Source organism: Megalopta genalis, chromosome 16 (assembly GCF_051020955.1).
Source record: "Megalopta genalis isolate 19385.01 chromosome 16, iyMegGena1_principal, whole genome shotgun sequence".
NCBI classification, from domain to species: Eukaryota; Metazoa; Arthropoda; class Insecta; order Hymenoptera; family Halictidae; genus Megalopta; species Megalopta genalis.
In genome coordinates, this window is record NC_135028.1 from 4,065,651 (window position 1) to 5,003,587 (window position 937,937).

The 937,937-nt window shown below is 37.3% G+C and overlaps 2 protein-coding genes and 4 long non-coding RNA genes across 16 annotated transcripts; 3 read left to right on the forward strand and 3 right to left on the reverse strand.

The window, feature by feature from the left end:
- Nucleotides 1–18,073: 18,073 nt before the first annotated feature.
- LOC143260658 (uncharacterized) lies at nt 18,074–19,421 on the reverse strand. Its single transcript, XR_013034942.1, has 2 exons — nt 19,296–19,421; nt 18,074–19,161 (listed from the first exon to the last, which is right to left on the reverse strand). It is a non-coding gene; the product is annotated as an uncharacterized LOC143260658 (long non-coding RNA).
- Nucleotides 19,422–50,489: 31,068 nt separating this feature from the next.
- On the forward strand, nt 50,490–54,222 carry LOC117227225 (uncharacterized). 2 transcript variants are annotated; one of them, XR_004492021.2, is made up of 4 exons: nt 50,490–50,771; nt 51,134–51,249; nt 51,357–51,678; nt 52,736–54,222. It is a non-coding gene; the product is annotated as an uncharacterized LOC117227225 (long non-coding RNA). The 2 variants fall into 2 exon arrangements; XR_004492020.2 differs by lacking the exon at nt 52,736–54,222 and having other exon boundaries at nt 51,357–52,069.
- Nucleotides 54,223–67,195: 12,973 nt separating this feature from the next.
- On the reverse strand, nt 67,196–91,403 carry LOC117227313 (glutamate receptor ionotropic, kainate 2). 5 transcript variants are annotated; one of them, XM_076526912.1, is made up of 16 exons: nt 91,264–91,403; nt 86,693–86,774; nt 86,200–86,358; nt 85,677–85,858; nt 84,874–85,040; nt 84,425–84,566; nt 83,702–84,001; nt 82,645–82,863; nt 79,497–79,703; nt 79,331–79,415; nt 77,534–77,810; nt 75,350–75,548; nt 72,013–72,256; nt 68,878–68,993; nt 68,656–68,805; nt 67,196–67,499 (listed from the first exon to the last, which is right to left on the reverse strand). In XM_076526912.1, exons 2-16 carry the CDS (start codon nt 86,763–86,765, stop codon nt 67,317–67,319), a joined length of 2,703 nt encoding a protein of 900 aa, XP_076383027.1. In that variant the 5' UTR covers nt 86,766–86,774; nt 91,264–91,403; the 3' UTR covers nt 67,196–67,316. The 5 variants fall into 5 exon arrangements, 4 of the variants coding, with proteins under 4 accessions (XP_076383027.1, XP_076383028.1, XP_076383029.1 ...); XM_076526913.1 differs by having other exon boundaries at nt 91,294–91,359; XM_076526914.1 differs by lacking the exon at nt 91,264–91,403 and adding an exon at nt 87,482–87,505.
- A 148-nt stretch (nt 91,404–91,551) lies between these two features.
- On the forward strand, nt 91,552–95,951 carry LOC117227166 (uncharacterized). Of its 2 annotated transcripts, XR_004492003.2 has the most exons (3): nt 91,552–93,169; nt 94,712–94,859; nt 94,971–95,951. It is a non-coding gene; the product is annotated as an uncharacterized LOC117227166 (long non-coding RNA). The 2 variants fall into 2 exon arrangements; XR_013034955.1 differs by having other exon boundaries at nt 94,712–95,951.
- Nucleotides 95,952–100,372: 4,421 nt separating this feature from the next.
- On the reverse strand, nt 100,373–919,850 carry KaiR1D (Kainate-type ionotropic glutamate receptor subunit 1D). Of its 5 annotated transcripts, none has more exons than XM_076526907.1 (18): nt 919,409–919,849; nt 662,731–662,951; nt 649,800–649,955; nt 486,514–486,698; nt 404,082–404,239; nt 270,151–270,292; nt 226,023–226,190; nt 184,421–184,441; nt 176,820–176,972; nt 153,505–153,726; nt 142,401–142,692; nt 139,163–139,301; nt 134,535–134,672; nt 131,602–131,800; nt 127,735–127,966; nt 122,567–122,682; nt 118,399–118,554; nt 100,373–103,638 (listed from the first exon to the last, which is right to left on the reverse strand). In XM_076526907.1, the coding sequence occupies exons 2-18, from the start codon at nt 662,801–662,803 to the stop codon at nt 103,444–103,446; spliced, it is 2,745 nt and encodes a 914-aa protein (XP_076383022.1). In that variant the 5' UTR covers nt 662,804–662,951; nt 919,409–919,849; the 3' UTR covers nt 100,373–103,443. The 5 variants fall into 5 exon arrangements, with proteins under 5 accessions (XP_076383022.1, XP_076383023.1, XP_076383025.1 ...); XM_076526908.1 differs by lacking the exon at nt 134,535–134,672 and adding an exon at nt 138,416–138,553; XM_076526911.1 differs by lacking the exon at nt 100,373–103,638 and adding an exon at nt 106,315–110,900 and having other exon boundaries at nt 919,409–919,848.
- On the forward strand, nt 283,654–286,818 carry LOC117224661 (uncharacterized). Its single transcript, XR_004491369.2, has 3 exons — nt 283,654–285,750; nt 285,818–285,937; nt 286,015–286,818. It is a non-coding gene; the product is annotated as an uncharacterized LOC117224661 (long non-coding RNA).
- Nucleotides 919,851–937,937: the final 18,087 nt, after the last annotated feature.

The window sequence follows — 937,937 nt, forward strand, 5'->3', positions numbered from 1 at the left end:
GTGATCTATCGAATGGCATCAGCATTTATTTTAAGAAATAAAAAATTCTCTTACTCCTTTTTTATTTCTTTATTTATTCATTCATTATACTGGTAAAAATGGCACTAGTACACGATATAAGAAGACATCTACTCAGTTGCAATAGGAAATAAAGTTTACAGGAAACGAAAAGAAATGTAATAGAATTACAAAATTACGCATTCTACAAGCTATAATGGATATTGATATACATATTTTAGTCATTGATTGTAGACTCGATAGACAAAAGTTTTATCGAGTAGAAAGTATTATTAGGACAGTCGATAAAGAAAATATTGACACGCCATTTGAAACGGTTAACTTTTTTAAAACTTGACCGAATGACTCGAATTTGTTGAAGATGTTATAGAGACCAGTTTACTAAACAATGACTAAAATACTTCCTTTAATTTTGCTATTACTTGGACTGACAAAAAAAGAAATAAAAAGCTTATATTTTTTCAATTTTTTTATCCGAGTCTATGACGAAGATTTAAAAAATGCGTTTTATATTAAATTTTATATATTATATATATTAAATTTATATATATAATATATATATATATATATATATATATATAATATTTATATATATAATATATATATATTAATTTATATTATATATATATATATATATATATATATATATATATATATATATATATATTATATATATAAATTTAATATATATATAATATATAAAATTTATATATATTTTTATATATTAAATTTTATATCGCAATCAGTTGACACTGTTATGAGGTAAAAACAATTAATATCCGCGAGACAGTTTTGTCACGAGTTTCGACACTTTCGACGCGTTTTGTAAATTTCCATTCCAGGATCGGATAAAATTATTTAAAAAAACAACAGCTTTTCGTCCGTTCTGTTATTCCAAATAATAGCAAAAATAAAAAAAAAAAGGTATCTTACTTATTATCTAATAAACCAGTTCTTCTGTTATCTAAACATAAATTCAAGTCAGTTAGCCCCGTTTTAAAAAAGTTATTGCGTGCCGAAAGTGTGGCGACGCATTCTTTTTACCCGCTGTGCATAAAATCTGCAATCGTTACCGAACATCAAGGTACATGTTCGAATGACAGTTCTGCACCTGTCGGTAAACATATTTCAACTATTTAATCTTGGTATGGTATCGCGGGTATTTCTTACACTCCGCCGTGTCGTAACGATAAAAGAAACAAACGGGAATAGGCTGCGTAAACTTGAGAACACGCTAACAAGAAGAAGCGTACGAAGTGTCGAAAAAATTGTAGCCACGGCCGTTCACGCGACACGCACGTCCAAATCGCAAATAAACGCCCCCATTTGCATTTTGATCTTTCGTTAATTTATTCGACTGAACCGGATGGACACGCATTCGAACGCATCTGAACAACCAGCCCGGGGAATCTTGTAACGTTGGTCTGCGAATGAATGCTGACGGGTTGCGTGCTGGCGTTTGCCACGGTTGTAGCGGTTACATGCCATCGTTTATTCACCTTCCCGATCTACCAGATTAGCGACAAAATCTTGTAGAATTTTGTACATTTATTGTCTGTTGGGATTATGGAATGAAAAATGAATATGATTCTAATTCTTTTCTTAACACTTTATCGATCGCTAGCCTATTAATCGGCTTTTCGATTGCCAATGCTTATCGACCGATAGCCTATTAATCGACTTTTAGCTATCGACGGTTTTCGCTTCTTTACTGTTTTGTTAGTAGCTGACCTCCTGTATGCTGACCTCCCCATATCCTTATGAATTATAATTATAATAATTATTATTATTTATTATTATTTTTAAAGGAATAAGCACAACACAATGAATAGCGAAAATTTAGCCGGTACTGGGAGCAAATGCGCGCGCGACTAAGCCAGTCCTTACTGAGTGGCAGCCTCAACCACGACCGGACGCGATAAAGTGTTAAAAAGACTTTATTTTATTCCTTTATTGAGAGAAGGTATATGGGCAAAAACGATCGAGCGACCAAACTCTACTGAGAGTCCGGTAAGAAAAAACGCTTCTTTTATACCCTTCTTGGGTTCGTCTTATCCACCAATCGGAGACGTTTATTTGTCGCGTTTCACATTGCATACGTGACGCTGGGATCCCCAAACAGTCAGGGCACGATGTGTATCTAATGGTACCGGTGATGATGTATCGCGGTCATTCGTTGAATTCTGTTCGTACACGGAATTATTTAAATTAAAATATCATTTACGAACTTTGTTAATCTTCACTGTACACCTTGCATAAAAATTTCATATGGTACACATAAGGTGTCATGCACACCAGAAAATTAAAACGACTGTCACGGTTAAACTACATATTATTTCGAGTCCGAAAAATTAGTGAATATTCTTCAGACGTTCTAAAGTAAAGGTGAACAGCGTTTTTCTTAAAAATATCACTGTTATGGAGTTAAAAAAATCCGGAAAGTTCTCGCTTCGTGACTTGTTCAATACTTCGAACGCGGCTCGAGTCCGTCCCGACCTTCTGTCAAAGCCTCGTGCTGCGGACTCTCTCGCGGACCCTCTCTCTCGCACCGTCACCTCTCATTGGCCAGTGTTTTTCGTTAATAACTCGTAAACAAAGCCGCGGATTGCATTTTCGCAAAGGAAAAAGTTACTTCAAATGACCTCAGCTACCCCTCATTTTCGGCTGTTAAAATAATTGTGGGACACCCTGTATACAGTTTACATCACCGTCGTTGCCCGCTGACGGAACCGACGAAAATGTAAACCGATATCTTAGTATCTTAGTACTAAGTAAACTATAGATTAATTTTTGTTCGAGGCTAAAATTTCCTTTTTTTTCAACATTGTCCAACAAAAAATACTTTCAAAATACGATTCTGTTTCCAAAAAGACAGCTCATCTTTATATCTTTTCAACGCGTTCACACACCTGTGTTTGAAAACTTTGTCTGCACTGTCGCCCGTACATGGGCGACGGAACTGTTTGCTCAAGTATAAAAATATATTTTCACGCCAATTTATTATATCCATATATTTATTATACTTTACATATCTTGATCAGGATTCACGAAACGTAGGAATGTTGAAAAGTAGTTGATTTTTCTGATTTTTTAATTTTATTGAATGAGATACTTTAATTTGACAAAATTTTTGAAGTTTTGATGATAACTCAAACAAGAAAGAAATTCGTTTTATAGATCAGAAAATTCATTGCGGTAAAATCGAGTAAAATAGTAGGCAGCGGCGAGGTACCGTGAAAGGGCACTTCTATTTCGATATCGATATCAATAAATATCTACCTTTTACTGTCTAACGAAAAACGTACGTGCTACCATTAACCTATTTTTACATTCACATGTCATATTTTTTCCATTTAAAAAGTGTGTTTTATTCCTCTCATAAAGTGATAGTACTAAGAGGGATATTTTGATATTTATGAATGGGACAGTCTATTAAATGACAACAATATTAGGATAATTTCTTCAATTATTATATAATTAAATTGTAAAGATACACATACATATCAACCGATTTCGCAATTGATCTAGTTTCTTCCTGTATTTTTTCGTTTTCCGAATCCTATATTTTATTTGCAGTGACAGGATCTCGTTTTAAGGTGGCATATTTGAAAATGAAAAGCTCTGTGAATAGATATTCAAAATAAGAACGTTTGACACAAGATAAGTGTATATTCAAAATCGTAATAAAATTTTGAAAGAACAAGTGCGAAAAACACGCCCGTTGGAATAGTCTTAATTAGTAAAAAAAAAAAATGATCCGCATAAAATTTTATCTTAACACGTTTGACTAACACGTCAAAATAATTGATTAAATGCTTATAAAATCGATTTTCTGGAATATCTTTTAAATAATTGATCATATCGAAAAATATGTTACACAAAACCATGTCTGTTACGTCGTATTACAATTTATTCTAACTCGAACGATTTTCGAGAAAGATTACAATTTTTCAGATGATTTAAAAATACACATGTAGACGCGAATTCACAAATTTTATTTTACTTTTAAAATTAATGTATTCTGCAATACTTTACAACAGATGAAGTACAGATTCTGTAGTCAACATTTAAACACAAGAATTTAATGAAGAAAATAATGTTGCGTTCATTGAAAATTTTTCTGACATTATTCGAGCACAGTCACATTTCTTAATGCCTGAAACGGATTAAGAGGAAGAAAACGGGAAGGTGGATCGCAACGATGTCAAAGAATGAATATTTCTCGAACAATGAATCTCTTTCGCAGCACGTTATAATCGTGGAAAGCCTCGCGTAATTAAAATCGCGTGGTCAAAGGACGCCGCTCGGCTCTCATCCCTTCCTGAATGGCTGCGCCCGGTAAACGAAAAGGCAGGATTATTGTAAACGCGATAGCTAATTCCGTTCAATTGTATATGATTATGGTATCCGCGGAAATTTACGGTCTTGCGATACGGCGGACGATGCTCCCGGTATCGTAAATGAAACCTTTTTCGCCATGTTGTTCGCCGCGAGCGGCGAGCCGCGATGCACGTGCCGCTAATTGAAAAATGAGCCTCGAATTAATGCAATGATATTTATCGTGTGAATTAACATAAACCAGGACCGCCTAATAAATCGAATAAACGCGATAAGTCCTTGTTGCGCGTTCTGGCGCGACCGCGTTGCCGTACGCATGAACATTTTTCACGAATCCCCGGAGCTTCGGTGAACACGGCTAATAAACGCTCCGGGTTATAAAATCGATGGTGCGGCACCGATCGAATCGATTCGCCGGGATCGCGCGGGTTTCCGCGATAGGAAGAGAGTACGCCATTCACGGGGCAGCGCGTCCTTCCACCCGGTCGCCGATGGCAAAAAAACGTAATTACCAGCGATCCGTTCGCGGAATCGCAGTCGATACGAGGCAGCGTTGTCCTAAGAATCAATTTGCTATTTTTCTGCTGCCTCCCTGCCGGTCAGCCAAGGAGACGACTTGATAATCTGGCTGAGATAAGATCAGCCGATGCACGCAGCGATTACCATGCCGGCCAATAGTCTGCACATAGGCGAACGTTTCCCACGACCCACGCATGGTGGCCGAATGGGCAACCTGCGTTAACAAAAAGTTTTTAATTATTTCGCGTCGTTCGGACTTGAAATTTATATTTTGATTTATTGCTCGAAACATGGTTTTAATAGGCTCGTGAACATTGCTTGGTATGTTACCGTCAAGTCGTTGAAGCGATAACAGTACACGAATTCTTAGACTTCGAACTTTCAATGGTGTACAACATTTTCTAAACGCTGCTTACAGCGTCAGACATTGCGCAAAATCTTGTTTGTCGTATCAATTATGCTGATATTTTAGCATCGAGCTGGAAACAATACTGAATTTCGTGAACCTCTGGCGAGATTCGAACTGGATAAATTAACCCTAGAAAGATAACCATATGACAACGTACGTAAAAGATAACCATACGCTTCAGAGGCGCATGCTTTTCTAAGGCGTCAATTTTATACTAACAATGGATATTTATTTAAGTTAATCTAGTCATTTTGAAGGTTTGGCATTATTGCAAAAATAAAATGCATTTATATTATATTTTTTTATATTTTAAGTAATTTTAAACTTAAATCACTAGACCTCTATGAAAAATTAACAAAAATCAACAGTCTTCGCAGGCGCCTCTGCGACGTAGGTTCTTTCTCGGGTTAAACGATGCAATCAAAGAGAAGCGCCCAGAACTGGTGAACCGCAAAGGTGTTGCGTTTTACCAAGATAACGCTATACCACGCACAAGTTTGGTCACTCGTCAAAAACTGATACAGCTCGGACAGAATTTGTTACTATGTCCACCATATATACCAGACCTGGCAACATGTGATTATCATTAATTTCGTTCTCTACGAAACACGTTAAATAGTATATACTATTACTATATACTATACTGCCGATAAAGATGTCAAATTGTTCTTGGAACAGTTTTTCTTTTTGCCGAAAAAGATAAGAAATTCTTTGGACACGGTATCACGAATTTGCCTGAAAAATTGCCAAATGTAATCGAACAAAATTGAAAATACACTATTGATTAAAGATTTTATTTTCGTGAAAAATTTGTCTTGCATTTACCGATAAAGAAAACGCAATAACTTATTGGCCAACCCAATGATTATGGGAACGAGTCGAAATTCTACCACTACCGTTCAAAAGTTGTAGAAAACGTGAGCCGATATTAAATTTACGCAGAGGCTGCGTAAACCGTCTAGTAGGCTTCGGTCACCCTCGTTCACTCAAGGTGACGTTCCTTGGTCCGACTCTGGGGCTATGTAAATTCACTTTCCACCATCAGAGACGCGGTCGCATTTCGCAATTAGCGCGGAATGCGAGGACCAAGTTGAAGGAGGTGGGCGGTGGGGGCCACCAGCCGCGGGATGGAACGATTCGCGTTGTAAAACCGCGAGACGAATGCAGCCAGACGAAGGCTCGCAGACCACGATGCCATTTCTTCGAAACTCCGACGCGTGTACGATTCCCAATTTGGTCTGCGAATGTTCCCTCGCTATCCCGTTAATCGCGCTCGCTATCTGCTGCTCAGCCATTACTCGATATGTATATGTATAATTGGCTGACTGAGTCACCTAACATTTACACCGAAAGTGCCTCCGTTGTTTTTAGCGATGCCCAGGACAAAGTATTTCATTCGGTGAGACATTTATCAATTAAAATAAAGATTCCTTCCTTTTTTGCGGGCCCTCATTTTCGTGATTTTAAATCGACGCCTTTTTCAAACAGATGTATTGGGTTGGCAACTAAATAATTGCCGATTTCAGTTATAGATGTCTCACTCCGTTATAGGAAACTCAAGAAAAGAAAATATCTCTCCAAGTAACACATTGAAGGTTATCACCCACCACATTTAAATTCCAAAAAACATATAACTTACTCGCCAAAAGTAATGTGAAGCCTTTTATTTCACACATGGTCTATTGTTTATTGTTATCAACGTGTATTCGGAAACGCACATACTCAGGTTTTTGAATCAAATTAAGTGGAACTGGAATGTAGACAATTGGCAACAATATTTAAGGGTTAAGGATAACAAGAGACGAATTAATTACAAAAATCAACATCGCCTGCGAAGAGATTAGACAAAATTACAAGCAACTGAAATCAAGAATAAATTCAATGACTCGTCGATGTCAACTTTGTGTCAACAAAAGCGAGCGTCACATTGAAATGGAGATATACACACATACACACAGTCCTCACGCTTATAGTATAATCTTTATAATATAATATAACCTTTGTTCCCGTTTACTAATTGTCTCCCTGCCGCAGCTATCGTTTTCACTATTAGCCGAAAACGGTCGACGGCGGTCAATAGCGGCCGATAATTGTGGCAATGGGGTAGTTAGTAACAGGAGGAATGTAAATACAAAGGTGCCTTCTTGTCGCGTGAGGACTATAATTATATTTAACAGTGTTTAAATCATACTTCGTATTTTTGTCACAATTTCATAACAAAATATTTATGGATTTCAGTTATAGATGCCTCTCACTCCCATTTTTATGATATCCGTAAATGTTATATTATAAAATTATTATTATTATTATTATGTTATTTTTTATTATCCGTGAATGTTAGCAACTGGACAAATTGAATGCAGCGGACAAGGGAAAGCGACCAGAATTGGTCAATCGTAAAGGTGTCATTTTCCACCAGGACAATGCTAGGCCGCACACGTCTTTGTCCACTCGGCAAAAATTGATGGATATTGGTTGGGAATTGATGTTACACCCACCATATAGCCCCGATCTCGCGTCATCGGATTACCACTTATTTCGATCCCTGGACAACTCCCTTCGTGGTAAAACTTTGAACGATGATGACGCTGTAAAATCTCACTTAACTCAGTTTTTGGCCGAAAAGGACCAGACTTTCTACGAGCGTGGAATTTTCAAGTTGTCAGAGAGATGGCAAAAGGTCGTCGAACAAAATGGAAAATACATTACAGATTAAACTTCATACCAAGTAAAAAAAATTTTTTTCTTGCATTGAACAAGTCGGCAATTACTTAGTTGCCAACCCAATATTACCGTTTGCGTAACGTGAACACGTATAGACTGCAGATATTCAAGCAAAACACAACTTTTTCAAGGCATTTCTAAAAGACAGAACTTTAATGAAAATGTACCCTCTCTTGTGATAATTCGAACAGATCCAAAATAAGTTAACAATGTTCTTAATTTGTTGTAATGTCTTTTTCGTACTCTATTTATTTGTTTTCCTAAGATAAGGTGATGTGTCCAATGAATTAACATCTCCCAATGAATGAACATTTCTCGTATTATGTAAAAAAAGGCTAACGTTTATCATCTGTTTTCCATATTGAAATTGATACAATAGCTCTATTATACATCTATAGACGTTTTGCAGATACGATTTTCTTTTTGCTCATAATTTATTTTCTACTTCATTTGTATAGTTGGCAGTAGTTTTAATATTGCTGCTTGAAATCTGGTATTTGTATTTTAAGATGCGTTCAACGAAACGACGACTTGTAGAATATCATTCGCTAGAATATTACGGTCCATTCGTTAAAATCTTCTTTATTCATTGGTCTCAACAAAATCTTACGTTACACTTTCAAAAACAGGTATAACTTTCAAAAAATGATAGAACTTTAGTCAGGGACGTATGGATTTATTGTTAGTAATAGAACAGCTTGCTTGCGGTAATATCATTCCGAGGATTAAATAACGATTTCTTAGTGATCATTTTAAGTTTGAATGATGGGGGTGACTCATCCTATACATATGTACGTTATGAAACGAAACATTTTGAAAAATGATAAAGTCACATGACTCATTCGAATGATAAGAATGATTTCAAGATTTACATTCCTTCGTAATAAAAAACGGAATTAATACTTCGGAGGAAGAACTTTCCATGTGAAGTGCAATTTTAACCTCTCCCGTTCATTCTGTTGATTGGTGCAGACATCGAAGTCAGATGGCTATAATAAACCACGATCAAAATTAATTACATAGGTTTGCTCTGGTTCACTCAATTTAATATCGTAAATCCTTGTTGTATATGTATTACACCTCTTCTGTAATTATTTACTTACCACCTTGCGATTAATTATTGAACTACTTCGATGTACGTTTCGTGAGATCCCAGGCTCAGATAGCGATCCTATACAATTAATTAAAAAGACCATCTAGTAAAATAAACTTATTTGTCCGATGCTTGGATAATAACCTCTGCGGATAATTGAGGCTTCCAATTATAAACTTCCAACTCGATAGAAATTATGTAATTACATGATTTACTCAAAGTTTCATTTTTGTTTCAATTCAATTTATTTTATTGTTGATTGTAAAATAGCTATATTTTTCTCACGTTTGAAACTGTAATGTGATGATCGTCGTAAAGTGTTTCTGTCGCGTGACGATCGTATGGCTGCGGATACGATGTGTGAATGTGGTTGGTAATGCTGTCCCATGTGTGAGTATGCCGTCGTAAGCAGCGTGCTCAACACAATAAGTTACGCAAGGAGTGGGATTGGTGACGCTTGCGCCGAGACTCCCGCGCATCGACGTGGCGCGTCTACTGGGTGGACATTAACACGTTCCGTGCCGAGCTTTTTTTACTCGAATCTTCACACTTTGATATTTTACTAAAACTTGATGTATTACGTGCAATTATTAATTCTCGTACACATAACAACGTAACAAAAACTTATCAACGCCCATTCTTGCGGTGGAAATTGATTCTTCGGTTCTAAATTTCTTGTAAACAATTTGTTCAGTTCACTAAGTAAACATGCAAGCGTGTACCATCGATGGTACACGTGGCACGGAACGTGTTAAAATTCTGAGCTACGCTCGCGACGCGATGTAAGGCGTCTGTCTGATCCTAGTCCAGAATTATAACGTTCACGCGGTAGACGCGCCACACCGCTGTGCGGGACTCGCGCACGTGTGTCGCCTGCCCCCACTCCTTTGCGTAACTTATTTTGTCGACCACACCTCGTAAGTCGTATATCGAAATGTCACAATTATAAGAGAGAATGGTTCTTATTGAAAGTGTTCAATGTATAATATTGTACAGTCGCTGACAAAATTGAGCGTGCACCTAAGTTGGCAATGACGATTAGCTGGAAAATAAACAAAAACGGACATTTTCAAAAGTAAAAACACAATATATACTTTATCTGGAAATTTCAACAGGTAATTCTATAAAAGAAAATTTGATAAAATGAATTATTTATCTATATCTAACACCAAATTTAAAAATATTCTTATGTCATCGCTACAAAAATTTGAGTATACAGATCTTATATTATACGAAAGTAATAAACTTAAACGCAATTTTAATAAAAAATACATAACAAGTTTCACAAAACTCAGGCTTTTAAATACATCATCACCCGTACGCTCAATTTTGTGACGACGAAATAAGAGCATTTTTACGTTCGGAGTGAAATATAGATAAATAGTTCGATTTTAGAAATGTTTTTCAAAGAATTGACTCTTGAAATATATCCAAATAAAGCATATATTGTGTTTTACTTTTGAAAATGTTCGTTCTTTGTTTATTTTCCCGCTAGTCATCATTGCCAACTTAAGTGTACGTTCAATTTTGTGAGTAAGTGTCGATATTAATTATCTCTTGATAATATACAATAACTCTTATTAATATTCGGGCACCTTTTAGAACAGAATAACCATTTTAAAACGACACTAAACGACTTAAATTTTTTTTATATGATAGAAGGACTATTCTACCAGACAATGACTAAAATTCTTTTCTCAATTTTGCTATTATTTAGAGTGACAAAACAAAATAAAAAAACTGTCGTTTTTTTTAACTTTTTTTATCTGAGCCTAGAACGAAAATTTAAAATTTCTCGTAGATCTCGGTAACTTGTATGCGTGCTGAAAATACGATCGAGATCGGTTAGCCCAGAGTCAAGCTATAAGCGTTGAAAGATTTCAAAAATCGCAGATTTCTGATAGTTACTGGTCGAAAGTGTCAAAAATCGAAGCAAAACTGTGATTTTCGCGATCTTTAACACGTTCCGTGCCACGTGTACCATAAATGGTACACGTTAAACTTGACCATCAGGCCACGTGTACCATAAATGGTACACGCGGACATATTTATTTAAAGCGCTGAAGACATACATTTTGTGACAAATTTGATTGTATAAAATATATTTCCACCAAAAGGATGAGAGGCATTGTAAAAAATGCTGCATAGAACAAAGCACATAAATTTGTTTAATCGTTATATACACAATAACTATTAATTACAATGTTTGACTTTTTTAAAGCAAGAGCTGCATAAAAACGGTTGATTCGGGCAATCACTACTTATCTACTGATGATATAATGAAATATTATGTGATAATGTATCAATCTTTAGTCAAAACATCAAATGGCCTGAACGACAAGTTAGGCAAAAATGGCTTGGCACGGAACGTGTTAATTGTTTACAACTCGTGTCGAGGACAACCGATTTCGATGAAATTTTCAGCGCGCACATAAATTACCGAGATCTACAAAACGCATTTTTTTTTAAATTTTCGTTATAGGCTCAGACAAAGAAGTTAAAAATGAGAGTTTCTTTATTTTCCTTTGTTATTCCAAGCAACAGCAAAATTTAAAGAAGCATTTCAGCAATTGTCTAGCAGATTTGCGTCTCTATCATCCAAAAACAATTCAAGTCGTTTAGTCCAGTTTTAAAACAGTTATTCTGTTTTAAAAGGTGTCCAAATATTAATGAGTCACTGTATGTATATAATTCATAACAAAAAGTAACGTTACTGCAAATACTTGATCGTAAATATAATCGTAACAGAAACATACCGACTAAAAGATAACAGTAAAATATTACCAACGATAAGGAAGAATAAAAACTTAAAACGAGTTAGGATAGAATCGTTATAAATTATATTTTAAATCCTCTTAACTTTAATTCTTTCGTCGCCAGACTGTATCCCTTCATCGTTTTCTTTCGTTGTATTTCAGAAAAAAAAGTCTTTCCGAGGCTGATTGCGTTCAGTGACCTAGTCCACCGAGCAATCGTGTGCAACGTCCAGCCGTGAAATCTGACATAATAAATGTCTTAATAAATTACGTCTTTCGTTCGGAGCATATATTTTTAACCAGGTGTTTATCCGCGCAACGGGGCGAGGACCTGATTAACTCGCGGCATAATGTTTCTTTTAGGTTGGCAATGCTCATACGAAATAATCTCGGTGCACGTCCTTTCGTCCCCCAGGAACTGGTTCGGTAGCGGTCCTGCATTAAATCGAGAATGATTAATATCTCATCATCGGACGCCACCGAGAGGAGGCTGTAATGCGCTGCCCAAAGTCGCATTTAATAAATGTAGATGTTCCCGATTACATATTGAAACATCCTGCGTCACGTATCACAAAGTGGGTCCTGTCAAACGACGTTTTCGATCATCGCAGAATTATTAATCGGCTGCAACAACTCGCGAAAAATAAACCGGTTTCGTTGACGTAGGTTTTTGTCGAGAACTTTTCCTACAAAATAAGATAACTACCAAACTTAACACCAAATATGATCTAAACATACGACGCATCCGATAAGCAATCTTGTAAAAGATTGCACCAATCACGACCGAACAGTAGGTTAAGCTTGTTAAGTTAAGCAGGGACTACCCAACAGAACATGTCTACTAAGTATTATTATAAGTCTAGTGATAAACTGTATTTGTAATAGTATATTTTTGTTAATCATATTAATAAATTTTATTCAAAAAGGTTTCGTTGACGGGTCATAGGCTCGATGTTATTTGGCCGGATACAAAATCACTTTTGGTTTCGCTGATACTCGCTGTTATAACATTTTGTATGGATCTGCATATCGAGTGTAGACACTTTGCGAGAATCTGTTGGCAAATAAATTATTGTAGCGACCGTTACAATGTAACGTATCGACGGATCGAATCATGTTGGAGAAACTGAGATCATACGATCGTCAAATCGACGAACGCTGGTGGTCTCTCCTTTTTTTTATTAATTGAAAACACGGAAAATTTGTCTTTGTTTTTACTAGAAAAACAAGCAAAGATGATCATCCGCTTTTTCGACGCTCGTCTGACTCTGGCCGAACTCGAAGTCGGTCAGTAGGGACGTATACGAAACTTGTAAGGATTTCGAATATACATATTAGATGTACAAACTAATTTTCGGTTTTGTTCTTAAGATAGGTATTTATTTATAAATAGTCAAATTACTTTTTAATATATATATATTAAACAAATTGTGCATTTCGAAGCCAATTCATTGAACTATAACACTTTGGTCTTCGAAAATCGTTCAAGATCATTTACTGCTGTTTAAATAGCAGAAGAATATTGATACTGATGAGGATTATTTCGACGATTAAAAAGTAATTTGACTATTTATAAATAAATACTTATCTTAAGAACAAAACCGAGAATTAGTTTGTGCATCTAATACGTATATTCGAAATCCTTACAAGTTTCGGATATACAGGGTGTCCCAAACATGTCTTGCATTACGGAAATGTGGAGTAGCTGAAATCATTCTAAGTAACTTTTTCCTTTGCGAGAATGCAATCTGCGGCTTTGTTTACGAGTTATTAATGAAATGGCGCGAAACACAACGTGGTCAATTGATCGAGTGCCATGTGCTCTTACCATTGATTTTGACAGCATTCAAATCAATGAACAAGGCACGAAAAATATCAACTTTCGATATTTCTTTTTATCACGTGGCAGTGATAATCTTAAGAAAAACGCTGTTCATCCTTATTTCAGAATGTCTGAAAAATATTTACTAATTTTTCGGACCCGAAATAATAAGTATGACAGCCGTTTTAATTTTCTGGTTTGCATGACACCTCATGTGTACCATATGAAATTTTTATGCAAGGTGAAGATTAACAAAGTTCGTAAACGTCAATTTATTAAATTTTAATTTAAATAATTCCGCGTTCGAACACAATTCAACGAGCGATTCGCAAAGCTCTAATTTAATAAATAATAATCGCGTTAGAGGACGTAAGAGATTTGTTTGATAGAGAAATATGAAGAATATTATCAATAAGAAACTCACCCATTTAGTTGTAAATCCATTACAGGGTCGGAAATGTGTGCTAGAGGATAGTGCATTGACCTCGAACAATGTATGACGAATTGCACAGCTGATCTGTATCCGACGGCGACGAACAGAAGGATGTTTCCAGGCAGGCTATTCCAACGGTCACTTTTACTACATTATCACTAAACATTGATCACATATCAATAATATCTGCGGACGAACTTTCCTAGGTTAATATGTATGGCCCTGAAAAGAGCCAATTTTTTAATGCCGACGACGTACCCTAGAAGCACCTAGGATAACTACGCTGGCGAGTCCCCACCAGAAGCACCTGGCTTAGGGAAGTTCCCGACACAGCTCCCCCTCCCGACGACGAACCCAAGAAGCACCTAGGATAACCACGCTGGCGAGTCCCTACCCGAGAAACACCTGGAAGAATGTCAGTACGCACCGATTCTGGATCAGAGGATCGCTTACTCGCTTACGCTTACAATATGTTACCGTGAATGACCGAAATTGGAGAATGTCGACTTTCACCGGTGAATGTCAACAGATACCAAATACGTCGGTGAAAGATCGAATATTTCATTACATTGTTGTACATTGTCGGCCATCGTAAGATTATTTATTATTAACTTAACTTTATGAATCGTTTGTTGAATTCTGTTCGAACACGGAATTATTTAAATTAAAATGTCATTTACGTACTTCAACGATGTTACTTATTGTTAATTTTCACTGTACGCCTCGCATAAAAATTTCATATCGTACACACGAGATGTCACGCATACTAAAAATTAGTAAATAAATATTCTTCAGGCATTCTGAAATAAGGAGTTTTAATAATAATGTTTTTCTTAAAATTATCACTGTCACGTAGCAAAAAAGAATCGGAAGTTCACGCTTCCGTGACTTGTTCATTGATTCGAACGCTGGTGGGGCGTCACAGCGTCGTCAATAATAGCGACGAATTATGACGCTATACTTGTGGACTGTATCAAATAAAGAACCGGATTCTGCCTGCTATTTTGTATTGAGCCCCTGACTACAGTACACCCTTGGTCAGGATGTCTTGATGCTACGACTTCTATTACAACTCTGAAGCTCTATCAGAGAATACCCTCGCTCGTAGCAGACTACCATCCCTCCAACGCACCTACACTATTCGCCGATTGGTTCTGCCCGATTTTGGCAATAGCCAATCAGCTGGTCCGTTTCAAAGCAGACGGCCGCAAGGCCCCGGCAAAGACAGGAAAGTTCCTCCAGGCATGACCGTCATAAAACAATGTCAGGCTGACCCTTCGGAACCTTTCCTTCTTTATAACTAGTCCCGGCCATCGAGACCGAGAGAAACGATTTCCCAAAAAACCTGGGCTCGAAAAACAGCCGGTTCTGCAAGTCCGTGTCATAAAGACATTAGTGCTGTGCACTAACAAACGCAGTTAACCTATATGACTGGACGAAGCCGTTTGGACTTATGTCAGTGATAGAAAATCAGCGGTAAACAGACTGCCAAGGGTTCGACGTTGGTCCAACTAGCGTGTTGGAAGACGGTCTCGATTCCGTGGCGCAGTAAAGATTGTTGCTTTTCTTAGCAGCAGTTGAAATTACTGATAATCATGAATGTTGGCCGTGGAGGGACGAGCCCTGCACACAGCCTATGTGAGACTACTCCGTACCATTATCTTCAGAGTGTCAAAAGACAATCTCCTCAATGTTAATTGTCCAAAGGAGTTGTCTCAAGTTATATCGGAAGACCGATTATTTAGCATGAATAGACGTGAGATGTATCTTCATGTCCGCAGAGCTACGATTTTTCGTTGCTCCCCCGAAAAAAATCGGATGGGAGGTCGTCATAGCTCCGTTATCCGCTCCATTGAGGGAGTCGTTGCCCGGTCTCCACTACTTCGGAGGTGGGGTTGGACTTTAGAAACCTGATTCGAACGCAGCGCGGAATCCTCCTTCTTCTATCACGCTCCACGGTCAAAGCACGTTGCACACGATCGATCGACTACGTTGTAATTCGCGCCCTCGCCTCTCATTGGTCAGTGTTTTTCGTTAATAACTCGTAAACAAAGCCGCGGATTGCATTTTCGCAAAGGAAAAAGTTACTTCAAACGACATCAGGTAACCCCCATTTCCGTATTGCGAGACATTTTTGGGACACCCTGTATCTACTGTAGTTGACTGAAGCTGAGTTGACTGACTAACTGAATAGTAGACTAGCGTGAGCTGTAGTCTACTGAAGTTGAAGAGTTGAGTGTAGTAGACTAGCGTGAGCTGGAGTCTGCTGAAGTTGAAGAGTTGAGTATAGTAGACTAGCGTGAGCTGGAGTCTACTGAAGTTGAAGAGTTGAGTGTAGTAGACTAGCGTGAGCTGGAGTCTGCTGAAGTTGACTGAAGCAGATTGACTGCGATTCAGAACTTAGTTGAAATGGACAGCGCGTGCCTGATGAAACAGAGTCGCGGACTAGAGACCGAGCGAGAATGACTGAGTTTAACTGACACTGACTGACCGAAGACCGACGAATGACTAAAGACTAAATGACGAATGAACTCACATGGTGACAAATGACAACTGACAAATGACTAAGAGAAGAATCGGTTTCGAGTTTTTATACTGTTTCGTGGACAGAAGACTAGAAATTGATTGGCCAGTGACGCGATGGAAGGGGATGTAAAAGTGACGTAGCAAGAAACCCTGGACGGGCGACCGAAGCGGTGCGTGCTAACGACCCTGTTATAAAAAATGCTGCCGATGAAGGTGTGCATTATTCGAAAGTGCAGAAATGACTATATTGCCGGAAAGAAGACGGCTCGAAAAAATCATAAACTTAGAAACTGCAATGAAGAAGGCTATGGCTCTACGAAATTGAAAGTCTAACGAACGTGACCGTTTGTCGATTGCACGTCGTTCGTTGAAGGACTGTTAATCTGTCTCGCTGAGCCGAAGATTCCCCGTCAATAAATGTTTTTTAGGGATCAAAGGAAAAGGTAATTCGTCCCGGAGAAAGTAGGCGTATGCGTAGGCGTATATATGTTTACACTCGAGGATCGCTGTTTATACACGTCTGTACTCTTCGACGGTTCGCACGCGACTGGTAGCAAGAATTTCCGTAGGAAATCGAACTACACGCGTGCGTGCTCGAAATATGGGAATTTGTCGCGAAAGGGTCCGCGTGTAAGACGGGTAGCCTCGTTCAGGAAGATATTGCGATCGCGAGAGTTTGCCGCAAGACAGACCGCGTGTGAGATGGGTAGCCCGGTGCAAGGGGTATTGTGAGCGCAAGAATTCGCCGCGAGACGACCGCGTGTAGGGAGGTTAGCCTGAGATTAGGGGCACTACAAGTGAAAAATTCCGATTGCGAAACCAGCCGCGTGCGAGACGTGTAGCCTGAGGGGGTATCGTGGACGTGTCGCGAACCGTTTCGAGCCGCTGTCGATACGTGAAAAGCCTGTACCGCCTGCGCGGACTTTCCTATGTTTTTAGGTACTCTTCGCATCATGGGACGAATGGGACGATGCGACGCCACACTTGTAACCAAAGAAACTGGTAAAAGCTAATTTATTACTCGTTTTGGGTTGTATAAATGTATGTAATTGTTCGCGGACTCTAACGCGTTCTCAGCTTTTCGCACTGAGTCGGCGGGGGGCTTCTCTGACTTGATATCTAATTACCAATTAGATTGTTCGAAGGAGAATTGAAACTCGATTTCACTAGCGTTTCCACGTCGACGAATGACTCGAAACTAGCCCGATTCCCGATCGCGTTTGGGCCCTTTATATAGTCAGATTTTCTCTGGAAAAATGGTAGTGGGGGTGTTCCTATGTGGTCCGATTCCAAAAACGTTCGTCGTCGTACCCCCTTGGAGCTACTCGACTCGCGATATACAAATGAACCCCCGGCTGGCTGGCGCCAGCCTGGCGTATGCCTTCAGGAAGGAATATAAAAAATTCGTAGGAAGATTCTCCGTGCGTTACATATCCATGGTTAAGAATCGACCCAAAAAGTCGACTTTATTCCTGTAAAACATCGCCAAACACTCGATTGAAACATCCTCGCGACGCTGTTTTTGTTCCATTGTGAGCAAACGCGGCACCCATCTTGCGCACAGCTTTCTCATATCAAAATTTTCGGTCAATGTGCGATGTACAATATTTTTTGAAATGCCTACTATGTCCGCAAGCCCGCACACTTTCAGTCGACGATCGTCCAATACCGTTTCGTGGATTTTCTTCGCCATTTCCGGTGTGATCACTTCATTTAATCGACCACTGCGGCGTACGTCTTGGCAGCTCGTACGGCCTCGTTTAAATTCTGCCCCTCAATATTTTATTGTTGTAAACGAAGGAGCAGACTCACCTAGCGTAGAATGTAGCTCAGTTTTGATACTACTTGGACTGAGACCTTTCAAATGAAGATATTCTATCACGTAACGATGACCAATTTTTTTCTATGTTTACAAATTCACCGAGAGCGTTCATTATTAATGGTTGTCAAACAAATACTAAACATTGTAGCGTCTTTAAACTTGAAACTTAAGCTTTGTAAGGTTGGTATTTTCGACCATAGTAATTTTTTTAAAACAATAACCGCCATCTATACCTCAGGTCGGATACTTCTAGGACCACCCTCGTATTACTGGTCTGGAATGATGGCAGACGGCACCTAATACGTACGGAGCTGCGAGAGCTGTCAGAAGCATAAGGCAGAGCAGCAAGTACCGGCTGGAAAAATGCACGTAACTCTTGTACAACAGACTTGCTGAAATGGTTTCCGTGGACTTAGTGGGACATTTGCCGCGTTCCGCGGCGGGCAATACGACACTGTTGGTAATGCAGGACCGGTTCACGAAGCTGGTAGAACTGCGCCCTCTATGGTGAGCCACATGAACTGCTGTTGCACGGGCCATCTACGAACCAATCGTCTTCCGTCACGGATGCCCGCAAACGATTGTCAGCGATAACGGACGGCAATTCATTGCCAAAGAAATGGAACGGATACTGCAGGATTGTGGAATCGAGCATCGTCGAAGTCCCCCGTACACTCCTCAATGCAATCCCGTCGAGAGGACTAACAAAGTTATCAAGACAATGATTAGTTAGTACTCCGGGAAAAAGCATCAGGAGTGGGACCGCCATCTTACGGAGATCACGTTCGCGTATAACACCGCACTGCACTCTTCGAGCAGATATTCACCGGCGTACCTTAATCATGGACGGAAACTACGTCCACCAGGTAGACTCCGCTGAGCAAGGGACACCACGACGACCACTGACTCCGAGGCTCGGCTGCGACGGATCACCGAGGCAATCGAGATGGCGCGAGCAAACCTTGCGCGCAGTTTCCAGCGACTGCAGCGACACTACGATCGCGCTCGGCGAAGTTGGATATCTCGAATCGGCGAATATGTCCTTCAAATCGCGCCAAAGGATAGAATGCAAAACTGGCAGCGAAGTGTGATGGGCCGTTCGAGGCACGACAACGAATCACTCCGGTCGTTTTCGATCTGCTGAGACCATAGTCTCTAGTGATTTTACGTGCAGCACCTGCCCAAAGGCTTATCCACACGGCCCCCATGGGCGCGGAATTGAGATACGCTCAATAAGCGCGCTCCCACATGCCAAGCCATGCAGGAGCTACCAGTTACTACGAGGACGCGGACTCTCGTCAGCAGACAACTGGTGGTGCCGAGCCCTTTCTATGCTCTACCGGCTCAGCAGGTCGGTTCCCGAGCTGAATACCGCAGCTCACCCGTCGAGGCCCCCAACAACTTTAAGGTGGGACATAACGAGGAGGGAGGGAAGAGGTAAGGAGAGGAAGGGAAGGAGCCTCTGGCCAGCTTTAGCCATTTACCACTGCCCCCTCGATGGACCTACCCACTGCCGGCCCGAGGTATCCCGGGCCAGATGACCGGGACCTCGTGGGCACGCCGACACCCGAGGTACCAGTATTTAGAAGGCCGACTGGTAAGACCTGTCGTAGCAACGCTACTACCATGTTCAGAGACACCGCATCTCCAGCACTGGTCGGCTAGCGCTTCGGGATCGTGTAGTCGCTACTCTACAACGCCTAGCACTTAAGGAATCAGCAGAATAGGACCCGGCAAGCCGTATCCTACCCGCCTTTCTGCCTGTGTTCAGCGCCCTGCGCCGATCTGCTGAGACCAGGCGGAAAACTGACCCGCGGAATCCATGTCGGGGATCTTTGGCTATACCAGCGGCCGAACCCGGAAGTCGCCGCAAGTCGAGCCGCCGAAACACCGTTTCCCCACCACACGACTAAGGGCCAATCACAGGACCGGGTCTCACCAGGAGCTTCTCTAAATAACCTATATAAGGAGGCAAGCAATGAGCAGGAGCTCATTAGAAAAGATGGAATTCCACAACTTGTTCGAGAAAGTCTGTCGAGAACTATTTGGCGAAATACGACGAACGGCGCCAGCCCCAAGCGCCGAGATGATGAACGAGGCTCGGCGGGGACGAAGGCGGTCCACACGACCAAGGATGATCACGCTGCATCAGCGGTCACTGGACCAATAAACTTTCCCACTTTCCTTTCCTAAACTCGCGGCTATATTGACACTCGTCTGGTTCGTTCCATGTAACCGATCGCGAAGCAGAGGCGATCGAGTAGGGATCTCGCGGCGATCGAAAGTGACACGAGGCTGGAGCACCGCTACCACCGACTGTGAAATACGTACAAGTGAAAGTTCCCTGAGTCACCGAAGGCTCTTTTCCAGATTCTACTTTTATTATAAAGGTAGCTATTGTTAATGTGAAACTGCCCTGTTGTGAACAACTCCTTAAAAAATAATAGAAGATAGGGGTTGCCACGGAAGAGTATTATCAACGGACAGTCGAAGAGTCGAAATCGGACCATCGAACGAGCAATATTTCAAATTGAAAGATCTGAAATATAATCGTATCGCGTTGTGTTATAGTTTATATTCTTTATTGTAAATATAAAATGTCGCGACGCGAGAGAGAAACGGAGTGATTCCCAACACTATATTTGTTAGTGCACAGCACTAATGTCTTTATGACACGGACGTGCATAACCGGCTGTTTTTCGAGCCCAGGTTTTTTGGGAAATCGTTTCTCTCGGTCTCGATGGCCGGGACTAGTTATAAAGAAGGAAAGGTTCCGAAGGGTCAGCCTGACATTGATTTATGACGGTCATGCCTGGAGGAACTTTCCTGTCTTTGCCGGGGCCTTCCGGCCGTCTGCTTTGAAACGGACCAGCTGATTGGCTATTGCCAAAATCGGGTAGGACCAATCGGCGAATAGTGTAGGTGCGTTGGAGGGATGGTAGTCTGCTACGAGCGAGGGTATTCTCTGATAGAGCTTCAGAGTTGTAATAGAAGTCGTAGCATCAAGACATCCTGACCAAGGGTGTACTGTAGTCAGGGGCTCAATACAAAATAGCAGGCAGAATCCGGTTCTTTATTTGATACAGTCCACAAATATAGCGTCATAATTCGTCGCTATTATTGACGACGCTGTGACGCCCCAACAATATTGATAAACCAAAGACTTTTATTTTCCTTTCTCATTGTTAGAACCGATCAAATAACGATTATATTTTTGTTACTTTCGTATCTATCGTCGAGATTATTTAGAAATCTCCCCACCGAGCCGAACCCCGGTGTTACAAATTTGTACGCTGTAATATTGCAATGGGCAGTTCGGAAGTGGTCGATTGTTTCTCCCAAGAATCGTCTCCAGTGTTTCCTTATCGTGGAATAATTTTTTATATCTTGCTGCCTAATTGATCGCCTACTTGTTTAAGATTCTATATTCAAAGACGCCGTCTCATAATTTCGACATTTTGCTTTGCTTGCATTGTTGTTTATTTCTGAGCATCGACTAAACACGGTTATAAATGCGAGAATGCGACCTACGTATTTAAAATATATATGAAACTATTGTGGCGGACCAGACATAAAAAGCCACGTCCTCCAAAAGCGGGGTGTGCAGATGCCTTTTTCGGGTTTTCCCGACGCAAGGCGTACACACCGCCATAAAACAATAAAAACGTTGGGACACAGCTTCGGACCTTAGGTTCCGGATCACCCCGGTCGGAAAATCTTCGGGAAAGGCCTTCGCCCTTCCCAAGGACTTTCCCTTACCAATTTCAATACGCTCTCCCCAATAAATACGAGGACCTCTCGACCGGGAGAAGTTAGTTAGCTAGTTTTCCTCCGACTCTCGACGTGTCCGTATTTCTATCTCATCCGTCACTCGCTTACCTTTCTCTTTTACACACTGTACCCTATCGCCTTTTGTTACAAGTTATATTAAAGTTCTCGTTATATAAAAACCAAAAAAACTCTCTCGGATTATTTTATATAAACCGTCGCAGTAACCCCTGCGACAAACTATTTTTTAAATTATTCCTCGATTGAGAAGAAATTCATCGTTCAAATATTATCCATACTACTACTAAATCTCTTGTTAAGAAACCAGCTTGGAGAATATTATATTTAACCCTTGTACGACGAATGCAGTTTGACTCGTTAGTAATAGAACGGTCTGGAATTCAGTGTATCAATAAAATGAAATAAATTTATTCGTAAGAAGCATACAAAAAATACACTCACTTTATGTATTAGATGTACAGAGAACTAAAAGGCAATAGAGTACAGTGACTCGCATTAATATTCGGACACGATATTATTAGAAAAATTATTGCTCCTTTTTATCGTTTATGATAGTATTATTGAATCAATTGTTTTCTCATATAATAAAGCACTTTGTGGCGTCGCATCCCTCTACCTGAGCGCGGCCGCTAGCAATAAAACAAGTACCGTTCCTAATCCTCAAAATTCCCTAAAAATCACGCACCCCTAATAAAACAATTCTCCTCACATCTGGACACCTCGACCCGCACGGGACTTTCCCAACTTTCTCCCTTCCTACGAAAGCCCATCTATTCCTTTCTTCTCTTCCACTATAAAAGAGACAAACGCGCAACTCCAAAAGCTCAGTCTGTCCTAAGTTGCTAGTGCTACGACACCACGCTAGTCGCGCCCGCGCTCATCGATAGCAATTCAATAAACTGCATTAATAGTAACCTCAAACACGCTCTCCGATTCGCTAACCTTCCCTTCAGTGCTAAAACTTCTTAAAGTAAGTAGAGACATAAATTTTCTTTATTTACTGCGCATGTTCTTTTGTATAATAAGCGATAAACAAGATTGTGACAAAATTTAATGTCGCAAAAATATTCGAACACAACATCTTAGATGCCAGAGTAAAATACTGTACTACATTGACGACGCGTAACACACATTGTTTATAAACAAATTTTATAAACAAATAAAAATTCGTTGTGAGAACTCGGTACCACAGAAATTATTGGTGATATCAGACGCTTTACTTGTGAAAATGGGATGAAAAGGAAGAAATACGTTGTTTGAAATCCGACAATTGGTTATTTATCACAAGGAAAAGGGAAAATCGTATAGAGGTATAGACAAATTATTAAATATAAGCAAGAGTAGTGTGGCAGATATTACACGTCGGTACATTCAGGAGGATTGAATCGATTTAATCCCTCAGAAAGGTCGTCCAAAATTATTAGACTCTCGCGACCAACGCAAGGTAATAAGAAAAATAAAGAAAACTTCTAGACAAAGTGCTACAAAATTAACAAAGAAGTTGTTCGTAGAATCTGGGAAGAAGGTACACCCGGGCACAGTACGACGGGTATTAAAAACTTATGGTTACAACGGAAAAGTTCCTCGTAGAAAATCATACATAAATGAAGCAAATCGCAAGAAAAGATTGAGCTTTGTAAAAGAATATTTTTACAAAGACAACTGGTGGTGGAATGATGTAATATTTTCGGATGAAAGCAAATTTAATCTTTACGGATCCGACAGTCAACAAATGGTGTGGCGTAAAGTAAATACAGAATTAAACATTTCAAATTTAAGACCGACAGTGAAATACGGTGGTAGGAGTGTAATAGTGTGGGGGGTTGTATCTCGCCTGTAAGTGTAGGTGAACTAGTTTTATCGATGGTATTTTGGACAAAATGAAGTATTTGGACATTTAAAACAAAAATTTAATTACAAGTGCTATAAGTATGGGTATACGTACAGTTTTAAGTTTTATCAGGACAACGATCCTAAACACGTGGACAGAATTGTACAGGTATAGTTATTATACAATTGTCCAAAAGTACTGCATTTTCCTCCTCAATCGCCTAATTTAGATACGATTGAAAATTTATGGGATCAATTGGACCGCAAAATTCGTGCAATACCTACAAAGACAACAACAGAGATAAAACAACGTTTGTTAGACGAATGGAAACGGATTTCGCCGGATTATTTAAATAAAGTCATCTGTAACATGCCCAAGCGATTACACGAAGTAATAAAACAAAAGGGTCAACCGACAAAATATTAATATTATGATAACATGATTAAAAAGATTTTCATTTTATATAAAATTAATGTAATTCATTCACTGTCCGAATATTTTTTCGACGTTAAATTTTGTCACAATCTTGTTTATCGCTTATTGTACAAAAGAACATGTGCAATAAATAAACCAAATTTATGTCTCTACTTACTTTAAGAAGTGCTTTATTATATGAGAAAACAATTGATTCAATAATACTATTATAAACAATAAAAAGGAGCAATAATTTTGCTAATAATATCGTGTCCGAATATTAATGCGAGTCACTGTATATGTGCTTCAAAATGAGTTTTCATATACAATTCCTTTCCGACATTAATTTGCAATAAAAACTTTAATAAGCAACGAAATGACTCTTCATTCGTCTTGCGCTACCATCGAAAGTTATCCGTCTTCAGAAAGTTCGTTAATTATTTATTGTTGAAGAAGGAGGAGTATGCGTTTGCCTATACTACATCGAACAGAAGAATGATTCTACGGCTTCAACAAATTTCTTCTCATTAACTGAGACGTTAGAAAATGAAGATTCAGTAGCACTTGTCATATACAGGGTGTCCCAGTTTATGTCTTATGTCGTATAAAATACACATAGGCTAAATTATGCTCTATTAAAAAAATCGCAAGAAAAAGTAGGAAGTAACAACGGATTGATTTTCCTTCGATGTAGAAATATGTTAGTGGCATTTCTCTTATCTGCATTTACTTACCCAAGTTATGTTTACTAATCCGTTCAATTTTTCACAGATGTCAAAATCGAGCGACACTTCGAAATGCAGCTAACGTATGTAGATATATATTCCCGATTAGTCCGTTGTTCTTTCGTATTTCTCTTATAATTTGTTACTAAAGCATTCCTCAGCCTGTGTTTTCATGACATTTTCTTCTTATTTTTATCCATAGAGCATGTTGATACTGTTTCGCCGAAAAACCTAAGGGCACTGTGTATAAATTGTGTGAATGCGAATTTAAATTAGCAGACATTGCCATAGAAATTACAGTATAAATTAAACTGATTTCTTGTCACACAATAAAAATATTAAACAATGTTATAAAACTGAAATGGTGACAAAATATTCAATCAAATAATTCGACAGTTCAGTATATGTCTGAGATTTTCGTGAGTGCAGCTTTCCCAGAAATTTACGAATTGCTATTAACGTAATGACTATACTAATCCTGAGCTTAGTAGCTTTTCGGGACCATTCGGGTCTAGGGACAAGTATCGAACATTTCTCAGGACCTCTAAGGATGACCTGGATCCCGTCAGTAATAATGTTGGATTAGGCAGAAGCTTTAAGTGCAATTGAATTTAATGAAATCTTCAATGCTCGGTACGATCCCTAATGACACTTCACTGACCAATGTTGAATGAATCGTTCGCTTCATACTGTAACCACGAATGGGCGGTTTAGATGATCACGGGAATTTATAGTTGACTTCGATGATCCTTAGATTGATTTATGAAAATTTGAATTTTCATAGATTACTTTATGAGAACCAGAATAGCAGTATGGGACACAAAGTGACGAAATAAAGACAGTGGATTATAACATGAAACACTGCACACGGCCCGTCGCCTAACTGCGGCGATCGCTCCAAAGATCGACTGCGACAGAAGTATTTGCTCTTTGTTATTTAGAACCCTTCCAAGTTCAGATATGACATTCGGTAATGCCCGCAGTATTCCAAGTTCCCAAGAGTTAGCTGTTTATTCATTGCTTACATTGTTTCATTATTTACAATGACCCCGTTATTCATTTCGAAAATTCCCATCCTCCGCTAGATTATCATCTTGAGATCCAAAGCGAGACGATCATCGTCTTGCTGGCTCTAGGAAAAGATATCGCCATAATTCAATCACTTCCAGACTGAGATAAGACATTTAATAGAGCGTAAAAGAAGTTCTCACAGAGTACTGTAATTTTCTACTCTAGATCATAAGATAGACCGATGACGGTTATAACATGGGAGCGGTTGTAACACATTAATTATTTCAAAATATGCGATAGATATTATTGTATAGGTCAGATACATTGGGTTGGCAACTAAGTAATTGCCGATTTCAGTTATAGATGTCTCTCACTCCCATTTTTATGATATCCGTAAATGTTATATTATAAAATTATTATTATTATTATTATGTTATTTTTTATTATCCGTGAATGTTAGCAACTGGACAAATTGAATGCAGCGGACAAGGGAAAGCGACCAGAATTGGTCAATCGTAAAGGTGTCATTTTCCAGCAGGACAATGCTAGGCCGCACACGTCTTTGTCCACTCGGCAAAAATTGATGCATATTGGTTGGCGCCATCGGATTACCACTTATTTCGATCACTGGACAACTTCCTTCGTGGTAAAACTTTTAACGATGATGACACTGTAAAATCTCACTTAACTCAGTTTTTGGCCGAAAAGGATCGGACTTTCTACGAGCGTGGAATTTTCAAGTTGTCAGAGAGATGGCAAAAGGTCATCGAACAAAGTGGAAAATACATTACAGATTAAACTTCATTCCAAGTAAAAAAAGATTTTTATTTCATTGAACAAATCGGCAATTACTTAGTTGCCAACCCAATATAATGTGAAATGACATTTGGAATACACTTGTCTAACATACTTAAGTAAATATGAAGTTCTCCCTAATTGACCCTCAGTTTGCACACAAACGTAGATAATTTGGGAAGAGGAAATACGATTATTCGAGCCTTGAGACTCTTTTTTATGGTTATTAACAATCGGTAACTATAAAACTTTCAAATTAAATTTCTAGTTTCACATGTCCTGAAGAAATATTGATAGTTATTTTGCATTAATAAGCATGTTATTAATGACAATTTATAATTAAAGTTTGAAAGTGCAATTAAAGGCGCAATTGCAACACCGACAGTCGGGGTCAATTGCAAGAGATTTCTACGTCTTTCTAACTAATGAATTTCAGATTGCTATAATTTGATATCATAATAAAACTTTCAATTAAACTGTTGAAGGAACCATGGATATATAAAAATATACGAAGATGGCTAGGAACCTTATAGCACAATCAAATTTAATGAAAAATGATTCCAATGTTGTGGCTGTAATAAGTGGGCACACAAACAATGCCATGCTGTGTTAGAACCAGAGATTGAAAATGATATAGGTTCTGGTTCTTGAAACGGTTATGGAGAACCGAAATATTCTCACAACTGATATGATATACATATTACACATGTATATCGATTCTGGCTTATATCGATTTCGGTTCTACATAACCGTTATTATATTCGTTCTATAACTATTATTTTTTGGTTCTGAGCTTCGATTATAGATTTCTGTTCTAATTCTATTTCACGTAACAAATACATTGTATTTCCTTTGGGGATTAGGAGTATGGGTTCTGAAATCCTTTGGCTCACTGACAAGCTGCGCCTCTAAACGTGCGTCAACGAATGCGCCCCATAAAATATCCGTATAACTTTGAGGTGCCTTCAAACCCATGACTCTACCATAAATTGACCGAAAGCAATTGTAAGATATAGGAGCCAAGTGTAATCTTGTTTCTTTCTTAAATAATTATAATAATTTGTAATTATCGCATTCACATTTTTACTTTCTTCCAATTTCATCACTATTCTATGTTTCATCTATACATTTTTCTTATAAATGAATAAAATCCGCCGTCTAATTATAAGTTACCACACGTATAATACACATATATTTATAAGCAATTTAAAACTTATGCATAAATATTTGGCTATTGTAGAAATAAAATGTATATTGTATGTATATTGTGTAAAAAAAAAACGTAAAGCATTAAATTCGGAATATAAGCGAAATCCAGAACCGGAAGGTAACAGTTACAGAATCGATATAATATCGGTTCTTAAAAACCGAAACCGAAATCGATGTAAGTCAGAACCGATATACCTCATAACTGTTATGATACTTTATTAGTTCTCCATAACTGTTTCAGTCAGAACCGACGTATAACAGTTTGAAACAACTATTTTCGAATCCTTTTTAATCCCTGGGGTCGGGGTCAGTTGTAACATTTTACCCGCTACCTATATTTTATTAATAACTTGAGTACTCCTTAATGCGCAACAAAACCACCGTAACTGAATAATCTCAGACAGGTAGGTGAAAAGATACGTACAATAATTGTCGTTGTAAATGAAATACTTTATGCGTAATCGTGTTTTAAAATCAAAGTGTTACAACCGTCCTTGGTCTCCCCTGCGAACAGGTAAACGAGCATCGTCTTGCTAATCGATAGAAACTAGATCGCCATAATTTCAACCCCTGTAGAGTCTGCATCCCAACGATGACCTCATTATTACATTCGAAATGTTCCGTACTAGATCCTAGCTAAAGTCGCGCGAACAGCTATCTAGCTGTCCGAAAGAAAGAGGGTCGCCATAATTCGATCCATCAAACGTCTGCCCGTGCACGATTTCGAGCGTATTGTTCGCGGGCAGCATCCTTGTTCGCTGGAAGAGGTAATCGTGATCGGTCGACTCCGAAGAACTCGGCCCTCGAAGAGGGCGCATCGCGCCGCTGCCAAGCGTATTCGGCATTCTGCATTCTGCATGGTCGTCGGCGCGGCTCCGCACATCTAGGCCGAAGGTTAACTCGCCCGATGTTCCTCGCAGCAGCGGAATATAGATGTTCGGTACCGTTCGCCGCTTCATTTCCTTGAGTTATGGTCAATTACGTGTGTGCTTTACTCTGCCGGGTCTGGGGCCATGACTACCGTCTGGTCGGGGCCGCGGACAGGGATAATCTACTGGCTGGCATCTAGCAGGGAAGCGTTCTGCTGGCAGGCAGCGCCGGTTCCTTTTCCATGTTCTCACGCGGCGAACTTTCCCTGTTTCGCTAACTGTAGTCGGTCGGTTGGATCGTTCTCCTTGCGAAAGCTTAACTTCGGTATGCAAACCCGTACCGATGCAAAACGGGCCAGGCACCGGTTAAACGAGATTAGACCGCGAGCACCGGTTCACGGTTCAATCTCGTCCCGAGGTGTTCGCCACTATGGACTCGGTCCTCCGGCCTGGCTCTCGTGTCTGCCAGCCATTCGAACGCGAGCGTTCCTGTTGCGCCGGTGTAACGAACGCTCGTTCGCTAAGTTTTCCTCTCGGGGAACTTTGTTTATTGGGAACTACATTACGGAAATGACGCGCAGGATCCTCCGCTAGAGGATCGACGGCGATCAGCAAATCGAGCGATCGGCTTACTCGGCTCCCGATCTTGGGGCCGACCGTTCGACGCGACGGAGGGATTATCGAGCACCGAGGATTTTCAAAGCCCAGTATGCCTCCGGTACCGAAGCCGCTATTTCTAATTGGTACTCTCGTAGCTTACCGTACCGCTTGACTCTCTTATCTCTGAATTGTAAGTGACCGTTCTGTAAAATGCTGGGTAATTGGAAAAAATGCTTGATCCCGCTCGTGCAGGGTGTGGTTAGTTATTCTGGATTTATTTTATTTGACTGGTGATAGGCGGTGCTGCTTCGTCTTCTAATAGAACCTGCAGATTGCTGTTATTTCGTATCGGTGCCTCGGTGGGTTGTGATATTAGCTGATATACAGTAGATTCTCCCTGATTGACCTTCAGCTTGGAAAGAAAAATGGATAATTTGGGAAGAGGAGGTACGATCATTCGAGTCTTGCGACTTGTTTTTATAGTTGTCGATTGTCGACAACTATAAAATAATCGTATCTCCGCTTCCCAAATTGTCCATTTTTGCGTACAAGCTGAGGGTCAATTAAGGAGAATTTACATTTACATTCAAGGAATGTTAGAGTTTTCTTTAATCCTTTGCAATCCAAACTTTCTTTCAATATGGGAGCCACATTTAAAGAAAAATAAAATAAGATTTTACATATTCATAGTCAAATTTAAAATAACTTAATTAATCAAAACGTTACAATGCCACGTCAATATTGACTGATTACGCTTATTTTTTTATATTGTTATGATATTACTTTACCAAAACAGAGCATATCGAGCAATAATACCGTTTTTTATAACGTCTTTTGTTTTTATCAATCAGTCTTGTAGTAATAATAGCTACAGGATACAGTTTTGATACTTATTTTACCACATCTGTAGAATTCCAATTAGATCGCTTCTGTAATATAAATATTAGTGTAGAAATTTGCTCAATATTGAAACAATATTGAATCTGTAGAGACTAGGAAAGGACTGAGCCTGATGAAGACAGAGACTATCGCGTACCATATCTACAACTAAGATTATAACTACTCGCTTAACTCTACGACTCGTAACGCTCCTCACTCAACGACTCTCGAACACACTCTGCTTGCCTTTTTCTCAAAACGTGGCGATCGCATCCGCCGGGTCTCCGTCGCCAAGGGTTTTTTCCATCTGTCCCGGCCTTCGCCAACGTTTCTCTTTTTATTGCCTACCCTAAACACAACGTCTTAGAACTACGGTCTTAAGCCTTACACTCCTCCTCGTCCTAAACATATATATATACCTCTAATAAATTACGATACTACATTAGGTCTACCGGAAAGTTCTGCCCGTTTAAGAAATGTGAAAGGAAATAATAGATTTTTCATAAATTTAGTAATATTTATTGTACAATATAATTTTCGTCGTTACTTATGACCTCTTGCCAGCGTGATGGCAATTTGTGAGTAACATTTTTCAAAAATATATGTCTCAAATGAACATGTGCATACCTATCGAAATTTGCAATGACATTATCGGACAGAACTTTCCGGTAGACCTAATAGTAGCACAAGATGTAAGAACCAAGGTTAGAATTACTGTAAATTAAGATGATGTTAATGCAAAGAATAGCGTGATGAATGAGACTCGTCGTCAGAGTGCAAACGGTTCAAATTGCATAAATATTCTTGATTGGGTCTCGTTATGAAAATTCTATATTGTATAGTATACTTTTTGTTTTATTTCGTGTAGCTACAGTTGCCCAAAAAAATGTTCGTGCACCAGAACGAAATTTGTTTAATCCAATTTTATTAGTATTTACATATCGTTTCTTTGGAATGTGTTTACATATAGTTAAAGAATATTTCTTCATCTTCAAAACTATATAGGAGTAAATAAAAACGGACCTTCTTTCTTCAAGGGATCTCGGGTCACAAAAGTCTTCGTATACTTAATTATAATACGAATTTAAAGATTATTAATACTTCGTAGGGTTACCTTTTGCTTGCATTACAGTTTGTAATCGTCGCTGCATTGATTGCACTAAGTTGGAAGTAATTTCATTGCTTATATCCTCCTAGTCAGATTTAAGATATTTTTTTTAATTCTTCTCGGTTCAAAATCGGCGTAATTCTAATTTTTCGGTCGAATTCTTCCCACAGATGTACAACTAGATTGAGATCCGAAGACTGAAATGGTGTTGCTGTCACATGGGGAATATTATAGATAAGCCATTGTTGTACTAAACACGATTCGTGTAAGAATGTTGGTAGAAGTTGTATCAAAATTCCGAACTTAGCACTAACATTTAAGCTATCTTTAAGTATACTTAGATGAACAAATGTATCCATAATATCGTCAATTATGTGCAAATTGCTCAATCCCTTTGCACTCATACAATCCCATATCATTCCCGACCCATCATCACCTTTCACACTAGCTCGCAAATTCTTTTTGCAAGTAATTTACCTGGTATTAGAACAAAACTGGATCTGAACAAAAATGAGTCGATGGTGCCTGTTCATGGACTAGTAATTCTACTTCTTTCAGTTCGTATTATATTAACACTTTGTAATTCAATAATATTAGTAATGAAACAACTTGTAATTTAAATAAGAGTACCTATATTTATTTATTTATTTATTTATAAATTTACAATTGCTACAATTTAATATCGTAATGATACTTTTAGAATGCCTCGTAAAAAAATCAGAGAAACCAATAAAGGAAGCATGGGTATAAAAACATACGAAGAGGTCCAGGTACCTTATAGCACAAGCAAAATTGAAGAATGGGTCCGATGTTGTGGCTGTGATGGCTGGGCACATAAAGAATGTCCCGAACGAAACGATTTACGTATTTGCCATAATTACCGTTGTTTCAAAATGGAAAAAAGATATAACCTTTCATTTTGTATTTTTTATTTTTCATTTTTGTATGTATCAGAACACATTGTCTTTTTGCATGCACTATTGCAATGTAATTCATTAAATATCTTAATTTTCCAATATTGAATTTGTATTACTGTGGACCCCATACTGTGTTACAACCGATCCGGGGTCGGAGTCAGTTGGAACATTTTACCCGCTTCCCATATTTTATTGATACCTTGGAATATCTGTTGTTCGCGCACCGACACTGCGACCGTTGTTCGGTCTACGGGGGTTGTAAATTCCCGACTCTAATTTGACAATGTGGTTCGCGATGCTCTGTGCCCACTTAAAGTAACAGAGCTGGTAGTGAAGGGTATTGACTGTTGCACTTTTTAACAGAAATAACGACTTTAATTTAGAAGACTAGTTATAGTACATGGAGTGTTTTCGGTCTGTGTGGTGTCGAATGATTGTTGAAGACTATCCGCGCCTCGCGATGTACCGGCCTTTTTATTGAGGAAGCTTCTTTGTGAAGCTCCCCCTTCCCGGATAGAGACGTGCACTGATTGGTTTTTGCCGAAAGTTATGTTTGTCCAATCAGTGCCCTTTTAAATTTTAGCAACTCCCCGAGAGCGACTGGTCTCGGAGAGGACGTGATTGTTTTATGACACGGTCGAAGGGTTTCCGCCGCCTTCGACGACACAACGGAAATTCCTCCAGGTCAACTCACGGTAGCCTCGAGTACCGTGTTACGCACTCGGCTCGAGATGACCCTTCGGAAATCCTAGGTTTACGACACGTTATGATTGGTGGAATAGCCGAAAATTAGTTTTGGAGGCCGGATGGTCGCCAGACGTAAAAAAGGTCTTTATCCTATTGTCGAATCCGTGTCGTAAACCTGGTCGACGAAAACTCGACGGAATTTGTTCTTCCGTGCCGGAGCAAATGTGCGGCGCAGATGTGCTGTGGAGTGTCTGATTACTTGTTTTATGGGTTGAAAAATGCGGATAGTTGTACTGGCATGAAACGTTCTACGAGAACGGAACAATATCCTTGAAGCATAAGAAAACCGCTGTAACTACTGTAACTAATAATCTCAGATACATGTGGCATACAGGGATTCGGGTCGGTGGGGAGATTTTAAAATAATCTCGACGATAGTTACGAAAGTAACAAAAATATTAAACTTTATTTGGAACATATATAGGGTGTTCACCGTAACGGTCGCCACGATTTTTTAGGCATTTAGGCCAATCTGACAAAAAAATATTTCGAATAAAAGTTATTCAGTACTTTGATGGGACTAAAGTTCATTGATAAAAATTGCGACAAAATTAATTAATTAAGGTTAGTGAGTAATCGTCAATCTTCACTGTACACCTCGCATAAATATTTCATATGGTATACACGAGATGCCATGCACACCAGAAATTAGTAAATATTCTTCAGACGTTCTAAAGTAAAGGTGAACAGCGTTTTTCTTCAAAATATCACTGTTACGTAGAAAAAAAATCCGGAAAGTTCACGCTTCGTGACTTGATCGATATTTCGAACGCCGCCCGAATCTGACGCGACTTTCTGCCAAAGCCACGTGCTGCGGGCTCTCAAACTTCGCGCCGTCACCTCTCATTGGTCAGTGTTTTTCGTTAATAACTCGTAAACAAAGCCGCGGATTGCATTTTCGCAAAGGAAAAAGTTACTTCAAATGACCTCAGCTACCCCTCATGTTTGGCTGTTAAAATAATTGTGGAGCACCCTGTATTTATTGGTCCGCAGCCGCAGACTATCCTGGTCGAACGGAAACAGTGCCAGGTGTAACGCGAGTTTTCACGACTTGTTACCAGTCTGTGGATCAGCTGCAATCGATTGGATCCCCGACGGGCAGACATTTACATTCGCGTTCCTTCCTGGCTACAACGTACAAGTGCGATGCACAGCGCAGCGCAATTCAATGCAGCGCAACACAGCGTAGTGCGATCCGTCATGCGGCGACGTCTGACGCATCGCCGCGAGTTCTCTCACTAAATTGCCCGCATTAATCGCGCGTGGGTGCTTGAACCGTTAGAGTCCATCGGGATTTTGCGCGCAAAACTCGTTGCAGGTCAGTCAAACCCGGTTGAGCGGTTGCTTAACACGATGAACTCCGGTTAGCGCTGTTCGAACACTTCGCGAGAAATTTCTAATGGATTTAGCGCGTTTGCACCGGGATGTAGAGGCTCATCAATTACGAGATACAAGCTTCTACAGAAACTATGCAAACACTGCCGATGGTAACTGGTTTGCGAGTGCTGCATCTGTCCTGGATTCCGCGTTCTAATCGCGAGGAAAACACATTTTATGTTTAATCCTCTTGTTAGAATAGAATTCTGCTATGTCTGACCTTTACTATCGAATACCAAACTCGAGCTGCATGTACGTGTTTTCGTGATAACACGGTTTAACCCGAGAAAGATAACCTACGTCGCAGAGGCGCCTGCGAAATAAACAACTGACTGCACCGTGGATGACGCAAAGACTGGAAGCACCCACTTTGCCAAGGCATGTGCGAAGCAACATTGAAAATATTCTTCCAAAATCTGCTGTACAGGCTTCCACAGATGATGAAGAAGAACCCTCGGCCAAAAAAGGCGTTATTTGCAGTCTTTGCACGTCTAAAAAGAAAAGAATGTCAAAGATGACCTGTGCCAAATGCAAAAAGACAGTTTGTGGTGAACACAAGAAAGACGTTTGTCATGACTGTCTCTAAAGAAATTTTTTATAATATTATAGTTTTTTTTACACTGATTATATTATAGTCTACTAGTTTGTAAGGATAAAACACTATTTTTTGTGATATTTTACGGGATTTGTTCCCATAAACCGAAGACTGTTGATTTTTGTTAATTTTTCATAGAGGTCTAGTGATTTAAGTTTAAAATTACTTAAAATATAAAAAAATATAATATAAATGCATTTTATTTTTACAATAATGCCAAACCTTTAAAATGACTAGATTAACTTAAATAAATATCCATTGTTAGTATAAAATTGACGCCTTAGAAAAGCATGCGCCTCTGAAGCGTATGGTTATCTTTTACGTACGTTGTCATATGGTTATCTTTCTAGGGTTAAAGTTATACTGCATTTTGTAGATCGTTTGGATTGATGAATATCACAGCGATGTATTTTATTTTAGTATTCATTTTATCTAGCTTACAAAGAGATCCGTCAGAGTTTGAAATCGTTTTCTCGAAAGGAATATCGAAAACGTGTACAGTAGAACCTCGATTACCGGAATTCTTATTAATGGAGCGGTCGGTTATCGGAACATTCATTAAGCGAAAACTCCATTATCAAAATTTCTGAGAGGTGCTACCGCCTGCCCTCTCCGCCAGATGAATTCTCCTTTCCCGGAAGTAACACTGTCCGACACGATTTTTGATTTCCTATAGCCACTATGAAATTCTTGTAGAGCTTCACTTCCCGATCGAGGATCCGAAAACCGAATTGCTCCATCACTCTCAGTTTTCGAAAAAAACGAGCTTGTGTAAAAACCCAAAATTTTCGACAAAAATGAGGTATTGCATGAAAAGTAAAAACGTTAGAAAGTTCTAATCGGTGTTAAAAGACAGACGAGAATTTCCGGAATACAGTGGCATGCGATTTATTAATTGTTTTTGGTCCTAAATAGCAATAAATTAATGTCAAAGTTTAAAAAATTGTCGACGTGCGCAGTTTCTGCGCAATATTTTTGTACTTTTACGAAAAGTTGTTTGTCCTGCACAAAAACTCTACTCAGGATCGGATTCTGTGGACATTTCCGAAGAAGAAACGGCCCGGTAACAGTGTCGGAACGATATACATTTCGAGTAGACCGAGAAAATGTTCGACGGCAACATGTACACGACGTTTTGCCGCCATATCCTTCGCTGCTCGCTTCTCTCTGTCCGACAGGGCGGAAGCTACGCGTAATCAACGCCGATGGAGGGATCCAATGGGGCACCCACTTTTCGTAAATATTTGAATTTTTTTTGGTACTATAATGTTCTGTTTTTTTTACATATTTCTATGGATAGTAATCACCAAACTGTGATATATTTCACGAAAAAAACCAGACCAGAGTATTTGCAGTGGGTAACGAAATATAAACGCCACATAATTAAATAAATATTTAAATATATATTTAACAATTTGTTTCAAGAAGTTAAACGTTTTGAAAATGATTATTATCGTATTATCGCTATAATTTAAATGATAACTGTATACTATAAAACTTTCAAATTAAATTTCTAGTTTCATATGTCCTGAAGAAATATTGATAGTTATTTTGCATTAATGAGCATGTTATTAATGACAATTTATAATTAAAGTTTGAAAGTGCGATTCCAAGTAAAAAAAAATTGTTATTTCATTGAACAAATTGGCAATTACTTAGTTGCCAACCCAATGTAATGTGAAATGACATTTGGAACACACTTGTCTATCATACTTAAGTAAATATGAAGTTCTCCCTAATTGACCCTTAGTTTGTACACAAACGTAGATAATTTGGGAAGAGGAAATACGATGATTCGAGCCTTGAGACTCTTTTTTATGGTTATTGACAATCGGTAACTATAAAACTTTCAAATTAAATTTCTAGTTTCATATGTCCTGAAGAAATATTGATAGTTATTTTGCATTAATAAGCATGTTATTAATGACAATTTATAATTAAAGTTTGAAAGTGCGATTCCAAGTAAAAAAAAAATTTTTTATGTCATCGAACAAATCGGCAATTACTTAGTTGCCAACCCAATATAATCGGCATAATATTGGAAAATTGTCAATCTCCAGAATCAGATATTGTCAAATTCTACGAAATAATTCTTCTATTTATTTCCGTGTACTTTTGTCAATTTTGATGCACAGTAGATACAGTACGCAGAAAATCACAGAATATTTAATACATTTCTGTAACCTTGCCCAAGATTTCTGCTCATATCCGTTGATATAAATCCTACCGACGCAAACCAATTAATTTAAAATCAATCCATAGATTCATAACGCAACGCTTTTATTCACTATCTCGTTGATACGTATTGAATTTGCCATTTTCAAATGATTCATTGCTAAACCGTAAATGTCCGCGCTACAAGTCATATTCAAATCAGCATAGATTATCATTCATAGAAACTATCCAATACTTACGCAGTTGCATCATAGCGAAACGACATCGGGAACACGAGGTGTCACAGATTCCGTTTAAAATGACCATTAGTCGTGTTTCGTTTGAGACGCAGACGGACTCGCGTGCAACTATAAAGAAGGGCGGACAGCAGTTAACCCTAGAAAGATAACCATATGACAACGTACGTAAAAGATAACCATACGCTTCAGAGGCGCATGCTTTTCTAAGGCGTCAATTTTATACTAACAATGGATATTTATTTAAGTTAATCTAGTCATTTTAAAGGTTTGGCATTATTGTAAAAATAAAATGCATTTATATTATATTTTTTTATATTTTAAGTAATTTTAAACTTAAATCACTAGACCTCTATGAAAAATTAACAAAAATCAACAGTCTTCGCAGGCGCCTCTGCGACGTAGGTTATCTTTCTCGGGTTAAATAACTGGTATCGCGGATCACACGAGCCCCGTGCGCCCGGGAATGACAAAATGAATAATCGCTTCCGTATGCGGTCGATGAATCATTCCGGAAACAGAGAGTGCAGCTGGGGACTTGACGCGGGAATTATAGATGGATTCAGGTTCGGTGACAGTACAGGGGAAATCTCTTTGGACTTATTTTTCGCGCGTTCGATTTATTCGGTTCAAACGCGGGACAGAAACAGCCGCGACAACATGACAGGCTACACTCACGGCTATGCGACGCACGTCGTATTGTCCACGACTGCATGCCACTTAATCTTGTTTCAACCTTCCAGATCTCTCTTCCTTCTCGTTCCTCTCTTTCAGTGCTTGAAACATTCGTCCAGCTCCCTCGAATTTGTTGTCCGTCAAGCCACTTCTGCTGTCCCGAGAACACGAGAAACCTGGAACACGAATTGCCAACGGACGCTCGACAAAAGTTTGCCATTCTAATCCATTTGCCGTTCGGATCCAATTTCCATTCAGTCTAATCGGCCAAATTTTTCTTCTGCTTACAAAGTACGCGTCTCGAAGCAAAATTAACCTGCTCCGTGCTTTCGTGGCACTTGAAAATTTCTCAGATACGAGATAGTTATTTACAAATACATTCACATTGGCGAATCAATGTTGTTTCCACTCTCTTTACATTGTAGGCAATTTTCTAGTTGGCAACATCAATCTTTCTCCCATTTCGCATTTGTAACTCTTTTTCGGATTATAATTCTCAAACGATCAAAAAGCTTGATTAATCATTCGCTGTCACACTGGGTCAAAATGTCCCACATTTTTTGTTCGACAAAATGATATTATCGTGAGAAGAATGAAATTCAGAATTAATTCAATGCGCTTGGAACCGAAGTATCGAGTTCTAATAAAGGAAACGATGTTCTAGAATGTTCCAATAATATTCTCACATTTTTAGGACTGAATAGTATTGCTGGTTTTTTGGCGACAGTTAGTTTATTACTAACATTATTGTAGACGTAAACAAATGGTCATGTATTTATATTATCTACTAGTATAGGAATTTTCACATTATTTATAAATGAAATGCAGCAAAGCAATTGCGATGTTTGTTGTGACACAAAGCAATTAGATAAATCACTCCTTTATAGGAAACTCGAGGAAAGAAAATATCTCTCCAAGTAACACATTGAAGGTTATCACCCACCACATTCAAATGTCAAAAAACATATAACTTACTCGCCAAAAGTAATGTCAAGTCTTTTATTTCACACATGCTCTATTGTCTATTGTTATCAACGTGTATTCGGAAACGAATACACTCAGGTTTTTGAATAAAATTAAGTGGAACTGGAATGTAGACAATTGGCAACAATATTTAAGGGTTAAGGATAACGTACAAGAGACGAATTAATTACAAAAATCAACATCGCCTGCGAAGAAATTAGACAAAATTACAAGCAACTGAAATCAAGAATAAATTCAATGACTCGTCGATGTCAACTTTGTGTCAACAAAAGCGAGCGTCACATTGAAATGGAGATATACACACATACACACAGTCCTCACGCTTATAGTATAATCTTTATAATATAATATAACCTTTGTTCCCGTTTACTAATTGTCTCCTTGCCGCAGCTATCGTTTTCACTATTAGCCGAAAACGGTCGACGGCGGTCAATAGCGGCCGATAATTGTGGCAATGGGGTAGTTAGTAACAGGAGGAATGTAAATACAAAGATGCCTTCTTGTCGCGTGAGGACTATAATTATATTTAACAGTGTTTAAATCATACTTCGTATTTTTGTCACAATTTCATAACAAAATATTTATGGATTTCAGTTATAGATGCCTCTCACTCCCATTTTTATGATATCCATAAATGTTATATTTTAAAATTATTATTATTATTATTTGCGTGAAAGGTGCTGAGTCAGATAACTCTTTAGTTGTCTGATGACGAACATCGGGGATAGACACCACGGATACGAAATAAATGTACGAACGTTCTTGGATATAATATCTGGTATTATTGAAATTACATCCTGCCAAGAGTACACATCGAAACTGTCGAACAAAGTAGACTCAGCAATGATAATAACAACCGACACATCGCGTTTGCGAAAATGCCGCCCCATTAAAACTGGACTGCGGCGGTGAAGAAATTGTTGGTGTATATCTCAAGTAAACAAGCGATTTCGGTTTTTTCCAAAAGCGAACAGTCCTTTTACGCAACGGGATTCGCGCATCTACTGTAACAGGTTATTACAACGAATCCGCCCGAGGCGAGCAATGGCAATAATTTCTTAATCGAATCTGCGCGCCTTTTATGTAAAGCAGCGCGCGTTAAAAGTGTCTCCAATTTAGTATACCAAAAAGACGATTTTTCTTTACGTTTTTCCACAACGCTTCGCACTGATAAAAGCTCGTGTCGAATTGGTATACGTAAAATACAAGTGACCACGAAAATTGTAAACGTTTTCAAATCAGCATATTATTTTCGAGGTAACGCGTCGATAAGGTGCCTCTTTTTCGATATTAACGGGACTCTTTCTAATCACTTTCCTTCGATCCAAGTGTAAAATAAAAAATAAAAAAAGATTTGATCGAATCACGGCGACCTTGAAATAATATAAAACACTACGAAACTTTGTAAATATGGCATGTCCTCGTGGCTTTAGGACTGCGTAATATCTGGATCCATATTTCACGATAAGGAAAGAAAGATGAGGATCTGTCATCCTACATTGCGGAATATCAATTTCAAAAACGATGTAACCATCCCAAAAGAAACACTGTATTTTTCGCCGTAGCCGCCAAATTTCAAAAGAGATTTTTTACAGCGATATTGACGAAGCTGGAGCTACCTAACGCTGAGACAAACACAAACTCGCGCACTCAATTCATATAATTTATACAATTATTTATACGTAAATATAATAAAATAATAATTTATACGTATATTATAAAACGTAATAACTTTTTTAAAATTTAACTGGACGACTTGAATTTTTCTTAGATGATAGAGGAACTAGTCTACTAGACGATGACTGAAATGCCTTTTTTAAATTTTGCTATTTCTTGGAATGATGAAATAAACATAAAAAGCTTTCGTTTTTAACTTTTTTTTTATCTGAGCCTATGACAAAATATAAAAAATGCCTTTCGTAGATCTCGGTAAATCATGTGCATGCTGAAAATTTGATCGAAATCGGCTAACCCAGAGTCGAGTTACATTTGAAAGATTTAAAAAAACTGTAGATTTCTTCCAATTTTTGGTTAAACTCGTGATGAAATTGCGATTTTTGCCATCTTTAATTTGTTGTAACTCGTAACTACGTCAACCGATCTCGATAAAATTTTCAGCATGCATGTAAGTTACCGAGATCTACAAGAGTTATTTTTTTAAATTCCCGTTATAGGCTCGGATAAAAAAGTTAAAGAAACGAAAGATTTTTCTTTTCTTTTTTCATTCCGAGCAATAGCAAAATTTAAAAACAGCAGTTTGGCTATCGTCTAGTAGATCAGTCTTGCTACCATCTAAAAAAATTCAAGTCGCTTAATTCAATTTTAGAAAAGTTATTAGGTTTTAAGAGGTTTACGAACACTTTTGTGGGCCACTGTATGTATGTGTAGATTCATGGGAAAAATGCCCACGGGTTTCGAACCCGCGTCCTTCCAATTCTTCTAATCTCCATACGTTTAATTTATAAACTAATAACTTCTTTAATAATAAAATTTTTAATTAGGCGAAGCGGTCTAAATTTTGTTGGGATGTTATACGAGTTAGTATACTAGACAATATGTAAAAACTAATTTTCAACAACTGCAATTGGTTGTGATGACAAACAAAATAAAAACAATGATGTTTCTATCGGATCCTGAACGAAGATTTAAACAGTGTATTTTGCAGATCTCGGTAATTTATACGCATGCTGACAATTTCATTGAAATCGGATGACGCATAACCACTGAAAGATGTAAAAATTACCTGTTCTTGGTTGAAATTCGTGAAAAGCCGCTATTTTCAGCAACATTGAATGATAACAGCTCATAACAACGTCAACAAATTTCAATGAAATTTTCAGTATAAGTTATTAAGATCTGCAAAACGCATTTTTCTAAATTTTTGCTGCTGGCTCGGATAAAAAGTTATGAAAAAACATAAATTTTATTGTTTTAAAATCCCAATCAATTGCAACGGTTGAAGACTGCTTTTTAGCCATTCAATAGAAAACTAATCCCTCTAACGTCCTCCCAAAAAATTAAATCGCTTTACTCAATTATAATAAATTTGTTCCGTTTAAAAATGTCTAAGAATACTTTTTACACCGACAGTACATCAAAATAAGGTGATTAAATGAAATCCCGTCAAAATATTAAATGGTACACCTTACCAGCAAGTTTATCGATTTTTGCATATAATGTAGTATTGAACTTAATAGTTTGATTTTTAGCGGTTCCAATTTTATGTTTACGGTGAAGACGAAAGCATTGGTTTAATAATTCCTAACAGCATTTTAGTCAACAGAGTGTGACAAAGCGTGAAATAATGTTCCGTGTGTCGTTTCTGAAGATTCCGAATCAGATAAGACGACATTAAGAAATTCAACCGAATACATCTTTTGACATTTCGTTCTGTTCGGTTGCACGTGTACCTGCAAAACGTGTTATTTCCGAATGTTTAACTATTAACACTTTATCGTCCGGTCGTGGTTGAGGCTGCCACTCAGTAAGGACTGGCTTAGTCGCGCGCGCATTTGCTCCCAGTACCGGCTAAATTTTCGCTATTCATTGTGTTGTGCTTATTCCTTTAAAAATAATAATAAATAATAATATAATTATTATAATTATAATTCATAAGGATATGGGGAGGTCAGCATACAGGAGGTCAGCTACTAACAAAACAGTAAAGAAGCGAAAACCGTCGATAGCTAAAAGTCGATTAATAGGCTATCGGTCGATAAGCATTGGCAATCGAAAAGCCGATTAATAGGCTAGCGATCGATAAACATTGGCAATCGAAAAGCCGATAAATAGGCTAGCGGTCGATAAAGTGTTAAATCGCTTTGACAGATCTCGACAAGAAAGAAGTGGCGAACTGCCGAGTGAGGGACGAGAGTTTCAGTTACCTCGGACGTGCACGCAACGATACTAACTCCGTGAGATACAATGTGTATTAATTTTTATATCCCGTGAGTGCCATGCCCGACGACAGAGTCAAAGGAAACTGGTTCTGAATACAGCAGATCTTTGCGTGCGCGAAACCATTGATCCCGCCGGAGCAGAGAAAGGATTTAAATTCTTTGCGAGTCTCCGGTGAATTAGGGTATTTCAAATTCAAGCGGACTCGGCTCCCTTCAGCTTCGTATTATTATTATGGTCTTCCTCTGCAATTGGCGGCGAAGCGAGGACACATACACTGACGTTACCAATTATTCGAGTGAATAATTGAGGCAGAACCGTGTTGCGCTCGAAACGAAATGATTTTGTATAGGAAACAACTTGATAACTGGACTACAATATTTCACGTTCGGAAAACAAAATTGAATCATGCGGTTAATTTATTTGTTGGAACAAATTATTGTAGTGCAGTATTTCTGTAATTGCTATTTAGGTGGTTTTTTTTTATTGAACTTTTCACATCGTGTTGTCATTACTACTTTTTATACAAACATGTAACTTTTCTATCTAATTTTAGCTATTTTCGAAAACCGTTTCTTCTATAGAAAAATGTTTCAAGCGAAAGTTGTAGGATATGGAATGGGCCATACACTGATATAATTAATTTTTTTTCTATATTGCCATTTTATCGAGATTTGAAGGTCCATTTGAAAACATGTGTTGCTCACAATTGGCAATGTTTTGCCAAATCTTCTATATTCAGCACTAGTTGATCAATATCTCGGTAAGCATTAGATTTTAGACACATATTGTCTTACAGTTTTTTTATTCAGTTTCACATACTCTTGTCAGAGTAATTGGATCAGATATTATACATTATAATTAAAAAATTCAAAATGATCTTCAAATCTCGATAAAAAAGCAATATAGAAAAATATTAATCATATCGACGTACGCCTTATTTCACATACTACAACTATTGTTTCAAATCATTTTTCTATAGACGGAACAGTTCGAGTAATTTGGGTGACAGATCATGGTGGACCATCCTGTACACCTCTATCGTCTTATCTGAAAGAAAGCATACTTATTGACTTGTGTATTATGTACAATTTTGATATATGATTCAGAACCGCAGCTGTACGATAATTGTAAGTAAAAGTGTCGACTGTCCTAGTAATAACATAAAATTTATATACTCGTTTTGAAGTAGTTAGAAAAATGCCATACACAAGATGTTCCGCATTTTTCCGTACATAGTTCAGGAGTGTGTACTCCAAATAAAAATAAGACTAAAATATTGAGTTGGCAACTAAGTAATTGCCGATTTGTTCAATGAAACACAAATTTTTTTTTACTTGGAATGAAGTTCAATCTGTAATGTATTTTCCATTTTGTTCGATGACCTTCTGCCATCTCTCTGACAACTTGAAAATTCCACGCTCGTAGAAAGTCCGATCCTTTCCGGCCAAAAACTGAGTTAAGTGAGATTTTACAGCGTCATCATCATTAAAAGTTTTACCACGAAGGGAGTTGTCCAGGGATCGAAATAAGTGGTAATCCGATGGCGCGAGATAAGGGCTATATGGTGGGTGTAACATCGATTCCCAACCAATATCCATCAATTTTTGCCGAGTGGTCAAAGACGTGTGCGGCCTAGCATTGTCCTGCTAGAAAATGACACCTTTACGATTGACCAATTCTGGTCGCTTTTCCTTGACCGCTGCATTCAATTTGTCTAGTTGTTAACATTCACGGACAATAAAAAATAACATAATAATAATAATAATAATTTTATAATATAACATTTATGGATATCATAAAAATGGGAGTGAGAGGCATCTATAACTGAAATCCATAAATATTTTGTTATGAAATTGTGACAAAAATACGAAGTATGATTTAAACACTGTTAAATATAATTATAGTCCTCACGCGACAAGAAGGCATCTTTGTATTTACATTCCTCCTGTTACTAACTACCCCATTGCCACAATTATCGGCCGCTATTGACCGCCGTCGACCGTTTTCGGCTAATAGTGAAAACGATAGCTGCGGCAGGGAGACAATTAGTAAACGGGAACAAAGGTTATATTATATTATAAAGATTATACTATAAGCGTGAGGACTGTGTGTATGTGTGTATATCTCCATTTCAATGTGACGCTCGCTTTTGTTGACACAAAGTTGACATCGACGAGCCATTGAATTTATTCTTGATTTCAGTTGCTTGTAATTTTGTCTAATCTCTTCGCAGGCGATGTTGATTTTTGTAATTAATTCGTCTCTTGTACGTTATCTTTAACCCTTAAATATTGTTGCCAATTGTCTACATTCCAGTTCCACTTAATTTTATTCAAAAACCTGAGTATGTGCGTTTCCGAATACACGTTGATAACAATAGACAATAGAGCATGTGTGAAATAAAAGGCTTGACATTACTTTTGGCGAGTAAGTTATATGTTTTTTGGAATTTAAATGTGGTGGGTGATAACCTTCAATGTGTTACTTGGAGAGATATTTTCTTTTTTCGAGTTTCCTATAAAGGAGTGATTTATCTAATTGCTTTGTGTCACAACAAACATCGCAATTGCTTTGCTGCATTTCATTTATAAATAATGTGAAAATTCCTATACTAATAGATAATATAAATACGTGACCATTTGTTTTTGTTGCCAATAGTCTACATACAACTTTTTTTCAAAATATATACTCAATAATAACTAGGTAATAATACCTAGATTTTTCAATTTATTTTTTACGTAACCTATGACTACATTCCTATAAAAAACGATTTTTTAAAATTCAAAACAAAAAATCATGCATTTAAGGGTTAGCTTCCCGAACAAAGCATTTATGGACTTTCTGTCATATAACATTTTAGTCTTACTTTTACTTACAGGACACACTCCCGCAGTATGTATGAAAAAATACGGGATACCCTGTATTTTTAGCTGTATCGAATTCTGCATAACAATATACAGCGACTTTATTTCATACTGTTTGCAAAATGGTTCTATATTATAATGTAAAAATAGATAAACATCGAGTACGTAAAAGTGTGTACATTTTTACTTATTATACTTATTGTCTTATAATCTCATGATCTCATGATCTTATAATCTTAATACGGTCGAAAAGGAACAGTTGAAGGAAATGCCTGTTTCATTTTGTAAGTTAAGAGGCCATGAAACATACCAGCTGCTTACACGCGAACGGGATGCCCGTGGATTAAAGAATGAATTCTGATCTTAACGAGGTAATCGCACAGCCTCCCATCTTTGTCCCGAAATGACCACGACATTCTGCGCTGAAAGGCTTAAGGAAAGGGGGCGTCAACGAGGCGTCGCGCGTCGGTATACTGTGCAATCGTTTACCGTTGCAGACGCGAGTCATAAAATCTAACGACCTAAGGAAAGTATATAGGGTGTAATGTAACGACGAACAGAACCTATGATTTAATGATTTTAAACGCGAGAGTTAAGTGAATTGTAGTGTGGATGGTTTTTGCGGAGATCTGTATTCTCCGAATGAGTGGTCTTAGAAGTTGATGTGAATTTTATATTGTTGACTAATAAATTTCAAGTGGTTGGGTCCGTTTCTTATGGCGATTAAACACTTGATTGACGATCATTTTAACTGAGCATGATAAAAAGATCAGGCCACTTCTAAGAAAATAATTTTCTCCTTATAAATTATGTTTATCCTTTATTACTTTTCACTGCCTCCGAGACATTCAAAAATGTATGTTCGAGAAGTCTATCGTTTTTCACGCGATCTGTATGCGTATGTTACTAGTTTGTTAGCCACATTTATGATGAGAATAGTTTTATTACGTAATTCATTTATTTATTAATGCTCTAAACTAGACGATTCGTTTAGCAAATATAGGATTGTCACATATATATAGACTCGATAATACTTTTTATTCATTTGCAAATTCTTGCTGAACATTATTTAAGGAAACCATAAATTAACTTAGTCGTTCCATATCGGAATTAAATAAGAAGAAACTAATACAAAGAGAAAAACAGTGCTTGATTTTTAGAAGCTTTGCTATTAGTATAATACGTTCACATAATCTTCTATCTTGTCAGTGCTCATGTAATTGATCAAAATAATTTTCAAAATAATTTACAACCACCAATAAAAGGAGACAACATTCTGAAAAATTGACCTATTAGATAACTTTTGAATAGATTATTAGTGCAAACATTTTGTTGCGACATATAAAAATATTAGTAAAAATGGCATCTTAACTTGATGAGATGTTACTCTAACAGTTTTCTTCAAGTAGTGCCACAAACATTTTTTTTTCAGAAAAAGTTTCATGTGACCTTGAGGGAGTTAGCTATACGGTTCAAGGTCACCATGGTCCTGTGCAGTCGCGTTTCTCTGCCGTGGTAATGTAAACTGTTACCACTGACCATTAGATCGAGGTTTAAAACGATGACGCGTCGCTTTACTGGTGTTATCCATGATTAAAACTACATTTAACAGGATATTTTCGTAGAAATGGCGGCGATACCTTTCATTTCCGCGGCAATTTTAATGTGTTCCCTGTGAGACACGATGACAACATCGCAATTGTTTACGTGTTTAAAGCAGTCGTTTTTCGTTTCCAGCCAACGCGTCTAAATAAACCATTTATCCTTGCGAGAAGCCTTCAGACGTTATAAAACAGGACAAATAGGAAAATCGCTAATGTAACAACCCTAATACAGTTTTAATATTCTACCTTGTGCTTGCGAGTAGCTTTACGAGCGCGTTGATTCTCCCCTTTACTGCATTCCTCGTTTCCTTGGCGTCGCACAGTGAGGCAAAGTGACGAATTGTGTAGAAATCAAAGATCTTTTCATAGAAATGAGATAAAGCGACGATCTTTGTTCATTATAACCCTTAGCACTCCGAACCATTCTGGACGTTGGTTACCAGCTATTCAGCGCCACTTTTCGGCAGAAACGGGCATTTACAGACCCTCGTATTATTTAGTATGGTTTTGGAACTAACTAACATATTATAATGATATTGGACTTATATGAATTGGCTGAAATCGAGAAATTTGCAAAAAAGTCAATATTTTATTTTTTGTAATTTTGTTATTGTTTGTTTTATAATTTTATTTTGTTGTTGTAATCGCTATCTATGCGAACTTTTTCTCTCGTCGCCTTGTTGCTTGGACGATATCACTATCACTGCTATCAAAACGATAGACTAACGGTAGAAGAAAACCTTCTACATATCTGTAGTAACATTTCTGTGTAACATTTCTAACATATCTGTATAAACGTCTATCTGGAGCTCATCTTCACTACTACTTGTGTCATGAGACTCATTCGTGTTTGAACGTTTTGCGTATTATAATATATTTGCGTAATGTAATATAGTATAATATAGTATAGAATTATATTATAATATAATATAGTATAGTATAGTATTATGTTATAATATAGTATAATATAGTATAGTATAGTATTATATTATAATATAGTATAATAATATAGTATGGTATTATATTATAAAATAATATAGTATAGTATAGTATTATAAAATAATATAGTATAGTATAGTATTATAAAATAATATAGTATAGTATAGTATTATGTTATAATATAGTATAATACAGTATAGTATTATATTATAATATAATATAATATAGTATATTATAGTATTACGTTCTAATAAAAAATATGAATAAATACATAGGTTGAAAATTTCTAATTGTTCTTACTAACTCACAAGATGATATTTACCAAAAAAACTTTTACCAAACAATTTATTTACCAAGAGAAGAATCACTTTTCCGATTTTCTCACTCGTTAGATCTATCTATACCGCTCGACGCTTCGAACCAGACCGAGTTCAGCTTTGAAAATCTTTTCCTCCAGATTTTATGATTATAAATCTCACTGTACAGTGCGTGCTATGTTCGCATACCGATCTTTCTTCTACAAACTTGTCTTATCGCTCTTTTCAAGTGGCGTTTTTGAAGTGCTCGGACCATCGTGAACACGCCTCTCACGTTCTCGTCAAAACCCGCTGACATTTCTTGTATATATCTTAGTAATTTTACTATATTTTGATTTGATTTCTTGCGCCATTTCAAGAGAAAACTTCAGGGAAACATGCATGTCTTAAAAGGTTGCGCTGAAGTAACTCAATTCCCCGTAATCACTAATAAACTTTAATGTCCCACGAGAGGGGACATCCGAGTGATATGCTAGAATTACGATGTCCCACGAGAGGGGACAGCGGAGTGCAAAAGGTTAAAGCTGAAATGAGAGAGCTAGAGAGACTGTAGTATGCACACTTTTTAGCCGTGTTACGAAATTATCACTAGATTCACTAATTTTTTAAATACATATGTTGGTTTTTAGTTACGTAATGAAATATATGTAAATAGTAACTCCTCCTCTGCGGTGACCGTTTCATTTCGCACTGTCGAATGTAGTATACATATTTTTACGATTATAAGCAAATTTGACTCATGAAATGATTTAATAGTTAATCGCTTTAAACACGCGACATTTATGGCTTACATGAAGAAAGTTCTTATCAGAATTCTGAAATCACCTGACACGTAAACATCCATGTTCAATCTTGTCAATTTATTAGTTAGCTGAGACCAAAAAAGCCTTATCTAACCACATCTTTCATCATTCCGATACATTTTTAGCGAATAGAAATAAAGTCAATTTTTTGGAATAAAAATTTGGTCCACCAAGGTAATTTCGATATTTACTTGTAAAAGGTATATTCCAACTGATATTTATTTTACATCTAATTGTAGGGTTGCTATTACGGGAAAAAGTAAAAAAAAATTTCTTTTCCTAAAAGAACTAATAGAAATAAGGGAAAAACTAATTAAAATAAGGGAATCAGATAATGAATCGGATACAACGGATATGGAACTATGATAACGAAATTGAAATAGAGGAGGGAGCAAAAAAATGTCTAATTCTGAAACCGAAAGTAAAGACGAAGTTTTTCGTTATATAGCATAAAAAATGTTTTCAATGTTTGGCGGCGGGTCGAAGTGTCGTGGGTTCGTGGTCATCGGAAAGGAGAGGGGAGACGTTTCGTCCGGGGCCCGCTAGAGGACTCATCAGTAAGGCTATTGTGGCGTGCGCACCTGCAAGCGGCACACAGCGCCACCTGCAACTTTGTAACTAGCTGTTGCTAGGCGAACCACTGGGCTCCCCATCAGTCTAATATCAACCTCCCAAGAGTATAGACGTACAATCAGTCTAAGGACGTACGCATAAAGTTAAATAAAACACGTTACAAGTTAGTTAAATTAACTGTTTCCTTTATTACCGAAAAGCCATCGTCCCCAGTTCTCAGAGAATCCAATTTAAGAGAACATAATACCAAGCAAACCGCCACACTATCCTAGCGGACCCTTGCCTTAGACGTGGGGGTAGTAAGGACGAAGTCTCTCTATATATAGGGATCGAGGCGGATCGGTTACTAGCCGGAAGAGGAGCCCTCTGCTGGCGGTACGATTGTTTCTTTGTGTTATTTGAGATATTTATGCGGATATATTTGCAGCTAGTTAGAAATCGCATTCAGCATAGAAAAACTAAAATTTCTTGCAAGTTCTCGGAACGTTTCCTGAATTATCGTTACTAGTAATTCATATCTTTTTTAGTACATCTGTATTTGTTCTATTTTGTATTTGTACTACAAGTCAAGATCACCTTGACTGTTTTAAATGCCGTCCTGCATATCATTGACTTGTGTAGTAGAAAAATAATAGTTTTTGATATTTGGTATAACTGAGACTTCTCAGTAAACATACTACTTATGCGCGTCAAAAGACGTTAATAAACATAGTTAATGTTAATAGATTACTTTATAGTTTAAAGATATTCGAAGAAAACTGGTTGTGCCAATACTTTTTTGACCCACTGTACATCGTTTGGACATTACGCACGCATTAATTGCGTTAGAAACTGTAACGCATTCCACATTTATGTATGTATTTTCTCTAATTATTTAATAATTTGCGTAAACATAGCGACGTGAAATCTCAATGCTACAGATTATTAGATTCGCTGCTCTACTAGTCCATTGTATTTCAGTAACTAGTGCGCCCAGATTAACTGTGGCATTAAATCGTAATGCATTTCCGAGCGAGGATTACAATCGTAAATCTAATTAGGCGTGTACTTGCGTGACAGCGTGGAAATTTGATACAACGAAAGACGGAATCGATTCTATAAATAACTGCAGTGTTCTGTACTTTCTTGATTCCATTAATAGTGGGAGAATGCATCACGCGATCTTCTCTCACCCTGCACAATGCTGTATTTGTTGCTGTATCGGGTACTATGTTGAACTGGAAATTGAATTTGTAACAGGAAAAATGGATAGCAAAATGTATTTGGAAATAATTAACTCAAGGTAAGGAGACTGTGACAATGATAACATATCGCGATAATTTTACAAAAACAATAACCTACAAGGGAAAACAACAAATCAAACGGGAAATTGTTCTTGAATACGATCAGCAGATGGGCGGTGTTGATTTGAAAGATCATGTACTCCATAGCTATATGATCGAAAAGAAGCGTTTACAGAAATGGTATTAAAGTGATTTCGTCACTTCTGCGTGCGTGTGCGAGCGTACGCGCGCGTATATGTGTGTATACATTTAAAACAGTCACCTCCCATTGTTCAGTGTTTTCCGTTAATAACTCGTAAACAAAGCCGCAGGTCGCATTTTTGCTAAGGAAAAAGCAACTTCAAATGACCTCAGCTACCCCTCATTTTCGGCTGTTAAAATAATTGTGGAACACCCTGTATATATATACTATAGTATATATAGTATATATATATAGTATAGTATAATATTATATATTATATATTATATATTATATACTATATTATATATTATATTATATTATATATTATATATTATATATTATATATTATATATTATATATTATATATTATATATTATATATTATATATTATATATTATATATTATATTATATTATATTATATTATATTATATATTATATATATCGTCTGCCTCAAGTATTTTTTTATATACTTTTTCAATATATCTAAATTTCTAAAAAACATCTGGATTTATAAACAGTCCCCAATCCGCCTTTTCGGAATTCGGGTACCCGAACTTTCTGGGTATTCAAAAGTTTCGGATGACGACTCGAATACAAAGAAAATGCCCGACCCGATTTTAACACGAAATCTCGGATACCTGCCCACCTCTGATTGATAATAACCCCGTTAGGAGTTCAATGACGTAATAAAATGAAGTTTTATGAAGGTGAAATTTTCTTTCTCAGTTTTTTTCTGCTTTATATCCAGTTTTTAAATTTCATTCCTCCCTTGCTACATGTTGTTAAACATTACTACCTTGTCAGGTAGTTAATTGGAAGATAAATGTTTGACCAGGTATGCTGCGATAATTATGTTTTCTTGCTTTCGAATCAGCCGAGCACGAAGGACTCAATCCCGCAGTCGTTGACGTGGACATTCAACAAGTGGTCGACGATTCATCAAAGACAGCATAAACTCCAAGGACTCCGTACGTACGCTAATTTGACAGCGCCTGCTTCGCGAAACGACGGAGGACTTTCTAAACCGATTCGTTAGAACGAAGACGCAGTAAACAATTTGATCGAAGATAATATTCATTCAACTGACATCGTATTGCGCGTATAAAGAATTGATAGTTTATGACCGTTTGATGTCTTAGAGGTGACTAATAGAGAAGTATAAACGCTGCTTGATTGCGGAAGCTACTTAATCCGAATCATAAATACAAGTCTGATGTCTATACTAGCTGACCATCGGTATTGAAACTTCGTATGCACGTTGCCTTGTCAAAATTAATTTCTGAAACGGTCGATGAACTGATAACCGCGAACTGGTATATTTTAGGTAACAGGTATTACAACGAATAGAAATTATTCGTACACCTTTTAATACGGAATAGCCTTTTTATAATTGGGTCAAGCGGCTGAGTTTGTTTAAAATTATTAGAGGGATTAGTTTACTAGGCAATGGCTATAAAAAATTATTTTCAAAAATTGTAATTTGTTAGCATGATAAAATAATTAAAAACTGCTTCTCAAATTTTTCATCTGTGCCTATAACAAAAATTTGAAAAATGCATTTTGTAGACGTCGGTAACTTATATGCCTGCTCAAATGACCTTGACACGAGCTGTAAACAATTAAAGATCGCGAAAATCGCAGTTTCTCACTAATTTCAACCAAAAACATGTGATTTTTACGTTTTTCAGTGTCTCGACCATGCATCGACAGATTTCGATGAAATTTTCAACATACATTAAGTTACGTAATTACATAGTTACATAGTTAATTTTTCGTTGTAGGCTCAGATAAAAAAGTTGAAAAACTATTTTTTAGTTCTTTGTTATATTAAACTAATAAAAATTTAGATCGCTTCTTTCAAAATTATAAAAAAGTTATTCCGTTTAAAAGGTGTACGAATACTTTCTACACACTCTATATACAGGGTGTCGTGATATAATCATAGAAATTTATAATTCTATTTAAAAAAACATTGATGACCTTGAAATCTCGAAAGATATGACCTTTGAAGAGAAAACGATTTCAATCACAACACGTGTTCTTTTGAATCAAACAATTTGTTTCTTAAGTATTTTCGCGTTATTTATAATCGAGTTACTGAGACACGCTGTGTACAAAGTATATAATCGACTACTTTTTTCTATCAAAGTCAATATCGATATTTATGATTCATAAAAATATTGTAATCACATGCATATTCTATTAACTTTCTATACCATTGCTGAAGAAACAAAATACATGTTGAACTAATGAAAACATACCAAGTCGAACGCATAGTATGTACAACAATCGTCCCAATTTTCTAATAAAGAGCACTGCTGCTAAATTGGTAGCAGCTGTTGCCAGCGGTCGTATAATAAATTTTTCGCAGGTGATACAGTCCTGCGAATCATAACGAGAATGCGGAACACCTCATACAGACCAAAATTCCCTCTACCAATTAGGTTATGTAATAATTTCCAGAAAAATTCAGCGTGTCTCTCTAATTTGAAACCTCTTATACAGGGTGATCCATCTAAATAAGACCAACTAAATGTCTCCCCTAATTGTTGAGGTACTACAAATATTATATATGCTATTTATAAATGGTTTGAAAAAAAATCATTGTATTGCAATAATATCTTTTTTCTAAGGTAATATTCTTCGGGAATTTTTTGCGTATAATCGTATAATTTTTTTACTGCATCGTGTAGCTCATATAAAAATATGTTCAGATATGTACATTAAATGACCTTGAAATGATCTTTGAGTTCAACAATGAAATGGAAACGAAAAATTGTTGTCTATCGAGACTTTAAAGACGGAAACGTTATTCGGGAATGTGCAAGTATCACTGAAAAAGTGTTACTATCAGTCCACGTCTCTAAAGTCTCGATAGACAAAACTTTTTCGTTTCACATTTAATTTTCGAATTTAAAGATTATTTCGAGGTTATGCAATATACAAATCTGAACAATTTACACAATGCAATGGAAAAAATTATACGATTATATGCAAAAAAGTCGATGATCTTGAGAAACTTCGAGGAAGATTATCTTAGAAATTAAAAAAACTACCTGCACAATTGAAGGAGATATTTAGGTGGCCTTATTCAGGTGGGCCACCCTGTATTGTATTTCTTTTATTTTATTCAACTAGGTTTATCATAATTGGTCCGTCACTTTGTAATTTGTTTCTAAACTGGGAGGAATCCGTAACTTAAAATGTTCGTTCATAACGAAAAGTGATGTCTAATAATTCTTTTAAAACCGCCTATCTTCACTGTCGCGATCAATCTCATCACCGGCTCCAATGATGATGAATAAGAACTAGGGTTAAACGAATGTTCATTCTGGATAACTACGATACGTTAACGTTCGCAGAAAAACGGTATTGAATTTAATTGTAAATCACGCTTTATGGCGTTTCCGTGGCATGTGGACCGTTTATTTTCGAGAAAATTGAATGTTAGCAAATCTGACAATTAAAAAATATAGGTTAATTATGTGAAGTCTGGGAATGTTTGTACTAATTTATCAATATGTAATTTGATTATTTAAATTTCTTTTAGGCGAATTTAACTAAAATAATATACAATTTTCAGGCTGCAAATGGACTTACATCACTTTCATAATTAGTCAATTGTAAATATCATTTAATTTCAATTTTGAAACAACAAATATCACTTTCTTTTTTTGCTAGAATGAATTTTCCTGTTTTTGTAAAGTGCTCTCTTGTCCGGCATTTCGCTTAATTTTGTTTATTCGTTGCGTATATTTTCCTTTATTTTCTTTTACAAGATCCAAGCTCTCTCAGTAACAATATCCTCATCTGATGAAGATTCTATCTCTATAATTCTTCTTCTCTTTTTACGCTTCATTAATTTGTTTTTCATAGTGGAATTATCTTCATCCTCCGATTCTAAGATTAATTCTTTTGTTTATATTCATGGGTCTTATTTCTGTGTAAATTTATTTAAAATAAAATAAAATAAATATTCTCAATTGTCATAAAATAACATTGATTTACTATTTCTTCTATCCATTGTTGGAGGAAAATAAAATAAGTAACCTAAAATAGTAACGTTCGGCACGCGAAATAACACAATTGTGAAGCCACCGGTGGCCACTAACCCCGCCACCTGTCTATGGAAATTGGACTTACACCATTTTCATAATCAATGGTTACGCAATTTCTTTTACCGGCCAATTTTAAATTGAACAAAGCATTGGCATTTTTTAAGATATTAAATACTAACTAGTTATAAACAAAAAGTTTACACTAAATAAAGCATAAATTACGTCATATCTCATTTTTTTTTAAAAAAGGACTTACACCACTTTCAAAATAAACGGTCCATATATAGTGTCACTTCTTATACTAATAGATTCGATACGGTAAAGATTACATAAAAGCGAGTGAACATCTATCAAAAGCATTATATTTCTTTCGCAGATTTTTGTGAATAACGAATGCAAAAAGCTCCACAGTCTCATTATATTTATTGTAATAAAACACGAAGAGTATCACGGGTCAATTAACATTGTGTAACGCTGAGATACAGCTACAGATTCTATTGAAACATAATATGATACAGAGTTTCCGTCTTAATATAAGCCGTCAAAGACAAAATAATGTATAACAACAGAGGACGCAGTTTATGAGAAAAACATTGGAGAGTTACCTGGGTTCATTTATCCCAGAGTTCATTTTGAATTTTAGCATCAAAGGTGAAGATAACGAACTAAGCATTGGCATTTTTTAAGATATTAACTACTAACTAGTTATAAACAAAAAGTTCACACTAAATTAAGCATAAATTACGTCATATCTCATTTTTTTAAAAAAAAGGACTTACACCACTTTCAAAATAAACGGTCCATATATTTGATATAAATGCATAAACATCACCGACCTATTCATAACGCTCTTGAAAACAGCGAAGTGTGATCATGCCCCGGTAATTTTCTATGGTTTTATTAGCACTGGCGGCAAGTAGATTGCCGTGGTGGGAAGGGGTAGATTCGTTTGCGGCGAAGTAGAACCAGCCGGGGGTCGTGGGCATACGCACAAAGCCACATGTCATGTCGGCCTGTTTAATGGCCTTTTAATACTACCTCGCCGGTAGGGATGGGATCAAGTTTAATACGTGCTCACGAATCCGAATCAATTTCAGTATGCAAGTTTCGTTCCACATGCTTCAACTATGACTCGTAAACAGTCTGTAGGCTAAAGATCGGCATTATGGAACATACGATTTCAAGAGATTTGCAAAAGTAAAAGACGTTCCCTCTTAATGAAATGGTCTCGGGATCATGACCGACTCATTGCCATATTTTAAGGCTATCTTTGCGTAGCATTTCTTGCACGCTTCGCGCGTTTCTCTGTACAGACATTGCTGCCTTTTATTATTCATCGTTTTGCATGGCGTACGGTAAAACCTCGACTATCCGAACCTTCTAAATCTTCCATTATCGGAATACGTTTCAGACATAAATAGATCGGTCTAAGGTGATTTATGCACGATCAGTGGAAATTTGTTGTATAATTAAGTAATCGCCCTGCTATGGAAACGTTAACAATCTCTCGATTAGATCGGATAAGTAAGACTCTACTGCGCTTCCAAAATGTTGCAGATTCTACGTACACTCTCCAACAGAATTTTGCCCAAAAATGTTTATTATCCAATAGCGGATATTCTCATCCGAAATGCTCGAAATCCTTGATGCAAATTAATCAAATTGGTACCCGAAGCATTCTAGATCCTACTATTTCGGTTTGCACACGAGACAAACTCCACAGGTTCGTTTATGCTATCGACCGAGGAATTAATTTTCGTTCGACTCGTTTCATCGATTTTAATGACCTCGAAGTATGTTTAAAATACATTTCATACACGATACGTATTTCTTGCTTACAACATGAATGTTATTAGTCTGTGATGTCCTACAGTTCACATTACATAGATTTAGCACCGTTTACATGCGGAGTTACATACGGAGAGAACATTGTGTCGGTTTCATTGCCGAATTTTAATTTCGTCGCCGTTGTGATTTCGACAACCATACAAAAGCATAATTCGAAATAATGGCAGAAATATTCGCTTCAAAACATAATATCATCTACATTATAATTTAATCATAAATATAATAAATATAAATTTCAATTACTTCTGAAAATACCGTTTTCATTTAATCTAACAAATGTTGGATGAAATGTTAACGAACACTAACGTTGACGTCTCTGGGCTTTACTTTTCGGGATGTTTGCAACAAACTTTAGTTAAATTTAGATCACAAGTACACTTTATTCTAGCTGAAACTGTCGACAAACGATAATTAATATACACAGAATCACATGTGTACAAGTTTTCAAAGAAAAGGCAGAGTGGTTGGTAGTGTCTATAAATGTGTGAAGCCCGGCTCGACTATGCTTGCAATGTTCTATACATCGCATAATTTTTTGAATGTATTGTAGGTCCCCACCACCCATCACACATACCTAACCCTAACTGAATACGTGTGTAAATAGTACTAAAACTGTGTAATGTGGACTACAAAACGCCGCAGACTGATAACGTTCACGTTTTAAGAAGGCAATATTGTATATTATATTTGAAATGTATTTTCGTGAATAGGAAAAGGTTGTTCAGAACGATTACCTTGGCAACATATTTCAAGGTCATTGAAATCGGTGTTGAGGGCCCTATTCCGAACAATCACCCAGACTTTTACTTCGCAGTGAAAAGTTGTATTATCCCGCTTAAAGTAATAACACAAATCCCTTTTCATTTGTTGATTACTTATTTTAACAAAATATTTTACGACATATTTAGAAAATATATAAACCAATGTTTCCAATACACGAGGGATTAATTAAACGAGCTGAAGTAATTATTTCGCGTCGTGATATTTATCGAAGTAATGAAGCAGACGGAAAGTAGCATTACAGACAGGACACCGAAATTTGTATTTTTTTGCAAACTTTTTGAATAACACGATTTGCATCTTGAAGAATTAGATGGTAATAATTAGGTCGATATAATCGACGAAATGTCTCGACCTTGAAATATCATTCGCCATTATATCAATAAAAAAATTATTGACACTACCTGAAACATCTCTTTATACTGAACACTTTTTGTATGAACATTATTTTCGTAGCTTTGATCTATTCCGAGATATTTCTATATTCCTATATAAAAAACATTAAAGCGGTGTTCGAAATTAAACAGTGCAAATTCGAACACACGTGGTCACACTAAGTTTCAATGGGTAAGAACGACGTAAAATGTAACGCGCTTTACATATTACCTTTAAAAATTTCTATACCGAAAAAAGCCGTCGTGCCAACTGGAGTTGTCTGCCTGGCGTGATAATAATCAGTTACTCACAAAATTGTGCGTACACCTTTCAAAACGCAATAACTTACTTAAAACCAGAGTAAGTGACTTGAATTTTTTTTAGGTGATAGGGACACACACACTAGTCTACTAAACGATGACTAAAATGCCTTTTCTTAATTTTGCTATTACTTGTGATGACAAAAAAAAATAAAAGCTCTCTTTTTTTAACTCTTCGATATCGGTTAACCCAGAGGCGAGCTACAGGCGTTAAAATTTAGAAAACTGCACATTTCCTCCAGTTTTTTGGTCAAAATCATGATAAAACTGCGATTTCTGCCATCTTTCCATCGATTTCGATACAATTTTCGGCATGCATTTATATGCATTACTTAAGTTACCGAGATCTACGAGAGGCATCTTTTAAATTTCCGTTATAGGCTCAGATAAAAAAGTTAAAAGAAGGAAGGTTTTTTATTTTCTCTGTTATTCCAAGTAATAGAAAAATTTTAAAAAAGCATTTTGATTATCTTCTAGTAGACTATTCCCGCCATCATCTTAAAAAAAATTCAAGTCACTTAGTCCAGTTTTAAAAAAGTTATTGCGTTTTTAAAGGAGCACGTTCAATTTTGTGAGTAATTGTAAACAACACTGTCCAATATAATTTTCTGCAAAAGTGTCTACTGTCCAACACCTAATGTTCTCGTTCGAACGCTGAAAGTGCTCGAAGGAAACGGTCCGATTGGAACCTGCTTGCAATACGCTTGGTCCCATCTCTACTTGCGAGGGTCCCCACCCACGAGGTGTGCGTTCGATGGTACCTTTGAATAGGCGCCTGGAAGGTGCGTCTATAAAGGTGGGCCGACGCTGTTCAGGTCGGCGCGGCCCGACAGGCACAGAAGACGCCGGCTCTCTCGGCAATCCGGGATTCCTGAGTGTCTGTGTCATCGGTTCCGACCGTAACCTCGTAAACTCGCGGGCCATTAAACACGGCTTTTGGCGGCCGTGGAATGGGGCGACCGAAGAATGTAGACCGATCGAAGAGTAACGCTAATGATGCTCATGAGCTACAGTCTGCGACGAAATGATAGGACACCCTCCGATTTTTCGATTTTTTCAAAATCTGTTTTGTATTTAAGTACTTTGTACATGGGTACGTAAACAATGTACCTTTCTTAATAAGTTGTAAAAAAACAGTCACTGTTTGTGTGAAAAGTTGTTTATGTAAAAACTGAGTGCGACCAAATGATCGCTATTTCGATCCCTGGACAACTCCCTTCGTGGTAAAACTTTGAATGATGATGACGCTGTAAAATCTCATTTAACTCAGTTTTTGGCCGAAAAGGATCAGAATTTCTACGAGCGTGGAATTTTCAAGTTGTCAGAGAGATGGCAAAAGGTCATCGAACAAAGTGGAAAATACATTACAGATTAAACTTCATTCCAAGTAAAAAAAGATTTTTATTTCATTGAACAAATCGGCAATTACTTAGTTGCCAACCCAATATATCCTGCAAATTTCATTGCGATATCTCTGAAATTGGCGAAGTTACGGAAAATTTTGTATCGTTGTGCGACGTTCACGAGTAAGGTTGATCGCCATGTTTCGTAACGCTGCGTCTGACAAACACGAGTCTTTGGTCAAGTAAGCATTTTCTGGTATCTTTTTGTGCATTGTGAACGAAAATTTGTGCTAAAAATCGGAGAAATGTAGTCTCCTAGTTCAAACTTCGATAGTGAACCAACTAGATCTACGAACCCTGGTCGAAGAAAACTTCGCCAAGAGGATACTTGGAAACGGACATAAAAGACGGAGAACTCGAGCGATGTCATATGAAAATTCAAGTGGGCAGATTGCAAATAAGAACTACAGTAAAGGGCAAGCGCTTTACGATGCAGAAATACTACCGTATTAAATACTTAACTTGCGACGATATTCTTACTAGTTCATCCTATAGTGCAAGCTATGAACAACTTTCACCTTTTTTCCAAGGTGCAACACATTTGTAACTAATTTCGCAATGCGAATTCCAATCGCACGAAAGCAAATTATAAAATCAGGAAAGCTACAAAACGTTAGAAGTTGGCTTGAAGAGCAATTGAAGAGCAATTTAAGAACAATTTATCAGGAGACATCCAATCTTTGACTTTGATTCTGTTTTGGATGAACCAAGTGATATTCAAAATACTCTGGATGAAGCCGAATTAATTGATGCAGATAACCAGCACTTTTTCATTTTTATATTTCGAAATTATAATTTTTCTAATATTAAACATGTACATGTTCTCAAATATCATTTAAAAATCACAAGCAATATAGAATAATGTTAATAAATATCATTTTTTACCACATTTTTGTATTTTATGCAAGAAAGGACTAAGAATACTATAATTAATAATTGTCGTATAAAATATATTTATTACGTAATTCATGTTATACTAATAAAATGAAAAGGAGAGAAAAAATGAGGTTATTAATATCCTAAAGAATTTTAAAACAACCTTATTAGGTATAAGAAATTTTTGTCTTCATAATGTTTTTAAAACAACTTTATTAGGTATAAAAAATTTTTGTCTGCATAATGTTTACAGACTCTTCTCTACATACTCACTCTTGTCACTGAGGCCCTTCTTGCATCCAACGATTCAATTCTATTCCACTGTGAAAGGGTTAATGCATTCCACATGGAAATGTCACTAGGCGATGCGACGTTGGAGTGGTGCGATGGCGCAGCCGACGATTTAATTATCGCTGGTTCCATTGGAATATTTCACGGTGAATCTGAAACGCACGCCAACAATCGTAGCGAAAGTAGAATGACGATCGATCGGGTTCTTAACCATTTACGCCTCATTTTGCTGAATTTCAGATCGGCGTTGCTCGCTCCGCCTGCTGAGCTTGTTACTCTGTAATCCGGTTAGCGCGCCCCTACTCTGATCATCGCGCGATTAAATCACTGATCAATCTTTGTAATTAATTATCGGACTGCGGTTAGAATTATCGGCCGGTGCAAATTACCGAGGAGATTCTGTTAATTACCAGTCACCAGTGACTTATTAATTATTCGAAAGGTGATTAAACTTTTCGTTATTGTTGACTCGATAACACGGATGATAGAGTGGTAACTTGATGAACATGAAAATGAACGAATAAATTGTTAATGGAACGCATGTGCTAATGAGTTCGGTGATTATCGATCTAGGAGAAAATGCGGGAATGAATGGTGAAAAATATGTTCTGCTTGAATACAGTTTGGACCGTGAAAAGAATCGAACAAATAGCGCTTGGCGATAAATAGAAATTTATTTCTTCTTTTAGGGATTTTATTATATATATATATATATATATATATATATATATATATATATATATATATATCGCAAGTTAAGTATTTAATACGGTAGTATTTCTGCATCGTGAAGCGCTTGCCCTTTACTGTAGTTCTTATTTGCAATCTGCCCACTTGAATTTTCATATGACATCGCTCGAGTTCTCCGTCTTTTATGTCCGTTTCCAAGTATCTTCTTGGCGAAGTTTTCTTCGACCAGGGTTCGTAGATCTAGTTGGTTCACTATCGAAGTTTGAACTAGGAGACTATATTTCTCCGATTTTTAGCACAAATTTTCGTTCACAATGCACAAAAAGATACCAGAAAATGCTTACTTGACTAAAGACTCGTGTTTGTCAGACGCAGCGTTACGAAACATGGCGATCAACCTTACTCGTGAACGTCGCACAACGATACAAAATTTTCCGTAACTTCGCCGATTTCAGAGATATCGCAATGGAATTTGCAGGATTTATTGGGTTGGCAACTAAGTAATTGCCGATTTGTTCAATGAAATAAAAATTTTTTTTTACTTGGAATGAAGTTTAATCTGTAATGTATTTTCCATTTTGTTCGATGACCTTTTGCCATCTCTCTGACAACTTGAAAATTCCAAGGGATGAAAATATAATATATATATATATATATATATATATATATATATATATATATTATATTTTCATCCCTTGGAATTTTTTGACATCTCAAGCAAGGTAGTCTATTATGGAACGTTTTTCAGGAGGTATAAGGATACTGCTCGATAGATTGATGTTTCTAGATGACGTAGTGAACTTTGAAATATTTATTTAATATGAATAAAAAATAATACGAGTAAACTAGTAAGGTACGAACATGTCCTATTGCGGAACACCGTTTTCGCACCGTGTTCCCAAGTTCCACAAATCGGAACAATACAAAAATTGAAATGGCTACACAATATGCAACAGTACGTTCTTGCTTATGAACACTTGATCTCGATTAAACATTCTTTTTACAGTATTTATGCGAGTAAAATTATAAAGAACAATGTTCAAAAATATGAGTAGAACTTTTACATACGCTTTCATGTGCTCTATCCATTTGCTATTGTATTGTTTGCGCTATTGTTTCAGGTAGGGGTCACAACTGAACGGTGTTTTCTAATATAAGTACTTTTACCTTAATAAAAAGTTAAAAAAGAACATTTTCGTCGTTTCACAGTAAACCTGTTCCTTTAACGTTAAACAAAAGTTCGAGTTGCTTGATCCATTAAAAAAAAAATAATAATTGCGTTTTAAAGCAGTTCGAATACTTTCTGCGAGGGATTATACAATGCAGACAGGTATTACAATTATTTAAGTTTCTTTTCTCACCGTAATAAGCGCTGTGATCTATTCTCATACTCCGATGGTAAACGAGCCAAATAAACGGTAACGCGTCCCACGAAATCGGACCACGAAAATCCACTTGATATTTGGTATATTTTCGCAACCACGTCCGCAGCAGGATCAATTATTCGACTCGTATCGACGATTGGGAATCAAATTCGGCCGCTACCTTACCGATGAATATCGCGGACGCTTCACCGAGTCGTAGGAGATAGCAGCACTCTACGAGGATAAAGGAATCACGGTTGATTGTAATTAAGCGGTCGCGTGTACGTACTCGAAACGAAAGGAAGGCGAGAAGGATTCGCGAACCGTCGATAAATTCGCTGATTGAAAATCAGTGAGACGTCCCGTGGCGATCGTTCGCCGGATGAATTTCAGCTATTCTCCGGATCGATATCCTTTTTGCCTTTTCGGAGCGAAGAAAATCGACGATCCGCGGCGCATACAGCTGAAACCGGAAAAACCAGAATACCTACGCGCGAGCATGGAATTCCTTTTACGACGCCGTTTTACACCGTTGCAAGGACAAAACGAAGTTTTTATAGTTCAATTCGGAACGCCGTGCCGATAACTTTTACGGTTTTCAAATGTTCCTACGGGGCTTCTCCACTTATTTTTTTCCATGATTCTGTAGGCGTCGATTTAACAAACTGACCGTATCCCTCGCAATCCACGTATTTGACTCTGATATCGCAGTGGTAAATCGATATATTTTGTTAACGAGTTCCCATTTTCAAAATATTAGCAGTAGCGGTCGCAATTCTCGATTTCGTGTATGTTTCGGAACATACTGTAAATACTGTAAATTGTACAAAATGGTATGTATATTTAAAATGTGTATATATGTATATTATTATTATTATTATTATTATATATAATAATAATTATTATTATTATATTATATATATTATTATTATTATTATTATTATTATTATTATTATTATTATATTATATATATAATAATAATATAATACATGTTCTAAGTATTCTATGCTCAAAAATATTACGCTTGTTTAAATATACATTAATAATATATATATATATATATATATATATATATATATATATATATATATATATATATATATATATATATTAAATATATAAATATATAAAAAAATATATATAATAATAATAATAATATATATATATATATATATAACAAGCGTGATATTTTTGACCATAGAATACTTAGAACATGCATTATATTATTTTTGCAATAATTGATGCAGTTTTATATGCAATGTTTGTAAAGAAAAGAGGTTAGTTCTACGCGCACACGTGCGTTAGTGTACAGTGAAAGTAGAAATGATCAGCCATGGTCAGACACGTGAGTCAATGTAATCGACTAGACAGCACACGTAGCTTACATAATTGGAAACTGGTCTTTCCATAAAACGAAAACGTTTTATTCCTTTCATCTAAACTTTCCTTCTTCCTAGTTTTATTATAAGTATTGTAACAACCTGACATCCTATATATAACATGTAGTAAATACTATTTAAATAATTATACCGTTCAATAATGTGTAATTAAGTTTCACTCTTAATAGAAAATATTATTCTACGGAATTTCAATTTAAAGAATAAATTAAAATTGAACGCGACAGATCTATACAGGCTGTCCCAAAATTATGGTATTTCCGGGAAATGATGGGTTCCTAAGGTGATTCGAAGTAACTTTTTCCTTAGCGAAAATGCGATCCGCTACTTCGTTTACGAGTTATTAACAAAAAACAATGACCAATGAGGGGCGAGCTCGCTTGGCGCTAGGTGGCCGAGCCAATGAGCGGAACTGGGCTTCGTGCGCTCGTTGGCTGGGCCGCCTCGCGCCAGCCAAGCTCGCCTCTCATTGGCCAGTGTTTTTCGTTAATAATTCGTTAACGATGTCTCGGAGAAAATTTTTGTAATGGACAAAGTTGCTTCGAATAACCTCAGGAATCTCTAATTTCCCGGAAGTACCATAATTATGGGACACCCTGCATACAGGGTGTCTGATGGTACAGTCGGATAGAGGCTTATTCAGCGCTAAAAAATAAAAAGAAGAAGATGAAGAAGAACATTTTTTGATTTGAGACTTTGTTTTTGATAAAACTATGTTGGGAGATGCATTAACTTCACGTAGCTTGTAGCGTGACGAGAAATGAAATTCGTAGGCAATCGCCGGATGCGCCATTTGATCTCTATTTAATAATATTATTTTATCCATTTAATTTTTCTTAAAAACGGAGCCTTGACTGAAAAAATGTTTAAAGCTCATAGTGTCGTAGATCATTAAATTCGTCTTGATATGCGCTACAATGCTGTATTATAAACAAAAAAATACGCAAAAAAATGACGATCAGCTTAAAAAAACTCGGAAAGAATGATCTTGAAAGAGGAAACCCATCGATCATAATATTCCTACCTTTGAACCAAACGAATTTATTACGACACATTTTCTTATATGAGCAAAATTAAAGAAGATATTTAAATGTTTGCAGGATAAAAGAATCCTCTATATACACCGATACTATAGCTGTCATTAACCCCTTTGTATCGTTCCGAAATTCGCAATTACCGTGCCGACGCAGTCCGCTGAATTTCGTTTTAATATCCTCTTTATGAGAGAATACATAATTTAATTAAGCTCTATTGTTTCGTGTTCAAACAAATTTCGTTTACTCGTATAAAGCGGTTCAAATACAGTAAAATAATCTGCTAGACATTCTCGCACAATTGGTAAGCTTGCAAATTTCTCATTTCCGTCTCTTGACGCCACTCATATTATTATATTCAATTCTACGTGCTGGTTTCATAATCCTTTTCTTCGATATCACCTTTTCTCTCTTATTCTGATTATTATTGGATCCATCATCTCGATAGTTCAATGCTTCGTACTCAGGCTTATAAATAATAAGGACTGTTTACTACAGGCCGATAAAAGTAAGACTGACAGAGAATGTCATGAAATAGCTTAAAAATCACAGGGCGGGCGTCGTCATAATCTGGTTTGGCTCCGGGATCCCGTGACGGGCATTGCCCGTAATATGATGTGAAAGAGTTAAATTGCCATAAAATATAATTTAGAGCTCAGAGCGGTGTCATCATTTCAACTTCAGTGAATCCTGCTCTTATGCTTCTGTTCAGTAATCTGTGGGACAGTGTAACCTGTTATTTCCAGAATGTCGTGGTAAGAAAATTGCACGTCGGAGCATAACAGATGTTTGTGGCCTTCTCGCATGTTCAATTGTGCGTGGCCAATCATGTGATGTCGAATGTCACGCGATGAGAAAGTTGAGTAAAGGAGGGTCGCGCGGCAGCAAATTGAAAATCTTATTTACATTCGAGATGGATGAATTTTATTTACACGTGCGCCAGTCACATTCTGCTAAACAACATCTTCGAACATTTTTGTTTTGATATTCGTATCGTTCATCGCATTCGACTGTTTGAATCACTTGTCGTCGGAGCTCGAGGTTCTAATCACAGGTATGAAACCGTAAGGTGGTGTACAGCCCCTTGTACTGTCGTCTCTGCTCCTGTTCGATGATCCTTTTCTTCTTCTCACCGGTTTCGAGTCGCTGTTACACTTTACGATGAACTTGAATTCAGCCATGATTTCTTCTTTGAACGAAACCTACGCACAACGATACATGGTAATACAGGAACTTCGAATTTACAAACTGCAGTGATTGTGCGTAATTATAGACTCAAAGTAACTTTTACATTGTTACTGCTATCTAAACCAAAACTTAACCCGAGAAAGATAACCTACGTCGCAGAGGCGCCTGCGACAGTTTGTGATGAACACAAGAAAGACGTTTGTCATGACTGTCTCTAAAGAAATTTTTTATAATATTATAGTTTTTTTTACACTGATTATATTATAGTCTACTAGTTTGTAAGGATAAAACACTATTTTTTGTGATATTTTACGGGATTTGTTCCCATAAACCGAAGACTGTTGATTTTTGTTAATTTTTCATAGAGGTCTAGTGATTTAAGTTTAAAATTACTTAAAATATAAAAAAATATAATATAAATGCATTTTATTTTTATAATAATGCCAAACCTTTAAAATGACTAGATTAACTTAAATAAATATCCATTGTTAGTATGAAATTGACGCCTTAGAAAAGCATGCACCTCTGAAGCGTATGGTTATCTTTTACGTACGTTGTCATATGGTTATCTTTCTAGGGTTAATACAATATCAAATTTGTATATTTCTATTTCCTATTATATATTTGCTATAGAAATATACAAACGTAATTGTCTTGTTAAGTTCTTTTTAAATATATAGGGTGCTGTGGATAATACACACTGCTGTGGATAATTGTAAACTCATGGTAACCTCTACATTTTTACTGATATTTAAACAGAAACCAAGAAACACGCTATATTTGTATATTTCTATTATCTATTAACTGTAATATTGAAATATACATGCTTGAAGACTTTCGTAACGAAAATTTTCGTCATTATTTCCAATGATATTGTCGCAATGTATTATTATCGAAAGTCTAGACGCGATGAACGGTTTAAATTCAATATCTATTTTGAAGTTTCTAAAATCATCATAGAATGGGAAGAATCTCCAATGAGATGCAAATCTGTTTTTCTTCAATTAATTAGCGTATTCGTATAAGATCGTATTCGTCGCAATTTATGGACAGAAAATTGCTATAACGTTTCATCAAGTGGGAAGAGTCTTTAACGATACGAGCGATGTTCCTTCAATTAGTAAATAAATTGAGACGATACTAAAAAGTCGAACACGCTTCGATACTTACGTTTTCTCGTCTGGATGTAAGAGCAACCTCCCAAAGAAGTTCGAGCAGAGTGTAAAAGAAGGATACTGCAACACCCACAGTCAATACCAAGAAGACGCCTCCTACGTTATCTAGATCCAATTCTTCTGCTTGACTGCCACCTCCATCTTCCTACAAAACGTTCCTCAATTAATTTACGGTGCGTTTATTTCCACCTGGATTTTTTCCGGCGCATCTGCGTACCCGACATTTTCCGCCTCCTCGTTTTTGCGTCCACCATTTTTTCTTCAGTTCTGTGATCAAACCACTTTGCTGCAGCTTCAGCACGGCAGTGTTTAATGCATGGCGGTAAGGAGAATCTGAAATACAATTATTGGAACAATCAGTTATAGAAGATATATATCGATTGCTTCGTAACATTGTTTCAACCGTATAATTAACTGATACGATTTTAACGACACTACGCGATACAAGATTTTAATACCGTTTGCGTACTACGTAACACTGTTGAATATTTTCTATTTGTTCTAACCATTACGATGACTGTATTTTCATTTGGATTTTAAATTGGATTCGTTTTGTAATTGTACATACACTCATACACGAAAGTATTCGAACGCTTACGCGTTTCTAGCATTCAATTAATAAAATATATGTGTTAAACTGAAGCATTTGATATAATATGACACATATAACAAGGGATGGGTCTTAAGACCGCGTAAGCAAAATTAGAAAATAATTCAACAATACATAGCGTTTTTACAGTACATTGATTGTAAACACGTGCCAGAAATGGCTCACAAAAGTATTCGAACGAAACAATTAACAATTATTTAAATTGAACAACTAAAGGTTTTAATAGGAAGTTGATCCACCTTTTGCTTTTATAACAGCCCTAAGTCTGTTTTCCATTGAGTGGGCTAACTTAGAAGTAACATTTGCATCTATTGATTGCCATATTTCAATAATATTTCGTTTTAACACTTCTTTCGAAGTAATAACCGTATTTCTTAATCATCTTTCTACTTCATCTCATAAATGTCCAATGGGGTTTAACCTTTTAGGCACGACGCGCCACTATAGTGGCTTCCGCGGATGTCACCTCTCTGAACGACGCGCCACTACAGGGTGTCCCAGAAATGTCTCGCAATCCGAAAGTGGCGGGTTCCTCAGGTCATTCGAAGCAACTCTTTCCTTTACAAAAATTTTCTCCGAGGCACCGTTAACGAGTTATTAACGAAAAACAGTGACCAATAAGAGGCGAGCTCGGCTGGTGCGAGGCGACCGAGCCAATGAGCGGAACTGGACTTCGCGCGCTGGTTGGCTGAGCCGCCACGCGTCAGCCGTGCTCGATTCTTATTGGTCACTGTTGTTCGTTAATAACTCGTTAACGGTGCCTCGGAGAAAATTTTTGTAAAGGAAGAAGCTGCAACAAATGATCCGAGGAACCCGCCATTTCCGGATTGCGAGATATTTTTGGGACACCCTGTGAGCTGTATAGCTCACTCGGTCATCGTTTGAATCAAATAATCGTCTTCATATGCATTGTTTCACACTTCTTTTGTCTTCACATCGATTTACAATATACAGACTTATCTTAACAATATAGCTGTTAACAATATACAGACAGAATATACAGACACTCTGTACAGTACATGTCAGACTCTGCCGTCCAGAGAAATAGCCTCGCGCAGAATTCAGCCGTACCTAAAAGGTTAAATCGGGACTTTGCGGTGGATGTGGCACCACGTGTGGAACATTATGTAATATCCATTCTTTGACTAGAGGCTAGATGTCCCAGTTACTGTGCCTGTTCCAATTTTTGTGTTCATGGATTGAAAACGTATAGAAAAAGAAAAATGTTACAAAAAAGGTGATACCTCTCCCTGAATCTTACACGTTGATAAGTAAACATAATAAAAAAATATAATTTGTATATAAAATTTTTCTTTTTCTATGTTTCTAGTCTGGGTGCACAAAAATTGAGACAGGCATGGAAACTGGGACATCTCTACCCAATATACATATTATGACTATACATATACAGAGTGGGTCACAAATTATTCCTCACGATTTTTCAGCCTCTTCCAATGGTCTGACAAAAAAATGTTTCCTATCAGAGTTAGTTACTTTAACCGACAAGAAATTGCAATTGTTTGAATTTAAAAAAGAATTGACTTTCGGTAGAAAAAGAAGGTCGCCACTATATTTTTAAATGAAACTAGGTAATTTTAACTTGATAGTATCGTAGGCGACGTCGAGACGAATTCAACGATCTGCCACACGATGATCTTCAGATGATATGGAAGGAAAAATTGCCATGCATCGATTGCCACAATGCTGTAAATTCTCCCTAATTTCCCTTCAGCTTGTAAACACAAATGGATAATTTGAGAAGAGGAGATGCTATTATTCGAGCCATGCATCTCGTTTTTATAATTGCTGACAATCGATAATTATAAAAATGAGCCGCGAAGCTCGAATAATCGTATCTCCACTTCGCAAACTGTCCATTTTTGTTTACAAGATGGAGGAAGATTGGAGAGTATTTACCGTATTTGGTTTTACATAAATTCTTCTTTGTTCTGCGTTAAGATCTGAAATTGAATAAAAAAATGAGCATTTATAATGTTTACGATCATTTGTTTATGTTTACATGCGAAGCCTTGATGTTATGTATCGCTGAATTATTTCAAATATTGTGGCAATTAATTCCTGACAATTTTTCCTTCAATATTATCTGAAGGTCATCATGTTGCAGGTCGTTCAATTCGTCTCGCCTACGATATTATCAAGTTAAAATTACTCAGTTTAATTTAAAAATATAACAGTGACCTTGTTTTCTATCGGCAATCAATTTGTTTTTAAATTCAAACAATTGCAATTTCTTGTCGGTTAAATACTAACTAACTTTAATAGGAAACATATTTTTGTCAAATGTGGGGAAAAGTAGGAACTAATTTGTGACTTACCCTGTGTGTTTAATTATTATAACTATATACATATATTATATATAGAGAGAGAATTTATATATATATATATATTGTGCTATAATACTACAGCAAATAATTATCCCTCGTTAATATTTTGTAAGTGAATTTCTGATTCAAAGACAATATTCAAAAATAATTCTTTAAACAAACTTTTCTATCACGGTTGGAAAATTACATTTCGTGTTGAAATTATATAAATAAAGTTATATTATATTACATGAAAATGAAAATGACATTACATTAAAATAAAAATTTGTTTAAAGGATTGCCTTCAAATCAGAAAAAAAATTCAGCCTCAAAAGATAAACAAGGGACAATTACTTGCTGAAGTATTGTAGTAGAAAGTGAAAGGTAATCTTTTTGTCAACTATTATGACTCACTTACATTTTTTCATAGCGATCCCGTAGCTCTTCGCATCGAGAAGTCCACCGATCTGCGTTACGTTGCAGTATCTCTCAGTTATGTACTCAATCGAGCTCGACTCCATCAAGAAGGCATAGTCTTCCCTGAGTACCTTCTTCAGACCGGAGTCGTTGTCCGAGGTCAGGACGTCTTTGGAGTTCGCTTTCATGTAGTCGTACATCTGCTTGTACGTCGGGTAGTTGGAATCCTTGGAATGGGCATAAGTCTTTCAAAAAACTGAATTAGAATGGCCGGCTCCATCTATCATTTGCCTAATCCGCAACGCGAATAATATTTCACACTAATATACAATTAGTAGAAGGATCTAGACACTGTGGGCGCCCTAAGTTAAATTGTTTGATTGGCTGAGACGATGCTAGACAACATTGAGTTTAGTTCTCTGTTATATGGATTTTTAATAATATGTGTAATTAGTAGATCGTGGATTCATATGAAAGCGATGATCTTTTGCATCGGTTCCAAGAAGCAGCAGGCACAGAATAATTGCTTTCTTATCCCAATAGCTTTAGTAAATTGAAAAAACAGTGTAAGAATATTCTTAACATCTTCTAAAGCTTTTACTGTTTTGTATTTCACTCATTCACTTTTGTGATAAATGTATAAAATCCGAACTCCAATAACACTGTCCGACACGATTTTTGAGTTTCTATAGCCACTATGAAATTCTTGTAGAGTTTCGCTCCCTGAACACGAATCCGAAAACCGAATTGCTCCATCACCCTCAGTTTTTTAAATAAACGAACTTTTGTAAAAACCCAACATTTTCGACAAAAATGAGGTATTGCATGAAAAGTACAAACGTTAGAAAGTTCTAATTCCTGTTAGAAGATAGAGGAGAGTTTCCCGAATATAGTGGCATGCAATTTATTAATTGTTTTTGATCCTAAATAGCAATAAATTAATGTCAAAGTTTAAAAAGGTGTCGACGTGAGCAGTTTCTGCGCAATATTTTTGTATTTTTACGAAAAGTTTTTTGTTCGGCACGAAAAATCTACCCAGGATCGGATTCTGTAGACATTTCTGAAGAAGAAACGGCCCGGTAAAACTGCCGGAACGATATACATTTCGAGTAGATCGAGAAAATGTTCGTCGGCAACATGTACACGACGTTTTGCCGCCATATCCTTCGCTGCTCGCTTCTCTCTGTCCGACAGGGCCGAGCTACGCGTAATCAACACCGATGGAGGGATCCAATGGGGCACCCACTTTTCGTAAATAATATTTGAATCTTTTTAGTCTTCAATGTTCTGTTTTTTATTACATATTCCTGTGGATAATAATCACCAAACTGTGATATATTTCACACAAAAGATCACACCAGAGTATTTGCAGTGGGTAACGAAAGTATATTCTAACACTAGTATAATTTTGACTTCTACGCCATATAATTAAATAAATATTTAAATATATATTTAACAATATATTTCAAGAAGTTTAACGTTTTGAAAATGATTATTTATTCATGATCGTATTATCGTTATAATTTAAACGATAACTGTATACATGATATACTTGTAATTCGAACAAATTCAGAATAAAATGAATATCTTTGGTTCATTATTTTTCTTTTATTATTTCTCCATTTTTAATTTATGATTCACAGTTTGGTGATTATTATCCATAGAAATATGTAAAAGAAGACAGCACATTGAAGTATCAGAAAAAATGGCACGCCCCACACGCTAAGTGGGTGCCCCATTGGACCCCTCCGTCGGTGTTGATTACGCATAGCTTCGGCCCTGTCGGACAGAGAGAAGCGAGCAGCGAAGCATATGGCGGCAAAACATCGTGTACATGTTGCCGACGAACATTTTCTCGATCTATTCGAAATGTATATCGTTCCGACACTTTTATCGGGCCGTTTCTTCTTCAGAAATGTTCACAGAATCTGATGCTGGGTAGAGTTTTCGTGCCGAACAAAAAACTTTTCGTAAAAATACAAAAATATTGCGCAGAAACTGCGCACGTCGGCACTTTTTTAAACTTTGACATCAATTTATTGCTACTTAGGACCAAATACAATTAATAAATTGCATGTCACTATATTCGGGAAACTCTCCTCTATCTTTTAACACCAATTAGAACTTTCCAACGTTTGTACTTTTCATGCAATACCTCATTTTTGTCGAAAATTTTGGGTTTTTACAAAAGTTCGTTTATTTAAAAAACTGAGGATGATGGAGCAATTCGGTTTTCGGATTCTTGTTCAGGGAGTGAAGCTCTTCAAGAATTTCATAGTGGCTATAGGAACTCAGAAAAAAAGTTTGATTTTGTCGGACAGTGGAAATATCTAATGTAATCCATTTACAGTGAGATTAAATATTTGGGGCGACGCCTTTAAATAAACTAATTCGGTTATTTCAAAAGTTCAATAAACCAACTACCTTGGTCGTTGACAAATTTCATTGTAAATAGCAAGTGGATAATTAGAGTTTAAATTATGTTTAAGTATTGTTCTTAATTAATCTCGCGACTGTATATCGTGATTATTATCTCGTGACTGTAATCTGTGTTTGCGATATTACTTCAAAATTAGTTCGTAAGCTCGATCGAATGACCTAATAGTTTCAACTTTGGTGGTGTTAATTGTTTTCGAATATTCATACAAGCATTGTTTAATGGATTTACCTCACTTGACAACATAAAAAATCAGATGCCATCACGTACTCTTACAGTTTTAAAGAATATCAACTCTGCGCTGTGAGCTTTGGAACGGAGTGCCTAATGTATTTTGACCAATTATCGAATTTATTTCATCAACAGAAAAGCAAATTGAACACTACTAAATGTACTGCGTGACTAACTGACATATTGAAATCTTGCAGCTTTATTTAATGAATTTATTGATTGATAAATTCAATAACACCTATGTATTTATGTAAAACACATAATTGTGATTATGATTTCTTTATGTAACTGTTACTTTCGATAACGTGCCGTCGACTTTAGTCATCAATGATTAGTATTCCGTGCGGCCTCTCAAATGTGGTAATAATTAAATTAACAATAAAAAATCTTTTCGAAGGGGAGGAGGTTAATAAATCGGAGTTAAACAAAGCGTTTATATTAATATATTCTGTTTTAATTCACTTGTTCTAAGGTTGAACTACTAAACCAGCATCTAGTTAAAACTAGTAAATATCTCTTACATTTGAAACAAGAACGTCGGGTGCTGTAACGAGCCTGTAAAATTTGTTGCAACTAACAACTAAGGCAATGTAATCTTTTTAAGTCTTCACGTACGACGGTATTCATTGATACGTCCTTGAGGAAGCTATTGGTCGATACATCAACTTACTTTGAAAAAGGTGTACGTCGATCCTCCATCTTTGGCACCATATTTAATTGTCTTCTTTCTCGCCAGCTCTTCGACATCTGAAAACGGCGATACCACTGTTTCGACCGTCAGAAACGCCGCCAAGTTGGCAGTGTACGACGATACCATGATCAAGCAAAAGAACCACCAGGAAGTAGCTATCATCCGCGTTGACAGTCCACTGAAAACCAGAAACATGCAATTAGTTGAGAGCCTCTGCGTCGCGTCACGTTCGTAGTTTAAATTATAATGTACACCCATTGTACCCCCCCACTCCTCTGTACGGGAGTCCCAGCGCATCACGTGATGCGTGACCCATCCCCGTTCCTTCGATTTGAGATCTGCTTAATCTACTACGAACGCACAATGGTCCGACAGACAATAATTTATTATTCAAATTCAATTTCTCAACTTCCATATTTGGATAACACTTTTTTCCCTATACAAGGTGATTCAGGGAAAGATAAGAAGTTATATTTCTGTTTTGATTCGAGTTGAGAAAAAGTATTAGGGGAGAAAGACGAATGGACCCAAAGTGGTAATAGTATGAAATACATAGTTTTCTCATAAGGGTCATGTTAAGATACATACATATTAAGATACATTTTTTTCACATATATTGAATTCATCTTTCTCCTGTAACATTTTTTCCTAATTCGAAACAAATCGAAGATATAGCTTGTTACTGCTTCGTGAATCACCCCGTATATTGATAAGTCCTTGGAATTTCGAAATCCCGAATATTAATAACCTCATATTACTCTGATTGGGATATAGCTTTATAAAGGCAAAGATATGAAATTAAGATTAAAACTAATTATTTTAATTACTCGTTATAAAATATTAAAATGAAAATTCATGATATAGTTTTATACGTGGAAGGACTTATATTTCAACTGTTTATGCGTGTCAAAAGCATATTTAGTCCACGCAGGAAGAATGTTAGGTTTTTAACAATTTAAACTTTAACAAGGCTTATAAAAGAATATCTAAAAATGTTTAATGCAGTTTTTTGCGGTTTTTATCTATTGCTTAGGCTCGTATCGATGCGCACTGAACGCTCGTATACAATTTCAAAACGAACTATAACTTTTTAGACATTTTCGATGATATGGCAAAAAAATGTTTCCAGTAAAAGTTGATCTTTTGACTATTCTAGTTGACTTTTCTATATGTTAGGATATAGAGACTTTGGAAAAGATTTTTTTTGTATAAAAAACGCTGGTCACCTTGATTTTTTATATGCTAATACATATTGTGATTTGATAATATTCTTGCTGGTATCGAGTTGAATTCAACGACCTACTATACTACGAGCTTGAACCTTAAAACAATGCTAAGATAATTTAAGCCCAAGAAAGTGAATTCCCAGACTACTGTAGAAGAATTGGCTACATCTAACCTTCGACCTTGCCATAAAACAACCGGCTGAGAAATAGCATCGGGCTATCTGCCTGTGATTTCTTTAAAAAATAAGTTGTCCCTAACATATTAAAAATAGAAACATGTGAAATTAGTATAATATTGTACAAAAGAAGAAGTTAATGCAATGTACGTTGTTGCTTAAGTGTACCATTTAGAAAATTTCCTTTTTCTCTACGCTTTTTTTTGTTAAACTTCCTCCATACTATATGAAATATTATATGAAAGATAATAGAAAAACGGTAGGAAGTAAATAGAGTCAGCAATATTAATACTTGTAGATGCAAATATAATAAAATTGAAATATATACCAAAAATAAATAAATAAATATATACCAAATAATTGATTTTCGATATATTTTATGAGAGAACGGAGCATATCTTCTTTGAGGATCTAATATCGTTTCGACGGGGTGTGAAATCATAACATTAATTTCAAATTAAATTAACTGGTCAATAGTAGCTGTTAACGAGGAGAAGATCAGCAGGTCTATGATAGACATCAAAAAAGATGGACGTACAAAATGACCTTGAATAGATTTATAATTAATTATAAATAAATAATTCAGGTGAAAATTTGTATGGTGTTGAATCAATAAATAAATGTGTTCACCGGCGAAGGGGACCAGAAGTCTATGCAATATTATGGAAAATCATAACAATATGAAATATTAGTACTTCGCTCTGAGACGATAGAGTTTCGTTAGTGAATGAAAAATATTAGTATTAAAACATTCAACTCACATGGGTGCAATTTCAGAACCTTGCTGCATAATACTGCCAATGGTGAACCACAGGGAATTCTTAAAAGTGAACTGATTCTCCAATTCTTCTGGTTCCTCTATACATGGATAAGGGTTGTTCCATTCAGCAGGGCAGAGTCTGCCAATTACGAACAGCAACAGTGACACGGATATGTAAGCTCCGATCAAATACCACCAGACTCCGGCAGAAAATGGCGACAAGAATGAGAAAAGACTGGGCGGTGTCTGAGTTGGCTTTCGATACAGGATACTTATCCCTGAAATGATTCAAACAAATGTTATCCCCCCGGATTAAAATTTCATTGTTTCGACACGATTGAATCGTTTAACGTTGTAAATTACTATCACGAATGTAAATTACGAAAAAGACTTTATGAGTTGACTGAGAAATATATACAGGGTGGGGCATTTTAAACAGGTCACCTGAATAACTCGCTTGTTTTTGAAGATACGAGAAAATGCATTAGACCAATAATATATATATGTATATACAGAATAATAATATATATATATTATTATTGTTATATATAATAATATATATATAATATAATATATATATAAACAGAATTGACCTTCATATTACCAATTTTTCTGTAGGTGGAGGCATCAAGGAGATATGAAGGTCAATTCTGTTTTTTTAAATGGAAAAGTAAGTTTTTTTACTTACATTCTGATAGAGTGTTTCGAGGCGAATATAATGAACTATTATGAAGGTCATTCAAAGTCGCCCAAAATGACACAGAAAAGCAAAGCTAAAATACAGTAAAATGGCAAATAATCACACAAATTTGTTCATAAATCTAGTCAAAAAATAATGTCATCTATTTACTTGTGTGCAATTTTTATCGTCAAAAGCTAAGATCAAGTCCAATGCAACGACCACAACACTATGACCATATGATATTTAGTACGAAAAGTCCAGAAATATTTAAGACATTTCTAATCCTTCGCTGAAATGTATAAATCTCCGAATTTTTCTTCAAATTATTTTCTAAAACAGATAATTTAAAATTACCAATAATGTTTGAGGATACAGATAAGCGTACAATGTGATTGAATGTTTGTTTATCTTTTGTGGCCCGTGTCACGTAATACACACAGTGATACACAAGTATTCGAAAAGTACTCTGAGACAATTTATTTTTTCTTGCAGTTGACTTTGGGTGACCTTGAATGACCTTCATAATAGTTCATTGTATTCGCCTCGAAACACTCTATCAGAATGTAAGTAAAAAAGCTTACTGTTCCATTTAAAAAAACAGAATTGACCTTCATATCTCCTTGATGCCTCCACCTACAGAAAAATTGGTAATACCAGATTATATATGAGCCCCCCGATACCAAGTAAGTTTGGTCTAATGCATTTTCTCCTACCTTCAAAAATAAGCGAGTTATTCAGGTGACCTGTTTAAAATGCCCCACCCTGTATATTAAAGGTGTTACTGAATTTTATTCCAAATAATTTCGAAGGCGTATTGGAGTTTGTATATTTTAGAAATATTTTTAACGTTATATTGGAAAGCACACGATTTGTAAGTTTAAAACAAGCAGCGCAATACTATGAGACAAGAGATCTTGAAAACTCAATTCCTTTACTTTATTCATTTCTGCTATTTCTTTTAAGATTACTATCGTTCGAAGCAACGAATTATCTTGCAGTTCAACAGAAAAGAAACCAATCCGTGAAATAAAAAAAATGTATCACTCGTGCACGGATATTCCAGATCACAAACCCATCATTTCATCGAAGCATATATTTTCGAATGCATTTTCATACCTAAATTCATAAAAGGCATCGTAAAATCGACCGCTGACTCTCGTTGCGAGGTAATTGTCAGATCGGTAATAGCCAGATGTGCCTCCTGCAACATAAAATTACTGGATATTGCATTTCAATGCCTTTCACAACTATAGCATGCTTTTACGTCGATATTATAACTAACACCAGCAATAACTTTGCCGAGCATTCCAGTCCATTTTTTCGCCTTCGCAGAGTAGGATCCGTACACGTTATCGCTTTGCACTTCAAACGTGTAATTAAAACCGAGCATCTTGCTGAGCTCGTGAATTATATCGATTCCAAATCCCTCGTAACGATCATTTCCGGTCATCGTTTCCGCGGATTGCTTCAGCATTCCGTAAGGGTGACTCTGCAAGCATCATAAACGTACTTCACTTTTACGACACTGATTTCCTCCCTCTTATTTATGGATTATTCTATGAAATGTGACATCGCCAAATTTGAGATCCAAAGTAATCTGTCACTCTAACTTTAGTTATACATATACGGGATGTTTATTTTATCCTGCATTTTGAGATGTCTTTGTTTAGTCCAAAGCTAAGAATATTGCGAATCATGTTCTTTCTCTCTCAAGACAATTTTTTTTCAAGTAGTGAAGGTCATCGCTATCTTTTGCATATTAATCCTTATCTTTTAATAACACAGCAGTGTTGTGCAGATCAAGACGAATTTAACGATCTTCGTCACTATGAACTAAAGCCGTGAACTAAATAAAGTTGTCCTGACACATTTTTTATATCAGCAAATATAACGAAGATATTTCCGTGTGCAGGCTAAAATAAACACCCTATATACTTGAAATCTTTTGTAATCTACTTATTTTAGACGTACAGTGTACCTCGATTTAGGCTTATCGACCACGCAATTATGACCAAGTTCAACTTACTCTCTAGTATTACCTTGGATTTCTTATTTAAAAAACGTGTAGAACGTGTATATAACAAATAATATAAATTTATTAGAAAATATGTAATTAATATGCGGTAATGCAAATGGAGCTTTGTAAGCTGAACTTCTTGTGTTATGATTTATTTACATTTGTCAGTATCAGTAAGATATCGATATTAACTGAATAATGCTGTGATGGCCGGTGCAGTTAGGAAAAGTGGCGTGGAGCGTCTACCGGGTGAGCATTGTAATTCGGAATTACGATGACGATGCGACGCAGAGCCACTTCAGAATTGTTCGCCCCACGCCGCTACACGGGACTCCCTATGCATGTGTCGCCTTGCGTAGCTACTTTTCCTGACTGCACTGGTGACGGCTACTTCCGACGCATGCTAGCAGATCGGTACCTTTCCCGCTATACCCAGATCCATCGCTGATCCCTATACGGGGTGTCCCAAAACTACGTTATTTCCTCGAAATGAGGGGTTCTTGAGGTCATTCAAAGTAACTGTTTCCTTAAGGCAAATGCAGTCCATGGCTTTGTTTACGAGTTTTTCACGAAAAACAGTGACCAATAAGAGGCGAGCTCGACTGGCGCAAGGCGGTTCAGCCCGCGAGCGCACAAAGCCCAGTCCCGCTCATTGGCTCGGTCGTCTCACGCCAGTTGATCTCGCCTCTTATTGGTCACTGTTTTTCCTTAAAAACTCGTAAACAAAGCCGCGGATTACATGTTCGCTAAGAAAAAAGTTACTTCGAATGACCTATACCTATATCTATACCTATATCTAGATAATTTTTACATCGACAAAGTTTAGATTTAAAAAATTGTTAAGAGTGTAATTGTTGTGTGACTTCCAAGAGTCAACTTCATATGCATAAAATGCATTTTGCCATATAGCATAAAAACATTGTAAATTAGAAAAATGATCTTATATTTACAGTTAAAATAGCTTCGAGTGCAAAGGTTTAAACTACTTATTATTTCGGGTCCAAAAAATTAGTAAATATTCTTCAAACATTCTGAATTAGGATGAACCGCGTTCTTCTTAAAATTATCATTGTTATGTAGTAAAAAAGTTCGAAAACTTAACGCTTCGTGACTTGTTCATTGCTTCGAACGTGGACCGAAGCCGTCGCGCCCCACTATCGAAACCGCGGCCGCTCGCTCGCTCGGCTACTTTGCTGTTCGCGCGCTCGCCTCTTATTGGTCACTGTTTTTCCTTAAAAACTCGTAAACAAAGCCGCGGATTACATGTTCGCTAAGAAAAAAGTTACTTCGAATGACCTATACCTATATCTATACAGAGTGCCCCAAAAATGTCTCGCAATCCGGAAATGGCGGGTTCCTCAAGCAGTTTCTTCCTTTACAAAAATTTTCTCCGAGGCACCGTTAACGAGTTATTAACGAAAAACAGTGACCAATAAGAATCGAGTGCGGCTGACGCGAGGCGGCCCAGCCAACCAGCGCGCGAAGTCCAGTTCCGCTCATTGGCTCGGTCGCCTCGCGTCAGCTGAGCTCGCCTCTCATTGGTCACTGTTTTTCGTTAATAACTCGTTAACGGTGCGTCGGAGAAAATTTTTGTAAAGGAAGAAGTTGCTTCGAATGACCTGAGGAACCCGCCACTTTCGGATTGCGAGACATTTTTGGGACACCCTGTATAATCACCTAGATTGACCTATAATGGCCTACTTATACGTGACGAGTATACTCGTCATAAGAAAGTATTGCCATTACTACGTGACGAGTATATTCGTAAAAGCTGACCGGTTAACTGTCTTACCGATATCCCCGCGTCTAACAGTAAGTATCGCTCTAACACCGCTAGATAGTCTTGCTGATGGATTCTGTAGCGGGCCCAGAACGACACGCACCCTTTCGTATCCTCCCCTCTTGCATTATACACGGCGTCGCCAAAATTCCATTTAACGTAACGTACAAACTTCAAATGTTATGTTAGAAAAGTACAATTTGTGCCGTGTACGAGAAAATGTCTCGAGGATTAACGTCCATCTTGACTATTAACACGTTCCGTGCCGAGCTTTTTTTACTCGAATCTTCACACTTTGATATTTTACTAAAACTTGATGTATTACGTGCAATTATTAATTCTCGTACACATAACAACGTAACAAAAACTTATCTACGCCCATTCTTGCGGTGGAAATTGATTCTTCGGTTCTAAATTTCTTGTAAACAATTTGTTCAGTTCACTAAGTAAACATGCAAGCGTGTACCATGGATGGTACACGTGGCACGGAACGTGTTAAGCAGATATCAAGTTGGTGTCATAACTTTCAATGGTCGTCCCGTGCCAATCCCGCCATCATCAATCTTTGTCCGTCGGAAAGTTTAACGAAAATTGAAGAACGTAAGACGTTTCAAATTTCATTCTGGCACGTACGATAGCTATCATGACGATGAACGTTGTATTCTGCAGACTCAACTCGAGCTGTGACTTCGGAGGACGACTTTCCGACACCCATTCGATGGCGTTCGTGCTGTTCCACATTCCGATCTTCTTCAAGCCGTCTTCCGTCACGCGCACCACGTCCAACTGGAAATCGCTGCGGAACCCGGCCGTGTCGAACTTAATCAAACCGGTCAAACCTTCCATTTCGCCCTGAAAGTGTAATCATCGAGAATTACCTAGGGGGCTCTCCGCACATACATATACTCTCGCAGTATGATGACAATGATAGAGAGAACAAATTTTATCGTGGTAACGGAACACTTTGCTCTATTTTTGAATTCTCGATGCACGTTCCTATTCCTCTGTCAAAAATCTATTGTTTTCGGTGCTCAGTATCGAATCTTATCATCAGTATTAAATTCGTATTATTTCCACCGTACTGAACTGCGGATTTTATGCACTTAGGGGGGCAAAAATGGGTAAGTGGAATGCAGATTAGACATCAGAAGAACTGAAGAATGTCGTTACACTGCTTTCAATTTATTAAAACTACTAGAAGAAAATATACATCTTTATTTCGCTCTTGCAACCTGAATCTTAAGTATGTTTTATGTTCATCGAAACTTACGCTAATGGTGTTCGGGTCACATAGCCCTCACTTTAAAAATACACGTACACGTTGGAAACTGCGCTATTCTACAATGATTTTAAACTTATTCTGCGGAAGGGTTAACATGTAACATATAAAAAAATGCAAAATGAAAAAGAAATTGATTTTCAGATTTCAACGAATTTAGCTTCACTTGAAAAACTGTAGAAAGACTAAAAGGCAACGCGTTTTATAATTGTATTAGTTTGATTCCGGATGAGATACAAATGAGATACAACTTTGAAAACAGTAAGAAATATGTTTCTTCGATTCGCCTTGTTTTAATCGCTTTAAGTCTTAGGCAGCGTTGTATGTGAAAACGGTAGGAACGATTGCAACGAGGAGATATGCAAGGAGATGATGCAATGCAAAATAAATAATAATTAACAACAATCTTACGAGACGCATAAAGTTGCTCAAACTGTAGCCATGCTCCCAACTTAAACTGCCGTTGCAGGATAATTGTTTCACGTCACCCTTAATGGCGTCCTTTAAATGCTTGAAGGCCCTTGCGAAAAGTTGCACAGCGTCATATATGAGAGCAGGCTCAACGCGTAACTTAGACGCCTCTAAACCCCATTCATTTTTGTGCATTTCCACGATGCTCGACACCACAGTGTTCTCAGGGTTTATCAGCCTAACCCCGGTAAAGTTCACCCCGGAGAATTGATAGGGTTCGAGATCTATCGTTTGAAGATCCTGCAACGATAGAATTCACAAATTAGCTGAGATTTCGTTCAAGACCTGTACAATAAAGAAGTCATTTCTTCGTTGCTAAATACAATGAGCATGTAATTCACTGTTTTTTCTTAACACAACGACAACATAACTTAAACTTAATAATAACGTCAACAATTCGACTAAAATTTTGTTCAAAATTCACGTGAAAATTAGCTTCTTGAATTCTTAATAAGACAGCGATATCGTGTAATAATGAGGTATGATAATTAGGAGATAATCTATTACTGACTTCTTTTCTGGCACAAAAGACTGTTCCTGAAGAAAAATGGCGAATCAGTCATTGTTATTAGTAGGTATACATTTCGAATCTGTCAGATCTTCAGTTCGAAACTAAAAGGTGTTTCATTCATTTGAGGTATTGAATACTGTGAATCATTTTACCAGAGAAGTCACTATGACTCTGTTCTTCTCCGACATAATGCCGACTTGCTGCGCCTGTTTCAGCACCTCCGCGAGAATTTCGATTGAACAATCAATCACAATGTTCTCAGTTTCCTCCTCTTTTATCTCCTGCATCACCTTCCTGCAGAAAATTTCATGCAGCATTGTGTGATTAATTATTCTCTCCCTTGAAGAATATCGATTATGACCGGATGTGAAAGCAGAATCGACAGCTCGAAGTTATTGTTCGCTATGAATTTATTTAACATTTCGAAAATTGATGTGTATGTATATTCATGAACATTTTGGCGATCAATTCAATCTATTCGGGCAGCAGCTATCGTTCATAGATTCTTCATCGTTTCTTAACGTATATCGCGCATGATAAATGTATTATAAATTAATCGATACTTACTGCGCTTAATGAATGATAATTTCGTGTCATGTACCTGTAATTAGGACCGTCTCCCAAATGGTATAAGAAGATAATACGTCCACGCTGCGCGCGAGCATCCACGCGTTCCAGTATACGATGAACACGTATCAAGCTGTCTGTATCTTGGTATAAAATGGCAAACGATTTCCACTCAAATTCGGTGATTAATTGATCGAAGATCTGACGACATACGAAGATTTCTGTAACTCTATACTTTTCTCTTCGTTAACGAATGCAACTGTATGCAATTAACGTGTACGTTTTGCCCGAAATGAAACAGATAAACGTGTATCGATTTACTGTTGGTACCAATATCTAATATCGAAATCAATGAATTTAGCTTCACTTGAAAAACTGTAGAAAGATTAAAAGGCAACGCGTTTTATAATTGCATTAGTTTGATTCCTGATGAGATACAAATGAGATACAACTTTGAAAACAGTAAGAAATATGTTTCTTCGAAGTAACATAAATACTTCTAAGTAACATTTCACGATCAATGTAGTGTTCACCTTGATGTAACAGCCAATTCATTTTCGCGGAAACAATGCACTACATATTTCCCTATTAAACACATATTTCATTCAATTATAAAATGTAGCGAACCATATAAATTATGCAGTGAAATCAATGTTTTCTGTGCACGAAAGTAATTAGTTCTATTGCAATCTTGTTTATGATGCTTTCGCTTATGTTATCGTTGGTTCAAGTAACTCTGTGGAATTGCTCAGACTTCATCTGTCGCGAGCTGATAATAGAATGTCGCGATAAATATTTCAAATACAGTATTTTATGCTACCCTTAGGTTTTACGCACCTTCGAAAGTGTTTCTGCGTGGGGGTACAAGTTTATTCCTTTTCCACGGACCGGCAAGGGTTCCCACCTCGCATAAATATGCGGTATTTCCATGGTGTCGCATATACTCTGCACGTGATCCGAGCAGATTCTATTCTTGGGCCCGAAAATCGCTGCCACTCCAGTGCCCATCATTTCGCAAACTGAACACGTCAACAAGTCAATCGGATTGAAAACGTTCCAACAACGTTGCAAATCAAAATGCAATCCATGAGTGTACACTGCAGTCAATACTGGGTAAAATGTTATTTCAACCAGTAAATACAGTTCGGTCTGTTTGTGTTTAAGTTATGGTAACTGCTCTATCCCGATGACAGCAAAAGTAGCTAAATAATGTTTCGTTTGTTTTTAATTTTGGTATTTTTGAAGCGTTAGGTAGGTTTAAATGATTAGTAAATTTAAGATAAGTTGAAATGGTATTTGAAATATTATCTTTTCGAGTTTTACCTGGCCAGCTCTAACTGCAATCAATTTATGTTTATACCTTTGAGTGCCACGTCATATGGATCTGTATCGACTTCCATGGAATCTGCGACGAGGAACACATTTGCGAACTCCTGGTTAACGTGGCGATCTTTGTTGATCGTTTTAACGGACGTCTCGAAAGTTCGCTGCATCTCGTCGCCATCGTCGAAGAGCCCTCCTAAAAGTATCACGTTTACACACTTATGATCCTCGATTCATGGTGAGTATTAGTATAGCCCTTGCGCGACAAGTTGGCGTCTTTGTGTTTATATTCCCCCTCTTACTAGTTGCGGCAGTGGGGCAGATAGTAAGAGGGGGAATGTACCCTCCTGTCGCGCGAGAACTATACGCCATTCTTTAATACATCTGTCACTTTACATAAAGCTGTATTTACCAAAATATATTGTAACTACGAACATGAATCCTAACATTTTAAAGTTAATATAAATTTCTAACGTTTCTCTAAAATTTATATTGCATAATCGCTCTTAATCATGGATAAATTTTCTTACCTATATGCACCCTCTTGGAGAACGCCAGGGCACACGATACGAAGACGAATGGCAGACACTTGATCAGCATCATATGGTCATTCTAAATATATATATATTTAAATATATTATATCTAAATATATATATATATATATATATATATATATATATATATATATATATATATATATATATATATATATTATTATATCTATATATATATATATATATATATATATATATATATATATATATATATTATTATATCTATATATATATATATATTATTATATCTATATATAAAGTAACAATAGAAAAGCATTGAATAAACAAAATAATTTATATTCAATGGATTGAACATTCTTTGAAAGCTATATTAATCTTGAAGCGAATGCTTTGAATGTAAATAATGTATCGACGTTGGTGAATTTGCATATTTTTGGTGATTCAATTTCAAGGAAGTACAGGTAGTTTTTTCATTACTTAAATAATAGTATGATGAATCAGAATTTCAGAGTCTATCGCTTTGCGTAGGAAATTGTAAATAGTTTCAAGGCAGAGTGCGGAGACTACGAAGTTTTGGTCGTAAAAATTCATCAAGCAGTAATTTGATATTTCATGACTTATTGCTTTGAACGTTTACCAAACTGAACAGCGTAATTTTATTACTACCCAACGTTAATAAACACTTCTCCATATTTTCACATATCGATGAAAGCGTGCAAGATTGAGAATACACGATCGGTCGTTGAAATGTTTCCAAAAATAATCCGAAATGTGATAAAATAAAACAACGTTTGGAGCCATACACAATCGATGGAACGTTTCTCAATCGTTGAATACCGTGGAGAAAAGAAGCGGACTCGACGTGACCTGTTGAAATCGGCGAGTCGTCAAGCATAAGCGGACAGTCTGGCGCAGATTTATTTGCAATAAGATCTCGTATACGCGTATTCAGTGTAAGCCGTTCAAACAGGCTGCCGGGATTCAAACGAACACTTAACAGTGCGACGTTGTGTAAACCCAACGGGAAGCATACACGCTCGAATTCTCGGCGCGCGTAAATATTTAGACCCGTCTAAAATCAATCCTCCAATATCGAGTCTTGCTATTTATTTGAAGCCATCGAAGGGGGCTTCGGGCTTGTCAAATTCTCCGCCGACATCTGAAAACCAAACTTCTTCGTCAGTTTCCTTCAGCGCTCTAGTCGTCGGAAAATACAAAATCCGTCCAATTCATTTTCTTTTCCTGAACGACCGAACGCGGACGTTTGTACAGGCACGAAGGAAGCCCGTCGCAGAGTAAAAATAACATATCCGGCGTGGGGATCGGAAACAAACTCGCTAATGAAGTCGACGTTCCGTGGACACCGTACTCGTTAAAATATAATCGAAGTGATTCACTGAATGTGAACCAGAATGACACGATTTTAATCGAGCACGCGAGAATAGCTTTGTTTGAATGTTTTCGACGTAGAAACAAATCTCATGTAATCTCACGAATCTCAAACAATACCTGCAAACGATTCAAGAATTATAAAAATAGTGCAATACGAAGGATTGTCAGTTTTTGCACGCCACATCCGTGAAATCGCGAAATCACAAATTCCACAGTGCAGTGAAGCCGAAGCAATCTGACGAATCAAAAACACTCATTCCAGATTTTCTACTTGCCGCTTGCTGGAAATCATATTATTATATTTTCTCGAGCCATTATTAACAACGTTCGCATCTCTATCGTTTCTTTCTTTATGACCAAAATGACTTATGACTTATGATGACATCAAATCAGGTTAATTTGTGTATATTTACGTAAACTGCAAGTTTGCGGAAGTCACACATGTCCAACCATGATCCCGAACGTGTTAAACTCATCAATTCTATTTTATTAACAGATTAACTGTCGAATGTTGACTCTAAAAATTCCGACAATATCAGAGTCACTTAATGAATTCGAAACTAGAATGATAGAATTTACCACGGAAAATATTAGTTCAATCCTTTTGTATTCTAAAGATCTTAATAACATTCAATTTGCTCAACATATTACAATTAAAGAGATTTTCGATAGCTAGTTAAAAAGTAGACATATGACGCAGCACTCAACGTGTTAAAGGCTGCATCATTACCTGTAAAACATTAAAGATGCATCATTTGAGGGGGTATTCTATTGTGAATTTTTAAAGAAATCCAATTTTTTTGGATATTCTTAAAGGATATCGTTTATCTCTGAAACATTACATGTGAACTCCAAATTTAACGAAGTTAAGATATGAGCTGTTTATTTTGAAAGTGGCATAAGTCACTTTGTTGTTAAGTCGGTCACTTTGATTTTAACCCGAGAAAGATAACCTACGTCGCAGAGGCGCCTGCGAAGACTGTTGATTTTTGTTAATTTTTCATAGAGGTCTAGTGATTTAAGTTTAAAATTACTTAAAATATAAAAAAATATAATATAAATGCATTTTATTTTTACAATAATGCCAAACCTTTAAAATGACTAGATTAACTTAAATAAATATCCATTGTTAGTATAAAATTGACGCCTTAGAAAAGCATACGCCTCTGAAGCGTATGGTTACCTTTTACGTACGTTGTCATATGGTTATCTTTCTAGGGTTAAGTCGATATATTTAAAGGTTTGCGTTTTAACACGTTTAAAAATATAGATGCTAACTTTCGAGAAGATCTACTTGTATTTGTTATCTCAGGATACTGATATTTTTCTCAGTATCAATAATTTCGTGTAAACATTAAAAAATCATCACTTTTCATTGCGGTAAAGTGACTTATGCCACTTTCAAAATAAACGGCTCATATACTAAAATTTAAAGGCATTTTTCTAGAAGCTGTGTTTTTCAGAACGATGTCCATGATATTTCAAAAGCTACCAGAATCAACCAAAAATTGTTATTCTTTTCTATTTCTTAGGCCTCCACTCTTTATCTTTTGTCCTAGTACCTGCTATAGCCAAATTCATACTAATTAAGGAACTTTCGCGTTCTTTTTTATTTCAGACAAACAGAATGGCCGGAATGATGAACACCGTGAGGCGATCTTTCGTAAAAGCGACTATGTTTGAGAGTATGCAGTGGCACTAATTTTAAATTTTTTTGTTCCAACGTCGTTGAAACACGTACAAATAAATCTTGTCAAATCGACTGCAAAATGTTTAATAGTTTCTTCACAAAAAATGCCCTAACAAAGTTAAAAAAAAACCGCGAACTTTACACTAGAACATCCCCTTAAACTCCGGCGACAACTAAATAATTTCGAAAAGAGAATTTCACGAAACGGGGACAATCAATCCCATCGACGCGCGGCGCACAAAACAATTCGCGCAGCGCACAATGGCTAGAGAAGGAGCCGTCATCGCATTTTAAACCGTCCGAGCACCGAAAAACCAGCTATCAAACGTCGTCCTCGAATTGACATTTTGGCAGCGCCGATGGATCCACGGAGATTTTGGTCCGCCGCGACGTGACAGGATAATTTTGGTAGTGACGATCGTCGGCGTGCGCGCGTTCTGCTCGCGGCGCGGCGCGGCGCGGCGCGTCGGAACGCGTCGGAACGCGTCGGGACGCGCCCGGTGACAAACGGGGGCCACAGATTCCGAACAAACACGCGAATCCTGGCTGCATTCAGTGTTTCACGGAGGCGGACTGTCACCTTGCCAAACGCACGCGTTCTTTTCCATTCATTCATCCATCGGCCACACGCGGCTCTTTCACGGGGTGGTTTCCGCGCGCGCGGAATCCATCCCTCCTCGTCGTTGACGGCGCGGACGCGACGCGACGCGACGCGGCCGCGTGTTCGGTGTCAACGTGCCATATTCGAACGCGCGACGGCTTAAAAAACACACGAAAATGTTGGAGTGCGCGTAACGAGGCACGATATATTTAGACGGCGAGCATCGTCGCCAGTGGCGCTTGTCGCTTATAAGCTCTGTGACATAGTTACCGCTGAACTGCAATTAACGACGCCTACTGACCGTCCCGACGTTTCGGCCTCTCGTTTAATTTTGTGATTCCACGAAAAACCACGCGTGCCTTCGCTCTTCCGCGAATTCTTCCGACCTCCGTTTAAAAGCTCGGCCATTCCGCGAGAATTTTCGTCTCCGAAACGTTGGCTAAGCTTTCCGTGTTCAGAATTCGTCGATCACTCGGCTAATTTACACAATAATCATCGGTCAGCTTATCGAACTTCAACAGACTCCGTTCTCTGTGAAGCTGACTTGATTTCTCTGGAATAATTAATAATTACCTTAGGCAATTATTTCCATCCAGCCATTGATTGCTCTCGAATTCTGACAAACGTTTCGGAAACGTTCGATATTCTAGACGATTTCCAAGAATTATTTAGCTGGCGTGTAAGCGTACAGACTCTGAGATTACTGTGAACTCTTTTGTCGGGCTCAACGGTACAAACGAGTTACTGGATGGAGGAGTTCTGTATATTTTTGCAGGATTTGGAAGAGGAGCTCTCACTCGGGAAAAATGTTTCTCGTTTCATGCCGGGGGAAGAGTTAGCGAGCGTTAAAGAGGAACAAAGCGGACGTCCGTGCGTCGAGCGTTAAAGGAGGAGGAACTTACCTAAAATTGCAATTACACACGGCTTGTTACCTGGAACAGAAGTTTGACAACCGTGCTTTTCCGAACGAACGTCGCGGCATGCACTCTAATTCCGAACGCCACTTCCCGAGTGGATTTTCACTGCGCACACGCGGCCCTCCCTTCCAAACCTCTTGGATTCATTTGTACACCGTAATATGGCGGGCACCCCGGTCTCGGGTCCCGACTTATTGTTAGACCCGCCATCGGAGCTTTTCCGACGACACGCGGATCGTCCGAAGGTTTCGTACGTACTACGTTTTTCATTCGCTTTTCATCGACTTAATTTCATTCTTCGACATCTGGTACGACGAACATCCGAATTCTGTACATTTTAGTATTACGTAACAACGAACGTTCATTCGATATCTATTCTACCAAGCTTCCAAGTCGTACTTGAATCTTCCAACACACGTTTCAAACATTATTTAACCCATCGCAGTCGGAGAATTCTCCCGGCAACTGAAGCGTATTTAATCGCAAATTAACACGTTCCGTGCCAAGCCATTTTTGCCTAACTTGTCGTTCAGGCCATTTGATGTTTTGACTAAAGATTGATACATTATCACATAATATTTCATTATATCATCGGTAGATAAGTAGTGATTGCCCGAATCAACCGTTTTTATGCAGCTCTTGCTTTAAAAAAGTCAAACATTGTAATTAATAGTTATTGTGTATATAACGATTAAACAAATTTATGTGCTTTGTTCTATACAGCATTTTTTACAATGCCTCTCATCCTTTTGGTGGAAATATATTTTATACAATCAAATTTGTCACAAAATGTATGTCTTCAGCGCTTTAAATAAATATGTCCGCGTGTACCATTTATGGTACACGTGGCCTGATGGTTAAGTTTAACGTGTACCATTTATGGTACACGTGGCACGGAACGTGTTGAGCAGCAAGTACATAAGTAGCGCTCCGAATAAAATGGTATAACACTGGAAATAATTACTCCACCGATGTAGATTTCACGAAACAAAATTCTTAATCTAATATTCTCGTTACATCCGAGTGCAAAGGTTCATATTTAAATAGTGCTCTTCTAAATGTTCGTGTCTTGTTTCAATTGTATCGCCGAAGGATTCATATCGGACCGACATTCGTACGCTTTGTTAGTTACTCGTTGGGTTTATTGTTGCGGCAAGCTCTTCTCTCGTTTAAAGTTTAAAATTGCAGCTTGCAGAAACTACGAATTCTCTGCTTGAATATATTTTTGGAAGTAATTTAAATATATCGCGCATGCGAGCGATCGTGCATCACGTGGGTTCACGTTCTTGTTTTTCGTTCTTTATCTCAGAGACTCGTTCTACACGCAGAACTCAGATTAGAAAAATTTATGGAAACGGCAGTGCAGTTAACGGCACGCTGTAAAGTGTAGTTATTTTCCCGGTAAAGGCGCGGTACACGACAAGAACGCGACGTAAAACCAAGATGGACGACTATTACTTTTGACACTATGTTCAGCTTATTCGCAGAATAAACTTACTTTTTAGGTACGTTTCTTCTCGTAACAGTTTCAAGGAGCTATCTTTTGCTTTAGCTCTCTCTCCTTCTCTATCTCTCTCTCTCCTCCACCCTCCCTACCTTCTCACTCTCTCTTTCTCTCTCTCGTTTCGGCTTTTGTTACAATTCTTCCTTCAAACATTCCTGTTTGGAACTGCGAAATCTTGGCGAAAGCAGAAGCAGCGAAGTACTTTGACGTACTATAATTGTTTTCATTTGAAGTAAAATGTTTGCAGCACTGTAAATTCTCACGTAACAGAGTGGAACTTCATTTATATGAGCACAGCGGGAGATGATCAGGTTCACATAGTAGGAGCCCGCTGATTATTCTCACTAATCGTAACTTTTCGTTCATACAACTGGAATTCGCGTCCAGGTAAATAAATGTAATCAAACATTGAATTCGTTTCTCAGATGATAACAATAGTTACATCTCTTTACGAGCATGAGGACAATAATTCGATAACTCGTGATAAATAACGTGTTCTTGAAACAACGTATATACCAGGTGTATTTATTTTTTATTGCTTAATAAACATGAAATACTGTGTACAGGTGTCTCAGTTAAAGATAGTCACATAAGTATCTTTGTTATGTTTGCAGATTTTGAAAAATTTTGTTAACAAACGTTGTTCAATTCTGGGAGATCTATAATGTGGCGGTCATATTTTTTTACAACTGAAGAGTTTTCGGAGATTTCAAGTTCACCTTCACTTTTCTAATCAAGTGAATTAAAATTAAAACATTTTTTTTATACATTAGTTAATGCAGCTCGACAATTTCCATGGAAAAGTATTTACCTATGTATGTGGAAAAATTATTAGATTAGCAGACATTTTAAATACAATTTTGTGAATTTTAATATGGATTTTGCTGTGTCCGAAAGTGCATAGTATGCATATTAATGTCTTCACTATCCGTAAATGTACTTCCCTCGGATAATAACACTAAATGCCTGCTAAACTAATCATTTTTCAATGTGGATACTGTTTACATCTTTTGTACATCTTTTAAAACGGAATAACATAAAAAAATGTAATTGGTTGATTTGATTAAAGAATTATATGATGATGCTTTTTCAACTTTTTTTATGTGAGCCTATATCGAAAATTTAGAAAATGCATTTTGCAGATCTCGGTAACTTACATAATTTTAGAAAACAATGTGTTAGCTATTGTCCAGTATAATATTCCCGCTAATATTCCGTAAAAATTTAGATCGCTTATTGTATACAAAATGTCGCGCTGCATCATCTAATGTATAATGTATAAGAAGATTAATTAATCTAATGTATAAGAAAACATATGATCACAAGGAGGTAACCCTGAAATCTCCGAAAATTCTCCAATTGTAAAACAATTGTTGCCACTATATCATAGATCTTCCTGATCTGAACAACTTCTGTTAATAAAGTTTTTCAATATCTTCAAAAACAACAGAGATATTTGAGTGCCCTCCTTTAAATGAAACACTCTGTATATATAATGAAACAGAAGTGTTAATATTAATAAATAGATCCATAATGTGTGTTTATTAAATGTAAACAGAATTACAAAATTAATTACTTCCATTTGACTTTGTTAAAGCCAAATCCTTCACATTTTTCGAACATTGTAAAGTTGTATTCTTTTTTGTCTAGCTGCGACTTTAAACGTATAACTAAAAAATGTATAAAGAATGCAGGATGTCAGTTAGGAACTAATTAATTTTCACAATCCTCATTAGATACTGATCTAATTCAATTATTGCTGAGTTTACAGTTGTTCACGTTCGCAATATCTAGGCGTTCACATAATTCCTTCTGGTTCTGCAGAAGTTCATTACGTCGGGCATTGCTCAAAATTTCGTTCCAATAAATGGACTTCAGATAAATGGAGTTCTACTGTAATAATTGTGTAATTCGAACGATTACTTTTAGCAGTGGAAAAAGTATCTATTTGCCTAATGATCTGCAGTCTAACTTTTTAATTGAATTTCTTCTTCGCCTCAACGTAAATTCGAAAAACTTACTAACCGAGAAATATTGCTTAAACCCTAACTTGACGATAAATAAATTATATCCGAAGGTACGTACCGCAATTTACTTCCTAATAATCGAAAAATTTGCCTACATTACGTTCTTCGTTATTACACATTCTCTTTATGTTTCCGATCAAATGTTTCTTCGACGGTCGCAGACAACGAACGGGAACCGATGCATCTGCGTAGGTGACAAGCCGCGCGGTGTTTCTCCGCATGTAAATCCGCAAACGCAGATACGAGCACACAGGAGAAGAAAGCATCGGGAAACGCGAGGAGATCGGACAAAGTAAATTAAATGGTTACCGTTCGAGGTTCAAAGAGAAGGCGAGAGGCGTGGAAGTTGGATACATTAGTGAATTAGTTACGTTAGCGGTTTGGGATTTAGTTCTCTAATCAAGAGAACGAAGAGTGAAGGCTGCGGCAATTGATGTAAAAGTAGAACTTCCCGGGGACCAATTACGTGGCCGTGACGGAGCTAGAAGTTCTCTGTCGTAATCAACGAGGGGATTATGGCCGCGCGTTAAGTATATTACGCCTGGAATAATTTTCTGTTTGAACGAAAGAACCCGACAGCTGGCAATTAATCACAGAAACGCGTAGAAAGCGTTTGTGAACCTGCCACGAATAAATCCCGAGGGCTTTTCATGAGACCGGAGATCTAACGGATGGTTTCCCTGCTTAAAGCATTAACAAAATAAGACGTAAATTCCCGGAAATGCCATAAATGAGGCATTGTTTGTTTTCTAAGAATAGCTCTATTGTGATAGACCGTTGCTAAATTTCATTCCAATACCTTGAAAAACGTGCTTGTTATTTCTCGTGTTATTGGAAATGATTTACGATTCATTAATAAATGTAGACGTACTAACCAATTTTTCTGTTATGCAACGGTACGACATTCATTGAAAGCAGTTCTTAAAGCATAGTAGAATAGTAAATAAAATTGGTATCGGATATTTCTATTGAGCGATATAAATCAATTATTCTAGAACTATAACTAAATGTTCAAATTGTTTCACTTTGACTGTCAAAAGAAACTATATGTCATTCGATTTTTTTGTATTAAAAATTCTTGTGTACGCACAGAAAATAAATTATAATGTCGAGTTAAATAAAGATTTTATGGTTTAAAATTATTCCTTGTTAATTTGGAAATTTAATTTAATTGTTATTGTTACTTTGAATAATTTTATATCAAACATCTGATGTGTGTGTGTGTGTGTGTGTGTGTGTGTGTGTGCGTGTGTGTGTGTGTGCATACAATGGGTAAAGGAAGGTGTTCGGTTACCTTTTAAAACGGTATTACTTTTTTCAAACTGGACTAAACAACTTGAATCGTTGGAGATGTTAGAGAAACTAGTTTACTGTACAATGACTAAAATACTTGTCTTCAATTTCGCTATTATTTGGCATAACAAGAACGAAGTACTCATGTTTTTTCGACTTTTTTATTTGAGCTTCTAACAAAGATTTAAATAATGCATTTTATAGATCTGTATATTGAAAATTTCATCGAAATGAATTGACGTTGTTGCAAAAAATTAAAAATCGCGAAAATCGCAGCTTCTTCACGATTTTTATCATTTTTTATCCATCACTATAAGAAAGCTTCAGATTTTCATGTCTCTTAATGCCTGTAGCTTAAGCGTATGTCATCTGATTTTGATGAATTTTTCAGGTTACTAATGAGTTAAGGTTATGTCAAGGTGCCTGTTATGCTATGCTTTTCAGGGCGCACAAGATTATCAGAATATTTATATTATTGTTCCCAGATAACGTAATGAACTTTTAAATATTTATTTAACATGAATAGAAAATAATACGAGTAGATTAGTAAAGTACGAGCATATACCTATTATGAAATACCGTTTTCGTACAATGTTCCTGTGTACCATATTCAGTGACCCTATTCGTTTATTGAATGTAAGATATGTCTCTTATCATTATATCTTTTAATTTTCCGAGAATGGGTTTAAATGAATAATTTATTTCCTCTTTCATTCTTTTATATTTGTTAATAAGAAACATATATACTTTAAACTCTACAACATTAGCATTATGAACTGTACAATCGCATTCTTTCATTTTTAATGTTTTTTGTTCTTCTGCATGCATTTTTTGCTACAACCTTTTTTTCTTCTCGATTAGGGTAAATGTAGGTATTACTGTGGTTTCTCAATGAAGACGAACTTTGATAGAGAAAATAAAACCTTTTATCCGAATCAATCGACATGCTGAGCTACACTTACCATTCTTGAATCTGAATATTTACTTTTCTCAAAAATATTAGCTTTATGAAAGCTGCGGTTATGTATCTATTACTGCGAGCTAAATACTGCGGACGTTCCGATTACTGCGTGTCAAGGTTGACATAACCCATTATCATTTAAATGTACACACATAGCTACAATTTATGGGATCAAGATATTCTCACTATAGCACTTTACAAATTAGGTATAGGTACTCTACGATCGAACGTGTTCTCACCGGCTTATCAAGAACTGCACTGTATAGGTTAAAGTACGCAGTTCAGTAAAGCACTGCAGTAGTGTATGAGCTGTTTATTTTGAAAGTAGCATAAGTCACTTTACCGTAATGAAAAGCGGTGATTTTTTAATGTTTATACGAAATTATTTATACTGAGAAAAATCTTCTCGAAAGTTAGCATCCATATTTTTAAACTTGTTAAAACGCAAACCCTTAAATATATCGACTTAAAAACAAAGTGGCTTATGCCACTTTCAAAATAAACGGCTCATATACACATAGTTAAGTAGTATGCGCCAAATACTGTGTTAATAAATAATGTTTGAGGATAGATGATAGCGACATTGTACGTCACTTCTTTATCAAAGTAATGATTACTTTATCTAAAAATAACACTAAAATGAATAGTTTATTATTAATTATCAAAATATAAATGCCATTCGCAACTACCATTACGAGTATTTCATAAGACTTAACATTTTCAAAATCAAATGAAGAGTCAATAAATGAATTAAAACTGCGATTGCTGCATTAATTATCGATATTAAACACGTAAAAAATTATAAGATACATTTTTAGAAGATTATACACTATAAAATGTTCGATTTTATTACTTTACAAAATACCGCAGTAATACCCACACTTACCGTAACTTTGTTTTTTCTTCATGCAACTGTTTCTTCCTTAACCCTTAACTACTATTGCTGGTCTGCGAGACAGCTATTAATTACATATTCACCTATAGTAACAATATAATTGTGAAAGAAATTGTAAAAGAAAGGAACGTTTCTAACACACTTGCTTCTATTCAATCAAACCGTCCAAGTTGGCCCCTTTCATTATTGATGTGCAAAGTAAGAACAACAGATTGTGTTTCTCTATTTACCACTTTTACGGCTTAAAACCAATTTTACCACTTTTCTATTATTCGTCGCACTTCTTTTACTTACCCGTATGTAAGACGAAGACTTGAGTTTTACCTACTATCTACACTCTTATAGTATGTACAAAAAGAATTAAATTTGGTTTACTTTCGCTGTAAAAAGTTCGATTGAGAAAACCGCACACGCGTCTCATCGACTGCTACAATCAGTAACAATACTGTTCCTGCATGTGAAACATGGATGCCAACTGTTAAAACACGCGCATTCGAATAAACTTTCCTTTTTCACAGCTGATTTTTACGTAACAGTGAATTTCTAACGAACAATCTCCAACAATATGGGTAGAACTTTTACATCCACTTTCATATGCTCCATCGATTTTTTATTCCATTATTTCAAGGGGTCGGAATCGAGCGGTGTGTCATACAGAGAAGTTTCGTCATGGGGTCAGATAAAAAAAAGTTGCAAAAACGTGAAGTTTTTTATTTCTTTATCGTTCCAAGTAGTAGAAAAATGTAAAAAGAAAGAAATATTTTAGTCAGTGTGCAGTAAACTAGTCCGATTAACATCTCCAAAAAATTCAAGTCATTTGCTCCAGTTTGAAAAAACTTATACCGTTTTAAAAGTGTCGGAATACTTTTTGGAGCCACTGTATATATGTACATATTCAAATCGAATTTCATGTTAGTACAACAAATTTTGACACATTGCACTTTTCGTTGTTAACCCTCCGCTGTTACACTTCCTATGAGAAACACGTATGTATGTCAAATTGGATCGCGCAGACCTAATTCAATTTTCAAACAACTTTCACTCATAAATTAGCAATAGTATCGAGAACGAAATTTTTGAAAATATAATTCGAACATTTTGGAACATCGTTTCCTTTGCTAGAACCCGACATCTCTCTCTTTTTCTTTTTCTCTCTCTTTCTCTCTCTCTCTTTTTCTCTCTCTTTTTCTCCCTCTTTCTTTTTCTCTCTCTCTCTATTTCTTTCTCTTTCCCTTTCTCTCTTTCTCCTTCTTTCTCTCTCTCTTCCTCTCCTTCTTTCTTTTTCTCTCTCTTTCTCTCCCTCTTTCTTTTTCTCTCTCTCTATTTCTTTCTCTTTCCCTTTCTCTCTTTCTCCTTCTTTCTCTCTCTCTTTCTCTCCTTCTTTCTTTTTCTCTCTCTTTCTCTCCCTCTTTCTTTTTCTCTCTCTTTCTCTCCCTCTTTCTTTCTTTCTCTCTCTATTTCTTTCTCTTTCCCTTTCTCTCTTTCTCCTCCTCTCTCTCTCTTTCTCTCCTTCTTTCTGTTTCTCTCTTTCTCTCCTTCTTTCTTTTTCTCTCTCTTTCTCTCCCTCTTTCTTTTTCTCTCTCTTTCTCTCCCTCTTTCTTTCTTTCTCTCTCTATTTCTTTCTCTTTCCCTTTCTCTCTTTCTCCTCCTCTCTCTCTCTTTCTCTCCTTCTTTCTGTTTCTCTCTTTCTCTCCTTCTTTCTTTTTCTCTCTCTTTCTCTCCCTCTTTCTTTTTCTCTCTCTTTCTCTCCCTCTTTCTTTCTTTCTCTTTCTATTTCTTTCTCTTTCCCTTTCTCTCTTTCTCCTCCTCTCTCTCTCTTTCTCTCCTTCTTTCTGTTTCTCTCTTTCTCTCCCTCTTTCTTCTTCTCTCTCTTTCTCTCCCTCTTTCTTTTTCTCTCTCTTTCTCTCCCTCTTTCTTTCTCTCTCTCTCTCTCTATTTCTTTCTCTTTCCCTTTCTCTCTTTCTCCTTCTTTCTCTCTCTCTTTCTCTCCTTCTTTCTTTTTCTCTCTCTTTCTCTCCCTCTTTCTTTTTCTCTCTCTTTCTCTCCCTCTTTCTTTCTCTCTCTCTCTATTTCTTTCTCTTTCCCTTTCTCTCTTTCTCCTTCTTTCTCTCTCTCTTTCTCTCCTTCTTTCTTTTTCTCTCTCTTTCTCTCCCTCTTTCTTTTTCTCTCTATTTATTTCTCTCGTTCTCTTCCTTTCTCTCTCTCTCGCTCGCTTTCAAGTACATTGAATTAATTTTCAATTTCACTCTACTCAAGACAATATTTGAAATTTTCGAAGGAAGAATGTGTGACATTTCAACCTAGCGTGACAGCGAAGATTAACAAGTGGACTGTGGAGGATTTTACGTATTTACTAAACGGATGAGGAAAAGGTGAGAAGGCGAAGAAAAATCACCAATAAAACAGACGAACAATTAGAATTTACAGACGATGAGTTTATTCACGTTTAATATGATGCTCGTAGTACATTTTTACGTAAGAAGTATAATCAATAGGCTCTTAACAAACTCGTTACGACGTGAACGTAGTGTCGTGATACAGACAATATTTACAATAACGTGTTTGAATACGCTCGGTGCGTCGTTAATGTGTATATATATTCAGCGTTTGTACGTTTACGGTTCGATTTCGTCGGTGTACGTCGACAGGGTAAATACTTGAGTCAAGAGTAAAAAATGACGGAAAGTTCGCAAAACGGTGACAGAGGTCAGACCGGGGGCCCGAAATTACCGGGCACGACAGCCAGGTCCGAGCATAGAACGTTCCAAATATCGAGGCTAATTGCATCCCACTGATCTATCTGCGCCCGGAAATCGATCATTCTGCCGGGGCACCTGTGCACGTACGACATTCAAGCCTGTTTACGCCGTAAGAGAGGGAAGACGGAAATTAATACTGTTCAGTTCGTGGCGTTCGCGAATAGCAACGTGCTGGCTGCAAAATCGACTTTCTGTTTATTCTGTTAACTCGAAATCTGACTTAATCCTTCGAACACGGAGCGATTCAACGAGGACTATCGAAAGACTGCAATCGGCCGTATTGGGTCGACACAAGATATTATTACGGTATTTTTCGATCAGCCTTCCTCTAAATGTCCCATCGAATCGAAATAATTTTTATTTTCAATATTTCATCTGTTCACAATCAGAATTTTCGACGGATCAAAATTATATTTATTATTTCGATATATTCGGGGAGGTTCAGAACGTGTTACACAACTTTTCCATAAATTTTTATAAGGAGAAAGAAACTGTAAATAAAATATTGCTGCATTGCAACAATGCTTAAATAAAAAGTAAAACTGTTCATTTAATAATGCCACTCTGCGTAAAGGTCGTCGTGCGTCCTAAATAAATACACAGCAGCATTGAATAACTCATTCGAATATTTTCCACAGTTATTCGTAGACACACCGGCGAGTAATTAAGAATGATAATCGTGAAAATATTGAAAATTCTTAAAGTTACCGCACGATAAAGGTAGCGTTGGATAGCGTACAGTAAATCGTGCGAACAATTTTTTGGGAAACCAATCGTCTGCAAGAAGTGCAAAATTAACGGTAAAAAGCAAATCGATTTTTCAAAGTTCGAATAACCACAGAGTACCCCACCGAAATTAATACCAAGTGTTACGCTACGTGCCCCGTTAAAGTTACTATCGAGACAAGCAGAGGCGTTCGTATTCGCTTGAGACCAGAGTTTTGCGAATTTTCGTCTCGGGAGTAGAAACTTTTGCTGCATTGTTGTCGGGCTTGTACTCTCTGAAGCAGCTACCGAAAGTCGAACTTTCAAGTTCCCATCGTTACCTTATTTCCCTACATTCATGCGTTCGTTTTTGGTAAACGAAACATTAGGTCAGGTTGTCCCTTCGTTAGTACATTAGCGAGTACGATTACGGAGCGTAGTACATAAAACGCAGTTCAAAGAATTAATTCAGTCACGCTCGATGCACCGATAAGTATAGCGCGGACAGATCGGTGGGATTCGGTGAAATTCGAACACTGACGGAAGAATGGATTCCTTGATGCACGAAAAAAAAAGACAACAACAAAATATTTATATATAAAGTCACTTGTCCTATCTACACCCGATGAAGCGTCGATATAATCGTCGAAACGGAAACACTTCACAGACATTTTATTTTACAGTATGGAAATCATGAAACACGTTGTGGCTAGACGTACGAATATGTTCGATTAGATGCGTTCCCCGTGAACGTCCTATAATACAACGCCGTGGCAGAGACGCGATCGTGTAATTTCGTAATCTTAACGGTTAATACGATTATTTACACTAAATCGGAGTATCTGAACGATCGCCGAGCAGATAGCGACATTTGTACAGCCTTCTTTCCTCGATTTCGTGTAATAAACGGATACTTTCTTGAGAAATTAAGAACGTGGTCGATGATATCGATTCACCTCGAGTTCGCTCGGTGACACTTTCGTTCGCATGACGCCCACGCATACATTTAATGGAAGGTTTGACCCGAGCCCGTGACATGTCGCGCGGGAGACAACGACGCGCCATTCAACTCGTTAATGAATGAAACGCGTTCGCCGTAGAAACACTTCGTAGAAACCCGTGAAACGAATCGCGCGGCTTTTATGACAATTAAAGAAACGTTATCTCTTAATAACGTACTTGATCAACGAATACTCGAACGAACGCGATGTTGAATATTCTACGACTTTATTCGGCCGATTGTAACGGGATCGATTGAATTTAATCGATTCAAATCTGTGATATTTCGCGCCAATAATTTCCAAAACAGAAATCACAAGAATCGATACCACAGATATCGTAAACCATCGATCCTATTCGTGCTAAGAACATCCGTATCCGTCGCAAGCATCGGTAGCCAGGATATTAGGCCAGATTTCGCATCGAAGGAGTGGGTGGCTAAGTCATTTGACGCGCCGGGCCTCCCGTACAGAGGAGGATAACTGGTGTACATTGTAATTCTGAATTACGAACGCGACGCAGAGCCTTATCCTATCAGGATAGGAACGCTCGTTCCGTTCCCCAGTGGTCTCTCTCCTGGTTAATCTTCTGGCTACCATGACCGCGGGCGACTCGACGAGAGACAAAGAAGGCCAGGTCGTGTTACCTTCTTCTCGTTAACCCTTCCGCACGAGCTGCGCGCCAATGTCTCCCGCGCGGTACAATCAATTCTCAACGAGCTTCGATTAACGATTGACCGGTGTAGATCCTGCGGACTGCATAGCCGTGGGACCTACTGCGTACAGCCTCGGTTCGCCGGCTGCGAAAAAGTGACGGCAGAAACTGTTGCGATAAAAAGGAAAAAGGAAAGTCGAGAGGCGAGTCGCCTCGGCTCGTCTAGGGTCTAGGGTGTCTAGACCGGTAGTCGGCTGGATTCGCGCCTCGTTGCTTTCATCGCTGATCGATCGCGTCTTTTAGTCCGTTGGAACGGGGATCGGATTATCCGTCGCGTCGCTCTCCCGTCCGTCTTGATCGTTTTGGGCTCAGGTTAGCGGCGCTTTCCCGACGAAGTGCCTGTACTTGTTGCACGCCGGGTACTTGCCCTCCTCGGAGACGATCGACAGATTGGACTGCTCCCTCTCGCGACGGCACAGCGGCTTTTTCACCGGCTTTTTCGTGCCGTTGCCGCAGTCCAGGGCGTAGCGGAGCTCGCTCGCCATCTCCGAGCACACGGACTTCTGGAAAGTGCGACGAATACCAACGCTCCAGACGTCTCTCAATGCCGACCAGCCCATCAACGGTCTACTACAGTGGGTCAAGAAAGTATGGCAGTGTCGTCTCCTTCGTGATCGCTTCGGGCATGATCACTCGCTCGCAACCGTTTCATCGCCAACCGCTTCACCAATGCAATATCGTCGACACCGACGATATTTACGTACCAACGCGTTCAGATTATTGGCCAGCGTTCCTTCGATAATTTTTACTTGTCGTCTACTTGTTACGGAACTGCGAATCTTCGTGCACTTATGACAATGATACACGCGTCAAATATATAGCAGACGAAACTTTCGACGATTCTAAAAATACTCTTGTGTTCTCCGTAACTTATCGAAGTTAACCCTTTGCAGTCGGAGTCATTTTAACTCGAAATCTAAAATAGCTTTTCTGACCTATAGTGTTTCCATTTTATACGAAATAGAATTTCGTAACTTGTGCAACAATTACGCTATTGAGAGTTTCATAAATATAAAGAAAATTTGATAACGTTAACATTATTTTCAAACGTGACATAACAATTTTTAGTGGCGTCGCATAGTCGCCATTCGACTGCAAAGGGTTAATATAGGAGAAGACATTAATCTCTGTACAGTACAGTGAATTCTCTCCAGTTGTTCTTCAGCTTGTAAAGAAAAATGGACAATTCGGGAAGAGGAGATACGATTATTCGAGCCTTGCAGCTCGTTTTTATAGTCGCCGAATGTCGGCAACCATAACAATGAGCCACGAGGCTCCTCTTTTCAAATTGTCCATTTCTGTTTACAAGCTGAGGGACAATTGGAGAGAATTTAATGTAATTGTAAGTAATACAGTCACAATTTCCCTTCTACACAAAGATACGTAGTCTACTTATTACGACAATAAGAGCTGGGTAATATTTATAGAGAAAATATTTAAAATACTATTTTAGATAATAGATTCTTTAGAATTCAAATAAAATAGTGTTTCAAGTAGGATATAAAATTTTAGTAGATAAAATATTTTAATTTGATAATATACAACGTAAAATAGAATAGCTTATTTTGGTAATTTAAAGTTCTGATAATCTAAACTAAAATATTTTATTTGGATAATCAAAAACATAAAATAAGACAGTTTTTATTTTAATAACATGAAACATAAAATAGGATACATCGTATAGTTATTAATCTTAAAATAAATTCTGAAAATGGTTAACGTAAATTAAGACGAGATAACATAAGAAATCGTGTTTGCAAATGATATGTATTGTTTTTTTAAATACAGCTATTGGCATGTTATAAAGTCCATATTTTATGTACGTTTATAATACAGAGGAAAAGTATTTCGTTATTTTTAGTTGTTGCTAATGAATTAAATGAATGAAATATTCCGAGCTATGGCACAAATATTTTCAGTGCTTTTTAAATGTATCGGTCGATAAGTGAATACAGTCGATTTCTTCATAAGTGAACAACAGATAGCAGTACTTATATTGACCACGAAATGACTGAATAAAATTTAAAAAATTACAGAAGAAAATAAAAATTAAAGAAAATATATAGATATTAATATAATAAAATAATTAGATATTAATATCAATTTATTTTCAGCTAATTATAATAAAATCTGTGCTTTGCATTATTAGTGGCAATATTATGTTTTTACGGCTAATTTGCAAAATTCTTATTTGTCTCAATTTTAAAGTTAATGGATTTACATTGTAACATTAATGGACTTCGGAGCCGTCCGTCCATACATGTAGGTGCTGTTATTGTTACACGTCATAAAAAATTTCACTTTATTAATGTGATAAAAATGCTGTTTCGGAGACCCATCTACAATGATATTAATTTTTGATCTTCAGAACATTTTTACCGTTGCTCGATAATTATTCAAAATCGTTTCATGCTCCTTGTAGAAAGTGAAAGAAAAATGCTGATTAGGAGTTAGATCTGGAGTTTTAATGTAATATTACTAACAAGTGGGGAATAGAGAGAGAAGTTGGTAACATAAACAACATTTTTAACAAGAATGTTACCAAGGAACTGTAACGAACGGTAATCATTGTGCGTAATAGAAGTTGACGACAAATCTATAAACACTGTCGAGGAAACAAGTTTCATATTGTTAGCAAAATTAAGCATCGATTAAATCGTATCGGTGAAGTGATTGTCGATGAAACTATGGTCCACGAGATAAGGATGATCCGATCGTTTAACATACAAATGTAGCATATTTCTGTCATTTTTCTGTCGCAGAAATTAATTTCTAGGTTTCTTGTGTCGTCAATTATAAAACCCTTTTGAATTTAAATATTTTTCTGAAATTCTTGAATTACTTTGTTGCTATACCAGTTGCTTCGGCAAGAGTGTTTTATGATTAGATCGAAAATTTGTTTACGAATTACTACTTTTAGGGATCCTTTTCCAAAAAAATTGAAGAGATAAAAGAGGTTTCTCTCATTTTTAAATATTCTACATAGAAGTACAGTAAACTCTCTCCAATTGACCCGCAGTTTGTAAACAAAATCGACAATTTCGGAAGATGAAACAGGATTATTTATGTCTTGCGGCTCGTGTTTATAGTTGTTCACAATAAAAAGTTGTCCAGTTTTTATTACAAGCTGAGGGACAATTCGAGAGAATTTGCTGTACTTTGTAGTAAATGTAAAGAGATTAAATAATAGATCATTTTATTTGACGAAACTATTAATAAATTCATATACAAAACCATAAATGGCATAGTTGATAGTTCGTCTATATTAGAACTGTTTAAACTAAAAGTACCATGTAAATCACTGCGTATTATTGAACTTTTTCATACTAATAGAAGCAGGACATTACTAGAGTATCAAAATTGAACAACCAAAATGGCTAGAATTGCAAGGAAACTGAGTTTAAAAACCATTTTAATATCTTTAACACGTTCCGTGTCACGTGTACCATCGATGGTACACGCTTGCATGTTTCCTTAGTGAACTGAACAAATTGTTTACAAGAAATTTAGAACCGAAGAATCAATTTCCACCGCAAGAATGGGCGTTGATAAGTTTTTGTTACGTTGTTATGTGTACGAGAATTAATAATTGCACGTAATACATCAAGTTTTAGTCAAATATCAAAGTGTGAAGATTCGAGTAAAAAAAGCTCGGCACGGAACGTGTTAATATTTCTCTGTCTACCTTATCTATCCCTGTATGAGATTCGTCTGTGTATAAACTGTCCGCGTCAAAAGGGCTTACAACGCTCGTCGAATAAAGAATAATAACAACAATGAATAATATGTCTGAAAATATAACCCTTCCTATATCTCCGTAAATAACAAAACAATTGCGACACCGTTGCATGTACTTTACATCACTGGTGCGTCGATGTTCTTGTATTATTTTCAAGTAATAAATTATCAACATTTCGACAACAGCGTAAAGTATTAAAAATTGTGTACAGATTGTAATATGCTACACTTTGTACGATAGCATCACAGGGAAATTAAAGACGTCCATACCTTTTCGAGCCAGTGTACGTCAGCCAAATGCGATGACGCGTGCCAGCAGATCCGCGGGCCTCTCGTCCCGACCCGCCCTTTGCTCGACGAAATCGTGATATCAAGTTTATCGAGGTTATAACTTTTTACGACCGCGGAACGTGCAGGCCGGATCTGGAAACGACAGTGGAAACGCGGAAATCTCGCGCCCTCGCGCAATCTCGCGCGGAAACGCTTGCCATGTCCTGGAGGACTGCGAGAATTGACAAAAAGAGGCTGTCTACGGCTGTTCAGCCGAGTTCCCGGAGAACCGTCTGAATATCGTGAGCCTTGATCATACGAATTTCCGTAGGAATTTCCAGCTCTTTTGTTCTGGTGATACGCGTCATTACACGAAGCTGACTTCTTTATTCTAGGAAGAAATTGCTGTAAACGTGCACTGGTTGCAAGAAAGTTCCGGAGAACTTTTCGAGATATTTTGGGGTATCAGGCGTGGATGGTAAGCAGTTCGAGTTGCTACAGGTCGTGCTGGTTTCGCTTGAACGGTGCGCGCTTTCTCATTTTTGCGAGGGAAAAGAGAAATGGGATTATTGCATTTCTACGGATAAGCAACGAACAGTCCAGTTGACGTGGAAGGTAAGGTAGTTTCGCAAGGTGCTCGCTGAAAGAAAAGAAATTATTTGAGAAACCGTTTCCTCCGGTTCTCTTAACAATTTTTGCGTTACATGGGATGTTAGCTAATAATGAAAATAGAAAAAATAGGAGTTCTTTTTATAACATTCAATCCTCCTATATGAATCCTTTGCACTCGGACGATTTTCTGATTACCTACTGGCAACTCTCGAACGTATTTATTCATGAAGTAGAGTGCAAAATTTCGAATATAAAATCTAAAACGATGTAACGTCAAAAATAATTATGAGTTTATATTGGTTCACGTTTCGTACAACGAAAACTTTAGATCTGAGAAATACCATAAAAAATGCCATAATACAAAAACCATAATTACAAGAAGTCCTGTTTCATCTCCTGAGAGGGGACGTCCGAGTGAAAAGGGTTGATAATGTTGCTTTTAACCCTTTCGCTACGGGCGGATTTTCCGCCGCGGTACTTCTGCTGGACGGCGCGCTGCGACATCGCTGCACGCTACAAGACGCCGATCGTTGCGGGGGTACCGCAGCGGAGAACCCGTCCGTAGCAAAAGGCTTAATCCAAATGAAGTTAAGCAAAATGGAAAAAAATAAGGCATATCTATTTATCCGTTGTTGAGAGAAAAATAAGGTGAATTAGCTTTCTGCAGTAAGCACTGACTTTATTCGCTACAAACGATCGAACTTATGGAGGGCCACTATAGTGGCCCTTAGTACCTCGATGGCATCTTATGGAGGGCCACTATAGTGGCTCGTAGTACCTCGGTGGCATCTTATGGAGGGCCACTATAGTGGCTCGTAGTATCGAAAGGGTTAATTGTACAAATTTATGCGACATGCTCAGTTTCCATAGATCAATAACGTTTGGTTTTGGTATGTTGTCTGTAAATCTATTTTCATCGTTGCACAGAAAGCAGGGTTTATTGAAATAAGCAGAAATGGACTGGTCGTACAGAACGAACGCTGTTTAGAAACTCATGCTTGACAATTTATTTCATTCCGGTGCTGTGACACAACAAGTAGAGGAAACAAAGTACAAAAGTTGCTCACCTCCTGCGTATCCGTGGCGAGAGAGGAAGAGAGGCAAGAAACATTGCGACACAACTAACAATGTCATACTAAACTGTCACACATCGTGCGCGTGTCCTTTCGTATCGTATGTGATCCACTTAAACCCTACGTTTTGCAATGCGACCGTTTCTAATTACCGTATTGACAGCGTATCGATCTGTTCTCAACTAAAATTCTAAATTCCAATCGTTCGAACTAACGAAACCAATTTAATCGGACAATACCGTCTCTATTTCGAACGAAACATTTATTGAAAATTGTTTTCGCTCGGAATTTCTGCCCGATCTTTATAAGTCAGCCAACGAGTTCGATACCGCTATGAATAATAATTTATGTAATGGCAGTCTGTCGATACGCGAAATAAATAATTAACCGGTTAGCTGTATTTGACTCGTCATAACGCGAAATGCTGTCATTCCTTCGTGACGAGTATACTCGTGAAAAACAGCTAACTGGTTAAGAAGGATATAAACTTTGATATTCTTTATTAAATTAGATATTTGATAAAAGTGTTGTATTTAAACGAAACATGAAGGAAATGTAAAAACGGTAACTTACTTTTCAAGCAAATTACAACAGCTAACTGGTTAATAGGGACGACACATCTATGGCGAACGCATTGGAAAACAAAAGTACAGAAAGGGGACGTGAAAGAACAGAACAGAAGTTGCATTATAAGTAAAGTGAGGAAGAAATAGGCTAGTCCGAAATGTGAGAATACACGATAATCTCGAACACGTGGGCAATAGGAAAGCCGATGAAAATAGACGAGATACGCACAGACGGCAAAGTGATTAAAAGTATGCACGAGATGGTAATTAGGATCGCGAGTGGTACTTACTTAAACAGGTCGAAAGAACAAGAAAATTAATTAACGTTCTTACGGCGCGGACGAGTTATGAAGTTACAAGTCAAAGAAAAATTAAGATTGAAAACTCAGGAGTCGGTTGAAAGGGTAATCCCGGGCCGGAAGAAACCGAGACGCCACCATTACGGTAATTCACGTGATGCAAGTTTTACGAGCCGAAACACAGAGAACCGTCTATCGTATAAGTTCTTTCGCGTGTCTCGCCAAGGAATTCGTGGGCTTGTTAATCGCGGTCCGAATTATTCTGTGACGAGGAGACAACATTCGATCCGAGAGAGCCGTTCACACGTTTTCGTTTAGGTTAATCGGAAACATACGGACTCCGGCGCGGTGGTGGCGTGGCTGGGCCACTCCCTCGAAACTACACAGTATGTACATACACGATAAAACGTTAGCAACCTCACACTATACATTAATTATCTATTCGGTATAAAATCGTGATTGTTTGTAAATATTTTCGTTAATCTCCAGCACTTAATTCAGTCGCGGTACGCGGCGCGTCGGCTCGGGGGGAGAGTACGCCGCGAGTCTCTTCGGTTTTCTCTTTACATTAAGCAAATTCAACCCGGGAGACCGTTGCTTCTCGCTGCGAGGCTTGAAGTCGTCGTCAATTAATCTAAGAGTTTTGATATGAGCAAATGGCAAACGCGTTGACCTTTCCAATTTTGGCGTGGCATTTCGATTGGCGACGAACGTTCGAATGTAAATCAAATGGAACGCAAGGATTTCGAATCGGGAGCATCTCCGTGACTTTTGGCTATCGAACGAGAACTCGAAGGATCGTTCCGCTGACTCTGGGCCGCGCCGTTTGATTGTCAGCGAGCCGTGTAATTAACCAACGTGCTAGATTGTCTGCTGGGATTTTTCGACGACGAGGAGAAAAAAAACTGGAAAGGTCGAGGATCGTTGCTCCTTCGATTATTTTTTTTTTCTTTTTGATTATACGTTTCGTTTCTCAACTTTCTACACGTTTTCTTTTTTTCGACGTGTGTCTGTCAGTGTTTCACACAGTTCTCGATCACTCATGGTGGAGTTCCTCCTTAGGTCCATCGGGTCAGACACGGTTTTCTCGGGCTTAGGATTCTGTGAGGCTTTTTGTTTGTTCGCTTTCGAACGGGATCGTTTATACCGTCCGCTAGTGTAGATCGGTAAAAGCTTCGCAGATCGGTTTCCCCGAGGATTTCTGCTTCTAAAACAGAACATCAAAGTGTTCGGGTCAGATTGCGGACAGGTGAATCAGGATCGACGAATCAAATCGGCGCGGTACACGCGCGGAGACGCGTTGCCCCCGGCATGAAAATGGCACTTAAAGAACCGGCGCAGCAACCATTTTCCAATCAAATTTCTAAGAAGCAAACAAGCTTAGCAGTCACAAAAGGGATGGAATTTATAGCCGGGAAATGACAAACACGGTGTACGATTCCTCTCGAGTCAAAGGACAAAGGAGTACGCCGGGGATGGAGTTAGCGAAACAGCAGTAGCGGCGAGCGCAGGGAACTCGTTTTAATATTCCTCTTTGCCAGTCAAGAAATTAACGGTGTGTACTAGATGGAATGAAAATTGTAATAAGCTCAATGGAAAGCGATTCGCCTGGAATAAGACAATTCAGAAACGGCAACGAAGTTTCGTCCATGCAGTGCTTTCTTTCTTCAACGAAGATCGTGAACGCGAGGACTTCCACTGAGATTTCCGTGTTTAATGCAGTTCCTTCATTGATACGAATAACGTTCTTGTAACTGCAACGGGAGCTACTGCAACTCTGTTTCAATCGGGCCAGACAATTTTTAATGAAAACGTTAAGGATGAATGGGATATTTAAAGCAACGATTAATCGGATAAAATATTAGATATGAGCATTTAATGACACTGTCCGACAAAATCAAACTTTTTTCTGATTTCCTACAGCCACTACTTCTTGTAGAGCTTCACTCCCCGAACAAGAATCCGAAAACCGAATTGCTCCGTCACCCTCAGTTTTTTAAATAAACGAACTTTTGTAAAAACCTAAAATTTTCGATAAAAATGAGGTATTGCATCGAAAGTACAAACGTTAGAAAGTTTTAATCGGTCTTAACAGATAGAGGAAAGTTTTTCGAATACAGTGGCATATCATTTAATAATTGTTTCTGGTCTTAAATAACTATAAATTAATGTCAAAGTTTAAAAAAGTGTCGACGTGCGCAGTTTCTCCGCAATATTTTTGTATGTTTACGAAAAGTTCTTTGTTCAGCACGAAAACTCTACCCAGGATCGGATTCTGTAGACATTTCTGAAGAAGAAACGGCCAAATAGGAGTGTCGGAACGATGTACATTTTGAGTAGGTCGAAAAAATGTTCGTCGGCAACATGTACACGATGTTTTGGCGCCATATGCTTCGCTGCTCGCTTCTCTCTGTCCGACAGGGCCGGAGCTATGCGTAATCAACACCGACGGAGGGGTCCAATGGGGCACCCACTTAGCGTGTGGGGCGTGCTACTTTGAATTTTTTTTAGTACTTCAATGTGCTGTCTTCTTTTACATATTTCTGTGGATAATAATCACCAAACTGTGAATCATAAATTAAAAAGTACGAAAAACATGGAATATAGAATAGGAATATAGAAGTAAGATTATTAATTTTCAAATGGAGAAATAATAAAAGAAAAATAGTGGACAAAAAATATTCATTTTATTCTGAATTTATACGAATTACAAGTATATCATGTGTACAGTTATCATTTAAATTATAGCGATAATACGATAATAATCATTTTCAAAACGTTAAACTTCTTGAAACATATTGTTAAATATATATTTAAATATTTACTTAATTATATGGCGTTTAATTATATTTCGTTACCCACTGCAAATACTCTGGTGTGATTTTTTTCGTGAAATATATCACAGTTTGGTGATTACTATCCATAGAAATATGTAAAAAAAGCCGAACATTGAAGTACTAAAAAAAATTCAAATAATATTTACAAAAAGTAGGTGCCCCATTGGATCCCTGCATCGGTGTCGATTACGCATAGCTTCGGCCCTGTCGGACAGAGAGAAGCGAGCAGCGAAGGATATGGCGGCAAAACGTCGTGTACATGTTGCCGACGAACATTTTCTCGATCTACTCAAAATGTACATCGTTCCGACACTTTTACCGGGCCGTTTCTTCTTCAGAAATGTCTACAGAATCCGATCCTGAGTAGAGTTTTTGTGCAGGACAAACAACTTTTCGTAAAAGTACAAAAATATTGCGCAGAAACTGCTCACGTCGTCACCTTTTTAAACTTCGACATTAATTTATTGCTATTTAGGACCAAAAACAATTAATAAATTGCATGCCACTGTATTTCGGAAATTCTCCTCTATCTTTGAACACCTATTAGAACTTTCTAACGTTTTCACTTTTCATGCAATACCTCATTTTTGTCGAAAATTTTGACAAAAGCTCGGTTTTTTCGAAAACTGATGGTGATGGAGCAATTCGGTTTCCGGATCTTCGATCGAGGAGTGAAGCCCTACAAGAATTTCATAGTGGCTATAGGAAATGAAAAATCGTGTCGGACAGTGTAATCGAAGCGAGTACATGTAAATACTTCTGTGAAACGAAACAATTCTGATACACAATTCGAAACAATACTGATTTCACAATGAATTTTTTTCTGACACGTGTTCGCCGATGCATACTAACTTATTTCGAATAATTTATAACTAGGCGACAGATCGTTATGTTCTCATCAAATTCTCGAATCCAGAAATTGTAATTGAGAGTAATAGAAGTTTCGGAAAATTACTATTGCACATTCGTCGTATTTAAATTGAGAAAAGCCTGCGGTCTAGATATCTAGACTGCGAATTTTACGCATTTATGGCAAAAATCGGTTACTATGAAATACAAAGCGGGAAAGACATCAAAAGAATTTATGAATGTCGTTACGCGACTTTCAGTTTATTTAAAATTACCGGAAGATAAAGTACAATTTTATTTAACTCCTGTTTTATACAATCGATTCAAATAATTTTTATTTGGCATAATGGTCCGCAGTCTGGCTATAACAAATCGTTTTGTTACATAATTTATTAAAACTTACATAACTTATTAAAACTGGAGCAATAGTCCGTATTTGCAAAAAGTTCTTGCTGAAAATAAGGTAATTTTTAAGAATTCGTTTTTAAGAAACTGCTCGCCATGTTGGCTTTTAATTTATATGATACGTTCCTGCACATCTTTAAAAGTAGAAAACAATTTTTTTCTTGAGCAATGTAGAACTCATCGAGATCTGCAAAAGTATCTGCGTTTGAATTGTTTCACGGCGTGCAACGTGCTGCAAGTAGGATTACTTATAAGCATCAGACGTAAACGGCTGGCCGTTCGCGTTCGCCGCCTACGATTGGACGCAACGTCTGCGGTCAGATATTTTTTGTTAGCCTCAGACGCATGCTTCGCATACTATTTGCGTACGATGCATTTGGTATTCAGCGTATTAGCGTCCACCAAATAGAAAACTGTGTGTAAAAAAGGTAAAATAACTTTCTGAAATGGATCGGAATTGCACTTTTTCTATTTTGGAAATAGAGGAGATATTAAAAATGTATACAAAAAACTAGACGAAGAGGATTATTGAAGCATTTTAGTAAGGAAACATTTACTGGATAACGAGTACACGTATAGGCAGTATTTTTGATTGAGTAAAGAACAAGTAAATTTTATCTTAATCCTCATTATCTTAATCTCGAAGCCATTTTAAGTCTACATCCAAAATAGTTAATCTAATCAACAATATTCCCATTTTATATGACAGTACATTTTATACATATAAAATTGAATGTTACGATTCATAAAACGGTTACACTTTCAACAGTTTTTAAAAATAGAAACAACATTAATAATGTAAAAATGATTATGGAACATGATATAACAATTTTTAATGGTGCCTCAGAGTTACTGTTCGAGTGTGACGGATTAACTCTTATCGTCAATAACTTTTTCGACATTTTTATACGCAAACGTTGAAAATAACCATTTCGAAATCACGTATTGGAAAACAAAAATACTTATGTCCCACTACATTGGTATAAACGCGTTTGACGCATACGTCGAGCACATGCGTCGAGCGCGGATAAGAAATCCCGTCTTTCTTTTCAAAACCAAACCTTTTTATACTTCTGCTGTAGTTTTACGGGAGTGACTCTTCGGTTCACTTGTGATCAATGTTTAAACGCGGGCAACTAATAAATACAAATTTTCTTCGAAAAAATAATCACAGTCGAATAAGTTCTAATCAAAAACTGTCTGGTTGAAAAATTCTAAAACAAGTACTATTTAAGCCGATTATTTTGAAAGTGGCATAAGTCACATTACCGTAATGAAAAGTGGTGATTTTTTCATGTTTATACGAAATTATTTATACTGAGAAAAATATCAGTATCCTGAGATAAGAAATACAAGTAAATCTTCCCGAAAGTTAGCATCCATATTTTTAAACGTGTTAAAACGCAAACCCTTAAATATATCGACATAAAAACAAAGTGACTTATGCCACTTTCAAAATAAACGGCTCATTTGAGGAAAGTGGTACGGCAAGCACGAGCGTATTACGAATCTAATTAACTTTGCCATTGATCGCCGTATAAAGATGTAACATCGAGTTTCCAAATGGTAGCATATCGACTGCTCTAGGTTACGCGACAATTACGTTCCACCCTCCGTCAAGCAAGAACGATTAACAGTTTCACAGAATCGGGGGTAGTATCGTGGCCACTCTGTTGCGGTCTGAAGTATCGTGGTCCGAAGGGGAACAGCGATACCAACGTTTGTTGGCTTGTGGGATTGTTTGCTCTCGAGTACGCGGGGTCGCCGTCGCAAAGCTGCATATCCGTATTTGTGGACGAGCCCTTCTCAAATACTTGCCTATTTGCTTACCGCTTGAATGTACGCAAACGGTAGCTCGAATACATATTGTAGACGCGCGATCCCCACCGTACGCGAGAGTTTCCAGCTACCGTATCACCGCGTCTTAATTTCATTCCCGCAAAGGAATGGTCCTCTCGCAACGCTTCCCTTCGCGCTTCGCAACTTACGTAACAAACATTTTTCTTCGCGATGTTCTACCGCGTCAAAATTCATTAAACGTCGGAGATATCGCTTCGTTTCTCATATTTTCCTGTTTAACGAACGCTTTGTTATCGATTACTTCAATGACATTCAATGATAGCTCCTGTTTTAACCTTTTAGGCACGACGCGCCACTATAGTGGCTTTCGCGGATGTCATCTCTCTGGACAACGCGCCACTATAGTGGCTTGCTCTAGTAGCTCACTCGCTCATCGTTTGAACCAAATAATCGTCTTCATATGCATTGTTTCACACTTCTTTTGTCTTCGCATCGATTTACAACAGTCTACAGGGTGTCCCAAAAATGTCTCGCAATCCGGTAATGGCGGGTTCCTCGGATCATTTGAAGCAACTTCTTCCTTTACAAAAATGTTCTACGAGGCACCGTTAACGAGTTATTAACGAAAGATAGTGACCAATAAGAATCGAGTACGACCAATTCCGCTCACTGGCTCGATCGCCTCGCGCCAGCTAAGCTCGCCTCTCATTGGTCACTGTTTTTCGTTAATAACTCGTTAACGGTGCCTCGGAGAAAATTTTTGTAAAGGAAAAAGTTGCTTCAAATGGCCCGAGGAAGCCGCCACTTTCGAATTGCAAGACATTTTTGGGACACCCCCTGTATATATAGTATCAGACTCTGTACAGTACACATCAGACTCTGCCGTCCAGAGAAATAGCCTCGCGCAGAATTCAGCCGTACCTAAAAGGTTAAAAAGAATATTTCACAGGAGAGTGAATATATTGGGTTGGCAAACTAAGTAATTGCCGATTTGTTCAATCAAATAAAAAATTTTTTTACTTGGAATGAAGTTTAATCTGTAATGTATTTTCCATTTTGTTCGATGACCTTTTGCCATCTTTCTGACAACTTGAAAATTCCACGCTCGTAGAAAGTCTGATGCTTTTCGGCCAAAAATTGAGTTAAGTGAGATTTTACAGCGTCGTCATCATTCAAAGTTTTACCACGAAGGGATTTGTCCAGGGATCGAAATAAGTGGTAATTCGATGGCGCTAGATCAGGGCTGTATGGTGGGTGTAACATCAATTCCCAACCAATATCCATCAATTTTTGCCGAGTGGACAAAGACGTGTGCGGCCTAGCATTGTCCTGCTGGAAAATGACACCTTTACGATTGACCAATTCTGGTCGCTTTTCCTTGACCGCTGCATTCAATTTGTCCAGTTGCTAACATTCACGGATAATAAAAAATAACATAATAATAATAATAATAATAATAATGTTATAATATAACATTTACGGATATCATAAAAATGGGAGTGAGACATCTATAACTGAAATCAATTACTTAGTTGCTAACCCAATATTTTTATTTAAAAATATCTATTAATTGCAAAGTTATGACCTCCTTCTATGTTCCTCGAATTCCTCGATAGATTCACTTCATTCTTATTTTCGATGTAGCCGTTAGAAGTTCAGTGAACGGTTAAATTGAAACAATTTAGCAAAGAGAAATATGCGCAAACGTGAAAAGGAAAATAGAATAATGCACACAGGTTTGCTTTGAATTGTTCCAGATCTTTATGTTTTATTCCAGCGATTCGCAATTCTTCGAACGAACGAAAGAAAACTGAGTGGAGACGAAGTCAGAAATAATTATCATAAACTTTGGAAGGAAGAGACGTGTTCAGTATCGTCGCACCCACTCGGTGCCCTTATCATTCGAACATAAATCGTACAGGATTGACATAAAGGAATTATAAAGAATAATAGAAGGACATGTTTAAGCTGCGTCTGATGATCAATGATTTTGTAATATGCACATATAGTAGGTCAGTCTATAGCTCCGAACAAACATTATAAAAATTCGTTTCGAAACGGAATAAATAGGTGATCAGACGTTGCGTCTGGAATTGTAGCAAGAGAATTAGTCTAGGCATTTTAATCTATGGCAGTATGGAGTATTGGCAGTACTCTACGTACTATCTAAATATAAATTCTCTCTGTAAATACCGAAATCGCGAATCCGCGTCGTTCGCAGTTTTTCAAAAATTCTAAATCTAATCGCCGACGCGCAAAATACAATCGTCTTCCAGCCATGCAATCATACTAGCTAACAGCTTGTTCAATAACTTTGCGAAGTGGCGTCAGCAGTAAGAAGCCATCGATGCAGTTCAATTATTGAGCACTCACATTTTACGAAACGAAAAGCAAAAGGCGTTAACGTACCCAGTAAAACGTGTAAGCAAAACATGATCCCAAACATTGATCCATTATTTATGGAATACTCTGTACAGATAGCACCAACGAAGTGAAAGAAAGCCTGGCGTTAATGATACTCCTCGTCGCAAACGGTTATGATGACAGGCTGCAGAATGTTCGCTCAGAACATTTGAAGATGTTTCGCCGCGCGCCGCCGTGATTCATCGATCGGGACGGTAAGAACGATCAAACCCGAGTGGTTCTGTACTTGCACCGTGACCATTAAAGAGGAACTCCACCATCGTGCGAACATCAACTGATATATTCGCGCGGTATGTCGGGATAGATCGCGTCGGGATCAAGATGCGTGTTGGACGAAGTTACTTCGGGCGCGATCACGCCCTCTTCGACGTGCTATCTGACCTCACTCACCCGTTCCTCAATGGCGACCTTCCGGCTTTTCCAAACGAACTCGCACACTGCTATCACGCATGCGATGCCCATCCCGCCCATCAGAACCACGAACACGCCGCCGACGTTGGCGAGGCCCAGTTCGTTCGCCGTCGAGCTGCTCTTCGATGTGTCATCCTGATCACAAACAAATAACTCGAGTCGTCAAGTCTGAAACACCCTGAAGAAACCATCGCACTTCGAAGAACCGACAGTTAGTTAGTGGAGCCAGTTACTGTGGGCTAGCCAATTACTGTGCCTTTAGTTTATTTTCAAGCAGAATCAACTTTCCATTGATCGAATAGGGCATATTAAGTTTACCTTATTTAAAGTCACTTAATTATTTATTTGTTAAAATCAAACATGTAGGAGACGGAAGTTCTTGAAATACTGCAAAAGTTATTTCAATTTTTCCGTACCGAATTCGCGATATGTTCTGCAAAGCTAATGAGAAAGCTCAAGAAAATACTGAACAAATGAAGATCAATATTCAGTAAAATAAATCGTTTCAGGGAAGATATTAAGATGTTAATTGTATTCGTAAAAACAAATTAAGATTATGGAAACACAAAACAGTGATTATTTATTCGAATCTTTGTTTTTCGTTTCAATTTCAGTGGTTCAGTTACTGTGCACAGTAAATGAACTAACTGAATCCTATTGCTCACTCGATGCGTTTAGATCTGAAATCTCAAATCATCTCTGTCATATACTTTAGGAGAAGAAATGAAATGAAATTTTATTAAAGCAATCACCTATATAATATAAATCTTTAAATGACTTATTATAATATTGTAAGATTACAATTATATTAATCGTTAAATTAGGAATAACGAATGTGCAATTACTAACGAGTAATTAGCAGAGGATTACGAGAGATGTGGACGAGCAGGCAGAGAGACATGCAACGTGCGGATTGCGAGCGACACGATCGAGGGGTTGTTATTAAGAGATTTTATTGTACGGTGCCACGGAACGTAAAGCGAAGAATAAAATATTGTCAAAGAGAATACTTCTCACGATATTACATTCATTCTTCTAGAGAATACGGTTTATTAACGTATGTTAAATATGAAATTTTTATTATGCACAGTTATTGAGCCCGAGCATTCAGAGTGGGAACACAGTGACTGAAGCACAGTATTCAGGGAGGGACACAACGACTGAGGCACGATAAATAATCTCTGTAGGCCATAGAGACACAGTAATCGACTCCGGGATGTTCTGTGTTTTCTTTCTCCTAATATTCAAAGAAGATCTGATGTTTGATTCATGAGAAAAATTGTATCGATAAAAGAAACTTGGAAACCTTTAAGTTCTTGACGAGTATAGATTAACCCTTTCGCTACTACGGGCTACTATAGTGGCCCCCCATAAGATGTCACTGAGGTACTACGGGCCACTATAGTGGCCTTTCGTATGATGCCACTGAGGTACTATGGGCCACTATAGTGGCCTTCCATAAGATGCATTATATTGCATAATGTTATTTCCTCTCATACTGTAAATTAAAGAGCGCATGCTAAGACGTTATAAATACCCTGGAATTCCCTTTATTTATAAATACCCTTTGGAGAGAAATTTTTTCGTACGAAAACATTCAAGCAGTTTGGGTTCTCCGCCGCGGTACTCCCGCTGACGATCGGCGTCGCGTAGCGTGCAGTGATGTCGCGGCGCTCCGTTCAGCGGAAGTACCGCGGTGGAGAACCCGCCCGTAGCGAAAGGGTTAAATTGCTAAAGTTACTTTTCTCAGCGAAAACTTTTGTAGTCCGAGAACAGGGCTACGTGTCTTTGAAGAATTCGTAACTGTTGATTAGGGAGAATCCTCCCCCTTAATACTTCGCGTATAGTCGCGGACACGATACTTTGAGGTCGTAAACCAACGTTTTCTTTGTTGTTGTTGTATAAGGTGCATGAGAGTTACAGAAGTAATTGCTGCAACAACTCTTATTTTTTCAGTGCTTACGTATTATAGGATAAAATGTGGCAGTACAGTAGATTCTCCCGGAAATGCCAAATTTCGGATGTGAATCAGGTAAGAAATATCGCGGTGCTACAAGCCGCGCGACCAGTCTCCGTCGAATCGTGGCATGTGGCCTCCAAATTGCCTTCAAATCGTGGTATGTGGCCTCCGAATTGCCTTCAAATCGTGGCAAAAAATTAGAAATAAATCGTTTGTATTATGTATTCATATTAATGTATACTAGTATGCTGGTCGCTGTCCTGTTTTGCCGACTGTCCCGAGTTTCTATAAAAACGAACCGCGGGACTCGATGAATCATATCCGAGTGTCTGACGATTACTATTTTCAATTCCGAGCTCCGGGCCTTCTAAGGAGAATTTACTGTATTTTCTATCTGTACATTTGAGGAACGTAAGTAATCATCAACATATGAAAATATCGGCAAAATTGTAAATGTACTGCCCGTCCACGAGAATATTTCCTGTATAGTAGTAATGGTCCCCGTAAATTTAGGACTTATTTTAACACGTTCCGTGCCACGTGTACCATCCATGGTACACGCTTGCATGTTTACTTAGTGAACTGAACAAATTGTTTACAAGAAATTTAGGACCGAAGAATCAATTTCCACCGCAAGAATGGGCGTTGATAAGTTTTTGTTACGTTGTTATGTGTACGAGAATTAATAATTGCACGTAATACATCAAGTTTTAGTAAAATATCAAAGTGTGAAGATTCGAGTAAGAAAAGCTCGGCACGGAACGTGTTAATAACATTCCTAGATTCAGGACTTCGATTTTTGGACTTTTCTCGACAAAATCCATTGGGATGTACACTGGAAAGTCAAAAAAATTGAAGCCCTCAAGGAAAAGTTTAATCAAATTCAATATCTTCTGCTTCACAATGACATTCTTAAATGTAAGCAAAATTAGTGTGAGAGCACAGTAACAAGGGGGTAGCACAGTAATTGACACACTTACTCTAGATGACTTTTATAATTAAACCAAATAGAAATACAATGGTTATTTCTTTGTTATACTGAATATGAAACAAAAATGTTCCTTTCATGCCAGCTCTCACCTACCACGTGAATTAATTTGTTATTAACAACAAGTTTTGTATTTGCAGTACATTATCTGTATAATAGAACTATTTTTTCATAGTAGTACACTTCAAATGGAATTAAACGAACCAAGTTTAACGTTTATAGAGCGATCTATACAATGAATGAATATCCTCCAGTAAATGATCATCTTCCATATTCGATGAAAAAATCATGTTTATCCTTGAAGTTTACGCATTGAAATTTATATCGCAGTTTTTTGTACTCCTTCAGATGTCTTGAAGACGCCATATATTGCTTTCGCTTATATTTTTGAATAATTTACAATTGTTTCATTTACATTTGTTTAGTCAGCTTAACGACATTACCTACGTACAGGGCAAGCATTGTTACTTGAAATCTACATTTTGCATTTTGAGATGCGTCGAATTAAACTCTGACAAAGTTTATCATTCACTGGGATATTACTGTTAATTCAATAAAAATTTTTGGTCATTTATTGATTTGGTCATGCATTCTTCGCCAAATTTTATATTTCGCTTTTAAGAAAAATTATAACGAAAATATTATAATTAAAATTGAATCAAAATTGAGTTGCTATCATACGATAGTATCGTCTAGGGAATTAAATAACGATTTGTGGATGATGAATTTAACTGAAGTGTTTATTTACTGGTCAAGTCACCCTAACTTGAATAACAACGTCTACAAGAATATCTATCTACGCATCTTAGCTCTTCCATTATTATTTCACCAGATAAATTACTTTGATTTTATAGAATTTCCGTCGGCAAATGTGTTGATAAACACCACTGTTTTCTCCATTTGGTAGCTTGAGAAACTGAATTTTCAGCGAGAAGCAGTTGCAGGAATTCATCCTGGCAGAATAATACTGGCAAATAAAAGCTGCAAAATAGTAGTGGCCATGATTTCACGAATTTATGAAACTGTCTCCCCGCAGCTACGCTCTCTAACCACCCACCCACGCTACGTGTCCGTGAGCGGAGCCTAGTCAGAACGAAATATACCAGCGGAGGATAAAAATTTCGGAAGGTGTTATTGAGTACACGAGCGTCGGGAACGCTGCCCAAGGAGAATAAGGGAGGCTGTATTTGCATGCTTACCCTGCAAGATCCACCGCCGCGTTTCTCCTTCCACCAGCGCGTCTTCAGCAAGTGCAGCTTCCCCTCTTCCTGCAGTTTCAGGATCGCTCCGCTTATAGCCGTTCTGTATGGTGAATCTGAAGTGCCAAGGTCATATTGAGAAAGTCTTATCTCCTCCCCCAGTCGGCTTTTATCATTTCCGAAAGTATCGGAAGCTGTCAACGCAGTTATCGCTTTCGACCAGCGAACGTGCCGAGTTGACAGTCGCAGATCTTTCAGATGTTCTCGCTGATAATAGTTCTCGTAAGAAATGTATTTCTATAACTGTTATCATTTATGTTCAAGAGACGGAAGCAGTAAAATCTAGGAAATCGTGAATGATAAAAATATGCAAGTTTTATATAAGTAGTATCAACTGAGCAGAGAAACCTGTGTATTTGTTTAGATAGTACATTAACCTTAGAGTGGTGACGTACGTTAAATTAACTGTCATCATTAGTGGTCATGTTTTATACATCAAGTTGATTTCGTATCACGACGATAGCACTGGCATGATGGCAAATTGACACCAGCAGTGATTTTAACGCTAAAGCTATCGAACCAGTCAAAATTTCTGGTTTCTAATTTGTACACTCCCCTCCAAGAGTATTAGGACACCTTTTTATTTAATATAAATTGTAGTTTTTTAAAGCATCTTATTGTCGAAAATACATATTACGTTATAAGTGTCTGTCGCTTGTACGATTAGCTTTCCCATTTATTGCATTCTGTTCATTGAAAACGTATGATTAGTTCATTTCATACTACTCGCTTTTCTAAATATGTGGAACATAGTACAAAACACATGGAATCAAATAGGAACAAAATAATAACCGAAATTGGTTGAAGAAATAACTAAAAACGCGGTGGATATATTGCCGTAAAGACAATTTAATTCCCTTTTATAAAATTCACGTTATTTGTATTATACTGTTAAATATGTATAATCTACTTGTTAAAGTTTCATAAAGTTAAGTTGAAATAAATTGAAGAAATTATAAGAATTTTCTATCGGTTTCTCAAATTTATTTAATTTTCTGTAAATGTTCTAATACTTTTGGAAGGGGGTGTACAATTCCTTATAAACCTAATCTTGTCATTGTTCTAAAACAATATACAGTGACTCGCATTAATATTCAGACACCATATTGTTAGAAGAATTATTGCTCCTTTTTATTGTTTAAGATAGTATTATTGAATCAATTGTTCTCTCATATAATAAAGCACTTCTTCAAATAAGTAGAAACATAAATTTTGTTTATTTATTCCACATGGTTTTTGTATAATAAGCGATAAGTAAGATTGTGACAAAATTCTACGTCGCAAAAGTATTCGGCCAGTGAATGAATTACATTAATTTTATATAAAATGAAAATCTTTTTAATCACGTTATCATAATATTAATATTTTGTCGGTTGATCCTTTTGTTTTATTACTTCATGTAATCGCTTGGGCATGTTACAGATGACTTTATTTAAATAATCCGGCGAAATCCATTTTCATTCGTCTAACAAACGTTGTTTTATCTCTGTTGTTGTGTTTGTAGGTGTTGTACGAATTTTGTGGTCCAATTGATCCCATTAATTTTTAATTGGATTTAAATCAGGCGATCGAGGAGGAGGATGCAGTAGTTTTGGACAATATATTCCTGTACAATTCTGGCCTTGTGTTTAGGATCATTGCCCTGATAAAACTTAAAACTGTACGTATACCCATATTTATAGAACTCGTAAAGAAATATGTTCTTAAAAATGTCCAAATACTTCATTTTATCCATAATACCATCGATAAAAACTAGTTCACCTACACCTACAGACGAGACCCCACTATAACACACTATTACATTCCTACCACCATGTTTCACTCTCGGTCTTCAATTTGAAATGTTTAATTCTGTATTTACTTTACGCCACACCATTTTTTGTTCAGCAAATTTCAAGAAGAATATTTTTACAAAGACAACTGGTGGTGGAATGATGATTTACGGATGAAAGCAAATTTCATCTTTACGGATCCGACAGTCAAAAAATGCTGTGGCGTAAAGTAAATACAGAATTAAACATTTCAAATTTAAGACCGACAGTGAAACACGGTGGTAGGAGTGTAATAGTGTGGAGTTGTATCTCGTCTGTCGGTGTAGATGAACTAGTTTTTATCGATGGTATTATGAACAAAATGAAGTATTTGGACATTTAAAAAAAAAAATTTAATTGCAAGTGCTATAAATATGGGTATACGTATAGTTTTAAGTTTTATCAGAACAGTGATCCTAAACACAAGGCGAGAATTGTACAGGAATATTTATTACACAATTGTCTAAAAGTACTGCATCCTGCTCCTCGATCGCCTGATTTAAATCCAATTAAAAATTAATGGGATCAATTGGACCGCAAAATTCGTACAACACCTACAAACACAACAACACAGATAAAACAACGTTTGTTAGACGAATAAAAATGGATTTCGCCGGATTATTTAAATAAAGTCATCTGTAACATGCCCAAGTGATTACATGAAGTAACAAAACAAAAGGGTCAACCGACGAAATATTAATATTATGATAACATGATTAAAGAGATCTTCATTTTATATAAAATTATTATTCACTGTCCGAATATTTTTGCGACGTAGAATTTTGTCACAATCTTGTTTATCGCTTATTATACAAAAAACCGTGTGGAATAAATAAACAAAATTTATGTTTCTACTTATTTGAAGAAATGCTTTATTATATGAGAAAACAATTCATTCAATAATACTATCTTAAACAATAAAAAGGAGCAATAATTTTTCTAACAATATGGTGTCCGAATATTAATGCGAGTCACTGTATATTAGTTGCGTTTTGCCCGGTAGTTCTAGCGTTTAAACAGTGTGGTCATCACTTAAAGGTGAAAGCTTGAGCAAATATAAAATACTAATAGACTGAAAAATCTATATTTTTAAATAACGAAGGAAACATTCTTGTTCCATTATCCGCGTAAACTTTTGGTTGTTATTGGTAACGTTGCAAAATCATTTGTGCTGTTTCCGGTGGTAACAATTTCTTCGTACGAGTATATTTCTCAGTTCTCTACATCGTGTCCTTAAATTTTGCTACGGGTATCTCGTTCGTAGATCACCAAAACAGAACACCAGAGATTACACAAACAAAAGTGAAAAACTGTGACCTACAGCACCGCTCTTCCGAATGTTTACAGTTGCAATATTTTTACAGCGAGCGCCAGTGATTCGCTTTTTAACGAGACAGAGAATATTTAGCGACCGAGCTTGTTCCCGCGGAACAATGCGCAAAGCTTGGAATCGGTTGAAATTCCCGTTGGAATCGTATAGAAACCGGCGTTTTCCTAATTTCCCTATAAATCCGTGCAACGAATGTGAAAAATTATCTTTGCGATTCGACGCCGTTTGCCCAGAGCCAATAAATCAGGGATATACATGTCGATCGGCTGGAATAGCTCGCGTCTCTATCGGTCGTGTATAATCGGCTAACGGTGCATCTAGGTGACGAGTTTATACTACCAACTGTACAAGGATTGCCAAAAATACGGGACCGTCCGAAACGTACATATTCTTGACTGAGGACTATTTGACATTGACATTGACACTGACTATTCGACATTAGCATTATTTGTAATAAAGCCATTCGATGGTATTATTATCTAATACCATAAAAATGCTAGAATACCATAAACAAATCTGTGTGTATGTGTGCCTTTTTTTCTGTAAATTATTTACTTATGCTACTTAGATATACAGGATGTCCCAAAAATCGCGATACAACAGAGCAAGAGGCGATTTCACACATGTAAAAATAAGTTAAAAAAAATAATATTAAAAAAAAATAGATTGAAAAAATACTTTTGAATTGGAATCGAATAGCACGTCTGACCATGACATACCAATTCTATTTCTCGTTATACTACAAGCCACTCGAACTTGACGCACCTACCAGCTCACTTGTCTCGAAAATAAAGCCTTAAATGAAATAATGTTGCACCCTTTCTTCGACTTATTTTTGCATGTACAATCACTGTCCGGTCGGTTGTGTCACGATTTTCGGTACACCCTGTATATAATATAGGTTGAGTCTCGCAATTGGGATAGGTTATATCGTGAAATTAGCATCAGATAGAAAAGAAGTTTATAGAGCAAAAAGTTAATTGGTATCACAGTGTCAATTTTTCTGCGTTCTCGTTCTTTCTATTAGTCCAGCGATGCATCTAAAAGTGCCGATGCACATTGCTTAAAAATGCAATCGCGTAGTTTTGTTCATCTGTGTCGATTCCACCGATGATTCTGCGTAGAAATCGTTAGGACACCATGTTAATAGGATCAATATTTCTAGTGTGAATCTTTGAAAAAAATCGACTTTTACATTTTCTCGAAATGCGTCCACAAAATCTTATGTTTGAATTCATCAAATTAAGGAAGTTGCAACCGGCTCTCGAAAGTATGTTTTCGAAACGGTAACCATGATGATATCTCAAAATCTACTTATCCAATTGCCTTGATAATTTAGATGCACATTCTGTGTAATTATGTTGACAGATCGTTCTGGAAGCAACCAAACATTTCTATTCTGTAGACTTTCTAAACTCTTAATATTGAAACGTCAATGGGAAAGATCGATAATCAAATTTCGAAGTATTGCTACTTTTTCAATAATTGATTCTTTTCTTTTGTTCTAGTACCTCTCCTGTATAGCCAAACTAGTACTAATTAATGATCTTACACGTTTTTTTTTTCACTTCAGATAGACAAAATGGCCGCAATCGTGGCCAGCATGGGTCGATCTTTTTGAAAACCAACTATGTTTCAAAGTATCCAATGCCAACAAATCTTAATTTTTTGAACCCAAATAATTTTTGAAATAATTATTGAGACTTCAAATAATCATTGAGACATGCGTAAATAAACCTTGTAAATGCGCGACTGCAAAAGATGTTATTAGTTTCTTCGTAAAAAAAAAATCCCAAAAAAGAAAGTAAAACAGAGAAACGCGACTTATACTGGAATATCCTGTTAAAACTAGAAAATAAGAGCCAGAGCCTAGTGTGCACGTTTCGGCAGTGACATATTTTTGCGGCAGCTTGTACGCGTGCATACAATATACATTGACGTGCGCTAGGATATTTCGTAGCACTTACTAGGCGGCATAGCTATGCCATATCCTTTCGAGTCCAGGAGACCGCCGACTTGAGTGAGGTCGCAGGTCCTCTCGATTACGTATTCGATAGAAGTGGATTCCATTAGGAATGCGTAGCTGCCTTTACCCTTGATCACTCGATCCACGCCCTCGACGTTGCTATTTGTAAATACCTCTGGCTTTGCCGAATCCATGAAGGACCACATACGCTGGTACGTCGAGAAATTGGAATCCTAGATCACGCCAGGAATTTCATCGTCGATTGCACGTGCCATTAAACGATGAAACGTCGGCCGAAATTGGTTAATCTTCAAGAAGGGCTATTACACGGTGCCTGCGTGTCCGCAGTCCGATGGAAATCACGCGGCGAGCTGTCTTCGCGGCGATCGACAACAACGATTATGGTCGTTCTCGCACTTTGCAATTCGAGTTTTCCCCGCCGCGCCATCAGAGTGAGTTGTTTGGTTCGATCAGCGCGCCAAATGTCGAGGTATTTATTTTGTATGTTTTATTTTTATGTTATGTTCGAAATGAATGAAACTGTTTTCTTATGTTCCTGAATGTGTATACAAGTAATCTAGAGTAATATTATGACATTAACCCTAGAAAGATAACCATATGACAACGTACGTAAAAGATAACCATACGCTTCAGAGGCGCATGCTTTTCTAAGGCGTCAATTTTATACTAACAATGGATATTTATTTAAGTTAATCTAGTCATTTTAAAGGTTTGGCATTATTGTAAAAATAAAATGCATTTATATAATATTTTTTTTACATTTTAAGTAATTTTAAACTTAAATCACTAGACCTCTATGAAAAATTAACAAAAATCAACAGTCTTCGCAGGCGCCTCTGCGACGTAGGTTATCTTTCTCGGGTTAAGAGCAGTAATTGGTAGAAAATAAATACTGGAAACTAGCCTAACCGCGTGATACGGAAACATGTCGAGAAACGTATGAAAAGTGAATTTTTACGAATGTTGTGCTTATGACGGAGACAAATCATATGCAGGATGTAATAGTAGGTAAATAAAGTAATCTTACAAGCGGTTTCCTTCATTTTTATCTGAGATTTTGTTCAAACAAAAAGCGAAGGAAATGCTTTTTTGAAAAAGTAATATACAGACTGTTTCCTTAACTTTTGCCCACGTTGTTTCGTCCACTTCTGTTAATTTGACGACAAAATGTTTCGAATAAAAGTTAAATAGTATTTAGATATCTATATCTAGATATATCTAGATATATATGATATCTAGATATCAATTTCGAAATAAATTTTTTTTACAAAGAACCCAAGGTCGCGTTGATTTTTTATATGTTAAAGTTTATCTTCTATTCCATAACGTTGTAGCTGACGTTAAAACGAATTCAGCGTTACAAATATTATGACGCGTGGACAATAAATAACGCTGTAATTTTTTCAGCGCGCCAATCGGACCAAGTACCCTACTGTGCGCCGCCCGCGTTCTTCTGATTGATTCGGGATCAGTTACGGGAACCCGTTAAACGCATTTCGACTTTGAACGTTAGCCTTTGAAGATCGACCCTTCGCGCTAAATCTACGTTCCCGCCCATAAATCGTCTTTCAATTGTATCGCTAATTGTAAATATTGGAGTTCAGTTGATTGAATCTAATCAATGTGATCGTTTATGCGAATCTACATTATCAGACATTCAGCTTAACCCTTTCAACCTTAGATTATTCCATTGATATTTTAATTACTTTTCTACTAGAGTTTCCATTGATATTTTAGTTACTTTTCCACTTGAAATTCCACTAGATATTTTAGTTACTTTTATCACTGTGCAACGATTTTAAAAATTGGGACATATATGTTCCTTCAGTTTTTTCAGTGGGGTTGTTTTTACGGTAAACGCAAATATACATGTATGTACTATGTAGATTGTATATTATACAAATTAGTCGAGATGTTTCATAACACGCGAGACCCACTTCAGATGCTGATTGTATGTCTAAAAGCAATTTAAAAAAAAATCATATAAATACATGTCTTATTTGCCTTCGTTTTTTTGAGATATAATGAATTTTCTGTTTTAATTATCTTCATAGAGGATGCTCAAAATCACCATCTTATATTTGAAGACAAGCCTGCACGCATCTATCATTCTTAGTGTTTCTCGCATTTGTCTATTTCGTAGTATTTCAGCATTTTCAATAAAAAAATATTTTATTCTACTTCTTTACTTTCAGAGACGTTGCTCTGATTATAAAATGCATTGTGTCTCATAAACGTGGGCGGATAGGACATATATTTATGTGACTATTCCTTAATTGTTTTTAGATGTGCCGTAAGTAGGTCCAACATGTTTGGAAAGGAAGAACTTGGAAGTAGGAAAGGAAAAACCTGAGAGAGAGAGAGAAAGAGAGAGAGAGAGAGAGAGAGATTGTTCATATATGCCCCCAAAAACGCCCAGGCACTTCAGTGTTCAATAACATGAATAAAACTGCATATAATAATTTCGAACTTGTTCATACGAAATGATGACTTTCTACCGTAGACGAAAAGCCTATGCTGCGAAAATTATGATAAATTTTCTAATTTATGTGTGTAAAAAGACGAAATTGTTGCCATTGTAACCATGTATAAATAAAAGCTATCCAGCATGGTATGCTACTGATCGTCACTATTACCGCACCAAACCAATAGTATTCAAGCAGACTCATTAGATTTGTGCAAAATAACACATTTGTATGTATTAAATTTCTAGCAATCAGAGAAGATCGTTGGGATACATGCGTTCTTCTAGGGTTGAAATGGTTAAATGTCATTATTTCTAGTTCCCGAAAATATGCTTCTAAATCGAAATTTTATTTTGCTAATAATCACAATCAAGGATTACTTAATCTAACACACTAAATATACCGGCCTAATAATAATTAATATATTCAACATAGAGGAAATAATTTCATATTATATATAAAATAAATTTAGAAAATCGATTAATCAGTTCCAGCAATCAAAGAAATTTTTTTGTTGGCTTTCAGGAAATATTAGGTCTACCGGAAAGTTCTGTCCGATAGTGTCACTTCAAGTTTCAATCCGTACACACATGTTGAAATGTCTCATGTCATTATTGCCAGACCGATTATCACTTGTTTCTCTCTTTTTGCAAAACTTTTTACAGGAAAAAAACTCAAAACTAAAGCTGATGTCGACCAAGCACTAGTTGAGTTCTTCGCCTCTAAAAATAAATTAGTTTTTAAAAATGGCATTTACAAGTTGCCATCACGCTAGCAAGAAGTCATAAGCAACGATGGAAAGTATATTCTACAATAAAAATATTATTAACACGTTCCGTGCCACGTGTACCATCCATGGTACACGCTTGCATGTTTACTTAGTGAACTGAACAAATTGTTTACAAGAAATTTAGAACCGAAGAATCAATTTCCACCGCAAGAATGGGCGTTGATAAGTTTTTGTTACGTTGTTATGTGTACGAGAATTAATAATTGCACGTAATACATCAAGTTTTAGTAAAATATCAAAGTGTGAAGATTCGAGTAAAAAAAGCTCGGCACGGAACGTGTTAAATGTATGAAAATTGTGTTATATTTCAATTGAAAAACGGACAGAACTTTCCGGTGGACCTAATATTTCTAAATACTTCTATTTCTAATATTTCTAGACTGAAAATACCGTGATTACTGTTTGTTTAACAGTAATAATGCATAATCGTAGATAACAATGATTTACTTCTGAAACAATCAATGGTTCAAGTGTCTCTCGATCTATCCGTTCGCGTCTATCGACGCTATCATAGAAAAATATTGAACGAAGTTCAATAAGACGATTACGCGGATGTTTGTATAGGGTTCATAAGATATTCATGCGATCTTACCCTGAAAAAGGCCGCGGTACTGCCTCCTTTGAGGGCGCCGTATTTGATTTTCGTCTGCTTTGCGAGATCCTCGGCGCTCTCGATCGGCGAATCCATCCTCTCGACGGTGAGGAACGCGGCCAAGTTGGCAGTGTACGAAGAAATCATGATCAAAGTGAAGAACCACCACATCCCCGCCACTATGCGAGTTGACACGGCCCTGCGATGAGAATTTGAACGGTGCAGAGGTACCTTGACGCGAAAATATTCAGAATATCTTCTCCACCAACGAATTCCCTTGCAATTTACTTCAATAGACTGTTTCAACACTGCGAGACTTTATTAAATTGAACAATATCTAAATTTCGTATATTCTCTCGTAATCAAGTTTGCTCAGCTTCACAGATTTCACCGCTGCGATGATTTCAATCTAATATTGGCACCTCGGTACGTACTGTCTACTTTTTGTACCCGTGACAAAGGGAGCAAGGTATGCGCGTGTATAGCGCGTAGTTTGTTTAATTCAAGTTGGAACCGTACCATTCATGCTCATGCTCAAAACGGGACCAAATTGAGAGATATTTGTTCTCTGCATAAAGCTGCGTTATTAGTTAAACCTTCTACGATTTTGCCGGTGTACACTAGATTTCTTGTGTAATTTTTTCAATTACCACACCTTATTGGAATCTTTATCGACTTTGCTTGCTTTTAATCAGTAAATTTGTACCCTCCCCTGTGTTTTTACATCGATTATTATAATCCTTTAATGCAATAAGTTTAAAAACATAGTCGAATTTATGTGATTCGATCATCATTTTATGAACATCGTAGAAAGATTAAATAATCGATCAAAGCTCTACCACGGATCTTTATGCAAATTCTCATTTTCGTAGATATTTTTTGTAAAATCTCAGACAAAGAATAATGCAAATTCTGTCAATTAGTAAACTCCGCGTGGGTACAGATATAAAGAAAATATATGAAATTCCGTAGTCTAGTAGTCGCGTATGAAGTGGTTCTTTCTGGTTTCTCGCCTCTCATTAGTCCCAAAACTCGATTAGCCAAATTATACCCAAGAACACTCCAAGCTTCTACGTTTACCGTCTCATGCAACTCACGCGCTCTACGCTACTATGAACTATCCGTCTAATGTAACACACATGACACCAACTTAAGCGTTAATCCTACTAAATAAGGAACGACGATAACGACTCGGGGAATAGGGGCTGCCTCGCGCAGAGTGTCGGAAGACAGAAGCGTCTAAATACAGTCTTCTCCGTCTAACGAGTAGTGAAAGTGTCAGGTGTCCCGGTTTAATCGCGTGGAAATTGCTGCTGTCTCCTTTAAATAATTCAGATACCTTTTCTAAGCGTGGAACTCGTAAAATTTGATTCGAATCGATGCTCCCATCGATCTGTTCGGATGAGTCAAAAATAACTTTCAGATTTCTTTCTAAGAACAACGAGAAATTCGATGCTGACAGGATGAGTGAAACTATTATCCTCTCCCCTAAAATGTAAGGCCTTGGTTCCGTGAACGTTCGTTCTCTGTGAAAATTAGGTTGGATCTCTCAGTTGTTCGCGAAAAATTCAAACGAATGAGTAAAACTGAATTATACCGTCAGGACGTTCTATTCGAAGAAGGACCATGTATTCGAATAGTTCGGCAACGTTTGAAAACGGTAAGCCGCATTTGATGAAAAAAAAACGTTCGAGAGGGATTTAAGAATTCCACGATTAGATGGAAATTACTAAAAGTATCTATTGAATCTAGTTATTATACTTGCACTCGAAGCTGTTTTAACATTCGTTTCTCATGAACGTCTTCAAACCTAGAATCTAACGTTAATATTAAATGCGATTCTATGCGATTCTAACGTTAATATTAAATGCGATTCTATGCGATTCTAACGTTAATATTAAATGCGATTCTATGCGATTCTAACGTTAATATTAAATGCGATTCTATGCGATTCTAACGTTAATATTAAATACCGTTTCGTTTAATCTGCAATGGTAATTTCGGTCCGATTGCCAATTGATCGATCATCCCTCGATAAAGTATTAAAAGCAACATTTCTTCCAGTTCGAAGAACTGACGCGAGCCAGCAAGAATCGCGAAGATTTGACGCTAAATGCTCGCATGCCCGCAAACCGATTCAATGTTTCATGAAATGTAGCGACACGAGCGGCGGTCCCCGTCGCGCGGCAAGTTCGAGCAACGGCTCGAAAATAGCATTCGAGTGCGAGGAGCTAATGGCGCTGAACGAAATTGTAATAGAGAGTGGCCGAAATAATTTCAAACTCGGCCGGGTCTTCTTATCCAAACATCCCGAGAATTCGTTCGTACCGGAACGGCACGGCATAACGAATGTTTCCGTTTCCGTTTTCGTTTCCGGCGTTTCCAATTTCAGCGAGATTCCGTGAAAACTCACCGGAGCCTGGAAGTTATCGAACGTTCGGCGCTGTCGTTCCCGTTACCTCGCCCCATATCATTATCTTACGAGTTCCCGGGAGAACAGCAACAACTTCCATTAAACGTCGTCGCTGTGACTGGCGACGAGACAGAACGGTTAGCGATAGCGATAGCGAAGCACGGCCGACGTGTCTCGACACACGATAGAACGTGATCGGTTGCAGCAAGCCTACGATATAGCATATCCAGGCTATCGTTACAGAAGAGTAGCACCTATCGACCCCCGAATCTCGTCTTCCTTCCGGCCGAACCCTCTAAAACTTCTATTTCGCCGTGTCCGTGTACGTATACCGTACACGTGTGCAGGTATACCAAGATGAACCGTTCGCGAACCGGTTAACTAGTTCGACACCGCGTTTCAGTTCGAGTTCGAGTTCGTGCCTCGGAACACCGACCGTCGCCGCGTCCCCGTTAACTGAAATATCCGCGCAAGACGCGGATTTGTAGCAAACAGTTAGCGTGCTCCTTCGGTGACTTACTTCGGCGCTATATCAGAGCCTTGCTGCATGAGCGAGCCTATGGTGAACCAGAGCGAGTTCATCAGGGTGAACTCGTTCTCGAGGACCTCGGACTGTCCGTTGCACAGATGGGGATTCTCCCACTCGTAGGGGCTGAACCTGCAGACACGTGAAAGGAGAACGGGGAGGATTAGACCTCAGAGTCGCAACGTGCGTAATAACTCGCGGCTTACGGACTCGAGCTACGCGTCTTCGCGTCGCTCGGTTTCGCGTTCAGCGACAGTCGATGCGGAATTTTTATCGAAACCGGTCCTCGATTTGTACCGTTCTCGGAGAACAAGTTAAACCCTGATTTTCTCCAAATTTTCTACACGTGAAAACGAACTGCGATCGAAGTCGTGGTAAACTCGCTTGTGATTTTTCAGAATCGACAAACAGCAGGAGAAAAGTATTCGTACAATGGCAAACCTCGAACTTCGGTGAATAATTTGGCGAGAAACAGTTTCGGTAACTTTCGTTCGCAAAACGTTTCGGATGATTCGGTTGAGAAATTATCTTCACGCGTCTGACTATAATATACCGTTCCCACTTCTTCTAGAAATCGCGGTTTTTACACGTATAATTACTAGATTGTACAGTTTTTCACGCACAATGTATAAAAATTAATGTCGAACATCGAATGTTTCTGATAGCATACGAATTCTTGCATCCGTTTAAAATATTGACTTCTATTAATTTCGTCAATTTATGTATTCATTTACGTTGACCGTAACAGTGTATATTGTACGTTCAAATAAAATTATTTACTTCAAGACTACAACTCTCGACAATGTTTTCTTATTGTACAAATATTTTTCACCGTTTTCACGTGTACGTACATTTATTTCAATCAATAAGCAAAAGTATATTTTATTCGGTGCCCGGTGGACGATTCAATTCGCAAGAATATATATCATCTTACAACCATGATTCACTTACTGTAGCTGCTGTTAACAGCAATGCAGATATCGGAGCACAATATGTTTCAGCGATTAGATGAACGTATTATTGGAGCAGAAGCGAGTCGTAAATAGAATAATATTTCCACAAGGAGAATACGAACGCGAACATACCGTTAACAGAGGTATGCCACATACGCGTGTTTTTTCAAGTTTGGAATCGTAGCTGCGACTCTGAGAATCGCTGTCCGCTTGTTAATCGATTGTCTACGAAGATCTGTAAATATTAAACGCCTTAAGGAGAGACTGCCGTGAAATTAACCTCCGCTATCTCCTCAGCGGAACATCATTTTCTTGGGAACAAATTGATATTTTTCGAAATATTAATTGACATCTGACAATATTTCAAGGAAAAGAGACGAGGAACGTCCATTCGAACAAAAGGGGTAGTCTTTCCTCGTTTCCCGTCCATTTCTCATAAGCTTCTTCTTGAATTAATTTGCCCAATCACTAGGAAACTTTTACGCAACTCATAATTGCTCCAGCACTTTCTCTCCGCAAATACTTAGCGGGAAACGAATAGCGGTAGCAAGTTTGTACAAGACGGAAGTTTCATTCGTCGTTTCCCTTTCTTTAATTGAATTTTTGATTGTTTTCTCGGATCACTTCTCTCCGAACCAACTTGTTTGCGGTGTCTACGGCACATAAATGAAAAAGGTCTAAGACTCCGAGAAAATTCTCTCATTCAATGAAGAACCACTATTTCAGACAACCGTGCGAACTCGATCTTGATTTCAGAGCTGCGCGATAAAAATTCGACGTTATAACAAACCTTTAAGTGGGCGGTACAAATTGACTGCTTGATTATGACGTTTCAAAGAACAATTGCGTTTTGGCTCCGGAGAGTGAACTATTTTTTCCGACAAACTCGGCCGCCTCTCCTTAAGAACATGCTTTCTTTTTCGCAAACTCTCAATTCTCGTGTCGAGCGTCCTTCATCTACGAGAGACTACAACAGTACCAAACAATCCGGTCCCGGCTGGCGCACGGTGAGCAGGTTCGTAGAATTTAATGACGTTTTGCTAGAACATTAACTCTTTCATGTCGGTGACTTGCGAATTTGAAAAAGGACACGCGTTTAAAATTGAACGTACCCACCGAAAAATTGCTTCGCTTCTTCAAGATGTCCCGGCGAAATTGCTCTGTGCTTTCTGTGAACGAAAGCGCTTTAAATGAAAAGCACTCTTTCGTTTTGGAAATGCACACCTCGAATTGTGAATCACTGTTCGTTATCAATTTGAAATTAACGCGTTAATAGACTGACGCTTATTGTCAAAGTTTTGCGAACAGTCATAGTCAGTTATAAATCAAAGTATTTTCAGTGTACTTATCTATACGTGTTAGCGTCTCCTGTCATCTCCGTTAGATAAATAATTATTGCTCAGTGAGCTGAGAATCATGTTGCACTTATGGACATCGTGAAAGATGACTAGAATAAATGCATACAGAAGGTACTACTGTGATCAAAAAGTAAGGTGAAATTGTCATTTAAAACTCCCGGACATTAGGAAGGCAGGCAATTGTTTTTTTCCTAGGTTGGTAGGACTGTCTATAACAATTGCCAAGCGTCTGTTTGTTAAAAGGTTTAATTATCTCCGAGTTACACGTGTTTTAGTAAACGACCAAAAGTGAATTTTTCGATTTTTACAATGGGTGATTTTGTTGAGCAAAGGACTTGCATCAAATTTTGTTTGCGGAACGAATATTCTTGTGCGGACACGTTGAAAATGTTGCGGAAGGCCTTTGGTGATCAAACTATGGCACAAAAAAACATTTATAAGTGGTACAACGAGTTCAAAGCGGGCCGAGAACGCGTTGAAGACGAACCGCGCTCTGGACGACCATCAACGTCTACCGACGAGGGCCACGTCAAAAAAATCGAAGATTTGGTGCTTGAAAATCGTCGATTGACAATGAGAGACCTCGCTGATAGTGTTGGAATATCATTTGGCTCAGTCCAAACCATTTTGAAGGATGTTTTGTGTCTCAAACGCGTCAAGTCTCGATTGGTGCCATGTCATACTGCATTGGTTCTTCGCGACTTTTTTGCCAAAAACTCGACTCATATCGTTCCGCAACCACCGTATTCGCCTGATTTGGCTCCGTGCGACTTCTGGTTATTCAGCAAACTCAAAAGGCCGATGCGGGGACGCCGTTTTGACACGATTGAGGAGATAAAAACCGAATCTTGAAGGCTATACCGGAAAAAGACTATTCCGACTGTTTCGAGGACTGGAAAAAGCGTCGGAAACAGTGCGTTTTATCGGACGGGGATTACTTTGAAGGGGATGAAATTGATTTGGAAGAATAAATAAAGAATTTACATTTTATAAACAAATTCACCTTACTTTTTGATCACAGTAGTAAGTTTGTAATGTCAGGTAAGAACGGAAGATTGAAAAATATATAGATTCTACTTCGAACGATACGAAGAACGATAATATGCAATTCGATAATGCACTGAATTTATGAAACCGCTTTGGATAGCAACGACACGAACACCTTCCACAGATATCGTGAGTTCTGAAGTAGCAGCGAAACGTCACGAAACTCTGCGACGCGGATCGCCGTGGGGCGGTTTACGCGAATATTCGTTTCGTTGAATAATTCATCTGTAGTCGGAGTCTATCGGAGCGGTGCGAGTTGGGGCGCGGGGCAAGTAAATCGCTACGCGAAAGTCGATCGTTAGATTGGTCGTCGATCGTCGATGCGATCCCGATTACATGCGTCCCGGTTGGAGGTGGACGTGTGTCGCGTGGCATGGGTCTGAGAACGCAGCGAGTCGAGCTGGAGAAAGGGGGGTTGGTGGCGGTCGGGAAACGAAACAAAGGTGGACGAGAATAAACGAAAGAGTAAACAGGTAGAAGACGTTCAAGCGATCTTGATGCCAATCTAACGGCTTACTTGGGCAGAATGTCACAGCCCTGCCGCATTAAGGATCCGATGGTGAACCACATGCAGTTGAGCAGCTTGAAGCGGTTCTCCAGATGGTCCGGGTTTTTGTTGCACGGATGAGGATTGTACCACTCGTACGGGGTGAATCTAAACTGATCAACTCTAGACAACGTCTGATCCCCTTCGGCCGGACGCATCTGTCTTTCCCGGGCCGGCCGATCGCCATTTACGTATGAAGATTAACCGCGTCCGGGCATCGAGAAAAAGAGGTCGAACGGAATGCGACAAGTGACCGTCCCCTGTCTGTTTCGCCGTTCCCCCCCCGTCCCCCGTCGATTTAATGCGGGTTTTTTTTTATGCGCGATCGACGCCGCGCGATCCGTCACGATGAATCGTGAAATTAAAACCGGCCGCGTCACGGTTTCGCGGAATATTCGCGAGCCACCGTCGTCGATCGATATACTTACATGTCGCACGGCTATGAAAAAATGCGACCTTTTAGTTTTAAGGGAGCTGCGCAAGCTGCACCTCGGCGCAGGGTTGACGTCGACCGCCACGGCCAATTTCGAGGTTCTACTGCAGATTGAAAAATCTCACGAACACGCGAGAAGCTTGTTAAACTCTCGATACGTGGTGGAAACGATATTTTTACGTCGTCGGGACCTGCAGCTAGCGGATCGTTCGGGTACGTGGTGGTCTAGTCGGTGCTGTATGTATAATACTTTTATCGAGGCTCGGAAAGGTGGATTCACTTGCCTGGCGAGTATGAAGAGCAGCACTGAGACGCCCAGATAAGCAGTTGCCATATAAATCCAAACGTCGAGGCTCAAGGGACTGAGGAATGAGAACAGATTCGGCGGCTGCTTTATAGGCTTGCGATAAAGTATGCTGATACCTGGAACAGCAGAACCGAAAATTAATTCTAGAAACACAGTGGTGAATGTCATTCGTTCTTAACCCTAGAAAGATAACCATATGACAACGTACGTAAAAGATAACCATACGCTTCAGAGGCGCATGCTTTTCTAAGGCGTCAATTTTATACTAACAATGGATATTTATTTAAGTTAATTTAGTCATTTTAAAGGTTTGGCATTATTGTAAAAATAAAATGCATTTATATTATATTTTTTTATATTTTAAGTAATTTTAAACTTAAATCACTAGACCTCTATGAAAAATTAACAAAAATCAACAGTCTTCGGTTTATGGGAACAAATCTCGTAAAATATCACAAAAAATAGTGTTTTATCCTTACAAACTAGTAGACTATAATATAATCAGTGTAAAAAAAACTATAATATTATAAAAAATTTCTTTAGAGACAGTCATGACAAACGTCTTTCTTGTGTTCACTACAAACTGTCTTTTTGCATTTGGCACAGGTCATCTTTGACATTCTTTTCTTTTTAGACGTGCAAAGACTGCAATAACGCCTTTTTTTGGCTGAGGGTTCTTCTTCATCATCTGTGGAAGCCTGTATAGCAGATTTTGGAAGAATATTTTCAATGTTGCTTCGCACATGCCTTGGCAAAGTGGGTGCTTCCAGTCTTTGCGTCACCCACGGTGCAGTCAGTTGTTTATTTCGCAGGCGCCTCTGCGACGTAGGTTATCTTTCTCGGGTTAAGAGGGTATTCTACCGTATATCATTATCGATATACCAAACTTTAACACGTTGACTGCCACGCGTATTTACAACAAAATCTCCTACAGGCCACCCGTGCCGCTATAGGAAGCGTGCGCTGTTAATTCATGTCTGTTTCTGTTCCTGCATGAACAGTTGGAATCTTTGCCGAGTACCGAATGGTATAACTTAAAATCTCTGCCCTTATTTTTTTTCAATAATGGAAAGAGATCGGATTGCCCGGAAGGAGAAGCATAAATAAAATTACATCGTCAGATTCTGATTTGGATACTGATAAATATAATCTTAGTGATAATGAATGTTATGAAGATACTATTGACGAGATTTTACGAGAATTGGTCATGGAAGAAGAAAGAAATGTTGATAATACCGAGGAAGCTACAGTTCAAATAAAAGATACGAAATGGACCGATCAGAGGCACGAGCATATCTGAAAAAACAAACAACTTTTTGTCCAAGCTGTCCTGATCAATCTCAACTTTGCAGAGAACGTTTTAATGTTATACACTGCGAATAATTTTTTCAATAAACCATTTTTATAAAAATTCAATAGTCTCATTACCTCCTGTAGAATATTTGTCGAAATATTTTCGGAAATCCTTTGTAAGTAGTCAAATCAGCGTCACCCGAATTACGGGTGACGTGGCCTGATGAGAACTTTTGCTGTCACCCGAATACGGGTGACGCGGCAGTCAACGTGTTAAAGGCATTTTTGTGGAAACTATGTTTTTTAGAACGGTGTCCATGATATCTCAAAAGCTACTTGACTGATTCACGAAAAATTTTAAGTGTGCACCAAAAATTTGTAATTTTTTCCATTTTTTAAGCTCCCAAAGTTTAACAAAACATACAAAAATCGATAATCGAAAATTTCAAAATATCGCCGACACTTTAATTACCGACTTTTTTCTTTAGTTCTAATACTTGTTATAGTCAAATTCCTATTAATGAAGGAACATTCAGGTATTTTTCTTTCAGACAAGCAGAATGAGATCGCGATCATGGACACTGTGAGACGACCTTATATTTGAAAGTATGCAGTGCCACTAATTTAACCTTTTTATTATTCTAAAACACTTTTAAACGTTGTTGAAATAGGTAGAAATAGACCTTGTCAATTTGACTGCAAAAGGTATAATAGTTTCTATGCAAAACACACGCACTTCATACTAGAATATCCCCTTAAATTCTTTATCAAATCGCAGACACGTGTTCAGCAATATTTCACACGGTTTTCATCGCAATATGTCCTCGAACAAATGAATAATAATGAATCGGTTTCCACAATAATACCGTTATGATTTTGGTAAAGGAAAAAACATTTGGAACGTATTCCTAGTGCGAATACGAATATCACTGTACAGGGTGTCCCAGGTTTTAATGTTCAAACTTTGTCAGTATATTCTCTGGCACGAAGTAAGGAAAAAATGTTATGTAAACATAGGTCATATAGAATTTTATTAAGAAGTTATAACAAAAATTCGTTCACAATGAAATGAAAGAGAATAGAAACGAAATTCGCAACGGTCATAAATTCGATCTTCGATCGATGTCAATCATGTATTGTCAACAACGGTAGACATTTCGAAATGTATTAATAAACATAGCTTACATAAACACACGGCATGTGCTGACCTATTCAAGTCAATGCTCGCAGTAACAGCAAGTTGATTACTATTCCTATTCTGAATTGTTGTTATAACTTCTTAATAAAGCTCTGTATGGCCTATGTTTACATAACATATTTTTCTTACTTTGTGCCATAGAATACACTGACAAAGTTTCAACATTAAAACCTGGGACACCCTGTATACACGAAATAGTGCAACTAGTACGTGCCGCTACTAGATCAATATACATATTTGATTAATAGTACGTGTAACATTTTAAACAACCTTGATAGCCATTGAAAATAATGACGACTAAGTACCGATGCAAGGAGATTCATTTTAATAAGACAATACGATGTATTTATTGACAAGAAACTTTCGCGCACGTTCAATGTTCGTCCCGTTTCTAAGAATCTCAGATGCGGTCCAATAACTCGAAATATTTTCTAATTCGATGTGCGCAACTAGTTCCTTTTTTTTGAAATTGATCGCGAGAATTTCAGCGCAGAGGTCTGTCTGAAACAAGCACGATTTCCTCGGATCACAAATTTCATCGCAATTGAATTTCCATGCTAGCGGAATCCACCCCTAGAGTCTCCACGAGCCACAGGATTCCCAGCACGAATGGTTTTTCTATTTTCAGAAATCAGGGGAAGCCAGAGGCGAGTCGTCATTAAATCAATCCTCGGGGCCAATAAGCGGGATCAAAGCGTACCCCCTGATTAAACAGATCGCTCACCCAGGTTCATGAACGGCATGGTGAAGTCGACCGCCTGCTCCCGATCGTACGTGATGGTGAGATCGGCGATCGCCAGATCCGCCTTCTGATCAAGCAATTCTTTCATCATCCCGTCCCACTCTTTCGTCTGCTTGTTGTAGGACCCGTACCGTCCGTCCGGCACCAACCGGAATGTGTAATTGAAGCCGAGGATTCTCGATATCTCGTAAATCAAGTCGACGCTGTAGCCCTCGTACTGCGCATTTCCGGTGAGCGTATCGCTCGAGTCCTTCCTCATGCAGTACGGCGCGCTCTGTAGGGTAATGAGCTGACGTCACAAGTCGGATACCGCGATACACTCGTGTATATGTGTCTGTACCTGTGTCTGTATTTACGCCTGGTGTCTCTGTCTGTGTTTATGCAGAATGGCACGCTTTGCGCAGACCATATTAATATTTTCTTGTGAGACCCGGCTGAGAGACACGTATTACCGGCTTACCAGAGAATAGCCAGTTTCGAGAGGTCAAGAATATGAATACACAACGCGGCTCCAGAAAGTCTCTCCATATTAAATATCCGATTTTCGACGAATATTTAACCCGTTAACCGGAAAAATAACTTCTGTTCAACACGTTTCGCAATTGAGGATTTTTCTCTTCTCATCTGAGAAGTTATATTGCCACGCTTGACGTAACAAAAAAAAATCTTGATCATTTATTTCAACAAAATATTTGATGGCAAATCTAGAAAGTGTATGTATAAATCGGAACAGTAACAATGGTTCGAATTAGGAAAAAATGTTGCAGAAGAAAGATGAATGGTTTGAAACGGGTCATAATATGAAATAAACAATTTCTCCGTAGATGGGGACGCGTGAGAGTCACACACACATGTGAAGATCATCGACGTATACAGGAAGTCCCGAAAATGCCTCGCAATCGGGAAATGGGAGGTTCCTGAGGTCATTTGAAGCAACTTTCTCCTTTGCGAAAATGTTCTCCGAGGCTTCGTTTACGAGTTATTAACGAAAAACACTGACTAATAAGAAGCGAGCTCGGCTGGCGCGCGGCGGCCCAGCCAACGAGTGCACGGAGCCCAGTTCCGCTCATTGGATCGGCCGTCTCGCGCTAAATGATCTCGCCTCTCATTGGTCACTGTTTTTTGTTAATAACTCGTAAACGAAGCCGTGGATTGCATTTTCGCTAAGGAAAAAGTTGCTTCAAATGGCCTCAGGAATCCCCTACTTTCGGATTGCGAGACATTTTTGGGACACCCTGTAATTTAAATGGATACCTTCATTTTTTTGCATATATCGAATTCTTTTTTCATTCTATGTAAAAAGTGTTAGGCTAATATTATCGAAAAATGAATGGTCTAAATGATCTTTTGAAAAAATGTCTTTATAGCCGATACTCAAACGCTTCATTCTAACGCTGTGTAAATTCGCTATATCATCATTGTTTGTTTTTATAGTGGAAGAAAAGAATAACTCGATCAAATTTGGAATATTTTCACCAGGATGGTGTACGAGTATAGTACAAGCATAGTTACAAAATTCCTTACATTTACATATGGCGACAAGTATTTCAATACACGTTTGCTAACACCGTAGCCATCTCATTCGTCTGATCTGAACCCTCTAGATTTTTTCCTATGTAGACACATAAAAAATAAGGTACACGCATATCCTACTAATTCAATGGCTTTATGAATGCACCATACTTTTTAAAATTATTCTCTGATCTGTAAAAGTATGTATGTGACAGCTGACGACGTTCAGAATATTTCTCTCGATACACTCGAACTGCTGTAGACGCATTTTTGTTCCACTCCACATACACGTCATACATATTAACTCTTTCATTGTTAGTAGAATACGACATTTTACTTAACAATAGACTTGACACTCACGATAAGACAAACAATGACGACCTTGCAATGAAACGAATGTTTACATACCGTTAGAGTGAAGCCTTCGAGTGTCGGCTTCGATAATCAGTCGATACAAGACATTTTGAAAAAAAAAATCATTTAAACTATTCATTTTTCAATAATGTTACCGTCACACATTTTTACGCAGAATAAAGAATATCCAAAGAGTATCCATTTAAAAAAATGTCGATGATCTCTACATGACCTTAATTTTTCCATGTCCATCTATGGGAGAACTATTTATTTCACATTATGATCCCTTTCAAACCATTCATCTTTCTCCTGTAACATTTTTTTCTAACTCGAACAAAAAGAAGGAGCTTGTTACTGTTCCATAAATCACCCTGTATATCCCGGTAGTTGTTACACAGTTTTCTTTAGTATATTCTGACATCCTTAGTTAATGTATTACATATAAAAAACGTTATAATGGAGTTTGAAACTGAACTGTGCGTGTGCGAACTGTTACCATTTGGTCACGCTAGGTAAGAACACTGAATAAGGACGACTTAAAACGTAATAATGCGCTCCTCACATTATCTTAAATTTTTATTAAAAAAATTAAACTAAAAACTTCGATGACGAAAACAATCGTCATGTCCATTGGAGTCGTTTTCCTGGTATGACGAAATATTTCCGATTAACAAATTAAACTGCTGTAATTTTTTAAAAGTTTGAAGCTTCTATTTTTACTGTCCATCGTTCATTCTTTTGTAACATGTCTCTGTATAATATAGACATGCTGGGAAATGGTGCTGATCCAGACGTCTGGAGATACATTGAACAATTTTTTTCGTCACTGATCCAAACACGAATTCGAAGAGCGAAGCCTCTTCTTTAGAGCAATCCTTTAAACTTTAATGTACGATTTTTGTAATCACTCTATTCAGAGCTTTGAGTGGGAGGTGTTCTACCTACTTTATAGTAATAGAAAGTACGATTTTGTTTTTCTCGTTTGTTTTATACACCGACTGAAAAAATCATACACCAAGTTTTGAAGTGTCGTCGTAAAAGAGCTTCAATCTTCAAATGTATAATAGATTCAGTTAGTCTTTTCATTTATGAAAAGAATTTTCAATGTTTTTGGAGATGCTTTAATTTGTACCATTTTCGAGTTAACTATGTCTTCAGTTTTTCGCCTACTATGTGCTATGATGAATTGTGAAGGCAGAGACGTTTGAATTTGTAACAGATTTATTATTGCACGACTCGTTTTTATGAAATTATAACAGTGCGGATATCGGCAAGATCTTAACGTAAAAATGAGACGAAATTAGAAGCAAGTTTGTTTTTATAGCATGAGAAAATTGGAAAGTTTACTTTATTAAGGATTGGATTACCTCAATTTTTTTTGTATTGGAAGTGCACAGGATTTTTTCTTAAATGTTAATGTTTTTCCTGAAAACTGTTAATAGTGACAGAGACATAAAAACCTTTTGGAAATAGGATTTTCGTTATTTAGACAAAACCACCCAAGCAGACGATACATTTTCAACACGTCGAGATAATCTAACCCCGTGTAGAAGGGTAAGTCTGGTAGTATGTACAGTGATGGTAGATATAAAAATGTGGTAAAAAAAAAAAACGTGACAACGCAAGAGAAGTCCAATTACAATTTTACGAACTTTTTATAGTCCAATCTGATAAAAAATAGAAACCCTACTCAGGACCCTCATCATATTTAAGAAAGATTTGTAACCCTCATTGTGGATGAAAACCGCGGGGTGCGCTGCAATGTCATCTGCACTTTTTTGCAAGATTTTTGGTAGCTATGTGTGCCCAAATCAACGATATAACCCTTCTATGTAGTGTTGAATATTGAATTTAAATATCGCACGTACAATTCAGTCGACAATTTTCTGTGAAAAGATTTCCCAATTTCTGAAACTTTTGCTGAAAAATATTGGATATCGAAACATCCCATAAACCATTATTGGAGAATGTTTGCCGTGATTGGATCTACCACAGATTTGAAAATTAATGTATCTCCTTCCAACGGACTGATCAAAATTTGTTATACGATTATTTTCTAGCGAATTTGTTCGGCTTTGTATAAAAAGTATATATACTGCGAAAGTTATAACAATACGGCGTATACCACGGGGGATTTTCACGATCGAACTTAATCCTCGTTTTTGTACCATCATAGAGCTAAAAAAATCGTGTGCGTATGTGTGCGCGCGCGCGGAATTATTGAAAAGCGGAAGCTATAATCTTCAAATCTATGGTCGATTCAGTTCCAAAAAAAGAGACCTCGAATGTTTCTAGACACGTTCCAATTTGTAGCATTTTCGAGAAAAAACGTATCTTCAATTTCTGTCTGCTATTGCCGTGCAATTCCTTTTTGTCAAATTGCAAAACTTTCCGTAACAAATTTTTTCACAGTTTTAACCAGAATCGTGGGAAAATAAAAATTCTGCAACTATAAGAGAAAACGCCGCAAGTCACAATTTCAGAAAATTTAAGTTGAAGCATTAATTGAACTCTAGCATACAGGATTTACATATTTATCAGAAAAAAAACATTGTGGAAACTAAATTCTACAGATTCAAAAATATTATGCAATTTGAAACACTACTAATACGAAGCATCAGTGGTCAGAGCTTTAAGCGAAAATATCTCGAAAACGGAAACATGTGACTTGCAGCGTTCGTCCTTGAAGAAAATGAAACACTTTCTTAACACGTTCCGTGCCGAGCTTTTTTTACTCGAATCTTCACACTTTGATATTTTACTAAAACTTGATGTATTACGTGCAATTATTAATTCTCTCGTACACATAACAACGTAACAAAAACTTATCAACGCCCATTCTTGCGGTGGAAATTGATTCTTCGGTTCTAAATTTCTTGTAAACAATTTGTTCAGTTCACTAAGTAAACATGCAAGCGTGTACCATCGATGGTACGCGTGGCACGGAACGTGTTAATACGATACTAGGTATAATGATTTTAAGAAGAGGTACAAGCATAATTAAATGAGAGGCTACATATATGGTTGACGTTCACGGAAATAATTCGCGACACTTTTTTTGCATTTCCAGTAATATGTGCACCGCAACATCGAACCAAGAAGGGATATGACGGCCAGTTTTTAGTGTCCGACCCTATAGGTACGCGGGCAGGTAGCACGTACACACGTGCCCTCGTATGGCACACGGGGTTTGAATACGTGCAAGCGAACGCGAACAGCTAGGTCACTGGTTGAACCAATAGAGGCGCACGTACGGACGCGCGCGCGCTCGCAACGCCATATTCTCTCCGTGTAGGGCTGGTCGTTTCGGCAAATATGAAAATTCAGAAGACCGCGGCTCCTTTCGCGCTCCGACGCTGCTTAATTAACGCAACCGTGATTTGCAGCGGGTACAAAAGAGAAATGAAATATGCATGCGCGGCGCACGTGTTCGCGATTAAAAGGGACTCGCTCTTATCTCAGCTGACTTTCTTTTCCCGCTCATCGATGCAACAGTGCGGCGGTGTGTTACGCCGATTCTAGAACCTCTCTACTGAAAAGGAAGCAGGGAAATCTCGAGATGGTCGCATAGTATATCGCTTCGATGCTCCGATTTCTAATATTGAATTCGTTATCTCAACGTAATTTGGAGGAAACATGGCAATAATGTATTATTAAGAAATTGTGGATGCTCGGGGAAATTTGCTATGCTCCCATTTGTTGGAAAAGTATGTAGGGTAATGGAGTCGGTTACTACGGAGTGATTAATTGCTGTGCCTTCGGTTTATTTTCGGACGTAATTAATATTATATTTGTCGAATGAGACACATTAAAGTTTTTTTAATTCAAAAATAAAGAAAATATAAGAATATAGACAAATTTAATATGTTTTATTTGATAAACATAAAGTTAATTGTGCCCATAATTATGAAAGTGGTCTACGTCATATATTTCTTGTTTCGAGATATTTAATGAATCGCATTTGAATAAATTAAAAAATATTTTTACGTTATGCGACATTTTAATTTATAATTTTATTAGTCTTGATTATAATGGAAATTTATTATAGATATGAAATTTTGAGTGAATTTCATAAGAAAATGTTGTTTTTAAAGCTTGAATTGACTTAGACCATTTTCGAAATTAACTGAATATCCTATAATCGACTTAAAGTAATAAAAAATTGTGATTTTTATTTGAGCCGTTTATTTTGAAAGTGGTGTAAGTCCAATGTCATCGAAAGAAATTGTAAGTGGCGTTGCGTGGGGTATTTAGACAATACAAGCTCAGATTCGGCATTTTGAATTTCTTTAAAAAAAAGAACTTATACCACTTTCAAAATAAACGGTCCATTTGAAACAACAACTTTAACGAAATAATTCATAAACATTTATTAATCATTTTTAAAAAGTAATCCATTTTTATCATAATTTCGAGTTTTTAAGATTTGTATAATGTTCCTGAAAAACTGGAGGAATGTATGGTAGTAAACACATAAGATCTTTATGTTTTTCTTCCGTTACTGGTCTAGTGGTGTTGTATAATGGAAGTAATTGAATATTTTCGTATATTTTTGGTCTTCCTCTTTTAGGTGAAAGATCCAAACCTTGGAATTCAGAATCATGTAAAGAAGTCTTATAAAACATTTGATAAGGTTCATTTTTCAAGAATCTCATCCATTGAATTTTTAGCCAAGAGACAGATTCGTCCGCGGTAGAGGGCCACGCGGTATTTTCAAGTTACGTTTATATAATTTCTTTAAATTGTTGACTTAGACCACTTTCATAATTAACACTAAATGAATTCCGTATAACGTTGTAATTACAACTACTATCTAAAGGTTCATTTTTGACGATATCGTAAAAATTACATTGAATAAATTTAGTTTAAAATCATGTCGTGTGAAATAAGTGATAAATTCATTTTTTTTTTTAATTTTGACTTAGACCACTTTCATAATTATGGGCACAATTATTCTCGAAAAGAAACCAAAGGTGATCAGCAATTGGTGGTCCCACAGTAATCGATTCCACTATCACTTGATTCAATATTTCCTGAAAATAATCTGCTTGCAGTGATTTACTGTTTATAAAGTAAAAGTTCGTATTGGGAAACACGGTTCAATTGTGACCCCTTCTTGAAACAGTAACATAAAATTCTACCCATATTTTTTTAATATTGTTCTTTATATATGCTGTTGAAATACAGCGGTAAAAAATATGTTTGTTCGAATAAGTGTGTTTGTAATTAAGAAAATACTATTACAAATTGTGTACTTCACTTCGTTCATCGTCTCGACTTATGGAACACTGGGACATGGTACGAAAACGATGATTGGTACATGATGCTCGTACTTCACAATTTTATTCGTATTATTATCTGTTCATGTTAAATCAGTATTTCTGAGTTCGTTACGTTACGCAGGAACATTTATCTATCGAACAGTAGTACGAATATTCAACAATAACACTCTTAAATTGTAATAAAATCGATGATAATTTTATTCTCCCCGAAAAGCGTTTCATAATAGGTACTTTTACCTTATATTATTCTACATCTGGATACTGCCTAGAAAGTACTTTTGTTTTAAATTATGTTCGTCAAGGTCAAATTAAAATTGGAACGTTCAATAATAAAAGATGTGAAACAGCAAGATAAAATTTTTTTCCGACGAATAACATTTAACACGTCATCCATAACATGAGAGCATAATATTATTCACCTTCGTTAATAAATATAAAATATTTGCCTCTGTTTATATATATTAAGCATGATTTTACACACTGGATGGTGGTATCGATAAGCTTCGCTATTAATTTTCATTAAATTGAATGTTTACTCGCAATAAATAAAATAAATATTTGTTGAACGGGTGGCTTCTCAATCATTAAAATTAATTGGGAGGATACAGTAATACAAGAATTTGTACCCATAAATAATTTACAAGTTAATTTAATGAATTTTCAAACATCGAATAATAATGGAGCTGTAGAAAAAGGACTTATCGTCTATTTAACAAATATTTAATATTATATTTCGGGTCAAATTAATTATGACAATTCCGAGTAGACTAAAAATTAATCGTCACGCATAATACATCTTCTTAATTACGAGTGAATGTCATCCGAGGTAGTCAATGGAACGATAAATTAATAATGAGTACGAGTTTACTTAAACGTACATGCAGTTATTAAAATTCCTTGAAAGCTTATTAACACGCATCCGTCCCACATTTTAGCATCTTAATGCGTCCCTTGGTGTCCAAACAGCGATAAAAATTCATTCTGATAACCTAATAAAGTTTCAGCTGGACTGAAAAGCTATCTTCTTTCAAAATTAACTTTGTAAGTTCTATCGTTGAAAATGAAACAATGAAGCTAGCTGTGATAAATTTGAACCAGGATTGTATCGGCATTCACAGCTAATAATATAACGTGAAAATGTATCGTTAGTTGTAGAAACAAGTTCTTTCCAATGATCTTCATACAATGATTTAGCTATTGAAATAAAACCATAGCTTCGCCCAATTACTATCTCCTCGAGTTATTACATCATTTAAAAAACATATATATCTTGAGTTAGTCGACAATATCCAAAAATACTTGCACGAATTCAGGAATGAAAAAATATTTAGATCGCTTGACTCGATTAATTCCGTTTTAAAAGGTGTACGATATTACGAATAGTTTGTACACCGCGACTGTATGTACTAAATTCTCTATCTACAAGTTCCAACAAAACTATCGCGACACCTTTATAAACTTAATCGCGACCTCCCATACATTTAGATTACTCGCGGCGCTGCGAAAAAACCTGCGCAAAAGGCAAACCCATTGGAACGAACACGTTTGCATAACAAATCCTCCAGTTCTAGCCTTGCCGAGGAGCCAATTCCTACTTTCTAGAATCAATTTCTCCTTTCTCATTCTCGAAGCTACCGGTAAGAAGTTACGTAAACTTGTCGTAACTCAGAAAGGGGGGCTGTAAACGTCGCGGGAACGTCGAATTCTGTAATTGCCGGGTCGCCTAATGCCCGAGTTAACCGGAGTCTCTATTACCGTGCGCAAACTTCGCGATTTTCGGCTGGCAAAGGAGCTTCCCGGTTCGAGGGAGCGTTCAACGACGCAGGATCCGATTAATATTCCCCCTAAACAGGGGATGGGCGAACGGAGACGTTTTCGAAGAACCAACGTTACATCGTTCAAGTTTCCAGCGGCGCGACGTCGCGAGCGTCGCCTCCTTCGGTGTACTACAAGGACTCTTATCTCGTGGCTGCGCGACCGGCGAGGCTCGACGTTCTCTCCTCGCCCGACACTTCTCCTCGTGAACTTTCGAGCCAGTTAATACATTCGCGAGTGCATTACTTGTCGCCGCAATTAGCGCGAGAATAAGTAACGCCGCGCCGCGCCGCGCCGAGCCGAGCCGAGGCGAATCGAGTCGAGTCTAGTCGCGTCGAGTCGAGTCGAGTCGAGTCGAGTCGAGTCAAGCCGAGCCGACCCAGTCTCTCGCCGTGAAAACTTCAATTAAATCGCGTATACCAGGCGTCCCCGAGTTTCCTTTAGCCGGTGGCTTTCTTCGGTCCCGCGACGAGACGCGACGGGGGGAAAAAATCTAACAAGCCGGCAGAGGGCGGAGGGAACCAAAAGGAACAGGAAATAACTCGCTTCCGCGCCGCGTTCGTTCAACTCCGTTTCTGTTTCCTTTTCATTCCGGGAAAACAAACAGCCGAGGTTTTAACGATACGCGGATGATTTACCTACCCGCCGAGCCGTCGAGCCGTCGAGCCGCCGAGAGCAGCGCCGGAAGACGCGAAAATTAAAAATTCAGAGGTCGATGAAGTGGCAAATAAACAGCATTTCGATATGCGAAGGTTATTCGAATTCGTCGGATGAGCGCGATGCTACGGTCACTCGGAATGCGCTCTTACCTAACGTCTGAATTCAGAATATTTCTGTCATTTTTTGTTATTCCAAGCACATATTTTTTGGATGCATTTAGATGTATACAGGGTGGGGCATTTTAAACAGGTCACCTGAATAACTCGCTTGTTTTTGAAGGTCGGAGATAAAAATATAGATGTTTTACCGTTTCCAGCAAGATTGCAAGACTTGAATATCATTGAAAACTGTTTAACCGTTTGAGTCCCAAGCAACGCGATCGCGCTGTTCAGATTTTGTGTCGCGTCAAACTTTAGTGACGCACGCACATCGCATAGCTGCTTTCCTTTTCTTTTTTTCTGTTTGTTTTGTTCGTCAATCTTAACGAGCGCTATCGCGCCACTTGGTTCTCTTCGCAATCAATTAAGACAAGCGCTATCGCGCTGTTCGGCACTTTTCGACCGCGTTTCCTGAATAACCCCTGGGACTCAAACGGTTAAGAATGCCAGCTGAAGAAGTATACTCAACAGGAAAGCACAGTTTAACACGTTCCGTGCCGAGCTTTTTTTACAGGAATCTTCACACTTTGATATTTTACTAAAACTTGATGTATTACGTGCAATTATTAATTCTCGTACACATAACAACGTAACAAAAACTTATCAACGCCCATTCTTGCGGTGGAAATTGATTCTTCGGTTCTAAATATCTTGTAAACAATTTGTTCAGTTCACTAAGTAAACATGCAAGCGTGTACCATCGATGGTACACGTGGCACGGAACGTGTTAACAAAAGGGATACTCTATATATGTTCATATACAAAAACTTTGTACACTATACACTATACAACTTTGTCCATGGTTTTAAGAAACACTAGAAATTCAAGAGTATGTTATAGTTTTGTTGCGGTCTGTATGTGCAGTCGCTGTGAAAAGTATTCGTAGACCCTTAAAAATGGAATCATTTTTTTATAATTAAGCCAAGGCGATCTAAATCCTTTTCGGGTGTCAGAGGGATTAGTTTACAAGACAATGGATAAGAAATTGTTTTGAAAAATTGCAATCGGTTGGGACGCTAAAAATATTAAAAAAATGATGTTTTATTAACTTTTCATTCTGATTAAATTCCTGAAATTGCGAAATGCTATAATATTTTCAGAGCTTGTACAATTATCAAAAGTTTATCCTGCATTTAACAACAATGTTTGATACGTAATGTAAAGAGAAGTTTTACAACAACAATTTAATTAAACGGTAGCAGTTGTGCAGTAATCAGAAAATAATTAACTGTCCTACTTTTTCTTCATGTTAATTCATCAAAACCGCTTTGAAATATGCATATATACACGAAAGTGTATACTCACCAGTATGGTTGTCACGATGAAAGTTTTATTTTGCAGATTCTCCACGATCTGGGTGTACTCCTCTTTGTAACTTCTTGTGAAGTTTATCCCCTTCGTGCTGTTCCAAGTTCCTATTTTCTTCAGTCCCTCCTTGTTATTCAATTCGATGATATCCAGGATGAAGTCCGAGCGGAATCCTTGGTGATCAAATTTGATGATTCCTGTGAGTCCAGTAATTTCGACCTGGGAACAAATATGGAACGTGTTTTGTAACGAAATGCTACTTCAAACATCCAATTGCAAACAAATCTCTCTCACTCCATACTCTCCTAAAACGAACAAGAAACGTTTAAAAGTATGTATTTTAAACCGAACATAGTATAAATAAATTATATAGTAAATAAAATTACGTTTCAATCAATTAAGTGTTTTAAGTAATGTTTTAAGTAGTGTTTCATTTGAAATATCCTAAAAATCTCTGTGCGACAGTTTGAAATACTGTGACAAGATATTATAACAATAAAATATTTTATTTAGTGTTATATTTATTATTTGAAATAACACCTCATTTCAGTGATGGGGAGTCTATTATTTAAGCTAGTGTTTGGAATGTTTTCCAACCTTATGTCTGTAAGTAGTACTAGAAACAACACCAAATTTTTGTTTTTTACATTCTTCTAGATCTCCAATATTGAAAAATCAATGAGAAAAGTCAATAATCAAATTCCAAAGTATCGTCATTTTTCTAATTACCGACTTATTTCTTTCGTTCTATTACCCATTATATCTAAACTTATACTATTTAAGAATCTTACATGTTTCTCGCTTCAAATAAACAAAATCGCAACAATCATCGATAATTAAGATAAAAATAATAAAAATAAAAAGAGTCGAGTCAAACAAATGTCTAAATGTTATGTGAACACTTATGAATAAACATTGTGAAATTGACAGCAAAAGATGTTACAGTTTCCTCTCAACAAAATATCGAAGAAAGTTAAACCAAAGCGCAATTTACACTCGAATACTCCTTGAATTATTTAAAAATAGAATGATGAGATTTATGCAAATGCTTAGAAAATCGAAAATTCGAGGCCACGTAAATGGTAATATAATGGAGCCGGTTATTGTGGGCTGATCAATTGCTGTGCCTTTGATCAGTTCTCGGGCAGAATTAACTTTATATTTATCGAATAAGACACATTAATTTTTTTCATTCGTCTATTTTGCTTATTTCTCAATAAAAAGATTTAATATGTCTTGTTCGATAAGAATAAATTTAATTATGTCCGAAAACAAACCGGATGCATAGCAATTGGTCAGCCCACAGTAACCGGCTCCGCTAGCCTATTCATTAAAACAAGTCCTGAAACGGCTATTAAATTCTAAGAATTTTCGGATATTCCAATACTTTCGAGGAACACAATCTCGACATTTACTGGACCCCGTACCAATCCCGAAAAAAATGACTCTTCCCGAGCCATCCCAACATTTTCGGATTCTCTCTAGTTATCGGCTATCTCTCTTGCCGATAGTAAAGTGCTCGTAACCAGGAATCTCACGCGATCGACTCGTGTGCAGCACGATGACACGGTCGGTTTTGGCTCTATTCGGCAGTTGGTCGACAGGGGTCAACGTCAACTAGGAACCACGCTGGCAAAACCGCGAGGGCTATAATTTGTCAACGAGGTCCGACGGGACGGGTTCGTTTAACCCGTGGAGTAACTTTCCATTGTTTGGGCAGAACAATCGGTGGAACATAGGGAAGACCTGGTCCCGCCTTCTGCGCCGGCACAGTTTACTGGCATCGTCCGTCACCGTTCCAGGGATGCTCGCGGTGCGTTGCACATGGCAGCACTCGTGGCGCTCGTTAATAAGCGACCGAACGCCAGGGGGGAGGAACAGTCAGATTAAGCATATCGTTATAATGGCTTATTACGTTGCCCGGACGGCCGATCGATGTCCATAATTCCGCAAAATTAATTTCCTCTTCCTCGGCCCTGCACGCCTCGCCCCTCTCAGCGCCGCGCCTCTGCGCGCCCCATCGCGCCGCTTTCGACCCCCTCGCGTACCAAGCCGCCGATAAACTCTGCTCTCTGCGAGCAGAGATACAGAAGCCAGCGACCGAATTAAAGATCGCCGCCGATAACGACCGAACTGCAACGTTGTCGCATCGGTTACGCGAGCTTTTTGACAGACTGCGAGCGCGTTCGCTCTCGAGCCTGTTCGTGCCGGGCCACTGAGCCGAGGAGACATATCCGCACGCAATGATGGTAGTTATGCGCCACGACGCACAGTAGCACATTTTGTCGAAAAGCTGGTCAAGATACAGGTTTTCAAAGTATAAAGCAGACTTATACTAATATGAGCCGTTTATCTTGAAAGTGGCATAAGTCACTTTTTCTCATTTTTTAAAAATTTGCAATCAATAAGTTGAGAACTATTGAGATTTGTTCGAGAGAAGTTTTGCTAATTAACGGTATAACAAACATGTTTATTTTGAAAGTGGCGTAAGTCGCTGTACTCAGGAAATTAATTGCGGCGCTTAGTGTAAAAGAAATAGAAACGTGTGATAAGTGTGTGTGAAGTATTGTTTTGAATTATTTTTAGCATTTTTAAAAAAGTTGTGATCACTGGACTTATTTTTATAAGTGCGAAAGAATAGTGCAGTTTTGTAAATTATATTATAGTGATGTGGCGGCTACCTCCAGACCCGCCAGCAGATGGCTATAAAATGTTTTATAAACTAACTTTAGATGAAAAAGATAAATTTCTAACTTTGGATTTGTCACCAAAAAGAGGAAGACTTAGGCGTTATTCACAAATAGAAATGGATCCGTTATATGCTGGATCTCGTCCTGTTTCTTCAGCAAAATACAAAGACATGATGGATTTGCTTAATTATATACCCCCAATATACCACAGTTATTTTAAAAATTTGAAATAAAACACGATTTCCAAGAACTTAATCGCTCCTATTAATGACGAAAATTAAATTGAACTGATGTATTTTCATATAAATTACTTATACTTATGTTTCAAAATGTACTAATTATTTTTGTATTTTATGAATATTAAAATAAAAAATACTTAAATCAAACGTTTATATTAAATATGTTCGTGGTATAAATTATTATTATATATGTAATTTATTCAACAATTTGAGTAAATCACTGTCCTTTCAAAACATCACTTCGGTAAAATAGGTCGGACAAAATTAATATATGTCAGTCATTTTTCTAAACTATTTATTTTGAAAATGGCTTAAGTCACTTTACCGTAATGAAAAGTGGTGATTTTTTAATGTTTATACGAAATTATTTATACTGAGAAAAATATCAGTATCCTGAGATAACAAATACAAGTAAATCTTCTCGAAAGTTAGCATCCATATTTTTAAACGTGTTAAAACGCAAATCCTTAAATATATCGACTTAAAAACAAAGTGACTTATGTCACTTTCAAAATAAACGGCTCATATGTAGAAACACGAAAGATTGGAATGATTTTTAAGTAACGAATGATGAGGGCAAATTGGTATTTTTAAAAAATAGTTCATGGGCTAGCATAGTACAGCTCCATAAACGGGTGTTCCATAATTCAGTCAATAAGAAATCGCAACAATATTCCTTGTGTAACAATTGTCTGCTTATAAAAAGATCGCCGATTTTTATTCACTTATAGCATGACAAATTAATAGAAATTAATCGCATCCGCACTATTTTTACCATGAAAGATAAGTGTGCGAAACGAATTTTTATTTTATTGTTCTCGTGAACAAAATTGTAAGATACTCGAGAAGATTGAGAATGCTCGGAATCATCCATTAGCTGCCCAATTTTCATAAAATTTTAAAGTTTAATATGAGAACAATAATGGGCTTTTATCCCGATAATTTTCAAAACGACTTATAATTTTATTGAATAATATAATTTTATTGCTGACCTGCCAAGATTTTATCCTGATGGTTCAAGCGATGTGCCACAAAAGCGTCGCAGACTCGTTAATAATAATAGTGAACAGTTTCAATTACAAAATCGTAAAGAACGAACTTCTTCAACTAATAACAATCAAGAATTTCTTAACCCGTCCATAATCAGCGGAACCCTTCCCTATCCATGTTGCATCCGCCCATATCGCGACATCTAAATGTTCTCCGCTCGTCTGTATCTCATTAAACGGAAGGCTATCGACGTTAATCGATATCGTGTGTACAGTTTAAGTGATATTCCTCGAGCCGCATTATCCGCCCCTCTGGGCAAGGTAACACGATAGTTTCCACATAACAACGACAAAGAGAAAACGAAGAAAAAGTGCGTCGACACAATGCGACGCGACGCGGCTGTGGAAATCGTTGGAGACTAAGAAAAATATCAGGACTACGCAGTATACAAAGCCGAACCTGAACGGCTCGTCGCGTCGGGACGTTGCACACTGTTTCAGGTTGTATGGAGATGCGGTCTTTATTGCTTTTTTTAAGATACCAAGTTTTCTTTTGTTTTTTAGCCTTTCATTTATCTTTACGCGTCCAGTGCAGCTATAATTAAACGTTACTGTAGCATATATTTTTTAATTATTTCTTTTTATTTTCTTTTATTTTGTTCCAGCTATTATTATATATTACATATGACCATTAATTAACAAAACATGCCTCATTTGAGCTCATGAAGCAAACAACTAGTTAACGATTGTATTTTCCTTAATAAGCAATATGATAAATAAATAGGTTCTATTGAGCAAAACCGCAAGTTATCGCATCTAATCTTGATAACATGTTATTAACTACATTGCAATGCATCGTTTAAGACAACACTCGAAACGAAGAACAGAGGAAAAACGTTGTTTTGCTTCAATGGAATTCTGATAAATCTTTATTTTTTGGTGATTTACTAAATCTGTAGCCCACTAAGTAATTAAGATGCTTTTATAAAAATGTTTATAGTAATCATTATCGTAAAACACAAAGCTACAACAGACAAGAACGTTTATTCTGTTATGTTTTCTTTATTTTACATTTGAAGGAGCAGCAAAGCTATTCAGGATAGCAGAACATGAAAACAGCACTTTACTGCGATCGAAATTCAATAGTCGATTAATTTCGAGAAATGCTGATGTGAAATGGGCCACCTGATTTGTGTCATTTGACCCCATTGGACTCTTTTCTTTGGGAGATCCAGCGTATATCAGATCCATTTCTATTTGTGAATGACGCCTAGGTTTTCCTCTTTTTGGTGACAAATCCAAAGTTAGAAATTCATCTTTTTCATCTAAAGTTAGTTTATAAAACATTTTATAGCCATCTGCTGGCGGGTCTGGAGGTAGCCGCCACATCACTATAATATAATTTACAAAACTGCACTATTCTTTCGCACTTATAAAAATAAGTCCAGTGATCACAACTTTTTTAAAAATGCTGAAAATAATTCAAAACAATACTTCACACACTCTTATCACACGTTTCTATTTCTTTTGCACTAAGCCCCGAAATTAATTTCCTGAGTACAGCGACTTACGCCACTTTCAAAATAAACATGTTTGTTATACCGTTAATTAGCAAAACTTCTCTCGAACAAATCTCAATAGTTCTCAACTTATTGATTGCAAATTTTTAAAAAATGAAAAGATACCGTTCAATTGTAATTAGTGTTACCATTAACTCGATTTTTTTGAAAAAGTGACTTATGCCACTTTCAAAATAAACGGCTCATGTAATTGTATTATAGTTCCCAGTTCCCGTGCCTGTCGAAATTTCCGTATCCCCTGATTGAAAAGTATAGAAAAAAAAGTTTCATATATCAATTGATAATCTGTACTTTTTTATTAGGTTAACCTATCAATGTGCAAAATCCAGGGAGAGGTTATGTCAAGGTTATGCCAAGATTATATAGGGGGTTTCTTTTATCCTGCACATTCAGATATCTTCCGTTAATTTTGTTTACATGAAAAAGTTTACGTTGAAATACATTGAACAAATTTGTTTTCTCGAAGGTAGGAATATTGTGATCGATGAGTTTTTCTTTCAATACGCAATGATTGACGATACGTTCAGAACTCTGAAAATATGACCTTGAAAGAAAAACCCATAAATCATAATATTCCTACCTTTGAATCAAACAAATTTGTTACAACCCTTTTTTTCGTACAAACAAAATTAACGAAGATATTTGAATGTACAGGATAAAGGAAACATGCTATATTTCAAACTTTTCTTTTTCTATACGTTTTTAATCCGGGGGCACGGAAATTGAGACAGGTGCGGAAAACTGGGACACCAGCCCTATACTACTAAAATTTAATCGTTGCATATATTATAATTTTATCCGTTAATTCCTGTCACCCTTCTAGCACTACAGAAAAAAGCGTCGAATTATTTCAAAGTATAGGAAAAGGTAATGATCGGCAAGATCGTGTGCCGATTCTACAAACAATGTTTCGTCAGCGACGATCGCGCGGCTGGTATTTCCGCCGGTGGGAGAAAAAACTAAAATAAAATGATCAACTAGCGAAATGCAAATGAGCATACGATATCGCGGCAAATAACGACGTAAACGCACGCGACACGACTGAAAATCCGGTTACGTCAAAAATCAGTCGCGCTGATAACGAGATACGACATCGATAACTAATTTCTCTGTGCTTTTATTTTTTTAAATATTTGCGCTCGCTAACGATGTACCGGACGTTATTATTGATCAAACACGGAAACCGGACGCCAGATTTTGGTGGTCGCGGTCCGTGCTCGCGCTCGTCCACCGTTGGAGTAATGTTCGCCGCGATATAAAAAAAAATAGCTTCCGGCCGGTCGGCAACAGGACAACTGGACAACGGGCCCGCCTTCAATTTCGCTAATTACGAAATGTAACCGAGAACAGGAACGGGGCTTCTGAACGTAGAAACGCCGGCCGCGTAAATTGTTCCCGAAAATTCGGTCGACGCATCAAAGCTGACCCAGTAATTGTGCCGGTAATGACCGCGCTCGCCAATTTTCGTACGCCCGCAGTAGTTGTAGTATTTGGCCCGATTAGCACGTGAAAAATATTGCGTCGTTATTTATTGCCTAAAGGTCATAGTAATTATATCGTCGAATTCGTTTTAACGTTAGAATGGTATGAAAAATACATTTCGACATATACAAAATTAAAACCATATTTCTCGGGAAAAAATGCTTTTCGAAATTATCTATATTAGAGTTTGTGGGGTAATGAGCATAATTAACGATGTATTGATTGAAAAAGGCACATTCAACTTTTTAAATCAAAAATAAACAAAGTAAAGGAATAAAAAAGTTTAATATGTCTTATTCGATAAATATAAAGTTATTATGTTTGAAAAGAAATCAATACTACACTTGATATCTGAACACTGTTTAACATTTGTTGGAAACATTTCCTCGACAGATTTTCGGAAAATCTTGAAAAAATCGTGTTATCAGTGGAGTACTTGCACGGCAAACTTGAAAAATATTACTGTCTAAAATACAGTTTCAATGTTTTGTGCACTTTCACGTAGTTTTTTTTACACCATGAACCTATATTTTTTATTTGGGAATCGTATTTCACGTAAAAACATACGCAACTTTTGTTTGAAACATTTTCTTGTAACATGATGTTCTTAAATGAAATAAAATATCTTTTAGAAGAAAGTAACGTTTTGTCATTTTAATAGAAAAACAAAATTATCCTTCACATAAACGCGAAAAATCAGCTGCCTTAAAAAATACTGAACTTACAAAAAAATGATTACAACAAAAGTTGCTCATTTTTCAACGTATAATATGATTCCGATATAAAAAATATAGGTTTATGATTTTTAAAAAAGGAAGATGATATTGAAATAAAAACGCCGACGCATAAAAAAACTAGTAGTGCTATTTGACTCTCCACTCGAAATACTAAAGGACATATGAGCCGTTTATTTTGAAAGTGGCATAAGTCACTTTTTCAAAAAAATCGAGTTAATGGTAACACTAATTACAATTGAACGGTATCTTTTCATTTTTTAAAAATTTGCAATCAATGAGTTGAGAACTATTGAGATTTGTTCGAGAGAAGTTTTGCTAATTAACGGTATAACAAACATGTTTATTTTGAAAGTGGCGTAAGTCGCTGTACTCAGGAAATTAATTGCGGGGCTTAGTGTAAAAGAAATAGAAACGTGTGATAAGTGTGTGTGAAGTATTGTTTTGAATTATTTTCAGTATTTTTAAAAAAGTTGTGACCACTGGACTTATTTTTATAAGTGCGAAAGAATAGTGCAGTTTTGTAAATTATATTATAGTGATGTGGCGGCTGCCTCCAGACCCGCCAGCAGATGGCTATAAAATGTTTTATAAACTAACTTTAGATGAAAAAAATGAATTTCTAACTTTGGATTTCTCACCAAAAAGAGGAAGACCTAGGCGTTATTCACAAATAGAAATGGATCCGTTATATGCTGGATCTCGTCCTGTTTCTTCAGCAAAATACAAAGACATGATGGACTTGCTTAATTATATACCCCCAATATACCACAGTTATTTAAAAAATTTGAAACAAAACACGATTTCCGAGGACTTAATCACTCCTATTGATGACGAAAATTAAATTGAACTGATGTATTTTCGTATAAATTACTTATACTTATGTTTCAAAATGTACTAATTATCTTTGTATTTTATGAATATTAAAATAAAAAATACTTAAATCAAACGTTTATATTAAATATGTTCATGGTATAGATTATTATTATATATGTAATTTATTCAACAATTTGAGTAAATCACTGTCCTTTCAAAACATCGCTTCAGTAAAATACGTCGGACAAAATTAATATGTGTCAGTCATTTTTCTAAACTATTTATTTTGAAAGTGTTGATTTTTAATGTTTATACGAAATTATTTATACTGAGAAAAATATCAGTATCCTGAGATAACAAATACAAGTAAATCTTCTCGAAAGTTAGCATCCATATTTTTAAACGTGTTAAAACGCAAACCCTTAAATATATCACTTAAAAACAAAGTGACTTATGCCACTTTCAAAATAAACGGCTCATATGTCAGTTTTTTTATTTTTAAATCGCGTGTCTACGAGACTTTCTACAATGTCAACTGAAATGGGTTGTATATATTTATAGGTTCTAATTTGAGTGGTGGGGATTTAGGAAATTAGATCAGAGTTTTGAAGATGACGTGGCGAGGCAAAGGTTCAGATATGATGCGACAAGAACGGAGATCAAGAATGAGGCAGAGTTTGAGGATAAGTTAAAGGTGAAATCATGGCTGACAGAAGACTCGATATGTTCGATAAGAACATAGTGGAATGAAAGTTTGTATACAATATAACATTGACAATAATAAGTGATGTTACAACAATAATAGTAATAATAATAATATGAATATGAATGAATCTAATTAGAACTAAAATAGTAGAATAAGATATAACAGTATGTACTGTAACGTTAACAACAATAAGTGATGATCGTAACAATAACAGTAATCATAATGATACATAATAAGATTAGTGAGAATAATAAGGATAAAAATCTAATTAGAACTGAAATAGCGTGGTAGGATGTAACACATGTTTCATTTATTTTGAGCAGAATAAAAATGTTGATTTTCGGCGCACTGATCGGACGAACTATCCCGCACAGCGTCTCGCCACACCGCTGGTTGCTGTTTGACGGCCGCCGGGTACGGCGCCGAATTTATCGCGGTATCGGCACGAGCATTCACGTCGCGATCACCGCCGCGCCCCGGTTACACGACAATTCCCGGTAACCGGGAACACGCTGAGATATTTTTCCGCTCGATGGCTCTGAAATTTTCGAAAATTCAAGGATTTAGCGCCGCGCGAATGATCATGACGTTGAATAAACTAAAATGCATGCGAACGAACGAACGTACCAGTGAACGAGTGAACGAGTGAACGAACAGGCGTGCACGACGAACGTTCCGGCCAGATGAATTCGAGCAGAACGCGCGCCGCGTTCGTGAGTCATTGATTAGCACTAGTCGCCGAGAATATCGCGTGTAATTATGCCGAACATGCGGACTCGCAAACCTGCAGTTCATATTACTCTCGCGGCTTGTTTCGGACAGGATCCGACGATGCGAGGACGCTTACTTGAACGTTTCAGGTCGCCGTGACGTGGAAACTATCGAATCGAATCGTGCGCCAATCGACTCTGACAGCCAATGATATTCGATATTGCCGTGTAGCACTCGACAGCCGACCCTTTCAGTTTATTTAGCCTTCCCGCTGTCCAATGAAACGATGATGGGTGAGCAATGTTTTTGAGTGATCGATCACTGCGAATGTGCATGCAGATGCAGATTTTTTGGGTGGGTCGTTCATAATGAAGCGGTATTTGTTCTGCACAGTTTTGCACATTTCGTATTGTTTGCCTGCGTTCCTGTAGGAGCGTATACAAAAATATTTTGCATGTTTCGTAAAATCGGATATTGTTCATCAAACTCTCGAATGTAGATGTTGCATACGTAACCGAACGTTACTCGAGGATATCAGAAGAAATATGTATTGCACAACTTGTGCAAATGCGTAAGTAAGTAGTAAGTACATGATGTATAATACATACTTGATTCTATTAGTAGCACTATAATGCTGACTTGAACTGGAGACAGTGAAAAGTATAGTCCTCACGCGACAAGAAGGCACTTTTATGTTCATATTCCCCCTCTTACTAGCCGCCCCACTACCGCGGCTATCGGACGCTGTTGTTCGCCGTCGATCTGCGTCACTGTTTTCCATCACTGGTAGCTGGATCAGTGGGGTAGCCAGTCAGAGAGGGAATGTTAATACAAAGGTGTCTTCTTGTCACGCGGGGACTATTCTTGTGCCAGCAAAATGCTACAGAGCATTTGATATGTAAATTAGTGCTTTAAACGTGGTGCATTTTATATTGATAAAGTTGTAGAAATCTCATAAATTCGGAAAGCTCTTTTTACTGTAACACAAAATTGTAAACCAAGATATTATTGTATCGTAAACCTAACTTAGGACTCGTGTGTTCATTAATGAATATAATGACAACAATTTAATTATTCTGTTACGTTTTCAATACAATTATTGTATCTCAGCTCGGTTGCACCACCAGTTTCGCTCTACCCTGTATTTGATACCTTCGCAGGATTTACTGTGCCGTAGAAGATCTAAATGATTTCCGATACCGCAAAGTTCTGCAAGATCGAGCAGAAAAATGGCTGCAATGGCCGGTTCGAAAGCACAATGTTAACCCGATAACTTGATTTCCACTTCCGAGCGCGACGGTCCTTTCTTTCTCTTTGCCAATCATGTTATAGGCCGTTTTCCCATCGGAACGACGAGACTGCGATGCCATCGTTACGCAAACATCGATTTCTGATCGTTTGCGTCGCTTTCAATGGGGGCGTCCCAAACGACATCATGATGAAATTAAGGGCCAAATAGAATTATCCTCTTTTGTCGCTGTGCAGCGGATCCCTCGTTTCGATGCGGCATTTGAAAAACAATTTTTCGAATGCTCTTGATGGGTTTCCATGCGTTGCCATAACCGGATAGCGTATTGTTAACCGGAGGACAATATGTAGAAACGGTTATTTTCTTTAGCACGTCTTTAACCCGAGAAAGATAACCTACGTCGCAGAGGCGCCTGCGAAATAAACAACTGACTGCACCGTGGATGACGCAAAGACTGGAAGCACCCACTTTGCCAAGGCATGTGCGAAGCAACATTGAAAATATTCTTCCAAAATCTGCTGTACAGGCTTCCACAGATGATGAAGAAGAACCCTCGGCCAAAAAAAGGCGTTATTGCAGTCTTTGCACGTCTAAAAAGAAAAGAATGTCAAAGATGACCTGTGCCAAATGCAAAAAGACAGTTTGTGGTGAACACAAGAAAGACGTTTGTCATGACTGTCTCTAAAGAAATTTTTTATAATATTATAGTCTTTTTTACACAGATTATATTATAGTCTACTAGTTTGTAAGGATAAAACACTATTTTTTGTGATATTTTACGGGATTTGTTCCCATAAACCGAAGACTGTTGATTTTTGTTAATTTTTCATAGAGGTCTAGTGATTTAAGTTTAAAATTACTTAAAATATAAAAAAATATAATATAAATGCATTTTATTTTTACAATAATGCCAAACCTTTAAAATGACTAGATTAACTTAAATAAATATCCATTGTTCGTATAAAATTGACGCCTTAGAAAATCATGCGCCTCTGAAGCGTATGGTTATCTTTTACGTACGTTGTCATATGGTTATCTTTCTAGGGTTAACGATTTCAATGACCTTGGAACATGTTATCGGGGATATACTATTTTTAGTTAACTTTTCCCTATAGAGCGACGGTTCGTCTTTATAGTCGCCGATTGTCTATCAACTATTGGGTTGGCAACTAAGTAATTGCCGATTTCAGTTATAGATGTCTGTTCCTCCCATTTTTATGATATCCGTAAATGTTATATTATAAAATTATTATTATTATTATTATGTTATTTTTTATTATCCGTGAATGTTAGCAACTGGACAAATTGAATGCAGCGGTCAAGGAAAAGCGACCAGAATTGGTCAATCCTAAAGGTGTCATTTTCCAGCAGGACAATGCTAGGCCGCACACGTCTTTGTCCACTCGGCAAAAATTGATGGATATTGGTTGGGAATTGATGTTACACCCACCATATAGTCCCGATATCGCGCCATCGGATTACCACTTATTTCGATCCCTGGACAACTCCCTTCGTGGTAAAACTTTGAATGATGATGACGCTGTAAAATCTCACTTAACTCAGTTTTTGGCCGAAAAGGATCAGACTTTCTACGAGCGTGGAATTTTCAAGTTGTCAGAGAGATGGCAAAAGGTCATCGAACAAAATGGGAAATACATTACAGATTAAACTTCATTCCAAGTAAAAAAAAATTTTTATTTCATTGAACAAATCGGCAATTACTTAGTTGCCAACCCAATATAAAAATGAGCCGCGAGACTCGGATAACCGTATTTTCTTTTCCCAAATTGTTCATTTTTATTTATAGGCTGAGGAACAATTGTAAGTAACGGTCTGTTCTAGTTCTGGATTAGGTCTGGATTAAGTCTGAGTTAGGTCTAGATTTTTCATGAATGAATTCACGGCACAATAGTTTGGTAATACAGTAATTCCTCTCACATTGTCTCTCAGCTTCGGAACGAAAATGGGTAACTTGGGAGGAGGAAATACGATTATTCGAGCCTCGTTTTTATAGTCGCCGATTGTGGACAACTATTAAAACGAGCCGCGAGACTGAAACAATCGTATTTCACTTTCCCAAACTGTCCATTTTTGTTTATAAGCTGAGAGACAATGTGAGAGAAATTATTGCACTTGGACTTCTGCACATTTTTCTGCCTCCCTAATAAAGTGTTCGTATTTCCACTATTTTACTGTGCATCTAATTCGCATCGAATTCTGCCGGAACGATGAATCGTAAACTAATCGAGGCAAAGCAGTTCCTGCCCGGAAAATGTGCAGGAGTTCATATATGACGGTATTTTGATGTTAAATAGAAAACTTTTATGCACTCAACGCTAATTAACATTACCGAAAGTTGATTAAGAATTGCAATCAACTCCTGACACACGTCGCTTGCAACGCAGCGGCCGGCATAGACTTCTACATAATTAACTCTTTAACTCTTCTACTGCCAGGTTTACCTACGCGGTATATGCGAAAACTGCCAGGGCAGATTTGCTACCTATGTATCGTCTATAAATTGCTTCAGACAGAAGAAAACATCGATTTTCTAGAAGAAAGTCTCCGTATTTATTCTTTTCAAACTTAGAAGATATGAAATACAAGTTTAGTACATTCAGGTGCCTCGCATGAGATATATATTTTTAAATTCATACTTTCGATTCAAAACACTCATATTACAAGCAAATACGCATTTAAAACTAAAATACGTATTTGTTTACAATCTACTGAAAAATAAATACAGAAACAGAATTCGGCTTCTTCGTGATAAAGAAAAAGCAAAAAGTATGCAAATTCACAGATTTTAAACCTCTTCTAACGCGTGACCTAGTTTTGCTTCCTCAGGAAAATTTTGGTTGCCTTTCATTCGCGCGTTGGGCATACAAAATTTGTAAATCTTAAACTTTGTAATATACACAGTGCGACAAATAAGTTTCGAGACTGGCCGAGGAAAACATCACTCAAACAAGATATATGAATATTTTTCGATTTTTTTATTCAAAATATTCTCCTGCAGTTTCAATACACTTGTTACAGCGATTCAACGGTGATTCAAATGCGTGTTCTAGCTCATTTTGTGGAATTGCCTCTGGCGCTCGTGCTGTAGCTATTTTGATGGTCGAAATGTCATAAAAAAACATCCTTTCAACTTCAATTTCAATTTTGGGAATTGAGAGAAGTCACATGGGGCCAAATCAGGCGAATACGGTGGATGATTCTCAACACGCGGACTTGATTTTGAGCCAAAAATTGACGAACAATGAGCGAGGTGTGACTCGGTGCATCATCGTGCAACAGACACCGGGTCTCTGGATCTGAATACGTCGGATTCTGGTCATCAAACGCTTCAAAACTTCAAGATAATATGCGCCAGTTATTGTTTGGCCAGTTGGAATAAATTCCCTGTGGATAATTTCTTTGCTATCGAAGAATCTAATGAGCATTGTCTTGATTTTTAATGGAACTTTCCGTGTTTTTTTGGCTTGTGGTGCATCTTTCGACTTCCATTCCGCACTTTGACGCTTGGTTTCTGGGTCGTACTGAAAGCACCATGTTTCGTCACCAGTACCAATTGATTTCAGGAAGTTTGGAACATTTCTGGAGGCTGCAACGACTTTTTTGGAATGATTGACACGCAACGATTTTTGCTCATGTTTCAACATCGACAAGAAAGTTGTTTAGGGAGAACTGTTATAACTTTGATATTTATCAACCGATTGAACCAAAATTGATACTGCCGGAAAGAGGAATGTCACAACTTTCAAACGCCGGTCTAAAAACATAGATGGCGCTATTAGTTACTGAGTGTAGCGGTTTGCTTGGTATTATGTTCTCTTAAACTGGATTCTCTGAGAACTGGGGACGATGGCTTTTCGGTAATAAAGGAAACAGTTAATTTAGCTAACTTGTAACGTGTTTATTTAACTTTATGCGTACGTCCTTAGACTGTGGTACGTCTTTACTCTCGGGAGGTTGATATTAGACTGTGCGTCTACACTCTTGGGAGGTTGCTATTAGACTGTACGTCTACACTCTTGGGAGGTTACTATTAGACTGTGCGTCTATACTCTTGGGAGGTTACTATTGGACTGTGTGAGAGTCCAGTGGTCTGCGTAGCAACAGCTAGTTACTAAGTTGTAGGTGGCGCTGTGTGCCGCTTGTACGGGCGTACGCCACATGAGATATGGTCCGAGTCTCGAAACGTATTTGTCGCACTGTGTATATGATCAAACTCTTTCAAAAACATTTCGCTACGTATCTTAAAAGAAAGAAATGTTGTTACGACACTGGAGACATCTACAGTCGGTCACGAAAATATTCGGACACCACTATAATTTTAACTATTATAATCCGTACTTTAGACAAATATTTAAAAAGAACAAAAAGAGGCTTCACGTATGTTACTATGCAGTATGTAGTTAACAAAAACATAAAAAATATTTATTTACGATACGTGGTTATATAAATAATTAATGAAATATAGAAAGAAGGCCTATTTTAATGTCAACTAAAATAAGTTAGGATTTCATATTACGCAATTTTACCTAATATAATAAATAGTGTAAACATTTATATTTATATTATCGTAAAAAATTGTCACTCAGAGAAACGATGTTTTGAATGGAAACAAACGCAGCTGATGCATCGACCCGTGGCAGTTCACGCACATGTTCTGTGAGGCCGATAAATCGAACAGTCAAAGATTTAACGGTCATGTCCGCGTATGTCACGGGCTCACTAAATTAACACAGACTAGTCTCGAACCTTATAAATTTTATTAAATTCCAAACTATGTTTTCCTTTTCATACGTGCGAAAAATCTTCCAGTACCAGAAAATCAAATTACGTCAATTTTCTTTTGACAATCGAGTGAAAACAAGTTGAAAAATTAATTTGCAATACTGGAAGGACATGGGGTAGTTAGGAGCCGCTTACTGTGGGGCGGCCAATCGTGTCTTTGGTTGGTTTTCGGGCATAATTAACTTAATGTTTATCGAATAAAACACATTAAATATCTTCAGTATAAAATTAACCAAATAGAAGAACATAAACATTTAATACGTCTCATTCGAGAAATGTCAAATTAATTATTCCCGAAAATAAACCAAAGGCACAGCAATTTATTACCCCACAGTAATCGGCTCCACTATCCTGTACAGAATGTTCAGGTCAAATCTAGCCGGCGTTTTTCTTGCAGATAATAAACAGTAGAAAAAAGAAATGAAAGAGGAAAGAGTGTACTTACTTTTTGCTTGTATATGTACCCGAGTCAAGGTTGCAGTAAATGTTCAATATGATTTCTTTGTGCATAAATACCTCCATTTGACTTTGCGAGACCTCGAAGGTCATTATGTCGTGTACGAGTGGTTTCATTTTGGCACATGCTTTCATATGATATACGAAAATAAGTACAGTGGCCCACAAGAGTGTTCGTATACCTTTTAAAACGCAATAACTATTTCAAAACTGAACTAAATAACTTGAATCTTTTTAGACGATGGAGTGACTAGTCTACCAGACGATAACTGAAATGCTTTTTTCTTTAATTTTGCTATTACTTGGAATGACAAAAAAAAATAAAAAAATCTCGTTCTTTAACTTTTTTATCTGAGCCTATAACAAAAATTTAAAAAATGTCTTTCGCAGATCTTGTACTTATACGCTTATATGCATGTTGAAAATTTTATCAAAATCGGTTCACATTGTTATGAATTACAATAAATTGAGGATCGCAAAAATCGCAGTTTTGTCACGACTTTGATCAAAAACTGCGAAAATTCTACAAAATTCTTCAACGCTTGTAACTCGACTCTGGGTTAACCAATTTAGACAAAATTTTCAGCACACAGATAAATTTGTCCACTTTCATTTCATCTCATGTATACTTGCAAGACAAAGGTTGGCTGGTGTTAATGAAAACATCCTGTATAGATGAAAATATTTGTGCGTTAAAGGGGGTAATAAAATTACATTGTGAGGTTGAGTAAACCGAGTGAAGCAAATTGACACTCTAGTGCAAATGACAGCTATTTGTCAATAGGTACAGATAGGATGCCTCTTCAGACCTTTCGATATACTGCTGGCAATGTTTAAATCCATATTTCGTATGCATTTTTATCTCCTATTTAATCATTCAGACTGACATTTATATTACACTCATTTTTATCAACAATAATCGCATTACAAAATATTTCACGCCAACCGATGCTATGGCCCATACAAATCTACATACTCCATCCATGTAGATAATTGATAACCTATTGATATAATTGTAATAGATATTGTTGTATATAATTGTGTAACCTATTGACAAATGGTTGCCGTGCTTCACTTTGATACCCTACGTAAAACGTAATGGTGGCTCGGTGATGGTGTGGAGATGCATCGCAGCAAATAGGGTTGAAAATCTCATATTTATCCATGGGATTTTGAATGAAATGAAATATTCGTAAAATTTGAGAGAAAATTTAAAAGATAGCATAAGTAAATTAGGATTACCGGAAACTTATTGCTTCCCAAAGCATTCGGCAAAAATTGTTCAAGAATGGACATTCGCATATTCGCATAGTAGAAAAATCAACAATTGAATTAATCAGTTGATGAAATACATTGATCAATCATTGATTGAAAAAGACTTTTTGAATGGGGAATTGAAAGGATATTTTATTATTCTTATAATAGCCATCAATTGCGACTGACAATTGAACAAAATTTAATCTTTCATTGCGATTAACGATTAACAGTCGTAAGTCATGAATTAAGTTTCATCCAACTCTGTGCAACGTGTATACGGAATTTATTGCAATAGTAATAAGTTTTGTGCAAATATCGCAGCAACTCAAGCGAAGCGACGGTAATATACACAGACTCGTGAAAGTATTCGAACGATGACGTATTCCTAATTGAAATTAAAACAAACCGTATGGTATAGTATATATTTTGAAATTGTCGTATATATCGTGTATGTGCAACACGTGAGAATAATGTTTATAAATTTCATTGAAATCAAATAACACATTTTCGAGTTAGAAAGAATTTATGAGATGTAATAACACATCGTAAGTCACAAAAGTATTCGAACTGTACATTTAACATTAATTAATAGCAACGTCAATTGGTTTTTTTGGTGTAACTAATCAAATATTTAGAGTATGAAGTTGAACCTCCTTTCGTCGTTATTACAGCCCTAAGACGGTTTTCCATAGAAAGTGCTAACTTTGATGTAATATTTATATCTATAGACTGCCATGTTTTAACAATCTCCTGTTTCAGTTTTCCTTCTGATGTGTAATCATTATATTTCTTAATTTTCTTTCCATCTCAATCCAAACATGTTCAATGGGATTGGGGTGGAGACTTTGCGGTGGATATGGCAATGTCTATGGAGTGTTGTACAGTAACCATTCTTGAACAATTTTTGCCGAATGCTTTGGGAAGCAATAAGTTTCCGGTAATCCTAATTTACTTATACTATCTTTTAAATTTTCTCTCAAATTTTACGAATATTTCATTTGATTCAAAATCCCATGGATAAATATGAGATTTTCAACCCTATTTGCTGCGATGCATCTCCACACCATCACCGAGCCACCGTTACGTTTTACAGTTGGCCGTAAATTCTTTGATTGTAATTTGTCCTCCATACATTTTTGCGACCATCACTGTCGAAAATATTACATTTGTTTTCGTCAGAGAATAATACCATGCTCCAAAAAGAATTATCCTTATTAATATATTGTTTGGCATACTGAATATTTTATTCCTTTTGCTATAATATACGCTTTTCTTCTTGGAATTCGTGCATTAAAACCGTATTTTTGTACTAATCTTCAGCATAATTCCGAATGAACTTCTTTTCTAAATTCCGCCACCACTATCGCCGCCAATTTTTGTGCACAAGTTAATGGGCTTCTTTTTAATTTCCGGAATCAGTGTCTTTTCTTCTCTCTCCGTTAACTTCTTTGGTCGACCACGGCGATGTTTATTTGCAATGTGATTTCTTCATCATTAAACTTTTTAGGAATACAGTGAACTATAGACTTACTCCCTTACTCTAAAAGTTTTGCAACTTCATTCATAGATTTTTCTTCTTTGTATCGTTTAACCCTTTCGCTACGGGCGGATTCTCCATCGCGGTACTTCTGCTGAACAGAGCGCTGCGACATCACTGCACGCTACGCGACGGCGATCGTCAGCGGAAGTCGGTACTCCGCGGCGGTCGGCGGAGAACCTAAGCTGTTTGAATTGAATGAATTTTTCGAACGAAAAAATTTTTCTCCAAAGGGTATTTATAAATAAGGGGTATTCCAGGGTATTTTATAACGTCTTAGCATGCGCTCTTTAACTTACAGTATGAGAGGAAATAAAACATTATGCAATATAATGCATCTTATGGAAAGCCACTATAATGGTCCGTAGTACCTCAGTGGCACCAAATGGAAAGCCACTATAGTGGTCCGTAGTACCTCAGTGGCACCAAATGGAAAGCCACTATAGTGGTCCGTAGTACCTCAGTGGCACCAAATGGAAAGCCACTATAGTAGTCCGTAGTACCTCAGTGGCACCATATGGAAAGCCACTATAGTGATCCGTAGTACCTCAATGGCACCAAATGGAAAGCCACTATAGTCGTCCGTAGTACCTCAGTGGCACCATATGGAAAGCCACTATAGTGGTCCGTAGTAGCGAAAGGGTTAACTGTCAGTTCCCTTTCTGACTTTTTCCAATTCAGTTTGCAAAAAATCGATTTTAAATCTGAGTTTTGGACAGTGTTTCTCTTAGACTAGCTACGTACGTACTGAATAATGTTTGTCTACATTTTCCGCTGCCTAGAAATGTTACTAACACTATGCCGTCCGGTGGTGTCATGCAAAAACTATCTGTTGTATACCGGTGGCACCACTTTGGTGCCATTTTAAAAAACTGAAATAACATTTGAACTATATTTCTTGGGTGTTGAAAGGCAGCAAACTAACTATAGCATCGTGCTTATTTAACTAAGAATTAAGTACGAAAATTCTCGGATGACTTATCTTAATTTTAGGAATTTATATTACCGCCATCTTCGAAATTTTTGTTTCAATCTAAAATTTTCAAGCTATTATGCCGGCGTCAAACAAAAAAGTCATATCTAAGATCTGCGGACGGCATAGTGTTAATACGACGAATGCCCTTACAGTTCAAGTACTTTTGTGACCTACGATATGTTATTAAATCTAATAAACTCTTTCTAACCCGGATATGTGTTATTTGATTTCAATGAAATTTATAAACATTATTCTCACATATTCAACGTATACGACAATCTCAAAATATTTGCTATACTGCACGTATGTACAGAGAAAAGACGTTCGAAATGATGTTCTAAACCTAAATATAATAAAATAAGAATAAAGTATAATATATATATAATTAAAGTATAAGTAAAATATATGTATAAGTAAAGTATAATAAATATAAAAATAAAGTATAATAATAAAGTATAATGAAATAAAAATAAAAATAAATAATAATATAATATAATAAAATAAGAAAAATATGCTGAACCTAATCCAGATCGAACAGAGATCTAACATAAAACTAATTCCTTCTTAAGAACGCGTCGAAAATACGAAAATACATTTTTGCGTGTGCCTCGGAAACAAAGGCAGAGCGGCGCTAACACGTAGAGGAAAAAGTTGTTCAGGATGATGAGCCGGACAACATATTTTAATGTCATCAAAATTGGCGAGGAAACTAGAGCTAGAGTAAATAATACCCCTGAAGCCCGTACCAGGATACAATGCGACGTACAGTATCTCTTAATTACGATCGATGTACGCTATTTAAACGATCATTATTCTTATTCACGATACGTTTCAGATGTCTCCACAGTTTAATGTTTATTACCTGACAAATTGGAGTCTTTTCATAAAATGAGAACGTAAATCATTCATGGCTAACTTTCGCCAACTATACTCCTGGCAATCGATAGACCAAATATGTATGTATCGATTTCCTCGTAAACTTTATAGCCATATCAGTCTACATCATCGGAGTATCAACTTGCCCCTTAGTGGTGTAAATTGATACGTTTTAGTTTGAATAAATGGACCTGTCTTCATTTACATTGCATTATGCGTCTCAAATTTTCATTTACAGTGTCTGAAGACAAGGAATGAATCTACATACATTCAACGCAATTTCTCATGCAGATATTAAAATTCATGTGTCGCGTCGTCCTTGAATAAATCGATTTTTATTATGACTTCTAGGCTGCTGAAGGCAGAAGAAAGTTTCAATTACATCAACAAAATTACGCTGAATTCTCTTCAAGTTTTCCGCAGTTTCTAACCAAAAATGGACAACTTTTGGTAGAGGAGATACGATTATTTCGAGCCCACTCTTTCCAAATGGTCCATTTTTGTGTACAAGCTAAGGGACAATTCGAGAGAATTTACTGTACTTCGATATTTACGATACGCCTGACAAAAGATTTCCTTCTAAAATACCTTACCGACGTACATTGCTTTGTAACAGCGACAAAATTACGTTTGTTTAGGCTTTATACGGCCGTTGTTATAAGGTGTGCTGCAATTAAAGAGGTCATTCCGAAATTTCTAATGGAAACATTAGAACAACATCGAGGATGTCTCCGAAGACAAATGCATATTGCTGCACTTGCAACACCTTATTGACTGTACACACATTTGGCGGAATGTATGATTGGATCCCTAACAATTTCTGTGATTGTTAACACGTTCCGTGCCACGTGTACCATAAATGGTACACGTTAAACTTGACCATCAGGCCACGTGTACCATAAATGGTACACGCGGACATAAATGGACATATTTATTTAAAGCGCTGAAGACATACATTTTGTGACAAATTTGATTGTATAAAATATATTTCCACCAAAAGGATGAGAGGCATTGTAAAAAATGCTGTATAGAACAAAGCACATAAATTTGTTTAATCGTTATATACACAATAACTATTAATTACAATGTTTGACTTTTTTAAAGCAAGAGCTGCATAAAAACGGTTGATTCGGGCAATCACTACTTATCTACCGATGATATAATGAAATATTATGTGATAATGTATCAATCTTTAGTCAAAACATCAAATGGCCTGAACGACAAGTTAGGCAAAAATGGCTTGGCACGGAACGTGTTAAAGAAGAAATCGGAAGCATTTGCACTCAAGTGTCTCCTCAGAGAGGACATTGCAAAACTGCTGATAATTATGGTACTTTTAAACGTTAAACTTTAATTTAATTTTCACATTTAAAATTAGCAATTTTTGTTTTATAAGATTTGTGTTGATACAATGTTTTATCAAATTTTATTTTAAACAGATTAATTACTTCCGAGGATCTATCTTCTTCAAAGCGTTACCTGCTATGTTCTCCGTGAGTATGCATATGGGATGTTCTCGTTTGGAACCTTTAAATCTAAATATATCTCGAAAACAACACATTTTCGGGACAAGCGTTAAATACAAAAATTACTCGATTTCAAGGGTGAAATACGATTTATTTCTGTTTCATCGATCGCTTTTAAGGCGATTTGAAGGATATATTTGTTTCTTTATACGGAAACCAATATTTTTATTCATAGATTTTTAGTCTACGAGAAGAAAAAATTATTCGTTTGCTTATGAAACTTCGTTTCTTATTTATGACCGCGTGTTGATAAATCAATAACAATTGCACTTTCCCGCGTGACATTTTTACTACACAAAGAATTGAAATAGTCGCTGCAGTAAAAAAGCGACGCGAAAAGTACAATCGTTATTGACTTCTCACAGCGACCAGTCCTAAAAAAATAAAGAAGTTTCATAAATAAATAAATCTTTCATTTCATTAAATATCATTGTAAGGTAAAATTTGATTAAAAAATGTCTCGTACGAAAGTTTATTCTTTCTTCGCGTAGAATAGCAATATGTAAATAAAAATATAGATTTTCATTTAAAGAAACAAAGTTATCCTTCGAATAATCTTCGAAGATAATAATCAACGAAAGAGAAATAAACTAGCACAGTCTTTCAAGAACAAAACCCTAAACAACTGACATACGAAAGTACGAACATCGACGCGTCTGAATGAAAAAACACAGATGGTACTCACGATCTTCATGTAATTGATCAGCGAGTATCCGTGGGGCCAGGTGTCGGTCGACTCGCAGGACAGCGGGTTGATGTCGATCTGCTGCGTGGTATCCAAATTGTGGAGCGCTTTCGCGAACAGGTGTACGGCGTCGTACATCAGGGACGCCTCGGTCTGCAAAACATTTCCAAAGGGAAAATTGCGGCGCGAACGGTCTACCAGCGTAGTATCGGGCACGATAGGGGTTGCGGGCGAGCGTGGCGTACAAATTCACGACAAATTCGTGCAACGACCGAGCCAATGTAAATCAGATCACGAGCGCGTTTAAAGCGAATCGATTCGAGCGAAATTCGCCTGTTACCGGACGGAATTGCCGTTTATGAGCGGGGACGAACGAGCGGCATTCTTGCTCGTAAAAGGGAATCCGTATCGCACGGTTTGATCGAACGATTCCGTCTCTTTCGGCGCAAGCGGAATTTCCACTGACGAAAACGAGGGGGAATCGGGCACGGCCACCGTCGCGCGCGTTTCCACAATTTCATGGGGAATCAACGCCTCTGTTCGCCTCTGTTCGCCAGGCCGCGCCGCGCCGTTTATATATTTCGCGCGCACGACATTCGGCCGGCACCAACAAAACCCTCGAGCGTCTCGCGTTCGCTGTTCGTTCCTCTATTCCGGACAGCCAATATCCTTACAGGATTTTACGAGGGTCGCGGCTCAAGAGCTATTTACCCCGAAACCAATCGTCTTTCTGATTCGCGTTTATGTTGCGACGCGAGATTGCCCGGCCCCGAGCTAGCTCCTGATCCGCGAAATTAAAAGACCTAGTTAAAAGAACCTGTTCCGAGGCTCTCGTCGGAGTCTTTAGTATTCGAAACGCGGCCTCCTTCTCCGCGCGCTTTCGCGTTTATTTTCGTGTTTAACCCTTAAATGCATGAATTTTTGTTTTGAATTAAAAAAAATTGTCTTTTATAGGAATGTAGTCACATAGGTTACGTAAAAAATAAATAAAAAAATCTAGGTAATAATATTGAGTATTTATTTTGAAAAAAAGTTGTATGCAGACTTTTGGCAACAATATGCGTTTATTACTAAAATTATTGTAGACGTAAACAAATGGTCATGTATTTATATTATCGATTAGTATAGGAATTTTCACATTATTTATAAATGAAATGCAGCGAAACAATTGCGATTTTTGTTGTGACACAAAGCAACCTTGCATTTGATGCACTTTCAGTCCGTGAAACTCGAAAAAAGAAAATATCTCTCCAAGTAACACATTGAAGGTTATCACCCGCCACATTCAAATGTCAAAAAACATATAACTTACTCGCCAAAAGTAATGTCGAGTCTTTTATTTCACACATTGTCTATTGTCTATTGTTATCGACGTGTGTTCGGAAACGCACATGCTCAGGTTTTCGAATAAAATTAAGTGGAACTGGAATGTAGACAATTGGCAACAATATGCATTTAAGGGTTAAGAGATCGATGCGGTGGTATTCAACGATAATTCTCTGCGCGAACTTCGACAACGTGCGCGCTTGAGTAACTCCGAGCAAATAAATCCTAGGAAAGAATTATTCCAGCGAGTATGGAATGGACCTTAGTTCACAAGCATTGGGATATTTCTGTGGTTATGAGGAAAAACGCCACCCCATGCGCAGAAAGTACTTGGAAACGGTAAAACATGTTTTCTCATTAACCCGAGAAAGATAACCTACGTCGCAGAGACGCCTGCGAAGACTGTTGATTTTTGTTAATTTTTCATAGAGGTCTAGTGATTTAAGTTTAAAATTACTTAAAATATAAAAAAATATAATATAAATGCATTTTATTTTTACAATAATGCCAAACCTTTAAAATGACTAGATTAACTTAAATAAATATCCATTGTTAGTATAAAATTGACGCCTTAGAAAAGCATGCGCCTCTGAAGCGTATGGTTATCTTTTACGTACGTTGTCATATGGTTATCTTTCTAGGGTTAAAATTATTTATGCCCAATTTTATGATTTGATGATCTCGTTGACACCAAAATTTAGCAATATTATTTGTTCAATGACATTTATAAGTAAGAATATAATTGTAAAAATACATATACAATAACGAATATTCGTTATACGATATAAATGAAGTTTGAAGAGACATTTCGTAGCACCATTTTTTATGGGGCAGGTAAAATTTAACCTTACGTAATAGTACCAATTTTATTACTAAATTTTACTAAATATACCTCAAAAATTAAAAATACAGATAATATTCAATGATATATAAATCAACAAAAATAAATATTATAAGAGCGAAATTTTACACAATTCAAATACATATTTAGTACTCTTATTTCAATCAGCAATTAGTTAAATTAAGAAAACTGTGCAATAGCGCAACTGCAATAATTATGTACTTATCAAAAAAAGTCGGGACAACAAATTCGATAGGTTCAAAGCTATTAAAAAAGAAATAAGGAAGCGCTATCGATAATGATCAGATCTTCGTTCAGTTCTTTGTAAATGTTTATTCGTAGAGATTCTTTTAACTACATTAACAAGGGAAGTTATTCAGGTGTCTCCAATTAGTTTAGAAAAACTAATGATTAGAAATTATAGTGTTCCACATCCTATCAACTAATACGAGTGTCATTCGTCCGGAAAATTTGTTATTCGTTAGAAAAATGGAGTCAAAGTCCGCCGTAAGTAATTCTGAAAATGATTTTAAACGACCTTTTTTCGTATGTTTACTTTCTGGGTTTTTTTACGATCTTGCGAGAAGTACATATAACGACTAGAATAGACAAAGAAAACTCGGGTCTTGATTCTAACGGTGGATGTTGAACACTTTTTTATCTACTCCTTCCGAAATTCAAGTTGCATTTCGATATTGTAAAAATTGGAAAAATGTTATTTAATCAGTTTTCCTATAACGAATAGAGAAATTAGAAATACATTAACATACATATTAATACGTATACGAAGTAACTGTATAATACGGAATGTACGTATTCAATATACATATAGGGTGTCCAATTTAAGTTAAGATTGTAAAAGATCTCGTAGACACGTGATACAAAAAATACAAACTGGCACATATCCTTTAATATTTCGAGTGGACAGTCAAATGGTACTACGAGTTTTTTAATACGTGGGCGTTTTCAAGATTATTTCAAGGTTATATTGCTTTTTTTATCATAAGCCTATATTTTTTGAAATAACCTTGAAGGTGCCCACACATTAAAAAAGTAGCAGTGCTATTTGTCTCCTCACATGAAATATTAAAAGACACGTGTCAGTTCGTTTTATTTTTATTCGGGTGTTTACGAGATTTTTTTTCGAATACTATAATTTCTAATTGTTATTTTATTAAAATCGAACATCTGAGTAACTTCCCGTGTAAGATCTACGTATGAAATACTATACTATATACAAATCTTGCAGATTACGTTGCATAAAGTTACGTTAACAAGATGGATTAATGTCCATCTGGCGATGCTTGTTACTAGCAATTTTATTTAATACCGCGTTAAATACATATGTGGAATGTCTCCACACTCTTCAAGAAGATACGATCTTCCAAATGTGCGTGTTAGGCGATCAACTTTATGTACGCGGAGCCTTCATAGCATTCGTTCAAGTTGAATTCAATCTAAGCAAACTCGAACTTACGCGGTCAAGCTTGATTAAATTCAACAGCATCTGACCAGAACTTTGACAAATCGTAATTTTACATTAAAACTGTAAAACGAAGATCGTTTTCGAAATTTGGAATATCGCTATTATGAACGACAACATTTACAAATTGTAGAGAATATAAAAAAATACGAATTATCAACTATGCTTTCATATCGACTGATAAACTTCAACGAGCGAATTCGCTTAACCCTTTGCACTCGAGTGGTGACTCTGAGGCACCACTAAAATTGTTAGTTCGCGTTCTAAGATAATTTTTATATTAACGAAGTTTAAACTTAAAAAATCGTTAAAAGTGTAACTGTCATCACAAGTTATCGCGAGATTCAATTTCATATACATAAAATGCACTTCGTCATATAAATATGGAAATACCATAAGTGAGAAAAATTATTTTAGATTTACGGTTAAAATGGCTTCGAGCGCAAAGGTTTAATTATCGCTTCATTAAAAAAATTGATGGTGTTCATGTTCCGGCGGAGATCGTAGAAAGTATATGCTCGCGTGCCTGAGAGAAATTTCGGTTCGCATAACTTCCAGAACATGTGCAATGTGCACGCTCCTCGAATAATAAAGTTTCAATATCCTTCTTACTCCGGAAGTATAAGTTTGTAAGTTTTACTTTCTCGAATTTTTCGACCACGTCGCCGCTCTTATACCGACGATTTTATATCATGCTATTAACTGCATTCACGTTGACCACGGACCAGAAACACGGCGCGGACCTCGCAATTGTGTAGTTTCGTGCGAGCGTGACTTTTCACAGTCGTGCGTACGCGCTCGCGTGTGGTTTTCACGGCCGAACAGTTTGACATCCGCGATCAAGCCGTGGTAATAATATTTCATTCGTAACGGACTGTTTTGTAGAGACTCACTCGGCATTACGTTTATCTATTCATTAATCGTAAACGCGATGTCAACACGTCGCGAGTTACGGTTCTATCGCGAGGCATAACTTGAGCATAATTCTTCGAGAGTACGCTTTCACGTTGTACGTTTCACGCTTCAAACCATAATAATTGTATTCACCAAATGAAACTTCTTTCATGGAAATGTTTCACAATACTCGAGGATATTTAAAGATAATTGAAAATAATTAAATGGTTATACATTTTTATAACGTATTTACATTTATGATTGAATACAAATTGGCGTTATTAACTCTCATTCGTTCCTGATGCAAATTTGACGCTATTTTCAAGTTTTAAACTATATTATTGTGTCATTTTTAAGAAAATCGATCCCGGATTGAATGACTTTTATATTATATATACATGTAACGTCAAGATGTGGTAATATTTGTTACGAAATAGTTTGAACGAAAATATGAAAAATTTTCTTTCTTTGTCGAAGAAATAACTAGAAGCTATAGAGAGTTCAAATCTAATACTACAAACAGGATGAATTCAGTAATCACTTTGCTATGCGTGTTAGACTGTGAACGACACAAAGACTCTAAAAAAGCAGTTTATCTGACACATCGTTTCATTTTATGCGAACAGTGTGAAGAGAACATTGCGCGAATAAGTTTTCTTTATTTTCAATAAAATATTTTTTAAAAGAAATTGTTTTCCTCTTATCATATTGACCTTTTACGATAGTGTCGATTTGACGCACGAAGCACAGGGGACGTATTGAGTCGGAAAAATGAGGGCCGGATGAGGGTTTGATGTACTTTATTTCGCTCGGCGTTCAAGTTATGGAGAAACGTTGGAATAAAGTTCAGTTCCCGTTTATTCTTTGATTTGCCGATTGCACAAACAAAAATTTTCTGTTACGGTCGTGGATACTGTTGAAATTTTAGCCTCGAACAAAAATTAATCTATAGTTTACTTAGTACTAAGATACTAAGATATCGGTTTACATTTTCGCCGAACGACAAGGGCCCACGGTCGAGGCCTCTATTTTTTGGCAGTGAAACGTCGACTTCCGAACGAACGCGTCGAATAAACGATTATCCGCGAACGAGTCTCAGTGATCTTTCTTAAATATCCACAAGTGATTCGGATTATCAGTGATTAATTAAGTGATCAGTGTTTAGTGACAGTGCAGTGAAAGATCAGCTGTACGTTGTACAAGGTCAGTGCCCTTCGACATCATGAATTTCAGCCAGCAAATGCATCCTCAACTAAATGGGTGAGTTTCTTACTGATAATATTTTTCATATCTCTCTAATAAACAAATCCTTTACGTCCCTTATTTATTATTAAATCAGCTTTGCAAATCATTCGTTAATCTTCACTGTACACCTTGCATAAAAATTTCATACGAGGTGTCATGCACACCAGAAAATTAAAACGACTGTCACGGTTAAACTACATATTATTTCGAGTCCGAAAAATTAGTGAATATTCTTCAGACGTTCTAAAGTAAAGGTGAACAGCGTTTTTCTTAAAAATATCACTGTTATGTAGTTAAAAAAATCCGGAAAGTTCTCGCTTCGTGACTTGTTCAATACTTCGAACGCGGCTCGAGTCCGTCCCGACCTTCTGTCAAAGCCTCGTGCTGCGGACTCTCTCGCGGACCCTCTCTCTCGCACCGTCACCTCTCATTGGCCAGTGTTTTTCGTTAATAACTCGTAAACAAAGCCGCGGATTGCATTTTCGCAAAGGAAAAAGTTACTTCAAATGACCTCAGCTACCCCTCATTTTCGGCTGTTAAAATAATTGTGGGACACCCTGTATAGTAGATACCGCGATACATCATCACCGGTACCATTAGATACACATCGTGCCCTGACTGTTTGGGGATCCCAGCGTCACGTATACAATGTGAAACGCGACAAATAAAACGTCTCTGATTGGTGGATAAGACGAACCCAAGAAGGGTATAAAAGAAGCGTTTTTTCTTGCCGGACTCTCAGTAGAGTTTGGTCGCTCGATCGTTTTCGCCCATATACCTTCTCTCAATAAAGGAATAAAATAAAGTCCTTTTAAGCAAAGAATTAGAATCATATTCATTTTCATTCCATAATCCCAACAGATACGATTATCATCGAAATACGAATTTAACCCACCGAGTATTGGGCGCGCGGTGCTGTGCCAGGGTCATTTCGAACTCATACCAATATTTTAGTAATACGGACGCATTCATGGTTCCGTCAGGTTCCCCCCACGTGCAAAGCTTTAACCCTTAAATGCATGAATTAATGAATTTTATTTAAAAAATAGGGTTATAATTTTTCAAATGAGTGGAAATCGGGAAAAATATTAAAAAAATTATAAGTCATATCTTATAGGGTTTTTATTGAAAAATATTAATGATTCATTTTTGGTACACTATGCAAAATAGACATAAAAATTCTTTAGTTAGTATGACATATCTATAACAAAATTATAAACCACATGCATACCACACCAAAACAAAACCAACAAACCAATAAAGGAAGCATAGTACTAAATACATGTCGTAATTATTACCATTAGTGCATGTTGTCCCATTTTTGCATCAACACGAAATAAGCCCTCCATACACATGATAGTTACGGAATATAGACAAAAGTACTAGCAAATTAATAAATAAGAGCCTTACCTTTAGAAAATATTGTTTGTTTAACGAATACACCAAAATATTTCTAAATAATCCACTTCCAAAAGTACGTAAATGAACCCGCTATCAAAAATGCGCGCCAATTGGTATAACGTCAGAAAGATACAAATATTGAAGTCAAATGTCATTATTTTAGTTAATTTTTGATAAGTCAATGGACAAAGGAATCACTGCCATTCAGCCAAATGTATCGATATCAAAACTGTTGTCGGGTATCCGCGCAAAAAGTTATTGATTCATTTTTGGGACTCTATGCATTTAAGGGTTAAGACAGATGCAGAAATATGCCTGAAGCCGGCGCGGATTAAAAATGACTGCGGCACAGTTCACAAAGGATTAATATTGTTGTACACTTTTCTGTTTTACAAGCTTCAATGGTCTTACCTTTATGCAAGTGAGGTTGTTCTGATCCGCGTGTGCATGAAACAAAAGCTAATTGTTATTACATTCATTTACAGTGCATACAGTTACAAATCATATTATTTAAGACATTATGAGGTCGAGAAATATGGAAGAATATCGTGAATCCGAAATGTGAAATTATATCAGGTCTACCGGAAAGTTCTGTCTGTTTGAAAAATGAAAGGAAATAATAGATTTTTCATAAATTTAGTAATATTTATTTTACAATATAATTTCCGTCGTTACTTGTGACCTCTTGCCAGCGTGATGGCAATTTGTGAACAACATTTTTCAAAAATATATGTCTCAAATGAACATGTGCACACCTATTGAAATTTGCAATGACATCATCAGACAGAACTTTCCGGTAGACCTAATATCTGTAGACATTATACATATAGAAGACAATTATCAATTATGCTATAATAAATTCAAAAGTATTCATAGACGGAAGGTACACACCACGACAAAACTATAAGACACTCAAGAACATTACGAAAAATTCTATGTAACTTAGAAATTTATTTTTCTTTCACTGGTGGTATTATTGTTCACATTTTCAGAAAGCATGTCGCTGTATTGTGTATACGTTACTACAGAAGAGATACTCTGTATATGCTCATATACAAAAACTTTGTACACATCCGTGGTTTTAAGAAACACAAGAAATCCAGGAGTGCTTATAGTTTTGTTGCGGTGTGTAGAAATATCTGTCATGGGAGATGCATGGCGGTGGCAAGAAATAGGTATTACATAATTATACAATGATTCATTAATTTCAGTGAGATCAGATGGCTATCGAATGACTATAATACCTACCTAATGCCCATTTGTAGTTTTCGGATTATCTATAATAACCGATATTCACCAATTTACGTGTAATTCTAATGATCATTCGTCATGTGCACGTGACTGTAGTTAATTAGTACGATTTTACTCAGGACGTTGCCTATGACATGCCGATAATTGGACCGCATTTATTAATGGTATATTCAATGATATTAAATGAAAATGTAACGTAAAATTAATGACGTATGATCTTTTCTCCATTCTAATAAAAATTATTCAGATATCTGAAATTTTACCGAATCTCCGCTTCTCAGAATCTGTCGATAAAATTACAAATCTGTGTTGATAATAAATGTTTATTTATTCATTTTTATCTAATCTAATATCGGTTCTCATTTATTACGTTCATGTAACATTTTTCTATCTGGAGAAATTCTCAGCTTATTAAAATTTCCTAATTTAGAAATGTGCAAGGAAATTGTTACTGATTTACATCAGATGGTATAACCAAGAAAGTATAGATTTCTTTTACCATATTACATATGAAAGCTCGAATTGTCATTCTATGTCGATTCAATTGTTATTTCTATTTTTCTATTCAAAAATATATTTGTTACTGTTAAATAAAGATTATTCGTTGAATACAAGCTATATATGTATCGTAAAATCGATTCGTATTATTCGTACGATTCTAAATCGTATTAAAATTAGTCAATATTTAAATTCTTGTTACTCCGAACATATTTTCGTTCAAACTTTTTCGTAACAAATATTGCCACATCTTGATATTACATGTTTTTTTATTGATAATAATTTATGCATATTCTTCGTGTTAAAAATATAAAAGTCATTCAATCCGGGATCAATTTAAAAATAGCGTTTCTTTAATCTCAATACAATGCTTCGTTCACCAGTTATCATTGTGTAAAGACATGGATAATTTTTTTACGTTTGGCTGTCTCTTTCTCGTTCACACTTTCTTGCATTCTGTTCGTACACGGAATTATTTAAATTAAAATATCATTTACGAACTTTGTTAATCTTCACTGTACACCTTGCATAAAAATTTCATATGGTACACATAAGGTGTCATGCACACCAGGAAATTAAAACGGCTGTCACGGTTAAACTACATATTATTTCGAGTCCGAAAATTAGTGAATATTCTTCAGACGTTCTAAAGTAAAGGTGAACAGCGTTTTTCTTAAAAATATCACTGTTATGTAGTAAAAAAAATCTGGAAAGTTCTCGCTTCGTGACTTGTTCAATACTTCGAACGCGGCTCGAGTCCGTCCCGACCTTCTGTCAAAGCCGGGTGCTGCGGACTCTCTCGCGGACCCTCTCTCTCGCACCGTCACCTCTCATTGGCCAGTGTTTTTCGTTAATAACTCGTAAACAAAGCCGCGGATTGCATCCTCGCAAAGGAAAAAGTTACTTCAAATGACCTCAGCTACTCCTCATTTTCGGCTGTTAAAATAATTGCGGGACACCCTGTATGTATCCTGAGAATGGATCGAGGTATCAAAATGGAATAAAATTCATTGGAAAGAGCATTCACTACCTACTGTACACACCAACCGTGATATTTTCTTCGTTCTAACAGGTGTGAAGTAGTTTAGGCCAGGTAAATTCTTTAAGTCAACCATCTAATACATGATGTCTACATCTGAATTAGAACGTAACTGGATGTTTATATTTGATGATTCAAGACACGATTCAGCTATTATTAAATATTGTTTTATGTCTCTTAAATCATGTGTCTTAACTTTCCCGCATTTTTACTTGTAGTGAGATATTATTGACTATGACTTTATAATAAGTCGATTTAACAAAAATTTCTATCACTATTTATTCTTAACCCTTTCGCTACTACGGGCCACTATAGTGGCCCTCCATAAGATGTCACTGAGGTTCTACGGGCCACTATAGTGGCCTTTCGTATGATGCCACTGAGGTACTACGGGCCACTATAGTGGCCTTTCATAAGATGCCACTGAGGTACTATGGGCCACTATAGTGGCCTTCCATAAGATGCATTATATTGCATAATGTTTTTTATTTCCTCTCATACTGTAAATTAAAGAGCGCATGCTAAGACGTTATAAATACCCTGGAATACCCTTTATTTATAAATACCCTTTGGAGAGAAATTTTTTCGTACGAAAACATTCAAGCAGCTTGGGTTCTCCGCCGCGGTACTCCCGCTGACGATCGGCGTCGCGTAGCGTGCAGTGATGTCGCGGCGCTCCGTTCAGCGGAAGTACCGCGGTGGAGAACCCGCCCGTAGCGAAAGGGTTAAGTTACGAGATTACGAGTGGAGACTTAGAATCTACACTGAAAGCCTTGACGTAGTCAATAATGATTTCGACTATTTTCTCCACTTTGAGCAGCTAAATTTGACGTGAATATGAAGCGATAAGACACCAATATCCGATGCAAACTCTATTATGAGTCAAAATGACCCCGCATTCGTCTCTCGCGGTCATGGGGCCGTATCCATGTGTAGACACGTAAGAACAAAATGACGAAACTATTCGATTAGTTTAAAATATGCGACAAAAAGTTTGAGGAAGTTAAATAACAGAAATGTGATTGTTTGAAACCGAGGTTGAACGACGGAATGCCCTAAAATGGCGATTAATCTCCTTTTCTGTAGCGATGATTCCGTTCAAATATCGGGAATCGTGGACGTCTTTGTGACGACGCCCACCCCGGTACGACCGAAAAGGCACGATAACCCCGCTGCGAAAGAAACTCGCGGAACTCTTCGTGAACGAATTCAATTTCACGAAATACAAAGTGCTCGAGATCAACGGTGCTCGAATCGCAAGAACGGTGAATGCCCGGCGAAACTTTCTCGAATCGGCTTGTAAAAGGGTCGACGGGATTAACTCGCCCGAGTTTTGTCTGTCTTCGCAACCGGAGCCGAAAACAACGATAAAGGCTGCACGGTTATTATTAAATTCCATTGAAGGAAATTTTGTCGGCGCGACCGCGGCCGCTACGGGTCTCAACTTCCATTCTGACTGTATCGGTGAAGCGCCCGGAATTCGCCAGTGCCACAGAGACCGCCACGGTTTCCTCTGATAAATTTCCAATGAATGAGACACCTAGTTTGAGAGCACGCTTTCCACCGATAGCACGGTTTTAAAAGGATCCTCTGCAGGAAACCTTCTCGCAGAGAGTCATTTCCTCTTTCAGTTTCGTTCTGAGCTCGGAGCTTCGTTTCGAGCTGGTTGCCAAATGAGGTACCATCCATATTGCCGTTAACCCTTTCACCATGGATTAAGTATTTTTTATTTTAATCTTCTTACTCCTATTAATTAGTCCCAGAAGTTCTCGGCGATGCGATTTCTTAAAAAACGAAAGAAACGAAAAACGAATCGAAACGAAAAATCTCATACTTTAAACTCTGCCCCGATTCCTTTGACTGTTTACATCAAATAAGGTAGTCAATCTATTGATAAACGAACGAGAAAAAATAGGGGAGACCGGGATCTCAAGCAATAGCGGACGAGAAAGTAACACACACAGTGTAAGTAGTATAAAATCTAATACAATTATCACTGCCAATTTTTGATATATTATGCAAAGTTACTATTCCAGCATATACATTGTTATTTTAAAAATATGGATATGTAATTAACGTGCATACTAACCAAAATGACTTTTCGATAGCCTAAAGTAACTTCCTCTTCAAATCGTGATTAATTATTTCATGTGCACGTACTGGCTTGATTTTTTTCAGGCAAACCTTTAACTTCATCATTTTAAATTAATCATCAGTTAATGCTCTGAAGTACTAGTCAGTGAAAATTTGTAATTCTAGCCCGCGATCATGGTCGGGGACGATGCAACAATAGCGGTCGTGGTCGAAGTAAAATCGACCATCTACGCTAACATTTGCGAAAAATAAAATGTGTGAACAGAATGTAAAGAGAAACAGTGAAAAACGAGAATAGAAAGTCATGGGAAAAAGCAAGCATATATATATATATATATATATATATATATATATATATATATATATATATATATATATTCATGTAAATGTAATAGTTTTTGCTTATTATAGTTTTTATATATATATAAGTTGTACGAGAAAATGTTACCTACATACTTTCATTCACGGTATTTTTGATTCATAGTTTCACCCTCATTCTTGCTTTTTATAAATATAAATATAAATATAAATATAAATGTAATAGTTTTTGCTTATTATAGTTTTTGTTTTTAAAACGCGTAGAGTAATCGTACGATGAATGAATACCCCTCAGTGACTGTAGATTTTGCGTATTATAAGAAAGGAAAGAAAATCAAGGAAGAGAAAGAAAAATGTATATAGAAGATATCAAAACCGATGATGAAGAATGCTACAATGCGAGAAAAAGATTCTGCAAAAGAGGATTGAATTCAGTGTTCGTATTGCTGTTCATAGTGGCAAAGAAATGGAACATTCTACGATATCAACCGAATGTTTATTTGCGACAAACGTGACTAATTTATTATACAAGGTGCTCCGCAGTTTTATATAACAAAAAGTCCAAAAATGCTTTGTTAAAAAGTTATATCAAAAATAAGAAATGCAATAATATATGATAACGCTGATTCATAAGAGACGAATTAGTTACAAAAATCAATATCGTTTGCGAGAAGAGATTACACAAAACCGCAACCAATTGAAAGCAACAATAAACTGAGTAACTTGTTGATGTTAAATTGTCGTCAACAAAGGTGAACATTACTTTGAGATGAAGATACAGGTACATTTAGCAGCGTTTAAATGATACTTTGTTCTTTTGTCATATATTCATAACAAAACATTTATAGACTTTTTGTTATATAATATTTTTTTTTTTTGGTCGTATCTTTACTTATAGAACACACTGTGGGAGTATATATGTGCCGTTCGCAGACCAAATCGATTGATTCCACTTTTTGAAATATTTTAAATTTAAGTGTCAAAGTTTTTTTATTTATAATAAATTTCCCACGTAATACAGATTCCTTTCCGAATAATAAATGATTTATTTCAGAAACCATTCTAATTATTTGAAACTGTTCTATCTTCTTCATTCTACATATCTTGATTGTACATGAAAGCCACATCTGTATTTGTGCATTATGTAATGTTTATTTCAATTTTTATTTTAAAGAGAATTTAAAAAAAAACAATGAATATTATTTCATCACATTTCTCCACTTTCTGTTTTTATGGTGTTAATCGATTTGGCAAGTAAACAACTCGTATGAAAAAATGCTGGTCACCCTGTGCATGTAGTTCATTTCTTCTTCTTCATTTCTTCCATATAAGGATATTAAACGTTTCTTTGAGTAGCTTTAGATGTTTAAAATACAGAATTACATTAATTATGTTCAATATTTCGTGAAATATTGTTTTTATCCCACTGACCATAACCGAAGCCCTAATTAATCGAGAGGACTAAATAAGTAGTTTGCAAATTACATTTTTTTTCGAAAACATTCTGCTGATCATTCCCTGCTCGCTTTCAGTATCATCACTCAGGATATTGAAAGTGAATAGGCTAAAATACTGCCTTTCAGTATACAGTATTCAGTATTCATTTACAGTCATCATAGTAGACTAATCCCTCTATCATCTAAAAAAATGGAGTCATTTAGTTCAGTTTTAAAATAGTTATTCCGTTCTAAAAGGTGTACGAACACTCTTCTATGAGCCACTGTATTTTCTGTCAGAAAATACTCGATAAAATTGTGTCCGGTCGTATAAGAATTATTTCGACGACTAAGAAAATAGAAAATGTCAAAATTGTATAATGCATGACTAACAATAAAGATATGAATTTTATCCACGTTTTCCAACGAATTGACCACCGTGCGTGCGGAGGTAAAATCGTGAGCGCCGATCGATGGTCACTTTTCCCCAGCCACAGCGGAAATCCAGCGTCACAGGACTTCCCGTCTGGCGCCGGTCTAAGATCGGTCACGTATGATCATTTACTCACATCCGCTCAATTTTCCCGCATCCACGTGTACACGTATTTACATACTTGTCGGCGCTCGCCTATCCGAGGACTCGCGCAGAATCCGTAATGCGCTCACGCGAGTCTTCACAAGTCTCCACGAGTCTCCAGCAGTTGCCAGTCGCTAATCGCTTCCATCGGCGATCTCCGCTATAGGCTAACGACTTTCTGTTTCGTATAATTGCGCCGAGTTACGAGTACAATAAACGCGATTCCGTATTCGTCGAATTTCCTTGCAGTGCCGTATCCCTCGTTTCCGCAGCTTTTGTCCCGACCGTGGCCAACGCGCGGCGAATCTTCATCGGTGCCAGGCATCGCGCTCGCCGGAATTAAAGCGCCCTTTTTTGCAGCTCCGAAATTCTTTCTGCCGGTCGCGCAACGGGAATCGAGTGGCCGACATGCTTCGCAGAAATAAATCGGGTTAGCCAGCGGACCGAGGGAATACAAATTTTGCAGGCAGCGCTCTTTTTAATTTTCGGACGAATTTCTTTGATAGAACAGCGGACGCTTCACTCTTGTATGCTTATTTCATTGGGGCAAACGCTGGGAATACTGGAAGTTCGGGCGCCACGATAATTCTATTTGGATTAGTCATCCTAACGAAGTTGTTTCCATCCCCCTTTTTTGTTCTTCATTCGATTATGCTAATTAAGACACTCCTCGTGTTACGATACCAGAACGAATAATGCACGAAAGAATCGACCGAGTCGTCTGGTTCATTGCGCCTTCGTTGCTTCTCCATTGCCTCGACCTGGTTACACCGATACGATACGATTTCTTTCTGGAAAATGTACCCGAATCGCGATACTGTCGAAAAAGATTTTGTTGGGATTGGAAAATATACGGTAACGAGTTGCAATACGTAAAGATATTTTCAACTGATTAACTCCCTTAGGTTTGCATTAGTAATGCAATGTTTACTTTAAAATATTTGTCTCCTTGGTCTTGCATGCAAGTGTACCGCATCGGGGCCAGTATCCATGACATCACAAACCTTCAAACACCATCCATCTGACCTCTTGAGTAAGAAGAACAGCCAAATGATTCCATATGGCATCTGGCTCAAAAATATTAAATGATTCAGTAGAACGAAGGACGAACTTCGCCCACTATCCTTTTAGGATAGGTTAAGTTAATATACAAGGACAGCGAAATAACAGCGAAACAACAACATAAATTAGTCTTGAACTGAAACCAAATACTGCGCGTCTTACAACCGATCCTTCAAACACCATACTATTGGGTTGGCAACTAAATAATTGCCGATTTCAGTTATAGATGTCTCTCACTCCCATTTTTATGATATCCGTAAATGTTATATTATAAAATTATTATTATTATTATTATGTTATTTTTTATTATCCGTGAATGCTAGCAACTGGACAAATTGAATGCAGCGGTCAAGGAAAAGCGACCAGAATTGGTCAATCGTAAAGGTGTCATTTTCCAGCAGGACAATGCTAGGCCGCACACGTCTTTGTCCACTCGGCAAAAATTGATGGATATTGGTTGGGAATTGATGTTACACCCACCATATAGTCCCGATATCGCGCCATCGGATTACCACTTATTTCGATCCCTGGACAACTCCCTTCGTGGTAAAACTTTGAATGACGATGACGCTGTAAAATCTCACTTAACTCAGTTTTTGGCCGAAAAGGATCGGACTTTCTACGAGCGTGGAATTTTCAAGTTGTCAGGAAGATGGCAAAAGGTCATCGAACAAAATGGAAAATACATTACAGATTAAACTTCATTCCAAGTAAAAAAGAATTCTTTTTTAACCCAATAGAATGTAGATCGAGACTCCTAGGTAGGAAAAAGGTGCTACAAAAGGGACATTGATCAGGGCAACTGTCTTTTGTTTCGTAGTGGGTTTCATACTTATGTATTTGCGCTTACCTACAACCCCTGGCAAAAAGTTTTCAATCATATACACTAATATACAATTTATAAAAAATATTCGCATTTTGGAGTTATAAACACAATCTTTCATGTATTATAAAAGACAAACACAGAGAAAACAAAATGTTATATGGGAAAAAGTTTCTGATCACTACAAATATTTGAAAAAAGTTTCCGATCATTGAGTCATTAATATTTTTTGAAATATTGTACGTCACTTTTGATGCGTTGGAGCATTGACCTTGCTAAGTTTTCACAATTCCTAGGCGAAATTTCTTTCCACGACAATTTTATCGCATGTCGAAGTTCCTTTTTAGTTTTTGGTTCTTTATTGTGAATCAATTTTTTAAAATTTTGCCCACATGTTCTCGATTGGGTTCAAGTCGCGACTGTTCGCAGGCAACTTCAATATTTTAATATGATTTTGTTTTAAATAGACTTTCACACTAATTTGCTGTGGTGACAGCTAGCGTCATCATCTGGGAAAATGAAATCTGAAGAATCTCCGGACCAGCTTAAAATTAAGAAATCTTCTAAGATATATTTCTGCGTTCACGTTCTGATATAGAGTGCATACTTTTCCCTTTTTCGTCATACAATTCCATATCGTGAAAGACCGCGGATATTTTTGTTTATAATTCATGCAATCTTCATTCAATTTTTCGTTAGATCTCCGCCAAACAAATTTTCCTTCGTCATCCCCTGCTCCACGTCAAACACGAGACTCGTCACGAAATATTACTTTGCACCAATCATCCAGAATCCAATTTGCGTATTCCTTACACCACTTTAATGCTTTCTTCTTATATTCCTTTCTGTGAGTAAAGGTTTTATTTTTACTTTCCGAAATGGGAAGTCCATTTCATTTAATCGATTTCTGACATACGGTCCCCCGCCCGGGGGAGCGGAGCGGGGGTAGTGCGAGGACATGTATTACTCTCGCAATCTCAAAGCATCTAAACGAAGGTAACAGAAATTACAAGATTGATATATATATATAGTTCGTGAGGTTTTCAAATGATCTAATCGATTCACCGACGTAGAGTTCGGTTGTATTATAAATCAGAATAGAAAACAGTGAACGAGAATTGCTAAGAAAGATCTTCTGCATCGCAAGCAGTTACCTCATACAATAAGAGAAAGCATGTACATCGCTATATATGTAGGTACTGCGATCGACGGCACATAAGGTCTTCTGAAAGTATTCCGAGCCGTTGGTCTTTAGATAACCGGAGGCTCCGCGAGGGGCCGATAGAAACGCAGAAAATAAGATCAGGTTCGCCTGTGAAAACGCAAACAATTGAACGAGATCAGCGGCGAGAGGTTAAATAATGGGTGCTCGAGTTGGTGGAAGGCACCCCAGGGCATCCTAACGTTGCCGAGCTTTATATCTTTCTACCCACGGTCTTTCTAGCTTTCCTATACCTCCATTCATTTCTTTCCTCGTAGAGGCACGCTTGTTTGATCCCTGACCCGTTCATAACGCGGAGGAAATGACCCGACGAAAGCCAACCCTTCCCGCGATGGATACTCCTCGAGATGCACTTTTCTCTGGGTCTTCGTTAAATTCGGTTCTACCTGCTCGATTCGTTGGTACCAAAATTCTCGTGAGCAAATCGTCTCTAGGAGACCAACTGTTTCGATCACGTTGCGTGACTTCGAGAATGTAATTATGCTTACCAGGAATTTTCTAAATGATCACCAATGTCAAAGAAGCTATACAATTTTCTCTTCAAAGCATCATCTTCGCAGATTCTTTTAGAAATTCTAACTTTATACGTGTTTTCTTCAAGAGCGTGTTCATAAACATTAAGAGATTTCGTAGTTGTTTCATATACAAAGTTATTCATATACAATAATAATTAGTCATAATTCATATACAAAGTCATAAATAACGTTGTTGCCTTTGAACTAGAGAGAAATCTCAAATGAAAGTCTATGTTGCATTTATAACTTTCCGCGGCAACACGGTTTATAGTTATACCGCATTTGATAGGTTATTCAAACAGTCCCCGACAATGTAGACCTTTATTTCAATGAAGCAATCAATTAATTTCAATATTCGTTATAATGAAATTAAATAATTAAATACGCCAATAATCACAACCAGCGAAGCCAGAAAAATAAGCTAGATTTCGAGCCGAAAGAGTGGGGGTAGGTAAAGTGAAGCGCGGCCATATAGGAACACCCGGTATGCCCCCCCCCCCATTTCGCTCCACGGTACGTGACAACGAGGCACGCCGCGTGAAATTACTTGCCCCCACCCCTTCGGCTTGGAATGTATTTTATTTTTCTGGCGATGCTGATCATAACCCTTCCATGGAACAATATATGTAGTTTATATGTATTAGGTCTACCGGAAAGTTCTGTCCGTGTTTGAATTGAAATATAACACAATTTTCATACATTTAATAATATTTATTGTAGAATATACTTTCCATCGTTACTTATGACTTCTTGCCAGCGTGATGGCAACTTGTAAATGCCATTTTTAAAAAATGATTCATTTTTAGAGGCGAAGAACTCAACCAGTGCTTGGTTGACATTAGCTTCAGTTTTGAATTTTTGTTCCTGTAAAAAGTTTTGCAAAGAGAGAAACAAGTGATAATCGGAGGGTGCTAGGTCTGGGGAGTATGGTGGATGTGACAAAATTTCCCAGCCTAGCTCTGCGATTTTCTGACGAGTCGCCAAAACAGCATGTGGTCTGGCATTATCATCGGTAGCCATGTTTTCGCGATCGCCTCTCACTTAATAATGACATGAGACATCTTTGTTTCAGTTTATTTAGGAGAGTACATGTGTGTAAATGCAATGATAAAGAGAGATAGTCATATATGTCTCAAATCAACATGTGCATATGGATTGAAACTTGAAGTGACACTATCGGACAGAACTTTCCAGTAGACCTAATATTTATAATTTTTTTATCTATTTTCCTTTAAGTTTTATTTCGCGTGTAGTTCATGTTTGCAAACAAGTTTAGCCAATCTCAAAATTAAAATAATTATGGAACTTTGCATACAAGCAAACTTTATAGTTTATTTACATGAAAATTATTAACATAAAATTTTTGTTAATGTATGACAAATATTTTTCTTTTAAGTTATTTTTATTATTACTTTACCAACGACAAGACATGATGTTACAAACATTTTCGATATAAATATAAACTATATCATGACTATGACTACTATACAACATTTTGATATGTTAGTATATACAAAACATGCAAATGTTATGTATTCATATCATTAAAATGTATTGCGTTGGTGTTATAAATAAATTTTATAATTAATTACTTTCATATAAATATACCAAAAATAAATTAAAATTTTATAAGTATATCTTTATGAAAATCAAACATAAAATAATTGTAATATTATTAATTTCACTAAACTTGAAACTTATTATTTATACATATATTTATTGAGATGCGCTATTCAGTTTAATCCTTATATATTGAAGACCCTTTTTTCGGTATTCAGTAAATTTTTATTTCATTTATGCAATATGTATTTTCTTTAAATGTACATATTTATATCCACATTCACTTTCATAAACGTCAAATTTGTATGTAAAAAAAATACTTGCAGCCTGTAGCTAATGTTAATAGTTATGTTAGTAGTATTCTGGTAGATCTAATATTATAATACAGTAATATAGAGTGTAGCATCATAGCAAACTTCTAACAAGTACAACTGTGAGAGTCAACAGTGACACGCACGTGATGCCAATGTCTGCGAGCATCTCAAATGCTTCCTCTTCTTCTATTTAAGATCAACTACTGGCAGAATATTTACAACTAGTTTACACCAAGGATATCCATAAAAGATCGGCGTCCCTATGGTACGCTAAAGTGATCCACAGTGACTGTAGAATCATACTACAGTGTTGGTCGTATACTGAAGGTCACTTGAAAACTTTTTCTCGAAAAAAGAATCGAAAATCAAATGAAATAACTATTCTTTCCCCTCAGGTGACGGAAACCACGCTGGTAGTTTAACGATTGTGTCGAGCGCAATCGATTCCTGGCACGCACGGAAACTGCCAGAAGTTTACCGTTGGCGGTAACTCGAACGTTCGGCGCTTTTCAGTATTCGATACGAATGAAATGAACTAAATTACTCGAATTTTTTAAAAATCATAATCCCAATAAGCACTGGACGTCTTTAAGACGTTTTAAAGATATTCCATATTGGACGCCCTATTAACATCTCAAACAAGACGTCTTTAACCCTTAAATGCATGATTTTTTGTTTTCAATTTCTACTTATCAAACTTCATTTAAAAAATGAGTGCGTATTAAGGGAAAAAAGCGAAGAAAAAAATTATATCTTTAGGAAAATAGTTTTTTATTACAAAATTATCGTATATAGCCAATCGGCTACAAAACAAAATATTCTTCTGTATGTTGCCAAATGGCAACACGGTGCATTTAAGGGTTAAGACACTTGAAAAGCGTTTCCCTTGAAGAGCGTTCTTCAAGGCGCTTTTTATGTTCTCATGTTTTTTTTTTTTATTAAATTAGTCAAGTGTTTTTGAATACAACGTCAATGTGGACGATAGAATCAAAAGATAAATGTGACGATGCGAATTTTGTTTCTTTCTATACAATTTGGTGGTCGTTAAGAGCACACTGATCAGCAACTTGTTTTCTAATAAAGATAGCTTTTCCAGAAGTTCGCCCGTTATAATAACGGCCACCTGTAAAAGTGTCGTTAAAGTGTCGATAATCGAGATCGGTACTGTTCGAGCGTGTAGCGAGCCATGTACTTTATAAGTTACCGACGTCTACAAAACGCACTTTTTTAATTTTCATTAGAAGCTCAGATATGAACAAGTTGAAAAACATGAATTTTGTACTTATTTCTGTCATTTCAAGTAACAACGAAATTAAAAAGAAGTCACTGTTCAATTGGCTAGTCCATCTGTCATATAAAATCTAAATCAAGTCATTTAGTCAAGCTTTAAAAAGTTACACCGTTTTTCAAACGGTCTTAAGTATACATTGGTAAATGGAATTTCGACGATAATGTAATATCGACCCTTATATTAGAGTTCCCCATTCAATTCAATATCTTCGATTAGGTACCGTAGGATTTACAATTATACAGCGATGTTAACCCGAGAAAGATAACCTACGTCGCAGAGGCGCCTGCGAAATAAACAACTGACTGCACCGTGGATGACGCAAAGACTGGAAGCACCCACTTTGCCAAGGCATGTGCGAAGCAACATTGAAAATATTCTTCCAAAATCTGCTGTACAGGCTTCCACAGATGATGAAGAAGAACCCTCAGCCAAAAAAAGGCGTTATTGCAGTCTTTGCACGTCTAAAAAGAAAATAATGTCAAAGATGACCTGTGCCAAATGCAAAAAGACAGTTTGTGGTGAAGGCAAGAAAGACGTTTCTCATGACTGTCTCTAAAGAAATTTTTTATAATATTATAGTTTTTGTTACACTGATTATATTATAGTCTACTAGTTTGTAAGGATAAAACACTATTTTTTGTGATATTTTACGGGATTTGTTCCCATAAACCGAAGACTGTTGATTTTTGTTAATTTTTCATAGAGGTCTAGTGATTTAAGTTTAAAATTACTTAAAATATAAAAAAATATAATATAAATGCATTTTATTTTTACAATAATGCCAAACCTTTAAAATGACTAGATTAACTTAAATAAATATCCATTGTTAGTATAAAATTGACGCCTTAGAAAAGCATGCGCCTCTGAAGCGTATGGTTATCTTTTACGTACGTTGTCATATGGTTATCTTTCTAGGGTTAAAACTGTTTGTTTTAAAAAGATCGAAAATCAACTGAAATAACTTTTTGTTTTCCTCAGGTGACGGAAACCACGCTGGTAGTTTAACGATTGTGTCGAGCGCAATCGATTCCTGGCACGCACGGAAACTGCCAGAAGTTTACCGTTGGCGGTAACTCGAACGTTCGACGCTTTTCAGTATTCGATGCGAATGAAAAGACGGAAACGAAGAGTGAATTCGTGCCGGTCTTGTTCTAGGAAATTCGCTCGACATGCTGCGCGGAACCAACGAGCAAGGCACGTTTAATGGCGATCGGAATGGAAACACAATGCAAATTAAATTGCACGTTCTACGCTGACACGATGACTCAGTCGGCAAGAGTGTATGTGATTGACCGCTAGTTAATCAACCATTATAACAATTTAGTATTTCTTCACGGGTCCGGAAAATTTGTGTCTATTTTAGAAACTATTGTTAAATACTGCAGATGCGAGATATAGTGATATGCATAATTATAGATTCAAAATAACTTTTACATTGTTGCTGATATCTAAACGAGAATTTAATAATATATTAAATTTGTATACGTCTATTTTCTGTTATTTTTAATATGGAAGTATACAAATATGATATTCTGTTGATTTTTTTTTAAACATGCAGGATGACTCAGCTAAAAGAGACCACCTACAGTGCTATGAATAATTATAAACTGAAAGTAATTTTTACATATTTACAGATATTTAAATAAAAACCAAAAAAAACTATATTTTTATGTTAGAAATAATAGAAAGTAGAAATTTACAAATATGATATATCGATAAGTTTACACCAAAAGTGTAAAACTTATATTGAATCCATAATTATTCATATCGCAAAAATATTTAATTAAAGTAACTAACATTTAATTAAACATTTAATTAAACTAACCCTCCTAACCTATTATGAATGAGTGATCATGCGAAAAGGGATTGGAAGGGTAGAAAGATTTCAAGAAAAACGGGTTTGAAGTTAGACCAATAAAGTATTATTGAACGTGTAGAACAAGTTTGCAAACTATAGTTCTACACTCAATACTTTCAGTATAACTTTAAGCTCGTTTTTCTCGATATCAGTTTCTTTCCCTTCCTGTCCCTTTTCGCATGGCTATTCACATGTGTATATTTGATCTTATTTTAATTAAAATTTATGAACCTTGTATCCACACATCCTTAATACATCCTGAATGAAAAACAGACGCCTTTAAGACCTTTATAAGCAGTCTTTGTGCTATCAGGAAAAATTTCCGAAATATTCACACACACAAAACAATATGAAAAGTAAGTAAAAATATTTCTTTTGGAGAGTATTTTCTAACTCCATTTCTAACAATTTTTAAACTTTTTTTTTAACGAGAGGTGTTGTGTATGTCGGCTGGCAGTGGAGTATATGTACTATATTAAACTAACTTTATTGCTTGCAAATAATGGCGTGCATACCGCTCTGACCAGGGTAAATTTTATTTGAAATAAAAGTCAGAAATACACGGTAACTGTTTAAAATAATTGATTTCGAACCATTATGATCAACGCTATTATTTGAAAATAAATATAATATCGACCAAGTTGAAATAACAACAATTTCAAATAATGATTGTTTCGTTATTTTTTTAATTTCAGATATTTTAATTTGATTAAAAAAAATTCGGGCAACGATTTACTTTGAGCAAAACTCTTTCTTTGAAAAATTCATCTTTAAGGAGGGTCTTAAGCTGAAAATTAAATACGAGTAATTTTTTAAATAAAATTTTGAAAAAATATATTTCTATAGTATTTTTTACTCAGAATCGAATTATGTAAAAATTAATTTTCCAACCATACAAGCGAAACTTTTATATCTCGCGCCCGAAAATATCTCGAAGTCAATCAACAACATTTTGAATATTTATTGCAGAATAAATAAATTTATTATTTATAGAAAACAAATGTTTTGCAATTTTTTCATCGCCTGTGATGCTGTATCATAAACAATAGGTGTTAATGCGCAAGAAATAACGACGACCTTCAAAACTTGAAAAGAATGATCTTGAAAGAAAAAACCCATCAATCATAATATTCCTACCTCTGAACCAAACAAATTTATTGCGACACATTTTTTCATATAAACAAAATTAATGAAGATATTTCAATATGCAGGATAAAAGAAACACGATGTATACAGCTATAGTGCAGTTAATTAATGTTAAAATCAAATTAACTCGAACAAGAATGAAGTTTTCAAGCTGAAATTTTTACTATGATTTGTTTACGTGATATCGATGAAAATTATGTATGGATTTTGCAATTCGATAATTTTTTCACAGAAAAAATTGTTTTTGTTACTCAGAGATGGAAGTTGGAAAATTCATTTGCACATAATTCAATTCTGTGTGAAAAATACTATAGAAATATAATTATTCAAAATTTTATTTAGAAAATCACTAACTTGTATTTGATTTTCAGCTGAATGCCCGCCTTAAGAGCATCTTGACTGGGTTCATCTAATATCGTCGCAAAAGAGCAAAAGAAAATGCTCGTTCCACTGATTGTTGCGGAAGGTGGAAGACGGGTATTATTCGTTAGAAAAATATTTCTTACTATTGGATAATCATTTAACCTAGTCGAATCGATCTTTCTATCTCACACCAATATCAACGAGGATCACAGGATAAACCGGACTCAGAGTTCGTAATTAGATCACCGTGTAATTGTCAAGGAGAGTTTCACAATTAGAAAATAATAGAAGATACGGGTTGCCATTTATATTGTATTACCATCTCGTATTATTGTTGTTAATAAATAAAATTCCGCGACGCGTGACGCGAGGAGTGAGTGGAATTTGCAAGAATATTTCAAATAATGTAATTTCTCATGTGCGCAGGTATGATCAGTGCAGCCACGAAAAGTCACTACGCAAGGAGTGGGGGCAGGCGGCGCATGCGCGGGAGTCCCGCACAGCGGCGTGGGGCATCTACCGAGCAAACACTATAATTCTGACCTACGATGAGACAGAGGCTCCGCGTCGCGTCGCTATCGTAGTTCAGAATTACAATGATCATCCAATGTTCATCATTCTTTGTCGAAACGCTATTCAACTTTTACTCTAGAATTGTTGCAATACATCGTTGTTTACGCTTCCTTCGTTAATTATCGCACGCGTTCTCTAACATTCGAGAAGCTTCATACGCGTTCCAGAAGCTTCGCAGGCTTCCTCTGCTATTCCAGAAGCTTCTTACACGTTTCCTAAAAATAGGTAACTAATAATATCAGAACGAAGCATTAGGAGGGATCCATCAGATTTGCCGACATCTTGACGTATCACGTAGCGCTTCCAGGAAAAAGTTAGTAGGAAGTTTTGCGCGAACGTACGAGGCAACCGATGCAATTTAGCCTTTTTAAAGGCTTGCGCCGGGTGCGGCAGATGTTGCTTCCCATGAGATGACCGGGCGTTCAAATTCGCTGCTCAACTTTCCCGCGGTTGATACCATGCCAGATGCGCACAATGATATAATCTGCTGCACTGATGTCGTCTCGTCGCCCATTCGAAGAAGCATCAATTAGGTGGCTACTTGCGCGAAACTTTATACTATAAATATGTTTTGCCAGCATCAACGCGTCGATAAGAACTTCCGCGGGAAACTCGGTGCCTGGAAAACTTGAGACATCATTTTTACACCAAATTACTTGCCGATATGTATAGCATGCGATGATGTTCCCGATATTAAAGTGTGCGAAGAAGCGTCTAGATGTGAACGGAAGCAAAAACTTCGTACGCTGTAGACATGGAATAACAGTAAAATTCAGAATATATAATATTTCATAATATACATATAATATTTTAGAATTTACCATTGAAGTAGTAATCGAATTGCTATAATGAATTTATGCTACACTACGTATACCATAGGTTGAGAATCATTGTACTAGACAATACATCTAGTAATTTAAAGATTTTACACAGTGCAACAAATAAGTTTCGAAACTCTGACCACATCTCAGTAACTAATAGCGTTTTAGATTAGCCTTTTTAGACCGGCGTTTGAAAGCTGTGACATTCCTATTTCCGGCAGCATCAATTTTGGTTCAATCGGTTTATAAATAGCACAGTTATAACAGTTCTTCCTGAACAGCTTTCTTGTCGATGTTGAAATATGAGCAAAAATCGTTGCGTGTCAATCATTTCAAAGAAGCCGTCGCAGCCGCCAGAAATGTTCCGACTTTCCTGAAATTAATTGTTACGGATGACGAAACATAGTGGACTCCAGTATGACCCAGAAACCAAGCGTCAAAGTGCGGAATGGAAGTCGAAAGATTCGGAACAAGCCAAAGAACCCGGAAAGTTCCATAAAAACTCAAGACAATGCAATTACATTCTTCGATAGCAAAGAAATTATCCACATGGAATTTATTCCAACTGGCCAAACAATTACTGGCGCATATTATCTCGACGTTTTGAAATGTTTGATGACCAGAATTCGTCGTGTTCGACCCGAATATCGTGATCCAAAGACGTGGTGTCTGTTGCACGATAATACACCGAGTCACACCTCACTCATTGTGCGTCAATTTTTGGCTCGAAATCAAGTCTGTGTGTTGAATGATCCACCGTATTCGCCTGATTTGGCCCCATGTGACTTCTCCCTATTCCCAACATTGAAATTGAAATTGAAAGGATGTTTTTTTAACACGTTCCGTGCCTCTTGAGTATACTTCCTCAGCTGGCATTCTTAACCGTTTGAGTCCCAGGGGTTATTCAGGAAACACGGTCGAAAAGTGCCGAACAGCGTGATAGCGCTTGTCTTAATTGATTGCGAAGAGAACCAAGTGGCGCGATAGCGCTCGTTAAGATTGACGAACAAAACAAACAGAAAAAAAGAAAAGGAAAGCAGCTATGCGATGTGCGTGCGTCACTAAAGTTTGACGCGACACAAAATCTGAACAGCGCGATCGCGTTGCTTGGGACTCAAACGGTTAAACAGTTTTCAATAATATTCAAGTCTTGCAATCTTGCTGGCAACGGTAAAACATCTATATTTTTATCTCCGAAATGAGCTCATGTTATTCTTGCAGTACGCACAGCTGCGTTATCATGTTGGAAGATATACTTCTGCTTAACACGCGCGTTCCGTGCCGAGCTTTTTTACTCGAATCTTCACACTTTGATATTTGACTAAAACTTGATGTATTACGTGCAATTATTCATTCTCGTACACATAACAACGTAACAAAAACTTATCAACGCCCATTCTTGCGGTGGAAATTGATTCTTCGGTTCTAAATTTCTTGTAAACAATTTGTTCAGTTCACTAAGTAAACATGCAAGCGTGTACCATCGATGGTACACGTGGCACGGAACGTGTTAATGACATTTCGACCATCAAAATAGCTACGACACGAGCGCCAGAGGCAATTCCACAAAATGGGCTAGAACACGCATTTGAATCACCGTTGAATCGCTGTAACAAGTGTATTGAAACTGAAGCAGAATATTTTGAATAAATAAATCGAAAAATATTCATATATCTTGTTTCAATGATGTTTTCCTCCGCCAGTCTCGAAACTTATTTGTCGCACTGTGTATTCATTCGAGTATACCTCAATTTTTCCGAAAAATAATAATTCGAACGATTGCTTTATTGGATCATTGCTATTCTCATTGTGTAATGTTTACGTTCTCTGTGCGAAAATGTTTGAACCTTATCCGTAGACTTTTCCAGGTTATTCTACACGATACAGTTTCGAACGATCATAAAAGTGCCACGGAATTATTTAGAAGTTTGCTATGCAAGTTTCAGTGCGGCTTAACGATGTCGAATACTTGAAAGTTCCGTAATAATCCGTTCCAGTATAAGATTAGTTTTCTTAACTGGTGAAGTCGATCAGTGTTCGAAGCATCTGCGTCTCTGCTGGAATTCGAGTAACCCAGGAGGTGTATTTAACCTTTCCGCCACTAAGCCCGATTAAAAGTGCTCCGACAGAAGTTTCTTCCATGATCTAATTGGGCCGTAGCCGCCGTACGAACTAAGTAGAAATTCCTTTCGCATTGTACCTCGATACTGTTTCGTTCTTTAGCCGTGTACAAACGTAATGAAGTTCTTATTCCTATTACCGAAAGCTTCCGCGTACTTATTTTCTTGATACCTGCGGGAGAATTGTTTCTTAAAACATTATTATCGTTTATTTGGTATTTTATGGGTCAAAACTCTTTGTCGGACACATAAAGAGAATACAATAGCGTAGTTGACGTTTGAACAATAACGTAAGAGTAGGATGAATGCGGATGTTATAAGATTACAGGAAAGTTAAGTTGGTTGTATCAAATTCGTGACGGAACGTTTAACCCTTAACACACCGAACCATTCTGGACGTTGGCTATCAGCTACTCAGCGCCACTTTTCGGTAGAAACGGGCATTTACAGACCCTCGTATTATTTAGTATGGTTTTGGAACTAACTAACATATTATAATGATATTGGACTCATATGAATTTGGCTGAGATCGAGAAATTTGCAAAAAAGTCAATATTTTATTTTTTATAATTTTGTTTTGTTGTTGTAATCGCTATCTATGCGAACTCTTTCTCTCGTCGCCTTGTTGCTTGGACGATATCCCTATCACTGCTGTCAAAACGATGGACTAACTGTAGAAGAAAACCTTCTACATATCTGCAGTAACATTTCTGTGTAACATTTCTAACATATCTGTATAAACGTCTATCTGGAGCTCATCTTCACTACTACTTGTGTCATGAGACTCATTCGTGTTTGAACGTTTTGCGTATTATAATATTTGCGTAATATAATATAGTATAGTATAGTATTATAATATAGTATAGTATAGTATTATAATATAGTATAGTATAGTATTATATTATAATATAGTATAATAATATAGTATGGTATTATATTATAAAATAATATAGTATAGTATTATGTTATAATATAGTATAATACAGTATAGTATTATATTATAATATAATATACTATAGTATACTATTATATTATAATATAGCATAATATAGTATAGTATTATATTATAATATAATATAATATAGTATAATATAGTATAGTATTATATTAAAATATAATATAGTATATTATAGTATTACGTTCTAATAAAAGATATGAATAAATACATAGGTTGAAAATTTCTAATTGTTATTACTAACTCACAAGATAATATTTACCAAAAAAACTTTTACCAAACAATTTATTCACCAAGAGAAGAATCACTTTTCCGATTTTCTCACTCGTTAAATCTATCTATACCGCTCGACGCTTCAAACCAGACTGAGTACAGCTTTGAAAATCTTTTCCTCCAGATTTTATGATTATAAATCTCACTGTACAGTGCGTGCTATGTTCGCATATCGATCTTTCTTCTACGAACTTGCCTTATCGCTCTTTTCAAGTGGCGCCTTTGAAGTGCTCGGACCGTCGTGAGCACGCCTCTCACGTTCTCGCCAAAACTCGCTGACATTTCTTGTATATAGCTTAGTAATTTTACTATATTTTGATTTGATTTCTTGTGCCATTTCAAGAGAAAACTTCAGGGAAACATGCATGTCTCAAAAAGTTGCGCTGAAATAACTCAATTCCCCGTAATCACTAATAAACTTTAATGTCCCACGGAGGGGACATCCGAGTGATATGCTAGAATTACGATGTCCCAAGAGAGGGGACAGCGGCGTGCAAAGGGTTAAAATCGAACACTGAGTTACAAAATAAAGTCAAAGAGTCAGGATAACAGTAAGCATTTTTACATACAGAATTTAGACAATTGTATTCACCGAATGTTAGTCTTACGAGTCGGAAGAACAAAAAGAGAACGGTTTCTAAGGCGACGGAACGGAATATGCAAGTTTAGCAATCGTAGAACTTTAGAAGACGCGGCAGCTGATGAACCAGTTACCTGCTTTTGACGGGTTAGTTCGAAATCATAGACAATCGCTTCACTGACTACGTTTTCGTCGACACGAGTTCACCGACACCGAATTTCAGCAGTAGCTTGCATTCACTGACATTATTTCATATTTATTACCATTATCATATTTAACATACTATTAGATTCAACGACAGTTGAGCTCATCGACGATATTTTCATCGATTTGAAATTTCTTCGATACGAAACGACGATGTGTTTCCATCGACACATTAACAACGTCAACAGTTCCTCAGTCACGTTCAGTGTCACCAATATCAAATTCGCATTTGCGGATATCGGTTCGCCGGAATTATAGGAAACATTTGAATAGGATAACAAAACAACGTGTGTAGATCACATATACAGAATTAAATAAATATTTAATCATACTTTTAAATTTTCTTGCAAACTTCTCTAACTCTCGCAATAGCAGTTGATAGCAGTCGATTGTATTTTTTGCAAAAAGATAAGATTTCGCTCTTTAAAATGCAGCCAAAGTTAACACACTGCATTCCTCTACATTTATAATTGAAATATAAAATGAAAATTTAACATATAATACTTAACTCAAAAAGTATCAAAGACATAAAAGCATAATTTGTGGTGCAATTTAAGTGCATGCTAGGTAAACTTATTTCTATCGCTTCATTTATTTTAATTTCAGACGATTTTGAGATTGTTTAGCTCGAAGTCGTTTAGTTCGAAACAGACGTAAGTTAACTATTGGTAAAAATTCCCTTCATTCTGAGCACAATTTTATAAAATGACATTTTACAGCGTTTGGCGCGTGACTGTCCCATAGTGCGTCGACGCCAAGATTCGATATTGTTTTCCATTCGTGGAATTTCGTAATAATCAATGTCGAAAACAGACCATATCTTTGCTCTCATTAGGCTTCTGCTTTATTCCGGAACTGGCATAATATTTTTCGAAGCATTTTAAATTTGGCTAACAGTCCGGTGAGAATAACACATTTAATTTCTTGAACTGAGTCCGGAATTTCTTCGGGTTTTAAATATGCTGAACATGGAAATCGCCTTATAAGTAAACTAAGTGACTCGTGTGTACCACATTCCTTTGCTATTCTGTTGCTTTGTACTTTTCTGTATACGCTTTCTTATAAACTAAAGAAACATGATCTTCTTTGTGCAGATAGGAATATGGATTTTATAACGTTCATGGCAACAATTTCAAAATCTGAGAATGAGTCTTGTATTTAATAAAACTTCTAATTCTTCAAACAACAATTTATATGTTTATTGTTTTCTTACGTGCATGTATAGTTCATAACTGTTTAAACAGTTTTGGAATCATTTCAAATGTTCCATTTACCATCCAACATTTGGACTCAGCTAGAATTTGTATGCTGTCACCTGTTGTACATATTATGATATTTTTCGATTTCTCCGGAAAAAAATGTGAACTTATTATCCAAAATTTTGCTTAATTCTTCAGATAAAAAGCTTCCCGCTTCGAAACATACTCCGTAGGAAGATAAAGCGGGAGGCATTTTTCTGTGTTCAGAATCGCAATAATGGAGTCTTATCCAATGATGAATAATTCTTTAACTCTATTGGAGCGTTCAAAAATTCGTATTCATGACGCTTCTGCAGAATGATTAGGTTTTACTGGATCGTGAAAACGGATAACATGTCTTTAATTTATTAATGTCGTGTTCATCGCAGCTCGACATCCGCAGCCGTTTCCTTTGAAACCAACTCTTTTCACAAACCTGTGAGGATTGCGCACTAGGAATAATGCGTGGAGTATAGTAAATAGTAAGTATTTATACTTTCTGCTTCGTGTGCTGGTTGGCTGGGCCGCCTCGCGTCAGACGTACTCGATTCTTATTGGTCACTGTTTTTCGTCAATAACTCGTTAACGGTGCCTCGGAGAACATTTTTGTAAAGGAAGAAGATGCTTCAAATGATCCGAGGAACCCGCCATTTCCGGATTGCGAGGCATTTTTGGGACACCCTGTAGACTGTTGTAAATCGATGTGAAGAGAAAAGAAGTGTGAAACAATGCATATGAAGACTTTCGGGTAGGATTTGTTCGTAATTAATAGTACTCTCGCGTGCGGTGATAGAAAGTTCTTTTTATTTCGCGGACTATGTCTGCGGACGAGTCGCGATACAGTGATCGAGTTTGATTTTTCGTTTCGCCGTTTGCCCTGGTAAAATTCTTGAACAACCCTGATTGGTCAACCCCACGCGTTGGGCCTTTCCAATCAGCGTTGCTCATTTTGTCCTTTTTACCGCCCGCCCCTTACGCTCTTTGCGTATTTTCGGGACGGCTCGGTAATCGGAGGGGATGATGAGTTGTACGTGACAACGTGTGGAAATTTTCTTCCGGGTCACCCACGTCGGACCACATGGCCTTTGGGTCGCTGGGCCCGCTTCGAGTACCCTTCGGAAACTCTCCTAATTTATGACGGTCTCTTTAGCTATTGAGGAATTTCTTAAAAGACTCTACTGCAAACATGTGCTATCAAGTGGTGAGCTTGTCTTCTCAAAAATAGCTTCTTCGAAGGAGAGTCATAAATTACGTTGGCCGTTTGCACGAGGACTGGAGATCTTATTGTGCGCACGACTGGTCGCTACAAGACGATTATTTGGTTCAATCGATGAGCGAGTGAGCTACTAGAGCAAGCCACTATAGCGGCGTGTGGTTCTAAAAGACGATACCCGCGGAAGCCACTATAGAGGCGCGTCGGGCCTAAAAGGTTAAGGAAAATTTGCGAGAGAATCTTTTGGCGGCCGATTATATTGGAACGAAACGTGGAACGATCGATATTTTCATACGCGGAAAACTTGCATTTTCATCACGCGTTGATTCGATTGATCGCTTCAGCGATTCCCACTAGTGCGTTTCAAAATATAAAGCAACTAGAGGAAACGCAAATAACTCGTCTAATGGATGGCGAAACGTGCGCGCTAGTGTGCAGGCCTCGCAACACATTCGCGAATTCTGTAATGCAATGTTATTTCGTTAGCAGGTCTAATGCGGCCGATGCGAGCGTCGAACACGAAGAGGAAGTGGGTAAATTGCATAGGTAACTTCCGTGACGAAATTTCCTCGATCAATCGAACAGTACACCGAAATTGGCTACGAATTTCGTTTGTCTATGAAAATAACAAGAACATGCCAACCATCGGAACGATTCGTTTATTTTGTGCAGCGGAATAATTCATCCTCCAAATTGTTTCGTCGTCGATCCTGCTGAAATGAATTCGCATTTTCACATTTCCATGCGTTACTCTTTTTGCTCTTTTTATGACTGCGTATCTATTTAGTTCTCCTTTGATTCGTTTTCCTTTGATCGATGTTGATCAACCGAACACGTAATTTGAAGCGAAATGTTTATTAAATTGGAAACTCGATTCATGTTGTAAATGCTACATTGTACGCGATGTCTTCGAACAATAACGCAAGTCGAATTAAAGCTGTTTATTTTACTTTAGACTTTTGTTAAGATAGCGATTAATGTTGAACAAATATTTAAAAGATGATTACTTAAAGTAGTTTTTAGGTATTTCCTTTTACTGCAACAGATACCGGAGTATCTGTATCTTATTCGACATCGTCGAATAGATATTGAATCGAATAAAAATTTATCTGGATAACAATTTATCCGAATAAGATTATATTCGAATAAAAATTCATTTCAATAAAAAATTCTTTGTTGTTCGAATAAGAATTTATTTGTACAGGAATTAATTAGAAAAGTAATCGATTTGAATAAAAATTATAGAATATAGTGTTTTTCCATAGTTCATTAATTAATTACTCTCACGTTAATTTTTCGAATTATCTTTTCGAATAATCAACTACTGTATCGGAAAGTTTGTTGTTTTTAAGTAGACTGATTTCTGGATGCATAGCTAAATAATCTTCAATCGGGTTCAACGGAAGTTATCGTAAATTCTAGCATTCATATCTTCAAGACATATGTATGTGCTTAAAAAATTACGTAAGAAAGAAACGGTCAACGATTATTCGCATTATTATTCGAATTATTTTACAATTTATATTCGAATAAAAAATTAAAAATTAATAGATTGGATAAATAGATAGAATAATTTGTTACGAATAATGAATGATTGTTATTGGAATAAAATATTTGGCTAAGAAGAAGTCATTCGAATAATTATTTTAGATAAATGAGCTGTTTATTTTGAAAGTGGAATAAGTCACTTTTTCAAGAAAATCGAGTTAATGGTAACACTAATTACAATTGAACGGTATCTTTTCATTTTTTTTAAATTTGCAATCAATAAGTTGAGAACTATTGAGATTTGTTCGCGAGAAGTTTTGCTAATTAACGGTATAACAAACATGTTTATTTTGAAAGTGGCGTAAGTCGCTGTACTCAGGAAATTAATTGCGGGGCTTAGTGTAAAAGAAATAGAAACGTGTGATAAGTGTGTGTGAAGTATTGTTTTGAATTATTTTCAGTATTTTTAAAAAAGTTGTGATCACTGGACACATTTTTATAAGTGCGAAAGAATAATGCAGTTTTGTAAATTATATTATAGTGATGTGGCGGCTACCTCCAGACCCGCCAGCAGATGGCTATAAAATGTTTTATAAACTAACTTTAGATGAAAAAGATGAATTTCTAACTTTGGATTTGTCACCAAAAAGAGGAAGACCTAGGCGTTATTCACAAATAGAAATGGATCCGTTATACGCTGGATCTCGTCCTGTTTCTTCAGCAAAATACAAAGACATGATGGACTTGCTTAATTATACACTCCCAATATACCATAGTTATTTAAAAAATTTGAAACAAAACACGATTTCCGAGGACTTAATCACTCCTGTTGATGACGAAAATTAGATTGAACTGATGTATTTTCATATAAATTACTTATACTTATGTTTCAAAATGTACTAGTTTTTTTTGTATTTTATGAATATTAAAATAAAAAATACTTAAATCAAACCTTTATATTAAATATGTTCATGGTATAAATTATTATTATATATGTAATTTATTCAACAATTTTAGTAAATCACTGTCCTTTCAAAACATCACTTCGGTAAAATACGTCGAACAAAATTAATATATGTCTATCATTTTTCTAAACTATTTATTTTGAAAGTGGCTTAAGTCATTTTACCGTAATGAAAAGTGGTGATTTTTTAATATTTGTAGGAAATTATTTATACTAAGAAAAATATCAGTATCCTGAGATAACTAAATACAAGTAAATCTTCTCGAAAGTTAGCATCCATATTTTTAAACGTGTTAAAACGCAAACCCTTAAATATATCGACTTCAAAACAAAGTGACTTATGCCACTTTCGAAATAAACGGCTCAAATATCGATAGATATTTTTAATTATAGTGACTTAATATGTGTGAAAATTTAGACATATAGAATATACACTATCAATTTTCTTGATCACTATGAGAATTCCAACAGTATTTTCATCGGGGATGTGCAAACAACGTAACAATCGCACGAAACCGCTTCGATCTCACGCTTCGGCCACTCTGATTCACTTCGTAAAACGATCTCGGGCGTCTATATAAAAATGCAGATTGATCGCGCAGGGCCGAAGGGAGTCCTGTGGTGCCGGTATTAAGTTTTCACAAACTGGACGATCTTTTATCGATCGTTCAGTAGCCGACAACCGAAAAGTTCGGACAAATAGCATCCGGCACGAGACTCGTCGCTTTTACGATATTTGCATTCTTATGAGCTGCGGCACGTGCTACGGGAAATTCAATTTTCCGCGGCACTATTCAACTTTTGAATAGTTGATACCCAATTATCGCGCTCGGCGTCTCATTCTTGGTTGGCTTTTATACTGCCGTCATCGTTGTCACGGTTGGGAACGGTGCGAAGTAAAAAGGTTCAAACCTAGGTGATAGTTCCGAGCATTTCATGAACACTGTAATTATAACAACTGACAAGTTTTAATTGTAAACATTTAGGCATGTTGCATATTGCATAACGAACTATGAATTTAGTTAGATCGATACCCGTGATACGTCCAATTTCGTGTCAAGAAGTAATATCCCATCTGTAAGTAGAGGCAATTAAAGTGAAAAGAGGCCAGAATTGGCAAATCGCGAAGGAATCGTGTCCCACCACGACAATGCGAGGCCTCATACATCTTTAGCAACACGTACAAAATTATTGGAGCTTGGTTGGGAAGTGATGTCGCATCCTTCATATAGCCCCGACCTTGCACCAACGGATTATCATTTCTTTCGAAGTTTACAAAATTTTTTAAATAGTAAAAATTTAAATAATAACGATAGCCTCGAATCGCACTTGATCGAGTTTTTTTTTACTGATAATGACCAGAAGTTTCATGAGCGCGGAATCATGAAATTACCAGAGAGATGGCAAAAGGTCGTCGAACAGAATGGAAAATATTTGACTGATCTCCTGCCAATTCAATATCCATCTCGTATTTGATAAGTACGACAATATCAACGTATCTGTGTTATTATGTCAATAATTACGTACTTAACGATTACTTATTCATTATTCACACGATATCGCAATTTTTCAGTCGTTTTCAGTGCTTTGACAAAAACATGTTTCGAACAAAAATTACTTAGTACTCAGTCTTCTATAAACCTCGATATAAAAATTTTATATTAATTAATTTTATTTTATATTAATACACTGCAGACCTCTGAGTAACATCAATATTAACTGAATCAATTCTAGAGAACAGAAGGTGAATGAAGATGTACTTCCACTTTTAAGGATTTCAATGAAATAAGGAGAATGTAAGCATATTCCTAAATATTTCTAATAACTTCACTTGTTTTGTGTGCTTCTAAGTCATTTTTATCATAAATGCATAAAAAATACGCAGTTCTAATATTAATTTGAAGGTTCGAATTTGAGTTAACAAGTCCAATATTCACTTCTTTAGAAATGCGACTTTTGAGTAGAACTTATTTCATTACTTAATCACATAATCGTTGTATATTGTCCTTGTGTGAACAAAGATCGTGTTCGTTTGAACTTACTGAATACGAATTCTTTGTATAAATCTCGTTATGATAAGCGTTTGCATATGCTCGTACACCAAAAAGTAGTGGCTGTGTTTGTACGTTTATGTAACAAAGACAAAATATTCATTATCTTTATTCTGACACTAGTAGATAATAAACTTAATTCGCACGCATAACAACAGTAGAACAAAACTTTCGATAATTATTAGGAAATTAAATAAATTTGTCGTTACGTATAGAACTAACTCGTCAGTCAAAATCGTACACTGTCGGTAACATTGTAAAACCGGTGAATTCCTGATTGTGTTTTGTTTAACAATACTTGGAAACAATAAAAGTATGGTTTAGTTATTGTTTTTTTGGGGGGGGGGCTTTTAAACTATTTTAAATTTCACGCTGGCAACGATCCGAGGCACAATTCTTACATGGCAAGAGATTGATTATTATATAACTAAAGTTCTTCAAACACCATCCCAATCGCCGGATAATAATGTGATAGAACATTTGTGGAATAAATTGAAAAGCAAAATACGATTACATAATATTACAAATAAAGGAAGCCTAAAAAGTGGGTTACAAGAAGAATGGCAAAAAAACACTCCAATTTTGCGAAAATTTAGTCGAATTAAGTCTTTGGCAACTACAATGTGTCGAAAATGCAATGAATATTAACAGAAACTCTAGACATTAAATATTCTATACGTAACGACAAATTTTATTTAATGTACTAATAATTATTGAAAGCTTTGCTCTTTCGTTGCTATATATTATAAATAAAGAAATAGTGAACTACATATCTGTACATGCGTTTTAGTCATTTCCTACAATTATCACGTTTTATAAGTAAAAATCGGCTGAATTCCTAGGTGTACGATTTGAAGTGACAGTCATTGTATATAAAAATCGATGACGAATCAGGTAGTTGCGGAAAGGTGTCCATGGGCTGGTAACCGCCACAGGCTTGTATGATGGCCATTACTCCTGTTGATGTTATTAGGGTGTTTCATTATCTCCAGTGTTTCCCTGTATTTTCTCGGAAAGTATCCCTTGGTTTTGGCTACGATTATTTCAGCTTTTTAAGAAAGTACTACGTGTCCTGTTTCAATATGATGTTTCGCTACAGCTGATTGAATGTAACACAAACTGGGACAACGTTCGTGTTCCTTAAGTCGAGTGCTCACGCTCCTGCCAGTTTCACCAATGTAAACCTACATCAGTGAAAAGGAACACTTGCCTCAGGAACTCAACCACATTAGTACTAGCCTTTAACAAAATGGTTTCTCCAGAAGTAAAATAGATCGCGTAACCTTTTAGACACGAGTGAGTTCTGCGCGAGACTATTTCCCTGGACGGCAGATTCTGATATGTACTCTGTACAGAGTCTGATACTGTATACTCCGTCTATGCAGGGTGTCCCAGAAATGTCTCGCGATCCGGAAATGGCGGGTTCCTCGGATCATTTGAAGCAACTTCTTCCTTTACAAAAATGTTCTCCGAGGCACCGTTAACGAGTTATTAACGAAAAACGGTGACCAATAAGAATCGAGTACGGCTGACGCGAGGCGGCTCAGCCAACCAGCGCGCGAAGTCCAGTTCCGCGCATTGGCTCGGTCGCCTCGCGCCAGCCGAGCTCGCCTCTCATTGGTCACTGTTTTTCGTTAATAACTCGTTAACGGTGCCTCGGAGAAAATTTTTGTAAAGGTAAAAGTTGCTTCAAATGACCGGTGGAACCCGCCACTTTCGGATTGCGAGACATTTTTGGGACATTCTGTATATTATTGGCACTGTTGTAAATCGATGTGAGAAGACAAAAGAAATGTGAAACAATGCATAGGAAGATGATTATTTCATTCAAACGGAGAGCTAGTGAGCTACTAGAGTGAGCCACTATAGTGGCGCGTCGTTCAGAGAGATGACATTCGCGGAAGCCACTATAGTGGCGCGTCGTGCCTAGCAGGTTAAATGGGCAGAATTATACATATCAAAAATAGACATTCTATCTCGAACGAAAAGAACAACAGAAACGCCATCTTCCTACCATACATACAAGGCATAACCGATCGTAGAATAAAAATATACGGAAAACACAATATGGAAACCATTTTCACCACGCGGACGGATCTTCGCATCTCTCAAATCTACAAAATCCCTGCTCGCGCGGCAAAGTTTACATTGGTGAAACTAGGAAGAGCGTCAACACTCGACTCAAGGGGCACGAATATTGTGCCAGATATAGGTTACATTCGATCAGCTGTAGCAGAACATCATATTGAAACAGTACGGACAGTATTTTTGAACGAAGCTAAGGTCATGGCCATGGTAGCCAGGAGATTGAGCCAGATTTCAAATCGAGGGAATGAGGGTAGGTCACGTGACGCGCCGACACTCGCGTACAGGGGAGTTGGCGAGCATAACGGTTATTCCTATCCTATTAGGATAATGTCCTGTGTCGCGTCGCAGTTCAGAATTATAATGTACACCCGTCGACCCGTTGTGTTTCCCACTCCTACAGACGAGATTCCGAGTGCGCCACGTGGACTACTCTCGCCCCTACTGTTTGAAAACTGGCTTAATCTTCTGGCTACCGCTGACATAGCCGAAACCACGGAATACTTTCCTAGTAGGTTTAGAGAAACATGGAAGATAACGAAGTACCCTAATAACATCAACAGGAATAAAAACCATCGCATAAACCCTACCAGGATCTCGCTACTCCTAGTGGGTGTCCCATAAGTTTCTTCCGTTTTTTGGGTGCGGAATGAATACACGATATTTTTTGTTTATGTTGGAATTTCAACGATGACCCACCTAACAGTTTTATGGCCCCTTGCGAGGGTGAGCCGTTGCCTACAGAGGCCCAGGTGGGCCCAGACGACAGTTCAAAAGTAGACACCGAACCGTGAGGTTGCCACCTCGGGATTTTCACCAACACCAGATTTCTGTATCTCTGTAGTTTTGCAATATATCACCACCACTTAATTTACTGGATACGCGAATGTTCTGGAGTAGAATTTGTAACTCTAAATAAAGTGCTTTTGAGTATCCTTTCATTCTACAACAGTTTAAGATGGATTTATTATGTTATATATGAACCGTTCTGTTCTATAACCTTCTTCCATCTCTCAGGAAGCCTCAATATGTCCTCTTTCCAAAATTGTTGAAGCTTATTTGTAAAATATCCATCTAGATGCGTTTTTATTTCGCCTATGGATTTGTGGCGTCGCATCCCTCTACCTGAGCGCGGCCGCTAGCAATAAAACAAGTACCGGTCCTAATCCTCAAAATTCCCTAAAAAACACGCACCCCTAATAAAACAATTCTCCTCACATCTGGACACCTCGACCCGCACGGGACTTTCCCAACTTTCTCCTTTCCTACGAAAGTCCATCTATTCCTTTCTTCTCTTCCACTATAAAAGAGACAAACGCGCAACTCAAAAAGCTCAGTCTGTCCTAAGTTGCTAGTCCTACGACACCACGCTAGTCGCGCCCGCGCTCATCGATAACAATTCAATAAACTGCATTAACACGTTCCGTGCCACGTGTACCATCGATGGTACACGCTTGCATGTTTACTTAGTGAACTGAACAAATTGTTTACAAGAAATTTAGAACCGAAGAATCAATTTCCACCGCAAGAATGGGCGTTGATAAGTTTTTGTTACGTTGTTATGTGTACGAGAATTAATAATTGCACGTAATACATCAAGTTTTAGTAAAATATCAAAGTGTGAAGATTCGAGTAAAAAAAGCTCGGCACGGAACGTGTTAAATTTAATTTTTAAATTTAATATTTTAATTTTTCAATTGACCGATTAAAAAGGCTTTTCGATTGGTTTGCAATGAACCGGAACGTGAACAAACTCCAATTGTATTTATACACAGCAGTATCAGCGCGTCTTTGACCCCCTGACGAAGCGAGCTGCAATGCTTGCGAAAATAATTCCTCCAGGTCGCACGGCTTATACCCGAAAGCCTCGACAGTAAGAACTTGATCCCGTCCGCAGACATTCATTTGTTCGTTAGTAGGTAGGAGAGGATCGATGGAATGCTGTCAAGGTTTCTCGCGCGAAGAATGTAAAATTAGAATTTTATTAAGGCGGGCGGCGGTGTTTCAAGAGTGGCGCGGTTATTACGCTTGTACGTCACGGAACAATCTCGGTGCTATTTGCATGCACACGGGCCGATCCGATGAGTTCGTACGCTCGTTCACCGAGAAAATTACATCGACACCGCACAGCGGTGCAGCTGTTAAAATCCCTACGCCGTCTCTACGAGCGTCTGATAATTAAGCTCGCACGCGTGCACGCTAAAATTCGCCTCTGTACCGGTTCTTAATGCCCCAATCCTACGGCACGTTGCGAAAACAATTGCGCGAGACGGGGGACACGCTCGTGCTGCTGCACGATCGGGTCTCGATGGCTGCTTAAGTACACTTAGACTGGCAGACGTGTTTTCAAAAACAGATCGCTCGGCAACGCGTATAGGCTTGTTTTACCGATTAAACCGAACAACGAATTCCATCGTTATTTTCTCGGTAGATGGCTGTAATGATCGATATCTCGTAAAGTATCGATCAAACAATTTCAAGTTTATGCTCGTTGTCAAGGTGACATTTCACACTAAAAAACTTCTGTTCCGTCTTGCAACGGAATTTTCCAGCTGTGTCCGCCCGACTTTCTCCGGGACGGACTACCTTTCTTCAATCCCTAAAAAACAGTTTGTTTACGGGGAACCTTCGGTGCAGCGTGGCAAATTGACGGTCCTTCAACGAACGACGTGCAATTGACAAAAGTCACGTTCGTTGGGCCTTCAATTTCGTAGAGCCTTCGCCTGCAGTTTCTAAATTTCTAATTCCTTCGAGCCGTCTCCTTTCCGGCAATAAAGTCATTTCTGCAATTTCGGATATCGCACACTTCATCGGCAACATCTCCTTAATTTATGACAGGGTCGCCAGCACGCATCCCTTCGGTCGCCTTTTCCGGGATTTCTTGCTACCTGTGACACTGGGTACGACCGGGACTCCTAAGGTCCCTTTCCACCTCGCGATCAACCAATGATCTTCAAGTTTTCTCTCGGCGAGAAACATATAAAAACGAGAACTCTTGACCACCTCGACCAGTCATTTTTTACTCCTGCGTAACCTCGTTCATATCGTTCAACGTCGCTCGTCACTCTAGTCTACGTCTCATTCAGTCTATCAATTCACGAACTATTAAGTAAAACAGTTGTTCATTTTTAAATAAACGAACAACGATATCGTCCTATTCCGTCGCGCAGCGTAGTCGGCCTTACAACCCGATAGATAGTTGATATCGCGGAATAACGATATCAGGTGCTCACACGATGCACCTCAACAACTTCTTTTGCTGTTTTTTGTTTGTTCCATTCAGTTGTGAGTTACAGGGTGTTAACAATGAAAGTCAACAAAGAGAAAATTCGGTACATTTTACAGTTTTTCTTTAATAAAGGCGAAAATGCAAGCCAGGCCGCTGAAATTGTGAATGGTGTTTATGGTGCCGATACTGTAACAGCTAATTACGTGCAATTTTGGTTTCGTCGATTCCGTTCCGAACAAACACGTGGAGTCTTTGCGACCGGGTTTACGACACGGACGTGACCATAGTTGGGCTGCAGTCAAGGACACTTTCACAACCATTTGGCGTCCAGATTGTCCGGATGCCATCCGGACATAGCATAAAATCACAAGGCAGACGTTTTTTCTTTTTTTTTGCTCATCGTAAATAAGCCGTTTTCCTTGACAGCCATAAGGTCCCATAAACCCGGAATTTCCGAAGGGTCAGCCGACGTCGAGCGCGCGACGGGGCCCGCTACCTGAGTTGACCTGACGGAATTTCCGGGGCATGAACCAGGGTCGCAGAGATTCCACGACCCAGCGACTAGCGTTCCTACCCCCTCCAGGACAAGTTCCGACGAGGAACTACCCACATAAATAGTCGAGCAAACCCGAAAAACGGTCTATTGCAATTTTCCCGGTACACGCGAGCAGTCATCCCGCGAGCAATCATTCACAAGGCACAAGCCCTCAGTCTTTCAAATCACGCAACAGTACGCGCAACCACTAATCCGAAACTTGAATCCGATAGCCCAAAATTAATTTGGCGGGCAATCAATCGGCGACTTAAGAACATACGCGTCCACCGTGCAATCCGGGCCTTACAACCCCGGAAGGGTTCATTTCAACGCCCGCGCGTTTCCTAACGTCTCCGAGTCAATTCAAGATGCACCTCGCACAGGCAGGCCCGTCGTCGAAAATGTCGATAAAATCACGGAAATAATCGAAGTTGACCGGCATGTTAGTAGTCGTAGCATCGTCCAGGAGCTAAAGATCGACCATAAAACAGTTTTAAACCATTTGCGCAAAGCTGGATTCAAAAAGAAGCTCGATGTTTGGGTGCCACGCCAATTAACACCAAAAAACATGATGGATCGAATTTCCATCTGCGAAGCCTTGGCCAAACGTAATGAAATCGACCCATTTCTTAAACGGATGGTGACTGGGGATGAGAAATGGATCACATACGACAATATTGTGCGAAAACGATCGTGGTTAAAGCGTGGTGAAGCAGCTCAAACGGTGGCCAAACCAGGACTAACGGCCAGGAAGGTTCTACTGTGTATTTGGTGGGACTTGAAAGGAATTGTAGCGGCACACGGTCGGCGACCGTAATAACCATAAAACTGTCCGCTTGCAGATGTCAAGGGGTCGACGGAGAGAAAACGTCCTTGACGTTTGCAAGAACCGGAAATTCCTTTGTCTCTTTATTTTTTATCACTGCCAGATGTACTGCATGCCTGGTCGCGGAGAAAGCCGCCGGCCGCGTACCGCTACCTGGCCGAACGGCCAGCGCGCCCCTACAGCGAGGGTTCATCGATGGCTGTCTCCCCCGCCAAACTAAACGGGGGTAAAAGAAGACAGCGAGTCCTCCAAAAAAAGGCGTGGCCTTTTTGGGGGACGTAATATAAATAAGAGACCCGAGTCAGTCAACGGGACAGTCGATACTTTTCAGTTTAGTTTTTCTGAGCCCTCAGAATCATTTATTATGAGTTGCTTCCGTATAGCCAAACACTAAATTCAGATCTCTACTGTCAACAACTAGACCGTTTGAAGCTAGCGATTGACCAGAAACGGTCAGAATTGGCCAACAGAAGAGGTGTTGTATTCCATCAGGACAACGCAAGGCCACACACGTCTGTAGTGACTCGTCAGAAACTCCGGGAGCTTGGTTGGGAAGTTTTAATGCATCCACCATATAGTCCGGACCTGGCACCAAGCGATTACCACCTTTTTCTCGCATTGCAAAACTTCCTAAGTAAGAAGATCGTGAAAATCGATTATTATAGTTTTCCGCCAATAAGGACCAAGACTTCTATGAGAGAGGCATTATGATGCTACTATTAAAATGGCAACAAATTATACAACAAAACGGTGCATATTTGACCCAAATCGGACAATCCGAAACATCTTTGTGGCGGCTACTTCCAGACCCGCCAGCAGAGGGCTCCTCTTCCCGCTAGTAGCCGATCCGTTCCGATCCCTATATATACACCGAGACTTCGTCCTACTCTTACGTCTAAGGCAAGGGCCCAAGTTTAAAAATTACGATGCGAGCTCCGATTTTGTTAAAGGCTTTTGGGGAGCAAGACTGAAAAAGATATATTTGCGACATTTTTGTGCAATGCAATAACTAGTTTAACGAGGGGTAATCTTCCGATACTCCTCCGGCTAATAAATAATAATTGGTAGACATAATGTTCATCTATACATTAGCGATATTTTATAAGAACTTTTCGTTTATTTTTATAGTTATTTTTAAGTCCGCTATAATTCTGTATGCCTTATAAATAAACACTTTACAAACGCAAAAAAAAGGCAAGGGCCCGCTAGGATAGCCTTACCGATGAGTCCTCTAGCGGGCCCCGAACGAAACGTCTCCCCACTCCTTTCCCTTTCACGACACCCAAACAGCCGCCAAACTGGTGACCCCGGACGAAACGTCTCCCCTTTCCTTTTCTACGACATACGAACCGCTTAAATAAAGTCTTGAATTTCACGCAAAAATAATGGATTTCTTTTTCCCCAACCTAATATTTTTTAGTTTCGATATTTTTTAGTTTCGCCCGAACGTTTCGGTGCGTTTAACGCGCGCGAGAGATAGAAGAATCGAACATTTGATCGGTACTAGTTATTCATTGAAATTTCTGGGTTCGAGTAGTAGAATTGAAAGGACGTCTTCTCAGTTTTCATTTCATTATCCTGCATTTGCTATTCGGTACAGTTGCTAGACATAACCCTATTCGATATCTCATTCTATGGATTCATTTCTTAAACGGAGATCAAATCGAGCATGAGAATGGAATATGAATAGAATACGTCTACCTTTGTAGTTATCCAATTTGGGAATACAATAATTTCAGGACTTTGGATTCGGTATTTATGTACTACTGTGATCAAAAAGTAAGGTGAAATTGTCATTTAAAACTCCCGGACATTAGGAAGGCAGGCAATTGTTTTTTTCCTAGGTTGGTAGGACTGTCTATAACAATTGCCAAGCGTCTGTTTGTTAAAAGGTTTAATTATCTCCGAGTTACACGTGTTTTAGTAAACGACCAAAAGTGAATTTTTCGATTTTTACAATGGGTGATTTTGTTGAGCAAAGAACTTGCATCAAATTTTGTTTGCGGAACGAATATTCTTGTGCGGACACGTTGAAAATGTTGCGGAAGGCCTTTGGTGATCAAACTATGGCACAAAAAAACGTTTATAAGTGGTACAACGAGTTCAAAGCGGGCCGAGAACGCGTTGAAGACGAACCGCGCTCTGGACGACCATCAACGTCTACCGACGAGGGCCACGTCCAAAAAATCGAAGATTTGGTGCTTGAAAATCGTCGACTGACAATGAGAGACCTCGCTGATAGTGTTGGAATATCATTTGGCTCAGCCCAAACCATTTTGAAGGATGTTTTGTGTCTCAAACGCGTCAAGTCTCGATTGGTGCCATGTCATACTGCATTGGTTCTTCGCGACTTTTTTGCCAAAAACTCGACTCATATCGTTCCGCAACCACCGTATTCGCCTGATTTGGCTCCGTGCGACTTCTGGTTATTCAGCAAACTCAAAAAGCCAATGCGGGGACGCCGTTTTGACACGATTGAGGAGATAAAAACCGAATCGAAGGAGGTCTTGAAGGCTATACCGGAAAAAGACTATTCCGACTGTTTCGAGGACTGGAAAAAGCGTCGGAAACAGTGCGTTTTATCGGACGGGGAATACTTTGAAGGGGATGAAATTGATTTGGAAGAATAAATAAAGAATTTACATTTTATAAACAAATTCACCTTACTTTTTGATCACAGTAGTATAACAGGCGATATGAGAGTCTCTGTTATCAATTTGATAATATTCGTCCATATTCTCTAACTGGCTATGATATTTTATTACAATTCGCATGGCATCATCGGATCCGTTTAATACCGATATGTTTAATACAAATGATCCATTGGCGAGGGAAGGAAATATTACGATCTGCATGAATGCTGATGTATTAAAAATGAATTATTGAACGTTGAACTGACATTTATGCATGAAGATAGAGATTTTAATGAAAATGGAGTCATATGATTTACATACGAAATCATGGAACGTTTCAATCATCGTTTCAACCATTACTCAGTTATTAACTGCTCATCGATATTCATAATCAAATTGTCAACCCAAAGCTGTAGTATGAAAATTGTAACATAAAAGTACATTTGTGACTTCGGCGTTGGAAAATGAATGCTTAAAATATGAAAAGAAAACGTAGCTATTCGAGTGGAATAAAACTGTCGATGCGTCTATATAGCTTTGGCGAAAATAAGAAGAATGAAATTAATAATTTCGCAATAATTTAATTAGAAGTGCGCTACATGGTAATTTAATTTACTCTCCCCTCCCCAGTTTTCTAATATGATCCATCTAGTGTGAAGTGACCCGTGAACAGAACACAAAAGGGCAAAATTAATATTCATACTCGCGTGCGCATTTGATAGTAAATCTCCATTAAACAACAGGAAAGTGCTCCTCTCATAATTATTGATACAGTTTTACAGGCATCATACGAGCGGCAGAAACTGGTTTGATTCGGTCTGGTTCCTCTCGCCGTAATAATTTTCACGCAGAACAGTGTATTAATTTTACAGTTGAGAGAAAATGAATTTGGAACTCTCCCGACAAAGTACTGTCTCATCAATTATAAAATCTGGAATGAGGTACTTTAATTAATAGTCGAGAAATTTTTAACTATGTATCCTCTAAAAATCTGAAAAAATTCATGGAATACAAAACTAATGAAAAAATACAATGTGTAATACAAGTAGCACACAGTGAAATAAAAAATGGATACGTATATTAGATTGTTTCATTTGGAGTCGTTATGGACTGATGTTTACAATGCGAATTCAGAACTATTTTTTGACCCACATCCGTCCTTGGTTTGACACTATTTTAATTTATTAGAGTATATTATTCTACTATTTTTAGGACAATTGATATAACATTATTTGCTACGGAAAGGATCTTTCTGTTTCAATTTGACATACATGAATTTCACAAGCAGGAGCTTTTTTTCGAAAGTCAATAAATATCTAGCAGCTACAGGGTGCTCAAATCTAATACTTCGGAAGAATTTTCACTGAACGTGAGCTATAACAAATGAGCGAAAATTTGAATCGAAATGACGAAATGAAGAAACGGGCACTTTGCCATACACAGTGGCCCCACAGAAGTGTTCCTACACCTTTCAAAACGCCATAACTTTTTTAAGACTGGCTTAAATGATTTCAATTTTTTAGATGATACAGAGACTAGTCTACTAAAAAATGACTAAAATGCTTTTTTCTAATTTTGCTATTACTTGGAATGCCAAAAGAAATATAAAAAGCTCCCGTTTTTTAACTTTTTTATCTGAGCATATAAGAACAATTTAAAGGATGCCTTTCGTAGATCTCGGTAACTTATTAACTTAAGATTGAAAAAACTGCAGATTTCTTACAGTTTTGATCAAAAGTGTCAAAAATCGTGACAAAAACTGCGATTCTTGCGATCTTTAATTGTTTATATGAGCCGTTTATTTTGAAAGTGACATAAGTCACTTTGCTTTTAATTGGATATATTTGCGTTTTAATACGTTTAAAAATATGGATGCTAACTTTCGAGAAGATTTACTTGTATTTGTTATCTCAGGATACTGATATTTTTCTCAGTATAAATAATTTCGTATAAACATTAACAAAATCACCACTTTTCATTACGGTAAAATGACTTATGCCACTTTCAAAATAAACGGCTCATATATCAAGATCAACCAATTTCGATCAAATTTTCAGCATGCATATAACTTACCGAGATCTACGTAACACATTTTTTCTCTTCTTATAATAGGCTTTCAGATGAAGAAAGCCATTTTTACCATTCTTCGAAATTCCAAAGCAATAGCAAAATTAAATAAAGCATTTCAGTCATTGTCTAGAGCACTAGGCCTATTATTTATTATAATTTTTTTATTAAAAACAATTCAAGTCCAGTTTTGAAAAAGGTATTGCGTTTTAAAAGGTGTATGAACACTTTTGTGGGCTACTGTATGCCCACGTAAAGAAGCCGCAAATGTACATAGTGCACACTGTGACAAGGGTAAAAACGCAGTTTGTTCGGCACATCCTTTCATTCTATGCACAAATTGTGAAAAGAACATTGTTTAAACATCTTTATTTTCGAATAAAATATCTGATAAAAAAAATTGTTTGCCTCTTGTTGTAGTATCAATTTGATGCTACAATTTGATACGCTTGGGGCGAATTAAGTTGAAAAAGTCAGGACCGGATGTGGATGAAACGGGAAAATAATGTGATTGAAGATGTGAAACTCCAACCGCGAAATAACAGAATATTCACGAAAATATGACTATATAGTTGTGGGACAACCTAGTATTTTTCGTGAGTCTTGAAATCATTACGCAATGAATGGATCAAATGAACGAATCTTTCTGGTATTCGCGAAATAGAGCCTGAAAGTGCATGAATCGATAAATTATTAGTCTTCTCTCGTTTATTCTGTTCACGTTGCATTTACTCTGAAATATCGACGCTGTTACGTGATCTGAATAATGGTTAATTAAAATTTTGGCATACCTTGTTGGAGCTTTGTCCCATATCGAGCTCCCGATTATAACGTTTCTCCCCATAGATCCAATCTTGCACGACCTTCTGAATTTCTGGCTTCTCCGGGTCCACTAATCGAAAGGCAGTGATATTGGTCCCGCCGTGCTTGAATTCCTCCAGGTCGACGCTGTGCAGGTCCTGCAAGGAATTTAGATCGCTTTATGAATCTCTCGAAGGTATGACCGCCTTTTTGCATGCTGTCCGGCAAAGACATTTTATTGCTCTTCGTCTATAAACCTTTAATAACGGCCCTACATCGTCCCCTGCGGGTCGCAAGATTTGTAGACCCACGTTCCACTTTAGCGGCTTAAAAGAATTGTCAGGCTAGCAATACCTGCAATGATTATCGTACTAGATCGAGGACATCGGAATTTGCGCACTCGTTGTTAGAGCGTTCCGGAATTCACGATTATACCAGAACGCATTGTTCATTGTTCGATCGTGAACAGGAAATCATTGAGATCGAAATTCATGCAGAATATTCTGCAGTAGATGAATTTCAATTATTCTGAGTTACACTAATAATCAATTGATTATTAACTGCTTTTGACACTTTCCTATTGCTCTATTAGTGACTTTGCGGATTCTGATGCTAATTCTCAATTTCGTGGATCATTCTACGAATATTCGAATGAAGAAGAAGCCCCGATGCATGCGAATACACAAAGAAAAAGTGAAATTATCGTATTTATTCCTAAGAAAATTGCACAAAAATTTCGTTTACTGCATTAAAAGTAAACATTGTGTGCATCGTAAAGAACGCTATATTTGAGAATGGTTGCAATTTCTTTACTCTTAAAGTGTTACTGCATCCAAATAGAAATAGAGTAGTCAATATTAATATTCGGACATCTTTTAAAACGCAATAACTTTGTTAAAATTGCTCCAAATGACTTGAATTCTTTTTTAGATGTTAGATGGGCTAATTTATTAGACAATGTTTCAAACAATTTTTGTAGAAATTTTCATCGGTTGCAGCGACGAAAATGTTAGAAAATTCTGTTCGCCAACCTTTATATCCGAGTCTGTTGCAAAAATTCGAATCACAATAATTATACATACTGGAGATATCATCCAGATTGGTTAACGCTGTGTGAACGATTAGAAATTTAAGGTCGTAAAGAAATAGCGCATCTTTCAATGTCTACAGTTTATTTTTGCGTCGATCGATTTCGATATTCAGCGTGCGTATCAGTTACCAGGATCCACAAAACACAATCATTATAAATTTTCGTTACAAGTTTACACATATTCTTATTCCAACCAATTGTAATTTTTGCGAACATTTTCTCATCCCTTGTCGCATCTAAATAAAGATTAACCCTAGAAAGATAACCATATGACAACGTACGTAAAAGATAACCATACGCTTCAGAGGCGCATGCTTTTCTAAGGCGTCAATTTTATACTAACAATGGATATTTATTTCAGTTAATCTAGTCATTTTAAAGGTTTGGCATTATTGTAAAAATAAAATGCATTTATATTATATTTTTTTATATTTTAAGTAATTTTAAACTTAAATCACTAGACCTCTATGAAAAATTAACAAAAATCAACAGTCTTCGCAGGCGCCTCTGCGACGTAGGTTATCTTTCTCGGGTTAAAAGTATTATGTTTTTGCCACCTAATGTAACTCCACTCATACAACCACTAGATATCAAGCAGTAGTTGTGTGCTTTAACCCTTAAATGCATATTGTTGCCAATTGTCTACATTTCAGTTCCACTTAATTTTATTCAAAAACCCGAGTATGTGCGTTTCCGAACACACGTTGATAACAATAGACAATAAACCATGTGTGAAATAAAAGACTTGACATTACTTTTGGCGAGTAAGTTATATGTTTTTTGACATTTGAATGCGGTGGGTGATAACCTTCAATGTGTTACTCGGAGAGATATTTTCTTTTTTCGAGTTTCCTATAAAGGAAAGTTTTGCGTCACAACAAAAATCGCAATTGCTTTGCTGCATTTCATTTATAAATAATGTGAAAATTCCTATACTAATAGATAATATAAATACATAACCATTTGTTTACGTCTACAATAATTTTAGTAATAAACGCATATTGTTGACAAAAGTCTACATACAACTTTTTTCAAAATAAATACTCGATATTATTATCTAGATTTTTTAATTTATTTTTTACGTAACCTATGACTACATTCCTATAAAAAACGATTTTTTAAAATTCAAAACAAAAAATTATGCATTTAAGGGTTAAACGACTATACAGAAATGATTAGCTTAAAAAATTTCTGTTTACATTTGAATTGAGTGAAGAGGGCGTGACAGAGCAATATAAAAAAATTATTTTAAAAGACTGCTTTTACATGATAGCAAATGCGTGGACTAGCATTGAAAATACAACGTTGAAAAGAGCATCGAGAAAACTTTGATCGCATGAAATTGAAGAAATTAGCAAACAATACAAAATTTGAGCCGTTTATTTTGAAAGTGGCCTAAGTCATTTTTCAAAAACACCGAGCTAGCTATTTTAATACTTACATTTCTACGTTATACACATAATTTCATGTCAGCAAAGCTGAAAGAATGCAGTGACCCTTAGGAACACGAGAACATTGTACCACCATGTTATCAATTAGCAATATTTTTAAATTTATTAAAACGTAAAAACCTTAAATATCTGGATTTTAAAATAAATGGACCTAGGCCACTTTCAAAATAAACGGCACATTTATGTGACTTAGCAGCTAAAAAAATATGGGAACCTTAAATATTGAAAGAAACTACAAATGTTGTTAATTTCTACTTGAATAAATGAAGTGTTTGATGCAAAAGAAGATGATCGTTCTATTATCCGAAACTTCTACTATCTGGCTACTTTAATCACCCTATTAGTTCGGATACGGGAGTCTCCACTGTAATCTCCTTTCACTCAATTTTCAATGTCTGAGTCTGAATGCGGATTCTACTATTATCAATTTTGCCGAGGAAATCCATCTGTTATCGTTACGCAAACCACGCCAGGACGATCTATACCGCGGCATTCAATTTAATCGCCCCTTGCTCGCACAGTCTAATCCTGTGTTGTCCGAGCTTTGCCCGCAAGTAAATCGTGCATTCCCTACTCCGGCTCTGTTGTCTAGGGGACCAAGACGCTAAGCATGACGCGATCTACCGGCATCTGCCTTGAACGGGAGCATCTGAATACTCTGTCCTTCGTTGGCGATGATAAATGGAAGGAGTCGAAAGCGCGCGAGGGGCCCAACCCTGGACAGCAAGGCTCTAATCTGCGAAGACTAGGGCTGGGATCAAATTCAATATGTACTTACGAATCCGGATCAATCTCGATAATCGGATTCGAGCTTTAGAACATTGGCATTTGAACACTGCTGAATGTAATATATTAACGGCAATACATGTTTAGAGAGAGAGAGAGAGAGAGAGAGAGAGAGAGAGAGAGAGAATTTAATAATGATCGAACGACGCTTGGCCTTTGATAGATTTATGATAGGGTCTTGACATGTGTGAGGCCTAAGGGATGAATGAGCGTGAGGCGACAGGCGATGAACTGTGATCGATTTGACCCGAGAAGGCGAACACGATAATTTCGTTAATGTTCATCGAAATCTAATGGACCAAACACCATTTTAAAATTGATACTTCCTACTTTTTAAACCTTTAAACGGTCTTTATCACAATTGGTGTCTAAAGCATAAAACTAACGAATAAAGAAATGTGTTAAATTGAAAGAATTTCTTGATATTAGCTAACAATATTAGCGACATGCTACTAACATAACTATTAACATAGTTAAGGAACTAGTAGTTGCAAGTATTAAGTTGCAAGTATTTTTTTTTACATTCAGATTTGACGTTTATGAAAGTCAATATGGATATAAATATGTACATTTAAAGAAAATAAATATTGCATAGATGAAATAAAAATTTACTTGATACCGAAAAAAGGGTCTTTAATATATAAGGATTAAACTGAATAACGCATCTCAATAAATATATGTACAAATAATACGTTTCAAGTTTAGTGAAATTAATAACATTACAATTATTTTATGTTTGATTTTCATCAAGGTATACTTATAAAACTTTAATTTATTTTTGGTATATTTATATGAAAGCAATTAATTATAAAATTTATTTATAACACCAACACAATACATTTTAATGATATGAATACATAACATTTGCATTTTTTGTATATACTAACATATCAAAATGTTACAGTAATCATAAGAATAGTAATCATAGTCATGATATAGTCTATATTTATATCGAAAATGTTTGTAACATCATATTTTGTCGTTGGTACAGTAATAATAAAAATAACATAAAAGAAAAATATTTGTCATACATTAACAAAAATTTTATGTTAATAATTTTCATGTAAATAAACTGTAAAGTTTGCTTGTATGCAAAGTTCCATAATTATTTCAATTTTGAGATTGGCTAAACTTGTTTGCAAACATGAACTACACGCGAAATAAAACTTAAAGGAAAATAGATAAAAAAATTATAAATATAATATAAGTAACTTTAACACAGCATTCGATGTTTCTTAACGTCTCACGTTGGTATGCTCCGTGAACGCGAACGCACAGGCTTACGCGTAAAGTGCTGCGACATTTCAACTTTAATGATCTATAAAACTGCAGTCCAGGTGAGTCCGTGCAAAAATTTTACGCCATTATAATCACGAATCTTTCCTGAATAAAATGACACCAATGAAAGTTCGCACAAGATATGAATAGATTAGTGTGTGCTTCCGAAGTTTAATTACTATGCAGGTATAGATATTAAGACTAGATTTACGGAGCACAAAGAACAGCTGTTTTATATTAGTTCACGAAAGTAACAATAATATATTATATTATATATTAAATTATATATTATATATTATATATTATATATTATATATTATATATTATATATTATATATTATATATTATATATTATATATTATATATTATATATTATATATTATATATTATATATTATATATTATATATTATATATTATATATTATATATTATATATTATATATTATATGTTTTATATTATAAAAGTAACAATAAGACATTTATTCTGATTTTTAATAAGTGTTACTGTAACATTTGTCGTAGGTAACGTATAAAGTGAATAAATAACTCATAAATGTATCTTTACGATATGAATAATCGTAAATTAAAAAATTAGTGACCCGTCATATTGACGGGTTCCGTAAATATAGTGTTAAAGAAACAAACCCTGCATGAAGTATAGAACTGTTTTAAAAGCTTCCATAAGCAACAATCTGTGAAACTTCCTTACAATATTGAAAAATCGATAGCAAATGAAAGACCACTGTGCAACGGTTAGCGACCACGTCAGTGTCGTAGGCTGTTTATGGAAAAAAACGATGTTTGGGGAATGCAGGCAACCCGACGTGGCATTGTTAAAGAATAAGCGCTTTGTTCTCGAGAGATCTGACCATGTAGTAGGGAAGCCTATACCTTTTAGTAAGACGATTGTGTTAGACCGCTCAGCACTTGCCCTAGAACCTCGAAAAGGAACGCATACTTATTATATTTCAACTATATTGTATATTTCAACTGCACCGAGCACAGAATTCTAACAAATATACAAGTCGATCCACCTGAAACTGGATATCTAATTATCTTTTACAACTGTTTCTTTTTAATATTTATTTCTTAATGACTTAGAACAGTCGTTTTTATTCTTAGACTAGAAATAATATATTATTGAGTCCTAGCTTGGAGGGACGAAAAGCTAGAATACTATGTGTATGTATGTAAAAAAATAGTGATTTTGTTATATTCATTTTTGGATTCTAGCTTATATTCTAAAGGAACAATCAGACTTTGTGATCAATAATGGCTGGTATAAATGGTAAAAGATAAGTTAGTAAAAAGACACTATTCTTTTCTCTAACTGAACAGAAAATTTCATCCAAAATAAGTTTACTGTTAATTGAAAAATTGTCGAGCTCAATATCATTTGAAGATCGTGCTATTATAGTGGATGAATAGGCTAGGGAAGTTTTCTAATGTTCTTAGAGATGTTACACAGATCATATACTCTAAATTCATCATCCTGCAATTTATATTCGTCTTTTTTCAAATCAACTTCACCCATGTGTATACCTATGTGATTCTTTTGCGAATCAAGATTTTCTACTTTCTTCCTTGAAACTGAAATTATTTTAATACAAATAAACCCTGACACTTTTAATTTTATTGTATGTATCTATCAATGAACTTAAAATACTTATCGAATAGTAAACAAATCTTTATCTGTTTTTTTTTAATAGGTGCAAAAATACTTCCATAGAATTTAATTATTAAATAAACCTCGTTTGGTTTACTATTGAAAGCGGTGAAAACAGCAGAGCCATGTCTGACGAACAAGGTCACGCGGTTCCTGAATCTTGTGCGGACTTACATTGTTCAAAACTAACTAGGGTAAGTGTAAATATTACTGTGGACGCCCCAGACACTGCGGTAGTTTATAAAATACAATCTAACATTTTATAGTGTGTAATCTTCTAATAATGCATCTCATAATTTTTTGTGTTTAATATTGATAATTTATGACATGCAAGTAACAGTAATCGCTGTTTTAATTCACTTATTGACTTTTGATATTTGGAAGCTTATGAAAACGTAGAACCTTATGAAATTTTGCTAATTAATATTCTTTTTGTAAATTTATTAATTTTTCATGTTTTGGTAATTAATAATAAATTAACTATTAAATAATTAACTATTCATTTTAGCGTTATTTTTAGATAAAATAATCCTTACTTTGATAAAAAATCAACATACACTATCATTACCATCGTATTTGGCGCATAGTTTTTAACTATGTGTGTATATTGCTGCGGTGTTTTACTGAACTGCGTACCTTAACCTATAAAGTGCAGTTCTCGACGAGTCGGTGCGAACACGCTTGATAGTAGAATGCCTATAAATAATTTATAAAGTGCTGCAGTGAGAATATCTTGATCCTAAGAATTGTAGCTATGTGTGTACATTTGAAAGAAAATGGGTTATGTCACCTTGACACACAATGATCGGAACATCTGCAGTATTTGGTTCGCAGTAATAGATACATAATCGCAGTAATATATGCACACGTATGCTTTCTTTATATTAAGCTTCTTAATGAAAATTGTGCTATCAGAGATTCAATATTTTGAGAAAAGTAAATACTCAAGTTAAAGAACATAGGTATAACTCAATTTGTCAATTTATTGAGTCAAAATATCCTACACTTAATTAACTAACTAATTAACTACTACACCGAAATTACCCTAAACTTCGTACAATCGCGCACAAACTATTAGAAGTTGCATTTCTATTATTTCAGTCTCGCGACATCCACAAAAAACGACCTTAATTTATAACAGGATAATCTTAATTTGAAGAAAGGTGAATATGATCTGCAGAAGGATGAATTCAGCGCGCAAAATCTGTAATTCGTAGTATTTTTTAACGATGAAATGTAACAATCGATGCCTCGAATTTCGAGGTAAGTCCGAGTTCATCATTGTACGATATTTGTTCTGCAAAAATTGTAACAGTTCAAACATCGATAACTTTTTAAAAATGGGAAATTAGGGGATGCATTAGTATCCATAAAAATTCGCATAAAGTTCCGCAGTTCCTGCTCGTAAAGAATATCTGCGGAATACCTCAAGAGGAATATCAATGGAAGGTTTGAATGTTAGCCAAAAGTTTGGGGCACGTACCTCGTGGGCAACAATAGCTCAAATTCAAGAGATGAGATTTCCTAGCGATGTTCGATATCTGTAAGCCTATCTCGGCAGCGGTTCAAAACGCGACGGGGTTTTTTGAATGTAACGTACTATAGTAAATATAGGGCATAGCTGTATCGTAATCGCGTCTTAACTATTCGATTTGCCATCGTCAAACCGTGTAAAACTTCACAATTCAATTTACCCACAGCAACGTTTCAGATATCGCTAGGCTATGCCGCAGAGAATCGTAGCAGAATAAAAGTTAGGACGAGAAAGTTGATAAGACTCGGTTAACAATTACCTCTCCGAAAACGAAAGTATAGTTTGCCCTAGTTCGACCAGTGCCTATTAAAAGAGTACTATATCGGAGTTGCACAACTCTATACGAGTACAATCAACTTCAAATATTCTATCATCGCGTGATTATTCCATTTTCATACTTATAGAAGGTACAGTAAATTGACGCTCAGATTGTGCACAAAAATGGACAATTCGCGAAGAGGAGATACGATTATTATTCGAGTCTTGCGGCTCGTTTTTATAGTTACCGATTGTTAACAACTATAAGAACGAGAGCCGCAAGGCTCGAATAATAATTGTATCTCCTCTTCGCGAATTGTCCATTTTTGTGCACAATCTGAGCGTCAATTTACTGTACCTTCTATAAGTATGAAAATGGAATAATCCCACAATATCACAATATCCCAAGTTACAAAACTGTATCATATACAAATAGTAACAAAATGATTATTGAACTGCAAATAAATAAATTGTTATTGATATACGAACCCAGAGATATTATATATGCTTTTTTTTATTTAGTAAACACCGACAAAAGCACAAATAATCTCAATTGCACAAAATGGTCCCTTTGGTTTCTATCTTCAGACAACTTCCAAGGTATTTATTTTGACATTTCAGATTGATGGTGCTGCCAACCGTCATCAATATTGTTATTTGTTAATGCAGAGGCATCTTGTGAAAGAAACTAAAACTATTTGGTAAAATGTGGATATATTAGCTTGTGACTTGAAAGTTACATGGGCCCATAGAGGGTTAAATAACAAACCCCCAATTTTGTATTGATTTTCTTCACACAAATTTGACGAATAACTGTTACTGTGCTAAAATGATGCGCGTTAACAAGAACTGAACCTAATCATCCCGCGGATTTGCTGGAAATTTCAAATGTTTGATTATTCAAATACGCGCCACACATTTTATCGATTGCGCTCGGGCTAGTAGATCGACAGTTCGCGTGAAGAATGAGCGGACATCCCGAGGCGCGGCGATGATCGATCACCGAGCGAATCGATGGGTGCTGGTCCCGATCTGGAGTCTTGTTCGTCGATCGGCGGACTCGTGAGGCCGGTGGATAGGGTTGGGTGAACTTATCTCTAGTAGCATAGTCGTGGGACAAAGGATAATAAATGGGCACGCTCGAACTGCTTGAGCATTCGAAAAGGTGGACGGAGTTGTGCTTTCAGGCCGGACAACCTTAAATCACGGCTGCTGCCACCGCGATGTAGATAGCCGACCGAAGGAGCCGGTCTATACTATCCCGGGATGTCTTCATTTCTGCCGATAGACACTGGCTGACTAGTCGAGCAATATCTGTCCTAGGAGACCCGATCGGTCTTCGCCAGTGACGGGATCAAATGCGATATAGATTCGTCACGTAGCTCATCTTTCAAAAGCTCCTTTCAAAGCTAGATGAATTTGATTTTTCCAATTCCAGATTAGAACTGGTTTTGTTAAAAGACGAAGAAGATTTATTAAGATTATTATATTTGCTCGCTCATTCCTAGATTTTGATAACGAAAGAATCAATCAATCTGAATTCAAGCTATTATCATAATGGCCATTTGTTCAACATCGCGTATCCATTTCAATGGAACAACTAATATATTGACCCTGAACGCACATATGTACTCCTACGAAACATTGCGAATTTAACTCAGAAAACGTAACTTTAATGTTACACTGTTACCGAACACTACGGAACAGGCATATGTAATGATTGATCATTTAAACGTTTCTAAAATATTGTTACGAATTACTACACTTCTCCCGCGTCGCGGCATTTTATTTACAATAGAGAACACGAACTATAATACAACTAAATTAAACTATGTTAGAGATCTTTGAATTAGATGGTGTTGATCGCTCGACGGTCCGATCCCGACTCCTCGATTGTCCGTTGATCAAACACCTCCGTGGCAACCCCTCTCTTCTATTTTTCTTTATGGAGTTGCTCACAACAGGGCAGTTTCACATTACAGCGACTTGATTTGGACAAGTCGCCGTAACAATATGATTAAAGAGAGCCTATAACGCACCAATTTTGTGAAACATTTTACAATGTGTTTTGAATATTACTGTATTTGAAGTAGTATATGTACACGGTAATCTGTACAGTTTTTACGATTTACAATTTCTACACCTTTAAGTGAATTTTTTGTTTGTTGAAAGTATCATTAAATATTATAATTTTAATTTAATCCGCTGAAAATATATCTCGATTTTTCTAACATTTCTAATTTCAAGCATACTTTTTTCCATGATAAGAATTAGCAATTTAATGATGTTTTTAATGAAATAAAAAGAGGTGTTTTTGACTATAATTCCGTGGCGTTCCAGGAGCTCTCTGCACATGATTCCGTGCCCCGTATTTCTGTATCTGTCCATACTTCTGTGCCCTGTATTTCCACCTTATAGGTATCTCCTGCAGTTATTGTGCTTCTTGTAATGACATTTATGACCTGTTTTTCTTTTCTCATAATATTGTTTTCACAAAGTGAAGTTCGGTTTGATCACGCGATCTAGTACAAGAGGGCACTGAAATACAAACTAGTTCTAAAATCTGATTCTACATATGGATTTATTTAAAAAATATAAAAGCATGCATGATTAGTAGTTTTTTTATAGTTGTAATTCCCGTGCTTCTTTTAATTATCGTTATTAGTGCTAAATAAAACGCTCTTACGACAAAATATTCATTTCGTATGATGCACAGTGGTCGATTTCCATACACAAAGCGGAAAAAACACATATATAACAACTAAAATTATATACTTAAACCTAATTTTTTCATTTTATATTATTAATACATATAACTGGATTTTTATTGGGATAGAATAATGAAAGCAAGATGCGGTGTTTTAATTGTTTATGAACAGATGTTTAAAAAATACAATTTTTGTTTTCAATTCACTTCAATTAAATTGAACATGCTCTCCATTTTCATGTTGCGAACATTGTTCCGAAACCGGTAGTTCGATTGTTTCTTTGAGAAATGGTTTCGATTTATTTTCCTCATACTCGACATGAACGAATCGGATGTGAGCAAAAGACTGCATATAATAAAAAAAAATTTATAATTATTGTCATTAGTTTCAATAGAGTGCGAACAGTTGAAATATTGATATTTTACTTAACCTATATTCACAAAATACCTCGCGTAATTCGATATCCCATAGGTATCACGGTATGCTTCGTGGCACGTGCCATTTTGGAATTATTATTAGATAATTTCTCCAACAGCAGCTACTAGCAGCTAATTTTTAATTTGTTATTAATGAAGGACTTCACTCTTTAAAATTCAATGGAACATAACTCGAATAATGTGAGAGATAAAGATGTGTCCTGTGACATAATTTAAGTACAATAAATTCTGTAAAAATTAGTTATTTTAGAAGAATAAAATAATTATAAACGATGATATAAATTTAGGATGATTTAGACATGATTTAGAGAGCTACTTTGAAGCTATGTAGCCGTGTCCAAAATGAACAAATGCTAAAAAAGGTCATACTAAATAATAAGCCATATGTTTAATTGACCACCGATGGATAAATTATGTACTATGGGAATATTCTTCAAAACTGACCTTATTCCGCTTTCTGAATTAAAACCAACCACTGTGTGCAACGTAAATCACACTAATAATTAATTTATACGAAAATCTCCAACAAGCGTCTTTTACGATTTTTGACAAGACATACGCTACTTGAATTCCTCAAAACTGATTGATCTTCGATTGAAAAATGTTTATTTCATTTCAACATGTGAAAAATATAATACCCATCCCTGATCCTCCCTAGTCGAGAATGTGTAACTTTCTTTCAAATCAAAGTACGACGATTAAAGCGCTGAATGCGAAGGGGTTAAAGGGGTACATGCGCCTTCGACCGACACGATCGCGAAGCTTGTAATGCTATAGCGCACCGCAGGGCTTTAATCATTCTGGCGTTCGCGGCACAGGGGCGAGCTAACAATTCCCAAGTAAGCCATCCGTCTAAAGTATCCGCAAGTCCTGTCCGGCGAACTTGAACCATCGACGAATTAGCTTTCGCTTATTAACCTCGGCTCCAGGAACCACTGATTCCGGGCCCGGAATTATGGCCGGTCGCAGGCTGCCCCGCGTTTCGTGGCCACAAATTTCGACGTGTCCACCGAATTCAGGAACGGCGACGTATTATCGTATCCCGCTGGTCATTACGGTTATTATGCCCCGTTACGGTTATGATGATTGTTATCGTCGTTATAGCCGGGCGTTGCCATTAAGCTTCTTATTACGAGCGTTTAGTAGGCGTAACCTCGTGCTACGAGAGTGCCCCGGCTCCTTATTACAGTCGAGTTATTTAACCGGTGAACACACCGCATTTCCCTTCCGTTTCGTCTTCCTTTTTCCTCGCATCGCGGAAACCTCGAGGAGCGGCCGCGTTTTAATTATCCCGCGAGCGGATCGGCCGTCGTTATCGATAATAAGATCGGTTTTTCGGACCCCACCAGTCGTTTAACGAGACCACGATCAACGCGATCAGTCGTTTATCCGTGTTTGTTTAACATCCCGACGGGATGGAATCTGGGAGCAGCCTTCTTGTCCGAGCCCACGATGAATCATTCCGGCGATCCCAACGATCTCGACAGCGAGCAATTGATTCCCAACGATTTTATCGGTAATAATGCACAGCCGTTTAGCGGATCTACCGTCGCAGGCTGGATCGCGGCTAGTAATGCGGATATTATTTACCACTACACTCGAGGTTTCGATGATTAACCCATTATACCTCTCTTATCGCATGGTTTCAACATCGGGTCGACCGGTGGTGCCACCCCCTTTGACCGCTCACCTCTCGTCAACAATGGCTAATGGTGATTAGCAATCACTATTCGTATAGCTCATGGTGCAAACAAACAGAGTTTGGTAAAAACTTCATCGACGACTAACCATCGAATTATTACTGTTACTGATTGATCCGATTAACGATTACAATCTTTTTAGCCATTAATTGGAATTAACGTTTGAAATATTACTGTTAATCATTAATTGGAATTTGTGATTAAGTTTCTTTCAATTGTTAGTCGTGATCAACGACTAAAATAGGAATCCACCCCGCACCATCTGATAGAAAAATATAATAAAGTAATAAACGTGACAATGACAATTCATAACGGAGTTACATCAAAATATCCATCCGGTTCTATTAAAAAGTCAATAATTGTTAATTGTCTCTCTCAATGGACGATAACGAATAACGATTAATTTCATCAACTGATCAATGCCTTTAATCAGCGCGACTGGCGATTACATTCATCGTCAACTTTACGACAATTAGTACCTTTAATCGTTTTCATGAATCATGTAATCGAATTAAACATTTTTTTCGATTCATAACCAGCGTTACATAAAAATCTCCTTTGCGTAGTTATCTATAAGTTTCTTGCGTCTGCGGCATCTTTTTCCTTTTATTCGATGCTTCTGTTTGATAGCTGCTAACTTTTCTTTTTATCAAATTGTCCGAAAGGAAATGTTAGCACGTGGCATACAGTTTGGGGCTGCATGGCATCTAGTGGAGTGGGGAACCTTGTGTTCATCGATGGGATAATGGACGAAACGAAATACTGAAAAATTTCGCAAGAACATTTAAAAAGCAGTGTATCAAAATTGAATTTACCTAGCGATTATTGGTTTCAGTCTGACAATGATCCGAAGCGTACCGCTAAAATAGTCAAAGAATGGGTATTGTAAAATGTTCCACACGTGGTGCCACATCCACCGCAAAGTCCCGATTTAAACCGCATTGAACATTTATGAGATGAAGTAGAAATATGATTAAGAAATACGGTTATTACTTCGAAAGAAGTGTTAAAACGAAATATTATTGAAATATGGCAATCAATAGATGCAAATGTTACTTCTAAGTTGGTCCACTCGATGGAAAACAGACTTAGGGCTGTTATAAAAGTAAAAGGTGGATCAACTTCCTATTAAAACCTTTAATCGTTCAACTTAAATAACTATTAATTGTTTCGTTCGAATACTTTTGTGAGCCATTTCTGGTACGTGTTTACAATCAATGTACTGTAAAAACGCTAAATATTGTTGAATTATTTTCTAATTTTGCTTGATATCAAGAAGCCCCATTTACCTTTAATGGCGGTATCTTTGGTTCAATTTTCTTCATAGCAACAGGATTTCATGGACTACATGTAATTCTCGGTATTATTTTTATAACTACTTGTCTAATCCGTATAATAAAATCTCATTTTTCAATAATCCACCATTTTCATTTTGAAGCTGCAAGATGATACTGACATTTTGTTGATATTATTTGATTAATCTTATATATCATAATTTACTGATGAATGTATTAATATTAATATATTAATATTAATATACTAATATTAATATATATAGTATAAATTCAATACAATTAACTTCCAATTAAATAATTTTTAACAAAAATATATATATAACTCTATGTATAATCATATTTATATTAATATTATTTTTAATCCCAGTCTGAATCTTCTCTATTAATTTTATATTATCAATAAAATTAGTTAAAAATCGTGAAAAATCAACACCATTTGAATGTGGATTTGATCCAATAACCAATTCCCGTACACCATTTTCTATCAATTTTCTTATTATAACATTATTATTCCTAATCTTCGATGTAGAAGTAATTTTAATGGGTCTTGCAAGCTTGAGACCCATCCCTTGTTGTATGTGTCATATTATATCAAATATTTCAGTTCAACACATATATTTTATTAATTGAATGTTAGAAACGTAAGCGTTCGAATACTTTCGTGTATGAGTGTACACGAATGTACATTATTTATGTACAATTTTGAGAAAGTGTTTGCCAGAAATTTAAGTGAGCAGGGTGTCTTACCAGAAGACATCCCTGCCTTCCTTATTCCGTGGTCGTGGTCAGATCCTTCGTGATAACTATCCATGTTCTTTAAGGTAGCGGTACGACGTCGGTCGCCTGCATGTTTAAAGATTCCTAACTTTCTAAACATATGTTAATGAATGCGCCCCATCGAGTAGAACTTCGAGTTGTCAGACATCATCTGAGGTTTCTCGGTTGATGTAACTACGCCTTGAAAGGCTACGCGAACCCCTACCCCCACCGTAAAGTAACCGAGCTATAGCTTGTCTATGGGTCGACCGATTTGGATGAAATGTTTAGCATGCATATACGTCACCGAGATCTACAAAATGTATTTCTTAAATTTTCGTTCTGTACTCACATAAAAAAGTTTAAAATGCATCAGTTTTTAATTCTTTCATCATTGCAACCAATTGCAATCTTTGGAAACAATTTTTTGGCCGTTGCCTAATAAATTGATGCTTCTAATAGTTCCTAACTTCTAATTTAATTAATTTTTGACCGAAATGCCTTAATGATTTGTCAAAGAGAAAATACAAAAATGCATCGATTTGTGTAAAAAAAAACTATATGGTTTCATAAAAAAAATTGTTGTTACCTTTATTTTTTATCGAATAAAAACTTTTATGCTAATTTTTATTAACACAATTTTTATTGTTAGTCGAATACTGAATAACTTTTGTCCGAAAGATTGTTTCATTAATTTTACCTTAGTGCCTAGAAATTCGTAGCGATCCTTTCGCATATATGGGCTACATATATGCAGCTTTTCGCCAAATACGTATATGTATACATGTCGCATATATAATATATATACTATTTATAATATTGTACATATTATATATGTCAGAAAAGAAATTCCAGGATATTTTGAGCCGTTTTCTTTAAAAGAAATCTTATCTGAAGTTTAGGAAAATAAATCGAACTGAATTATTTCATTTCGGGTCAATTATTATATTGCATATAAGTATTATAAAATTTCTATAGATTAATTACAATCATGTAACCTTTGGCAACCATTTTCTATAAAGGTTACTTCGTAAAGTGGTCTTTTGTTCATCAGACATTCTGAACAGACTGTACTGTGAACTAACGTACTATTTGATCTTCCTAATATTTGTTTTGGAGAACTATTCATTCTGTTCCTAAATATAATTATTTAGACATTGTAACACACTATATACAGAGTTTTGAATAGATATGAAGCAGTAACATTTCTAAGTTTTGTTCATTGTGCGCTTTTGTCCACCGCCTCACTGTACGCTTAGCCTAATTACAAAAAAGTTATTCTGTTTTAAAAGGTGTACGAATACTTGCTACACCCATTGTACATATTTTGAAGGAGGCAAAATAAATAATAAATAAATAATAAATACAAATTCCAGGTACATCTTTTACAAAATGTATATTTAGCAAACTATGTATGAAATCTTCGTCGTGATTTGTTGTTATTGTCGAAAATGTTAAATTAACATAAGCCAATTATTAAATCGGTAGAAATAATTGGGTCTCTGTGCCATTATTAGTATTATGATTATTTACTTTTCCGGATTCACAGTAGGAGGCATGATCGAATATACATAATGCTGAGTCCCAGCAGGTGAATTTTCACGCGCGCCGCGTATGAACAGAACGAAACGAGATATGACTGTTGAGTCAAGCATCGATCGATAACCATCATTCTCCGTGATTTACGTAGCTCGACGCGTTCCACATACCTAACCTCCGCTTGTCTTACCCGAGGAGGACACCCCTGCGAGTCGAAGAGAAATGTCGTGTACAAGCTTTGAATGCGAATCGCGAGTGCTTGCGTAATGCTTCTGAAAACTCGGGCCAGAGATCGCATGAAATATTCGCGACGTAGTATTGCGGAAATGCCGCTGAAGCATCTAACTCTCGCGATATTGGCGCACGACGATTCGATAAACTGCGCGAACGACCATGTCTGGGTCTACTCGGACCCGTAATGTTCTTACCCCCACACGAGCATTATGAACTGAATTTCCATTACTGGATTATTCTCTTTTTTTTACATTTTAATAATAATAGTACAATGAAATAAATATTAATAGTACATATATAGTATATATGTACTTAATAGTACTATAGTATATAATAGTACTATAGTATATAATAGTACTATTAACTAACTTAATAGTACTATAGTATATAATAGTACTATTAACTAACTTAATAGTACTATAGTATATAATAGTACTATTAACTAACTTAATAGTGCTATAGTATATAATAGTACTATTAACTAACTTAATAGTGCTATAGTATATAATAGTACTATTAAGTAACTTAATGGTGCTATAGTATATAATAGTACTATTAAGTAACTTAATAGTGCTATAGTATATAATAGTACTATTAAGTAACTTAATAGTGCTATAGTATATAATAGTACTATTAAGTAACTTAATAGTACTATAGTATATAATAGTACTATAGTATATAATAGTACTATAGTATATAATAGTACTATTAACTAACTTAATAGTACTATAGTATATAATAGTACTATTAACTAACTTAATAGTACTATAGTATATAATAGTACTATTAACTAACTTAATAGTACTATAGTATATAATAGTACTATTAACTAACTTAATAGTACTATAGTATATAATAGTACTATTAACTAACTTAATAGTACTATAGTATATAATAGTACTATTAACTAACTTAATAGTACTATAGTATATATGTATAGTATATATATATAATAGTACTAACAGTACAATTCTACGAAACAAAGATTATATGGGACAGTGGAACCGGTTACTGTGGGGACATCAATTGCAGTACCTTTAGTTTATTTTCGGGTAACTTTATTTTAGTTTAATTCATTTTATATTTATCGAATAAGACATAACACATTTTTTTGTTCAGAAATAAACAAAATAAAAGAATAAAAAATTTTAATATTTCTTATTTAATAAATATAAAGTTAATTATGTCCGAAAATAAACCAAAGGGAGTTTGGTTTATTCTGTCTCTTTACAATTTATACAAAAAAATTGTTACACTAGAAACCCATCACTTTTACATTATCACTTGCCACGTTTGCTGGAATTGTATACACCGTTTAGGAATGTGTTTGGTTCATTAAAAATCTGGTCCTTCTGAAATAAGTATCACGTGTTTCGCGTGTTTGGAGAAATACAATTTACATAAGTACAAAAATTTAAACTAAACGATTGCGTAAAATTGAAGGAATGAATATAGAAGTACAAGGTTTTAATAATAACAGCAATGCTAAGTAGGCATTACTGTGTGAAAATAAGGATAAAAGATAGCGTGAATAAACATAACCTCACTGTGAGCTCGTGGATAGTATGAACACATAATTCTAGGAAAGTTACATAAAGGACGATGTAAAGAATGAACAAAATGATTGATAAAATTCGTATTTTAAAAGAAATAGAGGATGGAGAGGAAATTAATGAAATTGCACATGCTAATGGAGTTTCGGGGTAAGGTATTCTGTATCATACAAAAATAAAAGACAAAATTGTTGAGCGTTTTATACTAATTCCAGCAATCAACATGGTAATCTACTAAAGTGTAAGCTCCAACGTTCTCAAGACAAGGTTCCGAATGATGTTAAAATATTAGCATTGTATAAACACACAAATATTTTTTCAGTAAATATAAATTCTCACAATATACGGGATGCCCTATTTAAAACACTACAGTAAAGTCTTCCTAATTCACACTGAGCTTCGAAACAAAAATGAACAATATAGGAAGAGGAGATACGATTATTCCAGCCTCGTTTTTATAGTTACCGATTGTCAACAACTATAAAAACGAGCCGCAAGGCTCGAATAATCGTACCTTTTCTTCCGAAACTGTCCATTTTTGTGTACAAGCTGAGCGTCAATTAGGGAGAATTTACTGTATATGCTATTACCTCCAAAACTATTCGTTATTCGCAAAAATGTTTTATACGATACTTTGTCTATTTCGAGGAGGGATATGATCCAGTGTCGCTATTTTGTTCGTAAATGGACGCTTAATGGACGCACGAAGGTTGTATCAGCGCTCATTCGGCGACATGGCAGAATATGTTCTGAACGTTTCAAAGTTCAGGGTTCGAGAATAATTCTAGCAAAACATCTTTCGAAAGGCGTATTTTAGGGAACTTTGGTGCAGAAGGAATTGTTTGAAATTCATTATAGTAATATTACATTGAAAGATCATTTCACGTGCTCTATGGAAAAATATAGTTACAGTAATGTCTCTCTAATCGACGCTCAGATTGTCCACAAAAATGGATAATTTGGGAACAGGAGATACGATTAGTCGAGCTTTGCTTTTATAGTTTCGAATTGTCAACAACTATAAAAACGAGCCGCAAGGCTCGAATAATGTCTCCTCTTCCCAAATTGCCCATTTTTATGCACAATGTGAGAGTCAGTTAGGGAGACATTACTGTGCTTTCATTTAAGACTGCAATATAATTCAGAACTCTCTCTCTCTCTCTCTCTCTCTCTCTCTCTCTCTCTCTCTCTCTCTTCTATAATGCGTTTACATTATAATGTGACCTTTTAGTCAAAGTGCTATAAATTGGTAACAAAAATTGTGCATGAAATTTTATGGTGCCATTGGAAAGGAGCGACTTTATTCCTTGAGCTGGCGATGGTTTCGATCGCAAAGAAAATGATGTATTCTTATGTACTTCGCGGAGATTAAATTTGTAAAACTTTCAGGAGAAACCTACTTTGACTGTTCAGTTCCCATCTTACCACTGTACAAAAGCATCCACGAAAACACCAACTCGAGATAGTAAGAGCGAAAGGTTCCTTTTCAAGATGAGTCCAGCTTGAAGTTCATTTCTTTATCACGGAATGTTATCATTGATTGAAAATTAAATATTTTTTGTGTCAAGAACTTTTCCAAAGCCTAAACAAAACTATTAAATTATTATATTTTGACGGCCAATGTTAAAGTCAAGACCAAAATTATGAAAAACTAGTTAATTATTGAAATAGCTAGTATCAGTAGTACAGTTGTTTTATTTACAAATTAAAACTGTGCACATTTTCTTTTATGTTAAAATAAAATCATGGTGACTTTCACATGGTAGATAGAATGACTGTAACATTTTTTGGAAAAGTGGTTTAAATCCAAGTTTTGGACTTACTGCATTATTCCATGCAACATGTGCATATTCAACGAAAGTTCTTTCATACACGATAAGCTTTTCTTATTAAAAAAATGTATTAAGTAAATTCCTGTTTCTGTAGCTAAAAAGAAAGACATGCTGGATTTCCAGAAATTTATTCCTCCAATTGGTCATACATTTTCTTAAGTATTAGAAAGCGCTGCGAATGTAGAAAGTGACAAGGAATTCCACGACAAACGAGTTATATTATTGTAATAAATGAGATACTTAATGTAATAATACCATATCGTGTTTATTGGAAAGTGTTGATTACTTTTCTTGCAGCGATTTCGACATGAAACTAATCACTTGTACATTAATTGTCATGTGACGTAAGACACCTTTTTTTACAGGAAAGAGATATCAGAACTCAGTGCAATAATAACGCTTGATTATTCGTTACGATATCGTTCGTCGATTGTCAAAAGAAATGCAGTGTATCCTTCAGATTATGTTACCATAATTTGCTATCATTTGAGAATGATAAAAAAGATAACGATAAAATTTGTCATTTTATTTGCTTAGAATAAGATTACATTCTGTTCTTAACGTTTTATGCAGTATTACACAAATGTGCAATTTTCGCAATACTAAGAAACAGGACGTACGCCATTTATCAACCAAGGGGCTCAATCGTAATAGACATTGCTTTGTCATGTTGTATTGCCTAACAACTTAGGAATAATTAATTTCGTTTCAGGTTGTCGATCGATTTCCTTCCGTAGCTTTTGAAAGGTAGATTTTTCCAGTTTGACGGATGCAACAGTTTCCTGTCGATTCGAGTGACAGAAGAGCATTTAAGCGCCATGTAGGAAAATAAATAGCGGCAAGAGACAGATTGTCGTTCTTTTGTAGACAATATTAGTTTTAAATTTACGTTGCGAGCATCGTTCACCTATTCGCCATCGTCCGCTGGTAAATGTAACGCACTCCGGTTGCAATTAGCCGTGCGTCCATCTTGCTCTGCCAACTGGAAACGCTGCGCTGGTTGTTTGAACAGCAGATTCCATAATGTTGTAAACATTAGCAGCGGCGAACAATGCCGGTGCTGCGCGAACGCGATGTTTAACTGGCAACCAGCATTCACGCAGAAAATCATTATTCACGAACAAATGTTTGGCAATTTCGTTGCTTAGTGAGGTGATCAGGTTTCGATGAAACGCTGTGCTCGCGCCGAAAGAAATCGCTGTAGGTGTTTGCCGACGATGAAAAATTCATTCCGCGCTGTTTCTCCTCCAGCTTTTTGTTTTCAATTTTCTTCTTCGTATATTAGATCTTTTCGCGCGAGCACGTTTTTCACTATTATATAAAGCCTCGCTCGAACAGCGACTTTCTAATATTTATGGGAAAGACAATGACTCTCACAATTCATTTTTAATGACGGCGTATAACAAACTGACATTCGCCAACTTTTATAAAGCTTTAGTTGGAGGTAGCTCGAACGAAAATATTTGACAACTAGTATTTTATCGGCCGTCGCTCGGATATTGAAGAAATACAAATGGTCTCCCAAATTAAAGGCGGGAAATATACAGGGTGGGGCATTTGAAACGAGACACCTGAATAAGTCACTTGTTCGTGACAATAGAAAAACAGTGTCTTATTAGATGTATAATATATATAATAATATAAAAGTTGTAATAATATGTTTAATATATAAAAGTTGCTTATTAGATGTTAATAATTTTGTACAGGCGGAGGTGTAGAGGACATATGAAGGTCAAACTTATTGTTTTAAATAGAATAACCTAATCTTTTATTCGCATACTAATAAAGCCTTACGAGACAAACGCAATGACCTATAAATGAAGGTCATTCAAGGTCACAATATATGAACAACAATGAAATATCTAGAATGAAATACAAATTTTAAATATCTTGTGTGTTCTATTATTGTTAATATGTTAATATGTTCCTCACGTTATCACTATGATAAGCCGTAGAACATAAACGTAATCACATTGAATCAGATTGCACTGGTATCTGCATCTACGTATCCTATTACTAGTTTGTCCTTCGACTAAATTGCGACTTTGCATTAACATTCGGTTTTCAAAAATGCGTTATACAAATACAGATGAAGTAAATATGATTTTCATTTACGACGAGTGTCATAAATACACATAAAGGATGCAGTGCGTGTCTATGGTGAAAGATTTCCCGATCGTGTCAATTCATTGTCGGTCTCGTCACATATTATAAAAAAGTTTCAAAAAGCAGGAAGTGTAGCAAGCAAAACACCCAATCGATTTAAAAGAGTGGATAATGAGATGAATGCGATAAATATTTTAGCCGCTGTAGAACAAAATCCGCATGTTAATATAATACAAGAACTATAATATAATGCTTGAACGCGACAGAAGAATTTGTTTTTTATAAAAAAAGGAAATTTTAACAACGAACAAAAATTAATCTATAGTACTAAGATACTAAGATATCGGTTTACATTTTCGTCGGTTCCGTCAGCGGGCAACGACGGTGATGTAAACTGTATACACGGTTAAACTACATATTATTTCGAGTCCAAAAAATTAGTGAATATTCTTCAGACGTTCTAAAGTAAAGGTGAACAGCGTTTTTCTTCAAAATATCACTGTTATGTAGTTAAAAAAATCCGGAAAGTTCTCGCTTCGTGACTTGTTCAATACTTCGAACGCGGCTCGAGTCCGTCCCGACCTTCTGTCAAAGCCTCGTGCTGCGGACTCTCTCGCGGACCCTCTCTCTCGCACCGTCACCTCTCATTGGCCAGTGTTTTTCGTTAATAACTCGTAAACAAAGCCGCGGATTGCATTTTCGCAAAGGAAAAAGTTACTTCAAATGACCTCAGCTACCCCTCATTTTCGGCTGTTAAAATAATTGTGGGACACCCTGTATAGTAGATACCGCGATACATCATCACCGGTACCATTAGATACACATCGTGCCCTGACTGTTTGGAGATCCCAGCGTCACGTATACAATGTGAAACGCGACAAATAAACGTCTCTGATTGGTGGATAAGACGAACCCAAGAAGGGTATAAAAGAAGCGTTTTTTCTTACCGGACTCTCAGTAGAGTTTGGTCGCTCGATCGTTTTCGCCCATATACCTTCTCTCAATAAAGGAATAAAATAAAGCCTTTTTAAGAAAAGAATTAGAATCATATTCATTTTCATTCCATAATCCCAACAGAAACAAATTAATGTGACTGTGGCGGACCAGACATAAAAAGACACGTCCTTCAAAAACGGGATGTGGATATGCCTTTTTCGGGTTTTCCCGACGCAACACCGCAATAAAACAATAAAAACGTTGGGACACAGCTTCGGACCATAGGTCCCGGATCACCCCGGTCGGAAAATCTTCGGGAAAGGCCTTCGCCCTTCCCAAGGACTTTCCCTTACCAATTTCAATACGTTCTCCCCAATAAATACGAGGACCTCTCGACCGGGAGACGTCAGTTAGCAAGTTTTCCTCCGACTCTCAACGTGTTCATATTTCTGTCTCATCCGTCACTCGTTTACCTTTACCTTCTACACACTGTACCTCATCGCCTTTTGTTACAAGATATATTAAAGTTCTCGTTATATAAAAACCAAAAAAACTCTCTCGGATTATTTTATATAAACCGTCGCAGTAACCCCTGCGACAAATGACTATAGTTATCATAGTTATCATAGAAATACTAAACTGTTTCCTAATAGTACGTGTTCATCAGAGAGTTCTCATCGACAGTTGTTCTCGGCGATAGTCTCACATTGCGTGTCCATCCGCGAGCAACCTCAAAAGTTTTGACTTCCTGACAGTTACTGAAATATTCTCTCAAAGCATATTATCCGGTGGAATTCTCAGATCTGAATCCGCTGAAGGTAGGTCTATGTTCGCTCTCTGACATTTTTCTTGTGTCAGTTCCATCCAAGCAACGGGCGAGATTATTCGCGATTACGAATATAGTGCTTGAATTAAGAAACCTTTTTTTAGACTCGTTTTCGCTTTCTCGGCTGACCTGCATTTTTTAAAATGTCTCAATCTTCATTCTTCTCGCAAATTTTTTGCTTAGCCCAAAGTCGGGGCTGCAAAAATGTATTTTGTTAAATATCTCGTGAACGAATGGAGATTATTTGGTCAAAATAAAGAAGTCTGTAAAATATTAGTCTAAAGTCTAAAGTCTGTAAAATATTCCGACGCATTCTATCGTCGACGGAAGTTTCCTCACTGTTTAAGTGCTATAAATGGAAAGCAATAACCTTGGCAAAAAGTTTATGATCATATACACTTATACAAAATTTACAAAGAATATTCGCGTTTTAGAGTTACAACGTAAGTGGGATCTAAATAAAGTAAATAAGTACAACATAACGCAATTTTTCATTTATTATCAAAAATAAACCACAGAGAAAATGAAATGTTGCGTGGAAAAAAATTTCCGATCAGTACAAAGATTGGAAAGAAGTTACCGATCATGGTTCAAAAAACTATCTCTATCTCAAGCGAAGAAAGCAAGCGTAGACACAACACGTGTCTGTAAAACTGTAAACAAACGATTTTACCACTAAGGCACCTGAAATACAAAACATTTAAGTCAGTGGATAAGTAAGACGGACGCGTGGAATACGCCATCGTGTAAGTTGTATGCAAATGATTTAAAATTAATAGTAATCGAACTTCTCAAGCAAGGTAATAATCAAAGAAGGGTCACAGAAATTATAGCATATAGTCAGGGTTCGTTGAGTGACATGAAAAAGAAGGATAATGAAACAGGCAGTGTATCTTGCGGTAAGAAAAGTGGTTCTCCTCGTGCAACGAGTAGATAAGACGATAGAAAATTGCGTGCAATTGTTAAAAATATGTGGCGAGCAACATCAAAACAGATAAATGAACTAGTGGACCTCGAGCGTCTATGACCGTACTGTCAGAAATCGATTAAATGAAATGGGCTTCCCATTTCGGAAAGTAAAAATAAAACCTTTACTCAGAAAGGAATACAAGAAGAAAGCATTAAAGTGGTGTAAGGAATACGCAAATTGGACTGTGGATGATTGGTGCAAAGTAATATTTCGTGACGAGTCTCGTGTTTGACTTGGAGCAGGGGATGACGAAGGAAAATTTGTTTGGCGGAGATCTAACGAAAAATTGAATGAAGATTGCATGAATTATAAACAAAAATATCCGCGGTCTTACACGATATGGAATTGTATGACGAAAAAGGGAAAACTATGCACTCTATATCAGAACGTGAACGCAGAAATATATCTTAGAAGATTTCTTAATTTTAAGCTTAGAGGACTGGTCCGGAGATTCTTCAGATTTCATTTTCCCAGATGATGACGCCAGCTGTCACCACAGCAAATTAGTGAAAGTCTATTTAAAACAAAATCATATTAAAACATTGAAGTTGCCTGCGAACAGTCGCGATTTGAACCCAATCGAGTACATGTGGGCAAAATTTTAAAAAATTGATTCACAGTAAAAAACCAAAAACTAAAAAGGAACTTCGACATGCGCAGAAACATATATTAATATTTTAGAAGATTTCTTCATTCCGAGCATAGGACATGTGGACAAAATTTAAAACAAATTGATTCACGAGAAAAAAACCGGGAATTAAAGTGGAACTTCGAGATGCGATAAAATTGTCTTGGAAAGAAATTTCGCCTAGGGATTGTGAAAACTTAACAAGGTCAATGCTATAATGCATTAAAAATATCATACGAGCTCGTGGTAATGTAACAAACTACTAATAACTCAATGACCGGAAACTTTTTCCCAACATTTGTACCGATCGGAAATTTTGTTCCACGTAACATTTTGTTTGTTCTGTGGTTTCTTTTTGATAATGTGTTTATATAACACTTATATTTGTTATATTGTACTTATTTATTTTATTTAGATTCCATGTACGTTTCCCATTCGTCTTATGAGCACACACACACACACATATAAGGACATTTTATATCTCCAAAATGCGAATATTTTTTACAAATTGTATATTAGTGTATACGATCGGAAACCTTTTGCCAGGGATTGTACTACTGTAATTACAAAGCAATATGTACCATTGCTTCATTAGCTGCTACGTTAAATCCAGGATTGAAAGGTATTATGAGGATAATTTTCTCGATTTTTCTGCACTCCGAATGTTTTGCATTCCACAGAAATTGATATTCTTCATAGTACGCAATTAACGCAAACGTTTGGTTCTTCGACCATTCCTTTTTCGCAGACGCAATGCTGGACGAACTTCTAAAAAAAAACTGCTAGAATTGTGTTCAAGAATATATGAACTTAGCAGTAAAACAACTCGCTTACGATAATATCATTTAGGGGATTAAATACCAATCAGTTTAACGAACATACAGTTTAAGCGGTGATGCTCAGTCAGAAATCTAAAAATTTGATTGTTTTGATTGTTTGTGAAAGTATTACATTTTGAGAATTTTCTCCGCAAGTTTTATTGTATTCGAATGAAACTTGACGGAGATATATATAATCGCTTCATTATTTAAGAGCTAAAACTTTAAGAAATTCTAAACTTTACGGTACGAGCGAATATAACTGCTATTTTTGAAGACTACGAAATTTTCAGTTTAGTATAAAATTTAGTTTATCAGACAGAAAAAACGGAAACAAATTTTTAATCCAAAAGCCGCTGAAAATGGTGAGAGGAGCGCCAGTACAGATAGTTCTATGGAATATAAAATTATCAGTTTTCTTTCAGTTTATGCAACAATTTCAACAGTCGTGAAGTGCGTGACGGGGAAATAAATTTTCAAACTGGGGCAACATACGTAGACTTGTATTTAAAATTGTTGTAAAATCAACGTACGATGGTAGAGTGCTCCGTCGTCAACAACAAATAAATGTTTAGGAGGATAATATTTGAACAGAAGATGTTCAATATTGGCCTGAAATTGATGATTTCACATGTGAGTAAAAAATAAACATTTAAGAGTAAACAGAAGTTGAAACCTTAAACACATATAAAAACCTTGTTCTTGTGCGAAGGATTTTTTTCGGTTGAGTATTTTGGTTTTTATAGCCTAAAAACTAGATATTTTTCATCAAAAATAAAAAATTTCACTTTGAACGACTGCCATCATGTCAAAAATCAATATCTCGAAAAATCCTTCGTTTAAAGACAAATTTAAAAAACCGAGTGAAGCTGCCCACCGCGAAGTATATTTTTTTTGGAAAGCCCTCAGGAGAACTGCCATAACTTACACATTTCTGCATATTTTTCAAATAAAAGATACAATCAGTAATAAAATGCCTGATCTTTCAAATAAAGAAACATTCTTTTTTAACTCTTAACTGAGCATGACCCCATAAGTGTTCATTCACTGAACAAGTGACTCTATAAGTTGAAAACGTTAATAATAATAATTTGAATTGCAATTTTAGAGTTTTATTAAGTTGTCTACAGAATAAAAATGTAGGAAGATGAAATATAATTTTTCTTTAGCCCTTTTGCTATAATAATTTGAATTTGCAGAAGGATACGGAGTTTTCAGGTTAGTAAACTGCGGAAATTTCAATTGAGACTTTTAATTCGCAATTAGTTTGCACCCATTAATCGAAACGATGTAAAAGGATAACGACGATTTTGATTCGTGTTAAATTGACTTCGAAGCTTGGCCAATCTATTTCTCCGTGAAATCGAAGTCTCGCGTGCTTGATGCGTCTTAAACTGAATCCCTGCCGGCGCCGGCAGGGATTAACTGACCAAGACATTTGCGCGGCGTTAATTGCAATTAAATCCGAGAAACCGGTGACAGTCCCTGGTAAACATAACCTTCCAATTATTATTCTTCTGTTCCTCCCTGCGGGCATTCTGACTTACATCACGATTACTGGCCCGGTGCAGAGATGCTTCGACGGAGCCAGCTAACCATGAATAACGATAAATTGCTAATTACCCTCAGGCAGCTTTTCCTCCCAACTCTGGAGAAAGTATAGAAAATTTCCCATTTCCGAGGAAACGGAAGGAAGATAAGCACGCGAAAGGAGGCGTCGGTGGTTTAGCCTTGTTTTTTTAAATCGTCAGCAAATTATTATTAGAAAATTGTTTCACTATTTTATCTTTTAGATGAGGGGTAAATTTCACTCCGCGATGCAGGAATATTAACTACGAGAACTTCTATTGGAATTTTCCCCCGCGTGGGATCTCATCCTCAAGAAAATCGAATTTCAAATTTTTTGATCGTCGAAGTTGGTGATTTCCAAATGTTCAAACTTTGAAACTTTCAATTTCTCAATCTCGCGAATCTTCGCGGTGTTAAATTTTCAGGCGTTGAAACTAGCCGGGGAGCCGAACTTTTAAAATTATCAGGCCGCTCTTTTATTCAAACAAGACTACAACAAAATTCAATTTTACACTTTCAACCAGTTCCTCTGGCAGAATTTAAATTAGGAAATATTGAAATGGAATCTCTGTACAAGATTTTAGAGTTCCTAATAAGCAGTGAGATATTATTTCAGAATTTTCTAAAATCTTTTTAATTGTACAACTTTAAATATTTACATTCTAGCATTTTCTCTGATCGAGTGAGCAATGATCAGGGTTAAAACGTAATTCGTATTGTGCGAATCCGACCAAATGGTTCTCACAACATTTCTTGATCAACCATAGATCCATTTCTTGATCACGTATTACTTTTTATGTCACTGTATTTGCAAAAATTTGTGCTGTCGAAGTTTCGGCATTCCACTGACATTTCATCCATTTACTAACTAAATAAGCGTATTAAATGATTACTGAATTGCCTCACGCGAGGCAAAACGTATGTACAATCTCCTCCAAAAGTATTAGCACAGTCGCAGAAAATTCAATCAATTTGATAAATCTGTAGGAAATTGTTATAGTTATTAGTTAAAAGTCTCAATTGAAATTTTCGCAGCTTATTAATCTGAAGATAACGAATCCTTATGCAAATTCAAATTGTTATAGCAAAAGAGCTCAAGAAAAGTCAAATTTCATCTTCCTACATTTATTTTTTATACAGCTTAATAAAATTCTAATATTGCAATTCAATCTTTCATTCAACTTTAAAAACTTCGAAGGTAATATATATATGTATATGGTTTCATTATAGCAGTAATAAATGAGACTCATTTGTGCAAACATGCGTATAAAATAATTCTACTAAAATGGAATTCACAAATTACCATCGCGCCGAGAAGAAGGAAATTGTATTGTTCGGTAAATTTTAATAAACGCATCGAAAATGTATTATTTTCTGATTATAATATCTAATATTAATATTAAAACAGACGGAACGTTTCGATATGTCTACTAATAAAACACATTTCAATGTCAATTTATAATATTTTTCTATCATGATTTTTATATTTTCTTATTTTTCATTTTAATATTTCACTATACTATATAGTTTTTAATTCATAGAAATAAAGATATCTTACTATTAAATCGTTTGTAGTCGCATACTCTTCTTAACAAATTATTCCACTTTCCCCTAGTCAAAGGTTCGCTTAACATTGCTATTGAAGCCCCGCGCTTTTTACGTTAGCGCATTCGAAATTCAAGTGTTCCGTTTTACCTTACTATCGCGTATATCATAATCAAGATCGCAAAAAGTTCGAATAAGTTGTTATCATAATTCGGAGGTAACACAAAGTCATTTAGTGATCGGTAGTTCCGGTGTGAAAATAATCGTTTCTGGAATTAAACGAGGGTAACATTTTTCCACGAGTGTCCCGCAATATCACCGTATATTTAAGACCGTCTTGCTCGGACCATTATTTATTGAACGACTTGATAAACGCGCGGAGGTATACGTCCGGAGGCAAACGAATTTTCCAATTACGCGCGAGCGATTCCAGGGTGAAACCGATGGCCGCCGGCTCCGGTCAGATAGTCTGAACTTATTCTCGTAGAACTCGGAGGCAGACGCTCTTTTATCCCTCATTTCTGATCGTGTCGTGAATCATTTTCTAGGTGTATCCCCCGAATAATTGCCCGCCGCGTGTTAGACGAGATGGCTACAAATTGCCGCGGCATTACGAGTAATTTATAATTATAAGCCTGGGAAGAATCCGAGGCCGGCCCGCGGCGCCGCGATTTCACGTTGTCGCAACCTGTTTCGCGACCAAGAGCAAAGTCACCGAGGAAATCGCGCGAAAGGAAACTGCCTCTGTCCTTCCCGACTTGTTCCAGTCTTCGCCGTAACGTGAATATCGTGGGCCGATCGTTACGTATTTAATCGACGCCCCGCTCGGCTTAACGGCGTTTAATGCCGATCATGAGCTGGATAATTAAGGAAAGATGAGATACAGTTTGATAAGCAGGACGATCCAGAGCGCTAACCGTACCTTTTAGTCACGGTTATAGTGGCAACGATGGTAATGCTCGCGATGCTGCTACGATTTCGGCGCCACTATGGAGGATCCGGGCCGTTACGATGGTATCCTTATGTTCGTAAAAGACCTGGCTGGAGCGCCATCCACGCCTTCGTTATCGTTCGTGCCACGTTGCTTATTCTATTTTTCCTCTAATTACCTTACAACTACGGTGCTTATAGGTCGTTTCGTGCAACCGAAATTACGCTAATTTATTAACTGAGCCGTTCTCACAGTCGAAATCGGCTAACTCCGCTTTCTGAACTCTCTTTAATTTAGGCTGTTGATCGGCTCTTAGCTTTTTGTATGAAAAACGGTAACAGGGGACTTCGATGATCCGATCAAAAATTAGAGATCATTAAAGAGCACAGACCAAAATGTCATATCCATAACAGAGAACACGTAGAACATCGATCCACGTTCGCAACAAGTTAAGCTTCGATCTGAAACATATACTGGTGCAAATAATTATAGACTTGAAGTAATTTTTACACTTTTAGTGCTATTTAAACAAGAACTTAACGATATATCATATTTGTATACCTTTGTTTTTTATTATTTCTAATATTGAAATAATAGTAGTATTATAATATAATAATTATAATTATAATAATTAGTAAATAAATAAATATTGAAAGGACGTTAGGAAATAAGAATGCGTTACGAATGTGTGTGTGTGTGTGTGTGTGTGTGTGTGTGTGAGAAAGAGAACGGTTGGGTTTAAAAGGTGATGAGCGACACAGTTATTGAACGTAAGCGAGAGAGAGAGAGAGAGAGAGAGAGAGAGAGAGGGAGAGAGAGAGCGTAATAGAGTTGAGGATCCTACTAACTCAAAAAAGAATACGCGGTAGAAATGGCCATTTATTGTCATTTATTGTACCGAAAAGAACGCTAAAACTTTCAATAACTATACATATTTAGTAACTACCTATATAATTGTAAACACATTTGTTATTATAAATATATTTTCCACATTAAATTACGAATATCTAGTTATTTTTATATATTTTTATTGGTTACTTATAATGTCTGTAAAATTCATATTATCAACGAAAAAGTTAATATCAACAAAGTAACAAAAATTTCATTGTCTGTGGATTATTAAATAATTATACATATGTATTGAATAATTTAGCTATTGTTCATACTGACCGTCTTCGTGTACAATGGTATGGATAATTATAGATTCAGAGTAACTTTTACATTATTAGTGATATTTAAATAAAAAATTAATAAAACATCATTTTTGTATTTTTCAATATTAAAAATAATAGAAAATGGAAATCTACAAATGTATAGCTTTCTTTGGTTTTTGTTTAGATATCAATAAAAATGTAGGAGTTATACTCTTTGAGTTTATAATTATTCACAGTACTATAGGTGACTTCGTTTAGAAGAGACACCCTGTATATTTAGAACAAACCCAACGAAATATCGTATTTATATATTTGTATATTGGAAACAATAGAAAATAGAAATATACAAATACGATAATTTGTTAAGTTTTTGTTTAGATGTTAGTAACAATGTAAAAGTTCCTTTGAGTTTATAATTCTGCACATAGCTGTATAATGTCAAGATTCCTGACACCTTCAAATCTAGAAAAGTGAAGCGATTAGCTTCGATGTCTCCGTTATAAAACTAAAAATAATTTGATTCATCGACGACGGTACCAACTCCAATTCCTCTGTATTGTGATTTCTGCCATTTCATTTATTTCAATAAAACTTTTTTTAATTTATTCACCGCATACATGTTGTTAGGCTATAGCTGTGCTCATAATAGAAAGTTTTACGTACAATGTTTGTTTGAGGTTATGTTTTGAATGGAACTTTAAAACGCAGTATACAATTCTATCACTTTTCTCTACTTTTTGTTTTGTAAAGTTAATCGATTTGGCAAATGAGAGGTTCAACTCTTCAAGAGCCAGTCGAAATTACGGGTTTCGGATTCTTTATTTTGCAATTCTTGCGATTTCAACGATGCCTTCCCGTGTAATTGTTATATATATTTATTTCTATTACTTTGGAGAAGCAAATTCGATTCTTAATTTTTTGAATAAATAGATGCAATGGTTACCGGAAGCATGCAAGATTTGAAATGAGAAAATATTTCAAATATTTCATGTACCAGTGCGTTTACCAACATTTCTACAGCATATGTAATTATTGGTATTGGGTTGTTATTGGCTGACAGAATATTTATTTGAAATATTAATAGTGCAGTATGAATTCGGTACTACGTAATAAACTGTTCATTAATATCCTGGGGCAAAGTATCGTTTTTTGGTAAAAGTTATGGTAAATATGGTTTATATTTATAACGAGAACATATCAAATTAAAAGATGCAGTGAAATACCAAATCAAAATGAACTTCTTTTTTTCATAAAATGTTTTAACGAAATTGCCATTCCATCGAAGTAATTTTGTGATCAATCATCAATATTGTAGTCTTGGCAACAGAAAATACTAAAAAATGCAATGGTAATTTGTTTCTCCAGAAATACAGTTGACACAGAAGACTGCACACGTCATTATATCGTCAATGATTTGTATAATATTTTTTTCTTTCGTTTATCCCGCCTAGTCCTCCTTAGGTATACTATAAACTAATTTTAGGTATACTACATATTAACCATAATTTTTCTGGTTTTTCCAAGTATCCGTTTAAAATATTAATGTTTTATCATGATTTTCTAATTGGCATAGTAATTTTCTAAATTGGTTAAAGTTTCGATTTTGTTATGGTTTTGATTTCAGTAATTTCTTCAAATTCAAATCAAATATGAAGTGGATAACTATTCCTAATTTTAATACTTTCTTCGAATGAAATGAAGTAGTAATAAATATATCCTTCCGAAGTTTAACATTTTACTCAGTATTTTTGTGAATTAATATTTCATTTCTTGTGCCTGGAAGCATTTTTTTGGCAGGAGAAAGTTAACATTTCTTTGTTGGTTCATTAGTAACGTTTAAATGCTTTTTTGGGGAATTAATTGTTTTTAGTTGATTTCTTTTGGATGCTTGTTCGAATGAATTCATTGATGTGGAAGTTTCTTGTGGGTCAATTTGTTTGAAACTTTTTGTGGGAACCCGAGTCCAAACCGAACTTTACTTGGTGTTTTTACATTGCACTGCAAATGTTTTTTGTGGAGATTTACTATTTACGAGAAAATCCCTGGTTTGTAACGTGGCAAACGCACGCTGTATGTAACATGCATTTTGCACAGCATTGCCCATTATTGTGTAGGCTTTCCTTTGACTTGTTGGTATCAATGGACTACTACGAGCAGCTACCTCGTAATCGCATTACATCGATACTACACGAGACGATATCAAACGGATTTTACTAATACCAATGGCATGTTGTAGCAATACCCATTTGATATTGTAGCGTGATACTCGGGAATTGATACATATTCGCATTGACGAGTTTGTTATTGAATTTGTCCCGCGACCAGCTCCCATTAGCAGTATCTCCTGGTGCAGAAAATTAATGATCTAAGAAAACTAATTAAAACGAAGAACTGTACAGGATATTGCAACTAATAGTAGATAGTAATAGAACAAAATATTATACAGAGTGAAACATTAAAATAGGAACATCTAATTTGTACCTCCGTTATCGTTAATCGTAAGAAAAAATTACAGTGGACAAAATTGCACTGTCTCAACGGGTTAATTCACTGACGGAAAACAAGGTGATCCTTTTATAAAATTTTATAAAATTTTATGATCCTTTTTTTTATGATCCTTTTATAAAATTATCGTTTTCTCAAGGTGATCCTTTTATAAAATTTCAAGGTCATTCGTTGTTTTTGTTTTAATGGAATACAATTTTTTGTTTATGTTCTTACAAAGAGTAGGGATAGGGACAAGTGCCTCGCAAACAGGATCGAACTTCGATTGGTTGAATTCGAACTCTCTATACGTACCTCGAAAAATAGAAACAGTACTCCTAAATTGTATACTTCAACCTATGCAACACAGTTCCGAACATTTTACGAATACTTTGGTAAACGAAAGTATGTACTTGTAAGTACAGTAAATTCTCCCTATTTGATCCTTAGATTTTATATAAAAATGAACAATTTCGGAAGAGGAGATACGATTATTCGAATCTTGCGGCTCGCTTTTATAGCTACCGATTGTGAACAGCTATAAAAAAGAGTCGCACCTCATCTTTCTCATAAGTAACTTTATCAAATAATACAGACATCATCCTGCTTTCTGACGATCAATGCCATTTTACATTGTACAGTAAATTCTCCACGATTGTCCATTAGCTTGTAAAGAAAAATGGACAATTCGGGGAAAGAAGGTACGATTATTCGAGACTTGCAGTTTTCGTTTTTATAGTAGATTATCGTCGACTATAAAAACGAGGCGCAATACGTAGCTCATCTTTCCAAATTGTCCATTTTTGTTTCCAAACTGAGGGTCAATTAGGGAGAATGTACTGTACTTTTAGTGGTTGAATTTGTAATCTCACTTTCTATAGGAATATAAACAAAAAAATATATGGTTCCATTTTCTAAAAAAACTGGTGTACTTGAAATCTTGTTAAAAAATGATTTTGAGAAAAAAATGTTTTCATGTTTTCATGTTTTTTTGTGGAATTTTTGCACGGAATTAATAATAACAGCGATGTTTAGATGTTCCCATTTGAATGCAAACGTAACATTAAGTGTGTAAGTAATCGAAGGAATGAAAAAATATTGATTATGAGAAGGTATTAACTACACTAAAAATGTGAAAATAAAAAAATACGAAAAACGACGGTTCTGTCGCCGTTAACATTTCGAACTCCTCTGATGTACGAATGTTTATTCTACGACCACATTGGGCCTTAAACATACTATAATGATACCATGTAGTAATTTCCATAACGCAGACTATCACACGATGATAAAAACAAACAAAGCGTGCCGCATAACCCATAATTACAGACGCGAGGTCTCTGAGAACGCCGCATTAACGTGTCAACTGGACTGTCAACTCAATTATAATCGTTTTTTAGCAGATCGTTATAATTGGGACCGATTATACATTCTAAAAAACTCTTATAAGGAATGCACTTTTTCAGTAGAGGAATTCTCGAATGTCGTTCTCATAAAATTAATGCAGCAAGTAATCATTTGCACGGATAATCAGTCATGTAGTGTGACGTTGCAAAAATGATAGCATCTCCGCGTGGTTTGAGCACGTGCTCCTATAGGTTAGTTTGAATCGGAACGCCCTCTGGCGGAGATCGAGTTAACCTTAGGGCATGTGGCGCTCACCCTGGGACGTCGTTAAAATAGACGTTTGAAAATAATATTGTTGGGGCGTCACAGCGTCGTTAATAATAGCGACGAATTATGACGCTATACTTGTGGACTGTATCAAATAAAGAACCGGATTCTGCCTGCTATTTTGTATTGAGCCCCTGACTACGGTACACCCTTGGTCAGGATGTCTTGATGCTACGACTTCTATTACAACTCTGCTGCTCCATCAGAGAATACCCTCTCTCGTAGCAGACTGCCATCCCTCCAACGCACCTACAATATTCGCCGATTGGTCCTGCCCGATTTTGGCAATAGACAATCAGCGAGTCCGTTCCAAAGCAGACGGCCGCAAGGCCCCGGCAAAGACAGGAAAGTTCCTCCAGGCATGACCGTCATAAAACAATGCCAGGCTGACTGTTAGGGATTCCCCATCTGGGCTTCACGGCGGGGGCCAGGCACATAGGTCCTTAATGGCTAGGGGGTGGGCCTGTCACCCCGTGGCGGAAACGTTAGTTTTCGACATGGTAAAACTCATGGGCCCCGTCGACAGTTTTATGGTGGTCCTCCGTAAAGGACTTATCCTTGATTTACGACCAGGCCGTTAGCGGAGTTGGGACTTGGACCACTCGGCGTAATTGCTTCCAGATGGGGTAGATTTCCAAATTTTCCCTTGAGGAGGAAACTCATCTGGAGGCGTTCGCAGTACCCTTTCCAAAGGTCCCAACCATCTTCATTTTAACCAATTAGCGCTCGGTTTTGAGCCTGCCATGATTGGGCAGTTTTTCCTCGCCGCCCACCCTTAAGTAAAGGTAGGGATAACCGAGGTGACCTAGTGGATGTCACACGGTTATTCGACAGTCCTGATCCGTCCTGAGCCGTCAGTGGATACAGAGGTCTCCCGGGAAGCTAATTGTTGGAGCACCCGGTTAGCAAAATAGAGTTTTAGTCGGCACACTAACGTGCAAATTACTACAAGGCTCGAAGCTCACAAGGAGCACCACGAGCATTAACAATCCTATGGATCGTTTTATGAAATAAATGAAGATCTGGCAATCGTAAACGGTCTGTTATAATTCCGCGAGGTCCACTTCCGCGTTGCAGAGGACGCCCTACAACCCTTCCCGCTGAACCCTAGCCATTCCGAGTCGCACAGATATTCCGGTCGACATTCTGTGGCTCTCCGTTGTTCGCGATGAATACCGCTAGTTTTGTGTAACATCGATGGCGATGTCTGGCGCCTGAACATTTGATTCATTATTGTAGGGAATCCGCGGAGGCTGCGGCAAATCTGTCTTTATCCCGAATAGATTGTCCGCGCGCGACCGCGTGCGGTTCTGCCTCAGCGCCCGCAAAACTCGGAGTCCGATCTCTCTTCGCCCCTAATTAAACGGGCCTGGGGAAATATACGGCGTGACTGTAGTTATGACCACTTTAATAGAATTAAATCATAAAATAGAAATATATAAAATAGAATACCGCCATCAGGTGTTAATACCTCTATAGAAATCAAACGAAAAGTAGTTTTATTCCTACTGACTGTAGTTACGGTTATAAAATTTTAATCGTAAGAATGCCAGTATAAAATTATAGTCTGCTGGCGCGTCACACAAATGCTTGAATCACCCAGTACTCGGTCAACAGTTATTCTAAGATCCATTTGCATGATTCTTAGCGACATTGGATTCGTCAGAATATTGGTGCAGTTCTTAACAATCGAATACAAAGGAAGTTTTTTACGTAAAGAAATATATTTATTCAATTATATATAGGCCATTGTTACATACGATCTTTACCCAAATCATTTACATAATTTCATAATACCCCGTTTACAAAAATCCTCTCCTTTTCCATAAAAAAAACTGTTCCAGGTGACGAATTCCAGGTTCCCTCTTCGAATTCAAAATTTTGTTCATTAACCCTTTTGCTCCGGTGGGCGTATATATGCGCCCTCGAAGAATGACCATTCATATACGAAGAGCGTATATATACGCTCTGGAAAAGTGGGCGCGCGAGTACGAAGAGCGTATATATACGTTCATACCATATATACCTTTATTTCATACTTTACATGAGATACTTTTGTTAATCGAGTATCTGGCAACGCTGCATGCCTTAAACAATTGACTATCATGAAATATAACACTATTGATAAGACGATATTGTGTTTTATTCCTACGATACACAGTTTCAGTCTTCTTTAGAACATTGCCAGCGACGGATATATACCAGCAATTTATAATAGTAGTGATTAAAAGGTTTACACGAATTTATAATTCTAAAATAATTTTGTTGGCTTGATTTTAATAATTCACGGGTAAATACTCAATTTCTGTCTTTGTGATAATATGTTGAGTTTTAAAGTATTTAATTTTTGTAGACCCATTATCAAATAATGGGGAAAAGAAAATTTAGGAGAATATTTTTCACGAGTCATAGTGAAAATACTGAAAGTGAAAATACCGACACTGAAAGCGTTTGCCATGCAAGACAAACAGTAACGTGCTCACGATCACAAAAATCGGAATCATATGTGCCCATAATTATGAAAGTAGTCTAAGTCATATATTTCTTGTTTCGAAATATTTAATGAATCGCATTTGAATGAATTAAAAAATATTTTTACATTATGCGACATTTTAATTTATAATTTTATTAGTCTTGATTAATGCAAATTTATTATAGATATGAAATTTTGTGTGAATTTCATAGGAAAATGTTGTTTTTAAAGCTTGAATTGATTTAGACCATTTTCAAAATTAACTGAATGTCCTATAATTGACTTAAAGTAATAAAAAATTGTGATTTTTATTTGAGCCGTTTATTTTGAAAGTGGTGTAAGTCCAATGTCATCGAAAGAAATTGTAAGTGGCGTTGCGTGGGGTATTTAGACGATACAAGCTCAGATTCGGCATTTTGAATTTCTTTAAAAAAAAAGGACTTATACCACTTTCAAAATAAACGGTCCATTTGAAACAACAACTTTAACGAAATAATTCATAAACATTTATTAATCATTTTTAAATTTCATTTTAATCATTTTTATCATAATTTCGAGTTTTTAAGATTTTTAAAATGTTCCTGAAAAATTGGAGGGATGTATGGTAGTAAACACATAAGATCTTTATGTTTTTCTTCCGTTACTGATCTAGTGGTGTTGTATAATGGAAGTAATTGAACATTTTCGTATATTTTTGGTCTTCCTCTTTTAGGTGAAAGATCCAAAACTTGGAATTCAGAATCATCTAAAGAAGTCTTATAAAACATTTTATAAGGTTCATTTTTCAAGAATCTCATCCATTGAATTTTTAGCCAACAGACAGATTCGCCCGCGGTATTTTTTACTCTCCTTGTTATTGATTTTTCAAGTGATTTCGTTGAAATAAAATCCGGCTGCGACATTCGTTTGATCGAAAATGTATTTCTTTTTCTACAATTTTCGATCAATTCATAGTAATGTTGACTTAGACCACTTTCATAATTAACACTAAATGAATTCCGTATAACGTTGTAATTACAACTACTATCTAAAGGTTCATTTTTGACGATATCGTAAAAATTACATTGAATAAATTTAGTTTAAAATCATGTCGTGTGAAATAAGTGATAAATTCATTTTTTTTTAATTTTGACTTAGACCACTTTCATAATTATGGGCACATATTTGGACTACGGAAAACTTGGAACCAGAAATACATGTCGTACTTCAGTGCCAACTACTCGATAATACGCTCCGTTCACAGCAATCACATTTTGACGCAAGCGCTCCGTAGCGAAAGGGTTAAGGGAATTTTGTAAGGAGCGAAACAGATGGAAGACTGTCCGACGAGTACATAGGATGAGTGCAGAACATCCCAGGCCAACTATTGTAGTCTCTGTCGCATCTAAAAAGTTGTACGTGGTCCGGCATTGTCGTTGTGGAAGACGATTAATTCTGAACGTTTCTCTCTAATCAAAAAATCCCCATTCTCGCCGTACAGCTCACAGACCTTCTTAAATGTTTCCGTCGCGTTTCGGCCTGTTTTAAAAATAAAATTTCACAATGTGCTGAAAATGTTCCTTTTCGTTTCCCATCTTTCAATATCCGCCAAACTTGTCAACTGAAAATTTGCGGTTAAGTGTTTCTTGTTAAACTGCTATCTTCTTTAGACAAACAGAGAGATTGCAAATTGAGATTGTAAGTGAGATTCGATGCATTTTGGAACGTTTAATATTAGAGATCGTCAAAAATCGTAACGCAAAAGAAGTAACGAAAATAATACAAAATAGGCAAAATTATCGCTGCACTGCGTGTAATTTGCAAACCGGAAATAAGCAGGAAAGTTTCAAGAAATGGCAAAGCTTTTGTTTCGCGACAGCGTCACGCGCAGTTGCTTCGTCGCGAACTCTAGCACGCCGTCGTATGACACGATACGTAGATCCGATGCATCCGTCTTTCAAGAACTTTATTCGCGTGTTCCCGACGTTCTTTCGCGCCGCTGTGCCAGCAGGAAAGTTGTGGAAGAAAAAATATAAAGGGACGATCGACGATAGCGCAACAATCGTGCCCTGCAGCCATTCCGCAGCAACACGTACGACGGTTCCGCTTCCTCCGCTCCCTCTTTCAACACGCGACGACCCTTCCTCCCACGACTCCGAATCTCAGACTGCACTCGAACCTCCAGGACGTGCCCCCTGCGTCGAACAATGACAAAGAGGGCCGGTCCCTTACGTGCATTAATGCATGAACGTGATCGAGGAAATCGTCGGAGTCGGAGGAACGAGAAACTGCGTTACAGATAAACATACACACGAGCCCACTTCGAATCTACATCGTTCCGGGAACTGGTTTAACGTTACACGGTCTTCGGGCTTTAATGGATCGTTCCAGGCTGACGAGTGATTCCATGTAAAACTCAAGTAGAGTGAAATGTGCCGGCATTAAAGGATTTCGTATGCAGTTTACGAGGAAATTCGCGAGAGGCGAATGCACGGACGGAAGCTGAATTTTTCATGGGACTCAGAAGCGATTCCCTGCTCTTTGAATCGATAGAGATTTGATCGAGAGGCATGTCGGTAATATTATTTTCGTCGCAATGAGCGTTCTATTTTTCGTTCGCGATTACGAGTACCGCGAGCGAAGGTAAAAATATCATCGCAGGAAAGGGAAACATCAAATGCTGCGTTTACGTGTGTACAGTTTAAGCGCCTGGAATTATATTGATGCTGCCGAGAAGACTCTGACGGAGTTGAAAACAGTAATAATTTATTTATCAGTGAATTTCCCACGACGAAATATTAACAATTTCAAATTGCAATTGCGAACTGAGACAATCAAAGCCAATTACTGTGCTCCGTTGGTGGATTTCAGGAGTTTTTGCTACTAGAAACGACTTTAGAAATGTAATTGACGTTTCTTAAGAACTCCTCGGTAAATTTCAAAGTTGCTTTTATCGGTATAAATTTTTCCATGACATAAATATGAAATCTTCTTTGAACATTGGGAGAAACAACAAGAGAGAGAGAGAGAGAGAGAGAGAGAGAGAGAGAGAGAGAGATATTGTAAGTTCTGGAACCAGTTACATTGTGTCTATAATTTACAAAAAACAGTTACTGTGCTCTGTCCCTGAATGCTGTGTTTCAATAACTGTGCACAATAAAAATGTAATATTCGACATATTTTAATAAATTGTTTTTTCTATTATAAAAATGTAATATCAAAATGTGTTATTTAAAAGTTCACATTAAAGAGGACTGCTTTATGAAACGTCATATTTAATCTTTTTCTTTAACCCTCTTCTGAGATTATGCGAGCCTATATTGTGGTAAGTGACACAGTAACTAACGCATCGACCAAAAAATAAGTTCAGTTACTGTGCACAGTAAATAAACTTCTGAAGTTGAAACCGGAAACAATGTTTCTTATTTTTCCGTAATTTTAATACGACTTACCAATACAATTAACATTCCAACCTAAAACAATTTATTTTAATGAATATCCATTCTCATTCATTCAGCATTTTCTTAAGTTTTTTCGTAAGCTTTACAGGACATTTCACAAATTGAGTAGGTATCAAGAAACTGAAATAATTTTCGTGATATTTCAAGAACATTTGTTTTTTACGTGATTAATTTTAACGATTCAATAATTAATTGAATTTAAGTTTTTAAAAAATGTGATATGTATTATTCGGTAAATATAAAATTAACTATCCTTAAAAATAAGAAATAGAAAAGATCGAAAATTTGCACACTTCGAAGATACAATTCATGTAGCTTACGAAATCATGCATTCGTGAAACAATAATTTGAATGTTCAAACCAGTTTCCACTTTAAAATACCTACGAATGTTGTGCATCTGCAAGGGTCGCAAACAAATGAAATCGATGGGTTGCGTCTACCGTAACACAGTTTCACGACCCAAAAAACGATCTGTGGCGTCGCATCCCTCTACCTGAGCGCGGCCGCTAGCAATAAAACAAGTACCGTTCCTCATCCTCAAAATTCCCTAAAAATCACGCACCCCTAATAAAACAATTCTCCTCACATCTGGACACCTCGACCCGCACGGGACTTTCCCAACTTTCTCCTTTCCTACGAAAGTCCATCTATTCCTTTCTTCTCTTCAAGTATAAAAGAGACAAACGCGCAACTCCAAAAGCTCAGTCTGTTCTAAGTTGCTAGTCCTACGACACCACGCTAGTCGCGCCCGCGCTCATCGATAGCAATTCAATAAACTGCATTAACCCTTTCGCTACGGCGGTTCAGTCCGCCGTAGCGCCCCTCCTGAACGGAACCACCCGCCGAAATTGTGCACATTGCGCGTGGATAGTGTATTTGGGAAGAAAAGGGATTTTTCTTTAAAACAATATAGTTATAATTTCTGCATAAGGTATAAAGTTATTTAATAGGTAAAAAAAAGTTTCATTAACAATGGGAAAAGTGAAGAAATAATATATAATATACAGTAATAAAATAAAACATAATATTCATAATACAAAACATAATACATAATAATTAGTCCTAAAGTTAGTACTTTCGATTTTCTATCCCTTTATGACATGTAACACAATAATAATGGGAAATGCAGGTAGAACAAATATAACTTGAATGGTGTGTCGTTTATTTCGGACTGTCGTTTGTTTGTTTCGTCAAAAGATTCACGCAATAGTAACAAGAGGCGGTGCAGTCCAAAAATTAGGTCGCGATTTTACCAGCATGTCGGATATATCCGGCGTTCGTCCCCAGAGGGCGATCATGTGGATGTCGGATATATCCGGCGGTCGGCTCCGCGAGTGTTCATATGAATGACGGATATATCCGTCGTTCGGAGCGAAAGGGTTAATAGTAACCTTAGTCACGCGCTCCGATTCGCTAACCTTCCCTTCAGTGCTAAAGATCCTTCGCTAGAAACCACGCAAGATTCCGAGTCTCAGGACCATTTTTCTTTGACAACCGCCCTTTCCAGTTAAACCCATTTCACTGTTATAACAATGTGCAATCGGTTTGTCTCCGTACCGCAGCCAATCTCCTCGGTCTGTTTGTGAAACAAATTAAACGACGCAGGTTTCCGCGGTTTAATTCAGCTGGTTCAATTTAAAACCAACATCCGTGTTTCTTTAAACGCGGGGAAACCGTTTACAGCAGAAAATAATATCGCGGCAAGAGAACGTATTCAATATAAGAACGTACAATATTTTTCCACGGCATCCCGTATTTGTTTCCCGGGCAACCGTAGAACGAACAGGCCCCGTAATTTAAGTCTAATAAAACGCGGGTGCGTTCATCGCGTTACACGAGTACCTCTGTCGACGCGAAGCGCTCCGCTCCGCTCCGCGTGCCGCGCCAGCTTCGTTCTCGCCTGAAAGTTCCATTAAAGTCCAGGCCAGCTAGCTGGTAGTCAGGCATCCAGGCAGGCAAGGGAGTCAGCCAGCCGGAGAAGCAGTCAGGCAGTCGGGCAACGAATCCGTAGCCTCACGTTCACCCCGTTAACGTTGATTCGAGCGACGGAGGCCGCGGACAAACGACAGCGGAAGCCAATCTAACCGACAGTCGGGCTGTGTCCGTGCGGTTATCGATTCCTTCTCGCGTTCTTATCGATAATTTACCACGACTCTCTGGCCCGGGACTTATCGATTCCGATCACGAACGCCGCCCTGCCGTGCCCCGCCGCGTCGCGTCCGGAGAAGAACGTCCCGGGAAAAGATTGGCGAGTGATAAACGAGTCAGCCCCGGCGATAATTAGTTTATGTACGCAACCCTCACGCGCGGAAATGACAGTTCTAATTTCAGGCGGCTAGGCTGGGCTCCGCCACTAGGCGACCTATAGCCTCTCCCGATGAGGAAAGACTGTCAGGGGACGAGGAGCCGGCCGTTAATTACATTCCCATTTAATTAAAAGACTCACCAGAGAGGTGATGAGGTAGCTGTGATAGTCGCTCATCATTCCTATTTGCTGCGCCTGCTTCAACACGTCGTAAATCCTCTCGGTGGAGCAATCCAGTACAATATGCGACTCCGCGGAGTTTTTTATCTGCTTCAGCAACGGCCTGGAACAGAAAGGGAACGGGACATGCGTTAGCACACAAGCTGCGTATTCGCCTCCTGGGTGTTCCGCGAATATGCGTGCACCTGCCGCCGGTGATCCGCGGCCTGTTATTTCTGTTATTAGCAGAAAAGCGATGTTTTTGATCATTCGTATGGCACGTCGCGAAGCTATATTCTTGTTGAATCGACAAATATGTGTGCAATCGGTTGATAGAAAGCGACGCGGAAGTCTTTCCTGACAGCGATTGTTGTCTCTTTTTGTTTTTCCACAAGCAGACTTGAACGAATACTTGACATGAAAATAAGAAATGACTAATTGAAGTCAAATTCATTTCAAATCTTCGATGCTGTCATTGGAAAATAAAAATAATTACGATCCGTTTGAAGTGGTTGGAGTTTCAAACGGATTTGAATTGGGATGAATTATCCGCTTTTATCGGAGTTCCTCTCTCTACCGCATAAACAAGAATATTGGTCGACGAAGCTCAATAACAGAATGCTTTCCTTTCCTGTTGTATTCACACGAAAATGATATAACCAAATATTTTGTATGCTGCATTTGAAAACAACTAGTCACCAATGGATAACGTGTCAGATCTGCTGGGTAACGTTATTGAAAAAATAGTAGGAGCATTAAGGGTTAAAGAAGACGTTATATCAATTTGCCCTAAACAGTACTCTTTCTTCATAAAGATATATTTTTTGAAATGTGCACTTTGAATATTGAATATCGAATATTTACTTTGAACGAAACACTGTCTTCAAAAAAGTTTATGCTGAAGAGATGTTTGTTTAGGTCTGTTTAATATTGTCGCGAAAGAAAATTGTTCCACTGTTTGACGCAAAAGATGGAAGATTATTATTCGTCAGAAAAATATTTCTTATTAGCGGATAATCATTTAACCAAGAAGAATTTCACAATTATCTAAAATACTTATTTGACTTGCATTTTGTTAAAAATAATATTTCAAGTAACGTTGTTTCAATAGCTATCACATGCATGGAAATAGTTATGACACAAAATAATATTCGAAATAATATATTAAATTATGTTCTTCCAAATGTGCTCGGGTCAGATCAGGAGGCGGCGAATTTTGCACGTTTACGATAGGCGAAAGTACCTGACAGTTTAATTAAAGAAATAGATTTTTATTTGGCTTCTATTTGTTGTATAATTGATGCACGCAACATTTGCTTTGCGTAAGAACTGTAATCTATTTGTGAGATTGCAGATAAAATGATCGATTTCAAATTGAAATGGTCGATAAAGATAAAGTGAAAACTGTGATCGAATCTATGTAACGCTGATTAACCCGAGAAAGATAACCTACGTCGCAGGGGCGCCTGCGAAGACTGTTGATTTTTGTTAATTTTTCATAGAGGTCTAGTGATTTAAGTTTAAAATTACTTAAAATATAAAAAAATATAATATAAATGCATTTTATTTTTACAATAATGCCAAACCTTTAAAATGACTAGATTAACTTAAATAAATATCCATTGTTAGTATAAAATTGATGCCTTAGAAAAGCATGCGCCTCTGAAGCGTATGGTTATCTTTTACGTACGTTGTCATATGGTTATCTTTCTAGGGTTAAGATGTTTCAGATACTGCAGTGAAGACAAAATCAAGACTATGACGATCTAGCAAACAGTCTCAGGATCGCATATTTAGTGGAACATTATTGAACTGGAGATTTTATGCAGTTGTGATAATGATGCATACGTAAGATAAAAGTACGTGACGACATTAGTAGAGTTTATGAATATTGAAGAAAACAATATTTATATCTATTTAATTTCATTTGGATTAAGCCATACTTTAGGGGACCAAACATTTTCGACATTTTTTGCAGAATCCCGTAGGTTTTCACGAGAAAACTCTAAAAATGCAAGTTTTAAAGGTTCATTGGTCTCTCTCCACTGGGTCAACCAATTCATTAGTTCAAAAATTATACACGTGTAAAGTTGGGAGATTTTAAGCGTTTCTGATAGGTAAAGGTGCTGCCGTATTGGTACGTACACATACATAGTCATCAACCAATGAAAGGAGCCACTAAGTGACAGCGCGAGCACGAACTACTTGAGAGGCAATTCAAATTCCGGAAAAAGCCGAAATTGATTCGACTTAAATATCGGCTCTTTGTCGCTTGCGTGGCTCGGGAACTGTAACCCTAAACCCCAGTCCTAAACCCCAAATAATCCTAACACGAATACAGTATTTTGTACATGATCTGCAATACAAAAGTACTTTTCCCACTATCGATTCAGGCAATAGTCCGTATTCGCGAGTTCGAACAGTAAGCAGCTTTATTTGTAATGGGTAAATTGTAAAAGTTGTATTTCTCCTGTTCTCCAGTTTTGTATTAACTAAAAGTTGTACTGTTGACAGAGTCAACTGCCACCTAGTGGCTCCGTTCATTTGATGTACTTACTGTACTTCTATGTACTTACTGTATCTTGCTCAGAAGATCCCCACCAACCCACCCATTCCAACGCCCTCGCAGAAGTAGGACAAACGCGTTTCCCTTATTGACAGAAATGATCCCTTCCTACTAGCCCTAAGTGCACGCAATACGTCCGATGTCGAGGACTACCTGACTACCGTCGTAGCGTCTCGCTCCCTCGTGGTCGACCAAATGCTACAGGCAATAAAAGTGGTTTCGCTAGTGTTATAGAAGAGTGGGGATTAGGGGCATGCATGTCAGGAGTGGAAAACTCCTCCGGCCCCTCTGCCGTAACGGTGGATTTCTTTTGAGCAAGGTGCAGTACGTGTACGCGCCGATATGGTACGCACTCTTACCTGTCAGAAACTCTTAACACCCCTCAACTTTGCACACGCGTGTAAAGAATCCTTTGCACAATGAGTCCCTAATTTTGAAACTTGTATTTCTGGAGTTTTGTCATCAAAATCTACGGGATTATACAGAGAAGTCGAACGATTTCTGGTTCCCTAAAGTAAAGTTTATCCTTCAAGAACATTGTTCTTTTTATAAGTGAAATGATTTTACGAATGCGGCGTTAGATGTCAGTATTAGATGTATTCGTGGAGCGTTTTGTTACTTTGAATGAATTTGAAGGTATTCTTAGTATTTTCAGTATTCTTGAAAACTTCTTTCAGTCAGTTGGGAACCTTCGTCTAGGTTTGAGAAGTTTCGTATTCGTTACAGAAGAGCAAAGTGTATTCGATGGTTAAGAGATGTTGGCACGTGTTGCAGTAGGATGGAGATATTTTCTTCAGGATCTGTTCCCGCTTAATTCTTGTATTAGGTCTACCGAAAAGTTCCGTCCGATAGTGTCACTTCAAGTTTCAATCCATATGCACATGTTGATTTGAGATATGGTGATATGGCGATATGGTGATCGAGACCTGCGAAGAGTTAATTTGATTTCCAAGCAGTCGAATATGAATTACGAAAGGGTTAATTTGGTGTAGAAAAGGGGAAATTATGTCTGCACGAGGATTGATTTGGATTGCGAATGGTAAAAATGGTAAAAATAGTAACGTGAGCCTTGTCTGACGAACAAGAAACTAAGAAACTAGCAACACTTGGTAAAAACATATTGATTCAGTATTTACGGTAATACCGAAATCAATTTGCAAAAAATATTTCAAGTTATATTCATATTATTTCACTCTCATGACACTCGCGGAATGAATTTGATTCTTCAAAACAAAGTATTCGATTTGAAGAAAAAAAATGAATACGACGTGATGAATATGAAGGAGGATAAATTCGAAGCGCGAAACTTGTATTATTCAATGTTCAAGCTCAATTCGAGGCCAATTCAAGCCCATATTGTTCATTTTTGTTTCCAAGCTGAGGTTCAATTAGGGAGAATTTATCGTATTCGACGAGATCATGCACATACGCTGAAAAAACGTTCACTGATTCGGTGATTCGGAGATTCGGAGATCCAAACAGTCAAAAATCCAAAAATCCAAAGACCCGAAGATTCAAAGATTCAGAGATTAAATTAACCAGAGATTCGAATCTTCGAAGCTCCGGAGAATCATTATTAAGAGATTCATTACATCGATTTTTATGTTGAAGTCATAAATTGATGTATTAGATCTACCGAAAGGTTCTGTCCGATAGTATCACTTCAAGTTTCAATCCATATGCACATGCATAAGATTGTTTTTTAGGTTTAGGGTCGACATTTGAATCTTGTTCAGTATCGTACCCTTCAGGAGTCATTACAGTCACAAATACTGGTTCTTCTTTCGTTTAAGTTGTATATTAATTCTCTCAATAAGCAAGGAACGATGACGTCGTACTGCTGAGCTCCTCGATGTTATTTTATGTTATGTATATTGGGTTGCTATTTTGGATAGCAACATGTGTCAAACATTCCGGATGTATTTTTAAGAAATAATTTAAAATGATTAAAGTTTAGAACATATAATAGTAGTCGGGTTTTGTGTCCATTGTACACATGTTTTAACGGAGAAACGAGATTGTCTATCACTTGAATGAGTTGTTAACACATATTCGTCTGCATGACGAAAATTCGTCATTTCGCAAACAATCGCCAATAGTCAAATGACGAAAATTCGTTATTTGTATATTACAGAAAATAATTGTGATTCTTGTTCTTTTAATTCTCATTAAAACCAAAATTTGATCCACCTGGCAGACTAAATTATGATTTACGTAAACATAAATGCGTTAAAATAATGACAGCACTTTTTCCCCTGTATGAGTGCGATTTACGAGAATGTTGTTTTTTTTAGTTTGTCCTTCGACATAAATATTTTATTAACATCGGTGTCCTCGGAATCGGTGTTCGATGCGCCGGATGCAGGGATGTCGACTCGGCCAATGGTGTTAGGCAGAAGTATAGATCCGTGACCTCGCCGAAGTTCAGATCACGAGATCAGTAATAGGAATCAATGACGGGTATTGCCAGGTCTAGTGCGATTTCAGTTCTTCTCGCGATGGAGGGGCTAACGAAGTACCACGTATACCGAAAACTGGCGCAGACGTAGAGGGTGATGTCGCAAGGGGATTAAGGGGAGTGGGAGACTACCTAAGCTAATTCTGAGCGTTATATGGATATATGGTTATTGTTGTCGAATAATATCTTGCCATCGCCTGCAATAATCGAATGGAGTAATGGACGCGTTCGTAGGCTAGTTGTTTGCTAGATATTGTAGGTTAGGTGAGTAGTCTCTATGAGCCTTCATCAGTTTGCGCATCACGGAAAGCACTGAAAAGCACTGATCCTACCACTGGCAGTGATTGCGCATCGCTAGATGCCGGGACGATAGATGTGACCTAAACTTCAGTGACGTCATGAATCTATCTCTCTGCCTGGCATCATTAGATTCCACAAGCATTTGCGGAGGAACTGCTTGAACGGGGTTTACTTTTTGTTAGTGTTTGTTGCTTTCCCTTTTGGTTAAGGGAATTACGGTAATTTCTCTCACATTATCCCTCAGCTTGAGAAGAAAAACAGATAACTTCGGAAGAGGAGATACGATTATTCGAGCATCGCGGCTCTTCCCAAGTTATCCATTTTTGTTCTCCAGCTGAGGGACAATGTGAGAGAAATTACTGTAGTTTGTACGTCCTGTGTATTGCCCAGAATTGCGAGTTTTACTCGGCGTTCATGTTGCAAGGACTTACAGTATTTTTGCATGATCTATCTGGTTACAGTTAGAACAGATAATATTATAGGTGGAAATATATATACATATACAGTAAATTCTCTCACAAATTGTCCCTCAGCTTGTAAACGAAACTGGACAATTTCGGAAGAGAAGACAATTGGCGGCTATAAAAACGAGCCACAATGCTCGAATAATCGTAACTCCTTTTTCCAAATTGTCCACTTTTGTTTACAAACTGAGGGACAATTAGAGAAAATTCACTGTATATGGGAAAAGACGATAATGAATGAAGTATGCCATATTTGAGATTGCACCAAAAAATAATATTTTTCGAAAAAGGAATACATTTTGTTCAGCAAAAAGGAATACAAACAGAAGAAGATTAATATATTCCTGTTTAAATTATTATTGAAACACTTGGTGCACAAAATTCAACGCAAAATACAATAAAATGAAATTATAACAATAATATAGTAATGCGCGAGTCCACCTTTATTTTCAAAGAGTCCAAATGTTTGAATTTCAATGCTTTCAACAAGTCTTTGTTAAAATAAAACTGTGTTCTGATACACTAACGAATCAGTGTTTGCTGTGTTCTTGTTTCAGAGTAAATGTAATCTGTTCTAGAAAGATAGATTAATTATCAGAAGGATTTCAAACATGATATTCATTATTATATTAACTTCTATGCATAAAAACCAAAATCTTTTGGATGGTTTTATAGTTACGAGACGCAGTGTATATTCATTTGTCTGATATTTTCTTCTGTCACAACATAGGGGATGATTTGACAGACGCTAGATATGAGCCGTTTATTTTGAAAGTGGCATAAGTCACTTTGTTTTTAAATCGATATATTTTATAACGAGTAATTAAAATAATTAGTTTTAATCTTAATTTCATATTTTTGCCTTTATAAAGCTATATCCCAATCAGAGTAATATGAGGTTATTAATATTCGGGATTTCGAAATTCCAAGGACTTATCAATATACAGGGTGATTCACGAAGCAGTAACAAGCTATATCTTCGATTTGTTTCGAATTAGGAAAAAATGTTACAGGAGAAAGATGAATGGACTTAAAGGGGTCATAATGTGAAATAAGTAGTCTTCTCGTAAATGGACGTGAAAGTTACGTAAAGATGATCGACGTTTTTTTAAATGGATACTTACATTTTTTTCGCATAAATCGAATTCTTTCTTTATTCTGCGTAAAAAAAGTATTAGGGTAATATTATCAAAAAATGAATAGTTTAAATGATATTTTTGAAAAAATATCTTTATCGAAGCCGATATTCAAACGCTCCATTCTAATATTATGTAAACATTCGTTTCATTGCAAGGTCATCATTGTTTATTTTTGTAGTAGAAGAAAAGGATGACTCGATCAAATTTAGAATATTTTCAACAGGACGATGCACCAGTACACAATGCAAGGATAGTTACGCATGAGCCGTTTATTTTGAAAGTGGCATAAGTCACTTTGTTTTCAAGTCGATATATTTAAGGGTTTGCGTTTTAACACGTTTAAAAATATGGATGCTAACTTTCGAGAAGATTTACTTGTATTTGTTATCTTAGGATACTGATATCTTTCTCAGTATAAATAATTTTGTATAAACATTAAAAAATCACCACTTTTCATTACGGTGAAGTGACTTACGCCACTTTCAAAATAAACGGCTCATATATTGACCCTTTTGAATTTAGATATAAACGGCCTTAATTCCACTAGATTATCCTTGACAGATATAGATTTGTATTACTGCGTTAGTATGCCGGCTATGTCTTTACTCGATAGAAACGTGCACATTCGTTCGTTAGAAACACGTGAGAAAAATTTAACCCGCTTCGGATATCTTGTTCATTAACGTAATCTTTGATGATAATTCTATTAAATCATTCAATTACATTAACCTGGTCTTTTTCGGAGAATAAATCATGAGCTGTCGCGAACGCATGTTTTGGCCGAAGGCCAGATTTTATTGAAATTCCATGGAATATGTGGAACGATAAATTCTTAAATGTTGGAAAGAAAAGAAACACGTCCAAATTAACCAGCACTAAATAACGAAAATCATTGTTTAAACAACTAAAAAATAATAAAAGTGGCACACGTATGTTTTAACACGGTGTTAGTGTATTATAAGCCTCGTTCGCTGCTCATTCTCTCAGCTGAATTTATCTTTACGGGACAAATTGACACATTGATAAAATGTTAACATGTTCGAGAGAATTAAAGTCAAGTTATCCTCTTCGTTCATAAATAATAATTTTGTTAAATCGACCTAAGCAATGAATCGAGGATGATCGATTTGCAGCGTTACGAGTACGCACAATATTACCATTACATTTGTTCGTGTAACAACGAGATATCGCAATCGACGTTAATAATCCGCGAGCTCCACGCAGCGTGGATTTTTAAAATAGTTTCAGTAACACCAGTTGACCAATAACTCGACATCAATCGGCCGGTTAACACAATGAAACAGGACGCAGACAGAAACACCCTTAACAGAGTTTGCGCTTCGTAAACAATTTAACAGGCAGAGCAGAGCTGTCAGGTGGACCAACAACAACGTTCAACAATTCACGAGGAAGCGCATCAATAATTTTTGACATTGCCCATATGTTCGGTGCCGATACCGCGGGATCAAGTACGAACCCACCGCGATCAGAATCCGATTATCTCGTACGTATGCGACGACGCGACGGTGCATCGGGGTGCGCATGTAAGCGGCGCGGTTGCGTGAAACCAGACCCGCGTGATATGTTTTAAAAGTTGCAGAGCCCCGCAGCAACCGGGGTCGGAAACGCGACGGGGATTAGGATCGAGCGACGCGAATTGCGATCGCGGATCAAACACAGCGCTGACCTTTCGGCGGTGTTCGCACGCGCTCGCTCGCACAGTTCTACCCTCGGGACGAGTAACTTCCGATTCCGGAGATACTCCGGCGCCGAGCGTACTTCTCTGATCAAAATTTCATATTGCTAGCCCAGCCGGCGGGTCTCACCGAGCCCGGCCCCGCTTCCTCTCATCCAACATGCACGATAATGCGAATCTCCTTATGCGCTCCGTGGAAGTTGGACTGCCGCTCATTGTGGGAATTTTTCATGCGGCCTGTATAATTTACCGGAAAGTCGCTTTTACGCGCGTCGTCCTGCCACACCCTGGCCTTCTTAGAGTGCCCGGTCCCCCCCGCCGCGGCACCCCCGCCTTTCGTCCAATCTCCCGTGGAACAATGAAACGCGTACGTGCTATCAGCAGGGACACCGAGAAGCGGTACATACTAAAGAGTCAGGGCGAGAAGGACCTCGTATAAAGGTGTCGTCGACGTTTCCACGCCGTTGAAACTGTCCGACGTAGAATTCTTCACGATTGTTCGGACTTATGGGAGTGTATCGCGAAGTGGCCGCCCGGTAAGCTAGATTTATTGTTGCGGAATCTCGTCACCGCGGCACCTGCTGACTGAACAAGAGCCGCTCTTTAGTCGAATTTGAGAGCTATTAATACGGCCATTAGGAAGTTTGAATGGAGGCGATAAATCTGACACAGCGGGCGCCTTTCTTCGAAGATGCTCGTCGTTGGACTGCTTATACAGGGTTTCCTAGAAATGTCTCGTAACCCGGAAACGGCAGCTATCTGAGGTCATTTAAAATATCTCGATAGTGTTATAAATGTTATAAACTTAATATTATGTTTCTTTTCTTTTATAGAACTTGATTTTCTAAATTGATTCTAAGGTGCTGTAAGAATTAATGCGTTGCTTTTTAGGTCCGATTTACAAAATCGAGTTGCGCGATAAAGAAATAGCCTTTACATTATGAATGAGGATATAAATAGTATCTCGATCGATTTTTTCTAAACTGAAAATCATGTATGATGTATCTACAATGAGACTTCAAAGCCTGTTTTATCTTTTTTTGACATATTATCGTTCGACTGCTGATCTTTGTGCATTTATAATATATGCAAGTTTTTAAAATGCACGAAAACCTGCACACGGAAGTAAATTATATTCACCATAAAGAATTTTTTAGTAGATATACGAAATTTTTCATTTCTTCGGATATTTAAAAAATAATACTTGCAAATGAGAATTTGCATAAACATCCGAAGTCTAATTGTCATCTCTCATACCTTGTAACTAGTTTTATTATCATCCTAAAATTGCTGTACTAGAATATTATTGAATGTATATGCAGCGTACTTGCGTACACTATCATAATTGCACACAATTGCATCAAGAAAATATTTAACACTTTGCGTACGGAAATCACGTATACATGATTTGAGGATTCAAATGTTTATTTGTAGAACAAAGAGAGACAGAAGAAATTAAATTTCGTTGACCATGGTAGTTATAATCCTTTTCATCTGGAAAATGCCTTGCACCCAGTTTTGATCGTGTTATGCGGTGAGATTCTTTGAAACATATGTAGGATTCTGGGAAAAAAGAGAGAAGCGAGCGCCCCAGGACTAAAACTCGCGTCCTGATATATCGTATCCAATCAGTTTTTGCAATCATCTACAGAAACCTCTTGCTCTTTCCAATTTCCATAGTGATACTACTGTTGATATGGGATCAATTTGATGTCAAGTTCCATTATTGATAGGGTGTCAATTTGACTTCCAGTCACAACTAGCGAGAAAGAGTTAATTTAACAAGTCTCATTATTGATAGGTAGTCAATTTGACATCAGGTCACAATTATTGGTACGAAATCAAATTGACATTAATCACTAGTGATATTAAAACAGCGGTTACCATTTAAAGATTAAATAAATGAGTCGTTCATTTTGAAAGTGGCCTGAGTTCGTTTATTTTAAAATCCAGATATTTAAGTATTTTATGTTTTAATAAAAAAAATATTGGTAACTAGATAGCATGGTAGTGCAATGTTTTTATATTTCTAAGAGTTATTACGATGTAAGGGCTTTGCTGAAATGAAATTGCCCCCGCAATTAGAGGAGATATTTAGGTGGACCACCCTGTATACATAATGATCCATTTAAATCGATCCAGTCAAATATCTTCGAAACTGTCGAGGATACTAAAAAATGTTCCAAACGAAATTTGAATCGTTTTAGGGGGCACGTAATCTGATATTAACGAGATTTTTCTATCTGAACGCGTGGAGGGCATATGGTCAACTTTATTTTTTCAAATGTCTCGTAACCCGGAAATGGCAGCTACCTTAGGTCATTTGAAATAACTTTTTCCTTGGCGAAAATGCAATCCGTGGTTTTGTTTACGTTTTATTAACGAAATACAGTGACCAATGAGACGCGAGCGCGCGAACCGCAAAGTAGCCGAGCGAGCGAGCGGCCGCTGTTTCGATAGTGGGGCGCGACGGCTTCGGTCCACGTTCGAAGCAATGAACAAGTCACGAAGCGTTAAGTTTTCGAACTTTTTTACTACATAACAATGATAATTTTAAGAAGAATGCGGTTCATCCTAATCCAGAATGTTTGAAGAATATTTACTAATTTTTTGGATCCGAAATAATAAGTAGTTTAACCCTTTGCACTCGACGCTATTTTAACTGTAAATATATGATTATTTTTCTAATTTACAATGTTTTTATTTTACATAGCAAAATGCATTTTATGCATATGAAGTTGACTCTTGGAAGTCACACAGCAATTACACTCTTAACAATTTTTAAATCTAAACTTTGTTGATATAAAAATTATCTTAGAACGTGATGTAACAAATTTTAGTGGCGCCTCAGAGTCATCACTCGAGTGCAAAGGGTTAACCATTTCAATATTCTGGTGTGCATCACACCTTATGGGCACCATAAAAAATTTTTATGCGATATGTACAGTGAAGATTAACAATAAGTAACCCCGTTGAAGTACGTAAATGATATTTTAATTTAAATAATTCCGTTCCCGAACAGAATTCACAGAAATCTAATTTAATAATAAATAATCGTGTTAAAGAACATGCAGGATATGTTTGTTTAAGAATTGTAAAGAATATCATTAACAGTAACAAAAGTATCCTCAACTAAATAGATGAGTAACTTTTAACAATATTTTAATGATAATTTATAGTAACTATAATTTATGAATAGTAATTTAGTATAATTATAATTTTTCAATAATAACTTATAATGATTATAATTTAAGAAAAAATGTTGTATGATAAATATTGTTTCGCTACCGATTGCAAAATACTTTTACGAAAGTAATCACTCAAATTAAAAAGAATATATGTGCAACATACTAGACTGCCAAAAATCTCCATCCATGTATTCGTCTTAATTACAACCTTTCTATTTTCAACGATGGTGGACATTTGGGAAGTGGTAAAAATTTATTACAAAACGATACAAAGAAGTTGGCCGGATTTTTGCACTTTCATTGTGATCACTTTGTGTAGAGATAGAGCTGAGAGTGTATAGGGGTCAACTGTACAGTCATAAAGACATTCGATGCTTTTATGACACGTGCGGCGGAAATTCTATTCGACAAGTGGGGCATCGCGTTATGAGGTGATGCAATGAGGGTCGCCACTCGACTAATCTGGAATCTCGCACTCGAACCTGGCAACCAGGTTTATAACGCAGCATGGGATCGATAGTAACATAAATTCAATATTAGGAAATCAAGATAACTAATTAACTATATTGTAATAATGCATGAGAAAAACAAAGGGTTTTGATACACACAAAATTGAAGAATAAAAAATACAAAATGAAAGATTATATCTTCTTCTCATTTTGAAACATTAGCAATTATGGCAACTATGTAAATCGCTTCGCATCTTCGTATTCTTTCATATCTCTCATGAGAGGGGTTCGAAGTGGCTGCCCGAATGATTGTGCGAGTTGGGATGCGTTTACGTATTTCTGACGTTAATCAGTTGTTCGAATGAAATCGGCGTCTGTTATGTAACAGAGTCGAACGCATGAAAATCCAAGAAGCTAATAAACTATTATATCCGTGAATACATTTTTTACGTATATGTAGTCCAACGTAGTCCTTCCAACAACAATATCAACAATATCCATGACGTCTTTATTGTTTTTTTTCATTTTTGTACATGGCATTCTAAAAGTTTAATTATAATATTAAATTATAGCAATTGCAAATTTATTGGTTACTTAATATTTATGGCTACTTGTTTAAATTATAAGATGAGGAAAGTTAGGTGTAAAAAGCTCTAAAACTGTAATTACGACGCAGGGATCTATTTATTACAAACTGCACGACTACAGGAAAATAAGTTACGCAAGGAGAGTGGGGTAGGTGATGCATGCGCCGGGAGTCCCGCACAACGGCATCACGTGTTTACCGGGTGAACATTATAATTCTGAACTACGACCAGACAGAGGTTCTACGTCGCATTACAATCATAACAATCATAATAATGAACATAATGTTCACGCGATAGATGTGTCACGCCGCTGTGCAGGGCTTCCGCGCGTGCGTCGTCCGCCCCCACTCCTTGCCCAATATTATTCCCATGGATACGTTGCTTAGGAGTGGCTTTATTTATTGTTTTGTTCCTCGGAGTTGGATATATTTTTTATTGTAACAGTTTATACTTATATGGCATCTTTTATAATGTACCCGATGATTTCCGTTGCAGTTTACACATTTTGAACATGTCTGTCTAATTTAGTATTTTAGTATCGTATTTATATTTATTGTATTTTAGTATTATCTATTTTAGTATTGTTTATTTTACTTTGTTGGAGACAATTTGCTGTTAAGTGCCTTTGTTCATGTTCCGTCCTGGACGGATCAACACCGAATAATCTGTCAGGTCACTTGAGGGCCTACGGGGTCTAAACTACGACCCCGAGAAAAGGTGCCTGACAGACCAATAAAATAAACCGAACCCTACGGGACAAGGTTCAAATATTTCGGATTTACAACGACGACCCGCTGTAACGACATTTTTTTACCGTTTGCTTTACCGGTTAGAACCGGTAAAGTAAAAAAAGGGAAATAGTTTTATTGCTGTACTTTAGCCGGAGACCCAAGGTGGTCTCCAACTGCCTTCCGTCGACTTGCCCTTTCTTCAAGGCCCTAGAGCAACGTCTTCGGAAGTGGGGGCAGGTTGGGGGTGAAGCCAATCAGGCTCCAAAAATTGGCCGCACAAAATTGACTCCACCCCGAGCAAGTCAACCTGCAACCCAAAATTTGTCGAGACAGTGAGCCTTGTCGGTAACTCTCACGAGAGATGGTCAATCACTCTCACGCACAACTGTAAACCCCTGGACCTTCTTCAAATAAACTGTGTTGCCTTGCGTTTTCAACCTAGTTTAAACCTTTTTTACAAATCAACTTCACCGCCATTAAGTTGACGTTGGAGGCGCAGCATTTGGAGGAGCAACCTTCAATCTGCGCACCGTACGATACATTCGTACGGCCCTAACAGTTCATATTTACGCAAGCGGGATTACGGTTACAATAGTTTCTTGTGTGTCGAAAGGCTTGGCAGCGGGTGCATTGTGATACATGTTATCTATTTTTGGTCTATATCAGGGCTCGGAATTAACCAGCACGCAACACGAGGATCGCGAGAGCTACGCCTCCTGAGCAGTGTATGCATGCAATTTAACCACACACGATTACGCAAGTGCAGGGCGTCTACCGGGTGAACATTGTAATTCTGAACTACGATGGCAACGCGACGCAGAACATTTTACAATGTTCACCCAGTAGATGCTCTGCACATGCGTAGTCATGCGTGATTAAATTGCATGCTCCTGATTATCGTCGCGTCTCGTTCCCCGGTGATCGCTTAACTCGCACACATACACTCGCGATCCTCGTGTTGCATCCTAGTTAATTCCGAGCCCTGGTCTAGGCGATTCTACTTTTATTAGCATATTGAATAATTTTGTAATTTTGTAAATATCTTCGTTATCTTTTTCCGGTTCAAAATCAATAAGAAAATGATGGTAACAATTGTATAGTGTCGTATTTGACTACGACGAGTATTATTTAATGTTCTTATTTAGAGATTTAGTTTACTTAATGCTTCAATTATTTCAGTTGTGTTTATTTCCGGATGTAACCAACCACTTTGTATCTTTTTTCGTTCTTTTTTATTTGTTGATACGAACGATATCCCGTATTTTTTGCTGTAAATGCATTAATTACATTTCAATATACATTAGATGTGATAGTGTATATTTTAATTTGGTTATTTGTGAGTTATTTTATCGTGTAATTGGAACCCTTAGATGTTTCGTCTAATAATGTAAGTAACGGTTCTATAATTTGTGTTACTACGTATAGTAAATTCTCTCCAATTTTCCCTCAGCTTGTAAACAAAAATGGGCAATTTGGGAAGGGGAGGTAGAATTATTCGAAACCCGCGGCTCGTTTTTGTAATCGTCGGTTATCAAAAACAATAAAAACGAACTGCGAGGTTCGAATAATCGTATCTTCCCTTCCCAAATTGTCCATATTGTTTACAAGCTGAGGAACAATTGAAGAGAATTTACTATATATTACTGGCGGTTTGATGATACCGTTTGATTTATTATCAGTAGCTTATGTTCCTTTTAATTCAGAGGGTCTTTCGTAGGCGTTACAAAGTGGTATATCCTGTAGCCATTTGTTGCAGTGTGGTTTACAGATATCGCTATTTTTATCATTTTATTCATTCATTTTTTTTGTTTTCAGATTTACGAAGTTTCATAGGTTTTACTGCATTCCAGTCTTAATTATTTAAATGATCAGAGCATGTTTCTATTCAGTCTATCGTATCGGTTGAACAGGGATTAATCACTTTCCTTTGATTATCTTCTGCAGTTCTGTTAGCTGGTTTCCATTACATGTTGACTTGTCTTGACGTTCAACGATTCTTGCATGGTATAATCATCATTGGTATTCTTGATTTTTAACGGTGCGATGTTGTTTGACGACATAGTGATTTCAGGCGCTGTTCCCTGCGAGATATCTGCGAGTTCCCGCGAGGCCAGGCTATTTATCTTATTATCGGACTGAGATGCGAAGAGCAATTGTAACACACCAACGACACACTCGGTAACAAGAGCAGGTTGTACACAGTGCGACAAATAAATTTCGAGACTCGGACCATAACTCAGCAACTAATAGCGCTATTTATGATTTTAGATCGGCGTTTGAAAGCTGTGACATTCCTCTCTCCGGTAGTATCAATTTTGGTTCAACTGGTTTATAAATAGCAATGTTATAACAGTTCTCTCCAAACAACTTTCTTGTCGATGTTGAAATATGAGCAAAAATCGTAGCGTGTTAATCATTCCAATGAAGTCGTTGAAGCCGTTAGATATGTTCCTAACTTCCTGAAATCAATTGTCACGGGTGACGAAACATGGTGCTTTCAATACGACCCAGAAATCAAGCGTCAAAGTGCGGAATGGAAGTCGAAAGAGTCACCACAAGCCAAAAAAACACGGAAAGTCCTATAAAAAATCAAGACAATGCTCATTAGATTCTTCGATAGCATAGAAATTATCCACAGGGAATTTATTCCAACTGGCCAAACAATAACTGGCGCAGATTATCTTGAAGTTTTGAAGCGTTTGATGACCAGAATCCGACGTATTCAGATCCAGAGACCTGGTGTCTGTTGCACGATGATGCACCGAGTCACACCTCGCTCATTGTTCGTCAATTTTTGACTCGAAATCAAGTCCGCGTGTTGAGAATCATCCACCGTATTCGCCTGATTTGGCCCCATGTGACTTCTCCCTATTCCCAAAATTGAAATTGAAGTTGAAAGGATGTTTTTTTTAATGACATTTCGACCATCAAAATAGCTACGACACGAGCGCTAGAGGCAATTCCACAAAATAAGCTAGCACACGCATTTGAATCACTGTTGAATCACTGTAACAAGCGTATTGAAACTGGAGAAGAATATTTTGAATAAAAAAATCGAAAAATATTCATATATCTTGTTTCAATGATATTTTCCTCGGCCAGTCTCGGAACTTATTTGTCGCACTGTGTAAACACGTCCGCACTGTGCGATGCAATGATTGAGACTGATTAAGAGAGTAGAGAAAAGCAGATCCAGGGGATAATCAGAAAAAAGAATAAATTATTATATTATGTGAAGTTGGCGGACTTAAAATAATGTAAGATTATGTTCGTTTGTTTAGTGACAGAGCATTGACCAAGTGTTTCATAAGTCAATGATTCACCACTGTTTTTCCAGTGGATATGTCATAAGTGTAGTCTCCAATAATTATGAGGTTTGCGTTCGTATTAATTTACCATCTCTCCTAGTGACAGGACATGCGATTTTTAGAGTGGTAGAGTTCGGAGGTGCAGTGACTCCCGTTAATATTCGGACACCTTTTAAAACGCAATAACTCTTTCAAAATTGAACCGAACGACTAGACTAGACGACTTGAATTTTTTTTAGATGATAAAAAGACCAGTCTACTATAACATAATTAGAATGCTTTATTAAATGTTGCTGTTGCTTAGAATGACAATCGAAAATAAAAATAAAAATGCGTTTGTAGATCTCGGTAAGTTGTATGCATGCTGAAAATTTCATCGAAATCGGTTGATCTTGGTATGAGCTGTAATCAATTAAAGATCGCAAAAATCGCAGTCTTGTCCTGATTTTTTACATACTCGACCAATAAGTGTGAGAAATCTACAGTTTTCAAAATCTTTCGACGCTTGTAACTTTGCTTTGTATCTTCACCGATTTCGATGAAATTTTATCGAGATCTAGAAGACGCATTTTTTAAATTTTCGTTATAATTTCAGATAAAGAAAGTTAACAAACGAGAGTTTTATTTTGTATTGTCATTGCAAGTAATAGCTAAATTGTAAAAACGTCATTGTCTAGTATACTAGTCCCTCTGTCATCTAAAAAAATTCAAATCGTTTAGTCCAATTTTAAAAAGTTATTGCGTTTTAAAAAGTGTTCGACTATTAGTGGGGGTCATAATGGCAGTCGACAATAATGAAATGAAATTTTATACGAACTTCGACGAATATTTGTTTCGCATTCAAGTAGGAAGCATTGATAAAACGATTGGGAAAAGAGTTACTTACAGAAATTAAAACACCACCTCCTTTTCAAAAACCAGTTCTCACTTCATTCTTATCGAATCGATCTGTCGTCGTTTGACACGCCGTTCTTGTACGAGATTAATACGTTTTTATTACAATACTAAAAATCATGTATGATATATCTACAATGAGACTTCAAAGCCTGTCTTATCTTTTTTTGACATATTATCGTTCGACTGCTGATCTTTGTGCATTTATAATATATACAAGTTTTTAAAATGCACGAAAACCTGCACACGGAAGAAAATTATATTCACCATAAAGAATTTTTTAGTAGATATACGAAATTTTTCATTTCTTCGGATATTTAAAAAATAATACTTGCAAATGAGAATTTGCATAAACATCCGAAGTCTAATTGTCATCTCTCATACCTTGTAACTAGTTTTATTATCATCCTAAAGTTGCTGTACTAGAATATTATTGAATGTATATGCAGCGTACTTGCGTACACTATCATAATTGCACACAATTACATCAAGAAAATATTTAACACTTTGCATACGGAAATCACGTATACATGATTTGAGGGTTGAAATGTTTATTTGTAGAACAAAGAGAGACAGAAGAAATTAAATTTCGTTGATCATGGTAGTTATAATCCTTTTCATCTGGAAAATGCCTTGCACCCAGTTTTGATCGTGTTATGCGGTGAGATTCTTTGAAACATATGTAGGATTCTGGGAAAAAAGAGAGAAGCGCCCCAGGACTAAAACTCGCGTCCTGATATATCGTATCCAATCAGTTTTTGCAATCATCCACAGAAACCTCTTGCTCTTCCCAATTTCCATAGTGATACTACTGTTGATATGGGATCAATTTGATGTCAAGTTCCATTATTGATAGGGTGTCAATTTGACTTCCAGTCACAACTAGCGAGAAAGAGTTAATATAACAAGTCTCATTATTGATAGGTAGTCAATTTGACATCAGGTCACAATTATTGGTACGAAATCAAATTGACATTAATCACTAGTGATATTAAAACAGCGGTTACCATTTAAAGATTAAATAAATGAGTCGTTCATCTTGAAAGTGGCCTGAGTTCGTTTATTTTAAAATCCAGATATTTAAGTATTTTATGTTTTAATAAAAAAAATATTGGTAACTAGATAACATGGTAGAGCAATGTTTTTATATTTCTAAGGGTTATTACGATCTAAGGGCTTTGCTGAAATGAAATTGCCCCCGCAATTAGAGGAGATATTTAGGTGGACCACCCTGTATACATGATGATCCATTTAAATCGATCCAATCAAATATCTTCGAAACTGTCGAGGATACTAAAAAATGTTCCAAACGAAATTTGAATCGTTTTAGGGGGCACGTAATCTGATATTAACGAGATTCTTCTATCTGAGCGCGTGGAGGGCATATAGTCAACTTTATTTTTTCGAATGGAATCATATATTTTTATAGTAAACTAAGGCATTTATTGCGAGAAATCGTTGGTTTAGAAGATATTTTAATTTTAGTACATTTTAAAGTCTGTGTAAATTTTTACGTTCAAGCTGATGGTCGTATTTTTGAACACTAACTTTAGATAGGTAAGTGCTAACACTATGCATTACTAAACATTCCATTTTTATTCTAGTATTATTGTATATTTACATTAATGTACACCGATATGCTGGCCAGTGGCTTTTAAATTTGCCGACTGCTCCGATTTTCGTTCTTTCTTTCTCTCTTTCTCTCTCTCTCCCTCTTTCTCTCTTTCTCTCTCTCTCTTTCTCTCTTTCTCTCTTTCTCTGTCACTCTCTCTATCTTTCTCTCACGAAATGTCGGCAACTATAAACGCGAGTCGCGAGGTTCGAAGAATCGTATCAGGTTTGCCTTAAGTTGTCCACTTTCGATTCCAAGTTGCGGGATTATTAGGGAGAATTTACTGTATTTCCAAAATATTTACTTGCGTTGGTATGCAAGTACAATTAGGAACGCATTGATCGATTTAAATTTTTGTTAAAACACAAACAAATCTCGTAGAGTTGAAAGTTCCATCGCACTCGCATCCTGGTCTAAAAATCGACAAATCCAACTCCGACCATAAACATCTCCGTGGACGCATTAATGCGGAGTGCATCGGTCTGTTTCTATGAATTTTTTCCAGCTAGACTGCGCGGTGGCATTCCCTTTGAGCCTGTGCAACGATCAGGCGGTTCCGACGGCGCGTTGGCGCCGCTTTAAAAATGCACGTCCACTTTGTAACGCGGCCCTCGTTTAAGCGCGACCTGCGCACCCGGCCACACAGAAGCGTACACGTGTCCGAGGGTGCAGGGTCACCTCGTTGCTTCTTTATTCAGAAGCGGTTTCGCGTGACTTCCGGGCCGACGAATCCTCGGCGAGGCCGGGTCATCGGTGTCGGACCCGGGCGTTAAGCTTCCGGAGACGTTCGAACAGCCTCGATTTTACTGCAGATCGAACGATCTTACGGGGTCACCGAATAGTCGGCCAGACTAAACAATGTATCACGGTTCATCTCGCTTTACGAGCACTCGTAAACCGGGCGTTTCCGGTAAAAAGGGGTGGGTGGAAGTACCCGAGGAATCGTTCAAACCCGCGGAACTTTTACGGAGTGCTCCCGGACACGGACTCTTAATCGAAGTTCGCGGGCCCTGACAGCCGGGCTTATTTCGAGCGAAACCCGGGAACAAGGGGCATAAAGTTTGCATTGGGAATGATAAGGAATCGATAGGACGCCGGATGAGATCGAACCAGTTCCCCGATCGGCCCCGTTTCTCGTCTTTCTTCCCTCTCGGATCCCGGCCTCTCCGCTCCTCAACGTTAACTTAATACCATCATCGAGACTCTATTCTCAAAAGGCTCGAACGGTCCAGCGTAAGCCGAGCAACGTCTCTTATTTCTTTTCCTTCGGCTCCTCCGGCTCTCTCCGCCTCGCCCCACCGTCAGCTCCTCGCCGCGCCGTGCCACTTTACTTGGCTCGTCACCGTTCTAGATGGCTTTCAAGATACCTCCCGAGATAGTAGTCCTCCTGGGAGGATAGGCTGCTCTGCGACCGAAAGATACTGCCGCGGAATCGTTGGCGACAAGCCCAGTCTCTCGGAATTTTTTAATCCTTCGGGACGGGAAGCAGAGACGAGTTCGTACGCGAACGGCAGCAAAAGAAACCAAGGGATGACTGCGATCGACCGAGTGATCCGGCAACCGGCGTAGATCGCCGTCGAAAGAATGAATGAAAGATGGATGGCCAGTGGATACGTCGGTAATCAACGCGTTCGTTACGATGCTCGTTTAATCAGATCCTTGGTTGGATATTGAGATCGATGAATGGATTAATTATTGCATAGCCGACTGCAGCGGATTGATGAGCTTGGTATCTTTTCAGCCACGTTTGTTATTTGATCTCTTGTAGTACTACGATTGCTTTCACAGTTGCGGCAATTAGAATTTTGGAGTTCATAATTTGAGCCGTTTATTTTGAAAGTGGCATAAGTCACTTTGTTTCTAAGTCGATATATTGAAGGGTTTGCGTTTTAACACGTTTAAAAATATGGATGCCAACTTTCGAGAAGATTTACTTGTATTTGTTGTCTCAGGATACTGATATTTTTCTCAGTATAAATAATTTCGTATAAACATTTAAAAATCACCACTTTTCATTACGGTAAAGTGACTTAAGCCACTTTCAAAATAAATAGTTTAGGAAAATGACTGACATGTATTAATTTTGTCCGACGTATTTTACTGAAGTGATGTTTTGAAAGGACAGTGATTTACTAAAATTGTAATTAGTGTTACCATTAACTCGATTTTTTTGAAAAAGTGACTTATGCCACTTCAAAATAAACGGCTCATATAATAATAATAATTTATACCATGAACATATTTAATATAAAGGTTTGATTTAAGTATTTTTTATTTTAATATTCATAAAATACAAAAATAATTAGTACATTTTGAAACATAAGTATAAGTAATTTATATGAAAATACATCGGTTCAATTTCATTTTCGTCATCAATAGGAGCGATTAAATCCTCGGAAATCGTGTTTTGTATAAGAGAGCCTCTACTGTATTTTTAATAACTTCATACATAAAATACAAACACTGAAAATTTTTGTAAAACTAGCAGGTAGAAACTACACAGTTTCCAGGAGAGGACAAGCTACGCATTATATATACTGTGGGGATCAGGACCCCCCCTCCCCCCAAGAACAACACTGGGAATAGAAATTGGCAAAGAGGAGAAGGTTTTGTGCGTGTTTGAGGAAGTCAATCGACTACGATGCGAAGAGGTCATGGGTTCGAGTCCCGTGAGTGGGTTTCCCCTCTTTTTTCCCAAAAATCCTACGTTACTATATGTACCAGGTGTGACAAAAATTAATGTTACGACTATGTCGGATCGAAACTACACCCTTAATTTTGAAAAATATTGTAAGCAAGGTGCCGCAAAATTGACCTCGACTAGTTCCTTTTTTTTACGAACAAAAAGTTGACATTGTGCTTTCTAATCGTCTCGAGGACCTTAATTGATCTTAACAAATTTGGTTCTTGGAGTGGAAAACGATAGTAACAAATAATTTTCAACATCTTCACTTTGAAAAAACTGGCATGGTCAATTTTGCGGCATCTAGTTAATATTATTCTGCACCAAATCGAGGGTGTAGAATCGATCTAGCATAGTCGTGACATTTATTTTCGTTACACTCTGTACAGGGTGCATACCAATTGCATATGTCACGATCACCATAAGAAACAACTTATATACAGCTATAGTAGAGTTGATTACTGCTAAAATCAAAATAACTCGAACAAAAATGAAGTTCTCAAGCTGAAATTTGTACTATGATTTGTGAACGTGATACTGAAGAAAATTATATATGGATTTTGCATTCTGATAATTTTTTCACAAAAAGAACTTCTTTTGTTACTCCAAAGTGAAAGTTGGAAAATTATTTTGTAGGTAATTCAATTTTGTATAAAAAATACTATAGAAAGATATTTTTTTCAAAATTTTATTTGGAAAATTACTAGTATATATTTGATTTTCAGCCAAATGGCTACAAACAGTAATAGAGAAGCGCGGATGGAAAGTCCGTGCATTTCGTCAAACTTGGCAATTTTCAATATGATAAACATGACCTCACATCTAAATGATTACAATGGTGAGGATACATGAAACTTAAAATCCGGAAACATTATCTTAAAGTAGAGATTTCAAGCTTTAATTTAAAAACAAAGTCATCATCCTACGATGATTTTTCGCGGAGTTATCGTCAGTCAAAGGTATCCATTTTGTATACAAAATCTTTTTTAAATTATTCTATAATTTTTTTAAGCAGTATATGTTTTTGCATATGTTGTGCATATAGTCTTTGTATATATTTTGTATATACAGAGCGTCCTAGGTGTCTCATGTTTATCAGTATGTATATTCTATGGCACTAAGTCATTCAGAGTTTTATTGAAAAGTTATAACAAACATACGGAAATACAAGTGGAATAGTAATCGATTTGCTGTTACTGCGAACATTGGCTCAAATAGTCCAGCAATATTTACATTGAGTGTGTTTATGTAAACAGTGATTACTAGCTGAGATCGTCTAAGATTTTTAAAGTAAGTGACGATGTCAAGTAGAAAATATTAGGTCTACCGGAAAGTTCTGTCCGTTTTTTAATTGAAATATAACACAATTTTCATACATTTAATAATATTTATTGTAGAATATACTTTCCATCGTTACTTATGACTTCTTGCCAGCGTGATGGCAACTTGTAAATGCCATTTTTAAGAAATGATTTATTTTTAGAGGCGGAGAACTCAACCAGTGCTTGGTTGATGACATCAGCTTCAGTTTTGAATATTTTTTCCTTGTATGATATTTTGGACATTATAAATCTAAGTATGTATCTAGAACGATCTTTCCAGGCTGCTTGATCATTGAAACGATCATTACTTAATTCCCTGAATGATAACATCGTAAATAAACTGTCTCAGTACCAAACTCCTACAACACTTGAAGACAAGTGTAGCATTTTAATTTATTGTAGTTTCCTTCGACCTGATTCGCTCTCTCTCTCTCTCTCTCTCTCTCTTTCTCACGACATATCGGCAACTATAAAAGCAATTCGGTCTCTTGAAATACACTTTCAATTCCGACTCTGCGACACTCGTACAGAAATTACAGTATTTAGGTCTACCGGAAAGTTCTGTCCATTTTTTAATTGAAATATAACACAATTTTCATACATTTAATAATATTTATTGTAGAATATACTTTCCATCGTTACTTATGACTTCTTGCCAGCGTGCTGGCAACTTGTAAATGCCATTTTTAAAAAATGATTTATTTTTAGAGGCGAAGAACTCAACCAGTGCTTGGTTGACATCAGCTTCAGTTTTGAATTTTTGTTCCTGTAAAAAGTTTTGCAAAGAGAGAAACAAGTGATAATCGGAGGGTGCTAGGTCTGGGGAGTATGGTGGATACGACAGAATTTCCCAGCCTAGCTCTGCAATTTTCCGACGAGTCGCCAAAGCAGCATGTGGTCTGGCATTATCATCGGTAGCCATGTTTTCACGATCGCGTCTCACTTAATAATGACATAAGACATCTTTGTTTCAGTTTATTTAGGAGAGTACATGCGTGTAAATGCAATGATAAAGAGAGATAGTCATATATGTCTCACATCAACATGTGCATATGGATTGAAACTTGAAATGACACTATCGGACAGAACTTTCCGGTAGACCTAATGCATTGATCTATTCGAGCCAGTGCTCGGATACTATTCGAATTTTGTTATAATCGTTTAATAAAGCTCTGAATGATCTATGCTTACACAACATATGATACACTGACAAAGTTTGAACATTACAAATAATTGTTCAGGTCTTGGGAAATTCTTTTGCAGACGTGCTTTCGAAATGTACAGCTGATGTATAGAAAAGGAGGCTTCTTGGCTCTCCGTCCAGGAAATTCTTGGCAGAAAAATCGTCGACGACGAGGAGAGAATTATAAAGTAAAATGTTTTAATATCGTATCATAAAGATCGGAGATCTTTAATAAATGAGAATAATTATTGTCAGAATTGCTAAATTTATCGTGGCAGTAAGAAAGTAAGTGCCGCATAAATTGATATTAAAGACAGTCTGCGGGGCGAAGTATTAACGGCAGCCGGATAGTGAGCGTCGATACCGGGCACTTTTATGGTCACGGCGGAATACGATCGAAGAGATTCCGGAATTATACTGATATCTTCGGCTTCGAATTTGCGAACGTTATGCTTTTATTAAAATTGCGAAGTTCTAGAATGCGATGGAAATCAGATCTTTGAAATTGCGATAGTAATATTTACCTTGCACGGACGACAATGTTGAGTAGTATAGTAGCATCGTGGAATCTCTAGTCACTAGGATGACCACTGAATCGGTAAGGATCTCTCAATCTTCAGAGTAAATACTAATTTACATCTTGAGTCGTGACGAGCGATGCTAATGGCCCCTTAATCCGCGGAGTTAACAGTAATCAAGGCTAGGATTTCAAGCTGAAATACGTTTCTCAAGCTGAAATCTTTTCGAACTGGAGTAGCTGTCGCATATTTCTAAGAACAGGGATAATTTTTCAAAACTATTGTGTTCAGAGAATTTACAAAACAACAATCGTAGTTGTCACGTTTAGAATTTACAAATCTACATTTATTTCTACGTCTTATTTAATACCTTTATTTAATCGCGTCAGTGGGTTAGAATCATAGTGGCCTAAGTCACATTATCCTCGTTGTGAAAAATAAGCAGTCTTATTGTTTACTAATATGTGCATTGCTCACTGACCATGGTAATTTTCAATATATTTGCATGTAGGATAGTGGAGTCGATTACGGTGAATTGATCGAATTACCTTTATATTTATCGAATAAGACGTATTATAAATTTTTTTATCAAAAAGAAAATAAACAAAATTTTTATATTTTTTATTCAAGACACAGCAATTGTTCACCTCGCGGTAAACGGCTCCACTACTCCATTGCATGTGTTAGCATTACTATTTACACTATTTTGAAACTTCGAAACTCATTTCGATGATTTTTTTTTTAAGTCTTGTGTATCAGTGATATAATTTTCCAGTAATTAAATCTAATTTTCGTAAAGTGTACAAATTATTTTCGGAACTTTAAAATATCGTGTCACAAATATGTTGAAAATTTTCTATCGAATTCATTTCTAGCATTCATGATCGAAAATCCCGAAAAACTAATCATCGACTCCGCGGTTAAATTAAACGGTGATATGATTGAAACTAAAAGGTGTCGTTCAAGAATTGATACACGGGACTGCTAAAGTGTTGAAACTGGTATCGACTCGCCGACCATTTGTAACAGAACCGCAATAAACGTCTGAATATTAAACCACGGCATTGATAACTTTTTGCGTATTCACGTTCGCCACTAATAGCCTTTAAATTTTTGAAAATCAGTGATGCGATCCGGTCGCGAGCGAAGTTCAACGAATATTTGACACTGATGTCAATGATCCCTTCGCAAGTACATACGTATGTATAAATGTGGCGTCGCTATAGAGAGCTCGACGCTGTACATACACTCGAACCGTGGAAACTCGGTCGGACAACTTGTCCGGCAATTTGAAATTCATTTTGTTCCGCCGGTAAACTTCCGTGGTTACGGGTGGAAAAGTTATATTCGCCGCTGAATCGAGCGCTCGCAAAATTTCTCTCACTTAAAAACAATCGTTGAAATGTGCAAATTCTCGTTCCGGCCGCGTTTCATATATGTAATATGCGAATAAAAGTGTATATCTTTACGAGCGGGAACCGTGTCTCAATCAATTTTACTTGTTCCGAGTGTCGAAATACGTGTTTCCATTAATGTAATGCGAAATTTCTCGGGGCTGTCGCGATTGCCAGGAAATAGACTGTTTTACGAAATGGAGGACGCCCGTGCCAGAACAACATTTAATCGCGTCCCACTACCGCTTGCCCATGATACTTAAGCTTCCTTTCCCTGTTCGAATGTTTCCAACAATGCCAGGAACTCGACCATACCTATTCCCCGCGAATGCACACCGAGGAACAAAGCGCTCGCCGACAATAAGTTTTACCAGCTATCAGGGAAACGTGTACACAGTAATTACAAAAATGTGTGCTCATCGTTGTCCTGAATGTACAGATTTTATGGAATAGATGCATTAGGTCTTCTATTTTTTCGTCGATATAAATAGGATTACAATTATCAATCCTGTGAGATCTTTGTTAAAATTGTATTGGACAATTCTTGTAAAAAATTATTAATACGTATTGTATTTATGCTCTTATAATATAAAACAACGATGTAAAAATATATTATTTTTGTAAAAAATCACATTTCTCTTCTTTTCAAAGTTCCTGTTTTCGCATACCAATCTTACAGATTAATCGCAAGAAATAAAAGCTTTTATGTGTATTCAGTCACGTATTTATGCTTGAGAAAAATGATACTTTGAAAAATGATAAGGTACCCAAAATATGGAATTGATACCCGAATACGGAACACTGATAATAAGTACAATATTTTCATGAAAAATAATCACGAAGTTTTCTTTATTTATTATAGCTCATTTGTTATCATTTTACATTTAATACAAATTTAAGTGAAAATTTATTTGAAAAAGTAATTGTTTTTGTAAAAAAACATATACGTTTTATTAATTAAATTCTTTGCTTGTAATTACTATCATACTGCTATTGTCACCATTTATCATTATTGTTATTGTTAACGTTATTTCTACATTAAACATTTTTATTGTATCTCCACAGCTATGTAGATCTACGTTCACTGCTCACTGTCTATAAAAACTATATTTTCCACGGAACTACCACATTAGCATTCAAATCTTGCAAACGTCAACTCAAAATAACCCACAATCCGACTCGACGTCCAGATCCTTAGACCATTTCAACCCCCAACATTCCTCGCCAAGTCCCAAACGTTTCCTCTGCTTAACTACCGAATTCCCTATTTCCCGAGGTTTCCTTGTTACGTAAGTACGAAAGAAGATCAGAATTCTACCAGACACGGAACCATCAACATTATTTGAATGAGTTGCACGAACAGAGTTCTAATAAATAAACAAATACAAGATCGTGGAACTAATTATTCTGGAGCGGCCAATTCCTGTATTATTGTGTATGTATCAGCTATTCATTGAGCCGTTTATTTTGAAAGTGGCATAAGTCACTTTGTTTCTAAGTCGATATATTGAAGGGTTTGCGTTTTAACACGTTTAAAAATATGGATGCTAACTTTCGAGAAGATTTACTTGTATTTGTTATCTCAGGATACTGATGTTTTTCTCAGTATAAATAATTTCGTATAAACGTTAAAAAAGTCACCACTTTTCATTACGGTAGAGTGACTTAAGCCACTTTCAAAATAAATACTTTAGAGAAATGACTGACATATATTAATTTTGTCCGACGTATTTTACTGAAGTGATGTTTTGAAAGGACAGTGATTTACTAAAATTGTTGAATAAATTACATATATAATAATTCATACCATGAACATATTTAATATAAAGGTTTGATTTAAGTATCTTTTATTTTAATATTCATAAAATACAAAAATAATTAGTACATTTTGAAACATAAGTATAAGTAATTTATATGAAAATACATCAGTTGAATTTAATTTTCGTCATCAATAGGAGTGATTGAGTCCTCGGAAATCGTGTTTTGTTTCAAATTTTGAAACTCTTCCATTGTGTTGTGACAACATAACAATCAATACATTTACTTCAATGAACACTCATAATAACAAATATCGGGCAAGATCCAAATTAAGGTACCCTCTTATTATTTGTGTGGCATAATATAAGCACAAAATATTCTTTATTTGCGTAAATATTTGCAGTTTATTAATTATCTTAGTTCTCCTTAGATATTCAACAACAAATACCAAACGTGCAATTTGTCACTACGAAAATGGCGACACGACGACGCAGTCCGTGGCCTGAAAATTGTCGTCCCATCGCGTCGCAGATAAAATGATCGTTAAAGTAATAACCCTTCCCACGAGGCATTTAGTTTGCCGAGTGGAATGTTCAAACGATTTCGTAGTTCCGTTTCGATATGACGAGCCGCGCGATGTCTTCTCGAGATGAGCACCGATTTGCGGAAAGTGGCGGGTGTTTACGGCGAAAGGAAGGATTCGTATAAAATAACCAGCCTTAATTATCGGGGATAAAGCTTGGTGGAGAGAGAGAGAGAGAGAGAGAGAGAGAGAGAGAGAGAGAGAGAAAGAGAACACTTTTATATTTAGTACAGTTCTCGTCAGTACTCGAGCGCCCCTTGAAAACAAAACTGCAGGCACTTGGTAACAAACAGAAACACCAGGTAAACTGTCTCGTGCACTTTGGTAAACGATTTATCAACTGTTCTTTGCAAAAGTTATGCAAACCATTTGAAAAAGTTTCGATTCCTGAGAGAGAATCAAACTCAGATTATTGCGCTGTAGAATATACATACATATATTTTGATCAATCGATAGTAACCAGGGGTAAAAGCCAAAGTTGGGCATTTCAAAGAGAAATGTTTATTTAGGATAATTATTCGAATGAATTCTTTTTACTCGGATATTTGATTAGAATAACGATTACTCTTAATAAGTCTGTGACTTATTCGTCATAGATTGTTCTATCTATTTGTTCGAATAATTTATTCAACTAGAGCTTATAAAATTACTCGAATAATAATGCGAATTCACTGTTTTTGTTGTCACGTAATTTTATAAGAGTATATTTATACGAATACATTCAGGAACAGTTTAATTTAAAATACTTACAGAATTATAAAAATGGCGGATGAAAAGTTATTTAGTCATCCATCAATGACCAATGTTTCCAAAAGTAATAAACTCTCCGATGCAGCGACGAAATAAATCGATAAACTATGAAAAAAAACACTTTAAGCTTTATCAGTTTTATTCAGATCGATTATTTTCCGTATGAATTCCTTTACGAATAAATTTGTATTCGTATAAGTTTCGGTCTAAATAAATTTGTATTCGATTGGAAATTTATTCGATAGTGTCGAATAAAATTGTCTTCGTTAGTTTGCATTTAATTTTCTGCCATCTGTACAGAATGCAAGATACTCCACTGTCAAATGTTGACAGAAAAAGGTACGTTTTAACGTTGTTTGTTAAAATGAATATTCCATGATATCATTCTTTTGATATATGTATGTTCGCACACACACACACACACATTATACATTTGTTGAATTCACTCCACAAGAGAGATTATTTCGTAATACACTATCATAACACATTGAGGACGAACGTCTGCATATTTACATTAAATTATTATATTATATGTTGTAGAATGAAAGGTTACTCAAAAGCACTTTATTTAGAGTTACAAATTCTACGCCAGAACATTCGCGTATCCAGTGAAATAAGTGATGGTGGTATATTGCAAAACTACAGAGGTACAGAAATCTGGTGTTGGTGAAAATCCCGAGGTGGCAACCTCACGGTTCGGTGTCTACTCTTGAACTGAACGTCTGGGCCCACCTGGGCCTCTATAGGCAACGGCTCACCCTCGCAAGGGGCCATAAAACTGTTAGGTGGGTCATCGTTGAAATTCCAACACCCTTCCTCAACGATGATGACACTGAAACTAATTTATTTATTAGTCAATCCACACTTCTCGGCCATACATTTTAACTTTATTTTTCCCAATGGTTTTGTAAACATGTCAGCCGACATTTGATCCGTAGGACAGTATCTATAATCCACCATCCCTTGATCCTTTAAATCCTTTATGTAGTGAAACTTTGTGTCTATGTGTTTTGTCCTGTTACTGAATTTATTGTTGTCCACGAGTGTAAGACAACTCTGATTATCTTCATAAATAATCATTTTCTCCTGGATGTTTTCTCCAAAATCTTCCAGCAGTCGATTTAGCCACACTCCTTCCTGTGTCGCCTCAGCTAGAGCAACATACTCCGCCTCTGTCGAAGATAATGCGACACTTGTTTGCTTTCTGCAACTCCAACTTATTGATGCTCCGCAAAATTGGAATAAATACCCACTGTTGGATTTCCTATCGACTTTGTTTTGTGCCCAATCAGCATCTGCAAAACCAATCAATTCCCTTTTGCTATTTCTTTTACCAAGTCTTAATTCATGACCTATTGTCCCTTTCAGGTAACGGACAACTCTTTTCGCTTCCGCCCAATCAACTGTTGTAGGTCGCTTATTATGTTGACTTAAAATTGCAACGCTTGCTGATATATCTGGTCTTGTATTTACAGCTAGATACAATAATGCACCGATCAACTGTTGATATTTGGTATTTTCTGGCATTGGCAATCCGTCATCTCTATATTTTCCATAGCCTTGATTTAATGGTATACTAGAAGGTTTTGCATCTTGTAATCCAAATCTGCATACAATTTTCTTGATGTACTCTTCTTGCTTTATACAGAAAAAACCATCTTCATTTTTTCTGATTTCCATACCTAAATATTGCTTTAATAATCCAAGATCACTAAGCTGAAAATGTTTCTTCAAAAAATCAGCCACTTTATCAATTTCATCTATGTCCTTTGCAGCAATTAAAATATCATCTACATAAATAATGAGATAAATTTGTTTCCCTTCAACAATCTTTATATATAAACACGGATCTGATGAACTTTGTTCAAAACCATATTTCTTTAGTAATTCGTTTATCTTATCATTCCAAACTTTAGCAGCTTGCTTCAAACCATAAATGCCCTTTTTCAATTTGCAAGCGTGATCTTCTTTACCTGGTATGATGTATCCTTCGGGTTGCTGCATGTAAATGGTCTCCTTGAGTGTCCCATTGAGAAATGCTGTTTTCGCATCGAAATGCTTCACGGACATACCTTTCTGACCTGCCAGCGCTAAGAAGGTTCTAAATGTCGTTTGCCTTACTACGGGCGCAAAAACTTCGTCATAGTCCATCCCATACTTTTGAGAAAAACCTCGAGCGACAAGCCTAGCTTTGTATCTCCCAATGCTACCATCCGCATTTCGTTTTAATTTAAAAACCCACTTACAAGTGACCACGTCTCTATCCTTTGGTTTGGGTACAATGTCCCACGTGTAGTTTTCTTTCAAAGAGTCTATTTCTTCGTCCATAGCTATCTTCCAGTTGTCCTTATCGGGTCCTGATAACGCTTCCCTTACGTTTCTGGGTTCCCTTCCTTCATCCATAACCATGTGTGAAAAAACCATGTACCTGTCCGGTGGCACACCTTTATTTGACCTTTCAGATCGTCTGCATTGTTCGGGTCTCGTTTCTTCATTTCTTAAAGGGGTTTCGTGTTCGCTGTCTTCACTCTCATTTGTACTGGATTGCTCCTCGTTGTCAGATCTATCTTCTTCCACGCTTTCTAGATTTTCGTCATCGTGTTTCTCGGTATTAAAGACTATGACTTCATCATCATGCACTTCATGAGTTAATTTATCTTCATTACTCTTATCTAGGAAAATTACGTCGCGACTAACTTTTATTCGATCTGTTTTTATATCTAACAATCGAAACGCTTTTGACTCTTCAGAATATCCGACAAACATGAATTTTTCAGCCTTATCGTCTAATTTTCTTCTCTGCTCCTTATGGATATGTGCATATGCATCACATCCGAAAGTGTGCAAATGTCCGACATTTGGTCTTTCTGAATACCATAACTCATGTGGAGTTTTTCCAATCGCTTTTGTAGGAAGTCTATTTTGCAAATAATTTGCGGTATTCACTGCTTCTCCCCAATACTTTTTCTCCATATTTGCATCGAGCAACATGCATCTTGCCATTTCGATTAACGATCTATTTTTTCGCTCTGCAACTCCGTTTTGCTGCGGAGAATAGGGAGCTGTGTACTGTAGCTTTATCCCTTCCTTTTTTAAATAACTCTGTAAAACTGAATTCACATATTCCCTTCCTCGGTCCGACCTTATCATTTTTGGCTTCTTTTGATATTGTGTTTTCATCATTTCCACAAACTCCTTAATACATGCAGTTACTTCATTTTTGTGGCTCATGAGATAAATCTTTGTATACCTTGAAAAGTCGTCAATAATTGTAAGAATATACCTTTTATTTCCGGGCGTTACCGTCTGCATGGGCCCGCAAACATCCGTGTGAACGAGATCCAGAATTGAATTGCTTTTGGTACTTGATTCCTTTGGAAAAGGTATGCGTGCCATTTTTCCTTTGACGCAGCATTCGCAAGTTATTCGTTGTCCACAGTCCTTTATCCTGATGCCTGTGGCTAATCCTTTTATAGCCAAATCCTTAATTGCAGAAGGGTCCCGATGTCCGAAACGTCGATGCCAGGTATGCAGACAATCTTCTGTGTGTCCCGTATTTATGACTCCGTTGGCCGCACAAGCCCTTTCGACCGTTTTTACTACGTACAGCTCTGGTGAAAGTTTCGCCGTCGCCTGTAGTTTCCCGTTTTTTACAATCTTGCAGTTATCATCTTCGAAGGTTAGCTTGTATCCTTCTCTGACTAATTTCTTTACTGACAATAAATTAGATCCAAAGGTCGGAACGTACAGCACGTTGCTTATTTTCATTTCGGCAACCTCGCCTGAGCCTATTCTACACTTTATGGCCCCTGAACCGATCCCTTGCACCTCCGCTGTCTTTCCTTCATCTGCAAGATACACGTGGCCTTTTCTTCCTGAGTCGAGTTCGTCGAAAAAGGCCTTCGATGTCACCATATGGCTTGTTGCGCCGGAATCGACGATCCACGAGTTATTCTTCTTATTAACCTTTGCACCTAGACATGCTTTTCCAGAAATTTCATCCGAGGCTATTGCATAAAAACTGTGATCATTGGAAGATTCATTCTCTGTAGTTTTATTGGCTTTCTCATTTTTATGCTTCCATGACTTATACTTTATGCAATCACTTTTAAAATGTCCAGATTTCTTACAAAAATAACACGTTTTCTGGGATACACTACTTCTGTGGTGAAATTTCGTTTTCATTGCTGCTTCCTTATCTTGAGAATCCTGTCTTGTATCTTTAAGCCCTATTCGCCTCTTGTACTCGTCTATCAATTTACTTTTCACGAGCTTTAGCGTAAGATCAGCTTCGGGCCTACTTTCCAACGCTGTCACAAGATTGTCATAGGATTCCGGAAGGCTTCCGAGTAACATTGCTGCCATAAGATTGTCCGGTAATACTTGTCCGAGAGCTGCTAATTCATCGAAGTAATTTACCATTGTAGTGATGTGTTCCTCCATATCACTATTGTCTTTCAACAGTGTTCTACATAACCGCTTTAGCAACAGTACCTTGCTTGTTAATGTAGCCTTCTGGTGATGTTCCTTTAACGAATGCCATGCTTCCTTCGCTGAACTTGCACCCTTTATATGCTGTAATTGACTATCTTCTACTAGTAATCCAATCGTAGCACGTGCTTCATCGTCCTTTTCAGTCCATGCGGTAGTCACTGGATTAGGTTTTTCTTTCTTTATCACATCCCATAGTTTTTCTTTAACCAGCAAGAGTTCTAACTTGTAGCACCACACTGAATAATTGTCAGCATTTAACTTTTTAATTCCGAAATAACTATTTCCACCGTTTGCCATTTTGATTCACTTTACCTTTCCTTTAACTGTAAACTTCTCTGTATTAGCCTTAATGTTCTGCACTGTCTTGAGTCACTCAAATCACTATTCACTGGGTTCTGGGCCCATAACCTGTTGTAGAATGAAAGGTTACTCAAAAGCACTTTATTTAGAGTTACAAATTCTACGCCAGAACATTCGCGTATCCAGTGAAATAAGTGATGGTGGTATATTGCAAAACTACAGAGGTACAGAAATCTGGTGTTGGTGAAAATCCCGAGGTGGCAACCTCACGGTTCGGTGTCTACTCTTGAACTGAACGTCTGGGCCCACCTGGGCCTCTATAGGCAACGGCTCACCCTCGCAAGGGGCCATAAAACTGTTAGGTGGGTCATCGTTGAAATTCCAACATTATATATTAAATTATTATACATTTATACAACATATTTCGTTCCCACAGTGCTTAAGGCTTTGGTGCACAACATACTTGATGGAAACAATGTTTTTAATATTTTTAAAAATCATCGTCCGTGAAGAGTTGATCATTTTGACGCGCATCCCAATTCGTCGAAGAATTTATGAAAATGCAATTCGTAAAACTCTTTATACATGCTCAATTAGCTGCAGAATTTCCTGAGTCATTTGTCAGGAATCTCTCCACACGTTCTTCGTTTATTTTCGTTTAGCTCGTTTGCGCCGATCTGTCGTCACTTATCATGAACGATACACGACATTATCGTAAACATTTCCCATTGCCACGGTGTTATCTTTAGAGCAAATTTATGCAGATCCTTATACCCGTTAAATGGACTGTTGATAGAAGATTAATTGACTCTTTATGGATCACTGACCCAAACACGGTATCCTTAAAATCCGACAGCTTGTTAGTGGACATTTAAATTCCGTCTGCAGTAGTTCGTAAAACATGTATGACATGCTTGCATACATTGCCATTCAAAAGTATGGGATTGAATGTGATTACCGAACGCGGTAGGATTACTTTATAACCTAACAACCCGTCCCATTACGAAATAGAATTATGAGTCTGGTATAAGTAGAATAAGGTCGACAATTAGTGGGACAACGTCGATCCACGTTGCAGGAGAGATCGTCGCAATTATTATGCACAAATTGAAGCATTATTTTGAACGATTTAGAGGGTAAAAGTACTAAGTTTTGTAAATGTGTTTCGTCATGTTATCAGTTATGTTAACTGCACTAAAAGCCTGAGCTAAATATTATGCAAATATAGCAAATTTGTACTTTGCATAAAGATCCGCAGTGTTCTAACACAAACATTGTACAAGTTACTATAATTCTTGTTAATATGAAGCGATTATTATACAGTTATACTAAAAGTAACGATTATATTCGAGAAACTTGATAACATTCTGAAATTTTCCATTGCAAAGCAACAATAATATTGCAGTTGCAAAACAACAGAAACAATAATTAAGGTAGATCGTAACTCTTGGTATGCACTGTACGTATCTAAGTAGGGTAGATTTACTGGTTGTGGCTACGGTTATTTAATACTTTTATTTTTGATATCTAATATGCAATAGGATAACACAATGGTTAAAGAATTATTACAATACAAAATTAGTAAAATATTCATTTTTTACTGTTTGTAATCACTTATACATCAGTTCTGCTCATTTTCAGCCAGCCCTAAAAATTAATATTACACGTAATGTAAATTTATAACAAGGAAGTACATAACGAATAAAAATGCAGCGTAATCTTAAAAAATGTTCGCTTTTCTATATTTTACTTAACAGTATTTGAAAACGCTGGTGTTACAACATACAATGATAACGTAAAAGTTTGTTCTATTTTACTTATTTTTTCCCGTCGTTCCTTTATGTTTTTTTGTTTCTTTCATTTTTAGTATTTCTCTTTCCTTCCAATTTCCTTCATTTTGCGACAAATTTGTTTTTATCCATTTCTTTTGTTTTCTCCTGTTTCATCCTTCTCTCTTGCTATTTATTTTATTTGCATCGCATTTTCTTCTTCGACTAAATTTCTTTCTTCCTTTTTCAGCTTCTGTTCAGATTATACATATCGTATAATTCCACATATTTCGTACCTTTAATTAGTGAATGTAACTATTCTACTTAACGTGCAATTCCACAGGTCCTTTATCAAGAATTCTTTGTGGGAGTAGAAGAAATGGTTTTTCATTCATTGTATGTATCCGTTAAAACGTAGCCAACTACAAATAAGGAAATATGAATAATAATATAAATGGTCAGAAACGGTGTATACCGACCACCAGAGTTGAGCAAAAAGTAATCTGATTGCTGATTAACGATTATTAATAACGTGAAATCATGGTCACGGTTTAATGATCACGATTACCAACTAATCATGAATAACGAAAAATTTAAGTAATCGAAGCGAATGTATCATTAAACATATACAATGATTACATTTTTTATCATGATTAGCTGAAAAATTTGATATTATGGTAGTTAATAATAACTCTGAACAGTTTTTAGAAGATCTTTTCTCTTATTTGAACTCTCATCCTGGCCCAAGTAGCAAGCGATAATAAATAATAAATTAATCGTTCTTCCGCGGATTGTAGATTACTGATTGATGATTAACACGTTCCGTGCCGAGCTTTTTTTACTCGAATCTTCACACTTTGATATTTTACTAAAACTTGATGTATTACGTGCAATTATTAATTCTCGTACACATAACAACGTAACAAAAACTTATCAACGCCCATTCTTGCGGTGGAAATTGATTCTTCGGTTCTAAATTTCTTGTAAACAATTTGTTCAGTTCACTAAGTAAACATGCAAGCGTGTACCATCGATGGTACACGTGGCACGGAACGTGTTAAATATTGCCGAATGTAATCACGATTACTGATATATTCTAGTCAGAATTAATTAAATTAACGATTATGAACACAAAATAATCGATTGCTGTCCAACTATGCTGACCACAACGAGTACATCTGCCCTACAGCCTTATTTACACAAGATTGTTTGTCGACCAACATTGACTAATACCAGCGTTTATGGCGGAGACCGTGCAAAGTAAATTCGTTCCTGGTAACCCGATCTTCGTGAAACGATTGGTTATCGATTTGCATCGACTGGAAACGACGAGGAAATTATCACGGGCATTAATCAGACTGATCAATGATGCTTCGATATCGAAGTCCATTAAATTGTTTCCACGCGAGACCTCGGGACTGCCTCTTAATGAATTATTCGAGCCGCGACGGAGTTTTGCTTACATTCCCGGGATTGTAACTTTTGTAGAAGTCCGTTCCGTTGGACGCGAATTAATATTGGAGAAACAGCGAGGCGATTTCGCGCAAAAACAAAACGGCGTCGCAATTATCGCGAATATCGGAAGCTGAAGAACTTAATGAACTCACTTTGCCCGGGGGCTGATTGATGCCGGTTTTGAAACGAAGAAATTGTTTGAAAACAATAATTAAATGCGTTTGGTTTGAACGTAAGTAAATCTTCGTTCGACGCCGCTAAGCATTCACGCTGCTGCGATAAATAGACTTCTGTCATAATTAAATTGCACAGACATTCCAGAATTAGCGAGGCAAAAGCTGGCGATTTAATTGTGTTTTTCATACTGTTCAGTGTACCGTAATATTTCAGATAAATGTACACGTCTCGTACTTTTATGTTTACGGGGCTAATGATCATTAATTATACGGCAGAGGCTCCCTCAACCGAACATTTATTTTTACAATATTCTGTCTACGCTGCTGATCATTTTAAGTAATAGAATGTTTTGGGGTCAGGTTATTACAAAAATAAACCTCCGTGAAAAGTAGAACAACATGTTTTAATAGTAGCAGCGTACCGGTATACCTTATATTTTGTCTGAAGCAAGGTCAGTTACGTAGTTTCACTTTAGTACTTCCTATTACCATTACTTTTATTTATTGCTGCCAACTTCCTTTCTTTCCCTTAGCTTTATTTCTCTCTCTTGTCCAGCTTAGTAGAAAATATACGAACGACCACTATCGTTTTCAGTCAATCATGTTCCCTTGGGTAATTTTTATCTCAAATTACAAATATTGTTAGAATTGTTGGTAATGTTCAATGTGCTGAGACTGCGTGAGAAAATAAATATTAAAAATTGTCATGACAAGTAACTTTCGTACAACCAAATACAATCATTCAACAAATATTGACTACTTCGAGGATACAACAATTATGGTATCAGTATTAAGTACTTCAAAGATGCATGTAGATGATGAAGATATATAAATATTAAGGACATCAAAAAATACAACAATGATTGTGTCGATATTAAGGACATTAAAAAATATAAAAGTAATCGTATCAGTATTAAGTACAGTACTACGTAGATAGAAGCATTATTGTATCAATATTAAGTACGTCATAAAAATACAATCATTCAAGAAATATTAAAAATGATGCAGGAAACGATGGGTCTACGATGGTACAGTAGACAAAAGTTGTCAAAATATGAAAAAGACTGATGCTCGAAAAACAAGAACTCCGTTATTAATGCATTTACGAAAAAATGACGAAGGAGGAGGACAAACGGTTCGAAGAGCACTACGCTAGCAAGCCCTAAAATCTTTGCTAAATGCATCAGTGCATGTGCAATCAACAATTGCATCATTTCCTGTAATGGAAATGAATATCTTTGATTGCACTGATGGATTTTACTGTTCGTTCTACGTAAAAAATTATTAGGATATCATGACAAAAAATTATTAGCTCTTGAGATATTATTAAAAAACTAGACTGAGGATTTTATGCGTTTATGGTAGAATTGAGTAGCTGAAATATAAAATTGTGGTGATATAAGAAGAATTTAATAACACTATTTGCAACTTATCAAAATAATTAAAACAAACAATTTATGTTTATTTAATCTCTGTTCCATGGAATCGTTTTGGAACATTTTTATCGTGTATACAGGCCCGCAGTTTACTGATAACATTAATTTTATTGTTTTCGTAACTCCGTTTAAATTTTCTGTACGTGTTGCTGCAAATTCCAGTATGTTGCTTTCCCTCAGAACCTCCACAGAATTTACGGAGTTTGAATAAATTCTGGAAAAGCGCGGATCGTACCGGAATGTGCAGCAATTACTACAGAAAGTTTAAACGCAGTTATGGAAATAATAAAAAGGAAACGTTATCAGAAATGTTAGACATGTTTGCAACGTAATGGACAAGCGCGCGCGCGCGTTCGAGCACATCTTCTTCAGTAAAGTCATCTTTCGAAAATATCTCAAGAGCTAATAATTTTGTTTACATTGCACCCTATTGATTTACGTAGAATTAACAGAGGAATCGATCCGCGCAATCGAAGATACACATTTCCATTGAAGGAAACGATGCAATTGTTAATTGCACATGCACCGATGCATCTGAAAAAGATCTAAGGACCCACGAATGTAGTGCTCTTCGTGTGATTTATCTTCTTCCTTTAGCATTTTTTCGCAAATGCATTAATAACGTAGTTACCACCCGAAACGATTGCCTGGACCACCCTGTATACGTGTATTTAACCCTTTCGCTCCGAACGACGGATATATCCGTCATCCATATGAAAACTCGCGGAGCCGAACGCCGGATATATCCGACATCCACATGATCGCCCTCTGGGGTCGAACGCCGGATATATCCGACATGCTGGTAAAATCGCGACCTAATTTTTGGACTGCACCGCCTCTTGTTACTATTGCGTGAATCTTTTGGCGAAACAAACAAACGACAGTCCGAAATAAACGACACACCATTCAAGTTATATTTGTTCTACCTGCATTTCCCATTATTATTGTGTTACATGTCATAAAGGGATAGAAAATCGAAAGTACTAACTTTAGGACTAATTATTATGTATTATGTTTTGTATTATGAATATTATGTTTTATTTTATTACTGTATATTATATATTATTTCTTCACTTTTTCCATTGTTAATGAAACTTTTTTTACCTATTAAATAACTTTATACCTTATGCAGAAATTATAACTATATTGTTTTCAAGAAAAATCCCTTTTCTTCCCAAATACACTATCCACGCGCAATGTGCACAATTTCGGCGGGTGGTTCCGTTCAGGAGGGGCGCTACGGCGGACTGAACCGCCGTAGCAAAAGGGTTAACAACGTTTCAACTAACTGAGCCACATAAGGATTCGTAAGGTTGGTCAGTGACTCGCACCTTTCGTCTCGTGGCCAAAGCGCGCATCAGTAAAAAAAGTAGATCTTCCTTTGCTCCGAGGAGCGCGCTCCAACTAATCGATTTCTATCGCTTATTATTACCGCCCGATCGTTATCGACTACTACACTCGAGATGATTTCACAAATCATTCACTGCATCGAATGTATTTGCGCGCCCGCTGCGCAGATCACGAATTCCGGAGTAAACAGTTCGTTGGAAGGCTCGCACGAGTCGCGGGACAGTAAACGTGTTAATGAGCTGCATCAACATTTGTGTGCGTTTAGAAACATTACGGACACTCTTTCCATCGTCGCACGTACTCGGCGTGGCGCAGCAGCTCCACTCTATCTCGTTTCCCTCAGTTTCTGCTTTGCTTCACCTTTCAACGAGTCGGTCATTCAATGAACGTCGTTGGGCACACCGTGCCAACCAAAAACGAGAAACCGTGGGTGCAGTGGATAAGAGGAATGCGAACAGAGAAAGAGCATTGGAGAGATAGGGAGAAAGAGAACGGAAGAGAGAGAGAGAGATAGAAAGAGAAAGGGTACGAGAGAGTAGCCAGTACTGGCGTAAGCCAGCCGTGGGTCCACCCTAGGGGAGAATCACTGCGTCAGTTACAACGGAGTCGCGTACGCTTCGCCTTTCTTTCCGCAAAACCCCAGGGAGCTCTGCAGCGGTAAATCGGTGGAATTTTTCTAAGGTCGTGCACACGAAGAATTGTATATTCTTCAGGGACTACTTTGCGCGGAGGAGCTGTGCACGCACACGCGTGAATCGACGACATCCCGGGAATAAAAATTGGCAAGCCGCATTCAAAGAATAATGATTTCTCGTTGGAGCATTGCCAAATTCGCCGCTTTTTCGGCACGATCGCATTCTTCATTCATAAACGCCATTGCGACCGTGACTTTGTAGTATCTCTTTCTAGCGCATTTTCGAACCACGGTTATTCAAGCTGGAACTTAACGAAATTCTCGCTAATCCGCGCGCTGTTTTGAACGCGCAGCTAAACTGTGGGTCGTAGCAAAGTTAACTGGCCATTTATTTACATTTCCTCTACTTTTGTGTCGTTCATATAGATCCTTCAGTAGAACAACATAATTGCTAATCGTACATCAGTTTGCGAACCCTGATTAAGCCCGATTAAGATGATTGTTTTACGACGCAGTCGTAAAGCTTTCCGAGATCTTCCAGCGAATCACCGAAATTAGTTTACAACTGTCTTACACTGAAACGCGAAGTAGATGTCAATATTTGGGATATTTAAGACACAATAGCGTGTAATCTCGAGATTCTTGCAGTTAATGCAAGGACATTCCCTAGAACCATTTTAGAGATTAACTCGTCGAATCGTTTCATTGTAAGTGTGACTGTGTTTCGAGAACATCTTGCATTTTCATTTCTACATCCTCTTATTTGTAATATCTTGCTGCAAAATCTAATAACAAATAATTTATAATGAACTGCTGTCCGTTAATTTGCGCGAGTCCTTTCTTTCGAACCTGGTAAATTATGACACTACTTACGCGGCATTTCGTGTACGCGATATCGAATTAGCCATTATTATTATATATTAGCCATAATTAGAAAAACTCTTGAATTAGCCAAAAAATTGGAAATCGCCATTGTAGACATTGATCCAAACATTTAACGAGCTTTCAAACTTCGACTGCATTTAGTGAAATGATGCAGCGTAGGATAGTTGTCCCAATTTCCGTGTCTTCGAGCCAATTTTTGCTTTGCTGAAACTGTCATTAAATATTGTAATTTTCATTCAGTGCATTAAAAGTGTATTTCGACTTATCGGGCATTTTTGATTTTAAACATATTCTTTTGCAGGATATATGCTAGTAATTGAATAAGGTTTTTAATGAAATAAAACAACTTGTTTCTGAGACTATAATTCCTTGCCCTTCCACGAACTCTGCACACAATTCCGTGCCCCGTATTTCCGTGCTTTTTCTGCGTCTATCCCTACTTCTGTGCCTCCTATTTTTACCTTATAGGCATCTCCTGCAGTTACTGTGCTTCTTGCAATAACGTTTCTCATCTGTTTTTCTTTTCTCATAATATTATTTTCACAAAGTGTGGTTAGGTTTAATTACGTGGTCCAATACAAGAGGGCACTGAAATATGAACAAGTTCTAAAATCTGATCCCATATCTGGATTTACATTAAAAATATATAAATATGCGTGATTAGTGTTTTTTTATCGTTGTGAGTACTAAATGATATCCTCTTACGACGTAATATGCGTTTTGCACGACGTAAATCACATTAACCCTTTGCACTCGAGGGCTCCGGAGCGGAGCCATTTAAAATTTGTCTTCAAACTCGAGGGCTCCGCTACGGAGACAATGCAAATAATTTTCAGTTTTTAACATAAGAACAAAAACAAATTGTAAAAATTAGTTATAGGATGTTTCGCTGTTGGTGACAAATGACGTTTGTATCCATAAACAATTAAAAAAATAATAACATACAACGATGACTTTTCTTTTAATGCTTATATCATGAACTTACATGTGAATATGATCTTTTCACTAAAATGGCTTCGAGTTGCTGGTAATATGACTCAAAAAAAACTTCGAGTGCAAAGAGTTAATAATTAATTCATACCAAAATCTTCAGCAAGCGTTTCTTACGATTTTTGACAGGACATACTATTTAAATTCTTCAGAACTGCTGCAGCATCGATTGAAAAATGTTTATCCCCGAATCGTACGTATTGACAGGTAAACATAATAAGAAAAAATAGATCATTAATTTATACGTAACATTTTTCTTTCTCAATATGTTTTTAATCCGCGGACACGGAAAATGGAACATTTACTCAGCAAAATTATGAAACCTTAGTAAAAAAAAATATTGACAAATAGATTATACAGGGTGGGGCGTTTTAAACAGGTCACCTGAATAACTCGCTTGTTTTTGAAGGTGCGAGAAAATGCATTATATATATATATATAATCGTATATATATGCTCATATATATATATATATATATATATAATCTGGTATTACCAATTTTTCTGTAGGTGGAGGCGTCAAGGAGATATGAAGGTCAATTCTGTTTTTTTTAAATGGAACAGTAAATTTTTTTACTTACATTCTGATACAGTGTTTCGAGGCGAATACAATGAACTGTTATGAAGGTCATTCAAGATCACCCAAAGTGACACAGAAAAGCAAAGCTAAAGTACAGTAAAATGGCAAATAATCACACAAATTTGTTTATAAATAACAAGCGAGTTATTCAGGTGACCGGTTTAAAATGCCCCACTCTATATGTATGCGATTTTTTTAAACGCGATTGTAAATATACAATTTCTAAATTCAAACTTATTGCTGGTATTGAGTAACAAATATCTATTTGAAGCCTCCGTATGTAATAATACATGTAAAAAATCGATGACTGAACTTCAAAGTACCACTATTTTTTAAATTATCGACTGTTCTCTTTCGTTTAAGTCTTTATCAATCCTTCAAATCACGGATGATATGAGACGTCCCGTGTCATCAATTTTGATACTTTCTCGATTACAAAAATTAGAAATGTCACTAAAAAAAATGTGCTACAGTTTTCCTGTCAAAAACTCCCGGGCAAGCACTTAAGCAGAGCGCGTTACACGCTAGAATATCCCCTTTAACCTATCCCTCTAAGACAAGAAACAAGTTGCCATTTCAACGAATCTACAAAAGAAAGCTCATTAATTATTTCCAAGCGTAGGTTGAAATACCACCTCCAGAATGTTATTTCAACCTCGAAACCCTGAATTCTTTCTCACCTGCAACGAAATAGCTCGCGTATCTGCGTTACTACTGTGATCAAAAAGTAAGGTGAATTTGTTTATAAAATGTAAATTCTTTGTTTATTCTTCCAAATCAATTTCATCCCCTTCAAAGTAATCCCCGTCCGATAAAACGCACTGTTTCCGACGCTTTTTCCAGTCCTCGAAACAGTCGGAATAGTCTTTTTCCGGTATAGCCTTCAAGACCTTCTTCGATTCGGTTTTTATCTCCTCAATCGTGTCAAAACGGCGTCCCCGCATCGGCCTTTTGAGTTTGCTGAATAACCAGAAGTCGCACGGAGCCAAATCAGGCGAATACGGTGGTTGCGGAACGATATGAGTCGAGTTTTTGGCAAAAAAGTCGCGAAGAACCAATGCAGTATGACATGGCACCAATCGAGACTTGACGCGTTTGAGACACAAAACATCCTTCAAAATGGTTTGGACTGAGCCAAATGATATTCCAACACTATCAGCGAGGTCTCTCATTGTCAGTCGACGATTTTCAAGCACCAAATCTTCGATTTTTTTGGACGTGGCCCTCGTCGGTAGACGTCGATGGTCGTCCAGAGCGCGGTTCGTCTTCAACGCGTTCTCGGCCCGCTTTGAACTCGTTGTACCACTTATAAACGTTTTTTTGTGCCATAGTTTGATCACCAAAGGCCTTCCGCAACATTTTCAACGTGTCCGCACAAGAATATTCGTTCCGCAAACAAAATTTGATGCAAGTTCTTTGCTCAACAAAATCACCCATTGTAAAAATCGAAAAATTCACTTTTGGTTGTTTACAAAAACACGTGTAACTCGGAGATAATTAAACCTTTTGACAAACAGACACTTGGTAAATGTTACAGACAGTCCTACCAACCTAGGAAAAAAAATTACCTGCCTTCCTAATGCCCGGAAGTTTTAAATGACAAATTCACCTTACTTTTTGATCACAGTAGTATGAGCATAGCTGGCTCGCAATTAGGTTCCCGAAGCCATCCGTTCCAGCCGCACATTTAATATCCACGTCGCGATTTCGATCATCTTTCTCGGAAGCTAGTAACCCCTGATTAGACGATCGTTCCTAAAACACGGCTACGTGATCACGTGCAAAATTCAGAGCTTCCAGGTTAGGGAGGCGGGAAGATTCCCGTCGGCGTGAACCACGATTATATCCCGGGCCGTAATAATAAATCGGCTGAGGTGTTGCAACCTCGCGAAGGATGCTAACGCTCGAAAATTAAGACGACGCGAAGGGTGCAATCCGGGTGGATGAGAACGGATAAGGGGCAGGGAGGAGAGGCGCCGGCGGAGAAGTAGCGAGCAACGAGGAAAGAACGAGACAAATGACGCACGCGAAGAGTAATAAAAGAAACCGTATCCGGGAACGGTCTCGAAAATTTCTCCGCAGGAATACGTACAGATGCGAGGGGGAACAAATTTTCTCGCGTTGGCAACGTATAATTTCAAGGCGGAGACCACGCGCAACCGAGAGATAAATATCCCTTTCCAGCCGCGAGAACACTCTTCGTGGGGATTTTATTTCCTCGAATCACGCAGTTTTATTCGCGACTTCGCGATGTCTGATAAAGCTGAATGCGATACGAATCGAACGGAAGACAAGCAATTGTCCGCGTGATTACTGCTTGTACGAGTGTTCCGGTATTTCGAGCGAAAATCTGCGGAATGCCGTAAGTATGCAAAGCGTTTGATTTCTTCATAAGTGATACGGTAGATCTGTATGTAGAGTGAAATGATTTTGCATTAGAGAGCTAGGAAAGAATTAATCGACGACTAACGATTGAATCGTTACTTCCGGGGGTAAGTTGTTCCGATGATAATGCATTTGAAATAAAAAGAAAATTTATAAATGTATAAATAATTGTTTTCGTTTAAAAGATTGCTTTTATTAGGTTTGAGTAAAGTTATTTCAAAATTATCACAGTATTAGATTATTATTTTCATTTTACTATATTAATACTTCTGCCAAAGATGGTATACTTTTTTCTTTCAAAAATATTGTACATTTTCACGTCACGTCGCCAACCAGTTTAGTAGCGTCCGCGAATGTGTAGTTTTAGACAAGATAATAGTCACATACCAGAGGCAAGTAAATATATCGCAGTCGTTATTTTTTTGTCTAATTCTATTATTTAATGTCAATATCGTCTACTGCTGTGTTCTTATAAATCAAATAACATTTAACACGTTCTACCCGGCGCATTTTTTCGATGTCTCTATGAGCGGCGTGCACGAGATGGCGGCACTTGTTTACTCCAGTATTTTTGCCGATATCAGTTATCAGTGGCTGTCAGCAGAGTCTCAGTGATTGTGTGAATTGGTTAGAAAGTGCTTGCAAAGGTTTATTCCCGAATTTTGAAATATTTTAATAAATAAAATACTTACGCTTACTTTTGGTAATTCCATAGGAGCCAAGTTCTTCCGTAACATACGCTGAATCATTTCTTCCCTGGGCTGTGATTTAGAAAATGCATCGCAATTATTGCATCGCATATATTATTTACGTGCGATCCACGCCGGGTAGAACGTATTAAAAACATGGTGTAAGAGCATTTATTGGAATATTTGAATACATAAACAAAATATTTGTATACTTTGCCACACATGTCCATTAAGGCTAGTTGTTCCCGTGACTCGGAGCATATTATTACTGTAACAACATACCCCACCTCAAATGTACAAATAGTTCCTTTTGTTGCGATGCATTTTATAAATCACAGCTCAGGGAAGAAATAATTCAGCGTATGTTACGGAAGAACTTGGCTCCTATGAAATGTATAAATAATTGTTTTCGTTTAAAAGATTGCTTTCATTAGGTTTGAGTAAAGTTATTTCAAAATTATCACAGTATTAGATTATTATTTTCATTTTACTATATTAATATTTCTGCCAAAGATGGTATATTTTTTTCTCTCAAAAATATTGTATATGTATTTCTGTTAATCCGAAATTAATAAACACATTTTAATAATAAAATTGTGTTTTATTTCATCAGAGAATAAAATATCTCATTAGGAAATAACAGTTATTTCTTAGTAACAACTCATCCAAGAAGTAATGCTTGAGATGGCCACAAAAAAGCAGGTTTCTATGAAATCTTTTTTATTGCAATATATTAAATTATATTAAAAAAAGCAGTCTTAAAGTAAAATCAATTTAACAATAAATTAGTCAGGAACGAAAAAAGTAACTACATTATTTCTTAATCAATTGTTATGTTTTCTCAAAATCGGAACTTCTAGCCCCGCTCTCCCTTACTGTCAATCGTTAATAGCAATTTATGATTATATTTATTTTAATTGGTAATCGCATTTAACGATTGACATATGTTAATTGATATGTTAGTCGCGGTCAACGACTAAAGTAGAAATCCCCATATCTTCCCTAAAACAAGAAAGACAGTTCTTAACGTAATTAGACGAAAATATTGTATATCCTTCAAATTCCACTAAAAAATTAAGCATCATTAACTGTTTCTCTCAATCGACGATTGACGATTACACTCATCAATCGATTCATTTAATCTTCGATTTTTCGACGATTAATGTCTTTTTATTAGTGTTCATCAATCATTTAATCGAATTAGCAATTTTAGATAAATAGAAATTGGTCTCTTTTGTTAATAATTTTAGTTATTCGGTATATTACAACGACTTGAGCTTTCTTTAAGTGTTGAGAGGACTCGTTTACTGGAAAACGCGTAAGAAGATTGTAGTTAAAGTTACAGTTCGTTGAAATGACAAAAAAGACACTTTCTATTTTCACCGTTTTAACCAACCCCATAATGAATATTTAAGCAATGCATTTTGTAGGTCTCGGTAACTTTACATGCATGCTAAAAATTCCATCGAAATAAATTGCAGACAGTTGCAAATCGCAGAAATATGCTGTTTGTAATTAGATCAACCGACTTCGATGAAATTTTCAGCATGCGTATTAGTGTCGAAACTTACATAATGCAATGTTTAAATTTTTGTGAAGGGCTTGAATGAAAAGCTGAAAAATTTCGTTTTTTATTTCTCTTATTTATATTTCTATTATTCCAACCAATCGTAATGTTTGAAAAATATTGTTTTTACATATTGTCTAGTAAATTAGTCCATTTAATAGAAGTCAAGTCGTTCAGCATCATTTTAGAAAAGTTATTCCGTTTTTACCCTTACTGTACATAAAACGCACAACAATTTCATATGGTACATGTAACGTCTGAGTCTGTCACACCCCACCATCTACAAACGACTGTAATGTTTAAACTATTTATTATATTAGGTTTCAATATTGACTAAATATTTTTTACACATCCTATAATAAGGGTCGACAGTGTTTTTCCTCAAATTATTACTCATAGGTGATAAAAGAAAACGCGGGAAGAGAACGCAGAATGTGATTTGTTTAGCAACAAAATTTCATTGAGGTGACATACATCCCAGCTGCAAGTACTACCCTTGACAATAAGTATTTTGCTAAAAGCTATAGTAACGAATTAATTGAAGAAAACGAGATTGTTTGCACCTCAAATATTCCGACATAATTATAAGTGTCTTGGCAACTCCAAATTTAACATATATTGAGTAAATACGCAGTACACAATAATTAATATTTTAGTTTACTTTCTTAAAAAAATGCGATGAACAATGAAAACTATGCTTGAGGAAAGGTATTTGGCCATGTCAGATCCTGGAAGAAAGTATTTGACCATTCAAGTCTGCATAGAAGCGAACAATAATTTGTTTTATATGCGCAGTATCGAATATTTCAGAGCGTTTTTACGAGTACGTATGACTGTTTTAATGAGTCCTGATGCCGATTTTATAAAATTTTCCATTTTATCGATGAAACTTTTCTCCATGGTAACGTATTGCTTCGCTATTCGCATTCTTATCGTCTGCCTTTGTTTTACTGAATTCATTTCTCTACGTTATTCGCAAAGAACAGTGGTAGAAATCGTCCAATTTTGGCCTCGACCATGGCAACGAAGATATTGTTTGGGATATGTCATGAGAAATCCAAAATGCATAATTGTTTACCCCGGAGACGATGGGAAAATTATAAAAGAACAAACGTAAACTTCGGAGGAACGAGCCGACCAAATAGGATTGTCATCGACCATCGATGAAATCGCTTCGACTGCACCATCAATATGTAAGCGTTAAAAAATCTATTTTTTACACGACAAATTTTCGTCCTTGCTAAGAACTCGTTAACACGTTCCGTGCCGAGCTTTTTTTACTCGAATCTTCACACTTTGATATTTGACTAAAACTTGATGTATTACGTGCAATTATTAATTCTCGTACACATAACAACGTAACAAAAACTTATCAACGCCCATTCTTGCGGTGGAAATTGATTCTTCGGTTCTAAATTTCTTGTAAACAATTTGTTCAGTTCACTAAGTAAACATGCAAGCGTGTACCATCGATGGTACACGTGGCACGGAACGTGTTAAGGAGGAAAACGGCACTAATCACTGAACGGGGAATAACACGGAAAGAGGTTCAACAGCTCCGACTATCGAAAAATCTTGGAAGACGTGATTTTAAGAGGTCCGAGAAATCTGGACGCGAGGGATTTGAAAGTCAAAGTCACGTAATGCCGTTCGAAGACCATCGTGTGAATTAAGCTGTGGAAGTTCGAACGGAAGGGAACTGTTTCCCTAAGATCCAGTCCGCGCGTCTGAAATTACAATAGCTTACGGCGAGGCGCGAGCAGTCCTCTGCGATTCGCGAAAGCGGATTACCATTCGTAATCGGGATAGAAAAATATGAACGGTCTTGGTTGGGCCAAGCTGGAGACACCAGTCATCGGTGTGAAAATAATGTTATTATTCGGCACTCGTTATCTCGAAATTCCTGGCACGGAGTTAAAACGGACGGGACAGGCCGGGGGGGGCATAGGGGGGACTGCGATATTTCCAGAGGGCAAGAGTGAAACGTAACTCTCGTGGATGCTACCACGCTAACCGGATTCTTCCATCTATTTGTGCTCTTCTCGGCCACGTGATCAAACTTATGGAACGGGTAGTCGCCGTTTTTAACCTCGCAAGAAATTTTAATCAAACGGTGCTTTTCGCTTCGTGCGAACGCCCGACTTCTGCGCTGCTCTTTTTGATGCAAGCTTTAATATTTCATTCGCCATTAATTCGCGATAAATGTGGAATTCTCCGATTTCTGTATTATGTGATCGCGTGGAAAATTTAACGTATAATCCTGTAGAGTTGGAATTATGTACGGAGAGTGATCCATGAAACATATCCGCTTGAATATTTCCTCCTCTTGCAATAATGTATTCAATATTTTCTGTCTAATTTGTTGGAAGTGAATTGCATATTCGCGTGTGTAATTTTAAGTTAGGGTGTCGAAAGTCATATCGTTGACATTCTTAAACGTATTTTAATGTGAGCTACAACATGCAATACACTCACAGTTCAAGTGGCTTTATTTTTTTGCATACAGCGAGACCCAGCAAAAATCGTATATCACATATCGGAAAATGTTTCGTCTCGTAGAAAAGTGCGGAGATATGAACTTTCCTAGGCATTAAAAAAAAGATAAAGTTAAAGTTGTTGTTTCAAATGGACCGTTTATCTTGAAAGTGGTATAAGTTCTTTTTTTAAAGAAATTCAAAATGCCGAATCTGAGCTTGTATCGTCTAAATACCCCACGCAACGCCACTTACAATTTCTTTCGATGACATTGGACTTACACCACTTTTAAAATAAACGGCTCAAATAAAAATCACAATTTTTCATTACTTTAAGCCAATTATAGGACATTCTTGAAAAATAATATATATAGGACATTCAGTTAATTTTGAAAATGGTCTAAGTCAATTCAAGCTTTAAAAACAACATTTTCCTATGAAATTCACACAAAATTTCATATCTATAATAAATTTCCAAATTATAAATTAAAATGTCGCATAATGTAAAAATATTTTTTAATTGATTCGAATGCGATTCATTAAACATCTCGAAACAAGAAATATATGACCTAGACCACTTTCATAATTATGGGCACAAATCATCTCCAATGATTTTGGCTATGACTAGTAGTGTAGGTAATTAAAAATCGTCACGCTGTTCGACAAGTTTGAAGTAAAAATTTCCGTGCAACATTGTTTTCGCTTTTAATAAACGTCAATTTAAAACGAAGCAAACCGGTATCGTGAATATTGTAAGCCTCCGCGTACGAGCCAGCTCGGCTCCAAATTGGAGCGGCCAGTGGGATCAATCAGGGAACGTTTTCGAATTTAATAGTCGCAGCCCGCGGAGTCGATAGAACGAATGGGAAGCGAATTGTTTTCATTCCGTCGACGCACAACAGAACAGATAATTGTGGCGGCCGGGCCGGATAATATATGGCAACGAAGAAAAGTCGGGAACAATATATTCGCCATAAACCGTGCTACGTGACCGAGCCCCACGCATATATTTCGCGGGCAGCGTGGATTTCGTATTCAAAGGCCTTATCCCCTAAAAAATAACCGCACGCATTCACACGGTGTATTTATACGGTGCACTTTGTCACCGGCACGGCGACCCAGTAGTTATGCCATAGTTAAGCGGAGGCACGTGCACGCGCATAAAGACGACGCGGGGACCAGGCCCTGCCGTTTATCACGCGAGCCGAGGGACAGAAGGAACCCTGACAAATATCAAATGCTGCATTACCGTGGAACACTAACACCGCTGGAATCAATTGTAAGGAAATTATTGCGGCCAACTACCGCGGGTCTAACTTCCCCGGAATTTATGGTCGCAGCGGCGACTTACTTCCAGCATGTGTATACGCGGCACCGGGAATGTCGGAAGAAAACTGAACCTGGTAAAGTGCATTAGAACCATTAGAATAATTATTCTCTTCGGTTTATAATTGGAGATTTATCGTCCGCTGAATTTATTTTTATATCGATGTACAGTGTAACATCATGTTATATAGTCGGAGTTGGGCAAATTTTATTTTCAATAATAAATAACCTGTTACGAGTTAAATTAATATTTCATTTGCAAATAACGATTGCATTTTTTATGCGATTAAAAAGTTGTTTAAATCATTCTACAAACAATTCATTTATTATTACTTATTTGCAAATGTGAATTGTTATCTTTTATTTCGATTTTAGAGAAAGACGAATAATAAACAACTTTTGCAATAGGTATTATATAATGGATATTCCGTACATTAGAGCCTTGTAAAACTGAAGTGTTCGTTTTTATTCGGATTCAGATGAGAAACCAATAATAGGTGATTTTCTTTTTCCTTTATCGTGTTACGTATACTAATTTCCATTTATTATAATTGAAAAACTTGCATCTTTTTTTCGTGAACACAATGATGTCGCTAGAGCGATTGCACATCATTATTTCCTTACAATGACGTGTGAGCCAAATGAATAATAAATATTACAGGCTGAGTCTCGTGACGACGATCTCAAATAACTCAAAACAAATATTTGTTGTATGAAAAAATGTTTCAGATAGAAGTTGCATTGCTTCTAGACGAACATATAATATTCTAATTAGTTTTATGCTATTTTGCTTTTTTTTATCAAGGTATGAAGGTCACCTTCGATTTTTTTTTAGTATAATAGTTAATATTTCTTCCCGAATTCGAATAAAGCGTTAAATTCTATATAAAAAGGTACTACACTAAATGCAGTTCGAGATACATAGTACAATATAATTACGTAGTCTCATTATTAGAGAACGAGGAACATTTTCAAGAGTTTTTGCTATTATTGCAGCACATGTACGACTAATACGTTGTTGCATACTTTGTTACCAGAACTGTGTTTTCCATTATTGATCGGTCGCTCGTAAACAAAGTTGTCCGAGTACGTTGTGTTAACTTTGATTGATGGTCTTTCCTAATAAACGTAATTTAATTTCGCCAATATCACAGTTACTGTGTATCTTAAACCTCCCATTTGGTGTAATACTTTTTTAATGAAAAATTTTTTTTCATTGCTTTATCCGAATTAGGGAAGAAATGTAACTATTTAATTTAAAAAATTGATGGCAACCTTCATGTCCTGATAAAAAAAGCAAAATAACATAAAACTGATTAGAATACTACATATATTCCCTTGGAAGCCATGCAACTTCTGTCTGAAACATTTTTTCGTAGAACGAATATTTTATGAGTTATTCGAGGTCGTCATGTTACGAGACTCAAAACTGTATAATAAATATTCTGTGCAAATGACATTTGGAACACATTCATCTATCATACTTGGTTACATACGAAACAGACATCTGTGCAAGGAAGAAAATAACTTTATGGCACCCGAAGGTTAACTTTCCTTACTTCTTTAAATTTGTGATATTTGTGTAATTCTTTTCTAGCAAACATATCCTTCCTTCACGTCTAAAATCTCTAATTAGAACTTCTTTCAAAAAATACTGATTGTTACTTGACATTCATAAGTGTGATATTAATGACAATTTATAACTAAAGTTCTAAAAGTGTAATCGTAAGTAAAAATCAAGAGGTGTGTACCAGGAAGGAAGGCACTTAGAGCATAATCAAACCAAAGAAAAATAGGTCTAATGCTGCCACTGCAAAAACTGGACACATGAAGCATGTACCGGTGAAAATAGTTCATACAGGGTATCCGATAATTATGTTAACAGCTGAAAAGGGGTGATTCCTGAGGTCATTTGAAGTAATTTTTTCCTGAGTGAAAATACAATCCGCGGCTTCGTTTAGGAGTTATTAACGAAAAACACTGACCAATGAGAAGCGAGATTGCTTGGAGGAACTGGAACGAACTGCGCCTCGCATCAGTTGATCTCGCCTCTCATTGGTCAGTGTTTTTCATAAATAACTCCTAAACAAAGCCGCGGTTTGCATTTTCGCTTAGAAAAAAATTACTTCAAATGACTTGAGCAATAATCTCTTTCCAAGTGTTAACATAATTATGGAACTCCTTGTATGTTCGCTATAATGAACAATGAAGAAACGACACGGTAAATTTTCATACTGTATACCTTATTTTACCTTTTTTCTGTATTATTATAATTTTTTCGACTGAACGTTTTGATTTCTGAAAATGTGATTCTGAAGACCGGAGTCGGAGACGATATTTTATGCATTTATGACAAAAATTCGTAGATCAAATACAAGTCTGTAAATACTTTACAAGAGTTTGTGGATATTATCACATTGCTTTCAGTTTATTACAATCGGTAAATAAGGAACGATATTTCCATGCAACTTATATTTCTCACAATTAAACCAGGCAATTTTTATTTTATATAAAGATCCGCAGTCTAGTAAGAACATTTTCTCCACGTCCTATGTTTTTATTAATAACTTGGATATTCCAACATGTATAACAAAATAGCTGTGCTCCGGTACTCTTAGACAACCAGGCAACACGTCCATACCAGAATCGTCGTTGTAAATACAAGTATTAGGTCTACCGGAAGGTTCTGACCGTTTAAGAAATGAAAGGAAATAATAGATTTTTCATAAATTTCGTAATATTTATTGTACAATATTTATTGTTCCGTCGTTACTTATGACCTGTTGCCAGCGTGATGGCAATTTGTGAGCAACATTTTTCCAAAATATATGTCTCAAATGAACATGTGCATACCTATCGAAATTTGCAATGACATTATCAGACAGAACATTCCGGTAGACCTAATATTATGTATTAATGCAAATACAAATGAAATTGTATAATAATTATACAAATATCAAGGTGGGACACTCATGTGGACAGTGAGCTAAAAATTGCAATTGAGGAAGGTTGAAATTTCATTCCAAGAAAGTTCATAAAAAAGTTGTATAAAAGTTTATCTAGGAGATTATTGGAAGTCGTAGAAAAAAAGGAAAACATACACACTCCTGAACATCAAATATATGTCTCAAATGAACATGTGCATACCTATCGAAATTTGCAATGACATTATCAGACAGAACATTCCGGTAGACCTAATATTATGTATTAATGCAAATACAAATGAAATTGTATAATAATTATACATATATCAAGATGGGACACTCATGTGGACAGTGAGCTAAAAATTGCAATTGAGGAAGGTTGAAATTTCATTCCAAGAAAGTTCATAAAAAAGTTGTATAAAAGTTTACCTAGGAGATTATTGGAAGTCGTAGAAAAAAAGGAAAACATACACACTCCTGAACATCAAATATATGTCTCAAATGAACATGTGCATACCTATCGAAATTTGCAATAACATTATCAGACAGAACATTCCGGTAGACCTAATATAATCGTGTTTTAAAGTAAAAATTTTACAGCCGTAAAAGTAATGCCAGACTCGTGTCGCTGATCACGTCAACAAAAAGCGTAGTTTCATCGTGTTCGCGCAGTCTGAAAATCTTTTTAACGAGGCTGAAAACGCGTAATAATCGGACGATGGAGAAATTGATGAAATTTCGTTGAAAAGCACGTTTCGAAACGAGAAAAGTAATTTATTCTGCTTGTCTGGTTCGACCGCGTTACAGGTTGAAGCGCCGCTCGTTCTCCATCTTCCATCGCGGATGGTTATCATTGTGGAAGTATCGACAATAGTTATAGCAGAAAAAAGAGAACAGCTCTCCTTCGGGAAAGTTTGAGCGTCGTACTTCTGACTCGTTCATGCAACACGTCTCGATAGTCCTCTCCCCCTCTTTCTCTCTCTCTCTCTCATATTCGTGATTTATGCTCGCGCTAAAGATGAGTTATTCTCGCGTCTCGTTTCGCAGGTTTCACTCCGAACATTTTGTTAGAAATAATTTGCGAAACTATGAGTTCTGAATTCGCGAAGCTGGCTCTCTGCATGCCCGGTAACTTGGAAAACTTGTTAACAACATTTCCAGAATTCTTACTGTCCGTTTATTATACTGCTGAAAGTGAAATTCCTCCGTCGAGAATCTTTCCTTTAATGAAATGAAAATTGCGCGAATCGAGATTAACTGAAGCTATCGTGTAATTTTCTGCAAAATAACTGTGTTGGCGACGCTGATTCTGAGAATTTCTGTCGCAAGAGATCCGCATCTGCAGGAAAGTAAGGAAAGTAAGGTTCGAGTTTCGCTTTGACATTCTTGGAATTAAATGAATGCTGTCTTATCTACTAATTAAAAGATTATCGCAGCTTCATTTTTATTTGTAACTGGAATCATTGAGAATCTATTAGGAATCGTTATTCTTGAGTCTATTGCATACGTATGCCGTTGCTCTAACCACATGCAGAAGTATATTAATTATTTCTGAACCAAATTAACCATTATTAAATTCAGCGCACGTTATTGTAGAAATTTCCGTCTGTCTGTGGCAGAATGTTAAGCACATCTGCAATTAACATCTCGGCAAATAGAATTTAATATAATCAAACACGGAAGGTATTTTGAGTAATGAAATAATTATGCAATTTTATACAATTATGGGAAATTTAATAACTCTTAATTAAGCCAGTTTGATGCTCATGAACATCGTCTTTTTACGCAATTACATAATTTACACTTTTGATATAATTATATTTTATTCACTGTCGTATAGTTCTTGACTTTTACCTCGAAATCTATTGTTGGACTATGGATTTTGTATTTTTAAGTCAATGTTAGATAAACGAAAATGTGAGACGCATCGTTGCTTCTCTAGAATCCGCAAAATTCATTTTTTAGGATCGATATGCAAAAATTTATAAAATCTTTGTTTTCTCGTTAACATTTGAATCTTGACGGGTGTATGTGAGCCTCAGGAATAACTCTGACTTTTTGATCAACCTTTGCACAATGGTAGAGCTTTTAGTACTGGAACTTATGGTACGTACCTCGTTTTGAAGTCGGACGGTTAATAGTTTTTGAGATATTTAATGTGAAGTTTTGTTCTGGAAATACACTTGTAACTGACTCTTTTAAAGCTACCGCAATTAAAATAAATAAAATGAGAAAACAAATTAAGAAATTATTGAATTTTAAAAATTATATTTTATTATATTATTATTAATTATATTAATTATTATATAATAATATAATTAATATTATAATAATATTACTATAATATTATTATTTTTTATATATTTTTTATATTTTAATATATTATTATAATATATATAATATATATAATATTATAATAATATTATTATTATTATTATTATTATTATATATATAATATATATAATATTATAATAATATTATTATTATTATTATATATATAATATATATAATATTATAATAATATTATTATTATTATTATATATATAATATATATAATATTATAATAATATTATTATTATTATAATATATATAATATTATAATAATATTAATTATATTATGATTAATATTTATTATATTTTGAAATATTGTACCAACCTTTAGTTTAATTATAAGAAGTACAGGAAGCAGGGCGGCACTTGCAAAAACATAAAAAGCACAAAAATTGAAAGCACCATATAAGTCGAATGAAGCTCGACTTTCGTAGCTGGTTCGACTACAAATTCATCTTTCTCGGAAGTACCGACTAATTTACATTCATAAGATGTAAATGGCCCCGTTTGTCTATTTTGTATGACCCCCAGAGAGTGTCGTGGCTATAAAAGTCTCCCATTATTAGGAATAGTGTGGGAAGTTGGTTGATAATTTCTTCTAGATCTATTAGATTTAAAGCCTGGCTATTCGGTATGTAAATATTGCAGAAACTAATTATAATTGGAAGTGATGTGGTTATTGCGATTGCTTCAAGGTGTGTGTTGAGTGGAAATTCAATGGCATCAAATTGTTCTTGTCTTTCATTGTTTCTGTTTTTCACGAAGATTTTATACCCTTTGAGGTTTGGTTGTTGCAGGATTTTTAAATTTGTTTTTTGTAAAGCTAAAACTATTTGGATTATGTTCCGTTGTCAAGATTTAGAGCTGTTCGAGATGTGTGCAATGACTTGACTGCAGATTTTAAGCATTTATACTAAAAATCAATAGCTGAAATATACAGTTGTGATGTCATAAGAACAATTTAATAATATTATTACACTATTTTCAACTTATCAGAATTATTAAACGGAATAATTGACTTGTATTTAATTTCTATTTTTCGCAGCAGCCTTGGAAAATTTTTATTTTGCATAAAGATCCACAGTTTAATAATAACTATTTACATTCCACTGTAATATTTCTTTCATTGTGTTTGGTCGGATATTTCAGATGTGTTATTCGAAAGAGTTGTAATCCATACTCGATGTCCAGTTTGCTGAATTAGTGCAGGCTAGATCCAAGTTGATCTTTTTACACAGTCTGTGTAATCTGTAAAAGCTGCAGATTTCTTCCAGTTTTTGATCAAAATCGTGATAACACTGCGATTTTTGCCATCTTTAATTTATCATAACTCATAACAACGTCAACCGATTTCGATAAAATTTTCTCTCAGCACGCATATAAATAACCGAGATCTACGAGAGGTATTTTTTAAATTTTTGTTATAGGCTCAAATAAAAAAATTAAAAAAACGAGAGTCTTTTTATTTTTTCTTTGTCATTCCAAGTAATAGCAAAATTTAGAAAAAGCATTTTGGTCATCGCCTGGTACCGCCTAAAAAAATTCAAGTCACTTAGTCCAGTTTCAAAAAAGTTATTGCGTTTTAAATGGTGTACGAACACGTTTGTCGCTCACTGTATATACGAGATACCTACGTCGAACTTAACAACAGAGACCAATATACACTGTATACTATATACAGGGTGGGACATTTGAAACGAAACACCTGAATAATTCGCTTGTTTTTGGCAATAGAAAAAAAAAGTGTCAGACAAAATTTATTTGTAATAAATAATTTATTTGTAATAAAAAATTCCAATAATTTTTTTGTAGATGAAAGGACATATAAAGTTTTTATAGAGGACATATAAAGATCAAACTCGTTTTTCTAAATGGAATGACCTAATTTTGTAAAGGTCATTCATCTAAATGAAGGTCATTCATGGTCACAACATATGAACTACAATGAAAAATAAACTCTTCTAAGACATTTTTCAAATATTTTCGTTACTTTCAAACCAACGCTCAATCTTAGAATAAATGTTCAAAACAGCGACCATAAACATTAATACAAGATATAAAACGTTGCGATACGGATAGTATTGCTTGCCGAATTTCATTTGGATCTATCATAGAACGAGGTCTTCTCTTATTCTTTCTTGCATATACTCTATTGTTGTCGATATCTCTTGCTCCTTTAATTTTCTCCAGAAATAGAAATCTAAGGGTATCAGGTCTGGAGAACGCTGGCCATTTGTTCCTCCTTCATCGACCAATCCAATGATGAATATTCAAGAGCAGTTTTTGGCGAACGCCGTGCAGTATATTATTAAATTACTCAGTTGCTTCACTCATGCGTCGATTCTGGTTTGTTTACTATGTTCAAGATACTCTACCTTCCCACCTTCTCGACAGTGCCAGTAACAAAATTGCGTCCACGAATTAATAATCCACATTTCAAAATAAAACGTTCTCTTTCTCAGCTTGCACATAACTGTTCAGTTGAGCCAAATTAAATAGTATTTTTCGGACGCTTCAAATTCCATTTTATTTGTATGTCAAGGAATTAATATGTACTCCCACCCCCCTTTGAAAGTACATGTTAGGATAACCACTGATTTAGTATAAATTGTAATTTCTCATTCAGTTAAATATGAAGTTTTATGATATCGTATTGTCAAAAGTATATATTAAGTCAGAATTGTACGGTCGTTATTTGTACTTTTGCAATTAGTTCATCCACTTATAGCATTTTATTCAATGAAAAGGTACGCTGAGTTCATTTCATACGATACGTTTTCGAAATATGCGGAACATACTACACCATGCATGGAATCAAATAGTATCAGAAATAATAGACAGAATAACAAAACGGATGCCGAAGTTAGTTGTAGAAGTAGTTTAAAAACTCGGTGGATATATCGGCGGAAAGAAAATTCCATTTGCTTTTATAAAAGTAATGATTATTTGTATTACAATGTAAGAAATATATAGACATATGTACTTGTTATAGTTTAATACAATTAGCTTTGAAATAAATTGAAAAAATTACAACGATTTCCTATCGGTTTCTCAAATCTATTTAATTTTCCGCAAGTGCCCTAATACTTCTGGAGGGAACTGTACATTGTATTCATTAGTACACCCAGTTTGTCATGTTTCATACTTGTTTCTGAACTTCCGAGTACTATACGAATTTTTCTTTGTGCTCAATTATTCTTCTCGAAATTGCATTTTTTCTCTTTCTTCTTAAATATATAAAATCCACAATCTGCTAATGTCATAACCCAATAAGCACAGGACGTCTTAAAACGTCGAAAAGACGTCTAATGGACGTCTAAAGACGTTAAAAAACGTTTCTGGACCTTTCGTGGGCCGTTCTTAGGCCGTTCATAGGACATTCGAGACGTCGATAAGACGTTTTAAAGACTATCTAGAACGGTATTTTATAACAACAAAGTATATATTCAGAAAAAAACATTATATTACTACATAATGTAAAAAGGTAACATACAAATTTATTGGCGGTATATAAAAGAGAAGGGAAGACCAGTCTCGCCCGGTTCTCCTTAAATACTTCTAAGTGGAAATTCGAAATGCCGTTTGCACGATCAGACTCGATAAATAACACTGATCCTTGACATATAGAATGCCCTAATTGGGCATATACTCGTCGGATATGCGTAAGTAAACACAGTTAGCTGTATTACTGAGATAGTCATATATGTCTCAAATCAACATGTGCATATGGATTGAAACTTGAAGCGACACTATCGGACAGAACTTTCCGGTGGACCTAATAGTTTCCTTGCAAAAAGTTAGGATACCCCCTCAACAAGCCATAGAAGAACATGCCCATTTTCTGTCCCATTTTCGGCGTTATCCTAAGTCTCGGTGGTTGGCCACCGGCATTATTCTTGCAGCACACATGCCGCGGCGTGGGCGCAGGTAGCGCCTGGATTGGAATAAGCGAAGAGCTCCCAATGGGGTATGAGCGCCGGAGTAACCGTGGAGGATAACTGGTTGCAGTCTGCCGAGCGTTTCGTCGAATATATCGCGTGCACGCTGCACCGGCGCCGCGCCGCGCCGAGCCGAGCCGAGCCGGCTATTGCACAATAAATATCGGCTCTCCCGGCGAAAGTGGCAAAAAATTGATACAACTTCCGCGTCGACGTGGTCCCTGATTTTAACGACTTTCCGATAACGCGCGTTTCGGTATCGTACCCAACTGGCAGATTTAATGAACCGTCAGGTCGCCGATGGAAATATTAGCGCGATTCGGGATTTAATGAAGGTGAAACGACGTGCGCGCCGGGGAATTGGCAGATTTGTGATGACCGGCCAGGTTATCGGTGAACTTGATTTTCACAGTTATGATTAGACTGCGGATATTTACGCGCGCGATCGTATTTTCCTCGGGCAATTTAAAGAGACAGGAGTCGACTGATAATTTCTTCCTTTTCTTAAGAATTCTACCATGTTCCGTATAGAATAAATGTCCTCGAATGCTTTCGGTTTATTCGGTTGTCCATAAGCGATGTGACTTCATTTACGCTCATGTGCGTAAATGAATCCCGTAATTTCAACGATCTAAAACTGAAAAAATGGGCGACCGTTTGCTGCGGCCGGTGTAATACAGGTTTGGGAGTGTTAATTCATTAATATTTCCTTAGCTTCCATTCGACTCTACGATTTGTCAGTAGCTACTGGTCGAGTCTAACGCATTCTATTTCATATCTCGCGCATTTCGGTATTTTATAAATCCATAAAGTATAGAACCTAGTTATCACTACGAAGGTGATACTACTTCTTGTGTCATAAATACGGCGATTTTGTGGGTCACCGTGAAGCACGATAACGCAGAACACGCGGATGTCGAAGGTGAAAAGTTTCAGAATCCATCTGGACCGATCTTCTCCGGTGCTTGTAGGTATCTACATGCGAGCAAGTCTCGAGGGCTATTCACACGACTCTGCTCACCGGTGAGTAGACTCCTGTGAGTTACGCTCTCGAGTGTAGAAACGACAACTATCGGAGAAGAAGTGGTTAAAGAGTTGCTTTCGGATCTCCACTGGAGACACATGCTCGTGGGAGTTTTGCTTTTCACGGTGAAACTCTGAAATCAATACCCGCCATTAACCGTTGCATAGATGCTTAGTACGATCTCAACGTGGACTCGCATATGATGAAATTCGAGGAGAAATGAAACGACCTGATATGATCTATTTCATAAGTAATATATACACATACATTCGTGACATATTAACTTTTTTTTCTTATTTCTTGTTTATCGTCAAAGCATCTTTCACATTTATTTTTGTTTATTGCTCATAACTGGACTGCGGATCATTATGCACAGCAAAAGTTGCCTGAGTTGTAGGAAACCAGAATTAAATGTGAATGCGTTTCCTCATTTAATGAATTTAACAAGACGATAACATGATAAAAATAACATGATAATATCATTGCATTTTTCAAATGTATTTACGATTTTATATTTAACATCTTCATTTTTGTCATGAATTCGTCAATTCCGCAGAATAGAAAATAGTACTGATATTATTAACTCGATTCAATCGATTTACTGTTCTAAATTGCATCATCACATTTTTATGATAGATGAATACACTGTTTGTATAAAAAGTATGAAATCAAGAATTAAAGTACAAAAGAGTTGTATTTCATGTGATGAAGTTCTAAATACAGGGGTTTTATACTACAAATTCATCTATTTTTATATTACATTCATCTTTTTTCACTCCAAATCCACTTCAAATTCAATCTTTTGCATATTACATTCAACCTTTGCCAGATAAAATTGAACCTTTTACAAATTAAATGAATCCTTCTGCACGATATATTTAATCTTCTGCACATCAAAGTCACCTTTCTGCTAATGTAATTAACCCATTCATAATTGACTGCTTTTTATACAATTTCTAAAGTTAATATGAATTTATATACGTACACGTAAAATAATATATTACAAATAATTATCATTCATAAATCCTCAATAATAATCAACAAAATGTCATTCAATTTTTTAAATTTAATATTAATTTTATTAAAAATAATTACGAATAAATAAGTTTAATTTGAGAAAGGTTGAATTTCATTTGCGATATGGTGATCAAGACCTGCGAAGAGTTAATTTGATTTCCAAGCAGTCGAATATGAATTACGAAAGGGTTAATTTGGTGTAGAAAAGGGGAAATTATGGCTGCGCGAGGATTAATTTGGATTGCGAAACCTGTAATGGACATATTTTCGTCTGCGCAGATAGTAATTTCAATAGAATGATTATTGCATCCAAGAAAATATACGTTTTCTATAGAATTTAATCGACAAACAAATTTCAATTGGGATATCATTAAAAATGGTAAAAATAGTAACGTGAGCCTTGTCTGACGATCAAGAAACTAAGAAACTAGCACACTTGGTAAAAACATATTGATTCAGTATTTACGGTAATACCGAAATCAATTTGCAAAAAATATTTCAAGTTATATTCATATTATTTCACTCTCATGACACCCGCGGAATGAATTTAATTCTTCAAAACAAAGTATTCGATTTGAAGAAAAAAAATGAATACGACATGATGAATATGGAGGAGAATAAATTCGAAGCGCGAAACTTGTATTATTCAATGTTCAAGCTCAATTCGAGGCCAATTCAAGCCCAAATTGTTCATTTTTGTTTCCAAGCTGAGGATCAATTACGGAGAATTTATCGTATTCGACGAGATCATGCACATACGCTGAAAAAACGTTCACTGATTCGGTGATTCAGAGATTCGGAGATCCAAACAGTCAAAAATCCAAAAAACCAAAGACCCGAAGATTCAAAGATTCAGAGATTAAATTAACCAGAGATTCGAATTTTCGAAGCTCCGGAGAATCATTATTAAGAGATTCATTACATCGATTTTTATGTTGAAATCATAAATTGATGTGTTAGGTCTACCGGAAAGTTCTGTCCGATGGTGTCACTTGAAGTTTCAATCCATATGGACATGTTGATTTGAGACATATATGATTATCTCTCTTTATCATTGCATTTACACACATATTGCATAAATGAAATAAAAATTTACTGAATACCGAAAAAAGGGTCTTTAATATATAAGGATTAAACTGAATAACGCATCTCAATAAATATATGTATAAATAATAAGTTTCAAGTTTAGTGAAAATAATAATATTACAATTATTTTATGTTTGATTTTCATAAAGATATACTTATAAAATTTTAATTTAGTTTTGGTATATTTATATGAAAGTAATTAATTATAAAATTTATTTGTAACACCAACGCAATACATTTTAATGATATGAATACATAACATTTGCATTTTTTGTATATACTAACATATCAAAATGTTATAGTAATCATAAGAATAGTAGTCATAGTCATGATATAGTTAATATTTATATGGAAAATGTTTGTAACATCATGTTTTGTCGTTGGTACAGTAATAATAAAAATAACTTAAAAGAAAAGTATTTGTCATACATTAACAAAAATTTTATGTTAATAATTTTCATGTAAATAAACTATAAAGTTTGCTTGTATGCAAAGTTCCATAATTATTTTAATTTTGAGATTGGCTAAACTTGTTTGCAAACATGAACTACACGCGAAATAAAACTTAAAGGAAAATAGATAAAAAAATTATAAATATTAGGTCTACTGGAAAGTTCTGTCCGATAGTGTCACTTCAAGTTTCAATCCATATGCACATGTTGATGTGAGACATATATGACTATCTCTCTTTATCATTGCATTTACACACATGTACTCTCCTAAATAAACTGAAACAAAGATGTCTCGTGTCATTATTAAGTGAGACGCGATCGTGAAAACATGGTTACCGATGATAATGCCAGACTACATGCTGCTTTGGCGACTCGTCAGAAAATCGCAGAGCTAGGCTGGGAAATTTTGTCAGAGCCACCATACTCCCCAGACCTAGCACCCTCCGATTATCACTTGTTTCTCCCTTTGCAAAACTTTTTACAGGAAAAAAATTCAAAACTGAAGCTGATGTCAACCAAGCACTAGTCGAGTTCTTCGCCTCTAAAAATGAATCATTTTTAAAAAATGGGACTTACAAGTTGCCATCACGCTGGCAAGAAGTCATAAGTAACGATGGAAAGTATATTCTACAATAAATATTATTAAATGTATGAAAATTGTGTTATATTTCAATTGAAAAACGGACAGAACTTTCCGGTAGACCTAATATTTGGACGGTGGGCAGGCTTATCACGACCACGGTCACGACCACGATAGCGTCAATTTTTCAAGTTGCAGGAGTCACTTACTGTCCAGTCCCTGGACACATTGCAGTAGCATCTGCACGGACAACGTTCCGGCGGAAACGCCACGTTCAAGATGGCTCGCACGAAATGAGGTTTCCATCAGTTAGTTTGCAAATTTCCAAAAGTTACTTCCGCTCGAGTTTCGTCCCGGCCGGATGGCAGTGCCGCCGCGCTCAAACTCACATTAGTGCGATCGGGGTAGCACGGGGCTAAACTTTTCCGACGGGGCTGCTCTCATCTTCGAACTGCCGCGGCAAACACATTCCTTCGGGAGAGAAGGGTGGAAGACATTCTTCCATGGTTGCCTTGCCTTGAAACGTGTACGTGTGTCGATGGTACAGCACCAGGAACCGTGTACGGCGCAGGGTCTTGGCTGCGCCTTCCTCTAGGTGTCGTCTTATCATCTCTACCTTTCGGGGCTACGTAGCCTGGAAAAACCGGAGACAACTCCAGCTCCACTCGCTTTCTCGCGTTCCAGTCGGATTTCTGTATACTGTCCGACGAGAACGTTCCCTTTGAAGCCAGTTCCTTGATAACGCGGGAACTTCGTGCGCGGTGCTCCAGATAGCCTAACCGTGCATTGAATTTTTCCACATTGTCAGTTCAGAATGTCTCTATTTGTCTCGGGGAGGAACGGTATCGATTATTCCGAGATTTCATACACTGCAGCGTGCAACAATAATTGTTTATCATCGGAAAACTTTTAGCGGCGCAAACATGTCGGCGTCTTCAGCGTGTTCGGGAATAATCGAGCTAATCTAAGTTTCGTTGGTCTACCGGTGAAGTGTCTAAATATTTCGCGACCAACTCTCCTTTATACTTCTTGCGATTCTTCGCAAAAATATCGTCTTGATTTACGATCGGTTCTACGATTATCCTGTTATAAATTTCCTCGATGAATGTCTTCCAGAGGTGTAAAAGAGGCTCTTGCGGTCGCCTAGAAGATTTTACGTGTTCACTATATCCTCTCCATTAACCTTAGCCATCTCCCTTATCTATCGTACAGATTCAGACTAAATTTGAGTGCAATCGTAAAGAAGATATTCATGTTCCACCGAGTTTATGCTGATCACTATAAAATAGCTTCTCGGTTCATCAGACCCGATCACTATCGCGATAAGGCAAAACCGTGATATATTCCAGCAGCTTAATGAATCGTATCTTAAACCGTCGTGATAATAATCTTAAAATCCTTAGGTACGAATTTGTCGATCCGTTGGCTTCGAATGTAACAGTTTTGACGTTTCCATGCAGATAGTATTTATTGCACAGTGTTATTGATTAGCTCCAGACATTGAAATAAAATTATTTCAAAGTTAAATTAAAATTATTTCAAAATAAAATTAAAATTATTTCAAAATAAAATTATTATGCTCAAGATAACATAGCTGCCCCCTTAAAAATTTTCTCATATATTTTAAACATATCCTGTGGGTGTTGTGCATAAGTGCAGAAATCCGCATTTCAATCATCGAACTCGAATTCGTTTTGACTTATTACTCCACCGGGCTGCCACTTATAGTTTTTCCAGGACCGTTGCGGTCCCACAGGTTCTAGAAGGCTATTTCTTATTTTTTGTGCGGGAATTTGAAGGGGTAAATATGGAATCCACGATTATGTGATGTAAAGTGATGTGAATCGACTGACTTTATTTTAACCCTTTCGCTACTACGGACCACTATAGTGGCCTTCCATATGATGCCACTGAGGTACTACGGGCCACTATAGTGACCTTCCATATGATGCATTATATTGCATAATGTTATTTCCTCTCATACTGTAAATTAAAGAGCGCATGCTAAGACGTTATAAATACCCCGGAATACCCTTTATTTATAAATACCCTTATAAATACGCGCTCCGTTCAGCGGAAGTACCGCAGCGGAGAACCCGCCCGTAGCGAAAGGGTTAAAGAGTTATTAGGTAATATTAAAATTAGAAAATCCTAAATTTTAATCAACGAAATAATTTCCATCATTTTTTCACCTCATTCACCAGATCTCGGCGTCGTCGGATTATCACCTTTTCAGATCGTTAGAGCATACATTGAGAGATAAAAACTTTAACAATGTTGAAGAAGTGAAAACGCATTTGGAAAAGTTTCTCAATGCAAAATCGAAGGACTTTTTCAAAAAAAGAAATCGAACAACTGCCTATATGCTGGAAAAAGGTGTCCAAAAATGATGGGAATTATTTTGTTGATTAAAATGTAGGATGTTTTTAATGAAGAAATGTTTTTCGCCAACAACAAAAAATTTTGATTACTTTTCGGTTTACCTAAAGTTTTTGTGTGTTCTTTACAGATATTTTCATTGCACGGGGCCCGAACCCGGGACCATTCGTACTATGTACAGTGAGACACGAAATTATTCGAATATGTTTTAAAACGCAATGACTTTTCTAAAACTGGTGTAAATGACTTGAATTTTTTCAGATATTAGGGACTAGTCTACTAGATAATGGATAAAATGCTTTTTTTCAATTTCGTTATTGCTTGGAAGGACGAACTCACGTTTTCTAAACTTTTTTACCTGAGCCTATAACGAAAATTTAAAAAATGCGTTTTGCAGATCTCGGTAACTTGTATGAATGCTGAAAATTTCATCAAAATCGGTTTTTTATATTTGCGACCAATCAGAAATCTGCAGTTTCTAAAATTGTTCAACGTTTGTAACTCGATTTTGTGTTAATCGATTTTGATGAGATCTACGAAAGGCATTTTTTAAATTTTAGTTACAGTCTTAGATAACAAAGATAATAAAAACTCTTAATATTTCTTTTTATCATTCTAACCACAATTGTAATTTTTGAAAACAATTTTTTGATCACACTGATTCCTCTGACATCTCAGGAAAGGTTATATCACTTGGCCCAATTATAAAAAAGTCATACCGTTTTAAGACGACGTTACTGTTTCTATAAATATCATATATTTCTAAATTAGTAAGTGCAAGTAAATTTACGTAAAAGCGTTTTAAAAAGTTGACGAATTAATAGAGGCTTACATTTTTTTTAAATAATTACATTAACGTATATCCCCCCTCCCCCAAAAGTGTTAGGACACTTACAGAAAATTAAATATTAAATATTAAATATTCAATATTAAATATTTAATTATTAATTATTTCACGTTGAAAAATAAAAATAACGTCAATTTTATAAAGAAAAATTAAGTTTTCTTTTCGTCGATATATCCACGGTGCTTCTAAATTACTTGTTGGACTTATTTCGGCATTCGATTTATTAGTTTTTATATTATTTCTGATTTTCCTTGTTCCTACGTATTTTGTAATATTATATGTTCCACGTATTGGGAAAATATATTAGGAATCGATACGTGTCGTATCGAGCGAAGAATACGACATCAATTCAGGATACGTTTTCAATGAATAAAATGTAATAAACGGATAAACTAATCGCATAATGTATAACTTAAACACACTTTAACTTAATATGCACTTGCGACAATATGTCGCTATATTGCAATCTTACAGACATTACCTAAACTGAATGAAATATTACAATTTATACTAAATAAATAGGTGCCCTAATACTTTCGGAGGGGCCGGGGCTCGGGATATATAATAATGCGTAAACTTTTAAAGTTGCGTTCATCACAATTCGATCGAGGATTAAAGATCAGACAACAAATCTTTAATCATGACGAAAGATTTCAAGGCTTTTATAAAGCACAGTTCGTCCTTGTTCCACAGTAAAAACGAAAGGCATTCGGATGTCAGAGCGGATGAATCTCCAACTATCATTGTTCACGATTATTACACACAATTCGCGGAAACTTTGCAACGAAAGTTTCATGTAAAAAGCGTCGCAACAGAATGGAAACTGCGCCCTTTCTCCTGCAATTAATGGAAGCATCTTTCCGGCGTGCTTTGCGACATCGTGCACAATGAGGAACGCCGCCGGTCCACCGCATTACCTAAATTGCTAGCAATTTATCGGCCGCCGGTCTAGCCTATCCGCCTTGGTCTCGCGAGTAAAAGTTCTTCAGCGCCCGGGCTCGGTGTCTCGGCGTCCAGATTTCCGAGTCATCAAAGACCGTCGCAGACAATGGTTCAAAAACGTCGCCGCGCCGCGCGCGGCACGTCTTGTCTAGTCTCGGCGCGGCTTGGCGCCGGCGTCATCGCGAGGAAAGCCGACCTCGTTTCAACGCCGTCAAAGTAACTGAATCCTGATGCATTGAAAACGAAAACTTCAAAGGGACCACTCTCGTCGCATGCCGGCTATCCAGTCTCCGAATAATCGCGTCTGCATCTGTCGACACTGTCGGGATCCCTCGAAGAGGTACGCGCGCGCACGCAGCGCGAGCATACGTAATCTTGTTTCGTGATCGAGAGATCTAACAAAGTCGAGGCAACTGTTTCCCGGTGAACACGCGCGATCACGTTTAATTCGGCGTAAATGAATCCGAGGAGTCTGCTCCTCCCAGATCCCGGGAGTTTCTGGAAATCCGCGCGCCTTTCGGTGTGCGTGGAACGAGCTACTTAAACGATTAGCAAAACGATACCGCGCGCAAGGTATCGTCGGAAGCGGAGAATCGTTGAAATTTGCGGAGAAATTCTTGAGAACTGTGATGGATGTCAGTAATATCGAGGCGGCTGATTAAACGCGGCCGGAGAATTTTTTCGATCCGCCAGTACGTGAGAATATCCTGTCCGAGGTGTTTAATCCCGAGAACATCGTCCGACGACTCCGCGACGACACTTTTTTCCGATAAGACACGCAGGCAACGGGGTTCGACGGCCGCAAGAAATTTCTCACTTCGAGGATGGATGGGGACGCGTCTTCGGTGCTTTAGCAGTCACGGAGTCGAGTTGGATTGCCCTTACTGGATTCTGGTTTTATTGTTCTGTTTGACCCTTTGACTGCTAAAAGCTTGTATGTAATACGATCGCAGATTATGCTGTTTCTTAACTTTTGTCGGTAAGTGTATATTTCTATTGTACAGATGATGCATTGAAATAATTTGTCAATCAAATGATACACAAAGCGAGAAATTATTCAACTTAATGGCATCAGCAATGTAACAATCTACTACTGTGATCAAAAAGTAAGGTGAATTTGTTTATAAAATGTAAATTCTTTATTTATTCTTCCAAATCAATTTCATCCCCTTCAAAGTAATCCCCGTCCGATAAAACGCACTGTTTCCGACGCTTTTTCCAGTCCTCGAAACAGTCGGAATAGTCTTTTTCCGGTATAGCCTTCAAGATTCGGTTTTTATCTCCTCAATCGTGTCAAAACGGCGTCCCCGCATCGGCTTTTTGAGTTTGCTGAATAACCAGAAGTCGCACGGAGCCAAATCAGGCGAATACGGTGGTTGCGGAACGATATGAGTCGAGTTTCTGGCAAAAAAGTCGCGAAGAACCAATGCAGTATGACATGGCACCAATCGAGACTTGACGCGTTTGAGACACAAAACATCCTTCAAAATGGTTTGGACTGTGCCAAATGATATTCCAACACTATCAGCGAGGTCTCTTATTGTCAATCGACGATTTTCAAGCACCAAATCTTCGATTTTTTTGGACGTGGCCCTCGTCGGTAGACGTTGATGGTCGTCCAGAGCGCGGTTCGTCTTCAACGCGTTCTCGGCCCGCTTTGAACTCGTTGTACCACTTATAAACGTTTTTTTGTGCCATAGTTTGATCACCAAAGGCCTTCCGCAACATTTTCAACGTGTCCGCACAAGAATATTCGTTCCGCAAACAAAATTTGATGCAAGTTCTTTGCTCAACAAAATCACCCATTGTAAAAATCGAAAAATTCACTTTTGGTCGTTTACTAAAACACGTGTAACTCGGAGGTAATTAAACCTTTTAACAAACAGACGCTTGGCAATTGTTATAGACAGTCCTACCAACCTAGGAAAAAAACAATTGCCTGCCTTCCTAATGTCCGGGAGTTTTAAATGACAATTTCACCTTACTTTTTGATCACAGCAGTATATGCAGGAAATAGAGACACATATGGTACTGTATTGAACGATAGCAATATCGAAGAAAAATAAGGTGTTAGATATGTTCTGGGATGTATGAGAACAATGCGTCTCTATTATGTGATATGTTGTACAGCCACATATCAAATTGCCACTTCGTATTCCCGTGACTGTGCATTTGCATGACTATGCAACGCGTTATGGGTAAGCGTTGTTCGCGTTATATGAGTATTGCTACAATTTCGAAACTGCGTTGTATTAGCATCGCGTTATGCAAGGGTAACAAATGGCAGGTTTTTGATTAAAATGCAGGATATATACGGGAATACTATATCTTCAGTAAAAAGTTGTACTCAATTTTACATTAGGTAACTGTGCTCAAAGATAAATGGAGAGATAAATTCGTTAAATGGGGCGTGATCAAGAAGAAACGCACGAGTTTACATTTTGCTATATTTTATTACTGAATTCTTTTGTTATGCTGATTCGATCACATTGTAAGAAGTTGTTAGAAAATGACCTATAACTTGAACAAATCTTTATTCGCAGCGATGTTTCGGATTATAAAAAATTTTATGCGCTACGATCCAGCGCGTGCAGTCGAGAATCGTAACGGTTATCGGTATCTTTCATGCGTCCGCATTCGAATAATCATAAACTGTGATTCTGGGACACTTGCAGGTCACGTGCAAATAAATTTCACATTTATGATCTTCCCACTAGCCGAGACTTCCATTTCCAATCGTCACCAACCGTCCTGTACCTTCGCAAGCATCGATAAAGGCTCGAATATGGTTAGCATTCCACGTAACGAGGGAACATAAATATTTTCAACGAACTCTTAGATGCATGGTCCGCTTGTTACACACTTTCTTTCGAATAGTACATCACAAAATAAGAAGAACTGGCTACGTGTTAATTAAATTTCGGAAGCTGTCGTAATCGAAATAATTCTGTTTCGCAGACTCAATGCACGTTTCGGATAAATCAGATGGATTTGCAACGCATCAAATCATAATAGCTTCAACAGTGTAATGATGTAGTTGTCTCATCATTTTATTGGCATTTCCTCAAAATTGAAATTATTCGGTAATTTCGCTAGACGTATAATCCGATATTGCAAATTGAATGGCAGCCACACTGTAGGAAGCATGAAACTAGTTGTAATAATTCTGATGCATTAGAATCAGTTGCCGTGTAATGCTCTGTCAGCAAATATTCCATGTTTGTAAACACCAGTGAGGATGCAGTATGTCATTAGCATGAGCTTGCATCATGCTTACAAGCGAGTCTACGAATTATTACATCAACGAACACCTTTTAGACGTTCATCGCGGGGATTGCTTGAACGATCGCAAGTGATCATTGCTCCAACAAAGACGATTTTATTTGGATGATCGAAGTGCACTTCGAAATTTTGGCAGCATCTTATATATAACTTAATCATTATTTATCTAAGTACATAGTTCTATAGACAATTAGTCGTCTTAGATTTTATGACATTAATTCCCAAATAAGCAAAAACGGCCCCTCAAGTCCACCTTAGGTGTAATTTTTCTGGTTCTTCCAAGTATCCGTTACATGTGAATCCGATTAAAATATTAATGTCTTATCGTGATTTTCTAATTAGCTGGTTACGTAACACACTGTGCAAACGGAACAACTACTTCTGATTATAGTACTTTCTTCGAATACAAATCAAATATAAAGTGGACAACTATTTCTGATTTTAATACTTTCTTCCAATGAAATTAGATGGTAATAAATATTTTTTGTGGTGTTTTTTTTATATCCTTCCGAAGTTCATCATTTTACTGAGTTCTTTGTGGATTAATATTCCAATTTTTGTATTTGAAAGCATTTTTTGGGTTGGAGAGAGTTAATTAATATTTCTTGGAGGTTTCTCAACGGTTCATTAATAACTTTTGAATGATTTTTTGGGGGATTAATTGTTTTTAAATAAACTTCTGTTTTTAATTAACTTTCTGGATGCTCGTTAGAGTGACGTCATTGATGTGAAGGTTTTCCGTCGGTTAATTTGTTGGAAATTTTTTGTGGGATTTTTCTATGTTTTTATTCTCTAGACCACTACTAATATAATATTTTTACTCTTTACATGAATCGGTTTATTCCATCGCGTAGAGTGTTCGAGATTTTATAACTTTACGAGGTTACAACATTAAATAGTTATATGTCATGCTGCTAAAACAATGTTTTTATACAAAATTATTGAATTTTATAAAGATAATATAAACATTAACGTTTCCTACACAGTTGTAACAATTACACACAGGTCATAACTTCGTTATTAATGCATTTACTAAAAAATCGCAGAGGAAGAAGGTAAACGGAGGAAAAAAAAAAATATATATATATATATATATATATATATACTACATCAGCAGGCCCTTAGATTTTTGTTCAAGTGTATCAGTGCATATGCAATTAACAATAACATTATTTCTTTAAATGAAAATGCATATTTTTATCGCACAGATCAATTCCTTAGCTCTTTCTACGTAAAAAATTATTACGATGTCATGGTAAAAAAGTGATACTTAACAATTGAGCAATTGTTATAATTGAATACGATACGGTTTAAAATTAGTGGCCTTGTGGTCGGATCGCGCGCCACTCGACAATTTGGCGCGAGACGCTTCCACGTTCCATGATCAGATAGCGGATCCTTTATAAAAATTTTCTCCGAGGCACCGTTAACGAGTTATTAACGAAAAATAGTGACCAATAAGAATCGGGTACGGCTGACGCGAGTACAGTTCCGTTCATTGGCTCGATCGCCTCGCGCCAGCTGAGCTCGTCTCTCATTGGTCACTCTCATTGGTCAATTCGTCCCATTTCAAGGTCATCGCTGTTTGTTTTTCTATAAAAAGGAAAATATGTCTCGGTCAACGATAACTTGTCATAACGTGAGATTCGAGTCCACCATTAACCTTTTAGGCCCGACGCGCCACTATAGTGGCTTCCGCGGATATCATCTTTCAGAACGACACGCCACTATAGTGGCTTTCGCGGATGTCATCTCTCTGGACGACGCTCATCGTTTGAACCAAATAATCGTCTTCATATGCATTGTTTCACACTTCTTTTGCCTTCACATCGATTTACAACAGTCTACAGGGTGTCCCAATGATGTCTCGCAATCCGGAAATGGCGGGTTCCTCGGATCATTTGAAGCAACTTCTTCCTTTACACAAATTTTTTCGGAGGCACCGTTAACGAGTTATTAACGAAAAACAGTGACCAATAAGAATCGAGTACGGCTGACGCGAGGCGGCCCAGCCAACCAGCGCGCGAAGCCCAGTTCCGCTCATTGGCTCGATCGCCTCGCGCCAGCTGAGCTCGTCTCTCATTGGTCACTGTTTTTCGTTAATAACTCGTTAATGGTGCCTCGACGAAAATTTTTGTAAAGGAAAAAGTTGCTTCAAATGAGAAATGAAAGGAAATAGTAGATTTTTCAAAAATTTCGTAATATTTATTGTACAATGCGATGTGATGGCAATTTGTGAGCAACATTTTTCAAAAATATATGTCTCAAATGAATATGCGCATATCTATTGAAATTTGCAATGACATTATCAGACAGAACTTTCCGGTAGACCTAATATATTGTCAGAAACAGGAGTCACTTAAGGAATTGTTCACTACTTGTAATAATATTCCTATGTCGAGAGCATTGTATCGACACTTAAATGTTTCGGAACATTGAAAAAATCCTTTCCTGTTGTAAACCGCAGTTATGCAGTTTTGTCCCAGCTGCGCAAAATCCGCAGTCTAATTGAGCCGTTTATTTTGAAAGTGGCATAAGTCACTTTATCGTAATGAAAAGTGGTGATTTTTTAATGTGTACACGAAATTATTTATACGGAGAAGGATATCAGTATCCTCAGATAACAAATACAAGTGAATCTTCTCGAAAGTTAGCGTCCATATTTTTAACCCTTTGCGGTCGAAGCTACTCGAATTCGAAATCCAAAACATGATTTCTGATCTACAGTAGTTCTATTTTATATAATTTATTGCGACTTATGCACATGAAATTGAGCCTGTTGACAAGTACAATGCAATTTTAATAGTTTCTTTTCAAGTAGAAACGAGTCCGATGCTCTTAGAATGATTTTGAAAAATAGTACACCAATTTTTAGTGGCGCTTCAGAGTCGCCATTCGAGTGCAAAGGGTTAAACGTGTTAAAACGCAAACCCTTAACCCGAGAAAGATAACCTACGTCGCAGAGGCGCCTGCGAAATAAACAACTGACTGCACCGTGGATGACGCAAAGACTGGAAGCACCCACTTTGCCAAGGCATGTGCGAAGCAACATTGAAAATATTCTTCCAAAATCTGCTGTACAGGCTTCCACAGATGATGAAGAAGAACCCTCAGCCAAAAAAAGGCGTTATTGCAGTCTTTGCACGTCTAAAAAGAAAAGAATGTCAAAGATGACCTGTGCCAAATGCAAAAAGACAGTTTGTGGTGAACGCAAGAAAGACGTTTGTCATGACTGTCTCTAAAGAAATTTTTTATAATATTATAATTTTTTTTACACTGATTATATTATAGTCTACTAGTTTGTAAGGATAAAACACTATTTTTTGTGATATTTTACGGGATTTGTTCCCATAAACCGAAGACTGTTGATTTTTGTTAATTTTTCATAGAGGTCTAGTGATTTAAGTTTAAAATTACTTAAAATATAAAAAAATATAATATAAATGCATTTTATTTTTACAATAATGCCAAACCTTTAAAATGACTAGATTAACTTAAATAAATATCCATTGTTAGTATAAAATTGACGCCTTAGAAAAGCATGCGCCTCTGAAGCGTATGGTTATCTTTTACGTACGTTGTCATATGGTTATCTTTCTAGGGTTAAATATATCGACTTAAAAACAAAGTGACTCTTATGCCACTTTCAAAATAAACGGCTCAATTATAACAAATCAACGCGCCATTATTTCTGAAGGTTATCTCGATAATTATCGGACGTCACCGAATTCGTCCCCACGTACACCAGTTTACCTACACCATTCTCATTTACACGAGCATATTTCGACGACACCGTTTATTTCCAAATTTTCCACTGTTCCGCGTCTCCGTTCAAATTTACATTGGATTAAACTCTCGAATTTCCTGTTCATTAACATTCCCACGTCTTCGATTTTCCAGTACGTTCCGAATTTCACGTAACTCATAATATTTCCAGACCTCTGTGCAGCATGCGGGCAGTTCTACGGTTTTAATCCTTTAATCGTTATTGTACTTATTGACGGCACGGACTCGTGCTGTACCAACGAACTGTTATTATTGAATAAATTACATACGTATCGACAGATATTGTTATTATCCGCTAAATAACCAGCTTCTCGAATTACACCGATCCCCGTCCAATACACATTAAAGCCGTGCAACACGCCGTAATCCAGCTACGGCCGCGATATTTATTATGATCGGTCGTTCACGCGAGAATTTAAACGCGTGCCCCGGTAACTTCACACCGACGAATCCCGCTCGACACGCGTCCAGCCCGTGAAAACGTTTCCACGGGGCCGTGAATTGTTACCGAGCGTGTACCGTGCACCGTGCACCGTGCATCGTGCAACGTCGACACCGCAAACACATTCGATGCCTACTCAATAACACGGTAAAGTGTAGCTTTTTACGTGGCCGCTCTTTCCGCAGCCGGAGGATCTCGACAGCGGTATTGTTTACCTTTGACTTTTTCCACCGCGATGCCATTTCCCGGCGAACCCCGACGCGAAACCGGAGAAACCCTGCTTTTCACCGGAACTATCGTTTTCTTGGTTTCCGTTTTCGTTTCCGCATCGGGAGACACGGCCACAAAGGTGAGCGTGGAACATTCGGCATCGCGAACCAACTCGGACCGCTGGATAACGTTGAAAATGTACCGCGGATTCAGCAGCTGGAAATTTCTGACCGACACGAAAAAGCGTTTTGCAGCGTACTACGTGGCAAACTAGCCCCGGAAATAATGCGCGTCGGTCGAATGATTTAAATATTTATGACTGAAAATCGTTCCATTAAGAGCGCGTTCTGGTCTGGAACTTTCGAACAAACGAAATGATTTTTCTGCATTCGCTTACAGTGGGTGCGTGCGCGCGCGCGCTTGTGTGCGTGTGTGTCGTTTTAGATCTTCCATTGAATTAATAGGATATGCGTGTACCTTCTTCTTTATGTGTTCCTATAGGAAAAAATCTAGGGAGCTCAGATCAGGCGAACGAGATGGCTGCAGTATTGAAGAACATGTACTGAAATACTGATCGTTATACGTAAGTCTAAGGAATCGCGTAAGTATTCTTACATTGTGCGTTTCGAGAAAATTGAATGTTAGCAGATCTGACAATTAAAAAATATAGGATAATTATGTAAAGTCTGGGAATGTTTGTACTAATTTATCAATATGTAATTTGATTATATACATTTCTTTTAGGCGAATTTAACTAAAATAATATACAATTTCCAGGTTGCAAATGGACTTACACCACTTTCATAATTAGTCAATTGTAAATATCATTTAATTTCAATTTTGAAATAACAAATATCACTTTCTTTTTTTGCTGGAATGAATTTTCCTTTTTTTGTAAAGTATTCTTGTCCGGCATTTCGCTTAATTTTGTTTATTCGTTGCGTATATTTTCCTTTATTTTCTTTTACAGAATCCAAGTTCTCAGTAACAATATCCTCATCTGATGAATATTCTATCTCTATAACTCTTCTTCTCTTTTTACACTTCATTAATTTTTTATTTTTCATAGTAGAATTATCTTCATCCTCCGATTCTAAGATTATTCTTTTGTTTATATTCATGGGTCTTATTTCCGTGTAAATTTATTTAAAATAAAATAAAATAACTATTTTCAATTGTCATAAAATAACATTGAATTACTATTTCTTCTTACCTATATCACTATCTGATGTGAATATGAAATTACCCATTGTTGGAGGAAAATAAAATAAGTAACCTAAAATAGTAACTTTTGGCACGAAAATAAAACAATATAAATAGCAAATAAAGCAATTGTGAAGCCACCGGTGGCCACTAACCGCGCCACCTGTCTATGGAAATTGGACTTACACCACTTTCATAATCAATGATTACGCAATTTCTTTTACCGGTCAATTTTAAATTGAACAAAGCATTGGCATTTTTTAAGATATTAACTACTAACTAGTTATAAACAAAAAGTTTACACTAAATAAAGCATAAATTACGTCATATCTCATTTTTTTTTTAAAAAAGGACTTACACCACTTTCAAAATAAACGGTCCATATGACATTTATTAGTCGGTACATTCGCAACGTGATAAATCATATATAATTGATACACGTGCGTGCGTGTACGGAGTGTTCTAAGTTCTTCGTATGTGGTGTATCTACAAGTGAGATCTTATCTTCACTGAAACACCTAGCGAGCAAAACCAGAATTACCTCATTAAGATCACAGGAGTGGAAATGGCGTCGGACCACCTCTTATTCTTACATTGCGGTGCTGCTCGTCCGCGAAAAGATGGCACAGAGTAACTTGTAGGGATTCATCCCCCCATCACCTGATATCCACCTATCATCTACCTACTATAGTAGAAGAGTGAAGCAGGTCCCCCCACTTCCCACTATCGAAATCTTGATAGGAACCTTCTCTTTCAAAATCTTCGAAATTTTCGTGGACGGGCAGTACATTAATCGTGTTGGAGATTACATAATAATCGTATACACTGTCTATCTAAACCTTTTAATCACTTATAAACAGTCAATGGAAGAGTGAAACAAAAACTAACACTTAACTATCTTCGGTTGTTGGTACAAAATTTAACGACAGAATAAATTGTTCACACTCTACATGGTGTCCCATAATTATGTTAACACCCGAAAATATCTGAGATTATTTGAAGTAACGTTTTCCTTAGCGAAAATACAATCCTCAGCTTTGTTTACGAGTTATTAACGCTACATTTACAGAGCACAAAAAATTTAAAGTTAAAATTTGTAAAAGTAATAATAAGACATTTATTCTGATTTTTAATAAGTGTTATTGTAATGTTTGCTATAGGTAACATATAAATTGAATAAATAACTCATAAATGTATCTTTACGATATAAATAATCGTAAATTAAAAAATTAATGGATCCCGTCAAAATGACGGGTTCCGTAAAAATCTAGTGTTAACAAAAAACAGTGACCAATGAGAGGCAAGCTCGGCTGACGCGAGGTGGCCGAGCCAACGAGCGATCGAAGTACTGTTCCACCGATTTACACGGCCGTCTAGCCCTAAGCGAGCTCGCCTCTCATTGGTCAGGGTTTTTCGATAATAATTCGTAAACAAAGCCGCGAATTGCATTTTCGCTAAGGAAAAAGTTACTTGAAATGATGTAACGCTCCTCGCTTATTTCTCATACTTCTACTATAAATCAATTAGTGAACGACTTCACACCTGAAGAAAAGATTACCAAACTTTAAAAAATCGTTGCCTGAATCGTCACTAACTTATTTATTTCCACCGTGTTGCGCATAATTTTAGACTTATTGCGGCTGCTGCGTCAATAAAACTGTCACCGTATCATGATTACGTACAGCGTAATACGTACGTGTACAGCGTATTTAACCCTTTCGCTCCGAACGACGGATATATCCGTCATCCATATGAACACTCGCGGAGCCGAACGCCGGATATATCCGACATCCACATGATCGCCCTCTGGGGACGAACGCCGGATATATCCGACATGCTGGTAAAATCGCGACCTAATTTTTGGACTGCACCGCCTCTTGTTACTATTGCGTGAATCTTTTGACGAAACAAACAAACGACAGTCCGAAATAAACGACACACCATCCAAGTTATATTTGTTCTACCTGCATTTCCCATTATTATTGTGTTACATGTCATAAAGGGATAGAAAATCGAAAGTACTAACTTTAGGACTAATTATTGTGTATTATGTTTTGTGTATTATGAATATTATGTTTTATTTTATTACTGTATATTATATATTATTTCTTCACTTTTTCCATTGTTAATGAAACTTTTTTTACCTATTAAATAACTTTATACCTTATGCAGAAATTATAACTATATTGTTTTAAAGAAAAATCCCTTTTCTTCCCAAATACACTATCCACGCGCAATGTGCACAATTTCGGCGGGTGGTTCCGTTCAGGAGGGGCGCTACGGCGGACTGAACCGCCGTAGCGAAAGGGTTAAATATCGAAAAAATGATATTCCGAATTAACGACGGAATTTTCTGTTAGGGACAGTAAACGCGTCCGCGTAGTTCCCATCGGAAACAAAAGGCGAATCGCAGCGGGAGTACAATTTGCATAATATCTGCCACGGAGGCTCGTTCCGAGGAAAAACGCGGATCTTTGAGGGGCATTGTACCGTTCTCAACTCGTGAACCTTTAAACGCCTCTTCAGCAAGGAGCATAGGCAACTCGAAGTGGGTCGTCGTGACATTTTTACCGCGACAGCCTGATATTTCCGCGGCGCGAAAACAAACGGCCACTTCGACGCCGCGACTGGGTTCTCAGGTATTTGCGGGCCGACGTATAGCGCGTGCACGGGCTGCAATGGTGATGCATTGTCGTGCAACGGTTCCCTCGGTTTACGACGGTTCGATATTCCGCCCGGTGTTCCCGTTGCTTCATAACAACGATTTATTGCCGGCGCCGCCGTCGCCGCCGTCGCTTCCTTGCCGTCCTCAGGAGGTACGGTTGCTATTTCCAGAGCGTCATGCCCAATTAGGGCATTCTATATGTCAAGGATCAGTGTTATTTATCGAGTCTGATCGTGCAAACGGCATTTCGAATTTCCACTTAGAAGTATTTAAGGAGAACCGGGCGAGACAGGTCTTCCCTTCTCTTTTATATACCGCCAATAAATTTTTATGTTACCTTTTTACATTATGTAGTAATATAATGTTTTTTTCTGAATATATACTTTGTTGTTATAAAATACCGTTCTAGATAGTCTTTAAAACGTCTTATGGACGTCTCGAATGTCCTATGAACGGCCTAAGAACGGCCCACGAAAGGTACAGAAACGTTTTTTAACGTCTTTAGACGTCCATTAGACGTCTTTTCGACGTCTTTAAGACGTCCTGTGCTTATTGGGTTATGACATTAGCAGATTGTGGATTTTATATATTTAAGGAGAAAGAGAAAAAATTCAATTTCGAGAAGAATAATTGAGCACAAAGAAAAATTCATATAGTACTCGGAAGTTCAGAAACAAGTATGAAACATGACAAACTGGGTGTACTAATGAATACAATGTACAGTTCCCTCCAGAAGTATTAGGGCACTTGCGGAAAATTAAATAGATTTGAGAAACCGATAGGAAATCGTTATAATTTTTTCAATTTATTTCAAAGCTAATTGTGTTAAACTATAACAAGTACATATGTCTATATATTTCTTACATTGTAATACAAATAATCATTACTTTTATAAAAGCAAATGGAATTTTCTTTCCGTCGATATATCCACCGAGTTTTTAAACTACTTCTACAACTAACTTCGGCATCCGTTTTGTTATTCTGTCTATTATTTCTGATACTATTTGATTCCATGCATGGTGTAGTATGTTCCGCATATTTCGAAAACGTATCGTATGAAATGAACTCAGCGTACCTTTTCATTGAATAAAATGCTATAAGTGGATGAACTAATTGCAAAAGTACAAATAACGACCGTACAATTCTGACTTAATATATACTTTTGACAATACGATATCATAAAACTTCATATTTAACTGAATGAGAAATTACAATTTATACTAAATCAGTGGTTATCCTAACATGTACTTTCAAAGGGGGGTGGGAGTACATATTAATTCCTTGACATACAAATAAAATGGAATTTGAAGCGTCCGAAAAATACTATTTAATTTGGCTCAACTTAACAGTTATGTGCAAGCTGAGAAAGAGAACGTTTTATTTTGAAATGTGGATTATTAATTCGTGGATGCAATTTCGTTACTGGCACTGTCGAGAAGGTGGGAGGGTAGAGTATCTTGAACATAGTAAACAAACCAGAATCGACGCATGAGTGAAGCAACTGAGTAATTTAATAATATACTGCACGGCGTTCGCCGAAAACTGCTCTTGATGAATTAGACTCGTCAAAGTCAAAAGTGACACATGAAATGAATGACGACCCCAACTCGTCATTGTTTGTCAAGGGGTTAAGTATAATATGTCTAATCACAGCTAACTGTATCTACTTACACATATCCGACGAGTCCTTCATCTTCAATTTCTCGAAAACAAAGCTCTCGCATGAAATCATTTGATTCTGTATCTTTAGATCATAGTTTCGTGCGCAAAAGCTATATTTTCCAATTTGATCCCACTTAATTTATTACGATTTTAAGGATAAATTCATGTTAGATCAGAGGTAGCGTTCGAAGTGACGAAACAAATAAATAAATCAAAGATACAAAAAAAGATATACCGGATAAGAACTCCGCATAAGTTAAATACAAATCGTGAAGCAGCTTCGAACACCCAACTTTACTGCAGTTCCGCGACAATAAAATGATAATGCCAGGGATCAGCCCTGCACGTATGAAATTAGTATTAGGTCTACCGGAAAGTTCCGCCCGATAGTGTCACTTCAAGTTTCAATCCATATGCACATGTTGATTTGAGACATATATGACTATCTCTCTTTATCATTGCGTTTACACGCATGTACTCTCCTAAATAAACTGAAACAAAGATGTCTCGTGTCATTATTAAGTGAGACGCGATCGTGAAAACATGGCTACCGATGATAATGCCAGACCACATGCTGCTTTGGCGACTCGTCAGAAAATCGCAGAGCTAGGCTGGGAAATTCTGTCGCATCCACCATACTCCCCAGACCTAGCATCCTCCGATTATCACTTGTTTCTCTGTTTGCAAAACTTTTTACAGGAACAAAAATTCAAAACTGAAGCTGATGTCAACCAAGCACTGGTTGAGTTCTTCGCCTCTAAAAATAAATCATTTTTTAAAAATGGCATTTACAAGTTGCCATCACGCTGGCAAGAAGTCATAAGTAACGATGGAAAGTATATTCTACAATAAATATTATTAAATGTATGCAAATTGTGTTATATTTCAATTAAAAAACGGACAGAACTTTCCGGTAGACCTAATATCTATCCATCGAACAGGCCGTTGTTCATGGTAATGGTTCGCCGAATGGAAAAAGTCAAGCGGATCGGCGAGAGAAAGTTTTCTAATTAATCGAACGAACAGCCGGATAACGGGGCGTGCCCGATGAAAAATTCTGTCCTGTCGGCGCTGTTCCCGTGAAAAATCCGTAGATGTTGATCGAGATTTCCAATCGATAGGAGATTATGGGTTATATGGCCCGGTGGAAAGGTAAGGAAGCCGGTACGGGGGACGCGGATCGTTTCTTTCTAAATCGCAAGGTCCTCGCGCTAAATCAGATCCACCCCGTCTCAAGTCGCACCTTTTCGAGAAGCTATCGGGAGCTCGTTAAAAAGGAATTGCCCAGTAATCGATACCCCTAGGATCTTGGGAGCACCGTGGCCAACTGTTCGAGAGAGGGGTGTGGAGGAAGAGGGTGGCCGCTGCTATAGAAAGCAACGGAAGACCCATATAAATTAAGACGGCCACCGCGTGAACCGGTGGGAGAACGGAAACAGAAACCTTCGACCCTCTTCCTTGGACAGAGAGAAATGAGAATTAGATGAAGAGTGGGCCAGAGACCGTGGGGAACGACTCTATCTGTCGGCGACAGCTGCTTCATCAGGTTCTTCACCGAGCAATTTGATCTATGTAACGCATCGCGGCAAGAATTATGGCGCACGAGCCAGTGGTTTCTCGAATTATCAATTCTCACGGCGCTGCTCCATCGACCGTGTACACCTTATCCAATTTCTTGGTGCCGACGAACCGAATTCTCCTAGCAAAGTTCCGCAAAAATCAAGCCCGACGATGTTCTACTCCCATGCGGATGCAAACGTTCGAAATAAAGGAAACGGTAAGAAATATGTGTGTATTGCTGTGCCGGCGATGCAATAGCGATGCGGGAAATACAGTAATTTCTCCCAGAAACGTTCAGAGGTCGGAATTGAAACCGGCAGATCTGAGAATACTAAGTCGCGATTCCTCGCGTTTCGCGGCTCGTTTTTATAGAAACTCGGGGGCAGTCGGCGAGGAAAGGCAGCGGCCAGCATGCCGGTTTACATCAATATGAATACATACTAATGCTAAAATAAAAACGATGATTTAACTTTTTCATTTCTAATTTTCTGCCATGGTTCGAGGGCCGTTCGTAGGCCACATGACACGATTCGAAGACTCGTACCCAAACAGACAATTTTGTGTTGTTTTCCGGGAATTCGAGTCAAAGGAGCCGCGTCGCGTGTCGCATCACACGCTTGACCGAATTCGTCGACCTTCAGCATCAACGTAGCAATAAATTACATAGGCGTACAACTAGCACAAAGAAATTCACAGTAACCCGAAATTTGGCATTTTCGGGAGAAATTACTGCAGTGCGTCTCGGTGTGATTTTGTGATACAATTCGCGTATTGCGACTAGATAAATGCTCACTTTTGCAGGGATAATACTTTATGGCATGGCTATTCTATTATCGTATTATTTAAAAAATACTAAGAACTGTTTAATGTTCTACGATTGAATTATTTTATTGTAGTAACGGTCAATATACGTAACATTCATGCATCATCTACTACTGGGATCGATTTATTAGATGAAGCTTCTGCTTTCATTTTTCTAAATTGTATACTTTTGAAATTCTTTGGTGACACTGGGTATGTTGGAGGATTGGAAGAAAAGAGAGAGAGAGCTTTGATAGGCCAGCTAAAGAGCTATCTAGCGGATCTTGCCTTAGACGCGGGGATACCGGAAAAGCAGTCCTGGCCGGAGTACAGGGTGTCTCACCTAACTCGAGCGTGTAAAATATCTCGCTTGATTTTTATGATGGAAGAAAATGTCAAAGGAAAGCATCGGTTGGTTCAGAGTATAATCATATCTATGATCTGCGGACGGCATAGTGTTAATATTGTCGGTGAAATCAATATAAGTTAAATGATGTATGTACAGCTGTAACGCAATGTGTTCGGGGTACAACGGAAGGACACAGAGTGAAATTGCACTAGATTTTATTCGTGGATGTATATAAAATGACGCGCGGTGCTGATGGATACTAGATGGAGCGCGGCGGAATCGTTAAACGTGTAGAGGCTCGGCGTAATGCTTAGACGAGAAGAAGTTCAGTTTCTTGCCGCTGTTATTTATATTATGTCCCCCAAAAAGGCCACGCCTTTTTGGGAGACTCGCTGTCTTCTTTTCCCCCGCTTAGTTTGGCGGGGGAGGCAGCCATCGTCGTACCCTCGCTGTAGGGGCGCGCTGGCCGTTCGGCCGGGTAGCGGTACGCGGCCGGCGACTTTCTCCGCGACTAGGCCTGCAGTGCATGTGGCAGTGATAAAAAACAAAGAGACAAAAGAATTTCCGGGTCTTGCAAACGTCAAGGACGTTTTCTCTCAGTCGAACCCTTGACATCTGCAAGCGGACAGTTTTATGGTTATTACGGTCGCCGACCGTGTGCCGCTACACAGCTATTATGCCGGCGTCAAACAACAGAATCATAGCTAAGATCTGCGGACGGCGTAGTGTTAATAAAAATAACATTCTACAATTGAATGAATTTTGCAATCAGATGGACTCACGAAAGTATTCGTACACCTTTTAAAACGCAGTGATTTTTTACAAACTGGCTTGAATTCTCTTTAGCTGACAAAGGGCTGCTCTTTCACCAGACATTGAATGCTTTTTCTTAATTTTATTCTTACTTGGAATGACAAAAAAGTAGAAAATTCCAGCATTTTAATCATTTTAACTGATCATGTAAGGAGATCTATGAAAGGCGTTTCTCAAATTTTGATTACAGGCTCGGATAAAAATATTAAAAAGCTAGAACTTTTTACTATTCAAAGTAAGAGCAAAATTAAGAAAAAGCATTCATTGTCCAGTGCGCCAGTCCTTCCATCATCTAAAAATAAAAAATTCAATCATTTAATCAAATTTAAGAAAAGTTATCGCGTTTCGAAAGGTGTGTACGTACACTTTCGCGAACCTCTGCGCATTCAAGCGAAACAGGTTAACGCCCGACACAACGACGAATATCCCAACATTCTAGAAAATAGAGTAAACAGAGGATTGAACGTTTTCCTCGACAGCGACGAAGACTTCAGAGGGTGGGACGTCGAGCAGAAAAAATCCTATTTCCAGTCCATATAAATAAGAATCGCGCGTTCATCGGTTCTCGCTGGAGTAGAGCGTCATCGAGCTTGCTGTGTCATTTATTTCCCGTTTATTCGCATCCTCGGCCCGTTTCGAAAGCCAGCCGGTTCGCTGACTCGGAGCACGAGGGTTCGACTGCATCTCCGGGTCCCTCGATCAAGAGAGGCGCGCGTTAAAATTCAATCCGGTAGGATTCGTCGAGGCGGAGCCGGGAGAACGATCGACTACCCTGGAACCGGAGACTAGGTAAATAAGGTGTGAACGATGAGTTATTGCCGCGCAAACTTTCTCGCCTCATCCGTTACCTACACCGAATGAATTCTTCTGGCTAGCGCGCCGGTTCCCCGATGTCCCGGGATCGCGTGCCACTGGCTGTTTCCACCTCCGTCCCCATCTCCTCCTTCACCGGCTCTTCTTCCTTTTCTTTCGGAAGTCGAGACCGGCTTCAGACGCGCCGTTAGGCAGTCAGAATGAGAAATGGTCTCGCGGGATCCAGGCTGCGTGTGGGTAACACCGACGACGGGTAGCTTGTTGAGACAAGTGGTGAGTTTAGCAAGCTCAAGCTAACACGCTGGAACGATCCCGGTGGTTGGAAGCCGAAGATGACGAGATGTTGATGCGTCGAGTGCTCGAGTGCACGGCGAAGTCAATTGCCGATCGATCGAGAGTCTTCGCGTGGCAGAGTTCAACGGAACCTATGTTATTCGAAGCGGTCCGCTTCGCCGAGCAATTCTCATAATACCTCGGAATATTGATACTCGTTTTTCTCTAGGATATTGTGTAATAACCTACGATTTTCTTGTAAATAAAACACGTTCGAAGTTAACAAATTCAACGAATTTTTTATTGTTACTTTTGTTACGATCGTTTACCAGTACACGCGAAATACGATATCGGTCGAATGACCATCGAAACTCTTTTTGCACTAAATTACACTGTTTCTAAAAATGTTCGCTGTATACTGGTTTCCGAAATGCCTCCGAAATTTAGAGCGGCCAATATGTGGGGAATTTTACACAGTATTTAAAGAACTTAAGAAGCAATCAGATAAGTTTCACGAGTACTTCGTTTTATTATTCATTAAATGTAATTAAAGGTGGAATTTTAAGACAATCGAATTTTCGGCCACGAAAATGTGTCTTGCGAACACGTTAAGGTAAAAAATGTTTCCATTTTCATGATATTCGAATTAATGCCAATAATTATCAATAACTAACTTAATACTGGTAACTAAAAATTATATAAAATCTGTAGAACCAGTACTCTCTGTTCTCGCATTTCCTTATCGTAAAATACCTGTTGTAATTTCATTCTTATTATTAATTTTCTCTCTGCTGGTACTTTCCGAAGGAAAGGAACCAAACTTAACATGAAATTATTATCAGCATCATCATTATTATTGACCCGTGTACTGTCCTATTTCTCTGCTTTTTCCATTCTTCTTTTCTATTTGAATTAAATTTTCTAAAATCGCTGACTTTTTATCTTTCTTTCGTTCACGAGCATTCCCGGCAGGCAATGGAGAATCCCATGTCGCACTCATTGTTTCTGACATGTAGTCTTTGTTTAATTTCTCTTCCATTTGCTCAACACTTACTTCTTCGTCTTGTCAAGTACATACTTCCATGTGTGTGTTTGGTAATTCATGTACCTCTTCAATATTTCTTTCAAATGTGGATGGTGTATTTGCGCGTTGTTTCCAAATGGAATTAAGTTTGAACGAAGTCGCTGGTTGCTTTTATGTACACTTTAATATTACAGTACAGCTATGGTCTTAGCGATGCGTTATTTGCGTTCTATCTGCGTTCTTAGAGTTCTACGAGTTCTGGGAGTTCTAACAGTTCTGGTGGTTCTAACAGTTCTGGTGGTTCTAACAGTTCTGGTGGTTCTAACAGTTCTGGTGGTTCTAACAATTCTGTCTAACGTTCTAGGTGCCTTTCCGCTTGTCACCTCGGTTTTTTTGTTGATTGGTGGATGGTGGGTTTTGGTGGAGGAAATGAAGCGTTTTTGATTGGAGATGGGTGTGTCGGAAGGAACTTGAAATGAGGAGTGGGAAACTGTTCGAAAGTTCGGGTTGTAAATTTTCCGTTTTGGGAAATATGGAATTTATGAGTCGTGTTGTCCGTTCGTCGGGTCGAAGGGTATTTTCGTTCGGGTGCATTTTTTACTGTCGCAGGTATCGCGTAATTGCTCAAGGGATGGCCAGGGACGTTCGACCTTCGGTGTTGCTGTCGCAACAGATGGTACTTATATATATTTAGTGGAACACTGCTATGCAGTTTCTTTGATACAAATTGATAAGAATTATTTCACTACCTAAATTCGGACTTCTGACAGCTTTTAAACTGTATATTGTACAATGCGAATAATAATAATGCTTGAAATATGTACATTATTGTAAATATGATTATTAATGGTATCCATTTCTCGATCAATCCTCTCCTACTTTATTTGAGTCAAATATGAGTTATGGTATTCTTTAGTTTTTAAGTCCCATAAATATCGTCGTTCACAAATTAATTTTATTAATACATCTGTGTGCATAATTATATTCATTTTTGCGAGGGATCAAACTCGTTTGAAAGGCAAATTCGCGCTGTATAAATATTGCGCTGTGCATATATGCGACAACAAAATTAATACTAAAACAATAAAATTATATTACTACTACATTACAGTTTGCGTTAACATCCAGACACGTTTCACGGAATAGAAGTCGGATATCGTTTATCACACGATGGATCAAACGTTCTGACGAATTCATACGTTCCTGTTCTCAGGAAACGCATCCAATGTAATCACTCGCATAAAAATCTATATAATTGATTTGTGGCGTCGCATCCCTCTACCTGAGCGCGGCCGCTAGCAATAAAACAAGTACCGTTCCTAATCCTCAAAATTCCCTAAAAATCACGCACCCCTAATAAAACAATTCTCCTCACATCTGGACACCTCGACCCGCACGGGACTTTCCCAACTTTCTCCTTTCCTACGAAAGTCCATCTAATCCTTTCTTCTCTTCCACTATAAAAGAGACAAACGCGCAACTCAAAAAGCTCAGTATGTCCTAAGTTGCCAGTCCTACGACACCACGCTAATCGCGCTCGCGCTCATCGATAGCAATGCAATAAACTGCACTAATAGTAACCTTAAACACGCTCTCCGATTCGCTTACCTTCCCTTCAGTGCTAAAGATTGTTCCGACGTGCACGTCAGAATGCTAGCTAAATGATTAAATAATTGTCGGAAGTTGAAGCATTTGCACACGACAACACAAACAAAAATGGCACCGCGTGAAAATCATTTTCATTGTTTTACAGATTTGTGATATTTGAACCTAACGAATACTATTAAAACTTTTTGAACGAATTTAATAAATACACTGATTGAGTTTCAAATGTTGCAACACGTGTTGCAATATTTGTAAAGTATTTGTAAATTATTTGCATCCAAGAATTGTTAACAAATAATATCGTAAATGAATTTTGATTTACTGTACACAGTTTCCAAGGAACGCAGCTGCAGTTATGTTCTTCGAACGAGGAACTAACAGCGCTTTCGAAAAACGGAAAACCGGACGATAGACTTCATCCAATGGAACGAAATTAGCTACATTTGGTCGGCAGCGGGTCCGTCAATATTATTCTTAGCGGCTCGTCCACGCGATTGCAGTCGACAGACATCAAGTTCGCTCTGTTTTCGCAGCTCAACTAGTGAAAAGAAAAGAATGGTACGCTCGGCGTCCTGTTTGCAGAAGGATAATTAACTCGAAACTCCGACGTAGTCCGACAATTCGCGCAGACACGTTGCCAATTCCTCTACCGACAGTGGACCCTGGTTGGGAGTCGTTTCTCTCCCTCCGGACGACTAATTCACCGAAATCAAATTTAATTATCGAAACGGCACACTTCCCGCCTGAAATCTATCCCTACTAATTTCAATCTCGCGGCTTGGCTTGATTAAAGCAGGCTCCGCTCCTCGGCTACATTGTTCGGCGATTGACGATTCCATCATGGGACGTTACAGGCGTGCTGGCCCGTGAACTCAGCTGGGCCAACGGCATTTTCGATACGGAGAAGTGCACCATCAGAATGAATCATCTCCTCGATTAAACGATTGTTGACGGTACCTACAGCTTCCGCATGTTTCGCTTCCAATCGCTGTTTATGTGCTTCGACCGATTCGGCGAAACGTTCTTTCTTTTTCTTGAAACGGGAAAAGAATGCCCGAATCCGTTTTCATAGTTATTCCACAGTCTGAAATTCGATTCTCTGATCTATGACGAGAATAATATACTTTTCCACTTAAATAAAGGAAGTTGACCTTGAAACTTTGGAAAATACACTATGTGCAAAACAAATACGTCGTCACCACCCCTCCCTCAAAACTCTCCAACTGTTGCATCTCAACAATCTCTAAGTAGACGCATAATTTAAAAGTTATTTTAGATGTGCAAGTTATATGAGAGTCACCTTGTATACTCAGATTAAATCGTTTTTTAGAGGAATAAATTAGTATCGTCAATTTTGGTGGTCACCTTTTATTAGAAATGCAATAATTGTCACAATAGTAAGATTATGATATTGAATGTATCATTGTTGACAAAATGCAATGAAAAATTCAATTAAGAAAACTTATCGATTTGCTGCATATCTCACTGCAAATTGTGCGTTATCAGGGTACATAAACTCCATAAAATTTACGCGACTCATTCCCACGGAATTTAGGCACGAACGTATTCAATGTGCCTTCGATTAGGTTTTGCAAACTGTAATAAGCGGACTTTCCATATGCCATTTTAGAAAAATTACAATTAGACAATAATTATCTTCACTAACTAAAGGATTCTTCATTACAAAAGTGTAATAAAACAATATCAGTTGTTGCTAATTTACACATTTTCTTGCAGTTTACTAATCCGCATATGTCATGAATGCATAAAGATCCGCAGTCTAGTGATAAGCTTAAAAGAGTAACCGATAGGATTAAATGAATTAATTCGATTTTACCTTTGACGATGCCAGATCGACAATCTAACTATAGAGAATATAGAGATAAAGAATACTATAGAGATAGAGAATACCTCCATATCATATAATATTTTTACGTAACTGTAGGGTGCACAGAGAGTGAACCCGATACTAGAACTCCGCGATTATAAAATCTCTCGGGTTGTAAGACCGATTACGCTAAGCGACGGAATTGATTAGTATCGCCGTTCGTCTAATTAAAGATGAACAGCTGTTTTAATTTTGAAGAATGCATCGAAGCACCATAAAGCACTCAATTCTGGTCGAAGGTTGAAAGATTATCTGAGTAGAAGACCAGCGTGGGCTGGAGTCTACTGTAGTTGACTGAAGCTGAGTTGACTAACTAACTGAATAGTAGACTAGCGTGAGCTGGAGTCTTCTGAAGTTGAAGAGTTGAGTGTAGTAGACTAGCGTGAGCTGGAGTCTACTGAAGTTGAAAAGTTGAGTGTAGTAAACTAGCGTGAGTTGGAGTCTACTGAAGTTGAAGAGTTGAGTGTAGTAGACTAGCATGAGTTGGAGTATACTGAAGTTGAAGAGTTGAGTGTAGTAGACTAGCGTAAGTTGGAGTCTACTGAAGTTGAAGAGTTGAGTATAGTAGACCAGCGTGAGCTGGAGTCTACTGAATTTGAAGAGTTGAGTGTAGTAGACTAGCGTGAGCTGGAGTCTACTGAAGTTGAAGAGTTGAGTATAGTAGACTAGCGTGAGTTGGAGTCTACTGAAGTTGAAGAGATGAGTGTAGTAGACTAGTGTGAGTTGGAGTCTACTGAAGTTGAAGAGATGAGTGTAGTAGACTAGCGTGAGCTGGAGTCTACTGAAGTTGAAGAGTTGAGTATAGTAGACTAGCGTGAGTTGGAGTATACTGAAGTTGAAGAGTTGAGTATAGTAGACTAGCGTGAGCTGGAGTCTGCTGAAGTTGACTGAAGCAGATTGACTGCGATTCAGAACTTAGTTGAAATGGACAGCGCGTGCCTGATGAAACAGAGTCGCGGACTAGAGACCGAGCGAGAATGACTGAGTTTAACTGACACTGACTGACCGAAGACCGACGAATGACTAAAGACTAAATGACGAATGAACTCACATGGTGACAAATGACAACTCACAAATGACTAAGAGAAGAATCGGTTTCGAGATTTTATACTGTTTCGTGGACAGAAGACTAGACATTGATTGGCCAGTGACGCGATGGAAGGGGATGTAAAAGTGACGTAGCAAGAAATCCTGGACGGGCGACCGAAGCGGTGCGTGCTAGCGACCCTGTTATAAAAAGTGCTGCCGATGAAGGTGTGCATTATTCGAAAGTGCAGAAATGACTATATTGCCGGAAAGAAGACGGTTCGAAAAAATCATAAACTTAGAAACTGCAATGAAGAAGGCTATGGCTCTACGAAATTGCAAGCCTCACGAACGTGACCTTTTGTCGATTGCACGTCGTTCGTTGAAGGACTGTTAATTTGTCTCGCTGAGCCGAAGATTCCCCGTCAACAAATGTTTTTTAGGGATAAAAGGAAAAGGTAATTCGTCCCGGAGAAAGTTAGGCGGATGCAGCACGAAAATTCCGTTGAAGGACGGAACAGTAATCCTAACTGAAGACTCGTACGAAAAGCGTTGCGCTGACACTTGCTACATGCTCCGTCAAACCAGCACATCACCGTCGAACTAGTGGTCGTCGTTTTACGTTAGTAGTATACATTTAATCCCCTCAGTTGTCGAACTCGTTGGGCCGGATCAGCGTTCCTCAATACCTCGAAAATAGTTGGACCCCCGGTGAGCCGAAAATTTCGGCTATGGGTGTACTTCGGCAAACACGGTCACACGTGCTGATACCTTGTCACGCTCGCCAGAGAGGAGGAGCCGGCAAGCGCACAGCTTATCGTCCCGAGATTGTAAGTAAATCTCGCGCCCGGTAGGGGCGACTTCCGGGTTGAGCGGAACGCTCGCTAACTCGGTAGTTCGGTAGCTTGGTAGCTCGCTCGCGACGAAAATTGTTCGCCGTGAGAGGATTTTCGGGCTGTCTCGCGACTGCATCGCCGAAGGGGTGGAGGGTCTAATACAAATAAAGCGTGGCTTGAACGTGAAGTCGGGCGAAACCCCTGACGGATTCGCTGTTCCGTTTAATCGCCCCTTTTGTTTTGCTGCCGCCGGGGCAGATACGCCACCCCCTGCCCGACGAAGAAACTGCGCCGGTGTGCAGCACGGGCGAGGGGGTTGGGGGTCGAGTGGAACGCGACGAGGGGGCAGACAGTTATATTGCCGCGACGAACTCGGTCAGGTGAAACTACATCGAGAATAAACCGTAAGATACTGCTAAAACATTTACTGAACCGATCGAGATTCTGTTTCCACGAGCCCCCGACTACCTCGGTTCTCTATTCTTTGAAAAATTATTCTGCTTCGTTAATTCTGTTGGCGCTCCTAGCCCGGGTAAACGTGAAACCATGTACGGTAACTTCTGTTAATATTCGGGCACTTTCGAACCTAACGGGACACATGTGTCCCAGCGATATTTCTTGATTACCAGAAAGACAATGCGCGTCTCACAGATGCGTTATTTTGCACTAATTTAATGTGTCTGGTCGTATACTACTATTTTTGATCGATAATAGCGACAATTAGTATCACATCGACGTGCTATATAGTTTTTATTCAGATGTGTTTTGTGATTACAGGGTCATAATGGCAAACATTTCGTTTTTTTTTATACAGACAAATTAACAATTTTCCATAGACTTCGGATCATAGGCTCTCAGTTTATATGATTTATATGATATCAGTGCTTCACGCCTTCTAGGAAGGACTGTATTTCGCAAGTTTTTCACCAAAATAAGTTATAATATAAGAAAAAAATCCAAAAATGTCATTAGACTCTTTCTTGTATTTAGAAATAATTTTATTTGTTCTTGGGTACTTTTACGTAAGTTATTTTTCTCACAAACTACACAATGTTCTATTGGGTGAAGTTTCTTTCTTGTTGGAAACACATCTTGATCTGAAACAAAGCAGTCCCAAATGAAACCTTTTGTCTTTATGAGTTTCCTGCAGGCGTGTGATATCTTTTTAGCAATCAGATATTATATATGAAATCATATAGAATTGGAAATATACGTGGTGCGATTAAAAACAAACTGGACCGTGTTTATATATCTCGGTATCGGTGTCAGATAACGTTTTATAGCTTTGGGTCGCAGTTCTCTATGCCATCGGTATGCTACGTGCCATCGAGCAATGAGCACAGCGACGCGAGTTAAGAGCAATTTAATAGAAGCGCGATTGTGTGCGATATCAAAATGGACCTTGAGTTTAAATAAAAGGCAAACGTGATGCTCTGTGTGAAACTTCAAAAATCTACCACAGAGACGTATAAAATGCTGCAGCGAGTCTATTCACCAGACTTAGCCCCTTGGGACATCTTCTTATTTCCAAGGATGAAATCGATGCTCAAGGGACGACGTTTCGACACTGTAGATGAAACACAAAGTCAATCGCAACAGGTCCTAGACGCTTTAAGAGAAAACGATTTTCGAAAAGCGTTTGTAGCATGCCAGCACCGTTGGGGATCGCTGTATTAATGCAGAAGGGAACTATTTTGAATGGGACGGAAGCCAAAATTTGGGTTTCACGAATAATATTTTTGTAAGCACAGGCCGGCTTCGTTTTGATCACACCACGTGTTGATATCATTGTGAAATGACACGCCTGTAGCGGCCAGTCGGCGCGCATAAGAAAAGATTTATTTCTCGCGCAAACGACTAACATATTTATGACTCTCCTTTGAAAAGGCTATCTTTGAGTAAGCTGTTTCCTGTCCGGATGGCAATAAGCCAGTAGAGTTTCTTTTTTTACCTGATTCTCGATAGTCAACGAGACCGTCATAAATAACGGGAAATTCCGAAGGGCACGCAAAACGGACCCGAACGCCGGACGTCCGAGCGCAACAGCCCTGAGGAAAACCCAGGCCGTTACATCATAAAAAACGCACCCACTCCGATCACCACGCGGTCCCAAAACGGGACGCGCTCAGGGCGTAAGGGACAACGCGGTGAGAAGGAGATGGACAACGCTGATTGGGAAAACCCATTCGCGGGTCAACCAATCAGGGGGTGTCCAGAGCCCTTGCCGGGGGCAAACAGGATAATATAAAAAGAGCAGTAATGAAACGCTCGCTCTCATACCTCTCATACCTCTGATACCTATCTTACCTCTCATACTTCTCATACCTCTCTTGCTACGACGTCACGCTACCCGAAAGTGATAAATAAAGTTAATAGTTACACCGCACGCACCAGTTATTTACAAGAACACACTCCGTAACTAAACGCCCCTCAAAGATGTTGTCGAGCCTACCTGCCTAAGAGTCAACCGAGTGGAGCGGTAACGGTCCTTTTTATTGCATATCGCTCTCGGGGAGGTTAGGGTCTGCGCTCGGAGGAAAATATTCCCAAAAAAACCCAGGTAAGGAGAAAATTAGGCAGAGTTGTTTATGGAAGTAGTCGTGTCGGCGAGGGAGTCTCGTTTTAGACCCGGTGGAGAGTACATCGGAGCCGCTCACGTATCGAATTCTATCTTTTATACAGTGTCTATCGTTGTTTGGTAAGTAAGATATACTTGTTCGTCAATAAATTCAGTTTAGGTCATTTCAGTTATACACTTTATCATCCCAGTCATTATCCTAAAATAACAATCATCGACGTTACCGGAACACGTATGTCCCACTGTCCTACTGAGAAAAACTGATGCGACACACGTTCCAATTTTCATAATCGTTGCATAGCTTGAAAAATCGACACGTAGCTATCCCTGACTTAGTATTATCATTTTCTGGTAGGCAAGTAACTAAAATATCAAGAGAAAAAATTCGACTTGAAAAGGTTTAGGGAGAATTACTTTTTTCAAACTATATCTAATAACTTTAATATTTTTTAAGCGTTTTGTGTAGGATAAATTTGTTAAACATTGGGATTGGTCGAAATTATGGAGGAAATGTGTACTATGGGTTGCTTACGTAGGGTCACGTAAGGATTATGTTGAGGACCAGCAAGGCCTCAACAGATGATTGACCAACGCTGTCGGTCAAACTGTTTATAACCGTCGGTAATCACGACCCAGCGTGCAGATACAGTAAATTCTCCCAAATTGTCTTTCAGCTTGTAAACAAAAATGAACAATTTGGGAAGAGGAGATCCACTTATCCGAGTCTGGCACCTCATTTTTATAGTTGCTGACAATCGTACCTCCTCTTCCCAAATTATTCATTTTTGTTTACAAGCTGAAAGACAATTGGGGAGAATTTACTGTATGACAAGCTTTCGGGTCACGATCCGGCCCGACCCGACCCGAGGCTCTTGTACCTGAAATTTCGGGAATCTGCTCACTCCTAGTAATAAGTCAACCGCGATGTTAGCCGTAACTAGATTTCATGGCATACGTAAACATAAACATTGTATGGGTCAGCATGGACCCTGAGTCCGTCAGGCGAGGGTTAATATTGGCGCTAGCGAGTGAAGCGGGATTTACGACTCCGCTAAATTCAGCACACGAATTTACAATATTCGAGGAGGCGTTGCGTTAATTAACACCTTACACTTCGATTTCTGTCATAACTACGTTGATTAGCACTCCTTCGTCCATAGTAATTTTTCGAATAGAATGAGACAAGACGCTATTGTCAATATATTAAAGTAATTAACCTTTTAGATACGGCTGAATTCTGCGCGAGGCTATTTCTCTCGACGGCAGAGTCTGATGTGTACTGTACAGAGTCTGATACTGTATATACAGGGCGTCCCAAAAATGTCTCGCAATCCGAAAGTGGCAGGTTCCTCGGGCCATTTGAAGCAACTTTATCCTTTACAAAAATTTTCTCCGAGACGCCGTTAATGAGTTATTAACGAAAAACAGTGACCAATGAGAGGCGAGCTCAGCTGGCGCGAGGCGATCGAGCCAGTGAGCGGAACTGGGCTTCGCGCGCTGGTTGGCTGGGCCGCCTCGCGTCAGCCGTACTCGATTCTTATTGGTCACTGTTTTTCGTTAATAACTCGTTAACGGCGCCTCGGAGAAAATTTTTGTAAAGGAAGAAGTTGCTTCAAATGATCCGAGGAATCCGCCATTTCCGGATTGCGAGACATTTTTGGGACACCCTGTAGACTGTTGTAAATCGATGTGAAGGCAAAAGAAGTGTGAAACAATGCATATGAAGACGATTATTTGGTTCAAACGATGAGCGAGTGAGCTACTAGAGCAAGTCACTGTAGTGACGCGTCGTCCAGAGAGATGACATCCGCGAAGATATAGCCCAACTTTCTTGCAACCCATGCAGGTTAATCTAGTTATTACTGCACGTTAAAGTTTTCAAGCAAATACGAAAAATGTCCCCAATAGAAATTTTAGCATATTACGATGAAGATGAAGATGTCATTGAATATTTTTAACATATTTTTTTTGAGGATCAAAAATCCTCTAAGAGCAGAAAATCTTCATTCCGATTTTAACCATTTGGGTCTCAAGCGGCACGATTGCGCTCTCTAGATTTTGTGTGCAAAAGTCTCAGGACATTTGAACACTATGGGCTTTACTGACGCACGTACATCGCGTAGCTGCTTTTTAAAATGTAAATATAAATGCAACTAACTAAATAATACAACTAACCCATTTCATATTTCATTATTATCTCCTCAATAATTTTTACTAAACATAACTTGAAATATTTATAAACTAATAGTACGCATATTAAAAGAAGCGCTATTGTACTGTTCGGCATTTTTCGACCGAGCTTTTTCAATGTTCCCTGGGACTCGAACGGTTAAGTAATACATTTAATCATTCATCTCTCCAATCCATCAGATTTGGTTTCACGAAGAGAATCGCATAAAAATGAAGTTGCAGATAAATTGTATTTCATGATTTCCTATATTGCTCCGAGAAAGATTTGCATCGTGTACACGGCACAATAATGAAAACCGATATCAAACCGATCGAAATTGCGCCTATACTCTTCTGCGGTCGGTTGCCTTCCACGCGGCCCGAACCGCCGCTGCCTATTTCGAAATCGAACGGAGTTGGTAGCGGCGTCCATACGTCGACGGGGCTCGTTTTTTTCTCTCGCCGGCGAAAAGGCTGACATTTCGCGTAGATTTGCATGTTATGAATAATTATGAGGGCCCGACCGGACCGGCGCGGCTGCTGGGTCTAAATCTTTTTTATGGAAATCGCGACTTAGCTGGAAAAGATATTCGAGCGTGAAAAAATTCCGCGCACCTCTGGTATTTCGATACGAGGCAGGCGCGTTGCGAGCAGAAAAAGAGGAAGTGGAGGGAAGAAGTCAAGGGCCCGGCAAAGCCGAAAGATTAATCGAGCCCATTGTTACGCTCGAGTTAACGAGTTTATTTCGAGATAGCCTCTTCGCCTCTCCGACAGCGAAACGCGCCATGGCCCCTGGGTCGCTCACAGACTAGCAGAATTTAATAAATCATATTCGATGGATTATTCCCGGTTATCCTCGTCGATGTTTGAGTGATCTAACTCAGACCTGCAATGACCGAAGTGCCCCTCTTTGAATTGTACATATCCGGTCGCTAATCGCAGATTAATCGAGAACAGTTGTTCCTGATCCTGGGATACGTGTACGAAGAACACCGACACTCGGTAACCTCGATACGTTTGTGTCTCGAGTCCATATATTGCGTATTGGTTTAATCCATGGAATGCTTCTAAATTATTTGAAATCCAGTGGAATTGATTCGACCAGTTAAGACTGATTCTATTATTGCTGAGCGTGTATTTCGTTAGAGTTAAAAGTGTTAAGAATCGAAAGTACGTTATGATCAATACAACATTTTTAAGGATTCTTCTGTTTACCGAGTATGTATATATTACAGTGAAACACCGAAATCTGGAGAATGTCGACTTTCACCGGTGAATGTCAACATTCACATAGTCGCTTGGTGTATGTCCGAAATATTTGCTAAATACCCTTATTTCTGACTTACACCGGTAAATGTTGACATTCACCATGCACTAATGGCGAATGTTGAACATGTTGGAGATTTATATTTTCTTCTCCGTAATTCAGTCGCTATAAAACGCCACAAGGGTGACGTAACTTTTTCGCCTCTCTTTCTGGAAGGAATGACCAAGAATTTAAAATACACGGTACATTCTACATGAGAAAAGAAAATAATAGTAATAAAAAATTACTTATGTGATTCAAATCTTATTTATTGCAACAACTTAAACTATCATGACACTTTGAATTGCACAAGAGTCCCTTGCTTTTACAACTGCATTTATTTGTGGAACACTTCCTTTTGCAATGACAGGTTTTGGACCTCCACCGGAGCATATCTGTGATTGTCGACACACACCGGAGAGGGTCCGAATGTACAACAATGTAATGAAATATTCGATCTTTCACCGACGGATTTGGTATCTGTTGACATTCACCGGTGAAAGTCGACATTCTCCAATTTCGGTCATTCACGGTACATATACATCTGATCGTGTGTGTGTGTGTGATGGCTTCATGAAAGATGTAAGGCACGTTTTAAATTAACACGTTCGTTCTCCCTCCAGCTACATCTGGGTGACATCTATGGGATCCCGTCACTCTTAAGTGGGTGACGTTCTTTTTCATCCAGTTAAATAGGCTTTTCTAAGTAATTTATAAAAATTTAATTTGCAACACAAACGTAACTACAATTCATCATTTTCATTTTATGAACATTCGGACAACGGATTGAATCTTATCGCTATTCCAGCTAATTGTTCTGTTTACGCTTTTACGATCCGACTAGCGAATTTGGGCCCAACGAAAAACTCGATCGATTCACGCTGGGCGACGAAAGTGTCAAAGGACACTTAAAGATACACAAGAGACAAAGTACAGAATATTTTACACATGCAACACTCCCATTGCTTAATCGTCTACATGCTTGGATTGATTGTAATGGACACAACATTTAGAACATTTCTTACGTTAAAAATTAACTAAAGAAAAAAAAAATATCTCGATAAATATTAATTTCTGAATCCTTGCACCTTGATAACTTTTTATCCTGAATTTGACAGATTTTCGAATTGACAAATGATGCACATCATAGTTAACAAACTCAAGGTAACCGTTATTGGTTGATAAAATTGGAAAATAGCAAAAAATTAATTGTTTTTCGGTGTTCGCTCCTCTTTATATCAAACGACTTTTGTTGGAAATATTTTTTGATGCACCATGTAGTTTACATGAAAAATTAAGGTGAATGAGTTAAATGTCTCATCCTATACAGGGTGTTCGCGATAATTTGTACCAGCGTTCGCTTCGTAAATGGTAATCATTAGGAAAAGACGGGAAAGGAGCACGTTTTACTATATTTTACTGGTAATGTGATAGTCTGTCTCAATTTTCCATATTTTTCATATTTTTCGAGAGACAAAGGCGACCTTCATTTTTTTTAATGGAATGTTAAAAATGCTATTTTTCTTTAGATCGTATGAGTGCGTGCGTTTAGACGAATTCAACCGTCTAGTATACTGTGGTCTTCAGAGTTATACAAGGACAGAAATAAAGGAAATAAACTTAATCTTTTATTTGTTAGTATGCGTAGCGACAAGACTACATATCGTGTTCAATGTGATTTCCATTAGCAAGAATGCATTTCTGAGTTCTGTTAACCACACATTTGGTAGTTTCTGTCAATGTTGCACTAGATATGGATGCGCACACTTCTTTTATCTTTGTTTGCAAGTCGTCTAAATTTCATGGTGGTGTAGTGTAAACAATATCTTGAATATGTCCCCACAAAAAGATTGAACGTTGACGAATCGGGGGATACAACATTTCGAAATGTTAAATATACAGTAAATTCTCCCTAATTGACGCTCAGCTTGTTCATGAAAGTGACAATTTGGGAAGTGGAGATACGATTATTCGAGCCTTGCGGCTCGTTTTTATAATTACCGGTTGTCAGCAACTATAAAAACGAGTTGCAAGAATAATCGCACCTCCTCTTCAGAAATTGTCCATTTTTGCGTACAAGCTAAGCATCAATTAGGGAGAATTTACTGTAATTCTTTTATTTCTGTCCTTGTGTGTATGCCCCTGAAGACTACACTATATTAAATGGTTGAATTCATCTTAATGCACGCTTTCAGAACGTTTGCACGATTATCTCATTCTCCATATGCATGATCATTATAACAATTGATTATCGTTTTAAGCAAACACGTTTCAGGTAACTACCGGTGTGCCATTATAACATGTCCTATAGACAGGGGAACGTCGTACAAAGTCGGTACGCGGATCAAACCGGATATCACCGTTCTTCGAAGATGAGAGCTGTGACACGCTAAGGATACTATAAGGATGCGGAATAAATAAAAGTTAATCTATAAGTGGTGATCACTGTTATAATATCACTAGCGGTAACGTGACGTCAATTTAACTCCATGTCAATAATGTTAATGTGATGTCAGATTGACTGTGTGTCAAGAATGGCGACTTGACGTGAAATAGACTCCTTACCAATTAATAGTGACTTAACGTCAAACTGATCCCATATCAATAGTGATAGCACCGACGATACAGAGTCACTTCGACGTCACCATTAATGCCACCATTAATTGATATGGAGTCAATTTGACTTCAAGCCATCACTATTGATATGGAGTCAATTTGATGTGAAGTCACCATTATTGATACGGAATCAATTTGTCGTCAAGCCGCTATTATTGTAGCGATACGGAGTCAATTTGATGTATAGTCCTTACGCGACAAGAAGACACCTTTGTGTTCACATTCCCCCTCCTACTGGCTGCCCTACTGCCGCAGTGGCGGCGGTGGGTAGCGACCAATAGCTGCGGCAGTGAAACAGCTAGTAAGAGGGGGTGCCTTCTTGTTGCGTGAGGACTGTACATCACTAGAGTTAGGTGTGAATTTGGCACACGTCACCACTCTAAGGTTAAGTTCATAATAGTAATAATATAAATTTTAATTGATAACTATTCTCTCTCTATCTGTCCACGTATTTTTGTCGACGACTGTAAATCCTCTATAGTCTGTCTTCTGCCTTATTGAGATAGTCACAAATGCCTCGAGATCGTAGTTAACATGTATTTGATACCACAGTATATTATCCCAGAATTGATAGGTATTAGCATTAATGAGTATGGCATCGAATCGATCCCACCAGATTGACCAATGTTTCCCATCAACGAATGGGTTGGTTACATTTAAATGGCACAAAGGAAGAATATCTATAGAGCTTATATGAACACGAGGGTGAAGCGCTTTTAAGTGGTCAAACCCAGATCGATTTTCGGCTCACTTTAACGAGATGAATTACCGGACATGGTCGCGAGTGCGCATTTCTACCGTTGAAATTGTAACTCTTAATTTCGCGTCAGTATCTACGGTTCTGCTTTTTCGATTGACACCTGTTCCTTATTTTTCCAGTTTAATTTTTACCTCATCGTGTCATATTCACAGAATCATGAAAAACCAATATGATGAAAAAATTAATAATCTTTCTGGAGTTCTTCCCTGAAAATAAATCTGCGAACAAGAAATAGACGGTTGTTCATGAGTAAGAAACAGATTGCGAAATGCAAAATGCAAAATGAAAATTATTTGCATCAATTGCAAGAGTTAGAAACCAAATTTCCTTCTTCCTTTAATAACGTTAAAAAAGCTGAAAGTAGTACATTCATGTTTGTATATTCTTTTAATCTGCCTACTATTTGAAGAAGCATTTTTGCCGTGAATGCATAAAACCCGCAATCTAGTAATAAATCAATCTACAAAACATATTATTTATACATGATAAAAAGTGTGATAGTTTTGGATAAGAGACAGACGAGATCAAAGTTTTTAATAATGTTGCTAATACCATGTTGACTATACATTAATGCCTATAAAAATACCGTATCCTGAAACATCCAGTGTTTTAAATTTTTTGTGAGAAATGTAATTTTCTCGAGAGCTAACAGTGTTTAGATTCCAAGAGTTGATCGTACCGTTGATATCGGTATCTTATTTCTTGGCTGCGGGAGTTCTGCAGCGATAAGCCGGAATATTAGTAAGTCTTCCCCGCCGATACTTTATCCGAGCCAGATAAAAGATATATTGCCAAAGTTTGAGAGAACGTTCAAGTTCGAAGCCGCAGTTTCTGCCGGCGGAATTTCAGCACGCGTCCGAAGCACCGGGGATACGTCCACGCAATGATATCAATACTTTCGCTTTCTGCGATCCGATTTTTATTACCGTAGGGAGGAATTACCGGAGAAGTTATCGCAACCATAAACTACGCCGAAGGATCGCTATTTGTGATTTCGAACTACCTCGAGGATGATCGCATAACCGGGATGTGAATTGCATCGCGCGCCGTGAATTTGTTATTTATACGATGTGTTTCACGATTCATTGCCTGAGGTAATATTTCTCTTCTGCCCTGTTCGGGATCGGAAATAAATGTGAAAAATAATACTTTCATACGTGGTTTTATTTAATTCGAAAAAAATATCGATTCATTGCCTTCTACGGTGTTTTATTAATTCATAGCAATTCGCAATGTACAAGGCCCGGCGGTGAAAGCGTGGAACGAAAATTCGATATTTTTCTTCAGCCAAAAAATACATCTATCGGAATATTAACTTTGTTTCAAATTTCTGCTTTCATTTCAAACTAAAAGGCTTGTATTTAATTCCCGTTCTCGTTAGACATTCGAAACATCGAATCTAGTAAAAACCAACGGACTATTGATCAATATTTTTTTAACATTTTCATTTTGTAGACACTGGAAATCAATTAGATTCGATATTACGTTTTGTGCAGAGATGTAACCCTCGTATTTTAGAAAGATGCAAATTATAAGTAATTCCTGCTTTCATTTACAATAATTTACAATAAGCATTATTATAAGCATTATAAGTAATTCCTGCTTTCATTTACAATAATTTACAATAAGCATTATTATAAGCATTATAAGTAATTCCTGCTTTCATTTACAATGTGTAAATTATAAAAAGATTATACAGGGTGGACCACACAACGTGATCAATTTAATTTATTCTGTTGCCAGTGGTTCTATTGGAAACGTTTTCAGCTAAAATTACATGGTTTAAAGAGAGCTTTAAGATGATTGCATCAAATTTTTTGTGGAACCTTTTTTTCCCGGAGTTGTTAAGATGACACAACCTACAATTTTGCTGTACCCAATGTTTAGGGGATGCTGCTCATAACGAATAATTTCTTTCAGAATGTAAAAAAGAAAACTGCAGGTTTTTACCTATATATATATAGAAAACCTTGTAAACTCCGGAATAAAGGGTTGACAAAAGATTCGGTAAACAAATTTCAGGAAATTTTTGAGCTAATATAACATGGTTTAAGGAGAGCATCAAGATGATCAGTGCAAACTTTTTGTTAAGTCTTGTTTTAATAATCTAAATACATTATTTCTCGACTATTCAGAATTTGCTTTTTCAAGTTTCCGTATGCTTTCCGCATTACAATTGCGTTTGTATGTGAAATCGTTTTCAATATTTCGCTACCGCAGGCACGCGTAAAAATACGATAACAGCATCTGAAAAGGAGTGCGTGAAAATCCCGCGGAGTTATACGACGGTCGTTTACATAATAATCCGAAAACCTCGAAACGTTGTGTGACCGCCGAGCGGCGTGCTAAATCAGATTTAAAAAACCGTGTCCCCTTTTGAACCAACGAAATTCCATTTCGCAGTCATTAAAGAGCCACCGACCGCATTCATCGTGCGAAACGTTACTGCCCCACGTTCCGGAATTAAATCACGCCCATCCAAAAGAAATTCCTGGAATATCAACGACAGGTTCGCCACATCAGCGTTCCTTTACGTTCCGCCAGTCGCTGGTCGAATTGACCGGGGAAACCTGACAGTGGAAAAATTGACGCTGATTTCAGACGTCATTTGTGTCACTCGCGATTCTGTAAACTACCACGATGTTGCGAAAATTAGACGTTGGGAGAATAAAATAGACCGCGTTAATCTTTTGCTTCGCGCAACAACGAGTCGGTATTGTTACTAGAATCGACTAAACGTGTGTAATTCCTTTTAACCCTTAACCCCTTAACGTGCACGCTCGAGTTAACTCGGGCGCGCTAAACTGGCCAAACTGTGCACACTCGAGATAATTCGAGCGGCGTTGTACTTTATGTTGCTATAATTTTTCACACTCGAATGCAATCGAGAATTGAAAATGACAATGTGAAAGCAAAAACAAAACAATCGTTTTATTGATATTTATCATTTACATGGGATTGTAAGCTATAACACTTACTTATTCAAGTATAAAATATATCCTTTTTCTACTTATCACTTACGACTTATCTCTTCCTTGTGAACCGCTTTCCGACAGCGTATTCATATTCAGATTCTGATTCGCTCATTTTTCAATATATATTTTACTAAAATATAATGTAAAATAAAATATAATAACAACAATAATAATAATAATAATAACAACAATAACAATAATAATAATAATAGTAATATTCTGAAAATTAGAAATCATACCAATTGCATAAATATCCATTATTTTTGTATTTTCGTAATTTTCTTGCCAAGACAACGTTCTAAATTGTGTTTTTTTACATTAAAAAAAATTGATTTTTTTTTGGCCGGCCTTTTTCAAAAAAACTGTGCATTAAGGGGTTAATCGGATTATGACGACCGTGGTGTCGTCATAATCACGGTGTCCGTTTAAACGAGTCATTAATGCATGACTTGTTTAAAGTTATCTAAGTCATGCATTAATGTACGTTAATGTTCTTGAATTGATAATAATTTTATTCAAGTAATAATAAACTATATAAATATTTAACTAATAGGAAATAACATCTTTCAACGGATTTGATACACATTGCAGATACCATAAACAATAATTCATTTATATTCAACTATTGGGTTGGCAAGAAAGTAATTTCGGTTTGCACCAATAGATAGTTTTATGTTTGTATTGTCAGCCTTTTGTTAAAGTTACAATTGTGTTTTGTTTTCAGCTTTGGTAGTTGACAGGTTTAGGTTACTAGAGAAACAGTTTACTAGAGAAACTCTTTACAACTGATAGTTGCTGTCAATTCGAACATAGAGTGCAAAAATGAAGAACATTTGAAATACTGAAATTATTTTCCTGCCAACCCAATATTTTCTTCTGCATTCTCTCTAAACGTTCTATCACAGGGGTGTCAAACTCGCGGCCCGAGATGAACATTTTTGATGTCAAGTATCAGGACGTAAACAATAATTTAACTTTATATATGTTTATTACAATGTATTAGTCAAAATAAAAATATTTGTTTCTATGAACATTGATTTTTTTTGCGGCCCACCTAAAGTTAAGCATTGTTCATTTATTATTATGGCCTAAGATAGCTTTTGAGTTTGACACCCCTGTGATAGAACGTTTAGAGAGAATGCAGAAGAAAATATTGGGTTGGCAGGAAAATAATTTCAGTATTTCAAATGTTCTTCATTTTTGCACTCTATGTTCGAATTGACAGCACCTATCAGTTGTAAAGACAACTGTTCTATCACATGACAACCACCAATTAACATTTATACCAAGTTTTTAATTCTCTATAACATAACCTCTCTCTCACACACACCTTGTTTTATTCATAATTGAATTAATAATCCTCAATATTTTTTAAGATAATCTCGTACAAATGTAATTATTTGAAAATTCAAGTATTTCTTTATTAACTCATCAAGTTTGCAATGTTTCAACGTAAATTTACTTGCACTTACTAATTTGGATATACGCAATATTTACTGAAACAATAACATCGTCGGAAAGTCAAGGCCGCTTCGGCGCTGAATGTAACAATATATGTCTGAAATCAATATGTGCATATGGATTGAAACTTGAAGCGACACTATCGGACAGAACTTTCCGGTAGACCTAATACATCGTCGAAAAATGCTCGAGATCGCTGCGTCGTTTTGTTTAGCGCAAATGAAATGGGAAGGAACGATTTATCAGTGCGATAACTGCGAGACAAGTCCATCTGTTGATTAATTACTCTGTTCGATATATTTTCGTGTAGGATGCGAGCAGTATTTTTATATACTGCTTTTTTTATATACTGCGCAATTTTCGAGAGAATTAATTTTAGTAGATAAACAGTTTTCAAGGCAAGATTGCCGAGAGCTCTTGTACCTTATAAACGATTTTCACGAAATTGACACATTTTAGACGAGTTTCCCTCTTTAACCGTATGATGACTAAAGGTTTAGCGATAGGACGAAAACCGAGGCCGGGTCGATACATACTTTAAACGCGGGGGAAAAAAGGCAACAACTACCTCTGTTCCGGAAAAGGACGAAGAAGTGACACTATCCGACAGAACTTTATATCAATGATCATACGATCTTGTTGGCAGCGTTTATCCGCGGATTAAAGTCAAGCCGATAATAGGGTGCAAATATTTTTAAGAACAACTGCTTTAAGAGTAACTGTCTGCACCGAGATTTTGCTGCAGAATGTTGCTGCTCGTTCTCTATTCATCTTCTCCTCGGGCGATAATGAATTCGACGATCACCAACAGCAGTGAAAAGAAAGAAACAATCCGATAGAAATTGCGTTCCTTATTGTCTCTCATTACTCAAGAGCCCGTCTTCGGATAGAAGGCGTAAGGAATGTACACACTTTACTCACAGAGTAAAACGTTACTGCCCGGCGTTCTCGCCTCGAATGACGCCGTTCGACGCGAATCTGAGAAATATCAGCGACGTATTCGCCGCATCAGCGTTCCTTTTATGCGTCGTTAGACGGATTCGTTGGGTAAACGCGACGGCAGATGGAAATTTATCGACGCTGATTTCAAGTCCTGTAATCATCGCGTCGACAGCCGCCTGCTCATTTAATATTCATGATTCGTCGGCGACGGTGCACGTTCCGGCCGGATGAAGAGGTTTTTCCCTAATTCGCCGGCCCGGCCGGTCCGGCCGGTCTGGGCGTCGCGTCGCGTTCGGCGGTGTAAAACAAAATCGACGCCGAGATTTCACGGTACACCGGCAGCAAAAGGGGTACAAAGTTGCTCGCTAATGGAGAGAAACGAAAGGATGAAGGGAACACACCGGGAACCGAGTAAGTAATTGAAATGTTACGTAGCTCCGGGAAGGCGTTCGAGCCGTTTCGAGCCGGGGATAGGGTATGCGGGAAGCATGATAAGAAGCCGAGGGCAAAGACTTCAAACGCATCCGGGCAACTTCGACGCGGCGAACTTCGAGACGAGCAATGGCCACCGCTTCGAGTTCGGCCACGGACTCGGTCCACCGCAGATGTTACGTCACGTCCGTGAAACGCTGGTCTGATTGATCAAAGAGATCTCCCCGGATGGGTATCTCCCGGTCCAGGTCCGCTTTCTTTTTCCCACGTCCTCCCGCGTCCACCCGCGCCTTCCCCGCCGCACCGTCCTCCGGACGTCAATTACGCTCATCGGCGGTCCGAAATGAAGGCGCAGCCGCGGCAAAGTTTTTTCGCTTTGGAAACACACTCTCGTATCTTCGATTCAAAGGTAAATTGGATTTTCTGCCCGGGCACTTTTATTTTACTTCTGCCCTGTACGAGGCCCTGGCCATTCCCCGCCTGCGCAGCGTAGCGCGGTGCAAATAAAAGACAAGACGTTCCGTATGCCGTTTCAAAGCTTCATTCGCTCGTCCGAGGATAGCGAGTCTGATAAATTCGGAATTGTTCCGGGGTGCGGAAGTCCGGCAACTATTTCAGCTAGCGTTCCAAGTTTCTTGGTAATATCAGATTCCAGCTTAAAGCGTCGATCTTCGTCCAATTAATTGCATGTCGCGCATTTTCGTTTATAAATTAACCGGCCACTTCTTTCAAACGTTTGTCCTGAAATGTGTCGCAAAAAGTAAGCGACGACGAGTATACTACCTAACTCCGACAGTGTATACAGTTTTTTCGTAATAATTCTTTATGCTTTTTTATTTGTTCGTTCTACTTTGTCTTGACTTCCAAATATTCAAAATATCTCAAACTCTGCGAATATATTATAGCTTCCACTAAAATTGCAATCTAAACGGCAAATTTTTACGCACGATGAGTATACGCGTCATAACACAAAATGTAGGCATTTATTTATGATGAGTATACTCGTCATAACACAAAATATTGGCATTTCTTCATGACGAGTATATTCGTCATAACACAAAATACTGGCATTTCTTTATGACGAGAATACTCGTTATTACACAAAATATTAGCATTTCTTCATGACGAGTATATTCGTCATAACACAAAATACTGGCATTTCTTTATGACGAGAATACTCGTTATTACACAAAATATTAGCATTTCATCATGACGAGTATAATCGTCGTAACACAAAATATTGACATTTCTTCATGACCAGTATATTGGTCATATCACAAAATATTGGCATGTCTTCATGACGAGTATATTCGTCATAACGCAAAATATTGGCATTTCTTTATAACGACAATACTCGTTATTACACAAAATGTTAGCGTTTCTTCATGACGAGTATAATCGTCGTAACACAAAATATTGGCATTTCTTTATAACGGCAATACTCGTTATTACACAAAATGTTAGCGTTTCTTCATGACGAGTATAATCGTCGTAACACAAAATATTGGCATTTCTTCATGACGACTACATTCGTCATAACACAAAATATTGACATTTCTTCATGACGACTACATTCGTCATAACACAAAATATTGACATTTCTTCATGACGACTACATTCGTCATAACACAAAATATTGGCATCTCTTCATGACGAGTATATTCGTGATAACACAAAATACTGGCATTTCTTTATAACGACAATACTCGTTATTACACAAAATATTAGCATTTCTTCATGACGACTACATTCGTCGTAACACAAAATATTGGCATTTCTTCATGACGAGTATACTCGTCATAACACAAAATATTTGCATTTCGTTATGACGAGTATACTCGCCAAAACCAGCTAACTGATTAAAGAATGATTGCGAGTTCGAATGGAAATAGAAGTAGTTGTTTGTTTTCTTACTATCCATGTGTGTGTGGAATATAATTTATTTATAATCGTATATAAATGTTTTTTTTAATGATATTTGTTTAAATGTTACGATATAATTTAATGTACAATGTGTCTCGACACTTCTGGTAAGCTACAAGTGCACATTGGAATTTTCAGTACAGAACTATATGCCTACGTACTATTCTATATGTCTGAACAATGCGCTCTTTAACTACTCATATTTTTTGCTTACATCAAAGTTTAAGAAGTAGTAGAAGTAGTCACAATTACTCTATTACTATTAATCTTGTCTTTTAACAATGCACGCCAATTTTTATTATTATTATATTTTATCTCAAAGTTAAAGTTTGCATTTATGGTGCTGGTTCATAAAATGCAAGGATTCTAGTGTGAATCTTTGAAAACTCTATATTTTGTGGTTAAGTTTCTTGAAAAATATAGGTTTGGAAATACGTATAAAAAAATCTTATGTCCGAATTCTCATAATAAAGAAAGTTACAGCTGGATGATCGGTATTGATATCCGAAACTTTAAATGTACTTTTCTCGAAACTATGTTTTCCAGAACGATGGCCATGACATCTCAAAATCTATTTGACCAATTGCCTCAAAAATTTAGGTACACATTCGGTATAATTATGCCTACAGCCGTATTAGAAATGATAAAAAATCTGTATTTTTTTGCATTTTTTAGGCTCCCAATATTAAAAAATCAATCAAAAAAATTGATAATAAAATTTCAAAACGTTGACATTTTTTTAATTGTCGACTTCTTTCTTTAGCTCTAGTACCTGCTATAGTCAGGCTCATATTAATTAAGAACCTTACACGTTTTTTCATCTCGGTTAAAAGAAACGGTTACAGTCATGGACACCATAAGACGATATTCTTAACATTTGATTATGTTTCGAAGTAATCTATGCCACCAAATTTAACTGTTTCTAATCCAAACACTTTTAAATGTTATTAAAACATGCATAAATGAACGTTATAAATGCGACCGCAGAAGCTGTTATAGTTACATTATAGTGACTGAAAAACCGAATCTACAGTAGAATAATCGTTCAATAGCGTTTTTGTATCTCACGTGTGAGGAACATTTCTCTCCTTCAAATTTCTACAACATAGTGCATAAAAATGAGAAATCGCATAGAGATAGTAATAACCGATCAGTGGCAGCCGCGATATCGTTCGTTTCATTAACACGTTCCGTGCCACGTGTACCATCGATGGTACACGCTTGCATGTTTACTTAGTGAACTGAACAAATTGTTTACAAGAAATTTAGAACCGAAGAATCAATTTCCACCGCAAGAATAGGCGTTGATAAGTTTTTGTTACGTTGTTATGTGTACGAGAATTAATAATTGCACGTAATACATCAAGTTTTAGTAAAATATCAAAGTGTGAAGATTCGAGTAAAAAAAGCTCGGCACGGAACGTGTTAACGAGTTCTTAGCAAGGACGAAAATTTGTCGTGTAAAAAATAGATTTTTTAACGCTTACATATTGATGGGGCAGTCGAAGCGATTTCATCGATGGTCAATGACAATCCTATTTGGTCGGCTCGTTCCTCCGAAGTTTACGTTTGTTCTTTTATAATTTTCCCATCGTCTCCGGAGTAAACAATTATGCATTTTGGATTTCTCATGACATATCCCAAACAATATCTTCGTTGCCATGGTCGAGGCCAAAATTGGACGATTTCTACCACTGTTCTTTGCGAATAACGTAGAGAAATGAATTCAGTAAAACAAAGGCAGACGATAAGAATGCGAATAGCGAAGCAATACGTTACCATGGGGAAAGGTTTCATCGATAAAATGGAAAATTTTATAAAATCGGCATCAGGACTCATTGAAACAGTCATACGTACTCGTAAAAACGCTCTGAAATATTCGATACTGCGCATATAAAACAAATTATTGTTCGCTTCTATGCAGACTTGAATGGTCAAATACTTTCTTCCAGGATCTGGCATGGCCAAATACCTTTCCTCAAGCATAGTTTTCATTGTTCATCGCATTTTTTTAAGAAAGTAAACTAAAATATTAATTATTGCGTACTGCGTATTTACTCAATATATGTTAAATTTGGAGTTGCCAAGACACTTATAATTACGTCGGAATATTTGAGGTGCAAACAATCTCGTTTTCTTCAATTAATTCGTTACTATAGCTTTTAGCAAAATACTTATTGTCAAAGGTAGTACTTGCAGCTGGGATGTATGTCACCTCAATGAAACTTTGTTGCTAAACAAATCACATTCTGCGTTAATAAATAAGATAGATGTAGGAAAAGGTGAACCCATAAGTTTAGCCAGAAATGTCCAATCACTTTCGGACGCATGCATAGCGTACGCGGCAGAGAGCACGAATTCTGTATAAATCTCGTTTAGGATCGTCTCCTTTTCGTCAACCGTTTCGTCGTGAATCCCGTGCGAGCTCTGCGCGACCGCTTCCGTCGCGGGCCATCGATTTCACGAAGACAGACCAACGATTGGGACGAGCAGCTCCGGAGCGGCTCCCATCGGACCCATTTTCGAAATGAAGCCTCGGCTGTTGTCGCTCGCACTTCGCCGCTATCGGTTTACAGTTTACGGTGGAACACAACTGCACCGCAACCTCCCGACCGAAGTGTCCGCGTCCCGTTCACGGCCGGCTAGGATGCTTCGATTTGATGGACGACACTGTCGATGAAACGACAGCAATTGCTCCCCGAATGCCGGCCGTATCCCGCCACTCGAGGACTTTCGATTGTCTATTCACCTTGAAACCGCAGCCGTTCACGAAATTACCGTCCGCGAAGCGATGCGACGTCCCCTCGCGCGACAAGCAACCGCGAATGCACACCTTGACGCGCGTCGATGCAACAAACCGAAGGATTTTAAACGTTTCCACTCGTCGAATTATCGCGAATCACCTAGCAACAACTGCAACGTATTTATCCGCGAAACAGTAAGCGGGGACCCGTACCGATGGAATTACACTGCGGATTTTTATGCAAAATAAAAATTGTCATCGGTAATTACAAGATGTAAAAACTATGTATTCTTAAGCAATTTGTATTTATTTGTGCAGTTAACACTTTGTCGAGAGGTCATTTTGCAAAAGCAGTTGCAATAGTGTTCAAAAGGTATGGCTGCAATTCTTCCATAGGAAATCGTTTTAGTATGACATGTTTACAACGTGATAACACAACAATAGAATTTCTATATTTTCAGATCGCAGCCTTTTAAGATAATATTAGTAATTTATAAATAATATAAATATAAATAATATTAATAATTAATAATAATATTATAAATATATAATAATAACATAATATAAATATAATAATATAATAATAAAATATTAATAATATTAATAATAATAATCATATCATAATAATATAATAATAATAAAATAATAATAATAATAATAATAATAATAATAATAATAATAATAATAATAATAATAATAATAATAATAATAATAATATAATATAAATAATTTTAATAATTAATAATTCGGCGAGTTACAGTAATAGGCTTCGATAATGGGATAGACGATAATGGGAGAAAGGAACTCTGCGATTTCAATTGTCCACTAAATTTTAATCTTTGCATATCGTATACTGGACATTGCCACGGTATCTATATTCTGTTTTTCCTATCCATACGCACAATGTGTCCTATAATTATGTTAATATGTTAATTATGTTAATATTAATAATCCGGAAAGAGATTATTCCTGAGGTCATTTAAAGTAACTTTTTCCTTTGCGAAAATGCAATCCGCGACTTTGTTTACGAGTTATTAACAAAAAAACACTGACCAATAAGAGACGAGCTTGGATGGTGCGAAGCGACTCAGCCAACGAGCGCATAAAGCCCAGTTCCGCTCATTGTCTCGGCCGTCTCGCACCATCCGATCTCGCTTTTTATTGGTCAGTGTTTTCCGTTAATAACTCGTAAATAAAGCCGCGGATTGCATTTTTGCTAAGGAAAAAGTTACTTCAAATGACCTCGGAAATCCTCATATTTCCGAATTTTGGGACATTTTTGCTACACACTGTACAATCCTTGTTCTATTCGAAATGGTTGTTACTATTTTCTTGTATAATTTTTGTCCACGTTTAAATAGACTGCGGTTTTCGATACACAACGCATGTTTGACATGCATATTTGACATGTATGTCGAAAAAAACCGATACTACCGCATGGAAAGCTATTTTATTAGAAATTCTTTTTTAAATCGATATAAAGTAGAGCAGAATTGTCCAACCCAGCGAAGCGAGTGCTGATGAATGCCTAAAACTTCGCGTGGCAGCGTAATATGCTAATAAATGTCCTTTTTTATAACAGGGATATTTTCTAAAGTAGTATTCTCATTTTGTAGTCTCGGGAGCGTCGACCAAAGTCGAGACGTGAAAGCCACTGAAAGGACCTTATCTTTAAGATGCTTTAAAAGCGGAGGAAAATATACGAGGACTTCAACGATACGATTTTTATTCTTATTACATTTACTCGTGCCTGAAGAGTTGTCGGGTGTCTAAAATTTTCCCAAAACGATCACCCAACTCGTGTCAGTAACGTAACAATGCCACGTTACATTCGGCTTTGTAAATTTAACGCATCGTACTTTGACAAACAGATTTTGTTCTTCAAATTTGCAAGTATTATGACCAATGTTATATTATCACGTAACTTCATTCGAACGGCTCAATCAATTCAAACCAGAAATTACTTGAACTTTATTCACAATGAAATGAATTTGTCTGTTAACTCATTGCAGTCGGATGTGTCTCCTTTCAGAAGATATAACGAAACTTAAGCAGAGGATAATTATTTCCATGTTCTTATCATTTTATATTTTCTTTAGAGCGTTACATGCTACTTCACAAATATACAGGGTGACACATTTAAATCGACCCAGTCAAATATCTTCGGAGCCGTCGATGATACTAAAAAATGATTCAAATGAAATTTGAGGGGGCACGTAATCTGCCACTAATAAAATCTATCTTAGGTGAATGCGTCGAGGATCTATGAAGGTCAACTTTATTTTTTTTTTAATAGAATCATGTATTTTGTATTATACTAGTTGATTCGGCTCGTCAATCTCTTCATAAAAATACTAAAAGCATTTATTGCGAGTAATCATTGGTCTAGAAAATATTTGAATTTTTTAGACAAAAGTTTTTTGCATTCAATCTGAAGGTCGTATTTTTGAACACCAAATTTAGATAGGTGAATGCTAACACTAAACATTACTAAAATTCAAATATCTTCTAAACCAATGATTTTTCGCAATAAATCCGTCAGTATTTTTATGAAAAGAGTGACGAGCTGAATCGACTAAAATAATAAAAGATATACGACTTCGTTCAAAAAAATAAAGTTGACCTTCATATGCCCTCGACGCGTTCACCTAGAAAAATCTTATAAATATCAGATCACGTGTCCCCTAAAATTTCGTTTTTTAATTCAAAATTTGTTCGAAAGATTTTTTAGTATCATAGACGGAAGATATTTGATATTTGAAGATATTTGACTGGGTCGATTTAAATGAATCGGCCTGCATACATTCGAGTTTACGATAGATGATCTGAGAAACTTCTCCGAGTGCATAGAGATAATTCTAAAATATGGTACAGAAATTACTCGATTTCACTCAATGATACATGTTCCTGAATGGTTCCGAGGTAGGTGCCAAAATCCGCTTATCAGAAGACGCCCTCGCCTTGCTCACTTATAGTGACTTTTATTCTTATAAAGAAGGCACGACGCTAGGTTATCAATCATCGCAAAGTTCTCTAATTTTCTAAACAAATCGTAGCTTTATATAAATATAAAATACCTATATTTATATAAATCGTTCTACTATATCTTTTTCAATATACATTAGTACAAAATTTAGTCAAAATAATATTTCATTATCTTCGAAAAGCAAATTATTATTGAGAAAATTAAATTTTAAGTGCCTTTTTTTAGTCTTCATTCTAGTCTTCATATCTATATAGATATCTATATATAATATTGGAATATTAAAATATCTATATTTATATAGATTATCTATATTATATATAAATATTCTGTATTTATATAAACATATCTATACAAATATATAAATATAGATATATATATTTATATAGATATAATTAATATAATTTATATGAACATATCTGTACAAATATATAAATATAGATATCTATATTTATATAGATATAATTAATATAATTTATATAATATAAATATATAATATAAATATATAAATATAGATATCTATATTTAATATAGATAATCTATATAAATATAGATATTTTAATATTCCAATATTTCTACAGATACGCACAAAGAAGGTAGGAATGGAGCAGTAGGATATAAATATAAACATAGAGAAATATAATTAAAAAATCGAAATAAATATATATTTTTTAATATATCAATATTTCTCCAGAATCATACAAAGAATGTAGAAATGGAACACTGGGATATAGTGATAATGCTTTTGCCTTATACATTTAAAGATTTGTCAGTATTGCATTATCCCGATAATACTACTTGGTATGAAATAGCAGAATATTCCAAACTCACGTTTTCTTTTTTTAAATGTCTCAGTATTGGATTAGTACAGCGATGTGTTGACGAATTCGCTCCATCGAATACAATTAAAGTCTAAGTACAATTTAAAGTCCTAAGTCATCGTTTGGAGTTTGCGCGTCAACGAAACTACACCTTAACAGGCTACTACAAATATTTTCACAAGTGTTTCGGACCCTGTCCCAAAAGTTTACCAGAAATTAACCGAAAGCGGAGCAACGTCGAACTATCTGTCTTGAATTTCTCTGGAAAATACGTCGCTAACAAATAAAAATAAGCAACAAATCAATTGTTTGAGCTAAATAATTATTTCCATTTCATCGTCGGTAAATCCTTTTTTACTTTCAACGTCTCAATTAATGGCACAATTCATAATGTTCCGCACGCACATTACGAGAAAGTATAGTATTAAGGAAGAATTTTATTCTTACCGTGTGCGCACGCTACCCTCGTCTTCTCCATTACACATATCCTGACAACTAGACGAATTATTACAAGCCGAAACGGGCATCCCGGTTTGAAATGCGATATCCAGACAAAGAAGAAGGAAGAAGAAGAAGAAGAAGAAGAAGAGGAAGAAGAAGAAGACGAAGAAAAAGAAGAAGAAGGAGATGAAGCGCGCGTTGGGTTCTCGGAGTTCCTGGACCGAAGGTTGAAGGGTTACCGCAGGTTCAACGTCAGAATGCGAATGCAGAGAGCGCGCATAAACAATTTCCTCACAATGCATTCAATATTAGCGGGTGCCTGGAGGAGCCGAGCACACAGGGAGCAATGAATTTTAAGCTGGAATGGTTAGGTTGCGCAGCGCCGACCAGAAAATCTAACTGAATTTATTCAAATCCCTATCGTTCTGCCCTTCATGCCAGAGGGCAGCCGCAATAAGTCACTGTCGCTGGTTCGGCTTTATGAATAATGCAGCAACCGGCTAGGGAAACTTATTTTCGCGTGGATACGAACAAGACAGCAGGAGGACACCGAGCCGCGGGAGCGCGCGGAGATAAGCGTAGGTGTGTGTTCTCTCAAGAATCGAGTCCCGAGGCCCGAGACCCGAGGCCGCGGAGCAAGAACGAAGATTTGTCCTATTCGACCGCGTGAAACGCAGTTGACACACTTTCCGCTCGCGATCGATACGTCACCCACACTGTGCACGCGTAAGAAGATCATTGCGGCTTCGTCTGCTGACGAGCAAGCCGCGTTTAATTCGTAACGGTGCACTCCCCGACTATGGGCGAACATCGACCGCCACAAGCCTCCGTGTTGCATTACGCTGACTGACGCGAATGCATCGATCATCGGCGATCGTTGTTCAATTTACAATGGACCCGCTGTTTGCAGCTTTTAGAGCCGAATTGTCCAGAAACTCAGCCGGATTTGTAAATAGTTCATCGGAGAACATAGACGTTCTGATATTGGCAGCGACGAGAAAGGGTGACGCCGCGTTCATTTTTCGTTCTTCAATTTTTCTTACCACCGGACGTCGTTACGTATTCATACGAGTTGTGGCGTCGCATCCCTCTACCTGAGCGCGGCCGCTAACAATAAAACAAGTACCGTTCCTAATCCTCAAAATTCCCTAAAAATCACGCACCCCTAATAAAACAATTCTCCTCACATCTGGACACCTCGACCCGCACGGGACTTTCCCAACTTTCTCCTTTCCTACGAAAGTCCATCTATTCCTTTCTTCTCTTCCAGTATAAAAGAGACAAACGCGCAACTCAAAAAGCTCAGTCTGTCCTAAGTTGCTAGTCCTACGACACCACGCTAGTCGCGCCCACGCTCATCGATAACAATTCAATAAACTGCATTAATAGTAACCTCAAACACGCTCTCCGATTCGCTTACCTTCCCTTCAGTGCTAAACAGTCAGCGTTTTTAATTAATAAAGCGTTTATTAATTGTTCGCATTCTCGAGAAATATGTTATCGTTAATGTTACACAATACCGCCCGTTCCACGTTTTCAATGACAAAAAGTCCTTCCGACGGTGTTTGGGCTAAATAAACCCTTTAAACTTGAAGCAACTTCGTGTCTAAGTTTCTCTGACCAACGGTATTCCTATTTTATATGATTTAGTGTATTTTACGCATACGAAACTGAGTCATTGTGGCTCATAAGACAGTGTTACACTTTTAACAGACTTTTAAATGAAAAAAAACTTTAACCCTTTGCACTCCGCAGTCCCCTCTCGTGGGACATTGTAATTCTAGCATATCACTCGGATGTCCCCTCTCGTGGGACATTAAAGTTTATTAGTGATTACGGGGAATTGAGTTATTTCAGCGCAACTTTTTGAGACATGCATGTTTCCCTGAAGTGTTCTCTTGGAATGGCACAAGAAATCAAATCAAAATATAGTAAAATTACTAAGATATATACAGGAAATGTCAGCGGGTTTTGACGAGAACGTGAGAGGCGTGCTCACGACGGTCCGAGCACTTCAAAGGCGCCACTTGAAAAGAGCGATAAGGCAAGTTCGTAGAAGAAAGATCGGTATGCGAACATAGCACGCACCGTATAGTGAGATTTATAATCATAAAATCTGGAGGAAAAGATTTTCAAAGCTGAACTCAGTCTGGTTTGAAGCGTCGAGCGGTATAGACAGATCTAACGAGTGAGAAAATCGGAAAAGTGATTCTTCTCTTGATAAGTAAATTGTTTGGTAAAAGTTTTTTTGGTAAATATTATCTTGTGAGTTAGTAATAACAATTAGAAATTTCCAACCTATGTATTTATTCATATTTTTTATTAGAACGTAATACTATAATATACTATATTATATTATATTATAATATAATACTATACTGTATTATACTATATTATAACATAATACTATACTATACTATATTATTTTATAATATAATACCATACTATATTATTATACTATATTATACTATATTATAACATAATACTATACTATACTATATTATATTATAATATAATTCTATACTATACTATACTATATTATATTACGCAAATATTATAATACGCAAAACGTTCAAACACGAATGATTCTCATGACACAAGTAGTAGTGAAGATGAGCTCCAGATAGACGTTTATACAGATATGTTAGAAATGTTACACAGAAATGTTACTACAGATATTTAGAAGGTTTTCTTCTACAGTTAGTCTATCGTTTTGATAGCAGTGATAGTGACATCTTCCAAGCAACAAGGTGACGAGAGAAATTGTTCGCATAGATAGCGATTACAACAACAAAACAAAATTATAAAAAAGAAAATATTGATTTTTTTGCAAGTTTCTCGATTTCAGCCAAATTCATATAAGTCCAATATCATTATAATATGTTAGTTAGTTCCAAAACCATACTAAACAATACGAGGGTCTGTAAATGCCCGTTTCTGCCGAAAAGTGGCGCTGAGTAGCTGGTAGCCAACGTCCAGAATGGTTCGGAGTGCTAAGGGTTAATAATGCGAAAATTATTTTGAGACGTTATGTAACAATTTTTAATGGTGCTTCAGAGTCGCCGTTCGAGTGCGAAGAGTTAAGTCTGCGTTCTCAAGTTTCTCCGTGACGAAACCGTAATGATACGTTGTCTCGTACTTTCGAAAATCGGAAACTTGTTGTCAGTTTAATGTTACTTTCTGAAGCCATTGGTAATCATTTGTTTGTCTTCAGGGTTCTTCATATCTATATGCATAATTTCTTCTAATACTGGTAAATGTATAATGTCAAATTACATTGAGTGCAAACATTTTGGAGACGATTTAGCGATAGAATTTCGTTATACAAGATTCCCAATAACATATGATAAATTTAATCATTTTTCAGCTGACGCCAAAACTCGAATAAGTGAATATTTTTCATTCATAAAAATTTGCTTAATCATTTTTTGTATCGTAGTGACTATGGCGTGAAATAATCGTGCTATTTTTATGGTCTAATTTTAGATTGCACTTTTAATGATGATTTATCCTATTACATTTCCGTTTTATCTGGAAATGATATTAATACGACTGTTTCACAGTATATATACATAGGTATAATCCCTTGTCAAAATCTCAGCTAAATACTCTAAACCCGCTAAGTCGGTACTCTGTTCCTAGTTTCTCTCCTCTAAACTCGCTGGATAATCACTCTTTAATCGCGGGCTCTCAAACTTTGATCCTAACCTCTCAAAACCTCTCAGGCTACCTTCCGCGCAGTAGCTTCACTTAAGAATGTTCATTCCGTACACATGGGAGAGCACACAGTACAGATGCAACATCTAGTATTTCAACGTTTTTGTGCTTCCGAATACGTATTCGAACGTTGCGCGTCCTCAAATACGAATCCCCAAATATAGGAAATCGGAGTACAAATGTAAATGATGTTCGAACTTGTTAAAACAATAGTTTCTCTGTATATCAGAATTTTGAACATAATGAAAATTTGGTAATATTTCTCTATACTTGTGTTATGTCGTTTCTCCCTCGAACATTGCAGTTCTCTGTTGTGTTGTTGTTATTATTACTAGTACGATATCATTACATTTTAACACATTGCGGACGGCTCACGAGATATCTCGTTTTTAGCAAATTGAACGTTGCGGACGGGTCACGAGATATCTCGTTTTCATGTTTTTTTTTATTTAATCGGCAACAAGCAACCAGCCGCAAATATTTCTGTTACGTAACCATGGTAACGAAGCCTCCCGCATTCCTAAGTAATTTTAGCGAAACAAATGAATCATTCCAAGCATGTAGAAATGATCAGTCATTATAGCTGTTTTGTCCGTACGTTCGGTTAGTCGCCTAACGTATATGCGCGACCGAACTATTGTACGCTCGATTCGCGCTTCCTACGGCAAATTAATGACGTGGAAGGGTCTCTAGTAGTCTTAGAGAACTTTATTTTTTGTGTTGTACTCTCTGCGAGCGCTGGTGGAAGAATGCTCTTCCAACGCTGGAAAGTCGTGGAAGAGCACCCGTGGATGGAGGTAGATTGTTTATTATTGGTCAAGGCGCGAATCACCCCTTGGAGGGGGGTGTCTGCCTTGACCCTTGTTGGGGCCTGAGAGGGTTTCCCCAATGGTGGGACCCTTTTATGGCCCTTGTCTCTGGACGCAACAATAGCCACTCTAAATCAATATTCAAATTTGTATAATAAATAATAGTTAAAATGTAAAAAATCTTATATAATAAACAGATATATAAACTATGTATATATAGTATTATTTAAGAATACTAAATGCAAATTAGAAATGTGCGTATCCGCTTCCTGTTACTTGCCAAGCATGTTTTTGGAGCGTTCGAAAATGCGCGGTCTTTGAGGGCGTGTTGAACGCGCAGAGCCCCGTCCGCAATGTGTTAATATACAAATTAATTAAATACACAATGTAAAAGATGATAACGAATTCCGTCGAGAATAATATGGGTATTCGAGTTGTTTCAACATATTCTGCAAGTTGTATCGAAACCAACAAAATCCACGAACGCATTGTTTACGGAGAAATTCATTTCTCAATACAGCTCATTGTGCATCGTATGACTGGAAACAGTGGTTGATAAAATTTCAATGCTGCTTTCCTCGAAATTGGAATTGCATGGGATAAACCATATTTCATAGTAGTTATTCTATCATTTTGATTCGATTTCAAGAGATTTCGACATTGACTTTCGGTGGTAGTTGATACTCGAACGGCGGGACTTTGGGTACATCTGCACTCCGAGTATGAATATTGATAATTTCATATACTAGGTGTCCCAAAATTATGGTATTACCGGGAAATGAGGGGCGCCTGAGATCATTTGAAAGTTATTTCAAGGAAAAAGTTATTTTTCCTTAGCGAAAATGTTCTACGAGGATTTGTTCACGAGTTATTAACGAAAAATTCTGACCAATGAGAGGCGAGCTTGCTTAACGCTAGGCAGCCGAGCCAATCGGCGGAACTAACAGCTCGCCTCTCATTGGTCACTGTTTTTCGTTAATAACTCGTAAACGAAGCCCCGGATTGCATTTTCGCTAAGGAAAAGTTACTTCAGATGATCTCAGAAACCCATCATTTCCCGGAAGTACCATAATTTTGGGACACCCTGCATAGTTTCTGTCAATGTACGTGCCTAGGAGAATTACTTTAGAAAATATACCGATGAAAAAATTGTTAAATAAAATTATAAACGATTCCAAGCATACTCAGTAATGTTTTTGTCAAGATGGTCCGCGTCAACACGTTGAAGTGTTAATTTCATCGAGAATCGATCCATCGAAATTCGCGAGATATGCGATATTCTGATGCGAGATATGGAGCGAAAAAAAGTATAAACATGATTCACTTAAGAGTTATGAGGAACGAAGAGCAAAATGGTGTACGATCGCGCTTGTTAGAATTCGCATTTTTGGAGGCAGTTATGTTGCATGACATTTGATAGATTGACTGCATTTTGCGAGTGATCTTGATGGATCGACCGGATGCAGCCGGTTTTATTGGCCGACTTTCCCATGGCGAACGTTCGATGAAAACTCCTGGACCGAGTTACACGGCTCGCAGACGTTTCGTAGCTCAGAAACCGAGTTTTAAAGTTAATAGCGCTGTTACGTGGATCCGGTTAAGTTAATAGGACTTCGCGGAACTTAGCCGCGTGAATAATAGATAAAGCAAAATTTGCAAGAACGTGGTCGCTTCCGGTGGCTTGCAGATGACAGAAATGTACGTCACTTCGAGAGTCGGGAGAGACATTTGCGTATCTGCTTTAAGATCTGTTAAAAGCTTTTAGGTATTCATGGAACGTATACATCTGGACAAAGTTCTTCGCGAAAGTATGCTTGAATTCTCTGCTAAGTTTTCTTTCGCAAAAGTAGAAAATGCTGAGATTTTATTTGATTCGCAGTTTCTTAAAAATTCAGACACTCCGAGACTTGTTGCCATATCCATACCTTGTAATAATCTCAATTTAGATGTTACAACGAGAAGATACATTAAGCTGCATATTTGTTGAAATGGTCGTTTTTTTTATATTAACGCCATTTGTAATTATTTTTCAATGCGGAAGAAGATTCTCTATCCACAATACAGTTCTGTAAAATATCAGACCTCAATCACTTCGTTGAAGAGTAATATGGGGTTTAGTAAACCAAAATGTTACCTTTCATTTTCACAGTTGGAACTGTATGCAAAATAAGAATTGTCTATGATAATTGTAAGAAATAAAAGTTAGACTTTTTTTCTTTTAACAATTGTAATAAAAGTTAAAAGTAATATAAAAATATCCTCAAATTTTTCTAATGTCTTTACAATTTTGTATTTTCTCTATTCAATTTCATTAATTTCTGTTCTGCATGAAATTCGCAATCTGGTTACTACTTAAAATATCTAGATGAAATGAAGCGAAGGTGAAATTGCAAAGTAGCTTCATTTAGGATATTATAGGATATATATTTTTAGGATTTTTATATATTATAGGATATATATTTAGGATATATATTTTTCACCATTTTAAATCAGTTACAGGCAACCCTTTGATTACCCATTATTAATGAAGTTAAGGATAACGTTCCATTCGACAATCATATCGGTGAAACATTGCTACATAATTCTATTTTACTAAAAACCTCGGATTTCCATTATTTTTGAATATGTCGCAAATGACTATATTTTGAACAATTTTTTCTTCATTCTTGAAAAATAAATTACTTTTTTCAACCCTTAACCTGTAGAGGTCAGTAGTTTTATTCTAGAAGTTATTATATGTATATGTGAGATATTTCTTCCACAATTTCATTGCCATGATCCGAGCCAATATATTGGTTTTCCGGCCTTCTAAGGATTAATAATTTAAAATTCTAAAAATTATCACATATGAAGCTATTTTGCAGCTTGAATTTCGCTTTTATTGCACCTAAATATCTGAAGTAATAAATGAGAAAACAGAAAATCAAGTTTTGGCTTCCTAACCGCATATCACCCTTGAACGAAGGGGTAGGGATATGCGAAAACATTGATTCACACTCAAGAATAGGGCAGTGTATCATTTATTGCGCCCCTTCCTGGTTACTCTGCTCTTACAATAACTTTATTAAAATTTAAAAACAACCTTATTTAATTAAAAAGTATTTTCACTCGGATATATGAGCTACCTGGGTAGAGCAAAAATACCGGAATATCCATAAAATATTATAAATAAAATCTGCAACCTACTCACAAATAAGATCTTGCAACTGGCTGCGAGAGCTATTACTATTTTCATTAAATATTAATTTCTTTTATAATTAAAAAGTCTTTTCAGTCCCACCGAGAATACTGAGCTTAAGCTTGGATTTGTACAGAATGCAAAGCTTCGAAAATGTTTCTATAGTAGAAATTTCATTATTTTATTAATGTTCCATGTAAAATGATGCAAACATATAGAAACATTAATTAATAATGAAAGAACATACAATATAATAAATGATCTTTTTCATATCCCTTTAATAGATTGGATTCTCTTTACTTGTTATGTAATTTAATTAACACTGCGCCTGATTTTCGTTTCAAATAATATTGTAAGCGTTGAAACATATATAATAAATGATGCGAAATAATTTAATTCGGAATATTTCATGTGTTTACATTTTTCGTACATAAAAGCCATACAAATTTCAGAGTTTAACATTTAGCTTGGACTGATCTGAGCAATAAAAACGCAGTAATTAATTCAATCTACAAAAATTAACACGCAATAATTAGACCAGTGTACAGAAATTGGCACATAGTAACTAGAAAAGGCTCAGTAACTTGCTCAATATCTATTTTGTATATTTTGTGTTCTTTATATATTTTACGTATATATCACGTATAATTTAAATGTTTTTAGAAATGCGATAAAGGTAAAAAAGATTATTTAATTGGGTCGACACTTTAATGGACATAGTATTTGAAACAATTACCCTAATTAAAAATGGCGTGTGGGCTGATGTCTCATGCTATTCCTGTTAGGTTCTTTTCATGTGACAAATATGGTAAATGTTACATTTTTATAAAATAGGGAAAACATATGTGCGTGATGTGATAATCATTGGATAGATTATCCTGTACGAATTGTGATATATTAGAAATGAATCTCCTGTATGAATCATTGTTTGATGTTTACAACAAATCTGCAACTATTTTTGAAGCACAGTATTCCGAAACATTTTCTGATGTATGCGTTCACTACGTTTTTAACATTTCGAATAAACTGCGCTGATTTCACTAATAAAAAGTCAAAGATTTCATTCCAACGGACACGAAAATCACAGAAACATATGGACCGTTTATTTTGAAAGTGGTGTAAGTCCTTTTTTAAAGAAAATGAGATATCACGTAATTTATGCTTAATTTAGTGTAAACTTTTTGCTTATAACTAGTTAGTATTTAATATCTTAAAAAATGCCAATGTTCTGTTCAATTTAAAATTGGCCGGTAAAAGAAATTGCGTAACCATTGATTATGAAAGTGGTGTAAGTCCAATTTCCATCACGATGCCAAGCCTATTACATACGAAAAATATAAGGATATGCAGCAGCTATTACCTTATATACCTCCTGTGCATCGGGTATGGGTAGGTATTATATACCTACTGTGAAGAGCATAAATAATTAATAATACCAATATCTTGTGTTAAGTTTAACAATATATAAATATAATTAACGTTCGAAATAAAAAATGCTAATCCTATTTTATAGGATTATATTATAAAATTGGATTAATATGAGATATATTTTAAGTGATATTTGTTGTTTCAAAATTGAAATTAAATGATATTTACAATTGACTAATTATGAAAGTGGTGTAAGTCCATTTGCAGCCTGGAAATTGTATATTATTTTAGTTAAATTCGCCTAAAAGAAATTTATATAATCAAATTACATATTGATAAATCAGTACAAACATTCCCAGACTTCACATAATTAACCTATATTTTTTAACCCTAGAAAGATAACCATATGACAACGTACGTAAAAGATAACCATACGCTTCAGAGGCGCATGCTTTTCTAAGGCGTCAATTTTATACTAACAATGGATATTTATTTAAGTTAATCTAGTCATTTCAAAGGTTTGGCATTATTGTAAAAATAAAATGCATTTATATTATATTTTTTTATATTTTAAGTAATTTTAAACTTAAATCACTAGACCTCTATGAAAAATTAACAAAAATCAACAGTCTTCGCAGGCGCCTCTGCGACGTAGGTTATCTTTCTCGGGTTAATAACGTACTTTTCGTAACGTACTTAGATTATATTTAGTTTCCAAATAAAGTTTAGCTCTGAAATGTGTTGAAGGACACCGTCTAATCCCTTCAAATTGATTTATGGAATGTTAAATATTACATAATACATACAATTTTCAATATAACGAACTGATATTTGCATTTGATCGAAATACGAACATAGAGATTAAAGCCACCAAGGTGTCCACTTTTTGTGGACCAAATGCGTCCGAAATCATTTATAATTCCAGTTTCATTAGACCTCATTCACTGGCGGATACAGTAAACACGAAAAAAAAACAATCGGTCAAACTAGACGCCTCTGCGACGTAGGTTATCTTTCTCGGGTTAATTGTCAGATCTGCTAACATTCAATTTTCTCGAAACGAAAGAAAGTGGACTTGCACCACTTTCAAAATAAACGGACCGTATGAACATAGCTGGAAGACAACGACAGATCGCGTAGGCGTTCTGATCAAACCAGAATGAGTTTTGCAATGGATACGAGAGCGTTAACGGGTCAAATAGAGCGCAATCGAAATCGGAACGTAATTCGATTAAATCCACCGGCGGCGAATACCGTTCAAATAGATCTCATTTATCACGCTCAGCGAGATATAAAGTGTCCAAAGTAATCGGCAATAATGGATTCGCCGCACAGCGTGAAGAACTGGGAGACGATGACGCATCGCGTCGCGGCGCCGCGCCGCGTGGGAACAAACAAGAGCGTCTTCACCGTCACGTAGACAGAGGGGGTAGGAGGGGGGCCATTTTATTGACACGTCGCATGCAATCGAATTTAAACGCACCTTAAATTTCACCGAGTGCGATCGGCGAATTCCTGTTACGCTTCGGAAGCTGTGCAGATTTACGAACGATATCAGCCGGATTATTATGTTTTATTAAGTGACTACTATCAACATTCAGAATGATTTGATTTAACAAATATTTTTGGGAATGTCGCGGGAGGCCTTCGAAATATGGATCAAATATAACAGATTTAGTCGTGCATGCATCGAATGGTTTTCAAAGTTTGTCAATATTTATTTGCAGTAATGAAAACAAATCGTTCTTTTACAACAGACGAATGAAATCGTATTTGCCAAATGCAGTATCCATGATTTAATTTTTTAAAAAAGGGTAACAATTATTTTACATTTGTATACGTACCTGTAACATTATGAACAATTAGTCTTAGCTTTCCGCTACGAACACTCTGTACAGGGTGTTCCGTATATTTTCATAAAACGTCTCATAAAGCTGAGTTATTTGAATTATTTGAACACACCATTTATAATTGATTTTCCAACTTGTTTCTTTTGTGGATTAATTTCTATAAATGTGCAAATTAATTCGATCAACGTCACAAACATTTTGATGAAATCATGCGACTGCAGGTTATAGTCATGGAAAGTCACGGGTGAAAAAGTTGAAAAAGTTCACTTGCCCCTCGAGCAAAAATTCGGCACCGTGCAATGACTCGTGGAGGATGTGACGATAAACAAAATAGACGCAGAACGCGCGACTACAAAATGGCGGGCATTTCAAATCGGGTACTTTATTATGACCGCCTATACTATATATATTAATATTAGTATATTAATATTAATATTAATGTATTAATATTAATACATTCATCAGTAAATTATGATATATAAGATTAATCAAATAATATCAACAAAATGTCAGTATCATCTTGCAGCTTCAAAATGAAAATGGTGGATTATTGAAAAATGAGATTTTATTATACGGATTAGACAAGTAGTTATAAAAATAATACCGAGAATTACATGTAGTCCATGAAATCCTGTTGCTATAAAGAAAATTGAACCAAAGATACCTTCATTAAAGGTAAATGGGGCTTCTTGATATCAAGCAAAATTAGAAAATAATTCAACAATATATAGCGTCTTTACAGTATATTTATTGTAAACGCGCACCAGAAATGGCTCACAAAAGTATTCGAACGAAACAATTAATAGTTATTTAAATTGAACGATTAAAGGTTTTAATAGGAAGTTGATCCACCTTTTGCTTTTATAACAGCCCTAAGTCTGTTTTCCATTGAGTGGACCAACTTAGAAGTAACATTTGCATCTATTGATTGTCATATTTCAATAATATTTCGTTTTAACACTTCTTTCGAAGTAATAACCGTATTTCTTAATCATCTTTCTACTTCATCCCATAAATGTTCAATGGGGTTTAAATCGGGACTTTGCGGTGGATGTGGCACCACGTGTGGAACATTTTACAATACCCATTCTTTGACTATTTTAGCGGTATGCTTCGGATCATTGTCAGTCTGAAATCAATAATCGCTAGGTAAATTCAATTTTGATACACTGTTTTTTAAATTTTCCTGCAAAATTTTTAAATATTTCGAATGTCCATTATCCCATCGATGAACACAAGGTTTCCCACTCCACTAGATGCCATGCAGCCCCAAACTAATACAGATCCACCATTATGTTTTATAGTCGGCCGTAGATTTCGCGGTTCTAATTCTGTGTCCTTTTTCCTCCAAACACTTTTACGTCCATCGCTAACAAAAACGTTAAATTTACTCTCATCGGAGAATAATACTTTGTATCTTCCGGGTGTACGTGTGTAGTAGAGCATCATTGTAGTGGATAAATAAAGCCTCATCCTTAAACGGTAAGTAATTATTCGTTGCCAGAATTGCAATTATGACAGACGCGCGCAATACAATAGAAGTCTATTAATATGAACCTGTGGGGAGACAAATGGGTTCACGTAATCGCATAATAAGAGTTTATCTGTCTACCATCACTGATTAAGATTACTCGTTAATTTAATAGAAGTTCTAAATACAAATGGAGTTTCATTGTAGTCTAATTTCCACAGGGTTTTCTGCTACTGTATGGTTCGACGTAAACCAAGCAGAAATTCTCATGTGTTTCAAGCAAAAAGTTTGTTACGATTTACCGCGAGCTTGAATTTTTACATTTTTATCTTTGCAAACAAAACAATCAAATACAAATTCCTGAAACGTGTACACATGATAATAATGTGATGCCTAGGGATCCGTTTGCAGCAAGAAGGCGCAAATTCGAACGGTTTATTACATCGATTAATTGTAAAGGAAGTAAATAGAAGTCTAATAAACTTTATTTACGCGCGTTAAGTAATCTTGGTTATGATGTTAAATTTCGTCAATACCATAAACACTAGTGACGACGCATGGGTTGACATAAATTGGTCAATTGGTCATAATTGCTCGCTATCTATAATAATTACTTCAAATAGAGAAAACAAATGGTTCCAAAGTTACGATTAATTTTTGAAGAGTTGAAAAATTTGATTTCTGCACTATCGCTTAACCCCTTAATGTACAGTTTTTTTGAAAAGGGCCGGCCAAGAAAAATCAATTTTTTTTAATGTAAAAAAACACAATTTAGAACGTTGTCTTGGCAAGAAAATTACAAAAATACAAAAATAATCAAAATTTTTATTGCAGTTTTGGATTTTGATAAATTATTATTATTATTATTGTTATTATTATTATTATTATTATTATATTTTATTTTACATTATATTTTAGTAAAATATATATTGAAAAATGAGCGAATCAGAATCTGAATATGAATACACTGTCGGAAAGCGGCTCACAAGGAAGAGATAAATCGTAAGTGATAAGTAGAAAAAGGATATATTTTATACTTGAATAAGTAAGTGTTATAGCTTACAATCCCATGTAAATGATAAATATCAATAAAACGATTGTTTTCTTTTGCTTTCACATCGTTATTTTCAATTCTCGATTGCATTCGAGTGTGAAAAATTATAGCAACATAAAGTACAACGCCGCTCGAATTATCTCGAGTGTGCACAGTTTGGCCAGTTTAGCGCGCTCGAGTTAACTCGAGTCAAACATGTCCTGAAATATTCTAATGTGACTTTTGTCGATCGAAAGCACGCAGTTAAAAAGTCATTCATTGTTTTACACGCTTTACCTCGCGAGATATCTCGATTTTGAGAGTTGTTTTCACTGTCAAGATAAAGATCGTTGCTGATAAAAAAAAGTAGGTGTGAAATATTTCTTAACAAACTATATACGAAATTTTTATTAAAATCAACGTGTTACATTTAGATGTGCTTCATTGTTAGAAACAAGCGCGCTTCTCACGGAATTATTCTATTTGTGTCTCCTTTCGCCATCGAAACTCCGTTTCCGTGCTATTAACAATTAAAAGTTTAAAGTAAGAGTTCTGGAGCACGCCATTTAAACTCCAATCAGCTGAGTGCTCGACTATATTCATTCGCTTACATAGTTGCAAAGTATGTAGCAGTGCAACCTATGCGTACTTAACTGTTTACGGACTGGAACATTATGAATTAACTTTTATAATATGCTTTATTATACGAAAGCCGCGTGGAAATTGTCTTTAACACGTTCCGTGCCACGTGTACCATCGATGGTACACGCTTGCATGTTTACTTAGTGAACTGAACAAATTGTTTACAAGAAATTTAGAACCGAAGAATCAATTTCCACCGCAAGAATGGGCGTTGATAAGTTTTTGTTACGTTGTTATGTGTACGAGAATTAATAATTGCACGTAATACATCGAGTTTTAGTAAAATATCAAAGTGTGAAGATTCGAGTAAAAAAAGCTCGGCACGGAACGTGTTAACGCGTTGAAAAAACAATCTAGCGACTTCAGTACGTTGAAACGCAAAATTCTCTTCATCTTTGCGCCGTTTTAAAGCTTATCCACTCATTGTTACCGTAATTGCACAAAATACGCAATGTACGTGAGAGCAACGAGGAATTGTTAAAAAGTGGTTATCCTTTTCAATTCAGCTCCGTACCAGTCACCGAAGCTGCAACCACGCGATCTCGGCCGTTAAGTAGTTAATTCTATTCGTTCCTCCGGCTAGCCGCGATTACGTAATGCGACGTATTAGCGGGAAATTTAAATCTTATTACGGCCAGCGAAAAATGTGTTTCCCCATCGAGTGCCGAGCGCTCGTTACTTAAGAGGATTAGACGCGGGGAAAGAAACACCCGATTCTCTTATCATTCGTGCAATTAAAGGAGACAAAATCTCCAGGGTTCACGCCGCCCCTTTTTGCCAAACAAGAACCCCGACTCGCAATTCCGCGTTAATTACAAAGCAGTCGCTTAATCGCGAATTCTGACTACGGGGGAACTCCGTCTCGGCGCTTTACGGGATTTTGGGTACCGCCAGACTTAAATGTACCATCCTGCGTACTGAAAGACTTCCTCCTCCTAAGAGAGGGGCTGCTGTACAAAATATCACGAAAACGTTGTCGCTGAATTGAAGGAACTAAAGGTATCTCGAAGTATCTCTGTTCCTTTCAACTGGTGAGAAACTTATCAAGGGAAACATTGAAATCAAAATATTATATATACAAGTTGTGTCGGCATTTAAAGTTGACGCTTACGCTCTTCGGGAAATTTAAGGTAAAAAATGTTTGATAAATGCAAACGCTATTTGTGTTGGGACCAGAAACATTTTTAAAAAAAATGAATTTTGTATTTCATCTCATAACAGAAATAAGTTGACGATGAATATCTCTGAGATACAACAGAAATGTGCAATTTTTATCGTCATAATGTAAAAGCTAAGATCAAGTCCAATGCAACGACCACAACACTATGACCATATGACATTTAGTGCGAAAAGTTCAGAAATATTATATTATTCTGTATATTATTATTATATTATTCTATATATTATTATTATATTATTATATTATTCTATATATTATTATTATATTATTATATTATTATATTATTATATTATTATATTATTATATTATTATATTATTATATTATTATATTATTATATTATTATATTATTACATTATTATATTATTACATTATTATATTATTATATTGTTATTCAAGTATTTAATATTGTCTCGAATTTCTCTACCATCACATGGATGAGAATTGTTATTGCATTCCGACAATTTAACATCCACGTTCAAGCTAAGTTGGAAGAAGTTAATGGTCGCAGAAATTAATTAAGATTAATTAAAGTTGAAAGGTCGCAGAAATTGTCTCCTACGGCGGTTGACCTTTTCATGCGTGACGATTGATTCGATCAGAGTTTAATTGAACGAGGAACAATCAACATTTTCGAACACTTTGCTCTAGGGTGATGAAAACTCACCGGTATTCGGAGTCCTCGCTGAGTTGTCGTACCGTAATGGGAAATTCGCTGGGCCCGTGCGCCTTCAGCAGTTCCTGCAGCCGCACCAGCCCTTCGTTGTTCTCGTAGATGATGGTGAAGCTTTTCCAGCCCCAGGCTTTTACTAAATCAACGTACGCCTGAAACATACGTAGGTAATCATTCATTGGCCGTGATCGTTGGGCAAACAATGCCACGGGATTTTACAGGAATACTTTCCTCGGTCCACTAATACCGGACTCACTCTGCTCGTTTGCATACGAGATACCGGCGCGATTCGAATTTCAATGGCGTAATGGGTCGTGTCGGAGAGTGCAGGGTGATTGAAAATGTTAGAGACGCAAGGTCTATTCCCAGGCATTTAACGAATTGCTTAACGAATTCCCAATTTGCTAGGAAACTTGGCTCTCGTGTAACGTGTCTTTTCAATTCTACAGTCTTGTTTCTAGTAGATTTTCGCTTTTCGTTCTTAACCAATTTCTTGGTCAACATTACATCTGCAGAACAAGGGGGCGTTGTTTCCGGAGGAATGTTATTAGCATGCTATTGTTTTAGTATCTTTTATTAAACCCTCGCTGTACCATATTTGGGTTTTTTCAAACCGAAACCTCGGACCGAGAACTGCCTTGATCATTTGACACTTCATGCTATCTGTCGTTTGTTTATGTTAGGACAACGACAACGAATGTAGCAAATGTAATGACTATGTGATAAAAAAGTACGGAAAGTTAAATGTAATATTATTATTATATAACAATAATGATGATGATATTATGATAATATTAATGATAATATTAATATTATAATAATAATGGGGATAATAATAACAAAATTTTAGTTCAAAATGTTTGTAAGGGGGATGTCCCAGTTTCCGTGCCTATTATCAATTTCCGTGCCCTCACATTAAAAACGTGAAGAAAAAGAAAAGTTTTATATATAAATGGATGATCTGATTTTTTTATTATGTTTACCTATCTACATGTAAGATTCACAGGAGGAGGTATCAATTTATATATAAATCTTTCATTCTTGTATTAGTTTTAAATCCGGGGGCACGGAAATTGATGATAGGCACGGTAACTGGGACATCTGCACTATACATAAAGTCGTGGGTCCGTTTGGACCCGAACGTGAGGCTGGGTGAGTATGCGAGGACTGCGAGGATGAATATATCTTTATTTTCCCACAGATTGCTTTGAAATTTAAAACGATCAAGGAAAAACGGTCTCAATCAAGATAAACGTTCTCAATTATTGTACAAGGTTGCTGACACGTAATTACTTTTGTGAAGTACAGTAGAACATTGTTTATCTTGCATCTTGTTTATACGAGTGAATTAATATTCTACCTCACATATAAGAACTCAACTGTGTGAGTATAATAAGTACATATAAGTACAGAATTATAAGTATTATATATTACATATAATGTGATATATGTATTTTATAATATGTAATATATAATAGTTATAATAAGTATTATATATTATATATTATAATTACAATATATATATAGATACTCCCAAGGAAAAGTTTAGCCCTGTTGTTTGTTACTAAGAATTAATTGTTTTGTTACATTGTAAAGCAGAATAATTAACAAAACAATTAATTCTTAGTAACAAACAGTAGGGCTAAACTTTTCCTTGGGAGTATCTATTTTTTTTATTTTCCAGTGAACAATCCAATGGATTTTGTCAAAAAAGATCTAAACATCGAAGTCCTGAATCTAGGAATGTAATTACAACAAGCCCTGAATTCATTTGCTAAAAATTTATGCGCGTCCAAAATTGACGAATTTCCAGTGTTCTTGAAAGGTTATGTCAAAGTTATAGATTATTAGTGGTTCTACGTTACACGTGCTGCCAGCTAGCGGCGCCACTCATAAACTACGTTTAAAGACTGACTACGCATCAAAATGGCTCGCTAACCTATCAAAAATGCTGGAAATTCGTCAATTTTGGACGCACATAACTTTTTAACAAATAAATTCAGGACTTATTTTATTTACATTCCTAAATTCAGGACTTCGATTTCTGGACTTTTCTTGACAAAAACCATTGGAATGTACACTACAGAGTCAAGAAAATAGAAACTTCCAAGGAAAAGATTAACCTAAAACAATCATTTTTATGAACGACGAATAAAATAATTAGCTCTTAATACATCTTAAGCGGGAAACGTCTAAACTCGTTTCCTGCTTATTATTATTAAACCGCAGGAGCCGATAAAACTCGCTTTTACGAGATTTCATTGAGGAGCGGAAAACGTGTTAATACGAGCTTTAGGAGAATAATTATCACGCATCATCTATTGCTCGATGGTGTACTATGTACTTGTCCGTTGCTCAGAAGAAGTCCGCTGAAAAAAGTGTAGAACCGATTCTCATCAACCAAGCCACATCAATGGCCTCGCAGAAGTAGGTTAAACGCGTTTCCTTTATTGGCAGAAATAATCCGTTCCTATTAACTCGAAGTGAACGCAACACTGAATTTCTACGAAACGTGGGACTCGAGTTCGGCCGATTAAAAACATATAACACCTCCTGACTTCCGCCAATGTCTTGCTCCCCCGTGGTCGCCATTTTCGGTTGGGAGCACAACTGCTTACGCTTTGATGTGTGTGCGTGCGCGTGTGTGTATTATTTACGCGATCATGGGTGAGCGAGACGCACAACGGGAGTCAGGAGGCGTAAAACAATCGAGACAAAGTGAAACAGACGCAACAAATGCAAGATGCAAGAGCGTTGACTTATTCCTAAAGCATTCATTTCAGATTCTTCTGATGAACACATGATCATTTGTGATTACTAATCACTAATTAGCATTAGCATTATGCAGCTAACATACTGTACTATACACATATTTTTTATATTTATGTTGTATCATATGATATCTTGAGCCTAGGTTAACGAATCACGTTAAGAATCTCTAGGTAATATCTGGAAACGAGAAAATGAAACATTGCGCATAAACTGCATGACACAAGGGGCAAGGGGCAAGAGAAATCGGTCGCCCACTCTACCTAGCCTCTCCCAATTTTTTTTACCCTAGACTTTCGATCATTATTGGCTAAGTTACGCGCTGAACAAGAGACGTTCCCCTTGCATTTCGCGTCAATTAGCTTATTCGTCTCTTCATTTACCAATGGAAGTGGGGTGAAGCGAGGACTATGATCAGGCGTGCAGGTCAGGCAGAGCGACTGGAAAATCCCTCTTGCCCCTCGACAGAAACAACGGACTTCTCCTGAGCTAGGGACAGTAGCTACCTGCCGATTCTTAAATAAGTACAATTTTATAAAGTGATAAAAATCTCATTGTCACTGTTCCGAGATATACTACTGTGATCAAAAAGTAAGGTGAAATTGTCATTTCAAACTCCCGGACATTAGGAAGGCAGACAATTGTTTTTTTCCTAGGTTGGTAGGACTGTCTATAACAATTGCCAAGCGTCTGTTTGTTAAAAGGTTTAATTATCTCCGAGTTACACGTGTTTTAGTAAACGACCAAAAGTGAATTCTTCGATTTTTACAATGGGTGATTTTGTTAAGCAAAGAACTTGCATCAAATTTTGTTTGCGGAACGAATATTCTTGTGCGGACACGTTGAAAATGTTGCGGAAGGCCTTTGGTGATCAAACTATAGCACAAAAAAACATTTATAAGTGGTACAACGAGTTCAAAGCGGGCCGAGAACGCGTTGAAGACGAACCGCGCTCTGGACGACCATCAACGTCTACCGACGAGGGCCAGGTCCAAAAAAATCGAAGATTTGGTGCTTGAAAATCGTCGACTGACAATGAGAGACCTCGCTGATAGTGTTAGAATATCATTTGGCTCAGTCCAAACCATTTTGAAGGATGTTTTGTGTCTCAAACGCGTCAAGTCTCGATTGGTGCCATGTCATACTGCATTGGTTCTTCGCGACTTTTTTGCCAAAAACTCGACTCATATCGTTCCGCGACCACCGTATTCGCCTGATTTGGCTCCGTGCGACTTCTGGTTATTCAGCAAACTCAAAAGGCCGATGCGGGGACGCCGTTTTGACACGATTGAGGAGATAAAAACCGAATCTTGAAGGCTATACCGGAAAAAGACTATTCCGACTGTTTCGAGGACTGGAAAAAGCGTCGGAAACAGTGCGTTTTATCGGACGGGGATTACTTTGAAGGGGGTGAAATTGATTTGGAAGAACAAATAAAGAATTTACATTTTATAAACAAATTCACCTTACTTTTTGATCACAGTAGTATGCGATCCTGTTAATCAAACGCATTCATCGAATGGCTTTTTCCAGTGGTTCATTCATAGCTGTCCATTGCACTAACCAGACGCGCTAGAGAGTAGCAGCTTCCGAATAGAAACGACTACCGACGTTACCATTTTCCTCGCTGAATCCGACGAACCGTGACCAGTTAGTTTCTCGCGCAACCGCAGAGCGTTTCATCAGCCCCATCGATGGAAAGTGAAAAACCGAGGAGAGCGGGCTCGCCGCTGCACGTCCGGCGAGCGGACTCGAGAAATCCGGAAGTTGCCATTGCGTTATCAAGGGCACAGCCGCGGATATGGTGGTTCCGCGGGGCCAGGGTTTTACGTGGAAAACGACTATAACGGTAGTCCGCTCTCCAATGACCGAATCGGCCCGAGAAGCAACTTCGCAGCTGAGTTTTCACGAGGATCCCCGCCTTGGCAGTAACTTGCATTTCGAAGCCGCTTTTCCGATAATCCGAACTTCCTAAAAGCACCGGTGTATATTTTCCGGCGAGTAACTTTCGCCGTACCCCCGGCTTCAACCCTCGAACCCTTGCTGCTCTCTCGTGCCCGTTTCGCCCGCTTTGCCCGCCGCGCCGCGCCGCGCCGCGTGGTTACGCTTTTCAGGTTTTATTTTTGCAGTCGGCGCAAGCTCATTTTCAGATCTCGCTTGAACATTTTAAACGAGCGCAACGCGCCGCTGCACACCGTAAACTGCAATTCATCGATGGTAATTTGTGGCGAGCTGCTTGATTAACGTATTGACCGCCGATACTTCCGCGCACGGCTGTATTAATCTCTCGAACGCGACGCGTCGGACTGTTCCGGCGATACCGGTTTTAATTAGTTTTTCCGGTCGACGTAGTAATTAATCGAGTTGCTCCTGCTCCTGCTGTTTAATTAGAATTTCTTTTGATACCGGCCCGCGACACTTGAGATTGATTAATTCGTTGTGAATGTCTCGTGTCGCGTGAAGGTGCGCGGCCGACGGGGACGGTTCTCAAAGAGATCAATCGATCTCGTCAACGATTGTTAGTAGAGGGCTCTCGATTCAATTATTTCGCCGATACCGATCGTTAGATATTGCTCTGTTCAATTATCTGTCAATGTTTCGCTCGGAGCGTTATTTCCACGCAGTGATCAACGGTATACTGTAAATTCAGAAAATATTATCTGATAATTAATGTGTGGCAAAACGGAGTAGGAGTATTTAAATTGCAAACAAATTCATGCGTGCAGTGGTGCATTTAAATTGAATTAATTATTTTAATACGTTCCAAATAATTTGAAGGAAATTCTGGAACATTCTCAGCGTTTGTCTGCATGAAATTCGCGGTCTACTCGTAACCGAAGTAATTAGTAATACCGAAATACAAGATACAATTATTGCATACAATGTATGCGTGTTGCAAAAGTGAAGTGAAAATACTTCCAATTCGATTTGCGGGCATACCGTAACAATCAGAGCTCCCCTAACCCGGACCGTCGTATTTTGAGTACACGTGTGTTGCAGCTGACTATTCTACGGTTATTTAATAAGCATCGTTCAATGTTTATTGCTATGATCGAGGTGGCGTTGTATGAATTCAGTATCCAATTAATGTCTTCGGAACACCGTTAATTTAAATGAGCTGAAGTTTCGTTCATTACACGTTCGAGAATGATATATCCTATTTTCATGATGAATGCATCGACCAGTGTTTTTTTCGCAGATCGCAGTTTAATGGGAACATTGATCGTTTCCACTAATTACGAGAAGACGTAAATTCAACAATTGAAAAACCTTGAGGATTCATTATTTTGAAATGCGAAAGTATTTTCTAGGAGAAAATTTTGAGAGAAAAATTAATGGTTTTAGGAGCATCATTTGTAAAAATTAGGAACAAATGCACCCGTTCTAATCTAGATAGATCGCAATAATATATCTTTCGCAATAAAGCGTAAGGTTAATTGGAGCTAAAGCTGGAGATGTTATTAATAACTTATATATCTTTTAAACACAGCTTTGTTCTAAAACAAACGTTCTTCAATGAACATAAAATTGAAGTAATTAAGCGAAATATTAAATAATTATCATGACACGAATTTAGTTGATAGAAAGTACAGTAGAATTTCGCTTATCCGAATCTCTGGTTATGTTAATAACCTCTGGTGCCTAAATTCTTCATTATCTGAATATGTAAATAATAATAATAATTCATGTTGTTTTATACCTCTATTTTACACGATTTTTTTATTCGTTTATAGTACGTATCTTTTTTGTTGCAACTTGTACGATCGAAATCACTTTATGGAGGTGAACTGTCATGTATAAGACACGTGTAAATATAATGTGTCCATGCATCTGAAGAAGTTTGTCAAATTGGAATGCATTTTTGGTTGATTTCTTCCATATCACATCAATTTGCCCAGCTAGCCAAAAATGCATTCTAATTTCACAAATTTCTTCAGATGCATTAACAAATTAAAATAATAAATTATATTTACATGTGTCTTGTACTCGAGTCACGATCTAGGCGAAAAATCTCGGACGCAGATCCAGGCGGAGCGTTTCTTTTCGAAGCTTGCTCTCTTCTTTCATTTAGTGTCCAAAGTATTTGTGTTATTGCTTTTCATAACTTCCTGTTGCTAAACATTATAAATACCGATTTCGGCACTAATAGACTTCCAGTAGATTTCTCCGATCCCACGCAAGATTACTATAGATCGTGAGAACGCAGTTCCCCAAAATTCACCTTCGCTCTTCACAGCGCAGAATCCGAGTGTTTGCCAAACTTATATCAACCAAGATTTGTCTTGTTTCAACTCGATTATCAATTCGACAAAGTAACAATCTTCCTTCCGAGCCGTGTCAATCAGGCGCTCGCATCATCCGTCCGGAAAGTTTGCGCGCGCGAACAACGAACCCCATCCGGCATCTTGCGGGGGCGTACATTGAATTTTCTCGGAGGGTGGCAACGGGAGAGCCGTATGTAGAACGACCGATTCCTCGTCCCGCTGCGTCGTCGCGAGCATTACGCGCGAATCTGAGAGTTAGCCCCGTTTTCCCGGGGCACAAGTACTCGGGATTAATATCGAATACAGCATGAAAATCGTGGGCGAGCGGCGGCGGCAGCGATACGGAATGACAAATGCGAGCGTGCGCCGCGAGCCGCGCGGAAGCGTATGCAAATGCCGGGGCGGTTTCGCGGCATGTAGTGAATCTCGTCCGGCTCGGTCGAGCTCGGCAGGGCTTCGCTTCGGAGGGGGGAAAAAAGGGGGTCGCGGCTGCGAATAAATCGGCGAGCATCGTGATTGTTCAAGGCCGAGCATACCATGCGTCTCCCATAATCGCAGAAAATACGCTGTAAATCTGACTGCGACAACTATGCCCGGCATTTCAGCCCGGTACACTCGCGGCGGTCCTCGTACTCCGGTTTGTGCTCCTCCGTGTCACAATGTATGTGGAAATCGTGAGCCGTCGCAGTCACGATTCCACGCGCAGTTCCCCACGTTTCCACCCCGTCGTGATGTGTGCATGCATTTCCGCGCCGGTAACTTGCCACACCGACACCAACACCATCCGGTTAATTTACTCCTCACCCCTTTTAAACGCCATCGTTCGGGCTAAACTAACCGATTTATCGCGACAGTATTCGTCGACGCCTTGTTCATCCGCCGCCTAAGCGGTCCCATTTTTCCCGTAAACGCGCGACGGCAAACATACCGGTCCTCGCGCGAATCGCTCTATCGCGGGCAGAATGGTTTTATGATTACAACTTTCCGGAAATATTGTTCTATTCGCATCGCTGGCGTGATGCACGCGTCTGCGAGCTTCATTTCCCTAGATTGAAACTATTAGGTCTACCGGAATGTTCTGTCCGTTTTTGAATTGAAATGTAACGTAATTTTCATACATTTAATCATATTTATTGTAGAATATACTTTCCATCGTTACTTAACATTGCAAAACATTCAAAAATGGTGAAATGGCATTTACGGTTCCACTTCGTCAAATTTATCATTTTCACGACGGGATTCGCAGCTTATTTCATAAATAGAGTAGCTAATGTTCTGTTTAATAAGATAGGGTCACATGGAAATCATAGACACAGGCTTCACTGACAGCTGACAACACCGACAACAATCTTGGTCAACAATGATTTTTAATTTCAGCCGGTCAGCCATTGTATGGACATAGTTACATAGTTGTCTATTGCATCTCATTTATTCATATGAAACTCTTATCCTTTGTTGCCCAAAATCTATGATCTCAACAAAATATTTCCGTTAGATTGGTTAGACAATGGTATGAATAATTATAACTTTTACACTTTTAGTAATAGTTAAACAAAAACTTAACTATATATTAGGTAAAAATCGTGGTACAACCGGTCGGTTAGTGATTCCACATGCAAAAATAATTCTAAAAAAAGTGTAATATTCTATCGTTAAAGGTTCTGTTTTTAAGAAAACTGAATTTGAAGATGCATCAAGTTCGCATGACTTGTATTTAACGAGAAGTAAAATTGGTATGATATGGCCAACTTGATTCCTATTGCATAGTATTATTAGGTCTACCGGAACGATCTGTCCGTTTTTGAATTGAAATATAACACAATTTTCATACATTTAATAATATTTATTGTAGAATATACTTTCCATCGTTACTTATGACTTCTTGCCAGCGTGATAGCAACTTGTAAATGCCATTTTTAAAAAATGATTCATTTTTAGAGGCGAAGAACTCGACCAGTGCTTGGTTGATGACATCAGCTTCAGTTTTGAATATTTTTTCCTTGTATGATATTTTGGACATTATAAATCTAAGTATGTATCTAGAACGATCTTTCCAGGCTGCTTGATCATTGAAACGATCATTACTTAATTCCCTGAATGATAACATCGTAAATAAACTGTCTCAGTACCAAACTCCTACAACACTTGAAGACAAGTGTAGCATTTTAATTTATTGTAGTTTCCTTCGACCTGATTCGCTCTCTCTCTCTCTCTCTCTCTCTCTCTCTCTCTTTCTCACGACATATCGGCGACTATAAAAGCAATTCGGTCTCTTGAAATACACTTTCAATTCCGACTGTGCGACACTCGTACAGAAATTACAGTATATTAGGTCTACCGGAAAGTTCTGTCCGTGTTTGAATCTAAATATAACACAATTTTCATACATTTAATAATATTTATTGTAGAATATACTTTCCATCGTTACTTATGACTTCTTGCCAGCGTGATGGCAACTTGTAAATGCCATTTTTAAAAAATGATTTATTTTTAGAGGCGAAGAACTCAACCAGTGCTTGGTTGACATCAGCTTCAGTTTTGAATTTTTGTTCCTGCAAAAAGTTTTGCAAAGGGAGAAACAAGTGATAATCGGAGGGTGCTAGGTCTGGGGAGTATGGTGGATGCGACAGAATTTCCCAGCCTAGCTCTGCGATTTTCCGACGAGTCGCCGAAGTAGCATGTGGTCTGGCATTATCATCGGTAGCCATGTTTTCACGATCGCGTCTCACTTAATAATGACATGAGACATCTTTGTTTCAGTTTATTTAGGAGAGTAGATGTGTGTAAATGCAATGATAAAGAGAGATAGTCATATATGTCTCAAATCAACATGTGGATATGGATTGAAACTTGAAGTGAGACTATCTTACAGAACTTTCCGGTAGACCTAATACATCGTCGAAAAATGCTCGAGATCGCTGCGTCGTTTTGTTTAGCTCAAATGAAATGGGAAGGAACGATTTATCAGTGCGATAACTGCGAGACAAGTCCATCTGTTGATTAATTACTCTGTTCGATACATTTTCGTGTAGGATGTGAGCAGTATTTTTATACACTGCTTTTTTAATATACTGCGCAATTTTCGAGAGAATTAATTTTAGAAGATAAACAGTTTTCAAGGCAAGATTGCCGAGAGCTCTTGTACCTTATGAACGGTTTTCACGAAATTGACACATTTTAGACGAGTTTCCCTCTTTAACCGTAGGATGACTAAAGGTTTAGCGATAGGACGAAAGCCGAGGCCGGGTCGATACATACTTTAAACGCGGGGGAAAAAAGGCAACAACTACCTCTGTTCCGGAAAAGAACGATGAAAAGTCGAAAAATAGTATTGCTTCACGCTTCTCTTAGGATTCCCTACAAACCTGCAAAGTTTTCAAAAAATCGGAATATTCGGTCGAAGTTCTTTTGCAGGAGCGTAAGAGAATACGGAACAAAAGTTCGACATTTTAAAGTCGCTAAAGTAGGAAGACCACTTAGGGAACAATCTTGACTTATCAGACGGTGGAAGCATAAAATGTGAGCTTCCATCTTTTAGCGAGTACGATCCGCATTCCCCTCAGTCGCCGACTTTTGACCCCGCTGTTTATTTGCCCCCTGGAGCAAGCCCAGAGACGCATTAACCCTCGGTCGCCGGTGGCTAGGTGAAATTTGACCGAAGCGTCAAATGTTTACTCGAAAGGCGATTGGAACAATGGAATGCGTTTCCGTCAGGTCTTGCAGTTCAGTCTGAATCTTTGAGGAAGAAAAACATGATGAAACACATTCCGTCTTGTCATTTTGATGTGATACCATATTGGTTTTATAGCATTCTACTTTCAGATTTCATTTACATTGTATAAAATTATTGTATCATAGTTTTGATTATATTCATTCGTATCATTGTGTTTAGCAATTTTTTACTCGGTGTAGTTTAATGTGTAAACAATTTTGATAGATCTTCTTCGTTTCGTTTGTTCATAATTTCTCGGGTTTTTCAATTATATTATAATTATTAGTTTATCATAATTACTATGTTTAGATTCTAGTTATAGATAATACAATATACATATACACGGTGCCTGTTTCATTTGAAAATCCAGAATATATCAGGAACTACGAGAGATAGTGAAAAAATGTTTGAACAAATGTTGTTTGGTACGAAAGTAGTATTATGCGATACAAACAGTTTTCTACTTCACGAAAAAATCTGAGGAGATTTCAATTCAGATTTTTTAAAAGTAGAAAAAATACTGTATTCTTGTATATACACTGTATTATAATACAATTTAATACTAATCCAATGATCTGCGTGGAAAATCGTCGTTCAATCAATTACTGATTCCCTGGATATTTATAAACATTTGTAATGCGATGTACACAAAAATACAACATTCTATAATATTAAAAAAAAAACAACATGATCATGGAATCTTTGTCATTTGTTGGCCAACGAGAAAAATGATTATATCACACGCTATGCCTCTTCCATACTGAAATATAATTTTCAATTTAAGAATAAGAAGTTGACCTTGAAATTTCAGAAACTACACTACAGGTTAAGTCATATAACTTGCATATCTCAAATAACGTTTAAATTATGCATCTATAATTAACTCTCGGCGGACTCAGGGTCCACGCAGACCCAATCTGATCTGATCGAAAATTTTCTGTATATTATTTATAAATTATTTATTATTCTTTATTATTACAGCTAATGCATAAAATACTATTTTTTTTCGTTGCATGCGTATTGCATATATGCATCTGGCAGTCGTCGCATTTCTGCGCATATTAATTATCATTACCATTATTATCATTATACACGGGCTGCATCTTCCACGATCCAATAACGACGACTGTTATCTCACGAAGTTTGGATTAGAGAGCAGGGGTAATAAATTAACCGCGCTGCTAGCCGCAACTACATTTCGCGGCGTACGTAAACATAAACATCGTATGCGTGCGTATGAACCCCGAGTCCACGGGGCGAAGGTTAAAAACTGTCAAATGCAACAGTTGTAAAGTTTCAAGAGGCAGGAGGCGATGTTGCATTAATTTTTTCGTACACAGTGTGGTTTTCATGATCTCAAGGTCAACTTCCTTCTCTTAGCTGCTTCTTTTTCTTAACAGTTCGCCAACTTCCCCTCAGTTGGTAAACGAACATGCGCAATTTGGGAAGAGGTGATACGATTATTCGAGTCTCGCGGCTCGTTTTTATAGCCGCCGATTGTTAACACGTTCCGTGCCGAGCTTTTTTTACTCGAATCTTCACACTTTGATATTTTACTAAAACTTGATGTATTACGTGCAATCATTAATTCTCGTACACATAACAACGTAACAAAAACTTATCAACGCCCATTCTTGCGGTGGAAATTGATTCTTCGGTTCCAAATTTCTTGTAAACAATTTGTTCAGTTCACTAAGTAAACATGCAAGCGTGTACCATCGATGGTACACGTGGCACGGAACGTGTTAATAAACATAAAAACAAGCTGCGAGATTTGTAAATAATCGTATCTCTCCTTTCCGAATTGTCCATTTTTGTTTAGAAGCTGAAGGACAATTGGAGAGAATTTTTTACTGTATTTTCTCATCGTTCATCGAAAGAATATTAAATTTTAAGTAGAAAAGTATACATTTATGATGACCCTAAATCTACTGATTAACGACCATTTTAAGATAAGTCGACCGGAGAATGCAAGTCGCGCGTATGGCATATAGTCAGAGAAGTTCTTCGTTGGCTAAAATCTCGTCAAACATTAAGTTTAGGCTGAACTTAGGTTTACGCTTTTTTATTTAAAATTTAATATTCATCGGATCTACAATTCTTTCCCATTCGAAGAAAGGAAGTTGACCTTGAAATTTTGAAAACTATACTACGTACTAAAATGGTGAATATGACATCGCGTCCCCTCTCCCTCCCCCTAGAATTCTGCAATTTCTGTATTTGACACTTTTTAATCAGTTGCACAATTGAAAAGTTATTTCGGATGTGTGAGTTACATGAAAAATGAGTAGCGAAAATATAAAATTATGAAGACATGTGAATTATGAACACTGTTATAGTATTTTAAACTTATCAAGATTATTAATAGAAACAATTTATTTTCATTTAAAAAATTTCTGTTTCTTACCATCGCCTTGGGAAATTTTTATTTTGCATAAAGTCTAAATGTTTTATTTGTGTGAAAAAATCGACATAAATATACAGTGGGGGTAGAAAGTATTCGTAAACTTCTTGAAACAGAATAAGTTTCTTATAATTGGACCAGGCGGTCTAAATTTTTTGCGATGATAGAAGAATTAATTTACTAGACGATGACTAAAAAATTATTTTGAACAATTGCAATTTGTTGCCAGGATAAAAGAATTAAAAAATGATGTTCTTCCAACTTCTTCATTTGAGCTTATAACCAAAATTTAAAAAATGCATTTTGTAGATCTCGGTAAATTATGTGCATGCTGAAAATTTCATCGAAATTGGTTAACCTTCAGGAATTTCAACCGAAAGCAAGTCATTTTTACATCTATCAGTGGCTTGATGCGTCGGCCGATTTTGATGAAATTGTCAGCATGCATATAAGCCACCGAGATCTACAAAATGTATTTTTTAAATTTTCGTTATAGCCTCAGATAAAAAAGTTAGGAAAACGTCAATTGTTAATTCTTTTATCATGCCAACAAATTGCAATTTTTGAAAATAATTTTTAGTCATTGTCTGGTAAACTGATTGTTCTAATATCCCCCCAAAAATGTAGAACGCTTTGCCCAATTTATAATAAAGTTGTAGCGACCAGTCGTGCGCACAATAAGATCTTCAGTCCTCGTGCAAACGGTCAACGTAATTTATGACTCTCCTTCGAAGAAGCTATTTTTGAGAAGACAAGTTCACCATTTGATAGCACATGTTTGCAGTAGAGTCTTTTAAGAAATTCCTCAATAGCTAAAGAGACCGTCATAAATTAGGAGAGTTTCCGAAGGGTACTCGAAGCGGGCCCAGCGACCCAAAGGCCATGTGGTCCGACATGGGTGACCCGGAGGAAAATTTCCACACGTTGTCACGTACAACTCATCATCCCCTCCGATTACCGAGCCGTCCCGAAAATACGCAAAGAGCGTAAGGGGCGGGCGGTAAAAAGGACAAAATGAGCAACGCTGATTGGAAAGGCCCAACGCGTGGGGTTGACCAATCAGGGTTGTTCAAGAATTTTACCAGAGCAAACGGCGAAACGAAAAATCAAAACTCGATCACTGCATCGCGACTCGTCCGCAGACATAGTCCGCGAAATAAAAGAACTTTCTACCACCGCACGCGAGAGTGCTATTAATTTCGAACAAATCCTACCCGAAAAAGTGATTACGTTTTAAAAGCTGTACGAATACTTTCTATGCCCACTGTAGTAACGTTTGTGACAATTCTAAAGAATATGTTTGCAATACGCATGGAATGAAAGAACGTAAAACTAAGTATGTGCTCGATGCAACAATGCATAAAGGATTTTCTCTTTTGAATTTACACGCATAAAAGCTTATTGCTAAAATTAATCCTTTGCACTCGAAGTTTTTTTTGAGTCATATTACCAGCAACTCGAAGCCATTTTAGTGAAAAGATCATATTCACATGTAAGTTCATGATATAAGCATTAAAAGAAAAGTCATCGTTGTATGTTATTATTTTTCTAATTGTTTATGGATACAAATGTTAGGATATATAAAAAAAATTATAAAATTATTACATTTTGTAATCTTCCAAAGTGTGATACCTCTCGAAGCAATTGCCAATATGTTGTAATCTTGGCTTCTCGAGACAGGTATCACAAAAATAATGGGTCTGCCGTCTTTCGCCTGGAATTTTTCTATTCGAACACACTACACAATCTTTCTTGGTTCCAGAACGTATAATATGTAGGTGGTTGTTGAGCCTGGCCTCCGTATTTGGTGTGTAACTGTATTCTCGAGATGTGCTGTTTTGTCGGAAATTTCCAATCAATTGGTCCACCAACAATTTTACAAACTTCACTTCAATATCACTTTCAATTCTCGGTATGTGTCGTCGTACAGCAGGAAATATATCACTATCATTAGAATCGGATTCATGGCTTAGTTCAATATTGTCTGCTTCATCACGGCCAAGAGCGTCTATATTATTTATGTAATGTTCACTATGAACTTCAAATTCTAATTCGTCGCTACTACTTTCAATATCACTATAATTTTCACAAATTTTTCTTTTATTTGCCATATCGGGGATATAAATATGTATTCAAAATATAAAAACAACAGATAAACTAGAATCTGATATACACTCTACTGCTGAATAACACGACTTAACTCAATTGCATCCAAGTGCGGAATGCGGAATGTTGCTCAAACCGCGATTGTGTGCTGTTATCGAGAGCATAACAATCCGCGAGCCGCGACCGTCATTTGTCACCAACAGCGAAACATCCTATAACTAATTTTTACGATTTGTTTTTATTCTTATGTTAAAAACTGAAAATTATTTGCATTGTCTCCGTAGCGGAGCCCTCGAGTTTGAAGACAAATTTTAAATGGCTCCGCTCCGGAGCCCTCGAGTGCAAAGGGTTAATAATATAAAATTATTATATGCAATAATTATATTTACGCACATGCAAAAATTTCAACTGCACATGTCATCTCATAATAAAGTCGAAATAGCCGCAGGGGTCAGAATTGACCTCGCCACCCGCCGCCGCGGCCCGCCGTCCGAGGATTAACGAATCGTATCCAGGAGAGCTGTTGTTTCAGAATCATCTTTGCTTCGTCGGATTTACGGAACAATGAAAGAGGTTCCGCGCTCGTAACGAGATGACCGGATAAATGGTCTTTGTGACATCTGAGAGCGAAGAATAATATTTCTAATGTATTGTACGAAATTAAAGGCAGGCGAAATTCGAGCCGGTGCTTAAAGACAGGGAGATCGTAGGAGCTGCAAACGAGCGCTTTCTTTTTGTGGTCATCGTCACGAGAACGTTGCCGAGGGGTTCGTTAGCAGGGAGACACCGTGATATGCTGTGCACTGTTACGTACGTTTTATGCACGAGCAGCTGGAGTTAGCGGCTTGCTTCTGAAAGAAGCACCCGGACAGCGATCGTTCAAGAAATCGTCGAGCTTTTAATCGCCCCCCTGCACAGCCGTTTACGACGAAAAATCGATACTGTTTCTCTTTGGGGATTCACCTTTCTACCGATGCGCAAAAATGGAATTGCTTTTTATTCGTTTTGCTCGCGCACGGAAACCGGTCGCGCCTCTATCGCGCTGCGTTTCCTTTTACCTTTCCCCGATATTCAATTAGTACTGTTGCGCGAGTAAACATACTACCGAAAGATTCTATTTGCACTGATTCGTTTTAACAGGAAAACGCTATGCGTTCTAGTCTGACCGATTGTTTTTTTTTTCGTGTTTACTGTATCCGCCAGTGAATGAGGTCTAATGAAACTGGAATTATAAATGATTTCGGACGCATTTGGTCCACAAAAAGTGGACACCTTGGTGGCTTTAATCTGTATGTTCGTATTTCGATCAAATGCAAATATCAGTTCGTTATATTGAAAATTGTATGTATTATGTAATATTTAACATTCCATAAATTAATTTGAAGAGATTAGACGGTGTCCTTCAACACATTTCAGAGCTAAACTTTATTTGGAAACTAAATATAATCTAAGTACGTTACGAAAAGTACGTTATTAACCCGAGAAAGATAACCTACGTCGCAGAGGCGCCTGCGAAATAAACAACTGACTGCACCGTGGATGACGCAAAGACTGGAAGCACCCACTTTGCCAAGGCATGTGCGAAGCAACATTGAAAATATTCTTCCAAAATCTGCGGTACAGGCTTCCACAGATGATGAAGAAGAACCCTCGGCCAAAAAAGGCGTTATTGCAGTCTTTGCACGTCTAAAAAGAAAAGAATGTCAAAGATGACCTGTGCCAAATGCAAAAAGACAGTTTGTGGTGAACACAAGAAAGACGTTTGTCATGACTGTCTCTAAAGAAATTTTTTATAATATTATAGTTTTTTTTACACTGATTATATTATAGTCTACTAGTTTGTAAGGATAAAACACTATTTTTTGTGATATTTTACGGGATTTGTTCCCATAAACCGAAGACTGTTGATTTTTGTTAATTTTTCATAGAGGTCTAGTGATTTAAGTTTAAAATTACTTAAAATATAAAAAAATATAATATAAATGCATTTTATTTGTACAATAATGCCAAACCTTTAAAATGACTAGATTAACTTAAATAAATATCCATTGTTAGTATAAAATTGACGCCTTAGAAAAGCATGCGCCTCTGAAGCGTATGGTTATCTTTTACGTACGTTGTCATATGGTTATCTTTCTAGGGTTAAGCAATAGCTTGATGGAATTGTTAAGAATTTCCGCATCGTGTTATTTGCTGCAGAAGTAAGGCTGAAGTGACATGGACTTTAATAAGAACAAAGCGAAGAATGTGTAAAGCTCTCACGAAATGAGAAGTCCTTCTTCAATCCTTTTAACGAGATGGCATACATCGCGGGCGAATATTTTTGCATTTTATTGTGGTGGCTTTAAGTTATCTCGTGCCTTGGGAGTAAGTCGAAAAGTCATGTTAAGGTTAAATCTCATGTTTCTTGATTTCAATTTAAAACTAAGGTTCCTAGAAGCATTGAATAAAACTTTAATGCCGGTCCGCTGAATTATTGCCTCTTATCTTGATTCGATAACAATCCGTTCGTTAACTTGATTTAAATTCGATACAAATTCCCGGTAAAAGGATCAGTATTACTAATTCTAATAAATGCAATTTTCTGTCTCTTTAATTCTTTACCAAAGTTATACGGTAATACTTTAAGAGTTAATGCAATGATACGTTTCTTTCAAATTATTCTGAAGAAATCACGTTACAGCTTTCAGTGAAAGCAAAAAAAGGAAACTAGGAAGTTGCAGATACACAGTGGCACCGGAAAGAATTCGTATACGTTTGAAAGGGAATAACTCTTTCAAAGGTATACCAAACGGCACGAATTCTTTTGGAGATAAACAATGTCTAAAAATTTTGCAGAATTTGTATTTCGATAGAATGACGAGAAAATTAAAAAAAATATGCTTTAACATTTTTATCTGACTGAGGGTAAATAATATAGGATGGAGAGGATAAACAATGTCTAAAAATTTTGTTAGAATTTATATTCAAATAAAATGATGAGAAAATTAAAAAGAAATATGCTTTAACTTTTTTTATCACGGAACAGAAATTTATGCAACCCATTTTGTAGGTCTCTCTAACTTATATGCATGCTGAAAATTTCATCAAAAACAATTAACATCTTTTTGAGCGACAAACAATGAATTATTATTATTAGATAGCGAAATTCGCAGTATTTTCACGACGTTGGACCGTCAACTGTAAAAAGTTTTGAGATTTTTACATTTTCCAATGCCGGTGCGTGTCTCTTCATTAACCACTTTTGATGAAATTATTATATATTTACGAACTTTTATTCTATGCAAGAAAAAAGAATGAAACGATTTATTAATCAGACTTTGTTTTACAAGGATATTTAATAAAACGACACAATTATTCTTTTTCTTTATGACCGAATGCTAACAAATCAATGACAACTGCACTTTTTCACGTGGCTCTTTTTCTACATCAAGAATCATAGTAGTTGCTTACATGTCTAAAACTATAGGACATTCAGTTAATTTTGAAAATGGTCTAAGTCAATTCAAGCTTCAAAAACAACATTTTCCTATGAAATTCACACAAAATTTCATATCTATAATAAATTTCCATTAATCAAGACTAATAAAATTATAAATTAAAATGTCGCATAATGTAAAAATATTTTTTAATTTATTCAAATGCGATTCATTAATTATCTCGAAACAAGGAATATATGACTTAGACCACTTTCATAATTATGGGCACATATAGCTAAAACTGTACAGCTATCTGTGTTTCAATATTTTGAAATGGATTATCGTTAACTCCACAGAACGTCGCATCCTTTTGTCTATAGTTCTGCGGAAGATGTACGCATTTCGCAGACGTTTCAATGCTACCTTTTTTTCCGTTTCCATGCCACCGAATATCGTATTTCTTCACGGATCCCTTCCTCCATTCGGATCGTTCAACACGCACACACGATTCCTTTGTTATTACGAATTCTCCAATGCAATGTAAGGAAAAATATGCATTCTGTAGGTACAATATCGCGAATACGTTCACTAGGTACGGTTCATTACTTCCAATAAGTTCCATAAAAGTGTACATTTGTTCTCGGAAGAGAAACAAACGCGATGTCAGTGATGTAAACCAGAACGTTAATTATGAAATTCACATTCGCAGTTAATGCTTCGGCTGTCATGTGTGTATGAGTAATATAATTCTGTGTTCGGGTTTGAAATTTATATTTACGGCGCGAGACGCGCGTTCCAACGAACGTGAATCTTTTCGTTTCAATTTTGTATGAATCCTTTTATAAACATTGAAAAGAAACCATATTTTGAAGCATTAGCGAAGAATTGGTCATTACGAGACTGCGTATTCTATGCATTTATAGATAGAAGAATTAGAGAATGCAAGAATACTGTTTCACTATTTTCGACTTATTAGAATTATTGAAAGAAATGTACATGATTGATTTAATTTCTCTGTTTCTGACAATTTATTTTAAGAATTTTTGTTTTGCGCGAAGATCCGCTATCTCGACATTATTGTATAAAGTTGAGTTATTAGATGATATAGAAAACGAATCTCCATGTGAATTCATAAAATGCAACAGAGAATTACAAATATAATGAAAGTACAATTGCAGCACAACAAACGAAATTATGGCTGGTTTTCGTTTCTACAAATTCATGTTCCATATTATGAATTCGTGTTGTCTATATGAATTGCGAGAAACAGACAATTCTTTGCAACTCGGACAACGAATCTCACTCATCATCTTAATTTATATTAATTCCAACGTTAATGTTTACTTAATTACTTACTGTTCTTTCGCTTATATTAAGGAAGGGATCTAATTAGAATTTGTAGAGATGTGATAAAAGTAAATATCCAAAAATGTTATAACTACTTGTTCCTGAAACTAAAACTGGCTGATATCATAAAAATAAAATTTGACGTTATAAAAAACGGTATCATCATTCGATGCGATTCTTTTTGATGAAGTAATGATATAACAATGTTACAAGAATAAAACTGGTACTCGGTATAATCAGTATAATCAATATAATCAGTGCAATCTTGTGTCATTAAAATGTATTGATTAGTGCATTTTTGTTAGAAGAAAACACATTTGGTGTCGTATTTCTAACATGTCAGAATACATAAAACATTCAAGTAAGAAAGTTATTTTCAATTTTGCTAGATACCCATGGTTGTCCCATTTAAGTTGAGATTGTAAAAAATCTTGTAGACATGTGATTTAAACAAAAACAAAATGACGCATGTTCTTTAGTATTTCGAATTTTATTATAAATCTATATTTTTCATTTCGGAATTATATTCTACGTAATAAAATGTACTTTTGTTTGGAATATTTTTTTGTAATATGACGTTCTTAAATGCAATAAAATTATTATATATTTAACAGAAAAACAAAATTGTCCTTTACATAAAGATAAAAAATCAGCTGAATATCTTTAAAAAATATGGAGCTTACAAAACATAGGTTTATTACAAATAAAAAGCAAAATTAAAAAATTAGTAGTGCCATTTGAATCCACACTCGAAATACAAAAAGACACGTGTTATTTTGAAATTTTTTAAATCACGTGTCTCTACGAGATTTTGTACAATCTTAACTTAAATGGGACACGCTGTACACGTGTGATTTTATTTTATTTTTCTTTAAGAATGTCGCGGCGTTGTTGGTTGCCACGTGGAAAAAAGCTTGGAATGCAAGGGCCTTATAATCCAAGATGGTGCATTGATCTTCTAAAATTCTTTAAATGATATTACCGTATCAAATTTCTGCTATTGATTTTTGTTACGAATGCACAAAATCCACACTCTGCTGTAACTCCTTACCCAACGATTTCTTAACCAGCTGTGTAAATTAGCGTCCCTTCGTGAGAAAGAAAATTTATATTTATCGTATTCAACTTTTTTACTTGGACACGTAAATATTGATAACAGAAGGGTAAACTTTAATTACGATATAAAAAATGCGAATAATATTCCACATTTAATTGATCATATTCGAAATACTCAAAATGTGTCTGACACGATATTATAGGGGTTAAGTAAATCTTTAGAAAACAAACCCATTATCGCAGGTACTTTAAAAATACGGCAATAAATTAATGTATGGACTCGTCGAGAAAGATAATGGGATATGTACGAAACACTCGGTCACAAACGTGCCCGAAATGGCAAGGTAATAGCGATGATAAATTTCATTGCTGCCTCTCGCGTGGACGGGCTCGTCCGTGGACTTGAATTTCACCGATACCGTGATAAAGATAGCTGGCGTGGTTCGCCTGCCGGAGCCGGTAGTGAGATATTTCCACGCAATTTACATCGTCTGCGAAGTCCGCGGGTCGGTCCCTTACACGCCCATCGGCCGCGCAGGGAATACGTAATGTCCGAGCGGCACCGCGCTTCAGCCTTCTATTTTACAAATTACTCGGCGATCGTATCGCGGGCAGCCGGGAACGGGGGACTTTTGCTTCGAAAGCTGTCCGCGTAGGATTCACTGGATCAACGTTCCAATTCGCGACGAATACGCCGCGCCGCGCCGCGCCGAGCCGTGTCGTGGAACGGTAGCGGATAACCGAAGGGAAATTTATATACGTGACACGGATTATCGTATGCATTTTGCTACAGTGAAAGTCCATTTATCCGAACGCCATTTGTCCAAACTAATTTTGTTGCAGTGTACCATATGCGACTAACGCTTAATGTTTTATCGACACGATGTCATCATTGTGCATCGACTAGTGTTGCAATGGCCGTGTCAAGACACGAATAGATAGGCCACGAAAAATTGTAAAATTTGAGACGTTTATTTTGAAAGTGGCATTGAGTCATTTTTTCAAAAAAATTGAGTTAATGGTAACACTAATTACAATTGAACGGTATCTTTTCATTTTTAAAAATTTTGCAATCAATAAGTTGAGAACTATTGAGATTTGTTCGAGAGAAGTTTTGCTAATTAACGGTATAACAAACATGTTTATTTTGAAAGTGGCGTAAGTCGCTGTACTCAGGAAATTAATTTCGGGGCTTAGTGTAAAAGAAATAGAAACGTGTGATAAGTGTGTGTGAAGTATTCTTTTGAATTATTTTCAGTATTTTTAAAAAAGTTGTGATCACTGGACTTATTTTTATAAGTGCGAAAGAATAGTGCAGTTTTGTAAATTATATTATAGTGATGTGGCGGCTACCTCCAGACCCGCCAGCAGATGGCTATAAAATGTTTTATAAACTAACTTTAGATGAAAAAGATGAATTCCTAACTTTGGATTTGTCACCAAAAAGAGGAAGACCTAGGCGTTATTCACAAATAGAAATGGATCCGTTATACGCTGGATCTCGTCCTGTTTCTTCAGCAAAATTCAAAGACATGATGGGCTTGTCCCCAATATACCACAGTTATTTTAAAAATTTGAAATAAAACACGATTTCCGAGGACTTAATCACTCCTATCGATGACGAAAATTAAATTGGACTGATGTATTTTCATATAAATTACTTATACTTATGTTTCAAAATGTACTAATTATTTTTGTATTTTATGAATATTAAAATAAAAAATACTTAAATCAAACGTTTATATTAAATATGTTCATGGTATAAATTATTATTATATATGTAATTTATTCAACAATTTTAGTAAATCACTGTCCTTTCAAAACATCACTTCAGTAAAATACGTCGGACAAAATTAATATTTGTCAGTCATTTTTCTAAACTGTTTATTTTGAAAGTGGCTTAAGTCACTTTACCGTAATGAAAAGTGGTGATTTTTTAATGTTTATACGAAATTATTTATACTGAGGAAAATGTCAGTATCCTGAGATAACAAATACAAGTAAATCTTCTCGAAAGTTAGCATCCATATTTTTAAACGTGTTAAAACACGTAAACCCTTAAATATATCGACTTAAAAACAAAGTGACTTATGCCACTTTCAAAATAAACGGCTCAAATATCGTAAAGTGTTTAGAAAGGCGTGGGGCAAAAATAACTTTTCATTATAATGGAATTACAATAAATTCTCCCCCCCCCCCCCTAATTGACGCTCAAATTGTGCACAAAAGTGGACAATTTCGGAAGAGGAGATACGATTATTTGAGACTTGCAACTGGTTATTATAATCGATAACTTTAAAAACGAGCCGCAGGGCTGTATATAATCGTATCTTCCCCCTTCTGAAATTGTCCATTTTTCTGCACAATCTGAGCAATAATTAGGGAGAATTTGCACTATTATCCATTGAAGTAAATTTTTATCGAGTAGTATAGGTGGCAATCGCTGAATCCAGTCAAGTGTCAGCAAACACGTTCGCCTTCTCTACAACGAAGAACTCGGGGAATTGTTTCGCCATAAAACGAGTTTCGATGTTACGGTTAACCTTTTCCGTTAGGATAATTCGAACAGTGTCAAGCTTGCAGAAGATTAGCGGTTAGTGTGACAACGCAACGAGCCCAAATTCCGCTTTAATTTTGAGGTTCGAATAGTGCATTAAATGAAATTACTCTCACGACGGTGATTCACAGACGGAATTAAACGAAATGTCCGCAACTGTTGGGAGCGGAATATTTTCGAAAGAGCTGGCAAAGAGAAAATGGAGGAATGGAATGAGAATTGGGTGTTACACAGATTACCGAGATTGTGTGTTTGAAGGGATTATTCAGATTAACTGGAGAAATATTCGGAATGGAAGATTTGCCGTCGACTACTGCTGAGATTTATGCGCATACCCAATTAACTTGACCCTTGGCCGCCACGCTATAGAGCAACAAATTTAAAGAGTTAGAAGTGTTAATCACTTGCTCTTATCGTGGCGTGGATCATCATCAAGTGGTTTATATTTAAAATTATTATAGTAACATTAGTAACTAGTAGTAGTAACATTATTATAGTAACATGATTGGGGGGAGGTAGTATGAAAGGGACATTATAAACATCTTAGATATGAGAAAACTAGTCAGAGAAATTGCATTTTTATTATTAGTAGAGAAGTTCGTGCGGATGCATTTGAAGTTGTTTGATAGTGAAAATAATTCCTTTAGTACACTCTCGAAACGTTTCTCGGATTATTGTTGTGCGTGACTAATTTCTTTTTCACTACAGCTGAACGAACATTTTTTGATGAACCACAAAATGCACTTGCTCCTCATCTTCCCTTTAATATTATTCTAATTATTGGTTTCCAATTTACTTAATAAAACACAAAGAGTTGATACGAATAAGCCATGCCTTTCATAACAGTCCTTTCAAAATTTTGCTACAATTTCGAATATACATTTCTTTTATGTTTAAAAAACTCTTATTTTGAATATCTCGTTTGAGTTATTTTTCAGTGAAAATATGTTATCTAAAAGCGAGATGGTGTTGGTGCAAATAAAATACAATATTTGCCATAAACAAAATTGCCGATTGTCAGCAATTATAAAAACGAGCAAGGTTCGAATAATCGCATCTCCTCTTCCAAAATTGTCCATTTTTGTGAACAGTCTGAGCGTCAATTAGGGAGAATTTACTGTAATTGTAAACGGAAGTGGAATCCTTTAGTCTTCTTATTCATTAATTCGAAACGAAAATGCCCCTGTTGTCCCACCTCTTTCTCTTACTCGTGTTACGAGGAAATTCAACATAAAATCTGATGTCATAGAATGCCAATTTTTCTTTATATATCGTACAATAACTGTAACATTTGATTAATGTTGAACAGAAATAGTAGATCGAAACGACCTGTGATTGTCAGCAACAACAGCAGCATGTTACTTTATTTCTTGAACTTAAACTATTTCTACTTTCGCTCCAGGATTCTACCGTTGGCGGATCTACCTTTAATGACCTCCCGAAACAGTTTTCAATTGGTTCAGTAAATCGTACTGTGCTTTCACGCTAAACTAGCGATGACACGATGAATCGATTAATTCGCGCAAATGATGTTGAATTGTATTCCGTGCTTATATCCATATTTACGTACCGAACAAACATCGCATTATTGCTCCTGTAAAGGAAATCACATTTCATCAAATGCTAGTACAATATTCATAAAATTATCGGTTCAAATAACGAAACAATTTATTCGACAGTGATTGTAATACGCACGATAAACACCAACGAGTTGCATAATAAAAACGTAACGCGACGCGTATCTGCGATATAATAGCTGCATAATGAATCACGAATTTACATTTAGGAGAATCATACCGACGTTAATACCTCTAAAGATTGATGTCCCGCTTTCATCTTATTCGAAATGCACAATAATTTTATGGAAATAAATAGCTTTTCATTGATAACTTTTTCGTTACTAGATCGCGGATTTCGTGTGTTTATAATAAAAGTGAGTAGGTAAATGTTGTGAAAATATTAGAATTATTAACCCTTAAATATTTAACCTGCGAAACCGGGGAATTAACTTTTGTTCAATTCGTTTCACATAATGGAGACTTTTATCCTTCCAGTGAGAAGTTATATTATCACGTTGAAAATAATAACTAAAATTGCTGTTTACTTGTTGATTATTTACTTGGACAAAATATTCTACGACAAATACAGAAAATATATAGTCCAAATATTTCCAATGTACAAAGAATTAATTAAACAAATTGAAGTAACTATCTCGCGGTATGATAATTCTTGAAGCAATGAGGTATGTACAATAAATTTTTCCTAATTTTCCTTCAGCTTGTAAACAAAAATGGGCAACTTGGGAAGACGAGATATGATTATACGAGCCTTGCGTTTCGTTTTTATACAATAATTGCTGATAATCGGCGACTATAAAAATGAGCAGCGAGGCTCGAATAATCGTATCTCCTCTTTCTAAATTGCCAATTTTTGTTTACAAGCTGGAGGAAAATCAGGGAGAATTTACTGAACGCGGCTACTAAATTTATAATAGTACATTTAGGATCGTTTACAACTTTAATTCTCTCAAGCCAGAAGGCAAGACTGTAAAGCCCGGATATAATTTTGTTGACTGTGGTAATATAATTCCACGAGATAAATCATTAAAGAACCAGCTGATTATTTTCTTCATACAAATGCTCAAAATGGTTAATCCTTTTATTACGCTCATTGGTGTTAATAAAAGCAAACTGTTTGGAAATCTCCCTAAGATTAGTACAAGGAATTTTAGGTGAAACTATTGAAGCTACATTCAATCCGTAGCTAATACATCTGTAATTTTATTCCCATTAATACGTTATATATATATATAGGGATTGAATATATAATATATAATATATATATAATATATAATATATAATATATAATATATAATATATAATATATAATATATAATATATAATATATAATATATAATATATAATATATAATATATAATATATAATATATAATATATAATATATAATATATATATATATATATATATAGGGATTGAATATTTTTGGATTTCTGTACGTATGGGAATGAATATAATATATATATATTATACGTACAGAAATCCAAAAATATTGAATCCTCTTTCGTTTGAATTCCTTCTATGACAATTTTAGAGTTTATTTCCTATTTCCAGTATAAAAGGGGGTTGATTTTTGTATTGTAGGAAGGGTGAATTCGGGATGTTAAGTAACTGAGAGACTCAGCGAAGATTATAAATCTTTGATTAGCATTGTTTGATGCGACATCGGCAACATCGTTCAGGGTGACACAGTCAGCTGTGTATATTGATGAGCCCTTACTTATGCTTCTAGTTATTTAAATATGTAAATCCTTACGAACACAGACACCTGCGAACTGAAATAGAGTCCTTATAATTTTCGGTGCTATCCTTATACGGCGAGGAACAAATACAAGGTGTCGCAGAATTATGTAATTTCCGGGAGTGAGGGGTTCCTGAGGTTATTTGAAGTAACTTTTTCCTCTGCGAAAATGCAATCCGCAGCTTTGTTTACGAGTTATCAACGAAAGACTGTGACCAACAAGAAGCGAGCTCGCTGCGGATTGCATTTTCGCAGAGGATGAAGTTACGAAAAAATTACTTCAAATGCTCTGAGGAACACCTTATTTCCCGGAAGCAACATAATTTTGGGACACCTTGTAAATGTGGATATCCTTTAAAATGAAATAACTTTTTTAGAACTGGACCAAATGACTTGAAATTTTTTTTAGAAGCTAGAAAGACTAGTCTAGTATGTAGACAGTGATTAAAATACTTTTCTTTTAATTTTTGTATTACTCGGAATGATAGAAGAAAATAAATAGCTCACCAGTTTTTAATTTTTTTCCTTGAGCCTATATCGAAAAAAAATTCAAAAAATGCATAGACCTAGATTTATAAACAATTAAAGACCGCGAAAATCGCAGCTTCGTTTCGATGTACAGTATTTGTTTTTCATCTATTAAAGCTTGTAGCTTGACTCTGTGCGATTTCGAATTTCGAAATTTCCAGCATGCATACAAGTTAACAAGATCCACAAAGCGCAGTTTTTTTCAATATCCGTTACAGGCTCAAATTAAAACGATAAAATCTAGTCTTTTACTTTTCATTATCATTGTAAGTAAAAAAGTATTTTAGTCATCGCAGAGTAAATTATTCCCTTTAATATTTTTACACAAAATTCAAATCGTTTAGTCTAGTTTTAAAAAAGTTATATCGTTTTAAAAGATGTCATAAATATTTGTCCCCCACTATTTATGTTAAGTGCTTTCTTCTTCTTTGTAAGTTGCTTGATTATAAGATTCGAATCGATCAAATAAGAGATCGAATCAATGTAAACGTCACGCATTAGAGTTAAGTGTGGAGGCCTATAAATGCCGTAAAGCGCAGGGGAAAAGATAAAATTAATGGTTGGAATCCTCATTAGCAGTCGTTTGCTAAATTTACATTGTCTGCATTGGTTCATCGCAATGTTTTTTTTAAACTGAGAGATTGTTTTATGGACTAGGAGCTCACTATTAGAATAAAATTTTGCTTAGGTAATTATTACACGGAAATCGTGTACATTCTTTTGTATGCTGTAATTTAAACTCGATTATGAGAATATTAATAGGAACACTGCTCCCACGGTGGCGAGCAAAAGTATTCATACACCTCTTAAAAAGATATAACTTTTTCAAAATTAATAGAATTTTTTATAAGTGTTAGAGGGACTAACTCACTATACAATGACGAAAATACTTTCTCTTTTAAATTTCGCTATTACTTGGAATAAAAAAAAAATGTAAAAAAACTCTCGTTTTTTCACTTTCTTATCTGAGCCTATAATGAAAATTTGAAAATTGTATTTGGTATTTCTCGGTAACGTGTATGAATGCTGAATATTTGATCGCAATCGCAATTAAGCTTGACATAAGCTGTGAAGAATTAAAGATCACAAAAGTCCCAGTATTATGTGAATTTCAACTAAGAACAGGTAATTTTTGCATGTTTCATTATAGGCTCAAAGAAAAGTGAATAAACAAGAGCCGTTTTACAGTTTTATTATTCCAAGTAATAACAAGATTTAAAAAAAATAGCATTTTCGTCATTGTACAGTGAACATTTACGAAAAAAATCAAGTCATTTAGACCGGATTTTAAAAAGTTATACTGTTTTAAAATGTGTGTGTGGACACTTTTGCTCGTTACTGTATAACCCAGAGTCAATCTTACGTCAGCGTATTGGATTTTCTTAAGTTTGTCATTCTGACTGAGTAGACAAAGCATCAAAATCATAACCAAGTATCTCAAAGAAATCAGCCGTTTATTTTGAAAGTGGCATAAGTCACTTTGTTTTTAAGTCGATATATTTAAGGGTTTGCGTTTTGACACGTTTAAAAATATGGATGCTAACTTTCGAGAAGATTTACTTGTATTTGTTATCTCAGGATACTGATATTTTTCTCAGTATAAATAATTTCGTATAAACATTAAAAAATCGCCACTTTTCATTACGATAAAGTGACTTAAGCCACTTTCAAAATAAACAGTTTAGAAAAATGACTGACATATATTAATTTTGTCCGACGTATTTTACTGAAGTGATGTTTTGAAAGGACAGTGATTTACTAAAATTGTTGAATAAATTACATATATAATAATAATTTATACCATGAACATATTTAATATAAACGTTTGATTTAAGTATTTTTTATTTTAATATTCATAAAATACAAAAATAATTAGTACATTTTGAAACATAAGTATAAGTAATTTATATGAAAATACATCAGTCCAATTTAATTTTCGTCATCAATAGGAGTGATTAAGTCCTCGGAAATCGTGTTTTATTTCAAATTTTTAAAATAACTGTGGTATATTGGGGGTATATAATTAAGCAAGCCCATCATGTCTTTGAATTTTGCTGAAGAAACAGGACGAGATCCAGCGTATAACGGATCCATTTCTATTTGTGAATAACGCTTAGGTCTTCCTTTTTTTGGTGACAATCCAAAGTTAGAAATTCATCTTTTTTTTCATCACTATTCTTTCGCACTTATAAAAATAAGTCCAGTGATCACAACTTTTTTAAAAATACTGAAAATAAATCAAAACAATACTTCACACACACTTATCACACGTTTCTATTTCTTTTACACTAAGCCCCGCAATTAATTTCCTGAGTACAGCGACTTACGCCACTTTCAAAATAAACATGTTTGTTATACCGTTAATTAGCAAAACTTCTCTCGAACAAATCTCAATAGTTCTCAACTTACTGATTGCAAATTTTTTAAAAATGAAAAGATACCGTTCAATTGTAATTAGTGTTACCATTAACTCGATTTTTTTGAAAAAGTAAATAAAATAAACGGCTCATTTTGTCATGAATTTCATCAATTAGGCACAATAAGATTGAACACATCCGTAGCGTTACGAAACTAATGCTTCAACCATCTACTAACTTAATATACCTAAGCGCGGACACATGCTGTAACAGTATCCATTCAGTAAATTCAAAAAATTGAACTGCGGAAATAGTCTGAATCGAAGTTATGCAACAGCACAGACACGGCACACGTTTTTAATAAGCCACATTTACATACAATACATGGGCAGAATAATCATGTAAATAGTACCTTCATTGCAATTCTGTGGAGATTGCTATTCTCCATAGTAGGTACTATGTGCAGGATCTTGAACACCTCGAATTGACTGATTAGAGTAACTTCGTACGTTATGTTGAATTAATCAAGACTTGATTATGACAAGTGTATGAAATATGAAGAAATAAGTAACGGTAAGGTCTATATTTTTGTTCCATACGTGCACGTATCATTCAATATTTTATAAAATTTATTTTTCCGATGGGCTGAAAAAATTAAACGCTCACTAGACCAAGCGTAAAGTTTCCAACGCAGATTATATTGACAAATGAAATCGATTTTTCTCGAAAAGAACTCGTCCAATTTCCTTTTTTTTTCCCAAACTTTTCATGCGACCCTCGTAGACAAATGAATGTATGTGTTAGGTTGATAAAAACGACAAAAAATTTAAGATTCTTGATATAGTAGACTGCGGGTCACTATACAAAATAACAAATTTTCTGCATCTATTACAAGTTACAAGAGCAAATTTAGAATTTCTTTCTTTTTTTAGTTATTTGAAGAGCACGAAAGTCACTATTCTGTTCTTTCGATCGTTCTTGTGCTTTCATTAATTTAGCATTATGTTCCACCGTAATTTTGTAATTGTAATTTTTGTATAATTGTACTTTTAATTTCATTTTTTCTCGATCTTTAGACGAGTATTAATTCTGAAATCTTTTACAATAATTTACAGACTATTATTTACTATTATTTACAGACCAGCGTTTTAGTTAGAAAAGATTTACATTTAGAAAGGATTTACAGACCAGATTTAGTTAGAAAAATTTGCGCCAGGTATAGCGGGCTAGATATTATTGTTCGACAGTAAAATAGTGAACGGAACGCGGTGTGCATCAGGATATGTAGGGTAAGTGTAGGTATTGCTCCGGTTTCTGAATGAAGGCGAACTTTGACAGAGAAAATAAGACTTTTAACCAACCACTTTTACGCCAATAAATTGATAACTTGAGCTATACCTATATTTTTTAACTTGAATATTTAATTTTTTCAAAATATTGAATCTCTGAAAATATAAAAATTTCATTAAAAAGCCTAATGTAAAAAGACCATACGTGTGCATATATTACTGCGGTTGTACATGCGAGCGAAATATTGTGAACGTTCCTATTACCGCTTGTCAAGGTTGACATAACCCATTTTCTTTTAAATGTACACACACAGCTACAATTCCTAGGATCAAGATATTATCACTGTAGCACTTTTCAAATTAGGTATAGGTACTCTACGATCAAGCCTCATTGAGAACTGCGATGTACAGGTTAACACTTTATCGTCCGGTCGTGGTTGAGGCTGCCACTCAGTAAGGACTGGCTTAGTCGCGCGCGCATTTGCTCCCAGTACCGGCTAAATTTTCGCTATTCATTGTGTTGTGCTTATTCCTTTAAAAATAATAATAAATAATAATAATTATTATAATTATAATTCATAAGGATATGGGGAGGTCAGCATACAGGAGGTCAGCTACTAACAAAACAGTAAAGAAGCGAAAACCGTCGATAGCTAAAAGTCGATTAATAGGCTATCGGTCGATAAGCATTGGCAATCGAAAAGCCGATTAATAGGCTAGCGATCGATAAACATTGGCAATCGAAAAGCCGATAAATAGGCTAGCGGTCGATAAAGTGTTAAGTTACGCAGTTCAGTGAAACATCACAGTAATGTACACGCATAGTAATAAATGAATCGAAGCTGCAATTGTTGTTACTTGCATGTCATAAATTATCAATATTAAATATATCAAAATGTTAGATTTCAATATTTTTATAAAATACCGCAGTATTTGGAGCGTCCGCAGTAATACCCACAGTTACTCTACATTGACTTGCCGCGATAACGATACTTCGTCAACCGCATTACATTATTCGTTGACGGTGCACGTTTCTACTTCTGACACCCAGTCTTCATTCAGTCAGTGACACAGTCACCGGTAATCCTGAATTCGTCTTGGCTGTCTGCGTTTCAGTTCCAACCGGGGCAATTCCGGCTGCCGGTGTACGGAACGGCGCATTTCAACTGACTAAGCGTTCATGGGATTAGTTGTTTAGGCGGTTGATTCGGATCTTTGGAATGTGAACGGAATGTGCACGTTTGCTTGAGACCGACAAGATGTGATCGATAGCCGCTTAGACAATGGTTCGTTGTACACATAGATCCGGGTAATGCTGTTCTTTGTCGTGAAATGTTTCACGCAACAGCAGCTGTCGATATTTTAGATAAACAGCGGCGCTTTAGTCTCGAGCGCGATATCAAAAATCTAAAAAACCATTCGACTTGATACCATTGGAAAGATCAACTGTCTTAGTATAAATTTAATTCTAGAGGAGATACCATTAACCTGCTTTCTACATTTATCCGTTATTTTTGTCCCTTTCATAATTGAAATTATTATTTTGAAAGTGGTGCAAGTCCACTTTCTTTCGTTTCGAGAAAATTGAATGTTAGCAGATCTGACAATTAAAAAATATAGGTTAATTATGTAAAGTCTGGGAATGTTTGTACTAATTTATCAATATGTAATTTGATTATATAAATTTCTTTTAGGCGAATTTAACTAAAATAATATACAATTTTCAGGCTGCAAATGGACTTACACCACTTTCATAATTAGTCAATTGTAAATATCATTTAATTTCAATTTTGAAATAACAAATATCACTTTCTTTTTTTGCTGGAATGAATTTTCCTTTTTTTGTAAAGTACTCTTGTCCGGCATTTCGCTTAATTTTGTTTATTCGTTGCGTATATTTTCCTTTCTTTTCTTTTACAGAATCCAAGTTCTCAGTAACAATATCCTCATCTGATGAAAATTCTATCTCTATAATTTTTCTTCTCTTTTTACGCTTCATTAATTTATTTTTCATAGTAGAATTATCTTCATCCTCCGATTCTAAAATTATTCTTTTGTTTATATTCATGGGTCTTATTTCCGTGTAAATTTATTTAAAATAAAATAAAATAACTATTAAATTAGCGAAACTCACAGTTTTCCACGTCTCTCGACCAAAAACTATGAGAAACCCAGAGATTTTGACATCTTTCAACGCCTATAGCTCGACTCTCCGTCAACCGATTTCGATGAAGTTTTCGATATGCGGATATGTGAGCTACCGAAATCTGCAAAACGGATTTTATAAATTTCCGTTATAATATTGGGTTAGCAACTAAGTAATTGCCGATCTGTTCAATGAAATAAAAATAACACAATTTTCATACATTTAATAATATTTATTGTAGAATATACTTTCCATCGTTACTTATGACTTCTTGCCAGCGTGATGGCGACTTGTAAATGCCATTTTTAAAAAATGATTTATTTTTAGAGGCGAAGAACTCAACCAGTGCTTGGTTGACATCAGCTTCAGTTTTGAATATTTTTTCCTGTAAAAAGTTTTGCAAAGAGAGAAACAAGTGATAATCGGAGGGTGCTAGGTCTGGGGAGTATGGTGGATGCGACAGAATTTCCCAGCCTAGCTCTGCGATTTTCTGACGAGTCGCCAAAGCAGCATGTGGTCTGGCATTATCATCGGTAGCCATGTTTTCACGATCGTGTCTCGCTTAATAATGACATGAGACATCTTTGTTTCAGTTTATTTAGGAGAGTACGTGTGTGTAAATGCAATGATAAAGAGAGATAGTCATATATGTCTCAAATCAACATGTGCATATGGATTGAAACTTGAAGTGACACTATCGGACAGAACTTACCGGTAGACCTAATACTTAACCGGGGTCGCGAGACTCGGATTGAGCACTTGGAGACGCAAAAGACTCCCGTGTCGCTGATACAGTAAATTCTTCTAAATTGTCCCTCAGCTTCAAAGCAAAAATAGACAATTTGGGAAAAGGAGATACGATCATTCGAGTCTCGCGGCTCGTTTTTATAGTTGTTGACAATCGGCGACTATAAAAACGAGCCGCGAGACTCGAATAATCGTATCTCCTCTTCCTAAATTATCCGTTTTTGTTTACAAGCTGATGGACAATTGGAGAGAACTTACTATATTAGGCAATCCTATCCAAATGGTGGAGCGATGATTGACTTAATATTTTGTTCAACCTATTTTTTCTTGAAAACTGAGCCTTAAATCAAACAATTTTTATTCTTTTGTTTCGAGTTATCATTGTAAGTTAAATCACTTCCCGGTCTGTTGTTGTACCACGATTTTGAGAATACCCTATATCATTTTTATATGTCTTTCTTAACATCGTTCCTTTTGTGAAGGGTTGACTCGAGACTAATGGTTCCTTTCAGACTTTTGTTTCTCTCGATGAGTACTATACGTTGCAATAAAAAAAATCTACTCTTTGACCTCGATTTTCAAGATCAAGAAGAATTTTGCGGTCCCTTTTTTTAAGCAGATCTCCACCGATCCAGAGGTGTAGGATCACACTATGGTGGTCATGATATATAATTTTTATACATTCTCTACACACATGAACGACTCTACACATCATAAAAAGAATCGCCCTAACTAGTTCTCCCATCTGCAGAATCTTCACCATCATCCTTTCCTGCCCCTTTTATACCAACTCTCGTCTATTTCTATTGGAAATGTACAAAACAATTCATTGAAAAAATAGTTGTTACACCAGCAGTGTTCAAGGGTCTGCATTAACTTTAGACAAACACAATTTTTCTCTAACAAAAGTCATTCGTACAATTTTGTGATTGTAACATGTTTTTCATTTAGAAGGAATGAAATTCTTTTCTCGTTAAATTGTCCATACTATTTCAAAACAATTCATTACGAATCGTGTGAGAAATATTTGGAATTCATGAAACATAAGTTTAGCAAGTGTGAAAGTGCGCATTGGAGACGTGAGTCAATTATACGTAATGGCGAATACCATTAAGGTAATAAGGTATTGTTAGTAGACAGACTGTGGGTCGTTTAAGACTGACTGCACAATTATGTATAGGATACTCTAACTGCGATTCCATGAACATTCCATTACAATAGCAATTCCATAGTTCACTCCTGAATTATTTAGAATCGTTCGTGTATTAAAGTTCTATTCACGATAAATGATCGTGATATACCAACTAAGGTACGGCGGAGTCACAGTAATAGCATTGACAAAGCATTATGTAGCGAGAGAATACCTCACCATCGACAATTAAATCCATTACAATATGAGACCCTGCATTCTACCAATCCTGAATCTCATCTGAAATTTACCGATTAAGGAAAAGGTTTCAAAACTGGAAACAGATAAACATTTTCTTAAAAGAATATTAATTTTACTTCTGTAAATATTTTAGTCGTCTCAAAATATATAGATCTTGGCCGGTATACAAGCTAGAAACAATTACAATAAAGAAGTTAAACAAGTTATGAATACAATTAAAAATAGTTGAAAATTCAAGTTTCTTACATTTCTCTTTCTCCAACGTATAGCAATTTTTGAAAAAATATTTTAGCCGTCTCGAAACGATGAAATTTCGCGACGCGCCTATGCCTAATTAATCAATTAAATCTATTCCAGATGTCGCTTGCTCATCGTCTTATTCTATTTTATGACTATTCTCAACACATACGAATTTGCAGTCTAATAACAAATTAATAAAAAATTGCAGCAGTTTGTAAGAAAGTAGAGGAAAGAATAGTTTTAGGCTAATAAATTCAACGGTTGAAGTTAATTGGAAGGAGATTCTCTGCGCGGCGGAAGCAACCCCGAAATTATGACGTTGTGATTGCGAGTTGCCATAATCGATAGAGGATCCCCCATTCTCCCCCGAGTTAATTAGAAAATTAATGCTGTCTAATACGTTTTGTCGCGTTCAAAGGGAAATTCGTTGGCCATTGTGTGCTTAAATCAAAGTTTCCCGAACAAACAAAGTTGCGCGCGCCGCTGAAGTTGTTAGACAGAACGGTGGCGAAAGTTCAAGGCCCTTATCGTCTCGTCCTGTGCTAGCCCCACGCTAGCCGGAGTTTCCCGACGTTTCCGGAAATAACGAGTTACTGTCGTCAGGGGTTGTCGATTATAATTTCGCAGGTTCCCACGGAATCTGCCTGAGCATTGTCCGTCCCAACGGTTGCGGTAAGTTTACCGAAACTTTGGTGAAACCTCCCTCCATTTTCGTCGCTACATCGTTGCGACGGTTCCGAAAAAAGAAGTGGATAAATGTTGAAAATACAGTGACGGCGAACATCGGAAAGAGAGCACCAACCAAACCGCGGAATCAAGGAAAAGGTGAAATTTGAAGGACTATTTCATTTTTCGTTCACAATTTCATTTTTTTCCTGATAATTCTGAGATTATCAATTTATCTAAGTATAACATATGGTATAATAACGAATTTTATTTGTTTTACTTCTTAAAATACAACCGTTTCTCAATTTGTACGCAATATTGATTTAATCGCATAAATTGATATCGCATTAATTTACGCGATGTAAATTTACGTGGTCAGTAAATCTCTGCAAAGCTCTTGAATTGGCGAAAAAATTGAGAACTACCATTATAGACATTGATCCAAACATTCAACGAGCCTCCAAATATCGATAAAATTTAATGAAATGTTGCCGCGGATATCAGCGAATTTATGAGAACTTAATAAAAGGAAATATTGAGAAAAGATGGCTCGAAATAATTTACATTAACAATGAAAATGCTTCCGAATATTTCAGGTCGAATATTTCAAGAGATGATAATTTTACGCAAATTAAAAAGAAAATGTTGATTGTTTTAAATTACAGTAGCGAGAGTTACGTCGAATAAAATTTACTTTTATTTTCTGAAATATCATAATTATTTTTTTTGTTAAGTTAGGTGAAATAAATATGCATTTATTTCCAATATCTTTTCCTTTGCACTAATAGACTCGAGTTTTGTTCGCGTAAAATAAATCCACGTGGAACGAAAATTCGCGTAAATTGAGGTACAGGACTCTACTTATGCGATTTTCATTTGCGCAAATCAAATTCACGTGGAACAGAAATTCGTGTAAATTGAAAGAAGGGTGTATTATTTTATTTGTTTAGACTCAATTTTATAATTCACCCGCGTCACTCTTCGCCACTTGAGAAAGCATATAACTAGCTTTTTTTGTTTATAAGTCGAGAGTGGCAATGGCGTTCGTTCTGTCCGAGAGGCCGAGATCAAAGAGCATGGTGTTTAAAGATAGTTTAGCCGTTCTATACTGTAAAAATATTACTACTATCCCATATTATTCCATTTCGTTTAACCTGTGGCACTTATAAATTTGTTCTATTGACTAAGACTGTGTAGCAGTGTAAGATATTAGGATAGCAGTAATATCACTTGTGTTAACTACTATTTCTGCCAGCATCAAAATCGCAATACAATCGAGTTTCCATTCAATTTTTATAAATATATACCATAGAATATTTTAAAATACGAAAAATACCGTTTAAAAACAAATTTGAAAGACTAACTTTTATAGTAACGTTACTACACAAAACGCATCTGATATTTCACACTATTGATCTTGATTAAATGATGAATTGTCAACAACAACAAAATTGATGACTAAAGGAATCAGTTGATAATGACACTATTTTTGAAGAAGTATCAGCGAATCTCTTAAAACGAGCAACATAAATATGCAATAGAGTATTATTGCCAGCTTTGGTACGACAATAGATTCATTTAGTCTATTAAATAATAAATAAATAATAAATAATAATAAATAATAATAAATAATAATAAATAATAATAAATAATAATAAATAATAATAAATAAATAATAATAATAAATAAATAATAATAAATAATAATAAATAAATAATAAATCTAATAAATCATTGCGTCTTCTGCAATAGATGGTAATAACAGCTTTTGTAATGTAACTAACCTCATTTTAAACCACAAATTCGCTGTATATCCTGATAGATTATAGTTTACACTTGATTTAAAAAAAAAGGTTTCCGCAATTTCGTTTAAGATTGTTTATTTGGCATTGATTTCGATACGTATAACTTCAAAGAGCATTTTCGTCATATTTTGCTCTACTATTTTCGAAAAGTTATGTTATGTGACGCGTATACGGTGAAAAAGTTTTAAAGATAAAACAGTGACAAAATTGATTTACAAAATTTCGATCAGATCGACTCGAATCGCCGTTTGACAACCAGAGAGTTTGCTGAAAGATTTAGCATGTCAAAATCGAGTGTCGAAAACCATTTCAGACAACTTGGACACGTTAATAAGCTCGTTATTTGGGAATGTAATAAGCTCAAATAAAATCACTCCGCTGAGCGTGTCAACGTGTGTGATTCTTTGTTGAAACGTGTGATAACAGACGATGAAAAATGCGTCGTCTGCAGCAACACTAAAAGGAAATGATCACGAAGCAAATATGATGAACCTGCTCAAAGCACATCAAAAGGAGATATTCACTAAAAGAAGATCATGCTGTCATACTGATGGAATTTCAAAGGAATTGTTTACTTTGAATTGCTTTCAAGGAACTAAACCATTAATTTGGATGTATGCTGTCACCAACTGGATAAATTAAACGGTGCCATCAAAGAGAAACGTCCAGACCTGGTGAATCGCAAAGGTGTTGCGTTTGACCAAGATAACGCTAGACCACGCACAAGTTTGGTCACTCGTCAAAAACTGGTACAGCTTGGATAGGATTTGTTACCACATCCACCATATTCACCACACCTGGCACCATGTGATTATCATTTAATTCGTTCTTAAATGGTAAAACCTTTACTGCTGGCAACGATATCAAATTGTTCCTGAATCAGTATTTTGCCGAAAAAGATAAATTCTTTGAACACGGTATCATAAAGTTGTCTAAAAAATGGCAAAATGTAATCGAACAAAATGGAAAATGCGTTATCGATTAAAAGTTTTATTTTCGTGGGAAGTTTGTCTTGCATTTGTGCGGAGAAAGAGAACGCAATGCCTTATTGACCATCCCAATAGTTGGCTAACAGTCAGTTTCTTGAAACTTATTTCAGATAAAAATGATTTAGTGCCTAAAAGAGGTTGAGAAATGAGATATTGGAATACTTTTCTGTTTTATGCTGTCTGCAGTCTGAAAAGTCGTCAATGCTTTCCAGTCATTCTTAATCATTATTGTTGAACTTAAGGAAAATTTTCTTCCTCTCCTTATTGTGAATTATTTATTTATTGTAAACTCGTCGGCTTGACTTCTGCGAGATCAAACGAAGTTACAACACGAAAATTTGAAACTCCTACTTTACGATTTTCGGCGAGATTTTCTACGGAACAGAAACATTCATCAAAGATCCTTCATTTTTCTTTTTTCATCGTTTCTTTGTATATTCACCGATGATATTTAAAATTTGTATTCCAATTTTGTTGCTACTACTTGCTTCTATCCTGATTTTAATATTCATTTAAAAGAGACAAGTTACTTAAAACTATCAATGAGATAATAAAAGACCAAGGTTTCTATAAAGGACAATTTTATTTTCACAGTTATAAACCATCTCCATGGTGTCTACAAAAAGATTAACTCGTCACTTTATTATTTCAATAAATAATAGTAGACTGCGGATTTTATGCATTTATGATAAAAATGGTTCGGCAAAAATGAAAACAACGAGGATATTAAATGAATTTAAGGACATCCATATATTATTTTGAACTCACTGAAATTATTTAACCCGAGAAAGATAACCTACGTCGCAGAGGCGCCTGCGAAGACTGTTGATTTTTGTTAATTTTTCATAGAGGTCTAGTGATTTAAGTTTAAAATTACTTAAAATATAAAAAAATATAATATAAATGCATTTTATTTTTACAATAATGCCAAACCTTTAAAATGACTAGATTAACTTAAATAAATATCCATTGTTAGTATAAAATTGACGCCTCAGAAAAGCATGCGCCTCTGAAACGTATGGTTATCTTTTACGTACGTTGCCATATGGTTATCTTTCTAGGGTTAAAGAAGGAAGAAATTTCTATCTGACTCATGTTTGTTGCAACGCATGACAATTTTTATTTTGCACAAAGATCCACAGTCTAGTTATCAGTTTCTCTTGCTCGTATTGGAATCAGAAATAATTCCAAATCAAGTTGCAATCTTGAAGATGGAGCACTTAACCATGCATTACCAACTGTGGTAATGCAGTCTGTATAATACTTAATATGCGAGATTGATTTTCGACCTTCGTAAATTATTTATTTCTTAGATGTATGTATACCCACGCCTGACACCAAAACGTGCTGTTATATTTTGGCCTTTCTCGACAGTCATAATTTACCACTTACAAAAGAAAAGTCAATACGTTATCACCTCCCACCCCTAAAACTGTATAACTTTTGTATTTGACATTTTTTAATTGGATGCGTAAGTTAAAAGATGTGCGGTGTGCAAGCTAAATGGCTCACCCTGTACAAAAGTGTTTGCAATATGTAATGTATTAAGCCATATCCGGCCCTCATTTTTCCAACATAATCCATCACTCGCGTGTCAAATTGATATGACTATCAGAAAAAATGAATATAATAAGAGACAAAAAAAAACATATTTATACAATGTTTTACATGAGGCGAAACGATGTTCCGGACAGACAGCTTTTTTTACTCATATCGCAGCGTGCACTATGTACAGTTGCGTTTTTTTTTATACATATGCATATATGGCAACGAGCCCGTTTCATTTCGCCCTTTACCGTTGCTCATCGTTCAAGTTTTCACTCACTTGTTATCGCTCGCGTCCATTCAAAACTCTCGCCAAATATTAGATTTAAATTCCCTATAGGTTCTACGTATTTTTTCGACAAAGAAGGAAGTGACATGTCTGAATTGACGATGTAAGTACTAAAAGTAACGTGCAGGTTTGTTTGTATTAGGTCTACCGGAAAGTTCTGTCCGTTTTTGAATTGAAATATAACACAATTTTCATACATTTAATAATAGTTATTGGAGAATATACTTTCCATCGTTACTTATGACTTCTTGCCAGCGTGATGGCAACTTGTAAATGCCATGTTTAAAAAATTATTTAGGCGAAGAACTCAACCAGTGCTTGGTTGACATCAGCTTCAGTTTTGAATTTTTTTCCTGTAAAAAGTTTTGCAAAGAGAGAAACAAGCGATAATCGGAGGGTGCTAGGTCTGGGAAGTATGGCGGATGCGACAGAATTTCCCAGCCTAGCTCTGCGATTTTCTGACGAGTCGCCAAAGCAGCATGTGGTCTGGCATTATTATCGGTAGCCATGTTTTCACGATCGCGTCTCACTTAATAATGACATGAGACATCTTTGTTTCAGTTTATTTAGGAGAGTACATTTGTGTAAATGCAATGATAAAGAGAGATAGTCATATGTGCCCATAATTATGAAAGTGGTCTAAGTCATATATTTCTTGTTTCGAGATATTTAATGAATCGCATTTGAATAAATTAAAAAATATTTTTACATTATGCGACATTTTAATTTATAATTTTATTAGTCTTGATTAATGGAAATTTATTATAGACATGAAATTTTGTGTGAATTTCATAGGAAAATGTTGTTTTTAAAGCTTGAATTGACTTAGACCATTTTCAAAATTAACTGAATGTCCTATAATTGACATAAAGTAATAAAAAATTGTGATTTTTATTTGAGCCGTTTATTTTGAAACTGGTGTAAGTCCAATGTCATCGGAAGAAATTGTAAGTGGCGTTGCGTGGGGTATTTAGACGATACAAGCTCAGATTCGGCATTTTGAATTTCTTTAAAAAAAAGAACTTATACCACTTTTAAAATAAACGGTCCATTTGAAACAACGACTTCAACGAAATAATTCATAAACATTTATTAATCATTCTTAAAAAGTAATCCATTTTTATCATAATTTCGAGTTTTTAAGATTTTTGAAATGTTCCTGAAAAACTGGAGGGATGTATGGTAGTAAACACATAAGATCTTTATGTTTTTCTTCCGTTACTGGTCTAGTGGTGTTGTATAATGGAAGTAATTGAATATTTTCGTATATTTTTGGTCTTCCTCTTTTAAGTGAAAGATCCAAAACTTGGAATTCAGAATCATCTAAAGAAGTCTTATAAAACATTTTATAAGGTTCATTTTTCAAGAATCTCATCCATTGAATTTTTAGCCAAGAGACAGATTCGCCCGCGGTATTTTTTACTCTCCTTGTTATTGATTTTTCAAGTGATTTCGTTGAAATAAAATCCGGCTGCGACATTCGTTTGATCGAAAATGTATTTCTTTTTCTACAATTTTCGATCAATTCATAGTAATGTTCAGGATTGTATAAGTAATTTGCTTTTCTTATTTTCATCTCTATCAAACCAAAATCACGGCCATTCGGTAGAAAGGAATGACCCGATTCCAAAAATTTGTGGTCTATCGTTTCAATAGTATTATTCGATGACTGGGCAATTTTCAGCCATGTCAATGCTACTTTAATGTTGCGATTTTGGCCTGAACAAGCATCACTGTAGGCTATTACGTGTTTTTGAGAAGCTAAGATATCCTCCACGCGGTATTTTCAAGTTATGTTTATATAATTTCTTTAAATTGTTGACTTAGACCACTTTCATAATTAACACTAAATGAATTCCGTATAACGTTGTAATTACAACTACTATCTAAAGGTTCATTTTTGACGATATCGTAAAAACTACATTTATGACACGCCCTGGCATTGAGTAAGAAGAACGAAAAGTTGGAGATCGTATGGTCGCCAAATATAAAAAAGGTCCTAATCTCAAAAATAGCCTTTTGTCACGTCCGTGTTATAAACCCTGTCGACGAAGTGTTTCACTTATGTCGTTCCCGTGAGACGGAACAATATCTCTTCTCTTGCTCGTGAAATTTACGTGTGTAAAATTGACACACGAGGCCTTTTTCGTAACATATACTGTCGAATCTTTACGTTGCATGTTATTTCATTGATAACAGTAGACACGTGTACTTTATGTTAATAAAACAATGGTCGTGAAGTCTGAGGATGAATTCTCCTGAATGTAACAGAATAATATTCTTTGAAGCATGAAAATAATGTTAAATGGACACCGGGAACGCACGAGGGCTAATAAATATCACATGAGATTCTGTAAAAAAATTCCTTCGCTTTTCCGATAATTTCAACGTTCCGTTCAATGCGTGTTGCTATAGTGCCACGCTTCTTGCCTGCCATTAATTTCTTTCGCAGTTATTTCCGGCGCGATACGTAACGTAGAAAGAACGTGAATTTATAATGCGTTGCGCGTATAATTTATTTTTCAAGAAAAAGGGGGATTTTCCGGTTCGCGCAAGCTTCACGGCACGGAGTTTATCTCGTTAATTTAAATTTATTGGGAAAGTGCGCGAGCTGAACGTGAACGGTTCAGAAGTTCTTCGGCGTAAATCATATCCTTTACGGCCGTCAGACGCAAGAGTCGTATTTTGAAACAATGCCCTCCAAATAATGTCCTTTTATTCGGATTCTCCGATGCTCCCGGGGAAAATGCACTCCGCGAGCCCCTCCGCTGTTCCTCGCAGATGCATTTTTCGCGGGATCCTCCCTTCGATTCATCGTTCGATTTCACAACGGGGCGGCGGTTCTCTACGCGACGCTCCTCCACGAACTTCCGCGAGTCCCATTCTCCGGCGAAGCGAGAGAAATCAACGGAGTACTGTTCGCTTTTAATTCTATTCCTTCCACGAACCTTGCTCCGCTCCGCTCGATCTCAAATAATGCATTTTCCAGCTGTCTATCTGTCTGAATCGATGTTCTACATTTTCGAAACATCGGGATTCGTCCGCCATTGTGGAAATCCCTGGTGAAAATCGAATCAGAGAAGTGCCGCGGAAACTTTGAAAATTAAGATACGTTAAAGCTTGCCAAGCTTGAAATGTGTTAGGATTTACGCTGACAGGTTATATTTGATTGTTTTCGAGCAGAATGAACTTTATCTTTGCCGAATAAGACATATTAAAATTTTTATTAAAAAATAAACACAGCGAAAAAGTACGAGTATTAACAAAAAACAAGCGAAAGCCACAGAAATTGGTCAATCCACAGTAGCTGACTCCACACTGCACTATGCATTACTAAAATTTAAATATCTTCTAAATCAATGATTTTCCGCAATAAGTGACTTAGTGCTTGTTTGTAGAAAATAATGAGCTGCATCGATCGCTGCGGCAAATGCTATGTGACTCCATTTTAAAAAATGAAGACGAACTTCATATTTTGTTTACGCGATGTTCTGGAAATTTTATTTGATACATCAATGGTTTTGCAAGATATTTGACTGCATCAGTTTAAATAGGTCACCATATACATACAGGATGTCCCATAATTGTGTTAATACCCAGAAAGGAGTGATTCCTGAGGTCATTCGAAGTAACTTTTTCCTTAGCGAAAATACAATCCGCGGCATTATTTACGAAATATTAACGAAAAACAGCGACCAATGAGAAGCGAAATCAGCTGGCGCGAGGCGGCCAAGCCTATAAGTGGAACTAGACTTCGACCGCACGTTGGCTCGGCCGCCTTGCGCCACCCGAGCCCGCCTCTCATTGGTCACTATTCTTCGTTGATAATTCGTAAACAAAGCCGCGGATTGCATTTTCGCAAAGGAAAAAGTTACTTAGAATGATCTCAGCTACCCCACATTTCCGTAATGCGAGACATTTTTGGGACACCATGTACATTTCTAAGGCTACACACACATGCTTTAAGAAAATGAAATAAAGAATAATCTAGAATACCCCTTTAAGTAGAATTTTATATTTACACAAATTTGTTCAGATGTTTCTCAAATATGTTCTCTCTTTGTTGGCGCAGGGCTTTTCATGGAGATTTCAATTTTTATTCGATGCATGTGCGAACAAAGAGTTATTTTCTCGCAAGAAAACGAAGCTGCAGCAATATTTTTCGGGAAGATCGTACGAAACGTAAGATTTATGAACTTGCATCCATCAGAGTTTAAAGTTTCATACTAAATCGTTACTCTCTGAATGAATTTGCGAGAATCAATTGCTGCTAGAAGACACTGTTATGACGGAAGGAGATCCAGGGTAGTAAAACGAATTTTATGATATTCGGGGATAGAAGACGCGTCTGTGTTTTAAATCCTCGTGACGCTATCAATGTGTCAAACATGTATCTTGTTTAAGGTGTGGATGCCACAGAACAAAGCGCACGAAATGGCCACTGACTGCGGTTTATCGCGCACACGAGATAATCCTTTGGCGACGCGGCTTCGATGTTTTGATCGTCCTGTCGCTTTCTGTCATCAGTTATCCCCTATTATAGTCCATGTTTCCTCTGCCAGAACCGTCGGACGCGAAGCCAACCGCTTTACGATAAAGTTATTCACTTCGAAGGAACTAAAACCGCTTTATGGTATCGCGTGATCTCTCAGCGTGCTCTCCCCAACAGACTATATACGGCTCATATACACCCCCCACGGTCTACGTTCACGCGACTTTAGCGATAATAAAATTCACCCGGTCCGGACATGTTTATGAAATATTTTCTTACCCATCTAGGAACGTTGTACGAGATTCTGACGACGCATTTAATAAATTGCTGTCGCCTTTACGCGCTATCACGTGCGTCTGACCAGTGGTTAGCCCGTTCTACTCAAGAAGATACCTTTCGTTACTCACTATACAGGTTTCGTTTTGTAAAAGAATTGCCTTTTTCTATATAGCTTGAAGAAATTAATTTCATGCGTATTTACAATGTCTGGTCATTACCTTGAAAAGTGAGAAGGTCGAATTCAAGTTTTTATTGTAAAATCTGCTCCAATAAAGTTATTCATTTAAACATTCCTCATGAACGAGTCTGTAAAATTTGTAGAATTGTCAAATAATTCTACAAACATGTATAAAAACAGATTTCTACAAATATATGTAAAATAATTCTACAAACTAATACAAAAGCAGAATTCTACAAACAAATAAATAAATAACTCTACAAATATACATAAAAATAGATTTCTACAAATAAATGTAAAATAATTCAACAAATAAATATAAAAATAGAATTCCACAAAAAGACGTAAAATAATTCTGTAAATATACATAAAAATAGATTTCTGAAAGTAAATATAAAATAATTCTAAGACAAATAATTATAATATAACAAATAATATATATAATATATAATATATAATATATAATATAATTATATATATAATTTATAATATATAATAATATATATAACAAATAATTATAAGAACATAATTCTACGAAGAAATGTAAAATAATTCTACAAATAAAAATAGATGTAATTTCTAAGTACTATTATAAATTAATAAAATTACAGAATTGGTATTCCAAATTCACCCTTTTTATAGCAGATCATTTAAATCTTTTCTCAAATAAAATTCATCTTTTTGCAAATCATATTCTCCTTGTGTCAGAGCAAATACTCTTTGGAAATACTCTTGGAATACTTAAATACTCTTTCTGAGTGTCTGGAGAGTGAAATAATAGAAATATTTAAATTGCTTCAGATATGACTGGAGAAACTGATTGAAGACAATCGAAGCATAATTCAATTTTTGTTTACAAGCGGAGGGACAATTGGAGAGAATTTACTGTATATCGATTATTTGATTCTCCAATATCGAAATTCCCTATCGTCAGCGTACGTTTTACATGCGATCAACTCAATCTAAGGCAACCCATATATGCAAAACAATTTTTTGTACGAATCAATAAAGATGAAATCTGGCTCTGTATCTAACTCTAAGTATCTGATCTGAAATCTGATAATTTGTGTCGCCCTACTTAGCAGGATAATCGAGATTCCACTTTACTTGTTTATATGCACACTTGACCCAAAATCATTATTATATCAACTGCTAAATCTTACGTGAAACGTACATATATATATATATGGACCGTTTATTTTGAAAGTGGTGCAAGTCCACTTTCTTTCGTTTCGAGAAAATTGAATGTTAGCAGATCTGACAATTAAAAAATATAGGTTAATTATGTAAAGTCTAGGAATGTTTGTACTAATTTATCAATATGTAATTTGATTATATAAATTTCTTTTAGGCGAATTTAACTAAAATAATATACAATTTTCAGGCTGCAAATGGACTTACACCATTTTCATAATTAGTCAATTGTAAATATCATTTAATTTCAATTTTGAAATAACAAATATCACTTTCTTTTTTTGCTGGAATGAATTTTCCTTTTTTTGTAAAGTACTCTTGTCCGGCATTTCGCTTAATTTTGTTTATTCGTTGCGTATATTTTCCTTTATTTTCTTTTACAGAATCCAAGTTCTCAGTAACAATATCCTCATCTGATGAAAATTCTATCTCTATAATTTTTCTTCTCTTTTTACGCTTCATTAATTTATTTTTCATAGTAGAATTATCTTCATCCTCCGATTCTAAGATTATTCTTTTGTTTATATTCATGGGTCTTATTTCCGTGTAAATTTATTTAAAATAAAATAAAATAACTATTAAATTAGCGAAACTCACAGTTTTCCACGTCTCTCGACCAAAAACTATGAGAAACCCAGAGATTTTGACATCTTTCAACGCCTATAGCTCGACTCTGCGTCAACCGATTTCGATGAAGTTTTCGATATGCGGATATGTGAGCTACCGAAATCTGCAAAACGGATTTTATAAATTTCCGTTATAATATTGGGTTAGCAACTAAGTAATTGCCGATCTGTTCAATGAAATAAAAAATTTTTTTTTACTTGGAATGGAGTTTAATCTGTTATGTATTTTCCATTTTGCTCGATGACCTTTTGCCATCTCTCTGACAACTTGAAAATTCCACGCTCGTAGAAAGTCTGATCCTTTTCGGCCAAAAACTGAGTTAAGCGAGATTTTACAGCGTCATCATCATTGAAAGTTTTACCACGAAGGGAGTTGTCCAGGGATCGAAATAAGTGGCAATCCGATGGCGCGAGATCAGGGCTATATGGTGGGTGTAACATCAATTCCCAAGCAATATCCATCAATTTTTGCCGAGTGGACAAAGACGTGTGCGGCCTAGCATTGTCCTGCTGGAAAATGACACCTTTACGATCGACCAATTCTGGTCGCTTTTCCTTGACCGCTGCATTCAATTTGTCCAGTTGCTAACATTCACGGATAATAAAAAATAACATAATAATAATAATAACAATAATTTTATAACATAACATGTACGGATATCATAAAAATGGAAGTGAGAGACATTTGCAACTGAAATCGGCAATTACTTAGTTGCCAACCCAATACATTCGACCCGCGCACAAGACCTTGGGCTCGCTATTGTTAGCCTGAACGAGCCGTGTCATCATATTTCTGCAATTCAACAAACAGGATACAGCGCACAGACAACTGGATTCGGACGCGTAAGATTGTCCGATCGACGGCTGGCGTTCGTTAATGGCGCAAACATGTCCTCGAGGGATGCATCGGCTGCAACGACCAGCGTCTCTAGCCTCGATCAAAACAGGGGCCGCCGTTTTCACGCGACCCGTCACCGGAGCAACGATTATTGCGTCCGGATTCCGGACAGAGCTCGGTATCGGAAGGAACATGAAACAGCGCGGGAGGCGGCGGGGGGTGCGGGACGAGGATGCCAGTACACCAGCAAATAACTGGTTCTAACAAACATTCCCGAAGGGTAGCCGAGGCAATCGGCTTTCAATCGGGCCGGGAGGGGACGGCGGTTCGTGCTCGGCCGCGCGTTCCCTGAATGGCGTTGATTAGTAACTACTTTCGGAAATGAACGAGAATGGCCGGGGCTCTGTGTGTATTGCGATGGTCAGCTCGCTGGCTAGTAAGAAAGCGGGCAGAGTCGAAAAAAGACAGAATGGAAGGGGGAAAGGCGAGTGGAAGACGGGATTCGCTCTATCGGCGGGCCGCGGCCGCCGTCCTGAATACACTGTGTACAAGTAACTGGATCGACCTGAAAGTGCTTATCGATGGATCAGTGTACTATGCGCGCGCGCGCGCGCGCGCGGCTTCTCCGTGTTCCCCTTCTGCGTGCCCCCGTCTGTGTGCGTGGATGCTGCAGGCGTTGCGGGTGTGTTCGACGGAAACCGTAACGAGCAAAGGGCCGACTGCGAAACAGTACAAATTGAATTTCAACGGCAACGTAACGGCTGATTCGAGCGATCGCGCAACCGAGTCCGGCCTGAGAGTGTACGGCGGGGATGGAGGACGGGCAGGGGTTGCAGCCGAGGGGGAAAAGCGAGGAGACGGCGGTCCATTATCGGTCAAAAGGAGGATCGTTAAATCATTGGCACGGCAGCGGCAATTCCGAACTTCGTGGTTCATTAGAGCGGCACGGATATATCGGCCGCGTCTATACTTGCGGCGACTCTAGCTGTCGACGGTGTCGACCGGCAATGAGATTATCGTAATTGTCAAGGCGTAAGATGATTTTCTGCTTCTGCTTCGTCGAGTTAATCCCCGGCCCGCTTCTGCTGCTTCTTCCCGGCGTTCGCGATCCGCCGATCGATGTGACCGTTCGCAACTGTGGGGTTGTGACGATGGACTTGCCGATAGTCGAAGAGGATACAATTGAGCATCGGTTATCTAAATTAATGAGCAGGGTAGTCGGTCTAGAGGGACGAAACCAGCGAAATTAGCTTCGACATGAAACTGGCAGAAATAGTTGTACGAAGAAGATTTATGATCGGTCGAAATGTAAAGAACGAACTCATTAGTCTCGGGCATTGCCTAATGTTGCATTTGTAATGAAATATGAGAATTAATATGTCAGAAATCTTGAGTGGATAGAAATGTGACTTCTTCATTCGCGGCTTTGGGCTAATTGCTGAGTGGTATAACACAGGTCTCTTTAACATTATTTCTTTCTTCTTTAACATTATTTCTTCTTCTTTAACATTAAATTTACGGACACGGGTCACTAATTTTTTAATTAGGATACATTTAATTAATCTTTTAATTAGGATACATTTAGGAGTTATTTATTCAATTTATACGTTACTTGCGGCAAATGTTAGAATAACATTTGTTAGAGATCAGAATAAACGTCTTATTGTTACTTTCATAAACTGGTATGAAACAGCTGCTTTTGTGCTCCGTAAATCCAGTGTCAAGACAGTGTTACGATGTCGCGCCGCCAGTTATAATTAAAAATTCCTGACTTTCCAAACATACGCCAACGAATGCACCCCATCGAATACCTGCACAACTTCGAGTTGCTAATCGACATCTGAGATTCGTTCATTGACGAAACTACGTATTTAACCCGAGAAAGATAACCTACGTCGCAGAGGCGCCTGCGAAATAAACAACTGACTGCACCGTTTTTCATAGAGGTCTAGTGATTTAAGTTTAAAATTACTTAAAATATAAAAAAATATAATATAAATGCATTTTATTTTTACAATAATGCCAAACCTTTAAAATGACCAGATTAACTTAAATAAATATCCATTGTTCGTATAAAATTGACGCCTTAGAAAAGCATGCGCCTCTGAAGCGTATGGTTATCTTTTACGTACGTTGTCATATGGTTATCTTTCTAGGGTTAAAACAGGCCTCCCGAACAGTTCGTTTACTCTTGAAGATAAAAGAAAACGCATTAGTCCAAGCTCACTTGGTATCAAGAGAATTATAATATGTTGTTGCTAATTACTGTATAGGTGAATGCGTCAAGGAGATATCAGAGTCAATTCTGTTTTCTACATTCTGATAGAGTGTTCCAAGATGGATATAATAATCTATTATGGGGAGGATATTCGAGGTCGCTCAAGATCAACTGCAAAAGGAATAAATTATTTCAAAGCACTGTTCGAGCACTTTGACAATTTACATGCAACATGTTATTTAACGCACTCACTGCTACTACAAGTGCTCGAAATAACGACGGTAAACATGAATACATAGTTTAAAACGATATACTGTAGACGAGTTTTGTTTGATATTGAAAACGGTAATCGGTGGATTCTCAGACACGATTCTTCGAGCTTCGCTGCTGTACAAACGTTTATAGTTTCCGACATCTCCTGAGAGAGAGAGAGAGAGAGAGAGAGAGAGAGAGAGAGAGAGAGACTGGCAGCGGCCAGTATACTTGCGAACATTAATATGAATACACAGTAATGCTAGAATAAAAACGATGACTTAACTTCTTTATTTCTAATTTTCTATACAGGAAACTTTATTTAATATATTGATTAAATTCTTGCAATTATATAAAATGAGACCAAACACGACATGCTTTAGACCATATTTATTCATTATACGTAGCATGTATCTTATTTTATTTCATTACACAAATTGTAATTACAACAACAAAAGCATTAGCATGTATGTATGTCGTTCAAAAGAAAATATCAGTGGAGACACAAATAGGGCCTACGTTATACGACGATATACCACAATTCAACGGCAATTCGGAGGCTACATACCTCAATTCGAAGGCAATTCGGAGGCCATGTGCCTCGATTCGCAGCAATCTAGAGGCCACGTGCCTCGATTCGCAGGCAATTCAGAGGCCACATGCCTCGATTCGAAGGCAATTTAGAGGCCACATGCCTCGATTCGCAGGCAATTCAGAGGTCACATGCCTCGATTCGCAGGCAATTCAGAGGCCACATGCCTCGATTCGCAGGCAATTTAGAGGCCACATGCCTCGATTCGCAGGCAATTCAGAGGCCACATGCCTCGATTCGCACGCAATTCAGAGGCCACATGCCTCGATTCGAAGGCAATTCGGAGGCCACATGCCTCGATTCGAAGGCAATTCGGAGGCCATGTGCCTCGATTCGAAGGCAATTCGGAGGCCATGTGCCTCGATTCGCAGGCAATTCAGAGGCCACATGCCTCGATTCGCAGGCCATTTAGAGGCCACATGCCTCGATTCGAAGGCAATTCAGAGGCCACATGCCTTGAATCGACGGAGATCTTGACCATCAACGGTCGTTGCGATTGTTTACGTAGCTTGCAGCTCTGCGGTTTTACATATCTAACTCACGCCCAAACAGAACGTTTTGTGTTATCTTCCGGGAATTCGAGTCAAAGAGACCGCGTTGCATACCACATCACACGCTTAATCGACTCCTTGGCCCGTCCTCCTTAACCAACTTGACCCTTAACATCGACGTAGCAATAAATCACATAGGCTTAGAACTAGCACAAGTGAATTCACAGCAATTTGAAATTTGGCATTCTAAGGAGAATTTACTGTATTTTTGGTTTCATGGTAATTGTTTCTAATGTTTGTAAATGAAGGTCACACATACCAGTTTCCTAGTAATTGTACGTTATCCATCATAATTGATAACCATTTCCATTTCATTTGCAAATGTTTCCGAAATTGACCAGTTGGATTTAAAAAAAAACGTATTCTAGTCGGTAGTCAAACTACTACGTGATTTCATTTTTAGAAATACAGGTAAATATACATACATTGTGATTGAATATGATTGAAAATACGAAAATATTTGAAGTGCTTCTAGATAATCTTTTTCATATTAAAGTTGACCTCGACTGACCATATGACTGATTTATTATTACATAATATACATAATATATATAATTTATTACACATGTTTCAATGTTCACGATATTATTCAAAACAGGAAAAATGTCATGTACAGCATAAACACACTTCACGGACCAGGAAAGTAAGGTTAAATGTATTTAACACGTGGTTTGGCATGAGAGGGTTTCATTAATCAACGCACAAAATTTGTTTGAATTATTGAATTACTTTAAATAAAAGCCGATGGTATTATTCTATTTCTGTAATTTAGACAAGTTTTATGAATACAGTAGTTTAATTGTTTGTGGAAAACATCATTTTCGTATTTATTTCATTTTTATCTGCAACGTGTTTCTCATTTAAAAAGTTAGTTTCTGCATTTTATAGGCCTCAAGTAGTTAAAGTTTTGATTCGGTTACGAGAATTACAAATAAAATTTTATTTCAAATCATTCGATATAATTCACTTAATAATGTTATCTTTAAATATATGTATAATTATTGTGAGGGCACAGTGACACAGTAATTGATACACTTGCCCTACGCATGTTATTTAGCAATAATTGGCAGACATGTCTATCACCTGTGACAATGGCGGTTTTTCAAAATCGTTTTCCACTAAAACCGAATTTTTCTATAAACATTTAACAAATTTTGTGATGTATTCGTTAATTACTTGTTCACATGAAATCAGCGCATTTCCAGTTTTACCACCAGATCGAAAATGCCCTGTACACGTATAACAGTGTGTTCGACTACATGTGTCAAACATTAACAAGACTGGTTCTACCAACCAATCTACCAGAATAATCGAGAATGACATTTTCGGTAAAACAGAATTGTGTCGAAATCATTAACAATGGAAGTCAACTAATAACGTTGCATGAGCCAGCCTTCTGTTTCCGTCTTTCGCATGATACGTCACTGTCTGTCACTGGCTGTTAGTCGTTGATCGTTCAAAAACGAAGATTTCAATTGAAATTTTTTACTTTCGACTTGAAGACCTCGCAAAATCCTCCTGCAAAAAAATATGTATTCGACAAATGATCAGGCATCCTGTAAAGTCTAAACTCTAAACCAACCCTCATTTTTCCATCTTAACCCCTTAACGCGCAGAAACGTATTAACACGTGCAAAACCGGCCAAAATGTGCAGACCCGTATATATACGGTCGGCGTCGCAACTTATGTCGCTAAAATGTTCAGATTCGAATATATCCGGGCAGTAAAAATAACTTAATAAAAACCAAGAAAAACATTCAATTTATTGATATTCATCGTGCAATTCTGTATTGTAAGCTGTAAAGTTTGTTTATTTGGGATTATAAAATATGGCCTTTTAGGGTGACACTTATAAGCATCTCTGACCTGGTAATTGTTTCTATCTATCTATATCCATTATTGCGTATCTAATTAGCGTTGGCACTTTTGTGAGTTTTGTTATGACTAATTTATTTATTAGTCTCCAGTTATCTCCGATCTCTTTCTATTTTTTGCTTATTCAGGAATAAAATATGCACTTTTAGGATGGAAGTAAAGTAGACGTTATCAAAGTGAATTTCTTCAAAGACAATTGTTTTTTATTTTTTACAAATATTATTAGTGTCAACATATAAAAACGTTTTTGTTTTACGGTGTATTTTTATAGAGAGTAAATTGGATTTTTAGTGTATAAAAGGTATGTTTTCTAATGTTGAAATAAGGAATGTTGGGCTATGTACTGCACCTTGTTTTGAAATTTACCATACAAAAGAAAATTTTGAATAGTTTTAGTTTATTATATATTTTTCAGCTAATAAATATTATTATTATATTATTACAAATTTAGGTAAAATTAAATATTTTTCAGTTTTTTTTTTCGTCTCCTCCTTCCCCTTCAAAATAGTAACTGGTAATTGAAAAACAGTACACGATGGGTACAAAATTCGATCTGCAATGCGATTCAATATTCACTATAATTATTTATCCACTATTTTTATTGAATTTTTAGTAATTTTTGCATTTTTTTTACATATTTATTGAAATTAAGGTCCAAATATGTATTTTCTTAGATAAAAAAAATTGATTTTTTTTGGTCGGTTTTTTTTTTTAAATTGTACATTAAGGGGTTAATGTGTCCCATCTGTATCAAAAAATTACACTATCGTAAAAGATCAATACAACGAGAAGCAAACAATTTCGTTTACAAAATAATTTATTGAAAATAAAGAACACATTATTCACATAGAATAATGAAACGGGTGTCACAGATAAAAAGCTTTTTTTAGTGTCTTTGCACTGTTCTTTGCTGTTCTTGACAATATAATTGTAAGACGTACAGCAAAGTGATTACTGTATTCATTCTGTCGTTTACCGTTGCTCATCGTTTAAGTTTTCACTCGCTTGTTATTGCTATGTGAGGTGTCTTCTCCTGCTCGTGAAATCCATGCGTGTCAAATTGACACAGGAAGACCCTTATCGTAATAAATATCGTCACATCTTTACGTTATACTGTTTTCGGGTTAAAGAAATAAACGACATAAAGTCAGAGATCAATTTTCCCAAAGATATCAGAATAATATACAATAATTTCTCTCGGAAATTCCAAATTTCGGGTTGCTGTGAATTTCCCTGTGCTAGTCCTACGTCCATGTAATTTATTGCTACGCCAATGCTAAGGGTCGACGGAGTCGGTTAAGCGTGTGATGCTGCACGAAATCCCGGAAGACAATACAAAATGGTCTGTTTAAGTGCCAGTCAGATAAAAAAAACCGCGGAACTACAAGGTACTAGGTACGTGACTGTCGAATCGTGGTATGTAGCTTCCGAATTGCCTTCGAATCATGACATATAGCCTCCGAATTGTCTTCGAATCGTGGCATGTGGCCTCTGAATTGCTTTCGAATCGTGACAAAGAATTAGAAATAGAAAAGTTAAGTCATCGTTTTTATTCTAGAATTACTATGTATTCATATTAATGTACACTGACATGCTGACCGCTGCTTTATTTTGCCGATTGCTCCGAGTTTCTATAAAAACGAACCGCGAGACCCGAAGAATTTATTAATTCACCTGTCAGCTAAAGAAATATTTAATTTATTTCTTAACAGTGCATTGCACCATTACGTTGCAAGCGAAAGTAGGTCCACAGACTTTTTCCATGTGTTTCAATTACTACAAGAAGAGTAAGTCCGGAAAAGTCTGACCACTTTTTGAAAAAAGAATCTTATTGCTGTGGTTTTTCAGAATTTCACCGTATTAACCAAATTACAACAATGTCTAAGTAATTTAACATATATGTATAAACAATATTTTGCGTCAAATTAAAATACAGTCATTTCTCCCAGATATGTCAAACTTCGGGTTGCAGTGAATTTCCCTGTGCTAGTCCTACGCCTATGTAATTTATTAGTACGTCGCTGTTAAGAGTCGGCGGAGTCGGTTGGGTGTGAGTCAGGTAAGAAAAACCGCGGAGCTATGAGGTACATGATCGTCGAATCGTAGCATGTTGCTTCCGAATTGCCTTCGAATCGTGTCATGTTGCCTTCAAATTGCCTTTCAATCGTGTCACGTTGCCTCCGAATTGCCTCCGAATAGTGGCATATGGCCTCCGAATTGCTTTCGAATCGTGGCATGTGTCCTCCAAATTGCCTTAGAAACATGGAAAAAATCAGAAGTAAAAAAGTTAAGTCATCGTTTTTATTCTAGCATTACTATTCATATAAATGTATATCGGCATGTTGGTCGCTGCTTTTGTGCCGACTGTCCCGAGCTGAAGGAAAAGTAGGGAGAATTTATTGTACTACTGGACCGTCGAATCGTGGCATGTGGCCTCCGAATTGCCTTCGAATCGTGCCATGTGGCCTCCGAATTGCCTACGAATCGTGTCATGTGGGCTCCGAATTGCTTTCGAATCGTGTCATGTGGCCTCCGAATTGCCTTCGAATCGTGTCATGTGGCCTCCGAATTGCCTTCGAATCGTGTCATGTTGCCTTCAAATTGCCTTTCAATCGTGTCACGTTGCCTCCGAATTGCCTCCGAATCGTGGCATATGGCCTCCGAATTGCTTTCGAATCGTGGCACGTGTCCTCCAAATTGCCTTAAAAACTTGGAAAAAATCAGAAGTAAAAAAGTTAAGTCATCGTTTCTATTCTAGAATTACTATGTATTCATATTAATGGACACTGACATGCTGGTCGCTGTCTTTTTTTGCCGACTGCCCCGAGTTTCTATAAAAACGAACCGCGAGGCCCGAAGAATCGCGGCTTAGTATTCTCAGATCTGCCGGTTTCAATTCCGACCTCCGAACACTTCCAGAAGAAATTATTGTACCCTCAAAATTGAAAATAGTGTCAAATTTCCACCAGGGACAGATGAGGGTTAAATAATAATTACCGTGCTCGCGCCATTAAATAATAAATAATTTTAATCGACTCTTTTAATACAGTGATAAATAATGCCCATCGATGGTCTCTTGGGGCACGCGCTGTTCATCATCGATCTAGGTCATCGTCTTAAAAACGTTGAACTTGTTTGCCGTAGGCAGTGCTATTTGCGTTTCGGACATGCGGGTTATTAGGCTTCCGCTTTGCCATCGGCGTAATACCGGCAAAGAGCAGCCTACCATGAATCCTGTCTGCAGTTTGCAATCAGTTTTGCAGTCTCGATCGAGGGAGCGGCGACCGTGGGCTTCTTACAAAAGATTTTCGATCAGGAAAATTCCTTTGATACGGCTGGCTGCCTACCGAGCTGCGGCGTGCCTCGTCATATCGTCGAGTATTACACGGTTCCATGCACCGTGTTTACAGACGATAGCCGCTTCCCCCCCCCCCCTGGTCCGCCTTTTCCACTCCTACAACGTTAGGAAATGGCGATTCATGCAGATCCAAGCCCGGGCAGCAAAAGCCAGATGGTCCACTAACGAACCGTTTTAAATTCTGTGCCGAAATTTCATCTCCGCGGGAATTTCCTGACGCCGCGCGCCGCGCGCCGCACCGCCGTCTCGAATGCTTTGACCCGCTAGGACGAAATTCTGCATGGTCGCGCGTGTAACCGTGCCGCCGGATTATGGAAAACGTTCAGATTTTCGACCGGAGTAATTTTCAATTTAGTTGTAATATCCAAACGACGCTGCTGCACAGAGAGCCTTCCGCCTGAAGTTTCACCCGCTTTCAATTTCACAGTCGGAGATCCTCCTCGTATGTGATCTAGGATAATCTGGAACGGTTGGGCTGCGACAGTCTTGAAAGCCGTCGTCGAGTATCGATAAAAGAAAGAGATGCGAAAGGGTCCGATGGCAAGAGTCGCTCAGCTATAAAAGGATTTTCAAGAAAGTTAAACTATATATCGCCAGCCGTTCCATTAACAACGTTTCCGTCGAGTTATTGACCTCTGTATGCTTCTATCAACCTAAGTAGAGGCTGTACTCCGTGCCGCGGACACAATTCACATTTATGGGAGAGAGAACCTCTCCGATGAAAAGCGTGTTTCAATAAATCATTCTTTACTTGCTTGTTGATTTTTCACCGCGTGTTTCTGTGTCGCAGATAACCTGCGTTATTATTTTACAGCATGTAATAAACACGTTAAATATGTAAGAGCGCGGTGAGTGCTATCGTAAGTCCCTTGCTAGAACCACTTCGAGAGAAAAATGGCAGATAAGACGATTAACAGTTGAAATATTCAGGCACCCACAATTTTATGTTACAAGGGCTTTCAACTTTATTTTATATATAAAATTGTCGACTTGTTCACTGTACAGCAACTAAGTAATCGCCGATTTGTTCAATGAAATAAAAAAATTTTTTTTACTTGGAATGAAGTTTAATCTGTAATGTATTTTCCATTTTGTTCGATGACCTTTTGCCATCTCTCTGACAACTTGAAAATTCCACGCTCGTAGAAAGTCGGATTCTTTTCGGCCAAAAACTGAGTTAAGTGAGATTTTACAGCGTCATCATCATTCAAAGTTTTACCACGAAGGGAGTTGTCCAGGAATCGAAATAAGTGGTAATCCGATGGCGCGAGATCAAGGCTATATGGTGGGTGTAACATCAATTCCCAACCAATATCCATCAATTTTTGCCGAGTGGACAAAGACGTGTGCGGCCTAGCATTGTCCTGGTGGAAAATGACACCTTTACGATCGACCAATTCTGGTCGCTTTTCCTTGACCGCTGCATTCAATTTGTCCAGTTGCTAACATTCACGGATAATAAAAAATAACATAATAATAATAATAATAATAATAATAATAATAATAATAATTTTATAATATAACATTTACGGATATCATAAAAATGGGAGTGAGATACATCTATAACTGAAATCGGCGATTCCTTAGTTGCCAACCCAATAGAAAGCATTTTTTTATGTGAAAAAATATATATGTCTTTATATGTTCATGTATTAGTCGTTGTTACACACGATTTTCTCCCATCTTTTGTACTTTTGTATAATTTCATAATTCCCCGTTTATAAAATATCTCTCCCTATCTATAAAAAATTGCTGCAGGTGTCACTAAAGCCATCATGGTTGATGTTTGTGCAGCATACAGACTCTCGTGTCATTCCCATATGTATTGATAATTTTTATAATTCGCCATGAAACATTCAAAATAAATAGCACAGGCTGTGTAAAGTTTCTCCGGACAAATGTTCTCCAGATAAAATTCTCATGGATGTATGTGATAAATGGATGTATGTGTGCAGTGCATAAAAATAAAGAAAAGTGCCTAAAGAAAGGATAAATTATTTCACGGCATGATGGGCTAATTGAGCCGTTTATTTTGAAAGTGGCATAAGTCACTTTGTTTTTAAGTCGATATATTTAAGGGTTTGCGTTTTAACACGTTTGAAAATATGGATGCTAACTTTCGAGAAGATTTTAAAAAATTACAAAATTACACGAATGCCGGTTGAATTCATATTCTTACGAAATTCGAAATAAATAACAGAATGGAACACTTTTGAGGAAATCTTCTTTGTTGAAATGCGACTCTGGCAATGGACAGCACGACTATGAACGGTGTTATGCCAAAGCAAAAGCATAACGAAAACAGAGAGACAAACGTTCACATGTAAAGAAAATCCGACATTTCATATGCACCAACCTAACATAAAAATCTGCAAGAAGCATCTTCAAAAATATGTTTTGAAAAATTGCTGAATAAAGCTCAGAATTCTTAACCGTTTGCGTACCAGATGGTTCTGAAAAAACAGGATTGAAAAGCGCCGAGGAACGCAATAGCGCTCCTTCGATTATATGTCGAAAAAAGCCGAAGAGCGCAAAAAACATAGAACGTAAAACATAAAATAAAACGTAATGAATGAAAATATATATATACTATTAATTTAGAATAGGTAACAACAAAATGCAAATTGGATTACTGACAGCGATGCGACGCGCGACGTACACATGCGTCTGAAAGACTGAGCACTTTTCAACAAATTTCGGGTGGGCCGTAAGTCGTCTGTTTCGGCCGAATGCCCTGGCTTTTCTCGACACAAAATCTGAAGAGCGCAAAAGTGGCTCGTGGTACGCAAACAGTTAAAAGCATCGTCAATAGTACAGTTGTGAAAATGGTCCGCCGTCCGAGGATCAATAAAGTCTCTTTATATCTTGAAAAACAGCGAAGACATGTAAGTGCTAATTCTCGTTGGACCACCCTGTATATAGAGTAACCATTTATATGATACACTTTTCTCAGAAAGAAGGAACCATGTCTCTGCAGACGAATGCACCTCATATTTTTCGTGGAAAGACTATTGTCATTCGTATGCAGCTGTCTATTTGCAAACGTGAATATTTCAAATTTGCCGTGCCATCCCTACAAGGAACACCTCGCAGCGCTCGGTCAATTCGAAGACGTATCGAAAAGTCGAAAAGAAAACCCGAAGTCGAAATTTGTGTCCCGGTTTGATGCTCGAATTTGGCCGGGCACGAGTTTATGAAAATTCGCGCCGCTGGAGACGGGTGGCGGGACGCTGGAGGCGGGTTCTTAGAAGCCACCATGAAAACAGATTTCTTCGAGGAAGGTAGAACGAGTGGCAGGCACGCGGTAACCAGACATCTCGGTCGGCAGAGGAAGAGGAACCGGGGATCCGGGAGTTTATTTGTAGTCGGTGTTCTCGCGCGCACGTTGAGCCCAGATTTTTCGCGTTTTGGTTGGCGGCTCGTAAGTTTACCACGGCGAAAAAGGGAAGTGGCTCGTAGGATGCCGGTCTTTTCAACGCTCGAGCCAAGGTGATTCCTTTGACTGCATTTTCTCAGTCGGTGTTTCCTTCCGCGCCCGTTCCCGTGCTATTTCCAACGGAAATACAAAATTCAGCAGGAGGAAGTGGCTCTGTGATTACGTTGGAAAGGAACCAAGCGTCGATTTTCTCTGCGCGGAACATCGGTCTCGTTCAGTCACCGCGAACCGAATATTTTACCTTGACATACCCGAGGATCGAGATTCATCATGGTGTCCGGTCAGCGGTGGGATTTTTTGAGATTCCAGAGCCAGGCTTAAGACTTCAAAGTAACGAATTTCTGTTTTTCAAATTACGAAGAGCGATGCTCCACGATGTGGGACAAACGACATCGTTATATTGACTGAAACAATTCAGACGGAAAGTAAACTTCGAAAATTAAAATTTTGAAATCTTTATCTCTGTGCGCTTCTGGGTCATTAGAAGCGCCCTAGCCCTAGTCCTAGTCCTTTAACGATGATCATTATTTATAATGTTCTATATTAATTTTATTCATCTCAGTTCAACCTCAAAATATAAAAAATAATAATCTGTATTTTGTTGCTGTCATAGAGACAGAAACAAAGATCAAGTTATGTATGTGAGTGTCAAAGAAATTGTACCAAGTATTCTGCATGATATTGTACTTGTAGACCCCAAAATCGTAGGGATTAATTTTTTACTCACATATTTTGTGTATAGGACTCGGCTTTCTGTTCTTCACCCAATCTAAATATTCCAAAATCTTTTACAAGCCTACGATTTCAGCTTCGATTCTTCCTCAAACTTTGTCTCATCCTCGACCTCTGTCCTTGATTCGCTGTTTCCAAAAGGTATCCCAGCGAACAATAAAATCCTTATCCAAATTCAAGAAACCCACCATAAAATTGTTTAAATCGGAAATAAAATGTAACTCACATAACTCTCGAGACATGTATAGTCCTCGCGCGACAAGAAAGGACGTTTTTGTTTACATTCCTCTCATACTATTTGCCCCACTGCCACAGCAATCGGTCGCTAGCGTCCGCCATCGATCTTCGTCACCGTGTTCGGCCAATAGCGACCGACAATGGCGGCAGTGGGGCAGCTAGAGTAAGGGGGGGAATGTAAACACAAAGGTGCTTTCTTGTCGCGTGAGGACTGTAGGCATTCCACGAAATGAAAAGCCGATCAGGCTGCAAAAGAAGCCATAAATTCAGCAACTTATTATCACAATAATTCCACCAAAGATGATCTAATCAATGAAACTGAAACCAAATTAGACTTTCAACTCTCCTCCTCACTGACATCAGAGATTTAGACGACTACCTTTATCAAATATCCAACACGATTTCCTTAACTAGAAAAGAACAAGTCGTTATAACTCGCATAAAATTAGGCCATTCCAGAATATCCCACTCCCATTTACTGAACAGTGAACAAGACTCGATATGTAAACTTTACAATCTACTACAATCTACTTTTACACTGCCCGAGATACATCCAACAGCGTTAAAGACACAAACTGTTGCTTCTTGCGAAGGACAATTACGACTCAACGAAAATATATAAATTATTTGTGTACATTAAGAACACGAAAATAATAGAGAAACATAATGGAACAATAATATGAAGTTGTCAATAACCATAGCAGTTGATGCGATGGTAAACCAGATGGAGAACAATATTTGTGTGATAGGTTTAGGATAATGGGTTGGAAATAAATATTTTTACACTCGAATTTCCGCGTAGGATAGTAACAGTATATTAAGACCAAACAACGTTAACAGTACAACGATTGCTAAATGACAGCAAGAAAACTCAACAATGGTAATGAAACTTGAACGTCGATTTAAATAGTCAATAATGTACAATAATTTTCAGCATGTAAATAAGTTACCAAGATCTACAAAAAACATTTTTCAAATTTTCGTTATAGGCTCAGATACAAAAATTGAAAGAACATCATTTTTTAATTCATTTGTCATGCCAACAAATTGCAATTTTTGAAAATAATTTTTTAGTCATTCTCTAGTGAACTAATCATTTTAACATTTTCACAAAAAATTTGGATCGCTTGGCCCAATTATACAAGAAGAGTTATTCTGTATTAGAAGATGTACACCCACTGTATATTGTTTCTAAACTTCAGTGGTGGAGATTCAGGAATTCTAGGGGCTATAGTATGGTAAGGTCAAAGTTTTGAAGATGACGTAGCCGGACCAAGGTTCGAATATGGTATTGCAAGGACAGAGGTCGAGGATGAGACAAAGTTTGAGGAAGAATCGAAGCTGAAATCGTAGGCTTGCAAAAGATTTTGGAATATTTAGATTGGGTGAAGAACAGAAAGCCGAGTCCTATATACAAAATATGTGAGTAAAAAATTAATCCCTACGATTTTTCAGTCCATTCCGATGGTCATACAAGAAAATCGTTTTCAAAAGAAATCGCAATAGTTTAAATTTAAAAACAAATTGATTTTCGATGAGAAAACAAGGTCACCGATATATTTTTTAATGAAACTAGGTAATTTTAACTTTACAGCATTGTAGGCGAGAGAGAGAGAGAGAGAGAGAGAGAGAGAGAGAGACGTCGAGACGAATTCTATGACCTGCTAGATGATGACTTTTAGATAACATTAATATAAAAATTGCTATGAATCGATTGCCAAAGTATTTGAAATAATTTGACGATAGATAACGCCAAGTGAACATAAACAAATGAACGTAAACGTTACAAATGCTCATGTATTCAATCTTAGATCTTAATACGTAAAACAAAAGAAAAATTTATATAAAACTAAATTGAAAACGCTCATAGAAATGAATTAGTAATTAAATTAAATGTGTGTGTGTGTGTGTGTGTGTGTGTGTGTGTGTGTTCGAATTGCATTCTACCTTATGCAACGCGAAGTTCGGCTCTTTGTAATAAATGAGCATTTGCAATATTCAAGTCGATCTGTTCATGTTCACATGCGAGGCCATGTTGTTATTTATCGAAAAATTATTTCAAATATTGTGACAACCGATTCATGACAATTTTCTCTAGCAGGTCGTTGAATTCGTCTCTACGTCGCCTGCAATACTGCGAAGTTGAAATCACCCAGTTTCAATTAATATTGTAACGGCAACCCTATTTTTGATCGAAAATCAATTTGTTTTTAAATTTAAATAATTCCAATTTGTTCTCGGTTAAATACTAAAATTAACTTTCATAGAAACACATTTTTGTCAGACCATCGGAAGCGGCTGAAAAATCATGGAAACTAATTTCTGACTCACCTTGTATAATGGAATGATGTTGGTATACAACATAACGTTATAAATAACAATAATGATAAATGATGGTTCTTAACAATACTATCAATAATAAGAAGAAGCGGAAATTTAATTATAACTGAACGCGATAAGGCTGAAACAATGGGGTAGAATGTAACATGTAGCGAAATAAATTTGATTACCTTTTCTGGGTAAAATATAATCCAGCAGAATCTTCCATCCAGTAATGAAGCCATTTATTTTAAAACGCAGTCATAATAAAAATATAAAATTTGCGAGAGGAATGAAATAACCTGTATTCTTATCGATTCTAGAAACATCTCATTAATATTGATGTATTGTAAGTAGAATATTTGTATATCATTAAATCGTAACAAATGAAAAACAAACAAGCTTTATGTAAATAAATATCGAACGAAGATGAAGTTTTTTGGTCAAGAGAATCGGGCTCTTTTGCCGCAGTTTAAGGCATATAAATAACATGGCCCCAGAGGTTGGAGACCCGTAGTATCGTTTGGAGAACGGACAAATGCATAATCGTAAGATGCGACAACAAACAATTGTATGGAAAACGGAGACAACCGTTCCTTTCAGAATCTCTAAAGCCGGGGCTTAGTCCTTGCAAATAACTTCGTCCTGTTGTACCGTGATACTAGATAAGAAGCAGCAGCGGGACTGTCTGTTACAACTTACTTGCTTTCCATCCTCCTACGGGAAACATTAGCGACTCAAAAGGGGGAACATCTACAGGCAACGGTCCCCACCTACATCACAATGTAATGCTTGTTCTAGGTGCCCCGAATTCCTAAACTGTAGTTGAATTCAATTTAATTGTTCGCGTTACATCTTTAATGTAAATTACACGAACCATTGAACAAGACGTAAACATTTCAGAATTAAATGCAGTTAACTGGTGCTGCTAAAACATTGTCATAGTGATAGGGGAATCATTCAATATTGAACTCAGAATTTCAACTCTTCTACATCTATTTGCATAGCTTACTATAATAAGGTACAACTTCGTTCTTACTGTTTTTCAACCTTCAACATCAATCGTGTAATTTAGAAAATGAATTTAGTTTCCGGTAAAAGAAAATACGTCGAGTTTAAATTCGTGCTCCGAAAATTCGAAAAACTCAAGTTTCACGCGTAAAATAATTTTGCTTCCGGTATAAATAGTAGCTCGAAAAAGTAATCGGACACCTTTTAAAACAGCATAACTGTTTTAAAATTGGACTAGATGACTTGAATTTTGTGGAGCTGTTAGAGGAATTAGTTGACTGTACGATGACTAAAATATTAGGTCTACCGGGAAGTTCCGTCCGATAGTGTCACTTCAAGTTTCAATCCATATGCACATGTTGATTTGAGACATATATGACTATCTCTCTTTATCATTGCGTTTACACGCGTGTACTCTTCTAAATAAACTGAAACAAAGATGTCTCATGTCATTATTAAGTGAGACGCGATCGTGAAAACATGGCTACCGATGATAATGCCAGACCACATGCTGCTTTGGCGACTCGTCGGAAAATCGCAGAGCTAGGCTGGGAAATTCTGTCACATCCACCATACTCCCCAGACCTAGCACCCTCCGATTATCACTTGTTTCTCTCTTTGCAAAACTTTTGACAGGAACAAAAATTCAAAACTGAAGCTGATGTCAACCAAGCACTAGTTGAGTTCTTCGCCTCTAGAAATAAATCATTTTTTAAAAATGACATTTACAAGTTGCCATCACGCTGGCAAGAAGTCATAAGTAACGATGGAAAGTATATTCAACAATAAATATTATTAAATCTATGAAAATTGTGTTATATTTCAACTCAAAAACGGACAGAACTTTCCGGTAGACCTAATACTTTCTTTGTTTAATTTTGCTAGCTCTTAGAATGACAAGAAAAATGAAAAACTCAAGTTCTTTCAACTTTTCATCTTATATTGTGTTGGCAACTAAGTAGTTGCCGATTTCAGTTATAGATGTCTCTCACTCCCATTTTTATGATATCCGTAAATGTTATATTATAAAATTATTATATTATTATTATTATTATTATTATTATTATTATTATTATTATTATGTTATTTTCTATTATCCGTGAATGTTAGCAACTGGACAAATTGAATGCAGCGGTCAAAGAAAAGCGACCAGAATTGGTCAATCATAAAGGTGTTATTTTCCACTCGGCAAAAATTGATGGATATTGGTTGGGAATTGATGTTACACCCACCATATAGCCCTGATCTCGCGCCATCGGATTACCACTTATTTCGATCCCTGGACAACTCCCTTCGTGGTAAAACTTTTAATGATGATGACGCTGTAAAATCTCACTTAACTCAGTTTTTGGCCGAAAAGGATCCGACTTTCTACGAGCGTGGAATTTTCAAGTTGTCAGAGAGATGGCAAAAGATCATCGAACAAAATGGAAAGTACATTACAGATTAAACTTCATTCCAAGTAAAAAAAATTTTTTTATTTCATTGAACAAATCGGCAATTACTTAGTTGCCAACCCAATATTATAACGGAAATTTGTAAAATCCGTTTTGCAGATTTCGGTAGCTCACATATCCGCATATCGAAAACTTCATCGAAATCGGTTGACGCAGAGTCGAGCTATAGGCGTTGAAAGATGTCAAAATCTCGGGGTTTCTCATAGTTTTTGGTCGAGAGACGTGGAAAACTGTGAGTTTCGCTAATTTAAAGTGTTTGTGACTCATAACAAAGTCGACCAATTTCGATGAAACTTTCAGCACTTGTACGTGCTTTCAGCTCATAAGTTACCGAGATCTACAAAATGCACTTTTTACATCTTAGTTATAGGCTCGCATATGAAAATTGAAAAGACGTAGATTTCTTAAATTTTTTTATCATTCCAAGTAATAGTAAAAGTGGCACTAAAAAAGTATTTTACTATTCCCTCTAAGATCTTCAAAACATTCAAGTCATTTAATGCAGTTTTAAAAGAGATTAAATCCCGTTTTAAAACGTGTCCGAATACTTTTTTATCCACCAACTATCTTTCAAACACTCGAATAAATTTGACTAGTTCACGCTTGATGCCGTAGCAAGATTTCTTACGTTTTCTGGTGGTATGCATCGGATTATCGAACTTATGCTCATGCATCAAGATTATATAGCAGTGTCTGGTATTGACGTTGATTCAATATGACCCAGCAGAATCCGAGCCCTCGATGCGCGAGGGTCTGATAAAGTGACAAATTGCAAGCCGGATGGCCTAGCAAATCGTTATTTTTCGCCCGATCGCAATATGTTCCTTTATCAGGCGGCACTGCCCGACTTGAAGCATTTCGACAGCCGGCATTCCAGGAATTCGCGCTATCGTTGCCGTGATATGGAACCCGGTGACGTCTACCGCATGACTAGAGTTCAATTTCGTAGTGTGCGTTTAGACTATAATTGAAATTCTTACTCTGACGCAGTAATTTGTGTGCTCTCTGTGACGCGGGTATCGCTTGCCTCTCTTTGATCGACGTTCTTCAAAGTCGGGTCCGCGCAACCGGAAATCATCATTTATTGGTCCAGGCTCAGGATATTTTGATCCTGGTCGAAATACATTGCGAGCGGTCTTTTAAGCATGCTCGGATTTGTCTTTTTGCAGAACTGTGAATCATTTCTACAAATTCGAATTACGAAATTCTGACGCGAGCATGCATAAAAAAACTCATTTATTACAAGTCGCAGTGAAAATATTGCGAAGGCAACCGGTAGGGAAATGATTCATAGATTTTTAATGCGATCGTGCACGTTCCGGCACGTCGCGTTTTACGGACAAATATAAATTATGAAAATTAACTGCACGCTTTATAACGAAGAGAAAAAAAATAAATTTTACTATTTATTTTCATTAAACTTTCTGTTCATTTAATTTCATAAAGGTCTTAATAACGAGACTAACGTTTTTCTTTAACCCCTTAACGCACAGTTTTTTTGAAAAAAACCGGCCAAAAAGAATCAATTTCTTTTTTATGTAAAAAAAATAATCAACATTTTTATTTTAAACTTGGATTTTCATCTACATTGCAGAAAAGAGCCGAATATTGCAATGTTACACGTACATCGACTTTTTTATCTTTCTTTTCGAATTGCTATTTCAGAAAAAACATATTTTTATCAGTAAAAATATTTATTTATACTTTTACAACATAAATAATAGTAATATTAGTATTTATTTTAAAAAATTATTCAAAAGTTTCTTTTGTGTGATATATTTCGAAGCAAGGTGCAGCACATAGCCCAACATTACAACATTGCATTGTTCCATGGAAAAAGGCTATATTTTATTCTCGAATAAATGAGTGTTATAGCTTACAATCCCATGTAAATGACAAATATCAATAAAACGATATTTTCTTCTTTGCTTTCACATTGTTATTTTCAATTCTCGATTATATTCGAGTGTGAAAAATTATAGCAGCATAAAATACAACGTCGCTCGAATTATCTCGAGTGTGCACAGTTTGGCCTGTTTAGCGCGCTCGAATCAACTCGAGCGTACAAGTTAAGGAGTTAATGTTCGTTAATAATTATATTTATCATTGTTAGTTTTATCATTATTATATTATTGCATCATTATTATATTGGTAGTGTTTAAACTTACTGTAAATTAAACTTACTATATTGGTAGTGTTTAAACTTACTTTCTACATTTGTTGTTATAGTTTCGGGAAACGATTAACGAAGTCTCCATTTGCGTGATTGGAGTGTTTCAATTTTTCTTTCCATTTTTAAAAGACAGAGCTGAATTAAACCATCATAATGAAATATTTACAGTAAGTTTAAACACTACCAATATAATAATGATGCAATAATACAATAATGTTAAAACCAACAATGATAAATATAATTGCTACAAAAAATTGTTATTTGTTATTTCGCGTTGCTACGTCAAATAACGAAATCATTTAGAAAATAAATTATTTGAAAGTAATCTATTTGTCGAATATATTGACGGACAAAAATAACATTGTTTCAAATACAGTAATAGACCAGATAATAAATAAAATAAAAGTTTTATTCGAATAATTATTTGAATAATATTTTATTTCAATAATGCCCATCCCTGGTACAGATTACATTTCAAGAGATAAATCAACATCTTCAAAAATGTGATTTACGCTACGTCAAATAACGAAATCATTTAGAAAATAAATTATTTGAAAATAATCTATTTGTCGAATATATTGACGGGCAAATAACATTGTTTCAAATACAGTAATAGACCAGATAATAAATAAAATAAAAGTTTTATTCGAATAATTATTTGAATAATATTTTATTTCAATAATGCCCATCCCTGGTACAGATTACATTTCAAGAGATAAATCAACATCTTCAAAAATGTGACTTACGCTACGTCAAATAACGAAATCATTTAGAAAATAAATTATTTGAAAATAATCTATTTGTCGAATATATTGACGGGCAAATAACATTGTTTCAAATACAATAGACCAGATAATAAATAAAATAAAAGTTTTATTCGAATAATTATTTGAATAATATTTTATTTCAATAATGCCCATCCCTGGTACAGATTACATTTCAAGAGATAAATCAACATCTTCAAAAATGTGATTTACGCTACGTCAAATAACGAAATCATTTAGAAAATAAATTATTTGAAAATAATCTATTTGTCGAATATATTGACGGGCAAATAACATTGTTTCAAATACAGTAATAGACCAGATAATAAATAAAATAAAAGTTTTATTCGAATAATTATTTGAATAATATTTTATTTCAATAATGCCCATCCCTGGCACAGATTACATTTCAAGAGATAAATCAACATCTTCAAAAATGTGATTTACGCCACTATGATTCGAACCCACTCGTAGATTCATTGTTAACGCTTTTCCTATTAAGCCACCAGTTTCGGTAAGGATCATCGACATTTCCAAAAATTGTATCAACTGCAGTGGATTCACTTTATGAAACGTTCGAAAAACAAACAAACAAACAAACAAAAGTAATTAAATCTATGAATATCGCATCACACGCGAGGACAGAAACGGTACGCGTCTCATGCAAAATGAAACATGAATGCTTACTGAATATTGTTTCATGAATTATGCATTAACCATGACACGAATCGTTCAATTTTCAATGGAATCACTGGCACAATTCTTTCTGTACACAAGCGAGACGATTAATGACACAGTTTCCTGTTTTTCAGCAGTATGCTTGATACGGCCATGGTCTGCCCGTCTGCTGACTGCTCATTAAACTTTTATCGCGCGATCAAGGTCACTTTCCCGCCGAAGACGCTTTAGTCCTCCAACTTTTAATCGAATCAAGTCGAAGATGAACGATCACCAGCCCTAATCGAGCGGAATAATATCATAAAGGGAATGAAGGACGGCGAACGTCTTTTATAGCCCCTTCTTTTTATGCTTAAAACACATGGTTCATATAGAACGTTATCCTTTACGCCGCGTTAATCGCACAGAAAAAGCCTCTGAAATTGATTCTCCTCGCTCGTAATCAATTCTCAAATGGAACCTGGTGCTGACTTGAACGTTAAAATCAAGCGCCAAGCAAAAGCCTCGTATCTGTGCACAGAATCAATTACACGTCGTTTAGTCGAGGAAAACATCGGCTGTTTAACCGTGCACGAAATTGCAATAATTTTTTAATATCTTTATACAATCTGGATAACGACATTTTAACTCAAACTGAAATCATGATCGCTTTACATTCGATCGAATATACATATATAAATATTCTCTCGAAATACAAAATAACAGAGAATTTAAATACGTACTGAAATGCTCTGTGAACATATTTCACACGATTGACGCGACTCTGAACAATACCGAAGCAATTGCAGTTGCACGTAAACGGCTGTAACGTTATTACAGTAGTAACGAGCGGTACTTTTAAATGCTGAACGAACTTGTTAGCCGCTACGTAAATGTTTGATACGATTCTCTTCACTCTTTTTCATGAAACGGATACGGATGATTCGGTCGAGTTATGTCAATCAAATTTGCGGTTACAAATCACAGTATTTTCTCGCTGTAGCCCCGACGATTCTCATCGTTGAAATCGCGCGTTTCGCCGAAACGGGAGATGCATAATCCGGTACATTATTCCTCGTCCGTTCAGGGAGCAGCATCTCTGCAGGCGTGTTTCAAATTTAAAGCATCCTGTTTCAGTGTTCCCCGACCACGGTAAAGCGATGTCAATGTTCAGTTTCCCGTTGGCGATTCATATTTTACCGAGAGATTTGCAGTGGCCCACAAAACGTACACGTTCTAAAACGTAATAACTTTTTTAAAACTCTCAACTAAATGACTTGATTTGTTTTTTAGATGGTATAGGGAAAGCAAGAAAACTCTGACCGTCGAAATACAGCGTCCTACAGAAGTTTTTTTGTACACCTTTTAAAACATAGTAACTTTTTTAAAAACCGGACTAAGTGACTTACAGAATTAATTCCTTTTTTTTAAATTTTGCGATTACTTCGGATGACAAAAAAGAATAAAAGACTCTCGTTTTTTAACGTTTTTATCTGAACCTATAAGAAATGTTTAAAAAATACCTTTCGTAGTCTCGTTAACTTATACGCGTGCTGAACAACATTTCGTCGAAATCGTTTAACCCAGATTCAAGCTAAAGGCGTCGAAAGATTTAAAGGACTGCAGATTTCTTTCAGTTTTCGGTCGAAATTGTGATAAAACTGTGGTTTTCGCCATCTTTAATTTATTGTAACTCATAAGAACGTCAACCGATTTCGATAGAATTTTAAGCATGTATATAAGTTACCAAGATCAACGAGAGGCACTTATTAAATTTCCGTTATAGGCTCAGACAAAGAAGTCAAAAAACATGAGTTTTTTTCTTTTTTCTTTTGTCATTCCAAGTAATAGCAAAATTTAAAATAAACATTTTGGCCATCGTCTAGTAGACTAGTTTCGCTATCATCTAACGAAAGTCACTTAGTCCGGTTCTAAAAAAGTTACTGCGTTTTAAAAGGTGTACGAACACTTGAAAGTGATGCAAGTCCACTTTCTTTCGTTTCGAGAAAATTGAATGTTAGCAGATCTGACAATTAAAAAATATAGGTTAATTATGTAAAGTCTGGGAATGTTTGTACTAATTTATCAATATGTAATTTGATTGTATAAATTTCTTTTAGGCGAATTTAACTAAAATAATATACAATTTCCAGGCTGCAAATGGACTCACACCACTTTCATAATTAGTCAATTGTAAATATCATTTAATTTCAATTTTGAAATAACAAATATCACTTTCTTTTTTTGCTGGAATGAATTTTCCTTTTTTTGTAAAGTACTCTTGTCCGGCATTTCGCTTAATTTTGTTTATTCGTTGCGTATATTTTCCTTTATTTTCTTTTACAGAATCCAAGTTCTCAGTAACAATATCCTCATCTGATGAAAATTCTATCTCTATAATTCTTCTTCTCTTTTTACGCTTCATTAATTTATTTTTCATAGTAGAATTATCTTCATCCTCCGATTCTAAGATTATTCTTTTGTTTATATTCATGGGTCTTATTTCCGTGTAAATTTATTTAAAATAAAATAAAATAACTACTTTCAATTGTCATAAAATAACATTGATTTACTATTTCTTCTTACCTATATCACTATCTGATGTGAATATGAAATTATCCATTGTTGGAGGAAAATAAAATAAGTAACCTAAAATAGTAACTTTTGGCACGAAAATAAAACAATATAAATAGCAAATAAAGCAATTGTGCAGCCACCGGTGGCAACTAACCCCGCCACCTGTCTATGAAAATTGGACTTACACCACTTTCATAATCAATGGTTACGCAATTTCTTTTTCCGGTCAATTTTAAATTGAACTAAGCATTGGCATTTTTTTAGATATTAACTACTAACTAGTTATAAACAAAAAGTTTACACTAAATAAAGCATAAATTACGTCATATCTCATTTTTTTTTTAAAAAAGGACTTACACCACTTTCAAAATAAACGGTCCATATATAGTGTCACTTCTTATACTAATAGATTCGATACCGTAAAGATTACATAAAAGCGAGTGAACATCTATCAAAAGCATTATATTACTTTCGCAGATTTTTGTAAATAACGAATGCAAAAAGCCCCACAGTCTCATTATATTTATTGTAATAAAACACGAAGAGTATCACGGGTCAATTAACATTGTGTAACGCTGAGATACAGCTACAGATTCTATTGAAACATAATATGATACAGAGTTTCCGTCTTAATATAAGCCGTCAAAGACAAAATAATGTATAACAACAGAGGACGCAGTTTATGAGAAAAACATTGGAGAGTTACCTGGGTTCATTTATCCCAGAGTTCATTTTGAATTTTAGCATCAAAGGTGAAGATAACGAACTAAGCATTGGCATTTTTTAAGATATTAACTACTAACTAGTTATAAACAAAAAGTTTACACTAAATAAAGCATAAATTACGTCATGTCTCATTTTTTTAAAAAAAGGACTTACACCACTTTCAAAATAAACGGTCCAACTAACGCTGACCGGAAAACATGAACCAGCCTGCCGCGTCGTAATGTGTCTTCGGTATTAAAAGATGCAGCGCGTTCGTAGGCTGCCGCATTAACTGCTGCCGCGCTCCGTTCGCCATTTAGCTATTCATTTGGTTTATCGGACGTGTACATTAATTTAAAGAAGGCGTTCTGGGGGGACGATGCCATGTACGGCGGGTGACCAAAATGACGCGTAATGTAACCGTGCATTTTACGTGCGCATTAGTAGCGTAATTAACTATTGTTCCGGTGCATTTGTTTTTGTTACGCCTGGTGCCGTTCGCGCGAATTTTCAGCTGCGCGGAATAATGTTGGAAAGATTAATATTAATGACGGAAACTATTTGACGATGTTCTGCGAATATTTAATATTTTATTATTTTTTATCATAACTTGGACAATTTAGAAAATTTACACATTGCCTACTAGTCATGGACATTATAAAAATTCTATCGAATTTATCGTTTCGCAAGAAAGAGTATTTAAACGATGACAAAATCGCACAAATCTACAAGGTGATTCATTTAAATTGAACAACTAAGTTATTTCCGTTATTGCGAAAAGTTCGAAAATATGATAAAGTGATATTTAAATGGTTTCGAAGCGCAAGGTCGCGTTAATGATTTCTTCAAGGTCGTCAAAATTTTTTTCACATTAAAGTTTACTTTTTATAGCGTAATGTTATTGTTTGCATCAAAAAGAGTCTAATGAGCTATATCATCATGACCTTGTGATGACCTTGACAATTGAAAATGAGTTGAAATTTAAAGAGTACAAAATGGTGCTTGATACTTTGTACATTTGTAATAAAATAAAATAAGTTACACCGTTTCTGTGTATTATCTTATTATATAAATATATATATTGTTATTTATCGCTGAACTATATCTAATTTACAGTCATTGAACCTTTGATATTCTAAGCGAGCTGCTTTATTACTATTAATGAGTTCATACACCCCTGAGCACAACTCGAGCATTCCTTGATAATTACAGCTTTTTTCAAAAATTGAAATATAAGATTTAGTGAAAAATACTTCAAATGACAAGTCGATGAACTCTTAATCAAATCGATATATTCGACACAAAGTAATACATTTTTACAAAATGTCATTTGCGAAACACCTGCAGGTATATACAGGGTTCGTGTATAAAATTAATCTTTTTGTTGATCCTGTTAAACTTTTTGCACATGACATTCATTATTTTGCAGATAATATTTACTCGCCTGCAATTATTTGTAATAAATTTCGTATTGAATTAAAAAATTAAATAACATTTTAAGTGAATACATAAATTCATACTACACATTTGATTGACAAAAGAGTGAACAAAACCTTTAAAAGGATTATTTTTAAATGTAAAATCTGTCACACACAATAGAACTGCTACATCAATTTCTATATGATAAACGTTGGTTGTTATGTAATAAATGTTCGTTCACTTGGAAGTCCATTCATTGGATTTGTAGTAGTGAGGTTTGTAGGAGTATGCAAGTGTGTGTATGTGTATGTGCCTGATGTATGAAGTGAGTGAGAAGAGTGAAGGAATAAATGGCAACCGGTTCGAGAATATTGATTGTTTGATTGATGAGATTGTGTCCGAACGATTCTACGAAAATACAACTATTTCACGTCTAACGTTTAGAAACAGATCACCCCAGTTTACACGTTTCATTCTCTTGTTAGTGCAACTGACAACACTGAGAGAAACGTTCCTTTCGAATTTAAAATAAAAAATCTATGAAGCTTAGGAGCATTATATTATACATAGTGGCTCAAGCAACTGACCACATACCATTTAGAACAGAATAACTTCTTATAATTGGATCGAATAACTTGTATTTTCTCAAATTTTAAAGAGATAAACTAGTTGTCCATAATTTGACTATAATCTCAATTACTTGAAATAGCGAAACAAAATAAAATATACTCGCAAATTTTTTAAAAATCTTGTAACTTTAATCCTAAACTCTAAATTCTCAAAAGTGTTAAAACTCGCGAATTTAGAAAATTTTAAAATGCATTTTATACATCTCAGTAACTTATATACAGGGTGACCCATTTATATCGACCCAGTCAAATATCTTCGAAACCGTCGATCATGCCAAAAAATGTTTCAAATGAAATTTAAATGATTGATAAGATTTTTCTAGGACATACGAAGGTCAATTTTATTTTTTTAAATAGTATCATACATTTTTTATTATACTAGTCGATTCAGATCGTTATTCTTTTCATGAAAATGTTAAGGTATTTACTGCGAAAAATAATTGGTTAAGAATTTTTATTGCAATCAGCCACCGAGAGATGTAAACGTTAACTATTCTTGGTAGAAATTTGTGAAAAACTGCTTTCTTCACGAATTTTAAATATTAACAGCACCTAACAGCGTCAACCGATTACACTATCGATTACTACCGAGATTTACAAAATGCATTTCTTTAAATAGGTTCAGATATAAAGTCGTAAAAACAAACGTTAATGTTTTCATCATCCTAACCAATCACAATGTTTCAAAAACCATTTTTTAACCATTGTCTAGTAAACTAATCGCTCCAGTATCCCCAATAGATACAAGTCGTCCGGTCTGATTCCAAAAGAGTTATTTAACACGTTCCGTGCCGAGCTCTTTTTACTCGAATCTTCACACTTTGATATTTTACTAAAACTTGATGTATTACGTGCAATTATTAATTCTCGTACACATAACAACGTGACAAAAACTTATCAACGCCCATTCTTGCGGTGGAAATTGATTCTTCGGTTCTAAATTTCTTGTAAACAATTTGTTCAGTTCACTAAGTAAACATGCAAGCGTGTACCATCGATGGTACACGTGGCACGGAACGTGTTAATCATGTGTGTAATCGGTTTAGTGAGCGATTGTTACTCTAAACAGCTTCCCATAAGGTGTCGTACTACAGTAAATTTTCCCTAAATGACGCTCAATGGACAATTTCCCTCTTCAAATCCTCTTCTCAAATTGTCCATCTTTGTGCACAATCCAAGCCTCAATTAGGGAGAATTTACTGTCGCAATCACTCTCCTGTCACAAATAAAAAGGATATTCAATCTGAATAAAATTACCGTCCTTCCCTTCCGCCCAGTTGCAATAGTCCCCGACTAAATCAGGATGCTGATAGCGCCGGGTTTGTTCTGGCAGAGTCAAGCTTGACAGTCCGCCAAAGATGTCACCGTCAGCGGAAAACATCGGAACTCGAAGCCGCTGATTCGTTATCGTCGCCCGCTTCGTTCACCGGAAAACACACCGAGCTCATTGAAGCCTGACACCATCGAACGTTTCCTTCGGCAGCTTGATATTTTCCCCTAATATCGCTAACGATCTCGAGCAAGTTTCCCGAGCGGAGAAGATCCTCCGTCGATAACGGCGGCTGGCTTGTTGTCGAAGTTCGTGGATTTAAGGGGAGTGTTGCGTCCAGAGACAGGGGCCATAAAAAGGTCCCACCATTGGGGAAACCCTCTCAGGCCCCAACAAGGGTCAAGGCAGACACCCCCCTCCAAGGGGTGATTCGTGCCTTGACCAATAATAAACAATCTACCTCCATCCACGGGTGCTCTTCCACGACTTTCCAGCGTTGGAAGAGCATTCTTCCACCAGCGCTCGCAGAGAGTACAACACAAAAAATAAAGTTCTCTAAGACTACTAGAGACCCTTCTGTTGCGTCCAGAGACAAGGGCCATAAAAAGGTCCCACCGTTGGGGAAACCCTCTCAGGCCCCAACAAGGGTCAAGGCAGACACCCCCCTCCAAGGGGTGATTCGTGCCTTGACCAATAATAAACAATCCCCAACTTTCCAGCGTTGGAAGAGCATTCTTCCACCAGCGCTCGCAGAGAGTGCAACACAAAAAATAAAGTTCTCTAAGACTACTAGAGACCCTTCCACGTCATTAATTTGCCGTAGGAAGCGCGAATCGAGCGTACAATAGTTCGGTCGCGCATGTACGTTAGGCGACTAACCGAACGTACGGACAAAACAGGGAGGACACGCCGGCGATTCTCGCGCGGAAATAAGTCCCCGGCTGTCAAATACTAATAGAGAAGTCGGCGTAGGAAATGTCACGGTTACACGAGTATTTTCGCGGCCGGCAAATATTAGGTTCGCGGGATCCTCGTGCCGACGTCGCCGACAGAACTCTCGTTAAGCAGGGAACGCGGCCGCGTCGCGGCTCACGGCGTCGCTTTCAGCCACTTTACGCCTGGAACTTTCCGTTTATTAAGAGAAATTCGGAAACTTCCTGTTCTTTTGTTGGAACTTCTGACTGCCGGCGAACTGGCAACCAGAACGCGTAACTGGAGGCGAAAGTCTCTTTCGCCGGAACCGCGACCTGGACGGTTTGCGGTGAAAAAGCGCGCCGTATCGTGCCGCTTAACACATTTCTTCTGATTCCCTCGAGAATATGTTCTGGCCGGTATTTTTCCGGGCACCGTTTACGGTGCGTTCTTAATGTACGCACCGGAAGTGCAGAGCCTTTGGGATCTCGCCGGCAGAAGTGCAAACCGTCGTTCTGCGTTAGGAGGATTTTCCAAGAGGGATGAATAAGTGGTCTTGAGATGCCTGAAAAGGCTGTGGAAAGCCTTGACGTTTCTTACGGAATTGTATTGCAATGAAAAATGAGATCACGATACCAACAAGGGTTAGAAATTTTGTTCGTTTTTTTTGTGTAAACTGTTGATAATATTGAACAATTCTATTTCTTTGCCTCGAGTAATTTTAATACGACGCGCTCTTTTCTCTTAAGCATTTTGTGATTGCTATTCATCCTACGGTCGAATATTTTTCGTCAAAATGGTCGTGTAGAATGTTTCTTTGTATATGGGCCAGAGAATGGTAATAAGAATACGCTGGCTACATTGTTAGTAACAGAGGTCAGGTTTAAATGAGAGCCGTGCAATTATACCTCGACTCTTACGCAGGCATAAAACATTTTTACGCGCATTCTTTCCACTTCAAAGCCGCATAACGAGAACATAAGTACAGTCAACGTGGAAAGTATACGTTCACCGTTTAAAGCGGAATAACGATTCAGAATTAGGCCAAGCGGTCTCAATTTTTGTGTGATATCGGAGGGATTCTTTTACTAGACGATGGCTAAAAAATTGTTTTAAAAAATTACTTTCAATTGGAATGACAATGAAAAGTTTTACGCAGGCATGCGTATTACCTATCCCACTCCTTATGTAACTTATTTTCCTGGCCGCGTTGGTCGTAACCAGGAAATATGTATGTTTTTCCGCGTATTTGATATTCTACAATTGACGAATTGTCTTTATTGTCTTGAGCACTGTGTTTGCTTTGAAAAAATGTATTTCTATCAAATTTATCACTTTTTCTTGAACAACAAAGTGTGAGATAGACGGTTGATTATACCCTGTGGTAAGTTTTCACCGATAGCCTCGTACCATACTGCCTCATATCATGAAGTATCGACACGTGAAACTAGTCCCTTGTCCTCGACCTGGCGCAAGGTAACAAGTAACAAGACCATGAAAAATAACTTCGTCGCTTTTGATGATACAAGAAAGTGGTTGAGGGAAAAGTTTTGCGAGATTTAAACTTTGCCTTACGTCACAATGCGGACCCGTAGCGAACATTGCACAATCTCAATTTAGTAGACATGAATTTTGCACATCACAGAAGAAAAATATTCCATGTTACGCATCGAATTGATGCAGTATATTTGAAAAAAATTCTGTCTTCTATTAGGTCATTCCATAAGTTTCGTGCCGAATACTGTTCCCATTTTCATGAAATACTTGTGCACAGATGATTTTGGGATGATCAAAGTTTCAGCCATCTCTTGAACCGATGAATTCCGCGTTCCATCCACTGGATCGCAAATTGTGTTCTCGTCTAATTCAGTTAGACGTCTGGAACGTGGTTGATCTTCGAGATCAAAATTCCCTTTACGAAATCTATGAGCTTGCAATCCTTTGCTGCATCATAGAGAAGCGTTGCAGCGTACGTCCCGGCGGATCGTCGCCCGTCGGGCATAATCGAAAATGTTCGGAAATAGGTTGTGTTTAAGGTTGCAGCTGGCATGTGAGCGGTACGTTTTACGGATATTTTGTGTTTAACCCTAGAAAGATAACCATATGACAACGTACGTAAAAGATAACCATACGCTTCAGAGGCGCATGCTTTTCTAAGGCGTCAATTTTATACTAACAATGGATATTTATTTAAGTTAATCTAGTCATTTTAAAGGTTTGGCATTATTGTAAAAATAAAATGCATTTATATTATATTTTTTTATATTTTAAGTAATTTTAAACTTAAATCACTAGACCTCTATGAAAAATTAACAAAAATCAACAGTCTTCGCAGGCTCCTCTGCGACGTAGGTTATCTTTCTCGGGTTAAAGATAGTTGATTTTATAAGTTAAGTGAAATGGTTCTACACTGTTGTTTTGTATTTGTTATTAATTGAAAACAGTTTCTGGAGTTATAAATATGTATTATTTCCACCAAAATTTCCACGCAACTTTCTTCACTCATAACCGAGAAAATTCAATCAAATTATTTTCTCCAAATACAGGGCGATAAAGCGTCTTCTCCGTAAACGGCACGAATATTGTTTACGGTAATTATTGCTGTATTGCCATTACAAAACTCGTGCCGCACCGATGCCAGAAATAAGTACGCGTCTCGCTCTTGGCTTTTCACTGTAGAAAAATGTGTGCGGTTCACTTACTTTTTGTCTCGAGTGTGTTCGCAATGTTCTTTTCAAGTTATGTCTCACATTTACGCGTTCAGTGCTGCGTCGATTACACGTGAGTAGAGCTAATTTTTTTTTACCAGTATTCAGAAATCATTTTTATTATAATAAACAAGGTTTTCGTCATAATTTGTACCAGCGTTTCTTTTGTAAATGGTAAACAATAGAAAAACACAATATTTTTTGTGAAACAATGATGACCTTCATTTTTTGGAATGCTACATATTTGTATACATCATATTGAGTCATATAAAATAGTAGGAAGTTTTTTTTAAAATAAAAAACGAACTATCTTGAATTTTATTGTTTTTTTTATTCAATTATCAAGTATCATCTATGACAATTATGTGTGAAAAATGGCATCTGTCAAATGACCACCACGACTGCATTTACAGACATCGATTCGATCAAAATTTTCGATGACGTTTTGGCATATTTTCTCGTTTGATTTACCAATCTTATTTCTAATGTTGTTTTTTAAGCCATGAATTGTTGCTGGTTTGTTAGCATAAATTTTGCTTCTCAAATAACTCCAATGGAAGTAGTCCAATAAGGTCAAATCACATGAATCAGATGGTCAATTCAGATCACCATTTCTTGAAATTAATCGACTATTGAATTTCGATCGCAATAAAGTGATGTTTTCACACGTTGTGTGTGTGTGGCGTAGCTCCGTCTTTATGAAAATGAACATTGCTTATGTCGATTCCATTTAATTTCAGTCATAAATAATCAATAACCATTTCATTATAATGTGCACCATAACTTCGTTCTCATTTTCGAAAAAGAATAGACTGATTACGCCTTTCGGCCAAAATTCACACCAAGCAGTAACTTTTTTTAGATAAAGTGATTTTTCTTGAATGGACTTTCATCTCCCCATAAGCGACAATTTGCTTAATGCGTTTATTGACGACAATGTGCAATTTGCGACAATGTGCTTATTGACGTGTCCATCCAATGTGAAACGAGCTTCATCGCTGAAGATGATGTGTGAAAACAATGCATCAATTGAACGTTATTCTAAGCGAAATTTCTGCGTTGCAAACTGTTACTTTTTTCAATTCTTGTGTAAATTGAATTTTTTTAGGCATGCAAATGCAAACCTTTATACAGAATTCGCCACAAACTGCCGTAAGAAATGTTTAATTCTTGAGAACGAGCTGTTTTTGGTCTGCCATACTTTGGTTTATCATGTAACAAGTCCAGTTCTATCAAATTTTTCGACCAAATTTCAAATTGTTTGCTCAGATGGGTGATCATGTGTGCCGGAAAAATCACGTAATTTACGAAGGGTATTTTTTATTGAACACAGAATTTTAAAATAAATATGAATAACTTTGACACGCTGTTCAATCGTATACGAATCCATCGTTAAAATTGTCTATCATAGTCGGTTAGAAAAAAAAAGAAAGTGACAAGAAAAAGACATGGCGTCCGGCAGATATCTTCATTCGACATCCTAAAGATACTTTTGGATAACCCTGTGAGAGCATGCATTAAGACGAATCCAACCATGTAGTATACTATGGTTATCAGGGTTCGTGTTGTCAAAAAATATTAAAACCATAAAGAAATGAGATAGACTATCATATTGCCAATAAAATAGAGTACAACTTTTTCTCCTTCCATTTTCTTCTAATGTTTACTGTTTAAAAAGAAAGCGCTGGTACAAATTATCGCGATCACCATGTATATATTCGAATAAGCTGAATTTTACTAGGATGTTTAAAAAGGCGAAGAAGTACCATCCACTACGATAGATTTTAGCTTCCTAGTTCCAGTTTCATTGATTCAATGACCTCCATTTTCTGGAAATTTGTGGAGTCGATTTCCGGCACTTAACGTGTTAAAGCGGACGATTGATCACAGTCCTCTATTTTCCGGTACAGTAAACACCAATTACGCGAAGATCCCGCAAAAAAGCAGAGCGGCGGGCATTGATAACGTATTTTCGTCTATGTCTCTCGACGAGAATATTACTGTGGAAATGCATGTATACGTACCTTGGAGAGGGTGGTGGGATGCGGATAAAGGTTTACGAGGCAGTTCTGCCGTCTCAGTCGGTAGTCCCAGCGTGTCTCTAGATGCGGGATTTCCATAGTGTCGCAAATGCTTTGCACATGAGACGCGGTATGCGCGCTCTGCGGCCCAAAAATCGCTGCAACTCCGTTCCGAAGCAAATGACACACTGAAAACAAATACATCGCGTTACGTACACCAAGCTTACAGCCGGTTATTTGCTCTTACAGTTTGTTATGAGCAATTTTGGAGGCGCGCAAACAACCCCTTTTGAGATTCGCGTCGAAGAAGGCACGGATAGATGAACGTTCTCTACGCGGATGAACTCGTTTTATGAACCGTCCATCGTTCCCCGTGTCAATTTAATACGTTTTTACAGAGTTTTGATCTAAACAAGCGGCATTATTATCTAGAATATCTGAACTTCTTGCGCTTTAACGAGTCAAACTGCGGAAGATTTCATACGTAAGCTACTAAATATAAATGTTACTCATTTCTTCGAAGTGATATATTGATATATATATATATATATATATATATATATATATATATATATATATGTTTATAATATATAATTATATATGTTTATAATATAATTATTAACAGTAGTATACATCATATATATATAATATTACATTACATTATATTATATTATATATATATATATATATATAATATAATATAATATAATGTAATATAATATATATAATATATATAATATATAATATAATATAATATAATGTAATATAATATATATAATATATATATATAATATATAAATATAATATATAATAATATAATATATAAATATATATATGTATATATAATATTATATATTATTATATATTTTATTATATTATATATATTACATACACAATATATATGATGTACACTACTGTTAATAATTTTTTAATTTCTTAAAAAGCACGACATACATCCTTAAGCATTAAATACAGTACTTGATAAGTTTCATGTATCTAAAGTAATGTGTAATAATATTGTATAATATATTATATATGTAATAGTAATTTTGTAATAATATATTACAAAATATAAATCTCGTAGGGGATTTCATAGCTTAATAAAAAAAAAGTATATATGATATATATAATGATATAATATATAATAAAATATGTAAATATAATATATATATAATATATAAATTAATATAATCAATAGTATATAAATAAATATAATATATATAATATATAAATAAATATTATATTTTACAATATGTGTATAAATATAATGACATATGTAATCTAAGAATTATAGTAAATGAAGACGTAGCTTCTGCTCAATAAACTTATTAAGCAGAAAGAAGTGAAAATCAGCGAAGCTGCGAAAGAAATCGCAGTACAATCGTTAAGTTCTATATTTTGGTTATTTGTCTTTCTCTCACATTGTTCTTTGTATCGTGGTCAGTGTAGGCATGCAATTTCACCATGAACCGCTATGCATATGCAAGACGTCTACCGGGTGAACATCGTAATTCTGAGCTACAATGGCAACGCGACGTAGAGCTTCAGGTGGTTTCACAATGTTCACCCGGTGGTTTCACGATGCAAAGTCGTGCGTGGATAAATTGCATGTCTAATCACTGATTGTAATGTCAGCTATTAAAGATCGCGAAAATTGCAGTTTTTCACGAATTTCAACCAAAAACAAATGATCGTTCAGTGGCTGTATCTTGACCATGCGTCCACCGATTTCGACGAAATTTTCAGCATGCATATAAGTAATCGAGATCTACAAAATGCATTTTTTAAATTTTCGTTGTAAACTCAGATAAAGAAATTGAGAAAACATCGTTTCTTAATCTTTTTATCATGCCTACAAATTGCAATTGTTGAAAATAATTTTTTAACCAAAAAATTGAAACCGCTTGGCCTAATTATAAAAAAGTTATTCCGTCTCAAAAAGTGTGCGAATACTTTCTACAACCACTGTAGCATATTTCCAAATTAGTAAGTGGAAGTAAATTTGCGTTGAAACATTGCAAACTTGAAGGGTTATTAGAGTATAGTACATGAAATTTTAAATAATTACATTAACGTATATTAATGCATGACTTGTTTAAAATTGCATTGGGCCGCAGCGGCCGCCATAATCCGCTTAAGGGTTAATCCTACATAATTATATTTTGAAATCTCAAATTTTGTTCCAAAAGCTAAAGCTTGGCAATAAATACTTATTACATCATTTCAACTTGGTTCGAGCTGCAGAAGCTTCTTGTTAAGTGAACTACGGGAGAGAAGGATCATTTTCATGTCGGTCACATCCACCCGAAATCTTCTTGCTATGCAAATGGGAATTAATTCGAAAATCAGTGGTTATGCGAAACAGGCATTCGCGGTTTAAGTTCAGAATATCGAATTAAGGTTCGTAACTTCGGAATCAAGGAGTCCGAGAACTTTTCCTGAATTTAACGCCGCTAGGAAATCCAACCCCTCTGTCGTTGACACACTTGTTAGCAGGGATCTTTAACTTTCTGTTTCTGCTTTTATCTTTTCTCCCCTGAATATGAAATATAGTCGACGCTGAAAGAATCACGCGATTCTCTGTGACGAATCGTGTTCCAGCAAGTTTCTAAGAAATATCATTTTCGGTTCGGCAATCGCAGACCTCGCGGGAACGCTCTCCGTATAATTTAGGGGAGACTGGGGTAAGTTGATACAGTGAAATGATTAAGACATTGCGGATTTTGTAGCTAAACAAGCAACAGACGTTTCGAGGTCATTAGTTATTTGTGTGTTCTATGTTTACAGTCGGTGTGGAAAGTATTTTTCTTTTTTGTACAGTGATCAATTGAAAGTAAAACTATCTACATCCACACCACCAATAAATTTTATAAGAGAACAGTGATTAGTAAATATTCTTACATGCTTTGTAGTATACATTGTTTGTAAACAATATGTTATTTCCCTTCAATATTATAAAAATATCAACAAGTGCAGACACACGAGCAGAAACAGGCATAGAAAGGCGCATAGAAAGTATTTGTAGATCTAAAGAAAGTGTAAAAGCTGCTTTACCAAACGAGTGGAATCGAATAGAGCCTGCTACATCCAAGTTAGTATATTCCACGACAAGAAGACTCTCTCTCGACGCAACTTTTATGATTTTAAGGGGAGATTTTTACTGATTTTAAGGGAAGATTTTTACTGATTTTAAGGGATGATTATTACTAAGCTGCGAATCTTTATACAAAGATTTCTTTAATAATTTTAATAAGTTAAAATTAATACACCAACACGCTTGGTTCTGCATCTCTTCGCTGTTTACATAAATGCATAAAAATCCGCAGTCTAATTATTACATTTTATTACATGGAGTCTATGGTCCAGATTATTTTCTGGAAATGTTTTTATACAATAACCTCTTGCGGGGGCCATACCTTTTCTCTGAGGCATGTTGGGGCAGTGTACTATAGAAAATGAAGCCACGGAACGAGCTAAAAAGAATTGTGTAAACGAAGAAAGAGTGCTGAATGAACTGCAAAAGTTCTTAAAAGAATATCAGAGACAAAGAAATTAAAGCCGATAATAGTAACAATAGAAAAGCATAAAAAACAGAAATTAATTAAAGAAACTAATAACAAATGTGTACAAAAGAAAAATGTGTCAGAATCAGAAGATGAGTCATTTTTCTTGAATCATTTTAGAAAGCGCCTGGTTTTTGTGCATTGAATACGCGCATGTACAACTGAATCAAAATTACATTACAAGAATATGCATAATTAAATAACATATTCTGAGGAATGGAAACAGTTATCAAAAATGCAATGCAGGTGTTTTGGATAAAAGTCAACCTACTTTCGAGACAATATCAACTTGTCCCGTAGTGGGGTACGTTGACATATTTTGCATTCGCTTAGGAACATTTTATAATTCATGGTTGCACGTATTTTCTCAAATCGTAAAAAGGTAGGATCAAAGTAAATTTTTAATTCTTTGTTTTATTAAGCGATTAGCTCAATTTTCCAGTTAGCAGCGACGAACTACATTTTATTTAGGGTTGCCGATGCTCATGAAGGACGCGCTTCGAACGAACAGAGTGATCCGCAAACGTAATTCACGATTATGTTCCAAAGAGCTCAAACTTTCCGAACGTGGAACTATTGCTCGCCGGTCGCTATCGATTAATCAGCCAAACTTTGGGCAACTTTCGACATACTAACTTTCCACTATACCCGGTTCCCTGTTTCCCATTTCCCACAGACTTGTACAATCGTTGTCGCGCATGACAACCCAACTGTCTAGCCCGTCAAGACCTTCGCCAGATAAATCCGCAGTCGCGACTTTAATGACATCCTCCCGAAAGTACGGGTTAAACTGCGGAGAATTGGCGGCGGCGGATGTCAGCGTATTCAGTTAATTACATTAATACGTTTAATGCGATTCGGTGCATCGCCGCATTTTACCCAGCGACGAGCCACGAGTTTTCGAAGTCGGTAATTAGTCACGAGGGGCAAAGCATTTTCTAAATTGGGTTCCTTCCTCGTTAAAACTGTCCCGGAAAACTCTATTTCCTCGGCATCCATGCAAACGAAACAAGGCTACAAGTTCCTCTGGAACAACATTAATTTTTTCTCTCTCCCCGAGTTTGATGGTTTTAGAGGATTTCGTGAGATCCTCGAGCTCCGAGACCAGTAATCTTCCGAGTAGCCGGACTTACTCGCGTTTGGATGAATAATTAGGGTAGCGTGAGACATCAATGCCTGGCGGAGTTGAATTATTCAATTACGGGCAGACTGCTAGTGTTTATGCAAATTTAAATTTATTGGATAATTTATGAAAATATAAATTGAATGGCAATCTGATTATCTCGACTAATAGTTTTAATGAGCGGGGCACAAATTGCTGTTCCGGACTCATGTTGGCAGCACGAGATGCAATTATAGAAAGACTTTGTGAATTTCAAAGCGGTTCGGACACGATGTGATAACTTGATCCTTAATAATTGTAAATATCTTAACGTTGCGCGTTCTATTAAAATATTTTCTATAATTTAACATGCGAATAACATCCGGTAATTTTCTTCTGAATTTAAGTCGACAACATTCGGCATTATTGTTTAATGAAAATTCTTAACGCTTTATCCTGAACGAAATTATCAAATGATATTGCTCGGAGCGGCTTGATGGGGACTATACGATTGAAATAATTAGTGCCACTAAACGATTTATTAAGAAGCTTTTAGCAGTAAATTGTAGACTTTCGGAAATTATAAAATGATGGCTGGTTGATGATGCATTGATCTTCTATAATCCGAGAGTGGTTCCGAAATAATTAATATATCTTGAAACCAATAAATGCAGGCACGCAACCATTAGGTATAAATTAACAAGAGATGTACAATTTTTAAAAGGCGAATGTAATCTGCTCTGCGAAGTAAGACTCGAAAGTTATAATGCATGATCTTTTCTATCATGAAGGAGAAACAATAGAACTAGATACGTCGTTGAAGCTAAAAACGAAATGAAATTAAAAGACATTAAAAAATCAGTATGTAACATCAAAGTTACAGCTGCAGAGGGCTGACAAGTGTCGTGCAACAACCTCTCATTCGGTGTAAATACGTTTAGTCCATCTGTGCGTGCGCCGCGGATTCGCGACGCGAAAAGTTTGTTCAGAATTTTTCGTCCGGTACTTTTCGCCTTCGCATTATGAATATGTACGGACTCGTTACGCCGGAAAGTTGTGAAAGTTCGAAACGCGGTCGACGGAGATAGCGACTGCTTTCACAGAATAATATATAAAATCAAGATAAAACTATCCGGGGGCATCTCTGCAGAGGGACACGAAGGAACAGAAATTACGGGAGGACGAGATGCGAAGAGAAGGATCGCGGGCACAATGCACGTGCCGCCGGTATAATGCATGTTGGCCATTTCAGACGGAACGATCCTTTCGGATGGGGAGACCCAGGCGACGCCATTAAAAATTGTTCAGGCATGCAGCGACCGGAAGAATTCGTGAATTCCACAGCGACCGCCCGTACGAAACACTGCGAGGCACAGAGAACGGGCCCGCGGAGCTCGTCACCGATAGGAACAGCTTTAAGCGCGCGGCTTTTGATCATCCATTCCGCGGAAATCCACCTAATGTCCCCCACAGGCTTGATTTTCTGCCACAAAAGAATCGACCGAGGGTTCCGTGGCCTCCCCCGGTAGTACTTACGTACATCCTCTCAATCGGAATCTCTGTAATCGGCCCGCAAGTCAGCTTTTGTGAGCTGAAACCTCAAAGTAATACCGGACAACGCTGCCGGCGTTTTAAGGTGGAAGTATGATATGCGCTATATTGAAATTCCAGATGCAATTTCGCTGGCCGGCCTCGGGCTAACCGAGCGGCTCGCGGGAAAAGATATGGAGGATATCTAATCCTAGCCGCGTAGGAAAATCGAGAGGGAAAAAAAGGAACGGTGATTGCCCGTTGGGCCAGGGCAAACGTATTCTTTAAAAGAGGGATCGTCCCCGGAGAGGAATTAATACGACTTGGAGGAGGAATTTCGCTCGATGGAGCCCGTATCCGAGGCGTCGCCAGTGTATTTCGTTCGAGAGGGACCGGCTCCGCAGTGAAACGAACGGGATCCCCGCCGTTGTCAAAACCCGCTCACTTTCCCCGTAAAAAATTCACGGTGTTTTCCCCGTGGAAACAAAGAAGGAACGTCCTTGCGAAGGAAGTTTCGCCCGCTCGCGGAATATTCCTCTTTGTCCAATAACAGCAGGACCGTCGGGGAAGGAGGAAACACTGGAATGGTAAAAACGGGCTGGGAAAATGTGTTTCAGGCGTTTTCGACATCAGCCATCCGCAGTCCTTCTTTCTCCGGAGCGCGTGGAAACAGATGCGGATGCTTCGAGATATTCCGCAGCGTGTCTGGTTGCGAGGAGAAAGACGGAAAGAGGGAAAGAGAGAACGTCGGGAATAGGGGCAGTGGGGAACGGGATGCTCGAGTATTACATAGTGGCAGCCAAGTGCATATTTCGCGGGCTGTGCTGTTGCTTGCATCCGGTTGGTATCATCCTGGATTTGCAAGCGGATAGGATTATCGCTTGCTAATGTATCAAAGCCACTTGGCAAGCTGTGTGCACCTCGAGAAACGCCAGACCTTCTCTTTTGTCTCGTGTGAAGTGGTTAATACCTTGGTTTCCCATCAGGCTCCGCATACGAGACAATTAACGGCGGTTTGTAATTGCAATCGGTCTCGCTCTAGGGACAGCTTTACGCGGACCAAGACCACTGCCGCGATAAAATATGAACTTGTAATTGCGGCGACTCGCGTGTTCGCTGATAAACAAGCCTATAAGCGATAATCGATGATCGCTGAAATTCCACGGAAGCAAATTCCTTTCACTCTTTGGAGCACGGTGAGGTTGAAAATGTCCCTTCTTTTTGATGCACGGTAATGCATGGTAGGACATTTTTAGACCCACTTGGAAATATTAGGCAATAGCCTAATATTATATATATTAGTTATATTAGCAACAACTAATGCGCGTTCATGAACCCAGGTAGCATGGTGAGACTATTTGAATCCCACCCTATAACAACATATTGAATTGAGTTATTGATATTTTTTTGTTTCTATATTATATGATTCCTTTGTTAATAAGAATAAATCAATTTTGTTTAATTTAAAACGCAATAATAATATTAATAAATAATATTAAATATATATAATAATAATAATAATAATAATATTAATAAATAATAATAAAAATTTCTGTGCAACATGGGTCTATTTTATTTCCTGGAATCCTGTGCCCTAAAGGGTTAACAATGTTTCGGTCAAACAGGAACGCTGCTGGGTGCACAAATTAAAATACGAACAGAGAAGGCATCTGATTTGTGATGAATGTTATCTATAACGTGATAAATGTTACTCGCATTTAGAGTTTACTTTCGAACACAAGAAGATATTATTTTTGTTCTAGAGAAAACTAAAAGAATATTTTGTTGTAAAAATATACAGTACATTTAAACTCGCTTGAAAAGGCAGAATTTCTTGGATCGTTTGCATCTGGGATTTCAAAGAAAAATATCGGAAAAAAATTCCGTAATATGTGCCTCGATGTCTGCGATGCCCGTGATTTTTAGCAGAATTTTTACACGGGATTCAATGGAGAAATGAATGAAACCCGCGGGTAATCGGAACTTTCTCTGTGTCTACATTCCTAGTCGAGATAGAAAGTTGAAATTTTTCGTGAAATGTTTTTCCTCACTAAGCTACAAAACTCATGCGTCACTTATTCGATAGTTTCCTTCGTGTTATACGGTTTTCATAAAATAATTCGTGAAAATAGAAATTTCTATAGAGACCTAATTAGAACCAGTGTACGAATTGTACTTATGATTCTGTTGCTCACGTTGCATTGATATAATGTTCCTACTCTTTCCCAGATGGCAGTCTATCTCTTTTAAATTGTTAACAATTTGGCACCTCGAAACGATTCAGTGTCTCTCTCTCCTCTCTCTCTCTCTCTCTCTCTCTCTCTCTTTCAATATTACTGCCAACAAAATTATCTTCACTGGCATCAAGCACGGGTTAAGGTTCACCTCATGATTCAGCATGTAAAAGCAAACGAAGCTCGATGTCCGTAAAGCCGCGGTGGTTCAGGTGAAATTATTATTTCTCATACTTCCTGAGCACTTGAGCAGAGGAGACAGAGTTCTTCTCGTGGAAACGATATATGTCTTTATCCTCCCGAGGCTTTTCTGTGTCGGAACCATTCGAGCGTTTCAGTATGTCTGCCGGTCGAGTCGTTGTCCTTCCTGCTTCCTAGACCTAACCCAGACTGCCGGTACTCTTTCCTTATTCAAGATTAGAGCCGGTGGTCGGCGTACACCAACCTTTCCAATCCCTCGAGCTCCTTTTATCCACCGTATTTTCGTCTTCGTTCCCGAAGTATCTAGCCCTCTTCGATTTTAAGGAGTTCAGACTCTTAAGGGGTTACGCTGCACCAGCAGTTAAAAAAAGGTCAGATTTCTTCCATTGCTCATTTTTGTTGGAGTTTCAAATGCATCGCGAAATAAAATCTCATCGTCATTTCGACTTTCCTATAATAGACATTGCAAAACATTCAAAAATGGTGGAATGGCATTTACGGTTCAACTTCATCAGATTTATCATTTTCACGACGGGATTCGTAGCTTATTTCATAAATTTAGTAGCTAATGTTCTGTTTAGTAAGATAGAGTCACATGGAAATCATGGACACAGGCTTCATTGACAGCTGACAACACCGACAACAATCTTGGTCAACAAGGATTTGTAATTTCAGCCGGTCAGCCATTGTATGGACACAGTTACATAGTTGTCTATTGCATCTCATTTATTCATATTAAACTCTTATCCTTTGTAGCCCAAAATCTGTGATCTCAAAAAAATATTTCCATTAGATTGGTTAGACAATGGTATGAATAATTATAAATTTTACACTTTTAGTAATAGTTAAACGAAAACTCAACGATATATTAGGTCTACCGGAAAGTTCTGTCCGTTTTTGAATTGAAAATATAACACAATTTTCATACATATAATATTTATTGTAGAATATACTTTCCATCGTTATTGTCCTGGTGGAAAATGACACCTTTACGATCGACCAATTCTGGTCGCTTTTTCTTGACCGCTGCATTCAATTTGTCCAGTTGCTAACATTCACGGATAATAAAAAATAACATAATAATAATAATAATAATTTTATAATAATTTTATAATATAACATTTACGGATATCATAAAAATGGGAGTGAGAGACATCTATAACTGAAATCGGCAACTACTTAGTTGCCAACACAATATAAGATGAAAAGTTGAAAGAACTTGAGTTTTTCATTTTTCTTGTCATTCTAAGAGCTAGCAAAATTAAACAAAGAAAGTATTACGTCTATACCGGACAGTTCTGTCCGTTTTTGAGTTGAAATATAACACAATTTTCATAGATTTAATAATATTTATTGTTGAATATACTTTCCATCGTTACTTATGACTTCTTGCCAGCGTGATGGCAACTTGTAAATGCCATTTTTAAAAAATGATTTATTTTTAGAGGCGAAGAACTCAACTAGTGCTTGGTTGAGCTTCAGTTTTGAATTTTTGTTCCTGCAAAAAGTTTTGCAAAGAGAGAAACAAGTGATAATCGGAGGGTGCTAGGTCTGGGGAGTATGGTGGATGCGACAGAATTTCCCAGCCTAGCTCTGCGATTTTCCGACGAGTCGCCAAAGCAGCACGTGGTCTGGCATTATCATCGGTAGCCATGTTTTCACGATCGCGTCTCTCTTAATAATGACATGAGGCATCTTTGTTTCAGTTTATTTAGGAGAGTGCATGTGTGTAAATGCAATGATAAAGAGAGATAGTCATATATGTCTCAAATCAACATGTGCATATGGATTGCAACTTGAAGTGACACTATCGGACAGAACTTTCCGGTAGACCTAATATCATATTTGTACATTTCTATTTTCTATTATTTCTAATATAGAAATATGCAAATATAGTTTTCTTCTTAGTTAAATATCTGTAAAAATATAAAAGTTACTTTGAGCTCATAATAATTCACTATACAGTAACTGTCATTTCAAATTGTACACCTAGGAATTCAGCCAATTTCCACATATAAAACATGATAATTGTAGAAAATGACTAAATCGCATATATAGACATGTAGTTCAATACTTCTTTATTTAATATATTTAATATATTTTGTTGTGTTCGTTTAGATGTAACAATATAAAAGTCACTTTGAATCTATAATTATGAACACCACTGTATAAGACGATGTCATAGTGGAGACCTTGAAATATAGACTAACTGTTATAGAAAAACACATACTTTTTTATCTCAGACGAACGGACAAGGGCAACGAACAATATTTCAAATTCGCATTTTGCCCGAACTTGACGTTGTCAGTCAAAATTGTTATCGAACTCGAAACGGTAATTTATCGTCGGCGATTTCAATGGGGCCCACTAATAAGCTATAAGATTGATATTCTACGAACATAAACGAATGAATTCTGAAAGTCGGCCCATACAACAGCTCCTATTTTAATAATCGAGGATAGTCGTTTCTTTGGCACTCCGGGGGAACCCCTTAATTCTTATTCTCCGCGGCAAAGGGCTCGGTTTGTAAATTCCAGCCTGTCGCGGCCGGTTCTATGGAATTTCATCTGCGGGAACGCCGAATGGTTTCCGAGCCGATAGCCCGGCTGAGATACGACACGCTCCGTCTCGCCCTGTCCCACAGATTTCCCGCGATGGTATCGCGGCGAAGATCGATAGCACGTAGCCGCGGTCACCGACATAAATTGTTCCTTAAATATCCTTAACATAATAGTCAACGATACGGGCCCGCGAAAAACACCATCGCTTCCGGCCAGTGGATATCGGCGCGGTTAATGGGGTACTTTATTTTACGAGTATAGAATCCCGGGGAAGAGAGCGTGGAACCTAGACATTTATAGCTTCTGCGCTATTGAGTCCTGATCACTGACCTCGAATGGGGGGAAAAAACGCGAGGTTCCGCCGGCACAGCTGAACACTAACCAATCTGTGTCGCGCTTTAGGATTCAATCGGCATCGCCTCGCCTCGGCTCGCACGGCCACGCTCCGCCTCGCGCGTCGTCCGTGCTCGATTCAGGACAATGCGTATCGCAGTCAAAAAGTCGATCAACCGTGCTCTTTGAAAAAATAGTCCGCGCCGCCCCCGTTGTTTACCTATTGCTCTCCCATCTCCCCCGCGTTTTTCCCGCGAGTGTTTCCCGCGCCGCGTCGCTCGCACGCCAGGCCGCCACTGAAATTCCGTGGCAAAGACGCTCGAAGCGTGCAGCCGAATATTCCGCGACCATTCACTCGCTCGTTCGTTCGTTCGTTCGTTCACGAACGCGGAAACATATCGTTGCACCGCGCCACGCCGCGAACACAGAAGATCGGTGTGCCAACACACCGACAACGCCCGGTAACGATCGGTCGGAAAACGCGACGGTAACAAATGGCGATCCGCTCGTCAACGGCCTGTCAAAGTCTTAGCCGTCCGCGGCAGCGCTAATTGGCGAATGACATTTTATTTTCGCTGACGAGGCTTTGAAAACGCTTCGTAAACTAGCTGGCGAATGTTGTCGTGATCCTATAATGCTTAAATTTTATTTCCTTTCAGAAATCATCTCGTTTTGTAATAGCACAACTTTTTCTCCGAAAGCTGGGTGTAAGCGTAATTGATAAAATCTTGCGGTTGTTCTGACCATTTCTGATAAAGTGATTTTGGAAATGCAGACGACCCTCCTATAACACGATAGATCTCGCGTTGTATCGAAACCCTAAGTAAACCCAGAACTGTGTTCCCGGAATTTCGTATTACAGTAATTTCTCCCGGAAATGCCAAATTTCGAGTTGCTGTGAATTTCCTTGGGCTAGTCCTACGCCTATGTAATTCATTGCTACGTCGATGCTAAGGTTCGACGGAGTTGGTCAAGCGTGTGATGCGGTACGCGACGCGAATTCTCGGGAGACGACTCAAATTGATCTGTTGAGTGTGAGTCAGGTAAGGAAAACGCGGAGCTGCAAGGTGCGTGGAAGGTACTAGGTACGTGACCGTCGAATCGTGTCATGTGGTCTCCGAATTGTTTTCGGATCGTGTCATGTGGCCTCCGAATTGTCTTCGAATCGTGTCATGTGGTCTTCGAATTGCGTTCGAATCGTGGCACGTATCCTCCGAATTGCCTTCGAATCGTGACAAAAAATTAGAAATGAAAAAGTTATGTCATCGTTTTTATTCTTGCATTACTTTGTGTTCATATTAACACGTTCCGTGCCACGTGTACCATCGATGGTACACGCTTGCATGTTTACTTAGTGAACTGAACAAATTGTTTACAAGAAATTTAGAACCGAAGAATCAATTTCCACCGCAAGAATGGGCGTTGATAAGTTTTTGTTACGTTGTTATGTGTACGAGAATTAATAATTGCACGTAATACATCAAGTTTTAGTAAAATATCAAAGTGTGAAGATTCGAGTAAAAAAAGCTCGGCACGGAACGTGTTAATGTACATCGGGATGCTGGCCGCTGCTTTTTTTCTTGCCGACTGCACCGCGTTTCTATAATAACGAGCCGCGAGGCCTGAAGAATCGCGACTTAGTATTCTGAGATTTGCCGGTTTCAATTCCGATCTCCGAACATTTCTGGGAGTAACTATTGTCATCGAAAACCCTAGAGAAGCAATATGATCAAGGAAATACTTTCCGTACTGTATCGAAACCGTGTCATATATTAGGTCTACCGGAAAGTTCTGTCCATTTTTGAATTGAAATATAACACAATTTTCATAGATTTAATAATATTTATTGTTGAATATACTTTCCATCGTTACTTATGACTTCTTGCCAGCGTGATGGCAACTTGTAAATGCCATTTTTAAAAAATGATTTATCTTTAGAGGCGAAGAACTCAACTAGTGCTTGATTGACATCAGCTTCAGTTTTGAATTTTTGATCCTGCAAAAAGTTTTGCAAAGAGAGAAACAAGTGATAATCGGAGGGTGCTAGGTCTGGGGAGTATGGTGGATGTGACAGAATTTTCCAGCCTAGCTCTGCGATTTTCCGACGAGTCGCCAAAGCAGCATGTGGTCTGGCATTATAATGACATGATGCGTCTCACTTAATAATGACATAAGACATCTTTGTTTCAGTTTATTTAGGAGAGTACACGCGTGTAAATGCAATGATAAAGAGAGATAGTCATATATGTCTCAAATCAACATGTGCATATGGATTGAAACTTGAAGTGACCTAATACTAATTTCATACGTGCAGAGCTGATCTCAGGTATTATCATTTTATTGTCGCGGAACTGCAGTAAAGTTGGGTGTTCGAAGCTGCTTCACGATTTGTATTTAACTTATGCGGAGTTCTTATCCGGTATATCTTTCTTTGTATCTTTGATTTATTTATTTACCGCTATTTAACGCTACCTCTGATCTAACTTGAATTTATCCTTAAAATCGTAATAAATTAAATAGGATCAAATTGGAAAATATAGCTTTTGCGCACGAAACTATGATCTAAAGATACAAAATCAAATGTTTTCATGCGAGAGCTTTGTTTTCGAGAAATTGAAGATGAAGGACTCGTCGGATATGTGTAAGTAGATACAGTTAGCTGTGATTAGACATATTATACTTAACCCCTTGACAAACAATGGCGAGTTGGGGTCGTCATTCATTTCATGTGTCACTTTTGACTTTGACGAGTCTAATTCATCAAGAGCAGTTTTTGGCGAACGCCGTGCAGTATATTATTAAATTACTCAGTTGCTTCACTCATGCGTCGATTCTGGTTTGTTTACTATGTTCAAGATACTCTACCCTCCCACCTTCTCGACAGTGCCAGTAACAAAATTGCATCCACGAATTAATAATCCACATTTCAAAATAAAACGTTCTCTTTCTCAGCTTGCACATAACTGTTAAGTTGAGCCAAATTAAATTGAAGATGAAGGACTCGTCGGATATGCGTAAGTAAATACAGTTAGCTGTATTACTGAGATAGTCATATATGTCTCAAATCAACATGTGCATATGGATTGAAACTTGAAGTGACACTATCGGACAGAACTTTCCGGTAGACCTAATATTAAGAAAGTGTTTTTAACGATTTCGTACAACAAAAACAAACATTGAACATTTTTGTAAAATTAAAAATTACGAACTTCAGAAATGCTGAAGACTCGCGAATTACTATTGGCTTCGTCATCTTGCTTTTCGAACATCCTGGTCATGTCAACAAAAATATGAGTGACGCTATGGTCAATATTGAACTGTGCCAGCAAAAAGTCGTGTTGTAAAAGAGCTGTTGCAATCTTCACACTGTGTTATATCGAAACCATGTCCCTGAAGTACATGGTTATATGTGAGGGCCGCCCGTATAACTTTGCCCAAAGTTTGCCAAAAATATTATTACTATTACTACTATTCCTATTACTACTATTTTGACTGAATTTTTGGACACACTTTACGTTCTTTGTTGCACCTAACCCTGATCTAAGTCTTATATTTATTGCAGCGATATTATGTTGAGGTGAATAAATAAATAATAGATATTATTTTTTTCATTAGGGTTCCACATGGACCCCCTGTGTGGATAATCCCGGATTAACAGACGCATAATTGGCCTATCTGACCCTGTATTAACTAAAGGCCCTTATTTCACGTGTATTAAGCGAATCCGGATCTGAATCAGTATAATTTAAATACACTGTTATGTATATAGTCTAGTAGATAATGGGTAAAAAATCATGTTTAAAGATTACAATCTGTCGACATGATAAAAGAATTCTTTTTCGAAAGATGTAAAAATTACCCGTTTTTCGTTGGAATTCATAAAAAAAAACTGCGATTTTCGCGGTCCTCAAGTGTTCACACCTCATGTCAAGGTCAACCAATTTCGATGACATTTTTAGCATGCACATAAGTTAAAGAGACCTGCAAAATGCATTTTCTAAATTTTTGTCAAGGCCGCGATTCAGCTTGCCGGCCGCGTTAGCAAAAGAAATTCGTTGCCGGTTAATAGAAACCCACTCAAACTAACGAAGATCCTTTTAATCGACCACAAGTATTAAAACGCATCAAATATTTTCATTCGACGTACTTTCAAACTAATCAACATTATTTCTTACGAGAATGTCCGTAGACTTTAATCAAGCCTGCCTTTTGTGAGCTACAATTAACACCGGACAGTTTTATGCAGCCTTGTGCAAAAGAAATTGCACACCGAACGAAAAATTTTCCCGTGATCTGGTTTCCGTCGAACAGACTATGAGAATGAAACTTCGCATAAAGATTCGCGGCCAAGATATCGTCGTTCGATTATCCGAAAATTGCTTACTCTAAGCAGCGCCGATAACCTAGATTCCAGCATGTTTCGGATTCGTTTGTCGAACAAGTTTCCATATTCCAGCTGTGCGCGAAGCGTTGCTCGGGTAATCGAGTACTAAACCCGGGTCTCGATAAAGCGAATTTCAGCTATTCTTCCTGATATTTCCGGCGCGGGTGGGTGGCGTTCGCTGTAGTTTCGCGAGCGCAGGTGGAACTTCGGTATCGCCGCAGCATCCGCGGCCAGGCAAGGTATAACGCGCGACGCGGTTTATGGAAATTTACACGTAAAACCGCGATAATTTTATAGTGCGGGTCGGAAAGTGTCGCTAGGCGAGCCGCCTTCCTCTCCGCTCGCGTCCTAAAGTTTCAGCCAGGCGGACCCATTTCCGCTGGCCATTTATGGCCGACGAGCAAATTCTGATTAAATAATAGCAATTAGCAGCGGCAGGACCGGGCGATTAGATCGCTTCAGATTTAATACGGCGCATAATTAATCGCGGTGTAACGCCCTGCGGGAAAATTGAATAACGACTAATTTGCTGCATAATCCGGCCGACGCATTCGATGAGTTCCCACCGCCGGGAAAAGTTTTACGGGTTCGTAAATTTGTTGGACGATGATCGGAGCCCATCCTAGTGCGCGCACGTTTATTAACTCCTTGACATACAATGACGTCTGGGGGACTGTTTAGGATTTCAAGGCGATTTATGGTGCGTACGTGACTTCTCGTACCATGACAAGGGGGCCTTTCTCAGCATTCATGGGAACGTTCTCATCTGGCATCATAAACAGATAGAGCGTCTAAATTCGACACTCGAACTTTTCCTTAAAACTCCAAGAACCGAACGACGCACCATAAATCCCTCGAAATGTGAAGAGCGCTTGCGGAACCCCGGGACGGACCCCAGGTCGCACTCCACGCCGGACCACCGGGGTGGGAAAATTACAAGGCCCGGTCTGTCTTAACGAACAAATGGGCGGTACTATTAACAAATTTAGGATTGGCTAGTGGACATCCCCATCTTGCGGAAAACCTCCAAAGGGGTAGGGGTTGGAGTCAATGTGGGAGGTGGGCCAAGAAATTTAGAATCAGAATCAATTCTCACACCGAAGGCAAACGTGCTCTTCGTGTATAGACCAGTATGGTCATCACACATACAGTAAACTAAGTATAGAAACAACGGCTCTTGCCGGCCATCTCTTGATGGTCATCTTCAATATACGAGCGTGATTGTGCACCAGCCACAATTCATCCCGCGTTTGTTAAACAGAGACGTTATTTCTTTCATGTGTCGTTATAGACTTTGACATCGCGCATTATACACGTGTCCCGAAAGTCACTCGCAATCGGGAAATGAGTGGTTACCGAGGTCATTCGATGTAACTTTTTCCTTAACGCAAACGCAATTCGCAGCTTTATTTACGAATTATTAAATAGAAAGTTAAATAGAAAATTAAATAATTTGCTGTTCACAATAATTTCAATGATGTCAAGAATTCCTTTCTTGATCTCATTGTAACTTAACACAAAAACATGCTTGACAAGTAACAGGAAGCGGATACGCGCATTCCTAATTTGTGTGCATTTAGTATTCTTAAATAATACTATATATACATAGTTTATATATCTGTTTATTATATAAGACTTTTTACATTTTAACTATTATTTATTATACAAATTTGAATATTGATTTAGAGTGTGATATTTGGAATGATTCATTTGTTTCGCTAAAATTACTTTGGAATGCGGGAGGCTTCGTTACCATGGTTACGTAACAGAATTATTTGCGGCTGGTTGCTTAAGTTGCCGATTAAATAAAAAAAACATGAAAACGAGATATCTCGTGACCCGTCCGCAACGTTCAATTTGCCAAAAACGAGATATCTCGTGAGCCGTCCGCAATGTGTTAAAAACGTTATTTCTCCATTTTTATTTAATATTAGCATTACTTTATTAATGTGTTTTAAGTCTTTAAGTGTTCATATAAATATATTAAATATAAACAATAATACGTTAGTTTTATTTTACGATAACTTTAATTCCTTCCACATTTCTTTGAAAATAAATCGTATGACAAGCGGTTCACCCTTATATCAATAATCGGGTATTCTTTTTCACATTTTCTTCAAAATATTTTCTGTTCCCGATCAAATATTTCAATGACCTATTAGACCGTTATTATTAGGCATAATTTCTATTGATATACAGCGGCCCACATAAATGATGGCACACCTTTTAAAACGCAATAAACCTGACTAAAAATGATTTTAATTTTTTTTACCTACTGAATCGTAATAACTTTTTCAAAACTCAACTAAATGACTTGAATTTCTTTTAGATGATGGAGGGACTAGTCTGTGCTAGTCTCTTCTGCTACTCTGCTAGTACTAGACTCTCTCTAAAAAAAAATAAAAGACTCTCGTTTCTTAACATTTTTATCTAAGTCTATAACAAAAGTTTAAAAAATTCTATTCGTAGATCTCGGTAACTTGTATTCATGCTTTTGCCGAAATCGGTTGACGTTGTTACGAGTTACAACAAATTAAAGATGGCAAAAATTGCTGTTTTGACCAAAAACTGTATGAAATTTGCAGTTTCTTAAATCTTTCAATGCATGTAGCTCGATTTTGAGTTAACCTATTTTGATTAAATTTTCAGCGCGAACAAAATTTTTTGAAATTTTTGTTATACGCTCACATGAAAAAGTTAGAAAACGAGACTTTTTCATTTTTTTTGGCATTTCAAGTAATTGAAAAATTAAAAAAAAATGCATTTTGGTGATCGTCTAGTGGAAAAAACAATTAATAAAAATAATATTTTGTTGCAGTCATAAATACAAAATAATCAAAAGTGAATGTTTATATAATTATATAAAATATTATACGTAACTTATTATAATTTTATATGTAAATTTTATACGTAAGTTATAGAACCACGTAAATACACATAAAGGGTTAATAACTAGTAGTCTGCTTACGGACGTCTTGGCTTCAATTTTTAATACGAAATACTTGAAATAATCATCGATGTGTTTTCCATAAAAATTATTTGAGTGTCTAAGGATATTTTGCGATAGTGGAGATAACTTAAATATTCATTGATTGTTCTCTATAAACATATTTTGATTCGCGAATGTGGCTCGTTGATAACCGTTTTGCAGAAATGCACATGCATAATAATAATAATAATATTTTTTATGTCAACGGGGTGGAGAGAGAGAGAGAGAGAGAGAGAGAGAGAGAGAGAGAGAGAGAGAGAGAGAGAACCTTTATTTCAGGAAATGTTACAAAGCGAGCATACGATACACGGATAGGAAGACAGAAAAGTAATAATAATAAGGTAACAATGAATAGAGTTATAATTAGTAGTAATATGTAGTAATATGTAGAATTAATAATAATATGAGAATTAAATAATAAAAATAGTAGTAATATGAATAACATTAATAATAATAATAGGCGGAGCGAAAGTACGTAATAACAACAGTAATAAAAATAACAGTATTAGTAATATCGATTCTAATCGTAAAATCAAGATGGTTGCGAACAATAATTATGGTAGACTGTTTAAATGAAGTAAAGGAATTAGGAAAGGAAACAGGAGTACAGTAAATTCTTCGTAATTTGCCTTCAACTTGTAAAGAGGAATGCACAATTTGGGAAGAGGGAGATACGAGCCTATTCGAACCTCGCGGCTCATTTTTATAGTTGCCGATCGTCAACAATTATAAAAACGAGACGCAAGTCTCAAATAATCGTATCTCCTCTTCCCAAATTGTTCATTTTTTCGTGTATAATCTGAGCGTCAATTAGGGAGCATTTACTGTAGCATGACACCCGGCAAAGAGTATTCGGTCAGAAGCAATAATAACAAATTAATTTAAAAAAACGAGATTGTTTGCACATCAAATGCTACGATATTGATGTAAAAGTTTTCACAACTTTATATTAGGCACATATTGTATTTCTTCTTCCCAAATTGTCCATTACTGCTTACAAGCTGAACGAAAATTAGGGAGAATTTACTATACTGAGATACGGTCTTCAGATGATAAATTGTATTCGACTGTCATTTCTGAATTCACAGGAATTATCCAGATCGAATTACCTGCAAAATGCATGGTTCTTGCACGATCGAAACCATGACTTCGTTCAGTCTGCGTGCTACCGAAAATGATTGACACAGTTCCGTGTAAACAATTTCCACCCGACCCGAAATGAACAATTCCGTTACGATGTACAAAATGGGAAACAGCTGCGACGCCCATCACGAAACAAATAGCGTTAATAAAACGAAACAGAACCGCCGATAAAAAAAGAACTGTTGCGAAGTAAATAACGGATCACCTCGCAAATTAAACAATCCACTCCATTGTCATCGCCGTCATCGGCGCGATCTCAATTCCTCGAAGCTACGCGAAATTGAATCAAGATACAATCTAACGAAAAATAAAGCGGAACAACAACGCGCATCGATGCTTTATCGAGCACGAATCTGCGTTGCTCGAAAAATTACACCTGAAACACGAACGATCGAGCCCGGCCCGCAGACCCGATATCTTTCTGCACGCTCGAATAAATACAGTAACCGGAATAAATTCAATTCCGTTTCGTTTCGTTGTTCTCTGTAACGGAGTCCATCCAATTCCCCGCATCTCCGTATCTAAGACCCAGTTACGCTGAAAAAGCTACGCCGTCGTCGGACTCGCGACTCGGATCGAAGTGGAATCGATCACGCATCCTTAGCGGTGATCCGAGCTCTCGACAAGACGCATTCGTTTGTCAGCGAACACGGGATTATGCTAATTCTATCTGCACGATGAACGGCCCAAGCGATATCCACGTGCAACGGGAAAATGCCGAAGATAAAACTGGCGTAGTATTCTATGCCGAGCGCTAAGTAGATTTTCGTGTGATTTTAATCCTTTCGCGAGGAACGCCGAATCGTCCTTTAATCTTCCTTCTAACGTGCTTTTAGACTGCCGCATCTACAATTTACGATTACGCCAGCTTTCGTCTTTTTTGTTCGCGAGAGATTCGAGCACCCGTTGTGCACTATGTTGTATAGAACACTGTAGAAGCGATTCCTAAATCTAAACATAAGTGAATATGTTTACTATAGACGTTATATGTATAGAATATATATAATTATATATATATATATATATATATATATATATATATATATATATATATATAGTTATATATATAGTTATATATATAGAATATATAGAATATATATAGAATATATATAGTTATATATATAGAATATATAGAATATATATAGAATATATATAGTTATATATATAGAATATATAGAATATATATAGAATATATATAGTTATATATATATGTATATGTATAGAATGTATAATAATAACGGTACGCTCGAAGAATGATACAGTGGGTGTAGAAAGTGTTCGTACACCTTTTAAAGCGGAATAACTTTTTTATAATTAGGCTAAGCGATCTAAATTTTTTTGGGATCTTGGAGGGATTAGTTTACTAGAACATTCTTTGGAGAAATTGCAATTGATTGGCATAGTAAAAAAATGAAAAAATGCTATTTTTGCAACTTCTTTATGCGAACCTATAACGAAGATCTCGGTAACTTATACTCCGTATCATTTCCTCGGACGACCGAACGACGAACAACAAGGGCCCATGGTCGAGGTCTGAATTTTTCGGCAGCGAAACGTCGACTCTCGAACGAACGCGTCGAATAAACGATTATCCGCGAACGAGTCTCAGTGATCTTTCATAATATCCACAAGTGATTCGGATTATTAGTAATTAATTAAGTGATCGGTGTTTGGTGACAGTGCAGTGAAAGATTGAAAGATTGAAGATTGAAATGATTTTGCAAATCATTTGTTGAATTCTGTTCGGACACGGAATTATTTAAATTAAAATATCGTTTACGAACTTTGTTAATCCTCACTATACACCTTTCATATAGTGGTACCTGGCCTCCGAATTGCCTTCGAATAGTGGCATGTGGCCTCCGAATTGCCTTCGAATAGTGGCATGTGGCCTCTGAATTGCCTTCAAATAGTGGTACCTGGCCTTCAAATTTCCTTCAAATAATGGTACCTGGCCTCCGAATTGCCTTCGCATAGTGGCATGTGGCCTCTGAATTGCCTTCGAATAGTCGCATGTGGCCTCTGAATTGCCTTCGCTTAGTGGTATGTGGCTTTCAAATTTCCTTCAAATAGTGGTACCTGACCTCCGAATTGCCTTCGAAAAGTGACATATGGCCTCCGAATTGCCTTCGAATAGTGACATATGGCCTACGAATTGCCTTCGCATAGTGGCATGTGGCTTTTGAATTGCCTTCAAATAGTGGTACCTGGCCTTCAAATTTCCTTCAAATAGTAGTACCTGGCCTCCGAATTGCCTTCGAATAGTGACATATGGCCTCCGAATTGCCTTCGAATAGTGGCATTCTGAATTGCCTTCAAATAGTGGTACCTGGCCTCCGAATTGCCTTCGCATAGTGGCATGTGGCCTCTGAATTGGCTTCGAATAGTCGCATGTGGCCTCTGAATTGCCTTCAAATAGTGGTACCTGGCCTCCGAATTGCCTTCGAAAAGTGACATATGGCCTCCGAATTGCCTTCGAATAGTGGCATGTGGCCTCTGAATTGCCTTCAAATAGTGGCATGTGGCCTCCGAATTGCCTTCGAATAATGGCATGTGGCCTCCCATAGCCTTCAAATCGTGACAAAAAATTAGAAATAAAAAAGTTAAGTCATCGTTTTTATTCTAGCATTGCTATGTCGTTGCCTTTTTTTGTCAACTGCCCCGAGTTTCTATAAAAACGGGTCGCGAGACTCGAAGAATCGTATCTGAGTGTCTGGCGATTATCTTTTTCATTTTCGGGCCTTCTAAGGGAGAATTTACTATACTTTCATGTTATATCGGTATTGCAACCGTCACATCATCACATGCAGTATGTTGTACGACTGGTGTTACTGTAGAAAATGAAGAATTAAATCGAAAGCAAATATTCAATTTTGTATAGAGCTGTCTAATCATAATTTTCCGTTTCTACATCTTATAGAAATAAAACTTAGAATTATTAAATTGTGGATTTTGGTGCCCCCAAATAAATTGTTATACAGTAATCTACATAAATTAAAATTAAATAAAAGTATTGGTTTCTTATTAACGATTTGACTAATATCCATAGAGAAATCTTTAATTTCTTCTTCGAGTGATTTAAATTACCGAGTCTGTAATACAGGAATACATAAAATCTGCGATCTAGAACGTTCAGATCCAAATTCATCCCTATTAAAATATGCCATTCTGTGTTCTACACTTACTTTTTCACATAGAATCGCTTCATTTCTGACTTCACCACCACTTACGTAGTTCAACGTACAATTTTATCAATGATTATCCACAAACGAATTCCTCCCTTGAATCATTATTATCGTCACAGAAAGAAGATTAAAATCAAATGCATGCCTACGAAAATCCAACAAAGTGTCTATCAATTGGCTAAATGTGGCGCGCAGAATTCTGTTAGCGGATTTTAGTTCATTATTCAAAAGGACGGCGATTCGCCGAGCGATAATGACGCGGATGGCGAATCAAATTTATACGCGTTCGGCAAACGGATAACTTTGTTAACCGGAGTCCTTGTTCAACGTTAGAAAATCCGGCGTACTTCGTCTCTTGGCGAAGTGGATCGATACCGGCGTGGATAACACGTCCTACCTTTAAATGAAGCGGACATTGTCGCGCGAAGACGTGCTTTATCTATTGTCGCGCGCGATTCTTTGCGATAAGCCAGCAGCGTCGATGAGAAATCGAAAGCTCCGGGGAGCCTTCGAGATGAAACTAATTCTCCAACGACCGTAGCTGCAACTCGATGCTTTGTAGAGCCTTGAGTCGTGTCTTAAATAGTCGCAGCTGCCGCAGGAAATGACAGCTTGAGAAATAGAATGCTTTCCTTGAGAGGCGCAACGACGAATCGGGATATTCGCATTATTTCGGACAGAAATAGCGAATACTGACTTAACCCGAGAAAGATAACCTACGTCGCAGAGGCGCCTGCGAAGACTGTTGATTTTTGTTAATTTTTCATAGAGGTCTAGTGATTTAAGTTTAAAATTACTTAAAATATAAAAAAATATAATATAAATGCATTTTATTTTTACAATAATGCCAAACCTTTAAAATGACTAGATTAACTTAAATAAATATCCATTGTTAGTATAAAATTGACGCCTTAGAAAAGCATGCGCCTCTGAAGCGTATGGTTATCTTTTACGTACGTTGTCATATGGTTATCTTTCTAGGGTTAAGAACGCCTAAAGTCCTCGCTCTAACGGTCGATGCTGAAAATATTATTTTTCCGTTAACGATGCACAAAAGGTGAAAACCAATATATGTACACAGGTACGAATTGCAATCGTGGGAAAGGCAGATTTCAATAATTGCCGACGGATTTTTCTCTGAATACCTTCTCGTTTAATTATATATGTTCCGTTCGAATAAAATCCCAATCACCTGATTTATTTGCAAATGTAAAGTAACGTTTATTTTTATATTATTGCGTAGTATTCTTGTTGATAATAGCGTTGGTATAGGAGAAATTTTAAGTGGCAAAAATATTAGGACAGTTCATTAATTTAAGCAATAAAAAAATGAGAAAGATGCGAGAGAAGAAAAAGAGAAAAAAACGACTGAATTGTACGGAGGATTTGCAGTAACAATGGGTGCGGGAAACGTTCGAAGAATTTTTAGGTCTCCACGATATTTCAGTCGAATACGGTAAATTCTCTCAAATTGTTCCTCAGCTTGGAAATGAGCCGTTTATTTTGAAAGTGACAGAAGTCACTTTACCGTAATGAAAAGTGGTGATTTTTTAATGTTTATACGAAATTCTTTCTACTGAGAAAAATATCAGTATCCTGAGATAACAAATACAAGTAAATCTTCTCGAAAGTTAGCATCCATATTTTGAAACGTGTTAAAACGCAAACCCTTAAATATATCGACTTAAAAACAAAGTGACTTATGCCACTTTCAAAATAAACGGCTGAAATAAAAATGGAAAATTTTCTTCACCAACAACAATAAAAACGAGCCGCGTGAATCGAAAAATCATCTATCCTCTTCCCTAGTTGTCCATCTTTATTTCCAAGTTGAGGGACACTTTTGGAAGAATTTATTGTAGTCAGATGAAAACAGTTCGTTAATGCTATAAATAGACAAGAAGTGGCTCCAATTTCCAATGGAGTATACAGATTGTCCCATTTAAGTTGAGATTGTAAAAGATGTCGTAGAGACACGTGATTAAAAAAAATATATATTTCGAGTGGAAAGTCAAATGGCACTACTAGTTTTTTTAATGCGTGGGCGTTTTCAAGGTTTTTTCAAGTTTCTTCGGTTTTTTATATCACGAATCAATATTCTTTATTTCGGAATCGAATCAATATTTTTTAAGATATTTAGCTGACTTTTCATGTTTATGTCAATAATTTTATATCTCTATTAAAATGACAACGTTATTTACTTCTGGAAGGTATTCTCAACTTAAATGGGACATCCTGTATACTAAAGGCAGCTGAATGATGGGATACTGTGATTTTTGTAAATTTAATGTTCGTGATAGTGACGGAAGACTAAAAGTTTCGAGAAAAAGAGTAGTGACCCCAAAACATTTGCAACCAATTGTGCAGCACGGCGGTGGATCAGTAATGGTGCGGGTAAAGCGTATCTAGTAATGGTGCGGATGAAATTGTATTTATTGCGGATATTGTAGATAAAAATAAGTCTCCAACAGAATTTAAGAAAAAGTGCCAAAAATATGAGGATAAGATGGAGGTTTAAATTCTATCACAATAATGACTAAAAACATGAGGCTGAGTGGTGCAGGAATTTTTGATTGTACAATTGTGCAAAAATATTGCAATCCCTTTCCTAATCCTCTGACTTAAATTCCACCGAAAACTGATAATCAACAACAAAGAATAATTAAAAAATAGCTTAAAAGTAGAATGGCATGAAATTAGTGAAGATTATTTGCAATAATTAATTAGTAATATGTCAAATCGCCGGAGACACGTTTTTTAAAAATACAGGATACCCGAAAAAGTATTAAATAATTATGCTACAGTTGTTATTTTTATTTTATTGCTGAAACATATGAAGTAACCCAATATTTTTCTGACATAGAAGTTTGCATTTCTCAGATTTTTCTTTTACACTAACGCTATTATCTATACCAAATCAGCCGCATGTTAAGAATATGTAATTTCTACTGTAATTTAACAGAAGGCAACTCATGTTTGTACGTAGTTCCATAACTACTCAAAATACAGAGCATAGATGTCAAAGTTATGCTATAACTTTCGTGACCAACTGTATGTAACACCGAATTGTAATATGTAATCGAGCTCCGGCGCAGATAAACATAAATTAATGAACTCTGAAATTTCGGTTCCGTTCGACTGAGACCTCATGCACATTCTCAGCTTATTGTTGCATAATCAATCCCCAAGTATGTATTCGCAACGGCGCGGCGCGACGCACAGTGTTCGAAAACGGCGATTTAAATGCGAAAAATAATATTTTACCACAAATGTGTATAAATCCCTGCAAACAAATATTTCAACAATGTTAAATGATGATTGAATTATATAATGAATGAGAACAACAGAAATGTATTTGTGATAAATATTTCAATGTTACATAACATTTTTATATAATTGCATAATGTATACGAATACTGAAAAAAATAGTAGAACTTAAAGAAATAATAATAAAAAAAAATATATATTTTTAGAATAAATTAGTCCATCGTCTATTACTAATTGTCGTCTTTAGAAATAAAATAAGTCCATTCTTATAATTCAATGTGACAACACTTTTTGAAAGTGACATTAGAACGTCATTCCGTAATTAATACACTATGCAATATTCAAAGTTTACGTTGCGATGTTCAAAATAGAAAACGATGAGATCGTTGTTTTTTATCTGTGTTTATTTACGTTACAGCAACGAGGTAAAATGCGGCAACACTTCTGAAGATACTGCTGCAGTTTCAAATGCACAAGTACAACATTGTAAAGTGTTAGGCGTTATTAAACGACATTATGCGATAGTAAATACACAGCCTAAAGAAGAGTAAATAGGAAATAATTTATAATTTATTTATCTCGTGATTAATAAAAAATTACTGATCACATATATTCAAAATAATATATTTAAAACTCAAATTCCTAATATTGAACTTCGAACCTTCACATAAAATTTGCATGCTGATATTAATGTTAATTTATGTTTATGTTATCCTTGATGCCAACACTTAGAAATTATCCTGTACACAATAGGATCCAGATGCAGCCAAATATTATTCTTCGTACACTGCGAATCCGCGGTTCGTTAACTTTACAGTTTAATTATTGAAAAAATTTGCGAAAATTAGCAGCCAATTTCCACAGAAATCAAATGATTGAACCAAAACCACGGACTAGTGGTTTTATTTTGACCAATGCATATCGATGTGATAATTTCTATTCCATAAACTTACGATAATTGCATCCTATAATTGGCTTTCTTTGATAAAGTATGTTTAAAACTTCTGCAGATTTTTATGAATATACAATGAAGTACCTACCTTTGTATGCAAAAGTTATTAACTACAAAAAACAATTACAGTAAATTCGCCCTAATTGACGCTCAGCTTAACAACAAAAACGAACAATTTGGAAAGAGGAGGTACGATTCTTCGAGCCTTGCGACTCGTTTCTATAGTTGTTGACAATCGGTAACTACAAAAACGAGCAGCAAGGCTTGTTTAATCGTAGCTCCTCTTCCCAAATTGTCCATTTTTTTGGTGCAATCTGAGCGTCAAGGGAGAATTTACTGTAGTGTTTTTGAATATTGGAAGGACCAAGCAGAGCTGAACTTTCGTTGCAATGCATGAGGGCAATGCCCTAACGAACAGCGTTGCATGGGAAACAACGGAAAATAGGTATCGGATTCGATATTAGGATTATTGGAAGGATGGCCCAGGCTACAAATACATCGCGACGATACAAACAGAAGAGCGTTTAATGTGTTCAGTACGGGTATATTATATATTATATATATAATATATAATATATAATATATAATATATAATATGTAATATATAATATATAATATATAATATATAATATATAATATATAATATATAATATATAATATGTAATATATAATATATAATATATAATATATAATATATAATATATAATATATAATATATAATATATAATATATAATATATAATATATAATATATAATATATAATATGTAATATATAATATATAATATAATAATAATATATAATATATAATATATAATATAAAACAGCTGTGTTTTGTGCTCCGTAAATCTAGTGTTAACTTCCTCTCTGTGTGCCCCAAGAGAACATATTTATTTCAATTACACCGTTTACGTTCTTTACTATACAGTCCACTATCCATTTCACGAATCTGATAACATCAAATATTAACATCGCGTCTAAATTCCTGTTTTCGAACGCTGTGCGTCGCGGCGCCATAAATCAGCTCGTATAAAAATTGAAATTGTTTGGATTACTCCCGACTGTAAAATATTAATAGATAATGCAGTTCCTTTCACGGAATTATGATCAAGGTGGTATAAGCTCGCATTTCGCCGTATTTCCGGCAGTGTTCCTTTCCCCAACGAAAATAGTAGTTGCGTTGTGTGCAATTAAAATTTAAAATTCCATCAGAGAAACCCGTTTCATTCGAAGACGGCCGCAACGTAAATATTGTATTTGCATCTTCACAACGTCTGTTATCTTGTATCCCGATGGGAAAGACGCGCGAGCGAGCCGCTGCCTTTTGATTCGACTTTCAGAGGAATTCGAGGACGCCTCGATGCGCGTTCGAACAGTTTTTACGGGCTCGCCTAAAGCGTGGCATGGATGCCCGAATTTCCCCGGTTTCAATGAAAAACTCCCATCCCCCTAACGGTTCGAGCGAGAGCATATTTGACAGGGATTTATTTAGACACGCCGAAATGGAGGCCGAGTAACTGTAGTTCGGAAACCGCGGATTCGCGGCCACCTCCATTTCAGGCGTGTTCATTGAGACAGGAACAGGCGCGTGCTCTCGACGCTTATCAGAGCCTCGTAGGAAATCGACGAACCGGGCAATAGCAGCGTGAAAAGCTTGATCGGACTATTCTCTCGGAAGCAATCGCGAGAAAAAGCGAAGCGAAGGGTGCTCGTTTCACGTTCGGAGCCGACGACGCGAACAAGAGACGTCGGGCGTTCAGAAAAGGACTCTGTCGTCTTGCACAAACGAAAGAGTTACCGTAGCCTGAACGACGCCGCGTGACACAAAGTGAGCAGAAAATCCCGATTCAGGAATCAAAAATCAATCTCCCCGCGTCCGCGAAAAAATTGGATTTCATTGAGTTCTTTAACGAGAATGTAATCTATCCAGTTAGGGCGACTCTTATCGGTTCAATACAGGTGAATGAAATAAGGTTTTCTCGTCACCGTTTGCTGCAATGACTGAAAGAGTGTCTGAGGATAGAATAAACCAAGTAAAAATAGGTGTTGCGTGAACGAAACACTGCAAGCATGAATCGACAAGTATCTATTCTTTACTATCACAGGACACGTTTGTACGATTGTTTTCTAGTTTGTAAGTATTGACATGAAGCCAAGTATTAACATGAAATCGCTTAGCGAGTTTTATGATTTTGTGATAAAGGTTTTTCATTGCGACAAATTGCAACGAAGTGTGATTTCAGCCATGGAGTATTGGTCAAATTAAAAAAAAAAAACTAACGGCCTTGCACCAAGTTTAGCACGAAAAGGTACAGTATTATTGATTTCTGGTAGAAACGCGCGTCAAATTGGACATCGTATTAGGACCGAAGATACTAAAACGCTGAATATCGCAGCAAAAGAAGCTGATACGAATGCTTGTGAATGGTCCACTCGCCGATCTTCAAACAGGATTGGTTGAAAAGCGAGGTACGCGCACCTGCTGTTTCGTATAAAAATATTAATTTAAGAGAAAAATTCGCGGATACGTTCAGATAATGGAGAATGGGCAATCGGAAAAGAGCCGTTTGGTCTGATGAAACAAAAATGTGCAGATTTCAATCTGATGGACGGCCTTCGTATTGGACATCCGATAATACAAATCTTCAAATGACAATTGTAAAGCGGACAATGAAGATCTGGGGAGTATCTATAGGATGTCCCATAATTATGTTAACAGCTGGAAAAGGGTGATTCCTGTGGTCACTTGAAGTAACTTCTTTAGCGCAAATGCAATCCGCGGCTTTGTTTATCGACGAAAAACAATGACCAATGAGAGACGAGCGCGGCTGACGCGAGGTGGCCGAGCCAACGAGCAGACGAATCTCAGTTTCGCTGTTTGGCTCAGTGTTTTTCGTTAATAACTCGTAAACAAAGCCACAGATTTCATTTTCGCTAACGAAAAAGTTACTTCAAATAACATCAAGAATCACCCCTTTTCGGGTGTTAATATAATTATGAGACACCCTGTACAATATACATATATACACATATATACAATCTAGATAGAATATCCATAGTTTGGCAATTTGTATCTACCACATCTCGTATACAGAAATTCAATTTGAAAGCAACGAATTTTCAAAATCGATTTTAACGAAAACGAAGCTAGGAACGAAACAATTGTTTCTCCCGTTTCTGTTATTTTTGTCTACGTTTCGTTATCTTTTTTTATATTTCCGAAACGACTATTAAAGTAGCAATTTCGCCAAATATTCCATTCGTGTTTATTTATCTGGCCTACCACATCCAATAATTAATATACGCATTTTCAATCTGAATATATCTTACAAAAATACCGCAATTTATTTAAAAAAAAAATACTGACTTCTAGTCTGAAAATTGCAATACCAAAAATTGCAATTATTACCATTCAATGGAACGCACACGAGTTAGATTTCAGTCAAAAATCCAACATAGGAGTTTTTGGAATGTTCGTTTCACGTTTCATAGTGTTCCTTTTATTGCGTTCATGTAAACGATTGGAAACGAATTTTCCGAACAACCTACTACATACATAAGGGGCATTGAAGAAACAAATTGTGTTCAATGATAAAAATAGCTGAAAACTTGTTTCAAGTCCCCAACAAACTTGCAAAGATTGAAAAATATCGGAATTATCGAGTTGCCGAACTGTTCTTGTGAGTAAAACTGCGTCACATTATCTAATATTTAGGTCAGCTTCTCTGGGTATTAACCTTCGCATAGCCGACACCGGGTCACCGTTTATTAAATTCTACATACTTTTAATAAACTCTTCTCCTGCCCGTGTTATAAAGAATTGGGCTTCGACCGCTCGTTGACCCGACCGCCTTGTGCCAGCCGAGCTCGCCTCTCATTGGTCAGTGCTTTTCGTTAACGATGCCTTGGAGAACATTTTTGTAAAGGAGAAAGTTCTTTCGAACGACCTCACAGGAATCTCTAATTTCTCGGAAGTACCATAATTTCGGGACACCCTGTATGTGAATTATTGTGTTGAATTGTGTTGAAATCGTGTGAAAATTATCGTGCCTTAAGGATTCGATACGCAGTGCTCAGAGTTGAGCAGAAGGTAATGCGATTAATGATTAACAAGTATAACTCGTTAGCTATTATATATATAGATTGTTCCAAATTAGTTATAATAACTAACGAATTAAAATCGTTAATCATTGATCAGATTACGTTTCGGCCAACTCTGACGGTGCTATTACTGTTACTCTGACAAATTATTTTGAAATAAAAATTGAAGTTTATTAATCACACATTAAATAAATGAGGAAAGTAAAATCTGTGTACCGAAAGCGCGCTCAAGTTCAGGAGCAGACAAATGACGTCTGGAGTTTAAATCCGGCCTAACTTTTGTGCCAACACCGCTTATTCCAGCAGAATTGCCTGGGGGACAGCGATTTTCTCAGCTACCTTATCACGGAACAATTTAATTCTTATCTGCCGCCACATTACAGAGCTTAGAAGTCTTCTCAGAATAATTCCGTAGCAGTCGATGTTCTCGCGTTCGACATTCGATATCGTTTACTTCGCTTCAGATAAGTAGATATTCATTTTAGACGTTGTGCAATTGCAATTACTTTTTTCAGTTACTGCAAGAAATATTATTTAATTAATAAATTCGGAAAATGTTTCTAAGATAACGTTCACGTATCTAATTGCTTGTCGATGTGTATGGTAGTTCAGTATAACACTATATTTAGTTTACACAGTAGTAACAATATATTTTGCACAACGGAAATAAAATGGTATTGCAACAGCAATAAAAATTTCCGATTTACCAAATCCCTGCCATAATAAAATAGCCACGTTGTAGATTTCACGCGAATTTCGCTTTAAAATGTACCATATCGTTTTCGCTCAAATAAAGTATTTATTTATAAAAATACAGTACGAACTTCTTTCGCTCAAACAGTCGGGGAGGGGAGGTATGAATAAGATACGTATGATGAGAAATATAAATATTCGTAAGATGGGAAAAGTAGTAGTCAGATCGATTGTTCTTCCGTTTTTTGGAGACATTCTGGCGTATGCATTTATACTCAATACGCGCGTGTATTTTAAGTTCTCGAAAGATTTCCCAAATTATTATTATTAGTGAATAATTTCTTTTTGACATCTGAACGCTCACTTCTTGAAGAATTACAGAGACACTACAGTGTCACTTAAAATCGTACACCTAGGAATTCAGCCGATTTTGACTTATAGAACGTGATAATTATAGGAAATGACTAAAACGCATATATATAGACATGTAGTTCAATACTTCTTTATTTAATATATAACAACAGCTGAACAAAACTTTCAATAATCATTAGTAAATTAACTAGCCCGTAAGCAAAAAAAACGTACAGTGTTAATAATTCTTAATTGCAATATGTTGAAAATGGGATATCTTACAAAATATTAACATAAGCTTTATGTATTAAATATTATTGGAAATATGTACTATATGATTTTTACTGACTTTACTGAACTACATGTCTGTACATGCGTTTTAGTCATTTCCTACAGTTATCACGTTTTATAAATGAAAATCTGCCGAATTCCTAGATGCACGATTTCAAGTAACAATCACTGTATATTTAGCATTAATTTAATTAAACTCAATATGATTGCATGCCAAAACTGCTGTAAAAACTCATTGACATCAAAGAAGGGCATATGTTTTTCGAAAAAGTCAACATAAAATGTATTTCTCTATAAAACTGCATCCATAACGACCGAAGTATTTTTTATAACGAAGTAACTCGTCTTACATTGATTCGCACAATACTCTAGAACTCGAATAGTCATTTATTTTATGTATACTGTATTCAAAAAAGTGCTTATTTCATATTAAATACGCGTGTCTTTTCCCTGCCTCTAAAACCATGAATTTCGTATAAGACTTGCAATGTAATAATAACCGGCAGGGTAGTGGAACAATTTCCTCTTGCTCGCCGTAGACAATACTACACCTTTTCTGCAGTCACTTACTTCCTATCACTCTAATCAGCTTTTTTTTAAATATAGAAGACTGGTGCTGCTTCCGTTAAAATTCCGCTACGAATTTGCTCCTCCTTTGTGTGTTCCTCTGTACAGTGCATTATCATCCCCGGAACTGTTTCTCGAAAAAGGAAGGAAAAAATGGAAGAAAGAGAACCAGAGACAGAAGCGGCCGGTTCGGTGTGCAGAGCAACGAGGTCGCAGTTACTTCCCTCGGACCGGAACTTGTAACCCGTGGAACTTACTCGCAGTTCGCGGCGGTAAAATTAAAAGTCGCAACTTTATCGGTAACGGTGGGCGTGGGTGGTGCGACTGCGAGAGGTGAATGAAGAAGGCGAGAGGGGCAGGGCCGCAGAAGGACGAGGAGAAGGGGATTCAAAGTTCCCGGAGGCAAATCCGCCAGGGTGATCGTTATTTTTACGTTCACGGTGAAGTTTTAGCAGCGACGCACGAAATAACGGCGCCCCGGTCAGACGATTCGAGGGAAACTGCTAGCAATTAGGCAGCGGAACGATGGGCATTCGCGACGGGAAAAGTTGCCCCTCCGGCTGGAAGAAACTCCGCTAACGCGATCCGACGATAGGCTGGACTACCGACACCGGGGACCTGTTTAAACCCATCGAGTGGAGTTCCACAGTTCCCGGAAACGGAGAGAGAAAGAGACCGTCGGAGACGTTCCCGTGTTAATGTGTTAAGGTAATTCCCGAAGTTTCGCCCGGCGCAAAAACTGCAGCCTACGATAAGAGACGGCGAATTAGACGGCTTTAGCCGGATAGGGGGGAACGGGGTCATGTTTAACTGCGGGCGAAAGTGATATTACACGGAATACGAAATCTAGGGTAGTGGGGCCCGTTACTTGGGATCGCTAATTGCTGTTTTTTGGGGGGGTTTGTCATCGGGCATTAACTTTACATTTATCGAATAAGACGCACTCGAAAGCCTCAATGCTATGAACTGAATAATTTTATCAACTGTAAAAGAAAAATTCAGAAATCAGTCAGTTTGACTGCTTTGAAAATTCTAGTGCTTTTTGCCATATTTTGACGAGTCTGACAAGTGATGGAGATTTCTAATAATAACCTAATTAATACTGGAATTAATGGATTTACGGGACCCGTCAAAATGAGGGGTCGTTTATGGGGTAATTATGGAGTAATTATAGGGGTAATTTATGAGTTATTTATTCAATTTATATATTACTTACGGCAAATGTTACAATAACACTTGTTAAAAATCAGAATAAATGTCTTATTATTACTTATATAAACTGATATAAAACAGCTGTTTTTTGTGCTCCGTAAATCTAGCGTTAAGTATGATCGCTCTTCTGTTTTTTTAGTCTGAATGAAATTCTGATTTCTTGTCATCAGTATTGAAACATTTAAATGAATGTACACACACAATAAACTGAAAAATTACTGCAATCGAAGAACTTTTAATCATTGTAACTATGAAGAAAGAAACGGTACGACAAGGGATTAAGAACATTATAAAACATTCGTCGTGACTGAATTTTACAGATTCGAAGATCCGGGTTCTCCCATTCCAACGATCACCTCAAACTTGATGGACGATTGTTCCTCATCGTTTATTCGGTTTTGAATAAAATCAGACTGCTAACTTCACAGTAATATGAATCATGGCTTCCTGGTCCTCACCTTCATTCCGTAAAACTGCTGAAAAACATCTTATAGCAGGATTCGTGCGATCGTTGATTGAATCGCGAAAAAGCCCCAATACTTCCGGAAAGATTCGCGGAGAAATTGCGAGCAATGAAATATTTTGCAAGAAGGATTTCCGTCGGAGATGTATGCTTTTGTATACTGGTGATCGAAAGTCAAATTGTTACTTTTGACCCCGGCCTCCCCGCAGAGGGGCATAAGAACATTATAAAACTTTCGTCGTGACTGAATTTCTCTCATTCCAACGATCACCTCAAACTTGATGGACGATTGTTCCTCATCGTTTATTCGGTTTTGAATAAAAGCAGACTGCTAACTTCACAGTAATATGAATCATGGCTTCCTGGTCCTCACCTTCATTCCGTAAAACTGCTGAAAAACATCTTATAGCAAGATTCGTGCGATCGTTGATTGAATCGCGAAAAAGCTCCAATACTTCCGGGAAGATTCGCGGAGAAATTGCGAGCAATGAAATATTTTGCAAGAAGGATTTCCGTCGGAGATGTATGCTTTTGTATACTGGTGATCGAAAGTCAAATTGTTACTTTTGACCCGGCCTCCCCGCAGAGGGGCATAAGAACATTATAAAACTTTCGTCGTGACTGAATTTCTCTCATTCCAACGATCACCTCAAACTTGATGGACGATTGTTCCTCATCGTTTATTCGGTTTTGAATAAAAGCAGACTGCTAACTTCACAGTAATATGAATCATGGCTTCCTGGTCCTCACCTTCATCCCGTAAAACTGCTGAAAAACATCTTATAGCAAGATTCGTGCGATCGTTGATTGAATCGCGAAAAAGCCCCAATACTTCCGGGAAGATTCGCGGAGAAATTGCGAGCAATGAAATATTTTGCAAGAAGGATTTCCGTCGGAGATGTATGCTTTTGTATACCGGTGATGGAAAGTCAAATTGTTACTTTTGACCCGGGCCTCCCCGCAGAGGGACCCGGAATAAGGTTGGGGATAGTGATCGGAGTCCAATAGCGAACGAGGAAATTCGATACGAGTCGATCGACCAGAAGTGGCTGCTGCGAGTGGCCTGGCCCTCTCGATGAATTATGTACTCTCATATGTGGGTCGAGCTGATATACGGTACGCTCTTCTGGAACGCTATTCTCTTTTCATTGCAGCTCGTGGCGCGCTTTACCGCGCCGTAAGGCTCGCGAACACCCGGAGAAAATGGCACGTTCTTACTGGCCGAGTGATTGTAAAGTGTACTCCGAATGATAGCGTAAATCACAGTGTTCAAACATTTTTATCGTTGCGAATTATAATGCCGAGACGTAAACACGGTTCGCGATGGCGCGGCGTTCACGCTCGGCGATCATCCGCGCGGCGTTCCGTTCACTAATTCATCGGCCCGCTTGGCGCGTTGTTCCGTTGCTTTATTCTCGTGTCGCGATTCTTTTCGACCGGCGACATACGTATCGGATGCAACCGGCGCGGCGGGAGCAGACACGTAATTACGGCGATCGCCACCAGGAAAGTAGCCCATTCCGGGCGCGATCTATTTTTCACCGGCGAGCATAATCTCAAGGCAGCAGCGCGCAGCTAGCCCTTTATAGCCCCGGATACCTGTACTTACGTTGCTTCCTATTCCGTTTAACGATCTCCCACAGCGCAATATCCTCGGCGACGTGATGTCGACGCGATGTCGTCGCGACCGATTTGATGGATGACAGCGCTGTAATTCGCGAGTACATTCGGCGACCGAATGTGGGACTGTTAAGTTATCTCGATAAGGAACTGATCCCTCGGCTGACCCGCAGACAATCCACGTCCAACGAAAATAGATCGTGTCGGGATTTTATGGCGGATTCTCGAATCAGATCTTCTCCGAATGTTTCTGTCTTGCAAATGAAACAGACCGACATTTTCAGAATATTGATTTATCTTCGTCTTAGCCAGTTTGATTGACATTCAGTTATCGATAATAAATTACCGTAAAAACTGATGTGATATTGCTGAATTATTAACGATCAGACTTGGGATTTTACGCTAAGAATTTCTGATATTAAGCTTTTATATTACTTTCTTTTAAATTTATTCAATTATTTAACACTCGAACGGCAGATCTTATTGACAAAAATATAACCGAGTATGCTTAGGCTTATTTATATTTTTATTTGCTAATTTTTTACTCTTCCTAGACACGCGTGAGTTTTTCTGCAGACCTTAACCCTCCGGCGGATGCGTCCATGTATTCCTTGCACGCAGGCCGGTCTTGTGAAAATAAAGCATACGAAACCGTGTGCTTTAGACGCGTTGTTGTAAATTAGCTGCAATTAATCGTTAAAGGTATTTTAACTTCAAATGAGAACATCGTTTAAGCGTCTCATTGTGTAATGTGTTTATTAACGTTCCCAGTGGTACGGCGTTCAATCTTTATGTTCGAAAGAACCATAAAATCATAAAACGAGCCAGGCCGCGAAGAAATTGCACCGTGATGGGGTCGGCTCGGGTCTGAGTCGACTTGCCCTCTCGAGGCTTGTGCGTACCGAAATTGTTAATAGATAATAAGATTTGTATCGAATACTTTATCGTAACACCCTTATGAAACATGTAGAACAATCATTTGGATCCCAGACATACTGTGTACAATGATTATTTGATGAATAAATGCAGAATTCTTTGAAATTATCCTAAATTTAATATACATTGTATTATATTTTTAAATTAATTACATTACATTACATTAAATTTAATGCATATTATATATACGTATTAAATTTATTTGACTAATCGCAGCTATTAGCAGCTAATAAGATTATTATCATAATATAATATAATAAGATTATTATTTAATACGTATATATAATATGTATTAAATTCAATGTAATGTAATGCAATTAATTAAAAATGATATGTATTAAATGTAATGTAGTGTAATGTAATTAATTTAAATAATATGTATTAAATTTAATGTAATTTAATTAACTAAAAATAATATGTATTAAATTTATTTGATTAATCGCAGCTATTAGCAGCTAATTTTTCTACATCTTAGAACCTTGCTACTGAAGGAGTGAATTTAGCTAATTTAAACCTTGATTGGTTTTGAGCAAAGCTTTAAATAATTAACTGAATAATGATAGTATTGAGTGCAATTGATTCTTATTTTACACAGTTGTTAAACTATGTAATTGAAATTAAGTCGGAATGTTTCTCGTAGAAAAACATTGTTAATAAGATACCCAGTAATACGTTAAAGATTGAGAAGTTATAAGCGAATTTTAATTTTTCAATATTATTTATAAAGTCGTGTAATAGGAAGACAAAAAGACTGGAATTTCATAGCAGTCAGATTCGCATGGATTTGAATTTAACCTAATGTGAGTGTAAAGTTAATTTCTTCGTGTTTTCTAATGCTACGATCACTTCTTAAAGATTTAATGAAGTTAGAATACAAAATTGCGACACAATAAATTTTCATCGACGATTTGCAAGAAAATAAGTTTTCGTTCCACTGTGCGCCGTCCATTGTTAAAGTGTTGCGAGATGTGTGCACATTGGCAATTGAGAATGAATGTAACGAGAGCTTATTGGATTATCGATTTTTCGCGATCAGTTTTCGTGAATTCGATTAGCGTACGTTCTCGTTACATTAATTCTCATTTACATGTTAGATCTCGTTCATGTTTTTGTTTCATTAATTCTTGATCAGTTCTTCTGATATCAATACCCGTTGCTGCAAGTTTTTTACTTCGAGATATTATCGCTTTAAAGTTCTGATCACTGATGCATCGTATTAGTAGTGTTTCAAATTGCAAAATTTTCTTGAGTTTATAGAATTTGTTTACATAACGCTTCTTTCTAATAAATACGATACAATGATAAATTTAATTAATGCATTTACTTAACCCGAGAAAGATAACCTACGTCGCAGAGGCGCCTGCGAAGACTGTTGATTTTTGTTAATTTTTCATAGAGGTCTAGTGATTTAAGTTTAAAATTACTTAAAATATACAAAAATATAATATAAATGCATTTTATTTTTACAATAATGCCAAACCTTTAAAATGACTAGATTAACTTAAATAAATATCCATTGTTAGTATAAAATTGACGCCTTAGAAAAGCATGCGCCTCTGAAGCGTATGGTTATCTTTTACGTACGTTGTCATATGGTTATCTTTCTAGGGTTAAAGTTGAATTTGTGAGTTGCGGCATTTTTCCTTGTGGCCACAGATATTTCGTAAAGCTAATTTGTCCAATTGGTATTGTGCAAATTCTGGTTAATATATATTATATTAACCATATATTTTTATACAAATAAACCCAGCCAGTAAGAAAAAGAAATAAAAGAACTACGCAAAACTGAAGGGATTTTACGTAAATATGGATACTAAATTTACTATTCGTAGAAATTGTGTAACTTTGCAATGAAAAAATTATAATTGCTAGCTTTCACTGAATCAATTTAATCATTTGACGCAAAATGTCCACATTTCTTTCGAAACATATGACACGTTAATTTAATTTATCAACCACCATCTTTCGTTAACCAATTTTCCAACAACAAAGTATGTATTCTTAACAATGTCGACCTTGCAACCACTGCAGCATTTTGATGCTCAAAATGATTCCACGTTGTAATTAATAATTATTAGGAAACTATGCACATCCATAAAATAAGTTGTTTCACCCATCGATTGTTCATCGCTAAACTAGGAGTTTTAGAGGTTAATTACGAAAATAAATAATTCGTGTCGATTGTTTCGCGACGAGACATTAGAACAAATTGTATTGTTATGTATTCATGGATTTTATATATTTAGATATATAATTTATTTTCGTAATTAACCTCTAAAACTCCTAGTTTAGCGATGAACAATCGATGGGTGAAACAACTTATTTTTTATGGATGTTATATATTTAGATATATAAAATCCATGAATACATAACAATACAATTTGATCTAATGTCTCGTCGCGAAACAATCGACACGAATCTAAAATATGATCAAACGTTTAGATCGCCAGCCACAACCTACATTTCTCGACCATTCCCCGTTGGCAGGCGACGACGCCGGCTGAGCGACAGAGGGTTATGGCAGCTCGGGAAATAAAGAGACAGGGACATCGGATTCGTTATTGGCGCGCGTGCCTCGTAACTTTCGTCGGGGGTTACAATGGCCCGAATGATAAGACTTTATTGGTAGGAGAAGCAGTGAACCGTCCCGTCCAACGACTTCCTGTACTCATAACGCGCCTTACGTATCCGAGGATGGGGGCGAGCATATCGTCGACGGGGCGCACGGTCGTCGATCTAATTAGAATAAAATTCCCGTTAAGGCCCTACCCGGCGGACAGATTCAATAAACGTGCCCGTTGATTTCCAATACAATGCGAACGATAATATCGCCGCTGGGAAGCGACGGGGATGCAGCGGTTTCGGCAATGGGGTGCTTCTAGCCCGATGCAGCCATCCATGTACTTTCCGAAAGAATACAGCCTCGTTACGTTAATAAATTAAATATATATAATATAAATGTAAAAAATATATATATAAAAATGTAAATTAAATATATATAATATAATATATATATATATATATATATATATATATATATATATATATATATATATATCTATTTTACATTTTAATGTATAATTTATAATTTATTTTATTTTAAAATTGTCACTTTCGACCCCAGTCTCTCCTACAACCGTTCTTACATTTTATATAAAATATGTGTATATGTATATGTATATAATACATATATATTATAATTAAATAATTATAATTAAATATGTACAAATTAAATAAATAATAATAAATTAAATAACCATTATATTTACAATAAAACGTTTTATGCCAAAATATAATTTGACCACAGTATTTACGACTTGCGTCAAGCAATGTTTAAGTTCTTATCAAAAATTGGACACCGTGAAAAGTGTTGTGAAAAAAACGTGTACGAGGTGTGTGATCGATTGTAACAAAATATTGTTTGAGAATTAAACAGTTCGTGAAATTGCAATGACAAGTGAAATAATTCCGACCAAACAATAAAAATGTTTATTTTTAGATAACAAATAACTTTATTTATTTCGTAAATTCGCTGATTGTTTAATTGGAATGTATCGAGTGACTGTTTGCCTTCGAGTGGTGCTTCGTCGTCATTGTTCGTCAATCAGTGTGAAAATGCTGGTATAGATACAATTTTCGTGGTCGAAAAAAGCACCAACCTCGGTAAATGCCTTTTGGTGGAGTGGCATGGCTGCCGGTAATTGCTGGAGGTCGTCGTGTCGGTCGGAAGATGGGTACACGAAAGAGATGCTTCGGGTAGTTTGACTTTACAAGCATGTCTTGTTTGGCTTAGGGTATTTTGTTGTAGACTCTTTAGGTGAAATGTTGGCTACTTTTTAGTTCATAGAGAAAGATAAAAGAAACACGCGAAAATAATCTTTGCTCGGAGATTGAACGTTCGAACTTATTGGCTATTCTTATTTCTTTCTATTATTAATGGATTTCTATTCTCTTTCTTCCATATTTTTCTTCATATTAAGCAAATCGTCCCCGATGCTTGTGAACTGAGATTACAAATTTTTACCAACTAACTGTTTAAGAGTAATAAGCGACGATCAATTTTACACCTAAACAGATCAAATTAAAGATTACTAGAAAGAAAAATTTCATTGCGTGCACATTAAATTAGTAATCACAATTTAAAGCCTGTAACAAAGAGTTACTTTTGAATATCGGAAGGGGTCATTTTGGTTAATGGACGTGTTAATTACATATCTATGCGATTAAAATGTGTAAATAATAGTAGTTTCTCATAATATAACCAGCGAGGATAGCCGTATTTGATTTTAAATTATTTACAATATTACCTTCGAGCACGTTCTCTTCTACTCGAATTAAAATGAATACCATTGGGATTTCAGTTATAGTTGTCTCTCACTCCCATTTTTATGATATCCGCAAATGTTATATTATAAAATTATTATTATTATTATTATGTTATTTTTTATTATCTGTGAATGTTAGCAACTGGGCAAATTGAATGCAGCGGTCAAGGACTACTGCATGCCTTAAACAATTGACTATCATAAAATATAACACTATTGACAAGACGATATTGTGTTTTATTCTAACGATACACAGTTTCAGTCTTCTTTAGAACATTGCCAGCGACGGATATATACCAGCAATTTATAATAGTAGTGATTAAAAGGTTTACACGAATTTACAATTCTAAAATAATGTTGTTGGCTTAATTTTAATAATTCACGGGTAAATATTCAATTTCTGTCTTTGTGATAATATGTTGATTTTTAAAGTATTTAATTTTTGTAGACCCATTATCAAATAATGGGGAAAAGAAAATTTAGGAGAATATTTTTCACGAGTGATAGTGACAATACTGAAAGTGAAAATACCGACAGTGAAAGCGTTTGCCATGCAAGACAAACAGTAACGTGCTCAAGATCACAAAAATCTGAATATATTTGGACTACGGAAAACTTGGAACCAGAAATACATTCCGTACTTCAGTGCCAACTACTCAATAATACGCTTCGTTCACAGCGATCACATTTTGACGAAAGCGCTCCGTAGCGAAAGGGTTAAAACATTCGTAAAGCTAGTTATTTGAACCGTGATCGAAAACCTTTTTCCAACATTTGTACTGATCTTTTTGAAAGTAAATGAAAAATTACATTAATTTGTATTTATTTACTTTATTTAGATCCCGCCTACGTTCTCTATTCGTCTTACCAGCATAAAAATGATTTTATAACAGTAAAACGCGAATGTTTTTTGTAAACTTTGTACAAGTGTATATGATCAGAAACTTTTCGCTAGGGTTTGTATGTATCATTCTCGACCTGGACTTCTTCGCTGGGCGAAGGAATTTGTCTGTTGTTACGCTGGGAACAACTAATTGTAACAGAAATATTCTAGTCGACAGAATCAATGTCTCCCTTTTCCCGCAAAACGAGGATATAGTGAGATCATTTATACAACTAATAACTTCCCAAGAGAAGTGTAACAGCATCATTGAACTATTGGCAATTTTCAAACGTCGATCATAAAAATATAGTTAACAAGAAAAGAAACAGTATAAAAGAAACAGTAAGCAAAATATAGTTAACAAGAAGGAGAAAGCGGACGAAATTTGTATAGAAGCCATACAAATCGTTCATGAGTGAACGATGTTTCCGGAAATAATTAGCAGAGAAACATGTACTATGAAAGCTCTCCGCTTTTAACGCGGAATGAATTTTGTGTAATTCGTATTTGATAATAGTGGCCCTTTGATGTAATTTGTAATGGTGGCCCTTTGATGTAATTTGTAACGGTGGCCCTTTGATATAATTTGTAATGGCGGCCCTGTTGTACATCTGACGCTGGTATAATTTCACTCGCATAAACGATGTCCTACCGTGTTTGATTCGACCATCATTCGCCGAATTCATAGCAAGATATTGCCTTATTTGCAGACCGCATGCTCGGATGAGGCACAAACGAAGCTCCGGGGCAAGCTTGGGTAGAAATTGCCGCGTGGATCACTGTTCCCTCGCAATCGAAACCAACAGCAACGAAATCATGCCTGGTCGCCGCACTCTACACGGTAAAAGAGAGCAAAATATACATTCTCCTGCAGCTAATCTTCCGTCGCTTCCTCTGACAACATTGCTGCCGAGGGCAATCCATAGTGCTCTCAGAGCGAAGAGTGCTTGTTGCTCATGCCTGTTCTAGGGGAAAAATCACCGAGCAGCAGTCTCCTCTGCGAGAATTCTCACGCCGAGCGCTGCTTTCTCAATTTTTCCGTTCTAAAAGGGTTACACCATCATGGGCGAGACCGGTTCGCTTCTCATGCAAAATTACGAAAAGCGTTTCGCTGCGAATAAAATCGGCGAGCGGGGACCTCCGCAGGATGTACGGAAAACGGAATAAAAAAAAACATCACAGAATTGGTTTGATACTTAATCTAACTAATTGGAAGCATAAGCCTGCCGGCGTTAAAAATAAAAACGGAGTTCTACAAAACCGATGCCAGGTCGATTCTCATGTGTGAATTACAAATCTGGGACACGGCGGCAATGGTATGTCCAATAAGCATAGAGGATATAAAAACTGAATTTTTGAGATAACACTGAAAAAGCAGAGACCGCTCTGAACAAAAGCAAAAGCGCGATCAAAAAATAAAAAAATCGAATCTTTACAATATCAATCACAAAGTTTAATCATTGATACACCGTCTCTGTGAAAAAGGGATTTCTATTTCATTTCTTTTTTTATTTCAGAATTTGCTATAACATCGTACAATTTATATTCCTGTGTGTAATTTTACAACCTAGTTAGAATAATTGTGAAATACTACAATTGTTTTTGCATACTGTTGTTTTTACTGTATGAATATAATGTAAATCAACGAAACAAGTAACTGTTTGTGCAAAATTTGATGTCATGAGACCGGAAAGGGTTAACCCTAAGTTGTCATCAGTAACTCGAAGGTTGCTAGTTCGAAAATGTGGCCATTGTCAAAAGTAGGATTTTCGCAGAGTATAGTGAACAACGATTCTCGTAATATGTGGATTTCAAAGGATGTTATTTTGAAGTGTCAATCTCATTGTATAGTTTAATCATATTCTGCAAAATCTCGAATATATAAATATATAATATATAAATAATATAATAATAATATATAGTATAATAATATATAATAATATAATAATATATAATAATATAATAATATATAATAATATAATAATATATAATAATATAATAATATATAATATATAAATATTCGAATCTATTATATATCTGAAGTCTCTGTTCTATCATCTTAATATCAATCCATATACAGTAGTATTTATTGTACAAGCCAGTATAGATTTGATTTAGCACTCTGATTGAGTACAAGTAACTGTTCTATCATAATCTCTTCAATTAACTGTGATAACCGAGATTCTATTCTATTCTATTAACCGAGTTCTGTCCGATAGTGTCACTTCAAGTTTCAATCCATATGCACATGTTGATTTGAGACATATATGACTACCTCTCTTTATCATTGCATTTACACACATGTACTCTCCTAAATAAACTGAAACAAAGATGTCTCGTGTCATTATTAAGTGAGACGCGATCGTGAAAACATGGCTACCGATGATAATGCCAGACCACATGCTGCTTCGGCGACTCGTCGGAAAATCGCAGAGCTAGGCTGGGAAATTCTGTCACATCCACCATACTCCCCAGACCCAGCACCCTCCGATTATCACTTGTTTCTCTCTTTGCAAAACTTTTTGCAGGAACAAAAATTCAAAACTGAAGCTGATGTCAACCAAGCACTAGTTAGTTCTTTGCCTCTAAAAATAAATCATTTTTTAAAAATGGCATTTACAAGTCGCCATCACGCTGGCAAGAAGTCATAAGTAACGATGGAAAGTATATTCTACAATAAATATTATTAACTGTATGAAAATTGTGTTATATTTCAATTCAAACACGGACAGAACTTTCCGGTAGACCTAATATACTGTAATTTCTGTACGAGTGTCGCAGAGTCGGAATTGAAAGTGTATTTCAAGAGACCGAATTGCTTTTATAGTTGCCGATATGTCGTGAGAAAGAGAGAGAGAGAGAGAGAGAGAGAGAGAGAGAGAGAGAGAGCGAATCAGGTCGAAGGAAACTACAATAAATTAAAATGCTACACTTGTCTTCAAGTGTTGTAGGAGTTTGGTACTGAGACAGTTTATTTACGATGTTATCATTCAGGGAATTAAGTAATGATCGTTTCAATGATCAAGCAGCCTGGAAAGATCGTTCTAGATACATACTTAGATGTATAATGTCCAAAATATCATACAAGGAAAAAATATTCAAAACTGAAGCTGATGTCATCAACCAAGCACTGGTTGAGTTCTTCGCCTCTAAAAATGAATCATTTTTTAAAAATGGCATTTACAAGTTGCCATCACGCTGGCAAGAAGTCATAAGTAACGATGGAAAGTATATTCTACAATAAATATTATTAACTGTATGAAAATTGTGTTATATTTCAATTCAAAAACGGACAGAACTTTCCGGTAGACCTAATACTTAGGTGCTGCATACTAAAGTGTTTCGTTCTGTCCCACGTGAGATAATTTAATAAGCATGTTATGTTTATGCTTCAGCATCATATAAAGATCTGGCTAAAATCTTAGAATACAGTCTAAGGGCTATGAAGTCTAATGCAGTACTTGTCGATATTAATTTCTGCAATAAAAATTTGAAGAGATGAGTGAAACGCCAATAGAATAACGGAACTTCGACACCGCAAATTTTGCAAATATTTCAAAACGATTCTATCGTCGATCACAAAACGTTGTGACAGCCGTTTGGTCCGATGTCACGCGAAACCAACTCATTCGCAACTCTTCAGATAACTAATAAGAAGAGATCCCCAAATCTGATGTTGAATTCCGATGAAATTTCGCACAGTGTGTGGTAGAGATTTTAAAACTGAATCTAATAATACCCGGTTTCATTATTATAAGTTTTATAGTTTTTGAGATATTCAACGTTAAAGTTGTTAGTAAGGAAGCCAGAAAGTTAAGCTGGATTTCGGGCCGTGGAACCGTGCGGCGGGTATGCCAAAGAAGTGTTCACGAGTGGCGGAGTGAGGTACAAGAACCTATGAGAAGACTCGGTGACTCCCATTCCTAAAGTTCCCGTATGAGCACTTCTCTGGCATGCCTGAACGTTACGCGGCGCAACACAACTTATCTTCCTGACTTTGTTTCGAACAACTTTAACGTCAAATATCTCAAAAACTATAAGCTGCCAGCGCCCAAAACCACTCATCAAAGTCAACATCAGGCTTGAAGATGACCTCTCCCTGTAAGAGAAATACTCATGTTCCGTTTTAACCTACTCTCCCCTGCAGCAAGCATTAGTCAATAGTACGCGGTGCCCGAAGGGTTAAAATCGAAGTCGGACAGTTGGAGCCCCGCCCTCGTCAGGAGATCGGCAGGTGGCTAACAGGGCAGGGTCCTCGACCACCCAAGCGAAGTTCGCTGGAGCAGTAAAGTCGACGGAGAGGTTGCCGAAACGCCGGAGCCGTGGCGGCCACAAAGACAGAGGCGCGGCTCGTAGCGAGTAGAAGTAACGAGCACTCTCGCCACGCTGCTATTCTTAGGATAAAGTTCGCCTCCGACCGCCTCTTTATTTCCACTTGGCTGCCGGCTGTCTCGGATAGGGTTTATTATCGCCCCGGCGCGACGCGCCGCGCCGCGTCGCGCGCTCTTTGCAAATAGATGCTTAAACGCGCGTACTAGCTGTCGTAAACAGTTCCCACGACGAGGAGAGCCCGCTGCCCGGAGCCCGCTGCCGGTGAAAAGGCGCGACGTTCGGAACGATGGCCCCAGGATTTCGCTGTTGCACGACCAAATTGAGAGGAGCGGGGCTGGGGATATGAGAAGGCGATAAGAAACACGTGTACGAAACTTCTGCGAAAGATACGGCCGGCGAGGTTCAAATCGCACGTATCTTGTCTCGAAGATTTGTTTTATGGTCTAACGGGGAAACCAACACTCTGAAATCTTTGGGTCGTGAATATTACTTTATTGCACACCTCTCGGGGTAGTCTAAACTGTTGGGAGACTGTTTCCCTTGAGGGAGGACCACTTGACACCGGCTACGTCCTCCATCGCTTCCACTTGTATTGCACGGTTTAGGGAAAGGTTCCAGCTATCTGAGATTTTGAAAACAATCATCGTGACTAATTTGCAATGGCTTTACATATTTATCAATTATTGTATCAATGCCATGTACTGTTTCTCGTCCTTTGTATAACGTAATTTGAACCCTCTTGATTACTATTTTTGATCATCTTCTATTACTTCGTTATAAGATTCGTAAATCTTATGAGAGAATATAGGCACTAGAATTGCTTTTGCTTAGATTAGATTAGATTGGATTAGATTATAATTTTAATTAGATTAATTGCACTAGAATATATATATTGCACTAATTTGCAATGGCTTTACACATTTATAAATTATTGTATCAATGCCATGTACTGTTTCTCGTCCTTTGTATACTGTAATTTGAACTCTCTTGATTACTATTTTCGATCATCTTCTATTACTTCGTTATAAGATTCGTAAATCTTATGAGAGAATATATGCACTAGAATTGCTTTAGCTTAGATTAGATTAGATTGGATTAGATTATAATTTTAATTAGATTAATTGCACTAGAATATATATATTGCACTAATTTGCAATGACTTTACATATTTATAAATTATTGTATCAATGCCATGTACTGTTTCTCGTCCTTTGTATACCGTAATTTGAACTCTCTTGATTACTATTTTTGATCATCTTCTATTACTTCGTTATAAGATTCGTAAATCTTATGAGAGAATATATGCACTAGAATTGCTTTTGCTTAGATTAGATTAGATTGGATTAGATTATAATTTTAATTAGATTAATTGCACTAGAATATATATATTGCACTAATTTGCAATGACTTTACACATTTATAAATTATTGTATCAATGCCATGTACTGTTTCTCGTCCTTTGTATACCGTAATTTGAACTCTCTTGATTCTTATTTTTGATCATCTTCTATTACTTCGTTATAAGATTCGTAAATCTTATGAGAGAATATAGGCACTAGAATTGCATTAGCTTAGATTAGATTAGATTGGATTAATTTAATTTAATAGATCAATTAGATTACATTAGATATTAATTTTAATTAGATTAATTGCACTAAAATATTGCACTAATTTGCAATGACATTACACATTTATAAATTATTGTATCAATGCCATGTACTGTTTCTCGTCCTTTGTATACCGTAATTTGAACTCTCTTGATTACTATTTTTGATCATCTTCTATTACTTCGTTATAAGATTCGTAAATCTTATGAGAGAATATATGCACTAGAATTGCATTAGCTTAGATTAGATTAGATTGGATCAATTTAATTTAATAGATCAATTAGATTAGATATTAATTTTAATTAGATTAATTGCACTAGAATATTGCACTAATATGCAATGACTTTACACATTTATAAATTATTGTATCAATGCCATGTACTGTTTCTCGTCCTTTGTATGCCGTAATTTGAACTCTCTTGATTACTATTTTTGATCATCTTCTATTACTTCGTTATAAGATTCGTAAATCTTATGAGAGAATATATGCACTAGAAAACCATCATTTTTAAGTTATCAGGACTGTGAAGGCTCGCCACTTTCATAGAAATTGTTTATGTTCATCTTGAAATGTGATTGGATTCCCGAAAATTCGTTGTATACCTATTTAAATAAAAAGGAATATTTAACTTGTACTTTGCAAAGAACACTCAGTAGGTCATAGCATAAACTTTGACAAGATTATTGCCCATAGAATCGTAGAACAATTAGGAAGATCTGTCAAACGATACTTAGCGCGCGCGAAAGCTATGTTTAAGAACGTCTAATTCTCTCAATGGAAACTTCATCAAAATTCGCGGGCATTTTCGTATAAAACGCCTTCAACGTGTTTCGTTCGCAGCAACTGCGTCATGGCTTCGGTTTAAATCAGAGCAATGACGTTCACAAATGCGACGTCCAAAGCTTTAAGGACAGAAGAATTGAAACCGTGGCAGTAATAGTGAAATAGGGCATGAAACGTCGCTCGGCTGAAAATAATCGTAAATTGAGGAGCACAGTTGCGCCGTGATACCGGAATAAGAAGCCCACGCATACAATCCTTGCATTTTCTTCCGAACGAATGCCGGAAAGCTGTCGTAAACAGTTTCACCGCGGAACGTTAGACCGTTAGACCCGAATATCTCTTTCGCTGCAAAGAGACTGTGTATCCGCGCGGTTTATTATTCAATTTCTCAATTTTCGGAACGGCAAGCGCCGTTTTGTGCGATTAAACGGGATTCGTAAAATTTTTAAACCCCCGAACGCGCCCCGAGCGTAATAACCGGAACGGCGACAGGAACTTCGAGGGCGAAACGCGAACTATCAAAGTGGAAACGACAGTAATGCGAACATTACGTCCCGCTGAAACACCGCGGATAAGGAGTTTACGTGGGAAACGTATTACGCCGACGAATATTCAAAATTAAGTTCCGAGCACGACGAAGAAATTCTATCCACGGAACCGCTCCACCCTTGCCTAGGTTACATCGCTGAATTTCAATTTCCGCGCGAGCTGCGCCGCGGTTTAATCCGTTTGTCTACCGTTTCCGTATTTTAGACACAAGTGAAACCCAGCGGCGGCTGGAAAACACGGACGATTGTGACTGAAGAATAGTCACGCGATGGAGTCGTGGAAACAGTTGCGCCAGGCGGGACGCGAATCCTGAAAGGCTTTTGCACATCACGTAGCGGAGCTCTAAACGGCAATGAAACACTTAATTGACCCAGCCTCCGTTAAATGCGGGACACACTTTTGTACGCGCGATATAAGCATGTTTGTGTCATTTGCATAGTGATATCGGACTTCTGGACGAATATAAGTTCGTCGACGACCACTTTGTGATTGTCGCGTCCTTGGCAAGTTATTTTATGGTCAGGAAGTGGGCTATATATTTAAACAAATAGTGATGCAAAATCTATAGAGTGTGCGAACAATTCATAATCCAATTTGTTTAATCCAATATAACCACGATTTTTCAGGCACTTTCGACAGTCTGACAAAAAAATGTTTCGAATGAAAGTTAACTAGTGTCTAGTCGGCTACACATTGAAATGTAACAAATTTTGAAAACCATTCTCACTTTTTTATATGGCCCCTTGAATTTTTGGAAACTATCGATAGTTTGTGTGAATGATCAGAAACTATCGATGGTTTTTGTAAATTATACGTATATTAGGTGCGTATGAAATGTCGGATATTTAAGTGAATATATAGAATTGCATATCTTTTATAATTATATATATATAATTAATTATATAATTATATAATTATATTATAATTAATATAATTCTGTACTACTTCGTATTACAGAAAAGAAAGAGTCTTATGGGAAAACCTAATATTTAATTATTTTCGTTACAAACAAATCAAAACCGCTATCATTTTCTTTCTCATCATTGATACATAATCGTATTAAAAAATTGGCACTCAAAGTGTTTCATGTCCTTTTGCATAAATATGATTTTGTGCATATGTGTTAAGTATGAGTGTGAGATACATAGAGCGGCAAAATCTTTTAAAGAATTTAAGAGTGCCGTTATATTCTCCTCAACTTATTAAAATTAATAGAAACAGAAGACACCTGTTTCTCATGATTGCTTCAATAAGCTTCGATCTTATATAAAAATTCGCAATCAACTACCAACTGCGCTCTGAATATGATAACTTCGAAGGAATAAGTATTAGGTACGTGCGTATGAAACGTTAGACATTTAGGCGAATATGCATATAAAACTGTATATCTTTTTTCAAAAGCTGTTTATAGAATCAAAATATGCTCCATTCGCCGCAGTACACTTTTCCCAACGAGATTTTAATGCATAAATGCCTGTCTTAAAAAAATTCTAATCTTTAGAATCAATGAACTCCGATATGGAATTTTTCAGACTGTCTTCATTTTCATACTGTTTAGCCCGTAAAAACTGTTTTAAATGTTTAAAAAAATTAAAGTTGGTTGGCGAAAGATCCGGCGAATAAGCTGGGCGCTGCAAAATTTCATTCTTTAATTCATTTAATTTCGCAATTGTTTTGTACGACGTATGCGGCCGAGCATTGTCGTGCAGAAGTATTGGACCATGCCGATTAACAAGTGATGGGCGTATAATTTTCAATTTTTCGGGCATTTCATCAATGTACTGGCAGTACTTTTCGGCTGTAATTGTCTCCCCAGTTCGAAGGAATGAGTAGTGAATTATTCCAGTCACATTCGTCTCCATCAATGCTTTCAAAGCATCATTTTTCAAAAACGTTTTGGGTCATCCACGCGGTTCATTTTGTAGGGAAAAATCACCAGACCGAAAATTTTCAAACGAACGCTACACTTTTCGATCGTCAACAGTATTCTCCCCAAACGCCTGGTTTATATTGCGTGCAGCTTTTGCAGCATTATTACCAAGTTTATACTCATCTAAAAAGCTTACACGAATGCCGGTTGAATTCATATTCTTACGAAATTCAGAACAAATAACAAAATGGAACGCTTTTGAGAAAATCTTCTTTTATGAAATGTGATTCTGGCGATGGATAGTACGACTATAAACGATGTTACGCAAAAAACAAAAGCGTAACGAAAATTTTCGTATAAGAAAATTAATGGTAGATACGTTAAAAATACTGCCAATTTTCAAGCGGTTTGAAAAGAAATAACATTTACGAAACGAGTTTGCTAGAATGAATAAACTCGCGACGCAGAATCCGTAATTTCGCATGCAACGAACAAAATGCCAATTTCACGTTTTACCCGCGATTTGTGGTTTTTTAACAGCCGTTGCGGTCGATAGTCAAATCTCGTCGACGGTTAATAACGTATCCGTTCATCGTGCAGGTCGGCATTCGAAAAATCAAGGAACTGTTGCCGACGAAATAGAGCTCTCAAAGCTGGAGAGCACTACAAAACGTCGAAGGGAATTGGAACGGTCGAACCTTATTTTCGGAAAGTTCACTTTATGCTTGCGAATGGTGCGCAAAGCCAACGACCGTAACAAACTCAGCGGTTTCAATAACAGTGTAGATTACGGATACTTTGCCTCTGATTTTGTATTTAGTTGAACGATAATGGGGTAAATGTGGCTATTACTGCGAACGCCGCAAATCCTGCGGTATCTTATAAAAGTAATAAAATCTAACATTTTATAGTGTGTAATCTTTTAAAAATGAATCTCATAATTTTTTTACACGTTTAATATTGATCATTTATGACGTGCAAGTAACAGCAATCGCAGTTTTAATTCATTTATTGACTTTTAATATCTGGACACTCATGAAAATGTTGAGTTTATGAAATACTCGTAATGACAGCTGTGACCGCTGATTCGGGAGGCATTTATATTTTGGTAATTAATTAATTGGTAGTTAATTAACACGTTCCGTGCCACGTGTACCATAAATGGTACACGTTAAACTTGACCATCAGGCCACGTGTACCATAAATGGTACACGCGGACATATTTATTTAAAGCGCTGAAGACATACATTTTGTGACAAATTTGATTGCATAAAATATATTTCCACCAAAAGGATGAGAGGCAATGTAAAAAATGCTGTATAGAACAAAGCACATAAATTTGTTTAATCGTTATATACACAATAACTATTAATTACAATGTTTGACTTTTTTAAAGCAAGAGCTGCATAAAAACGGTCGATTCGGGCAATCACTACTTATCTACTGATGATATAATGAAATATTATGTGATAATGTATCAATCTTTAGTCAAAACATCAAATGGCCTGAACGACAAGTTAGGCAAAAATGGCTTGGCACGGAACGTGTTAATTAATTACTTTTAGATAAAGTAATCATTATTTTAATAAAAAATCGACGTACACTGTCATTGTAATCTGTCCTCAGATATTATTTAGTAACACAGTATCTGGTGCATAGTTTTTTAGAGCATGCGTACATTACTGCGGTGATTTACCAAACTGCGTACCTTAACCTATGCAATGCAATTCTTGATGATATAGTGAATATAGTGATATAGGTGAACACCTATACCAAATTTGTAAAGTGCTACAGTGAGAATATCTTGATTCTACGAATTGTAACTGTGTGTGTACATTTAAAAGAAAATGGGTTATGTCAATCTTGACAAGCAGTAATCGGAACGTTCGCAGTATGTAGCTTGCATGTACAACTGCAGTAATTTTTTAATGAAATTTGTGTTTTCAGAGATGCAATATTTTGAAAAAATTAAATATTCAAGTTAAAAAATAATCGGTATAGTTCAAGTTGTCAATTTATTGACGTGAAAAATCTTATTTTCTCTGTCAAAGTTCGCCTTCATTGAGATACACTTGTCCTATAGAATCGAATTTCATTCAGAATTATTATTCGAAATTTACATTTAGTTCGAAAGGATAATTTAGACCTAGATTTTAGTTTAGTATCTCAAGAATATCATTTAAAGTGAGCTAATATTTGAACAGTTGCTCTAGTTCTGCAAAAAATGGATGTACGAGTATCGCTCAAGATAAAAAATTCACCCATTCGTTTCCAGATACTATGAAACTTGGAGAATGCATGTTTGGAACGGTTGTTGCTTTGAAGCGTAAATCAAAATCGGATAAAGTAATATTTGATCTAAGATGATCTGTCCAATGAATGAACACACTAAACATATCACGAATTATAAGAAAAATTAAAGTTTATCTATTCCATTGAGTGTTCATTCATTGGTCGTTTAACGAATCATTCACTGAATCTTATATTATACTTTGAAAGTAATCTACAGCTGATAAAATAATGCTAGAGTTGCAAACGTGAGATTTCGTTATACAGAGTTGTTAGGGCCAAGTGGCCAGGATTTATGGCAGGGGCCATGTGCTTGGGTACCCGGACGGTATGGGTCTGTCCCGGGCCGTTCCCGGGCACATGTGACACCGTCATAACGTCTCCTGGTCCTTGATTACGGTCCAGTCAATGACGGTTGGGTCTGGCATTGTTCGGGCACGTAGGCCCATCAGCGCGGGAGGTCTCGCAGGAGCAGATTTTGTCACTCTCCCTCCTAACTCCCGGCCCACCGTTTTGGGGCAGTCTCGCTGGATTTGGGATTGCAGTGATTGGACCGTAATTCCTTGCCGCCCACCCTAGGTTAAGAGAAGTAGGGAGGACCGAGGTGATATGAGACATGACTCCGGTCCTCTAGAGCACAGAACAGCCTCAGAAGTATAGACAGAACATTCTTACAACACAGATCATTCTCAAAAGAAGAACAGAACAGTCTTAGAGCGATAGACAGAACACTCTTAGACACACAGAACATACAGAGAGTACAGACAGACAGATCATTCTCAACAGTACAGACAGAACATTCTCAACAGAAGAACAGAACATTCTTACAACACAGAACACTCTTAGACGCACAGAACAGACAGAGAGTACAGATAGACAGAACAGTCTTAGAGCGATAGACAGACAACTTCAAACAGAACAGAACAGAACACATAGTGAGATCCGCGTAACGGTTAGGTTGCGCGTTACAAATAGTCCCACTACAGTGGGTGGTCCTTCGAGGTAGTCGGCACCAAGTGCAATATTCAGAGGATCTCCGTCATCCATCTGATGAGTCCTCAACAAGAGTCGAATTGAAAGAAAAATCATTATGCTGCTCGAAAATTTTATAGGAACTAATAAATAGAAGATTTTGTGTTTTTAATTATGCATTTCACGTGATCACCTTACAATATGAAGAAAAATAGTAATTAAAGAGAGATGCCACTTTGACATGAATACATTGTGTCAGCGTATTGGCGGCGAACTTTTGAAAAAATCAATTTCCTTTGCACGTTCTTGAAGGACAGGGTTTCAAAACTACATCTTTAAAACCTTACATGCGAACTCCGAAAATTAACGAAGTTATGGTTGTTTAAAAGACGCGACGACCTTGTATCATTATTGATATACTAAACTTTGAAGGCATTTTTCTGGGGACTATGTATGTTTTTCAGAACGTTGTCCATAATACCTCAAAGCATGCTTGACCAATTGACTCAAAATTTTAAGTACGCATTTAGTACATGTTTGACAACGTAGCCCGTACTAGAATCAATCGAAAATTTGTATTTTTTTTCTATTTTTTAGGCCTCCGAAGTTTGACAAAATATGCAAAAATCGATATTTGAATTTCAAAGTATCGCCACTTTATCAGTTACCGACATTTCTCTTATGTTCTAATACCTGCTACTGCCAAATTCATACTGATTAAACAACTTCCACGTTTCCTTTCGCCATGAGACGACCTTGTTTAAAAGCGAGTATGCTTGAAAATATGCAGCGCCACCAATTTTAACTCTTTTCTGTCCCAAAAAATTTTTAAATGTCGTCGAAATACGAACAATTAAACCTTGACGATTTGACTGCAAAAGGTATAATAGTTTGATTGCAATAGATTCCCTGACAAAGTTAGGAACACACGCATTTCACATTGGAATACCCTTGTTGCGACGGCAACACCGAAGGTCGAACGTCCCTGGCCATCCCTTGAGCAATTAACACGTTCCGTGCCGAGCTTTTTTACTCGAATCTTCACACTTTGATATTTTACTAAAACTTGATGTATTACGTGCAATTATTAATTCTCGTACACATAACAACGTAACAAAAACTTATCAACGCCCATTCTTGCGGTGGAAATTGATTCTTCGGTTCTAAATTTCTTGTAAACAATTTGTTCAGTTCACTAAGTAAACATGCAAGCGTGTACCATCGATGGTACACGTGGCACGGAACGTGTTAACCCTAGAAATATAACCATATGACAACGTACGTAAAAGATAACCATACGCTTCAGAGGCGCATGCTTTTCTAAGGCGTCAATTTTATACCAACAATGGATATTTATTTAAGTTAATCTAGTCATTTTAAAGGTTTGGCATTATTGTAAAAATAAAATGCATTTATATTATATTTTTTTATATTTTAAGTAATTTTAAACTTAAATCACTAGACCTCTATGAAAAATTAACAAAAATCAACAGTCTTCGCAGGCGCCTCTGCGACGTAGGTTATCTTTCTCGGGTTAAGCAGTATACCTGCGACAGAAAAACTGCATCCGAACGAAAGTACTCTTCGACCCGACGAACGGACAACACGTGCGACAGACTCATAAATTCCATATTTAACAAACGAAGAAATTACAAACCCGAACTTTCGAACAGTTTCCCACTCCTCATTTGAAGTTCCTTCCGACACACCCATCTCCAGTCAAAAACGCTTCATTTCCTCCACCAAAACCCACCATCCACCAATCAGCAGAAAACCGAGGTGACAAGAGGGAAGGCACCTAGAACGTAGCTAGAACTCGTAGAACTCCTAGAACGTGTAGAACTCTGAGAACGCAGATAGAACGCACATCGAAACCACAAATAACGCATCGCTAACACCATAGCTGTACAGACTGTAATATTATTAACCCTTCCGATACTACGAGCCACTATAGTGGCCCTCCATAAGATGCCACCGAGGTACTACGAGCCACTATAGTGGCCCTCCATAAGATGCCATCGAGGTACTAAGGGCCACTATAGTAGCCCTCCATAAGTTCGATCGTTTGTAGCGAATAAAGTCAGTGCTTACTGCAGAAAGCTAATTCACCTTATTTTTCTCTCAACAACGGATAAATAGATATGCCTTATTTTTTTCAATTTTGTTCAACTTCATTTGGATTAACCCTTTTGCTACGGGCGGGTTCTCCGCTGCGGTACCCCCGCAACGATCGGCGTCTTGTAGCGTGCAGCGATGTCGCAGCGCGCCGTCCAGCAGAAGTACCGCGGCGGAAAATCCGCCCGTAGCGAAAGGGTTAAAGTGTACATAGCAGCAACCAGCGACTTCGTTTCAACTTAACTCCGCTTGAAACAACGCGTATATACAACCCTCTTAAATAGAACAACCTCGTTTCGTTATTTAACGAGAGCCGTTCCAAACATTGGTGGGCGATGCATTTGTGGAAAGTTGCGATATGGTAACGTTGCGTTTCAGGATGCTGCAGCGGCGCATTCGTGTGTACACGGCGGCGCGCCGCGAGCCGTGCGCCTCTGGCAGAAAGATGCGTAGCCATGGCGCGGTGTGCAGAAATACAGGGGTCGCAAACACGTGTATCATAGAAGAAAGGTAGGTTCCGCGGCAGAAGCGAGGACGCGGGGGGTCGGGCTCCCGGGTTCGCGGAATTTTCACGGTTGCGGCTCCGGCACGGACCATGGTTTATGGATTTTATGAGCCGAGTCCGGTATAACACTGGCCCCGTGCATCGTAAGCAAAGTGCTTATTTACTCCACGGCTCGTTAATTCTCGTCAGGCAAAATACAGGTGGCCACGGCACGTCTATGGCTGTCTATGGGGACGCCGAGGTGGCCGTGGAATTACGGTGTTTATGCGTGTCCCGATAATTTTATGTGGCATCAAGCGGGACATCATTCCTCGGTTACCGATACGCCGACAGACCCCGGAACCATTCGAAATTTATACCGCGCGCCGCTTTTATCCGCGCTTTAAGACGCGGCGATAAAACAAATTGGCACGCCCCGACGATGTTGGTCCCGCTGTTTTACGATTTTCCATTGTACATGAAACACCGAACCGCCCCTCGTATCCCTACGTTCTTCTTAGGTTTGCGCCGCGACGTAAATAATTGGCCGAACCTCCGAGGCTTATTTATCGCGCCGTTTGAAAATAAACTGCGGCCGTCGTTCTGAAACTGGGGCTAACGGATGATTAATTTACTTTCCTAAATTCAGAGTCGATATTTATTAAGTCGCTTCTGCAGAAAATGTCGTTTTATCGGACCGCGTCTACGCGCATTATTAGAATATTAGAGTTATTTGCTCAGAAAAATTAGTAAAAGAATTCGGAACATAATTCGCACTATTAATAGTGCGAATGTTCCGTATGCAATTAATTGTATACGGAAATTACCGTAATTATTATTATTATCATTATATATATTATATTATATTATATATATTATATTATATTATATATATTATATTATATTATATATATTATATTATATTATATATATTATATTATATTATATATATTATATTATATTATATATATATTATTATTATATAATATTTATCTTTCTCTACCCTACTTTCTCTGCGAATGAATATCTTGATCAAAGTCATCATGGTTCAAACCAATAATTCATTAACGCATAAATATTTTTATTTATATGTGTCATTCCAGAACTGAAAACAAGTTTCTGATTTGGTTTTATTTTTCGAAACTTACTTTTTGATTATAGTTTTTCCGAAAGAAAATTGAATAAAAGTTGAATTCTATTCCTTCGTGGTGGAAATTCTTGCGCGCAGATAGAAAATGGAACATAGTTTCGAATGTAATGAAATTTATGCGATTTTTTTATACTTTGACTGACATGTTATTGACATGTTACATGAATTTGCATGTTAATCTGTCATCTTCCTAATTTTATTAGGATCCGCAAAATGTGAAAATGTTAAAAATATATTTGATGTAATACAACTGAGGTTACCAATTTTTATTCGATTTAATAGAATACGTCAGTTTTAATGGAAATTTTGAGGCGGCAATGAAAGTGTTAAAACTGCTTTTTGTTAATCTAGTGTGCCCGAGACATACACGAGAATGGTTAACACAAGTTAAGAGAGAGTCCTAAATTTTATATATATTTTCTTCTAAAATATTCATGTAATCTTGAATTTCTTGATAGTCTGAAAAAATTCTATTCCCGATAGGATCTAATCGAAATACGTTAATTATGCGTTTTCGCTGTAATCCTCAATTCAATTCTGCAAGCCATATGAGATATGTGGATACTAAAGAGATTTACCGAACCAATTAGCGCTTAATCAGCTAGAGAATAATCCGTGATCAATGTAATAGAACAGAATACGAATCGTTTAAAAGATTACATTAAATCGAGTGAAACAATTTAGGGTAAATGCTGTTTTAAAAAAACGTGAGGAAGCAGTTAGAGAAGCTTAGTGATCATTAACCAGCTCAGGACAATTGTTAGCGTAACATTAGACCCAAGGAGGATTATATTCATAAGCTGTGAGTGAAAACCTATTCACAAGATTCCGTGTTTGCTGTGTAATGTTCGCAGGACGTAGCGTTCCTCGAGAATTCTGCGAAATATATTGGACACCGTCCCGTTTAAAATTCGTACTTGACGAGATTTAGCCCGAGAATTACTTATTACACCTTGTTTGAATATAATTTTAGACACGATAAATAAGGACGAAGGATTCAGATACTTAGGAAGGAATAATATAATGTGTTGAATTTTCAATGAATTTCCAAAAAATGTGTACGCTATAATCTAAATGTTATTTGCTTTCTCGCAGACGAAGTGAAATTACTGTAGTGCTAATTCATGATTAAGAAATATGCTTTTCTCTCTAATTGATTGTACACGTTAATTTTGAGACTCTAGACGTTTATGTGTACGTTCATGTCGAGTTAAAAATCCTTGTAGGAAATATTGCAGATAAAAAAAGTTTTCGTATAACCTTCGAAACCGCGGATCTTTTTTTGAAATTGGAATGAGCAACTCGAATCTTTTTTTTAGATGATAGGACTGGTCTACTAGACAATGGCTAAACAATTATTTGCAATCATTGCGATTGGTTAGGATGATACAAACATTGAAAATTGTTTGTTATTATTAAATGTTTATATTATTATATATTATATATTATATATTATTATTAATTATATATTATTAAATGTTTTTTAACTTTTTCGTCTGAAACTACAACGAAAATGTTAAAAAATGCGAAATCGCTTAACGTTTCTACGAGCTACAAGCAATTGAAGACAGCGAAAATCGTTGTTTTTCACAATTTTCGACCGACAACTCCAAGAAATCTCGAAATCGTCGCATCATGCAATGACTGTAGCTTGCCCCAGCATCAACCGCAATTTTTACATTTTGGTTGTTATAGGCTGACATAAAAAAAGTTGCAAAGACATTTTTTAAAATTTTTGACCATCTCAACCAATTGAAATTGTTGAAAACAATTTCTCAGCCATTATCTAGGAGGCTAGCCCTTCTGTCATCTAAACAAAATTCAAATTTCTTGGTCTTAAAGAAGTTATTCCGTTTTAAGAACTGTTCGAATATTTTTGTGACCGATCGTTCATACACGATTTCAACAGACAATTCTGTTCCTCGACAACGATTTGCGCTAATCTGCAATTATCTTCCGTCGAAATTAGCATCTTTCATCTTCTAAATGAATTTCCAGCGATTCCACTTCTCAATCACAACACAATTCATCTTCACTCTTAACACTTTATCGTCCGGTCGTGGTTGAGGCTGCCACTCAGTAAGGACTGGCTTAGTCGCGCGCGCATTTGCTCCCAGTACCGGCTAAATTTTCGCTATTCATTGTGTTGTGCTTATTCCTTTAAAAATAATAATAAATAATAATAATTATTATAATTATAATTCATAAGTATATGGGGAGGTCAGCATACAGGAGGTCAGCTACTAACAAAACAGTAAAGAAGCGAAAACCGTCGATAGCTAAAAGTCGATTAATAGGCTATCGGTCGATAAGCATTGGCAATCGAAAAGCCGATTAATAGGCTAGCGATCGATAAACATTGGCAATCGAAAAGCCGATAAATAGGCTAGCGGTCGATAAAGTGTTAAAATAGGGAACCAGACAACACTAAATGCCACGGTAACCCTTTTGCTAGCATGCAATCAATCCGAAGAGATTGCAGCGAAGCGACTAGCCATTATAACCGATGGTGTAAGTCGAAACTCCTCTTCCCTTCTACAAAAGCATCCAGGCTTAAGAAAATCACTCCTGCTGCATCAGTTCGCAAAATCTACCGGATCTTCGCCGCGAGTCGAAAGAAAAAGCTTTCTCTGTCGACGCGAATTAAGTAAGTGCTTCCGGGAGAGAAGCAAAATTCGTCTCGAAATTTTGAATAAAGGAAGCCGAGTTTCCGGAGCAATGGATCGTCTCGACGACACCGCGAGGCGGATCGAAGTTACGCTTGGGAGCACTTTTGTCGTATTGAAATTCATTCGTTTAGACCGCGGGAACAGACGCAGCTACTCTTTCTCGTCGTAGGCGGCGCACGATATCAGAGCACCGATCCGAACGCGATTTATCGCTCTTGCTTGTAGTTCCCGTTACAGACCAAGTTCGCCCTCTCCCGCGCGATCCAAATCCGTCAGCCGCGAAAGCGCTTTATCCGCATTAACTCACCTCTCGATTATTGATGCCAGGCCTCAAGCGACATTGCAGTCCCCGTATAACCGGCGGAATTAAAACGGATCGCGCGAAACCAATTTACTCGTCGGATTTCAATTCCGTCGGGCTTGTACCCGTACGACGACGCCCGATAACACTGAAAAACGAATTATTTTTCCTTTTTCCTATCCGCCTACCGTCGCGCCGCCGGACAATGATTCGCGAAAAACCGTGGGATAGTGCAAACACGCCCCCGTGCCGATGACTAGCGCTCGTTTTGTAGACATTGACGCCACAAACTGGGGCCGAAATCATGATTGATCTACTTCCGGGCGTTAACAAATTGAACGCCGCGCTGGCAACTGCGTAGATCGGTTGGAAAATAAATACTGATGCTAAACGATAGTTGTTGTTAGCTTTTTTACACTTGTAGAATGGTACGAAATTGTCCGTATCGCGACATTTCACACGGAATTTTAGATGAAACATGTGTACTCGGTATTTTACTCAGGGATTGATAAGGTTCTGAAAATAATTGTTTCAAATTGTTATATTAACACTTTATCGACCGCTAGCCTATTTATCGGCTTTTCGATTGCCAATGTTTATCGATCGCTAGCCTATTAATCGGCTTTTCGATTGCCAATGCTTATCGACCGATAGCCTATTAATCGACTTTTAGCTATCGACGGTTTTCGCTTCTTTACTGTTTTGTTAGTAGCTGACCTCCTGTATGCTGACCTCCCCATATCCTTATGAATTATAATTATAATAATTATTATTATTTATTATTATTTTTAAAGGAATAAGCACAACACAATGAATAGCGAACATTTAGCCGGTACTGGGAGCAAATGCGCGCGCGACTAAGCCAGTCCTTGCTGAGTGGCAGCCTCAACCACGACCGGACGATAAAGTGTTAAGTCTACCGGAAAGTTCTGTCCGTTTTTGAATTGAAATATAACACAATTTTCACTAGGTTAAAACGTCTCTCACCAAGACATTGCGTCCTCTGAATAGTTTTTCATCTTTTCGCGTTCAACTGGTTTCAACATTTCTGGAAGATTAACTAGAATGCTAAAATTTTATAAAATTATATATAATATAATTATATATATCATATTAAACTCTGGTTTATAAAAAAGAAACGGATGCTTGCTTTCGTCTAATTCTTTTGTATCAGTTAATCAACACGCTCAATCATTACTTCTGGTTTCTATTTATTGCGAGGGAAAAATGTTACTATGTCCCGACTTATCTTTTCACAGATGTTTCATACTGGAGGAAGGGATTTTCGCTGCGATTAGAAGGGACGAAATAATTTGGACAGTCGTGTTTAATGGATAACAATAGTCTACGTATTTACACGAACGGGCAAACACTCGAAATTACATTTACAGCTTAAAACTAGGCAACTAGTATCAACTAAATAACTAATACCTGAAGCAGGGCTTCTGAATAAGGCGCAAGGCAATAATTTCCCAAAATTATGGTACGTCTGGGAAATGAGGGATTCCCGAGATCATTTGAAGTAACATTTTCCTGAGCAAAAATGCAATCCGCGGTTTTGTTCACGAGTTATTAATGAAAAACAGTGACCAATGAGAGACGATATCAGTTGGCGCGAGGCGGCCGAGACAATAAATCGAACTGGGCCTCATCCGCTCGTTGGCTGGGCCCAAAGCCGAACTCGCCTCTCATTGGTCACTGTTTCTCATTAATAACTCATAAACGAAGCCGTAAATTGGATTTTCGCTAAGGAAAAAGTTACTTCAAATGACCTCAGGAACCTCTCATTTCCCGGAAATATCATAATTTTAGGACACCTTGTATACTAGAACTGATCAACATCGCAGGGTACCGTTAACTCCGCGACTTCGTTCGCGTTCGAAAGTCGGGCGTACATCGACCCGTGAACCTGCGATTAGGCCCGAACAATAGAAATTCATCGCTTCTCGGACTAGGTGCCGTCAATTGGACAAATAAATAAAAACTTCATTTTGTTATTTACGGTTTTGCAGAACTTGGCCATTGTGCTTCGAATGGCGGACTGCACGCGCGTCAGACAAAGGCGAATTTGATTCAGTTAAGATGTTACAATAAATTACAACACTGCCTGTTTTTTGTATGGTATTTCAATACTTCCAACTATGATTAATAATTTCCTATAGAAAATAATGAATAGAAACGTTAGTTTCTTCATTGAACAATTAGATAATATTGAAAATAAGATCTCGAAATACTTCCGCCGTTACGAAGGCTTTGAACAGGTATGTGTGGGATTCTATTAAACAATTTTCATTAATTACGACATTGTCCAAATTAGTTGTAACGTACTAAACATGCAGCATTAACAGTACCTAGGGCTTATGCTGAAACCATCTCAATGGCAAACACGGTAATGCTAATATGTATGTATCATTTCTGAAGATCAAACACGTATCGAAATAATGTGCTGTTGATGTTGCTAAGCTCCATTTGATTCTGTCCCTATGGTATCGGGGTAGCGTATTATAACGTAATTTGGTGGTGGTTTCAACATAGAACATAGTCTGTTGTTTAGATACGCGAAATATCACACAACGTATGACAGTCATATTGATGAACAATACTGCAGGTGCTAGATCATAAACTGCTTTCTATGAGATAGTAGCGGCCCCGAGCCGGGACCAAGCCGGGGCTAAATAACTTTATTTTCAATTAAATGGGACAAGGATGCTAATTACTAAGCGTGTAACAAATATTTCTACCGTGGTCATTTGGAGAATAAAATAGTCCTGTAATAGTTTTAACTCCTTGCACTACGATTTCTTTTACAGCGGTGTTGATTAGCACCTGTCCGTCATTAATAATTCTCTGAATAGAACCAGACAATTTTTGTTTTCTCTTTCATATATTTTCTTTCATTTCCAGATTTTGTTAACCGGAGAATCAATAACGTTCATGTTTGGTAGGTTAAGTATGAAAATTTACATTGTGAGTCTAACACGTTGTTGTGGTGCCAGTGGTTAAATTAAATGCCAAATCAGTCTTTCCTGTTCCTACTACTCGTTCTTAAATTACGAATTTGATGCATTCATAACAAAAACGAGTAAATTAAATTTAAAACAGTAGAACCGTTAGAAAAATTTCAGTGTATTGTCTTATTGTTCTGAACTCTCCGTAACATTACTAAAGAAAGAAATTGTTTCTTGTAATTTACGATGAAAATGATACAATTTGAAAGAGTGAAAAAATTTAATTAATCGAAACGTATCGATGTAGCATAGTTAACTTTATAAAATGAATAAAGAGAAATTGTTTCTCGTAATTTACGATGAAAATGATACAATTTGAAAGAGTGAAAAAATTTAATTAATCGAAACGTATCGATGTAGCATAGTTAACTTTATAAAATGAATAAAGAGAAATTGTTTCTCGTAGTTTACAATAAAAATGATACAATTTGAAAGAGTGAAAAAACTTAATTAATCGAAACGTATCGATGTAGTATAGTTAACTTTATAAAATGAATAAAGAAAGAATTAACTGTATATGTATACATATATACGTTTGTGTAGCTTCTGTCTTGCAATTTGCGTGCGATATTTTATACGTAGCTGCTCAGAAAAATTGTGTTCGATGTTCCTATCGCTTAAGCCTCGTCTCTTCCTGCTGTTAATTTGACATTATTTTTAAATTTCAGAGTATATTATTTTGCTATTTTTAGGAAAATTGACCTCGGTCATAAAGTCATAAATACTTTAATTTTGTTAACATGAAGTATGTGTGTCTATGAATATCAATGACGAAACATATAGTGACACATATATGACAATATTTGTTACGAAAAATTTGTCATGTGTGTCACTTCAACACACATGAATTTCACGAGCAGCAGAGGACATGTCACTCCCTTTTTGGTGGAAAAAATATCTGGAAGCTGTAAGGAGCTCAAATCTAATACTACCGAAGAATTTTTAATGGATATGGACGATAACGATTAAGTGAAAACGTGAATAATGAGCAACAGTAAAGGACAAAATGAATACAGTAGCCACTTTGCTATAAGTCTTAACGCAAATGTACATAGTGCACGCTGCGATAAGTATAAAAATGCAGTTTGTCCAGCACATCGATCTATTCTATGAGAAAAATTTGAAGAAAACATTGTGAAAATATGTTTCATTATTATCAATGGATATTATCCTTCATGCCGCCGTCATTTTTCCAACTTAATGTGTCCCTCTTTTAGCGAAATGATACTACTGTGAAAAATCGATCAAACAACTTATTTCAGTAAATACTTATTGAAAATAGAGGAAAACATTGTGAAAATATGTTTTCCTCTATTTTCAATAAGTATTTATTAAAATGAGTTGTTTGATCGATTTTTCACAGTAGTATCATTTCGCTAAAAGAGGGACACATTAAGTTGGAAAAATGACGGCGGCATGAAGGATAATATCCATTGATTATATAGACGGTCTGGTGTCGCTGTTCAGAGAGGAAGAGGATCACGAGGCGAGTGTCACTCGACCGAACGAATGTAAAAGATTTACCGGGAATTACGTATTCAAAATGCCTGTGCGATTTTTGATCGGCCGCCGATCGAGAAATGATTTTCCAGTGGAGTCCGCGGTATGCAAATACAGCAGTGCGGTTATATTTGCATACGCTGAAAGGTATGCCTGGGGTGAGCTGCTCCGCCCGGGCATATAGGCTCTCCCGGATGAATATATGCGCGCATTTCCTCATCAGATTCCACGATCGCCGGGGCAAACACGCGTCGCTGGCCAGAAAAATATCTCACACCACTACTGGCAAATGTGTGCAAAGTTATTTTACATCGAACACTCCTATTTCGCTGCTGTTAATCGGATCATCCCGTTTTACGATGCAGAAGCTCCTCAACGATAAGATTACGAAAACAATTTCTGTGAGAGATTACTGAATATAACTTACAGCGCAAAATTTATGTATAAAAAGATATGTACATATATGAAATCTGTATAACACGTTCTACAACCTTTGTTTAATATTTCCTTGTGTTACTCTTACCTCGTCTTCTAAAGTGTGAAAAAAGAAAAACAAAGAAGAAATGTTCAGAATGTATTTAAAACGAATCGAAGGAAAATAGAAATTCATTTCAGAGTTGGTAGGCGTTTGAAATATTAGTTAATTAAAATATTTAGTATTATGTAAGACTTTCAAGTGCGAGACAAACGACCAAAAGAGACTTGATCGTAATTCCGTTCATAAATATGTGCCGCTAGAATTGATGACAAAAAATATTATTAGTCTGTTGTGTTGCATTTTCTACTGATTTTTAATGGAATATATTACATGAATTAATGGAAGATAAACTGTGTAATATATAATGATAATAGAAATATATGATGTCTCTTCGTTTGATCTGTAAAATGTCATGGAAGATTGAAACTGGACACGTTTGTCATCACGGTGCTCGTTTCATTATACATGTTACGTATCTTTTGCTTCTCGCAACATTCTACTAAAAGTAATTGCAATTCTGAAATAATTAAATTACTCGTACTACTGCGACATTACAATTCTTCTTAACTTTTTCATAATTCTGAATATACGTACTTTACGGAGTCAATTGAGTTTCTCTTTATAACCTCCGCAGAGAACGGAATTCGCTGCAATTATTATTATTATGTTCTCTACAATTTAATATCATATCGCAAGTTTGATCTACTAAATAATGTCAACCATTGCTTTCATCTGCAATCAGAAGACACGTAACAAGAAATTCTTTTAAATACGACATACATTGTAACATTTTCTAACAGATTGTTTCTGCTGTATGTGATTTTAAATCGGAGACTTATTTTTAGTATTATCGTAGTTAAACCAGTTTTAAGTCGAAAACATCATGTTTAATTCTAAATTAATGGTATTAAGAGTTTCATTGAACTCGAATAACTCTTATGATTCGAGTGACCCTTTCAGCAATTAAACTTTGCGAGAACTGCTGCTTAATTCTTGCTTTTTGAAAACTCAATCAATCCAATAGGGGAGACCGACATCGGTTCTAACATTTTGTCTTTAAAATACGATCGTACAAAAACAATTGCATTTACAACGACGATTTTCGTATGAACATATCTGAGATTACTGCAGCACAGCTATTTTGTTATACATCTTGAAACATCCGAAACGTAGAAAGCGGAGAAAATGTTGTAACTGTCCCTCATCGGGAATTCGAAAGAATTGTAACAATACAAAAAAAATGGCGAAATAAGAAATACAGTACGAAAGAGTATCGTCTCTCTTTCTCGCAATCAAGTGTCGCAAGTTATAACAAACGCATAAGTTATTGTGGCCAATGCACCCTTAATGTGCACAAGTGACACAATTGTACTCATTTCTCTTTTGGTTTGCTTTTGCCGTAATATTCCTGGCACACGAGACAATAATATTCTTCATTTTCGTGCTCTTCTTCTCCTAATTTTTGCATATTTTTTTCCTTATATTTTTTCCATCTTTGTTGTTGTTACAATCGTCCCTGATTAAACCTTTTGTATTTCACTTAAAAATTCTCATTAATGAGACTCTTAAGAATGCTAATCAGTACTTCTTGAAGGAAATTTTAATGAGAGATTTAAAAGAAGAAGAAAGGAGCTTGCTAGAAAAGCATTTATTTCACAATTTTAACCCTTAGCGGACGACGACTTTTTCGGCAGAGGCAGGTAGCAGGATGAGGCGATTTTTGCAAATATGTCGAGTCTCTTATATGGTACAATAAAGTAATCTTGCATATAAAAATTATCTTACAAAAACGTTATATTTCGTTAGTTCATCTATATTCACATTTTTATGAATATAATTTTACACAAATTATGATTTGTAGTTTCGTTCGGTGTGATAGTTTAATTTATAAACTTATATAATATATATTTATAACTTATATATTTATAAACTTATAAAATTATAAAACATTGACCAAGATGCATTCTTGGTTTATCTGGACATGTATCATAGAAATAGGTCGTCCCATGTCTTCCCTCTGGTTCGTTTCGACTGGAACAAACTTTGCAATCTTTCTTTGTGCCAATAACAATTACATGCAGTTTTCCGTTGACGAAAATCTCCTCGCAATTTGTTGATCAAAATTTTGCGAAAGTTCAAATGTGTAACCGGCTATTCGCTTCTCTGCCTTTTTACATGTTTGAAGAGAATATACGAATTGATTAAACAAATTTCCAGTCCACGGAAAAATAATTTGCGCCACCACGTCAGGGACATTCGCATAAAACAGTACGTTGAATAATGTTGGAGATAATAAAATCTAACATAAACACCGTCTGGCGCCTCTCACTCGCTATCCGACCTGTCGCGCGAAACGCCGTGTCGAGTGAGACTCGCCATCCGACCGCAAAGGGTTAAATCAGTAAGAAAGCTGAATTTTTCGATACCGAAAAATTATTTTCTTCTTCGCAGAGATGTCCATTTCGTGTCTACCCGAATGTAATAGACGAATTCGTTTCAAACGTCATTTTACATTACATATCTGAATCGTGTATCAATCTCGTTCATACATTTTGAGATTTTTAACGTGTTACTAGCGTCCCGGAGTTATCGGTTACAATTAATAATAGAATAACCTATAGTTCTTCAAAAAGCTGTTTTTCCAAACGATGTAAAAATGTTTTGTAAAACAATGAAACAACTTTCATTAAAATGCCCACCATTCGCGTTCGAAATAACACGCGATAGTCGCCCCAAAACAGATAATAAAAATTACAATAACTTCCAACGTGTGCATTGCTGGTTCCAAAACACAAAACGTGTGTGCATTATGCAGACAAATTCAAGCGTGAAACCAGCTCCGTGTAGAGAGACCTCAAAGAGGCTGGAACAAGCAGAATTAAATTCGCAAACTATTGAAACGTTGTTTATACGTGCATGTCCGACCATGGCCTGCCATTACCACTTTCAGGCTCACGAAGCAATGCACTCGGTTGGAGCTGGTCTGCCTCCATTGTTTCGTGAAAATGGGCAAACAATGGGAACTTTCGTTGCGGTCGAAAGTCTGCAACAATATTTCCGGCCCATAACGGGCGCGAACGCGCGTGAAAACAGGTCGCGAGATCACGCCCGAGTCCGAGCACGACCGGAAAGCAAACGAAATCAATCGCCGCGAACGCAGACGGAAACCGGCGTGTAATGTCATGTCCACATTGGGGAAAACAGTTCGCGAATTGTTTATAAGCTGCTCGCCGACCGTATCCGCGTTGCGGCTCGAAAGCAGCTCGCGGATAAAATGCAAAATTGTTCCTAGGCAGTTCACTGTGCTTCCTGTGCAGGTTTTGCCGCTTTTGTCTCACTTTTGAGAAAATAAAGAATCAACCAGTTCAGATTTTTACTGAAATGTCTGTTTTTAAAAGAATTATATATTCATATGTTTAACCCTAGAAAGATAACCATATGACAACGTACGTAAAAGATAACCATACGCTTCAGAGGCGCATGCTTTTCTAAGGCGTCAATTTTATACTAACAATGGATATTTATTTAAGTTAATCTAGTCATTTTAAAGGTTTGGCATTATTGTAAAAATAAAATGCATTTATATTATATTTTTTTATATTTTAAGTAATTTTAAACTTAAATCACTAGACCTCTATGAAAAATTAACAAAAATCAACAGTCTTCGCAGGCGCCTCTGCGACGTAGGTTATCTTTCTCGGGTTAATACAGGAGTTTACGAATCACTCGAAAACGAGTTTCCATGTTATACGAGTCGAATGGAAATCGCTAATAAAGGTGCATATTGCATTAACGACATTCTGGGATAATGCAATTTATACAAGGTGTCTCAAAAATGTCTCGCAATCCGGAAATGAGAAGTTCCTGAGGTGATTTGAAGCAACTTTTTCCTTAGCGAAGATGCAATCCGCGGCTTTGTTTACGAGATGTTAACGAATAACAGTGACCAATGAGAGGCGAGATCAGCTGGCCCGAGACGGCCGAGCCAGCCAAGCTCGACTCTTATTGGTCACTGTTTTTCGTTAATAACTCGTAAACAAAGCTTCGTCATAAAGTTTCTGATTCAATTACCCTTCCAAGAAAAACATAGCAAAGATGTTTCGGTGATGACTGTGGCTCTGGCAATTGTTACTTTATCGCCCGCACTCGACAAGAAGAAAAAGTATCATATGCAATATTATGTTTCCCACACTTTAGAAGGATACGTCTGTATGTCTTAATCCTTAAATGCATGATTCTTTATTTTGAATTTTAAAAAGTAAATAAATAAAAAAATCTAGGTAATAACATTGAGTGTTTATTTTGAAAAAAAGTTGTATGTTGACTTTTGGCAACAATATGCGTTTATAACTGAAATTATTGTAGACGTAAACAAATGGTCATGTATTTATATTATCTATTAGCATAGGAATTTTCACATTATTTATAAATGAAATGCAGCGAAGCAATTGCGATTTTTGTTGTGACACAAAGCAACCTTGCATTTGATGCACTCATTCCGTGAAAATCCTTTGCAACCTGGAAGTTATCACCCACCACATTCAAATGTCAAAAAACACATAACTTACTCGCCAAAAGTAATGTCGAGTCTTTTATTTCACACATGCTCCATTGTCTATTGTTATCAACGTGTGTTCGGAAACGCACATACTCAGGTTTTTGAATCAAATTAAGTGGAACTGGAATGTAGACAATTGGCAACAATATGCATTTAACCCTTTCGCTACGGGCGGATTTTCCGCCGCGGTACTTCTGCTGAACGGCGCGCTGCGACATCACTGCATGCTACAAGACGTCGATCGTTGCGGGGGTACCGCAGCGGAGAAACCGCCCGTAGCAAAAGGGTTAATCCAAATAAAGTTAAACAAAATTGAAAGAAAAAATAAAGGCATATCTATTTATCCCTTGTTGAGAGAAAAATAAGGTGAATTATCTTTCTGCAGTAAGCACTGACTTTATTTGCTACAAACGATCGAACTTATAGAGGGCCACTATAGTGACCCGTAGTACCTCAGTCGCATTTTATGGAGGGCCACTTTAGTGGCCCGTCGTACCTCGGTGGCATCTTATGGAAGGCCGCTATAGTGGCCCGTAGTATCGAAAGGGTTAAGGGTTAAAAACAAATTTTCTTCACGATAAATGTATACGGAGAAGTGCGGGTGTTCGAGAAGCTCTCCTCCTTCAGTGTTTCGTGAGACAGCTCATGGCTCATTAATTTTAGGCTTAACAGCGGCTCGCGTATGACATTAATACGTTCTGCGTCGACACTGAAGTGATCTACAGAAACTCTGGAATCAGAGTATACTGTTAACACTTTATCGTCCGGTCGTGGTTGAGGCTGCCACTCAGTAAGGACTGGCTTAGTCGCGCGCGCATTTGCTCCCAGTACCGGCTAAATTTTCGCTATTCATTGTGTTGTGCTTATTCCTTTAAAAATAATAATAAATAATAATAATTATTATAATTATAATTCATAAGGATATGGGGAGGTCAGCATACAGGAGGTCAGCTACTAACAAAACAGTAAAGAAGCGAAAACCGTCGATAGCTAAAAGTCGATTAATAGGCTATCGGTCGATAAGCATTGGCAATCGAAAAGCCGATTAATAGGCTAGCGATCGATAAACATTGGCAATCGAAAAGCCGATAAATAGGCTAGCGGTCGATAAAGTGTTAACTCGACCAAAATGTAACGTCGATCCTTCTTCGAGGTACCCATTCAATTGTCGTTCAAGAAGAGAGTAAATAATAACTAAAACGAAGAATCCTTGTTCACTAGTGCTGACTAAACTGCGAATGTAATTTGAAACAGCACAGAAAGAAGTATTAAAGTGTACCAATGCGTTACTTTCACATCTTTTAAAATCATTGAAGAAAGAAAGCTCTAACAGTAAGAGAATGAATATTATGCAATAAATTATATTTGAAGTACCTGTAGGGAACGAAAATTGTTCTTCCTTAATATTTTTCGACTTGTTAGTTCCAGGTCTCATTTAAGAATTCTGGCTTCTCTAAGGCTGAAGGGTGTTCCCGATCAATCGGGTGAGAAGGGTCATAAGACAGTACCAAATGGCTGGCCGTTCTATTAATGCGCACAAATTGCGTTCCAGTTCAGGGAACGTCAAAGAATGGCCGGCTAAATTGATCAAGAGCAGTTTCGCCGTTTTAATTACAGTCCCTTTTAAAGGTGCACGCGTTTCTACTTTAATGCTACCGTACTGCTACCATTTCTCGTTTATTAGCTTCCTGCGCTGTCATTCCGCCGAGTGGAAAAAAAGCCACTTTACCGGCCCGCTCGAGCGACAGAGAGAAAGAGAGAGAGAGAGAGAGAGAGAGAGAGAGAGAGAGAGAGAGAGAGAGAGGAAGAGAATGGCACGGTCGATGAAAAGCGTATTGAACGTTGCTTCCTTGGAAAACGGAAGCGATAAACGGTACGTTTTCTTGTTCTGCAGGTGTAAAGGACGCGTCACTCGACACCTTTGTTCTTTCATGATACACTTCGCTGGTGTGTTGTGCACGTGTCTCAACAAACGGGCGCTCGATTGAAATCTATTGTACTTCGTGGCCGTGTAGTCAGCAAGAAAGTAGTAAGATTCAAATGCTAGGAACAAATGAGCGAGAGTTGGAATTCTAGTAGCAAAAGTCACATTTTTTTTGACTTATAAAAATGTTGACTTATATATTCGAACGTAATCTGTACATGCGAAAATGTTAAACAGGCAAGTGAAATAAATCATAAAATAACTACGAATTCACTTAACTGTAAATTATCTTAACGATAAATTTGGTCAGTAAACGATACACATGTTAGAAAAAAATATCATTAAAACAACACTAAATGTGACTTAGACAACTATGGTTCTAACCCACTCAAATAATATTGGAATAAAGCATATTTATAATGTTTAATCGCAAGTATTTATCTATCAAACTGCGACACCATGAATATGAACTGTTTTTTTCTTATCACGACGAAGGCTTGAAGATCAAAGTATCTGCCATACAATTGAAAAATTGATAACGTCTCGAACTAAATCGCACCCATTTGTTTATTCCTTTTTTATTTGAAATGCAATTCTTTCTTGCAAAGTTCGAAACGAAATATTGGTTAATCAATCCAGTAGAAACGACTACTTTCCGATTTTTTCTTTCACAATTACTGAAATGATACAAATGCTTCTATGAGAAATGTTTTGATATACTTCTTTACCCAAGCATATGTTGCAATAGAAATCGTACGAAATTCGAGTGAATCCAATCTTGTCATTTTTATAAGATAATACACATTATTCGCGTTTAGAGCACGGTAGTTCAATTCTTGAAAGAGTTATGTCCATATTAAGTTCGCTTAAATCTGGGGCAATATTGCTTCTGTAAGTTTGTTGAGCAATTTTAATTTCAAGATAATTTATTTACATCACGATTGTACGGTTCGCGATCCTATTAATTTCTTCATGGAATTTAGTCTCTCAATTAGATTTCGGATGATGAGAAAACGATGTGCAGTGTGACACAAATCATCGGCGAAGTTGCAAGTCAGCGGTCGCCATTAAATCGAATGTAACGCCAGCTATGTATCACAATAAATTACGGTGTAATATGGCCTGTAATATAATCTGATGTTAAACCAGCTGGTCGCTGAAATCCAGGTCAAATCTTAAGGTGGGATTGTACGAAATCTTGAATCAACTTGAACGTGCTGAACCATTAATTGGCTTTGTCTTGATCGATCGTGCATAATTCCAGTCGGCGAAGTTGCTTGGTGAAGTACTACTGTGATCAAAAAGTAAGGTGAATTTGTTTATAAAATGTAAATTCTTTATTTATTCTTCCAAATCAATTTCATCCCCTTCAAAGTAACCCCCGTCCGATAAAACGCACTGTTTCCGACGCTTTTTCCAGTCCTCGAAACAGTCGGAATAGTCTTTTTCCGGTATAGCCTTCAAGATTCGGTTTTTATCTCCTCAATCGTGTCAAAACGGCGTCCCCGCATCGGCCTTTTGAGTTTGCTGAATAACCAGAAGTCGCACGGAGCCAAATCAGGCGAATACGGTGGTTGCGGAACGATATGAGTCGAGTTTTTGGCAAAAAAGTCGCGAAGAACCAATGCAGTATGACATGGCACCAATCGAGACTTGACGCGTTTGAGACACAAAACATCCTTCAAAATGATTTGGACTGAGCCAAATGATATTCCAACACTATCAGTGAGGTCTCTCATTGTCAGTCGACGTTTTTCAAGCACCAAATCTTCGATTTTTTTGGACGTGGCCCTCGTCGGTAGACGTTGATGGTCGTCCAGAGCGCGGTTCGTCTTCAACGCGTTCTCGGCCCGCTTTGAACTCGTTGCACCACTTATAAACGTTTTTTTGTGCCATAGTTTGATCACCAAAGGCCTTCCGCAACATTTTCAACGTGTCCGCACAAGAATATTCGTTCCGCAAACAAAATTTGATGCAAGTTCTTTGCTCAACAAAATCACCCATTGTAAAAATCGAAAAATTCACTTTTGGTCGTTTACTAAAACACGTGTAACTCGGAGATAATTAAACCTTTTAACAAACAGACGCTTGGCAATTGTTATAGACAGTCCTACCAACCTAGGAAAAAAACAATTGCCTGCCTTCCTAATGTCCGGGAGTTTTAAATGACAATTTCACCTTACTTTTTCATCACAGTAGTATATAATAAATCAGATAAATCTCTCGCGAAAATGAACAGACACGATTCTTTAATTACAAGCCGTGGTTTGTCGCGCTGATAGTGTACACTTTTCATTTGGAATATTAAGAAACTTGATTTCATCCAGAATCAAAGTGGAAAGTTCAGCGTTCGCGGCGCTCGTTTCATTGTTGCCTGTACGAGTCTCTGCGTTATTTCTCGGTCGTTCCCTTTAAAAAGGAAAGCAAATGGAAGGTTAACGAGGAAACGGATATTGCTTAAGCAAATGAAAAGTTACAACGGTGATGGTGACGGCGGGGTACGCTGCCGCAATGGAGACCTGGACAGTTTCCAAGTACTTAACAGACCTATCGTTGTTCGCTCTCTACGTGAGATATTAAAATTTATCGTCTAATTGGGCCAACCGTAAATTAGATGTTACAAAAACGAGACGCCGGTTGCAATAAAAGCAAGGGAAACATTGCTTGTCTTCTCCTCGATAAAATACAATTCTCTTTTCCTCAACTGAAGTACAACAAATACAGGGAAAATTCACGTAAATCATGTTCATTCACATAACTGTCGCCACGATTTTTCGGGCACATTCGACGATATCACAAAGAAACGTTTCCAATGAAAGTTAATCAGCACTTGGTCGACTATACAGGGTGGTCCACGCAATTGTTTCGGATAATAAATCCGTTATTAATACATTTACAATGAAATGCCAAAGGAGAAAGGTAAATGACTGGCAGAGCACTACATCCATAGGCCCTGAGATAATTTTAAGTGCAACAGTACATGTATAATTAACAATTCATTGTTCATTCTACGGAAGAAAAGTTATTAGACAAATTTTTGGAAGACCCTGTATAATCGAATGCAAAACATTTTCTTCAGAGAAAATGTCTCATCGAACATGATGTACATGTTTTATAGTGGAAAGTTAGTACACTGCGTTTCATTAACTCCAGCGGACAGATTTTTATATATTCAATAATATAATAATAATATAATAATAATATAATAATAATATAATAATATAATAATATAATAATAAAATAAATAAAAATGAAATGAATCAAAAACACGTTTACAATTGAATGTTCAAATATTAGAATCGTGAACATGATGTACATGTTTTATAGTGGAAAGTTAGTACACTGCGTTTCATTAACTCCAGCGGACAGATTTTTATATATTTAATAATATAATAATAATATAATAATAATATAATAATAATATAATAATAATATAATAATAATATAATAATAATATAATAATATAATAATAAAATAAATAAAAATGAAATGAATCAAAAACACGTTTACAATTGAATGTTCAAATATTAGAATCGTGGACTTAGAAACTGAACTGTTGCTTCACTTTATCCTTTAGTAATCATATTTATGAAACTTTATTTCGGATAAGAATGCAAACCTCGAATAAACAAATACGAAAAAAAAGTTTTCCAAGGCATTATTTGTTCAGGAATTTCCCACACTTCTTTGTAAATTCTACGTTTCATTAAGTGATTCGTATGTTCACGTTACTATTATCAAGTGGTGTATATTGTTCAAGTGTTTCTTGCGTTTGTTCGTGTATCTTACGCTTTGTTAAGTAATTTACAGTGTCCACGGGAACACCATTATAACGGAGCTTTTAATTTTCGAGCCGTTCGAGGACGCAGCTTGACAACTGAATGAAGAGGCCCCCGCAGCTATCGACAATTTTCGAGGGCCTCTACCATCGGCTTATATACTCGTTAACTCGCGCTGTAATTAAATTGGAGTCTATAAGCTGAGTGTAGCTGTAGCCTAGCTGAAGAGGCTTTTCAACAAACGTGGTCCACTGCAGACACCATGGGTTATTATATACCGTTCACATAATGGCCCCGAGACCATTCTAGGTATATTGTAAGACAACCTCTACTATCTGCATCATCAATGAATTTCGGTTCTACATGGTACGCCCATAGTTCACATAAATGCTATTTCACAAACTAGAACATGTCACGGTGTTTATACAACAAATTTCAACACAATTCGAAGCCATGAATATTAATGTTTTAGTAATGAGTAATACTGCTGTGGATCTTTGTACAAATTTTCATTTCCAAATGGCATTTTACAAAAGTTGGAATTAAAGAAAAGTTCTCGTCGCAGCTGAAAGGTTACTCGTTGTAAAAATCAAATAAAAATGCTATTGGACCTTGTTAATTTATATGTTTTCATGCAAAAAATCTGCACAAGCTAGAAATGGATAAAAATCCTAATATATATAAAATAATAATTTCTTACTGTAATACAAAGTTAATTTTGATTTTTCGTAGTCATTATAGCATGAAAGTCATGATAATATCATTCAATTGTTCTTGTTCTTTACTAAGCCATAACACACACACAGTGATAGTCATTTTTGAAATAATATCAATGATTTTATAATTTCTTCAAGAACGGCGGTGAAGAAAAAATTGTTATTCATAAAACTAGGGTAATCTGTTTTTTTAGTAAATGAACACTTAAGCTGCACGCTTATTAAAATAATCGTTATTTAATCCCTTGAATGATATTATCTTAAGCGAGCTGTTTTATTTTTATGAACACGATACTAATTATTTTCGGCTTATAAGGGCAACTTACGATCGTGGAAATCATACAGTTCATACTTAATATTAAATAACCCTAATAGGATTATTTAAAGTGGGTCTTCGTTTTTGTGATATTTTTATTTAAGGTTTGTATAATATAGTAATTGTAATTGGATGAAACCTAAATAAAAATGGAATTAGGTAAAAGACAACTACTATTAATCGTTCTGGAATAGACGTTTCACCGCATTATCAAATTGCTGGAAACACAATTCGAGATGGCTTTTGGCAACTGGCAACATGCGAAATGTTAGTTCGTGCATATAAGAACCTACATCTAAAGTTTCATACATTTCCAAAGAGGTTGAAAATTTGACTTTAGTTCGTGTTTTCGTGAATACGTACCACTGTGCGGCGTGCTTCAGGCCGGCGCTGCGCGGTGGTACGCGGAAAGCTGGTTTCGTCGAAGTAAAAATTTATGGAAACCGAAATACGGTTTCGCCCGCACGAAGATCGGATAACGAGATTTAAGGTACAGCTCCTTAAATTGGCTCCGAGGAATGCCGGGATTTCCAGGGAAACTCCGCCGGTTACCAAACAATTCAACGGGAACAATTATTTCTAAACAATCTCGGAGCAAACGAATGCAGACGCGAGCTTGGGCAAACGTTGATTTCCGTGACCGGCTCGTTTGAAAAGCGGAAAAAAAGCAACGAATAATAAGAACGTTCGAAATTCACTGCGAAAATAAGAAGGCCGGCGGGAATACAATATAACATGGAAATTACAATGCGCGTGACTGCGCGCGCGTTTTAAGAGCCCGTTCGCGACTGATAAGAGCTGTTTTACCGTTTGCACTCGAGTGGCGACTATAAGGCGCCATTAAACGTTGTTGTATTACTTTTCAAAATAATTCTAGCATTATCAAATTTGTTTGTACTTTTAAAAAACTGTTAACCCTTTGCACTCCGTTGTCCCCTTTCGTGGGACATTGTAATTCTAGCATATCACTCGGATGTCCCCTCTCGTGGGACATTAAAGTTTATTAGTGATTATGGGGAATTGAGTTATTTCAGCGCAACTTTTTGAGACATGCATGTTTCCCTGAAGTTTTCTCTTGGAATGGCACAAGAAATCAAATCAAAATATAGTAAAATTATTAAGATATAGACAAGAAATATCAGCGGGTTTTGACGAGAACGTGAGGGGCGTGCTCACGACGGTCCGAGCACTTCAAAGGTGCCATTTGAAAAGAGCGATAAGGCAAGTTCGTAGAAGAAAGATCGATATGCGAACATAGCACGCACTGTACAGTGAGATTTATAATCATAAAATCTGGAGGAAAAGATTTTCAAAGCTGAACTCAGTCTGGTTTGAAGCGTCGAGCGGTATAGATAGATCTAACGAGTGAGAAAATCGGAAAAGTGATTCTTCTCTTGGTAAATAAATTGTTTGGTAAAAGTTTTTTTGGTAAATATCATCTTGTGAGTTAGTAACAACAATTAGAAATTTTCAGTCCATGTATTTATTCATATCTTTTATTAGAACGTAATACTATAATATACTATATTATATTTTAATATAATACTATACTATATTATACTATATTATATTATATTATAATATAATACTATACTATATTATATTATTGTATTATAATATAATACTATACTATATTATGCTATATTATAATATAATAGTATACTATATTATATTATATTATAATATAATACTATACTATATTATGCTATATTATAATATAATAGTATACTATAGTATATTATATTATAATATAATACTATACTATAGTATATTATATTATAATATAATACTATACTATAGTATATTATATTATAATATAATACTACACTATATTGTGCTATATTATAATATAATAGTATACTATAGTATATTATATTATAATATAATACTATACTGTATTATACTATATATTATAACATAATACTATACTATATTATAATACGCAAAACGTTCAAACACGAATGAGTCTCATGACACAAGTAGTAGTGAAGATGAGCTCCAGATAGACGTTTATACAGATATGTTAGAAAGACTAACTGTAGAAGGTTTTCTTCTACAGTTAGTCTATCGTTTTGACAGCAGTGATAGTGATATCGTCCAAGCAACAAGGCAACGAGAGAAAGAGTTCGCATAGATAGCGATTACAACAACAAAACAAAATTATAAAAAATAAAATATTGATTTTTTTGCAAATTAATAAGTTCAATATCATTATAATATGTTGGTTAGTTCCAAAACCATACTAAATAATGCGAGGGTCTGTAAATGCCCGCCAACATCCAGAATGGTTCGGAGTGCTAAGGGTTAAAAGTGTAACTGTTGCACGAGTCGAAACAGTTCAATTCCATATGTATAAAATGTACGTACAAAATGGATATACTATATACAGTAAATTTTCCTTAATTGACGCTCAGCATAGAAACAAAAATGAACAATTTGGGAAGAGAAAATACGATTATTCCCACCTTTCGGCTCGTTTTCATACTTGTTGACAATCGGTATAAAAAGGAGGCTCGAATAATCGTATCTCCTCTCCCCAAAGTGTCCATTTTTGTGTACAAGCTACGCGTCAATTGGGGAGAATTTACTGTATTAGAAGAACTATATTCGGTTTAGAGTTGTTAGCGGTCTCGAGAGCAAAGGGTTCATAAATCGCGCGATGCGTTTCCGTGATTTCGACGGGGAAATAACAGCCGGTAGGGATCCAAATTCCGAGCGTGAAGATTGTTTGCGCGTCTACGAGTCTAAATTCGTCGGCGAACGTAGTGAACGTGTGCCCGAAGCATTCGAGAGTAAGTTGAAAAATATTATAGGCCCCAGGACCACCTATCCGTTCTCGGTCTGGCTCAACTATTCATATTAAATCCGCGCGCTTCTTCCTCCCAAGGTCCAATGTCTCGGTTATATTACGTTCTCGAAGGAGATGGTCCATGCGCGACATTATCCGAACATCAGGAGCCACCCTCGCACATGTCCTTCTCTCTCTCTCGTTCGCGGCCAGCGAGAAGGTAGGACAGAGACGACGAAAGAATGCGTATATTCGAGGAAGACAGCTACGAGAACGCTGGTCCCGTCTTGATGTAGAATCCCATTACAGGCAGCCACCGCATTTCGTGGTACGTAGAAAATGCTGCCGCACGGAAATACAGACCTTCGGCATCCGAGATGGGAATCGATGGCCGAAACTAGCCGGCCGTGCGCGATTATGGAACGGCCGGAGGAACGTGTCGCACGTTTTTCTTCATCTTATTCGGTCAGCCGGACTTCGTGATACCCGGCCGGCACGGCGGAACGTGTTTATCGCGGCTTCGAGCTCTGTAAATGGCAAATCGGGTCATTGAATGCTGAGCGGAAGCTCGGCGCAGTTCGGATTTCTGGTTGCAGGATATCCGCCGGTCCGATCACGGAATCGGGAAAAATGTATGCTGGTTTTCAGGGTATTCGCCAGCATTCCTTGTATTGTTGCAAACATTATTATTAGGTTGGTGCATATGAAATGTGGGATTTTCTTTACGTGTGAACGTTCGTCTCTCTGTTTTCATTATGCTTTTGTTTTTGGCGTAACACCGTTTATAGTTGTACTTTCCATCGCCAGAGTCACATTTCAACAAAGAAGATTTCTCAAAAGTGTTCCATTTTGTTATTTGTTTTGAATTTCGTAAGAATATGAATTCAACCGGCATTCGTGTAAGTTTTTTAGATGAGTATAAACTTGGTAATAATGCTGCAAAAGCTGCACGCAATATAAACCAGGCGTTTGGGGAGAATACTGTTGACGATCGAAAAGTGTAGCGTTCGTTTGAAAATTTTCGGTCTGGTGATTTTTCCCTACAAAATGAACCGCGTGGATGACCCAAAACGTTTGTGAAAAATGATGCTTTGAAAGCATTGATGGAGACGAATGTGACTGGAATAATTCACTACTCATTCCTTCGAACTGGGGAGACAATTACAGCCGAAAAGTACTGCCAGTACATTGATGAAATGCACGAAAAATTGAAAATTATACGCCCATCACTTGTTAATCGGCATGGTCCAATACTTCTGCACGACAACGCTCGGCCGCATACGTCGTACAAAACAATTGCGAAATTAAATGAATTGAAAAATGAAATTTTGCAGCGCCCAGCTTATTCGCCGGATCTTTCGCCAACCAACTTTAATTTTTTTAAACATTTAAAACAGTTTTTACGGGCTAAACAGTATGAAAGTGAAGACAGTCTGAAAAATTCCATATCGGAGTTTATTGATTCTAAAGATTAGAATTTTTTTAAGACAGGCATTTATGCATTAAAATCTCGTTGGGAAAAGTGTACTGCGGCGAATGGAGCATATTTTGATTGTATAAACAGCTTTTGAAAAAAGATATACAGTTTTATATGCATATTCACCTAAATGTCTGACATTTCATACGCACCTACCTAATACTTATTCCTTCGAAGTTATCATATTCAGAGCGCAGTTGGTAGTTGATTGCGAATTTTTATATAAGATCGAAGCTTATTGAAGCAATCATGAGAAACAGGTGTCTTCTGTTTCTATTAATTTTAATAAGTTGAGGAGAATATAACGGCACTCTTAAATTCTTTAAAAGATTTTGCCGCTCTGTGTATCTCACACTCATACTTAACACATATGCACAAAATCATATTTATGCAAAAGGACATGAAACACTTTGAGTGCCAATTTTTTAATACGATTATGTATCAATGATGAGAAAGAAAATGGTAGCGGTTTTGATATGTTTGTAACGAAAATAATTAAATATTAGGTTTTCCCATAAGTCTCTTTCTTTTCTGTAATACGAAATAAGTACACGATATTTGTTGCGTTATATAGTAATTTCTTCCAAATCGGCGCCGAGATTGCGCACAAAAATCGACAATTTGGGAAGAGAAATTATTCGAGCCTCGCGGCTCGTTTTTATAGTTGTCCATTATAGTTGTCCCAAAGTGTCAATTTTTGTGCTCATTCTGAGCCTGAATTAGGGAGAAATTACTGTATATGAACCGTTTTGCTCTGTTGCCTTCTTCCATCTCTCGCAAAGTCTAATTATTCTCTCTTTCCAGAATTGTTGGGATTCACTCGTAAAATATTCCTCGAGACGTGTTTTTATTTCGCTTACGGACTGCAACCCGTTTATCGTGGAGAGAATTTTCTAGCGACAGGAACAAGTAATAGTCGGATGGAGCAAGATCCGAGGAGTACGGAGAATGCGGTAATATGTCCCAATCAAACTGTAACAGCTTTTCTCTTACAGCCAATGCAACACGCGGTTTTACATTGTCGTGATGAAATACGACGCCTCATCGGTTCGCCAATTCTGGCCGTTTCTCTGCTATGGCGGCTTTCAATTTATCAAGCTGATTGCAGTATTTGACAGAATTGATGGTTTCACCTTGAGGAAGAAGCTCGTAGTAGACTGCACCTTTTCAGTCCCATCAAAAGGACAAAAGAACTATCTGCGGGTGAAGTCGTGGCTTCGCGACAGTTGAAAGTCTATTGTCCATAGATCAAGTGCGTTTTCGATGCACATTTTGATACAAAATCCAAGTCTCATCTCCAGTGACAAGCCTCTTTAACCCTTTGGCCTATAACCACGAGTCTGACTCGTGGTGAAAAATGTGTGCCATAAGCGAAAACCACGAGTCAGACTCGTGATAAAGAATTTGTGCAAATTTGTGCAAAAATAAATTATTTTTGTCAACTGATCAATTGATTATGATTGCACCCTAGACGACTTAAAATTACTATTTGTACCTAAACATTGTTTATTATTTCGCAATTCCTTTCGTTGCACTGAAATATATATGTCATGAAAGGTATACACACATTTTGCGCCAGTTCAGGTACACGGCTGAACAGTTGAATGGCACGGCGCGCGACCGATTTTCTTGTTTACTATAGCTCGCGCAATTGGCAGATATCGTGTAGGCCAAGGGGTTAAGAAAGGATCTCTTTCATATTGCTGGAGAAGCAAATCGCACGTAGAGACGCGGTTCATAAGGCTAGTCTCCGCCAATAGGTGCGCGAACCCAAACTTCACATCGATTGATATATCCCATTCTGATCAGGTGATAATGTACCGATGCCTGGGAATGTTAGTGGCATCCATTATCTCGCGCACATTATATCGCGGATTTTCAGCGAGTACGGCCTTGATAAAGTCCGTATCTGTCGTTGTTAACTGGCCGCTGCGGTCTTCCTCAAGTCAAAATTGCCAGCACTAAATCTCTTAACCTAATTGCGGACGGTCGTAATAGTCGTAGCATTACCCCTGTAAACGGTGTAAATCTCGTCTGCAGTATCCTTTACACTATTACTTTTTTTTGAAGCAATGAAGCATAACATGCTGCAAATGCTTCCTTTGGCTATCCATGTTGAACGGTGTAGAAAAAAGTTTTAGAAGAGACTGCGTCACCAACAAAACGTACTTTAAGAGAGCTCTGGATCAACTGAATCGATGCCATAGACGGCTAATATATGTCCATGTATGTATATTCATAGTTAGATGGTCGTCTAGTCCAACGAAATAAACGTTTCCCTTTCATGCCGCCGACCCTATTATGAACGCGATTTCGCACCCTTACGCACTTCACACTCGGTACAAACAAGCATAATGCAATTCCGATGCAACCTAGCAAACCTTGCGGCTCGTTTTTATAGTTGCTGGCAATCGGTAACTATAAAAAAGCGAGCCGCAAGACGCGAATAATCGTATCTCCTCTTCTCGAATTGTCCATTTTTGTGTACAATCTGAGCGTCAATCCGGGAGAATTTACTGTTCGAGAAACCGTCTCTAATAAAACTTCATCATAAATGTTAGAAAATTATATTTTGCAACGTAACGATAATACTATTAATAGAGTTAGTCTCGCGTCACTCAAATAAACTTTCACACTAACAATCTCATCCTCCCCTGAAAAGCGTTCTCCGTAGTAGACACTTTTAGTTCATAGAATAAATTTTCTCTCAGCTTGGAAACAAAAATTAACAGATTGGGAAGAGGAGGTACTACTATTCGAGCCTTGCGGCTCGTTTTTATAATTACCGATTGCTATAAATTATAAAAACGAGCCGCAAGGCTCACATATATACCATGTATGTATATTCATAGGTAGATAGTCGTCTAGTCCAACGAAATAAGGTAGAAACAGTCTGTTGATTTAGTTTTCATTATATGCCGCTCGAAATAAACGTTTCCCTTTCATGCCGCCGACCCTATTATGAACGCGATTTCGCACCCTTACGCACTTCACACTCGGTACAAACAAGCATAATGCAATTCCGATGCAACCTAGCAAACCTTGCGGCTCGTTTTTATAGTTGTTGACAATCGGTAACTATAAAAAAGCGAGCCGCAAGACGCGAATAATCGTATCTCCTCTACCCAAATTGTTCATTTTTTTGTACAATCTGAGCGTCAATTAGAGAGAATTTACTGTAATCTCTTCCAAGGATAGCAGTTCTGGTCTTCAGCCTTGTTGCGGAGTCTCTAGCGAGTTTTCCTGTGAAAGATCGTTGAGTTATGAATGAATCGTTTCGCATATATTATATAGTATTTAAAGTTCAAGAATACACCAATCTACGGATCTTGAGTTTTCTCGGGAGATGAGATTCGTGCGAACGACGAACGGACCTCGTAGAGAATCAGATGTCTTCGGTTATTTAGGTTGAGCATGCAATTTTCGGAATCATAAAGAATAGGCCTTGGATAGCAATTTTATTTTGCGTATCTTTCGACCTGGACCTTCTCGCTGCTGCAAGGAATTTCGCTGTTGTTACATCGAGTGATACTTAAGTGGTCTAATTGATTTAGCAATCAAAGGAACAATTCATAGCTAGGTGTTGAGGTTACTCGTATCGACGTTACGTGTCGAACTGCGTAGATCAAAGATTGAATGTGTGAATGCCGAAGTGTCGTGTCGGTAGTGGATGTACTCTGGAATCGATTGGTAGAATAACATTTGCTGGCTGGATGATTGTGTTCAAGACTTCTGCTTTCGAGGAGTTTTCCTACAAGGAAAACTCTGAGAACCGGTGTGCAGACATGATTGGCAATCTCACTTAACCAATTAGCTGCGCTTCCCGTCGTCACTGTTCAATTCCGTGCGCCCTAAACGCGCTGAAGCCGACTAGAAAATGTAATGGCAAAAGGGCAAATAGTCGCGTAACGGGGTTCGACAATGGGGAGAAACGTCCACCAGGACCGATCCTTGAAAGTGCTTGGACTATGGAAACTGATTACGTTTGAATTGCTTTAATGTTTCGAAGTAGATGGTTTGGAGGAGCGTATGCGCGACGTAACATGATCATTTACGGCAACCGCAACATAAGCGTACCCTGAAGTCGCTCTTTGCCGTTTCCACGTACCGTGGAACCGCCGAAAGGAAGACGACTGCAAGACTGTACCAAGTCTGAGAGGATCAAGCGTCGCCTCAGAGATCAGAGACTTAAGAACGCGAGCAAATTGGATTCGAGGGATAGTTTCGTGGGGCGATGAAGAAAGTAGCAGCGCCGGGGATCGCGGCTCGCAAACAAAGATAAAAGGATTACGTTTGTCGAATCGCCCGGCGCAAAGGTAAATTCTATTAATTATCCAACTTTCGAGAAGGGGTGGGCAATGCGGCGGCGACGGCGGCGGCGGCGGCGGTGGTGGTGGCGGAGGGACAGCGTCATTTCGTTACGAAGTAACATTTTAATTATCGGCCCGTCGCTACACCTCCTTCACCTCTTTCCTAGCGGTTACGTGCTTCATCTTCGATCCCACGAAAACGGTAAGTTCGCGAGTCTCGAATCACTTGGGAACTTTCCACTCCCCACGTAATAACAATCAGCTGAGTAGAAAGACGCGAAACGACGATCTTCCATCGGTTACGTCGATCAGGAATTTAATAGAAGATGATTTTTCGATTGATTACACGATGTTTGCGATTATCGGTTACCGTCGCATCTACTATCATCCCGGCCATCTCTGGGGAACCTGACGTTAATTAATGTCGGTCGACGCTCTAGCGAGCATCCTCGATCCTTTACGACCGATACCAGGGAGCAACTGGTGCTTTTATAGCAACCGCCGTTGCTCGACGTAGCCTCTGTCTAGAGGCATGCTGTCATCGAAGACATATACTGGAAACATTAACCCTGACCCTGTCGCGAGACTTAGCTGTCTATATGCGAATTACCAACCCCGTGTTTATCGGCAATGTCATACGAGACGCAATGACGTACGAGAATTAATCACTATGTCCAGCGATTGCTCGCGAGATAGGCATTTGTGACATCTATTTGGGTAGTCGTGTGAGTCAACGCTGGTAGACAAAATGATGAGGCGCTTCGAGATTTTTGGATACGAACATCTATTCGTATATATACGTGGAAAATGAATACACAATAAAATAAAGTACCAGTTTTTACGTAATATATGAAGAAATAAAATTCGACCCATTTGTTATATTTATACGAAAGAAAATGAAATTTTGTGCGGACAAAATGATATGGCACTTTGGACATGAAATAACAAAAGCATTAAAATGGAATAAAATTACATAGTTTGTTTATGTTTTAGTAATGTGTGAACTACGTTGCACCACTTCAATCATTCTTCTTGCTAAACTTCTATACAGATCCTTTATATGCTTTTCATTCAAGCTTTCCCAAGCTTCTAAAATTGCAGATTTTAATTCGGACAATGTATTATACTGCTTTCTACCTTCATATATAGAAGGAGTTTTTTTTAAGACAAATCATTACCGTAATTTTTATTTATACCTAAGAGTTTCTCTCTCAATTATTCAAATAAATTCTTTTATGAATTGCCATTCGCATGGATTTCCATACAATACCTTGTTTATTAGACTGTGTATACATTTCTGCGCACTTGCGGATTAGCAAGCTCATACATGCATATTAATTGTGTACACAAATTAGTGTATATTTGCTTATTTATTTCTTGTGAATATTTGCCATGCATCAATGCAGTGTGTGTTTGGTGTAATTACTATGCACGATCTGTCCATTTATAATACTCGACACGATTTCTGCATTACTTTCACGAAACTTGCATCATCCATCAGAAATCCTTTCGCACCCGACTGGTAATCATGGCATTTCCAAGATTATTACATTTTATTACATATTTTTATTACATATTATTATATATTATTAATACATTTTTGCTTCATATATACAATCTATATGATTACAATCTTAAGAAAAATTTTATTTAAATATTGTGATTACTTGAATCAGTACTTGCTACTTTACGAATAAATACTTTAGAGCTGTTAATGCATCTTTTTCGAATCAAATTCATCCTTTCGCTCTTCAAATTCATCCATTTGAAAATCAAATCCACCTTTTGCAAATCAAATTCAGATTGCCATTGATCAATTTGACACTTTCGCGAATCAAGCTCCTTTACTTTATTATTTTTTGAAGTACTCTAATAAGAACCAAGTGCACTGTAAACATGTTTCAATTTTATCGCGCGTACGTAACAATGAAAGAACTTCAATTGGATCATCATTGAAGATGGTAAAAATAGTAAAGCGAGCCTTGTTTGAGAAACAAGATCACGCAGTTTCTGGATCTTGTTACACCGTTTAAAACTAACTATACTTCGTCCGACTATCCTACTTCAGTGTCTACAGCAGAGCTGTTCAGCAGGTTCACGGCGGGTAGGGGCACAGCTATGGGCTGTGGGTAAAGCTACGGGCGAGCGACTTAGCGGAACAGGGTCATATGGTTAGTGTCTAAATCACTAGGACCTATGCAGATCGTCCGATATTCATTCTATTTCACTCAATCTTGACGTAACCTGTAGTGGATCTTTGTCACCGCCGATCTTTGTCACTGGTGGGGAGTTCCGCGATGAGTTAGGGAGAGCGTTGCCTTCGGGGATCTGGCTAAGGACCCGCCGTTCGGTGTTTGCACTGTGCTGAAAATCACTGTCCGTACTGGAACACAGCTCTCTGAATTACAGTGCAGTAATTTCTTCCGGAAATGCCAAATTTCAGGTTGCTGTCAATTTGCCTGTGCTGGTCCTACGTTTATGTAATTTATTGCTATGTCGCGGTGTTGACCTGACACAAAATACAGTAACGTCTGTCTAATTGACGCTCAGATCGTCCACAAAAATGGATAGTTTAGGAATAGGAGATACGATTATTCGATCCTTGTGATTCAGTTTTATAGTTACAAGTTATCAACAACTATAAAAATGAGCTGCAAGGCGCGAATAATCGTATCCCCTCTTCCCAAATTGTCCACTTTGTCCAATTGTCAGTTAGGGAGACATTACTGTACTGTGTTGGGTGTGAGTCAGGTAAGAAAAATCGCGGAGCTACAAGGTACGGGATATAGGTATCGTCGAATCGCGGCAAGTGAATTGCCTTCGAATCGTGGCAAAAAATTAGAAATAGAAAAGTGAAGTCATCCTTTTTATTTTAGCATTACTATGTATATGCAGTATTGTCTCCCTAATTTGCGCTCAGATTGCGCATAAAAATGGACAATTTGGGAAGTCTAGTTTTTACAATTGTTGACAATCGGTAACTATAAAAATAAGCCGCAAGGCTCGAATAACCGTATTACCTCTTCCCAAATTGTCCATTTTTGTGCGCAATTATTATGTAATTATTATGTATTCATGTTAATGTACACCGGCATGCTGGCCGTTGTCTTCTCTTTCCAACTACTCCGAGTTTCTATAAAAACGAGTCGCGAGGCCCGAAAAATCGCGACATAGTATTCTCAGATCTGCCGGTTTTAACTCCGACCTCCGAACATTTCTGGGAGAAATTACTGTACTCCCAAGCAATTTGCAAAGAATACTTCAAGTTACATTTGTACACATTATTATTCTCCAGACACCCACGAAATAAACGGTGATTCGCAATAGGATGAATTTGCTTTGGAAAAGATGAACACGATCTACAAAAGGATGACTTCGGAGTGCTGAACCTGTGGGATAAGCTATCAAAATTTGTCCTGTTCAGGGGGCTTGATATATGGCGCGTGGGTAGTAGTAACAATGAAACGCGACGAAATAAAAGGAGCTCTCGCAGCAGCCAACAGCGTAAAAATAGCGACCGGGAATGGCAGATTCCGCTAAGTGGTTGTAATCATTCCTCCATTCGACGAGAACGATATGCGAGTCTGTCTTAACGTCGGCGTTGCTCGCGTTCCCGAGCGACGGTGCCGAGACCATTCCGACGGCCCCGGAAAATGGAGCATCACCCTCTCGAATGCCGGATGCCGCAGTGCACAACGTACGTACCCACTTACATGCACGTCTTACTTTCAACGGTGTTCGGGCGAGCGCCGGCGACAATCTACGACGTCTCGTGTATCTGAAGTGTCGTCGGCGCAATTGAGACGACGTAGCAGGAACCCGGCTGCGATTTTGTCGGCGCAAAGTACTATTATATCGTCGGGCGTGTTCCCGGGCATCTTCCGAGCCAGGCGTATCCTACTGCTCGAAAGCATCCGGCTAAACCGTCGGCGGAACCTCGTCAAGAATTTCGTGTCCTTTGCGTGCCGTCTTCAGACGACGGATTAGCGCGTGTCTGCGGGACTCGTCGATCATGCAACTGGTATCTTGAAAATTCCCGTCTTGTTCCGCGACGAAACGCTCTTCGACTGACTGCGACTAGGATTTTGCGATCAGATTTCCTTCGCAGTACACCTAGCTATGAACTGTTCCTTTGATTGCTAAATCAATTAGACCACTTAAGTATCACTCGATGTAACAACAGCGAAGTTCCTTGCAGCAGCGAGAAGGTCAAGGTCGAAAGATACGCAAAATAAAATTGCTATCCAAGGCCTATTCTTTATGATTCCGAAAATTGCATGCTCAACCTAAATAACCGAAGACATCTGATTCTCTACGAGGTCCGTTCGTCGTTCGCACGAATCTCATCTCCCGAGAAAGCTCAAGATCCGTAGATTGGTGTATTCTTGAACTTTAAATACTATATAATATATGCGAAACGATTCATTCATAACTCAACGATCTTTCACAGGAAAACTCGCTAGAGACTGCGCATCAAGGCTGAAGACCAGAACTGCTATCCTTGGAAGAGATTACAGTAAATTCTCTCTAATTGACGCTCAGATTGTACAGAAAAATGAACAATTTGGGTAGAGGAGATACGATTATTCGCGTCTTGCGGCTCGCTTTTTTATAGTTACCGATTGTCAACAACTATAAAAACGAGCCGCAAGGTTTACTAGGTTGCGTCGGAATTGCATTATGCTTGTTTGTACCGAGTGTGAAGTGCGTAAGGGTGCGAAATCGCGTTCATAATAGGGTTGGCGGCATGAAAGGGAAACGTTTATTTCGAGCGCCATATAATGAAAACTAAATCAACAGACTGTTTCTACCTTATTTCGTTGGACTAGACGACTATCTACCTATGAATATACATACATGGTATATATGTGAGCCTTGCGGCTCGTTTTTATCATTTATAGCAATCGGTAAATATAAAAACGAGCCGCAAGGCTCGAATAGTAGTACCTCCTCTTCCCAATCTGTTAATTTTTGTTTCCAAGCTGAGAGAAAATTTATTCTATGAACTAAAAGTGTCTACTACGGAGAACGCTTTTCAGGGGAGGATGAGATTGTTAGTGTGAAAGTTTATTTGAGTGACGCGAGACTAACTCTATTAATAGTATTATCGTTACGTTGCAACATATAATTTTCTAACATTTCTATCATTTTTTAAAAATATTTGCAATCAATAAGTTGAGAACTATTGAGATTTGTTCGAGAGAAGTTTTGCTAATTAACGGTATAACAAACATGTTTATTTTGAAAGTGGCGTAAGTCGCTGTGCTCAGGAAATTAATTGCGGGGCTTAGTGTAAAAGAAATAGAAACGTGTGATAAGTGTGTGTGAATTATTGTTTTGAATTATTTTCAGTATTTTTAAAAAAGTTGTGATCACTGGACTTATTTTTATAAGTGCGAAAGAATAGTGATGAAAAAAAAGATGAATTTCTAACTTTGGATTGTCACCAAAAAAAGGAAGACCTAAGCGTTATTCACAAATAGAATTGGATCCGTTATACGCTGGATCTCGTCCTGTTTCTACAGCAAAATACAAAGACATGATGAACTTGCTTAATTACATACCCCCAATATACCACAGTTATTTTAAAAATTTGAAACAAAACACGGTTTCCGAGGACTTAATCACTCCAATTGATGACGAAAATTAAATTGAACTGATGTATTTTCATATAAATTACTTATACTTATGTTTCAAAATGTACTAATTATTTTTGTATTTTATGAATATTAAAATAAAAAATACTTAAATCAAACCTTTATATTAAATATGTTCATGGTATAAATTATTATTATTATATATGTAATTTATTCAACATCACTTCAGTAAAATACGTCGGCCAAATTAATATATGTCAGTCATTTTTCTAAACTATTTATTTTGAAAGTGGCTTAAGTCACATTACCGTAATGAAAAGTGGTGATTTTTAAATGTTTATACGAAATTATTTATACTGAGAAAAATATCAGTATCCTGAAATAACAAATACAAGTAAATCTTCTCGAAAGTTGACATCCTTATTTTTAAACGTGTTAAAACGCAAACCCTTAAATATATCGACTTAAAAACAAAGTGACTTATGCCACTTTCAAATTAAACGGCTGAATTGTCTCAGACAATTTTTCTTCTCTCTTTCTTGAGAAGAGAAGATACGATTATTCGGGCTTCGCAACTGGTTTTCATAGTCGCCGATTGTCAACAAGTCACTAGCTGAGAATATCTTCAATTTTGCTGAAGAAGCAACCTAAAGAGATAAGTGATAAAGTGAGACAATTAAGTGAGACAATAAAGTGGGGCAACTATCGCAACGATAAAATCACGATGGAGTGGTTTCAGCAAGATTGGCTTATAATAAGTTACAGAGAGCGATGGCACTCTCTGATTAGATACAGTGTATACCGTTAACGTACCCACGACCGATTTGCAGGCGTCGGAATTATCGCTAAGAAGGAGCATTTGAAAAGAGGACACCTCCCATCTGTTAACTTTCCCAAGGTAGAACAATGATTGTAGAGAGTTGATACGTGAAGGATCGATTCTACTGAAACAGGATGCACGGAACACTCGAGTCGGAGCATTTGAACGGATAAGACGACTTATCTTGAATTGCGTAAACATTTGAAGGAGATACCCAACAGATGCACATCGGTGAACAGACACCTTGTTGTTTCGCCAAAGCGCTTAGTTCATGAGGGAAATGCAAAGAGACAAGGCTGCAACTTTTACAGCGGAGGTTCGTGAAGACTTTACAAAAATTGGTGCAGTTCGTGTAGTCGATTGGTCGTGCGAAAGGGACACGTATTGAAGGGGACATTGTAAATGTCCTGAAAATGGGAGAACGATTGTTTTTTTTGTTTTGTAGAGGAATCCATACGCACGTATTTGCATCTAGTTATAACTCGTTATCGTTTAAATAAGTTTTTCAAAATATCGTATAAAAATATTTATAAATAAATATTATTTTTATTAAAATAAAACGGAGAGTTTCCCGAACTATTGTTATTAGTGACTAATTTCTATTTGACTGCAACCGAATAAGCATTTCTTGTCATAATTTTAAGTATACATATATTTTATCTTAAATAACACTTATTTCGAATATTTTTGCTGATTTTGTTCGATTTAAATATGCCATCAGACGAAGACCGTGTTAATGCAAATGAAATACATAAAGTAGCGAACAAGATAATACAGAAAATCTTTTAATATACTTTTATTATTTGGTTACATAATAATTCTAGAAGTTATGTCAATGTTATTCTATTTTATTAGGCTGTTAATTAACTGTCAACAAGCTAATTGTCAACAATTATGAAAACGAGCTGCAAGACTCGATTAATCGTACCTTCTCTTCCCAAATTGTCCATTTTTGTTTCCAAGCTGAGCGCCAATTACGGAGAATTTACTGTATCACGTGCATTCATAGTTAAATAGTCGCCTAATCCAATGGAATCAAGTAGAAACAGATTGTTGATTTACTTTTTATTATATCGCGTTCGAAACAAAAGTTTCCCTTTCATGCCGCCGCCTCTATGCACGAGTTTTGATGAACGCGAGTTCGCACACTTACGCACTTCACGTTCGGTACAAGCAAGCATAGTGCAATTCCGATGCAACCTAGCAAACCTATCTGCAAGTTCGCGACAAGGCCACTATTGCCGGGCGTGTCTGGGTAACGTGTTACATGTAGTCAGCGGGACAATTCGCGCGACTGAGAGCGAATTCGAGCGAATGCCGCGCCACGCCAGGAAATTGCGTAGAAACTTCTCGCGGAATTTCAATAGAATGAATTGTGTTCAAATTATTAATGCCAATAACAGCTTTGTCTCAGAAGGCCGCCGGAGGAGAATCGCCATAAAACCAAGCCTTCGGGAATCATCTTCTTGCTGCCCTAGAGGATGGGGCTCAAATTGGTTTTGTCTTCTAGAGAATAGAGCGTGAAAGTTTATTCGAGTGACGCGAGACTAACTCTATTAATAGTATTATTGTTACGTTGCAAAATATAATTTTCTAACATTTATGATGAATTTTTACTAGAGACGGTTTCTCGAACAGTAAATTCTCCCTGATTGACGCTCAGATGGTACACAAAAATAGACAATTCGAGAAGAGGAGATACGATTATTCGCGTCTTGCGGCTCGCTTTTTTATAGTTACCGATTGCCAACAACTATAAAAACGAGCCGCAAGGTTTGCTAGGTTGCATCGGAATTGCATTATGCTTGTTTGTACCGAGTGTGAAGTGCGTAAGGGTGCGAAATCGCGTTCATAATAGGGTTGGCGGCATGAAAGGGAAACGTTTATTTCGAGCGGCATATAATGAAAACTAAATCAACAGACTGTTTCTACCTTATTTCGTTGGACTAGACGACTATCTACCTATGAATATACACACATGGTATATATGTGAGCCTTGCGGCTCGTTTTTATAATTTATAGCAATCGGTAACTATAAAAACGAGCCGCAAGGCTCGAATAATAGTACCTCCTCTTCCCAATCTGTTAATTTTTGTTTCCAAGCTGAGCGTAAATTAGAGAAAATTTATTCTATGAACTAAAAGTGTCTACTACGGAGAACGCTTTTTAGGGGAGGATGAGATTGTCAGTGTGAAAGTTTATTTGAGTGACGCGAGACTAACTCTATTAATAGTATTATCGTTACGTTGCAAAATATAATTTTCTAACATTTATGATGAATTTTTACTAGAGACGGTTTCTCGAACAGTAAATTCTCCCGGATTGACGCTCAGATGGTACACAAAAATGGACAATTTGGGAAGAGGTGGTACGATTATTCGAGCCTTGCGGCTCGTTTTTATGGTTACCGATTGTCACAAACTATAAAAACGAGCCGCAAGGTTGCTGTATTTAGAAAATATCAAATAGGGTTGAATAAAAGAATGCAATGTACAAAGGGTGTCTTAGCATCGGTGGTGCAACCGAAAAGAGAATGATCCTACATGAAAATTGCTTGGTATGACAACAAAAAATAGAAAACTCATGTTTGAATATTGAAAGTCGATTTTCTCGGCAACAAAGTCTCAAATGAAAAAATTGTATTCCTCATTTTTTACTTGTTTTTTTTGTGTGTGTAGAATCACCCTCTTCTCTGTGACACCCTGTATAATGCCACGGTTGCTGACCTTAAAAATACAATACATAACCCGCTATCATTGTTTCCAAGGATTGTATCTTTGTACCATTGTATTCAGTGTAATAATAAGAAACAGGTATGTTAATGATATTAATTAATTTTATTGGTTGCATTTCTTATTACTCTTTCCTGAATAGCATTTCGTCATAAAAATGTCCACGAGTTCCATGAAACTTTTATGATATTCAAAACGTGGTTTGTTCAAATTTTGAACAAACAATGTGCATATTTGAATTACTATGAAAGCTGTAAATTTGCTTGATAAGTTTCACTCGTGAAAGAACAGACAAAGTGATTAGGGAAATCGGCTACTCCATTTTTAATTTTTCGGTGCGGTACGAGGTACGGTAACGATCCATTAAGAATTCATTAAATGAACCCGTTAAACTTGCATTTTCCATTACTGGACTAAAACCAAATGAAGACTGTAAAAATTTCATTATTCACGAGCTGAAACGTATTATTAAAATATTCAAAATAACGAGAATTTCATATTTAAATTTTGACATACAATGTCGGTATGAAGAAGCTCAACTTCGAAAGTAATTTTACTCGATAATCGCTGGTTTGCCCAGTACCGAAATGAATATTTTTGACGAAGCAACATCGTGATGATAAATAGGCTGCGTATTTTATGCATTTGTGCCGAAATCAATGAAAAAAGCAAAGCTGTAAAAACAAAAGAATCAACGAATACCGTCACGCTAATTTCATCTCATTAAAATTATTCGGAGAAGGAATAAAATTTTTATACAATCGGAGCTTCATGTAGCTCTCTAAGCTGCTTAAAGATCTGCAAGCATAAAATACATCGTATTACAGGGGGTATCGCTCATTAAAATAATTAGTCGATAACATTTTTATACAAACCCGAGCTTCGTATAACTGATGCAGACAATTAAAAATACAGCAGACTACGTTAAAAATATTTCGCTCACTAATAATTATGCCCTGTCCCAACAAGACCACAACAAACGATTGCCTTAATCGAACAGTTTTCGACCACTACAATCACAACTCGATCGTACATACATCACGAGCGACAGACCTAAACGAAGACCACTTTACGAATAAATTACGACAGTGACAACACGACTCAATAAGAGGTCACTTCCACTGGCAGTTTCCCATTCCTCCAGACAAGGAAAATTTCGAACACGTCTACAAACCAAAAAGAAAATATGTTTAAAATATAATTAAAATAACTTCGAGTGCAAAGGGTTAACCAGTCAGACTCGTGCTGGAGATTTCTAGTAATATCCTGTTATGAATGCTATTCCGATCTTTTAAGCCGGAATAAAATTCTGTCCCCTTGTGATCAATATATAATCACTCCAGAAAATGTAGATACACGATAAATATTAGGTCTACCGGAAAGTTCTGTCCGTTAGTGTCACTTCAAGTTTCAATCCATATGCACATGTTGATTTGAGACATATATGACTATCTCTCTTTATCATTGCATTTACACGCATGTACTCTCCTAAATAAACTGAAACAAAGATGTCTCGTGTCATTATTAAGTGAGACGCGATCGTGAAAACATGACTACCGATGATAATGTCAGACCACATGCTGCTTCGGCGACTCGTCAGAAAATCGCAGAGCTAGGCTGGGAAATTCTGTCACATCCACCAGACTCCCCAGACATAGCACCCTCCGATTATCACTTGTTTCTCTCTTTGCAAAACTTTTTACAGGAAAAAAATTCAAAACTGAAGCTGATGTCAACCAAGCACTAGTCAAGTTCGTCGCCTCTAAAAATAAATCATTTTTTAAAAATGGCATTTACAAGTTGCCATCACGCTGGCAAGAAGTCATAAGTAACGATGGAAAGTATATTCTAGAGTAAATATTATTAAATGTATGAAAATTGTGTTATATTTCAATTCAAACACGGACAGAACTTTCCGGTAGACCTAATATACTGTAATTTCTGTACGAGTGTCGCAGAGTCGGAATTGAAAGTGTATTTGAAGAGACCGAATTGCTTTTATAGTTGCCGATATGTCGTGAGAAAGAGAGAGAGAGAGAGAGAGAGAGAGAGAGAGAGAGAGAGAGAGAGAGAGAGAGAGCGAATCAGGTCGAAGGAAACTACAATAAATTAAAATGCTACACTTGTCTTCAAGTGTTATAGGAGTTTGGTACTGAGACAGTTTATTTACGATGTTATCATTCAGGGAATTAAGTAATGATCGTTTCAATGATCAAGCAGCCTGGGAAGATCGTTCTAGATACATACTTAGATTTATAATGTCCAAAATATCATACAAGGAAAAAATATTCAAAACTGAAGCTGATGTCATCAACCGAGCACTGGTTGAGTTCTTCGCCTCTAAAAATGAATCATTTTTTAAAAATGGCATTTACAAGTTGCCATCACGCTGGCAAGAAGTCATAAGTAACGATGGAAAGTATATTCTAGAGTAAATATTATTAAATGTATGAAAATTGTGTTATATTTCAATCCAAAAACAGACAGAACTTTCCGGTAGTATAAATGTCCTTTTTCTTCTAAGAAATTATTACAATCGAGAAGGTGCTTATCATTGTAACCACGAAGAAAATGATGCGACAAGGGATTAACACCGCTAAATTCGGCATATGAGTTTTTCAAATCTTCAGAGAAGGAAAACATTAGGTTCGCCAGTCCCGCGCTGAATCAGCCGGCGCAGTGTTTCGTTGAAATCACTTTGATATCGACGTATCGCCGCGTTCCCTAAGAAAGTCCATCAAACATCCAGCCGGCGTCGTAAACTTCTCGAGGAACGTGACATCTTGTTCCCGAATCTGTATCCAGCTATCAGCTAGTCGGTCGCCTGCCGTCGTTGGTCTTGTCAGTGGGAAACATCACCGATACTTTCCCCGTGGCTGATTCAATCTGTGGATCGGCATGTCGGCTGTTTATGTTCCCAACTCCCCGGAATCACGTTCCCGAGGGCTGCGGAGTTTTTATCACGGCGGTGGAGAAGTTCGAAAACCCAGCGACCAGTTGTACCGCAGCGGCCGGCGGTATTAAACCAGCGAAAAGGGAAAAGTTCTTACAACTTGCCGCCGGTGCTCGTTATGATCCGTCCGCCGCCGCCAGATTCACGAGCGACTTTTCGTCGCGCAGCGTTGCGTCGCGTCGCGACGCCTTCGCTGCTCTGCAGCCGCTCCGCCTCGTCACCCCCATCCACCACAGATCAAATCCGAAGAGCAGGGAACCCGAAACTGCGAAGACGGCACGCCGCACGAAGGGTAATGGAATTTCTTCTCTCGAAAATTTCCGCGATCCCAGCCTCGATTTCCTCTTTCTTCGCGAACCCTTTGAGGATAGCGGCACGCGAGGAGGATCCGATAGCCAGCCCTCGATATTTCGCTGCTCCTCCCGAATTCTCCGGGAAATTCCGAAGTCTCCGCGACGTTAGGACAAAGGCTAGGATGGGCTTATAACCGGGCACACGGAGAAACCAAACACTGACAAATATTAATGTTTCGGCGTAACGCGACGCAAACAATTTTTTACCTCTGGCGAAAAGATCAAGGCTGAGGAAGATGGAAAGTAGAATTCCACTTATCTGATCTCCATTTATTAGAATGAAATTCTGGCAATGCTCGATTTAGTGAACTTCGCCTGAAGTCCTATCATCTCAACTAACGTCGAGCGTCGCCCCAATTATATGAACACCTAGGAACATTATATGATTATATTATAGTCTACTAGTTTGTAAGGATAAAACACTATTTTTTGTGATATTTTACGGGATTTGTTTCCATAAACCGAAGACTGTTGATTTTTGTTAATTTTTCATAGAGGTCTAGTGATTTAATTTTAAAATTACTTAAAATATAAAAAAATATAATATAAATGCATTTTATTTTTACAATAATGCCAAACCTTTAAAATGACTAGATTAACTTAACTAAATATCCATTGTTAGTATAAAATTGACGCCTTAGAAAAGCATGCGCCTCTGAAGCGTATGGTTATCTTTTACGTACGTTGTCATATGGTTATCTTTCTAGGGTTAATAAAAAAATTCAGATCATCTTAATTTTGTATTAATAAAATTGTGTTTTTTCCATAAATCGATGCAACTTTGTATCCTCTTTGAAAAGATATTAGGGGTCTTGGATCGAAAATGAATTAGTTTAGAAGTTATGAATTTTTCCCCGAACGCCCATATATGTACTTGTTACGTACACTGTGCGGCGCGGCGTCGCGCTAGCTAAAGAAAATGATAAAACGTTACGCAACCCCTCGAGAGCATCCGGGGTTCCGGGGATGGTCCACCGAATAAGTGAGCGAAGACGCCTTCCGCGTGGTTTATAGGGCTTCGTTTCGCGTCATAACCATGCGCCCACCCCGATTACAATTTCATCGAGGCACCCCAAAGTTTCGACGCGGACCGCGAGACGATTAGACGAAACAACATCGTATACCAGTGAATTATGGAAAGCTTGGTCGCCGGCGCTACCGCGGTGAAAGCAATTTGGCGGGCGGAATGTTTTCCTAGTGAAATACGAAAGCTTCGGGAACACAATTCCCCGCAACGGGAACTAATATGGGACGTAGCGAAACCCATCTGAAAGTTTCGACGTCAAATAGAAAAGTGAGACCGGGGGACGTGTATACCCGGGCGCATTTATCGTTTCGAAATAAAAATGCACTCCGTAATACGAACTTTCCTGCTGTGTCTTGTTGCTGCGTGCGTGACTCCGCATGAAATGTGTGTATATATACCTGCACGCCTTCGATGTTCCTTGATCTATGGATCCGTCGGAATCACGGAATACAAATGTTTCCATTTTATGTTTATCGAGATTGCGAAGATGCATTTACGTGGAATTATTCAACTTTATTCTATTCACGCGGTGACATCAAAAACCGGATTGTATATGGTAATCCGAGCTCGCGGCTGATTACGCTTCACGAATTTGCTGGTTACCGCTATAGGCAGAGTCGGGCAGATTTCATTTCGAATAATAAATAACAAATTCAATTAATATTTCTATTGCGAGTGATAATTCAGTTTCTCATTTAATTAAAATGTCAATTAAATAATTTCACAAATCATTTATTTATTATTTACTATTTGCCAATAACGTGTTATTTTTTATTTCGATTTTAGAGAAAGACAAATAATAAATAATTTTTGCTTCTCTTTCGTCTGTTGTATATTATACAATGTCTATTTTGTACGCTGGTTTTTTGCGTGTAAAATGTTATTTTTTATTCGAGTTTAGGAGAGAAGGAAATAATAATAAGCAATTAAATGTTAATTAATAAGTAACAATTGAAATTGTATTTATAAATAAAAAATACATTTTATTATTTTAAGTAATTTATTTAGATCTATATAAATAATAAGAAATTAATTTTGTCTTGTGTTTAAATTTCCAAATAACAAGTAACTTTTTATTTAAATAATTATTTCGATGAACATTTATTTAAATGATGCTCAATTTTGGTTATAGGCCCTCCAGGAATCTGTCGTGTGCCATTCGACAGTTCAGATGTGAATAATGTATCATTTAGTAAAGGCGTGATCTTACCACGTTGCGATTTAGTAACAGATTTCAGATTACAGCAAAGGGCGAACGTGATGATGAATACGAGACGACGTTTATCGCAAAAGGCTGGAACCGTGGCGCGCCGAACCTGCACCACGACAACAGTCATGCAGACACCGCATACACAAGAGCATTTCTTACAGCGAACAATATGACAGACGTCCCTCATCCACCTTATTCGCCTGATTAACCCTAGAAAGATAACCATATGACAACGTACGTAAAAGATAACCATACGCTTCAGAGGCACATGCTTTTCTAAGGCGTCAATTTTATACTAACAATGGATATTTATTTAAGTTAATCTAGTCATTTTAAAGGTTTGGCATTATTGTAAAAATAAAATGCATTTATATTATATTTTTTTATATTTTAAGTAATTTTAAACTTAAATCACTAGACCTCTATGAAAAATTAACAAAAATCAACAGTCTTCGCAGGCGCCTCTGCGACGTAGGTTATCTTTCTCGGGTTAAAACCCTTCTGATTACTTTTCATTCCCTAAAATGAAATTAAAGCTCGAGGGACAGCGTTTAAAATAAATCATACAGCAAATACAGAATGAATCGCAACAGATGCTGTACATGCTTGGTGAAGCTACCTAGGAATCTTATAGCAGAAGCAAATTTAATGAAAAATGAGTCCACTCTTGTGGTTGTAACGACTCGGTACATGAAAAATGCTTACGTTGCAAAATGGGAAAAACATATAATCTTTTACTTTGTATTTCTTATGTTTCAATTTCGTGTGTATTAAACCACTTATTTTGTCTTTTTCATGGACTATTACGATGTTGTTCATTAACACGTTCCGTGCCACGTGTACCATCGATGGTACACGCTTGCATGTTTACTTAGTGAACTGAACAAATTGTTTACAAGAAATTTAGAACCGAAGAATCAATTTCCACCGCAAGAATGGGCGTTGATAAGTTTTTGTTACGTTGTTATGTGTACGAGAATTAATAATTGCACGTAATACATCAAGTTTTAGTCAAATATCAAAGTGTGAAGATTCGAGTAAAAAAAGCTCGGCACGGAACGTGTTAAATATCTTAATTTCGCAATATTGAATTCATGTTACTATCGATCCATACTGTGTTACAACCGACCGGGGTCGGCGTCGACTGTAACATTTTACCCGCTTCCTATATTTTATTGATAAGTTTGCTATACTTTGATGCATATTAAAACTACTGTAATCAAATAATCTCAGGTAACTAGGTAAGAGGTTCGTACAATAATTGTCGTCGTAAATACAACAGTTTATATGTAATCGTGTCCTAAAGCCAAACTGTTACAACCGTCCCCGATTTTCCCTACTGCTTAATATCGCAATGTGCAGTTCGCAAGTGGTGAATTATGTTTTCTAAAACACGTCTCTAATGTCAGATTTTTTTCTAAAATCCTTACTTGCACGTAATCAAGGAATAATTTATAATATTTGGCAACATGTTGCCTCTTGTGAGGCTTTTGCAGCAAACATGACGTCACAAAATGACACATAATAAATTTTCATGATATCGAAAAATTTAACATTCTTATAGCAAAACTAAGAAGATCCAGCGCTAGTCAGGATGTGCACAAAGTCGGTGGTATATATTTTTAATTAATTACTTCCTTATTGTGGTGTGAAACTGTATATTTGAAAACGAACTCATACTTTCGACATTTCGTGCTACTAACGCATTATATGAGGTGTCCTAAAATTATGGTATTTCTGGGATATGAAGGATTCCTGAGGCTATTTGATGCAACTTTTTCCTTAGCGAAAATGCAATCCGCGGCTTTGTTTATGAGTTATTAACGAAAAACTGTGACCAATGATAGGCGAGCTCTGATCTCGCCTCTCATTGGTCATTGTTTTTCGTTAATAAGTCGCATACAAAGCCGCGGTTTGCATTTTCGCTAAGGAAAAGGTTACTTGAAACAACCTCAGGAATCCCTCATTTTCCAAAAGTACCATAATTTTGAGACACCCTGTATATTTTCGAGTGCTGACTGCATATGATCGTTTTAATAACACAATATGACCTAAATACGACGCACAATATGAGTTAAATTTAAGTGTCAAATCACTTGGTTCAGTCATAATTTCTCTTATTTATAATAAATTTCCCAAATAATACAGATTAATACCATTAAACGAGATAATTTTTTTGGCCGCCGAATAATAAATAATTTATTTCAGAAGCCACTCCGATTAACTCTGTATACTCTAATGTAAATCGTTGCAATAATGAAATCCGCGTTTTCAAGCATCCGCGTGCTGCTGTTTAGCGGAATCCAACGGAGCTAACATTTTGAAGGAAATTTCACTGCTTTCGATTTGATGGAATTAATCGATTCGACAAGTGAGCGGCTCGTATACTAACGAGGAAATACAAATACTAAATCTCTCAACAGGAAACAAGCTCGTCACAGACAATTGTAGTTAGAACCACCTGTTGGTCTATATTCTTATGAATTAGCTAATTAACTAACTAGCTAATATCATTTTATCCTGAAGTAGAATCTCACCCAATTCATTTCATCCTCGTGTTATCTGGATCGATGTATAAGAACGCTCACGTTATGCTAGTTTCTGTCTACAACATCGAGTACAGCTGATCGAACTTGATGTCTGCTCAGGTGAATGACCGGGAGAATATACACGAAACTGCCACATGCTTATACCGTTACGGTGTACTTTTCGCCTGGGAAATCCTAGCAATAATCCTAATACCAAATCCGATATCTATTTTCCATTGTCTCCCGTGTAACGCCGTTCGTTAGGGCATTGCTCTCGCTCGCGGTATCGAACGTTCGGTTCTGCCTTGCCTTGCAATTTTCAAAATTCCCATTCCTTCTCGTGCCCTAACGGATGACCCACGACAGTATACAGAGTGTTCCATAATTATGTTAACACTTTGCAGTCGAAGCTGTTTGAACTCGAAATCCAAAACATGATTTCTGATCTACAGTATTTCTATTTTATATAATTTATTGCGATTTATGCATATGAAATTGAGCCTATTGCAGCAAGTACAATGCAATTTTAATAGTTTTTTAAATATATAAACGAGTCTGATGCTCTCAGAATGATTTTGAAAAATAGTATACCAACTTTTAGTGGCGCCTCAGAGTCGCCATTCGAGTGCAAAGGGTTAATACCCGGGAAGAGGTAATTCGTAAGGTCATTTGAAGTAACTTCTTCCTTAGCGAAAATGCAATTCGCGGTTTCGTCTACGAGTTAACAACGAAATACATTGACCAATGAGAGGCGATTCATCATTGGTCAGTGTATTTCGTTAATAACTTGTAAACGAAGTCGTTGTATTCTTTATTGTATTATTTCTCGGTTTTTTAATATAGGGTAGATGTCCCAGTTTCCGCATCTGTTGCAATTTATGATATATATATTTTTTTATTATGTTTACCTATCGACATGCAAGATTTAGGGCGAGGTATTAACTTCTAATATAATATAATATAATATAATATAATATTTTTTAATGTAATATATATATATATATTTTATTATATATAATAATATTATATGTTATTATATATATATAATATATATATAAATTATATTATATTATATTATATTATATTATATTATATTATATCATATTATATTATATTATATTATATTATATTATATTATATTATATTATATTATATTATATTATATTATATTATATTATATTATATTATATTATATTATATTATATTATATTATATTATATTATATTATATTATATCATATCATATCATATCATATTATATTATGTTATGTTATATTATATTATATTATATTATATTATATTATATTATATTATATTATATTATATTATAAGTTAATACCTCGCCCTAAATCTTGCATGTTGATAGGTACACATATATACATAAAACTTTTATTACACTTTATTATATACTATATGTAATAATCTTTTCTTTTCCTGCTCGATTTTAATCCGTGGACACGGAAATTGGAACATCTATCTTAGTTTGTTTCTTCTAACCTAAGCGCAACTCCAATCTACCTTCACTGCTACACAGTCCATTCTCCAATTCACACTATCCATTTCTTTAGCTATATGTAGTTTTCGGCAAGCTTATTCCAGTGACCGCTCGACCGTATACAGCGCAACGATCGACTCTGTCAAGGTTAAATTCAGATCCGTACTCGTTAACCGCACAGTTAGAATGAACCGTATATTCTGAAATAAGACTATCCATTGAATCTCCTCATCTATTCATATTCCAGAGAATCCTTGGCTGTTCATACAACTTGGTCCTCTCATTGAATCCATTCACCGAACTCGCACGCGCGTGACACGCGCATAGATGCCGGCAGCGGCGAAGAGGAAGAGAGAAAGAGAGGAAGAGAGGAGGGGCGAAGAGAGAAAGGGAAATGGGTTAGGACGGGAGAACGGAAGCGAAGGTAAAAAGAATGAGGCGAAACGAAGGGCGAGGGCTTGAGCCGCACGCGGAGGCGGCGCTGGGGCTCTGTTAATCTTCCGCGGGATTTCAACGCTGCGGAATTTGCATAGCCGCGGGATTTTTATCGCGCAAAAGGCCATCTACCCTGCACTTTGGTGTCGACCGCCCTCCTATCCCTTCGACCTCTCCGCTTCTGCTAGCGTCTGCAGCCACCAGCTCCACTGAAGAATACATTCACCGAATCTCTCTCTCTCTCTCTCTCTCTCTTTCTCTTTCTGACTCTCATCCTCCTTTTCGCCCTTGCCCGACTTCCACGCAATCAGCGGCACAGGCACCAGAGCATCGATTTTTCATTAAGCTTCAACCCCGCGGACCGTCCCCTGCTTTGCATACATGCTTATTCGTGGTGCTCGTCCGTTGCCGCATCACGGATTCCGCTTCTCGTTTCATCCTTCCTTCCTTCCTTCCTCCGTACCCAACGATCCACCCGCTCTTTCGCTTAAGCACCGAATATGCTAGATTTAGTGTACCTTACTCTTCATTTTGCAGCTGGATCGAACCTGTCCACGCCTCTGCTTATTTGTACGCCTCGGGCAGGCCGAACGCGAAACTGCGACGATTATGCTGCAGGACCTAAATGCACTTGCGGTGCAGGACAGTCTCTGGGGAATATCAAAGAATAGGGTGCGCGGTATTTCTTTGGTCTATTGTATTTACTTTCTCCTGTATCTCTCGAATCGTATTTATTGTGCTTCGTTGCGGCTTTAATTGCAACCTTTGTTCGCATCGTCGCGTCGAGTTATTATTGATTTGAAGAATTTCAGATCTCGTAGTACGACGATAGAAATGATAATCGTTTATACACTGCCGCTGAAAAGTATGCGGATACCTCCTTAACTATTACTATTATCTAAAAAACGGATTATGAGAAATCTTTAATAAATCTGATTAAATTTCGTGTACGCTAGTTTGTACACTATTGGAGATAATATATTGATAATTAATCAAATGACTCACCAATACTAATTAAAAAGAATTATATCTTCTACTCAGCAATATATCCGGCGTGTGCTTTTGGCGGTAAGATTTTCCGTTCCTTCACTGTCAATGTTTTGCTCCGATTGTGCAACTTCACGTAAATGTTTTGATAAATGTTTCTTTTTTAATTTTTTCTTCTTGTACGTAAACTTTTATTTCTTTGAAGGATTTAAAGATTAAATAATTAAATTATTATTTAAACTTATTAATTTTAAATTATTCTTAAAAATTATTAAAATTATTATTTTAAATTAGTCAATTTGACGTTATCAAACTACATTATATACACATATATTCACAATAGAACTTAGCAATAATCATTTAATAATAATAATACATATTATATTTCGTAGTTTCTATAAAATTGGTAAGTGTCCACATATTTTTGAGCGGCAGTGTATGTACGGGTAATCGTTTATAACGTTTATAACCTTTATAATGTTTAGTCTAATAAGAAATTTTACCCAATATATTTGATTTCGTAAACCGTCTCATTAAAAATTAAAGAACGATACAAGGTGTGTTAAAATTCAGCTAAGCTCGTTCACACTGTTCGTAAGCAATGTGTGTGATCCTCAAAATGCATGTGTAAGAGATTGTTTTATTTTAAACGCGTTACGAATGTGAATCAGAAATAATCTATAGACAGGATATATGTAAGAATAAAGAAAGTAATTGAATATTAGTTATCGAGTGATGTAATAGGTACACGTAGATTATCAAATATTTTTCATTGTAAAAGGAGACCTTATTAGTTGATCTTATCCCACATGCATCAACAAGAAAATTTATTAAATTGATGGAAGAAATGGATGAAGGATCAATTCTATTAATGAAAATTATCTACAATTTAATGTTAGGAAAAAGATTTCAATTAATAGATTATATATACTATCTGTCATTACACAATCCGCTTAAAATTTTACTATGTATTTACTTCTTAATTGCGTTATTTCCTGTCCAAGCGTTATTAGATTACTATTGAATTCAACCTCGGGTCAACAGTGACCCAGCATCATCATCGTAAGAGCTAGTCAGTAAGGAGGAGCTTACAACCGTGGAAATCGCTTTTGAAACGAGAGCGTGTGATCGCCTAATGTTAAAAAATTCTGATAGGATTTTTCAAAATGAGTCATTGTTTTTTTGAGATATCTTTATTTAAAGTTAATAAAATAACCACACATATATATAAGTAATATTATACAGAATGATCATTTGAAAACTTCAGCCCTAAATATTTTGAAAACAACACATTTCCGGGAGAAATGTTTCATACGAAAGTTTATTCTTTTCTGAATCGAATAATTTTTGTCCACATTTTAGTCAACATTTCGAGATATATAGATTTAAATATTTCAAATGAACGTTCTATATATGTTTTCCATATGGCTGCGTACAAACTTTGAATCAAAATATCTGAAAAATGAAGGCTCATTTTCTGATATGGCTCAGGTTTCTTTGATATTTGGTATGTACTGTAACTTAAACGCCTCCTCATTCCAAAAGCGATTTCCACGATCGTAAATTCCCCTTGTCAGTCGGAGAACTCGGAAGAAGTGTCGCATTAAAGCGAAACTTTGTCGGCGGATCCGAAAGGGTTTAACTTGCATTTGACCGCGTTCCTGTTGACTCTCGCTACCGTTCGGTTTTTATTCGACCACGTCCCGTTCCGCATCTTCATCTGTCATTGCGTGACGCGTTCCGCAGGCCAGCGCGACATTGATTTACACGGAAAACACTGGAAAGCGCCAGCTTCATTCTTCTTGCATCTCTCGCGGGAAAACGCCCCCGGGTTACGGCCGCGCCGGCTAACATTTGCATCGGAAAATTGCGGATTAACGCTGCAACCATGCGTTGCCCTCGCAGCCCGCCGCTAACCGCCGCGTCACCGACCCAACGAGATGACGAACCGTTTTCCTTTTATTCGGCCTCGAGTGCTCGAACGATTTAACGAATATTTCTTCAACCACCCATTTCAACGGGCCATTCCCCGCACTTCCCGATTTCCACAATCCACTCGCATTTTTGCTAAATGCATTAGGCGAAGTGTATTTTGTCCGTACGTTCGGTTAGTCGCCTAACGTACATGCGCGACCGAACTATTGTACGCTCGATTCGCGCTTCCTACGGCAAATTAATGACGTGGAAGGGTCTCTAGTAGTCTTATAGAACTTTATTTTTTGTGTTGTACTCTCTGCGAGCGCTGGTGGAAGAATGCTCTTCCAACGCTGGAAAGTCGTGGAAGAGCACCCGTGGATGGAGGTAGATTGTTTATTATTGGTCAAGGCACGAATTGTAGCGCCGTGCTTTTACGACGCTTTTTTGACGCGCGGGGATCGAACGTCAACCCTACCGGGGTTGTAAGGCCCGGGCTTCACTTGTCTGAAGACGCGTCGGTTTTGTAATGGTTATCGGTCCGATTGACCGATTTTGAATGAATGAGCGATTGAATTCCCGAGTCGAATGAGTCTCCGGTTGCGACGAGTGAGTCTCCGAACGATTGAGACTGTTCGACGCACGGGTGAGACTCCGTATCGAGAATGTATAATAATATTGCTTGAAAACTACCGAACCACTCTTGAACCACTACTCGGATTGAATCACTACTTTGAACCACTCCTCTGAACCATGCTTTGACCACTACTCTGAACCACTTGGATTGAATTCCCTCGCCTCGACTGCTCGCGTTTTTTATACCCTTTTCCCCACTTGAGATTCTTGAAGGAACCTCCACCTCCATGCCTGGATGCGCTGATTGGTTTTTCTCGAAAATTACGATTTCCCAATCAGCGTCCTCCGAACGTTTCGTCACCACCCTCTCGTACCGTCCTGCACGGGCCTTGTCTTGAAGAGGGGTGCGACACGTAATTGCGTGGTTGGGGAGGTCCTCCGGGCCTTGAGATGTCATCCCCGCGACGGTTGGGACTAACTTTCCCAAGACACGTTCAAAAATCTCAAGTGTTTTGAGGGAGGTTTTTTCGGGCCTTTTGGATTTACGACACGTCGCGATCATTTGAAAAGACGGAGACACTGCCCGGATGTTCGGCAGCTGCCAAAAAGGTCTCCGTCTCCTCAGATGACCCACGCTGGTCCGTGCCATAAACCCTTCACGAGAGAGGTTTGCGGGGGTCCTACGTGACGGAACACGAATCACCCCTTGGAGGGGGGTGTCTGCCTTGACCCTTGTTGGGGCCTGAGAGGGTTTCCCCAATGGTGGGACCTTTTTATGGCCCTTGTCTCTGGACGCAACAAAGTGTACGAACGTACACGCAGAAACTTCAATAAAGATAAACGAATGCGTTTCTGAGCAGATTATCCAGTTCGTTCGCGATCGAATTTTCTTCATTCGGTTTTTGTTTTTAATTGTCTAACGCATTGATTTTTATGGAATCTTGGGAAGTGGTAGTTCTTAGAAAAATATTCGACACGTATTTTTGATCAGCTTTCGTTCGCATCGAAGGGTGAGACCAGCTCTCATAGTTGGGAGTCGGAAATATATTTGGTCGAATACCTCTTGGACGCTATTACAGGTATTTTTTTAACGAGTAATCCAGCTATTTAAGAAAATTTGTATGCGAGAAGTGTACACCCAATTGCAAAATACGGATAAAAGAGAATTTTTATTTCTGCATTTTAATGAATGCTATTTATAATGCTATTATAATGCTACTATTTTGGTATTTTTTGCAATGTGAACGACTCAGATGTGAATAATTAAACAAATGGGAGATCTTCATGTTATCTGGAATAATTATGTGGTGGCACAACTCGATATTTCATTTAGAATGATAAAAAGTTATCATTGCATGTGTAACGTGTTCTTGGTTGCGGTGCACTTTGAAAACCACCATTTCCCAACGTTCCATGAAAATCGACGTGTAACACTTCGGTATGTCCTCTTGCAAGTGTTTCAACCGCTAACCCACAGAAGGCCGTGTCGAGTCGCTTTTGACCCGTATCAAAACCGCTGAGTGTAACCGTCAAAAATTGATCCAACTTTACTTGGTGAAGATTATAACTTGTTATTTTTGAAGTTACTGCGAAAAACGTTATACAATCTGATTAGATTAGTGTGGTCAGAATTTGTACACTTTCAAACGGTGCAGTGGTCCAATGAAATACGATTGTTTTATTTTAGAAATATTAAACGTTTATATTAGAAATGAGAATGTGAGAAATCTGTCGTTGTTTCATTTCAAACTTACTATTGAACAAATATATACATACTAAATATTATTAACTAGACACAGTGCTTCCACATTACAGCCGAGCATGTCTTGTTTTTCTTTTACGAACAAAATTATAGTGGAGCAAAGTCAAAAATTTGTGGTGTTCGAATATTAATGTTACTCACTGTATGTCAAAACAAATTAGGCCGCGTGGCCCATTTATGAGGAAGTTGTTCCGTTCCGAAAGGCATTCGAATTCGAGCCAATCTCTTGGCTCGCTGTGGATTGATTCCGAAGTTGCGTTCTTCATGATAGTGAAAGGTTCGGGCAAGCGTACTCGCGCTTCCGAAAATCTAATAAAAATCACAACCTCCAATACAGTAATTTCTCCCGGATATGCCAAATTTCGGGTTGCTGTGAATTTCCCTGTGCTAGTCCTACGCGTAATTTATTGCTACGTCGATGCTAAGGGTCGACGGAGTTAGTCAAGCGCGTGATGCGACACGCGACGCGAATTCCGAGAAGACAATACAAAATGACTGTTTGGGTGTGAGTCAAGTACGAAATAACGTGAAGCTACAAGGCACGTGACCAATCTTCGTCGAATAGTGGCATCCAGCCTTCGAATTGCCTTCGAATAGTGGCATGTGGCCTCTGAATTGCCTTCGAATCGTGTCATGTGGCCTCCGAATTGCCTTCGAATAATGGCATGTGGCCTCTAAATTGCCTTCGAATCGTGGCATGTGGCCTCCGAATTGCCTTCGAATCGTGCCATGTGGCCTCCGAATTGCCTTCGAATCGTGGCATGTGGCCTCCGAATTGCCTTCGAATCGTGTCATGTGGCCTCCGAATTGCCTTCGAATAATGGCATGTGGCCTCTAAATTGCCTTTGAATCGTGCCATGTGGCCTCTAAATTGCCTTTGAATCGTGTCATGTGGCCTCCGAATTGCCTTCGAATCGTGCCATGTGGCCTCCGAATTGCCTTCGAATCGTGCCATGTGGCCTCCGAATTGCCTTCGAATCGTGCCATGTGGCCTCCGAATTGCCTTCGAATCGTGTCATGTGGCCTCCGAATTGCCTTCGTATCGTGGAAAATAATTAGAAACAAAAAAGTTAAGTCATCGTTTTTATTCTAGCATTACTATTCATATAAATGTATGTCGGCATGTTGGTCGCTGCTTTTTTTGCCGACTGTCCCGAGTTTTTATCAAAACGAGCCGCGGGACATGAGACACGCGACTTAGTATTCTCAGATCTGTCAATTTCAATTCCGACCTCCGAACATTTCTGGGAGAAATTACTGTACATCTGACGTACTACGAAGAGATCGATGAGTTTGCCTCCCGAGCGGCTCCGTCACCTAACGACACGACACCGCGTCTCCTCAGTATTCATGAAACCGGTCAATTTATTCGCGAAGCAACAAATTATTGACACATCAATTATTTATCACATTTGCCAGTCAAATGACGCGGTCGCGCCGACGAATTTCTGACATATTTACACCTGGCGAATTTCACCGTTAAACTTTCCGCGCTTGCCACTAGAAATCCAATTAACGTATCCCTCTATCTGGCCCCAGTTTCCGGTCTTCGTTTCTTCCGTTGGCCCGCCCCTCGGCCTCTCGCACCGCCAACCCCGCCGTCTCTCTCGTTGCAATTGTAATTTATTATTCTCCTTACGGAAGCAGCCGGCGGCCGACCGCGGGAAAACTTTTCTTTCAGCCGTTTTAAGAACAAAAGTCTTCGTCCCTCGAAAATAGACGGCAGGCCAGGGAGAGGATTGCGGGCCGACCGTTCCGACCATTGTGTATTGTCCTGCGGGCAATTAATCATTTTTCCTTTTCACGGACGGGCGAACGAAGTGTACTTTGTTTCTTGTAAACATTTCTCTTTGATAATAGGATCGAGATAATTAGGTGTGCTGACGACAAATCGTGCTATGAAAAGCCACCTTTTTATCATCCCGAAACATGGACACCCCGCCCGGTTGCTGGACATTAATTTTCATACCCGTTCCCGAATGAAACAACGCCCGGCGGGTTTCTATCAACGATTCTAACGACAACCTGTAATATATCGTGTCCCGAATCGTTCGTTTTATAAAAAAAAGCCCGAATTGATTCCGATGCAAATTGAATCGTTCTATCGGGGAGCGCATCGAATTTGCTGGCCATTTGAAAAAAAAAAATGAGCAATTTCGTCATTCTGTGGCTGGCTTTATCGAACCTCGCTATGTATGTCCTATTGCAGTTAGCAATTACTCGTACTGTTGTAAAGAATTGTTAATTTATTCAACCATGACAGTATTTTTTTTTTCACTGCGTTGTACTGTTATGTTACACAAGAAGAAAATGTTGTTTTTTCGTGGTTAACAGAAGTAGTGGACATTCAACAATACGTCGATGTTAATCTGCAATACATATGGTTGCAAATAATTTAAATTAAACGTATGTCAAACGTAAAGGAAGTGCTTGATTTGATTATTTTTGTTTATTGTCTCGTTTCTCATGTATTCAAAAACTACCATGCAAGTGAAAATTTTATTAAATTATTTACGATTTCGTATAGAGTACATTAGTTGTACTCATTTTGGGTACAAGTTCAGTTAAATGTTACTTATAAATTCGCTGACACATGGTTATTTTACAAATAAACGACTAGTATATTACTTTTAGTTTTGTTTTAGCCTTATGAAATGTGTTGTCATCTCCTATCGAGTTATAAATGTATTCTACGTAATATATGCTGACCAGATCATCATAATATACAGAGTGAATCATTTAACTCGTTCACCTTAATTTTTCTCGTAAACTACGTGTTGCATAAAAGAATGTTTCGAATGAAAGTTGTTTGGCATAAAGAGAATATTTTTTCCTTTTTAATCAAAATAATGAAGGTCACTTAACAAGAAATGGAACACTTACACGTGTATCATTCGCACTGCTGAATCGTCAACATGCTTGAATTGATTGTAATAGATAACATTTTGATCGTTTCTCGAATTAAAAATCGACTAAAGAATATTTCGATAAACATTAATTTGAAACTGTATTTGATAGACTTTCCAATGGCATGATTAAATGTTGTACATTATAGTTAACAAACTCAAGGTGACCCTCATATTTATATAAAAAAAGGAAAGTAGCAAAAAATTAATTGTAACCGTGTATGCTCCTCTTAGTTTGCAAGAAAAATTATGGTAAAAGAGTTAAATGACACATCCTGCACGATAATACAGTTTCATTAATTAAAACACCTAACTCATTTCGAACATTATCTGCAACAGCACTAAAAATATTAAGACTCTTAATAACGAAGTATACGAAATCCCAGCATGAATTACAATGTTCATATCCGTGACACAGTTAATAGGAATTTGAAAGTAAAATTTCATGGGAAATTTACATGTAAATTTGCTTCAGAATGCAGAAAGTCTTGTGGACCAATCGAGAACAAATTATTGACATTGAAGCAGCAGAAAGTACCAGCGTAAATCGCAAAATTTGTAAAAGAAGATAGAAAAGTAATCTTGAGTAATTTTGTAATGGATATTTGAATTTCCTGTCTTCCGTGGAAAATGTTGCCAGACGTATTTCTACCTAACCAAGAAGAATTATGTTATCCTTTACCTTGCCACGTTGTTAACTTCATGTCCGCGCGGAATAACTTGTCGGTAGTTTTAAATCTTGACGGGTTTCGGGTAAATTGGAGCGTAATTTTTTATCGAGCTGAAAACATCGTATCTCATTCTGTCTGGGCTTCCTAATAAAATATTTCTCGATCTAACCGCTACTGGGATGGAGAACTCTTTTATTAATTTAACCGAATGTCGGTACAACTAGGACGTAATAACTAGACTGCGGTTTTTGATGCAAAATAAAAATTGTGCAGCATTTCTTTAATTATTCTTACGGTCTAAAAGTAATATATTGATATTTTTTAATTCTATCTTTTTTCTGCTTTTTCAATGACAATTACTAAACTTTGCCATGAACGCATACAATCCTTAGTCTAATAATAACACTACAGGCTAAAGTTAAGTAGAAACTTTACTGTGAATTTTCTTTAAAAAATGCTGTGATAGACTATATAAGGTGACCTCTCCAATGAATGACTTGTTTTCGACATTCTATAAAAAAATATCACGTTTATCGCATCCTTCTCATATTAATAGTTTTACTTGAATTCTATCATGCATCTGCAAATGTCTTGCAGCCGTCATTTTATATGAATTTTGTTGTATATTTCATTTGTTTGAATAGCAATTGTCTTAACGACTCCCAACGATCTTGATTCGCGAACTATTTTTGTTCTCTTATTAGTCGTTTTTACGTATTTTTCACTAAATCTTGTATTACAGTTTTGAAAGCAACGATATATATATATATATTTAAAATAAGTTTCGTGACTCATAACTACAATGATGCGGATAGAATGATCGGTTCAGTAAAATGAATACTTAAGTTGCATGTTTGTTAAAATGATCGTTATTTTACGTTACATCTCTGAATACAATTCCACCATTTTTTGATAGTTGATATAATAACTATATAATAACTATAATAATAACTATATATATATAATATATATATATAATAACTATAATAATAACTATAATAACTATATAATAACTATATATATATATATATATAATAACTATAATAATAACTATAATAACTATATAATAACTATATATATATATAATAACTATATAATAACTATAATAATAACTATAATAACTATATAATAACTATATATATATATATATATATATATATATATATATATATATATATATATATATAATAACTATCAAAAAATGGTGGAATTGTGTTCAGAGATGTAACGTAAAATAACGATCATTTTAACAAACATGCAACTCATTCTATCCGCATCATTGTAGTTATGAGCCACGAAACTTATTTTAAATTAAATTCCATTAACGGGTTTCGTACGTTAAAAACAATATCAAAAAGAATGAAACTTTCCCAATATTTTCATATGATTTCCTTGCGTTGATTTTCACGAGCGTGGAATCCATCAAATCAACAATTTTTTGGTGCAGCGAACAATGTCCGCAAATCATATCAGGAGTTGTTGTACGAGGACTCCAAACTACAGTAAGAGGTTTTGAACGCTGCTCTAAAATATAGTTGATTTAGAAGGATCTACTAGTTTACACGCTGTCAGGGCTGAAAAATCTCTATTTTTTTTTCATCGGAGCTATTCTGATCGGTTTGTGGTTGGTTGTGAAAAACGGCAGGCAATAAAATTTATACGCAATACTCAATGCACAACTGAGAATTGGGTTAACGCGGTCACACGGGGCTGCATACGAAGCAAGCAATTTTGAAAAATATTCGTTGGCGGTTGCACGATTTTTCTCCGTTCAATTAACACGAAAGGGTTTATTTATATCTGGGCTTGATTGCAGATAGACTGATCTTTGAATGCAAACTTGATCTGAATAACCGTGTAAATGACCGTGCACGATCGCAATGAATATTTCATGGAGCACGGGGAAACAATGTTAATTGGGCCAATGTATTAAAAATTGGCATGGGAGGAATACGCGTTCGCATATCTCGATTATTAGCCATCGATGAGCTCGTTACGAACGCGTTTTATTTCGCAGGTATTTTCCTTAGTTCAGGAAACTGCAAATAGAACGAATGACTCTTTGTGTCATTCGAATCAGGTACTGCGATGAAAGTGCAGTTCTGGTCATTTCTTTTCGTCTGCTCGACAGAATGCATTGATTCAAATTCATTGTATGCCCAGTCACGAACTATTAAGGAAACGTTTAGATGTTCCCTCGTTTCTTTTCAATAAGAAGGAATCCGTGTCTACGAATAAATTCTTTCCAACATTTATTTACCTGTCCGTGTCGATAACACTCTCATAGGTAATTAATTCTTCAGTCTAGATAAATTATTATCCGCAAGCATTAGAATCGATATTTACCGATAAGCTTCGCCAATTGTCGATGACCATTTACTTTCTATTGAAATGAACCATGTCATATTAATGTTTGTCCTTGCATGAGTACATGTGTGTGTGTGTGTGTTTTCGCGGTGGAGCAAATCCATTACTTGTCATTAGTTATTCTATATTCACAGTATACATTATAATATAATAATATTCATTAGAAGTATGCTTAACTATGCGTTCAAGTTGCTCCCGAGGGAGCGTATACTTCAAATTAAATCAATACACAATTTCTATCGCCACCATATCGATAACGATTAGGCGGATTAGGCGGTGCTGCAAGCTTCAATACATGAGCCGTTTATTTTGAAAGTGGCATGAGTCACTTTTTCAAAAAAATCGAGTTAATGGTAACACTAATTACAATTGAACGGTATCTTTTCATTTTTTTTAAATTTGCAATCAATAAGTTGAGAACTATTGAGATTTGTTCGAGAGAAGTTTTGCTAATTAACGGTATAACAAACATGTTTATTTTGAAAGTGGCGTAAGTCGCTGTACTCAGGAAATTAATTGCGGGGCTTAGTGGAAAAGAAATAGAAACGTGTGATAAGTGTGTGTGAATTATTGTTTTGAATTATTTTCAGTATTTTTAAAAAAGTTGTGATCAATGGACTTATTTTTATAAGTGCGAAAGAACAGTGCAGTTTTGTAAATTATATTATAGTGATGTGGCGGCTACCTCCAGACCCGCCAGCAGATGGCTATAAAATGTTTTATAAACTAACTTTAGATGAAAAAGATGAATTTCTAACTTTGGATTTGTCACCAAAAAGAGGAAGACCTAGGCGTTATTCACAAATAGAAATGGATCCGTTATACGCTGGATCTCGTCCTGTTTCTTCAGCAAAATACAAAGACATGATGGACTTGCTTAATTATATACCCCCAATATACCACAGTTATTTTAAAAATTTGAAACAAAACACGATTTCCGAGGACTTAATCACTCCTATTGATGACGAAAATTAAATTGAACTGACGTATTTTCATATAAATTACTTACACTTATGTTTCAAAATGTACTAATTATTTTTGTATTTTATGAATATTAAAATAAAAAATACTTAAATCAAACGTTTATATTAAATATGTTCATGGTATAAATTATTATTATATATGTAATTTATCCAACAATTTTAGTAAATCACTGTCCTTTCAAAACATCGCTTCGGTAAAATACGTCGGACAAAATTAATATATGTCAGTCATTTTTCTAAACTATTTATTTTGAAAGTGGCTTAAGTCACTTTACCGTAATGAAAAGTGGTGATTTTTTAATGTTTATACGAAATTATTTATACTGAGAAAAATATCAGTATCCTGAGATAACAAATACAAGTAAATCTTCTCGAAAGTTAGCATCCATATTTTTAAACGTGTTAAAACGCAAACCCTTAAATATATCGACTTAAAAACAAAGTGACTTATGCCACTTTCAAAATAAACGGCTCACATTTTGACATTATTTGTATGTTTAATGTTCTGTACAACAACATATTGTTCTGTAGAATACGACAGATTTTGGGCGTCGATTTATTCTGTACGATACGACAATCGTACGATATCTGGGCGTCAGATCTCTTTTATCTTCCGTCAGGTATGTGTATTTTTATTTGATGTTACGAATACTTTCAGCATTTAAATTTAAATATTTGTGAAGTTTACCTGACAATTGATTGCTAATTTACAAACTATAATTTAATTATATTTTTGTTTATTTGTAGAACAGCAGTTTACTCCAGGAAAAAACGCCAGCTCCCCATGCAGATTTTTCATAAAACCGCGAGGCCTGTAAAGCGTTAACGACGGAAATATAAGTTCACTTGAATTTTTCTGAATTTTTCGACGAGCGCATTAATTTTTATATGTACACGCAATCATTAACATGTGTTTGAGCTGCGAGTGACACGATACAGGAATCTCGCGATCCGACGCATCGATGTCATTTACATGCTTAAACGAGTTAACAAAATCATGCGCATCTGTGGCTTAATTCGCATAATGTTCGCAGCAAATCGGGAATAAATAGTCGCAGGTCGAGGGAGGTAGCGGGAGAACAATGAATCGAGATATTACGTGTCGGTTAATTGTGATTTGCACGACGAATTGAGCACGGCCAACGGCGAGGCACATATTCTCATTCGATTAATCGATCGCGATGCGGGAACACGAGGACTTCAACGTGCGCCGTATTACAGAAAATTCTTCGTCAAACTTGGGGGAATTATACGGCTCGGTTCTGGGTTCACGTAACGCCCGAGAAATCGAACGGCGAATCCATAAAATGTTTATTGGATACTTAGAAACTTAATCTGAAACTCCGACCACAAGATACCACTCGTTCTGCACATAATCACGATAGTAATCGCTAACTTCCCTATCGATTCTCTAAGATCAAGAGGAACTTGAAGATTATGCATAATCCCTGAAAATTCATATGGATCCCTAATCTTGTAGATATTCGGATCTGCGATTATAAATCTAATTGCGATTACTTAATAATCAGGAAAACGGAATATTACGAAGTAGCATCATTTAATCCGAAAGCTCTAACAATATTTTCCTTCTTTCATTCTTTAATCCTTGTGTATCAAGCCAACGTGTTTACAATATTTGAAGCTTATTGTCAGTTATATTTTAAATATTTTGTATACATTTCTTTTTTCATGAAACATTAAACAACGGTTTTGCGATATTTAGTCAAGAATTCTTAAAAATTATTAAAATAAATTATTTCATGAAATGATCACAGTTGCGTTTGCCATGAGCAACTACTGCAATAATTTGATGTATGCGTAACTTGAAATGATACACGAACCGATGTCAAAATGATGTTATCTTCAATCATCAGTTTCAGATAGCTACAAACTATGTTGCATTGCATGTCGATAGATAACATCAATGTCGACGCGCTGAACAAATATTTATATGTCTACAATGAATTTACATGTATTGCTAAAAAAGCTTTTTCGCTGTTTCAATAGCGTCGCAAATTGCGCTGGCAATTGCAAAATAATTGACTGTGGTAAAAAAGCCGAGTTCAAAAATGAACTTTGAATGGTCACGTATTTTCCACTTTTTCTACACAATAATATTGCTGCTGAATAAATTTTGAGTTAAAAATATCGGTAATAAAATCGTGTTCGTTTGTCATGTTGAAGCTATTAATCGCAAAATGTAAAAGAAATTGTTGAGAGAACCGTGCGATTACAAAATTTCAATTTTTGCTTAGAAATAACAATTGCAATTAACCGAAAATTTGTTTGGTTGCCAATAATCGTTATCGATGACTGATTTTGTATTCCGATCACTTGTAACAGTTTAGATAAGAGAAAGCTTTTTTTATAGTCATCTTTATCTATATAAAGACAAACGGACCTTCTGCTACATATAGTTCATAATTAACCTAATTTAACCAAAAATAAACTATGTACATTCTTATATGTCTAGACTTGACCTTAGATAATTACATCCTTGTAACTAGAGGTACTTTGTACTTTTTACAGTTTTGTGTCGTTTTTTTCCGAAAAATTCTATTAAAATTGCCATAGCTTTCGTATCTTGACTATTTCATTAGCATCAACGGGAGCAGTCCATTTAATTCTCACATTTTTCGCAGGACATTGCCAAATAAGGGGATCAATATTCTGAACAGCAAACGAACATTCGCATTCAGGGCTACGGAGAAGTTATTCCAGTTATTCTTAACAACTGACAATGAGAGAAATTCTGTGTTGCTTACCAGGAAAAGGAATTGTATTTTCGAATTGTATTTTCCGGTATTCACACTGAAGTATTACAGTACAGTAAATTTTTTTTTTCTTCCTAATTCACGCTCAGCTTGGAAAAAATGGACTATTTGCGAAGAGGTGATACGATTAATCGACCCGCAAGGCTGAAATGTATTACGTTAAGATGCTATGTACTAGGTTTTACGTACTATTTACAACGAAAATGCACTTGTTTGTCTATAATACTAATCCTTACCAACACAAAATAAATCTTTATAACTTGACAATGAATATACAGAAGGTGAAATAAAAGATGTGTCTTGCGTAACGCGTATTTCAACATATTATTATGTTTTATTATGTTCGTATGTTATTTTTGATTTATTTTGATGCTAACCTAACTCATACCAGAAGTGCTGACATACATTTACGAAACATTCTGTATAACATGTGATCGAAGAACAAATTCTCTGATCTATTACTATTATGACCGATTGAAATAGAATTTCCGTCTACGATAACTATCATGAAAAAACTATAAAGCGTCACACGCAACGATAACTGTTATAACTAGTCTGCGGATCTTTATGCAAAATAAAAACAGTCTTCACTAATTGCAAGATAAAGGAACTACATGGACATTTATTCCTTTTCTTAATAGTATCTTCAAATATCTAATAATATCTTCAAATTGTTTAATTGATTCTGCTATTTTGCATTCGATCTACTCATTTCTGTCATTGATGCAAAAGTCCGCAGTCTAGTTGCGACCAACCTAAACAAATCTCCATCATCAGTAATCATTTGAATCGAAATAATAATCGTTATACAACGACTTTTTTCATATTGATTATAACAGTTACCAGTTAACACGTTGACTGCCGCGTCACCCGTATTCGGGTGACAGCAAAAGTTCTCATCAGGCCACGTCACCCGTAATTCGGGTGACGCTGATTTGACTACTTACAAAGGATTTCCGAAAATATTTCGACGAATATTCTACAGGAGGTAATGAAACTATTGAATTCTTATAAAAATGGTTTATTAAAAAAATTATTCGCAGTGTATAACATTAAAACATTCTCTGCAAAGTTGAGGTTGATCAGGACAGCTTGGACAAAAAGTTGTTTGTTTTTTCAGATATGCTCGCGCCTCTGATCGGTCAATTTCGTATCTTTTATTTGAACTGTAGCTTCCTCGGTATCATCAACATTTCTTTCTTCTTCCATGACCAATTCTCGTAAAATCTCGTCAATAGTATCTTCATAACATTCATTATCACTAAGATTATATTTATCAGTCTCCAAATCAGAATCTGACGATGTAATTTTATTTATGCTTCTCCTTGCGGGCAATCCGATCTCTTTTCATTATTGAAAAAAATAAGGGCAGAGATTTGAAGTTATACCATTTGGTACTTGGCAAAGATTCCAACTGTTCGTGCAGGAACAGAAACAGACATGAATTAACAGCGCACGTTTCCTATAGCGGCACGGGTGGCTTGTAGGAGATTTTGTTGTAAATACGCGTGGCAGTCAACGTGTTAAAAGAGAACCACTTCGATTAAAAATCTTTCCCTCTTTGTATATCTTTTCAATGAATTAAAAAAAAATCTTATGAGCTTCGAGCGCGGCTACTTTTAATCTCGAGTTGAGATCACGCGTGACGAAGAAAAGCTGCGACAAGTTTCCCAAAGAATTGATCGCTTTTGTCGGAAGTTGTGGTGTTAGCAGAAACGATCACGGACGTTATAGAAACACTTCAAGCAGGAAGTAATCGGGACTGTTTCATCTTTCCAGTGACGACCGGATCGTTAGGCAGCGTGAAGTCGGCGAGGAAAACGGGGAGAAGCGTCGCGGGGCCGGGTAGGATCACGTTCCATGGACGTGGAAGTTCGCCATCCGGTTAAATTAATACAAAAGAGTGCGAAAGTAGGTCCGCGGAAAGTCTTGAAACTCGCCGAAAAGCTGTAAAGCATCCTTGCATATTTCACTGCACTGTTAATTAACAGACAGCTTTCTAGGACACAGAATTTACAAGGCGTATTCCCTTGGACTGCACTTAAGCGAAACATTATGAAATCCCTTATTCACTGGAAATTTCGCAGGCGTTTCGCGACGCGGCTGCCGAGTAGAGAGACCGGCGGACCCGTTGTATCGGCTCACGGCGTTCCGAATTCAGCGATTGTCCTGGTAGATTATTAAAAGTTGGACAAGATGTGTTTCATAAGAATTGGATTCCAGCTTGGCAGCTCTGAATCCTTGAAGTCGTGGCGTAATTACATCGCGCACAGCGCGTGTACAACGCGCTTATCAAAATAATAATAAACGTAAGATGAAACTGTAGTTTCAACGATCTCAGATGCGAAAATTTGCCGACTACAATTTACCGTACCACATCTTGGTTATCGAGGCAGGAGTTAATGGTTCTAGAAAATGACGTGAAATATTCACAGCAACCGTGAGCATTTAATAGACGCATAAACCGCCGCGCACGATATAACGTAGTAGCGAATTCATTGCCGCGAAATAGGCGCTGTTGCTGCAAATTACGAGTACCCACAATCCCGCTAATTGATTTCTCAATATTCATGCATCTCAAAGACTGGGACGTCATGAGAGACGAGCGTCCAGAATAACCCATGTTTTATAAATGTTCATAGCATACAGATGCTACTGTGCACGATACCATTTAGACCTCTTTTACGCTGGGATTCGCGAAACGTGATTCGCGTTTGATGGACACCGAACGTACCTGTAATTCAATTGGAGCGTTCGGACGGTGATTCTCGCGCGATACATAATCGCGATTTTCATCGTCGAATTGAACTCGTCATTGAACTCGTCACGACGCAAACAACAACAGCACACGCTATAAAAAGTACACGTTAATGTGCAAAAACATGTCGACGATGGTGAAGAAATCGTTAAAACGGCCTAGCTAGAACAATCCTTTATTTCCATCAGATGCGCGGTTCGAAACCATTTAAATACCTCTTTGTCATTTTTTTATGTTCTTCGTAGTAACAGAAATAACTTACACAGATGTTTAATTTCAATGAATCATTCTGTAAGTGCGCGCTGCAAAATACAAAATCTAAATATCGTACTTATCGCAGTTGTGCTAAATGAATTACATCGTAATTCAATTAAGTGATTTAAACCTTTGAGTTAATTCAACTACTGATTATTTTGATTACGAGCGTAATTGAAATCGAATGTATAACACGTTCCCTGCCGCGTGGGGCGTATACGCCCCACGCTGAACTTTCCGTTCAAGCCATTTGGTATTATCATTGTAAAATGAAGAATTTTTTAAAAATTCATTATGCAGTCAATTATGGACATCTTAATACTATTGCTGATGCCCTCATTTAATCGTGGGGCGTATACGCCCCACGCGGCGTGATGGGCAATTTTTCTTTACTGTAACTTGTTTTAACTGCATTTCTCTTATTCCGATCAGTCATTTATTCGCGTGTCGTTGACACAATACTTACTGCTTCACTGAAGCTGGGATTGATTTATAGTTCTATAGTACTGTAAAAGTTGTAACATTCTGCGATAGTTGTGTGGATAAACCACACTTATGTTTGCCATGTTTTAACAAAGTTCATCGTAACATCCCTTTGTAATCGCATACAAACTTGAATTTAACTAAAATGTTATATTTTAAACTAATATAGGCATGATAAAAAAAATTATATGTGAGGATGCAACTCGCTTGGCATAATAATGATCAGCCAGGTATTTGTTAAAGTAATTCCTAGAAAAATAAATTCATTGGTTTGCTGTGTTATGCATGTTAAACTATACAACCTTTCCTTGATAATTATGATTTTTGCACTATTTTAATTATTGTAAAGCATACGCCAGAAACAAAATAATACAAATGAACGGAAAGTCTTCAAAAAACGGTCTGGCAGGGAACGTGATAATTGAAATAGGAATCCGAATCTTTTGCATGCTTCCTGCGCCTGTAACGAGTGACGGACGTATGAATGTAGTGGTATGTAGGTGAATATCAGTGCACGGTTGTGTAGGTATGACAATTGAATGATTGCGTTCCACCAATCGATATCATTGAGTGGAATTAGATCGAGGCAATAATTGATTTCGCACGAACGTGGCGTCGTCGTTTTCCCTATGATTTACGAATTATACTGTATGTAATTGAATTACTTTGTTATTATAATTCCTCGAGTGATTCAATTGTAATTCTGTACAGCTCTGATAGTTATTTGTCGTTCTACTTGTTTCATCTGATCTATTTGAAACATTGATAACATCGCCTGTGATATATCACACGCTATTTTGTCAACATTAATCTTCATTCATCGATCACTTCGTTTTTATCTCTTAGGAGCCTTTCATTGAACCCTTTAGTTCGAATAGTAAATTCCTCGCTGCCATAATCGTCATATACAAATTTCATGTTTCGTATCTTCAATAGTTTCGTCCCAGGAAAAATTAAATATCGGAAATTAATATCTTATTTGTTCATCCAACAATGTACATATGTTTCAAAATCGAATATCGACAGTTGAAAATTTCTTAAAATATTGTTCAGAACAACCAATACTTTTGTCCATAATATAACAAATTAATTGAATTAATATATAATGTAACAACTACTTGGAAATCAATATTTAAAAGACAATTATCGAGCTTCCCTTAGACACAGCTTGATCGTCAGTCGTTCGAAGCCGATCAACGGGCTTCCGGTGAATAAAGTGGCAACAAAAGTCAAAGAAGACAATCTAATAATAATAACAGAGCACTCGCGAAACCACTTTCAACTTGCATTCGTTGCTCGTTGCAATATGAAACGCTCCTTTCCGAAGCGACTCGAGCAGACTTATTACGCAACTCGACGCATCAGATTTATATTAAAATTTGCATCGATCTGCTGGAAAACGCGGCACGAGTTGGAAGTTCCCCGCAGGCTAAAGAGTCTTCGAGTGCGGGGGGTTAATAGCCGACGGTGCAGTTTAGCTCGCCGGCCACCCACGGCGAAGGTTCGCGTCTATTTTATTTCACCGTCGCAGATGGACGAGGAATTTCGAGGCGCTCCGGGAGCCGTTGTACGGTTTGATCTGGACTAACTGCAACCTGCGAACGTGTCGCGTTGGTTCCACTACTCTCGAAATTGCGTTTCGTCGGGTCGTCATCGTCGCGGTGTCACTGCGGCGAACGATCCTGCGGCCAGTGACATTAAACGACCGTCTAAGTGGCATATAATACGATACGATAGCGTTGAGCGTCGCCGGTGGGTAGCCAGCTAACCAACGATATACCGTCTTTAGATTACGACAGCCAGCGTTCCGTCTTCTTAGTTAGATCTACACACACACACGTGCGCGCGCGCGCGCACCACACACCGTGAATGACCGAAATTGGAGAATGTCGACTTTCACCGGTGAATGTCAACAGATACCAAATACGTCGGTGGAAGATCGAATATTTCATTACATTGTTGTACATTCGGACCCTCTCCGGTGTGTGTCGACAATCGCAGATATGCTCCGGTGGAGGTCCAAAACCTGTCATTGCAAAAGGAAGTGTTCCACAAATAAATGCAGTTGTAAAAGCAAGGGACTCTTGTGCAATTCAAAGTGTCATAATAGTTTAAGTTGTTGCAATAAATAAGATTTGAATCACATAAGTAAGTAATTCTTTTATTACTATTATTTTCTTTTCTCATGTAGAATGTACCGTGTATTTTAAATTCTTGATCATTCCTTTCAGAAAGAGAGGCGAAAAAGTTACGTCACCCTTGTGGCGTTTTATAGCGACTGAATTACGGAGATGAAAATATAAATCTCCAACATGTTCAACATTCGCCATTAGTGCATGGTGAATGTTAACATTTACCGGTGTAAGTCAGAAATAAGGGTATTTAGCAAATATTTCGGACATACACCAAGCGACTATGTGAATGTGACATTCACCGGTGAAAGTCGACATTCTCCAGATTTCGGTGTTCACTGTACACACACACACACAAAAGAGGTTTCGCACCGTCCGACGAAACTTCCAGGCAAACTTGGCTCCTCGGGCGCGGTTCGCTGATCAATTTTTCCTCCCGTCGTTAAACGCTCGCCGGATCGGATTCACCGGATCGCCGGAAGGGGTAATTTCGAACGATAGGGGGAGTGGCATCGCCGCCTCTCACTAATTACGCAGTTCTCGAACCGGCAATTTCACTGCAACATGATTCTTTAAAGAATTGAATTCCGATGGGGCGGAACGTTTACGGCGTTCGGATTCCAGCTTCGATCCGAATCGAGGCTACAATTATACGGTAATGGAAAACCAAATTCCTGGGTTTACGATTTGATGGATTTATTCAATTGAAACGTATATCGAAATAGATTTGTTGCGTTACGAACTCAACGAGCTACGAATCAGTCAGAAATGTCGTGCATTGGTCACGATAAATAGCGTTGAAAAAGTTCCTAATTTTTTTCTTTGGTATTTTTATAAACCGAGTCGAAAGGCTGAGATAAAGGTATTAATGATAATTCTCATGGTACTTTTACATTCGCGTGATTCAGTTACTGATTTCTGTCATAAATGCACAGAATCCACAGCTTGTTTAAACACTAATTGCACTTTCATACGTGTTGTATTTTAAAGCAAATACGTTTAGTATTTACTGACACGGTGTCTTTAAAACCAATCTTGCGATCTACTTGCCCTATTTTTGTTTGAATTCTAAACACATCTCTGGTCAAAATCCGAGTCAATTGTTTGCAAAAGTCGAATCATAATTTTCAGATGTGAATGATTTTATATTTCTGCGGAAAGATTGAACGTTTTTTGGCACATTATGAAAGAACTTTGAGGAAAGAATACGTCATAAGAACCAGAGTTCTTTATTTATATTTTTTATATTTTTTCGATTGACAAATAACGAATAAGAATTAACATTTTTTTGTATTCGTTATTCGCGGATGACGAATAACTATATTTATTGGATTATTCGATTGAGAATAAAATTTGTATTCGTTGTTCGTGAATAATCTTTATTCGAAAAGAGTTTATTCGAATGTGAGAAAAAGATTTATTCAAATGTGAGAAAAAGATTGATTCGAATAAGGTTTTTATTCGTTTAATTAAATCGAGTTAAACTGTCTCTGATTGAATTCTCATTTTTTTCACTTTTCCTAGATTTCTTCCTCTTTTATGTTGCGCTACGTTTTACCTTTACCGAATGATATGTGGCTTACATGTGATAGCAGCACCGACACACCGAACCTCTTCTTTGCACGCAACTCTGTCTGCTATATCTCATTCGTTTTCGTTGCTTTACTTACCAATTTACGTTTTCTCTTTTTACGTACTGTATTTTTTTCAACCGCGCCACGTGTTTACTTTAATCTTACTTTTTCTTTACTCTAGATTTCCAATTTCTGTTGCAAGCTACGCTTCCGTCTGTTTTGCGCTACAAAGAAGCGTAAGTAATCCGCAAAGTTTACGCTTCATTGGTTAATTGTTTAACCCAGTTCTATTTTACGTCGTAATTTATTTCGAATGGTCTGGAAGAATTTGTGAAAGGGGACAATAAATACTTCCTAGTGGCAAAAATTATGTATAACATCTAGCAAGAATTTCAGGTGTTTTAATTGAGCTTAAGTAGTTATTAAGTATGCGTTGTATCTCGACTGTGAATAACAAGCAAACTTTGTACTTGTAAGTTAATATTACAAGTAATATTACACCATTCTCAATAAGGTATATGATAATTTGTATGTTGAAAAAGAAACTTTAGCCTCGGACAAAAATTAATCTACAGTTTACTTAGGACTGAGATTCGAAAATATCACATTACATTTCCGTCGGTTCCGTCAGCGCGCACCGATGGTGATGTAAACTATATATTATAGATACCGCGATGTATCATCGCCGGTGTCGTTAGAACACATCGTGCTCTGACTGTTAATGATTCCAGTACCGCGTGTACAATGTAAAACGCGATGAATGACCGTCTTTGATTGGTGGAGAAGACCACACCGAAAAGGATATATGAGCCGTTTATTTTGAAAGTGGCATAAGTCACTTTATTTTTAAGTCGATATATTTAAGGATTTGCGTTTTAACACGTTTAAAAATATGGATGCTAACTTTCGAGAAGATTTACTTGTATTTGTTATCTCAGGATACTGATATTTTTCTCAGTATAAATAAGTTCGTATAAACATTAAAAAAATCATCACTTTTCATTACGGTAAAGTGACTTAAGCCACTTTCAAAATAAATAGTTTAGAAAAATGACTGACATATATTAATTTTGTCCGACGTATTTTACTGAAGCGATGTTTTGAAAGGACAGTGATTTACTAAAATTGTTGAATAAATTACATATATAATTATAATAATTTATACCATGAACATATTTAATATAAAGGTTTGATTTAAGTATTTTTTATTTTAATATTCATAAAATACAAAAATAATTAGTACATTTTGAAACATAAGTGTAAGTAATTTATATGAAAATACGTCAGTTCAATTTAATTTTCGTCATCAATAGGAGTGATTAAGTCCTCGGAAATCGTGTTTTGTTTCAAATTTTTAAAATAACTGTGGTATATTGGAGGTATGTAATTAAGCAAAGGTCCATCATGTCTTTGTATGTTGCTGAAGAAACAGGACGAGATCCAGCGTATAACGGATCCATTTCTATTTGTGGATAACGCCTAGGTCTTCCTCTTTTTGGTGACAAATCCAAATTTAGAAATTCATCTTTTTCATCTAAAGTTAGTTTATAAAACATTTTATAGCCATCTGCTGGCGGGTCTGGAGGTAGCACTGTTCTTTCGCACTTATAAAAATAAGTCCATTGATCACAACTTTTTTAAAAATACTGAAAATAATTCAAAACAGTACTTCACACACACACTTATCACACGTTTCTATTTCTTTTACACTAAGCCCCGCAATTAATTTCCTGAGTACAGCGACTTACGCCACTTTCAAAATAAACATGTTTGTTATACCGTTAATTAGCAAAACTTCTCTCGAACAAATCTCAATAGTTCTCAACTCATTGATTGCAAATTTTTTTAAAATGAAAAGATACCGTTCAATTGTAATTAGTGTTACCATTAACTCGATTTTGTTGAAAAAGTGACTTATGCCACTTTCAAAATAAACGGCTCATATAAGCAGGCGATTTTCAGTCGCTGGTCTCTCAGTTGAATTTGGTCGCTCAGTCATTTGGTACATATACCTTCTCTCAAATAAAAGTAAAAATAAAACTTTTAAGAAAAAGAATTAATATCATATTCATTTGAGAAATAATCCAAGCCATAATCCCAATATTGTATTTAATTCTTTTTCTGCTAAGTTATGTTATCAAAATTTATATTTCTGTAAGCGTCATTTTTTGTCAATACTACAATCTGCTGTTATTATTTTCAATTACTATCGATTAACAAAAACAGGGTCATTGCAATTAAATCGTCTTCCATTCGCCATTCATTGAACATACCGAAACAATTACGTTCGCATAAAATGAATTCACTGTTTTACAATACCACTAAAAAAGTAATCGTTTGCAGAAAGAACGTAGAATAATATAGGAATAAAGGTCCGACCTTTTATCGTTTCAGTTATCTGTTCACTAGCTGTAATATTTATATTTCCGGCGTTTTGCCACGCAAATGAGCATCACTCGCCGAACACGCATACACACCCGGACGCCACGAGCGCATAAATAATAAAATGGTATATTCAAGTCGGCCGGGGTGCACATTTTCCCAACCGTTACAGTTGTTAATTACCGAACTACAACTGCATTTACACTGTTATTTCCATTACAAAGTAATACGGGTTCATAGCGCAGAATCAGCCAGGGTCATTTTACACCGCAAATGGCTCAACTCCCGTCCCACCCGGGTCTACGGACCGCCTGCGAGGAGCCACATCCAAGAATTTCAAGTAGATTTACTAAATAACGGGGATCCCCCTGGTCCAGCGAACTTTCCAGCGTCGTAAATTTATTTTAATTTCTTAGGGAAGCACGAAGAGATCTCGTGCACGCTTTGTCCGGGCTGAAAATAAAGCGGGATACAAACCGTGGCGGAGACGAAGGACTGTGGATGAGCGGTGGTCGCCGTCAGATTTCAAGAAAAGAGGGGCGAAACAAGTGGATTGGATAAACGACTCGAAATTCTGGAGTTAATTAAACACCATGAATTACTTGGCCAGTGTTCTGGAAATGGGAACGTGTGTATTTTCAGAATTAAGTTTCACTGCAATTAACAATTCTTACGAAACATCTATTCCTTAACTGGTGTGCAACGTGTATTGACTGTTGCTATTGAGCGGCTATTCTAATCCTTCAAAAAATCGATTTCTTCTGGTCGAATTTAATTTCTGAAAGTACAAGCTTTCGAAAATATTTCTACCAAAGTATATTGTTTGATTCGAGAAATTGATGAAGTTATATACGTATATAGTATATATATAGTATACTATATTATACTATTATTATACTATACTATACATATACTATATATATATAGTATACTATATTATACTATTATTATACTATATTATATATACTATACTATATACTATATATATATAGTATACTATATTATATATATATACTATACTATATACTATATATATATATAGTATACTATATTATACTATTATTATACTATATTATATATACTATACTATATACTATATATATATATAGTATACTATATTATATATACTATACTATATACTATATATATATATAGTATACTATATTATACTATTATTATACTATATTATATATACTATACTATATATATACTATATATAGTATACTATATTATACTATTATTATACTATATTATATATACTATACTATATATACTATATATAGTATATAGTATACATATACATGAGTCGCTACTATTCGAACGACAATGAAGTCAGAATCGCTATTGTTTCCATTTCCATAGCTTGCTAAAGTTAAAGAAACAACAAAAATTAATATTTCTGTGCTACCATTTTTCTGCAATAGCCAAACGCATCCTGATTAAGAATCTTTTTTCTTTCTTTCAGACAAATAGAATGGCTAGAATTATGGCAACCACCGTACTACTGTCGATTTTGACTATTTCTAGTTGCAAAAATTTGTAAATATTGTTGAAGGAGTATCAAAAACAGTAACTTCCCTCACATTTTGTTCCTCAGCTTGGAAACGAAAATGAACTAAAGAAGAGAGTCACAACTATATAAACGAGTCACAAGGCTCGAATAATCGTATTTCTTCTTCCCAAATTGTCCATTTTTGTTTACAAGCTGAGGTACAATTTGAGAGGATTTACTGTATACATAAAAACGCACAAGCAAAAAATTGCATAGATTCTTTGTAAAAATTTTACCGAGCAAACAAGAAAAACGCATTCTAAATAGAATAACCATTTATATTAATTTGTATATTGCAGAGAGAAATATTACAATTGAGACAGTTGCAAAATATCGACTCTGTCTATTTATATATATAACCAGTTTAATTAATATTCGAAAATACGATGGGGCCGTTATCGTAGCTATCATCTTCCGGTGGAAGTTTCGATAAAACTGGAACTCGCGCGTGTCCAACCGTGACGAGAAGAGAAACTAATTTGCCACGGTGATAATTGTATCGCATACGAAACTAATTAAATTCGTGTTGAGCTGTTGTTGGAACTTTGGTCAGTCGGTTGGACTTATGGATATTATGAAACGCAGTAATACCCATGAGATAGCTCATCTTTTGGACGGACCCTGAGTAGTATGAATCACGTGGTACGTTGCCTACATTAGTCTGTGAGAAAGTGTAATGCCTTTTCGTTCGCGTACTTCAAACTCAGTACTTCAAGCTCATTATTTTATGTTCGAATGACACAGCAAGGGGATTTGTCACTTTTAACCCTAGAAAGATAACCATATGACAACGTACGTAAAAGATAACCATACGCTTCAGAGGGGCATGCTTTTCTAAGGCGTCAATTTTATACTAACAATGGATATTTATTTAAGTTAATCTAGTCATTTTAAAGGTTTGGCATTATTGTAAAAATAAAATGCATTTATATTATATTTTTTTATATTTTAAGTAATTTTAAACTTAAATCACTAGACCTCTATGAAAAATTAACAAAAATCAACAGTCTTCGCAGGCGCCTCTGCGACGTAGGTTATCTTTCTCGGGTTAAATATATTCATTTCATTTACCATTTTTTAGTAGTGACATTCATGATCCCCGCCGAAAATTTCGTCAAGCAAAATGATAGTACGGAGACAGAGGCAAATTGTAACAAAAAGGATTTTCCTAGATTTTTCTCGAGAATGTGCTTCTTGGTGAAGAAATAAGTGATTTAAGTAACTTAATATTTACACACTCTTGCTTGACACTACGTTACAATTATTGAGATTGTGCACATACATTTATGAGGAATTTATTCAATAAATTTGTTACTCGATACAAATATTCCAATAGAAATCGTTAAAATTCCGAATAAACTCATTTTCGTTACTTTTATGTACTAATATAAAATAACCATATTATACATGTAGTGTATAGTATAACCTTTTCGCGATGTACAGGGGATAACGCCAATGCCGGCACGGCGGCACATTAACTTAAAAAGTTTATATCTCGGAAAGCAGTTGTGCAAAATTGTATTTAAGTAGCCTTCTGAAAACGGCTCGATGGCCACTACAACGATTTGTAACAAAATATACAGGTACTAATTCAAAAATTCGGAACTGACCTTTGTAAGTTTTTCTGGGGTTACCATAAGATCAGATAAATCACGGCAGCGTTTGTGCGCCTCGAAATCATATAACTTTTGTCTGAGACATTTTTTCATATCATTCGTACTTTTCAAGATATTTAACCCTGAGTGATTAAAATAGGACACCTGTATGTCGACATTCTGACACGTGGGACGTCAGGCTATCACTACAAACAGACAGTGTTGCCAGTGCCGGTAATAAATCTTGAAAGAATTATACCTTATTCATTGCAATAGACTCGTCCCTAGACGAGTTTCTACATTGACACCAGAGGGAGCTATAGGGTAAGTGTTATGTCAAGGTTATGTGACGTCCGGTATTGACGACAAATTCAATAGATTTTGTTACCTACATCGCACTTTTTGAAACATTCAAATTATATGTTGATGTTTTTGTATGTATGTACGATGTTTTCTCTGATTGAAATATATAAAGAACACAAAATATTTAACAAAATATGCATAATAGTTCTCGAGCGAGTTACTGTGCCCTTAAAAAGATGAAAAGTGTTAATTACTGTGTGCCAGTTACTGTGCCTTTTCTGATTACTGTGTTTCAATTTCTGTACACTGATCTAATTACTATGCAATTACCGTGATCAGTTCAAGATAAGTAATTCTATAATAAAAATGTGAAAATATGAAATATTCCGTATTAAATTATTATATTTAGCGTAATTTATTGTATATACTTCAATAGTTACTACATTATTCAGGAAAGCAAAGAAAAAAAAGTGAATAGTAAAGTGAAAAAAAACGACAGCTCAAAAATTTGTTATTTAAAATAATAGCGAAGTCACTGTAACACATAGTTTTGTACGTGAGGGTTCAGTAATCAACGAATGCATCGAACAAGACATGAAAAATCAATCCAATTACGGTGTACAGTAATATAATAGAAAGAAGCCGTAAATTTGTTGACTGAATTACTTGAAATAAAAAATATATCTAAAAAAATAAATCATATATAATCGATTTTATTATAGTATTTCTATAATTTGGTCGAGTTTTACGAATGTAATAGTTTACTTTTATTGTTTTTTGAAACGCATTGTTTTTGTGCTTTTTCATCTGCACTTGCAACGTGTTTCTTAAGTCTCTAAACAAGATCCAGGCAAAAACACGTTAAATCATTATCAGCAATTTCAAAAATTAGTTTCCCAATTTCGTAGGTCTTAAGAAGTTAAAGTTTTGATTCGGTTTATGAAAATTACAGGTCCAATTTTATTTATAAAGTTCAATATCTATAATTTAATAATATTGTTTCTAAATATATGAAAAATTGTTATGGAAGCATAGTAATCTAAAAGAGGCATGGTAATTGTCATACTTACCGTATGATTATTTTTCATACGTTCAATTGTGTAAATGAAGATGCATAAGATTCCGGAAAGATTAGAGAATCATTGACTCATGTACAGGGTGTATCGGTAATTATTTTATTGAGAAAATTCAGTATCTATAATTTAACAACGTTGTCTTTAAATTATAAGTAAAATTACTGCGAGGGTACAGTAACCGGGGTTGGAGCACGGTAATTGACACTCTTATCAGATTATTGCTGCAGACGAAATCGAAAGCATGCTTCCGCATGCAGGCAGACGATTTCAAACAATATGATAATTTGTCGTTCGGTTTCTTTGATTGTGAGTGGCTGGACCTGGCTTACCGGCAATTTCGGTGGCAGTACACGTTAGCTAATTCTGTATCTTCCAGTTAATAAGTTTTAAGCGTGGACCGACAACGATTCAAAGCTTTACTTGTCAATTAAGAGAATAAACGTTTATGCCGGTATCGGCTTTATTCAAGCGTGATCCGAGCTCGTTGCGTTGGCTTAACGGAAACGAGTTCGCCGGAAAGAAGATATAGCGCGCTAAGCTATATGTCCATTTACTTTGGTAGCAACGCTCCGAGAATTGTGTCTTTCCGCTCGGATTTCAAGCGGGCATCCCTTCTTCTTTTCTCATCTTCTTCTCCGTTTTCCGGGCACGTGTTACCGTACACACACGAATCCCAGGAAAACTCAATCCGAATTTATTCCAGCGCGAAATCGCGCCAACCGAGGGCTCGCCGGCGAGGCGCGCATTCGCATCTGCAAACCGTTTCCGTGGGACACGCTAAACGTTCACGTATCCTCGACAACACGCTGCATACGACATGTTTTGTAAATCATACACGGCGCGCTGACAGAAACTACAATCCCCGTGAAAATCGCGGATATAAGGATTCGAACGAATATTTAAAAATTCCGGATTCAATTCTATGGCTGTGCGCGCGCGTCGATACCGCTGTCAGCGACATTGTTCTGGGCCACGTTCAATGAAAGCCATCCTATAAAGCACCATCGAACTTAAATGTTCACTGTTTCATTCCTGTGAGCCTGTCAATCGAAGAACGCGGGATCACTCGTGCTTTGCATCTCTCTATCTGCACCAATTATTTCTTGCTCTTCAGTGTGTCAAATACCGGGACAATTCTGAGAGATGTTCAACGCGTACCTAAAAATAAATCTGTGAAACATATTGGCTTGCCGATTCATAGCACCGTTCAGATCCTTTTTTGCAATGTTTAAATATTTATTGCGATATTAACCAATCCTCCATTGTGCAAGTTCAGCACAGGTTGCTTCGATTCACTTAGGACAAACTTCCTTCACCACTATCTATTGTAAGAGTTGACCGCCGCGTCCAGCACGAATCCGATTGGGAATCGGCACCAGGGTCTTCGTCTCGCTGTTTATGTTGTAAGGTCTATATTATACAGAGTGTCCGAAAAACGTCTTACAATCCGGAAATGGGGGGTTCCTGAGGTCAGTCGAAGTAACTTTTTCCTTAGCAAAAATGCAATTCGTCTGTTCCATCTGTTAACTAAATCAAAATTAACCCTTTGCACTCGAAGCCATTTTAACTGTAAATCTAAATTAGTTTCTCTGACTTACAGTGTTTCCATTTTATATGACAAAGTGCACTTTTTGCATATGAAATTTAGCCTTGTGACTCATACGACAATTAGACTGTTAACACTTTGACGGCCGCGAAAACACCTCGGAAAGTTCATAAAATTATAGTATTTTGTTCGGTGAAATATAAAAATTGCACTGCAAATTTATGTGACATTCTTATGCCTTGCGAATTTTAATAAGATTAAGAAGTTATGATGTGTGTGTGTGTGTGTGTGTGGGCAAGCGTAGAAATTAAATTTCGAGAATTAAATTTTAAATAACTCTGTCACACCCACATATGGGTGTCGCGGCGGTCAAAGTATTAATAGCATAATTATAATACACTTTTTTAATAGTGCAATTATGATATATCTTATTAATAATATAAACAGAATAAATTTAGTTAATAATATAATTATGATGCATTCTTCAAAAAGTTACTCTAAACAGACTTTTACAATTCAAATTTTCGCGAAGTCACGTGTACGTGACTCCGGCCGTCAAAGTGTTAACAATTTTTTACATCTAAACTTTTATAAGATAAAAATTATCTTGAAACGTGATGTGATAATTTTTTAATGGTGCCTCAGAGTCACCACTCGAGTGCAAAGGGTTAACATGTACAGTGGCGAGTATATATATATATATGGAAATTTGGAAAACGGTATAACTTTTTTTCAAACTGGATAAAGTTACTCAAATTTTGTTTAGATGATAGGTCTAGTCTACTAGACGATAACAATAATACTTCTTTTTTCAAATTTGACTATTGCTTGGAATGACAAAAGAAATAAAATTCTTACGTGTTTCAACTCTTTTATCTGAAAATAACGAAAATTTAAAAACTGCGTTTTAAAGATCTCGATAACTGATATGTATACTGAAAATTTTATTGAAATCAGTTGACGCATAGTCAAGCTACAACCACTGAAAGATGTAAAACTTACCTGTCTTTGGTTCAAATTCGTGAAATACTGCGATTTCGATGAAAATTTATCCATGTATACAAGTTACCGAGATCTACAAAATGTATTTTTTAAATTTTCGTTATAGACTTGGATAAAAAGTTTGAAAAACATGAGCATTTTACTTTTTTTTTTGTCATTCCAAGGAATAGCAAAATTTAAAAAAAGCATTATAGTCATTGTCTAGTAGACTGGTCCCCCTATCATTTGAACAAAAATCCAAGTTATTTAGTCCAGTTTTTAAAAAGTTGTACCGTTTATCACGTTTCCGTACTTACATGCTCGCCATTCTACAATACATTATTTTCGACGATGCATATTCAATTTCAGGCGCATATTCAGCAACATTCTATTTAAATATCTATAAGCATCATGAAGCACGACGTTGATTACCAGATCAATTGAATTCATTGAAAATTAAAATCATGTTTGATTTTTGTTCGAATATTAAGCAAATTGTGCACTGCGTACGGATATATCAGCGGTATCGTGCCGAATTTTGCTCTTGCGACGGTCCATTGAGAATCATTTATTCTAATTTATATCTATCGCGTTGCTTATGGAACACTGTCGCGCGCAGAGCACGCCACATTTTCGGCTATCAAGCCTTATAAGCAGGTAGTTACGAATTCCCTTAACACGTTCCGTGCCACGTGTACCATCGATGGTACACGCTTGCATGTTTACTTAGTGAACTGAACAAATTGTTTACAAGAAATTTAGAACCGAAGAATCAATTTCCACCGCAAGAATGGGCGTTGATAAGTTTTTGTTACGTTGTTATGTGTACGAGAATTAATAATTGCACGTAATACATCGAGTTTTAGTAAAATATCAAAGTGTGAAGATTCGAGTAAAAAAAGCTCGGCACGGAACGTGTTAACCGTGCAAAACTTGTCAAGCGGATTGTAGCGCGCATTTGTTAGTAACGAGAGAGAGAGAGAGAGAGAGAGAGAGAGAGAGAGTAACCATTTCGTAATTGTAAACTGTCTCTGCTAATTTCGGCTGGCGACCGTGTCACGCGGCTCGAAATGCATTTTTAAACCAGATCATTGGTGAGCGCGTTACCGCGCGAGGTTTAAATAATGAGAAAAGAGAAAGAGCAGCCCCGAATGCGAAATGAACTTCTGAAAGAGATGCCTAAAAAGGACAAATGTTATTTCTCGGCGTGAAAGTAAATTACCGCGAAACCTGCACGAGTGCTCGGAAATTTAATGCCGGCGCGCGAAAGGCGGGCCGCGAATTATTCCGACTGGTCGTTCGCCAACAATTCCGTAACAAAGTGCAAATGCGCTTTGAAGGACCATTGTCCGGTGCGTGAAACACCGTAGAATTAATCAATTAAGAATCAAGAGGCTCATGGGATCGCTAAACAAAAATCCAATCAACAACGCGGCGCTGAAGCGATTGAAACGTAGCGAACGCGATTTTCGGATCACAAAAATTCGGAGGAAGTCGTTTAATTGTGCTCCGAATTGCACCGTCGGGTCGACCCGCTAATTGAGGAGCTCGAAACTGTGGTTACCGCGGCGCGTTTACCGTCACTCACTTTCTCGCGTCGTATAATCGCATGAAGACCGAATTACAACCGGCAAAGAGCTTAACTTTCTCGGGACATCGAGTTAGAAATCGGCGACGGCATTCACGATGACGAAATAACGGGAACAGGCGGGTTACGTAACAATTTCATCCAATCAACTATTGTTCTCTAACGTTTTTGCGCGCTTCCAGTGCATTCGAATTAACTGTGAACGTGCACGTGAAAAGTTTTGCGAACTGTAACAACCGTCCAGTTTCACGGAACGTTCTTTCTTTCTTTCTTCTGATGCTGTGTTGACTGATTTTTATAAATTGTTTGATAATTGCGTTCGGCATTTTGTTACTATTATTGCGAATTCCATTAACTCCGCTCATCGCGCATTGCAGCAGTTTATGTATTAGGTTCACCGGTAAGTTCTGTCCGTTTGAGAAATGAAAGGAAATAATAGATTTTGTATAAATTTAGTAATATTTATATATTGTACAATATAATTTCCGTCGTTAATTGTGACCTCTTGCCAGCGTGACGGCGATTTGTGAGCAACATTTTTCAAAAATATATGTCTCAAATGAATATGTGCATGTCTATTGAAATTTGCAATGACATTATCAGACAGAACTTTCCGGTAAACCTAATACAATTATTTTATTTGTGTCTGTTTCGTAGATCGCTTTGAAGATTATTTGAAGGGTAACTTTATTTCTTTAAATGAAAACCTTTATTTTTATTTGGAAACTTTTATTCTACACAAAAGGGAACGAATAAACTCTTGCATGAAACAATTTATTCATCAGATTTTATCTTACAAGGATATTTAGTTCAATTTAACATTTATTTAGTAACGTATTTTCTTTATTTTTGTATGATTGAACGCTGACAAATTAATACGAATTTCACTTTTTCACGTAACTATATCAAGAATCGCAGTGTTTAAGTTTTAGACATGTAAGCAACTACTACGATTCTTGATGTAGAAAAAGAGCCACGTGGAAAAGTGCAGTTGTCATTGATTTGTTAGCATTCGGTCATAAAGAAAAAGAATAATTGTGTCGTTTTATTAAATATCCTTGTAAAACAAAGTCTGATTAATACGATACTATTTTTTCAACCTAATTTTTGTCGGAAACGGAGCTTTGAATGAAAACAATTTATTCTATATATTTTCGACTTATCCTTTCACGTAGAATGAACGTAGAATCACTTATCCGATTGTACCATCAGTTGCATGATACCCTGTACGTGTACGATAAAAGTTATTCGCTCGCGATCTTGAATATTGGCTGTTCAACGACGAAGTATCGATTTACGACTGTCCGCTATTGTAACAGTTCCGTGACAACCACTATTCTTCTATTATTTCTTTAAGGGTTGTATCACCGCAAGACAGTTCTACGTCACAGTGATTTGATTTATATACTATATAACTAATTTGATTTATGTACTATATACCAGTGATATATTATAGAATCTATCTTTCTGAGATAGATTGATAGATCGTCGCATAACAGTTTCAGATCATCTAAATTTTGGTGTACTTCTTCATTGCACTCATTCTATACATAGAATGATCTGTCCAGTGAATAAATACTTAAACTGCATGCTTGTTAAAATGATCGTTATTTAATCCTTTGAATGACCATTATTTTAAATGAGCTGTTTTACTGAATAGTTCATACATTCCTGAACACAATTCTAGCACTTTGTTACAACTATGACTCATTTGGAGATGAAATGTGCAATCTAGTCAAATATTCGTCAAATGACCAAAGAGTTAACGCTTAATCGAATGTATAAATTTTTGTAAAATGGCATCTGTAAGATATCTGTATAGTAGAACTACTGTAGAAATTTTAATGTGAAAAAGGTAAGACAGACGCAACATTTTAATGTAATACGGGAATGTTCATTCACTGAAGGGTGTTCATTCATTGGATAGATCACTTAATGAATGCGGTGCGTAAATTAGTATCTATTTTAGCTATTTTAAGTAATATTTTAGCAAAGATAATTCAAGTCTTTGGACAAGGCAGCAGATTTCTATACAAATGCACATGTTTTTAGAAAATAGGTAAATCGATGAGACTTTAGACTGATATTTGTTTCATCATTATTTGATTCCTATTTTGCATATTTTGTACATTGTACACATAATTTTACGTACAATGCGTATAAAGAGGAAAATTCAAAATTGAAAATACAACTTTATTAAATTAGGTATTGTTCGTTTTTGTCTTCCACATATTTTGCACATTAATTTTGCATAAAGATCTACTTACGACACTAGAAAAAGTATGAGGAACAATAACAGAAAGCTGAAACAACCGGAAGAAGAAAACCCCGTAACCAAGAGTTCCTAATTCGCAACAGCAGTTCCTTGACAGCCATCGGTGCCTAAACACGATTCCTCCGAAAGTTGTCCAGAGCAGAAGCTTCGCGACACAAGTTCTTCGCGGGAACTTTCAATTCTCCCAGCTGTAACACTTCCACGGGCATTTTTAACAGAACGAGGCATGCTTCACCGCGCAACTTTAGCGAACGACGTTCAGCAACTTCTTGCCAGCCAGCAGGGTCCGATCCGTGTAGTCTGCTGAAACTTCGCTTATTAACCGTAGTCACAATCGCCTAACATGATCGTGCATTCTGAAACAGGTAGTCCCGGCTCGTCGTTCCGCGAGAAAATCGAATCTCCGCTGGAAGCGGCGCTTATCCCGTGCGGCTGCGGCTGAAAGCGCCTCAGACAATTTGCGGCAACCTTCGACTTCCTGTTGCGCGCATCTTTCTCGCGGTATCTCGCAGGTTGCCCCTTCGTTTACGGTCTTCTATTATTTTTTTCCCTCCATTCCCCTCTCTAAGTTGGCCGCCATCCGGCCGAGGGAATAATAAACGTTTCGCTATCGTATCAAGCGGTTTACATTATTCATAGCAGTCGTTATCCTGCTGCTTTGTCGATCCCGTTTCCAATCCTCTGTCATCTAGTTTTGAAAGCCCCCGACCCGATAGCGCCGTCGAGTGCTTTCTTCTCTCTTAAATTTGTCGGCTGATACTGGCCCCTCGATTCGTAAGCGTTAAAGAGGAGTTTCGATGCAGAAGATCAGCGTATCAAAAGTGGCGCAGAATGTAATCCTAGATTTTAGTCAAGTTTTTTGGCTTTAGAACATCATTTTGGCTATAGTCTGGTAAGTGAGTCGTGGATCTTTATGCATGTGCAGTCTTTCAAAGTGCAAGAAAGAGTATAAATTAACAAGGTCTCATTGCATTTTTCATTTCCTTTTACAATGGGTAATGTTTTAGTTGTCGAAGGAAACTTTTCTTTAATTCTAATTTTTGTAAAATGATGCGTGGAAACGAGAAGTTGCACAAGTATCCGCAGTCTAATGACAAGCACTGATACTATAAACTTTACCTGTTCTTGTACCTTTAAGATTGCATTGTCAGAGCGAGACCGTGTGAATCACGAAATTATGAAAGTTGGGGAGATTTGGAAGACTTCACGCGAGACGCGTGTGCTTGCTTTTAAACGCAGCTCTCTCGATGCTTGCTTCAAGATTGTTTCAAAATGGTACACAATTTTGGGAAGAACGTTGCGTGAAGTGGAGCCAAAAAATTGTTTCTAACCCATGGAGTTGAATAACAGTTTCGCGATGAACATTATGACACAATAAAAATGAGAACAACGTAGTGCCCTCTAACACGGAAACTGTGACGTAATAAAGTGCAAGGATTATTAAACGAATGTAGAAGAAAATGAAGATATTGACATATCTTTTGGTTATATTGAGAACAATTCAAAGGCATGTTATTCATTAAATTATTTCAACATTCCGTAAGACCGGCTTCGATATATTTCAAATCCTACTTTCCAGTTTAAAAAAGGATCCAGCAACACTCGCAACGAATTCATTGAACACGTTTAAAATGTTCCTATCAAGAGCGTAAAATTATTTTATGAAAATTTGCCGTTAAAATTATAAAACACGGGAACCGTGGTAAACTGGAAAATGTGCAAAACCGGTGGGCGACGCTGAAAACTGCGATAGGTCCTTGGCGACAGTTTCGCAAGTGGGGGTGTTCGCGAAAGTCTGTAACGCAGTCGCGAAAATGCAATTTTGTTGATCAGCTTTATCGAGACTGTCGCGGAATTAGCCGAGTTCCCGGGCCGGTATAATTAAAACATAACAGCTTTCAAACAATTTCACCTGCGCAAATCAAAGTTTACAGTGTCGGGTCTATCGAGCGAACGAACGAACGAACGAACGAACGAACGAACGAACGAGCAAGCGTGTGAAATTGCCTTGCGCTAGCCTGCAGCCGACAGAACAAAAAGATATTAATCTCGGTGCCAACAACGCGCGAAAAACAAGGCCACGTAGCGAAAGGAAAGGAAGAAAAAACGGCTAGGCGAAAAATCGAAAACGCGACGCGGTTAGCGGGTCCGAATCAGGAATAATCGCACGCATTCGGGCGACCGGTCGCAGGAATTAATCACGATCTTGGTAATCAGGCCGAACGATAAATCCCGGACGGCCGAATCGGTCGTGGGAAAGAATTATCGTTCGTCGACAAACGATAATCCCGATGTTTCGAGCGTGTCCGGAGCGGCGCGCACACCGACGTTGCGCTGTAATTCTGCTCGGCGCGAAATATCGTTCAACATTTACTCCGCCGTTTATACTATTCTCCATTAACCGGTCGTCGATTTGTGGGCAACGATTAAACGCGGTGACGGCCAATCCCGTGAGTAATTACATACCAGCCAGGTGGCACACGTTCTACTCATTAGCAGCCGCGCAAACATCGGCGATGAGTGCGGATTAAATACGACGATTTGTTCTCGGGAATCTTTACGACGAGATTGTAAAGTAGGGGAGACCGGGGTTAAAAGTTCCGATTTTGAGAGAACTTAAAAATTGACTAAGAATGAATACAGCTATTTTTTTTCGTTTCTGATTAATCTATTGATTTTATTCTACTTTGAGACTGTCCACTCAAATTTAGTATATTGCAATCAGTTTTCATAGAAACTCGTGTCTTTGTGGTCCACTCAAGCGCAACTTCTTAAGCCGTCATGGGGCAAGTTGTTAACGATCTGGCGTAAATTGTTACGAAGAAATAAATGTTTCTTTCTAAAAAGATATTTAATTCTCTGAACAAAATTAAACATAATTTTATTAACAAAATTTCTTTATTAACTTAGGATTAACAGAAATACATATGTATTTTTGAAAGAAAGAAATGTACGACCTTTGGCACAAGTATTAATGTAGTAATATGAAAATAATAATCTAATATTATGATAATCTCAGAACAACTTTACTTAAACCTAACAGAAATAACCTTTTAAACGAAAAAAAATTGGATATCGTCGAACGACTTGTCAGAATAATAGCTCGGACAAATATTAGGTCTACCGGAAAGTTCTGTCCGATAGTGTCACTTCAAGTTTCAATCCATATGCACATGTTGATTTGAGACATATATGACTATCTCTCTTTATCATTGCATTTACACACATGTACTCTCCTAAATAAACTGAAACAAAGATGTCTCACGTCATTATTAAGTGAGACGCGATCGTGAAAACATGGCTACCGATGATAATGCCAGACCACATGCTGCTTTGGCGACTTGTCGGAAAATCGCAGAGCTAGGCTGGGAAATTCTGTCACATCCACCATACACCCCAGACCTAGCACCCTCCGATTATCACTTGTTTCTCTCTTTGCAAAACTTTTTACAGGAACAAAAATTCAAAACTGAAGCTGATGTCAACCAAGCACTGATTGAGTTCTTCGCCTCTAAAATTAAATCATTTTTTAGAAATGGCATTTACAAGTCGCCATCACGCTGGCAAGAAGTCATAAGTAACGATGGAAAGTATATTCTACAATAAATATTATTAAATGTATGAAAATTGTGTTATATTTCAATTAAAAATCGGACAGAACTTTCCGGTAGACCTAGTATTTATAAAATGTATCGCATATTTAAATCAATAAAATATTCCAATAACAGAATTCGTTGATTGATCGGATATTTCTTTCGCGCAAATTGTCTAATTTATTTAATCATCTCCTGCATCGGCACCATTTGAACGATTCGAGAACGATAACCAATTAATAGTATAGTATGCTCGCTTATGTTATAATTGCAAGCACTGATTGAGTTCTTCGCCTCTAAAATTAAATCATTTTTTAGAAATGGCATTTACAAGTCGCCATCACGCTGGCACGAAGTCATAAGTAACGATGGAAAGTATATTCTACAATAAATATTATTAAATGTATGAAAATTGTGTTATATTTCAATTCAAAAACAGACAGAACTTTCCGGTAGACCTAATATATTATACAGCATTTACTTTATACATTTGGTATGAGCCCATTTCTTGCGTAACATACAGTAAATCCATTCTTCCCTGGGCTGTGATTTAGGATATGCATCGCAACAGAACAACGTATTTGTACATGTGAGGTCGGGTCAGATGTTACCACAACAGTATGCCCCGAGTTACGGGAACAACTAGCCTCAATTGACATATGTGAAAATGTATAAAAGTATTTGATTCATATGCTCAAATATTCTAATTGTTGAAAAAAAAGGAAATTTTAGCCTCGAACAAAAATTAATCTACAGTTTACTTAGTACTAAGATACTAAGATATCGGTGTACATTTTCGTCGGTTCCGTCAGCGGGCAACGACGGTGATGTAAACTGTATATAATAGATACCGCGATACATCATCACCGGTACCATTAGATACACATCGTGCCCTGACTGTTTGGGGATCCCAGCGTCACGTATGCAATGTGAAACGCGACAAATAAACGTCTCTGATTGGTGGATAAGACGAACCCAAGAAGGGTATAAAAGAAGCGTTTTTTCTTACCGGACTCTGAGTAGAGTTTGGTCGCTCGATCGTTTTCGCCCATATTCCTTCTCTCAATAAAGGAATAAAATAAAGTCTTTTTAAGAAAAGAATTAGAATCATATTCATTTTCATTCCATAATCCCAACACTAATAAATGCTTTTGCAACATGATCTTAAATGTCATCTGATTTATAAGAACAGAACAATAGACGATATTGACGTTAAATAATTGAACTAGATAAAAAAATAGTGACTGCGAAATATTTACTTGCCTGGTATATGACTACTATATTCTCTAACACTATACTATTCGCTGTCACGGCCGTACTATAATGATTGACGGGATGGCATGATCGGTCCACGCTTTCAAAACAATTGAAAGCATAACGCAATTCTTCCTTATTTGAGATATATTACGATCGGAACCACTTATCCCCGGAACTTCTAACCCTGGTCTCCCCTACTGTGTGCCAGAAAGATCGCACAGTTTTCGACGATTCTTGAAGTTAGGTGTTCCAAACTGCAACTACTTTCAGTTTGTTTCTTGCGATGTTATTGATCACAGATTTTGGTACTTCAGTTCAGTTGGCAAGTTTGGCGAAAATGGAAAGATGGGAAAAGGAAAAGGAACGTTTTTGGCACATTATATGATTTTATTTTCGAAAAATACACGGTGTACAGGGAGAATGGGGTTGATTCGATTCATGAAAGCCGTTCAGAATTAATCAATCGTAAAGAAGTCATCTTCCATCACGTAATGTCAGACCACGCACATATTTTCAGATTTGACAGAAACTACAGAGAGATGTCCTGGGATCATTCTTCATACTCTCACCGGTACTTGCCCCTACCACCGTTGCCGAGAATTCCCTCAAAGGTCACGTGACTCCCATCCGTGACGCCACGGATAAGGAGTTCAGCAGAGTAGGTATAGAAGGCAGCCACGTTTCCAGGGATGTTCCGACGTTTATGATTAGTCACGTCGCATCAGTCGACTACGCTGCTCTCTGCCATTGCCCTGTTGAACTGCTGATCGTTGACGTCACGGATGGAATCGCGTGACATTTCGAGGAATTCACGGCTACAGTAGCTTCCACAGAACTCTTTCGATCCTTAACCCTTTCGCTACGGTGGTTCAGTCCGCCGTAGCGCCCCTCCTGAACGGAACCACCCGCCGAAATTGTGCACATTGCGCGTGGATAGTGTATTTGGGAAGAAAAGGGATTTTTCTTTAAAACAATATAGTTATAATTTCTGCATAAGGTATAAAGTTATTTAATAGGTAAAAAAAGTTTCATTAACAATGGAAAAAGTGAAGAAATAATATATAATATACGGTAATAAAATAAAACATAATATTCATAATACAAAACATAATACATAATAATTAGTCCTAAAGTTAGTACTTTCGATTTTCTATCCCTTTATGACATGTAACACAATAATAATGGGAAATGCAGGTAGAACAAATATAACTTGAATGGTGTGTCGTTTATTTCGGACTGTCGTTTGTTTGTTTCGTCAAAAGATTCACGCAATAGTAACAAGAGGCGGTGCAGTCCAAAAATTAGGTCGCGATTTTACCAGCATGTCGGATATATCCGGCGTTCGTCCCCAGAGGGCGATCATGTGGATGTCGGATATATCCGGCGTTCGGCTCCGTGAGTGTTCATATGGATGACGGATATATCCGTCGTTCGGAGCGAAAGGGTTGAATTTTGAATGAAAAGAAGCCATTAAACGGCACCTAGAGCAGTCTTTTTATGCAAAAGGAGAGAATTTTAACCCTTTCAGCACCGAGCGAAAGAAGCGTACCTAGGCGAATTACGTTTTGAGCAATGTACAGCAATTGACGCACAGTCACTAGAAAAGGTTTAACAGACACAGTAATAAACTTTTCATCTTTTTAAGGGCACAGTAACTCGTTCGAAAACTGTTTTGTACATTTTGTTAATTATTTTTTGTTTTTTATATATTTCAATTATAAAAAACATTGTACTTACATAAAAGACGTCAATATATAATTTAAATGATTCAAGAAGTGTGACCATAAGTAAAAAAAATTCCAGACTTTAATGAACATAGCAATCGACACGCTTACCTTAAACAGATACGAATATCACAAAATATCGGAAGTAAATGGGAACTTTTAATAGGCGTCCCAGAACTGCCGTTGTAACCGGTAAGGAATAATAGCTGAGGTCGTTCGAACGAACTTTTTCCATAACAAAAATGTTCTCCGTGGCTTTGTTAACGAGTTATAAACCAAAAGACTCTGACTGGTCCTCGCGCACTGATTGGCCCGCTGTTTTCATTAATGACTCGTTAACGAAGTTCTAACCAATATCTCCGCTAAGGAGATAGGTATTCGAAATCACCTCGGGAATTATCCTGTTCCAAGTGCAACGGGATTTCTAGGACACCCTGTATAATCACATAAAGGGAAATCTAACGTGATAAATCAATTTCCTCGGGAATCGCGTTTTCGATCACTGTGCGACGATTCCTCGAAATAAGAAAAAAAGGAAAATTACAGTAAATAGGAGAGAGAGGTCAAGTGACATATTATACAGGGTGTCGCATAATTATATCAACACCCGGAGAGGGGTGACTCCTGAGGTCAGTTGAAGTAAGTTTTTCCTTAGCGAAAATGCAATTCGCAGCTTTATTTATCAATTATGAACGAAAAATACTGATCAATCAGAGGCGAGTTCAGCTAGCGCTCGGTCGCTAGATCTGACTTATTGGTCAGTATCTTCCGTTAATAATTCGTCGTTAAAAAGCCGCGGATTACATTTTTGCTAAGGCAAAAATTACTTCAAATAATCTCAGGAACCCCTCATCTCCCGGAAGGATCGTAATTTTGGGACACTCAGTATAATCGTCGTCAACATTTAGAATTACGTATTCCTACACATACTGAATTGTATCATTTCTTTAATGTAAATCACAAAAATTCTTTAAAAGATGAAAATCCGAGAATGAGGCGAACATCCAAGAAGATCCGGTTTATTTTTTAGGTCAGAGGTTTATTGCATCTTTTCACGTAAACGCAACAGATCTTACACGTACAAGATGAGAACTTATAGGTCCTCGGGAGTTTTGGTTAGTCATTTTTTAGACGGCACAGTTTGACCGAGTTCAAGGCGAACATCAACAGGGTTTCGAACAATCAAGAACCCTTCGGATCGGAGTCAGTTAATACAATTGTGTTGTAGAATGAAAGGATACTCAAAAGCACTTTATTTAGAGTTACAAATTCTACTCCAGAACATTCGCGTATCCAGTAAAATAAGTGATGGTGATATATTGCAAAACTACAGAGATACAGAAATCTGGTGTTGGTGAAAATCCCGAGGTGGCAACCTCACGGTTCGGTGTCTACTTTTGAACTGTCGTCTGGGCCCACCTGGGCCTCTGTAGGCAACGGCTCACCCTCGCAAGGGGCCATAAAACTGTTAGGTGGGTCATCGTTGAAATTCCAACAAATTGTATTGTAGTTAATATGATGAAAGTTCAAACTTTCATCCGCAATTGATAATCGAGCGAATTTGTGAAAATATAATCTAGATCTTCGGGATGTTGGACGATGTCGCTATGCAAACTCTGTATGTCACGAAGTCTCAGCTACGTGACTATCTGGTCAGATTTTGGATTTTTATGCATTTCGAGCTTCGAGTAGACCCTTGACAAGAATCAGGCAAAGACAAGACAAAGAATTCCGTCCCTCTAAAAGCAGAGATTTTAGTCAAATTTAATTCCTTTCAATACTATCTATTTACAATTTATTGGTATTAACGATACAGTAAATAAAGTTAATTTTTTATATTATCGAATATAAAATATACTTTTAACACAGATATATCTAATTCACAATTGTTGGACAACTACAGGGTGTCTTATAATTATGTTAACACTCGGAAAGGGACGATTCTTGAGGTATCCCTGAGGGATTCCTGAGGGACACCCTGTATAATTCTAAAATCACTGTCTCCAGCCTCTTCTTATTCATTACACTGTAACTTAAAAATAAAAGATTCCTTCAAAACCTGGTGCATGGCCTGTAAAAATTAATTCAATAAATTGATAATGACATTGTCATGCTAAACTGCAAAAAATATGCTGAAACGCATTAAAGAACCAGGTTCAATAAATCGGATTAATCGTGTAACAAAACTTCTTTGAAACATCTCATAAATCGGGCAGACTCAAAGTACAGCAATTTAAAGGCAACGATGTCATTCGGAAATTTTTGAATCACGATAAATTCATGCCCGGTTAGAGAATTTGAGTTTCGGTAATGTTTCAGCGTAAGCCGCAAGACAATCTAGTATCTACTACTATCGATCAAAAGTCACCTCTACCCGCCTCACTTGCGACTCTGTGTCCGGTAGACCAATTTCCTGGATCGATATCGGTCTCATGCAGCTAACTAATGCGCAAACTTCGGAGCAAATGTTACGTGGGCAATCTCATGGGTATTTTGCAAACGTGCCAGCGTCGCGACACGATTACTTTCGAAGTTGCGGCATAAAAATTTCGAAAATCTCGATGCACGGTGGCAATATCGCGGCAGCCAATCTTCTTGGGTGGTCCAGCGTTCAGCGAAAGTTAATTCGAATTTCAATGAGCCTCGATTACATCGCGGTGCTTGAAAAAGGCAGCAGTTTCCCGGGGAAGGCCGATTCGAGGGAACGCTATCGCGCTGAACTTGGAAGACTCGCGTTATCGTCCGCGCGGGTTACGGCACGCTCGTGACCGAGAACGATGTTTTCCTTCCATTATGCTTAATTGGACGGTATACAGTTCCGGGAGGGAAGAGGGCCCCGGCCCGCTAACAGAAATCGCCACGGGCGCCGGGAACTTCTCGACGTTTCGATACGTGTCGGGGGCAGAAGTTCGAGAACTATGCGGGAAGGAAGAAACCTTAAAAGTTACGGGGAAATTAGAGCCACCAGTTCTGTCTGCAGCTCGTCGCAGCTCGTCGTTCCCACGGCCTCGTCGTTGTTCCGAACTTTCCGCCCCTGTGTGGTTTTCGAAAATTGGCTTAGCGAAAGTGAAACGAACAATGTCGGCGGAAGAGTCGCTCCTCTGTTTGAACGAAGACGGTGAAACGAGGCTGCGGTAAGTCAATCCCTTTGCCTGGGCCAATTTCGATGCATACACGCCGGCGGAGAGGTTCCGGCTGAAATTCCAACAAGATTCGGGCTCCTCGTTCCGATTTCCATCATCCGGTGACACCGGAGTTTTTGTCTGCTTCATTGCACGAGCAGACACGGGGAACTTCGGCTTCCACGTGTCGACCCCGTTCTCGGAGCAACTTTTGGTGGTTGGTGCGTCGACCTAATTTTAAGTTTGACTTATTGTCAGAGTTAAGTTTTTCTATTTTTCGTTTTTGAATGTAGTTTGTAATTGAGGTCTTCTACTTTTACACAGAAATTCGGTACGGTCGATCCTCCTATAACACGGTACTTTGGGTGCATGATTTCGGTAAAACACGGTATGCCAATTGCGACAGTCCCTTTACAACACGGTATTCTTGAAACCTGATCTTTGTTTGGCACATTTGTATTGGTAGCAGAAATGTTTCTATCGTGTCACGATTTTTGTTGGCATGAGCGAAACGTTCGCCTTGTATAGGGTGTGCCCGCTAGGATAGCCTTACCGATGAGTCCTCTAGCGGGTCCTGGACGAAACGTCTCCCTTTCCTCCCTTCTCTCCCTGAACCCAAACCTTAATCCTTTCACACAGTCACAGTCACCACATCCACCACCGCCAAATACTCATCATTGCTTTATTCTCGCGACACATATAAGCACGTGCTCTAAAAAGCAGGCGCCACAGCTAACTGGCTCAGAGATGTTACCTTCTTCTCAATTGTCTTGTTCGATGTCGGTGTACTTTCGAATACACAAATACAACACGTAGCTAAAATAAGATTTTGCTAATATCGTCGTCATTTCAAAACTCCACTCAGTCCTTTGCATCCTTTCAACTGCTCCCGCCAAGGCAGGCCATCAAACGGGCGGTAAATCTTCACGACATCATAAATCCTAAGTGATTACTGCCGCCGATCTCAATTGATCGAATCCAGGATCGGCGAAAATCATAATATTCGCGCCGTAAATCACGTGCATGTTGAAAGTCAAATGCGCGCATCCTCTAACTCTCCCTAAAACTCAAACGTTATCGTCCATAAAGCTCACGACTGTCGTCCTCCATAAAATTCATATATTAATCTAGGTCACTGTACAGACTCCGAGGAACTGTCGAAGAATCAGCTTGTTCCACGGGTTTAGAACTCCTCCGCGTCTGTAGAGTGCATCGACTTCCACGGGCTATTCCGTGTATCTGGCGGCGCGCGCCGCGTTCCGTTTCCCTTGTCATTGCATTATGTATCGCGATCCTGGAGACACGATCGGGCGGCCGCGAATAATCGGCTCGCGCGCGTCTCTTGTGTCTCTCGTGTGCCCCGCATCCCGTACGTCAACGATTGAAAAACAAACGAGCATCTCGAGGAAATTCCGAGACGGAGGCAACCCGGGGAGCATAAAACCGTATTACGCCGCGCCGGGTCGAACAAAGGCGGCCCCGACACTCGCCCTTGTTTTCCGCGTCATATCGTAAAAACAAAGTAAAGAGGCAGCGTCGAAACGGCCTTCCGAGCTTCCCGCTCGCCGAAACGAAAGAGGGTTCTCTGTTCTGGGTTAGGTTCGTTGCCCGGACACACGGAGTCGGTCGACTCCACTCGCGGAAACAACCGGAGACGCAGACGAATTCCAGCCGCCGCGCGCGTTCTCTCTTCTCGCTTCTCTTCTCGCTTCTCTCCTCTCTTCTCTAGTCGAGCCCTCTTCTCCGCTCGCGGCCGATCCACGGCCGGTTTATTCGCGTTTAACCGTCAAAAGGAATTACCGGCTTGCCCCGTCTCGCCGGAACGAGATTAGAGTCGACTTTTTGCCGCCGCGAACGCTGCCCCGAAAAACTGGATCAACGGGACCGTCCGGGTAATTACAGACAGTATATGGGACCGATTCAACCGTCGCGCGTCCTAAAAGCTTTCGGTGAAATGGATCGGGCACCGGAAGTTAATTCTTCCCCGTTCTGAATGCGCCGGCTGTGGGAAGGGACGCGCGAAAAACGTGTCGGCGCTGATCTTTATACAGATTCGCGATTCGGGAAATTGTTGGAGAGACGGCGGACGCGATTTGTCTCCTCTGTGAATGGTTTTGGTGCGATGCAAATTGAATCGATACCGGAGTTTTTAATCGAGCTCGGTTTTCATTGAGATGCATATTGGTAAATGCAAAGTGTTCTGATAATTTGTCGATGACAGGGTCTTTGGTAGATGTTCGTGCAGTTCCCGCATTCTTTAAAATGTTGCTTGAAGACAGTCGAAATATTTGAACAATATTTTTTAAATAGTTTAGAAACGATTTATACATAAGATAACACACAACGGTGTAATCTATTATGACTGAGATTGTACAAGTACTGTTTTCATGTTTCAGATTTATCCATCTATGAAGCTGACGATATATCGACTAGGTTTTAATCGTTTTATTATTTTCGTTCGTCCACCTATGGTCAACGGACTTCAAAATATAAATTTGTAATGGAATTCCATAAAAAATTGACATTTATTCTCATTGCGTTTGGGACAATATTCGATGTGGAAAATAAGCATCGACACGTGGCACTCAAAGCGTTAATTTCTAAGTACTCTAATCAAGACAGCATTTTTTATTTATTACGTCTTTACACTGTGGAAACAATAGAAACGCAACCGTGACGTAGGTAATTATAAGATAGCCTTAACAGCATAAATGATTGTTACTTGTACATATAAAATGCATCTTTTGCTGAAGTAGCGTAAGTACCTATTGCTTTAAAACTGATGCCCCATGACTGCAATTATATATCAACCTAAGGCTACATGTGCCCATAATTATGAAAGTGGTCTAAGTCAAAATTAAAAAAAAAATGAATTTATCACTTATTTCACACGACATGATTTTAAACTAAATTTATTCAATGTAATTTTTACGATATCGTCAAAAATGAACCTTTAGATAGTAGTTGTAATTACAACGTTATACGGAATTCATTTAGTGTTAATTATGAAAGTGGTCTAAGTCAACATTACTATGAATTGATCGAAAATTGTAGAAAAGGAAATACATTTTCGATCAAACGAATGTCGCAGCCGGATTTTATTTCAACGAAATCACTTGAAAAATCAATAACAAGGAGAGGAAAAAATACCGCGGGCGAATCTGTCTCTTGGCTAAAAATTCAATGAATGAGATTCTTGAAAAATGAACCTTATAAAATGTTTTATAAGACTTCTTTAGATGATTCTGAATTCCAAGTTTTGGATCTTTCACCTAAAAGAGGAAGACCAAAAATATACGAAAATATTCAATTACTTCCATTCTACAACACTACTAGACCAGTAACGGAAGAAAAACATAAAGATCTTACTACCATACATCCCTCCAGTTTTTCAGGAACATTTTAAAAATCTTAAAAACTCGAAATTATGATAAAAATGGATTACTTTTTAAAAATGATTAATAAATGCTTATGAATTATTTCGTTAAAGTTGTTGTTTCAAATGGACCGTTTATTTTGAAAGTGGTATAAGTTCTTTTTTTTTAAGAAATTCAAAATGCCGAATCTGAGCTTGTATCGTCTAAATACCCCACGCAACGCCACTTACAATTTCTTCCGATGACATTGGACTTACACCACTTTCAAAATAAACGGCTCAAATAAAAATCACATTTTTTTATTACTTTAAGTCAATTATAGGACATTCAGTTAATTTTGAAAATGGTCTAAGTCAATTCAAGCTTTAAAAACATTTTCCTATGAAATTCACACAAAATTTCATATCTATAATAAATTTCCATTAATCAAGACTAATAAAATTATAAATTAAAATGTCGCATAATGTAAAAATATTTTTTAATTCATTCAAATGCGATTCATTAAATATCTTGAAACAAGAAATATATGACTTAGACCACTTTCATAATTTTTTATGGGCACATATCAGAACAATCACTCATGCAGATTCTTATGCGGTGCGTATCCTAAAAACAGAAGACCCACGAATTCGTCAGAACGTTTAATCCATCGTGTGATAAACAATTGCCGATTTCTGTTTCGTGAAATGTGTCTGGATGTTAATGCATAAGTAAATTGCAGTGTAGTAATAATATAATTTCATTGTTTTAGTATTGATTTTGATGTCGCATATATATAGCGCACATGCGATGCGACAAATTCGTCAGGACGAATTTGCTTTTCAACCGAGTTTGATCCCACGCATTAACGCGTACGTAAAAATGAATATAATTATGGACGCAGATGAATTAATAAAATTAATTTGTGAACGACGGTATTTATGGGACTTAAAAACTAAAGAATACCATAACCCATATTTAACTCAAATAAAATGGGAGAAGATTGGTCGAGAAATGGACACCAATAGTAATAATATTTACGATAATGTAGATATTTAAAGCATTATTATTATTCACATTGTACAATACACAGTTTAATAATTGTCGGAAGTCTGAATTTAAGTAGTAAGATAATTTTTGTCACTTTGTATCAAGGAAGCTGCATAGCAGTATTCCGTAAGTACTATCTACATCCGAAAGAAATGTTGAGGAGGTGCATGAATTACCAAACACGAACGGAAGTACTCAACAAGAGGAAGGAAGTAAGTGTTGAACAAACGGAAGAGGAATTAAACGGAGGCTACATGTCAGAAACAATGAGTGCGACATGGGATTCGCCATTGCCTGTCGAGAATGCTCGCAAACGAAAGAAAAATAAAAAATCAGCAATTTTAGAAAATATAATTCAAATCGAAAAGGAGAAGTTAGAAGAATGAGAAAAGTAGAGAAACACCAAGGACAGTCACAGGAGAATAATAAAGATAATGCTGATTGTAATTTTATGTTAAGTTTGATTCGTTTCCTTCGGAATGTACCAGCAGAGAGAAAATTAATAGTAGGAATGAAATTATAACAGGTATTTTACGATGAGGAAATGCGAGAGTACTAATTCTGCAGATTTTATATAAGTTTAAGTTACCAGTATTAAGTTAATTATTGATAATTATTGATATTAATTCGAATATCGTGAAAATGAAAACATTTTTTACTTTAATGTGATCGCGAGTTTTTTATTCCAGTAGAATACGTGGCCGAAAATTCGAAAATGGCCTTAAAATTCCACTTTTAATTACATTTAATGATTAATAAAATTAAGTACTCATGAAACTTATCTGATTGCTTCTTAAGTTACATTTAATGATTAATAAAATTAAGTACTCATGAAACTTATCCGATTGCTTCTTAAGTTCTTCAAATAATGTGTAAAATTCCCCATATATTGGCCATAATGGAAATAGTTTATCCACTTGCTCCATGTTATCACTTAACGAATCACTTAAAAAATGAAATTTTTCAAACCGGATTCTCCAAGAAGTAAAACTGATGGATATTGACATAAAAGTCGTCCGTACTGAATGTTACAGAAGACGAACGTCTGATCGAGGAAATCGCCTCGTATGTGATATAGCGTGTGGAATTCGTCAGAACGCTAGTTCCTATGAAAACGCATCACTGTAATCATCATTTGTCGCGATCGTCCGATGAACAGTTTTAACTTATTCGTCGGAACGCCAGTTCGTACGAATACGCATCCACTATAATCGCAGCCCAATAGTCTACGCGCGCATACACATAATTGACACGTCTCTAGAATAATTAACATTTTCATATTCATCCTAGTGACAACAGTTACGTCTCCTAATGTTTTTTTCACGTAGTACTATTTTGCACACGTAACAATGCACAGTTTCCTCAGAAAGCGTCGGTTAATCAACGTACCGAAGCTCGAGTGCCGGATAATGCAGAGGCGGCACTGTATGCCGCCTAATCAATATTCGTTTACCAAAGCTCGAAATGAGGGATGGTTCCTTCATCTGGTGTGATTTACGGAGACGTTTTCCGAATGATTCAGGCGACACCCGAATATCTGGGCCGCGCGTGCATCCGGGTAGCAAAGTTCATCTTTCTTGGAGGGACGTCCCTACATCGTCGGTCTCCGGGTGACGTTATTGCGATATAGCGTTCGCGAACGAGATAAAGTTGAAGAAAGACCCGCCATAAATCGAAACAGTTTACTGGGCCGCAGCATTAGGTGCGGCCGTCTCGTTTTTACGGCCGGGCGAAATGATCGGCTGCAAACACAGATTTGTCAACGGGGCCGGTATGGCGTGGCATGGCTGGTGTATCCATGGAACACTGCCAAATCTCGATCCATCGAACGGGGAAGCGGCCAATCCGTGGATACTCGCGGGGAGCTTAACGGGTCGCCGATGCTACCGGTCCTCGCCGCGACAAGCAACGTTTACAGCGTATAACCGAGTTTAATAAATCGGTGCCTCGAGTCGACAATTAGCTCGCCGCTGATTATGTCGCGTGAAAATAATTATCGCGTTTCGCGGCGCTCCCGTAACCGAGCGATTATTAATCGCCCGGAGCGTCGTATTCCAACGCCACGTCGCGTCGTGTCCCGCGTCGTCCCGTCAGTTCGGTAACAATTACTCCTAATCCGTTTAATCGTGTAATTACTTTCGTTTCATACCGGCTTCAAATCGAGCCGACCGACTTGCTCGTAATTAATACCGTCCAAAGAACGAACGACGTTTGCTTTTAATTAATGCCGCCCTACCTCGCCCCTATCCTCGCAATCTTTTCTCGGCTTTATTATGAAAGGGAATCCACGAGGAATATTTGTGCTGGCAATCAGCAATATCGCCGGTTCGGGTGCTATAAATTAACGGGGTATTTTTAATTTTTCGTCAGTCGCGGCGCAGATATATGTGCCCATAATTATGAAAGTGGTCTAAGTCATATATTTCTTGTTTCGAGACATTTAATGAATCGCATTTGAATGAATTAAAAAATATTTTTACATTATGCGACATTTTAATTTATAATTTTATTAGTCTTGATTAATGGAAATTTATTATAGATATGAAATTTTGTGTGAATTTCATAGGAAAATGTTGTTTTTAAAGCTTGAATTGACTTAGACCATTTTCAAAATTAACTGAATGTCCTATAATTGACTTAAAGTAATACAAAATTGTGATTTTTATTTGAGCCGTTTATTTTGAAAGTGGTGTAAGTCCAATGTCATCGGAAGAAATTGTAGGTGGCGTTGCGTGGGGTATTTAGACGATACAAGCTCAGATTCGGCATTTTGAATTTCTTTAAAAAAAAGAACTTATACCACTTTCAAAATAAACGGTCCATTTGAAACAACAACTTTAACGAAATAATTCATAAACATTTATTAATCATTTTTAAAAAGTAATCCAGTTTTATCATAATTTCGAGTTTTTAAGATTTTTAAAATGTTCCTGAAACACTGGAGGGATGTATGGTAGTAAACACATAAGATCTTTATGTTTTTCTTCCGTTACTGGTCTAGTGGTGTTGTATACTCGAAGTAATTGAATATTTTCGTATATTTTTGGTCTTCCTCTTTTAAGTGAAAGATCCAAAACTTGGAATTCAGAATCATCTAAAGAAGTCTTATAAAACATTTTATAAGGTTCATTTTTCAAGAATCTCATCCATTGAATTTTTAGCCAACAGACAGATTCGCACGCGGTATTTTTTACTCTCCTTGTTATTGATTTTTCAAGTGATTTCGTTGAAATAAAATCCGGCTGCGACATTCGTTGATCGAAAATGTATTTCTTTTTCTACAATTTTCGATCAATTCATAGTAATGTTCACAGGATTGTATAAGTAATTTGCTTTTCTTATTTTCATCTCTATCAAACCAAAATCACGGTCATTCGGTAGAAAGGAATGACCCGATACCAAAAATTTGTGGTCTATCGTTTCAATATTATTATTCGATGGCTGGGCAATTTTCAGCCATGTCAATGCTACTTTAATGTTGCGATTTTGGCCTGAACAAGCATCACTGTAGGCTATTACGTGTTTTTGAGAAGCTAAGATATCCTCCACGCGGTATTTTCAAGTTATGTTTATATAATTTCTTTAAATTGTTGACTTAGACCACTTTCATAATTAACACTAAATGAATTCCGTATAACGTTGTAATTACAACTACTATCTAAAGGTTCATTTTTGACGATATCGTAAAAATTACATTGGATAAATTTACTTTAAAATCATGTCGTGTGAAATAAGTGATAAATTCATTTTTTTCTAAATTTTGACTTAGACCACTTTCATAATTATGGGCAGATATATTTGCTGGTAAGTGTGACAGACGATGACTTTACGTTTGGGGAATACAGCTTGCAACTGTCGGATTGATGTTATGATCGACTTTTTCGTGCACGATTCCGTACATTTCTTAGCGAATTCTAGATTTCAACTAGCAATTTGAATGAAGACGGAATCAAGAACAGTTTTTGAGATGGAGATAAATCTCCATTATTTGTAATTATTCGGAATAGAGGCTTCAACATCGATTCTAATTACCTTGAAATATGTTGTTAAACTCATCGTACTGAACAACTTTCTCCTATACGAGATGTTCTATTCGACAGTTTTACGAAAAAACGAAAGTTAATCAGTATTTTTGACATGAATATAATCATATCAGAGAAATATAGAGTTAATTTTGCCCGGAATAAACCAAAGGCATAGAAATTGGTTACCGCACAGTAACTGGCGCCGTTACTCTCTTTGACTGCAAATTTTTACTTCCAAGAACATCCTTTTATATATTCCCCGCTGGAACTTAAAGGCAAGAATTTTGTCGAAAAATAGTTCCACAACTATTATTATAAATACTACAGTACTTATTAATCAGTTCCAGAACTTTTATCATCCCTGGTTTAATTGTGCGTCGTTCTGAATAGAAACGGTCTAAATATCAGCTCGTTTGTTTCGTTTAACAAAAGTATAACACTCGATTTAAAAAACACGATTGTTTCTCTTCGTTCGTGAAAAAATCGTCACTAGAGCTCTGCGGTGTCGCGCAACGTTCGGAAACGAAGTTTCTTCGTACGTATGTATATCGAAAAATAACAGAGACGTTCGAAAACGTCGTTGCGCCCGGCACAATGTAGCGACTGATGAGAACAACGGGCGGCGGGGTAACAGCGTTACAAAAGTTTATTTGTAGGCAGCACGCAACATTGACGGAAGCAAGATACAGAGCGTAAACTGACACGGGAAATCTGCAGTGCGAAGGTGCAACTCTATTTTCCGTGTACGAACAATGGGGCAAGTTTGAAAATAGTTTGAAACGCACTAGGCTCGGGAATACTCGGGGAATCCGAACCAGCGAAGAGAGAATTCTATGGAAGTTGAATTACCTTTACGATATCTCGAAGAAAACGCAGCTGCCGCTGCACGCCTATTGTAAATAATTTCGAGCGTGCGAACCGAGTTTCGAACTAGGGAGAACAAAGTTGAAGACCTGGCTAATTGCGTGAAACGGGCCGCGACATGTGAGAAGGGTATCTACTGGTTGATTTTGGTAATTGAATCGCATTCTGTAAACATTAGGTCTACCGGATAGTTCTGTCCGATAATGTTATTGCAAATTTCGATAGGTATGCACATGTTCATTTGAGACATATATTTTGGACAAATGTTGCTCACAAATTGCCGTCACGCTGGCAAGAGGTCACAAGTATCGACGGAAATTATATTGTGCAATATAAATATTACTAAATTTATACAAAATCTATTATTTCCTTTCATTTCTCAAACGGACAGAACATACCGGTGAACCTAATACATAAACTGCTGCAATGCGCGATGAGCGGAGTTAATGGAATTCGCAATAATAGTAACAAAATGCCGAACGCAATTATCAAACAATTTATAAAAATCAGTTAACACAGCATCAGAAGAAAGAAAGAAAGAACGTTCCGTGAAACTGGACGGTTGTTACAGTTCGCAAAACTTTTCACGTGCACGTTCACAGTTAATTCGAATGCACTGGAAGCGCGCAAAAACGTTGGAGAACAATAGTTGATTAAATACATCATCATCATATATAATCATAGTAATTCTATATGAAAAAATAAGTCAAGAAAAAGGAATAACATCATTGACCTAATACATCCCACGTGGCAAGTTAATTGTTGTTTCCATGTTTTTACATTTGTTTCGCTGTATTTGGCATAACTTCTATTTCGAATCTGTACATTACTTTGCGCGAACGTTGTAATTTCGGTATGAAAAATCTCCACGAAAAACTTCACGAAACTTCGCGATAATCTCTGTTTTGAATGATGATGCGCGGAAGCTTGTAACAATGAAGCGGATCTTCGTTATTTCGAATCAAGATAGGTCGTCAGACTGCCGGGAGCATTGCATTAAGAGAAATAACTCATTGTTACGCGAAATTATTGCGTAACATAATTAAACTTTAACTGCAGTTATAATAACTCTATTATTGTTCTTACATAAACCGACCTTTGTGCTCGTAATTTGAAAGCAATTTTCAGGGACTACAACGGGAACCGATTAATTATTTTATCTTATATAGGGTGGGGCATTTTAAACAGGTCACCTGAATAACTTGCTGGTTTTTGGAGATACGAGAAAATGCATTAGACCAAACTTACTTGGTATCGGGGGGCTCATATATATATATGTGGTATTTTACCAATTTTTCTGTAGGTGGAGGCGTCGAGGAGATATGAAGGTCAATTCTATTTTTTTAAGTGGAACAGTAAGCCTTTTTACTTACATTCTGATAGAGTGTTTCGAGGCGAATACAATGAATTATTATGAAGGTCATTCAAGGTCACCCAAAGTGACACAGAAAAGCAAAGCTAAAATACAGTAAAATGGCAAATAATCACACAAATTTGTTTATAAATATAATCAAAAAATAACTTACTTATGTGCAATTTTTATTGTCATAATGTAAAAGCTAAGATCAAGTCCAATGCAACGACCACAACACTATGACCATATGACATTTAGTACGAAAAGTCCAGAAATATTTACGACATTTCTAATCCTTCGCTGAAATGTATAAATCTCTGAATTTTTCTTCAAATTATTTTCTAAAACAGATAATTTAAAATTACCAATAATGTTTGAGGATACAGATAAGCGTACAATGTGATTGAATGTTTGTTTATCTTTTGTGACCCGTGTCACGTAATACACACACGTGATACACAAGTATTCGAAAAGTACTCTGAGACAATTTATTTTCTCTTGCAGTTGACTTTGGGTGACCTTGAATGACCTTCATAATAGTTCATTGTATTCGTCTCGAAACACTCTATCAGAATGTAAGTAAAAAAACTTACTGTTCCATTTAAAAAAACAGAATTGACCTTCATATCTCCTCGACGCCTCCACCTATAGAAAAATTGGTAATACCAATTTATGAGCCCCCCGATACCAAGTAAGTTTGGTTTAATGCATTTTCTCCTATCTTCAAAAACAAGCGAATTATTCAGGTGAAATAAGCTAGGATTTCATATTAAATGAGATCGTCATATGCGGTAACTTAACCCTATATTGACCCTATATGAAAATTTTATCAGATGTCAAGATTTCAATGACAATTTTCAAAAATTTGTTCCATTTGAAAATATGTCAACGTTCGAGTGTACAAGAAATTTTGTAGATGTGAAAGAAAATTAATATAATATCATATCGTAAGACGAAGAGTGATAAATTTGAAGAAAAGAGTATTAACTCTAATGCTAATTGCTACCGTCTACTGCGAACCTAATTCTACCGATACGAAATCGTAAGGAGAAACCACAACGACTTCTACTGTCGAGATCGGGTTAAAAGAATAATAAATCAATCATTCTCAGAACAGCCAGTTCTTTGTTTCCATCTCTCGTTTGCCGTTTAGGCGTGATTACAGCAATTCTTGTTCCGAGTCATAACTATCCCGGAATATCTATGACCCCAGCGTGCCAGCGAAACTCCGGGTGAAACGCTTCCAACAAGTAGAACGGAGCCGCAATGATCAGGCGACTACAGGAGTCCGTTGTTTACGCGCGGGAAAATTGAAAACGCTTCTCGCCGGTGCAAACATTCGCATTCGCATGGCAACCTATCCAAAGGTACGCGCGCCGAGTCGAGCAGAGCCGAGTCGAGCAGAGCCGAGTCGAGCAGAGCCGCGTCGGTGCGGGTACCAGGCGGAACGAACGAGTTTAATTGCGGAATGAACGAGCGTGAATGGAGCACTCACCGCGCTTGGAAGCGTGAAAACTGTCCTGCGGTTCTATCTGCTCAATCTGGGCGCTGAGACGAGACTTGGGCAGGATGTCCCGGTTGGCGTTGATCTTTTCCACGGCATAACGAAAGGCCACTTTCTGCTTGTCGTCCGACGGATGAAACAGCCCACCTGGGAAATCACACATCCATATTAAAGCGTTACTTTGACGAGGACCGCCCACCTGCAGAGTTTCTTATTTTCCACCGTCCGGCCGCTTGCCTCCTCTTTTTACATCTCTGTCCTCACTCGACCCAGTTATCCGTTTTCTGATACCTTACGTGCTTCCAATATTAAATATTCCCCTCGCCATACCGGAATCACCTATATTTTCCGTTACATTTTCGCCTATATACGCTCCTCGGACGAAAGTTCAAGCATTTCCTGTTTCGGAACACTGCACAATTCTAGGTACGGTAAATTCTACCTAATTGCCGCTCAGATTGTGCACAGAAATGGACAATTTGGGAAGAGAAGATAGGATTATTGGAGCCTTGCGACTCGTTTTTATTACTATAACGACTACTGTCGTTATATTTTGTAGTACAACTATAAAAACGAGCCGTGAAACTTGAGAAATCGTATCGACACTTCCCAAGTTGTCCACTTCTGTTTACATGTTGAGTGATAATTCACAAGAAAAGCGGAGTGTCTTATAATTTTGTCGCGTTGTGTACCTTCACGCGCGTGAGATTTTGCCCTGTGCAGTTTACCGGTTCGACAAAGATCGGGAAGCAAACGATTTTTCGAATGAGATGCGAACAATTGTAAGCTAATTCGCAGCTGCTTACACATGCTAATTAGCTGGAGAAGAAATGTACCCCGAAACCTAGTTTCTCCTCTCATAGAAAATGCATCCGCCTGCAGGAAGTCCTTAAACTCGCGTTGCGAACGAGGGAGAACGGATAAATAGTTCCGGCGGTCATTAATATGCAATGAACTCGCGGAGAAAGATGGTAGTCGGGCCTACGACAAAGTTAAAGCTTGAAAGGGGGGCAACGTTGTGTAGCCGGGACGAAGTGAACCGATGAAAAGTTGGAAACTACAGAACACGAATAGAGAAAAGGAGGTGGATCGGTCGCGGTTGTTTAATAAACCGAGGATATTTATGCGAGTTCCGGAGGGAGAGGTGGATGGCGGGAAATGGTCAAAATTTCGGTAGCTCCGTCACTCTGAATTATTAAACCTATGAACCCCTTATACCATTCCTTCGCTGAGAGGGCTTTTATCGTTTTCTTCGTGAGTTACGGTGTTAATAATAACTACATTGCGGATCTTCGTGGAGATTCAAATTTTCTAGATGTGACGTATGACGATTGAAGGTGAACTGATGTCTCCAACGATATCGTGGTTTATCAAACTGGACATTCTATTGTGTATTTCTGACATTCGTATTTTATTTAAAGAATATGCAGGGTGTTCGGAAAATCGGGGTACAACCGGCAAGAGAGTGATTCTATATGAAAAAATAAGTCAAGAAAAAGGAATAACATTTGTTTATTTAAGGCTCCGTTTTTCAGAAAAATTAGGTTGAAAATGTAGTACTGTTGAATAGGAATCAACCTTCGTGTCTGGTCATGATATACCAATTCTACTTCTCGTCATATTACAAGCCATGCGAATTTGACGCATCTTTCAACTCAGTTTTCTCGAGAACGGAGTCTGAAATGAAAAAATGCTCTTCTTCTTTTTCGACTTATTTTTGCATGTTTAATGATAAGACAAGTCCAGAAGAAATCGAATAGTATAAGTACAGTGGCCCACAAAAGTGTTCGTACACCTTTTAAAACGCAATAAAAATTTTTTAAGACTGAACTAAATGACTTGAATTTTTTGATGATAGCGGGACTAGTCATCTAGGCGATGATTGAAATGATTTTCTTCTGAAATTTTGCTATTACATGGAATGACAAAAAAATAGAAATCTCTCGTTTTAACTATTTTATTTAAGCCAATAACGAAAATTTAAAAAATGTGTTGAAAATTTTATCGAAATCGGTTCACGTTGTCGTGAGTCACAACAAATTAAAGATCGCAAAAATCACAGTTTTATTACGATTTTGACCAAGAACTGCAAGAAATCTGCAGTTTTTAAAATCCTTCAACGCCTGTAGCTCAACTTTGGGTTAACCAACTAGTTTTAAAATAGTTATTGCGTTTTAAAAGGTGTACGAACATTTTTGTGGTCCGCTGTATCTTAAAAACGCGTCAACAAATGGTATTGTAAATATTTAAAATCGACAGATCCTCTAATAAGAGTCACGGAATGACGTCCGCGATTCTTCTTTTCACGTTTAAACCCTCGCATGGCGGACCGTTTATGACCGCGTGCGGCGGACTCAGGGTCCATGCTGACCCAAGTCTGGATTTCATTATGTAGTAATTTAATATATAAGGTTTAATTGAAGGTTTGCTTTATATTATTTAGAAATTACTTATTATTATTCTTTATTATTACAGGTTATATGCATAAAATACTATTTTTTTTATTGCATGTGTATTGCATATATGTATGTATCTGATTGTCTGCGATTGTCAAAAAAACACATCTGATGACTACTTTCAAACCACAAAAACTGAAGATTGGATTAAATGTTGTCGTTGGAGTTGCTGGTATTATGATAAATGATCCAGAAACATTTTGTTATTTATCATTTTTCACATTTATTATATTTATGGTAAGTTATATCTTTTATTATTATTTAAGATCGGTCTCACGCGTGGATGATATCGTTCATTTGCGATATTATTGCGTTTTGTTAAAAATGAAAAAATACATTCCGCTTTACTAAATCATTACACTGATTTGATTGAAACAATAAAATTTTAAAAAACAAAAGAGTTATGAATGTTTTCAGAAGGTGGTCGAACTGTTCCCGACTTACCCTAACTATACTATTTTTGAATAAGAAATAAATATTCAATTTTCATTTTTGCTCCGTCGGAGCAATTTTGTTATTTAACTCCTAATACATACATTTATTCATCTATATTCACTGTTCCAAAGTTTTATATCAATTTTTAGTTTTATGTTCACTTAATTGCTTAATTGTTCACTTAATAAAAGAATGATTCCTTTCTTGATTTCTTCGTGGTGGAAGCTCTCGAGCACGCACACAAAATGAAACATAGTTTTGCATTTAATACATTTTACACCGTTCAACACTATTTCTTTGTTAATTTAGTGTGCTCGTGACATACACGAGGACGACCTTTAAGTGCTTAAGGAAGCATTTATTAAGTTGTGATAGAAAGGTTACTGGAAATGCAAATGAACATCATTAGTGTTCCAAATTTTGTATTTCATGAATTTGTTTCGTAGCTAAAATCATTTTTAGTCAACGACGTTCGCTCTTCGACGCCTTCTTCTTCATCCGCATTTTTATAAAATTCCTGACGCGTTTTCCGTAAATGGCTGTATTTGAATAAATCACAGGAACCACGGAATGTCTTATTAACACATTGCGGACGGCTCACGAGATATCTCGTTTTTAGCAAATTGAACGTTGCGGACGGGTCACGAGATATCTCGTTTTCATGTTTTTTTTATTTAATCGGCAACAAGCAACCAGCCGCAAATATTTCTGTTACGTAACCATGGTAACGAAGCCTCTCGCATTCCTAAGTAATTTTAGCGAAACAAATGAATCATTCCAAGCATGTAGAAATGATCAGTCATTATAGCCACTCTAAATCAATATTCAAATTTGTATAATAAATAATAGTTAAAATGTAAAAAATCTTATATAATAAACAGATATGTAAACTATGTATATATAGTATTATTTAAGAATACTAAATGCAAATTAGAAATGTGAGTATCCGCTTCCTGTTACTTGCCAAGCAGGTTTTTGGAGCGTTCGAAAATGTGCGGTCTTTGAGGGCGTGTTGAACGCGCAGAGCCCCGTTCGCAATGTGTTAATATTCTGAGTGCTGAAGTTTTCCAGAGTTCGATAATTGTTTAGAATCACAGCTAATGCATAATTCCCAGGGCGCTAATCGCGCAATCAGAAACTGGCCGCGGAAACGTCGGGGAAAATCAATCGTCGCAGAGGTATCGATTGGAATCCGGCGCGTCTCGAATTAGACGTCGGGAGGAATTGGCGCCATAAATTGATTTTAATCTCGTGCACGTCATAAAGTAACCGGGCGAACAGCTGCGCCAGCTCCACTCTACAATTTATAGAATTTACGCGATAGATTTACGTCTCTCGTTAAGGGCGAGCATCGATTAACTTCGTCGAGAGGCGACGCGACACGGAATATAGTGAGGCGTCGGCGACGACCATCGGAAAAAAAGAGCGTCGCGACGAGCACGAATCTTCCTAGCGCTGGAACCAACGGGGACCTCGAGATAAACCAACGCCGCAGGTTTTATGATTTCGACTGCGACTCGTTTTTATAGTATCGTATTGGTAACGTTTTAACGACGTGATTAAAAATCACAATTGATCGGTAATAGATTCCGTAATGGAGATGCAGATATTCGTCACAGATTGACTCGATCAGATATTAGAAATTAATTAAAACTTGGTGCAGTAGTATCTGAAAAAATTCAATCGTATAAATGGAATCCTGATAAATCGAGATCCACTGTACTGAATGAATGTGGGGATCGCGTAATTCGTTAGGAACTTAATGCCTTTCATCCGAACTATAGGCTGTACTGTTATCAATGAAATATCAGTCTACAGGATTGGTACGTAGAACATTGTTCTTGGATAATTAAATTTCGAATGAAATTTTATCGGAAATGAGAGCACAGACAAAATATTCCATTCAAAATCTCTCGCTAATTATTCCACGGAATCATCCCCATTTCGGTTCTACAATGTTTATCCATTGACCCCATGAACCCATTATTCATTGATCAGATTTCATTGACGACGAAAATTCTACAGTCGGTGTGAAAAGTATTCGTACAGTGACCAATTAAAAGTAAAACTATCTGTATCCATATTGGTAATACATTTTATGAGAAAACAATTATTAGTAAATATTCCTAGATGCTTTGTAGACATAATAAATTTTTTGTAAACAAGATGTTCTTTCCCTTCAGCATTACAAAAATATCAACAAAAACAGACATACGAGCAGAAACAGGCGTACAGAAAGTATTCGTACATTTCCTATTTTTTGTGAATTTAATAGAGATATAAATATAACATGATCTTCCGAATATAATGAGTATTAATAAAGCTAGTCAGTTTGCACAGAGCACTTGTTGATTAAAATCGATCATTTGTACTGGTCACAGCATAGGTCGTAAAGATTCCGAATCAACGGAAGAAGTGCGTAATATTATTGTCTAGTTGCGCAATCAATACAAATCGCTTAGCGAAATTTCTCGCATACTGCGTAGATCAAGTTATACTATTCAAAGTATTATTGATAGATTTGGAAAATAAAACACATTTCAAACTAAAAGACGATATGGACGACCGCGAAGGATGAACGAGTATGATCGACAATTTATTATCTGTAAAGTTAAACAAAATACACGTATAAGTGCCGAACAAATTGCTACAGAGCTTGAAAACAATAATAATGTGTACGTCTCTGCTAGTACTGTACGTGATTACTTGCGAAGTAGTGAACATCACGGTAGAGTTGCACGGAAAATATATTTTCTAAATGAAGCGAATCGCAAGAAACGACTAGAGATTGCGAAACAGTATGTTAACACTTCAATGCAATATTGGAGAACGGTAATTTTCACAGATGAAAGCAAATTCGAAATATTTGGGACCAAAAATCATTTCACATGGAAACGAAGGTAAATAAAATGGGACTCAATGACAATTTTATATTCACCCATGACAACGATCCAAAGCATTTTCTATTTAATTCTAGCCAATGGATTTTATGTAACATACCAAAATACTTGAAGACGTCGCCACAATGAGCAAACATTAATCCGACCGAACATCTGTAGAATTAAATTATCAGGAGACAAAAATTCGGACTCGTAATATTACATTTATAGAAAGTTTAAAAGCTCCTTTATACTAGCAGAGTACATTCCGTGCCAAAAAGGCTCGACGCTATTTTAGGAACAGAAAGCAATCCCACAAATTATTAAACCATTAAATATTTAATTTATTGTATTAGTTTTGTCATTTGTTTTATAACTGTACGAATACTTTTTACGTGTCTGTTTCTAAGCATATGTCTGTTTTTGTTGACATTTGTCTAATGCTGAAGAGAAGTAAAATTCTGTAAAAAGAAATATATTTTGCAAACATCTAAGAATATTTATTAATTATAGTTTCCCCATAAAATTAATTACTGGCACGGATATGCATAGCTTTACTTTGAATTGGTCACTGTACGAATACTTTCCACACCGACTGTACATCATACTTTAACCCGAGAAAGATAACCTACGTCGCAGAGGCGCCTGCGAAGACTGTTGATTTTTGTTAATTTTTCATAGAGGTCTAGTGATTTAAGTTTAAAATTACTTAAAATATAAAAAAATATAATATAAATGCATTTTATTTTTACAATAATGCCAAACCTTTAAAATGACTAGATTAACTTAAATAAATATCCATTGTTAGTATAAAATTGACGCCTTAGAAAAGCATGCGCCTCTGAAGCGTATGGTTATCTTTTACGTACGTTGTCATATGGTTATCTTTCTAGGCTTAAGAGAAGGATTATCTTGCGATCTGTGATTCCTTTGCAACATTGTCTTCTGTGATGGGTAATGAAGCAATCGGGAAGACCTTGAGAATTCTACTCGAAGACAATTTCGAAGAAATCATCTGTAACAGCCGGGATGAAACATTTCTTCAGGACTCTGAACATCTCGCCAATATTTCGAAATGGCTAAGATAGTCCCAGTGTCTCAGAAATCCAAGGGAGCACTAATTGTAAGCACGACGAAAGTTTTGAGAGCTCCGGTGTTATCTAAAGGTTTAGGGGTTTCCAAATACCGTGTGGATCTGAAGGTTCCAGAGCTACCAGAGGATCCTGGGAATCCGCGAATCTTTAGAGAATAATACGTTTAAGAGCTCCGGACTTCGAAATCTGAAATTATTGGAATCCCCTTAATTCGGAGAGTCTCAAAACCCGATAAACATGCCGAGACTCCTAAGACTTCCTAAGCCTTCTTATGTACTGATTGCAAGTCCCTTTTCACAAGCCGTCATTCATTCTGCATAGAAACCAGACTGCCGATGCTTATGGAAATTTCATATTTATATAGAAGAACAGCTTTACTTGGAAAGGAATCGTCTAGAATTACGTGAAACTTCGTTCGATTTTATATTTTACTAATTAAAACACGCGTGACACGGATTTACTAGTAACATTGTAAGAATGTATTGCAATTTGTGTTCACTTCCGAGGTGTCTATGTTTAATACGCTTGTAATACGTTTGTTTGGAGTGTCAGTTTTACATCGCGCGATACCACAGTATTATTCGTATAGCAAACATAATGAACAAACGCAACAAACTAGCGTGGACGACGGACAAAGTTTTGGACATGAAACTTACAAGGAAGCGTCACAAAGTGGGTATGCACTAAACGCGAGTGCAAAGTTGTCGTTGTCACAGTATATTATGTATAGTAATGCTATGAGAGTATTTCAAATTACATTTTTAGCCTTAGGAATTTATACGACTAAATTCTACGCTAGTTCCTTGTGCTACAATTAACGCTTCCTTAACCCTAGAAAGATAACCATACGCTTCAGAGGCGCATGCATTTCTAAGGCGTCAATTTTATACTAACAATGGATATTTATTTAAGTTAATCTAGTCATTTTAAAGGTTTGGCATTATTGTAAAAATAAAATGCATTTATATTATATTTTTTTATATTTTAAGTAATTTTAAACTTAAATCACTAGACCTCTATGAAAAATTAGATAGCAATATGTTTATTTCGCAGGCGCCTCTGCGACGTAGGTTATCTTTCTCGGGTTAATCTAACTGTAGCCTCCACGTTGTTTCTCTCATCACTATCTCGGTTGTAGAGGCAGAAAGTTCTGGCAAATGCATTTTCTCTGTACACCTAATTTCTAGGAGACTATATAAAATGAATCTACGTTTCGAATGAACTCGAGGAACTCGAGGAGTGTCCTGAGGATATTAGAATCGCCATAAAGGTATCCCAGTAACTTCTGCCGGGGCCAGTTAATTCTCTAAGACACAGCGATTTAATAGGCCATAAAAATGGTGGCAGAAAACAAAGAATCCCTCTGTGGAAAACAGTTAATCGCAGCCTCCTCGGATAACGGTCCGGCATAAAATGCCCGGTGATGTTATCATTCGGCGCGTAAAAACGTCACATACACGATAACCTCGCGCTCTTAACTTTATTTCATCGGTCGATCGACTCCGTAACGCGCACGCGCCCCTTTCCTTCCTCGCCCTACGCTTTTTTTTTCTCTGTACCAACCCCGTCGTTTCGCCGAATTAATGGGGCTTGAATATTCATTGATTTTTAATGAATTATTTCGTGCCGCTCGGTCGTTCTCTCGACGACTCTCGACGGCCAAACAAAAACGGTAAATTGATACCGTTTCGATACGTCGCGTCGTCGTCCGTATATCCGGATAATGTTGTACACGAAACGCCATTTTAATTACGAACGCGGGAAATTTGCTGCGAATCGTGGCAAATCGCGCGGAACAAGACTGCGCCGGACGACGCGGACTTCAATTTCGGCGCGGCATAAAACCGTGGGAAAAGTGTTCGCAATTGATACGGAACCACTGCGCCTCTTTCTACGGACTCGATAAGGTAAGTGTAGATATCACTACGGTTTTTCAATGAAGGCGAACTCTGACAGAGAAAATAAGACCTTTTGTGCCAATAAAAATTGACAATTTGAGCTATACCTGTTATTCTGTAGCTTGAATATTTATTTTTCTCAAAATATTCGATCTTCGAAAGCACAAATTTCATTAAAAAGTGTAATGTAAAGAAACCATACGTGTGCATATATTACCGTGGTCATGTATCTATTACTGCGAGCCAAATACTGCGGACATTTCGATAACTGCTTGTCAAGGTAGACATAACCCATTTTCTTTTAAATGTACACACGCAGCTATAAGTCCTAGGATCAAAGCATTCTCATCATAGCACTTTACAAATTAGGTACAGGTACTCTACGATGAAGCGTGTTCGCACCGGCTCATCGAGAACTGCTCTGTACAGGTTAATTCCTTGGAGCACGGTGGAATTAAAAATGTCCCACCTTTTTGATGCACGGTAACGCGTGGTGGGACATTTATAGATCCACCTAGAAATATTGCAATAGCTACATTTGCATTGCACCTCACGTGACACGGTGGGACTACTTGAGTCCCACCTTATAACAACAAATTGAATTGAATTATTATTTTTTTGTATGTTTTTATATTGAGCGATTCTTTGGTTAATAAAAATATACTAATTTTGTTTAATCTAAAACGTAATAAAATTTCTGTGCAACATGGGTCTATTTTATTTTCTGAAATCCGTTGCCCCAAAGAGTTAAGGTATGCAGTTCGGTAAAGCAACGTAGTAATGTACATGTTACCGTGAATGACCGAAATTGGAGAATGTCGACTTTCTCCGGTGAATGTCAACGGATACCAAATACGTCGGTGAAAGATCGAATATTTCATTACATTGTTGTACATTCGAACCCTCTCCGGTGTGTGTCGACAATCACAGATATGCTCCGGTGGAGGTCCAAAACCTGTCATTGCAAAAGGAGGTGTTCCACAAATAAATGCAGTTGTAAAAGCAAGGGACTCTTGTGCAATTCAAAGTGTCATAATAGTTTAAGTTGTTGCAATAAATAAGATTTGAATCACATAAGTAAGTAATTTTTTTATTACTATTATTTTCTTTTCTCATGTAGAATGTACCGTGTATTTTAAATTCTTGGTCATTCCTTTCAGAAAGAGAGGCGAAAAAGTTACGTCACCCTTGTGGCGTTTTATAGCGACTGAATTACGGAGAAGAAAATACAAATCTCCAACATAATCAACATTCACCATTAGTGCATGGTGAATGTCAACATTTACCGGTGTAAGTCAGAAATAAGGGTATTTAGCAACTATTTCGGACATACACCAAGCGACTATGTGAATGTTGACATTCACCGGTGAAAGTCGATATTCTCCAGATTTCGGTGTTTCACTGTAACATACACACATAGTACAAAATTATGCGCCGAATACTGTGCTGGTAAATAATATTTCAGGATAGATGATGGTGACAGCGTGCGTCAATCTTTCGTCAAAGTAATAACGCTAAAATAAATAGTTTACTATTAATTACCAAAATATAAATGACTTTCGAATCAGCGTTCACTGCTGCCGTTATGAGTATTTCATAAAACTCAAGGTTCTCATAAGCTTCCGACTATCAAAAGTCAATAAATGAATTAAAACTGGGATCACTGTTGCTTGAATGTCATCAATTATCAGTGTTAAACATATAAAAAATGATGAGATTCATTTTTAAAACTTTACATACTATGAGGTGTTAAATTTTATTACTTTTATAAAATACCGCGGTATTTGGGGCGTCCGCAGTAATTCCCATACTTACCCTATACAGTATTCTCCGGAATGCATTAAGAGGCACGCGCCATCGATGCGTGAAAATTTTCGTCCGGACGCAATGTAGCATGCGGAACGTTCGATAGGACAAAAATGAGGAAAAGCAAGTTATCAGTTCCTGGAGAGGGTTCTTTAGTAACTAACAGGAAAGAAGTTTTATAGGGCAATTACGGCATTGGAAATACTGCCCCCGGCAAGAAATATTCAATTAAAACTGTGAGAGATGGTTAAAAGAATTATTCGAGCGTTAATCAAAGGCGATAAACGTTGTTGCGTATATGAGAGGCAGATATGGTACGAGAGATAGAGATAATTATAAAAACATATAAGTAATTAACGTTTTAAACACTTGCATATAGTACGGAGTGCAATAATGCCACGATCAAGCTGTAGTTTTTCTTGTTTTTTTTTTGGTACAGAAACGGCATTTGGTTCGATGCGGATTGCTCATCTTGACTCTTTTTGTAATTTAATTAAAACCGTCGATTGCCACAATATTTGGTTTTATACAAATTTTTCTTTTGTTTTATGTGTTAACACATATTCATCCGGTAATTTTCTGCACCGTCATTCACAAAATGCCGGCATTTTTTGACACTATCTGTAGAAATGATATGGTCTATACAAAAACAACGTAACTTGTTAAAAATCATATATTTTTCAGTGAAATTTTGAAAAATGATATAAAATAAATTTGTCTTTGTATATAAATTTTTAAACTTTTTTTTGCTTCCTGAAGTTAAAAAAAGATTAAATCCATAAAAAAGTTGAAATGAATGACTGAAAACACAAAGTTATTATTCTCTCTTCTATTAGATGAAGTAAATTATCTTCGAATGTTTAATTTCATAAATAATTAATATTTCTTCAGCGAATGCTTATATAACATTGCAAAAACCAATTGAAATATAGCGAATGTAATGTAATTTCAGACTTGCAAACTTTCAAAATAAATGCAAGAAGTAGTTTTCAAAATGCATTAACAAAATGAATGCAATTCATCCAATAAAACAATTATATATACGTCGTCTCCAATATTTTTACTAAACCTTCTACATGTAGTTACATGAAATTGTGGTAATGTTATCGAACGAATTCATGGTTATCGGTAATGATGGAATCAGAAAATGGAGTTTCCTCGTCCTCTACATTTATGCTCTATTGAATATTTGATTGCAGCATTCGTCAAGTCAACTACTGTATATTATTATCATGCATACATAGCGCGAAGTTCATGGAACAGTATGGTATTTTCAATAGCTCCACACTTCGCTCTACTAAAAAAAGTACATTTATTACACAACTGGCCCTGAAATACATAATCGTCCATCTAATGGATCATTTTTATGCAGAGTTATTTCTATTCACAGTATTGGCCACTTTCCATAGATCGGCCGTTTCGATCACAGCATTTGCGTGTGCTCGAGCAGATGATTGAAATATTGCCGCACGTGAAAAATCTCTCCTAGTTATCGGGATGTTGCATTGAAAGCAGAGCGACCGTGGCATTCCTTTCGTTGAAGTGTCCACTCGCAGTGACACACGGGGCACTAGATCGTTTATTCCTGTGGTTAGAATGTTACCGAACACCGGTGTTAAACTGCAAATAGAAGCCATTATTTACTCGCAAGCCGAACGAGGCGTCTCTTGTTGACACAATGCTCGTGCGTAGGTCGTTATCTGCGGACCTAGCATTCCAAGAATGGATGACAGCTTTGCTGTTCTACTTGGCTGACTGTGCGCAACTGTTACTACTTGCAAGTGCTCTATGCAATCGGACGCGGCATTTCGAGAAACATCAACGTTGCAGATGTAATTTCATACAAGGCAATTTCATACTTAACGAAAGAAGTAGAATAATAGCTTAAATTATCAGCTTCTCGTTGTATCATTGCTCAGTTTAACAAATTATGTGAAATAGATATTCACGCAGTTTATTAAAAATATCTGTCGTTGTTGTAAAAGAGTTTCCTTTGCCAAATTTCTTTCTATCCTAAATCGAGCACTTAACGCTCTAAAAGCTCATTTCCAAATTCCTCGAACGCGCCGGTTTTAACCAGTACCAATATAGAACCGGTTTTAAGAACCGCCAACCTCGTGAATTCCACCGACCTCGTAATCATTAGCGAGGCTATCATCGCGGTTTCGCCGCGGAGCCCTCGAGATTTTCGACCGCGGAAGACGTATCGATTACGATTTCATTGTAAGGGCGACATCCGGCGCAACCGAAGAACGATGGATAGAAAGAAGCGGACGTCGGGACCGGGTTGAAAGAAAGAGGGAGAAAGGCCGAGCCTTTTAGACCGGAGAACGGAGACTGGAAAAGATACTCACCTATCCTAATGATATCAGGAAGAGCCGCGGCGTGGGCGGCGAGGAGCGCCAGCAGGAGCCACCTCGCAGCCATTTCCGGTTCCGGTTCGCCCCACCGTCACTACCCCCCTTGCTGCCGTCGCCACCGCCGCCCTGCTGCACCCTGCAGCCCCCTGCAACGGCCTGCGACCCCTACGCTGCGGGAGCTTCGTGTCTCCCTCCTGCAGCAGGGACTCACGCTACTGGAAAACAAGATGGGACGGTGGTGAGTTCATTAAAATGCGCTGCGCAAACCATCGCGTCCGGTCTGAATATATATATCTCCTCCTCTCCCACCCGTTTCCCCTACTCTAATGCGACTGGGGAAGCCCCCCTGACGTTGACACCATAACGACCGGCTTCGGACGGATTAGGAGACGACGACGACGACGACGGTGGCGGCCGACCTGTCGTCGTCGCTCCTGAAAGCAGGCCAGGGGATAATGAGGTTACGGGACGAACGATCCTGGATGAGACCCGAGCTACCCGGAAGGCTGTCCCATCCATTTCGGGCTCGTTTTAAATTCCTCGGAGTCACTGTTCGATGGAGCACCGCGGTTCAAAGTGGCTGTTATGCCGACGAGATTGCCCGGGGAACGCTCCCTCCGGATGCCCGGTAATGAATCGCACAAGTGCGACTAACTCGACACGCAAAAGTAAATTCCAAATGAAGGATCGTTTCCACGGCTCTGCATATTTGAACGTTTCGTTGAAATGGCCTTTCTATATTTACAGTAAATCCTCCCTAATTAACGCTCAGCTTGGAAACAAAAATGGACGTTTCTGGGAAGAGGAGACACGATTACAGTAAATTCTTCCGAATCGATCCTCCGTTTCTACACATAAATTGACAATTTGAAAAGTGGAGACAATATTTGTGCCTTGCGTCTCGTTTTCATAGTTTCCGATTGTCAACAACTGTAAAAACGAGGCGCAACGCTCGAATAATCGTACTTCCTCTTTCCAAATTGTCTGTTCCAAAATTGTTCTTTGCAAGTTGAGGGTCAATTAGGGAGAATTTACTGTTCTTCGTTATTCTATCATTGTACACTGCATTCGTATTTAATAGATCTTTGTGCAAAATTAAAATTGTCTGCATATATATTGCTTTTAATCTTCTTGGTGTTATGAATTTCGGATACAGTAAATTTTCTCTGAAATGCCAAATTTCGGGTCGCTGTGAATTTCCCTGTGTTAGCCCTAAGACTATGTGACTTATTGCTCCGTCGATGCTATGGTTCGACGGAGTCGGTCAAGCGTGTGACGCAGCTCCTTCGACTGAAATTCCGGGAAGACAACACAAAATGGTCCGTTTGGGTGTTAGTCTGGTAAATAGAACCGCAGAGCTACAAGGTATGTGACCCATAGCAACGACCGTCGATGGTCAAGTTCTCCTCGAATCGAGTCACGTGTCCTCCGAATTGCCTTCGAATCATGGCATGTGGTCTCGGAATTGCCTTCGAATCGTGGCATGTAGCCTCGGAAATGCCTTTGAATTGTGGTATGTCACCTCCGAATTTCCGTCGAACGTAGCTCCGAATAGCATAACTCCACTGATATTTTCTTTTGAACGACAGACATACTTTCTTTGACGTTGCCTTTAATATCATATTTTTCTAATGTATTTTTTGATATAATTACAATTTGTGTAATGAAATAATATATGGTCTTAAGCATGTCGTGTTTGGTCGCATTTTAATTGAAAGAATCTGATCAATATATTAAAAGAATTTTTACGTATAAAAGATTATAAATAAAAAGTTATTCCAGCATTATTGTGTATTCATATTTTAATTAATATTAAATCAAATTTGTAAAAAGCAGTATAATGGCCGCTGCTTTTTTGTCTTGCTTCTCACGAGTTGTTGACAACTATAAAAACGAGCCGCGAGGACACTTGAAGGCATGCATCAGCATATCATTATAGCATGCGCGAATGTCACCACGGATATATTTATCACAGTTCAATATTCCCTCAGAGCCATCATTTCGAACAATTATTCTGTTTTCGTATTTTAAGTCTTATACGTTTTCAATGTCCGTGACGTTGAATGACCTAGAATAATTATAACCACTGAATTCCTAATTAAAGGAATTATTAATTAACAACAATTATTTTTATGGCATCGTGTTATGTTTTAGTTATTTCACGTACCTTTAAAAACTACAAAGATATTTGAGGTACAAACATTTGGTGGCTCACTCCGTATACAGAGTATTCGTTTGCCATAATTTATTATTTCCTCGCCATATTTCATTATTTTCTGTTTTCCTTTTTTACCAAAATCCTCTATAAATCTAATATCGTCATTCACCAGTTAATTGTTTTAGAGAAAATACTGATAACGACATAAAATGTTGACGTATCTTCTCGACGATTATACTCGTGAAAAACAACTAACTGATAAAAAAATATATATACTGTACTTCGATATTCTTCATTAAATTGTACATTTGATAAAAGTATCGTATTCAAACGAAATATAAAGAAAATCAAGCATGTACAATATAATTGCAGTAGCCTGTCCTTCAAAGAGCTTGCAACAGCCAACTGGTTAAATAAATTGCTTCGTGGAAGTTCGATACTAGTGCTTGCAGTATTTGCCTGATTGCGAAATGAAACTATGCATTTGGTAAAATAATTCGCGTAGATGTTCGAGTTGGACAGGTTCCTGAAACTATTAGATCCCAGAGCAGCGCCAGCTGTGGATACCTTTTTCGGCGAGTTTAGGTGAGAAAACGCGTTATTATGGTTTCATACGGTAGCAGTGGTCTGCGAAAAAAGAGGAAAGCGACACGTTCCAACGGACAGAGACGCGACGATACAGACGAATAAGTAAGACAACGCGAGATAAAACCTGGCGGAAATAAAAGCAACGGCTGCTCGTGCTTTTTCTAAGCTGCTGCTCGGGGGCGTTTTCGCGTGCAGGCTGCATACATGCATGGGCTACAATGTCGTTGCGTGTACAATTCTCGGGTGTAGCGGGCGTGGTAGCTGCAGCACGGTGTCAGTAACTTGTCGGAGAAAACGCAAGAGCCGAAGAGAATGAAACCAGCGAATACAACCGGAACCGACGCCACTGAAATTTTATGCGGGTATGGACTACCGGGAAAAAATTTTCATTAATTCCATTTGCAGACGAACTTCCGCTTTATCCGCCGGATTCTCCGCGATTTTTCCGTTCGCGCCATCTACAATATCCCCTCGCAGACGGGAAAAGAGGTTATGTTTCATCTCGATCGTCGCGTACCGGATTTCCCACGCACCAATTTTTCTTGGCCTAAAATCGCGATATACAGGGTGTACCGAATATTTCGGTATACGTCTCGGGCGTGCGTTTTACAATTAACATAAATATTATTAACATAATATTAACATTTACAATTGACATAACCTTGACATAACCTTGACATAACAAGAAGTCTGTAAGCGTTCTGTCGTGAAGTTATGACAATAATAAGAAATATGAAACCAACTGAAATCAACGATAAATTGAATAACTCGTTGATGTCAAATTTGTGTCAACAGAGGCAATTTGCGTAACTTCGGAACGGTGACATAACCTTGACATAACCTTGACATACGAAGGCCACTGCCCACAAAAGTGTTCATACATCTTTTAAAAAGGCAATAACTTTCTCAAAACTGTAGTAAGTGACTTGAATTTAAAAAAAAATGATAGCAGAACTAGTCTAACAGACGATGATCGAAATGCTTTTTTTAAATTTTGTTGTTACTTGGAATGAAAAAAATTAAAAACTTTTGTTTTTTAACTTTTTTGACTGAGCCTGTAACGGAAATTTAAAAAATGCCTTTCGTATATCTCGGTAGCTTATATGCATACTGAAAATTTTATCGAAATCAGTTAACATTGTTGTGAGTTATAACAAATTAGAGATGACGAAAATCGCAGTTTGTGCTCCTGAAAATTAATTAAGATTTTCTCATTGTTCTTTTATAAATTCCATAGAAATATTAACGTATCTCGAAGTACCTTGAAAAATATGCTAAAAAAATTTATGAGTAAAACAATAAATGATCCTAAGCGTACTCAGTAATGTTTTTGCCAAAAGACATATCGTCGCGCGAGTAATAAGATATTGATGAAATACTAAAATTAGAATTATCTGGAAATATGTAAACAGTGATTAAAATTTTTTTACATAATGTTAATCGAGTTTCACGCCTTCGCAGTTGAATATTTAAACATATGCGATTTGAATCATTGTAATGATTAATTTGAATTGTAAATAGTCTATGCTGTCGTATTGTGGCCTCCAACTTAGAAATTAAAGCAAATGATAATTGTTGAAATTTTAGCCTCGAACAAAAATTAATCTATAGTTTACTTAGTAAGATATCTTCAGTTAAGATATCGGTTTACATTTCGCCGGCTCCGTCAGCGGGCAGCGACGGTGAAGTAAACTGTATATATTAGATGCCGCGATACATCATCGCCGGTACCTTTTGATGTACATCGTGCCCTGACTGTTTGAGGGTCCCAGCGTCACGTATACAATGTAAAACGCGACAAATAAAACGTCTCTGATTGGTGGACACGACGAACCCAAAAAAGAGTATAAAAGAAGCGTTTCTTCTTACCGGACTCTCAGTAGAGTTTGGTCGCTCGATCGGTTTCGCTCATATACCTTCTCTCAATAAAGGAATAAAATAAAGTCTTTTTAAGAAAAGAATTAGAATCATATTCATTTCCATTCCATAATCCCAATAATAATTAACAGAATCATTCGTTATCTAATAGAGAATTGATGAAACGGTATTAATCTAATGGAGATTCCATAACTGTGCGCTAATATCATGATTGACGACGTCTACACGTTGACGGTGGTCGTTTAGTATACTAACACCCGCGTATCTCATATAATGCAATAAATTGTTAACAACGCTGTACTAAATACTCGATATTAATGAGCGGCAGTAGATATTACGCTACTGTAACAATACCTCGGGCAGCAATATATTATCACTGGGCTAACTAGTGAAACCCTTGTGCTTCAGCGATATTTACACTATAATCTATGAAAGTAATTATGTAGTTTAGCAATGAGTGATCGTGAAGACAGGATCGTCAACATTTGCAATTACTTCGATACTCGTGCATATTTAATAATTGGTTCCTCGAAATTTTGACTCAGGATATCAAGCAGAGCGTGTTACATTACCCAAACATTCCACTGCATGTCCCGATTTATCGTTCGTACAGGAAAACCATCAAACGCAGACAGTTAAACTTTCTGTGGAAATATCGATAATGAACGATCCAATCTTTGTTCATCGTGAATTCATATATGCATTGGAGGAAATTCAGTAAAATCAGTGAATGCGATAATTAAATAGATATTCCTAGATTATAAGATATGTATATCTATATCGATATACATATCTTATTATCTATGAATATAATAACAACTCTATAAATATAAACTACCTTGACCCTCGTTTTTATAGTTGTTGACAATCGGCAACTACACAAACGAGCCGTAAGGCTGGAATAATCGTATCTTCTCTTCTCGAATTGTCGACTTTCGTTCCCAAGCTGAGAGACAATTGAGCAAAATTTACTGTTTCCGGAATCTTATATGATATGGAGGTTGCATGTCAAGCAAAGATGTTGGCAAAATGTGTATTTTATTTAATAAATAAACAAGTTAAACATTTGAACAAATTAAAGGACAATTGGGGAGAATTTCCTGTATTTCGTTTTAAAATTGCAACATCCAGGGTTAAATTATCAATTATCACGTATCAATTCGTCTCCACATAAACTTTCCGACATCATCGCCTGCTCTAATGTACACACGCGACTCAGCGCTGAAGATAACACGTTTCCAATCTCCCACTGTCCAATCCCTGTGATCCTTGCACCATTCTAAACGTAACTTTCTTTGTAGCTTGGTAAGAAGTGGCTTCGTTTTTGCTTTACGAAAACGAAAAACCGATTTCGTTCAATCTGTTCCTGACAGTTCTATCGCATACATTTTGGTTCCATTTGAAATTCAGCTCTTTGGACGTTGCTCGCTTTGTATTTTTTACAAGTTTTCTTCTATCTATCGTCTATCGCCTCTTCTTGATGTTTTTCGTGAACGCTCAGATCTATTACGATTGCCAACATTTCCACTGTTATGGAACATTTTGTTTATATAAGCAACAGCACTCCAACTGCAGTTCTATATTTCGGCAACTTGTTTTTGAGAGTACGCGCTTTCCTTACTAGATCTATCATTCGCGTCTAACCCGCGGCTGAATACTTTCTTCTAGGGTTTCTGTCGTACAATACTTTTTTCCAACTACAATTTCGCTTTATTACTGTTTTTTCTGATCGAAAATAAAAGAAAATAGACAAATGATATGTTTTGTATTTACCCAACTTATTTGTGCCCAAACGTGTTATGGTCGTAATATTGCAGTCTACGTTGCAAAAACAATAATATTTTCAAATAATTTCGTACTGTCACGTTTGGCCGAAAACTTTTTTTTTACTTATTTACAGAATAAATGATCATGTCCAAAGTGAACATAGATTTATTTTATGTTTCACACAACAGACCCTTTAATTAATGTAAAAAATGTTAGACTCACGCGACAAAGCTACCAAAACCAATAGCAGTCGGTATGGAAAGTATTCGTACAGTGACCAATTCAAACTAAAACTATGTATATCCATACTAATAATTAATTCTATGAGAAAACAGTGATTAATTAATATTTTTATACGTTCGCTTTTTTCTAAATAAAATTTTATTTCCCTTCGGTATTACAAAAATATCAACATAAACAGACGTATGCTCAGAAACAGACGCGTAGAAAGTATTCGCACAGTTAAATAACAAATGAAATAACTATGAAAATGAATTAAATATTTAATGGTTTAATAATTTGTGCATGGAATGTACGAAGTTGGATGTTGTAACAGGCTCTATTTTATTCCACTAGTAAAGCAGCTTTCAAATTTTCGTTAGATGTAATATTACGATTTCGAAATTTTTTCTCCAGATAATACCATAGATGTTCGATCGAATTAATGTCTAGTGATTGTGGCGGCGTCTTCAACTAATTTGGTGTGTTATATAAAATCCACTGGCAAGCATTAAATTCAGAATACTTCTTATCGTTGTCATGGGTGAATATAAAATCGACATTAAGTCCCATTTTATCTGCACTGGTATGAAGGTGATTTTTAAAGATGTCAATATACACACTGTGATTCATGATACCGTCGATGAAATGTAGAGATGCACTTATGCAACCTCGGACTAATACAGAGATCCCGCTGTATTTCGTCGTATGTCGCAAATTTCTTTTGTTGAACTCAGTACCTTTGTTTCCACGTCTTCAAGTATTTTGGTATGTTACATAAAATCCATTGGCTGGAATTAAATGGAAAATGCTTTGGATCGTTGTCATGGGTGAATATAAAATTGTCATTGAGTCCCATTTTATTTACCTTCGTTTCCATGTGAAATGATTTTTGGTCCCAAATATTTCGAATTTGCTTTCATCTCTGAAAATTACCTTTCTCCAATATTGCATTGCAGTGTTAACATACTGTTTCGCAATCTCTAGTCGTTTCTTGCGATTCGCTTCATTTAGAAAATATTTTTTCCGTGCAACTCTACCGTGATGTTCACTACTTCGCAAGTAATCACGTACAGTACTAGCAGAGACGTACACATTATTATTGTTTTCAAGCTCTGTAGCAATTTGTTCGGCACTTATGCGTGTATTTTGTTTAACTTTACAGATAATAAATTGTCGATCATACTCGTTCATCCTTCGCGGTCGTCCATATCGTCTTTTAGTTTGAAATGTGTTTTATTTTCCAAATCTATCAATAATACTTTGAATAGTAGATCTTGATCTACGCAGTATGCGAGAAATTTCGCTAAGCGATTTGTATTGATTGCGCAACTAGACAATAATATTACGCACTTCTTCCGTTGTTTCGGAATCTTTACGACCCATGCTGTGACCAGTACAAATTATCGATTTTAATCAACAAGTGCTCTGTGCAAACTGACTAGCTTTATTAATACTCGTTATACATTCGGAAGATCATGTTATATTTATATCTCTATTAAATTCACAAAAAATAGGAAATGTACGAATACTTTCTGTACGCCTGTTTCTGCTCGTATGTCTGTCTTTGTTGATATTTTTGTAGTGCTGAAGGGAAACAGCACCTTGTTTATAAAAAATGTATACTACAAAGCATCTAAGAATATTTACTAATAATTGTTTTCTCATACAATTTATTACTGGTATGAATATTGTAGATAGTTTTACTTTCATTACATGATTTATATATAAAAACGAGGGTCAAGATAGTTTATATTTATAAAGTTGTTATTATATTCATAGATAATAAGATATGTATATCGATATAGATATACATATATTATAATCTAGGAATATAATGTAATATAATATAATATAATATAATATAATATAATATAATATAATATAATATAATATAATATAATATAATATAATATAATATAATATAATATAATATAATATAATATAATATAATATAATATAATATAATATAATATAATATAATATAATATAATATAATATAATATAATATAATATAATATAATATAATATAATATATATCTACATAGATATACATATCTTACATACAGACTGTAAGTTTAGCGTAATTCAAATCCTAACCTCAGTGCCACGAGACAAATAGTTATTCAAATCTTAGGCATATTATTACCAAATCACCTGCTTATGTGTTTTCAAACTTTTATCAGCTGCCAACCATCGCGTAATGCGAATCGAGCACGAACAGTAGAATAGGAATTTCAGATTGCACAATGTGTGTACTTTGGACACGTAGGTGGAAATCTAGTACTCAACCGTAAGTACTCCAAGACACTTATCGTCGACCAATTTTCCCGTCTCGACAGCCAATTCTCTTTCTGCATAATTTATCACTCCCTCTCTGATTCTTCCTCGCCTGGAAGCGGCGTTCCGGTGAATGGCGTGGCTCGTTCACCGAAATACACTCGTAAATTTCCAATGCATAGACGAGCATCGAACAGTCAATGATATATGCTCTTATACCAATCACGTACTGAGGCATGCGATGAATCGTTATCATAAATTCTGAACATTACAATTCCTTGCATTTCCTGCTGCGACGTTATGGGACATCGCGATGTGATAGCGTGTTTTGCTCACGAAATTTTAGCGAAGTGTACCATAGTTCATCCATAAACTGTCACTTATGTAAATAGTTCTGTCATTTTCAGCTTACTTTGTACTAATAATTTCGCAAAATTATAGTATCAGGTTCTTAGAAATATTACACTCGAGAATTAATTTTTTTGATCCTATCCATGCTAGTTTGTAAAGACAAATTTCGAAAGCTTATCGACCAATCAGAGATAATGGTAGACTAATTACACGTGACTAATTACAATTACTCATTTTCAGTGGCATGATTTGTTTCATTACCATTTGCTACTGAATATACTTCTCTCTCTCTCTCTCTCTCTCTCTCTCTCAATCGCGAATATAATATTATCGAATATTTCCATCGATACAGAACCAACAAGTTTGTTATTATACAGAAGCCGATCAAAAGAAAACTGTATCTTTCGATTTGAATGTTCAAACACAGAGTTGTAAATATTTTTCTATTTTCACGACTATATCGCGTTCCCTTCGTGAAAAGCGGAAAGCAACTCTTTGAAAACCCCTTTGAAACTGCTGCTCGATCTGTAGGATACTTTACACCTGAAACGAATTTTCGCATTGAAGAGAAATGTAAACGTGCTTTCGATAATATACATTGATGAATCAAAATAAAGTTAGTCCTCCTGAATTTCGATATTTCATATTTATCAACTTAATGAACATGCCAATTAGGAGAGCAATGTTGAATAATATCGAAGAATACAAAAGATCGTTCTACTCCTACTTGATACCATTGAAATAGTCGATTATCTGACTGGGAATATACGTTGCACCATTAATCTTTTTTCACATTTATATGTCATATATTTTCGATCTTTTAAAATGTGCATTTTCTAAAGGGACATTAAATTAAATGAGAGTACTATTGGTGTAACTTCTCAACTAACGCAAATAAATAGTAAATACGTATTAAATGATTTGGCGATTGATCCTATTGAACGGCGTTTCTGTATTATTAAAAAGCAAATAAGATACTCGAAATAACAGTTTTATAATATAAAATAAGCTTATATTCCAAATCAAAGCGATGTTTTGATTCATTACGTCCTTTCATTTTAGCAAGCAAATTGAAAACCAATAATTGCAATAATATTAAAGGAAAGCTAGCGAAAAGTTTATTCTACCCTTCCTTACGAAATGCTCGATTAAAAAGAAGCGAGTCACTAACAACGGTAACTCGGGAAACGTATTGGAGACTCACCAAAAATTATACTTTTATTGTCGACGAAATTCAATCGCGTAATGAATCAAAACATCGCTTTGATTTGGAATATAAGCTTATTTTATATTACATATAAAACTGTTATTTCGAATATCTTATTTGCTTTTTAACACGTTCCGTGCCGAGCTTTTTTTACTCGAATCTTCACACTTTGATATTTTACTAAAACTTGATACAAAAACTTACAAATAATTTATAATAATTTATAATATAATAATTTATTATAATAAATTGATAAGTTTACAAAAACTTATCAACGCCCATTCTTGCGGTGGAAATTGATTCTTCGGTTCTAAATTTCTTGTAAACAATTTGTTCAGTTCACTAAGTAAACATGCAAGCGTGTACCATCGATGGTACACGTGGCACGGAACGTGTTAATAATACAGAAACGCCGTTCAATAGGATAAATAACTGTAGCACGATTTCGTTTATTCGAACTCCATCTATGCGAACGAAATTTTCGTCAGTGCCCACTTTTGCGATTGAATTGCACGAACTGTTTAGTTATACGAAATGATTGTTCCCCGACGAGTTCACATAAATGGAGCTTCGTCGTAGATGCAAATGCATACGCACGAATGTCTCTACGATGCAAGAAAAAAGTTCAACCTCCCCGATTAGTTCTCCCACGCTCAGAAGAGCAATGGTTCCTTCCAATACGTGTCTCTTTGATAGTACCTTTGCCCTACGGTCGCTTAAAGTTCTAATTTCGCGAGAAATTGGATGGCCCGATCACGGCGAATAAGCGGAATCACGGTGGTTAGAACACCGACAGAATCAAGCTGAACGCGGAGCCGAACTATAATCCACCCGTAACGAATAGGCCAATTATCAGGCAGTTTGCCTGGCGCCTTGCGACCCTTCCTCTTTCCGCATAATTTATCGATTTCCCGGGGAGCTGGTGTTCTTCGAGCCGAGGAACGGACGCGAGTTCATAGGCCACGTCGGCGCACATCCGTGAAATTTCCGATATACACCGAAACATCCGAGATCCCGTGATATCGCCTTCTACAGTCGGATACCCGCAACCCTGATCCCTCTGGCACGCATTCCCCATTGATTTTCGTCGTTCCACCGGGTTCCACACAACCCGGCAGCTCCCACGCGCGGGGACGTTTGCGGCTTGATAGCCGATTTCATCACCGGGAACGTGTTCAGCACGCAGCAAGCAGCTTCGAAAGGCTTCTGTCAGCCTAGGCTGTCGCTTGGATTTCCATCGGCTTGCCAGGATCTATCCGGCGAAGTTTATTTCGCCGTTGTTGAACTTGTAGCGGCCAGTCGGCGCGCATAAGAAAAGATTTATTTCTCGCGCAAACGACTAACATATTTATGACTCTCCTTCGAAAAGGCTATCTTTGAGTAAGCTGTTTCCTGTCCGGATGGCAATAAGCCAGTAGAGTTTCTTTTTTTACCTGATTCTCGATAGTCAACGAGACCGTCATAAATAACGGGAAATTCCGAAGGGCACGCAAAACGGACCCGAACGCCGGACGTCCGAGCGCAACGGCCCTGAGGAAAACCCAGGCCGTTACATCATAAAAAACGCACCCACTCCGATCACCACGCGGTCCCAAAACGGGACGCGCTCAGGGCGTAAGGGACAACGCGGTGAGAAGGAGATGGACAACGCTGATTGGGAAAACCCATTCGCGGGTCAACCAATCAGGGGGTGTCCAGAGCCCTTGCCGGGGGCAAACAGGATAATATAAAAAGAGCAGTAATGAAACGCTCGCTCTCATACCTCTCATACCTCTGATACCTATCTTACCTCTCATACTTCTCATACCTCTCTTGCTACGACGTCACGCTACCCGAAAGTGATTCTACGCAACTTAATAAATAAAGTTAATAGTTACACCGCACGCACCAGTTATTTACAAGAACACACTCCATAACTAAAAACTTGACACTTCGGGAGGGACAGCCTCCGTCAGATACTGCCTGGCGACCGTGTTCATCCAGCATAATGTCACCGTGCTAAAAAGGACCGGCCCGAGTTCGCCCAACGTGGATTGTCTGAATTTTGTAGCTCGGTGGGCCAGGTCCAATCTTTTGTCGGAGATCGCGGATCCGAAATGCGAACAGCGCGCGCTTTCAAATCGCACAACGTCGGAGCGTACAATGCTATCGGAATGTCGTTCGACCAACCGATGAACCAAACTGCAGTGCTTGCGAAACGGTGGTCCATCCATTTTCAAAACCGCGGATCACAGATCGGAAGGATTACAGAAATAAATTGCCAAGGTTGTTACATTTTCTAACTTCTCGTACGTGCTGCTGCCAAATTTTTATACCGTACGAGTCTAGATCGTTGGAACTTGACGGTCAATCGTTCGACTGCGATACATTTTCCCGCGCAATCATCAATATACAGGGTGTTCTTTTCATCTTGAGCACACGCAACGTTTTTGTTATATATAATATTAGAAAAAAAATGTGTGCGAGAAAAATTGCAGGATTTCATGGGATATATACGAAGGTAGGACAATATTTTCTTTCGAAGTCGTTTCAAGGCGAGTTTTCAAGGTCATTGTCGATTTTTTAAACGTGATTTATACTATTCAAGATCATCTAAAGGGCATGATAGTATACATATATGGATGAGTTTGTTTTTTCCTGAGCTACAATGTAGCATCAACGAAAAGATATCGTCCCGTTTAAAAAATTAAAAATATCCTTGGAAACTTGACTTAAAATAATGTCGAAAAAAATGTTTTGCTTTTCTTTATGATTGATTAACTTTTGCTAGTTTCAGTCAATATGTTTGAACTAAATACATCTGAACGTTCGCTAACGTCGACTGTTTCAGGAAGTCTTTATAGTTATAACAATTCTCTCACTAAATGCATTGTATTGTTTATAGTAAGTATCACGGTAACGAGTAAATCTCACTAATTCCAAGAATTCGACATTAATGTTAACCCTTTGCACTCAAAGTTATTTAACCACCAGGACGCAGACATTTCTACCGAACTAATATTTCCATCCCATGTCGTCTTTTTCATTTCGGTAATATGAAATTAAGTACATTTACTGTTGCCGCGCGCGCGCGCGCGCGAACATTTAAGCTTTTAACAACTTATTAAATACAAACAGATTTAGGAATGTAAACATTCTTGTGAATTATGGTGTGGCAGTTTTGAATGACGCCTCAGAGTCGGCACTCGACCGCAAGGGGATGAAAGCTTAGATTTATTGGAAAAGAAAAGTTTGCTTGTTTGAAACTCTTCAGAATCAACCAGGCCTCAACGGATGATCGGTTTGTGTACATAGTCGGTCAAACCGCTTGCCACCATCGCAAGTACGACTGAAATATACGGGCATCGAGTGCACAGACCTAAACGAGGATCACAGCATTGTCAACACAGAGAAATAAAACACTACTTCCACTGACAGTTTCTCACTCCTGAAACTGAGAATGAGACGACTTTTCGTACAATTACAAACCAATTGAATCATTCGACACCACCACTCAAATTCATATACAGGGTGTCCCAAAAATGTCTCGCATTACGGAAATTTGGGGTAGCTGAGGTCATTCTAAGTAACTTTTTCCTTTGCGAGAATGCAATCTGCGGCTTTGTTTACGAGTTATTAATGAAAAACACCAACCAATGAGACACAATGGCGCGAAACACAACGTGGTCAATCGATCGAGCGCCATGTGCTCCTACCACTGATTTTGACAGCTGAAGGGGGACTCTGTGCCGTGTTCAAATCAATGAACAAGTCGCGGAGCATGAACTTTCGATATCTTTTTTACCACGTGGCAGTGATAATTTTAAGAAAAATGCCGTTCATCCTTACTTCAGAATGTCTGAAGAATATTTACTAATTTTTCGGACCCGAAATAATAAGTACAACAGCCGTTTTAATTTTCTGACGTGCATGACACCTCGTGTGTACCATATGAAATTTGTACGCAAGGTGAAGATTAACAAAGTTCGTAAATGTTAATTTATGAAATTTTAATTTAAATAATTCCGCGCCCGAACAGCTTTGCGCGATTCGCAAAGCTAATTTAATCAATAATAAATCGTGTTAAAGGCAAACGAGTTGACAGTAGTCGAGGAAGCAATATAAACAATGGTTCGAAATTCGTGTTATGCATGTATTAGTAGAAGACAAAACGAACATTTGAAAGAGCCTTTTGTCGCAGGGGTTACTGCGACGGTTTATATAAAATAATCCGAGAGAGTTTTTTTGGTTTTATATAACGAGAACTTTAATATAACTTGTAACAAAAGGCGATGAGGTACAGTGTGTAGAAGGTAAAGGTAAACGAGTGACGGATGAGACAGAAATATGAACACGTTGAGAGTCGGAGGAAAACTTGCTAACTGACTTCTCCCGGTCGAGAGATCCTCGTATTTATTGAGGAGAACGTATTGAAATTGGTAAGGGAAAGTCCTTGGGAAGGGCGAAGGCCTTTCCCGAAGATTTTCCGACCGGGGTGATCCGTTTTTATTGTTTTATTGCGGTGTGTACGCCTTGCGTCGGGAAAACCCGAAAAAGGCATATGCACACCCCGTTTTTGAAGGACGTGTCTTTTTATGTCTGGTCCGCCACAGCCTAATATTCGATTACTTGTAGCATTCGATAGGACGTGCGCAGCTCAACGAAATTTTGCGAACAGATGCACCAAAGTTTTAACGAAATAATATTTCAAGCCACTTAACTATATATGACACCCACAGCCCTGAGACGGAGTTTCTTTTTGATGGCACCACCTGCCTTCGGGTACAAGAAAAGGGTAGAGAAAGTACAGTAGAACTGGCAGGATCCGTCCGGGAGGGGTAATTCCAACATCGAAGTCATTCAGAGATGCGGACGGAATTTTAATGAATGTTCTTTGCCTTTGTGCGCTAAGCCCTTCTAGATCCGATCCGGGCGGGCGACGCGATGAGAGGAGACGAGACGGGACGCGATGAGAGGAGACGGGACGCGATGCGACGCGACTCGGCGCGACGCGTGGAGGCATGAAATTTTTATGAAAACACGGATCATTCGTTCGGCTGTCTCTCCCGTCCCACGTGCCCCGTTTCGCAACCGGGGAACGGCCATCTGTCTGGGCTCACGTCGATGTCGTTTCGCGCGGGCGTGGGCGTAACAAGGTTCACGTATCGCCGCCTTTTTCTCGAGCCCAGAGTCGTAGGCGGGTCGCGGACCCGTTGTCACGTTGCCGCGACGAGGACGCCTGGATTTAGAGCGCGTCACGTGCCTCGCGGAGAAGATACCGACGCGTTACCGCAGCGGTTCGATGTGCGAACGCGCCCATCCGATCCCCGTAAATATCGGCCGTTGATTAAAACGAACGCGAGCTCGGAATTACCTGGGAAAAAGGAGCCCGCCGAGCGTTCCCGGACCGGCGGCGTGCTAACTTGCTCGAAGGCTGTAACCGGAGATTCGATTACCAAGTTCCGCGAATTACCATCCTTCCAGCCAGTTAACGGAAGTTAATATAAACCGGCGGAAAAAAGGAAGCGAGAATTTCATTCGGAAGCACGTGCACGCGGATATTGTTGCGTTTCCTGTGTGTCGTCCCCACGGGTTTCCCGTTCGCTCCCTTTTATTTAGTTTAATGCTCTCGCCTTTGTCGCCCCCGAGGAAATCGATTCCACTGGAAGAAGACACAAAGGTGTCTTTCTCGCGTAAGTATCCGGCTGCAGGGAAAAGACATTCATGCTACTGCTTGTATACTCTCCCTCGCCGGAAAAAAACGTGACGCCCTTCTTACGAGCTTCCTCGCGATTCCTACGGCTTTCAATTCCCTTTGCATCCCCGCCGCATGGCGATTACGCTGTAATCGCATCGCGTTCTTCCGTGAACCTCCCTGCGCGGACGAGCGACAGCGAGCCTTAATGTTTGATGGATTCGCGTCGAGATATGCGAGACCAAGCTCTACCAAGGAAGAATAATGGGCAACCGATTCGAACAAAAAATAAAAATATATATATATATATATATAATAATAATATAATATATATATATATATATATATATAATAATAATAATAATAATAATAGCTATATATCTCGAGAAAGAATTCTGGAGACGGAATATTATCCTCAAATTAAGAATTTTCTTAGCACTGGAAAGAAAGAAATATCTTGCGAATATTTATATTATATATATATATTATATATATATATATATATATATATATATATATATATATAATAATAATAATAATAATAATAGCTATATATCTCGAGAAAGAATTCTGGAGACGGAACATTATCCTCAAATTAAGAATTTTCTTAGCACTGGAAAGAAAGAAATATCTTGCGAATATTTATCGAATGCTTTATCGAACAGAAATTTCAAACACCGTGATTGCAATAAATGCGTAAGAATTGTAATTGCTTAATTTGTCTAATAAAATTTTCATGATGTATGCTACACATGAATAGGCTATGCTAATGAGATGTAAATGAAAGGTAAAAGTTTTTATTAAAAAATTGGTTGGTGAAACAGTCACGAGAGTGTATAAAATAAATACCTAATTTAAATTTATACATAAAATAATAAATTTCAGAGTTAATTTATAACGTAATTTAAATACGAGTTTATACAAAATTATATGAGAACGTAAAGTTTATAAGTAAACTTATAGAAAAATTAAATCGGTTTATAAATTTATAATGAATTTTAAATTTATATTTTCTATATATTCAACAGAATTCCTTGCGAAAGCATTCTTATGAATATTCAGCAGTTAGAAAAACTGAATCCAGTACTAATTTTCATAAAAATATTTAAATTATAATAAAGTTAAACAAACGCTTAACGTTACCATTGTCAAAATAAGTTGTAATAATTCTTGAGAGTGTTTATGTGTTAAAAGTTACCATTTATCTCGAGAGATCTACTTAGTGATTTTCACATGAAAAAGATTACATGGTACAGCAGCCATGGGAGTGTTTAACAAGATTTGCTCTTGTAATTAAGAAAATAATGGAGTAGAATCCGCGGTGTTGGTGTACAAAATTCAGGGCGTTTTAGTAGAGTACTTTTTAAATCCGTCCCAGAGAATTTACGATGTAATATTATGATAATATTGTGAATGATGTATTCTTATATGTATGTATATGAGGCTGAAGCTTTTATAAAATGAAGAACGATGTTGCTATACAAGAGTAGCATGAAGTGTTGCTTTCTCAGTAAAAACTATGCAGCGTGTTGCCTTTATATTTTTGCAAACACTTCAGATGTGAAAAATATTTGCAAACTTTTTTTCGCACGAAGAAGAATGACGAAGCAACGACGCTAGGAAAAATTGTTGTAATACGTTTATGAAGTATGACTAAATACACATATAAATATGAAAAATATATTTTTTTAAAGATATGATTAAAAATATAATGTTTGCACGAGGGTATATTCAATGTTAAATAGGAGGTTGAGAGAAAATACGTTTCAACGGTTAACGGAATCATTTCTTTATAAATAATTTCCAGATCACTAACATTAAATAGCTTAATTATATAGTGATATTAATTGTAACTTTTCTACAGGAATTAACCAAATGAAAAGTGATGCAGTCAGAATTCCAAACGTTCTTTCAGATTTCATAATTTCTAGCACTGCGGTATTTCTGCGAAAAATAAAGACTAACTGAAAAGCACGCCTCTGCCCTGCTGTCGCTCCCATTTATTTAGCTTCCGTTCCAAACTTTAAGTTTCAAGTAGAAAAACCGCGGAGGAGGGAATGGAAAATCTCTTTACGTACAAAAAATACCCTACGAAACCGTCCGGCGAGTTCGCTTTCCGGCAGATGGAGACCGCAGTTGGGTCCGGTCACGCGTTCGTTCCTTCTCCGTTCCCTCAATCCTTCAAATTTCATGCTTTCATTCGCTTAACCCGTTCGTGGGAAACAATTACGCGGATCAACGAGTACGCTGGTCGCCCCAATGCCGTTGAGAGATTTCCAGTTTGCGCATCAGCCGCAAATGGCGCAAGGATTTGCAGGATTCGCAGCCATGCATTTGCGTAATCCTTACCCGCCGGATACTTCATCTCCTTCCTAAGCGCGGCGAGAGAACCAAGGAGACAGCCGAAACATCACAGATCCATCTCTGAATCGAATCGATTTTATTTTATGAGCTGAAAGCTCACGGATAATTTCCCGGAGAGATCGATCGATATTTTTTGCCATTATGGTCAGCAACGAAAGCAACTCGTGCGCACAGCATTGGTTACAATTGAGCCGTTTATTTTGAAAGTGGCATAAGTCACTTTTTCAACAAAATCGAGTTAATGGTAACACTAATTACAATTGAACGGTATTTTTTCATTTTAAAAAAATTTGCAATCAATAAGTTGAGAACTATTGAGGTTTGTTCGAGAGAAGTTTTGCTAATTAACGGTATAACAAACATGTTTATTTTGAAAGTGGCGTAAGTCGCTGTACTCAGGAAATTAATTGCAGGGCTTAGTGTAAAAGAAATAGAAACGTGTGATAAGTGTGTGTGAAGTATTGTTTTGAATTATTTTCAGTATTTTTAAAAAAGTTGTGATCACTGGACTTATGTTTATAAGTGCGAAAGAATAGTGCAGTTTTGTAAATTATATTATAGTGATGCGGCGGCTACCTCCAGACCCGCCAGCAGATGGCTATAAAATGTTTTATAAACTAACTTTAGATGAAAAAGATGAATTTCTAACTTTGGATTTGTCACCAAAAAGAGGAAGACCTAGGCGTTATTCACAAATAGAAATGGATCCGTTATACGCTCGATCTCGTCCTGTTTCTTCAGCAAAATACAAAGACATGATGGACTTGCTTAATTATATACCCCCAATATACCACAGTTATTTTAAAAATTTGAAACAAAACACGATTTCCGAGGACTTAATCACTCCTATTGATGACGAAAATTAAATTGAACTGATGTATTTTCATATAAATTACTTATACCTATGTTTCAAAATGTACTAATTATTTTTGTATTTTATGAATATTAAAATAAAAAATACTTAAATCAAACCTTTATATTAAATATGTTCATGGTATAAATTATTATTATATATGTAATTTATTCAACAATTTGAGTAAATCACTGTCCTTTCAAAACATCGCTTCGGTAAAATACGTCGGACGAAATTAATACATGTCAGTCATTTTTCTAAACTATTTATTTTGAAAGTGGCTTAAGTCACATTACCGTAATGAAAAGTGGTGATTTTTTAATGTTTATACGTAATTATTTATACTGAGAAAAATATCAGTATCCTGAGATAACAAATACAAGTAAATCTTCTCGAAAGTTGACATCTATATTTTTAAACGTGTTAAAACGCAAACCCTAAAATATATCGACTTAAAAACAAAGTGACTTATGCCACTTTCAAAATAAACGGCTCAATTATTACGTTTTCTATTGCTTAGGCTACAGTGTTTCTTTCAGGCGGAATTGCGCTTTCATTTCAAAATTAGTTTCAAGTCCAGCAATTAATTACAAGAATCAATCGAGGTATTGGGTGCAAAAGCGACTGAACCCAGTTTAAGCTCGGAAGCGAGAATAAAGCGAAAATAAAATGCTTATTTATTGATTTTGTGTGACATAAGACGAACGAAGTTTTCTAATATAAAAAAGTATTTGTATCACTTGACAATAAAGTACGATTAAAATACAGTCATTTGAATTAGTCACAGTCGTTAAACATCGAAAAATTCAGAAACAAAAAGGTGTCTTGCGATTATCGGATATTCTGGTTGAGAAATGAAGTAAAATTCAAGCAGAAAAACTTCGTATTTAGTTTCTTAAAATGGGAAAGATTACGGAAATTTCATTTGAACGCAAGAACTATTTGCAGACTTGTGCTAATATTTACAAAGTACTTTTAATTCACTCTTTTGACGCAAGTCATGTGTGTTTTTCTTTATCACTTAAATGAAACAAACTTTGAAATTTATCTTCCTGAACGATTTTGGCAAATTTTTCGTGACATTTCTTTCAGTAACGTTTGCTAATGCACTTAAAATAGTTTTCATAAACTGTTTCATTTTTATATTGAATATAACTTCTACCTTGCGTGCGATTTCTTTTTCTTATATTTCTTTCTCATTTATCACTTCTAATCGGTTATTTGTTGTTTCTATTCAGACTGCTGTTAAAACTTTCATCATCTTCACTCAACGTGTCCATTGCAGTTACGACATGCAAACGAAACTGTTCTGCGAATGTCGAAAATTGCCGATCAACTCGTGAACGCATATTCTAGAACTTAATTTGACATCATTCGCTAAATAATGTAGGAAGAATTCGGTACTCAGCAGAAGCTACAAACTTTAGTTATAAGAATATACTTTGAACAGCCACGTTTGTTAAAGATGAACTCTGTTCCAGCTGCGAATAGAAACCCCTTCTTCTATTGTGAAAGTTTAATAAAGTAGTTCGTAGTTCATTGGCTAAGAATCTTTATTAATACCCCTGGATATAAGAATTAGTAGTCTACAAAAGAGTCTTTGTCTAACGAAACCCTCTTACTCGTACACCGTCAGTTCGCTAGTGTAGCGTAGAATTAGCAATGGTGTGGAGTGCGAATTACTGATGCAGTCGATTGCACTCACTCAGTGTTGCACCAGAGTCCTCGATTATTCAAATTAGGCTAGCTTACGTAAACCGAATAAGATTACTCTCAGTGACACGGGAAAGCCACAAAATGAAGGCGCGTCACCCAACATAATTGACGTAATAGTTGCCAGCGATCACTGCGTCAATGGACCAGCAGAGATAAACGTCGAATCGCGACTCACACAATATACTGTCGGTCACAAAAATATTCGGACACTTTCTAACATGAAATGAATGTTAGAACGTTGGATCAAATGACTTGATTTTTTTTTATATTAGAGTTATTATATTATATTATTATATTAGAGTTATTATATTATATTATTATATTATTATATTATATTATATTATTATATTATTATATTATATTATATTATATTATATTATATTATATTATATTATATTATATTATATTATATTATATTATATTATATTATATTATATTATATTATATTATATTATATTATATTATATTATATTATATTATATTATATTATATTATATTATATTATATTATATTATATTAGTAACATTTAATATTACTAAATAATCATTAAAAAAATTCAAAATTACAATTGATCGAAACGGCAAGAATACTAAAAAACACATATGTTTGAATATTTTTATTTCAGTGGATAATTCAACTTTAAACATAATTGTGAATAATTAAACTATAAACAATTAGTCCAACATTAATCCTTTTTAATGTGTCCCACGAACTTTGTCCACTTAAATATCTTAGTTATTTCAAATAATGCGAGAAAATGTTACTTACAAAAGTTACAAGATTTGAGAAAGTACATAATATGATATAAATGGAATTCGTTCATGTGGAGGCTTAGGGGAGATATAGAGGTCAACTTTGTTGTTTTAAACGTAACGTCTAATTTTTGATGCTCGACTTCGATAGTTTGACGTATTCTGAATATAAAAATACTAAGCTGTATTTACCCTAAAACTTACTGTTTCTAATATATTTCGCGTCTTTCATGAAACCATTCATGTTTGAAATGTCAATCATTTGGAGCGATGCAACGTTATATAATCTTTGTAAATTTTAAGACAAATGCACCTTAGTACTTTTATGCTCAGAACACGTCAATCCATCGAAATCTCGCATACAAAATTGGACGTTTCATTTAAAAAATAACGTTACGCTTCCACTTGCAGGAATACCATTTTTATATCATATTATGCACTTTCTTGAATACTATGACTTTTGCAAGTAACCTTTTCTCCCATTGTTCGAAATAACCAAGATACTTAAGTGGTGAGAGTTTGTGGGACACACTGCATACCCGTACACGTACCGACAACTATATCTGTACAAAAGGAAGAAATAACTCGCTTTTAATAGCAGTGAAGTACCTGTTCAATTTACACAATCAATATGAAACTGAATCAAATGAATGTAGGAAATGCTACAGAGTAATTGAGTAATTTACAAAAACAGTGGTTGGATTTCACAGGTATTGTACGCAGGAGTTAAACGTACATGACGAACGAACTTTTCGATGTGGTAATAATTATATTAATGGAATCATTCACTTTAAAACATCCTCTTGTTTAATTTTTATATCATCCGACGATGCGAGAAACATTGGCGACTGTGTACATTTCATTACATTTCATACATTTGCGTGCGCAATAAATGCATGAAGATCCGCAATTCATAGATAATAAATAAAATATCAATATGAAACTACTGTAATTAATAGCATGCGTATCATTAATTCGTAGATTGAACATTTCGTTACATGCAGTAACGATACATGTTCCACAATGCGGTAATTTTAAAGCCTTTTTTTACCTGTCGCGAGTGCCCGGTTATTATCGCTACAGAAACGTTTTTGCGTGTCCGGCTCAATACGGTTCACTGACTGTGAATCAGCCTCGTTGCACGGCGATAATGGAGAAAACGTTCATAACAGTGTCGTGCGAAACGGTTTCATAAACCGCATCTTGTATCGATTCACTTTCCCCCAGTCTGCAGGGATTTCCTGTGGACTTTCGCCAATAAACCCTGCTGTGAAAACCGATAACCAGCGACTGACGCAAATTTTATCATGATTCAATTGTTCCATCGTCTCCTCGATTATCAAATTTCACACAATTATCCTATCACATCTGTTGTCTGCACACGGAAATGTGAGACATTTGTTTCGAGTTATTCGTGATTAGGGCGCAGGTGTTATGCGAAATATGACTCGGGCGTAAATGAAATCATACATCTGTGACTACTACTGAAACGCCGCATGTGATCATTTTCAAAAATTTAAGATTATGCATTCATTGAGCTGCAAACTATAGGATTTACGTATTCATCCGTAATAAAATGACGAAAAGACAGAAAATAATGCAATTGAAAAAACTGCCAATATGAGGAATTTAGTGATAAAGTGAAATATATATATATACAGGGTGTTCCACAATTATTCTAACAGCCGAAAATGAGGGGTAGCTGAGGTCATTTGAAGCAACTTTTTCCTTTGCGAAAATGCAATCTGCGGCTTTGTTTACGAGTTATTAACGGAAAATACTGACCAATGAGAGGTGACGGCGCGAAGTTCGAGAGCCCGCAGCACGAGGCTTGACAGATGGTCGGGACGGACTCGAGCCGCGCTCGAAGTATTGAACAAATCACGAAGCGAGAACTTTCCGGATTTTTTTTTACTACGTCACAGTGATATTTTCAAGAAAAATGCTGTTCACCTTTACTTTAGAACGTCTGAAGAATATTTACTAATTTTTCGGACCCGAAACAGTAAGTAATTTAAGCGCGATGGCCGTTTTAATTTTCTAGTGTGCATGACACCTTGTGTGTAACCGTGACATATCAAGGTTATGTCAAGGTTATTGATAATATTCTCCATATTTCTCTAACAAACATATCCCTTACGTCCTTTAACACGATTATTATTTATTAAATGAGCTTTGTGAATCATTCGTTGAACTGTTCGGACGCGGAATTATTTCAATTAAAATATCATTTACGTACTTTGATAATCTTCACTGTACACCTTGCTTAAAAATGTCATATGTTGACCTTGACATGATCTTGACATGACCTTGACATAACCTTGACATAACTTTGAAAAAACCTTGACATAACCTTGATGTCAAGGTTATGTGAGGGTCATATCTAGGTCATGTCAAGGTTATGTCAAGGTTATGTCAAGGTCAATAATTCCGTGCCCGAGCACTGTTCAACGAATGATTCGCAAAGCTAATTTAATACATAATAATCGTGTTAAAGGCCGTAAGGGATATGTTAGAGGAATATGAAGAATATTATCAATAACCTTGACATATCTTAAAAATTTCATATGTTCACCTTGACTTAACCTTGACATAACCTTGACATAACCTAGCCAGAAAGAATCACTACGCAAGGCGACATGCGCGCAGAGAGTTCCGCACAGCGGCGTAGGGCATCTACCGAGTGAACATTGTAATTCTCAACTACAATGACGACGCGACGCAGTAGTGACTTCTGATTGCACTGATCAAGGATACCCATGAGCCGAATTATATGGCCAATGCGCCATTCGATGGGGCGTAAAGTGATCCGAGAATTCGCTATCTTTGGCTTAAATTATTTTACCGTTGTCTTATAGCATAGTATAGCGAGTCATTGAATTCGTCTCGACACGATCGAGTCAAAAATATGTTTAAAAAAATCCAGATGTCCAGCATCTTCTATAAACAAAATTTATTTTCGAAGCTTTTATATATTTTAACATGCGGGAAAGTGAATACTGAGCAACTTTTGTTAGCATCATGCTCTACAATTCGTTTCAGATTTTTAAATTGAAAACTCTGCTTGTAAAAGTCGGAAACCTCATAAATGTCGAAAGTATTGCCCATCGATCATACAATAGGGCTCAAGGACACTTTTGTCCCCCTTATCCGACCGTATCCTTTTATATCGACTTAGAACATTGATGTCTAGTAAGCAGTGTATGTGCAATACCTTGATCACAAGTCCAACTCGTTATTATAGTGCAACGAGTGGCCGTAGGTTGGATGCGATTTTCGTATTTTTGGTAAAGAATTTTCGTGAACCTAGCCGATGCTTCTTTCATCACCGAGTCGTCACTAGGTTTAGGGGATATTGCGTGGTCTATCCGATGCTTCTATCATCACCGGGTCGTCACTAGGTTTAGGGGATATTGCGTGGACTAGCTGATGCTTCTTTTATCACAGGCTCGCCACTAGCAGGTAGATTGGTAGAACTCAGAATTTGGGTGCCTCGTAACTTTCACAAAGAAGAAATAGAGATATACTTCGGGTAGTAAAGGAATATTTCTGTCTGTTTGTATCAACTATTACCTGGAATCAGGAAATTGAATAATTGAATTCGACAACTTCATAGATTGGTAATAGATAGTGTTACTGCTCGTTGATGCTCCTTGTGAGCTTCGAGCTTTGTAGAAATTTGCACGTGGTGTGCCGTCCGAATAATAAGGTTTTTTCTGTGTCTTGTGAGTCCCTTATAGTCTCGTGTCCAGTGAGTCCCTTGTGGTCTCGTGTCCAGTGAGTCCCTTGTGGTCTCGTGTGTAGTGAGTCCCTTGTGGTCTCGTGTGTAGTGAGTTCCTTGTGGTCTCGTGTCCAGTGAGTCCCTTGTGGTCTCGTGTCCAGTGAGTCCCTTGTGGTCTCGTGTCCAGTGAGTCCCTTGTGGTCTCGTGTGTAGTGAGTCCCTTGTGGTCTCGTGTCCAGTAAGTCCCTTGTAGTCTCGTGTCCAGTGAGTCCCTTGTGGTCTCGTGTCCAGTGAGTCCCTTGTGGTCTCGTGTGTAGTGAGTCCCTTGTGGTCTCGTGTGTAGTGAGTTCCTTGTGGTCTCGTGTGTAGTGAGTCCCTTGTGGTCTCGTGTCCAGTAAGTCCCTTGTGGTCTCGTGTCCAGTGAGTCCCTTGTGGTCTCGTGTCCAGTGAGTCCCTTGTGGTCTCGTGTGTAGTGAGTCCCTTGTGGTCTCGTGTCCAGTGAGTCCCTTGTGGTCTCGTGTGTAGTGAGTCCCTTGTGGTCTCGTGTGTAGTGAGTTCCTTGTGGTCTCGTGTGTAGTGAGTCCCTTGTGGTCTCGTGTCCAGTAAGTCCCTTGTGGTCTCGTGTCCAGTGAGTCCCTTGTGGTCTCGTGTCCAGTGAGTCCCTTGTGGTCTCGTGTGTAGTGAGTCCCTTGTGGTCTCGTGTCCAGTGAGTCCCTTGTGGTCTCGTGTGTAGTGAGTTCCTTGTGGTCTCGTGTCCAGTGAGTCCCTTGTGGTCTCGTGTCCAGTGAGTCCCTTGTGGTCTCGTGTGTAGTGAGTTCCTTGTGGTCTCGTGTCCAGTGAGTCCCTTGTGGTCTCGTGTCCAGTGAGTCCCTTGTGGTCTCGTGTGTAGTGAGTCCCTTGTGATCTCGTGTCCAGTGAGTCCCTTGTGGTCTCGTGTCCAGTGAGTTCCTTGTGGTCTCACGAATGTCTTCTGTGTTCCGAACCGCGTCTCTGACGAGGTTCTTTTCTTGACTATGTTTGTCTTGTCTCTCTACTAGAGGACCGGGGTCATCCCTAATATCACCTCGGTCCTCCCTACTCTTCTTGACCTAGGGTGGGCGGCAAGGAATTACGGTCCAATCACTGCAATCCCAGATCCAGTGAGACTGCCCCAAAACGGTGGGCCGGGAGTTAGCAGGGAGAGTGGCAAAATAACTCCTGCTAGACATCCCGCGCTGATGGGCCTACCTGTGCCCAAACAGTGCCAGACCCAACCGTAATTGACTGAACCGTAATCAAGGGCCAGGAGACGTTATGACGGGGCCGCATGTGCCCGGGAACGGCCAGGGACAGACCCATACCGTCCGGGTACGTAACAGACAGTATAATACAAGCTCTCAGTTTACTACAATTATATGTGTGTGAGTGTATCGCGAATTCTGGATCGCGTACGTACTCGGTTGAAATGCTCGGAAGAGAATCAGACTCAATCTCATTAGCGTTCTTTCGTCGGTAACTGACTTGAAACTAAGCCTGCTTTTTAGTCGCGTTTGTGCCCTTTATGTACTCGAAATTTCCTTTAAAAAACGGCAGCGGGGACGTCCATCTATGCCCCGGTTCCAGAAGTACATCGTACCGTTCGTCATCGTACCCTTTCGAAAGAAAGGGTGGTACGGGCGTACGCTTTCAGGAAGGAGTAAGAAAAGGGTGAAGTTCTCCGTAGGTTACACATGTGACATGCATCGACCATTCTTGCAACCACGGATATTTCGATGGAAAATCGTAAATCGTGTTTCTATCCCGAAAGCAACCCGAACCGTGAAAATATTTCACCTCGACCAGTAAGCGTCGAACCAACCATAACCGGCTACGTCCAACGTCCATAAAACAGTCGAGAACCGGGAATTCGCGCAGAGATCTGTAACGGAGAAACGAGAAAAATTCGCTGAAGTTTTTCGCCTTGAAATACCAATTTCACGATCAATTCATTACGGTCCGGCCTCGACGAGCAGTTTGTCTCCTCGAAACGGACTTGGCCGGTTAGTGGTCCAACTTTCCGCGTTAAGCTGGCCCGGGCGTGCCCGGGATGATGCACGAGGCACCTCGGCGAATTTTTATGCCGCCGAGCAGTGTCGCGCGTCGTGTGGCGTCGCGTCCGCCAGGTCGCCGAGTAGCGTTGACAGGGTGTGGGTGGTGTCCTTGTCGGCAGCCATGTAAAATTGAGCGAACGTCGCGTCGCGCGCGCGTTCCCGACAGAGGTCTCATAAAAGCGGGCCGTCGTATAGCTCAGGTGTGAGTGCCGGGTATCCGGTATAACGGGATACGCCACGGTTCCATTTGCGCGTGAAAAGCACGGTTCCGGCTGCAGACAACACCGAGCGTATTTCCTTGCCGTGGTTTATCCCGAGAAAGAACCCGGCTCGCGTGACCAGCGACGTCTTTGCCGGGGACTTTTACCGGGACATCGGACCGCGATCCAAAAGGTAATCTCCTTTTGCCGCTGTCCACCGGTGCGATTGCATCAGAGGAGTCCTCTGTGCAAGCTCCGCATCGCGACGCGTTCCGACGCGTCGCGAGGTTATATGCGTGGACTCGACTACGCGTGCAATCTACATGCGAGAGTCTGACATCGACGAGTGAAAAATCAAAGGGGACGAGGTCGCGATATACGTTTCTGGCAACGAAACCCTCCGGAGGTTCGGGAAACCCGTTGATGCGAGAGGCTCCGGCTTCCCGAGGAGATCGCAGCGACGGGAAATTCAATTTTTCCGCGATTTGTTCGAGGAAACGCGGCGCACCGAGCCACCGACCTCTTCTACACACGGCCCCGTTAGTTTCTGCGTGCACGAAATCGTTTCGGTGTGCCACACGAGGGTCCTCTTTGTGCACGAGTGTCTCCCTCAGCGCTAGAACCGTCGAGAATCGTCGCGCGCCGAGCGCCACTACCAATACCATCGTGATCGATCCCGACGAATCCGAGCTTTCGAGGTCTTGAACAGTACTGCCGTAATCCCAGGGCTGCGCATTTCCGGCTCAAGTGAAACAAATTCGGCGGGTCTAATTAGCGATACAGTAATTTCTCCCAGAAATGCCGAATTTCGGGGTCCTGTGAATTTCCCTGTGCCAGTTCTACGCCTATGTAATTTAATGCGCCCCGAGTTTCTATAAAAACGAGCCGCGAGGCTCGAAGAATCGCAATTTAGTGCAGTAATTTCTCCCGGAAATGTCAAATTTCGGGTTGCTGTGAATTTCCCTGTGCCAGTCCTACGCCTATGTAATTTAATGCTACTTCGATGCCGATTGCTCCGAGATTCTATAAAAACGAGCCGCGAGGCTCGAAGAATCGCAATTTAGTACAGTAATTTCTCCCGGAAATGTCAAATTTCGGATTGCTGTGAATTTCCCTGTGTCAGTCCTACGCCTATGTAATTTAATGCTACTTCGATGCCGATTGCTCCGAGTTTCTATAAAAACGAGCCGCAAGACTCGAATAATCGCGGTTTAGTTCTGTAATTTCTCCCGGAAATGTCAAATTTCGGGTTCCTGTGAATTTCCCTGTGCCAGTACTACGCCTATGTAATTTAATGCTACGTCGATGCCGATTGCCCCGAGTTTCTATAAAAACGAGCCGCGAGGATCGAAGAATCGCAATTTAGTACAGTAATTTCTCCCGGAAATGTCAAATTTCGGGTTGCTGTGAATTTCCCTGTGCTAGTCCTACGCATATGTATCTATTGCCACGTTGATGCTAAAACTCCGATTACGACCTCCTAACATTTCGTCTTGTCGGAGTTCTTACGGCGGTTTTCGTAGAGCAGTGCGCGAAATCGCCATTCTATGACCCAGTTGATAAAAATATCATTTATATCATCGTAGTATGTATCGATTACAGACTTCGTTACCTCGCGAATTTGGTTGTACTTGTCCGATTTCAATCAATCTTTGTTTGGTGAATTCGGGCCGAAAATAATTAGCATCGTTTCCGGATGTTTGTTGGAATGGATTTTATGGATGAAAACATTTAATGTGACGCGACACGCGACGAGGCCTAGGATAGTGGTAGTAATTTGTTTTTATCCAATGAGATATATTAAATTTTATTGAAAAATAAACACTGTAAAAAAATATCAAATTTTAATAGAAAAATAAATAGAAATTCAATTACGCCCGAATACAAAACGAAGGCTCAGCAATTGCCTATATGATAATATCATCGCCTTATTAGCTCGATATTGATCATTTTAGTCCTCGTCTCTTTTTCAGTATTGCAGTTATTTCTAGATGATTAGAAAAAGATACTGACTCAGAAGAGCCATATCTCTTCAATTGTTAATTCTCAGAATGGTTATCAGTATTTTTGTTAGATTAAAAGGGTCGTTAAATGTTGCTTTGCCTGTGTGTCACGATCTTTATGTGAATATACTTCCTAGTGTCAATGATTTCAAATTTAGTGAAACATCATGTAAGTGAAAACTGCGATAATTATCATGTTATTGATAATATATGACATAGATGGATAAAAGTGTGAAATAGTAGGAGATTAATTAACGTAGTGACTTTTTAAAATTAGTATTGGTAGGCTTTCGAATAGATCATATTCGAGTTAAAGTGGTTTAATTAAGTTTAAATATGTGATACTGCACATTATGCACATTGAGAACTTTATTGCTTTGTCGTAGTACCATTGATCTGTTATTTGCTTGCAATAATTAGTTTACAAAATTACACACTACGATTAAGTTGTAGAGAATAATTAATCTGCTGATTTCTTTGTGTTTTGAGAAATGTTAGGCACTCCTTTCCCAAGTAATTACGTGGATGAAGCAATATAACGGGAATGAAATTTGTTATAATAAAACGGTGGAAAAGTACGTGCTTTTTCTTTGTTGGCTAGAGGAATGAATAGTGCCGGTAAATGGAAGCAATTGTACGTTACACGTCGATAAAGCGATTTGTCGACCAGTTGTCAGAAACTAAAGTACAGCAAATGTACCGGAAAGACATACTTTATGTTTTTCTGACATAAAGTAATTGAATTTTCCCGTCGAGACTAGTGTTATTTAACGTCATAAAATGTGATGGAAGGAAGATAATAAAATGAAGCTCTCGAGAAAACTTTATGAACATTTTCAAATTACAGGTGACTGAATAAAATCCATCGAAGATTAAATAAACTTTCATCGCACGCCAGTGTTCGTGAACATTTCTAGAATGATAACACTTCGTAAAAGATTATCCAATCTAAAAGTTTTACCAGGGGGAAGTAGACAAATGTGAGACAATAATGAAATATGGAATTGTGATATTTTTGAGAATTTAACAAATTCATATCGATGAAACAGTCACGAACTTAGTAAATTCTGTTTTTGTTTGTCGCTGTTAGAAAACTATTCCAAGTACGTACATTTCGTGTGTTTAGTATGTACAGGGTGTCCCACACAATTGGGACACGCTGTTCTTAAACGGTTGAAAATAGAAGATCTTTTACGATTTTTTTATATTTGATTCAAATTCATTAAATCACGAATTAATTGTATCCTTTGGTTATAGTATCATAACTGTATCCGAATTAAATAAAGAAATATTTATTTCCGATGGTCACATATTCAACTGTTAAAATCCGCACCAGTAATTCAATATCTCGAATTTTAAAATATAGTAGCCATTTCCACTGTTCCAACTGAACCGACGCATGCACTTTATCATTTTTCAACATTACTTCAATATCGATAATTGTTTATAATGTTAGTATAAAGCTATTCCAAACCAAAGGATAAATATGTAACTGAACGTCCATAAAAATCTTTTATTTGTTGCGATTTATTTGTAAAAATGGCATGCGAGAAACAAAACGATATTCTATATTTCACGACTTTTTTCTATTATTTTCGGCTGCGCGGACACATTAAAGTCTTGAAATTAACGCGCGCGCGCAAACATAATAATTTTAAGCTAAAAACATATTATATTTAATCAAACAAAATCAACACAAAACCACCTGCAATCCACAATACCGTCAGATTTAAGGGAATAAAAGTCATCGCGGCGAGTTACGCTGAAATTGTTTTCTTTTCCCAGACAACGTAACCTCGGGCAATCATTAATTTATTTATGTAAAAGATTAGCAGCGTTATTTTATCTGCCTCATGAAGCAATTCATTCGCAGACAACAAAATAACAACGCTGAATTAAAAACAATAAGAGTCGGGATACTCGGATCGCAGTATTCAAATTGTATTCAAGTGCATTGACCAGCATTATGCAATAGCTAACGATACCGAACAATTGGTATAATTCAATGGAACACAAACAGAAATGGACGGCAGGTTGTCCCACGTGAATTTCACCGATGCATTCTCGGTACAAATAGTGATTTCGGTCGCGACAACTCCGAAATGCTGATTTTATCGAATCACAGAAACTATTCTATATTTCAAGTTTATTTCTGGTCGTGTATAAGCTGTTTTGCTGTTTTCTAACATCGTCTTGAATTTTCAAATTTATAATAGATCTCTACAAATTGTGCAATAGCGCAGTGTCAGCTTTAATGAATACTTCCAAAGACATTTGTGTCGCAGATCGAAATAGTCCATTTCGATCATTCTTTGTATATAAAAGAGAAATAAGCACGAACACAACGATCTTCGTTAAAAATATTTCGTCTTTTAAAGGTTTTAAAGCGGAATAACGAATCGGTAGTGTAATCTGAAATATTTATTCGAACTCATTTTAGACACACACACAGTTTGAAATGGTTTTCTCGTAAAACGAACTGTAAAATCGTTGCTCGCAGCTCTGCGAGTTCGATTCACGAAACACACGGGCGCAGAAAAAACAGATTCAGATTTTACAGGAGTATTTGATCGTGAAAATGAGAAGAATGCAAATGTTGATCTCATTTCCGTTACAGTAATCTCGATTCAATTACTGGAACGCGCCGTTCGCGGCCGTTGATTCGCCGCTGTATGAAAATCTCGCGCCGTACGGATAGAAAAATTGTGAAATCATTTTCAACGGCGTGGTTCGTTTGCATCTGATAAAACACGTACGCCGATACAAGCCGGTAAAGCGGTCGACGGAGCATCGAACATTGTTATCGGCTGTTATCAACGTTAATTAACAAAAAGAAGCGAGAAAAGTGTGTCGTCCATTGCTGGTCCGCGAAACGGAGGTATCGGAGCCCGACTGTATTGACCGGCTTTAAATAACAAATTATGACGCGGGGAATATCCCGGAAGCGAAAACAATGTGTCCGATGTGGAAAGCCTGGGTACAATGCACGTAGTCCATACATCTGCGAAGTTTCCCGACGACAGCGTGCTTTATTGTCCGTGCGCTCACGTAACCCGCATTAAATTCCACGGTTTTATATTTCGCGACCGAATTTTCTGCCGCTAGCATACCAAGAGGTTGAACGCTCGGTTGCCAATTAATTATCACCCATTATTCTCCTTTCTTCTGCCCGCGCACGTTGCGCCGCCACTGACAAAATATTTCGCGAACGTCACCGCCGAGCGTTCCTCTTTTTATGGAAATGCTCGCATCAGTGCGGCGCTAGTTCACTAATTCCCTCCAATTATTATATTATGGAGTGCGCGATGCTTTTATTCGCGGCGAGAGTCACTGGTTCGCCATTTAATGTGTCGTCGTCACTGAGACTTGAGTGTCGCGTCGATGACAATGCGAAGGCCAAAAATGTCAAATATTCGTGAAATTTTATCATAAAACACCGTTCGATACTCTTAGTGAACATTTTATGGATCGTGTTGAAATTTTAGCCTCGAACAAAAATTAATCTATAGTTTACTTAGTAAGATATCTTCAGTTAAGATATCGGTTTACATTTCGCCGGCTCCGTCAGCGGGCAACGACGGTGATGAAAACTGCATATAGTAGATGCCGCGATACATCATCGCCGGTACCATTAGATACACATCGTGCCCTGACTGTTTGGGGATCCCAGCGTCACGTATACAATGTGAAACGCGACAAATAAACGTCTCTGATTGGTGGACACGACGAACCCAAAAAGGGTATAAAAGAAGCGTTTCTTCTTATCGGACTCTCAGTAGAGTTTGGTCGCTCGATCGGTTTCGCTCATATACCTTCTCTCAATAAAGGAATAAAATAAAGTCCTTTTAAGCAAAGAATTAGAATCATATTCATTTTCATTCCATAATCCCAACAGATCGATTTCTTCTCTGAGTTCTGAACATGTTCGATTCCAGGCACCGTTTCTATGACTGCATTCGTAGTTGCATCGTTCTGTTAAATGCAACGTATCCCATTTTTGAATATGAGAAGGATAATATCTCGGACGAGTATATATGGTTATCGGAATGTTATGTTGCAATTTGAACTGACGACTGGGGTCAAATTTATCAACCGTATGATCGGACTGGATTGCAAGCACATTAACACGTTCCGTGCCACGTGTACCATCGATGGTACACGCTTGCATGTTTACTTAGTGAACTGAACAAATTGTTTACAAGAAATTTAGAACCGAAGAATCAATTTCCACCGCGAGAATGGGCGTTGATAAGTTTTTGTTACGTTGTTATGTGTACGAGAATTAATAATATTGCACGTAATACATCAAGTTTTAGTAAAATATCAAAGTGTGAAGATTCGAGTAAAAAAAGCTCGGCACGGAACGTGTTAAAGTATATATTAACTAGAAGGATAGTGATTGAGTTGGAATGTTGAAGCACTAACATTCTTCATAAAATTTTATAGCTTATAGGTGGATTTATTCTTACATTTTTCGTAATATGATGCTTCTAAAAAAAAAAAAATTTTACTAAACGAATCGGTAATGTTTAATTACTATAGACTTTGAGTGTGCGTTATATTTTCACATTACTTTCGAACGTTTCGGATCAACTACAGTAGAGTCTCGTATAACGTAAGCTCCTACAACACAAATTCCTATAACGCGTTAAAAAAACTCATCCAAAAAAACATGAGAACGTAATCCAATTACACGTATAGTGCATATCCATAGTGCATATAGTGCATTCCATAGTGGATGGTAATAAAAAAAAGACGTTTTGCTTGAGTGATTGAATTACTTTAAATAGAAAAATATATCTAGGAAGTTGATTATACTATTGTTTTTCTGTAATTTCGTCAGGTTTTATTAATATAATATTTTAGTTTCTGGTTTTGGAAAGTATCATTTTTGTATTTTTGTGCATCTTTATTTAGAACATGTTTCTTAAGTCTTTTAACAAGATCAATGCAAAAACACATGAAACCATTATCTGAAATGTAAAAAGTTCAATTTCGCATTTCATAGGATTTACAAAGTTAGTTAATGTCTTGATTCGGTTATGAAACTTAGAGATCAAATATTATTTAAAACATTCAATATCTTTAGTTTAATAATAACGTTGTTTTGAAATATATCTGAAGTTATTGTGCGGGCACAGTAATCAAAGGATAGCTCAGTAACCAGGGATTAGCACTGTAATTGTCACATTTGTCGCAACTAAACTGCAAGGAAGGCGCTATAAAAATGTTTCTCTAGTTTCGTTTCATTAATTATAATTACGTAAGCAATTTGTCAAACGATTTCTTTCGTTACACTTATATGGAACAAATTCATTCATTCATACACGATAACAATGCTACTCATGTAATAAGAGGAAAATCTTTGCTTAGCACGATTTTCTATAAATTAATTCGTAGAACGCGTAACACAGTATCATCGTGTGATATTGGCGCCTACTGTATACAGGGTGTTAAAATAAACCATTCAATATTTATATGGTATATAGGACACATTGTACTGAGTAAAAAAGCTTTAGTAAACACAGGTCGAAAGGTCAACCGTTTCAGAGATATAAACATTTTAGTTTGCTAGTATCATATTATATTAGGATATTTCAAAAACCTAGTGCATTATACTCGCCGATAAATGACTTAGAAGAAATACGTAACCGGATCCACCATGCTTGTCAAGCAATTCAACAGAAATGTGAAATTCCCGAGAGAGTTCGCGACTTTGTAACAAGAAGATGCAAAGCGTGTGTAGAAATGGAAGAAGTGGACATGTGGAAAATCTTCTGTAAACATCGAAAATTCCGTAGTAAGTCAATCATGATACTAGCAAACAAAAATGTTTGTATCTCAGAAACGGTTGACCTTTCGACCTATGCTTACTAAAGCTTTTTTACTCGGTACAACGCATTCTATATACCATATTATTGGAAATGGGTAGATAAATAAAAGTAAAACGCAGTGAATTAAACTTATCCCTTTTAGTTTATTAATTTGATGTACGAGGAAGGACCGTCTTTACTCTCCTGATTGCTCCAGGAGACTGAAGACTATTCACAAAGACGAAACCAAAAACGTCACCTAAAGACAAAGAGCACTCTGTTCTATATACATATGAAATCATTGTTTGTCTAATGGTACTCTGGCGAGACTCTCGGCGTCGATTCGTTTTTGTAACTTATATGCTAGAAGGAAAAACTTCTGAGTATTCAAAAGAGAGAAAATAATCCAATACATATAAATATTGAATGATTTCTTTTTTGAACACCCTTGTATAGCTTTTGTTTGGAACGAAGCGCTAAACGCGTCCATTGCTACGCTACATCTTTACAAGATAATAAATGCGAAAGAACAGGATGTTTGTACGCGTTTGTACACGCTGATTCACTGTATGTGGCAAAGCGAACGACGAGCGAAAAAAGAGACGCGAAGATAAGCACGCACGGGTTTCATTTTGCAGCGCGGTTAAACAAAAGTCCTGCGACAGATCACCGCCGAGGCTGACCGTGATCAATGTGTGGTATAGAGAAACAAGCCGATAAAAATCTTCCGTATTTAACCGACAGAGCAAAGCTCGCGCGGAAAGCGCGGTCGAACGATGAAGTGTTTTCATGGGGCGTGGGGCTCGGGTTTCGAGCGGGCGGTGCGTGACGCTCGCGATTTTGCTGACCCACAATCATGAACGGGCCACGCTGGTAACCAACTAGCGCGTCTGTGGCCCCTTAGCGATTTCCTCGAAATTGCATTTCCAGCTCCGCTGCCGCGTCCGCGTGCGCGTGCACACGGGCGCACGTACACCGAACCCGGCTTTCAGTCCGTAAAATAGTAAAATTGGGCTACTATGCTAAAACGGAATACAATAAGGATACACGGTCGTTTAATACCCTTTTTTTCCATCCGGCGCTACGCGTGGCTTGCACAGCGTCCTAATTGCAGGCTTTTCAAGAATAGAATACATGCACTTTTATTCCGTTCCTTTCTCCCTCCCTCTCTCTCTCTCTCTCTCTCTCTCTCTCCCTTTCTCGCACTCTCCACCTGGCTCTTTTCCTGCTTTAAACATTACGCTTGTTTTATGGAGGACTACCATCGCGCCGGTCGGCGATGCTCGTTGAGGTTTATAGCAAGAACGACCGCGCGCGCACACGCCGAGGAATCGAAAAGTGTAATTATTTCTCGTAACTTTCCCGCTCCAGTCGACCGGCCGGTACTTCCAGCGTTGTGCCGGTAGGAAAAAATAGAGCGGCGAAGACGCGGTTTTAATTGCATTGAACGCGCGGAGATAAAGAGCGGGTGGGAAGAAATGCGAGCCTGGTAATTTGAAACGGAGACTTTTAGCGATCGTTTGCTGCCGCGATTCCGGGAAAATGTGTGTGCTCGATTTCACGCAGGATCGCCTGAAACTGCTAAACTGATCTTACTGGGTCATTCTTTAAATTTGTCGAGACAATCCATGTGAAGCTCTTTTACCAGCGTCTTACGAAATTACAGCAGCGTAGCTACGAATAGGTTGCACATGATTACGCATTCGTGAAAATTTTAACGCGGTTTTGAAATTGACAGATCTGAGAATACTAAGTCGCGCGTCTCATGTCCCGCGGCTCGTTTTGATAAAAACTCGGGACAGTCGGCAAAAAAGCAGCGACCAACATGCCGATATACATTTATATGAATAGTAATGCTAGAATAAAAACGATGACTTAACTTTTTTATTTCTAATTATTTTCCACGATTCGAAGGCAATTCGGAGGCCACATGGCACGATTCGAAGGCAATTCGGAGGCCACATGACACGATTCGAAGGCAATTCGGAGGCCACATGGCACGATTCGAAGGCAATTCGGAGGCCACATGACACGATTCGAAGGCAATTCGGAGGCCACATGACACGATTCGAAGGCAATTCGGAGGCCACATGCCACGATTCGAAGGTAATTCGGAGGCCACATGACACGATTCGAAGGCAATTCGGAGGCCACATGCCACGATTCGACGGTCCAGTAGTACAATAAAATTTCGAAAGAGTAATTTGACACAAGGTTATATACACTTGAAAGTTCAAGAATATCTAAAATAAGAAATCAATTTTTTGGAACCGTTAGAGCAATGCCCCCCCCCCTCGCCCCCTATTCACAAAACCTTGCATCATTCTGGCCTAACTAAATAAATTTATAGTACTCTTTTACGTACCTGTTTTTGAAACTGTCATTGTAATAGATGTTCGAAATGGTGCTTCTCCACAACGATACGCTTTTTCAAACGTAGAACAAGAGACTCTTTGGCTCTTTAAAATGTTGTGTGATTAATTGCGCGGTACAAACTGTTATTATTATTATTATCTACTGCAACGACAGTTAACAAAGAATTATTACAAATTTCATATTAGAGTTTCGTGATAGTGAACATGTTTATGTACACTGACAGATTCCCGAAAACAACGTCTTCGTCTTTAAAGTTTCGATAAGCAAAAATTGTTCGTTTCCATTCAATTTTTGTGCTCAAAAGTCATTTCAAGGTCACTTAATGCACACGTACGAACGTGTTTTTACATCAGCTGCACGATGCAATAAAGAAATTATACGATTATACGCAGAAGAAACCGATAACCTTGAAACTCCGAGAAAAATTACTTTGGAAAAAAAAATATTTTTGCGATACAATGATTTTTTTCAAACCACTCAATAGCATACAAAATGTTTTTTGTATCCCCATAATCAGAGGAGATATTTAGATGGCCTTATTAACCCCTTAACGCGCAGAAACGTATTAACACGGGCGTGCAAAACCGGCCAAAATGTGCAGACCCGTATATATACGGTCGGCGTCGTAACTTACGTCGCTAAAATGTTCAGATTCGAATATATCCGGGCAGTAAAAATAACTTAATAAAAACCAAGGAAAACATTCAATTTATTGATATTCATCGTGTAATTCTGTATTGTAAGCTGTAAAGTTTGTTTATTTGGGATTATAAAATATAGCCTTTTAGGGTGACGCTTATAAGCATCTCTGACCTGGTAATTGTTTCTATCTATCTATATCCATTATTGCGTATCTAATTAGCGTTGGCACTTTTGTGAGTTTTGTTATGACTAATTTATTTATTACTCTCCAGTTATCTCCGATCTCTTTCTATTTTTTGCTTATTCAGGAATAAAATATGCACTTTTAGGATGGAAGTAAAGTAGACGTTATCAAAGTGAATTTCTTCAAAGACAATTGTTTTTTATTTTTTACAAATATTATTAGTGTCAACATATAAAAACGTTTTTGTTTTATGGTGTATTTTTATAGAGAGTAAATTGGATTTTTTGGGGAAAAAGGTATGTTTTCTAATGTTGAAATAAGGAATGTTGGGCTATGTGCTGCACCTTGTTTTGAAATTTACCATACAAAAGAAAATTTTGAATAGTTTTAGTTTATTATATATTTTTCAGCTAATAAGTATTATTATTATATTATTACAAATTTAGGTAAAATTAAATATTTTTCAGTTTTTTTTTTCGTCTCCTCCTTCCCCTTCAAAATAGTAACTGGTAATTGAAAAGCAGTACGATGGGTACAAAATTCGATCTGCAATGCGATTCAATATTCACTATAATTATTTATCCACTAATTTTATTGAATTTTTAGTAATTTTTGCATTTCTTTTACATATTTATTGAAATTAAGGTCCAAATATGTATTTTCTTAGATAAAAAAATTGATTTTTTTTGGTCGGTTTTTTTTTTAAATTGTGCATTAAGGGGTTAAGATGGACTACCCTGAATAACAATCGCAACAAATTGGTACTAACTTGAACAAATAATAGAGGCGTAAAGTCCAGATCATAAATTTCGAACCACCTTTTACATTTTATTGGCTACAACGTTTTATGTACCCAATGTAACGTTTGTTTCCGGTTACTTATGGTCTCCCAAATCGTGAAACGTTCGAACTATTTCGGATTAAATGGAATTCGGACATCATCGCAAGTAAAATGAGTTCGAAAGTTCCAGTTGATCATAAAACAAACTGAGTTCTTCCGATGGAACAAGTCGGCCCTCGAGAGAAGGGTTGCAAACGGACCGAAGGAATAACGAATTGCTTATTTTAGACGAACAGGTGTAGACGAGAGGTTTAAACGGTTCCGGCACGGAGCATTTTATTAGAAAACTTTGATACGTTCAAAATGAAATTCCTTCCACGCCCGCCGTTTAACTTTCGCCTTCCTTACTTCCTTAATTGCAGTTAATCACGAGGCGTTACTTAGTTTCGGGCGTTGCTTTCTCCGGCGATGGGAGTTCTGTGACGGATGCGCTAAGCGGATATCTATCTTTTTGTATACAATTGTTCACTATCTTTCCTTCCTTCTCGCTATTGTTTGTAAAACGTTTGTGTAAAAACCACTTTGTGAAATGGATAATTGGTGTTTGATAATTCTTGTGTCTAGAAATAGTTTTGATACGAAGTGTTGAAATTTTAGCCTCGAACAAAAATTAATCTATAGTTTACTTAGTACTAAGATACTAAGATATCGGTTTACATTTTCGTCGGTTCCGTCAGCGGGCAACGACGGTGATGTAAACTGTATACAGGGTGTCCCACAATTATTCTAACAGCCGAAAATGAGGGGTAGCTGAGGTCATTTGAAGTAACTTTTTCCTTTGCGAAAATGCAATCCGCGGCTTTGTTTACGAGTTATTAACGAAAAACACTGGCCAATGAGAGGTGACGGTGCGAGAGAGAGGGTCCGCGAGAGAGTCCGCAGCACGAGGCTTTGACAGATGGTCGGGACGGACTCGAGCCGCGTTCGAAGTATTGAACAAGTCACGAAGCGAGAACTTTCCGGATTTTTTTAACTACATAACAGTGATATTTTTAAGAAAAACGCTGTTCACCTTTACTTTAGAACGTCTCAAGAATATTCACTAATTTTTCGGACTCGAAATAATATGTAGTTTAACCGTGACAGTCGTTTTAATTTTCTGGTGTGCATGACACCTTATGTGTCACCAAGGTGTACAGTGAAGATTAACAAAGTTCGTAAATGATATTTTAATTTAAATAATTCCGTGTACGAACAGAATTCAACGAATGACCGCGATACATCATCACCGGTACCATTAGATACACATCGTGCCCTGACTGTTTGGGGATCCCAGCGTCACGTATACAATGTGAAACGCGACAAATAAACGTCTCCGATTGGTGGATAAGACGAACCCAAGAAGGGTATAAAAGAAGCGTTTCTTCTTACCGGACTCTCAGTAGAGTTTGGTCGCTCGATCGTTTTCGCCCATATACCTTCTCTCAATAAAGGAATAAAATAAAGTCCTTTTAAATAAAGAATTAGAATCATATTCATTTTCATTCCATAATCCCAATACGAAGCAACGTAAAACATGCGACGAAGTTATGTAAAATATATAAATAGATAGTACAACGCTATAGTTCCCACTAGTTTTCTGACTTCAGGACACGATAAAAAGTTATGACACGATACCGATATAGGACCTTTGGGGCCACTAATGTGCAAAGTTTGAAGCAAATCGATTATGGATAATTCCATAGGTGTTTTATACACAGTCCATTGTTTACGCGACAAACTCTGTACACTGTCTTTTACCAGTTTATGCTCTTTGAAATATTATTCAAAAGTTAGTTGAAGTAATAGACGAATCAAAGATTCATTGTTTACTGTGTGCAACTCGGATTCATTAACGCATTTATGATTAAAGTTATTATATTATTATTTCATTTATTAAAACTATGAAACGAAAAATTTGAATCTACCTTCCATTTCGTAAGATCAATGGAGATCATTTCTTTCTTGATTAATCCTTTGTGCTCGGCGAACATTTTCAGATTGTTTACTAGTAACTTGAACATACTTATTCGTCAAATCATACTTATAATTCAAGATAAGATGATATAACGTTGGAAATAGTTACTGTATTTATGTATGAGTTGACACAAGATTTTACTGGTGCAGATTTTGTTAAGGGCGGAGGGGGGGGGGGCGCATTGCTCTAACGGTTCAAAAAAATTGATTTCTTATTTTAGATATTCTTGAACTTTCAAGTGTATATAACCTTGCGTCAAATTACTCTTTCGAAATTTGATCATTTAGTAACTGAAGATGAAGTTTACAAAATTTTACTTTGTCCTAATGAAATGTTGTCTTAAAACTTTTTTTTATGTTTTTCTCGAAACTATATATTTCAACTCGACCGACCCGAAACCTCCGGAACTATATATATATATAGTTAATATATATATATATATATATATTAGTATATGAGTATTCTCAAATACTCCCCGATGAAGCTAGCTGCAATGCTTGCGAAATGTTGAGACAATACAGTAATTTCGCCCAGAAATGTTCCGAGGTCGGAATTGAAACCGGCTGATCTGGGAATACTAAATCGCAATTCTTCGGGCCTCGCGGCTCGTTTTTATAGAAACTCGGGGCAGTCGGCAAAAAGAGGCAGCGGCCAGCATGCCAGTGTACATTAATATGAATATATAGTAATGATAGAATAAAAACAATGAAAACAATACGCAATAAAAACAAACATTTCACGGTTCGCGAAGGCAATTCGGAGGCCACATGCCTCGATTCGACGGTCACGTACTTAAACTCACTCATGTCTATTGAACGCACTAAAAAGATATTTTTTATAACGAATTTAGAACGGAAGAATTAATTTCCACCACAAGAATGGTTCATAATAGGTTCGTTGCATTGTTATATATACGATGATTAATAATTATATATAATATATCAAGTTTCAGACAAAAAATGTCAAATGTCCAGAGTGACAAGTGGAGTAAAAACAGCTAGGCACGGAACGTGTTAATTAATACAGTAAATTCGTCCTAATTTTCCTTCAGCTTGTAAACTTTTGTTTACAATTTTGTGGATTGTCCACTTTTATGGACAAAATGGGAAGAGGAGATATGATTATTCGAGTCTTGCACCTCGTTTTTATAATTGTTGACAATAGGCAACTATAAAAATGAGCCGCGAGGCTGGAATAATCCAAAATAACCAAATGGTCTATTTTTGTTTACAAGCTGAAGAAAAATTAGGCACAATTTACTGTGTCTACAAGTACCTCGTAGCTCCGCGGTTTTTCTGACCCGACTCACGCCCAAAAAGACCACTTTATGTTGCCCTCCGGGAACTCCGTCGATCCTTAGCATCGACGTAGTAATAAATTACATAGGCGTAGAACTAGCACAACGAAATTCACAGCGACCCAAAATTTGGTATATTTCCGGGTGAAATTACTGTAATTATTATTGTTATATTCTCCATGTCTCAGTACAATCATAATCGAGTCCACTGTATATCGTATAAGCAGGAGTGGTAAAAATATTGTTACGGCGACTTGTCCAAATCAAGTCGCTGTAATGTGAAACTGCCCTGTTGTGAGCAACTCCTTAAAGAAAAATAGAAGAGAGGGGTTGCCACGGAGGTGTTTTATCAACGGACAATCGAAGAGTCGGGATCGGACCGTCGAGCGATCAACACCATCTAATTCAAAGATCTCTAACATGATTTAATTTAGTTGTATTATAGTTTGTGTGTGTGTGTTCTCTATTGTAAATAAAATGCCGCGACGCGGGAGAAGTGTAGTAATTCGTAACAATATCACATAAAATGCGAGGAACAGTTAAATTGCCCAGCGTGAACTGAAATGAAAAAATTAATTGCGCGCACCGCGACGTGTACGGAGAGCTGATGTACGATGAAAAAAGTGCACTACAAACTTGAGTTTTCGAGAACAGCTTGACGTTGCGAGATATTTTTTTTTCGGCCAAAAAAAGCGGTCCTGAGAACAGCCGCCGAAACATCGAGCGTGCAGAACGAGGGGCGGCAGCTGGCGTACTCATTAAAAAGATGCCTAAGGCCCAGGTGTACTGCGACGCACCCCCGCACCTTCTGCACGAACGTGAATGGACCGAATGGACCCTTTTACACGTCGCGAGCGAGATTTAAACAACAGCCTCCATCGATCCGACGAAAACAATTCATTCTCCATTCACGACAGCATGGAATCGCGAGCAGAATGCGACGAAATTTCATCTTAATTATCACAAAACGGTTTGGAACAGTCCGCGCGCGAGCCATTAGTAGAAACTTTTTGCGAGGCCGGACGAGAGCAAGACGCTTTTTGAGTAATATTCCGTTGAAAGGCAGTGAGGCCGGCCGGGAAAGATTGCACGGATAATCTCCCCTCCTCTCTCTCTCTCTCTCTCTCTCTCTCTCTCTCTCTCTCTCTCTCTCTGTCTCTGTGTACTGTGCTCAGTTACCCTGTGCTAATCCGGCGTGTCCGAGAATTAACACAGTGCATACATGTACGCGCATAAAAATGTTCCCGCGGTGCGAATACGTGTTCAACGCTTTAAAACTTTCGCGTTCATTAACCGCAGCCGGCGTGATTTACGGTTAATCGCGTCCTGGCGAACACCTTGCCAATCTACGCACTTCGTGCAACGCACGCGAAGAAAAAAACTTTGCAATCCCAGCGAATCGGATACGTAAGTGCGTTCTATTCAACATCCGTGCAGCCTGTAATTAATTTTTTCTTGTTCACGAAGAACGCGTTGATTAATCCTACGAAATACTCATTTCTTTCGCGGATATTTTTCACTGGCAAGCTAATTACACCGTCTTTGCTATTAGCAATTTTCTACGGGAGAATGAAATTTTTGATCGTATACTATTCTAATGGCCATATACGTAGGGGCAGGTCGGAAGATTTGGAATAATATGCAAGTATGGGATTTTTCATAATTTAATAAATTAATATCGGCGAGGCAGTGTTACGAACTGTCTCAATTATTGGCTTGAAGACCGTACACGTAGTCGGTCGAAGGAATGCTGTAGACTTGATGATCGTATCTCTGTTTGTCACTGTTAGAAAACTCTTTCCAAGGTACTTATTTGCTTCCTCTTTTACTGTTTAATACACGTATGTGTAAATACCAAATTTTGGGTCGCTGTGAATTTCGTTGTGCTAGTTCTACGCCTATGTAATTTAATAATTTCCGTACACGTCGCGGTGCGCGCAATTAATTTTTTCATTTCAGTTCACGCTGGGCAATTTAACTGTTCCTCGCATTTTATGTGATATTTTTACCACTCCTGCTTATACGATATACAGTGGACTCGATTATGATTGTACTGGGACATGGAGAATATAACAATAATAATTACAGTAATTTCACCCGGAAATACCAAATTTTGGGTCGCTGTGAATTTCGTTGTGCTAGTTCTACGTCTATGTAATTTATTACCACGTCGATGCTAAGGATCGACGGAGTTCCCGGAGGGCAACACAAAGTGGTCTTTTTGGGCGTGAGTCGGGTCAGAAAAACCGCGGAGCTACGAGGTACTTGTTGGCACAGTAAATTGTGCCTAATTTTTCTTCAGCTTGTAAACCAAAATAGACCATTTGGTTATTTTGGATTATTCCAGCCTCGCGGCTCATTTTTATAGTTGCCTATTGTCAACAATTATAAAAACGAGGTGCAAGACTCGATTAATCATATCTTCTCTTCCCATTTTGTCCATAAAAGTGGACAATCCACAAAATTGTAAACAAAAGTTTACAATCTGAAGGAAAATTAGGACGAATTTACTGTATTAATTAACACGTTCCGTGCCTAGCTGTTTTTACTCTACTTGTCACTCTGGCCATTTGACATTTTTTGTCTGAAACTTGATATATTATATATAATTATTAATCATCGTATATATAACAATGCAACGAACCTATTATGAACCATTCTTGTGGTGGAAATTAATTCTTCCGTTCTAAATTTGTTGTAAAATATCTTTTTAGTGCGTTTATAGAGATGTGTTTTTTCTTAGTAACAAACTACCATTTGCTCGACTTTATGAAATTCCAAATATGGAATTGCTGATGCAGAGTTTTACATGTGGACGATTATGTGTGACGATCAGAAATAATTATCTTTTCATTTAATTCCATTAAAAGTACGATATTATCACCAAAGAATATAATTAATCAAGGAAAAAATGTTTTTCTTCTGCCGCGTAAACTTGTACGTCTTGTTACTACGAGATACAAAAACGAAACACATTGAAACTCGTTTATTCAAGTGGTCACGAAATTGCAATTAATTATAGTAACTGGTGTACATACATGTATTTAGTATATAGTATATAGTATATAGTATATAACTATTATAGTAACTATTATAGTATATAACTATTATAGTAACTATTATAGTATATAACTATTATAGTAACTACTATAATAGTATATAACTATTTAGTGATAGCGGAATTGTGGCTCTGTTGAATAAAAATAATTGAATGATGCAGCGTAATGAAATTTTGATTGTGAAGATCATAACCAAAGCGTCGTAACAAATGAAAAAATCCTCTTTTGTTTGTATTTCTGAGAATATTATACCTTGTTAGCTGAAATATATGTTATAATGTTATTAGTACACCTATACGTCGCCTGCGTCATCGGTATTGCATTCGTTCGTCATCGTTCAATGTTTATACTATTTATCGTTTTCATTGTGTTACATTGGCTACCATATTTAATTATACCGCGCGAATTCTGTCGGACCTAATACCAGAGTTCCATATATGGCAATCGATTACATATACAGTATGCTTGCATATACAGTATAGTTGTTTAAAGTGTGTCCAATATTAACGATCGGTTATAATGTTGTAAATTCAAACCTATTTTAAACTGAAGCGTAAATATGTGATCAAACATCTATTAAAATCTTTTGTATTCATATGATAAAAACAGTAAGTTTTCCCTAACTGATGCTCAGATTGTACACAAAAATGGCAATTTAGGAAGAGGAGATGCGATTATTCGAGCCTTGCGGCTCGTTTTTATAGTTGTTAACAATCGGTAACTATAAAAACGAGCCGTAAGGCTCGAATAATCGTATCTTCTCTTCTCAAATTGTCTGTTTTCGTGCATAATTTGAGCGTCGATTAGGGAGAATGGGAGAAACATGACCGAATCCTTTATGGTCCTTTTACTCGTTTAATTTCTCTCGATTTTTAATTGACATTATAGAACAATGTGTAGATTTTTCTTGTCTTAGAAATTATTTCCTCTAAACGTTCGCAGACTTTGATTAAAAATCAGCAAGCCATTTTACCTTGAATTTACATACAATATTTATATGTTGATTTAATCGAAGTCAAATAGTTGTCGGTTTAGAGATTTTTCTTGTCTTAGAAATTATTTCCTCTAAACGTTCGCAGACTTTGATTAAAAATCAGCAAGCCATTTTACCTTGAATTTACAAACAATATTTATATGTTGATTTAATCGAAGTCAAATAGTTGTCGGTTTAGAGATTTTTCTTGTCTTAGAAATTATTTCCTCTAAACGTTCGCAGACTTTGATTAGAAATCAGCAAGCCATTTTACCTTGAATTTACAAACAATATTTATATGTTGATTTAATCGAAGTCGAATAGTTGTCGGTTTAGAGATTTTTCTTGTCTTAGAAATTATTTCCTCTAAACGTTCGCAGACTTTGATTAAAAATCAGCAAGCCATTTTACCTTGAATTTACAAACAATATTTATATGTTGATTTAATCGAAGTCGAATAGTTGTCGGTTTAGAGATTTTGCTTGTCTTAGAAATTATTTCCTCTAAACGTTCGCAGACTTTGATTAGAAATCAGCAAGCCATTTTACCTTGAATTTATAAACAATATTTATATGTTGATTTAATCGAAGTCGAATAGTTGTCGGTTTGGAGATCATTGAAAATTGTAATTTCAAGATAAAGTCAGTCTTTAAAATTTATAATTCATTATTCAAAAAAATGATGAGGGAGAAAAGTAATAAATAAATCGCCAAGCGTGTTTGTATATCTATAAAAACCAACCGTAAGCCTCGAATAATCGTATCTACTTTTTCCAAATTGTCCATTTTCGTGCACAATCTGAGTGTCAATTAGGGAGAATTTACTGTACGACTGGTACAGTTAAATTACGAAAAATGTTTCTTCGCAAGATTTCTGTGAAAACGACGTGGAAGAATTTTAGTATACACGTAATGTATCATCGATATTTCAGCCGTAGCTAATGGATTAACAGCTTCCAATTAGCACCAACAACGGCGATGGTATGATACAATATACTTTTTTTTAATTTGCTACCGTTTACATTATGTTAATCGTTGAAATAACAGGATGTAAAACTATGGCTGTTTACGGTCGTGAATATGAACATAATCAGGAACTGTTATTAACGAACAAATGCGATAAGCAACATCAGTTTGACATATGTAACTCAGGAACTTTGAAAATCGATATTACGTTAATTTATAATTTGTCGCATATCCTCGGACGTTGGTTACCAGTATGCCAATTAATACAGCATCGTCAATGTTGTACTATTGTTTACGCGATGGAACAATTCGTACTGTCTCGATTGTTCTCATTCCTTTGAAGCGGAAGAATGCGAATGTTAAAAATAGAAAATAGTATGTAAGCAGGTTTAGTTATAAACCTACACGACCTACATCTCATTTTCTACTTCGCACAGATTTGTCGCATTCAACTGCGTACAATTGCATTCTGTTTGCGACTGAAACTGCCCACGTGGATCCTTTCTGGAGCGGCTTAAGTCAGTCCTGCTCACAGATGGGGCTTCATACAGAGCTTTGTGTACCAACACATTCTGTATTCTGTTTGTACGATACATAAAGTAGTGTATAATGGCAGAGTTCGGGACTGATGCACTCAGAGTAGCACAACAAATAGTGATAAATAGCACCTACATTTTCATCCCCGCTGAATTATATGCCATTCTGCAAAACCCGTCGCGTGTTTTCAGCTTGAACTATAATTCACTTTTGCAACTAAACATTTTGAAACAAATTTAGATCACCCGGAACGATTCTAGTAACTTTGAAACAGATTCAAAAGTGAAAATATAACACTCATAAGTAACTTTATCAAATAATACAGACATCATCCTGCTTTCTGACGATCAATGCCATTTTACATTGTACAGTGAATTCTCCACGATTGTCCATTAGCTTGTAAACAAAAATGGATAATTCGGGGAAAGAAGGTACGGTTATTCGAGACTTGCAGTTTTCGTTTTTATAGTAGATTATCGTCGACTATAAAAACGAGGCGCAAGACGTAGCTCCTCTTTCCAAATTGTCCATTTTTGCTTACAAGCTGAAGGACAATTCAGGAGTTCAAGTGTGAAAGAGTTAAGACATTGGTGAACAAGTTAAGACATTTTGTACAAGTAATCCGCGATTATGCGACATTTGTAACAAATCTATCTACATGGTTCCACGTAGATTATTTTCTGTTGGCACTGTTACATACAAGGTGTCAAGGTTAGTAACGCACTCAATTATCTCCTAAACTATAGTTCGTTTCAAAAAATGTTTCAAATGAACCCTACCCTGTTTCGAAGAGGATATCTTATAATGGTCGCAAATTTTTTCTGAGCGGACGAGCTTGTGAGATCTCAAGCTGACCTCGTTTTTTAAAAAATGAAAGTATATTTTTTTTATGTAAGCAGTGATCTAAATCTAAGTCGTTCAAGGTCATGTAACGTTGTTAGCTTTTTGTCAGTGGTATTTCCTGTAGGTCTGTTTCACCGTTTCGCGCGATAATGTCTGGTCAATTTTGAAAACAGTTCTTGATTTAATTGTCAAAATTTTATTAAGGTATCGTCGATCGGAAATTATCGCGCGACACAGTGCAGTAGGCTTACGTGGGGAAAAAACGCATCAACAATAGTACTCGTGGATGATGTGGAAATCTATCGACGTTTTCCTGACGCGTCACGAATTTCTCCTGAAAATGCCAAATTTCGGATTGCTGCGAATTTCCCTGTGCTAGTCCTACGCCTATGTAATTCGTTGCTACGTCGACGCTAAGGAGTCAGGTAAGAAAAACCGCGCAACTAAAGAGACACATGGTAGATACTAGGTACGTGAATCGTCGAATCGTGGCATGTGACCTCTAAATTGCTTTCGAATCGTGTTATGCAGCCTCCGAATTGCCTTCATATCATGTCATGCGGCCTGCGAATCGCCTTCGAATCGTGGCAAAAAGATTAGAAAGAAAAGAATTAAATCATCATTTTTATTCTAGTAGTACTATGTATTCGTATTAATGTACACCAACATGCTGGCCGCTCCCTTCTTTTGCCGACTACTCCGAGTTTCTATAAAAACAAGCCGCGAGCCTCGAGGAATCGCGACTCAGTATTCTCAAATCTACCGGTTTCAATTCCAACCTTCGAACATTTCTGGGAGAAATTACTGCATTGTCTCAACATTTCGCAAGCATTGCAGCTAGCTTCATCGGGGAGTTAGAGATACACTGACGCTGCCGTGTGTGTCTCTATTCGTCTCTGTTCATTGCTTTAGATTCGAAAAGACTTTTTAATTGGTCAGCTGAACAAGTGATAAACTACGAGGAGAGAGCTGCAGATTGGGGCAATCTTTATCCCTGACGATGTTATTAGAGCAATTCATTGACGCGGGGAGGCGAGACGCTGCGGCGGTGGTCAGGAGGCGTAACCCTCTCGGCATCGAAGTTGCGTGCTCGGTTTCCGAGCCCTGTTTTAGGAGACAGTTGAGTGCGTTATTTCAAATGGAACACTCTCTGTACGTTTACTGAAAACTGTCACTGTTTTGGACAATTCAATAGAGATACGATCAATCAATGAAGACAACACGTAAAAATAAAAGGGTGAAAGAAATTCGTTCGGTCATTCAAAAGATCTTATCGTATCTCATAAATGTTCGAACCACGGCATTTCCCCGCACCTAAAAAAAACAGTGGTTGTTAAATGCTCGCGGTCGATCTTGCGATCGTTCGAGCTTTGAGAAATTTGCACGTTAGTGTGCCGACTAAAGCTCTATTTTTGCTAACCGGGTGCTCCAACAATTAGCTTCCCGGGAGACCTCTGTATCCACTGACGGCTCAGGATGGATCAGGACTAAATACAAATCAGGACTGAATGCAGATCAGGACTGAAGACAAATCAGGTCTAATGGACAGATGAGGACTGAAGACAAATCAGGTCTAAATACGAATCAGGTCTAATGGACAGATGAGGACTGAAGACAAATCAGGTCTAAATACGAATCAGGTCTAATGGACAGATGAGGACTGTCGAATAACCGTGTGACATCCACGAGGTCACCTCGGTTATCCCTACCTTTACTTAAGGGTGGGCGGCGAGGAAAAACTGCCCAATCACGGCAGGCTCAAAACCGAACGCTAATTGGTTAGAATGAAGATGGTTGGGACCTTTGGAAAGGGTACTGCGAACGCCCCCAGACGAGATTCCTCCTCAAGGGAAAATTTGGAAATCTACCCCATCTGGAAGCAATTACGCCGAGTGGTCCAGGTCCCAACCCCGCTAACGGCCTGGTCGTAAATCAAGGATAAGTCCTTTACGGAGGACCACCAAAAAACGGTCGACGGGACCCATGAGTTTTACCATGCCGAAAACTAACGTTTCCGCCACCGGGGTGACAGGCCCACACCCTAGCCATCAAGGACCCATGTGCCTGGCCCACGCCGTGAAGCCCAGATGGGGAATCCCTAACAGTGGTCCATAAATCGTAAAATCTGAACAACCAAAATCTCTATCGAGGCAGCATATTAAACCGCGAGAAGTAATTAGAAACATTTCCGTTCGACCGAGAATTAATCAATACGGTAATAAAACAGCGACAAATCTCTGCGCTATAATTCAGAATTAAATCCCGATCGACAATCCAGTGGATCCCGTTTGCAATCGTGCGACGCGGGCGGCGTCTGTGCCGTTAGGACGACCAATTACCGGCAGCTGCAGCGAGGCAAAAATTGTCCGGCCGCTCGGCGACTATCTCCAAATTGAACTAATTAAACTGTCCTAAATGAAACCTAATATTCCCGGGTGCGGCCGGGGATATTTGGAAACGTTCGGCACGCGGCAACTGACAGAGCGAAAGTCCGTTAACCGTGTAATGCTGCTCGCGCTGGAACGAATTCTTTTGATGGGTAGCATAAATATTAGTTAATTAGATGAAGTTACACTACACGGCGCGCGCTCGGCGGTGTATTACAGAACGGAAACTGCCTCGAACTCGTTTCGCTTCCGGAGCTGGCCGAGGCGCGAAATGAACTCTTCCCTAGCCCGGACGAGATTCAGGATTTCGGTAATTGTAAGTTCATGCGCCACAGTTTTGCCAACACCGTTGTCATTTGCGCGTTAGAACAAGCTGGCGCGGCGCGGCACGGCGGCTCTTTCGGCAGCTCTTTCGGCAACGCGCCGCGTACGTACTCGCAATAGAGACTATTGCGTGGCAACGAGTCTCGTTGTTTTCCGGCCCAGCCATATTAGTTGCGTTCCCCTCGTTCCCCAGGCTGCGTTATTAACGGATCCATCTGCATAACTCCCCGAGACTGTTCCATCACCTTTCCCAGGTGCGAGTTTCAGAATGATGGAATACCGTAATAGCGCCGGGGAACCGGATTCATCTATGATCTTGTTGTTCCGTTTTGCATCCATCACAGACTCCGGGAAAGTACGATTTTCAAAGCGTCACGGGTCGCGTCGACGCCGAGCAACGCCGAAAGCGCGACGGCGTTGTTTTCGGAAGCATATTAGACACACTGTCGAACGGCGGATCAGATGCCCGGAAAAACTGCTGTAAAGTTTCGACGGTTGTTCCGGTGTCGAACTCTACCGATCGATCGCCCGTTTCATTCATCCGGCTGCCAATAGTCTCTGTAATTAATTTTCTCGACGTACACGTGGGAAAGAATTTTTCTTAATCACTTTGCCTCGATGCGTATGAAACGGTAAAAAGTGTCGATTGCACTGCGATGATCTTGTCATTGACTATAAGCTGAAAGTACCTAATATGAAACACCGCTCGGTTGTGACCCCTATTTGGGACAGTAGCACAGATAATACGATAAAAGTAGATAGTGCGTGTGAACAGAGAATTTCTATCTATGCTTTTGAATATTATTCTTTATGAATCCAGTCACGCAAATACCGTTATATAACAAACTGCTGTTAAAAAAACACGTTCATTCGAATATAATACTATTGCTTCTATGCAAGATCATACTGTTCCATATTGTCCAATTTAATTCATGGAACACGGAGACATGGTATGAAAATGGTGTCCCTTAATAAGTACACGCTACTACTTCACTATTTTATTCATGTTATTTATGATTAATATTATTACATATTATTATATATTATATAAATATATATATATATTTATATGACTGTTATATAATAATATGTAATAATATTTTGGCGGCAGTTCGAATGTTGTGAAAGTGGAAAAGGAGTGGGGAGACGTTTCGTCCGGGGCCCGCTAGAGGACTCATCAGTAAGGCTATCCTAGCGGGCCCTTGCCTTAGACGTAAGGGTAGGACGAAGTCTCGGCGTATATATAGGGATCGGAACGGATCGGCTACTAGCGGGAAGAGGAGCCCTCTGCTGGCGGGTCTGGAGGTAGCCGCCACATACCCCCCTGCCAGTGATAACGATATCTAAGATGGGGGTCCTCTCCATGCTAGGTGTTTGCTATACCTCGTGGGCATCGACGCGGTCGTAAGGATGCCTGCGTAGCTCTACTCGACTTGACCGCGTTTTAATGCCCGAGGTAGTGCAAACGTTACCTGATCCTGATCCCAGGAGGACGATCGCCTTCGTTGGCCTACTCGATGACGATGTGCTGCATTTCTACTGAAGCTGCCTGAACTTTTATCTGTTGCGACTCGTACATTTTTTGCTGTACCTTATAGGCATCGACGCGGTCGTAAGGAGGAGCCTTCATTGCTCTACTCGACTTGACACGCGTTTTGATGCTGAGGCTTTCAGGAGGCTTTCATCCTTGTCGTGAGCGCGTTGCTCGTCGGTTGTGAACTCGTTGCTCGTGCAGTCGTCGTGGCGAGGCAGTGAGTCGCCTTTTACCAGAATCGAGTCGTAGATGCTGCGGTCCTAGCATGGCCTCTCTCGGTTGTCGTGTCGTCTCCAGGTAATGCTGTAGGTCGATCAGAAGATTGCGTTGTTGTGTTGATCACGTCGGGGTCACCAGTTTGGCGGCGGTTCGGTTTGTTGTGAAAGTGGAAAAGGAGTGGGGAGACGTTTCGTCCGGGGCCCGCTAGAGGACTCATCAGTAAGGCTATCCTAGCGGGCCCTTGCCTTAGACGTAAGGGTAGGACGAAGTCTCGGCGTATATATAGGGATCGGAACGGATCGGCTACTAGCGGGAAGAGGAGCCCTCTGCTGGCGGGTCTGGAGGTAGCCGCCACAATATTAATCATAAATAACATGATACATACATATATATATATATATATATATATATATATATATTACATATTACATATTATTCATGTTATTTATGATTAATATTATTATTATATATATATTATATATATATATATATATATATATTCGTAATATTATCTTAAGTGTGTTGGATAATGGATTTGAGTAATCTCGCTAGGTACAGTCGCGTCGGTATTTAAGTTGACGCTTACACATATCGGGAAATTTAAGGTAAAAAATTTGTAATAAATGTAAATACTATTTGAATTAGGAACGAAAACATTTATTTCATTGTCATAACAATAGTAGAGGTGATAAATAATGTGTAAACATAAACAACAAATAAAACAAAGTACAAAATAATGAATTTTTGTATTTCATCGTAACGGAAATTGAGTTGACGATGAATATTTCTATGAGATATAACATAAAAAATAATAAATTTTAAATTAATTAATAAGAGATTTGATAACCCTTGGCTTTGATAACCTCTACTGAGCGAATAACAAACAAAGGGAACCGTGGCAATATTATCGGGAGAAACAATATACTGCAACGGATAGCAATAACATTTTCATTCCATAAAATACACTACAGTGCAGTTAATCAAAATGTTAAAATCAAAATAACTCGAACAGAAATGAATTTTTCAAGTTGAAATTTTTATCACGTTTCGTGTACGTGATATAGAAGAAAATTGTGTATGTATATCGTAATCCGATAATTGTTTCGCAAATAAATTTTTATGTTACTCAAAATTGGAAGCTGTAAAATTAATTTTTACACAAATCGTTTCCGTGTAAAAAGATACTTCAGAGGTATATTTCTTCAAAAATTTTGTTTGGAAAATTACTAATATTTGATTTTCAGCTTAATGCGCCGCCCCCCTCCAACGCTAACGTCAAATTTGAGTGTCTAACAATCGATCGCTGTTGTTTGTTTGATCAGAGTCATAGCTGATGGGGATCTCGCTCTATAATACATTACTAGCCAGATCCGAGTAAACGTATCCGGTGAGCAAACAGTGTGTAAGCGAAACGGATAGCGAACAAACGCGATGATCTACTATATTTGCTAGTACCGTGTATTGCAACTCGGAGAAATATCGTGTTTCTTTGAGAAATACACTGCAAAGCAAAGCAAACAGTTCTGTATTGACGGAAAGCAAAGAATTTTGCGATCATTCGACAAAATTTCACCAAACTTTTGACGATCAACTCGACTTTTCAACAAATACCCAATTTATTGCTCGCTCATTAGACATTGCATCGAACCCAATCTTTGCAAAACTGAATATTTCCTACATCGAACGAAGTACGCCCGAATTGGACACTGCAATCAAATCGTAAGTTCGTGTTTACGCGCAAATAATGGATGACGTTACGGTGGCTATTTGAAAAATGCACCGCACGAATAAAGTGTACTTAGAGCAATTACATTTTTATGAAGCGCCGAATCAGAAAAACCGGTCGATCGGCATCAAAAAAATTTTAATTAAAACCCCAGCATACACGTGTTATTTATTTCAGCCAATTTCGATGCAGGTACGAAATTCGCGGATATTAAAAAGTGCCGGCGCCCCATGAAGTATTTCTGAACGAGCAAGTTGAAAATGTTTAACTCCGCGAAAACATTCTCGCCGGTGCTTTACCACCCAGCTCGTGTAACGAAAGTTCGTCAGTTAATATGCAAAGTACATCAAATATTTGAGAAGATCGAATATGCATACGCGGGCCTGCGATCCGCTGTCCAGCAAATACCGGACGTTCCCAAATCGTTGAACATTCCACGGGGCTTTACTTTCTATTGGAAAAGAATGCCCGTAAAGGGAAATTATTAATTGCCTAACAGCACGATCAATATCCCAGGGACGAAGCCCCCGTCGAGACCCGTTGTTCTCGAAGGTGGGCTCGAATGTCGACGCGATGACCCTTGTTTGTTCTATGGCCGGCAGGTGTCAAATAAATTGATCGACGGTCAAACGGACAGCCGCGTATCGGTGCGGAGAGGAGCGAGCGAAAAAATGTTGACGAGGTGTCACACGAAAAGCGGCCATGGGAGATTCGCAGCCCAAACAAGGAAGCCAACGCTGCGTGAGAGCCTCGACTTGAAACTGGAATTCTAAAGCTGCGAAAACGCTGTTGCGGCCGGTTTTTCTCGCTGGGAGGTAAATACATTTCAACGAGTCGCACCGAAACGTCCCGCTGAAAAGCGACCGCTCGCCTCTAAATGAGGAACTATGTTCGCGGTGTTTGATATTGTTTTTTTGCAAAAATCGTTTCATGGTGTATTTATGAAACACGAATCGTGCGGAATGTTGCTGGATTCGGTAAATGTTTGAGGAACCGGATTGCTTGAACATAGGCTGTCCCAAAAGTTACTCAAAATCGGGAAATGAGGGATTCCGAAGGTCATTTGAAGTATCTTTTTCCTTAACGCGAATGAAATCCGCTGCTTTGTTTACAAGTTATTGAAGAAAGACAATGACCAATGAGAGGTGCGATCAGCTGGCGCGGGGCGATCGAGCCAATGAGGGGAACTGGACTTCGTCAGCTCGTTGGTTCGGCCGCCTTGAGTCGGCCTAGCTCGCCTCTCATTGGTCAGTGTTTTTCGTTAATAACTCCTGAACGAAGCCGCGGACTGCACTTGCGCTAAGGAAAAAGTTACTTCAAATGATCTCAGGAACCCTTCATTTCCCGATTTTGAGTATCTTTTGGAACACCTTGTAATTTCTCTAACTCTCTTACAAAGTAGTGACTCTGTTAATCGTCAATAATACATAGAAATGTTTTAGAAATAAATTGTATGGTTCGAAGGGACACGTGTTGTGATGCAAATAATGTCGATGTTTTTTTTAAATGGCTTGAGACGAATCCAACGATCTGTAATATCACGATCATCACGTGATAATAAAAACGTTTGATAAAATAAAACGTTATGAAATGAACACGAATAATTAATTAACTACAACAGAGAGACGAACAATGAAAAATCATTTCCAAACAGATCGATAGGAAAAGTTGAACTTCTTAGCCGCTAAATTCGACGAATATTAGTCCTACGATTTTGTTTGTGGGTCTTTACTGAAGGAAAATTTGTTTCGACGAAACAGACAGCACGTGGCGATGTGAAAGAAAGAATTGGACAAGTTTTTGCCACTGTAACGTCCCAACTGATCGCAGATTTGCGACCGAATTAACATTTGTAATCGAATTAACGAATGAGCAAATATCAATGCAAATAACTTGCAACGAATTGTTCATTCGTCATGTCTCTGTTGTAGTTATTTCATTATTCGTGCCCATTGTTGAACGTTTTAAGATTTTTTGTAGTCAAGGCAACGCGAAGGTCGTGGTATTACAAGCTGTTGGATTCGTTTTGATGTTAGCTATCATGATATAATGATAGAAATATGTAATCCAATTTAAAAGAAACGAAGGTAACCTTGAAATCTCGACAAATATGATGTTCAAGAAATTTTATTTGCACTAGAACATGTGCCCCTTCGAACCATACAATTTGTTTTTAACCCTTAAATGCATGAATTAATGAATTTTATTTAAAAAATAGGGTTATAATTTTTCAAATGAGTGGAAATCGGGAAAAATATTAAAAAAAATTATAAGTCATATCTTATAGGGTTTTTATTGAAAAATATTAATGATTCATTTTTGGTACACTATGCAAAATAGACATAAAAATTCTTTAGTTAGTATGACATATCTATAACAAAATTATAAACCACATGCATACCACACCAAAACAAAACCAACAAACCAATAAAGGAAGCATAGTACTAAATACATGTCGTAATTATTACCATTAGTGCATGTTGTCCCATTTTTGCATCAACACGAAATAAGCCCTCCATACACATGATAGTTACGGAATATAGACAAAAGTACTAGCAAATTAATAAATAAGAGCCTTACCTTTAGAAAATATTGTTTGTTTAACGAATACACCAAAATATTTCTAAATAATCCACTTCCAAAAGTACGTAAATGAACCCGCTATCAAAAATGCGCGCCAATTGGTATAACGTCAGAAAGATACAAATATTGAAGTCAAATGTCATTATTTTAGTTAATTTTTGATAAGTCAATGGACAAAGGAATCACTGCCATTCAGCCAAATGTATCGATATCAAAACTGTTGTCGGGTATCCGCGCAAAAAGTTATTGATTCATTTTTGGGACTCTATGCATTTAAGGGTTAAAGCATTTCTGAGCATCATTAACGGTAACGAAGATATTGCTTTGTAACAGAATTAGTGAAACAGCCTGTAGAGTATAAACTTTTTGCTTCGCGTGGACCTCGTTAGAGACTAAGACGACAAATAAGAACAGTTTCCGAGGAAGCAGCGCGTAAATTGAGGTAATTAGGCAGAATAAAACGATAGCTGCAAGAGAGACGTCCTCCATTATATTACATTAATAAAATTATATTCGCATGGGACGAATAGTATTCGACAAGATAAAACCTCGTGTGAATAGTTAATTTTAATCTTATATTTTTGTTTCATCAAATTCGTTTCCGATTTTTTCCGTTTTCCTAAACTATTCCGACATCTTTTAAAAAGGAATGATTTTTTTCAAAATCCGATGAAATACAATAGTCTGATAGTCTGACAAAAAAATGTTTCCAATAAAAGTTAATCAGTATGTAGTTGACTACACGTTGCAAGATAACAAATATCCAAAACTATTATTTTTCGACTAACAGTAAAGGAGATCTTGACTTCTTTTAAATGGCATCCTGTATTTTTAACTTCGTAAGGATATTGCTGATGGAAAAATGAATTCAACGAGCTGCTATACTTACTTAGGTTTGAACAACAGAGATTATTTCTTATAAATTTATCCGGAAACTTATGTTCTCCGAGCCAATAGGGATTATCTCTATATCGAAAATAAGAATTGCAACGGTTAATTGCACCATTACTCGGAAAGTTCTGTCAAGGTTAAAATGTCAAGTCGAAAGACAATAGTTTTGGAAATTCGTCGTACTTCAATATGTAGTCGACTAAACGCTGATCAACTTTCATTCGAAACATGTTTTTTGCCAGGCTGTCGGACGTGCTTGAAAAATCCTGTATAAGAGGTTTCCTGTTCCAAATTCGAGAAAGCTGCCAATTCGTCAAATTTCTCTGTAGCATTTCATAATTGCACGACACATAATATAAAACTGTAACGAACTGCAACAAAGGTGATTCGGACGTATTAAATGCATCGGAGGATCTTCTTAGATCAGACCCAGAAATGTTAATCAGCCTGTACCATGTCAGAGCGGTTAGCAGAACGAAGACTCGTGTCCAAAAACAAGGCGGATCGTAAAAGCATCGCGACAAGCTCGCGATTAAATTCACTGGAAGCCGCACGAAACCGATTTCGTGTCTCGAAGAGACAAACATCGTCCGCGGAATGATCCGTGCAATAAAAACTCAATGCCCCGTTTCTACTTATCTGTGTCGGCGACTCGGAATACGAACGGGTAAGTGGTCTCCTAGACAAGGGGGACACCTGGGATGGGAAAAACGTTGACGAACTGTCGCCCATAACCGCGAGGTCACTCCCGAGGGAGCCAGCATGCGAAGCGTTACCGATATGGGAACAAACACCGTACGAAATGTCGTAACCGGGGAGGGTTGCACGGCGCCGTCTACTTTCCACGACCGAGAGACCGGGATTCGGAGGCAGTTTATAAATAAAACTGGATGCGAACCGGAGGAGATGTCAGAGAAATATGGCCGGTCGTATATCTTGCGAGCAAGTAAGTAAAGGAACGTGCGACTTGCGGATCATCGGCAAAAAACACGGGCCCATCGTCCTACAAGTCGATCCACGATCCGCGTCACTGCCGAGCATCAATGAACGCCGCTGCCGGTGAATACTTGAGGGATCGTCAGCCTTGGGTTATCGCAACGATGAACGATACTCCGATGTGTATACGCGATTTCTCGTAGACGGTAGAATACGTAACTAATGGCGTAGACAGGTGATCTTGCAAAACAGCTCCATTGAAAATGATAAACTTGCGTCGAGAGATTGTAACGTTGCTTGTAACGTTGCTCAATCCATTGCTCACTTAATGGCCCGATGCCGGTGAAATGTGTGCTTCCATGTCGCTAAACTCAGAATCTGTGCAAGAAACGCGCAAGAGGCGAAACGAAAACGATTTTGAGACACGGCGAGGATATCTTAATTTGTGCGGTGCTTTTCAATTATGTTAACACGTTCCGTGCCGAGCTTTTTTTACTCGAATCTTCACACTTTGATATTTTACTAAAACTTGATGTATTACGTGCAATTATTAATTCTCGTACACATAACAACGTAACAAAAACTTATCAACGCCCATTCTTGCGGTGGAAATTGATTCTTCGGTTCTAAATTTCTTGTAAACAATTTGTTCAGTTCACTAAGTAAACATGCAAGCGTGTACCATCGATGGTACACGTGGCACGGAACGTGTTAACCTCTTAACTAATGTACGCCACAATAGTGGCTTTCACGAATGTCGTCTTTTTTTAAAGTGTAAGTCACTGTAGTGAATCACACTGTTGTTGATAAAGTACAAGTATTGTACAAAGTATGAAATATCGCCGGGCTGCACAATAGGTTAAAATCGTCAGAATTCAATTTTCAATTTTAATAAAGGTCACTATAATTTTCGTTGTGCATTCCAAAGTACAGTAAATTCTCTCCAATTGTCCCTCAGCTTGTAAATAAAAATGGATAATTTTGGAAGAGGAGATACGGTTATTCGGGCCTCGCGACTCGTTTTTGTAATTGTTGATAAACGGCGGCTATAAAAAGGAGTCGCGAGGCTCGAATGATCGCATCTCCTCTTCCCAAATTGTCCATTTTTGCTTACAAGCTGAGGGTCAGTTGAAGAGAATTTACAGTATCTGTATTAAATTTTGTTATAAGAATACTTTTTTAGAGAGCGTCGAAGACGAAGATAAACGCACGTCCTTGAGAGCTCGCGCTCTTTTCGTTAAATTGTCCAACTTCGTTCAATTATATCGCTAATATATAATTATGTTTTATATTATATTAATATTATTAATTTTATATGATAATATTTAATAATAATAATTTTAATGTTATTAATATTATATTAATATTATTAATTTTATATGATAATATTTAATAATAATAATTTTAATATTATTAATATTATATATATTTAGTTATAAATTCGTGTAATAATTATTATGGTATAAATATCTTAATCCCATACACACACACAAAGTGTAGTTTACATGTCGGCATGATGAAATTTGTTTAAAGGTGTTAAATAGAGCATATATTTAAGGTATTCGAATAAACATTTCTTGCCAAGATTTGTCAATTCAAAAGTTGTAGTAATAAACTTGTAACCAGTAAATCAGCAGTTCCAACTAACTTTGTCAAAATAATGTCGCTTTATAGTGAACCGTTTGGTCAAGACTAATTACACAATGTTGAAAATTCACTTATGCACTCTAAGAACCCTTTTGATGAAATTAGTAGACTAAACCTTGTTGGCCACATTCGGTGACATGAATTTAGGCAGTTCCGTGAGATAATTAAAGATATAAATGATTCTAGTAGAATATGATAGATAGTTATAAAATTAAACACAATATTATTCAAATATTATTAATATACTATTACATATTATCATACAATAGAAACACTAGAACAGAAATTGTTTTATAAGACCGATATCGTAGAATCCGATTTTCATGACTATAATATAATATATTACAATAGGTACATTACAAACAGTTTTATACGTTCTCTGAGTCATATAATCCGATTCTGATAATCAATTTTATGTCAAAATTCTTATAAATTTTATAATCAATTATTTAAAACTGTGCATACAATTATTCTTCACAGAGATCGTTACCAAAATTGAATTCCACGACCCCAAAAACATATTAAGTAGTTTGTTTCATAATGAATAGTGCATACATCTATGGTTATAAAGAATCATGTTGTGTTACATGATTTTAATTTCGAAATATTGTCATTCAAAGTTTCGATCACTAAAATCAGTAGTGTTTCAGATTACATTATTTTTTTCAATCTGTCGAATTAGTTTTCACAATTTGTTTTCTGATAAATAGGTAAATCGTATATTCTAGAGATTAATTAATGCATAAACATATAAATTTTTTTAAATTGTGACTTGCAGCGTTTTTTTCACAATCACAGAAACAATGATGACATGAATTAAATCCACGTTTTGACGATTTTAGCTCTCTGTTTCCTCCGTGAATTTTAATACAAAAAAAAATGAAAATATAGATCAGTGAAATTTTTACTTAATTGTCTTCAAATAATTAATAATTAATTATTTTTAAAGGCGATGATGAATCGCGTTGTGTTTGCATGTTCCGCAAATCATTATTGCTTGCAACTTGCTTTGGTGTTGCCAGCATTGTATCGATAGTTGAGGTTATTGGTTTAATATATTCGATTAATTTAATATATTAGCATGAACACAGCGTCGCAAACAGCATATTAGTGATGTAATGAGCAACCCATTTAATATGATAATACGATAAATTAACGCCTACACGATCGGGATAAATGCAACGTAGAAGGTCGATTCAAATTGTTAGCGACATTGTGATTAGTTCATTTTGTTTGATATACAGGGTGTTCGGAAAATCGTGGTACATCCGGCAAGGGGATGATCCTACATGCAAAAATAAGTCGAAAAAGAAGAATAGCATTTTTTTATTTCAGACTCCGTTCTCGAGAAAACTGAGTTGAAAGATGCGTCAAATTCGCGTGCCTTTTAATATGATCAGAAGTAGAATTCGTATATCATGATCAGATGCCAGTTGATTTCTATTCGATAGTATTACTTTTTCAAACTAATTTTTCTCAAAAACAGAGCTTTAAATAAAAAAATATTCCTCTTTCTCAACTTATTTTTGCATGTAGAATCATCCCCATGCAGGTTATACTACGATTTTCCGAACACCTTGTATAATCTATCATCCTTTCTCAAGAAGGTCATTCTTATAAAATTCCTTATAAATTTGTGTATTTATTTCTGTATTTATAAATTTCACGCGAGCGTCAAGAAGCAGGAAATCGATAAATGTTTAAATTACTTAAGTTTTCATAACGTTACTTGATCGTTGTACGGCTTTATCACGAAGTGAAATTCTTATGTATTAGGGGGAATCGTGACAGAAGGTAACATTGCAACGATTGTCGCGATTACATATCTTGTATGCAAGTAATGAGAGGGGGAGTAAATGTAAAACTCATCGTCACTTAACGCTCTTAAGCATTTAATCAGCGAGAATTCGTAATCTCACTCAGTCCACAACCATGATCGGAATTGAAAGGATCGTTACAATTAGTTCCATGTCAGTGACCAATTAAGTTGACATTTGCGGAAAAATAAATAAATTGCAAGCAGACTATGAATAAAACAGAGAACAAAGAGAATAAGAAGTCATCGAGCGAAGGAGAAAATGAGAATAACATGTAATTGCGAATGTTGATTTTTATTAACCTTAAAGTAGTGACGTACCTCAAATTGACTCCTAACACTAATGGTGATGTACGTCAAATTGACTACGTATCAATACAATAGTAGTGACTTGACGATAAATTGACTCTGCATCAGTAATGGTGACTTATCGTATCAATTAATGCTGGCTTGACGACAAATCGGCTCTATATCAATAATGGTGACTTGAAATCAAATTGACTCCATATCAGTAGTGATGACTCGAAGTCTAATTGACCCCTATCAATTAATGGTGACTCGACGTCAAATTGTTTCCGTATCGCTAGTGTTATTACTATTGGAATGGAGTCGGTTTGACATCATGTCAACATTAATTGATTAGGAATCAATTTGATTTCGAGTCACTATTATTGATACAGTGCCGATTTGGCGTAACGTTGTCACTAGTGATATTAACTCTTTCGCTACGGGCGGATTCTCCGTCGCGGTACTTCTGCTGAACAGAGCGCTGCGACATCACTGCACGCTACGCGACGGCGATCGTCAGCGGAAGTCGGAAGTTTGAATTGAATGAATTTTTCGAACGAAAAAATTTTTCTCCAAAGGGTATTTATAAATAAAGGGTATTCCAGGGTATTTATAAATAAAGGGTATTCCAGGGTATTTTATAACGTCTTAGCATGCGCTCTTTAATTTACAGTATGAGAGGAAATAACATTATGCAATATAATGCATCTTATGGAAAGCCACTATAGTGATCCGTAGTACCTCAGTGGCACCAAATGGAAAGCCACTATAGTGGTCCGTAGTACCTCAGTGGCACCATATGGAAAGCCACTATAGTGGTCCGTAGTACCTCAGTGGCATCTTATGGAGGGCCACTATAGTGGCCCGTAGTACCTCAGTGGCACCATATGGAAAGCCACTATAGTGGTCCGTAGTACCTCAGTGGCACCATATGGAATGCCACTATAGTGGTCCGTAGTACCTCAGTGGCACCATATGGAATGCCACTATAGTGGTCCGTAGTACCTCAGTGGCACCATATGGAATGCCACTATAGTGATCCGTAGTACCTCAGTGGCACCAAATGGAAAGCCACTATAGTGGTCCGTAGTACCTCAGTGGCACCAAATGGAAAGCCACTATAGTGGTCCGTAGTACCTCAGTGGCACCAAATGGAAAGCCACTATAGTGGTCCGTAGTAGCGAAAGGGTTAAAACAGTGGTTGCCACTTGCAAGTTAAAATATTGTTTTACTACCGACCACATGTCATTTCACAATCATCCCAGGCTATAGGACGGTTGAAACAAATTTTTCGGCCTCTATTGTTTGTTAGTAACTTAAACATTACCTGTTGTAAATCGAAGATATCTCGGTTAAAAAATGTCGGATATCTATGTAATATTTTGTCATAAAATAATAGTTTTTGTGTAATCGTAGTTCAAAGTCAAATTATCACTTTCAACCCTAGTCTCCACTACAACAGATTAACCAACGACAATTATTCTTCCAGCACTGAATGATGAGTACATTTTATTTGACATAAATGGAACTAAGAATGACTATATTCTCTGAACTGAAATTTCTCGGTTCAAGATCATTCGCAGGTCGTGTTACGAATTACATTAATGTGAAGTCAAAAATATGCAATGCCACTTAAAAAATATTAAGGTGTCCCCGATTTTTTATCGAAAAAATAACAATCTTTCTTAAATTAAATATTTTCTCGTATAACAAACAGGGAACTGATGAACACTTATTCGAAACATTTTTTAGTCAGATTAACAGAAGTGCACAAAAGATGTGGGCAATAGTTAAGCAAACAACCTATATATTACATCCAGAACCCTATAGATTGTAATCCCACAAGTGGTCGCTAATTGCTATCGAACAGATGCAACGATAAGTGAACGAACACAAATTTTAAAATAGCTATAAATTCTGATCGTCGGCATATAATCGAAGACAACAGTCGCAAATATCTCGAAATATCGTTAATTCCATCGTAATCTGTGTACCGTCTGCGAGTTTTGATTCTGAAGTGTTCATTGCGGCGCGTTCAATTGACATAAAACAGTAGATTTCACGGGCTATAGAATATCCGGGATGTTCGTCACGCGCGAGGGAATAAGAAACGGCAGCAATTTACGGCTGACATATTAGCGATTCAATTACAGATAACATTTTGTCACGGGCCATGAAAGTCGGTGTAATAAAAGCAGCAAGGTACGGGCACGTTCTTTCTCGCTGCTTCAACGTCCCGAACACGTGCCGGCTGGAACGCTCAAACGAAGTCCCTTGACTTTTAGCGTTCCCATGTAGAGTTTTCGGATCCGCTTCTTCGCGATCTTTCAGCCGAGTCAAACTAAGAGCAGAGCAGAGCAGAGCAGAGCAGAGCAGAGCAGAACAGAACAGAGCAGAGCAGAACCGAGCTGAGCCGAGTTGAGCCGAGTTGAACCGCCCGAACGCTCCTCGATATATCGATATTCGATACGTCCGCGCGCACAAATTGCGCCACGATCGAGTAAATACATAATTCTTGGCGATATTTATCCGGCGGGAGGGGGGGCGGCGATGAAAAATCGGCCTGCGAGACGAACTATTTCACGATGTTTATTCGATTTCGAGGACGACGGTGGTTTGATACGTGACTTTCGTTCCCTCGATTCCACATTTCGGCCGCGGAAATGGCTATTAATATACTGTGGCCCGAAACGCTCGGCCGTATGACGCTAATGGATCAATCATCGAATACTGATGCATCAATTTATCTTTGAATGCAATTTTTTACCATATACGAATCGCGCTGCTCTCGAAACATTTATTGTTCCTTCGAAAAAATTGATGATCGCATTTTCACTTCTGTTTCAGATGTTGGGAGAGTTAAAATGAAAACCAGTTCTGCTAAAACTGTTATACAATTTGTAATGTTTATAAACATCGTGTCACACATAATATTACCACAAAACAGATGCACAACGCGAAAGTAAAGAATGCGGCCGTAGTCGTTCAATCATCACCAAAAACCACTCACTGAAATTGCCTGAATTGTGTTCGATAGATTGACTGATCGTCGTTTATTTTTTTTTATTGACTTGCAAAACTTGATACATGTTCTATATACTCTAGCAATTTCAAATTTGACGAACGCGTCGATATTTTACTTGTGGTACGAATAACTAAGACATGCGTCGAACGCTCATCATATGATTATGATCATGTTTTTCAATTTTGTTCACGCGTTGGTATGTTTCTGTCAGACAGCATATACTTTTTTTGCAGGGTGGTCAGTGATAGTAATAAATCGGTGGTAGAATCGGTGGAAGGGACATTCTACATTCAAAACTAAATCGAAAAGAAAGAATAATATTTTTTCATTTAAGGCTGCGTTTTCAAGAAAACTGAGATGGAAGATGCGCCAAGTTCGTGCAGTTTGTACGAGAAGTAGAATCGATATGCCATGACCAGACGCGCCACTTGATTCCTATCTAATAATTATTATTTTTTCAATCTAATATTTCTCGAAGACGGAGCCTTAAATGATATAATGTTATTCTACATTATTGTTTAATATTTGCATGAGGAATTACCCGGTTGTAACTTTCTCCTTAGCAAAAATGCAATTCGAGTTTGCGAGTTATTAACGAAAAATAGTGACCAATAGGAGGCGAGATCAGCTGGCGCGAAACGGCCGAGCCAACGAGCGGTCGAAGCTTACTTCTGCTGATTGGCTCGACCGCCTCGCGGCAGCTGATCTCGCCTCTCATTGGCCAGTGTCCTTCGTTAATAACTCGTAAATAAAGCCACGAATTGCATTTTCGCTGAGGAAAAGGTTACTTCAAATAACCTCAGGAATCTCGCCTTTTCGGGTGATGACATAATTATGAGAATCGCCGTATTGTTCTAATCTAAATCACTAATTTGGAACATGTAATAAGAAGAGCAAGAACATGTTTGTTAAAAAAAACTCAGAAGAAGAGACTATAAAATAATGTTCCTGCGTACGTCTTTTGAAATCAATCAAAACATTTCTCATGTCACTCAAGATAAAGAAGATATTTATGTATTTAGACTTAGCTGGGACACACTATACATTCGAAATGTAGTACTTTGATCGAAACGGTAAGTGCACGATAGTATTCAAGCACTCGTTAGAATGCCGTAATTTTTTTCAAAATTTGAACAAATGCCTTGAATTATTTTAAGGTATTATACTGACTGATTTACTAGACAATGTGTGAAATCATTTTATCTCATTTAATCATCGTTATGAGCTCCAATGTTCCATGACTTTCGGTCAATAATTATAAGAAATCCGTAGATTCTTACATATTTCAATACCTGCAGTTTGATTCTACGTCTATTGATTTCAGATTAGAGTTGTTAGGGAACACAACATTTTATACATTTTGTCATTACAACCAATTACAGTTTTTGGAAACAATTTTTTCGACGTTGACTAGTAAATTGCTCTTAACCCTTTCGCTCCGAACGACGGATATATCCGTCATCCATATGAACACTCGCGGAGCCGAATGCCGGATATATCCGACATCCACATGATCGCCCTCTGGGGACGAACGCCGGATATATCCGACATGCTGGTAAAATCGCGACCTAATTTTTGGACTGCACCGCCTCTTGTTACTATTGCGTGAATCTTTTGGCGAAACAAACAAACGACAGTCCGAAATAAACGACACACCATTCAAGTTATATTTGTTCTACCTGCATTTCCCATTATTATTGTGTTACATGTCATAAAGGGATAGAAAATCGAAAGTACTAACTTTAGGACTAATTATTATGTATTATGTTTTGTGTATTATGAATATTATGTTTTATTTTATTACTGTATATTATATATTATTTCTCCACTTTTTCCATTGTTAATGAAACTTTTTTCACCTATTAAATAACTTTATATCTTATGCAGAAATTATAACTATATTGTTTTAAAGAAAAATCCCTTTTCTTCCCAAATACACTATCCACGCGCAATGTGCACAATTTCGGCGGGTGGTTCCGTTCAGGAGGGGCGCTACGGCGGACTGAACCGTCGTAGCGAAAAAGGGTTAATGAAATGCAAATTATTTGGTTCAATTTTGAAACAGTTATTACGTTTTAAAAGGTGTCTGAATATTATCCGAATATCCGAATATTACCGTTACACCCTGTACATTTAAAGAAACCCCTCAAATAACAAAGCAATTTTACCGTTGCTGAAAAATAAAGAATTGATAGACTCGATAAAAAGCACACGTTCTTAAATAACAGAAAGCCGAACGATAAATACCGTCCTTTCCACATGGCAATAAACTGCTTCCCCTCGATAAAACAAATACACCAATCGCTTGAAAAAAAAAGGAACGCCATTACCCAGAATAAACGGGAAAATCCTTAACTGCGCCTTCTCGCCGCCACCACGGAAAGCTATAATTACTGGTCTATGTGTCTCGTTAGCGACCATTAAGTCAACCGCGGCCACTCCATTGTTACGGCAGCATCGTCTGGGGCAAACCGGGACAGGAGGCGGGGCAGGGGGGTAGGAAAAAAGCCGAAATAACCGTATGCCGTTCGCGTAAACGAAAGTTCGCGAATAATGGCGGCCATTAACCACTCGAAACACGGCACCGTAATTATGAATGAAACTTAATGTTACGCGTACAATGCGATTTCGAGAACCATTCACGTCTGCCCCGCGAGAGGACGGGTTCAAGTAGACGGCCGCGTCGATAAATGTCCGCTGTAATTGCGGCCGGCTCGCAGCCCGTATTTACTTCCGGTGAAATCCGTTCGCTCGTTGTGTATGCCGGCAATTAAAAGTTTATCGAATAATGACGAGAAGGATCGGAATGAATCAGACGTCGTTATCCGTCTAAACGGAATAAAAGAAGAGCTCGTTGGAGTGGGACCGTGACCGAAGAGGTGGGGGTCGATGGAAAGGGGCGGTGGCAGGGGTGGCCGACGACGTTGGGTACATCCGAAGCGGGGAACGGAATCAAACTTTTAATGAATTTGCTGGAATAAGAAGTCACTTGCTGGCCGTGCGATCTCTTGGCTTCGTGGCCAGCAGCACACCGTGTACAAAATCCACGCTTTCTTTTCTTTCTACACCGAGATCACCCTCCCCCTCGCGCTCCTTCACTCACTCCTCTCTCGCGCTCTCTCCCATCTCTTCCTCCCTCTCTCCTCTACCCCCATCACTTTCAGGCCTCGACTCCCCTCTCTCATTCACTCCCCTTTGCCAACTCTTCCGCTCTCCATCTCCCCTCTTTCTCTCTCTCTCTCTCTCACTCTCTCTCTCTCTCTCTCTCTCTCTCTCTCTTTCTGTCCCACCAACCCCCTCATCACTCTGAGCATACCCGGGATTACTTTCCCTATTAAGCTCACTTTGGTCGCTCAATGAAATTTAAAGCTGAATACAAAACTTGAAAAGTTTCAGCCGCTTACATCTCAGAATGTTTCCGTGGAAGTGGGCACGTGAAAGAATTATTACTCTCCACCGCGTACCGTTCGATTCATCACATTGTCCTCCACGAGATATTCCACTAGCCAGGAGAAATATCGATACCGGATGTTCGCTAATGAATAGTGGTACGAACGGATGTCATAAAGCAGCACGTTTCGGTGATTGTTGCGTTTCAGGAAAGATTTTGCGGAATGATTTGACGAACATATGAATTTCATGCGGAAACCATTAGTTCGAGTCTCTGCGTGAACTCGTTCCCTTTGGATACGAAGTTTTCAGAGATGCAAAAATTGTCGGTATACTCCGGGGAAATTATTTTTCGGGTAGATTCCAAACAGTTCGTTACGGTTCCTTGCATTTGCAAATTCGGGGCGAAATGGAGTCTGCTGCAGCTAACCCCTGGAATCAGGTAACGCAAGATTGCCAGCACCTTATTTTGGGGCTAGAAATTCGATATTGCGGAAGTTTATGCATATTTCTATTTTTGTGCCCATACCATGGACGAGCAGAACCGAAAGAAATTCTAGTTTTAGTTGGATGTGGTAGAGAAAGAAACTTATATGAAATTCTGTGGAGACTTGCATCAGTGCATAAAATCGGTATCTATTCATTATCTTAACCAGTCTGCTGTATTTGACGAGTATATCCGTCATGGAGAAGTGGCAGTATATCGTGTCCTGACGAGTATACTCGTCGTGCGTAAAGAGTAGTGAGCATTGGCTATTTGAACTGTAATTTTAGTGAAAACGAAAACGTATTCTCAAATTTCAAGATGTTTAGAATATTTTGAGGCCAATCCTACGCGAATGTATTTACATTGTTATAAAAATAAGATTAGAAAAGAATCACGATATTGGTGTGGTGAATACCACTCTACAGCAGCAATTTGAATTTTTAAGTTTTATAAGTATTAGGTCTACCGGAAAGTTCTGTCCGTTTTTGAATTGAAATATAACAGAATTTTCATACATTTAATAATATTTATTGTAGAATATACTTTCCATCGTTACTTACGACTTCTTGCCAGCGTGATGGCAACTTGTAAATGCCATTTTTAAGAAATTTTGGCGGCGGTTCGAGAGTCGTGGAAAAGGAAAGGAGTGGGGAGACGTTTCCTCCGGGGCCCGCTAGAGGACTCATCAGTAAGGCTATCCTAGCGGGCCCTTGCCTTAGACGTAAGGGTAGGACGAAGTCTCGGTGTATATATAGGGATCGGAACGGATGGCTACTAGCGGGAAGAGGAGCCCTCTGCTGGCAGGTCTGGAGGTAGCCGCCACAAAATGATTTATTTTTAGAGGCGACGAACTAACTAGTGCTTGGTTGATATCAGCTTCAGTTTTGAATTTTTTTCCTGTAAAAAGTTTTGCAAAGAGAGAAACACGTGATAATCGGAGGGTGCTAGGTCCGGGGAGTATGGTGGATGCGATAGAATTTCTCAGCCTAGCTCTGCGATTTTCTGACGAGTCGCCAAAGCAGCATGTGGTCTGGCATTATCATCGGTAGCCATGTTTTCACGATCGCGTCTCACTTAATAATGACATGAGACATCTTTGTTTCAGTTTATTTAGAAGAGTACATGCGTGTAAATGCAACGATAAAGAGAGATAGTTATATATGTCTCAAATCAACATGTGCATATGGATTGCAATTTGAAGTGACACTATCGGACAGAACTTTCCGGTAGACCTAATACTAATTTCATACGTGCAGAGCTGATCTCAGGTATTATCATTTTATTGTCGCGGAACTGCAGTAAAGTTGGGTGTTCGAAGTTGCTTCACGATTTGTATTTAACTTATGCGGAGTTCTTATCCGGTATATCTTTCTTTGTATCTTTGATTTATTTATTTGTTTCGTCACTTCGGACGCTACCTCTGATCTAACTTGAATTTATCCTTAAAACTTATACTTTAAATTTTATACTTAACCCCTTGACAAACAATGACGAGTTGGGGTCGTCATTCATTTCATGTGTCACTTTTGACTTTGACGAGTCTAATTCATCAAGAGCAGTTTTCGGCGAACGCCGTGCAGTATATTATTAAATTACTCAGTTGCTTCACTCATGCGTCGATTCTGGTTTGTTTACTATGTTCAAGATACTCTACCCTCCCACCTTCTCGACAGTGCCAGTAACAAAATTGCATCCACGAATTAATAATCCACATTTCAACATAAAACGTTCTCTTTCTCAGCTTGCACATAACTGTTAAGTTGAGCCAAATTAAATTGAAGATGAAGGACTCGTCGGATATGCGTAAGTAAATACAGTTAGCTGTATTACTGAGATAGTCATATATGTCTCAAATCAACATGTGCATATGGATTGAAACTTGAAGTGACACTATCGGACAGAACTTTCCGGTAGACCTAATATTTGATTTTTCCTGCGTTTTTCGTCTTTTATGTATGTAGTACATGTTAATGTTGCGTGAACAAGTAAATACTAGTAATAAAATTGTAAATATTATAACAGCGACGAGTGTGCTTGACTGTGTTTGACGAGTATACTCGTTATCGCTTGATTCTCGTGACACATATAGGTGCGCGCTCTGAAAAGGAGGCGCAGCAGCTAACTGGTTAATACACGAATTGCGAATATTCTCGCATACATAGATGTTTGGGACTAATTAAGAAGAAATAGAAGTTAGTCACTATTTCTCTGCTATATCAGTCTGCGTAATTTTCTAAAGAATATAAAACAATTCGATAGGTATTATTAAATATTTGATTGCGCTTAATTTGAGGAGATTCAAACTGTCGCAACTGCGAATTACTATCACGGAATACGAGAACAAGTCGCAAAACCGCGATTTAAATGCTCTGAAAGTTTGCAGAACTTATGTTAACTCGTGTCCATTGTTGATATACTCGTCCATGCACCAGCGAGCAATGTAATTACAGCCGAGAGTGCCGCCCTAAAAAGTTCCATTGCCCTTCGCGAAACCAAAGACCGCAGCTCGGTGAAATACTTAATTCATGATACGCTAACAAATCACTGGTAGACGAGTTTTTGCGCTGGGCGCAATTTTCTGTAAACCTTTTCCCCGCCAAGTTTATTGCCCGGCATTGTCTGCCGTTCCGCTCGACGCCGTTCGTATAAATGTCTTCCCGCATTCCACTCCACCTCGACGCCATTAATATTATCGAGTTCCTTTTTCGCGCAACTTTTGCGTAGCGGAAGACGCGGACGAGCGAGCGAACGAACCGTTTCGTGAAAACCCGGGGCCGCCCTCTCGAGCCGAAAATCATGGCAAACAGCCCACCGGTTCGATCGGCGGAGAGTGAAAAAGGAGGAAAAAAGTGAGCCTGGCCAATCTTCCGAAGAAGTCTTTCTCCTGCAATCTTTATATCCTTTCGGCCCTATTCTCCTCGGTCTACCTCTGAAAAGGCTCTCCCCCCGAAGTATTTAATTCTCCGTGCCCGTGTCTACTTAATTCCCAATTTTTCTTTAAGAGCCGAATGAAATTTTCGACGATCGGCGCAAGTCTGTCCAAGATTGGGAACCCTCCTTCCCTCGATAGAGAATTTTATTTTCATACCAAATACCCCGTGAATAATATATGCTCTGCGGAAACTGCACGATCGACAACAACAAAAGTCTACCTGCACCTGTGTTACAAATTTCTCAACCGTGCAAATAAAGGTTTCGAGTATCTTCCCGTCATTAATTAATTTCCTAGAGAAATTAATATAAAAAAAAAACAGGATAAACACGCAAATGAGACGGGTTATATCTCGAGTTTGACAACAGATAGAAAAAAGCTATAGAGGAAAAAGTTGATTGTTACGATAGTGTCTATATTCATGTGACTTCATTCTTTTCACAAGTATAGCGAAGCGTCTGAAAAATGCAGATTCATGTTGTTTTTTAAAGAAATAAAATGTTCCTGATAACTGATATCGATTCTTCGGGTTATTCTACTACATCGAACGAAAATCAGTCCATTGTTATTCGTACTTTTCTTATAATTTTTTAATAAAGCATTTTTGAATCCATGTTGTTATAACGTTTGACCGAAGGAAACTGAGACACCTTGTATAAAATCTAAAAACTAGTTTTGAATTCTTACTTTTGTGTTAAATTCTCCTTGATTTGTACGCTAGTTTTTTTAATATTTTGCTGTGAATTAGTTGTTAACTCGTTTTTTATGAGTTGTTAATTGGTTCGCGACTTGTACATTTAATGTATGTATTCTATAATTAGATAGTTGTTTGTAAATGTTATTAAAAACTTGATTCTGTTCATAAATAAACATATACAGGGCGAGTCACAAATTAGTCCCCACGATTTAGTCCTGTTAAAATTAATTAGTATTTAACCGACAAGAAATTGCAATTGCTTAAATTTAAAATCAAATTGTTTTCGATTAGGTAATAAAGTCACCGTTATATTTTTAAATGAAACTAGATAATTTTAACTTCGTAGTACTATAGGCGACGTCGAGACGAATTTAATGACCTGCAACAGGACGACCTTCAAATAACATTGAAGGAAAAATTGCCACTTTTTATTAAAAATCAATTTGTTTTGAAATTTAAACAATTGTGATTTCTTGTCGGTTACATAACTTTAACCAACTTTGATACAAAACATTTTTTCGTCAGACGATTGGAAGGGTCTGACAAATCGTGGGGACTAATTTGTGACTCACCCTGTATAGTGACTTATTGTAAAATATTAGAAAATTGGAAATAAATATATGATTTCAGTCAGAAAGTGTTTTTTATCGCTTTTGGGTATCATTGGCCCTAGTGTGGCTCCGACTGATAGATATTTTAAGTCGACATATGCAGAATGTATTCGCACATGTGGTAGTTTAGTAGTAAATATGGTTTTTGTACTTAGCACACACGTGGTGAAGACAGTTCTAAATATATGCATACATATAATAAGTCTGTTGAATATAGAAGTAACATTAACAATAAAAATGATAATTGTAGAGTAACGTCGGTTCAACAATGATGGGTCATGATTGTAACAATAATAGTAATAATAATTATAATAACAATAACAAGAATAAATCTAATTAGAATTGGAATAATTTGGTAGATCGTAACAGAGAAGCATAGGATAAAATAACTCTATTATAAAAATAACTCTATAAAATAACTCTATAATATAAAAATATATCTATATAATATAAACTCTATATAAACTCTATAATATAAACTCTATAAAATAACTCTATTATAAATAACTCTATAAAATAACTCTATTCCATAGCAAAATCTATTCCAGAGCAAATAACTACTCCATATGAATGAAATAAAAACTAAAGACTTCAATTTTTCTAATCAACATTATTATAGAGTACGCATACGTACAAACATATCTTACAGCTGAAGTGACTGTTCGCCAAAAAATTGAACTTCGAAACTCTGCTAAAATAAATGCTAGCGTCTTACTGCAAATCTCTCATCTTACTGCGGATTGAAAAAAAAGAAAACAACTAAGAACCTTCTTTCGAATTACGACACCAGGTTCATTGTTTCCAGACGTACGCAATCGCCATACGATTTCGCAGCGAGCAAACTGCCTGCATTAATAACTAAACAAATTACAATTGGCCTCGTTCATCCGCGTATGCACAAGGTCCGCGGAAAGATGCAACTGTAAGCGTGTTTTCTGGCGAGTTTAATGGAACAGTTCCGGAATGAAACAGGCCGGGGCCCGGTTTTTACGGCGAACACGCATCGGCGAGACAGCGGGCGAAATTAAACACAGAATGCACCGAAAATGTAAGCGGGGGCCAAAGGAATTGGACAGCACGAAGAATGAACTCAAATTACGCGGCGCTCCATCTCGCGAAGCCTCCGAAATACCCGGGCTGTTCTCCTCCCATCGGTTTTCTTTCTGGCGACCTGATTCTTCCGCGTTCGTGCGAGGATCTATCTCGCGTTTCGGCGCGGCACCCCTACGCGGAAGAATTACCGTCGTGAGGACGAAGAAGGATCGCGCGTCATACGTGAAGGTCCTTTAACTCGCGCCGCTGCGCCGGAGGTGCGGAAACTGTGGGAACAGCAAGTATATTACGGCCGGCTGCTACGTGACAGCCTCAAGATATTATGTCGTCGGACTTAGTCGTCGTGGCTTGTTGTGCTCGTTTATAAAACGAGAATTACTCAATCAGTGTCGACCGAAGTTCTTCAACGAAGCTCTTCGCCGGATAATTGCGACGCATCCATCATAACCTGGGAACTCAGATCTGGGGATATTGGAAAAAGTTGATCTGCTGATGATAGTGCTGTCCAACTTTAACTCTATTTTCAGGGATTTTCGGTCAGCAGCAGGGCATTTTCACTTCCAGGCCGATGCATGCCACCTAAATATCTCCCTCCGTTTGAATGACGCGGCGACCGTTCCATGGCTCATTTCGTACGGCTCATTTTTTAAAGTCACCAGTACTTTTTATGAATTAAACCTTTGGTTATCCTTATTGCAGCTTGTAGCGAACGAAAACAATACTAAATTTATTTAGTATAAAAAAAGATAAATTTTATGAATTTATTGAGGAGAGCGCCACAACTAATGTGCTCCTCTAACTGATCGATCTCTATCGATCACTATTCCAGGCCGATCGTATCATTTACTATAATACGTAACGATAAACAACCGAAGGAAAACAGCTAAGTGATCGAGTTCAATTTAGAGAAGGCATTCGAGTGGAAAAGTGAGCAAGCGGCAAATAGTTTCCTCTTTTACACAGGGAAAAACCAAGAGAGAGACGCGTACTCATTTTGCGAGGGAAATACAACAATAATTGTCGCAAATAATATGTTAGGTCTACCGGAAAGTTCTGTCCGATAGAGTCACTTCAAGTTTCAATCCATATGCACATACTCTCCTAAATAAACTGAAACAAAGATGTCTCATGTCATTATTAATTACTCCCCAGAGCTAGCACCCTCCGATTATCACGTGTTTCTCTCTTTGCAAAACTTTTTACACGAACAAAAATTCAAAACTGAAGCTGATGTCAACCAAGCACTGGTTGAGTTCTTCGCCTCTAGAAATAAATCATTTTTTAAAAATGGCATTTACAAGTTGCCATCACGCTGGCAAGAAGTCATAAGTAACGATGGAAAGTATATTCTACAATAAATATTATTAAATGTATGAAAATTCTGTTATATTTCAATTCAAAAACGGACAGAACTTTCCGGTAGACCTAATACTTATAAAACTTAAAAATTCAAATTGCTGCTGTAGAGTGGTATTCACCACACCAATATCGTGATTCTTTTCTAATCTTATTTTTATAACAATGTAAATACAATCGCGTAGGATTGGCCTCAAAATATTCGAAACATCTTGAAATTTGAGAATACGTTTTCGTTTTCACTAAAATTACAGTTCAAATAGCCAATGCTCACTACTCTTTACGCACGACGAGTATACTCGTCAGAACACAATATACTGCCACTTCTCCATGACGGACGTACTCGTCAAATACAGCCGACTGGTTAAGGTAATGAACAGATACCGATTTTATGCACTGATGCAAGTCTCCACAGAATTTCATATAAGTTTCTTTCTCTACCACATCCAACTGAAACTAGAATTTCTTTCGGTTCTGCTCGTCCATGGTATGGGCACAAAAATGGAAATATGCATAAACTTCCGCAATATCGAATTTCTAGCCCCAAAATAAGGTGCTGGCAATCTTGCGTTACCTGATTCCAGGGGTTAGCTGCAGCAGACTCCATTTCGCCCCGAATTTGCAAATGCAAGGAACCGTAACGAATTGTTTGGAATCTACCCGAAAATGGCATTTACAAGTTGCCATCACGCTGGCAAGAAGTCATAAGTAACGATGGAAAGTATATTCTTCAATAAATATTATTAAATGTATGAAAAGTGTGTTATATTTCAATTCAAAAACGGACAGAACTAACTACTCTTCCGGCAGACCTAATACGTGCTGTTTGCGAAGAAGGTATTTTATCACTTAGTACACATAGCCAAAAGATGATTTAATTGATTTCGTAAAGGAAATTTAAATCTTGAAACATTAACTACGTTCCGGATGCCCAACTGAATTGGACGAGGACACAATTGCTAATTTAGCCGATGAAATGCCAATATTATTGATTCGATAGATATCTGAAACTTTGGACATCCTACAAACATCTGTCCAAAGATATTTAAAGAAAATAGGAACTTTAAACGGTAGCAACTTGCGAGACGATCCAATAGAAGAACAATCATTCTTTTCATCATCTCCCACATGCAACGTTATATATTTATATAACTTTATGTCAAGTTAAATATGATTGTCATGTTAAACAAGATTTTATGTAAAGGGAGCCAAATGCGTTCCAACAATTTTCTGAAATATTTATCAATTCACTTTCAGAATTACCAGCCAAATGCATCAGTATTTATCAGATATTTGTTGCAACAACTCTTGATGATCCTGACGACATTCACAGCTCTGTATCTATTATTGGAAAACTGGATTATCTTGCTTACCCTTTGCAAGGGATCTGCGACAACGAATGGAAAACCTGCACAAAAGCAATTTAAATCCACAAAAGTCCATACAGCGGTTCAGTGTTGTATGAAATGTTACTGCAAACGACATATTTTCATTCATTTCTTCCAATTAAGCAACTATTGAATTTTCTGGAATAACGCAAACAACGTTTTTTTTATTGAACGAAGTATACCCATTGTGACGAGCACATTTCAATTAACAAGTACATTTAGTAAATAGATGTAAAATGTTTTTAATAGATACGATATTTAATTGAAATGCAGTCGCTGCAGGCTCTGCCCTTTGAAGCATTTCGAACTAACGAATACTCTTATGTTATTCCATTTTATTTAAATTGATGGGTTCGAAATAGGTATTTCTATTCCCTCCTGAACATAACGAACATAGTAAATTAAGTCACGTACGAAATAACTGACGAAAAAATGCGAACAATTCATCAAACGGAATAATTGTTTTACAAATTGGACCAAATGACGTGAATTTCTTTGGATGTTTGGAGGATTATTGTAGGTTACTAGACAACGTCGAAACAAAATTCTGCGAAAATTATAACTGTTTAGAATGACAAAAGAAAATGAAAGCATTGGAGTTTTGATTTTTTAATCTGCGCCTAGAACGAAAACTTAAATAATTCGTTTTATAGGTTCGGTAACTTATGCCAATGCGTGCTGAAAATTTCAGCGAAATCGGGTAAAGTCGTTATAAACTACGAATAATTAAAGATATCTAAAATTGTAGTTTTTCACGATTTATAACATTTGTGAACGACAATTGTAAAAACTTCGAAAATTTTCACTTCTTTCAATTTCTGTAACTTCGACTCTGTGTTAACTGATTCTAAGTTAGCAAGACCTGCAAAACGTATCGTTTAAATTTTTATTCTAGGATCACATAAAAAGAATCGAAGAACACAATTTCTTATATTTTTCGTTACTTCAACCAATTGCAAGTTTTCGGGAAATGTTTTCAGACATTGTGCAGCAGTTGCTCACAAAAATGTTCATACACCTTTTAAAACGCAATGACTATTTTAAAATTGAACTAAACGACTTGAATTTTTTTAGATGATAGAGGAACTAGTCTACTAGACGATGACTGAAATGCTTTTTTTTAGATTTTGCTATTACTTGGAATGACAAAAGAAAATAAAAGTTCTCATTTTTTAACTTCTTTTTCAAGCCTATAAGGAAAATTTAAAAAATGTCTTTCGTAGACCACGGTGACTTATATGCATGTTGAAAATTTGATCGACGTCGGTTCGTGTCGTTATGAGTTACAACAAATTAAAGATCGCAAGAATCGCAGTTTTGTCAGGATTTTTAACAATAACTGTAAAATCCTTCAACGCCTGTAGCTCGACTTTACAATACATAATCGACAAAAGGGGCACTTTTAGATAGAAAAATTCTCAGATAGAAAAATTAAAAATAAGCAATATTACAAAAAAGCTTCTTAGCCAATGTTTACTAGACTAGACCCCCTATCATTAAACAAAAAATCGAGTCATTTAGTTTAGTTTTGAAAAATGTATCGCGTTTTAGAAAGTGTACGAATACTTTTGTGAACCGTTGTAAGTCTCGCCATTATCCTAAAAAACTACCAGTTATTTAATGGAACTTTGGAAACATCATTCGGTTTCAAAGGGTGTACAAATACTTTCGTGAGTAACTGTTGATCATTGACGACGAACTTGGCTTCGATATAAAGTCATGTAAATTTACCGTACACACCGAACGTGCGAACGTAGTACATTCGCAAGGAAATGTGTCAATTGGATGACATTTGTTTACGATGTGAACGAAACTGGACAAATAATTCATGTTTACGATTAATGTAAATTTCCTACTTCGTACAGTCTGCTCGCGCGTTGGGTTCGAATTTTCGCCAAATACAGTTCCCATTGATGGAATCATTAATTACACCAGCATGACAGGACAGAGATGACTGATCGATCGAAAGCATTGACTTATTGTTGGCGAAACGGAAGAAATATTTGCCGGCAAGTCACCGCGAAATATGGCGGCGCACGGCACCGGCGTAATTAATTCTATGTCCATACAAGGATTAATTACCGTTCGTGATGGACACAACGGTAGCCAACTCAGTGTCAATTATCGTGCCGGAAAACGATACAGCAGCGTTCGTATTACGGCTATTTGTCCCGCGTTGATTTCCCGTAACTTGACTCCGCGTTAACTGATAAACTTCCGGGAAAGTTAATCCTACGGACGGACGTATTTCCCCGTCTTGCCCCTTCACTCGGATAATCTCGTTGAATCTCGATCGAGAATACAGATTGCCGTCCGCTACGACGGATTCCAATTAAAAGTTAAACAGTTCCAATCGGGTATCGAATTAACATCGGTATAGGCAATCGATCGGCGCATTATTGTGGCCTAATTAGACCGATCCAGTCGAGCGGGCTCATTTATTTTTCATTTCCTCCACGGTCGTTTGAGAAACACCGTGCAGCCGACTTTAAGAGCCGTTTGCCAGTTCGCCTCGTTTCCGCGGAAAATTCGCCGCTTGACGCAGCGAGCGGGCTTTAATTTCGCGGATCCCGTCGAGCGCAGCTACCATTTCCCGGCATTATCGCGCGTGAATCCGAATCAGTCGCATTAATTTTAGGCAGGTGAGACCTAATTTCGATCGGGTCTGCTCTAATCAAAGCACAAGCAATTAACGTAAACAGTGGAGATTGAGGACACTAAATCAGATCAGATGTTGGGCTATGCATCATTTAACATTACCGGGGCGGCAGTAATTCTCTTCCACTGCTGCCAACAATTTTGATTTCGCCAGCGTTCTGGGACACAGAGATTTTGATCCGCATTCACTTTATTCGAGTATGGTTTATTGAATAAAGCCATCCGAACGAAACGATTTATTACTACGCACTTCAAGTTGGCGAGGAAGTTCCCGTGGTGTTCGGCGATTATTGAAATTAGGCGATCGAAAGTGTGATTCATTTCAGTTTGCTCGTCCGAAGCATGTGGTAATTTGACAAGTGACAATTTTACCTGAAATTGTATTCAAAGATATCGGTGATCTGGTTCAATTGACAAGCTTCACGGAAATTCAGAGACGGGAAATGGGACATTTTCGGCGCGTTATGCTATTTTATTTCAGAGAAAGGCAAAACGCCATAGAAACGTGTGATTTTTTCAATATGTGATTTTCTCAAGAAACGTGAGGAAAGAGATATGTACGTTTGCAACGTGTGCAACGCAAAAGGTCATGGGGGCAGAGCATGAAACCATCGGGAACCACATCGAAAGCGGGATTACACCCGCGTAAGATTGTGCTTTCCGTGAAAGGAGGGGATTTTGATAAAAGAGGGATTGTGAAATTACGTAAAAAATGGGAAAAAGTCATATGTAAAAACGGCCCATACATAATTGAATAAAGACATTTTTGTGTATAAAAAAAGCTTTGTAATTACTTGTTAGAAACCGCACGAACTATCTGGTTAACCTTATACCATAAATTCTCTCCAAAAACCCCGGAATTTGGAACTGGAAACGGTAATCGCTAGACGCTCAGACACGATTCTCGAAACTTGCGACTCGTTTTTATAGAAACTCGGGACAGTCGGCAAAAAAGGCAGCGTCCAACATGCCGGTGTACATTAATATGAATACATAATACTGCTAGAATAAAAACGATGACTCAACTTTTTTATTTCTAATTTTTCGCCACGATTCGAGGGCAATTCGGAGGCCACGTGCCACAATTCGAAGGCAATTCGGAGGTCACATGCCACGATTCGAAGGCAATTCTACCCAATTTTCCTTCGACTTCTAAACAAAAATCATTTTTATACTTGCTGATTGTCAAGAATGATAAAAACGAGGCGCTAGACTTGAATACTCGTAGCCCCTTTTCCCAAATCGCCCATTTTTGTTTACAAATCGAAGGAAAATTAGGCAGAATTTATTGTACCTTGTAGTTCCGCGGTTTTTCTTACACGAATTCAATCCTACACGAATGTATTTACATTGTTATAAAAATAAGATTAGAAAAGAATCACGATATTAGTGTGGTGAATACCACTCTACAGCAGCAATTTGAATTTTTAAGTTTTATAAGTATTAGGTCTACCGGAAAGTTCTGTCCGTTTTTGAATTGAAATATAACAGAATTTTCATACATTTAATAATATTTATTGTAGAATATACTTTCCATCGTTACTTATGACTTCTTGCCAGCGTGATGGCAACTTGTAAATGCCATTTTTAAGAAATTTTGGCGGCGGTTCGAGAGTCGTGGAAAAGGAAAGGAGTGGGGAGACGTTTCCTCCGGGGCCCGCTAGAGGACTCATCAGTAAGGCTATCCTAGCGGGCCCTTGCCTTTTTTTTGCGTTTGTAAAGTGTTTATTTATAAGGCATACAGAATTATAGCGGACTTAAAAATAACTATAAAAATAAACGAAAAGTTCTTATAAAATATCGCAATACTAATGTATAGATGAACATTATGTCTACCAATTATTATTTATTAGCCGGAGGAGTATCGGAAGATTACCCCTCGTTAAACTAGTTATTGCATTGCACAAAAATGTCACAAATATACCTTCTTCAGTCTTGCTCCCCAAAAGCCTTTAACAAAATCGGAGCTCGCATCGTAATTTTTAAACTTGGGCCCTTGCCTTAGACGTAAGAGTAGGACGAAGTCTCGGTGTATATATAGGGATCGGAACGGATGGCTACTAGCGGGAAGAGGAGCCCTCTGCTGGCGGGTCTGGAGGTAGCCGCCACAAGACCATTTTGTATTGTCTTTCGGGAATTCGCGTCGCGTGCTGCATTACACGCTCGACCGACTTCGTCGAATCTTAGCAACGACGTAGCAATAAATTAAATAAAAAAACTACTGTATTTTGTTTGGAATGCTTTATAGAAACGACTAAGATCCTTTTCATTTATGCTCTTACTTACGAGCATTCAGAGAATTTTTTAACGGGGAAACGTTCAAGGTACGATATTTCATTCTCGTTATCATCGCCGAGAGTGGCTCAACGCTTTCCAAAAAACGCTTCATCTTGATTGCACGCTCTCGGAGCCCTCAAAAACGCGAAATGCAAATTTTTAACGACTCAGCGGCGTCTCCCGGACCTTGGAACGCGGTCAAGCTTCCGACAATTTTTATGCCCGCTTCGACAAAAACGACGGTTGCATGTAACGCCGCGCTATTTATCACGGGGCAATTAAAGTAGCTTTAACGAACGATTGTATCACACAGAATATATCTAACCCCCGGATGGGTAACCGACTTCGCGGAACTTTCAGTAAAGCGGCCAAGTTATCTCGGGGATAAAAAGTTAATTTTTCTTCCTGTCGGACGAAATACTCGTTTTCTTTAAGTCCCGAAGAAAATGAAGCATTACAGGTGTCCGACGTTTTCGCGGAAGCTCGAAGAAATATGATAATCACCGTTCGTTGCTTCACTGCTCGTGTTCTCGAACAATGATTATTTCGATGTTTTCAAGTTTTTGGTTGAACGCCCGTCATACGATTTCTAGCGTACGAATTTACCAACTTACGAAATTATTATAAACAATCATTTTGATAGTTTTCTATTATCAAATATATTGTACAATTTTTTTAATAGTTTGATATATTTGTACGTAAGAAAAATCAAATATTTATCTTATATTTAATATTTCTGCTACATTAAAGTCAGTCCCAACATTCATATAAATATTAAAGAATGCCAGGCTGCGAATAATATGCGTTTGTCAAAAATGCAAGCGAAACAGGCAGCGGAACGTGGAAAGTAATAAGAGATAATAAGAGGTTTTACCGCTCTTGAAAAGTTTCATTAAATCCTGGATATGAAAGAGCGCGAAATTATTATCAAGACGACAAGAAGTACGATTTTTCATCAGCACCCGTAAAAGTATGTTGGAGAATGAGAAGAAACATGAACATTTCGTCTAAGCACCAGTTTTTAAACATACCTGCAAAAGTCCATATGCTCTATTACAAAGTTAAAAAGCTTCGCGCTGAGCTTCGAAGGTCTTCCGAATATTCGAATAAGAGGCTAGTTTAAATGGGAAAACACCGGAACCATCTTCGACATCGCATACGAAAAGTTGCTTCTCGTAAAAGTAATAAAAACCGGCCATCTAGAAAAAGTTTCGGAACACACACACTGAAGCGTGCCAACTGTAGTTCTTGCATCGTAGTTCTGATTTCATTTGAACAGTGGCTCGCAATCGCCAACATATTGCAGCGACACGACTGTCCTTTGTCCCGACCGGTGGAATTTCCTTCCAATAAAGATGGAATCGTGCTTTTACTCGTTTCAACTAGAAATCCCTTTGGATGTAGAAAGTTAGAGACACCGTATCGCTCGGGATCCAGTAAAATGATCCAGCCTGTGCTTGCTATTTCGACAAGGAAATTGAAATTGTTGTCTGCGATTATCCTATTACTGTCACACGTGGAAGTTACGTGCCCATAGTTTATTTCGCATAATACTTAACGGAAGGGTTCGCGCAAAACGTTTCAGCTTGGATTTTTATTAAGCTTCGTTAGTCTTTTTATGCACATTTATTTCCCGAGAAATAAGATTTCATTTATATAAGACTTTATTGAGATTGTTTTATCAATAACGGGACATGCGATTGTTTCATTCGCAGCTCCGGCAGAAGCAAAAATGCTTTGGACTGATTGAAGATTCTGTCGAATAAATCTATCAGAATAAAGTTTCTCATTTTGATGTCAATATTTTAAGAGTTTCAGAATGAATTTAGAAGTAATTGTAAGTATATGTCACTGTTTTAAATATCTGCGGCTGTAAGGCTGTAATGTTTTCACTTATGAGATATTGTTACTTATTGTTCGTATCAGTAATGTTTTTAATTGCATCTGTACTGTGCCTATAGAATTTGTTTTCTGCTCAATTAACGTATAAACTTGAGTCTTTTGAAATTGTCAGCTTCGATGTTTTTCCTTACAATTGCAAATACATATAATAACCAAAAAAAAATGGAGATTAAACGAATTTCATGTTGAACGATCAATGTATGTTTGTATATTCTACTTGCAACATACTTAAATTGGAAAGTAAAACAAAACAAATAAATACAGTGTACATAAATGCACTGCATTCGTCTAAACAATAAAAACGTAAAACGTATCACTGGACGACGATAGAAAATATATGCGTGAAAATGAAAGAGATTGTTGTGACACGAACTAACATGAAGGTAGAAAAACCTTTCGAAAAGTAATCTCGATCTCCTGAAGAAGTTGCACCCTGAGAAGACCACTGCGCTACAAAAATAGCACATTGTGCGTAGGTCGCAGCACGATAATGGAGAGACTTTTTTCCCGTTTCACTTCGCCAGCCTCAAGAAGGCAGAGAACGAAGAGGTATCGTGGGAAAATAGTAGCGACTTTGAAGCGCCGGAACGTGCGCGAGGATGAAGGGAACGGTCAGTTTATTAAGGGAACGGATGAGGCAAAGGAATGCTGCCCGCGTAGAAAAGGAAAAGCTTCAATGTGCCAAGAGCCTCGTCAGCTTTATCATCTCGTGAACCTGCATCGGCATCGCATTCGCTCGTCCGATAATAATTACTCGAGTCTTTTACCGGTCGTAAAACACGGCTTTACCGGCATGTGATTGAGCGGAGCCGATCGCCGCGTGAAACATTCCGACGCGTCGTTCGATCGTCTTACGAGCCCGTTCGCCGAAAACCAACGACTGTCGACGGCCGTTCCGTTGTTGATCGACACGAATATGGTTGTCGATATCTCCTGGCCTGTTTGTCGATTAAAAGCCCGTCAAAATCAAAGCGGCCACGATCGCTGTCCGTTACAAACGCGGAACTATTCCTCCGGTATACGCAAATTGCTTTCCACCAACTGTGGACGGACGCCGACCAACAATGGTTTATTCGTTTAGCAGCGCAGCGTCTCCGAGGCTCGTGTTTACAAATCACTGCTCGTTCAAATCCATGGAAGATTACGTTTCTCGCTCGCCGCAACCGAACATCGCAAAAAGAAAATGAGGAGATTATGTGGTTTATATCATACACCACAACACAGAAGACTGAAAAGGAACGAATCAACCGATTTGCAGAACTAAGTTAACCCGAGAAAGATAACCTACGTCGCAGAGGCGCCTGCGAAATAAACAACTGACTGCACCGTGGATGACGCAAAGACTGGAAGCACCCACTTTGCCAAGGCATGTGCGAAGCAACATTGAAAATATTCTTCCAAAATCTGCTGTACAGGCTTCCACAGATGATGAAGAAGAACCCTCAGCCAAAAAAAGGCGTTATTGCAGTCTTTGCACGTCTAAAAAGAAAAGAATGTCAAAGATGACCTGTGCCAAATGCAAAAAGACAGTTTGTGGTGAACACAAGAAAGACGTTTGTCATGACTGTCTCTAAAGAAATTTTTTATAATATTATAGTTTTTTTTACACTGATTATATTATAGTCTACTAGTTTGTAAGGATAAAACACTATTTTTTGTGATATTTTACGGGATTTGTTCCCATAAACCGAAGACTGTTGATTTTTGTTAATTTTTCATAGAGGTCTAGTGATTTAAGTTTAAAATTACTTAAAATATAAAAAAATATAATATAAATGCATTTTATTTTTGCAATAATGCCAAACCTTTAAAATGACTAGATTAACTTAAATAAATATCCATTGTTAGTATAAAATTGACGCCTTAGAAAAGCATGCGCCTCTGAAGCGTATGGTTATCTTTTACGTACATTGTCATATGGTTATCTTTCTAGGGTTAAAGAAGAAACATCACAGATAATGTCAGCAACGCTATTGAGCGTTTTACCGCATACAAGCCATATAATTAATTCATCGAATTTGCTGGTTAACCCAATGAAGCTAGTTGTGGATGTAATTTAGTATAAATAAAAAAAAAATTTGGTCTATGACATGAATTCTAGCGGCTAATCAAGCCAAATCTCGGACGAAATTTTATTGGGGTTAGGTGTATGTATCAGAAATGATTGATGCAAGAATTCAAACCTCATCTGGTCCTCATTTTTCCAACTTGATCTGTCCCAGGTTTGCCAAAGCGACACTATCGTAAATAATCAATATACCACGATGCAATCAATTTTTTATTGAAAACAAAGAAAAACAAATTGACACAATGTTCCCTTTCACAAGTTGTAGAAAAGTGTTCGTACACCTTTTAAAACGTAATAATTTTTTTTATACGATAGAGGAACTAGTGCCATTTTTTTAATTTTGCAATTACTTGGAATGACAAAAACAGTAAAAAATTCCCGTTTTGTAACTTTTTAAGCTGAGCTTATAACGAAAATTTAAAACATGCCATTCGTAGATCTCAGTAACTTGTGTGCATGCTGACAATTTGATCGAAATCAGTTATTGTTATAAGTTACAAGAAATTAAAGTTCGACAAAATTGCACTTTTGTCACAAGTTTTGACACTTCTGATCGAAAACTCTAAGAAATTTGCAATTTTTTACATCTTCCAACGTCTGTAACTCTAACTCCGAGTTATCTGAGATCTACGGAAGTTATTTTTTAAATTTTCGTTATTGGCTCAGATAGAAAAAGGTAAGAAAATAAGATTTTTCCACATCTATATATATTATATATATTTTTCCACAATTTCATGTAGAATAAGAAAAACCTTCGTTTTCGTGATTCGGATAAAAATTGAATCCACCAGGTTGTACAATTATTGCAATATTAAAAACCTCTACTGTTAATACGAACATTTTTGTGTACCGCCTAAATGTCCAATAAAACGCGCCTAAAGTGTTAAAAAAGTTGTTGAGAAAAAAATTCTAAAAAATTACTTGTATCTCGGCGTCCTAATCCAGCCTCCCCCCCTTTCATATATATATATATAAGTGAGATTTCCTACAGAAATCAGCTGAAACCCCTCATTAGTAAAATAATGGATTTGTCAATGAGACACTGAGAAGATCTTAAAAAATGGCCTAAACCGTAACATGAGACGGCGAGACGACGTATGCGTCGCGACAATATAAATAAATCGGATCCACTTGAAATCCTTTTCTTCGAACGATGATGAATATTCGGCTATTAAGGAAGTTTACTGCTTCAGAGTCGATAGAATTCGCGCGAACGCGCATACGTGGCCGATATTTTCATAAGTATACGTCCGCCCAATAATCGTACATCTGCGAGCCGCGGTCGTAGCAGCCATTTACAAACGAAGCATGTTTATACAATTTTACCGGGGCAATATCTAAACTGGTTAACCGAAACGACACGTTGTTCCATGCAGTTGAACATCCCCTGACAACCGATACCTAAGGAAACGGCGCACAATTCCCATTTAACGAAACGAGGGACCGCCGCACATACACGCGAGCAATTTCACGATACTGCCGTTTAAATTCAAACAGCGAAAGCAAATATTGCATTCATCAAGCATTCCAAGCGGAACCGCGCCGGGGGACCGTTCAATTAATTTCGTGGCACGTCTTAAAGTATATACAGGGGAGCTAGTGTCAAACGTTCCCACTGTCGAAATACTTGCTACCGCCCTTAGGCGACGCTTCATCGACCCCGAACAATAATTCTACCGGTGAACCGGGCGCTCACCTCTGCGAGGAACTGTTTTATCGCGCTGCAAGCTCGCAACTACCGCGGCTGCCAGCACGGCCTACCGCGGAAACGGTCTTCTATCTGTTCTTTTCCACAATGGCGCCGTGGAAGTAGGAGGCGGGCGTCACAATTCGACGAAATTTATCGCCCGACCTTCCGCCCAGGCCAGCCACGGTCCTCGCAAACCATCGCGACTCGTTTCCCGGAGCGACTTACTTCGAACTAGACGACACCGTAGAAATGAGACCGCGCCCGATACCCGGGCTGCCCGAGAACCACTTTAATGGACCGGATCATCGATCGATTTGCCGAAAGCGAATGAGAAATATCGATCGGATATTACGACCGTAGATGCAACTGTTCGAAGAAGAAGGATCGCAGAAGCAGGCCGGTTTTCGACCTGGCCGCCGAAGAACCGTTCGGCTTTGTACGAGTTCGGGGAGCACGTTGGTTTCCGATTTATCAATTGCCGTTGGACGCAGAAGGAATCTCAGCAATAAATCGAAAAGTTATGATCTGACGAATTCTGTAGGATACGTGTATTAAAAAGTCGACTACGGAGTAGCGTGTAGCACCTGCATCAGGGACATGATTTATATAGCTCTGCCTTTCGTTCGATGGGGACCATCGAATTGTATTTTGGCGCTTTAGATTCGGCGCGATGAATTTCATTCTTGCGGCACAGCGAGAAAGTTGTCGGTACGTATGCGACTTTATTATTTAATTTATATGTTGTTTCTATTGATATGTAAATCGCCGTGTAAATCAATGTAAAATAGCGAGCACGCGTGTGTACGTACGTACAAACGTACTTAAACCCACGAGAGATGGAAACCTCTGCTCGCAACCTTTGAATATTCATTCGATCATTCGGGTCTGACGACTTTCGCAATTGGTCTGCCGACTGATGAAGCTACGCAGGGTCCTCCTTTCTTAACGAAGCGACAAACCAACAGTTTGATTTTACATTGTACGTTGAACGACGACGCGCTTACACCGAGCGTGACACGACAATCGAATTATGTTCGTTTTAACAGGATCAAAAATTGTAACGATGCACTGAATTTTTTACTGCGGTCATAAAATTGGTGTATTTATGAAATATCCAAAATATATTATACAGTTGATGCGTGTTAGTAATCACGACTCAGTATTCTCGCACATCTGCCGGTTTCAATTCCGACCTCCGAAAACTTCTTGGAAAAATTACTGTAGTCCCAAGTACGCGTTTTTTCACCATAAAAGTTATTTCACTCTTCAAACACGCATTAACTGTATAATATTTATTTTGTCAATAACTGTAAAAACGAGACGCGAAGTTCGAATAATATATTATATATTATATATTATATATTATATATTAAATATTATATATTAAATATTATATATTACATATTACATATTACATATTATATATTATATATTATATATTATATATTATATATTATATATTATATATTATATATTATATATTATATATTATATATTATATATTATATATTATATATTAAATTCTATATATATTATATATTATTATTCGAACTTTGTCTCGTTTTTATAGTTATTGACAATCGATGACTATAAAAACGAGCCGTGAGGCTCGAATAATCGTATCTCCTCTCCCCGAATTTTTGTGCGCAATCTGAGCGCGAATTAGGGAGAAATTACTATAATGCTAGAATAAAAACGATGACTTAAGTTTTCTATTTCTAATTTCTTGCCAGAATTTGATGACAAACAGATCATTTTGAATTGACTGCCAGGAATTCGAGTCGCGTGCCGCATCACACGCTTGACCGACTTCGTTGAACCTTAGCATCGACGTAGCAATTACATACTTAGGTGTAGGACTAGCACAGAGAAATTCACAGCAACCCGAAATTTGTCATTTCCGGGAGAAATTACTGTAGAAGGAGGGAGCATAAAATCCTCATTTAGGTGAGAAAGCGTAATCTGCACAGGCATACGGACGGAATCGATGTCCGTCATATTATGTTGCAAATGTTGTCTTCTTATTTACAGTCCGAAATAAAATGCGAAATTTGTTTTGAAGTTTTAAAAGATTACTTTAAAAGAGAGAGTACTTCCTTAATTTTAGTAAAAGATAGGAGATTCTTAGTTGATCCTTGCAATGATGAAATGGCGGCAAATTTTGGCTAGAAAAATTTCTGATTGGTTTCTACTAAGTTTTGTAAAAGGAACATTAGCTCATTCCAATTTATCATTTTCAAATGAAAAATATCATCATACCCACTCATCGTATTTTACGGAAACCATAATAAAATTTTTTTTAAAATTAGACTTCACTATATTTATTCTAAAACAATTGATGACATGTAGGCAACATTTTACGAAATTAATGCAACGTAAGCATCGATAACCATCCGTCGACAAAATATTTCTTTACTATTGCGGGCGACAATATGGTTCTTTTAAGCCCGGGCTTGATTTTATTATTCCAGGCTTCAAACAGACTTGAAAGAATTCTGGAATACTTAATGAAGTTTCTACTTTCATCTATAATTAACGATTAAATTTTTTTAGGTGAAGGACGCTTCGAAGTTGTTCAAAGATGAAAATTTCGCGTGGATATTTGAAGTTCCAGGTTGTGGTTGAAGCTTCAGAACTTTATTTTATTGAATTATTTTAATGACCAATTTTTTCCAAATTTAGAGAGAAAAAATAAGGTAATTCATTATCGTTTTTATTTTATCGATATTATCAATCCTTATTACTAGTGGAACTGAAATTAATAGCCTTAAACAAATACAAATTTCTTTAATTCTAGATAAAGTTTGAATAAATCTGATTTAATATAATATAATAATATAATATATATATAATATAATATAATAATATATATTATATATAATATAATATAATATAATTAAATTTAATATAATATATATATAATATAATTAAATTTAATATATATATATATATATATAATAATATATATATATATATATATATATATATATATATATATTATTATTATATATACATAAATATATGTATGTTGCAAATCCAAGTCCATATAGTTCTCGGACTTTTTTTAGAGCACTATAATTTTTTAACACTGAACTGAAATGGCTTGACTTTTTTGGAGATGTTAGAAGGACTAGACAATTAGATATTGACTAAAATACCTTTTCTTATTTTACTACTAATTAGAATGCCAAAATGGTATGGAAATCTCACGTTTTTTTAACTTTTCTATCTGAGCTCATAAGGAAGATTTAAAAATTGCCTTTCATAGATCGCGGTAACTTGAACAACATCATCGAAATCAATTGGATGATTATCGATTTGGATGAGTTCATTTTTAACGACGCTGCTAACGCGACCCGTCCCTCTATTAAAGACCATCTCCGAGCGGAATACGCGAAGCGGCAAATTCAAGTAGCCACAATGTTTTCGAATAATTGATTTCTTGCAGAAAACGCGGAGATGAACGACGCGACTCATATTGCAAATCCAACCGTGAAGATAGCGTACAGAAGGTAGGACGACGGTCATAAGTCGCAGACGGTTTTCTCGTGACCCTTGACCGTTTCTTCCGTCGCGAGCCGAAACGGTGGAAGTAGAAAACACGTGGCTGAAAAAACTAGCAGACGCGGGAATGAAGTGGAGGCTGCTACGGGAACAGATAAACAGAGGAATAAGCAAGCAGAGAGTAAGAGGCTGGAAAAACGAAAGAGAATAATGCATGATGGGAGAAGCAGTCACCGGGCGAGAGAAAAATGTCTGTAGATAGTGGACTGGGAACGCTATGTTCTGCTGTCGTGCTCCGGAATTATGATTTGGTCCGAGGTATGGGAGCGGATCTTAGCGAGAGGGGCAAAACATTCGGAGATTTATCGAGTCTGAGAGAATGTAATTTTGGTTTTTGCAATTTCGGCGAACACTTTTGATATGTGGAGACCGGAAAGTATCGTCTCTTCTTCTTAACTCTAACGAGGCAATTAGGTACGTTGTTCGTAAAAAAAATTCTAAGTTATTTTACTTGGATTAAGGAGGACTCTAACCCTTGGATTTTAGATCTACGCAAAACGTATCGATTTTCCTAACCATTTTGGGACACACTTCATTGAGATCAATATTAATCCTCTCAATAGGAATTAACTTAAATTTAAGCTGAATACACTCTTAAAAATATAGATGAAGTAAAGACTTTTTAACTCGCAATGTTTAATATGTAAAAGATTCAGTAGGTTCACAGTTTTACAGGGTGGCCTAGTAAGAAATACAGGGTGTTCGGAAAATCGTGGTACAAACGGCAAGGGGGTGATTCTACATGCAAAAATAAGTCTCGAAAATATAACACTCGTTCATTTAAGGCTCCGTTTTTGGGAAAAATTAGGTTGAAAAAGTAAGACTATTGAATAGGAATCGACTGGCGTGTCTGGTCATGTTATACCAATTCTACTTCTCGTCATATTACAAGCCATGCGAATTTAACGCATCTTTCAACTCAGTTTTCACGAGAACGGAGTCTGAAATGAAAAAATGCTACTCTTCTTTTTCGACTTATTTCTGCATGTAGGATCATCCCCTTGTCGGATGTACCACGATTTTCCGAACACCTCGTATATAACTTTAATATCTGTTATTTTTGTAGATATTAAGAAACTCTACTAACAGAAGTATTTCAGTATCGAGAAGTGTGTGTGTGCGTGTGTGTGTGTGTGTGTGTGTGTGTGTGTGTGTGTGTGTGTGTGTGTGTGTGTGTGTGTGTGTGTGTGTGTGTGTGTGTGTGTCTATAATGTAGAGGTAATAATTTTTTGCAACTCGAAAAGTTTTGTAGATTTCATGGTCAGCTTCGATTTTTTCAATGGGATCATACATTCTTTATGCATTAATTGACATAGCATAATATTTTCTGTAAAGAGATATTAACTTATGTGTGCCGAAAAATTATTCTATCAGATTTTTTGACTTTATTAACTGAAATACTTTTGTTAATAAAGCTTCTTCATATCTCCAAAAATAAAAATGATATATAAGTAGTAATTCTTACTGTATCACCTTGTACATTTTTGGTATTTTCGCATATAGATTACAATATTATGTCACGTTAAATATACTTACTAGGTATAAGAATAGGTTACATTTGCATTTTCTATTTATATATATCTCAAATTGGTCAGATGAAATATTTAGAAAAAGGATATATATAATAATGAGACCGTGATATACAGGGTGTCCCAGGTTTTAATGTTCAAACTTTGTCAGAAAGAAAAAAATATTATATTGTAGGCCATAATATAGAGCTTTATTAAGAAGTTATAACAAAAATTCAGAATAGAAATAGTAATCAACTAAAAAAAAATATAAAAAAATCTTCGATCGATGTCAATCATGTATTGTCAGCAACGGTAAACATTTCGAAATGTATTAATAAACACAGCTTACATAAACACACGGCATGTGCTGATCTATTCAAGCCAATGCTCTCAGTAACAGCAAATTGATTACTATCCTTATTCTGAATTTTTGCTATAACTTCTTAATAAAGCTCTATATGACCTATGTTTACATAACATTTTTTTCTTACTTTGTGCCATAGAATACACTGACAAAGTTTCAACATTAAAACCTCGGACACCCTGTATATATATCACGGTCTAATAACTACATTTCCGAATTAGTTTTTCAGTTCATGGAGTTCCTTGGCTTCTAAGAGAAAGCGAGAACGATGTTTCGACAAATAAGGAGATCGCACGGATTCTAATTTTTACGTTTCGCATGTAAACTTCCATTCCCTCGTTCCGGCGTTATGTTCGCTCGAATGACAAAATAAATAAAATACGCATGCGAAGATGTTTTCCGCCTCATTTTAAAATAGAACACACTTTTCTTTACCTCCGCGTGGTTATCCAGCGGGATTGTATAGGCGACAGGACAGGGCACCAGCGACGAAGAAAATAGCGACCAGTTGGCTCGGTAAACAAAAATTACGGAAACAGAGCAACCAACGAAATAGCTTCAAATAAGGCAAATAGAAAATAACCCGAACATAATAACTCTGTCATAGTTGTGAACTTTCTGAATTTCATACACTCCACTTTGCTTGCTGAGATATTTATTACGTAGCATAGCTTATAATATGTGAAGTGGCAATAATTTCAACAAAATCCACGTTATATTAGCAATGAAAATAGATACTACTGTGATCAAAAAGTAAGGTGAATTTGTTTATAAAATGTAAATTCTTTGTTTATTCTTCCAAATCAATTTCATCCCCTTCAAAGTAATCCCCGTCCGATAAAACGCACTGTTTCCGACGCTTTTTCCAGTCCTCGAAACAGTTGGAATAGTCTTTTTCCGGTATAGCCTTCAAGACCTTCTTCGATTCGGTTTTTATCTCCTCAATCGTGTCAAAACGGCGTCCCCGCATCGGCCTTTTGAGTTTGCTGAATAACCAGAAGTCGCACGGAGCCAAATCAGGCGAATACGGTGGTTGCGGAACGATATGAGTCGAGTTTTTGGCAAAAAAGTCGCGAAGAACCAATGCAGTATGACATGGCACCAATCGAGACTTGACGCGTTTGAGACACAAATCATCCTTCAAAATGGTTTGGACTGAGCCAAATGATATTCCAACACTATCAGCGAGGTCTCTCATTGTCAGTCGACGATTTTCAAGCACCAAATCTTCGATTTTTTTGGACGTGGCCCTCGTCGGTAGACGTTGATGGTCGTCCAGAGCGCGGTTCGTCTTCAACGCGTTCTCGGCCCGCTTTGAACTCGTTGTACCACTTATAAACGTTTTTTTGTGTCATAGTTTGATCACCAAAGGCCTTCCGCAACATTTTCAACGTGTCCGCACAAGAATATTCGTTCCGCAAACAAAATTTGATGCAAGTTCTTTGCTCAACAAAATCACCCATTGTAAAAATCGAAAAATTCACTTTTGGTTGTTTACAAAAACACGTGTAACTCGGAGATAATTAAACCTTTTGACACACAGACACTTGGCAAATGTTACAGACAGTCCTACCAAGCTAGGAAAAAAAATTACCTGCCTTCCTAATGCCCGGAAGTTTTAAATGACAATTTCACCTTACTTTTTCATCACAGTAGTACGTCAGGGTAAGACTTCTCCAATTAATTTTCCGGCGGCGGTATATGTTCACAACCATACCATTGACAACGTTTACGACGATTCTCAGCTTTATCCATCAACTTTCCCAAACAGATTTGTTTAACTGAATTGCCGAAAATTGACTAATTAAGTGAAGCGTGGGCAACTTGTGGCTTGTGAACCGCATACGAGTTTCGTCACTACTCTGCGGTCCCCACCATGACGATGTTGCCCAGAGTGTACGGTATAGATGCTACAGAGTCTATAGTATGGTCAATAAACAAATTCAAGAAATGCGAATAAGACAAGAGGACTAACCGTCGAACGGTGTCAAAATAAGTATAATTATTAAACAAAAATGTAAATACGAAACGAAATACTTAATTCCGATAATAGAATTCGTTTTAGATACTAGATGGACTGGTTTACTACACAATGATTACTAGACTGCGGATCTTTATGCAGAATAAAAATTGTTGAATTGCATTAAAAGTAATGAACGGGTTTTTTTTCCATACGACGGAACAGTTATCAACATTAATTGTAAGAAACAAAAATGAAATAAAAATATCATTCCTCTATTAATAATTGTAATAAGTTAAAAAGAATGCAACAATGTACTTGAATTAATCTAACGTCTTCACAGTTTCGTATTTTATCTATTCATTTTTGTCATAAATGCATACAATCAGCAGTTTAATGATTGTTTTTCCGACAATGGCAATGGGTTGGAATTACAAAATAAGAGAAAACATTTAAAAAATAACATTCCTATCCGTGCCTGCAACGATCATTCACATAATGCATTTTACAGATTTCAGCAACATCGTCGTGTGAACTGCAAACAATTAAAAATAGCGAAACTCACATTTTTTCACAATTTACGATCAATAACTGTAACCAATGTGGAGATTTTTATATTTTTCGATGCCTGTAGCTCATAACTACGTCAATCGATTTCGATTAAATTTTTAGCATACGTGCTGAAACACTGTATTAACCGATTTGTATCTACAGGACACACTGTTTATATTGTCGTTATAGGCTCAGATAAGAAAAGTTATTTTTGAAACGTTTGTACTATAGTTCGTCATTCCAACCAATTGCAGCTTTTGGAAGAAAATTGTTTAGCACTTATCCGTACCTGATTTCAACAACCTAATCTGTTCTTTGATATCAATTGACAATGGTAGATAATTAATAAAATGGATCAGCAAATAGTTAACTCCATAAATCCCTTTTTTTGAGGATGAGAACTCAGAGATGAGGAGAGACAAATTTTGACAAAGAATGTCACGTTGTTCACAAACTAACAAGATCTATAATTTAAGATGGTTTCTTCAGTATCTGTGAGAACTGTGTGAAATTGACAGAAGGGTCGAGTGAAAGTTTAATATTCTGTGGTAAACTAGTCCGGATGATACATTGTTAAAAATCAAATCATGTGATCCAATCTTTAAAAAGTTACAATAAATTCTCTCCAGAGTTGTCCCTCAGCTTGTAAACAGAAGTGGACAATTTGGAAAGAGGAGATACGTTTATTCAAATCTCGCGACTCGTTTTTTCAGTTGTCGACAATCGGCGGCTATAAAAACGAGCCGCGAGGCTCGAATAATCGTATCTCCTCTTCCCAAATCGTCCATTTTCGCTTACAAGCTGAGGGACAATTAAGGAGAATTTACTGTATTACTTTTTAACAATTCCCCGAAAATATTTTCATGAATAATTGTACCTATGGAAAGTTCCACCACGTATTTGTTCGCAGAGAACTCCATATATATTACATGTAGGCAATAGCTGATCACATTTACCTACGTGAAATTATCGGACGCGACAGCGCCAGAAATGCCGTGTTTGTTGAATAAATAAGATAACGTAATTGCTGGATGGCATGTTAGATAGCACGGTCCAGCGAGCAATATAGTACATAGAAGAATATGTATATATTGTTTTTAGTGGAAGAATCGGGTCCGCGCGCACGCAATAAAAGCGTATCACGATCGTGCACAAACAAACTCGGAACGCCGTATTTCAGCAATTAATCGAATCCTAGGAATAGCGCGATAAATATTTTACGACGAGAGCCGCGTAAGTTATTACAGGATACTTAATTCCGGATGCTGGGCTGGAGCAGGACGGCGCAAAGCACACATCCGCGATAAATCAAATACAACGGCGGTAAGCAGCTTCCTGGGAAAATCTCGGTGGCGCAGGTATAGCGGGCTGACATTTTTGTCGCGGAGATGTATTTTCCAATTTCCGAGTGACGTCGCCTTCGGGGCAGAGATCCTGTCGCGATCGGATAATGGAAACCGCGTTTCTATAATCGCGATTCGCTAACGGACTTCCATTAGAGACGCGAGATCAAGGTCTGTCGAGTTGTCTTAGTTTTCTCATAAACACGATCTAGATGCTTGCACTTTCTCCGTAAAATGTGAGACGCGAATGCGGTGTAGAATTTCGTGTCGGGGATATTAACCCTTTCGCTACGGGCGGATTTTCCGCCGCGGTACTTCTGCTGGACGGCGCGCTGCGACATCGCTGCACGCTACAAGACGCCGATCGTTGCGGGGGTACCGCATCGGAGAACCCGCCCGTAGCAAAAGGGTTAATCCAAATGAAGTTGAACAAAATTGAAAAAAATAAGGCATATCTATTTATCCGTTGTTGAGAGAAAAATAAGGTGAATTAGCTTTCTGCAGTAAGCACTGACTTTATTTGCTACAAACGATAGTGGCCTGTAGTACCTGGGTGGCATCTTATGGAAGGCCACTATAGTGGCCCGTAGTACTTCAGTGGCATCATATGGAAGGCCACTATAGTGGCCCGTAGTACTTCAGTGGCATCTTATGGAGGGCCACTATAGTGGCCCGTAGTACTTCAGTGGCATCTTGTGGAGGGCTACTATAGTGGCCCGTAGTACCTCAGTGGCATCTTCTAGAGGGCCACTATAGTGGCCCGTAGTACCTCGGTGGCATCTTCTGGAGGGCCATTATAGTGGCCCGTAGTACCCCAGTGGCATCTTATCTAGGGCCACTATAGTGGCCCTTAGTACCTCGATGGCATCTTATGGAGGGCCACTATAGTGGCTCGTAGTATCGAAAGGGTTAACAACTCGTTCGGTTCAACGATAACGAAATTTATTGAACAATGTTTTCTCCCGCACTTGTCGCCGGCCGATTCAACATTGGGCGACTATTTCAACGGATCCGTGGTTGGGAGTTGGTCGGTTTAACAATATTTGGTCGATAGCCGTTTGTCGATGGCTCGCTCGAATGGTTGTGAAGTCGCGTCTTAATTCGTGTCCCTTTCTTGTCTCTATCGTGTCTCTATCTTGTCTCTGGTCTGTCTTTCGTTTGTCTCTCGTCTGCTGCCTCGGAGTATCGTCTTTTTATCGCCTCGCGGAATGCCTCGCTAAGGCCCCATTTGGGGGAAACGTCATCCCCATTCGCTGATTGACTTGAGGGAGGAGAATCTTCTCGTTAGATCCCCTCTTCGGCGGAGGACGCAAGCATGTCTTCGCAAGGATGTCTTCGTCGAAACTGATTCATTTAACCCTTCAATGGATAGAGTCCCAAAAATGAATCAATAACTTTTTGCGCGGATACCCGACAACAGTTTTGATATCGATACATTTGGCTGAATGGCAGTGATTCCTTTGTCCATTGACTTATCAAAAATTAACTAAAATAATGACATTTGACTTCAATATTTGTATCTTTCTGACGTTATACCAATTGGCGCGCATTTTTGATAACGGGTTCATTTACGTACTTTTGGAAGTGGATTATTTAGAAATATTTTGGTGTATTCGTTAAACAAACAATAGTTTCTAAAGGTAAGGCTCTTATTTATTAATTTGCTAGTACTTTTGTCTATATTCCGTAACTATCATGTGTATGGAGGGCTTATTTCGTGTTGATGCAAAAATGGGACAACATGCACTAATGGTAATAATTACGACATGTATTTAGTACTATGCTTCCTTTATTGGTTTGTTGGTTTTGTTTTGGTGTGGTATGCATGTGGTTTATAATTTTGTTATAGATATGTCATACTAACTAAAGAATTTTTATGTCTATTTTGCATAGTGTACCAAAAATGAATCATTAATATTTTTCAATAAAAACCCTATAAGATATGACTTATAATTTTTTTAAATATTTTTCCCGATTTCCACTCATTTGAAAAACTATAACCCTATTTTTTAAATAAAATTCATTAATTCATGCATTTAAGGGTTAACCTAGACATAACCTTGACATTTTTTCAAACGAACTATGGTTAAGGAGATAGTTGAATATATTATTTCAAGTGGGACACCCTGTATAATAGATTTCACTAGCACTCGAATTCAGGAACCATAACTGTTATAATCCATACGGAAACAGTCTACTTTGAGCCAAATGTGTTTGTTTTCGTTGTCTGCAATTATTAGTGATGACGATCATTTTTTTGAGTTAGTCATAAGAACTATCATTATCATCACCATTCAGAGAAATTCTATTTCGGTTGCTTATAACTGTTATAGATAAGGGAAAAATTCAGTTGCTCCTAACAGTTATCAAAGATTGTCTCTTTGGGTCATTCATAATAGTTACACATGAGAGAAATTGTATATTTCTTTTTATTATAAACTTTCAAATCTCGAAGAAGATTTATTCGCTATACAGTAAAGTAAATGTACTTAATCATAAATCTTAAATAGTAATTCATGGATTATTTATACATTTATATTACATGTTTTTAAGAATAATAGGATACATGCACACGCTTCGATATTGGATTCAACAAGTAAAACAGACATGGTGGTTGGTAGGAACAGTTTTAAGCTACTAAGTTGCTCATATAGCTTGGATCTTCGAGATTTGTAAAAGGAACATTGCCAGACAATGTGATCAACATCTTGTTTGTTACTATATTGCATGAACATCTAGAATTATCCGATAAACCTACTCGAAATAGGGCGATCGATCGTCACAATTAATTAGAAATTGTATCTTCATCACATATTATACAGGATGTTTTACAATGGGATTTCAGTCCTTTCCGTGGTGGAGGGGGTAATAAAGTACAGTAAATTCTCTTTAATTGACCCACAGCTTGTACAGAAAAATGAACAATTTTGGAAGAGGAGATATGATTGTCAACAACTATAAAAACGAGCCACAAGCCTCGTATAATCGTATCTCTTCTTCTCATATTGTCCATTTCTATTTACAAGTCGAAGGACAATTGGAGAGAATTTACTGTACCTATTTAGCGTGAATACCATATTTTGGTCAAATGCGAAATTTCTTTTAAGAACAACTATGATTAATTGTACAAAATAAATAAATTATTAATAAATGAATAAATGCTTATGAACAAAGACGCCGAAATCGAATTTCCATCAACGATAATGCCAATTAGCAACGAAGCAAATTTTTTGTTAATCTGTAACAAAAAATTGAAATCTGTTAATCACGTGGTTTCCTGAGCAAATTTCTCCCACATTGCAAAATTAATATCTCCAACTTGAATAATAAACATTTTCAAATAACTGTTATTTTTCTCCCTGCTTGAATCATTGCGATCCTTAATAGACGGCAGATGTTTATGCAAATACATACTTTTATAGAATGTAGGCAATAATGTCGGACCTAGACAGACATTTATGTTGTCCGGACAGGATTTTAAAAACATAGTTTTTAATTTGCAAATTTTGCACATTGCATATCTTTTACACATTGCATATTTTTTCGCAGATATACTTTCTACGTATATGTGCGCGTGTGTACACAATTGTAAAGAACCAAAGATTGCGTATTACCATAGGAAAATTAGAAACAAAAGGACGACTATTACACGAATCAGTAAAATGAGTTACCGATACTACTGAAGAATTGGCACGGATATTTAGTGCTTATGCAGAAATAATTTGAAAAAATCATTACAAAACCAAGATTTGATCCCACATTAAAACTTAATAAAACACTATATGCATCCAGTACTGAAGGACCATAGGAAATTGATGCAAGATATTGGAAAAAATACACATATACACAAATCATGTTCTCTGATGTTGAAAGGACATTTTAGGCATGCAAAATAATCTTTAGCGATGAAATGCATCGACTTACTGTTGGCAATGTGGAAAAAATCGTGGTTACATATTGTAATGCGAATTACAACGGTAAATGAAAATGTATGCAGATTGTATAATTGGTTTCATTAGTTTGCATATGTTTTTGAAGATATTTTTACATAGTTTGCACAAAGATCCGATGTCTACTAATCAATAACGAGACACGTCTGATTAAGTAAAACATTTCTGGATAACAGAACATTTGTTATGCCTCTTAGTTATTGTCTTCTGATATAAAACATAAATATTATTATAAGAACATTAAGAATGGATGAAATAGTGTGACAATAGAAACGTAATGCACTTTAATTAATCAAACGTCTCAGTCGTCACCATTTTAAATAACTTGCGAAGGAGGTCACTGCTCACAGATAGCTCAATTTGTTAAAATTCTGTATAATTTGAAGCACCGCCACTTGCACAAATAATCCATAATTTCACAGAACTATAAACGAAAAATGCAATGGTAAATATGATTGAATGAAATAAAGTGAAGAATATCACTGAGCGGCAGAAAAATATTAGTTTGCAAAGGATTAGCGACTGAGAGCTTCCATGAGGAAATCAATTTTTCATTTGCTGATGCTTGCTCGCCGCGTAGATTTTCCCTACCTCCATGCAGTCGTTGTTACGCGAGAATTTCCATTCCGCGAAGAAAGGAAGTTGCTTTTAAAAAGGATCATCGTACATACACGTGATAAGCTTTCATAAACGAAACTCCCTTTCACTTGTTCCCATTTTCTTTATTAAAAATTTAAAGTGAACACAGGCTACGCATATTGCGTTGCTAAATCACGTGTCGCTCCTTCATATTATTACGAAATTTAATCATGTTGTAAATAAATGAAGTCGTGATGACAAGCATCGCTCTGGCAGAAGTGTTCGCAACAGTAAGTATTCCTAGTAAGAGAGCACAGCGCTTGCGAAAATCCGGGGGATCCTAAATCTATGTTTCGCAAAAATTAGATGCGAAATTTCGTCATATAAATTCAGTAGCCGCAGCTTTTTGTTATTAGACGCGGAGGTACCGCAGCGTAAGACGGTAAAATATTCCGTAGCTCGAATAAGTCACGCATGTATACGTACAGGTATATTCTACTTTTTCAGTAACACACAGACGAGCAAGCGTGTGTAATGACGTATAGAAACTCGCAATACATGTGGACGTGTCTATATATGGAACATTGTGGACTCGGCGCGTTTGAGGCTTATGAAAAGTATACGTAGGAAATGGAAGTACCAAGAACGTAAGCACCCGTGTTGGATTAAGTTAGAGGTGGCAGACATCATAAAAGAACTAACTCGACAAACGGCGTGGTTTGGTGAAAAAGTAAAAGGCTTCGGGCGAGAGTCACGAAAACCGATACGGAACTTTTGTCGAATGTGTTTTTAGAGAGAACGATACACCGTGTCAATAATTTAACGGACATTTTTCTATTTGGTTCGTCAATAAATAATCGCGTCTGCGAGTAATTGTTTATCTCACTTGTGTATAATACATTATTTCATTCGACTGTGCACTAAATCTTAGGTTTATCTTCCCTGAAGCATTTATACAGCAATTTCCGTTTTCGTGCTTGGTTAGAAATGGATAGTAATTCGTCTTTTGTTTAAATACGACACTTTTATAGAATATATAATTTAACCCTTTGCGGACGAGCGTCGGCAAATAGCCGCCCAAGTCTTTTTACCGTTGCGGACGAGTGTCGGCAAATAGCCGCCCAAGTCCTCTTCTCTCTCTCTCTCTCTCTCTCTCTTTTATCGTTTTCCTTTTTTTTTAATTTATTAACACTATGCCGTCCGTATCTGTTGTACGCCGGTGGTACCACTTTGGTGCCATTTTAAAAAACTGAAATAACATTTGAACTATGTTTCTTGGGTGTTAAAAGGCAGCAAACTATATAGCATTGTGCTTATTTAACTAAGACTCAAGTACGAAAATTCTTGGATGACTTGTCTTCATTTTAGGAATTTATATTGCCACCATCTTTGATATCTTTTTTAAATCTAAAATCTCCAAGCTATTATGCCGGCGTCAAACAAAAGACTTATATCTAAGATCTCCGCGCGCGCGCGCGCGGACGGCATAGTGTTAATTATTAATGTTGCGTCCAGAGACAAGGGCCATAAAAAGGTCCCACCATTGGGGAAACCCTCTCAGGCCCCAACAAGGGTCAAGGCAGACACCCCCCTCCAAGGGGTGATTCGTGCCTTGACCAATAATAAACAATCTACCTCCATCCACGGGTGCTCTTCCACGACTTTCCAGCGTTGGAAGAGCATTCTTCCACCAGCGCTCGCAGAGAGTACAACACAAAAAATAAAGTTCTCTAAGACTACTGGAGACCCTTCCACGTCATTAGTTTGCCGTAGGAAGCGCGAATCGAGCGTACAATAGTTCGGTCGCGCATGTACGTTAGGCGACTAACCGAACGTACGGACAAAACAATTAATATAAATTTATTCATTCAACCGTAGGTTCAGAACGAATTTCAGTTTGACGAGTCGGTCTTTCTGTGTCACTAGCAGAGAAACCAGAAAAGTTTTCCACATATTTATAATCTTATAATAATATAGTTATATCTTGTAACATTTTTATTTTATATCCAATACCTGTCGTCCACAGCGACGCAATACCAGTCGAGCGGCTTCGTCCGCAAAGGGTTAATAACGAACATCAAAGTACAGTAAATTCTCCCTAATTGGCGCTGAGATTGGAAACAAAAATGGACAATTTGGGAAGAAGAGATACGATTATTCGAGCCTTGCGGCTCATTTTTATAGTTACCGATTGTCAACGAGCCACGAATTGTCCATTTTCGTTTCCAAGCTGAGCATCAATTAGGGAGAATTCACTGTATTTCGCAACCAGTTAGCTGTTTTCGACGAGTACACTCGTCATGAAGAAATGCTTACATTTCGTTTTGCGATCAATTCTAAAGTAATTTTGATGTTTCTTTCTATGACAAAGATCATAATGACAAAAAGTATGGCGTAATACGAAGGAAGCCATTAATTCTGTGCAAATAGATCGAACATTTAGCACTAAAGGGAAGGTAAGCGAATCGGAGAGCGTGTTTAAGGTTACTATTAATGCAGTTTATTGAATTGCTATCGATGAGCGCGGGCGCGACTAGCGTGGTGTCGTAGGACTAGCAACTTAGGACAGACTGAGCTTCTGGAGTTGCGCGTTTGTCTCTTTTATAGTGGAAGAGAAGAAAGGAATAGATGGATCTTCGTAGGAAAGGAGAAAGTTGGGAAAGTCCCGTGCGGGTCGAGGTGTCCAGATGTGAGGAGAATTGTTTTATTAGGGGTGCGTGTTTTTTAGGGAATTTTGAGGATTAGGAACGGTACTTGTTTTATTGCTAGCGGCCGCGCTCAGGTAGAGGGATGCGACGCCACAAACATTTCGTGCAAGAAATAAATAAAAACATTTAATGAAGTTCGTTGTATGAAGCAATTAACATCCAAATGATTGTAGGCACCATAGGCAAAGTGTTATTCTGATGAACGTTTTGAAATCATTTACTTGCGCAGATCGCAAAAACAGGGTAAATATTTAGAAATGATCTAAGATCTTCAATTTTCGAAGATTTCTCTCGTTGTTAAAACGAAACCGTACCCAGGAGTACGATAACAGAGAAGAAACGTCGTTTGAAGTTGCGGTGAAAAGCGCGCTGACGACCGTTTGAAATGGTATCCTTCGTTATGCGACAGCAAGTAGATAGTTCTTCCTTCTCCAATATTGATTTGTTTCTCAAAATCCCGCTTCAACAAATTTCCTCGCCAGCGTTCCATCATCTTGTCGGCCGTGTTCCCCTCTGGCTTTCATCAACTTTGAAATCGTGTCACCGGCATTCGGATCCACTTTTTATTCGCCCGTCTGGATGGGTCTCCTGTCATTTACGCCGGTACTTCTAATTAATCAGGGGACACTTTACCTACTTCTTCCCGGCAGCCGGCACTATTCCACTTTGATTCCGTTATGTTTCTGCGTACCGGCGTGTCGTATAATCCGCAGTTGAATTGCGCTGCGATGCCGTTGCCGCGCGCACCAGATTCCCCCACGTAATTACTAGTTATACCTCGAAGGCGGATACTCGTTCCCCGAGACCGAGCCCCAGAATTTCCATTTTCATTATTCGCAAATGAATCCCGACCAATAATTGGTGGCCCGGACCCGTTCGGTATCCTATATCAATGCCAAAAAGTGTACCCGAAAACTCGGCCCTACACGACCCGCGCGGAAATTCAATTCAGAATCGTTGCGCTGTTCCAGCCACACGTGCTCTTAATTCACTATACTTCGTCGAAGTGGTTTGCGAAGTTCGGTGCTTTTAATTCATGCCACTTCGCGGCGTGCCCCTCTGACCCTCCACTGGGAAATCGGTTTTCGTTTCATTATTTCGAGGTATTAATCGAATCCCGTTCAGGAACAAAAGATATCTACGGGGAGTAGATATTCGTGGTTGATTATCACGGAAAATTGTACAGATACAGTCGGTGTAAAATGGAATAACTTACGATTGAGCAAATCGGTGTACGTTTTTTGGGATGCTAGAGGAATCAGTTTACTTGACAATGGCTAAAAGATTGTGTTTCAAAAGTGCGTTTTGCAGATCTCGGTTACTTATATGCATGCTGAAAATGTCATCGAAATCGGTCGACGCATAGTCAAGCGACTGAAAGATGTAAAAATAATCTGTTTTTGCTTAAAATTCATGAAAAATTCCGATTTTCACGATCTTTAATTGATTGCGGTGCATGGTCCAGGTCAACCGATTGCAATGAAATTTTCAGCATGCATATAAATTATCGTGATCTACATAATTCCTTTTTTAAATTCTTATTATGGGTTCAGATAAAAGAGTTGAAAAACTTTTTTTATACTAATTTAATATTTTAAAATATAATATTTTTAATAATTTTAAAATATAACAGCTCAAAACTATTCAAGTCTTTTGAACGAATTTTAAAAAAGTTATTTCATTTGAAAAGTCGTTAACGTACTTTCCAAGGTGATTGTATATACGTACCAAAAATCGATTGACGTTATTATGGATAGACTGCAGATCTTTGTGCGAAATAAAAATTATACAAATTAATTGTAAAAAACATAAGTTAGATGAAGATGTCGTTCGTGTTTTGCACAATTGTAATCAGTTGAAAATAATGTAACAATATCCTTAAAATCTTCTAATTCATTTACAATTTTCTCATAAATACATAAAATCCACAATCCAGTTACAAGCTGTTAACATTTATACATCGTGAAAGTAACAGTTTTTCACGAATTGTAATAAAAAAACAGGTAATTTTTACATCTTCGGTGACTACCACTTGCCTATGCGTCAACTGATTCCAATGAAATTCATTAAAAATTTTTAAATAAAAAAGTTGAATAAACGTAATTTTCTAATTTTTGTATCATGACAACCAATTGCAATTTTTCAGAACAAGTTTTTAGCCATTGTCTGATAATTTAATCTCTCTAGCGTCGCGAAAAAATATAGATCGCTCAGCCTAATTATAAAAAGTTTATTTCGTTTTAAATGGTGTACGAATTTTTTATACACCGACTGTACACATTTTTTATGATAGTTAAATCGTTTCAGCAATGACGGACTTTTTATTGTAGCCTTAATTTTAATGCCAGTTTTAGAGTAAGTTGTTTGATAGGCAGTGAAATGTAAATTTAACAACCTTTGAAATATAAACTCGGTTTTGTACCATTTGTACCCGTCCCCGTTACATTTAATTTCCATTGAAAAAACTTCGTTTAGTTCCAGCTGTTTTTGAGGTTATGAGCTGTGCGCATTTGTGCGAGACGCTTCGATAGGTAGAATGTTGTACAGAAAAGTACAGTAAGTTGGAAAAAAATATCCCCTTCGAATGAAATTCAATTTTGGTAGCAAATTTAACGCAATTAATTTTTCATAAGAAACCATTCAAACTAAAATTAAGAATAAAAGAGAACAATTTTGAATAATAAAATCTTGAATTCTTATAAAATGTTACATACATGTTACACTGCATGAAGGAATAAATGGAAAATTACCATGCGTCGCGCTGATTCTGAATTTGTTTGAAATCTACAGGTCGCCGAGCTTCACGATTTTTAAATAATTAAATATGAATCGTAAATGTACACATCCAAAATTGGTCATTTCAGCGTCCTTTAATTTACGTTAGAAATTGAAGTGCTCGAATCAAATACTTTTTAATTGCAATTATGCTCGACATAATAAAATCAGTTGTCGCGTTATAATAATAACGTTTCATGCGTGTTACGATCATCTGTACACGACGGATGATTTTCTCCTGCAATTTTACCCGGCAAAGTTCTGCCAGCTTAGCGAGTTATCTGATATGGTGGAAATTAACCGGCAACGAAACGCATTTCGACAATTTACTAATTTCAATTGCAAACCGACGGAAATCAGGCCGTATAAATTCGTGTACTTTAAATGATAGAGAGCGCACTCGTCGCGCGAGGCAGAGCTGATAAATTGAACGCGGCCGTCGCCCGACTGGAAAAGTCAAATTAACAATTTTACGAATACGCCGGCTCGTGTCGCGAGAATAATTATTTGTCCAGCGATATTGCGTTCGAGCCGACCTTTGTTTACGCGGGTCCGCGTGTCACAGCAAAAATCGTGAAACCTTGTGAAGATAATGGGGAAACGGGAGACTCGCGTACACACGGGCGGGACCATGCAATTTGCCTTTGCGCCACATCAATTAAAATGAATTTTTCTTATTTGGAGGGAAAATAATTGCTTTCCGGCGAGACAGGAATTTTCGGAAATCCGGAACCAACGAATTTCAGAGATCCCGCCGCTGCTCGGAGGAATCAACTTGGCAATCCGCATTAATTAAAAGTTTACGATAACTGAACAATGTAAACCGTTGCAATTAAAGCACCGGGAACGCGGGGAACGTTTAAAATTTCACGAATATTGGTTGACGCAACAAGAATCCCATCGGCAACGATGGGGGCCCAGCAACAACGCGATTCCTTGTGAGAATTCGCGCAACGGCTCGTTAGCGGCCAGCGCGGTGCGGCACGTCGCGTCGTTTCTGGCGACGCGGCCATTAACGATTAAAATTTTCAACGGCGAAGCCCTGGAATTTCGCACATTTACGCGCGATGGAGTTAGCTTCTCGGCGGAAAGTGAATTCGCGGGCTGCCGCCGGAATTAGTATTCGCGAATAAGGGGGGAGAAATTCGGCTACGAGTACCGAATGCCGTGCACGAATTTACATAAGAGTATTTCAGCAAAAAGAGTCGACGAAAGTTATAAATAGAATTTAATTACTCGGGCACCGAAATTGTCGGGTATCGTTTTAAGAATCTATGTTATTTTAACCCTTTCGCTACGGGCGGGTTCTCCGTCGCGGTACTTCTGCTGAACAGAGCGCTGCGACATCACTGCATGCTACGCGACGGCGATCGTCAGCGGAAGTCGGAAGTTTGAATTGAATGAATTTTTCGAACGAAAAAATTTTTCTCCAAAGGGTATTTATAAATAAAGGGTATTCCAGGGTATTTTATAACGTCTTAGCATGCGCTCTTTAATTTACAGTATGAGAGGAAATAACATTATGCAATATAATGCATCTTATGGAAGGCCACTATAGTGGCCCATAGTACCTCAGTGGCATCTTATGAAAGGCCACTATAGTGGCCCGTAGTACCTCAGTGGCATCATACGAAAGGCCACTATAGTGGCCCGTAGTACCTCAGTGGCATCATACGAAAGGCCACTATAGTGGCCCGTAGTACCTCAGTGACATCTTATGGGGGGCCACTATAGTGGCCCGTAGTAGCGAAAGGGTTAATCGGGAAATGATACTGATTTAATGGTATTACATATATTTCATATCGCAGGATCACTGTTTGTTCGTAAGAACAGATTATCAATGTTATAACTTCCATGAAACTTATACATGAGTATCGATGTACCAAAGATTAGAATGGTGTCAAGAACGGGGTATCGACAACGGCAAACTTGTATGGTCGAAATAGGACACTGTACACTGTACATATTCATTTACATCGGTTCATAATCAGAGACCTCTGAAGGCAGTCCAATTAAAGTTTCTTACCTTGACGTCTCATTACCTCAACATCAATTGCACTATGCGACACAAGAAAGCTTAGCAGCTTGGAATAATAATGACATTGTGTAAGATGTTATACCGGTCTGTGTTACAAGGAAACTTATACAACTAACTAATCAGCTACCTGCACAATGAAATTATATTACGTTGAAATTATACGACGCGATTATGTTCAGTAACTCGAAGATAAGTGGTCTTTGGAAATTTCTTTATTTGTCTCTTATTTGAGACAGTATCTTATAATTTTGTTATTTGTAAATATTAGGCTCGACCATAAATTTCTTTCGCACCACGCTAAGGAGTGACTTTAACCCTTTCGAGCCTATCGGGACGTATGTGTCCCATAGAAATGAAATCCGTTTTTCCACAATGCACGAATTTATCAGGCTTAGACTGCATACCACGCACATATTTGTTTACCAAATGGTAAACAAATGGAATACATATGTCCCAACCCTTAGCGTCTAAAAGGGACAATCTACGCTAATGAAATCAACATTTCTTGTTATTAGCATCTACATGTAACGTAAAACTTTACTTCAGATATAACGCAAATGAACGGAAAAATAAATCAGACTCCAAAAGGTTAACTGAGCGGCGTCAGTTCCCAGGGACTGACAGCGAACCTATCGTTTGGACGGCATCAAACGCCGGCCTGTCGCCTCAGCGGAAAACCCAGCAAAATTGGCTTCGCGCTTAACATGTTAAAGTACGTTTCGTTGATGATCTTTTAAAGCTTTTTTCCACACTGTACAATATGGATGGCCAAAGGAAGCACATTTGCAGCATGTTAGGCTTCATTGCTTTAAAAAAGTTAATAGTTCAAAGGGCATTGCAGACGAGATTTTTACCGTTTACGGAAGTGATGCTACGACTATTACAGCCGTCCGCAATTGGTTTAAGAGATTTAGAGCTGGTAATTTTGAATTGAAAAATGAAGACCGCAGCGGCCACTTAACAACGACAGATATGGACTTTATCAAGGTCGTATTCGCTGAAAATCCGCGATATAGTGTGAGCGAGATAATGGATGCCACTAACATTCCCAGGACAACGGTACACAATCATCTGATCAGAATGGAATATATCAATCGATGTGAAGTTTGGGTTCGCGCACCTATTGACGGAGACTAGCCTTATGAACCGCGTCTCTACGTGCGATTTGCTTCTCCAGCAATATGAAAGAGATCCTTTCTTAACCCCTTGGCCTACACGATATCTGCCAATTGCGCGAGCTATAGTAAACAAGAAAATCGGTCGCGCGCCGTGCCATTCAACTGTTCAGCCGTGTACCTGAACTGGCGCAAAATGTGAATACCTTTCATGACATATATATTTCAGTGCAACGAAAGAAATTGCGAAATAATAAACAATGTTTAGGTACAAATAGTAATTTTAAGTCGTCTAGGGTGCAATCATAATCAATTGATCAGTTGACAAAAATAATTTATTTTTGCACAAATTTGCACAAATTCTTTATCACGAGTCTGACTCGTGGTTTTCGCTTATGGCACACATTTTTCACCACGAGTCAGACTCGTGGTTATAGGCCAAAGGGTTAAAGAGGCTTGTCACTGGAGACGAGACTTGGATTTTGTATTAAAATGTGCATCGAAAACGCACTCGATCTATGGACAATAGACTTTCAACTGTCGCGAAACCTGGACTTCACCCGAAGAATGTTCTTTTGTCCTTTTGGCGGGACTGAAAAGGTGTAGTCTAGTACGAGCTCCTTCCTTAAGGTAAAACCATCAATTGTGCCAAATACTGCAATCAGCTTGATAAATTGAAAGCCGCCGTAGCAGAAAAACGGCCAGAATTGGCGAAACGACGTGGCGTCGTTTTTCATCATGACAATGCAAAACCGCATGTTGCATTGGCTGTAAGAGGAAAGCTGTTACAGTTTGATTGGAACCTTCTACCGCATCCTCCGTACCCCCCAGATCTTGCTCCATTCGACTATTACTTGTTCCTGTCACTAAACAATTCTCTCCACGATAAACGGAATCCAATCCGTAAGCGAAATAAAAACGCACTTAGAGGAATATTTTGCAATTAAGCCCCAACAAATTTGGAAAAAGAGAATAATAATGCTTTCTGAGAGATAATGCTTTCTGGAAGAAGGTGATCGAACAGAACGGTTCATATATAACGCAATAAGTCAACCTTAAACAACAAATATCGTGTATTCATTTCGTATCAAAAAAAGGAAAGAAACTTGTGGCACAACCTGATGAATGCCGATTTAAAAGTTATGGTTGATCCTACGGAAGTCCTGTTCCAAAGACAGTTCAAATCACTGTGAGTTGATGTTGCAAATGTTCCGAAACTGACGCGCAGATTTTTTGAATTCTTCTATGTATGGTACAACATAGGTTAATATTAGGTCTACCGGAAAGTTCTGTCCGTTTTTGAATTGAAATATAACACAATTTTCATACATTTAATAATATTTATTGTAGAATATACTTTCCATCGTTACTTATGATTTCTTGCCAGCGTGATGGCAACTTGTAAATGCCATTTTTAAAAAGTGATTTATTTTTAGAGGCGAAGAACTCAACCGGTGCTTGGCTGACATCAGCTTTAGTTTTGAATTTTTGTTCCTGTAAAAAGCTTTGCAAAGAGAGAAACAAGTGATAATCGGAGGGTGCTAGGTCCGGGGAGTATGGTGGATGCGACAGAATTTCCCAGCCTAACTCTGCGATTTTCTGACGAGTCGCCAAAGTAGCATGTGGTCTGGCATCTTTGTTTCAGTTTATTTAGGAGAGTACATGTGTGCAAATGCAATGATAAAGAGAGATAGTCATATATGTCTCAAATCAACATGTGCATATGGATTGAAACTTGAAGTGACACTATCGGACAGAACTTTCCGGTAGACCTAATATATTGTAGTAGTATAAAAAAATTTGGAACAACATTCTTTTTATCCGACGCTCCGTTTTCGAGAAGATCGACTTTGTCACTTTTCCGAAAGTTTTCAGAACCCGATATGACTTCGAGTACCCGAAAGTTTCGGGTCCCAACCCCAGCCGACCCGATCAATGGTAAACCCGACCCGAGGCTCGGGTAATCGAAATTTCGGATAATCGCACCTTATAGTAGCTTCGAATGTTGTTATGATTTTGGGTAGTGCCGAGTTTATAACACGCCATGGCTATTGAGAAAGACGAAAATGGAAAGCTGGGCATCAACTGCTCGCCAAACGTACAGTTTGTCCTAATCTCAAATCTAGCATTTTCGTCACGTTCGTGTTATAAAACCTGTCGATGAATATCCCACGTGTTTCGTTCTCGAACGACGGAACCCACTGGCCATAACATTGCAACTGATAAATTTATTTATATAATAAAATCATAAGATTCTGTTTAACGTAACTCATTTTTAATATGACAAGGTTTCTGCATGAAATCTTACAGCTTTTCAGAAAAAATCCCCAATGATTCTTCGCACCATCTTCAGTCTTCCTAAGAAACATCACACGATACATCTCCAGATTAAAAATAATTAAAAATTGTTAGCTTTTTTAGAACAACGAACAATTTCCTAGAAATGCCAACATTTCGGAAGGAGCAATTCTAACCGAGCCAATTCCTTTGACCGTCGAACGCATACATAAAGTATTCGCTCTTAGAACTGCACGATTCAAAAATCGCGGAAATCTCGAGATACGTTCGGACAACGACAACAATACCGCGCGGATCGTATAAACAAAAGAAATCCTCGCGTAATTGCCTACTCGAATAGATTAATTACGCGAGCCTGTGAGATGCATAAACTTTCAGGGGAACGTTGTTCCATTTCGCAGTATAAAAATATACACTTTACGGAACCGTTCCCAACAATGCTTTCGCATCCACGAATGTGTGCGAGTAAAGTTCATGGCGCGTATGCAAGCACTCGAAGTAATATTTACGGCCATGTTTTACATTCAAAGCGTGACCTGGATAACGTGAAACGCGAAACGCAGAGCGATGTCGCGACGGCAGCCGCGAACGGAACAATATTTTATATTACACAATCGTGTAATCCCGTGCCCAGTTTAATTTACACTCTCCGGCGGTCGGCTACTTATAAATATCCCGTAAAACATATAAACACATTAAGTGTGCCAATTATGAATTCGCAGGCGGTTACGCGGCGGCAATTTATCGTGCAATCTGTATGCGCTCTCTCGCGTCAATAAGCCCTCTTTTATGAGCTCGGTCCCGATCGAGCGTTTATCGAGGACCGAAATATATACATATCTGTATACATATATACACGAACGTATGTATATGTGTATCTGTATGTATTATATATACACATCGTTCCCGGCAATTAATGGGGTCGGCCAGTATTCGTTGAAAATTCAGTGTAAGGGTAAATACCGAACTTAGTATCCGCGAAACTTCGATATTCCGTTAATTTATTAACGGATCGGAGGCTGGATCTCGCTGAATATGTAAATTGATAATTACGCTCGACAGCATTGCCGGAAATCCCTATTCCGACCCCCGTTCTCGGTCATGGGTTCGCCGGATATGCGCGCTAAGACACAGACACAGACACGCGCGCGCTCAGACCAAGCTATATTTACCGTCGAGTAACAGAACCGTGAATGCAGTAATAGGACTTTGGCACTCATGCTCGCTAAGGATACCATTGACTCTTGTAAAGCGCTTTCAATGACCGAAAGGGCAACGATTATGTGAGTATCGCTGGCGAAGCTGAGAAAATTGTCATTTCCTTCGTCCCCTCGCGTTTTCGAAAGCAGTGTCTATGTACAAACAACAATTGCATGTTCAATGTAATCGCCGATGCATACCTTTTCACTTCGATAAATTCCACACGGGAAAACTTGATGCAGTACCACGGTGACAATATTGCTATTTGTCGACAAAAACTGTCTATCGAAGAAGATGCTGAAACTCATCATCATTACGTTGTAAATATTTCAGATAGTGCTGTTCAATTGTTTTCGTATCTGAGTGAAGATCAACGTTATGATTAAAACACCAAAAAGACGGAGCCACCTTTCTGTAACCTATACAGGGTGTCTCCAAATTATGTTAACATTGAGAAATGAGAAGATCCCGATGAATCCGCTCGCCTCTCATTGGTCAGTGTTTTTCATTAATAACTCGTAAACGAAGCCACGAATTGCATTTAGAATGATCTTTAGAGGAACTTCTCATTTCCCGATATTTACATAACTTGGGGACACCCTGTATAACCAGTCACTGACAATCAAGCAGCTATTACTCGAATGCAGAACATATCAAAACGAAAGGGAGAAATATAAATGTAACTCTTTATTGACCTTACCGTCGCAGGGCCGCATTAAAAAATACCTAACAATACACAGGAATATAATGACTAGTCTAAAAAGTCGCTAATGACCAAGCAGCCGATGCGATATAAAACACTGAAGATTATAAATAATAGAAAAGATTAAAATATTTGAATGGTCCGTCAAAAGAACGGATTCCATTCTCGGTAATTAATTCACAATTAATTACCGAGATTGCGAAAATGCATTTATAAAAAATGTATGCAATCAACTTCTATTGGTATAAGAATAAATTTATTTATGTTAGAAATTAATGCAAAATCGTCTCTAAGGCATTGCTATTTATTTCTAATTGTAGAGATTATGATCCCTAAATAGAAAATCGACTTTTGAATAGGTGAGTTGAATAGTTGGGAATCAATTGCCTAGATATAAGAGTACCGATGGGACCCAGGACTTCTAGGGTCAAGGTCTCTTCGGAATAAAGCTCTCAGCGTGTCTGCTAATGAAACGGGGAGAATATTGATGGTACCAGGCTGGTCTAGACTATGGATCCCAGGTGTCCAGTGCTGCAAAATGGGGATCACCGAGGATGAAATATCTCCAAGACCTGGAGGTCTCGTTAACCAAGTACTGATTGAGTCCTTGGATTAAGAACTGAGACCTCCATAATTTCTTACTGTTACCTATCAGAGAACTGGCACACTAAATTTGATGATAAAATTGGTTTTAAAACCTACGCTTCTAATTATGAAAAATGTTGAAATTTTTCGTTGCTTCAATAGCACTGTCCGACACGATTTTTGGGTTCCTATAGCCACTATGAAATTCTTGTAGAGCTTCAATCCCTGAACAAGAATCCGAAAACCGAATTGCTCCATCACCCTCAGTTTTTTAAATAAACGAACTTTTGTAAAAACCCAAAATTTTCGACAAAAATGAGGTATTGCATGAAAAATACAAACGCTAGAAAGTTCTAATCAATCTCAAAAGATAGAGGAAAGTTTTCCGAATATAGTGGAATGCAATTTATTAATTGTTTTCGGTCCTAAATAGCGATAAATTAATGTCAAAGTTTAAAAAAGTGTCGACGTGCGCAGTTTCTGCGCAATATTTTTGTATTTTTACGAAAAGTTCTTTGTTCAGCACGAAAACTCTACCCAGGATCGGATTCTGTAGACATTTCTGAAGAAGAAACGGCCCGGTAAAAGTGTCGGAACGATATACATTTCGAGTAGATCGAGAAAATGTTCGACGACAACATGTACACGACGTTTTGCCGCTAATATCACAAAGTTACAAAATTGAGAAAAGGATCTTCACTTCAGATTAGACACTGAACTAGGAATAGTATGGCACCTATTATCATTGGCAACAAATTGGCCGCCCTGGCTAGCAAGCCCTTCCGACTACTTATATCATAGGCGTAAGCATTTATTGGAGAATTCATAGAGATTTCCTCCATTTCCCCGGAATACTCGGGAGAATTACCAGGGTGCAATAAAGATGTCTGTTGTGTCTTGGGAGGAGGATGCCACTGGAATCGGTGCAACGGTTGAAACGATTACTTTGTGCGGGGAATTTCAAATAAAATATCAAGAAACGAGACAGAATATTGTTACAGCGAAGCGACCGAATTGGATATACGGTTCGTTACGACGGGATTCAACAATAAGAAGCTTTTCTCACAATAGAATTATTATTGCGTCGTTCGCGTCCTACATGAAATAAATTGAAAATGTTTTCGAACAAGGTAATTCTGGCACACACATTCACGAGCAAACTCGACAGCGAAGAATTATACAGGGGTGTACGAAATAAGTTTCATCTCGTTTTAATAATACGATGCTTGAGCTTTTTACACGATACATTCCGTTTTCCACGGAAATGGAGGAAATCTCTATGAATTCTCCAATAAATGCTTACGCCTATGATATAAGTAGTCGGAAGGGCTTGCTAGCCAGGGCGGCCAATTTGTTGCCAATGATAATAGGTGCCATACTATTCCTAGTTCAGTGCCTAATCTGAAGTGAAAATCCTTTTCTCAATTTTGTTGGAAGCTAAACATTTCAAAACCACGATTACTTTTTAACACTTTTCGGTCCTTCATAATTTCTTTGATAGAACTTTACTTTTATTCCCAGATATATGAAACCACCTACGGGATTATTAGCAATATACAACATTATTATTTAACGTTTGCTAAGGTAAATCGTGTGCAGATAATCTATACAGACACAGCTACACGTTTAAGGAAATGTATACCATGTTTCTTAAGAAATTTGGAAATGATTAACAGATGAATGAATTGTTCACATAGAAAGGCATCTATCGTACATATCGCAGCTTTTCTCAACCTAATAAGTTCATCACATTCGGTGTGCGACTAGGGTACAGGATTCCTGCGATTCTTAACATTTACGATGTTTTCAGTACGAGTGCTTTTGATAATATCTTCAATAATTAGGTTGTTAAAAATATAATATTTATCAACAGTATCTAATGTCGTAAGAGAAATCCAGGAAAATATTATAATAATCCTCTAGAATAGTGAATTTTTGTATATTGTGTATATTGTATATTGTGTATTTTGTATATTTTGTATATTGTTTTTTATCTTCTCATTGTTTTGTATATTTTGTATATTTTTTTAGCAATTTCACATTTAATAGAAAATGGTCCGAGCTTCAATTATCTCCAAATATCTCGAGCTCTTCTCCAAATACCTCGAATCTGAGTTTGAGTACTTTTTCCTATAAAAATCTATGCGTGATTCTAGTTAATACTAGAATCAGCCCTAAGTCAGATATATAGAGTTACGAAGTCTTATTCCCTTTAATTAACTTTTCGAACAGTGTTCCAGATGGTCTTGCGCGAATTTAAATCTCTAAAGATGAGACATGAACCTTCGACACTTGATGAGGGAAGCAGCTGATCCTATTCCGCTCGACGAACATTAAGTGAGAATTAAGTGGGAATTAGGAGGATTAAGTGAGAAACATTACAAGAGTAATAACAGAAGTTACATTTGTAACTTTAATCCCTCCAGTTTCCAAGTGGTCAAAAATATTACAAAGAGACTGAATAGAACAACAGTTAAGGGATTTTTTTATTAGGGAAATGAGACCTCCATTAGTTCCATTATTTTTATAAAGTCTGAATGTGTTAAAACCGGAGAAGATCAAAATTTGTGTTCTGACTAGGTCAAGTCTTTACACCATTAAATACGTCAACGGCGGATATTTTTTTTCTTCTGGTTTATCGTCGCATCAATTGCTATAATAGTTGTTTCTGAAGTTCTTTTTCTACATCTTGATAGACTCTTGGAATTCCCGAAAACGACGTTCAGCTCAGGTCTACTGTTTTGCTGTGTCATTACTCAACTGTGTTTGGTGTACAATCGAAGAAAGATTGATTTCTGGAGGTGGTGTTTCCTGAAGTTACCGAGAGATCAGAGTCAAAATCAGCGTCATTTGTCTAAGTGGACCCACCCCTTCTGTTGATCTCCATGGACCAGTTGTTGTATAGTTCAAGTTTTCTGACCCTTCTTGACATTATACTTTTGACCAATCCATCAGTTAGGCTGACATAGATTGCTCACAGCATTTTTATTAACAGTGGAAAATTCTTCGCATAAGACATTGCAAAATTTACGAAATTTGAGTTGCCTTTAGCTTCAGCAAGGAAATCTTTGTATCACTCGTACTTCAAGACATATTATTGGATTATTTTCTCTCTTTTGAATACTCAGAAGTTTTTCCTTCTAGCATATAAGTTACAAAAACGAATCGACGCCGAGAGTCTCGCCGGAGTACCATTAGATAAACAATGATTTCATATGTATATAGAACAGAGTGCTCTTTGTCTTTAGGTGACGTTTTTGGTTTCGTCTTTGTGAATAGTCGTCAGTCTCCTGGAGCAATCAGGAGAGTAAAGACGGTCCTTCCTCGCACATCAAATTAATAAACTAAAAGGGATAAGTTTAATTCACTGCGTTTTACTTTTATTTATCTACCCATTTCCAATACATATTCATCTGGATTTTGTTTAAGAATATGTTTAATTGGTTGCAATTTATTCTCCATATCTTCATAGGTAGATAGTTTTACTGTATCCTTCTTTATAATCATTTTATTTACATATTTGCTATTTGAAGCAGATTTCACAGAGGAATTCACAACTTCGTCAACTTCTTCTTTGGACAACGTACGAACCTAATCGAACGAGGCTGATTGCCGAAACAAAAGAAGCTAACGAAGAAGCCATTAATCAATCGCGTTTAGTTGATGCAACGAAAGCAATGAAGCAGTTAGGAAAGAATCCAAGTAGGTAATCAAAATCAATACATAATTGCAAAGTGAATTACGCTTCGGCCTTCTTCTCTTAAACCTCTATAGTGCTAGTTTAATGGCTCTATAAATAGTTAATAGAAAAAGGTAGCCGTAGACAGCTATGCGCAGACCTGGTGTGTAGGTCAACGCCACCACGTCGCCTACAGCTTCGCTCATAATGTTCCTCCACGTCGATTCTGGCACGAGTACGCCGGTGCTGTTCGCGAACACCAATACGAGGTCGTGACCGCAAACGAGCGCGGTTAAACGAATGCGTGAAATGAAGTAACACAAAGAAAAATCCATATAGGATAACGTCGTGTAGTTCACTCCGCCCAGCCAGGAGTGCCATTAGACGTATGACAAAAAGTCGAATACTGCAAGGAAGTGTTTTATGCCTTCCGAGTTTCTGGAGCAATATTCGTTGCATCTGTCTCGATTGAAATACGTCCGACGCGATCGTTACTCACTAACGTTACGCGTCCAGCACGGATTATTTTTTCCCGCTTGACACGGTGCATAAAAATCCGGGACATTTACGATAGGATACACTTCTCCTGGACAGAGAATTAGCATCACTCAACGTTTCTTATGTTTATGGCTCTGATTTATATACACATACTGCGCTACAAAAGTAGAAGGATACTAACAGAAAATTAAATGAATTTGAGAAATCGATAGCGAATCGTTATAATGTCTTCAATTTATTTCAAAGTTAATTGTATGAAACTATAAGAAATACATATATCTGTATATTTCTTACGTTATAGTAAAAATAACGCGAGACGTCCATCGCGTTTTTTAAATACTTCTTGGACTAACTTCGCCATTCGTTTTATTCGTTCGACTACTATTTTTGATTCTATCTGGTTTCATGCATGTGTAGTATGTTTCACGTATTTCGAAAATATATCTTACGAAATGAACTCGACATATATGTTTTCAATGAACAAACCGCCATAAATGGGCAACCTAATTGCACACGTAACATAACATTCATAACTTAGTATGTACTTTCGACAATACGATGCCATGAAACTTAATACTAAACATAAAACATTAGCTAAACCGAATGAAAAATTATAGTTTATACTAAATCAACAAGTGTTATAATACTTTTGAAACGGGGGTGTATGTACAGTGTGTCCCATAATTAATACTAAACATAAAACATTAGCTAAACTAAATGAAAAATTACAGTTTATACTAAATCAACAAGTGTTATAATACTTTTGAAACAGGGGTGCATATACAGAGTGTCCCATAATTATGTTAACACCCGGGAGAGGGTGATTCCTGAGGTCATTTGAAGTAACTTTTTTCTTAACGAAAATACAACCCGCGGTTTTGTTTACGAGTTATTAACGAAAAACATTGACCAATGATAGGCGAGCTCGGCTGGCACAAGGCGACCGAACCAACGAGCGGACGAAGCCCAGTTCCCCTCATTGGCTCGGCTGCCTCGCGCCAGCTGATCTTGCATCTCATTGGTCACTGTTTTTTGTCAAAAACTCGTAAACGAAGCCGTGGATTGAATTTTCACCAAGTAAAAAGTTACTTCAAATAACATCTATTGGATTATTTTCTCTCTTTTGAATACTCAGAAGTTTTTCCTTCTAGCATATAAGTTACAAAAACGAATCGACGCCGAGAGTCTCGCCAGAGTACCATTAGATAAACAATGATTTCATATGTATATAGAACAGAGTGCTCTTTGTCTTTAGGTGACGTTTTTGCTTTCGTCTTTGTGAATAGTCTTCAGTCTCCTGGAGCAATCAGGAGAGTAAAGACGGTCCTTCCTCGTACATCAAATTAATAAACTAAAAGGGATAAGTTTAATTCACTGCGTTTTACTTTTATTTATCTACCCATTTCCAATAACATCAGTAATGGCCCCTTTCCGGATGTTAACATAATTATGGGACACCCTGTACATGAAATGCTTCAAGAGATCATGCTTGTCTTTATTAATTCTTAATAATCGATTAATCCATTAATCCTAGTCTATTAAAATTGATCCTCATATTGCACTTAATGTACGTGACGAGCGATTCGAATCGGCTGCTAGAGAACTCGAATTTCAACGTTTGTAATTCTGGATCAAGAATTTTTAACATTTCTGGACTTGTCAAGTATTTACAGTAGAAATTTCGTTAGTAATGAGAGAATGTGAACGTTCGAATGATAAAATAATAAATATTACAATAAGTCGCGTTACACATATGAAACTCCTATGACAGAGCGAAATGTGAACCGTTTGTGGATAAAAGCGAATAAGAGTGAAATTTTTCATTCTCGTGCACAATCCGAGCGCAAATAACGTGCAGTAAAATGCACGGTATGTGCATCTTCATATAAAGTAAATAGAAACTAAAGTGAAATAAAAGTTTGTCTTTTTTCTGAATCGGTCCAATAGATTGAAAATAACGCAATGACATTCTTAAAGTCTTAATCTTTCCACTGGCATATGTTTCACCTCTATATTTTTATACGAAATCAGCAGTCTACTCACGATGCTGAACCGTAAATCCACTAAAAGATCTATCTAATGCTTTGTACACTTTAGGGCAATTTACTATACGCGACACACTGTCGCAGTGCAAGGAGCTCAATTTTCGCGTGCGTTTTTTTATCCAGTGGTTGCATTAGCGGACGAAAAGAACGTAAGTTCGCCGCGCAAAGTGAAATCGATGCGGAACTGGTGTATCGCTGGGTGTCGCCGAAATTTTGGTCGGCTTCCAAAATATCCGCATTTCGTAGCTGTCTTTAAATCGCCTGGCTCGATCTAGGCCGAAGAAATTGGCACAGTTCGCCCCGGCTTCGGCGTTCTCGCGCGAGCTCGCGCTTCATCAACCGAATAAACTGCGAACGTGTAAACCTCTGGCCACCGTACATCGCACCTATCTTCCCGCGGAATGTGCACTCCCCTTTCGCCCGTAGAAAAACGTTCTTGCATCGTGAAGCCGGAGCATGTGTGCGCGTGCGAGTGACGGTTCCGTGCCAGCCATGATCCTCCGTAGCCGGGCCCGCTTTGTTCGACGAACGACGAAATCGTAGTAGAACGGTCACAAAAGAAAAAAAGAGCATTCAGGAGTAGAGTTGCTGAAAGTTCCGAGCCCACAATGGTTACAAACTCCTCTCAAAATCGCAGCAACCGTTGCTCGCGGACCGGCGATTAACGAACAATAGCTTTGTTGTTTTGGCACTCGCCGCGGGCAATCCACACCGGTTTCGATTCTCTTTCGAACCATCTACGCGGAAACTGTGTTTCGCGATCATGTTGCGGGCGCGAGCGTATGGAGCCACGCACGTATTCATTCGAGCGCTGAATTTCCGGCTTTTTTCCAAAATCGTACCTTTGTAATTCTGTAACGCGTAATCGTACAATATCAATGATCCAGATCCACTCCGAAGCTCGAAGCAACTACTTCTGCGGACAAATGTTCAGTTTCTTGCAACTCCTTGGGCTGCGAGGGTAAACTACTAGCACGGTCCAATAGCTATCTCATCGAACGTTTCCAAATCGTACGTGTCCGCAATTCTAGATCTCACCCTATATATATGTTACGTCTGACCGTCCCTCAGGGCTCGCATCTTGGCCCAATTCTCCTTATCATATTTATCAATGATTTATCCGAAAGTCTTCCTTCGTTCCAAATCCCTCTTCTACGCTGATGAAATTAACATTTTTTTGCCGCATCCCCTTACCAGAGAATACTTACAATACCCAAGACAATTATATGAGCTACTCTCATTCGTGAGTTGCGTGATCTCGGTCTTTCGTAAATTATCCTATGCTGATCATGTTTCTAATGTCGTTGTCGTGCAAGTCGGAATCTAGGATTCTTCATGCGTTTATGTGAGGACGCGTGGAATACGCAAGTGTCAGAGTAATTTCTCCTGGAAATTACATATTTCGGGTTGCTATGAATTTCGTTGCGCTAGTCCTACGTCTATGTAATTTATTACTCGACGGAGTCGATCAAGCGTGTGATGCGATTCTCGGAAGATGATACAAAATGGTCTGTTTTGGTGTGAATCGGATAAGAAAAACCGCGGAGCTATAAGGTGCCGTGGTAGGTGCTGGGTACGCGACCGTCAAATCGTGGCATGTGGCGTCCGAATTGTCTACGAATCATGGTAAAAAATTAGAAATAAAAAGGTTAAGTCATCGTTTTTATTCTAGCACCGGTATGCTGGCCGTTGCCTTTGTTTTTTGCCGACTGCCCTGAGTTTCTATAAAAACGAAGAATTGCGATTTCGTGTTCTCAGATCTGCTGATTTCAATTCCGACCTCTGTGGACATTTTTGGGAAGAATTGCGAAAAATAGAAAAACACATACTGTATTTTTGGTCTCCAAGCCAAATAGAATCGAAAAATTAATGTAGTACATGAAAACGTTCAGTGCTCCAGTCTTTGGACACTTGCTTTTGAGTAGAACAGTTGCCTACATTTATAAATGAAAAAGTCATAACGTATTTATTGCATTTCATGTAGTTATTGAAAGATCTTGTGGCGGACCAGACATAAAAAGACACGTCCTTCAAAAACGGGGTGTGCATATGCCTTTTTCGGGTTTTCCCGACGCAAGGCGTACACACCGCAATAAAACAATAAAAACGTTGGGACACAGCTTCGGACCACAGGTCCCGGATCACCCCGGTCGGAAAATCTTCGGGAAAGGCCTTCGCCCTTCCCAAGGACTTTCCCTTACCAATTTCAATACGTTCTCCCCAATAAATACGAGGATCTCTCGACCGGGAGAAGTCAGTTAGCAAGTTTTCCTCCGACTCTCAACGTGTTCATATTTCTGTCTCATCCGTCACTCGTTTACCTTTACCTTCTACACACTGTACCCCATCGCCTTTTGTTACAAGTTATATTAAAGTTCTCGTTATACAAAAACCAAAAAAACTCTCTCGGATTATTTTATATAAACCGTCGCAGTAACCCCTGCGACAAAAACTCAACATAAGTTCCTGTTGTGAGATACATCTCCTATATCTTGGGAACTCCGATGTTAATAACCGATCATAGCTATAAGTCTATCTCGCTTGCTCTCTGTTTGTCTACATTGGAAAATGGGAGGATCACTGCAAATGCACTTTTCCTATTTAAAATTATCAGTAACGTCATTTACTGCCCGGCGTTACTTAATTTAGTTAACTTTAATGTACGTACTATACGCGCCCGCTTCCATTATTCGCTATGCTGGAATTTAAATCCGACCAAAATTTGTGTTTATGCTAATGCAATCACCAATAAAATCGATTTTTCCAGTGGCTACGTTTGCAACTGCAACGCGACATTATTTAACATGTGAAGGGCTACGTTGAAACCTAATTTTTATGTCATACACGTCGCGTTTCCTAAAATTTCTTCATACTCTGTACGTTACATTCCGCTCAGTTCCGTTATTTCGATAAGTAAATAAATAAATGAATTTCAACATTTCGAAATGCTATGTTATAAAAAGTCTTCTCGGCCATCATAATCGGTCATCTAGCTTTATATATATTACTCTTAATAATAACTCTACTAAATACTCTATAATAATAATATTACTCTTTCTTCGATAGCCGAAGTAAAAAATTTAGGAACACGCTTCTCCTCCACTCTAGATTTTGCGAATCATATTTCCACTGTAATAAACTCTGCGTCGACGATATTAGACTTTATTTTATGTTTCGGAACCGAATTTCATTTCCTACATACATTCAGACTTTTATACATTAACCTTGTTCGTCCAATCCTAGAATACGCTTCGATAATACGGTTTCCAATGTCCCCGATTCATGAAACCGTGATAGAAAGAGTGCAACACAGATTTCTTCGATTACATGCATACAAATCTGGCCTTCCATAGCATTTAAAGAATCATGAATAATCCACATGCGACCAACTTATGTATGCACGTTATCAAAGTATAGAAAAATCGCAGATCAAATTTCCTTTTTCCGTTTGATAACACCCGTATCGATTGTTCCTCTCTGCTCGGGCAGATCAAGCTCTATGCTCCAACTATGCTTAGATCCAGATCATGCTTCTGTGTATGCAATGTTACAGCCAAATACGGTCAAGTCATTAGACATCAATTGAGATTTGCATTAATATTGAGCTTTGAATTAATATTAGGTCTAGCGGAAAGTTCTGTCTGATAATGTCATTGCAAATTTCAATAGATATGCACATATTCATTTGAGACATATATTTTTGAAAAATGTTGCTCACAAATTGCCATCGCGCTGGCAAGAGGTCATAAGTAACGACGGAAATTATATTGTACAATAAATATTAGTAAATTTATGAAAAATCTATTATTTCCTTCCATTTCTCAAACGGACAGAACTTTCCGGTAGACCTAATAATTAAATTGTTGATAAAACTGAACAACTCTTTCCAAATATTTCTTTTCAGAAGAAAACGAACGGTGTTTTTGAACGTAGGATATACCATACAGAAAATAATGTTATAACAAAGAGTAATTAAGAAATCGTCTGTGTGATGTACAGTGGCCCGTAAAAGTATTCGGATACCTTTTAAACCGCAACAACTATTTTAAAACTGAACTAAATTGTTTGAATTTTTTTATGATAGAGGGACTAATTTACTAGACGATGACTGAAATTAGTATAATTATACTATTATTTAGAATGACGAAAAAATAAAAATCTCTCGTCGTTTAACTTTTTTATTCAAACCTGTAACGAAAATTTGAAAAATGTCTTTCGTAGATCTCGGTAACTTATCTGCAGATTGAAAATTTGATCTAAATCGGTTCACGTTGTCATGATTTACAACAAATTAAAGATTGCAAAAACTGCAGTTTTATCACGATTTTGACCAAAAACTGTAAGAAATCTGCAGTTTTTAAAATCTTTCAACGCTTGTAGCTCGACTCTGAGTAGCCGTCGATCAAAGTTTGCCAACTTTGATCAAAAATGTTGTCTGTGCTGTAATTTTTTTCAGCAGTGTAATTTCGTTGACGAAGCACTCGAAGTCCCATACAGCACGATGAATGGTGCGCTGAACGTTATCGAAACCGTAGGTGGAATATTTAATACCGGAGAATTATCTTGGATCGATGAGCAGCGAGACCGTGTGTCTGATAATTGCAGACGTAATTCTACGCGCTGCTCGTTTCCTCGAAATTTACTCCGGCCACCCTTTATCTCGAGCGCAGCCGTCTCGAGACACTGTGTGCCCCGTTATTTTCTCGAGGGTCGCGTGCATTCGCGGCAACGTATCCAACTACGTAAGCCGGAACAAAGGGCAAGGCAAGAGGTTCACGCAGCGCAGAAAGAACCCGCTCGAATTGCTCCGAAGGACAAACACAGTCGACGAAAACGACGGGCTTTGTCTCGGGGACTTCGTCGGCGGCTAGCTCCGCAGTTGCTTCCTTCCTTTCACCGTTGCTGATTACATGCCTACCAACGTACCAACAGAACCAACAAGCTACCGGTCCACTAAGATTAATCTTAGGCGGACCCGCGTTACGCCGAGCAGCTTCATCGGCTGGATTCAACGTTCAGCATCGCTCGCTGCGCGTTTCGCGTTTTCTTCTGCGCAGAGAAAGAATCCGCGTATTGCGGATGCTAAAGTCGAAGATAGAGTGTTAGTGCACAGCACTAATGTCTTTATGCGACTATTTAGTTATACTACTTTAGTCGGCTATTTTTTGAGACCAGGTTTTTGGGACTTCGTTTCTCTCGGTCTCGATGGCCGGGACTAGTCATAAAGAAGGGAAGGTTCCGAAGGGTCAGTGTTATTGCTCGTGGTTGATCTTGCGATCGTTCGAGCTTTGTTGTAATTTGCACGTTAGTGTGCCGACTAAAACTCTATTTTTGCTAACCGGGTGCTGCAACAATTAGCTTCCCGGGAGACCTCTGTATCCACTGACGGCTCAGGACGGATCAGGACTGTCGAATAACCGTGTGACATCCACTAGGTCACCTCGGTTATCCCTACCTTTACTTAAGGGTGGGCGGCGAGGAAAAACTGCCCAATCATGGCAGGCTCAAAACCGAGCGCTAATTGGTTAAAATGAAGATGGTTGGGACCTTTGGAAAGGGTACCGCGAACGCCTCCAGATGAGTTTCCTCCTCAAGGGAAAATTTGGAAATCTACCCCATCTGGAAGCAATCACGCCGAGTGGTCCAAGTCCCAACTCCGCTAACGGCCTGGTCGTAAATCAAGGATAAGTCCTTTACGGAGGACCACCATAAAACTGTCGACGGGGCCCATGAGTTTTACCATGGTCGAAAACTAACGTTTCCGCCACGGGGTGACAGGCCCACCCCCTAGCCATTAAGGACCTATGTGCCTGGCCCCCGCCGTGAAGCCCAGACGGGGAATCCCTAACAGTCAGCCTGACATTGTTTTATGACGGTCATGCCTGGAGGAACTTTCCTGTCTTTGCCGGTGCCTTGCGGCCGTCTGCTTTGGAACGGACTCGCTGATTGGCTATTGCCAAAATCGGGCAGGACCAATCGGCGAATATTGTAGGTGCGTTGGAGGGATGGCAGTCTGCTACGAGAGAGGGTATTCTCTGATGGAGCAGCAGAGTTGTAATAGAAGTCGTAGCATCAAGACATCCTGAACAAGGGTGTACTGTAGGGGCGCAATACAAAATAGCAGGCAGAATCCGGTTCTTTATTTGATACAGTCCACAAGTATAGCGTCATAATTCGTCGCTATTATTGACGACGCTGTGACGCCCCAACATAGAGGAAGCCGAAGGAATGAATACGGGAAGGTGGATCAGTAACGTTGTTCATCCGGGTATATCTCCGGTGCTCCGGACAATGGGTAGGTGTCGAAGTTGCGAGGCTTTACGACTTCAGAGGTGCGCGATGCTACGTAACAGCTTCCGCGTAAGTGAAACTGCAAAGAAGATCTGGGCGCGGCGCTGACTTTATTTCTGCTTAATGAAATCTCTGTTCTCTTTCTTAAGGTGGAAAGCGCGGGAGTGTTCCAAATAGTTGGCCATTGGACTTCGCATTTTCGAGACCCGTTTAAGACTTCCGTTTCTTTAATTGGATTAAGTTTCAGGCGGCAGATGCTATTGTGATAGGGCGGATTTCTAAATTTGCTTATATTTCTGAAACGCTATTGTAATACCAATGCAAACGTAAATTGTAATTGTACACGTTGTAGAATGAATTCTTCGTAAGTCGTTATTATTTTATTCGCGTTCGCGTAAGCGTTTCATGTCGCAAAATACCGCGTTTAACAGTTTAATAACCGCAGCGTTTGCGGCGGCTACCTCCAGACCCGCCAGCAGAGGGCTCCTCTTCCCGCTAGTAGCCGATCCGCCTCGATCCGTATATATACACCGAGACTTCGTCCTACCCTTACGTCTAAGGCAAGGGCCCGCTAGGATAGCCTTACCGATGAGTCCTCTAGCGGGCCCCGGACGAAACGTCTCCCCACTCCTTTCCTTTTCCACGACATTCGAACCGCCGCCAAACGTTTAACGGATTAGATAACGAGTTGATACGTGTACGCCGATTAAAAGTGACAACCTTTAATTTAACGAGCCAAATAGAAATGATGACATCGAAATACAGGCTCTGCTGTTACATTCTTATTGATTAATTAGCCGCTTAGTCTCTTGAATGAACGCTCAAACAGTGCCGTCATCTACGATAGACCCGGGCTTACCTCGAACTTGTAACCTGTTTGCACACCGAAAGCCGTACAGTAGCCAAATAATGTCAATGTTTATCGTGCGCTGCGATTGTCCCAACTGGGAGAATCAATAATTTTATAATCCTTGCCCATTGTTTGTATACAGATATTATCGGTCAGGTACATTATTATAATGCTAAACCGTAACGAAAATTGAAAGCAACATTTTAACCGTTACTCTTTATTACCATTTTGTTACGTTTCATTATACTTCGATTTATCCGACAATATTATGCAAAAATATCCTGCTGTCTTTATGAAACATTCATCGGTTGGCGCAAACGTAATTGGTGTTTTGTAGTATCAATTTTAATACAATGCGCGTGCTTCGTGTATAAATGATTTACATTCACATTTATGCCATACTAGAAGCAAGAAACAAGTTAGTTTATTCAGTTGATATGGTATTTGCAAATGTGTGTCAAATGTCGAAAGCAGTCTTCGAAACTATTTCTAGACGATTCTGGAATTAAAATTTTCGTTCATAAGAACTCGCCAAAAGGCTCGAAATTAATGTTGGAAGCAAGTCTTGTCATTTTGCATACAATTTGAATGAAAGAATGAAAGCAGGAACCATTTGCACAAATCAATAGAGTAAACTGCGCTGAGATGAATTTACATTAACATTGGGGCCACACTTTGAATCACTGAAAACCGCAATAATTTTTGCATTGACTTAATATTTCTAAGATGTAATATTTTCTAATAGGGACCAAATAAAATAGTTATTTGAGAAATTTTGATGAAGAAATCATTTAAAAAGTCGTGTCGATTATTCAAAGTAAAGAACCGTGATTAAATCATCACATCGCGAATCAATATTCGACCGAAATGCTTTAATAATTTGTCAAAGAAAATACAAAATTGCATCGATTTGCATAAAAAAAATTATACGATTTCATTTAAAAAAATCGTTATCATCTACATTTTTTGTTGCATAAAAACTTTCGGCTACGTATTTTGTTAAATCATTCTGAAGCCCGCAACTTTTCGCAAAAAGAGTTTATATAATATGAAAATATGCTATTTGATGAATGTGTCGAAATAAGAATCCCGGAATATTTTGAGCCGTTTTTTTAAACCTTATCTGAAGTATAGGAAAATAAGTCGAACTTAATTATATCATCTCGGTTCAATTATTATATTGCATATAGGTATTATAAAAGTTTTATAGACTAATTACAATTATATAACCCCTGGCAATCATTTCCTATAAAGATTAGTTCGTAAAGTGGCCTTTTGTTCATCGGACAATGTGAACAAGCTGCATTGAGAGAACTGACGTACTATTTAATCATCCTAATATACGCCCGGAGAACTCGCTTGGAATTAATATCCTGCTCGATATTTTTATCATTCTGATCCTAAATATGATTATTTAGACATTTTAACACATCATACACATAGTTTTGAATAGATACGAAGCAGTCACTTTTCCGAATTTTATCCACTTTATCCATCGACTTATCCATTAGCGGTTATAATACTTTATCGCAGGGGTTACTGCGACGGTTTATATAAAATAATCCGAGAGAGTTTTTTTGGTTTTTATATAACGAGAACTTTAATATAACTTGTAACAAAAGGCGATGAGGTACAGTGTGTAGAAGGTAAAGGTAAACGAGTGACGGATGAGACAGAAATATGAACACGTTGAGAGTCGGAGGAAAACTTGCTAACTGACTTCTCCCGGTCGAGAGGTCCTCGTATTTATTGGGGAGAACGTATTGAAATTGGTAAGGGAAAGTCCTTGGGAAGGGCGAAGGCCTTTCCCGAAGATTTTCCGACCGGGGTGATCCGGGACCTATGGTCCGAAGCTGTGTCCCAACGTTTTTATTGTTTTATTGCGGTGTGTACGCCTTGCGTCGGGAAAACTCGAAAAAGGCATATGCACACCCCGCTTTTGAAAGACGTGTCTTTTTATGTCTGGTCCGCCACAATACGAAACGGCTTAATAAATTCATTTCCTAAAATTTTCAATAGCAAACCGCTTGGAATGAGCGATACGTATCGGTTTAAACGGCCCCGTTATTGAATTAGTCCCAAAGGAGTTTCCGGGACACCGCAAAAATATCATCAATTATTCATGGGCAATTTTCCGTATTGCATGACGGGAATTACGAGAAGCCAAGAGAGACGCGATGCGCGCTGAAAACCGCGAGATTTTATTTATAACCGCTTTTCAGCAGTTAATTCGCGGCTGCCCGTGCATGTCCGTCCGGGGTATATGCCCTACCCCTGTGCAACCCCCATTCAACCCACACCCTTCAGCCTGGTTCTCATTGAATCTAGCGCGTGCTTTATTTCGGTGAGATAGTGCAGCCGCCGGGCTCGGCGCGTTCACGCCGTCCGCGTTTGCCCGCGTTGGCTGGCGTTTGCTCGCGTTTGCTCGCGTTTACCGCCGTGTACCTACGCAGACATTACCGGGAAAAACGGAGCCTCGCGTGTAATTTATGCCACCATCTGCAATCGTTATCGGTCGCCCGCTTTTGTGTTACACCGTACCGACTTTTTGTTAATGGAACGCGCACACCGGCGGTCCTTAGGAGCACGCCGCTGTGCATAAGTCACCGACGACGAGTGTGTTTTGCAGAAAATGGAAATTCTGATCTCCACCAACTCGTTGTAATTAAACCTGGCATCCTAACGCAAAGCTAACATTGTCTAGTTCGGCTGCAAGAAATGAGTCGAGTGGAAATTGATTTTCCTTATATTTTTGATTCGCTGGAGATAATGTAACAGTGTGTTCAATTTTATACCATTCTCGCTTTTATCGTAAATAGGCAAAATCAGCAGTCGAATTTGTAACATCTGCAATTAATTGCGAGAGATCGACTTACGTTAATAACGAAAATGTGCTATTTTTTAATATACCTTTCGAACAAATAGCCTTTTCAAAATACTTCGTTTTGCTATATTCTTTTTTATAATTATGTATTATCTTTGCTATATATGATTGCGAGAGATCGACATACGTTAATAACGAAAATGTGCTATTTTTTAATATACCTTTCGAACAAATAGCCTTTTCAAAATACTTCGTTTTGCTATATTCTTTTTAATAATTATGTATTATCTTTGCTATATATAATTGCGAGAGATCGACATACGTTAATAACGAAAATGTACTATTTTTTAATATACCTTTTAAACAAATAGCCTTTCCAAAATACTTCGTTTTGCTATATAGAAAGGGTCTAGCCAATTAAGATGATCAAAATTATCCTTCGAGATGCTTTAATGAGTATAATACCGAAGAAAAACTCATCTGTGCAAAATTTCAGCCCTGCAACTTGTCCGTGAGGATAGCTACAGGCTTTTTAGAATTATGAAACAAATATGGCTTATTTTGGACGTTAAGCCGCATATTATAGAATTTTTTCAGATTTTTCGGTTGCAAGCTGTGGTTGTCAAAGATGGAATACCAAACAAAAACAAAAATAGGGTCTTTTTTATATTACTTTCCAGATAAGGTACTATTAAAAACAGTGCGCTCAATTTTTCTCAGATTTTTCGTCCGATTGCGTCATTGTCAAAAAACATGAAAACCGAGTTTGTCGACGTTTTTGCTGCGAGGAAAAAAGGTACACCCAATTGCGCAATTGGGTGTACCGCAAGTGTAGATTAAGTATTTTTAAACGTTTGATCAAATATGTTAATCCATAAACGCATTGATTTGTATAAATACAGGCAGTTTAATAATAGTTTATGCGTAACTGGTACAAACATGTTTGTTGAAATTATGCTACGGAAAAACAATATTTGTAATTGATATGTTTTAACCTAAATTGCAGTTTCTCCCGTTGAATTAACAGTTACCGCAATACGCAACATGTTAAATAGCATCTAATGTTCACACAACGTATATTACATTACAGATCTACTAAATAGTAATCAAACAACAATGTGTAAACTCGATAGTGATTATAAAGTTGGTAATGCGCAAATACGTGTAAGTGATCCATTCACGAAATCATAAGATGCGCTAGTGTGAAGTAATTTATATTTAAGGTATTGTTAAAAATCAGAAATACAGAAAATAAGGATTTCTAATTACTTCCAATGATAGCATGTATATGAGTTACTTACTTTTTTGGCATGTATATGAGTTACTCAGATCTATAAAAAACATTGTTTGCATTTTCATTCTAAGTTCTGATAATGAAGTTAAAGACCACGTGTTTTTAGTTTTCTCCTTGTCATCTCATCCAGGTGTAATTTAAAAATGCTAAACAAAAATGTTAAAAAATGTTATAACGTTCTCAGTGATATCCGAAGATTATCGTTTCTAAATACACTTCCCGAAAGAATCTCCTCGATTGTTGCAAGAGCAGGCTTCCAAAACAGAGAGACTAGAAAGCCGAATGCAATATTTAAGCCTAAAAAAAGGTTTAATTAACCCTAGAAAGATAACCATATGATAACGTACGTAAAAGATAACCATACGCTTCAGAGGCGCATGCTTTTCTAAGGCGTCAATTTTATACTAACAATGGATATTTATTTAAGTTAATCTAGTCATTTTAAAGGTTTGGCATTATTGTAAAAATAAAATGCATTTATATTATATTTTTTTATATTTTAAGTAATTTTAAACTTAAATCACTAGACCTCTGTGAAAAATTAACAAAAATCAACAGTCTTCGCAGGCGCCTCTGCGACGTAGGTTATCTTTCTCGGGCTAATGAAATCAGCAGTATTCGTCGCGGAAACCAATTGGTCCGCATGATACGCGACGCGCGGAGTTTTCGATAAAACGAAAGCCGAAGCCAAGAAATTCATGTAACAGAAGCAATTTTCGAGTGTTTATGTGGCTTCGTTACACACAAGGAATTAATGTGGAATCTCTCGTGCCAGGCTAAATCCTCGACGCGAACAACCGCGCACGAAAAACGAACAACGAAGGCAGAATGGCGTAGGGAGCGGCGAAACATTTCAAATATTTCGCGAAGCGGTGATTGCGGTCAACATATAAATTACGAGTTGGTTACATTGTTTACGTTAATCCAGCGAGTATGACCGCGTGATCGCCGAGAACGATGAACAGCTGCATTGTTTCAACTCCGTAGAAAAACTGGACGTCCCCGCAAAAAACTGTGCTGCTTGCGTGTCGTTATAAATAAAAATGTGTGCGTTTTCATGAAAATTACCTTCCCGGGAAATTATAATTCTGAAAATGAATCAAGATACTCTGAGAGAAAATGCGCGGTCACTGTCATTTAAAATCGTACACCTAGAATTTCAGCCGATTTTCACCTATAAAACGTGATAATCGTAGGAGATGACTAAAATGCATACATAGACATGTAGTCCAATGCTTCTTTGTTTAATATATAGCAACAGTAGAACAAAACTTTCAATAATTATTAGTAAATTAAATAAAATTTGTCGTTACGTATAGAACTAGCCTGTCTCTAAAAATCGTACAGTACATAGTTTCAATAACATTTAATATATAAAGCTTATGTTAATATTTTGTAGGATATTCGCGTGTATTTTCAACAAATTATAGTCGCCAAGGAATTGATTTGACTAAATATTCGCAAGATCGGTGTGTTATTTCTTACGATCTTTCTTGTAAAGCGTTCTTCAAACTTTCTTTATTTGTATTTCCAATTCATTCCGCACATGTTCTATGACATTAATATCTGGCGATTGGGAAGGTGTTTGAAGAACTTTAGGTTAGTTATACAATAAAATCAACCTCTCTTGCCACGTAAGAATTATGCTTCGGATCGTTGTAGGCGTACAATTTAAAATTATTTAAAAGCTCCATTTGTCAGCACTTTGTTTTAAGTTATTTTTAATATATTTAAGTAGGTCCATTTATCCATCATATTATCGATAAATACTAAATAGGTTAAAGATGATTAATGTTTATTGTTACATTTGGCTTTCTCCATATCATTTTTTCCTCCTAGCTGGACCAAAAATGTTTTTGGATTCGTCTGTACAAGTTACAGTTTTTCAAAAAGTGAAATCTTCTTTGGTGTATTCTTTTGCAAATTAGCGTCTCTTATTTTTATTCTGCAAACTTATTAATGGCTTCTTCCGTGCAATTCTACCATGATAGTGTTTTTTCTTAGTACTCTTCAAATAGTCGATTCACTTACTGTTATATTTCAATATTTTTGAACGTTTGATATGCCAATTTGGGAGCATTTAATGTCAAATTATCTTTAATCTTTCGAATATTTAAACATCGCTCATTCGTTGCATTCAGTTTCTTATCAGACCTTTGTCTAACTTTATTTGATATTTGATCCCCTTCTTTGTGCCATTTTATAATACTTTGGACTGCATTTTTACTTCGATTAATAATTTCACTGATTTCATTATAACTTTTCCCATTTTCATAATGGTAAATTATCAATTCGCGTCCTGCTAATGAGTAATTCATGGCATTTTCTTTATTTTTTGGAAAACAGGCCAAGCAACGCACAAACGACACAGAAAACAATAACTGAACTATACTTTTATTGTTCTCAATCATTGGAACACAATGCTCCAATACAATCGGGGATTTACCGATTTTTTAGTGTTACCAACAGTGTAGGGTTCTTACTGATGGGCTAATTCTATACGTAACGACGAATTTTAATTAATGTACTAATAATTTTCGAAGGTTTTGTTCTACTGCTGTTATATATTAAGTAAAGAAGTATTGAACTACGTGTCAATGTTGTAGTCATTTTCTATAATTAAGACGTTTCATAAGCTAAAAATTATAGGCTAAAAATTCCTAGGTGTACGATTTTAAGTGACTGTATTGCGAGTCACTGTATTAAACATCACGTTTGATTTTTAGAAACTGTACAAAAATTAATGGCACCATCTCAAACAAATACCCTGCTTAAAAACGTATATTATATTTTAGAACTTGAGGTAATTTGTTGAATGCGTCAATGACAGCCTTTTATCTACTAAAAAGAGTAAAACGCGTTCAAAAATCGTATTTTATTTTTAAACAACCGGCATTGGATTAACAATTGATATTTTCAAAATCTCTTCGTTTAGCTACAACTCAAAATTGTGTATAAAATAGAAGCAAACAGGCTCTAGAAGAGAATCTTATTACTCTGGCACTTTTTAAGATTTTACTACAGAAATATAATTTATACATACACACGCGGTGTCACAAAATGATGTGTCGGGTCCATCATGACAAAGTGATTCAACATGTCTGGGTTTGTTGAATACTGGCATAACTAAATTGCTGTAAAATTCCCTTCGACCATGGAATTCAAGACCAAAAATCGAATATTCTTTGATTGCATCATGTTTTACTTTTCGGTATGTAAATAAGATAAACGATGAAAATAGTGAAAATTTTCGAGATTCGATCGTGAATTATCATGGTCTGAGTAAATGCGGCAAGTTACATACGTCAACGTCTACCTGACTGATAGTGTAGAATCACGTTATAACGATCTACTACTGTGATCAAAAAGTAAGGTGAAATTGTCATTTAAAACTCCCGGACATTAGGAAGGCAGGCAATTGTTTTTTTCCTAGGTTGGTAGGACTGTCTATAACAATTGCCAAGCGTCTGTTTGTTAAAAGGTTTAATTATCTCCGAGTTACACGTGTTTTAGTAAACGACCAAAAGTGAATTTTTCGATTTTTACAATGGGTGATTTTGTTGAGCAAAGAACTTGCATCAAATTTTGTTTGCGGAACGAATATTCTTGTGCGGACACGTTGAGAATGTTACGGAAGGCCTTTGGTGATCAAACTATGGCACAAAAAAACGTTTATAAGTGGTACAACGAGTTCAAAGCGGGCCGAGAACGCGTTGAAGACGAACCGCGCTCTGGACGACCATCAACGTCTACCGACGAGGGCCACGTCCAAAAGTCGAAGATTTGGTGCTTGAAAATCGTCGACTGACAATGAGAGACCTCGCTGATAGTGTTGGAATATCATTTGGCTCAGTCCAAACCATTTTGAAGGATGTTTTGTGTCTCAAACGCGTCAAGTCTCGATTGGTGCCATGTCATACTGCATTGGTTCTTCGCGACTTTTTTGCCAAAAACTCGACTCATATCGTTCCGCAACCACCGTATTCGCCTGATTTGGCTCCGTGCGACTTCTGGTTATTCAGCAAACTCAAAAAGCCGATGCGGGGACGCCGTTTTGACACGATTGAGGAGATAAAAACCGAATCTTGAAGGCTATACCGGAAAAAGACTATTCCGACTGTTTCGAGGACTGGAGAAAGCGTCGGAAACAGTGCGTTTTATCGGACGGGGATTACTTTGAAGGGGATGAAATTGATTTGGAAGAATAAATAAAGAATTTACATTTTATAAACAAATTCACCTTACTTTTTGATCACAGTAGTATACACATAATTTTCTAACATCGTGTAATTTTAGATCGGATATTCGTTTAAGGAATAACTGGCCAGAAATAATCTTCTCAGAAGGAATTCCTAAAGCCTGTGTTTTACTTGGAACGTTAGGAAAAATAAACATTTTCATTCGGCTGCACTGCAGCAGATGCGTCGGTCATTATTTGCTGAGCAGAACCAAGGAACACCGAAGAAATTCCTGGGAGAATATATCTCTCGAAACATGGTCCGACAGCGATTGCGCATCTTTCACATAAATTATCATCAGCTGCCGGGTTGTACGGCTGAAACGTATGTGCGGCTAGCATGTGTGCAGAGACGGTGAACGCTGCCCAGTATCCGGCGTATCTTCAAATAAAGCTACGAGTGGCGTCGATAAATGTATGGTCAGGCAAAGTGAAGCAGAAACGAACGTACTCCGTGAACTCAAATCGGCGAGCGCAAAGGACTCGGAAAATAACTTGCATCCTAAGCACACTTTATTCCTCGATATCTTTATATGAATATAAACTCCGAACACTCGTACGAACTACGTTCCTTTTTCAATATTGAATTATTTGATATGATTCTTGACTGAACAACGCCGCATTATATGTATCCTGTAAAAAGTAATATGTTGGTGGACGTGTTAAAGTAAGCTTTTCAAATGAATAACCTGCAGTATGAGCGAAGTAGAGTAGAATGGATTAGTCGGAGGAATATTTAATTAACAGTAATTTTTCCACGGTATTTTCAATTTAATAAAATTCTTGATGTTAACAAATTTTGCTTACAACCTGGCCACTGCAAATTGGATGGCAGAGATTGATATTTATATTAATGTCGACAATATATTATTTTATTATTTTTAATTTGTTTCACATCAACACGGGGATAGTTGGCTTGAAAAGTGAAATGAGATCGCATGAATCAGCCGGCATATCAAATTAATAGAAACATTACTTATTTTGATCGAAGGAGAACTATTTATTATTTATTACAAACTATTTTTATTAAGAAACTATTTTTTTTGCGATATTGAAAATTCCATAGAAATTCTTATTTCACAAATTTCAGCTTGGAGGATTCTTGTTTAGCAAAATGAGATTACCTTGAAAAATTTCACGTGATCCAGATATAATAAAACGAGGTTTGTTTAACGATGAATCAGGTTAATTAAAATAGAAGATTATCAACATGTAGGCTAAATTAAGAGAACAAAGGACGCTTTCGCTAGAGTAGGTAAATTAAGATAATTATGGACAGTTCGTCGACTACAAAGGAGATCATAATGTAGCACGAAACCGTGTTTAGCAAAATGTTTAAATATTTTTATCAGCGTAAATCTTGATGGCCCTTATTTATTCAAACAACGTAATGAAAGTAATGCAAGAAAACCGTTGACCCATTCAGTTAAAGCTCCAGGGATCGAGAAAAAAAAGGTCGTTCGAGACAAACTAGGTATGTGCAGCGATATCGCTTATCGCGATGAAGGAGAATGAGATTTTCTAAACCAGACGACGTAAAATTGGATGTTCTGTGCTTAACCATCCGAAATAAGATTTCGGCGTTCATGTGAAGTTAAATGAGATTATCAGATGCAGGCGAAGTACAACTACCTCGTCTCGTTCAGCCGAAGAACAACGTCGTAGTTGTCTCATTAAGACGAAGTACAACGAGCTCGTTTCATCCAGACGAAGTAGGCTGGGGCCGATGAAGCAAAACAAAAATCATTCATCAAATGAGCATCATTTTGATACTCGTTTTTCCTTTGAGTGGGTCCAGATCAGAATTCGATATTATTCCAATTGTTTCGAATGTGAGTATTTATCTATTATTAACAATAATTAATTATCCGAATATTTATTTATAGTTAATTATTATTAACAATAAGACAATTATCCGAATATTTTTAGTCGAATATTTTATTCAAGTAACGATTATTTATTATTCATCATTATTCTGTGTATTCTATCGATTAATATTTCATTCGAATGAATCGTTCGGATAGAGATTGTAAAATTATTCGAATAATAATGCGAATAATTGCTGATTGTTTTTTTTTTTTTTTTGTAATTTTATAACAACGTGTGTACATAGAAATACATTCATAATCAGTAGAAACTCAATTCAAATCTTAGTCACAGTGGATTTAAATGTGAACAAATAAAACTTGTTAATAAACTATTCCAAATATAATTTTCCTTATTTAATAAATTCGAAACGTGTCCGCTTACCTATTTACGGTATTTTAACGTTGGGGGAGTAATTAAAAACATTATAAACGATTCAAAATTCTTAAAAATAGTATACCAAAAAGAAATCATGTTCGAATAAGATATCGCGTTCGGATAAATTTGTATTCAACAGTGTCGAATGAAATTTTATTCGTCGGACTTCATCGCTTATTCGTGAGCCAAATAAAATTTTACCCCGTGACCCGGATTAGTAAAATAAAATTCACTTGAAATATTTAATAAAACTGCATTGTTTCTACTCAGTTATTTTATTTTCCCATTAAAAACAACAAATAAAAAGAGTTCGTAAGAGGTCGAATGATATTTCAACCTTAAGCCGCGTTAATAATGCAAACGAGAAATAGCTAAAAGTTCCATTTATTCGAAGCATTAGTGACGCTTGTCGATTTCAAACACAAAATTGTAAAGTATTTTACTCTTTGCAAAATCGGCTATTATAAATGATACAATTTCTAATTAACACGAAGAAACTACAACTATGCGTGAATAGACCAACTGAATGTAATAACAAACTTATACTTGCAAGCTTAAATTGTTGTGGATCCTTTTTCACCAAAGACAAGATAAAGCATATCCATTGATATAAATGTTCTTATGCTTTCCCGCGCTTGACGTGTGCTGCTTTCGCAAAATAATAGCAACTATGAAAATCTGCCGCGAGGTTGTACCGGATAAATCGAAGCCTGTCACATCCTTCTATAAATCGAAGATCGCCTGATCTTTCATTTCCGTCCTACGTTCGAACAAGAGCGCCAGATTTTACGAGCGAAAGCCATTCGTGAACCGTTTTTACTAGAACACGGCCTACGGCCAACGCGAACCGTTGTATTTGTCAGGGTTATGCTTCAGGAACATGCTATGTACCATCGCATACATATTTATAAGCTCAGCATACCAGATATATCTATCTCGCTCTAAAGCACCATCTGTTATGCTCCATTTTTCTTGAAACCATTAGCCGTTGCCAACGAGACCTGTTTCATTGTTTGCACGCATAATCTGTTCAGCTCCTATAGCAATGTTTGTTCGTAACAAATTTAGACTTCGTTAATATTCGCGACGGCGCGAATAAATTCGACCCTCATCTACGTTACTTATTTTATATGAACGTATGTTAATTTGACGAAAATTTATATTAACGTATGTTAATTTGACAGCAGTTGACGAAGATTTAAATTAACATGCGTTAATTCGACAGCAACTGACAAAAATTTATATTAACGCATGTTAATTTGTTTAGTAGTTGATAGAAATGAAAGTTATAAAAGAGAAGCGAATGGCAACTTTCACTTTACTTAGTTAATTTTTATAGCAAATTTTTCCCAAATTTTGTTTAACTTTAAGAATTCTTTAAAAAATAAACAGAGGAATTGAATATGTTTGAGAAACTTTTGCAAGGGAATATATTCTAATAATATAGATATGAATAGATAGATTATTTAGATAGATTATTTAGAATAGATAGATCGATAAGTGCTGTACATGGATCTCACTTTATTGATCCAGGCGATTATTAACATTCGAACACCGAGGCTCGGGTCCATTTGGACCCATAGTATAAATATTGTTATTTGAACCTTTAGTTTCTGCTAATTCATTTAAATTTTCACATGTATCATTAATAGCTGTAATAAACCAATGTATCGAGAAATCCCTTAAAAAATATATTATAAAAATTTCGTAAGCACCATTGGTCGTAAGCATGATTAGTGAAACTATTTCCAAAAAGATTCGTCGTTTGAGTGTTAATAGTTAAATATCGATGGCGTATAAAGTGAGGAGTAGTTCCTTGCAGTATCTTCCACGTGGTCATGCGATATATACATTTGTTGTCTTATTGCGACGTAATCCAGAATAGTGTAATATTAATAACCGTGTTATTATTTCAAATCATTTGACAACTGTGAAACATCTTAACATGGATAGATGATGTCTTATTGTAACGTAATCCAGAATAGTGTAATAATAATAACCATTCGTGATATTAATTCAAATCTCATCTGACAACTTGAAAACATCTTATCGTGAATCTATACATTATTATTCGACACCTTTCTGTTATATAGAAAGTATTTAACGACGCATAGTGGGCTATTTGACCCGAAATTGCTCAACCTTTAAACTCCCATAAATTTGTTAATGTTTATCCAAATTTAATGAACCGTATACCGTTTTAAAGTTCGAGATTTCTACTTTCCGAGGTTACTGTTCTTTGCTAGTACTACTTTTACTAAAACAGGTGTTTCGGGGGCAAAATCTGTCCTTAAAGAGAAGCGTATCAGATCCTAAAGTTCGCTGATATTTTCAATCGTTTAGTATAGTAAACGTGGAAGTAATATATAGACTTAGAGTCATATTACAAACTGTCTCAAATTGTTATAAAATAGACTTGAATACATTTGAAACATTTACTATGGATACTACTAAACTGTATGTTAAATTATACTCGTGGTACCCTATGTCCCTAACTATGCACAAGATATTCGTTCACAGAACATTAATGATTGCAAATACTATTTTACCTATTGGAGGATTATCAGAAGAAGCAGCCGAGGCATAAAACGAACACTTTCGTCGTTACAGAGAAGGTTTCTCACGAAAATTTTCTGAGGAAATCGTGTAATATCGATGTGATCCTCTGATATCCAATATGAGGTCGATCGCAAAGAAAGAGTCAAACTCATATCTAAGCGAAACATTATACTAGATTCTACGTTTTTGAACGTGCATCAATTGTAGAAGATCAAGAATCAGAAGAAGATGATGATGATGAAGAGGGGAAGGAGAGAAAGAAGAAGAACGAATGACACTAAATGAAGAAAAAACATTCCAAGGCGAAGAACTTTCAGACCCACAATTTAATGAAAATGAATACACATGAAATAGAAAGATAGGGTTTCTTGTTAAAAGATACATCGATATATGTATATAAAAATTACGTTCATTAAGTGATGTACATGCGAATATCATTTCTTCGGATTTTCAGAATAAATCCTCCAATGTAGCTGGTTCGACTCAGTGCAATAAAATCTATACAACCGAAGTCCATTTCTAGGCGTACGACTACGGTAATAAATATATGCATACGCATAAAACAGAATAGTAATATGTAAACAGTTTCCTCAAATAATTCGTTAGAAAGTAGTTCCTTTACCGAGATACGGCGAATGGGGACATGCAAGCATATGAGAAACTCTGCGATTCTCGATGGTCACTTTATCGTAAATCGACTATAAAACACGGAGTTGGAAGAAGTTAGAACGAATGTTTCCAGATTCTTAATCGTAAAACTTCAGAGAAGCAGAAAATTCTAGTATGAACGGCCGGACTTACTCGGACATATAACAAAATCATTAACAATGCCTAAGAATCATAAACAGGCTTACTTCATAGTTGATTATTCTTAAATATTAATAACTACATAAATATCTATGATGTATAATTCGAACCAATTTAAAAATATACCATATACTTAGCCAAAAATCTTCTGTGTAACCAAAGTTTATGTAATTGGTGGAAATAAATTGAAAATAAGAGAAAGGAACGCGTGAAGAATTGTAAGTTTTCGATAAATCGCAGAACTTTCTTAAATTTGGATAAGAAACAACACAGTTTTGCGATTTAACCCTTTTAGCACCGAACGACGATATATCGTCGGTGCACTCGCCAAAAATACCAACGACGATATATCGTTGCGCCTCCGTTAGAGCCTTATTATACTCATCACAAAAGATCTGTGTTTAAGTATAACTTCATAAAATGTTAAAATGGTTCATATTCGATGCAACACAAGTGAAAAAATGTTTATTAGATCAACTTTTCGTTATATCTTATGTTGTTTCGTGCCGAGGGTCTGTATATGCCAGAGAGAATCTTTCACGAATTTCAGGAAAGTAAATGTTGAAAACGATAGCCAATATAACCCGCGCCCGTTATTTTCGGAAATACCCGGCCCTAAACATTTGCCACCGAACATATCCAAACCAATAGAATATTTCGATTTATTTTTTACGTACCAATTTCTGAACATGTTGATTTTTTCTATGTGCAATTACGTTTCGAAAAAGAGAAATTACTTTGTACGATTTTTATTGTCTTATACTTATGTTATTCTTATGATTTTTTCACAAATATCGAAACTTCATTGGTATTGATTTATTCTCCATTCCTTTCGCAATATGCTGCTTTTTGAATTTTCTAAATATCACGCCTACTTTGGTTTTTACGAGCATTTTCGCAAACCTCTACAAATTCGCCGATTCGGCCCGGTATTGTTCGCCTAGGTACGCTTCTTTTGCTCGGTGCTAAAAGGGTTAAGTAATATTTGACCGCACTATCGGGTCAAATAGCCCGCTGTGCGACGTGAAATAACTTTATAATGTTACGGATGCTAGACTATATCAACAGAGAACTTGGAGCGTGTTTAGGGAGCCATCAAAGTAATAGTTTTCCACTTCATGTGCTCGACGATTCGCGTCTAGCTTCTTGGTTCTTTTAAGTAGAGCAAGGTGGAATAATGTAACCCGACCGTCTTCCGTTGAAAGCAGTGGCGGAATTACCATCAAACAGTATTGAAAGTCCACGGAAACAGTAGTTAAGGGAGAGGTTTCAATAACGTGAACAAGTTTCCGGGAAAATAAATCGAGAAACGGGAATAAAAGGGGGCCGCAATGGAAAGAAAAGAAAATTTCTCTTCAGATATTTCTTCGTGAAGTGTTTTCACCAATTTGGTCCTTTATTAAAAAGTTTCCGGACGCTGAGGAGGCACGGCCAGCTGAAAAATAGCGGAAGACTAGTAACTGCCCCGTCGCACCAAGAATCCTCGCCATATGTCGTTTTCAATCTGAACATTCTTAGAACGTAAAAATATGTCCACGATCCAGCGTTCGCGTGTAACTTCCATGTATGAAAGCAAAGCTCGACAAATGAATTTCGATTATTGATAGAAACTCTTTCAATATGTTCGCTCATTTTTTCGGCAGCAGGGTACCAAATATCTTTTATTGACAAATATTTAAATTGTGTGCAAAGCAATAGCAGCTTTATGTTAAATCAGTATCGAATTAGGTATAAGTACAGTGGGGGACAAGATTGAGTGGACACCTTTTAAAACGCAATAACTTTTTAAAAATTGGACTGTATGAGTTGATTTTTTCTTAAACTTTTATTATCTAAATCTGTAATGAAAATTTAAAAACATACGTTTTGTAGATCTTGATAACTTATGTGCATGCTGAAAATTGCATCGAAACCATTTGACGTTGTTCAAAGTTACAAACAATTGAAGATCGTGAAAATCCGTTTAATCTTGAGTTTTAAGAATTTCGACCACACACAATAAGTGTGAAAAATCTACAGTTTTTTAAATCTTTTAACGCTTGTTACTTGACTTTGCGTTAATTGATTTTGATGAATATACATTATACATTATTGAGATCTACAAAACGCATTTTTTAAATTTTTCAGATAAAAAAGTTAAAAAAACGTGAGTTTTTTATTTTGTCATTTCAAGAAATAGCAAAATTAGAAAAAAGCATTTTAGCCATTGTCTAGTAGAGTAGTCCCTCTATGATCTAAAAAAAATTCAAGTAATTTTGTCCGGTTTTAGCAAAGTTATTGCGTTTTGAAGGGTGTCCACTCAATTTTGTCCACCTTTGCAGATCGCAATTTTTATGCGTAATGAACTATTTCTGCATCAGTTGCAAGAAATTGAAACTCCGTAGAATTTTCTTTCTTTAACCATTTTAATAAGTTCGATATAATGTGCATATATAGATGGTACTGTTCATATCCTCAAATTCTTGAAAATCATAACTTATCTAGTTCCCAACATTTTAACCTTATTTGGAACCTTAAATTAATAAACTGCGCTTGGACAATTAAAAATTAAATCGACAGAATCCAGCTTAAAATTCCATTAACGAAAAACCAAAGCACTTATTCAATTATCCGTCCTAATTGAGACAAATAAATTTCCCAAAAGGAATTACTTGACTGAGCTTGAATAGCTGAATTTACAAATAATTATCGAATAGGAATATTCAAAAGACTCAAAAATCTAGGCAATTTGCATGAAACATTTTTCACAGAAGTTTCCATCAACTTTTCCTCATTTCATTGGTCAGGCACGGTCCGAGTCAGAGTGTTATTCATTCATTTCTCTCCGAATCGAACAACAATGAATGAATGATCGTTCCCTACGATGAAACGTCTCCTCGTTTTTTCGAAACGCGATTACAGGAATAATAGAACGAATTTTTCCAGGCGTAAGAAGGATCGTCCTCGGAATGGAAGGACGGCGATACCGTAGCTGCCTCTTTGCGTCAGATACGAAAATCGGAAATCCTCTCCGCTGAATAATTCACTGACGGTTAATGAACATTCCGGGAAACGGAGCGGCCTCTCCTTTCGGTCTTTCGCCAAGTAAAGTCATTTTCTCGTAAGCACCGTAAAAAGAACCGGACTCGTTATCGTGCTACCAGCATAGCTCCTTTTTTTTCTCTCTCCCGTTCCATCATTTTTCTTCGTGATCTTAGCTTGACGGAACTCGCTCTGTTGTTTACGCGAATCTCGAGGATCGTCCTTAAATTCAAGCGGAGATTTCAATTCATCTGGTAAGCTGCGCCCGCTATATTGCAGCTATAGTTAATCGGCTCCCACCGGGCCGTGAGATGCTAAGATCTTGAGCTGTATCTATAATACATGGGTTTCTAAGATCAATATGAAGGAATCAATTCGTGATCACGCATAATGTTCCTCTCTGAATAGTGCATTAATGTAATCCTCGGAAAATTGATGCAGATCACTCCGGATGCTGGATGGTATTCGTTCAAAAATATAAGCTGACGTACAATATATATATATATATATATATATATATATATATATATATATATATATATATATATATATAGATATAATTCATTATACAGGGTGTCCCGGGTTTTAATGTTCAAACTTTGTCAGTACATTTTATGGCACAGAGTAAGAAAAAAATGTTATGCAAACATAGGTCATATAGAGCTTTATTAAGAAGTTATAACAAAAATTCGTTCAATGAAATGAAAGAGAATAGAATCGAAATTCGCACAGTCATAAATTCGTTCTTCGATCGATGTCAATCATGTATTTGTCATCAACGGTAGACATTTTGAAATGTATTAATAAAAACAGCTTACATAAACACACGGCATGTGCTGATCTATTCAAGCCAATGCTCGCAGTAACAGCAAGTTGATTACTATTCCTATTCTGAATTTTTGTTATAACTTCTTAATAAAGCTCTATATGACCTATGTTTACATAACATTTTTTTCTTACTTTGTGCCACAGAATACACTGACAAAGTTTGAACATTAAAACCTGGGACACCCTGTATAAGACTGAACATTTAGCAACAATACTGTTAGATGCTATGGAATTATATACATCTGCGTCGTATACATTCGACAAAAAGAATTGCGATTACTAACAATTCTTGATATTAAAAATCCATAATAATGGAATTTTCTATTTAAATTGTATTTAAAATATATTACAATTTAACTTTCTATTGAAAAGCTATTATAATTAACTTTATTCATATTTAAAATTAGATATAATTTAAATTTGTAGTAAAAATTTATGAAAAATCTATCATAATTTAAATTTTTATTAAACCTCTATTACAATTTGAATTTTTTTTCTATTTAATTTCTACTCAAAATTTAATGCAATTTAAATATATAATAAAAATACTAACTGGCATGTACTGCTTCACAAAAGTGAGAAGACCGAATTTATTTGGAATTCGTAAAGTTTTTATTATAAAACTTGCTCCAATAATATAACTTATTCAAGCATTTTCCACGAAAGAGTCTCGGAACTTTGCAGAATTGCAAAATAAGAAAGCGGTCACTTTGACCGCGGTAGGTTTAGTGTTAAATTTAATTCTAGTTAACAACTGTGTGTCTTAACATCTGATTTTCACAATTTGGTTCACGCCGTTACTTTGATATGTACCACAAGGATTTTCAATGATTTTCTTATGGTTTTGAAGAGGTGATGATATTGAAGTAAGAGTATAGTCACGTCTTTAGACAATTACATCTAACGTGTCTCGACTTTTTCTTATACAGTTATTAAAACAGTAATTTATATTGAAGCTTAAACCAGCGACTGACACGAAGTAAAGTATTATCACTGAATATGGCAAAATATTTTGCGATAGATTAAAATCAATATGTGGCAATCACTAATTTGTCAATTTCAAAAGTGCCGTATTATAAATTAATATTTATGAAAATATAGTATTACAGTAAATTCTCTTCAATTGTCCCCTTTGGTATATTCAAATCATTTGGACGAATCTTAGAAAAGTTATTCCACTCGGAAAGATGTTAACCTATATTCCAACTCGAGCGTAGCTGAACTTTCCTCTGCAGATCCAAATCTGTACGCATAACATCAGAAACGAACTACCGATCAGTACTCTGTCATATTTTCGGTAATACGTCGTAACAAACGAAACAATCGTTGCGGAGGTCTGTCGCAAGACAATCGCGAGACTAATCACAGCCCGCGATGCACGATTTCGTTGCTGCCCTGAAATCGTTAGCCGTGCAAACGACCAAAGATTTACGAACGCTTCTATCTGTACCCGGCCATTTTTTCCGGTTACTCCTTAATGATCGCTCGGCGTGGGCTGAAGCTGAAAGCAGCATAAAACACGAATCACCCGCACCCTCTGCACCCCGCTTCGCTGTTTGCCCGCGCTGTTCCCGAACCGCCGAGGGATTGTTGAGAGAGAGAGAGAGAGAGAGAGAGAGAGAGAGAGAGAGTGAGAGCGAGACAGAGAGAACGAGAGAGAGTGAGAGAGAGAACGAGAGAGAGTGAGAGAGAGAGAGCGCGAGAGAGAGCGAGAGAGCGCGAGAGAGCGCGAGAGAGAGACAGAGAGCGCGAGAGAGAGCGAAGAGAGCGCGAGAGGGCGCGAGAGAGAGCGAAGAGAGCGCGAGAGGGCGCGAGAGAGAGACAGAGAGCGCGAGAGAGCGCGAGAGAGCGCGAGAGAGAGGGAACAAGAGAAGGGAAAAAACTAGCCGCGTTCGCGAAAGGGTCGAAATTATGGTCAGCGTACATGACGCGCCTATTTATGATTCATATAAATCGCATTGCACGTAGCCAGCGGCGTAGGTGGTTGTACGCGCCGCGCGGCGGCGGCGGCGGTCCATTATCTCGCTTGTAACGCGAATACGGCTTCCGCGGCGCGTTATAAGCGGCGCGTCCACGAGGATAAACCGTGCCGTGAATATTTATCTACGACTATTGTAAAATAAACACGCTCCTCGAAACGCTACTCACGCTGGAACACCGTGAACGATACGCAACGAGAGCCGGTATCGTAATTTCTGCGTTTTTTTTTAAACTCCCGCCGCGCGCCACCGACACCAAACACAGCCATTTTCGGCAACCATTATACAACTGATGGACACCGTATCGTATTTTATTTATCCGACAAACATCATTGTACCTTTCGTTTTCAAAAGCCCCGTTTTTTTATTGCGATTTCATCGATTCTCATGAATTTGGCAAACATTTTCTACGCACGCCGGAAAATAATTGTTTCCACCGGTTACAGAAAGTGCGTTTTTGGAAATCTATCGAACGCAGAGTTCATTGCTTTTTTTCGTGGAGTTTTATCTTTTTTCTTATAATATTGAAATTTCGTGTGAGATTTATTGACACTGTTACGACGGCGTGAAATTATGGCAATAATGAAGTTGCCTTCCTCCACGATTTGAAATGATACCATGGCAATTCCATTTTTGAATGGAAATATCTATAGCAGTTGTTAACGAGATAATCAACAAATCGAGGATAACTAGCGACCATATACTTAATCAGAGATTACCCACATCAGGTGCTCATGGACGTCCAATAAAAAAGGCAGTAATTCCTTATTAAAATATACGAAAATTTGTCAATGGTCCAGGTGAGTACTCTTGGCACTAGATATATAGTGTGTATTTCCGGTACTGGATTCTTACGCGAGTACTCCTAGTATTAGACTTTTACGTGGATAATTCCGTATTAAGACCATTTGAAAAACGGTACAACTTTTTTCAAACTGGACTAAATGTCTCGAATTATATTTTAATGATAAAGGGGCTAGCCTATTAAACAATGATTCTAATACTTTTCTTTAATTATGCTACTATTTGATAGGACAATAAAAATGAAAAGCTCTTGTTTTATAACTTCGTTATCTGATCCTTTTAATTTACAAGAAATATTTAAAAAATGCGTTTTATAGATCTCGGTAATTTATATGTTTGCTGAAAGTTAAAAGCGTTGAAAGGTTAAAAATGATGCAATTTCTTACAATTATTGATCGAAAGTGTCGAAGATCGTGACAGAACTTCGCGATCTTTAATCGTTTGCACAGCTCGTATCAAGGTTATATTACTCATCCGATTTCGGTGAAATTTTCACTATGCTTATAAGTTACCGAAGTCAACAACAAGCATTATTAACAATAGAACTTCCAAGCACTATAGATAACTAACATGTATTGTTCTATAATAACGAAAAGACTATGTCAACTTGGACCTATTGCTATTTTTATTAAAATATCCGATTCCATTAAGAAATTTCTTCAATGTTTTTTCATGAGATCCTTTATTGTTTCAGTAATACTAAAACAAAAAATGTGAAGCCGGTTATTTTCACCGTCTAGATAAGTTTAGTGTTAAATTATCATTGCAGGCTCGGATAAACAAGTTAAAAAACCTGAGATTCTTATTTCTTTTTTGGCAATTCCAAATAATAGCAAAATTAAAGAAAGTATTAGGCCTACCGGGAAGTTCTGTCTGATAATGTCATTGCAAATTTCAATAGATATGCACATATTCATTTCAGACAAATATTTTTGAAAAATGTTGCCCACAAATTGCCATCGCCCTGCAAGAGGTCCTAAGTAACGACGGAAATTATATTGTACAATAAATATTACTAAATTTAGGAAAAATCTATTATTTCTTTTCATTTCTCAAACGGACAGAACTATCCGGTAGACCTAATATTTTAGTTACCGTCTGGTAGATTAATCCCTCTATCATCTAACAAACATTGAAAGCGTTTAGTCCAGTTTTAATCCGAGAAAGATAACCTACGTCGCAGAGGCGCCTGCGAAGACTGTTGATTTTTGTTAATTTTTCATAGAGGTCTAGTGATTTAAGTTTAAAATTACTTAAAATATAAAAAAATATAATATAAATGCATTTTATTTTTACAATAATGCCAAACCTTTAAAATGACTAGATTAACTTAAATAAATATCCATTATTAGTATAAAATTGACGCCTTAGAAAAGCATGCGCCTCTGAAGCGTATGGTTATCTTTTACGTACGTTGTCATATGGTTATCTTTCTAGGGTTAAAATGTCATACCGTTCCTCTAGTGGTCTCAAGCATAATATATGATCGTCACTATACATAAGACGATTGTTGACTACACTCACTGTATATGCGCGTTGTTTCAAGTGGAATTAAGTTGAAACGAAGTCGCTGGTTGCTTCTATGTACACTTTAATAATATTACAGTCTATACAGCTATGGTGTTAGCGATGCGTTATTTGTGGTTTCGATATGCGTTCTACGAGTTCTACCTACATTCTAGGTGCCTTTCCATTTGTCACCTCGGTTTTCTGCTGATTGGTGGATGGTGGGTTTTCGTGGAGGAAATGAAGCGTTTTTGACTGGAGATGGGTGTGTCGGAAGGAACTTGAAATGAGGAGTGGGAAACTGTTCGAAAGTTCGGGTTTGTAATTTCTTCGTTCGTCAAATATGGAATTTATGAGTCTGTCGCACGTGTTGTCCGTTCGTCGGGTCGAAGAGTACTTTCGTTCGGATGCAGTTTTTCTGTCGCAGGTATATTGCTTAACACGTTCCGTGCCACGTGTACCATCGATGGTACACGCTTGCATGTTTACTTAGTGAACTGAACAAATTGTTTCCAAGAAATTTAGAACCGAAGAATCAATTTCCACCGCAAGAATGGGCGTTGATAAGTTTTTGTTACGTTGTTATGTGTACGAGAATTAATAATTGCACGTAATACATCAAGTTTCAGTAAAATATCAAAGTGTGAAGATTCGAGTAAAAAAAGCTCGGCACGGAACGTGTTAATTGCTCAAGGGATGGCCAGGGACGTTCGACCTTCGGTGTTGCCGCCGCAATACTCACTATTCATTACAAATAAATTAAAATGTTATCGAGAGAGTTCTTCTATTATTTAATAAAGTATCCACGTCCAGCCAGAATTGTTAATTCCGAATTCTAGATCGGTGAAATTTTAGTAGCCGTCATTATGGCTGGCGTAGACAACGGTGGAGCAAGGGTAACGTCGATACCTGGAATCTCGAAATTCATTGTTGCCGGCATTGCGTTGAAATATCAGGTTTCCGTAACACGGACCCATAAATGTTAGAACCGCCTGGTTCCCGTTACGGGGGAATGCGATAGCAGTTTCCGGCATTTGACGCCCGCGAAATTATAATTCAGCTTTTAAGCAGAAATTCGGGCTTCCTCGGGCACCGGCCCGGCCCGCCTAGCTCGGGAATCGCAGTAAGACCATTGTACAATCTCGAAAGTTTCCGCTCCCTTTTTTTCGCGATAAAAGGAGAACGAAAGTTACGAGCAGCGACAGGGAAGCTTTTCTACCTAGGGGATGATATATGATCGCGACGAGTTAAGCTTTCTCCGGCTCGGGATTTTGACCTGTAACGCAAATAAACCATTTTCGGCTCCCTGCGATGCTAAAATAAATCTGGCTGGTGGGAATGTTACATTCTATATTACATCCCGCCCGAGGTTTCCGCCGCAGACCCTGCTCGTGTTATTCATAATTGAAGGAAACCGTGGAAAATCAGCCGTCGGCTACGACCTTTGCTCCGCAACCCTCCTGTTATAGTTTGCGCAGAATTTTTTATTGTTCCGTTGTTTCGGATTACAGTTGTATCCCGGGCTCACGCTCTAATTAGTTTCACAGTAGTGGACGTAAGTCGACAAATCTGTAGGTCGAAGTACTTACTGGAAATAAGATTTTTTGACCGGAAATAGCTCTTTTTATGGATTGTACTTTTTATTATGTAATAGTATTTTATAAATATCTAGGTGAATTTCACTATTGATTATCGCTTTAATTACAATCAGTAGCACTATATTCGTGTCTTATCTTTGAGAATTCAACTACATACAAAGACGCGTATCCGATTGTTCGACAAATGATTACCGCGTTACTAATAGAAACGTCTTAATTTAAGCGAGCGCGAGACTGAATTTACACCAGATTAACACTCCTCCTCGTCCTAAACATACCTAATAAATTATATATAATATACTATTAATATACTACAATATTAGTATAGTATATTAGTATAGTAGTAATATATAGTATATTAGTATATTATATTACTTACAATATACTATTATATAATATACTACAACTGTATATCGAAAACTGAACCGAGCGACAGCCACATTTATAGAGGAAAGTTGCTCGGCACGGTGGCCTCAACAACAGATTTCAAGTTCAACTGCGTCGAGAATAATGGAGCAGACGTCAAGAAGGTCCCAATCGAGAAGACAACCGACTTAAAAATTTCTGAACGCAGACACGTTCCGTAATCTGCACCGGGATTCGTAGTGTCACGAAACCCGACAATTAAACACTTCCGCAGCGACTTTGTAATAAAAGAGCGGGAATTAACCGGTTCAGGTGCGAGAGTCCAGGAACAGTCTGTGATTACAGCCAAAGATAAATCAAAGCGAAGACAATGTCGAGCCTCCCTTTGATCATTGACAAGTGCACGCGGCAACCGGTGAACTCGACGCTGCCTACCAACACGGGTAAACTTCACCGGTAAACAGCAGGCGGGTGAGAAACCTTGCGGCGGCGAGATGGGCTGGGAGGCAGGGAGGCATTGTTCTGTGCAGCCGGTGGCTGGAATCCGACGAACAACCGCCGAGGAACGTACGAAATTTGAGGTTGACAGATGGCTCATCGGTGAAGTCGCGTTAATAGCGAAAGCATGCGCGGGCTACTTGAATGGATTCAGTCGCTTTGTCCTGGCAGATAAACAGGGTCTCACCTCAGGAACCGGCGGGAGCAGGGGAGGCATTTCCGGCGAAGCAACCAGATACCATTGTGCCCGCCCGTGGAATCGATGACAGAGATCAATGTTATTGATGACAGTGATTTACGGACCACGGACTTCTCGCCCGCACGCGACTAACTCGTGTCCATCTTTCAGCGCAGCAATTATTCACCTGTTTCACGTGAACCTTCATTAACAACACAAATCGCATCGAAGAAGGTCGCGTCGGCTTTTGGTATTGGCAAAATACAGCGAAACGTCGATTGCAGTACCAACAATGATGTATCGAGCGCGCACAAATATTTAGGCTGGAATTTCATAAAAAGTAATTCAACCGTAGCGAATCTACTGATGCTTGCAGTCACAGTGTTTCTGAAATAGGATGCAATCGAACATAGAACATACTAGAGACGAAGCGAACGATGTCAGTGAAACTCCAACACATTTCAATCAGAGTTTATATATAATAAATAATAATATGGAATATATATAATTATATTGGAATATAATTGGAATATAATATATAATTGGAATATATATTTATTCGTAATAATATATTTATAGTAATAATAATGCATTACTATTCGAATAAAGAATTATGTGAATAATTTATTCGAGTAAAGAATTATTCTAATAAATAGACAGAATAATTTATGGCTAATAGCGAATAATCATTATACGAATAAAATATTCGACAAAAAAGAATTCATTTTGGAATAAATATATATTCCAATTATATATTATATTCCAATTATATTCCAATATAATTATATATATTCCATATTATTATTATATAATAGTAATAGTAATGCATTACTATTACTATTCCAATAAAGAATTATGTGAATAATTTATTCGAGTAAAGAATTATTCGAATAAATAGACAGAATAATTTATGGCTATTGTCGACTGTGTTTGTTTTTACGTAATTTTTTAAGAATATATTTATAAGAATACGTTCAGGAGCATTACAATTTTAACCACTTATAGAATTATAGAATTGCCGATGGCTTCCACTACACTCGTAGAAAGATTGTTTAGTTGTGCATCTGTGACCAACCTGCCCAAAAGTAACGAACTTTCCAATGCGATATTCGAGAAAAGGAATGTGAAAGATATAAATGAATAAACTATGAAAAACACAATTTATATTCTAACATTTCAATTAGAATCGATTACTTTTTTTCTTATTCGAAAGAAATCTTGTTCAAATAAAATCTTATTCGAAAGAATTCTCATTCGAATCAAATCTTATTTGGATAAATTTTTATACGACATTGTCGAATAAAATTGTATTCGTCTGTTTTAACCTCTTATCCGCCATCCACGTCAAATTTTTTCCCAACTCTGATTTAAATAGGATACCAGGAGGTAAAAATTGCGTTAAAACTCGATCAATGAGTGTTTAGATACTAGAACGGTGTGAAATGAAATATTTACGGAATTGTATTATAAATATTGTTGCACGTGAATCGTTTTAGATCGAGCTGTTTACAGCGGTACGAATAATCGTAGACTCAGAGTAACCTTTACATTATTAGTGATAGTTAAAGAAAAATTTAACAAATCACCATATCTGTATATTTCTACATTAAAATGGAAATAGACAAATATAACCTTTTTTTGGTTTTTGTTTAAATATCGGTAAAGATGTGGAAGTTACTTTGAGGTTATAATTATTCACATCGCTGTATATTATGAAACGTATACGAATGATAGGGAATTCAGACACTGAAAGTACGGATATTCTAGGTTCAATTATAATGCGAAAGAATGTGTCTAAAATTAAAAAAAAAATTTAAGAAACCAACGATGATTCAAATCATATATGACGAATACAACTAGCCAGCAAATTCTAATCTCTTGTGTCACACGAAGTTACTCTGTAATTTTGAATGTACAACCGTGCAACCGTACAACTCGTAGTCACCGAATAAACGAAATAGGTCACGGGGTCGAGAAAGCCAGTTTGCTCAATTAATCGACGCATACCGGAAATGTGAGCGACGAATTGTTGGCAAGACCGAATGCAGGCTGTATTGAGAGTGCGGATGAAGCTTTATAGAACGTCGTCGCCGAGATATTTATATGTGCATGTACGAAAGAAGATGCGAATGGCTGCGAGAACGATGATATACTCGGTCGAAAAAAACCTCGTCTTATTTGTCGTCGTCGACACCGGCACAGAATACAACTCGGCGTTAGCTGGCGGCGGAGATCTTCTACGCTCATGCACATCCGGAAATACCGCCGTTATGAGGGTTTATATCGCCGGCCTCGCCGGGAACGTATATGGAAACTTAGTTCGCGCGATGGTAAAATGTTTCGAAATTGTCGTTACGTGTAACGACGCTTTCTGCCGAAGACATTGAGCTAGGAGGCTAATAAAATATTCCGTGTTTGTGTGATATTTTTAAAGAAAATGTTAAAACTTCGGGTATATGTTCAATTCCCAGAACGTTGGATATGCTAGTCGATGATTTTCAGAGAGTTTCATTTCATTTCTGTTTACAGCAAGTTCTTCCCAATTTTCCTTCTCAGCTTGTAAACAAAAATGGACAATTTGGAAAGAGAAAATACGATTATTTGAGCCTCGCGGCTCACTTTTATAGATACCGATTGTCAACGACCATAAAAATGAGGTGCAAGGTTGTTTTACAAGCTGAAGGAACTGTCAACTTAAAGTGGAAAACAATAAAGAGTAAGTTACAATTATCAAATTGCACAAGGGAGGAATGAAGAATGATATTTTTAAAGAAAATGTTAAAACTTCGGGTATATGTTCAATTCCCAGAACGTTGGATATGCTAGTCGATGATTTTCAGAGAGTTTAATTTCATTTCTGTCTACAGCAAGTTCTTCCCAATTTTCCTTCTCAGCTTGTAAACAAAAATGGACAATTTGGAAAGAGAAAATACGATTATTTGAGCCTCGCGGCTCACTTTTATAGATACCGATTGTCAACGACCATAAAAATGAGGTGCAAGGTTGTTTTACAAGCTGAAGGAAAATTAGGGAGAATTTACTGTATTTCGTGAATCACGTAAAGGATAAAAATTCCTTTAGACAATACGGAAGTATCTTTTTAACCATTTAACGCAAATACTCGTGTATAGCACGGGTATACTAAATTTAAAGAAAAACAGTCTTTTACCGTATGAACTTTATTAACACTTTATCGACCGCTAGCCTATTTATCGGCTTTTCGATTGCCAATGTTTATCGATCGCTAGCCTATTAATCGGCTTTTCGATTGCCAATGCTTATCGACCGATAGCCTATTAATCGACTTTTAGCTATCGACGGTTTTCGCTTCTTTACTGTTTTGTTAGTAGCTGACCTCCTGTATGCTGACCTCCCCATATCCTTATGAATTATAATTATAATAATTATTATTATTTATTATTATTTTTAAAGGAATAAGCACAACACAATGAATAGCGAAAATTTAGCCGGTACTGGGAGCAAATGCGCGCGCGACTAAGCCAGTCCTTACTGAGTGGCAGCCTCAACCACGACCGGACGATAAAGTGTTAACACTAAACCTACCGAGCACTAAAAACGACGAATTTCTGTTGCTCTGTAAGAACGATAAAACCGAATCTATTTAGACTTCCCATAATTTTTATCACAACGGATACTCGGACTGTGAAATTCATTTAATAATTGCCTATGAAAAAGTCTCTATAATTTCAGCAATTTTCAAATACAAAATGTAAAACCGGTCATTCTTTGCGGCTTGGTAGGTTTAGTGTTAAATTCGATTTTTATCGTGATAAAAGGCATTCGAAAGTAATATTCGAACATATGTACATTCGTGTACATGCACATATGTTCCCTGTATAGAAGAAAGTACGAAAATCCGCGCAATGCATATGCTCTGCAACGTTTTTAGCGCAGACGAAGGTTTGAATATTGTATTTGAACGTTCAATTTGGAAGAAGTTCAAAATGTTCCCGAAGTTGTCGGGGCAAACAGAACGGTGCGTGACTTCACAAACTAAAATCTAAATAAGGCGCGGAGAAGCTGTTTGAAGGAGTAAATGGGAATTGAACGCATATACAGGGTGAGACATTTTACCCCTTCAATTTTTCTGGCGAACTACACGCTGTACCAAACCGTGTTTCGAACGAAAGTTGCTTGGTATAAAGAGAAGCATTTATTAATTTCTTGCTATTTTCCTTTTTTGCCAAAATATGAACAACATTTTCAACACTCCTTGCATTAAGAATCAACTAAAGAGTATCTCGATAAATATTCATTTTTTAACCCTTGCACCTTGATAATTTTTTATCTTTAATAATTATTTAACAGACTTTCGAATGGATGTTCCTCATATTTGGATAAAAAAAGGAAAGCAGCAAAAAAATAGTTGCCGCCTCAAACAACTTTCGTTCGAAACATTTTTCGACACTGCATGTAGTTTACAAGAAAGATTAAGGTGAGAGAGCTGAATGACTCACCCTGTACATATTTTGGTAGTGAAAATTGAAAAATAAACCGTGAAAGGTATTTCAGCGAGAGCCTATTTAAACGAACTTCGAAAGCTAATGAACCTGTTCCTACGGTGTACACAAGCGCAGTTCGCGAAGAATACGCGGAAAAAGGGGAACAGGTGAAGCGTAACAATGGCGTTTCGCCGGCGTTTTGTGAGATAGACCAAACAACGTGAGGATGAGAAAGAGTTAATTTAAGAAAGTTGAAGAAGCGAGAAAGGGGATAGGATGAAAAGCCTCGGGATGCGAGCATCGCGTCTAGAATACTCCGCAGCCTCATAATTTCATCACGTCCGAAAGATTCCGCGACATACTTTCACTTCTAGTTGGCAAGTTCGAGGTGGAAGACATTTTCAGAGGCATTTCTTTTCTCGCCGAGCCAACAACGTAGTCGTCTGTCCCTTGAGATGTTGACAAAAAATTGAAACCGCGAGGAAAACGATTCGTTTAGAATCTCATTCAGTCTCAAGTTGGGACTTCAACATCGAAATACGAATTCATTTGTACATTCGTTCTGACGAAGACAAGTCACGTCCGTGGGGTCGCTGATCTTGATGAAACTTTTTTTTGGTGACTCTAGCGACAAAATAAGCGAATACGTGTCCGAGATATATTTTGTCAATGCGCTTTTTTTACGAAGTTATTTAACATATAATTTTTGGTTTCGTCTGTATACAGTTCGCCCATCTAAACGTTTCCACCTAAATTTCTGCACTGATAGCAATGTTACAAAGAAATGTAGCTTTTTTCAAAGTCAATTTTGTCTCTGGAGTCAACAAAACAAGTTTCATTAACCCTTTCGCTCCGAACGACGGATATATCCGTCATCCATATGAACACTCGCGGAGCCGAACGCCGGATATATCCGACATCCACATGATCGCCCTCTGGGGACGAACGTCGGATATATCCGACATGCTGGTAAAATCGCGACCTAATTTTTGGACTGCACCGCCTCTTGTTACTATTGCGTGAATCTTTTGGCGAAACAAACAAACGACAGTCCGAAATAAACGACACACCATTCAAGTTATATTTGTTCTACCTGCATTTCCCATTATTATTGTGTTACATGTCATAAAGGGATAGAAAATCGAAAGTACTAACTTTAGGACTAATTATTATGTATTATGTTTTGTATTATGAATATTATGTTTTATTTTATTACTGTATATTATATATTATTTCTTCACTTTTTCCATTGTTAATGAAACTTTTTTTACCTATTAAATAACTTTATACCTTATGCAGAAATTATAACTATATTGTTTTAAAGAAAAATCCCTTTTCTTCCCAAATACACTATCCACGCGCAATGTGCACAATTTCGGCGGGTGGTTCCGTTCAGGAGGGGCGCTACGGCGGACTGAACCGCCGTAGCGAAAGGGTTAAAATCGGTGGCTCCGCAGATGTAATCTCTCCTTGTGTTTATGTTGATATTAGTGCAATAGAGAATGCAATTTTTTCAAGATTTGTTGTTCGAGTTAGTTATCTTAAAACGTTTGACTAACGTGTACGCTACTAAGTAAGGGCTATTCAACGCGTTTATTAATGATTACACTGTGAACCTAATGCAAAGCAACCATAAGATTGATTGATGAAGACAGAAACTTGTGAATGCCTTGGATGAAAATCTTGCGAAAGCCTTGTGAATACCTTGACATAACGTTAGTAAATTTTTTAGGAACGTAAAACAGATGATTGAAATACCGTCCTGCAATATTGATATCATTGCGAATGTTAGTTACTTGCAGATTATTTTGCTAAAACTGCGCCAATATTTGCAGGCTATTCATAATGTTCAGATTAAAGGATGACCTTGCCAGTGAATGAATACTTGAGCTGTATTTTTGTTAAAATGGCCATTATTTAATATCACAAACTTTATACATTCATGAATGCAATTTTAGGATTTATTGATAGTTGTAGCCTTTTTATAAACGAATAAATGCGTCAAACAGCCGATGAGTAAAATCTTAATAGCGTTAATAAATTTTTATGAACTAACATCTGTAAGACATCTGTAAGTATACGATAAAACTACTGTATACATTTTGATCACGAAAAGATATGATAAACTCTATAAATATGAAAAATCTTCACTCATTGTGGGAAATGGTTCGCTTATTGGAAAGATCAGTGAGTCTCGTGAATATTAAACCATGCATATCATACAAAGATTTGAAGTGATCTACATCAGTAGCAAACCTTTGAACGAAAAGATGTTCGAACGCGTTTCCAATTTATTTGGTCTTACAACCATCTTCATAATTCATCTATGAAAACCGCGGCACAACGAGCCACTTCGCGGAAACTTCTGATATTGTACGAAAGAACGCAACGGTTGCAACAGAAATGAACAAACGAATCAGGCAAATCCTAAGAGATCGCGAAAGTTCCGATCGCAAACTGCTTGCCTATTATATCCTGTCAGTCGCGCTACTTGACAACTATCTGGATTAACTAATGACCAGAACCGTCATTTGTCAATGTCAATCTCACTGTCGGGCGCAACGAATGGGAATGTCTGATGGTATCATTTTCATGTACCGAATGGATGTGAGGATAATACTATTGGGTTTTGACGCGTCCCATATCGGTCATAGATCCGTTCTGCATACTGTGAACGCGTCCTCGAACTTTTGCGGCTGATAGGCGTCTGATCGATGACTCGATCAATGGCCATTAACCACCTTAATCTCCCGCAGTTCAAACTTTTTGTTCGGAACGGAGGCCACCGTGAACAATGGATGTGCAAGTGGGATCAGCTTGACTTGATATTTGCATATCGATCTCGCGGCCACGGGTGCCACGTCAAATTCTTAACTCTGCCGTTAATGAGTTCGTTGTACTTTCATGGTAATAAATATTAAGGTCCACTTATTCCGTAGGACCCATGAAATACTCATTGCACAAGGCGACAGGATAATAGTGGTGATACTTTGTTAAATTACATCGCATTTTCGTGGCCATTTTGTATGTCATTAGTTAGACGAGAATGTTCTCGCGTGACTTTTTGATTACATTTTATTCGGATTGCCGAAACGGGAATGGCGCAAACGATACTATACGAATTCTAAGGAGGCGCTGAAAATCTCTTCTCAGGTGAAGCTGAAAAATGGTTCTGTTTCATTTGGGAAGACATAACGCCACGACGTCCAGTCTGTGAAAAATGGCTCCACGGTAAAGGTCCTGGTGTAATGAAAAAGGATAGCCGTTTATTTAAACGTCGTTCGTGTGCAGAAAGTTTACATTAACCTATTTTGGCTGTCCTTGCATTTTTTTTCAATATAAGAACTGTAGAATACAATTAATGATAGCATGGCCTCATGGCATGACACGCGTGCATTTTAAAAACTCATATGATTTAAACATTTTGTTAAATATTTTAATGTGTCAACTATTTTGTAAACAATCGTGTCATCTAAACAATTAATAAAATTTAGTCCAGTAAAACTCCATTTATATGAACCCGGCGGGAGACAAACAGTTCATATAATCGAGTAGGGTCATATAGTAGGAGTTTCCACTACATGTAATTTTTCGTTCAATACCACGGAGTTCGCGTTCAGGTAAAATGAATTTACCTAATGGAACAAAAGAAGATGTGCTGAGGTTACATTTGTTTACGTTCGCAATACCTAGGTGTCCACGTAATTGGAGTAACGCTCGACAGTAGTTCAGATAAAAAATGTACAAAGAATATTCCCGTTTTAGAGTTATACAATATTTTTTTATGCACAGATAAGACAAATGAAGAACATAGGTGAGAACTAAATAAAGTAAATAAATACAAAATAACAATAATAACTTTTAATAACAATATTTATTTTATTTATAACAATTTTATAATAATTTAGCATTTATTACCAAAAAGAAACCACAGAGAAAGCAAATGTGGAAAAAGGTATCTGATCAGTTCAAATCTTGGAAAAAAGTTTCCGATTATGGTTTAAATAACTAGCTCTATGAATGTCTCAAGCAGATGCATCTGAAATACAAGACATTTCAGACAGTGGATAAGGAAGACAGACGTGTACAATATGCGATCGTGTAAATTGTATTCAAACGATTAAAAGTTAAGAGTAATCGAATTTCTCAAGCAGGGTAATAGTCAAGGAAAAGTCACAGAAATTATAGGATGTAGTAATAATATATATAAAACTAATAAATAATAAGTAATAGAGAACGATAAGTAGTACAAAAAAGAAGTATAATGAAACAGGCAGTATATCTAACCGTATGAAAAATGGTCGTCCTCGTGCAACAAGTAGGAAAGACGGTAGAAAATTGCATGCAATTGTTAAAAATATGAGACGAGCAACATCGAAACAAATAAATGAACACTGGACCTATGACCGTACTGTCAGAAATCGATTGAATGAAATGGACTTCTCATTTCGAAAGGTAAAAATAAAACCTTTGCTCACAAAGGAACACAAGAAGAAAGGCTTAAAGTGGTGTAAGGAACACGCAAATTGGACTGTGGAGAACTGGTGCAAAGTAATATTTAGTGACGAGTTTCGTGTTTGTCTTGGAGCAGAGAATGACGAAGGAAAATTTGTTTGGCGGAGATCTGACGAAAAATTGAATGAAGATTGCATGAATTATAAACAAAAATATCCGCAATCTTATATGATATGGAGTTGTACGACGAAAAAGGGGGTGGGAAAACTACGCGTATTTATTATGCAGAAACATATATTAATATTTTAGAAGATTTCTTAATTCCAAGCATAGAGGAGTGATTCGGAGGTTCTTCAGATTTTATTTCGCAAGATGAGAACGCTAGCTGTCATCGCAGTAAATTAGGTAAAGTCTATTTAGAGCAAAATCATACTAAAACATTGAAGTTGCCTACAAACAGCCCCGATTTGAATTCAATCGAGGACATGTGAGCAAAATTTAAAAAATTGATTCATGACAAAAGACCAAAAAATAAAGAAGAACTTCAATATGCGATAAAATTGTCGTGGAAAGAAATTTCGCCTAGAGATTGTGAAAACGTAGCAAGGTAAACGTCCCAACGCATTAAAAGTGTCATATGAGCACGTGGTAATGCAACGAAATATTGATAACTCAATGATCGGAAATTTTTTTCACATAATATTTGGTTTTCTCTGTGTTTTTTTTTAATAAATGGAAGATTGTGTTATACTTATTTATTTTATTTAGATCTCCCCTACGTTCCCATTCGTCTTACCTGCATATATGAAAATTTTATAACTCCAAAATGCGAATATTCTTTCTAAATTGTATATTAGTTAATATTGTAATCGGAAACTTTTTGCCAGGGGTTGTAGGAGCTCAACAGAAGTTCACTATATCGAGCATCGCCTAAAATTTCGTTTCAATATATAAATGGAATTCAGATAAATGGAATTCTTCTGTACACTTAAAAATAAACGTACAACAATTCAATAAATGTAAACAACATAATTTGTTCTCACAGGATTTAATTAGAATGAGTTATATGAAGTTTAGAAATCGCATAGATTTTTGATGGCTGAAACTTGCTGTCTCTTTTAATTAATTAGTCCACTAGCAAAACCTGCATTTTGAAGAAGCTTTGAGAAATCTTATTTCGCTGATAAATCAATGTGATCTTTGAAATGGTTTAATGTAATATGAACTCGTTAGAAACCGCGTTCATTAATAGTTTTAAATGTCTTCGAAGTATATCCCGTTACACATTTAATGACTTTATTAGATAGTACTGTAAGAATGAATGGCAATTATAGGTCTTCGTCTTGAGGAAGTGAAAAGAAAGATCACATTGAAATCCAATGGACTGTATTGTGAAATCGAGAACCTGAGATCTGCGGAAAAGAACTTGGAAAATGGAGAAGCTGGGACGCGGATAATTAACCTTCTACCAGCCGATGCTAAATCGCTTTCATCCTGTCGCGAACCACAAAGTGGAAACTTTAACTCTGAATCTATCGGGTTAACAAAAGTGACCGATTTCGGACTACTTATTTCCAAATTATGAAAATTAAACAGATAATTGTACGATCAATTATTGGATAGATTTATTGAGTGAATCACATGTACTAAGAGTCGGACGATGCCCCTGGATAAATACCGTTCTGCTATTTTTATAAGATAACGCAAGTCGATTAACTTCGATCTATATGTATTTGAACATTTGATAACTCATTTTGGAAACGAAGAAATTTGCATTGCACGATTGAAACCTCTAAAATGATTATTTCCATAAAAGTACAATTATTAGAAGTTTTGTTCGTAAGGAACAACAATAAATATAATTTTCATTGCATTCCTGTCAGCAAGAGACCGAAACATTTGGTACAACTTTTGATACTATTTTAGACAAACCGTCCAACTATTTATGAACGCATGTACATGTGAGAAGTATAGTAGCTAATGAAAAAAAGTATTTATTACAATTAAAATACTAGTTTCCAATCTACAGAATTTCAAGACAAGTCAAGATACTTCGATCAATTTTACAAAAGTAATTGCTTCTGAGATGGTGTGCGGAAACTTCCGAGTCCGACTGTACGCGAAGCAATTTTTCTGTCGAACGAACAGATATAAATAAATATTTTTAGTTGCACCCGGCACCTCTAGTAAATACTTTAACATATACTGAACTTTATTGAAAGTCCGGTAGGGGAAGATCAAAGCCGTGTCTCTTTGAGTAAAGTTGTCAAGTGATTCAAAACCCATAACCTGCGTTTCAAGTCGCATCCGCCTGTCTTATTACTAATTCAATTGGACTATTCGTGTCACATGGCTATAATGAGAAACAGAGATGAAACAAAATCTCAGTAATTGAAAAAGTAAAAATAACGATGATTGACGGAGAATCATGTAAACATTAAGCTTCATGCATCAGCTCCGTTTTCAACAACAAACGGATTTAGGCAATATTCAAATCTGTTTTATATTTTCAGTTCTTTATGTTTCATTTACATCTATCAGTATTGTTCATGAACATTTCTATCTTCTGTCAACTTAAAGTGGAAAACAATAAAGAGTAAGTTACAATTATCAAATTGCACAAGGGAGGAATGAAGAATGATATTTTTAAAGAAAATGTTAAAACTTCGGGTATATGTTCAATTCCCAGAACGTTGGATATGCTAGTCGATGATTTTCAGAGAGTTTAATTTCATTTCTGTTTGCAGCAAGTTCTTCCCAATTTTCCTTCAGCTTGTAAACAAAAATGGACAATTTAGAAAGAGAAAATACGATTATTTGAGCCTCGCGGCTCACTTTTATAGATATCGATTGTCAACGACCATAAAAATGAGGTGCAAGGTTGTTTTACAAGCTGAAGGAACTGTCAACTTAAAGTGGAAAACAATAAAGAGTAAGTTGCAATTATCAAATTGCACAAGGGAGGAATGAAGAACGCAGACATTTTTATGACTACCGGACGCAGAAAAAAGGAGGTAGAGTGGTCAGTAAAAAAGGAAGAATTAAAATTATTATTATTATTACAAAAGATCTCCCATCAATTATTTGACTCGACGAATGAATTAAAATTAGCTCTACAAAATACGTGAAACGTAATTACAATAACCGAGTGTGCGACAATCGATGATAATTTTCGAAAATGGCTTCAAGGATGTATTCAAGCAGAGGGAGAAAATTTTTAGCACTTAATGTAAATCCTATTGTTTAGTATTGTGATTAATGTGTTTGTTAAATTGGTAAAATATATAGAATATTATATAAATTGCCGTGTTTCTATTTCCAGAGTAGTTAAATATAAATATATTTATACATATTTAAATATAATTGTAATAAGTATTATAATTAATATTATGATCTATAGTAAATATTATAATTGTAATCAATATATTGTCTGCATCCGGTACACTATCACCCTAGGAAAGCTTGGGCGCAATTCCATGATTGCATTTAGCACTTTGAAAAACAAATTTAACGTTCCCACTGGTAAGGATATTTGAAAAATGAAGCAACTATTTAGTGTGCAATAGAGTCGACGAAGGATAAGTCTGGACAAAGGCGTTAGATGATCGGAGGGTCAGGAGACAGCTGGAAGTAACCCGGTGCCGTCCTAGGTATGTATTTTTCTCCGAGGTTAGTGCGGTGCTTAAAATAAAGTCGGCAGATAAAATGGAATGGCCGGGCAAATTTTTCGACGCTATTGATGACACAGCAACTTTTCTCGCTAAGAGACCAGTAAGTGGTAGGAAACGGGTGCTATATCAAGGAAAGATAAGCCGCTTAATTTCGAACAAGATTAGTCTGGACGTTCAATCTCCTATATCGTCTCCTCTTTGGCACGTTACGGCGCCAGTGTTTCCAGCCGGGGTTAATCTCGGGATTAATCCGGAAACGAACTTTTCTAGTATCATTTTTTCGCGGTCGTTCATATTTCCGGTTTATATCACCGATTACACTCGCGGTGCATTCTCGCGCTCGAAATTTCTGCCCCCTCCCTGTTAATGCTCGCGTTCGATCTTGCGATCGTTCGAGCTTTGAGAAATTTGCACGTTAGTGTGCCGACTAAAACTCTATTTTTGCTAACCGGGTGCTCCAACAATTAGCTTCCCGGGAGACCTCTGTATCCACTGACGGCTCAGGATGGATCAGGACTAAATACAAATCAGGACTGAATACAGATCAGGACTGAAGACAAATCAGGTCTAATGGACAGATGAGGACTGAAGACAAATCAGGTCTAAATACGAATCAGGTCTAAATACGAATCAGGTCTAATGGACAGATGAGGACTGAAGACAAATCAGGTCTAAATACGAATCAGGTCTAATGGACAGATGAGGACTGAAGACAAATCAGGTCTAAATACGAATCAGGTCTAATGGACAGATGAGGACTGTCGAATAACCGTGTGACATCCACGAGGTCACCTCGGTTATCCCTACCTTTACTTAAGGGTGGGCGGCGAGGAAAAACTGCCCAATCACGGCAGGCTCAAAACCGAACGCTAATTGGTTACAATGAAGATGGTTGGGACCTTTGGAAAGGGTACTGCGAACGCCCTCAGATGAGATTCCTACTCAAGGGAAAATTTGGAAATCTACCCCATCTGGAAGCAATCACGCCGAGTGGTCCAAGTCCCAACTCCGCTAACGGCCTGGTCGTAAATCAAGGATAAGTCCTTTACCGAGGACCACCAAAAAACGGTCGACGGGGCCCATGAGTTTTACCATGCCGAAAACTAACGTTTCCGCCACGGGGTGACAGGCCCACACCCTAGCCATCAAGGACCCATGTGCCTGGCCCCCGCCGTGAAGCCCAGATGGGGAATCCCTAACACTCCCCTTTCCGCCTGTGAAAATGAAAACAGCGAAAGGAAAAATATAATAATATATACGTGCACGTATATATATGTATTATATATCTGCGGACGAGAAGCCACGCAATTTTACAAATGAAACATCAAAGCAACCGGTGTAAATCAAATTTTCACGTTACGACGGGCCAGCATCGCTATTTGCCGCGTTTCGCCGTGAAGCGGCACGAAGCGACGCGACTCACTGAAAACGTGAAAGCGTAGCAACGCTAAGGGGGGAATCTGAAATGACTATGATAACGATTTTCCGTTTACACGATGCAATTTGATCCTTGGTACTTGAATAATTTCCCGCGCAATTCCACGCCACCTTCGATAAGCCGATATCTGCATGGTTTGCCGAGTCCATAAATTAAGCACGGAGTTCGATTCGTGCTGGTTGGTAATCCCTTCATTGCCATACGAGAGACTCGGTCATTATAACTTTGCAATGCATTTGCGAATCGCGGCCCGGCGAACTATTCGTGGCAGGAGGACGCGTATTTTTGTCGAACAAGACGACTTTCTCATTCATTTGCAATTAAGAATTTCACTCGATTAGAATTCGGTGCAAAATCATTCGAACGCGTTTGGCATTGTGCGAATCTTAATTACGTTGACTTTCCAAGTTACGGAAAAACAGATTTTCTACGTTGAATGTAAGAAATTCGTTCGATAATGGTAATGATGGATTCATGAAAGGCAACAAAAAGATAGTGTTCGATTTCTTTTTCTAACTTTTAACTGTTTTATCCTTTGTTTTTTTTATATTCTTGTGAATATTAATCGATTTCAACAAACGAAGGTTGCATTGAAAGTTGTTGTTTCTAAACTCTTTAATTAAAAGAATTAGAATTCGAAGAATTTTCTTAGAATTTAATATTATCTGTCATGTATACGATACACGAGAAGATTGAAATGCTTTATTTGGTGTTTATACACATATCTTTTCGATCTCCACAATTTTTTCGAATACATCGGTCACCTCTTTTTTTATATTTCTTTTTACATATTCAGGCACCTGTTCTCTATCTCTCAGGCAAATATGGCCTTCCTAATGTTTCGTACAATACTTTGTTTTTGCTAAAAATCGCACGGTTTTATAAAAAATCATATTTTTCTTTTTTATCTGAGGGTGATAAAGCAATTCGGGTTTTGGATTCGTGTTTGGAAAGTGAGGCTTTACAAGAAACACCCAATGGTTATTAAAATGCAGAAAAAGAAGTTACAATTTATTGAATACTGATATTGAATGGTCTTTAATTTTTTAGAAAATTCAAAGAGGCAAGGTAGGTTTTCGACGTTTATTACTATCTTTTTGCATGACCGCGGAACGTTAACATTTTGCACTGCGATTACTTTTACAGCTATGTTGATTAGCCCTTCTTAGTCTTTTATAATTTCTCCAATAGGACGAGATCATTTTTATTTTTTGCATGCCTTTATTTACAGTAGAACTCCATTTATTGCAACGAAATTTTAGGCAATGTCCGATTTGACGAACTTCTGCGGAACTCCTATTATCTAAACTACTGTCGAGGATCACTCCAATTATCTGAATACCTAGGTATTGCGAATGTAAACAAATGTAAACTCAGCGCATCTCCTTTTGTTTGTTCGGTTATATTCATTTACCTGAACATGAACTCGAATTATTTGAACGAAAACTTACAAGTTCTGCGAATAATCAACGAACTCTTATTCTGTCCTTCTTACAATATTAATGAAATTGTCCGAAGCGACAATTGTTCGATCATCCAAAAATAATGTTTGAAATTAATAGAATCATTTTCGAATGAGTGAAAACAAATAAATGGAATTACATTTGGATCTCTATAAAGTATATAGAATATTCTAGCTCTGCTTACAAGGCAAAAGTCACGTGATGTTCCAAATATGAATAGTGGCAAATTAATATATGAGACATTTTAACTAGTGATGGTAGTATTATATTAAGTTGCCCGGTTATATGAACTGCTTATATCCCGCCGAGTTCATATAAATGGAGTACCACTGTACTTAGAATAACCAAATCTTGTTTGAATTTATAACAAATAAATAACACTCGTATTTAGTAGATTATGTACTAAATCTCCATAACGAGGCTGACCTGTCGTTACAGTGTAAGGATTTAAATGCATACTAACATTGTATCATTTTACATAACATAATAACAAGTCGCTATTTCACCAAGAGCATCACGAAGTATAGCAACCATCACAGTTGAGGGCTCAGAAAAACTAAACTGAAAAGTACCGACTGACTCGTTGACTGACTCGGGTCTCTTATTTATATTACGTCCCCCAAAAAGGCCACGCCCGTTTTGGGGGACTCGCTGTCTTCTTTTACCCCCGTTTAGTTTGGCGGGGGAGACAGCCATCGATGAACCCTCGCTGTAGGGGCGCGCTGGCCGTTCGGCCAGGTAGCGGTACGCGGCCGGCGGCTTTCTCCGCGACCAGGCATGCAGTACATCTGGCAGTGATAAAAAATAAAGAGACAAAGGAATTTCCGGTTCTTGCAAACGTCAAGGACGTTTTCTCTCCGTCGACCCCTTGACATCTGCAAGCGGACAGTTTTATGGTTATTACGGTCGCCGACCGTGTGCCGCTACACAGTCTTATTTCTTTGATACTGTTAGGGCCGTACGAATGTGTCGTACGGTGCGCAGATTGAAGGTTGCTCCTCCAAATGCTGCGCCTCCAACGTCAACTTAATGGCGGTGAAGTTGATTTGTAAAAAAGGTTAAACTAGGTTGAAAACGCAAGGCAACACAGTTTATTTTGAAGAAGGTCCAGGGGTTTACAGTTGTGCGTGAGAGTGATTGACCATCTCTCGTGAGAGTTACCGACAAGACTGTCTGTCTCGACAAATTTTGGGTTGCAGGTTGACTTGCTCGGGGTGGAGTCAATTTTGTGCGGCCAAATCTTGGAGCCTGATTGGCTTCACCCCCAACCTGTCCCCACTTCCGAAGACGTTGCTCTAGGGCCTTGAAAAAAGGGGAAGTCGACGGAAGGCAGTTGGAGACCACCTTGGGTCTCCGGTAAAGTACAGCAATAAAACTATTTAACCGGTAAAGCAAACGGTAAAAAATGTCGTTACAGCGGGTCGTCGTTGTAAATCCGAAATATTTGAACCTTGTCTCGTAGGGTTCGGTTTATTTTATTGGTCTGTCAGGCACCTTTTCTCGGGGTCGTAGTTTAGACCCCGTAGGCCCTCAAGTGACCTGACAGATGGTTCGGTGTTGATCCGTCCAGGACGGAACAGATACGTAGAATGATATTTTTCGTTCGAAATGCTCTCACCACAAATTCTTTTAGTCAGTATCAAGAGCAGAGGTTACTAAAATATTTTCGAGCGGGGTTATGTCTGCTAGCTAATGCATTTTTTGCGTCAGAGGGACAAAATCAATCTGCCAGAAATGGGGGGGGGGGGGGGGCTAATATTAGTGTAAGCCGAACTAATGAACCCCAGATTTTCGACCCAAAAGGAACAATCTAGCCACCGCTTGTGACCCTTCCGAGACCTCTTCACGGTCAAATAACTTACTTCGGCGCGGACGCGACCCTTCGTTGCCATTGAATACAAAAGGGTGTAATTAAACTCGTTGATTTAACTTTCAGTGAACGACGAACTGAGGGTGAACTTGAAGCAAGCAGAAACATCGTGATTGCTGAAAAGTTTCAATTATGGTCAACTTGTAGAACAGGGTCCTCCCATCAGATTTTAACGGGACTTTGTACAATCCCTTTTCTTTACCCTACAAGCAACGGAAAAAAAAAAAAAAAATGATGACTGGACCACGATGACTTTGAAAAAATATAAAATATTGCAGAAACAGGTGAAAACGCTACATCCTTATGGGATCCAACGACACTTTCTTTAATTACGTTTACTGTTTATAGTCATTTTTTCTATTTTCCTTGTTACTTATAGGTTAAAACAAAGTGATTAAAAAATTAAAAAAAGCTCTGTTCAAATTTATGGGGAGGACGGTTATCTACAAGTTCAACCAAATTATGAACAATTCATTTGCGTCAAAAATCACTATATAAAATCAACTATCAAAATAAATCACTATATGGACTATATGCATTTAAAAGGACTATACGTTTGTATAGTATTCTATAACTCGTATTAACCCTCGCCCTACCACATTTGGTTTTTTCCGAGATTTTTTCCAAAGCTCGAGGCCTGCCTTGACTGTTTGACGCTTGATGCCGTCTACTGTTTGTTTATGTTAGAGCAACGACAACATATAGAGAAACAAATGAAGCAAATATCTAAGATAATGTAAGATAATAATAATAACATTAATAATAATAATATTAATAATAATGATAATAACAACAACGACATTTTAGTTCAAAATGTTTGTATACATAAAGTTACGGGTCCGTCTGGACCCGAACGTGGCGCTGCGCGTGAACGCCCAACCGCCGCTACTGCATCTAAATGCATTTAAATAAGTCTAACTTGCAATAATTTTGAGTAAGTAGGGTAGTGGGCCCGATTACTGTGAGATGCAATTGCTGTACCTCTGCTTTGTTTCCGAGTTTAATTAACTTTATATTTATCGAATAAGACATATTAAATATTTGTATACTTTTATTTTGTTTATTTTTTAACCCTAGAAAGATAACCATATGACAACGTACGTAAAAGATAACCATACGCTTCAGAGGCGCATGCTTTTCTAAGGCGTCAATTTTATACTAACAATGGATATTTATTTAAGTTAATCTAGTCATTTTAAAGGTTTGGCATTATTGTAAAAATAAAATGCATTTATATTATATTTTTTTATATTTTAAGTAATTTTAAACTTAAATCACTAGACCTCTATGAAAACGGTGCAGTCAGTTGTTTATTTCGCAGGCGCCTCTGCGACGTAGGTTATCTTTCTCGGGTTAATAGAAAAAATATAATATGTTTTATTCGATAAATATAAAGTCAATTATGCCCGAAAACAAACCAAAGGCACGGAATTTCAAAAATAAGATCAGTGAAAAGTTTCTATTTACAATCATCATTCCACAGAAAACCAGCCAAGCAAAACAGTATCTCTCACGAGTTACAATTGCAACGTTGATCTTCCAACACGGATGTCATTCAAACGCTATTTTACTATCGATGAATACAGTATAAGGCGTTTTCGAATAATCGAACGACAACATTTTCCTTCGTAAATTAGTGTCAACATTACGATCGGCCTCGGGTGGAATCAACAAAATTACATTCCTTATTTTCTCTACATTTTTCGCTACATACGTAAACCTGAACGATAACAACAAACAAAAATTTATGGAAAAGTAATACTATGCGAGATACACGACGTTATCCAGAACGAATTCAATTTCGTTCAGGATATTTCTCAGACAGAAATTCCGCGAGAAACATTTCAATCGGTCGGTAATCACGGGAATTCCAAAGGAGCATCGAGACAGAAACGTTCATCAAAATTTCAGCGCGGCTGTTCCTCCGGAAAATATGAACACTGAACGACCAACAACTCGACCGTTCACATTTGCCCCGCGAAATGTAGCTGAAATGATATTAACGGATCCGTCTGAGACTGCGCCGCCCGAGATTTTCAACGGCACCCTTCCTCCGGTTTTCAGCCATCCGCGTCATCATTGAAATATGCAATTCAAAGGAGGAGAACAAGCGAGCCTCTTTATAGTGTTCGCTCGTCGCGTGTTATTTAACAATACGGGGACAGACGCCTTTTCGCCGGCGCTGGGTACCCAGCCCTGGTTCGAAATCGTATTTTTCAGCGCGCGTGTGCGACCTCCGCGGCCATAATACGTCGTCACGGGGACGGAAAACTAGATTTTCCCTTCAAAAACAATCACGGGAACGTCAACCTCGTCGCGGCAGTAAAAAAGAAAAAAGAGGAGAGAGCGAGATAAATAGAGAGAGAGAGAGAGAGAGAAAGAGATAGAATGAGACAGAGAGAGGGAGCGAAAGAAAGAGAGAGAGAGAGAGAGAGAGAGAAAGAGAGAAAGAGACAGAGAGAGGGAGTGAAAGAAAGAGAAAGAGAGAGAGAGAGAGAGAGAAAGAGAGAAAGAGACAGAGAGAGGGAGTGAAAGAAAGAGAAAGAGAGAGAGAGAGAGCGAAAGAGAGAGAAAGAGATAGAAAGAGACAGAGAGAGGGAGCGAAAGAAAGAGAGAGAGAGAAAGAGAGAGAAAGAGACAGAGAGAAGGAGTGAAAGAAAGAGAAAGAGAGAGAGAGCGAAAGAGAGAGAAAGTGATAGAAAGAGACAGAGAGAGGGAGCGAAAGAAAGAGAGAGAGAGAGAGAGAGAGAGAGAGAGAGTGAGCTGGTTGGTTGCAGAAGGCGCGGGAAGAATATAAAGCCTGGGAAACGAGTCTAGCGCGAAGGGCTAAAAGCTATTTCGATAAATTCACGATAAACCATCGAGAGCTCTAGCGTTCCCCACCCACGTCAGTAATTTCCCGAAACTACCGGCCGTATTTTCGTGGATGTCCTTATTCTTTCCACGGGAACTGCGAAGCAGACGTAAAACCGTCGCCGCCGGGTTATAGCTTAATAGGGCCGCTTTGTACTTGTCGCCCAGGCAAGAGGAAAAAAGGGTAAAATTGGTCCACTCAGGATGAAAGCGGTGACGAGCAAAAAAACTGAATGGATCGTCGAGGTTGATACGCTGCCATCGTATCGCGACGGCGACTGCGGCCGTACGCAAACAGCATTCGATCATAGTAACGCGATAATGCTTAGCCGCGAGGATGTGATTAGATTCGATGGACAGGACGTTTCTCTCTGATCACCAATGTAATCCATGCTTGTCGTGTCATTTTTGTGAAAATGCAAAACACTATTAAAACACTATTTTAAAACTGAACTGTAAATGACTTGAATTTTACTTTAGATGCTAGAGGAACTAGTCCACTGGATGACTGAAATGCTTGTTTTTTTTTTAATTTTCTTATTACTTGGAATGACAACAAAATAAAAATCTCTCGTTCTTTAACTTTTTTCATCTGAGCCTATAACGAAAATTAAAAAAATGTCTTTCGTAGATCTCGGTACCTTACTTTAACTTTTTTTATCGAAATCGGTTCACGTTGTTATGAGTTACAACAAATTGAAGATCGCAAAGATCGTGATTTTATCATGATTTTGACAAAAAGACTGTAAGAAATCCACAGTTTTTGAAAGCCTTCGATCAAATTTTCAGCACTCATATAAGTTACCGAGATTTACGAAAGGCACTTTTTAATTTTCGTTATAAGCTCAAATAGAACAGTTAAAAAATGAGGGTTTTTAATTTTTTGTCTTTATTCCAAGTAATAGCAAAATTGAAAAAAAAACCTTTTTTTAGCCATCGTCTGGCAGACTAGTCTCCCTATCATCTAAAAAATTCAAGACTTTTAATTCAGTTTTGAAAAAGCTACTGTGTTTTAAAAGGTGTACGAACGCTTTTATGGAGCACTGTACGTTACTTTTGCAGAAGTATATTTGAATTGTTTAAATGTTTCTTCAATTATTAATTAGATATATTGAGTCTCATAACTATGGAATCACTAGAAAATATTCAATTTCTATAGATTGTAGTTAATATAATAATAAATGAACTATGCAATATTTGAGGCTGAGCCGAAATACAATATTTTTCTAAAAAGTTATAAATTTTATTGAGTAAAAGAGAAGAAAAATAGGAGAAAACTAATTTATTCGTGTTTCGTAACTATAGAACCAACAAATTAAAACACATTGTTACACAAAAATCCAAAATACAATAAAATTAAATTATAACAATAATTTAGTAGTGAGTTCAAATGAATTCAAATATTCGATTCTGCATACTTCACAGTTAATTGAAGACTTGATATAATTTTAATAGGAGTCTTACTGGAATTATTTGCTGATTTCAGAATTTGACGTTCGAATCGGGGAGAAGGGTTCTTCTCGGGTCCTCCTTTCTTATTTTGCTCATACTGAATTTTTCAAAAAATCCATTGCACAACATTATGAGATCGTACGAGCCTACTTGCAATTTTGCGTATTTTCATATCATTTTCACGATAAGCTAATATTTTGTCCTTTACCTCTTTGCTCAAGTAACTTCCACATAGATATTATATCCATAGACATAATCTGTCCCTTTAAAAAAGTACATTGATTCTGATTACGATTTCGAGCATTCATTCATTATTACATATGTTAAATCCTATCTATAAAAATTTAAAACTTTTCGGTGGTTTAATAGTTACGAGACGAAGTATAGAAAATAGCCGTGCGGATTTTTTAAAACATTGTCCTTGCTATCCTTCATGAAGTCGACGTAACACTGAACCTATCGAGCTATAAAAGCGACTAACTTGTGATGCTGTACAAGAACGACAAAATTAAACTTGGGATTTTCGCCATTTTTGTTATAATGTAAGCTTAAAATGAATACAAAAAAATGTAAAATTGATTTAATCGTAAGAAAAGGATTAATTCATTTGACGCAAAGAGATCACAGCATCTATTTGTGTTAACACAGCATCGATATAAATAAAATAATTGAAAATTCATATAATAATCCATAAATCGCATTGAAATTTTTATTGATTTGTTCCAAATATTTATGTTATAGTATCAGAATATTATAAATTGTACAAGTTAGCGCAATAGATATAATTTATGGAAAAATTCACGAAAGTTTCTTTGGTCGTCGAACATCAATCGAACGCATTTCAATGATTTTTACTGTATTTATTTCATTATTTAAAAGGACAGAAAATAACGTACAAAAGATAATTGAAGGGACCGTAAATGTTCAACAAGAGTAAGATGTAAGATGAAAGTTCGATATGAACTTATATATATAAGTTCATATCGAACTTTTATCGTACATCTATATATATATATATATATATACAATTCACATTTGGAACCTAAGTAATTTCGTATAGTTCTACCAGCGATATCGTAATGTTATGGTTATGGTAATGCTATGAGCACAACGTAACACCATATGAGACAAAACGAAAAAGTAATAATGGAAAAAGATAAGAAAGTAGTTTTCATCTGGATTATTATGAACGACTATCATTACTTAAGTAAGATTGTTCTGTGAGGTAAGACCTTGCTCTCCGCACACTTCTCACAACATTAAGTGAAAATTTACAACACGATGTGCCGTTCAATATACTCAGCGTGCTCACATCCTTATATGTACAGCATGTATGTATACCTTCACCTTCTTATCCAATCAGGAGCTCACCTCCGGGGCGTTGTAACCTTATCGGAAGATCAGCCGGAGAAAATTGAGAACTCGGGAAGTGTTTCTCTATTTCTAGCACTCTATTACACTCCTAGTATTCCATTTTTCAAGCGGAGAAAAAGAAGAAATATGATTTCAGCTGAGAAAAGGACGGTTCAGATGGGGTTTTAGTGCCTACGAAAACAGTGAAGCACAAAAATACAAAAACGTAGCCGTTTAAATGTCTCTTAACCCCTTAATGCACAATTTAAAAAAAAAAAACCGACCAAAAAAAATCAATTTTTTTTATCTAAGAAAATACATATTTGGACCTTAATTTCAATAAATATGTAAAAAAATGCAAAAATTACTAAAAATTCAATAAAAATAGTGGATAAATAATTATAGTGAATATTGAATCGCATTGCAGATCGAATTTTGTACCCATCGTACTGTTTTTCAATTACCAGTTACTATTTTGAAGGGGAAGGAGGAGACGAAAAAAAAAACTGAAAAATATTTAATTTTACCTAAATTTGTAATAATATAATAATAATATTTATTAGCTGAAAAATATACAATAAACTAAAACTATTCAAAATTTTCTTTTGTGTGGTAAATTTCAAAACAAGGTGCAGCACATAGCCCAACATTCCTTATTTCAACATTAGAAAACATACCTTTTATACACTAAAAATCCAATTTACTCTCTATAAAAATACACCATAAAACAAAAACGTTTTTATATCTTGACACTAATAATATTTGTAAAAAATAAAAAACAATTGTCTGAAGAAATTCACTTTGATAACGTCTACTTTACTTCCATCCTAAAAGTGCATATTTTATTCCTGAATAAGCAAAAAATAGAAAGAGATCGGAGATAACTGGAGAGTAATAAATAAATTAGTTATAACAAAACTCACAAAAGTGCCAACGCTAATTAGATACGCAATAATGGATATAGATAGATAGAAACAATTACCAGGTCAGAGATGCTTATAAGTGTCATCCTAAAAGGCCATATTTTATAATCCCAAATAAACAAACTTTACAGCTTACAATACAGAATTACACGATGAATATCAATAAATTGAATGTTTTCCTTGGTTTTTATTAAGTTATTTTTACTGCCCGGATATATTCGAATCTGAACATTTTAGCGACATAAGTTGCGACGCCGACCGTATATATACGGGTCTGCACATTTTGGCCGGTTTTGCACGCCCGTGTTAATACGTTTCTGCGCGTTAAGGGGTTAACGGTAACCACCTTTTGTCTCCTAGTTTCAATGTGATGAAAACAATTTAAGCACAATATACATTTTAACAGTTGAAAGTCATTTCAAGAACGTGTCGCTAATTTCTTAGATGCTGCCAATGACGTAAGTCGTCTTTTGTCAAAAAATAATGTAAGCCATCATTTTAAAAAAGGGGAGGTAGATACTGCAGTAATTTCTCCCAGAAATGTTCGGAGGTCGGAATTGAAACCGGCAGATCTGAGAATAGTAAGTCGCGATTCTTCGAACCTCGCGGCTCGTTTTTTAGAGACTCGGGGTATTTATACTAGATATTATAATATAATTTATAATATATATAATTTATTGGATAAATACAATAAATTTTCCCTAATTGACGTTCAGATTGTGCACAAAAATGGACAAATTGGGAAGAGGAGATATGATTATTCGAGCCTTGCGGCTCGTTTTTATAATTGTTGACAATTGGTAACTATATATTCGTAACTATATATATCTCCTCTTCCCAAATTGTCCATTTCTGTATAAAATCGGAGCTTCAATTAGGGAGAATTTAACACTTAGCCAACCGAATGGGGAGATCTCCCCGCTTTAAATTCAGTCGATTGGTGGCCGAATGTATGATTAAAGAATGATTAAAAATGAGTGCTTCATTTTATTAAGTTCTGCAACAGGTACGAATGCTGAAGAAGTAATTGAGCCGTTTATTTTGAAAGTGGCATAAGTCACTTTACCGTAATGAAAAGTGGTGATTTTTTAATGTTTATACGAAATTATTTATACTGAGAAAAAATATCAGTATCCCGAGATAACAAATACAAGTAAATTTTCTCGAAAGTTAGCATCCACATTTTTAAACGTGTTAAAACGCAAACCCTTAAATATATCGACTTAAAAACGAAGTGACTTGTGCCACTTTCAAAATAAACGGCTCAATTGATGCCATATAAGTTTGCTTCGTAATTTTTGTTTAATTGAATGAAATATTTTAATTTCATGAAAATTTCTGAGATTTCCAGCGCGGTCGTGGAAGTGTTAATATGCACAGTAATGGTAGAATAAAAACGACGACTTAACTTTTTTATTTCTTATTTTTTGCCACGGTTCAGAGGCCGCATGACATGATTCGAAAGTAATTCGGAGGCCACACGGCACGATTCGAAGGCAATTTGGAGGCCACGTGCCACGATTCGACGGTCACGTATCTAGTATCTACCCAGATACCTTGTAACTCCGCGATTTTTCTTACCCGTCTCACACCGAAATAAACCATTTTGTATTGTCTTCTAGAAATTGGCGTCGCGTGCCGCATAACACGCTTGACCGACTCCGTCGATCCTTAGCATGGACGTAGCAATAAATTACATAAGCATAGGACTAGCACAAGGAAATTCACAGCAACCCGAAATTTTGCATTTCCGGGAGAAATTACTGTATATTTTATAAGTATAGTGAAACGAGACCTTTTATGTAGATTATGAGCGTTGTAAAGAACAAGCGTCAATCTTCAAATCAATAATAGATTTAGTCGCGGTGCTCACATGTATCTCGAAATGTTTCAATTCGCAGGATTTTCTATAAAAAAGGTGACTTCACCTTCCCACTCGTTACATAAACTAAAGCAATATTGGCGCATTACAGCTCGATCAATCGCGCGAATAAACAATCCTAATAATCTTATGCTACTGTAAGCATTTTGAACTGAATTTTCCTATTATTCTTTTGTATCTTTTTATATTTTCAATAGTGAAGGTGACGATAATAGCACAACTCAAGAATACAAGAATTATATAGAATACATTTATTCTGCCTATTTGCAATTTTAACGAAAAATACTTTCTGCATTCGAATTTTCGGTGGCACGTCTACTTCGTTATTGCTCTATCATAAACCAGAGACACAAAACAGTAACAGTTATTTGAAAAGTTTCCGTGAAATAAAAAGCAGTAACGAAATCGTGTTTATTATTCAAGTTGAGGCTGTCAATCGCGAAATATATCAAAAATATTTAATGAACCATACGATTAAAAACTTTTTGGTGACACATAACAATTACGATTAACCGAAAATTAACTTCAATAATCATTATCGACGACGGAAATTCTATTTCGGTCGTTTATTATGATTTTCGATAAGGCGAATTTATTTAAGCCAAACAAATTTCCGTAATCAATAATGATTAGTGGCAACGAAAGAGAATTACGATCACTTTCGACTATCATTTATAGCTACATACCAGTGTGGTGCCTTGTATAAACACGTAACAGCCGACGTCAATTGTCGAAGAATCGAAGCGAATATTCTATGCTTGGGTCTGAGCTGACCCAGAGGTCTTACGATCTGGGTTAAATCGAATACGTGTTACAAGATAATGACCGATGAATAACGCTAGTGAAGACAGCGAGCTTTAAAATAAGCTCCGGTTATTGGCGTGCGATTCTCTTTTACGAAAATATAACCAGTTTGAATGTCAACAATTTGCAAAAGTCGAAAAACTCATACGAATGTTTTCGTGAGCGAGTGTAGATTTGAGTAGTCGTTAGCTATATGGGTCAATAATATCTTTTGAAGATTCTTTTGGTATTATCCATATATATATATATATATAATAACGACATTCAAACTGGTTATATATATATATATATATATATATTTATAATATATTTATAATATTATATATTTATAATATAAATTATATACTTAATTAAACTATAACTATATTTATAAACTATAACTATATTTAAAAAAAATTATATAAATTATATAAATTATATATTTATAATATAAATATAATATATATATGGATAAATAATAATAATATAAATAATAATAAAATAAATTCTGACACTTAGCGAAAAAATGATGTGCTTAGAATTCTAAGGCAATTGGGTTTATAATGCGAACGCGACTTCGAAGCTATTTTTTCAGCTTAAAAGGTCTTCTCGGCAATGATGGCAATTTTCGCGCATCTGGCACCATGAACAGAAAGAAACTTCAAATCGGACCTTTGGGCGTTCTCCTGGGGCTCAGTAAACAATTGACGCATCGTGAACCCCTTGGAACGTGAAGTGCACATGCGGACCCCAAGACAGATCAGCGAAATTGAGAAAAGGCCAACGCTCCGGATTTTCGGTTTTTAACAAACTGATGAGCGGTATTTGTAACAAATTCTATATTGACTGGTGGCAGTTCCCGTCGTGCCGAAAACTCTTAAAAATGTAGGGATTAGGAGTCGACGTGGAATACGAGCCACAACAAATTTGTTAGAAACGAATCTCGCACCCACCAAAACGGAGAAGCTCCCTCGCGGAGAACGTGCGTGGAACAAGGCCCTTGCCGGCCATTCTGTTGACGACCACCTTTCAATACACGAGCGTGTTTTTGAACCAGCAAGATAACGCCACACTCGAAACACGATGCGTGCAATGTGTGGAAGAAATCAATAAAAAAAAACCGTGCCGAATTTGCATTGAGATTAAAATACTTTCATGATTTCATTTCATTTTCGAATATAAAATTGTATTTCGTTATTTCAGAAATATTCGTCATTTTAGAAGTAATCTTCGGAAAAATAATTGACACATGCATATCGTTTTTTTATCGACCACCACCCACATTAAACAGATGAAAACAATCCTAAATGGTTCGGAATGAAACGTACGTTTAAAAGATGATCTCGCTCTTTCAACATGGACGATGCCCGACAAAAAAAGCATACGTGTCAAATATTTTTCCGAGAACAATTTGTCACAGAAATGTTATCAAAATCGGCGTGTCCAGATTCGATTTATTTCTCTTGTCAGATCCTGTATCGTGCGCGATATTTTTGAAGCTCGCACACGCGAAGCTTAACATTGTTCATCCAAAGCATTGTGTTTTCGTCAACAATTTAGTCTGTTAGCTTAACAATGTTTCTGAAATAACGAAGTACAATTGTGTTTGAAAATGGAAGGAAATCGTTAACATGTTTAAACTGTAACGCGAACGAATTCCAAATATTTCACGCACCGTTTTCTCACCGAGTGTCACAATTTTTGGGGACAACGCTAAAAAATATGGCAATCAGAAAATGGAGCAACAGCGTACCACAGGTGTGCCGGACTATGTTAGGTTGCTCTTGTTGCGTCCAGAGACAAGGGCCATAAAAAGGTCCCACCATTGGGGAAACCCTCTCAGGCCCCAACAAGGGTCAAGGCAGACACCCCCCTCCAAGGGGTGATTCGTGCCTTGACCAATAATAAACAATCTACCTCCATCCACGGGTGCTCTTCCACGACTTTCCAGCGTTGGAAGAGCATTCTTCCACCAGCGCTCGCAGAGAGTGCAACACAAAAAATAAAGTTCTCTAAGACTACTGGAGACCCTTCCACGTCATTAATTTGCCGTAGGAAGCGCGAATCGAGCGTACAATAGTTCGGTCGCGCATGTACGTTAGGCGACTAACCGAACGTACGGACAAAACAGCTCTCCCTCTCCTCTATCTCTCTCCGCTCTCTCTCTCCTCTCTCTCTTTCTCTCCCTTTCTCTGCCACATTTCAAGATGATTTTTTCTGAATGTCTCGATGTCGCCCTTCTATCCTAAATACGTGACCCGCGCGCCGGTCCATATCCATCAGATTGGGTACCCGAAGGCCAAAGGACGGTCAATCGATGTCGGTGGGACTCGTTGCCAATCAACTCCCGCTGGACACAAGTCCGGGTTACTGGGGCATGGCGTAACAGTACGACAAGAAAGAAGCCAAAAAACTTGCGTTTGCTATCACGAAGCTGCCGGACAATAGCGAAACGCCGGCCCGTGGTCGGCCGGAGCTTCCTCGTTCTCCCGGTATCCTCGATACAGTTACGAAACCACTCGTCACGCGGCCGGTTAAAACAATTACGTTTCCGTTCCGCGAGTGGAAACGGTTTCTTTGATCCGTTTACGTTACGACCACCTTTCCGATTCGCCGATGTGTTACGTTTCTTCTGTCAACCTGGGACTACCATGCTGCTTCTTCGTTTCATGGTCTATTTTGTTTACGTTATTACCCTGACACGCAATCAACACGTTGTCTGCTAAATTATCGCCACGAAATAACGGACAAAATCGAAGTCAATTTAACCGACGGAACCGAGAATGGAAAGTTGAAATTTAACACGTTCCGTGCCGAGCTTTTTTTACTCGAATCTTCACACTTTGATATTTTACTAAAACTTGATGTATTACGTGCAATTATTAATTCTCGTACACATAACAACGTGACAAAAACTTATCAACGCCCATTCTTGCGGTGGAAATTGATTCTTCGGTTCTAAATTTCTTGTAAACAATTTGTTCAGTTCACACGTGGCACGGAACGTGTTAAGGGTGAGATTTTGTTTACTTACTACAGTAAATACTCTCTAATTAACGCTCAGATACTGCACAAAAATGGACGATTTGGGAAAATGAGATACGATTATTCGAGCCTTGTGGCTTGTTTTTGTACTTGTTAACAATCGGCAATTATAAAAACGAGCCGCAGGGCTCGAATAATCGGATCTCCTCTTCCCAAATCGTCCATTTTTGTGTACAATCTGAGCGTCAATTAGGGAGAATTTCTTGTCTTATTGTAACGTAATCCAGAATAGTGTAATAATAATAACCATTCGTGATATTAATTCAAATCATCTGACAACTTGAAAACATCTTATCGTGAATCGATACATTATTATTCGACACTTTTTTGTTATGTAGAACGTATTGAATGACGCACAGTGCAGTATTTGACCCGAAAGTACTCAATCTTTAAACTTCCGCAACTTTGTTAATGTTTATCCGAATTTAATGGACCATCTACTGTCTTAAAGCTTGAGATTTCTACTTTCCGAGATTACTACTCCTTGCGAGTACCACTTTTACTAAAATAGGCGTTTTGAGGGCAAAATCTGTCGTTAAAAAGGAGCGTATCATATCGTAAAGTTTGTTGATATTTCCAATCGTCTAGCATAACCGAGTTTAACGTGGAACTAATATGTACACTTAGAATGAAATTACAAACTGTCTCAAGTAGTTATAAAATAGACTCAGATACATTGAAACATTTACTATGGATACTACTAAACTGTATGTTAAATTATACTCGTGGTACCCTATGCCCCCAACTATGCACATGATACTCATTCACGGACCATTGATTACTGAAAATGCTATTTTACCTATTGGAAGATAATGTGGTTCAACTTTGCAGGAAAATTGTGTAATGAAAGCGCAGTAACATAATTGAAGTCAATTGACCCATTGCACTCGAAGCCATTTCAACTGTGAATCTCAATTAACTTTTCTGGCTTATAGTATTTCCATTTTATACGACAAAGTGCATTTCATGCATATGGAATTGAGTCTTGTGACTCATACAACAGTTGGACTTTTAACAATATTTTTATGTCAAAGCTTCGATAATATAAATATTAATCTTGGAACGTGATGTAACAATTTTAGTGGTGCCTCAGAGTCACCACACGAGTGCAAAGGGTTAATATGGAATCTAATGAAACAATGTCGTTAGTTAAAAAGATTTGAAGTTTTAACTTCTTTAACTTCTATGATCGAGATTGATGTCAGAGTGGTCTTCTTTACGGATTAAGCTTTTACAGACAGAAATTGAAATATTCATGGACCAACGCAGAGATAAGACTGAAACTTACGTTACGCAATCGCTTGCTTCGATGCAGTGAAACAAAAATATCCCTCATTCCATTATAGAATAATAAAGACCGATGTACATTGCAATTTTTGATGTTTATGTAATATATTTGCGTGGCTACAACACATTCGCAATTGTGTGAATACTTTCCGAGCCGTAGTGTACCTATATTACCCCCAAGCTACTTGCAAGGGTTCCGCATATTTCGTTTTAATCCTTCAATATAACAGTAATCAGTTCTGCAATAGTGAAATGTGTTTTCCAAAAGTCTAATCTAGGTCGCTTCGGTCTCTAAAATGTGAATTTTTACGTTATTGTAAAATTATTTTCTAATATAATCTTGTAACATCATAAGATGACCGCCGCCGCTGAGTACGCTGCCGAGTATTATTATATATATTATTAGTATTAGTACATATATAGTATATTTTTATATTATAGACTATTATTATATATAGTATTATTATATTATATTACTTAACAATAGCATAAAAAAAAATTGGCATCTCGGAGGCCGACACGATCTAGATATTTTAGAAAATACAAGCGACCGCTCTCGAACTGCTCACTGCGATACTAAAGCGTCAAAACGAAATATCCGGCCTCTTGCAAATTTTTTGAAGCACATATACGTATATGCGTTCCTTCTACATGTGTGTAGTAGAGCCTCAGAGTCTAAATACACAAAACCTCACCCTTAGAGAGTACGATGATTATTTCTGTAAATTTTATTCCTTTCTTGTAAGCCGAAATAAAATCTCGATCTTGTGTTTAGTGATATTGAAGCATCAAAATAAATATTTCTTTCTCTCAATATAAGTTATTAAAGGCAAGGTAGTATATGACCATTGCAGCCGTGCAAAATTGGTCTTACACGAACGCGATATGACAAAACATAGTTTTTAAAACCGTTACGTCAGCCACCCATGTGTGAAGCGACAGTCAATGCGCTGTCATTCGTATGTAATTAACGTAATTATGCAGACTGTTTCTGACCCGATGGCACCACCGGATAAATAATAAATTTACACGAAAGAGCAGACGGCAAATGTGTAACGAACTTTTGTCGGTCTGCGTTTCGCACTCGAGAAAATCGAATTTGAAGAATCGTCACGTACCTACGCGTGTCGGTGAAACGCAATTGGCTTACGCGTCTGTTCATGTCCAACCGATTCTACTTGTAAACATTAACACAGGAACATCTGATGAATGTTGATTATCGATTGTTCTGAATATTAAACATAGTACGAAATTTTATACGATATTTCCGACTTTGTTTTTATATTTTATATATAAAAATTTAAAATTTATACATTTTATATATTTTTGTTTTTATATTATATATAAATTTAAAATTCGATTTTCACTTTGACGTATCAAGTGCAATAAATTTGGCTAGACTGTGCAAAATCCAAAAAGGTTGCACTACTTTTCTCTATAATATTTTCATATAGTTGATCTCCGTCTGATAAGAATTTCTGCACTCATAAATTCTGACGACACGAAGCGTCGTTTCAGTAATTTTCGCATTTAATTAATTTACCTCTCAACGGGCTGATAGTAATGAAGTTACTTCCGCACTGACACAATGTAATAACGGCGTCCTGATAAAATTTCAAAATTAAAACCACGGTCCACGTTTTCGATTCATGTATAATGCGAAAGCGTATGTAAATGAACAATTAATGAAACACATAACTGGAATGTATTTATATTTGATACGGAGGACGTTACAATCACATCGATTCTATTCAACAAAAATGTGTCGACAATGTCAAGAACCTGTCAAGACGCGTGCCAACATGAAATCCGCCGCATTGTCTGCATCTCTAACTTCAAAAACCACATCAAACGCAACAGGACGAACGTTACAATTCCATCTGTAATCCGACATTTACAGTCACTAAAAAATTATTTATACTGCACTATAACTCCCATTGAGCCATTAAAGCCTTGCCTCCTATTGTTTTCTTGCATTATGCGTTTACGAGGCGACCGTCATCCAACGTGCGCGAATCCCACATATGCATACATACGTCTGTACAGGCAGAGAGAGAGAGAGAGAGAGAGAGAGAGAGGAAGAGAGAGAGAGAGGGAGGGAGGGAGTGGGAGAGGGAGAGAGAGAGAGAGGGAGGGAAGGAGTGGGAGAGGGAGAGAGAGAGAGAGAGGGAGGGAAGGAGTGGGAGAGGGAGAGAGAGAGAGAGGAAGAGAGGAAGAGAGGAAGAGAGAGAGGGAAGGAGAGACAGAGAGAGAAAGAGAGGAGAGAAAGATAGTAGTCCGCAAAGTAAATAGGTTAACGGCCGTCGCAAATCAGAACCGGCGACGTTCCGACGTTAAACAAAGCAATTTTCTTACCGTTTGTCGCTGGGTAACTCGCGAGGGAAAATTACCAAACCCAACGCCTCCACCGTTGCTATCCTTTAACACATTTCGCACACTAAAGATCACATGTCTCACATACTGAAGCACAACGCACTGCCATAATCACCAGACCGCGAAACCTTGTGCGAAATGACCATTGCGAAGCAAACAGGAACCAAACAGATATTCTAAACGCCTTCTCAGCGCTTCGACTACCTATTGTTCAATGAGAATTCGCTCTTAGAGATAAACTAAAATTTACTTTGTGTAAAATTGTGTAACATGTTTCTTTGCTGACACGTGAAATCAGATTGTAACGGCTACAGAAATAGCTATGCTGAAACTTTCAAGATTGCATTAGGTTGGTCAGAAAGCTTATTATGTTATTCTGTTCAAGTATTGCTACTTATACCATTTTAGCATTATCATTTATACCATTTAAATATTACTTTATGCTTGAATATTTTATACAGCGGAAACCTGTGAAGTTTTGATGTTGCTATTCCGTGGAATCCCACTCACCCATATCTGTCGCAAACATCTATCGCATAAGATTCGCAGTCTAATGATGCCGAGTACGCGGCACGGGAGGATCCACGGACATCATGCGAGTCGATGATGCGCACGAGTGATTTCCAGCGACGCACGACCCGATACGCGGCAACATACTGACCGTGGTAGACGGTGATCGTTACTGATCACGGAAGGCGAAAGTAAATCACCGACCCCGTTCGATCCGCTCGCCGAACAACCACCGGCTTCGTCTCATTTCACTCCGATCGGATCAGCGAACCACCCCCGACACGGATATCTTCTCGGGAATAATACATTCCGCAGACGAGCGTGGTCGCAGCCGGTCACGGAAACGCTCGACCGCGACACATGTAGACGCCAGCCATAACCGAGCCATTTATCGATGGCCATCGATAATTTTATTTCGGAAAATAACCGTCACCGTAACCGCGTTCCGCTGATAAAGGTCCCTCCCAGGTGTTTATGGCCACCGTTTAATCGGTCTAGGGCGTGCCGTTACAATTTGAGCGCATCACTTGCTCGGCCAGGAATTGTTAATGCCGGAAAATGCGCGTGTAATAATGAAATTCAAAATGTTAATTATATTGTTTGGCAATCTGCTGCTGGCAATATTTATCGTCTTTGTAATTCACTGGCCGCGAGCTTAATTAATCGTCTGCGCAACGTAAAGCTTAATTACCATTTACAGCTGAACCCGGCAATGGCTGAAACAGCCGCTGTTACTCTTGTATTCGAAGTTTTCTGGTTAATCGTAATTCAGTTTTTACAATGTGATTGTTTTTTATGTTACAATGCAGCGATAACGTAGTAAAATCAATTGCTACGTTTTTTTCACAGAAAGACAGGTATTGGTGATCTGAGAGGCATATTCGAAAGAATAATCATAAAATAATGTCTATATAAGACGAAACATATGAATTGACATTCCATGTGGCTTCCATAATGCTAATGAAATATTAATTTTAAGTAATTTATTCTGAGTAATTAGATCGTCTTTCGTGGGCCATTTTTTATCGACAGAGTTTTATTCACTCGAACTTCCGTGGAACGAAAATAATTTATAATTAATTTTTCAGCCGGCAGAGGATCAAAGAATTGAAAAACTGGATATAGTTAGGCGACCATGCGAAAGCAATTTTATATTAACGGAAAGGCGGTGTTGCATCAGCTTGCCAGGAATGCCGGTTCTTATCACTTCCGAGATAAGCGTAATTTAAATTGAATTTCTGACACGTTCATTTGAAATTCCTCCGAGCATTTTTCCGCTTTTAAATAATGATATCAAATAATTTCACCGCGTGCTTAATACATATTTCAATACAATACGGATAAAAAGATGCATCCTATTGCCTCAAATATATGACGATGTTATTTTTAATACCTTAATACTATTTAGAGCAATAAAAGCTCCGATAATTAATCCTTGTAATCGGACTGCAATCATTTCACAATCCGGATTTCCGTGCAGATGAAATTTATTTATCAAGTTGTGCCTTCAAACAGCGCGCGAGAGGCGCAATATTTTCGCTGTATTAAATATTGGTTTTCGATTTATGGTCGATTCAGAAATTTAATAATAATCTCCAAATGAAATAAGACTGGCAGTTTTGTTCCCGGTTTAAACGATTGTGTTAGCAAATTAACACTGGTTTTGTATCTCTCTGCATGTAACTGTCCATCATGTTCTGTACACAATTCAATACCTGCTATCGATCGTGCAGGTAACGTATCCGATGTTTAAAAATCCATTACAGATGCAAAGTCGCAGATACTGATACGCGAACGTCAATATTATCAAACCTTCGTTGTTGACAATCGACAACTATAAAAACGAGCTACGAGGCTCAATTAATCGTATCTGCTCTTCCCAAATTGTCAATTTTTGTTTACAAGCTGGGGGACAATTGGAGAGGATTTATTGTAATTGCAAAGTTTCATTCCTCCAAAATTCCAGGGAAACTAACATTTTGCAACGACAAAGAATTCTTTTCGCATACAGTATCCAACGAAGCCTTTAGAGGGGATGTTAACTGACATGATGAAGACTACTTATTGATTTATATCAAAACCTGTCCAAGTAAAATGTTCAGCGTGCATATAAGTTACCGTGATCTACGAGGTTTTTTTAATTGCCGCTATGGTCTCAGATAAAAAGGTTAAGAAATGAAAGTTTTTTATTTTTTTTTGTCATTCGAAATAATAGCAAAATTGAATAAAAAAAGCATTTTGGTCATAGACTAGTCCCGATATCTAAAAGAAATCCAAGTCACTTAGTCCAGCTTTCAAAAAGTTATTGTGTTTTAAAAGGTGTACGCTCAATTTTGTGAGTAATGTCGTTTAATTTGTGGTATTTAAGAAAAATTTGGTCTGATTTTTATATGATTTATAATTGCTTTATAACATTATAATTATATTTATAATATTTACAATATTTAATATTATAATATAATAATAATATTGAAATTAAATAATATTCATATATATAATATAAATATTATAATATTTATAATATAAAATATATACAAGTGATATAATCTGAATGGCGTTTATATGAATAATACAAATACATTATAAAGCCATAAAATTTATATAAAAATTAAATATTTTTTCCATTATATTTGCTCGTATTAGTCAGCAATTACACAGTTAATGTTCAAGAATTTTATACGAGAGGACTTACTACTTGTACTACAGCTTATCAAACAGCTAAGTAATCAGAATTGTCTACAACAGGCATCGTTAAATACAGTGTAGGTATGTAAGAAAAATAATCTATAATATTGAATCAAGCTCGAATATATTGCAAACAGTCTTCTGCTCCATAACATTTCGTTTTCCTCTGATCAATTCCTAAACATAACTCGAATTGTATGTCACTTCGTTTAATGTTACCCGAAGATAATAAAAATAATAAATCATTGTTAATGCGATGGACAGATTACACGCTATACTTGCGAAACAACTAAACGCATTATATATCGGAGACATTCACTGAAATAAGTGCATTAGCTGCCTCGTGTATGCCTGCACATAATATACCTGTATCCACGCATTTACGCATATCTGAACAGGAACACCAGCACGGTTACACAATTGGGCATATGCATGACTATAGATACGCATTCCCGTGTACAAGGTTTAAACAGAACGTATTCACGTCATCGATATTAGCGTTACTCCACCGAACAATTCAAGTGTTCGGCCAGAAATTACGTAAAAATAGAACGCGACCGAACGATTGTTACGCGATTCATGGAACACCGGTGCTGTTCCTAGAATCTGGGCGTATCCTCTCGTTTACTACATCATCGTCGACCAATCAAGCTATCGCTTGTTATCACCTGATACGTCGTAGGAATCCTAATATCGAGACTGTTGCGGTCTCCGGAGGAATCGATGTCTCTCTCTGCGTCGACTAATATTGTACATTTCACGACGGATCTGCACACAAACTTACGCAATACGTCGACACGATTGGATCGGCTCTAGTTCCACGGAAATAGAGAAACTGTGTGCACGCATCGGTTGCTCGGATAACTGTCGCTCGATAGCAGAGGTTAAACAGAATTTGGTGTAGGATTGTACAAACTACGAAAGCTCAAATTTTTAAGTTTGAAAGTGCGATAACAATTAGCAGTATCGTTATGTACTTCGAATTCAAATGTAAAGGATTAATTCGATATCATTTGAAAATCGTGCTAAACTAGATCGTTCAACACTTCTTAATACTTAACAGACGGATTGTTTGTTGTGTCTTTCTCGGTTTCCGGGCTTTTTAAAAGAGAATTAAATGAACATGTATGTACGATTTTAAAGCGTTGCAATTTGATTAAATCAACACTATTTTTGATAAAATTTTACAATGTTATTTATTTACACGTCTCTAGTATTAATAAAATATTAATAAAGTATTAATAACAATTCAAGCAAAAACGTAAATCTACGTGCCTGTCCTACGAAGTCAGAATAGAGAAACGTAAATCTAAGTGACCCGTCCGTTAAGTGTTAAAATTAGCTACTAAATTGTTTAACCCGAGAAAGATAACTTACGTCGCAGAGGCGCCTGCGAAATAAACAACTGACTGCACCGTGGATGACGCAAAGACTGGAAGCACCCACTTTGCCAAGGCATGTGCGAAGCAACATTGAAAATATTCTTCCAAAATCTGCTGTGCAGGCTTCCACAGATGATGAAGAAGAACCCTCAGCCAAAAAAAGGCGTTATTGCAGTCTTTGCACGTCTAAAAAGAAAAGAATGTCAAAGATGACCTGTGCCAAATGCAAAAAGACAGTTTGTGGTGAACGCAAGAAAGACGTTTGTCATGACTGTCTCTAAAGAAATTTTTTATAATATTATAGTTTTTTTTTACACTGATTATATTATAGTCTACTAGTTTGTAAGGATAAAACACTATTTTTTGTGATATTTTACGGGATTTGTTCCCATAAACCGAAGACTGTTGATTTTTGTTAATTTTTCATAGAGGTCTAGTGATTTAAGTTTAAAATTACTTAAAATATAACAAAATATAATATAAATGCATTTTATTTTTACAATAATGCCAAACCTTTAAAATGACTAGATTAACTTAAATAAATATCCATTGTTAGTATAAAATTGACGCCTTAGAAAAGCATGCGCCTCTGAAGCGTATGGTTATCTTTTACGTACGTTGTCATATGGTTATCTTTCTAGGATTAAATGAAATATAATTTCCTATTTGTTGGTCGAGACGAGGAATCGGAAAACGCTTGGTTAAGTGCATTCACGTGTCCAGGTAGTTCTCGACAGATTATTAGAAAAGTTCCTTCCTCTTCTTTCTCTGCATCTTCGGTCTGTGTCCCGTTTCATATGTCTCGGTATTAGAAATAATCAAACGATTGTTTCTGCTTTAGTTTCTTTCTGTAGCCTTTTATGTACGGCACAATTTTTCACAAAAAATCCCTTACCACTATACTTGCCGAGCCCTTGAGAGTAACTAATATGTGTTATTTTATAAGAATGACTAGGTCGACTTTGTTCAGACCTTCCGCCATCTTTATTATAATGTACGCTTGGATTAACAAATTTATTTTAATCAGTTTCTAATGAAAGAATCTTTGTATTTCCAGAAAGTTTCATACAAAACATGCGAAACCAGTTATTCCAACCGGCTCTTTTGGTTTAGTTTAATTCTAAAGGTGTGTTCAAGAAGTGTTCCCGAAAAAATAATGACGACTGAAACACTATTTATTAATATTCCTAATAGTATGAACAAAATTTTAGAGATCGTTTGAATGGCGCCATATTCTTTTCACTGATTAGAATGATTTCGATATGAATTATTCTCACCTTTAACAATAACGTTTCTAACGTGAAAACCACAACTGTATTGCCGCACCACAGAGATATCATTTTAAATTTATTAATCACTTATTCGAAACCTCGGATTTACGTATGTTCGACAAACACCGTGGAAAATACGCGAAATATTTTTACTGGATTCGAGAGTATGCTCCCTGCTATGTTTTCCCTCTGTTCTATAGCTAACAGGGTGCATGTATCAAAAAAAAACAACGCGAAGAGAGCAGTATAAATACAAAGGATTTTCAAGCAGCTTTGATGTTGCGTCGAGATAAATTTATCAGAGCAGGAGATTTGTAAACAAAGTTTCTTTGAGAATGTCCAGAGTTGTTAAATCACGGAACCCCGCTCCGGTGCATATGTTTTTCCCTTTCATTGTTATCAGCGGGAGCCGCGGTTGTTAGCATTCAATTTCTAGAACTTAGTATTCTCCCGCATAAAAGCAGGACAATTACTTGTCGTTACAGCGCCGCGACGTCGCGCGTCGGGAGGCAAAAGAATTTCTCCTTTGCAACTGTGTCTCAAATATCGCACAGCCCACCGCCGTTCAAAGCTCGGGACAAACAGAGAAAAATGGAACGGAAGCACCAAGAAATTTCACCTGGGAAACGAAACAGCACATGAGACGGATGCCAAGTGAATAAATTGTTGCAGCGGTAAGAAAGCGTTCTTTAGGGACTATCAAACCACCATGAACGGAGGAATACATATAAGGTTTACGTTTGTATCGCGCCCATTACGGAGAAGAAGCTCGATTTCGTCCGATTCGTTTCCGCCAGCAAAATACGAAACGGAAACGACCTGCCGGACATCGTCTCTTGTTTATTTGCACGGTAAATTTCGCGTATAAAATTGAACTGTCATTTTCTGCTAGTGCAATCCGATATTTCACCCATCATTGCTCTTTTCGCAGGTGAAATCGATCTTGTCAATTTCACGCGTTTGTTAGGATCCCTAAAATACTACTGTGATCAAAAAGTAAGGTGAAATTGTCATTTAAAACTCTCGGACATTAGGAAGGCAGGCAATTGTTTTTTTCCTAGGACTGTCTATAACAATTGCCAAGCGTCTGTTTGTTAAAAGGTTTAATTATCTCCGAGTTACACGTGTTTTAGTAAACGACCAAAAGTGAATTTTTCGATTTTTACAATGGGTGATTTTGTTGAGCAAAGAACTTGCATCAAATTTTGTTTGCGGAACGAATATTCTTGTGCGGACACGTTGAAAATGTTGCGGAAGGCCTTTGGTGATCAAACTATGGCACAAAAAAACGTTTATAAGTGGTACAACGAGTTCAAAGCGGGCCGAGAACGCGTTGAAGACGAACCGCGCTCTGGACGACCACCAACGTCTACCGACGAGGGCCACGTCCAAAAAATCGAAGATTTGGTGCTTGAAAATCGTCGATTGACAATGAGAGACCTCGCTGATAGTGTTGGAATATCATTTGGCTCAGTCCAAACCATTTTGAAGGATGTTTTGTGTCTCAAACGCGTCAAGTCTCGATTGGTGCCATGTCATACTGCATTGGTTCTTCGCGACTTTTTTGCCAAAAACTCGACTCATATCGTTCCGCAACCACCGTATTCGCCTGATTTGGCTCCGTGCGACTTCTGGTTATTCAGCAAACTCAAAAGGCCGATGCGGGGACGCCGTTTTGACACGATTGAGGAGATAAAAACCGAATCTTGAAGGCTATACCGGAAAAAGACTATTCCGACTGTTTCGAGGACTGGAAAAAGCGTCGGAAACAGTGCGTTTTATCGGACGGGGATTACTTTGAACGGGATGAAATTGATTTGGAAGAATAAATAAAGAATTTACATTTTATAAACAAATTCACCTTACTTTTTGATCACAGTAGTATTTATACATGCGAAGCTTGATACATTTCAACACGTGAACGCTACATTATTTAGCATTCGAACGGTATAAGCAAAGTGACTGAAAAATATGCGGTAATTTTTCTCTCAGAAATGTTCGAAAGTCAGAACTGAAACCGGCAAATCTGAGAATACTAAGTCGCGATTGTTCGAGCCTCGCGGCTCGTTTTTATAGGAATTTGGGACAATCGGCAAAAAAAGACAGCGGCCAGCATGCCAATGTACATTAACACTTTAGCGGCCGCTGACACAACAGTTATGCCATGGAATAAAATGACGTTAACGGCCGCTGGTACAACATGTGTATCATGCGCAGTGTATTCAGGAAAAGTCGCTACGCAAGGAATGGGAGCAGGCGACACATGCGCGAGAGTCCCACAGAGCGGCGTGGCACGTCTACAGGGTGACACCTACTGTATTGTATTGTACCTGCAGCTCTGCGTCGCGTCGCATCGCCATCGTAATTCAGAATTACAATGCTCCCGCGTCGCTGTGCGGGACTCCCTCCACATGCGTCGCCGCCCTATTCCTTGCGTAACTTTTTTTCCTGAATACACTGATCACGCGCCGATCGGTACCAGTATCGGTCGTACAAACTACTAGTTATTTTCGATTCGACTGTGAACGAGTGCGAAATCGCAATTTACCTTGATAATATAATAATATAACCTAAAATTTCAATATTTGTGAAGTGTACCTGACAATTGATTGCTGATTTGCAAACTATAATGTAATTACAATTTTGTTTATTTGTGAAATAGCAGTTTAATTTAGGATAAAACGTTGGCTCCCCATGAAGATTTCTTATAAAACCGCGTGGCCTGTAAAGTGTTAATACACAATAATGCTAGAATAAAAACGATGGCTCAACTTTTTTATTTCTAATTTTCTGCCACGATTCGAAGGCAATTCGGAAGTCACATGCCACGATTCGAAGACAAACAGACCATTTTCTATTGTCTTCCGAGAAACACGCTTGGCCGACTCCGTCGATCCTTAGCATCAACGTAGCAATAAATTATATAGGCGTAGCACTAGCACCGGGAAATTTACAGCGACTCGAAATTTGGCATTTCCGGGAGAAATTTCTGTATACTGAAAGTGACTGATGTGTACCATTCTTTAAGAATGATAATTCTTAATAATCTTTCGGTTTTATGCTATTTTTAATAGAATATATGCTTGACTCAAGAAATTCACTCACTCATTTCCTATGAAACAGTTCGTATAATTATGACAATGTTGAAACTATCGTTAATCATTTTATATTGCGGATTTCCATGCATTCATATCAGCAAAAAAAGAGACACAATGCAGAAGAGCTTCTTAATCGGTAGAATTCTTTGAATTGTAATTTTGCACGATGACTCGCGGGGTTTGCGGTTGAAAAAACATTGCTTTCAAAGAGGCCAGCACAGAGGAACGTAAACAGTGTCCCCTTCTATTCCGTCAGGACGTCACTTGAGCCGATCAAACACACCTCCTGCATCAATTCTAGACAGGAACGCACGATGGTGCGGGACAACGTACATGCGCCACGTGATGCACTTTGCCGTATGTCAAGCTCTCCTTCCTGATCGGGAACACCGATGATAGCGAGCAGCTACAGGCATATACTTGGATCTGCTCGATGAAACGTATACAAGGACGCGCCTCCGGATACATCTGTGGATACTAGTTAAACCAAGTGAATACACTGCACAGGTGGCGAACAGTAAGTGCACGCGCTGCGCTGCACAGCTATAAACATGGAAGGCCGATCTGCCGATCCGTTTCGGTTACGCGGCACACATCCGCGGAATCGTGCGCGCGCGCGCGGCTGTCGCGTCGTCGGGAATCCTCGTGGGAACGCTTAAATGCGCTTAACGATTACCATGCCACCCTTCGTCGCTCCATCCCCCACCTTCCCCCCTCGCTGACTACTTCCTTCGAGATTACCGACAATCGCAGCTGCAGTCGAAAAATCGCTGCACGTCGACTCGTCCGCCTCAATTACCGACGACCTGACCGGTAAATAGCCCGGAAGAGAGATCGGGGATAACGCTACCCGATTTCTTTCCAGGAGCCGACGATAGCAGCCATTATCGTCCAAACTAGACTTCTCCGTTACAGGCAAGATAAAAGATTGAAGAACGAAAGCCCAGCCGTTCGAAGAAAAATGCAAATTGTTCATATGAAGTGACGCTTTCTAAAACCGAATAATATTTTTGAGATTAGACCAAGCAACTTGAACTCATTTTCGATGTTACAGGGACTGATGCACTAGACATTCGCTGAAAAATTGTTTTTTAAGAACTGTAATTGGTTCGGACGATAAACAAATATTTTACTTTTCAATAATGATCCGTATTGCGAAAAGACCTGAAAATAATTAGTAATAATGCTTTCGACGTCCTTTCATTACAGGATTAATACGGCACTGATGTTTGACAAATTTCAATTTGAAACATGCATTTTTGAAATTTTTTGCGTTTTTCAAATTTTTGGACCCTGTTCGCCTCTGCGAAAAATCTGAGAAAAATACACGTTAATAACCATAACAAGATACTATTAGAGTAAAAATATGATCGTGGTGATTCGACCGTTTCATTCCGAAATCGGCATTTTCAATCTTCCGGTTCTTTTAAAAATTGATTTTGGTGCTAAAAATTCTGAAAACAATCAGGGTGTTGTGCCTCATTAGAGAAAGAAAGAAGAAATCCTGTAGCGAAGGCGGCAAATAGTTGGCGGTAGTATTATGATGCGGACAGCTATAAGGTAATATGGAATTACGGATACTGAATTTGTTTTTACAAAAATGAATAGTAGAACGTACGTGGATATTGTTAATATGCAACTATCGAAATAATGTTCAAAAAATAGCTAAGCAAAAGTATATATTTCAACATGATAACGCAGCTGTGCATACTGTAAGAATAACATGAGCTTATTTCGATGATAAAAATATAGATATTTTACAGTGACCAGCAAGATCGCAGGATTTGAATATTATTGAAAACTGTTCGAGAATGCCAGCTGAATAAGTACACTAAGATAAAAGCAGTTTGACACCATAGAAGAATTAGAAAGATGTATTGAGGTGGAAGAATTTGAAGCAAGACACAATTAAAAAATTGTATAAATCTTTACCACAAAGAACGTTGGAAGTAATAAAAAGAAAGAGTAGAAATACACATTATTACAAAATAGCAAAAAGAATTCTACATGTTGAATTTTTATGGAAAACTCAATCCGTCTTACAGTTTTATCGCGCCCGTTTTTCTTAGAAACTGTTACCATTATTGTAAAACAGCAGGAATACCGGTCAATTTTTTATATGTCACTACAAAAGGGATACTTTGTATATGTTCATATATAAAAACTTTGTACACATCCGTCAGTAGAAACTCACTAGAAATTCACTAGAGACATTAGAAACATTAGAAATACTGAATGTCTGGAAAGAGAAGTCGACCACGTGTGTACTAATCCTAGAACCAATATTAATTTCTTTCTTTTATATCGGTGACAGAGAAGCTCCACCATTTCTTAATCTCTTTAACCCTTAAATGCATGACTTTTTGTTTTCAATTTCTACTTATCAAACTTCATTTAAAAAATGAGTGTGTATTAAGGGAAAAAAGCGAAGAAAAAAATTATATCTTTAGGAAAATAGTTTTTTATTACAAAATTATCGTATATAGCCAATCGGCTACAAAACAAAATATTCTTCTGTATGTTGCCAAATGGCAACACGGTGCATTTAAGGGTTAATAAATAACTATTTAAAAGTGAAACCGAGTTATTCGTTAGCTTATTTCTCGCTAAATCTTTGAGAACCTCGATGAGAACCTCGCGAATTGTTTTTCAGAGACTGGTACAAATAACCTCGGAGATATTGATAGTCTCCCGAAAGATCGTTGAAAGAACTGTAGGAGTCCTCGGGGATGAATCATAAAGCCAGGATGTTCGAAACTTCGACAACACATTTACAACCGAAGAAGTGGTGAAAAGTTGCTGTGCAGCTGGCAGAGGCCGGCAAACCTCGTCGAAGCCACAAAAGGAGAGCAGCAAGAAGAACGAGTAATCATTCGAGAAAGTGGGATTTTACGGAAGATGAATGCAACGAGGATGAAGCGCGGTGGATTCGCATGGGGGAATAACAATCGAGCGGTTCAAAGTCGTCGAGGACTAAGCGGATGCAATGGCCGCGCTAGTCGCGAATATGTGCCTCGTCAGCAATTCTATGTACCCGTCAAAAGTGGGCAGGTATCGATGAATATTTAAAGCGACAGGCAGTTCGGTCGAGCCCTCGTCGACGCGAGCAACGGAAGCTCCGATCCCCGGGTATCGATACCAGGTACAGAGCGGCCCGATGAACACCTCTGCGAAAATCCTCTTTCTATGCCTAGCACGTTCGTCCACTTGTTTGCAGCTTTACCGCTCCCTCGGAATGAGGAGCCGATGCGATACGGTTTCGTGTTTTCCTGACTTCCCGTTCGAACGTGGAGCCGAGGGACCGTGACCGGCTCGGGGCCGGAATCGAGAAAGGATTTGAATAAATTATTCGCCAACGTAAATCTAAGTTCTTTGCGACCCCCTTTCCGAGCAGCGGCCGCGCCGTCGCGCGCCAGCACTTCATGCCCGAAAAACGAGCGTGCCCGATCGACGGGGAAACCGTTCAGCCGCTGTTATCAGCGGATACTCTATTTTCAACAACGCACAAATGTACTTTTATAAAATCAAATCGACGAACTGAGGACGACACTTCAACGTATAGCATCGTGTTTCATCGCTGGACGGCGGAAAATGTACGCGGCACGTTTATAAAGCATTAGTGTTTTGGCGGCGGTTCGAGTGTGGAAAAGGAAAGGGGAGACGTTTCGTCCGGGGCCCGCTAGAGGACTCATCGGTAAGGCTATCCTAGCGGGCCCTTGCCTTAGACGTAAGGGTAGGACGAAGTCTCGGTATATATATATATATGTCAAAGGCTGTTCATCGTTACGTCTCGAAAGAACACTGTGGCGGCTACCTCCAGATATATATATCCAGATATATATATACGGATCGAGGCGGATCGGCAACTAGCGGGAAGAGGAGCCCTCTGCTGGCAGGTCTGGAGGTAGCCGCCACAGTGTTCTTTCGAGACGTAACGACGAACAGCCTTTGACAATCGACCCGGGACGACTTCGTCATTTTTCTTTCTTTTTTGGCGGATGCGAATAGTTTGTGCGATCTTTTGTGAAGAAGTTATTGCTTCTGAATTTTCTTTCGGAATTTATGAGATTGTGAACACGTTATTAAAGCGTTATTGCAAGATTTCTACTTAATATGGAACGTAGGAAGCAAGTCAAAGAAAGCATTTTACACGAATGTAACACATGTGAGATACTGGGCTATAGATAAAGCGTTAACGACGATTACCATGTGACATGTGACTTTGGAAAAATGTTGACGAAATACGCTTCTGAAAAGATTTTCGTAGCAGAAGATAGAGACAGGGCGCGTTGCCTGTAGAACAATAGTTATCTTCAAACAATAAAAGAAAGCAAAGCGTGGGATTTGCGACTGTGTGGAAGTGTTAGGCCAATAAGTATGAAATGCATACTTTTACTCTATAATTATACTATAAATTCTACACTTTTCATAGTTAACGACATGCACTGCAATATTTCTGATTTCGTTTCAGCTGATTAATTTAGTATCTAGTTTAATTTTCGATACCTGGTTATTTAAATCTATGGAATTTTTATGTAACATATGTAGTAAAAGTTTATTGATATAAAAACTGAATAAACTCGGCTAATACTAGAGAAAACATATGCTTCGCCCAATCATTTTCTTAAGAAATAAAAGATAACGGTCCAGTGTTAATTCTACGCGTTTATGTCGACAACAATAAAATAAAACAACAAACAACAATAAAAAGCAAACCAACCACGTGACACATGTGTGACTCTGGACTTTGCGACGCGTGATCGTGAACGTGTGTTAAACTGTTTGTTACTATCAGATGCATTTACGACAAAAATTAACACGTTCCGTGCCGAGCTTTTTTTACTCGAATCTTCACACTTTGATATTTTACTAAAACTTGATGTATTACGTGCAATTATTAATTCTCGTACACATAACAACGTAACAAAAACTTATCAACGCCCATTCTTGCGGTGGAAATTGATTCTTCGGTTCTAAATTTCTTGTAAACAATTTCTTCAGTTCACTAAGTAAACATGCAAGCGTGTACCATCGATGGTACACGTGGCACGGAACGTGTTAATAGCTGAGATACGAGACTGCGAAAACATTAGAAGAATTTTAGGATCTGCCGTTTCTAACAATTTGTCAAGAGAAACTATTAATATGCCAATACCAATAATTAAATAACAATCGAACTCTCCTGTTCGAAGTTGGCTGCCTATTAGTCGCCTAGTACCTTCGACGGTAACGTGGCGCAAAGAATATAATAAAACGCATTGCACGAGTCACGGATACCTCGACACAGAGCACAGAACTCAACGTCACTTCGGGAGCTTCCGCAACGAAGGCAAGAAAATCCCGCCACGCGGGAACCCAGTTCGAAATGAACGTCCTTCTTAAGTAAATTGCAGCCAGACGCAAACAGTCTGGGTGGCCGAACTATATACCTACGTACATGGATCCTATAATTTATACCCATATATATGTATGTATATACACAATAGACATATAGTATATCCTCTACGTCGATTCATCGATTTCTCGGTAGCCCGAGAGAGCGCCGATGGCTTCCTCGGTTTGCAGCAGCCGCAGGAAGGTACTGCACGTAAAGACCAAGATCTGGTGTGCAGTGAGAACGGGCAAGACAGAGAGAGAGAGAGAGAGAGAGAGAGAGAGAGAGAGAGAGAGAGAGATAGAGGGAGAGAGAGAGAGATAGAGGGAGAGAGAGAAATAGAGAGGGAGGAGAAAGTTCCTTCCTCGAATCGACTGGCTCTTAACCCACCCCGAACCCTTCCGTCCGACCACTTTCATCGCTATAAACAACGTAACCTCTGGCCTCGCCACCCTGGAGGAACGGCTGCAGCGTCCCACAATTAATCGGCCAGCGATATACTCTCCGACGACCGGTGTAATCCAGCCGGTGAAACGTCCGAGCGTGTTAAATTTAATTCCGTTTCCGCCGGGCGAAAGATTAAACGATACACAGGGAATAGAGGCGGGACTCGGTTCGAGGGCGGTGGTGGTGTTCAGGTCGGTGGTAGTTCGAACGGTGGAGATGAAAGGAAACACCAGTGGGTCAAGTAAAGAGGAGACGTGATTCCGGCTCAATTGCCCAAATGATCGTGACGGAGCGGGGCGACGGTGGCGGACCAATTTCATGGGGACGCTAGCCGTGAATCACTGCCCGTTGGGGACACTTAAACGGCTATGCCGGCCCGCACAGAGGTATGTGGGTCGCGTTCGGGCGCGAACACCGCACGCAGACCGCCTAGACGATTGTATATACACCGCGAATCCTGGCAATCCGTTGAATAATTGCTCGATTCAATACGTAATCACGCTACTTCCTGCACGCCGGTGCATCCACCCTCTACGCGGCCCGTCCATGCCTGTCTTGCTGCCCTCCCTCTCCCCCTGTACGATCGCCTCGCCTGCCTGCCTCCCAATAGAGGCGTAATCCTATTTAAGCCGGTTATAAGCATATCCTACCGAGAGGCCGACTACATTATATTCATGGGCCACCTCCTTCCTTCGGAGGCTGCGTCCTTTAAGCTGACGAAGCATGCCTTCCGGAATTTCTGACTAACGGGCATTTCATTAATCAAGACCCTTAATGCTGCTGCATCCTGTAGTAAATGAATTTTCAACAAGTGCAATTGCGACTTCGAGCGCTCCAGCGAGGGGCGCGATTTTTGCCTGGTAATTTATTGTTCGTTGCTCCGGACGGGAATTTTCCGAGATACTGAAATCTGCTTTCGCTCGATTACGGTTATCCTAGGGGAGACGGTTAATTATTAATGAATAATTAATTTTACACGTAACGTAATTAATATTACAAACGAGCTCCAATTGTCAGCTGTTAAGGCCTATTCGTTATTTCTTTCTGCTCCCGTAACTTATTGTTAGTTATTATTAATTTTATTAGTTTCGTGCATATTGTTAGTATTATTTCTACATTCAACATCCTCGTTATCATGTCATACCGTGTCTGCGTCCATCTGGAAATATAGTAATTTCTCCCAGAAATGTTCGGAGATCGGAATTGATACCGACAGATATATATATATATCTGAGAATACTAAGCTGCGATTCTTCGGGCCTCGCGGCTCGCTTTCACAGAAAATCGGGAGGCAGTCGGCAAAAACAGTCAGGCAGTTGGCAAAAAAAGCAACGGCCACACTTCATGGTGTACATTAATATCAGTACATAGTAATGTTGGAATAAAAGCGATGACTTAACATTTTTATTTCTACTTTTTGCCACGATTCGAAGGCAATTCGGAGGCCACGTGTCACGATTCGAAGTCAAAAGAAATAATAATAACAATAAAAACGTAATGCACTCTATTTAACCACAACTCTCAGATCTTTTTTACTGTTAAGTCATCTTTTAAGGTAATTTGTTACGTATTATACCACAATTTGCCACGTATTCTTTACAATTTGAAGCATCACCGCTGTAAAAACAACGATAAAAATATTCTTTTACAAAGCGTTAGTAATTAGAACATGTATGAGGGAATTATAGAGATTTAAGTAATTGCAAATAGTAACTCTTTCACACGATACGGCAAAGGACGATTAAACGAGACCTATAACTTCGATCTACTCTTCAATGGGCGACAGGATCACGAACAAAGGAATTCGTTCAATTATTTCACTACCTTTTGACAGCGCATTGTTATGCACTCTGTATTACACTTCCTTGATCAAAGAGGAAGTGTATTCCGCAATACTCGATTATCGATTTCAGTCTCCTTTTCTCGCACCTCGCACGGCACGATCGTTTAAGCCTGCGCGAGCTCTAACTTGGTACATCGCTCTTGACTTTAAACACTTGATCAACGCCTCAAACGGTTTCAGTTAACCGAGAACTCTGAACGAATCTCTGTGAATCATTGGAATTCTAGGGAGAACCGCCGAGAAACTATTTCTGCAGCCAATAAGACGAATTCATTCCGAGAACTTTGTAATTCGATTAAGAATGTAATGATCTTGTAGATACCGTTGTGATCTAACTGATGCGGATTTACGGGTGAATGATTTGTTCCGCGATCTTTAATGCCGTCACCATTCGTCACGCAACTCTTGCGTCGCGAACCTCCAGTGAATGAAATCACGAAGACCTAGGAATCTTTAATCAGGATCTTCTTCAATTTGGCTTCTCCTACCCAATTAGAAACTTCGGATTATCATTTCCGAGGTCAACGTTCAGACATGTATGAATGGCAGAGAGACATTCTTAGGATTACTGAACCGGCACTCATTAACACGTTCCGTGCCGAGCTTTTTTTACTCGAATCTTCACACTTTGATATTTTACTAAAACTTGATGTATTACGTGCAATTATTAATTCTCGTACACATAACAACGTAACAAAAACTTATCAACGCCCATTCTTGCGGTGGAAATTGATTCTTCGGTTCTAAATTTCTTGTAAACAATTTGTTCAGTTCACTAAGTAAACATGCAAGCGTGTACCATCGATGGTACACGTGGCACGGAACGTGTTAACTATCAGCACATTCTAGTTAACATTGCATCTCGATGGCGTTCAAATCTCTGAAGATGTTGGAACTTCAACGGTAATAGGATTTCTTTCGTTTTTAGCATTGTCGCGCAAGCGAGCATAAATTTCCGTAAGCATCAGAACCAGACCTTTGACTTAGGGGTTAGTAATTTCTCCCTAATTCGCGCTGAGATCGCGCACAAAATTGGACAATTTCGGAAGAGGAGACACGATTATCGCGGCTCGTCTTTATAGTTACCGATTGTCAACACCTCTAAGAACGAGACGCAAGACTCGAATAATCATATCTGACAAAAGAAAAGGAAAATACTCTCATTTTTTAACTTTTTTATCTGAGTTTATGACGGAAATTTAAAAAATGCCTCTCGTAGATCTCGGTGACTTGCATGTATGCTGAAAATTTTATCGAAATCGGTTGACGTTGTTGTGAGTTGTAACAAATTAAAGACGGCAAACATCGCAGTTTTATCACGATGTTAACCCTAGAAAGATAACCATATGACAACGTACGTAAAAGATAACCATACGCTTCAGAGGCGCATGCTTTTCTAAGGCGTCAATTTTATACTAACAATGGATATTTATTTAAGTTAATCTAGTCATTTTAAAGGTTTGGCATTATTGTAAAAATAAAATGCATTTATATTATATTTTTTTATATTTTAAGTAATTTTAAACTTAAATCACTAGACCTCTATGAAAAATTAACAAAAATCAATAGTCTTCGCAGGCGCCTCTGCGACGTAGGTTATCTTTCTCGGGTTAATCAAAAACTAGAAAGAGAAATCTGCAGTTCCTTAAATCTTTCAACGATTTCGATCAAATTTTCAGCCCGTTTACAAGTTACCGAAATCTACAAGAGGCATTTTTTACATTTTCGTTATAGGCTCAGATAAAAAAGGTTAAAATACGAGAGTTTCTTCGTCATCCCAAGTAATAACAAAATTTAAAAAAGGCATTTCACCCATCGTCTAGTAGACCAGTTCTTCTATCGCCTAAAAAAAGAATCGAGTGACTCAGTCCAGTTTGAAAAAAAGTTATTGCGTTTTAGAGGGTGCCGAGGCCCAGAGAGTCAGTCTCGTCGAAGCCGCAGTCGGAGATAGATCAGATTTGTCTGGGATAGTAGAGATGTTGCCGTGAATGACCGAAATTGGAGAATGTCGACTTTCACCGGTGAATGTCAACAGATACCAAATACGTCGGTGAAAGATCGAATATTTCATTACATTGTTGTACATTCGGACCCTCTCCGGTGTGTGTCGACAATCACAGATATGCTCCGGTGGAGGTCCAAAACCTGTCATTGCAAAAGGAAGTGTTCCACAAATAAATGCAGTTGTAAAAGCAAGGGACTCTTGTGCAATTCAAAGTGTCATAATAGCTTAAGTTGTTGCAATAAATAAGATTTGAATCACATAAGTAAGTAATTCTTTTATTACTATTATTTTCTTTTCTCATGTAGAATGTACCGTGTATTTTAAATTCTTGGTCATTCCTTTCAGAAAGAGGGGCGAAAAAGTTACGTCACCCTTGTGGCGTTTTATAGCGACTGAATTACGGAGAAGAAAATATAAATCTCCAACATGTTCAACATTCACCATTAGTGCATGGTGAATGTCAACATTTACCGGTGTAAGTCAGAAAAAAGGGTATTTAGCAAATATTTCGGACATACACCAAGCGACTATGTGAATGTTGACATTCACCGGTGAAAGTCGACATTCTCCAGATTTCGGTGTTTCACTGTAACAGAGACATCGAATAAACGGCCTACCCTCTTACACAGTCTGATATTATTCTCCCTGTTACCTACATTTGAAACAGATAAGTACTAAAACATCAATGGCGCATTTCTTTCGGTAAGAGACCAGATGGAAGATCTGAGGAACTTTTGTCTGTAGCACAGGACTCACTATCAATTATCGGTCTAGGTCAAGCATGCTCTTTCACAAAATAAAGGAATTAATAGTTTCGGTCAATAACCGGATGAATATTACATTAACGAGAATAAAAGCCTCGTCAGTGGTTGTGTATCGCATCGATTATCGAACCCGTAACCGCAAACGTGATTCATCGCTTTTGACGATAGAAAAAGCATCGACCAGTCAAAGCGAGTCGTTTCGAATATCGAATAAGAATGACGAAAGTCGATTTTGCTGAAAGACGTGATTTTTATTACGAGCTCATTTGAAATAAACAATATCATGTAGCTAAGATTAATTTACGTGGCAACTGCCGCGTTAAATAAAAGTAAAAACGTGCAACGAATGCACCGTGATAAAAATTGTAGATATGATTTCAATGCACCGGCACTCGTCCGATATTCCAGAGTTCCATAGGGAATCCGAATTCGTATTTGCATGCGAACGAAGGTTTAATAAAACTCGAGAAACGGGAAAGTGTATGGGATCGCCTCTCAGAATACAGTGCACGTGTGCCGCAAATCGATAATGCGCGGCCGCTTGGAAACATGTAGATATGTGGACAACTAAACTGAAACTAGTTTCGGTCGGCTGAAAATTCGATTACCAGGACATCTCGTGACATCTGTTCGGCTAAAAACATGGCCCGAGGATAGAACGTGTTGGATTGTTGAATGATTGCTTCTTCTTGCGGCGTCTTTGTGACACGCAAACCGGAAAACGCCTAATTGAATATTCACTGCGTATTAATGTAATATATACGACCGTCCTATTTTAGAGTAGAAACTTACAAATAATTGATGGCGGCGTAGATCCGTATAAACAATCGATTCTATTGAACTCTTTCTGTTTATAAATATTTTAGGAACGAGAGATTAACTTTAAACTTCCTTTTACCATTATTGATTATCTTTATCTTTTACTATTATTATATTATCCTTTTACCATTATAACAGTAAAAATGGATCATTCAATAAGTGGTGCGAATAGTTTGAAAATCGAGGTATTGGAAAATGGAATTTAAAATATTAATTTACCATACAATGGGATATCACGTTATTGAAATTTCTGTCATTTTGTGGCAGCCTTCTTCGGCGTTGGGAAACTGCGTCTTAGATAACAAGCAAGTCGTCAACATCTTTGCCATACCATTGAGGTACTCGTGGTTCGACGAAGTTATGCCACTAAGATTCCCATAGACATTCAAGTTTGTCCAGAGAATTCCTTGAGGCCTACAACTATTCTCACAGTCCTTCAGAATTCTCTGAAAGACCCTTACAGGCCTAAAAGAGTTCGTATATCCCTTCAGGATCGTTTAAAGAATCAGATCAAGTCTTTTAATAGCTTGCCGTACCGTGTTCGTCAAAAACACAGGGTGCACCATAGGGACTTGACGCTTTTTGATATAAAATTACAAATTTATATTTATAATTTATACATTTACATTTATAGCTTCAATTATAACCTATACTTATACGTCGAGATATTTATTTTCAAATACAAGGAATAGAAAGTACAATACATGCCATTTTATTTGTGCAAGATATAATTCCGCTTAAATTAAATTTAAATAACCTATACTTATACGTCGAGATATTTATTTTCAAATACAAGTAACAGAAAGTACAATACATGCCATTTTATTTGTGCAAGATATAATTCCGCTTAAATTAAATTTAAATAACCTATACTTATACGTCGAGATATTCATTTTCAAATACAAGTAACAGAAAGTACAATACATACCATTTTATTTGTGGAAGATAATTTCGCTTAAATTGTGTCCTTCACTGCGTACACATTGTTCGAAGTGGTTTCGTAAATTTTCTTCTAAGCGAATTGAACCAATTTCATTGCGAGTGTTTTCTTTCAATTGCTGAAACCGCTTGGAGCAGTGTGTTCACAGTGAAGGACAGCATTTCAGCGAAATTATCTTCCATAAATGAAATGGTATGCAATGTACTTTCGATTACTTGCAATTGAAAATAAACGTCTTGACACATGAGTCTGTAATTCCATATAAAAATCGGTCAGATTCCTTTAGCACAGCCTGTACAACTACCTCGATTCTAACAATATCTTGGAAGAGAAAGAAAATTTACGTTTACCGTATGTCTACACCAACTTGAACGCTTAAATATTAACCCGAGAAAGATAACCTACGTCGCAGAGGCGCCTGCGAAGACTGTTGATTTTTGTTAATTTTTCATAGAGGTCTAGTGATTTAAGTTTAAAATTACTTAAAATATAAAAAAATATAATATAAATGCATTTTATTTTTACAATAATGCCAAACCTTTAAAATGACTAGATTAACTGAAATAAATATCCATTGTTAGTATAAAATTGACACCTTAGAAAAGCATGCGCCTCTGAAGCGTATGGTTATCTTTTACGTACGTTGTCATATGGTTATCTTTCTAGGGTTAATGGAAAAAGAACAGAATTTTTTCCGAATTCAATGAACGATAAACATTCATACTCGGCAGGTTATCACTGGAATTTCTCATCACGAGTCAGACTCGTCAAAGTCCGACAAGGGATTAATGATGTCCAAAGAGTCCGAACCATGATAGTTCTAAGGTGATCAAAGGATCCTTAGGAAGCTATAAGGATTTTCATGCACTGTCAAAGTAATTCAGATCAGCCCTAGGTACCCACAAATTCCTACAGCACCCCTTCAGAAGATCCCTAGTACCTGGAATAGCATCCATTATACTTTAGGAATTTTAAGAGAATTCCACGGGAACCATGCGATTTATGGTCTCTAAAAATTCTTAGGATCTTTAAAAGTCCACCGAGAGTTTGCAGGTTTGTTCACTGAATTTTTGGCAGACCAAAAGCGAATCGATTTCCTCTAGCACCGTCCAGGGACTGTCCAAAAATCCGTAGTTTGTGCACGATGCCCAGAAGATCGGACTCTTATCATTAAGCGTTCTTAAGGGACATTGAAGATCCTGGAGTGTTCTCCTTGAACTCCGGGCGGAAGGCCACCGAGTACGGAAATTCAAGAGAAGCTGGAAACCGTCGCAGCCAGAGTTCTATTACAGTACTTAGCAATTCTTTGCTTGAACAAAGTGCGCAATTTTAATATCCTCTCATTTTCGCCAGAAGTTACATCGAAATTACGCCTGCAAGAGCTGCAAAATTTATTCAGTATGAAAATAAATATATGGAGTACAGTGAGTACGAACGTCGTCTTCGAACACTTAGTTACACTATTCGAAGATTAAGTCCTGCGAAGCTCGTTAGAAGATCAACATATTAGAAATCGTTAGGTTTGTGTTTTCAGAGGTTTTATATTTTCATTTTTCTTTTTTTCTTTTTATTTCAATCAATCGAAAATTTTGGAGACACACTGCAAAAATAGTGAAAAAACTTTTCGAAGACAATGGTATTTCCGTGCTTCCTTGGCCACCTCAAAGCCTGGATTTAAATTCTGTAGAGTATTTATGGGGTGAATTAGAGCGAAAAATTCCAAGAAATCGTCTTGTAAATACACGACCTTTGGTAGAACTTGCTGGCCTTTCCTTCCGATTCGAAAGCTGGTCTTTTTTCCTAAAAATTTAACCTAGTCGACATACATTGTGCAATACACCCCCTCCAAAAGTATTAAGACACTTACAGAAAATTTAGATAAACATGAAAATCCGATAAGAAATCGTTATAATTTAAAAAATTTATTTCATAGTTAATTGTATAAAACTAGGACTTAATTATATACATACATATATATATACTATACTATATATATTATATATTATACTATATATTATACTATATATTATACTATTATATTATACTATATATATATATATAATATACTTAATTATATAACAAGGACGTAAATATATTTTACGTTGCACTAAAAATAACGTAAATTTTATAAAAGAAAATTAAATTTTCTTTTCGTCCATATATGCATCGCGTTTTTTAATTACTTCTAGGCTAATTTCGGCATCCCTTTTATCAGTTCTTCCATTATTTCTGATACCCTTTGGTTCCGTGCGAAGAGTATTAAATGTGCCCTGGATTCGATTTCAATAAACAAAATGCAATAAATAGGAGAACTATATGACGCCATATTGCAGACTCGCATACATTACCTAGATTGAATGGAATATTACCATTTATATGAAAAATAAGTTGGTGTCCTGATACTTTTGGACCGGAGTGTACATTGGAAGTTCGAACGATCACCGGATCAAGCACGGGCAATCAACAAGTGATGACCGCGGAGGATAGAAACACGTGGCCTGGGAAGAAAGCTATGTATCTTTTCAATTAGATATCTCCCCTAACATGATTGTTTTCTCGAAGTGAACGTCTTTTCTTGACTTTTCTCGCATCATCGGAAACAACAAAGATATTTCCGACGGAATTGTCAGGCGGTTTACCCTGTGCACCGTTTAACCGCCCGTACAACCGACAACGATCTCCAGTCGCGTACTATTAATTGCCTTTCAATTGTTCGCAGTTGACAAGCTTTCGAGAGTGCCTTGAGTTTCCTCTTTATCAACGCGACTATTGACCTTAGGAGTTCGGTAGAATTTCGAGGCGAGTTAAATATCCGTTTTGGTACCGAGGCTCTACCTTCGAGGATCGCCGTGGCAAAGGGACTGAAGTTAGGAGACTCGCTTTTACGGTCGTGCCTCGGATAACTTAGCGGGTCATCAACGGGCCCCCCTCCGTTTCTCACCCCCTCGCGGTCTTTATCGGTCTCTCGCTCTATCTCTCCGAGGGCCGTTACAGCGGTTACGGTTAACTACCGATGCATTCGATTTACAAACAGGCACAACGTACCGTGTTATTGGACACGTTCCTATCTGTACCCATTATTCGTCACGCGTGCACGCGGTGTCCGAGTTGTAAATTATGTCAGCCGTATAATGTCAGCCGGATCCCTAAATCGAATCAAAATCTCACGTCCCGACGATTGGCGGGGATCTTCACTACAAATATTTGTCTATTCCGCGACCGGAAATACTATCACGCCACTCCACCCCTCATTCTGGACAACGCTCGCCTCGATAACACGGTTCGTGTACCAGGCAACTTTTAGGTAAACAGGATACTCATAATCGGGTGAAAAAATCCTGTCCCTGCATAAACTAGATCGCGCGGTTTAAGAGAAACTAGTCCGTGTTCTGCTGCATGTATTGTAAGTAAATATGTGTACAGGTTCAACCACAGGTTCAATCACAAATTAGTTTTCCAGCAGCCAGTTCGAATCATCAGTTGTTTGGCTCGATACGATGATCACGAAGAAGTGGATTCGAAACTATGTACAGTGGTTCACAAAAGTGTTCGTACATCTTTTAAAACGCAATAACTATTTTGAAACTGAACTAAATGATTTTAATATTTTTTAGGTGATAGAGGGACTAGTCTGCTAGACGATCAATGAAATGCTTTTTTTTAACACTATGCCGTCCGGTGGCACCACGCTGGTGCCATGCAAAAACTATCTGTTGTATGCCGGTGGTACCACTTCGGTGCCATTTTAAAAAACTGAAATAACATTTGAACTATATTTCTTGGGTGTTAAAAGGCAGCAAACTAACTATAGCATCGTGCTTATTTAACTAAGAATTAAGTACGAAAATTCTCGGATGACTTATCTTAATTTTAGGAATTTATATTAGCACCATCTTCGAAATTTTTTTAAAAATCTAAAATTTCCAAGCTATTATGCCGGCGTCAAACAAAAGAATCGTATTTAAGATCTGCCGAGATCTACAAAAGGCATTTTTTAAATTTTTGTTATAGGATCAGATAGAAAGGTTAAAAAACGAGGGTTTTTAATTTTTTGTTTTCATTCCAAATAAGGGTATCCCAAAAATGTCTCGAAATCCGGAAATGGGAGAGTTCCTGAGGTCATTTGAAGTAACTTTTTCCTTAGCGAAAATGCAATCCACGGCTTTGTTTACGAGTTATTAACGAAAGACACTGACCAATGAGAGGCGAGATTGGCTGACGCGCGAGACGGCCGAGCCAATGAACAGAACTGAGCTTCATGCGCTCGTTGGCTGGGCCGCCTCGCGTCATCCGATCTCGCCTCTTATTGGTCACTGATTTTCGTTAATAACTCGTAAACAAAGCCGCGGATTATATTTTCGTTAAGGAAAAAGTTGCTCCAAATGGCCTCAGGAACCCCCCATTTCTCGGAAATACGATAATTTTTGGACACCCTGTATATTAAACCTCGTTACGTTTAGTGTTAAATCACTGTGATTACGGAATCGAAATATTTCACCGTATATACCTTATTGTTCTATTTTATTGATTAATATGTACGCGAAAGTTGTGACATCATTATTTATGGTACGAAATCCACGGCGACGGCGCTTATTTATTACAGTTCGCTCAATCCAGAAAGATTCACGGGGAAACGCTGCAAAGAATAAAAAAAAAAAGTCGGTTGCAGACTAAATCCGAACGGATGCGTACTGAATAAAACGCCAAGCAACAATTTAATCCAACGTGCACGCGAAATGCTGTACTGTGTATTTCATTATTGAACCAGCAAACATAATGGAAGCACAGCTGCGCAGCTTACAAAGAAAACACAGAGAAAGAAATTATTGGTTTCCACAATCCGTGCTCCATATTTAATTGATTCTGCACGAATCGAAATTCTTCTTACCGCATAACGAGATCAACTTTTGTCGATAATTTTTATACAATATCGGTACCTGCGGAACGAAATCGATGGCAAATAACTACCATCCGGAACGCGGATAATCTGCCCGCTTCGAAAACTACAGAACGAACAATGGTCCTTCGAACGTTGCACAACCGCTTCCTCGGCTCTCGCGCAATTTGTCGATCGGAAATAATGCGAATATTTATTTCCAGCTCATTGAAAAATACCCGCCTGATATCGAACGGCATAGTTAATTTCGTAACAAGGCAGCAACCATATTCGCGCGACGGGACGAATAGTTAAACTCGGCGACAGGCGCTACTGGGTTCCATTCAACACAAAGGCGTAACTTCCGAAAATAAAGTAAGAGTACAATGGGTGTAAAAAGTAACTGTACGGCTTTTAAAACGGAATAACCTTTTTACGATCGGGCCAAAAGTTCACAATTTTTTTGGATGTTGGAGTGATTAATTTATTAGACAATGGCAGAAAGTTATTTTAAAAAATTGCAATTTTTGTGTTTTTTTCAACTTTTTCATCTGAGCTTACAATGAAAATTTAGAATATGTATCTTGTAGATCCATGTTTTGTAACACAAATTAGTCCCCACGATTTTTCAGTCCCTTCCGATGGTCTCACAACAAAATGTTTCCTATTAAAGTTAATTGGTATTTAACAGACAAGAAATTGCAATTGTTTAACTTTAAGAACGAATTGATTTTTGATAAAAAGACTAGGTCACCGATATATTTTTTAATGAAACTAGGTAATTCTAACTTCATAGTATTAGAGACGACATCGAGACGAATTCAACTTCGGGTGACATTGAAGGAAAAATTGCTATGAATCGATTACCCGTAGACAACCCGTTGACAGTGTTGAAAATCTTCAAGAACGCATTATGCACGCGTGTAGAAATGTACAAGGAAGTTCTTTAATTTAACCTACGTATAAAACTTTATTACAAAAAGCAGAACTTTGCGTTGCAAAATATCGAATGCAGTTCGAACATTTAATTTAATTACTAATCACATGCACATTTTTAATATGAGGCTTTCGAATTTGGTTTCATGTAAATTTTTCTTTTGTTTTATGTGTACTTAATGTGTACTTAAAAATTCGACTGAAAGGGTTTTCAATGAATGGCCCATCGAAAGATCTCAATAGAAGCCAATTTGGTTAGTGGGCACATTTGACCATCTTATCCGGCTATGACTTTTGATATTGTTGCCGACAAAGAAAAAGGACTAACTTTTGTTATCTGATTTTGTAACCAAGTAAAATTAAGAAAACTATTTGAGGTTTCATTATGATTTTTACACAAGGGGTTTAATAAAGATTTTAAAATACATTAAATCGAGTCATAAATAACTTCTCCGATCAGCTAGATAGATTCTATTGTTCGTATCTACCCACTATGAGTCACCGGGACAACGAGTGTTTGCTTTCACTAAATAGATAAGGGTTCCAAATATTATAAGTAAAATAAAAATAAATGTCTATTAAAGTAACGGAAGTAGGTAATAAAATAAATAGGTAATAAATAATAGGATTGGGTTAAGTCAGTGTTATGTCTGCGTTAATATTAGATTTACGGAACTCGTCAAAATGACGGGTTTTTTTTTTAATTTACGATTGTTCATATCGCAAAGCTACATTTATGAGTTATTTATTCAATTTATATGTTACTTACGGCAAATGTTACAATGACACTGGTTAAAAATCAGAATAAATGTCTTATTGTTACTTTTACAAACTAATATAAAGCAGCTGTTTTTTGTGCTCCGTAAATCCAGTGTTAAGTAACGAGCCAAACTCTCTTGGGCTATCGAAATAGTCGTGTACATATACGATCGTACTAGCGAAATGGTAAAAGCAAGGCATCTTAATATAAAAATACTGCAGTTGTATCAAAAAACACTAAAGCCACGATTTTTAATATTTCGAATGCAGATATTTTTCACCTGTTAGCGTCAACCTGTGTCACAACATGGGGTGCGCCTCCCGCCGAGTTAATGTGTGCGATCGCGTTCTCATAGCGTTACATTTAATTATCGTTTGGTCCGAGGCAATTTCCGCTCAAAGCGGGTCCGACAATAAGTCTTCATCCGAGGGAGCCGACGGGAAATCGTATGCTCCTTTCTTACCGAGCACTCCCGGTCCATTAGCCAATAGTTGACTTAATGCCCGATCATTCGATTACAGAGCGCCGAGACTTTTCCGCCGTTTTCGTCGTGAAAGTTTCAAGTTCCGTTCCGCGATTAAGTTGAAATGCAATTTTCCCGTCCGAGCTACGTGACCCTCGCTCTCTACTTCGTCACCCTTTCCCCCTTATCCCTCGTCCTTCAACCCCCCCATCACGGATTCACCGTGCAGGTGTTTCTACCGCGTATTTCTTGCTGGTCCCGTGGCCCTCATCGTTCCGCGAAACTCCGATTCGCGTTCGAAGAAAGGAGGAAATAAGGGGAAACGAGAACTTTTGTTGTGGTCGGTAATCCGCGCCTATGCGACGCTTATTATTCTTTTATTTGAGGGAACGAGGGCACGAGGGGAGACCGTGGCTGCAAGTAGATGAGGACAATCAAGCCTCGTGGTCGCGTCGAATGAAAAAGTTGCGTCACCGGTGTAGGGAAGAGAGGAGCAAGGCGAAAATTGCGTGGCGAGCCATGAATATACTGACAATGACTGGATCGATGTAGACGTTTCAATTCGATATTCACGGACCCTTTGATTATGATGATAATTCGTTGATACACGTTCACATTTCATGAACAACAGTTCGTTCTATATCGGCTGAATTCCTCGGCTGAATTCTGCGCGAGGCTATTTTCCTGGACGGCAGAGTCTGATGTGTACTGTACAGAGTCTGATACTGTATATACAGGGTGTCCCAAAAATGTTTCGCAATCCGAAAGTGGCGGGTTCCTCAGGCCATTTGAAGCAACTTTTTCCTTTACAAAAATTTTCTCCGAGGCACCGTTAACGAGTTATTAACGAAAAACAGTGACCAATGAGAGGCGAGCTCAGCTGGCGCGAGGCGATCGAGCCAATGAGCGGAACTGGGCTTCGCGCGCTGGTTGGCTGGGCCGCCTCGCGTCAGCCGTACTCGATTCTTATTGGTCACTGTTTTTCGTTAATAACTCGTTAACGGTGCCTCGGAGAAAATTTTTGTAAAGGAAGAAGTTGCTTCAAATGATCCGAGGAACCCGCCATTTCCGGATTGCGAGACATTTTTGGGACACCCTATAGACTGTTATAAAACGATGTGAAGACAAAAGAAGTGTGAAACAATGCATATGAAGACGATTATTTAATTCAAACGGTGAGCGAGTGAGCTACTACAGTGAGCTACTATAGTGGCGCGTCGTGCCCAAGAGTTTAATAATCGCCCATTGACACGCGTTGACATTTCAGCAACAATAATTCTATACTTGGGAACCATATGCTAATAATAATAAATAATTCATGATTGAAAACTGGTTGTAATTATACATGTCAGGATATTATAAGGGTAAAGTGAATAATGAGCTTTTCAAGTTACGCAGCAATCGTAGGTACACAAAGAGTTAATTTTCCATTACATTCTTTTGCCTTACAGCCTTTATTATGCAAGTCTTGAGGAATAATTCTGTATTTTTCTTTTTCGTCTTTAGTACAAAATGTCTGAGCTGTTATCGTTGTGATGCATCAATGAATTTGAACGAACATTTTTGTAGATTACGATTGCAAATTATACTATATATACTTACACAGTTTTAGCTAAAGAAAAGAACGATATATTTCTAATTTTCGCTTAGCATTTACTTGCAGAACGTGTAAGAATCTTTGAAAATATTTGTTTCTCTGGAAATTTTGCACTATTTCGGTCCAAATGTCACTTCAAATGGAGACATTGTAAAAGTATCTGCAGCAAAAGTTCTCTAAATATTTTGGATGAACTATGAGCATTAAGTTACATTATTTAAACTTTACAAAAAGTAGAATCAGTAGGTGGAAGTAGTGCAAAATTTCCAAAGAAACAAACATTTTCGAAAATTCTTACACGTTCTGCTAGAAAATATTAAGCGAAAACTAGAGACAACTAATTGCAACATTTGTTCCATGATTTTTATGAACAAAATATGGATATCTCTTTCAATGTTTAGTCCCAATGTTGTACGGGTAAGAGCCACATTGTTTAATTTGGGGCATTTATGAAAAATTTGATCTACATGATTTATAATAAAAATACTATGAATTGAATGACATTAATATGATACGAATATAATATAAGGTCTTGAAAATGATATAAAAAGTAGAGTTAGTGAGAAGCATGCGTGCGCCTTTTAGAACGCAACAACTTTCTTCAAAATGGTCCAAATGACTTGAATTTTTCTTAATTTTAGAGGGACTAGTTTACTGGACAATGACAAAAAAATACTTCTTATTAATCTGCTATCACTTGGAACTATAGAAAAAAATTAAAAAGGCCCTCGTTTTTCAACTTTTTTTTATCTGAGCGTATAACGAAAATTTAAAAAATTCGTTTTGTATATCTCAACAACTTATACGCATAGAGACAATTTTAATCGAAATCGGTTAACGCAGAGTCAATCCACAACTCGTATTGAGGTCAACCGATTTCGATGAGATTTTTGTTTAGTCATTTCACGGAATAGCAAAATTTAAAAAAAAAGTAAATTAGTCATTATCTACTAGACTAGTTCTTTTATCCTCTAAAAAAAAAAACAATTCAATCATTTAGTACATACACTAATATTTTTGTCGACCACTGTAGCTCTAATCAGCACACGAATCCGCGACACTCGCGGGTATGGAATGAAAATTTAAGGTCGGCAAGGAACGATCCGGCATAAAAATAACAGATGAACGAGGTACACGAGCTTTAAGGAAGAGTAATCTAGCCTCGAAGATGAAGAGCGAGGGCCGTATCAAAAGGCCAGGGACGAGAAAGAATATGAGAATTTATAGCCGAGGCATTAATACGGACAGTCGGTGTTGTCCCCGGTCAAAAATGTAATAGAGACGTAAGAATCTCACCGGAGAAAGGAGAAACGAGAGGTGAAGAGCAGAAAAAAGAAAAGTCGGGCCGGGTCGAAGAATGGCCGTGGAGATTTTTTTTATTCAACGCAGTCACCCGAAATAAAATAATGAGCGGGCATGGAAGAGGAAATGGAAGCTGAAAAGAATGATGCGTTCCATTGTAGTATCGCACGTCGCGGGACGTATTATTTTCTTATTACCTAAGATAACATTCTAGTCGACGGTGTAGCCCTTGTTCCACGAGCACGTGATTGCCGGGGTCACGGCTAAATACTTGCTAAAGAGGTTTTGAGATTCCCCTAGAGGTTAGTCAGACGTGAAACTGGTAAATAATATAATGTGCGGGCGGAAAGAGAGAGAAGAGAAAACGGACGAGTGGTCGAGGGAGGCAGCGAGATTGAGACAGACAAAGACGCCGAACCCCTGCGTAATTATTTACGCCTGTTCCCGTTGCAAACAATGAATATTCAACGCTCTGCGGCTGCGAGTTGAAAAAGGTTTCGATGCGTAGCGTTAATGAGAGCACGTAGACGGGTTTGAGCTGGGGGAAAAAAATGAACCAGCCGGCGAGACGTCGAATTGTACGAGTCCGTTCGGCCTGACAAATAGCTTGCGCACTGTTCGTTGTGAAACAAAGCTGAACTCTGCTACGTAAACAATGCTCGACAAAATTTTTCGAACGATTGGTCGCCGCTGCGTGGAAGCGCGGCGACGTTTGAATACCTGATAACTGCACGAAAAACTCCAATCGATTTCATCTTCTGGTAAACTCATTTAACCCCTTGCACTCGGAGAATTTTCTCAGATCGACTGCCAACTATTGGAATTAATCGCGAAGTAACGACTACCGCTTCAAATATAATATAAAATGATAGAATATTAGGGATAATTATTCCGTTTAACCCTTTGCTGTCGAAATGTCTCACATTTGTTCGGAAAAAGTGACATTGTCGTGAGAGGAATGAAATTAATAATTAATTCGATATATAATACTTGAAGTGTGACATCGAGTTCTAACGAAGGCAACGATGTTTTAGATCCTAGAACGTCCCAATAATATTCTCAAATTTTTGGTTCTCGATAGTATCGCTAATTTTTGACTTAGTATGACATACACTGTCGCTCAGAAGTATGTGGATATCTCCTTAACTCTTGTTATTATCTATAGAAAATTATAAAATGTTTGATGAACTTTTTAAATTTCATGTATGCTGGTTTGTACAGTATTACAGATCGCATTTAACCAATAATCAATTAAATAATTCACTAATAATAATAAAAAACGATTATATCGTCTTATAAGTCGTCTATAACTCTTATTATTATCTCTAGAAAATTATAAAATGTTTAATAAACCTTTTAAATTTCATGTATGCTGGTTTGTACAGTATTAGAGATCGCATTTAACCAATAATCAATTAAATAATTCACCAATAATAATAAAAAACGATTATATCGTTTTCTGATCAATATATTCGCCGTGTGCTTTTATAACCGTATTTATTAGTCAATTGGGTTTCACTTCGATTGTGAAAATTCCCACAAATATTTTTAATAATAAACGTTTAATTTTTTTCTTGCGAAACTTTTATTTATTTAAAGCATATAAATGCTTAAATTGCTCGATTTGATTACGTTACTTATACATGCATTCGCAATAGAATTTTGCAATAATTATTTTAAAATAATGGTACACGTGATATTTCGTTTTGACTGGCAGTGTATGTACGTCTTTCGCATAGAAGGTGTGATAGCGGAGGTTAAGCAGAATTTGGTGTAGGATTGTACAAACTACGAAAGCTCAAATTTTTAAGTTTGAAAGTGCGATAACAATTAGCAGTATCGTTATATACTTTGAATTCAAATGTAAAGGATTAATTCGATATCATTTGAAAATCGTGCTAAACTAGATCGTTCAACACTTCTTAATACTTAACAGACGGATTGTTTTTTGTGTCTTTCTCGGTTTCCGGGCTTTTTAAAAGAGAATTAAATGAACATGTATGTACGATTTTAAAGCGTTGCAGTTTTATTAAATCAACACTATTTTTGATAAAATTTTACAATGTTATTTATTTACACGTCTCTAGTATTAATAAAATATTAATAAAGTATTAATAACAATTCAAGCAAAAACGTAAATCTACGTGCCTGTCCTACGAAGTCAGAATAGAGAAACGTAAATCTAAGTGACCCGTCCGTTAAGCGTTAAAATTAGCTACTAAATTGTTTAAAGAATCATTAGTGACTTTCAATTAACCTTCAAAATTATATTAAACCAGATACATGGACAACCGTTCCTAGTTTGGGGACTAAACTATCCCTCTGTCTTCGAGGCAAGGGCCGAACAATATTATTAACACGTTCCGTGCCACGTGTACCATCGATGGTACACGCTTGCATGTTTACTTAGTGAACTGAACAAATTGTTTACAAGAAATTTAGAACCGAAGAATCAATTTCCACCGCGAGAATGGGCGTTGATAAGTTTTTGTTACGTTGTTATGTGTACGAGAATTAATAATTGCACGTAATACATCAAATTTTAGTAAAATATCAAAGTGTGAAGATTCGAGTAAAAAAAGCTCGGCACGGAACGTGTTAAATAAAATAAATTAATATCAAATGTATTAGAACAAGTTACTACTTCATATTCGATTTGTTTATATCATAAATAATGCTTTCTCTCGCCATGAATCAGGTCCGAATAAAAAGAAAAAGCAGGCCGTTTGTTGCCAATGTGTGTATTAAACGAACGTTTATTTACATGTACCGTCAAATAATTGGATTGGCGACCGGTCTCCGGCATTCATTGTCAGGACATGTCAGGGCGACGAGTGTCGAAGAAAACATTGTCGACGATTGGAACGCGTCGGTGAATAAACAATGTCGGCGAAACCGGTGTCGGTTGAACCGTGTCGATGTAAACATTATCGGTGAAATGAATGTCGGAGATTGAACACAAACTCCAAACAATGTCTCTTGGACATTTCACGCGTACAGTTAGTTCTATATTTGTTTATATTTTTCAGTAAACAAATGTATAAAATATGCATATACGGCATGCATTGTTGACGGATACGCGAAATCGTGATTTAAAATTTAGCAAGTACAATACATGTAAACCTTCGTGGCCGACTGTATGTTCCTGAAATGCATTCTGCATCTTGACAGACCTGTATTTACCTCCCGCATGCTCTTCGCAGACAATTGATCAGCCAATACCACTTAGCTGCATCTAATGGCGCATTAGCATACAGTTCGACTCCATTGCACAAGGAAGTTCTTTGTTGGATGAAGCACCATACTGGAGAAAATAGATTTTACATGAAGTATACTACTAACAAATTCATTGTTACTAATAGAACGATGTTCAGAAAGCGTGCGCTTGGTCCCACTTGGCCCTGCTAAATGAGCCGTTTATTTTGAAAGTGGCATAAGTCACTTTACCGTAATGAAAAGTGGTGATTTTTTAACGTTTATACGAAATTATTTATACTGAGAAAAATATCAGTCTCCTGAGATAACAAATACAAGTAAACCTTCTCGAAAGTTAGCATCCATATTTTGAAACGTGTTAAAACGCGAACCCTTAAAATTTAGTCGATATATTTAACCCTAGAAAGATAACCATATTACAACGTACGTAAAAGATAACCATACGCTTCAGAGGCGCATGCTTTTCTAAGGCGTCAATTTTATACTAACAATGGATATTTATTTAAGTTAATCTAGTCATTTTAAAGGTTTGGCATTATCGTAAAAATAAAATGCATTTATATTATATTTTTATATTTTAAGTAATTTTAAACTTAAATCACTAGACCTCTATGAAAAATTAACAAAAATCAACAGTCTTCGGTTTATGGGAACAAATCCCGTAAAATATCACAAAAAATAGTGTTTTATCCTTACAAACTAGTAGACTATAATATAATCAGTGTAAAAAAAACTATAATATTATAAAAAATTTCTTTAGAGACAGTCATGACAAACGTCTTTCTTGCGTTCACCACAAACTGTCTTTTTGCATTTGGCACAGGTCATCTTTGACATTCTTTTCTTTTTAGACGTGCAAAGACTGCAATAACGCCCTTTTTTGGGCTGAGGGTTCTTCTTCATCATCTGTGGAAGCCTGTACAGCAGATTTTGGAAGAATATTTTCAATGTTGCTTCGCACATTCCTTGGCAAAGTGGGTGCTTCCAGTCTTTGCGTCATCCACGGTGCAGTCAGTTGTTTATTTCGCAGGCGCCTCTGCGACGTAGGTTATCTTTCTCGGGTTAATATATCGAGTTAAAAACAAAGTGACTTTTGCCACTTTCAAAATAAACGGCTCAAATAATAATGTAGAGTTCCCGATATGAATCCCATATTTCTTGAAAGAAAAGCATCAATGGTGATTAAGAATTATTTTCACACATTCGACATACGTGTCCAAAGTGCATATGTATACAGCGCGAAACAATAATATAGCACACTTGAAAATTAACGTAACCATCGTTTACTTACCATTAGAACCGAGATTTTGTTTTTACACTTACCACTACAAACATTTACAAATGAAGGAATAGAATTTTTCCAGTTTAAACAATTTTATTTGAAAAGAAAAAGCTTTTATGGAATTACAGTGGGACAGAATTACACACATTTACGCACATTTAACTAAAAATTATGCATAGCAATAAATCAACGAATGATATTTAATGCTTAATATTTTGTGGCTCCTTCGCATTCATTAACAGTCAACATTATCTTTGGCAAAGATTTGTAGAGTTTTTTAACAGTTTTTCGCTTTAATTACTTCCACTCATCTTGCATACATTTCTTTCATTCAGCAATGTTTTGGAATTGTCTGCCATTTGCATGTACAGCTCGGATAAGGTTTCCACACAATTTTCAAGGATTTTGCTCTTGCTGGCTAATCCAAAACGCAGTCTGTGTTGCGATATTATTCTTGCTGAAAAATACAGGCCGTCCCTGAAAGTATGTACAAGCTGGCACCAGATGATTCCTCATAAAAAAACATGAAAAATATATAGAATATAATTTTTCTGTTTGGGACTTAGTTTTCGACAAAATCGATATTGAAAATTTGCATAGTACATTCACCCTTACGGCTATAAGCGCGATATAGTGTAGTACGTCGCTTAGCGAATTTTCAAACTCAATTTTCTTGGAAAACAAATGAAAGTTGTTCTATATTTTTTCATGTTTTATTTTTAATGAGGGTGCCTAATATTATTTTGTCTCATTGTATATTTCCATAAAAATTCTTGTTTTTTTAAATCAAATTATTTCGACTTGTGAAAATCAGTTCTATTTCATTTGTGTATGTTTATAGTGGTATTTTGCAAATTTGTATAGAAACGAAACCTTGGTTGTAATGTTAAATAAATAAAAATTACGTTAATTTTAACGTAAGTGTGCATTACAAACTTGAAGATACTTGCTACCATATAGAAACGCATGGGTGACCTTCAAATAACCTTGAAAACGATATTAAACGAAGAATTTTGTTTCGTCTCTTTGAACAGTTCGTCTTTTGAATTCAGTATTTAGACATTTTTTATATTTAACGATAACAGAAGTATTTGGTGTTCTGTGAAGTATGAATGTTATTCTGTTGCTTTAACCCCTTAACGCACAGTTTTTTTGAAAAAAACCGGCCAAAAAGAATCAATTCTTTTTTATGTAAAAAAACAATTTAGAACATTGTCTATATTTTATTCTTGAATAAATAAGTGTTATAGCTTACAATCTCATGTAAATGATAAATATCAATAAAACGATTTTTTGTCTTTGCTTTCACATTGTTATTTTCAATTCTCGATTATATTCGAGTGTGAAAAATTATAGCAGCATAAAATACAATGCCGCTCGAATTATCTCGAGTGTGCACAGTTTGACCTGTTTAGCGCGCTCGAATTAACTCGAGCGTACAAGTTAAGATTATTTACTTATGTAAATAACCAAAATTGTCGACGTTATTCTACAACCGGAATACTTAGGTACCCCTATGTTAAGCTCCTATATTACGTTACTGTTTTATATAACTTTTATATAATTATATAAACTTTCATTTTTATTTATTTTGTATTTATTACCGCAATATAATATTATATTATATTAAATAATATTTTATTAACTATCTGGAGAATTTCTACCCCAACCTACACTCCCTATCCTCTTCTCGATCATGGTTATTGAACAAACGTGTATCAAACTTTGTCGACCAATTTTAATACTTTTCTGATAACGAAATTATAGACCCGTAACGGATATCGGTAGAAAACGTGTTAAATAACGACGATCTGGCCGGATATTGTAATAAGGGTTATTGACCTTATGACAATTAAGTCCGAATAAAATCATACTTTTTTTCATCAGTATGTAATTAATTCTTTAATTAATTTTTCGTAAGAAATTATTACGATCGGAAGACTTCTAAACATTGTAACCGCGAAAAGAATGCTACAGCAATTTCAGCAACGTTCGAGTAACCGAATCTATCGACGCGAAATTGATTTAACAAATGCCACACTCGATCATTTAGAAGCATACCTCGCGCGAGACCATTAATCAAAGAAATAATTAAAGGAAAAAGACAAATTCCAAGCGCAACAAATTTTCTCAATCGTATAACATTTCCCGCGGCGCCGCGCCGATAGTAACAAATGAATCGCCTCGGAATCCGAAGCAATAAACTTTCCACGTTCCCCGGCATTGTCCGAAACCGTTTGTCGCCGCTCGAATGGGCCGTTTCATTCACGCGAACAAGTTACGGAGGCGCGTGCTCGCGTCGCTCCGGTGTTCGACCGGATTTTAGTTACGCGCGGCGAAAGGGTTAATAGCCGTCGAATTTACCCGAGTGATAAAAAAAGGAGGGGCGAGCACCGGTTCGGCGGAGTCACTTGTGCCATTGGTTCGTCCGATGTACGGCCGTGAATGCTTCCGGTAACGGGACGATCGCTGGTAGCCGTTGCTTATTAGCCGCACCTGACTAACATCTGTAACAGTTGCAGCCATTTTTCCGCGCTGATCATCCGATGCGTTTCCCCGATCGGAACAAGCCTCGCTCGGCTGGTCGAAAGACCAGTGGTCGTGGTCCAAGTGGAAATTCAATATATCGAGTGCCACGATTCTGTTCGATCCTCCGCACCCTCATCTGGCCGCACCGGTCACCACCCTTCCCCTCCCTTCACCCCATTTTCCGCCCCAGCGTTCTCCACCCGGTTCGCCCATTTTTCCCCGCGTCCCCCCCTCCGCTGTTCACTTCTATCGAGATGAGTGCCCTATGTACGGTTGTGTACAGTATCTACGCAACGGCATTGTGCAGAAGTCACGCTTCGCTTTATTGGAAAGCCGCCTTCTCTCTCGCGAATGGGCCGCGCCACAACGGAAATTGCAGGTGAATTCTTTGTGAACAATTGCCCGGGAGTAGGACTTTTGAAAGACACGTGAATGGATAAATGAATGGACTTCGAGGCGTGCACGTTGATTGGAACGGGCGCATGTTGTTGTAACAGAAGCGTTTCGAGTCCGCGTTCGCGGCCGGTGGAAACGCATTCACCAACGCGGCGGAAAAGTCGCGGGACAAGGAAATTCGGTCGCGAACTCGATATTCCGAATTCGGTGGCGGATACTACGTGCGACCCGATTGAGCAGGGACACGTTTGCCGATGAAAGTTACGAAACGAAGCAATTAACCGGAGATTGCGAGATATAGTCGCCTTTGTTATTTGCATGCGGAATTCGATTCGCGGAACGAGCGAGCGAGCGAGCGGATCGCGTGTTGCTTAGAGCACGCGGAAACGTTTGGTCAATCGATACGGATAAATGATTTGCGGATCTAACAATGTTACTGCGAAACGTGTTTCCGATCGTTAACCCCTCAACGACGCCGTACGTACGAAACACGGGCCTGTATTTTTCATACATTTATTCGAAAATAACGTTGTCGTTTTAATAACATTAACGCTATGATTAGCACATAAATATGTTAACGAAAAATGATGAGGTATTAACTATTGATCACTGTCAATCATTTTGAACACAACTAGGTTTCCTTATATGGTCTCGGAACGCAATGAGGCAGTTAATGGACAAAATTTAAAAAAGTCACTGCTTCGTGTCTACTCAAAACTGTGTGTATTATATGGTAAAATGTCTAAATAATCCTATTTAGAAACAGAATGATCAAAAAATTGAGGGGGAGATTTATCTCAAGCGAGTTCTCCGAGCGAATATTAGGAAGATCAAATAGTACGTTAATTCGCAATGTCTGATGAACAAAAGGCCACTTTATGAATTAGTCTTTATTGAAAATGATTGCTGGGGATTATACGATTATAATTAATCTATAGAAATTTTATAATGCCTATATGCAATCTAATAATTGACTCGAAATTATTATTATTTTCTTACACTTCAGATAAGGTTTTAAAAAAACTATTCCGACATATTCATCACATAGTTTATTTTGATACTATGTAAACTCTTTTTACGGAAAGTTATGGTCTTCAGAGTTGTTTAACAAAATATATAGGCATATATGTCCATGTACATGTGTAGCCCATATATGCGGAACGATCGCTATGAATTTTCAAGCACTAAGGCAAAATTAATGAAAAAATCTTTCGGACAAAAGCTATACGGTATTCGACTAACAATAAATTGTATCAATGGAAATCTGCATAAAAGATTTTATTCAATAAAAAATAAAGACGAGAACAATATTTTTTATGAAATCATATAATTTTTTTTATGCAAATCGATGCATTTTTCTATTTTATTTGACAAATCATTAAAGGCATTTTAGTTTAAAATTGATTAGCTTAGAAGTTATGATTTTTGTCCCGAATGCCCATATAAGCGCCCCACTGTGCTGCATTGAGAGGTTTAGGATCGTACCAGTAGCAGTTTTCTGTACGAATTTTTGCACGAACGAACATTGGTATAACTTTTACTTCTATGTCATATATTTAAATAAATATACATTGAAAGAAAAATATTCTTTATGATATATTAAAGTATATATAATTATGTATATTATACTAAACCGAAAATTTTTTGTGTTTTGAAATTTATATACTTTATATATATAAAGTATATAAAAGTACAAAAGTATATAAAGTACAAAAAATTTTCGGTTTAGTATAAAACGTTACCCACATAATTAAAAGATACAATAAAACATTTCAAATCAAAAATGTTTCAAACAAATTTTCATTACTTCTTTTATACCTCTATCGTTTAACAGTATGTTTCAAGAAGTTTGACATTTTAGAAATTATTATTTATTTATTACCGATATCGTTTTATATCTCTATTTTGCATGATTTTATGATTTGTTAATAGCATATATATTTGTTGTTGCCATTTGTATGAGTATATATATTTTGTCATCTTAATTTGTTAATGCATCTCAAGAAATTAGACAATGACGCATCGTTAGCTTTAACCATAGCTAGTAAATGGCTTGAAGCACGACCAGAGTCTAATATAGCTAATTTACAATTCTTTAATGATTTAAAGCAACTTGCAAGCTCGGTCTTCGAACGAAATTTAATTACTGTCATTAATATTAATTATTAATGAAAAGAAAATATGATAGAAAGACAATTTTTATTTAATTCTATTAAGGTAGAGAATACATTTTTCATTACAATGTTTATTATTGTTTCACTATGTAGAATAAATATTTTGCATTATGGAAATAAATGTACATATTTCTGGCATAAATTATATTCATATACATTCAGGGTCTCCCATAATTATGTTAATATCAAGAAAGAAGTTATTCCTGAGGTTTATTGAAGTAACTTCTTCCTTAGCGAAAATACAATCCACAGCTTCGTTTACGAATTATTAACAAAAAACACTGACCAATGAGAGGCGAGCTTTGCTGGCGCGAGGCTGCTAAGCCAACGAGCGGACAAAGCCCTGTTCTCCTCATTGGCTCGCTTCTCATTGGTCACTCTTATTCGTTAATAACTCGTAAACAAAGTCGCGGATTGCATTTTCGCTAAGGAAAAAGTTACTTCAAATGACCTCAGGAGTCTCACCTTTGCGGGTGTGAACATAATTATGGTAGACCCTATGTACGTAACAGAGCAAAATATGTCAGTGGACCACCTAAAGTACGCGTTCATATAACCACAAGAGTACGCTGGAACTAATACAGATAATAGACCTCTTGGGAGTTCGAAGAATAGCGGTTCGACCTCAAGTGCACCATATAATCGAGGTTCAATTAACAAGGTTGTGTTGTAATTAGATACATCAAAAATCGTTTGGTGCCTACAAAATACCATAAATAAACTTGTTTCTTACATAAAAATGCTGAAATATCGATATTGTTTTATACGTGTTTCATAATAAACATATTTTCAATATTCCTAAAAAAAAAATAGAAATAAAATTGATTTCAGTGAAAGGAAAAATAAATACAACGCTCATCGGAATTGTTTCAGATGTTCTGTTTTATGAAAAAAGCACCATAATATGTGATGAATACATAAAAAACAAAAATTGGATACACACGAATACGAGGATCAAGATTTACGAATGTTTTTTGAAGTCACGAAAGAAGCGAAATGAAATTCGAAATTGAAAATAAAATGCGAATGAGAAGTATTATTTAATTGCGAAGGGAAAAGTGAACGATATTAAATGCGCCGGCTAAAGGTCGCAAAATGCCGGGTCAAAGGAAAAAGAAACTAATTGAGCATGGCGGCGGACGATACCGATAGGAAGCTGAAAGCAAATTTAAATAAAAAGCAGCCATTCAGAAGAGCCGGCTGCCTTTATCTAGGACCGTAGATAAAAAGCACAATGTGTTCCCCCGTTCGAATTCATTTTACATGCAAAACAATTTTTAATTAATCCGCGAAATATGCAGTGCAAAGCATAGCGGGTGTATCAGGTCATTCTGGCTTCGCTTTATCGGGAGTACTTAGTGGAAATAGAATTTCAATTAGAGATTTTGCATTTTTTACAGCAGAGCAAACAAAGTATAGTCCGCATACCGAAAATTAACGAAACCTGAAACCGTGGGCATTGCTCGCTTAGATTTCAATGTAACGTGAAAAGGAAACAAGATTGTGAGCCGAATTTTTCGCAATATTTTTATTTACAGAAAAGGAGGCTTCTTTAGTATCTAAGAATTAATTGATAGTAATTTTAGAGCGATTCGTCGATTAATTCGAATACAATGTAATTGATCGATTCGAAATAGCGTAAACCTTAACACATTCTCCGTGTTACTCGGTTCATTAAGAGATTGATCCATTTTCACAATGATTTCTCGTATTTTTAGGGAGGAAATAATTCATCCATGTTAGAATGAGAGATTTCCTTGAATTTCGTACTTCCATCAGCGATAGTTCATCCGAAACGTTAAACCAAGCTGCCGTGTTATTAAATTGCGAGTAATATTTATTTGTTGTTTATAGTCTGCTTTTTTTTGAGGTAACAGAGTCAACTTATACTGCTCGATAGTGATGCGCCATTGTACGCAATACGATATGCTGTCGTGGAAACAGATTCTAAGACGGGAATTCGAAAAGGCATTATGTGTGCGGTATATGTCCGTCCATCCTCGAATAATACTATTTGGTGCATTCAGTATGAGGAACTATTTGAATTTCGTCAAATGTTCACGGGGAATGCCCATAGCGTGGGACATAACGAAAAATCAATACAATAGAAAGACCTCTTTGAAATCGAGAACAGTTTCACGATATAGCAGACATCTCGCTGCGTAGTTTCCGTTACCAATAAAATACCGCCCCAGCAAAATAGTTGGTCGTATTATACACTCGCTTCTAAAACTATTGAAACCGCTCTTATAACTCATGCTCGGGGCCGTCGACGGATTTATATATTCTAAAATGTACGTTAAACGGGGCAGACATTTAATTTTTCAATTAACAGTTTCTCTCAATTAATAACACCACTTACGCTGTATCGCACAGCATTAAAGCTTGCAAATTACCGGCAGCTCCGTTTGAAATATTCGCTCAATATTTATGAGAACCAATAAAACATCCCCCGAGTTCTGAATCTCGTAAACAATCGTACTTTACTAAATATTCGGTATTAATTGTACAGAATTATTCACCTGGATAACAGTTGATGACAAAATCATATCGCGTCATTCGTTTGACTTTTGAATGGTGCAGCCAGCTATAATAATGCCAACCGACAATTTTTTGCCTTTCCAAAACCAGTAGACGACAAAATGGTTCAGTTGAATTTAATATAATCTAACGAAATAGCGAAACGCAGAACGAATTCATTAATATAAAAATTTGAATTTTTCTTCAAAGAAGAAGTTAGAATTTGTTAGAAGTGTAATTATTGGACCATGGATCTTCATACAAAATAAATGATTTGCAAGAAAAGCAATATACAGAAAAATTGATTCTCTTTATTAATAATTTTAAGCGTTTTAAAAGAATATTCCCATATCCTTACGTTTATATATTGGTTCTACTGCTTCATGTTTAACCCAGTCACTTTTATCCGCAGTCTAATAATTATTAATGGTAGTCGTACAGCAACAAAATACTCTGAGCGAAATAATCTAAACATTTCTTTCGAGATCCCTATTTAACCAGTTAGCTGTGTCTGACGAGTATGCTCGTCACGGAGAAGTAGCAGTATTTTGTGTCATGGCGAGTATACTCGTCGTGCGTAAAAAGTAAGCTATTTAAATTGTAATTTCAGGGAAAACAAAAACGTATTCTCAAATTTCATGATGTTCAGAATATTTTGAGGCCAATCCTGCACGAAGGTGTTTACATTGTTATAAAAATAAGATTAGAAAACCCAATATTGGTACTCGACGTGCAAAGTGCCATTATACATATATAGTTCCTTGCTTTGCTGAATTGATTTTTCCTGCGTTTTTCGCTTATTATGTACGTAGCGTATGTTAACGTTAAGTGAATAAGTAAATATTAGTAATAAAATTCTTAATTTTCTATAATAAAACCGTCTTTTCGATGCAATATTTTAACAGCGACACTTGCTCTGTGTTTGTCGAGTATACTTGTCATCGCTTGATTTTCGCAACAAATATAGGTGCGCGCTCTGAAAAGGTGGCGCCACAGCTAACTGGTTAAATGGAAAATTATGTATTCCATGAGATAATAATATAGCTGACAGCGTGAAAAGAACAAAGATCTCCTTCTACGCAATACAAAATGCGGATGAAATTCATTCGCGCCTGAAAATCGCGGAACTCGCTGATAGCATTCACCGAGAAGCAAACGCCCGGCGTGTTTGTATTGGAATCATTATTCTCCTAACATTGATCAGGTACGGTCTAGCACCGGGGGTGATAAAAGTTACTCGATCATCGCACGCGGACGCGAATGCGGAACATCTGCCGCATTATTATCAAGGACAACAGCCGACTCTAACATCCGTAAACATTCGCCGCCACAAAGCGCAAATATTCCAATGGCTGCGCGCGCGACTCGCATCAGAATTTTGTCAAATTTCAATAATCCCGCGATAATTCGACGGCAATATCAGCGCGTCGAAGTCACGCGATTAATTACCATTCGAATCTGCAAATTATATAGCCGCGCTCCAACAATTGCCGCGATCGCCCTTTCATTAACCGAACATCCGAATGCTACTGCTACGGGAATACAAATGCGCGCCCGGCGAATGACAGAGTAGAAAAGTGTTAATCATACCCGCGGCCGAGAAATCGATATAGAAACATCAAAATTCCTGATGATTCCATAATCGGAAGAAATCGACGTGATGGATATAGAATCGAGGATAAAGTATATGGACAAGTAGAGAGAAAAGATATCAATAAAATTTAAACAAATTTATATTACTATTGTTATGAACTCAACTTCTATTTAACTTCTGTTTAACTTCTAAATTCAAACTATTCTTTCAATTTTGGTGCACGTAAGTGGATTTAATTTAACCTAGCAATAACGCTATCGCGAGGCAAGGAATGCAAACAATCACTAGAAATTGATCACGTTTACGCGCAATAATCCCAAACGAATCTATCAGTAGCAATTCAAGTTTTTCTAGGGTAACATTGTCAGTAAAATATTCGAAAAATATCGAAAATAAAAGTTTCGAATCGAGCTGGCCACTTAATTGTTTCGGACTGCCGCATAAAGTTAAGTTACTATGTAACTTAATCTAGCTTACGAAATTTAGTGTTCCGAAAAGTACAGTAGAACAAATTTATATAAGTATTTGTTATGTAAAACCGTGGACAATTTATGAGATCGTGGACGCAAACGATAGACCACTGTGCAAAAAGACCGTCGAATTGTCCGCAAATGTCGATAACATCCATTTATTCTGCCAGGAATTGCAGAAACTTTGGAACGAAAAGTTTCAACAGAAATAATAAATAGGAAATTATACGAAGACGGACCAGCCTGTCGCAAGGTTAAGCGTACATCGTTTATCCATAAAATTAATGTGAAGAGTTGTTTATCTTTTGCGATTTAATTCATAAATATGGCATTGTCATTTCGGAAAAATTGTATGGACTGATGAAAGTGCAGTAATTTCTTCCAGAAATGTTTGGAGTCGGAATCGAAACACGCAGATCTGAGAATACTAAGTCGAGCTAAGGCACGATTCATCGAACCTCGTTAGAATAAAAACGATGACTTAACTTTTTTATTTCCAATTTTTTGCCACGATCTGAATGCAATTCGGAGGCCACATGCCACCATTCGAAGACAATTCGGAGGCCACATGCCACTAATTCACGTCGCGTGCCGTATCACACGCTCGAATGACTCCGTCGACCCTTAGGCACCGACGTAGCAATAAATTACATAGACGTAGGATTAACACAGGGAAATTCACAGCAACCCAAAGTTTGGCATTTCCGAGAGAAATTACTGTATATTTGAATTGTAGCAATTGTGAAAGAAGTATTGTTCTAGGGAAAAAAGATGAAGCGTTGAAAAAATCGTTCATTACACAACTGATGAAAAGGACAAATGGTTAATATTGGAATTGTTGACAGCATAATGACTGCGGGTAAGTTCGTCACTATTATAAATGAAAATTTAGGCATGGCAGAGGTAAAAGATCGGTCTTGACAGCGAGTTTGTGTTACAGTAAGTCAACGACTCGAAACACATAGCCAACAAAACTAAGAAATTTGACAATAAAACCGAATGTTTCAGACATTTGCAGTAAGAACTTGAAAACATCGGGAAAGTTTCTATTGAAAATCTAATAACCAGTATTCCAAACCGGTTAGAAGTCGTAATCGAAGCAAACTACAATAAATTCTCTCCAATTATCCCTCAGCTTGTAAACAAAAATGGACAATTTGGGAAGGAAGGTGCGATTATTCGAGCCTCACGGCTCGTTTTTATAGTCGCCAATTGTCAACAACTAACAATAACTAACAACTCGAATAATCGTATCTCCTCTTCCAAATTGTCCATTTTTGTTTTTAATCTGATGGAGAATGGGACAACATTTACTGTATTAACATTATCGTATATTCTATTTGTTATCTAATTTATTGCGTGTCCACAATCTTTTGCCCTCGGAAAATAATTGATTATTTCGTTAAATGTGGATTGCGTCCATAAAAATGTAAATATAGGTTTGAATTTTTCACTAAATAATCTATGCACTATAAGGATGCAGGATGGATAAAAATTACATCCATAATAAAAATAATAATAAAAATAATAATAATAATAATAATAATAATAATAATTTTTTTTTTAGGGAAGTGGAAAACTCGGGGCAGGTCACATTCCCCGGGTTATTATTATGGTTAATAATAATAATAATAATAATAATAATAACAATAACAATAATAATAATAATAATAATAATAATATAAATTCGTTTAAATTTCATTGATATCTATTCTCTCTACCTGTCCGCTTATATTTGTCAGCGACTGTGTGTTACATCGAAACGAAAAGGAAAATCGACGTACATCGCGGAACGTAAACGTTCTCGCATTTTTCATCGGAAAGTTTCCACGACTTTCGTAGGATTCTTGCCGCGTGCAGGTTATAATAAATGTTTAACGAACGCGCGCCCCGCCCCCCGGCAAACGTTATGATAACAAATGTCATGCATTTGCTGGATTAGCTTATGAAAAATTTTGGTTGCGGCGCCAGGAAGACATCGATGACACTGAATGACAAAGTGAAATTGCAACCTGAAAGAGCGTGTTTTCGGATGCGGACGTTTATCCTTCTCGGTTGGGGTTGTTTCCATATATCCATTCGTTATCGTGACCGTGTACACTTTTTTTTTTAATGTCTCTCACACACAGGAACGCACGAACGTTTCCTCCATATTAAACGTCGGATAACGTCGTTCGCTACCGTTCGGTAAATTACAACACCGGCGTAAAATGCACGCTGCAACAATGCCGTGTTCCGCCTTTGTTTGCATCACAGAATTCCGACACTATTTACATACGCACACATTAACGTTACCCTTCGACGGTAAACAGTGTCTTCCGACACGGCTGAAAAAGTATTTTAATTTTACGATTTAAATACGGGTTGATCGTTAACTGATTTCGCACATTTTGTTTGGATAGCTTCACATTAGCAAAAGGAGGACCAATAATGTGTTAAAAAATTAAATCAATTGTTCTGTCGTTCAGTTACTCGGTTCAATTTTAATGAATAATTACTGCGTTTCTCTCGTGTGGCCGTCAATTGATGTATTTAATTAATAACGTAGTTTTTTATTACGTTCAAGGGAATACATTAAACATGTAATAATTTTGATTCGGGGTAATAATAATAATTAATACGTGGATTGCAAATTATTATACGAAATAAAAATTGGCTTGATTAATTTGCAAGATTTATTGTGACATTAGATTTACATATTCCTACGGAAAAGTATAAAAGCTGCGTTATTTTTCGAGAAACTATCCGACTTTAATGGCAGAATAAATGAACGAATGAATTAAAGTCTATGAAATATCTAAAGCTTTTATTTCTTTGTGTTTTATTTTCCAATATTCGGAATTTATTGTCGACATTTATGACTGACTGCACTTCCGACATCCTATGAAATTTATTTCCTTTTCACAAACATTACTCGCTCCCAATTTCTCTTTCACTGAAAACGTTCTGTAGTAAAACTTAAGCGAGCGGCTTTATGTTTGTCCGCCGTGGATGGTCTCGTAGCTTATTTCCTGCATTTCAGATCCTATATTATTCGTATTATTATCATTGATGACGCTTTTAATAACGTTGATCTCTATTTCGTTTACCGTCTTATTTTTCCACATCCGAATACACGTCAGTACATAATTAATACAAGAGCCACTGTATTTTTGTCGCGGTACATTTTCACTGAGCTTACTATTACGTAAATTATACACGTGATTCCGAACAGGAACAACAGATTGTTTCGTCGTCTCGTGCGCCGATTTAATTACACGCGTAAAATGCCTGATCCCTCGATAATGAACTCTACATTCATAAATATTCAACAAAGCAAATTATCAGGGGTTTGCGTTGAAACGCTTTTTTAATACAGGACGCTGGAAAACTAATATTCCTTATTTTGTAAAACGACACATCGTCGTACACGAATGAAAATATCAACACGCGCCGATAAAAATATGGAAAAAGTATCACGTTCCGCAGATCGGTTTCGCAAAATACACTGACAGGAAACAGATCCCAATCGTGTTGTCCCTTTGCGCCATCGCAACGTTGCGTTCGCAACAGGAAAAATAAGACGAAAAAACAGAGCCCGCCCATCTGTCGGGGAGTAGATCCAAACGAACAATCAAAATAAATCCTCGGTGAAACAGGCGAGCGACGGAGTGCGACTAATCGTTTGATCGTTCCGTCTCTGACCAATTAAAACGGTTGCCTGATTTATTTCGCGCGGCCACTACTTCGACGTTGTTCGACAAAAATCCGACGACAACCAGGCGGGGTGCCCCTCTCCCCCCTGCGAACGGTGTCCGTGATCAGGGTTGCGGAAGGGGTCACAGCGGGGTCGAAATTCGCTCTTAATTAGTCGACGTGTTCGATGCGCCACTCGCGCGCTGGTTAGACAGAGTTTACTGGTCTTTGTTCGGCTTAAACAATCAAACGAACCCATTTGTTTGCCGCTGATTATTTTCGAGGGGGCGTGGAGGCGCATTTAACAACGATTTTACTGTCGATCGTCGCGTTAATTACTGGCTCCATTTATATCAACGTCTCGCACACTTACGACGCGGCAGAACGCTCGTCGAAGCCATCCGTCGACGACACCGATAGTGTTGACTTCCTGCGAGTGTGTGACGCCTGTTGCAGTGCACGATTCGCTGGGAAATGGTAATTTCGCAATAATTGCGCAAATACGGAGCCGAGGTGGCGCAAATAAGGAGGCGACGTTGTAAAAGATTTTTGACGTTATCTAAATAAAGTTACAGTAATGTCTTCCACACAAATTGCCCCCTCAGCTTGTAAACAAAAATGGACGATTTGGGAAGAGGTGGTACGATTACACTGTCCGACACAATTTTTAATTTCCTATAGCCACTATAAAATTCTTGTAGAGCTTTACTCCCCGATCAAGAATGCGAAAACCGAATTGCCCCATCACCCTCAGTTTTCGAAAAAAGAGCTTTTGTAAAAAGCCAAAATTTTCGACTAAGATGAGAGGTATTGCATGAAAAGTAAACACGTTAGAAAGTTCTAATCAGTCTCGAAAGGCAGAGGAGAGTTTTTCGAATATAGCGACATACGATTTATTAATTCTTCCTGGTCTTGAATAACTATAAATCGATGTCAAAGTTGAAAAAATTGTCGACGTGCGTAGTTTCTCCGCAATGTTTTTGTATTTTTACGAGAAGTTCTTTGCACAGCACGAAAACTCTACCTAGGATCGGATTCTATAGACATTTCTGAAAAAGAAACAGCCTGATAGAAGTATCGTAACTTCTTGAAACCTTGTGTTCGTCGATGAGATAATGGATAAAACGAAATACTTAAAAATTTTGTAGGAAAATTTCAAAAGCAGTGTATCAAAATTGAATTTTCCTAGCGATTATTGGTTTCAGTCTGACAATGATCCGAAGCATACCGCTAAAATAGTCAAAGAATGGGTTTTATCTAACGTTCAACACGTGGTGCCACATCCACCGCAAAGTCCCGATTTAAACCCTATTGAACATTTATGAGATGAAGTAGAAAGATGATTAAGAAATACGGTTATTACTTCGAAAGAAGTGTTAAAACGAAATATTATTGAAATATGGCAATCGATAGAAGCAAATGTTACTTCTAAATTGATCCACTCAATGGAAAATAAACTTAGGACTGTTATAAAAGCAAAAGGTGGATCAACATCCTATTAAAACCTTTAATCGTCCAATTTAAATAACTATTAATTGTTTCGTTCGCATACTTTTGTGAGCCATTTCTGGTACGCGTTTACAATAAATGTACTGTAAAAACGCTATATATTGTTGAATTATTTTCTAATTTTGCTTACGCGGTCTTAGGACCCATCCCTTGTTATATGTGTCATATTATATCAAATGCTTCAGTTTAACACATACATTTTATTAATTGAATGGTAGAAACGTAAGCGTTCGAATACTTTCGTGTATGAGCGTAGAAAATGCGCCCGTCCGGTAACACCCTGTATAGTTGAAAGTGATGCGTGTATTTTTTCAAACGTAAAGTATTTCCTACTGAAAAATGCAGCAAACATTATGAACCTCGTAACTGTTTGATAGTAGCGTAAAGACTTTTATGGTTGAAGTGTTATCCATCAGTTTACAACTTTATTCTTACCGACACCGTCTGCCGACCGAGTGGTGTAAGATCATGCATTAATTTTGTACATCTTTACGCTTTAATATAATCCGAAACATTCTTGGACAGTTTTCCATGCTCTGAGAATACAGTAATTTCTCCCAGAAATATTCGCGGAGGTCAGAATTGAAATCGGCAGATCTGAGGATACTAAAAGTCGCGATTTTTTGGGATTCGCGGCTTGTTTTTATAGAAACTCGGGGCAGTTGGCAAAAAAAGGTAGCGGTCTGCGTGCTGGTGTACATTAGTATGATCGCATAGTAATGCTAGAATAAAAACGATGACTTAACTTTTTCATTTCTAATTTTTTTTACATAGGCGTAGGACTAGCACAGGGAAAATCACAGCAACCCGAAGTATGGCAATTCCGGGAGAAATTACTGTATTATCTAAATCAGTGACATTTGTACTCTAACACGTTATGTTAACTTCCTATAAATATATAAATAAATAATATAAAAAAATTTAAGAATCCTATAATGCCATTCTTTGGAAATGTCATTATAAAACCTGTAGTCGTAACTCAATGTTGAGGTCCAACAAGATCGGCCGAATCGATCTCGATCGAATGATTTACAACAGCAATATAAGATTAATACAAACCAAAATGTTTAACTTTGAAAGTACCATAATGAAATGTCAGCAATCTTGTTACGTTCTCTGAGTTCGAACAACCGACTGAAATGGGCTAAATGAATTGACTGTGTCAAAAAAAGTACTGTTATCGTTCGACCCGCAACCTACCGGTTGTTCAAATGTTTTATTAACGTCGAAAGTGTGGCCAATTCGTAGAGAGCGAAAGAGTGGTTTCTTCTTGACGCTACATTTTATTTCTCGCCGCCTCATTAAAAAATTAACGCACTATACATTGTAGCTTTCACACGCCAAACTTTCTTACTGCGCTATAATTTCTTTATTAAAGTCGAGGAGATACCGTTTCACGAAGATTTCAATCGAATTGCTTCGTCTCGGTAGCGTTTCTAGCCGAGTCACGCATGCACTTCCTTCGAATCATCGCGTAATTACTTACGCAATATAACGATTGCGAGACGCATGAGCGGGCCAGTAAGTAGCCGTCCAGCGCGGATGGCGTGCACAGTGCAGAAGCTACTCCTGCAAAGTTTCCAGAAATAGGGAAAGCCACCGAGCGGGAATAGTTTCGCTCTTTTTTTCTCTCGTTCCCGTTACCTGCCGCACAATTCCTGCGGTCCCATAAATCTCTCGTTCCGCGTCGACTATACACCGCTCGGTGTAATCGTCCATTTCGTACTAGACTCTCGTCGAACGACGGTTCCTCTATTCGTTCTCTCGTGAAAGTATATATCGACTGTGCCGTGCAGCGCTAGTCTCCACCTTCCTTTCGGAGGTTTTCATTCGGCCCGTGAAATATACGATCGAACTGCGGGTCTGCGCTTTTTTTTCCTTTCGCTGTCAGAATACCAGTCGCCGCATGTCGGAGATAAAGCTGTTTACACGTCACGGCGTATTTCATCTTCTTGTCCAGCGATTTCTGACAAATACAGGACACCGTACGATTAACTGGCAGTCACCGAACTTGTTCGTCACTGGGTTCTTTCATTTATCCGGGCACTCGTAGCTCTCTGTATATGCGCGATGTTTCCAAATGGAATTAAGCTGAACGAAGTCGCTGGTTGCTTTTATGTACACTTTAACCCTAGAAAGATAACCATATGACAACGTACGTAAAAGATAACCGTACGCTTCAGAGGCGCATGCTTTTCTAAGGCGTCAATTTTATACTAACAATGGATATTTATTTAAGTTAATCTAGTCATTTTAAAGGTTTGGCATTATTGTAAAAATAAAATGCATTTATATTATATTTTTTTATATTTTAAGTAATTTTAAACTTAAATCACTAGACCTCTATGAAAAATTAACAAAAATCAACAGTCTTCGGTTTATGGGAACAAATCCCGTAAAATATCACAAAAAATAGTGTTTTATCCTTACAAACTAGTAGACTATAATATAATCAGTGTAAAAAAAACTATAATATTATAAAAAATTTCTTTAGAGACAGTCATGACAAACGTCTTTCTTGCGTTCACCACAAACTGTCTTTTTGCATTTGGCACAGGTCATCTTTGACATTCTTTTCTTTTTAGACGTGCAAAGACTGCAATAACGCCTTTTTTTGGCCGAGGGTTCTTCTTCATCATCTGTGGAAGCCTGTACAGCAGATTTTGGAAGAATATTTTCAATGTTGCTTCGCACATGCCTTGGCAAAGTGGGTGCTTCCAGTCTTTGCGTCATCCACGGTGCAGTCAGTTGTTTATTTCGCAGGCGCCTCTGCGACGTAGGATATCTTTCTCGGGTTAATAATATTAAAGTACAGCTATGGTCTTAGCGATGCGTTATTTGCGTTCTATCTGCGTTCTTAGAGTTCTACGAGTTCTGGGAGTTCTAACAGTTCTGACTAACGTTCTAGGTGCCCTTCCGCTTGTCACCTCGGTTTTTTTGTTGATTGGTGGATGGTGGGTTTCGGTGGAGGAAATGAAGCGTTTTTGATTGGAGATGGGTGTGTCGGAAGGAACTTGAAATGAGGAGTGGAAAACTGTTCGAAAGTTCGGGTTGTAAATTTTCCGTTTTGGGAAATATGGAATTTATGAGTCGTGTTGTCCGTTCGTCGGGTCGAAGGGTATTTTCGTTCGGGTGCATTTTTTACTGTCGCAGGTATATCGCTTAATTGCTCAAGGGATGGCCAGGGACGTTCGACCTTCGGTGTTGCCGTCGCAACACTCTCTGTAGTACGATATTACTAGATTGCCAATCTTTATGTGTGCACAGTGACGATATTAATGTTTTCATAATTTCACGAAAGACAATCGTGCAGTAACGAAGCTGGACACGTTTTAAAGCTTGAATCAGGTATGCTCGCGGGACATTGTTCATTTTCTTCGAAGATCTTTCTGCATGATATTGGAAACTGATGGCTGAAAGCTTGTATGTGACTAAAACATTCAGTCAACATTTATATCAAAACTAAATCCGACACAAATTTGAAAATTGAAGCTTCTTCTTCAGAAAGATCCTTTAATCCTTCTATAATGTTTAGGATTTATATGGTCCAAATCGAATATTAGATTATAATTAATTATAATAATTAAAATAATATTAATTGAAATAACTAGTTATAATAATAAATAATTACATAATAAAGATATGTGGACATCTTCTGAAACGGAATCAATTTCGAACACTGGATTAATCGATCTCAATTTCGTTGAGATGATAGCAGAGCCAGTTTGTTATACAAAGCATAAAAAAATGTTTACAAAAATTGGAATTCGATGGAATGACAAAGAGAGGTCACCTTCCCAACCTTTTTATCTGAGCACATAACGGAAATTGAAACAATGCATTTTGTAGATCTTGGCAACTCATGCACACTGGAAATTTGATCGAAATCGATTAACGTTGCTAGGAGCTATAAACAATTAAATATTATTAGGTAGTGAACGTCACAATTATTTACGACTTTCGACAAAAACCTGTAAGAAAACGAGAGCTTTTGTCATCTTTCAATACCTGTCGCTTGTCTCTACATCAGATTCGAGCATATTTTATTTGACTAACTCGCAATGAATAATATTTTATTAATAGAATTTATCCGAAATATTGTTCACATCGATTCATATCGATCGTCAGCCGATTTGTATGAAAGTTTTAGCACGCATACAGGTTACAAAGTCCCACGAAACACACTGTTTAAATTTTCATTATAGAGTTAGATAAGAAAGTTGGAAAACGTCACATTTTTATTTTGCTTCACATTCCACCGAATTGCTATTTTTGCAATATTTTTCTACACGTCTACTGAGCTAGACCTTCTAACACCTCAAAAAGAAAAAATTCAACTCGTTTGGTCCTATTTTAAAAATGTTATTCTGTTTTTGAAGCTGTCCACATATATTTGGCCACTACTATATAACACTTTCGATTACCACTTTATTAGAGTCAAAATTCACTTTGCTCATTCATAATAAAAACATTTTCACTTTCTTTTCTATCGTCATATTAATTGTCACATCCTTTTATACAATAAGCTTAAAAGCCATTGTATAACAGTACTGTTTCCAGAGGCATGCACGGACACTATTAGCGTAAGTTTTTATGAACACCGTGGGAGGATTCAAACTCTCACCTGTCCCTTGTGCCAATTTAACACAGTCTTCAGAGATACGGAAGAAATAATCTGTTGTGTAGATCGTTTTATTACTTCTGAACAACGCGAATAATCACCATTAAAACTTGTATGTCCTCACTTTAGGTTTTCATGCAGCAAGACGGAATTTACGAAGTTAATTATTTATCGTCCCGTTTCATTAATTCTTTATTATCGTGCCCATTCGATATCAAAGGTTGTCAAATGATGGACGAGGATTAAACCTTTGGACCCGAATGTCGCCGATACGGCAACACTGTATGTGTATATTCATGTGAAAGAGGCATTTCCTTTCAATTATTATTCTTTTACATACTGTAAGATAATTTCCTATAGGTAAAATTCCTATAAAATTTCACAGCAGCATAATGATTTTAATCTCAATTCGACTTTGTATAGCAAAATCACGATTTTTGTCACAGCTTCGTGTTGCTGGTAGATCTATCAGAAGAATCTCCCGAGTGCTAAGGGTTGGAAACTTGGGATACGATTCTGGAAAAATCCAGAATCCGATCTATGATCTTGAGTTTCGTCGACTGAGCAGCCACGCTTTAACAACCACCCGGACCGAGTCCTCTGACTTTTCCTAGTCTCCTATGATTCCTCAAGATCTACGTGGCCCCACAATCACCCATTCTGCGAGGATATGCACCCTCGAATGTTCTCCGTGGCGTCTTCATGTCCGCACACTCAGCGCTACCACTTTCAACAACTTCATATTTCCTGGGAACATCGACCTTAGTGTGCTAGTATTAATATTGTTCTAGTAATATCCTTTAGCATGTATTGGAAATGGGTAGATAAATAAAAGTAAAACGCAGTGAATTAAACTTATCCCTTTTAGTTTATTAATTTGATGTACGAGGAAGGACCGTCTTTACTCTCCTGATTGCTCCAGGAGACTGAAGACTATTCACAAAGACGAAACCAAAAACGTCACCCAAAGACAAAGAGCACTCTGTTCTATATACATATGAAATCATTGTTTATCTAATGGTACTCTGGCGAGACTGTCGGCGTCGATTCGTTTTTGTAACTTATATGCTAGAAGGAAAAACTTCTGAGTATTCAAAAGAGAGAAAATAATCCAATAGCATGTCCTCCAACTTGCCTTTATCAGTGACTACGCAGTGATTAGGAGATCCTTTAGGTTATATTGAGCATCGGTCTCGGCAGCGATCAGTAGTAAGAAAACTAATACGATAAATTCTCCCTAATTGATGTCAGACTGTACTGTGTGAATCAGACTGTACACAAAAGTGAACAATTTGGAAAGAGAAGATACGATTATACGAGCCTTGCAGCTCGTTTCATCGTATAGGAGGCTCGAATAATCGTATCACACTTCCATTGTTCATTTTTGTGTGGAATCGGAGCATCAATTAGGGAGAATTTATTGTACAGTATAATAGAACCTCGATGCAAAACGATTTAAAGTAAATATCAATATAGATAAAATCTGGCACTGTAATATACTATTTTTTAAACACTACGAGATCGTTAAAATGTCATTCACTTACGCGTGGAACGTTGTACAATATATATATATACATAAATTTTACGTTCGATATATTCAAACAAACTTAACGTTTCTCTATAATTAATTACAACCATTTCTGTTTTGCGATGACTTCAAAATGTAAAGACACATTGATTATCGCAATTTTGTACATACAATTTTTTTTTTGAGAAATTGATTGCATATTAAAATGTTCTTTGCAAATTGATTGGTGCGAATATTATATTGAAATGTTGCTAACGAGCACCAAATGAATAATGAAGGATTTATTTGGAATTAAAACTGTGCTACATGTTGTAAAAAAATGGCCGTTCTTTAGAATTGCATTAGGTTATTTAACACATTTCTCAACGATTTGAACGATCATCTTTTATTTATGTATGAATTTTGTATTCCTCGAATATTAGGAAGTCACGCTTGTAATCAGCGCAGTTAAAAGAGGTTCACTTAAAAAAATTTCATGGGTAATCTGAAACGTAATTTCAGAAATTGGGATTAATCCTGCGGTGGTCGCAGCTGAAAAATTTAGGTCATGGTATGTCTGACTGAGATATATGTTATTTTAAAATCTGTGCCGCGGCGTAAATGAAACAAAAATTTACTTCATTAAATTCTGCAACATTTGTAATTACAAAACACAATATAAATATTCCTTTTTGTCAGAGAAAAGCAGGTTACAGAAGAGAAAAAGCAGTAAACAACTGTGGTTTAATTACATAAGCACGACGAAAAATCTGTAAGTGGGACTTTTAAAACCACCGTAACATCTGTTACAAGTAATATTATTACGCTCGAGACATTAAAAATTTTCGTAACAACTACGGATGTGTAATCATTCCAAATGCACAGCACGAACACACCTTTTCCTTGTTTTTTTTTTCTAGTCGTCGACGGTACATGTGTGTCCATGTCGCTGGTAGCATTTGCTACAGTCAGTGACAAATGTATACGCACGTCCGCTAACTTTCAAATGGTTAAATAGGTCAAGGGTTGCACATTCGTTTATCTAGTAATTCTCAATATTATTATTTTTTAATAATTTTAAATTTAAAAATTTATTATTTAAAATAAAAATTATAAATTATTATTTAAAATAAATATAATAAATGCAAACAAAAGATCGTATTAAAATTTCGAAAATAAATGTAGAACTTATTAAATTAGTACAATTTCCCAATGGGAACGTGGACGATGTAAACTGTTTTCCAGTCAAGTGACTGCTCGCAAATATTTATGAAAAAGGTCCGTGTATACCTGCGACAGCCTTGACCACGCGGCAGGGTTAAAGGACCCGAGTTCCATTGGGAGGGAAACGGAATTGCTGAGGAGCAAGCTCAAACACCGTGGTACACAACAAAGACTTGTCCTGTTGTCCCTGAAAACGTTTCGTCAAAAATTTAATCTGCTTTCCGGGCGGGAGGCTAGGGTCCGCGTAGAACACCCGGACTACATTAATTAGACCCACAATTACGGTAATGGGGGAGTTCGTGCGTGGCAATTATCGTAGCGCCGCGAAGGCAGTTAATTAAGAGAAATTCAATTAAGCTCTTTCGGCGCTCGCCGCGCTCCGTGGTCGCAAAGGGAAGCTAGTGTCCTGGCCGCACGCACCAGACCGATTTCGAAACCGGTGAACTTCATTTTACGCTGACACCGCGTCCCCGAACGAAGCACCTGGTTGGGCTTCAACCCCCAAAAATCCTGACTTAGCTCGTTAGAGTCACTCGAACTGGAAACACTGCAGTACCGCTATGGTCGACGCGTGTTGGATCCGCGTGACACGTACTAAGGAGGGAGATAAACATTTTCTCGTAAGCTTCATTCGATTTCTTCATTTTTGGTTCTATTCTTAGGAACTTTTGTGCCAACGCACATTTATAAGATTTTCTTTGCTAACTTGAAACCAAAGTTAACCCCTTAACGCGCAGAAACGTATTAACACGGGCGTGCAAAACCGGCCAAAATGTGCAGACCCGTATATATACGGTCGGCGTCGCAACTTATGTTATGCTACCTATATTAATTGAAAAACAGTACGATGGGTACAAAATTCGATCTGCAATGCGATTCAATATTCACTATAATTATTTATCCACTACTTTTATTGAATTTTTAGTAATTTTTGCATTTTTTTTACATATTTATTGAAATTAAGGTCCAAATATGTATTTTCTTAGATAAAAAAAATTGATTCTTTTTGGTCGGTTTTTTTTTTTTAAATTGTGCATTAAGGGGTTAATGGACTGTTAGCGCTTGTGTATAAAATGCCCGCGATATTTGAAGCTTAATTGTTCAAAATATTTTGTAGAAATATTCTACTTCACGAAACGTTAATGACGTCAAAGTGTACAAAGTTATTTTTTCCCTAATTCGAGCTCAGATTGTGCACAGAAATGAACAATTTGAGCAGAGGAGAGGCCTTCAGCTCGTATGATCGTATCTCCTCTTCCTAAATTGTCCATTTTTGCGCGCAGTCTGTGCGCGAATTAGGGAGAAATTACTGTATTGGGATCCAGAATGGTTTCGCGATATTTTCAAGAATTACTATAAATTACTAAATGAGAAAAATGGAAATGTGTACCCAGTTGTGCAATCAAGGGTCAATCACAAGTTACGTATATCATATTGAGTTATGAACAAGACGAAAATAGATAGGATTCAAATTATTCACTTTGATCAGAAAAATTTGACAAATATGTCGGTAAAAGTTCGGTACGACGAAGAATAAGAAATTGAACAGTTTTCCATTTGCGTTACGATTGCAATCGATATTGCAGAGCAAACCATTTCATTCTTTGTAATAGATCCTCGATTGTCCGAATCCACGACATCTGAATATTCTTTATTATACCAATGCGTTTCACAGTTAAACAATTCTGTTTAATACGACCCAGAGACGACATAATTTATTCTATAAATCATTTAGGATTCGATTTAGCACTGTAACTAACAGTAACTGTTCCATTATCTGAACTCTCATGTATCCTGATTCATTTGGATGATCAAAATTTTACTATACTTTTAATTTAATTTGAAATTAACCCTGCACCTGATTAACCCTGAAATTAACACCTTATTTATGTCTCGTATTCGTATACCTTCGAGTTATAATGACCCAATGAACAAAAGTTGACATTTTATTTGTATTTCTGAATTTGTTTGTTTAATATTATATTCTATATGGCAAGAAATATTATGCATATTCATTGCATATAAAATACTGAGATAAAAAACTAGCCTAAATGACTTGAATTTTGTTGTAAATGTTTGAGGAACTAGGTCACTGTACAATAACTAAAATACTGTTTTCTCAATTTTGTTATTACTTGAAAAAAAATGGTAAAAAAACTGTCGGTTTTTCACTTTCTTATCTGAACCTGTAATGAGAAGTTAAAAAATGCATTTGGTATTTATCGGTAACTTATATGCATGCTGAAAATTTCATCGAAATCGGTTGATCTTGTCATGAACTGTAAACAATTAAAAATCGCGCAAACCGCAGTTTTCACGAATTTTAACAAAAACAGATAATTTTTAGATATTTTTGTGGCTGTAGCTTTTGGCTACGCGTCAATTGATTTCAATGAGATTTTTAACGTTCATATAAGTTGCCAAGAAGTACCAAATGCATTTATTAAATTTTCATTATAGACTGAGATAAAAAAGTGAAAAAAAGAAGAGTTTCTTTACAGTTTTTTAATTCCAAGTAATAACAAAATTGAGAAACAAGTACTTTAGTCACTGTGCGGTGAACTAGTCCCTCTAGCATTTACAAAAAAATTTAAGTTATTTAGATCAGTTTTAAAAAAGTTATACCGTTTTAAAAGTGTTGACTTAGTTTTACTCCTCACTATGAATATTAACATGGGATCTTTACAAACGTAAATTTCATTTCGGATCATATGGACTCAAGGAGAACAGCAGGGTTAAATATATATTACCATTAAAGTAAAACGCCCGCTATAAGCATGAATTTATAATGGTTGTTTCCAATCCTAATAAACAGATAACGCAAAAATCAAACTCTTTAGGTGGAAAAATCCCGAAGACTGGTCTATTTGCGGCGAATAACGTGTGAAGTAACGAAATTATGAACTTTTAATCAAACTTACATTACTCTAACCTTAAAATTACGACAAATATGCACCTTTTATCCTCAGCAGTTCTTCATCTATTGATTTACAAAAGTAGGTTCATGCATTTATGACAAACTTGAATAGATCTAATGTAAAATAATAAAAACCCTTGATTTATCTGAAAATATTGTTGTACAATTGTTAACTTTTTATTGCATTACTGAACTGCATCTTGCAACTAATGCAGACCGATTTGGTTTTTGCATAAACATCTACTTACAAAACACTATTTGAATAACTGGAAAAATTTCGCGTCTTCAGGATAATGCACCCTCCCTAAAGGCAGTTTTATAAGGATCATTCGTGTGTGAAATTGTCTTATTGTAAACGTGGTGTGACTGCAAATCGGTAAATGACAAAGAATGTGTAGAAAGGATGTGGCATGAGATACAAGAGACTCTAGCGAACGTACCGAAAAGAGCATGGATCAAGAAAATAGATAAATCATTGATTTATTGCTTTGTTGCTTCGTTTGAGTTTAACGAGTTACATAAAGGGCACCCAGTAAATTCTCCCTAATACAGTAAATTATCCCAAATAGTCCCTTCTCCTCGCATGTTGCGGCACGCGAATTCCCGGAATGACGACTCATAATGCGATATAACGTAATTGAATAAATGTGGTCTAAAGCATGTCGTGTTTGGTCCCATTTTAATTGGGATAATCTCACCAATATATTAAGACAATTTTCAAGAATATAAAATTAGAAATGACAAAGTTAAGGCATCGTTTTTATCCTACCGACTGCTCCAATTTTCGTTCTCTTTCTCTCTCTCTCTCTCTCTTTCTCTCTCTCTCTCTCTCTTTCTCTCTCTCTCTCTCTCTCTTTCTCTCTCTCTCTTTCTCTTTCTCTTTCTCTCTCTTTCTCTTTCTCTTTCTCTCTCTCTCTCTCTCTCTCTCTCTTTCTCTCTCTCTCTCTCTCTCTCTCTCTCTCTCTCTCTCTCTCTCTCTCTCACGAGATATCGGCAACTATAAAGGCGAGCCGAGGGGCTCGAAAAATCGTGACTGGTTTGCCTAAGTTGTCCATTTTTGATCCCAAGCTGCTGAACTATTAGGGAAAATTTACTATACATAGCTTATTAACCCTTTGCACTCGAAGCTATTTTAACTGTAAATATAAGATCATCCTCCTAACTTTTAGTATTGCTATTTTATACGACAAAATATGCATTTTATGCATACGAAATTGATTCTTGGGACTCACGCAACAGTTACACTCTTAACAATTTATTATATCTAAACTTTGTTAATATCAAAATTATCTTAAAAGGTGATATAACAAATTCTAGTGGTGCCTCAGAGTAACCACTCGAGTGCAAAGGGTTAAAAACATTTCGTATTAATATATCGTATTAAAAATCGAGCAATTCGCTATCTCAATAGAACGACTCTATGAATCTATGAATCGGGAGACCTATAAAACCGATTTCTCTTTATCGAACAACATGAAACAAACAAATACGCTGAAACTGGCTACAATGCGTCACCAGAGAAGCGTAAAAAGAGAAGCGGTTGCCGAAAGTTATGGAGACGATTCTGCGTCTACTACCGACGCGTCCTACCATCGAGGCACCACCGTACTTTCTCGTGCTCGCAGTCGGGAGTCGGGAGCGGCGCGCTCACGCAATTGAAACTGTTTGCTTGCGGGCCACGTAACAGCGAGTTGCGTCGCGTGGTGTCGCGGTATAATTTGCAGCGACTATGTAAGGCCGGAAGGAAGGAAGGAAGGAAGGAAGGAAGGAAGGAAGGAAGGAAGGAAGGAAGGAAGGAAGGAAGGAAGGATCGTCGATCCGCGGACTTCGGGACGCGAAATCGATATGTTGCGCGGAGTTATGGGATTGGCTGCCGCGGCCTGTACCACTCGTTTCATAGCCGAACGTTTAATTATCGAAGGATTTAAACTCTAAGACATTCATTCGGCCGGTCGATATAAACGACGACGTGATGCGGGTTTTGAGTGAGGTAACTAGCTTTAAAACTGCAACGTTGCGCGCCGCAGCCGCCGCCGCAGCAGCGGCATTCGGGCCGGCCGGAATTCGACCTGTTCCACCAATAAATCGGCCAATTTATCGCCGGAACAAACTTCCAACAGGTATATTTCTGTGCTTTCAATTATATCCGCGGGGAATCGATGGGTGAAAGAGGGCAAGAAGCACGCCGCGGGAAAACGTACCGCCGAAATTGAGCAATAAAGACGGATAAAATGTTCGTTCCCTCACCGGCGAGCCAGCGGGTTCTCCACGTGCAAAAACAATGTTCCCGGTCGATAGCCGGGCGGGAGGAGTTGAAACGTCAGCTTGCCAGATATTGCCGGCGCGGCGACGATGGAATCGAGGATAGTCGCAAATGGCTTGTTAATATCACCGAGTGACGCGACGCGGGGTAAACAGCCACGAGATGGCCGTCTCTCGTCTTCGGTCACGCGATTCGAGGGGGTGGCCCCTCCGATCGGGCCCGGTGAATTAAACACCGCGAACGGAATACTAATTTCGCCCACGCGTATCTGTAATTTCCGGAATTGGCCGGTGTCTCTCTCCGCGCCTCGTTCCCCGCAACGCCTACTTACTATCGCTTTATCCTCTGCCGCCCCCGGCCCCTGAGTCCCCTCCACCTTCAACCCCCTAGCACCCACGCTCGCTGTTGCACCGGCCGCCGGGCGACACTTTTTCACGCCGGCGAACCCGGTAATTTCCATTCCGGCTGGAAATTGCACGACAAGGTACGCCGAGCGGCGCGCACACGTTTCGCCATGCCCGCGGAAACTATCGGACGCAACGACACCGCGTGAAATTCATTAACGCGTAGTCGGGGCCGCGTTTGATTCGGACCGGGCCTGTGTCGTCGAAATTGTTGCGGTGCCCATTTCAAAATTGATAGTCCATCCCTGTGCACCGGACAATGGACAACCTGCTACCAGGCGGCGCGGCGGATTGACAACGCTCCAGCGAAGACCGTTGTAAAATTGGTCGCGATCAGTGTTCGATTGACCTGTACAATTCTGTCGTTTCATATGGACGCGTGTTGTGCTTCAAATCAGTGGCAAAAGGGAATCCACGGCTCCGCGTTAGGCTGCAGCTTGTATCGTTTGGGATGGCAGGTAAAGTACTTGACACTTTCATCGGTCGCACGAAAATATTGTTGTTTAGCGACGATTGCTGTTTGTTGGAATCTGCTGTTAATTGTTCCGAACCAACAAGTGTCGCAACGGGATATTTTTCGCGTCACTTTTCCACGTTTATCACTTGCAAAAAATTCACCGCGATATTTTTCGATGCGGTGTTTCTCGTTACAGAATTTAAATGTGTTCGTGAATGGTAAATAAATGTGTTCTGGCGACTGCAAACGTAAATTCACTTAGGATACTAAATGATGGAGAAATTGGAAACTGCGCGACCGAAACGTACATTAAATATTTATATAATATTCACTCATTGGGCTAGTAGAGCTGGTTACTTTCAGGTGACCAATTGCTGTGTCTTTGGCTTGTTTTCGGGCATAATTAATTTTACACTCGTCGAATGAGATATATTAAGTTTTTTCATTCGAGGATATACATAATAAAAGAATGAAAAGATTTGCAGCAATTTGTCACTCGACAGTAACTGGTTCCGCTACCCTAATAACTCGTCGTTCGACATCATTAACCATGATTTACAACGATAACCTGCAACATCAATGAATTAATCTTAACGTCTATTAGGACTGTATGAAAATCTCATGTAAATTACGAGTTGCTGATCATCCAATGCCGGCGGGCGGCGGCGCGACAGCGATAGAGGCGGCAGGTGTCGATAATAGGCCGACATTCTTAAAGTATTAAGCGCCGAGAGTGGAAATTGATGTTCGATAAATTCGAAACACATCCCGGGTACTTTCAAGTAATTTGCGGCCATTTTTTTACGTGCTATCGACAGCCTGATTAAAGTAATTAGATGCTGCTTCGTGTAACCGACGCTGAATCGCGCGCGGTTTATTAAAAATGACACGCTCGATAAATAACTGAAGGTGTCCGGTAATCAATAATGAAATACTTTGCAGAAAAGTATGTTCAATATTTCACGGAGCAAATCTTGTGAACCACGGTAATTCGAAACTTCCTTATTAGGAATGAAAGGTATTGTCACGAGACGTTCAGAAATACTTTAGGACGTGAAATTGGACATTTATTTACACGTATGCGATGAAAACGTTCAAATCACTTTTAATATTAAAACAGTTATTCTTCAGTTTTGGACGATCTACACTAGAATCCTAGTTTGTCAAACGTTGCATATTATTCTTAATCCACGGGAAACGTGATTCTATCTCCGATTAATAATCCAGTAGGACGCTCCGTCGAACCACTCGACGAAAAACGGGCAGTCGAAGGCGCGGGAGTAAATCACGGGAACGGGGAAACCGGCGAAAAACTGTGATCCACGGATTATCGATCGGCACTTGTTGATCGGAAAATACGCCGGCAGACGCGGGAAGATTGATGGACGAGAATTAATGGATCTTCGGAACGAAGTCGAAACAGCCATTCAACAAATTTCGCAGCCGACACGCAAGATTTCGGGCGGGGGAAGGGTTCGAAGGAAAAAACGATTATAGCGAACACGAGTTTCTCTTCGGGTTTCAGTCCACGTAGATGGAAGTTCGGCTATAAAGAAGAGCGGGCGAGAGAGAAAGCTGGTTCCCCGCGAGGAACGGTTGCTATCCGATCTAGAAAATCCCGATGATGCGAACGAAAGGGATCCCGAAGTACTTTGCGAGGCATACGAACGGATTTCCAAAGCGAGATCGTGAGCGGTGGTGCGCGCATAGCTGGAGAACAGAGGGCCAGCCAGTGTCTGGCAATTCCGTGAAGGCTACGGGGATGGAGGTGCAGGCGTCGGGACTCAGAAACGGCGGTTATTTGAGTTCCAATTTGCGTTTAATAATTGCATTCGATTAATATTCATTGGAATGCAAAGCGGTCCTGTAAAACGGTAAATTCAGCTTCGCCGTGTGATCTACGCGCATCCTTCTATACAGGGTGTCCCGTCGGAACCCCGAGACGTCTCTAAAACTGCTGGCGACACCCAAAAATCTCGGCCAGTCCATCTATCGAGTCGCATCTAGTTAGATGCGACTCGATAGATGGACTGGCCGAGATTTTTGGGATAGGATAGTTATCCTATTGTACGTAAAGGGAACACGTTTGTGAACGCAAAGTGTGTTCTGCTAAATAGAATCGTACATTTTCGAATGCATTGCATGATTCCGTCGAAACGTACTAAACGCCTCACGGTAAAAATGCGTTATTTCGAGAGATGCTTGAAAATTCAGTATCTTATGGTAACTAGGCTGCGGAGTTCACGCATTTATAACACGAACGAGTAGCAGAAACTTAACACGATGAAAAGGTTCGAACGATCTGGGAACATCGATGTGTATTATTTTCGATTCGTAAAGATCATTGCAGAAAGAAATTTGTATTTGATTTTTCTGTTTCTTGAAACTGGTGAAGACAGTTTTTTGCACGAGGAACCACAGTGAAGATCTTTAACTCGAAAACTTGCGAGTAATACTAGAATGAATGTTCGTGGACGAAAGTTAATACGTAGGACGCTTCCGTGTGATCAATCGGTTGGTACTTTCTTATTCCGGGGCATAATGTAGACGTAGTTGATTCCATTTCCATTTCCAAGATTATAGGAATGATAAATTGTTCGCTGCTTTGGGGTCGGAAGAATATTGTGGAAATTGCCAACACAAAAGATGCGACAAGATCTTGCAAATAATTCGAAATGATGGCAGTAGACTCCTTGCAAGAAGATAATGTACGATCCTTAAGGATTTCAAGTAGAACATCGTTGAGCAATGTAAATCAATCTTTACAGAATACCCACTCGAAAGAATTCACAAGTCATCGACTGCAAGAGAATAAATATTACGCTACTTCGTAATGTTCGAATTGAATCTCCTAATGCATTGGGAAGCATACGATTCCACTCGATAAAAGACAATATCGTCTATCATTACGAAAATTTGTATCGAACGATGTGCACGTCGAAACTGTTCAGCTTCGGTTTGCGACACTTTACAGAGCCATCGGTGGTTTCGTGGGCACTCGATCGGACTGATTTAAACGGGACACCCCGTATGCACTTATATTTACATAGGATTTCGCCCCGAAGCCGCGCTTTTTACCGTCCGCCTCCTGCAATCGTGGCCCGAGAACGGGTAATACATCCTATTCCTTTCCGCTTCCGCCACTTTTTACGCGGAGACTAATGGGTTTCGACCATCGGGATACTCCACTTGATTTATTCATGGGGATGCATCGACGAGCAGCTCCAAAGACGTCGCCTGACGCACCGGTGTCCCAGGATTACCCCGATCCACCTTTCTTTTTTCGTTCCGGATAAATTAAAACTGGTCGCGTCCCACGAACGATTTCAATCGGCGCTCGTGCGAGATCGGTGTATCAGCGTTCGATTAATACGGCCACGTCATCCATCATTTCCCCCGCGTCGGGTTTACTTTCCGGGATATAAATGTTCGCTCTCGACAGCTTCCTCTGGTACAAGAAAGCTTTTAGCCCCGCAAGACCCACGGCTCTGTCAACATTATGTTTCTCTGACCAGCGTTGATGGACAAGCGGAGAACACGATTAATGATTCGGCCGGTTGTTTCTGTGACTTACGTTAGCAACGCGCGCCGGTTTATTGTTGTTGGATGTGTGCTCGAGTGTCTTTTCGCCGATTACTATATTCTCGGTGTGCAGTGATTTGTTAACCACGAACGACGAGTTGACTCGAATTGCTATGTTAACGAGTTGTTTTCAAACGCGTGTCACGCCGTCGTTGTTACCGTTTTCGTATAGTGACAAATGCAAGAATGATCCGGCGAGTTTCAAATATTTGTAGGTTTCGAACGGTTTAGACAGGTATTAAAAAGAAGACGACGATTCGAAAGATTCTCCAGCAAATAAGTCGAGAGCATAAAAGTGTTATTTGTAGATGAGGAAGTAGTAATTTGAAAACGTATAATACCGATTACTGTAATTATTATAACTATCGTGTCAACAAACTTGATTCATTTTAATATATCGGGATCGTGTGCTCGCAAATTTCCGTCAGACAGTATGGTCTGCTATTTCTATTCTTTTTCACACAAACGCAACCAAAACACAGTTACGTTTTAAGGTCTGTACAATTCCACAAGTTAATTGATGTTCATAAAACATTCACAGCACTCGTCTTTACGCGTTAAACAGTTCAAGTTCAAATTCAGCACGTGTACGCAGAACGTCTCGCAGTTGAATACAGGAACGCGTATTGCAATTTAAATCACTTCGAGTTTTCATATCATCCGTTGGAGACATTAACAGACCGTTGGAAAACATTAACGATTCACAGCGAAACAATTCTTCGTATTTTTAATCAATTCATCCAGAGTACCGCGAAATGACAACACATGACAGCAACGAACTCGTCAAGTTGCAACGAACTAAAGGCGACTACTGTTCTATGAATTAAAAGAGCTATCGAGCCGAGCACATTGTGACACACTAACCGCACAGTGAAACTTCTCGACACAGGTTGCTTGTGCCGTGTGGAGGCTCTGTTGCGAGCCCAGCTGACTCTCATTTAGCACAGCGATCAACAGAGCACAGAGAAAACAGAAAAATCTGATTCACAATCTCGACGGTATTCTACGAAACGACAATGCCGAAGTGGAGCAGTTTCGCGGGTCGTGTCTCTCGAAGGGTTAAACGTTCGCGTAAAAGGTGCCAACGAGCGAAGGCAGCTCGATCCGTAGCGACCCCGAGGGACAAAAACAATTCGGAATCAGTGAGCCAGTCGTTGAACATTACAGACTCGCGACCTCGATGCGTGTAAAGAAACCTCTCATCCATCAACACGTTCCCGCGACGATTTCTCTTCAGACCTGAAATCCTGCCGCGTTTATCTCGACTCAGTGATTCCGAAACATTCGGCGAGGGGACAAAAATGTGTCACGGGCTTGATCGGATCGAATCAACGTCACCACGAATTACGGATCCCCTAAGTGTCACGTCGCACCTCGATACCGATTCGTTGAACCGAGCATTGGAAAAATGATAAACGGGCCGTACCTTTCTGAGTCAGGTTGGCCAGCAACCACTGACGTTACGGGTATCACGCGACTCCGCAGGGAACGAAAGGAGAGACGGGGGTTAGTGGACCCCGCGGCTCCGAGGATATCTTCGCTGGAACTTCCTCCGAGAACAGTCCGAACAAAAGATCACCCAGCGAACGGGAAACGAATATCCCGTTGTCACAGGATTATCCACCAGCACGCGATCGAGTTGCGGCAGGGATTCGCGAGCGTGCGGTATCCATCTGCGAAATATCCGAGGGAAACGGTTCGAAACGGTACGAAAACGGGACGAGCACGATATTTCCGGTATCACGTCGGGTCCGGGTGACGCGACGCCTCGGCGCGGTACTATGCCAAACGGGAGCGGAAGGCAAACTGGACCGAGCGGCGGAGTCTGGCTTTGGCAGCTGCGTGTTCGGTCTGGTGCCGCTTTCGCCGGCAACGAGGACGGCCACGACGACGCCGACGCCGACGCTGACGCCGACGCGGACGCCGACGCCGACGCCGCTCGTAGCAACGATGTCGCGACATAGAAACCGCCGCTCCGCGCCGCGCCAGAGCGGTAGCGCCCTCATCTCCTCCGATTCTGCACCAATATTCCCTCACGAGCTGATCCTCTATTTCTCTCGTTTCACACCGGCTCGTCCTCTCTCTCTCTCTCTCTCTCTCTCTCTCTCTCTCTTCATCTTGATCGTTCTTTCCCTCTTTCAGCCCTGGTGCACACCGGCTCGGCTCGTCTCCGCGCGGCGCGTTGTGGAGCGGTGCGGAGCGGCTTGGCGTTCCCGTTCGCCGTTTCCCTCTCGCTGCACCGCGACGAGACCGTCCCTCTCTGTCCCTCCTCTCGCCGACTCCCCACTACCATATCGATCCTACGGGAAAGGCCCTCTGGTGCGTTCCATTTGCTTCGGACGAGCGGAGGCTGCGAATCGCTCTCGTACAGCTCGACTATTTGTCGGTGAAAAGAGCCGACCTGTCGGCGTCCGATGCTCCTTTGAATGGCCCCCGCCGTTCCCCAGTGACCGCCGAGATGTTTCCCCCCGGATCACCCGCTGAATTTTAATCGGCCCCGATTCCGCTCCGCTCCGCCCCGGTACCATCCCTCGTTTTTAGCGCGGGGTCACCGCTCCGTTTCGTCCCTTTCCAGGTTTTCTTGCGAACGTTTTGTTTCGAGAACGACGCGCGCGACGTCCGCCTCGATACCAGAAGCGTATCGGAGGGTCCTCCAGGGGGCCGATAACGGGAAGAACAACAGCTTGGACCAGCTCGGCTTCTTCAAGGATCCGCCCGTCACGTAACCGTGATAAGAAACGGAACGATCGCGATCGTTGCGGATTGTATTGAAAGAGCTCGCGACGAGCGGACCGCCGCTCGGGAACGTCCGCTCGAAAATTGCTGTCAAGAGGGGAGCAAGAAACGGCGGGACCGCATTAATTCCGGGGTACGGTCCCGCCGCGGCCCGGTCTCCGACTCCCCGTTGGCCGCGAAACTGCGCCGAGCGATCGACCTCTGAATCTTAGTCGAAGTTTCCCGCGGGGCGGGTTCTTATGACAACTCGAACAGTCGTTCACGCGCAATCGTCCCCGGGATATTGTCTCGCGAGGCGCGGGTGTCGCGCGAGTTTTACTTCGCTGCGAGAATAAAGTTTCGACATCCTCGATACACGTATTTGCTTTCACCTCGCTACTCAAGTGCGCAATGCGATGCATAAGTTCCGCGTCCCCGGAATTCTTTATTGCCTCGGACTTTCGGCTGGGAGGCCGTAAAAATCTATCGTAAGATTCGCGGGAATAGATCTTTACGCGAGCTGCCGTTTTCGTGGGTCAATTTCTGTTAAACCGGATGAAGAGAAGAATAGCTTTGTACTACGGACGCACAATTGAGCCGTTTATTTTGAAAGTGGCATAAGTCACTTTTTCCAAAAAAATCGAGTTAATGGTAACACTAATTACAATCGAACGGTATCTTTTCATTTTAAAAAAATTTGCAATCAATAAGTTGAGAACTATTGAGATTTGTTCGAGAGATGTTTTGCTAATTAACGGTATAACAAACATGTTTATTTTCAAAGTGGCGTAAGTCGCTGTACTCAGGAAATTAATTGCGGGGCTTAGTGTAAAAGAAGTAGAAACGTTTGATAAGTGTGTGTGAAGTATTGTTTTGAATTATTTTCAGTATTTTTAAAAAAGTTGTGATCACTGGACTTATTTTTATAAGTGCGAAAGAAGAGTGCAGTTTTGTAAATTATATTATAGTGATGTGGCGGCTACCTCCAGACCCGCTAGCAGATGGCTATAAAATGTTTTATAAACTAACTTTAGATGAAAAAGATGAATTTCTAACTTTGGATTTGTCACCAAAAAGGGGAAGACCTAGGCGTTATTCACAAATAGAAATGGATCCGTTATACGCTAGATCTCGTCCTGTTTCTTCAGCAAAATACAAAGATATGATGGACTTGCTTAATTATATACCCCCAATATACCACAGTTATTTAAAAAATTTGAAACAAAACACGATTTCCGAGGTCTTAATCACTCCTATCGATGACGAAAATTAAATTGAACTGATGTATTTTCATATAAATTACTTATACTTGTGTTTCAAAATGTACTAATTATTTTTGTATTTTATGAATATTAAAATAAAAAATACTTAAATCAAGCCTTTATATTATTTAGGATTATGAAGAGGTGCTTGTCCCGTTAACGTTCAAATATTTTCGTGTATATATGTCATTCCAGAAAACATCTGCAGTAAGCTATTTACAGTAAATTTTCACTAATTGACGCTTAGGTTGCACACAAAAATGGACAATTTGGGAAGAGGTGGTTCGTTTTTATAGTTACCGATTGTCAACAACTATAAAAACATGCTGCAAGGCTCGATTTCCTCTTTCCAAATTGTCCATTATTGTTTCAAGCTGAGCGTCAATTAGGAAGAATTTACTATAATACAGTAAATTCTCTCAAATTGTCGCTCAGCTTCTGAACAAAGAATTGACAATTTGGGAATAGGAGATGCGATTATTCGAGCCTCGCTGCTCGTTTTTGTACTCAGCGATTGTCAACATCGATAAAAACGAGACGCGAGACTCGAATAATTGCATCTCCTGTTCCCAAATTGTTCATTTTTTGTTTAGAAGCTGTGCGACAATTGGAGAGAATTTACTGTACTTGTTTTCATTTGATCGTCAAAGGAAAATTTACGACATTCGATTCTCGCGTGGTAGAAGCTCTTGCGCGTGCATAGAAAATTAAACATAGTTTCGCATTTAACCCTCCGATTACCGAGACCCGGTCTCCTGTGTTATTTGTTATTGAGACATTTCTGACTCACAGTGATATCTACTAATTATACTTGCGATCCTCCCCACTCTTGCCCACGCACAGTAAACGGAGGGTCAAGGCAGTTTTTACGGTATAAAATTATGCTTTGATAATTTAGTGTGCCTGTAACGCAGACGAGTATAGCCGTAAGGGGGTTAATAGTTGGTAAGGCTACCTTTGATATTATAATTTCTAGAAAACAGATCGACATTATTCTATGCTGTCTACTCGATAAATAAACAAATATAACTTGAAACAATGTTTTCTTGTAGCTGAAGGATATATTTATTCTAAGGAAGTTTATATGCATATTGACAATCATTACTTGAAAAAATTCGTAAGGTTCACTCACTGTTACAGCTGTTACATGAGAATCTTCGGCAACATTGTGAGATTGGTTGACCACGTCAAAGTCCCGTGTATATCAATGTCCCATATAATATCGTTATTACAGTTTGACAGCACTCGAAAATTCCTTTTTTAATTATATGGTTTAGTATGTGGGAGGAACTTGATTAAGGTTCTGCTGAAATTCATCGATCACTATGCTCTTCCAGCTGGTACGAATGGTTTCTATCCTTACCGTAACGTTTGACAATTTAGGTGATACTGTGGCATTATATTTCTTTTCGTGTGTATTATGTGTGTGTGCATTGTTATATGTGTATATACTATGTGCGTGTGCTGTGTGCGTGCTATGTGTCTGGTGCATCCGATGTTGATTGGCATCTATCAGGTATTTTGATTAATGTTAGGAGGAGGTATTTTGATTAATGTTTGTGATTATGTAACGAGGAAGGAAACAGTTCGTTCGACCGAAAGGAACAAGTTGAACGAGCTTGTAGATCGTTCATAAGGGAACTTTTATCATTTATAAATCCATGTGGCGGACCAGACATAAAAAGACACGTCCTTCAAAAGCGGGGTGTGCATATGCCTTTTTCGGGTTTTCCCGACGCAAGGCGTACACCCCGCAATAAAACAATAAAAACGTTGGGACACAGCTTCGGACCATAGGTCCCGGATCACCCCGGTCGGAAAATCTTCGGGAAAGGCCTTCGCCCTTCCCAAGGACTTTCCCTTACCAATTTCAATACGTTCTCCCCAATAAATACGAGGACCTCTCGACCGGGAGACGTCAGTTAGCAAGTTTTCCTCCGACTCTCAACGTGTTCATATTTCTGTCTCATCCGTCACTCGTTTACCTTTACCTTCTACACACTGTACCTCATCGCCTTTTGTTACAAGTTATATTAAAGTTCTCGTTATATAAAAACCAAAAAAACTCTCTCGGATTATTTTATATAAACCGTCGCAGTAACCCCTGCGACAAATCCATATTTCTGTTTTACTTTGATAAATGATACCCCACAATACTAAGGTTATCGCACGACTTTCTTGAATTGTGAGAGAGATCAGTCGGAAGCATTTGGAAGAAAAATCTTTGCTAAGGAGCATTCCAGAGAAGTATGGAGAAGCACACGAGGGATCAGGAGTTATCTTAGCCGATTACTTGTCCGCTTTACGGTCCGATTATTATCGTGCGCACGGCCGGATTATCTTTGTGAAATGTAAGAGGTCTCGACGAGATTAAAGGATGTTACCTTTCTTCGACAATGGAGCTCGTCACTGATGATACCTGCACGGCGCGGCACGGCGTGGGCCGGAGCTGGGCCGAGCCGAGCGGCGTGGCACGACGAAAGGGTTTTCCAGCGGAAATTTGAGTGCACCGAATGAATCTGTTCTTCCGCGTGGCCGGGAGCGAAAATAGACGAAAGATTTGAAGCATTCCACTTCCCGCGTGAAAATGAGAAAAATAATCCACGCGGATGAACAGAGGCTGCGAATTGCTTTGGTGCCTGGTGCACAAAGCCGAAAGGAGTAGCCGAGGCCGAAATACAATGCACTTTGCGCGGTTCTATTCTCTAGAGTGCCACGCATCATCGCGTCAACAAAAAGGGGAGAAGTTATTTCAGAGAAGGAGTAATGTTCGACTGGTAGTAGGGGGGTTTACAGTCACCGTTAATCCTCCGCCCGGTGCTGCGAAACAATTTTCACTGTCAACGGTACCGGTGCTCCCGCACTTGCCTATTCCGCGCAACTGAATTGCATCCATGCTAACTCATACAATTTCAGTCGGAAGAGTCGGGAAAAAATGCAGATATCGCAGCAATCCAAACAAATTTTCAATCGGAGAAATTGAAACTCGCGAATCTCACGCAGGAACAAATTAGAACCACGACGACACTCCAACTACAATTGCACCGCGCCAATAAAATGAAATTGAATCGGTTCTCGATTCGGAGTCGGGGACCGAAGAAGTTCATTCGAACTCGGTTAAGACCACTGTCGGACTCGCCTACGATCGAGATTCTTGAGTGCACGTTTTTGATGCGCGTTATCAGGGTGCGAACACCCTTTTGGGTGCATCAGTGCACGTACTCATTTGTATGCAGTGCCGCGCGAATGTATTTCCGTTACATTAGTCAGTATGACTTAACGTGACATCTGGTGGAAGCTTCGAGCTGTTGCCAACTTAACAATACAGCATCCTATCAGCAATGTATACCTGTCTACACGTCGATGCTGTTTACTGCGCGCCTAATGCATCGATGTCGGAACGAGATTGGTGATTCATCGGCAACTTATCCTATAACACAGTATGCGTTCAGATATAGATGCTGAGAAAAGGCTACCGCAGGATTCTAAGACGAGTGTCCATCTGAGAGTAAAACTATCGACAGTTGCTCTAAAGTTTCGTATTCGTGGCACCCGCCAGGCTCCTTACCCTTCCCCGCGTATTGCCTAGCTGTATGCGAAGTCTCGAAGCTCGAGTCATACTAGGTCCACTATCAAAAAACTACTCTCATAAAAAAAATCGGTTTCGCACTGTGAGAGCAACTAACTGGCAGAGACCCTAGTACGACTGTTTAGAATTCTAAGGCGATAGGATTTATGATGCGGAGACTTCGCAGCTATTTTTTAGAGCTCAGAAGCTCCTTCTCGGCAATTATAGTTATTTTCGCATCTGGCACCATAAACAGGAAGAAACTCTGTATCGTATCCTTGGACCTTCTCCTGGCGCATCCAGCGGAATTGTTCGGTTTTTAACAACCTAATGGGCGGTATTTTCAACAAATTTCGTATTGGCTGGTGGGAGTTCCTATCGTGCTGAAAACTCCAAAAGGGTAGGGATTGGAAGTCGACGTGGAATACGAGTCACAAGAACTTTGACAGAAACGAATCTCACGTGCACATGTTGATTTGAGACATATATGACTATCTCTCTTTATCATTGCATTTACACGCATGTACTCTCCTAAATAAACTGAAACAAAGATGTCTCATGCCATTATTTAAGTGAGACGCGATCGTGAAAACATGGCTACCGATGATAATGCCAGACCACATGCTGCTTTGGCGACTCGTCGGAAAATCGCAGAGCTAGGCTGCGAAATTCTGTCACATCCACCATACTCCCCAGACCTAGCACCCTCCGATTATCACTTGTTTCTCTCTTTGCAAAACTTTTTACAGGAAAAAAATTCAAAACTGAAGCCGATGTCAACCAAGCACTGGTTGAGTTCTTCGCCTCTAAAAATAAATCATTTTTTAAAAATGGCATTTACAAGTTGCCATCACGCTGGCAAGAAGTCATAAGTAACGATGGAAAGTATATTCTACAATAACTATTATTAAATGTATGAAAATTGTGTTATATTTTAATTCAAAAACGGACAGAACTTTTCGGTAGACCTAATACAATCCACGGCTTCGTTTATGAATTATTAACGAAAAATAGTGACCAATGAGAGGCGAAATTAGCTGGCGCGTGACGGCCGAACCAATGAGCGGGCGAAACCGAGTTCCCCTGGTTGATTCAATCGCCTCGCTCCAGCCTAGCTCGCTTCTCATTGGTCACTGTTTTTCGCGAATAACTCGTAAATAAAGCCGCGGATTGCATTTGCGCTAAAGAAAAATTTACTTCGAATGACCTCGGGAACACCTTATTTCTCGATTTCAAGCAACTTCTGCGACACCCTGTATTTACAGTTACAATGATTAAAACTTCGTCGATTCTAAAAATTTCTTACAAGAGAAAGTAAATTTACACTTATCGTACGCCTACATTTACTTGAATATTTAAACATTGATGGTAAGGGAACAGAATTTTATTCCGACCTGAAAGAACGGAATGAAATCGACGTTGAACAGGTTATTACCAGAAATCATCGTCGCGAGTCAGTCTCGGCGAAGTACGGAACGGGTTAAAATAATTTCAATAAATCGAGGTTGATGCCGCTCAAGTGCCATTTCGAGCAACGCCCGACTCTCGGGTGGCCTAAAGTCTCTACAACCGAAAAGCGTACCTGAGAGCAAACATCCCCGATGGCAGGAGTCGAGCACAAGGCCTTCAATAATCACGTTAGCCGAGCGAAGCGATTATAGGGCGACGGTGCAATTTATCCGGCTCGGTACTGGTTCACGCCCTACTTATTTCCAATGGAGATATGGAGTAAATGCTGAGGTGCTCCAGACTGGTGCTGTACAGCCGCAAACAGAGTAAATGTTCATGTGCCGTGCTGTTAAGTGGGTGACAACCTGTATCCACACCACCTGTACCTACGACCGCAAAATTGGAGCACGCCCAATAAACGCACTTAGGCCTGACCCAAGGTTAACTAACAATTCGAGTCGATCCGCAGGACCCACCTCTATTGTGCCGATAGAGCCGAGCCACTTTCCAAAATTCTATCGTCTATGCGAACCGATGCCCGGTCTGTGTTTCACTCGACTCACTTGCGTCTAGCCAGGACGTTCTGTAATCACTATCACCTTTGAATTTCACGTTGGATTAGTTGGGCACCGGTACTCTGACCTGGGACATGCTCGAATCCCACGGTATCAGTGTCTAAGGCATATTCATCGCACTTTTCACGGTCTCACCCTTTACCCAATTAGATAGCATGACCCGGGTCGATTATGCGAGCTCGAGTACCTCGGGAACGGTAGAGCTTTGCTGCTTTGCTGCGGCAGCAACTGCATCTGCATTTAGTCCAGTTTCGACAGCGTAGTTACACCTAGAGCACCTGGACTCTAGATTATAGTGGTGTCCCTAAAATTTTAGGGTCATATATCATTATCAACGGTGGTAGAATAAACTTCTCAGTACACATGGTGTACATTGGGACCCATACATTAGTCACGATGATTAGTTAGCGGATGATTGTAGAAAATCAATTTTGTTTGTAGCTTGGAAATAGAAGAAATACGTCACTGATTTTGGGGTTAGCATAGGGGAAGAAGGTAAAATGGAACGCTTACCTTTTGAGTGTAATAACTAGACTGCGGATTGTATGCATTTATGACAACATTGGGTGGTTGCAATGTGAAGTAGAAGAGGGATTAAAAGAATTTGAAAATGTCAATGTCTTATACTTAATTCAGACCTAGGCGAGTCGTGACTCTCGAGTGAAATGTGGCTCTTCAGATATTCTCATGTTATAAATAACCGTGGCAATGCGCATGGAGCAGTAGTAGTGGAACTTGTGGCTCCCGGTCGAAATGACTCGTCCAGGTCTGATTTGATCTATTAACCCCTTGCCGTACTTTGACGAGTCCGACTCGTCGTGAAAATTTCTAGTAATTACTTATTGAGTGTAAATGTTATTCTCTCTTTTAAAATTGGAATAAAATTCTAATCTCTTTTTATGAATACTTAAGCATTCAAGTAAATTTGGGCACACAGTAAGCATCAATTTTCTTTCCTTTCTATGAAATGATTGCAATCGAAAAATTTCTAATCACAGTAACTACGAAGACAATGGTATGTCAAGGGGTTAAGGTGATTAAAGAAAGAATTAACTTACTGTTTACTTTCTATTTTTTTGCAATTAATGCACATATTTTTTCCTTCGCACAAATATTCACAGAACAGTAGTAACAAATAATCAGAAGGCAGATACAACCTGGGACTTCGGTAGCAGTTTGAACTAAACCTTTGGCTATAACATGGTGAAACAGCTTGTTAAGAAATCTGTGCGCTTACACAGAAAACTAAAATGTTGCGCAAGTATTGAAATAACCGCTTCGCGCGAATAGTGGAGTAAAGCGGAATACGCATTGAAAAACATGTAAATCTAGAAAATTATTAGTTCTTATTTCTATGAATTAGGAACTATTAATTTATGTAAATATAAATTATAAGTAGAGGTTCTAACATATAATAGAAATATATATTACATAAAATCGGAAAATATAGAGAATATGATCAAAAATGTGGTTTAACATTTTAGAAAGAAAACTTGCAAATGAACATGTCATCCTCCTTCTTAGCACGTGTGAAACTGACAAAACTGACATTTTATTGTGCAATCTCATAATTGAATGATTGAATAAACACACGCGAAGAGAGCTTGTTGTACTACGTGAAGAAATTTAATACAAATGTAATTGTTATAATTCAGCGTGAGATAAAAGAGTGTGTTCGAATCTCTTTGAATTCAGTTTAACCTTTTCCGCTCCAAAGTATCTTTTCCTTTTATTTCAGAATTTGCTATAACACAATCCAAGCATACTCCCGTATGTAAATTCGCAACCTAACTAGAACTAGAAATGCTACAATTGTTCTACGTACCACATAATTGCGTAATTTATTCTTGAATATAATGCGAATCAAGTAAAGAAACTATTAATGCAAAAGTCAATGTCGAGTCTGATTCAACACAGGAGTACAAAGGGTTGAGAGGTGTTGAATCTAATGCTGCGTTATTAAGTTTTGATATAGAAGCGGAAAAGGATGCATGAAACGCTAATAGAATATTGACTCTTCGACGTCGCAAATTTTTCAAATACCGTAGCTTAAAAAATAACGTATGCACGGGTCTGCTATTAATTACAAGATGGCGTGAGGACGATACCAACTCCATTTTACTCCATTCTTGCCTGCATCTATTCCTATATTTTACGAATTGCATCAAAAACCACAGTCTAGTTATGATTAAACGAATTATTATAAAAAGGTGATATACATTAATATTAGCCCAGTTAACATAATTTGGAGTAACGTTAGTTTTACTGTGCTAAAGAGACGAAGACAAGAGTTACGACTAGTGTAGAATAGAATATCCTACAGATCTGCGCAAGATTGAATAGCCTCCGCCATGCAAGTGGAACAGGACAAGCTATAATCCCTTAAGTAGAATGTGAACGATCCCCGATCAGACCGATAGAATAGCCTATGCCGGTTAAGAGCTAAGTGCCTTAGGTACAGCCTGTAGTCTGACAATCTCCTCTTACAAGTGAACATTTCCAAGTATGTATAACGCGCTGATTTCAATGAAATTTTAGTCTCATATATTAGATCTACCGGAAAGTTCTGTCCGTTTTTGAATTGAAATATAACACAATTTTCATACATTTAATAATATGTATTGTAGAATATACTTTCCATCGTTACTTATGACTTCTTGCCAGCGTGATGGCAACTTGTAAATGCCATTTTTAAAAAATGATTTATTTTTAGAGGCGAAGAACTCAACCAGTGCTTGGTTGACATCAGCTTCAGTTTTGAATTTTTTTCCTGTAAAAAGTTTCGCAAAGAGAGAAACAAGTGATAATCGGAGGGTGCTAGGTCTGGGGAGTATGGTGGATGCGACAGAATTTCCCAGCCTAACTCTGCGATTTTCTGACGAGTCGCCAAAGCAGCATGTGGTCTGGCATTATCATCGGTAGCCATGTTTTCACGATCGCGTCTCACTTAATAATGGCATGAGACATCTTTGATTCAGTTTATTTAGGAGAGTGCATGTGTGTAAATGCAATGATAAAGTTTACAAATTAATATATAAAGTATATATTAAATATATTAAATATATTAAAGATAAAGTCACAATTATTTTAACAGCCGAAAATGATGGGTAGCTGAGGTCATTTGAAGTAACTTTTTCCTTTGCGAAAATGCAATCTGCGGCTTTGTTTACGAGTTATTAACGGAAAACACTGACCAATGAGAGGCGACGGCGCGAAGTTCGAGAGCCCGCAGCACGAGGCTTTGGCAGATGGTCGGGACGGACTCGAGCCGCGTTCGAAGTATTGAACAAATCACGAAGCGAGAACTTCCGGATTTTTTTTTACTATGTAACAGTGATATTTTTAAGAAAAACGCTATTCACCTTTACTTTAGAACGTCTGAAGAATATTTACTAATTTTTCGGCCCCGAAATAGTAAGTAATTTAACCGTGACGGCCGTTTTAATTTTCTAGTGTGTAACATATGAAATTTTTAAGCAAGGTGTACAGTGAAGATTAACAAAGTACGTAAATGATATTTTAATTTAAATAATTCCGTGTCCGAACACAGTTCAACGAATGATTCGCAAAGCTAATTTAATAAATAATAATCGTGTTGAAGGACGTAATGGATATGTTTGTTAGAGAAATATGAAGAATATTATCAATAAGATACTCACCTATTTAGTTGTAATGATTGAAACTTGAAGTGACAGAACTTTCGGACAGAACTTTCCGGTAGACCTAATAGTTCGTTGAAAAATATTTCACACGTATATTTTCTACACGAATATTGACATGAATTTTCAAACTCGATTTTCTCCCAAAGAAAAGGTGTTTTATGAAGAATCCCCTAGTGCCCGCGCTAGTACATATATTAGGTCTACCGAAATGTTCTGTCCGTTTGAGAAATGAAAGGAAATAATAGATTTTTCCTAAATTTAGTAATATTTATTGTACAATATAATTTCCGTCGTTACTTAGGACCTCTTGCAGGGCGATGGCAATTTGTGGGCAACATTTTTTAAAAATATTTGTCTCAAATGAATATGTGCATATCTATTGAAATTTGCAATGACATTATCAGACAGAACTTTCCGGTAGACTTAATATTTCAGGAACACCCTGTATGTTTAGCGTGAGGAAGGTAATATAGTATAGCTGTGAGATGTGAAGAATATGCGATGGTACGGGTTGCCATTGGCACATTCACAGTAATACCGTTTAACACCAGTATATTCTAATAAAATGCACCTAATAAGGTGCATACTCGACGTAACATCTATAGTTTCTACCATTACTATGGCAGGACCGTACTTAGAATGTAATTATGTTTTTGTACTCTTACAAAGAACTAATGTTAATATTACCATCTCCGTCCATTACTTCAGCTAAATAGGAAACGGCTTGAGACAATTGGCAAGAGATGGTAAACATAATTTTCAAACCTTCCTCACGCTAAATATACGGTGACTCGCATTAATATTCGAGCACTTTTTAAAACACAATAACATTTTTAAAACTGGAATAAACGATTTTCATATTTGAGTCCTTTATTTTCGAGACTATATATGGCATTCACAATGTGGATTAACATCAAGTTTAATAAGACACATTATTTTTTACGAAATTATCTTATTATCTTAAACGATTCATTTTCTTTTTAAATCTTCAAAGTGTCGATTTTCCTAAGTGGAAGCAAAAATTCTGTTTCTAAAAACCTGCTATATTATTATTTTTCGAAACTATTACCAAATTATATGTTACTTCGAAGAGAATATATTTCTGTTTATGTTGGCACACATTTCGTTCATTTCTCATTTACCTGTCATTTGTTTCTGCTCGGTGCCAGGTTCCGAAATATTACTAGTAATGAGATTCGATAATCACATATGACTCCACAGGCAATGCCAAAAATATCCAAACGGAATTAAAATATTGTCTAACGTATCCTGTAAAAATATTTCTTCCACAGTCTTTTATTTTACAAATTGCAAAATCATGTTCTTTGCAATTGAACGAAAATCCCCGAGCCAGACTTTGCAAATACCTTGGGTCCCACACGAGGTCCACGTTTCAGAAGCTGATTCGATTTTTCGGTCCTAATGGTCCAATTTGGATCTCACGTAGTTGTACAAAATCATGTACAGCTCTATACCGTTCTCATTCCAGTTTCTGAACCCTGGATTGACCTATGCGAATCCCTAGGTCCGGAATTGTCTCTATCCGCGTTCCTCTTTCTGCGATAGTTCCAATTGGCCGAAGATCCTCATTCCTAGGAGGCCCTGATTCGACATCCTCCGTGGTCGATTGATCGGATCCGCGTTCCTTAGCTCGGGGTTTATCAGATTGGGTGCATAGAATCATCTAATCCGAGCTCTATGTTCCTGGATTAATCTGACCCGGTTCTTTTGGCTCTAATTTTGTCTAATTCGTCTTAACTTTGTCTGATTTGATCCCTTCGATTTTAGGTTCATCCAAATCAGAATTACGCAGAATCACGACGTTGGAAGGATCTCGATGGCTTTCCCCATGATGAACCATCACAAAGACCTCTCCTTGTAAACTTTATTTTCATACTGTCACTCTCCTGGCACTCTGCCACTACTGCCACTTTATTGCTGCATAAAATTCTTTAAATTTTCAAAGCTTTCTTATTTCAGTGGCTGAAAATATAAAGCAATCTCATCTTGAAAAATTGTTGACAGATATGCGTAAAGGGAGTCAGAAATTCTACAAAGTTTTTATGAATCATGGTTAATGTCACTATCGAATGGCGCCGTCTTCAGACGTGATCTGAGAATACAATAATGATAATAGAAGCTTCAAAAAATCAGATGTGTTTTCACAGTATGCAGGAACAAATACGTGTAATTGCCGTCGATACAGAAACATTTAATTGCATGTGTACAAAATAGATGGTAAATAAGCCTAAGTAAATTTATGAATCGACTGCGAATCTCGTGCATGTACGATGAAATTGATTGAATTTATTCAAGCGAGAAATTTCGATTTCAGAATAATTTCTGTACAATGAATATATTTGAGAACGATTAAAGAAAGAATGTGAAGGATGAAAGTTCACCGAATACCTCTCATTAATCATCGTTTCCGTCCTATTAACGAGAAAACGAGGTGACACTCCGGCGTAATGAAATTATTATAAAATCACGCGTTATCGCCCCGACGCAAATTGGCGCCGAGCATAAGATAATTACGCGTAGTCGATCTAACCAGACTCCACGGCAGAAGTCAAGTGGCCCCGATTTGACGTCTTTTTTGCCGGTTTCGGCGATGATTCACCTTAAGCAATGCGTTTTTCGTGCCCGTCACCGGGGCCCAAAGAAGCCGATTGATAGGATGAACCAGTTAATATAAGGGCAATAATTAGAGCGTGCATCCACGCTGATTAATGATGGAACGTGACGCAAGAAATTTCGGATGTTTTGCAGTTACAGATGGAGCAACTGGAAGACACACTCTAGCATTAAACGATCCATCAAAAGTATTTCTTGCAGCCCGTTTCCTGCGCCGAGCGATCCGCGAACAAAATATCCTTACGTTACTCTCTTTAACCCAACAAACGTCGAACAAAAGTTTCCCGACTCGATCTTCTCGATTTGCCCGAACATTTTCGGAAAGGTCTTCGCTTTGGAATTCGACGAAACAGCTGAATTTCATTGGAGTCGTTGCTTACCGAAGCACCTGAACCGAGTGCTCGACTTTCACTCAAGCTCCTCTCCTTCGATACATTGCTTCACCTCTTTTCGCTTTATGACTCGCGATCTCTGCAGTAGTTTCATACAATCCTAAGTCAACTGCGATTTTTTGTCAGGACTCGGAGAAACCGTGTCTCAAATTTGGAGACGCTGCAGCGAAATAAAACCCTCGCTTTTTGAGACGCGACTTTCCTCAGCTTGGCGCGTCTGAATTGTTTGAATTTAGAACGAAGGTCGCGACGAATAATTCAATACAATGCTTATTTTGAAAAATGTTGTGATCAATTAACTCGTTCAACGCAGACTGTTCCGTTGTATGACGGAACCCCTATAAATCAAGCGAGGAAAAATGTTGTCCTCGAGTCAAACATTATCGACCATCCACGTCCGTCCCTGGGAAGAGGAAAATTGCCAGATGTGGATAACCCAGGGACCGAAGGCCCTAGGAAATAGCGTATTTTGGACGAAGCAATCGAAATGCCAGAACACACATACCATACGGTTTGTGTTAATTTCAATGAAGAATATGTCATCGTTCGAATACTTTCATAAGACTGGACACATAAACCAATACACACAATGTCAATGTATGTAACAGGCACGCGAAATTAACCAAAGTATAGTTTTAAATCGAATAAAATTTATTAAATACGACACCTATGCAAAATATGTGTAACCTTTTAAATTATATGACCCTGTGTGTTCTTCTATAAATGTCTGAGCTCTGAGGTTCTCTGGTTTAGCTTCTTAGGTTGATAGTGTGTACCTCGAACTTAAGCCCTCGGCGTGTAGGGTACTCGTGTATGAGTAATTAGCTTCAGTTTGAATAGCTTAGTCCTAAGTAGTATTGAGACTGACACTAATTAGACTTCTTGCACCTTATATGTGGGATGATAAATTTGGAGATCAATGAAATGCAGTAAGAACATCTAGTTCGGCTGCAGAAATGATAACTTTCAAATGAGGAATAAAGAATCAAACGCAATAACTTTAAGAAATAGTTGATGCATGTAGCCTTCGTGCAGAGACAACAATTTGCAGGCTGTGAGTAAACGAAATAATAAAATATTTTGAAGAAATAAGTAACAATACAATAGAAATAGTATAATTTACTCCGTCTATAGAAATACGAATATATGGATACAGAAAAAAAGAAAAGCTATATTTCGAAAATATATGGAATTTATGGATATTTTAATGAATTAACTAGAAATGATTCAGTTAATCTACCAATATTCTGGTCAAATTGACAAAAGTGTTCGATAATTTGATCAACATGTTCAACATATTTTTTCCAGTTTTCAACCGTAACATGTTCTAATTACTCGAGAAATAATTTGTTTATTTTCACAAATCTATATGTTGTATTAACGCAGCAGTTTAACTTGCGACCAAATCATCTCGATTGGATTTAAGCGTTAGGGAGCAGCGGAAGCACTCTTATATTTCTTTCATGTGCTATTTTATTTGTTGCGTAGGTATCTGTCGCCTCTTGCCGTTCTACAATTTGAAAATGTTCTGTTTTCACCATGTCTTGTGCAAACGGAGTTTCTGTCGATTTTAAGAATTGTTGGATCGCAGCCATTTGCCAACTTGAATTTGGAATTTTGTTAATTTTACGGAAATAGCATGGAGCATCATCCATAATGATTACGGAATTTGATTGAATTTTGTGTAAAGTTACTTTAATACCACTGCGCAAAATTTGCGGTATTCATTTCCTCATAATAATTGTCTGTTTCCTTGGACTCGAAAATTGACAGAGCTCCATCCACGAATTTATTTTGATTACCACACAATGTGGGTGATTTCGTTTCCCTTCACTACTAAGAACTTTTAATTCAGTCGACAATGCCAATTAAAAAAACATCTCGAGAAGAAGTTACATTCATATCTTCCCGTACTTCATCTTTCGTGTAGCAAGCAGCAACCCAAGTTTCATCCAAATGATAAATGTGTCGATTTGCAACTCTCCAATTCTTTTATTCTCCGGAAATAATTTCTTCGTCATATATCGTTTTTGTCCTTTAAAAAGCCCTCGACGTACATATCTAAAATTTATACCTTTTACAAGTTTAAGATGTCGTTCTTTTGCAATTCGGCAATGTGCAATCAGCATTCACCAGTTTCATTGCATCTTTTACTGTCGGCAGTTCGTTGCGAAAGAAAAACTTGGCGGGCTGCGTTTTATTGCATCTCTATCGAAATCGCGTTTACTTTATTTTAAACTTTGTTCAGTTACCTTGTGTTACCATGATTACGAGAAAATGTAAAGAAGACAGTGACATGCTTGTTAGCCGCTGTACTTCATTTTCTTACCTCCGCTGCGTTTTAAATTTTTTGTTTGCTTTCAGTTTGTGTTACAGTTATTCCTTCCATTTGATTAGCGTGTTTTGTTTTTATATCTTTGTGTTTCCGTTTTCTTTTTATATTGTTGTGTAAAAACTAAATATTGCAAATGAAATAAATTCAACTATGAGAATTTATAAAAGGTAAAGTAACGATTGAAAAGTAGAGAAAATGTGCTGTATTCATGTTATTGAATACAAATTTTGGCACTTGAACCACAATATCGATATATTAACTGAATCGTTCATAGTTAATTTAAATTCTGACAGTATCAACACAAAATAGATAAATTAAATAGTAGAAACATAGTTTTTTCCATATCTTAATTTGTCCTTATTATTTATTTATTTATTATTATTTATTATTTATTTATTTATTATTTATTTAGTATTAATATTTATTATATTAATTTGCCTTACATATCTTGTTGTATAATAATATTAATAATATTCAATTAACATTATCACATTAATATTGAGTTACGTATTGGCTTTGTTTTTGTCGGGTCACTGTTTATATGCAGCTGAACCCCAGTTGCGGAAATGGTATATTTTGTTAATAGCACGCCTTGTTCAGAATCCCGTTGATATGGATTGATGGCGAAAGTGGTAAACTCTCGTAATTATTGCACGATAATGCTAACTCGCGTACAATGTGTTTTCTACGTGGTATATAATATTACTATACACTACGTTACAAGTGTATACAAAGCTACTTGTTACGAATCGAGAACTTTTATTTAGTGTATATTACGAATCTCTTCACATGAATGGTCGCGGTGTAGCATAATAAATTGCTAAGACATCTATTGCGAGACATTTTTGGGACACCCTATTTTGTTTATCAACTCCATTACCCTAATTGTTATCACAAACCTCCATCTCAATCTAAACTTGAACCAAAACCTTATAAACTACCCTTAGTTATAAAAACTAAGATCGGTTCATCGCTGTCTCTAAGAGACTTGCAGGCAAAGAACGAAGTACACAAAACAGCTTCGACGCGAGTCTCGTCGTCGCGTCGATACCATTTCACTTAAACTCGCCTGTATAACTGACCTTCGTATGAAAGTTCAGCGGGGAACAAGCTTGCCGTTCGGGATCGCCCGAAAAATTTGCTGCCCGATAAGAAATGATCCGGCCGCAGGAAAATTCGATTTGCTTGCGTCGGGCACCGCGCGCCGGCGGCCGCTTCGCGGCGTACAAAGGATAAGCCAAAAGTTTCGCCGAGCAAATCTCCAAATTTCTGATGCCCCGGCCCCCGCGTCGTCCCGGCGAAACCGATTTCGCGGCGATTCAATTCTGCGGAAAGAAAGTTCGCCGAGCTAGACGGAACGCGT

Coding starts and splice junctions, on each gene's coding strand:
- LOC117227313 (XM_076526912.1), bottom strand. CDS start 86,765: ATGATGCTGATCAAGTGTCTGCCATTCGTCTTCGTATCGTGTGCCCTG. Junction 79,416..79,496: donor TCGGCAAAGTTATTGCTGGT/GTTAGTTATAAT, acceptor TTTATGTTGCAG/GAGGCACATCTGGCTATTAC. Junction 77,811..79,330: donor GATGCCTTTTATGAATTTAG/GTATGAAAATGC, acceptor GAATCATTTCAG/GGATAAGTATCCTGTATCGA.
- KaiR1D (XM_076526907.1), bottom strand. CDS start 662,803: ATGGCTGCGAGGTGGCTCCTGCTGGCGCTCCTCGCCGCCCACGCCGCG. Junction 270,293..404,081: donor AGCGAGGACTCCGAATACCG/GTGAGTTTTCAT, acceptor TTTCTGTTCCAG/GCCGTTGCTGAAGCAGATAA. Junction 139,302..142,400: donor CATGCCGTTCATGAACCTGG/GTGAGCGATCTG, acceptor CTGCTGTTCCAG/GTATCAGCATACTTTATCGC.